Below are 1,153,433 nucleotides of genomic sequence, written 5' to 3'. Positions count from 1 at the left end.
AATAAAAAGCTTGAAATTGAATTGAAATGGATGGAACGAAATAAAAATTTACCGGTCGACAGTGGATGATCCAAAATTTAATGTATAAGTTAATTGATTTAAACGAAGGAAGGAATGAAGTAATTGGCTAAATACAAAGGAAGTCAATAATTTGACCTGCAGGATAATTAAGTGACAAGGGTAGGGTCATTCAGATAAAATTATGTAGTAAACTGTTGTTGCCTAATGTAGCCGGATCTTGTACAATCTAGAAATCAGGTGTTTTGATATAATAACTGCAGATTATTACAAGCTACAAATATTTGCTATCATTCTCAGAAAGATTAACGAAAATGTAATGACGACATTTCCTTTATTTTATCACATTCTTAGCAACAACTCCAAGGTGAAATTTAATGAAGACTGTATTTTAAAAAAGGCTGAAATAAAACTCAGCTCCTAGAGTCTAGGTCCTACAGATTGTATACAAGATTAGTTACCTAACTAGACTGGTTTGTTGTAAAACTTCTGTATACGAATTAAATGATAGCATAATAAACGTAAGTAAATAAATGGAAGTGATAAAATTGAAATAGAATATAGATTGCAGCTAGCCGATAGTAAATGAATAGCAATGTGCATTAATTTTTTGCCTGGAGGAACATTATACAATAGATTTAAGACTAGCTCTGCTCAAATTCACTTCGTAATTAGAACACCTAAAAAGAAATAATCGCTTTAAGGGCTGCGCGCGTACGGTCGATCGTCTGATGGACAACTCAATTGCTTTGAGTATAAATACCGCAATGATTTCACTTTACCAGGTATTGCGAACTTTTTTGAGACGTGGGTCAAATTTTGTTCATTTTTTTTTTTTTTTTTTAGTACTAGCTCTTGGGTTACTAATGCCCATTTGCACAAGAGTTAAGTTTAAAAACTTTTAAACTGAATATTTTTAAAACTAAACATCTTTAAAATTCAGTTGGCCTAACGGGTAAAACGGGACGAAACAAGTGCTATGGAAGTCTCTTTTTACAAACATAACTGAACAAAACCTAACACAAGTGTGTTTTATCTGAAGAAAAATCTAAATATGGTTATTTGCTTTGGGTTGTCGATTTTTTTTAACAAACAAAATATGAGTAAAATTATACATTTTATTTGATATTTTGTAAACACTTTTGCTTTATTTCAAATACTACAAAAGCATTTGTCGTCATTTGCGTTTTAGAACTGTAATGATCAAACTAAAAGGTTATAGATAGCATTTAAATTGCTTTTTTTCTGCAACCATGTAGGGAAGTTCTCATTAATCAATTAAAATCAGCTGTGTAATGCCCAACTTCCCACACTAGTGGGGAAAAATTCCCATTAGTGTCACTTTCCGCACTAGTGAGTGGAAAAACTTTGTTGTGTTTCCTTGATATAAGAAGTTTTGTTATTAACATAAATATTTTCTGTAAAACTTTAATAAGCTTATTTAACGTAACTAAATAATTAAAAAACGAATATTAAAAAATAAAATAAAAATTGAAAGGAATATAGAAATAAAAATAAAACTTTAATAAATAATTAGATATTTTTAATTATAACAGTTAAAAAGGTTATAGTGTTACCTTATAGAAATTTAAAATGGATTCTAGTGATGCCTGTTTAGAAAACACTCCTCCATCAATAAAAGAAACAGCAGAAAATGTAATAAGTAATGTAAATACGTAAGTAATGTAAATAATTGTAATATAACAATAAATGTTTATAATAAATAAATTACTTTTGGTAGACTGTAAAAATGAAATTTTTAATTTTTTTAGTTAATAAATCTAATGGTTGCAAGAAAAAATATATTATTTAACTCGAGTGTCAAGTATTTTCCTCACACTCGGCAATTTGCACTTGCACTCGCCTCGCTTCGCTCGCTCGTGCGTGCAAACCCTGCCTCGCGTGAGGAAAAGTACTACTTTCCACACTTGTTAAATAAATAAAACAATTGTCTCAATGCGTGATTGAAAAAAAAATACAAAATAGAATATAAATTATCCACACAATTAGAAAATCTAAATGAACCCGCGTAAACAAATAAATGGTTGCCTAGCAATTGTGGGTCAGTGAAAAAGCTTGCGTGGGTCAGTGTCTGACCCGCGGGTCATAGGTTCGCCATCATTGCACTATACAATGTGCAGAAACGCACTTTGTACACTCTAAAAAAAAAAAAAAATTTGCACTCATCTTATTTCAAAACAACTCTCGCTCAAACTTATGGTTTTTATGGAAAGTTAGAAAATTCTGAATTCATCAAAATGTAATCCCTTAAATAATTAACGAAATGTTTGATTACCTCATAATTTTTTGCACAGAAATTAGGAATGGTGGACAGGACCGCGGAAGCACTTACTATTAACATTTGTTTCTATTAAATAACATTCAGGATTTGAACTAAAGATCATTCACTTACAAATCCTGGCTTCGAAACCACTACACTATTTCTCACCCTTATTAATTAACCTTATAATTATTGGTACAAAGGTTAATAAAAAAAGCTTATTTTATAATTTATCATTATTTTATTTAAAATGCATATAGCGTGAATGCTTATTTCGTAAGTTAATAATGTTCAGTCAGTTAACCTAAAAGTGCTTTCTAAAAAAAATATGTTTGAATTAAAATAAATATGAATGTGTTAAATTTATTTCCCTCTAATAATTAACAATTTTATTTTAATTAAAATAACTTGTAAACACTTACATGATCAAGGAAGTCGTTGTTGTCTTTTCCATTTTGAGTTTGACCTTTTTTTTTACTTTCTTTTATAAGTAAGAGGAAGTTAAGCATCCGTTCATTCGCAAAAATTTAAAAATCCAGTTAACACCGGATATGTCCAATTAAAGATTCTCTGAGCACCCTTCCCCCTTGTGACAACGAGTTTGTATAATACAGCGTTTCCCAACCAGCAACTCGCGTACCACCAGTGGTACGCGAAAATGTAATCAATAATGGCGGACATAACAAATTTTTTAAAAAAATTAAAGCATAAAAATATCATAGAAACGTTTTTTCCTATAATTCATAAAAATTATTTTAATTAATAATAATATACAATAAAGTTGTTAATATTATATGTACGGTAATAAGGTGGTCTGCCTCAAGATATAAGAGAAAATTATAATAGCACATTTATCAAGGATTAAAATTGTCTTTCATGGAGTATTTTCCAAAACCCGAAAACACAAATGATAATTGGCTTTCAAACCCCTTCTATAAAGAAAATTTAGGAAAAGCTACATCATTATCGATAAAAGATAAAGAAAATTTAATAGAATTATCATGTGACAGAACTTAAATGTTAACTATATAAAAATCTGCTTAAAGAGACTGATTGTAATGAGTAAGCTCTATCCAAGCAACATTAAATTGAATTGGTACTTACAGGTAGGTGAATGCTTAAAATATATTAATTTAGAAGATTTGGGCACAAATATAATAATCCTAAAGAAGAACTTTGTAAATTAATTAACAATTTTGAAGAGAAAAATATGTACGCAACTTTTAATTATTTAAAAAAAGTTTTAAAACTAAGATCTTACACTTTACAAAGTTTATAAAGTGAACATGAACTTGAACTCCTTTGTAACAGATACATTGTGTCTCTATACAAATAAAGATGATAATAATAAAATAACACACTAGGAATAACAAATTTTGCAAAATACCATCATTTTTACGAAGTGGTACAATTTAGCATGCTGTAGTACCAAGTGGTACGCGAGCCAAAAAAGGTTGGGAAACGCTGGTATAATAGAACAATGTCCGTCTGTTTAAAACTCTTCAGTTTGAAAGCGACAGATAGCAGAAACATCCTACTTTATACTTAGCTAGAGAAATGCCCATTGTTAAATTGAAGAAAAGTTATTTGACCCGGTATTTATTTATTAATTACTAATTGTGAGCTATAACACTTTCTTTCTGAAGCCCTGACTTCGAAACAACCAACATAAATAAGAAATATCAGGAGAAATAAAGAACCAAATTACTTCAATAACATAACCTGAAATTTCAATTCTAATATTGTATCGTTACGAAGCATCGATTATTTTACACCAGACATTGCAAGCCAAGTATCGTTACTCATATTTTAATGGGAATATTGGAAAATCCCTACTCATTACGTATATTACAAAAACTAAAAAAATCTTCGAAACCATCATTTAGAAAAAAAGATCACTTCCTGTTTCTTACAACGGAAATATCAATAGAAAATAGTTACAGCTAATATGTTGAAACCAAACATTTTATTCAAAATGGGGTGATAGCTTATTTAGCAAAGAACGTTAATTTATCTAGGAAATATTTTGTACTTTTAAGAGTTGGATAAAATAATTTTTTTTTTTTAAGAGAAAAAATAAACAAACGGCCTTAACACTGCATTGCCAATACTCGAACTTAGTCAGTCGTTGCCAATGTGGAGTCATATTGACTCCATAATTTATTTTTATCTTTTTTTTATATAGATTTCAATTTTAATAATAAAATTTGCATTAAAGGATGAGAAAGAATAGGAATTAAGGACGAAAAAACAAATTTTGTCCACAAATCGGCTTTAACATTTCTCGCAGAAGGAATTAACTTCAACTTAGGATCGCAGTAATTTCAGTATTTTCTAGAACCCTGATTGACTGCCTTCTGATCAGGGACTTTTTCATTTTTTTTTATTACATTCACTATTCCTTCAATTACTGTGCGCTGTTGATTACGGATCGGAAATTACCCAATTCGCTGCAAGTTTTTGCAGCAATTCGGACAGATAATCAATCCTAGAAAGAGGCTTTTTTTCTTGTGCCTTGATACTTTCTGCGAAAATTATGTAAATTTATCAAATAAGCATTTAGGCAATAATCTGGAGGCAAGTTAAAGACAGAAAATCTACTTATATTACCAATCAGGAGTCAAAATGACTCCGATATATTTACGTGTAATGCCAATCTGGAGTAATGCCAAAATGACTCTTATGATTCAAGTAAACTAATCTGCAAAAAAGAAACTCCGGATTGGCCATGCAGTGTGAAGGCATGGTTCTAAAACTTAAAACTATTTCTGCTTTTAATGAAAGAATAAATATCCAAACAATAATAATGTAAATAATGCAACCTCGACTTCACTCCTGGAAGCCACTGCTATATGTACTGTACGAGTGTACCGCTTCTAAAGCAGCTTTCCTTCCCTTAAGTTTTGACTTGAAAAGGTTGCAAAGGCCTACTGTATACGAAACCTATATTAAAACTGTCCGGTAGGACAGTTGTATAAGGGTTGACCATCAAAAACTGCACGAAAAAGCGTAACGTTGAAAAACACCCAACTTTGACAATTTTTTTCTCTTTTTCTACAAAAGATAAAATTCCCAAATTTTCTTTAAAATATGGGGCAAACCCTCCTTTATAGCTGTAATTTTTTTGCAACAACCCACATCTAATAGGTATCGAGAAAGAAGTTGCCAAAAATGAGCAAAAACGGCATTTTCAGAAAATGTTCTTGTTCTTGTTCTTCTTGTTGTTGTTCTTCTTGTTACCTTTTTTGTAAACAACGTAGCGCCTAAACGCGTGAACCAATTTTCATGAATGAGGTGTCATTCGATTCGGAATTTTATGTAGATGTGCCTTTTGGGGGTCTCGACGCTGTACATCGAATGCGCGCGGAGTTAGCCCCCTTTATGTAAGGCCCCCTCCAAAATTATTATTACTAATTACTCAGTAAATCTCGGCCCGATTTTGATAAAATTTGGTAGGATGATAGGGTTAGGGCTCCCCTACGTAATATTAAAGCGGCGATCTGCTCTTACACTTATTAAGGGGAAGTATAGCAATCATTTCAAATTATCGACACGTGAACCGATTTTCATGAATGAAGTATCATTCGAATCGAAATTTTGTACAGATTTGCACTTTGAAAGTCTCGATGCTGTGCCTTATAAGGAGAGGAGTTTGCCTCACCCAAATAAGGCCCTTTCTAAAACTATTACCAATATTTCTATAACCCTTAGTCCGATTGTTAAAATTTAGCACGAAGAAGCGGTTAAAGCTCCTCTACGTGGCTGTGAAGTGCCATCATGCTCTTACTCCTACCAAGAGGAAGTACTGCAATCGTTAAAATAATCAATGAGTGAACCGATTTACATCAATGAATTGCCGTTCGATTCAAAATCTTTGTCTGTATTCGCAGTTTATTTTTCTTACTCCTCTTAAAAGGAAGTACTGAAATCGCAGTTTAATTTTTCTATTTACGTACAAATACCTTCCTATTTTATTCAAAACGCTTTTTCAAAAAAATTGTTATTGAGGATGGTTTGTGGACCACAACTATAATCATTCTTTAAAAAGATCTCTTCAGTGGTAGTTACGGTTCCGACTTAACACCTTATCAGGTTATAATGATAGTATTGCTTATTCCAAATTTTAAAAAAATCTGTAAAGCAGATATGTAACTATACAAAATAGACAAAAAGGAAAATCTATCCAAAAAGTACAAAAATCTCCTTAACAAAAACTTACAGTTTAAAATGTTAAGTATAAGGGTTGATTAAACGCCAAAAGGTACACAAATCAGAAGTACCCAACATTTCATTAGTACTTCATTGATATTATTTAAGTAATTTTACTGCATTAATTTTCATTAACATTTTTTAGAATTATTAGATGTCACAGACCCTTATGCTGGCCACTTCATTTATAAGATTTTTTTGTTATAATTGTTATAAAATGTATATTATATCTTCGTTATTAAATAGGTACTTTATTTTAACTCTATTCCAAATTATTCTTATGATTTCTCTTTAATGTGCCCTTTATTCTGACACATATTCATGCTTGTTAAAGTAGAAAAAGACAAAGTTAGAGTCGGCTACTGTTTAAAAAATTTGAATCACGGAGGATCTAAAACAATATTTCAGTCTTGAATTCGTCTCACCGAAATATTCGTGAGCACAGATAACACACAGTTACTAACAAGTAGATTATTCAACAATAATTATTCATTTCTCAATTTTAATTTAATTTAGTCCCCTTAATTTTACTTATAGTAAAATGCTGGAATAATTAGCTGTCCTAAAAAGTATGCAAATTTTATTAAAATGCATATATATAGATAAAAAGATATTACAATCAATCAATTTAAGTTAAATGGTGTGCTACTTGAACAAATATATTGTAGATGAAAATGGCCAGCATAAGGGTCTGTGACATCTAATAATTCTAAAAAATGTTAATGAAAATTAATGCAGTAAAATTACTTAAATAATATCAATGAAGTACTAATGAAATGTTGGGTACTTCTGATTTGTGTACCTTTTGGCGTTTAATCAACCCTTATACTTAACATTTTAAACTGTAAGTTTTTGTTAAGGAGATTTAACTTAAGGGGACGATACCTGCTTTAGAAGCAGTATACAGGGTGACCAGAGTTATATGCTCCACCCACTTTTTTTTTTTAACGGCGGGAAATTTCGAAAAAATAAAAAACACGTATTTAATCATTTTTAGTCTTGTTTATTTTCAGTGATGGACCCATTTTTTTAAACCCCTGTATCTCGAAATTTGTTTTTTCAAATGGAACGTTATATTTTTTTTTGGCATATTTTTATAGTATTTGAGCTCCTAAAAAAAACAAAAAAAAATTTTTGAAATCGGGTAGGTGTTTCGAAATTTATGGTAATTTAAAATATCAAAAACAAATTTCAGTTTATTGTCGAAATTACGTTATTTTTTTTAAAGAATCTGCTCAAACTGGGCACAATTAACGGATAGGCAAGCCCAAACTCTGGACTCTAGACTCCCACGCTTTGCTTGTAGCAGCACTTATGGTGGCGAAGTCAAGATCTAGGCAGGCTAGAGTAATTCGACGTTCAGGTTGTTTTTTCTACAAACGTTTGGTGTTGAGTTTTAGGAAATCAACTAATCGGCCCATACTTCTACAGAGAGAACTTAACTGGTGCTAGGTATCTAACTTTTTTTTAAGAGACATTTTACCAGTTCTGCTTGAAGATGTTCCTCTACAACGTCAGCTAGATAAGTACTTTTCAACAAGCTGGTTGCCCGGCACATAATGCGAGAGTTGTTCGAGGTTACCTGGACAGAAATAAGTGCTTAGGTACTCATTGTCCCATCCAATGACCACCTAGATCTCTGGACTTAACCCGAATGGACTATTTTTTTGTGGGGATATCTAAAAAATAAACTGTACAGTAATCTTAATCCCATGGCTTCAGTCGATGGCCTGAAACGTCGAATAACTCTAGCCTGCCTAGATCTTGACTTTGCCACCATAAGTGCTGCTACAAGCAAAGCGTGGTAGTCCAGAGTTTTGGCTTGCCTATCCGTTGATTGTGCCCAGTTTGAACAGATTCTTTAAAAAAATATAACGTAATTTTGACAATAAACTGTTTGTTTTTCATATTTTAAATTACCATAACTTTTGAAAAACCTAACCGATTTCAAAATTTTGTTTTTTGTTTTTTTTAGGAGCTCAAATACTATAAAAATATGCGACAAAAAATGTAACGTTCCATTTGAAAAACAAAAGTTGGATGCTGTATCTCGAGATACAGGAATTTAAAAAAATGGGGCAATCACTGAAAATAAACTAGACTAAAAATGATTAATACATGTTTTTATTTTTTCGAAATTTCCCGCCGTTAAAAGAAAAGTGGGTGGAGCATATAACTTTGGTCACCCTGTATATTGTGTATGTAGCAGAGACTTCTGGCATAATTTTTCCAAATTAATTTGATTTGAAATTTGTTCTTTCATTAAAAGCAGAAATAGTTTCAAATATGAAAACTTTGACAAGTACCATTAGACATAAAAAAAAAGGCAATGTGACTTAAATGCTAACCTAATTGTGAGCGGAATGCTTAATAAAGGTAAGCACCGAAAGAACTTAGACATTCGGAACAGAACATATGTTATGTTAGAATTATACTAGAATAAACATTCTGTAGCTATGTCTACTTAATAATAATAACTTGTTCGTATTTAGTTGGAATAACTAAGAGAAAACTGATATAATAACGTTTAATGTTATTATAGAATGATTGATTTCGCAAGAACTACGATTACATTAAATCACAGTAATTATAAGTCTGTTTACAAACATACTCGTACATACTATTGAAGAATTAATTGCAAAAATTAAATAAAATCAATGATTACCTATGTCAATGAGAAATTGAATCTATGATTAAAATTCATTATCTATATGATCGAAATTTTTCAGTAATTAGTACTGTTAATGTGGCTTGATTTATAACTAATAATTTAATGCCGCTTGTGAAAGGAAAATTAAAAGAATTATTAATGAATAATAATAAGAAAAGAAATTATACATTAGAATAACAGCTCTGTTAATTTCGTGTTTGTATGCGTTAATTTTGCAATATTTATTTACCGCATTATAGGTAATCATTGATTTGTGTCAGTAATCAGATGGAATCCACTTATTAATTCTACGAGAAGTGATTGAAAGTAATGTTAATGACGGAATCGTCGCTCTAGTCCTTGAATTAGTAGTGTTACACCTGGTGTTTAGCTGTTCACTTCGAATTCTATTTCCTACAAATCTCTTCCAGAAATAAATAGTGCAGTTCATGCAATAGCAATACTAATACTTTCTAGCCTTAAGGGATTGTGAATTCAGCACCTCGTTAGTGCAGTAATTTTTATGGGATTATTAAATAGATCGTCCAATATTTATAGTTGAATATAAAATCTATTTAAATAGCCACAGTTATAGTTAAATAATTAGTAGTTAAAAGCCATAAAATACTAATAGTGATCATAGAGCAAAAAAAGCTCTGGGCGCCAGTGACCTTAGTAGTTTGAGCGCCTTAAATGTTTACACTTTCTTCTTTAAAGGTGAAGATTCGTCCGACAGGAGAGCGTCCTTGACTGAAAGGGAGGGCGCTCGTCCGGATGGCTCGCTAGCCTTCACAATAATTACGAGTTCATTGATAACATAGCTAGCCATTCAAGAATTTAACGGGAATTTATGTTATTGTCGTCTTGCCCACAATAACAATAATAAAATTTGAGAAGCTTTATGTTTTTTTTAAATTTAAATATCTTATTCTTTTAATTTCTGTAAGAGATAGTTTTAGGTTCTTGCTAAAATTTGATAACTTCCAGTTTTTTTCAGATTTCATGTTCTTAAGGAGCTCTAGTAATATTTATTTATTTTTTTAAGGCGCGTTAACATCTGAAGTTATGGGCGCCTGGAGCTTTTTACAGTGCACTGCCGTCCTCCGGACAGTGAGTATAAGAAGCTCCATGGAAGAGAAAATCTAAGAGCCAGCAGCTGGATTCGAACCCATAATCTCCGCGTTGGAATCCAATTGTTTGCTTTTAAGTGAAAATTACAGAAATAAGCGAAATATAAAATAAAAAAACTATTTGAAGCAGTGATCGGACATTAAAGTTTATTTTTTAAAAAATTTTGGGTTTAACTTACGTATACTTTAATTTAATGAAGATTTTTTTTGAACTCGAAATTTTACGAACTTAAAAACTTTTTGAATCAATTAATTTGTTTAACAAGGAAATGTTTAAGTTTTAAAATGGACTTGGAGTTTGTCTTTCCACAGAAATGAATTCGCTGATAGCTATGCCTTATGACCACTAAGGCACATTTGGACACAATCAGATCAGTATTGGTAAAAGGCTCAACAGTAGCCGAGCGGTTAGAGGCGAACCCCGAAGCTAAGGTATATTGCTGATGTTACTGGGTTCGATTCCCGATCTAGAGCTTGGATTTTGTTTAATAGTTAACATGAGAATCTAACAGTAAAGTATAAACATGCATATAAAGCAAAAACTATCCGCCTTTAACCACAACACTAAATTTAGTTATTGGATGTACGAGGGTCGTTTGAAAAGTCCGTGCAAAGTCAGAGAGACAGCACTACTGGCGCGTATCGAGGTTACGTTTAGTTAGTAGCATCTCTTGGAAGAACACACACCAAGTTTCAGCCAGATCAGTCTATTTCTTTGTGTTTGGCATTCGTTTGAATCGAGGAAGTCGAGTGATTTTCAAAAAATGGACGAAAAAGAATTTCGTGTGTTGATTAAACATTACTTTATGAAAGGCAAAACGCCTCAGGAGACTAAAGAGAAGCTTGATAAACATTATGGTGACTCTGCACCTTCGATTAGAACAGTTTATAAGTGGTTTCAAAATTTTCGGAGTGGCCATATGGGCACAAGTGACGCTGAACGTTCTGAACGCCCTGTTGAGGTTACTACTCCAGAAATAATTGATAAAATCCATGATATGGTGATGGATGACAGAAGAGGAGTGAAGGTGCGTGAGATTGCTAGTGCTGTGGGCATCTCGAATGAACGGGTACATAATATTTTGCATCAACATTTGGACATGACAAAGCTATCCGCAAGATGGGTGCCGCGATTGCTCACGCTTGACCAAAAACGAAATCGTGTGAAGTGTTGCAAGGACGGTTTGCAGCTGTTCCAGAAGAATCCGCAGGACTTTAAGCGTCGTTTCGTCACTGTGGATGAAACATGGATACATCACTACACTCCTGAGACCAAAGAACAATCTAAACAATGGGTTACCAAGGGGGAATCTGCGCCAAAAAAGGCGAAGACCGTTCCTTCGGCCGGAAAGATTATGGCGACTGTCTTTTGGGATTCGCAAGGAATAATCCTCATCGACTATCTTGAAAAGGGTAAAACTATTACAGGTGCATATTATTCATCGTTATTGGACCGTTTGAAAACCGAGCTGCAAGAAAAACGCCCACGATTGGCCCACAAATAAGTCCTTTTCCATCACGACAACGCACCAGCTCACACCTCAGCAGTTGTGGTCGCAAAATTAATGGAAATAGGGTTCCAACTCGTTTCACATCCCCCCTATTCTCCAGACTTGGCTCCCTCGGACTACTATTTGTTCCCCAATATGAAGAAATGGCTGGCGGGAAAAAGATTTTATTCAAACGAGGAGGTGATTGCAGAAACGAATGGCTATTTTTCAGACTTGGACAAATCCTATTATTCGGAAGAGATCAACAAACTAGAGCAGCGTTGGACGAAGTGTATAAGCCTAAAAGGAGAGTACGTTGAAAAATAAAAAAGGTTTACCCCAAAAAATTAAGTAGTTTTTATTTTTGCACGGACTTTTCAAACGACCCTCGTAAAGCATGCTTGAAAAAATTAGATATTACTGTATTCTCTCGCAGCCACATTTGTTGGAAGAAACTAAACGTATGAAAAGAATTTACCTTTCAAAACTGTTTATTTGCTGTTATAGAAAGTGGTCTAAGAGTTCGGCTCCATATTTATTCAAATAATCCATATTAATTTTGATTAAAAAAAAAAAAAAATTTCTGATTTGAAAAAGAAAAGTTTATTTTGTTTTGTAGCCGCTGCTTTCACTAACTCGCAGGAATTATTAAATTTTTGTAAAAGTTTGTATAATACAAACTGCATAAAATTGCATTAAAAAAAGGCTATTAATTTCTTTAACTCACCAGTTTTTAACTTTTACAATACAAAAACCTCTCTTTCCATAAATATCCTTGAATATGCCTATGCCTATTATATTTACAGTTACCACGGCTTACTATTCACAGAGAACTTATAGCGGAAGAACTGTGTGTCCTTAACTATAAATGAATGCGATTTCCGGGAAGTATTCTTACATTTTGAGAATGTATTCTAGTGAAAGGTCTTAATTTGACAGAATGAATAAATTATAACAAAAGAATAATTAATTAAGTTATTTTGACATTCTCTTTTTGCTAAAAAAAATAAATTATACTCACTATCTTAGTATAAAAAAAATTCAGTTATTTGGTTTTCACTAAAACTTATTTCTTAGGTCTCCTGAATTCGAATAAAAAAAATGTTTGCAAATATTTTTGCTCTATTTTGGTCTTTTTGAAAACTACCACTATTCAGGAGAGCATTGCGTGCAACTACCAGTCAGTTGTCCTGAATGAAAGCTATCAAAATTTACTAAAATTTCTCGCATTAAGTAACATCAGGATTCGAACTCTGTAGCGCAATGCATCTTAGCATTGCGGGCCACATCTCTTACCGCTCGGCTATCGAGGCAATTTTTGTTTAAATAAAATACAGAAGGGAAAAGACCAGCTGCCTGTCTTAGTTTTTCTCTTCTAAAACCTCTTTAGGCTCACGATCTAGCGCTTGTTAGCATTGCCTTTAAGGTAGAAGGAACACTGCACTGAGTTTAAGACTATAGTTTTCTAAAAAGGCTCTGAGCTGGAACGTAGCCTTAGCTAAATTAAAAAAAAAAAGACTACATAAACACACACAGTATCGCAATTTTGAGAAATTAAATTTTCTACAAATTTAGAAGACCTTCAGTTTAAATTTAGGCGATAACCACGCAATACTGCCATCGCGCAGTTGGTACAATCTCATGCTTCCTTGAGACAAAGTAGAGTAGCTCTAAAATGTCACAGTTACGAAATCAGAGTAAACTAATCACACAAAACTTTGTACAATATTAAATTTACGACGATATCTCTATTATTAAAACTTTGAGCTTTTAAAGAAGTTCAGTGTGATTATTAAGTCCTAAAAAATGAAATTTTAGAATAAGATACTTAAAAGTTACAGTAATAAATCAAATTATAAAGGTTCCAAAACATCAAAGCTCAGGCAGACTTAACTGCGCCGTGGCTAGTATACGAGGTATGGCTATTAAATAACGAGACTGATGCTGCTACAGAAGAACTATGCATGCGCCAAATCCTAACGACCGACAGCGGTGCAGCGTAAAGCCTTCTCTTTCGATTGCAGAGTCTCACGTGTTTGTAGAGAAATCTGTCTGACCGGAACCGTCGTTTGTGTAAGAGGTGTTAGTTTCGTTTTGCCGAAAACATGATACTACACATGTAGTAGAGCAACGAATCGTCGTGAAATTTCACATCAAACTTGGTAAAACCGCTATTGAAACTTATCTTTTATTAAAAGAAGTTTATGGCGATGAATGTTAATCACGTGCGCTAGTGTTTGAGTGGCTCAAGCGTTTCCAAGATGGCCGAGAAGATGTCGGAGATGACCGCCCGGGTCGCCCTTCCACGTCCAAAACGGATGAAAATATCCATTATAATTAATCAACATTACTACCGTGAGGTGCTTGCTTAACTCCGTGAAAGAATAAGGAATAACGACCCGCTTTGTGAAAGAACAAGTCATGGGTTCTCCATCAAGACAACGCGCCGGCTCACACTGCATTGTCTGTCAAGACGTTTCTAGCCAAGTACAACATCCCAGTTTTAGGCCATCCGCCTAATTCGCCTGACCTGGCCCCATGTGACTTTTTTCTGCTCCCCAAAGTGAAATCGGCATTAAAAGGAACACGATTTAGTCCGTTGAAGCTGTGAAAGAAAAAGCGGCACGCGTCATGCAGGAGCTGACAGAAAAAGACATTCCAGCACTGTTGCGAACTATGGTAAATTCGCACGGAGCGTTGTAGGGATAAGGGACGGGTGTATTTTGAAGGTGATAATAACTAAATATGTATAAATTTAAAATAAAATGTTTTACAGCAATAGTCTCGTTATTTAATAGCCACACCAAGAGGACCATCTTCCTTTTTCGTGGTGCCACAAGCGGCAGGTGTTGGCTTTGAAGGTTGTAAAACTGGGCTCTTTATGTCGTTATCTGAAGTTTTAGTTATGGATTGATTTTTATGTTTATGTTACTTCGTTGTAATATGCTGGTGCAAATATGTTAATAAAGTAAGAAATAAAAAGTGATAATGTCAGTTAAAAATTAAAATAATAATAGTGAGAAAATACAACAGTCTTTCTCATACTCTAGAATGTTGTGATCGCTCTAGCAAAATATTATCTGAGCAATTATACAGGGTGTATACGGAGGAGTGGTCGAAACTTCGGAAGGTGATTCTGCAGCTCAAATGCAACAAAAAATATTCTCTTCACTTTGGCCCGATTCTCAATAGTGTCCAAGATATTTGCATTTTTAACTTTTCCGTCGATATTCGCGTTTTTCGCCATAAAAACGGCCGTAATTTTTCTATCCTTTATTCTACAACAAATCTATTGCAGTCAACTACTGCATTTTATTGCTACTTTATTTTTTACTTCCGTTTTATTAAATAATAATTGTGAAAAACTGAAATGATTACTTTTCTTTTTGTTCCTTCTCCAAAAATTGACATTTGAGTAAATTGGTAATGAAAAATCGGTTACGCAAATCCCAGTTTTCTGCATTTACACCCCTCTGTTTGGGGTAGGGTTTTATTAAAAACCAAAAAAATCCTTATGATCTTGAAGCTCAATAAATGCGCAACTTTTTCTGAAATTATGTGATTCCTTGATTCATTAATAATTGAAAAAATGCAGTTGAAAATTTTAACAGAAATCATCGAGAACGAATTTTTTAGACATTCAAGTAAAAATTTCATTGTTATTAGAAACGTTTTGAGGCTCTGGTTTAAGCAGGTTTATAGGAAATTTAATGCTCTTTCGTTTGGAATAAGCAGATTTGTTGTAGGATAAAGGATAGAAAAGTTACGGCCGTTTTTATGGTGAAAAACGCGAGTATGGTCAGAAAAGCTAATAATGCCATTATCTTTGGACACTATTGAGAATCGGGCCAAAGTGAATAGAATATTTTTTGTTGCATTTGAACTGCTGAATCACCTCCCGAAGTTTCGACCACTCCTCCGTACACACCCTGTATACTGCGATCTTACGCGAACTATTGCGAAAAACAATCTTTATTGGCAGCTAGGGAAAATTGAACATCATTCGTTGGTACTAATCTGTGGTTTTTACTTGCTAGTATTGTTGATATAATGGCGTCCCATGGGCGTTGGCTAAAATCTATAGTTGGGAGTGGCTCAGTCTTGCGTGGTTGAGTACTCTCGGCGCCATGAGAACTTCCCTCTAGGCTGGGAGCATTGACTATGCCCTCCAATCCAGAATATTATCTAGAGGGTGGTGATTTTGAAGAGGCGTGCGATTTGACCTCACTATACATCTGCCTCCATTGTTATTCCTCCCCTATTCATTTATTTACGAACAATTGCAGACAAAAGAACGTAATGGAGGATCAATTTAGGAGCGAGTAAGTTCCCATCCATTTTCTAAAGATTATTTTACGGTTTAGCAGACTAACCGGCGAAAGCTCGTTTTTTTAAGTTTGACATGATTGCAAGTCGTGAGGGAAAGCAAAAATTATAAATTTCGTCCAAATCATTAAACAGTATAATTAAAAGTTTAATTTAAATTTAAATTAAATAAACAAATGAAAAAGTTTTCACTCTACGTTAATAAAGTCAGAATTCGTAAAAAAACTAGAAAGGAATTATGAAGTTCATAGTTTGGCTGTTTTCGTTCTATAATTTATCTGACATCTGAAGATCAACGCCGGCAACTTGCTGATGACCAACAGCAGTGAAGCAGATTATTATAGAAAATACTTCATTAAACACAACTATGTTAAATAATATGGATTTTCTCCCATATATAAAATAAAATTATTTTATAAAACAATAGTTAATAATTATTGTTAATGAATCATTTATAATCGATCGATAAATGACCTAATTTCATTTGGAGTTGCTAACTTAGTTATATATCAAGGAAACCACAACATACCAGACATTGGGAGTTTGCTATTATTCTAGTTTCCTAACTTCCTAATTTATGCTATTTCAACCGCAAATGTTACTTGGTTTTCATAATGGAAAAATTTCAGTTTAAATTATTGTAACACATTCACTGGCCAAACCTTTATAACATTTTCTAAAACTAATTTTTACTTTTAAGTTTTTTAATTTGATTTTTTATCTAATTGAATAATGCCCAATGAAACCTTGAAAATATTCTCCAAACATAACATATATTTAATATATTTTAAAGAAAGAAACTGAATAGGTGAAGTTTTTTTTCAATTTTCTTTGGGCGAATCAATTTTATATTCTATGTAGATGCAGAAACCGTACAATTTTTAACCTGGAGAATTGAACATCGTCTGAAAGGTTTTCCCTAGATTTTAGCTTAAAGTATTCTAAAAGATTTTATTTACAAAGAAACTACAAAGTATTTACAGGAGTACCAATAAAGTAATTCTAGCTTCTACACAGTCTTAGTATTATCACTAGGGAACGGATTCGTATATATTTACATATTTTTTTCTAGGCAATATACAGACGTTTTTCAACTAGAAGAATTCATACTGACACTTTTTAAGCCGTTTGAGTCTACTTTTATTTCACATATTTCCACATATTTGGATGTTATCGCATATTTATACATATTTGATTAAAATAAATAAATATTTCTACATATTTAATCAAAATATGTACATATTTTTTCATATTTTTCATTTTGGGCATATTTTCATAATTGGGAGGTGGTTGACAGGAACTGTGAACCACAGACTGTAGGGCTGTGAATCACAGTGGGTACAATGGTTATTGTAATTTACACAGAATGCTGCTAAACAGTGACGGGCACTTGTTAGTTCTTTGAAGTTGTCTGTTCTTTCAGCTCGTTCGTTGAAGTGTCCAATTCATTTCGTTCGGTCACTTAGTGTATTATTTTTTGGGTGAAATGCCACGAACATCGGCCTCAAACAAACAACTGGTTGCTAAATATCTTCGCGAGTTTCCAGCAGAACTTTTTCGAAGTGATGGAGACATTTTGTACTGCACAGCTTGTGACAAGCGCGTTTCTTGCTCTCAACGTTCCCAAGTCACCCAACATATTGCCACCGGATCGCACATAGAGAATAAAAAGAGAAAGAAAGAGAGGACGTCCTATCAAGCCTTCCTTACATCTCCATCGTCAAGTAAGTCTACACTGAGTACAGATCTGTGTCGGTTTTTGGTTAGAGCAGATATCCCTTTCCACAAACTTAAAAATCCTCATTTCAAAGGATTTTAGTTGTTTCAAGTCCATCTTACGCCCAGATCGTCGTCACTTTACGTTCCAACATTTGAAATTTCATGTGGTTGCAAACAATTTCGAAGAGTGAAGTTTTCAAAATTGAAAATTTAACACATCTTTTTATAAATAGTAAAAATGTTCTTTGTTGTATAAATCATTATAACTTGTAAAAACAAATTATTTTGTTCCTAATAAATTATTATAAATTGTAAAAATGTTCTTTTCTTTTATAAATAATTATAACTTGCCCCCCCCCCCCAAAAAAAATTCCATTTTCATAAAAAAAATGTCCATTTTACTTAAATATTCCAGAAAATATTTTAAGAAAATCACATATTTTCCACATAATTGACGAAAATAAATGCATATTTTAATTAAATATTTGGCATTTTTAAATACATAAAAATCCGTTCCTTAATTATCACACAGGCTAAAAAGGAAGTAAAATTTTGATTAGAGGGAAAAAATTGCATAAAAACCTCTACAATGTAAAATTAAATGCTAAAGCCTAAATTAAACTATAGTCTGAGTATACAGGGTGTCCCAAGCTACATGGATAACGACTTTTTCTCGGAAACTAAGATAGTTAGAAAAAAACTAAAAAATACGTGTTCCCTTAGTTTTTTTTGTTAAAAATCCAAATTTAATTTGTAAATTTTTTTCGGTGCTTCCAGAAGCAAGATACAGGCACCAACTTCATTTTTTCAAATGGGGAGGTGTGGTTTTTATTTCAGAAATAGATTTCGATATAACACGATCAGGCATGTAAAGAGATATCACGATAGGCAATTTGATGGGCATGTTAAAACGGCACGGGAGGCGATTCAGTGGCCACCTCGTTCACCGGATTTGACACCTATGGACTATTTCCTTTGGGGTTACCTGAAAAACAAGGTGATTATTCATAACTTTTTTCTTTCTTTTCCTATTTCTGCTTATCTAAAAGCATTTCTAAATCTAGGTGTATCAGAATCAAGCCGGGATTGCATCTGTAGGTGAACTAAAGCAGAGAATAATAGATGCCTGTAACTCGGTTAAAGCCGAATCTATTTCTTTGGCAGTAAAGGACAATTGGCAGGAAAGAGCATGTCTATGCATCTCTAATGGTAGAGGCCATTTCGACCATGATCTGTAATATTAATGAGGAGTAAAATTTAAAATAAAATAATGCTTTTCGTCTTATTCAATCAAAAAACCGTTATAATATTATCATTTTGAAATTTCTTATAAGAATCATGTTTTCATTCATAACTTCTAAAATATCGCTCACAGAAAAAAACCGTTCAAGTAAATTTTTCTTTAAAAAAATAGAGGAATCTATTTCTGAAATAAAAATCGCACCTTCCCATTTGAAAAAATGAAGTTGGTGCCTGTATCTCGCTTCTGGAAGCACCGAAAAAAATTTACAAAGTAAATTTGGATTTCTAACAAAAAACTAAGGGAACACGTATTTTTTAGTTTTTTTCTAGCTATCTTAGTTTCTGAGAAAAAGTCGTTATCCATATAGCTTGGGACACACTGTATATTTAACTCTTTTTTGTTTATATTTCACGACTTGCAGTTTAGTAAAATAAATCTGAGTGAACTAATTCTAACTATGTCTTTAATGTAAGTAGATTCGATATTTTTGTGGAGCGTCTCGATGTAAATGTACATGGGTGAGTCGGTGGCCAGTCTTAAGAATTTGTTCTGTATGATTTGAAGCTTTTTCTAGGTTGGTATTACAGGTTAGGCTCCATACAGGGCAGGCATGTAACATTGGTCTGACAATCACCCGGCAAATTAATAGCTTGTTAGGGGCATCAATATCTGAGTCCCTTGATAACAGAGGAAATAATTTCTTGATAGCCGCTTTACCTTTGTTAACTCGGTCATTAATGTGAGCTGTGAATGTCAGCCTCCTATCCATTATTAGACCTAGATATTGATTAATCTCTGCTTTCCTGGGAACAGATTTTTAATTTTAACAGAGTTAATTAGCACCGGTCTCCGCTTTGTGAAGAGATTGGCCACAGTCTTGTCATCGTTAATTCTCAACTTCCATCTACTGCAGAACCTATTTATCTGTTTCAGTGCTCTTGTCAGCCTGTTTGCGATAGTATACATCCTCCAGAGGAGGTGAAAGATTTTAGAAAATAATTCGCTAGATGGAATAAATAAAACCACTAACCCAGTACGTTCTTATAATTGTCTGGCTTCGAGAGTGTTCTATTTCATTTTTGGGGTGGCCCCAGAAATGTGCCATCACCAAGCACCTAACCATTTCTGTAAGAGATTTGGAGATGGGTGTTAAATGAATGTGTTAAATATTTGAAAAAAATACTCAAGGTTAAAGGAATTTGGAGCTTAAAGGGTAGTAACACCATTGTTCATATAATTTATTTTCTAAGTGGTAGAGTTTCATTGTTTCTATGCTATGCACTAAGTCTATTAACACTTTCAAAAACTATTTTTAGTTGAATCAATCATTGTTCACTCAAATATGATTTTTTAAACAATTTTTTTTACCCTTTACTCATTTTATTTATTTGTAAGTAAAGAATTCCTGAAAGACAGTCCGTTGGAACGAACCATAATATTCAGAATTTCAAAGCATAAACTGTTTACATTAATGACTTATTTAATAAATAATTTATCATGGACAAATATTTACGCCCATTTGGTTCCTGTGGTGAGGTACACTTCCGGATATAGGGCAGCACATAGGAACTCCCTAGTTTATCTAATCTGTCGGTGAGCTGGCGACATCATACATGTCCTCACCATACTATTAGATGGTTAACCATAATGTTAATCTATATTATACAGGAAGTGATTTACTGAAATAACTTCCTATTAAATTCTTTCTGTCACTGTATCAACTTATTTTAGTCTTCATTTTTCAAGTTCTTTTTCTGGTGATTTATAAGTCAGCGAAGTTTTTGAAAATTCTTTTCCCCAATTAAATTAAATCTTAAACTAATCTTCATTTTCAATTTTCAATTAAAGCCTAACATCTCTGCCATACACGAATAATATAATAATTCAATAAGAACTAATTTTCATTGCACTGGAACAGCGTTTCCCCAACCTGTGGTACGCGAGTTGCTGGTTGTAAGCGAAAAAAAATCAATAATGGCGGACATAAAAATTTAAAAAAATTAAATCACATAAAAATATCATAGAAACATTTTTTCCTATAATTCTTATAAATTATTTTAATTAATAATATTACACAGTAAAGTTGTTAATATGCACAGTAATAAGGTTAGTCTGTCTCAAGATATACGAGAAAATATAATAGCACATTTAACAGGATTAAAATTGTCTTTCATGGAGAATTTTCCAAAACCCGAAAATACAAATGATAATTGTACTTCAAACCCCTTCTATAAAGAAAATTTATGAAAAGCTACATCATTATCAATGAAAGATAAAGAAAATTTAACAGAATTATCATGTGACAGAACTTAAATTATAACTATGTAAAGATCTGCTTAAAGATACTTGATTATAATGAGTAAGATCAATCCAAGCAACGTTAAATTTAATTGGTACTTACAGGTAGTTGAATGCTTAAAATAAATTAATTTAGAAGATTTGGGCACAAATATAATAATCCTAAAGAAGAACTTTGTAAAATAAATAATAATTTTGAAGAGAAAAATATGTACGCAATTTTTAATTATTAAAAAAAGTTTTAAAACTAAGATCTTACACTTTACAAAGTTTATAAAGTGAACATGTACTTCTTTGTAACAGATACATTGTATCTCTGTACAAATAAAGATAATAATAATAAAATAACACACTCGGAATAACAAATTTCACGAAATACAATCATTTTTACGAAGTGGTACAATTTAGCATCATGCACTACCAAAAGTGGTACGCTTGCCAAAAAACGTTGGGAAACGCTGCACTAGAACACAAATTCTCACGTTATGCTACGAAATAAAAATTAATTGACATTCATTAATAATTCGTGGAGATTATTAAGTACTTTTAACTTGAGAAGTTCTCGGACGATTCCAGGACAGAAGAAGGGTAGGTAGCAATATCTCAGTAAGCCTGAGAAAACAGGTTAATCAGGCTACTTGCAGTACATTTGTGATCCCAGGATTATAAGAGAAGAATAATAAATTCCAGAATCGTAATTTTCTCGGTCGTCCAGACGGCTTTGCTGGTTATAAAATAGTAAGTAGTTAACTCAAGAAGGGTATAATGAGGGTACAAAAGGGTACAATTCAGGATATAATGAGACGACACTTTATCTGTCTTGGAAACCTTCCCCATGTTACGCTCAAAGGACCTCACTTAGGGCGAACGAAAATGCCATAAGACAAGTGTAGTCGTAGCAATCAGTGGATGAAACCTTAAGCCAGATTAATTAAAACTGAATTATCAGCTGGCTAGTTTGTTCTTGTAAACTCTAGGACGGGCGATCACCGATTACCGTTCTAAGAACAAATTTTTTGTTTTTTTTAATCACAAAGCTTACACTAAAAGAGCGAGCATTCTACGAGGGGCACTATTTATATTTTGAGCCTTGGCAACACTGAGTGTTGTCAGGTGCTATCTGACGTTTCCACTTGAAAGTTTGACATTTTTGACCATAACCTTCTTCAGAACGTTTTGTTATTTGAGCGCGATTTGTGTTGTTTACAGTCACTTGAAAATTGTGTCTCAGCGAAAAAATGGAATTAACTCGTGAAAATTTTCGTGCAATGATTTATTACGACTTTCGACGTAGATTATCAAGACAGGAGTGCATCGATCAACTTACTTCCACTTTTGGCGATAAAGCCCCATTCTTTACCACTGTGAAACGCTGGTATAACGTATTCAATCGTGGTCGTCGTTCGCTCACCAGTTCCACCAGCATATATAAAATATTGCATGACCATTTAGCCGTGAAAAAAGTTTGTTCTCGTTGGATCCCATATAATCTGACAAAATCTCAAAAAGAAGCTCGTGTCGATTGGTGCAAACAAATGCTTAAGAAATACAATGGCGGTGCTTCAAAAGACGTGTATAAGATTGTAACAGGTGACGAATCATGGATATATGCGTATGAGTCGGAAACTAAACAGCAGTCGACTATATGGGTGTTTCAAGATGAACCAAATCCTACAAAAGTTGTTCACGCTCGAAGCACTTTGAAACAAATGGTCGCCTGTTTTTTCGGAAAAACTAGTCATGTGGCAACAGTGCCTTTAGAGGAACGTAGAACGGTCAATTCTGAATGGTACACAACCATTTGTTTGCCGGAAGTCTTCGATGAAATAAGGAAAACAAACAAGCGCCGTCGGATCATTCTTCATCAAGAAATGCCAGCTGTCACACATCTCGTCTAACAACCAACTATTTGAGCACTCAAAAAATCGAATTAATGGGTCATCCGCCGTACAGTCCTGATTTGGTACCAAATGACTTCTTTTTGTTTCCGAACGTCAAGAATAAATTACGTGGACAACGATTTTCGTCGGCAGAAGAAGCCGTTGATGCATTCAAAAACCATGTTTTGGAGGTGTCTCAAGCGGAATGGAAAAAATGCTTTGACAAGTGGTTCGAACGCATGCAGAAGTGTATAGATCACAAAGGAGAATCTTTTGAAAAACAATAAAGTCATTTTCAATGACAAATTACTGTTTTTTTATTATTAGGCTCAAAATATAAATAGTGTCCCTCGTATTACGATTTACACGAATGCTCGGAGATTTTTTTTTGCGTTTTTTTGAGGTTTCCCTCAAAATAGGGTAGAGAGCTACACGGCTTTTAGTAGTGTAAGAACATGTCTGTTCGTTCGGTGTAAACCCAACCAACCACCTGGCAGCCATAGAAGAGTTTCTTGAACTTCTGTCCCTGATTATTTATGGTCAGACTTTTCTTATAATGCCAGGCGTTTTTTTGGGCTAAGTGCGAATCGAATAATATTTTACACATTTCCTAGACATTAAATGAAATACCAAAAATACTACCCAGTAAAGTACCAAAATTTTCCTGCTAATATTGCCTGTCAAGAACGCGATTGCCGCTAAAGACAATTCAGTGAAAAAGAAGACATCAGGTGATATCATTCTGTCATAAAGGTATTCTAGTTCTACAATGGAACTTAAATGTAATTTCTAGAGTAGCACTTAGCGTAATGAGATAATCTTAAACACTTATTTTTGCTAAAAATTTAAAATCAAAAACTTTCGCAAGATAGCGACAAATACTCTTAAGGATTACAGAAACTAAAGAAGTTACCAATTACTAATTATTGGAAGCCTCTAGGAATATTAATGTAAAGTTATATAGCTAATTGCTTTTCTGAAGTATTGGAACAAAATACAATTTCAATCAAATTTCTAATAGCGTGTGTTTAATTTGCACCTGTGGCAATCAGGTGACACACTTCCAGAACACAGTGCACAATATCCACACCAAGTTATGTAGCAACACGCCCATAGCACTGTCCTCGTCCGGTCTGGCGCAAATCACCTTGTTGACATCCAATAAACACAAGACTAAACAAAAATAAAATTAAAAATCAGATGTGAACAGAACACGCGACATTCTCTAACCACTGTAAGTATAAATTGTACTTCAAACACAGAGTATTTGAGTCATTTGCTTTTCTCGCCAACATTAAACTATTTGTAAAACCGTAGACTGAAGTGTAACCTTCCAGTGACGCCAACCTAAACCCAGAACTGTCTTAAAACTTTTTTTAAAAATTTATTTCGTTATTACAATCTGTATGTACATATATACAATAAGTAAATAGAAATATATAATATAGAAAATTTGTGGGTCAGGAACAGAGGCTAAATTGAGAAATATTAGATAATTCATCTCAGAAATACTTTCCAAGAAAACTAACTTCTCGTAGATACTCTGAAAACATAATTCAGAGAAACTAGTTATTTTTAAAATTTATTTCGTTATTACAATTTGTATGTACATATATACAATAAATAAATAGGAATATATAGAATAAATGAATGCATGAAGGCAGTAGGAGAGAAACCACCCAGCGATAGCACTCTCTACAGGATATTAATAATATTTAGGTCTTCAGATTACAAGGAAGTCGCGGGGTTATTGGCGATTCAGTCGGCGAGAAGGACTGTTAGGGATGTCAAAGGAGGCAAGAGACTGCACAAGAGGATTAGAGCAAGTAGAGAGAGCAATAGGTAACGTTTGGTATTTCGTCTTGGTGAGTTGATGTACGAATAGAATGTTGAGGTCGTTGTGAAGAGTGAGGTTAGTCACCGTAGAAAGGAGCGTCAGTTATCTGTCGCAGTTGTTTTGATTGGAATGTACAGTCAGATGTTCGTTGGTTTAGCTGAACCCCACAGCTCTAATCCTTAGGTCCACATAGGATTAAGGATAGTGTTGTATGTTAAACGTTTGAGTTCTATGGGCAATTTGGAGCGTCGTCCAAGAAGTCTGTAAAGCAATTTCGCACGTTTCGTCATTGCTTGTATTTTAAGTCTAGTGTGTGGGTTCCATGTGAGTTGTTTGTCTATGTAGAGCCCAAGGTAGCGCACCAGATCTGTACCAACAGCTTGATTCGAACCCGATATCTCCGCATTAGAATCCAGTGTATACTCTAACCTATAACTCAGCTAATTCCTTCCCTATTTGATCCTTATTACTCTTATATTGGGGGATCAAGACAATAGAATGAACGCAAATGGCACCTTAGAGGCAATACTAACCACCATCTCTTTCACAAATGCCCTGATCGAGTTTTCTTCTTAAGATATCTTTCAACTTAAGACATACAATTAGTGTACCAACTTTGAAGATAATATTTGGAGCCATTTTTTTGACAAAATGTAAAAAATAAAAAGTTTATTCAGTAATTACTGTTCATTATTTTTGGTGACTGAATCATAGTTTCAATAGGATGAAAAATTAACTGCCAGTTTCAGTCATGATTATATTTTTATTATGCCGAGCTTTCGACCTAGGGACTGGGTCATCTTCAGGGCTAATTTACAATGTAATATTTTACATCATTAAAGGTTTGTTGCTCATGGACAGTCCATTATACAGTAAATTTTAACTATTGAAATATTGATATGAGAGTTAATATGGATATAGTCTAACAGTTCAACTTACAAAAACAGTCCATTTTGAAGAGACCACTTTTTTCTTCAAAATGGATATCTGAAGTGAAATCACAAAAGCCGAAATCTGCACGATTATTTCTTTTGAAGATTATAGATGGGTGAATCTGATTAACAGATTTCTCCCTTCGCCATCTAATTATTATGATTATTTTTTTAAAAAAATGAATCTTAATATGAGTAGCCATAACAATAATGGCTTTAATATTAATTTTTATAAATAAAAGTTGTTTCTTTTTATTATTATATATAAGCCATTTTGGTTTTGTTTTAAGTAACCAACCTAACTGGTTTAACTTTATTACAAAATACCACTTTCTACATTTATGTGGACTACTTTTTTAGAATTTAGACAACTAATTATTTAAGAATTCATATGGCACCTTTTTAACTATCTTACGAAAAGATTTTTTACTTTTTTAAAGATTTCTAAGCATTTTTTTTTAGCTGTTTTATGTAAGATTGCTAGATATTTTGTTTACAACTCATTTACATAAGCAATTAACTAGTGGTTCACATGTTTTAGAAAACTTGATAGCAACATTCAATTGTAATTAAAATTTGACGAAGTATGTCTGAATACTTTAAAAAAGGTTTTCACCATTTCCCTTTTCACTGTTATAGAGAGGGTGGGGGTTAATTTAGGGTTCCTGTAAGTTGGCTATTCTTTTATTGTAACAACATTTCCAATCTACTATGTCCTTAAAATCTACTCCTTCAGAAAGCAGAGAAGCACTAGGAGGGACTCAAAATGGAGTCTCAAGTTTGTGGGTTCTTAACTTGGGTTTCGATTCCAAGAGGTCAATGAAAGAACCTCCTGAAAACGTTAGATATACAAACATATAGATAATATAAATATGACAATAAACGTTTGAGTTCTAAGGGCAATTTGGAGCGTCGTCCAAGTAGTCTGTAAAGCAGTTTCGCACGTTTTGTCATTGCTTGTCTTTTAAGTCTAGTGTGTGGGTTCCACGTGAGTTGTGATTAATGATATTTTTCATATCAAGAAGTCGTACTCAAAAAAAAAAAAAAAAAAATCGGCCAAAATGCAGTTAACGTTTCTTAATTATTTATTAAAAGTTAAAAATTCTGAATTATAGATAAAAAGTGTGGCACTGCTAACTAGAACAGTAATGTATGGTTGCCTAACTTATTTAATTTCTTAGCGATTAGTTTGAAATAGATAAAAATCTCTTTTAATTTTAGTATTTTGGTAAATATTTTGATTGGACGATAAAAGGAATCACAAGCTGCAATATTACTTTTTGTGGTCTAGTTCCTATGTCTGACAATAGTACGAGTAACATCTCAAGATCTTAATTTTTTTTTCGACTCAACCCGATAAACCAGGTACACATAAAATAATTTTAGTTTATGCTTTATTGTTTAGGAATTAATAATTCTGATCAGAGAGACCGTGGCCTTCCTGTCAAAAAAAGGGTCCTTTGATCAAACAAAAGGTTAAGAATCCTGGTTCTGGACTAAAAAGATAACACTAGCAATAGTGCAAACAGATAATCTCTGTTTTAGAATTGTAAAATATCTGTTTTGGTAGATGTATACAAGCACAAGGTTATCACTAATCTTTCAAGTGCTTGCAAAAATCTACCCAAATAACTTCTTTGACAAAGTGATTCCCTTCCCCAATCGCGGAAACGAAGAATATAAGTCAGACTTTAGGGGCCACAAAGGTCTTAACAAATAAAAAAAAAATTTCTCTACGTCTAATTTTGGTTAAAATAAGACAAGAGATACAGCTATTCGAAATATGGAGAAAATGCCAAACTCCAAAAATATAATACCTTATATCTCCTTCAAAAATACTAGTAAAAAGTTGGAATTGTGCTCAATTGTAGAGGTAAACTAGTACTACGATTGTACATATTTTCGTTGAGCTAACGCCATTAAGAATGGCTTTTATTACTTAAATGAAATTATTATTATAAAATTTGAATAAAACACATAAGCTTCTAAATGGCTGAAATTACAAACTGAAGTATGAATGATATGTTGGATACTTACTGATTTGTGTACCTTTTGCCGTTTAATCAACCCCTTATACCTAACTGTTATGTTTTTGTTAAGGAGATTTATTAAATGCGTTTTCCAGATTTTAGCGATTTTTCAAAAATGACAGCTTATTTTTTTTTTGATTTCCTTAAAATTGAAATAATTTTCATATTTAGTTTTTGAATATTTGTTTAAAGACTTTTCGTTGTGTTTCTTCTGAACAATATACAAATCTACCATTTTCAAGATGTATACTTGCTTAAAATATGTGCTAGAATCTCTGTTTAAAGTACGAATTTCTAGATGTGATGTCTGAGGTTCAAGAAACGTTTGCGGAAATCGCGGAAAGTATTTTCTTAAAATTTGGTGCATTAATTGGCTAAATACTATGAAACATAAAATTTGCAACATTCTTTCAGGAGAAAAATGTTTTGCAAATTGTTTAGGGTTTAATATTGTAACCGCGGTAATAACCTGAAACTTTCATTTTCACTACTACATAACTGGGCCTAAACAAATAGTATACTCACAAAACCACTCGGTTTATTATTAAATTGGGTCAATTTGGAAAGGAGGTTCTTACCGTCGAGCTAAACTAGACTTGGGGCTGTTGCACGCCTACATCTGAATTAGCGCAAGAATGCACAATCGTTAGGTAGAATTTATTTAATATATTAAACCGAAATGACAACTACAATTTGAAGGCGGTACATCGGTTTATAATATTTTAATTTTAGACTCTAATCGTATCGTTTTATATTATTTGCTACGCCCCAGTAAATATTCAACTTTGGCTGATATTAACTCTAGAATTTAATTTTACACAGATCGAAATCGTCCAAACAGTGATAATGTACAACAAATCATTTATATGAAATCGAACAGCAATGCCACCGTCTTTCCAATAAAGATAGCCGTATTATCTTATTTTATTTTTTTTCTTATAATCAGAATTCGTAAAATTTTAGTGTTATATTTATCGAAATTAGTGAGTTCTTATTATACCCTTTCATTTGTCACAATTAGTTTAAATCTGATAATTCACCGATTATAGACCTAGTTTTGCGAGTTTTGTCAGTATAACTAGAAAAATGGAAAAGCGCATAAAACACCAAGTTAAATTAGCTTAACTTCCTTTTTCTACAGAAGTTTCTCGCATAATGTGCATGGTGAAGCAGGATAAAATAAAGATCATCCAATCGCATTCGTTCATCTAATCGCGTCAAAGAGACCGAACCATTCTGCTCCGGACCGTTCTGTTTCTATTCTCTGATTACAAGACGGTACCCTACATCGTTGTACGAGGTTTCCTAACAAGATAAACATAAAAAGCAGGCAGGGTTCGAACCCAATATTTCTGAATGTGAATCCAGCTAATCCTAATCTCTCTTTCCTTTATTATTGCTGTTTGTTCTACAACATCATCAACCTTAGATCATAGTTATAAAATTGAATTCTGGTAAGTTTCCTTTTTAATGTTTCTTAATTCCCATCCAAGAGCTCAGTTAGAAATCCTGGAATGGTTTTTTATATGTTCTCCCAATCCCAATCCACAAGAAAAATGAAACTTTTGTTTTAAACTATAGTTTTAGAAAACGATAATACATGTTCTAGCTAATTCTAGAACTAATTCTGAAGTTTTACTAATTACCTCTGACTGGATATCTCTTTACATGCCTGATGGTGTTATATCAACACGAGGGGCGATTCAGTGGCCACCTCGTTCACCGGATTTGACACCTATGGACTATTTCCTTTGGGGTTACCTGAAAAACAAGGAGATTATTCATAACTTTTTTCTTTCTTTCCTTATTTCTGCTTATCTAAAAGCATTTCTAAATCTAGGTGTATCAGAATCAAGCCGGGATTGCATCTGTGGATGAACTAAAGCAGAGAATAATAGCCTGTAACTCGGTTAAAGCCGAATCTATTTCTTTGGCAGTAAGGGACAATTGGCAGGAAAGAGCATGTCTTTGCATCTCTAATGGTGAGGCCATTTCGAGCATGGTCTGTAATATTAATAAGGAGTAAAATTTATAATAAAATAGTACTTTTCTTCTTATTCAATCAATAAACTGTTATAATATTATCATTTTGACATTTCTTATAAGAATCATGTTTTCATTCATAACTTCTAAAATATCGCTCACAGAAAAAAACCATTCAAGTAAATTTTTCTTAAAAAAAATAGAGGAATCTATTTCTGAAATAAAAACCACACCTTCCCATTTGAAAAAATGAAGTTGGTGCCTGTATCTCGCTTCTGGAAGCACCGAAAAAAATTTACAAAGTAAATTTGGATTCCTAACAAAAAACTAAGGGAACACGTATTTTTTAGTTTTTTTTCTAGCTATCTTAGTTTCCGAGAAAAAGTCGTTATCCATATAGCTTGGGACACCCTGTATTATTGTTTGCTGTTTTATTTATTTATTTATTTTTTACATTTTTCTTGGTGATCAATGATCAATAAACTAACTTGTTGAATGAAATACGCAAAAAACATGTTAATTTAATGAATATTATTTCAACGACCTAATAAAAAAGGTCTTTTTTTTGTAACCTACCTTTCTTATAGTGTATAATAAATTTTATATTTCGACTTCAACTTTCATTAGAGGACTGATAATTTATATGTTTTTTTCATTAAAAATCATTTCAATATATATTTATATTGAAATTTATAGAAATTTTGTCGATTAAAATGCAACTTCTCTCCTTCACAAAGCGAAATCTAAGTACAATTTTATATTTATAAGAATTAGCTGTTATAAGTAATTAGAGTGTTTTTTTCCCCCATTTTGTCATAGCAGGACGGTGAGTGTTGTTGGCTGATTTACGAAATCCGTATTTTGTAATATTTGTTCCGCCCAACAAACTGGACTAACATGATTACAAATCTGTCAATTCCATTTATTGACCGGAATTTTGTAGATCAATAGCAAATTCTATATTTTTTTAAAGCGTTTAGGTTCGTGCTAATAACCGAGCCACTTGATACGTAAACTTATAATTATGAACTACTTTACAAGATGTATTATTGAAGCAAATTATTATTGAATGAAATGAGTCATTATTAATTAGATATGTAAAATAAATTGAAAAATAGTCAATTCGTTTGTGTGTTTGTTATTATTAAATAGAGGTTTTATATAATTAGATTTTTTTTTGTTTTTTTAATAGAGCTAAGAAAATCTTTTTTTGCACTTTTTTCTGCACGTAACGCTGTTTCAAGAATCAATGTTTCAGTTAAATATTTTTGATTAGAATAGATTTTAGTGCTTGGTTTAATTTGCTTAAAATCTAATTCCACCTCACCTTTTCTATAGATTCTACAGCTTTATCTTAATTTCGCACTTAAAACTATTAAATAGGGTAAAGTCGGGTGAGATGGCCAATCGGAAGAGATGGCCAACAGCCGAAATTTAACCGAAATGTCGTCCGACGGCGCTGCGTGACCTCTCCAGTGATGAACTTTCATGTCTGACTACAGTGAGTTCATTTTGGTCTGCGTCAAAGCATTATTAATTAACTCGGAGAATAAAAACATTATCGTCTCAACAAACATTTTATGATAGTTGCATATTGCGTGCTGCAGCGAATGTATGTGTCGAAATTTTAGAGTTGTTTTTTACATATTAGGAAAGTACAGTATACATTAATGAATCCTAACTTCTAAAACTGTCAAAAAGTATGCGTTGAGTTATGTTTATCTTGTTGGCCACCTCTCTCTAGCATTCGGGACAGATGGCCATACCAACAGTAGGCCAACAGATGGCCAATTATTTTTACTTTTTTTCTGTTATACTTTGGCTCAGTTTCCAATTCACGGCAGAAAAATGCCAACTCAGCATAAAAGACAGAACACTAACCGCGGAAATTATACGGCAGAAAATTTGAGATCGTATTAACCCTCACACCCAAACTGTCGTCTCTGCAAGAAAAAGAGCCAAGTCTGTTGTCATTTTATTAACTTCACCCGAGCACATTGTTGTTGTGAAAAACAGAGTTGCAAAGAAATCCAAACCAACAAGAAATACCATCCCCAAAGAGACAATTCTGAAAGAAAGTGTAAGGGACGGAATTGTGGTTTTGGTGAATTGTAATTATATTTTCTTTTAGAATTCAATTGCTATACATAGAGAATGTAACACGAGGCCGATAAGGTAGTCGTAGAATGCATAGTCAGGAATGCATAGAATAGGAGCATTGTGCGCGCTGCCGACGGAATGGTGGGGGCCTAGAGAGTGGTGTGTGTGTGTGTGTGTAGGGTGTGTCAATGTGAGTCTGTGGGAGTGATAGTATGAGAGAAAGGAAGGAAAGAAGAACAGAACAGTGTGTGTGACCGAACGGAGTGGCTGATGCTGAGTGCGAAAAACCCTGACAATAGATCAGAGAAGATTTTGGCGAGGAATGGTCAAGCTGCATGTGCTGGCGGCGGGTAAGCCAAATTTGTCTTGAGATCTTTGGGGTCGCCACTCTCTGGTCCCGGTAGGCAGGGCGACGGGCGGTAAGGGGGAACTCCTGGTGTAGTGGTTGTTTTTATAATTATTAGTCAAGGGTTTTTAATTACTTTTTACATTTTTGTCACCTTTTTAGTTCATTTACCTATGTACAATTCACGTGTATTATTAGTTAAGTTACATATATACAATTTACGGTAATCAGTTAATTATTAGTCGAGGATTTCTATGTAAGATAATAAAGTTTTAAAGTGTCGACCAGGTGTTCTTTTTTCTAATTGAAACCCCTTAAGATCGAGGAGGCTAGTACCATTACATTGGTGTCAGGTGTGTGGGGTTTGCGAAAATAACCCCGAACCCGGAGGTATTCGAAGAGTGTTCTATAATTACGTTATTTAAGCACGAAATTGAGGTTTTCGTAAAGGGTGAAATATCGGGTTATTGTTTAGTAATTTTTAATATCAATATTTAGTAAGAAAAAATAATTAAATAAATAAATTAAATAACATAAAATAATAATAATAATGTAAAAAAAAATAAATAAACAAGTTATCTTGGTATTACAGAATAAATAGAGAGCTAATGCAATAGTAGTAGTTGCGGGTGACGGGTGGGGCAGTTGACGTGTAGGTAGCGGACGGTCTTGACTGGAGCCAACTTGGCCGGGCGCTTTTCGGCAGAAGGAACCACATTTCGGGGATTTCAACAAATTTTTAAATATTTATTATTACCTGTAATTTTACATAATTGATTATTTTTTATTTTCCAAATATTTTTATTATAACTTGCACTTTGATGTTTTTGCCTTTTATTTTTCTCTTGCTCCATAATAAAATATAGCGGCGTGAAAAAGAAACCCTTTGTGTAACGGCTTGTTGGAAAGAGCGCCTCTTCTTCTGGTGAAAGGTTAGTGAAAGGTTGCCGCTTAGTTGGGGATCCCAAGCCTAGAGAATAAGTGGTTTCCAGTGTTCTTACGGGATGGCCAAGCGGGAACTTGAGGATCTTCGGACAGCCAATCGCGACTTAATGGCTTTTCAAATCCGTCAAACGGAAGAAAAGGAAGCTTTGGAAAGGGAATTGGCCCAGTGGAGACAGCTAACAGGCGCTGTGGGTCCAGGTGGTATCACTCCTCGCCCACGGAAAGACCTATCCTTGCAAAACATGTTGCAGCCGTGGGGTGGTGGAGCTCACGAGATATCCGCTAAAGAATTTATACGGAACCTCGAGCTTCTGGCCGAGAGTGGCCGATGGGAAGATTCAGACAAGAAGGTTGTTGGCCGCCTGAAGCTGACAGGACTGGCCGCTGCCTGTATGGCAGCTCATCCTGAACTATTAGAACCAACAGCTACCTTCGAACAGTTCAAGGCTGTTCTGGAAGGAAGGTTTCGGGATGCCAGGAGCCCAGAACAATACCTGCTCGAACTAAATGCTCTGCAGCAGGGGTCCCAAGAATCGGTCCTAGAATTTGCAGACAGGTGCCGCCAAGTGGGTGAGAAATGCACACCTACCTTAGCGGGAGCGGAGTTAATTGGGGCTAAGTTACAAATTGAACGAGTTGTGCTAGCCGCCTTTATACACGGTCTAAAAGGGGAACCGGGTCTTCAGCTACAATATACACCACCACTAACCTGGGAAGAGGCGACTCGTAGGGCAGCTTTAGTCGAGCAGGCAATAAAAAAATCAGATTTTAGGTGTCGAGAGGCGTTTGCTGTTTCGGAGGTAACGGCGTCGCCAAGGCAGGAGTATCGAAAAACTTTCTCAGAAAAAAGGTGCTTTCGGTGTAACCAACCAGGGCATTTCGCTCGAGAATGTAGGGTCCAGACCGGAAAAACACGATCAGAGGGCCGGGGAATCGAGAACGCTCAATACTGTTACGTATGTGGAAATCCCGCTCACATTTCTCGTAACTGTCCAAGACGAATGAAGGGACCCAGGATAGGGAACACTGAGGAGACCCCAAAAGAAACGGGAGCCACTGGTAGCGCCACCAGTGAGCTCCCTTCTCGACTGAGGGCGCAACGTAATGTCTTAATACCTAAGGTTTCGACACCGCGTAAACGAGGGTTATTGTTGAAGCTAGCCTTAGCGGGACAAACACACGAGTTGCTCGTCGACACCGGAGCAGAGGTTTCCATCCTCAGATGCCCTGTAAAGGGGGTACCAATTCGGAAGACCGAGTTAATAGCTAGAGGAGTAACGGGGGCACCACTTCCCGTAGTAGGAGAACAGGACATTGCTTGTATGGTGGGAGAGATCCCGGTAGACCACACTTTTGTGATAGCGGAGATAGATACCCCCAGGGATGGCCTGATGGGATGGGATCTCATGGAGAAGCTGGGAATGACGGTAAATACGAAGACCAAGGCACTTACTATGGAGCCACTATGTGAGGTTCGATATGTGTCCGATGAACGTCCCAGAAAGAAGCCTACAACTCCAAAAAACGCTGGGTATGAGAACGTCACGGGTGATCGGACTTTTCCTCAGGATGGCAATGGCATCGATGCTGCTGTGCGCGCCATTGGAGGAGTGACCAAACCTGAACCCTTAAGCTATGAAATCGTGCAAAAAGAGCAACAGAGGGACCCTTGGTGCCTACGGATGATTAACTCTAGGGCACAAGAAATATATACTTCCCCCGAGGGGCTCTGGTACCTGAAGCGGGAGGGAGAGGAGAAAAGACTGCTAATTCCGGAAACGCTACGAGGAACTGTGCTCGGCTTGGAGCATGATGTCCCTTGGGCTGGCCATTCGGGGAGACGTCGCACCATTTCCAGAATCAGGGGTCTCTACTACTGGCCTCAGCTAGTACGTGATGCGATAAAGTATGTAAAGAGTTGTCAGATGTGCGCTGAACGCAAGACGCCCTTACCATTGACGGTGCCTTTGGGGCAGCCCTATGAAGCGAAACGAACCAAATACCACGACCAAGGAAAAAAAGAAAGGGCTTTTTGTGTGGGAGATTCGGTTTATCTTCATGTTCCGGCGGCACCAAGCGGACATGCACGTAAGTCCCACCGCCCTTGGAGAGGCCCATTCCGGGTAGTGAAATGTATCCCTCCCGTGAACTATGTCATTGAGCGGGAGGGGGGAAGAAGCAGTTACAGTCCACATAAATCATTTAAAACCAGCCTTCGAGAGAGACACCTTGCTGAAGCCACTTCCCGATACTAAGACATCAGGCCCACGGAGTGGACGCTGTCTGACGAGACAAAGGCCACCACACGGAGCAGGAGGCATGTTTTCTGGGAGGAACCTCCCCAATTGGGCTGCAGACGATAGTGAGGGGGAGGAAGATACAGTAATTCAGATACGGTATGAGCGCGATGGGGCGGAAATGGCGCAGGGAATATCGCCTGGCTCTACCGGGGAAGCTAGTTCCGGATCTCCGGGGGCGCTAGATAGTTCAATCGGGATGGAGACAAGGCGCGAAGAACTTAATGCAAGTCGAAGTTGGCTTCCGTTACCTCAGCGGGAGGGCGGAATGCGGAGAAGTAAGTCGACGTCAAGGGGCAGCCAAGATAATGGCCGCGAAGAAGGGAAAAATTCCGATAGTTGGCCGGAGGGAGAATGGGAGATCGCTGTCGAGAACCAAGGGGAGCTCGGGGGCTCACCAGGGAGTGCTGCTAGGGATTCGGGAGATTCGGTATCGTTTGAAGAACCAGAGGATCCTAAAGAGATAGAACGTGGGCTCCCAAATCGCCAGTTAGAGTGAAGGAAGGGAAGCACCCGATGGACCTACGGACCAGGGTACCAAAATCTGGGTTCACTTAAACTTCGGGGATCCTGATAAGGAGACGGGGAACAAAGCTGGAAACGGAAAGGCTAAGAGGGTTCATTAGAGATCTGGTAGACATGAACACCGCGCATGCTGTCATGGAATCGTAGGGAGCTAGGAAATTCATTAATACCGTTAAAGGTGCCCTGTCTCGGGATTTGGGGGTTGGTGGCCAGGACGAGCAGACATCTTCCATCATTTGGCCGATGCCCACGCGGTACCAACTACAGCAGCTCTCCTAGTCGATAACCATGATTTTGGAGCCTGATGCAACTAGTCTACCACCAGCAAGGACAAGGAACACTAAGGGTTTGTTCGCCAACTTGGTCCCTCAAATTGAGACAGCAACCATCATGTCGGAGTACGTTGCAAAGAGAGAAGACTCCTACCTTGGAAGCGGACAGGATACAGGCTTACGTATAGGAGCTTACGTTACAGCCCAAGCCCATCGCATACTGAGACGCTGCAAATGACTCCTGGATAGTTAGTTTATACGGCCACAAAGATCATCTCATGGTGCCGTACATCTTCAGTGGTAGAAGATGATTCCAGGGAGTAGGCAGGGAAGATGCACGTTAGAGACACCCCAATATCATCTGCTCTGAGAAGGGGAGGCTCTACCAACACCGTGCTGTGGAGACTGGTCAGGGGAGCTTGCACGGGTGGCCGTTTTCTGTTTCTGTTGCTACTACCACTAAGAGGTTGCTCCGGTTGGAGGGTGTGGAAGGGGAGAGCCATCCGGCGCCCCGCTCTTACCATCCCGCAGGTCAGAGCTTATCATCTCAGGAGCGGGCATACATAAGAAGCAGAAGTCAGCCGAGGACCCGGCCATCCCCGGGCGCAGCAGCCGAGTTAGAGTGAAGTGTAGTGTAGGAAGTAAGGATAAAGTGGCATACTCTGTGAGTATAGCCACTTTTTCAAAGGAAGGGGTGATGTAAGGGACGGAATTGTGGTTTTGGTGAATTGTAATTATATTTTCTTTTAGAATTCAATTGCTATACATAGAGAATGTAACACGAGGCCGATAAGGTAGTCGTAGAATGCATAGTCAGGAATGCATAGAATAGGAGCATTGTGCGCGCTGCCGACGGAATGGTGGGGGCCTAGAGAGTGGTGTGTGTGTGTGTGTGTGTGTAGGGTGTGTCAATGTGAGTCTGTGGGAGTGATAGTATGAGAGAAAGGAAGGAAAGAAGAACAGAACAGTGTGTGTGACCGAACGGAGTGGCTGATGCTGAGTGCGAAAAACCCTGACAATAGATCAGAGAAGATTTTGGCGAGGAATGGTCAAGCTGCATGTGCTGGCGGCGGGTAAGCCAAATTTGTCTTGAGATCTTTGGGGTCGCCACTCTCTGGTCCCGGTAGGCAGGGCGACGGGCGGTAAGGGGGAACTCCTGGTGTAGTGGTTGTTTTTATAATTATTAGTCAAGGGTTTTTAATTACTTTTTACATTTTTGTCACCTTTTTAGTTCATTTACCTATGTACAATTCACGTGTATTATTAGTTAAGTTACATATATACAATTTACGGTAATCAGTTAATTATTAGTCGAGGATTTCTATGTAAGATAATAAAGTTTTAAAGTGTCGACCAGGTGTTCTTTTTTCTAATTGAAACCCCTTAAGATCGAGGAGGCTAGTACCATTACAAAAGGATTGTCCGAAAAAGAAAACGCTCACCATCCCCAAGTTCCGATGAAGAGGACGAAACAGGAATCGAATTTGAAGAGGAAAGTGATGCCATTTCAGAAATCGATGAAACTGAATGTACAGGATATGGGGAAAGCTACAATAAGACCAGAAAAAAATGATTGGTTGGAGTGCATAATATGCCGGAAGTGGTTTCACGAAAATTGCTCTTCTTTTGCATACGCTTGCCAAAATTGTAGTAAAAGCGCATTTAAAAAGAAGAATAATAAGTAAATATTAAGTAACCATTCATTTTTTTCTGTTATTTTTACTTTTTACTAGCGCAATTTCATTTACAATATGTGGCCATCTCTCCCAAGTTACATTGGCCAACTCACCCAACCCAGTGGGGATAGATGGCCAATTGCTATTTTGTTTTTATAAGAATAAGAAAATGTTTCCCTTAGCATTTTTTCTGAAATTTTTTCCTTATCTTATGTTTGTGAGCGTATGAGGTTTCCAAAAATAATGATAAAGTAAGCCTAGCCCTAACCAAAAATTTGCAGGCACCCTCCAAATAAAATGGTGGCCATCTCACCCTACTTTACCCTATTTAAATCGTAGATATCCTGAATTCATTTCGCACGAAATCATAAAACGCAATATTCTCTTGTTTCAAGAATTAAATAATATTGTTTCGAACTTTACTACTTTGGTAAGAATAGTCTACATTCGAGAGTTAATATCGTGTCTGAATGGACTTGGAGGATGGTCATCTCATCACTATTTAGATATTTTAGGGATACATGGAAATATATAGTTTAATATTAGAATTGTGAATCACTTTATTAATATTTTGTGTGTACATTTATTACTTGCTAGCTATACCCGGCCACGCGTTGCTGTGGCTCAATCCGAAGCAGCAGCAGATCGATTCGGTCATAGCATTTCCAACTGAATGAGAACTTTGTTCGCGATTTCTAAGCACAAATCAACTTCGTTGTGGATTTCCGCTGCGAAATTTATGTTCTTATTTAAATTTTCCTTGCGTATTCGACGGAAAATATCTTCAGCCACGTGCGATTTATATTTCCCCATAACTCTGTTGGAGATAAAGGAGAGCAGGTAGACAATAAGATTGCAAATAATTGTACGAATTTGATTTGTATGTGACGTGTTGCACGCGTCATTAATGCATACATCCCAGTGTTGGTCGATCTCCAATAAATTCGGAGCTAGACATACCTTGCGGAAAATGGCATGTGTAACGCCGTTGACAATTCTCAATTGCTGGAAAGACGTTGGACAGGACTTATTTAAGAAAGAAGCATTCATCTTGATTGGGATGCACGGGGATATCGTAGATTTCTAAACTAGTAATTTAACACCTACCCAAACTTCAATCCATATTATCTCTCTTTGTAATTTACTAGATCTTACAGGAATTTGGTACTATTATAGACTAATCTAATCTCTACGTACGAGAGAAATTTATACGTCCTAATTGCAATAGTGTAGGAAACAGGCTATTATATAGTAGTATCTGTAAATATGCCAGGTTGTCCGTCGACTCGCTCTCCTCGTTTGTGTCGTTCAAATGATTTTCAACTTGCATTCTATTGGTAATACGTAGGTACTTCCGAATGCAGCAGTGCTTTTGCAAACGTGTTTTTATTTAAATAACGTGAAGCGATGGAATCGTAAAATATTTAGTCTAGCGTGTGTTGCTTTTACGTTCAACAGATGGCGCTATTTTTCAAAGAAAAGCATATTTTTACCTTTCACAGGCGGGACATCTACGTAACCAAACCATCCTCAATAACAATTTTTTTGAAAAAGCGTTTTGAATAACATAGGTAGGTATTTGTACGTAAATAGCAAAATTAAACTGCGATTTCAGTACTTCCTTTTAAGAGGAGTAAGAAAAATAAACTACCATTGCAGTACTTCTCCCTAAAAAGCAAAGAGGCAAAGATTTTTTAATCGAACGACAATTCATTGATTTAAATAGGTTCACTCATTGATAATTTAAACGATTGCAGTACTTCCTTTTAGTAGGTGCAAGAGCATCAGCAACGTAGAGGAGCTTTAACCACTTATTCGAGCTGAATTTTATCAAAATCGTACTAAGCATTATAGAAATATTGGTAATAATAGTTTTAGAAAGGGCCTTATTTGGGTGGGGCGAACTCCCCTCCTTATGAGGCACGGCGTCGAGACTTTTAAAGTGCAAATCTGTACAAAATTTCGATTCGAATGACATTTAATTCATGAAAATCGGTTCACGTGTCGATAATTTGAAACGATTGCTATACTTCCCCTTAACGAGTGTAAGAGCTGATCGCCGCTTGAATGTTACGTAGGGGAGCCCTAACCCTATCATCCTACCAAATTTTATCAAAATCGGGCCAAGATTTACAGAGTAATTAGTAATAATAATTTTGGAGGGGGCTTTACATAAAGGGGGCTAACTCCTCCCCCATTCTATGTACAGCGTCGAGACCCCCAAAAGGCACATCTACATAAAATTCCGAATCGAATGACACCTCATTCATGAAAATCGGTTCACGCGTTTAGGCGCTACGTTGTTTACAAAAAAGGTAACAACAAGAACAACAAGAAGAAGAACAAAAACATTTTTTGAAAAAGCCGTTTTTGCTCATTTTCGGCAACTTTTTTCTCGAAACCTATAAGATCTGGGTTGTTGCAAAAAAATTACAGTCATAAAGGAGGATTTGCTCTATATTTTAAAGAAAATTTGGGAATTTTATCTTTTATAGAAAAAGAGAAAAAAATTGTCAAAGTTGGGCGTTTTTCAAAGTTACGCTTTTTCGTGCAGTTTTTGACGATCAACCCTTATACAACTGTCCTACCGGACAGTTTTAATAGGTATATAAAAACACGCCCCTATTCGAATGCAACGTTATGCACAAATTTCAAAGCAATCGGTGAAGAACTTTCGAAGACAGAAGATTTTGAACTATCGAACATTTATATTTTTATTTATATAGATTTTAATAATAAATAAATAAATATAATAATAATATCTGTATAAATTTGATTTTCTTGCATTTCTTTATTTTAGAAAACTAATTGTAAAAGTTCGTAATGTAATAAATTTGTAGTGACACTCCAACAAATAATTAACATCCTATAAATAGTTTATAGTGGCTACTTTTAAAAGGATAAACTGCATAGACATATTTGTTGACATTTATCATTTCAACTGTAACGTTTATGTGAATTTACATATTTCTGTAATTTGCGATATGCGTCGACCTTCGCACATTCTCCGTTTGTTACAGAAAGGCCGTTTGTATACTATGGTGTAGCCAATGAAAGTAGGGTGTGGCATTACGTAGGCAATTGCTGTACGTTTTATACAATTAATAATAATTACAAGGAAAAAACAAATTATACTAAAAATGGATTAAAAATTTTATAATAAAGATTTTTTTTTTAGTCTGCGGTGTTTAAAACTGGTCTTCATTTTAATTAGGTGTAAGAGTTGTAATTTTATTTGACAGTTTTACGAGATAGAATAGAATGGTTTAGGAAGAAAGAGTTTTGATCAGTAATGCGTTAAGCGCTTCCCTGATCTGGGAATGTAGAAAGGCTCTAGAACTACTGGCTCGGCACAATAAAGTTCGGCTGGAATGGGTGCCGGGTCGTGTGGGGATTAAGGGGAATAAGACAGCTGATCTACCGACCAGGAACGGAGCTAACACTACTTTCATCGGCCCGGCGCCTGTCCTGGGGATCACCAGGAGTTCGGTTCGTGCGTCTCTCAGAGATTGGATCTGAAGGGAGCACGAAAGGAACTTGGTGATGTGTCCTGGGGTTAAAGACAGTAAGACTATGATGCCTTGGCTGTGTAAACAAAGAACCAAAGAGACTTTGTTTGGGTAGGAATCAGATTACTCTGATCTCAGGCCTATTCACAGGGCATGGTAGGTTCAGGAAACATCTACACAAGTAGGGTGCTTATTAGATCGGAACCGCTATGCAGATTGTGTCAGGAAGAGGAGGAGACGGCCTCTCACCTGTTATTCGATTGTGCTGCAATCGAGCGGTTGCGCTATGAAACCTTTGGAACGTTGTGAGACCAAAGGAGATTGCAGCGCAAAAAGAACTAATAGGGAAAGTCCTCAACCTTTTTAGAAGGGGAGGTTTCTACTATTAGACTCAAAAGGGGAAGGCACAATAAGCCTCTAGTGGCTGCGGTGCCGTGGGGCGTAGGTCCCGTCCCGTTTTCTAATCTAATCTAATCTAATCTAATCTAATGCATTGTGCATTGGACTCCCACGTCGTGATTCCGGATTTGGTAAGTCCAGCTGTATGCTTTTGTGTAGAGCCTCTTACAGTTACGGTGACAGTGCTTGTAATCTAGAAGGAGAGAACACAACCATATGGCCAATGATCTCTCAGATGTGCTTAAAATAAAAGCTTTGGAAAATAGCAGGAAATATGAAAGTACTGAGTTTTTCAGAAAAACATTTGCGACAATTTTTGTTTTATTTTTCTGTCTATTTAGATATTTAATATAATAATTGCATTATTGTAGCTATATAAAATTTGTAAATACGATATACTGCATCCTAGCAGATACACCATGAAGGAATAGCCTTCGAATTATTGCACTTCCTTATAATTCATCTACTGGAATTGAGCAGGTCTAAAATTTTGTGGGCTGATTTTGAGTTATGGTTTGTAACGAAAAACAACTCGGTTTTTTGATGTAGGAAAAATTTAGGTCAGAGTGAATGGTTAAATTTGACACATACCAGGATGCTTAATCCTCCGTAATATTTTGAACTGGAGAGACTGGATTCTTTTAAATTTGGAGCGCTTGATTTAGTACACAGTTCAATTCCGTAATGTCCAAACAGGTTGTATTACGGTCTTACATATTACTAATTTGTTTATTTACTGTTTAGTTTGGACTTTCATTCCGGCAGTCTTAGGAAAAGTTTATATCGTCTGATTATTTCTTATCTTTTTAGTCTAGTATGTGGATTTCAGGTCAATATTGTACGTACATTCACTGAAATGAAAATAGTAGTTTTTAATACAAATTATATCATTTGCTACATTTTTTACCGAACTATTTATTTTACAAGCGAGTAAAGTAATTCTTTTTTGTTATCGATTCTTTTATAAGTATTACATCTTTTCTGCAATTGCGTTAAAGCTACCTGCATTAAAATGTTTGTTTAAAGATTTTGAGCAAACTCTTATTCATACTTCATTGCAAGAAATAGTGACAAAATCTACTGATTTTGACTGCATAGGTTAGAATGCATTCTATCATAACCAACTATTGTGATTATTGCCACTCCATATTCTGGCTGAAAACCATAGAAGTGAAGAGCGTTTATTTTGGCAGGTTGCTTTAATGAATTTTTGAAAGAGAAGTTTTTGTTCTTCACTCAGTGGTTCTCTCTTCTGATGTGAGGCACATCCTATTTTGTACACAACTTCTACTTCAAAATTTAAAAGGCCTAGATGCTTTGCTATCCCATCTCATCAAGAATTTCTTAATTTGGCTCTGTAGTATTCAAAACTTTGTCACTAATATGACAAGAAAATGTTAAGAAATGTAAAATAATTCGGACAATCTCTGAAATTACGAAAAACCATCATTTTCTAATAACATCACAATCAGTCTAATTTGTTTAATATCCATTCGGTTACAAACATATTTTCAATTATAATCAATTACTCTTTCTTTATTCTAGACTAACATTAGAACCCTATAACTTATTTAAATCAACTAAACTATCGCACCACTAAAAGTATGTTCTACAGAAACCAATTTAGACGTACGGACTTGAACTGTGGAGTTCTCCTAGGCATTTCCATATCTACCACCTCCAAGAATTACAGACAAATATTCTACACCATATTTCAAATGCTCCATACCAAGTCTCTAGCAGAACCATTCATTCCGATCTAAAAGTACCTTTTATTCAAGACTTAATCCCCTCTCAAAATAGGTAGACATTCAAAACTCCGACAACATTGAAACCTGAGAAGTAGCGAATTTTTGAACATGCCGGATAATTGTCGGTTTATATATGCTGTAAATATTTACTAGAAAATGACCACATTTACACTCTTATAAAGGAAATAAAAATAAATACTAAGTAAAAGAAAACTAAATTTTATTGTTAACCGATTAAATTAATTACAGTACAGATGGATCTGCAGAATTTTTAAGCGCAGGGAAAAAATGCTCCTAAAATTCATACCGAAATACTGAAGAATCTGGATATCCCGGTTGCCGGATTTTTGAATGTCTATCTGTACAAGGAACTTTACCCTCGCCTTTCCGCACGTTCCAAACCACTCATTGATCAGCTTTCATCGTCGACACTTGCGTTCAACACCAGCCGTTGTCTGAGACGGCGCTGGCCTTATGGCCAATGGGTGGTAACTAACTCCCAACGGGTTATTGTTACTGCATTAACTTGTAAATTTCGCATCTGCAGTTGTAAATTTCAATAAAGTTATTTATAAAAAATTCTAAAAAATTGTGCTAAGAAGGAGAAGAAGAAAAAGTCATGAAATACATAAATTAAAATGAGTTATTTACGAAACTGAAAATTTAGGTCCTCTTGCATTCCAAAATCTGTCTGTTCTTAGAACAATACAAATAAAGAAAACTAATTAGGTGCTGCTTTGTAATTTACAAAATGTTTCAATTTACAATAATAATTATTATTTCTGTTACCTAAGGAAATATCCATAATGGCCTTAATACTTGTAGCTTTACATTCTCAAAATGTCAAGGCCATTACTGCATTAATGATAATTGCCGGTAATTAATTAATTTAATATAGTTTTACAAGAATTAATTTGTTGGTTAACAAGAAAAAAATTAGCTATAGAATGACTTTCAAAATGAAAAAGTATATCTATCTTGAGCACCCTAGAAAATGTGGGTAGTTTAGGGTAGCTCTAAAATTAAAGTCAGAATAAAATTTATTAACATGATTTTATGATCAAATACATCGTTTATATCGGCAATTAAGCCATTCACCAAATGGTACCAAGTTTCTTGCCGCTTGCCCCACAAAAGCCTGTTGTGTTATATTTAGGTACTAAAATTCTTTTATTGATGAAAAAATGAGGTTATTTTCATAGGTGTTGGATTAATCGATAAGTTGCGTCCATCATAGAATGTTCGATATTTGAATCCTTGATCGGTTTCGAACTATCATCTATCTGAGGTTTACTAATTAGTTTGTCGTTAGAAATTTGACTGCAATTCCTTCCTCTCACAACCTCAGGAGATTGGGTGTCACAAAGTATGGGGTAAAATCAGCAATTGTTTTAATAGAAGGATAATTTGTTTCTTGTTAACGACCGCTGATTGCGGTTGTTGGTATCCCTGTAAAATCGTGATAAGTTACTCTGGCAACACTCCTATTTTTTTTCTCTCTCTTGTGCGAGACCTTGTGAAATAATTACGACTAGTTATGTGACCGCAGGTGGGGTTTGCGGGAATCGTTTCACTGTGCCACATATTGAATCTAATAACGGTGTATTTTTTTTTATTAACACTTTGTGTTATTTTACAAATGAAATAACAGGTTACACGCTAAATTCTAAACGCACAAGTCTCATATGTTAAATTAACAACTGTGAAGGACTTGCGTTTATGAAATTAAATTTTTGAAAAGTGTTATAACGTTTCTAATAAACGTTCACCTGTATAAAATAAATTAATATAACTATAATCATATATATTATGTCAACTTGTAAACAAGTGTTTAATAACCGTCCAAGGTTGGAAACAATCTTAGATCCCCGGTGCTGATTAAATTTTATAGCTGTGAGGTTAAAAAGAAGTGAGGGATCAAATAATTTATCTTCTCAACTACCATTGCGTGAGGGGAAAAACATCCAAGTGGTTAAGCTAAAGTCTGTTGTGTTAATAACCAGGTAGATTTCTGACTCACATACATCATTTCTTTTCAATATTGCACTTTCTTTTAGGTATTGCAGTTTACCGCATTTGAGATTTCAAAGTAAACAGCGTTTTTGAATCCTCTGACTAGATTTTAGAAATTATTCACGTATATGTTTCTTCTTCTAAGGCTCAACAATCCTTAAAAGGACCAAGGCCTCCACCACTATCCTCTGCCATTCCTCCCTTTCCTGGGCTCTCGTCCTCCACCTTCTTACGCCCATCGCCCGCAGATCCTTCTCCACCTGGTCAATCCATCTATTTGGTGGGCGGCCCCTGGGCCTCCTGCCCCCAGGCTTGCCCTCCAGCGCCATTCTTGGCCCGCGACTGCGATCCATCCTCAATTAGATGGCCAGCCCATCTTAGTCTCGCTTGTTTCACTCTTGTCACCAGGTCCGCTTCTCCGAAAAGGATTTGAATTTCTACATTGGTGCAAATACGCCACTGGCCGTTCTCACACACTGCTCCGTAGATCCTGCGTAGAAGTCTCCTCTCCCAGACCCCCAACAAATGTTGGTCGGTACTCGTTAGAGACCATTTCTCGGAGGCGTACATCACTACAGGCCTAATGACCATTTTATATATTATTAATTTGGCCTCTCTGGAAATATCGTGGGATTTGAAAATTTTTTGCAAGGCAAAATAACATCGGTTTGCCGCTTCTATTCTAGCTCTTACCTCAGCTACGGCATTGTCCTCAGTCAGCACGGCATACTTAAAGGCCTCCACACGTTCATAGACCTTGCCCTATACTTGCAGGATGCCTTATCTCTCTCCATGTTTCTTGGATGTCTCTAAAAACTGTGTTTTCTGTTCGTTTACATGGAGCCCCATTTTTCTAGCCGCATCCACGAACTCTTTCATTTTATCCTTTAAGGAGTTAATGCTGCGTGCCGTCAGCACGACGTCGTCTGCATAGGCGAGGATCTGACATAGCCGGTTGTTCGTAGATATTACCTCCGGGGTTGATTATGACGCTCCTAACATACGTATTTGTTTATCTCAGCAAAAATAAAGCTAAATGTTCAAATTTTATTTTTTTCAGTATGAAACCTACCAATAATAATACTTAAGTCTCAATTGATTTTTGAAAATATTTTATTTTCGAGATTTTGAGAAGGTGGCTCCAAATTGCAACTTATTAGTGTGTCACTTTTATTTGAACCATCTTTTTCTTGATAATTCAGTGGAGTTTTGCTTCGCTTTAGAGTGCCCCTTCAATTAATTGAATTAATATGGCTCAAATTTGTATACAAATTTTAATTCAACAAGTTTAGGTTTTTTAAAAAATGATTATAGCGTTCAATGAAAGTAGAAACCTGAATGAACAGAAGATTAAAAAGGGCCAACAAAAATTACTTATTACCCAAATTTGGAAAAACTCAAGGATATATTAAAAGTTAAAATGTATTAAACAATTTTAAGAACCGCATTACGTGATTAACGTAATGTTTAGCCTATTGGTTTTCCACATAGAGATCTTCGGTTCGAATTCAACCACAGGCTTTTTTAAATTTTCTCTTGCTACGAACTTCTTACATCTCACTGTCTGACAATTAAGTTGTCGGCAACAAGAATGCTTTGTCTGAAGGCCGGCACTGCACTTTTTTAGTGTTCCGGCAGCCAATGATCTTAAATGTTCTAGCAATTTATTTATAAAAAGAGGAAGTCAAACAAAGGTATAGCATTACCTATTTCGTCTCAGTTGTCTTTAATTAGTTATCATTTAGCAAGATTACTGATGTAAGAGAAAACGAAAAAGATGGGGATACGAGGTTTGGCTATTAAATAACGAGACTATTGCTGTAAAACATTTTATTTTAAATTTATACATATTTAGTTATTATCACCTTCAATATACACCCCTCCCCTAACCCTAAAACGCTCCTTGCGAATTTACCATTGTTCGAAACAGTGCTAGAAGTCTTTTTCTGTGAGCTCCTGCATGACGCGTGCCGCTTTTTCTTTCACAGCTTCAACGGACTGAAATCGTGTTCCTTTTAATGCAGATTTGATTTTAGGGAACAGATAAACGTCACATGGGGCCAGATGAGGTTAAAACTGGGATGTTGTACTTGGCTAGAAACGTTTTGACTGACAATGCAGTGTGAGCCGGCGCGTTGTCTTGATGGAAAACCCATGACTTGTTCTTCCACCAATCGGGTCGTTTTTTCCTTACTCTTTCACGAAGTTAAGCAAGTACCCCACGGTAGTAATGTTGATTAATTATAATCGATATTTTCATCCGTTTTGGATGTGGAAGGGCGACCCGGGCGGTCATCATCTCCGACGTCTTCTCGGCCATGTTGGAAACGCTTGAACCATTCAAAAACTCGCTCACGTGATAAACATTCATCGCCATAAACTTCTTTTAATAAAAGATAAGTTTCAGTAGCGGTTTTACTAAGTTTCATGTGAAATTTCACGACAATTCGTTGCTCATCAATCCAATTAGTATCATGTTTTCGGCAAAACGAAACTAATACCTCTTACACAAACGACGGTTCCGGTCAGACAGATTTCCCTACAAACACGTGAGACGCTGCAATCGAAAGAGAAGGCTTTACGCTGCACAGCTGTCGGTCGTTAGGATTTGGCACATGCATAGTTCTTCTGTAGCAGCATCAGTCTCGTTACCTACGAAACAGATATTTTTCTCAGTTTATTTATATTTTGGCCGTTGACTAACAATACGAAACTGGATCATAAGCTTAAACTTTGGTCTCTGACAACTTGTGAGTCAAATTTAGAAAAAATGTAGAAGTTGTTTCAATAATCTGGGAAATAGAAAGTCGTATTTTAAATCGCAAATAAATAGAACTCCTGTCTTACTAATTACTTAGCTAACATACTTTGGTGCCGAATTGCACTGTACAAGAAAGGCAATCGCCGTTCTCCAACTCTAATAACAGTAGCGATTGAATTCCCTACTCTTACTCATTAAGTCTGATCTAGATAAAAAAGAAAAATGCAGTACACTTGCAATTAATGCGTTTCAAGAACCGCCTAACATTCAGTTGAACCAATTCGAAATATACTGTTACTATTATTAACGTATTCATGTAACGTTCCTGGACACTTAAAAGTAATTCTAAGATACACTGAGTAAATCTTTGATTACTTAATACATTGTAATTAAGTTATATCACATAATCGTTAAAAAAAAGTTGCTAAATAAATCAAATAAACAATTTTATTGCGGAAAAATAGAGCCTTTAAGAGTTAAGGACCAATCTGCTCGTCGTACAATTACTTGCTAGGTACTTACTGGATTGTACTAATTCTTAACGATCTCCGCACCCAATATTGCTTGTTCATTTCACAGTAAGTAGTTTAGTAATCTATTTTTTAATTAACTTCTAGATATTTTGTTTGATAACTAGGAACGACTTTTCTTTTTTTACTTTGTTATGGATCACACTAAACTCTGCTTTCCACAAACCTCCGAGTTTTTTGGAGTCAGGTTTTTTTGTGCTTTAAGTGGTTTGAAGTCGGAGAAAGTTTGTTATCAGTCTATTTATTTAAATATTATTTGAAATTTAAGGTTTTTGCTCTGTCATAACTTCTGCATTGTATAAAAGATTAATTTATCAATGAACAGTTTTATCCGTTTTGACATAAAAGCAAATGATAAATTTGATTAATTCTCTTCTAGAAAAAGAATGCTGAGATGAGTATCATTTTCTGAAGACTATTCACTTCTGTAGGTTTTCTAATCGATAGCTCTAAAGAATTTCTTTCAACTTTTTGTCAGAGAAATTGTTCAAGGACGATTCGATTAAAAGGAGAGGATGTAGTTGATCTTCTCTCTAAACTTTAGAGTCTAAAGCACCATTGCAGTATAATCTAAGAATTTACCTATTTTATATTATAAAATGAAAAAATGTACCAAAGTACTTACCTTATAACTATTTTGAGATTATCTCGAAAATTCATTCAACATTTTCTCTCAACCTCTTGTTTAGATTAAAAGTTCATCAAAAAGTAATTGATTATTAATTATTATTTCTAGATAAGTTAAGATGATCTTACAATCCAATAACTCGAAAACTGTAGCAAGAGAAGGTCGTGTGAAGAAGTCCTGGATTTCCTCAGGTAATGAAACCTGGGATTAAGAAGGCCATGGATCATTAGAGAAGCTGGAGTCCAGGCTAGCCAACACAAGAACTTTAATTAGCAATTTTCACTCCCTTTATGGTATTAATTAAAGGGAAATCCATGAAGTCTTGATAAGAAAGCGATTATATATATTTATATAAAAGTAACTGGCAAATTAAGTGGCAACACGTTCTAATAGGCGAGCCGAATGTCGCGGATTCCAATCCTGGCAAAGCTGCCTTGATTTCCTCATCATGGAGACTAGTTAACCTGTCCGGTGAAAGAATGGAGAGAAAACAAACAGTTGGAAATAGAAATTATTGAACTGCCAAAGAGGTTGTCTCGCGTCTCTTTTAACAAACTACCTATATTATTATTATTTTTTTATTTATTTTTTTTTTTTTTTTTTATTTTTTTTTTTTTTTGGCGCATCAACAGCTGAGGTTATTAGCGCCCGCAGCTTTTTCCAGTGCACTGCCGGCCTCCGGACAGAGTTCTCTCTTTACAGACAACACTGTCCATCACCGGACAGTGAGCTGTAAGAAGCTCCTAGGAAGAGAAAATCTAAGGGTCAGCTGCTGGATTCGAACCCGGGACCTCCGCGTGGGAGTCCAGTATGCTAACCTCATAGCTAATCCCTTCCCTTATTATTATTATTATTATTTTATTTTATTTGTTTATTAATTTTGCACCTGTATGCAGTACAATAAGCAAAAGAGATAAGTGATAAGGGATGGCACAAATACACATGTACTAGTATATCCACATACAGGGTGACCAGAGTTGTATGCTCCACCCACTTTTTTTTTTAACGGCGGGAAATTTAACGTATTTAATCATTTTTAGTCTAGTTTATTTTCAGTGATTGACCCATTTTTTTAAACCCCTGTATTACGAGATACAGCATCCAACTTTTGTTTTTCAAATGGAACGTTATATTTTTTGTCGCATATTTTAATAGTATTTGAGCTCCTAAAAAAAAACAAAAATAATTTTTTGAAATTGGTTAGGTTTTTCAAAAGTTATGGTAATTTATAATATGAAAAAAAAAAATTCAGTTTATCGACAAAATCTCGTAATTTTTCTTAAAGAATCTGTTCAAACTGGGCACAATCAACGGATAGGCAAGCCCAAACTCTGGACTCCCACGCTTTGCTTGTAGCAGCAGTTATGGTGGCGAAGTCAAGATCTAGGCAGGTTAGAGCTATTCGACGTTCACGTTGTTTATTCAACAAACGTTTGGTGAGGAGTTTTCGGAAATCAACTAATCGGCCCATACTTCTACAGAGAGAACTTAACTGGTGATAGGTATCTAACATTTTTTTAAGAGACATTTTGCCAGTTCTGCTTGAAGATGTTCCTCTACAATGTCGGCTAGATATGTATTTTCAACAAGATGGTTGCCCGGCACATAATGCGAGAGTGGTTCGAGGTTACCTGGACAGAAATTTCCATGAAAAGTGCTTAGGGACTCATTGCCCCATCCAATGGTCACCTTGATCTCCAAACTTAACCCAAATGGACTATTTTTTGTGGGGATACCTAAAAAATAAAGTGTAAAGTATCCTTAATCCTGTGGCTTCAGTCGATGATCTGAAACGTTGAATAACTCTATCCTCCTAGATCTTGACTTCGCCACCATAAGTACTGCTAAAAACAAAGCGTGGGAGTCCAGAGTTTTGGCTTCCCTATCCGTTGTTTGTGCCCAGTTTGAACAGATTCTTTAAGAAAAATAACGTAATTTTGACAATAAAGTGAAATTTGTTTTTCATATTTTAAATTACCATAACTTTTGAAAAACCTAACCGATTTCAAAAAATGTTTTTTTGTTTTTTTTAGGAGCTCAAATACTATAAAAATATGCAACAAAACATATAACGTTCCATTTGAAAAACAAAAGTTGGATGCTGTATCTCGAGATACAGGTGTTTAAAAAAATGGGTCAATCACAAAAAATAAACTAGACTAAAAATGGTTAAATACGTGTTTTTTATTTTTTCGAAATTTCCCGCCGTTAAAAAAAAAAGTGGGTAGAGCATATAACTTTGGTCACCCTGTATACGCGCACATGCATGTGCGCCAAGGGCGTGATTAGAGTGAACGACGACCATCCAGTGATGGAAGCCGTTAGTTCGCCACGTTGGCAAGCTTACACAGCAACCATCCTAGGAGGTCGGCGTTATGTGTTATGTGTTGAGATGGTCGCGTGGCCTCCGCCGCTATAGTCTGCGTTGAGGATTAGAAGGAAGTGTTTGGTAGACATGTTGTGGATCAGAGGATTGTAGTGACTGTGTAGATTTGATTGGAGATTTTTGTAACGAGATTTGGCTATTTCAGAAACGAGAGGAATATTGGAGACGTAGAAGGGAGCGTTAACTATTGTTCTTAGAATTTTTGATTGTAAGGTCTGAAGTCGGTTGATGTTTGATTTTTTGGCACTTCCGTAGAGTTGTACTATATTAAAACTATATAAATGAATGAACAAATTTCATGGGAACAGAATTTAATAAAATTATGGCAATAACTATAACAATTTCGACAGATCTACTTTTTCTTTTTTTTTCTGCGCATTTCGTTACGTACAAATAATACTAAATTTGTTGATGCATTTTTAAACTAGGGATTCTAGCAAATAGAATCGAAGAAAATGTTTGTCAGTTCTGCGTAGAGAAATTTGATGATGTCCAGAAGTAAGTGGCTGTTCGTAGAGTCGGAGAATTACCAGTGGTCGTTCTGTATACATCGTTCTGTGTATAGTCATATGTGCTGTAGTTATATGTTCTGTTGATGGAATTATTGAAGTGAAGTATAGGATTACTTCTTTAAGTTAGTTGGGGTAAGATTTACTTAGTACATCCGTTTTATCGAAGTTATCAGTAGGGTCGGTTTATATCCAGATTTAATGAATCAGGCATCAGGAATAAACTAAATAAAAACAAAAAAATTAAATTTTGGTTTTAAATGAAAATTAGCGAATGGTAAGCTATTCAGGTAAGGGTCTGAAACAAAGTCATTGCCAGGGCCGTTGCATGCACAATGAAGGCACATTGCACAAACTGTACAACACTCAGTGCGACCTTGGGAAACTAAGGATTTCACTTCTCTTTGTGTATCTATCTCACAATTACAATGAACGTTTTATTGTTCAATAGCTAATTGTTTGTTACTTGCTTTCATTAATATGTGATCGGAAATAAAAGAATTTATGAATTCTTAAGTAGCACGTTAAATATTCTGCTGTTCTTACTTAGGTACTACACAATCTCTTACACATTAATCACTGTTTTGTGCGAGCACCATTTCTGTCTGTGCTTAAATTGTATATAGACAATTTTAATTTTTAAAGCTATATATATAAAAATGAATGTGTGTCTATTTGTTTGTTTGTACTCGATAGATTCAAAAACCATACATCCAATCGCCGTGAAAATTTGGGAAATTATTAGGTATATCCCCGGGAAGGTTTTTGCAAAGTTTTTTTAAAATCAGAGTTGGGGTTCTAGGTACACCCGAACAAATACCCCAAAAATATCAAAATAACATTTAATTAGTAATATTTGTTGAAAGTGTAACCATGAAAACCATGAAAAACAGTTTTTTGCAATTATTAATACGAGAATAAATTATACCGAAGATGGTGGAAAATCCATTAAACTAAAAGAACTCAACAATACTATTGACGTTGATAATCGTTGGGTAGTACCATATTCTCCATTACTACTAAAAACGTATAACGCACACATAAATGTTGGGTACTGCAATTCAGTGAAAGCTAGAAAATATATTTGCAAATATGTGAACAAAGGAAGCGATATGGCAGTGTTTGGAGTGGAAAATAAAACTGCATCTAACGATGAAGTCACCCAATATCAACTGGGACGCTTCATAAGTAGCAATGAGGCTGTATGGCATATTACCTGAATATCATTTTCCATTCATGAGCGATATCCAACGGTTGTTCATTTAGCAGAAAATGGACAGCGTGTGTATTTTACATCAGAAAATGTACGTGCAAGAGCAATGTCACCACCGCCAACAACATTAACTGAATTTTTCACATTATGTAGAAATGATACCTTTGCAAGGACACTACTGTACTCTGAGGTAGGGGTAATTTTATTGTTAATTTTCATTTCGATGTATTGTATACATTTAGTCATTAATAAATTATGTTTGAGGTATCAAAACTGCCTTTTTGTTCAAACACAGCAACGTGTGAACGGGTACAGCTAGTTATTAATAAAAATAATGTAATATAAATTTATTATACAGGGTGATCCATTTAAATCGCTAATAACTTTTTAGGAAAAACCCACGAAGTAAACTATATGTTTTTTTGGACTAGGTTTCAAATTTTTTACCCCCGATGCTGTATCTTCATTTTTGGCGGAGTTACGGCCAAAAAGCTGATTGGGGTTTTATAAGGACCTCTGGTTTTGACAAGAATTATGAAAACTACATAAACAAAACTGTGAAAAATGACGTTGATCCCGTTTCGATATCCCCTAACATTTGTCGAGATATTCAAGATCAAAGTTACAATTTTATCTATTCGTAAACGGTTTTCAATATTAATTTTCCACCAGAAATACACGTTTTGGGAGCTCCTCTGACTGTAAAAAATGTTATTTGTGACGCAAAGAACAAAAATAATAATAATAATTGTAGATTTTAAAACAGTAGTGTAATGTAGTGGTTATGGGTGAATCAGGATAAATTTGTTTTATCATAAATAAAAGCAATCATCACATCATTTTAATGCACTCAGTATGCAAGACTTCTTGAACTATGATTACGGAAACCGTTCACGAATAGATAAAATTGTAAATTTGATCTTAAATATCTCAACTAATATTAGGGATATCGAAACCGGGTCAACGTCATTTTTCACAGTTTTTTTTTATGTAGTTTTCATAATCATTGCCAAAACCAGGTGTCCTTATGAAATTCTAAACGTTTTTTGGCCGTAACTCCGCCAAAAATGAAGTTACAGCTTCGGGAGTATGAAATTTCAAAACTCAGACAAAAAAAAACAGTTTACTCTGTGGGTTTTTTCGAAATTCCGCTTTCCTAAAAAGTTATTAGCGATTGGTGCGTTTTAAATGGATCACCCTGTATATCTAAATTCAGTATTAGTAGATTAAATTAAAATAATAAATTATCAATGTCTTAAACATGTTATAAAAAATTTGAGACCCCTCATTTTGTAATCTTAAGAGAAACTCTTTGGTCTAATGATGAATATTTTTTTTTTTTTTTTTTTGAAAAAACTTCTAGAATGAATTCAGTTGCGGTAAACTAACAGATTATTTAAAAACTTAATAATCTATTTGTGGCAACTAATCAACAGCAAGGTTATTTCCAACTGACGATTGCGGAAACAATTTCAATTACAATAAGTGTCAATAACAGAAAAATAATGTGTAAAAAATATTAAATTAAAATTTATCTTACCAATTTTAATTGGTTCTTTAATCCTGTAAAGCTCCAATTAAACAAATATTCTAAACCCAACCTTCAGGGGGTAACCTTGTCATTTAAATTTAGAATTTATCTTTTGAATTATTGAAACTATTGCAAAAGAAATATTGCACTTGGGTAGTGCGAAACGGTGACTTAAGTGAAGACGAAATCTCTTCACTTAACTGATTCATCTACCTATGATGATGTACGGAAGTCCGAATCCAGTGTGGAATTCAAGAAATATTCGTGTAACGACGGATAAAATTAAAGATATTACCCAGCACTGCCAACCTAATCACATTTTAAACTGAATCAGTTTTATTATTTTTTTGTTCATCAAATTCATTTCTATCGAACCAATCCACCGCCTGCAGGAATGATATTTCCGCTAGAGATAGGTCAGCGTTTTTCGTAACTATCCGCATATGACACAACCATCTCAGAGATATTCTGCCCTTTGCCATTCGGCGTAACTATTAAACATTAACGGCCGAACATTTAATTTTGGGATATCTTTTCTTGGATAGGCAGTTCTTGATTACTTGCCCTCCAAGTAATCTTTTACTAGCAGCAAGACAGGTTCTTTGTTCCTGATACTCTTTAGTTGCTCAATCAGTATGCCATGTCAACCAGTAAGTCAACAGCTTTACTTAGATCAATGAACGTTGCACATAGATACTCTCCAAAGCCACATATCTTCGTCAATTTGATTCACTGCGTCAAGGGTTGACTTATTTTTCCTGCTTCCTCATTTGTATAGTTTGTCTTGAACATCTATTTTTTTTTTTTTTTTAAGATAGATTCAACCCTTTTGACCAAAATCTTGTCGTTTCTCTTTAGAACAAAGCGGAATACCAAATTTCAGTGAATTTTCGTTTTAGAGTTAGGATTAAAACATAATTATGGACAAAATAATAGGTGCGTGCACTCAGACCAGGGGATACCCTGACGAAATCTGTGGCCATACATACGAGGTGTGGCTATTAAATAACGAGACTATTGCTATAAAACATATTATTTTAAATTTATACATATTTAGTTATTATCACCTTCAATATACACCCCTCCCCTATCCCTACAACGCTCCATGCGAATTTACCATTGTTCGAAACAGTGCTGGAAGTCTTTTTCTGTTAGCTCCTGCATGCCGCTTTTTCTTTCACAGCCTCAACGGACTGAATTCGTGTTCCTTTTAATGCAGATTTGACTTTTGGGGTCAGGTCAGGCGAATAAGGCGGATGGCTTAAAACTAGGATGTTGTACTTGGCTAGAAACGTTATGACAGACAATGCAGTGTGAGCTGGTGCGTTGTCTTGATGGAGAACCCATGACTTGTTCTTTCACAAATCGGGTCGTTTTTTCCTTATTCTTTCATGGAGTTAAGCAAGTACCTCACGGTAGTAATGTTGATTATTTATAATCGATATTTTCATCCGTTTTAGACGTGGAAGGGCGACCCGGGTGGTCATCATCTCCGACGTCTTCTCGGCCATCTTGGAAACGCTTCTCGCGCACGTGATTAACATTCATCGCCATAAACATCTTTTAATTAAAACTGTCCGGTAGGACAGTTGTATAAGGGTTGATCGACAAAAACTGCACGAAAAAGCGTAACGTTGAAAAACACCCAACTTTGACAATTTTTTTCTCTTTTTCTGTAAATGATAAAATTCCCAAATTTTCTTTATAACTCCTTAACAAAAACTTACAGTTTAAAATGATAAGTATAAGGGTTGATTAAACGCCAAAAGGTACACCTTTTTAATCAGCGTTTAATCAACCCTTATACTTAACTTTTTAAACTGTAAGTTTTTGTTAAGGAGTAAAAGATAAGTTTCAGTAGCGGTTTTACCCAGTTTCATGTGAATTTTCACGACAATCCGTTGCTCTACTACATGTGAAGTATCATGTTTTCGGCAAAACGAAACTAACACCTCTTACACAAACGATGGTCCTGGTCAGACAGATTTCTCTACAAGCACGTGAGACGCTGCAATTGAAAGAGAATGCTTTACGCTGCACAGCTGTCGGTCATTAGGATTTGGCACATGCATAGTTCTTCTGTAGCAGCATCAGTCTCGTTATTTAATAACCAAATCCTTACTGCTCTAGAAGAAAGGATACAGCAAATTCCCTCTTTCGTATCTTCACAAAACTTAAGAAGAACACAGCTTATATGAATGGGATGAACACTACGAGGATTTCACTGAAAAGAACAAAGGTCACTGACTGACCATAGGAAGTTTAGAGAGTATTTGGGACCGTTTTAGTAACTTGGACTCCGCTAGTTGTCTCTGTGACTCAACTGGAAATCAACAGCTGATATTCGACCACCTCATGTTCCACAGCCTACTTTTGGAGTCAATAGATCTCTGGTCTGGCATTCAACCTTGTGTTGTCAACAAGTGACTGGACGTTTCAGTTAAATCTAAAAATGTACGAGTACCACAGTTTTAAGCATTTATAAGAAACATTAATTGACATTTTGACATTAATAATATGTAGTTAATAATATGAAGATATTGTGATTACATAATATACCTATAATTTAAAGAAAATTTGGGAATTTTATCTTTTACAGAAAAAGAGAAAACAATTGTCAAATTAGGTTGCTTTTTCAACGTTACGCTTTTCGTGCATATTTAGACAGTTAAACCTTATATAACTATCCTACCGGACAGTTTTAGTTATGTCATCCAATTAATTAAAGATATAAATTGCATTTAATGCTATTTATATGGTGCATGTTGAAATTAAGAATAAATAAATATTAAAGAAAAACATTCCAGGGGACGGATTCAGGAGATATTACCGACGAAAACACAAAATTAATAATATACGAGGGTCGTTTGAAAAGTCCGTGCAAAAATAAAAACTACTTAATTTTTTGGGGTAAACCTTTTTTATTTTTCAACATAGTCTCCTTTTAGGCTTATACACTTCGTCCAACGCTGCTCTAGTTTGTTGATCCCTTCAGAATAATAGGATTTGTACAAGTCTGAAAAATAGCCATTCGTTTCTGCAATCACCTCCTCGTTTGAATAAAATCTTTTTCCCGTCAGCCATTTCTTCATATTGGGGAACAAATAGTAGTCCGAGGGAGCCAAGTCTGGAGAATAGGGGGGATGTGAAACGAGTTGGAACCCTATTTCCATTAATTTTGCGACCACAACTGCTGAGGTGTGAGCTGGTGCGTTGTCGTGATGGAAAAGGACTTTTTTGTGGGCCAATCGTTGGCGTTTTTCTTGCAGCACGGTTTTCAAACGGTCCAATAACGATGAATAATATGCACCTGTAATAGTTTTACCCTTTTCCAGATAGTCGATGAGGATTATTCCTTGCGAATGCCAAAAGACAGTCGCTATAACCTTTCCGACCGAAGGAACGGTCTTCGCCTTTTTTGGCGCAGATTCCCCCTTGGTAACCTATTGTTTAGATTGTTCTTTGGTCTCAGGAGTGTAGGGATGTATCCATGTTTCATCCACAGTGACGAAACGACGCTTAAAGTCCTGCGGATTCTTCTGGAACAGCTGCAAACCGTCCTTGCAACACTTCACACGATTTCGTTTTTGGTCAAGCGTGAGCAATCGCGGCACCCATCTTGCGGATAGCTTTGTCATGTCCAAATGTTCATGCAAAATATTATGTACCCGTTCATTCGAGATGCCCACAGCACTAGCAATCTCACGCACCTTCACTCTTCTGTCATCCATCACCATATCATGGATTTTATCAATGATTTCTGGAGTAGTAACCTCAACAGGGCGTCCAGAACGTTCAGCGTCACTTGTGCCCATATGGCCACTCCGAAACTTTTGAAACCACTTATAAACTGTTCTAATCGAAGGTGCAGAGTCACCATAATGTTTATCAAGCTTCTCTTTAGTCTCCTGAGGCGTTTTGCCTTTCATAAAGTAGTGTTTAATCAACACACGAAATTCTTTTTCGTCCATTTTTTGAAAATCACTCGACTTCCTCGATTCAAACGAATGCCAAACACAAAGAAATAGACCGATCTGGCTGAAACTTGGTGTGTGTTCTTCCAAGAGACGCTACTATCTAAACATAACCTCGATACGCGCCAGTAGTGCTATCTCTCTGACTTTGTACGGACTTTTCAAACGACCCTCGTACACTAAATACTCCATCTTACTTAATCTCGCGTAAGTTACTATCTCAAGAATTGTATAAAGAGAGAATCGTGTGGAAGTTCGGACCTGTTTTTGACGACAACTAAAGATTGGTCTGCACTTTATGTTTTTTTTTTCTTGAAATTTTAACGAAGTTGATTTATTATAATTATTATTTCTTTAAAGAAACCTCGCCCAAGATCAATTTGTTCTTAATAATCTCTAAATCCACTTTCTAAAGTGAGATGCGGGAAATTGAAAGTAAACTACTTATTTATTCATTTATATATTTTTTTAAAAAAATTAAAGTATAAGTTGTTATTAAAGAACTAATATGTAGATCAGAGAAATGTTTTTTAGTTAGTTATACACCATTTTAAGACTAACCACAAGTCTAAATGATAATGATTGTTAATGTGTCCCTCGCTTTGAAACACCTCCATGATTTGTATCTATCAAGTACAAATTTATAATTAGACATTTTTTTAGACATTAACTGTACTACTTTCAGAATTACAAATGTATTGTAATTGCTTTCTTGAAGCAATAAAATTCTGTAGCTTGTTGTTTCACTGTTCTGTCAGTAATTATGGGATCAGCAATAATTATTATCTCTGCGCCATTAAAGGACGTGTCGTGATAATTTTTTTTTTTTTAAATTTCTCCTAAGTTTTGAGTTACTGTCTACTTTTATAAATTAGTTTTTACCGTAAAGACTAACAGGACTTAAAAATGGATTTTTTAAGAAAATGGGAATTATGGGTACTGGAGAGAATAAACATATTTCAAAAATTGTAACTTTGGTTTTTTATATTTTGACGAGTCTTAACAATAAACAAGAATTTAACTTAGCGATTAAAGTCTTTCATTCAGAAATAATACTTTAATCAATGGATTTTTTTTAAAAAAAATTATTTCAAAAAGCACAATTGTACTTGTAATAATGTTGATCATTTTATTTAGGGCACCACTGGCCAAGGCGGTCGGTTAAATTCCCTTTTAAAGCGTTAACAGTGTTAACATTTTTTGTACTTCAAGCTTAATTCTCTAACTGAATTTACAATTTTTTTCACACTAATAAGAGGAGACTTTTGTATGAAATGAATTTGTGTCAGCAAAATGATTACATATTTATTCATCTCAAATTAATAAAAATACGAAAACAGGATATAAAAAGTGTTGCTTTCACGGAGAATATTACAGGATACAGGAAAGTATCAATTTAAAAGAAGTCTTAAGATTCAATGGAACTCTTTTAAATGAATGTGTCTCCCCAACATGTCAAACACGTGTAACTGGACACAGTACCAAATTAAAAGAATACAAAATTGTTTTGGGTTGTTTTATTGGTACCAATTACCAACAATTAAATGGACATTTACGAGGGTCGTTTGAAAAGTCTGTGCAAAAATAAAAACTACTTAATTTTTTGGGGTAAACCTTTTTTATTTTTCAACATAGTCTCCTTTTAGGCTTATACACTTCGTCTAACGCTGCTCTAGTTTGTTGATCCCTTCCGAATAATAGGATTTGTCCAAGTCTGAAAAATAGCCATTCGTTTCTGCAATCACCTCCTCGTTTGAATAAAATCTTTTTCCCGCCAGCCATTTCTTCATATTGGGGAACAAATAGTAGTCCGAGGGAGCCAAGTCTGGAGAATAGGGGGGATGTGAAACGAGTTGGAACCCTATTTCCATTAATTTTGCGACCACAACTGCTGAGGTGTGAGCTGGTGCGTTGTCGTGATGGAAAAGGACTTTTTTTGTGGGCCAATCGTGGGCGTTTTTCTTGCAACTCGGTTTTCAAACGGTCCAATAACGATGAATAATATGCACCTGTAATAGTTTTACCCTTTTCCAGATAGTCGATTAGGATTATTCCTTGCGAATCCCAAAAGACAGTCGCCATAATCTTTCCGGCCGAAGGAACGGTCTTCGCCTTTTTTGGCGCAGATTCCCCCTTGGTAACCCATTGTTTAGATTGTTCTTTGGTCTCAGGAGTGTAGTGATGTATCCATGTTTCATCCACAGTGACGAAACGACGCTCAAAGTCCTGCGGATTCTTATGGAACAGCTGCAAACCGTCCTTGCAACACTTCACACGATTTCGTTTTTGGTCAAGCGTGAGCAATCGCGGCACCCATCTTGCGGATAGCTTTGTCATGTCCAAATGTTCATGCAAAATATTATGTACCCGTTCATTCGAGATGCCCACAGCACTAGCAATCTCACGCACCTTCACTCCTCTTCTGTCATCCATCACCATATCATGGATTTTATCAATGATTTCTGGAGTAGTAACCTCAACAGGGCGTACAGAACGTTCAGCGTCACTTGTGCCCATATGGCCACTCCGAAAATTTAGAAACCACTTATTAACTGTTCTAATCGAAGGTGCAGAGTCGCCATAATGTTTATCAAGCTTCTCTTTAGTCTCCTGAGGCGTTTTGCCTTTCATAAAGTAGTGTTTAATCAACACACGAAATTCTTTTTCGTCCATTTTTTGAAAATCACTCGACTTCCTCGATTCAAACGAATGCCAAACACAAAGAAATAGACCGATCTGGCTGAAACTTGGTGTGTGTTCTTCCAAGAGATGCTACTAACTAAACATAACCTCGATACGCGCCAGTGGAGCTATCTCTCTGACTTTGCACGGACTTTTCAAACGACCCTCGTACTTACAGGTAAGGGAACCAGACTATTCGTTAAATTTAATTGAAGATAATATTAATTTCGTTTCTTAAAGAATCTTAATTTCTAGTATTGATTCGTGTCCTTTATTTAGTCAATTAAAAAAAATAATATTTTCTCTTTTTAAGTGAGATAGACACTTGTTTAACTTATTTTATTTATTTATTCTATTTATTTATTTATTTTTTTGGACGCAAAAAAGGAAATTTCAATTTTCCATCTCCTAAATTTTAGATTGATTTTCTAAATCTGCTAATATTATTTTATTTTATTATAAATATATTTCTGATCAGATGCTCTAGGGAAAAAATTTCGTTCATACACAATTTCTATGTACTTTATGAACTTTTAAAAAAATAAGTATTAAATGAACCGTTCACTGCTCAATTCGATTAACTCCATAAAATAAAAAGCGGAGAAATATGGCGAAATAATGTTCATAGTTTTTTAAAATTTTGTTTAAAATATAAATTCAAATAAATTTACAGTTATCATTCAGCGCTTGCTACTGAATTTGAGTTGAATTATTATAACGATTTACTACATTAGAGGTCGGAATCAATCAAAATGGCTTGTGAAATTAATTATTTATTATTTAATGGCTAAAAAAATATGTTAATCTTTATTATTTGGGAAATTTATTATAAATATATAAAGCTATGACTGAACCAAATGCTTCGACTCTTAAATTCAAGACATTTCAAAAAGTGGAGTTAATCGATTTCTGGATTTAATGTGACTATAATGTCCTACGGTCAAATTATTTGTGTTTATTTAATACACAATTTTAGAACATCCAGTAAATTTAGCTGCAATCTAACCATTTCTCAAAAGCCAAGCTGTTTGAGATAAAAAATCTGGATGACAAAATATTAACACCGCAAAGATGAAAGAGATTTAATATAAGTAAACATTTGAGGCTGATATTACAACAAAATATTTAAATGGGAGTTAATCATATATTGGCCAGAAATTATGCCAACAAAACAGTGTAGGCTGTTTTTTTGTTGTGGTTATTTTACAATTATAAGAAACAATCAAGAAAACCATAAATGTTTCTGTAATCACAGAATTAAAGTGAAATCATTTATCCGCTCTTTCTAGTGTCTATTCCATAACCGGATCACCTTTTCATTTTTGTTAAATCCAAATTAAAAAATTTCTCTTTGTCTCTAAAAAAACAGATTGGTCACTTCTTTTTTTTTTTAGTGGTTCTAAAATTTACAGTCGACTCTCTCCTTTGCGACCTACATTTTTCCCATAAAATTCTAACAGGTTGAAGGGGCGGTTATGAATTTACTTTTAGTACCTGTTCATTTCTTTTCCAATTTTCCTTCTGCGGCCTTAGTTCTCTGTTAAGGAAATCTGGCGTTTCTGACTAATTGCAGTCTTCATTGGACTATTTGAACCCCTTACAACATGGCTGGAGGTACTGCTGGGATTGGCACCGCTTCAATATGTTATTCAGGCGGAGGCAAGGGCCAGTGCGTACAGAATGGCGAGCAATGGGCAATGGAGGCGTATCAGCTCCTGCATTGGCCATATGAGTATTTCAGATAAGGTCGACCCTGGGCCGGTAATTGACATGGCAGGGGACAGTATCTGTCCTAAATACAGTTTCGAGACTTCTTTTCAGGTGTGTATTAAGCCGAGGACTGAATGGAGGGTGAACTGGACGGACCAGTACCGGAAGGGAGGCATTTGGTTTACCGATGGCTCCAAGATGGACTGTGGGACTGGGTCTGGAGTGTATGGGGTTAAACCCGAGGTACTCATTGAGAGATCTCTTGGGAGATACACCACAGTCTTCCAGGCCGAGGTTTTCGCGATTAAAACATGTGCTAAGGAAAACCTGCGGATGGAACCTAGAAATAGCAAGATCTTTTCGGACAGCCAGGCTGCACTGAAGGCTCTTGTATCCTTCAGAATGACCCTAGTCTGGAAATGCAGAAAGGCCCTAGAACTACTGGCTAGGGACAACAAAATTCGGTTGGAATGGGTGCCGGGTCATGTGGGTATTGAAGGGAATGAAAAAGCTGATCATCCGGCCAGGAATGGAGCTAACACTCCTTTCATCGGTCCGGAGCCAGTTCTGGGGATCATCAGGGGTTCGGTTCGTGCGGCTCTCAGAGATTGGATCTGGAGGGAGCACGAAAAGAACTGGGTGATGTGTCCTGGGGTTAAACACAGCAAGACTATGATACCTTGGCTGTGTAAACAAAGAACCAAAGAGACCCTGTGTTTGGGTAGAAATCAGATTACTCTGATTACAGGCCTATTCACCGGGCACGCTAGGTTCAAGAAGCATCTGCGCAAGGTGGGGCTTATCAGCTCGGAGCCGTTGTGCAGATTATGTCAGGAAGAGGAGGAAACGGCCTCTCACCTGTTGTTCGATTGCGTTGCAATCGAGCGTTTGCGCTATGAAACCTTTGGAACGTTGTGAGACCAAAGGAGATTGCAGCGCAAAAAGAACTAATAGGGAAAGTCCTCAACCTTTTTAGAACAGGAGGTTTCAACTACTAGACTCAAAAGGGGCTGGCACTATAAGTCTTCTGTGGCTGCGGTGCATTGGGGCGTAGGTCCCGTCCCATCTACTATCTAAATCTAAATCTACAACATGGCTTTTAGTGTATCATCATGACGTAATGGTAGAAAAACCCACTGATGAATTTAGGCGTCCTCAACCATTTATTGCCAGGCTAATGATGTTGGTTCAAGTTCGCCTTAATATCATCCAGCCATCGCATTCTCCAGCTTTCCTGGCTTCGGCCACTACCAGGTTTTCCATAAATCATTCTTTAATAGAATGATTGTGCTTCTTCCGCTTCTATGCGTCCCAACTATCTTAAACATACTCCATTTATAAAAGGAAAGCTGGGTGGCCCTAGTGAGTTTGGAGCTCATCATTGGTTTTGATTCTCCACTGACCGCGATGGCACACAAAGTTTAGGTTCCCACATTTTTGATGATCTTCCATTATCCATCGTCAATACGCTTGTCTCGCTTGCCTAAATAACTACAGTTCTAATTATGCTTTGGAACTGTTGCAGATTAGTACTTGTAGACAATAAAAAAAGTAAAGTAATCGCCTACTTTTTTCAGGCGGGGCTTAACATCCAACTACTAATTAAGTGTCGCAGACGGAGGCGGAAGCTCATTCATTACTATAACAATTTTTTCTTACAAATAAAAAATATCATACGCGGGATTCGAACTCTCACATACGATACAAAGCCAAGCTCTTGACCACTAGACCAACTTGCGCCCCTTCTTCTAGACTAGGGATGGCGAACCTTTTTGAGACGTGGGTCAAATTTTGTTCATTTTTTTTTTTTTGTACTAGCTCTTGGGTCACTAATGCCCATTTGCACAAGAGTTAAGTTTAAAAATTTTAAACTGAATATTTTCAAAACTAAACATCTTTAACGGGTAAAACGGGACAAAACAAATGCTATGAAAGTCTCTTTTTTTATACAAACATAATTGAACAAAACCTTACAAAAGTGTGTTTTATCTGAAGAAAAATCTAAATATGTTTATTTGCTTTGGGTGGTCGATTTTTTTAACAAACAAAATATGAGTAAAATTATATATTTTATTTGATATTTTGTAAACACTTTTGCTTTATTTCAAATACTACAAAAGCATTTGTCGTCATTTGCATTTTAGAACTGTAATGATCAAACTAAAGGTTATAGATAGCATTTAAATTGCTTTTGTGTCAATGCGTGATTGAAAAAAATACAGATAGAATATAAATTATCCACACAATTAGAAAATCTAAATCAACCCGCGAAAACAAACAAATGGTTGCCTAGCAATTTGTGGGTCAGTGAAAAAGCTTGCGCGGGTCAGTGTCTGTTCTGTCTGTTCTAGACAATAATTTGAACGGAAAACTTCCTGCAGAGATCGGTTTCCGCAGCTAATCTAACTTTAATTTCTAGATTTAAATAAATCTTTCAGCTGCATCACCATTTTTCCCAGATATTCTCAAGTTGCTTGAAGTTTCGATTTACACAGACTTTTCTTCATCAATTTTGAGATCTTAATTTTTTTTTTACCATTCTCAGGCTCTAAGCTTTGGTGGACAAAATTAAGTCAAAATTTAAATATTTAATGATTAGGTTAGCTTCTTGTAAAATAAAACGGAAAGAGTGTTTCCTCAAGTTTTTTTACTGTATATAGATTTAAAAAATAAAAAAAATAGTGCTGGAGTTAGTTATTTTGAAACAAATTAAACCTTTATCTAAACACAAGTTTATGTATGATCAGTTAGGAATGTTTAAAAAAATGCTTGAAACAATTTCATTATTAACCGAACGGAAATTCGTTTCCTTTATCCAACCAATTTGCATACACTTTCCCAATGAATATTTAATCAGGTTAAGGTAGCAATTAAAGCCGAATCCTAGTTGAACTGTGATCAATGTCTAAAACGGACAACAGGCCGTGTCAATGTACAACACAGTTCTCTCTTCTCTTCTAAAAATATTAACATCTCTTGCCTTGTGCCTGCAGCAGTTCACCATTCTGATTTCCTTGAGCTACCTGTTACGAAAAAATTTTTTTTTTAGATTTTACACAGTGTTCTTTGTATGCATATTTATGCCTACAAATAAAAGAAAATGCGCAAAAAAAGCTAAATTTTGTAGACTGTTCAAATATCATATTTTGCTTTCGATCTCGAATAAGACTTCATAAATTTCTTTAGACATCGTTAATTTCAACCGTATTCTTTTTTGTTGAGACTGTATCTAAATAAAAATATAACATGGACCTGTAATAAAAACCTGTGATCCAGCGTTCTGCCCTCTATGGCCCAAAATAATAATTAATAATAGAAGCTAATGACCTCAGTGGTGGATTCCGTTAAAACAAATATGGCACAATGATCTGCACTTTCTTTGATTTTATCTGTCGTAATGCGCGTGTGTATTGTACATCAATTTAAAAACAAATTTGTCATTAGTTTTAATTTGTTTCTTAATTTTTTACTTTTCTAAAGCTTTTGACGCCATGTCGGAGAGTATTCTTTTATACATGTCCGAAATTTGGGGTTGTCAGTATCCAGATCTAATTTGAGATCGGTCAATTAAAGTTTTTCAAACAACTGCTGCGATTACCACCCAACAATACTCCTAATGCTTATGTTCGCTTGGAAGCCAACCGTACTCATGTTTTGTGCAAAATTTTCAATAGAATGTATGGTTGGTGGATTAAACTGCTAAGTATGGCTGATTGGCAGTTGCAAAAATTATGATATCTAAGATTAGTAGAGACAGTCGATACTCTTGCAATGCCGTTTAATTGGGCTCGTGAACTTAGGAAGTTTCTCTGTGCACTAGGAGCCAAAGATGTTTAGACGAGTCAAAATTTAGAATTAATAATAAAAAATAGAAAGAGCTCTGTAGAAAGGTTAAAAAATCATTCATTAAGTATGGACGTACAAAAAGTCATTAATTCTAATTTTAACCTACGTATATTATAGAAATGTAAAAGCAGTTTAGGTCTGCCGGAGAAATATCTAGAATTCAATGTACACATAAATAAAATAAGATTATTAGCTCAGCTGCGACTGGCTAGTAAGAAAATCTCCAAGATTAGTATTAATAATGATGCCCTTAAATTTAATAGCGAAGAACCTTGTAATTTATGTGATTTGAATCAGACAAATGACATTTTATACTGGAGTGCCCTGTATTCTCAATGTTTAGAAATGATGATATCAGTAAATATTTATCTGTGAACGATACCAAATTGGGAAGTATTGAACGGTTGCTTGTAATAGAGGATGAACGCAAAATTAATGATTTATATTTTTACTTAAAAAAATCATTTAAGTTAAAAAAATTTATTTCAAGTTAGTAAGCAAACTCAATGTTATAACTTCATGTTTATAACTAATAAAATACATACAGTACTTTTCTAAAGCTAAAGTTAACCCAACAGCGAATAGATATTTCATCTAAATATACATTTTTTCCTTCTGAATTATTGAAACGATTTCAGAAAAAGTTGTTATTAAACGCTTGTTGAAGAATTGTATTTTCACATGCAGCTTCAAAATGCCACAGTTCATGAAAAGGAAACATCAGACACTTACTACACAATAAAATTTATTCTACAGTTAAACTTGTTAAACAGTTAATCAAGGTTTTTTTTGAAGTTTTAAGTTGGTTTTCGGGGTAGTACGAGGGTCGTTTGAAAAGTCCGCGCAAAGTCAGAGAGATAGCACCACTGGCGCGTATCGAGGTTATGTTTAGTTAGTAGCATCTCTTGGAAGAACACACACCAAGTTTCAGCCAGTTCGGTCTATTTCTTTGTGTTTGGCATTTGTTTGAATCGAGGAAGTCGAGTGATTTTCAAAAAATGGACGAAAAAGAATTTCGTGTGTTGATTAAACACTACTTTATGAAAGGCAAAACGCCTCAGGAGACTAAAGAGAAGCTTGATAAACATTATGGTGACTCTGCACCTTCGATTAGAACAGTTTATAAGTGGTTTCAAAATTTTCGGAGTGGCCATATAGGCACAAGTGACGCTGAACGTTCTGGACGCCCTGTTGAGGTTACTACTCCAGAAATCATTGATAAAATCCATGATATGGTGATGGATGACAGAAGAGGAGTGAAGGTGCGTGAGATTGCTAGTGCTGTGGGCATCTCGAATGAACGGGTACATAATATTTTGCATGAACATTTGGACATGACAAAGCTATCCGCAAGATGGGTGCCGCGATTGCTCACGCTTGACCAAAAACGAAATCGTGTGAAGTGTTGCAAGAACGGTTTGCAGCTGTTCCAGAAGAATCCACAGGACTTTAAGCGTCGTTTCGTCACTGTGGATGAAACATGGATACATCACTATACTCCTGAGACCAAAGAACAATCTAAACAATGGGTTACCAAGGGGGAATCTGCGCCAAAAAAGGCGAAGACTGTTCCTTCGGCCGGAAAGATTATGGCGACTGTCTTTTGGGATTCGCAAGGAATAATCCTCATCGACTATCTGGAAAAGGGTAAAACTATTAAAGGTGCATATTATGTATTATCGTATTATGTTTTTGGGGGCAAACTTGAAGATAGTTTGTTCTTTTTACCTATTTTGACTAAATAGCATTTAAGAAAATATAATGCGAGTTTGTCGCACCAATTTTTTAAAAAAAACAAAAACATGGAAATAATTTTGTTGTTAACAAACAACTATACACAACCTTCAATTATTTCCTTGAAGTATTACATAGCTCAGTGGAGAAACAATATGCAATTTCTGAACAAGTTATTGACAGCAACGGATTGGCTAGTTAAACTATTGCTGCAAAGTTTTATTTCTGTTTGAGGCAATCAGATTTATTGCTTAATACTAACTCTGCCTTGGTGTGTTTTGTACCGTTCAAAAGTAAATTTCCAATTTTCCATCATTACTAACAAAAAAAATGGTGTAAATAGAAAATTTAGACTCTGGGTGAAAGCAATTCAAAAAGAAAAGCAAGTAGTCGATGATTTCATTTAGCAAGCCTAAACTCAATGTCAAAAGGAAGCGTGGATAATAGATGAAATTCATAAAAAAGTCTGAATGGATTTTAGTGGTGTTTCGTAACCTCCCTTTACTGTTTCAGGTAATTGAAGGTCTGATGCTCCATAGTATCAGCCCACTAAACTGTTGTATAGATAAACAGGCCCTATAGACCCAGGAAGTCTGTGAAAGAAGTATTTTTAACGCTTGTATTTTGCAACAAATAGAAAATTCCGAACATGTTTCTCGTAGCAGTTCAAAATAACAAGTCGTCAGTCATTTTTGGACGGATTTGGAATTGAAACTAAAGGTTCGTCGCTTAATTGATTGCTGTTTTTTCTCTCTTGTTTTTCTCTCAAGCTTTTTATCTCTTGAGACATTCCTCGTTTGTATTATTCATTCATAAAAAAATATATTTCTCAAACTTAGGATGGAAGATTTGCGAGGAATCGGTCAAATAAAACAACTCGTCTTTTTTGCCAACGTTTCGACAAATATATTGTCCTCTTCAGGGCGTGGCTATGCGGGTTGGTTGAGTTACAGAAACTAGTTCAGTAAACTGAATTCTGAACTAGCCACGCCCTGAAGAGGACAATATATTTGTCGAAACGTTGGCAAAAAGACGAGTTGTTTTATTTGACCGATTCCTCGCAAATCTTCCATCCTAAGTTTAACAATTTGCGGTCACGAAAACTATATATATTCATATTTCTCAATCTTACATTTATGAGAACCGTTGAATGTCTTACCGATTGCCCAGAATCTTTTGTACGAACACGAACTTATTTGTATCTTGTAACGACATAATTGACGCAAAACTAAGATTAGAATTTAATAGAGCTGACCAGAAAGCCTTTTCCATCAAGATGGTCTAATAAGGTTAGAGCCTTCTCCCAGGGTGTTTAACTGGACTTGATGGAGAAACTCCTGGGCAAAAAGAATAAAGAGTGAATTATTTATTCTTCCTCAAAGAGCCGAATCTAGAGTCCAACTAGCCCTTCACACGAACACAATTCGTAAACTGCTGTTTCATCTCCTTCTTGTCAAAACCTGCACAGTCTATCTTTTGCCCAGTTCATGCGATGCAATTGTTTGAGCAAATACAAGGGCTCAAAAAAAGTAAGGAAAAGTTATGTTCAAACTCTAACCCAGCTTTTTTTTTCGCTAGCCAAGACTTAAGGGCAACGCTTAACCCTTTCATAAACCCAACAAGAAAGCTGAAGACGAAGGTATATATCAATGTCTTTCACCATTCTCTAACCGCATACTGCATTTTCAACGTTTATTTCTCTCAGCCACCATACTTGGGTCGGCATTGTTTTTTTTTTAAAAAATATGAATAGATTAGTATATTCCTTTTTCTTATAGTTGACTTTAATGCACTTTAAATGTAAGTTAATGCAGTCAGTTACACTTACAAATCGGAGGCTCCGTGATCACTGCCGAATTTTAATTTTGTGCAAACTTTAAAAGCTAATTTTCTTTTGAATGATGCTTTTATTTTCATTTTGTAACCATGTGCAAACTTCCATGCTAATTTTCTCGTATCATTTCCTAAAATTTGAGCATTATTGATTAAAATTCCTTGACCGATTCAATTCACTTCGATCTTACCAATCATTTTAGCTTTCAGTATTGGTCATCAGTCCAGCATATCCACTGCTAGCAGGAGCGTAGATTGCAATTAATATGGATGCTAGAGGAAAAGCTTGTATTGAAGTGATTCCAGAATCACTCAATATTCAACGCCTTTGTCCACTTTATTTATTACATCAACATTAAACTGCATTTTTGAAATAGAACAATGCATCGTTTCGACTTATCAAAATTGTTCTAAAACTCTGGTGAAATATCCAGATATTTCCTTCAAATTAAAACTCAATGGGCCAGCTATGGAAAAGAACTCTTAAAGTGAAGATTGTTCATTGTTTTTGGTGACTGTTTCATTTATCCAGAATATTTTCAATAGAATATTATATTGTCAATAAGCCCTGAAGATGACCTAGTTCCTAGATCAATAGCTCGGCAAAATAATTTAAATAATCCAGAATGAAATTGGCATTATCCATTCTTTCCTTCTGAAAAAGAGATATTTTTCAATTTTTAAAAACTTTATTTACGCTAGTGAAACTAAAGGTTAGAGCGAATAATATATAAGCGGTTGGTTAATTTTTGAAAATATGCAAATTTAAAAGGTCCCGTTTGACCTAAAAATCTATCAAACATGTTTCTAATTATGAGATATTTTTTTCTTTTTAAAGTTATCAATAAAAACTACTTTCATCTTGTCGAGAAGAGGATATTGAACATCTGAAGAACAGCTCGGTGAAAGTGATTAACTAATTACGATTGGATAATCGCTTATTCTCTCTCAGTGGTGTTGATTTCTCTCATTTAGTTTCCTGCCAAACAATAGTCTGTTGTAGTTTAATCACTTTAAACAAAATAAATAATTAGGAAACCATGGAAAATGTAAATAAAAAACAACATAATTTATCATTAGACTTGAACTTAAGTAGTTAAAAACAGAAATTGGGAAAAATATTTTATTAAATAGAATTTATATTGTTCATTGCACTATAACCGTGGTGATGGTGTAGTTAAAATCAGTCTAGAAGATCGAAAATATTTTTAAAAAAATTGGTTATAATTCTGTGCCAAGTATTTTTCTACTTCATAGGAAAATTTCAGCTTAAATTTATGAATAAAATGCTGACAATTTTAGAGAAACTCTAAAATTACCGTGAACTGTAATTATGTATCAAGAGAAAGACAAGTTAGGTGTGTTTATTTTTCTTAAACATTTGATAAAAACGTGTTAATTGGCCTTCCACCATCTACGAGGGTCGTTTGAAAAGTCCGTGCAAAGTCAGAGAGATAGCACTACTGGCGCGTATCGAGGTTATGTTTAGTTAGTAGCATCTCTTGGAAGAACACACACCAAGTTTCAGCCAGATCGGTCTATTTCTTTGTGTTTGGCATTCGTTTGAATCGAGGAAGTCGAGTGATTTTCAAAAAATGGACGAAAAAGAATTTCGTGTGTTGATTAAACACTACTTTATGAAAGGCAAAACGCCTCAGGAGACTAAAGAGAAGCTTGATAAACATTATGGTGATTCTGCACCTTCGATTAGAACAGTTTATAAGTGGTTTCAAAATTTTCGGAGTGGCCATATGGGCACAAGTGACGCTTAACGTTCTGGACGCCCTGTTGAGGTTACTACTCCAGAAATCATTGATAAAATCCATGATATGGTAATGGATGACAGAAGAGTGAAGGTGCGTGAGATTGCTAGTGCTGTGGGCATCTCGAATGAACGGGTACATAATATTTTGCATGAACATTTGGACATGACAAAGCTATCCGCAAGATGGGTGCCGCGATTGCTCACGCTTGACCAAAAACGAAATCGTGTGAAGTGTTGCAAGGACGGTTTGCAGCTGTTCCAGAAGAATCCGCAGCACTTTGAGCGTCGTTTCGTCACTGTGGATGAAACATGGATACATCACTATACTCCTGAGACCAAAGAACAATCTAAACAATGGGTTACCAAGGGGGAATTTGCGCCAAAAAAGGCGAAGACCGTTCCTTCGGCCGGAAAGATTATGGCGACTGTCTTTTGGGATTCGCAAGGAATAATCCTAATCGACTATCTGGAAAAGGGTAAAACTATTACAGGTGCATATTATTCATCGTTATTGGACCGTTTGAAAACCGAGCTGCAAGAAAAACGCCCACGATTGGCCCACAAAAAAGTCCTTTTCCATCACGACAACGCACCAGCTCACACCTCAGCAGTTGTGGTCGCAAAATTAATGGAAATAGGGTTCCAACTCGTTTCACATCCCCCTATTCTCCAGACTTGGCTCCCTCGGACTACTATTTGTTCCCCAATATGAAGAAATGGCTGGCGGGAAAAAGATTTTATTCAAACGAGGAGGTGATTGCAGAAACGAATGGCTATTTTTCAGACTTGGACAAATCCTATTATTCGGAAGGGATCAACAAACTAGAGCAGCGTTGGTCGAAGTGTATAAGCCTAAAAGGAGACTATGTTGAAAAATAAAAAAGGTTTACCCCAAAAAATTAAGTAGTTTTTATTTTTGCACGGACTTTTCAAATGACCCTCGTTATTTGTAGGCGTTGGGCTTCACTTTGATAAAAATAGACGATTATTTCTTTAGTTTAATATCAGTAAACCTTCTCCTGTGTCATAAATTGGATGCCTCATTGTGGAGGAACTTACCGTAACCTTTAGCAGAGAAACCTAAATAACATTTTTCATTTTCATGATAGTATGTACATGCATTTGTGTGGATTTGAGGATTGCTCAGTTTTGTCGGTGTGGTTCCCGTTCGGAATGACTTAAATGGCTTCTTTTTTTTTATACTACTTAAAAGTTTTCTTTTACCTGTTTATTCTATCCCTGTTAATGGATGGAAGTCCGAATCCATTTAGAGATATAAATAAAATCAGCCATATTGTCCAGTAATGCAGGACCTAATCACATTTTCAAAAATAATTGCACTTTATTATTTTGTCAGCAATACAATAGAAACAAAAAGCAGTACTTTTCTGCACCGGATATCCGTCTGCTAGAGGTTGATGTTAATTAAAAAAAAAAAAAAAAATCAATTATAGACACAAAAAATAACAGTTACCAATGATTAAATAATTGTGAAAACAAAAATAATGAAAATGAATTCAGCCAATTTAAATTGGTCTGTGAAATATACTTTTTTTTTGGGTTTATTTTTGCTACAATCAGCGCGTTGGCGCTATAAGTAACAGTGATAACAGAACCATGAATAACAGAAGTATACGAGTGGAGAAGTTACCCAGTGGTAACACTCCAAAAACATTTGGCTATTTGTCGCTCTCTTCACTTGTAAGGAGATCACGAGGCCACTGTCTTTTAAGGCGTCTTGCCGGGTTGTCAGTAAGAGTTCTAAAAGACAGATTTTTAGCCTGAGTATTTATATGAGATTGAAGGTTGAAGTGGAGTTGTCTGTATCTTGTTTTAGCAACTTGTTTGACAAAATGAATGTTAAGGTCAGTGTGTATAGTCAGGTTGGAGACATAAAATGGAGCGTTTACGATAGTTCGAAGTATTTTAGATTGTAGCGATTGAATCCTTTGGCGATTGGACAGTGCTGGAAGTCTTTTTCTGTCAGCTCCTGCATGACGCGTGCCGCTTTTTCTTTCACAGCTTCAACGGACTGAAATCGTGTTCCTTTTTAATGCAGATTTGACTTTGGGGAACAGATAAAAGTCACTTGGGGCCAGGTTAGGCGAATAAGGAGGATGGCCTAAAACTGGGATGTTGTACTTGGCTAGAAACGTCTTGACAGACAATGCAGTGTGAACCGGCGCGTTGTCTTGATGCAGAACCCATGACTTGTTCTTCCACCAATCGGGTCGTTCTTTCCTTACTCTTTAACGAAGTTAAGCAAGTACCCCACGGTAGTAATGTTGATTAATTATAATCGATATTTTCATCCGTTTTGGACGTGGAAGGGCGACCCGGGCTGTCATCATCTTCGACGTCTTCTCGGCCATCTTGGAAACGCTTGAACCACTCTAAAACTCGCGCACTTGATTAACATTCATCGCCATAAACTTCTTTTAATAAAAGATAAGTTTCAGTAGCGGTTTTTTACCAAGTTTCATGTGAAATTTCACGACAATTTGTTGCTCTACTACATGTGTAGTATCATGTTTTCGGCTAAACGAAACTAACACCTCTTACATAAACGACGGTTCCGGTCAGACAGATTTCTCTACAAACACGTAAGACGCTGCAATCGAAAGAGAAGGCTTTACGCTGCACAGCCGACAGGTCGTTAGGATTTGGCGCATGCATGGTTCTTCTGTAGCAGCATCAGTCTCGTTATTTAACAGCCACACCTCGTATATCGAAAAAAATTGGAATAATATTGGCAGCTGTCCATATTTATTTTTTAATGACCATGAGTATGAGACAGTAATTTATTGATTTTTAAATAAACCTGCAGTTAGTTTTATTATTTACTGAGTGTTAATTGTGTTTATATTGTGGGGAGATTGGATTCAATTAACTGGCTAGTTGACCTTAGGTCAGCGCTGCATTTGACACGGGCCACCATTTGTTTGCATTATCTGTAATTATGCATTTCCTTCATTCTTTTTTTATCATCACTCTCCACACCTTCCTTTTACAATTTTAGTGCGCTGTTTAATTAGGTTAATTGCGTGTGCAACTTTGCTGACGGTATTTAGCGAGAAGTAATTTTGAAGTTGCATAATTCTGGTTGCAGAAAGCTGTTTCAATTAAATAACACGTCTGAATTCTGACAAACAAATTCTGTCAAAGATTCGAAACATTTTGCTAGCATAATTGATTTTGGAAAGCCTAAATCAATTAATAACTTCATTCATGAAAATCAGTTCACTTGTCGATAATTTGAAACGATTGCTATACTTCCCCTTAACTAGTGTAAGAGCAGATCGCCGCTTTAATGTTACGTAGGGGAGCCCTAACTCTATCATCCTACCAAATTTTATCAAAATCGGGCTAAGATTTACAGAGTAATTAGTAATAATAATTTTGAAGGGGGCCTTACATAAAGGAGGCTAACTCCTCTCCCATTCGGTGTACAGCGTCGAGACCCCCAAAAGGCACATCTACATAAAATTCCGAATCGAATGTCACCTCATTCATGAAAATCGGTTCTCGCGTTTAGGCGCTACGTAGTTTACAAAAAAGGTAACAACAACAACAACAACAACAACAACAACAACAACAACAACAAGAAGAAGAACAACAACAATTTCTGAAAATGCCGTTTTTGCTCATTTTCGGCAACTTTTTTCTCAAAATCTATTAGGTCTGGGGGGTTGCAAAAAAATTACAGTTATAAAGGAGGGTTTGCCCTATATTTTAAAGAAAATTTGGGAATTTTATCTTTTATAGAAAAAGAGAAAAAATTGTCAAAGTTGGGTGTTTTTCAACGTTACGCTTTTTCGTGCAGTTTTTGACGATCAACCCTTATACAACTGTCCTACCGGACAGTTTTAATAAGTAACAGCGCAGTTTTCCCTCTAAGAACTTGAAAGCTAATCTTACAAATAACATTTTTTTTCTGTTAACATTGCTTTCTTTAACTTTGATTAACATTTCCAGCTCATTATGCAGCTTAGAATACTGTTCGGAGGCTTAACAATGCACTGGAAAAGGCTATGATTGCCACAAACCTCAGATGTTGACGTGCATTAAATATTATAAATAAAAAATTTCAGAGTAGAAGCACATAATGATAAAGTTTTTAAAAAAGATTAACGAGAACAGTTTTTTTTTAAAGAGAGGAAAAAAAATCTATGTTGCTCCATACTTCTAATAGCTGCTAATATCATTTTAGCATGAACAGCCGTATTTATGCAATAACTAAAAGAGATTCATTAATGCGAAACATAAGTCTGAGCGTATCTCCCTGGTTAGCGCCGCTGTGGATATTGACGGATTGCATGTTTTAAATAGGCCTTTAAAATGGTAATGTTATGCTTTGATATACTTTTAATTTATCAATCATGCAATTCAAATTTCATTTCTGCAGGCTACAATTATTTTATTTAACGCAGTCGGAATGTATTTGTACGCAACGTGAACTCTCAGTTATGGTATATATGGGTGTTCATTTTAAGACGGCTCAAATGCATTTCATGCTTAAACGGTTGATCTGAGCAAAAAAATGGTAGAGAAAAAATTTGTTGTCCGTCACCTCTAGTTTCAGAATATGTGACTTGATTTTAGATTCCTGCTTGCATACGCGGCTGATGCGCCTTCCAAAAGTGAGGGTTCACAGCTGACCCTCATTTTCATAAACACAGTTTTAAAGAGTATAAAAAGTTGTGAAAAGAAAGCGGAAACCCCAATTCGATATCTTCAAAATTAAAGGTGCTAGGCCATTTCAAAATCTGGTATTTATTAATCATATTTCAATTTTTTAACTTGAACCTCTGCTAACTAATTTTAACTAACTTCCTCAGATACAGAGAGCAGTTGATAACCTCCTGGCTAACCTGGCTTGCGAGCCAGAGGAGGCATGTTTGAAGGCACAGTACATGCTTTACAAGTTGAGTAAAGTACATTATTTGATAAATTAAGGAATAAGTTTGATCCTTTATATGAAAGATATTGATCACTTAAATATGTGGCAGGAGGTTTCCATTTTTTTTGGTAATTAAACACAATTCACCCAAAATTACCAAATAATTATTAAACCTTCTTGTTTGTAACAGATGTAAAATTAATTTTTAGCCATTTTGTGTATGCTTGAGAACATCTAAAGCTCTCAATATTTGATTTTTCTTAGAAAAAATCACTCGGAAAACGACTTATTTCCCGATATTAAGAAAAATACTAGCTTTACTGCCTTGGCAATATTTTTAGTAGAAAGGGGATGAAAAAATACATAAAAATGACCTATCGCGTGCTCTTCTTTCACTTTGATAACAAGTTAAAAAATTGAAATATGATCAATAAATACCAGATTTTGAAATGGCCTAGCATCTTTAATTTTGATGATATCGAATTGCGGTTTCCTGTTTCTTTCATAACATTTTATACTCTTTAAAACTGGGTATATGAAAATGGGGGTCAACTGCGAACCCTTACGTTTGGTCGCGCGTCTGCCGCGTATGCGGGCAGGAATCTAAAATCAAGTCACATATTCTGAAGCTAGAGGTGACGGGCAACAAATTTTTTCTCTACCATTTTTTGCTCAGATTAACCGTTTAAGCATGAAATGCATTTGAGCTGTCTTAAAATGAACACCCTGTATAATATTGACAATCGGTGATATGGCGGAAGATTCTTAAATGGAAGTTTTGGATTCGTTTCAGGTTAAAAAGCTTTGTAGTTCCATAAAGTCGTAATGTTAATAACTGTTCTAAGAGAAGTAACATATTGTACATGCATTTTTCATCCGAGTGTAAATAACACTCTGAAATTTAGCTCTCAAAGCGACTATTTTCTTTGTAGGGCCCTGCGTCCAACTACCAAATTATTCGTCATTATCTTATAATGATATATTTCAAAATTAATTTCTCATAAAAAATTTTCAAAGTTGATTGTTTTTGAACGTTCACGCTTTTTCGTGCAGTTTTTGACGATCAGCCTTTATACAACTATCCTTACCGTACAGTTTTACTTAAATAATAAATACAATCTAGCCCAACCAGACATTGAACCCATTACAACAATTCACAAGCGTACTAGGTTTTCTATTTTCAAGCAGGTATTGATTTTGTCATTAATTAGGCTGCAACTTTTACTTAATAAAGAAAGTAGCTATAGTTGCAGTATATATTAAAATATTATATTTGAAGATAATACATTATTCAGATAATACTATTCTTAAGTAATTTTTAATTACTGGATACTTCCGTTATGATTCTCCATTGCTAATGATATAATTAACCTGAACATCTAGCCAAAATAATAACAAGGAAGTTCTTTTTAATAAGATAACTTCAATTACTCGCATACATTTAAATTTTATAAATATATTAAATTACATTTGATATGTAACTGATGCAAGCGTCTAAGATGAATGCATCTCAGAATTGTTACTTTACATTACTGTTAGTTGTATAAGAACTGGCACTGACAGAGTTGTTACTAAAATGACGTCTTGTGTTGTGGGACAACGAAAATTGTAAGAACTTTATTTGTAGTACTTTTCAAAGCATCAAGGTTAGTTGTAGTTTTTTTTATTTGCAAAATAGTTTCTTTGCTGGACAGATAAAAAAATGGCCTCCAATAAGAGCAACGCAACGAAATTTGACTTGAAAACAAGATTCATTATCTTCAGTAAAATTTTTTATTTATTTTGTAATTTACAATCAGTATAAATATATACAATAAGTAAATAGGAGGTGAATGAGATGAACTGGAGCGGAAAGAGCAGGAGGAGAGAAGCTACCCAGCGGTAACACTCTCTATATGAGAGAGGAGATTGTGAAGAGGAGAATATGAGCAGGAGAGAGGAGATATTTAGTTCTTCAGACTGTAAGGAAGTCGCGGGGCCACTGGCGATTCAGTCGGCGAGGAGTATTAGGGATGTCAGAGGAGGCGAGAGACAGCACAAGAGGATTAGAGCTAGTCGAGAGAGTAGTAAGGAATTTTTGATATTTAGTCTTGGCGAGTTGGTCTATGAAGGGAATGTTGAGGTCGGTGTGAATAGTGAGGTCAGTCACCATAGAAAGGAGCGTCAACTATCTGTTGGAGGAGTTTTGACTGAAATGTTTGTACAGTCCGTATGTTTTGTAGGTTTGGCTGAACCCCACAGCTCTAGTTCGTATGTCCACATAGGTTTGAGAATAGTGTTGTATAATAAGTGTTTGAGTTCAATGGGCAATTTAGAGCGTCGTCCAAGTAGTCTGTAAAGCAGTTTAGCACGTTTCGTCATTGCTTGTCTTTTAAGTCTAGTGTATGGGTTCCACATGAGTCTTTTGTCTATGTAGAGCCTAAGGTAGCGCTCCAGATCTGTACAAGGAAGAGGATTGCTGTTGAAGAGGACAGGTGGACAGGAGCCCCGCTGGAGAGTAAACGTGGCATGCTGGCATTTCTGTGGGTTCAGTAAAGTAACTAACTAAACATTCATTCAGTTTCTATAATTAAATGAAATTGATTTATTATTTATTTTCATATTTGGATTCTTAAGATACTTAAAACAATTTACATAAGCAGTAGTTATGGTGTAATCGAACAGAATACTTCTCGGTTTAAATTAAGTGGAGTATTAAATTTCGATCTGACACCAAAAAAGCTTAAAACCTAAAAAAAAGCAGTTTAAAGTTGAGCCACTCTCCTCAGTTCCCAACCCCCCCCCCCCCAAAAAAAAACATTAAATACTTTTTTGCTGGGCAGATTATAAAATCAATTTATCACTTATCATTTCAAATTTAAATCAAAACCAAATTGGAAGTACCAAAATGCTGAAAATATTCTACTGTTAACTTACTCGTTCAATTTACTCATTTTCTGTGAAAAATTCGAATTCCAGCAATTTGGTACGTATTAATGGGCTTGTGGTAAGACTTATATTCTTCTGATGTGACACTTTAGAATAAAGCGAAATGTTTCAGCTCTCTAAGAACTACAGAACCCCAGAAATATCAAGATTTTTGTAAAAATTATTAGTTGTAAAAGTTATGTACAACCTCTATATGTATAATACTCGCATGAATAAACGGCGCTTGATAATCAGGTGTAAAGGAACTTCCCACCGATAACATTCTCTGCAGATTTTCGATTTTCAAATCTTCACATCCCAACGAATTCTCGGATACATTCGCGATTTAATCGGCAAGGTTAATTGCCAAGAATGATAGAAGAGGAGTGAATCTATAGAAAGGAATCAAACCAATCTTGCAATGCCAAACTAGCTGTATTGAATTGGTGATATTATGTCCCGGCGAGAAAGTTGTACCTAAGGGATGGTAGGGTCGTCATGAGAAATAATGGTTAACCACATACAAAGGAGCATTAATTATGTGTCGGAGTTGTTTGGAATGAAAAGTCGGTGTAAGTCTAATGTTAGCAGGTTTGGCTAAAGTTGGACCTAATAAAGCATAGTGTAATGTTTAAAAGAAACTTACAAGTGGAAGACGAATGAATGAAAATCTATCTTCAGAAAGAGGGAAAAATTTGCGTGCTAAAAGAATAAAATAAATCAAGTTTTTCAGCAATGCGAACCTTACAATATTTTCAATTATTTAATTAATTTTCTTTTTCTATTTAAATATAATGATTATTTTAAAAATATTATTTCAAATTTCTTTAAGCAAAATTCTAAAAACCAGAATATTTACAAAATCTTCTATAAATGCAGCTGGCTAATATATACCTGACTTTAACTAGTATAGGGTTACTTTTCAGTTTCAACCGAGTAATGTAAATCACTAGCTTCAAGAATAGTAATAGAAACTAATGTTAAAAGGTAAAATTAGTTGGCTAAGAATGTGACCTCACTTCCTCTAATTTCAGGAAAATTACAAAATGAAAGTACTTCCTGTAGGAAGGGATTCCCATTCTAAACTATTATAGAATCTAGATAGCAGCTGTTAGGGATTTCCTTTAAGATAGTTAGGGAAAAATGAAGAAATCATTCTAAATATTTCCTATTAGTCACTGAAAATGTTTCCCTAATTTCCACAATGAATGTGTAGTTCAAGATTGACAGGTTAGTCTGATTAATGAGTTCTTATCTTTACAGTTAAGATTGTTAAGGCGACAAAATTAAATCGGTTTTTCAAAAACATATTTATCGGTTTCTCGCCTCTACATCTCCTGTAAAATATCTCAAAAACGAAGAAACTTTATATTCAGATTACGACCCTTTCAGCGGACACAACATTAAGCGTTCGATTCAGATCTTAAACTATTGGGTTGTCCGGAAAATAATGCAGGATTATGATTTTAACAGAAAAAGATAAAAATTATTTATAACTGTTTTTCTTAATCAAAATAGTCTCCATTACTTTCTATACATTTCTGCCAACGTGTGGGTAACTGTTCCATACTCTCTGTATAGAATTTGGAATCCTTAGAATTTATAAATTCAGAAAACGCATTTTCTAATATTCTTTGGTCAATAAATTTTTTATTTTGTAAATAGCGGTCCAGGTGTCTAAAAAAAAATGGTAATCAGTAGGCGAGAGGTCCGGTGAGTAGGGCGGGTGTGCCAGAGTCTCATAGCCAAGCTCCAACAACTTTCGGGCAGTCAAAAGTGAGATATGTGGCCGAGTGTTGCCATGCTGCAGAATGGGTTCCTTTCGATTGACTAAAGTTGGCTTCTTTATTGCCAATTTCTGATGAATTGCCAATTTGGTTACAATACGCCAGGATTCAAGAAGCTGTAATGAATCAGACCAAATGAAGCCCACCAAACTGTAACCATCACCTTTTTTTGATGATTTGGGGGCTTTGGAAAATGTCGTGCTGCTTCTCCTTTGTCAAGCCACTGTCCAGAGCGTCTGCAGTTATCGTAGAGGATCCCACTTTTCATCGCAAGCAACAATTCTGGACAGAAAAGGATCACTGTTGTTTCGGCAATTAAGTGCAGCACACATTCCATACCGCTGATCTATTTGGCGGTCGTTTAATGTGTGAGGAACCCAATTTTCAAGCTTTTTCACCTTCCGAATCGCCTTGAGATGGACATTGACGGTTGATTTGTTGACTTCGAGTTTCTCTGCCAGTTCTCGAACAGTTGTTCTTGGATTTTCTTCCACCAAAACTCGGAGAACATCGTCATTAAGGGCAGAACTTCTTCCACGGCCTTCTTTGTCTTCAAGGCTCAAGTCTCCCTCTCGAAATCTTTGTAACTACCGTTGAACAGTGCACTCACTTATACTGCCTTCGCCCCAGACATCGTTGATATTTCTGGCCGTTTGGGCCCCGTTCCGGCCGAGTTTGAACTTATAAAACAAAATTATGCGAAAATCATTCTTTGAAGTCTTAGTAAAGATTGAAACATTTCCAAGTAGCAAAATGTTACAGAGGTAAACAAACATTTTTCTTAGAAAGAGTATTAATAAGTGTTTACATTTATAAAAGTCAAAAGTCCAACCAACATAAGCAGTTTACTATTTCGAGAGTTATTAAAGAAAACATAAAATCCTGCATTATTTTCCGAACAACTCAATAGAAGTAAAAAAATCTGAATAAATAATTAACTTTTTTGAGATTTCTCGAAAATGTGTCCGACAATTTGCTTTTTTAGCTTCGCATACACAATGTACTGACGTTGTTCAACATATTTTTTCTAGAAAACTTCTATGAAAGATATAATGTACGGTCTTGTGATGTTGATACAATTATTAAGAATTTGAATAGAAATTTCCCTGAACTAAGTACACGTAGAGGCTAAAATTTTGAGAAGGGTGAGAGCGAAGGAAGATAGCGGTTAAGATGAGGCTAACTATTGAAGAGGCTAAGGATTGAGAAGGCTACAGATTGAAGAGGCTGAGGAGTCAGTAGGTTGGCTACTCATCAATAAGAATTATTGTTCACTCACAGAGATTGAAATTAATTGAAATGTTTAATACAATCTGTAATTTGTAATTATTTATTGCGAGCAGTAATTCTGCTGTTACAGATTTTTCAAAGTGATTATAAATAAGATAACTTTTTTCAGTCCAAGATGTTAAATTATTTTCTGATAGATTATTACGAAAAGATACAATTAGATGCTTCCTAGAGCTGAAATAACACATTAACATTGTTATTTACATTTTTTTTATTTATTTAAATGAAAATAACACGTTCTTAAATGCCCACATATTTTCTAATTTATTTTTCATTATTAATACTTCAAATAACCAAGATTAAAGAAATCATAATAACATAATTTGAAGAATTTAGAATATTATACAAATCGATGAGACTTCCAGGGCCAAAGACAACCAATTTGAGGTCGTACTAAATTAAGCACACAGCGTTCAATGCACTAAACAGTGATTGAAGATTTTTTTAAGCCACTAGTGAATAAAATTTGAATTTCTTATTTAGTTTAATAATGGACCCCGTTATTAAGTGATTGCCGATAAATAAAAAAAAGAATCATTTATCGCATTTTTCTTTCTAAATCTCCCGAAAACCGCTTTACTTCGACCTCTAATCACTATTCAAGATTATATTCTAACAGTAGGTCACGGATTGCATCATTTTTTGACCATGAACTGATTATTTGCCTCCCTCTATACAAACCTGGAGATCTGACCAATTATTTATGAATAAAGTTTGATAAATAATGTATTTTATTGTACAAAATTCTCAATCTGAGTCTTTAACATAATATAGTAATCGTCTAGCTCCATCTCTTTCTTTCAATTTCATTTTTAATAGTGCATTGAAACGTAGTACTAAATAAAAGGCGCGTGTCATTGTGTTGGGTAATTGACCCCTTACTTTATGTTTCAGAATTGCTGCACTAGTTAAGAGAAAGGATAAAAATTACGTCACCATCATCAACCACCTCATCTCGGGTACGTGCTGGCCATTAGTGTGCAGTAACAATGGACTGAATCTGACCAGAAGAAGTAACGTTGCTTGAAACAGAAAGTTCTTTTTAAATTAGTGTGCTAGAAGCAATGGCTACTCATTTGCATCCGCACTCATATTGACTGGGCACCGTGTTCAATTAGGATTTAATTATTTTTTAAAAAGAATAATTATCTGAGAAATAGTGAAAGCGGGTTTTTAATCAAATACGGCGTTTTAGAAATAGTTAGCTGTTGGCAAAAGAAGTGCCTAAGGATGCTTGTGAAATCATGTTTCTGACTTAGAGCCATCCATAAATCAATTAAGAATCAATTAATAGAGGACACGGTTTTATGTTGTAATTAGGTCATTACTTAATTAATAGTGTAAATGAGGGAATGCACTTTGTATGCACAGAATTCAAGTAAGATCGTTAAGTAACGATCGTTTGCTAATTGTTTCAATGATTCAGATGACAAACTCTAAACTTAGAGGAAGACGCTACTCGCTAAGGGTTAGGTTGGTCTTTAAAGGTCGTCGCTGAAGTTGGGCTTTTGAATTCGGAATAATGGATTGACTTGAGAAACAAATTAAATTTGAAAAAAAATGTTTATATATTTTAATTTCATTATTTACAATAATTGTAAATGTTAAATATTGATGTTTATTATACTTACGATTTAGTTTCTACAACTAGCATGTTGAGCACTATCGATGTTGACTAGTTGCTACTATTATATTAGTAGTTTTAAGTAAGTTATCTGTTAGTTTCCAGCAACTCATTTACTTTTAGAAGGAGCATTTTTTGAAAAATATTTATTACTATTGCGTAAAATTGGGCACATTATCGTTGTTGTTCAGTGTTTAACACTGCATTGCCAATCCAAAGTCAATTTGACTCCAAAACAAATAGGAATCTGTTCTCTTTTTCCCCACATCTCATAGCTATCCCGAAATGCTCTTAGATATGCTATCCCCACTCTCTCACCATTTTGATAGTCACGAGCTGAAGACCATGGAATTCTTAGTTTCTTTTTGCAGATTAGTTTACTTGAATCATAAGAGTCATTTTGACTCCAGATTGGGGCATTACACCAAATCCGGTGAACGAGATGGTCATTGAATAGCCCCCTGTGTCGATATAACATCATCAGGCATGTAAAGAGATTTCTCGATAGGCAATTTGATGGGCGTGTTATATCGACACGGAGGCTATTCAGTGGCCACCTCTCTCACCGGATTTGACACCTAAGGACTATTTCCTTTGGGGATACTCGAAAAACAAGGTGATTATTCATAACTTTTTTCTTTCTTTCCTTATTTCTGCTTACCTAGAAGCATTTCTAAATCTAGGTGTATCAGAATCAAGCCGGGATTGCATCTGTAGATGAACTAAAGCAGAGAATAATAGATGCCTGTAGTTCGGTTAAAGCCGAATCTATTTCATTGGCAGTAAGGGACAATTGGCAGGAAAGAGCATGTCTGTGCATCTCTAATGGTGGAGGCCAGTTCGAGCATGATCTGCAATATTAATGAAGAGTAAAATTTATAATAAAATAGTTCTTTTCTTCTTATTCAATCAAAAAACCGTTATAATATTATCATTTTGACATTTCTTATAAGAATCATGTTTTCATTCATAACTTCTAAAATATGGCTCACAGAAAAAAACCGTTTAAGTAAATTTTTCTTTAAAAAATTAGAGAAATCTATTTCTGAAATAAAAACCGCACCTCCCCATTTAAAAAAATGAAGTTGGTGCCTGTTTCTCGCTTCTGGAAGCACCGAAAAAAATTTACAAAGTAAATTTGGATTCCTTACAAAAAAACTAAGGGAACACGTATTTTTTAGTTTTTTTTCTAGCTATCTTAGTTTCCGAGAAAAAGCCGTTATCCATATAGCTTGGGACAACCTGTATTATAAATAATGAATTTAGTAACATCCCATGTATGGGATGGTCCATTCACCCTAATTTTTTTTAAATGAAGAATTAATTAATTTAAAGTAAAAATTAAAGCAATATGATTACTGTTTGACTTAACGTACAACCTCCAATTTAAATTTTTTTAATTCCGTAAAATGCCCGCAGCTGTGTATTTTTTAATTATTACGGAAAAAAATTTGAGTAATTAATGTGGAAATAATAGCCCTAATGGACACAGTCGTAGATGTATTTTAAAAAAATATAAATTATTATTATTAATTAAGGGTGTAGAGCAGTTAGATAACTATGTTACAAGGTTACGTAGGCATCAGTTTAGAATGGGGACTCTTTAAAATTAATTATCCTTGATTTTTAGACCATAACATTTGTTTTACATATGTATGTTATATGCGGTGTAAAAAAATAACATGTTATTTAATTATTTAGAATAAATTAAAAAAGAAAAAAAAATACATTCTTAGGTGAAACTCCCAAATGTCTTTCTCTTCCCGTAATTTAGGAAATCAAATTTTAATTTTACCATTTTGGGTGAAAAAATTTATACAGGTTGGCCACTTATCATTCTTAAATGTCACTTTAGAGGTAATTAAAAAAACATTGTTAATTGTTTCAAGATGGGTGGTTAATTATCCGATTTCGATGGAGGGTGGTCATACAAATCTATGGCTACATAAAAAAAGAAATATCTCCTTGCATCCAGATTGTTGGGCTAAGATATTTAATTTATTGATAACTTTCTTCCTCAGATCCTGTAGAATCAGAGATTAGTTCTAATAATATTATCACTAAAACATAATTCGTCTGAATATTTCCGATCGGCGAGATATCTTGCGTTTGTTCTTTACAAAAATGTAAACCAGGTAGCTAATATTTAGTTCTGCTGCATCGGACTCATTAATAAATTAGAATCTCTTACATCAATTACACGTAATTTAAAAAAAAAACTTTTTAGTTTTATATTTAATTTTGTACGTACTAAATTCAATCAGTCTCCGCCATTAGTAACGGCTGAATGCGTATATCACGGTTCGCCTAGAACGGTTTTAATTGAAAAGTTCATGAAAAATTTTTCTGTCTCCTTATTATTTGGGTCAAAACTAACCAAAATCCACTGAAAACCAAATCGGTTTACATTGCGGATTTTTTTTTTTTAAATTTTTCAGGTCAAAAAACGGCTTTTTTTTTTGCATAGTTAAGGCTAATGAATGTGAAAACAATATAGTTTTTTTGCAAAACCAATACATGCATTTTGAAGCTGAGGGAATTTCCGACAGATTGATGTATTTTATAAATGATAAAAATGAAATTTCGACATTCAAAATCAATAAAAAAAAGGCATTTTTGAGCAAAATAAGGCAAAAACAAGGGTTTCTCGCATTTCAAAGCTTACTTAACAAATAAATCATCGTTTTTTTGTGGAAGGGAATGGGACTTTTCAAAAATGAGAAAAATTCCTGCAAAATACAATATTTATACACTGGGAAAAGGGAAATTTTCCTATTCAAATTCATTTATTGAAACGTTTTGGATTAAAAGAGCCCAAATAATTTTTTATCGCATTGCGGGGCTTAGTAATCCAAAAAGTTTCATTAAATGAATTTGAATAGGAAAATTTCCCTTTTCCCAGTGTATAAATATTGTATTTTGCAGGAATTTTTCTCATTTTTGAAAAGTCCCATTCCCTTCCACAAAAAAACGATGATTTATTTGTTAAGTAAGCTTTGAAATGCGAGAAACCCTTGTTTTTGCCTTATTTTGCTCAAAAATGCCTTTTTTTTATTGATTTTGAATGTCGAAATTTCATTTTTATCATTTATAAAATACATCAATCTGTCAGAAATTCCCTCAGCTTCAAAATGCATGTATTGGTTTTGCAAAAAACTGTATTGTTTTTCCATTTATTAGGCTTAACAATGTAAAAAAAAGCCGTTTTTTGACCTGAAAAATTAAAAAAAAAAAAAAAAAAAATCCGCACCGTAAACCGATTTGGTTTTCAGTGGATTTTGGTTAGTTTTGACCCAAATAATAAGGAGAAAGACAAATTTTTCATGTTGGTGAACTTTTCAATTAAAATCGTTCTAGGCGAACCGTGATATAATAAGAGTATCATCAAATGGAATCTTTTACGCATAATAATCATACGCAAAATAATATTAAAAATAAATTTAACTACATATTTTTACTAAACCTCCATTAAAAATTATGGGTATTTGCAGTGGCCCTAAGTTAATGCTAGACTGGTGGGTGGAAGGTTAACTATCTATCCCTGGACTAAACAATTAACAAATAAATTCTACGCTCTTGGTTTTAATTTTATTTGTTAATCTGAAATAGTAAAAGGTAGAGGCTTAACCTTGGCGTTACTAAATACTAGAACGCCCAGCCGGAACCCAGCATTTTTGTTGGACCACAAATTGCATTTCTAATGAATTTCCTTATCTTGGTGTGTATCTTGAAAGAATCGATATGACATGTACTAGTAATTAACTCAAACTCCCAGTAGAGAGAGGAAAATTAAAAAGTGACTGGTATATAGAATATAAACAAACGAGACAATTATTTTAGAATGGAAGGACGACCGTGCAATGAGATAAGAGGCGAAGGTTTTTGAATTAATCGTGGAGCCCATGTAGTTCTATGTTGTTCATTACATTTTACTGGTACAATTACATATTTTCGTAATTTTATTTAGTTTCATACCAATTACATGATTGCTTCTGTGCAGTTATCAGCTAATCCTTGATTTGTGATTCAATAACTTTCAAAGATCAATTGTATGAAAAAATAATCTAATACTTACTTTTTGGGTGGAATTTCTATTTTAAATCTATTAACTATGCTCTTCAGTCATTCTAAGAGCCAGAGATTGAAGGCTCTTGTTCACTAAGTAGATGTAAATTCAATGGTAAAATTTCTTGTGGATCTTTTTTTAAGTTTTGGCTATCCTCATTGTTTGACAAAATCTCTGGCACAAAGGCCTCTGACACAGTGTCTCACAAAAATGGAAAGGTACGAGGTGTAGCTATTAAATAACGAGACTGATGGTGCTACAGAAGAACCATTCCTAACGACCGACAGCTGTGTAGCGTAAAGCCTTCTCTTTCGATTGCAGATTTCTCACGTGTTTGTAGAGAAATCTGTTTGACCGGAACCGTCGTTTGTGTAAGAGGTGTTAGTTTCATTTTGCCGAAAACATGATACTACAAAATTTCACATGAAACTGGGTAAAACCGCTACTGAAACTTATCTTTTATTAAAAGAAGTTTATGGCGATGAATGTTAATCACGTGCGCGAGTTTTTGGAGGTTCAAACGTTTCAAAGATGGCCGAGAAGACTTCGGAGATGATGACCTCCCAGGTCGCCCTTCCACGTCTAAAACGGATGAAAATATCGATTATAATTAATCAACATTACTACCGTGAGGTGCTTCTCAACTCCGTGAAAGAGTAAAGAAAAAACGACCCGATTTGTGGAAGAACAAGTAATGAGTTCTCTATTAAGACAACGCGCCGGCTCACACTGCATTGTCTGTCAAGACGTTTCTAGCCAAGTACAACATCCCAGTTTTAGGCCAACCGCCTTATTCGCCTGACCTGGCCCCATTTGACTTTTATCTGTTCCCCAAAGTCAAATCGGCATTGAAAGGAACACAATTTCAGTCCGTTGAAGCTGTGAAAAAAAAATCGGCACGCGTCATGCAGGAGTTGAAAGAAAAAGACTTCCAGCACTGTTTTGAACAATGGTAAATTCGCATGGAGCGTTTTAGGGATAGGGGGTGGGGTGTATATTGAAGGTGATAATAACTAAATATGTTTAAATTAAAATAAAATGTTTTACAGCAATAGTCTCGTTATTTAATAGCCACACCTCGTACACAGCGCCTCACAAAAATGGAAAGATATAGTTGGATTTTAATGAGAAATTACAAAACAGCCAATAAATACTTAATATCCACGTGTAACATGTAATGAATTTGTAATCACGACGAAATATTTCTATTTATTATTATCCACCATAATATTTGACATTCACAGTCAGTGATTATTGAAAATTTACCCTGCAAGACCTTCACGCGTCTTTTACCAATTTTCTTGTTACTTATTTCTTGATAAATATACCTTGTAGTTTGTAACCTTTATTTTCTCTTTGAATGATATGCTTTTTAACAGCACAATAGAAAAGTGTATTAAAATTTGATATTCTTAAATAGCGTTACAGGGGATTACATTTTGTTTTTTAATCGGTTCGTTGAATAGTTTTCGGTTCTAATCGTTTACTGTGGCTAATAAAGTTATATTACTAAAGAAGTGTCCATTTGAACGGCGACTGTCGTTATTGTCACTAGATAATTTTCCTCGCTGAGCGTATGAAACAGCAGGACGAACCACTCCCTAATATAGCGAAGCTAAACTTTTACACGCCGGTGAATCTTAGTTTCGAGCCTGGGCATTTTTGCGCTTAGTTTATTTTTTTAAGAACATGTAAGGCTCATTAGTATTTTGTAGACTGACGAAGCTTAATTTGTGAGAAATTTAATTAATTTATTTATTTGCAACTGTACAAAATATACATCTAGCAAATGTGTATTTACAGATAAACATTTGCTTGTGTCACAGAGCTGGCTCAGTGCCACAACCAGGATGACGGGATGAGAGAAACCATCCAGCGCTGGAACTCTCTAGGAACTTATTGGGGTCTAGGAAGCAATTAGGTCACGTTGCCAACGCCGTTTTAAGAGACGTGAAGGATTGTCAGGATGGGACGATGTGGATAGTGATTGAGCCAGAGGATTTCGGGGTGATCGGAGAGTTTTCTGTGGAAATTTAGAAATCGGGAGTGGATTAATTCATTTACATACGGAATATTGAGATCATGATGGAGGGTGCGGCTGGAGACATAGAATGGTGCGTTAACGATTCGGCGGAGGACTTTAGACTGGAAAGATTGGATAAGTTGGATGCTGGATGGCTTGGCGGAGCCCCACAATTCTGCTCCACATGTCCATATTGGTCGTAATAGTGTTTTGTAAAGTATAAGTTTGTTTTGTACGTTCATGGAGGATTTCGGTCCAAGGAGTCTTCTTAGTAGTCCGTAACGTCTGTTCAGTTCTTGTCTTTTAAGACTTGTGTGAAGGTTCCAGGTTAGACGGCTGTCTAGGTAGAGCCCTAGATAACGAACCTGTGTGGAAGTCGGTAGGTCAGTATTGTTAATAGTTAGTGGAGGGCAGGTCTGTCTTGTGAGAAATAAAATCAATAATTACCATAATTATCATCAATGGCCTTTATAAAATCTACATGCTGAGATTTTAACATTTGTGTTGTTACCTGGGGTACCGTTTTCAATGCTCTCTTACTTGGAATAGGAGTCCATCTACTGGGAATTCTTCAAAGGAAGTAATATGACCATTCAGGCAAGAGGATAGAGCAGAGTAATCATCACGACTCCTTCTTCATGGTGTAGCACTACATCCATGAAGTCCTCAAGTCAAATACCACTTTTATGTTACGTGTGCGATCCATGTTCACTGAGACGGATGTCGAAATTCTCTTAAAATGGAAGGCTATGATTCGCATAACAAAGTAGTACAACTTTACATTGTAGAACACAACCTAGCTGTTCGTCCGAATTAATGTTTTAAGTACCAAAACAGAAACAAAAAACCCTGCAGAGTGAAAGGCTGGCTGGACTCGTAATCAGTTGTTGAAAGGGAACCTTAGTAGGAGATAACATCACATGAGTTGTGAGTCAGGGCGGATAGCTTGCCTTTTTTATTTTTATTTTTAAGGCACCTCAATATCTAACTTCATTGACTTCCAGGGCTTTCACCAGTGCACTACCAGAATCCAGACAGTGTTCAGTCATTTCAGACAACACTCAGCCAGAGACAGTGAGCTGTAAGAAGCTCCTAGAAAGAGCCAGCGGCTGGATTCGGGTCTCCACGTTGGAATCCAGCATAGGTTAACCCACTGGAGCTAATCCCTTCTAAAAATGAACAATTCCGTGCTCATATTTGCTCACGCTACAACAACCTAATGTCTCATTTTCATTAACATCCAGGATGAACTCAAACTGATAACAGCTTATTCAACAATCCGGAGTTTCCAGGTTATTGAATAGAAGTAAAACAAAAAAAGTAGAGTAAAGTAATTGCCTATTTTTTCAGGCAGGGTTTACGTCTAACTACCAATTAGATGTCGTGGACGGGGGTAACTAGCAAACATATGTTACTTTTCTGTAAATTTCTTTTATTAACAATTAAATAAAATCCAAGTACCACAATACATATTAGCTTCGCAGGTCTCGCCTCTAACCGCTCGGCTACCGTGGCGCCAGTTATTGAAAAGATTGTTCGGTGTTTGGGTATTTTCCTCTAAACATCTTGTGCTCATTCACATATATTTCAAGATAAATTCTTTTTAATGTAGTCCTCGGATGTGGAGGTAAGCTATCCTTTATTGTAACATTTAAGTTTAAGGATCTCGTAACTGTTATAATTTATTGGTATGTATTTTCCAAATGGACTAAATTTTGACATGTTGCAGTTATTAGCGATTTTTTTTAACTAATTGTTCATCCAAAAATAGGTGGTCTGTGAATGTTCGCAACATTTTTCTAAGATGCCAACAAAAGCTAAACAATTTCATCAAATAACTCAATTAAAGTTGTTCCTACCTGGACTTACGGAATTCGATTTTAGGGTTCAATGAAACGTTCTAATTTCAATTAGTTAATGCTTCTTTCTACGTTTCAAATTTCAACAATCCGTTTGAAATTGCTATCGTCAATCTAGTTGCAAACAAATACCACTAATCCTTGCAATCCCACCCTGATCCCTAATCCGTTGGTCCACCACCTCTCATCGTGCACCAATCCAGATCACTCTGCCAGGTAATTAAAAAGCCAGTGGCCTCGCTAGATAGATAGATAAACTTTTATTTAAACCATAGAAATTTACAAAGAAAAAATTTTACAAAAGTAATATAGCTGACATAGCCATTGGCTGTCTGTCTGGAGTGCTAATTGCAAGTAAGGATGTATATCTTTTACATTCAACTGAAAACTGTACAATAAAAGTTAAAATAATAAAAAAGTAACAGAATTTTTCCCTTTAAAATTATATTTTTATTTTACACCATCATTCCATCTACCAATTAGTAATTGAATTGGCTAACTAAAAAGGAACAATAGGCCAGAGTGTCTCTTATAAAGCCAACCAACACCGCCCAATTAGCACCATTCAAATACCCCCAACATTTCATCTTCCGATAAGGACTGCGCCCCCAAAGAACCTCATTCTTATCATTTTAAGAGTTCTACAACGTCCCAAGAAGTGGAAAACATCCTCGGCTTCCTTAAGGTTACACATCGAGCAATTGTAATTTCCTCCAACAATATATGGTTTGAAATTTAAATTGAGGGCTTCAGCCCTTACTTTAATCAAACTACTGATTTGCGACCTCTCCAGTCCCAGATTCAAATAATCCAGTGGCCTCATGGTGAGATAAGAGCAATTAGCTCAGCAATTGGGAGCGTTACCGTTGGGTTGCTATTCCCCTTGGAGTATAGGCGCGAATGTGACCATTCAGTGCTATCTGAATAACTTATACCATTACAAATGCTGGTGTAAGCAAAAAAAAAGAAGACAAATAGGGCCTTTCAGTCTGACAAACGTGAAAGTTAATGCTGCTTTTGTAAAATACTGAGCTTTCGTAACTGAAATGCGCCTAATGTCAGACAGTTAGGGTAAATATTTAATATTATTTCTAATATATTCCTGTACACTATTATTACAACATTAATGTCGGAGTATTTATCTCACGTATGCTTTATATAATTCAAGATATATAGACGAACTACTGAAATTAGAGTACCATTAAAAAGCAAAACCTGCTGTCATATTGCTATAAATATGATTATTTGCTAGTCTATCAATCAATTATACTTCACTGTAACTTTCAACCATTCGGAGGCGCCGATATATATTTTTAATAACTGTGTACATTCTTTCTCTTTTTAATCCCAACTTTTCGGTAATTTGTACACCGATTCATTCTAACTTTGTGTACTCGGTACAAGCACGTTGTGTTTGTACTTTCAAGTAAAACGCTTCATCAATGTTCTAAGCAGATTTGTCACATTATTGTACTGTATGTCGTTTAACACAAAACGAATATAAACTTGAGTTGCCCTGACATAACCAATACTCCATCAAATCTCTCTAACGAATTGTCTCACCCTTTTCGAAAAGAAATTAATTACATCTCGCGACATAAAATTTTATTCTTCTTAATATGAACCTGCTAACCCACTAATTCATCAGCTCTCATCTCAGACATTTCTTAATACTAATACTTTTTTTCATCTAGTTTAGTAAAAAAAAGGGAAAATACAGCAAGTTCTGGATTCAAACCCAGCATCTATTCGTGTCACTTCTGTTGGTAAGCAGTAAGCTGGTCCCACTTTCGGCAACTCTTTTAATACGTTCTTCATAGAATGAATAATTGTACATCTAGCCAATAAAATAGAACAAAACTCGATTTTAAGATATAATAGTAAACCTAACATGTTCAAAAAAACATTTTTTGATTTCAGAAAAAAAGTCTTTCAGACAGAACCAAAATTACAAATACATGGGTCTAACTTCTCTTCCATTCAATGTACATCGTCGAGACCCCCAAAAGGCACATCTACAAAAAAATTCCGAATCGAATGACATCTCATTCATAAAAATCGGTTCTCGCGTTTAGGCGCTACGTTGTTTACAAAAAAGGTAACAACAACAACAAGAACAATTTTTGAAAATGCAGTTTTTGCTAATTTTCAGCAACTTTTTCCTCGAAATGTATAAGATCTATGTTGTTGCAAAAACATTACAGTTACAAAGGAGGCTTTTTACTATATTTTAAAGAAAATTTGGGAATTTTATCTTTTATAGAAAAAGAGAAAAATAATTGTCATAGTTGGGTGTTTTTCAACGTTACGCTTTTTCGTGCACTTTTTGACGATCAACCCTTATACATCATTATTATACAATACAATTGTGCTGCCGAGTTTTTAAGATAAAGATATAATTTCAGAATCGTTATTTTGTCAGAAATCCTGGCCAAATTGGCTATGCGAGACTGCATAGACAATCTGATGTTATTTTTTTGGGGTTTACATTGTGTTAGCGTCCGGACAATCAGAAAAAGCTTAATAAAATGGCAGCTTACTTGGCACTTATTACTTTGTAAAAAAAACAATCAAAGAGTTGTGTTTTAGAAATGAGATTATATTTAGGTAATGTGCTAGCTAGTCTGAGAATAGAGTAACGACCTACAAAATTTGATAGCAATTTCCAAGCTAAAAAGTAAAAATACTGTCACTCTTCTTAATGATTATGTTCCAGTATTTATTCTACGAATGAATTTAGGTTCTGTACAAGATTTTCAAAAGACTGACTAATCGTGGATATCTTCTGGTACTTCTGTAAGTAGTGTTTCTCTTTTAGACTATGCCTGATTTGCAAGGAATGTCTAAGTTGTCCACATTACAAGACAGGATGAAGTAGCTTTTCGAATGAAACTGAAACAATGCATGATTTCAATATATTTTTTACTCATTTTTGTAACATTCGTTAAAATACATATGAAGCAGTTCTGTTTTTGTTTAAGTTTCTCCTTTAGTTTTCTAAACTCGAAGAAAGTTAAGAATATCTGTTCTTGGTTGCATCATCCCCCACAACAATTAAATTATAATTTGCATATGGAATGAAGTGATGCGCGCTTTTATTTATTTACAGATTTCACTGCATTCACTGCACTTCCCTAACGTGCTCTCAATAATCCACTAAGTATTAAGCAGGAAAGTGCATTCAATGCATAAAGAATACAGTAATGTAAAATGCACGTGATTATCTTATAAAATTTGTTGCATCTCAGATTAAATATGCTGATCAGGTAATAAAGCAATTAGCCAATTTGTAATAAAAAAAAATAAAGAAGTGGACAACTATAAATAAGTAGTTAAATGTGCAGGAAGAATAATAGAATTTTTTCGCTGATATAAAACAAGTGCATCCAAACAAAACATTAGAATGCAAACGGTGCCAAACACGCATACAAGCGAACGGCCTACAGCATGCAGCTACTGCTATGATAGAAAGTGCAATCAATTGGCTAGTTAACGGAAAATTATGTACCGCACCTTTATTGCGGCATTGAAAAAAATAAAAAAAAAAAAACTGGAAGGGGCAAATTGGAGGGGTGTGTATAGCTGGTAACATTCCCTGGGTCGGCCCACTCGCTGGAACCTGTTACCTAGCACTTTCACTGCCTTGTTCGCGGATTCCGTCCATTTTTTTTTTGCATAAAAATTAATATGTAAATTGAATCATAAGCGTACTTTCGACTTCCTCAGCCTTAAGATTGAAAATGAAACCAGATTTTTTCAATAATTAATTGCCCTCTGCTTCTCTTTTGGGTTCTCTTATTGTACTAAGCTTAGTAAGCACCACTCGTATCAAATTATCACCATAAATGTCTTTTTGAGTTCTACGAGGTCCAAAAAATGGCTTTCAAAAATTAGTCTGTTTCTTCAAAAAAAAAAAAAATTCAATTCATAACAGAGACAGGGTACAAAGTTTATTAGCAGCTACTGCAGCAAGGCCGAACAACAAATAAGGATCGCAGGCCTTTTCTTTGGCCATTGTAGATGTTGAATAAAGACATGAATCGCAAGCGCCTGGCACAGAGGACAGTCGGTGTAGGTTCCGACAGGACGAAGATGAATCAACATTGCACGATTTGTCCAAATGTGAACGGCTACTTTGGCTCTGAGTTTGGCTCTTCAGGGAAGAAAAAATCTACAACTTCATACCAGGAGTCTTTCTGTAGACTCTTAAGTTGTAGTTAAACTGGCTAAACTGGAGGCTCTAATTAGAGGGCGCAACAATAGAACCACTGAGTCGCGGTGATGTAAGCTATAATACGAGGTGTGGCTATTAAATAACGAGACTGATGCTGCTACAGAAGAACTATGCATGAGCCAAATCCTAACGACCGACAGCTGTGCAGCGTAAAGCCTTCTCTTTCGATTGCAGCGTCTCACGTGTTTGTAGATATCTGTATGACCGAAATCGTCGTTTGTGAAAGAGGTGTTAGTTTCGGTTTGCCGAAAACATGTTACTACACATGTAGTAGAGCAACGAATTGTTGTGAAATTTCACATGAAACTTGGTAAAACCGCTACTGAAACTTATCTTTTATTAAAAGAAGTTTATGGCGATGAATTTTTATAACGTGCGCAAGTTTTTGAGTGGTTCAAGCGTTTCGAAGATGACCGCCTGGGTTGCCCTTCCACGTCCAAAACGGATGAAAATATCGATTATAATTAATCAACATTACTACCGTGAGGTGCTTGCTTAACTCCGTGAAAGAGTAAGGAAAAAGACGACGAGATTTGTGGAAGAACAAGTCATGGGTTCTCTATTAAGACAACTCGCCGGCTCAAACTGCATTGTCTGTCTAGACGTTTCTAGCCAAGTACAACATCCCAGTTTTAGGCCAACCGCCTTATTCGCCTGACCTGGCCCCATATGACTTTTTTATCTGTTCCCCAAAGTCAAATCTGCATTAAAAGGAACACGTCCGTTGAAGCTGTGAAAGAAAAAGCGGCACGCGTCATGCAGGAGCTGACAGAAAAAGACTTCCAGCACGGTTTAGAACAATGGTAAATTCGCTTGGAGCTTTGTAGTGTTAGGGGAGGGGTGTATATTGAAGGTGATAATAACTAAATATGTATAAATTTAAAATAATATGTTTTACAGCAATAGTCTCGTTATTTAATAGCCACATCTCTTACTTAGTGAATATTGACGAAATGCATTAAAAAACTATTATTTAACACCTTTTGCCCCTTGACTGGAAGAATGAGACTATTAAATGATTTTGTTTAGCATGCTTAAAGACCTTTAAATTCTCTTCATGGAACTGATCTTAAGGAAGGTTATTGGAAGGTCTTGATTCTAACCAGTTCTGCACCTAAATTGATGCCAACTAACATTTTGTAAAACCTAGATGTTTGAACTGAATCTTAGGTATTTTATTTTTTTGTTTTTAATTAAAGGCACGTCATCATTAGAAGTTGTTGGCACCCGGAGGTATTTTTCAGTACTCTACCTGTTCTCTCGTTACAGACAACACAGTGAGCTGTAAGAAGCTCCTAGGAAGAGAAAATCTAAGGGTCAGCAGCTAGATTCAAATCCTGGGATCTCCGCTTGAGAATCTAGTATACGCTAACCTCTCAGCATTCTTACCCTTGGAGTATTATTATCCAAGAAATCACGCTAGAGCTCGCACATGATCATTTATATCTTTGCACAACATAACACGTTAACTGGATTGCAAAGGGGAAGTAATACACAAATAAAAATCACAACTTTATGTTTTCTGCGTTCCAATTTAAATAATTAAATTATGCGCGTTATTGCCAAGTATGGTATGATTTATTAACAAGAAACAAGTGGGTCAAATGCTACATCAGAATATAACTTTCAATAATTCAATAATAAAAAGCTGGAAGAAATAAAATCACGAATGTGCATGTGATTGCATCATTCAAATAGCTTGCGATTATCGACATGGCACGTTTCTTTAGCTAAAAAAAAATTAAATAAATCAAATAAAATACTTTATTGATAAATAATCTTGTCTGTTAAAGGAAGGATCTACTTCAGTTGAGCTTATAAATTAATTACTTACATTAATAAGGAAATCTATAAATGAGGCTGAACTGTATTCAAAAACTTCCTAAAAAGATAACGAGAATGACTGTGAAAGTTAATTTAATAAATAATAAAGAAACTTCGGTATCATCCGCCGGCTGACCATATCTTATGGTTGCCATTAATGATAGTAATACATCATAAATATTACTCTCCTGACACTAATTGATGCATTACTTTCACGCAATTTTAATCCAACTTAATGATTTCTCTTAAAAGATTTCTATTATTTACCCATGAAAAAAAACCTAATTTTTTTTTTGTGGCCATTATTATTATTAATCACTATTAAGTGGGAAAGTTATCGAAAGAGATAATTTAAACATATTTTATACGTAATTTATAAATTATTGGTACGAAAAGCAGACGTTTATAATCATGTTAATGACTTGTAATTAACTTTTATAACCAAATAAAGGTTAAATTGGCATATTTCAGGAAATAATTAATTACATAGGGAATAAGTAAAATACAAAATAATAAACAAATATGCGACCGTATTCAGTGACTTGGTGGAGGCATAGTACGAGGTGTGGCTATTAAATAACGAGAGTGATGCTACAGAACTATGCATGCGCCAAATCCTAAGGACCGACAGCTGTGCAGCGTAAAGCCTTCTCTTTCGATTGCAGAGTCTCACGTGTTTGTAGAGAAATCTGTCTGACCGGAACCGTCGTTTGTGTTAGTTTCGTTTTGCCGAAAACATGATATACTACACATGTAGTAGAGCAACGAATTATCGTGAAATTTCACAAGAAACTTGGTAAAAACAGCTACTGAAACTTATCTTTTATTAAAAGAAGTTTATGGCTATGAATGTTTATCACGTGAGCGAGTTTTTGAGCGGTTCCGAGAAGACGTCGGGGATGATGACCGCCCGGGTCGCCCTTCCACGTCCAAAACGGATGAAAATATCGATTATAGCTAATCAACATAACTACCGTTAGGTGCTTGCTCAACTCCGTGAAAGAGTAAGGAAAAAGATGACCAGATTTGTGGAAGAAAAAGTCACGGGGTTCTCCATCAAGACAACGCGCCGGCTCACACTGCATTGTGTCTGTCAAGACGTTTCTAGCCAAGTACACCATCCCAGTTTTAGGCCATCCACCTTATTCGCCTGACCTGGCCCCATGTGTCTTTTTTATCTGTACCCCAAAGTCAAATCTGCAATAAAAGGAACACGATTTCAGTCCGTTGAAGCTGTGAAAGAAAAAGCGGCACGCGTCATGCAGGAGTTCACAGAAAAAGACTTCCAGCACTGTTTCGAACAATGGTAAATTCGCATGGAGCGTTGTAGAGTTAGGGGAGGGGTGTATATTGGAGGTGATAATAACTAAATATGTTTAAATTTAAAATAAAATGTTTTACAGCAATAGTCTCGTTATTTAATAGCCACGCCTCGTATAAACCAAATTTATTTTGAATAGCTTCAAAGGACATGTGTGGATCCAAGCTAAGGATGTGGTGATCAGCCTTCCGCTAGACGTTTGGTGACTGTTTGACAGGCAGAGGCTATGGCGACCAGATTGTTACTTGCTCAAAGTAACTTGAGAACATCAGTTTAGTTGAGTAACAATTTTCGCAGACTATCAGTCAGTTTTGAAGGACCTGGATAAATCAGAATGTTCATCAAAAGCTGGTAAAGAAATGTTGAAGAAAATAAACTAAGCCAAAAGAAAATAGTAAACAATTTTTTTTGTAATCTGGGTCATCAAAGGATCTTTGGGGTAATGAAAAAGCAGGCGAGTTGCGGAAGGTGTGTTCCTGTGAATTCTTCGAAGGCTCAGAACCCCGATTGGCCAATTTCTTGCACTACTGAGCTGTATGAATCAGAGAGGGTATTAGAAGAAATGGACATGAGAAGGCACCTTATAATCGAAAAGATTAATAAAGAATGTTAAACCTAACGATTCTTTTGATGTCATCAAACGGAGCTGGAAAAGATCTAAGGAACATTGAAGCGCTGAATGCTGGAAATACTCGTACTCCAGCGGCTCGACACTTATTCTACATTATGGCAATTCGGTGGGCTCAGGGTCAATACTTGGAAGTGGCGCTTCGTACGCTGCAGTTTGAGTATATTTGTAATGGTTGATACAGAGGATTAAGTTTATAAACCAGAGGAATGAATGTCAAATTATCACCATAAATGTCTTTTTGAGTTCTACGAGGTCCAAAAAATGGCTTTCAAAAATTAGTCTGTTTCTTCAAAAAAAAAAATTCAATTCATAACAGAGACAGGGTACAAAGTTTATTAGCAGCTACTGCAGCAAGGCCGAGCAACAAATAAGGATCGCAGGCCTTTTCTTTGGCCATTGTAGATGTTGAATAAAGACATGAATCGCAAGCGCCTGGCACAGAGGACAGTCTGTGTAGGTTCCGACAGGACGAAGATGAATCAACATTGCACGATTTGTCCAAATGTGAACGGCTACTTTGGCTCTGAGTTTGGCTCTTCAGGGAAGAAAAAATCTACAACTTCATACCAGGAGTCTTTCTGTAGACTCTTAAGTTGTAGTTAAACTGGCTAAACTGAGGCTCTAATTAGAGGGCGCAACAATAGAACCTCTGAGTCGCGGTGATGTAAGCTATAATACGAGGTGTGGCTATTAAATAACGAGACTGATGCTGCTACAGAAGAACTATGCATGAGCCAAATCCTAACGACCGACAGCTGTGCAGCGTAAAGCCTTCTCTTTCGATTGCAGCGTCTCACGTGTTTGTAGATATCTGTATGACCGAAATCGTCGTTTGTGAAAGAGGTGTTAGTTTCGTTTTGCCGAAAACATGATACTACACATGTAGTAGAGCAACGAATTGTTGTGAAATTTCACATGAAACTTGGTAAAACCGCTACTGAAACTTATCTTTTATTAAAAGAAGTTTATGGCGATGAATTTTTATAACGTGCGCAAGTTTTTGAGTGGTTCAAGCGTTTCGAAGATGACCGCTTGGGTTGCCCTTCCACGTCCAAAACGGATGAAAATATCGATTATAATTAATCAACATTACTACCGTAATGTTATTTATTCTACACTTATTCTACATTATGGCAATTCGGTGGGCTCAGGGTCAATACTTGGAAGTGGCGCTTCGTAAGCTGCAGTTTGAGTATATTTGTAATGGTTGAGACAGAAGATTAAGTTTATAAACCAGAGGAATGAATGTGAGAGAAATGATATTCTATTGGATAGGTTAGGTGTCAACTCGTAGCCTAGGTGCTAGCCTAAGTTAACCTGCTCCTAATAATTTAAACAATTATTACTAAACAATTTAATTACAAACAACGGGTGTTGGTGTAGTGGTCACGAACGTGGATTTGTAAGTGAGAGATCCCCAGTTCAAATCCCGCTTGTAGCAAATTTTTATTTGTTAGAAAGAAAAATTGGTAACGATTGTGTTTCTGCCTCCGGTGGACGTTAAGCCGTGCCTGAAATAAAAGGCGATTACTTTACTAATATGTAGACACAAAATAACGTAATATTATAAATTTAAAAGATAGTGAAAATTACTTTTTAATATATGCTATTTTAAATTTAAAATTTCTGTGGGGTTCAACGAAATGCTCCAATCTTCAATGAATTCAATCGCTTCAGTCTAAAATTCTCCGCACTATCGTTAAAGCTCCATTTTACGTTTCAAACCTAAACTATCCAAACAGACTTGGAAATTCCGTTTGTAGGTCAGGTTGCACGAACTCGCTATAAAAGTTTTCATCAGAACTTGCACTTTCATTCCAATCCTCCTTATCACTGAGTAACTTCTCCCCTCAATTAGTGAGTTGTTAGTGGTGTCAGTTTTTGTCATTGTTACTTATGGTGTATCTAGCGCTGGTGTAACTTAAAAAAAACCTTTTAAATAATTGTATAAAATTTTAGATTGTGGTTTGGAAGAAAGAATTTCTTCCACTTCAGCGTAAGGCTAAAAAATTCACGATAGCGATAAGTATCGTTAACTTTTTATCGTCTCGTTTATCGTTATGTTGAGTACAAAAAGTATTACTACAAAATTGTCTTTCTTTCCAGAATGTTGAAGGTAGCTCCGATTCAAGCTAATTTATTAAAACGTTTTGCAAGTGACCCAAAATTAAAAAAATCTTTTATTTTCTCTTAGAGATATGGTCAGTTTGGACAAGTCATCTAGTTTCCAGAGTAATTCAAAAAATGGGTGAGTCTAAGTGCCCAGCAAAGGGAATTGAAAAGAAAAATAGTCGGGTATGAGACAATGTAAAGTTTTCCATTTTTCTAACACCCAGTTTTTTGGTAACTAGTCCGACAATTGGCCTTTTTCATTTTAGGCATACATTCAATAAAGGTTTGGAACAAACTTTAAACATTTTCTTGGTTTAAGAACAAAATATTGTGGTAAGTTTCTCTTTGTTTAATTATGTGTTCTTGAGTGAAATAATTTTAGTTTCTACTTTACTTTATTATTTTCGTTTCTCATGATTTTTATCTTAATTGGACGCAAAATGTGAAGTTTTTAAGAAAAACGTAAATTACAATAAGGAAAAATCGTATTTCGTAAGGGAAAATCCTTCAAAATCACTTGTTTTTGATTCTCATAATAATTATTTAAAAAAAATAGTCTAATTTAAAAGTAGTTTTTTTTTTTTTTAATTTATTTGCTATTCACAATCTACAAAGAATAAAATGTAATAAGTGAATACGATTAACGAACACTTCATGGCAGGATCAGCTTGAGGAGAGAAGCTGCCCACCGGCAACACTCTCGCTGGAGTTTCTTAGCTGGTCACGAGGCCAACAGCTTTTCAATCGTCGTGGAGGACGATCTGGAATGGTTTTGGAGGCGAGATTTTGAACAAGAAGATTTGTACAGAATGGAAGAGAGTCAAAGAATTTTCTATATTTAGATTTAGATTCGTCAGTTACGTATGAGATTTTGAGGTCGTTATGGAGGGTGGAGTTAGAGGCAAAAAATGGAGAATTCGTAATCTGGCGGAGTATTTTGGATTGGAAGGACTGGATCTTTTGTGAATTGGAAAGTCTGGCTGAACCCCACAGTTCGAGTCCGTAAGTCCAGATCGGTTTGAGTACTCAGTTATATATTAGTCTTTTAAGTTCCAGTGGCAGCTTAGATTGTCTGCCAATTAGTCGCAGTAGTAATTTGTTTCGTCGGTTGAGTTCAAGTCTTTTCAGTTTAGTGTGCGGATTCCACGTTAATCTTTTGTCGATGTACATCCCAAGGTAGCGAACTAAATTAGCAGAAGGAAGAGGAATTGAGTTGAAACTTATAGAGGGACAAGAATTACGACGCAGAGTAAAAGTTATCTGTTCGCACTTTTGAGTATTGAATTTGACTCTCCACTTTTTGGCCCAGGGTTCTAGTTTGTGTAGATGAAATTGTAGATGAGAGGAGGCTGTAGTGGCGTCTGAGTTAGAAGGGAGAATAGCAGTATCGTCAGCGTAAGTGCAGAGCAGTGTGTTTGTGTCAGTTGGTAGGTAGTCAGCTGGTAGGAATTTAAAAGTAGTCTAGTCAAAGTTTACATAATCGAATCAAAGTAAATTTACATCAAAACGGCTTTCAATTTAATTAATTTTCATAGTGATATTGTTAATTACTTCCCATTATTAAAGTAACATCTGATTGCAAATTTGTCCGTTTGGTTGCATTGTTCATTGAATAGAGATGGTGAAGTGTAGTCCGCTGACGCAACCATCAATATCCTGTGATCTGCACGTTCCAATACGTGTCTCCGTATTCTTTCTTCATTCGTTCTCTTGTTCCAAAAAGTTCCTCAGATTTGTTGACTAATAAAATGGTTTCACCAACCATCTGACAGACGTAACTTCCACTCAATTTATTATTATTATTATTATTGTTTGTGCCTCCTAACTTTCGCCATCTTTAGTTATTGATACACTTGTTTTCGATCATCTCTTCTCTTTCTTATCACAGTTTCTTTAAGATTATTGCATTGTGAGGTTTTTTTTTGGTTTCCTTGCTAAATAATTAAAACTGTCCGATAGGATTATGAATTACATTGTATTATTTGGCTAGTAAAAAGTAATTAGCCCCAAAATAATTATTCTCCCTCTTATCAACTTAAGATATGAAGGTGTGAATTCAAAATAAGTTTAAAATCTACAAAATAAAACAGTTCTTCCGAAAAGAAGAAAACTTTTACTAAAGTCAAAGTAAAAAACAAGCAGTGAACTTTTAGGTTATCTTAAAACAAATTTACCAAATTAATGCTATAGCGTACCGCAAAGTGTAGTGGAAAAATCTTAAAACAGAAATTTAATAATAACTTGCTACAGAAGCTAAAGTTTTGGACGTATTGCTTCAATTTTTCATAAAAATCGAAAATGTGAGCTTTGTGCTTTTCATCATATAATCAAACTTGCATTCACCCATCAAAAAATGCAAATTGTAGAAGAAAAGAAAGAGCTTCAGAATCTGTACGCGTGTGGAACAATCTGTAGGTATCTGCTGAGACAAATTCTCCAAACAATCTGTAGAATGAGGAAATTAAAAAAAAACTTCTGATAGTGTCAAAAAAATTCAACAATGTCCTGTTCCTTTCTATGTCCAGCGAAGACAGTACAGCTAATACCTAATAAAACAGAAGGAATTTAATTCCTCCAATGCGCCAATTCTTGAAATATATGTTTAATTCTTTAAGTTCACCTACCAAATTACCAATTTGGCTTAGAAGTCACCCAGCACCACCCAATAGAGACGAGTATTGTTCGGCGGTACTTCTTGATATCTCACAGGCAATCTAGTTATGCAACCGGAGTCACGAGGTGTGGCTATTAAATAACGAGACTGATGCTGCTACAGAAGAACTATACATGCGCCAAATCCTAACGACCGACAGCTGTGCAGCGTAAAGCCTTCTCTTTCGATTGCAGCGGCTCACGTGCTTGTAGAGAAATATGTCTGACCGGAACCGTCGTTTGTGTAAGAGGTGCTAGTTTTGTTTCGCCGAAAACATGATACTACACATGTAGTAGAGCAACGAATTGTCGTGAAATTTCACATGAAACTTGGTAAAAAACCGCTACTGAAACTTATCTTTTATTAGAAGAAGTTTCACGTATGCAAGTTTTTGAGTGGTTCAAGCGTTTCCAAGATGGCTGAGAAGACATCGGAGATGATGACCGCCCGGGTCGCCCTTCCACGTCCAAAACGGATGAAAATATCGATTATAATTAATCAACATTACTACCATGAGGTGCTTGCTCAACTCCGTGAAAGAGTAAGGTAAAAAACGACCCGATTTGTGGAAGAACAAGTCACGGGGTTCCCCATCAAGACAACGCGCCGGCTTACACTGCATTGTCTGCCCTGTCCCCATGTGACTTTTATCTGTTCCCCAAAGTCAAATCTGCATTAAAAGAAACACGATTTCAGTCTGTTGAAGCTGTGAAAGAAAAAGCGGCACGCGTCATGCAGGAGCTGACAGAAAAAGACTTCCAGCACGGTTTAGAACAATGGTAAATTCGCTTGGAGCTTTGTAGTGTTAGGGGAGGGGCGTATATCGAAGATGATAATAACTAAATATGTATAAATTTAAAATAATATGTTTTACAGCAATAGTCTCGATATTTAATAGCCACATCTCGTACTTAGTGAATATTGACGAAATGCACCTCGTACTATTCAAGCCTCAAATCCAATTCACCAATCGATTCTTCCAGGTCAGACAATTACCTAAAAAAAAAAAAACAACCTCCCAAGGGCTAAAAAGTACCGCAGGCAATATTTTAGGTTATCTGCCACACATATTTTACACATCCCATATCCCACAATCCTCTCAAATAGCCTCTTTTTTTTTTAGCAGTTTCAGATACTCAAATTTTCATCAAAAAAATATACAATGCCCCCTCACTGAACTTATATTCTTTTAGAGTTAATACTAACTATGGACGAGCGTGTGAACAATAAAACTGGTCAGTTTCTTTAATAGCTCTGTGATTACTTAACTATTTACAGCTGGATGATGGAATAACAATGCGAAAATAAAAAAAAAATTCCTCGACTGTTTGGTTCTTTTAAAATTCATAAAAAAATTTCGCTTCTAAAATAATTAACCAACTTCCTGCCACCTTTCACTGTACCTTGGCAAAATAGACATTTTACCATCTCAGTTAATGTTTTGATTTAATTTTCTCTCATATTTCTGTTCCATACTCTTAGATAGAAAACCTAAATCTAATTTCTTGTAGCAGGAAGGTTCTCCTACTAGGGGCACAACTCAAAGGAAATGAAATTATTAGAATCAAAAATTAACAGTATTTGATTAAAATTACACTTTCCGTTGTAACTAATTTTTAATCAGATTGATGAATTCAAGGTATCAACTTAAATAATGATCATTCAATTTCACTTTCTCTAAATTATAACTGGATATCTAGTTTTGATATATAAATATTTTGTAGCAATGGAATGGAAGTATGTGTAGTTGTGCACGCTTATGTCACAAATAATGGTTTCCTTTGGACGTGTCCACATATAATAGTTTCAGACATATAAAAACAGTTTTATTAAAATACAACACGCCCCTGCAGGTCCGGGGACAGAATAGGCCTGCTCCCGTCCAGGATGTCGTAAGAGGCGACTAAAGGACTACGCAGGGATGGTTGGTTTACAGCCATATGGGTTTAGCGAACCCACGGAACCCTAGCTCACTACCACTCTACAGTACACGTACATCACAAAAACCCACACAAATCAACCAAACACATACAGACAGAAGAACCCCTAAATTCCGGTGTTAGGTACCGAGCCGGGAGGTTTGTGGGCGGGGGTATCGGCCCACTGAATCGGCCCCACTGAGAACCAGACCGCACTCAGTGCGAAATTAGGTCTTCTCTCCGGCAAGGGCGCACTACCGGTGAGTGATATTTAGTCCGTCCCAACTCGTGGGAACAGAATGCAATCTGATCCAAATAAACCTTTAGATTTAGTAAACCCTATACCCCAGTCCCTTAACCCTTCTCCAAATCCTTCTCTAAATCCTTTCCCCAATCCTCAAACCACCTCCCTCTCCCATAACCCAACATCCTCTGGACCTGAATTGACTGGCTTAGACCCCGGCATGCTTATGGAAACGACTACAGAACCAACGGCTAGCTCAGCCAATGTTGCAACCACATTGCAACCTTATAACCCTTCTTCTCCGCCACGGAAGAAAGTAAAGGGTGGCAACAATGGAAAGAAAAAGGAGACAATCCAATCTCGATTCTTAAATCTCGAACAAGATAACTGGGCTCGATTTTTTACCTTGAGAAAGAAAGAAGGAAGTTTTAGCACAAGCTGTTCCTTCAAATTGAGCGCATTCATATCAAATACGGTAGGAAAGGTCAAGAGCGTAAAAAAGTTGGGAGATGGCTCAATTTGTATTGAAGCTACCACCCCTACTCAAGCAGCAGCAATACTGGCGCTAAAGAATATCGAAGAAGTGGAAATTGAGGCTGCTCCTCATAAAAGATTAAATTCATCGCAGGGAGTCATAACGTGCAGAGACTTCCTAAACAGCAACCTCGAAGATATTAAAGAAGGACTAGCATCTAAAGGTGTAATAGATGTTCGAAGGATAAAGAGAAGGCAAGGGGAAAGCCTAATAGACACTGCTTCTCTTGTCCTTACTTTCAATAGACCTGTACCACCTACAGAAATTGAGGCTGCTTTCTACAAGCTCAAAGTCCGCCCTTACATCCCCTCGCCAATGCGCTGTTATAAGTGCCAGCGATTCGGACATACATCACAACGGTGCAAGGCAGCAGAAGAGGTGTGTGTATGCGGTAAGGTCAGTCATGAAGGGGAGTGTACTCCACCTATAAAATGTGTAAATTGCGGGGGCGACCACACCGCTAGATCAAACATATGTCCAGTGCTATTGAAAGAAAAAGAAATCCAGAAGTTAAAGACTCTTCAACGACTACCCTACCCTGAAGCAAGGTCTATTGTAGAGAGCAAATACTACGTTGCACCGTCAATTTCTTTTACAGATAAAGTGAAGTCATCCACATACAACTTTGGAGCAAGCCAAAAGGCCTTCACTGAAATTATGAATAAGATTGGAGGTGATCCTCCACTCCGAAATATCGCTCCCTTTAGAGCATTGTCGGCTCCTGAGCTGACACCAGCAGCCTCTGCTCCCAGCAGAGAGCTTTACAAAATGGCAGGTACAAACCCGCCACTGCCGACCACAGGGTTGGCAGCTACCCCCACAGTTAGTGGGGCTGATTTAAATCTAACACCCCCTTTGATTACCAATTCAACCAACATTCCCGCTCAGGATGTCTGGCAGTCGGTTGGCTCTCCTAGGAAGAGAGAACACAGACTAAAACTGCTGCCAGAAGTAATCAAAGAACAAAGAAGCAACTGTAAGCAAGACAGAGACCGTCAAACTTCCAGTTCAAATTATCATCTCCGCTCCCCACGCCAACAGTGGCAACAAACGGGAACGGACTTAGACGCCTCCGATTCCGAAGGGGGTGGCTTACCAGACCGTTCATCGAATCGCAAAAGAAGAGGACGAATGAAAAGAAAATCAAATAAGAATGTATCAAAATAAGAAATATCTAATATACAAATCAAAATGATCAATTATTTACAATTTTACAGGTTATTATTGTTAAAAATTGCACGTTTCACTAATATTGTATTTACAAAGATTGTACTACGTAAAATCAAAAACAGTGATACACAGAAATGGCAAACTACAAGTAGCTGTGAATACTATAGCCATTTTAAATTTTTCATATATTTCGCTAAATTAAGATCGTTTAAAACCCTGCCTGAGGTAGCAGCAGAAAAACGTTGTGATGACTGAATCAATACTTCAATGGAACATGCGAGGCTTTGGTAACAATACAGAAGGACTTCGCCGGATGGTAGCGGAACTCCGTCCAATAGCTTTGTGTCTTCAAGAGACAAAGCTGCGTCCGGGCCATACAGTCCATCTCCCCGGATATACCATGTATACCAAAGAAGTACAGCCCGCCCCAGGTGGAAGGGCGCACGGAGGAGTGGCTATATGTATCAGAGAGAATGTCCCTAACAAGCGATTAGTGGTAAACACAAACTTACAGGTTGTGGCCGTACGACTTGAGGCACCAATTAGAGCCACTCTTGCAAGTATTTACCTACCCGACATTTTCTGGCGCAGGAGCGAACTAGAAAGTCTTTTCTCACAGCTGCCTACCCCGGTGCTGTTGATGGGAGATTTTAACTCCCACAACACTTGGTGGGGCTCAGATAGGTGCGACGCCCGAGGTAGAGCCATAGAAGATATAATTGATAACGCCAACTTAATGCTTCTTAACAACGGTGCCCCCACACATTTTAACGCTTACTCTGGTACTTTTAGCGCAATAGATTTAAGCATAGCATCACCTACCTTAGTGACTCGTCTAGAATGGACAACTGCTAAGGAATTGTACCAAAGTGACCATTATCCTATAATAGTTAAGACTCTTCTCAAAAGAACAGAATATATCACGCCTAGGAAGTATGATATTAAAAGGGCAAACTGGTCCGCTTTCTCTGCCAAAATTAAAATACCTCCTTTCAGAGAAGATGTCAACCTCGATGCAGCCTTATTTACTAAAGCTTTGATAGATGCGGCTGAGGGCACAGTACCAAAAATGGGTGGGATGATTCCACGAACACCAGTACCGTGGTGGAACGTTGACTGTAAAGCTGCCAACGCAGCCAAGAAAAAGGCATTTAACAGACTTAAAAGATACCCTACTGCAGAAAACTTATTAATTTTTAAAAGATTAAGAGCGAGAGAGAGGTTTACCATCAAAAATGCAAAGAAAGAAACCCTGGCAACGTATGTATCAGAAATAACAACGTCGACAACCTTAAAGGAAGCATGGCAAAAAATAAAAAACCTCTCTGGCCGTCGAAATATCCCGACAATACCAACACTTCTAATTAATAATGAGTACATAACTGAGCCACAGGATGTTGCCGAGTGCCTAGCCACACACTTTGCTAAAGTGTCAGGAACTCAGGCCTACTCAGCTGACTTTGTCCGACGGAAAATGGAGATGGAGCTACAGCCAGTTGATTTCGAAACTGACTGTGGCGAGGCGTGCAGTTCCCCGTTGACTATGGAAGAGCTGGAACATGCTTTAAAGAAAACCAGAGATACCACTCCAGGTGAGGACAGCATACCGTATGCAATGATAAAAAACTTAGGTATCGCTGAAAAGGAGCAACTCCTTAAACTGTACAACATCATATGGGAAAGTGGAAAGTATCCGGATAGTTGGCGGGAATTCCTCATTGTTCCTATCCTAAAAGAGGGAAAAGACCCCAGTAATCCCTCGAGTTATCGGCCCATTTCCTTGATTTCTTGCCTAAGTAAGGTCCTCGAAGCAATGGTAAACTATAGATTAGTCTACCTGCTTGAAACCCGAGGTCTATACAACAATAATCAAACAGGATTCCGTAAGAACCGCTCCACCTTGGATCAGTTGTGTCAACTAGAAACTTATGTCCAAAATGCCTTTATCCGCAGGCAACATGTGCTCGCCGTATTCTTTGACCTTGAAAAAGCATTCGACACAACATGGAGATTTGCAATCCTGCGGAAGTTCCAGGAGTGGGGGTTAAGAGGGAACCTACCCAGGTTCCTCCAACAATTCTTAAAATCTCGAATGTTCCGCGTACGTCTAGGAACAGTGTTATCAACCCCCATTGAACTGGAAAATGGGATACCTCAAGGGTCAGTCCTTAGCACAACATTATTCTTGGTGGCGGTAAATTGTTTGGCCGATGCTGTGGAGGAGCCTGCTCGGGTGTCTCTATACGTAGACGATCTTGCGGTTTACCTCGCGGGAGATAACCTGAGTGAGGTTGGCACTGCTCTACAGCAGGCGATAGATAAAGTAGCTAACGAGGCATCGAAAAAAGGCTTCAAATTTTCAAAAGAGAAAACGGTTTGCCTCCATTTCTGCCGATTGAGGCATGACCATGATCCACCAATTTTGTATCTGGACGGCACACAAATACAGTATAAAGAAAGTATTCGCTTTTTAGGCCTCATATTCGACTGCAAACTTAATTGGGCAGAACATCTGGATCTAACATATGCTAAGGCCAAAAAAACCCTAGATATTTTAAAACTTTTAAGGAGTTACAAGTGGGGTACTGAGCGGGAAATACTAAAACGAATATTTATTTGCCTCACCCGCTCGAAATTGGACTATGGAGCTCCAATATACAGTTCTGCGCGCAAGTCACGTCTTACGATACTAGACAGGATTTATAATGAAGGGATAAGATTAATTACGGGCGCCTTTCGCACGAGCCCCCTGCAGAGCCTCTACGTGGAGTCGGGTTTACTGCCGCCTCAACTTAGGAGAGAGCAGTTAACGTTGACTTACTACGCCGGAATATGGGGGAAGCCGACACATTCGTTGTTTAAACCCATATTTGAGAGCCCTTTGACTGAACAATTCCGAGAACAAAGAACGCGGACGCGGCCTTTTGGGGTGAGAGCCAAAAGCCTCCTAGAAGCAGAGGGGTTGGAACTAGGCCCGGTAGAACCGCTGGGCTTTGCTCCTTATACTCCTTGGCTGATAAACCCCATAAGCGTACGCATAGATCTGTCAGTTCAAAAAAAGAGTGAGACACCTCCCTTTATCTACAGGCAGAAACTATTAGAAATATTAAACTACTATATGGACCACCGCCCCATTTTTACAGATGGGTCAAAAACTGACAGCGGTGTAGGATGTGCTGTTTACACGGAAGGAATCACCAAGACTTGGACACTTCCGAACTACGCTGCAGTGTACACAGCAGAAATGTTCGCTATATGGCAGGCCTTGAAACTAATCTCGGAAAAAAACTATAAAAGGGCACTAGTGCTAACCGATTCTCTAAGTGCAATACAGGCTCTCCGGGACAAATTTTCGACTGACCCAATGCTTATGAAGATTTTTGAAATACTGCTGAAGTTTTCTTCACTGGGATTAAAGGTGGTCTTTGTATGGGTGCCAGGCCACATAGGCATTTCCGGCAACGAGGTGGCTGATAGAGCGGCCAAAAGTGCGGCCTCCGGGAATGTGGATGTGGTCATTCCAGTGTGCCCTAATGATCTGAAAATACTAATGAAAGAGGTCATGATAAGTAAATGGCAGAATCTGTGGAACCTCACGAGTGATAAATTGAAAGACGTGAAGCCTTTAGTAAGAACCAGGCAAGTCGAGAATCTCCCGCGGCGAGAGTCGGTTATAATCACGAGGCTGAGGATTGGGCACACTCGAGTGACCCATGGGCATCTCCTCATTGGGGCTAGAAGACCGAGGTGCTCATGGTGCAATGAAAGGCTAACTGTGGCACATGTGTTGGAAGAATGCCAGACCCTGCGTCAACATAGAGCTCAAGCAGGTCTGCCAGGTGATTTGCGTGCAGTGTTAGAAATAGGGTCTTCTCACAAAAAAAGGCTATTTGCATTTTTGAAGGAAATTCAATTTTACCATAAAATTTAGGATTAGGTTATTTAATAGTTAGGTTAGCTAATAGGTTAGTTTAACAAAAGGGGAGAGGAATATCGAGTACTCTCCCCTCTGGATGGACGAAGTATGAATGTATCAGTAGTCATGAATGTATTTATCAGCGTGAATGTATTTATCAGCGTGAGTGTATTTATCAGCGAGAGTGTATTTATAAGCATAAATGTATTTATAAGCATGAATGTTTCAATTAAGAAGAATGTAGGTATGAATGAGTGTAAATATTGTACATATTGCTAGGCTTAGTATATTTTAAGGGGTGTAGGAATATTTATAAGAGTACTACACCCCACAGTTCAGAACTGATAGCTAGGATAGTTTAGGAAAGGATATAGACGCAAATAGCCTTTAGCTAGTAAATAAAATTGAGACAAGACGAATGAGTTGGGTAAGAAGAGGATGGCACTACTGGGTACCCGCACTCCCTCTTGTCGGCTGGACCGATAACCTATGAAGGGAAGTGTGGACCTAGGTCGGATTACCCGGGGCTCCGCCATGCCTCACTGGATGAGACATTGGTTGGACGCTAATCGGATGGAGAGACATGTGCCATCCTAGTTCGAAAAAAGAACGCAGCTCTAGGGGCGCTAATGACCACTGTCGTCGATGCGCCGAAAAAAAAAAAAAAAAAAAAAAAAAAAAAAAAAATTAAAATACAACATACTGTGGTAAGGCGGATGTGAATTTCACAATAATCACCTAATATCTGATGTATATTAGTAGCAGTTCGCTTTCTTTATTCAAACAGCTTTTTTTTATAGTTCTAATATTTCAAAATTTTACTTCGCTTTCTTTAAATTTTTCTTTTTTTTGTTAGAAATTATTTTGGGTAAAATTATTATTGAAAAAAATCGTACGGGTAACAGTAAGTATTGGCTGTCAGTTAGCCTTTTTCAATCATTTTAATATTTTACGGCACTAAAGAGGACAAATGTGAGCGTGACAGTTTTTATAAACAACAGTCTCACGTATTTTGGTCACCTTCGTTCAAAAAATAATGAACTTAAAAAATTGGTCAGTCATTGTAAACTGCTCGGACTGGAAAATAAAACAAAAAAAATGGAAGTTTAAATTGATTTTTGATCTGAATATTCCAAGATTTCTGTGAGAATCAACCGTGCTACGAGGGTCGTTTGAAAAGTCCGTGAAAAAATAAAAACTACTTAATTTTTTGGGGTAAACCTTTTTTATTTTTCAACATAGTCTCCTTTTAGGCTTATACACTTCGTCCGACGCTGCTCTAGTTTGTTGATCCCTTCCGAATAATAGGATTTGTCCAAGTCTGAAAAATGGCCATTCGTTTCTGCAATCACCTCCTCGTTTGAATAAAATCTTTTTCCCGCCAGCCATTTCTTCATATTGGGGAACAAATAGTAGTCCGAGGGAGCCAAGTCTGGAGAATAGGGGGGATGTGAAACGAGTTGGAACCCTATTTCCATTAATTTTGCGACCACAACTGCTGAGGTGTGAGCTGGTGCGTTGTCGTGATGGAAAAGGACTTTTTTGTGGGCCAATCGTGGGCGTTTTTCTTGCAGCTCGGTTTTCAAACGGTCCAATAACGATGAATAATATGCACCTGTAATAGTTTTACCCTTTTCCAGATAGTCGATGAGGATTATTCCTTGCGAATCCCAAAAGACAGTCGCCATAATCTTTCCGGCCGAAGGAACGGTCTTCGCCTTTTTTGGCGCAGATTCCCCCTTGGTAACCCATTGTTTAGATTGTTCTTTGGTCTCAGGAATGTAGTAATGTATCCATGTTTCATCCACAGTGACGAAACGACGCTTAATGTCCTGCGGATTCTTCTGGAACAGCTGCAAACCGTCCTTGCAACACTTCACACGATTTGAATATCACTAGACTTCCTCGATTCAAACGAATGCCAAACACAAAGAAATAGACCGATCTGGCTGAAACTTGGTGTGTGTTCTTCCAAGATGCTACTAACTAAACATAACCTCGATACGCGCCAGTAGTGCTATCTCTCTGACTTTGCACGGACTTTTCAAACGACCCTCGTATAATAAAGAAATAGATATATCGATTTAGATTTTAATTTATTATTCCCAAAATACAATAGTTTCAACATTCGCCGACGATACTGCTATTGTTTCATCCCACTCCAAGCCAAGCCAGTCAGAACATTCAAATCCATTTAAATTTTCTCGAAACCTGATTCCCAAAATAGAAAATAAAAATTAATGAGCAAAAAATCAGTGCACATTACTTTTACATTACGAAAATCTGCGAGTCCACCAGTTTTCAACTGAACGGTGTAACGATTCCTCCAGCTGACGTAGTACGATACTTAGGACTTGTACATTGACAAGAGACTCACCTGGAAGCCACATACTCGACTGAAACGACAAGACTTGAACAGACGCTACAAGCTACTTACTAGACTACTTCACCGCAGATCCAAACTCGACTTGAATCACAAACTGACAATTTACAAGACACTGTTAAGACCCATATGAACATACGGAGCAGAAATCTGGGGCTCAACCAAACCCCCTAACTCCAAATGCCTACAGGACACTACAGTCTAAAATCCTACGGAAAATCCTTAATGGTCCATACTACATTTCTAACCTTACCATTCACACTGACCTTCACATCCCTTTTGTCACCGATCTAATAAAGTCTCGCTACCGCAACTTTCACAGCCTCCTAGCTCTCCACCCTAATCCTCTTGTACAACAACTTTCCTCTCCTCACCTTCCAGACAATACTCCTCGTCGCTTGAAGCGGAAGTGGCCTAGGGACCTACTGATGTGAGTGTAATATCCACTGAGAAAGAGTTGCTCTTACATGACATTCATGAGAACTTAACCAGTTTCATCAAATTTACTTGATGCAACATTTGTTGCAGTTGTAAATGTATTAATAAAGTGAAAAAAAAAAAAATTAGCTTTTTGCTTTTGTTTTAGCTGCCAGTCTTTGCCCACTTAAAAATTAAAATTAGATGAAGAAGGTAAGATGTTTGGTACGGTTTTAGAATAACAATCACCCGTAGATGTCGCTCTATTCCGCAAAATTATGGCAATTATAATGTAGTTAGTTTATCAACCCAGACTTGGGATATCCAACAACTTTGATCCTATCCAGTCAGCTATAGAATAGTCCTGAAGAAATCCTGCTAAGCTCTAATCCGTACATTAGCCTTCACGGGCTGTAACCATATTTTAGTCAACGTATTTTCGCCCCAAATCATTTCTATGCACGTAGTTCGATGTTGCACACTTTACCATTTTACCGTTTATGTCTATCCTTTACTTTATAGATATGCCGGCAATTCGCTACTTTTTTTTGGTGTGATTTCTTTTTTGTTTTTGTATTTTGTAGTCCGTAAAATGTTAGTCCTTGTATCAATATCAAATAAACAAAAAGTTTGTTTATGGATTCTGGGTTTGTTTCATTGCAATCTTTCTTCTGCCATATTTTTGCTGTTATGTTTACATTGTTGAAAGCTGTTGGGTGTTAAAATGCCAAAACGTGTTTGAGAAAATTAAAGGGCTAGTAAATAATAGTTTAATATTACAGCAACTATTTAATGTCTGTAAAATATTCATTCTAAAATTCCTATTTACATCCACATAACAATTTTATGGCATTTCGATTGATTTTGGTGACCAATTTTCAGTCTCTTACCTTGGAAGGCCCTTACCTCCTTCAGAACCACCTCTTCTCTGGTTTGGGAGTGGAAAAAGGCCCTAGAACAACTGGCCCGGCACAAAAAAGTTCGACTAGAATGGGTGCCGGGCCATGTGAGGACTAAGGGGAATGAATTGGCTGATCAACTGGCCAGAAATGGAGCTAACACAAGGAGTGAAAGGTCACTGGTCCGGAACCAGTCCTGGGGATCACCAAGAGTACAGTTCGTGAGAATCGCTCCCAGAGATTGGATCTGCAGAGAACATGAAAAGAACTGGGTGATGTTTCCTGGGGTAAAACAGGGCAAGAGTGTCATGCCCTTGTTGTGTAAACAAAGAACCAAAGAGACTCTGGGCTTGGACAGAAATCAGATTACTCTGATTACAGGCCTATTCACAGGACATGGCAGGTTCAGGAAGCACTTGCTCAAGGTGGGGCTTATTAGCTCGGAACCGTTGTGCAGACTGTGCCAGGAAGAGGAGGAAACGGCCTCTCACCTGTTATTCGATTGCGTTGCAATCTTTGGAACTTTGAGGCCAAAGGAGATGGTGGCGCAGAAGAAACTGGTAGGGAAAGTCCTCAACCTTTTTAGAAGGGGAGGTTTCATCTACTAGACCTAAAGGGGAAGGCACAATAGCCTCTTGTGGCTGCGGTGCCGTGGGGCATGGGTTCCGTCCCGACTTTTCAAAATCTTAAAAAAAAAAGAGAGAGAGAATGATAAAGTTTATGTTAAATTATTCGAATGTTTGAAAGGAAAATTGGAAAACTTAACTTGAACTGACAGAGAGAGGAATGCTCGAAGGATCATTTATTTTTTGTTTCAAATCAAGGCGCGGTAACAGCTGAGGACATTAGCTGCCGAAGAAGCCTTTTCAGTATCCCTTCGCTCACCGGATAGTGCTTTATCCTGTTTCATCAAAACAGGATAGAAACAGTCTGATGATGGATAAACTGTAACAGTTCTCAGGAGGAGATAATTTAAGAATAATCAGCTAGATAACCCCGGAGTTCACTGCACTAACCGCAGAACCAATTTCCTTCTCCGAGACCGTAACGTTATATTTTCAGAGATAGAGGAACAATAGGGAAGCCGAAATGCCAGTGAGATAGCCTCGAGTGTTTATTGATTTCATTTTTTTCTAATAGAAAATTTAATTTAATTTAATTTTAATAGAGAGCAAGGTTACCAACTACAAAATAAACAATAGAAACAAAATAATATAGCTTTATAATAATATTAAAAAAAAAGTCTATTATACAAATATAATATATATGTATAATAATAATAATTATAATACAATAGGTAGCAATATGTGAGCCTGCCGGCAATCAGGAGTTTAACAATACAAGTGGATAAACCGGTCTACTGTAACTACATTAAATAGTATTGTATTATTTATAAAAAATGTATTTGTAGACGATAATATTTCACAATATCTCTTTGCAGCCGTTTAAGGAATAAAAATGGATCGTATTTGCAATATTATTTAGGCACAGCAGTGTTTAAAACTAGGACTCAATAATTGACATATTGTATAACATTGATTTGCACATAATTATCCTAACTGTTTGGCTCATCCATTTGTATGAGTAATCTGCAACATCTTTGTTTTCATTTTGATTAGAATATCATGAGTGTTTAGCCATGAAGAAGTTAAAGGGTCTTTAAACATCTACTCATAATATGATTGCAAAACTCACAAGTCAAATTGACCCAAGTTTTAATTTCTGGTCATCTTCACTTTCTGGAGAATGTGAATGTTCATTCTACGTACTTTCAATTATTCCGCTTTTGCACTTCATCATCTTAAATATCTGATGAAATAAGCAGAACATCTACATTGCTATTAGCTGAGTAAGAAAATATATTACAAATAACGGAGTGTTAAAATAAAGACACAATCATGATGCTTAGATTATCCTGCTCTTTAATTCTTGTGACTTTTTCCATGCAGCAATTTTTTTTTTTTAATTTTAAATCTTTTATTGAAATTTGCGACTGCAACGGTTGTTGCAACAAGCAAATGCGATGTAATATAGTGTCTTGATTGAAGATTAGAGAAGTACCCAGTGGCAACACTCCATTAATGTGAACAGATCACTATACTGTTATGAGGAGAGTAGGTCGCGAGGCTATCTTCTCTTCAATCTCCTTAGAGGATTGCCTGGTAATGTGTTCAATTAAAGGATTAGGATGAGCTGCTGTACAGGAATGAAATTTTAAGAAACGAGTTTTAGTGAGGTCGTTAATAAAAGGGATGTTGAGATCATTATGAATGGTGAGGTTAGAAATATAGAATGGAGCGTTAAGTAGTTTTCGTAGTATTTTTGATTGTAAAGTCTGAATGCGTAAAGAGTTGGAATGTTTAGTCGATCCCCATACTTCGATGCCGTATGACCAAATAGGTTGCAGTAACAACAGGTATCCACCAAATTTATGAGAATAAATTAATTACCGTAGTTTGAACTTGTTGTTTAAGTACAAAATGCCTTAAAACCTACTCTTGCACTGGGTATTAACGAGTAGAAGAAAGTTCTACAGACTCCGGAGGTCTTGGCCTGTTCTGTACACAGTATAAGCTGCCGATGAACCTAGCCATTCTTAAACTGTCTTACACAAATATACAGACGGTTCGCCAATCTCCACACAAAGATCCTTCAATAGCCAAAAGGAACATTCAATCCCACAATGATCAAAAGATGTAGAATGAAGATAAATGATCAGAAATGTGAAAACAATACTTTAGCTCTCCGGAATATAACCTGTACTTAGAATTTCTATTCTGCCTGCCAATGATGTCCGTAACCTTTACATCGACAGACACCTTAACACATTGAAGCGACGTGAATTGAATAAATGCTGTGAATCGTTCAAAAGGCTTTTTGTTAGCAGATCCAATCTGACATAACCAAACGAAACTTATCCATAAAACCTATCTGGGCATTTGGGATTAACTTTAGGGTTTGCCTAAGCATTCTAACTCCTAACGAATCCAATCCTTACGTCTAAAATCCTTCGTAAGCTTCTTTTTTTTTTTTTTTGTTACTAACCTCACTATCCACGGCAACCTTAATTCCTGTTAATTAATAATATTGCTCTTCATATATGGAATCCCATAAAATCTTTCAGCTAGGAAACACTCTTCGCAACTCTTGCTTAGTTGAAGAGTTGCCTTCCTTTTAAGCGTGAGGCATCGTGATCTTCTATCAACAAGTGACAAAGAGAGCTAACATCGGATAGTTCCACCACTCTTATTTGTTGGCATATTTTCATCAGATTTGTTTGGGCGCACTAAAAACTATAACTTTACATATAATGAAGTTAATAAAAGTACAAGACTGCAATAACAACCTTTAGAACTTATTAAGTGAGTCCAAAAAGAAGGCATACAAAGTGAAGGGTTCGAAAATTACTGCTGTAGTGGGGATAATAAGAGACAACCTTGGCCTTGAAGAAAACTACAAATTCATTTCCACATGTGAGCCCACGATGGGATGGTAGTTTCTGTTTTTAATTTTGATAATTATGCGGTTTTTTACCAAAAAATTATTAGTGCCTTAGTGCCTACAAAATTATTTGAATTGAATGAATACTGACATGAATACAATCGACTGTCAGGAAATAGTGGCTAACATTTTAAAGGAAAAACATTTTCAAAGCTCATAATATTATAAATAAATAGAAATATTTTCAATTTAAGGAATGGGAATCGGGCTCTAAAGGAAAGAACTAGTTAATAATAATAATAATAATTATGTTAATAATAATCAAAGTAATAATAATGAAAACTACATCCAAGACACGGGTTGGTTATAATATTTAATAATTGAAATTTGCCACTAAAAACATTCTATACGCCATAGATTCTTTAATATAGGCAATTAATGGCAGCCAATTAGAGCCATTCAACAGCAGAGAATCATTTCACTTTCTTTTAAGGTCACCTTGTCAAAGAATTTCTTTCTTATAAAACCCAATATTCTACAATGACCAAGAAAGTGAAATACATCTTCATTGACGCCCATATTGCACATACTGCATTTGTAGTTTCTTTCTTGAATATATGGCTTATAGTGTATAATATTATGATTCATCACATTATGGTATTACTGATTATTACGATATTACCATGTTTATGATATAACATATAAAGGTTATTTCGAATTCTCTAAGAATCAGAGACATGTTCCTTTCCTGTTCTTTTCCAAAATATAACAGTAAGCAAACAGAAAAAACCTCACCAAATACAAGTTAAAAAAATTTGGGTACTTGCTTCGACAAGAAATATTGCTTGAATGCTCTAGCGCCAGAATGGTGTCCTCCATGACCGTCTACTAATGGAACGGCCAATAACGGAGATGTTGCGTAGACATTTTGCAAAGCAAACTACGTAAAAGAGAACTGAATTAATTAATTGAAAACTTCATTTCCCAACAAAACAGTGCTTCACCATTCAGGGCTTAAACTGTCGCATAATTCTTGATGGAAGAAAGGGCTTTGAGATATGACACTCTGTTATCACCTGAAATTTTCCTTGCGATTTCTAGTGGTTTTACACTAGAAATTTTCTCTACGAGAAAAATAATTTTCTTTTACCAGATCAATTCTAGGATCTAGTGTCTCTAGAACGTTATCATGGAGATCAGACTTGATTGAAAAATGGTTCGAACCCTGATAACTGTTTAGATGAAGTATGTGACTAAGTATAACTTCTTTATAACTCAACATTTCGGTTGGATTTGTGCCAACCAAATAATTTTAGAATGATGGATACCTACTTTTAGACTGCTAAACTTCAAAACAATATCTGAAGATATACTCTTAATACTGAATCATTTGAAAGAAGAATCACTTGTTGGGTATTAAAAAAAAATGTTGCAATTCCTATGTTGAAGGCGGTAAAATAGTGTCAGAGAATTAGTAACAAGAATGACGTATACAGACAAGTATTGACATGAATGTTCTGGTCATGCATGACTAACCTCTGTTAAAATCGAATTGTGTGCGATACGGTTCCTATGTGACCTGTAAAATATCATATCAATGTTGGATGTAAGTAGCTATCATTATATCTGAAAACTAGTTCATTAGAAGATGTACTAGTTCATTAGTTGATTCCGACAGATGTGAAACACAATTGCAAGCCGTTTATATTCGATTATAAAAGTAGCACTTGTTTAAAATATTTCCTAACTTTTTCTCAAATATTTCAGTGAGATCAACAGTAAGTTTTTAAAGTGCAATTTGCAACCTTTGACTTCCTCATTTTAAGACAATCTACTTTAAAAATTGATTACTTGTCCATCTAAAAGAGTTTTCAATGAATTAAACCACTTGATAAACTAACACTCTTGAGTGCTCGTAAACACGTTTTCTTGCAAAACAAACGTAATTTCTCAGACGAAGAAAAAAGGAATCCTGGAAAATGATATACAGTTAGAAAGCCAATTAAACAAGGAAACTTTTATAAAAAGTGCCAGCACCTAGGTCTGATAATGATCACATAAGAGCCTAATGAGTTTTCTTAAAAATTTCGATTACTTTTATTTTCCCAGTATTCGGAGGAAGATTGAGGCTGTTTGGAGAATAATTTTTGCTTTAATTTGGTGTCAATTTTTAGAAAATTTATCTGTCATCCGTGTCATCAGAACCGAATTCGGACTAAAACGTTCTGAGTAATAACATTTTTATTGCAAAAAAAGTAATGATTTTAGAAAAAAAAATTAATGTGACGTCACTCAAGAACAGTGGAAAATATGAAGTTGGCCAATACGTCATTGAACTCCACTTTAGATGTACTACACACAGCAGGCCTATGGACAATACTTACTGGTTCACTCTGTATAATTCGTCAAAAATATTTGTATGTAATGGTTATATTGAAGGCAGTAAGCCAAAGGTTGTGTCCATTGTAAAGAATATATAATTGCATAGTTAGTTGTCAGTGACAAGGTAATTGTTGCACAGGATCAAGAAGATAAAGAGTACATTTAGGAAGCAGTGAAAGAAAACAGAGAATTTGTCCACAGTGAATAAATCAAGAGGATCTAGCCATAAATGGTACAGTAATCTAAATGGTACTCTGTTGCAAATATCTAGGCTCCATTATTGAAATGATGGCTTCAAAAATAAAAAATTAATTAAAATAAAACCTTAATAGCGAGATAGGAATGATTAATTCTGTTCAAGATTTTTAGGGTATAATATTTAGTTGACATTTGACATATAGGACTCCATCCTGTACCAAATACAGTTGGAATTTGCAAGTATTACTCATATCAATTTACAAAATTGTGTATAAAAAATAAATATACATAACAATTTCTACAAATTGCGCAAAATTTTGAAAATGAAAGTATGAATTTACATTGCAATTAATCTAATCTATAATTAGTCCGAATTCGGTTCTGATGACACGGTTAGAAAGACAGATAAATTTTCTAAAAATTGACACCAATTTAAAGCAAAAATTATTCTCCAAACAGCCTCAATCTTCCTCCGAATACTGGGAAAATAAAAGAAATCGAAATTTTTAAGAAAACTCATTAGGCTCTTATGTGATCATTATCAGACCTAGGTGCTGGCACTTTTTATAAAGGTATAATTGCAAAAGCAGCACTACAAAAATGGCAGACAGATTACAATAATGGTGATAAAGGTAGATTCTATAAAACTATGGCAGATCAGTTACCTAGACAACCATGGTTTAAGGGAACTTTCACTAATAAATGGGTTGTTACGACAATAAGCAGGCTGAGAGCGAACCACGCGGTGTGCGGATCGTATCTACACAGGATCAACAAAAGGTCCTCTCCTCTTTGCGTAGATTGCAATGAGGAGGAGGATTTCAAACATGTAATAATGATATGTCCACGTTAAGTGGTAGAAAGGAAACGAATGTTTGACGACATATACAGGTATTTAGATGCACCATTTCGCTACGAAGACATTATATTCTCCACCAACATTTATGTGCTTAAGTCGATAGCAGAGCTAGCAATGAAATATGAATGTATTTAAAAGCTATAGCCGAATTAGAATGAATGGAAGAAAATGCTTAGAGAAGGATTACGTGATTTTAATTTTGGTTAAGCTATAAGGATGGCAGGAGCACAGAGTGCTGCTCCATCCATTAGCAGTAGTTTATGTAAATAGCAGTATATAGTAGAATGATGAATGTGTGAAGCGAATGTATTTGTAGGTAAGAATGGAGAGTGAGTGATATTCTAGTGATAGGCACCTAGACGATGCTGGCTGTATGGCGGAAGCCAATGCCAAAAAAAAAAAATCTAATATAGACTAATTTTCACTTTACTAAAAGTTAAAAGTGTTTTCAAAAATCAAAATATTTTTTTTAATATGAGTTTTAGAAGTTCTCGCTTCTTCAGTCTATAAACTGAAAGAGATTCTACCTTTATAACTGTCTCTATTACCGTAATAGACAAGACACTCAATTAATATACAGGGTGTTTACGGAGGGTGGTCGAAACTTCGGGAGGTGATTCTGCAGCTCAAATGCAACAAAAAATATTCTATTCACTTTGGCCCGATTCTCAATAGTGTCCAAGATATTTGCATTTTTAACTTTTCCGACCATACTCGCGTTTTTCACCATAAAAACTGCCGTAACTTTTCTATTCTTTATTCTAAAACAAATCTGCTTATTCCAAACGAAAGAGCATTAAATTTCCTATAAATTTGCTTAGTACAGAGCCTCAAAACGATTCTTATAACAATGAAATTTTTACTTGAATGTCTAAAATTTCCTTCTCGATGATTTTTGTTACAATTTTTAACTGCATTTTTTCAATAGTTAGTGAATCAAGGAATCACATAATTTCAGAAAAAGTTGTGCATTTATTGAGCTTCAAGATCATATGGATTTTGTTGGTTTTTAATAAAACCCTATCCCGAACAAAGGGCTGTAAATGCAGAAAACTGGGATTTTGCGAACTGACTTTTCATTAATAATTTGCTCAAATATCAATTTATACCATTTTAGTAACCATTTTAGTTTAGAACAATTATTATTTTATAAAACAGAAGTAAAAATTAAAGTAACAATAAAACACAGAAGTGAAAAAGTACAATAGGCAGGAGCCTAGTTAAAATTGCTACAAAAATCGTTCGAACTATTCAAACAAGGAAGTGGGGAAGAATTGTGGCAAATTTTTAGATTCTTGACTACAATTGTTTGTGCAACATATTTTAACGACGTAATGGAGGTTTTTTTCATCAAAGTTAATTAATAATTATTCAAAACTAATCAATTTTTGGAGAAGGAACAAAAAGAATATAACCATTTTATTTTTAAATTAATATTAAATAACTTTGATAAAAAAAACCTCCATTATGTGATTCAAATAAGTTGCACAAACAATTGTAGTCAACTACTGCGTTTTATTGCTACTGTATTTTTTACTTCCGTTTTATTAAATAATTGTGAAAAACTAAAATGGTTACTTTTCTTTTTGTTCCTTCTCCAAAAATTGACATTTGAGTAAATTAGTAATGAAAAATCGGTTACGCAAAATCCAAGTATACACCGTATTAACGGTAACGCGGGATGCAAGCGTCACGGCTCCGAAAACAGTGTAAAATAACAGCAGAAGTAGGAAGAAAGGCAAAGCACTATAACTAAACCGGGCAATGACCATCTCAATAGCCAAAAGCAGGCCCATAGTTCCGACGGAAATACTGGGCAGTTTGGTGATTTAAATTTACTTGTTCTTTAATTGAAATATTCCATTTGTTCCCGTTTTGTTTTTTTTTTTTTTTTACTTTAAAATTGTTTTATACTCCAACGGTATGAGGGACAGTGAACTTGCCCCCTGTGTAAAAAGTTTGGGGACCCCTGACTTAAACCTACACATGTAATATCAAAAGAACTCATTATTCGAATTGTCACAATTTCTTTTTCCCCAGGCGCCAATTTCAATTCACACTGCTTCCAATAACTATTATTACTTCCTGAAATATATGTATGCAAATAACTTGCTATCAGAAGAGTTGAAGATGAATTACACAAAAATTAGGCCATAAAAAAATAACATTATCAAGAAACCCCTGGCCGCAATAAGGATACTACATATTGCTATGATTATATTCATCTCTCATCACACCTTCATGGAGCATCATATTAATCATTTGGTCTTTGTAATGAACATGCTCCACTGAGCGTGCTTATCAAATTTGTAATATCAGTTTTCTCTTTAAAATATCATCATCAGATATTAAATTTCACTCTCACTAATCCGATTGTCCATCTACATGTTATGATGGGTCGTTAAGAAGCGGAAATGATGCATCAATCGTGAAAGTGGTCAGGATGAAAGAAAGCTCCTAAGTTGTGGAATGGAAAACTCGGGAAGTAATCAGTGCTTAAGATGTTATCGTGTATTTAGTACAATAACAGATTTAGAATGTAATTTGTTCAAGGAAAGCACATCCATTGTGTGTTTAATATTCAAATAATTGAAGATTATTTTTTATTATATTAAGTTGTAAAAATAAAATAGGAACACTTGATACTTCTTACAATTTCAGTGAATAGAATTATATTCTTACAATCGTATAAATTGTGTAAGATTGTTGTCAAGACAAGCGTATGGAATCAATTTAGTTGCACATAGTGCGAACTATATTTTCGAAACAACGGAAATGTATACGAAATTATTATTATTATTATTGCCTACAGTTGGTATTGCTACTGATATAGTGCCCAGCGTACAGAGGAGTATCTCCTTGGGACGTGAGACACTATTTCAGGGTTGAATATCGCTCAACCGGATTTACCAATAAGAAATGATTTTTTTAATCTTTAAAACAGGGGTTCTAAACTCTATTAAACCACGGGCCAATTTTGGTGCAATTCACGCGGGCCACAACATATTTACAAAATTTTTCCTAGTTTTCCAATATCTGGTTTCAGAGACTGAGAACTAACAGTCTTCATTAAGGTAGATAGATGTTTGTCCAGTCAATCTTGATCTGTAAGCCGCTTTTTTTAATTTCATAGACGGAAATAGTTGCTCCCACAAGGACATACTCCAAAAATAACACAAAATTTGTACAGAAATTATTTTTAGATATTTCTCACTTAACTAAGAAGATATTTTGGGAATTCCTACTTTGTCTCTTTTAAAACCGAATCATTCTGGAATTCCACTGTGAGTGGCAGACATATGGCTTCCAAACGTAGCGGGAAGTAGTCACCGCGTTACTACAAGGCCCAGTGGCCTGCAGGTAAGGCACTGTGGGCCACGTGTATACTCGGCTTCAGTAGTTAAATGGTTAATATGAAATTGGTGTATACAGTATTGCCTCAATCTCCTATAAGCGCTATTTTCTTCATAACAATTTTTTATATTTTCATTTTATTTCAGTGCATCGTGGGCCACAAGAAATTACCTCAGGGGCCGCATGTGGCCCGCAGGCAGCCATTTTGACACCCCTATTCTAAAGTTTTTATATACATCTAAGTCGAAATTCAATTGAAGGTATTTCTGGTGTAGAAGGTGATTAGGGATACTCCTAAAATGGCCCACATATTGTGAAGCTCTAGGTAAAGCTTAAATAGGTAGTTTAAAAATTTTGAGTTTGAAGGAATTGGAGTGACTAGAAGAGCGAATTTGATGGGTTTATTTAGATTTCCGCTATTTCCTCAAAAACTAATTCAACTCATTACACTTTCTGTTTTTATACAACTTTCAGTTCTTTTAGGGTTTTAGTTCTTTTCAACTACTTTTCTATAAATCTTAATTTATTTATTTGTTTATCCAAGGCCAAGAAGTGGCGGATTAAAATAAACCCACAAAAATGCCAGCATGCCAAGTTTACTCTCCGGCGGGGCTCCTGTCCACCTGTCCTCTTCAACAGCAATCCTCTTCCTTATAGAGATCTGGCGCGCTACCTTGGGCTCTACATAGACAAGCGACTCACATGGAACCCACACACTAGACTTAAAAGACGAGCAATGACGAAACGTGTGAAACTGCTTTACAGACTACTTGGACTACGCTCCAAATTACCCATTGAACTCAAACGCTTAATATACAACACTATCCTCAAACATATGTGGACTTACGGGTCTAGAGCTGTGGGGTTCAGCTAAATCTACAAACATACGGACTGTACAGACATTTCAGTCAAAACTACTCCGACAGATAGCTGACGCTCCTTTCTACGGTGACTAACCTTACTCTTCACAACGACCTCAACATCCCCAACCAACTCGCTAAGACTAAATACCAAAAGTTCCATACTGCTCTCTCGACTAGCTCTAATCCTCTTGTACTGTCTCTCGCTTCCTCTGACAATCTTCCTAACAATCCTCCTCGCAGACTGAATCGCCAGTGGCCCTGCGACTTCCTTGAGGTCTGAAGACTTAAACATCATTAATATCCCGTAGAGAGTGCTACTACTGGGTAGTTTCTCTCCTCCTGCTCTTCACATATTGTGGTTCTATCACTAATAACAATAGCTTAAATAGGTAGTTCAAACATTTTGAGTTTGAAGGAATTGGGGTGACTAGAAGAGCGAATTTGATGGGTTTATTTAGATTACCAATTAATCTTGTACTTCCTGATTTACTTATTGTATATTTGTGTATACAGATTGTAGATAACTTAATAAATAAATTTAAAAAAAATTATTTGATTATTAAAGCGGCAATATTTTGCCGTAATTAATACAGTTGATCGGTTTAATTTTAATAAATCATGAGGGGGGAAATGTGCCAAGTATACAGAGAATAGTTTTTTTGGATACAGCGAACTTTAAAAGGGATATTTTTGGGTGAAAAATGGTAATCCAAATTTTGACACCATCCCAATACTGCCTCTTAGTTGAAGAAGAGAAATAAAAATGCATAGAAACGAACATTACGTTCAGGTTGAAGTTGTTTATCCAAACACTGTTTGGGAAACGTCTAAAGGCTTTCTGTGTCTAACTCAGTCAAAAGATCAACAGCAGTGTATCATATTGTGCCTATTCTTTTCTAAATAATATCTTTAAAAATTTTTTTTTTGTTTATTTAAAAAAAATAGGTCAAAAAATATTACAATTCCTAAAGAATATGGATGCCCTGACTAATTTTAAACATTATTACACGTTAAATGCAGTGGACTAATGTAATCTTTTTTTTATCCTGCGTTTTCTTTTAGTTACGGATTCTCTGGGTTACCACTGCGAGTTAAAAAAAAGGACAAAAAAATTTTAAAAAATCTCTTAATTTGAATGGTTTAAATACAACAAACTATAACCGTTCCGCTGACTTTTCACATGATTACAATATCACCGTGGACGGAGAAGTTGGAAACGAACTCTAAAGTCACTTTTAGCTTTGAGTGTGTCTTTAGAAAAACAATAACTGAATGAGAAAAAGAATAATTCAGCTCAGTCACCTGTTTGGGGAATGCTCAAGGTTCTAGCTTACAAATTTCCCTCAAACAGTGGAGTCATATTTAACTATATTACAACATTTACAGTTTGTAACATTAAATTACACTTAAATCTAATCTTTACCATTTAACCTTGCCAAGCAGCCATTTACTGGAAAGTCAACAATCCATTGCGTGCAGATATCCCCCTTAGTTGACGGGGATTTTCTGCTAACTCCATTTCAGCATCCACACTTAACCTCATATTAACAGTGCTCAGAATTTAGAACCACTTCCATTTCAGAAAATAGCGCTTAAAAAAGGGTCCGGCAGACGGGTTTTCCATGCCGTATGGTACTTTTCCTATATTCTTGTATTTCCTATGTGTTTAATAAAGTATTATTATTATTATTATTAAAAAAGGAAGAAAACTTGGTAAAATTTTTCCGTGAAAAATGGTTCTTATAAAAGTATTGAGAACAGCTAATTGGGCAAATACTAAACATTAGAACTACGGTAGACCTTTTTTTTTTCAGTCTTTGCGAAGAATGATGGAAAACTTAGGAACTATCCAGCTACTTTGGCCAGAAAAAGTGTGTTTTGCGGTAACGGCAACGGCTATTTAGGCCAGTAATAAATATTAGAACTACGGTAGATCATTTTCTGCTCAATCCTGGCAAAAAACTTGGGAAATATCAGCTGTTTTGACCAAAATAAAGGTGTTTTGGAGAACTGAGATCGGCTATTAAGGTCAATACTTTTTTGTTTTACTTTATTTATTTTCACAACTGCAGTATAATTCTGCAACATGTGAAGCTGATACAATATGATAACATATGGGATTAGCTATGCGGTTAGCGTATTGGATTCCCACGCGGAGGTCCCGGGTTCGAATCCAGCTACTGTCCCTTAGATTTTCTCTTCGAAGGAGCTTCTTACAGCTCACTGTCCGGTGATGGACAGTGTTGTCTGTAACGAGTGAACACTGTCTGGAGGCCTGCAATGCACTGAAAAAAGCTCCGGACGCCAATAACCTTAGATGTTGACGCGCCTTAAATCATAAAAAAAAATATGTATACGAGGTTATCGTATATATATGATAACAGAATAAATAAATGAATGCAAGAGGAGAGAATTCACCCATTGGTGAAACTCCCAAAGTGGTACAGATCAACTATTGTACACTAGCACTTACTTCATTTAGAAGATCGCGTGGCCAACTGCGCTTCATCCGCCTGGGAGGATTTCCTGGTAGAGTAGTAAGTTGGGCTACTAGTGGATTAGGATGTGAGGTGATTGATGTGTGGAATTTAATGCAACAGGATCTTACAGTTTCTGAAACATAAGGAACAAGGAAATCTCGGTGAAAGCTAGAGTTAGAGACATAATAAGGAGCATTTACGATTCTACGGAGTGTTTTTTACTGGAAGGATTGGATTTTGGAGCCCCAAAGTTCCACTCAGTAAGTCTAGACAGGTTTTAGTATCATGGTGTACATAAGTCGTTTATTCTGTAGTGATAGTTTGGATCGTTTGTCGAGAAGTCTACAGAGAAGTTTGAATCGTGTGTTTAGTTCTTCCTCCGTTTAAGTCTAGTATGTGATTCCAGGTTAGGCATTTGTCCATGAAGAGTCACAATCTGGTGTGGGAAGAGGAGTGAGGTTTAGGTAAACGGGTGGAAGGATAGTTTGCCTTAAGGAGAATGAAATCACATTTGTTTTCATTAATTTTAATTCTCCATTTCTTTAGTCAAAGCTCAAGAGAGCCTAAATGCGATTGAAGGGAGCGATAGGCAAGGACCGGATCAAGGCCAGTACTAAAAGTAGAACTAGGGTAGACCTTTTTCTTTTAACTCTTTGCGAAAAACAAATAAAAAAATTGTGAACTATCTGTTATTTTGGCATTGTTTTGCGGTGATGGGAAATGCTATTAGGCCAGGACTAAATATTAGGACTAGAGTGGACCTATTTCTTTTCACTCATTGCGAAAAACGAAGGAAATCTTTAGAACTATATGCTATTTTGGCAAGATTAATAGTGTTTTGTGTTAATTAGAACAGCTTTTTAGGCCCGTACCAAATATTAGAACATTTTTGGTAATTTATAATCTGAGATATTCTGTTACAAGACAAGAATTCCCTTATCTTACTTATGATACAGATACAGAGAAACTAAGATCTATGCTGAATAAACTAGATAAATATAATAGTTGTAATGTCTGTAATCTGTTATCTAATATAATCTAAAATTTAAGGAATTTCAGTTATTATTCTTTCTTCCTTCGACTATTTAGTTCGTCAGCAAGACGGCTGGGTGGCTGTGTACGGAAGATTTTTGACCATCAATGATAATAATTACCAATAATTACTATATAAAACAATCATTAAATACCTAATTATTATTTTAGATTTCAATGTTAATTTGGCAGACGAATATAATTTTATTGTTCATAGTCTTAACAGTGTTATTTTTCATTTTCATTTGTGTTTATTTAAAATTATGTTTTTTGTAATTAATCGATTTTCTATTCTATTCATACAAACAGGCAATCGTCTCTTAAAAGTGCATTAAATTAAAATACAATTATAAGTTTAACTATAATAATATACACATACTCAAAATATGAATATTCTTGATATATTAGAATGTTTAATGTGATTGTTGCTTTCAAAACTCACCTTAATTGTTATGTTGTTCCCAAAATTATATTAAGACACTCGCAGGATACAATTTCCGGTCAGTCAATTTCTTTTTTTTTTAATAATTTTGAAAGGAATAAAAATATTTCTCAACTGTGTTATTGGAGAGATGATTATCAAAAGTAGAATATTTCTAAGATCGATAACTGTCATTTCGAGCTTAAAAATTTCATCTTATTTATTTTCTCAATAGAAATAGGGTGTACTTGATTTTATGGAGACTAGATTAAGGAGCAATGGTCCAACCTACCATTCTGATCTGACCGAACAATAAGAGAGTCAAGGAATGTTACATTTTTGAAATTGGTTCTGTTTCTGTTTAACTAAACTAAGAATTTTTAAAGATTTGTTTGGAATATGCTTGTAACACTTCGAAATGGTTTTGAAAATATGTCACTCTCATTTAAATCAGTCCTCGAAAACAACGATTAACTACTTTACCAATTTCAGCTTATATCGAATCTGAAACTAAAATCTATCCTTTATGAATGAGCTTAAAGCGGCATTGCCAATAGAATAAAAAAAATGCTACCAACCTAATCACAAGAAAAATTGCACTTAACGCTTAGCGAGCTGTTTGTCCATAAATCACAGATATGCTTCATTACAGTGTAATAACATTATTGTGATACTTATCCAGCACGATTTGTTTAAAATAGCCGTGTGAATAATTTTCCAACATTTTAACGTTCCTCGTTCCTCTTTGTGTAACTGCCGGTATTAACTTGTTAAGGATATAACAGAGAAATTACTGAGAAAACAGAACCTGTTTAACTTTTTTTGGGTGGGGGAATGAAGGAGATAAAAGTTATGCAAAACATTTTTTTGGTTACATAAATAAATACTAGAATTGATAATCTTGCCAAGAGGACCTAGATATATAAACAGCTGTAGGAATTTTCATATTATTGACAGCAAAATCCGCTATTCTCTCTCTACCAAAGTTCACTCCAAACTTACTACTCACTGCTGCCTCGTTAAACAGAAGATTCTATTCCCAAAAAAATAACCCAGAAAGATAACGAAGAATTCTTTCTTCTATTTGATTGCCCAGACAGTTAGCCGATCCGCAAATTACATTTAATAACTTTCAGCGTTTTATCTGACATTATCAAATACCGTCTAAACTAGCGTTTTCCAACCTGTGGTACGCGAGTTGCTGGTTGGTGGTACTCAAAAAATGATCAATAATGGCGAACATAAAAAATAAAAATTAAAGCATAAACGTTTTTTCCTATAATTCATAAAAATTATTTTAATTAATAATATTATACAGTAAAGTTGTTAAAATGTAGAGTAATAAGGTTGGTCTGTCTCAAGATATACGAGAAAATATAATAGCACATTTAACAGGATTCAAATTGTCTCTCACGGAGTATTTTCCCAAAACCCGAAAACACAAATGATAATTGGATTTCAAACCTCTTTTTTAAAGAAAATTTAGGAAAAGCTACATCATTATCGATAAAAGATAAAGAAAATTTAATAGAATTATCATGTGACAGAACTTAAATGTTAACTATATAAAAATCTGCTTAAAGAGACTGATTGTGATGAGTAAGCTCTATCCAAGCAACATTAAATTTAATTGGTACTTACAGGTAGTTGAATGCTTAAAAGAAATTAATTTAGAAGATTTGGGCACAAATATAATAATCCTAAAGAAGAACTTTGTAAAATAAATAATAATTTTGAAGAGAAAAATGTGTACACAATTTTTAATTATTTAAAAAAAGTTTTAAAACTAAGATCTTACACTTTACAAAGTTTGTGAAGTGAACGTGAACTTGAACTCTTTTGTAACAGATACATTGTATCTCTATACAAATAAAGATGATAATAATAAAATAACACACTCGGAATAACAAATTTCACTAAATACAATTAGCTTTATGAAGTGATACAATTTCGCATGATGTACGAGTACGTACTACCAAGTGGTACACGAGCCAAAAAATGTTGGGAAATGCTGGTCTAAACAATCAGTATGTTCTACATAATAATACAACGTAATGTTCTATATAATGTCATCTTTAGGGCTGTGTTCCTAGATGACCTAGTCACAGGGCGATAGATCGGCAAAAATATTCAAAATAATAATAATAATAACATAAATTGGCATTATTCTTTCTTCTTTCTGGTTTAATGAATCAGTCGCCAAAAATAATCAACATTACTGAAATAGTTTGCCCCAATTTTGGCCGTTTAAAAGATAGATCAACCATATCACCCTCTTGTTCACTGTGCTTTCTCTGTCTCTATTCATTTAAGGCAGAGCACAGTCAAAAGGAGTTATACTCAAGTCCTTTTCCGCGATGGTTATCCAGCGGTGCGAATGTCATAGGTTTTTTTTCCTTTGTCCTTATTGTTCATGCACAGCGGTTGGCATGTTGCACGAAACTCATACACCGTCGTGTATTGAAGGTTATTATCATCCGTCAAATTAGTCTGATTACCCTTTTTGTACGAATAATAAGTGTCTATAATTTTTCATTTCCGATAAAATTGCTTCTTTATAATTCTGAGAGAAAATATAACGCCACTATAGTCTGCATAAGAACAAGAAACACCTTTTTGCGCCTGTAAAATAACAAATGACATTTAAAAATCATTACTAGGATCCAAATTTGAAACGCATCGTATTCAAAGCACGAGTTTATTTGCTAGGTTTTAGGATTATACCAACTCGCATTATATTAATTCGTTAAAAATCTAATTTTTGCTTTCTCCCTTTAAGATTTGTTGTTTTCCCTACCAATGGTTTAGTAACCTTCAAATAAACTCACGCACATATAAAATAATTAATAATTTTATATAAATAATAATAATAATATTGAGTGTTTACGCATTATGATTTTATTGTAATTAGTACATAACAACGCACTTACCATCCACTTACAAGCTAAAAAATCTTTCAAAATGAAACAAGAAAACAATTGTACAATTGTCCCTGTTCACATAAATCTCGATTAACTCATTTCATGCTCTTATTCATTTTTAATTTCCGCTTTTATACCCTAGAATAATACTTGAAAAGTAATTAAACGCAATTTAAAATCCACTTTATTTATAAGTAAGAAATGCTGCTTCTGTCCCATTTAAACATTCCATTCGTTCTTCTATTTTTTTACATAAACTGTAGAGCTTCGAGTGGAAATATTGCCATCTTAAAACAATTCTTTTGAATTATAAGAAAAATAATATTGAATGTAAGATTTAAAATTATAACCGAAGAACCTATAATTTAAATATCTTTTATTTATTATTATTTTTATTTTCAAGATGTTTGATTTATTTTATTTTGTAAAAGCTCTAGTATTTGGTTTGCTCTCCATTGCACTTTAACCCTCATCTTTTTCTGTCTTATGTCCTTTTTATTTACATTTTTTATTTTTATTTATTTATTTAATTTTTTTCACAGATGAACATGGCGATAAAACGGCGTATTTAAGGTGTAACAAGCAATATAAAGATCTATGTGCTACAAAAAAAATACAGTATTATAAAAGTATGGTAAACATGATTAACAGCAGTAAAAATAGTAAGGATTTTTGGCGTGCTGTTAGATCTATAAAAGGTTCTAATCCCGTATATTACAATAATATATCAATGTCAGATTGGGTAAATCATTTTGAATCTATGTATTATAATAATAATTTGTGCTAGAATGTAATCTATTATGCTATGCCACTCATCCATAATTCTAGACTTGATGAGAGATTTACAATCGAAGAATTGGAAAGAGTACTATCCAAAGTTAAAAGAGGAAAGGCCCCAGGCTTGGATGGTATCACCTATAAATACTATAGCAATGCTACTCCTGAATTTTTAAATGCTATGTTGAATATATTTAATGAATTGTTTGAAACTGGGGAGGTACCAGTTAGTTTTAAAAAATCATTAATCTTTGCCATTTTGAAAAAAGGCAACTGCAATGTGGTATCTAATTATAGGGGCATTTCATTTAATAATGCTATTGGTAAATTGTATACTGGTCTTATATTAAACAGACTGTCAGATTGGGCAAATGATGGAGTACTTAGTGAGTTTCAGGCAGGGTTCCGTCAGGGCTACTCCACGATTGACAATATATTTACCCTGGTTAACATAGTGAAATTGAAACTGAGTATTAAAAGGCAAAAAATTTATGCATGTTTTGTGGACTTTTCGTCCGCATTCGATACAATTAATAGACGTTCTCTTATTTTTAAATTGCATAATTTGGGTCTTTCAAGCAGGGTGGTATGTGTCATAGAAGAGTTGCTGAATGGTACTGCTGGCTCTGTCCTGTGCAAAGAAGGAAGAAGCAACGAGTTCAATATTAATGTGGGCGTTAAACAAGGCTGCCTCCTCAGTCCTTTATTATTCTCGTTGTATATTAATGATCTAGAGAATTGGTTTGATGGAGGTGGTGTGCTACTTGGTTCGAGAAGAATTAAAATACTAGCCTTTGCTGATGATGTTGTACTTCTTGCTTCTGAACCGCAGTCCTTACAAAGAATGATAAATTCGCTGGCTGAGTATACTAATCTGTGGAATCTAAGAATTAATTTAGATAAATCAAAGATTCTAGTTTTTAAAAATGGGGGTAGACCGGCAAAAAATGAAAAGTGGTTTCTCCAAGGCAATAGAATTGAAGCGGTAAACCAATTCAAATATCTAGGCATGACTCTCACCTCTGGTGCGATATTTCAGAAACACTTAATGGAGAAGTTAGCTAAAGCTAAACAGGGTCTGAATACAATATGGAAGTCGCTTATGGAGAATGATAGAATAAACTTTTATTCCAAGCTGAAAATTTTCAATACTGTAAGCCGCGCCATTGTATGTTACGGAGCTCAGATTTGGGGAGGCGTTTATTTTGAGGAAGTTGAAAAATTGTTCCGTTTCTTTATTAAAAAATTATTTAGATTACCTCAATATGTTCCATCAATATTTATTTATAATGAAATAAATTATCTACCAATATATGTTCATACTCTGAAAATGCATTTTGACTATTTAATTAAAGTTTTTAATATGTCTGAAGACAGACTACCTAAAACAGTTGCAACCCAAATTGTTGAAAAAAAGATATTCTGGTTTCAGGATATAGTTAATCTTTGCGATAAATATAAAATAAATTATAAAGTAAGTTTAAATGATATACATGGTTGGAACTCAATTTTTAAAGAAATCCTCGATTATAACAGGCTATATTTTGTAAATCTACACAAAGAAAGAATTAGATCATATGAGTTATATCCATTATATAGGGATTTAAATTTCGATTTGGGGAAGCGACACTATTTGCAGAGCGATCTCTCTCTCTCCGAGGTACGTTGGATTATAAAGGCTCGGGCTTCAACATTAATTTTAGGTAAACCTCCTTATTTGCAAAGTGGTGATGAAAATAATTATTGCCAATTATGTAATGAAGCAGTGCTGGATGGGACTTACCACTTCATTGCGGTCTGTGTTAGACTTGCGGAGATGAGGATGAAATATTTTAATAAGCCGCAGCTTTCCGGAGAGAGGATGATCGCTTTGCTGAATGGTGAAGCTTGGAAGTTGTTTCAGAAATATTGCAAAGATGCCCACAACAGTATATCCCCAAAATGATTTAATGATTTTACCCAGTTTATTGAACAATTGTCACGTATGTTTATTGTTATAATTATTATTAATTTTCTTTTTTCGTTTTTTCATATTATTTTATTTTCATTTATGTTAATGGAAACTGTTGTTTGAGTTTGTTTTTATTTTTTCCTTGTCTTAATGTTCAGATATTTTTCAGTTTTGTGCCAGAAGTAATTATTTTCTTTAATTTTATTTTCTTTATGATTCAATGTATTTAACGACTCCGCCGACGGTTATACCATGGTGCTGTCTTTATAGTTGATATTTTGTTGTTTACTCTTCTTTTTTTTTCATAATGTATGTACTTAAAGTAAATAATAAAGACTAAAAAATAAAATAAAATAAAAAAAAAAAAAAAATAAATAGTTTTTTTTCTGTCTTTATGTTAAGGCTAACTCCTGCAGACGGCTATAAGCCTTGCAATTTCCTAAATTTTGTATTTTGTACTATTATTTTATTATAAAAATAAAGGATTAATTAATTAATATCGATATTAATTTTTATTACGGCTAGTATATTAACTAAAAATAAGCACTTGAGTTAGTGTTTATATTCGTAAGGCTACACATGGACCTCAAACTTTTGATGCTTTCTGCTAGCATGTCGAAGATTCCAGCAGATAAAGCAGTGATACGATATCATTACGTTTTTTTACTGACCTTGTCTTAACGTCCAACAACTAAACTAAATGTCGACGTCGGGGATGGAATCACATTCACAAACGAATAAAAAGTAGCTACTCTTGGGATCCGAACTAGGAACTTCTACTCACAAAATCTAAGCTTCATAACTTACATACAAACTTCTGTCCCTTACAATTTCAGTGTAATATAAAATTTTACAAAGTTGGAAAGTATTATATTTTAATCTCAGATGTTGGCGCCTTATAATATTACTAAAATGTCCAGGGTTAGGAGATTGTGAGTTAGAATCTTGAGTATAGTAGCAACAGTAAGTCATGTATATTCAACAGTGTCCATGGATTCACTTTTAGCTTTATGAAATCTAAAATCCGGATCTATATATGACAGTAAATTTTAGCTTTCAAGAGTGGGCATTGGGCTTAATAGTAGTCGTGCAAATGTCACGTTCAATTTAATTGTTGTGCGGTTTAAGGAGTGGCTATGTTTGCTTTTATCACGACTATCGTAAACTTTGTCCTTCACTTTTCTGCCCTCGATGTCCGGCTGTTAGTCTTAGAATGTTCCAAGTGTCTGGCATATTGAAGTTTAGTTATTGAATCTAACAGTCCGTTGTTTTCTTCCATATTTGGAACTTTTATTAAGTGTAGGAAAATGAAGTAGAATATTATATATACTCCATATTATATTTATTGTTATTTATTTTCGAATGAACTTTTGTTCTTTTAAATAGCGAGATGTAGGTAGATTAAGAATTAATTAGAAAGCAATACATGCTGGTATAACAAGTGCATTATAGTTCCTAGTATTAATTGTCATATGATATAAAAACACATTTTGTTTTAGTTGAAAAACTAGTATTGTAAAAAAAACAAAGAATATCTTAAACAATTCTAGAGTTCTTCTGTTGCAATAGTGAAGTTATTACACTGGCGACGAGTAAATGAAATTATGGCACCTCCAAAGAATATGAAGAGCCTACAATAAGTTTGATGTATCAGGTTGGAAGTATTCCGAAATTCAACATAATAACGGACGATTGGCATATCTATGCAGAACGATTGGATCAATACTTCAATCGTCAATAACATTCCGGAAAACAAAAAGGTACCGGTATTTTTAACTTTGTTAGGGGAATGCCGACAACAAGAATCTTAGGAACTCATGTTTCCTAAAACTTCCAAAAAATAAACAATTTTTGGAAACAGACTGTTAGAAAAGAGACTTCCAAAATAAGAGATATGTTGGGGATAAAAGAAAACCTCCAGTGACAAATGAAAGACACGAGTCCGCAATGGTTTGGCCAAAAAAAACAGGATGAAGAACAGAAAGTAGAAGGTAAAAGCGAACAGATAAAAACAGCCATAACAAGAACAGAATAGATACAATGAGATCCAACGAGAGTATGGCTGGATTTAGAAGAAGAGAAGAATATGAAGAAGTATGTAGAGACTATTCTGTGTGAAGCATGAAACACTCAATGTTATTTGAATCGGGTAACCAAATTGTACTAGAAAAATTCGAATAAATATATAAATAAACTTAAAAATATAATACGCATGGAGGTTGCATGCAAAAATGCACTTCTTAGCTAGTGCCTACTTAAAGAATAAAGGTGCGAGAAAAAGTAAATAATTCTGTGAAACGGGTGGTGGTAACATTGCAGAGTTACACTTCATTAAAAATAAAAATGATAATATACTTCTATAAATCCTAGGTAGACTTTAAATAATTTATAAAATAAAACAGTTTAATGGAAGCTAAATAAGGAAACCGAAGATCATTATTACTGCAGGGCTGGGCGTGATCTTAATGCATCCGTATTACAGATGCACCCTTGCTATGAACAGGATACCCAGCTGGAGATGGAGGTCAACAATAAGAATGCAACATTAATTTTCAAGGTTTATTATTATTTATTTAAAAAAAGTATATAAATTATGTTGAGACAGTTAATCCTTTAGTTCCGCTATGAGCGTTATTTCTGTTACGATTACAGTTGATGTGTTTGGCCATTAGTAAAGACTGCGAATCGCGCCTTGGTAGAGCACCGTGATTTTCTACAAAACGATCTAATCGATTACAGATTGAAAATGCTGGACAGTCAAGTAAACAGTAAAAATTGAATTAATTTTTATTTACTAAACTGTTTGTTACGCTCAGCCCTTGTTGTGGATCCAGATCAAAAACTAGCATAATGTGCAACTGAGTTTATTCTCGTATAACTCGTTTCTACAAAACAATAAATATTTGTACATATATGAATAAATGAATGCTTACAAAATTAACAATTAAGATGGTATCTACCACATTTTATCTCTCTCCGAATCCAAATCCCAATAACCAGCAAATTAACATACAAATAAGTTTGAATAATAATAATAATAATATAATACAAATAAGGTGTATATTTTTCATTTATAATAAACATACAATGAAGAAAAATTACAATATAGAACACAAATGCATGGACTTGGTCCATCAGCAGAGAAGCACGTAACTAAAATTCCAACTTGATAGAAAACAAAAAATAAAATAAAACGAAAATACACGAATTTAAAAGAAGAAACTAATAATTAAACTGTTCTACCATAAACCTCCTGTATCTACCTGCGCATATACAAAACATATTAAGCTGTGCCCAATCCTTACCATTCAGATACTCAAAAAATTGGGGTTCACTTAACTGTTTTGTCCCAAAACATCAAATTCTGGACTCCCCTAAAACAGGTTAAACGACAATGTAGTGATAGACATCCTCCTCTTGACCCAGATTGCATAAAAAATGAATACGTTTGAATACACAAATAATATTCTTAAAACATAAACCACATGTTAGTCACCGTTACAGCCAGTTAAAATTATTCCAATACAGTCTAAAGTAGAAACACATACTATGTTGTGACCTAACAGCCATATCAGTGAAAACCGATATCATTTCTGTAACGACGATGTATTCAATTAATGGGACGCTTCTAGCTTCCAAAAGTCCTCTGCAGTCAAGGGTGTTAGCTAACAGAGTAGTTTTTTGATGTGTCTAACTTGAACTCAGAGAGTTGATAAATCAAAAGTTACGCTTTCGTTTAAAAGCGTCTCAGCCAATTGGATGGTACAGAACCGTAATGATATTAGAACTGCTATTGTATAAAGCTAAAATCAGATTGATAAGTTAGCTAAGAGTGTCGCCTAAAAAAGTAATTCAAATCCGGAATGAAAACCCTGTACTTTCTGAACATCAAATTAGAAAATTGGAACTTATCATGGCTACCTCGACCAAGTTATTGTCCAATTACGGACATTATTTAGAATCCATTTCTTTGTAAAAGTGTTACCGTTATGAAGTGCTACAGCCTCTCTGGACAGCCGTCCTCAGGTTTCCATTTGGCGGCGCGGCCAAAGACGCTTCAGACGTCTTGGCGGGTTAGCGGGGACAGTAGGAGTTTAACCCCTTAACTGCACGCTCGAGTTAACTCAAGCGCGCTAAACTGGCCAAACTGTGCACACTCGAGATAATTCCTAGCGGCGTTGTTGTTATATTACTATATTTTATTTTACATTATATTTTAGTAAAATATATATAGGAAAATGAGCGAATCAGAATCTGAATATGAATACGCAAATTTGTCGGAAAGCGGCTCAGAAGAAAGTGACAATTGTAGTAGTGATTCTAAAGACAGTTCAGAAGAAGAGATAGCCGATGATTGGAAGGCTATAAGCAATGTCCAAAGAAATCCAGCTCCTCAAAGGTTTCCATTTGTTGCTGCTGCTGGTTCAACTTTTTTTTTGGAGGACAATTTTGATATACTAGCATATTTCAAATTATTTTTTGATGATTCGGTGTTGGATTTGTAAGTTTTAGAAACAAATAGATATTCGGAACAAGAACCGAGCAGATCTGACAGTCAGTGGAAACACGTTGACAAAAATGAAATGATCGTATTTTTAGGGATACTTCTGGGCCTTATAAAAAACCAGAAGAAAGAATATATTGGTCGACTAACGAAACATGGTATGCTCTTATTTTACAGTAAAAAATTAGATTTTTTTTGGCAGATTTAAAAAAAAAAAAAAACTGTGCATTAAGGGATTAAAGGGCTTGGATGAGCAGTTTATAAAAAGGAACTACTTTGGAATAGAATTTCTGGTAACAGGATTCGGCTAAGTCGGATACGAATGGAATAATTTCTTCGGAAACCCAAAATTCGCAGAACAAACGAATTTGGTATTTAGTTTAGGTGCCAACTGAAGATACCATAATAAGATCGTTGTCAAAATCGATAGGCCGAAAGTACCGCTTAAATGAATGCATTTTTTTAGTTTTTTTAAAGGATTTTTCAAAACAGCTGCCACATTTTTCTTTACCCTTACCTAGTGTGCTAATTGTACATACACACATCTTGATTATTATATCAAACGTCTTTTCCAAAACTCAAAATAACTTAAACAATGGATGTAAAGTAGACAACAGCGTAAACATTTTTAAGAATATAATCATTGATTTTAAGCTTTATCGAGGAGTTTTTGGATATATTAACAATCAAAGGTATTTCTTCGTACACCCAACATTTAAATGGCTGATTTGCTAAGTATACAAGAGGCCAAAAAACAAGGAAAAAAAAATCTTTTCCAGAAATTCGATGAAGGTGCATCCCTTCTAAAGTCATATGAATTAAATATGACTCAAACGTTCGGAGTTTAAAACAATTTTTGGATTGGAACTTTGAAAATAGCAGTAAGAAAAAGTTGTGTGTGTGTGTTCACAAAAGATTTGTTTGATAATTATAATTAATTATTTCATTGGCTGTCTGGAGGAATTGAGTCAGCGCCTGGTGAACTGCAGAAACGTTGAGAAGGTCCAATGAGATATTCGGATCAAGTTAATTGACGAATTAAAGATTTATTTATACAATTCTGTCTAAAAAGAGCATCATCCCTTGTAGTGGTTCTGATCATTGGGTACTGGAAACAGAAGCGATTTCGAAAATTCTCATTTCACTAATAACAGTAACTGACTATCTTGAGGGCACAATATTTAAAAATACGTGCTTAAAAAAAGAAGAAGAAGAATAAACGTAACAAGTTGCAAAAATTCTCGAATTGTAAGACAGACATTGTATTTTTTTATTTCAACAATTAACCATTTTCATTGTATGTCACCACATCTTAGCCAATCTGGAGCACGTTTCCTGCTTTAAATGAAGGTACATACACATAAAGTACATTTATTGAATTCTAACATTTTTTTATTATCCTCTATAATGCAATTATTACTTTTTTTATTATAAGACTTTTACACTCATAACAATTTTATGTAACTGCAATAAATATAATCATTAAGTAATTTTAATTATTTATGTTATGATCTGATTTATTATTATAGTATTAATTGTTTTATAAGGAAAATTCTCAGTTAAGGGAAAGTTATAGAAAATCCTTAATTTTCAAACAGGAAAATTGCCCTCAGCATTACCGAATTGGTCTCATTAAGTTTGGTTCTGGATTCGAGTCCTCTTCGTACTGTTTTGTTTTGTTTGTGTTTTAGAACGTAGTCTGAATTCCGATTACTCTCTGAAAAAACTTCGGCAGCCTCGAAGCTGCCTTTTGGAAAAAACCAGTAAACCAAATCTCTAAATACGATTGAACATCAAACCAACTAGGGAGTAGTTTCTTCGCTAAACCAGGTGACAAATAATCATCTGCATCAACGAAAAACAGGACGAATGCCCTCCCAGACGTTCTGAAAAATGAAGCTCTATTAAGGACGGGCAATTATTGCACATTCTTCTTGCACATTCAGGGGCTCCACGTCTTCCTGGACGGATCATCCTTGGCAGGAATTGAGCGCCTGGGATTTCATAACACTTTCATGGAAGCAATCATACTCTTGGATAGAATGAATAGTAATTTGGACAAGGAAGTTAGTAAACTTTTGTTTGTAAACGTTTATTTGTTGGTTTGATAGGGTTGCAATTAGAGAAGCTGCGTAAAGGAACCTTCGTAGATGTGAAAAAGTCTATTCCTTTATTTAGGAGTTAGAAATAAAATGTTGATGAGATTAAATCGAAATCCGAGGATTTTCTTGCAGGCAGATATATATATATTATATTATAAAAGAATTCTCGGAAGTGCTTTTGTAGAAAGCCGAAGACGAATTTTGTTATTTGAGAATTTGTTGAGACATGAACACGGAATAAGAATTTAATAAGCAATCAAAATTCCAAATTTAGAGGAAAACGGCTGACCAGAAGTTACATTCAACTAAATAAATCAGTCTTTAATGAATTTTCTCTAAAATGAAGACTAATTGAAAAAAAAGAAGTCCAATTTTGACGAAAATTAGTTTTTGGCATCATTATGTAGTTCATCACACAATCTTTCTGATGGGTCAACTTAGTTGAAAGTAATGGCTTTAGTCTCGGAGTTATAGCCAGATGAATATATGGTATACACAGAGAAAACGGGTGAAGTCCATCCAAAACACGGACAGAAAGAGTGAAGTGCTGCAGGTGTGCATTTCTAAACTGCATTAATTTATTTTTTGTCTGGTTTTATGAAAGCTATTTATGAAAGGTATATATTATAATTTACATAAGTTCATTGAAAATAAAAGCAGAAAATTTGTTAACAATATTATTATTTTCTGAAACTCAATTAGTCATGAACACCCTGTATGATAGATGACTAGACTCACAGATGAATAGAATTTTGTCTTGAGAGTTGCATGGAGTTTATTTAGTGAAATAGGATCTCTAAATTAAATTATATTCTTATTTTCACAATCTGATTCGAGGGTTATGCTAAGAAACTGGAAAATAGACATACAGACAAATAGACACAGAGGCCCCAACTTTTAAAAATCTTTGTTTGAAATACTTTTAAGGAATACTAAAGAATGGTCATTCAATGCACTGTATAAATTACAAAAGCATATTTCAATAAACACTGAAACTGTATCGTTTCAAACTTTAAAGTTGCTCTCCTGAAAAATCTATAAAATGGGCTTAACCCTTTCTTCCCGAGTAGGCTTCAAATGGTTTCTTTAAAGTTTAATACTGAAACCAACTAACTTTTTGGTACAAATTGTGAGTATTAAGAAAATTTACGTAAAATACATTAAGAAAAAAAATCGTGCGTGTTCGCACATGATGTTTTGTTTTGTTTTTAACAATCATCATGCTTTAGCTGCTAACTTTCTTCATAGAGCAATACAACATCAGTTCTATAAAACATTGGCTTTCTTTAAATTCTGATTGTTCTTTTAAAAACAAAGAGAAACTATATGAAATTATTATTAATGGCGATATTCGGACCCTGAATTACTAACGAGAAGAGAAGGAACAAACTTTAAATGCCCAAGATATTAATGTGCAGGCTAAGAAGATATTCGAACAGGCGTAGGTGTGTCCAAACAATAATTTAACAATGGTTGTATAATTTGAAACCAATGCCCTATGTCTCATTCACTTTCTTTCAACTAGATAATGCAAAATATTACAAACTGTTGACATTTAAGACAATATGCTTCCAAAAGGTCTCCAATATTTTCACTAAAGACCGTAATAGTATTTACTTAATATGCATCCAAAATTAGCAACTTTTTGTAATCAACCAGAGAGAGGTTTACAATATGAATCAATTACTTTTCTTCAATAATTACCATATTCAACAGTTATATCTCCTACAATCACATATGAGTATAATGTAGGATGATTTATATCCTTAGTATTGAAATGAATGATTTCATTTTTGTTTAACATTAAAAAAACGTGATAGAACTACTTATTAATTTTAATGTCACTAAAAGAATTGTATTTATTCGACATACCCGTATATAATTTTTAATCCAAACATTCTTTTTTTCGTCTGGTCCTCTCTCCAGCTGCGGTACCCAAAACATATTTAATAATTATTTATTTTCATATTATTTTAGTTGTTTATACAATATACGGAAATAGAATGATATATAAACTGCTGCAGACGGCTTTCATACGTGCATATCATTTATAGTAACACGTTTATTTTTAATGAAATGATTTACAATGCTAAATATAGGTATTGGAGAGGGGGACAAATTTGAACAGAATTTACATTTTCTGTCACAGAGTGCACCAGAATCGTATTATTGAACCTTTTTATTTTGTTTTCTACAACTTTCAAGTCTTCTGAACAGATCTATATCAATAAACAGTTGGTACTTTACATAGATATCTATATTTTTTGTCATTTAAAAATGTCGTCTCAATTGTTAATATCTGTCCCACTGGTGGGGTACCTTTGGACACAATATAAAATAGAAAGAAATGATATTACTTTACTCTGAATCTACCTTCTATCAGTTATTTCTCTCACTACTACATTACTTTCTCTTTTAAACCACTGAAATCTAGTTCAAAAATCAAGAATGACTCAGTTCGGGATGTTGTACCCGAATTGATGGGTTTAGGAAGTTTGAACAAAATATTCGGTATGTTGCGCTTCTTAATGTAGGTTCGGACCACTTTCCCCTTCTCTGCGATTAAACAAAAAAAAAAGTCACAAACTTGCAGGTAGGTAAGGCGGCACATTTTAACTGTGATGTTGAAATGTGCCACCTCTCCTTCCATAAAAGAAATTATAATATCCATCACTTTTTGCAAGCAAACAGCCTTTTGTAAATACTAGACTTAAAATACGAATTCCAAATGTTATTATGGACTAACAATACTTACACCTTGTCCACTATAATCTTCACAATACACTTCCAAAGTTACAACAAAAATTTTACTTCCACCTTACAAAATATAACATTCCTCAATTCTGACTTTACAAACAATGAAAACGAAGGGAAACTCTGTCAATTATACAACAGGTCTACCACTAAATATGGAGAAAATTGCCAATCATAAAAGTTTTAAATATTTGGCGAAAAATTAAAACTGTTCAAATGTGCCCCCCTCTCCCCTACTGTAATCCATTATTTTGATTTAAGGCGCGAGGCTTCGTGAAACTATCCAATAAATCTGAGAATCTTCCAATTTTATATCCTTCGCCACAATTTGATGCTCCCGATTATGTCTCCAATTCAACTAACTATAAAGACCTCCATATCCGCATATCATTTAATTAATCTTCACTCCTTCAAGGAATTAAATCCTTAAAATAATCCATTCTCGCTTCGTGAATTTCTGTATATCCCAATCCGACTGCACAAGCCATTTTAACATTTACCCATTTCGACAAACTTACACATCGCTTGAACCGTCGATGGCTTCGCGACCTCTTAAACACATAGATCACGATTCCTATACCAGAAAGTTCCAGCCCAGAGCCACTTCTTTAAACATTCATTTACGTGTATATATGTACTGAATACGCAGTTATCTTGAGTTAGTCGAGTGAGGGTTCAGGAAATATTATTTTCTCTTTCATACGTTCACAGATCATTCCAAAAACATAGTTATCTATACTGTGAACCTTGAAAATGTATTCAGTAATATAAAATTAGCGGAGCCAGTATGAGTAGTCTATTCCGATCTGTCGGCTCCAAGAATCCTGGTATTTTGCTAGAAAGTGCTGTAACATGGGGTGGTAGGATTTAGTGCGCACTCTCCTCAAAATATTCTCATCCTTTCACACCCTCATCTATTTTTAGGACCAGTTTTAGAACATTTGGGAATGGCTTTGCTTGGCACGCTAGGAAGATTATACGGCCTTGACTACCGGTTCCTCAGGGAGGATCTTTTTTAGAACTTTTAGACAAACTTGTTGGCGTGTCATGGGTGGAGTTTTCTGAAAAACCTGGATAGTTAGAGCGGAACATACCAATATGCAGGGTAAGAAGGGTTTCTTTCCTCTAGTCCTAGTTATCCCTTAATACCGGCATTCAACTTCTCCACCTTAGTTGCAAATTTATCCGTTGTAGCCCGCATGTTTATTGTAACCCACAATGGTTTTGGTCTTTCATCCATCATGAGAGGTAAACTGATTAGTCTACCACTGAAGATGACGAAATCTGCGATATTACCAAGCACTATATTCATGTAAAACCCTATTTCCCTTAGTTTATCTGAGTGATTTGTATCATCACTTTGGGTGCTGCAGGATCTACACCAATCTATCTTATAAAGGTCACAGCGCAGAATATCCTGTTAAAGTAAAAATAAAAGTTAAAAGAAAGCGACAGAAAGTCAAAATCCAAATAATTAAGTAGAAAAGTTAATCAAAAGAATTTATTAAATATGAGCATCCATATTCCTTACATATGGATTAAAGTGGAGTGATTATAATAATGATAAAGTAACAGCAAAGGAAGTGGAAGTAAAAGTATTCTAATTATTATAATATTGTAGCATAAATCATTACCGAAAAACGCAATTTGAAAATTGCGTAATGCAGTGAATGGCTCTACGGCCAGTTATAATTGACTCAGGAGAACATAGTTCCTACTAACAAGCATTGATAGTTAATCGATAAGAATTTGGTACATTTTTAAGAATAATATATACCGCCGTTGCTATAATACTGTAAAGAAATTTCTAACTCGTTTCAAGATTATTGACTTGTGTTAACAAGTCAGAAAACTAAATTACAATATTGCGTAACAATGTGATCTAAATTGTGAAATGTTTCTACGGAACATTAGTTTGTACTTTATTAGTAAAGTGTTGAGATTGTAAAGGCTGATGTTACTTACATTTTTTAAGCAATGAAATTAGATTCTGACAAGGAGCTCCAAAGGGATACAGATGAGAAAAGATGTATTGTAGGCTGTTGTCCAGCGAGGAGGAATACAATAGGCAAAAGGAAGAGTAAAACGGGTAGCATTGAAATTGGAGGAGTTGAAAAACTATAGTTATTGGAATTAAACAGTGTGAAGCAGAAAATCTCCAAGGAAACAATGGCGTCAGAGGAAAAACAAATTTCCTCCAAGTTTAATTGGGCGAGCAGCTTAGTGGAACTCAAATCTTAAATAAGAATTCAACAAAATTTTTTGCTTATTTTCGAAATCCTTAGTGTATCCTCCTTAAACCAGAGACCAGAGGTATACTTTGCAAGTATTATTAATCTTTTCCAACTGTTATAAATTAACTTCCATTTCTCTGTAAAGAATGATATAGATAATTAAATATCTGTAAAATTTTGTCGTTAAGAAAATATTGCTACAATTTATAAAGTCTAATTTATATAGCCGAACAGGATTCAGAGTCTAGCAATTTATAAATCTACCTAAGTACAATACTATTAACCAAGAAAACGTTAGGAGTTCCATTCTTAGAAACGGATAAAGAAAGGATAAAGCCTAATCGAATGGGGAAAGGTGGCTCTCTCTGCTCTTCTTATGCGCCCTGTTTATAAGCATTATACCTGCAGGTGTGTTTTAACATATCATTTAGTTTAAGAACTGGGTCATTAACTTTACTTTTACGCCATCTTCTTGTACAGATCATATTTTCATTAGGAGTTATCAGCTTTAAGTACAACTACTTAATTTATTGATTTTTCCATTACAACTCACCCTTTGGTAGTACGGAGTACTTCTATTTTGTTGCATACCTTAAAGATTAGAAAGTAAAATCCAACTTTACCTAATTTCCTTGACATAAAATTATTGCATCTACAGAAATAATCAGTGACCACAAAGTCCCCAGTAATATTTGTTCCGTAATCTTGAGTAGATTAAATGCATGCTTGGTTTGCAAGATAATGTTCACTATTCACTAATACTCGTACATTTTATCTCCTGGACCTGGACATTCAACTACCGTTCTTATTATTTTAAGAAATCAAAATATTTTTATTATGCACAAAAAAAGAAGAAGATATTTCGCAAAATTGTTAGCACTAACAGCTAGCGCAAGCGAGACGAGCCCAGTAATTCTAGAGTTCAATAAGAGAGTGCATGCTACGCTGTCTAAGCTATCAGATAACCCATAAACAATTTTTTTTTTTACTTATTGTTGGACCTAATCAAATGAAAGCAATAAGTATAAAGCTCAGAAGTTGTAACTTGGAATTAATTTAACAAAAAAGGGTTGATATTTTTTAATATTGTCCCACTCATGTGTACTTGTAATTAATTAGTAGCGCTTCATCGTAGTTATTTTATTGTACATAACGTTGTCGAAATCAACCAGTCAATAATTCTAGAGCGAACGAAGAGTAATAAGACGATATTCTATCAATGTGAGGAGGCATGTTCGCATAAATGTAGATAGGACTCTCTTAAAGTAGATTTCAGAATATAGCAGTTTTAGGATTACATGTTCTTCATGTATCATGTCCAATGTAGTGTTAAGGATGTCCAGTTGGACAGAAATAAACCTCTATTTATTAAGATTAAATCCTTGGAAATACGTAAAACATTGGGCTGAATGGATTGCAGATTAAATATTAAGTTATAAAATTATATATTAATTTTATTTTGATTTAATCAGCTTTAATGCCTAAAATATTTTTTACAGAATTCAATTGTTTGATGCATTTTTTAATTTTAATAAGAGCTGAACGATGATTTTTTGTGCGTAAAATGTAAATTATAATCAAGCCAAAAATACCATTTGTAGTTGAAATTAAAAAATATTTAGCAGCACGTACTTGTCACCTGCGAGTAAATCTTTCAAAAAAATAAGCAGCGATATTTTAGCAAGAAGGTTCACTAACTCTTAAAATAGGTTACACCTATGTACATTCACAAAAATATATTTAGATATTTCTTTAAAACTCTAAAATTATATATATATATATATATAAAAACACTGTCACAAAATTACTGCTAAAAATCACACAGTTCATCTTAGTACAATTACAAAATACTGGTACTATTTATTCACCGATTTTTATCTGTGTTGAAAGGAATCTATAAAAGACATCAACAAAAGATAGGGCACGAATTATAATTCAAGCTGTAACTTTCGAAGTGAGACTGGAGAAATAGTTCAATATTAGACAATAACAAAGAGAAAGGGAATAGACAGTTGTCAGATCGATTAAAATTATTTTGCAAGTCTGCGAGTATTTATGAATGTTCAAGACAAAACTAACTTTACCCAAGGAAATTAAAGGTTAGGTGAGTGATGAAATTTCAAAAATATTATTTCCCTCAATACAAAAATTAGTTTCTTTAAAAAAAGAAAAGATAGAAAAGATTACTGATTGGTAATCCAATCAGTTATTTAAATCATATTTTCAGAGTACAAGGCAATCTGTGAAGAAATAACCCATTTAGTACATTCTAGATTGGACAAACTACTGATCACTTTTGTATTTTTATGCTACAAGGACTATGGAAACAAGTAAAAATACTATTAATACTTTTATACTTTGTCATTTTTCCGTTCTCTTACTAATAAAAGAAGATATTGCGATCATGCAGATTCTAGAGAATTTACAATGGAAACACATATACATTTTGAGGTCCTCTAAGGCCGAAATAATGACTTAATAAATTAGTCTGGGGGTTTGTGTTTGTATAAGGAATTTGATAGTTTGTATTGATGCCATCATGAGACCCTGAAACAATCTTTCCAGACAGTCTCAAACTGCTTTGACTTTGTATGACATGATATACGAGGTGTGTTCAAAAAGTAACGGGAATTTTCGTTTTTTGAAAAAAATATTTATTTATTCATCTACATTAATATTGTCGCCTTCAAAGTAGTCCCCCTCGCATACAATACACTTGTGCCAGCGCTTTTTCCAATCCTCGAAACACTTCTGAAACTCGATCTTTGTGATAGCTTTCAGCTCTTTCAGCGATTCGCTTTTAATGTCATCTATGCTTGTAAAACGACGGCCTTTTAATGTTCTCTTTATGTTTGGAAATAGAAAAAAGTCACATGGAGCCATGTCTGGCGAATATGGAGGCTGGGGCATCGTTAAAGTTTTGTTTTTGGCCAAAAATTCACGAACAAGCAATGAAGTGTGAGCAGGTGCATTATCGTGGTGCAAAATCCATGAATTGTTTTGCCACAAATCCGGGCGTTTTTTTCGGATTGCTTCACGCAAACGGCGTTGAACTTGTAGGTAGTACTCCTTATTGATTGTATGACCTTGTGGCAAGAATTCATGATGCACTATGCCATTAAAATCGAAGAACACAGTGAGCATAACCTTCACATTCGACCGCACTTGTCGAGCCTTTTTCGGTCTTGGCGATCCAGAATGCCTCCACTGGGACGATTGAGCCTTAGTTTCGACATCATATCCGTAAACCCATGTTTCGTCACCTGTTATAACACGTTTCAGTAGATCCGCATCGTTGTCGACTTCATAGAGTGACTCTTGAGCAACTTCCATTCTCCGCTGTTTTTGTTCGAAATTCAACAATTTTGGAACAAATTTTGCTGCCACACGTTTCATACCCAAAACATCCGAAAAAATTTCATGGCATGAGCCAATTGATATGGCAACATCATCAGCGACTTCTCTGATTGTGATTCGGCGATCGTTCATAACCATTTCTTTCACTTTTTTCACGTTTTCATCGGTTGTTGATGTGCTTGGACGTCCAGGTCGTTCGTCATCTTCAACGTTTTCGCGGCCATCTTGGAAACGCTTATACCACTCGTAAATCCTTGTTTTACTCATAGCAGACTCACCATATGCCTTTATTAACATTTCACACACTTTATTTCATTTTTTACGCAAAATTTAATACAAATTCTTTGATCCATTTTTTTTAACAAACAAAAATCGCCAAGCTCGAAAAACACGTCTAACCTTAACGGCTGCCACTTAAGAAGTAAACAATGAATATTACTGAAAATTTTATCGTACTTCAGGGGCATGTGTACCAACATAATAAAAAAAAAAAATTTACAGACTCTCCAAACCCGCGAAATTTAAAAATTCCCGTTACTTTTTGAACACACCTCGTATACATCAAGTGCCACCTGGTATTGATTGTCTTTCATTTATAATTTTATAATAATTGTATTCCAACTAGTCGTGGGCGCCGGTAGCCAGGAGGGCAACTAAAAATTAAATGTTTATAGTACGAGGGTCGTTTGAAAAGTCCGTGCAAAAATAAAAACTACTTAATTTTTTGGGGTAAACCTTTTTTATTTTTCAACATAGTCTCCTTTTAGGCTTATACACTTCGTCCAACGCTGCTCTAGTTTGTTGATCCCTTCCGAATAATAGGATTTGTCCAAGTCTGAAAAATAGCCATTCGTTTCTGCAATCACCTCCTCGTTTGAATAAAATCTTTTTCCCGCCAGCCATTTCTTCATATTGGGGAAACAAATAGTAGTCCGAGGGAGCCAAGTCTGGAGAATAGGGGGGGGGGATGTGAAACGAGTTGTAACCCTATTTCCATTAATTTTGCGACCACAACTGCTGAGGTGTGAGCTGGTGCGTTGTCGTGATGGAAAAGGACTTTTTTTGTGGGCCAATCGTGGGCGTTTTTCTTGCAGCTCGGTTTTTCAAACGGTCCAATAACAATGAATAATATGCACCTGTAATAGTTTTACCCTTTTCCAGATAGTCGATGAGGATTATTCCTTGCGAATCCCAAAAGACAGTCGCCATAATCTTTCCGGCCGAAGGAACGGTCTTCGCCTTTTTTTGGCGCAGATTCCCCCCTTGGTAACCAATTGTTTAGATTGTTCTTTGGTCTCAGGAGTGTAGTGATGTATCCATGTTTCATCCACAGTGACGAAACGAAGCTTAAAGTCCTGCGGATTCTTCTGGAACAGCTGCAAACCGTCCTTGCAACACTTCACACGATTTCGTTTTTAGTCAAGCGTGAGCAATCGCGGCACCCATCTTGCGGATAGCTTTGTCATGTCCAAATGTTGATGCAAAATATTATGTACCCGTTCATTCGAGATGCCCACAGCACTAGCAATCTTACGCACCTTACACTCTTCTGTCATCCATCACCATATCATGGATTTTATCAATGATTTCTGGAGTAGTAACCTCAACAGGACGTCCAGAACGTTCAGCGTCACTTGTGCCCATACGGCCACTCCGAAAATTTTGAAACCACTTATAAACTGTTCTAATCGAAGGTGCAGAGTCACCATAATGTTTATCAAGCTTCTCTTTAGTCTCCTGAGGCGTTTTGCCTTTCATAAAGTAGTGTTTAATCAACACACGAAATTCTTTTTCGTCCATTTTTTGAAAATCACTCGACTTCCTCGATTCAAACGAATGCCAAACACAAAGAAATAGACCGATCTGGCTGAAACTTGGTTTGTGTTCTTCCAAGAGATGCTACTAACTAAACATAACCTCGATACGCGCCAGTGGTGCTATCTCTCTGACTTTGCACGGACTTTTCAAACGACCCTCGTACTTAGCGGAATGAAAGCCAACAGAATGAAGTTGTAACATTTGTTTTCATAACGAAATTAATAATAATAATTGAAAACTAGTTCTTTAGATGCATGGGAAATTTTTAAGTATTTATTGTTTGAATAAAGTAATCGTAGTTGTGGAACACAATTCAATTTTTTTTTTTTGTGATGTGATCGTTTATAGACTGCTGAAGAGCTTTTTACCCATCTAATTGTAAAGATCGTCGAGTAAAGCTTCGTTTCTTTTAATTTATCATTGTCATGAGTAACATGTGCAAAGTCTGTGAACTGCTTGAAAAAAAAAAAAAAATAGAAGTTACAAGCTTGAATCGTTCAAATTTCTCACAATTATTACAATGGGGAAAAATGACAACAATTAAAGTTGTTCCATAATACGTTACATCACTGTGGTTAATAATAGAATCATTATCACTGTTATATTACATTTATTATTTTTTTTTTTTTTTTTTTTTTTTTTTTAATACACAATAACTTCTTTATTTAATAATACACAATAACTTCATGAATTAATACACAATAACTTCATGAATTAATACCCAATAACTTCATGAATTAATACACAATAACTTCATGAATTACATTTATTATTATTACAGGGTATGCTGATTACTGTCGAATATGGTGAAACAGCTATTCGCTCGTGGCCTTTCTTCCTAGGCTTGCTGATGGTGATGAAGTAGTGGATGCTTTAAGTTATTTACTTTGTGGAACGTACGTCTTAAGAGATGACCCATCGTATCCTACATATGCTTTTTGGAGTACTAGTTGACCAAGGCCGAAATTTCGACCTGATCATGCTAAAGAAAGGTGTGACAAATACTTGCAACATGGTCATACACTGTCTTGTTGATGAAGGCACTTATGACAACTATTTAACATGAGGATCAAGGCTTCTCATAATATCTTGTTGACGTACCGAAGAGCATTGGATAAAGATAAAGATCATAGGGGGATCTAAAGCTTGTGCCGATTGCACCATTTCATAACATCTGCTAACACGTCGCTGCAACCTCGAGAAGTTGGGATTCGAGAACGGGAATTCATCCAAAAAAAAATTTGTTTACCGCCATTCTTCAAATATTTCCACTGAAAAAATGGGATTCTACACTAAAAAATATGTTGAACACTACTCTTAGTGCAGGCTAATATCGTGAGAATGGTAGGCCAACGCTATACTACAGTAAACTGTTCGCTTGGATGGCCTAATCGACTATCGAAAGCCCGATAACAGTTTGAAAGGTTTGATAGTGACAATCTTAGTGGTGAATTCTTACTAAGTACGTCCGCTTCAAATGAAGATGCTGAACGCCTATGTCAGGAACTCCATTCTTGAAGCGTAGAAGAATGGTTCTTTGTACAAATGATGTAAGACTTCTTAGAACGAAATGTATGTTTCGTTTAAACTGACAATATTTCCCGATTTTGAATCGACAACTTCGTGTAACTTTAGGCCATTCTTGGCATTGCCGATAATCAGTACGCTAACTGCGCTTAAAATTCTGAACTAGAATTTTTTTTTTTTTTTTAATTGTATAAACAACTTCACAAACATTTCATTTGAATACCAACATGATCTTTGTACTAACAACGTGGACTTCAATTGTTATAATTTTTCTCCAAGTTGAAGTCTTTTACTGGTTAGATTAATTATAAAAAAAAATGCAGAAGTGAAATTCCTTTCTCATGTATTTTTAGATTTAGTACAAAAAGCAGATGTATCCCGTATATTTGCTAGATCGAATTCAATCGAAAATTCCATCTCACTTTTTCAACACTTTAACTGTAGAAGTATTCAAGCCAAGATAGATTTCCATTTTTGAACTTTTTGTTCATGAGTTCTTCAATCTTTTATTATTATTAATTTTACCAAAGCTCTAGAGAACATTGGCCCATCCTGCCACTCAGAGCAGAGTTGAGATGGGAAAGTCGTATCAGTAATTCAATAATATACAGTTTTGTTTTTTCTCTTCTTTTTCAACTTTCAAATAAACCAAGAAAATCAAAATAGGGTCATCCTTATCAATTATTTATTAATAATTTAATTATTAATAATTAATGCTATATTATCATTGAATTGTAATAATATAATTGGATTAGTTCCACTTTCTTCTTTGTTATGCCCCATTAAAACCCGAATTAACTTATTATAATTCACTTTATTTAAAAATAAAGAAGCGTAGAACAACATATTTTGTGTAAATTGCTTTGTTTAAACCTAACCAATATTTACGGTTATCTGAAATAGTTACACATCAAAAAATTAATTGCAACAGTTGTACACTACCAGTTAGCGGCGTTGCTCAATCAAGCTTTTTAAAAGCAAAGAAAGTAACATCATTTTTATACTTTTTATTTTTATTATACGCAATGAATTAAATCAAATTCAATATTGCTGATTATTGAATTCTGTTCGTTGTTTCAGTTCTATTTTAAAGAGTAACTATTCCGTGAGATACATAAAACAGTTTTGGGTATATGTTGATTTTTTTATTTACTTCCACAGGCGCAAAAATAAATAAGCTTTTCAGTGACTAAAGTTGGTTAAAATCTATATAAAGGTGTAGAAGCTTTGAGGAATATACAAGAAAAATAAATAAGCTTTTCAGTGACTAAAGTTGGTTAAAATCTATATAAAGGTGTAGAAGCTTTGAGGAATATACAATAAAAATAAATAAGCTTTTCAGTGACTAAAGTTGGTTAAAATCTATATAAAGGTGTAGAAGCTTTGAGGAATATACAATAAAAATAAATAAGCTTTTCAGTGACTAAAGTTGGTTAAAATCTATATAAAGGTGTAGAAGCTTTGAGGAATATACAATAAAAATAAATAAGCTTTTCAGTGACTAAAGTTGGTTAAAATCTATATAAAGGTGTAGAAGCTTTGAGGAATATACAATAAAAATAAATAAATGTGCTCTTTATAAAAGTGTAGAGAAAGTGAATGCAAACGAAGGAAGGTAAATTTATTTTAGGGTAAAAGTCATCCTTTATTTATTTTGGCCTCCGGATCAATATTTATTTTAAATATTTTATAGCTTTCTTTGTAACGTTTCGGACCTATGTTTCGGTCGATCCTCAGCCTAAAATTAAATCGCACAATTCTGATTTTTTAGATTAATTTTAACAATTACTTTTAAATAAATTAACTAATTGAATAATTATTTAATTGAATAAAAACTTACGTAAATATATTTTCTTATTTACTCACCAATGAAATTACATATAACGCTCACACATTGAAAATGAAAAGTGGTAACAATAGTTGATATGTACTTCAATTAAGTTATTGAAAATATTGTATTGTTAATTATTACTATTAGATCACCGTCAGGTTCGCATTGATCTTAATTTTCCACTTTTGTTTATTGTTAAGGAAATAGGTGTAGAGATTTTGTTGGTTCCCTCTTGTTCCTAACTATAGAATTATTTCCCAAAAGATCAAGGACAGTTCACATATTTTCTCTTTGATCCCATAACCTCAATTTTACCACTTTCTGTTCAATAGATTTAATAACTAATTAACAGTTGGAAGAAGTGAAATCCTGAAATAAAGCCATACTTCTTTAGTTTCTTTCTGTTAATATTTGACATATTTGTCAATCTAAGCTAATATAGTCGCTACGGATATACCACGAGAAGTACACCAGTTCTCATTGTCTTTTACAAATGCAAATATATAAAATAAGTAAAATGTTATTTTGGTAAAGGAACTCTGAAGATTAGATAGGATTTTGAGTACAGACATCTTGAATTACTTGCGCTTTAGAAATGTAAAAATGATTGAAATATTTACTTACTGATACAATGCTAAATAACTACTTCGATTGTGGTCAGGTTATTGAATCATTTCCTTTTACACTGAGCTTGTAATAATCACATTGAGATTTATCATTCCCAGATTGATAAAATATTCTGTCTGCGAATGAAAGTCCAGTATAATTGGAAGTTAAAATGGGTTCACTCTTATTGTTTGGACAATTTGTAAGGAGTGGTGTGAGATGAAAAGCTAAGTTGGGGTAGTTTAAAGCAGTAAACTGACTGTTATTGAAGGAGAAAGAATGTAGAATTGTAATTATTTATTGTTTTAATTATTAAAATAAATTAAACGATGAAATTGATATCTACAATTACAGATATTACATTCCTTCAGTAGCTTACATTTTGTTTGGTTATTAAAAACAGGACGCCATCAATAAAAATATGAAAGCTTCTTGAGTTTATAATGTCACCAACTATGTAATTATATGGTGAAAAAGATCTAGCCAACACAATATGCAAAAATAAAAAGACTGTTGATTATTTTATTTTGGACAGCTCAACGGAGGGTAACAGAGGCTCTTCGGTGGTGAGAATTAAAAACCCAGAAGTCTTGAACCAATAAGACTGAGAAAGTTTACTGTAACAAAGAGCACAGACCTTGGCAACCGGTAAAGGAATCTCTGACATACTATCCCTTCAACTTAAGCTCGCGGCAGATTCGAAATAAGAGCTTCTTCGATCTTTTAGTAAGAGAACGATGCAATAATGGGCAATGCATAGTGCATACACTGTGGTACGCTATCCAATTGAAGAGTGCATGTGTACAACGATAGTTCGGCACAATTAACTTACAACTGCAAGGACTTTAGTTAAGGTTATTGCTTTGGCTCTTGGCCGAATCGAGAACCGAAAATGTCACTTTACCGAAATCGATTTTTCATTTTGTTTTTTCCTTAAAAAGTGGCCTCAATTGCCTTTAAAGTCGATATACTTATTGCACATTTGTAAATCTGCATCGATTACTTGAAATAATGCAGTTCTAAAAGCGAGGTAAGTTGACGCTTTCCTCTAATACGTCTTTTAAGCGTAAAATGCAACAAATGCGTAAATTTTGAGGTTTTAGCTATTTTTTTTTCGTGACAAAGTAGTTTCAACAAAAAAATTGCGGGAAGAGAAGTAATTTGAGTTTTTCTCTCTTTTTGCTACTAATTTTGGATTAGCAGAATTATTTGTCAAAACAATGTCTTTGCTTTTTTCTCACTTAATAATAATAATTAAAAAAAACCTTCCTCTGGTTATCGCATTAAACGATTCGTGTTCCTCCGTCTTTAAACTTTTGTTTTGCAAAATTGCAGAAAAACAAATAAGATCTAATCATTTGCTGGTAGTGATTGTAAATATAATCAAGGCATATAAACTATTCCATTATATTCTATGATAAGTAAAAATGGTATTATTTTAAAAACTAGCGTTCTCTCTCTATTTGAAAGTTATATTAAAACAGCTTCAGGCGTATTGATATTGGCCAATTCAATACGAAATATTAGCAAACTTTCTCTTGTAATCTGTTAATTTTATTGTCGATTATTAAATGTTTTAGTATTACATTACAATTCTAAAGCCAGTGATTTGGTCTATTAAAACTAAATTTATTGCTAAAGTGAGATCACTTATTATTAACTGTAACGGAGAATGATACAATATTTAGTTAAAAGTTTAAATTTTTTCCTGCTGGTTAGAAATCCAATAATTTTTTCTTTCCTTTCCTAAATATTTAATCGAATGCTTCGGCGAAGATTTCACAAAGCATCTCACTTTACACATTTTTGACTGAGTAATTTATTCTTTATGCTTCAGTGAACAAGCAAAACAAGCATAATACATATGTATAATAGATTGTCCAAAATATATTGAATGAAATCACGAACACATTTTGGATAGCTGTAGTGGTTAAGCAATCAGGCGCAAATTTTATTTTTTTGATTTATTTATTTAAGTATACCAGGAAGTTATGTGCTCTATATGGTTAGATAGAAACAAAACAGAATTGGCCAACGCTAAAAGCCTCTGAAATGTGTGGCTTGGAATTTGGAATGTGAATAAAAAGAATATACGAGTATTATATATTTTGTCTTGGTCCCCTGGTCACTCTGAGATTCCGGGTAACGAACTTGCTGATGAAACAGCAAAGGAAGGAGCTGCGATGATAACAATGACTCCTCAGCCCATTATCCCTGTATTAAAACTGTCCGGTAGGACAGTTGTATAAGGGTTGATCGTCAAAAAGTGCACGAAAAAGCGTAACGTTAAAAAACACCCAACTTTGACAATTTTTTTCTCTTTTTCTATAAAAGATAAAATTCCCAAATTTTCTTTAAAATATAGGGCAAACCCTCCTTTATAACTGTAATTTTTTTGCAACCCCCCAGACCTAATAGATTTCGAGAAAAAAGTTGCCGAAAATGAGCAAAAACGGCATTTTCAGAAATTGTTGTTGTTGTTGTTCTTCTTCTTCTTCTTCTTGTTGTTGTTACCTTTTTTGTAAACTACGTAGCGCCTAAACGCGAGAACCGATTTTCTTGAATGAGGTGACATTCGATTCGGAATTTTATGTAGATGTGCCTTTTGGGGGTCTCGTCGCTGTACATCGAATGGGAGAGGAGTTAGCCCCCTTTATGTAAGCCCCCTCCAAAATTATTATTACTAATTACTCTGTAAATCTTAGCCCGATTTTGATAAATTTGGTAGGACGATAGAGTTAGGGCTCCCCTACGTAACATTAAAGCGGCGATCTGCTCTTACACTAGTTAAGGGGAAGTATAGCAATCGTTTCAAATTATCGACAAATGAACTGATTTTCATGAATGAAGTGTCATTCGAATCGAAATTTTGTACAGATTTGCACTTTAAAAGTCTCGTCGCTATGCCTCATATGGAGGGGAGTTTGCCCCACCCAAGTAAGGCCGTTTCTAAAACTATTATTACCAATATTTCTATAACGCTTTGTCCGATTTTGATAAAATTTAGCACGAAGAAGTGATTAAAGCTCCTCTACATGGCTGTGAAGTGCCATCATGCTCTTACACCTACTAAGAGGAAGTACTGAAATCGTTAAAATTATCAATGGGTGAACCTATTTACATTAATGAATTGTCGTTCGATTCAAAATCTTTGCCTCTTTGCCTTTTAGGGAGAAGTACTGTAATCGCCCGTTTATTTTTCTTACTCCTCTTAAAAGGAAGGTCTGAAATCGCAGTTTAAATTTGCTTTTTACGTACAAATACCTTCCTATTTTATATAAAAAGGCTTTCTCAAAAAAATTGTTATTGAGGATGGTTTGGGGACCGCAACTATAATCATTCTTTAAAAAGATCTCTCCAGTGGTAGTTACGGTTCCTACTTAACACCTTATCAGGTTATAATGATAGAATTGCTTATTCCAAATTTAAAAAAAACAGTAAAGCAGATATGTAACTTAGCAAAATAGACAAAAATGAAAATCTATCCAAAAGGTACAAAAATTTCCTTAACAAAAACTTACAGTTTAAAAAGTTAAGTATAAGGGTTGATTAAACGCCAAAAGGTACACAAATCAGCAAGTACCCAACATTTCATTCAAGCTTAGTTGATATAATTTAAGTAATTTTGCTGCATTAACTTTTCCTTCACATTTTTTAGAATTTATTAGATGTCACAGACCCTTATGCTGGCCATTTTCATCTACAAAATATTTGTTCAAGTAGCACTGTAGATTGACTTTAATATCTATTAATCTATAATAATCAAACTATTAATTACAGGTTAAAAAGAAAACGTTCTAAAAAATAAAAAAAATTACGAGGCTACAAAATTTAAAAACTTTTTAAAAAAAATGCTTACACCAACATACATCAATGATTTCGATTATTTTATTTATAATAAAAATCGTCGGTTTAAGTTTATTTTTCGATTAAAGTAATTGTTATTTTATGTAGTAGTCAAACGTTTATAATAATAGGTAATAATTATCTGGCTTTATCGCAAATAATATAGTTTTCTTCAATCACACTCTCAATGTAGCTGTTCTTCTATATGTTATGTAATATAAAATAAATAAGATATGCATATTTTTAGGACAGCTAATTATTCCAGTATTTTACTATAATTAAAATTAGGGAGACTAAATTAAATTACAATTGAGAAATGAATATTGTTGTTGAATAATCTACTTGTTATTAACTGTGTGTTATTTGTGCTCACGAATATTTCGGTAAGACGAATTCAAGTCTGAAATATTGTTTTAAATCCTCCGTGATTCAAATTTAAACAGTAGCCGACTCTAACTTTGTCTTTTTCTACTTTAACATGCATGTATAAGATGTGACAACTTCAGAATAAAGGGCATATTAAAGATAAATCCGAAGAATAATTTGGAATAGAGTTAAAATAAAGTACCTATTTAAAAACGAAGATATAATATACATTTTATCATAATTATAACCAAATAATATTATGAACGAACTGGCCAGCATAAGGGTCTGTGACATCTAATAAATTCTAAAAAATGTGAAGGAAAAGTTAATGCAGCAAAATTACTTAAATTATATCAACTAACCATGAATGAAATGTTGGGTACTCGCTGATTTGTGTACCTTTTGGCGTTTAATCAACCCTTATACTTAACTTTTTAAACTGTAAGTTTTTGTTAAGGAGATATATATGTTATGTAATATAAAATAAATAAGTATTGCATATTTTTAGGACAGCTAATTATTCCAGTATTTTACTATAAGTAAAATTAAATTACAATTGAGAAATGAATAATTGTTGTTGAATAATCTACTTGTTATTAACTGTGTGTTATTTGTGCTCACGAATATTTCGGTAAGACGAATTCAAGTCTGAAATATTGTTTTAAATCCTCCGTGATTCAAATTTAAACAGTAGCCAACTCTACCTTTGTCTTTTTCTACTTTAACATGCATGTATAAGATGTGACAACTTCAGAATAAAGGGCATATTAAAGATAAATCAGAAGAATAATTTGGAATAGAGTTAAAATAAAGTACCTATTTAAAAACGAAGATATAATATACATTTTATCATAATTATAACCAAATAATATTATGAACGAACTGGCCAGCATAAGGGTCTGTGACATCTAATAAATTCTAAAAAATGTGAAGGAAAAGTTAATGCAGCAAAATTACTTAAATTATATCAACTAAGCTTGAATGAAATGTTGGGTACTTGCTGATTTGTGTACCTTTTGGCGTTTAATCAACCCTTATACTTAACTTTTTAAACTGTAAGTTTTTGTTAAGGAGATCCTATCGACGTTATAGAACAGAGGTGGAACAGTGGATTTTTGAAGGAACATCGAAAACGGTGGAGATCCCGAGCTGACTGCCGTCAAGCTAGAGAAATTCTTGGCCTGCCAAAAACGGCTGTAGTTGGTCTTAGCAGGTCCAGGATCCGCCAGTTGGTTTAGGTGTTGAGTGGGCATGCGAATTTAGCGTACCATCTTTTGAAATGCGGCCGTTTCCAGTCGCCAATTCGCGCTGGCTGTGGTGAGTCCAATAAGACTGAGCGGCACTTTGTAGAGGGGTGTCCCGTTTATTCTAAAACTAGATTTCTCGTCTTGGAAAGGTCAAATGTCTCCCTACCGGAGATTGTGGCATCTGGTAATCTTAACGAACTTTCTAGGTTTATTCAGTGCACTGGGCAATTGAATCGCCATGCTCCCTAGTGTCCTGTTACTACTTTATTAGTTTATTATATTAGCAACTGGCAACTTTTAGCCGGATTTGTTGGTCTTGAAGCCCCGGTATCTCTCATGAGATGAGGGCTGGGCGGGGAACAATGGGCATTTTGGATTGCCTGCGTTTCTTCCCCTTTTTGGTGGAACCGCCCTTCTAATACAATGTTCAATCTACAATATATTTTGTCAAAAACATTCTTTCTGTAAAATCCATTCTTTGACTGCGAAGCTTGCAGATAGCTAACCTTTCATCCTGAATGTACTTTCACTGAGCTATTTATTTCAGATAATATAAACAGCTAATAGTTCGTTCAACTTAAGAAATATTACATTCAGTTACTTCTAATAAAAACGTCCTCATACTATTTATTACATCAGAATCAGGGATAAACGTCGGCCCTAGTAGATAATCTATCTGCAAAATATGCCATGCCGTTCTAGGATTCTTTTTTCATTCCTTCTTGAGTAACCTGAACTTAATGTTGCTTTATGTATCCTCCTATGCTAACCTCTCGACAAGACGAAATTCGTTAAATAGGGATACAACAAAAAGTAACCAATTATCCTAGTAAACTCGTACGAAAGTTACTCCATTCCCGGGGATTGTATTAATAAATTTCAAGGTGTATAGTTTCCCTATTTAAATAACAAACCACCTTATTCCAAGTAGAAGTATGTTTTAAAAACATTAACATAATTTCTAATATGGGAGACAGGCAGTTATAAAATATGTACTCTGTAAATTTACACCAACAGGTTGATTTAATAATTGTTCCAAGATACAAAAAAAAGAAAAGTAAAAACTAGATAAACTTGAAGTTATAATAAACATTCTGAAATATATATAACGACAGAAAAAGTAGTTTGTTACTATTTTTTAAAACTTCTAACCAAGTTATTAGATCAGATTAACGAGCAAATGTGAGTGGAATAATGATTAAGGGTGTTAACAGTATTTTCACGCGTTCACCAACTAATAATTTCAAATCTTATTAATTACTAAATATGTTTTTTACTCCCTTATATTGCATTCTAGGACAATTAACTGCAATACATTAATGGTATCAGAGATTACGTCCTAGGAAAGTTTGCTTGGCGAACCAGAAAGATATAAGTCCTTTCTTTCCAGTTACTTTTTTCAGATAAGCTAACGCAATAGAATCACATTTTCTATGTAGAATATTTTTATGTCTCCTAGGAGCAAAATAATTTATAGAAATTGATCTTTGTCTATCCTTTCCCCATTCTGTCACATGTATATGAACAAACGTGTCACGTGCGAGCCGCGTATTGTTCAAACAGAAATGGCTTAGGTCAATTAGGAAAAACAAGGTGGTATATTATATCATAATTATTATTACTTCTCTCTCTTAAATGATACATATTTATAGGAAGAAATTGTATCGCTCTTAATTGCGTTAATGTCAAATTCACAATAATTCACTAATGAACAGTAGTTCTAGTTTTGAACTATAGAAGGCCTGGGTTTAACACAAATATAACTTTTTAAATACATACTTGATTAAATAATATAATTATTAAATATTATCGTACAATTACTAATAACACAAATTATTATTAGTACTTTTTGTTTATTTTTTTTACAAAAACAGTTTAAAAAGCTTGCATACTTAACTGAGGTTTTGAAGTTCAAGTTCACTCAGTTGCAAGTGTTAAGTTCAAGGAAGATTGCAGTTAATGGCCGAGCAGTCTTCAAGGCTAACATATTTCACATCCTCTTTTAACATACGCTATGTTTACAAACGAGTATTTCAAACAAATTTCAAAAAGGAAATAAAAATATTAGTTGTAAACTTTTTTTTAAGTTAATAAAGGAAAAAGAATTTCTAGAAATGGAAGGAAATGAATTCATGTCCACTTCCTGTAATAATCATTTCCCAATTCCTAATTAACAACAAATTCGATCTGAGTAGAATGTGAAAAAAAAAACTGAACTATATTTTTATATTTTCAAGGTGATCTAGATTTCAATTAGAATGTAAGATTCAAAATAATGAGGCCAACTATACCTAAACCCTTCTGATCCTTATAAAGAAACGTGAATGATGTCAGAATGAATGCTGAAAAACTGAAACAAAGGACCGGGCACGACTTTAAAGTTCTAAAATTCTCTTAGCCGATGAGAAGTGATGAATTTTCTTCAGAATTATAGGCAGCGTATTTAAGACCATTAAAATTACGTAAGTAGAACATACGTAACCCAGAAATGTACTGTATGGTAAGCCCAAGTAAACTCTTCCTTAAAATCAATTTTCACATTATAACGTTTCAGAAAAATACACAACCATTTTTGTGTGTTGTGTACAACAAGGTTTAAAGAACCTCGCTCCTGGATGACAAAAAAATTGTGGAAATACTAATACAAAGAAAACCTTCAGGAAATTCGCATTTCCCGTCACGCCTTTTTCCCCTTAATCTCAAGATTCAATTATCATCTTTGAACATCCGCAAGTGGTAGAATCATACATTACTTTTATTATTTGTATGGTCTTCTGTATTATTTAATGTTAAAACTACAACGACAGATAATTGATTCTCTTGAACGCTACGATAACCTTCGATGGATAAAAGGTGAGGCTCGCAAAGCTAAGATGTATTTTGGTACTGTTAGATTCCCGACTTCTATCAGGCGATTCCTGAACCCAGATCTATGAACAAAAAAGATGGCGATCTAGGACAGGGATGGCGAACCTTATTGAGACGTGGGTCAAATTTTGTTCATTTTTTTTTTTGTCCTAGCTCTTGGGTCACTAATGCCCATTTGCACAAGAGTTAAGTTTAGAAATTTTAAACTGAATATTTTCAAAACTAAACATCTTTAAAATTCAGTTGGCTTAACGGGTAAAACGGGACGAAACAATTGCTATGGAAGTCTCTTTTTACAAACATAACTGAACAAAACCTGAACAAAAGTGTGTGTTTTATCTGAAGAAAAATCTAAATATGGTTATTTGCTTTGGGTTATCGATTTTTTTAACAAACAAAATTTGAGTAAAATTATACATTTTATTTGATATTTTGTAAACACTTTTGCTTTATTTCAAATACTACAAAAGTATTTGTCGTCATTTGCGTTTTAGAACTGTAATGATCAAACTAAAGGTTATAGATAGCATTTAAATTGCTTTTGTGTCAATGCGTGATTGAAAAAAATACAGATAGAATATAATTATCCACACAATTAGAAAATCTAAATCAACCCGCGTAAACAAACAAATGGTTGCCTAGCAATTGTGGGTCAGTGAAAAAGCGGGTCAGTGTCTGACCCGCGGGTTATAGGTTCACTATCACTGGTCTAGAAGCTATAAATGGTCCACAAGGTTGATCGTGAGTTCTTTGAGGGAGCAGACAGAACACAACATTGTAACGTCACTCGGATCAGTACAGGAAGATTATTTTTATCCGGTACCTTAGCAGGATGGAAATGCTAAGTGATTCTACTTTATCTTCGAAGATTCATACTCGATGATCGCCCATTCACTTAGGCGATTTGTGGACAACTGAGAGTGAGATAAACGTAACATCATGTTGGTGTTAGTAGATGCGGTCTCCGCTAGATGTTACTTCGTCGCAAATATTAGTGGCAATATTTGTGTTCTTGGCAGAATCAAAATGTGAGAAATAGGATCCTAAAAATTGTTTAGTGAGAACCAGCTGTCTGATGTACGAGTAATATCACAAGGAATCGTGCATTTTATTTTGTTTTTTGTTTCAAATATCCAGAATATTTACAAGTAAAGATCTTTATGGTCTTCGATGTTATATAAAAGATTTCTCCTACTAATGTCAACAGCTTCCGAATCTCTCTCAAATACTTGAATACATAATTGATTATATTAAAATTAAGTGATAAATTAATACCGCCGAGGAGTATATCTTGTGTCCATTTCATTGTAAAATTTATTTTATTACTCGAACAATTTTTTTTAATTCTAATTTTTCTAGTTCTAATCAAAAATTCCATTCCACTTTATTAAAATTAATAATTAAAATCTAAAATGACAAATAAATGAAATATGACACAATTAATAAATGAAAGCATTAAACAAAGAGATGCATAATTTTCTAAAAGGTATAATTATCTATACAATTATTATTTATTCTATTGCATAGTTCTTTATTTTGTACATTTCCATTTCTTCTTTTTTTCTATGTTAATTTGACTTTTAAATAATTGAGGTAGGTAGCTGTAATTAACTGCTAATGTAACTTGTTAGTGAATGCAAAATTAACTCACATACAACAGGTGTACAATTCTGTTACATATCTCATTTACGACAATGACGACAATCGCCTTGTCTACAAGGACAGTCCGAAACAATCAATCTATTGCCTGACTCATTAGCTTTGTTTTATTATGAGTGAAGTTTTCACCTAATTAATCAAAATAAGTAGTGATAAATGTCATTTACAAATGCATATGAATTGTTTGCCATTATTCTGGATACTTAAAGGAAAGTTAAAAAGTGAATATTGCTGTTCTACTAATTGGTAACTCGTCACCGATACCATAAATAATTCCAAGTTTACAAGTTTACAAGTATCTACAATCATTAAATTGAATTTATAATCAAATGATTTAATTAATTAAGTCCTTGAATTAAATATTTCACTAAATCCTTCCTTAAAGTAAATGCGAATCCCCTTTCTTTTTATAGAATAATTGCGTTCATTTTTTTGTTTATTTGTTTTGGTATCAATTTTTTGGTATCATGTTTCAAAAAACTTCTCTTTTTATACGGTTTTGAGAGCATGTTGGACAAAGAGGGCCAGATGTACTTGTTGTGAGATTCCTGATGAAGATAAGACCATATTAACTGTTTCTACTAAGAGCAAAATCAACTATTTAAGACATTTATTTGTTAACAATGAAAAAAATAAAGGGATTGCTTAATTTTTTAGGAGGCGCTTAACGTCCATCTGCGGTTTAGATTTGGATGAGAAGAGGATCTACTTATTTTATAATAAACATTTTAAGGCGCCACGGTAGCCGAGTGGTTAGAGGCGAGACCTGTAAAGCTAATATGTATTGTGGTACTGAGTTCGATTCCCGGTCTATAGGCCTTGGATTTTATTTAATGGTTAATAAAAGAAATTTACAGTAAAGTATGTTTGCTAGTCGCCTCCGTCCACGACATCTAATTGGTAGTTAGACATAAAGCTCTCCTGAACTTATAATAATTAACATTTTATGTAACGAGTGGCATTAAAAACAATATTTTGGGAGTGACGTAGCACGGAAACATCCTCACAGTTAGTCACTCTGAATGATAGATAATTGGGGCAGTTATTTTGGGAAGTACTCTTTAAAAAAGAAAGAGTTTTATTCTTCGTAAAATGGTTCACATTTATTCTGATGGATTTCGTTTTCAAATCCGTTTGTAAATTAAAGTTTTAATCATTTTTGACTTTTTAGGTAAAGCCATTTATGTTATTCTGTGAAGTGTGTATTCTTTCTTCATTTTTAATAGCCTGGGTAAACTTTTTTTCTGTCACTTATTCTAATTATTTAGCTAATTAGTGTTAGCAAAAAATTAATAGTTGAATCAATTCCATTGAAATAGTACTTGCTCTAAAATGTTTGTTACCAAAAAATATTCAAGAAATTCGGGACGGACTCCTGACATTTAAGTTTTTTTTAAATACTGTTTTTTTTTGCATTCAGTATTGTATATTTTTTTTTGAATACACTGTTTTTTATTTTATTTTTATTTATTTATAATTTGTCAACGGGGTGAACCCCATACAAATAGAGTTTGGTATTTACATCATTACAAGTTTAGCAGACATATGATAATCCAACAATGAGAGACCACAATGATTGACTGCAGAAAAACAAAAATAGAAAATTGATGATACAAGAAATTAGCAACAGCGAAGCAATACAAAAAGAAGTGCCAATGACAAAAATTACAATAGCTTGTACAAGAATAAGTAGTTGAAAAACAAAAAAAAAAAAAAAAAAAAAAAGAATACAATACAATAAAATTGACATGAAAATTAAATTCAGAAAAGAAAGGCAGTAATCAAAATTGATAGTTATTCATTTAATATAAACGATCTGATCTTTAAACAGTTTACAATATAATAGTATAGATTTTTTATATCCTGTTCAGTATTAATGGCTAGTACATTAGGAAACAGCTGTGGGGTAACATTTATAACCTGTGGTATATGATGCTTGCGAAGTGGTTCGTATATCGAACAAACAACAATCAAATGAAATAAGTCCTCAGCAGCCTTATAATTACATATTGTACACAACTCTTTAGGTTTGATGATATAGGTGGTGTTTTTAACCATTAATTTAACTTGATATGTACCAGAAAGCCTCAATTGCGTGAAAAGTTTTAGTATGCCAAATGGCAAGTTAAGGTCAATGTAGGGCTCCTTATCATAAGTAAGAGTGAATAGATTAGTATAAAATGGACTATATTTTGCAGAGAGCAGCAGTTCAAAATCTTTATTTTTTAAAAAATCTTTAAACTTATTTAATGTAGGTGTAATTGATTTTTTAAAAAGGACAGGATTTGTTTCTAATAAAATGGAATTAGAGTGAATTTGGGTGAGCCAGTTATCAATTTGAGAGAACCAGTTAAATTTTATTGAACTATGGTAGTTAAAGTGAGCATGTTTAAGCTGCGAAAAACATATTTTTGGAAGCCTGTTGTCCTCCATACTCAGCAGTTTATTAATCCAGGCTAATGTAAGTTTTAAGACTCGGTAGCTGGAATTGTCCAGCGTAAGTTCAGTGCGGATCAACCATGCAGGGGTATTTTTATTTAGAGAAAATAACTTTTTATAGAAGTGTAAATGTGCTTTTTCTATTGCTGGAAGATACCGAAGTCCCCATATAATAACTCCATAGCAAAGAGTACTCAAAGAAATAGCATCATTCACTCTGATCCTGCTTTTCATAGACGTTATTTTTCCCTTTCGACACAACTCCAGAACAGATCCTACAGCAGAGGAGGCTTTGGAAGCAGCAAATTTAGACTGAAGGTGAAAGAGTCCAGAATCCGAGAATTTAACTCCCAAGTAGTTCCAAGACTGGGCAAGTTCAATTTCCTGCCCCAAATAGTTCATTTTTTTAAGTTTTTTTGCACGACCCCTATGAAAATATACAATTTTTGTTTTGATGGAGTTCACCTCTAAGCAGTTAGTCTTGGCATAACTAGCAAGGATATCTATTTTTTTTACTAAATCAGGCAAAGAGTCAGCAAAGATAGCACTATCATCTGCATAAAGAGATAAGAGGACATCAGTATCTGAGGCAATTGGAATACCCGAGACACCTCTCGCTCGAAAGAATTCTTCCATGTCACTTGTGAAAAGACTAAACAAGTATCCAGAAAGTACCTCACCCTGCAGTACACCCTTGGTTACACTTACCTCATCAGATACAGAGCCACCACTTTTTACCCTTAAAGTTGCATTATCATACATATGTTTAAGGATTCTTATCAGTTTGCCACTCATTCCAATATAATTTAGTTTATGCCAAAGCAAATTGTGGTTCACACAATCAAAGGCTTTCCTGTAGTCTACAAATACAACAAATAAATTAGAATTTCTGTAATCAATTTTAAATTGGATTAAAGTATTCAATATAAATAAGTTGTCTATACATGAGCGCCCTTTTCTAAAACCACACTGAGATTCTGGTAATACATTGACATTATCATCCCATACCATCAACCTCTCTAACATTATTTGAGAGAATATTTTTAACATAACACATAGTAGAGATATTGGTCTATAATTATCAGGAGCAGTCCTGTCACCTTTTTTATAAATCATCGAAACTATAGATTTAGACCAACCGTCAGGGATCTTCTCTTGTTCAATAATTTTATTAAAAAAACAAACTAAATATAATAGCCAATTCTCAGGGAGATATTTAAAATATTCACTGGGCAATCTATCATGTCCAGGAACTTTGCCACACTTTAATTTATGTAATGAAAATTTCACTTCTTCTAACGTTACAGGACAGTCAAGGAGAGGACAAGATACACTAAAAAATAAGTCATTACGGATATCAGACTCCCCATAATAATTCCTAAAATAAACCATCCACTGTTCCATATTAATGAAGTTCAATTGCATATTTTTAGGGCGAAATTTATTGACCGTTTGCCAAAACAATTTACTATTATTACACTGATTTAAACTATTTATTAATTCTTTTTCATAATTTCGCTTTTTCAGTTTAACTACATTCTTGTAATATTTTTTGGAACTGATATAATTCACCTTCTGAACTGCATCATAACCACTGCCCTTGAACAACTTAAAGTAGGTTTTTACAGCAGCTTTAACTTTTCTACACTCACCATCAAACCAGGGACAGTTATTTCGGGTTGGTTTATTTAGATTAACCTTCTTTTGGAAAGTAAGTTTTAACGAATCAGCAGTATCATATAAAGCGGAAACAAAGTTAGTATATAAGTCATTTATATTATCACTATTAATGTTGCCCACTTTAGGGGAACATTTCAGGGTTTCTGCGAATAGTAAACTTTTAAAAGGGTCCCATAAAAGAAAATCTTTAAATATTAAGCTGTTAGAATTATTAGTATCAAGTTTTTTAGTGTTATAATTAAGAATGGTAGTTATAGGAAAGTGATCTGATTGTGATATGTGAGATGTGACACAAAAATCATTAATATGATGAGCAAAATTCAGGTTACACCAAAGCAGGTCCACAACACTTTGACCATTATAATTTATACTGGTAAAATTTCCAGCAGTATCACTTGGTGATCTGCCATTAAGTAAGAGAAAATTATTGCTCTCCAATAGATCAACTAATAGTTGACCTCTAGTGTTAACCACATCATCCTGACTACTGCGACTACCACCAAGATATGTGTTATAAAGTACTTCTACATCAAATTGGTTCAAAAGGCCCATCCTGCAGTTAAAATCTCCTCCCAGGAGTATCAGATTATTACCAAATTTAGATTGCAGGCTATTAAGGGAATCATTAAGAATATCTAGGATATAATCTAGGTCAAGGGAAGGTTTAAAATAAAAAAGACCAATAATAAACACATAATTAGTCTCTGTTAGTATTACTTTTACAAACATCCAGTACTCACACTTCTCAATGACATTTATTTTATACAAACTGTTACTGAAAATGATGGCCAGGCCACCACTTGCCCTTCCTTTAACAGCCGGCGATGAGACCATAGAAATATCAGACATGTACGCTGGCAGCTTGAAGGTATCTGAGGCTACCCAGGTTTCAGATAAGCAGTAAATGGTATCTTGAGAAAGTTCAGGAACACTGAGTTTGAAGTTGGAGAAACCTTGTATGTTCCAAAAAGCAACCGAACAGAAGTTTTCTTGCATAGACTTCTTTTCATGTAAATATGGAATCTTCAGTTCATTATGTGCAATTACATTTATGGAGTTACAAGTTTTACCTTTAGGTTTTTTCATTTCTTCTTTAAAAAAGGTTTTATTGAACCAGTAGGGGATTTCTTTGTTTTCCTTTTTCTGGTGGCACCAGACCTTGAAGAATCAGATCTGTCTGTTTCCGGACCATCAATTTCTGTCTCATCAGATAATGGGGTAGCTGCAAATTGTCCAAACAAATGCTGAATATCTAATTCTGATCTGATTACGGCTGCAGGTACACCTTCCACTTTTCTTACTAAAATTTTATTATTTCTAAACCAAACTAACTTGACTTTCCCCACATTTTTCAGATTTTTCGCCTGTTTAAACAGTTTGTAGGTCTGAGGACTCATATGCTCAGAAATATAAAGTTGAGTATTCAAATTGGCGTCATCAGAAGCATTCAGAACAGAATTTAATGTGAGTGTGCTATTTCTTATATACTTTCTATAGCAATCCAAAAACTGAAGTTTATCGCAGTTTTTAACAAACTTAAATATAATTGGAGAATTATTGGAATTCAATGCTTTAATACGATAACATTCCTCCAAACTGTTTTCCAGAAGCTCGTATCTTATGACTAACGAGATTTTCTTAACTACTGTAAGAATATCTAAGTTAATATTAGTAGGAACATTTGTAACTTTGATTTTATTAAATTTCAGTACCTGTGTATTTTCATTTAAGGTAGCTTGCAAGTTGTTTATGCACTCCTTTAAATAGAGGTTTTCTTGATTTGCTGCTATCATTTTATTTTTTAACTTACTCAAATCATTCGTAACAGTAGTGATGTTCAGTTTAATTTCATCTTTAAAATTATTTAAAGTTTTATTTATTTCTTTGTTTTCAGCCCTTAGATCAGAGATATCTTTTTTTAAATCTTCATGAATGGAATTTATTCGCTGAAGTATACAACTAAGTGCATCGGTGCCCCCACTCTTAACCAGTATCTCACTAGCGGGCATATCCCCACTTTCATTTGCTGCAGACATAGTGTAGCAGTTTTGTTTATTTGAACTGTTTATTATTTACCTGATCTTGATCCACAATAGAACAATAGATGTCTCCACCTGCGTCAGCTATCCCCACCACACTCAACTAACGAACTGCTGGCAAATTTTATTAATTTAATGAAAACTTTCGTTAATAACTACAGGAAAACTGCTCGATGAAAATACTTGAAAATTCACCAAAATGTTCAGCAGTACAAAAAGTCACTGTAAGCAAATTTTCAAAACTTTACGCCGCCAACAACCCTGATAAAACAGACAAAAATACGGAGACGATGTTACCTCGTTAAAAGTTCATACCAAATACACTGTAAATGGCTTAAAACATAGTAATAGGGATTCAGGATTACCTACGAAATATCATATGCTAACTAACCGCCAATTTAACCCTCCATCGGGCGCATTTAATCTGTGAGATGAAGAGGGCATTTTCTTATTGATAGCAACTCAGGTATTTCTTAGAATGACTTATGGCCCTCAGAAGCTTCCTCTTTTACCTTCTTCTAACCGAACGGCCTGTCGGTGTTTTACTCTGAGTTATGTGGTCTTACTTAGCGTCCGCGTAATCTGTCAGATTAGTTGCACCCGATGGTCTTATTCTTTGGGTATTGAAATTTTTCAAGTTTTCTTATCAAGAACTGTTACAAAGTACATATTATAATTTAAAAGACAGTTTTCTACTTATTGACTATTCTTGCAACGAGTGTCTTTTGTTGAATAATATTGAATAGAAGAAAGAGAAGGGGGATTCGGACACTAAACAAGCTTTTTTTTTTAATATTTAGAAGATGATTTTGAGTGCGTATGTTCAGGATAAAGTAACCAAATTGTCGGATAAAAAAACCTACTTCTAGTGTTAGACGAGGGAGCCATTTTATGGCGTTTGCCTGGTATAGTTGGTGACAACGTCGACAGAAACGTTCGGAGATGGTTCATGGTCATTCTTTCGCTCTTCTGAACATAGGCGGGCATCAATGCGTAAAACATTTCTCGGATAATGCTAATAAACCATCTCACACATTCATTCATAAATATGTGCACTTCAAAATTAGGGATAACTGATTTTTCTATTCACATTAATGTTCTCTTCCACTTCACGAGTTTTTTTTTTTTTTTTAAAGAAAAACCTAAACTGAACTTTTTCATACGTTTCCAAAACATTTTTGATGAAATTAACAGCTATTGGGTCATTAATCTCACAGATTAGTTGCTCCCTATGGTGTTACAAACATATTGCGCCCGATGGAAGGTTAATGCAGTCAAATGTTATCTGGGCATGGTGATACGAGTATAAGGTCCAATTACTTGTTTTATTTAATGATCACACAATTTACACCATAGTTCCAAATTAGAATCAGAACAAAATGAAGGCTACTTTCTGTTTACCAGTACCCTAAAAATGCCTTAGAAATCTGTACTAGCGGTTGGATTTTGACCAACTACTAATCAATTATTCATTTCAACATACTTATAGAGAGAAAATTTTCAAAAGAAAAAATAATATGTAGCAAATTTTGATTTGCAAGTGTTGTAAGTTTATTTTCATCCACATAATTTTGCTTACATTTGTTAGGTGGCTGTGCAAATCTTGATGCATAATAGAGTAGCGATTAAGTTTGGCACGAGTTGATAATTTATTTTAATTCATATAATTAGAAACTAAGAATTTATAAGCACTTAGAAATAATTAATTTAAAGACTAGGACAAAGCGAGCGATTTACATAAATAAAATATAGAACTAGATAACTAAATTGCTAAACAAACTGGCAGCAAAACGGCGTGGTTATCCATTGAAATAAACTCTTGTCTACACTAGATTGGGGGGTTTTCAGAAAATATTGATATCTAAATTAATATTTTCATAAAATATCAATATCAAAGATATTATTATGTAGTTAACATATTGTTGTTATGTGAGTAAACATTTGTAACTTAAAATTGACAGTGTCAACTGTGTAAAAATTGGGTAAATTTCTTGCGTACACGGTATGAAACAGTTACATTTCCTAGAAATCTCTTTTTTGGGCTAAGTGGTACTTGAAAACGGATATTTCAGGTAGAAGATGAAATCGAAGTCTGAACCTGTGCTCAATACTTCTTTGGCTTATGTTAGTTTGCAACTGACATATTAGTATGGAGAAAACTGATTAGTGGAAGAACTGGTCGATACTGAATAATCGCTTTAAGACGCACCAGATTGGCTGAAATTGTGGAATGGTGCTTGAAGTAAAGAAATTCGCGATATTAAAACTGTCCGGTAGGACAGTTGTATAAGGGTTGATCATCAAAAAACTGCACGAAAAAGCGTAACGTTGAAAAACACCCAACTTTGACAATTTTTTTCTATTTTTCTATAAAAGATAAAATTCCCAAATTTTCTTTAAATCTTACTCCGAACCCTCCTTTATAACTGTAATTTTTTTGCAACAACATAGATATAATAGATTTCGAGAAAAAATGTTGCTGAAAATGAGCAAAAACGGCATTTTCAAAAATGGTTGTTGTTTTTCTTGTTGTTGTTGTTACCTTTTTTGTAAACTGCGTAGCGCCTAAACGCGTGGACCGATTTTCATGAATGAGGTGTCATTCGATTCGGAATTTTATGTAGATGTGCCTTTTGGGGGTCTCGATGCTGTACATCGAATGGGAGAGGAGTTAGCCCCCTTTATGTAAGGCCCCCTCCAAAATTATTATTTCTAATTTCTCTGTAAATCTTGGCCAGATTTTGATAAAATTTGGTAGGATCATATGGTTATGGCTTCCCTACGTAACATTAAAACGACATTCTGCTCTTACACTTGTTAAGAGGAAGTATAGCAATCGTTTCAAATTATCGAGACGTGAACCGATTTTCATGAATGAAGTGTCATTCGAATCGAAATTTTGTTCAGACTTCTTTAAAAGTCTCGACGCTATGCCTCATAAGGAGAAGAGTTTGCCCCACCCAAATAATAGAAAAAAAGAAAAATCTATCCAAAAGGTACAAAAATCTCCTTAACAAAAACTTACAGTTTAAAATGTTAAGTATAAGGGTTGATTAAACGCCAAAACATACAAAAATCAGCAAGTATCCATCATTTCATTTATACTTCATTGATATTATTTAAGTAATTTTACTTCATTAACTTTTCCTTCACATTTTTAGAATTTATTAGATGTCACAGACCCTTATGCTGGCCATTTTCATCTACAAAATATTTGTTCATGTGTATTTGTTAACATGCATGTATATGTGGCTACTCAGAATAATTCATCACTCATTTTATCATAATTATAATAAAAAAATATTATGAATGAACTGGCCAGCATAAGGGTCTGTGACATCTAATAAATTCTAAAAATGTGAAGGAAAAGTTAATGAAGTAAAATTACTTAAATAATATCAATGAAGTATAAATGAAATGATGGATACTTGCTGATTTCTGTATGTTTTGGCGTTTAATCAACCCTTATACTTAAAAACTGTAAGTTTTTGTTAAGGAGATACAATTGTAGAATCGCAGAAAATTGAATATAGTTGTTTGCGATTTCCGGTTTGCGTTTTATTTATACAAACATAGAATACACCTGACGTTTAGCTTGCCTTGATTTAAATTTTCATGATTAGAAAATTATAATTGAGTTTGAAAATTTTAATTGACTGAGAATGAAAAGGAAATCATAACGCATACCCACAAACTGAAGGAAACGACAATAACTGTAGCAACCGACAATAAATCCTTCGGGCAATTTATTAAAAAATACCTTGAGAGTAGTGCATTGACTTTAAAATATGGAAAATCGTGTCACGAATATCTGTTTCGGTTTTATATTTATTGTTTTCAACTTGCAACAAACCGATTATATTTAGAGGCATTATTTCCCATTTCTACGTTTATCTGACAGGTTATTATATAACCAGTAATTGTAGTCCAAACAGGTTCACTGGGGTTGGTGACAAACCGGTCCCTGAGGCTAGAGTAATTCCTATCCGCTTTTTGCCCTACACTTCCAATCGTGAGCTTTTTTTAATATTTTTATTTTGATAACCTGTTCGCGTATAACGTTTGTTTACTAGTTGCTATGACCTAATAAATTATTTGCTTTTGAAAAGTTTCAAGTATTTCTATGTTTTGTTCACAAATACTTGGATTAGCATATTTAAAAGCATGTGCCATTAATTGCCTACATTTGCTTGTGAATATTTGACCACTAAAAAAAGGTTATAAAATTCGCGACTGGATGAGAATGCCACAAGAATTGCAAGGCACCTTCAAGAAAAACTAACAGATAATGTACGAGGGTCGTTTGAAAAGTCCGTGCAGAAATAAAAACTAATTAATTTTTTGGTGTAAACCTTTTTTATTTTTCAACATATTCTCCTTTTAGGCTTATACACTTCGTCTAACGCTGCTCTAGTTTGTTGATCCCTTCCGAATAATAGGATTTGTCCAAGTCTGAAAAATAGCCATTCGTTTCTGCAATCACCTCCTCGTTTGAATAAAATCTTTTTCCCGCCAGCCATTTCTTCATATTGAGGAACAAATAGTAGTCCGAGGGAGCCAAGTCTGGAGAATAGGGGGGGGGATGTGAAACGAGTTGGAACCCTATTTCCATTAATTTTGCGACCACAACTGCTGAGGTGTGAGCTGGTGCGTTGTCGTGATGGAAAAGGACTTTTTTGTGGGCCAATCGTGGGCGTTTTTCTTGCAGCTCGGTTTTCAAACGGTCCAATAACGATGAATAATATGCACCTGTAATAGTTTTACCCTTTTCCAGATAGTCGATGAGGATTATTCCTTGCGAATCCCAAAAGACAGTCGCCATAATCTTTCCGGCCGAAGGAACGGTCTTCGCCTTTTTTGGCGCAGATTCCCCCTTGGTAACCCATTGTTTAGATTGTTCTTTGGTCTCAGGAGTGTAGTGATGTATCCATGTTTCATCCACAGTGACGAAACGACGCTTAAAGTCCTGCGGATTCTTCTGGAACAGCTGCAAACCGTCCTTGCAACACTTCACACGATTTCGTTTTTGGTCAAGCGTGAGCAATCGCGGCACCCATCTTGTGGATAGCTTTGTCATGTCCAAATGTTGATGCAAAATATTATGTACCCGTTCATTCGAGATGCCCACAGCACTAGCAATCTCACGCACCTTCACTCTTCTGTCATCCATCACCATATCATGGATTTTATCAATGATTTCTGGAGTAGTAACCTCAACAGGGCGTCCAGAACGTTCAGCGTCACTTGTGCCCATATGGCCACTCCGAAAATTTTGAAACCACTTATAAACTGTTCTAATCGAAGGTGCAGAGTCACCATAATGTTTATCAAGCTTCTCTTTAGTCTCCTAAGGCGTTTTGCCTTTCATAAAGTAGTGTTTAATCAACACACGAAATTCTTTTTCGTCCATTTTTTGAAAATCACTCGACTTCCTCGGTTCAAACGAATGCCAAACACAAAGAAATAGACCGATCTGGCTGAAACTTGGTGTGTGTTCTTCCAAGAGATGCTACTAACTAAACATAACCTCGATACGCGCCAGTAGTGCTATCTCTCTGACTTTGCACGGACTTTTCAAACGACCCTCGTACAGCAATTATAACAATGATAATAAAAAATCATCAACCTGTTTGAGAAAGAAGATACCTTAAACTTTCTATATGAGCCTCTTATTTCATAGGTGTTAAAGCTTCGACGGCAGCTTGTGTAAGATTGCTCGGATGTCTTTTGAAGATAAAGAAAATGATTTAACGAGGAATGATTTTACGATAATTAAATTAGAAGATGAGGCGTCCATCTATACAGCGGAGCTAATTGCTATTTTAACGGCTTTAAAATATATTTATTCGTTGTCGGAGAAAAAATATACCATTATTAGTGACAGCCAGAGTGCGTTGTGTAAATTATCACATATACACAACCAGTCTGCAGGAATGAATCACATTATCGCAGAGATTGTAGAAACTATTGCCATTTTTAAAGAGAAGGGAGTCTGCATTAATTTTTTGTGGGTAAGAGGTCATTGTGGTTTAAAAGAGAATGAAATTGTTGATACACTTGCAAAGGAAGCCACCAATAGTGGGGAAATGGCTAATTATAAATTACCACACACCGATATCAAGGGTATAATTGCAAAAGCAGCACTACAAAAATGGCAGACAGATTACAATAATGGTGATAAAGGTAGATTCTATAAAACTATGGCAGATCAGTTACCTAGACAACCATGGTTTAAGGGAACTGTCACTAATAAATGGGTTGTTACGACAATAAGCAGGCTGAGAGCGAACCACGCGGTGTGCGGATCGTATCTACACAGGATCAACAAAAGGTCCTCTCCTCTTTGCGTAGATTGCAATGAGGAGGAAGATTTCAAACATGTAATAATGATATGTCCACGTTATGTGGTAGAAAGGAAACGAATGTTTGACGATATATACAGGTATTTAGATGCACCATTTCGCTACGAAGACATTATATTCTCCACCAACAGTTATGTGCTTAAGTCGATAGCAGAACTAGCAATGAAATATGAATGTATTTAGAAGCTATAGCCGAATTAGAATGAATGGAACAAAATGCTTAGAGAAGGATTACGTGATTTTAATTTTGGTTAAGCGAGAAGGATGGCAGGAGCACAGAATGCTGCTCCATCCATTAGCAGTAGCTTATGTAAATAGCGGTATATAGTAGAGGGATGAATGTGTGAAGCGAATGTATTTATAAGTAAGAATGGAGAGAGATATTCTAGTGATAAGCACCTAGACGATGCTGGCTGTATGGCGGAAGCCAATGCCAAAAAAAAAAACCAACAAAAAAAAAAACGAGGAAGAATGAATATCCTGATGATAATTTGTAAAGTTGGCAGGAATCGTTGGAAGGTAGTTTCAAGAACACGAAATAGTTTTTAATGTTTGTTTAAATCATTCTAATTTAGAGCCCAACTCTAAATTACCGGAGTTACCGAAACTATAGCCAGTGTCAGCTAAAAAGAAATTTAAAAACTCATGACTTAGGGTTGCTTAATCCTCTACTGTGGAGCAGTAACATACTAACGTCAGTTAAAAGGCTGATGTATAATTCCATAGTCGAAAGCAATATACTGTACGGTAATGAAACATGGACTCCAGGAAGTCAAGAGAGAGGGAAATTATTGGCAACCGAGATGGATTTTTTGGAGAAGGTCCGCTCTAAAATCCCGTTTAGAAAGAGTTAGAAATTCGGAGATAAGAAAGACTATGGAAGTAGAGAAGGACATCCTCCAAAGAATTACGGAGAAAAGGTTGGAAGTGGCTCGGACATGTTTCAAGGATAGAAGAGGAAAGGATTCCTAGAAGGATCATATGGAATGGGACCCTGAGAGAGAAGAAGGAGAAGAGGCAGGCCGAAGCTGTCATGGCTGAAGATGGCTAAGGAGGATATGGCGTTACAATAGAAGATGCAAAAAATAGAGAGCTTTAGAGGAGAAAAATAAAAAATTAAATTAGTTTGGGCGAAGGAAGTTCGGTGAACAAAGAAGAAGTAATGAACTCCAAAGACGAGGGATGTCCTCAACATCTAGAAAATGAAGTCAGTTAGAATAATAAACAAAGATGGAATCAAAAACAAGAATAAATAGCTAGCTTCAATTATTTTTTAGTCTGTAAGTAATAATATAAAATCCATATCTAGATGGCATACTTATTTTCCAATGAGAAAATTTCTTGGGTCTGCGTAACATTACAGCTTCTCTATTTCATCCAAATTACACTATATATTATACAATTTATTTTATGGCAAATCTACCAATAAGATTGCGGACATAATTTATTCAAAGGAGAGAAAAAGAGACCTTTAATGAGGAAGTAATACGATCTCAGAGATTGAATCCAGATAAAAGCCAATATAAGGAAAGGAATCAACACAATGTGTTCAACGTAATAATTTTGGTGATTGAATTTCAATATATTTTCTATTCTTGGCAATTAAATATTAATTACTTGATTTAGGAAAGTTTATATGAGAATAAATAAATGTAGAAATGGTTGTGTAACAAATTGCACCCACAAATAAGACTTATTTATTTCCACCCTCTATTCGTTTCCAAAGAGTATTTCAACGATTACTAGAGAGTCTACCAAAATTTATGAAGCAAAAGTCACCAATAAAAGATTTATTGGCTAACATTAAATAATGTTTGCGACTCATTGTTTGTAACTAAGTAAATAAGGAAGATAAGAATGGCCGATAAGGAGAAATTGTTGGTCAAGTTACGTGTAATGTTAATTTAAAAAAATAAATAATGCATTAACCAACAAGCAATTATTCATTGCCGGAGGCAAAAATCCGGCTGAAGTCATAAATGTCCTGGTAAGGATGCCGGAGTTGACGCATTTCTATATATTCTGTACTTTCACTCAAAGTGACGGTGTAGTGTGGAACTACTGTTAGTCATTCCTAGTCTGCTAAATTTAGTTATCTCATCCTAAATTTGTCACTGCCTTAAAGTGTGGAAAGGGAATAATGTAGCTAGCACTGTTACAATCCATTCTCTGCACGGGACATCTTCTACAGATCATATCGTATGGTCTTAATTTTTGTAGTTGAGTTTAAAGTTTCACTCTCAGTTTTATTTTTTGCCACTGAATGTTGGAAAGTTATTTATTTTGTGTGTGGAATTCAATTTTCATTTTCAAATAAATACTTTACTTTTTACTTCCGTTTTATTAAATAATAATTGTTAAAAACTAAAATGGTTACTTTTCTTTTTGTTCATTCTCCAAAAATTGACATTTGATTAAGTTAGTAGTGAAAAGTCGGTTACGCGAAATCCCAGTTGTCTGCATTAACACCCCTCAGTTCGGAGTAGGGTTTTATTAAATACCAAAAAAATCCATATGGTCTTGAAGCTCAATAAATGCCCAGCTTTTTCTGAAATTATGTGATTCCTTGATTCATTAATCATTGAAAAAATACAGTTGAAAATTTTAACAGAAATCATCGAGAACGAAATTTTTAGACATTAAAGTAAAAATGTCATTGTTATAAGAAACGTTTTGAGACTCTGTATTAAGCGAATTTATAGGAAATTTAATGCTCTTTCGTTTGGAATGAGCAGATTTGTTGTAGGATAAAGGACAAAAAAGTTACGACCGTTTTTATGGCGAAAAACGCGAATATCGACGGAAAAGTTAAAAATGCAAATATCTTGGACACTATTGAGAATCGGGCCAAAGTGAAGAGAATATTTTTTGTTGCATTTGAACTGCTAAATCACCTCACGAAGTTTCGACCACTCCTCCGTATACACCCTGTATATTTTTTTAAATCTTTTATTGAAATTTACAACTGCAACGATTGTTGCAACAAGCAAATGTGGTACACGATAAAAAAAAATATCAGGGTATACGAGTGGATAAGGCACCCAGTAATGTCACTCCATTATCTTGGACATACGTATGCTCTTTTGACAGTAGATCGCGAGGCCATTTTCTCTTCAATCTTCTTGGAGGATCAACTGGTATTGCAGAAGAAGATAATTGTTCGATTAGAGCAGGGGTCCCCAAACCACATGCGGCCCCCTGAGGACATTTATCCGGCCCTCGCCGCACTTCCGGAAGGGGCATCTCTTTCATTGGTGGTCAGTGAGAGGCGCTACTAAGCGCTGCGTTGCTCATGTACAGTACTACTTCCGATGACGTGGGACGGACGCGTCACGGCTCCGAAAACAGTGTAAAATAATAGCAGAAGTAGGAAGAAAGGCAAAACACTATAACTAAACCGGATTTAACTTAGCCAAAAGCAGGCCCATAGTTCCCACAAAAATACTGGGCACTTTGGTTATTTAAATTTACTTGTTCTTTATTTGAAATATTCTATTTGTTCCCGTTTTTTTTTGTTTTTTTTACTTTAAAATAGTTTTTTTTTTATAGTCCGACCCTCCAACGGTCTGAGGGACAGTGAACTGGCCTCCTGTGTAAAAAGTTTGGGGACCCCTGGATTAGAGGGTTAGGATGAGCTGTTGTAGATGAATGAAATTTGAGAAAACGAGTTTTAGCAACAACTTTAATGAATGGGATCATTTTGGATGATGAGGTTAGAAACATAAACGGAGTGTTAACAAGTTTCGTAGTATTTTTTTGAATGTAATGTCTGGATGCGTAGTAGAACGTTTAAACGATCCCCATACTTCGATGCCATATGGTCGCAGTAACAGAAGGTATAAGAGTCTTTTGTTATGTAGGTTAAGTTTAGATCGTTTGTCAAGTAGTCTGGCGAAAAGTTTGTAGCGTTGGTTAGTTTCTTGTATTTTCAGTCTAGTATGGGGATTCCATTTTTACATAATTTGCGAAATTATTTTAGGATTCAATTAAAATAGCAAACATTCAAACTAAAAACCTGCTAACACTCCATGTTTACGACTAAAGTGATCTTTACCGAATATCACACCTGCAGAACTATATTTATTTCTTCTGTGTTTTTACAGGTCATTAACTATGTTTATTAATGAACTTATTACCATCAACATTGACAAATTTCCTCAAACGTATTGTTAGCGACGTTTATTTACTCTGACCTCTACTGTTGTCAGATGAGTCCACTGTAGGAATTTCCCCGTGATGAAGCGATTCACCCAGATTCTTTAGAAAAGTTCTCAAGACAAGGAGAAGAAGCCGACAGTTAGTGATAATTACCCTTTGATGTCCCTCACGACTCCCTTGCTTTAGAGTGTTCTAGTACGATGTACACCCCTTCTCGTAAATTACCCAGGCTCCCTAGAAATGTCCTGGGAAAAGAGGGGAATCGGCCTTCAGGGATAACTCCTTGATGTCCCACGCGGCAATCAGGGATAACCATTTTCTTGTACCATATGTTCCCTACCCTCCGCCAAACATTTTCTCCAGATTCACTGAGAATGACTCTCATCGTACTCCCCTCAGTCTCAATATGGATTACCTCAATTTCGACTGAAAAGTTGCAAATAAGAAACATACAAGGTTTGATACCCTGCTGGCCGCTTCCAATATATGAGTTTTTACAGATAGCTCTAGATGGCACCACAATGCATTTAGACCTATAAAAACATCATGTAGGCATGCTCTGGTGTCTCAGATATGAGATAAGCCATAAATAATTTTTTCACAATTCCAGATTCACGAGGTTTTGCAGTTATCCTCTCGAATTGAACATGGATTTACTCTAAAGTTCTCGCTAAATGTTTTTTGACAGTATTCAAATCAGATTTTTTCTATAGAACAAATAGCACGTTTGCTGTTTACTTCAATTCTGTTATCGCGTTATGCTACAACCTTTCAGAAAGATTAAAGAGAATGACATAAGAAAAGTAACTATAATCTAAATTCTATGTAAGTTCCATTTACATATTTAAATTTCATGGATCCCGCATTTTGATTGCGATCAGCTAACAATTATTAGGTGTGTCATTGTCTAAATTCTTTCTCATGCGGATCTTAAATAATTTATGGAACAATATTTACAGTTTCATTGTATCAAAACATTGACAGAACCGTGTTGGTTACGCCAACACCATAATAAAAATTTCGTTAATATGGATCTTATTGAGAAACAATACTGAAGCCTTATTTATACACACACACAATGCATCCAAAGTAGATACAGTCCTTGGAATATATTAACATGCAACTTAAACGCTGTGGTAGATATTTGTTATTAAAATATCAGCAATAAGTTATAGAATCTCAGTCTAAGAAATAATTTTAATAAACTATTGCTGACCTTTCAACCAAACAGTAATTTATTAACTACGCACATTGTAAGCGACTTCCACAGAAATTTGTAAACAATATGTTCTAGTAAAAAACAAACAAAATTTATTGATTATACAAATGATACTATTTTTTTTTATAGAAAATAAGGAAACAAAATTTGTTTGCTGTAATCTAATTTGTAACTGTTCTTGAAGTGAAAATCAAATTTTAATGAGATACGTACTAACTAAGTAGATTAAAGTAATGAAGCTGGATTACTAGTTTAATCTAATCTAACCCCTAACTTCCTACAACTTGCATGGCAGGTAATCACGGCCTCTAAAGCCTTGGGCACACAGAAAGCGGTCTGTCGCGGCGGGCAACGATCTCCGACCGAGGCGGTCAGGCGGTCTAGTTGTATTACACAATGTTGCATCATCTCTGTCAAACTGAACGCGGTCTACGGCCGCGGGCTCGTCTTTGTCGCGACGACAAGCGATCTGGTTGTACATAATAACTAAGGAACGGATTTTTATGTATTTAAAAATGCCAAATATTTAACTAAAATATGCATTTATTTTCGTCAATTATGTGGAAAATATGTGATTTTCTTAAAATATTTTCTGGAATATTTAAGTAAAATGGACATTTTTTTTTATGAAAATGGATTTGGGGGGGGGAAGTTATAATTATTTATACAAGAAAAGAACATTTTTACAATTTATAATAATTTATTAGGAACAAAATAATTTGTTTTTACAAGTTATAATGATTTATTCAACAAAGAACATTTTTACTATTTATAAAAAGATGTGTTACATTTTCAATTTTGAAAACTTCACTCTTCGAAATTGTTTGCAACCACATGAAATTTCAAATGTTGGAACGTAAAGTGACGACGATCTGGGCGTAAGATGGACTTGTAACGACTAAAAGATCGTTCAACATCTACTGATGTTATAGGTGCCTTGCTGAAAGAAGTTATCTCGTTGGTTGTAAAGGGTACACGATGTTCTGAGGTGACTTCTGTTCCACTGATATCAGAAATCTGGCAGATGGTCTCCCACCCATTGTTCTTGCTCAGTACTTCTACCAGTTTTGATCTGATCAGATCTCCCTTACTCCCAGGTATTCCTTCCACCTTTTCGATGAGTTTTTTAACGTTGGACACGTTTTCTGTCAGTCGAACATTTTGGGACTCAAGTTGGGTAATGGCTTGTGCAAGAAATACGCAATTGTCAGAAATGAATGCAAGGTCGTTCCTTAAATTAGGTTTCTCGAATAAAGACTTGGCTGTATTTATCGCTACTGCTTCGTCTTCGAGATGTGAAAGGAGATTCTTGATTTTATTGTACTTAGTTTTCATAGTAATACTGAGCTGCTTCCAGCCAAGTACCCCATCTTGTCAATATTGGTTCTGGTGGAAGGCACAAGTCTGGATAGAGATCTTTTAGCATTTTAATGCGACTTGGTGCTTTTAAGAACACTTTTTTAACCACTGTGATTCACAGCCCTACAGTCTGTGGTTCACAGTTCCTGTCAACCACCTCCCAATTATGAAAATATGCCCAAAATGAAAAATATGTACATATTTTGATTAAATATGTAGAAATATTTATTTATTTTAATCAAATATGTATAAATATGCGATAACATCCAAATATGTGAAATAAAAGTAGGCTCAAACGGCTTAAAGATTGTCAGTATGAATACTTCTAGTTGAAAAACGTCTGTAAATTGCCTAGAAAAAAATATGTAAATACATACGAATCCGTTCCCTAATAATAACATATTTCAACGTGACCCCGCCTTGCCACCTAGTAAATACGAAATAAAGATTCCAATGTTAGGAAACTTTATTACTCATTTTTTATTTCATTCTCGCGACATACGAAAATTCTAGAAGAACCTATCTTCATGTGACTCCAGTTCGATACATAAGGCGGTGGTATTCCCCTAATTGTTCTCTCTTCTTACGGATTTCATGCACCCAACTTCGTCTTTTCTTCCTTTTGCTTTGCAAAGCTAATAGCAGAAGGAGTTGTTCTTCATTATATACAATATATACAAATTAAAACTAAGAACAAGAGAACGCACTACTACTTCTCAAGAAGAAAGTGACCCAACAGGAATGCTCTAACGAAAGAATCGCGTCCTGTGAGACGTCCCCATATCGCAGACCGCCGCGACGACCGCTGCACCGCTTTCTGTGTGCCCAAGGACTAAAAGTAGCCACAATCACGGCTCTAACAAGATTTCTCGTAGCAGTGAAGTGATTTGAATTACACAATAAACAGAACGCGATCTACCACCGCGTGCTAGTCTTTGTCGCGACGACAAGCGATCTGGTGGTGCAAAATTACAGATTTCAACGTGACCTCCTTGCCACCTAGTAGGTAGGAAATAGAGATTCCAATGTTAAGAAACTTTATTACTCATTTTTTATTTCATTCTCGCGACATACGAAAATACTAGAAGAACCTATCTTCAGGTGACTCCAGTTCGATACATAAGCGGTGGTATTCTCCTAATTGTTCTCTTTTCTTACTGATTTCATGCACCCAACTTCGTCTTTTCTTCTCTGATTTTACCCTAATCGACATAACCAAAACAAACTGTTCTATGGAACAGCACTATTTAGCCAACTGGTTTGCTCATTTTTGGATGCCCCACAATCTTTTGGTAACCATTGTATCAAAATCTCCCAGTTTCCACTCCCGGGCATGAATTTAAAACTTTGTCACCTTCTGATATGCTGTTTCAAAGGGGTATTCATCACCTATTAGTGCCTTGGCAGTAGTACGTGAATTTACAAGCAATACTTCTTTCGTGAAGCGTGTTTCTTGGAATTTGACGACCACTTGTCTAATTAGCAAACACCTACCTCTGCGTAAAAATTTAGTTGCAGGATAATTGGTGTAAAAGCGGACAGTGTGCAATACACGGATGGTTGACGTACGTTATATCAATTCAACTCTAGTCCAAATCCGTTTAGTTCATGCTATGAAGTCTCTGTTTCAAAGAAATGGTGCTACGAATTGTCTTGGAGAAATTTTCGTATGTTTATTGCTAGTGAAAGAAATGGAAAGAGTGCTTTTGTTATGGGCGAGAAAAATGTTGAGGAAGATTTTTGGTCCAATTCTTTGCGAAGTTATTTTGGAAATCCGACCAACAAGGAACTAGATTTTGTTACGAACGTTAAAAATAAAATAACTTGGCTACGTATAAAGAATAAAAGAGCATAAAACCCCTAAAAAGACGGCCAAGAATGGATATAAAATGTCAAAGATGGTCTCCAAAAAGATGAAAGTGAGAATATGAAGAACAAGAGCCAAAGTTCACTAGGAGAGGCTACGAATTGTTAAAGAGGCCAAGGTTCTTTTGGAGCTGTCAGTGTCAAATGTGAGTCTCAGTGATTGATTATTAATTAATTTGGTTTATTTCTTATTTATTTATTTCTATTAGAGTGAAATTCTTTGTACTTAAAGTGAGGTTACTAATAATATATAAGGGGTACTACCCACTGGTTACGAGGGATTGTAGAAATTCTTTCGAATAGGTATGCAAATGAGGCAAACCCTAGATTTGTTAGAACAATATTTGTTGTTCTGTAGCAGATTCCTAACTTATGGTCATTGGCCTAGAATATAAATAAAATCTATATGCCCATTATGTACATGAATAATACCAGAGAATACATAACTTTATGGTTGTATGAGCTGCTATTTCTTTCCCAACCAACTACTGAATCTCCGCCTGACAGTATCAGTCCATACTATGTTATGTAACTATCGCGTTAACACTAAGCTAGGTTGTCATTTATTTTAAATATTTTGGAAATGAAAAAATAAATCTTTTATGTCCTCTTAAGTAGCACTTTTATTTGAAATACTCTAAGTTTGTTCAGTATTGCACGACCTTGCTAATTTCTTGGGACTTTATTACTTATTTTGATTGTCTTGCAAAGCAGTTTAGGCTTAAAATGTTGTACAGTACTCGTAATACGAGGTGTGGCTATTAAATAACGAGACTGATGCTGCTACAGAAGAACTATGCATGCGCCAAATCCTAACGACCGAAAGTTGTGCAGCGTAAAGCCTTCTTTTTCGATTGCAGCGTCTCACGTGCTTGTAGAGAAATCTGTCTGACCGGAACCGTCGTTTGTGTAAAAGGTGTTAGTTTCGTTTTGCCGAAATCATGATACTACACATGTAGTAGAGCAACGAATTGTCGTGAAATTTCACATGAAACTTGGTAAAACCTCTACTGAAACTTATCTTTTATTAAAAGAAGTTTATGGCGATGAATTTTTATCACGTGCGCAACTTTTTGAGTAGTTCAAGCGTTTCCAAGATGGCCGAGAAGACGTCGGAGATGATGACCGCCCGGGTCGCCCTTCCACGTCCAAAACGGATGAAAATATCGATTATAATTGATCAACATTACTACCGTGAGTTGCTTGCTCAACTCCGTGAAAGAGTAAGGAAAAAACGACCCGATTTTTGGAAGAACCAGTCACGGGTTCTCCATCAAGACAACGCGCTGGCTCACACTGCATTGTCTGTCAAGTACACCATCCCAGTTTTAGGCCATCCACCTTATTCGCCTGACCTGGCCCCATGTGACTTTTTTATCTGTTCCCCAAAGTCAAATCTGCAATAAAAGGAACACGATTTCAGTCCGTTGAAGCTTTGAAAGAAAAAGCGACACGCGTCATGCAGGAGCTCACAGAAAAAGACTTCCAGCACTGTTTCGAACAATGGTAAATTCGCATGGAGCGTTGTAGGGATAGGGGTGGGGTGTATATTGAAGGTGATAATAACTAAATATGTTTAAATTTAAAATAAAATGTTTTAGAGCAATAGTCTCGTTATTTAATAGCCACACCTCGTATTATCATCTTCCCGTAGAGCGTACTAAACGTTCTTTATATACAAATAACCACCAGATAACCAACCGCCAACTTGATATTAATTTAGATCAACTTGGAGCTGTTAAAAGTATTGCCGCCCTGGTAATGGTTAAAGGCAATAGCTTCTTCTACCTTCTTTGTAATGACAGCTTGAGTTTATAACCTTCAGTCGCAAACCTGTACTCCACCGTTTCATTTTATCATACATATTTTTGGTCGCACATCACGGCTTTAAGAGGCATTATTCCCTTTGGCAATTCAAAGAGCAATACTTTTATTAATCTAAGAGCTTAATTTTGAAGTTCCGTAAAGCTAAAATCTATTGTGGTCCTGGGTTCGATTTCTGGTCTAGGCTTTGGATTTTATTTAATATTTCATATGAGAAATTTATTGTAAAGTATGTTCGCTAGTCGCTTCCGTCCAAGGTAACTAATTTAGTTCTTGGACGTAAAGCCCGCATGACAAAATAGGTATTACTTTACTTAATTTTGAAGTTAGTCCAGTTTTTCTAGAATTTCCGAACCATATTCTAACGCAGGATGAATTTTATAATAAATAACATGTAGGATAAAGATAACTTTTTGATTTGTATCCCACTGTTACCTTCTCAAGAAGATTAAATATCTTAAAACTCTGTTAGGTTTCCTTATTTTTTTTATACGAGGGTCGTTTGAAAAGTCCGTGCAAAGTCAGAGAGATAACACCACTGGCGCGTATCGAGGTTATGTTTAGTTGGTAGCATCTCTTGGAAGAACACACACCAAGTTTCAGCCAGATCGGTCTATTTCTTTGTGTTTGGCATTCGTTTGAATCGAGGAAGTCGAGTGATTTTCAAAAAATGGACGAAAAAGAATTTCGTATGTTGATTAAACACTACTTTATGAAAGGCAAAACGCCTCAGGAGACTAAAGAGAAGCTTGATAAACATTATGGTGACTCTGCACCTTCGTTTAGAACAGTTTATAAGTGGTTTCAAAATTTTCGGAGTGGCCATATGGGCACAAGTGACGCTGAACGTTCTGGACGCCCTGTTGAGGTTACTACTCCAGAAATCATTGATAAAATCCATGATATGGTGATGGATGATTGCTAGTGCTGTGGGCATCTCGAATGAACGGGTACATAATATTTTGCATCAACATTTGGACATGACAAAGCTATCCGCAAGATGGGTGCCGCGATTGCTCACGCTTGACCAAAAACGAAATCGTGTGAAGTGTTGCAAAGACGGTTTGCAGCTGTTCCAGAAGAATCCGCAGGACTTTAAGCGTCGTTTCGTCACTGTGGATGAAACATGGATACATCACTACACTCCTGAGACCAAAGAACAATCTAAACAATGGGTTACCAAGGGGGAATCTGCGCCAAAAAAGGCGAAGACCGTTCCGGAAAGATTATGGCGACTGTCTTTTGGGATTCGCAAAGAATAATCCTCATCGACTATCTGGAAAAGGGTAAAACTATTACAGGTGCATATTATTCATCGTTATTGGACCGTTTGAAAACCGAGCTGCAAGAAAAACGCTCACGATTGGCCCACAAAAAAGTCCTTTTCCATCATGACAACGCACCAGCTCACACCTCAGCAGTTGTGGTCGCAAAATTAATGGAAATAGGGTTCCAACTCGTTTCACATCCTCCCTATTCTCCAGACTTGGCTCCCTCGGACTACTATTTGTTCCCCAATATGAAGAAATGGCTGGCGGGAAAAAGATTTTATTCAAACGAGGAGGTGATTGCAGAAACGAATGGCTATTTTTCAGACTTGGACAAATCCTATTATTCGGAAGGGATCAACAAACTAGAGCAGCGTTGGACGAAGTGTATAAGCCTAAAAGGAGACTATGTTGAAAAATAAAAAAGGTTTACCCCAAAAAATTAAGTAGTTTTTTTTTGCACGGACTTTTCAAACGACCCTCGTATGCTTGCTCCAGTGTAGCTTAGAGGCAAGATTTGTTCCCAAATAAATCAATGGTAAACAGAATATGGTGATTGCCTAAAAAGGTAATCAATGCTATTTGAGCAATAAAAACATCAAACAAAAAATAAGCCTACAAATTTATTTTCAAAGATTACAATTAGTTTGGTTTTAAAAAGAATTATTGTGTTATAACCTTCTAAATCTGTTTGGCCGAAAAGGTATTTTAAAGAGAAATTATACAGGAACTATAATAACGTTACCCCTAATTTGGAAGTATCTTAAAGATTATTTATTAAATATAGTGGGTGGAAATTTTTTGTTTTATTCTTTTTTCTTTGAGATGAAAGGAAACAATAGTTTTATTATACTAAAACTCCATCAATGGAAGAGAATGACCGCTTATAGAGTTGAATAGTTGTTTCAGGCAAACCAATATTTAGCAGCAGTCACAGTAAACACCACAAATGGGCCCTGTCACGCTCAAGGACAAACGAGGAAAAAATCTCGGCTTTTTTTTTTTGAATTTAGAAAGTAAAAGTATAATATTTGCAAATGGAACGTGTCAGAGCCTTCACTATATCCAAATTATCCCCAAATTCAATTAATAATGCCTACAAAAATTATAACTATTTGTATGCTTTTATTTGTTACTGTTACAAATTCTAACAATTATTTTTGAAGAACCTTGAATAGAAACCTCAGAAAAAAAGCTTGTAAATGAGAGGGCATATCTTAACTTTAGTGTTAATTTATTTCGAATTAATATAATAAATAACGGGAATCTAGAATTCAAAATATTGAATATTTTTCTGTAAATTCACTTTTATTTTTGTTAAATGTTTCCTCATGTTATTAGACTAAATCCTTCACCGCCTTTTTCCATCTAATCATATCATAGGCTCCTCTTTTTATTTTAGGCTAGCCTATTTTTTCATCGTTTTTGATTCTCGGCCTGCCTTCTTCCTTTTCTATTGGTTGTTTTTGCCTTAGAAGGTCATATTAATTAAGTATTTTTCTTCTGATTATTGCCTTCATTAAGAAGTGAACTGAAGCGTTTACATTCTCGTCTTCAACCGCAAGAAACTCGTTGAAAGTGCACAAGTAACCTTGAAGATTTTTCTTCTCCATCGAAGTCTAGCTAGCAAAACTCTGCTATGACTAACTCGCCAGCGGAAATACCATCTACCTCCTTGCTATTGTTGCCCACGTAGCCTTTTACCTCAAAAAGTGATTGTTACATTGTACAAGTTATCTTGGGCGCCCCTAGCTTCTAAGCTCCAGAAGGGCGAGCAGTATTTATATTGATAAAAAACATAATCGATAATATTTAATGAAAATGTTTCTAAGTGAATGGCCAGTTTTAAACCACTAAAGTAATCTTAGTAGCCAAACTAAGTAGACCCATAGTAGTAAGTCCGATTAATTCCAGAGAACACAACCTTTTACAGTCTGGGGGTCAGAATTTGATTTTATACGAGAGGTTACTCTTCATTAATATTTAATTTAACAATAATTATTTTACAGAACACATGGACTAAGTATAATTAAGTATTTTCTGCTTAAATTTGTTGCCTCTATGTCAAATCAACTCCAACTTAATAATTCAATGCACAAAACGTACAGAATCATAATTACATGGTTTCATCGATTTTATTTCAATGTTATCACAAAAATATTTTATTACTCTTCATTTTAAATAACTCACATATACACCATGTAGTCTCCGTCACTCAATCAGCAAGTGTTGGCAATTTCTCTACAACAACCTGATTATAAACCTCTGATGGTGAATGAAAGTCCGTAACCAATAAGGGCTAGAATAAAACATGACAGACAAAAATCAGTGATGTATTTAAATAAATATAAGGCCTGCAACCACAGCGCCTAAGTTAGTTTTAATCGCTTCACTCCAAAAATAATTAGTACTTCACTTAATGTTTATTTTAGCCCTGGGCATAAAAGTAGGTAACAAAGACAGAAAAAGTAGAAATCAAGACGAACTGGTACCTAATTCGGCGATGTTCTCCTATATTTTATCACTCATTTTCTAAATAAAGGCAACCCTTAATGTTTATTTTAGCCCTGGGCATAAAAGCAGGTAAAAGAGAAAGGTAAGGTAGAAATCTAGACAAGAGGTGTTAAACTTAATTAAGGCCCTAGCCATTTGGTGCAACTGGCTAAATTTGCACGAGTCACATCACATGATTCATAATAGCACAACCCAGAATGCTCTTTTGAGTCTTTTCGAAACTGGGATCAGTGTACATTACGCGACACTGGGAGTGGCCGACAAATCGCTTCCAAACATCGCCAGAACTAAGTCAGCGCGCCCACAGGCCCCTAGGAAAGGCCCTGTCCACGTGTGTACTCGACTTCAGTAGCTAAAGGGAATTGTGTGTACGGTATTGTCTGAATTTCAACTTAGCGCTATTTTCTTCATAACTATTTTTTCAATTTTCACTTTATTTCAGAACATCGTAAGCGATAAGAAATTACTTCCTGGGCATCCAGTTTGACACCCCTGGCCTAGGTGAAAGGCTAAACACTCAACTAATAAATTTAATAGCAATCTGGATTAGATTTTTTTAAAACTAACAAATGTTCCAGTGTGTGCAGGTTTATTCAAAGAGAAAGATACGAGGGTCGTTTGAAAAGTCCCTGCAAAAATAAAAACTACTTAATTTTTTGGGGTAAACCTTTTTTATTTTTCAACATAGTCTCCTTTTAGGCTTATACACTTCGTCCAACGCTGCTCTAGTTTGTTGATCCCTTCCGAATAATAGGATTTGTCCAAGTCTGAAAAATAGCCATTCGTTTCTGCAATCACCTCCTCGTTTGAATAAAATCTTTTTCCCGCCAGCCATTTCTTCATATTGGGGAACAAATAGTAGTCCGAGGGAGCCAAGTCTGGAGAATAGGGGGGATGTGAAACGAGTTGGAACCCTATTTCCATTAATTTTGCGACCACAACTGCTGAGGTGTGAGCTGGTGCGTTGTCGTGATGGAAAAGGACTTTTTTGTGGGCCAATCGTGGGCGTTTTTCTTGCAGCTCGGTTTTCAAACGGTCCAATAACGATGAATAATATGCACCTGTAATAGTTTTACCCTTTTCCAGATAGTCGATGAGGATTATTCTTTGCGAATCCCAAAAGACAGTCGCCATAATCTTTCCGGCCGAAGGAACGGTCTTCGCCTTTTTTGGCGCAGATTCTCCCTTGGTAACCCATTGTTTAGATTGTTCTTTGGTCTCAGGAGTGTAGTGATGTATCCATGTTTCATCCACAGTGACGAAACGACGCTTAAAGTCCTGCGGATTCTTCTGGAACAGCTGCAAACCGTCCTTGCAACACTTCACACGATTTCGTTTTTGGTCAAGCGTGAGAAAATCACTCGATTTCCTCGATTCAAACGAATGCCAAACACAAAGAAATAGACCGATCTGGCTGAAACTTGGTGTGTGTTCTTCCAAGAGATGCTACTAACTAAACATAACCTCGATACGCGCCAGTAGTGCTATCTCTCTGACTTTGCACGGACTTTTCAAACGACCCTCGTACTGTGTGTTTATTTAATACGTTCAGTAAGTTCTATTCACGTTCATTATATTAGTTAAATATGACGTTACCAACAAATCAAAAAATTAAATTCAATCGTATCGTCATTTGGAATGTTTAAAAACTAATTGTCACGAGTAATGTAGTAACCGCAGACGAAAACAGGCCAGTTCGCCGTGACCTAACCCCCAACGCAGTTATCGTGTTGAAAAAGCAACCTTTCTTTTTTGATAAACTTTATATATATATATATATCAGATTGGAATACACATTAGTTACTCATTTACTTACTTTTACTGTCATTTTTTTGGGAGGGATTTCCCATTTTGAGTTTTCAAAATAAAAATCCGTCTTGACGTCCTCTAAGTGCGGAGTTTTCATATATTATTCGCCAAGTGCAAGGGCAAATGTGTAATTCGAAAACGTTAAAACGTTCAAATATGATGTTTGGAATCGGTACCACTAGTTGGCAACAAGTTTTAGGAATCAACCAAACGGAAAATCCACATTTTCATGGCACATCGAGACTCGAAAGATCTTGGCCTTCGCCATCACTTCCTCATCAAAGCGAATCTTCTTTGTTCATCATATGTCCAGCCTACTAAGGACCCGTTGGTATCATCATTTAGCCTTGGCCATCCTCGGTTCCTTGCCACTCCTGACTGCTCCTACAGCAACTACTTAGGCACGCTAGATTCCTTCACTTTTACACTGTACCCTAACCACCACTACCTCTTTTTTCTGATTCAACTTACCAAATCCTGCTAGTGGTACAGATACCTAGATACCTCATTTTTTTAAGATAGGATAGAGCTAGTTAATTGTGAAATGGTGATGCTTTTAAGTGAGTTAAATTATTTTTCAGATTGAACAGAAGCCCAATTTTCAGCTACTGAGCAATGTCAGCAATGACTATAGTTTCTATTAATTTTTTTTTTTTTTCCGGCGCATCGACTTCTTGGTCATTAGCGCCCACTTTCTTAGTTCTTCTTATTTCCTTATACTACTGGAGCTGGGATGACACATGTGCAGACCCATAGCTTCCAATCACAACACCTTGCTTAACAAGGTAGGGTGGAGCCTGGGTCTGCAAAATTGTTTCCACACATCCCCTCTTATTTCATCGACCTTGTCGACGAGGGGGAGTGTGGAATATAATTGTGTCATCCCTTAAATCAACTAACTTTTATAATACATATCTAAATCTGAATTAATAATTTTAAATGTTTTCTATTATATTTATTGTAGGCAAAACCAAAAGTATTATAATTCTAAGTTTACTATTTGCTTGGGCTTTACTGAATACTAAATCCGAGGAGGCTATTTACTCTACTAGTAGCTGGATGTGCAGTACTTTGAACTAATATTCCTGCAAATCCTAAAATAAACTAGAACTAAATATAATTAACCTAATGGGGTTGAAATACTCGTATAAAATTTCTTTCAACCCCTGGATAAAAAACCTAACCTAAACATACATACGACTTTCTCGCCAATAAATACGTTCATGCCAATAAATACATTCACTCTAATAAATACATTCAAACTAATAAACACATTCACGGCAATAAATACATTCGTACCAATAAATACATTCATACTAATAAATACATTCTCACCTATATACAATACACTCATCCTAAGCATTCACACTAGGGGAAAGTACTCGATATTCCTTTCCCCTTTAAATTCTATTAATTGTTATTTTAAATTTTATTTAAATTTGTCTTTTAAAGGCGCTTTTTAAATTAATTATTTTACCTTTCTCCAGTGAATTGTAATACAGACCATCCTTAGAGAAACTTCAGAAATACGATAATTATTGTTTTAAAATTATTATACGAGTATTAATGCTGCAAGGGACAACCAACATCCCAAAAATATTAATAAACTACATCTCATACATGTTTGAGAAAAGGATAAGCTATTTTATATAAGGACTTCTTTTTTGAGCCGACATCTCTTGAGATGACTTGACTTTGAGTCTTGACTAAATGTACTATGAAAATTGAGTTTCGAAATTTGATAAGAATTTTTTTCTTCGAGCAAGAAGAGAAAGTAAAGAATAATAACGAGGAAATAAGCCTTGTGCTGCCTTCCAGATAATCCAGATCACTGTCAACAATAAAATTTTCTTATTATAAAGACAAAAAGGAAATAGGTTAATTTAGGTTTGTTGAACCTTTATTCAGTTTAAAGTTTTTTTAATTGCAAAAGTGGAAAGCAATAGAAATAATTTTAACTGTCAAGCGAATCTTTGTTAAACTTAGAATGCACTTTATTTTACAAGTAGATAATATTTTACGGTACAAATACTTACTCATTACGTAACCTTTCTGAAGTGCAAATGGACATTAGTTTGTAACTGATAACTTGCAAAATTAGTTGTTTTACTTTCTAATTTAAAGGGAAATTTCACTTCATCAGGTAAACAAAACCATAAACTAAATCATAATTGTGGATTTTTTGTTTCGCTTTACTGAATTTACAACTGGCTGTCAGCCACAAGTAAATGTGTTTACATGTAGTAAGTACTAAAAAAAATAAATTGAAGAAGGAGGACAATTTAACAATGACCATTATGAGCCAACTAACACCAAATACAGAAGGATGCAGTTTCCGAACGTATACGAGATGGTCGCCATTGATGCTTCATCCTTCGGGAAGGATTCGTCTAAAGGGTAGTTTGGGACAATTTAGGTTACGTTGAAGTTTTATAGGAGTTTAGTATGAAATCTGGTGTACAGAAATTTGGTATCAAGAATAAAAAGGATTTTTAGGTTAGTAAGAATAGTCTGATTGCTAACTTAGAAAGGTGCGTTAACTACGATGCGTTAGATTTTCGATTGGTGCGATTGGATGCGGTTAAGATTGGAGCACTTAACTATACCATATAGTTCAAGTCCATGTGTACAGATTAGGGCTGGTATGACTGTGTAGAATTCTTTTTAGTTCATTAGACTTAATTTAGATCGTTTGTTGAGTAGTCTATTTTAAATTAAGTTCATGTCGTTTGAATAGGGTATGGGGGTACCGCGTGAGACGTTTTTCGTGGTAGAGTCCAAGATATCGCACTTTATTTGCCGGAGAAATAGGAATCTAGTTCAGAAAGATTGGAAGTAGTATTTTATGATCTGAGGGTACAGGTTATGTGGTGTGTTTTGGCCTCGTTGCCCTTTATTCTACATTAGCGAAACTATGATTTACTTCTTAAGTATTAATTTTAACGAAACGTTTAGTTACTATAGTGACTTGGCAGGCAGAAAGCCAGTTAAGTATGGCCGCTTTCCATTATACTCTTCGAAATAAAATCCAATCTAAGATGTACAGAATAATAATAACATTTTGGTTAACACAAATGTACACAGGTTTAACTAGTTGTATTTTCAGACAATTTTTAAAGCGTTAAAAATATAATGTTGAAATAAAAATAAATTTTAAACTTTAAACTCCAAAGAAAGTCACTAATGATTCTCGAAACTGATTCTTTGTTTTTCTTTTTAACGCTCTTTTTCCCCCCCAAAAAACATTTTTTTCCTCATAACTGTTCTTTTTATAACCAGAAGCTTCAAATTAAGACTCCAATGGTAACTTAATTCACCAGATTAAATTCCCCACTCAGACTGATACCTAAACTGCCATGCTCTTTAGAAAAAGAAACTACATATACGAGGGTCGTGTGAAAAGTCCGTGCAAAGCCAGAGAGATAGCACCACTGGCGCGTATCGAGGTTATGTTTAGTTAGTAGCATCTCTTGGAAGAACACACACCAAGTTTCAGCCAGATCGGTCTATTTCTTTGTGTTTGGCATTCGTTTGAATCGAGGAAGTCGAGTGGTTTTCAAAAAATGGACGAAAAAGAATTTCGTGTGTTGATTAAACACTACTTTATGAAAGGCAAAACGCCTCAGGAGACTAAAGAGAAGCTTGATAAACATTATGGTGACTCTGCACCTTCGATTAGAACAGTTAATAAGTGATTTCAAAATTTTCGGAGTGGCCATATGGGCACAAGTGACGCTGAACGTTCTGGACGCCCTGTTGAGGTTACTACTCTAGAAATCATTGATAAAATCTATGATATGGTGATGGATGACAGAAGAGTGAAGGTGCGTGAGATTGCTAGTGCTGTGGGCTTCTCGAATGAACGGGTACATAATATTTTGCATCAACATTTGGACATGACAAAGCTATCTGCAAGATGGGTGCCGCGATTGCTCACGCTTGACCAAAAACGAAATCGTGTGAAGTGTTGCAAGGACGGTTTGCAGCTGTTCCAGAAGAATCCGCAGGACTTTAAGCGTCGTTTCGTCACTGTGGATGAAACATGGATACATCACTACACTTCTGAGACCAAAGAACAATCTAAACAATGGGTTACCAAGGGGGAATCTACGCCAAAAAAGGCGAAGACCGTTCCTTCGGCCGGAAAGATTATGGCGACTGTCTTTTGGGATTCGCAAGGAATAATCCTCATCGACTATCTGGAAAAGGGTAAAACTATTACAGGTGCATATTATTCATCGTTATTGGACCGTTTGATAACCGAGCTGCAAGAAAAACGCCCACGATTGGCCCACAAAAAAGTCCTTTTCCATCACGACAACGCACCTGCTCACACCTCAGCAGTTGTGGTCGCAAAATTAATGGAAATAGGGTTCCAACTCGTTTCACATCCCCCCTATTCTCCAGACTTGGCTCCCTCGGACTACTATTTGTTCCCCAATATGAAGAAATGGCTGGCGGGAAAAAGATTTTGTTCAAACGATGAGGTGATTGCAGAAACAAATGGCTATTTTTCAGACTTGTACAAATCCTATTATTTGGAAGGGATCAACAAACTAGAGCAGCGTTGGACGAAGTGTATAAGCCTAAAAGGAGACTATGTTGAAAAATAAAAAAGGTTTACCCCAAAAAATTAAGTAGTTTTTATTTTTGCACGGACTTTTCAAACGACCCTCGTATCACTTACAAATAGTGAAAATAAAAGCGGGCTTAGTGAATCCACCCAGCAGTACCCCTTGAGTGACGTTAATAGAGAATTTAGTTGTTTCATTTTTCAAATATAATATGGGTTTTATCATAAACATTCATTACAATTTTTTATTATTTTTGAGCTCAACCCCAAATTATTTAATTTTGGCCAAAATTTCGCGTAGTCTAGAGAGTCAAATGCCTTTTGAAAGTCAATAAAAGCAGCGTATACTATGCGTCTCTTGAGCCTCAAGCCTACACCGATAGCAGAAGTGAGATTTTAAAGAAAGACTCTCCTTTTTAAGAAAAACTTCTTCAAGAGGTATCTTGAGATATAGCGTAGCTACCCAGGATCTCTAGAAAGCTTCGGGTCGTTCCAATTCCTCCAGGAGAACGTATTCCATCCCGATATATGGTCAGGACGTACATATATCACCTTGGCTCCTGATTTAGAATTTCATAGTGAACATTTTTATAAGCTAATTTCTGTGCTAATTGAAACACAATTGTTAATTTTTGATTATAACCTAGTCTGCCCCTTTTTTAAATTTAGTAATCCAAAAAACAGAAAAAGATTGACATTTATTTACATTTTTGAATGTATATTGTGAATTTCATATAGTAAATCCAAACTCCTTGCAAAAGGAATAAATAAATGTAAAAAAAATAAAATATATAAATCTAAGAAAACTATTTATTATAAAAGAAATCAGGAAATAAGCCTCCTATTCTATTTTTATTTAGCAGCTAAGCCATTAGAAATGAAAAATCACAAGTTTAGAATTAATATATCTTTCAACGTAATACTAAAAAGGTTTGCCGACCATTAAGAATAAGAGTTGTACCAAAATAAAGGAGTAACAGTCAATACATCGCAATTACGCTGTAAGAAAAAGAACTTAAAAATGTTAACGACTATTATAATTAAGAATTCAAAAAATTACATAGCTGGTTATTATAGTGATAAAAGTTTTGATTATTTGCTTTCTGAATCAAATTAGGACGTTGAAAATGAATTGGGCTTGCTTGTGACCTCAGAAAGCAAATAATGGATTTTTTAAAAAAAGATAAGTTTTTTATTCTTACCGCTCTGGTAATGACTATTTCAATTAGGAGTTACCGAAAATCAATTTAGTAATCTATAATGGGTGAGTAGGCTGCTGTTATAGATGTATGTCAACAACTTACACACAGTAATAAATGATTTATTGATTTTTTTTTATTCTTTACTTCAGTTAAACGTTTCAAACATGCACGCAGCTCATTATCAGTCTTGCATTTACGAGGGTCGCTTGAAAAGTCCGTGCAAAAATAAAAACTACTTAATTTTTTGGGGTAAACCTTTTTTATTTTTCAACATAGTCTCCTTTTAGGCTTATACACTTCGTCCAACGCTGCTCTAGTTTGTTGATCCCTTCCGAATAATAGGATTTGTCCAAGTCTGAAAAATAGCCATTCGTTTCTGCAATCACCTCCTCGTTTGAATAAAATCTTTTTCCCGCCAGCCATTTCTTCATATTGGGGAACAAATAGTAGTCCGAGGGAGCCAAGTCTGGAGAATAGGGGGGATGTGAAACGAGTTGGAACCCTATTTCCATTAATTTTGCGACCACAACTGCTGAGGTGTGAGCTGGTGCGTTGTCGTGATGGAAAAGGACTTTTTTGTGGGCCAATCGTGGGCGTTTTTCTTGCAGCTCGGTTTTCAAACGGTCCAATAACGATGAATAATATGCACCTGTAATAGTTTTACCCTTTTCCAGATAGTCGATGAGGATTATTCCTTGCGAATCCCAAAAGACAGTCGCCATAATCTTTCCGGCCGAAGGAACGGTCTTCGCCTTTTTTGGCGCAGATTCCCCCTTGGTAACCCATTGTTTAGATTGTTCTTTGGTCTCAGGAGTGTAGTGATGTATCCATGTTTCATCCACAGTGACGAAACGACGCTTAAAGTCCTGCGGATTCTTTTGGAACAGCTGCAAACCGTCCTTGCAACACTTCACACGATTTCGTTTTTGGTCAAGCGTGAGCAATCGCGGCACCCATCTTGCGGATAGCTTTGTCATGTCCAAATGTTGATGCAAAATATTATGTACCCGTTCATTCGAGATGCCCACAGCACTAGCAATCTCACGCACCTTCACTCTTCTGTCATCCATCACCATATCATGGATTTTATCAATGATTTCTGGAGTAGTAACCTCAACAGGGCGTCCAGAACGTTCAGCGTCACTTGTGCCCATATGGCCACTCCGAAAATTTTGAAACCACTTATAAACTGTTCTAATCGAAGGTGCAGAGTCACCATAATGTTTATCAAGCTTCTCTTTAGTCTCCTGAGGCGTTTTGCCTTTCATAAAGTAGTGTTTAATCAACACACGAAATTCTTTTTCGTCCATTTTTTGAAAATCACTCGACTTCCTCGATTCAAACGAATGCCAAACACAAAGAAATAGACCGATCTGGCTGAAACTTGGTGTGTGTTCTTCCAAGAGATGCTACTAACTAAACATAACCTCAATACGCGCCAGTGGTGCTATCTCTCTGACTTTGCACGGACTTTTCAAACGACCCTCGTAACAGATTTGTTACAGTTTTATTCTAAAATTCAACAATATTAGGTGAGTGTTGTCCAGATTTGTCCATTGTAATAAGTAATCATTTAGAAAAATATCAATCAAAAGTAATTAATCGTTGTATTAATTGTTTTTCTGACATTTCCCACACACGGAGCAATACTTCTTTGTGAAGAAACAAAAGTTAGAAGAATACAATAAGTTTTGACTAAACTGATCTGGTTTGTACTGTTTTAAAAAAAGCTTTTTTTTTTTGTTTTGAAAGGTGCACAACATCGAAGGTTCTTTGCACCTAAACTATACCGGAAAATAGACACTTTACTATATTACTTGATTTACTTTAACATCTAATCTAGTCGAAACTAACCGTTTTTCATTCTAATCTAACTAACTAATATTGGAATGGAGTACTCGATATTCCTCGCACCCCATAGAGATCTAGCCTAAATTTTGAAATCACCTATTTACACAAAATATATATACGCATTCATACATTCATCCTAATAAGTACATTCGTCCTAATAATTATGTTCATCCTAATAAATACATAGGTACATCCTAATAAATACATTCATCCTGATAAATATATATACATTATTATATTGAATTAAAAACCTTAATATCTTTAAGTAATTGTAGAGTGTTTTGAACGCTGTTTTCATAGTCGTTCAATACTTCTTCCGGTTGTGAGGGAATGTTAAACTTTTGCCTAACTCTGGAATACTTGGAACATTCAAGCAGGGTGTGGCGTAAATAGGTGGTTCTTCTCTTCTGAAGATGTAACCATGGGTTAATAGCGTGTGGCCAATCTTCAACCTGGCTAACACAACCTCCTTACAGCGAGTGTTTCGACATGATGTTAACCACTCCATTGGTGTCGACTTCTAAAAAAAAGTCATCGCTTATTTTATTATTATTATTATTTTATTTTTTTAAACGTGGCTTATCGTCCAACGACACCTAAGATTAGGTGTCAAAGAGAGGGTTTGGAAGCTCATACCTTAATATTGACATATTACCACTTAAATAAAATATAGCGACTCGCTAGGCCCGAACATGAGATTTCTCAGATTCAATTATTATTTCGGGAGCAACCGCTTAAAAAAAAGTAAAGCGCAGGCTGCTGCTATTTATCAGTGTTATACAGTGGTCTGAGTTTGGTAAGTTTATAGTTCGCATAAACTCCGGTTTCGCCCATTAATATCGATTTTCCTCTCTTTATCTGTAAAAAATAAAAACAAAAATACATTAGAGCGTGAAAGTGGGTGCTAGGCGAAGAATCTTCTAATCTAGTTTTAGATTAAGACATTCAGAGTCTGTATTTGGGACCGGGAGGCTTGGAGACGCGGACCCCTACTTGAGGGGGACTCAATGTGGTACACGGACGGCTCCAGAACAGAGGAAGGGGTAGGAGTGTACTGGGTTAAGCCGAAATGTAGGTTTTCGGTTAGCTGCAATTAGGTTCTGTGCTGCCGAGATTGTCGGACTAAGAATAACTAATTCTAAGGTCGTGATTTTCTCGGACAGCCAGGCGGCTCTGCAAGCTATCGCTTCATACCAGGTCAATTCAAGGCTAGTATGGGACTGTCTGGGTGTCCTGAAGGAAATTAGGTCTTTTTGGTTTGGGTAGCTGGTCATTCACAAGGGAAACGAAGTGGCAGATTTATTGGCCCTGGAAGGGTTTAGAAGTGCGTTAAGTCTGCGGCCATTAACTTATGGGTACAGAGTAGGTCTCAAGAGTGGTGGCTTGCCACCACTGGGCAGAGACAGGCGAAGGAGTTCATTAAAGGCTGACTGCAAAATTAATCCGTCAAGGCCGTGGGGCTATAAGGATAATGGTAGGCTTATTAACCGGCCACTGCAGGCTCAGAAAACACATGCATCGCATGGGTCTGGCAGATGATAGCCTTTGCAGGTTCTGTCAGGAAGAGGAGAAAACGGCACTGCACGTGTGAGGGGCTTGTCTGGCTGAGGATGTTACTTCTCAGGGAGGAAAAACCAAGGCCTGTGAGCTTTACCCAGTAGTCGCTCTCCAGAATTAAGAGTCTAATCAAAAGGACGGGTCTGGAGGGCGAGCTCTAGAGTGGCGTAGGCCTTGGGTCGCCCTACCAGAATCTTATCTTATCTTAACACAGTTTTCTTATGATTCAGTAGATAATGCTTACTAGATAAACGTAGTAGTGTTTCCCATACATTTTGCGATCTGTAGAGAGATTTTGATGAGAGTCTGAGCGAATTGTTCATGAGAATCTGCTCACGGATTAATAATTTTTGTTCATGCGTCTCTTTTCTGCAATAATGTGTTTTCGTCAAACAAAAACAAACAAACTTGCTGCAGGGACTATCCTCATGGTATTTACAGAAAAGAAGATTAGCGTTTTCCTTACAATTTCTCGAAATTGCCAACAAAAAACAAAGAAGCTGTATATCAACATATATTAAACATCTGTTACACAACGCATAATTTGATATGATTATAGGTTTTATTGGTCATATATATGGTAGCTAACAATTAAGATATAAATGGGTTGATTAAAGAGTTAATTGTTTGAGGCCATAAAGATCATTATGTACAGATCTTATCTAGAAGTATACTGTATTATTACAAATGTCAGAATCACCTTACCTGCCAGGCAAATTGTAATTTGTGACTTCGGGATTATTTTTTTTAATTAAGTTTGTTTCTTATGATTAATTATTTAAGTTCTTTGTCTAGGCCAGAACATATTGCTCGAATTAATTAGGACGTAAGTATGAAACGTCAATGAAGTTAAACATCAGTTTTCAAATTTAGAAACAGAGTTTGTTAAAGCTCGTTTTTTCTAAACAATTGACTCTAACTGTGTTTGCATACAAAGGTGCCCAATTATCTGAGACCTTTAATGGTATTCAATAAATAAATTCTAAGGCTACGACCGGCAATTGAATCTAAATACGTCAATATTGCGTAGCTTTGCGGTGCGTGCCTCAAATTCTGGTAGCGTCTAGATACACTGAGGGGCAAAGTAAAATGGTCATCCCTTATTATTTGTATTGGTTTACAGTTTCTCTGAGCACCAAGCTGATGATCCTCTGATGATTGTTCAAAATCCGGAAATGGTAAGAAACATAAAAAACAAAACAAGCGAGCTCTGTAAATTTTGATGCCCAGATAACCCCCAAAAATCTAGGCATCATACATTAAATTTTCTCTTTCTTGAATTCTTCAATGGCCAACATAGTATTGTTTGCAACGAAAATTCATTGTCCAAAGTCTGGCAGTACATTGAGAAGTATGTGTAACTTTCGTTCATGAAATTTAAAGGAACATCGCCAAATACCGTACTATATCTACTTATATCTACTGTTACTGCGACCTATTTGGTCATACGGCATCGAAGTATGGGGATCGACTAAGCGTTCCAACTCACCACGCCTCCAGGCATTGCAGTCAAAAATACTTCGAAAACTTCTTAACGCTCCATTCTATGTATCTAACCTCACTATCCATAATGATCTCAAAATCCCTTTCATTACAGATCTTGCTAACACTCGTTTCTTCAAATTTCATTCCTCTACAGCAGCTCATCCTAACCCTCTCATAAAACACCTATCTTCCTCCACATTACCAGGTAATCCACTAAGGAGATTGAAGAGAAGATGGCCTCGTGATCTTCTCTTATCGTGAGAGCAAAGCACGTTACTGGAGTGACACCACTGGGTGCCTTCTCCACTCATGATTTTCTTTTATTTCTTTTTTCTTTTACCATATTTGCTTGTTGCAACAATTGTTGCAGTGGTAAATTACAATAAAAGATTAAGAAAAAAAAATTAAGCTACCATACGTTTATCAATAATGCATGCTAAAAATATTTTATTTTTGAAATAACGAATAGTTAAATACATTTTTTTTAAGGGTGGCCACATTTTTTTGCCTCTCAGTGTACTTTATGACAGAGTTATGATTTCGCCATCAGCTCGTGTCGAAATCTTCCACATTCTTAAGAAAAATGATCACTTTCCGCCGCACAAATTAAATATATAATCATCCTACCACCCAAGGGGCTAATCTAATTAAATCCAAAACCAGATGGTAAAGCCTGACAAGAAAATACCTATATTAATAATATGTGATTAATTATCACTTTTGCTCGGCATCGAGGGAATATTTATCTTCTGTATTTATAGTAAGAAGAATATAAATATATTTGCTTTACTAAGTAGAATTCCATTATTTACGCTCGACTAAATGTAGACGTAACGCCTTGTCAGATATACCGGATTTATTGCAAAACGTTTAATATGCAACATATAATTTAAAGAGGCCATAAACTACAAAATTAGATGTTATTTAATCTTTTAATCTAATATTACAAACTTAACTTAAATACAATTCACAATGTCTACTGTTTAACACTTAAATTATATACTTTCATATAGATGAAAGTATAAGTAGCCACATTAATTATAAACAAGAACCACGATCGAACTGGAGAGCGGTTCTATGTTGGGTAATAATTAAAGATGAGATTGTTGTCAATATAGTATTCAAGACATTTATCTAAGAATATTATCGATATCTGACTAACTAACCTCGTGCAGAGTATTAATTAAGAAATTAACCAGAAAAAAACGCTATACCCAACTTTCATTTTAACGACTTAAACTAATCTTTGGAAATTATAATTAAAAGTTTTTATTTAAGCTTTCGAATTTAGCCACGTCATATCCTGTTTCCAAAGTTGAAAATTTCGCTAAATGAGTTTACTGGTATGTTAAAGCATTGCAATAACATCTATTCTTTAATGTTTAACGTTTATTTTGTAATAGGCTTTTATCGCTAGGCTATTTCCTCTCACCTAGACCAATTTGTATGGTTTTTAGTTCATCAGTGATGGCCAAAGTAGCTGCCAAGATGGATTTTAACAAAATGCAGCTGCCATCAATCTTCCACCGCATTTCAATAACCTGTGACATTTAAGTTTTGCCAAAGACTCTATCGAATTAGCAACTTCCAAATCGGAGACTTAATAAATAAGAGCTAACTGTTGTTCTTCAAGGTACTTCCGGAGGTAGCTTACATTGTCAAATTTTAACAGCTTTTACTTGATTCACATCAAAGTTGGGAACCGCTAACAGTGAGAGCTGTATCCAAGTAAATAAATGTTTTAGTACTGTAAGTTTCATCTTTAAGATGACTCTGATTTACATTTAGTTCGAAAATATGTAACTGGAAAGACTTCAATTACGTGAAATAATCTACCTATTAAGTTTTTAGGCATCTAAAGACGTTAACGATGGGGACCAGGGTGACTTCTAATATAGCTTAGTGGCAAACTTTTGTCTCGAATCTAATCTTTACTTTCTAGCAGTTTTACTTTTATCGTTACAGTTTTTTAGTTTTAGACAGAAATATTCTTTTTAAGATCTCTTGAATCCGAATAAAGGTGTAACAGACAGTCTTACCTCTTGTGTTCTGACAATAAAGATAAAATATGATGCTAAAATTCCGAGATTGGAGAGAACTACTCCGATTGAAATGCGTCTTAATGGATTTTCTCACTTCAACTTTAACCTCGGTTGCCAAATGCCCTTTTTTGGAAAGAGCAGTCTTTTTTTAACACCTGGTTGTCATTGTCCTTTCATAAATTAGGAAAGGACGCCTTTTGTCCTTTTTTCAGATATTATTCACACTAATCTAATTTATTTTATTGTATTTTTTATTTAAGTTCTGACTTCCGAGACGTCTTCATTTGGCGTGTTGTTCTTCTGTTCTAACTGAACTGAATAGGTCAACAGTTTATTGATGTAACGATGAACAAAATGCAAAAAATGGTACTGGATTTGATGATTCTGATTAATTATATTCTTATGGTAGGTGAATTCCTTTCATAATGCTGACACTGTTTTGAGGCCCACTTTTTTGCAATTAATCACAGATTTCTCCATCAATTTTTAAAATAACCCCTATGCATTGTATACCTTTCGAGAGGTGATTGTATCTAGATGTTTTTCATGAATAGTGCACGTTTTAAACTTATATAATATTTTTGAGAAAAATGAAGTCTAAGTTTTTGGAAAAAATTAGAAACTTGCTATTTCTTATGTTTGGTCCACAAAGTGAAATATTTGATACTCGTATTATTATTTTGATATATAAATTAACTTACTTAAAAGGAAATTTAACCTTCTTTCTAATGATATTATTGAAATTGCTGTAGCTTTAATAGTTTGAGAAATATAGGCAAATGTTTGCTAAAAAGTAGTAATATCTTGAAAAAACATAAAATTGAAAATATCTATAAAACGAAGCCTAGTCGAGCCATAGTTTATAAAGATTTTTTTGTTGCAAATGATGCCCAGAATCGCCTCCCGAAGTAACGGTAGTCTTATACTGAACACCCTTTATATTCCCGGGCCCCAAAATCCTATCGACGGCCCTGAATGTACCTAATATTTTTTGGGTGTCCTTTTTTTTTGGAACTTTATAGAGTTGGCAACCCTAACTTCAACCCTGTTTTCTCAAAAATGGCTTCTAGGTTTTTCTGTAAACTTCATTTACTCATTTATAACCTTCATAGTATTATAACTGTTATAACAACAAAAATTACTTGAAAAGTTCAAAGTTAATTGAACAAAGTTCTTGAAATGTTTGGAGGGGAGGAATTACTTCCCTGTAAAGTTATATTTTGGTATAATATACGTTTCCTAAATTTGGAAATTAGAACTTTGAGAATAGTAGTGTCTGTGTTCACAACGGATATTTTTTGTAAACATTATTTAGATTACAATGAATCAATTTCAAAGTTTATTTCAAGCAATTCCAATTTTGAATGTTCGTAAAATTGCCATTAATTTTAGCGGCCTCATCGCATGAACTTAATTAAAGTTTAGTTGTGATAAAACCATTTCCTCAGACGCCTATTTCTTATCCATGAAGTAACCTTTCTAAAATATGATCCGACTTCCTCCAGCGCACGTCCTTTCCTTGATGATGGTGGGAGTGGCTGGAAAGAATGTTTGGAAGTGAATTTTGGCAGTATACCCTCTCCTGCCCGTCACCTGACCTGCTATTTGGCTTTCACTATAATTACTACCCTAAACGGTTTCCTTTAACTGGAGCAACAGAATTCCCTTCTAATTTACTGATCTCTTTATTATCCAATCAACAGGTACAATGCGGTACATTAAAGAAAAATAAATTATTTATTTAAAAAAAACATAGTTTTGATTTGAAATAACTCTAAGAAAGCGTCATAGTGTCTTTATGAGTAACATGAATTAACAGCTCAATATTATCCTAATATTCCTGAAAGATTATATAAACTGATGGCTTACCACCTGGGAGGAACGCTTGCAAAGAATGTCCATTGTTTCCGACCAACCTCATCTCCAAAGGAGGAACCAAAGGAATTACCGGGACGCCAAGAAGAATCTTTCAGCTGAAAAATGCTGGATGATCGTAATTTCAACAAAAAATTATTAAGTTTTAGATTTATTTGTGTAAGTTCACCGAATGAAGCTTAAATGAAATAGTTGGAGCTCTGTTTTCAACGAAATCTTTTCATTAAAAAATCATTGAACATATTGCTGTTCTTTAAGATTATTCACTTATTCTGGAAACAAAATCGGATACTTCTAGTCATCTAAGAAATAAGATAAACCCATAAATGGAACTCACAAGAATAACAACACAAAGTACTACTTAAAATTTATAGAAAGGTATTGTATTTAACCTTGAAAGTGTTATCCAATAGTAAAAGATAATAGTTTTAACCAAAGGGCAGGTTCTCCCACATTGTAAGCGCCTAGTAAGTGACCGTCGACAAGACTAAAGTTACCTTCCGAAGTTTTTTTATAAAAAAAAAAAAAAAATAAGGCATCATTACTTTCGGTAGGTTACGAAACCTTAGTTAGCTGACAGTTGTACGGAGTAAACACACCGAAGTGAAATGTAAGAATGTCTACATCATGCCTACCATTCTCTTTTCGGGCGAGGTCGACCATTACACATTCGTATTAACGACCACTGTTTATTTACAATCTATTAAAGGCACATGATTGTTACTTTTTAAGTTTAGTATATATTACTAAATTGAGCGTACATATTTCTAGTGATATGTCCTTGTTCTCGGCCAAAGTGAAGCCATGATTTTCTTATTTTTGCGTTATGCTGAGTTGTGTTAAATATTTCTGTAATTTAAATCAGTGCAATTATTCAAAATATCGGAAAGAAATCGATTTATGATTATTAGCAGCATAGCTTGGTTACTTTATCTAGGTGGCTTTGGCCTGGGGAATAGAATAGAAAATAAATTTATTATTCTGGGACAACTGTCCCCTAAGAATAAAAACAGGTACAATTAGAGGCCTTAATAGTTTGGCCTGTGATTAAACAGAAAATATACGTAAGTATTTACAAAAAGTGAAAATAAAAACGTTAATTTCTTAACAATAGAAATTAAGGAAATAAATTAAAATAATTGAAATTCCGGAGGAAGCTGGATAGAAAGGAGATAACTGAATAGTCGGGATTTAATGATGGGAAGGGTAGGAGCATGGCGGACAGATGATGGCAAGGAGTTCAAGAGAGAGGTAGCACGTATTTGGAAGGACTTGTCAAAGGATGAGGTACGGTGTGAGGGAATATAGAGATCAGATGAGCGAGATCTAGTATTAACGGGAATGGATCGAGGATTTAAACTTAAAGAGTTCAATTCAATTTTATTTTAATACCACCGAACAACGTATTTATCTGTACCTTAGTCACAAATACAGATCATGAGAATGTGTTAGATGTTGCATTGTAGAGGGACTTCAATTTCAATTTTAATTTATCAGAGAAATATAATTGACATTTTTAAATTTTGAATTAAACCAGTTAAGCGTGGAATTTAGTTTTAAAAAGAATTAAAATCAGACACTGACGTGTATACACGTCGAACGCAGGGCAAAACAACTAAAATACAACGTCATAATAGTCATTGCAAGCGACTTTTTTTGCAATCTCTGGGGGGCTTGAGATTATAGAGCATTCTGTGCTCATTCAAAAATCTTGCACCGCTTTACGTATGCATTGCCTAGTTCCCCAATATGAAGAAATGGCTGGCGGGAAAAAGATTTTATTCAAACGAGGAGGTGATTGCAGAAACGAATGGCTATTTTTCAGACTTGGACAAATCCTATTATTCGGAAGGGATCAACAAACTAGAGCAGCGTTGGACGAAGTGTATAAGCCTAAAAGGAGACTATGTTGAAAAATAAAAAAGGTTTACCCCAAAAAATTAAGTAGTTTTTATTTTTGCACGGACTTTTCAAACGACCCTCGTAGACATGCTCTTTCCTGTCAATTGTCCTTTACTTCCAAAGAAATAGATTCGAATTTAACCGAGTTACAAGCATCTATTATTTGGAAGCATCAAAAAAAATTTACAAATTAAATTTGGATTTCTAACAAAAAACTAAACACGTATTTTTTAGTTTTTTTTCTAGCTATCTTAGTTTCCAAGTAAAAGTCCAAGTAAATTAATTTCTTTTAAGCATTCAACTACCTGTAAGTACCAATAAAAGTTAATGTTGCTTGGATAGAGCTTACTCATTACAATCTCTTTAAGCAGATTTTTACATAGTTATCATTTAAGTTCTGTCTCATGAGAATTCTATGAAATTTGCTTTATCTTTTATTGATAATGATGTAGCTTTTCCTAAATTTTCTTTATAGAAGGAGGGCAAAACAACTAAAATACAACGTCATAATAGTAATTGCAAGCACTTTTTCTGCAATCTCTGGGGGCTTGAGATTACAGAGCAATCTGTATTCTTTCAAAATCTTGCACCGCTTCACGTACGTATACATTGCCTAGTTAACTATGCAAGAGCTTTTACAAGGAAGAAAAGAGCTTTGAATTCTGTGCAAAATGAAATCATGCTCGTACTGAGGTCTGAACCTCTATCTAAGGTAAAAAAACGGCATTGCACAATGGTTGAGAGCTTCTATTTGTGTGCGTAATTCCCAATCTCTAATGCGGAGACCAAACATGTACCAACCACTTATCATTTGGCTGACTCCCTCCACCCACCTCCGTATAAGATACTTAGCAGTTCTGTTGGTAAGATAAAGGAAACACCCGACCAAATAATACTCTTATTGTATTTTATTAAAATTTCGAGTTTTTACAGTTAATAGCAATTTTAAATTTTTCACAACGAGTATACACGTCGAACGCACGGTAACAGAGATTCGGTTTGACGTGTATACACGTCAAACACGCTTAACTGGTTAAAGAGGACGTCAAGCAACATGGAAGTCTTGTGAGCCTTGATTTCAAGAGTCCCATCCCTTTTGTTTAGGATTGTTTTTATGATATTTAACATTAAGGCACCTTCTCGGAGCCATATATATATTTTTTTTCTTTATTACATAATAATTTGAAAATGAAATTTATTTTATTTGAGAAATTTCTAAAATTTAGCATAACGCACAAAAAAATATAAACAAAATCTTTTGATTATTTAATGCAAGACTAAAACGTCCGGGATATCACTTTGTTGAGGTAAGCCATAAAAGAGCACCTGCACAAGATAATAAATAAAATAATAATAAAAACTCTCTTCCGTATTTGGTTGTCCTTTTCTTTATGTATTATTCTTGAGAATTTAAATTTTCTCCAAGTCCCACCGCATTGCACCTGTCATCTTTCAAACAAGTCATCAACACAATTTATTAGCATTTAATATCAGATTTCACTTCAGGTGAAATTCAATATGGGCGCTTATTATTATTATGCCTGAACCGCAAAATCGCTTCTATAAAACTGAATGCGGTAGTACCCGCAGACGACTGCAGTTTTATAAAGGTTTCTTTCGAATGCTGATTTATTCTATTGAAATAAACAAAATATTTTTCATTTTTTTTTTTTTGTAGAAGCTCTGTAGAAACTAACTGATACTAGCGAAGAGGGGGCACATTTGAACAGAATTTACATTTTCTGTCACAGAGTGCACCAGAATCGTATTATTGAACCTTTTTATTTTGTTTTCTACAACTTTCAAGTCTTCTTAAGAGATCTACATCAATAAACCATTGGTAATTAACATACATTTCAATTTTTTTTTAATTTAAAAATGTTATGTTAAATATGAATATAGGGTGTCCCAAGCTATATGGATAGATAGATAGATAGATAGTGTTTTTATTTTTTCTAATTTACAAAATACACACAAAAAATTTATATATAGAAATACACTATAGACAATGGACATTTGTCCGTCTGCCAAGTTAACCTCGTATGTTAAAAACAACTGAAAATATTTACTTCTAATTTTAATAAACAATTTACTTAATTAAATAATAATTACACATTTTTTTTTTTTTTTTTTTTTTTTTTTTTAATGCAACCAAAAATAAAAAAACAAAAATAACATACTTCAGTAGTAAGAGATTGGAGATAAAATGATTAGTATGAGATTAAAGGTAAAATACACAAAACAGAATAAAATAAATAAAAATAAATAATTAAAGTGAAAAATAAAACTATCCATTGTATTGTGAGATCAGGAAAGCTCTATAAGTGGATGCGGTCTGTACGTATGAATACAACGGGTACCAGTTGCCCCTTCCGTTAAAAAAACTTATAATCTCGTCACTAGTCAATTCTGCCTTATTGAACCACCTTACCCTGTACTCCCTGAGTATCGGACACACGGCAAGGAAGTGGAAAGCACACTCTTCTACACCCAAATTACACATAGTGCAGAGTCGGGAATTTTCATCTGCCCACGGCTTGAAGTTCAGATCTAACAGCCGGCATCTCGCCCGAAACACCACTCTCTTTAGGTGTAAACTACCCTCGTCTGACATATATTTTTTATAATTATCAGGTAGATCCTGACTCAATAGCTGGTTATAAAGAGAGTAATGCTGCGAGCGGGAGGCCAGTGACAACATATCCCTTTTATGCCGATCTTCAAACAATTGCAGAATTGTACTCTTCCAATCAGGCAACTTTACACGCTCCTCCAGGAACTTCTCGACGCCACAACCATAACGATCCGATAATTCTAGCCAAGAGCGATACCAGTATAGTTTTTTATTTATTACTTTTTGCGCAATAATTTTGGGTAGACGATGGTCGGGTAGTTGTAAAACTTTTATTACATATTGTATCTGCATTCTTAATGTATATAGATACAAAGGTTTTAACCCAGTCTCTATAAACAACATGTAACTCGGTGTCCAACGTGGTAACGCAAACAGTTTTTTAATAAAATATCTTAATAGTATTTCTACTTCATCAAACTGTTGGTGACCCCACACCCCAAGCTATATGGATAACGACTTTTTCGCGGAAACTAAGATAGCTAGAAAAAAACTAAAAAATACGTGTTCCCTTAGTTTTTTGCTAGAAATCCAAATTTTACAAGTTATGAATGAAAACATGATTCTTATAAGAAATTTCAAAATGATAATATTATAACGGTTTTTTGATTGAATAAGAAGAAAAGTACTATTTTATTATAAATTTCGGAGTGGCCATATGGGCACAAGTGACACTGAACGTTCTGGACGCCCTGTTGAGGTTACTACTCCAGAAATCATTGATAAAATCCATGATATAGTGATGGATGACAGAAGAGTGAAGGTGCGTGAGATTGCTAGTGCTGTGGGCATCTCGAATGAACGGGTACATAATATTTTGCATCAACATTTGGACATGACAAAGCTATCCGCAAGATGGGTGCCGCGATTGCTCACGCTTGACCAAAAACGAAATCGTGTGAAGTGTTGCAAGGACGGTTTGCAGCTGAATCCGCAGGACTTTAAGCGTCGTTTCGTCACTGTGGATGAAACATGGATACATCACTACACTCCTAAGACCAAAGAACAATCTAAACAATGGGTTACCAAGGGGGAATCTGCGCCAAAAAAAAAAAGGCGAAGACCGTTCCTTCGGCCGGAAAGATTATGGCGACTGTCTTTTGGGATTCGCAAGGAATAATCCTCATCGACTATCTGGAAAAGGGTAAAACTATTACAGGTGCATATTATTCATCGTTATTGGACCGTTTGAAAACCGAGCTGCAAGAAAAACGCCCACGATTGGCCCACAAAAAAGTGCTTTTCCATCACGACAACGCACCAGCTCACACCTCAGCAGTTGTGGTCGCAAAATTAATGGAAATAGGGTTCCAACTCGTTTCACATCCCCCCTATTCTCCAGACTTGGCTCCCTCGGACTACTATTTGTTCCCCAATATGAAGAAATGGCTGGCGAGAAAAAGATTTTATTCAAACGAGGAGGTGATTGCAGAAACGAATGGCTATTTTTCAGACTTGGACAAATCCTATTATTCGGAAGGGATCAACAAACTAGAGCAGCGTTGGACGAAGTGTATAAGCCTAAAAGGAGACTATGTTGAAAAATAAAAAAGGTTTACCCCAAAAAATTAAGTAGTTTTTATTTTTGCACGGACTTTTCAAACGACCCTCGTAGACATGCTCTTTCCTGTCAATTGTCCTTTACTTCCAAAGAAATAGATTCGAATTTAACCGAGTTACAAGCATCTATTATTTGGAAGCATCAAAAAAAATTTACAAATTAAATTTGGATTTCTAACAAAAAACTAAACACGTATTTTTTAGTTTTTTTTCTAGCTATCTTAGTTTCCAAGTAAAAGTCGTTATCCATCTAGCTTGGGACACCCTGCATATTTTTTAATTTAAAAATGTTATGTCAAATGTTAATATCTGCCCCACCACTGGTGCGGCACCTTTCAACCCAATATAAAATAGAAGGAAATGATATTACTTTACTCTGAATCTACCTTCTATCAGTTATTTCTCTCACTACTACAAGCACTCACTCTTTTAAACCACTGAAATCTAGTTCAAAAATCAAGAATGACTCAGTTCGGGATGGGGATGTTGTACCCTAAGTGATGGGTTTAGGAAGTTTGAACAAAATATTCGGTTTGTTGCGCTTCTTAATGTAGGTTCGGACCACTTTCCCCTTCTCTGCAAAAAAAAAACTTGCAGGTCGGTAGCGCACTTTTTATCTGAGATGTTGAAGTTATTGCCTCAATCTTGGGTATGAAAACCTAAAATGAAATGCCAACAATATTGCCCAGCATCTCTTAAAACGGCGTGTGGGTCTCTTAGACCACAGTGAATTTTTGAACTGATCTGAAACATCATACCAGGGGGTGCGCCTTATTGGGGGGGAAGGAAACCTCTGCAATGTTACCAACCGCTGCCCTTTTCTTACAGTCTCCCAGTCTGCCAGGCCGAAGTGTCTATCTCTAGTAAACATCTTTTAGTTTTTATCATTGAACTGTGGGTACGATATTCAACTGTGGAGTTCAACTAAACGTTCCAATCTACAAAGAATTCAGTATCTTCAATCATTTAACGCTCCATTTTTTTTTTGTTTCAACTCAAACTTATTAACCATTCGCCGGACATTTCTTATTTACCCTTACCATTTAAAAAAGTAATCCACATTTTCACATAGCCAGAAATCTACTTATCTATCTATCATAAACAACCGGTGAACAAAATATTGAGTTAATTTTAAGTGAAATAAGGTGGGCGTATAGAAAAAAAATTGAATGCCCCTTACTTTATCAGCCTCTTGGCGTGAAATATTTAAATAAATCGGCAGGTAAGAACCAGTAAAATATTTTAGGCCATCAGAGATAGCGCGACCGAGCCAAGATATTGCTGGCCTTGTAAGGTACCTGCTCTAACACTTGCATCACGTGGGAGAACTTATATCTTTTACGCCTTAACTTTATTTAGATTTGTCTACTATTGTTACAAAATTCTTACTAAATCTTTAAGCCTTGTTTTTAGCTTAAAAATATCATTTAATTCGTTTTGTATTTGTTCTTAAGTTCAAATCAAAAACCGTTTATTAGAAGTCTCCAGAGAATCTGTCTCATTTAAGAGGGAAACGGTAAATAATTTCCATCATGACAGCGAGATGTAGGCGTAGTTTACATGTAGGATTGATTGAAAGACCCGTATCTTAATGAAACTGACTCCTAAAGTTCCTTTTGTTTCATGAAAACAATCATGGTTCCGCGTAATGGGTGCAGGCCAATTATATTAAATTTATTGATGGGAGTTCAACATTCAATCATTCGTGATTGAAATAATGTGAAATGAATTAATGCCAAACCAAATAAATAATGTAAAAAAAGTAAAGTAAAGTAATCGCCTATTTTTTCAGGTGGGCTTTACGTCCAACTACCAATCAGGTGCCGTCGACGGAGGCGACTAGCAAACATACTTTACTGTAAATTTCTTTCATTAACCTTTAAATAAAATCCAAGGTCTAAGACCGGGAATCGAACCCAGTACTACAACACATATTAGCTTTACAGATCTCGCCTCTAACCGCTCGGCTACCGTCACGCCTAAAATCAACTAACCAAATAAATAGTTAACAAATTAAAGAAAAACATTCTTAAATTTTGCTTTGAGTGGTGACTAATGTTCTCAAGTTAGTGAAGAATATTTTCCTTGAAACTGCCCTAAAATTAAATAAATATCCAAAATCTATTAGATAATTAATTAATTTTTGCTTACTAATTCAATACTGATTCTTATTTTACAGTTTACTCCTTAAGCTAAATGGGGATATCTGGTGTATGTAAGAAAGGGGGACTGTCCATCAATCCCCATCGCCAAAGTTTACCTTTGTTTCTAGACGAAGAACCTGAAAGGTTTGGAGCTGCCCTCTCTGGAGGACAGTGATTAGAATTCCTTTTACTTCGGAGGCTTTGTAATTATGAAACTGACCAGAACTGATAATGGAACACCATTAATTAACAAAGACAGATTCTCCATTTGTTTGGTTCCATGGGAGTGTAGGAATTGTTGGAAGATGAAGAATGAATATCGGAAGATTGATTTATAAAGAAAGAAGCACATGGTTGAAATGGTTAATCATAGAATATTAAGATATTTTTGGGTCATTTAAGGCGAATGAAGAAGACGCTCTTTGTGGCCATACTAGTGAAGAAGCAGAAAGGTAGGGCTCGCATTCGTTGCTGGATGAAGTGGAGTAGAAGGTACATATGTAGCCAGAAACAAATCCTAAAAGAGGCATATTTGAAACTGTTTCCAAAATTTTGAAGAGGACTAATCTCTTCTAAATACCCGGCAAAGGTTATCACAGAGAGAGATAAGTAAGTTTTGGTTAGGTTTTGCTGTTGATATAAAGACCCGAATGGCATATGAAATTTTTCGCGGAATGCTCTGTGCTTTGAGAAATTATCTAGGGAAGCCAAGTGTTCAATAAGAATATTTTTGGTTCGTTCATCGCATTACAGAAGATGGATTTATATGTAAGAGATTAGGAATAATTTAGCCATGATTGGTTGAGGTGGTAGGTTCAAGGTACTCTTTGAGGCTATCTTAGAAGCCGAAGAAGAATAGATAGACCTTGTAAGCGATGGCTAGACGATTTAAATAGAGCAAAAGCTCAAGGAACTGGGAATAAGTAATTGAAGTCGGGAGGCTCAGGAGCTCAGTAGGAATGGCGAAGAGGGTTAAGGTGGTTTGGCCCAATCTGAAGAAATGCAATGCCTGCAAAAGAAATGTCGCAAGTTCACAATCTCTAAGAACAGAGGAATGTATAATGAATGCCCTGATATGAACATCTTTGTTTCTAAATAATGAAAAAATAATATAGAATAAAATAACAAATACAACTTTTTTGTTATTAATAATCTGATGAGATTTCAGATTAAACTTTAATTGCCTATTTCATTAATAAGACAGTTTAATTTTTTATTTTATGTTTATTGGTGGGTAATTTGTGTTCTAGTTTCTCACGCTGGGAACAATGAAAACATTTACAATGAACAATCGTAACAAAATGATGAAAACAATTGCCGTGTCATTGTGAGTTAACATCACTATTGATCTCATTTCGGTCAACTAAAGACACGCAACTCTCTACTTTTGGAGAAAAAACAAACAAGAAGATCTGTGATAGACAAAAAAAAAAGAAGTTTTTTTCTACTCCATATTGTTCGTTCTACCAGAAAAGAAAAAAGGAGGGAAAAAAAAGCAGCATTACAAGAATTACGCGCTCTAAAGACGTAGAAAATAGAGCCAGATAACTAGATTAATCTTTAAATGCAGAGTGCGTGGTAATACGTACATAAAGAAGACATTACCAGAGAGAGCAGGTCTCCGTAATAAATTCATTTTATGATAAAATAGGCGTATTAAAGTAGGAATACATAAATTTCTACATTTATGGCTTTTACATGATCTTTTGCTACTTATTCTTCATTTAAATGAAATTGATCTTTTCAATAAACCAATAATTACTGCAGTAAATCTGAGTGATTTAAAGAAAACAGAATTTTATTCCGTGACACAGGTCCTCTTAGAATAGTGACAATAGGATGAAAATTTAATGCCAGTTTCAGTCATTATAAACTTTATTATGCCGAGCTTTCAATCTAGGGACACTAGGTCATCTTCAGGGCTGTGGAACATATATACAGTGTGTTAACAATAATTATATTAAAATGAATTTGTATAATGTAACGAAAATTTATAAAAATATTTACCTAATTTACAATATACTGTTTTACATCATTAGAGGGTTGGTGTGTCTTCTGTCTTGTCTGTTCATGGACTGAATGTGATCGGTCTGTGTGTGATATGTGTTTGGTTGTAAGGAAGTCAGTGTTGCCAATTGACAAGTCTTTTGTTGTAAGTTGGCGTATATGTTGTTTAAATTGTTGGTGTCAGTTAGTGAAATTTAGACTGTTTTCTGTGTTAGATATGTATATCATTTCTAGCCCTTTCCTTTTTTGAGTGTTGGTTTCTGATTTGAGAATCTTTGTGTTTGGGAAATCGAAAGTGTGATGATTTTCTGTGCTGTGTAAGGAAAGTGCTGTGGTGTTCTTCTTTAGTTTAGTGTCGTAAGAGTGTTGGTACAGTATTTTTTTTTAAGTACTGTGATGTTTCGCCTATACAGGGTGTATATGGAGGAGTGGTCGAAACTTGGGGAGGTGATTCTACAGCTGAAATGCAACAAAAAATATTCTCTTCACTTTGGCCCGATTCTCAATAGTGTCCAAGATATTTGCATTTTTAACTTTTCCGTCGATATTCGTGTTTTTCCCACTTTTCTGCATTTACACCCCTCTGTTCGGGGTAGGGTTTTATTAAAAACCAAAAAAATTCATATGATCTTGAAGCTCAACAAATGCGCAACTTTTTCTAAAATTATGTGATTCCTTGATTCATTAATAATTGAAAAAATGCAGTTGAAAATTTTAACAGAAATCATCGAGAACGAATTTTTCAGACATTAAAGTAAAAATTTAATTGTTATAAGAAACGTTTGGAGGCTCTGGGTTAAGCAGATTTATAGGAAATTTAATGCTCTTTCGTTTGGAATAAGCAGATTTGATGTAGGGTAAAGGATAGAAAAGTTACGGCAGTTTTTATGGAGAAAAACGCGAGTATGGTCGGAAAAGTTAAAAATGCAAATATCTTGGACACTATTGAGAATCGGGCCAAAGTGAAAAGATTATTTTTTGTTGCATTTGAGTTGTAGAATCACCTCCCCAAGTTTCGACCACTCCTCCGTATACACCCTGTATTGTATATGTTCCACAGCCCTGAAGATGACCTAGTCCCTAGGTCGAAAACTCGGCATAATAAAGTTTATAATGACTGAAACTGGCATTAATTTTTCATCCTATTGAAACTATGATTCAGTCACCAAAAATAATCAATAGTGACAAGAGAACAACAATAACGGCCTAATCAATCTGGTAAGAAAATAAATGCTTATCAACCAATGTATACCATTTTCAACATTGCGCTTTTTCGTGCAGTTTTTGACAATCAACTGTTATACAATTGCCGGACAATTTAACTAATAAACTGTAAATAAAATATTAACTAAAGGCAAAACATTCTCATACATTACATGAGATAATTTACAAGCAGAATAAAGAGGAATTAGACATGGTAAGCAGGAATTTGAAGAGAAGATGGAAGAGTCGGGTTTTAAAGACAAGGAGAAAAGAGGTAGGACGAATATAATAAACCCTCTAAGGAGTTACAAACACGAAAGCTGATGAGAACATTGGAAGTCAGGTATAAACAGTGGATTTGACTTGAAGATATCGAAGAACGTTGGAATATATTTGGACTGAATAGAATTCCAACGAAATGTTGGGCGAAGGAATTCAGGGTAAAGCAACTTAACTATGACTAGGAGAGCTTCTCTGGAGATTGCTAAGTTAAATCTTGGAAAAAGATTCATCAGAAGCTTTCGGAACCTTCAGGAAATTCAGACCTGCAGGCGATTTTGATGAGGAAGTAATTGTTAGAGATGGGTTAAGGTTTTATAGAGTAAGGATGAACCGTTTGGGCGTTGGAACAAGAATCGAATATGGATATGGTTATTCCTAACAAAGATTTAGATGTCAAGATAATTGGCGGAAGGAGATCCAAAAATAGGGTAGAAAGGGTTTGGAACCGACCAGTTAATTTGGGTATACTAGAGAAAAACCTAGTTAGGCTAGAAATTTTGAGTAAAAGTTAAATAGATAACTTAGTTAGAATAATAATTTGTCGTGAAGGGAAATATTATGCATATATATTAAGTGTATATTTATGCACATTTCTGGAATAGAAACCTCAATAGTTTTTTACCTTTGACATGCAACTAGGAGACTAGCGTGTCACCGAAAGTCAGTATCTATTCTGGCCTCTAATCTACGCCAGTGATTGTGAACAGCAACGAAAAATATTCGTTGCCGCGTTATTTGTTTTTGTTTTTACTTAAAACGAGACAATTATTGGAGTTAGTTTAAAACAGAAAGTAACGCCTCCTACACTACGAGCCTATATAATCGTATATGCCTATAATTGAAAAGGTCAAATAGCGGATAGTTGCTAAAAAAAACAACATTTTGTAGAAATAATGTTTAATTACTAACTGAATATAACTTGTTTCTAAAATGTTATTCATATTATTAATCACTAGGTTGAATTTAAAAATTATTTATATTTTTATTGCGTGAAAAAATCCAGTACAAGTTAGCTCCATGGTTGGGTTTGCATAGCAATAAAGTGACTAACTGTTGATACAGCCAATCTAACTCATTCTTCAGACTATATATTACTTATTGTTCAGAATATCATTGGCATAAAATCTTCGAACTCGGTTCGTCTTAGTGGCCGAAGTTTTCATATCAGAACAAAACGTGCCCCCTTTTAAATATATCCATAAATAATATCCAATAATAAATCACTTTCAAACGTATCTAAGACAAAATCTAAACTTGAGAGAGAATATTTTACTCATCTGGACATAAAGCATGGAGATATTCAATAATATCATTAGTAATACGTCAGGTACCAAACGGATGTTAATCGTATGTTATCGCGAACCATAACCACGAAGGGGCAGTGGCTTGAATTCCACAAGTGAAATTACCTGCCTTTAACGCCACGCGCTGATACTAGACAACTTGCAACTGCATTATACTTAAAATATTTCTAGTAAGCAACGTGCATGCTATGTAGAATGTATTATTTTGTAGTTTTATTATAAATGTCTCCTATGATGATTTAGCAAACTACGGACAAATTTTTTTGTAACAACTTTTTTTATTAAATATTTCCTAATTGCACTAACATGCACAACAATTAGTGTTTGAATGTATGCGAATCACTTGAGAAGTTTTAATGATTATCATTAAGTGAAGATACTGTTGAAGTTGACTAGATGCTCAAGCCGTCTCAGAGGATTGGACGAAAATGCGATTGTTGAACGAATTGAAATGTGAAAACAAGCTTCAGTAGAATTGGGTGTAACAAAATTTAAGAAAACCTTATGAATAGAATATTGACGTCTGCCTGAATGGATAGGCTACTGACTTAAGAAAGAGCGGTCACAATTGGACAAAGGATTCATTTTTGATTGTAGAGTTTCTATGCTCTATTTGTTGGATAGTTTAACTGTGCCGTAGAGGTCGAATCCTTAAGTTCATATCGGTGCAAGAAGGGCTAAATACCACCGACTTTAATTTTGTAATGTCATTTTAGAAGTTTTGTCGTGTAGTCTAGCCAGGAGTTTGTATCAGTTATTGATTTTAATGCGTTTAAGTTTTCTAAGGTTTATAATACAACTATTGTGCAAATAGGCGCAAGGATTTGTCATTTAAAGGCAAAGATGATGAATTTAGATTTGCTTGACTAATGTCATTAACATGACATTGCTGCAACTAAGCTTTCAGAGATATATTACAAGAATCTAACGAGACAGGACATCAAGGCAGTATATTTGGAGAGAATAACAATCTCTTCAGCAATCATAGACGAGGAGGAACAGCGAAAGGTAGCAAGGCCCTCCCTTGCGGTAATCCTGCATGTACAGGATACAAAGGTGGTTGGGAAGTACCTTGGATGATTTGGAAATGTCTGACAGTTAGGTGAGATTACAGAATGAAACAGTAAGTAATATTAAAAACTAAATGTCTTGAAATATATATACTTTTTTTTTTTTTAGATGGCGTATCAACGACTATTGTTTTAGTATCCCTAAATTTTCACTCAGGTCTTACAAAATTAGTTGGCACTGTGCCTCTGTTCTGCCTGTTTGGCTTCTTCTGCCACACCACCTTGGCCGGCTAAGTTTGGAAGAGCCTCAGGCAGTCTTTGAAATATATATATTATATATTATGTTTATTAGTGCTACAATCAGCGCGTTGGCGCTATAAGGAACAGTGATATCAGAAACAATGAAGCAAACGAGTGGAGAAGTAACCCAGTGGTAACGCTCCAAAACATTAGACTGTTAGTCACTCTCTTCACTTAAGAGAGATCACGAGGACAGTGTCTTTTAAAACATCTTGTCCGGGATGTCAGGAAGAGTTCTACAAGAAAGATTTTGAGCTAGAGGATTTAATGAGACTGCAGGCTGAAGTGGAGTTTTCTGTATCGTGTTTTAGCAACTTGTGTGACAAAAGGAATGTTAAGGTCAGAGTGTATAGTCAGGTTGGAGACATAAAATGGAGCGTTTAAAATAGTTCGAAGTATTTTAGATTGAAGAAATTGAATCTTTTGGAGATTTGGTTGAATCCCACAGCTCTACTCTATACGCCCATAGATGGGTTTCAGAATAGAAGTATAAATCAATCTTTTGTTGTCCAGAGTCTATCGTGTAAGAGTCTTTTAAGTAGTCGATAGCGTTTGTTTAGTTCTGTGCTTTTAAGTCTAGTGTGAAGGTTCCAAGAAAGTCTTCGGTCTAAGTAAAGCCCAAGGTAGCGGGCAACGTTCACTACTGGTAGAGGTGTTAGGTTATAGATGACTGGAGGAAGAGTAATGCGACGAAGAGTGAAGTTGATGTTTTGCGACTTGGTTTCATTAAGTTTAATAGCCCATTTCTTGAACCATTGTTGAAATAATTAAATACATTTTGTGGCACTTACGATATCTTAGGAAAATAACTTGTTCAAAGTTTCGCTAAACAGATATTTTTCTGATTCAAATTTGATTTCATTAGAGTTAATTTCCTACATTAGAGATAATACTTCTGGTATCTTCATAATTAATAGTGTTTACAACATTAGTCGAATACGTAATCTCTAAATGTTGTGTATTTTCTAGCGCTTTGAATTAATTAATTGGACACGAATGTCAAGTCATTATGCAATTATTATGATTAGAATATGTCAAAAGGTTCCACAATCGTTTTTAGCGATCTCAGCCGACTACAAAGCCGCAAAAGCTATAAACTAAAACTTCTCCAAAAAAAAAAAACAAAAATATTTCCCTAAACAATTTTTTTTGAAGTAAACTTCTGGTCTTTAAGGAAAAGTCATCTCACTTCTCGGTTTCAAAATTTCCGAGTTAGATAAGAAGATAACATCTTGTTAACCTTTTTTTTTTTAATCAAACGTAACTGGCTTCACCTGTTTAACAACGTTTCTACTCTTTTTTACCATAAATTTATGCTAAAAACTAATAAACAGAAAGCAAATTGTTAGCTTTCTAGAAACTGTAAACCACAAGCTCGACGTGAAAAGAATTGTGTTGATTTCTTTCTACTTGGTCCACCAAGTTCTCAATATTTCAAGCGTTCATCTTCAATAATCTACGCATTATTCCGAAGATTTCATTTATGATCTTCTGAAGTGATGAAGTTTACAATAAAGTCAGATCAATGAAAAATAAAGTATTGATTTTTCCAGACTCATAGTTGAGCCTTTTGATCAATAAATTGATCAAAATTGATTAACTCCATAAAACAAAAACAAAAAAAATGAACAAATAATGTACTTTGTTTTTTATAATTCTGTATATAATGTCAATTTAAATAAATTTATCGTTAATAGTTCAGCACCTGCTACTGAATTTGAGTTGAATTATTGCTACGATTTAATTAGAGCACGGAATTAATCAAAATGGCTTCTGAAATAAATTATTTGATATTCAATGGCCAAAAAATTATGTTTATCTTTATGATTTGGGAAATGGCTGAATCAAATGTTTTGACACTTAAATTTAAGATATTTCAAAAAGTGGAGTTGATCAGTTTGTGCAGTAAACTGAAATATTAAATATAATATAATTTGAAATATTTCCTAACATTTTCTCAAATATTTCAGTGAGATCAGAAGTAAATGTTTAAAAGGCAATTTTTAATCTTTGACTTTCTTATTTTAAGACAATCTACTTTAAAAATTGACTACTGGTCCATCTTAAAGTGTTTTCAATGAATTAAACAACTTGATAACTAACACTGTTGTGTGCTCGTGAACACGTTTTCAAGTAAAACAAACGCAATTTCTCATACGAAGATAAAAGGAATCCTGGAAAATGATATACCGTTTGAAAGCCCATTAGACAAGGAAAATTTTTTATAAAAAGTGCCAGCACCTAGGTCTGATGATTGATCACATAAGGGCCTAATGAGTATTCTCAAAATTTTCGATTACTTTTATTTTTCCAGCGTTCGGAGGAAGATGGAGGCCTGTTTGGAGAATGACTTATGCCTCAAAATGGTGACAATTTTTAGAAAATTTATCTGTCTTTCTAACCGTGTCATCAGAATCGAATTCGGACTAAAACTTTCTGAGTTATAACATTTTTATTACAAAAAAGTAATGATTCTAGAAAAAAAAAAAAATTTAAAGTGACGTCACTCAAGAACAGTGGGAAACATGAAGTTGGCCAATACGTCTTTGAAGTCCACTTCAGATGTACTACACACAGTAGGCCTATGGACAGTTACTGGTACACCCTGTATAATGAAGCAAGTTTTGCATAAAGCAAATTTATATTATTACATTTTAATCATTATTATTATTATTATTATTATTATTATTATTATTATGTAATACCTCTTAGTACATATGACCTACCTAACTTGAAACCTAAATTGAAAGAAGAAAAATTAATGATTAAATAGGTCAAATATCCTGATGACATCACATTGTGTCGAGTTGTATCTCGAATAATAAACGGAAATACTAAATAGCTTGTAAAATGGAATTTCCTAGTCCATTAAAGAGTTAAACAAAAAAAGATGTTCTAAATTCTAAGTGTTTTAAAGATTTAAGAGGTTCTCACAATTTAAACGATACTCAGAGACTGTTTGAAGTACCTAACTTAATTTTGCTACGAAAGTTAATACGTCCAAATTGCCTTCTACTCTATTAATGAACAATAATCATTAATCAAAAAAGTCGCACAACGGTTTATTGTAATAATGAGGAAGCATCATGATGAACCAAGTAATTACACCTAGACAAATGTTCAAGAACCGGTCGAACCCAGTATTAACTATACAGTTTACAAAAAAAGGTAACAACAACAAGAAGAAGAAGAACAAGAACAATTTCTGAAAATGCTGTTTTTGCTCATTTTCGGCAACTTTTTTCTCGAAATCTATTAGGTCTGGGGGGTTGCAAAAAAATTACAGTTATAAAGGAGGGTTTGCCCTATATTTTAAAGAAAATTTGGGAATTTTATTTTTCATAGGGAAAAAGAAAAAAAATGGTCAAAGTTGGGTGTTTTTCAGCTTTACGCTTTTTCGTGCACTTTTTGACGATCAACCCTTATACGGAAAGTTTTAATGAACAATATTTTTATATTTTTACTAATAATTTTTCCATTGATTTCATAAATTAAATTAATTAAGGATGTAAACCCACCACTTATTATTATGATTTTTTTAAATAAAAAATAACCTAACGCCTGATTTATTTATATCTTACTTATAATCGATTTTTATTAGTTGACATTACCTGAATTAATGATTAAATAAATATATAATTAAAGCCATTTTATTTTCAATTACATAATAAAAGAAAAAGAAAAAAATAAAAAGAAAACATAATTGAAACAAAATGTAAATTACAAATTTCAATTCACTTTTGAAGTCAAGGCCATCTGGTGCCTGTAATGTACAAGTACGAGGTGAGAGGAATTATGTTGAGCAAGTGCCTTTTTGTAAAAAATAAAAATAAAACAGTAATGGAGAACGGAATTTCCTGGTCAACTAAAGGGTTAAGAAAAAAAAATAAAATGTTAATTCGGCCAACATAGCGATTCATATAAAACTTAGTGGTAATCAGTTATGAAGGTCGCTTCGACTAATACCGTCCTCGAGAGTTCATTGCTACAAGGAAGGGGGATATCTGCAGCAATAAAATCTGACTCATTGATAATGACATCGTTCAAGTAATGCGATTATGGGATTCTTTCTAATTTATATGCTTTACAATTTATAAAAAATTGTTGTCACTATATCAGTTGCTGTTTTATACTTATTATTTTAGTTGGCGGCACTGAATTAGCCATGAAATTTTTGAAAGTTAAGCAACCTTGGGCCACTGATATGAAAGTTATTTAGTCAGTTATCGACATAGAAACTAATTTTATTCTAAGCAACGTCTTTACCCAAAATTGTGGTCATAATTGTGAAAATTTGTGGAAGCAGGCATTCTACGCGAAGTAAGAAATAAGATGGTTCGTGCTATGAATTCCCTTCTGGCAAAGAAGGCAGTGTAAAGTAAAAAAAAAGAGAATTAACCATGCATTCGAGAAAAACGATACGGTTATGAGAGCTGTAAGCTCACTCAATAAAGCATAAGTGAACTATTTGCGCTGTAGTTCAAGAACTGGAGGCGAACTACAGGAGTTTTTCGTCTAAGCTCGTTCCAAATACCAAGGTAAGCAAAAGTTCCGAGCTAGGACCAAAATATTTGTACGAACTATCTAAGATGGTTGATTTTAATGGCTACATGGAGGCAAAAAAGGTATCGCTACATGCCTAATTGACAAAGTAAAAGGTACTTTAAATATTTTTGCTTTTTAAAACCTCTGGTACTCCAATTGTATAAGTTTTTGATCATCAAAAACTACTCGAAAAAGCGTAACGTTGAAAAAGACCCAACTTTGACAATTTTCTTTTTTTCATTTCCTACAAAAGATAAAATTCCCAAAATTATCTTTAAAATATAGGGCAAGTCCTTATTTACAAGAGTAGATTTAATAGATTATAGAGAGGGAAGGGATGCGGTTAGCGTATTGGACTCCCACGCGGAGGTCCCGGATTCAAATGCTGACCCTTAGATTTTCTCTTCCTAGGAGCTTCTTACAGCTCACTGACTGGTGATGGACAGTGTTTTCTCGTTACAGACAACACTGTCCGGAGGCCAGCAGTGCAACGAAAAAAGCTCCGGGCGCCAATAACCTTAGATGTTGACGCGCCTTAAATCCGTAAAAAAAAAAAAAAAAAAAAAAAAAAAAAAAAAAAAAATAGATTTATAGAAAATAAGTTCGTCCTGGGTAAGACGTTAAACTGCACCCTGAGGAGATAGGCGTCAAAGCCATAATTGAAGGCTATCCATCTAGAGAGAAGGGCACCTCTGAAATAAAACCAAGGGCAGGCCAGGCTCTGTAAGGTGTGGTGTAAACTGACTGGCCTAGGAGACGCAAACTCCGAATTCAAATGGCCTGGTCCTCCAGGGCTTGGATGTAGGTTTACCAACGTACTCGTATGTTTCACTTTAATTAAGTTGATGGACAAGGTTAACCGTAAGTTTTCCCACCTGAAAGAGCCTCTTTGTGCACTAGATAGAGGTAGCCTTGACATTGCCCACAGAATATATTTCAAACCACCTTTAATTTAACATTGAAGACAATAAAATATCAATACAAATTGACATTTAAATAAATTATCTTAAAAGGAAAAAATAAATACATATATCGAGTACTAATTTAAATATTGTAAAACTATATCATTAGGTCATTATTGATGTTATAATTTATTGTAGAGTTATTTTATAACGTAAACAATAGACTGCAATGATCAAATAATTCAATTTATCTGTATCTAATATCAATGCAACAATAAATATAAATTCCAGGATGTAGAAACTTTATCTCTGGTCTATTGTAAATCAAGGTTCCCAGCTTTAAAAACAGATAATTTATCCTAAACAAGTATAATCGCATTTACAAATAACCCGTCATTAATTATTATGGCATTGTTAAAAGGTTTTTGTAAAATACCTCCAGCCAACTGGAGTTGTACAAGGAGGTCAAAATATTTTTTGGACCTAACTGAAAACTTGAAATAAAACGTCAAGGAGAATACAGTTGCTCAATAAGATCGTACTTTATAAGATTTAATTGGACTTTAATAGGCCTCAAAGCGTACTATTAACCCACTTGGATTATAATATATGGTTACATTTATATTTTCATTTATTGTTTTATTAATATTACTCTGAATTAAAGTTTCATTAAATGTTACAAAATCTAAATTACAAACCTAAGAATAGCTTAAGATTATATATGCAAAAGAGTACGAAATATGCAATAAGAAAATAATAAACTAAATGAGAAATTTGCCCTAATAAGTGGAGTATCGTACGACAGCCGAACTATCCCCTACATTTCTACAAGTATCCATTGCCCTGCACCCTTCAATTTGGTGCTTGTCGTATTGTCAGCTGGTCTATCAATGTGTTTTGACCTAAACTATCCCTTAACACGCCACTTTTGTGCGCTTTTAATAAATTCAAAAATGTACCTCGCCTTTTTGATTTTGTATATTCTATATTCGAATTATTTTTGAGGTCGTAAAAGTATTAAATTTTACTTGGAGTAAAAAGTACTTACTAATTAATTCGTTATTTATTTCATTAAAATCCTGTTTCATTTAACATTATTGGAGCAGTTTTATGAATGGATAATTTTAAACTGTAGGAGAACATAACATACTGATCTACTTATATATGCCTAAGACCAGCGGGTTACTGTTTCAATTCACACTGCTGCAAATAGATAATTTCCAACAGAAAATACAGCTCTTTTTATGTCGGTTTTGCTAGACCATTTTGTACCAGTTTGTAAAGGGAAATCTTCATTCATCTTAGAACGGAGTTTGTGTAGCGAGGTCAAGATTCAAGACGACAAAAAGACTAAGAATAAGCTGCGACTTCTTGATTTTATGCTTCAGCTTTTGTTGCTGCTTTTCTTTGTAGCTGTATAAGTCGACTGAATGTGGAAATCAAAGGACATCGACTTAGTGAAGAATAATGCGTAAGCTGCAGTTTCATTATGCTAAGAGCACTAATTGAACGGTCATTTGTTGCTTCTGATTTAGATTTTGCTAGAAATGATTGTTGCTCAGTAAATAAGAACTCTCTAAGTCAAATTATAAACCATGCAATGATCTTTCCATTTTATGTAATTTTGTTTTGGGACCGTTCATTGCGACCTTAAGATCTATTAGGGTTCTCAGAGCTGTCGGCGCCTTAAAAAAAAAGGCAGTTTGAGGTTTTTGGGAGAAATTGTTTTTACTCAAGCCGAGACACATTTTATGTCGGTACTATCATAACTACCGAAGCAGATACTGCGTTGGTCAGAAAGGAGGACTAGATTTCTTTAGAACTCCTCCTTCCTCTTAAATTCATCCTGAAGAAAACCAACCTGCCTATCCCGCAGAAAGGTTCAGGCACTATTTAAGAGGTTAGGCCCTTATCTGCCCAGGTTTTAGGTTATCACATTCTTCTCTACCCTGATATGTCCTGGCACTTACAATGGGGTGATTGTATTATTTGTATTATCTCTGTCCTAGATACTGACTCGGACTATACACTCCTGCATAGCAGCCGAAATACGAACTAGGCGATTATAACAAAAAGAATTTTTTTGTTTGTAAAATATAACTTCTTCTGCTGGACCAAAAAGGGGAAGCAAATAAATTAAACTAAGCTCGCTATTAATCAAGAGTAGAAACATGCTATCCAACAACAAGGTTGTTGCAAACTTTACAGTGAAGGGCACAAGGGTATGACCCGGCGCCATTGACCAGAGAAGACGCCTGTCACCACAGCGGTGCTAGAAAGTAATATCTATTCAAGCGTTCAGTTCTGCACGCTCAAAAAAACAACGTAATTCTAATTGTCAGAGGTCGCCATTGTTTTTATTTACAGTGAATTCACGTTTAATAGCAAATTTTTATTAGCATTTTCCTATTTTTTTTTTAAACTGTTTAATGAATTTTTTATTTCCATTCCCCTTCCGGAAACTGCGACTCTTATTCAAGCTTAAAATCAAATAATATTAAAGCCTACACATGGACAACATATGGCCTAAGGTTATTTAGCTGGATTTCAATTGGCCTTAGTCCAAAATAGGAGATCATTCACGAGAAAGCTGGTCTACCTTAAATCAGGCCAGTTCGTGGTGTTCTGAGACCGTATAGGGAAGCAATTGCAGTAATCAATCATGGCTTTTGTAACAGAAGTTATTTATTAATTTACTTGCTACTATAATTTATATAAATATTTATATATAAATAAATATCCAAAACCTAATCAAGGAAACAGATGGAGATAACCTTAAGGAGAAACAGTCGAAGTTTCTTCGCTGTCTTTCAGCGGAACTGAAGATCTTGAACCTGATTTCGCTACTAAAATACTCTGCCATAGAATAAATGGAAGTCTTCTCATCACATAATCATACAAAAGGGTTTTGTAATAAAAACAGAATTAATAATAATAAGAATAGGGAAGACCTCTTATAATAATAATAATAATTAGGCTCCAATGACGCCCGATGTCTTAAAAAGAACAGAATAATAATGGGGAAGAAGTTAGCTAAACGGTTAGCGAATACTGATTTCGAAACGTTATAACAATAAATAAATAATTAGTGTAAGAGTAAAAACTACCCGAATTGCTTGATTCACCTTGCAAAGGTTGTTACACCATGACTTCATACTCTCTTTCGTCGACTGAATAAGATGATGTAAGAGGAGATAGTGGGGTCAATTTCTTCTATTGCCTTGAGGCTCCACTTATCCTTCCTGGTCAAGGTTTTCTTGGACGCTCCATAGGCAAAGGAAAAGAATATCTTCCATCTTAATCTAAGAGGAATATTTTCAATAAAAGAACAAGATATTAGGGACAAAAGTAACAAAAAAAGTGGCAGTCGATGCACAAAAAAATAAAATAAAATAAAAATTGATAATATTTTTTTCATTTAAGCATAATATTCACAATTATGAACAACACAATTTGTAGGGGAACAGCAAATGCCAAAAGAAAGATCTGGTATTCCCACTGGAAGACGACAGATAAGGAATATCGATTTTATGTATATTCCGGCCCAAAATAGTAATCCCAATATAAGAGAGAGAAGACATGAACTTAAGGACTACCTGTTGCTGCAGCGGATTGTGGTTATTTTGGACTCAGAGAGGCTAATTAGTGTTGTGATAAATTTTTTAGTTAGATGAAAAATTATCAGCTTCTCACAAATTACGAATAAAGATCAAATAAATCAAACGCGAAAAAATCGGAAAATAAAATGAACCCACAGAAAGGCCTCTCCTCTTATCTTCTTTAATATTAATCTTCTTCTTGCTTCTGACATGTTGCGTTATTTTGGACTCTTGATGGGCGAACACCTCACTTGAACCCACTCAAAGGACTTAATGACAAGCATTGACTATTCAAGTCAAACTTCTTTACTGAATTCTCGAAATACGATTTAAATTATCATTGGAACTAGAAAGAATAATGAGCAGTATAGTTTTTCAAGCTACGTGGATTGACTTAATTGAGCTGCGTTGTTTGCCTACAGCAGAGGTCCCCAAACTACAGCCCGCGGGCCACATGCGGCACTCTGAGGAAATTTACTTCCGGAAGGGGCATCTCTTTCATTCGTGGTCAGTGAGAGGAGCCACTATATGTGGCGGTGCCGCAAAGCGCTACGTCGCTCATGTACAATACTACTTTCGATAACGCGGTATGTACGCGTCACGGCTCCAAAAGCAGTGTTCAAAGCTCTTCTATAACTAAACCGGACATTGACCATCTCATTAGCTAAAAGCCGGTCCATAGTTCCCATTGAGTTACTGGGCAATTTGTTGATTTAAATTTACTTGTTCTTTATTTGAAATATTCTATTTGTTCCCGTTCTGTTTTTTTTACTTTAAAATAGTTTTTTTTATAGTCCGGCCCTCCAACGGTCTGAGGGACAGTGAACTGTGGCCTCCTGTGTAAAAAGTTTGGGGACCCCTGGTCTAAATCGACAAAGATATGATACATTCACACAGTAGTTGACGCTTTTTTCTACGATACACATCTTACTTTTGCAATAAACTCAACATTTCTTACGGATATCATCTCACGAAGACAAAATATCACACATTAATCTACATCTTATTTTCTCATTGCATCTTTTATAAAGATTGTAAATTTCTTAATAAAATAATAATAATAAAACATTGTTAGAACATTAATCAATGGAAGGATACTACAAATTAGACCTTGAAGACAGTGACCTTCATCTTGAGATCAAAATGAGATCATCTTTCTGTCGATAGATCAATCAATTCGGAGGATGTTCTAGGTTCTTACCCAGCCTCTGAAGAGATAAAGATGGTTAGGAAACATATCGCCAAGTATTTTATATCCTGCAATCAATAATTTTTGTTCCTAATGACAATGATATTCAAAAAGCTCCAAGAAAAGAAACTTTTTGGACACACAGCCGGAATCCAACTTGAAACCATTAGGAGGACACTAGATAATTTCTATTCTCTTTTGGTTCCCAAAAAGTACAACTAAATTGTGAACTTGGAGAAATTTTAGGAACGAAAAGGGAAATAGCGAAAAGAGAAATCATTTTTGCAAACTCATTCAACTTAAAACTTATAATCAACAGCTTAATTTAATCTCAATTAACATGGCGATCATTACCCTTCCTTTTGAAAATGGATACTAAGAACTGGCCGGGGATGAAAAAGAGAATCATTTAAACTTTAAATGTTATGTGATTCTAAACCACAGCCTACATTATCTGGTTTTACTATGAACAATGGGTGAATGGTAGGTTTCATTTCGAGTTGATAATAGAAAGGTAGAGGTTTGGCATGAAGGTCAGTATAATAGCCGGAAGTGAACTAGCTACTAATATGTAGCAGTGGAAGTTTTTAAATTGATTTATAAGAAAAAAAATAATAATTTTGCTGAATCACAAGAATTTAAATTAGCCCAACTACCTCTCGGGACATTTCAATAATTTCAATTCCTGAATCTCTAGACTTCTTTATTGACTATAAAATAGGTTTCACAAAACAGAATAATATATTAAAGGCACTTGAATTCCTTCCAGGATAACTTTACAAGATGGCAAATAATTCTAAATCTTATTAAATGTGATATCCGAATGATAAACATCTTAGGAAGACACATTGAGCCCCCTATAATCTCGCTCATAACAAGTTAATATACCTTAGGTACAGAAAGATAAAGAAGTAAAATATTTAGGCACTTAGTTAGATGCTTCAAATATCCACATCAACAAACTGATATAACTCATGCAAGCGAACATCATCGATAGAAAGTCCAAACAAAGACCCAAATGAACCCTACTACTAATATCAAATATCAAAGTCCAAAGCATTCAGAGGTTCCAAAATAAGATCTTAAGATTAAGAATATTAGGGAACCCGCAATGGTTCATCCATTGTGTAGAATTGTGTCAACACTGAAGTGAAAATCTGCGTCATTACTCATGAAACTTTCTCTTCATTTTTCAAATTTGTAACAAATGCTCTTTAATCCCCATACGATTTGAGTTATATTTAATTTTTATCACTTTAGAAAGAATATAACTATTGATTGATCTAGAAGATCTAGTAATGCTAACAATTCAGGTACACATTTATAGAAAAATATTCCATGTTAGTGAAGCCGTGAAATATAGAATAGGACCACAATTTCAACATCTCCCAAAAAATGAATTATAATTGATTGGTAATTACATCTCATAAATTAACCAACTAATATTAATTGGATACACTGTCGTTGCTTCACAAAGTTTAATTTGTGGATAGCAATGCTAAGTAAAACCTGAACATTTGTTGTGCAGTTGAGCAATAACTCATAATTTATTATGGTAGCCCTCAGTGAAGCTGTAGAAGTAAAAAAAAAAATCAATGATGAATTAGTATGTTGTAAGGAAACTCACTAAAAGTGACTCGAAACCTAAAATGGACCTATTATATAAATATAAACAAACTACGAGCGGCTAGCTGGAATGTCAAAATGGTTAACATTGACAATCAAAGGTAAACTTTAAATCTCACACATACAAAGTTGACTCTAACAAGGTATGTGCGTAAGAAAGGGCGTGTCGTGGAGCTAACGTGAAAGTGAGCTTAAGTTAAACAATGAGACCTTGTCTGTAATGGCGACCTTGTCTAGTAATTCTGGCCCCACATCTAGGGCGAAAGTCTACTTTTAAAGGAGACTAAACTGAAAATGTGATTAAGTAATAGGAAATCAAGAAGCTTGTTATCCCGAAATATAAAAATATTGTGAAAATTCATGAAAATTATAGTTATTTATTGTACGAAGGAGGGAAGTATAATTTCACGTACAAACTGAGTAATGCCGAATGTAGCGAGTCTGAGAACTTAGACTAGTTGGTAAAACCACTTCCCTTAAGTATTCGACATCTAATTTTGCAGCAATTGTTTCAGTAATCCAGAAGATACGATCTAAACTCCAACGGAAAGATTACTCGCTGTTAGAGTCACACAGGTAATTTAATTCAGAATAATTGGGTTAACTTGAGCTTTAGAAGTTTTCAATTAAGAAACAAAATTTGTGTAATAAAGTTAATGAAAGTAAACTAGTAAGGCTTAATTTTTTAGGTGGGCTTTAAGTCCAACTATCAAATTAGGTGTCGCCGTCGGAGAAAAGAGCAAATATAGTATAATTAACTGTAAATTCCTTTTATAAACCATTAAGTGAAATCCAAGGCCTAAACTGGAAATCGAACCCAGTACCACAATACATAATAGCTTTACAGGTCTCGCCTCTAACCGCTCGGCTACCGTGGCGCCTAATTATTGTTTTACTGCGCAACTATCATTTGCAGAATCTATAGTAAACTGTTTTGGCCCAACAAGCAATCTTGCTGTTAATGAGTTGTTATTATTATATTAAGAAGTCTTAAGTATGTTATCTACAAGTTTTATGAAAGTGATTAAATTTAAGAAGGAGTATTTTCAGCAAAAATGTTCATTACTGTAGTGTGAAAGTAAGTCAAACATCGTGATGTTAGAGATCTGCATTTATGGATAGTTCTCTTAGATTGCAAACGAAGGTCTCTTAGGTTAAAAACTAATATATAGAAGGTCTTTAGGCTGCTATTTATAATTTAAAATTTCATTTATTAATACTTAAATTAATAGTAATTAATGTTAAAATGTGGGCCTACTAATTAAGCACACAATTTGTTCCAATTGCTAATGAACAAAAATTCCTTCCTTCCTTCGCTGAATTTGATGTAATAATAGGCTATTTATTTGAAGATTGCAAATCAACTTAATTTTATACATGAGGGAAAGGTTTAGCTATGCGGTTAGCGTACTGGACTCCCACGCGGAGGTCCCGGGTTCGAATCCAGCTGCTGACCCTTAGATTTTCTCTTCCTAGGAGCTTCTTACAGCTCACTGTCCGGTGATGGACAGTGTTGTCTGTAACGAGAGAACACTGGCCGGAGGTCGGTAGTGCACTGAAAAAAGCTCCGGGTGCCAACAATCTTACATGTTGACGCGCCTTAAATCATTAAAAAAAAAAAAAATACCCATTAGCTACTTTTTAATTGTTATTCTTACATTATCTACCAACCACTTTCTATAATTTCCATTATTTTGAAAACCATTTGGAGAAATTCTGTATTTAAGAGGTTAAGTGAAGCGATATGGAGACAATGGACAGCGGTGAATGTTACATCCTGGTGGTAGTACCATTGTTGTTACACTAGCCCGTCTGTGCCAGTTTGAAAGTGTCAGATCTGTGGTTAGCTTGATTACATCGCAGTTTTGGAGTTTTAGTGACTCCATCATGTCTTTAGTAGCATTATTTAGTGAATACACACATGGACTTTCTCTTATAACAAGTCTAAAGTTTCAAACTCACAAATTTTCCTCAAAACCAGAACATCTGAGTCATATTAAAATATTATTAACATTACACAATAGGTAAAACTGTACATTAAGTAAACTCAGAGGGTTGTCCACCCCAGTATCTTCACAGGATTTACCCTAAAACAAATGTTTGTAGAAAAATGATGAAGAAACGGTTATGTATATTTTTGAACTCAAGGAAGAAGGGAAATTATTTAGTAACGATCTTTGAAAAGTTGTAATTACTATCGAGATTTATCGATTTACTGTCGATTTGTTTATTTAAATTCATATTTCACGCCAGGTTCAAAGTAGTATGGATTATGTTATGAGGTGTGGCTATTAAATAACGAGACTGATGCTGCTACAGAAGAACTATGCATGCGCCAAATCCTAATGACCGACAGCTGTGCAGCGTAAAGCCTTCTCTTTCGATTGCAGCGTCTCACGTGTTTGTGGAGAAATCTGTCTGACCGGAACTGTCGTTTGTGTAAGAGGTGTTAGTTTCGTTTTGCCGAAAACATGATACTACACATGTAGTAGAGCAACGAATTGTCGTGAAATTTCACATGAAACTTGGTAAAACCGCTACTGAAACTTATCTTTTATTAAAAGAAGTTTATGGCGATGAATGTTTATCACGTACGCAAGTTTTTGAGTAGTCCAAGCGTTTCCAAGATGGCGGAGAAGACGTCGGAGATGATGACCACCCGGATCGCCATTCCACGTCCAAAACGGATGAAAATATCGATTATAATTAATCAACATTACTACCGTGAGGTGCTTGCTCAACTCCGTGAAAGAGTAAGGAAAAAACGACCCGATTTGTGGAAGAACAAGTCATGGGTTCTCCATCAAGATAGCGCGCCGGCTCACAATGCATTGTCTGTCAAGACGTTTCTAGCCAAGTACAACATCCCAGTTTTAGACCATCCGCCTTATTCGCCTGACCTGTCGCCATGTGACTTTTATCTGTTCCCTAAAATCAAATCTGCATTAAAAGGAACACGATTTCGGTCCGTTGAGGCTGTGAAAGAAAAAGCGGCATGCAGGAGCTCACAGAAAAAGACTTCCAGCACTGTTTCGAACAATGGTAAATTCGCATGGAGCGTTGTAGGGATAGGGGAGGGGTGTATATTGAAGGTGATAATAACTAATTATGTATAAATTTAAAATAAAATGTTTTACAGCAATAGTCTCGTTATTTAATAGCCACACCTCGTATACGTAACAATTTTGTTGCTAATATACATGTGTAAGTACACAATATAGTATTGAATGATTAATTTTAAAGTTAATTAGAATTGTTTATAATCATATAATTCTTCTAATCCATCTTGGTATGTAGTACTGTGGCTAACTTTCTTGTTAACTTGACGGTAAAAATGGCGATCACATTCCTAAGTTACTCGGTCAGCAGACAGTCCGCCAATATCTTGCGTGATATGTACTTAAAACTCTCACTTTTCTACAACTACCTGAAATGTTTCTCTAATTATTTATTCAAACCCGCTTAATGATGGAGCTAAGCCATTGCCAAGTTGTACCTGCTGGGAAGGCCAACAGTTCTAACTGTCTCACAAATATTTTGTTTCTTGGTGAGATTCCAATAGAAATTCTACGTTAAATAATTTTCTTACTGTTGTTGGTAAATCTTTCAAGCAGTGGCCAACTATTAAGGCTTCAAGAATGAGGATACCTTAAACTATTTTCCAATATCTTGTTAATAGTTTTTGTAATATTATCGTAGGGGAAATTATTGAGGTGCAGTCAGTAAATACCGTAAACCAATTTCTTTTTCCACATCGACGTTTCGGTAAATATATTATCTTCTTCAGGGTATCATAAAATTTGGGAAATTTAATGTTGAACTACATCATCATAACTCGATGTTCAAAAACAAGAAAACATTGTGAGTTCTTAGTTTAAATCCATCGGTTACTTTACTACCTATTTTTCAGCGCGTACTGTAACAAATAGGCCCTCAACTAACTTATCCAGTTCTCCAAATTATATCTTTCATAACATCGTTCTCAGACTACACCAAAAATAACCTTGTTTAATTTTGCAAATATGATCCTATGAACATCAGATGTAGTTATTCAACTATTTGTTTTATATAAACTAGATATTAGTAACTAAATTCTGTGCCGATAATGTAGTAATATGCGGTAGGATATTTGGATCCATAACAATACAATTCGACAGAGCTTAATAAATGAGTGAACCTGATAATTCAAATCGGTTCTTGTCACGTCATTGTGCCCTTCTGATCATCTACGTGCCGCTTATACTTATGCAATAAACTCCCAGCATTGCTGGTGTGAACGATTTCAATAATTCGCTGTAATCTAAGATAATACTTTAAAAAATTGGAATTTACAACTTAACATTAAACGCATAATTTAAAAGAGAGTTTTGTTTTATTGTTCTTCTTAAATACATTATCTACGCTACGGCATATTGTCCATGTTTTGTTTAAAAAGATTATTTATTATTGGGAATTTTCTTACAGAATTAGTGGCTTGCCAATAAGTATAACCATCTTAAAGTACTTTACATTTCATACGTAGTATAACACAAACTTGAAAGTTAGGGCTCCAACAATTGTGAAGCAACTGCTTATCACTTACGATTTCCTTAAAAGTAAAACTAAAGGATCATCTTTAGCCAGTTAAGCGTGTTTGATGTGTATACACGTCAAACCAAATCTCTATTACGGTGTATTCGACGCATATACACGTTGTGAAAAATATAAAATTGCCATTAACTATAAAAACTCGAAATTTTAATAAAATATAATAAGAATATTATTTGGTGGGATGTTTCCTTTATCTTACCAATAGAACTGCTAAGTTTTTTAAACGGAGGTGGGTGGTGGGAGTCAGCCAAATGATAAGTGGTTGGTAATGTTTGGTCTCCGCATTAGAGATTGGGAATTACGCACACAAATAGAAGCTCTCAACCTTTGTGCAATGCCGTTTTTACCTTAGATAGAGGTTCAGACCTCAGTACGAGCATGATTTCATTTTGCACAGAATTCAAAGCTCTTTTCTTCCTTGTAAAAGCTCTTGCATAGTTAACTAGGCAATGCATACGTGAAGCGGTGCAAGATTTTGAAAGAATACAGATTGCTCTGTAATCTCAAGCCCCCAGAGATTGCAGAAAAAGTGCTTGCAATTACTATTATGACGTTGTATTTTAGTTGTTTTGCCCTGCGTCATTGTCTGATTTTAATTCTTTTTAAAACTAAATTCCACGCTTAACTGGTTAAAGAATGTGCCGCACAGTGAACCTGTGACTTCAAAAATGACAGTGACCAACAAACTCTTCCTTTACAAAGTAGTCATTAGGCCTGTATTACTCTACGTCTGCTTCGCCTGGAGCCTGATTTGTATGAGAGTAGTTAACATCAAGAAACTTCAGGAGAACACAGAAAACATTTCTCAGACTTGCGACAGACTCTCTTCGACGTACTAAAATTGTCTCCATCCATTAACCATTATCCCCGTACGCTGCTATATCCAAAATCGTCTGCTAAAACTCCTTTCCATCCTAGACTGCCATCCTAATCCACTCTGCCGCGACATAGCCTCCTAGATCCTTCTATACCCTACAGACACACAAAAGAATAAAACATATACTTCTCTAACTTTCCACACTAGCTGCAGGTTTTTCCTCTTTTTCCCTGCATTCTTATCCTACACCTTAACCTTTCTTGTTATCCTCACTTGTTATGAAGGTTACAATGTTTTGTACATTGATACTTCATATATTTATTTATTTATTTGTACATATTATTTTATTAAAGTATTATTCTGTTCTATTCAGTGAACCTGTTAAAATTTCCGGTGAATATAATTCCATCAATCTCTAATAAACGATTGACAATTATATAGTATAAACATTTTATTATATATACATACATCCAATATTAGAGAGACAAAATTATAAAAAGAAAAGTAAAGATCAACGAAAACCGCCATACATTTTGAAATAAGTTTCTTAAAGGTAAATACAATAATAATTTATATTTTGAAGTTAATATTGTGATACCTTAAGAAATTGGATTCAGCCAAGAAGGGACCCGCTTTCAAAATGTAATTTTTGACATTTCAGAGAGAGACAGTAACTAGGATTTATTTAAAAAATTATTTATTCTTTATACTTTTATTGTATTAGTTCAAAATTTATAAATATCGCAACAATAATAGAGCAGCCCAGTACTTGGTGTAAAGAAAGGTATATAATTGTGATATAATATTGCAATCTGTGTCAGTAATGTACGTTTGCAAGTGCACAACGCCACTGCGCCCTTCAATAAATTTTAGTGCGCCCTTAAACTATTGTTAATTTAGACAAGAAATTCAAAACGTAAATTTTAAAATTCCTTGAAATTCATCGGTGACGCGCTTACGCGTTGAACTGAAATGAACTGAGCAATCATGTCAGTAGTAGTCAGTACACAAGAGAGCATAGATCAAGAGAGTTTGTCACAGGTTTATGCCATCCCTATTATGGACTCATCGAAAAGAAAACGTACTTATTATTTCAATGCCGAGTGAAAAAAAGAGTTCCCATATTGCTGATATGATTAGCGCAGTTAATTCTTTCAAATGTAAGTTGGAATTGTTAAAAGCGCATTTGTTGAAAAATCTTGTCTCACTTTCAAAATGTCAAACGAATAATTGAAAATTAATTTAAATTTGAGTGTTGATGAATTTGACACTACATCGTACATAAAAACCATTGATACATTAATAATCGAATTTTCCTCGAGATTTCAAGATTTTCTACCGTTAGAATCAGTAATTCCATTTTTCGTCAATCCATTTCCAAAATTTCAAATTATTTCGATGTTACTAACATTCAGGACTTAGAAATGGAAATAATTAATTTGCAAAAATGATATTGTTTTGGAAATTAGTTACTGAGGAAAGTTTTCCTATTTTGAGAAAATGCGCTCTAAAAATATTTTCATACTGTGGAACTACCTATAATTGTGAAGCCCTTTTTTCAAATATGACATATTTAAAATCTAAATATCGATCACAGCTTACGGAAGCACATTTAGATAACTGTTTAAGAGCGGGTAATTCGTCGTATGTGATCGATTATGAAAAAATTGCAGATGATATGGCAACCCAAATATCCCATTAAAATAATTTTATATAAAAAATATGTCATTGCTCTTGCCACCATCTTTAATATTCTTCTGTATTTATTTAAGATTAATAATAACCTTGTTCTGTAATTAAATTTATAAATTATAAAATTAATAAATGAACATGTTTTATAAATATGAATATTATTTTTATATATTTGTTAGGTCAAAAAATAGTTGGCGCCCGCCATGAATTTTTAATTTAGTATTTCACTCTTTACATTAAAAACGTTGCCGACCTCTGCACTAGACCAACGTTTCCCAACCTGTAGTACGCGAAAAATAATCAATAATGGCGGACATAAAAATTTTTTTAAAAAAGTTAAATAATAAAAATATCATAGAAACGTTTTTTCCTGTAATTCATAAAAATTATTTTAAATAATCATATTATACAGTGAAGTTTTATCACAGTATATCACGGTTCGCCTAGAACGATTTTAATTGAAAAGTTCACCAACATGAAAAATTTGTCTTTCTCCTTATTATTTGGGTCAAAACTAACCAAAATCCACTGGAAACCAAATCGGTTTACGTTGCGGATTTTTTTTTTTTATGTTTCAGGTCAAAAAACGGCTTTTTTTTGCATTGTTAAGCCCAATAAATGTGAAAACAATATAGTTTTTTTGCAAAACCAATGCATGCATTTTGAAGCTGAGGATATTTCCGACAGATTGATGTATTTTATAAATGATAAAAATGAAATTTCGACATTCAAAATCAATAAAAAAGACATTTTTGAGCAAAATAAGGCAAAAACAAGGGTTTCTCGCATTTCAAAGCTTACTTAACAAATAAATCATCGTTTTCTTGTGGAAGGGAATGGGACTTTTCAAAAATGAGAAAAATTCCTGCAAAATACAATATTTATACACTGGGAAAAGGGAAATTTTCCAATTCAAATTCATTTAATGAAACTTTTTGGATTACTAAGCCCCGCAATGCGATAAAAAATTATTTGGGCTCTTTTTAATTTTTCATGTTGGTGAACTTTTCAATTAAAATCGTTCTAGGCGAACCGTGATATACATACAATATATACAGTAAGATTAGTCTGTCTCAAGATATACGAGAAAATATAATAGCACATTTAACAGGATTAAAATTGTCTTTCAAGGAGTATTTTACAAAACCCGAAAACACAAGTGATAATTGGATTTCAAACCTCCTTCTATAAAGAAAATTTAGGGAAAGCTACATCATTATCAATAAAAGTTAAAGAAAATTTAATAGAATTATCATGTGACAGAACTTAAATGATAATTGTGTAAATATCTGCTTAAAGAGACTGATTGTAATGAGTAAGCTCTATCCAAGCAACATTAAATTTAATTGGTACTAACAGGTAGTTGAATGCTTAAAAGAAATTAATTTAGAAGATTTGGGCACAAATATAATAATCCTAAAGAAGAACTTTGTAAAATAAATAATAATTTTGAAGAGAAAAATGTGTACACAATTTTTAATTGTTTAAAAAAAGTTTTAAAACTAAGATCTAACATTTTAAAACAAAGTTAATAAAGTGAATATGAACTTGAACTCTCTATACAAATAAAGATAATAAAGAAACACACTCGGAATAAGAGGAGTCAACGTTTGGTATTGAAACAGTGAACACGTATTTCTTGCGCTCTTCAATTTTTTATATTTTAAACAGTTTTTATCTGGTTTTTTACAATAATTTTATATGTGTGAGTTCTTTTCATTGTATTTGAATTTTTTCGAAAGTTTATTTGGAATTCTACCGAAGAAAATTGGTGAAAAACAGTTTTATAGTGTATTTCAAGGTCAAATAGTTGTTATTATTTGGACAAATTTTAAATTTGAACATCGGACTTGGTAAGCAGAGAAGTGTAGCATTGTTTATAGTTGGTGCCAGCGGTGACTCTGGAGTTGGTGTCTCTTAGTGGTGGGGGACCATATCTCTGTCCTTCTCGCACCATTCGCACTACCCGGCCAGCTACTGCGAGACTCCGTATGTTATATCACCTAATTTATTATTATAATTGATTAATTGCAATATTTGGTGATTAAATTTGATTTTTGTTGCTGAACTCTTTTTTATCATTTCTTTTTAAAGAATTAAATTTTATTGGTGAGTCTTCAAGTTCGGCATTTAATTATTAAAACTATGAATCAACAATTGATCGACTTGCTATCTCAATTCAAAGATGAATTGAAAAAAGATATTAATACTCAACGTAATTTAATAGTTTCTGAGCTTAAGGATTCCCTAAGCTTAATGAGTAACAAAATGGACAATTTAAATAGAAAGGTTTGTCAACTCGATAGAGAAAATCGCAAAAGAAATTTAGTGCTATTTGGCATTTCTAAGGAGTTTAAAGATTTTTTGAACTGGAACGTTTTGTATGCGAATTTCTAAACGAAAAGTTGCACCTTACGTTAGATTCAACACATTTTGACTTCGTAAGGAGATTGGGAATTTTTCAAGAAAATAAAGTGCGGCCAATTTTGATTGGTTTAACGCAATTCCGTACGAAGTTGACTATTTTAAAAAATAGTCCAATGTTAAAGGGATCAGGAATAAAGTTGTCTGAAGATCTTCCTAGAGAGGTCCTACAACACAGAAAAACTTTGATCCCCAAACTCATTGAAGCGCGAAAAGAGGGCAAATACGCCGTAATTAAATATGGCAAATTAGTTATAAGAGACGGCAATAACTCTGAGTACAGTATGGCACAAAGGCAAAAACGTCAACTCTCTGCTACGCCTCCCGAGAACTTGGATGAGAATAGGAAGCTGAAGGATACAGCAATGACTAAGAAAACAAAATCAGGAACAAAACCAAATCAGATTAAAGAGAAACTGCAGCAATTTAGTTATGGACCTCACGGCTCCTCTTCACCCAGTGTGCTCTCCGATCAATCAAACAGCGAGACTGACTCTACTGTGTCTACTCATAAGAAATAGCAACTATTCGGGACGGAACGATATCTGCGAGTTTTTGGCTTATAATGTACATGGTCTGCGGAATAAGAAAAACAATTCAGATTTTATTTCATATGTACAGCGATTTGACATCATTCTATTATTTGAAACGTTTGTGGAAGAGGAAATGATAAAAGACTATGAAAATACTTTTCAAGATTTTCAACTATTTTGGGTACCAGCGGCGAAAGCGACGAAAGAGCGCCTGCTTTGTTAACATAGTTTATGTTTAGTAAAATTTACTTTCTTATTAAAATATATAATATATATTATAAAATTAATAAATAAAAATACAATCATATTTAAATATTACTAAATTACTAAATATTACTATATTACTATATTCACTAAATTACTTCACTATATCCGAACAGACTCCCCTGACGGTCAGAGTACCATGTGGACGTCTTTATGGCTTAATATTCTAATTAAATTTTAATTACTTAAATTGAATAAAGTTTCTTTTTGTTTTATTATTATATGAATTATTAATTGTGCATTAGGAATTCTATAATTTATACATATTTTTTAAAAAAGAAATAATTATAAGTTATGTATCTTTTTAAATTGAATAAAGACTTATTTCATTTCATTTCATTTCACTCGGAATAAGAAGTTCGCGAAATACAATCATTTTTACGAAGTGGTACAATTTAGCAAGATGAACTACCAAGTGGTACACGAGCCAAAAAAGGTTGGGAAACGCTGCACTAGACTAAACAGTAGATTAGATTAGATTAAATTTGGGTGGCCTCAAGGCCTGCGCCACCGCGACCCCTATGGATCTATTGTGGCTCCCCGACTTTAGAGCTCACCCTCCAGACCCGTCCGTTTAATCAGACTCTTAATTCTGGAGAGTGGCTCCTGGGTAAAGCTCTCAGGCCTTGGTTTTTCCTCCCCGAGAAGTAACATCCTTAGCCATACGAGCCCCTCACACTGACACAACACGTGTAGTGCAGTTTCTTCCTCTTCCTGACAGAACCTACAAAGGCTATCATCTGCCAGGCCCATGCGATGCATGTGCTTTCTGAGCCTGCAGTGGCCCGTTAATAGGCCTACAATTATCCTTATAGCCCCACGGCCTTGACGGATTAATTCTGCGGTCAGCCTCGGCGAGTAGCCTCTGATGAACTCCTTCGCCTGTCGCAGCCCAGTGGTAGCAAGCCACCACTCCTGAGCCTTACTCTGCACCCATGCATTGATGGCCGCAGACTTAACACACTTCGAAACCCCAAAGCAGGGCTCCGGGCCAACGAAGTGTCCCGCAGAGCCTTCCCGGGCCAATAAATCTGCCACTTCGTTCCCCTTGTGTCCTGAATGTCCAGGTACCCAAACTAGAAAGACCATATTCTGGTCACTAATTTCCTTCAGGGCACCCAGACAGTCCCAAACCAGCCTTGAATTGACCTGGTAGGAACTAATTGCCCGTAGAGCAGCCTGACTATCCGAGAAAATTACGACCTTAGAGTTAATAATTCTTCGCCCTTTAATCTCGGTAGCACAGAACCTAATTGCAGCTAGCTCAGCCTGAAAAACTGTAGCTAGTTTTCCTAGGCTAACCGAAAAGCTACATTTCGGTTTCGCCCCGTACACTCCCGCTCCTACTCCCTCCTCCAACTTGGAGCCATCTGTGTACCACATTGAATCTCCCACAACTGGGGGTCCACTTTTCCAAGCCTCCCGGTCCCCAATACAGACTTTGAAAGGCTTGTAGAAGTTATATTTGGGAGTCATAAAGTCCGAGGGCAGGCCCAGAATTGGGTCGGCCTCCAGCTCCTCATATAACTCTTGATACGCTCCTCCATGCCTAACGGTAATGGGGGCTTGTCCTGTCATAAGCCTAATGACAACGGCCTTTGCAACGCCTTGAATATATATGTGCAATGGGGGCAAATTTAATAAAACCTCCAAGGCCGCAGTAGGGGAAGTCCTCATGGCCCCAGTGACACTCAGGCAAACCAGCCTTTGAATACCACTGAGTGTTCGGATTCCCCCCACCTGCAAGGTTTTCGCCCACCACGCCACCGCCCCATGTGACACCATGGGTCTAACCACACTTTTATAGATCCAGAGCGTCATCCTAGGGCTTAATCCCCAACTTTTCCCACACAGCCTTTTGTAGCATCCTAAGGAAACCTTAGCCTTGTGGGAAATCATATTTATGTGTGAATTCCATGTAAGCCTTTTATCGAAGATAACCCCAAGATATTTGGCCTCCATGGACAGGGGGATAGTAACTCCCCCCAGAGTTGGTTGCTCCAATCCACCCAGATTCCTCCTCCTCGTGAAGGGAACAACCCTAGTTTTATGAGGATTGATGGAGAGACCTTCCGCTCTACTCCATCTATCCACAATATTAAGCGCTCTTTGCATGCGCCCCGAGACCGTATGAGCGAATCGTCCTTTAACCACTACTGCCAGGTCATCCGCGAAACCTAGACAATAGAAACTCTCCGCCGTCATTTTCGCTAAGAGATCATCCACCAGAATCGTCCACAGAAGGGGTGACAAAACTCCCCCCTGCGGGCAACCCCTCACCACTCTGACCTCTACCGAACAGTTATCCAACGTGGCCATAACAATGCGGCCTAATAGGTTAGACTTAATCCACTGACAGATGGTTGGCGCCAAGCCTCTCCTTGACAGGGCATCAATCAGCGACATAGCCGAGACATTAATAAAAGCCCCTTGTATGTCTAAAAATGCGGCCATCGCAAATTCTTTGTCCTCTTGGGACTTTTGAAGTAGCCTATTAAAATCATCTAATGCAAGGTCCACAGACTTGCCTGCCTGATAGGCATATTGACGATCACTAAGGGGTTGAATTCTTAGGATTTCGTCCCGAATATGTCTGTCTAAAAGCCTTTCCAATGTTTTAAGCAGAAAGGACGACAGACTAATCGGTCTGAATGACTGCGGTGTTTGGTCCCCTAATCTCCCAACCTTAGGAAGGAACACGACCTTCACCCTTTGCCATACTTCAGGAATGAACCTCCAAGCCAAACAGCCTCTGAGGATTCTACACAGGAAGGGCATTAGCACCTCCCCTGCCTTTTGTAGAAAGGCTGGGTAAATTCCATCCGGCCCCGGGGATTTAAAGGGCTGGAACCTTGCGATCGCCCACCGCAGCCTATTTGGTTGAACGATGTGCGTCGCAATCTTCCAATCCGCTCTTGAAGGCCTTTTTGGAACCTCCGAGCTGACCTCTTCATCACCCGAGGCTGATAGTCGAGTGGACCCCGGAAAATGAGCACTCAAGAGTAATTCCAGGGTTTCCTCCATCGACTTAGTGTAGGTTCCATCATCTTTAGCCATGAAACCTACTCTGCCCGCAGTACCTTCTTTCGCCAAGACTCTATGTATTCTGGCGCATTCAGGGGTTTCTTTAATGTCCTCGCAGAATGACCGCCAGGCGCTTCGCTTGGCCTTCCTTATCTCCTTGTTGTACTGCGTCAGAGCTTGTCTATATGAGTCCCAGTCCTGGTTATGTTTGGCCTTATTGAACAGCCTTCTCACCTCTTTCCTCCTCTTTTCGAGGTGACTATTCCACCAGACTGTTTTCGACCTTTGTGGTCTGATCTTTTCCGGGCAGTTATCCTGATAGGCCTCTAATATCGCCTCATTAATATGGACCACTGCCTGTTCGATGCTCTCCGTCCTTCTAACATCAACCTTAAAGCTTGTTAGGGACTCTGTGAGCGCTTGAGTAAATCCCGCCCAGTGGGTTTCTCTAGGGCTTCGCAGCCTCTTGATAACCAGGGGCGGGACGCATATATCGAATCTGATATGCCTATGATCGGAACAAGACGGCTCGTTCGATACATGCCAATTAACTACGGTATTTGACATGCAACGCGTGGCTAGAGTTAAATCCAACACCTCCCTCCTAGTTGCAGTCACAAAAGTCGGGACTGATCCTATATTAGACACATGCAGCCCCTCACCAGAAATGAATTCTAAAAGTAACTTACCTCTGGCGTTGTCGTCGGTGCTCCCCCATGCAGTATTGTGTGCGTTGGCGTCACACCCCAGTATCAGCTGCAATCTCTCTCTCCGGCAGTGGGCAACAATGTCGCCTAACAGAGATGGAAGGCAGTCCTCATCACCGGGAAAATAGGCCGAGCAAACCACAAGTTTTCTTGGTCCTCCCTCGGTGATGATATTTAGAAGAGCTGTAACAAAATCTCCAGAGCATAGCTCCGGTATAAGTGTACATCCAATTCCATACTTAAGCACTATACAGGCTCTGGGTCTACTAGCAGACTTGCTGTATAGTGTCTTCCCCAATTTGGGATTAAGACCCCGGACAAACCCCCCATGGTACCATGGCTCCTGCAGTAGGGCTAAATCTAGCCCCTCGCTGTCAAACCTCCTACACACCACGGCCGAAGCAGCCTTGGCGTGGTGAAGGTTTGCCTGCACCACTTTCAGCACCATGTTAAGCGTCCAAGGTGGGCGGGGCGACGTCTCGAGTTCCCGCGGCTCCCCCCCGTGTTTCAGCGGATCCTGACTCTTGCTCCTGGCCGCTAGGCCTCTGGGGCAAGGGTCCGCTTCCACCCGGGAGTTCGCCCACGGAAACCTCCATCGCTTCCACCCTCTCTCCTTTGGGATATCCTACTCCCGCCGGTAATTCGGACAGAGCGGCACGGAGGGCCTCCATTTCCCCCTCCAGCCCACTCTGCCCCCCTGGCGTAGATTCTATTACAGGGTCTGTGGCTTCCAACATCAACCCCTCCTCTTCCGTTGATGTTTTGGCCTCTTCCGGGCCCTGATATTTTGAGGACTTCACCCTAAACTTCACCTGTCCCCAGCCGAAGAAAGGAGACATTTTCAGCCTCCTCAATTCGTCTAATGAGGCCCTGTCCATGGAGAAGGTCCACACCTGACCGCCCTCCACAGGTTTACAACCCCATACTTTCCAGTTGTCGGTGCATAACTTTTGATTGCCTACCTCCAACCGTTTCAGCACTATATCGGCCTCTACTCTGCTGCCATGCTCATCGGGGATAAATACTACTGCGGTTTCAGGCCTTGGAATATCATCCCCTAGCAACGGCAGCAGCCTGGCTCCATCCCAGGGTCTGAGCTTTGGGACAATGTCCCTAAGCCACTCTGCACTGAACTGGTCAGCACAGGTGGCCAAGACAAACCCTGGCCTATACATGCATTTGGCTAATCTAACCTGCATGCTCCCTTTTGGGATTTGATCGTATTCCTTCAGCACGGCCTGCTGGATGGCGGTAAGCCTTTCCGGAGCCAGCTGAGCTTCAGGGTACCCCTCCTGCACAATGGCAACTTTGACAAAGGAGAGGGCCTCACTGTAGGATTTCTCCCCAGCCCTAGCCTTAACCTTCTTTGCCGGCTGCCATTGTTGTGGAGATTCCCCCTCTGATCTGGGTCTTTTAGCTGCCTTAGAGGTTTGCTGGGCCCAGCGATTAAAATTTTCCCGGATTACTTGCCTCTTAGCTTCTACGTAATTCCGGCCCTCTCTAGTAAGGGCCATGACCCTCTTCTTTGAGCTACCCGAGATACGCGCCGCATGCACTTCTGCATCCGACATGTTCTCTATCGCCTCTAGGGAGTCTGCCCTAAAACTAGATCGTTGTCCACCTCCCGCCCCTAGGGCCTCAGGTGTCTTAGGTTTAATTATGCCGGCCATTTTGGTTGGAGGATTACCCATCCCCTTCCCTTGGCCTTTGCTGGGTTTTGCTTCCCCACTTGTACCAGCCATGGCCACATTTTTACGGCCTTTGGCTGTTACTGGTTTGGGATCGGCCTTAGAGGTCGTGGGGTTTTCACCTCCACCCCCCTGGCCTATTACAGTCCTTTCAGTCAGTTGGTCCCGTTGTTTCCGTCTACTTTGTTTTCTTTGTTGTCGTGTCTGTTGTTGTTGTTGTGTCTGTTGTTGTTGTTGGTGTTGTTGTTGTGACTGTTGTTGTTGTACCTGTAGTGTCTGTTGTTGTTCTTGTACTACCCCTCCCGTGTCTTTGTTTTTTGTTTTAATGTCCATTTTGTTCCCACGAGTAGCTAGGGAATTAAAAAGTCCGCCCGGCCAGAGCCCCGCATGGTCGGGTAAGGCTACTTACTACCGGGGGGTCGCCTGGTACCCCGGAGGATCCGTTACTGGCACAACAACCCCTGTGCCATCCATCCCTCAGCACGGAATCCCACACCTTGGATTGGGGGGGTGTTTTCCAGAGCTGCCCCCGGGGACACCACCCTGGTGACGAGTGACTTCCACCCTAAGCCACCCGGGATTTTTATCGACATCCATGTCTAGATCCGCCGAGTTTAGTTATCCAGCAGGGCCACCTCTTGCAGGATGTAGTATAACTTAATGCTACGCTCGGACGGTCTTGGTGAATAGAAGGTGAAGCCTTAACTATTCACCCTGGCGGAATAGAAGCCCAAAGGCTCCCCCCCCTTGGCCCCAGACTAAACAGTAATAATGACCCTTTAAAGAAATGGCTCATCTCCCTTCACCCAGAAGTGTCCTTATAGAATGTTCACAAATAAAGCTTATACTCGTAGATCTTATAATGCAACTAGTGTGTCAAGCTTTAAAAAAATCCAGGAACCGGTTTTTAGAAATTCTTATAAAACTAAAAAAATGGATTCAGCACGTGGTATCCAGTTTATCGGTTTTCACTAAAACCTTATTGTAGCATTCTCTAATGTTTTCTAAACAAAATATCAAATTTTATCCTTTTGCAAATTTTGTTTTTGAGTTATGGTGGATAAATCACACAGAAAAATGTGTAAAAACCACTTTTTCGGACTCAGGGAACAGTAATTCTGCACGATTACAATAACTTCTGTATCTTAGTTTAGTCAGAAATAGTAAAAAGTACAATATAAAATTAAGTTAATTAATTTTGGCAATTTTTACAGGCTGGCCAACTGCCGTTCGAAAGTATTGGACGGAGGTGGATAGTTAACAAACTTTGCTATAAATTACTTTTATCTACCATTAAATGAAAAAAAAAAAAAAAAACCTAGAACAGGATTCGAACCTATAACTGTCACTTTTTATCTCACCTCTTAACCGCTCTATCGTGATAACTATGTCGACAATAAAGGGAAGCCTTTAAATTTAAACATAATTTTTAGAGGTAATTATTATTGTCCTAATACAAGCAGGAGAAATCCAGCAATAAATATGAAACATCGTTTTTATCAGAAATCCTCTCATTGTGCAAACTGCTGAAAATATCTTTTCCAAAAAAACTATTCTAAGAAGGCTTAGCGTCTAACCAAGAATACAGTGTATTCACAGCTCTTCACGAATAATTTTTGCCTTATCAATTATCAAAAATCTCATCGTTAGGGAACAAACGTTGTAAAAGAAGCAAATGTTGCTTTATTGTGCAGTCGAACACTGAAAGAAATAATATTTAGCTGAAAATTCTCAGACTCAGTTTGTTTTTTCAGAGAAATCATCTGATACCTATAATATTTCTCTTACGTAAGTTTTTAATTACATTATTGCAGAAAGTTAAATAATAGTATTGTTTGTATTAAAAATTTGGCTACTTACTTTCAAAAATGCTGACTAACACTTGTTTTCCTTCAAAAAAAAACAAAAAGTAAAATAAAAAAGTAGTCTCAAAAATACTAAGTTACAAAAGATTTCCAGATATTCACAAAAATACCATTTAAGCTTGCAAAACCAATTGTTTAAGACAATACATAAAATTTATGTGTCTCCCATAGTCTCCTTATCTTGTATTTTTTCGTAATTTTCCTAACCTTTTAATAATAGCTGGTCCGTAATATTTTCTTTTGTTAAAATAACAATTATTATATTTCGCCAAGAACCAACAATAGTTACCTAAAACAATAGTAGTGACAGGATAAAAATAGACACTTTTAAAATATTGTATCTAAGACTAACAATAGTTTACACAGAATATGGAGTAAGTACAGTCTAATTTCTAAAAAGCACATTTCGGTTAGGAAATCAACTGGAAAATGCAAACAAATTTGAGTGTGTGAATGGAGCACCTAAAGAAGAAATACTGTTGGCCTATCACGCATTTTGAAGACAAAATTAAGGCAGATGCTATTTATCTAGTCAAAAGTTTTACCCCTTATCACCAGTCAATGCAGACATAGTATTAGACGACATTTTCGACCAAATTACAACTAACCACCCACACATATGCTTCGCCAAAAAATACGTAGATGATACAATCCTATGCATTAATTCCAAAAAAACACAAGAAATATTTGCACTTTTCAACAACTATCACCCCTCCATACAATTCACAATAGAACAAGAAACCAACAACCAAATTCCTTTTCTTGACCTTCTACTCATAAGAACAGATACAGGACAAATTAACACAAAACCTACATACTCAGGACGTCTCCTTAATTTTTACTCCAACCAACCCCTATTTCAAAAAACAAACTGCGCAAACAATTTCATCTCACGCAACCTAAAACTTACATCAACCCAATATCATCAGGACATAATAGAAAGGTCAAAAACAATCCTTCAACTCAACAACTACCCCCTCAAACACATTAACCACGCCAGCAAATTATACTACGAAAAAACCAACCCAACCAACTCATCAGGAACAACAAACTTACAAACACACAACGACACCAACCTATCCATAGAACCCAAAAAAATATGCCTCACTACTATATGTACAACCACTCACAAACAAATTAAAAACATTACTACAGAACACGACAAACACAATAATCACTACAAAAAACACCAACAACTCAAAAAGACAATTTTTTTCGAAGCTAAAAGACCAGACTGAAAAAGACAAACAATCAAATCTGATATACGAAATTGAATGCAAAGACTGTCACAAAAAATATATAGGCGAAACATCACAATATTTAAAAAAAAGACAGTACCAACACTCTTACGACACAAAACTAAAAAAGAACACCACAGCACTTTCCTTACACAGCACAGAAAATCATCACAATTTCGATTTTCCAAACACAAAGATACTTAAATCAGAAACCAACACACAAAAAAGGAAAGTGCTAAAAATGATATACATCTCTAAGACAGAAAACAGTTTAAACTTCAAAACAGACACGAACAATTTAAACAACATATACGCAAACTTACTACAAAATACTTGACAATTGGCAACACTGACTTCCACACAACCTAACACATATCACACACAGACCGATCACACTCAGTCCGTGAACAGACAAGACAGAAGACACACCAACCCTGAAATGTAAAAGTATTACTTTCTACTAGGTAAATAATTTTTGTAAATTTCGTTGTATTATACATATTCATTTTAATAGAATCATTGTTAACAATCTGTAAACATGTTCCACAGCCCTGAAGATGACCTAGTCCCTAGGTCGAAAGCTCGGCAAAATAAATTTTTATACAGACTGAAATGGCATTTATTTTTTCAATCCCATATTTACTAAAGTTATAATTACAGCATATGACCAGCTAACTTAGGAACGTAGCGCCCTAAATTTAAGCACAAAAAATGATAAAATGGTAAACATTCCATATCTGTTTTTTATTTAAATAATTTAAAAGTGAATTTAAATCATTTATAACAACCAATCTGATAATGTATTCTATACAGATGGTAAGCTGGACAAATAAAAAATATATGCGCTAACGTTTCTGCCACGTCTAAATTTTACATTTCTCATTGAAATTTAAAATGTATTTAATTTTTTTTTTAATAAATAACACACTGATCTATTGAAGCAACCTGAAACTGGCTAATAATTTTAATTATTTGGAAGGACATTTCTAATTGAAGATATGAAAATATTGTAATGGAAATTGGGTTGGTAAAGGTTAGTGTAGGATGTATTTTGCAAACAGACCACATCCAGTTCAATAAAATTATTAATCAATTAATAATTAAGCTCGAAACCAGAGGCCAGTCTGATTGTCTGAGAGCGTCACGATAGTGGTTACATTCAACTCCTACAAGCCTAAGATATGCTGCGTTCGATTCCCGATCATGGATGGAATTAATTTATTGGCTAATATGAGAAATTTAGCCTCCTCCTGTATTCAATTCCAAAAGTTAGACATGAACACCGCTTGTAAAATAGATTTTTCTTTACTTCATTATTTGAACTTGTGTCAAGTTGTTAGCAGCATTTCAATATTAAAATTGTAAGAACATGATTATTAACAATTCTTCAGTTAAATAGAAAAAAAGCTTTCACTTCATTAAAACAGTTTTTTAGGTAGACAAGCTAAGATGAATCATTAAACATAGATGAAGATAAAAACAGAGGCGGTCATCGTACTCATTTAGTTGATCTTTTTTTTTTCTGACAAACTTAAATAAGGAAATCGTGATAAATTTCTACTTGTACCAATATCAAAAACAATTTGAATAAACGATGTGCCATTGAATAGTCACGGATTGTCCTAGTGTGCTGAAAATATCTGTCACGATCACAAATCGAAAGATGACAAGGTCGTTCGGTCAGAATTTTGCAACAAAGTGCATTGACATCAATTTTACTCTTTATAAATTTATTCAATTTATTAAAATGCATTAGTTATTTCCTCAATTTGTTTTAAATATTTTTTGTTTGAATGTCTTTATTTATTTTATTTACTGACCATCAGCGAGTTTAATATTCGTTAACATGTTAAATTCTGTATTATTAAATGTAAATGAAAATAACAATTAATGAATTTCATGAATGAAATGAAAAAAAGTGATAGAACAAATAATATAGTGACACTGTAACTTCCGCCTTTAATAGTTTAAGCGCAAACAATCCACTCTTACGATACAGCGAGTTAAACAAATTACAGTATTATACTCGTAGATTCTATCCTACTCCTGACAACACACTCCTTTTTTTTACTTTTGGCTAAAGGTGAATCGCCAAGATTAACAACATTACTGGAAGCAATGGGTTAGCTCAGACTGTTTGCGTAATGGATTTCCTCAAGGAGATTTCAAGTTCAAATAATGTAGCTTTTCTCGTAGATTTTTCTCTCCCTAGGTGCTAATTCAGAAGGCGGCGCTACCTATGGGCCTCACGATCAACAAAAGTAAAACAAAATACAAGTATGTCGGATGTGGCAATGGGCCTCCTGGAGACGGTATTCAAATAGATTCCTTCTTTTTTGCTCAAGTTGAAGAATCCGTGTACCTTGGCTCCCAAGTCAATACCTCCAATATCATTTCGCAGGAGATCGGCAAAAGTATAACGATAGCTAATAGATGCTATTTCGGACTGATCCGATATGTGAAGAGTAGCCTGTGATCTCTAGGAACACGAAAGTGAGGCTATATAAAACATTGATTCGCCCAGTTTTGACGTACACCTCTCAGACATGGACAATTCCCAGAGTCGATGAGGACTGGCTCCCTGATCTTTGAAAGAAAAATCCTTCGAGGGATTTTCGGTCCTGTGAAGGAGGGAGATGTGTGGAGAAGGAGACGAAATAGGGGGCTATATCAACTATTTGGAGAGGTGGATGTGGTACGTGTGATAAGGTTGGGCGGGGCATGTTGCGAGAATGGATGGCGGATCGATTCCCAGAAGATCGAGATGGAGATTGGCGGAAAGAGAGGAGTAGGCAGAACAAAGTAGTGATGGGAGGATGGTGTCATCAGTGACGCAAGAAACCTGCTAATGGTGAGAAATTGGAAAGCGGTTGCAAATGACTGGGAACTATGGAATGGACTAGGAGCCACCAAGGGTTGTAACGCCAATTAGATAGATAGATAGGTGCTAATTAAGCCTCACTTCCTGTCTTCCTGTGTACTGGTGATGGTCACTGTTGTCTTTAACGAGAGAACACTGTCCGGAGGCCGTGTATCTCCACTTGATACTTTTTTGGGGCGGGAAATGTGGTTGCTGGAGAAAAATCTTGGATTTTACCAGTCGTAACAAGCATTTTTATAGCATCCCTGACAGGTTTTAGAATTTCATCCATCAGCAGTGGTACACTAATCTGTTTGGATTAGAAATTTTGACTTCACTTATGTTTCTGTTTCCAACTACCGTTTTTTTCAGCTAAAACAAACAACATATAAGTAACATGCATTGTCTAGGTGCGGTACACGTTTGTTTATATGTAGGTATTTCCTTTAAAAATAACAAGCATATTTCCATTTATTCAGTTATATGCACAAAATTAAAATACTTTCCTTCTTTCGCACGTATTTAATAATACAGCAGGAAAAATCGTCCTCATTGTTTAATCTTCAAGTTTAACCCACACTCTCCCTAATTACAATAATTTATAAATGCTAATTCATTTTGTAAAAATATTTTCGTTATTAACATAATCTATAAGAACTAGTGCAGGTTAGAAAGTTAATGCACCACTAATTTATTTTAATGCAATGAAAAATGCAATTAAAAATATTTGAATTTTATGAAAGAATGGTTTGTTTATTTTTTTTTTTTTTCTTATCATTTAGTAACAATCAATGCATTTATTGCATTACAAGAAACAAGGATAATATAGAATGGCCACAACAAACTCAGAGTGGAGAAGTTGCCCAGTAGGTAACCTCTAACATTATGTTATCTATGGGCTTTCTTCGTCAGAGAGGAGATCGCGAAGCCACTGTCTTTTAGGACATCTATAAGTGTTGTCTAGGAAATTTACTGGAAGTTGATGTTGTACCAGTGGATTGTGATGAGATTGAATGTTAAGATGGAATTTACTGTATCGTGTTTCAGCAACTTGTGTGACGAAAGGAATGTTTAAGTTTATGATGTTTGATTGGTGACGTAGAAAGGAGCGTTAACTATAGAGCGAAGAATTTTAGACTGCAAGGACTGGATCCTTTGATCGTAGATAAAAAGTAATAAAATCCAAAATACTGATAATAGCAAAAGAGATGCTGAAAAAAAAGGCCTAATTCGTTCATTATTAATTAATAAAAAAGTAAAAAACACCAATTTACATCAATAATAGTCGAAAACCTTGTAGGCCATATGAAGAATTTATTAGAAAAATTATTTCGAAAACTTCTTAACGCTCCGATCTATGTATCTAACCTCACTATCCATAATAACCTCAAAATCCCTTTCATTACAGATCTTGCTAACACTCGTTTTCTCAAATTTCATTCCTCTACAGCAGCTCATCCTAACCCTCTCATAGAACACCTATCTTCCTCCACATTACCAGGTAATCCTCTAAGGAGATTGAAGAGTAGATGGCCTCATGATCTTCTCTTATTGTGAGAGCAAAGCACGTTACAGGAGTAGCACTGCCTTCTCCACTCGTGATTTTCACGTTTTTTTTTAATCAAATACCACATTTGCTTGTTGCAACCATCGTTGCAGTAGTAAATTCCAATAAAAGATTTTTTAAAAAAAATGTTTTTTAACGTTTCGAGAGAGAGAGGTTTTTTGTTAAGAGATTTTTTATAAACTGAGTGATTACTATAGACGACAAGCCGAGTTCCAACTCCTGAATATTAGAGTGGCCCTGGTCAAACAAGGTCCAAAACTCTGCGATTATATTAAATTACGAATTGTTCATGTAACGTTTCACCACAGTCTCCCCCATTGACAATCAGTAGTAATTTATAAGAAAATACTAGGTGCCCTTCAGTTTTTTTATTTTTTTATTTAATTTTTTGCCTTCACTTGCATTTATTTGTTCAACACCTAAAATCGTGATACACTTAAAAATCCACGCTTTATCTCAGTCCAATAATAATCTAATTGATAGTTTTTAGCTAGTTTGGGTGCAAAAGCAGGATTTAGTACATTGAATCAATACCGTAGATATTTACATATTTCAGAAATTGAATTCCACTAAATTAAGAGCAGTTAGTGCAGTACGAGCGAATGGTGAACCAAAATAGTCGGAGAAAAATTATTCTTTACAAACATCTTGTTAAGGCAAAAAATATTTTTTAAAGAAACTAAAATAAACAATAATTTCTACATCTAATTATAATTTTTGAAGTTGGCAAATTAATTGGAATGCTACTGAATTGCTTAATATATCTGAATATTATAAAAGAATTAGAAATCTATATTATAACCAGTCTAGCGTTAAATTAATACCATTTCTATAAGGAGGAACGAGTTCTGGCTCGAAAACTTGCATAACTTACTGTTATATTTTTATACATTTATTTTTCGAGCTACAAATCAAGTATAATTTGAATTTTTTCGTACAAATATGTTTTCTGAATTCATAAAGAGTGCTGGGTCTTTATATCAACTGGCAAGATTAAATCAATGTATTTATCATTCTTTCTAGTGAAATATTAATAATAACGAACATGTAGACAGGGTGTGCATCATTTGAACACTTATTTTTCATAACTATCGTCGTCCATAGGTGTACGGGAACGTTTCGGACCCTCTAACATATCGGCGGACGGAATTTCCATGCCGTATAATGTTTTTTATTTAGAATGAAAATGTATTTACTTTTTTTTATAAATAAAACATTAAAGTAAGTAAGTAAGTAAAGTAATCGCCTATTTTTTCAGGCGGGGCTTAACGTCCAACAACGTCGTGGACGGAGGCGACTAGCAAACATACTTTACTGTAAATTTCTTTTTATTAACCATTAAATAAAATCCAAGGCCTAAGACCGGGAATCGAACCCATTACCACAATACATATTAGCTTTGCAGGTCTCGCCTCTAACCGCTCGGCTACCGTGGCGCCTGAATAAAACGTTATTATTATTAGTAAAATATCAACTCTTCAGTGTACTGTTGCAATTCTTAGCGGAAATTCTTCACTCGATTGAATCGCATCGTTTACTATAAATTGGGTGTGTATCCCATCGCCTCTTTCTTTGTACAAGGACACTAGACAACCGGCTGCCAAGACGGCGCCCTGTCCGGGAAAACCCAGAGAGACAAGCCTTTGTTATATTTACATTGCCAGACTCCCCTATTGTGAAAACCTTACTTCAAAATTATCTTTATCTTTTTTTTTTCTCTTTTTTTAAATTAATATCACTGGTGGCGAGCTAAATAATCATCCTGTGTGAAGTGAAATATTCAATTAATTGTTTAACACTGCATTGCCAATCCGAAGTCAATTTCATTCCAGAAAAAATTAGGAATGGGCCCTGTTTCTCCACATCTCATAGCTATTCCGAAATGCTCTTAGATATGCTATCCCCACTCTCTCACCATTTGGATAGTCTCGAGCTGAAGACCATGGAATTCTTCGTTTCTTTTTGCAGATTAATTTACTTGAATCATAAGAGTCGTTTTGACTCCAGATTGGCATTACACGTAAATATATCGGAGACATTTCGACTCCTGATTGGTAAATAAGTAGATTTTCTATTATTAACTTGACTCCAGATTACCAATTTTGTCTGCCCATACAGGGAAATTTACTTCTACTTCAAACCCTCTGCTGTCTTCCTCGCGAAGAATTCTGAGATTTTCCTCTTGATATTTTTGAGTGTCATAAAATTTATATTTTCATAGATTGTGAAAATCGAAAGCAAGATTCATTCAGGTTTATTCTTTTTAAGAGCCCAATGTTACAGCGGTATCGCGCAAAGGAAAGCTCGATAAACTGGGTTGCTACACTCATCTTTACATAATGATTCAGTGAATCGAAATTTGTGTGCTAATCTTGTAAAACTTGAAGGTAGTCATTGTGTTTCTTTTTTAATATGATCAACATTTATTGCCTAAATGCTTATTTGATAAATTTGATGAATTATATCAGAAAGCAAGATTTGAGCAAGGTTAGTTAGTACATAAATTTTTACTCGTTGTAAAATAATTCTGAGAATAGCACTCACTATAATTTCAAAAAAAAATTAATTATGCATTTATGAAAATATAATTAATGTGCCAAACCACAATAATACCGTATTAGGATACTAGATAATAATTTATTAAGAATCATGATTGACTACAAAAATCAGCAGTTTTATTCATAATCATTAATACTAATAAATAAAATATGATTAGCTAAAAATTCTGCTATTAATTCGATACAATAAGATTGATTCAGACATTTATGGCTTTCATTTTATTGAATAAAAAATATGGTAGCACAATTTTAGTTCCTTCTGTTTAAGAGAAGAAAAAACAAAAAAATCTAAGAGTAGTTCATTTCAAGGTGGCAAGAGAACTGTGAAAGATCGACGACGACCTCCGACTGGGGCGCCCTTGTACGGAATGTAACCTGTGTGAGTAACCTGTCTAATTGGCTATAAATGCTGCGAAAAAATAAAATGTTTAAAAACGACATTCTTGTCAATTAATTAATTCGACAATCTTTACGGAAATATCGCGTGAATTTCTATTCAACGTTTTTTCTTAAAGAACAAATTTTCGAAACAAACTTGCATGTTACCAACATTATACCGTTTTAGAACCGTACATTGCTCTGAAATCATTCTTCAGAGAGAAGAATAAAACTCCCAACAATCCTTTGAAATGTTCTAAACAAATTTTTCAATGGATGAAATAAAGGCTAATCTTTACAATAGCTCCCCAGAGGCGTGGCCTGTTTTTTTTAGGGTGTGGGTAGTGCAGAGCACCTACCGGGGAAAATAAAAACTACTTCCCGTCAATGTGCGGATGGTGCGAATTTCGTAGCGCTTATGTTTAGCGCGCATGCGCAGTACACATACTGCATAGCAACTGCTTCCTGATTAATGTATTAATAGTTCCCGCGAGTGTTCTGTATGTGACCGGAGGTGCCGTTTTTTTGTAACTTTATGAGTATGAGCGTTTTAAATTTGCGGGTTTTTTTAAATTAAAGCATGATTGTAGTGTGAGTAAGAATGGAGTTCGACAAGTATACCCTCCTCAGGAAAAGGACTCCACAGAATAAGGTAGTTTCTTTTGTGTTGTTCTGTGTAATTATTGTAATGAATGTTGTGACAAAAATTAAAAAAATTGAGGGTGATTAGGTAGGTTAGGAGGGGGTATGGATGAAGAAAAAATCAGGGGGTGTGGGGGGCGAAGCCCCCCATTAAGAAATAAATAAAGAATTCGAAGTTATTCTGATTCGGTGCTACCATATAACCCGCTAGATTTAAGTGTGAATATAAAATAAATAAATAGTTTTATATTTATATTTGAATATGGCGGGTTCTATAGTAACAGCGAATCAGAATCACTTCGAATTAGGCCACGCCTCTGGGGAGCTATTGTAAAGATTTACCGAAATAAATATGACGTGAACGCAATTAAAAAAACAGAGTAGTATAATCGCTCATTTTTATCAGGCAGTGCTTTAACGTCCAACTACCACAATACTAGTGTCATGAGCAGAAGCATCTTCTTTTTACTATTAACAATTTTTTAACAAAAAAGTATCTTCTAATGAGATTCGAACTGGGAATCTCCCACTTTCAAATCCATCCTATTCATAACCTGCTGAACCATGAACAGATTATTCTCTTCACTTAATTTAACGGTTTTAACCCTCCATCGTGCGCAATAGGTTTGTTAACACCATAGGGCGCAACTAATCTGTGAGATTAATGACGCAATAGCTGTTAATTTCATAAAAAATGTTTTGGAAACGTATGAAAAAGTTCAGTTTAAGTTTTTCTTAAAAAAAAAAAACACGTGAAGTGGAACAGAACATTAATGTGAATAGAAAAATCAGTCATCCCTAATTTTGAGCTGCACATTTATGAATGAATGTGTGAGATGGTTTATTAGCATTATCCAAGAAATTTGTTTACGCATTGATGCCCGCTTTGTTCAGAAGAGCGAAAGAATGACCATGAACCATCTCCGAACGTTTCTGTCGACGTTGTCACCCAACTATACCAACTAATATAAAATATTATGCTCCCTCGTCTAACACTAGAAGTAGGTTTTTTATCAGACAATTTGGTTACTTTTTCTGTACATACGCACTCAAATTCTCCGCCATCATGATCTTCTAAAAATTAAAAAAAAGAAGTTTGTTTGGTGTCCGAATCCCCTTCTCTTTCTTCTATTCAGTATTATTCAACAAAAGACACTCGTTGCAAAAATAGTCAATAGGTAGAAAACTGTCTTTTAAATGATAATATGTACTTTGTAACAGCTTTTGATAAGAAAACTTGAAAAATTTTAATACCCAAAGAATAAGACCATCGGGCGCCTCTAGTCTGACTGATTACGCGGACGCTATGTAACACCACATAACTCAGAGTAAAACACCGACAGGCCTTCCGGTTAGAAGAAGGTAAAAGAGGAAGAGTCATTACATGTCAAATCAACACAAAAAAAGACCATTTTTGACCTCACCATTTCGGATTTTCTTAAAATTTGGCACATGTGTACTATTGGTATAGACTTGGAAAAATATGAAATTTTACTGTGATATGTCAACTGGTTTATGAGTTACAGGGCTGTAAAGTTGCCAAAAATGGGCTGAAAAACAGGGAACCCCGTGTTTTTGAATTACTGTAGAAGCTTTCCTAATTGAGCTACAGACTTGGGATTGTGTCATTTTATAGAATATATAATGCCCTTTCCTGTGATATGCGACACCATATGGGTTAGGATAAATAAAGTTTGTTAAATTTAAATTTAAAACTTAAATTTTAAATTTTTTAAAAAGTACATATTTTAAAATTTTAAAATTAATTCCATGAATAGCTAGTAGTGTTATGAATCACTGGGCAAAATATTAATTTGGAACGACAATGGCTTCATTGTTAAAAAAATTTAAGACTAAAGCTCCTTTTCATGGAAAATATATTTTAATAAAATTAAAGTGATAAATAAATTGAAAATAGTAATAATGAATCAATGAATCATAATTAATAATTATAAGGATTTAAAATATTGATTTTGAAATCATTTTAGAATTAATAATTATGATTACAGTAATTAATCATTTTAATTATAATATATTATTTTAATGAAATTATGCAGTTAATCAAATTATACAAAAATAATTCAATTCAATATCTTTGTTCAAGAACAGTCTTCTTTGGCTGAGATAACAAACAGCCTCTTTAAGTTGTTTTAAGTCACAAGCAAAGGGCCTTGTGATGGCGGAGGGGGTTCGGAAAAGAGACTGGCAGCTCGTGCCAGTTTGCAACGACCCTATGAAAATCAAATCCAAACTTCACTACAACTTTTTGAGTGGGCAGTAGAAAAGATCACCAACATAGACTTTGCATATTCAACCCAGGAAGACTGTTGAATCTGAGTGTTTTTTAAAAAATCGGTTTGCTCAAGCATTGGCTATTAAAGGAACAACACAGCAATACCATGCTTTCATTCCCTGAAGTAAATCCAAAATATTGGTTAAAAACTTTTCTATGAACTCAGAAGCTTGCGAAATGGAAGTTTCAAAATTCCCTGATAAACTAAAATTAGCCGACAAATCAGGTTATATCAGTGTAGTCTATAAAGAAACTGGTGGTTTGGATATGTTTAAGATAAAAATGAAGAACTTGATGAAGTAAAAGTAACTTTTCTTCATCCAGCTGGACCCTCTAAATCATCTCGCATCTTAGAAATGCCGATATTCTTTGGGTCTCAATAGTGGATGTTTCGATAAAAATTGATCCTGTGACTCTGACTGGAAGAACTTACATATGTCCTACTAGAAAGTGATGCATGTCAAACAAATGAAGCCTTTTCAAGCTTAAAATAATAAAGAGATCCTATTTCTTAACAGTATGTTTTATTTTGGACTTATTAGTGGAATTATTATTAGCATTATTGTATTAACATGAATTCAGAGTTGAATTAATCGGATTGGAGCTTTAGTCTTAAATTTTTTTAACAATGAAGCCATTGTCGTCCCAAATTAATATTTTGCACAGCGATTCATAACACTACTAGCTATTCATGGAATTAATTTTAAAATTTTAAAATATGTACTTTTTAAAAAATTTAAAATTTAAATTTAACAAACTTTATTTATCCTAACCCATATGGTGACGCATATCACAGGAAAGGGCATTACATATGCTATAAAATGTCACCAATCCCAAGTCTGTAGCTCAATTAGGAAAGCTTCTACAGTAATTCAAAAACACGGGGTTCCCTGTTTTTCAGCCCATTTTTGGCAACTTTACAGCCCTGTAACTCATAAACCAGTTGACATATCACAGTAAAATTTCATATTTTTCCAAGTCTATACCAATAGTAGACATGTGCCAAATTTCAAGAAAATCCAAGATGGTGAGGTTCAGATCCCGTGTTGATTTGACATGGAATGACCCGGAAGCTACTGAGAGCCATGGCTCATTCAAAGAAATACCTGAATTGCTATCAACAAGAAAATGCCCTCTTCATCTCACAGATTAAATGCGCCCGATGGAGGGTTAATAAAGAGATTTCTTTCAATATCATTACTAAATGTTTACTTTCCTGAAGGAAAGGTTACAACGATGGTTATCTGAATTGAGCATAATACTAAATTGCAATTCAGTCATAAGCTTGTGTTAGGCTCACCATTTTTCTGGAAAATATCTTAATTAAAAGTTAAGTAGTAAAATTTTATGTACCTATATCGATGGAACTATTGGCCAACTTAGAAAAATCATGCTCTGCAGACCAATACTGACTGGTGAAGCACTCGTGGGCCTAGTGATGAAGTCTAACTAGGTTTTGTTAAAAAGAGGTGCAGCCTCCATGTATTTTGTCAGAGAATAGTGTGACTATGGCTGACAGTCTCTAGAAAAAGAAGTTCATATCTTCTTCCAGTAATTTAGGAATTAGTTGATTTTCTCTTAAACTTGTAACTTGCGAAGAATTTGGTAAAGAAACTGGTGCGGCATTCGGCATCAAAGATGTAATGTTCTTCTGGTAACAGATAACTTGCGCAGGTTTCTTTTTTTTACAGGAAGAGGTGTAACAGTCTTCACACATTATTTTGATGGGTAGGGCGTTATGACTAAGCGTTCAGCTATTCGAATTAAGCAGATATGAAGAAATGGGTGCGGTATTTTAGTCAATGGTAAACCCTGAAAGAAAATTATCAAGTCCGGGAAGTAAGGGCTTCTGAATACCATCGTTCCTAACTATCCAGTTCTGTATTTTCTTTCCCTAGAAGGTCCTCTATCATCTACTGTCCGGGAAGACATTGTATGTAATGTGAGAGGGCACTGTCCAGTGGCCGACAGAGGCTATTGAAGAGCAAAAGCACAAAAAGTCAGTCCATCTTAAATCCGACGTGAATTTTCTAATACGATCTGCGTTGCTCCCCGAGCGTTGGCATCCGACAATCTCTCGTCCAGATCCTTCTGCACTCATTGCCGTGACCCACTCATACACCAAGACTTATAAAGATATTACCTTCAACTGCATAATTAACAGCATTAGAGGCAAGAAACTACAACAATAATTAACTACCTTTGTCATTAAAATTTGATGAGCACGTCACTATAGCGAAATTCATTTCTGGCGCTTATTGCGTCATAGATTTTAGAACTAAATTAAAACCTTAGAATAATACGCGGCTAATCATTTGAATTTTTCAATGTTGCGTTCTCAACTAGAATAGTGGGAATTGCAGTTAACATTGGCACTCTTCGTCTATTTTTGTAAAATTGAAACTTGAAATATTTTAGGGCAATCACCTCATTAGTAATAAAACTTTTCCACAATAGCGGCCAATAAAAACACATTTTTCACACAAATAAGAGATAACCATACGTCAAAAGTGAAGTAAACCTTGCATATGCAAACAGATCTTACTAGTTCGGTAGGCTACTATACTAACTCTCCTTGGCGTTATAGTGTGACAACTTTTACTATATTCAAGGATAGTTTATCTAAAAATAATAATAAATCAAGTTAATTTTTGTTTATTTTTGAATAAGAGAGCAACATGTTTATTACATTCATTTGAAAATAACTGTTCATATATACCAGGGGTGTCCAACTAAACGATCGCAAGGCCAGTTTTGGTCGATCTGTCCTGACTGATTCCCATATTGAAGACTCATTATTATTATCTTTGTCAAGATATACACCTAATTATGATACCTTGGTTAGAGACATGTAAACTCAGTCTTCCCATTAATGTTAAGGAAACTAAGTAAATCCTAAATCTGTCTTTATCTGTACCTACTTTGAATTAATAAATATTGTTAATAATTATCCATGTTCTTTTAATTCCCCTGGATGTTTTTTTGCCCTTTAAACAATTATTATTGTTGTTTTTTACGTAGGCAGATAAGCCTTATATCTATATTTCAGTATGAGGTGTACTCCGCGAGCTATTGATAGATTAGCAAAAAGTAAGTCATATTATTCTTTCATGATAAATCTTCCTGGCCCCAAAAAAAAACGCGATAATGAAATATTGAAATCAAATTATCAGCCATACTGAGCATTTTTATAACAACTTTTTCGTATTAACCAACAAATAAATAGTACAACAACTTATACATTGCAGTTGATAAAAAAAATTAAATTGCATTTTAAGTTAGTAAAAATATATCTTGAAAAAGTGTCGGAAAATAGAATTTTCTAGGTACCGCATGTACGGAATGCTGCTATCAAAAGTTGGGTCTGGAAATTTATTTTCTTCATGAGCCTATATCTCGAAAACTTAATAAGTGATTTAAAAAGTAATATTTTACTTATCCACCCATAGCTCGCTGGAATGCAACTTATACTGAAACGCAGTGCATTTCACACCCCTTCTTCCCCCTTAGACTACGCCTATGACAACAAGTCGATCGCGACACACTTTTAAGATAAAAAGTAGAGCTTATATACAGAAAAGTTGGCCACCCCTGATATACAGGGTGTCCCAAGCTATTGGATAACGACTTTTTCTCGGAAACTAAGATAGCTAGAAAAAAACTAAAAAATACGTGTTCCCTTAGTTTTTTGTTAGGAATCCAAATTTACTTTGTAAATTTTTTTTGGTGCTGCCAGAAGCGAGATACAGGCACCAACTTCATTTTTTCAAATGGGAAGGTGCGGTTTTTATTTCAGAAATCGATTCCTCTATTTTTTTTTAAAGAAAAATTTACATGAACGATTTTTTTCTGTGAGCGATATTTTAGAAGTTATGAATGAAAACATGATTCTTATAAGAAATGTCAAAATGATATAACAGTTTATTGATTGAATAAGAAGAAAAGTACTATTTTATTATAAATTTCACTCCTCATTAATATTACAGATCATGCCCGAAATGGCGTCCACCATTAGAGATGCATAGACATGCACTTTCCTGCCAATTGTCTCTTACTGCCAAAGAAATAAATTCGGCTTTAACCGAGTTACAGGTATCTATTATTCTCTGCTTTAGTTCATCTACAGATGCAATCCCGGCTTGATTCTGATGCACCTAGATTTAGAAATGCTTTTTGATAGCCCATCAAATTTCCTATCGAGATATCTCTTTACATGCCTGATGGTGTTATATCCATCACGGAGGCTATTCAGTGGCCACCTCTCTCACCGGATTTGATACCTATGGACTATTTCCTTTGGGGATACCTGAAAAACAAGTTGATTATTCATAACGTTTTTCTTTCTTTCCTTATTTCTGCTTATCGAAAAGCATTTCTAAATCTAGGTGCATCAGAATCAAGCCGGAATTGCATCTGTAGATGAACTAAAGCAGAGAATAATAGATACCTGTAACTCGGTTAAAGCCGAAACTATTTCTTTGGCAGTAAGGGGCAATTGGCAGGAAAGTGCATGTCTATGCATCTCTAATGGTGGACGCCATTTCGAGCATGATCTGTAATATTAATGAGGAGTAAAATTTATAATAAAATAGTACTTTTCTTCTTATTTAATCAAAAAACCGTTAAAATATTATCATTTTGACGTTTATAATAAGAATCATGTTTTCATTCATAACTTCTAAAATATCGCTCACAGAAAAAAACAGTGCAAGTAAATTTTTCTTTAAAAAAAATAGAGGAATCTATTTCTGAAATAAAAACCGTACCTTCCCATTTGAAAAAATGAAGTTGGTGCCTATATCTCGCTTCTGGAAGCACCGAAAAAAATTTACAAATTAAATTTGGATTCCTAACAAAAAACTAAGGGAACACGTATTTTTTAGTTTTTTTCTAGCTATCTTAGTTTCCGAAAAAAAGTCGTTATCCATATAGCTTGGGACACCCTGTATACAAACTTAACTCTGCGCATGACTACTCCACAGTTCATGTACCAATATGTAGTCATGCACTAACACGCACAACACACCATAACTTCCTAAGGTTATCCTCCTAAGTGACCTCTCCATCACCACGGGTTCATCATAATCTGTAGGAAGCTGGTATAGTAATAGATATTATGAACAAGAAAACTCAAATATTTCTAAAAGTGAACGAACACCATTGACTTGATGGCCAAACTGCTGACAATGACTAAAAAAAAAAAACTAAATTAAGTAGGACGTGCTTTCAAACTTAACCCAAAAGCCAGTAATAATTTTGGATGTACACTTTGTGTTTGCATTAGATTGAATTTTTTTAAAAAAAAAAATACAGCCTGAAAAATTAATGGCTTTTTGGTTCTAAAAAAGTTACTCTTAACTGGAAATAAGATTTTACAATGTTGATATTAATCATTGTCATGAACTTGTTTTTAAAAAATTACTTACTTTTAATTACAGGGTAGGATGCGGTACTATGTTGAGCGGAATAATGCTTAATTATTGATTCAACCATTCTGTCTCTATCTTCAGGCTTTGTATTATTATTACCTTGTAGTATTATTGAGAATATCATCCTTCAATGGTAGGATTTGTGCCTGGCTGGCAGAAAATGTATTCCATAATTTATACTTTATCAAATTTTGATTGCATCCAGAGTAAACGTTTGGTACTTTTCACTTTTTATCAGATATTTTGCCGAGATCGAATCTCCAAAACAGGACAGACCCGGTCTAAACGGGACATATGGTGGTTTACCTTATTCGGCAAAAGTTTTTTTTTAAAGCTGAGTAGATCCCCATATATTTATTCAGTAAGCCCAAATAAGTTAAATAATATATTGGTGAAGTAGTATTGGTAGTTTAGGACTTCTGTCAAGTAGTCGCGTTTTTAAGCAATAATATTTCTTTAGAGCTCTATCTTTGCACAGATTCCATATAAGTTGTTTGTGACTATGATATTCTCGGAGCTGTGTTATTTTATTTTCTGTCATTTTTAAACATTACTAGTTTATTTACGATTTTTCAGAGAATATAAATGTCGCTGCAAGTTACAAGAGAAACGATTAGTTTGGATTAGTTTGAGGAGAGAATGGCCGCAAAGTTTGCTTAATTGAAGGTTGTTTTAGGATCAGTTGGAAGGGTCACTACGAAAAGATATAAAATAGTAAACTCTATAAGGTTCATGGGCAAAAATTTATTTCTTTTCATTTTTTCGGGTCACTGTTCGGGCGCCATAATTTTTTCCTTGTGACCGTCCAGAGGAGAAGGAGAGATCCCTTTCGTCCCTCAGAGACGGTATCTTTACGGGCGACAGATAGCCAAAAGCTATCCGGGACAATACCCCTAACCAGCCCCAAACCAAAAATACCCTTTAGCGTTGGCACAGTTTATTGAACAACCATAATATTTCCTTTGAAGCAAAACTTAAAGTATTTTATGCTACCTCTCGTACCGTAATGTGTTATTCAGCGCAGGTCTGGGGGTATAGAGGTTATGATACAGTGGAAAAAATATTAAGATTTTTTTAAAAAAAAGTTATTTAAACAGTCAATTAATACGTCAAATTATATTATAAATTTAGAATCTGGTTTACATAGTATGTTTACATACGAGGGTCGTTTGAAAAGTCCGTGCAAAGTCAGAGAGATAGCACCACTGGCGCGTATCGAGGTTATGTTTAGTTAGTAGCATCTCTTGGAAGAACACACACCAAGTTTCAGCCAGATCGGTCTATTTCTTTGTGTTTGGCATTCGTTTGAATCGAGGAAGTCGAGTGATTTTCAAAAAATGGACAAAAAAGAATTTCGTGTGTTGATTAAACACTAATTTATGAAAGGCAAAACGCCTCAGGAGACTAAAGAGAAGCTTGATAAACATTATGGTGACTCTGCACCTTCGATTAGAACAGTTTATAAGTGGTTTCAAAATTTTCGGAGTGGCCATATGGGCACAAGTGACGCTGAACGTTCTGGACGCCCTGTTGAGGTTACTACTCCAGAAATCATTGATAAAATCCATGATATGGTGATGGATGACAGAAGAGTGAAGGTGCGTGAGATTGCTAGTGCTGTGGGCATTTCGAATGAACGGGTACATAATATTTTGCATGAACATTTGGACATGACAAAGCTATCCGCAAGATGGGTGCCGCGATTGCTCACGCTTGACCAAAAACGAAATCGTGTGAAGTGTTGCAAGGACGGTTTGCAGCTGTTCCAGAAGAATCCGCAGGACTTTAAGCGTCGTTTCGTCACTGTGGGATACATCACTACACTCCTGAGGCCAAAGAACAATCTAAACAATGGGTTACCAAGGGGGTATCTGCGCCAAAAAAGGCGAAGACCGTTCCTTCGGCCGGAAAGATTATGGCGACTGTCTTTTGGGATTCGCAAGGAATAATCCTCTTCGACTATCTGGAAAAGGGTAAAACTATTATAGGTGCATATTATTCATCGTTATTGGACCGTTTGAAAACCGAGCTGCAAGAAAAACGCCCACGATTGGCCAACAAAAAAGTCCTTTTCCATCACGACAACGCACCAGCTCACACCTCAGCAGTTGTGGTCGCAAAATTAATGGAAATAGGGTTCCAACTCGTTTTACATCCCCCCTATTCTCCAGACTTGGCTCCCTCGGACTACTATTTGTTCCCCAATATGAAGAAATGGCTGGCGGGAAAAAGATTTTATTCAAACGAGGAGGTGATTGCAGAAACGAATGGCTATTTTTCAGACTTGGACATATCCTATTATTCGGAAGGGATCAACAAACTAGAGCAGCGTTGGACAAAGTGTATAAGCCTAAAAGGAGACTATGTTGAAAAATAAAAAAGGTTTACCCCAAAAAATTAAGTAGTTTTTATTTTTGCACAGACTTTTCAAACGACCCTCGTAATACCTTAAGTTTACATATTAAATACATTTTAAAAATTCTTAATCTCCCCGATCACAGACTGCCTAAAATGATAGCTGAAAAAATTGTCAATAAGAAAGTTATATGGTTTGAAGATTGGTCAAAATTATGTTCACAACTATAGTTGCCACAATATGAAGTAGATCACCTAGTTAGCGGGAAATGTAATTTAAACAACTTTATTAGGGAACTGCAGTTAAGAGAAAGAGCACACTTCCTCACACTTCAGATGTACCCTTTGCAATTTAAAAAAACCGAAGATATTTTGCACTATGTCGGAATATGCCCGATACTAGCCCCTTACAGGCGGCAATATTAAAAAAAAAAGAAAATGTGCTCTCAGTAGATGAAATTTGCAAATATCTCGATGGCAAGGACTGGTCTTTGCTCTGTGAATATCTAAAAGATGCCCTACATTATAGGAAATTGTCGCTGGAAGAGTTTAGATAATTAACTTCCGTGTTCATCTCCTAAAGCTATAAAGTTTTTATTTTATCTCTTTTTTATTTGTTAATTTTTTTATTAATTATGAAAATATATACATTTAAAAAATAAATAATTAAAATTCGTTTATTCTATCCATGCTGATAAGTGCAACTGCTTTATGTTTATCCATTTTGTATAATGTATTCTATTTCTTAATAAATGCACTATTATTATTACCCTTGAGGGCGCCTCTGGCGGGATAGATCAACCCAGGAGGAAGGGAGGTCCGGTAGTCAATCACAAGGGGTGACAGGGAGCAAAATAAAATTAGCTCGTGTGCTATAATTGAACATAATAATTGTATTTAAAGAAAGAACATTAACTCAAAATAACAGAAAAATTATAGGATCTAAACTATAGAAAAGTATACACAAAATAATTATACTAGATACAAAAATAAGAGAAGATTCATATACAAAATAATACTAAGAAAATACAAGACTTGTAAGTGACTTACAAGTGGCGATAACGTTATTCGAGGCACTGGCCAAGCCGAGCGTACGAAAAGGAATGAATCTGTTTTCAAAAAAAAGAAGGTTTTTAATGTTAAACAGTACCTCACACTGGCAATCCAATGTCACTCAAAATTTTTAATAATGCGGCAGCTCCTGCCATATATCACCATTTTTCAGTTACAAGGTGGAAAATGTATGAACTGAATTGGCCCAAGAAGACTACTTTGAGGTACACGAATCTCAAAAAAAGAAGTGAAGTTAGAATCATCAGTAACTTAGATGAATCTTTTAGAAAGGTATGATAATGTGAGATTGTAGTTATGAAAAATAAGTTTTACGAGCTTCCACAGCGAACCTTGATGCCTGACACGATCCAGTGCTGGAGCAATGTCAAGTAATTCAAAAAAAATTTTAATTTAATTAAATTTCCGAAATTTAATTGAATTATAAAAATGAACTGATGTCAGGTAGCGTTCTGTTTTTACCTTAATACCAGAAGATAACACCAAATAAAGTTCTGCAACCATCTACGGATCAATCAACTCTAGCTTTTTTCAATCAAACCAAACTACCTTGGATCTTAAAAAAATGTATTACAAGTTTAAGAACTTCGAGCTTAACTGCTATTTGATTGTGCATACAATAATCTAGTTTTGCAAATGCTGATCATCTAGATAAGAAAAATAGGCGGTTTCAACCAGTTAATTGAGAAATTACTAACGTACAAACTAAGAACTACATTCAAAATGTCATTAACAGAGTTTATTTCGTACTATAGAAATAATATCTCCCAAGAACCACTAATTATTACCGCAATAAATGCATTTTACAGATGTTTGGAATGCACCACCACATTTACCTGATAAATATCCGCGATATGAGGGTGATTTATGTTTATTATGATTCAAGAATGTATTGAAACTATACTTAGTGATATATCTATAGATGGTGTCCTTAGATAGTACTAAAAGATCTAAATAATGAATCAGATTCCTTGATCAAAAGGAATCAGTCATAAAAAAAGGGAATCTGAGAAGAGAATTACTTCTTGCCGTCTAAGAAACAACATATTCTAGTCATCGTTATGATTGAAGGTTTAGAGGAGAAGGTGGTAATATGGGACTGTCTTTTTTTACCTTGCATATTTTGAACACTACAGAAATTAAAATCTACTCTGAAGTAAAATCATAGACATACATTATTTGTCTTTGTAAAAAGGGAGTCCTGAGTGGATCACAGCAAAGGAGTCTGGAGTTACACTGAAAAAGTCTGTCGTGGTGCCATATTGGGTTTTCAGAAAGTGTGATCGTAATATGGGACACACATAATAATATTATAGTTAATGTTCTCGTTTCTCCATGAATTGTAAAAATAAGCTTAAAATTTGCCACTAAACTATATTTTACACAATTATCGTACATTAAGGATAAAAATTAGGGTGTAATCAGTTTTCTTGGAGAAATGTCAAGACATCTTTGAAATGAACTTTTTAGGCCCTTTATAGTACACTGTAAAAAATAAAAAAAATATTTATAAGACACTAGTTTCGTCCTCAATGCCACTTTTCACACTTGTTATGGGACAACGCTGTCCCATATAAAAATCTCGCTAATCGTCTGCCGAACAAGTGTGAAAAGTGGTAAAATGCATTTATTGCGGTAATAATTAGTGGTTCTTGGGAGATATTATTTCTATAGTACGAAATAAACTCTTAATGTCATTTAATGTTAATGACATTTTGAATGTAGTTCTTAGTTTGTAAATTAATTTTTTTTTGAATTACTTGACATTGCTCCAGCACTGGATCGTGTCTGGCATCAAGGTTCGCTGTGGAAGCTCGTAAAACTTATTTTTCATAACTACAATCTCACATTATCATACCTTTCTAAAAGATTCATCTAAGTTACTGATGATTCTAACTTCACTTCTTTTTTTGAGATTCGTGTACCTCAAAGTAGTCTTCTTGGGCCAATTCAGTTCATAGATTTCCCACCGTGTAACTGAAAAATGGTGATAGATGGCAGGAGCTGCCGCATTATTAAAAATTTTGAGTGACGTTGGATTCCCATAATGCCACCATACACCGCGTACAATATAACCTCATTTTTTCCCCAATATACATTCATATTTGAAATCCATAATACTGGCAATTAAAACTCTCTACTTTCAACATTTTTAATGTCTAAGGGAGATTTTTTCTAACTTTCCTCAGTATTAACCATAAGCAGAGGAAAATCAACCTTAAGAAAACTTTTTAGCATTGACAAAATCAACACGGTCCTCTCTTGGACAAAGCTGCCACTCGATTGGACGCGCTGCCTTCTGCAGCAGACTAAGTCTACCCCAAAGAGTAGTAAGGCACCAAAAACTAACAGATAGCACTACTGGTTTCACAAAAACAGGGGTGTCCCAAATTCCAACCCCGTCCCATATTACCACCTCTACTGAATAAAATATGGAAATTTTTATTATTTTTACTAAGATCAACGAAATCTCATTTTTATTCTTTGTCTTTTTTTAAATATCATTTTTGCTTAATATTCTCTCTTTAATAAATTCGTCTAGTTTATTTGCTTGATTGCAAGGAGTACAATGTTTTTCTAATATTCCAAACTGTCCACTTCAGTTACAGAAATTACAGAGATAACATATTTCGCATTTTTATCGATTATTCCGCTAAAATATAACGGTATCTTTTCTTTTTTTTTTTAATCCAGCTCGTATAAATATATTTTTGTACAATGAAATAAAACTATAATAATATTTTACTTTCCAATAATTTTTTTTTATAAAGCTACAATTACTTCCGCCGTTTGTCCTGATTGTCCTTGTTCTTTTAAGAACCAGTTATCAGTGTTCGATCTCAATTGATTTATTTAATTGATCTTGGCAACTAAAATTAATTTATATATTCTTATATTTGATAAATTTTAAGCAAACATAAATGAACGTCATTTTAAGGGAAATGAATACATTGACAACTACTTTTACAATTTCAGATTTAAATAAATGCCGACAGTACGTATTGAATATAATTTCCGTATACGTTATCGTTCTCTCTAAAATTGAATAACTTAATTGATAGTGAAGAATGGAAAATAATACAAGAACTGTATTAGAAAATGGCGTAAGGCGTTAGGGAGTGCTCTCAGTATAGCCGACGTCAGGCATTCAGATGGTCACGCGGCCAGCAGCACCGCAAACGGTGAAACTAATATAAATGCATTTTTTTACATTTATTTCTTTCCCAGGGTGGAAATGAAAGGCGTTATTATGGAACAAGAGCAAGTATGCTAATTTTGGATATTGGCGACCTCCAAAAATAAAAGAAAAATTAATGAATAATTAAGCCTATTCTCAGATTAATAAATTTTATTCTATTTTAATATGTTGTCCTTCTTTTGTTCAACAATAATTCTTTTTTGCGGTTTCCAGACGAGTCACTAAGTGCAGCTATTATTTTTCATTTCTCCAAAACCAGATAAACAAAGTGCATTTACATCTAAATACATGACAACTAAAACAAATCATAAAACTAATAAAATCTAATCTTGCGTAATAAATTTTGTTACTGCTTTCTAATTTGTCTTTGACTTAAATAAAATCTGTACCAATAACAAATGCCAAGGACCTTTTAGTTATGTATATGAACATGTATGTAAAACTTATATGTGTAACGACTTTTTTCTAGAATCGACAATACTCCTACATAAAACATTTAATAGAATTTATAAAGAATTAGAATTAGAAATTAGTTTTTTAAAGAGTAGTTCCATGCACACAAATTGATTTTGTATTACACCCATAAAATAAATAAAGTAATAAATTTAGCAAGACAATTAAATTGAAAGAAAAGATACTAAACAGTAAGTAATAAACATGGTAAAGAAACAAAAATTAAAGAAAATAATAAAGTGACAAAAAAGATCACTTTAATAAAACAAAACAGAAGCAATATATGCACCAAAGAAATCTACTTGCATTATACAAGTATTCATGAATAAATAATAATATATAAGATCAAAGGGCATATTGGTATTAAATAATGCAAGTTCTCTAGTTTTAAATATTTGAACTTGACATCTTATGCCATTTTTAGTGCTGAAATATCACTGATCTTTGAAGCAAATATGCAAGAGAGCTCTTAGCCCATGGACGATCTTGCGGCTCAGTATAGTTTGGCAAACGTGCCATCTAAATCATCATCTTTATAAAAAGAATTATGCAACAAAGGACAAACATCTAAGTATAGTGTGATGTCACATTCAAAGCCTTAAGCGAAGCTGATGTTTCTGGGTAACCATTACTATGGAATAAGTAAAACTGTCCGGTAAGACAGTTGTATAAAAAAGTTGATCGTTAAAAACTTCAAGGCAAAACTGCATAACGTTGAAAAAAACATCTAACTTTGACAATTTTAATTTCAGAACTGCATCTAGGATATATTTCCATACAATAGAGAGCTTAAGTAATTAACAAATTCATTTACTGTAACGAACAGGCGAACTTTATCTTTAAAGAAAGCAAAATTGAGAGATCATTATGTTGTGTTACAAATCAGAACACCTCATTTATGAACTATAAAAGTGATAAAATAAATAGTTAAGCAAACAGAAAAAGCAGTTTATATTATTATGTGTCAATTTTTTTGCCATATAAACTATTTCTAGATATATTTACTTATTATCTTGGCTTCAGTTGAACGTTTCTTGAAGCACAGAAAACGGAACATTCACAACCAGAAATGTTTTGAGCTGGTTATGTAAGAAAACGAATTAAGTTTTTCTGTATCTCTGTGGTTAATAGTAATAGAACCTTTTTAAGGTCACATAAACACTATTTAGGGAAAAGTAAGGGCTAGAGCTGGTGTTTCGATGGGTTTTGGTATATTTCGAGGTTAGGGGATGATAAAGAGAACATCTCCATGACCCGATTAACCTATACTTCCGTTAAATGGCTGAGAGATGAGTTACAAATACAACTCCGTTACAGCAGATTGCTTTGGGTAAGTAATGGGATGCTTCTAGTTTGGAAGCAGGGAGGATAATAGCTGCACTTCCCAGAGTTCCGTTCTGGCCTGTTTCGGGGATGATTCTCCACAGATATCTGCCCTGTATAGGGTTTTGGCGAGGATGTCTATGACTGACTGCTCTGAGACCAAGCTGTACTGGAATCAGAAAATTATAATGATTTTTTTTTTTCGCTCGGTAAATTAATCTTGAATAAAGTTCTGCTGACGAATCATCCAATTTATTTATTCAAATTAATGGTATGGTTTTGATACTAAACCAAGTGATGAAAGATTCATAAAGTCCTTGAAGATTGCAGCAGAACTATGAACTTAATGCGAACTCTGGGAGACCAAGCGATCCTTTAATTACCCTATCAACTAAATATTTTCTTTAACAATTAACGCTTAGCTGTGCATAAACCAAGAACCCAAACTACGCGTAGTTTTAAATGATCGTTGAAGGCATCATTTTTAGGATGGAGGTCGTAAGGTAAGACAAGCAGCTTAAGATGAGAGCGGTCGATTTCCACTCTAACTACTTAGTTTGGACTATTCACTAAAACAAGACGTGAACAGACGCTACAAGCTACTCGTGCTTAATATACTACTTGACCGCAGATCCAAACTCGACTTGAATCACAAACTGACAATTTACAAGACACTGTTAAGACCGATATGGACATACAGAGCAGAAGTGTGTGGCTCAACCAAACCTTTTAACTCCAAACGCCTACAGACACTACAGTCTAAAATCCTGAACTCTCCATATTACATTTCTAACCTTACCATACACACTGACCTTCACATCCCTTTTGTCACCGATCTAATAAAGTCTCGCTACCGCAACTTTCACAGCCTCCTAGCTCTCCATCCTAATCCTCTTGTCCAACAACTCTCCTCTCCTCACCTTCCCTGATAATCCTCCTCGTCGTTTAAAGCGGAAGTGGCCTAGAGATCTATTGTGATTAAATCATTGTTAAAGAGTTAAAGAGTGATTGCTCTAACCATGACATTACAAGAGAACTGAACCAGTAAGATCAAATTTACTTGATGCAACAATTGTTGCAGTTGTAAATATACAAATAAAGTAGAAAAAAAAAATAGTTTGGACTATTATAGGGCCAAAAGGGCGATTGAAAAACCTAATGTGTTTATAAATGAACATTCCATCTCTATCATTGTACTCGTATCACTGACTATGGTTTTATTAAATTGTGCAATCGAAATACATTTTAATGAACACACGCAATAATGAACGTTTTGTTTGACCCATTTACTTATAAGCTTTACACGGAGACAATGTTTAGTACATTATGTTCTACTATCTAAATTCCCGTTCACTTTAGCACAGCTACTAGAATATTAGAACTGCGTAGCAATAAGCAATTATTCATTTCCCCTATGCTTGTACATTTTATTATGATGGTATCTATAATTGATTAGAGACATATTAATCTATATCTTTTCTTTATGGTTTATAAATGTTACTCTTTATTCTCTTTAAAACGATAAATGTGTTTTTTTATTTTGTATCTGATTGTCACTGGTGGGTGTAGAGAAAGATGCCTTGAACTCTAAATTTAGAGAAAAAGAACCTAGATTTTCATAAAATAGTCAAGCATTAAACTTTTTTCTTTTTAATGAATGATGGAACAATAAAGAAATGATACTTCTTTTATAGATTTCAATCCCCTCCATTACGATCGACCCACGAATGACGGATTTCACCAATTGGGCCCCGTAAAAACATTTTGAGTAAAACAGTACATGTTTCCTCACCACATCGACAGTGACTTCGTGTCGCTACAATGAGTGTAACTATCAACTAAATCACCCTTCCATAAAACATTTTCAATGTTTTAAAATTTGAATCAAATGAAAAACTGGTCTAAGTATTTCTTAATTCTAAACGATACTTATTAGAATAACATCTCATCACTCCTCATTAGAACAGTGGTTCAAGAGATGGGCTATTAAGCTTAATAAAACTAAGTCGCAAAATATCAACTTCTCTCTTCGTCGCATTACTCTTCCTCCAGTCTTCTATAACATAGCACCTCTACCAGTCCACATAGTCTGTCTCTACCAGTAGTGAACGTTGCCCGCTACCTTGGGCTTTACTTAGACCGCAGGCTTTCTTGGAACCCCCACACTAGGCTTAAAAGAACAGAACTGAACAGACGCTATCGACTACTTAAAAGACTCAGACGACAGATCAAAACTCTCTCTGAACAACAAAAGACTGATTTATACTTCTATTTTGAAACCCATCTGGGGCTTATGGAATAGAGCTGTGTAGTTCAACCAAACGCTCCAATCTCCAAAGGATTCAATCGCTACAATCTAAAATACTTCGAATGCCTCCAGCCTGACTATACACACTGACCTTAACATTCCTTTTATCACCGAAGTTGCTAAAACACGATACAGAAAACTCCACTTCAGCCTGCAATCTCATATAAATCCTCTAGCTCAAAATCTTTCTTCTAGAACTCTTCTTGACAACCCGACAAGACGTCTTAAAAGACAAGTGGCCTCGTGATCTCCTCTCAAGTGAATAGAGTGACTAACCATATAATGTTTTGGAGTGTTACCATTGGGTAACTTCTCCACTCGTTATCTTATCATTGATTACTCTATTGTATCATTGTTACTTATAGCGCTAAGGCGTGTTTATTGTAGCACAATAAACGTGAAAAAGAATAACAAAACAATTAATCACTGCCTACCTGATATCGTTGAGCAATTTTTTTGTTTTCCTCAATTGAATCAAAATCCAAAACGTTGGCATCCAGCGATTTTTCGTTTTCGACTTATTTTTTTTAAACCTACTTGAGGATCATTGCCTAAAAAAAAAAAAACACTTTTTCTGACTCAGAGGACTGTATTAAAGATATTTTCGTTCTAAACCAGATTTTGAAAACAGTTTTAATGATCGCAGTAACTTCTTTACCTCATTAAGGGATTAGGAATTTATACAGCCGAACTGATCGCCATTCATCAGGCTATGGTATACTCTTACACTTTGAATGCCACAGATATCACCATATTTAGTGATAGTAGAAGCGCCTTAGATGCCCTGTATCATTGGAAGTTGGCATCAGCTAATCATTTAATAATTAACATTGCCGAAGCTCTTTTAAATCTGAAAAATCAAGGAAAGAACATTAATTTTGGTTGGTGCAAAGCTCACTGTGGTATTAGTAATAATGAAACTGTAGATTTACTTCCTAAGGAAGCCAGTAGTTCTGGTGAGTAGTTAGCGATCCCTCTTCCACCATCCGATTTAAAGGGCTTGGTAAAAAGAAAAATCCTGGAAAAATGGCAGTGGAAATTCGAAAATTCGGATAAGGGCTTACTTTACAAAACCATAAGGTTAACCATAAAGTATGGTTTAATGATGGTTATTTTGGCAAAAGAATTGTTACCATAATAAATAGAATGCGAGCAAACCATGGTATTTGTAAGTCATATTTGTTTAGAATAGGTAAATTGGTCTCTCCTCTTTGTAGGAGATGTAATGAGACGGAGGATTTTGAACACGTAGTTATGGTTTGTCCTAATTACAAAAAAAGAAAGGGAAAAGTTTTTTAATGAGATCACAAGATATTTCACTGTTTCCCTCTATTTTAAGGAGATAATATTCTCAAATAATATCTACGTGTATTCTTCTTCGGTAGAATTTATTAAAAATTACAGTATTTAAAAACCTACCAGCCAGATATTGCTAAAAACAAATACAAGTTGTTGATTGGTTAATAGTGCAAACGCTGATAAAAAATAAACAAATAAAGGGATTAGGAAAAGGATTTAGAAATGTTTGTCATCTACTGTTACAAACTGAACTGTCAACACTGTTGATAAGAATTAAATATAACAGTTTAAACTAAATTTGTGAGTTTTAGAGAAATTAAATTAGAGAAAGTCGTGTTTAGTGTTCACAACAGATTTAATCAATAATCGATCTTAACAATCTTAAATTGATTTTATTAAAACTATTTTCGACGGCAATACAAAAAGTTGTTTTGTTCGAAAAATATATTAATTAGTATTTGTCAATGGTTGTGCAAAAACCAGAAGCGTGTTGCTTGCTTTAAAATTATGAAAAGAATACACTTCATTATGAACTTTTATTTTTATTAAAAATAAGAAGTAATTTATTATATAACAACTAGCTATTAAATAGATTATTGTGAATAAAAATGAAGTATAATGGAATTATTAAAGCCGTACAGCGATATACATCAATTAATTCGATGGTAGATTTTTGTTGTATAATTTCCCTCACTTAATTTCTAAACTTTCCCTGGATAATGTGTTATACTTTTTTCTGATAGACGTGAAAGCTTACATTAGTGCTGTCATTTCTTTTATATAAATCGTATAAACGATAGATAAAACCCATTCAAACCCATTAAATAAAAAGGTAATATATTTTTTATTATTTCCTTAATACTGAGGATTGCATTTACGGTAGCCATGTTTATTATATGTAACCATTGTGTTCCTTTCTCCGAAGTGTCATAGTTTCATTTTTCTGTTATAAAATTTATTCTTAATTTGGGAGAAAAACTGTAGAATAAATTTTGGGTTTACTAAGAAAACGTACATTGAACACTTCAATTAAAAGTGGAATAATACAAAAAATTACATGAAGTAGCTCTCGGCAAGTAGGTGCATTGTCCAACAGAGTGTACTGGCGTAAAAGTTTAAAGGAATTTGTACAGTCCGTTTTACGAGAAAAAAGACCAAAAAAACAAAAAGTTAAAAATCCCCTTTTAGATATAAAAAGTGCCACTTTTAGATATAATTATGAGTCTCAATATTATGGAGAATATTTTGTGTTTTGTAATTTACAATCTATATACATGGATACAATCAGAAAATATGATGAGTATGATGAACTGGTGCGGCAGGAGAGCAGGTGGAGGGAAACTACCCAGCGGTAGCACTCTCTGTAGGAGAAGGATGTTGTTTAGGCCTTCAGACCTCGAGGAAGTCGCGGGGCCACTGGCGATTCAGTCGGCGAGGAGTATTAGGGATGTCAGAGGAAGCGAGAGACAATACAAGAGGATTAGAGCTAGTTGAGAGAATAGTATGGGACTTTTGGTATTTAGTCTTGGCGAGTTGCTCTATGAAGGGAATGTTGAGGTCGTTGTGAAGAGTGAGGTTAGTCACCGTAGAAAGGAGCGTCAGCTATCTGTCGGAGGAGTTTTTATTGAAATGTCTGTACGGTCCGAATGTTTGTAGGTTTGGCTGAACCCCACAGCTCTAGTCCGTAAGTCCACATAGGTTTGAGCATAGTGTTGTACATTAAGCGTTTGAGTTCAATGGGTAATTTGTAGCGTCGTCCAAGCGGTCTGTAAAGCAGTTTCGCACGTTTTGTCATTGCTTGTCTGTTAAGCCTAGTGTGTGGGTTCCATGTGAGTCGTAATGTCTATGTAGAGCCCAAGGTAGCGCACCAGATCTGTGTACAAGGAAGAGGATTGCTGATGAAGAGGACAGGTGGACAAGAGCCCCGCCGGAGAGTAAACGTGGCATGCTGGCATTTCTGTGGGTTCATTTTAATCCGCCACTACTTTGCCCAAAATTCTGTTTTAAGTAAGTGTGTCCTGTAACTTGTATGAAGCTGATGAAGGATGTTTACTTGAGGCTAGTATGGCTGTGTCGTCTGCATACGAGGGTCGTTTGAAAAGTCCGTGCAAAAATAAAAACTACTTAATTTTTTGGGGTAAACCTTTTTTATTTTTCAACATAGTCTCCTTTTAGGCTTATACACTTCGTCCAACGCTGCTCTAGTTTGTTGATCCCTTCCGAATAATAGGATTTGTCCAAGTCTGAAAAATAGCCATTCGTTTCTGCAATCACCTCCTCGTTTGAATAAAATCTTTTTCCCGCCAGCCATTTCTTCATATTGGGGATTCCGAGGGAGCCAAGTCTGGAGAATAGGGGGGATGTGAAACGAGTTGGAACCCTATTTCCATTAATTTTGCGTCCACAACTGCTGAGGTGTGAGCTGGTGCGTTGTCGTGATGGAAAAGGACTTTTTTGTGGGCCAATCGTGGGCGTTTTTCTTGCAGCTCGGTTTTCAAACGGTCCAATAACGATGAATAATATGCACCTGTAATAGTTTTACCCTTTTCCAGATAGTCGATGAGGATTATTCCTTGCGAATCCCAAAAGACAGTCGCCATAATCTTTCCGGCCGAAGGAACGGTCTTCGCCTTTTTTGGCGCAGATTCCCCCTTGGTAACCCATTGTTTAGATTGTTCTAATCGAAGGTACAGAGTCACCATAATGTTTATCAAGCTTCTCTTTAGTCTCCTGAGGCGTTTTGCCTTTCATAAAGTAGTGTTTAATCAACACACGAAATTCTTTTTCGTCCATTTTTTGAAAATCACTCGACTTCCTCGATTCAAACGAATGCCAAACACAAAGAAATAGACCGATCTGGCTGAAACTTGGTGTGTGTTCTTCCAAGAGATGCTACTAACTAAACATAACCTCGATACGCGCCAGTAGTGCTATCTCTCTGACTTTGCACGGACTTTTCAAACGACCCTCGTATGTACAGAGTAGTGTAGAGGGTTGTACAGGCGGTCCATTAACCTGGCGGCACTTTGGTTGAATTTTGGGACGAAACTTTTGCGCTGAGCTCGAAACACATTGCGCTCTTATGCGCCACCAAGAAAAAATCTAAATTCGCAAAGGAAAAGCCACAATAAGCAATTAAAGTTTTTTTCCCGCCAAAAAAAATTTGACCGGATTTGATTGCAACTAACATCATTATGTTCAGTACTCTTTGCGCTCCATTGCGCCACTTTAAAAAATTCTGTAACTTTAATAATTACGGAGATATGGCCATTCAAAAGATCAAAGGAATTTGCCGCAAACCTTGAATTTCGACCCGGGACTTGGCATACAACTAGAGGAGAGCTAGCGCCAGCTAGAACCACAAAAAAAATCTAATAAAATATGCACACATTAAGAAATATAAGGAATTAAAGTGCTAAAAAAAGCATTAACTTGGCGGCACTTTGGTGGAATTTTGGGGAAACAATCATTGCACCCTGTTCGGAACACTTTGCGCTCCTATGCGCCACCAATGAAAAAGCTAGCGCCACTAAGGAAAAGCCTGAATTTTCCATTTAAAGTTACGCGCGAAATTTAAATTCAAAAAAAATGGTTCCTATTTGCGGGCAAATTGGTGCGGTTTTTTCCAAAATACCTAGCATTAGTGTTAGAAACGCTAGCCCCACACAGAAATTGCCAAAAATTAGCATATTTCTAAAGTAATTTACAAATTACTTAACAGATTTTCCCGCCAACTTACCATTAACTTGGCGGCACTTTGGTGGAATTTTGGGGAAAAAATTATTGCACCCTGCTCAGAACACATTGCGCTCCTATGCGCCACCAATAAAAAAGCTAGCGCCACTCAGGAAAAGCCTCAATTTTCCATTTAAAGTTACGCGCGAAATTTAAATTCAAATATAAATGGGTCCTATTTGCGGGTAAATTGGTGCGGTTTTTTCCAAAATACCTAGCACTAGTATTAGAAAAGCTAGCCCCACACAGAAATTGCCAAAAATTAGCATATTTCTTAAGTAATTTGCAAATTACTTAACAGATTTTCCCGCCAACTTACCATTAACTTGGCGGCACTTTGGTGGAATTTTGGGGAAAAAATTATTGCACCCTGTTCGGAACACTTTGCGCTCCTATGCGCCACAAAAAGAAATTTTGAATTTACACTAATAGCTGAGATATTGATAATAAAAGATGCACGGACAGACGTAACCATTAAGTTGACGGCACATTGGTGGATTTTTGGAAAAAAAATTATTGCGCCAAGCTTGAAACACTTTGCAATGCCAATAAAAAGCCAGTAACACACCGGAAATGGTAAAAATTCGCTAATTATACGCCAAATATAACTTTAACCGGAAGTGCCCTAAATTGAATTGAAACTTATTCCATTTTGTTAAGGTTAGCTAGCGCCAATATGCGCCACAAAAAGAAATTTTGAATTTACCCTAATAGCTGAGATATTGATAATAAAAGATGCACGGACAGACGTAACCATTAAGTTGACGGCACATTGGTGGATTTTTGGAAAAAAAATTATTGCGCCAAGCTTGAAACACTTTGCAATGCCAATAAAAAGCCAGTAACACACCGGAAATGGTAAAAATTCGCTAATTATACGCCAAATATAACTTTAACCGGAAGTGCCCTAAATTGAATTGAAACTTATTCCATTTTGTTAAGGTTAGCTAGCGCCAATATGCGCCACAAAAAGAAATTTTGAATTTACCCTAATAGCTGAGATATTGATAATAAAAGATGCACGGACAGACGTAACCATTAAGTTGACGGCACATTGGTGGATTTTTGGAAAAAAAATTATTGCGCCAAGCTTGAAACACTTTGCAATGCCAATAAAAAGCCAGTAACACACCGGAAATGGTAAAAATTCGCTAATTATACGCCAAATATAACTTTAACCGGAAGTGCCCTAAATTAAATTGAAACTTATTCCATTTTGTTAAGGTTAGCTAGCGCCAATATGCGCCACAAAAAGAAATTTTGAATTTACCCTAATAGCTGAGATATTAATAATAAAAGATGCACGGACAGACGTAACCATTAAGTTGACGGCACATTGGTGGATTTTTGGAAAAAAAATTATTGCGCCAAGCTCGAAACACTTTGCAATGCCAATAAAAAGCCAGTAACACACCGGAAATGGTAAAAATTCGCTAATTATACGCCAAATATAACTTTAACCGGAAGTGCCCTAAATTGAATTGAAACTCATTCTGCTCAGAACACATTGCGCTCCTATGCGCCACCAATGAAAAAGCTAGCGCCACTCAGGAAAAGCCTCAATTTTCCATTTAAAGTTACGCGCGAAATTTAAATTCAAATATAAATGGGTCCTATTTGCGGGTAAATTGTTGCGGTTTTTTCCAAAATACCTAGCACTAGTATTAGAAAAGCTAGCCCCACACAGAAATTGCCAAAAATTAGCATATTTCTTAAGTAATTTGCAAATTACTTAACAGATTTTCCCGCCAACTTACCATTAACTTGGCGGCACTTTGGTGGAATTTTAGGGAAAAAATTATTGCACCCTGTTCGGAACACTTTGCGCTCCTATGCGCCACAAAAAGAAATTTTGAATTTACACTAATAGCTGAGATATTGATAATAAAAGATGCACGGACAGACGTAACCATTAAGTTGACGGCACATTGGTGGATTTTTGGAAAAAAAATTATTGCGCCAAGCTTGAAACACTTTGCAATGCCAATAAAAAGCCAGTAACACACCGGAAATGGTAAAAATTCGCTAATTATACGCCAAATATAACTTTAACCGGAAGTGCCCTAAATTGAATTGAAACTTATTCCATTTTGTTAAGGTTAGCTAGCGCCAATATGCGCCACAAAAAGAAATTTTGAATTTACACTAATAGCTGAGATATTGATAATAAAAGATGCACGGACAGACGTAACCATTAAGTTGACGGCACATTGGTGGATTTTTGGAAAAAAAATTATTGCGCCAAGCTTGAAACACTTTGCAATGCCAATAAAAAGCCAGTAACACACCGGAAATGGTAAAAATTCGCTAATTATACGCCAAATATAACTTTAACCGGAAGTGCCCTAAATTAAATTGAAACTCATTCCATTTTGTTAAGGTTAGCTAGCGCCAATATGCGCCACAAAAAGAAATTTTGAATTTACCCTAATAGCTGAGATATTAATAATAAAAGATGCACGGACAGACGTAACCATTAAGTTGACGGCACATTGGTGGATTTTTGGAAAAAAAATTATTGCGCCAAGCTCGAAACACTTTGCAATGCCAATAAAAAGCCAGTAACACACCGGAAATGGTAAAAATTCGCTAATTATACGCCAAATATAACTTTAACCGGAAGTGCCCTAAATAGAATTGAAACTCATTCCATTTTGTTCAGGTTAGCTAGTGCCAATATGCGCCACAAAAAGAAATTTTGAATTTACCCTAATAGCTGAGATATTGATAATAAAAAATGCACGGACAGACGTAACCATTAAGTTGACGGCACATTGGTGGATTTTTGGGAAAAAAATTATTGCGCCAAGCTCGAAACACTTTTCAATGCCAATAAAAAGCCAGTAACACACCGAAAATGGTAAAAATTCGCTAATTATACGCCAAATATAACTTTGACCGGAAGTGCCCTAAATTGAATTGAAACTCATTCCATTTTGTTCAGGTTAGCTAGCGCCAATATGCGCCACAAAAAGAAATTTTGAATTTATACTAATAGCTGAGATATTGATAATAAAAGATGCACTTACTGACGTGACCATTAACATGGCGGCACTTTGGTGGAATTTTGGGGAAAAAATTATTGCACCCTTTTCGGAACACTTTGCGCTCTTATGCGCCATCCATGAAAAAGCTAGCGCCACTAAGGAAAAGCCTCAATTTTCCAGTTAAAGTTACGCTCGAAATTTAAATTCAAATATAAATGGGTCCTATTTGCGAGCAAATTGGTGCGGTTTTTTCCAAAATACCTAGCATTAGTGTTAGAAACGCTAGCCCCACACAGAAATTGCCAAAAATTAGCATATTTCTAAAGTAATTTACAAATTACTTAACAGATTTTCCCGCCAACTTACCATAAACTTGGCGGCACTTTGGTGGAATTTTGGGGAAAAAATTATTGCACCCTGCTCAGAACACATTGCGCTCCTATGCGCCACCAATAAAAAAGCTAGCGCCACTCAGGAAAAGCCTCAATTTTCCATTTAAAGTTACGCGCGAAATTTAAATTCAAATATAAATGGGTCCTATTTGCGGGTAAATTGGTGCGGTTTTTTCCAAAATACCTAGCACTAGTATTAGAAAAGCTAGCCCCACACAGAAATTGCCAAAAATTAGCATATTTCTTAAGTAATTTGCAAATTACTTAACAGATTTTCCCGCCAACTTACCATTAACTTGGCGGCACTTTGGTGGAATTTTGGGGAAAAAATTATTGCACCCTGTTCGGAACACTTTGCGCTCCTATGCGCCACAAAAAGAAATTTTGAATTTACACTAATAGCTGAGATATTGATAATAAAAGATGCACGGACAGACGTAACCATTAAGTTGACGGCACATTGGTGGATTTTTGGAAAAAAAATTATTGCGCCAAGCTCGAAACACTTTGTAATGCCAATAAAAAGCCAGTAACACACCGGAAATGGTAAAAATTCGCCAATTATACGCCTAATATAACTTTAACCGGAAGTGCCCTAAATTGAATTGAAACTCATTCCATTTTGTTCAGGTTAGCTAGCGCCAATATGCGCCACAAAAAGAAATTTTGAATTTACCCTAATAGCTGAGATATTGATAATAAAAAATGCACGGACAGACGTAACCATTAAGTTGACGGCACATTGGTGGATTTTTGGGGAAAAAATAATTGCGCCAAGCTCGAAACACTTTGCAATGCCAATAAAAAGCCAGTAACACACCGGAAATGGTAAAAATTCGCTAATTATACGCCAAATATAACTTTGACCGGAAGTGCCCTAAATTGAATTGAAACTCATTCCATTTTGTTCAGGTTAGCTAGCGCCAATATGCGCCACAAAAAGAAATTTTGAATTTACACTAATAGCTGAGATATTGATAATAAAAGATGCACTTACTGACGTGACCATTAACTTGGCGGCACTTTGGTGGAATTTTGGGGAAAAAATTATTGCACCCTTTTCGGAACACTTTGCGCTCTTATGCGCCATCCATGAAAAAGCTAGCGCCACTAAGGAAAAGCCTCAATTTTCCAGTTAAAGTTACGCGCGAAATTTAAATTCAAATATAAATGGGTCCTATTTGCGGGTAAATTGGTGCGGTTTTTTCCAAAATACCTAGCACTAGTATTAGAAAAGCTAGCCCCACACAGAAATTGCCAAAAATTAGCATATTTCTTAAGTAATTTGCAAATTACTTAACAGATTTTCCCGCCAACTTACCATTAACTTGGCGGCACTTTGGTGGAAGTTTGGGGAAAAAATTATTGCACCCTGTTTGGAACACTTTGCGCTCCTATGCGCCACAAAAAGAAATTTTGAATTTACACTAATAGCTGAGATATTGATAATAAAAGATGCACGGACAGACGTAACCATTAAGTTGACGGCACATTGGTGAATTTTTGGAAAAAAAATTATTGCGCCAAGCTCGAAACACTTTGTAATGCCAATAAAAAGCCAGTAACACACCGGAAATGGTAAAAATTCGCCAATTATACGCCAAATATAACTTTAACCGGAAGTGCCCTAAATTGAATTGAAACTCATTCCATTTTTTCAGGTTAGCTAGCGCCAATATGCGCCACAAAAAGAAATTTTGAATTTACCCTAATAGCTGAGATATTGATAATAAAAAATGCACGGACAGACGTAACCATTAAGTTGACGGCACATTGGTGGATTTTTGGGAAAAAAATTATTGCGCCAAGCTCGAAACACTTTGCAATGCCAATAAAAAGCCAGTAACACACCGGAAATGGTAAAAATTCGCTAATTATACGCCAAAAATAACTTTAACCGGAAGTGCCCTAAATTGAATTGAAACTCATTCCATTTTGTTAAGGTTAGCTAGCGCCAATATGCGCCACAAAAAGAAATTTTGAATTTACCCTAATAGCTGAGATATTGATAATAAAAGATGCACGGACAGACGTAACCATTAAGTTGACGGCACATTGGTGGATTTTTGGAAAAAAAATTATTGCGCCAAGCTTGAAACACTTTGCAATGCCAATAAAAAGCCAGTAACACACCGGAAATGGTAAAAATTCGCTAATTATACGCCAAATATAACTTTGACCGGAAGTGCCCTAAATTGAATTGAAACTCATTCCATTTTGTTCAGGTTAGCTAGCGCCAATATGCGCCACAAAAAGAAATTTTGAATTTACACTAATAGCTGAGATATTGATAATAAAAGATGCACTTACTGACGTGACCATTAACTTGGCGGCACTTTGGTGGAATTTTGGGGAAAAAATTATTGCACCCTTTTCGGAACACTTTGCGCTCTTATGCGCCATCCATGAAAAAGCTAGCGCCACTAAGGAAAAGCCTCAATTTTCCAGTTAAAGTTACGCGCGAAATTTAAATTCAAATATAAATGGGTCCTATTTGCGAGCAAATTGGTGCGGTTTTTTCCAAAATACCTAGCATTAGTGTTAGAAACGCTAGCCCCACACAGAAATTGCCAAAAATTAGCATATTTCTAAAGTACTTTGCAAATTACTTAACAGATTTTCCCGCCAACTTACCATTAACTTGGCGGCACTTTAGTGGAATTTTGGGGAAACAATTATTGCACCCTGTTCGGAACACTTTGCGCTCCTATGCGCCACCAATAAAAAAGCTAGCGCCACTCAGGAAAAGCCTCAATTTTCCATTTAAAGTTACGCGCGAAATTTAAATTCAAATATAAATGGGTCCTATTTGCGGGTAAATTGGTGCGGTTTTTTCCAAAATACCGAGCACTAGTATTAGAAAAGCTAGCTCCACACAGAAATTGCCAAAAATTAGCATATTTCTTAAGTAATTTGCAAATTACTTAACAGATTTTCCCGCCAACTTACCATTAACTTGGCGGGACTTTGGTGGAATTTTGGGGAAAAAATTATTACACCCTGTTCGGAACACTTTGCGCTCCTATGCGCCACAAAAAGAAATTTTGAATTTACACTAATAGCTGAGATATTGATAATAAAAGATGCACGGACAGACGTAACCATTAAGTTGACAGCACATTGGTGGATTTTTGGAAAAAAAATTATTGCGCCAAGCTCGAAACACTTTGCAATGCCAATAAAAAGCCAGTAACACACCGGAAATGGTAAAAATTCGCCAATTATACGCCAAATATAACTTTAACCGGAAGTGCCCTAAATTGAATTGAAACTCATTCCATTTTGTTCAGGTTAGCTAGCGCCAATATGCGCCACAAAAAGAAATTTTGAATTTACACATAGCTGAGATATTGATAATAAAAGATGCACTTACTGACGTGACCATTAACTTGGCGGCACTTTGGTGGAATTTTGGGGAAAAAATTATTGCACCCTTTTCGGAACACTTTGCGCTCTTATGCGCCATCCATGAAAAAGCGAGCGCCACTAAGGAAAAGCCTCAATTTTCCAGTTAAAGTTACGCGCGAAATTTAAATTCAAATATAAATGGGTCCTATTTGCGAGCAAATTGGTGCGGTTTTTTCCAAAATACCTAGCATTAGTGTTAGAAACGCTAGCCCCACACAGAAATTGCCATAAATTAGCATATTTCTAAAGTACTTTGCAAATTACTTAACAGATTTTCCCGCCAACTTACCATTAACTTGGCGGCACTTTGGTGGAATTTTGGGGAAAAAATTATTGCACCCTGTTCGGAACACTTTGCGCTCCTATGCACCACCAATGAAAAAGCTAGCGCCACTAAGGAAAAACCTGAAATTTTCATTTAAAGTTAGGCGCGAAATTTAAATAAAAAAAAATGGTTCCTATTTGCGGGCAAATTGGCGCGGTTTTTTCCAAAATACCTAGCACTAGTATTAGAAAAGCTAGCCCCACACAGAAATTGCCAAAAATTAGCATATTTCTAAAGTACTTTGCAAATTACTTAACAGATTTTCCTGCCAACTTACCATTAACTTGGCGGCACTTTGGTGGAATTTTGGGGAAAAAATTATTGCACCCTGCTCAGAACACTTTGCGCTCCTATGCGCCACCAATAAAAAAGCTAGCGCCACTCAGGAAAAGCCTCAATTTTCCATTTAAAGTTACGCGTGAAATTTAAATTCAAATATAAATGGGTCCTATTTGCGGGCAAATTGGCGCGGTTTTTTCCAAAATACCTAGCACTAGTATTAGAAAAGCTAGCCCCACACAGAAATTGCCAAAAATTAGCATATTTCTAAAGTACTTTGCAAATTACTTAACAGATTTTCCTGCCAACTTACCATTAACTTGGCGGCACTTTGGTGGAATTTTGGGGAAAAAATTATTGCACCCTGCTCAGAACACTTTGCGCTCCTATGCGCCACCAATAAAAAAGCTAGCGCCACTCAGGAAAAGCCTCAATTTTCCATTTAAAGTTACGCGTGAAATTTAAATTCAAATATAAATGGGTCCTATTTGCGGGCAAATTGGCGCGGTTTTTTCCAAAATACCTAGCACTAGTATTAGAAAAGCTAGCCCCACACAGAAATTGCCAAAAATTAGCATATTTCTAAAGTACTTTGCAAATTACTTAACAGATTTTCCCGCCAACTTACCATTAACTTGGCGGCACTTTGGTGGAAGTTTGGGGAAAAAATTATTGCACCCTGTTCGGAACACTTTGCGCTCCTATGCGCCACAAAGAGAAATATTGAATTTACACTAATTGCTGAGATATTGATAATAAAAGATGCACAGACAGACGTGACCCTTAACTTGACGGCACATTAATGGAGTTTTGGGGAAAAAATTCTGCAAGAAGCGTGAAAAACCGTGTAAGTCCACTTTTTTTTCAAAATGAGTTATTACCACGGGGCGATTCTCCATGACAAAGTCTAAGTCGTGAAGAAGCGGGGAAGTCGTGTTCCTTATAGTATCGGAGATATAGCATGGTGAAAAAATGAGTAGAACGTATTTTGAAGTACATACGTTGGTAAGTCGAGTTTGTCCATTTAACACCAACAAAATAGAGGCGTGAAAACACGGGTATGTGTAAGTGTATCTCTAGTCTTATCTCATTCATTCATTTCTGCTGCGTTAAAAACCGGGTAAGTCGATTTCTCCGGTTATTCTAGGCAATTCACTTTCCTTGATGTAGGGAGTAATGAAGTCAAGTGTTTTTTACTCTCTTTTTAACGTCGACATAATTTTGGATTGACTTACTATACACTGTTTTTAATAATACTACTATAATGTTTTATACTATCAACGTATAAAACGTATTGCCGACAGATATAAAATTGTATTCTCACAGCAATCGCCCACAAATTAGCCCGCCAAATTATACAACCACCTGTTAAGACATGCACATTTCGTGTTATCATTTTAATGCACAAGGAGTAAGGTTCGACTCTCACATCATGTCAAGTCGTTCGCGTCTCCTAGCTTATTTAGGTGCAAAACAGGGTGAAATTATTATTAATAGTGATTATGAAGAAAATACCAAGAGAATGAAGTTTGATGAAGAAAATAACATTGGTAAGTACTGAAATTTTAGAAATATTTTTATTTTACTGAACGAGTTAAAATAGTATTGTATCATGCATGTTCATCCATAAAAGATCCAAAGCTAAGTTGAAATAAATTTGAATTATACCCAACCCTTTGTCTCCTATTATTTAGGTTCTTCTATACTGACTTCTGTGCAGACTGAACGTGATGGCAATTACGAAGATAAAGGAATAGCTACCCAGGAAAACGATAATCACAGAAATACTGGTATTTTTTTTTTTTTTTTTGAAAAATTACAAAAAAGATAAGTAACTAAAATGTACAAGGAGCAAAACAATAAAATAAAATTAACAGTACTTTCTCGTAGGTTTTTTAAGTAACGACCAAGTCTATTTATGGGGGAAAAATTATTTGAGAGTTTTAAATTTCAAAATGATGTTATTCGCAGATTTCCTTAATATCTAGGCCCTGGAGTTTCTTTTAAGTGAGAATAATTATTTGATTCTTGCGTAGGTTCAACCCTATCGGTTTCTGTACTGGATGGAGCTGAGTTGAATGAACCTGCAGATTTCGATTCAGATGACAGCATTAAAGATCCCGACTACCAGCCTGAAACTTATGAACTTTCTGAAACTGATGAAGGATGTATTGTAAGCAACATTAAAAAACACACCAAACACTTCAGTGAAAAGGACGAAGGTCATGAATACGAAAATTCTGAAAACACAACTGATGGTCAGCAAAGACAGTTCGGAAATCCAGAACTAGGAGCATCTGTTCAGAAGAAGAGGACACAAAAGGAGAGACAAATTAACAAAGAACTTCGGAATAAAGGCCAATCCTATGTGTCAGAAAAAGGAAAAAAAATAAAAGCAAGAAAAATGCTTCCTCTTAAACCATGTCGAATGAAGTGCTTGGAAAGGTTCTTGGAGGAAAATCGTCAGAAATGTTTTGATGACTACTGGGCTATTGGTGATCATGACAACTGGGTAAAATTTATTTCTGCATTAATAGCAATAAATAAACCAAAAACTCATCGTGTGGTTGTTGACAGTAGCAGGTTAAGAGACATGGTTTGCAAATATAGTATTTTGATAGAAGGTAACAATCAGCCAGTCTGCAGAGAATGTTTTCGGCGAACATTTGGAGAAACAACTGGCTTTATTGAACGAGTGGCGAAAAAAAAAGGAATCCTTTTCTGGAGTAATTGCTTCCGATGGAAGAGGCAAATCTTCTCCCGCGAACAAAATATCAGAAGAAGAATTACAGATTGAAAAAAACCATATACTGTCCTTCCCCAGCTATGAGAGTCACTACTGTAGAAACAGAACGTCTAAGCAGTTTTTGTCTTCTGACCTCAATTTGTCAAAGATGTATGATTTGTATAAGGAGTACACACAGAGCCCAGTGTCGCTTAAAATTTATTCTAGATGCTTCCACGAACTTAATCTGGCATTTAAGAAGCCTAAACAGGATACTTGCCATAAATGTGATGTTTTTAAAATGAAGATAAATTCGTTGGATGGAGAAGACAGAGACTACGCAATAAAGGAACGAGATGCTCACCATAAAGCTGCGGAGGAGTCTTATGAAGCCAAGAGGCGCGATAAGGAAGTCGCTAAAAACGACAAGAGGAAAGCTGTGTTCGCTTTTGATTTGCAGCAGTGCTTACCCACACCATACCTCAAAACATCTGTCGCCTTCTATAAAAGGCAACTATGGTCATTCAATCTGACAGTCCATAATCTAGCCAACAATGAATCTACATGTTTCATGTGGGATGAAACTACATCTGGAAGAGGAGGAAATCAAATAGCTTCCTGTCTCTATCAGTTTATCTCTCAATTACCGAATATTGTACAAAACGTCACATTCTATTCTGATTCCTGCGGAGGACAGAACAGAAACAGTGTAGTGGCTGCTATGTTCTCTTTTGTCATTGACAAAATGACCAACATAAATGAAATTCACCACAAATTTTTGATAAGTGGACTTACCCACATGGAGTGTGATTCAGATCATGCGGTCATTGAAAAAGAAAAGAAGAGGACCGGGATGAAAATAAATCATCCAAATGACTGGTATCAGCTCGTGAGATCCTGTAAACGGAAGGAACCATTTAAAGTCTTCGTAATGGAAGGGCAACACTTCTTAGATTTCTCTTCATTGACAAAAACATCTGGACCTTTCTACATGAGGAAATCTGACACTGAAGGGAACAAATTTATGTGGACCAGTACTCATTGGCTGAAATACACTCGAGAATCAGCGAAAATATTTTTCAAGAGCACCCTCTCTGAAGAAGAACTGTTCCGAGAGCTATCTATCGGAAGACGTGGAAGAAGTTCATTGCCAAATTCTCTAGCGATGATTAATGATGGTCCTGTTCCTGTGAGTGCAGAAAAGAAAAGAGACATCTTAGATCTCTTACCACTGATAGATAACATCTTTCATGACTTCTATAGAAGCTTGAAAGTGGCAAATATTCCCGATATTGACCCAGATTTGGTGGAACTGGATGCTGAAGATAATAAAAAATGACATTTGCAATAAGTGAAATGACACTGACATTATTAATTGTAATTCTTTTTGTATTGAGAATAATAAATTATGTACTTTGATGAAAATAAATAAAAATTATCATTTATATAATTTGCGTAAAATGTCATGTAAGTGACCTTCTCAGAATAATATAGTCCGGAAAAACCATGTAAGTCAGATTACGACCATAAACATTAATGATAGATATGTGTAAACATTTTCCATTTAAAGAGGCTACCATAATACGTGATTCCTCAAAAAATCACGTCCTTAATACAATTGCACGATTTTGGGTAGTCTTCTAAACTTTGTTTTCTCTCTCTTGTAAAATTTTACTTTTCAGACTTACCTGGCTTTTCACGCATCTTGCAGAATTATTGCGTCAAGCTCGAAACACTTTGCTATGCCAATAATAAGCCAGCAACACAACGGAAATGGTAAAAATTCACCAATTCCGGTTAAAGTTATATTTGGCGTAAAATTGGCGAATTTTTACCATTTCCGGTGTGTTACTGGCTTTTTATTGGCATTGCAAAGTGTTTCGAGCTTGGCGCAATAATTTTTTTTCCAAAAATCCACCAATGTGCCGTCAACTTAATGGTTACGTCTGTCCGTGCATCTTTTATTATCAATATCTCAGCTATTAGGGTAAATTCAAAATTTCTTTTTGTGGCGCATATTGGCGCTAGCTAACCTTAACAAAATGGAATGAGTTTCAATTTAATTTAGGGCACTTCCAGTTAAAGTTATATTTGGCGTATAATTAGCGAATTTTTACCATTTCCGGTGTGTTACTGGCTTTTTATTGGCATTGCAAAGTGTTTCAAGCTTGGCGCAATAATTTTTTTTCCAAAAATCCACCAATGTGCCGTCAACTTAATGGTTACGTCTGTCCGTGCATCTTTTATTATCAATATCTCAGCTATTAGGGTAAATTCAAAATTTCTTTTTGTGGCGCATATTGGCGCTAGCTAACCTTAACAAAATGGAATGAGTTTCAATTCAATTTAGGGCACTTCCGGTTAAAGTTATTTTTGGCGTATAATTAGCGAATTTTTACCATTTCCGGTGTGTTACTGGCTTTTTATTGGCATTGCAAAGTGTTTCGAGCTTGGCGCAATAATTTTTTTCCCAAAAATCCACCAATGTGCCGTCAACTTAATGGTTACGTCTGTCCGTGCATTTTTTATTATCAATATCTCAGCTATTAGGGTAAATTCAAAATTTCTTTTTGTGGCGCATATTGGCGCTAGCTAACCTGAAAAAATGGAATGAGTTTCAATTCAATTTAGGGCACTTCCGGTTAAAGTTATATTTGGCGTATAATTGGCGAATTTTTACCATTTCCGGTGTGTTACTGGCTTTTTATTGGCATTACAAAGTGTTTCGAGCTTGGCGCAATAATTTTTTTTCCAAAAATTCACCAATGTGCCGTCAATTTAATGGTTACGTCTGTCCGTGCATCTTTTATTATCAATATCTCAGCTATTAGTGTAAATTCAAAATTTCTTTTTGTGGCGCATAGGAGCGCAAAGTGTTCCAAACAGGGTGCAATAATTTTTTCCCCAAACTTCCACCAAAGTGCCGCCAAGTTAATGGTAAGTTGGCGGGAAAATCTGTTAAGTAATTTGCAAATTACTTAAGAAATATGCTAATTTTTGGTAATTTCTGTGTGGGGCTAGCTTTTCTAATACTAGTGCTAGGTATTTTGGAAAAAACCGCACCAATTTACCCGCAAATAGGACCCATTTATATTTGAATTTAAATTTCGCGCGTAACTTTAAATGGAAAATTGAGGCTTTTCCTGAGTGGCGCTAGCTTTTTTATTGGTGGCGCATAGGAGCGCAATGTGTTCTGAGCAGGGTGCAATAATTTTTTCCCCAAAATTCCACCAAAGTGCCGCCAAGTTAATGGTAAGTTGGCGGGAAAATCTGTTAAGTAATTTGTAAATTACTTAAGAAATATGCTAATTTTTGGCAATTTCTGTGTGGGGCTAGCTTTTCTAATACTAGTGCTAGGTATTTTGGAAAAAACCGCACCAATTTACCCGCAAATAGGACCCATTTATATTTGAATTTAAATTTCGCGCGTAACTTTAAATGGAAAATTGAGGCTTTTCCTGAGTGGCGCTAGCTTTTTTATTGGTGGCGCATAGGAGCGCAATGTGTTCTGAGCAGGGTGCAATAATTTTTTCCCCAAAATTCCACCAAAGTGCCGCCAAGTTAATGGTAAGTTGGCGGGAAAATCTGTTAAGTAATTTGTAAATTACTTTAGAAATATGCTAATTTTTGGCAATTTCTGTGTGGGGCTAGCGTTTCTAACACTAATGCTAGGTATTTTGGAAAAAACCGCACCAATTTGCTCGCAAATAGGACCCATTTATATTTGAATTTAAATTTCGCGCGTAACTTTAACTGGAAAATTGAGGCTTTTCCTTAGTGGCGCTAGCTTTTTCATGGATGGCGCATAAGAGCGCAAAGTGTTCCGAAAAGGGTGCAATAATTTTTTCCCCAAAATTCCACCAAAGTGCCGCCATGTTAATGGTCACGTCAGTAAGTGCATCTTTTATTATCAATATCTCAGCTATTAGTATAAATTCAAAATTTCTTTTTGTGGCGCATATTGGCGCTAGCTAACCTGAACAAAATGGAATGAGTTTCAATTCAATTTAGGGCACTTCCGGTCAAAGTTATATTTGGCGTATAATTAGCGAATTTTTACCATTTTCGGTGTGTTACTGGCTTTTTATTGGCATTGCAAAGTGTTTCGAGCTTGGCGCAATAATTTTTTTCCCAAAAATCCACCAATGTGCCGTCAACTTAATGGTTACGTCTGTCCGTGCATTTTTTATTATCAATATCTCAGCTATTAGGGTAAATTCAAAATTTCTTTTTGTGGCGCATATTGGCGCTAGCTAACCTGAACAAAATGGAATGAGTTTCAATTCAATTTAGGGCACTTCCGGTTAAAGTTATATTTGGCGTATAATTAGCGAATTTTTACCATTTCCGGTGTGTTACTGGCTTTTTATTGGCATTGCAAAGTGTTTCGAGCTTGGCGCAATAATTTTTTTTCCAAAAATCCACCAATGTGCCGTCAACTTAATGGTTACGTCTGTCCGTGCATCTTTTATTATTAATATCTCAGCTATTAGGGTAAATTCAAAATTTCTTTTTGTGGCGCATATTGGCGATAGCTAACCTTAACAAAATGGAATGAGTTTCAATTTAATTTAGGGCACTTCCGGTTAAAGTTATATTTGGCGTATAATTAGCGAATTTTTACCATTTCCGGTGTGTTACTGGCTTTTTATTGGCATTGCAAAGTGTTTCAAGCTTGGCGCAATAATTTTTTTTCCAAAAATCCACCAATGTGCCGTCAACTTAATGGTTACGTCTGTCCGTGCATCTTTTATTATCAATATCTCAGCTATTAGGGTAAATTCAAAATTTCTTTTTGTGGCGCATATTGGCGCTAGCTAACCTTAACAAAATGGAATAAGTTTCAATTCAATTTAGGGCACTTCCGGTTAAAGTTATATTTGGCGTATAATTAGCGAATTTTTACCATTTCCGGTGTGTTACTGGCTTTTTATTGGCATTGCAAAGTGTTTCAAGCTTGGCGCAATAATTTTTTTTCCAAAAATCCACCAATGTGCCGTCAACTTAATGGTTACGTCTGTCCGTGCATCTTTTATTATCAATATCTCAGCTATTAGTGTAAATTCAAAATTTCTTTTTGTGGCGCATAGGAGCGCAAAGTGTTCCGAACAGGGTGCAATAATTTTTTCCCCAAAATTCCACCAAAGTGCCGCCAAGTTAATGGTAAGTTGGCGGGAAAATCTGTTAAGTAATTTGCAAATTACTTAAGAAATATGCTAATTTTTGGCAATTTCTGTGTGGGGCTAGCTTTTCTAATACTAGTGCTAGGTATTTTGGAAAAAACCGCACCAATTTACCCGCAAATAGGACCCATTTATATTTGAATTTAAATTTCGCGCGTAACTTTAAATGGAAAATTGAGGCTTTTCCTGAGTGGCGCTAGCTTTTTCATTGGTGGCGCATAGGAGCGCAATGTGTTCTGAGCAGAATGAGTTTCAATTCAATTTAGGGCACTTCCGGTTAAAGTTATATTTGGCGTATAATTAGCGAATTTTTACCATTTCCGGTGTGTTACTGGCTTTTTATTGGCATTGCAAAGTGTTTCGAGCTTGGCGCAATAATTTTTTTTCCAAAAATCCACCAATGTGCCGTCAACTTAATGGTTACGTCTGTCCGTGCATCTTTTATTATTAATATCTCAGCTATTAGGGTAAATTCAAAATTTCTTTTTGTGGCGCATATTGGCGCTAGCTAACCTTAACAAAATGGAATAAGTTTCAATTTAATTTAGGGCACTTCCGGTTAAAGTTATATTTGGCGTATAATTAGCGAATTTTTACCATTTCCGGTGTGTTACTGGCTTTTTATTGGCATTGCAAAGTGTTTCAAGCTTGGCGCAATAATTTTTTTTCCAAAAATCCACCAATGTGCCGTCAACTTAATGGTTACGTCTGTCTGTGCATCTTTTATTATCAATATCTCAGCTATTAGGGTAAATTCAAAATTTCTTTTTGTGGCGCATATTGGCGCTAGCTAACCTTAACAAAATGGAATAAGTTTCAATTCAATTTAGGGCACTTCCGGTTAAAGTTATATTTGGCGTATAATTAGCGAATTTTTACCATTTCCGGTGTGTTACTGGCTTTTTATTGGCATTGCAAAGTGTTTCAAGCTTGGCGCAATAATTTTTTTTCCAAAAATCCACCAATGTGCCGTCAACTTAATGGTTACGTCTGTCCGTGCATCTTTTATTATCAATATCTCAGCTATTAGTGTAAATTCAAAATTTCTTTTTGTGGCGCATAGGAGCGCAAAGTGTTCCGAACAGGGTGCAATAATTTTTTCCCCAAAATTCCACCAAAGTGCCGCCAAGTTAATGGTAAGTTGGCGGGAAAATCTGTTAAGTAATTTGCAAATTACTTAAGAAATATGCTAATTTTTGGCAATTTCTGTGTGGGGCTAGCTTTTCTAATACTAGTGCTAGGTATTTTGGAAAAAACCGCACCAATTTACCCGCAAATAGGACCCATTTATATTTGAATTTAAATTTCGCGCGTAACTTTAAATGGAAAATTGAGGCTTTTCCTGAGTGGCGCTAGCTTTTTTATTGGTGGCGCATAGGAGCGCAATGTGTTCTGAGCAGGGTGCAATAATTTTTTCCCCAAAATTCCACCAAAGTGCCGCCAAGTTAATGGTAAGTTGGCGGGAAAATCTGTTAAGTAATTTGTAAATTACTTTAGAAATATGCTAATTTTTGGCAATTTCTGTGTGGGGCTAGCGTTTCTAACACTAATGCTAGGTATTTTGGAAAAAACCGCACCAATTTGCCCGCAAATAGGAACCATTTTTTTTGAATTTAAATTTCGCGCGTAACTTTAAATGGAAAATTCAGGCTTTTCCTTAGTGGCGCTAGCTTTTTCATTGGTGGCGCATAGGAGCGCAAAGTGTTCCGAACAGGGTGCAATGATTGTTTCCCCAAAATTCCACCAAAGTGCCGCCAAGTTAATGCTTTTTTTAGCACTTTAATTCCTTATATTTCTTAATGTGTGCATATTTTATTAGATTTTTTTTGTGGTTCTAGCTGGCGCTAGCTCTCCTCTAGTTGTATGCCAAGTCCCGGGTCGAAATTCAAGGTTTGCGGCAAATTCCTTTGATCTTTTGAATGGCCATATCTCCGTAATTATTAAAGTTACAGAATTTTTTAAAGTGGCGCAATGGAGCGCAAAGAGTACTGAACATAATGATGTTAGTTGCAATCAAATCCGGTCAAATTTTTTTTGGCGGGAAAAAAACTTTAATTGCTTATTGTGGCTTTTCCTTTGCGAATTTAGATTTTTTCTTGGTGGCGCATAAGAGCGCAATGTGTTTCGAGCTCAGCGCAAAAGTTTCGTCCCAAAATTCAACCAAAGTGCCGCCAGGTTAATGGACCCTTGTACAGGTATGTCTGACGTGTATACTGTGCCTTCGTATGTGTATGTATTTGCAGTAAAGGGATTAGTTGAGATGTTGGATTATTAGATCCTCTGTGGAGATCCTGGGTTCCTATCCCGAGTGATTATGAACTCCTGGAGGTATATGAAAAGCCGTAATTTATCCAAGTCCACAAAATGTGATGTACTTTGTTCCCAAGAAGAGTGAAAAAAGAACAAGACCTAAGAAAAGGAAGAAAGAAGTTTGTTTCGTGTTGTAACGAATGGCGCTGAAGACGAGAACCATGGACCAAAGCGATACTGGACTTTGAAAGAAAGATTTTTAAGAAAGATACTTGGTCCATTTACCGAAAATAAACAGTGGAAGATATGTATCAACGAGAAATTGGCAAGATTATATTCGGGAAGTAGAAATAGTCAAGCATTCCTAGTCAACGACTGGACTTTAATTAAGACTAATCCGTTAAAAAGTTATTATTTTTGAAAATAATAAAAATAACTCACAAAATGTAAGTAAAATACTCTACACAAGTCTGTTTAGCCAATGTTTAAAGATACATTAATCTGACGTGAATTAAAGGAACAATACTATAATGATAAATCATCAAATTTCCCCCAAAACTGTATCTTTATGCCAGTAATTACATCTATAATGTAAACTGATAAAATTCTCTGAAAAATAAGAGGTACCTACTGGAATATATGTACTAACAGATTTGGTTCATCAAAACCAAACGAAAAGAAAATAAACTTGCTGAACTAGTACACGGACGAAAGGGAATGTAGCAATGTTTCATGAAGACACTATAGTTAGTGAAAAGGTGAAAGAAGGAAAATAAGGAAAACAACCTTATTTTCTAATTGAAGCGCTCTCATTGTAGGCGTGATTAGCCCCAGAACATTTGCATGAAGGTGAATAATCAAATAATAATTTCGTTACAATCGTGGGAATCCATTAACTACGCTTGGCTCGAAAATTCTAATTTCTTGTTTTGTCTTGTTAATTAGGTTTATTTCGCTTTATTACAGAAGTTGTCTCTGTAGTGAAAACGAGATAATTCGGCAGGTAATGTCTTGTGGATGAGTAAAAAAGATTGTTTTTATAATATAAAATTTGTTGATTCGAAGGTGAATTTTGTAGCATAATTTATGTTTTTTTATAATGTTTGAGTGGTAGATTTAGTAAGGATTGTGAAGTGAAATGCTACCTAATTTGTTTGTTCAAAAGGTTTCGTGCAAAAGTTGGCTTTCAACCTCAGTTTTGTCTAAATAAAGAGAAAACTCGGATTAATATACAGTAGTCTGTATATTAGTCGGAATGTAAAGGCTCAAAAAGTCAGCCTGAGGTTGTGAGGCCAATCTCGAAAATAGAAACCTCGAACTCTTACGTATATGTGTGTAATTACGTATATAATGTGTATGTGTTTGATTATCAAATAAAAATAGATCAAATAAGGTAAAAGGAAATAAATAATTCACTTTAACTATTTTTTAATAGTCCGATTTTAATGAACGCTATAATTAGGCAGAAATTCTAATTTAAATCCACAAAAGTAAAAGGACTATGTTCCATGTTTTACAATAAATGTCACATACAAATTGTAAGCCCCAACTAAAAAATTGTATTTTATTATTTATTTGTTAATTTAAATCATTACTTTGCCAAATTTGTCCTTATGCCATTCGTATTTCAAAATTCATGCATCGTTCCGTTCCCGAAACGTTGCCTCTTCTTCAATACACGTACTAAATCCTTTGATATTTTTTACTACCTTTTATTATAATTGAAAAGGTATAAAAATATAAAAATTCAAATTAGGCAGTGAACCATTTTTTATATAAGTGCAAGAATTCGTCAGGAGAAAAGGTAGTCAGATTTCAACCTTGAACCATGATGTATCTACGCCAATTTGTCTAGCCATTATAATTCTCATCTAGTTCTATAATTTGATACTTGAAAATCGCTCGTCTTGTTTTAGTCATTAAGTTAGTTAATAATTCTATCCCTTACATAAATTCCGCTCGTTCCTAACTGCGTTGCTGTTCAAAAATACATCAAGAAAATACACAATCATGCTGCACTTTATATTTTCTAAGCGGATATTTAGTTTATTGGTTAGAACTTAGGAGCCTTTGTAGGTTCCGTTTAGTGCTTTACCTCTCGATAACATCTGTACTAATTTTTGGTCTCAATTCAGATGGCCTCGACATTGTAGAGAGGCCAAATTCTTTAAAAATTACTGTACAACTGTACTGATTCCTCGTTAAACATGGGAAACCATTGCAAGCTCCAATTATTAGATAAAGGAAGTACAACAAGTTAGTCGGGCCTTTCGATCATGGAACTAAACGCTGAAACCAACTCGTAGCTCGCTGCGGTCTTGAGATATCTAAAAAGGTATCACAGATATTTTGTCCAATCTCATGCTCAAATTTTAGCACCAACAAACTGATTGGTTATTCCTATTTATTGAGATTATTAAATCAAGAACAAAAATGAACTTAACGAAATGAATGGTATCAAACCACAATTTTCTTGGCTACAATAAACATTTTCCACCCCCTATAAAGTATCAAAACTAAGTTGTTCTTAATAATTCTATAAATTTTGTAAATCTCTTCAAAAATGTATATTGCAAATATATACTTGAATACGAATTGAACTAAATTTAACGACCTTTACATAAACTTTTAAAGATCAAAGTTATAACATTGTCGTTTTGCAACCTATACGCGGCGATATTTTCAAGGCTGAGATCGTATGAGTATGTTAATGAAAGGATAGAATAAGGAAAAGGAAATAAAATCTATTGGAAGTTTAAATTGTAAATATAGTTATTCTGAACTATGCCACTTTTTACTATTTGATTTATTTAGTTTAAGAACTATAGTGAAATGCAATATCGTGAACATAGGTTTAACTTATGATTTTGTTTTATTGGTAATGTTTAATGTATCTAATAAACAGATAAATTATAGGCCATTTCTTGATTTTACCTGATCACACGTGAAAAGGAATCAATATTTACTATTACAACTTCAATGGGGTCAAGCTCAAATTCTGTAGATTAGCTTATTGCAATATCTGGTTTAAAACATTTTTTTTTAAATCTCGGCGTGGGTTAACCTTATTCAATCTCATAAATCGGTTGCAAATGTTTTACAATGAAGCAATACCTATGCTAAACCAAAGCGCCGCCAATCTGTCAATCCAGCTACTTTTCGAAAACCAGCGGGGGCTCGCACTTCCCAAAATGCGAAATTGAAAATTAAATGCCGAGCTTGGATTGTTAATTAAGTGACAAGAATAAAGCGGTGCATATCTTCGAGTATGGCTGCATACATTCTGTACAAATTACTTCTCTTCAAGTGGATTTAAGTGCAATTAGCAGGATTGAGTATTGCTCTATATCTTTCTCTTCTAGGTTAGAAAAATATTAGGATTTTAATGTCTTAACTGTATTTCTAATTTGGATTTGATAAATTGTTTAAAAAATTATAATGTTTATTCAAAAGAGGATTATTTCAATTTTGTTTTGACTTTGAGTCTTTTGAATTTTGAGTATGGGCATAAGTTTGAGTTACTTACAAATAAATTTTTACAGAGTTTTGTTTATATATAATTAATAAATATAATTATAATAATAAAATTGATATTTGTTCATCAGGCTGGGTATTAACTTTAGATTTGAATTGTATTTCTGCTGGATTTTAAGGGATTCCATGCGATGCAATCCATAGTAAAAGGCTTTATCTCGAAATAGAAAGACGATTGAATTTTCTCTTTTAAGTTAAATTGAAAACGTTCTATTGAAACTTAAAGCCGCACGTTAAAAATATTGCCTCAATGTTTGCAGTGCAACATAATTTTGTTTTAAAGGCTGCCACCATTCAATTAAGAGCAGAAACCATATTCAAAAACTTAATCCACATGAAAGATCCAGATATGAATTAATGAAGGGTAGTCCACAATTATTTAAATTTCAAATTCATTTTTAAATCCAGTGATATAAATTAAAAACTTATTAAACACTTAAGCACTTCAAAGAAATAGATAATAATTTACTGGTCTGATTTTAGTTACAGAAATAAAGTATTGTCCGTTATTTTCAAAATTTCCTTCTACTTTGAAAATTATGTTTAAAAAACTAATACTTTTATCAAAATACTTCTACTTTTTCTTAGTCTATTCCTTTTTTACCACTATAGCGGTGGCGAGGCTTATTATCAAAATACATTCAATATAATTATTACAGATTAAAGATATTATTTAAAAAAATTGGTACAGCTGTTCTTGTTAATTTTAATTGCCTTGAATTGACGTGTTCAAATCTCTTTTGCTTAACGCATTTTTTCCGTAAAAAGTTACATAAATCTCTTTTTTAACTACAAATCGTCCACTAATTACTTTCCAACTCCGAGACAATTATGGTTGCATAATTACGTTCAAATAAAAATAATGCTTTTTAAAAGTACTAGAAGTAATTTTCTTGGCAGTGCATTTAAACTGTCTTGTAGGAAAGTTTTTGAAAACTGCACGAAAAAGCGTAACGTTAGAAAACACCCAACTTTGACAATTTTTTTTCTCTTTTTCTATAAAAGATAAAATTCCCAAATTGTCTTTATAATATAGGGCAAGTCCTACTTTAGAACCCAGATCTAACTGATTTCGAGAAAATTGTTCTTCTACGAGTAGTTACCTTTATTCTAAACAACGTAGCCCCTAAACGCACAAACAAATTTTCATTAATGAGGTGTGTTTCGATTCGGAATTTTATGTAGATGGGCTATTTGTGGGTCTCGACGGTATAAATCGGATCGGAGAGGAGTTAGCTTCATGTATGTGAGGCCCTCTCCAAAAATATTATAACTAATAACTCAGTAAATCTTAAGCACGATTTTGACAAAATTTAGCACGAAGAAATGGTTAAAGCTTCCCAAAATGACTCGAAAGTACCATCATGCTCTTACACCTACTAAAGGGAAGAGAAAAGTTTGCTCTATAGCTGGTATAAATTGCAATGTTCTAGTGATTATAGTTAATGAGATATTGAAGGTTAAATTTTGGAGGTTTTCGAATCTGTTCAAATTTTTCAAACCTTTGTATCTTTCTTCATATTGATTAGATTTTAATAAATTCTTTACCGAATTGTAGAGAAAAGTTTGTTCTATAAAAGGAATAAATTGTAAAGTTATAGTTATAATCGTTATTGAGATATGGAAGGTTAAATTTTGAAATTTTCAAATACGTTCGAATTTCAAACGTCTATATCTCTTTTCGTGTGATTCAGAACTCAATAAAATCTTTACAGTATTGTGGAAAAATGTTTGCTCTATAACTGATGAATTGCAATGTTCGAATGATTATAGTTTATGAGACATATAAGTTTAAATTGTTGATGTTTTCGAATTTGTTCAAATTTCCAAATCCTTTGTATCTCTCTTCATATTGTTCAAGTTTTCATGAATTCTTTACAGAATTGTAGGGAATTCTTTGCTTTATAGCTGGTAAAAACTGCAATGTTCTAGTGATTATAGTTAGTGAGATATTGATGATTAGAATTTGGAGGTTTTGAAAATGGTTAAAATTTCGAATCTTTATTTCTCTCTTTGTACTGATAAGAATTCAATGAATTCTTTACCTATCCGTAAAGAAATAGATAGCTCTGTAACTGGTATAATTTGCAAAGTTTTAATGTTAATAGTTAATGAGATATGGAAGGATAAATTTTGGAGGTTTGTAAATTCGTTCAAATTTCAAACCGTTATATCACTCTTCGTAGAGTTGTGAATTAAATGAATTCTTTACCGAATTGTAGAGAAAAGCAAGCTCTATAACTGGTATAATCTGCAATAGTTTAGTATTAATAGTTAATGAGATATTGAAGTTTAAATTTTGGAGGTTTTCGAAATCTTCAAACTTTTGTATCTCTTTTCATATTGTTTAGTTTTAAAAGAATTCTATACCAAATTGTAGGGAACAGTTTGCTCTATAACTGGTATAAATAGCAATGTTCTAGTGAGTATAGTTATTGAGATATGTCGGTGCACATTGTCATAATCTTGTCGCAGAACAATGTAGTGATTATATAACTATCAATAGATAATCTATTGATTACTATAGCCATCATCTTGTAGAACAAGCTTAGTCCTTTTATTCCAATTTAGGTTTTCTTGTATTACAACAGATCACAACCATCGCCCACTCTTCCGGCACCTTCAGTCCAAATATCCCAAAAACGCTTTGCACACTTTGTCACTACCACATTTCAACATTTTCGCTGATATACTCTCTATTTCAGGGCTTTTCAAATTTATTAGGTGCCAAAGTTATCAGCAGTTTCCTAATGCGTCAATTAATAAAAAAAGAAAATGAAATAAAATGTTACTTTCAGAAGAATACAGAATACAATAACAATAATTAAATCTAACAGACCAATTGTTGAGCAGCAAGATTAATGAGAAATTCAGCTGTCACTTGAAGTGGGTGACACAAACATGATTGAACTGAAAATATAATGCGTTAGTGTCTTGTGCGTGACTGACAGATTAAAATTTTGTGACTTAACTCTTAGAAAATCAATTAAAAAATAAAATCAATAAATACAAAATTTAAGGTAAAATTGCATTCTGATTTGCTCGATGTTTATGAAAGCTCGTATTCTTTTACAGTTTAATTAACATGCGATTATAGGACCACTTCAGTTGGTTGCACTGTTAAGTTTTTATATTTTCGCAAATTGCGTGTTTTACACCAGAAAAAGTGATTTCTAATTGAGGGATAAATGTGTCACTTCACGGCAATTTGTATAGTGTGTACATTTCGTTAAGTCTATCATTACTGCAATAATGGATAATTGGATAATTTCAGAAATACTTAACCCATTGGAGTAAGGCTATTATTTAATAAATTGGTAATTTTTAACAAATCAAATCCTTTAAAAAAGAGAAAGATTTTATTTTTTTGATTAATTTAATTTTTTTTGATCATTTATTTAGTTACAATCAACGCATTGCGTTATAAGCAACAAGGGTAACAATAAACGACATATCACACATATAGAGTAGAGAAGTTACCCAGCGGTAACACTCCAATAACATTCTACATTCTACTGACTCTCTCTTCATCAGAGAAGAGATCGCGAGGCCACTGTCTTTTAAGACGTCTAGAAGTGTTGTCTGGAAATGTTCTGGAAGATAGATGTTGTACAAATGGATTGTGATGAGATTGAAGATTAAGACGGAATTTTCTGTATCGTGTTTTTGCAACTTGTGTGTCGAAAGGAATGTTTAAGTCTGTGTTAATGGTTTGGTTGGTGACGTAGAAAGGAACGTTAACTATAGAGCAAAGATTTGTAGACTGCAATGACTGGATCCTTTGCAGATTTGAGCGTTTGGTTGAACCCCACAATTCGATGCCATAAGCCCAGACTGGCTTTAATATACTTACATATATAAGTCTTTTGTTGTCTAGAGTGAGTTTTGATCTGTTCTCGAGTAGTCTTTTCAGTTGACGGAAGCGTCTGTTGAGGTTTTGTTCTCTTAACTCTTTGGGACTAGGTGGGTTAAAAACTGTCCCACCTTTTGCTTAGCTTTTGATGCATGGTGGGATATATTTTAACCCACCTCAAAAAGTTGAAGTTACTAATAGTCATAGATAATTTGTTCATTTATTTTGCAACTTATCCAGTACAATAAGCAAAAAAGATGAGAGATAAGGATAGCGCAAATACACATGCACGTATATATATGTATGTACATACATTCACGAGCACATGCATGTGCGCTTAGAGGCGTGAGTGGAGAGGACCATCCAGTGATGGAAGCCGTTAGTTCGCCAGATTGTCAACTTACGCAGCAACCATCCTAGGTGGTCGGCGTTATATGTTGAGATGATCGCATGGCCACCGCCGCTTTAGTCTACGAAGTGGATTTAAAGGAAGTGCATGTAGTAGACATGTTGTGGATCAGAGGGTTGTAATGACTGTATAGATTTGAGTGGAGTTTGTGTATCGAGATTGGGCTATTTTAGAGACGAGAGGAATATTTAGATCAGAGTGTTAATGGGAATTAATTTAATTTTTTTCTTATTTTGAATAATGATTTTGTAAAATAATTGAAATGAATGTTTATTTCCATTTTTTTTTTAATAAAAGAAATTCTGTGTAACTAGAGCTTTTATTTTCTTTAAAATCGTGTACCTCAAAGAGTTAAGTCGAGTATGAGGATTCCATGTAAAGTCTTTTGTCGAGGTAAAGCCCAAGGTAGCGGACTACATTGACAGCTGGTAAAGGAATTAAATTGTAAAAGATAGGAGGAAGAGTGATGCGTCGAAGAGTGAAAGTAATGTTTTAAGATGTTGTCTCGTTCAGTTTGATAGCCCATTAAAATATTTAAAAATTAAAATGTTCAGTTATTATCATATACTTCAATAAATTGATATAGATCAGCTGATTTGTGGATATACTGTATTATCAATAGAATTCTCCCTGATTGGTTTAAATAATTCTAATACAGCAAATTGATAGGAGATTGAAATTATCAAATGAGTCTAGTATTAGTGATACAATTATTTCACAGTTTACAGTCAGTTGTGATTATCTAAGTAGTCTTGTAAATAGGTAATAAAGTTTTTGTAGAGAATTTAATCATTTTCTGAAATGTTTAAGGATTTCAATTTTTGGTTATTCACAGAAATCCAGATGGCAAGCCATGTACTTGAGCTTGACAAAACATTTGCTACTAAACTGTTGACAATTTCAATAGCAGAGAACTTTATGGAATGAGATTATTTCATAGCTTTGAAATCAGCGAAAATACGAAAACACAATGCCAATCAAAGCCGAAGTGCATGCTGCAATATTGGCAAAAGTCGGATGTAATTGCAACCCCGGGGCTAAGGATTTCCTACAGTTGTACTGGAATCAGCTAGTGGTCGCTTTAAAGTATAACCATTGCCTTATATGCGCTTGTTTCTTGCGTTATAACACCGTGAGTCGTGCACCAGCGTATTGAGTGTTCACATATTTCTAAAGTACATAAAAGATATGTCTCAGAAAATATATATATACTGGACAGGAAATAATATATTCCTAATAAACTAGAAGAAATAGAAAACTAGATTCATAGTTTTAGTAATTGTAGCTAGTGGGTATAGTTTAAAGACACGACTATCACAAAAAACTGTTAAGAATATGCAGCCAGTCTCCACAAAAACATGTCCAGTCGTGGTTGTAACAGTGACCTCAACGGTGTGACGTAATAATAGCTGGCCGATGAAAGTGAGCCCCCACTGTGACCGAGGTACTAAATACAAAACTAGGCTAACCGTTTCTAAATGCTCGAATCTGTACTGTTTAGGAGCTATTGTTTATAAAATTAATAGTTATACTTTGTAAACAGAAATAAATACTGTAAATACACCAACTAGTTTACTAAGTGACTTGCCGATCGATACACGTTAGCCAATTGACCATTAAATACACTTGTTTCAATTGGAAGTATCGCATCACCAATGCACATCAATTCACTGGCACACAAAATGGTCAATAGCTGGTCTTATCGGTTCTGTTTTGTTTCAAATACAATCTTCCATGATACCAATAAGCGATAAGATGCTGGTACAGATCCAGTGGGCAGTGCCTGCAGCCAAAGTTCAACCAATATTAATTTATGTTTGTGTTTAATGAGTTTAAGAATTATTATTCTGAGAAGGGGATCCGCGGTTATTCAGCGTCAGTAATCCTGCTTAATTATTCTCCGCCATTAAAATCATCAAAAAGTCATTCATTCAGTCACCACAGCAAATTTCAGCACAATCCCAGTGCTGATCATCCAAATCTTGATATATCATCCATTTTGTATATTTTTGAGGGAAATTCCTTCCCAAATTGCGATTCTGTGTAACTTGATGAAATTCATCAAGCCTTTTATAAATTGAATGAAACACAAAGCAATTATTGAATTATTATTTTTTTTTTTTAAATTTATTTGTTATGTTACACCAGCACCTAGAAACGCCATAAGTAACAATGACAATAACTGACTACTACAAACTCACTAATTGAAGGGAGAAGCTACCCAGTGATAACACTCCCTAAGTCGTCTCCAGGATTAGCTACTCACTTCAGAAGAGAGAAAATCGCGAGGCCAATGGCGTTTTAATCGTCTGGGAGGATGATCTGGATGGTGATGAGATGATAAATGGCGGACGAGAAGATTGGAATGAGAGTGCAAGTTCTGATGAAAATTTTTATAACGAGTTCGAGCAACCTGATCTACAAACGGAATTTCCAGGTCGTGTGTGGATGGTTAGATTTGAAACGTAAAATGGAGCGTTAACGATAGTGCGGAGAATTTTAGACTGAAGAGATTGATTTCGTTGAAGATTGGAGCGTTTCGTTGAACCCCACAGTTCAGTACCAGGCGGGTTTTAGTATGGAATTGTAAATCAGTCGTTTGTCATTAAGTGAAAGTTTTGAACGTTGGTCTAATAGTCTTTTAAGTAGTCGATAACGCATGTTAACTTCAGTTCGTTTAAGCAGTGTGTGCGGGTTCCAAGTCAGTCTTTTGTCTAAATAAAGCTCAAGATAACGGACAACATTGGCAGGAGGAATTGGAATTGAGTCGTAGAAGATCGGAGAAAGAGTGATGCGACGGAGAGTAAAAGTAATATTTTGAGTTTTGCTTCATTTAACTTGATTTTCCATTCTTTAAACCATTCCTCAAGAGAAAAGAAATAAGTTTGAAGGTTTCTGTGTGAAGTTACCGGATCAATATGAGGAGAAAGGATAGCGGTATCATCTGCATAAGTTAGGACAGTTTCAGGATGGATTGGTATGTCTGCTGTGTATATTACATATAGGATACGTCCTAAGATGCTTCCTTGAGGAACACCCGCTTCAATACAATGTTTAGCTGAATACGATGTACCGATTTGAATTTGAAAATAACGATCACACAAATAGGACTTCAAGATATGGAAGTGAGTGATATTCTAAATAAGTTTTATAGATTATTTAAGGAAAATATAATAAATAACTTAATAAGTTCATGAAATTAAATAGTACTTTATTTTAATAACAGAATAAAAAGAATTTAAAAAATCATAAATATAACCTAACCAGTTTATTGGTGTAAATTTTAGTGGCTTTTTAGTATTAAAATTGGATCAAATATAAATTACGTAATAAGAAGGTTGTGTAATTCAAATTGAACAGGTGGTCCGGTTTAGGGCAATATTTTTTAATCAAGTACTTATATAGACTATAAGAATTTAATTCTTTGAGACGTGTGTTATTAATTATTTGTTTACACTATTTCAAAACCAACGCAGCTCCAAAATTTTAATTTCAAAATATTTTGTTAAAAAAAAAAAAAACGATTATAGCGCAATAAAAATGTAAAGAAGAAAGTTATCTGTCGAAATGGGTCATTGCCGAGCGATACAGTTTTTCCCTTAGTTATTGGTCCATCCGCAGGATATTGACCCTCAAGAAGCCTCTTAGTCCTTAAACAGTCCTTAAGCAAAAAAAAAAAAAATACTCTCTGGCACAGAATTGGCCAATATTTCTTCTGACTACTTTTTGTTTTTCCTATAAAAAGCGATATTTCAGTTGGTGTTAAATTTATACTAAGAGTGTTTACACAGATGTATAGCTTTTTTTAGCAGACCCTTACTATAAAACCACACCATTCTAACTTTGTTGAAATTATAACATTATTTTTATCGTTTATTTGTGCTACAATTAGCGCATTGGTGCTATAAAAAACATGGTAGCAGTGAACATTAGAAGTAATCAAGTGGAGAAGGTACACCTAGTAGTGGCAACATTCCAAAACATTGAACTATTAATCACTTTCTTCACTACAGAGGAGGAAATCACGAGGCTAAGTACTGTCTTTTAAGACGTCTGGTTGTGTAGTCAGGAAGAGTTCTAGAAGGAAGATTTGGAGCTAGAGAATTTACTTGTGATTTGCAGGTTAATGTGGAGTTTCCTGTATCGTGTTTTAGCGACTTGGGTGATAAAAGGAATGTTAATATCATTATGTAGCCTGGTTTAGAGACATAAGATGGAGCGTTTACAATAGTTCGAAGTATTTTAAATTGAAGAGATTGAATTCTTTGGAGACTGATGCGTTTGGTTGAAATAGGTTTTAAAATAGTAGTATAAATTATTATTTTGCTATCTAAAGTCAGTTTAGATCTATCTTCTAAGAGTCTTTTAAGTAGTCGATAGCGTCTGATTAGTACTATTCTTTTAAGTCTAGTGTAGGGATCTTGTCTTCGATCTAAGTAAAGCCCAAGGTAGCGGGTAACGTTCATTACAGGTTATTGAAGACTGAAGAAGGAGTCCATATCGATTTCAGTTTGTTGTTTTTGAACAGAGTTAGTTTATTAGAAGGTAGATCTCCGTCCCAACACTCGTCGTAGTTGCCCACAACGTCTCTTCAATTCTTGTATTTTCAGACTCGAATGTGGTGAGTTCCAAGTTCCATGTACTTGAGTGCATGAAGGGAACTTGAATAGAAGTAGAATGCATTTATTGTTAATGTGCACAGTAAGACAAGTTTGTCTTGGTAAAGTGAAGATTAGATTTAGACGGGCGGGACGGGACCTATACCCCACGGCACCGCAGCCACAAAAGGCTTATTGTGCCTTCCTTCTAAATCTAGTAGGTGAAACCTCCCCTTCTAAGAAGGTTGAGGGCTTTCCCTACCAGTTCCTTCTGCGCTATAATCTCTTTTGGTCTCAAAGTCCCAAAGATGTCGTAGCGCAGTCTCTCGATTGCAACGCAATCGAATAACAGGTGAGAGGCCGTTTCCTCCTCTTCCTGGCGCAATCTGCACAACGGTACCGAGCTAATAAGCCCTAATTTGTGCAGGTGCTTTCTGAACCTACCGTGCCCTGTGAATAGGCCCGTAATCAGAGTAATCTGATTCCTGCCCAAGCCCAAAGTCTCTTTGGTTCTATGTTTGCACAGCAAGGGCATAACACTCTTGCTGTGTGTGACCCCCAGGAAGCATCACCCAGTTCTTTTCGTGTTCTCTCCAGATCCAATCTCTGAGTGCCTCACGAACTGCACCCGTAGTGATCCCCAGGACAGGCTCCGGGCCAATGAAAGGATTGTTGGCTCCATTCCTGGCCAGTAGATCAGCTGTCTCATTCCCCTTAATCCCCACATGACCCGGCACCCATTCTAACCGAACTTTATTGTGCCGATCCAGTGGTAAAGTGAAAGTGAATTGATATTTGTTTCTGTTCAGTTTTATTTTCAATTACTTGCACCAAGAGATGAGCTAAAGCTGTTAATGAAATGGTTATATATAAGAGAGCTTTGAATTTACTTTTTATATTGCACCAAAATTAACTTTATCAAGCCTTAAGGATTGGTCGAAATATCTGCAAAGTATTTTGTGAACACGAGGTTTACAAGATTCCTCGGTAGAAGTGATTACATTCCATTTAGAACTGGTAAATGATGTAGACACTTCGAACTGGTGTTAGGCAGACCCAATCCTGGCCAAACGTCCCGCTTGCACCACAACGTAACGGAACCCATTGCAACGCCACCTCCTAACCAGTCTTAAGATAATCAAAGAGCTCCTGGCAACGTCTGGAAATTGTACGATTTTCTTGGCTATGGCCAGTAATCGCAATTACGTCTCAATTGTATTGCTTTTTTTAAGTAATGTAAAAAATAGTAGTATTAATTAAACGGTTAAACAAAAATGCAGAGGGCCGTGACAAGAAGGGGGCGACCGTACTGAAAGTTTTGAAACCACTGGACTAGGCTCACACACTGAAGGAGAAAAGAAGTACAGAATAGACCAAGGTTGAGACACCTTCATTTATCCTAGAAAAAAAAGCTTATCGTTTTTATAACTTATCGCAACAACGCCGATAAGATTTCGAGAAAAACGATGCGAAACATGTCGAACATTTCTTGTGGTTACCTTAGTTTGCAGTTAATTCGGTTGAACACTTGGTAATGTATAAGCAAGAGGAAATCGCATGATTGTTTTACACCCTCTTTTTTTGCACCTAACTGTTGACACACATATATCATGTGTAATTGATCAAATTATTTGTAGTTGCGAAATATTTAACTACAGTTTGAAAACTGGAATAGAAAATATATATGATTATAGAAATTAATTCCCCACACTTTCGATTATTTTAATATAGTTTTATTATAAGAATAATTTTAAAATTGAATAAACTTAATGTTTCTTTTTATTCTTGGCGAATCGAATGCATTTAACGGTGTAGCAAGGGGTATGTGCGACGTGTGGTCCAGGAATGCAAGATTGTGTTCTGCACGTACGCACTCTCGGCTGGCGAACGCGCAAACTCATATAATGTATATTATTTTAAAGAAACTTGTAGTGTACTAATAGGTGTGGCAAACTGCAGGCTAACTACTGACCTTATTGAATTCTATTTGTTGGAAGTTCAGGTAGAAGTCAAAGTGTCGGTTGCTGGTCCTCCGCACTACTGTAAAGGTAGTTCCATTCTTCCTTAGTTCTCCGCCTACCTCTTTCATTTGTTCTCGTTGCTATTTTATCTCTCTATTCATGTCCTTTAAATGAAGATTGACGATTATCAACCTTCCTGGCCAGGTGGCCAATCAAATTTAGTCAACAGTACTACGTATACAACCTATTAAGGACCTTTGTTGCCAAATGGCAACGCAAAATTCTTTATATTTTCGAAAGTTACCCACGCATCTTGTAATAGGTTTATCGATAATTAGCAGTTATTGGTATTCAGAAGAAACCTTTTTCATTGTAATTAGTGGTTTGGTGTTTGTTAAAGACGAGTAACTAAGTGAGAGAAATGATAAAATAATGACTGATCTCCAATACCTCCAGCAGCTCCTCAGAGTTAGTTAATTATTATTTGTTTACTGTTTAATTATAAGTGAAATTTCTCAAAGTTTTCCGTCTTAATGGATGTAACATATGTGTACTACTAGAAAAAACAAAAATTAATTTTGCAATGTTTACATTGGATTTACAAGTTAAAGTTTACTGTTGCCACATGCCAACAAAGAGCCTTTGTGCAACATCCACTTCTTTTATTTTAGGCCAGATTTTTCTGCTGAAGTTACGATGATGAGTTGTTCCCCGACTAAATTTTTGTTGAACCCCTTGCGCCTTCTGTTTTGACAGACGAAGAATCAGGTGAGGAGGAGGAAGAGAGGATATAACCTATTTACCCGGTTGTCAGTTACTAGCTCCTGCTGAATTAGTTTTTCGACATTCAGTTAGGTATGACCAAATGGTACATTTTGTAGCGCAAACGGAAGGCAAAAAAGAAAAGGAGATGTGCAGCCATCGGAAGTAAATCATTTATTCGCACAATATGCGAAAAATGTCATGTCGCTCTATGTATCGATAGTTTTGCGGAATTTCATACATTTTAATTTTCATTCTCAAATAGGTAATTAATGATTTTATTCGTGTAAATAGTAATTAAATTAGGTTTTAATGTTTAATAATATATTTATTCCTATAAAAGAAAAAGGTTTTCTGTACTCCTGCGTCAATTTGTTGCCAATTGGCAACATTAAAAAAAACAACATACTTTTTCCAAAAATAAATATTTTTAAACATTTTTCCTATGTATTTTCCACCATTATAAAGCATCCTACAAAATATAATTTTAAAAAAATGTATAAAATAACAATCCTTAATGGGTAAACGATTTCAAGTTTTAAAGTTTTGACTTTAAAGGATACAACTTTACAAAATAGAAGCTCTAAAAAGTACAAATTAACTTGTCTAACTAAAACTGAACGTTCAAATGATTTTGATGACGAAAAAAATCCGAAAACAATCAGGATAATACAGTGCTTTCTTGAAAAAATGTACTATTATAACATAGTTTGTATTTTTGTAATATCCAGGCCCTGAAGAAGGGTCGTTTGAAAAGTCCGTGCAAAAATAAAAACTACTTAATTTTTTGGGGTAAACCTTTTTTATTTTTCAACATAGTCTCCTTTTAGGCTTATACACTTCGTCCAACGCTGCTCTAGTTTGTTGATCCCTTCCGAATAATAGGATTTGTCCCAGTCTGAAAAATAGCCATTCGTTTCTGCAATCACCTCCTGGTTTGAATAAAATCTTTTTCCCGCCAGCCATTTCTTCATATTGGGGATTCCGAGGGAGCCAAGTCTGGAGAATAGGGGGGTTGTGAAACGAGTTGGAACCCTATTTTCATTAATTTTGCGACCACAACTGCTGAGGTGTGAGCTGGTGCGTTGTCGTGATGGAAAAGGACTTTTTTTGTGGGCCAATCGTGGGCGTTTTTCTTGCAGCTCGGTTTTCAAACGGTCCAATAACGATGAATAATATGCACCTGTAATAGTTTTACCCTTTTCCAGATAGTCAATGAGGATTATTCCTTGCGAATCCCAAAAGACAGTCGCCGAAGGAACGGTCTTCGCCTTTTTGGGCGCAGATTCCCCCTTGGTAACCCATTGTTTAGATTGTTCTTTGGTCTCAGGAGTGTAGCGATGTATCCATGTTTCATCCACAGTGACGAAACGACGCTTAAAGTCCTGCGGATTCTTCTGGAACAGCTGCAAACCGTCCTTGCAACACTTCACACGATTTCGTTTTTGGTCAAGCGTGAGCAATCGCGGCACCCATCTTGCGGATAGCTTTGTCATGTCCAAATGTTGATGCAAAATATTATGTACCCGTTCATTCGAGTTGCCCACAGCACTAGCAATCTCACGCACCTTCACTCTTCTGTCATCCATCACCATATCATGGATTTTATCAATGATTTCTGGAGTAGTAACCTCAACAGGGCGTCCAGAACGTTCAGCGTCACTTGTGCCCATATGGCCACTCCGAAAATTTTGAAACCACTTATAAACTGTTCTAATCGAAGGTGCAGAGTCACCATAATGTTTATCAAGCTTCTCTTTAGTCTCCGGAGGCGTTTTGCCTTTCATAAAGTAGTGTTTAATCAACACACGAAATTCTTTTTCGTCCATTTTTTGAAAATCACTCGACTTCCTCGATTCAAACGAATGCCAAACACAAAGAAATAGACCGATCTGGCTGAAACTTGGTGTGTGTTCTTCCAAGAGATGCTACTAACTAAACATAACCTCGATACGCGCCAGTGGTGCTATCTCTCTGACTTTGCACGGACTTTTCAAACGACCCTCGTATTTGTAGAAACGTTGGCAAAAAAGACGAGTTGTTGTTTTTGTTTGGACGGATTCCTCGCCAATTTCACTAAATTAATGAAACTATGTTCCAATGCCCTGAAGATGACATAGTGTTTGGGACAAAAGCTTGGCATTAATACTATTTCAAAAATTATGGCATTATAAAAAAAGAATAATGCCAATTTCAGTTAATATTTTGTATTCTTGCTGAGCTTTTGTCCTAGGGATTATGTTTGTTGACAATTATAGTAATCTTTACAAGTAAGGTTGTGGTAACTTCTGTCCTGTTTGCCTATGATTTTTTTTCATAAAAAATAAAGGTTGAAATTAACAATATTCTGTCTTCCTTCTGTGTTATTGATTCAGTTGCCAAAAACAATGATACTCTACAAGAAATTGGCCAAAATCTTTCTGCACTTTGGATTAATGAGTCACCTAAAGAAACTTAGTAGTATTCTCCAATTTAAAAAGCTTATTATTTTTACTTATTGTTTAAGTTAATTGTATTAAATTACATTTAATATCTCTAAAAATGTAACAAATATTTTTAATGAGTGTATTTTTCTTATTTAAAAATACCTACCTCATTCTCATCATCATCATCATCATAATCTATTCCCCTTCTACCGCGGCAGCAGTGTAGGGGCCTTGCATAGCTTCTTCCATTCGGCTCTATCTCTGGCTAGTTCCTTCCTTCTTTCCCATTCTATTCCTCTTGAAGTCAGACCGGCCCTCACTTCCTCCTCCCATGTTCTTCTAGGACGGCCTTGACGTCTTCTTCCCTCCACTCTGGCCTCATATACAGTTTTCGCCACTCAGTCCTCCTTCATTCTTGTTACGTGGCCATACCAGCGGAGTTGGTTTGCTGTAATTGTCTCTATGGCCGGTTGTACACCCAAGTCTCTTCTTACTGTTGCATTTCTAACTCTATCTCTTCTAGTCTTCCCTATAACTTTTCTCAAATAGCGCATCTCCATCGTTTGGATTTGGTTCTTCAATCTTGTTGTAAGGGTCCAGGACTCACTTGAATACGTTAGAATCGGGAGAAATACAGTTTTGTAAACAGAGACCTTCGCTTGCGTGGAGACTTTCTTTTTCCCAATGAAGGTGTTTCTGGTTGCGTGAAAGAAACTTCCTGCCGCACCTATTCCTTCTCTTATTTCCTCCTCCATCCTTCCTTCCTCATTTAGAAGGGCAGCCAGGTATTTAAAGCTTTTCACCTGCTCCAGTACAGTTCCCTTGGTTTTCACTTCTAATCTTCTACCGCTGCCACCAATTACCATTGTCTTAGACTTCTTTATATTCATTTCTAATTTCATTTTTGTCAACTCTTCCGTTAGTATATTTATATTGAACTGGAGGTTCTTCTCAGAATCTGCTGCCACCAAAACATCATCCGCATATGCCAATATACTAATTCCTACTCTCTGTAAATGTCTAAACCAGCTACAAAATCCCATTCCTAAATCACAATAAATCTATCTTTCCAGCGAGGTTTCCTTTTATGCTACAAAAATCTTCCCTTGTGCATTTCCATATTGGTGCCTACACATTTAATGCATGCAGTGCGGGGTAAAATCAAATCTGTTTGAAGAGCAACAAATATACGACGCAACCTATGGCGGACCATCCGTATCATGGCAACCACTTGGGGCAAAATAAAACTTCAAAAAGATTTTTATTCTGGAAGTACGCACTTAGGGTTAGAAATATAGGATTATAAGGTTGGGTTATATGATTAAAAATACAAAATTATAGGATTTGGTTAGGTTCAGCAAATGTAACTCATACCGGATAGCTCATACAGATTCACTTCTTTGAATTGCAGTGCTGTTACTGAGAAGTTTTCAAAGTCTGATTCTAAAGTGAATTAAAAAATAAATTTGCATCCAACAACTTAGCCATATTCTAGAATTTTTGACAGAATCTGGTTGGAAAGGGCTACCAAAAATAGGGCACTATAAACCTGTAAATTGTCGTAGAGCTTTAAATCGTTCAGAAATAAAAAATAATAATACTTCTAAAAATTAAATGACTTTGTGTTATACCTCTTCAAGTCAAGGTTGGCTACATCCTCCTAGGACGCTGAAACGATCTTGATATGACTCCGGGACCTTGGAAGTGACAATTAATAGTAAAGAAATCGCCTATTTTTCCAGGCGGGGCTTAACGTCCAACTACAAATTAGGTGTCGTGGACGGAGGCGACTAGCAAACATATTTTACTGTAAATTTATTTTATTAACCATTAAATAAAATCCAAGCCCTAAGACCGGGGAATCGAACCCAGTACCACAATACATATTAGCTTTACAGGTCTCGCCTCTAACCGCTCGGCTACCGTGGCGATAACCGGGACCTTGGAAGTGACAATTAATAATTAGCAAATAGCGGTACAACCAAAAAAATTAAACCATTCATACCCATATTTCAAACATATTGTATCAAAAGTTGTATAACATAGTCTTAGAGTATATTTTTGAAAGAAATTTACCAAGTGCAAGTTGTATCTATCAGAGACACGTTCGAAGACGTGTCTTCTTAACAAGTGAGTTGGCAGGCGAGCGTGTCGCGCTTACAATACTGTACGATAAATAGACCAATGCATGTGAAATCTATGTTAGATTTTTTTCTGAACCGAAAGGCGTGCGGTTAACGTAAAAATACAATAAAATGAAATTAAGAAAAAATTGACTTATCCAGCAGTTACTCGTATTCTGATTTATTGTGTTATTTTTTGTATGAATTGCAAATACGAGTAAAAGTTAATTCAATAAAAGATTTCAGACTTCAAGCACGTTTGTCTATTCGATTATATATTTGAGAAGATTGGAAATTTTCAATTTCAAAACAGCATTCTTACTGTGCATCCTATTCTCGAGAATCAATAACAAAATTTCTCATTGAAATGAGACTTTCAATGTTCTATGAGCTTTTTTGAAAACGTACTCCACTTTTTTCTATTCCACTGCCATTCATCTATTCTCCACTTCTAGTAAAGTAGATTCTAGTTATAATCCTGGGAACTGTCCAGGCTCTCCAGAAAGTCGCGCTTAAAGAGAACCATTTCCTGGAGCTAGTTGTGGCTTCCTAGAAGTTCTGAGTATGGCTTTTCCTAATAACAAAAAATGCCCTCATTTTGCGTTAATCAGGAGAGACAACTAACGCAGAGAAAGCACCCGGGAAGCTTAAGTCCCCCTTTGCCATCCATCCTTTGGCACAGTTTGCAGTACACCCTCGAATGGGCAAAGCACGTTCTAGGAAGACTAACTCTCCCCGGATATCTGAAGGTAAAGATTATTTTTCTGAAGGATTTAGGTGTCAGTTACCTCACAGCTGCCACTGGACAAGTTTAAGGTTCTGTTGGCTTGCTCTTCCAGGAGCTGCTATCCGAGGGTCACCACGAGATAGTTGGACTCGAAACAAGTCCCCTTCTTTATAGAATTTAGTCTTGTAACAACAAAAGATGGTGTTCAGCCAACCTTTGTCCAGCGCAGGAGAAGTGAGAAGCGATATTCATTTAATTTTCTAGTTCTAGGGGCTTCTGGAGGCTAATTGATTTAGATCTACGATTCCGTCTCAAAGTTTTGGATCTTAACGCAAAATGAAGAACGATTGAGCAAAAAAGGAGACTTCTTATAATATGAGGTGTGGATATTAAATAACGAGACTGATGCTGCTACAGAAGAACTATGCATGCGCCAAATCCTAACGGCCGACAGCTGTGCAGCGTAAAGCCTTCTTTTTCGATTGCAGCGCCTCACGTGTTTGTAGAGAAATCTGTCTGACCGGAACTGTCGTTTGTGTAAGAGGTGTTAGTTTCGTTTTGCCGAAAACATGATACTACACATGTAATAGAGCAACGAATTGTCGTGAAATTTCACATGAAACTGGGTAAAACCGCTACTGAAACTTATCTTTTATTAAAAGAAGTTTATCGCGATGAATGTTAATCACGTGCGCGAGTTTTTGAGTGGTTCAAGCGTTTCCAAGATGGCCGAGAAGACGTCGGAGATGATGACCGCCCAGGTCGCCCTTCCACGTCCAAAACGGATGAAAATATCGATTACTATTAATCAATATTAATAGCGTGAGGTGCTTGCTCAACTAAGGAAAAAAACGACACGATTTGGGGAAGAAAAGTCATGGGTTCACCATCAAGACAACGCGCCAGTCTGGTAAGACGTTTCTAGCCAAGTAGAATATCCCAGTTTTAGGCCATCTGCCTTATTCGCCTGACCTGGTCCCTTGTGACTTTTATCTGTTCCCCAAAGTCAAATATGCATTAAAAGGAATACGATTTCAGACCTTTGAAGGTGTGAAAGAAAAATCGGCACGCGTCATGCAGTAGCTCACAGAAAAAGACTTCCAGCACTGTTTCGAACAATGGTAAATTCGCATGGAGCGTTGTAGGGGTAGTGGAGGGGTGTGTATTGAAGGTGATAATAACTAAATATGTATAAATTTAAAATAAAATGTTTTACAGCAATAGTCTCGTTATTTAATAGCCACACCTCGTAACTTGTAGATTTGGAAATCTGGTTTGTTCGTTGTGGGTTTTGTAAACTCATCTTTCTCAATGAGTGTGTGTCCTCATCAGTGGTTGAAACGAAGATTCGCAACGTAAAGATGAATAGGTTATATGTCGTAGCTGCTTACCATCAGGGTACTGTATTACAAAACCTACACCCAACAAACCTGGTTTTGGGGGAAAAAAAATTGAAAGTCAATATGTAATATCATTAGGTCATTTAGTAGTCGTTAGCACGTTATTTCTATTGATCACCATTATAGCTCATGTTTATTTTTAATTTATTATTTTTTTTAACTCAATGAAACGCTATAGCAAATGACATTTGAATTGCATGTGCCGCGAGCATGCGTGAATAGTTACGCGTTTGATTACGACTTATCAAGGTTAGGTGCACGCCTATTTTTATGAATAAAGTGCATATCCATGCGTATTTTAAAGGAATAAAACTATAAGTCGTTCAATGGCATAGATTTACTGCATTTTATTAAAAATTAATAAAATAAGCGTTGACGTAAGCACTGGTTTTTTATAGATATAACTAAGGAACGGATTTTTATGTATTTAAAAATGCCAAATATTTAACTAAAATATGCATTTATTTTCGTCAATTATGTGGAAAATATGTGATTTTCTTAAAATATTTTCTGGAATATTTAAGTTAAATGGACATTTTTTTTTATGAAAATGGATTTTGGGGGGGGGGCAAGTTATAATTATTTATACAAGAAAAGAATATTTTTACAATTTATAATAATTTATTAGGAACAAAATAATTTGTTTTTACAAGTTATAATGATTTATAAAACAAAGAACATTTTTACTATTTATAAAAAGATGTGTTAAATTTTCAATTTTGAAAACTTCACTCTTCGAAATTGTTTGCAACCACATGAAATTTCAAATGTTGGAACGTAAAGTGACGACGATCTGGGCGTAAGATGGACTTGTAACGACTAAAAGATCGTTCAACATCTACAGATGTTATAGGTGCCTTGCTGAAAGAAGTTATCTCGTTGGTTGTAAAGGGTACACGATGTTCTGAGGTGACTTCTGTTCCACTGATAATATCAGAAATCTGGCAGATGGTCTCCCACCTTTTGTTCTTGCTCAGTACTTTTACCAGTTTTGATCTGATCAGATCTCCCTTACTCCCAGGTATTCCTTCCACCTTTTCGATGACTTTTTTTAACGTTGGACACGTTTTCTGTCAGTCGAACATTTTGGGACTCAAGTTGGGTAATGGCTTGTGCAAGAAATACGCAGTTGTCAGAAATGAATGCAAGGTCGTTCCTTAAATTAGGTTTCTCGAATAAAGACTTGGCTGTATTTATCGCTACTGCTTCGTCTTCGAGATGTGAAAGGACATTCTTGATTTTATTGTAGTTTTCACAGTAATACTGAGCTGCTTCCAGCCAAGTACCCCATCTTGTCAATATTGGTTCTGGTGGAAGGCACAAGTCTGGATAGAGATCTTTTAGCATTTTAATGCGACTTGGTGCTTTTAAAAACACTTTTTTAACCACTGTGATTCACAGTCTGTGGTTCACAGTTCCTGTCAACCACCTCCCAATTATGAAAATATGCCCAAAATGAAAAATATGTACATATTTTGATTAAATATGTAGAAATATTTATTTATTTTAATCAAATATGTATAAATATGCGATAACATCCAAATATGTGGAAATATGTGAAATAAAAGTAGACTCAAACGGCTTAAAGAGTGTCAGTATGAACACTTCTAGTTGAAAAACGTCTGTAAATTGCCTAGAAAAAAATAAGTAAATACATACGAATCCGTTCCCTAGATATAACATATGGTAGGTTAAACAATGTACTGTTTTTCTTTTTTCTATTAGAATTGTGATTTGGTGGAAATATGAAAATTAGTTTTGGCCGAAATTATAATGTAAGGGGTAAATAATGTTTTAAACATACTGCTAATGTGTACATGAGCGTTCACTTATTGTATAACATCCGGTCTTACATACGTTGCTTAATGACGATATTTTTTAATGTCAGTTTGGGTATGAAGTAAGTAAAAAGAAAAACATATGCTTGTCTCAAAAGCAAAACACTGTATGGCGAAAAATTGAAAAATCAAATTTATGCTAGTAAACAGGCTCTACGGAGCAATATAGTATCAATAGTAAATATGTCAATTTTCTATACCAAATCAATGAGGAACGAAAATTTAAAAACGATCAGCTTTGAAAAAACAACGAGCTGTAATGGTTGAAAGAAATTATTACACATTATGGATTTATTACCTACTGGGTTCCTTAATTATTTGGTTAAAAAATGTCCTTGAGCAATCCAAAAATCCATATAACTATCGTTTTGTTTTTTTAAGAATGCCTGAAGGTTTTATAAAAGCGGGTAAACTTTAGTTACTTTTAAAATTGTTTTGTGTTCATACTAAATTATTTTTGCTTCGTCATTTTGAATATTTTTACTCTTATGCGTATGTTTTGTGAACTTACTTTTTCAGAAATTGGGGTTACAAAAGGGTTGTTTTTTGTTTTATTTAAAGGCAGGTTAGGTTTAAAGAGTTCATTGGCACCCAGAGCTTTTTTCAGTGCACTCGTTGCAGACAAAACTGTCCTAGGAGCTGTAAGAAGCTCCTAAGAAGTGAAAATGTAAAGGCCAGCAGCTGGATTCGAACCCGGGATCTCCGCGTTGAAATCCAGTATACGCTAACAATTGAACTAATTACTTATCTAAAATAATATCTTCGGCAGTACAAAGAAAAAGCTGTTATTATTTTTTCTGGAATTCCCTCTCTCCTTCCATGTGCAATCTACAACCATTATGCCCCAAATCTTTAAGACCCAAGATTTCAATAATACACCGCTTTTATCCATGAACCTAAATGAATCTACATCCCTTGGAAAGAGTAAGATTAGAATAAAAATATTTACTTATTTGTTAATCTCCAATCTCACGTCTATTAAGTGATCTTAACAAAAACTTACAGTTTTAAAAGTTAAGTATAAGGGTTGATTAAACGCCAAAAGGTACACAAATCCGCAAGTACCCAACATTTCATTCATACTTCTAGTATCATAATTTTTAGAATGTATTAGATGTCACAGACTCTTAGGCTGGCCTTTTTTTCATCCATAAATATTTTTCTGTTAGAATAATAAAAGATGTATCTCATCATCATTATAGTTAGTATTGAAAAGGCATTTCATTTTAACTCTATTCCAAATTTATCTTTATTCTGATTAATCTTCACATTCACTAGCATAATAAAAAGATCAAGGGAAAGTTATAGTTGGTCTATTACTGCCGTGATATGAATATCAGTTTTAACAAAATTTTAGTCTTTAATTCGTCTAACGTCAGCAAGAATTACATAGTTAATAACAAATAAGTAATACTTTAATTATAATTCATTCATTTTCAAACTTCAATTTAATGTAGCCCTTTAATTGAGTACTTGTTGTAAAGAAGTTTCATATAACCAACTAAAAATATGCATATACGAGGTATGTTCAAAAAATAAGGTGAATTTTCAAATTTCGCGGGCTACGTACATTCGAATTTCGATTGTCTTTTTTTTTTATGTTGGTACACTTGTCTCGAACATATTTTCAAAGTTGTAGCTATATAGTATGTTTAGTTTGTATGTTAGAGGCATAAATAAGGCAAGTGTTTTGCGAGTTCGGCGATTTTCTTCTGTCGAAAAAAATGGATCAACGAATTTGCATCAAATTTTGTGTAAAAAATGGAATTAAGTGCTCAATAACACTTGAAATGTTGAGAGTGGCGTACGGTGAGAGTACTCTGTGTCAAAAAAATGTTTACAAGTGGTACAAGCTTTTCACAGAAGGTCGAGAAGATGTGAATGACGACGCTCGCCCTGGACGCCCCAGCACATCAACAACCGATGAAAATGTTGAGAAGAATCGTCGAATCACAATTAGAGAAGTTGCTGAGGTTGTCGGCATATCGGTTGGCACATGTCCTGCAATTTTTTTCGGAAATTTTGGGCATGAAGCGTGTAGTAGCGAAGTTCGTTCCAAAATTGCTGAATTTTGATCAAAAAAACCGTCGCATGAGCATCGCTCAGGAATTGTTGAATGACATTATCATGTCTCAGCCACCGTATTCACCAGATTTGGCGCCCTGCGACTTTTTCCTGTTCCCATGATTGAAGAGACCCATGAAAGGACGGTGATTTGCGACGATTGAGGAGATAAAAACCGAATCGCTGAGAGAGCTCAAGGACATACCAAAAAGTGCATATCAGAACTGTTCCGAGGATTGGAAAAAATGCTGGCACATATGTATTATATCTGAGGGGGACTACTTTGAAGGAGACAAAATAAAAATCGATGAATAAATAAATATTTTTTAAGAAAAATGAAAATTCACCTTATTTTTTGAACACACCTCGTATATTATCAAGTATACAACATTGTAGGGAGAAAACCTTCATCTCTTGTTCGAAACAAATAAAAATAAATAACTGAAATTGGCAATAAGTTCTTTTATATATAATTTACAATTTAAAAAACCATTGCATCAAGTCAAATTTGCTTGGACTAGAAGGAAGTGGCCAAGTGTCAATTTCCAAAATCTGCCTGTCGATTTGGGACAGGTTACTTCTCTCATTTACCAAAAATGGTCATTGTTTTCGTGGATTGTTATGTACGCATAATTTGTTGAGGAAACTAAGTTGTTATGTTTGGTTATTTTACCAAATGCAGTTTTTAGGTCAGCGTTAATGTTCTTTAAAAGTTGTCTACAGACAGATGAAGCCATTTCCTGTATAAAACCACCTTTTTTTAATCGTTTTTATTACACCTATCGAACCACAAAGAAACTATCTTCAATACAATTAAGAGGTAGTCATTTATCAAATCCTTAATAGATTTAGTCAACATTTTAAACAGACAAAGCTACAACTTTACCTTTTATCTAATAATAAATTTGATTTAAATTAAAAGAACCCGTTGTTATCTGTCACCACATGGTTCTTGGGTTAAACATGTTACCATTCTTTGAAATATATTAATATCGGGTGTTAATAATTTTCTTAAACTTGTGGAATCCGGACATCAGATCTTACAAGTGGTTAGAGCAGGACATGTTTACATTTTTAGGTCATGCATCCAAATAGAAATTTTTTATTTTTTACCTTTTTTTTTGGCATTGGAACGGTCTTTGCCTTTTTTGGCGCAGATTCCCCCTTGGTAACCCATTGTTTAGATTGTTCTTTGATCTCAGGAGTGTAGTGATGTATCCATGTTTCATCCACAGTGACGAAACGACGCTTAAAGTCATGCGGATTCTTCTGGAACAGCTGCAAACTGTCCTTGCAACACTTCACACGATTTCGTTTTTGGTCAAGCGTGAGCAATCGCGGCACCCATCTTGCGGATAGCTTTGTCATGTCCAAATGTTGATGCAAAATATTATGTACCCGTTCATTCGAGATGCCCACACCACTAGCAATCTCACGCACCTTCACTCTTCTGTCATCCATCACCATATCATGGATTTTATCAATGATTTCTGGAGTAGTAACCTCAACAGGGCGTCCAGAACGTTCAGCGTCACTTGTGCCCATATGGCCACTCCAAAAATTTTGAAACCACTTATAAACTGTTCTAATCGAAGGTGCAGAGTCACCATAATGTTTATCAAGCTTCTCTTTAGTCTCCTGAGGCGTTTTGCCTTTCATAAATTAGTGTTTAATCAACACACGAAATTCTTTTTCGTCCATTTTTTGAAAATCACTCGACTTCCTCGATTCAAACGAATGCCAAACACAAAGAAATAGACCGATCTGGCTGAAACTTGGTGTGTGTTCTTCCAAGAGATGCTACTAACTAAACATAACCTCGATACGCGCCAGTGGTGCTATCTCTCTGACTTTGCACGGACTTTTCAAACGACCCTCGTAAATACCTGTATATGTCGTCAAACATTCGTTTCCTTTCTACCACATAACGTGGACATATCATTATTATATATTTGAAATCCTCCTCCTCATTGCAATCTACGCAAAGAGGAGAGGACATTTTGTTGATCCTGTGTAGATATGATCCGCACACCGCGTGGTTCGCTCTCAGCCTGCTTATTGTCGTAACAACCCATTTATTAGTGACAGTTCCTATAAACCATGGTTGTCTAGGTAACTGATCTGCCATAGTCAAATACAAAATTATTGTAGAATTAAAGAATTTACAATTTATGTGAGTAACATTGTTGTTCACAGTGTTGTGGTTTTGTTTTAACAGAAATTACGTATATTAATATAATAAATTTCATTTTCCAATTCAATGTTTTGTGTTAAGTTACGCCAAATTTAATTTATTAATAATTGGACCGCGACTGGTTGTGGCAACATTGTTGGTTGTGCTACGCACTTCCTTCGTTATTTCGCACTTACACGAACCAACGTCACGTTACAGTACACTTGTACTTGGTTAATTAATAGAAACAATGGGACATCAGTGGTACACGTTTTCACTGAATACCTTGGCTGTCTGACAACATACAATTTCTTGATTGTTAAAATTACAACAATTACTCTATCAAGAAATGATACTGCCAAATTATAAGTTCAGGAACTCCAGATATGAGAATTACCAACAATTGGCCTCCCTTAAAGGCTGTTACAACTACAGCTTTACACACACCTTCTTCCCTCTTTTATTTTACGTAACCATTGACTACTGTAAATTGTTAATTTATATTTTTATTTTTTTTTATCTTGAACGAATTCAAATCAATCCGCTCATGCATGGCACCACGCCTCTATTTTACCTTGCCCCAATTATTGAAAACATAGGCATTCTTAATTAATTTTTCAATCATAATGTTCTGCGTATTTGTTTCAATATACACAAAAATATCATACTTCCATTGATTAAACTGATTATTTTTTTTAAACCTTTAAATTAAAAATGCTTTAGAATTATAATGAATTATGTTCCATACATGCCCTCAAATTTAATCTCAATCTCAAAGTCATGAGAGAGAGATAAGAGAATTGACATTGTTGTCGATTAAATTCATAATTGACTGTTTATTTGCATATCTCTTTCTATTGGCAAAATAGAACTCAATCTGAAAAAGTCTAATATTTCACTATATTACAATATTCCTTTTCAATTATAAAAAGGTAATTCTAGATTTGCTACTAATACGAACTGACAATGACACTATCATCACTGACTGGTACACCAAACCTTGCAGATCTGACAGATACTTACGATACACTACCATTCCAAACAACCTTTTCACCAAAAACTGAACTTTGCTATCTCTCTCTACAAAAAAGTTATGACCATCAGCGATGATAAATTCAAAGAAAGGAACAAAAATAAAATCACAACTATCTTAAACAGTAATGGTTATCCCAAAGGCATTATCTATAATCTCCCTAAATTAACAAATAGAAGACCGAACGCTAACTTACAAACAACACTTCCATCAGACTGTCAAGAACCTCCTGCAAAACATTACATTGCTTTCCCTTACATTAACACTTAGTCGGAAAAAATTAACAAACTACTTCACAGCTACAACATAATCCCCGCATGGAAATCGGGGAACACCATTAAACAATTTTTCACCAAAACAAAGAGCAAAATTCAAACAGACAAACTATCCAACATAATTTACAAAATAAATTGCTAGGATTGTGACAGTTAGTATATAGGCCAGACAAGTCAGTATCTCAAGGCAAGGGTATACCAACATCAGTATGATTGTAAGACAAAAAAAGACGACAATTCCACCGCGCTACTCAGACACCACATTGACAACAAACACAACTTTGACTTTCAGAATGTGACAGTACTCGATAGGGAAAAAAACAGTATAAGCGAAATTTTCTTGAAATGTGCCACATAGTAAAACAGAACAACACAGTTAACTTTAGGACAGACACGTCGAATTTGGCCAACTGCTACAATTTTGTCATTAAAAAATAAATAGATATCCAAATTTTGTACATAATTATTGCTGGGTTTTTTAAAATTTACTTCAAATCTTTTGGTTATTTGTTACTTAGTGCATAAGGGTTATTTGGTTTCTCCTGTGTTTTGTGTTTGTGTTGTTTAAAGAAATTTCCCAATATTTATTGTATTTACTATTTTGTTGTAATTAGTCTATTGTATCTGTTCAATTGTAATTACCAAAATTCCCGTGTAAGTCCCGCTACATCTGTATATATATACCTGCTTCTCCATTTCTGGCTCTTAGTTTCTGTAACTCAACCAACCCGCATAGCCACGTAAGTTTCAATAATTATAAAGAATTTATTGTATTTTACTGTTTATTTCTGTATTACTGATTTTTACTGTTTTTTCTATGTTACTGACTCTGTAAATTGTTTTGTATTTGTAATATCCAGGCCCTGAAGAGGACAATACATTTGTCGAAACGTTGGCAAAAAGACGAGTTGTTTTATTTGACCGATTCCTCGCAAATCTTCCATCCTAAGTTTAACAATTTGCGGTCACGAAAACTATATATTCATAAATAAAAAGAAATATTCAATTTAGTGACTTCTGCCATAATTTTTTATTAGATTAAAAGTCAGTGATTTGTCTTAAAACATGAATAAATGGTCAGACTATCAGGCGCAGCAGTTAGAAAGAGATGTCAAAGTGTACGTATAAACGGCCTTTTGTTTACTTGATAATCATTGGTCGGGGCGTGGCCTATTTGAAGATGGTGTGATCGTTTAACAATCTCGGCTTTCTATTGGCCCATATAAAAAAGCATATATTTCACACTTCCAAGACGCCACTATTATAAGTGGTCAATTCTTTATTGCTAATTATTTCTATGAAAAATACTTAAAACCAATTTTTCCTCAAAAGTATTTCAAAGATTGTAGAATTATACAATAAAAAATTTTATTATCTCAAAAAATCAATAATAAAGATATTTCTCATATTCTGTTTAATAATATCTCTATTATAAGCTAGCAGCAGAAAATTATGTACATTAAAAAATTACAAAAAAATAATTGGACAAGTTGTTCAACACAAATATGCCATTTTCTAATTTTATTTGAATTTGAATGTTCATTGATTAATTTTGTAGTGTTTGACAAGTTTATAGAAAAATCTCTCAACTTGTTTTCGAAATAATATGAAGTAACTCGGATTTATATTTCCACAAAGTGGCCATTTTTTATTTTCGCCTATTTCTAGACTTCTATCTTTTCTAAACTTGCCGTTTTAAAGGTTCAGCGAATCTTTTTGTGTCGATTGTTTGATAAATACAGAAAACCGTCGAATATAGACGCCTAGCGAGTATAAAATTTGTTAAAATATAAATCTAAATACATTTCCAGCCAGTCAGGCGTACCTATATCGGTAAATATGATATTCTCAATAATGAATAATATACGAGTTAATCGGCCGAAACAACAGCAACAACTTTATGGCGCTGCAAACTGTGAACTAAGTTGTACTAAATTTTTTAACTCAATAAAAATATTGAATTTTTTAAAATTAAATTCTGGATAATGGTAAAAAAATCAATAACTTTTTCATAACATGTTTAATTCCAGTAAACCTTGTTTTTAGTTTTGGTGATGTGAAGAAAAATTTTCTCTAATTACAAATATTAATACAATCAATTATTTATAAATTTCAATATAAATGTAAAAAAGAATCATAGTCTTACGTTCTACCACAACCAGAAGCAACGAACAACCAAAAGAATAGCAGAATGGTGTTCTCAGTCAATAAATTCAAGACTAGTCTGATACAGTAATTGAGAATTATACTAAACTTTATCGCCAAAATACTTTAGCTATGCCTTAATAATTGTGTTTAAGTGTCTCTCTCTCTCTAGATAGCAGCAATTTCTTTAAAGAAAGTAACTTGGCACTTTAAAAGTGAAATTAGCTTACATCCCAGGTTGCCTGCCGAAAGGCTTATTACAATTTGCGGCATTTGGACCAAAATATACAATTATCTTAGCGTGGAATTCCGCCATTAGAGGATTGCAACTTTAAAATTAACTATATGCGAATGAATTTGAATACTTTCTTGATCGCCCCTTTAGAAAGTGATTATGTTATATAATACATATCGGTAAATATAAGACAATGTTTTATATTATTTCTCTCTAATTTACTGACCATTCACTGACCGGTGTCACGTGGGTGTAATAATAGAGGAAACCTTATATAGAACTGTTATAACATACGTACAAATAAAAATGCAAAAAAGAATTTTAGAGACAGAAATAAAAAATACATTAGCTTAAAATTCGTACTTATAATTTCACATACTTCGAGCATTTATATAACCCAATTGTTGTTGATTTCATGGAGACTTTGGCTTTTTGTGAAAGTTTGTGAAGCTGAAATCTTGCGGTTGATGTTATTACATATACATATACACTATATAGCCGCAACAGGAGGCAGGAATTAAAATTCTCCAAAAATAAATGAAAAATATTAATGTTTTCTAATATTTAGGATTGGAGATTGGCGAGGAATCGGTCAAATAAAACAACTCGTCTTTTTTGACAACGTTTCGACAAATATATTGTCTTCTTCAGGGCCTGGATGATATTACAAATACAAAACAATTTACAGAGTCAGTAACATTGTAATATCCAGGGCCTGAAGAAGACAATATATTTGTCGAAACGTTGGCAAAAAGACGAGTTTGTTTTTTATTTGACCGATTCCTCGCCAATATCGAATCCTTAGTTTAACAATTTACTGTCACGAAACCTATACATTCGTTTTCTAATATCCTTAAAAAATCGTGATTGTAACGTACTACGCAGTAAATTTTCCAACTATTACTCAAGATTGTACAGCTTAAAATCTCCTGCATTTTTACAGAAACTTGAATCCATTTGTTGTCTGCATTCTAACATGATTTTCTATCTAAAATATTGGGTACAAATTCAGGTTAGATTAGGTTCTACCGTGTGGAATCCTTTGGTCACCAGAGATGGCGAATCTTTTTGAGTTAGGCATGTCAAAATTTGGAAAAACCTAAAGTTAACTCTGATGCTGTATCACATACAGAAATATTCATAATTGTTTGATATTTGCAACCATAGTAGAAAAAAAAAAAGATTTATTGAACAACCTTCATTACGAACATTGATCTGAGGAAAGTTAGCCATATCCTTATTCTTAATAAGTACCGTAATTTCTTCAAAGTACTCAACAAATCGCCTAAGTATTATTTAAAATTATGTTATAATTTTTTGTCTCTGTCGATGCGGGTTCCCCAAAATTAGTTCGCGTGTCATAGGTTCGCCATCTTGGTTTTAGTCCTTTCCTATAGAATTTAAATACATATTTTGTTAAATATTTTGTGAACCTAGATTTGAGCAAAGTTGTTCTAAAGAGAATTCAACATCTCACTGATGGTAACACTGCGAGTACACAAAACTGAAAAACGAGCTTCTTGAAGAGTTTTATGTTTTAGGTAAGAGGATGACGATATTACTCCTTTTATAGATGATGGATACATGTCCAGAAAGATAAGCATTTTCGGCGCGATAGTGAACACTAGTTTTGTTTGGCGCACGCTCAGAACACCTGGAAAGAGCTATGAACTATAGAAAGGCCGAAAGCCTTTGTGCCCACCACTCTTAAAGAAGTCTTTCTTAAAGACTAAAAACTGTACTCTAAATCCGTCAGTGATTCTCCCATATCGAATTATGATCTGAAAAGTATGCTGCACATATTATATGAAGATTGAAAGATTCTTGAACGTGATCATGGTGCATTAATATGAGTATAACCGTTCGAAACCTCAAACGAAAGGACTTAAAAAAGTATATTCAAGGGCTGAGACCATAGCAGCTTCTGAGCTTCCAGGCGGAAATGATGTGAAGTAGACGTTTCACAAAGAAGAGAGAGACCCTGGTTATGTAAGTAGATAAATATGTCGTAAAAAGTCACTAAACATAGTGACTAAGAACTAAGTTTTCTAGACCTCCTGATAGTAGGTGGCATTGTTGCTTAGAACTACACAAGATAGTGTCTGATAAATGTAGTTACTATTGAGGAGATTGTCCTTGAAAGCAACTAGCCCATTCATAAAACACTTTCAGTCTGCTGTTTCGTACATAAGAAATGAACAATTGAAATTAAAATTTTAAAGATCTATTAAAGCAAAAGGAAAAAAAAACAAAACAGTTCCAGGTGTTAATATATACTTTGAAGGTCAAATAATTTAGAGTGTATCAATTCTTGTATCTGGTAACAAAGCAACCAAGTGAAAGCCTACTGAGTGATTTGTAAATAGGAGATTGCGGAATAACTATGAAAACTGGTTTAACATAAAATAACATAATTGATTCAAGAGGCATTATTTATTATTATTTAAAATTAAGTTACCTAAAAAGTGATGATTAAAAACATCGCCCTTCCTTCCTTCCTGACTAGCGTTGATCACTGCGATCAATTCGAGTAGAATAAGATATTTCTACAGGTGCAGAGTCGGAGAAAGTTCTTTGCTTTGCAAAATTAAAGAATATTTACACTTAGTAGATATAAATGCTAAGAATGGAATATGAAAATCACCACTTTTCATAATATTCTATTCAAAATCGGCGTGTGTCGCAAACAAATAAGTCACCTATCACCGTGTGTGACTTTATGATTGTAATAATTCTAATATTTATAACAGCACTTGTAATGTGTATTAACTAAAACAATATAAACTTATTAAATTCTCTCTTGGTTGTAATAAATAGGGGTGGCCAACTTTTCTGAATATAAGATCTACTTTTTATCTTAAAAGTGTGTCGCGATCGACTTGTTGTCATAGGCGTAGTCTAAGGGGTTGAGAAGGAGTGTGAAATGCATACTATGTTTATACACTGTGTTTCAGTATAAGGTGCATTCCAGCGAGATATGGGTAGCTAAGTAAAATATATTATTTTTTAAATCGCTTATTAAGTTTTCTAGGTATAGGCTCATGAAGAAAATAAATTTTCAGACCCAACTTTTGGTAGCAGCAGTCCGTATATGCGATACCTAGAAAATTCTATTTTCCGACACGTTTTCAAGTTAGATTTTTACTAACTTAAAATGCAATTTATTTTTTTTATCTACTGTAATGTATAAGTTGTTGTACTATTCGTTCTTAAATATGAAAAAGTTGTTTAAAAAAAATGCACAGTATGGCTGATAATTTGATTTCAATATTTCACTTTCGCGTATTTTTTTGCCAGGAAAATTTATCATGAAAGAATAATATGACTTACTTTTTGCTAATCTATCAATAGCTCGCTGAGTACACCTCGTACTGATAGATATACGGCTTATCTACCTACGTAAAAAACAACAACAATAATTATTTAAAGGGCCAAAAACTCACATCCAGGGGAATTAAAAGAACATGGATAATTATTAACAATATTTATCAATTCAAAGTAGCTACAGATAAAGACAGATTTAGAATTTACTTTGTTGCCTTAACATTAATGGGAAGACTGAGTTTGCATGTCTCTAACCAAGGAATCATAATTAGGTGTATATCTTGACAAGCATAATACTCGTAATAATGAGTCCAGTATGGGAATCAGTCAGGACGGAACGTTGTTTAGTTTTCGTTAGCTTTAAGTATGAAAATGCCGATTCGCATAGGTATGTAGATCCGAAACAAAAATAAATATATTCGCTACATTTAATGATACGATGGCGAACGATCGACGATCGACCAAAACTGGCTTAGCGATCGACCGGTCGATCCCTGGAATAACCATAAATATTGCAATAAGTTGACGCAGCTTCAATCTTTGTGATTACATTCTATTTATTTTTATAAGTTTATAAAAAAACTCAGATCCAGGAAACAAACCCAAGGATCTCATTGGAATTCACTTCCACTGGAACATTCTTACATCACGCTAAATAATTGTTAGCTTTCATTGTAAATTAATGTTAAATTATTTTAACGTTGTTTTGCTAGAGGCTATTATTATAAAACATTGAAATGTAAAATTGTAAAATATATAAAGAGAGAGTGCAAAAAAACCAGCAATATCGTTAAGTTATTTTGAGTAGTTTGATTACTTAGCTAATTTAAGAACATTACTAACAAAAACAAACTTCCTTGCCAGGATGAATGGGTAGGGCTAGAAGAGAAAAGCTATTAAGCAAAGTAAGCAAGGGCGAAATATTCCATACCCGAACTTACAGAGGTCCATGGTGGAAAACTGCAAATAGTTAAGCTGAAATAGGATTCGCAACTAATAGACGAAAGTAATAATAATAATTAGTTTATTATTGTGCAAAGGCATCTCAGTGAACAATTCTCTCTTATAAAAATTATTCATAAATTTGTTATGAAGGTTAATGCGAGTGTTAATGACAAATTCAAGATCTTGGCTGATCAGGTGGTTCTAACCTTGAGTAAATCTTTCTAGGCTTCTCAAATTAATGATAAGGGTGGTTTTATAAGATGTTCTATACACCAATTAGAGATAAATAATACTTTAAGGAGTTTAATCATTCAAAAAGAAGCAAAACATTACTAATCAGAGTCCCAGCAGCCTAAGGTAACAAATACGACAACTCGTATTAGACAGCTGATGATTGTTGGGCCAATAAGTATATCCAGAACCCAACATAAAAACATAATAATAACAATAATTTAGCGTAATTCAGTCACTCTTGCGATAGAAATACTGAAAGGAATAATACAGGCATTCGACAGGGACTGCTTTATAAACTCAAACGCCTACTGTCTACCTTTTACCTCATTCTTAAATCTTATCTCTCCGACCGTTTCTTCCAAGTCAAACAGTGTTCTTCTTCTTCTCTTATCCTTCCAATACTCGCTGGAGTTCCTCAAGGAAGCATTCTAGCCCCCTTCCTTTATATTCTCTATACTGCCGACTTACCAACTCACCCGACTACAATTACTTTCATATTCGCCGAAGACACTGCAATTCTATCACCTCATCTGGATCCTGTAACAGCATGCTGTGCCCTCTAATCACTCCTAAATCTTCTCGAGCCTTGGCTGCAAAAGTGGAGAATCAAAGTGAATGAATTGAAATCTAAATACATAGTATTCACCTTAAACAAGAAAACTCTCCTTCCACAATACTTCTATACCAATTACTAACCAAGTACGATATCTCGGACTACATCTTGACAAACGACTAACGTGGAACCCCCACACGAGACTCAAACGAATTGACCTCAATCTGAGGTACAAAATGTTGAAAAGACTACTCGACAAACGATCAAAACTGACCCTGACGAACAAACGAAGACTATATACCGAATATGAACGTACGGAATACAACTCTACGGAAGTGCCAAAAAAATCGAACATCAACCGACTTCACACCTTACAGTCTGAAATTCTAAGAACAGGAGTTAACGCTCCCTTCTACGTCTCCAATCATACTATACACTCTGATCTCAATATTCCTCTCGTTTCTGAAATAGCCAAATCTCGTTACACAAAACTCCATTCAAATCTACACAGTCACTACAACCCTCTGATCCACAACATGTCTACCACAACACTTCCTTCTAATCCTCAACGCAGACTAAAGCGGCGGTGGCCACGCGACCATCTCAACACAACGCCGACCTCCTAGGATGGTTGCTGTGTAAGCTTGCCAATCTGGCGAACTAACGGCTTCCATCACTGGATGGTCGTCGTTCACTCCAATCACGCCCTTGGCGCACATGCATGTGCGCGTGAATGTATGTACATACATATATATACGTGCATGTGTATTTGTGCCATCCCTTATCACTCATCTCTTTTGCTTATTGTACTGCATAAAGTTGCAAAATAAATAAACAAATAAAATATAAATAAAAAAAAATACTGATTCTGAACATATACTGAAATACTGATAGAAATATTGAAAGTTCACAGTAACTGAGCCTTCTCAACTAAATTAATTGCACAACACTCAGTTGGCTGACTTTTCAAAAATGACAAAAACAAAAGAATAAAACCTATTTTATAGTGCAACAAAATTACGAGATTTTTTTTTTCATCAAGGTATCGGTTTTATTAATTATAAATACTATAAACAATTACTTTTTTATTAACTTTGACTCTTCAATATTGATAATTTTATGCCCGTCAGGAAAACAGTGTGTAGCAGTTGGTATGATTTAAATGAAATTGAAATGGAATGACAATAACAGCTTATCAAAGTAAGGTCTCTAAATACAGCATTCAAGTATTACTCCTGTAATTCGTACCTACATTTTTCACCAATAAATAAGCGTTGTGGTTAGAGAATTCCAAAGTAATTTACGTTTTAGTTTTACTTATATTTCTAAGGAAAATTAGAAAAATATTAGAATAGAAATAATTCCTCAAGCATTTTGAAGTTTCTCTGGCAAATATTAGAATAGAGCGATCCGGGAAATTGTAGTACACATATATTTACAAGTTGAAAGGTATTATTGATGCAATATGGATTCCGAGTGGGAGAGAATCGACATTTCCTTGGCACTTATGCAGACTTAAATGTACAAGAAGGTGCCACACCCAGCGATAGCTGCCAAAATAAGAGATAATATCTCACGGAATATCTATAAATATGTGCCCGCAGGGTTATTTACTAGATTGAAATTATATTTATAATTCTTGTGTTAAATAATATTTTTTTATTTTGCAAAGTTTGGCGTTAAAGCAACTTGTAATACACGAAATTGTTGTCTACATTGTAGTCATAGTCTCCTAAATTTTGTAGACATGACTATTATCGCCAAACTTTTTTTTTTTGAAGTTTTAACGTAGTTGTTTGTCGGTTGTTTAGTACTAGTGTTTTTCTTGTGAGGTCACTAATTCCAAGCAAATGAACACCCGGTTAGCTTCGCAGAATGTACGTGCATTTTTCGCTTGAACAAGCTTCAAGTTTGTCGACTAGAGTTGATTAGTGAGGAGACTCCCATATTCGAGAAACGGCTGGAGCATTAATGAGCATTGACTGAAGGGCAGGTATTTTTTAAACATTCAGTTGTTGGACTTTATTATTGAATTTCCTTGAAATTGAAGCGATGTAAGAGCCAGAAGAAAAGTTACTATTGAAAAGTTACGCCAAGATCTTGTAAATTGTTCAACTCTACTCAAAGGAATGGAGATACAAAATACTTGTAATAGTTATATGAGTATTCGTCTACGTATGAATGAAAGAACGTATGATACATTGTATGATGTTTTTATTGATCAATTAAAAAATAAGCAGTTTGAACAGATTCTTTAAGAAAAATAACGTAATTTTGACAATAAACTGCATTTTTTTTTTCATATTTTAAATTACCATAACTTTTAAAAAACCGAACCGATTTCAAACATTTTTTTGTGTTTTTTTGGGGGAGCTCAAATACTATAAAAATATGCAAAAAAATATAACGTTCCATTTGAAAAAACAAAGTTGGATGCTGTATCTCAAGATATTAGGGGGTTTCAAAAAATGGGTCAATCACTGAAAATAAACTAGACTAAAATTGATTAAATACGTGTTTTTTATTTTTTCGAAATTTCCCGCCGTTTAAAAAAAAAGTGGGTGGAGCATATAACTCTGGTCACCCTGTATATGTATACAGTGACTCCCATTAATATTGGGACACCTATTACAAAATGATTTAAAAGGAAAATGAAAACAACAGACAAAAGTTTGGAATTTTTTTTTTTTAATAACATTAGCAACATCTGTAGAAATTATATATAAGTATAAATCGATGAAATTCCAAACTGTTAGGTAGTACTTTTTGAAAAAGTATAAAATAAGGCTCTCAAAAATATTGGGACACCAGAAGTACTAGTGTTTAAACGTTCAATATTAAAATCTCATACTATTTAATATTTGGTTGGTAATAATTTAATAATTGCTTTTTGACTTACAATAGCCCTCAATCGATCAGGCATGGATGAAACAAGTTTTTTAGTTAATTCAGGTGGTGTTTTTTTCCTATTCTTCCAGGAAACATAGTTTTAATTCATTTTTGTTAGATATTACTCGTTTGCTTAAAGCACAAGCTAAATATTGCCCTAATTGTTCAATGGGATTAAGACCTGGAGACTGCGGAGAGGTTTGGAATACTTTTGGGCAATTATATAACAGTCACTGGCGTATCACCCAAGCCGTAGGTTTGGGGTCGTTCTCTTGGTAGAATTTAAAAGACCCTAAAATACCCAATTTTTTGGCACTTTTTCCAAATTATTTTTTAATATATTACTATAAACTATTTTGTCCAACATTCCATCAATAAACACTAATTCTCCAAATCCTGATGCGGACATCCAGCCCCAAACCATAACTGACCCACCATAACTGCACCCGGAGGTGGAGCTTTAAAACCCTTTAATGTTGGCTGTAAATTCTTCTTTTCGAGCTCAGCATTCGCTTTCCTCCAGCCCATAACCCTTCCATCTGACTGAAAAACATTAAATTTTGATTCATCTCTAGAGTATATCATTCCAAAAGTCACTATTTCCATTAAAACATTTTTCGGCAAATTTCACTCTCTTAACACGATTTATCTTACTGACAAAAGGATTCTTCCAGGCTACTCTACCATGATAGTCGAGTTTTCTTAGCACTCTCCGAACAGTTTCTGCCCCTTTTTTGCTTTCTAAACATGTCAAAAATTTCACATTGAAGTTTTGGAGCACTAAGTCGGTGATCTTTTTTAATTCTTTTAATATATAACGCTGCTCTCTCTCAGAGAGCAGTTGAGGACGGCCTTTTTGTGGGGTTGAAACAATTCTTTTTTCTTTTTGGCATCGCTGAATGATGTTCCACGCAGTAGATGTTTTAGGTCCGATCAGTTTTTCTGTCCCTCTAACACTTTTTTTTTTGTCTTTGTGCATAGAAATTACAATTTTTCTTTGTTCAATCGTTGTATTTGTATTTTTGCGCGACATGTTACACCTGGCTTGATTTATATAAACTAATTTAATTATTAATTTCATATTGAATATATGCTTAAGGTAAATATTTACAAATTGTATAAATATTCGGGCAAAACCTTGGACAAACTATAAATTATAATAGTGTCCCAATATTTATGAGAGGTAGAATTTGCACTTATTATAATATATATATTTTTTAATCTACCAAAACATTTTTATGTAATTATTTAAATAGTAGAAATTATAAAATGAAATGAATTTATAAAAATTTGAATAATTGAGTGCCACTTTTAATTTTCGTCAATTTTTAACTTCTGTATGTACTGTCCCAATATTAATGGGAGTCACTGTATATTTTTTAATATAAGTCTACTTTACCAATAATTAATAAAGTTTATTATAACTGCTTATAAACGGGGTTAAAATTAAAATAAAAACAACCTCTTCAAGCTTCTGACTTATTTTCAAGGTCGCCATTTTTAATGTTTACATGAATGGTTGAAACGTTCCGAAGACCATTCCACTTGAGTTTTTTATTGTAACGTTCGTAAGCAAGAGGAACAGGCAAAAACGCGGTCATGAGCGTGATCGTTGTGAATGTAAGAATTTCCACTAAGGTGGAACGCACCCTAAGGAACAATTTAAAATTTAAAAATACTGAAAGGTTTTAAAAATACTGTTAGGTTTCTTATATATTAATACTGATCGGTAATTGAAAGAAGGGTCTTAATTCTTCTGATTTCGATGTATTCGGTTTTATCCCTGAGCCAACATGTTACTTACTCATTTGATTGAAATTATAAACCGATGCAAAAATTAATTCTATACATTGTTATTAATGAAAAAATATTTTATAATTGAAAATAATTGCTGAAAGAACAAAAAATGGTTTAGATACACACTTGATAGTTAATGTGTTTTTAATTAAATTTCATACCGCGTGCGATACTAAAAACGTACGCTGTTGCACCAGGCCTAGTATACTGGATTCGATTCCCTGGCCTTGACCTTGGATTCCATTTACTATCACTTAACTAATAATATAGTATCAAAAAGAATTAATTAAATAGTTCTATTTTATAAAAGGAAGTATCGCAATGTCTCAGAAAGGTACGCGAAAAAAAGCTCATTTATTTGTGGCCTCGCCCAACTAACAAAGTGGTTTTAACATGACTATGGTATTACGATATTGTTTTCTTTGTTTCTTTAAATAACCAGGATGTTTCAAAATTGTGTGTAAGCCAAGTGGTAGCAACCTCTAGTTCTTATTGAAAACATTCTTTACGCTCTAAGTTCTGTCAGTTTAACATATAATTATCCATTCATTGCTGAACTAGTTAGTATTGGCTGAAATGAAGGACGGGAATGACAAATAAAAAGATCGCTCAAGGCGACAAATTAATTAATCAACTCAAACTGAAATGATTGCCTGTTTTTTCTATTCACTTAGTGTAATAATAAATAAGGTTTTTCAGTTTCATGTGCAGCAGCTCACTTACAATTAAGCAGGTTGTGTGTCACTGAGCATGCAGTAATTATATAGTTGTAAAAAATAACAGAACAATTCAAACATAACATTTAATGACTACGAGAAAATTGTCTACTTCATTAGCGATAATGTACTTGTTTGGTTTTGGTCAACTTTTAAAGATTATTTTCTTAATGTATGTGTAAGGGACGGAATTATGTGTTTTTTTTAATTATTTAAATTATGTAAATTTATTTCTAATTGTGTAAATTAAATTCTTATAGGGAATGAGAATGTAAGACTATACATAGACGTAAGAATGCCGCGTCAGGAGATTGCTGGGAGCGTTGTTCGCGCTGCCGGCAGAATGGTGGGGGCCTGGAGAGTGGTGTATGTGTGTAGGTGCGTGTCTATGTGTGAATGTGTGAGGTGTGGCATGAAGGAAAAGGAAAAAGAACCCTGGTCAGTGGTGTAACAAGGAGTGACTGGGCGGTATGAGAGGAGAACGCTAGACAGGGTGTAACCGAGAAGTGTGGCTGGTGCGGATAGCGAAGAACCAGGACGGGAACTACCAGATTTTTTTGGCGTAGGATGATTGAGCGGCCGGTGTTGGCGGCAGGTGAGCTAAATTAATCTGTGGTCCTTGGGGTTACCACTCCCGGGTCCCGGTAGGCAGAGGTTTTATCTGTAGAAGTAGTTAATTTCCTTATTAGTAAGTTAAGGGTTTATGTATACTTGAGGAAGGGTGTATATGATTCTTAAGAGTAGTAGTCATAATTGTACTGTACCATTGTGCATGTAGTTAAATTAAAGTGTTCAAGTGTCAACCAGTTTTCTTTTTTCTAATTGAAACCCCTTAAAATCGAGGAGGCTGGAAACATTACATATGCTTTTACAGTTTAATTGCCTGAGTGGAATGTTAGCCTTATTATTAGCAATCACAGCAGGTCTCCTCAGGTATTCTAAGGATGGCCAACCAAGCTCTCCATGGAAGTTCTAAGAAAGCAAAAGAGACGGAAGATTGTTCAATAAAGATTATATTTAATAATTTTCTCAGATATGTTGAACAGGTGTGGGTATTAAATAACAAATCCTAACGACCGACAGCTGTGCAGCGTAAAGCCTTCTCTTTCCATTGCAGCATCTCACGTGTTTGTAGAGAAATCTGTCTAACTGGAACCGTCGTTTGTGTAAGAGGTGTTAGTTTCGTTTTGCCGAAAACATGATACTACACATGTAGTAGAGCAACTAATTGTCGTGAAATTTCACATGAAACTTGGTAAAACCGCTACTGAAACTTATGTTTTATTAAAAGAAGTTTATGGCGATGAATGTTTATCACGTACGCAAGTTTTTGAGTGGTTCAAGCGTTTCCAAGATGGCCGAGAAGACGTCGGAGATGATGACCGCCCGGATCGTGCCCTTCCTCGTCCAAAACGGATGAAACTACTACCGTGAGGTGCTAGCTCAACTCCGTGAAAGAGTAAGGAAAAAAAACGACCCGATTTGTGGAAGAACAAGTCATTGGTTCTCCATCAAGACAACACGCCGGCTCACACTGCATTGTCTGTCAAGACGTTTTTAGCCAAGTACAACATCCCAGTTTTAGGCCATCCGCCTTATTCGCCTGACCTGGCCCCATGTGACTTTTATCTGTTCCCCAAAGTCAAATCTGCATTAAAAGGAACACGATTTCAGTCCGATGAAGCTGTGAAACAAAAAGCGGCACGCGTCATGCAGGAGCTCACAGAAAAAGACTTCCAGCACTGTTTCGAACAATGGTAAATTCGCATGGAGCGTTGTAGGGATAGTGGAGGGGTGTATATTGAAGGTGATAATAACTAAATATGTATAAATTTAAAATAAAATGTTTTACAGCAATAGTCTCGTTATTTAATACACCACACCTCGTATGTTCTCTCCCATCAACTTCTCTAGAATTGTAATTTACAACTGTAATTTTCAGAGATCTAAAAAATTTCAAGAATACCATGTAATTCATTATCTGAATCATCAGTAAAGGTTGCTGTAAGACATTCTTCACAGTAAGCCAATCTTCAAAAGTTTAAAATATTCATTTTTGTAAAAAAAAAAAAAAGTGAAATTATAATGGCATGACCCGATGTCACCAAATGGTACCGTAAATTTTGATTGTGATTTTATAACTACAGGTTTTACATTTAATCTTTGCAACTGATACATAATTTACATTTCATGTTGCTTATTAAAAATAAGTTATAGTAAAACAAGATCCATGCCGCAAGAACCAGGTTTTCTTTTGAGGAATGTCGCCGCTAGTGAGAGAAATATTAGCTGTTATGGTTTAACGCAGTGGTTCCCAAAGTGGTCCCTACGGACCCCTAGGGGTCCCCGGTATCATTCAGGGGGTCCGTGGATAATTAAAATTGATTTGGGGGTCCCTGAACAACGTCAGGGGGTCCGCGCAAGGTTCAATATAAAATAATAAAACTGTGATCCATTTTTATTATTAAGGAAATTAGAAACTAACAAGGTGACCAATTAAATTTAATCAAAACTAAAAGCGTTATATCTGCGTTTGTTGCAAAACGTTTTCTGTAAATACAAAACTTGGGTAGAGGAGAACGTTCTCAGTTTCCAAATCTTTCGAAATTGCGAAATAGAGATGAAGATCTGCTTGCTCACTGTCGAACACTTAACGGCTCTTCATGCAGTCCTGAACCAAAGATTACTCGTGGGGATTTGCGGTAGCTACTCACACACATTGAGCCGGATATAAATACACTCATAACATCTCATCACGTTCATCCAAATTATTAATTTGTTTTAATTTTATTTTAAACAAAAGTTATAATTTCAATAAATACTTCTTCAACAAAATGTTTTTTTAAATTTGTAATTTTTATACTATGCATTTATGTAGCTTTTTCATTTGGGGGTCCGTGGGCAAGTTTTGACCATAAAAAGGGGTCCATGGGTCAACAAAGTTTGGGAACCACTGGTTTAACGTAATCCACCACTTGGTCAATAAAATAACTTATTACATGAATCATTTAAATATTTTGCTTTGTATCTAATTATTTGAATCCTAGCTATTGGTTATCTTACTTAAATAGGTCCAATTTAAAGCTTCAATCCTGCGAATCTTTTTGTTAATTATTTCCTAAGATGTGTTTTTGTTTTTAATTATTATTAGCCATATTATATTCTTATTGTTTTTTAGTGACTGCTTATTTCTGCTTACGTCATTTAAAATTAATCAATTTCTCTCATAAATTGTCAATTCTCTTACTTTCTCTTTTTGCTCATCATTTCATAACTTCCTAGTACTATTTTTGGATATCCTATTATTTTTTGGATTTCTTTTCTATATGTATTGATTTATTTTTTTGAACTCTGCTATTCTTTTTTGAGTTTTAATAACTCCTAATGTTGTCTGTATCAAGCTGTATGTTCTTAAATAAATTTTTTCCTATATAAACTCTAACAGCCATGCATATCCCTGACTCCATTGTAATTAGTTATTTATAATACTAAATAAAGATATATTCATTATTAATTTATAATTTATGTCATAATTAATTTATTAATAATTAACTTAACGTACACAATAGTAAAAGAAATATTCGATTAGAAAAAAAAATGACCATTTGGGTTTTGATGGTTTAATTCTTATTTATTATTTAATTTTTTAATAATTTCAACAAATTAGATTTCGTTTAATTCGTATGTTGTTACATTCTCTTGACTCCGAAATAAAAAGCTCTGAATACTGAATTAATTTCAGCGAAATATGTAGCCTAAAGTTTTCTACTTGCACATAATGGTCAGGTGTAAACGTGTTTTTTGACCGGTCCTATTCTAGTATTTTACAATTGCGAGTATAAATCTTGCTAATACAAAATATGAAACCTTCTGCCAGGCTATTGTATAGCAGAAATTTCGATAAGTATTGTCTCTTCTTTAAAAATAACGAAATACCAAATTAAATCACTCAATAAATAAATAAAAATAAAATACACTAGAACTTCTGAATTAAACACTTCATCGAAACAAACACTTCATATTAATGTAAATATCTGTCGTAGATTGACGTTAAAAATGTAGGAAACAAAACCAGTCAGATACTTTAAACAGTTGCCTGTTCAATTCCTTTCTAATTGCTAAGTACTTCCAACGCTAGCTAGATTACTTCATGGCACGTGTGCTAACTGTATGCACAAGTATATAATTTCACTCACAATAACAGTTAATATCAAAAATTACCTCCCTTATTCTTTCATTTCCTCTCTCCTCCACTCTACAAGTCTATCTCTTGCTCTCCATAACGATTAGCGAAAGTTGTCTAGTTATTCAATCTTTCACCAGTTTTGGTACGTGTTCAAATTACTTTTCGACTGTCCGAAAACAGTCATACTGTTTGAATGAACCTTCACAAAATTAATGAATTTTAAGCGAGCCTGTTGTACGAGAACTTTTGATTTCAGCATTCTGAAAAAAAGTGAGAAAGAAAAGGGAAAATAGATAATGATGATAATGATAATAGCGATTAAATGATAAATAAAAAAAGATTTACAGACATTATTACGCCGTTAGGAGTTTGGTGAACACATTAGCGAACAAAATATGGCAGAGATAAATTATGTGCTCCCTTTAAAATCTTTTGTATCAAAGAAACCATTCCAGTCTTCTGAACTTCCGGATATTTAATCGGCATTACGGGATTTGTCCCTCCTCCTCTTTCCACCTCTCCTCCTTTCCTTCTCCTCTTTAAGATGTTTGCCTTTATGTACTAGGAAATCTTATGTCGAAAGAGAGGTCCATTTTGCTTCCTCATTTGCCTTTATGTTCGAGGATATCTTATGTCGAAAGAGAGGTCCATTTTGCCTCTTCATTTGCCTTTATGTTCTAGGAAATCTTATGTCGAAAGAGAGATCCATTTTGCTCTTCATTTGCTCTTTTGTTCTAGGAAATCTTATGTCGAAAGAGAGGTCCATTTTGCCTCTTCATTTGCCTTTGTGTTCTAGGAAATCTTATGTCGAAAGAGAGATCCATTTTGCCTCTTCATTTGCTTTTTTGTTCTATGAAATCTTATGTCGAAAGAGAGATCCATTTTGCCTCTTCATTTGCTCTTTTGTTCTAGGAAATCTTATGTCGAAAGAGAGATCCATTTTGCTCTTCATTTGCTCTTTTGTTCTAGGAAATCTTATGTCGAAAGAGAGATCCATTTTGTCTCTTCATTTGCCCTTTTGTCCGAGGAAAACTTATGTCGAAAGAGAGGTCCACTTTGCCTCTTCATTTGCCTTTATGTTCCAGGAAATCTAATGTTGGAAAGAGACGCTCATTTCGTCTCTTCATTTGCATTTATTTTCGAACAAACCTAATTTATTTTCTATACTGGAATAAAAATCCTTGATCACTTCATGAGCTTGCTACAATTGTGGAAAATCGGTCCTCAAAAAGCCTCTACGTTGCAATAGATCAAAAATAGTGAATCAATAAAGGCTCCAACGATAGCCAAGAGGATAGAAGCGAGGCCTGCACAGCTAGAATGTATTGTAGTATTGAGTTCGATTCCCGTACTAGCCTAGGATTTTAATTATTGTTTACTATGAGAACATTATAGAAAAAGTTCTTTAGCTAGTCGCCTCAACCGCGAGATCTACTTTGGTAGATGGACGTAAAGCCAGCCTGTTAAAGTAGTCATTACTTTACTATTTTTAACAACAGGTGGTCGCTAACAATATGTAGAGCTATTTTATTTTTTTTTTTATTACAGAAATAAATCTTCTTCTTCTTCTTCTTTGGCTGTTCGGCCCTCGAAGGACCTTGGCCTACTCCATTATTCTTTGACCAAAGCACCCCTTCTCCAAGACAGTGTTTCCTAATGTCGTCCTCGACATCGTCTAGCCACTTAATACCTTCTCCTTCTTAAAAAAAATATCTCCTGAAATAAATAATAATGGTTTACTGAACAAACTTGCCTTAATATGTTGCATTTTCATAATTTGTGATTGAATAATTATTTGGCTGCCCAATAAATCAGTACATAACTTTTACGTAGGGCTTGACCAAAAGGTATTGCTACAACCACACTCCAGCTTTCGGAGATATAGTTAATTTTTATCTTTTTACATTCCTCATTATTGTAAACTTCACATCCTTGGAAACAAATAGCTAATAACTCATGAAATAAATCTGAGCAACAAAGAAATTAAATTGTGTTGAAGACCTCCGCTTGGTGGTCGAAGGGTTAAGGTAGTGTTCTGACGTCAACCTAGAGTTTAAACCTAAATAGTAAGCTTCATAACTTAGGCGAATAACCCGAGTGTAACCGCCCCAAGTGTTGATTAAGTACCAGAATAGTGCTGCTCGATGCACTATTGCAGCGTATATTATAACTAAATACTTTCACATTTCATTAAAGAACTTAGTAAACAGTAAAGGAAGGATAAACTAATATGTAAAAGGAGCTGATAGGGTGAGAAGAATGTAATGCTTCTTTCTTCGACCTTGGCAATGCCATCTGACTCATCCACTACCAGTTAGGAAACTCTGCTCGGTCTGGCGGCTCTAGTAGAGCGCAGCTGATCTCAGGGTCATCTTCACGGCTCACCCATTCATCGGCTCGTCTCCTTGTCCATACTATTTTATTCATTTTTATCTTCATGATTCATACCGTTTATATTTTTAGATAACCTTTTAAAACTTGTTTTATTTATTTATAATGCGTCTTCGTCTTTTTCATTAATTTTTTTTTCTTCTTTTTTATGAATGAATTAAGTTCTTGATTCATTTTTAATTAAATTAATCATTGAACAATTTTATTGCCTCAAGTAAAACACTAGTAAAATGAATACTTAATTAGTTATTTAACTGTTCATTTTTCAAATAGGTGGAAGAGTTTATCTAAATCGTTAGTTCACTTGATTGCCACGTGGATCCTGACTTGAGACCAGCTGGCTGCATTTAAATGTCCTCTCCAGATGTTTTGAGGGTGCCTACCTCTAACCGCGTCTTAATCACAATGCGAAGAGAAGACAAATCAGACCGTCTCTTTTTCTTCCTAATGGTAATTTTCTTCTTTTTTTCCCCCTAAAATATCATTATTTTCATTGCTATTATCAAAAATATTACAATTTTGTTTAAGATTCTTGTACAACCTCTTGTATATCCTCTGAACTGCAATTCAAAATTCAACAAGATGATTTCAAACAACTGATTCTCGGACATATGCAGAAGGTAAAACCGCTTTATATTTTGTGTGAACACGACCCGCCATTGGACTCTGGCCTTACTGAAAATTGGGCTGTTGACAAACAATTAGAGGAGAGATTGATGAAAAGATCATTTCTGTTTCATCTATTTCTTTAATTGTAAAATTAACTCCGAATCAATAACTTATCTACTATAGTCCTGTTTCTTTGGCTAGTCAATGGATACAAGGGCCATGACTATAACTGCGCCAAGCAGGATTTGTTAGTTTAACTCGAATTCAAAACTATGATTATGACTTTATACGGGTCAGATTTGCTATGGAAGAGAAGCAGAGTTGTCCATTTTCGTCTGAAAGGGTTTCAATGTCTCAATTGTTGTGATAAGAAGGAGTGAGAGAATGGAAAGAAGTTTCGTGGACTCGAAGAAGTCCAGTTAAAAATTTGGGGAGGATTAGTCCTAGAAGATTAAATAGAATGAAATTTCGCGAAGATATTGGAAAAGGAAAAGAAGAAAAACAAAGGGGTCTTAGAGGAATACATTGAGGAGAGCTTGTGGATTTGTTCTCAAAACCGGAATGGGCCGGGTCATGTGGGGATTGAAGGGAATGAGAAAGCTGATCATCTGGCCAGGAATGGATCTAACACTCCTTTCATCGGCCCAGAGCCTGTTCTGGGAATCAACAGGGGTTCGTTTCGTGCGGCTCTCAGAGATTGGATCTGGAGGGTGCACGAAAAGTACTGGGTGATGTGCCTTGACAAGACTATGATGTCTTGGCTGTGTAAGCAAAGAACCAAAGAGACCCTGTGCTTGGGTAGAAATCTGATTACAGGCCTATTCACGGGGCACGGTAGGTTCAGGAAGCATCCGCGCAAGGTGGGGTTCATTAGCTCGGAACCGTTGTGCAGATTATGTCAGGAAGAGGAGGAAACAGCCTCTCACCTGTTGTTCGATTGCGTTGCAATCGCGCGTTTGCGCTATGAAACCTTTGGAACCTTTCAGACCAAAGGAGATATTAGCGCAAAAAGAACTAGTAGGGAAAGTCCTCAACCTCTTTACGAGGGGAAGGTTCGCTTACTAGAACTAAGAAGGGGCTGGCACAATAAGTCTTTTGTGGCTGCGGTGCGTGGGGCGTTGGTCCCGTTCCATATATTATTCTATATCTAATTCTGTTCTCAAAACAAGGAATGCTGAACTTGGTAAGGAGAATACTGAATAAGACTTCAACCACTAACTACTAAAAATCCATAGGAAAGAAAGTATTCTGGCTATCCAAATTCTGTAAATATAGTCGAATACCATCCCTTTGGGGACTTAAGTTTTATTCAACTCAAATGCGGCCGTAAATTTAAATTTTTCTGCGCTTAATAAAGGATTTAGGTAGCCCGACAAAAATGTTGAAAATTAAAATATGTATTAATGGAAATACTGGTCAAACTATTCACAACTACAAACAGATGAGAAACCACTGCACGCACACTGGGAGAATGACTTTTGCCAAGAATTTCTTAGAGAGTATAAAAGGCTGAGCGACGGATCTTAGAAAAATTATGTGCAAACACATGAAAGACGTAAGACTAGAGCAACTTTCGGTTTATGGTGAAGAAGCTAGCGGAGCAATGAGGTCTGAGGTGGGTCATTGCACTGGTTCCTCATTGAATGCTTGAACGCTAAAGAGTTATGGAATCGCAGAGGCCGATATACTGGCCTATGAAGGATCCAATATGTTCCCCGAAAGATCAATATTCGATATTTGCAAGCGATTATGCGAAGGAGCCTTTAAATATCTTGTGACCCGAACAGACACTTTTAAAAATCATCTGCGCAAAGAATAAAAATAGTCATGTAATAAGACAATAATATTCCTTTAAAATTATTTCAGAAAATTTGAGTACAATAAGCTTAAATGCCCATAAGAACTGCATGTTAAAAGCTTAACTTAAAACTACTATTAAACGTGGATAACCACTTATGATTCAAAGAGGTATCTAAAATTTTACTATCAGAATCATAAACATTTCAGAAGGTGGATGTCATGTAATTGTTTCTTCATAAGGAAACCACAAAATCTTCTAATGATTAATTGTTGGTAAACCCATAAAAGTCAATAAAACGTGACCTCCTTTATTTAAAAAGGATTCCCTTTTTTTATATACTTATATATAAAAAATAAATAACTTGTAATTAGTTTTAGAATCAAAAGAACTGGATATTTTATTTAATTGCAAGTTTACTTGAAACCATAATTGGGATTCTACAAAGCGATAAAATCACGTTGTCTACGTCCTGATGGCAGCAAACAACTGAATTATAGCTTACAGTAAATCTAATAAGGAGTTCTACCCACTTCATCACCGTATTTGGATTGACAACACAGCCAGCTGTAGCTAACAGTTAATATTGCCTCTACTTTGAAATCACAACTTTTTAATTGAAAGGAAGAAAATTAAGCATGACTAAGTTAGTTCTAATTCTACCCTAATTTGTTCTTCCTTTAGAGATAGACAGTAACATCTGGTCACTTTTCCTTGTAAATCCTCTTTGTTTCGTTCTTTAAAACCTAGAGGATTAATAAATAGTATATTTTTCACAATCTTGAAATAAGTGAACACCGGTAAAATGAAATACAAAGGTGTGTTTTTTATTTACAAAATATGTATATAAATATACAAGGGCAAATACATAAAAAAATTGATAAATAGACAATACCATAATACTTCTACGGAAATCGACCTCTAAAAGCGGAGACAGGCCCTGCATATTCTAATGAAAAATAACGGAAAGTGCCTCTTAAAAGTCAAAGAATAATAAATGAAATTTCATTTAATTTTAATTATATTAAATATGATTTTTGTTCTAATTCCTTAATTCTTTTGCACATTTCAGAAAACTAGTAAACATATTTCACTTTTTCATTGGTAAGGATTTTTTTTTAATAAAGAAAAAATTATCTCTGTTTTCAATTCACCAGACCTTCGATTATGAGGATAAACAAAATTCTGAAGAAAATGCAAGAAAAACCAGTAAGCAGAAATATTTTTGTTCACAAATATGTAAAATTCATGAGTCTGAGAATGTTCTCTATAATTTCCTCAAATAGTGTTTACCAACTAGGCTCTCTATAGAAATCCCAGAAATGAGAAGGCACGTAGAATGGGATAACCGTGCTGCCATAGCTCTTCTCCCCCAAAGTACGATATTTTCCGCATCAACAACTGGTTACTATCCAGCTGACTATGGACACAACAAGAAGATGTCAGAAGATTCGAACCACTGTCTGAAGACTGAACTCTCCTCCGTCCCCAAGAGAACGTACATCCTCCTACACCAGTTTCTTTTTTCAAAGCTGTCCTAAGTAACTAAAGCTCCTTGTTACTTAGGAATTGCTTCAAAGATTTGCCTGTTTGTTTCGGAGGCTCCTTTCTCAACTCTTTCATCATCCGTGAGCCATCTATTCTTCATCACTGGTCGCAAGGAATCTTGCAATATGCTAAAGAAGTTATAGCATAAAAGGGAAGCGACACATACATATTATCTAATCCCCAGCACCCTCTTCATTTTCCATAAACATTTTCTCCAGATGTTCTGACGATGGCCCACTTTCCATCCATAAGGTGAAGAAGTGTAAGATTGAGGATTATGTCAATCACTCTGTTTTGTTCCCCATATGTTTCTGTTGGCCTGTTCCTAGAAACAGTTGTCCGGAGGGCCACCACAAAGAGGTATAGAGTATATCAAGGTAATGTAATAATAAATAACAGGTTCCAGCGTTTGAAACCAGATAGAGTTAGTCTTAATTTTCTATTTCTGGAAGAGTCGAAAGCTCATTGCCCAGAGGCAGGCAATAGAGGTAGTATGGGCACCAATAACCTTACATTTTGTCGTGTCAACTTTAAAAAAGGAACTACAAGAAAATAAAATAATGAGATTATAAACAATGAGAAATAGCCTTCAGACAGCAATGTGTATATTAACACGCATGAAGTAAAAGTGATGCGGGATTGCTGTTGGTCAGGCGTTTCACTAACATTACTGAAGAATAAATTACCTGTTACTCTTTTGAATTCAATTTTCGTAACTCCTGACACAAATATGGCTCGACAACAAGCTTCGCCTTTATCTTCCTCTCGATTCTTGAATTATTATTCATAGCTCAACTTTACCATCTTTTTCGGGGACGAGATCAGCAAGGAAACAGTCTCTGTTTGTATGTTCAACTTAATAGCTAATTAAAAAATGAAGTCACCAGAACCTCAATTAAAGATGGTCATTTTTAGCTTTATTGTCGTTTCGGTTACCTCTTTTCTTGGCTACCACAAGACAAAACCCAGCAATGGCCGATTTATTAATATTAGTTATATTATACGACGATTAATTCGCCGAAATTAGTTTTTTGGATAATTATAAATAATTTAAGAGTAAATTGCTCATGTTTTATTCCATAATCATGAACTAAGAGCATCAAAGATCTCAGATTTAAGCTCCATTTCTACTGCTTATTACCGCTGATTTGGTTTCATAACAATTATAATAACATGTTTCACGAAGTAAAGATAATTAACTAGTTTTTTATTTTAAAAAATTAGAAAGAGTTTGGATGAATTAGTTTATTACTGATAGTTAAGATTCATCAATTTGAAAGACAACAAGACATACATTTACATTTGGGATTAAAATATGTCTGCCATCTTTCAAAGTGAAGAGTTTATTGGCGGATATACAACATATCATGGACTTACTAAAATTAATGAGAGAAACATATTTAAAATTAAATTAAATATATAATGGGGAAACACATGGGTGTCTTTCTCTTTCCTCTTTTGAATATTTAAAATCCAAAGATTTATTCAGTAAAGTGGCATTTCTACTCAACTGATTTCCTTCAAATTTGGTATTTTACTTACATATTTAAATCCTATTTATACCAAACCTAAATGAACTTTTTTTTAACAGTTTTTTTTTTCTATTATTATAATCATACTATTACTTCTTATTAAAAACAAAACGTCTAAATCTGCAAGAACGGAGTTGAATAGTCCAAGAATATGCAAGAGTTGTAATAATAATATTTTTTATAAAAAAGATAGATGAAAAAAGTGTCATTGCGAATACGATTTGATGGTGCTTAAAATGAAGTGACCTAGAACCAAGTTAATATAATCCGTTTTGTTGATTAAGAAGCCAGAAATTACCAGAAAATCAATTAGTTTTCAACGAGTTTTACAAGGGTATCGATTTAAGGGATTTCCATTCCACTTATGTCATAATTTGTTGAAAACTGACTAATGCATCATTTTTCGAAATTTAGTTTGTACACCTTCAATCATTTTAATGTAATTTTTTATACTAAGGAGAATTTTAAGAGTGGACGAGGAGCGGCGGAGATCCCGGGTTCGAATCCAGCTGCTGGCCTTTCTTCTCTTCCCAGCTAAGAAGCTGTAAGAACAGCTCACTGTCGGGAATGAACAATATCACAAAAGAACACTGTCTGGAGGCCGATAGTAAGCTAAAAAAGGCCCGGTAACCTCAGATGTTGACACGCCTTAAATTTAAAAGAAAAAAATATGAAACTATTAAAATCAGCTGAGTTAAGTGGTAGTAGATTGGCTCCGAAAGTGATACTACTAAGTGATACGTTTTGCTGGTATTGACCTACAGTTGTGCCGGTCCTTTCGTGGTCGAAGGATACATCAAATTTAACTTCTGTCTCTTTCCTATTTTACATTTACTGCTTAAAACAATTCCATTTAAAAAAAAAGTCATTTTTCTTACAAAGGGTGCCTCATGACGTACGTTTGAAGTGATAAACTCAAAACGTAATATCTGCATAATGCATTATTACTTGCTACTATGAGATAACAGAATAAGGAAAAATATTAAAATTTTAAATCTAAATTAAACAGAATTTTCAATGTTAACTGTAATTGTACACTTAAACGTTTAAAATTAACACTTAAAACAGTAATAAATCATTGCAACAACTTCTGACATCTCATTATTTTGCTTTTTATCAAAATGCATGTCAGCCGATATTCCGAGTATTCAACTTATCAGCAATTTGTTCTCCTAACAGAAATACTTCACCACAAGTACTCTTCTTCTTAACAACAGTACATAAACATAAACTACATAAAACAAATTAATTATGGTTATCTTGAGCTGTTGCCTGTGAGTGTCTTCTGTTGTTACGAACTTAATTATTATTATTACTATTATTCAGTTGTTATTCGTTCAGCCTTATTGCTGACTTTATTTTTATTATTATATGTCATTTTAAATTAACTTAATAAATATCTATAACTTAACCTGCCTTTGATATCCATATCGTCATATTTGACAGGTTTGATTTGTTAAAGGGCAAAAATTGGTTGCTGGTTTGTCCAGAGTAAAAGGTAATTTGCATACTCCAGTTCAGATTATTCTAACGAGTTTACATCTGAAGAAATAACTACTTCCACTCATTCTCTTACTTGGAGATCCATTGTAAATTTAAAATATTAATACCATATCTTTGTTAAAATGTTTTTTGCATTTTGCACCAGCAGTCCAAAGCTTTACCACTTTTTAGTATCCATGTAAGTCCTTCTACGCTTACAAAGAGCATGTATTAAAAATAAAAAGGCTTATGGCAGTCTATAAAAACCCACAAAAACCGTCTGGCCGTTTTTCCAGATCAGTATGGAGCTTATTCCCTTTCTTTGCATCTTGAGAGATGCTATCATTCAGGTATCACTAGGACAAGGTCTGATGTTTAAAATTAAAGAGTGTAAATGTCCCTCTGTCCAAAGGCCAGTGTTGCATCCTCAATACTGCATTATGATCAGCACTGATCATTTCGTATTGATTTGATTGCAGATCGAAAAAGATTTTTCTGAGAACTGAGTATGATATCCTGTTGACAGTGGATTCTGTAGAGATGAAGTGCCCAAAAATGATACTATTTCAGCCCGTACAGCTTGATCTTTCCTCCTGTGTTGATTACTGTGTTAAAATTTTCTTAATTTTGCAAAAGTAGACTATCGCGATCCTGTGCTATTCTATTCTCTTCCGGTTGCAGGAAACTAACCCAGTCCTCATCCCAATAATGATTTTTAGAAAGATACTATGAATAGATTGAAAGCCTTGCAAAGATCCCTCACAAGCAAGGAGCCGCCGATCCCTGTCTTTTCCGGAATAAGCCTCAGTATAGTTGCACAGCAATTTTGCTTGATCTCTACACTTCACTGCCATCTAAGGCATTTCTTCGAAATATTTGCTACAACATTCCAGACTCACAAAATAATAGCGCGATAATTTGCCTTACTATGACAAATTCAGGGTTTTAGTTTTACTCATCCTAGTTAAATTTTTCTATTTTAATGTTCAAGGTTCAAAATAAACTGTAATAGCAAAGGAACTTACTACCATGTAGAAAAATAGAAAGATAAAGGCCAGCCACTTTCGCAAGTACCTAGTTTTCTGGAAGAATTTTTCTTATCTTTTGTAAGAATACTACGTTAAGTTTAAAGAAAATTGAGAGAAGCCGTTTTTGAAGAAAAACAAGCCAATAAGTTGCATTTTCTAGAAAAAATGGAGCAAGAAATGAGCATCCCCTTCAAATCAAATGATTATTCCTACAAGTGTACCTTGTCAGATTTGAGTGAATAAATAAGCATCAAAAGAACATTTTCTTATTCATTAAATAAATTTATTCTAACATTTTCTTGTTTTAAACCTGCAAAACAAAAGTATTGCAGGAGTTTAACTATTTACATAATTTATTAGTACAGCAGAGAACACAATAAGTAAACAATAATATTAATAAGAGAAAAACAAAAGTAATATCAACATACTCAATCTAAAAATAAATAATTATTTATTGATAATTATAATTTACAGAACAAAATAACGCACCTCGCAATTAGCTTAATGAAGATCCAGTCATTTTATTTATTTTTGTTAAAGAGGCTGAACATTTCAGCGATTTTTACATATTTAAATTAATATTTCACATATTTGAGTTTAACTTTTTATAGTTAAAATTCTAGAAAATTAACAATGGTAAAGAAACAAAAAAAATCAAATATCAATGCTGAAAGTGAATTTCGTTGGGTCAATTCTAAAAATAAATTTTCCAGATGTGCATAACGTGTCAGAATATCAAAACAAAGTTCATGCAAGAGAAAATTATGATCACAAAATATAAAATAAGAAAACAATAAAAACAAGGGTTATTAATTATATAAATGCTATGACAGTAATTATTTAAATTAATTCATTATTCTTTTGTCGAACTAGATACAATTTTTAACACAGCAGATATGGATAACCCATATATTCGTAAAATATTCCAACATTAAAATACAATTAGTATTGTTCATTAGAGTAGTCAAGACGATATTCAAATTTACAACGATCTAGATTTCGTTCAAGCTTTAAGAAAAATTAATGTTTCAATTCTAAAAACACTCCTTGGCAGGCAGACACATATTTTCCAATAATTTCCCTAGAAAATTCGGCCATTGATTTGCTGTTTAGCTGATGGGTGGCAAATAATTTCCACACTTTGGAAAACCAGGAGGCGGCGAAGGCATTTCATGAAGCTCGCCAACTTGAAGAATAGCGGCCATGCCCATGTCAAGATGCAGAGTGAAGTGGCAATGGAAGATCCAAAATCCTGTGCAATAAGAGTAAATAATCAATAAAAGACTTAGCTGTCGATTCAGAAAGAGAAAAAAAAAGTGAAATGGTAATGAAAACGTTAAAGCACTTTTCTTTTTAATTTCAAATTCATATTTTTAAGTAGATTTAAATATTATGAAAAACGAATTCTACTTCGCTCTAAAGTTAATTTATTTTAAGAGAAGACTAAACTTAAGTAGTGAATAAGGAAAAAATGTGCTCTCAGTCAGATTTTCAAATTTATATTTCGTCTAAAAATACAGTTAACTGGAGAGAGACCTGTCACTGAAGTTCTGTAAGTGTTTTATGTTATTAGGTTCTTGATAAATAATATTTTCTTTTCTTTTATTTATTTATATTTAATTTATCAATTTTAAAACAGGTAATAAAATAAAAATCCTTTACACACAATTTAAGACCCATAACTTTATAGTGTAAAAAACAAAAAAAAATATTTATTTTTTTTTATGGGCTTTACCCGACTACCAACTGAAAAGTCGTGGACGGAGACGTGTAGCATAAATTCTTTATATAAGTTTATCATATTTCCCATCTTAAAATCCAAGGCCAAGGCTGGAAATAGAATCGAACCCAACACAAATTAGCTTTGCGAGCCTCGCCTCTAACCGCTCGGCTTCCTGGCGCTTTAATTGTACAGTCAAATGAGAGGCTTCGCGCTGAATCTATTCCCTATTATTCCGAGATGCTCCACCACCCTCCCATTAGCACTGGTTTTACTACCAATAAAAATAACCCAACTTTGTTTTTCAATAATTAAAATAGGTTTTCTAAAACATGTTCTCTAAGTATGGAAGTCACAGGATGTCCGATCACGCGTCCAATCTTGATTTTAAAGGGAGAAAGTTCGAGCCATATTGAACCTTGGAAGAAAGAAAAGACCGCAAGAAATAGTATTAGGATTCGCAAGTAAGTGGAATAGAACTTCAGCCTTCTCTTTGTAGCAAAACAGCTGCCTTAACCTTTTCAAAACAGAAACAAAAAACTGCATTTAAATCTTTAGCACTTTCGGTTTAACGATTCAAGTTTACCTGGATTATCTGCGTGAAATCGCAAGACTGCATATCCTCCTGACGGTACACCAATGCTATCTTTCAAAACGGCTGTCGATTTATTTTCCATTGCACCTGAGTCCAACCATCTATTTAGCTCTTCGATTCCTTGATGCAGCATCCCATTTTTAAAAGTTCCTTCTTTCAGCAGATAGAAGTTATAGCCGTGAAGGTGAAATGGATGCGTAAGTCCATTTTTGGATGGCATAGCTGCAATATTTTAATATCCCAAATGATTTAATTAAAATCAAAATTTATTAGAATTTATGATTTTAAGAGGAACACATGTTGCCTAGGTTTGAAGAAATTCGATAGAAAAGAAGGGCTGAGTTTTCAGTTATTTATTTTATTTTTTGTGAGTAATCAATTTGCGAAATTCATAATATTCTAAGTGTTAAAGTAAAGTACAATTAGTAACCGTAAAATAATTTTGGGATAATGTCGTACGATAATCTGACAGAACAATACTTTCAGTCTGTGTGAGAAAACGGTTAGCATTTCAGAACCCCTATTACAATAAACCTAAATTTTTATTGATAAACAATATTTATGTTTTTTGTTCTTATGGTGAGTAAGGTACTTTAAATAACATTATTACTTAGAATATGTGTGCTCCAGGAGCGATTCTAAAGGTTGACTAAAGGATAGGGATAAAGATGGTATAATTACCTGAATCCACAACAATAACATCAACAACTGAGTGAAGTGGTACTTTGTAGATACTAGTGCATTTACAGTTCTCTCGCTCTGTATAACATTCTTTTTTACAAAACGCACTGTTAGGAATCTCGTTATACTGACTCAATAATGGCATTGGTGCAAATGTATTTGTAATCGAATTAATCTGAGCTCTCACCAGTAGTGGATGAGCTGGCTCTGTAAATCAATAAATAATTTTAAAAAAGTACATTTAAAGATAACATTTTTTGTTTTAACAAAAGAGAATACCTACCAAAATATGGTGAATAAGAGCCATTGTTATTAAATAATTCATTTTTTGAGTAAAAATAGAAACCAAATTGTAAAATCAGTCTAACACTGCCAGGGCCATGCACTATATGAGAAGGTGCCTGATAAGGTGAGGTGAGTTTACTGACACACATCTCTTCCTCTTTTTCACAAGTTGGATTTGTAGGGTTCAGTACCTACAACAATAATTTTAAATAAAAATTAATTACATTTACTAGTTCATTCGAAACAATATAAAAACAAATAATTATAAATATGTACTTAGCAATCTGTCACTTATCCACTTATTTACTATCCAATTGTTTTTTTTTTTTTTATTTGATATTACAAGAGCAAAATTTTGAAGTAATTCAGCTGATTAGGGGAAGGATTGGTATAGCGGTTATGAAACTCGGATTTCTAATTGGGAGATCCAAGTTCAAATTCTGTAGCACTTTTTATTTGTTAGAAAAAAATGTATTAGTATACCCGTACACTTAAATGATTGGATGTTCAGTTTCTCCTGAAGAAATAAGCGATTACTATTTATCAAAGTGCGCATTAATAATTAAGCAAGGAAGAAATTTCCCAGAAGTAGTAGTCCTTTTATGGGATTTAATAACATTAACCACTCATATTCACTCAAGCAAATCATGGGGCCATTGGCTATATGAGGATCGTCAGGAATTGATCAGGAAGAGAGGCGACAGAACTCTGGGTAGTTTCTCCCGTCATTAAAGGATTCTTGTATGAAAATAAGTGTGAAATTTCTCAAAAAATTTGAAGTTTTGTCGGATGAATATTGAGATCATTATGATACGACACACATAGAAGCGATCATCAACGATTGTGCAAAGGATTATTGATTGATAGGTTTGAATTCTTAAGAAGTTTGGAATGCTTGGAAGAACCCCAAAGTTCCATTGGTCCATATTGGTTTATTGATTTTTACTGTGAAGTAAAACAAGAGACGTTCGATCTCTTATACTAGTCTTGACCTATAGTCCAATAGCCTTTTGAGATTTCTTTATCGTGTGCTCTTTTCTTATTGTTTAAGTTGAGTGTTCTAAGTTGGTCTTTTGTCAATGAACTACAGCGGACGGTTGTAGCTGACGACAGCAGAGTCCACTTCGCCTTGTTTTTAATAAAAACCCTGTTTTATTTTTTGTGGTCTCATTATTTGTTTTTCATTCTAATTATGGTACATGGTTTATAAGAAAAATACAAGTTGCACCAAACAGCTTGATACTCTAATGTAAGCCTTTCAGTAAATTTCAGCCATAGATAAATAATACAATAAGAACTACTGGGACTCTTTCTGCTTTTCTCGTCAGGCAGAGAAATACATTCTTAGTTTCTCCACAGCAGAACTACTTAAATGTGTTAGGCACTATTAATTTAACAATGTGTAATTTATTGAGTTGTCTATTAATTTAACATCCTTCCTTAAGTTCCCTTCAAGGATGATATCTAGCCTATTAAGACGAAACATTTTTGCCAGTTTTAACAGATCGGCTGTCTGAAGTCCTCCAACACAGGAGATTGTGGACATATGGCCTTAATTCTAAGAAACCACTACTAATTGCCACATGTAAAGTTTTCTTATATACTCCACGTAAAATTTTCGTTTTTAGGGAAACTTAAACATGGAAATAATAATGATAAACTATAGGAAAAGGATTATCTCAGTGATTAGCGTACAGGTTCCCACAAAAAGATTCTAAGTGTTTCCAATCCAGCTGCCGGACCGTAGATTTTCTTTACTTAGAAACTTCTTACAGCTCACGTCCGGAGGTATCGATGTTATCTGAAACAAGAGAACACTGTCCGGAGACCAGAGGACACTCAAAAAAGCTCTGGCAGCCAGATGTTGACGCGCCTTAAATTAAAAATAATAATAGTTGTAAGACGAGAAATATAAATAAAATGAAAACACAAGGATATTTAACGAAGAAAAATTAATACGCACCACACTTTTTTCTTCTTTCGGCAAGACATTAGACGATGGATTGCCATTGCTTCCATCATACTTCAGCACAGCCAATTGCATCGCGTCGCTGCAGGAACCTTGCCCTTGTACCAATATCCAGTACGAATTTACTTTATTATTTGCTTCAATTATTACATCAAATCGGTCTCCTGCCAATTATAATGCAAGATATTAACATTTTAAGTGTGTGCATTTTTGATACATTTTTAGAGATGTAAGTATTAAGTTGAACAGTTTTTAAATTACAACCCTTATACAACTGTCATACCGGACAGTTTTAATATAAAAAGTCTACAAAAATTATTATTATATGATAATGAACATCAAGCCTATTGTGTCAATGGGTAATAGTATAGTTTAGATGGTCCTTTTAGTTCTTACTATTGAATCAAGAGAAGACTTTGCTTTGCAGAATAAACTTGAAACAGAGCGTTTCATTGCACTGTGATTCTTGTATTCTTTAATATTAAACAAAAAAGTTTAATTTTTAAGAGAAAAGAGTTATGAGTTTGTTAGCGCGATCGATTAGTGGGAGCTACACTGAGGGATTCAAGTTCACTAGACTACAACCAATAATGTTAAACAATTATGTAACTTACCGCTATTAAAGGATACCACATCAACAATGGTGGGTGAAACTGGACTGGGGCCGTCAGCATTGATCACGGTCATCTTGTGGCCCTGTACGATCAGTTTCACCGTGCAAGCCATGCATGTACTTGAAATCAACCTAAATCTATACCTCTTGCCAGGCTTCACAGTGAACACACTAAGTGGAAGCTGTTTTGGGCGTTGCGCTTGTAAAATTAAACGCTGTGGATCAGTAGTGTCCTGCAACATGATAAAATCATTATAATATTTTGAGGAGTTTTATTTGAGGAATTACTATAATGTAAATAATTGACTATCAATTACTAGAGGCTTTTCTAAAAGGGTTTCATGAAGTCTAAGTGACACTTTATTGGTGAAATAATTGAAAAATTATAAAATTAATTAAATAATTTTATACATATTAGTTCTTTCAGTGTGGTCAGCCAGTTAACTGCATGTTGACTTGACCCAAGCACAGCTACAAGAGGTAAATATGAACGAAGAACTTTCTTATTAAAGTCAAAGGGGTAAAATATAAATTGAACTCCGAATATAGGTCCCTTTTATGTCTCACTAAATGAAACACCTTTTGCATTTCTTGCTGAAAATATCCTCCAATTAAGATCAAAATTGCTACACCAATGTATCTCTTCACAAACAATTTCTCAAATACAGTAGCAAATACTTTTAGGTTCCTTAAGTCATTAAATTATTTTGACTATAGAATAAATTAAGTGTAAAATCACTCTCGATATTCCCATTGCTTACTTTATTAAAACTGTCCGGTAGGACAGTTGTATAAGGGTTGATCATCAAAAACTGCACGAAAAAGCGTAACGTTGAAAAACACCCAACTTTGACAATTTTTTCTCTTTTTCTATAAAAGATAAAATTCCCAAATTTTCTTTATAATATAGGGCAAATCCTCCTTTATGACTGTAATTTTTTTGCAACAACCTAGATCTGATAGATTTTGAGAAAAAAGTTGCCGAAAATGTGCAAAAACGGCATTTTCAAAAATTGTTCTTGTTGTTACCTTTTTTGTAAACAACGTAGCGCCTAAAAGCGTGAACCGATTTTCATGAATGAGGTATCAATCGAGTCGGAATGTTATGTAGATGTGCCTTTTGGGGGGTCTCGACGCTGTACATGGAAAGGGAGAGGAGTTAGCCCCCTTTATGTAAGGCCCCCTCCAAAATTATTATCATTAATTACTCTGTAAATCTTAGCCCGATTTTGATAAAATTTGGTAGGATGACAGGGTTAGGGCTCCCCTACGTAACATTAAAGCGACGATCTGCTCTTACACTTGTGAAGGGGAAGTATAGCAATCGTTTTAAATTATCGAAACGTGAACCGATTTTCATGAATGAAGTGTCATTCGAATCGAAATTTTGTACAGATTTGCACTTTTAAAGTCTCGACGCTGTGCCTCATAAGGAGGGGAGTTTGCCCCATCCAAGTTAGGCCCTTTCTAAAACTATTATTACCAATATTTCTATAACGCTTAGTCCGATTTTGATAAAATGTAGCAAGAAGAAGTGGTTAAAGCTCCTCTACCATCATGCTCTTACACCTACTAAGAGGAAGTACTGCAATCGTTAAAATTATCAATGAGTGAACCGATTTACATCAATGAATTGTCGTTCGATTCAAAATCTTTGCCTCTTCGCCTTTTAGGGAGAAGTACTGTAATCGCAGTTTATTTTTCTAACTCCTCTTAAAGGGAAGTACTGAAATCGCAGTTTAATTTTGCTATTTACGTACAAATTACCTTCCTATTTTATTCAAAACGCTTTCTCAAAAAAATTGTTATTGAGGATGGTTTGGGGACCGCAACTATAATCATTCTTTAAAAAGATCTCTCCAGTGGTAGTAACTCCGACTTAACACCTTTTCAGGTTATAATGATAAAATTAAAATTTATTATTCCCAATTTTAAAAAAATCTGTAAAGCAGATTATACATTTTATCATAATTATAACAAAAAAATAAAATATTATGAATGAACAAAGGGAAGGGATTGGCTATGCGGTTAGCGTATTGGATTCCCACGTGGAGGTTCCGGGTTCGAATCCAGCTGCTGACCCTTAGATTTTCTCTTTCTGAGAGCTTCTTACAGCTCACTGTCCGGGTGATGGACAGTGTTGTCTGTAACGAGAGAACACTATCCGGAGGCCGGCAGTGCACTGAAAAAAGCTCCGGGCGCCAATAACCTTAGATGTTGACGCGACTTAAATCATAAAAAAAAAAGAAAAAGAAAATGAATGAACTGGCCAGCATAAGGGCCTGTGAAACATCTAATAAATTCAAAAAAATATTAATGAAAATTAATGTAGTAAAATTACTTAAAATAATATCAATGAAGTATGAATGAAATGTTGGGTACTTGCTGATTTGTGTACCTTTTGGCGTTTAATCAACCCTTATACTTAACTTTTTAAGCTGTAAGTTTTTGTTAAAGAGTATATATCATATTCTAACTTAAAAAAATAAATCATTAATAAAATAAATGTAAACAATCAGACTATGATAATCTGTTTGAATAATTCCTAATATTTAAATATTTGCAACTTGTTATCTGTAAATATTGTATTTTCTTTTATTTTTACTTTTTAAATTATTATTTGCAACTTCAATCTATCCTGTAATAGTTTAACAATTTACTTCAATTATCAGAAAGCAAATTTTATTTACTTTTTATTTTTATTACTAGTTTCCAGTAGAATAATTGTCCATTCAACAATGAGAGGAAGAGCTCAGTGGTAGAATGGCCTACAGACCAGGCTCTTTTAAAGCCCAACTGACCGCCATTAGATTTTCCTTAGATTTATATGGACACCAATGAACGTTACATGCTGAAGATTCACTTTAAATACAGAAAAAAAAATATTTCAGGCTTCTCCTAAAGATAACCTAAATGGATCAAGTCACACCAGCTGACTCTCTTCAGGCTTTCTTGCAATTCCCATCCGACCATGACTTCCTGGATACATTGTTGCAAGTCCTGCCTTGGTCTGTCTCTGTTCCTGTCAAACAATGAATGCCATCTCAAGCACTTCGTGGGCTATTTGCAATCAGCAGTTACGAAGAGATTGCCTGTGCCATGCTTTAGTTCCTTCTGATGTACACGAGGTCCAATATCATACCTTACTCCCAGATTTATACTTTCTGACCTTAAACACCGATTTTCGATCCACGAGTAGAACCATTCGGAAGATTTCAACTTTTGAGCTCGCCGCTTAGTGGTGGTCCCATCCTAACTTGCGTATAGGAATATACTCTACGCCAGAATACAAATATATGTACAAATTCATTCCACTTTTAACTGTGTAATCACTTCATCCTTCTTGATCTATAAATTCCTAAAGCACTAACAACCAAACTGGAGGACCTCAAAACGATATTTCCGTTGGAACCTCAAAATCGATAGTCTGTAGGAAAACATTACCTTCTCTAACTTATTTCAGAAACAGAAAATAAAAAATGAACTTACCTCTGAAGATTTAATGCCTCGGCCGTTGATTAGAAGGCTTTTTGGTAAGCTGCCTTCTCTCTTCAAGCCTGGAATTAGCGAATCTGCAGTGGTATGTGTCCAGTCTTGAATAAAAATCTCGTGTTCAAATAGATCATAGTCGTAAAGGTGGGCATATGGTTCTGCTGCCAAAACATCTCTGACAACAATAGGGCCAGTTAATCCGTCTATTTTCTGCACACCTGTGAGCAGTTGCTTATTAGATAAGTTTATATATAAAAAAAGGCAAACAAAAATAAGAAAGAAGTTAAATAAGTTCATATAATTTTTAGAAATCAAAGTTGTTTATAACCTGAATGTGAATGATAGAAAAAACTGCCAGCATCTTCAGCGTAGAAAATGTATCGAAAAGTTGACATAGGAAGAATTGGGCATTGAGTAACATAGGGTACTCCATCAGAATATTGTGTGCCTTTCTGTCTAAAACCATGCCAATGCACCGATGTAGAGCGATGGCCATCCATATTAATTACATCTACCACAATCTTGTCTCCAACGCATACCTAGAGAAAATTATGGAAACTTTACCCAGTAAAAATCTTCTCTTTTTTTTGACAAATTAGTAGATTTACCTTGAGTTCTCAACAACAAAGAGTAAGACAGCTTCATTGAAATTAAAATAAATTTAGTCTTTAGTAATACTTATTCAGCAGCAGCAACACTATTAAAATCTGTGTTTTCTCTTTAATTAAGCGAACACTGTTGTTTTAATTAAAAAATATATTCATATATTTATGGTTGAGACTCAATTTCGATGGTAAAATACGGTATGTAATTGGTGTGACTACTGCAGAAAGTGACATTTGTGTAGAATATTGAGACTTGAGTCCCGACGTCGAGAGTTGTAATCGAATCCAATTTTACAACAGTCACACGCAATAAATAATTTTACAATATAACTATGGCTAACTAAACATTTTGTTTTTTACCCGTAAAGGAGACCCAGGTAATCTCCTGTTGAATACAAATATTCCTTTTTCAAAACCATCAGCCGTGATGCACTGAGGATCCCAACAAGCTGTTATATTTTCCGGACAGTTTCCACAAGCTCTGAAAAGAAGGATTCATTTTTATAGTTTTTTGATAATTTAGCAACTTGACAATTGAAAAAAATATTCCTTAGAACTCTGAAATGATGGTTTGTTTCTCTTAGTAAATCGCGCCACACTACTCTTTGCCAATGTTCGAACTTGGGAGGTATTAGCTAACAACGCGTATAACGTACAAAAAAATTTAATTGACAATCTAAATTACAATGAATTGTTTAATTGCTCCAATTAAATCTAAATTACAATAAATTGTTTAATTGCTCCAATTAATCAATGATTCTGAAATGAATTCCTCACAATAAACAAGTTTTTTTAATCACTATTCCACCAATAATAATAATTATTATTATTCATATTATTATTATGCTGTACCCATCCTAGTACCAGACTGTTTTCTGTAAAAATAATGCAAACAAGTACCATATTTTCCTGCCAGCATTAAACAACTTTATTAAGACAACTATAGCCCAACTAATTTAACTTTCATATTGAGGAGGCATTTATATTACTTATTGTTACCTACCCTGGAGCAACTGGTTCGGCAAAATAAAGTTCTGCTGGAATAAGTGCCGGGGATTAAGGGGAACGAAACACCCGATGAACTCGCCAGGAACGGAGCTAACACTCCTTTCATTGGCCCGGAACCTACCCTGGGGATCACCAAGAGTGATCTCCAAGGGGTTCGTAGTGCTCTAGGAGACTGGATCTGGAAAGAACATGAAAAAATCTGGGTGATGTGTTCTGGGGTCAAACACAGTAAGACTATGATGTGTAAACAAAGAACCGAAGTGACTCTATGTTTGGGCAGAAATCAGATTGCTCTGGTTACAGGCCTATTCACGAGGAATGGTAGGTTCAGGAAGCATCTGCTCAAGGTGGGGCTTATTAGCGCGGAATCGTTGTGCAGACTGTGTCAGGAAGAGGAGGAAACGGCCTCTTACTTGTTGTTTGATTGCGTTGCAATCGACTGGTTGCGCTAGGAAACCTTTGGAACTTTGAGACCAAAGGAGATAGTAGCGCAAAAATTTTCAATCTTAAAATGTAAGAAATTAAATTGCTTTCATTTTTTAGTGTCCGTTAGATAGACTCCTCCGACGATCGATTGATAATGGATGAAATCTTTATTATTAAATGGAATAATGGAAAATTATTAGTCCTGTTTCCTCCACTATCATTGTCATTTTGTTAAGGTATTGTAACTGCATGTTTCATATATTATCATATTTTTATTGTAATATCATCCTTATTATTATTATTACTTATTTCTTTTCAATTGTAAATTCGACTCCACCAACGGTCAGTGCCGTCTTTATAAAGTATTTTTTTTTTTTTTTTCATTTTTCCTTTTTTGTTATAGAACGAATAATAGTTATTTTATTTATTATCTTTTATTTAATATAAAATAATTATGCTTTTTTACAAGTGTATAAAAATTGTTAAAAAAAGGAGTTTTCTGTGTTCAAGTTTGATTATTTTTTTTGTATTGTATATATTTGTACTAAATTATAATAAAGATAATAAAAAAATTTAAAAAAATGTACGTGTTTGTAGTAATCTCGGATCGTAAATACTTGAACATTAAAAAGTTGGAAAAATTTTAAAATTTAGACTCATAGAAAGTAACATAATTTATGTTTTCCCTTTGGAATGTACGAGTATTCAATATAAAGTAGTTAAACAAAATTAAACAAAATAAAAATTCCTAATGAAATTAGGTAAAAAATAATATCAGAAATTATGTAAGAAAATAAAAACCAATTAAAAAAATATATGAATTAGTTTAATTGAAGTTAAATATCAATTTTAAATGATATTGATATATTGTACAATGTTATTAAGATATGAATTGGTTTAATTGAAGTATATAAATTTTAAATGTTATTGAGATATAATAAAATGAAGTACTAATTTATAAGGACGCCCGGATAATATTCGAAAAGGCAACCGTCGTAAAAAAAATAAGAAGCTAAAAAATCACGAATTTCTCTTACTGTTGTTCTTTAGTAGAGTAAAAGAAATGGTACCAAAAATCTTTTAAGAAGAAAAAGAAGTATATCATATCAACTTTGTCACATTATCCTTCGTTTGAGACGCCCGCAAACTTCTAAAACTTTTACTGTTTTTAACGAGATGATTTTCTTTCAAAATTGAAAAGAAATTTCTATGTCAACTAATTGCTAAAACTTACGATCCCATTGTTGAATAAGGTTCTACATGAAGTTTGTAATAGCATGTCAAAGGTTTGCCATCACACTTTCTAGCACATTTTGTTTCTCCATCCACTGGTTCCTGTTCTTTTATCGACCTTTTATTTCTCATTTCTCCATCATTTCTCATTCTTGAATTGATAGATGTTTGTGCAGTAAACTGTACTAAAAAGCCTGAAAAATCAAAGATTATGAAACAGTCTTACTTTCTTTTATCACAATGCAGGCACCAAATTAGCTGAGCGGTTAGAGGTGTTGTTACTGGATTCGATTCCCGGTCTAGCCCTTTGACTTTACAAATTAAAATGGGTAATATGAGAAACTTATAATAAAGTGCGTTTGCATATCGCTTCTGTCGATGACACCTAATTTAGTAGTTAGATGTAAAGCCAACCACAAATTTTTTTGCAAAACTTTAGTTATATCAGAATCCAATAAATATGCAAATAAAATTTAGTATTTTTTTATAATTACATTTGTACAGAAATCAGATGAGTGATAATTAATGAGATGTACCCACATTAATTAAAGAGAAAAATAATAATTTTTTGCCAACCTAAATAATTTTCAATACCAAACTCTTGAGCTTTACTTCATTATTTCAATTAGGAAGCTAACATTTTAATTACTAATGTTTTGAGAATATTCATTTTTCTTATTTTACTTATCTTCACAAAACTATTTGTTACAATACTAAATATATAGATAATAATAAACGGAATAACTAATATGTAAAAACAGATAAGGTAAAAAACTCTAAAATTTCAGGGTCAGAAAATGATTGTTTTCCTCATATCCAACACTTTTACAATTTACATTTCATTCAAAACCAATCATTCATTAACAGAAATCAATCAAATTTAATTCCTCTTCACATTCTCCTACTGCTGCAAAGAGATAACATCTTGGTATTCACCCTGGTGTTATCAGGTAAACCTCCAACCTACTGGATTGATTTTATTTTCGGTATAGCTTTTTTTCTGCTATTGTGATGTCTAGTTTTAAGTTAACTGTTTGTCCAACAATAGTGATTTCTCCAATGTTTCGTAGATGACATTTTTATGGTGATTCAGGAGCGGATACGATGCCGATGTGGTACAACTCGTATCTTTCTATTAACTTTTCTTCCTTTACCTTCCCTAAAAGAAGCGGAAAAATATACTGTAGTTCATCGATATTTTTGATTATAGTGAAACAATTATTGACCAATAGCCAAAACCTTAAATTCGACACTAATTGGAATGCACGCTTAAACAGAAATAAAAAGAGTTATGCAAAAAGCAAAGCAGACGTTGCGGAAGAGGAATTACTAAACACTGTTGGAAGATCTGGTGCCTTAGACCCAAAATGAACTCTCGATTTTTTTACAATAATAGTGATACCCGTCATAAGCTTTGGAGTTTTGATGGATGCTCCATCTTCAGTGCTAGAAGCACCTGCTTATTTCACGTGTCAATTGAAACGAGATCTTCAGAAATTTACAATCGTCTTGGGCCACATGGTTACAATACTATAAATGGTATAGTTGAAATGGAATCTACAAAACTAAAAAGGCATTAAATGTACTGAGATTAAATGGAAAAAAATTACATACTGATTCACACTGTAGCATCAAGAGCACTCAAGACTTTCATCGTGAACAAATCAAAGAATATCCTGTAGGAAAGTTGCATGATTGATTGAAGATAACGTGTAAATAGAAAGTGAGTACGAGATGGAGACATTATTCTACTTTTTCAGAAATACTCAAAAATATGAATTTGATCAAATGATTTTATTTTGCTTGGATAATTTAATTAAAAAACAAACAAAAAATTAAGATTTTAAGATCCCAGAATCTCTGAACATTGACCTTCCTGCAGAACTCTGTGGTTCGTTTTGATGAATAAATATCAGAATTTAATGAAGATGTCTTCATTAAAGCTGTCTTTAGCTTTCATATGTGGAGGACAATTTGAGAGAGAAGCTTTACAAATCTCACATTGAATAAAAGCTAATTCCAGTTTTTCATTTAAACAAAAGGAGTAATAAGGAATATAATAAAAATATTCCCTGTATTAATTATATCCTGGATCAGAAAGACGATTCTGGTTGAATTCTATATTTCACATTTTTGTCATTTACAGCTAGCTTTGAGCGAATAGATTAAGTAAATGTATAGTTTCAACATATACACCAAAAATGGTTGTATGCTGCATCAGAGGACCTAAGTACGATTGCTCATATACCCAAGGACGAAATTTCATTTTGTTGTCGATTAAAATTATAAAAATAAAACCAAATTTATTAAAAATAAATTGAATAATAGTTATTATCAAATGTTTATTTTAACCATGTTAACATAAAGAAGAGAGAGAAAAAAAATAAGATTATGATCAATTGTGAATTATATTAAATATGGAAAAATAGCCGAATTCTGTGCGGAAGCAAAGACACTCGATGGCTAAAAATATCTAGTCTTCCTAACACCTTCGGCATTTTTTCCAACAACCCAAACGCTTGGCAATGCCACAGGGAGCTTCGAAATTGGAATACTCCTTTCTGTTCAGCACCTAGACAGTTTTTTTTGTTTCTTTTCAGCTCAATTTAGCCGTATATAAGTAACGTTCATTACCAGTTGTGGTAAATATCGTCTATCTCAGCGTTTCCCAAAGTGTGGGTCGCGACCCGGCACCGGGTCGCAGAAAAATTCAGCTGGGTCGTGGCAAAAATTGTAAAAACCCAAAAAAATCTATAACATTTTGCTCTAAATTTAATATTTTTCGAAACTTTTTCAAGTACTGCAGGTGGCAACCCTTTATCACCGTTTCCTACCGGACCGTTTAAATTCGGATGCTCTAATTGGCTGAGTTCGATTCGTCATTCAGTGCCTTCTGTCGATATTGAAAAGGAAGAAATGCTTAATCTTAGTGAACAAGAAGCTGATAATTTAATTGAAATTTCATGCGACACCGATCTTAAAAAAGTGTTAGAAACTGTACCACTAATTAATTTTTGGTTGCGCTGTCAAAAGGAATATCCAAGCGTAAGCGAAAAAGCGATACAATTTTTAATGCCTTTTGTCACTCTTATACGTGTGAAACTGCGTTCTCAGCCTTGGTGTACCTAAAAAATAAGTATCGAAACAGATTGGTCGAGCCTAATTTGAGAATAAAATTAACATCATTAAATCCTAATTTGAGATTACTATGTGATGAAAAACAACAACATCCTTCGCACTAAGGTCAAAATATGTAAAACAAAATTTACTTTATTTACTCTAAGTTTTAAATGAAGATAATGGATTGTCTGTAATTACTTATGTTTTTTTATATATAATTATTTTGCAATTTTTGTGTATGAAATAAACAAACAAATAACTTGAATTTTGATTTTTATTAAAAAATAAAATTTGTTTTGTAAATGTTTTTTTATAAGGTGGGTCGCGAAAAAATTTAAGATCTCGTACCGGGCCGCGGTTAAAAAAGTTTGGGAAACGCTGGTCTATCTAGTTAACAGGAATTAACTTTAACAATTACAAGTCTGAAAAAATAAAATAACTAACCTTCTATTAAAAATCGTCCTAAAGTGAACATGAATAGCATTACATACCACAAGTATTTGAAACGCAGTACATTGGTTTTTAAAAAATGGTTGTAGCTTACTGATTTAAAAGAAAAAAAAAATGGAGACAGGAATACCAATATTTATTGAATAATTTCTCGCATTTCGTTAGATAACGAAGTATTTTCATACTCGTAATAATACAATTGAATAATACAATAGTTATTAACAAATTAATCCATGTTAACATAAAGAATAGAGAGGGAAAAAATAAGATTATGATCAATTAGGAATTACATTAAATATGGACAATTTTAATTATGTCTGGAGTATGTTTCCCAAAAACAGTTTATTTTCTAATGGGTCACAAAAAAAATTATTTGACAATAAAAAGTTTCATACATTTGATACAATTGGAACTTTAGAGTTCAAAGAGTAAGCAAAACGAAAGCTTCTACTTTTTTTTTACATCAGTGTTTTATCCGACCAAGAGTGATTACTTTGGCTTTGCTAAGACAAAGTAAACAACAATAAAACAATTTCAACTTTCATGGCATTAATTAAATACATCAACGCAGAGGGTAATTTAATGTAAATACCACTTTTATGGAAGCAAATAAATTTGTTTGCACCTAACCACGTAGTATGTATGACATTGCAACAGTAATCTTTCCATTCAGTTTTTCTGTTGCGTACAACGACATTTTAATCAATTATTTGAGACGATGGTTTTCAAGCATAAAACGTTGCGCATCAGAAATTGCATCTTAAGTTACTATAATTATTTAATAAACTTCTTACATGTACGAGGAATATGGATATTATCTTTCTAGAACTGATCAAATAAAGTTCATATGGTATCGTAGTAAATGCCAAAATAACTTCTTTTTTTCAAGATTCATTTTGTCAGAGTCTCCTGGGTTAAATTTTTAGAACAGAGTAAACCTTATCATTTAAATGAGAAGGTTAGCCTGACATTTGAGCAAACCTGTCTTTTTTATGCAAGAGAAGGATTCAATAAAAGTGGATGATGGGTGCCAGGTTCCAGAAATCTAAATTAAAGAATAGAAGGATAAAAATAAAAACCTTCAGAAGACGGTAGGAAGCGATGAATGGAAAATTTATGGGAGAACTTAGGTGGATTATGGGAAAAGAGATAAGCATGCAAAGAACTGCTGTGAAAGTTTAGAGAACTTTGAAGCTTCTAAGATGCTTACCGCCTATTGAAACATCATACTAACTAGCATTAAAGAAGAGGATGGTAACTTACCGTCGGTTCAGTAATGAGGATCTTTCAGAAAGGTTGTTCATGTATGTAGTTGGAAGGTTCTCTCGGAAAAGGTTATTTGTTATTTGTTATGTAAAACATTAATTGATATTCTAAACATCAGCACACATAGATTTTTAGGAAATAACAAAATCTATTGAGAGCAGTTATATTAACTGTAACTATAAATTTTGGGGTGTCCGTTTTCATTTAAGACAATTTTCACATTTTCCATTTGTAAGAGGCCAGTAAGAGTACATTACAACAGCATTACAAAATATTCCATAGGCAGTCCGCCATCATTAACATTTCCTAACTATCCCTGTGAAGAGTGCTCTAAGTTTCTGGCTAAGATTTTTAAATGTATTATCTATCGTTTTTTTCTCCTTTTCGAATTCTTCTACTTTGCAAAAAAAACGAGACTCAGATCTTAGAATTCTCTTAAAGCCAATTTCCCAGACAAATAAAGCAAGATATATATTTACAGACAATGTTTTAAAATATCTTTTGATTATTTTATTTGTATCTTACGTTTGTGAAAAGGGAGCGATAGAAAATTAGCTGTAAAAAGGATAGTTCAAGTGGTTAAACTTGAAAAATACATGTGTGATATTGTAATAAAATAAAACGTCGATGGAAGATGGAAGTGAGAATTAGCCACGTACGTCATAAGTCGTGGAACTTGAAAGAGTCTTCTTCAATTTAAACAACAATAGTTTCAAGGTGCACATTTCTTTTGTTTTTATGTTTCAAGATTTTAAATGAAAAGTTGTTTAATTATTTATTTTATTTTTATCAAAATATTTTTTTTTTTTAAGAAGAAAAGAAATCTAGAAGAGAGATTAGCATGCTTGGGAATATGGGTAGGTGTTCTAATCATGGCCCTAGATTTTATTGCAATACGACGGGCGTCTAGATGACATGCAGAGGAACGTGATGTTAATAAAGATTAGAAAAACAATAACATATTCAATGAAATAAAAAACAATAAAAGACGCTAATGATCGAGGCAGACGATGCATCAAATAAATAAATAATCATGATGATTACAGTCTAAAATTCCAGTTCAGCCCTTGAGTCCTTAATTTTTGAGATTGTATTAGCAGGATCACTGTGCTGCATTAACCTTAAATTGCGAGATCTATCAAGACTTTTACATAATATAGATTGCGCTAACTGAGAAAGAGAAATAACGCAACGAATTTATGAATCTAAATACCAAATTAGTTTGAGTACTTTCTTGTCGAATATCAAAACATGGTGGTGATTCTCATCCAAAATCCAATTCCATCTGCTGTTAATCCAAAAAGTACCATGAAAATTTGTAAAGGAAGTCCTAAACAGAATTATTAAAAAGCTCCTAGTAATTGGCATTAATTGCAAACAGTGCATTTTGTAAATTACTTTGCCGACAATTCCGAAATCGGTTTTGGAATAGCTATTTAATTGAATAGTCTTAAGCAACTTTCAGTTTTATTTTTGATGGTTTAAATGCTCAGAACGGATATTTTAACTTTCTTTGATTAAAGATAAAAAAAATTGTAGCCATTGAACTTGTTATTACAAGGTTATAAAAATTATTTATGTTTACATTGATTTCAAAAGTTGAATTGACAATACAAAATTGGCACTTAACAATTATAATATTACCGATTCTTTTGTTCTTTTTAAATTTTTGTTTACACAAACTATAAATAAAATGCTATCTATTTTTACAAAAGAGGAAAAGCACGGAAATAAATAAAAACAGGAATAAATATTAATTTTACCATCTTACGATATTTAGTTTCAATAGCTACATAATTTTTTGTGACTCTTAATTTAATAATTTCAAAAATGCAAGTAGTTTAATGTTGCAAGTGGAGATAGAAAGTAAAAATTTAAAATTAAAATTAAGGCTATTTAAAAAAAAAAAAAAAAAAAGATAAGGGTTTGAGTAACTACTAAGAATCTAAAAGAGAGGACACAGATCGCTGGAAGACCATTGTCCTACGGCCATTACAGTCTTAGCAAAGTACAGAAAACTTTTTACAGAGTTTTTTCCTCCTAACATTCAACTAGTTAATAAAAAGGTTATGTTTTTTTTTTAGACGGGAGAAATCATCGACTCTAAGAGCATTCTAAAAACGAAAATTTGTTGGAAAATATTTCAAATTAATGAAATTAGTTTCGTGTTTAATGTAATAGAAGGTTTTAGGAAACATCTTTGGAAAGGCACTTGAGGAAGCAGCGACATTAAAAAATAATTATTTAGGATGACCACTTCAGAAAATACCACTTAACCTAACATCTTCAAACTTGTTTAAGAAAAATGTTTAATTTTGCTCTCTGAAAAAAAAACTAGAGGAGGCGCCTCAAAAATGTATTGTGCTGCAGGTGTTTTCTTGCAAGAGTGCTGTAGTTTGCCATCGGTGGCTAAATGGACAGCTCTCTCACTATATTTTTTTGATACCATTTATTTTCAACTCATTCAATTACAACAAAGGAAATCGAAGGTGATATATCTAACTTTTACCATTAGCTTTATAATTTAAAAAATAAGAATAAAAGTAAAGGGATAGCTCAGTTGATAGCGCGGTGCACTAGTAAGCCACGGTATTCCATTACCTTAAATTTATTTATTTTTGCTTATTCTGGAAGCAGAGAGAGTAGATGAAATTCTCTACTGTAAATAAAATTAGAATTGATGAAGAATCTACCGCCAATTTGTACTCCTTAATCCCAACTAAGGGTTTAGGAAAAAATATCTAACGCAAGTATTGATAATTAGAAGCATGTTGTCTTTTCATTTAAAACCGTATATGAATATGCCCTTATAAAGAAGGATGTAACTTCACAAATTAATAATAATTTTATTTACCTATTAGTAAGATGTTGGTTAGTAACTTCTTAAGCACAGATTCCATATTGCTACGATAAATGACTAAAAAAAAAAAAAGATATTGCAATCACGATTATTACTAAGCGGTAGAGTTGAGCATGCCCGAATGAACTGTCAACACTTAGTGTCTCCTTTTTATGTTTAAGAATGAGAGTTATCAGTAAGCGATAAGAAGTTTTCTTTCTTTTTGGTCATTTTTTGCACTTAGCTTTGGTGGCAATAATTTGAGCTTTCTTTCTTTATAATGATTTAGTAATTTGCAAAGTTTGTTTACACGTTTTTTTCTCTAGTAAACTATTTATGTGCCTATCGTCACAAGAGTTATATTAAATTCTTCGGAGGAAGTTTTTGATTTTGTGACTGCTATTACTGCGTAGCAAAACATAAATTCATTATGAGTTGCAAATTCGCTAGTCAATTTCTAAAGCTCAGTGATAACTGGAATAGCTTTATTAATTTGATAGTATAAAAAATAATTGAAGAATGAAATGATACACTTCACTTATTATTTATTTTAAAAATGCTATATGAGAAATTACGAAGAAATCGAGAATATCAGGAAGTTTAGATAAAGAAGTCGACCAATATTTAGGTTGATTAGGTGAGATGCTGCTGTAGTTTTTGGATATCAGGACGTTAATAATAGGATTATTATGGGGTACCTGACCTCTTGGATTCGTAGTGCCACATCCCCACTGCTGGTGCTTTGCATTGCAAACTCCCCCGGAGAGGAACCTTGGACCGAGGGTGTCAAAAAAGGAAGTAAAGCGCTCTTGAGATATTGATTTTTTTGGTGGGCAGTATACAGCTGCAAGACTGATCTTGTATGGAAGAGCAGTTAAGGAACTGATAACTATAAGTATCAATCTATTTTATATTGGACTGCTCGAAGTCGAATGGCTGAACGCCAATCATGACTTGGCATTGGAAAAAAAAAAAAGTTAAGGAAATTACAGAGGATTGGAGGTAGTCAGTTGGTGTAGAAGGAAGTCTATAGTGTGAAAGGCTGTTTCGAATTAGGATTGCCGCACCTCCTTGGGCTGTGTCGTCCGGATGGTCAGTCCTGTAAATTTTGTAGTCAGTGATGTAAAAGTGAGTTTCTGTAAGTAAAGCTATGTCATGTTTGTCATGTAGCAGAGTGTTTAGTTCGTCTCTTCCTTGGAATCCTCATACTCGACTTATGAGAACAGAACTCAACAGACGCTTCCGACAACTGAAAAGACAACAGATCAAAACTCACTCTAGACAACAAAAGACTTATATATGTAAGTATATTAAAGCCAGTCTGGGCTAATGGCATCGAACTGTGGGGGTTCAACCAAACGCTCAAATCTGCAAAGATTCCAGCCCTTGCAGTCTAAAATTCTTCGCTCTATAGTAAACGCTCCTTTCTACGGCACCAATCAAACATAATCATAGACTTAAACATTCCTTTCGTCACACAAGTTGCAAAAACACGTTACAGAAAATTCCATCTTATCATTCAATCTCATCACAATCCACTTGTACAACATCTATCTTCCAGAACATTTACAGACAACACTTTCAGACGTCTTGAAAGACAGTGACCTTGCGATCTCCTCTCTGATGAAGAGAGTCAGTAGAATTTAGAATGTTTTTGGAGTGTTATCGCTGGGTAACTTCTCACTCTGATATGTCTGATACGAGGGTCGTTTGAAAAGTCCGTGCAAAAATAAAAACTACTTAATTTTTTGGGGTAAACCTTTTTTATTTTTCAACATAGTCTCCTTTTAGGCTTATACACTTCGTCCAACGCTGCTCTAGTTTGTTGATCCCTTCCGAATAATAGGATTTGTCCAAGTCTGAAAAATAGCCATTCGTTTCTGCAATCACCTCCTCGTTTGAATAAAATCTTTTTCCCGCCAGCCATTTCTTCATATTGGGGAACAAATAGTAGTCCGAGGGAGCCAAGTCTGGAGAATAGGGGGGAAGCGAAACGTGATGGAAAAGGACGTTTTTGGTCAAGCGTGAGCAATCGCGGCACCCATCTTGCGGATAGCTTTGTCATGTCCAAATGTTGATGCAAAATATACCCGTTCATTCGAGATGCTCACAGCACTAGCAATCTCACGCACCTTCACTTTTCTGTCATCCATCACCATATCATGGATTTTATCAATGATTTCTGGAGTAGTAACCTCAACAGGGCGTCCAGAACGTTCAGCGTCACTTGTGCCCATATGGCCACTCCGAAAATTTTGAAACCACTTATAAACTGTTCTAATCGAAGGTGCAGAGACACCATAATGTTTATCAAGCTTCTCTTTAGTCTCCTGAGGCGTTTTGCCTTTCATAAAGTAGTGTTTAATCAACACACGAAATTCTTTTTCGTCCATTTTTTGAAAATCACTCGACTTCCTCGAATTAAACGAATGCCAAACACAAAGAAATAGACCGATCTGGCTGAAACTTGGTGTGTGTTCTTCCAAGAGATGCTACTAACTAAACATAACCTCGATACGCGCCAGTAGTGCTATCTCTCTGACTTTGCACGGACTTTTCAAACGACCCTCATATATTGCTTATTGTTACCCTTGTTGCTTAATATAACGCAATGCGTTGATTGTAACTAAATAAATGATTTTTTTTTAAAAAAGTTTTTTTTTATTTGATAGTCTAATTCCGTATAAAATAAGTAGAATTCCTGGGAATCAGGAAGTTTATAATTTATCTTATTTCATAAGGCAAAGTAGAGCAATCATATTTGTTTACGAGTGGTTGAATATTAGGTCCATCACATTATTAATATAGTGGAACTTTATTTCTGCAATTTTAAATTGAATAAGTTAATTGGGCTTCACTTATTTCCCTGTACTGGATCTGTTATATCTATATTTGGAAAAGATATTGCGTTAACATTGATGGCATGGGTTTTCTAATATTTACTAAGATTTAGGATTCTTTCAAGAGCGTCTATTGGGGCTCATAGCGCCGGATAGTTTGAGAAGGAGATTCCTATCTTAATGGTGGATTATTTTCGGGATAAAACAGTTTTGAATAAAAAAGGTTGCAATAAGAAAACTTTATTTTGGAGGCAAAAAATTCAAAAATGAAAATCACTAATTATCCAATATGATAAAACTCTTAATATTCTTAAACCAAAATCAGAACCACCCTAATTGGTTATTTTCTTTTAAGATTTATTTAGAGATTGAAGTAAAGTTTTCCTCATGAAAATGAACTGTATTCAACATTGATGAAAGAAGTTAAACGATTGCGTTTTATATAATGGCAAACGAACAGACATTTAAAAAGGATATTAGCCATATGTTCTCAATAAACTAATATTGCTATCTTTTAGAAAATAATATACACCGGACCAAAAAAGTCTGTGAACACTAACCTAAATTTTATTACTTTTATTATTATCTTAGTAGAAACTTCTTTTATTTTCAAATGAAATATACTATTCGATTGAGGGAAACCAGAGTTTTTCATTTTATATTCAATCTTTTATTTTTGTTCAACAGGAATATGACAATTAAATGTTTAACAAAACAACACCTCACACGAATGCAAAAAAAGTCTGAACAGCTGTATAAATGTGTAAAAGCATTAAGATAACAAACAGAAAAACGATTGAATAAAGTTTCAAAGTTCTCTATCGTATTGTAGAAACCACAGCAGTCAGTTTTGTGAATAAATAATCTAATTAGTATATATTTAACCACTAATATGGAAGTTCTCAGACCAATTCGTGAACTTATTATGAGGTTGCGAAATGAAAGAAAAAGTATTCGAGAAATAGGGAAGATAGTTCACAAAAAAACCTTCAACGGTGCATAATATAATTAAAAAGTACGATAAGTACGGAAATGTGATTAGTAGGCCACGCAGTGGACGGCCACCAAAACTTAATTCCTTTCATAAACGATTCATTTAGAGAAGAACCCAGGACAAGCGCTTAAAAAATCAGTCAAGAATTATCAAGTGATTATGGTGTAAGCGTTACACCACACAGGCTGCTGAGGAGGGGTTGAATGTGATCAATGGTGTCTGCGGTTGGAGTCTGTTAGACTGCTATGTAAAGAGAGCCTATGAATTTAGACAAAACAAAATTTATTTAACAGATGATCCATGAAGTGTTTTAATAATAATAATATTTATTTACAAAACTTTACATATGTACATAAGTGTTGCAATGTTTCTTTCTGTCAAGATTTGAAATTTAAATAGCTGAGTTGAAGAAGCACAAATTGAAAGCAATAAGCTTAATTTAGTAGAAAGAGGGGAATAAATAAAAAATAATAAAATAAAGTAAAATAAATAAATAAATAATGAATACAAAATAAAAATTATTATAAATAATGAAAATGTATAAATAAACAGTAAAAGAAAATGCTTTGATATGTGTTAAGAATTTTTATATTTACTTAATATGAAGTTGAGTTTGTTAAAAGATCTATGATATTTATTCTGAATTTTATGGTTTATAATGTATGGAAATTTAGTTTCTGCTTTTTGTATGGAACTCGCCTGACGATCTTATGACCATGGGTTTGTTACGGTGTATTGGAATGGATTATGTATTGAATAAATTATGCATTTTTGCATTAAATAAATAAACGTAATTAATAATAAATAATAAGAATTTTCATAATTTTGAATGCCTTAATTAGGAGAATTCAAAAAAATAATCTTATTAATTACAGAAGTGCAATTACTGCAATGCGCAACAGATCTGCAAAAAAGCGATCGTCAGTTTATAACTATTACATAAAGGGCAAGTAAATTTTTCATCCAACATTTTGCACTAAATTTAATGAAGGGCGTTTATATACCTATGATATAGACATATCATACATAGCGCCATCTGTTGGTCGTAAAAACATCACATGCTACCTACATATGCACATACCTACTAAATATTTTACAATTCCATTTCAATGTTTCTGATTGCGTAAAGTAAAGTAAGTAATTGCCTATTTTTTCAGGCGGGCTTTACGTCCAACTACCAATTAGGTGTCGTGGACGGAGGCGACTAGCAAACATACTTTACTGTAAATTTCTTTCATTAACCATTAAATAAAATCCGAGGCCTAAGACCGGGAATCGAACCACAATACTAAATATTAGCTTTGCAGGTCTCGCCACTAACCGCTCGGCTACCGTGGCACCTTTTTCTGATTGCGTTGTTAAATTGAATGGTCATAGATTTCAATGTGCAACAAATAGCCCTGAATCCACCGGCTACAACGTTTACTGCTTTCTTCAAGTTATGTCAAAATGACGCTTTTGTGAAAACACTGCTGTATTCGGAAGTGCCTACGTCATTACAAATCTCTGAAAAGTATAATTCAAGCAATTATTATTTTATTATAATTATTATTTTCGGCTATAATTATTTTATTATTATTATTGTTAACTCGGAAGAGTAGTAATACATTTATTTATACTCGTCAGGAGTAATATATTAATACACAAGGGCTGAATGAGCCCTTAAAGTTCGAGCTTTTTACTATTTTTCTTATTTAAGAAGTCCGTGTATTTATTAACACATAAATCTACACATCTACTTTTTCTGATTCAGGAGAAGTCAATATGGAAAATTTAAAATGTTATCCATTCTTCCTCTTGCTAATATAGCAATGAAGAATAGAATATTAATGATAATGAAATTAATTACTTGTAGCGTATTGATTACTTATTACGTATCGTATTCAGATAAGATTACATCCCAATAATGATGGTAAAAATTAAATTTGGAAATGATTATTCACAGATAATTAAGAAGCAATTAAAATGCTGACCTGAACTACACTTCAAAATGTGAACCAATTTCGAGATTTGCGTACAAAAATAAACATTACAAAGATAGTATTGCCATTTTTATTTTCCTGCTAAGTAGGATGCACAAAAAAAAAATTGTTTCAGCCAAAACAACATTCGGACAGTATTGACATTCCAATCAAAACTACTCCGACAGAGAGCTGACGTTCTTTTCTACGTGACTAACCTCACTCTTCACAACAACCACAACATTCGCTTCGTACACCAACTCGCCAAGACGAAATATCAAAAGTTCCATACTGCTCTCTCTACTTGCTCTAATCCTTTCGTACAAAATCTCGCCTCCTCTGACAATATACCACGCCGACTGAATCGTCGATGGCCCCGAGATCTCCTTGGGGTCAGAAGACCATCACCATCGCACTCGTTTTCCTGTAGAGAGTGCAACCACTGGGAAGTTTTTCATAGCCTCCTTTACACGCATCAGTATATATCATCCACCTTCAAATTTACATGTTGTATGTATATATTTATTCTAATGTAGGACATAGATAACATCAGTTCGCTTTTTGGACATATAGCCAACGCGCAATTAATTTTTAGAGTTCTTAGCTGGCTCTTTAAAATTCGAGCCGAGCTACTCAGGCTGAATAGTGACCCGTGGTTGGAGCGGCAAGGTGTTGATAGCATGTGCTCTCTGTGCTCCTTAGAAGTATAGGAGGATCTCTACCATTTCCTGGGTATATGTCCGATTCTAGGTGAGCTGCGACTCCGAATTCTAGCCTTTCTGGCCATTATATTGTTGATTTGCTGTCCACCCTGGATTATCTTCCACTGATCACTTTTGCTAAGAGAGCCTGGATTGTAAGACACAAAATTATAAATGAAGAATGTACAATTTAAATATCTTTTATTATTATTTTTTTTTTTTAACTCTTAAGTTTTCTTTATTTTGTTCTTTTTATTTATTTATTTTTTTTAAAAAAAAGCTTTAGAATTTGGTTTCCTCTTCATTGTAATTACCTCAACCCTCATTTTTTTTCCTGTATCATGTCCTTATTTTTTGTATTTCTTATTTTAATGTATCTATGTATTTTTTTTTTATTTTTCCTAAAGGCTAATTCCTGCAGACGGCTATAAGCCATGCATTTTCCAATTTTGTATTTTGTACTATTATTTGTTTATTTTAAAAATAAAGGATTAATTAATTATTTATATGCCTTCAACTACGCTAACCTCCAATCCTCGAAGACGGCTGAGGCGCCGTTGGCCCCGTGACCAACTGGGTGACTAATGGCGGCCATGACTGGATGACCGTCATTCACGTCTGCCACGTTATTTATATACATTTATCTCACTTACTTATTGTACCCTGTAGGTACAGGTGTAAATTTCAATAAAAGGATATTAAAAAATAATATGTTTATTAAGGGATTAATTACAAGTTAAAGAATACTTTTAATGAGAAATTTGATCTTGACGTTTTTTGATAATTTCGTTTATGTTTGGTCTTATAAATGATAATGCTACTCTCATATTGTCTTCTATATTTAATATATAATTTTTATTGTCTGCATTTCTAAAATTTGGCGACACACTTCAAAACTTTCGTGGTACGCAAAAGTGTCGCGGCACAGTGGTTAAAAATCACTGCTTTAGAGGAAAGAACTTATTATTTTAAAATGTACATTCAAAATATTAAACAAAACATAAAGGAACTAAAAATACGGAATAGCTTATAGAATAATAATACTTGGAATAATTTTTACGAAGCTAGTGTGCTATTTACGCAAATATAATTTTTATACAATATAATATCGGCTTGTAATAAATAACCATTGGTCATATGCCGAGCCCCAACAAATTCGATCGCCTGTATTCTACATCTTCCCAATCCCTTTCTGATAGGCCTCTTGCTGCCATTGCCACCAACACCCCCTGCAACCATCTCTTTTGGCCTCTACTCCGTCTCTCTTCCGGTACATGATCGAAAAGCTGCTTCAGCCATCTTTCTTGCCCCATTCTTCTGAGATAGCCGTACCACTACAGCTGTTTGGTCTCAAAGGCACTACGCCTTGTATGGTCATTCAGACTAGACGGCTGCAATGTAGGAGTTTCATGTGCTACCACTAGGCAGAGCTTTCCTGCAGACTTAGAGGTCTCTGTTTGATTAGACTTCGGACTTGGTTTGGAAGCGTCTTTGTCTAAAGCTTGGAGGTACGAATTATTCTTCGACTAACAGCCTAAAATGCTTTTCACCCGGCCAGGAAACACTTAATAGAGTATGGCCATTTCACAGGTGACAAGGCTTATGTAATGCATAATTGCTCAGTCCTTTCAAAAGGGGGCCTTTCAAAAGGTCTAAGATCGTTCGAAAGGTTTCCGAGCTTTGGTAGAGTAATACCATGGTAAATTTACAAAACTGGCTACTTTTCTACTTTGTCGCCTGCTTCTGGCCTGGGGTTCCACCTACAACCATTCCACAATTTTTTGCGTCCTTGATTTGTTGGCTGCGGCATTTTTTCTAAGCTCGTTGAGGATACCTGGTAACCATCCCGGTTTGAACAGGCTGTCTTCTCATTAGGCTTTTGTCCTGATTGCACAGGCAACCCCAGACAGTATGTACCAATGCTCACCATCCTCGTATGGCCTTCAATTAACGTTCAGTGATACAATTTTAGTTTCTCCTACTTGTGAGTGTGAATGTACCGTACGGTGCAGGACACTCTTACAACATAATTCTTCTTCGGGGAATCTTTGCGTAATCCAAAGATTGGTAGAATCTTTAGATGGCCTTCATAAAACGACAAAAAGGTTCCTAAAAAAGGTAATTAACCTAAAACTCAAATCAGACCAAATGATCAGATAACCTTAAAAAATAGCAGTCCAAGTTCCTCCAAATACAACTTGTTCTAAGTAAAGATTCTGAACCTAATTTCCTTTAAACCCAAGCAATTCATTTTTAAGATGGATGGATATTTCTTTGTCTACCACCCAGACCCTTGTTATCTATAATTGTCAAATTCACGTTTAATGTTTTATACATTATCGCAAGTTTGATTTTATGCTTATCGCTGTTACCAACAACTCAAATTGTCACGGTATTGTTTGGTTCTCAAATACAATTACACATTTGATTGATTGATTAGTTTTTGCATTAAATACTTGGGGGACTGATTGCATAGTCATTTTAACACTCAAGAAACATTGCTGTAAATACATCTATTCATCCAGTGTAACCTCTCCTCCAAAATATTTGGCAATATGATTCAAACAGGGCCGGATTTTCCAATAGGCTAACTAAGCTTCAGCCTAGGGCCTGAAGATCAAGAAGGGCCAACATTCAAATTGTTAGCAAAATTAAAATTACACTATTCTAAAAACATAACCTATTATATATTAACATTTAACATATTGATATGAAAGGGCCTCATAAGTGGAATAGCCTAGGGCCTCTTTTCAACTAAATCCTGCCCTGACTTCAACCAACTGATATGTGGGTACAATTTATGTGCCCACTATCTAAAGAAAAACGTCCTTATTTTGTTATTTGTAAAGCGATAGACCAGGTTAGAACCTCAAGGTAGCATCCCGTTTATAGTGTCTATCGATATTCACTGTGTTGCTTGGCTATCGATTTAGCTGATGTTAATGTTGTTAGCTAATCACTAGTTAGTCTTGTAAAAAAACTACAAGTTGCTAAACTATTTGAAAGGATCAACAAAAGAGTTTTTCTGATGAAACTAGATAAAGATGTTAGTGGCATCGTGTCCTATAGCACCAGAGCTGGAGAAAGGATAAAAAATGGAATAAGCTGCTTAGGATCGAGATGAAAGGCAGAATATTTAAGAGGAGACCAATATTCTGGCCAACAAAATTAGTAAGTTTAAGATTTAATAGGAATTTACCTTTGGAAGAATTAATCACAGGTTCCTTAGAATGATTATGATCATTGCTGATTGCTTGCCAAACCTTTGACTGGACCCGATAAGATTGGGTTGACACTCTTTATATTGTCTCATTGTTGAGGAGTGCCATTTTTGTTAGACGGGATCAGAGTTTTCGGAAGACTTTGAATCACAAATGTCTAGTGTATAATCTTCAACGTTTCGGAATTTTTGAAATCTTTTATAGTTGTTCGAATCATATCTGAGTAACATGCAGCATTATGTGAAACTCGATTTTCCTTACGAGTTCTCAACTAGGCCCTTTTTCTTGATTGATATTTCTACGATATAAGCTGATATTAAAATAAATATACAATATATAAACAAGTAAATGTCTGTCTTTTATTTCAGAGAGGTTATTTTGGTTCTTTGCTGAGGTGCCTTAGCAATTTCAAGTTTCTAAATATTAAGAAATGTTCAGTAATAACCTGCAATAGTACTTCTTTAAAAAGTTGTCTAAAACAAAATAGTTGGGCTAAACTTTCTTTTACATAACTTAATTTTTTTTGTATTTGTAGTATTTTAAATAAATATGTTTCTAATTAGTATACTTTATTTTAATTTTAGTATGTATTTGTAATTCTTTATTTATTAAATTACACTTATGTAAAGGGTAGCTGCCCGTTTATAGATGAATTTCATTGTTTGTTTAACGATAAACATGGAACGATAAAAAATTTTAACAAGCTCAGAGATTATTTTAATTTTTGAATTACATCAGTCTAGTGTAATTTGATACTTATCAAATATCGAATTTTTCTTTCCTTGTCATTTATCATTATCAATATGCAAAATTATTAGGCGTCACGGTAACCGAGCGGTTAGAAGTGAGACCTGCAAAGCTAATATGCAGTATTGTGGTTCGATTCCCGGTCTTAGGCCTTGGATTTTATTTAATGGTTAAAAAAAGAAATTTATAGTAAAGCATGTTTCCACGTCGCCTCCGCCCACGACACCTAATTGGTAGTTGGACGTAAAGCTTTCCTGAAAAAATTGGCAATTACTATACAAAAAATAAATAATTAAGTTCATAAATAATGTTTTCACTTTTCAACATTGTTTTTGAGGAAAAACGTTGATTTTACTAAATAAATTTTATTTATTCTAGGCACAAACTGAGTGTTTTCATTATTAGGTGCCACACTCGTATATGTTCAGGGCCGGATTTAGATGAAGAGAGGCCCTCTATTTCACTTATGAGGCCCTTTCACCTCCCATTTTTAAGTTGGTAAATTACATTTTTATGTTTGTTTATTAGACATATGCGTAGAATTTCTCCTTATTTCCGGTTCAGTGTTTTAGTGTGCACTGTTTTTTAGAATAGTGTAATTTTAATTTTGCTAATAATTTGAATGTAGGCCCCTCTTGATCTTGAAGCCTAGTTAGCCTATAGGTAAATCCGGCCCTGTATATGTTTGCTCAACTTATTCATTCACTTCTACCTATTTAGTTATTGTGTTTAAACAAAAATACTACATTCGATGCATTACCATGTATTACTCTTTTAAACAAAAATATTACATTCGAATATTAATTCTTTAAGCTTAATAATTTTATTACTCTTCTCCGTTTCGTTTTTTTAATGTAAAGGTCCATTAAAAAATTATTCTTGTACAGTTAAATACAGGGAAATATCCATCATTTTTCTAATTCACATTTTTAACCTTCCAAATCCCCCACCCCCAATAATTTCTAAAACAATGCAGTAAAATTTTCTGTCAGAAAGAACAGTTTTACTGAATCTAACCGTTTTTTTAACCGCTCAACCCAGGCTTTGTTTTGGTATTTGCATAGTTGAAGTCAAAGAAGTTAAGAGGATTTTACATATCATGAGCTTAATAGTATTGATAATAAAAAAATCGACGTTCACGTCGTTAATTTATCGCCAACATGATTTAAATTTATTCCTGTACGATTAAACTTATAATTGCAATAATATGTCAATAATTTTATTATCTTATCATTAGGGGAAGTCTGTGGCTGCATGTTTCCAAAGAAAAACGTGCGATGGTGTTAGTCCAGACAAAGATAATCATAAGGACTCTTCAATATCAGTGAATGAGCTTTTAATTCAAACAAGCCGGAAAGGGGTTAGTGTAATGGTTATGAATCGTGGTTTGTAAATGGAAAAACCCAAGTTCGAATCTCGCATATTTTTTTTCGTTAAAGAAATTTTAATAGCAAAGTATGTGGTTTCGCCGCCGTCCACGACACCTAATTCGGTAACTGGACGCCAAGCACCGCCTGAAAAAATAGGCGATTACTTTACTTTTTAATAATATGTATTAAAAAAATATTCACATAAGCATGTTGATCCTTAAGAGTAGTTTGTTACATTTAATTAACGATTGGAATACTTTTCTCAATTGAGGTATTATCAAAAAAAATCAGAAAATTGGTTAGATGAGGGGGCAAGTTGCCCGTAAGATGGCATGTTGGACATCGGGAGGGTGCTGTATCCCCACTCTCTGGGCGCTGGCGCGAAAGTCGAAACGTCAACGTTAATTACATTATCAACTGTGAGTGCATGTCTAAGAGTCATTTGCTAAGTTGCGTTTGCTTGGTTGATGTGTTCTTCTGTTGACTATAATCAACCACAAAATAAAGAACATAACAGCCATAACTATTTACCATTTGTGAATGTGAGCTCTACCACATCTTCTTTTTTTTGTTTTTGGAAATTTTGAATCTACTGATCTCACAGATGTTCTGCACAGCCTCCTACATTGGTCGACTCTCAACAGTCGAATCTACTGCACTCTATTTCTCAACAACTTTTACATTTCAACAATCTTTTCAACATTTAAATTTATAAGAGAACAGCCTTTTTCATTCGCTTCTCTCTTTATATAAGTACTGTGGTAAACACTCATATCTAAGAATCTTCTTTACTTAACTCGAAATTGTTCAAAATATCTGGGCATGAAGTTTACAACTCTTCATACAAGAAACTACTAAAAGTCTACTTTAAATTTTAAAAGTGAATGACACTTCATTCGACAAAATCTACAATTCATTCATTCAGTCATGAAAATCCCTGTAAAAGGGATTTTCGGGCCGTCATACTTTCTGAATTGTTAATAATGTAATCTTTGTTTGATGCTCAATTGTTTATTTCAAGTATTTTAACATTTTGGACGAATTATTTTTTTTTTTCACATTTTCAAAATTTACATTAATAATAAATGTGAATAATTTTTTAATTGTAACATTCCTATTCATTTATTTTCGATCAATCCTTATTTCTATCGGGACATTTTTATTATAAGCTACATTTTCATTCACTTCATGACCCTTGGAGAACGTTGAAAGAGACAAACGAATGAACTGCATAATCGTTTTGCTTAATTTAAATTACTTACCCTAATTTGGACTATAAACAACCAGCGTAACAACGTCAAAGTCTAATAGCATACCATTACAGTTTTGGACACAATTACAAGTGCAATAATTATCAAAATAAGTAAAAAATTTAAGTTATTATGTATCTTGGTGATTTGTAATCATCAAATTAACCTTCAGCACGTAGGCATTATATCTAAATTTAGAGCATTTATCTTCTAAATCATTGATATTAATGCAGAAAAATATTTAATATTTAACACTTCAGAAGAGCATTTTCACTGCCAGTTACCACTCAATTATTATCTGAGTAATAAAGTGAGCTCATGTCTGAAACAGAACTATCTTCACCTGTAGGTGCAATAAATAACCGTTCTTAGGTTTTTCAATAAAGCAATAAAACAATTACAATGATTGTTCTAAAGAAATATAAATAAAAAAGATGGCAAGAAGATCCTTTGATAATATTCAAATAAATAATAATAACTAACATAACGAATTTAATTAAGATTAAATAAATATGGATTTCCCTGAATTTTTTATTTATTTGTTAATTGAGGAAAACTTTTCTTAAGGTTACTGAAATGAGTGTCTTTTTTTTACATCATATTGCTTCTCGGAGGAGGTCTAGCCATAAGGCAGATTCTTGATTTTGAAGTCGCACAGGATATATAGTTTTGACAACGTAAATATATATTTATTACGTGCAAAGCAAGCCTGAAACACATACCTTCAATGCATTAGGTACCAAACATGCTTACCTTTACTGTTAGCGTATATTGCAAACGTTAAAGCATCAAAATACATACAATGCACACTTTAAACACTGCAAAATAGCGTTGTTTCCAAGGTCATCCAAATCGATGAGCTCTGAGAGCTGTTGGCAGTCAAAGACGGTTGCATGCTAATTCATTCCCTCATATGGGTTTAAGGAGATGCTTCTACGATATGCACGAACCTTTCTGTGGAGTTCTTGAAACGCAAAGGGAAACGTCCATTCATCTTTTAAAGAATTTTTGTGTGTGATGGGGCTAGGTTAATATATTAACGGTGGAAAAACATAGGATGTTTTCGCTTAGGTTGATTCTCGATATCTGTTTGGACAGCTGTAAATCTTTGGTGGTTTAAGCCAGGACTGATTTCTACACTCGGTCTCATGATATTATTGTTTTTCTTTAAGTTAACAATATACACCCAGAGCGGCCTTGGATAGTTTAAAGTCCTACAATTTGATAATAACTTTAACCATTAAAATTTGTAGAATATTCTATTGTGGCTGAACCAAAGGGTGCCGAAATAACTTCATTGTTGTGAACTAACTTCAGATGAGAGTCAAACCTATTATTATTATCATTGATTTTTCTTATTTTTATTTATTTCTTTCATTTTTTGGATTTGCTAAAACAATTGAAAAAACTATTAGGCTCCAAATAATAGAAATTATAGTACCGTATACGTTCATGTGTTTGTAAACTCGATGAACTTCATGAAAATGTGTGGTAAGGACCGCAGTACTCGATAATATTGTTGATTTTATTCGTCATAGCCCGCATGTTTATGGTAATCTTGACCAGTTACGGGCTTTCATTCATGATCAGAGACACATTAATCAGTTTCGTTTTGAGACTTCGTCTTAGTTCGGCGTTAGCAAGTGTAGTGTGGCTACTACTTATCTACCAAACTATAAATTTTCTCCAATAATGGTCGAAAGAGAGAAACCGTTCAGGAATACAATAGACATGCAGCTAAGATAAACCATCGCTGAACTTCTAAAAAAGAAATGTCAATTTAAAAGAAAAAATAAAATAAAAAGCTATATTGTTTTAAGATTATTAAAGATTAAAACTACAAGTTTTTTTTGGCAATGAAATTTTATCATACGGCCGTTTACATTTAAATATTTATGTGTTACAGAGCTATTTTTTTCACACAAAAAACTAAAAAAACAGCTAAGTACGAACTACCTAATAAAAAAGATATCGCAAAAGTGCAACCTCTTACTATCTAGCGGCAGTGCGTAGAACTAAAATTTTACAGGAAAACATATTACAAACTTAGTTTTTAAAGCTACCGCTAGATCGCATAGTCTTGCATTCTTGGCACAATCTAGGGTGCGTTCCACTTGGCGACCACAACGACCACGACCACGACCGCGATTTTGGCCGTTCCACTTGCTTGTGGGCGTTGCGATCGAAAACCCAAGTGGAACGGACTGTGGGCGTTTTAACCGTTCATGTAAACATTACATATGGCGGCTTCGAAAATAAGTTAGAATAAACTTTATTAATTATTGGTAAAGTTGACTTATATTAAAAGAATATATATAATTCAATTTTTTATATTACATTTTAGTGGAGTATTTATAAAATTTACGTTTAAATAAAATTAAAATGTCTTTTGTGGCAACAGTTGGATATTTATTAATAATGCTTTAGAAAGTTCTTTATCTAGTTCCGATTAGAGTGGAATGTAATTTTACAAAATCGCAATGATAAAAAGCGAAAACTTAGGCCACGTATTATTAGCTATCAGAGTAATTGATCTTTATTCAAATGAAGAATTTAAAAGTTATTTCAGGTAAATGATTTTGTGTTATTCAGTGATTTAGTATGTAAAGGGATAAGTAATTATTTATTTATTTATTTATTGTAGACTTTCGAGAAACACATTCTATTATTTACATGAAATAATACTTTCATTTACACGAGATAATTTTTTCGGTCGCCATATTTTGTTTTAAAAATTGCCCCAACTCTGAACGCCCACTTCGACCCAGCTCTATAGATGGGGCGTTGTGGTCGTTGTGTGGGCGAAAATAATGACGTCATTAGTGACGTTTTCGCCACGACCACAACGACCGCGGTCGCCAAGTGGAACGCCTGAAAGTATGTTTTGGTCGTTGTGGTCGCCAAGTGGAACGCACCCCTCGTGTAACAATGAACAAAAAGTCCCTTAATTTTCCTGTAGTTAATCCTGTGTTTTTAAATATGTATATAGAGAACTCTCTAATCTAGCTGTACTGTTTCAAATACCACACTCTTCATTTGGATTTGGCAACGTACAAGAGATTACAAAAGATGGAGAATACAACGCTCATCCAGATTTTCACATAAAACAAAATTTCAGCTAAGCACTTTTTCAAGCAATTATAAATACTGCAACAGATCAAAACTTGAGATTTTCAGATTTCTCAACCCTAAAGATAAAGCAAAGTGACTCCTCGTATTTAAAAATGGGATGCCATATTCAATAATTCTTACAGGACAGCTTTTTTAAATCACATTATATGAATCCCTTGTAAGACCCCATCTTGAATATGGTTCGGTAATTTGGAGTCCGTTTTGCAAGGTACATATGGCTTCTATTGAGGATGTTCAGAACAAGTTCTTTCGGTGGTTGGCTTGCCGTTTGAAAATCCCTAAAGAAATCCTTATCTATTCCGATCTACAGCTCACTCTCAATATTCCTCCACTTGCCATCAGAAGAATTTATTATGACCTCTCTTTCCTCTGCAAACTTCTCCACTCTTAAATAGACTGTCCTTACCTTCTTTCTCTAATTTCTTTTAATATCTCATCCCATACTACACGATATTCTTCTCCATTCAATGTACCGTACTGCAAACATAATTAGGTTTTTTGCATCCCTATCTTTCGTATGATGCGGACATCCAATCATTTTAACTTGGATTTCTTTGGCACAGATATACAAAATTTTCTAAATAAAGCCAGATGTCAACCATTTCTTTGAACTATTTGTATTGTATAAATCTATATAATAACCTCTAAAACGTAAAATAAAATGCTAAAGCCTAATTATTAACCTAAAATATATAAACCTAAATTATAAATACCTAAATTTGTATTGTTTATGTTATTAATATTGTTGTTTGCGTAAATTGGATATTGATCCGTTTTTTATTTAAAAAATAAAAATAAAATAGACCAAAAAGTCGACAATGAGCCTTTTGCCGCATTTAAGGTACTGAGAGTTGAGAGTTGCCCGCCTGCCCATTAGTGACCAAATCCATTGAATGCAGTTGAAATGGGAAAAATTACCATTCCATTTACGAACACCGGCAAACAGACCTCAACACACCCCATCTGCCCTCGACAAATGTGAAATTTGCCAGACCATTTTTCTAATTTTCTTGCGAAAAACGCCTAAACAACAAACTGAACAGCAAAAACCTGACTGACAAGGAAATTGCATAATATGCAATGTTTAGATATTATCGAAGCAACCTATACAAATTGTTCATTAAGTGGATGCTGCCTTAGGTGCAGGAAGAATAGAAGTGCTACAGTTTTCCGTAAAGTTGGAAAACCAAAAACCGAGGAATAACCTTGATTCCAACACTAAGGCTACTCTAAAGATGCATTTTACACAAAAAAAAATCGTTCCCGGAAATCAAAGTTTTCGAGTTCGATAGTAAGAGCATTAGTTATTTTTTTAAAGAACGAATCCCTGTAAAGCAATCCACCTGGCTGCGCTAGAGGTCCGGGAACGATTTTAAAGTTTAACACTTAAAATTATATTTTCTAACCAACTTGTGTTCAGTAAATCTTATTCAACAATTACAACAAGTAACAGCACAAATAGTGATTGGATATGAACTGAAAAAATATGCAAAAATCTTTCCTGGACGTGTTCTCGGCATTCGACAGTTTCAGGCATGACGGACTTCTCTATAATCTGGTCTTAATTTAAAGAGTGACCTTTTGACTGCAATCCTAAACGAACATTTGAAGTAAAAGTAAACTAGAACCTCAGAAGCATACGAATTAATGAAAGCTGGTGTCTCTGAAGGATCAGTTCTGAGCTCAATTCTCTTTAAATTCTACACATACAACATTCCTGTTCATACCGCTACTGTTCTTACAATTCATCAGACAATACTCTTCTTCTTTCCGGTCATAACCATCTGAATGGTTTCATAAATGGAAGTTGATCCTGGACTTACTTCAAGACACAAGAGGAAAATATTTACTCGCAACAAAGACAGATTTCATAAAAATTAACAATGAACAATGCAAGATATCTCACGAAAACCCAATATATCTCAGTGATCAACAAGACACTAGGCTAAAATAGTCAAACTGTCAAACACAATAAGACCGAATCCCTTCATTTTCCCCATAACCTTTTTTAGTTCCTGACAATTCCACCTCGTACAGCAGATGATAAATGAGAAACCTCATTCGCGGTTACAAGTCTTCACTACTAGGAATAGTAGGTAAGGTACTCCATCTGATTGAATGCAACTAGTTGTATCAGCGTTGGTCGACAGAAACTGCATAGAAAAGCGTAATATGGAATATTTTCAAATAAAATCCACAGGTGGTTGAACCTTCCACTTCTAATGTGAGATATAAACAGTCATTTTATTTATTTTTCGGTTATTTACAGTTATTTTATTATTTTTTTAGCGCAACATCCAGTGAAATGATATGAAAAAGGTGAATATCTTTACTGAATGTGATGGTACTCAAACAAACAATCAACGACATAGTGTAACTGTAATCCAAAGTAAGTGGCTACTTGTAATTTCTATAAATATTTTAAATTAATAAAATCCCAACAGTTGGTTGGGCACCAAATTCGTTCGACTTTTAATTATTTATTAGTTTTAATAAATAAGTCTACGACCTGTTTAGTAACTAAGTGTGTATGAACAAGATTTTAAAACATTTTTATTTGTTGATGATGTTTCAAAGAAAATAAAAATTCGCAGATTATTCTGCTTTGCTTCCTGTACAAACTTAGTATTTAAACATTTTTTTTAATACCCAGCACTAACGCTTCTGAACCACATACAACAGAAGACTTTGGAGGTCCTGCCTCCAAAAAAATCCACTCACATTGCAGCTATGCAGCTTCAAATAGGAGCCTGAACCCTTGAAAAATTAAGGTTAATCTACTCTCATTGAAAGTTAGGGAGTGGTGATGGTGTTCAGCACGGCGACAAACCCGAATATGAACTGGAAACAGCGGCATTCGCTCTACATTTGTTGAGAAGTACTCACAACGAGTGTGGTTTCATGTGAATGGTTAGTAAGGAACTAAGTGATTATTCCTGTAATCACCTAGACTCACGCTGAGTTTTTTAATGGTATCAGGAGCTAGGAGGTGTTTTTTTTTTTTACATTTTAGTGTATATATGATAGCAAACAGGCGAACTGTTTGTTGTTACCCAACCCTAGCCCAAATCGCCTATATCAATAATCAGCGCTGAAAGGTCTGTCATCAGACTTTGTTATTGTCGATGCTACGCCGTTAGTAGTGACAGTTGAGGAAATAAGGAGCTGCAGCAGCATGCGATGCCCTGCCCTGTCCTTTTTAACCCAAAGAAGAACTCCCATTGAACCTACCAATAGCTAAGCAGTAGCATGTTCTAGCCTCATCAATAGCTGGGATTTTCTTTTGCGTCATTTCTATAGGATTGTCATATTTGATTCGCCTGTATGCTAATTAAGGATATGCCGGCTGAACATCTTTATTGATGATCCGCGTTTCAGTCTAATTATCCTGATAACAGCATTGCTTTATGGCTGAATGACTAATGGATGCGCACTATGAAGTGGCAGAAACAACTTTAGTGACCTATAAAGAAATAAAAATAATAAGATTGCATTGTCATTGGATTTTAAGCTCATTGGTGTATTTTAGAACAACTATTAAAGTTATGAATAGTGTATCAGACTATTATATGATAAATTTAAGGAAGGAGAATCTGTTTATTTCTGTTGATTGAAAATGATGTGATCATATAACAGTTCAGATATGATTACAAAAATAACTGTTGAATCTATATTGATTACTGCGAAACGTAAATTGAAAAGCTAACTTTGTAACTGCTTTTTGAACTTATTTTTTATTTTGGGAAACCCTTAACTACATTTCAAATAAAATACTTATTTTGATATTTCATTTTTTATTTTTCTTGATTAAATACATTTTAATGAACTAAAATCCTTAAATTAAATTATTAAGCTCGATTTTATAAAGTGGCCTCTCTGATGTAACTCCAGTTGGAGAGAATGTACTTTGTACAAATTAATCACGAGGCTATTGCAGTTAGTGTGACGAATTATTCCTTACACCTACTCATTTGATGTTAAACTTTACTTTAAATATTAATTTTTCCCTAAAAATAATAAATTACTTTTTTAAAAAAATGGCAATTTTCACGTTTCAAATCAGCTTATTTGTTTATCAAAGATAAGATATCATTGTTTTTTTCTAGTTACATGAATTTATATATACAAAAAAACCTAGACTTAATATATCTTAATTGATTGATAAATAAGATAACTAACACCTACATTTGTACTGGCTTTCTTTCCTTCGCTTATAATTAGTAGTACCTGAAACATGTGCTGTTTTTAATTTCTGTCATATCGTATTTGGTATTTTAAATAAATTAATCAATAGCAAGGATTTGAGGTGAGGATGAATTTTCAAATACTTCTATTAGAAAGCGACCATGACATTAAAATAAAAAATTAGGAAATAAATGCTAAAAAAAGTAATTAATGTTATTTGAACTAAATTAATTTTCTATTTATTTTGTTCATTATGTGGAACAGTTAATAAATTTGCCACTTATTAAGTGCAACTGTCAAGGAACACCTAGATAAAATACAATTTTAATTATTTGTTACCTGAAGCCCATCGTTAGTAGCAAACATTTTTATTATTTAATTTAACCTAAATTAGTAAAATCTGAAAGTTATTCTTAAAAATTAAAAAATGTTTTTTCAGTTTAATAAAATTAGACTTAATTTTTTTTAGAATGAGGGTTGCAGTAATTGGCAGTGGACCTTCTGGCCTAATATCGGCCAAACATTGTTTGACTGCTTTAAAAAATTTAAAAGTTCTGCACGTTTATGAAAAATTGCCCTGCTTAGGAGGTGCTTGGTGCAAAGATAAGAAACATACCATTCTTTATGATAACCTTAGGTAAGGTAAATTTTTTGAAGTAGTAAAAATTGATATTTATATTAGAAATCGAGGTTTCAATGATTCAGAATTTTAATTATTCGTTTCATTTAAACTCATTTTTGCTTTATAACAGTCTTGGGGAAACCCTTTTCGTAAATTCATTAGTGACTTTATCGAAGGCCTAAAAATTAGATTGTTACTCTAAAAACGTTAGTACTCAGATCTTCGGCAAATCATGAAGATTGATTGAGGTACAGAGTTCGATTCCTGGTCTGGCCTTGACTTTTCGTTCGGCCTGCAGTGTAAAATTGAATTAAAAAAACTATTAACGACTAAGAGTTTGTCTAAATATTTAATAAACATAATTTTGTCGTAACAAAATATTTGTTTATATGTTATTAATATAATATAACTAATATATGTTTTGTTTTTAAATTTCAGAACCAATCTTCCAACTGAATTAATGGAATTTGAAGGCTTGAGTTATGAGAGTGATGATCTTCGAAGCTCTTTTGTAGCTGCCTCAGTTGTAACAAAATATTTGATTAAATTTGCAGATGCGTTTGAACTTAACCAATTTATTCAGGTACACAAATTCAAGGATTTTGGGTGGAAATTGTTTATCAAAATAAATAAACAAATTTTATTATAAATTAATAATACAGCAATAAACGTTTGGTGTTAACTATATATAACTGAGTTAAAGTTAAGATGGCAGCTCGCGAGTGGATATCAAGGGGCAAACTCAAGGAGTTGTTTTGATTGACAAAAAATTAAAGCCAACCAATAGTGAAGCTGTCCTCACATTATCTCTATAGATTTAGAAGTAATACATCCGCCACCTGGTGCTTTCAGAAAAAATAAAACAATTTTTAGCCCCAGACAAGATTTTATATTGAACAGAAACATGAATAAGAATTATTAATTTTTGAAATAAATTATTGTAATCATTAATTATTGAATAGACGCGAAGAGAAGACTGTAGCATTGAAATTTTTTAAGTCTGTGTATTCATTATGATGAGCTTGAATATTCAAAGTAGCATTTTATTTTCAGTATGAAACTCAGGTTATTAAAGTTAGCAGGTTAAATGACGAATGGGAATTAATTGCGCGTCATATACCTTCACATCAAATAACCAAAGTAAAATACGATGTCATCTTTGTGTGCAATGGGTTAGTTTGAAAGTTTCCTAAATGTTTTTAGAAGTATTTAGTGCTTAATATCCATCTCAATTTATTTTAACAACTTTCTTTCAAGAACAAACTCATTTTTATGTATGGAAGAGTAAACTGAAAAAAGTCCAAATTTAAATTTCTTTCATTCATTCAAACATCCTTTTTGAATAATTGTTTACATAACTCGCTTGTTAAGCAGTTAACTTGTTCGTGCTAGTTTCAAGTTTAGATGTATATCTTTTCAAATAACATCTGTTCAAAGGTTTAACTTTGCAGAAAAGAGTTGCCAATGGTTAAAATAAATCTTACAGTTAAAATTAGGAAACTTATTATAATTTATTCCGTGAGAAAGTGGTACGCTTGGGCCTCATGGACACTGAGCATACTTTTCTCGCCCCTTGGAATATCGCTTCGGTGAGGGTGTCGGTTCCAGGTATACTCACAACAGTGCAGAGTAATTTTCCCATGAAATTAAATCTAGAAAGTTGGAAAAAATAATAATATTACAGATCACAAGCGATGAGGAAAAAGTCGATTTGAATTTCCTGATGTTTCCTCCTAACATGTACAGTCGACTCTCGATAATTCGAACCTCGATAATTCGAATTTTTCGATAATTCAAACTCTACAGCTGCTAACTTCGGTAAATCGAAAAAATTCAGTGTATTTCGATAAGCTCGATAATTCGAAATCCTTTTCTTAACAATAGGGGGAGAGAAGGCTCTATAATACGAACGAGGCTGCTTCAACCTCTTTATAATTCGAATTATATGTATATTATTATTTATTGAAATGTTAATACATATGTATTTTTTTTTTGTTCCTTTTTGTCGTTTTCATTATTTTTACTTGTTTACTTGAGGCTATATATGTCTAAAACTTAGGTAAGCTCATACGTATTTTCAATATACGTATGTACATGCATATATACATAATAAAAACTTTTAATAATTCTAATTTTTTTTTCCCTTCTTGATAATTCGAAGTCTCGATAATTCGAATTTTTCTTGTAGTCCCTTGGATTTCGATTATTCGAGAGTCGACTGTATATGCATTTCTTTCTGTTCATCTTTCTTAAATTGGATCCAATATTGTCCATGTATTTGAAACCGTCTTGAGAATGTAAACTGTTTTAACTAGGGAATTTGTATCTGCTAGTTCACATAATCTTCTAGAAAAGGTTTAAAGTGCAGAATAATTTGGATCCTACTTGAGCAATTCATTCTCCCCGCTACAGTATCGATCCTTTCGGGATGACAGGGTAAATTGGAACCATTAGCCAGTAATATCACAAGCAACGAAAAATTATGTATTTTTGATTATATTTAATCATATTTTAAAATTTAAGAGATACGATTTGGCAGAGTGCTGTAATGACATCCATCAAAAGAAAATTAATCTAATGTTTATTTTACACATATGTACTTAATTTCAAAGGCATTATTATGTTCCCCACATACCACATTTTAAAGGATTGGAAACTTTCAAAAAGAAGAAAGGTGAAAACAACGTGATACATAGTATTAAATATCGCAGGCCAGAAATTTACGAAGGATTACAGGTTCTTGTTATTGGAGGAGGTCCCTCTGCTGTAGATATTTCCATTGATGTTTCTTCTGAAGCAAAATATGTTAGTATGTACATTTTATAGTATTACACTTAAAGTTTGGTTAATTTCATTGCAACATTAATACAACATTTCATTATCATTTTGTATAATTGTTTACCTTCAAGTTCATAAATTTTAGCACTGCAAAGATGTTAATGGCTGACTCTTAATTATTTAAAGGTCTATTTGAGTCATCACTTTGACGAATTAAAGAGTGTTAGAATGCCTGCAAATATTATTCATAAACCTGATATCGATTACTTCCATGAAGATGGAGTCGCATTCATCGATAACACACACTCTCAAATAGACAAGGTTATATTGGGCACTGGTAATGTTTTATTTTATTGTATAAATTCTTTTTAATTCTTTTATAAAAAAATTCATTTTAAAAAGTACAGTATTCATTTTTGTTTTTATTTTTATTTATTGTATTTAGTGTTATGCTAGTTTCAAGAGTAGTATTGTCAGCAACAGAACTGTTTAAAGCTTAGAAATTTAAGTAATTTAGTACATCTAAAACACAAATCTTTGTTTACAGGCTTTCTACTAAAAATAGAAATTAACACTGTCTCATATTAATAATATGCTCATACTAATATTAATAATATTCTCATTTCATATTAATAATAAATTTTCTGGCAATGAACAATCCATTCTCTCAGAAATAACGACGATGTTTCATTGTATATTCTGTAGAGATCACATTCACTTTCCTACTTATACCACATCGTATGTGTTTCTCATCTAGACGCCCTGAAAAGGGTATAATTCTTGCACTGTAACGAGGAACCTTGGACATCGCAAAGGAAATGCATACTGCTCGTTGCAGTTTTAAAAATCGTACACTCATAGTTATTGTGAAAATTAGTTATTTTTTCTTGAGGGAGAACATCACAACGTATTTAACTTTAATTTCTAGTTCGGATCTTAAATAACAGGCGTCTTACTTTAAAAGTGTCTTGTTACAATAGATAAGCCCAAAGACCATTGCTTAACATTAAGTCTTTGTAAAATTAATTGAATGTGGAAAGAGAGAACTTTCCAAGCTTTTTACACTGAATTAAGGCTGCAGTTTTTCGTCAGATTTTAATTTATTCAGAGTCAAAAGATTCCAGTGTAGAAACTTAATCTGGAAGTATCATCCAACGATTCTATCGCCTGGAATACTTAATTATATCTCGATTCACTAGGCCAGCGCGGTCATTATGAATGTCAGTTGGGACCCTCGGTAGTACCCGAGCATAATTGTAGGTTTTGAGCTACCTGCAAGATATCGATCTCAATGAACATGCAGAACAATGTCAAATTCCAGTTTTGTCGACTCAGGAAAGCTCAAATGTTTATTTTTCGGCGATAGTTTGATACGATTTCTCTTCCAATTGTAGAAATAGAAGCTAATAATAAATCATAATTAGAAATCAACAAATTTAATTTAATAAATATTTGAACAAAATTCATTTTGTATGTGTTTTGTTGAAATTACACTTTCAACCAGATTATACTTACAATATAAAGACAAAACACATGGACTACGCTCGTCATGTGGGGCCTGTGCAAGATTCTAGTTGGCGCTTAAAGGAAAATGTACTTATTTGCTCATTTGTAACACCGAAAAATAAAAATGCACCCGTAGGTGCTTAAAATGAAACAAAAAGTAACAACTATTTTAAGCATTTAAACTGTAAATAGAAAACAAACATGTTTTATATAGTAAGCAGAAGTAAACCCTTTTTTAGCAGAAGATAAATATTAATATTTACTCAATTGAGAAGAAAACTTCTTTTGGGTGCCCAAATTAAGAGCATCAGTAGAATGTATGAAACCTAGAACAATAGGAAAGATTGTTGACGCTCATAATGAAGGCCCTGACGATTTAGAAAATAATTTTAAATTTGCTTTTCGCTTTCTTTCTCACAGGTTACAGATATGACTTAGACTTCCTGGATGAGACTTGTGGTTTAAGGATAGAAGATAATGTTTATGTAACACCATTGTACAAGCAGTTTATTTCAATATCAAATCCTACAATGGTGCTAATAGGTCTTCCTTCTAGGACTTTTATATTTCCTCTCATCGAAACGCAGGCAAGGAGTCAATTTTTTGTTTTAATTTTCATCTACTAATTTTAAATCAAACTTAGGAAATTAAAGTAAATGATGTTTAAAGTATGAAGCTTATAATTATGAAAAGCTTGAAATTATGGTCAGCAGTTGAATTGTCTTAAGACTTAATACATTTTTTCTGCAAGAAAGCATGATTTGTTTTTCCTTGTTAAATTGAAGCCCAATTCGTTGTAAAAAAGAACTTGAGGTGGATCTAAATAATATCACAGTTCACAGTTGCTTCCCGCTGCTTTATCAGCAAATTAAACCATCTGTAGGGGTAAAGAATAGTAGACATGAATTCAAATAGGTACTCAAAATTCAAGATTTCCTATCTAGCCGTTCCTCTTCTTTAACGGCCGTTATTTTGGTGATACTTCCGTGCATTTGAGTATTACAATAATTTTAAATATCCTTCCCACAGGTTAAATGTATGATTCAGATTTTAAATGGAAATGCAACCTTACCTATTGGTGATGAAATGCACAAGGAGAGGCAGTTAAATGAACAAAATTTAGAGCTTAAGGGCATACCAAAAAGAAAATACCATACTATCGCTGGAATGGTAAATATATTTCTGTAAATAATTTTTTTAATATTTTTCTTCAAGGAAAGTTACAAAAAAAGAATATTCTGATATGGAAACCTTCATTTTCATACTGTGCAATATTTTGCATAGCGAGTTTTGTGTTTTTAAATAGACCACTGATATAATTAGTTTCTATTTAGTCTCAATAAAACTATATATAATTTTATTTATTTTTTGAATATGCTGTTGATTTTTCTTGAAACTATTTAATTGTAAAAAAAGCATCGACTTCCTCGATCCGAACAGGATTTGCTTAAACTTAAAATGTTTCTTGGTAGAATACGGATTCCATAAAAATGGACGTTCTATTAGAAAGAGATCGATGTATTATGCTAGATATTATAATGTACTTCAATTAATTTATTTTATTGCATAATAATTTTTATGTGTGTGATTTTATTTATTTATTATATTATTTATTTTTTATAGATCAAGCAGTATATGTCAGAATTAATCGCATTAGGAAACCTGGAACCTTTGAAAGAAGTAATGTACAACATATATGACAAAAATTCTGCTTTAAGAAAAATTGATCTCGTTGATTACAGAAATTATAAGTTTACTATTATTGATTCTGAAAATTATCAAGTTACTCAAATTTTGTCTAAAGAAAACTAAATAAATTAAACTAAAACTAAAACACTAAAACTATAAGAAAACTTATAACGAGTGTTTAAAATTGTAAAATGTGATATTAGCTTTGCAATATTTTGTAGTTGATCAGTTTATAACAGAATATTTTTTAATTAAATATATCTACTGTATTTGGTGGATATTTAATTATAATTTTTAAAACGGAGGTTTGTTCCAAAGAAACGTTTTGAAAGGGCATGTTTTACATTTTACGAAACTCAACTTATCATTTAATTTAGTCGAAATAAGCACTATTAGCACCCGATTTATCCGATCATTGAAATAGTTGGTTCTTCGGAGAGTTGAAGGCATCCGCTTCCTTTTTGAGCTTGCATTGAGAAATCTGTGCAACTTTTTCTTTGAATGAAAACTATACCCTTTTTTTGATGATAATCCAGCAATCTGAGTGGTCTTAAAACTCCAGGCCCAAATTTTTTGAACCGAGTTACCGTTGGTGCCTCCTAAGCTCATTTCAGCACTTTTGTTTTTACTCATAGAAAAAAAAATTCTATTGTTTCTTTGACAAGGGTCAAGGTTATTGGGCTTTATCACGGGATAGTAAAAAAAAAAAAAATCAATCTTATCAATTATTCTTGCGACGGTACTGTAGTCTTACTTGAGTACAATAAATTCAAAACACCATTCAAATCTGTTTTCAGGAACAGAATATGACTGTTTTTTAGCGACGTAAGATTGCCGAAAATTCTACAAATATCTGTAGAAATATGGTGTGGGTTTTGTAAATGTGTTGTGATATTTATATTATTCATGGAGTCTTCGTCTGTTCCTCTAAAAACTATCAATCAAAAACTTATTAAAAAAGTGCAACCTCCTAATCGGGGAAGTACTTTAAAAAAAACTCATATTAAGGAAATACTTCAAAACTGAAGGATTAAATAAGTAGATAATGTAATGTAATATTTCAACTACAATTATTTTATTTTATGTACAATTATTGACAATTTCTAATTCTCTAAATATATATTTCCATATTAATTGCAATAACGTAATGATTATTTTATTATTCGCGTAAATTAGTTATGATATACGAGTATATAGTAATAAACATCATTCAAAAAACCATCTCATCGAAATGTTATCTACAGAAATGAAATCTATGAGCAAGTACACTAAATTTCTTGGAGTATTACATTAATATCCTTATCCTAAAATTGATATATCTGGAAGACTTCGTAATTTCTTCGCTTAATAAAAATTAGTTATTTTTTTACAACGATCTATAAAAAAATTATTCTAGTACTTACTTTACATCAAGTTTCGTTGCACTATTCTATCTCTTTTATTCTTAAGATTTACATATATCCATTATATGGTATTGGTAGTAATTATTAAACTATACAAGAATATCTAGTTTTTTCGATTTTTTGAGTGGGAGAAAAAAAGAGATTCTATTTAAATAATACGGAATTATGCTGGAAAAAGAAAACGTTCTCTAGATCGTGACCGAAAATATCTTAAATTTCAATCGATGGTCTTAAAAATCACTAAATTTATTTAAAGAACAAAAAATGAAAATTTTGTTTGATAGATAATTATAGAAAACATGGAATAGCTTCAATGTGTAATAATTTCTGAGTTCTTAAAGATCAGAGACTACTTCAAAAGCTTGAATAGGGGTGTCAAGTTACCGTCACAACAAAAACAAACGGTATGTCTAAATCAGACAATGTAAAACTTAACGATCCGTTGCGCTGATCCGTCAGAAAAAGAGCTTGTTATGATGGCCCTTGGCACGGTTCGTTCTTTAACTATTCAAAGAAAATTTGCATTTAAATTCAAGTACTTTGTTGTACCAAAAAAAAACTTAAAAAACTCCCTTTTAACTTTAAAAACGTCAATCAAATGAAATAATGAAAGAGGACTGGGTAAAAGAAAATGGCAAGATTGCACCACGTTCGATTGTATTTTCAGACATACTAACCGAACAATGTTTTGACCAACCCATCACTTGCACATTAAAATAATAATGTAAAGTAATGTCTATTTTTTAGATTGGCTTTACGACCAACTACGAAATTAGTTGTCGCGGAAGGTGGCGACTAGCAAACACATTTTACTATTAATCTCTCCTATTAAATTATTAACCATTAAATAAAATCCAAGACTTAGACCAGGAATAGAACCCAGTAGCCCCTTTTAGCGTTGCTGGTTTCGCCTCTATCTGACCAGTTACTAAGGCGCCTATTAAAAAAATAATCACATTAAAATAATATAAATAGTCTTCAAAATGAGTGAACATTGCTTGGGATACTTTCTTGTTCTTTCCTGTTGTTATTCAATTCATTCATGTGCATAAATTGATCCCATTATACAAATGTAAATTATTCTGGTCAAACATTTTAAATTAAAATCTAATAGTAATCAGTTTCACAAACAACCTATTCTTCTTCCTTAAAATCTTAAAGAATAATAAACCTAGACAGATTTGAATTTTACACTTACAACAAAATGACCCTGACTTTTTGTTGTGCTAGAATTATAAAAATTAACTTATATCATAAATTTTAATACAAATTAACAATGATGTCGCTAAACATAAGTGTGCTTCTCTGGCACAATAATAATAATAATAAAAATATCACAAATTTCCTGAAGAAATAGAAATTGTTTAATTGAACAATTTTTTTTGATACTTAAATATAAATTTTTTTAAAAAATATATAAAATGAAACTATAAACCTTTTATAAGCAAAAAAAAACAGCATTTTATTTAAGAAATAAAAAATCACTTCTTTTGCTACAGCTTAGAAAATAATAATAATAATTAAGAAATCCATATCGGCAACGAGATGTAAAAAATGCTTGATTAAAAAAATAAATAGGAACCATCATGCAAACAAAGCCGACTTTAAAAAAGTTCTATTATTACTTATGTATCGTAAGGACAATATATTTTGATATAGAATATTTATAAACGTCAGTTCTAAAAAGTAGGAGTAACAAATTAGTATTGAAAGAAAAGACAAATTATTTATAACTTAATCATTTTATGTATTGCATTAATCAGTTTTAATATTAATCAGTAACTGGAGATTTCATACTGCTAGCAAGATGGCATAATATTGTAATTGGCGTTCAACTTCACAATATTATTCATTGACTAATTTCAGATTACTGAATCTTTTTGTTAGGGAAAGTTTAAAGAATTTTTCCATGGTTCCAAACAAGTTACTAATTAGTTTAAACAAGTTAAAAAACAAAAAAACAGAAAGAGCTATCACAAGTCAATTGAATCACACTAGTTTCACAATCTGCTCAACTACCATATATCACTAACTAGAAGACGTTTTCCTTTTAGACTTCGAGCAGATCATTTGAATTAGAATTAGCGCTTACATACCTACATAATTTTTCATTATGTAATTATCTTTACATGGCAGAATTAATTTAACTAAGATTGCAGGATCCCATGCTTTTCAGAATTTCCCCAATATAAATATTATATAAATGCTTCAGTTATAAGACGGTGAGAAAACTTTCAAAAGATTTTTCCAGAATTTTTTAATTTAATGTAATGTTCAGGGATTATATTGAATTAGTAATTCACTAATCGTTTTGTTATAGTTCGCTGTAATAAGTAATCCACTTATCACTTTATAATAATTCTATTATTTCCCTGACATTGTATTAACAATTAATTGACATTTTATAATTTTGTAGCTTTCCTAAAAACATCACTATAACTTCGGATAACAATAAATTTATAAATTGCATTCTAAAACATGCAAGTATTTACAACAGGCACTTGCTTGCTTGCTTGCTAATTACAATTTTCGGATATTTTTGTATCATAATTATGAAACAACTAATGTAGTCAACTGGTTACATTTACATATGGTTACCTGAAAAAAGCTACTAACCTTAGAAGGAAATGAACTTTTTTTGAATATCTGAACATTTTGAATAAATGAAAATTTTAAAATTTCCTAACTTGATTTGTTAATCAACTTAATTACAAGGTTTGGAAGTTCATTTAGAATTTCTGTAGAAGATAGAAGCAAAATTAAGTTAAGACGCCTCCGAATTTATTATTCTTTGAAGCAAGGACGCGGAGCATTGTCTTTTTTTCTATTCCTCGCTTATCAAAGATTTTTTCTTAAAACCATTGAGCAAAGAAAGAATAACCAAAACCTTCCTTTTGTGCTATGGTTCACTGGTCTATAAAAGATCTTGAAGAATTGAATGCTGAAATATTTGGGGTCAAGACTCTAAAAGTGTGAATGCACTTCTACTTTTTTATGTAATGGCATTATTAACGATTATTACTTGCAATAGTCAAGTCACTTTTTACATTATTATATTATTATGCCAATATTAATCAAAAAAGATTTTTTGTCTACTTCGGTAACTAAATAATTATTTACAAAGCACGGTATTTTTTCGGCTAAACCGAAAAAAAATATAATAAGTAAAATCTCCTTTAAAAGAAAAATACACTAATATTTCATAAACAGTTAATAATTGCTTATTTTACTGAAATATTATTATTTAAAATAATTGTTCAAAATTCTGCAAGGAGAACCACATAAAATCATCATAATTATGCAAATAGTACTCTCTATATGGCATAAATTGAAATGCATCGCTGTTATCTCTTTTTGTCCATTATTTCTTTTTAAAATTTTAAATTGTTTCACATAATTTATGCGAAAAACTCAAATCTCACTCACATAAAAAAAATTGTACTTAGCAGTCCTGTAATAGATCATATAAGAAAGAATTGAGGTCCCACCCACGATCCACATTTTGGAAATTTTTCTGGTAATGGAGGTAGATCTGATTCTTTTCCTACTCTTAATACCAAGTCCAGCCCTCGTGACCATTGAGCAGCACTTTGATCATGCAGTAACCAATAGCCTGGAAATAATGCCAGTTATTTTAGTGCTTCGAGAATGAAATAAAAAGTAAGAATATGCTACAGATGATACCTTGAATGTACTAGTACCTAGTATTGTAAGTTCTAATGCCAGACAAAGAAGCCTGAAACCTGATCTGCATTATTAAAATTGCGATTTAAGAAAGGAAAAGAATAAGAGATATCTCAAGATTAAAAAACAGTCTTAAGACCTTAAGAAGACTTTTTTCAGAGAGATGAAGTAATCTTATGCACTTCGTGAAACAGAAATTCTATAGCAAAGGACAATATCAGGACAATTCTGATTTGCCAAAGAGTTCCTTGAAGAAAGTTTTTTTTTTTTTTTTAGAGAAATTCTCAATTTTAAGGAGGCAATTTAAAAAATTAGCTGTTTGATACTTCTATAACTTTTGAAGAGTTATCTAGCTCACAGAGAAAACTTTTGTGCGATCAGGTCTATAAAACTTTTAGGCCTTTTAGGGCCTGTAAGATTATATCCTATTTTTAAAATAAATGTTAGCCCAGTGGAATAATAATTGATGCGGGCTTAGAGGCAAAAATTCCATAAACAAGAAGCAGTGCCTCATCCCTTCCCTGGGAAGAACTTATTTTTTTACAACACGAAGCAAAATAAAATAACTCAGAATTGAATCTGCTCAGTTTTAGAAATAAAAATAACGCAGCAAAAATGCAAAAGTGCTGCACTCAATTTCACGTACTTGTTAGAACATACCAGTGTCCAGGCAGCAGCGGTTTCAATGTAAAAAAATTCTAAATAAAATTACATTCAAGATCGTTATGCAGCTTTATTAAGGATGAAAGGATGAAATGAACAGTGAATGATTTATATTGTTCTATACAAGATAACAAAAACATTAAATAATCTTCAAAACTCACCAGCACTATCTGCTAAGAATCTTAGAGCAATGGCTCTTTGCTTAGGTACAGTAACGGTATCCTTAATAATTGGTCGTTCAAGATTACGTTTCATTAATAGCCCGTTTGCATCTATGTTTTTAATTTCTTGTAAACTTTTTTTCCATGCTATTTCCTCATCTGAAATCCCTATCAAATAGAAACTATTTCCATGTAAATGAAATACATGTGCCTGATCCGTAAACGTGTCTGAAATGAATTTAAAAAAATGATTAAAAAATAAAATGATTATAAATAAAAAATAATATGAAGAAGAAGAATTAGATATAATAATTCTTATTAAACTCAAAAATTCTAATCATTCTTTACCATTATTTATTAGAATGATTTCAACCGTGGAATGGAGCGGTATGTCCACTATGTGCGTACATTCACAAATAGGATTCAGCTGGCAGTAACTTGGACGTGTTTGGTCTATACAAAATATATCCTGATGATTTAAGTCGGATTTTTGACTAATTAATGGTGATGGAGGAAATATGAATGTTACATTGTTTAAACGAGGAACGAGATCACTTATATCCCCTGAAACATAATTTATTACAGGAAGTAAATTTTGTTATATCCTCTCTATTTATGAAAGAATTTCTAGCAATTACTTTATAATATCTGAAAGCAACATATGAAAATAAGTATTTGCAAATTTGAAATTAGTAAATAGATTCAAAATAATATTCAATGTAAGCAAATTAGCAATTCAGATTCTAAAACTTCAAGCTAAATAAAAAGTATGCATTTTAATTACCTGAAACCAAAGCACCTGAAGTAAGTGGTATGTAGTCGAAGGGAAGGTATAATTTGACATCTACCTCAGATGCCAAAGCCTTAGGTAGTTTGAAAATTGATTCAATTTCTGTTGGACAAATGACTAAAAGATCATTCAAACAATCTTCTGTCATAAGTGTGCTCACTATCTACAATTAAATGCATTGAATTGAAGGATTAAAAAAAAAAAAATGTTAATTACTTTATTAACGAATAATTAGGGAGTTACATTTTTTAAGGGAAATAATCTGTTTAAATAGCGAAAAAATTGGTCATAAGTAATTGAAATTACAGTTTTTCAGCTGCAGGATTCACTACATTGCATTATTAATAATAAAAATCGGGAAAAATAATATTTATGAGATTGGTGTTGTTATTTGGATATATAAGTTTGAAGAGAGAAAGTCAGAGATTAGTAAATGACAAATGGCCACTCACAAATGTTGATTGGTACTGGAAGAAACTTTGAAATGTAAAAATGTAAAGCAACCGCCTATTTTTTGAGGCAAGGCTTAACGTCCAACTACCAATTACAATACGGGAGTTAAAATTGAATTTAAAAAACAAAACAAAAAAACAATCGCGGAAGCTCATGCTTTACTATTAATATTTTTTCTAGCAAATAAAAAATAGCTACATACAGGATTTCCCCTCATTCAAATCCACGCTTCATAATCATTACTAACACCCACCTTTTAAAATTATTATTATATGTACACCATTTGACAAGGCAACTGAGATTCGATAACTTAGGAAAGTTTGAGACTGTGTTGGAACACTATCATAAGAACGAACTTTATGTCAAACATTGATAAGAGAAGGCTAAGGTAGTTCGTCTCCTGCAGTGATTGCTTCGCTAAGCAACACAGGTGCAAGGACTAATAGGAAGGATTGAAGTGGGAGGATAACGTAAGGGATGCATTCGAAAAAGAAAACTAAACCGGAACCAAAGAGTTATTTCGCTTCTGATAGGAACTACTGGATTAAGTTTAATAGGAGTAACTCTCATTCTAGTTAGGCGATAGAAGAAAAAGGAGCTTACGAATTATCACACAAACAAATTATCTTTAAAAAAAAGTTGAAATTTAAAATAAATATTACGTTGGCTTTTATCGCAGAATCCAGATGAGATTCAGCAGCAGACGTTTGTAAATCGCTTGTGGTGAAATTGTATACAATTTTAGCAACACCAACAGTGCTGGAACAGTTGGATTTCACTTTTATAAAATAAGTATCAGGCTTTTTTGAAGCGTCCAGTACAAAGTCTGCACGTTCTCCTAGAAAACAGATTAATGTTTAGACCACAACCTAAGAACATTTTTTGTTTGACTAATGCTTTTTTGAACGCATTTCAGTTAGCACTAGATGTTTATTTTCAATTTTATAAATAATCTTTAATAGATAGTAATATTTTAATTTGCATTAAGTAAACTACTAAGCGATTGGGCAGAAATATTAAATTACAGACGATATTGTGAGTATGAAATTATGAAATTTATAGAGAATACATTTTTATTTAATTAAGGAAAAAAGGCTCAAAACCCTAAAAATTTTCTTTTTACCTATAAAAACAAAAAAATAGGCCGATTTTAGGATGCATTTTATAAAATTTGAATTTCCCTTTCTGCTAATAATGTAATGATAAATTTAGGCATTGCAGAGATCTGACTAGAAGGCCTCTATTTAATCTGTCAATGGAAAGTCCACTTCAATGAACTTTCCTTTATTATTTCTTTCTAGTTATTCCTTAGTCAGTAAGAATTTTTCTTTTTTAAATTTAGTAATTCTACTGTCTTTACACATTTTTTTTGTGTGTGAAATTTTCTCAAACAGTTGTTAGATTTCTAAAATATTATCAGTTAAATAGCATAATAAATAATTAAATTATAACATTAAAGATAATGTCCGAATTGAAGTTATGAAATGTTATTGGAAAAAATTACTTTAAGTTTTGTAGTAGATTTATTGCCTTTACTGACAGTATCAACCGTGTTAAGGGGAAAATATTGACGAAAACCAAAATAAACAACTAACTAAAATTATTGATGTTGTGCAGTATTTAGTGCAGTTAGTTTGTTAATAAACAAACTTCATAAAAAACTTCATATCAATTAATTTCATTCCCTTTCTAATCAAGAGCATTTGGATTTCTAATTTTTCTTAATTTACTAAATTTTAATCAACTAGATTTTCCAATTTATTGCTTCGAGTTTAAAAAGTTCCTTTCTATCTCTTAGAGATATAAATTATTTTCTTAAGAAGTGAACTTGAAAAAATCTAAAATTATAAAAGAATCTCCTCATTTTACGAAAAGGCTATTGTTACTCTACTGAAGTTGAGATATAATCTGCTACGTACTTTTAAAGTTAGGAGTCTTTGGAGTACATTCTATTGGACAGCTTTAACAATTTTAAGAAACGTTACTCCTCCAAGCATATGTACGTATGATAGAGAAAAAAATGAACACCTTAATTAAAATAATGGTACAGTATTCAACACTAAAAAAGTATGGAGGGGCTGAAGATTGAAGGCGCTGATGATCAGCCAAAATATAAAATAAAATTATATTCCATTATTAAACATTACCTTCAGAAATGTGAATGACATTAGTATGTATAGGTACAATAGGTTTGCCATCTAGAGATATAATTTGAAGTACATGTTCATGAACGCTGATATAAAAAGGACACCTTCCACCAGCGTGGGCCAATCGTACTCTATATTTAAGTCCAGGCTCCACCAGTAACTTTGGTACAGCCATTTCCTAAATTTGACAATTAATTTTTTGTTGAAAAAAAATAATAATAATAAGTTTTAGTTACAAGTAACAAGTATAGACCATTTTAAACATGCTTTGTTACAATTGGGGAGAACAAAAAAAAAACTACTGAAAAGATCGGTGAAATCTCTTTAGCTGAAATACATTTAAACTAGAGCTTAAATCAGCCTTAAGCGTTTAAGGGGAACCGAAGAGAATAAAAGTAGAAAAATATTCAATAAAAAAACAATTCAGTTGCAAAGAAATCTTACATTTATAAATGCAATACCGTTCACTAATATTTTAGTATCATCATTGCTTTTATCTAAAGTAGAAGATGCGCTCCATTCACTGAGTACTAGAACATGGCTAGGATCATCAACATCGTAATATTTCTTCTGCTCTTCCATTCTTTCAGGTTTCTTTACTATTAATGCTCCAAACAGACCATCCAGTAATTCGTTGCCTAAATAATAAACAAAAAGAAACATTAATACTAAAAGTAATTCTTATCAGTTTTTTTTAAATACATCTAACAGATAGTCGTATTAAGCCCTTAACTTCAATGTTCTAATCATATGTATAATATATTTGTATATTCAAGTTAAATGAAAATTAAGTGCATTATTCACCATCTCTAAACATAATTTACCCGCTTACATTTCAGTTTCATCAAATCCTTGAATAACAGTATTTCTTACAATAGTTCTACAAAAATGTAGAATAAATTTTTAACTCTTATAAAATTAAAATCAACGTAAATAAATCAAATTCGTACTGGCATAAAAAAGAGCTTCAGTTATCAAGAGTTTTTATTGCACTAGATTCATACTACACAAAAATTATATATCTTTTGCACATTTTTTGGAGTGTGATCTGTTATCATAAATGATGAATTGCTAATTGATTTTAATCTAGATCAGCGGTTCCCAACCTGGAGTAAGCGTACCCCTAGGGGTACGCGAAAGATTGTTTAGGGGTGCGCAAAAAAAAAAGTTATTATGACGGAACATATTAAAATTATACAGATATATTATTAATGGGGAAAAAATTATATAATAAATGATTCCTACAACTTAATTACAAAATTATTATAATAAAACTGAATAACATATAAATTGACAAAAATTAAGTACTCATTCGATACTGCAGTATTTTTTCGATACCAATATAATATCACGTTAATTTAAAGTTACAATACGTAAAATCAAGAAGACGATTATTTATTTTTTTATTTATATTATACAGGGTGATCCATTTAAAACGCACAAATCGCTAATAACTTTTTAGAAAAGCGGAATTTCGAAAAAAACTCATGAAGTAAACTAATATTTTTTTTAGTCTAGTTTTCAAATTTTCCTCCCCCGATGCTGTATCTTTATTTTTGCCGGAGTTACGGCCAAAAACCCGATTGGGGTTTCATAAGGACCACTGGTTTTGACAATAATTATGAAAACTACATAAAAAACTATGAAAATTGATGTTAACCCCGTTTCGATATCCCTAATATTTGTCGAGATATTCAAGATCAAAGGTACAATTATATCTATTCGTGAACGGTTTTCAATATTAATTTTCATCCAGAAGTACACGTTTTGGGTGGTCCTCTACTCTACCTGCAAAAATATTATTTGAGGCTCAAAGAACAAAAATAATAATAATTGAAGATTTAAAAAAATGTAGTGTAATGTAATGGTTATGGGTGAGTCAGAATAAATTTGTTTTATCATCAAATAAAAGCAACCATCACATCATTTTAATGCACCCAGTATGCAAGACTTCTTGACCTAACATTACGGTAAGATTATCTTGCCTTGGATGGGCGGGTGTTGGTGTAGTGGTCAAGAGCGTGGTTTTGTAAGTGGGAGATTCCCAGTTCGAATCCCGCGTATGCACTCATTCTTATTACTTAAAAAATAATAATACTTTTTTAAATAAAATGTAATCATAGGCGGGATTCGAATTGAGGATTTCCCACATACAAAGCCACGCTCTTGACCACCAAACCAACACTCTGGCTTGAGAAACCAACACACTACATGTTTTAAAATCTTCAATTATTATTATTTTTGTAATTTGCGTCACAAATAACATTTTTCGCAGTCAGAGGACCTCCCAAAACGTGTATTTCTGGTGGAAAATTAATATTGAAAACCGTTCACGAATAGATAAAATTTAACTTTGATCTTGAATACTAATATTAGGGATATCGAAACGGGGTCATCGTCATTTTTCATAGTTTTTTATGCAGTTTTCATAATCATTGTCAAAACTAGTGGTCCTGATGAAATCCCAATCGGGTTTTTCGCCGTAACTCCGCCAAAAATGAAGATACAGCTTCGGGGGTGGAAAATTTAAAAACTAGACCAAAAAAACATATAGTTTACATGGTGGGTTTTTTCGAAATTCCGCTTTGCTAAAAAGTTATTTGCGATTGGTGCGTTTTAAATGGATCACCCTGTATATGTTAGGGGTACACACAAAGGAAACAATCAGGTAAAGGGGTACACTAATGAAAAAAGATTGGGAACCGCTGATCTAGATATTCACAAAACCGCATAACTAAAAATCAGCCATTTTTACTGTGTCATAAGATAGGTAAAAAAATATTAAATTTTCTGCATCATATTTTTAACAGAAATACAAATATAAATTTTGGAATCCTTTAAGACAGATAAAATGGTTTTAGAAAATATTTTGCAGTAACAATTCAAATAAACACCAGCATAAAACGTAAAAATCGTAGAAAGAGCAAACTTAATACTTCGTTTGAATATCTACAAAGTTAGAGGTCAAAATCCCTCAACTAGAAGTGGCGGCTTTCTGAAGAGAAGTTTTACTTTTATTTAGTCTTTCTCAAAAAATGGCTCCTAGAAATTACTTAGTACGAGTATACTTATTAAACTCATGTAGATCTGCAAGATTTGTTCTTATATAATTCGTTTGGGCAGTTCTGGGAGGCTTCTTTTCAAGAATCTATTTATGCATACACTAACTAAATAAGATAAGCACGATGAAATCAAACCTGAAGTGTAATCGTTCCGCTATTTGGTAAAAAGTAAATTTCCATATTCACCTGTATGTGCTTGCCATAAATGTGTTCCTGCTTGAGATGCCCTGAATTTATACTGAAATGTTGTATAACTTGAAATGGGACACTGAGTCACCATTGGTACTCCATCCATATAGGGACTCTCTGTCTGCTTTTGCCCTCTCCAATGAACTGTTACACTCTGGCCGGGTAATCGATTGACTACATCAACCACTAGTATGTCATTCTCGCATACCTGAACAAATATGTAAATTACCCTTATATAACTTGTGCTGATTATAGACTAGATACAGGTTTGTAAAATGTTGAATTACTGGACTCAATATACGAGTATATAATATATAGGGAAATGTTATATAAAGAACTAAATTCTGAATTGAATTAACCGATAATGATTAATTCTTTGGGTTAATTAAGAGATGAAAACAATAAAATTAAAAACTCAAGTCAGGTTGCAGAAGTTAATTAATTAACTACTAGGCCACTTCTTCCCAAAAAATATCAAAAGGAAAAGTTCAAATTCTTTTTTAATTCAACAATTTAAAACGAATTTAAAGACTATTTTTAGAACATAAGTATTACAATGTAATTAAATGACAAAATTATATAATTCAAAATTAAATTCAAATTGTATTGTAATTCCATAATTTTGCCTGGAGTTTTAATGTAAGCATGAATATGAATGAAATGCTCTTGAGCTAAATTTCCCACTCTTTTGAATTTGGTAAAAGTCTAAATAATGAGGTGAGTCTGTTGGTCAGTATTGGCGTAAGGTTGCCCTATAACCATATTGTGACTAGGTAAATACGTACTATTTACTTATTAACTAGACAATTGCGTGATGTAGCGTATTCATAATCAAATAGATTATATTGAAGTGTTGCAAATTTGTTTACTGAACAAGAATATATATTTTTAAAAACTTTATTTCAGCATTAGATCTTTCTGCAAATACATTAAATTGATACTTTACTTACGTGTCGGTAAAAGGAAAGAAAGATATTTATATACAAACCATCACAATATCAAAACGGCATTGCAAAATTAAACAAAAAAAGCTTTCAGATTTCTTTTTACACCTTCAATTATGTTAACGTAAGAATAATAAAAGTATTTCCTACTATATACCTGAATCGATGGACCTGGCAGTTGTCTATTAGCTGTTAGAAGTTTTCTGGGTAAGCCATCTGCCAATACACAACCTTGTTTGACGCAATCACTCAAATTCCGTGGACAATCTCCGCACCAACTGCACAATTAGTGAGATAATTTAAGTGAGTTGAAGAAATGAGATTAAAAATCTAAAAAAAAATTATTTTGAGGTATTTATAGTTTTTTTTTTATTTTATGATCGAACCGAACTTGATGAACGGTGAAAAGAGTGACGGTATTGTACGGCATATTTTGATTTTGGCTTTTTCTTTCGGTGCTGGCTGCAGCTTTCCCCAAGCTCTGCCAACTTTTTCTTTATTCTGAGAGATCGATTTCAATTTTAAATTGACTATTATCATTCACGAAACTTTACACTTTATACATATTAGATGAGATCATGTTAATGCATTGCTTTTTAAATTTTCCTGAATTGTTACGATTGGTTGATATGGTTTCATTTCATTCATTGCAGTCTTAATAGCAACAATTCTGAATAGATTATAGAACATTGTCGTTTTAGAGGTGTTCTAGAGGATTAAGAGAGTTTGGTAGGCCTATCTTAATTTCAGCGTATTGTGTGGAGTCCTGGATAGTTTCCTGTTGAGTTTATAAGTATCTAGAAATTATTACAGAAAACTTGTTTTTGAGTAACCATTTTCTATTTGGCCTTTTCAATTATAGGCTTACTGACGTTTTTCTGTTTGGAAACAACTCTCGAAATTGTCTCTCGAAAAAATATTATGTCAAGTCTATGAGTGAGTATAATCATATACTCCACTACTTTAAGATTTACAAATTAAATTATAAATTTATTTTAGTTAAAATTTACAAAAACTTATTCTCCAGTCCTTTCTAGGCCTTGATTCATATGAGCCCTCGATGCGATGTGTTACTTATATCTTATGAAACAAATATTTTTACATTTTATGTTCGATGTTGAATAAAGATTTACGGTAATTTCATTTTGAAAAAGTAAATCGTTAGTTCCACAGACGGTTCTCAAAACGCTATTAATATCACGATTGAGTGGAAAAATGTATTAAAAATAATTCAAGCATTAATTATGTTTTACTAAAACTAGAAAATGATAAAAAGAAAGTGAAATTTAGAAGTAGTCGGACAGCGAAGAATGTACAGTTAGAAAAAAATTGTATATATATATCACAATGCACTCCTTAATATTGAATTGGACGACTGTTGCATAAGAGAAGATGAAACAAACCAAAAAAGATATTCTTTCTTAACTACCATCGATGTACCTACGAACCTTTCACCGCAAGCTTGCCTCATTACTTTCACTCTATCTTCAGCAACCAAGGTCTTTTCATCATCGACTAATAATGTTTGGAGATGGACAATAGTTTGTAAACATTACTTTCCTGTACTTGTCTGTTCTTTAGTATTGCTGTCAATTTTATTTTTAGTGTGGAAAAATACACAAAGCCTTATTAATTAAATTGCCTTTCTAATGGTTTTTTAATAGTATTTTTGTTTAATAAGTCATTTTTCCCACTGTGTCACTAAATATAAGTGTTACTATTATTTTGTTTAAAATTAGTGGGAGATGGGATGATTTTAATCTGCACTAAAGTCACCGTGTTGATAGGGTGTCAATGCTGTCGCAGTTCTTTTAGGGCCTGAAAAGATATTTGGTATGTCAACATCCTGGGACCATCCATCAAGGTTTGGTAACCTCACAGGCAAAATCCAGCTCATCTTGACAGTTAGAACACTCTAAAGATGACTACAAACTTTACAAGCCATTTTCTACCGATCTCTCGTTATAACTCTTCTTTTTTTTTATTCAAAAAATATCTAAGGTTTCCAGATTAAACTTCGTTGAACTTATAATGCTTCCTATCTTGAATGAAGTATATCAAGGCCATAAAAAACTGCAGATTGAGGTTATTTCTTCAATGTTTTTTCCTTAGACTGATGGATGGCGTTACGCTGAGCACTAGCTCGCTGGAACAAAATCAGTTTGAAATTGACCAAAACTATAAGATGTGCCATGTACCTTATATCTCGTTGCTAGTACAGCCCGGAATAGCAAATATCTAACTGGAACGAATTCTAGAAAGCCAAAAAGAAATCCTAGACTTCTCGAACTTTCTGACCGAATACGATCCAGGATTAGTTGTCCACACGTCTCTGACGAAATCCATTTCTCATCATGTCATCATACTCACTATTAATTTGTCAAAATTTTGAAGAGGAGCCTCAGCGCCTAAATTCCAATTTCTCTCATCTAGCTTCGATATTTTTATAATTATTACTTCATTGTAAACATTAATAAAGAACGGCAGTTTTTACAAATAAAACAGGTAAAAAAATAATTGCTAAATGTAAAACACTGGTACATAAATTTTTTTCATTTTCTTCAACCACAACTTGGAATTTTTACCCCCCCCCCAAAAAAAAATTGGTACCATTTTACTTTTGTTAACTCCTCAATATCGTGTTTAAGTCTACATGCGTATTAATTAAAAATAGTATAAATGTTATTAATTGTGAACCAGTAAGAAAGTCTTAAATGTCTCAAATTCAAAGTACGTATTATACTCACCCTCCCATCGAATGATGTGGTTCCAATATAAGTCTAAACCTGCAGATCATAGGCCAATCTAATTCATGACAGGGTCGATCGCAGGATGCAAAATATAAATCTGTAACAAAAAAAATAAATTAAACAAACTTGAATTGTTAAATTCATTTAAAATTGGATTCTGAATCCATGGAATTATTAGTAATAGTGTTTTTGGCCATAGACTATTTTAATACCGGCCTAATTTAACCAGATAACCTGAATATTGACTTACAAAAAATTTCTCTTATTATTAGTAGACACTTTTCCAAGGCAATGTCCACCGCTTTTAGACTTGTGCGACTAGTAATTATAGTTGTAGTGTTATAATTTAGTAGTAATTTCATGAAAGTATAGCATCTATCAAAGCTAATAATAATAATAATAATAATAATAATAAGGGGGAAAGGAATATCGAGTACTTTCCCCTTGTGTGAATGAGTAGTATATTGTTTTTAATAGCGTGAGTGTATTTATTGGCGTGAAAGTATTTATTTGCGAGATTGCTATTGATGTAAATGTATTTATAGGCGTGAATGTATTTATTAGCGTGAACGTATTTATTAGCATGAATGATTTTATCAGTGTACGTGTATTTATTGCGAGAATGTTGGTATGACTGTTAGATTTAGGCTTTTAATCCGGGGTTGAAAGAAATTTATAAAAGTATTTCAACCCCCCTTAGATTTAAATTCATTTAGGATTAGGTCACTTTTAAAGTGTGCAGGAACATTTGTTAAAAGTACTGCACACTTGAGTTAGATTCTACGAAATAGCCTCCTTAGGATAGACTATATACATGAACTAGATTAAGTCGTTGTTACATATGTCATATACTACTATATAAGTCTTACACACATGTTTATAATTGTTAAAGCAAAACCCAAAGTACTTTTAATTGCATGAATTTTAGAAAATGTCAACTTGTGAACATAAGGGATGGTACCATCGGCGAAACCGCATTCCCCCTCGTCGGCTAGACCGATGATGTAAGAGGGGAGCGCGGTCTGCTTCCGTTTGCCTAGGCTCCACCCTGCCTTGCTGAGCAAGATATGTGTGTGGCAGCCTGATAGGACAATAGGGTACCTTCCCTGCTCTAGTGGCCTTTGAATAAGAAAAGAAAATGTGTAGCAGGCGCTAATGGCCACAGACGTCGATGCGCCAGGGAAAAAAAAAAAAATAATAATAATAATAATAATAAGCTTTATTAAAAATATACAATTCCATATTATAATTAAATTAAAGTAAATTAAAGCGGTACTCTTGGTCGATAGACCATCAGAGGTATGACCTTGATTAAAACAAATATAACATAAATTACATACTTTTATAAGGTATAAATGATTAAATTTCAAATCAGAAGTAAACCATTACAAAACCTGAATAATTAATACAACATATAAATACTTACAAAATATAGAACTTATTTATTTTATTATTTATTGTTTTTGTAGAAAAAATAGAACTATTAAACATACAAAATTATACTGATATTACTTTTAATTAGATTACTTTTGCGTATAAAATTCCTTAATTAATAATTAAATTCTCCTATCATAAACCGTCTGTAGCCACCCGCGATAATTATAAATTTATACAACGCCTGCCAATTTTTCCCGTTTAAATTCAAAATAAATTCTCGATAATTTAAACTTTTACTTTTGAAACACATGTATCTAAATTCATTTAGCACGGGACAAACACTAACAAAATGATAGGTATTTTCTATCAAAGCTATAAACAAGATAAAAGTTTGACACCTGTTAATAAGCATTTTTACATTCTCTATTCTTTGTCATTTAAGAACAAGTCAATATTCTTTATTTACATTGTATGTAATTTTTTCCTTTTTATTCTATATTCCTTCTGTAACTTTAAGGAATCCCTAGAATAGTACCAACGTGAGGTATTACTAGCAAAGGATGAAATGCATTTCTTAAGTCAACTAGCTTTAAGAAAATGCCTTTAAATAAAATATTTTCGAGACAAATGACAAGGAAAGTAGAGAGACTATTTCTTACTGTTGGTACAAGAATGGAATATTTGGCTTAAATTTTTCTCATCTGAATTTTCACTGGGTCTTTCTTTCAAGTTTCAGGCCTAAAAATGGACTAACAAGGTGCCAGTTCTAAAGATTAATCACCAAACACAAATTTCCTTAATCACCCAATCCTGCATGTTTCACAGGTTTTTTAGTCATAAAAACATTAGCTTTACTTTTATAATTCTCTGAAAGCAGGAATACCAACAGAATTTCATAACTTTTGTGAAATTCTTCCTCCTATATTCAGTTCCCAAATAAACAGGGAATCAAAAATCATTATAAATTTTCTTAATAATGATTTCTATCTCGTTTTTCTAGTATTGGCACCGTTCAATTTAAGGCCAGTTGAACTTGTTTGCCCACTTTAATGGTGACTTCCCGGTGCAATCCGTTCAATATTCACCCAAATATTAGTTTTTTCTGTCTAAAGGTCTCACACTTAAATGATAGAAACTGCATTTCTAATTCCAATAAATTTCATTAGTTACTGTTGTTAATTCTGATCGCCATTAATACTATATTCGTGAAGGCCTAATTCTTTTTTTTGTCTTCCTTTGTATTGATTCATCACTATCGTTTAGGAGCTCCTGATTGTTACATGAAGAATTATTTATTATTTACGAAGAATTATATGCACCCATTCTCAAAATAAGATTCTAGCTAACAGTCCAAGAATAATAAAAAAATAATTCATTCTTCTTAGAATGAGTGAAAAAACGTTTTAGACAAAGTCTGGATAGCTGTGAAGTGAGTATTGTTGTAAAATCATTATTGAGGATCAGAATTTCTTAGTTGTGACCATTAAATATTGAATAGTGTGGATTGTATTGACAAGGATTCGATCAATAAAACAACACCAATGAAGCCTCTGTTTCAAAAAATGTTTGTCTTCTTCAGAGATCAATAATGTGGAGTTAGTTGTATGATACAATGCACCTATTGTATCCAAATACTAATCATTACGATTTTCAAGATTTCGTGCATTTAATTCAAAGCACTTTCTTCAAACAACGGAATTTTAAGGGTATATTTAAAATTCATGAAATTTAGGATTACAATATTTTCTCTTAAAAAAAGAGTAATAGAATGTAAAGTATAAAGTCCACTTACAGCTATGTATAAGATAAATTCATAGCCTACTATTTACATACGAGGTGTGTTCAAAAAGTAACGGGAATTTTCGTTTTTTGAAAAAAATATTTATTTATTCATCTACATTAATATTGTCGCCTTCGCATACAATACACTTGTGCCAGCGCTTTTTCCAATCCTCGAAACACTTCTGAAACTCGATCTTTGTGATAGCTTTCAGCTCTTTCAGCGATTCGCTTTTAATGTCATCTATGCTTGTAAAACGACGGCCTTTTAATGTTCTCTTTATGTTTGGAAATAGAAAAAAGTCACATGGAGCCATGTCTGGCGAATATGGAGGCTGGGGCATCGTTAAAGTTTTGTTTTTGGCCAAAAATTCACGAACAAGCAATGAAGTGTGAGCAGGTGCATTATCGTGGTGCAAAATCCATGAATTGTTTTGCCACAAATCCGGGCGTTTTTTCGGATTGCTTCACGCAAACGGCGTTGAACTTGTAGGTAGTACTCCTTATTGATTGTTTGACCTTGTGGCAAGAATTCATGATGCACTATGCCATTAAAATCGAAGAACACAGTGAGCATAACCTTCACATTCGACCGCACTTGTCGAGCCTTTTTCGGTCTTGGCGATCCAGAATGCCTCCACTGGGACGATTGAGCCTTAGTTTCGACATCATATCCGTAAACCCATGTTTCGTCACCTGTTATAACACGTTTCAGTAGATCCGCATCGTTGTCGACTTCATTGAGTGACTCTTGAGCAACTTCCATTCTCCGCTGTTTTTGTTCGAAATTCAACAATTTTGGAACAAATTTTGCTGCCACACGTTTCATACCCAAAACATCCGAAAAAATTTCATGGCATGAGCCAATTGATATGGCAACATCATCAGCGACTTCTCTGATTGTGATTCGGCGATCGTTCATAACCATTTCTTTCACTTTTTTCACGTTTTCATCGGTTGTTGATGTGCTTGGACGTCCAGGTCGTTCGTCATCTTCAACGTTTTCGCGGCCATCTTGGAAACGCTTATACCACTCGTAAATCCTTGTTTTACTCATAGCAGACTCACCATATGCCTTTATTAACATTTCACACACTTTATTTCATTTTTTACGCAAAATTTAATAAAAATTCTTTGATCCATTTTTTTTAACAAACAAAAATCGCCAAGCTCGAAAAACACGTCTAACCTTAACGGCTGCCACTTAAGAAGTAAACAATGAATATTACTGAAAATTTTATCGTACTTCAGGGGCATGTGTACCAACATAATAAAAAAAAAATTTTTACAATCAGACTCTCCAAACCCGCGAAATTTAAAAATTCCCGTTACTTTTTGAACACACCTCGTATGTGTAGGATAAACCATGAGCCAGAGGAAGTAGAATGCATGCAGCTATCGACTGCACAATGCAGGTTGAACCTTCATCTTGATTTTGAAGAAAGTTCTTAGTCAAGGCTACAAGTGGTGACGTAACAACGATAATGAACTGAAGTTTTAAATTTAAGTTAATTTTTATTTATTTTTCAAAAGATAGCTTTTCTTTCCAACACACATACAAAAAATAACATGCCTCTTTTATATTTTCAGTTCATTTCACTCTTGGATTTCACATTTTGGCTACTTTAGTGAATCATATTGAAGAGAACGAGTCCCTTTTTTTTCTTTTTTCGTCGCTGAGTAATTGGTAAATTATTAATACAGCGTAAAATGTTTATAACTCAATTTTCACTTCAGCATTTTAATATAGCCTATTTTTTCGACAACGTTTCGACTAATTTATTGCCTTCCTTTAGGAGCTTGGTTTGTACAAATATATTACAAAAGTAAAAAAGAATATTGCCAATTTCTGTAATTTTTTTATTATGTTGCGGAGCTTTCGAGCTAGGAAGTAGGTAATCTTCAGGATTTATTGAGAATATAGTATTTTTAAATTGTTATTCTTAAGTTGGTGGGTCTTCTATCCTGACCGTTTATGAACTCCTTAAGTCTGCTTGAGTACATGTTTATATTTACACAAAGATTGTGGCCACTAACTTTCAAAAATTTAAATTTGTTTTACTTTGGTTAACAGTTCGCCAATAATTTAAAATTATTATCACTTGAATCAATCAAGTTCTTAAAATAAACTAATAATGCAAGTTTAGCAACGGCAAATTAGAATTGTAAGTAGAGATTCCAGAAAAACGAATTAATTGGCCAAGTGGTTAGAAAGAAAAGCTAATGTATTGTTGTAATGGGTTTGATTCCCGGTCTTGGCCTTGGATTTTATTTAATATAATATAATTAATATGAGAAATTTAAGTATAATAACAGCACCTGATCGTAGTTGAACTGAACAAAATAAACATTAATTTTATTTCAACGATATCAGAATATTTTGCTAAGAAGAAACCTGTAACCTTATAATACTAAGCAATTATATGAAGACCTTATATTTGTGTAAATTAATATAAATTAATAATAATTTTAATTTGGAGACCTGGTAATGGGGTGAAATATAGGATAATGCCGGCCATGGATGCAACGCTGAGTATTACAGTGAGCCGAAAGGCCCAGGAACTGAGGCTAGCCACGGACATGACCACATCTGTGAGATGGTAACACTGTTTACGATGCTTGTGATCCGCGCACTCATTCAACACTGGATGAAAGTAAGAGTGTACACATAAGATCTCTTCATTGTCAAACCCCCTGTTTCTCTGTTTATCCCCACTTTAATTTTTAATTAAAATTTAATTGGCTTTAATTTTTGACAAAAAATAAACTTTTATTAAGGTCTCTGCATTTAAAATATTTATTCGCCAAAAATTGCCTTCTTGTGAGTTTGAAAATTGTAATTATCATGTGTCTTTTGACTGGAAGACAAAGTTTAATAACATTCATTATTTATATATATACATTATTTGTTGTTCTTGCGGACTTTTACTCCAGATTATGGTTTAGATAATCAGATTTAAGAATTGATCAATCAATTAATAATTGATTATTATTTGACTTACTGTTAACTCTGTAGGGAATCCAAAAATAAAAAGCGTATAAATATTCTTAAATAGCTTTGTCAACCACCAGGCCATCTTCAGTCTAAAAAATTATAACTTCTGTTCATTAAAAACATGTCCTATTTCTACAGAAACTTTACTGGACATAATTTTAAAAAGTAGCCTAATTATTATTACTGTTATTTTAATTTTAAATAATGTCAGTCTACTTGACAAACGATCGAGACTTAACCTACCTAACAAAAGACTCATATCTACTGTTACTGCGCCAGTCATACGGCATCGAAGTACGGGGATCGACTAAGCGTTCCAATTCACTACGCCTCCAGACATTACAGTCAAAAATACTTCGAAAACGCTCCATTCTATATATCTAACCTCACTATCCATAATGACCTCAATATCCCTTTCATTACGAATCTAGCTAACACTCGTTTTCTCAAATTTCATTCCTCTACAACAGCTCATCCTAATCCTCTCATAGAACATCTATCTTCCTCCACATTACCAGGTAATCCTCTAAGAAGATTGAAGAGAAGATAGCCTCATGATCTACTCTCATTGTGAGAGCATTCTAGCAAAGCACATTACTGGAGTGACACCACTGGGTGCCTTCTCCACTCACGATTTTCTTTTATTTTTTTCATCAGTACCAACCGTTACAGTTGTAAATTCCAATAATAAAAATTAAAAAATGTCAATTTATTATAATAAATAATAATTATTTTTAATGATAATTTTTTTGACACTCACGTTTTTTATCTTTTTCAAATTTATATTTTCCCTAGATAAATAAGATTTATGGACTCCAGAGAATTGGCTTAGCGATGATGTGGTGCAAACTTCACAGAATGAATGCAAACAGATTCTGTAGCATTCCTTGGCTAAATTCTAGATTTATTCAATACAAAAAGCAGGCGAAGACTTGTTTTGGCTAAAACAAATCATGCGTTTAGTGAACAGAGCAAAATACATTAGCAAAAACTGCATCACTCACACAAGTTAGTTATTTAAATACGTTGGTGTCTATTGCATGGAAGAACATAGTTTTGCGTACGTACATGCTAATTCCAGATCAACATCTTAAGCTTTAAAAAATGACTATTTACTCCAAGCCCTTTAGTGGTCAATTGCTCTTAAAATTCAGGTCCATCGCTTATGTAAAAGTCGCTAATGTGTTAAAAAAAAATTAATAAATACAAAAAAAATGACAATATCAATTTGTTACCGTTCACAAATTTAGTTAATTCTTAATTTTATTATATAACCTATACGAAAAAATGAACCAAAAATGGTTCAGTACATCTATTTTGTCATTAACTGAATTGCGGTTAATAGTAATTAATAAAACACTTTTTTTCTATAAAAAATAAAATATTTTTACATCTTAAATGGATTAAAAAAAAAAAATCATTAAAAATGAGTTTGAGCTACAGTGCACGATAACAGCGTTGATTTTTATCTGTCGTGGCACGCAATTTTCCCTATTTTCGACCGATTTCGGATTTTAATCCACCGTCAGAGATCAATATAATGAATGATCAGCCAAAATAGGACAAATGAAATTATGCTGTATTCATTATAAGCGCCACCTACAGCTAAGTAGTATTTGGGTAGATAAGGACTAAACAACACATGTTGCCGTAAAGAAGCAATTCACACTTCCAAACGAAATTAACAATAGACAAGGATTTTATTTATTTTGCATGTTAATCTTTTGTTCTTTATAGAGTTGGAGGCCCTTAATCAAGCTGCCGGCTTGTGGGTCACATTCTGCCAACCACCATCATGCAGCGGCTCTGCTCATATCCCTTTCATAAAAAAAAAGAAGAAGAAGAATAAGACAGATCAAAAGAAATCAAACACAACTCATCAGATTTCAGTGTAAATCCGTCAAACAATAATCCATGACTAATGCGGATGGATGTACATTTCCTATTATAAGAGGTGTGACATAAACTCTCTCTTTTAGCGGCAGATTTCTGTTAATACAAGCTGGCGAGCAGGTATATCTGCGAGTTACAAGGAAATATGAAAGCGTGTCTCCTGCACGTACAGAATACGAATGCGTTCAGTAAATTAAAAAATTTTCTTAGGACAGAAAATTTTTGCAGCAATTTTGATTAATTTAAAGAGATTCTGGATTTAAGATTTCTATAAAAATTACTAATTATTTTTAAAACTAAAAGTAATGTAAAGAAATATTGCAACTATGATAGGTAATCACCCACTTTCTTGATTGTTCAATTTGTGTTTTATTGTTTTAGATAAACGAAATGTTTTCCCCACAGACAGAATACTTCCACAGAAGATGAAGAATTGACGTGAAAAATGAATTCCAAAATATAAAACTTCGGTGTATTCAAAAATATAAAACTTTGGATTATTCAAAATAAAAAAATGTTGTGTGAAGCCGATGCTCCCCATCTAAATTTATGACTTCGTGGGCAAAATTAAGTTTAAAATATAATTTACGGATCAACTTTATGGGCCTAGAAAAGGAGATTAAAGTGCCGTTACATTGGTGATAATAATTTCTCTTCCCTCCTTGGCCGAACCTCACAAACTTAAGAGCTGAGCATGATTTCAATTTCTTTATGTGAAGAAATATTTTCATGTAGCCTGTAATAGTAGAAAATATGCTATCTATTTTTATTTCATGAATTGACAAAAAGAATAATTATCTTTAACTAGATAAAATAGTTTAAGAATAACTCTGCATCTGCATGGGCCACTACCTAGTTAGTACCAAGTACCGCTGCTAGGATTCGCTAGTAAGCCTCTCTTTAAACACATTCTAAATAACTACAATTTAAACTATTTGAAAGACTTCTTAGCAAAAATTTATGAATTCTATATTTGGTAAAACCTTATTCTACTTAATTTTATCATCATTTTAAATGTTCCTAGTAGCCAAATACACTATATTGGGTCAATTAAGCCTTCAGAGTGCTGATGGTTCTGGTTATGTTTATATGTACCTAAGGGCGTTTGCTACCTTACCAGATTAACCTTGCGCAGTGGCAATATCGTAACCAATGAAGGCCTCCTGAGGTGCGATTATTGCTAGTTGAAAACTTTTACCAATACCCCGCCATGAAGCCGTGAAACACCGACTCCATAGGCAATTTTTGAAAGCCCCTACGGGGGTTGCAAATGTAATAAACAAATTCCGAAGGTGTTAATTGTAGATGTCTACCAATACCACTCGAACGATTCGGTTACGCTCATCCACATACATAATAGCAGTGAGGTTTACTTGGTAAGCAATGTGCAAATTTGTATAATGTAAGGGCATTTATCCATTATCCAATATTTATAATCTTATGAAATATCGAGACTATCTTACTTCTGAAGCAGACCTTTTACTTGGTTACGTATAATTACATATTACAAAAAACTAGAAAATAAATTTGGACATTTTATGTTAAAGAACATAGAATGATAATGAGAATTATCCATCGAGGAAGATGGTTATCATAATATACAGAAAAATAATTGATGCGTTTTCTGTAGATACGAGATTGTAGATTGTAGGTAAGAAAGTTACAATTTGGCAAACATTGGTATGTTAAATCTGTCGAAATGGATTGGACTATATCCATCCAAAGGCAGAAGGGATATTATGAGAAGTAAAGGAAACCTTAAAGACACACTTAATACTAATTTTATTGCTCTCAAAAATTTAAAATATATGGCTATAAACATTTATAGCTACTTTCTAGATGGTTTGGCAAAAAATATTATAACTAGTCACTTTATCAACATTTAGTCATAACATTAGAGATCTACTTTCTCCATGATCATGCACTATTCATGACTATTTACAATTTAAAGTTTTCACTTAAACAATTTGGTGACATAACATTCATTTTGCTTTAATTTGAAGAATATATGCGGAAAATAGGGCCATTAATTTTTATTTTAAGAAATAAACTCTTATTAATTGCTCATATACTTCTTCAAAACGAATTTCGTGATCCCTTCACTGAGTTCAATATTTAACTACTGTCGGAATATTATTAAAACTGTCCGGTAGGACAGTTGTATAAGGGTTGACCATCAAAAACTGCACGAAAAAGTGTAACGTTGAAAAACACCCAACTTTGACAATTTTTTTCTATTAAAACTGTCCGGTAGGACAGTTGTATAAGGGTTGACCATCAAAAACTGCACGAAAAAGCGTAACGTTGAAAAACACCCAACTTTGACAATTTTTTTCTCTTTTTCTATAAAAGATAAAATTCCCAAATTTTCTTTAAAATAAAGGGCAAATCCTCCTTTATGACTGTAATTTTTTTGCACCAACATAGATTAAATAGATTTTGAGAAATACGTTGCTGAAAATGAGCAAAAACGGCATTTTCAGAAAATGTTCTTGTTCTTGTTCTTCTTGTTGTTCTTCTTGTTGTTCTTCTTGTTGTTACCTTTTTTGTAAACAACGTAGCGCCTAAACGCGCGAACCGATTTTCATGAATGAGGTGTCATTCGATTCGGAATTTTATGTAGATGTGCCTTTTGGGGGTCTCGACGCTGTACATCGAATGGGAGAGGAGTTAGCCCCATGTATGTGAGACCCCCTCCAAAATTATTATTACTAATAACTCTGTAAATCTTAGCCCGATTTTGATAAAATTTGGTAGGATGATAGGGTGAGGGCTTCCCTACGTAACATTAAAGCGACGATCTGCTCTTACACTTGTGAGGGGAAGTACAGCAATCGTTTCAAATTATCCACACGTGAACCGATTTTCATGAATGATGTGTCATTCGAATCGAAATTTTGTACAGATTTGCACTTTAAAAGCCTGGACGCTGTGCCTCATAAGGAGGGGAGTTCGCCCCACCCAAATAAGGCCCTTTCTAAAACTATTATTACCAATATTTCTATAACGCTTAGTCCGATTTTGATAAAATTCAGCTCGAATAAGTGGTTAAAGCTCCTCTGCGTGGCTGTGAAGTGCTATCATGCTCTTGCACCTACTAAGAGGAAGTACTGCAATCGTTTAAATTATCAATGAGTGAACCGATTTAAATCAATGAATTGTCGTTCGATTAAAAAATCTTTGTCTCTTTGCCTAGAAGTACTGCAATCGCAGTTTATTTTTCTTACTCCTCTTAAAGGGAAGTACTGAAATCGCAGTTTAATTTTGTTATTTACGTACAAATATCTTCCTATGTTATTCAAAACGCTTTTTTAAAAAAAATTGTTATAGAGGATGGTTTGGGGGACCGCAACTAATAATCATTCTTTAAAAAGATCTCTCCAGTGGTAGTTACGGTTCCGACTTAACACCTTATCAGGTTATAATGATAGAAATGCTTATTCCAAATTAAAAAAAAATCTGTCAAGCAGATATGTAACTTTGCAAAATAGACAAAAAGGAAAATCCATCCAAAAGGTACAAAAATCTCTTTAACAAAAACTTACAGTTTAAAATGTTAAGTATAAGGGTTGATTAAACGCCAAAAGGTACACAAATCAGCAAGCACCCAACATTTCATTAATTCTTCATTAATATTTAAGTAATTTTACTGCATTAATATTCATTAATATTTTTTAGAATTTATTAGATGTCACAGACCCTTATGCTGGCCACTTCATTTATAATATTTTTTTGTTATAATTATGATCAATCACATATACGTACATGCATGTTAAAGTAGAAAAAGACAAAGTTAGAGTCGGCTACTGTCTTGAATTCATCTTACCGAAATATTCATGAGCACAAATAACACACAGTTAATAACAAGTAGATTATTCAACAATTATTGATTTCTCAATTGTAATTTAATTTAGTCCCCCTAATTTTACTTATAGTAAGATACTGGTATAATTAGCTGCCCTAAAAATATGCATATCTTCTTCATTTTACATTACATGTATACAACATTGTGGGATGAATACCTAGATTGAGAATGTAATTGTAGAAAACTATATTATTTGCGATAAAGCCAGATAATTATTACCTATTATTATAAACGTTTGACTACAACATAAAATAACAATTACTTTAATCGAAGAATGAACTTAAACCGACGATTTTTATTTAAAAATAAATAAATAAAATAAACAAAATCATTAATGTATGTTGGTGTAAGCATTTTTTAAAAAAGGTTTTGAATTCTTTAGCCTCATAATTTTTTTTATTTTTTATAACGTTTTTCTTTTTAACCTGTAATCAACAGTTTGATTATTATAAATAACTAGATATTACAGTCAATCTACAGTTCTACTTGAACATATATTTTGTAGACGAAAATGGCCAGCATAAGGGTCTGTGACATCTAATAAATTCTAAAAAATATTAATGAATATTAATGCAGTAAAATTACTTAAATATTAATGAAGAATTAATGAAATGTTGGGTGCTTGCTGATTTGTGTACCTTTTGGCGTTTAATCAACCCTTATACTTAACATTTTAAACTGTAAGTTTTTGTTAAAGAGTTTTTCTATAAAAGATAAAATTCCCAAATTTTCTTTATAATATAGGGCAAATCCTCCTTTATAACTGTAATTTTTTTGCAACCACCCAGATCTAATAGGTTTCGAGAAAAAAGTTGCCGAAAATGAGCAAAAACGGCTTTTTCAAAAAATGTTCTTCTTCTTCTTCTTCTTCTTCTTCTTCTTCTTCTTGTTGTTGTTGTTCTTGTTACCTTTTTTGTAAACAACGTAGCGCCTAAACGCGTGAACCGATTTTCATGAATGAGGTGTCATTCGATTCGGAATTTTATGTAGATGTGCCTTTTGGGGGTCTCGGCCCTGTACATCGAATGGGAGAGGAGTTAGCCCCCTTTATGTAAGGCCCCCTCCAAAACTATTATTACTAATTACTCTGTAAATCTTGGCCCGATTTTGATAAAATTTGGTAGGATGATAGGGTTAGGGCTCCCCTACCTAACAATAAAGCGACGATCTGCTCTTACACTTGTTAAGGGGAAGTATAGCAATCGTTTCAAATTATCGACACGTGAACCGATTTTCATGAATGAAGTGTCATTCGAATCGAAATTTTGTACAGATTTGTACTTTAAAAGTCTCGACGCTATGCCTCATAAGGAGGGGAGTTCGCCCCACCCAAATAAGGCCCTTTCTAAAACTATTATTACCAATATTTCTACAAAGCTTAGTCCGATTTTGATAAAATTTAGCTCAAATAAAGTGGTTAAAGCTCCTCTACGTGGCTGTGAAGTGCCATCATGCTCTTACACCTACTAAGAGGAAGTACTGCAATCGTTAAAATTATCAATGAGTGAACCGATTTACATCAATGAATTGTCGTTCGATTCAAAATCTTTGCCTTTTAGGGAGAAGTACTGTAATCGCAGTTTATTTTTCTTGCTCCTCTTAAAAGGAAGTACTGAAATCGCAGTTTAATTTTGCTATTTACGTACAAATACCTTCCTATTTTATTCAAAACGCTTTCTCAAAAAAATGGTTACTGATTTGTGTACCTTTTGGCGTTTAATCAACCCTTATACTTAACTTTTAAAACTGTAAGTTTTTGTTAAGGATTTATCAATAATCAATTCGTTCAGCTTTGACAGTTGTTTAAAGTGAGTCAGAGGATAAAGCTTCTTTCATTCAGCATCAGTGCTTAAATTATAGCTATAATATTATACTTTTATTATACATGGATTGATTCTCTAGCTCAAAACGTTATTCCCAAAACTCAATTGGGGCATACGAAATAGAAATATATATATTGTGTAGTTAATGTTGAAGGGGAACTAAATTGAGCCATTTGTAGTTGCTTTTTACATAAATTAAAGACAAGAAGATTTTTTCAAAGCTTCAAAGTGTGCAGAAAATTCGGCCTAATTGAAGATAAATTTATTTATTTAGAAAATAATAAAAAGTTTAAAGAACTCTGTATTTAAACCAAAAGCAATATTACCTATTTTGTTAATCAATTAGATTTGTGCCGGAGCAGCACCAAATTTAATTACTAAACAATTATTTCCACCAAAAATAAAATGAATTTTAAAAAAGTAAACAGAAAAGTACAAATAAGTAAATAAATAGGTAAAAATTAAATTTAAAAAATAATTACAATTATAATTTAATTGGAAAAACAATAGTAAAAAAGTTGGGCGTTTTTCAACATTACGCTTTTTCGTGCTGTTTTTAACGATCAACCCTTATACGAGGGTCGTTTGAAAAGTCCGTGCAAAGTCAGAGAGATAGCACCACTGGCGCGTATCGAGGTTATGTTTAGTTAGTAGCATCTCTTGGAAGAACACACACCAAGTTTTAGCCAGATCGGTCTATTTCTTTGTGTTTGGCATTCGTTTGAATCGAGGAAGTCGAGTGATTTTCAAAAAATGGACGAACAAGAATTTCGTGTGTTGATTAAACACTACTTTATGAAAGGCAAAACGCCTCAGGAGACTAAAGAGAAGCTTGATAAACATTATGGTGACTCTGCACCTTCGATTAGAACAGTTTATAAGTGGTTTCAAAATTTTCGGAGTGGCCTTATGGGCACAAGTGACGCTGAACGTTCTGGACGCCCTGTTGAGGTTACTACTCCAGAAATCATTGATAAAATCCATGATATGGTGATGGATGACAGAAGAGTGAAGGTGCGTGAGATTGCTAGTGCTGTGGGCATCTCGAATGAACGGGTACATAATATTTTGCATCAACATTTGGACATGACAAAGCTATCCGCAAGATGGGTGCCGCGATTGCTCACGCTTGACCCAAAACAAAATCGTGTGAAGTGTTGCAAGGACGGTTTGCAGCAGTTCCAGAAGAATCCGCAGGACTTTAAGTGTCGTTTCGTCACTGTGGATGAAACATGGATACATCACTACACTTCTGAGACCAAAGAACAATCTAAACAATGGGTTACCAAGGGGGAATCTGCGCCAAAAAAGGCGAAGACCGTTCCTTCGGCCGGAAAGATTATGGCGACTGTCTTTTGGGATTCGCAAGGAATAATCCTCATCGACTATCTGGAAAAGGGTAAAACTATTACAGGTGCATATTATTCATCGTTATAGGACCGTTTGAAAACCGAGCTGCTAGAAAAACGCCCACGATTGGCCCACAAAAAAGTCCTTTTCCATCACGACAACGCACCAGCTCACACCTCAGCAGTTGTGGTCGCAAAATCAATGGAAATAGGGTTCCAACTCGTTTCACATCCCCCCTATTCTCCAGACTTGGCTACCTCGGACTACTATTTGTTCCCCAATATGAAGAAATGGCTGGCGGGAAAAAGATTTTATTCAAACGAGGAGGTGATTGCAGAAACGAATGGCTATTTTTCAGACTTGGACAAATCCTATTATTCGGAAGGGATCAACAAACTAGAGCAGCGTTGGACGAAGTGTATAAGCATAAAAGAAGACTATGTTGAAAAATAAAAAAGGTTTACCTCGAAAAAGTATGTAGTTTTTATTTTTGCATGACTTTTCAAACGACCCTCGTACAACTGTCCTACTAGACGGTTTTAACGCAGTCATTGATTATTTCAAACCTGGCGAAAGGGACAGTCAAACGAGATTTCAATTCTGCATGATATTTTCCGTGTGTCCATGGTCTCGCTAATAACTGATTAATAAATTCCTCGATAGACTATCTTGTAATCACATCTCCCAGGCAAAATCTTCTCCAAAAACGCATTTCTGGGTTAATCAAAGCGGCTGAAGCGCCATTGGCCTTCGGGAAATCTAATTGTTTATTCCCAATGACTTCAAGTTATGCACTCTAATAAATGATTGTTAATTTCTTATGAGTACATCTTAACATGTTAATACTTCAATTGTCATCTAAACGAGGCCTAAATAAACAATTAGAAGAAGATAAGTTGCTTGAAATCAGGTCAATCAACTGAAAAATTATTCAATAGCTAGTGAAAGTGCAGACACAACAATAAATTTCATTTGTGTCGAAGGTAAGAGTTATGGAAGTTAAAAAAGCAATTAGATTTCTCCATAGAAATTACCAAGAGGCCTTAACTCTGAATTCTTGATAGTGTAAACATGTATATTCTGTGCCCAAGTGTGACAACATCAAAATATGGAATTTGTTCAAAATAGTTATAAACTTGAATCACCTGGCCCCATACATTCTCTAACTCCTCGATAAGAAGTACTACGATTTAGTCAAATTTACTAAATTGAATCCTCATCTGAAATGTAAGTTTTGTGGCCCTCCAAATGTGTGACGAAGACAAAATGAATTAATTTGGTGGTAATTCTAGCTGATATTTTCAAATATTTCCATAGTTTGTTTAAGTTATGCTTCAAAATAAGGACGACCTAATGTGTATACTCTAGCTCTGCTGCTGATATTGGTGGTGATAAAAAAAATACTATACTTTGCTGGTCATTCTAGTTCTTATTTCGTGATTTTTCCTTTTCTTTTTGTGGTTCTGTAGAATAGACCGATCTAATCTACATATAGTATTCTAGTTTTGTTGTTAATAATGGTAGTCAAAGACAAAATAAACTAATTTGTTGCCCATTCTTGCTGTTATTTCCATCGTTTTTTAAGTTCTGCTTCAAAATAAGGATGACCTAATGTGTATATTCTAGCTCTGTTATTGATAATGGTAGGGAGAGACGAAATTAACTAATTTGCTGTCCATTCCAGTTGATATTTCCATAGTTTTTTAAGTTCTGTTTCAAAATAAGGACGACCTTACGTGTATATTCTAGCTCTGTTATAGATAATTTTGGTGAGAGACTAAATAAAGTAATTTGCTGTCCATTCCAGTTGATATTTCCATAGTTTTTAAAGTTCTGTTTCAAAATAAGGACGACCTTACGTGTATATTCTAGCTCTGTTATAGATAATTTTGGTGAGTGACTAAATAAAGTAATTTGCTGGTTATCCTAGCTGACATTTAACACATTGTATGGTGCGTTAATGAAAATCGCTGATAGCTAAAGTTGTTATTGTTGACAGACTCCGATAACTAAATATTCGACTTCGTGAAGAAATTTTTCGCCAATTCCTCGAGATGAGACACATTTATATGTTTATTTGCAGTATTTGCACGAGATATTCCTGTTCCCTAAGCCATGGTAGCCAAGGAGGTCCTAGGTATACATATAGCTTTCCATCTTAACGAGTCCATATTTTTTACTAATTGTTTTTGAGAAACGATCACCTCTGATCTCAACATGTTAAAGTTCTCTCATGTTGCCACCTAGCGATTGCAACGTCGAAAATCAGAAAGGACATTTCTTCTTTTCCCAGACAAAGTCTGCAAAGGTTTTTGTTAAATCATCTCTATCCCGTGAAGAACTAGGTTTGTTATAACAATCCCTTATAGTTCTAGTGGAGAAAACTTAGCTTTTTTATAATAGATCAGACGTTCTTTTCTACATCAGAATACTCTTATCAGCCGTTCCAGTTCCATTACCTCCTTAAAACTCCATCTAGCAATTACATGGCAATCTGGCAGAATAGAAAAAGCGTTTTACTCTCCTCCTGTCATAGACTCCGGAGGATTGGACCTATCGACGAAGAATACTCTTTTGGAAATGTTTTCTGACTTATCTTACCATCCAAGGAGACGAAATTAAGATCGAGTCGACTGCCACCCGGCTTAGTTCACCCGCCACCAGCGTGTCCGCTTGAAGTTTGCCTTCACTAGCAGAAGCTAGTGAATGATGCCTGTTTGTCCTAAATAACTAAACCCTCCAACTCAAAGCTCCAGCAGATGGAAGCGAAAGCTTTAGTACAACAGAAGGTCTTTTGTTACTCGACCAAGTTATTTCCTCACCCTTTTAAGAAAATTCCCACTTTGGCACAAAATGAGGTAGCCAGAGTCAATTCTGAGTTCGCTAAATACCTGCAACTTGCAACCTCTTCGTGATACCATCAATCACGAAAATATTGTGAGAAACTTGACTTAGCGTAATGAGTCACGTTACAATTTGTCATCTGATGTAATCAACGAGACACTATAAACAATGAAAGAAAGTTCATTGTTCATAAACCTAATTCACATGCATTATCATTCCTGTATAATATTGCAACTAACTATATCTTTGAAAATGTCTCCATGTTACCATCATTAAACATTGTCAATAAACAGTCCTGAAAAAGAATTCCAAAGAGTTCGAAACGTCGACTTTATATAGTTCCTATTGAAATGAAAGTTGTTATTCTTTCTTGTTTGGCCCTCGCCCGCTATTCGAAGAATTTATTAAATCAACAAATTTTTCATTTTGAATGTGATAAAATTTTAACTTTCAACGAATCTACCACCGGAACAAGTCTTGCGCTTTAATCAGTCTAAAAAAGAGCACGCTAGGGAAATGCTGATTGGTTTCCTCACTGTAAATTCGAAACCGACTTAAAGAAGCTCATTCTAGAAGATGAAACTCTTGCGAATTGTGTGTGAAAACACTGGATGGGAGACGCCGCCATCACTCTCCTAACATCCTGGGATATCATCTCATTTAAAAAAAAATATTTCCAAACGCCAAAGCTCTTAAGAAGATGGCGAGTCTTTAATTTAAATTAAGATAAAATAATAAACAACACTAAAGATGTATTTTTTCTCCACATGAGAATTAAAGGAAGTGGGGAGTGAATCACTTTCTCTTTGATCCTGCTGAATAGTGAAAGTAAAGGAAAGTATTACATGAGTTTACTGCATTAGTTTTCTGCTATCTTTACGTCAGCGAACATGGAAGCTGAAGAATATGTTATCCTCCCACAACGTCTCTTAATGTGTAAGTTGATTTAAATTAATTTCATTTTTTTAAATTTATTTTGCAAAGAGTAAAATAAGAATTTTACAACTTCATTTACTTCTTTATCCGTCGTATCATTCTTACTTTCTTCAATTCTGATTGATTTTGGGTTTCCATCCATATTCACTGTTACATAATGTTCAATTCGAATTCTGTAACAAAATTCTAGTCACACACTATACAGATGGCATTGTGAAAGAGATAGTTAATTATGTTTATGTATAGGCAATAGTCCCTTTACTTCTTTTGTGATAGGGAATATACAAACAGCAAAATGCTAATCCATATACATATACACAAAAAATTAAAGAGAGATTTAAATAGCAAAGTTGGACTGGCGATTTCCTCGTTAGTAGGAGACAGTAAAAACACTGCACTTAGAGAGCCACTACAAGGTGACACGCTCACGTCACTCTTAAATGGACTATTTATTGTTACAGAGCATCTATTTTTTTAAAATTTCAAATAAAATAAAATCAAAACCTTATTATTATGCAAAATAAAATAAACATGAGTTGACTACATTTCTTTTCTGCTATCTTGACGTCAGCAAATATGGAAGCTGAAGAATGAGATATCCATAAAACAAACATTATTTTAATAAATTTAGTTTCTCCTTTATTCTGGAACTAAATGGTTTTGAGGGTTTGTTCGCATATTGTTAGTGAACAATTAGTTGGTGTGCCGCATCATCGTCTGAACAGGCCTGTTTTTGGTGATAGGAGTTACCATTTGTTTAACAATGAAATTTTTCATTTTGTTAATGGGCATTGATCTAAATACATCTTGATTTTGTTGTTGGTTAAGCTTTAGATGATTTATACTTGAGTGTTCACAATTAAAAGAATTGTGGAAGCATTAAGAAAATGCTAACTACCTGAAATTCCAATCTATCTCTTACATTATTCTGAAAATTTCTTCTTTTTCAATCTCACTATAATATTTATAATATAGCTTCCTTATTTGGATTTATTTTAGGGTTTTCTTTATTTGAATAAACGATTCTAACCTTGCAATCAGGTAGATGTCTTAAACAGCGTTTCCCAACCGTTTTTTGCTCGCGTACCACTTGGTAGTTCATCATGCTAAATTGTACCACTTCGTAAAAATGATTGTACTTCGTGAAATTTGTTATTCCGAGTGTGTTATTTTATTATTATTATCTTTATTTGTATGGAGACACAATGTATCTGTTACAAAGGATTTCAAATTCATGTTCACTTTATAAAACTTTGTAAAGTGTAAGATCTTAGTTTCAAAACTTTTTTTAAATAAATAAAAATTGCGTACATATTTTTCTCTTCAAAATTATTAATTAATTTACAAATTACTTCTTTACGATTATTACACTTGTTTATTTGGCGTGGAATTCTAAAACTTTCATAGATTGGGGGCAGCTGATGAACACCAGAGGTCTCTAATAAATTTGCCCAGAAACAATTTTTGCTTTAAATAGTTGTATAGTTGGTGAAATTTGAACGGGATATTCTAAACTGATTGCTAATTTAATTTTCAGCTTTTTACAATTACCGAAATCTTTAATATTTCTAGATTACATATCTGGCAATAGCTAAATAGAAGAGAAAGTGAACATTTTGGATATTTTAGAAACTAATTTTAACATTTCTCATCCATAAATCGCCTACATTGAAATGAATTGAGGTTCATTTTTTCACATATCTTATTAAAAAATAGTCGAATTTAGGTTGATGTTTGTATCGTTTGTATAAACAAACGGCTGTATGAACTTTCCTGAATTCAGATGGCATGTCCCCATCGCAACTCTTCCACTACACTTTCTTAACAAGTACTGTCATATAATTGCGTCTATTATTATCACAAATTAGTACTAAAAGTCGTTCAAGTAAATAACAGTATTATTAGAGTGTGAATAGTGTTCAGGTATGATGCAATCCAGAAAAACGTAATTGAGTACTCTGAATGAAATAAAGAAGGAAATATCTACAGTAATGTGTCCGTTCCTCCTGTAAATAAACTTGGCTAATGATTTAACAATAGACTTATTAGTAAAACAACTAACTGGGAAAACTTCCTCGTCGATTAACTGTATAGTAAATAATTGATAGATAATTCTGCAGAAGGAGATTACTTCTGTTGCCAAAGGAAATGGAGAAAGAAGTTGTCCATTTTCAATTCCAACAACCGTCAAGACCAGCAGAGCTTTAATAAATTAAACAATTTCATGATAGTAACGGACTTAGCCAGTTTACTTTCTTAATTTTTTTTTTAAAAATGTAACCAAAATGCAAGAAAAGTAGCAACAATTTGCAATGTTATCACCAGTTGAAATGTACCAATTATAGCAAGCTGGCATTGCTTTTATAGTACGCATTTTCTTACTTAATAACTGATTCAACAATATTTTTATGTACATATTTTTTAATTTTTGAATTTAGTCTAAGTACAGTTTGATATTCCACTGTCTTTTTTAGAAAACATTTAAGAAAAGCCAAAATTATAATAATTATATTAATATTTAATTTTTAACATTATTATTATTGTTATTATTTATTTATTTTTGTCTGTTGACATTAATTTTTATTAACTAATTATTAGCTAACTAAAAATAACTGTAATCAAGTAACTGCCACTATTGATAATCTCAGGAATTATCACTTTAAACGAGAAGCAAAAAGCTGTAACTTTTTAAAAAACCGATTAAACTATCTTTGGAGGGTCTAATTATTTCATGTTTAGTTTATCGAAAAAACCTATTTGAGCTAGTAAGCAAGATATATAACAAAAAAACATCTATAAACAATAATAATAATAATAAGAAGGAAATAAAAATTCCAAATATAACCATTAAATGAAATTTATTTATTTAATATAATTAAATATAAATTAATGAAAGGTGAGACAGAATATTTTAGTGTCTTGGAGAATATAATGTTATGTGCCATTTTTTAAGATAAATTAATCAGCTTTAACAAAGAAAATATCAAATTTCTAGACAGAAAAATAATACGTCAACGGCTATATTTAAAAATATTAAGAAGTGAAAGTTGACAAATTCCTTCATCATAAAGTTATATTCTAACGTTGCTAATATTTGCTTTATTATCCATTCTTGAAGCTCATTTTCTGGCTTCTATCAAATCTTATATTCCACATTAAAAAAGTAATAAGCTTTAATGGTAAAATTTTACATTTTTTATACACTAATTATGATTTGCAGAATTATTGCAAGGGAAATGTGCTTATAATGGCAAATATAACGAACATGTTTAAAAAATAAGATAAACTTATAATTAACATTTTGGCGAGAATGTTTCGGCTCAAAATATTGCTTCGAAAATCAAGAGCTTTTACTTTAATGTAATGTATCAAATTGATTTCACAATGTGGCGAGTGTTAGATAAACAATTTTTTTAAAATTATTTTATTAAGTCACATATTTTAAAACTATTGAGAAATTCTAAATTAATTCCTGAATTCTGAATGAATGAATGGCCATGACCTAGATTCGGTTACTTCTTCCGCTAAAAACAAACAATATTACGAATCGTAGCCTGAGAATCTATCAGGAATAAAAGAACATTCGCTTCCGATTCCGCAGTTTTTATATTTCAGATTGTTTGCAGCAATGGCAAGTTCAACGTTCTTCCAGGTTAACAAATGGCTCCCAAACGGTTCCGAATAGAGTTCCCAGTTTGTTTTTATTATCTGTCTAGACGCATCGAAAATCTGGTATAGAAGTGAAGTACCGATTCAATTAAAGATATCTTGAGAGCTAGACATACAGTTTTTTATATTTCAACGCTGGCCAATTGGCCTGTTTATTCAGTCAAGCAAAAAAACAGTCTTTTTCCTGTAAATATTATTGCCCTACGCTGTCGAAATTTATTCTGTTTTTGTTTTTAGAGAATTTGAAGAGTTCAGTAGGTGATTCAGGCTCAGGAACCTCCTTTGATTCTATGAAGTACTAATTGTACTCTACATTTTCCCGAAAGTTTGTCTGTCTTAGTAGATCCCTGAATCTTTGACATATTCCTTACTTTACCTACAACTTTTAGTCGGGTAGTTCTACATTTTGAAGAGACCATAATTTTCTAACCATATGGGTTCTGTATTCCTTTTCTATTCTTTCAGAAACCTTTTATTGCTCTGAGCATTCAACGTATTGCCAAGGCGTTCATTAGATTAAGTGCTTTCCTTAATGTAAACAGAATATTTAAGAAAATGAAATCGGTGATTTAATCGTGCAAATTGCCAAGAATTAGGTGGAATGTAAACTAGCCAATCTCGATTTTCAGGACTTAACTGAAAGTTAATGTCAATATTAAAATAACATAAAACCTTATAACAGAGTCCTCTAGTGAAGCCTGATCGAAATAACCAATTTGAACTATCTGGGATTCTCCAATTATTCAGTTAGATGAATATACAGAACCATTAACCAATTTTTATAAACATATATTTGCGTGCGTGTATGTTAAAAGGAACTCAAATCGCTCATTTTTGCTGAAAATTCAAGATGCACACCTTACACGGGTGCAATATACAACTGATTGCACGTCTTGTTACAGATAAAAGGAATTAAACAAAAATTGAAGGTTGAATAACACTAGATGAAGTTGCTTAATAACCCAAATTGAGATGTTAAATGAACTCGCTTACCTTGATCCAGGTGAAACTAGTGAGCTTGATTGTATTTCCTGTCTCTTCTCTAATGGCATTGAGAAAAAAGGAAATATTTTAACAAAATTCACAATCATGTGGGATAAATTTTATTTCTTTTTGTTCATCAAGGACGTTTCCAGTTTTTTTTTTTATTATTTTGCTTTCTTTTATGTAGGAATTACAATTTTATTTAATCCAGAATCATTAATCAGGAATAAATTATTTCCAAATCAACTTGATTCTGAATTTTGTGGTTTTTTTTAGTTTCTTTAATGGTCAAGAAAACAAAAACGATTGTTTCACCATTTTCGATATGAAGTTTTTCGATTTACTAGGAATACATGATTTGAGTTCCCTGGAATACAAAAATAACATGTTTTAGCATAAAAGTCTGACGTGACATAAAACATCACACCCCAAAAAAATAATCGCAAACCCCTAAAACTCGATATCCCGTTTAGATACTTTGCTTCCGATATTTAGGTTTCGATTAGAACCTGTTGAACAACCAGAAATACTATTTTGCGTAGGCATTTTATGTCAATTCTCACGTTTTGGCTCCAATATTTTGTTCCATTTACAAACGGGGACAATAAGGTATAAGATATACAGGATAAAGGTGTTTATTTACGGACATTTTCTCAGAAAATTATGGTATTCAAGTAATCCACCCTCGACGTTCCCAAAGAATAATAGACAGTTGTATCAGAATTCTACGCAATTGAGGCAATAAAAAGGGAAATCATTTTACTAATGCGTTTTTAAAGTATAGATTTCTGAAGGAAAGGAGGGAGGATTTATTTTATTTTTTTTACTCTTTCAAATCTGACCAGTGATGGGCGATAAAACACTGTCGGCAACCCGATGTGTTGAAAAAGGTTCCAATAACCTCAGCTGCATCAAAAATGTAAAAAGTAACAATAATTTTTAGGGTTCAAGTCCTACCTGCCCTGTTTTGTTTTTTTTTTTTTAGTGATAGTTTTCCAAGCAGTTTTGGCTGTTACTGAGAGACCATCAGCGTGAGTAGTAATAATAATTTTTACTATAGAAAAATAGAGTTGAGCAAATACTATTCAAGTTACAAATTTAACTGTGTGACAAGTTTTAAAAGAAGAATAAAACTTTTCGCTCTATTTACTTCTTCAAGTTTATGACAATCAGTCACGTTTTGAGAAAAATAAATACAAAAAAAAATCAACTAATAATAAATAATAGTAAACTCTGAATTAGTAGCAGTTAATTTGGAGAAATAATTGTTTATCTCTGCCAAACAAACTAATGTATTTTAAAGGAACATTGTATTCTTGCTCCATTACACACGGCAAACTAAAATGTTTTCAATTTATTACAGAATATGTAATTGCAAAAATTTAAAGACATTAATTGGTAGTACTAATGCGGTTGTTTTTTATTGCATAATTCTATTGAGGTTCAGTAAAACAGTGATGTCAACCCAACAATATCTCTTCAACAATGGTTTATTTATTTATTAACGATAAGTAATGGACTAGACCGAAAATAGATCTATTAAGACCGACATAGTTAATACCAATAATCCTTTAGTACCCTCAGATCTAGGGAATCTTTCACCCATTTTATCAAGAGAAGTTCTTAAAAAATGCGATGAGAACCGATATTTAGGTATAACCACTGTTGTACCATCGTACCTTTCACCTCCAGTGAACGCCAACATAATATGAAGAAGACTGTCCCAAATTAAATTAAACTGGATGGATTCTAATTCAAATCCTCCCCAAGAAACCCCAGGAAAACCTTTCTTATCAAAGCCTGCAGAGAAGATATCACCTCCTCTACTAACCTTTACAATAAGTTGGTCAGTTAGTCGGCACGAGAAGAGACAAGAAATGTAAGTCATGACGAAGTCGGTTATTTCCCTACCTTGAAAATAATGTATTCTTTATTTCTGTTCAGTAAATTAACTATTTAAAAAAAAAAAAAAATCTCTGCCAACCTTGCATCAAGAAATAGCACACCAGAGAACTGTAAAACATTATTGTACAACCCTGATCAAAAAAACTAAATTTATTGTTGTAATTCATTCGTACGTTTACACGGAAATAATCAAATTTAATATTGAAATTATTACAAATAAAATATTATATTGTGTAAATATTCTACTGAGAAAATTTGTGCAATTTCCTCTTAATTTGAATGGTTACTAAACTTGAACTTTGCATTATTCATACCTAAATTGAATGGTATTTCTTCATTTGTATAATGATTTTTTTAATTTTAGTTTGCTTAATATTTTTCTTAGCGCCACATGATCCATAAAATAGACCTCCTATAATAAAATAATTCTGAAAAATTAGAATAATTTGACTTAAAATCGAAATATAAGTTACTATTTTATTGCAATACAATGTGGGTTACAGTTTAAGGAGAAAACTAAAGATTGCACAATTAACAAGGAAGACTTAATACCTTCACAGTCAAACTCTATAAAACAAAATGTTTTTGTTGATTTACCTGATAAAAATACAATTTTTGGCCTGCTTCTGTTTGCATTGTCCTAGATCTGCACTGCTGGTGGAAGGGAGTTCAACTTTGAACTTTAGAGGAAGCGAATCAATAAGCTTAGATCCTGAATGGCTGGACAGAGGGATCTCATATTTAACATTCTATCTTCTAGCTTATATTAAATAATACAGAGGGCTGTATAAATAAATACTAATATCTGAAATCATTTTGCGGTCATAAAAATGTCGCCTTCATTGATCGAGATCAGCTATCTGTATAAGAATAATATCTAATTAAGCCTACACTTTTATAAGTTATATTTCTACAAAATTCTTTTTACATTTTTCGCCATTATTTCGTATTACTTAAGGATTGCTTTATGTGTCTCAGTATTCAAAATATAACAGCTTCCAACAGAAAGTATTGCTATCAAATTTTTCAAAATTGAGTTTTTTTTCCCAAAATATATGTTTGAAAGTTTCCTTGATAAGAGAAGAATGTTTTTTTTTAAAAAAACAAAAATTAGTTCAATGAAATGATAGGTTAAAAAAAACCATTACTGATCCAGGTGGCGCATGATTTTGAGGGTGTGAAATGTAAAAAAAATAATAGTGTCTGCACTTTATAGCCAGAACCACTTGGAAATGGTATACTTCATATACACGCACAAGTTTAGCGTCAGAAACAGGTAATCATTATGTGTTATGCAACAAATTACATTCACTGTTTTGTCTTTCCTTTTGCAACACACAATATTGCGATGTATACCTTAATTATGTTTATACAAATATGTACTATGTTGTATTCGTTGTGAAATCTTTGCTAGCTCTCAGGAAATTAGAAAAGAAGTGATTAAAAGTTATGATAATAACAATAATAGTTATAACATAGCACAGTATGTTCACAAGCCGGTGGTCTCAGGTTCCAGAAACGAGAATCTGTAACTATAAAAATCTACTCAAGAATATTTATGTGTTGCAAGCTCATGTTAAACTAATTTTATGGGTTTTATTAATTTGTTTTTATTGTACCGTGTGGTTCCAGTACATAGCACACTGCTTTCGTGCAATTTAGCCAGAAATGTATAAAACTTCTGAATACACTAATGGTTTAACGTTTATTTTCAATTATTGTACAACACTATAATAGCTTTTTAGGTATATAGAGTTTAATTATTACCTCTTGATGTTTATAAAAAAAAAATATCAAACCAAATAGAATTTATGTTCAACTTTACTCCCTATGAAAAGAGATTCTGGTAATTCAAAAAAATAATATAAAAATCATTGGAAGTTTTAATATTTTCTCGTATTATTTTTATTATTTTTTTCTGCAATACGGTGTCTTATTTTATACTCTAAGAAAACTTATGAGATTTAGTTTAATTTGCACTCTGTTTTTTGAACTCGTTAAAACATACTTCTCAAACGCTGTTATTTTTTTCAATAATCAGTGCAGCATGCAGCCATGACATTTCTGTTCGTAAGCTGTTTAAAATTTGTTTGCAAATTATATTGTTTTCGGTAGTGAGAGAAAAAGTTGCTGAATAACAGGTGTAGACTTTTTGTGTTAAGTACACGGTGAGAAGGCAGATTTATATTTTAAAATCACCCGTCACAGCACTCTGTGCACATTTTTTATTAAACTTTTTTTTAAATTATTAGAATACCATTTTATTATCATTTACGCCATTATTTAAAAACCTTTTATAACATTTTGAAAGTTCTTTCACAATCATTCTAACTTCACTTTTGTGCAAAGAAATCAGTTAAAAAAGAATTGTAGAGATTGTTAAAAATTTCTAAACGATTTTGATTTTATTTAACTTTTTTACCGAGTTTACTAGTATAACTTCTTGACCACTATCTAATAGTGTTTGGAATTGTTATTACAGTAATTATTGTGCATAAATAAATTTCTTTTTAACCCTTGCAGTAAAAAATACTAATTGCAATAGCAAATTGTACTTTAAACTGCTTATTAACGATATTTTCGCTTTAATAATCTAACTACTCACCTACATTTACAACTCTGTCCTTCGTACTACATATTTTCCTACATATTTACATATTATATACAGATCTGGTGCGCTACCTTGGGCTCAAAACACTCAAATAGACAAACGACTCACGTGGAATCCACACACTAGACTTAAAAGACAAGCAATGGCGAAACGTGCGAAACTGCTTTACAGACTACTTGGACGACGCTCCAAATTACCCATTGAACTCAAACGCTTAATATACAACACTATTCTCAAACCTATGTGGACTTACGGACTAGAGCTGTGGGGTTCAGCCAAACCTACAAATGAACGGACTGTACAAACATTTCAATCAAAACTCCTCCGACAGATAGCTGACGTTCCTTTCTACGGTGACTAACCTCTCTCTTCACAACGACCTCAACATTCCCTTCATAGACCAACTCGTCAAGACTAAATACCAAAAGTTCCATACTGCTGTCTCGACTAGCTCTAATTCTCTTGTACTGTCTCTCGCCTTTTCAGACATCCCTAACAATACTCCTCGCCGACTGAATCGCCAGTGGCCCCGCGACTTCCTTGCACTCTGAAGAACTAAATCTCTCCTCTCTCCTACTCATATTCTCCTCTTCACATTCCCCTATCTCATATAGAGAGAGCTACCGCTGGGTAGCTTCTCTCCTCCTGCTCTTCCCACACCAGTTCATCTTATTTACCTCCTATTTCCTTATTGTATATATTTATACAGATTCTAGATTACAAAATAAATTTAAAAAAAAATAAAATAAAAAATAATCTAACTAAATGGTAAAAAGTGCTAGTAAAATGTCAATCAAATCTAAAAATGTAAAATCTAAATCACAAATCCGCCTAAACATAGAATGTTGACTTTATAAAAACAAAAATGTGGTTTAAAAGCATATTTTATGCTTTGTAGTTTAAATGTAAAATTTACTTTTAAAAAGTTATCTAGTTAATCAAATTAAATTATTTGAGCAACAAAATACTATAATAATGGAAGAAAAAATAAACATTGAGAATGCAACATTCAGGTAAAATAGAATATGTTATTAAAAAAATTTATTAAGACTTTGCAAGACTGAGAGGTTGGGGAATAATTTAAAAATATCGGATCAAAGAGCCAAAAATATAACAAGTTATATTTAAGTAAAACAAGGTTCCAAAAGAAGACTTCTTAAACTAAGAGACCTGTAGGTTTTTTGCACCAAAAAAACTTGCATTTATTTTATACTATCAATAGAATAATACAAGGAAGGGTAAGTGAAAAAGGAAAAATATTGTATTATGTAAGGAACCGCATTTTAGGTATGTTCTGGGCGAATGTAAGGGGCGATCCTAGTAATAGTCAGAAAAATGTTTACATTTAGTCACCACAAGCAAACGTTTAAATAAGACTGCCTATCTTGGAGCTGGAAATGAGTAAAAACTAAAACTGTCCGGTAGCACACTTGTATAAGGGTTGAGCGTCAGAATTATAATAAGTGGTTTAGGCACTAGGTTTAGGCCTTACAGGTATATCTTCCCAGGCATAATGCGAAAGTAAATGTTAAAAGGAAATCCTAAGGTTATCGAATTCCCTGGCGTAATATATGCGTGAGAACTCTCACCTGCATTAGCTAAATATTGCTTACAGGCAAAGAAAACACATATGGCCCTACGACCTCACGTAGCAAGAATTATTAAGCAAACTGCAAATAATGATTTCTCCCAATTTCTATCAACAAAGCTTATATTTACTCGTCTTGGTTAATAGTTAAGTTGTGCAATCCACTATAACAAAATTTTAATGAATAGGTAATTTTAGAAAATGTCAACCATCATTGCAGTAAAGATATTATGACTTTGCATTTACATATATGTTGGAATAATCATAGTTTTATCGCTTTTGTAGATATTTAATGCATTTAGAACAGGATTGTAACACAGTTTTTGCTTCATACAATAAATATGCCTTACAGAAATATAAAGGAAAATTCAACAAATCACATTGTGTGCAAAGAAGCAGATTTTATCTTGCCAGCTAACCATTCTTCAATTTTATGTTATCTTCATCCTTAGCTACGAAGAATACTAAGGTCTAGTCACTGTTTAAATCTCTTTCCACTGCCTTACTTCTTGTATTTCAAAAAAGATGGCTTTAGAAAGCTGTTACATGGTATTCTATATTTTCGTTAGTGATTTTTCCCACCTTATTTGTTGAAAGTTCTTTAATAAATCTTTACATAAAGTTCTGTCAGTTTTGTTTTAAAAATTTTTCGTAAAAATTGTTTTTTGAATGACTTTAGGATAAAAAAGAAGCGGTAATTGGGCTTCAGTCTAAATTGCAATTTCTATACATTGAATGATTTTATTACCTACATAATATTAATGAGAACTGATCATGTCGCTGAAATTCCGTTTTATAGAACATCATTTGAAGTTGAATTAATGATCCCTTAAATTTGTTTTTAATTTTTGTAATTTACTCAAAAACCAAACAAGTTAGTTTCTTTTTACCTACTTGGAGTATTAACAATTCAGTTACAGCGCTTTTGCGGGCATTATTAGTACTATTATTATTTTTTTTTTTTTGATGATTTAAGGTGCGTCAACATCTAGAGTTATTGGCGCCCGGAGCTTTTTTCAGTACACTGCCGGCCTCCGGACAGTGTTCTCTCGTTACAGACAACACTGTCCATCACCTGTGAGCTGTAAGAAGGTCCTAGGAAGAGAAAATCTAAGGGTCAGCAGCTGGATTCGAACCCGGGAGTCCAGTATGCTAACCCCATAGCTAATCCCTTCCCTTATTATTATTATTATTTTCGTAAATTTGTTACGGATTTTTCATGATAATTCCACAAGAGGCTGTATGAAGGGTCATCACTTTATAATTTTCGTTGTATTGATATTCAGTCATGAAGGCAGCAAGTACTGAATCAAAATTCAGACACCTTAGTAAGAAACCAATGTGAAAAAGAGTTAATAGTAGGTTAAGCGTATAACACAGATTTTATAATCATGTGATAAAACTTAAATGAAATGATCAAGTAATTTAAAGTTAAAAATTATTGTAAGATTAACATTAAAAACAAAAAAGGAAAGTTAAGTATTGAGGAGGGTGAAGCGGTGCGTATGCTGCTGTTAGAAAGTAGAATCTATGTTACTGTGTTAATATTACCAACTTAAACTTAACTAGCTTCTTTTTTATTACCAGTTAGCTTCGGATGTTTGGGGGAAAGAAGCGCAGTTGGTCAGTCTGAGTTTGAAGTTGTAAGTAAAAGTCAGTAAATGGAAACAACTAACTACCTTTGAAATCCTTAAAGAATGATCTAAGTTCAATCTTAAAGACAATATTATTTAAGAAAAACTTTAAATTTTTTGTTTTTAAGGTTTACCTTACTTAGTAATCAATATTTTCATTCTTAAATTATATTCAGAATAAAGCCTAAACTCAGTAAATGTTTCTTTTTTAATATTACTTCAAAACTATTCTATTGTCTTAAAATTATGCTTTACTTTTTGAAATGTACAACAAACTTTTGAAATTTTAAATGTTTCGCCATATATTGTAGTGCCGGATTATCTTCAAGCAGAACAATATGTAAAATATGAGGTCTCGGTGAAGTTTAAAAGCCCTACATCAAAAATAAACTGTTGCATTGATTAAATACAGTTCAGTGCAGCTCCTTTTTATTCAGGTAAAATTTAAAAAGAGTTTTGCAATAAAACAGCATTATACCTCAGCTTTGCAAACCATAACTTTAGTAATTCTGAGACCATTCTGTCGCCGATAATTTTCTAAATTTAAAATGATTGTACATTACGCTCTTCGTTTAACAAAAAATACTCTTATCGAATATATTCAAATGAGTATCTTGAATTAATGAACAATTGAGTTGCTTACATGATGAATTATTCCTTAGTTGGGTTCAAAATAGTTGAAAGCTTCTTATTCTAGTTCAAGCTTTTGCGGATGCATGAGAAATGCATCTGCACTACAACTGCCGAGTGAAAACTCTCTGATAAAATCTTTTTATCTTTTTGGTTCTACTAAAATTTATTTCTTTTTGCCCATTGTTGAAAAAAAAAATTTCATTCTATTATTTAGAACTTAAAATTATGAATTTGTCTAAAACTTCTTATAGAATGTTGTATACGAATACGCAACTTCCAAAATATTAGAAGTGGGGTGGAAGATTAAAACCGGACCAGCACGTTGCAGAAGACAGGTTGTGCAGCATATTGAGAAACAGGCTGGATAGGTCGTGTCAGTTCCTTGTATTTCGTCATTTTAACGTTATTAAGCTTTTAATGCCATTCACCTGTAATGGAGTAGAAGTGGCCGCCTGCTACCAACAGAGAAGCATTTTCTATTTTCGTACGATCATTTAGAGCAAAACAATAATTTGACTAAGATATTCCACTTGTGACAAAGAAAATATTAAAATAAGTTAAAGATAAGAGACAAATAGTATTATCGTCAATAATAGGAAAATATTAACTTCGTGATTAAGTTCATTAATTCACTCAAACTCTGATTGCTTAGTATTGTTTTATATTTCGTTGGTTTCATTATGACTGTAAATATTAGTTATTTCAAGATATTATTATTATATAAGATATAAAGGGGTGTTCTGCAGCCGCAGGGAATTCTAAGAAATTGAAGGGAAAAAAGTTTCTGACAGAACAATCTGCTCAACATTAGTTTCTAAAATTCAAAAATCGGTACACCAACTTTGAAATGAAGATATGTTCAGATACTTCTTCAGTAGTAGTTGAATAATTCGACAGTATCAAAAAACACCGAAGACTGAAGCCATAGAGTCAGTACCAAATAAAGATCATGGACATCAAATTGGGTTCAAATCAATCTAACTACAAACTTAGCACCTTTTGATCGCTTTTTTTTTTATTTACAATATTTATTTTGTTTTCTAATAAATTTTCGAAGTTATCCATAATTAATTCATCGATTATTTTTATTTGCTTGCTGCCTTGTTTAATACTTCTCGAAAAAATGAGTTTTTTTTACATAAATGGCCATCATTTTCATCTTCTTTTTCTTTTAAATAGGTAAAAATCTTCTTTCCTTGTAATAATCATATAATTGATGCTTAATTCAATTTCAATGTACTCCCAGCACCTTCCATTTACACATGAAATCATTAAGTCCACTACTTTGCCGAAATATGAGTAAATAGTTCAATAATAGTTGCAGTATGAATAGTTGATTCAATTTTTATATACTATAAAAATGAAATTTCAAATAAAAAAAAACTGACATTTTGCTCTCTTCCTGCAATTAATATTCTCAAATGCACTTCTTCAGTAGCATTAAGGGATACAGAAACCAAAAGAAGAAGAAGTTATCACTCATGAAATCGATTTTAAAAATATTGTAATTGCTATTGTTGTATATTATTTTTTATTATTTATTTAATTCAATATACATTATTATAGTATTATTCAATACACATTATTATATTCAAATTTGAGTTGATTGCAATTAAAAATTAATTATTTCTTACATAAAAAGTAGCCATTAATAATGACGATAATAGGCTCTCTAATTTAAATATATAATATTTATTCCAAGGATTTTGGATTTTTAATTTATTTAAAAGAACTATAAGATTTCATTATTTCCAACTAAATTATTAGATACATTTTTAATTGATTATATTATATACAAAAAATTAGAGTAATTTTTTCTCTTCGATTGAAAAAAAACATGTTTTCTCAACTGGATGATTCTTTCCTTCCCTCAATGTGGAATAGTATAAGAAACAAATGACACGCAATGGAGGTTGTTCGAAATAGGTTCCAATTAAGATTAGCATTTGATTAAAAAGTAAATATTTATTTTAAAGGAAATAGATACTGCTGGAATACTGGTCATATGTACAATATGTAATTTGTAGAAGAAGAGAGTATGACCGATTTCTTTTGTCAAATGTCCACTATGTAATCTGTTATACACGAAAGTATGTCCGTTTTGACATAGAGTAAAGAACATTTGAATTTTACTGCCATTAATCGTTTATATTATTATTATTAGTTAATTTATTTATTTTTAATATAAAACTCCTAGTTGTTTGTGAGCTCATAGGAAGAGAAAAATCTATGGCTAGGCAAGCTGGGTTCGAAATAATATTATTAAACATTTTATATAACAATTAAATTATTATAAAATAATTGATTTCAGCTAGAAGCTGGTGCTGGATGCGTGCAATGACCCCCTGAGGACCTGTTGTGGCACCAAATGTAATCATCAACCCTTTTAGGAAAACCTACAGGTTTGTATCTTTGGAACATTGAAAAATCGAAATGCAGAAAACAATAAGCAAGGTACTGTATTGAGTTCTATAATCTGTTATATCCTGCATTATATAGTCATCGCAGGAAATACAAAAACGAATAAAATTTGAAATCAATTTCACTAGATGTAATTGTTTATTTTTTCAATTTCAAAGTTAAAAATCGTAAGTTGCAAATGGGAACTGTTTCCATCAACATTTTTTTTTGTTTAATAATTTAATGCGCATCAACAGTGGCAACTGAAGACTTCTCAGTGCAATATCGGACTTAAAACTGTGTCCTCTCACTACAGATAACACTGTTCATCAGCAGTGAGATGTTGACGCCCCAAGTAAGAGAAAATCTAAGCGAACCTATCATTTGATTCTGTGATTTCTGGCTTACTAGTCCACCACGCTACCAAGTGAGTTACTCTTACCTATTGTCTATTATTATCTATTGTTAAATTCTATTGAATGTAATGTCAATTTTAAATACAGTACTGAAACGAAACAATGTCAATTCTCTTTAACCGACATCCTACCCTAGACTTTACTAAGTCTTTGAACAGGGCTAAACAACATTCATAGTGAAGATCCACCACAACGATCAAAGTTTGTAAACGTGAGATTAGTTTTAAAAGAATTTAAATATTAGAAATGCAGCACTAAAAAGTCGCCCAACAGTTTGCAAATCAATTTTGTATAATTTATTGTCTTGATCATACATTAAGTTCAGTCCTCGGCTGATGGTAATTAGTGCTAAAGATTTCTTCCAAAGAAAGTGAAGGTAGAATAAATAATACTAGAAATAATTTGAAAACCAGTTTTAAGAAGTTTTTTTAAACAAATCTTTAGAAGATTAGTGTTGTAGCTGTTCAAATCAACCTATAAAACAAAGACAATTTTATTGTCTTTAAGCTACTTTATGATAGTGTATCGTTGCTATGGTTACCATTAAACTAGACAGAAATTGCAAAAAACGGTTTCTTTAAAAGAGTTGTACTGTGTTACGATCAATCTCCCTACAATCATTCTGTTTACCTTTAAATAGAGACAATTAACATAAATTGAAGAGTTATTTCAATTTAACTTTATTCTACATTTAGAAAAATGAATTTAAAATTGTTTTTATTACTTACTAGGCACGGGCGTGAAATAGATAACAGTGACCACAGCAGATAATAGACCAACAAAAAGGCCTAATCTGAAAATCCATACTAGCCCACGATGTACTATAAAGTCAAGTAACATATCTGTACGCACTTGTTTGGGTACATAAGCTAACGAAAGCGCACTATCATGAGTACTGCAGGCTATTGAGCTGCCCCCACTTGGACGCCTAACCTCCAACACACTTGCTGCTGCCGTTTTCCGCCTCCTACCACTCTTTGACAAACTTACCCTCTCTTTCACGCTATCAGTAAGTTTAATTTAAAAAAAAAATTATTGGCTGATTTATAATCTATTTGGTTATCAAATTTAATAAATTACGCAATGCTTGGATCGTTATTTTTCGTTCATCCATTAAGCCATTCTAAACAAAATAGCATTATCATTAATAACTTCCGAGGTTAAAAGGTTTTACGGAAGGATGTACCTCTTCTTAGAAGAGGAAGGATAGTTAGGCACCAGGTTGTGGTTCATTTTATGGATCTTTTTTTGAAAAGTTTAGGTAATTATCAGGTTTTGGAGGGGAATATACGAGTATCCTATTTAGAATCCTCTTGAGAGAGTTGCTAAAGAAATATGTTGGGACGCCATTGGTAAAAGAGGGCTAACACAAGTTGGTACTTATAAACCCTAAATTCGGCGGCAGGCTCCTCTCTTCTATTCATAGAACTATTTGGTAATCAACTATAAATCTAATCTAGAAAAACTAAATTACTGTAAAACGGTTCCAAATAAATTGCTACAAACTGCAAATCACTACAAAGGTTACTACAAATCTGCTACTATGTGCTTGAAATAATGTATTAAGTGGGTTCTATTGAAAGCGGACTAGTTAAGATTTTATATTTTGTTATACTTACAAATTAAATAAGGACCAGCTCACTAAGAGCTAACTAAGAACGTTACATAGATTGATATTTTTTGCCAAAGGAGTGCAGTAGTTCAAAGATCTTGTTACAGTCTTGGTTACAGTCTAATTGAAGCTGCAGGCTTGCCGAGGTGGTAATGAGATGTGGATGAGGAAGAAGTTGTCAGATAGTTTGGTCATATGAGTGTGAAGGGCATTCAGTGCGACTCTATTTTACAGTACTTTATTTTGAAAAGTCCATAGTCTTTTCGTCAGCGTTTTTCCAGCAGTAATCCGAAATGAACAGGCGTATATTAAAAGAGATCTAAGGGATCATCTTGTAGAGCAGTACAGTGCAGGAGTGTTTCTGATAATTTAGTGGGTATAACTGTTTCAGTAGAGTGTGTGCTTGTTGAAGTTTTGGTTTGATGTGTAGTCTCCTGGTGAGTTTTGTATCAAGAATTTTGCCGAGGTAGCGCACTCCTTGATCCTTTTTGTTTCCAAAGAATTTGCTGATTTTTGAGTTTTAATAGTCGTAAGGACTAAATGCCTAGTGATGTTTCAACTTCTTTTCAAAAACTAAAATTCCTCCTAATACCTAATTCAAAATTACCTTTTTAACATTAGGTACCTACCAAATAAACTTTATTCTCTACATGATTTAATTAATGATTACCAACATATGTTTCATAACATTAACTAATTTTATTAGAATCATATGAAAAATTTTTAAATTGAATAAAATTGTGCGGGTTAATTTTATAATAAATTTGAATAATAATTAGAAAAACTATTTTCAAAATTACTAGCAGATTCCTCAGACGATATCGTCACTGTCTTAGATTCAAATAGCATTCAAAATTATAATTGAAGACAAGTAAAATTATATAGTAAACTGATATCGTTCTGGTTATAAGATTAGTTTCCAAGTGAATCAGAGTTGAAATTAAGAAAATGGCTCCACAGCACTCATCTGAAGAAGATACACCAGTACCTGGTGGAGATCCTAAATTAAAATCTTGGATGACGTTAACAACTGGTAAATGTATCAAACGTAAGTTAGCCGGTAATAAATTAGATAAAGAACTGACGAGAAGGATATGCACTGAAGCAAAACAATTGGCTAAGGTTAGTTTCAACTGTTTGGATTTTGATATTGAAAATTAATAATTGCAGAAGTTAGAGTAATTTTCAAAGATAACATTTAAGCTAGAGCTTAATTTCATCAATATTACCACATACTGATTTGAAATCTCTCTGCAATAGATTATCCTACAGAACGTTCGTTCGCTTATAACCATGAGAATTAAACTATTTCTGTTAAGATTGTTTTGTTCTATCATTCTTTGCTTTCATTTACTGCTACTTTTTTTCATGGATTCAATGAGCATGAGTTTAGTAAAAATTCAAGCAAAGCTCTTAGAAAATTCTTAGTCAATATTTACAGTCTATTTTCTCATTTGAACTACATGAACTTTGTGAAGAAATTGAGATAGAATTGCAGGCAGGAAAATCGAATAAGTAAAATAAATTCTCAGAAACTATTTTGCAAAATTAATTCATTTCCAATAAACTTCCTTTACTCCAACGGAGTATGGAATGCAAAGCAAGAACCAGAAGACTTCAACCTTAGACTTATGATTTCATATCAAATACTTCAGGAAGGCCAATTAATTTTTTAACATTTTTTTTTTTATGGAAACAAGTGCTCATTTAATTCCTAAAATCCTAGATCCTTAAAGCTGCTGAATAAATTTTATTGAGAATTAGACTTCTTTCATGGATTCAAAAATCACTTTAATAATACCATTATAAATTTTCTTCTGCATATACCATAATTACACACAGTTATTTGATATTTATTTGTTATATGTTAAAAGTATTTAATCCTTATATATGATAGTAGAACAAGTAATTTATGACGTGTCAAACTTTTGTTTAATTAGTTTATTTAATTGGAAAAAGGTTTTACAATTCATTGAAAACAAATAAAATGAATAAATAAAAAAAGGAATTAAGTAATTAAATTTTCCTTCTCCCAGTTGGTACCATCAATCACTGTTAGAGTGCACCACTATACCTATTATTAAACTCCAATCTACTTACTTAATTGAATTAGATTGAATGAATATTTAGCAAAAATTTAGAATTCAGAACTTTAAAAATGATTTAATAAAATACTTCTTCTTCAATAAAATACATTTTTAAAGTTTAAAGTTACCAATGAACCCCATAAATGACCAATTGAGCCTGCTAAGTCCCGATGATTTACGTAATGTGGATAAGTACTTCATGATCTTTAGATCTTAGTAAAGCTAACCTTGCGCAGTGGCAATATCGTAACCAATGATGGTCTCCTGAGGTGCGATTATTGCTAGTTGAAAACTTTTACCAATACCCCGCCATGCAGTCGTGAAATACCGACTGCATAGGCAATTTTTGCAAGCTCCTACGGGAGTTTCATAAAATATTGAGTAATTATAAGATTAATTGAGGGTGACAGCCATTTGAAAGTTTACTACCATCATATGGGTGTACTAGGGGAGTGGGAATTTAAGAGTGGTAACTGTTATTATGTTGTTCAGAATGACGAAACTTTATCTACGACATGAATATTATAGCGCTTCGCCCGTTAAAAATTAAAGGTTAAAATTAATGACTTTATACTCAGTAAACGATTTGAAACGGATATTGACTAAATCCAAATCGAAGTAAATTTTGCTAATCCTTAATAATAAAATTCTTTGAAGCAGGTATGTGCAGAAATATATTCCAGAACTGGTCCTGTGGAACATTTACGATGGGACAGACCGGATAAAAAAGTTAAAATTAGCAGCTTCTTCGAAAAATCTGGAAATAAAATTTGCCATTCCTATCTACCAGCAATGGAGCACACTTTTGATCTGTTAGTTTTTTGATTTCCATATATGTATATTTATTCCATTTTATTAAATTATCTAGTTAAATTAATGAATTTGAAGTATCTAATAAATAAAATATAACGATATTTTCAGACTGACTGTATACATGCGGTTATTAGTGAAATATCTTCATCAAATTCCAATTGTTAATGAGTATTTCGCTACATCTGGAATTGTACGTTTAACTGACACAAATCTAGCTTTGAAAACTCTAGCCTGTATGTTATGGAATCGAATACAGTACGTCCAGGAGATACTCAATAGAGCAGTAAGAATTCGACATTTTATTTTAAGTCCCTGAAATCTTAAACCATGATTTTTGTTATTTTAAGAATACTATATTTATTATTGATCCTAGTTACTGGGCTCCAGAATTTTTATCATCCCAAATGTAGTTAGAGGAAACATTACTCTACAATTCCGGAAAGAGTTCATTGAAATCTGAGCTATACAAAAAGTGATATAAACATTTGAAATTTGAACGAATTTTGTTACATCTGAAATTTAACCTTTTATATCTCATTACTATTATCACTAGAACACTGCAGTTTATACCTGTTACTGAGCAAACCTTTTTTTTCATATTGAATCTATAAGTCCAAAAGAAATCTGTAGAACGTGTGAAAAATAAGTTAATTTAAAGTTTATTAACTGATGTATGTATGTAAATATTGTCTGGATGATCGTATACCTCTTGGGAAGGGCGATCGCTGACTGAGTACACATTGCATGGACATGTCAACAGAGAGTCTTATAAAAGAAGAAGAAACAGCAATTGAATATTTTCTATCATTCTATCAGTATAAAGAGCATTAATGGCCGAGAGTACGGCTCTCAAAACTCGTACCCTTCAAGCGTCTTCAGACTCTTACATCTGATCAAACAGACAGAACTGAAGAGGTGTATCATGCTAACTAAGATTGCCAAAACAAATCCGTAAGTAGCGATGGAATATAGGCTGAAAACCCAACTTCTAAGAATCAATTAGATGGCTGATAGCTGATGGAGTTATGTTTCTATGTAGATTTAGGAGAATTAAACAATTTAATCTTGTTTTGTAATCAAAAATGAATGTAGTTCACTTTTCACTTACATTTTATTAAAAATATTATGACTCCTATTTTATATAACATATTGGAAGACTTTTATTTTTTTCGTAAAATTTCTTGGAATGATTTTGACCCCAAAAAACTCTTTCTTGGGTGCAGTTATTTTACGGGATGTAAAATTTGTAGCTCCATACAGCTGCTGAAAAAATCCTATTTAAAACATCATTTTTTTTTTTTGCAAATAATTTTTTCTAAACAAATAATTATTATAAGAACATACTTTTTTTAAGGAAACTGAAAACAAATTTTATGAACTTGGATCAACTAACGAGGTCACTCAAACAGAAACTGTTAGTTTAACTTCTTGTGAGAATTGTCACACATCAAAGAGTTTAATTATAGATTTAGTTGGAAAAGTGGAACTTATTTGTGATAAATATGAATTTAAAGGAAGCCATGTAATGGAGGTAAAGTAAGTACAGTTACTTAGCACAGACCTTTATGTGAGTATTTTATATTTTTAACTTTGAATTGTCCTATAATAAACTTGTGTTATCTTTAAATAATACACTCATGCCCAACTTATTGAAGACTTAGATATTATAACGTTTATCGAACCTAAATATTTCTGAGAAAATCCAATAAGACCAAAACTTACCTACCAGCACTAAACAAAAATATATATCTTGGTTGTTACAAGAGAATCTGTATTTCCAATAACACTACCTTTCGTTTATTAGAAGCAGCTTTAAGTGATAAATAAATTTACCAACTGTGTTTTCTGAAAGATTATTTGTGTATTCCACTAAAACTATAGAAAACAATTTTTTTTTTCTTTTGAAATTATGTATTTTCTATATCACGGGTACTTATTTAATATAACAGGTTTTGTAGTATCTTGGAACTTGTGAAACAAATGTTCATAAAGCTTTTTGCTGGCATCCGTCAATGTTAACTAATGTTTAAAGTATTAAATATCTGTTTTAATGTTATGAAAAATAAATTGATTTGAGTAAAAGTATAAAAAAATCCAATGAAAGAAACCCACAGCTCCCTCAACAACTATCTAATTCCAAAAACTCTGAAATAATAGTTTTAATTCAAATTAATAGACACAACATCTAGTCTAGATAGATACTTCCAGAAAACTTAAAAAACCCTTTTTGAACAGTGCCTTTACGATAATATTTCAAATAACAGTAACAGACTTTATATAAATTTATGTAAGCTGTGCATAAGGTTCAAAGAAAATTAATAGAATAATTTTCGATCAAAACATCGCAAAAACTAAAAGAGTTTTTCCAGTAATGTAGCACTTTAAGTCGCCTGAATTTCTTCAAATTTGAATTATATGTTCATATATAATTTTAATAAATGTTTCGTAAGTGGTTACCATGAATTTCATTACAATGAAATTTGCATCTTAGTTGGAGGTCTCCAAAATTACCAAAAGTGCCCTTATTGATTCGATAAAGTGGCTTTTCCAATTGGCTGATTTTGTTCAAAAACTTACTATTGATTGAAAGATTTAATGGTGGCATTACAAATCTATAAATCAAATTGTATTTCCCTCTTGTCTTTTGAATTGTGCTTACCTCCTCCAAAAACAGATTCACACACATATGATCGATATGCAAAAACCACTTAATGGGATTTAAGGGGCCTCAAAATGGATATTTCCTTTAAAACGCTATTGTTAAAACTTGCACACATCAAAATAAATCTTCTTTTCTAGGATATTAAGAGAAAGTAAATTTAAGACTATCTTTCATACACTCAATAAAAACTCTTAAAGTTAAATTTAAATAAAAGAATTATCTATTCTCTGTCTAATAGATATGTAATTTTTTTTTTTATGCAGGAAAGAAATGGCAATGGATGTATTTTACGTTTCTCAATGGGCAGCGATTACAAAATGGTGTGAGGCAATTGGTAAAGATTTCCAATTACTCTCAGACGTTGCTTATGATTCACTAAAAACTATTACAAATTTACGCAACGAAAATATGGCTCTAAAAAAAAATATAAATGAAGCTGATGAAGTAAGACTATCTCTTCAGAAGCAAGTAGCTATAAGAAATCATAAATATGAAGGTGAATATCAAGTAAAGAATAAGTCTATTTTTACAGAGGTGGAGAAAAAAAGAACGATATCAATGTTTATTGTTATGTAAACAATGTTTGGAGATGTTATTCTAATCTAAAGCTCCAAATTTTAGGCTGCAGTAAGCTGATTGCAAGTTCCTGTAATTCTAATCAAAAATATTCATTTTCATTTTTTGATCGCACCTCCTCTTTAGACAGGACGGTCCCTGAATGATATATTTCTTCTCAAGCAGAGTTCAAACATGTACACCCCTGCTGCTCACTTTTAAGACCGTTACTCTCGGTTTACTGAAATACTATTATTTGGATTTATTCTCAATCTGTTGTACCAATTCAATGTAATTCACTGTCAAAATATAATAATCTGAATTTTAAATATTCTCTCAATTATTATTTTACATTAATTTATTGATTTAATGAGTGTTTCAATGGTTCAGTTCTGTTGGTTTACTTGTCTGGATTTTAATAACTACTTATTATTGCAGACGTTGCGACTGAGACTAATGAAAATGAAGTTGTAAGGGATCAAGTTAAACAATATGGTAGATATATTTTAAACCTTTCTCAACTTCTCTAACATCTTAGAGTTGCATAAAAAATATTCTTATTTGTTTAAGAGAACCTAATATCTAAGCTTAAAAAGGAATTGAAAGAGGAAAAGAGTAAATATATTGATTCCAAAGAAAAATTTGTTAATCTTTCTCGCGAAATAAATACAAAAAAGTTGAAAATTGATTATCTGGAAGCTGAACTTGAGAAGTAAGTACTCTAAATACATTGATATTTGATAAATGAAATTAAAATGAAGTTGATGGATATTTGTCTGTAATGTCTGTAATCAAATAATAGGTCTACGTGTCTAATTAATCTTTATCAAAGGGATTGTAAATTATTAAATTAAATTATCCGCAAAAATTGGTTTTATGTTTTTCGTAGCTAACAATAGTTCATTTTAAAAATATTACACATTCTGCTGCTTTTTATTTATTAATTTTTTCATAACATTCTATTAATTTTAATGAATTTTTGTCACTGAAAAATGCTCCTATTCAAATTATGCTGCCTTAGTGACAGCCTCTCTAATCTAATTGGAGAGTAGGCTATCGGTGGTTTATTTGATGAAAAATGTGTGAAAGATTGAATATTTTTTCAGTATACAACAAGAAGGTGATAAAAAAATATTTAATCTTAATGACGAAATTGCAATTAAGGATTTTAAGCTGGAGTCTCTGAATAAAAAAATTGAGCAATTAACCAATGAACTGAAATGCAATGAAAAAGAACGGACAATACTAAAAGATAAAGTTGATGCAAGACAAAAATATGAATCAGAACTTTGGAGTGATTACAAAGGAGTGTTGGAAGAAAACAAATCTCTAAAGGAAAATGTATTTTTATTTTTAATTCTAAACATTTTTGAGAAGTAATTAATTTGAATACGGAACATTGCTGTTTATCATGTGTAAATATTATCTAATTTAGATAGTTAAATCTTAGCGTATGGAACAGAAAGTGTTAACACTTTTCGCCTTATTATGGTAGGCGGCCAGATGAACTAAGGCGCTGCCGTTGTTTGGTTCTGTACTAAGAATTTTCCTATATGTGGTTACAGTATATTTAATGAAGCAAAATTTTTAAAGCAATTTTTATCATTTAATTTAAATGTTATAAGATTTTAGTATAAGAAGCTCTGAGCTATTGTACTTATTGAATTAAATTTTGTTTCACTTCTTTTATAATTGACTAAAAATATGCAGTATTTTGTGCCAGTTTACGTGGTTTACTACTTATAAACTGAAAATGGAACATTTTTTTAAATCATCTAAAGACCACACTTAGGTCGGTAAATGCTAAGTACTTACAGTATTATGCAACTGCAGATTACTTGATTTAGAGTATGTTGTTGTTATTAATTATTTGCCAGATGGTAACAGATTAGAAATGCTAAGAGAAAAATGTAAGATAATGCGGTTTATGGCATATTTCCTGTTTACATAAATATCCCCTAAAAGTTTTAAAATTTAGACGTTTCGTAGCATGGGGAAACAAAAACAAAAAAAGGACGAATTAAAAGACTCAATAAATCTGAAAAGGAGAAATGCAAAAGATTTACAAAATCAAGAAATGCAAAAGTAAGGACTTGTAATTCTTAGGTGGAATCCCACCTGTAACTAATAATTTTTAGGTAAATTTTATTTTAAAAATTTCATTAGTAAAATATGTGCCTTCACTCTCGTGGTAGGTGCACATAAAGTTTCGCCTGAATCTCTTCAGTATCCGAAAAAAATATAGTATGCGACACAATGCTTTCAGTCTCATCTGGGTGTCCTTCCGAATCAGAAAAATATTTAATAATTTTCATCTACTTAAAGTTTGTTATTTAAGTTACCTTGGCAGCGCCGTTACAAAAGTGATTCATAACTATATTAACGCGAACCGTTTGAGCTACTTGAGTGGTTAATACTTTCTATTCCATTCGTTAATTGATTTAATGTACTAATAAATATAATTCCAAGCGTCAGTAATTTTTGAGTGCATTCTGTCCTAGTTCTTCAAAAAAATTTCAAGCAAACCTAGTAAGTCCTATGTAAGACATCAGTATTAATGTTATTAGGGCAGAATAATGCTCTGCAAATATATACAAATATTTTTGTATAAATACTAATTTTTATCCAAAGTCTGGTCATAATAAAACACATTCCTCTAATAGCAAATCACACATCAATATTTCAGATGGAACAGAATTCTGAGGAAATGAAATTAGTAATGGATCAATTACAAAAGCTCAAGAAACAGCTCTCTCTCAAATGTGTACTGCGCGCAGCAAGTAAATAGTTCGTTTTCTTTTAAGACTTAAAATTCATGGGGCTTTTTACTTCTTGCTTTATTAACGTGCAACTGAAAGTATAACATAACTTCCAAGGCATCTCTTAGAATTAAATGTTCATGTAAAAGAATCTATTAAAATATTGTTTTGTATAAATAAAAGAAAAAAATGTTGCATCTATTAAACTTAGATGTAACTAAACAAAAATTTTGTGATGCGAATTTCGGATGCGAAACTCTTTAAAGTGTGATAAATAAATTTAAAAATTTATCCGTCATCAGATTGACACAGAAACTTTGACTTCCACTAAAAACGTTGACTCGCTAAATTCGCTGTGAGAAGTGAACGACGGGCCTAGAGCCGTGATAGACCCGTTATAAGTTGAAGTCAAATTTTCTACACTAACCTGATGATTAAGTTCACTCCCTGGTAATGTACTAAAGTTAGTAATTTTCGGGCCTCGCAACATCTACTGAAATTGCCAAATAAAGCAAATCATCTTTACCTATTGTGCAGCCGATCTAAAAAGTTCACGCCGTTTTTTTTTTAAATTTTAACATTGCCATGTCATAAAATGTTTTTGGCATAATGTTTTAAATCATTCGAAAAGGAAGGTTTTGTTTTACCAAAATCTTTTTTTTTGTTCGAGTTAATTTACGTTAATTTTCAGATCATTAAAATGGAATCTCAGGTTGAGAAAAATGAGCATTTTTGTCACCTCCTTCTTTTTGCTAGCTCGTCAGGGACGCAAGCAACGATTTCTTTCCCGAATCGTTACTGGAGACGAAGAATAGTGCCTGTACTTTAATATGAAGCAGCACAAGGAATGGCTTAGACCCGGTAAACAAGCGACACCGCGCGTGAAGCAAGATCTTCATCCGCGTAAAACTGGGAAGGGATTATTCATCACGAATTGCTTGAACGGTACCAAACGGTTGACGCGGAGTTCTTTGTTCAACAAGTGGAACGACTCAACACGGCTATTCAAGAGGAAAAACCAAATCGGTAGCATGGAGTTCTTTCGCTGCACGACAACGCCCGCCAATCAAACGCATGGCTGGGAAGTGCTGCCACACCCGCCGTAAACTCACGATTTGGCACCAACAGACTTCCACCTCTTAAGATCTCTTTCAAATGCTATGCGTGGAGTTTCGTTCAATACTGATACAGAATTGAGAGCTTGGTTGGATAAATTTTTCTAGTCGAAACCGGGTGATTTCTACCAACGAGGTACTGAAAATCTTGTTGAACGTTAAGAAGTTGTTAACAACAAGGAAGAATACATTGTTGATTCATTAGTTGTTAATTTTCATTTCAAAATATAAACTTAAAAAATTTAAATAAACGGCGGAAATTTAGTTGCGAACCCATTATAATAACTTCATTTGCGTACTTTATACATTTTAACATTGAATTTTCTTAATATTTATCTGCCTGCTCTCCATTTATTTTTTACCTTTGTCTATTTTGAATTTTGAAGTTCGGTTATTTTCAGCATATCAGTAATTCACTACACCGGAGATTAATAACTCTTAATAATTATGACGCTCCACTTTGCCCGGTTCACTGTTTAGTAAAAAGAGCTTTTATTTGAAAAGCTTACAGTTTTCAATTTTCTCGTCAATGACTCCAGTGACTTTTTTTAAAAAAGGTTTAGATCATTTTTCAATTACATTTTTGGGGACTTTAAGAGAACTCCAGCAACATTAAGATGCTTTCTCTCTTAAATACCATTTCAGTATAATGTACAGTTTTACTATATATATATAATATTACGGGAAATTACGGAGCTGCAAGAAATCTATATTGTTAGAAAATCAGGTGTCCGGTTGTGCTACTTTACAGCTAAGGTTTCTAAATTCCTCAAGATTTCCTCAAAAAGTTCTACAATTTTAATTAATAAAACTATGTGCAACTACTTGCATGATGATTTTTATTTTAAATATTTTACGAGTTATTTGGGGTGACAGATATATATTATAAACATTCTTGGCGAGGGCGCGTAGTGTATTTGCATATGTCATTATCATCATTACCATAATCAAATTTAAAAACATAACACATTTAGAATATTTAAAAATTTTACTGACGATTTTGTTTTGGGGTTTCTCAAAATGATGAGCTGCTAGTAATCTGATAGAATAAATGCTATGTTTCTTTTATTTCCAAAGCAATGAAATTAATTTTGTTGCTATTAATTTAACTTTTTCTGAACAGTTACAGGTAATCCTCTAAAAGACATGGAAGCACAAAAAATGCTTAACGAAGCACGTATATTAGCTTTACAAGAAGAAAATAAAGAATTAACGAAAACTATAATAAGATTGTACGCTCAAAACGCTGCAGTTGAAGCAGTTTCAGAAGCAAAAAAAGAACAAACAGAAATACTTCAATTATAAACACGGGGTGAACACATTCATGGATCTCATTTGGTTTAAATATGATAATACTGTTTTACTTCTTTCTTGTTTACTTTAAAAAATCAAAAACAAATAAAATGTAAACCATCCAGTAACGCTTTATTGATAGTAAACATGTTTACAAAATATACTATCAATAGTAAATAAAGAAATTTTATTACTCTTAATGAAAACTATAATTATTTGAGATGATTTAAAAATAATTACATATTTATTTAAATATTTTATTCATTTTTATTTTAACATATCGTTGTCTTTATTTACCCTTACGATAAATTTACAAAACTTAAGCTGAGGTTCTTTCTCATCAGTATTCTTCATTTGATTTTCACTTTGCATTATCTATATTAAACATAATTTGAACAAAACAAAATACGTAGAACCTCGAAAAAATAAATATTATATTTAAATGGCTCGGGTACGGCCCTGGTGCCTTGTCACGCTATATAAACATGTTTTTATTTCGTTTTTGATGTAGTCATAACTTCGGCAAGGAAACAACCACGGGGATGGTAAAAATTAATGATGATAACGGGTTACATCTATCCGCGTCGCTCTTCTCTTTCTTGGTGTCCGATAATCTCCCTAGTATGCAGCAGTTCTCAGTTTTTTTCTCGGCATCCTTTATTGAAGTGGTCTCAAAAAGGGAGTCGACGCGGGCCTACTTACAACCAACGTTTCGACTTTTGCTCTTAAGGTATGTTATTTATAAATATATATGTTTTTTAACTTATTATTTTATTTTTTAAAAAATTCACAAAACAATAACAATCATTTAATGAACATTACTGTCCTTTTGATGATTTGATCTTGTAATTTTTATTATTACATTTTATTTATTTATTTATTTATTTTTACAGTAATCACTGGCATGTCCTTATGCCATTACTATTTTTTTTTTTTTTTTAATCTTTTAGGTAACAATATGTTGGAAAAGGAAAGAAAATATCTACAATCTAGAAAGTACACACGTGAGATGTAAAATTGTAGAATATACAGAGAAGAGAATTATGTACACAATGTATGTCGAAAGATTTCTAAAAACTAAAAGAGAGGTTTTTAATTTTATTAATGAATGAATTACAAAAGAATGAAACAGAACGAATTATAAATAAAACTTAATAATGTTTGCTTATAAATGGAATTGAGATTATTATTTTCAGGGGAAAGAAAATGATTCCGTTGATTATTAACTTTAGAGTCTTTAATTGATTATAGCACTGAAAAAAAGAAATTAATTAGTAATTAAAATAAGTATATGTAACTAAACAGAACAATACTTTGCAGCCAGCTGCAGAGTTCAACAAGATTCGTTGTTAGTTTATATTTCGTTTTATACAAGTGGAGATTGACTAGAGTCTCTTCTGGCAGAATGGAAGTTTTGGTTATCAATACAGTAAGCTAAGGGCAAAAAATGAAAATTCACCAGGTAAAAGGACAAATTTCTTTTTTAAAAAATCTCAAGTCATTTGAATACAGCTTTAAAAAAAAAACAAACAGAAATTAACAAGTACAGTTTACTGATATATGTATTATTTCATATTAAAAAAAAGAAAAAGAATTTCAGTTATTGTCCTTATATCACTGTAATTATTATGAAACTTGAAATGTTGTGTTTATTAATATTCTACTGGAAGCCGCGACCAGCATAGTGTCTTGGAAGGTCCTTAAAGGTTCACTTATTTCCTTTCAGTTACAGGAGGTCCAACTGGAAAAAAAAAATTCAGAAACAATTTAAACCATGAAGATAGATTTAGTAAACATATATAAATACACAGATCAACTGAATCTTTTTTTTTTTTTAATATATAGAAATTAATATTTAGGATTCAGTCGAAAAATATTTTGCAACTAGTATAATTAGAATTAGGAGTGTAGCTTTGTCTTAATAGATCTCTCATTCTAGAGAGACATGCAAGGCTTATACGTATATCTTGGACCTTAAGCATTCAAAAAAGTAAATCATCTATTAAATTTTTTAGCAAAATATTGTTAACCTCTCTATAATTACTGGTAACGCATACATTGCGAACGGTTTGACGAGTCAGATTAATTCGTAACTATTTTTACAAAATAACGACATGAGAACTTCAAGTCATTTGAGTATTTGAGAGTAAAAAAAAAAAAAGATGGTGCTGAAGCTTTATTCATTTTGCCTCAGTATCGTCAGCGGATGAGAAATAAATTATCATCACGATTATATTACGAGAAAGCTCCGTTAATCTGAAGAAGAAGAAGCTCATCCTTTATACTTCATAGTTAACGGGGAATCCGACCGTTATCATTGCTAGTAAAATCCTTGGAGATACCACATTTCTGGAACTGTGATGTTAAACGTTGAATACAAATAGTTTTTTTAAATTACCGCTTTCTAAGAAAAAATTTTTCTTTGGCTCTGGTGGAGGAAGGGTGGATTAGGCTTCCTTCTAGAGCTATTTCAGAATAATGAACTAGTCCAGGGGTCGGCAACCCGCGGCTCGTGAGCCGCATGCGGCTCTTTTATCCAAATTTTGTGGCTCTTCTGCCAGTCCAAAATAAATTGTATATTTCAATTTTATTGAAACAAATGAAAATTTCATTTATTAAAGTGAAAAGAATTTTAAATGTGATTGGTTTGAAATTGAATAGAATTATATTAAAATACAGTACATAATTATAAAGGCTGCCGCCATTTTCATTCAAACACAGGTTTAGTTATTATTTATTCGTTTATTTACTTTGCAATATGTGAAAATAAATCAAAAAAACATTTAAATGTTATTGAATATCCTAAAATAATAATTTGTGAATACAAATGATCTACAGAGTTCTTTACACTATCATCCTTGCGGCTCTTGGTAAGATTTATTGAAATTATTTAAGGAGAAAATGGCTCTCTTCTTAAAATAGGTTGCCGACCCCTGAACTAGTCTATCATTGTATTAAACTACTTAGAATTAATAAAGGTTAAATCTCTGAATATGAAAAAAGTGATTTAACTGGAGGTGATGAATCTCCTAAATAGATTTAATTTTATATTAGTGTTACAAATTGAAATTTTTGTTACCCGAGTATTTATTTTATAACGGAATAGATACCACACTAAGAAAAATTGAAGAGATACAATTTGCCTTAAAAGTTTACACTCGAAAAAAGTTGGAAATATTCTACATTAGTTTAATTAGCCGAAGTAGTAAAATAGAATTGACTTTTTCACATCTATCTTAAGAAAAATAATCATGAAGAACTTTTCGTTAGAGACCAAATAAATATTTCATACATTCGCACAATGTATTATTATACATTATTGGGAACATCTTACAACAAAAAACTTTAAAATATTTTTCAGATGTAATAGAATTCTAATAATGTACTTTCAATATATTTAACCTACCACCTTGAATATCAATTGAGATTCAAATTGTAAATACCACTTAAATGTTATTTAATAAAGAAAACTGTAAACAAAAATTAAAGAACTCTTACCTTAGTTATTTACGATTTAGAAGAGCATGGACACGTCCGCACTTGCTGAAATCATTAGCTCACCACCAGCCCATCTTTACTTGATTCGTTTAATTTTCTTGTTATATTCATTTCAAAAGCCAAGGAAGTTTAATGCTTCACGAGAATTTGATATTCTTTTTTTTATTGAAGCAAAAACGTTTTTCCTTATTTTGAGATTGAAGCGAAAACCTCACACAACAATATAGTAAATTGGCATTATTCTTATTAAAATGCACATCTTATTAACACTATGTGGAGATATAAACTTAACTGAATAAATAAATAAAATTTACACAAGATTTCTGTAGGAACATTGTAGCTTTCCTTTTATTTTGATATATATTATTTTTTTAAATATAGTGTTTCTGTGGTGGTCGGTCAGGCATTTAAACATTGTTTTGAAGCAAAATGTTAGTGTAAGACAGTAAATTTTTAAATATCCTACTTTTCGACGTTCTCTTTTCATTAATTTGGAAGGTTTTGAAATAAATGCCAGAAATATAGAAGCTTACTGTGCCGAATTAAATTTCGATATTATTAAATTTTTAATGCAAAACAATTCTGTTTGTGCTCAAGAGAATTTCTTTTGAAATCGAACTGTAGACACGCAGCCGAAAATTGCTTTATACATCTCCAAAAACTTGCAATTAACCAGTGTCTCATTTTCTCAAACATAGCTTACTTTCTTATAATCCGTTAAATTTTATTGTTAACGCATTGAAGACATCACTTATGAATTTATGATATAATGTGAATCTTTTTAATTATGACATTTATTAAATTATTTTAGTTGATACCGTTTTGATACATTCTAGATGAACGCTTCTAAATTTGGTTATCGTATTTTATGCGAAAAAGGGATTGGTGTTAAGAAAAAACAACAGAAAGAAAAAGTAAAAAAGGTAGCTCAATGTAGGGAAGAATCAGAAACTGCCGCCTTATATATTAGTAATTACAGAATACAAGACTGACTCCAATTTCAGAGAAAAAGAATATTTGATGGAAATTGCTTAATTTAATTAATTCATTAAAAAAATTCCATTTATTGAAACAGATATAATTGTCTCAAATGATTTTTTTTTTTAATGAAAGTACATGCTTTAAATTATATTAATGGCTTTGTATCTTGAAAACTATAAGATGCATTCCCGTTTGATTAAAAAAATAATGATTGAAATGTTAGTTAACACATTAAAGAAGAACATTTCGTGTTGTCATGAAATATTAAGTGTAAATTTGAATTTGACCAAAAAAATTAAGGTATATGCAAATGACTTTTAATTACTAAGTGAAGAATGTGTTTTTTTAAGTGTGTTAAAAAACAAATTTATGCATTTTAATAAAATTAATACCTAATAGAAGAAGAATCCTAGATTAATATTCCTTGAAAAATACCTTATTTTGAAATTATATTGAAAAAATTAATTAAAAATAAAACAATAAAAAAAACTACATAGCAAAGATTATCGCTGTTAAAAAAAAAAGGGAAACACAAATCAGGTCATTTCAAAGTCTGAGCGTTTAAGTTAGTATTTTACTAGATACTTCCTTAGAAAATTATGTCTTTTGTCATATTTATTTTTTTAAATAAAGCTTAAAAAAATAAAAATTTTAAATACAATAAGATCTGGGCAGGTATAACAATATACCCACCCAGTTTGGCGACAGGATATGGAAAGCGCGTAATAAGTTCCTAAAAGTTACCTGACATGAAAGCGTGGAACAAACGCAAAAAATGTTTTATTTTTCCAGAGAGGGATGCCAAAAGACGCTTCTATGGTAAATTTTACCACGTCTGAGATACACCCAAACATTTCTGGTCAATAATTCACTAAAAGATCTGAGGCAATTACCAGTCTGAATTATAATAGAACTCAAGCTGATGGATTTCCTCTAAGGTCATAAACGTTTAGATAATAAGACTCATAAATAAAGGCTAAACAACGTAAAAAGAATTGCATATTCTATTGTATGAAAGATTTTTGCTCCAAAAGACCTATTATTTATCCAAAAAAACTTAAATCATTTACTTAAAAAAAACCTGCTTCGTTTCAGCAAACATTGTGGGCAACATTTTAAAACTTAAAGTATTTATTTTTGTTTTGTTAGTTTTTCATTAAAAAGAAAAGAAAGATAGAAAAAAAAACACCATCTCAACTAGAATATAAAAATTTAGGTCGATAAACCAGAAGCAAATTAAATATCCCTCTCATAGCCAAGATAATCTTCATATACAAGCAGGAAAAAATTTATATAGACATTAGTTGGCGCACATACAAAAACACAAATATAAAAATTTAAAATGTAAAAATTATTTACATATTTTGTTTTTTATTTTTATTTGAAGTAAACAAACACGAAAATAAACCCAAATAGCCCCTAATCAATTTTCTCTAAATGCACTTCCTTATTTTAATACTAATTTAAAAAAAAAAAAAAAGAAGAAAAAATATATAAATACCTTTTCATCTAATTGTAATATGTATGTAAAAAACACTGATAATTTTATAAAAATTTGAATTTGAATTAACATCATCCAAAATTATTATGTAAATTACAAAATTTTATATTAACATAATTTTGTTTTAATTAAAATTGAGAAATTAGTATTATTAAATTTTGGAAACTCTACTGTTAAAAAAATATATATATAAAACATTAAGCATTGTTTAAAATACAGTGTTATAAAGATGTATGAATATCTGCGAAAAAACAAAAGTTGGAAGTACCTAAATGTTAGCAAGATTCGGTCAAACTTTTAGAAAAATAAAACTTCATTATTTGCTACGAGTATTAGAGCTATTGACAGACAATAAATTTGTCTCTAATCAGAACATCAAATGGAAAGAAAGCATCCATTCCCAAAGTACATATAAAATTGGGAATAAATATCTATAAAAACAAAAACGTAAGTAGAGAACCACTTATTTGAAAAGACTACCTTTTACAAAAAAAAACGAAGACATATTTTGCCAAGTGTTTACTTCCATGATATAAATATTTTCATGGAGAAGAGTAATAATTTCTACAAAATTTGTAATTTATTGTGAATTTTTTATAATTTTATTACTTTTAATGCTGTACTTCTAAAAAGTCAAATTTTGAAGTAGGTCGAGTCTATTTTAGGCAGACTTTTCAACCAACTGATAATCGGATATCCAAGTCAGTCAGAGGTGGGTAGCAAACATTATATAATTTTCTCAGTTAACCTATTCTTTGTGTAAATATTATGGACACTCTGCCCTTGATTGCAATCCTACATATGTTTTTATAAACCCTTCTTCATATTCATAATCAAAAATATTAAGTTTTCATGCATTTTTAGAACCTACAGAAAAAAAGCTTCACAAAAGAAAAAAAAAAGAAGCACTTTAGATACTTATTATTTTCTATTTTCTGTAGTTTTAAAAATACGACTTATTTGTTTCATTTGTGGACAATGTTGAAGAAGAAACTAGTTTCCTTATTAAACAACAAAAAATAAATAAATAAATAAAAACATAAGGAATGTAATTAACTTTATTTTTGTACTTGCTCATTAAATTTGTTTAAAGTAAACTAGGAAAGAAAGAGTGCAAAAGAATGGAAAAAACAGAAATGCATTTTTCTAAGTATGAACGCCCCGTTTTCAGCGAAGATGTTTATATATTTTACTGCAAAAAACTTATTGTGCTTCCTCGTTCAGTTGTCATAGTCACTTTCACATAAAATGAAATTTATAACTTTGCCCCCAGTCAAATAATAACCAATTTCTTTTTCTTCAAATTTAATCGTTTCTCGCTAACATTAAATTATTAATTCAAGCTTCACAAAATCCCTGATTTAGAATTGAAAATTAAAGGACACCCCTTTCTTTTTTGTATTTAGCCTAAAACTTATTAGTCTATTTACACAAATATAAATAATTTTCCTTAACAAGTAATAAATTCTTTATGACCCACAATAATATACACTTTCACAATTAAAGTCATTTTTATTTAATTTTTTCCAACGTCGAAGATATGTCGCTTTGAATTTTTGGACTAAAAAGTCATTATTCTTATAATTTAAAAAAGTCCGATTCAATATTTATATATATGAATTTTGTATAATAAATAATAAATTTATATATAAAGAAATTAGTAATACATAAATGATAAAACACAACTAGCACAGAAGCAGCATAAAGAAATTTCAAATCAAAAAATTATAATAAAAAATAAAACAAAACAAAAAAAGTGTTGCCAGAGATAGAAGATATGTGTGTGTTGAAAAAGCTTGATGATGCAATGGTGATTAGTAGAGATGAAAGTTTTTTTTTGTTCATTCAAAGTGCGAAGTTGTTTTAAATGAAGTTATGCAGTAATAATAATTTTTTTTAACTGTTATATGCTGTGGTGAACTGATATTTCATGCTCAAATGCCACTACAAGCTGGCCATTGATTCCCTGTGGTCCGTCGGCACTTCACCATCTACATAACAGTAACCAACAAGAAACAGGTAATCCAATGGCTAGAAATTAATGAAGAAAAAATAAAAAATAAAGCAAAAACATAATTAAATGCAACTTTTTAAATGATTTAATTAATTTAAAAAGCGTGCTCATTAATATATAGTAAAAGATTAAAAAAGAAAAACAATTTATAAACATTATGAAAGGGCACAATAAATAAATCACTATTAACACTTTTAAGATTTCAATATAATTAATTTTAAATAGTTTAAGTAACTATCCGCGATATTGGTTTTCTTAATGAATGAAAGTACATTTGTAAAAAATACTAATACTGATTATTTAATATATTTATTGTCCCAATTCCGAAAGTGTTGTCATTCACATCATGCACATTGTACTAAAAAAAAATTACTTTATTACTTTCAAATTATATACAACTTCGAAAAAGAAATCACTGCAGCAAACGCTGGAACCTCAAATAAAATTTCCCTTCTTACATATTTGGCCTTGCAATTATATTTTTACTAATGAATATCTTTTGTTACCTGAAGTGATTAGACTTTATAATTGTTATACCGATTTAATTAGTGTGTGAATGTGTCAGTGAATATTTCGCTAACTATGAAGAATTATACTGTAGTAAGCAAGAGAGGTATTGCGAAGTCCAGGTTTGAAGAAAATTCTCAATCAGAAGACTTTCAATGGATTGTTCACATTTTTGAAAATTTATCAAGAATGGCGCCTAGGGCAAATGTAACCTGTATTGTTAACTGTACATTTATATTTACACTCATTTATTTTTTTTCTTTTAAGAAAAATTTGTTTTAGGATAGTTCTTGGGGAGAGGCGGAGTGGTCTTTTCTTTAAGGATGCATTTCATCGTAATATACGTTTTTACAAACTGTATAATATTGGGTAATAATTTAATTACTCAAATTTTCGGAATTTGTAGAACATTGGTCAGAATCTTGAGAATAGTAGTCACTGAAAAGTAGTATGAGTGTTTACACCAAATTTTTATTTTCAGTGATCATTGGTTAAATTAAATCATTAATTTGAATTCGTCATTAATGCTACTTATTCAAAACAAAAAAGCAAAATGGTTTTAGGGACGAATAGGAGATTGGAATATCCGCAACAAATATCTTGTGTTCCTAAAGTCTTGACAGGTTCTTGATTATAATGCATCTTCAGGAAAAGGTTCGCGCAGAAAATTTTAAGCACACAATTTCTGCGGTGCCCAGCTTTGTGTACAAGATTTTTATCGTAGTATTAATTCCAAATTTTAAAATTATAGTGTTTGTCATGATTTGATAATTAATACTTTTAAACTTTTAAATAAAACATTTTCATTCGACTCTAATTAAACAAAGAAAATCTATTAATACCTTAACAATTAATGAATAGAGTTCTTAAAAACGCAGTATCACTGCCCAATGTAACCGCAATTGTCCTCATTACTGCCCTTTAAAAAAAACCTCTCAAGTTATGTTTCGCATTATCACCGATGTTTTGGGTCTGATAACGACGTTAACATTTTTAAAGGAATGTATAGACTGGGTTTTTTGACGCAATTTCCTGGAGATCTCCGTGCTTTCTTTAACCTTCATACAAACTACAATTACAGCTACCACTTCTTAACTACAGTAGAGGTAGTGTAACAATAAATATATTTCAGTGTAAATATTTTATGTATTTTTGTTTTGAAATTGAATGTTTTTATGGGCTCAATAATGTCTTAATATCTCTTTAAATAAAAAAATGCATTTACACTGAGAAGGCCGAAGCTAATTAATGCATTAAAATTAATGGTAATAAATATAATTAAAATTAAGGGTAATGTTCATAGTCCTTCCAAGGTAGCAATAATATTGTGTCAAATTAATTCGTATAGTTATACAACGTAATCAACTTTTGACGCTGGTTTTGCAGTGATCTATAACACTATGTTGTATTATAAACTAAACTTTTTTTTTTCCAAAGTTGTACAATATTAAATTAAAGAAGCTAAGTTACAGTGAATGATTAAAGAAGAGAAGAGATGTGATATAAAGCTTTTTCTAGACTAGGGGTTCCATGCATGCAATATATATATATGTGAATAATCATGAAATCAAATGAAAACATAATCCTCTGAAAATGCCTAGTAAGTCTGGAAATATATCTAAATTTAATAAATGCATAGACGTAAATTTTAAAATCAAATTCTTCAGTCTAATAATACAAATTGTTCATTAGGAAAGAGGTACAGAAAAGAGAAAATGCAGTTATTAATCGTAAATTAGATTAAAAATATAAATCTGCTACAAAGCATTTGATGAAGATACGACAGATCTATGGTTTTTGTTACCGTGATGGATAGGAATTTTATTTATTTAGAATCTTTTTGCCAATATATCTTGTATATGCTAAAAAAAAAAATAATAATAATTAAATCTTGTTTAAGATCAAGCTGGTTTTTCGAATTAATTGGATCATTGCGCTTTCTAAAAAGATAATATACATACATGTCCAGACTGTTTTCTTGAATGCATTAATGTAACCTTCCCAGATGATTCACCGTATAGGATAAATAATTTAAGTTACAAAGTACAAAAACGTAGTTCATAAAACGTGAACGTAGCTCATGGAAAAACAATTTTTTTAAAAAAGGTTATATCAGAAATAAGTTGGGAACCCCTCTTACTAGAAAATTTCAAAAAATCAGAAGATCAAAAAAAAAAAAAGAAGCAGTCATTGTTATTAAAGTAATAAAAGAAAATAAAAATAATAAAAAAGGAAAACAAAAGTCAACATTTAAAGCAGGAATATTGTATTTTAGTTGCTTGTAATAATTATTCTTTCTGACTGTAAAAAGGTAAAATAATATTAAAAAGAAAAAGAAAGAAATCAAGCTGTAGATGTTATAGCTATACAAATTTCTACGCTATATTTTTGTGAACAACTTTTAAATTTTATTTTCTATACAATATAAATAAAGAAAGGAGGCACTTTTACATTAATATTATTATTACTATTAATTACTAAAATACATCTATGAATTTAAAAAAAAAGGGAAGCTTTTGGTTTCAATAATTTAATAGAAAACCAAAAAAAAAAATGAGAAAACAAAAAAATTAAATAAACTACACAGGGGAGTAATTTAAGATAATTTTGAGCACCTTTACAATTTTCCCTTTAAATGCAACGTTTCAATAAAACAAAAAAATAAAAATATACGTATACATATATTTTTGTACTGACTTGAATGGAAGATTGCCGTTCAATTTACTTTTCTATAAAGTTTAATTCTATGAACCCCCCACCCCCAAAATCTACCCTGTGCAGTTCGAAATAACAACATTAATGTTTTTGTAATCACTAAAGAAATTTTTAAATTATTAAACAAAAAAACAAAAAAGAAAACAAAAATGAATCAGGGATATACAACAGTTATACGGGGAAGGTAAAATTTGAGACGAATTTTTAAATACATAATCACATTTTGTATTAATACCATGTTAATAAATATATATGGACGATTTTAAACTCTATTTAATTTTTTAATGGAATAAATAATGTTTGTCACAGTCATTTTAATTTATGTAGTTTATAGGTTTTCCTACTTATTTTCGCAAAGAATTTAAAAAACGCTCTTACTTATGCTTTTGTATTGTACAAAAAATATATTTACATTATTATTATTATTATTATTTTTTGTTCATTCTTACTACCGTTTTTAACATTAGGGCCGATCAATTGAGTTAAAATCTTTTTTTGTTATTATTATTAGGCGAGCTCCTTCGAAATTAAAAACAAAAGAAAAAAAAATTTAATTACTAATGACTCTCATGAAGGAGTAATTTTAGAGTACACCTAAGCTCGTTTCTTAAAACTTTAATATTTGAAACACACGTAAACACAGAATTACATACTTATATAATTTAATAGTTTTATACGTTTTCCATTTTATATAGTACAAAATTAATCCACATTTTTTCATTCCCCCGTTTTACAAGCGATTTTTTAAGGTCCACAAAAAATAATTTTTTGTTTTTGTATTTTTAAATAAATATATAGGTCAAGCTACTGCATTGGAACTCTTTAAAGAAACCAAACCCACATCTAATAACTAAGATGATGCTTTGTAAAGGAAATAAATTCAAGCTTTCGATTGGACAGTAATCGTTACTTCTTGAAGTACTAAAACTTCGCAGTCAGAGACAGTTTCTTTTCATCGATGCGCGACGATGAAAATAACAAAACGGAAGCCTTTATTCCTTTACAATTCCCAACTATATCAGTCACGTTTCTTTAATAGTGTAATCTTCGAAACTGTGTGATTGATCGAAGGGAAATGTAAGCCGAACGAAGTACTAGAAATAGTAGCAATTATGCAAGTAACAAGAACTTGGGTGTCTTCCGAATAAAAAGTAGGAAAGTGGCGAAAAATAAAACCAAATTCAGGTCGAAAGAAAGCAGCAATTATCCTTCCAAGCTCGATACTACAGAAATTTGCTGCCAAATTCATTACTTCATGGCCAAACAGCATCGGATACAGACGTCGTTAGTCCAAAGATACATTCGCCAATGACCGAACAATAAGTACTAAATTGGACAAAAGTTATTCAACTATTGCCGTGAACATCCTATTTATTAGAAGATGAACACCTTACCTTTGGTATTAAAAACAAAAATCTTGAAACATGGCGAGTAAATATACAACTCTTTCAGTGGAATATCTTTACAAATCATTTAAAGATGGTTATGAGAAGTGTTGGCCCACGTTCAGCATCTCCATCTAGCCAAGACATTATTCTTAAAGTTCTTAAAGACAAAATCATTACAATACCAAACTTCTAGAAGCTTATTAAGATTTCACGAAATCCGAAAAGTATTGTTTGTTTTTTTTGCAAATTAGCAAATTTATGTATGTAGGTATTACATAAATATGTTGAAGGTCACGAAAATTGAAGGATTCCTGAGCAAATTTATGTTAATCCAAAAATGAATATCAAATACTCAAGGTTTACAATTTTCACAATAAAATTTTAGTTCTAGCGGTCTATTTAGTTACTGAGTGCTTACATAATGTATTCTAGTGGAAGAGGTTCGTTTAAACTACAATATTATTTTTCACAGTTCCCTCAGACCTATCGTTTTGAGTTTCATGTACTTTTTATTAGTTTATGTTTATACTATTTACTATTTAACGTTTATAATATTTAAATTTAAACAAAACCGGCCCAATTTTTTTAATTAAAATTTTTTATTTATTTATAAAACAAATTATATCTTAATATAAATGTTGTTTTTTTTACTACTTAACGCGTCACATGCACAAACTGCCTAAGGCAATGTTAGCGCTAAATATAATATATATAATATTGTTTTAATCTTCCACACTCTGTTTTATAAAAAAAGTCTCTATTAACTTAAGTTGTTAATAATTAATTTAATAAATTAGCAATGTTGTAGCCGTTCAACTTTAACAGCAAACGGTCAGTACAACATAGAAGCACAGAGAGAAAAAAAAAAAAAAATAACGACACAAACGAGGTCTGTCCTGTCCGCCTCGATATTTGTCCGAAGTATAAATATTGTCACTCTGCACACATAAACACACACATACCAGGCACAAATCCCCACAAAAAAATTACACACCATCAACCTTTCTTATGGTCACGAAGATAATTGGTTGGGAGGTGGTGGCGACATCAACCTCGCACTTGGTCTAAGGCATATTTTTGTTTATTTGTATCTTTATTATTATCTGCGCTCTTGTATTCAGCTTTATTATAACACCAAATTTTAAACAGTTCACAACTAACTATCTCCGACTGATAATTTCTCATTATCGACCATAAAATGTCGATTTCTTTTTGTTTCATAATAAATAAATAAACAATGAAAGACCAAACGCGGGGCGAAGTCGTTCAGTGAGGTAGATTTGAAGGTATTCAGCGGCTTCATGGCGATGGTAGCAGGGTGCCAACACTATAAACTGAAGAGTAGAAACTTCACAGTGGCCCATATAGGATCAGAGCAAAAAAAACGGCCCACATTATTACGATGCCGTGTACAGTTTTGTGCGGAGGCTTACCGTCGGTGATCTTCCTCGCAACAAATTTCAATGTCTCATCCAACAGCACGACAGGTATAGAAAACTTCATTACTGTTATCCACTCATCTCCATTCAATGGTGTAACTTGGAATACAGTCTGGAATAAATAAAAAAATACATTTTTTTTTCAAATAATTTGGTAACTAAAAATAGAATCAGAGCGTCATTAATGAACATAATTTTTCAAAATATACGCAAAAAAAATTATTTAAAAGTAATAAAACAAATCTTTATTATACTTATAAATATTCCTATTAAGACAAATCAAAAAAATTACTTACCGAAAGAATTTCAACATGAAGAATAACGAAATGAAGAGTGAATGAAAGTGCCATGGAAGCGATAAGCCACAAGTTAGACCATGGAGGCATAGAGATCAGCGATTGATTTTCTGATAAACTAACAAACACAAACAATGACTAATTTAATCAATCATTAATAAATATTTACGAGGGTCGTTTGAAAAGTCCGTGCAAAAATAAAAACTACTTAATTTTTTGGGGTAAACCTTTTTTATTTTTCAACATAGTCTCCTTTTAGGCTTATACACTTCGTCCAACGCTGCTCTAGTTTGTTGATCCCTTCCGAATAATAGGATTTGTCCAAGTCTGAAAAATAGCCATTCGTTTCTGCCATCACCTTTTCGTTTGAATAAAATCTTTTTCCCGCCAGCCATTTCTTCATATTGGGGAACAAATAGTAATCCGAGGGAGCCAAGTCTGGAGAATAGGGGGGATGTGAAACGAGTTGGAACCCTATTTCCATTAATTTTGCGACCACAACTGCTGAGGTGTGAGCTGGTGCGTTGTCGTGATGGAAAAGGACTTTTTTGTGGGCCAATCGTGGGCGTTTTTCTTGCAGCTCGGTTTTCAAACGGTCCAATAACGATGAATAATATGCAACTGTAATAGTTTTACCCTTTTCCAGATAGTCGATGAGGATTATTCCTTGCGAATCCCAAAAGACAGTCGCCATAATCTTTCCGGCCGAAGGAACGGTCTTCGCCTTTTTTGGCGCAGATTCCCCCTTGGTAACCCATTGTTTAGATTGTTCTTTGGTCTCAGGAGTGTAGTGATGTATCTATGTTTCATCCACAGTGACGAAACGACGCTTAAAGTCCTGCGGATTCTTCTGGAACAGCTGCAAACCGTCCTTGCAACACTACACACGATTTCGTTTTTGGTCAAGCGTGAGCAATCGCGGCACCAATCTTGCGGATAGCTTTGTCATGTCCAAATGTTGATGCAAAATATTATGTACCCCTTCATTCGAGATGCCCACAGCACTAGCAATCTCACGCACCTTCACTCTTCTGTCATCCATCACCATATCATGGATTTTATCAATGATTTCTGGAGTAGTAACCTCAACAGGGCGTCCAGAACGTTCAGCGTCACTTGTGCCCATATGGCCACTCCGAAAATTTTGAAACCACTTATAAACTGTTCTAATCGAAGGTGCAGAGTCACCATAATGTTTATCAAGCTTCTCTTTAGTCTCCTGAGGCGTTTTGCCTTTCATAAAGTAGAGTTTAATCAACACACGAAATTCTTTTTCGTCCATTTTTTGAAAATCACTCGACTTCCTCGATTCAAACGACTGCCAAACACAAAGAAATAGACCGATCTGGCTGAAACTTGGTGTGTGTTCTTCCAAGAGATGCTACTAACTAAACATAACCTCGATACGCGCCAGTAGTGCTATCTCTCTGACTTTGCACGGACTTTTCAAACGACCCTCGTATACACTTTCCAAATAAAACGTGACAAAAAAAATACTAAATGCTAAACAATATCAGAATTTGAACTATGTAATTACGATCAAGTTATGGCAATAACGGATTACAATATATGTTTCCTGCATCAAAATTTTAATAAAACAAACCGAAATTGGTTATGAAACACCATCGCAATTAATAATGAGATAAGAGATAACTCAGCGGATTTTCATAATCCAGGGTTAAAAATCAGGAGAGCTACCCTTAGATTTTAAACTTTATAGAAGTATCTACAGTAAACGGCCAGTAGTGTTATCATTGAGAGGATTTGACTGGAAATCAATGCGGCCTGGGCCTTTCTGACTTAGATAATAATAATAAAGAAACAATTCAAGACTAACATATTGTTTTAAATACTTACAATACTTTCTACTACCCGGGCTCTATTGGGATGGTTTATTGTCTACATCACTACTTTTTTATTTACATAACCGAAACATAGTTGAACCACTAGAATATTTAAATCCTCTAATGATGATTAGAAAAAAATTCCAAACCGAATTAAAATATCAAGAAATCAGCGATGCATCTTTAAAACGTTGCCCAGAGGTCACCAAAGTAAAGAATGAAATAGAAAAAAAATATTTTTCATGAACATTTTAGGAGCAAGTTCGGGCCACGAGGATCCTTTAACTTTATTAGCCAAAAACCCAAATTCTCAATTACTTGTGATATTTAAGAGGAGAATTTAGGAGAAGAGGAAAAATAAAATAAAAATAATTGTCATATTGCTTTTGTTATTAATTCCTATTTAAATACCTGTTCATGGCGTTTAACATTTCGATTGTTACCAATACTGAGAGAGCCATAGTCATGGGATGAGGGTCATGGAATACATGGCAGTCGACTCCCTTGAATTCTGGGCCACCACCAATGCATTGCAAATGATGAGTCTATAAATGAAAGTAAGCCAAAATAAGCATAAAATTCAACATGCAGTTTTTTGTTTTGTTTTTACTCTGCATCAATTAGTTACATACAACTTGATAGTACGTCAATTGCGGTCCATCTGGACAGTACATAAACCACCATGCAGCTGCACCGACAGTAGCAGCACCTACGTATCCACCAATGGCCATATAACGAAAGAACAACCAACCGGAAATAAGACCTTCGTCACTTTTACGTGGAGGCTGAAAGAAAAATAATTGAAATCATTACTTTTAACATATTTATCTTTATTAAAATATATTTATTGATATAAAATATTTGCCATTATAAAATTAAACAAATAAGGAAGCACATATATTGGAACATATGCAAAAATTTGTGCAGAATCACAAATGATAAAAGCATAAAAATTTAGAAAAATTAACTCAGAAATTACCTTCTCCATAATGTCAAGATCTGGAGGATTGAAACCCAAGGCAGTGGCGGGTAAACCATCAGTGACCAAGTTGACCCACAGCAATTGTACAGGGATTAAAGCTTCTGGCAGACCCAAGGCAGCAGTCAAGAAAATACTAAAACAGCGAGAAAAGTGCTCTTAATGAACGATTATAACGTAAAAAATCTAGCAACAGTTTAGGAAATCATAAAAAAAATTTGTTTTAAATCTATATACCAACAATTGCAATTTAAATAATTTTTACCTCACGACTTCACCAATGTTGGATGAAATCAAATATCGAATGAATTGTTTCATGTTGTTATAAATGGCACGACCTTCCTCAACAGCCGCTACAATGGTAGAGAAGTTGTCATCAGCCAACACCATCTCCGAAGCAGATTTAGCAACAGCAGTTCCAGATCCCATAGCAATACCGATTTCAGCTTTCTTCAACGCTGGAGCATCATTTACACCATCACCGGTCTGTAAAGTATAAAAAATAAATAAATTAATAATATTATCAAGTGATTATTAGGTGTTAACAAACTTATGGAATTTTAATTACCATAGCAGAAATTTCATTCATACTCTGTAGATATTCAACAATCTTTGATTTATGAGCAGGCTCTACCCTGGAAAACAGCCTAGCTCTAGCGCATGCAGCTTTTTGTTCAGAAACAGGGAGATCATCGAATTCCCTTCCAGAGTATGACTTGCCAGTCGTATCTTCTTCTTCAGTAAACACACCGATACGCCTACAAATAGCTTCGGCAGTAGCCTTGTTGTCACCGGTAATTACAATTACTCGGATACCAGCTGCTCGGCAGCGTACAATTGAGTCAAATACTTCTTTCCTGGGAGGATCCAACATGCCTACAACGCCTACAAAAGTAAGTCCAACTTCATAAGTGTAAAACTTGCTGGAATCACCAAGGTCCATCTCCTCTGGTTTCATAGGATTGTCAGCTGTAGCTAGGGCAAGGCAACGCAGAGTATCACGACCGGTACCATATTGTCTTGTGAGATCCAAAATGCGGTTCTTAAGAGTAGCATTCAATGGTACTTTAGTGGAACCAATTCTAGCATGTGTGCACCTTTCTAATACACCTTCTGGAGCTCCCTTGACGAAGAGTTTTGGTCCAGTGCCAAGGCGGGTACTCTTTAATGGAACACAATAGCTGGACATGGATTTACGGTCTCTAGAAAATTCCAAGGTGAATTCTTTCTTCCACTTGGTCTCCATATCTTGACGGACAATAATAGCAGACGCCCTACGGTCGAGACCAGTCTTTGGCACGGAGAAAGGATTTAATTTTTCAGCCAAAACAATCAAGGCAGTTTCGGTAGCTTCCCCAACCTGTGCATATGCAAATACATAGTTAAAGAAGCTATCTTTAAAATTAATAAAGTAACAATAATAACAGTAATAACCTTCTCAAAAGCCTGTTTAAAATCATTGAAATCAATAGCTGAGTCATTGCACATTATGCAGATTGTGCTCATTTCATGTAAAGTTTCAAAGTCGGAACCCTTAATCTTTTGACCTCTGAGGAAAACGTCACCAATAGGTTCATAAGTTGAGCCAGTTATTTCGAACTCCAAGAAGGAGCTATCAGATCCTTCAATCTTTTCAAAGACGAACATCCTGTAAATGAAAATTGTCGATTAATGTTACAAGTTAAAAACTGTTTTAATACGATTGAATTAAATTTTTAAAAATGAAAACTCACCTGCTGACGGACATTTGGTTTGTAGTAAGCGTACCAGTTTTATCTGAGCAAATAACAGATGTACAACCTAAAGTTTCTACGGATGGCAACGATCTCACAATGGCATTCTTCTTAGCCATACGCCTTGTACCCAAAGCTAAACAAGTTGTAATTACAGCTGGCAAACCTTCTGGAATGGCAGCTACAGCTAGAGCTACAGCAATCTTGAAATAGTACACAGCTCCCTAAAAATAAAAAGATTGCATATTTAAGATAATTAGCAAAACTTTTGTAGCTTAATGCAAAATTATAGAACTATTCAATTAGTCAAACCAAGAAAGGCTTTGTAACCCTACGTTCAAAAGTGAATAAGCCCATCAAGTGCCACAGTTTTGAAAACTTGACGATGAACTTGAAGATCTAAAGTTTATTACGGGTGGGGTGAAGTTGATCGCCTGATCATGGTTCCCCCTGCGTAATCGAAATGCTCAACACTGCACCAACCTGAATGGGTCAGACAGACTCACGAAGTAGGTGCTTAACCGCCTATAAAACTCTGAAGGTGCCCAAAGCAAGTTTAGAGGCCCAAAGTAGGCAATCCCCCCATTACACTAGGAAACGTGGGTCAATCCCCAAAATCTCTGAAGTTATTAGCTTAAAAGAAACAAGAAAATAAAAACACCGGGATCTTTTTTATCACAGCTACTTGGCGTGGACTTCTACACCGCAAGGTAGATGAGGCGGGGACTAAGTAAGTTAGTAAGGCATTACATAGAGAAGGTTTTTAATAACGTACTAAAATAAAGTAATAATTTACTAACTTACTTATTCCTCGCCTCATCTACCTGATCTGAATTCTGATATTAGAATATTTCATTGTAAAGCTAAACAGTTATAGACGCGTACGGTAGACAAAATATCACACACTATTAGAGCAACTTTTGGATTGAAAAGAAAAAAGAGCCATAAATGAGAGTTTAGCATACTTTCAAAAAATTAAAATTTTGTAAAAACACAATACAATTTGAAAAAATGAAGTAGTCAAAAATAAATGTGTGCGGGAAGTACAACAGCATTGTTATCAACATATTTTTATTAATCTAAGTACTAATCTACACTTATCAATAATAGAAAAAAATAATCATACTTTGATCCAACTGCCACCATGAGCTGGATCATTAAAATGCCCAATGTTGATGGCCCATACTGCTACACAAATGACAGAGATGACTTTAGACAATTGTTCACCAAATTCATCCAATTTCTGTTGTAGTGGAGTCTTGATCTCTTCAGTCTCAGACATTTCAGTTCGGATTTTACCAATAGCCGTGTTAAGACCAGTTCCCATAACAACACCTCGAGCCTTACCAGCAGCAACGTTGGTACCAGAGAACAGAATATTTTTCTTGTCCTGTAAACCATGACGTTTCTTACTAATTCCACTACGCATATTGCTATATTATTTACTTTTAAGCTTACACCAGCTAACGGAATTGTAAATTATAAAATTATTATTATTATTTTTAAATAAAAATTAAAAGTTAACGTTTCTGATGAATACTTATAGCAATACTTATACTAATTACAATTACTTATTGCCATTATATTTAAATAAGAATTTCCAAAAGTGAAGCCTTATAGTAAACTTCAACTTCTTATTACTCAGGTAATCAACCTGTCATCAATACTTTATAATCATCATCTTTTACAAAATCGAGTTATAGATAAAGATATATCTCACCTGATTGACTGCCCTTGGGTCAGGAATAGGGTCAGTGTGTTTGATGACGGAAACTGATTCACCAGTAAGAATTGACTGATCTATCCTCAAAGTTGTGGAATAAATTTTGATCAGCCTAATATCTGCTGGAATTTTATCACCAACTGTAAACCGTTAAATACTTCATTATATTTACTATAAAATGGTTTTTCGTAACAAAATTTTTAAAAAAACATAGTTTTCTTCATGCGGCTATCCTTAACTACCTATCAGATATTGAGGTCGGTCAAAGAAGGACAGCTAACGAACTTTACCATAAATAAATTAAATTTAGGGACACATAAAATAATATATAAAAAATTACTTCGGTCAAAACCGAAAATAGAACCCAGTGTCACAATACATCTTTTAACTATGCAATGTTGCCTCAAATTGCTCAGCTAATTGGCGCCAACAATTTGTATGTCTATATCAAACTATTCTGTTGTATAATTGCTTAACAAATCCAATTAATTTATTAACTAATTTACGAAGACAAATTCAAATTCCATATAATATATGTACATATTTTTTAAACAATTTTACTTTTAATTAGTTTTCACTAATACAAAGCCTCTGTCTCGTTAGATTGTCTTTGTTTACAATAAATACAACGCTTGCTTGCTTCTTTGTAAACTTGCCAGCCTGAAGAAGTGTGAATGGCTTATTTAGTTTTCCGTTCAGCACACCACGAGTAATGAAAACACGAAAAACTGAAGGCAAGAATGCTCTCTACATGTATATCTGATTATGCAGATGAAACAAACGAAACTGCTACAAAAACTACTTTAAAAAATGGTAACTTGAGATTCGTTAGCTAACCTACTTATAACCTACCTACCTACCTGATATAACCTACCTGATCTGGTTAGTTAACCAGTTAGTTTTACTTAACCAGTCCCAGATCCCAAGAAAATAATAAAAATAATACATCACCCTCATTAAAAAATAAATAAAAAATTATTTAAAAAAAAAATCTATACAACAGAAATATATAGTTGGGGGAGATATTTTAGTGCCTTTAGGTGCCTCTCCACCTACCATCTCACCTGAGACTTCAACGATGTCTCCTGGTACAATTTCTTTAGCTCTGAGTTTCTGAACACCAGCTTTATCAGCACGCACAACTTTACCCATTTCTGGCTCGTATTCCTTCAGCGCTTCTATCGCATCTTCTGCGTTTCTTTCCTGAAATAAGGAATATATTAAATTAACTTCGATATTACTGGTTAGTACCTAATATAGATTATTTTTACCCTACAACTGTTAGACTGCGAATAAAATAACGTGATGCGCGTGATATTCGACTGCGATCCAATTTGAATAACTACATTAAATGATTTGTGAGAATAATTTCACTACGAGTAAACTTCTAAATCGCTAAGTTGCGCAGTCCAGTGATTGGTCCTTATTTATGGCAGTTCAATTAGTGACTTCTAAGTTGAATATGCCCTTTAAAAAAGTTTTTTTTTATAGTTTCATTGACAGCTTTGGCATTTTAAAGTTGCTGAAATTGTCACTAATAACTTTGGACGAAAACGCCCCTTTCTTTCCTTGTAAATTGTGTTAAAAAAAGTAAAAAATAAAAAAGTCCGGAAATCGTCAGTGCATTAAAAAAAGTTTTAGTCGCCGCTGAACTCATTTACAGGGTGATCCATTTAAAACGCACCAATCGCAAATAACTTTTTAGGAAAGCGGAATTTCGAAAAAACGTACGAAGTAAACTATATGTTTTTTTAGTCTAGTTTTCAAATTTTTCAACCCTGATACTGTATCTTCATATGTACTCTGTATGCAAGACTTCGTGACTTATGATTACGGTAAGAATCTTGCCAGGGATGGGCGGGTGTTCGTCTAGTGGTCAAGATCGTATGACTACACTTTATTAAAAATAGTATTATGGTTTTTTAAGTAATAAGAATGACTGCATACGCGGGATTCGAACTGGGGATATCCCACTTACAAAACTACCCTCTTGACCATTAGACCAACATCCGCACCTCCCTAGCAAGATATTCTTACCGTAATCATAGGTCATGAAGTCTTGCATACGGGATGCATTAAAATGGTGTGATGGTTGCTTTTATTTGATGATAAAACAAATTTATCCTGATTCACCCACAACCATTACATTACACTATACGTTTTAAAATCTTCAATGATTATTAATTTTTTACTTTGCGTCACCAGAAACATTTTTTGCAGTCAGAGGACCTCCCAAAACTTGTATTTCTGGTGGAAAATTAATATTGAAAACCGTTCACGAATAGATAAAATTGTAATTTTGATCTTAAATATCTCGACTAATATCAGGGATATCGAAGCGGGAACAACGTCATTTTTCACAGTGTTTTATGTAATTTTCATAATCATTGTCAAAACCACTAGTCCTTATGAAACCCCAATCTGGTTTTTAGCCGTAACTCCGCCAAAAATGATGATACAGCATCGGGGGTGGAAAATTTGAAAACTAGACTGAAAAAAACATATAGTTTACTTGGTGGGTTTTTTCGAAATTCCGCTTTCCTAAAAAGTTATTAGCGATTGGTGCGTTTTAAATGGATCACCCTGTATATACGTTGCCTTTAAAAGATAAATTATATTATAAACAAAGAGATTAGATCAGACAACCATGCATGTCTCAGGCTCGAATCCATCTGCCTGGCCTTATTTCTGCCTGAACTAACATCTGGAATAAGAGAATCCAGTACAATAGGCTTTTCTTCTTCCTTTCAGTTCGTTTCCAACAGGGTAATGCATAAAGGTTCCTGGTGCTGAGCTCAGATAACTTAATTAAAAAATATTGATAATACTATACACACTGCTAATTAGACTGTTAAAGCGGGAGGAGGGGTTCGATTCTTGAGAGACCTTAAAAAAATTTTTTACAATTTTTTTTTTTTACAAATTTGATGCATCTTTAAAGCCGATTTTATAATCAGAGATACGATTCACAACGGAACCTAAAATATATTTCAACTATCCAAGGGAAGTTGTAAGAATTACCAGGAAGAAAGTGGACTATCCAATTATCCACCATCCATATGGTTCCGTCTACCATATGCTGAATGAATCGCGCAAGAGTAGGATATACTCAACAACTCTGCGATTAAAGGTCGTAAGCAAACCTTACCACACAAATAAATGAAAATTCGGTTTTGATAGGTATGTGTTTAGTTATCATGTGAGGTTGACCAGTTGACGAATACATATGCAACTTCAACACAGTTGAAGCAAAATTCATTTAATTAATTATCTGTGCAAATTTTTCGTCAAAATTAAAGTTGGTAACAAAATCAAAGGTGTAAAATGTCGAAAAAAAAAATTGAACTAACTTGAATTCAGTTCTAAATTTTCTTTAAAAATTTTTTATCGTAAAATAAATAAATAAACTTTTATAACTACTCACCTGCCACACACCAACGATGGCATTGGCAATAAGGATAAGAAGAATAACAAAAGGTTCTACAAAAGCGGTAATTTGGTCGTCATGTTCTTCAAATAACGCAAGAACCTGTCAACAACAATAAAAAAAAAAAAAAAACATAAAATGGTTAATTTGGTTCAAGTTTGAAAAGAATCAATAACCTACTGGAAAAATAATTTTTTACATAATAAATATTCTACAAATTCAAAATTATTAAATTTATATTTTAAATTACAGCGTGAAATACTTCTACATACAATATATTCTTCGGCCAGCGAAACAACAGTTTTAATTCGAAAGATCAGAAATACCGTAAAAATAATTTTACTTCTTTTACGCGATGTGTTAATAGATTAAAATTTAATCAAACTCGTTTAAAAAAAATTAATTTTATGCCCAGTAATAACTGAAAGTTTACTGTACCTAAACTAAATGATGAAGTAATAACCCCCAAAACTTGCAAAATAATTGGTTACGAATTCAAATAAAGTAGTTGTTTATTATACAGGGTGTTCAGCATAAGACTACGGTAACTTCGGGAGGCGATTCTGGGCATCATTTGCAACAAAAAATTCCATATAAACTATGGCTCGATTCGGCTCCGTTTTATAGATATTTTTAATTTTATGTTTTTTCAAGGTGTTACTACTTTTTAGCAAAAAGATGTTTATATTTCTCAAACTATTAAAGCTACAGCTATTTTAATAAGCTCATTAGAAAGGAGGTTAAATTTCCTTTTAAATAAGCTAATTTGTATTCCAAAATAATAATATTAAGTATTTTACTTTGTGGCCCAAACATAAGAAATAGCAAGTTTCTAATTTTTTCCAAAAAACTTCGACTTCATTTTTCTCAAAAACATTTTATATGAGAAAACCGTGCACTATTCAGGAAAAACATCTACATACGATCACCTTTCGAATGGTATACAATAATTGGGGTTATGTTAAAAGTTGATGCAGAAATCTGCAATTAATTGCAAAAAAGTAGGCCTCAAAACAGCGTCGGCATTATGAAAGGAATTCACCTACCATAAGAATATAACTGATCAAATCCAGAACCATTTTTTACAAACGTGTAATTTAATAATTAATTAATTTAAGAACTACATTCAAAAATATATAATTTACAATATAAATAATAAAATAAAATAAAAAGAAGAAAAATGAATATGATGTTAAATGAGTTTCAGATTTAAAAAGCAGTTGTCAGTTGAATTAATGACATTCACACTTAATTCTTTAAAGAGCATTCTTTTTTAACACATTATTACGCCTTAAGGAAACGATTTATGAACTTAAAATAATTATACTTACAAAAGAAATGATGGCGGCTAATAACAGAATCTTCACTAACAGGTCATCGAATTGTTCCAATACTAATTGCCATATTGATTTACCTAAAATAAAAAATAAAAAATACTTTAATTGATTAAGCAAATTATATTAAAAACTAAATACATATAATCAGTATTTTCTTACAGTTAATGCAAAACTACGCACTTTTTTAAAATTATTTATTTATTTTAAATAGAAGAATTCATTTTTTAAAATATAAGCGGCACTGAAATATTTTTATTAATTTGAAATTCCAAAGGATGGTAGACTAGCCAATATTCAGGTGGTCATCGCTGCGAATATATCAGCCGAACAAGACAAGTAACACTAAAAAAAGACATTTCTCGTAATCAGACAATAAAATAGGACATGCAATTAGAACTACGAGGGTCGTTTGAAAAGTCCGTGCAAAAATAAAAACTACTTATTTTTTGGGGGTAAACCTTTTTTATTTTTCAACATAGTCTCCTTTTAGGCTTATACACTTCGTCCAACGCTGCTCTAGTTTGTTGATCCCTTCCGAATAATAGGATTTGTCCAAGTCTGAAAAATAGCCATTCGTTTCTGCAATCACCTCCTCGTTTGAATAAAATCTTTTTCCCGCCAGCCATTTCTTCATATTGGGGAACAAATAGTAGTCCGAGGGAGCCAAGTCTGGAGAATAGGGGGGATGTAAAACGAGTTGGAACCCTATTTCCATTAATTTTGCGACCACAACTGCTGAGGTGTGAGCTGGCGCGTTGTCGTGATGGAAAAGGACTTTTTATGTAGGCCAATCGTGGGCGTTTTTCTTGCAGCTCGGTTTTCAAACGGTCCAATAACGATGAATAATATGCACCTGTAATAGTTTTACCCTTTTCCAGATAGTCGATGAGGATTATTCCTTGCGAATCCCAAAAGACAGTCGCCATAATCTTTCCGGCCGAAGGAACGGTCTTCGCCTTTTTTGGCGCAGATTCCCCCTTGGTAACCCATTATTTAGATTGTTCTTTGGTCTCAGGAGTGTAGTGATGTATCCATGTTTCATGCACAGTGACGAAACGACGCTTAAAGTCCTGCGGATTCTTCTGGAACAGCTGCAAACCGTCCTTGCAACACTTCACACGATTTCGTTTTTGGTCAAGCGAGAGCAATCGCGGCACCCATCTTGCGGATAGCTTTGTCATGTCCAAATGTTGATGCAAAATATTATTTACCCGTTCATTCGAGATGCCCACAGCACTAGCAATCTCACGCACCTTCACTCTTCTGTCATCCATCACCATATCATGGATTTTATCAATGATTTCTGGAGTAGTAACCTCAACAGGGCGTCCAGAACGTTCAGCGTCACTTGTGCCCATATGGCCACTCCGAAAATTTTGAAACCACTTATAAACTGTTCTAATCGAAGGTGCAGAGTCACCATAATGTTTATCAAGCTTCTCTTTAGTCTCCTGAGGCGTTTTGCCTTTCATAAAGTAGTGTTTAATCAACACACGAAATTCTTTTTCGTCCATTTTTTGAAAATCACTCGACTTCCTCGATTCAAACGAATGCCAAACACAAAGAAATAGAAACTTGGTGTGTGTTCTTCCAAGAGATGCTACTAACTAAACATAACCTCGATACGCGCCAGTGGTGCTATCTCTCGTGACTTTGCACGGACTTTTCAAACGACCCTCGTATTGCACCTGCTTAAGCTCAGCAATCCATAGGCTAACTCTAGGCTCTTAGCCTCATAAAAACACTTGGAGATCTTTTAGATCGCAGTAGGAAATATTTGTTTTTTTTTCAACATTTTTTTAAAAGCGAAAATACTTATATACTCGTAGTTGGTAGAGTAGAATAAGGCACTTTTACCCATAAAAACTGGGTTCATTCTTTGTCTAGTACAACAGTGTGATGTCACAGCTACTCATACCACATTACATAAACCACTTCACTAATTCACAAAAAAAAATGAATTTGTACGAATATAAATAGCTAGAACTTAAGCAGCGAATTATTTTAAATACTCGTACAAGAATTATGAACACTCTTCATAAAATCTGTAGCTTAAATAAATGTATTTAAATCTTATTTTAAAGTTAATTTATTGTACCTAAATATATTGCATTTGTACACAAATAACCTAGTAATGTGTCTTTAGTCACTTATTTGCACTAGAGAAATTGATCTCTAAAAAGGACTTAATCCGGAGCTGAAAAAAAATCATGTTTTTAATTTTTAAGGAAGTTCATTCTTCTTCAATATGCTGGGCAAGTATTTGTACACAAAGTACAGAATTGAGAGTTCTGGGAGAAGTTGTAACGATTTGAGGCTAAACCTAATTTTAAAAGATAAATTGCTACCGAAATATTTGTAACTGTGTAATTAATTACACTATAAATAAACCTTTAGGACAGATGAATAAAGTTATTGTTTATTAGAATCTTTTATAAAGGTCTTTTTTTTCTGTGATAGTTTCATGTTCATACAAGGAAAATGTGGATAGTTAAAAGATAGAATAATAGTGGCAAACTTTAATAAGGGCCACACTAAGGAGAAACACTTCTAAGGGAAGGGTGTATACTGTATAGCATATACTTAACAAAAGTAGGGACTAGTCTACTCACACCCTTAACATTATTTAAATGAGGTTTACGTCCTTTGTGTATAAGACCTTGACCCTTTGGAAGCTATCTGAAGTTACCCTTCACCTGTCTTAACACTAAATTTGAAGTATGTACTTTTATTAAGAAACTAAAATATAAGCATTTTTGTTTTCTATCTCACTCTCTTGAGACAGAAGACATGGAAGAAAGTGGTCTTTAATTACTGAAGAGAAAAGCACATTGTTAGTTGACATAATTCAACACGGTCAGTACTTTTTAAAACAACATCGCATCTTGAGTTTATTATCTTCAAGATGGATTAATAAAAAATGTATAATTAAACAAAAAATTAAAATAAAAAAAAGACAAATCAATTTATTTCACTCAGTTTTTAATGAAGGCTAGACAATAATTAAGGGAACGGCAATAAGATAGAAACGACAATAAAATGTCATGGAATTTGGTAAGTGAGAAAGCGGCTGAAATTCACCGCAAAATCAGCAAAGTTTATGGAGAAAGCAATATGATCAATGGAATTGGCTTTGAGCTTTTAAATACGTGCGCACGAATGTTCATGATGAGGAACGAATTGGACGACTTTCAGTCATTACTGTAGATAATAATGCAAAAAGTTGACACTCCGTAAAGTGCCGATCTAGCACACATGTTTCTGCGGAATTGAAGATGCAGATCTGAGTAGGCAACCGCCATGACGACGATGTTGTGGTCAAAACGACCGTTTGGTTGTCAAAACAGGCAGCAGACTTTCTATGAAGATAGCATTCAAAAGCTGGAATGTACGCTACGATAAGTGCCTAAATAGTAATGGCAATTATGTAGAAAAATAAATTAAGTTACGTTAGGCTTTCTTGTAAAAATAGAATTGTTAATAAAGGTATACTTGCTCAGTTTAGTCCAGAGGATAGTACGACCCAAAACGTGTTACCAACGATCGCACAATCTGAAAACAAGCCGGATAGACGATCTGCACTACTGTAGGAAATGCAGTACAACACAGTCGAGTTGCCTTGTACTTACAAAAATATAGCAGCTATAAAATAAAAAATAAAATCACGTCGGTAGCGTGAGGAAGAGACACATTGGTTAGATTTTTCAGTGGAAGGTTATGTTTATGTTATGGCTTGTCTAACTTATCCCAAATAAATAAAAGGACAATTTAAATTTAACGTCTTTCTTAACCGTCACGACTTAATTTTTTTTTGGTTTTAACTTCTTTAGTCGTATATTTATTTCAAGTGATTTTTTTTTTTATATTTCGCAGTTACAAATAAAGCTGAATTTTACAAATTCCCCAATTCTAATAAGAACGAAGAGCACCAACTTACCCAAACTTAGAGCAACAAACATTTGTTCAGAAAACTAGGTCATTGTAGAAGTCATTGCAGAAATATCTGGTGTGTACACTCACACGACTTTCTCTTACTGACTAATTGACCTAAATAAAATATCGTATTTAATTTCAGTCAGACAGAGGTTGGTAGCATTGATTCTAGTTAGTAGGTGATAAAGATGTTAGACTGTTATATTGCATTGAAGTTTGACAAACAGCCTTAACCTCGAACACTTTACTGATTTTCTAAAATCCCAAATCCACTTAAAATTGTTTATTATATCTGTAGCGAATAACAAAATATCGCTTCAGTAAAGTTCCCCTTGCCTATGTACGGATATTGGCTGGAATTTTTTACATTAGAAGCAACAATATTAATAAAGGGGATTCTATCATACACAAACCATATTCTTAAACTATTCACCTTTGCTTGCTTCAACACATCTTTTATTTATTTTGTTAACTACATAATAGGGCTCCTATTATTCCCTATTTCTGTTTTATCTTTAGCAAAACAAATATGAATTAATTACAGTTTGTACATTGTTATCTATTCTAAGAACTACTTAAATTTTATCATTAATTAAATTATGTTAAACAGAGACAATTTTTCAGTTCCTTTAATACATACAACAAAAGTAGCATGTGACAAGAATGTGTAAGCAGAATGTTGGAATTTTAGGTAAACTTCAGATTTATTTGAGCAACAATAATTTTGTAAGGAAAATAACTGCTTGCAGAAGAAACTCCTAATGTCGACATTTTTAACAATAACTTAAAGGAAGAAAACAATGATCATTTTTTACACGATCTTCATGTTAAAGATGCTGGATTAAGATTTAGATAAAAACATATTAAGTTCATATTATAGTATTAAGACATTTTCTTTACACTCAAATTTTCGAAATACTTAATAAAGTATAACAATTCTCGCTGTTGCGGTAACCAGAAGAGTTGGCGTATCAAGGTCATATACCAAACCTCTTGGGTGGCTTACTTAATATTCCCCGCCTTGAGACCTCTCCGACTTCACATCACGTGAGAAAAGTTATTTTCATGGTTATAATTCTAAACAGAAGCCCATGCATTAAATAATTTATTTTTTACCTGAAAAACTTAACACATAACGAAAATATTTAGAAATAAATGCGTTATTAGAAGAGACATTCAAAATAAATAATTTACAATCTTCTTAGATTCTCTTTAACTCACTTGAAAACGGCGATAAAAAACATTTTAATCCAATTTTAGAGATGCGCAAAAAAAACAGTAAACAAATAAATTTTCTCAATGGGTTAATTCCAATACCAAAACTGAGCCAGGTATGTTCACGGTATTTTAAACATGGAAATGAAATACACTGTTTTCGTAACAATTATAACCTATCTTTATATTTGGTCAAAGTACAGGAAGGTAATATAGCACTAAGGTAACCCTAGGCGTGGTGATAGAATGAAGCGATTTGACCTTGGAACGCCAATTAAACGCTACACGACTTTAATAATGTAATACGTGTAATAGATTACAGAACTTTATAATATACTGAATTGGCATTTTAGATGCAAATAAAATTCACTCTATCCCCAGGAAACTATTACTTTTAGAACAAAAAAAAATTGCTAACAAAATTTAAGCTTTTTTTTTAAGAGATTAGTATGCAAACTTCAAATGGAATTGTTAGCAATGGATTTTGAAAAAAATTCAAAACAAAATAAGATAACCTTTTCTGAAAATCGTACTTACGATCAAACGATTATCTTTAAATTAATATTTTGGTTTTTAAAATTAATACAACTAAATATGGGTTCGCTTTTATGAAATACTATAGAGGAAAATGACTCTCCGCGCCGGTAACAGTGTTCATAACCCAGCCTTCGGAAATAGTAGAAAATAAATCACTTGTTAAACGAAAAACATAAAAATATTTATATTAACATTAAGTAAGTGTTTTTTATACTAGCTTATCAATATTTCTACTGTGGAGAGAGAGATAAGCGGTTACTTGTGAAATCATTTTTGTTTTTTTTTTTTGCTTCATAATTATTAACTTTACTTTAAAAAGTGATAGTATAAAATAAATGTTTTTAATGTCACGTAAATTAAATGTAAACTTATTTATTTTTAATTATAATTTAGTGCGTTTACTTCATGTCATTTTGGGTAATGGGATAATCCAAGTATGTACTATTTGTTTCAAATACAATAACTTTTGTTAAATTATTTTATTTTGCCAATCTTTAATTTAACTTCAATCTAACATTATCTAAACTCTAAGATAGAAATCTCCAAAACGTATTATTTTTATCATCAACAGATGCAGCAAGGGAAGGGATTAGCTATGCGGTTAGCGTACTGGACTCCCACGCGGAGGACCCTGGTTCGAATCCAGCTGTTGTTGATTCTTAGATTTTCTCTTTCTAGGAGCTTCTTATAGCTCACTGTCCAGTGATGGACAATGTAACGTGAGAACACTGAAAAAAGCTCCGGGCGCCAATTACCCTCAGTTGAAGACGCACCTTAAACCATAAAAAGAAAAAAAAAATAGATAGAGCTCTTGCGCTCTATCAAAATAAGATATGAATTAACTCTGCTATGGGCCCGAAAGAACATTTTACCATCAAAGAAATTATATAAAACTCGATAACTTTTGATGTTTTTAATACATTTAACCACTCGATAACATTGTATACAGCCTACCCATTAAATATTACAGAAAATTAATAATACGACTCAATATGCATGACGCTGCATCTTGACAATTTGTGTTATAGTACGATACTTATACCGTGTGGATGTGATAGGCTACAAGGGTATGTTGTGCACCTTTACAACAAATGGATTCATGTCTTCAGAAGTCCTGAATAATTACAAAATATTAAGAATAAATAAATGAAGTAAGAATCGGGGTTCTGAAAACTGTTGTTTACAACATACCATAATTTGAAAAGGACTTCCAAAAACTGCAATTCCTATACTTTATGAAGTGAAATAAGAATTTTGAAAGCTTAAAGAATATACTTCCAATAAATAAGATAATAAATTTGAGTTTTAAAGCAAAAATTAGGTATTTATAGGTCCATTTTTCTTCTTATTCAAATAACTAACTGAACAATTATTTTTGTATGTTCGGATTATAAATATTTTTTTCAACTTATAAATAATAATAATAAAAAAGAAATATTATTTAACATAACTTTAAAAATTTTGGCCATTAAAAAAACTATCAAGACGAAAAGAAGCTGAGAAGTGTTGCAAGTAAGAAATCTTTTTATAACTCCCACATTTGGTACAAGTAAAATATATGTTGCTCAGGTGGGTAGATGTTTACTTATTTTCTTAATAAATATTTCTTCGCTAAAGTATGCCAGGGTATATTTTAAGCAACATAATTAATTAAGATTTTAATATTTCTCAGTATTTCAAACTTTTACATATTTATCCTATCTTAAAGTTGAACATAAATGTTAATGCCAAAAAAACATTACTATTGACATAAACAATACAAATTTTCTACAACCATTTAATAAGAGATAAATGTACAATCAAAAGATTAGGCTAAAGTTAATGTTTGGCCTTAGAAAGTGAAGATAATTGATACTTTATTTAACTGACGAATGGTACACCATTTTATAATTATGTGTTTTAATTAAATCGCTTCAAAAAAATCAGATGATACATGCTCTAACCCAGAGGTCGGCAAAGTTGTCTATATAGACCCCCAGGGGTCTATTTAACAAAAGTAGGGGTCGATCTGAGCCTAGATGTCTCATTTATAATTCCTTATTATTTAATAAATGTTAAGATATTTAATTTCAACATTAAGATATTTTTCATAAAACTATTGTTAAACAATGTAAAATTACTTTAATAAATGTTTAAAATCATAAAGTAAATGTATAAACACAGTACCCTAATAGATAGTTTTATTTTGATAAACTGAAAATTACTTTTATGGGGGTCGATGGAGATTTCGAAAAACTATATAGGGGTCCATGATCAAAAACGTTTGAAACCCCTGCTCTAACCTAAGGCGAAAAGACTAACCTCTGAAGGTTAGGCCCAAATGAAAGATTATAGTGCTGAAATGAAAATATAGTACGAATATTACAAGGAAGGGGTTGATGATTTTAATCTATATTACATAGTTTTCTAATCTATATTACATAGATTTTAATCTATATTACATAGATTTTAATCTATATTACATAGATTTTAATCTATATTACATAGATTTTAATCTATATTACATAGATTTTAATCTATATTACATAGATTTTAATCTATATTACATAGATTTTAATCTATATTACATAGATTTTAATCTATATTACATAGATTTTAATCTATATTACATAGATTTTAATCTATATTACATAGATTTTAATCTATATTACATAGATTTTAATCTATATTACATAGATTTTAATCTATATTACATAGATTTTAATCTATATTACATAGATTTTAATCTATATTACATAGATTTTAATCTATATTACATAGATTTTAATCTATATTACATAGATTTTAATCTATATTACATAGATTTTAATCTATATTACATAGATTTTAATCTATATTACATTGGTCACTCTTCATCAGGAGCTTCTGAAAATGGGTGACAAGGTTTGTAGGTGTTTTTTTGTGATCACTATGATGAATCAACTTATAAATCATGAAAAATTAATCAACAGTTATTGCTATTAATGAGGTAATGCAGAAGTAGAATTACAATTGAAGTGGTATCCAGAATACAGTTCAGATTGATACCAAAACGCAGAGATATAATGCGAGAAATTGGTCTCTTAAAAAAAAATATTTTTTTGGCCATTTCCTTTTTATTATTTAAGACTAAATGTCACTTAAAGTTATAGTATCATACAATACCCGTCAGAGTTAAAGCAACAATCACTTAATTACAGTTATATAAGATTTTTCCAATGCATAATCATCTCTTAAATTAATATATTTGATTAATAGAGGGTGGGTGTTAGTGTAGTGGTTATGAAGTGTGGCTTTGTAAGTGGGAGATCTCAAGTTCGAATCCCGCGTATTTTATTTGTTAGAAAATAAAAAATGAATAGTTAAAATTAATTTTTATACCAAATTAATTTACACTGTAATACCGTTATCTTAAAATATGTGCCACAGCCGTGAAGAAGTGCTAGTCCCTAGATAGAAAGCTCAGCACAAATAAACAAAAAAAATGACTATCAATATTCTTACTTCCTTTTGCTGTAATGCATCAGTGACTAAAAACTTTTGAAGAATATTCTAAAAAAATGAGTTAATTCTGTAGCAAATATTTTATAAACTTTTAATAGTTGAATAAGTACAATTAAACAGGATGATGTGCGAGTGGAGTGTCAGATGAGTTAATGATGTCATCATACATTAATTTATTTATACATTTTCAAAGCAGACTGGCACATGGTAAAACACAAACTGTTAAATTTGCGAGACTTAAACGATCTAGAAATAAAATTTATTACAAAATATGGCACCAATATAAATTTCAATCATCTTTAGCAGCAAATATTTAGTACTGAATGAAAGTGTCTAGCTTAATTAAATTCCAAAGTTTATTTTTTTAAAAATGTAAATATGAAAATTTGGAGCGACAGCACAATACGAAATTTAACATTTACAAGGAAAACTGTTTAAATTTAAAGTGCTTCAACAACTGAAGTGATTGACACATGAAGCTCATTCGGACCAATCCCAGCCATAAACAACTCATTCCTGTTTCCCGTTGCAAATATCACTAGCCATCACTTGACAATAATTTAAAAAAAAAAAAAAAATCTAAAGGGCTGGAGTCGGCTAGACTCGAACCCGGAATCCCAGCAGGAAAGTCCACTGCACTAACCTCAAAATTAGTTACTTCTCCCTATTAATACTATAACCTGTACAGTAATAAGGCTGTGTTTTACATTTAAATTGGCTTAACCCCAATTTTCCTTTAATAGCACCTTTTGGAATGATTTTTATGGGAAAATGTGAAAAATAAAACCTAGAATTACGCCTTAACAATAAATTTTAATGAAAATATTAAATAAATCATTGGACTGTTTTCAAGAATTTTTTTTTTTAAGAGAACTACAATGAGTTCGATAAAATGGCGCATTTTGAGTTAGATGATCCAAGTCCAAAACTTACTACCTCATCCATTGATGGCACCTAAATGGAAAAATCAAATCTGATCTTAGTGGAGGTTGGATGGTTAAAATAGTTTGCATATTATTTTACAGCAGACCACCAAGGAGAACGCTACAACATAGTAACTCGTACATTAGATAAGCATATTAAATAACGGTAAACAGGTGTGTTACGGTTTATTTTTCTGTATTCTTTATTATGTAGTGGATATGATATGCTGTTTACATTTTTCTATTAAACAGAAATTCTTATCCCTTAGTAAAAAAAAATGTTAAGATAGTCTAAATTTTCGAAATTCAAGTAGCCCCAGGTAAAATGGTGAGAGTTGCTCGATAAAAAAAAAAAAAAAAAAAATGCTGAGAGAAAAACGCTAACTTAGTTCACTTATTTACTATATTGCTAAATGAGGGGCGGGTTGGTCTAGTGGTCAAGAGCTTCGCTTTGTAATTAGGAGATCCCCAGTTCGAATCCCGCGTATAACTACTTTTTATTTGTTAGAAAAAATTGTTTAAAGTGTAGTATGGAGCTTCTGCCCCTGTCCGCGACAACTAATTGGCAGTTGGACGTTAAGCAACGACTGAAAAAATAGGAGATTATTTTACTGCCAAAATTAACTTCAGGGATTTTTCAATAACTTCTTAAAGAGTTGTATTTTGAATAGGATGATTTACTGTAGTTTTAATCACTTGTGGTAATTTACAGAAAAAAAAGTAAACCAAGTACATAGGAAATTAAAAGTAAAAACAATTTGAAATAACTGAACAATGGCTAGAGTAATACGATCTTTAAAATGTAAAATATAGAACTAGATAATAATTATAACGCCTAGACAAACTGGCAGCGTAACAGCATGGTTACTAGTCAATATTATTAAATTATCAGCAAGCAGAGATCCTCGTATTTATCCAAGACAGATCTTTGGATGTTCACCCTCAAGAAAACCCTTAAGGTTGTTTGATATCATTATTATTATTATAGGAATAAGGGGCAGGACCTAAACCCCAAGGCAATGCAGCCAAAAAGCTTAAGTTTGTTACCTAAATCCCTTTAATCTTTTAACCTCAATACCTTCCACACACAACCAGAACTCCATCAAAATTGAGTACATATTTAAAAAAAAAAAAAATTCCAATTTCTGAATTTTAATTTCGAATGATTAGTTTTATTATGTTAGTAATGAATTTCTAAATATCGTATCCAAACGTTCATAGCGAAACTAGAGTACTTCGCAAAGGTAATATTTAAAGGGAGTAAATTCACTTATCGCTTCACCTCAAAGGCTATACCGACCTACTAGACAGACCTTTCTGGTAAAATGATTTCCATAACCACAAGAGAGAAGTGGTAAACCAGAGAGGAGTGAAAAGATTTCTGTAAGGACAATATAAGCGAGCTCACACTACAGCAATGTATAATAACACTGGACTTAGTTTTTCCGAAATTAAAGGTCCAACTAATAATATTTGTCATTTAAAAAAAAAAAAAAAAAATGATTTGTTACATGAAGTCCTCCATTAAGAATGGTAAAAACAACTTGTAAGATGTAGACGTTTAAATTATTTCATTTATTTCCAGCAATAATTGTCAAAAAGAAAAGGTTAAAAAGTGTTTTAGTGGTGACGTAAATGCGCATAGATACTCAAAATGAAGTCTAATGCGCATAGATACTCAAAATGAAGTCTAATGCGCATAGATACTCAAAATGAAGTCTAATGCGCATAGATACTCAAAATGAAGTCTAATTTATTTAATATTTAAGCTAGTAAACATCAAGTTATTCTGGACCTTGATGTCTCTTCAGAATTTAAAATAATTAATAAGTTTTTGTTTTAAGTAATTATAATAGAATTTTGTTTAAAGTGTAATTGTATAGAACTTTTTTAAAATGAACATAATGAGTCTAGAGACGATAATTATAGATACATATATCAGCTAATGAACTTGAGTTATGTTTATTTATTATTTTACTTTTAATTATTACCTGAATACCAGGGCTTTGCTACGGAATGCGAAATAATTGTGAGTCATTCTCACACAGTTCGTGTTTTAAAGAAGTATAACGTTATATTCCATTTAAAAACAAAAACATTCTAAAAACCGGTGTTAGAATTGAATGATAAGCTACGTTACAAAAAGAAAAAAATATTACAGATCACAGATAAGAGCAATAACACAAAATGGGTTTAAGCTCTTCAAACTCGCCACTAAATCTCGTCTTAGGCTTCTAGCGAGGATAGACTTCAACATTAAACTTAACATAGACCATTAATTCCTCCCTCCAAGGACCAAGCTCTCAGGGTGAACTAACAGTGCCAATGGCCAATCGAAAAATTAATCGCTCCTTAGAACCATAACCAGCAACTACTTATAAACTCTGCTACATTAACTTTTATTGAAGGTCATGGCGTACCACACCTTAAAACGGAAAAGTATAAATAAATTTTATTTAAATACCTCACTCTCAGAAGCTAAAAAATTATACTGAACAGGACAGGTTTAAGAAAAGGTGCATTATCATTTTTGGTTAGGAACGATCAAGGTAGAACCTACTCGTATGACAAGTTTCTAGGCCTTGTAGTTACGTAGACTTTTCATGACGTGAGAATCGAATTTATTTATAATTATTTATCTATCTATGTGTCAATAGATAATAATAAAATGGACTTATACCACTTTCAAAAATAACATATTACAAGAAATAAAAACAGGAGTAAATTTAAGTCCATATTTTTCTATAAAAAATGTCTATACATTATAGCTTTACTGAAATGGGTTTTTATGTAAAAAGTAATAATTAAAATGAAGACATTTAAATACACGAATAACCAAGTTTATTTTTATTTTTTAATTTCAGTTATATTAAAAATATAAAAATGAAAATTACTTCGTTAAGATCTTTAAAGCAAAAAAAAAGATATTTTAAACTTATTTTTCTTTTACAGTTAGCATCGAGCAGCGTACACTGAAATAGCAATAATCAAAAATAATTGCAATAAGAAAGTTGTTTTTATTATAATTATTAGAAATGGGCTTATTCCACTTTCAAAAAAAAATTTTTTGTAATAACATTTTATAGTCAAAATTCTTTTGTTGACTTAATACAAAAAATCGTACTCCATTGAATGTATGATTATAAATATGGAAAGAATGTGTCTATATCTTACTGAAATTACCATTAACTCATTTTTTTTTTTTTTAATTGGACTTATACCACTTTCAAAAATATCAGCTCAAATATATTAATTTATTGCCATATAGACTCTTATAATATTCTAGCTAGATTACAATTTTTCTTTATTAATTTTTATTCAGAAAAAATAAAATAAACAGAACGCTATAAATATCAGATATTTCTAAGTTGGAAGACAATTTTTTGTATTCAATAAATAATTCTAAACAAGAGCCATAATAAACCTAAAATAACCTTAATGAAGGTTCCATTCTCATAATCTTGAAAATCTGTTCTTTCTTTAATTCAGTTATAATTTAGCGTTACGGGAACAATAAATTGTTATTAAAAGAAATTGATCATTTCTAAGCAATGGAGGTCTATCTTTATTTTTGTTTAATAAAACAGTAATGAGTACACCCAAAGAGAACATTTTAGTTCTGTAATTACATTAATCCTTTGTTATAATTAGATAATTTTACAATAACACTTAACTAATGAGAACGGAGCAGCCCTTAGTCTGAAATATTTCATCAAAACTAAGAGATGGTTTAAATTCATTTAGAATACTGCATACGGAAAACACAAAATGGATACGTATCTCATACTATACGTTCTTTATAATTTTTAAACGTGAAACAACAAAGAAGTGTGAGTTAATTAATGATAAAAACTTGAACTGGGCCGAATTAGCGCGTACAAAAACTCTAGCTAAGTATAATCATTCAAATTCAAACACACAACAACCTCACACACATTTTCATTAACTCTCTCTACAGAGACCATTATTCTAAATACAAACAAAGACGCTAAACGCAATTACAAATGGAACACGTTGACATTCCTTGTACAACTCCTTGGTACATTCCCATTGTGAATAATCCTTTAATTAACAATAAGTCTGTTCGCAACCGACTTATTGTTAATTCAAGGATTATGCTCAATTCTATGTTACTTAGCTTATTCTAGCTGACAATATCCACCTACTATCTTCATTTAGTAATTCTTCATTGTATTCACTTATTTTCTTGTTCTCTGTCTAGTTTACCATAATTGTGATTATGTTACTAATTATCTGGCCTAAAATAAAATGTAATTATAACTACAACAAGTAATCTTACAAGTAAATAATGTTTAAATCTGCCATTAAATCGCAGTTAATCCAGTTATAATCCTGTAGAAGATCCTATAACAGCTTTAGTTTGCGCTCATTCAGGCACACTAAATAATGGAAATAAGTGCAGCTGAGAGAAGTAAAAGCTGGTGCATGCTAGTGTTAAAGATCCACTGATGTGTACGTTAGCTTAGAAATATCAAGCTAAAGCGCATCCAACCAACTTAATACAATAGAGGCTCCTATTTTCTTTCCTACTGGATTAATATTATTTTATTTAATATTTTCAGTGATGAAAATAAATTAATTAAAAACAATCAAATGTTTTTTGTATATTAAATAATTAACATTTAATATTTTAAGTTAAAATATTATTTTTTTTTACATTTATTTTCATTACAGCGGTTGTTAATATTTTCAAAAATTTAGGATGATTATTTGCCTCTCTAAAATATGAATACATCAAAACACCTACGTTTTTTTACAAACCTAAAGATTTAGTAGCGCAGCAGTCCAGAAAAGATTTCAACTAATTCCGTTCAATTTTTGTTTCACTCGAAAGAATCATATACAGTGATCATATAAATTGAATCAAATATGGCTGCCACCTATCAGCTGTTTTCAGCTTCAACTTTTACTCTTGTCTTTGAAAACAAAGAATTTTTTATTTTATTTTTTGTGCAATTGCTTTAAAAAAATTTTCTTGCACAAAAAAATTATTATAGGGATTATATTATATATAGCGTGAAGAACTCTTCAAAACAAAAATAAGCTCCAATTATTTTGGTATTACCGTTTTTATCCTTATTTAATGATTGTCCAACAATAAACCAATTTGCAGGTCAATCAATTTCTGTCTTAATTGTCGAAGAACTTGTATTTTACTAAAAGACAATGTTACGATCTGTTTGGCCAATTTTAAACTACATTACTGAATAGTGACAACTGTAATATCGTATAAATAATCATTATTATAGAATATTTGCAAATCTAAACCAATCACGCAATTTGTCAAAATAGAATCAGGGGAAAAAAGAAATTCTCTAGTGTCAATCACAGGCTAAATGAGAATAAATTAATGGAACCAAAATAGACAGACAACAGAACCACTTGAAATGTTTTGGAAAGTATTTAGATGAGAGAAATCTAATTATTGATCAGAGAATTTTTTCTTGAACAGTGAGCTTTATAATGGAACACGGTGTTAAAAGGAATATAACAAATACACATATAAAAATCCACTATATTTTAATTTAAAAATAAAAATTCCAATACCACCAAACCGAACCCCTCATACTTCGCAATTTCACCTAACCGCCTACTAAAGATGCAATAAGATCTTTCATTACATGGAATTCCTCACATTCCCTTACCCTCAAAATTTCCCATTATCCATTTTATTACTACCATTCTTGTCATTAATTTCATATTGCGTTCATATGAATAATTGATTGCACTTATAAAGCGTTTTTTTTCGCACTAAGTACAATTTTAATAAAAAAAAATCCACAATATATTAAACCCCAACGCGAAGGAACAAATTGGTTTTGGTATAAAGTATTCGTCGGAATAAGAGTGATTTTTTCAATAATTTAAAAGATATTAAGCACTAAAATTTAGATTTAGGCTGTAAAAGGTTAGGTAAGCTTAAAAAAAAAATGGATCTACTGTGACGTAAAAATTATGAAAGAAATACCTACGAGGGTCGTTTGAAAAGTCCGTGCAAAGTCAGAGAGATATCACCACTGGCGCGTATCGAGGTTATGTTTAGTTAGTAGCATCTCTTGGAAGAACACACACCAAGTTTCAGCCAGATCGGTCTATTTCTTTGTGTTTGGCATTCGTTTGAATCGAGGAAGTCGAGTGATTTTCAAAAAATGGACGAAAAAGAATTTCGTGTGTTGACTAAACACTACTTTATGAAAGGCAAAACGCCTCAGGAGACTAAAGAGAAGCTTGATAAACATTATGGTGACTCTGCACCTTCGATTAGAACAGTTTATAAGTGGTTTCAAAATTTTCAGAGTGGCCATATGGGCACAAGTGACGCTGAACGTTCTGGACGCCCTGTTGAGGTTACTACTCCAGAAATCATTGATAAAATCCATGATATGGTGATGGATGACAGAAGAGTGAAGGTGCGTGAGATTGCTAGTGCTGTGGCCATCTCGAATGAACGGGTACATAATATTTTGCATCAACATTTGGACATGACAAAGCTATCCGCAAGATGAGTGCCGCGATTGCTCACGCTTGACCAAAAACGAAATCGTGTGAAGTGTTGCAAGGACGGTTTGCAGCTGTTCCAGAAGAATCCGCAGGACTTTAAGCGTCGTTTCGTCACTGTGCATGAAACATGGATACATCACTACACTCCTGAGACCAAAGAACAATCTAAACAATGGGTTACCAAGGGGGAATCTGCGCCAAAAAAGGCGAAGACCGTTCCTTCGGCCGGAAAGATTATGGCGACTGTCTTTTGGGATTCGCAAGGAATAATCCTCATCGACTATCTGGAAAAGGGTAAAACTATTACAGGTGCATATTATTCATCGTTATTGGACCGTTTGAAAACCGAGCTACAAGAAAAACGCCCACGATTAGCCCACAAAAAAGTCCTTTTCCATCACGACAACGCACCAGCTCACACCTCAGCAGTTGTGGTCGCAAAATTAATGGAAATAGGGTTCCAACTCGTTTCACATCCCCCCTATTCTCCAGACTTGGCTCCCTCAGACTACTATTTGTTCCCCAATATGAAGAAATGGCTGGCGGGAAAAAGATTTTATTCAAACGAGGAGGTGATTGCAGAAACGAATGGCTATTTTTCAGACTTGGACAAATCCTATTATTCAGAAGGGATCAACAAACTAGAGCAGCGTTGGACGAAGTGTATAAGCCTAAAAGGAGACTATGTTGAAAAATAAAAAAGGTTTACCCCCAAAAATTAAGTAGCTTTTATTTTTGCACGGACTTTTCAAACGACCCTCGTACTTCTTAAGATTATTTTATAATGTACAATTTCGTTTTCATAATAGGTAGTGTTATGATAACCGTGCAGCTGACCGGTTGCCTACAGTTAGTTATACATTAGTGATTGAATTATTATAAGTTTTTTTGTAATTTATTTAATTTTAGGAGAAGTATTTCATTTAAAATATTTATCATTATCGCGTGATGTTAGTCACCGTAACGTGATATATACATATATAAAAAGATTTCTCTTAGATTTTCGGATAGGACATCTAAAATCTCGTACGAAACTTTTCTTATTTTTAAATTTATTTATTGAAAAATTTACAAATACAAAAATCCGCAGTAAATGTGGTAAGTAAAAAAGTGGAGTAGCTATCCACTCTCAACCCTCCTAGATATTTGCAAGATAGATAGTGAATGAGGTGAAGATATGAGAGGTAAGGAGAGGAGAGTAATTAGCAGAACAATAACCGTTAGAGTGGGAGACTATTTTAGGTATTAACAAAAAAGTATAGATCTCATATAGATACATTTGGCTACAAGAGTTAGTCTTCTATTGGAGTCTCCCGAAATGGAATGGAAGAGAGTTCTTGGATTAAGGGATTGAAGAAAAGATAGAGAGATAGAGTTATGAAATATTTTATACCAGGATGTGATAAGGTCGCTTACAAAAGGGACATCGTTGCGAAAGAGTCTCATATAATACGTGAAAGGAATTACTAACTTATAATTTCAAATTTAAATTTGTATTTATTAATACGGGAATATAACAACATTTATTTTTTTATTCTTTAATGTAAAATGAATACTTATTATTTAAGCATGTCTATCAAGTGGGACTGAAAATTGATCTTCTTTCGCTAAATTTAGTTTGAAAAATTGAAACTAAAAGTGTACCTTAATTCCATTCTGTCAAAATGTTTTTAAATTATTTATATGTAGGTAATTTAGTGCAAATTTTAGTTCTGTTGCACTGGGCAACAGTTGAATCAAAGGCAGTAGATGAAGAACTTAAAAATCATAATGAATTGAGGAGGAAACACAAACTTTGCTGACGGAGTGAAGATTTTTTTAGTGCAAAACTTTAGTTGATCATACCCTTTAAAACTGAAACAAAATTCAATATTCTGAGCTGCATCTGCGTCACAAACTGAGAATTTATGTTACCAACATTCAGGGCTGTAACTGCGTCACAAACGAAAAATGATGCTTACGGTGATGTTTAATGTCTATGGAAACTAACCTTAACAAAAGAGAGAGAAAAAAATAACTGAAGGTGTAAACAACAGATCTGTAATATTAAATGTACGCCACGTGGTTTCAATATATAGCCAAGGTCAAACAGTCATCTGTTAGCATAGATCAAGTGGTTGAGAAGAGGTACTTTTTCTTTTTTTAACTTATTTTTGATAAGTGAATCACTACGAGTATAATACACACATTCTTAGATGTAACGAAAACCAAGGTCTAAAGCGAAAATCAGTATCCAAAGTAGCATATAACATAGTTTAGCTTGATCATCAAAAAGTATAAAAATTAGGCATTCGCCCATTTTTTATTTATTTATTTATTTTTCCAGACGGTCTTAACGTTTGACTACCAAAAAGGTATCTGAACAGAGACGAAAGCATATACTTGATTATTATCCTTTTCTTTCTAACAAATTAAGAAGTAGCTACATGCAGAATTCATACTAGGGATATACCACTTAAAAATCCACGCTTCTTGAGCACTAATACATCAACACCAGCCCCAAGACAGTCTATATTTTCTCTTAGACTCGGTACAACCGTCTGGTTCTTAACTATGCGCGCACTCTACTTTTTTCACTTAAATTTGTTTGGGGAGTTATCTGTATTGTAAGAAAAAAATAATTTTTTCTGCAACCATGTAGGGAAGTTCTCATTACTCAATTAAAATCAACTGTGTAATGCCCAACTTCCCACACTAGTGGGGAAAAATTACCATTAGTGTCACTTTCCTCACTAGTGAATGGAAAAACTTTATTGTGCTTCCTTGATATAAGAAGTTTTGTTATTAACATAAATATTTTCTGTAAAACTTTAATAAGCTTATTTAACGTAACTAAATAATTAAAAAACGAATATTAAAAAATAAAATAAAAATTGAAAGGAATATAGAAATAAAAATAATACTTTAATAAATAATTAGCTATTTTTAATTATAACAGTTAAAAAGGTTACAGTGTTACCTTATAGAAATTTAAAATGGATTCTAGTGATTCCTGTTTAGAAAACACTCCTCCATCAATAAAAGAAACAGCAGAAAATGTAATAAGTAATGTGAATACGTAAGTAATGTAAATAATTGTAATATAACAATAAATGTTTATAATAAATAAATTACTTTTTGTAGACTGTAAAAATGAAATTTTTAATTTTTTTAGTTAATAAATCTAATGGTTGCAGAAAAAATATAATATTTAACTCGAGTGTAAAGTGTTTTCCTCACACTCGGCAATTTGCACTTGCACTCGCCTCGCTTCGCTCGCTCGTGCGCGCAAACCCTGCCTCGCGTGAGGAAAAGTACTACTTTCCACACTTGTTAAATAAATAACTATTGTTTTACTTTCATTAAAATTGAGATGATAATTTAAAAATTAAATATGTTACAGCATAAACTTTACTTTTATGAAATTAACCTAACCTAACCTAACCTAAAAATGCCATCATCTTTGGCAGCAAGTTGTTTTAGTTCACGGACATGTGCAACTGCTAAGTGCAAGCTAACTGCAGCGTTCGGTTGCAAACCAGATGTGTGCGCCGAGCATAAGGGGATTGATTCCTACCCAGCCAAACTAGAACAGTCTAAACTGCAAAATTTTCCTGAAAACTCATCTATGTACCAAAACAATGTATTTGCATCTTTTATTAATACAAAACTAAATAATAATAATATCTATATATGGACCATAATTCGTGGCGATAAAGTAACGGTTATAAAAGAATTTATCCACTTAACAAAATCGATTAAATTAAATTCATTTAAATCATGGGAAATTTCAAAAGAAAATTCAAAACAAATAGTAATTTTAAAAAAACTCCACAAGATGGGGGAAAAGGTCAAGGAACGAGTTAGCGTGTCAACGACTAGATAAATTTAAGCAGCAGTTCACAAAAATTTATTCACTAGGAATGGAACAATATAGCTAAAAACTATCTTCGCTTATCTTTTGCAAATAAAGTGGATACGAAAGTGGCGTTATTAATCATCCTAGTTGGCTATTTATCTCCGGGTTAGTTTTTAGAACAATCCTTTAGTAATAATAGACAATACAATCTAAAGAATAAATTATTTTTGAATAGTGATAGCGTAGTGGCGAACTATAGTTTTTGGTTTTATATACATAAAACTACCTTTTTCTGCAACCATGTAGGAATGTTCTCATTACTCAATTAAAATCAGCTGCGTAATGCCCAACTTCCCTCACTAGTGGGGAAAAATTCCCATTAGTGTCACTTTCCTCACTAGTGAGTGGAAAAACTTTATTGTGCTTCCTTGATATAAGAATTAACATAAATATTTTCTGTAAAACTTTAATAATCTTATTTAACGTAACTAAATAATTAAAAAACGAATATTAAAAAATAAAATAAAAATTGAAAGGAATATAGAAATAAAAATAATACTTTAATAAATAATTAGATATTTTTAATTATAACAGTTAAAAAGGTTATAGTGTTACCTTATAGAAATTTAAAATGGATTCTAGTGATTCCTGTTTAGAAAACATTCCCCCATCAATAAAAGAAACAGCAGAAAATGTAATAAGTAATGTGAATACGTAAATAATGTAAATAATTGTAATATAACAATAAATGTTTATAATAAATAAATTACTTTTTGCAGACTGTAAAAATGAAATTTTTAATTTTTTTAGTTAATAAATCTAATGGTTGCAGAAAAAATATAATATTTAACTCGAGTGTAAAGTATTTTCCTCACACTCGGTTATTTGCACTTGCACTCGCCTCGCTTCGCTCGCTCGTGCGTGCAAACCCTGCCTCGCGTGAGGAAAAGTACTACTTTCCACACTTGTTAAATAAATAACTATTACTTTTATTCTTTCAACAAAATCAAAAGAATATGATATAAGTTCACTCACTAACTAAATAGCCAATCATTCTGCACCATTTCAATCATTTCAACCAATCATGAAGAGCATAAAATAGCTATTGCCATTTTAGACAAAAATTTACAAAAACGCGAAAATCTATTCATTAAAGTTGAGCACTCTCCTCCAATGAGGAATTTAATCCGAAATCTATATGTTAAATCATTCTGTTAAATGAAGTCTCATGGTTCTTGGACTGGATTTTGTATACCCTAAAGAGAATACATTAATAAATATCGCTGTTCTAAGTAAGTTTTATTTCACCTAATTTTCGGATGGAAGAGCTGCATTCCAATTATTGTATTATTACAATTATATTCTAATATAATATTAATTTTATTTTTAGCTATGTTGAATTTTATTTATTTATTTATTTTGTATAATTATTATTACAAGGTGGAACTTTTAATTTTACATTAAGAAAAATATTCACTAATCATTCAACATATTATTAAAAATTAAAATTATCAATAATTTACTCGTATTTTGAGAGATAAAAAGATTTAGAACACGGACGGATTCATTAATAAAATCACCCCACGATTCTAGATATAGATATGTAAACAAAGTTACTTGAAACATCAACAAATAAAAAGAAACGTTTATCTATTTTTAATCTCATTGAAAATGTTATCCAAAAGTATGAGATACAGAAGTTTGATTGTATAATTGAAATTTCTACGAAGGAAGAGAGACCAAAATATAGATTGTATTAGGGCACGCAAACCTAGGTACAAACATAAAACAGAGTGACTAACAAAACGGGAAGCTAATATGATGGAAGAAAGAAGTAAGGGAAGATAGAGCATCAAAGTACTTCGTGAGGAAATTTATCTTTACAAGAATGTTATTACAAACCAACTATCGTTTAACATCCCCAAGATGTAAACGTCATCACATTATTATCGTACTATTTATTAATAGATTTTACTTTTCAGCCAACTAAGATACAAATTCTTAACCTTATCGAATATTCAAGAATATTTCTATTCTTAAGATCGCTACTTTGATGTTTATTTAATTACATTTCAGCAGAAAAATAGGAATAAAAGTTCACCCAACAGTACACTGAACCTTCAATTTATAGAAATGCCGAAGGTCAGAGAGTCAATGGCTACCAAACCCCTCTAAAAGGAAATTTTTCTTAAAGCCAAAAAAAAATTGTAAATGATTACAAATTAATGTTTGCTAACTTTTTCCCTCTTTCTTAAAATTAAATAGTAGATTGATTAATTATATCTAAATGGCTGTTTTGGGGATAACCTAACACAACTCACTAGAATTACCAAAATTGAAATATTTCTTTTAGAATTAGAATTAATATATTAATAAGAGAGGGAAGGGATTAGCTATGAGGTTAGCATACTGGACTCCCACGCGGAGGTCCCGGGTTCGAATCCAGCAGCTGACCCTTAGATTTTTTCTTCCTGGGAGCTTCTTACAGCTCACTGTCCGGTGATGGACAGTGTTGTCTGTAACGAGAGAACACTGTCCGGAGGCCGGCAGTGCACTGGAAAAAGCTCCGGGCGCTAATAACCTCAGCTGTTGATGCGCCAAAAAAAAAAATATATATATATATATTAAGTGAATAAAAAAATTTAAAGTATTATTTGAAGTAATTTAATAGGCGGAGCTTAAACAATTTTAACTGCTGAAAAAAACAACAAATAATTAAATAAAAATATAAATCCGATGCTGACTAAAGTATGATGTGTTAATTTCTAGGATGGTCAGGAAAAAGTAGTACACAGAACGACAGCTACAACGATTCTTGCAACTAAGACCCAGATCATGATCACAATTCAACTTGGTGGAAGGTTGAAGTAATTAAAATAATATTTAATTATTTATACAAAAATAAGTTAAAACTAATTCAAGAACATTGTTGTGGAAAGATCGGTTCCTAAAAATGATTAACTGAATCAGAGAAAAAAAAAAAAAAAAATGAAAAACACGAAAAAAAAAGATATCAGAAAATGTCAATCCACGTTCTCAGTAACAATGGAAATATGTAACAATCTCTAATCAGAAACAAGTGGTGTACCAAATACAATCATCGCCTACGAACTATGAAACTAACACATATGAACCCCTTTCACATACACAATGTTCATTGAAGCTCCATTCCATGTTATGTGCAAACCAGTTTAGTCTAAAACTGATATAATTATTGTAAACTACTCTTCTACGACACCTTTCGGCCACCTATATTAATTTAATATAATTAATTTTCCATCACACTTCAAAAGAACGAAAGTGGAGACCACCCCTACAAAAATTCTGATTTCTTTCAAAAGTTACACCAGCGCTATGCACTATTAGGAACAATGACAATAACTGACACTACCTAACACTCCCCAATTGAGGGGTAACACTCCCTAACTGTTTTTTACGTGAATGGTTTAAATATTAAGAGACATACGAGGGAAATGTTAAAATTAAAATAAATATCTATTTGTAACATTTCTTTGAGGAAGTTTAATGGGATATTACATTTGCACATCAAACAGTTCATAATTCTCTCAGTTTTCATTGTGCTCCTGCCAAGAAACCATTATTGAAACTTTGTCGAGACAGCTATTCAGAAGTATTTCTTGAAAGACGTTTAACTCGTTAAAAATGGTCAGAGTGTCGCTAAACCAAAATAAAAACCAAATAATAACTGAACCAAATAAATTGAATTGGACCAAATAAAAATATATCTGGTTAAAGTATAATTACAAGTTTGGTAACTTTCCTTACCAAAGTAAGATAAAAGGAAGAGTTCGGTTATTAAAAATATTTTTAGAAGAGAAAGGTGACTATTTAGAATTTAATGGAATTTCCAATATTAAATGATCTTCAAATCCTTACTACCAAGAAATATTCTTTTTTTATGCAACCATGTAGGGAAGTTCTCATTACTCAATTAAAATCAGCTGTGTAATGCCCACCTTTACCTCACTAGTGGGGAAAATTCCCATTAGTATCACTTTCCTTACTTGTGAGTAAAAAAACTTTATTGTGCTTCCTTGATATAAGAAGTTTTGTTATTAAATATTTTCTGTAAAACTTTAATAAGCTTATTTAACGTAACTAAATAATTAAAAAACGAATATTAAAAAATAAAATAAAAATTGAAAGGAATATAGAAATAAAAATAATATTTTAATAAATAATTAGATATTTTTAATTATAACAGTTAAAAAGGTTATAGTGTTACCTTATAGAAATTTAAAATGGATTCTAGTGATTCCCGTTTAGTTTTTTATTTTAGTTAATAACCCTAATGGTTGCTCGAGTGTAAAGTATTTTCCTCACACTCGGCAATTTGCACTTGCACTCGCCTCACTTCGCTCGCTCGTGCGTGCAAACCCTGCCTCGTGTGAGGAAAAGTACTACTTTCCACACTTGTTAAATATATAACTATTAATTCTATTTTTTCAGTAAATTTAAAAAAAAAAAAACTTTACGGAGTTAGTTACTTCTTTCTTTGTGCTCAAATAGACTAAATTGAGTGTAAATAAGCTTAAATTGTACGTAGTTTTGCATACCTTTAGTGATTAATTTGTTATTTATTAAAATCACTTACGAACATATATTGATTGTTAAATACATTTTTTACTCACCCTCCTCCGTGGGAAGTTCTGAAACAGAAAATAAAAAGTGTTAAGTTTAATTGTGATGTCCATCATTATACTTAATTAATACAAAATTGATAATAGAAAAATTTGTTTCACATGACTTCCAAAAAAATTTATATTTAGGCACAAAATTCGCATTTTTAATGAATACAGCTCCCTCTACAGCTTACCACATAAAAACGTGAGAGAAAAAGTAAGACACCTTTATGTGTATTTAAATTGTTTGAACCCGCTTTCGAGAAATTTGCAAAAAAAAAAAAAAATAGAGCAAAGATCCGTTCGGCAAAGTTAGATAAAACATTAAACGTTATATAAATTTTGCTTTTTAAATAATACTAATCGCATTTTACAAAACAAACTTGGGAGTTAGAAGCTTTTTTTTCTGGCTCAAAGCATTTTCAGAAAGTACAAGTTTTTTGGAAATTTAGTAAACTTTGTAATAGTTCCTTCCAGTGGCAGTTAACATATTGGAACTGCAATAATTCCATTTTGAAGAAATTCCATTAACAGTATTAAGATAACTTTAGGATTTTCTGGGAAATTTAATATTGTAACTGTTATAATTCCAATAACAGTATTAAGACTACTTTAGGATTTTCTTGGAAATTTAGTATTGTACCTGTTATAATTCCATTTTGAAGAAATTCCATTAAAAATAACCTAAATTATAAACAAAAATATTTTTGAGGGGTGAGGTAAATCTTTATAAGCTAAATTTCTGTATTTTTACATCTGACTGTACTATGTATACACAAAAAATAGTTTACGAGTACTCTGGTGTATTACCTTGACTACTATTTGCTTAAAAGTAGTCTAACAGTTTGAAATATTGAATTTACTAAGACTTTATTACAAAAGGGGTTTTATTTAGCCAGGTAGCCTTGTTTTATTGATTTACACAGTCACATAGAATCCTTACACGTTTGATTCTATCTAAATTAATTATGCACACAATTTCTTTACTTGTCAATTTAATCAAACTTCATCATCAAAACCAATGGATTTTCAAAATCATGAAGATAAAATTATTTCTAGTATGCTCATTGCTAGCGAAAATCCCGTTAGGAAAATTAGTAGTAATTAAATTCCAGCTGGTAACACAAGTGTTAAAAACTAGTACATCTTTCTTGGATGTACTAGAAAAATGTAGAATAGGATTAAATTGTGTAATACACCAGATATGTTACAGTAACCACCTTTAAGATAGTATTCCTCTAGACACCACTAATTTATGGAAATATTCATTCATTATTAAATTAATAAAACCTATTATTCTCTAGTACAATAAATGTCAGTTTAAACTTAATTAATTAATTGTAGATTACATTATATGTTATTTAAGGTGTACAAGTCAAACTGAGGTTTAGCTATTCGGTAGTCAGTGATTTGTTGAATTAATGTAGATTTTAGCTAAAATTTTCAGCTAGGAACATTTGGGAGACATAATCAAATTTCTTATTTATTCTTGTATAATCAATTTCTTTAACCAGTTATTGACGTGTATACACGTCAAACCAAATCTCTATTATGGTGCGTTCCGCATGTATACTCGTTGTGGAAAATATAAAAATTGTCATTAACTATAAAAACTCGAAATTTTAATCAAACACAATAAGAATATTATTTGGTGGGATGTTTCCTTTATCTTACCAATAGAACTGCCAAGTATTTTGTACGGTGGGAGGAGGTGGGAATCAGCCAAATGATAATTGGTTGGTACTTGTTTGGTCTCCGCATTAGAGATTGGGAATTACGCACACAAATAGAAGCTCTCAATCCTTGTGCAATGCCGTTTTTACCTTAGGATAGAGATTCTGACCTCAGTACGAGCATGATTTCATTTTGCTCAGTATTCAAAGTTCTCTTTTTCCTTGTCAAAAAGCTCTTGCGTTCGTAGTGAACTAGGCAATGCATACGTGAAGCGGTGCAAGATTTTGAAGTACACAAAATGCTCTGTAATCTCAAGCTTCAGAGATTGTAGAAAAGTGCTTGCAGTGTCTATTACGACGTTGTAAACTTTTAGTTGTTTTGTCCTGCGTTCTACGTGAATACACATCATTGTCTGATTTTAATTCTGCACACTGTGGGGTTTTTTTAAAGCTAAATTCCACGAATCATAATGAGTATCATAGACTCTAAAAGTTTGCCAAACTATCTAACCCAGAAGCAAACTCCCCTAAACATATTCCTGCTTCTGTTCTGATTTTTATTTCCTTGGAAGCTTCAATTATTAATAAAATGCAGTTTATTAAAAGTTCAGTCTTTTCGAAGTACATGACGCTACTTTGCAAGAATGTGTCTGTCAAAGGAGACAGAACATGTCTCAAGCGGCCTGTTTTACGCTCTGAATACTCTCTTTACACAGATAACTCTGATATTCCTCTGAAAATTCCCTTTCCGATAGATGTCTCCATTGCTTTTATAACTCCTTTTGAAAATAATCGGTGATCTCCGGGATACAGGCTTTTAAATTTATTTTCTTGAAGCAGCTATTGCCACTTCAATAGTTTGCTGCCTCAGATCACTAGGTTTTAATTTTTATTTTATTATTACTTTTTTTTACAGGCAACTATTATATCCAAAATTTCTTCGGCATCTTTATCAACATCATCACGAATCTATTTGCCAAAAAAAGTAACCTAATGGATGCTTCCTAGGTTACCCACTATTCCCATAATAAATAAGAAGGATCTTTATGTTATGTTTGAATTTATTCTTTGCAGTTAACTGTATGTTTTTATAGCAATATTACATATTATTGTTGTCTATAGTGTCTTTTTTTTTTAAACAAAAAAAAATTTAGGAGTCCGGATTAAGTTCAAAGGGGTCCCCTCCTGAACCAGCGATCTTTTTTTAGCTTTGTTAGCAGTGGGATCCACGCTATAATACACTGTGATCATACTGATATTTTATTTTAAGGCGCGTCAACAACTGAGGGTAATTGGTGCCCGGAGCTTTTTTTTCTGTGCACTACTGGCCTCCGGACAGTGTTCTGTCGCTACCAGACAGTGAGCTCCTAGGAAAAGAAAATCTAAGGGCACAAAATCTAAGCCAGCAGCTTGAATACAATACGCTAACCGCATAGCTAATTCTTCCCTGTGCTATTGTTATTTGCAATACTATTATGAATTTCAATATTTATTGGGTTTAATTAAATGTAAGGTATTTAAATAAATAAAAACTTACATTTTCTATAAATTTAAAAGCCCTAAAAAAAAAAATTCAAATCAATGGCTAAAAGATGACAGAAAATAAAATAAAATGAACAGATAAACAAATCAGGTGAGCACGAGAAATTATAGATAACAACTAAAAATAAATATTCTTAAAGAGGTGATCAAAGTGAAACTGAAGAATATTTTATAAAGAGAAGTTGGCGATGTTTTTTGGTCGCCAACTAAATGAAGCGTTACATCACAGTCTATTCAACCTTAAACGAATATTATAAAAGTAAAACTTGGATAAAAGCTAGATAAAAAAAAAAATATCTTAAAAATCTAGCTATGCAAGTCATCATTTCAAACATTTTTTTTTTTTTAGGAACACTTAAATTTTCCAATTTTGGTTCTCAAAATGTAATTTTCTTTCAAAATAATTTTTTATACTTTTTATTTCCGTTGTCTTTAACAAAGTTTAGGTAACTATAACATATTCTGGCGGTAAAAGCAATTCTAAAAGCTTGAACGAACAAAGGGAGAGAGAATTCATATCTGTTTTCACTTGAATGATTATATGTGCCCTACAGATCTTTGGCCAAGTGACTTAGAGGCGGTTTGTGACTAGCGATGTCCTACTGTAAATAATCTAGTAAATCTCCCATTTTTGTATAACATTTTTAGAGAGAATCGAAATTTTTTTTTTTTAATGAAGCGTATTTCTATATTTGGAAATTGAAACCCTTTGTTCCGCACATTTATGAATGATGCTCTGTACCTTCAAAAAAAAAGAACTCTGGCATACAAATCAGTAAAAAATCACTTGAGTTTAAAATCTTTTTATGTAAGGGTAGTAACGGGTGACATTATTTGTCAAGTCGGTGGACTGTTTCTCAGTTCCCATTTAACTAAATCCAGGAAGGAAAACTGTGTCTCAAAGTTGGCGCGATAAATTGTATAATCTAATTAAAGAGAAAATTTCATAATGCTAAAATAAAATGTGAAAAATGTGTCAAAAAAGCCACACTTTCCTGCTCTCTACTCATGGGAGCCCTATGTCGAGCAACTGGGTGGTCATCAATATAAGACGGGAGATTTCCTCCGAGATGAATTGGGGCAGCAGTCTGAAGCCTAGGAATAGGTTTTCCCAATCAACCAGTTCCTCAACTTCTGTAACTTCTCTAGAAAGTCTGTTCTTAACCAGCAAGTTATACAGGGTGCGGCAGCATAACTTTTTTTTCAAAACTTAATAAAACTCATTGTATGAATCAGAACATATTTATTTGTTTTTTTATCATGTAGGTGCATGCCTAAAGTTTTGTTTTACGTAGTTTTGAAGATAAAATCAGATAGGTGACGTCCGCCATTCTCTATACACTGAGTAAACCGATTCCTGGCGTTTATCATGACTCTTGCCAGCATAGCAGGCGTTATGTTGGCCATTTCTTTCTGGAAGTTGGTCTTTAAATCTTGTAGGGTCCTCGGACGGTTCACATAAACACGGGATTTCAAAAAACCCCATAGAAAAAAATCACAAGGGACCAAATCGGGAGAGCCACTCCTGAGATGAGGCGCTCTGGGAAGTTTTCCCTCAAAACAGCCATCGATGCTCTTGAAGTGTGTGCCGTTGCACCGTCTTGTTGGAACCAAATGTCCCCTAAGTCCACCTCATCTAGCCGTGGGGAAAAAAATAATTCCTGTAACATGTTTACATACCGGCCCGAATTCATTGTCACTGCGACTTCATTTTCCTCAAAGAACCCAGGAACCAATAATTCCAGCTGAGGAAATTGCAACACCACACTGTGACTTTAGGTAAATGCAAAGACCTTTGATGCAATTCAACACCCAGGTAGAAATTGCCAACATAACGCCTGCTGTTATGCTGGCAAGAGTCATGACAAACGCCAGAAATCGGTTTACTCAGTCTATGGAGAATGGGGGACGTCACCTATCTGATTTTATCTTCAAAACTACGTAAAACAAAACTTTAGGCATGCACCTACATTATAAAAAAACAAATAAATATGTTCTGATTCATACAATGAGTTTTATTAAGTTTTGAAAAAAAAGTTATGCTGCCGCACCCGTTACAACCTCATTGGAACGCTACCAACATTTTATATTTGAGTGTTTGAAACATCTGGGGAGAGCAGTGAGGTCTGGAGTGCTTGGAACTTCAGGATGGATTTTCTTTCTCCCTAGAACAGCCCTGGAGAATTTGACATCCTTTTGATCTCGGAAAGAAATCCTTAGAACACCTAGAAGCATGGATAGTTAAAAAAAAAAAGAAACTAAGGGTCAATCCTTCTTGGGGAAGCTTTCTCCTTAATATTATGAGGGAAGTCAATGTAGAGAAACGGTAAGTTGACCTCAGGGAGTAGTTAGTTAAATGAACTCTCCCAATTCTCAAAATTCTCAAGAGTATCCGGATGAGTTCATTCATCATCTGGAAATTCTACCCACACAGTCTCACCTAAGAAATTACCAACTAGCCTTCTGCTACAATTTGGGCAAAAATAAGGAGGCTATAAGGGGAGAAAGCGAAATTTTGGTTTTACAGGTCTTTATTTAGTTATTTTTGCTTTGCTAATTTTGAATATATAATTAACTACAACACTTGTAGTGCATTGGGTAGGAGCAATAGTTCTAATTAAAATATCTGTGCAAAATGAATACTCCGAAAATAAATAAGAAATAAGAAAAAAAAACATAATGCAAGAGGTTTTTTGAGTTATTAACTGAGAAAATAAATAAATAAAATATATTGAATTACCAGTGAATAATTTCTTATTCCATTTTTAAGTTAAAATTGTGTATTTTGTAAATTGATTATCCACGTGTTATCATTTTTGCCTCATAAAACTGTTCAAAAAAAAAAAAAAAAATTTATTTATACATTTTAAAGAATGTTATCTTATTCTCGAGCGTGATGAAATTTTCACATTATCTTATTCTCGAACGCAATGATGACACTTTCTTAACAGTAATTATTGTTGAAAGCATCCGCGTAATAAAGAATGAAAAATTAAAAACGACTCTGGAAAGATTAAAATGGACATAACAGAAATAAATGTAGGGAAGAACGACTGCAGCAATGGGTGCGCACGGAAATGTGATAACATTTTATTCATCAATCAACAAGAAGCTACATATTATGTAATCTGGTTCTGACATACTTCTTTCAATTTACATTTACAAGAATACCAGCTTTTTTTTGTCCAGTACGAAGAAAACTGCTTAAAATTTAATTTTTTTTTTAATCGGTAGCACTCTCTAGATGAGATAGGGGAATGTGAAGAGGAGAATATGAGTAGGAAAGAGGAGAGATTTAGTTCTTCAGACTAAAAGGAAGTCGCGGGGCCACTGGCGATTCAGTCGGCGAGGAGTATTAGGGATGTCAGAGGAGGCGAGAGACTGTACAAGAGGATTAGAGCTAGTCGAGAAAGTAGTATGGAACTTTTGGTATTTAGTCTTGGCGAGTTGGTCTATGAAGGAAATGTTGAGGTCTTTGTGAAGAGTGAGGTTAGTTACCGTAGAAAGGAGCGTCAACTATCTGTCGGGGGAGTTTTGATTGAAATGTCTGCACTGTCCGTATGTTTGTTGGTTTGGCTGAACTCTACAGTTCTAGTCCACATAGGTTTGAGGATAGTATTGTATAGTAATCGTTTGAGTACAATGGGCAATTTAGACGGTCGTCCAAGTAGCCTGTAAAGCAGTTTCGCACGTTTCGTCATTGCTTGTCTTTTAAGTCTTAAGGGTTCCACGTAAGTCTTTTGTCTATGTAGAGCCCAAGGTAGCGCACCAGATCTGTACAAGGAAGAGGATTGCTGATGAAGAGAGCAGATGGACAGGAGCCCCGCCGGAGTGTAAACGTGGCATGCTGGCATTTCTGTGAGTTCATTTTAATCCGCCACTTCTTGGCCCAGGATTCTATTTTAAGTAAGTGTGCCTGTAACTTGCATGAAGCTGATGAAGGATGTGTACTTGTGGCTAGTATGGCTGTGTCGTCTGCATATGTACAGAGTAGTGTAGAGGGTTGTCTGATGTGTATACTGTGTAGAGAACGGGGCCAAGTATACTAATTTTATTTTAAGGTATTATAAACAAATATAAATGATTTACAGAAACTAAAGTCAATGAGCGATAGACAAAGCGCTGCGCATTAATTAAAACTTTTCAGTATATTATTTATGGCAACACAAGAAAAGAAGTAATTTCCATAAATAATAACAACTAGCACATAAGTCCCTCCGAGGTTAAAAAAGGGCAAAAACCTTTAAGAATGTGGTTATTAGGTCCGCCGTGCTGGATAATATTGTTGATTTTATCCGTCCGTAGCTCGTATGTATTTCTTAGCCCTGAGCGGTTTCGAACTTTAATCCATTATCAGAGGTCGATTTAATCAGATTGGTGTAAAAAGAATTTGATTGCACTTATGTTTCCGTCTCACCCTGCCTAAACAAATTTGATTTGTTGATAGGAATAAATACTAGGCGCTCTGTACCGAAAGCACTTATTTTACTACATCTGAATGTACTGTTTCATAAATACTTATTGACATTATTATTATTATTATTATTATTATTATTATTGACTGACTTATTGTATTTTTAAGTTAAAATTGTGTATTTTTTAAATTGATTATCCAGGTGCTATCATTTTTTCCTCATAAAACTGTTTAAAAAAATAAATTCTATGTATAAATTTTAAAGAATATTATCTTATTCTCGAGCGTGATGATATTTTCACATTATCTTATTCTCGAACGCAATGATTGCACTTTCGTAACAGTAATTATTGTTGAAAGCTGTCTTGTGCTATCCTGTTATAGGTAGTAAAGGACTCCCCTTTGTAGCGAGAATTGAAATCTTAGGGAGGGGACGGTAAAGGGAAGAGATAGGTGAAAAAAAAAAACGTAAAATTTGCTAAGTACAGGAAGAAGGGATTCCGTAATCCTATCCTTTGCTCCAAGAACCACTGCGATAAATAAATTAATCCAGATAAATATTGAAAACCAATAATGATAACGGTATAGCTGAGTGGTTAGCGAATACTGGATTCCAACGCGAAGATCACGGGTTCGAATCCAGCTGATTGGCCTCTTAGATTTTCTCTTTTCCTTAAGAGCTACTTACATCTCACTGTACGGTAATGGACAGTGTTTTCTATAACTAGAGAACACTGTCCGGAGGCCGGCAGTGCCCAGGATAAAGCTCCAAGCACCAACTACTCGTAAGTTATTGACGCGCCTTAAATTTAAAAAAATAAAAATAAAATATCAGTTTGAACACAATCTGTTATAGTATGGATCCCAACGCATATTTGTTTCTGGATTAGGGACCTACGGAGAAGAGGTATGGATTTGATTTGGAAACTTAGGATCCCTATAAAGGCAACCAAAATAATATCTAATTAGACCACAACACTTCTTGCTCTACCTGGTGTTGTTACAGTTAATGTATTCTTACAGTTTAATATTTCTCATCACTGAATGTCTTATGCCTTGTCCACACTTGGATACAAAGTCGAGCGATTTCTTTATATAGGCAATGTCTAGATACAATCGAGAGACAAATTCATGTCTAAAGACATGTTTTTGGAACGAAATCGCAGAACATTTGTCTCCCATTTGAAATGGGAGAAACGAGACAATTGTTAGACAATGTTGCGCAATATTTGGTAATGTGAACGTTTTGCGAGACACCGTCCCTCCCAACTTTTCCAGTCATTCTCTACCGCAAGTGTTCATTCACTTGCCAGAAAACGGAGCGCCACTGCCAACCTCAGAGATGGTGGAATGGTTTCTCTACATCACTTTTCTCAATCGTTCTGCCTAAATGCTGGAGTAATTCTTCGAAATCACTTGGGGTCAAACGGGTAAAGTTTCGGAAACCCATGCTGTCTTCTATTTTTAGGGTTGAAAGTAAATTGCAACCGAAACGAGGTCCCTCCGCAAAAATTTCACGCCTCCACCAACGACTCCTCTTCCGCTTTTCTTCATTATCCAAAATTATAACAATAAATATCAGTCATATTTAGCAACTAATGAAGAACAAAGCATTCAAGTGTGTACTCGCGACAATGTCTCTATACTGTTTATGTACATAGTCTGGATACATGTCTATAGACAGTTCCCATACATGTCTATAGACAATCGCTCGACTTTGTATTCAAGTGTGGACATAGCATTAGGCCTACTAAATCACAATATTTAGTTATATGTAGCAAGCTGGGAAGAGGATTTGTTTTTAATAATCGAGATTGTTACAGTTCTATAATCGTGTTTTTATCTTAAATGTATATATTTTTAAATGAAGAGTGTACCAACTTGATCTAATCTAGAGAGCCGTTATCACGTCAAAATCTTGTTCAAAAACGTTTTTTTTCTAATCTTTCCCCTGGGATATTTCTAAATGCACATAAATAAATAGTTCTACGAACTTGAATATTTCAATTTTAGAATTTGCACAATCTTGTTCTACTGCAAGTCAAAATGCACAATTTACTCAATAAGTGCTTAACTTGAACAGCTTTATTTAAAAAAAAAAATAATAATAATAAAATAAAAAAGAAAGAAAATGAATTGTGAAGCAGCTGTGTATCACATTTGCTGCAAGAAGTACTTTTTTTAACCCAAAAATAATAATCCTAACAGACGAGTGCCAGCCATGAAATATCATATTTATTGCAACTTGAAAAAGTGCCAATATAAATATCCAACACTGAATAAAAATTAAAATTGTTTAAAGAATTGAGTAAATATTTATAAATAATTAAGATAGTACGACAGACAGCTAAATAACAAACATTAAAAACCTAAACAATCTTTTTTTTTAATGGTTTTTGTGTAGTTCTTTTGATCTGAAATCCACATAAATCCCGTGTTACTTTTAATCGTAATGATGAAAAAACAAATAATCCAATCTATCCATCTTTGGCAATACAATCTTGGGCTTATCAAAGCGAAAGGTAATGAAAAAAACTCTTACTTCAATTATGGAGGTTTTAACTTAAATTTATTTGTTTCCAATTCCTAATTTGAAAACCTACTTTATTCTTTCTACCTTGGAATGCTCTGAATAAAACATTATTCTAATAAAATTATAGATTAACCTGCATGAGGTTCACAAGGAGTATAGACAATACAGTAAGGGGTACTTTCGAAATTGATCCAGAAAAGTGAACCCCAGTTAAGTGGTATTTGTACGAGGGTCGTTTGAAAAGTCCGTGCAAAAATAAAAACTACTTAATTTTTTGGGGTAAACCTTTTTTATTTTTCAACATAAGTCTCCTTTTAGGCTTATACACTTCGTCCAACGCTGCTCTAGTTTGTTGATCCCTTCCGAATAATAGGATTTGTCCAAGTCTGAAAAATAGCCATTCGTTTCTGCAGTCACCTCCTCGTTTGAATAAAATCTTTTTCTCGCCAGCCATTTCTTCATATTGGGGAACAAATAGTAGTCCGAGGGAGCTAAGTCTGGAGAATAGGGGGGGATGTGAGTTGGAACCCTATTTCCATTAATTTTGCGACCACAACTGCTGAGGTGTGAGCTGGTACGTTGTCGTGATGGAAAAGGACTTTTTTGTGGGCCAATCGTGGGCGTTTTTCTTGCAGCTCGGTTTTCAAACGGTCCAATAACTATGAATAATATGCACCTGTAATAGTTTTACCCTTTTCCAGATAGTCGATGAGGATTATTCCTTGCGAATCCCAAAAGACACGTCGCCATAATCTTTCCGGCCGAAGAAAACGGTCTTCGCCTTTTTTGGCGCAGATTCCCCCCTGGTAACCCATTGTTTTAGATTGTTCTTTGGTCTCGGGAGTGTAGTGATGTATCCATGTTTCATCCACAGTGACAAAACGACGCTTAAAGTCCTGCGGATTCTTCTGGAACAGCTGCAAACCGTCCTTGCAACACTTCACACGATTTGAAAATCACTCGACTTCCTCGATTCAAACGAATGCCAAACACAAAGAAATAGACCGATCTGGCTGAAACTTGGTGTGTGTTCTTCCAAGAGATGCTACTAACTAAACATAACCTCGATACGCGCCAGTAGTGCTATTTCTCTGACTTTGCACGGACTTTTCAAACGACCCTCGTAGTTGTGGATTTTTCTTCAAATTTGGGATTTTAACAACCCCATTTACTAATTCATTTTGATTTTCTATAAGATAAAAAAAAAAAATAATTAATTTAACCCTTTGGACAAAGCGGTATTTTTGAATAGATTATGCGCTTGATTTGTTTCCATCAGACAATCGTATACATCGTATGTGGTTATCATGAAAACAAGGTAGCCGTTATCTACCACCAAATTATCAATAAACGTGGATTACCATTCAATTTCGATAATTGGACTCGATCGCAGTAAAAAGTAATAATTATATTATTTGTTTAAAATACATTATCAGCTCTATTAGAAATGAAAAGAGTAATCTTAATAATATGGGCGCTAATGGCCACAGTTGTCGATGGGCCAACAAAAATAATTGTGTTCATGTAGTGCTGCAATAATAGCAGACGTTAACAACCTAATTCTGGAATGTGCTAACAACACCCAAAAGGAAGTGAACGATTGTGGAGGTCTGTGATAGCGACTGGATGTCCCTTTACCTGCCAATCTTAACACTATATTTGCATCTGATGATGGCAGCATTTACACAGAACTATTTGAATTCATAAAACACAACAGGATAACTCTGTAATTAAACCAAATACTAAAGACACTCGTATCAAGTTTAAAGACTAGAAAATTAAGAAATCCAAAACCAAAACTCAAAATAACTTTAACAATAGATGTAAAGAAGATAACATCGTAAACATTTATAAGAATATAATCATTAACTTTATACTTTATTGAGATTTCGGATCTATTAACGCTCAAAGGTATTTGTTCTAACTCCCTTTTAAATGGCTGATTTGCTAAGTACAAAAGACAATATATAAACCAAAAAAACAATAAATAAAATAAATAAAAAAAAAATTAAATTAACTGAGAATAAGGAAGATAGTTAATTAAATTTCATTAAATTGTTATTATTTGCTTTCAGCCCTTGACAATGTATTTGGTAAGGTAGAAAGTTTAAATTGATGTGGAACAGTCGGCCGAGGCCAGACTCGAATACACTTTCGCAACACGAATGGAGGGGCAGGAAACCAGGCTGGTGTTGACAGCTCAAGAATATTATCAGAGAATTAAGAAGGTCCTCGGGCTTAAAGCCATTTCCGGCTACAAAAGGAAGAGCGGTAAAGAAGGAAGAGACAAGTAATTGGTGAACATAATTAGAGAATTAACGAACTCGTCTTTGAGTTCTTTAGTCAAGAAAGAGTATTACAAATCATAGTTATCATTAACTTTTGTAGTCTATATAAAGTATTCAAGAAAGTAATTTCCAGTAGGATATCTGCCTCTGGCGTTAGAGTAATCAGCCACAGGTTCAAGCCAGTTTCCACTCAAATTAATCCACAAATGATAATCATATTAATAGAAACAGAGAGAACACTGTCCGGAGGCCGGCAGTGCACTGAAAAAAAGCTCCGGGCGCCAATAACCTTAGCTGTTGACGCGCCTTAAACATAAAAAAAAAAAAAAAATAGAAACAGCCAGTAGATAACTGACTATACGGTGTACAGTCTTGAGGAATTTTGACAAAAAATATGTGGTTCATTTTGGGGCTCAGAAATTTAACTGAATTGGATGGTGAGCAAGTTAATGGTCCAAGGTTAAATCCAGACATATGACCGTACTTCCCACTGCCAAGGGGGGATCTGACAGGGGCTAGGGGGAGGTCCATTGTCACATTGCTCATTCAAACGATTTCCTGGAGGAAGTATTTAGAACGCTAGACTGGAATCAGATTGGAATTGAATTAAATGGGAAGTTTAGATCGCAGCTTCATCGACGGAACATCGAGGTAGAACAGATACAGTCAGCAATCAACGGAAGAAAACGAACAGATACATAATTATAAAACTAGGGACTTAAGAAAATGCACTAAAAGATAACTTTAATATAACTAATTAAATTACTTGAATAACAAGAACAACTTGAAACTATAAAATAAGCAACTAGACAATTATAACGACTAGACAAACTGATAGCATTTACAGCACAGTTTTCAGTTGAAATCACGACTGTTCTTACTGCTGGTTATCCCCTTATTTACGATACCCAAGGCAGTGGCCTTCTTTATGCGGTTTTATACCAATAAGGTTATTAGTTAAAAATCTTCTGACGTTCTTACCAGTCAAACGCATCAAATCTTTGTCTAACTTAAATTACGTAAATTCTCCGAATTTCTACTTCAAATTTGCAGCTTTTAATCCAGATACTGGTAAAATTTTGTAATCACTTTTTAATGAAAATTCAAATTTTTATTTCATAACCTATTGGCACTTCGGTCATTCGTAGGTCATTTATTTACAGTGGATATTTTCTACTTCTGATGTGGAATTGATTTTTTGTTTATATTTGAGTTCTTATCATCTTATATTTTGTTTTATATATTATTAAATTTAATCTTGATTATCTATTATTACAGAATAATTTAATTTTAGAAATGTTTAAAGTTTTAGCAAAACTGCAGTATAAGATCCTAAAGTTTAGCGCATGTTGGTGTATGTTTATTGATAAAAAAGAGCATAATTTATTTTCTGTTATAAAACGTAACAATCTTTTTACATCAGAGGCTGGCGCGTTAGGCTCTTAATATAAGGAAAAAATTGGAAAATTAGTTTTAAAACAGAATGTAAATTAAAAGGCTTTTTTATGCACACTGTAAGACATTACTAAAGGGTTATTTAATTGAATAGTCTAACGAGGGGCTTCGCTCCCTACACATCCCGACCACCTACACTAATCCTTTATAATTGGGGGAGAGAGATGGTCTACGCCCTAGCTCCCCTTCGCTGGCCTTTTATCTTAACCTAATTAACTATACTCCCCTTTATATCGAGAACTCGTGAAAGTTTGGATCACAATTTTCTGCAAAAATTTAGTCTTTTTCCAGAACTCATTTTTATATCAAATAAGAAAATTCTTATAATGGCACTGTCGATGGTCTAAATGTTTTCAGTGCTGAGTACAAACCGAAATTCATTATTCGTGGTACTAGCACTATCAAACAAAGGAGCAAGATAAAATAGGGAAAAGGCGCTCTACAAAGCTACGCGGCTCGCTACAATATTCTGTTATGTATTATTTAGCTCTCAAGAGAACTATTCAAATGAATTGACTTAAAAACATTTAATATTCAACATTAATAATTTGTTTTTTTCTTTAATTTAAGGCGCGTCAACTTATGAGGTTATTGGCGTCCCCGCCTGGAGCCCTTTTCAGGGCCCTTCGGACCGTGTTCTCTAGTTATAACACAAGTTATAACACAGTTATAACTAGAGAGTTATAACTGTCTCTACGAGTTCCATCACAGGACATTGAATTGTAAAAAGGTCCTAGGTTTGAGATAATTTTTTTTTTATTTTTCATGTGTTAAAAGGCGCGTCAACTTAAGAGGTTAATGGCGTCCCCGCCTGGAGCCCTTTTCAGGGCCCTTCGGACCGTGTTCTCTTGTTATAGATACGAATTCCATCACCGGACATTGAATTTTAAGAAGCTCCTAGGTTTGAGATACATTTTTTTATTTTTTATTGTTCATGTTTTAAAAGACGCGACAACATCTGAGGTTACTGGCGCTCTGAGTTTTTTTTCAGTGCACTGCCGGCCACCGGACAGTGTTCTTTCGATAGAGACGACACTGTCCTCCTCCGGACAGTGTGCTGTAAGCAGTTCCTTGGCAGAGAAAAATCTAAGAGCCAGCAGCTGGATTCGAACCCAGAATCTTCGCAAGTCCAATAAGCTAAACGCACAGCGGTTCCTTAACCTTTCCTAAAATTGATATTATACTGATTATTTTGTATTAATATCATTTGTAGAATAATACCTGAAGCACTTCTACTAATTCTTAATCCACTGTTATAATAAAAACACGCATTATTCACAAAATATCAGTAAAATTAAATTGTTATAAAATTATTAATTTATGCGTCATTTTTTATGTTTATTTTTTAAAGAATTAAAAGCAGGAAATAGAATAAAATCACGTTTTTTTTATTATCAACAATCCTAGCAACGAAAACTACAAAAAAACGTAAACCAGCGTCCATCGCTAAAAGTTAGGGTCTTATACTACAGTTATTTTATCTGGGGGTTTTCTGTTTCTTAGTGCCTTCTCCGTTATCCTTAGTTCCAATGTGTAAGTGCAAAAACAATAAAGAAATAAAGAAATAAATAATGTGTAAGTGGCACTTCCACATAATAGATATTCTACAAATGTTGAATTTCGGTACCACATTTAATCATTATTAGAATTATTTAGGTTATAAAAGAGATCTATCTTGAGAAATGTTTCGAATAGAAGAAGTATGTCTAAATACAAAGTAAGGTTTTTCAGGCGGGGCTTAACGTTACAACTTAGATGTCGTGGACAGGGGCAGAAGCTCATACACTTAACTAGAAACAATATTTTTTTTTTTTTTTGTAACTAATAAAAGGTAGCCATACGCGGGATTCGAACTGGGGATCTCCCACTTACAAAACCGCGCTCCTGACTACCAGACCAACACCACTAGTTCTAAAATATATACACAATATATGCCGCGATTAAAGTATAGTAGGAGCTGCTTTTCAGATAATGTGAATGAACAGAAAGCTTTTCGATAAAATGGATTTGATTTTTTTTAAATTAATTCATAATTTTCGCAATCATTTACAAGTTCTATAAAGTTTTTCAACGGAATAAAACCTAGCATTTCTATAACCATAGAAGTTACAAGTAAAATTACTGCTCTAACTCACCGTTAATATTAATTAATATTAATTTTGACGAATGTTATGATTTAATTTATGTGAAGCCATAAAGATTCACAAGGCAAATAAAATATGCAATAATGTATACCATATTTTCTGGCGAATAATTCATAAAAATATATTACGAAAAATGCAGCTTTTAATTTTTGTACTTAGACAAATACTTAAAATTAGGTAGCAAATTTATGGATTATAATGAGATAAATTAAAAATTACGTCGTAAGCAGTAAATAAGAATAAAAGACAAGAAAAATAACAAGGTCATATGATTAAACTTGTCTAACAAGTATTTTTTTTAATATATATATATATATATATATATATATATATATATATATATGCATATATTAGATATCTGAATCTCATTCAAATGAGACAGGAAAATAAAACAAATGAACTTTCAGAAATCATCAAAATTCATTTATTCCACTTCATTAACATCCTCTTAAGATATTTTATACAATTATTCTGGTGACCTATATCCATAATTACGCTGTATCTAAACTAGATAAGATATAAGAAATAACTGCGGATTTCTTTCTCCAAAAATGTTCCGGGAAGTAGTATAAAGAATATATATTACAATAATGTTTAAAAATGTGATTAGGTTTGCAGTGGTGCGCAGTAAATTTTTTTATTTTATCCGCCATACTCATGCATGTTTTGTTGTATCCCGGTGACCGGTTTTGGGATTTTATTACTCATCAGAGGTCAGATTAATCACTATGAATCTCTGCACTAAACTTATTAATCTAAAAAAGTTCGAAAACGGTTAAGCGTACAAAAAAAACATTCGTGTATAAAATCTAACATAATACAGCATGTTATATTTTACTTTTATAACAGTTAATAAATAATGAATCAATAGTTCATATAAAAATGTTCTTTTTCCCCTACAATTTAACATCAATGTTTCCTTCAATATTAACAACAAACACCTAAAATAAATAATTAACTATTTATTATTAAAGTGAGGGCGCCACGGTAGCCGAGCGGTTAGAGGCGAGACCTGCGAAGCTAATATGCATTGTGGTACTGGGTTCGATTCCCGGTCTTAGGCCTTGGATTTTATTTAATGGTTAATATGAGAACTTTATAGTAAAGTATGTTTGCTAGTCGCCTCCGTCCACGACACCTAATTGGTAGTTGGACGTAAAGCCCCGTCTGAAAAAAAAAGGCGATTACTTTACTTTACTTTTATTTAAGGGGAAGGATTTAGCTAAGAGGTTAGCGTACTGGGATGCAATACATAACAAGCAATAAACCATACGTACTGCGAATGATTCACACCTTATAAGTACATTAAATACATCCTTTTAATTTTTTAAATGCTAATAAAAAGTAGCGTGTCTCTTTTGAAGAAATTGTCCCCGGTAATTCAACTGAATTTCATACAAATTTAGCAATTTTAGCAACGAACTTGATTTTGATTAATACTTAAACGTGTTAAAATTGAACAAATATTGAAATTAGGTTTAAGGCACAATTCTGAGGCAAGTGATCTGTTCAATGGTTACCTATAATGGGATTCGAACCCAGAGCGCCTGGATTTTTTTTTTTTTAAATCAAGCTTCTGGCACTTAGGATTTTTCACTTCCTAGTAGCTCACTGTCCGATAAGGGACAGTGTTTTGTCTTTAACGAGGGAAAATTGTCCAGAGGCCAGCAGTGCACTGGAAAATGCTTCGGGCGCCAATAACCCTCAGATGTTGACTCGCCTTAAAATACAAAAAAAAAAATAATAAATAATAAAAGAGGCCATCTGGAATTCTCACAGAATTCTTTAAAATGTTGGACGTAGATTCACATTTTTATCGGATGATTCGATTAAGAGCACTTTATTAAGAGTAGATGTTTCAATTGATTGATTGATAGTAAATTTAATTTCAAATTTTAACAATAAATGCAAAATGTTCCCTAATTTAGAAGTTTTAGTAACCAAAATTATTTGTTTTTTTATAAATTCTGTAAGAAACACATAAAAAATGAAGTGATTTTAACGTTAATTAATCGAAATCTTTCAAAAATGTATATTTTACTTAATATACGAGGGGTACCCAAAAATAACCGGAATTGCGTTGCCGCGCATGGAGCTTATGTAGTACGCATTTCTGCCGCTAGACGTGTATAGCGCAATTCCTTGCCAGTTCAGTCTTGCCTGTGTTGTCTGCCTGGCTTGTTCTGTTCATCTGCAGTGATTGTTTTTACCAGCGCTGTTTTGTTCTTTTTTCGTTTTTTATGATGGCAAGTTTAAGTGAACAACGTGCAGCTCTGAAATTTTGTTTTCTACTCGGCAAAAATGCTGCTGAAAGTGTTTTAATGTTGAAAACAGCTTACAAAGATGACGCTATGGGAAAAACTCAAGTATACGAGTGGTTTACTCGGTTTAAAAATGGCGACATGTCGATTGATGACAAACCTCGTTCTGGACGTCCATCAACTGCCCGAATCGACGAAAATGTTGAAAAAATTCGAGAGCTGGTGTTCACAGACCGTCGACAGACAATTGATCAACTGTCAGAGAGTAGTGGGTTATCTTGGAGCAATAGTGTTCGCCAAAAAAGACCCGATTTGTGGCAAACAGGAGACTGGTTCTTCCACCATGACAATGCACCTGCACACACAGCCATCTCTGTTACACAGTTTTTGGCTAAAAATGGCATGGTTCCGCTGCCCCACGCACCTTACTCGCCTGACCTGGCTCCGTGCGACTTTTTCTTATTTCCACGCATGAAAAAGTGCATGAAAGGTCACCGATTTGACAACATTGAAGAGGTCAAGAAAAAAACGAAGAAGGAGCTGTCAGCCATTTCTATAGATGACTACAAAAAATGTTTCGAACAGTGGAAGCACCGGTGGGACAAATGTATTAGTTGTAATGGAGAGTATTTTGAAGGGGATAAGGTTGTTCTGTAAAAAATTTGTAAATAAATAGCTTTTAAAAAATAATTCCGGTTTTTTTTGGGTACCCCCTCGTATATATATATTTTTGAATACAGCTTCTTTAATTACTCATAACTTTGAAAGTAAAATGGCCATTAAAATGATACCAACTGCATTGTATTTATAGCAAATTATATTTAAATAATCTTTGTACAATTATATGTTTTGCTAATAATTTTATAAGATACAAAACATTTAGTTAAGATTTTTTGCATAAAAAAAAAGGCAAAACAAAAATCTTTTGCATACTGGACTTCCACGCGGAGGTCCCGGGTTCGAATCCAGCTGGCTGACCCTTAGATTTTCTCTTCGTAGGAGCTTCTTACAGCTCACTGTCCGGTGATGGACAGTGTTGTCTGTAACGAGAGAACACTGTCCGGAGGCCGGCAGTGCACTGGAAAAAGTTCCGGGCGCTAATAACCTCAGCTGTTGATGCGCCAAAAAAAAAAAAAACCTTTTGATCGATGGTAGCGACCTCTAAATATTAATCGATTTTGCTCTATTTCGAACGAAACTTTTTGTTTTTAAATGAACATTGATTTTCCGCCCGGCGCTCTTTAAAATTTAAAAGTCATCATTTTTTGAAACACCCTACTAGAGAGGGGTGGTTAAGTTTCACTCTAATGTGCTGTATGTGTAAATTGTACTGTTTTTCTGCATAAGAAAAGAATAAAAATAAATATTGTCCAACGAAATTTCCATGGAAATCGAATGATCAGAAGTGCCACTTAAATTAATTGTTTAATTTTGAGATTTTATCGAAAATGATTCGTACGATATTTTTTTTTTTACAAATTTGGCGTACTAATTGTACAAACCTGCTAATACAGAGATGTTACAAATAGCTAAGTTCTACATATCTGTAGTCTATCATACAAGTGAGAAAATACGAACATTTTTTTAGTATTCCACGTTCAATTAGAAGTTACTGCTCATTAAAAAAAAAATTGAGAATTAAATTGAAATTTTAGATATTTTAAAACACAGCTTTTTAATAATAATAGTAATAAAAAAACTATTAAAAAATAAATAAATAAAAACTGGGCCAGAATATACAAACGCGTTATCTAAAGTGTTGCACGTCATACAAGATTTTAAATTGTTAATGATTGCATCTAAAATACAAGTTTGAACGAACTATAATTTAAAATATATACATACTAGAAATGTGGTTGTGAACTGGCGTCACAAAACGTAAAATAAATTTCTTATTCAAAGAATTCTTTTTAATTTTAATGAGATGGTGATTTGAGAGATATATTAGATGGTAAAAAAAACAAACCGATATCTGATGCGTCCTTATGTTTCCTAATTTTTTCTTGACCATACTGTCTAAAAAGTAAAACGTTTTTGTCTGTCTTTTAGCTCAGTATGACGTAAAAAACTCATTAATTAATTTATTTTTTTTTGTTTAAGTACTTCCTAATCACACATAAAGATAACAATGGATAACGAACGGTGAATGAATGTTTGATGAGCAAATATGTTCAAATTTCAATTAGCTATAAATTGTCCTGTTTAATCTTTCCATAGAGTGAGAGATTTAATATGAATAGAGTGGTTGTTGCTAATAGGTTAATATTGAAATTGGGTTTTTAAACAGAATTATTTGCTTTGTCACCTAATTAAAAGGGCAAAATTTTGGCCCAGTTCAGTGTGTGGCAGAGAAATGTTCAATAAATAAGTTCTAAACAAATAAAGAATATCAGTTGCCATGAAAATGAAAATTCTTTTTCTTCGAAAGAAAATATGGTTTTCAATGAACTGACAAATTTAAAAAGAAAAATGAATTGCACTAATTGAAGCTTATCCCCCTCCTAGGCGCCACGGTAGCCGAGCGGTTAGAGGCGAGACCAGTTAAGCTCATGTGTATTGTGGTACTGGGTTCGATTCCCCGGTCTTAGGCCCTTGGATTTTATTTAATGGTTAATAAAAGAAATTCACAGTAAAGTATGTTTGCTAGTCGCCTCCGTCGATGGCACCTGATTGGTAGTTGGACGTTAAGCCCCGCCTGAAAAAATTGGCGATTACTTTACCTACTTTACTCTTTTTTTTTTATCCCCCTCCTTTCAATGTTAACAAGAGTTCCCGACATTTTGGTCTAAATAAATCATCAATACCATCAAAAAAATCTTTGCCTAACCCTTAAAGGAAAATCAGATCTTAAAAAATATCTAGAGATGTTGTTAAGGTATATGTAACTAAAGAGATATGCGCCAAACTGATATTAAACTACGGTAATGAGTGAGATGATTCAAATAGACTACCTTGCTTCACCAATAGAGACAAAATTTAGCAAAGTTAATTTTATGTAATTAGAATGATGAAACAGCACCACTGAAAGCGAAGGTTATTATAAATAATTATAAATTTAGTATTCATAGTTTGATTTGTGTATGTTAGGTGAATTAAAATACAATACATATTGTACTAGCGATAGCGAATGAAGAAACATTCACCTTATAATAGTTTATAGTGTTATCTCCTATCTGACAGCAATACTTAAAACTTATTCTATTTACGTCATTAAAAATAAGAAAATGTTTTAATTATTTAAAACGTTTTTAGAAAAATATATAATTTGCACATAAAGAAAATAGTTTTAATTACTAAGATGACCAAATTCTAATTAACTTAACAACAGTTCGATGTAAAATATTTTTTTCTGCAACCATGTAGGAATGTTCTCATTACTCAATTAAAATCAGCTGTGTAATGCCCAACTTCACTTTAGGAGACTAAAGAGAAGCTTGATAAACATTATGGTGACTCTGCACCTTCGATTAGAACAGTTTATAAGTGGTTTCAAAATTTTCGGAGTGGCCATTTGGGCACAAGTGACGCTGAACGTTCTGGACGCCCTGTTGAGGTTACTACTCCAGAAATCATTGAAGGTGAAGAGTGAAGGTGCGTGAGATTGCTAGTGCTGTGGGCATCTCGAATGAACGGGTACATAATATTTTGCATCAACATTTGGACATGACAAAGCTATCCGCAAGATGGGTGCCGCGATTGCACACGCTTGACCAAAAACGAAATCGTGTGAAGTGTTGCAAGGACGGTTTGCAGCTGTTCCAGAAGAATCCGCAGGACTTTAAGCGTCGTTTCGTCACTGTGGATGAAACATGGATACATCACTACACTCCTGAGACCAAAGAACAATCTAAACAATGGGTTACCAAGGGGAATCTGACTCAAAAAAGGCGAAGACCGTTCCTTCGGCCGGAAAGATTATGGCGACTGTCGTTTGGGATTTGCAAGGAATAATCCTCATCGACTATCTGGAAAAGGGTAAAACTATTACAGGTGCATATTATTCATCGTTATTGGACCGTTTGAAAACCGAGCTGCAAGAAAAACGCCCACGATTGGCCTACAAAAAAGTCCTTTTCCATCACGACAACGCACCAGCTCACACCTCAGCAGTTGTGGTCGCAAAATTAATGGAAATAGGGTTCCAACTCGTTTCACATCCCCCCTATTCACCAGACTTGGCTCCCTCGGACTACTATTTGTTCCCCAATATGAAGAAATGGCTGGCGGGAAAAAGATTTTATTCAAACGAGGAGGTGATTGCAGAAACGAATGGCTATTTTTCAGACTTGGACAAATCCTATTATTCGGAAGGGATCGACAAACTAGAGCAGCGTTGGACGAAGTGTATAAGCCTAAAAGGAGACTATGTTGAAAAATAAAAAAGGTTTACCCCAAAAAATTAAGTAGTTTTTATTTTTGCACGGACTTTTCAAACGACCCTCTTAAGAAGTTTTGTTATTAAATATTTTCTGTAAAACTCTAATAAGCTTATTTAAATTTATTTTATCTAAATAATTAAAAAACGAATATTAAAAAAATAAAATAAAAATTGAAAGGAATATAGAATTAAAAATAAAACTTTAATAAATAATTAGATATTTTTAATTATAACAGTTAAAAAGGTTATAGTGTTACCTTATAGAAATTTAAAATGGATTCTAGTGATTCCTGTTTAGTTTTTTTTTTTTAGTTAATAACCCTAATGGTTGCAGAAAAAATATAATATTTAACTCGAGTGTAAAGTATTTTCCGCACTTGTTAAATAAATAACTATATCTGACTTAGATCTTTGATGTAAGTTGCAGTTATTAGGACAAATGTTAACTTTTAGTCTGAATATTCTTGCTGATTTCAAATCTATTCTTCCCTTTTATGTAAGAAATATTGCAATCGTGAAAATATTCGAAATTATTAATTTTTCAGCAAGTAAAGTGCGAGACGGTAATCGAAATTTCTACGCTAAAATTTGTTAATCTACCTCTGATGAGAGATAAAAGTACGAAGCCGGTAAAGGATCCAATACACATGGCGCTCTACGACGGATAAAATTAAAGATACTAACTTTTCACTAAAAATATCCGTTTTGAGGTCTCGAAAATCCGGAAAAAAAAATGCTTTTAGAAAATGGATCAAGTATGACCCAAATATTGCTAAAACGATTACACTCCGGGAATGCTAAAACATTGCATTTTCAATTGAACCCACCAGGTGGACCTGACTATAACTTAGCGATCAAACTCTCTCAAAAAGAAATATATATAGCTTTACTTTAAATTTGAGATTATTTCGAAACCAGCTTTAATGTTTCCTTTAAATATAGCTTACAAACTGAACTCATGTCGATCCATGAAACTTAATTTTTTTTTTTTTACAAAAACACAATTAAAGCCACTTCTAATAAACTAGATGGTTACAATTTTCCAAAAAAGGCTATTTCAGAACATATTTAGGTGATTAAAGTGCACTCTCAATGTATATTTTATGTACCGTAGCATGCATATTGTAGAACCTTGTTCATCGTTTCTATTAACTGATTCATTAATCCAAAAAGAGGAAATATTATTACCAATTTCAACAATAATTTTCAGTTATTTTTTACCAAGCTTTCAACCAAAACAGTAACGTGTATAAGAGAACAAAATTTCAAACTGAATATGTTGTTTACAGAGGGAGATATAGCAGGCGCAAAGTCAGAGTGTGATATGACCCAAAAAAATTTCAACTCTCAATATCGTCTCAATTTATGAATCTGTCCACAGAACTATAGCTTATTACTAAGTAAAGTATAATGTATAAGAGAACATACTATGTAGTTGACAAAAGGAGATATAGAGTGCGCAATCACGGACCTACAGACTAGGAGTTCTAAAAAGAGTAAAGAAGACCATAACAGGCGGATCAGAGAAAATTAAATTTCCTGATGTTAAAAAAAGTAAAAAAATATTATAATTTTTAACAAGTATAAGCCCTGAAGATGACCTAGTCCCTTGGCCATCGTTTTCGAGCTTAGCATTTAAATTAATTAAAAAATTTAAGACACAAATTAGCAATAATCTTTCTTCCTTTTGTAAGAAACATCTAATACAAGAAAAAAATAAAATAAAATTAACTATTCTTAAAACATGACTAATTGGGAAACAAATTATTTTTGAATATAATTCACACGTTTTCAAATTATAATATTAAATAAAATTAGTAACATAAAAATAGTAATAATTAAAAAATTAAACTGAATTTTAAACAAAAATCTTAATGCAAATAAAAGTAAATAAACAATTTAATCTTATTTGTTAAAATTTTAAGCAAGGGTCTATTCTTATAATATAAATTATAAAATTAAATCATGGTAAATAATAATATGTTTGCTTAGTTAATTTATTCATTTGCTACTGAAATACCAGCACAGAAAAATAAAAACAATGCTTACCAAAATATGTCGTCACATAGAAACTAACCTATAACTAGCATTTTATAAAAATCGCTAGATATTAAATAAGAAGTCTAAATAAAAACCTTAATTCATTCTTAATTTTACTTGAATAGTAATAGTAGTAAGTAGCATATTAGAATTTTTTTTTTTTAATTTTAAAAATTAATTAGACATCAAATAAAATCTTAAACTTGCATATAGTATCGGTAACGTACTACATGCTCATAAATATATAATTTTGATAGTTGTAGAGAATATCGTGTTAGGCCAGTTCTGAGATGATAGGCATTATTCTAAAATATCATTTTTGTGAAATGTACGGTTGAAAACAAAAAACAAAAAAAAATTCAGTTAAAAGATGTTAGAAGTTACAATAATGAGAAATGTTGCAAAAGTCATCTGAGAGTTACGAGGGTCGTTTGAAAAGTCCGTGCAAAAATAAAAACTACTTAATTTTTTGGGGTAAACCTTTTTTATTTTTCAACAGTCTCCTTTTAGGCTTATACACTTCGTCCAACGCTGCTCTAGTTTGTTGATCCCTTCCGAATAATAAGATTTGCCCAAGTCTGAAAAATAGCCATTCGTTTCTGCAATCACCTCCTCGTTTGAATAAAATCTTTTTCCCGCCAGCCATTTCTTCATATTGGGGAACAAATAGTAGTCCGAGGGAGCCAAGTCTGGTGAATAGGGGGGGATGTGAAACGAGTTGGAACCCTATTTCCATTAATTTTGCGACCACAACTGCTGAGGTGTGAGCTGGTGCGTTGTCGTGATGGAAAAGGACTTTTTTGTGGGCCAATCTTGGGCGTTTTTCTTGCAGCTCGGTTTTCGAACGGTCCAATAACGATGAATAATATGCACCTGTAATAGTTTTACCCTTTTCCAGATAGTTGATGAGGATTATTCCTTGGGAATCCCAAAAGACAGTCGCCATAATCTTTCCGGCCGAAGGAAACGGTCTTCGCCTTTTTTGGCGCAGATTCCCCCCTGGTAACCCATTGTTTAGATTGTTCTTTGGTCTCAGGAGTGTAGTGATGTATCCATGTTTCATCTACAGTGACGAAACGACGCTTAAAGTCCTGCGGATTCTTCTGGAACAGCTGCAAACCGTCCTTGCAACACTTCACACGATTTCGTTTTTGGTCAAGCGAGAGCAATCGCGACACCCATCTTGCGGATAGCTTTGTCATGTCCAAATGTTCATGCAAAATATTATGTACCCGTTCATTCGAGATGCCCACAGCACTAGCAATCTCACGCACCTCACTCTTCTGTCATCCATCACCATATCATGGATTTTATCAATGATTTCTGGAGTAGTAACCTCAACAGGGGCGTCCAGTACGTTCAGCGTCACTTGTGCCCATATGGCCACTCCGAAAATTTTGAAACCACTTATAAACTGTTCTAATCGAAGGTGCAGAGTCACCATAATGTTTATCAAGCTTCTCTTTAGTCTCCTCAGGCGTTTTGCCTTTCATAAAGTAGTGTTTAATCAACACACGAAATTCTTTTTCGTCCATTTTTTGAAAATCACTCGACTTCCTCGATTCAAACGAATGCCAAACACAAAGAAATAGACCGATCTGGCTGAAACTTGGTGTGTGTTCTTCCAAGAGATGCTACTAACTAAACATAACCTCGATACGCGCCAGTAGTGCTATCTCTCTGACTTTGCACGGACTTTTCAAACGACCCTCGTATGGCTAAATATTTTATTAATTTATTTTGAACATATGCCTGACACGTTTCGATTTGGAAGTGTAACCTCATCACTAGCTATAACAAAATATAGAGTAGTTTTAAGGGTAGAGATATACCTGTAGTGAGATTTGGCAACCTGCTCTGGCATTCACCTGATACTAACCTCATTATTAATTTTAATATTAATAACATTGCTAACATTACTATAAATTCAAAAATCTATTCCATACCTAATCCACTTTCCTTTAAGAACAAACAGAAATGACAGTAAAACACCAAAATAGTAACCAAACAGTAACTATCAGAACAGAACAGCTAATTAAAGACCTACACCAAACGTTATAAAACAAAATCAAACCTAAAACCTACAATACTGACTATAGAACTGTTCCAACTGACTACAGAATAACGTTAATAGACAATTTGATATAAAAGTTCACACAAAAGTGATAACACTATGTAAAAAAAAAAGATGACATATCAAATTTAAAGAAATCGCTTTTATTATTCAAGAGAATAGTAAAAAAATAATAAAAACAATTAAGCTCATTTCACTCAATTTCCTTCAAATTCGAAATATTCACCAATTTAAAAAAATAAATAATAATTTTAATGAAAAATTAATGCCAGTTTCAGTCATGATACAACTTTATTCTGCCGAGCTTTCGACCTAGGGACACTAGGTCATCTTCAGGGCTGTGGAACATATATACAGTGTGCTAACAATAATTATATTACAATGAATATGTATAATGTAATGTAATTTACAAAATGATTTACCTAATTTACAAAATACTGTTTTACCTCATCATTAGAGGGTTGGTGTGTCTTCTGTCTTGTCTGTTCATGGACTGAATGTGACCGGTCTGAGTGTGATTGTCACCGATCACATTCAGTCCATGAACAGACAAAAGACAGAAGATACACCAACCCTCTAATGTTGTAATAACAGTATATTGGAAATTAGGTAAATATTTTTTGTAAATTATCGTTACATTAAAACTGTCCGGTAGGACAGTTGTATAAGGGTTGATCATCAAAAACTGCACGAAAAAGCGTAACGTTGAAAAACACCCAACTTTGACAATTTTTTTCTCTTTTTCTATAAAAGATAAAATTCCCAAATTTTCTTTAAATTATAGGGCAAACCCTCCTTTATAACTGCAATTTTTTTGTAACAACCCATATCTAATAGGTTTCGAGAAAAAAGTTGCCAAAAATGAGCAAAAACGGCTTTTTCAAAAAATGTTCTTGTTCTTGTTGTTGTTCTTCTTCTTCTTCTTCTTCTTCTTATTCTTCTTCTTCTTCTTGTTACCTTTTTTGTAAACAACGTAGCGCCTAAACGCGTGAACCGATTTTCATGAATGAGGTGTCATTCGATTCGGAATTTTATGTAGATGTGCCTTTTGGGGGTCTCGATCCTGTACATTGAATGGGAGAGGAGTTAGCCCCCTTTATGTAAGGCCCCCTCCAAAATTATTATTACTAATTACTCTGTAAATCTTGGTCCGATTTTGATAAAATTTGGTAGGATGATAGGGTTAGGGCTCCCCTACATAACATTAAAGCGACGATCTGCTCTTACACTTGTTAAGGGGAAGTATAGCAATCGTTGCAAATTATCGACACGTGAACCGATTTGCATGAATGAAGGGTCATTCGAATCGAAATTTTGTACAGATTTGCACTTTAAAAGTCTCGACGCCGTGCCTCATAAGGAAGGGAGTTTGCCCCACCCAAATAAGGCCCTTTCTAAAACTATTATTACCAATATTTCTATAACGCTTAGTCCGATTTTGATAAAATTCAGCTCGAATAAGTGGTTAAAGCTGCTCTACGTTGCTGATGCTCTTGCACCTACTAAGAGGAAGTACTGCAATCATTTAAATTATCAATCAATGAGTGAACCGATTTAAATCAATAAATTGTCGTTCGATTAAAAGATCTTTGCCTCTTTGCCTTTTAGGAAGAAGTACTGCAATCGTAGTTTAATTTTGCTATTTACGTACAAATACCTTCCTATGTTATTCAAAACGCTTTTTCGAAAAAATTGTTATTGAGGATGGTTTGGGGGAACGCAACTATAATCATTCTTTAAAAAGATCTCTCCAGTGGTAGTTACGGTTCCGACTTAACACCTTATCAGATTATAATGATAGAATTTTTTATTCCAAATTTTAAAAAAATCTGTAAAGAAGATATGTAACTTTGTAAAATAAACAAAAAGGAAAATCTATCCAAAAGGTACAAAAATCTCCTTAACAAAAACTTACAGTTTAAAATGTTAAGTATAAGGGTTGATTAAACGCCAAAAGGTACACAAATCAGCGAGTACCCAACATTTCATTAATAGTTAAGTAATTCTACTGCATTAATTTTCATTAATAAGTTATTTTTTAGAATTTATTAGATGTCACAGACCCTTATGCTGGCCACTTCATTTATAATATTTTTTTGTTATAATTATGATAAATCACATAAATATGTACATGCATGTTAAAGTAGAAAAAGACAGTTAGAGTAGGCTACTGTCTTGAATTCGTCTTACCGAAATATTCGTGAGCACAAATAACACACAGTTAATAACAAGTAGATTATTCAACAACAATTATTCATTTCTCAATTGTAATTTAATTTAGTCCCCCTAATTTTACTTATAGTAAAATACTGGAATAATTAGCTGCCCTAAAAATATGCATATCTTATTTACTTTATATTACATATATACAACATTGTGGGATGAATACCTAGATTGAGAGTGTAATTGAAGAAAACTATATTATTTGCGATAAAGCCAGATAATTATTACCTATTATTATAAACGTTTGACTACTACATAAAATAACAATTACTTTAATCGAAGAATGAACTTAAACCGACGATTTTTATTTTTAAATAAAAATCAATAAATAAAATAAACAAAATCATCGGTGTAAGTTTTTTATAAAAAAAAGTTTTGAATTTTTTAGCCTCATAATTTTTTTTTATTTTTTATAACGTTTTTCTTTTTATCCTGTATTTAATAGTTTGATTATTATAGATAACTAGATATTTCAGTCAATCTACAGTGCTACTTGAACATATATTTTGTAGACGAAAATGGCCAGCATAAGGGTCTGTGACATCTAATAAATTCTAAAAAATAACTTATTAATGAAAATTAATGCAGTAGAATTACTTAACTATTAATGAAATGTTGGGTACTCGCTGATTTGTGTACCTTTTGGCGTTTAATCAACCCTTATACTTAACATTTTAAACTGTAAGTTTTTGTTAAGGAGTTATACATATTCATTGTAATATAATTAATTGGTAGTATAATTGTTAACCCACTATAAATATGTTCCACAGCGCTGAAGATGGCCTAGTCCCTACGTCGAAAGCTCGGCAGAATAAAGTTTATCATGACTGAAATGGCAATTATTTTGTTCATCCTATTGAAATAATTATTCAGTCACCAAAAATAATGAACAATAATAAATTTTTAGTAGGGCTTTAGTACTTAAATAAAATCAGATCTCTTAGAAAGTGGATAACTAAGGTACTTTAATTTCAATTTCTGACGTTAATACATCACACAAAATCCAAGGCCACTCACTTACCAGGGAATCAAAACACTGCATCTTACTCAATACAACCTAACCTTAGTTTTGTTGGCCACACCTCTAAACACCTAGTTATTTTACAACGCATTTTAATAAGTGTCCAAAAAAAAAAAAAAACTTGAAATAGTCCTTTTTGAGAAATTGAATCCTAACCAAAATCAATTTTTGCACCACATCTTCATCTCCGGAAAAAAATTAAAATTAAATAAAATTACGGCTCCATTTTTTAAATGAAGTAGCTCATTGAATTGAAATGAGATTTCTACAATAATTATCAAGTAAAAAATAGTTACTTTAACCAACACTCCTAGCACAAAGTCACTTAGCACAAGTTCTACCCCAAGCAAATATTGCCAAAAATTACTAGAAATTTGAAAATCTATCCCTTTTTTTCCATTAAGAACTCACAAAATATAATAAATAAAAATGTAAGGTATTCAATGATTTACCAGTAATTTGTAGTCAAATTTTTAAGGATAACTAAATAAATTAATTAGATTTTGGTTTATGTTCTGTAAACAAATAAAATTAAAACGACAAGACAAATTATAAAGAAGATTGTAATGTTGTTAAATGAAAGAAAATAAAAAATGAACGGACGGAAGTTATCAAAACAAGCGAAGGATTGATAAGAGCAAGTGAACTGCAGGCAGGAAGCACTCACTATGAAGCAGAAGTGGGCACTGCTGCAACCAAACAACTTCACTGCCGCCTCTTTCTGGTTAATAACATAGCGATAGAAATCTCTACCACTCTCTCTACTGAATGGCTTTTGTTCGAGATTTTCTCAAAAAAACAAAAAACGGCTCCGAACAATTCACTTGGCACACTCAATTGCACGCGCTTCTAGAAATTTTGTAAACAAAATATTTTCCCAATAGAACCGCCATTAATAAGCTCTTCTAAGGAAAGATATGGTCATACTCGTCTCACGTGTTGTACACTTATATAGACTAATAGTATTATGAACGGTTCAATTAGTTAAGATAAAATCAACGAGTATTAAATGAGTTCCTAACATTCCCCGCTCCAAAAAAATAAATAATTAAAAATGCATTTCCAAAATTTCATTTTTAAAATAATTTTCCGCGATTTTGAAAAGAAAACAATCAAGGTGAATATTTTTTAAATAAAGAATACTAAATAATCTAGTAAGGGAATTTCCTTGAAACACTCTTTGTTACAACTTGATTTTAGGGGAGTCCCTGGGATTAGGGGGGTACTAGGGCTTCCCATTGAATAGTCATTTCTGAAAATTCTACGCATTTGTTATCAATAAACTGTTACTGTAAATTAAATTTGCTGTTAAAAATTATCTTATGAAAATGCAAAGAATATTAAGTCTCCCAAGACTATTAAAATTGAAGTTGCAGAAGAACTAATATATTGGTTAATAATAATAATAATAATTGAATAAATAAATGACCAATTTTTAAATACAATAGCACTAGCGCATTAATACAAACTCATACTTTAAATTAAATTTGGCTTATTTAATTACACTAAGTATTCAAGATTGGCGAGGAATCGGTAAAATAAAAAAAACAACTCGTCTTTTTGCCAACGTTTCGACACATATATTGTCTTTTTCAGGGCCTGGATATTACAAATACAAAAATATAAAACAATTTAGAGAATCAGTAACATAGACAATCAGTAAAAGTCAGTAATATAAAATAAAAATAAATAAAATAAAATAAAATAAATTTTTTATAATTATTGAAACTTATTAAAACTAAGTTTCAAATTTTTTATAATTATTGAAACTTATTAAAACTAAGTTTCAAATTTTTTTATAATTATTGAAACTTATTAAAACTAAGTTTCAAATTTTTTATAATTATTGAAACTTATTAAAACTAAGTTTCAAATTTTTTTATAATTATTGAAACTTATTAAAACTAAGTTTAAATAATCATAAAAAATTTATTTTATTTTATTTATTTTTATTGTATATTACTGATTTTTACTGATAGTCTATGTTACTGATTCTCTAAATTGTTTTGTATTTTTGTACTTGTAATATCCAGGCCCTGAAAAAGACAATATATTTGTCGAAAAGTTAACGAGTTGTTTTTTATTTGACCAATTCCTCGCCAATCTTGAATACTTAGTTAAAATAATTTACGGTCACGAAACCAATATATTCTTATTTAATTACATTACATTAAGTTACATCATTACTTAAAAATTAAACGTAAAGTGGTTTATTATTTTTAGACTTCATAAGAAATACCTAGGTTTCTCATAAAATGCTAGGGGGAATGGAATAGAACTTAGTGAAAAATTTAGGATGCCGTGGAACACATTTGCGCTTAAATTTTGCATTTTGTTAATCTTTAGTTAATAACCTATCTGAATTTGCATTTGCTCAAAATTTTCTGCACACACCAAAAAATTGTATTTCAATAAAAGATGAATAAATAAACTTAAAAACTATTTACATTCTAATATACAAATAAGTAGCTTAATTTGCTGTTACGTGTAACTTATTAAAAAAATGCATTATTAAACTCAAAATTGTTTAACAAATTAATTTATTTTATATAATCTTATTTTTGATAAATTTTATAAGATGATATATTGCATAATCAGCCAAAATTAGTAAGACTATACAAGGTCTACCTAGGCATTACACAAAATTTAGGATTTCATACTCTATCCTGGTTACATAGTTCCATCATAACGACGAAACTAAAGAAATAGCTCAGAGATCTATACTTGAAGACTATATTATTAAATAAATATAGGCACTGCACTAACCAAGGCCTAGTCCTTAAGTTTTCAGTGTTAGCAAATTCAATTTTTTGCCAGATTTTATTTTCAGTTAAAAAAAAAGTCCTCAAGGGCATCACAGCATTCATATTTTTTCTTTTGTATTAGTTTAGTTTTAATGGCGCTCTCATTAATATTGATGACCTCTCTGAGTTTTAGAGTAACAAACATTTTACAGCCCAATTGTTTCAAATGATAATCTAGAGCTATGTTACGCAAAATCCACATGTATTCCTCCTTAATGCAATTTATTGCAATTCTACCAGAAAAATTTCAACAAACTTGTGGATTAAATTAATTTTTTTTTTTTACCCTGAAGATAATTAGAAAATATTAACTGTAAGTAACCGTAATTAAAACTGTCCGGTAGGACAGTTGTATAAGGGTTGACCATCAAAAACTGCACGAAAAAGCGTAACGTTGAAAAACACCCAACTTTGACAATTTTTTTCTCTTTTTCTATAAAAGATAAAATTCCCAAATTTTCTTTAAATCTTACTCCAAACCCTCCTTCATAACTGTAATTTTTTTGCAACCACCCAGATCTAATAGGTTTCGAGAAAAAAGTTGCCGAAAATGAGCAAAAACCGCTTTTTCAAAAAATGTTCTTGTTCTTGTTCTTCTTCTTCTTGTTGTTCTTGTTGTTCTTGTTGTTACCTTTTTTGTAAACAACGTAGCGCCTAAACGCGTGAACCGATTTTCATGAATGAGGTGTCATTCGATTGGGAATTTTATGTAGATGTGCCTTTTGGGGGTCTCGGCCCTGTGCATCGAATGGGAGAGGAGTTAGCCCCCTTTATGTAAGGCCCCCTCCAAAATTATTATTACTAATTACTCTGTAAATCGTGGCCCGATTTTGATAAAATTTGGTAGGATGATAGGGTTAGGGCTCCCCTACCTAACAATAAAGCGACGATCTGCTCTTACACTTGTTAAGGGGAAGTATAGCAATCGTTTCAAATTATCGACACGTGAACCGATTTTCATGAATGAAGTGTCATTCGAATCGAAATTTTGTACAGATTTGTACTTTAAAAGTCTCGACGCTATGCCTCATAAGGAGGGGAGTTCGCCCCACCCAAATAAGTCCCTTTCTAAAACTATTATTACCAATATTTCTACAAAGCTTAGTCCGATTTTGATAAAATTTAGCACGAAGAAGTGATTAAAGCTCCTCTACGTGGCTGTGAAGTGCCATCATGCTCTTACACCTACTAAGAGGAAGTACTGCAATCGTTAAAATTATCAATGAGTGAACCGATTTACATCAATGAATTGTCGTTCGATTCAAAATCTTTGCCTTTTAGGGAGAAGTACTGTAATCGAAGTTTATTTTTCTTGCTCCTCTTAAAAGGAAGTACTGAAATCGCAGTTTAATTTTGCTATTTACGTACAAATACCTTCCTATTTTATTCAAAACGCTTTCTCCAAAAAATGGTTATTGAGGATGGTTTGGGGACCGCAACTATAACCATTCTTTAAAAAGATCTCTCTAGTGGTAATTACGGTTCCGATTTAACACCTTATCAGGTTATAATGATAGAATAGCTTATTCCAAATTTTAAAAAAATCTGTAAAGCAGGCGTAACTTTGCTAATAGACAAAAAGGAAAATCTATCCAAAAGGTACAAAAATCTCCTTAACAAAAACTTACAGTTTAAAAAGTTAAGTATAAGGGTTGATTAAACGCCAAAAGGTACACAAATCAGCAAGTACCCAACATTTCATTAATACTTCATTGATATTATTTAAGTAATTTTACCGCATTAATTTTCATTAATATTTTTTAAGAATTTATTAGATGTCACATACCCTTATGCTGGCCAGTTCATTCATAATAGTTATAATTGTGATAAAATGTATATTATATCTTCGTATAAATAGGTACTTTATTTTAACTCTATTCCAAATTATTCTTCTGATTTCTCTTTAATGTGCCCTTTATTCTGAAGTTGTCACATATACATGCATGTTAAATTAGAAAAAGACAAATTTAGAGTCGGCTACTGTTTAAATTTGAATCACGGAGGATTTAAAACAATATTTCAGTCTTGAATTCGTCTTACCGAAATATTCGTGAGCACAATGACACACAGTTAATAACAAGTAGATTATTCAAAATTATATATTCATTTCTCAATTGTAATTTAATTTAGTTCCCCTAATTTTACTTATAGTAAAATACTGGAATAATTAGCTGTCCTAAAAATATGCATATCTTATTTACTTTATATTACATATACACAACATTGTGGGAAGAACACCTAGATGGAGAATGTAATTGAAGACAACTATATTATTTACGATAAAGCCAGATTGACTACTACATAAAATAACAATTACTTTAATCGAAGAATGAACTTAAACCGACGATTTTTATTTAAAAATAAAAATAAATAAACAAAATCACTGATGTATGTTGGTGTAAGCATTTTTTAAAAATTTTTTTGAATTTTTAAGCCTCATATTTTTTTATTTTTATAACGTTTTCTTTTTCACCTGTAATTAATAGTTTGATTATTATAGATAAATAGATATTACAGTCAATCTAAGTTAAATGGTGTGCTACTTGAACAAATATTTTGTAGATGAAAATGGCCAGCATAAGGGTATGTGACATCTAATAAATTCTTAAAAAATATTAATGAAAATTAATGCGGTAAAATTACTTAAATAATATCAATGAAGTATTAATGAAATGTTGGGTACTTGCTGATTTGTGTACCTTTTGGCGTTTAATCAACCCTTATACTTAACTTTTTAAACTGTAAGTTTTTGTTAAGGATTATCTTTACAGATTTTTAAAATGCAAGTTTAAATAAATGAGCAAGTTGCGATATCACGGAAAATAACGAGAAACAAAATTGAAATAAGTTTCAATAGTTGATGTAATTAAATATTAAAAACCTAAAATCAAAACAAAAGATTTCTACAAAGATCTACAAATCGATTCAATGCTTCTCCGGAAATCGCCCGCTTCGTAATAAGACACGGTAACTAATGCTCAAATAATTGGGAGTTTCAAGTTTTGAACCGTTTTTCGCATTTATTTTTTGTACTACAGCATAAGTAAATGTAAAAGAAAAAAAGTAATATCTACTATTTCATGCGGGCTTTAGGTTTATCTACCAAATTAGGTGTAGCGGGCAGAGGCGATTAGTAAACATTACTTAACTATTAAATTCTCATTTTAACCATTAAATAAAATCTAAGACCAAGACCGGGAGTCAAACCCTGTATCACAATTCTTCTCAGCTTTGCCGTAAGATCGATTTGGTTAAAAATAAATGAATCCCGATAGGTTGGTGAAATTTAAATTAACCATCACTTAATTATTTTACGATCATTCGTACTCGATTTACAATCCGTCAGATCTCTTGCTGCAAATAAAATTTTTAAAATTGTCATTTAATTTAGAACTCTAGTAAAATAAAATCTAGTATTTCTAGACGACAAATAGCGGTCAAGTAAACATTATTTCTTCTATCCCAATTAGTTGAACGAAAGTTAATCTTAAAAACTATAACAAAAAATTAAGTTGAAAGAAAAAAAACGCTGAACGTCACAAGCAAGTTTCCCCTACATACGTCAATCACCTAGAACAATGACGTCACATCCCCACTAAATAGCATTTGTCTCTTAACGTCACTTATCCCTTCCAATTTAACCGTTTAATATTCTTTTCTTATTATTTTTTATTAATTTTCCAGTCACGTTTTCCAGAAATTCCACACACCTATCCACTACCGCAGAGAAAAAACTTCTTTTAATAACTATATTAAAATACTTAACTAAAAAGACAATTTTTAACTAGTCAAAACGCACTAATTACTTGAGCAATTTAATATATTCTCATTACTACCAAAGATAATGTAATATTTATTTTTCTTATCTTTAAACAATTTACGTTCTGAGAAGTATGGATTCCTGATTTTTTAATTAAAGAATGCCAAAATGCCTAGCTTTAAAAAAAAGAAAAAGTTTAAAACTTGTTCCTCAACATTCACAAGTTGTATTTGTGAAATCTTCCCTAAAGCTGAAGTTATTTATCAAAAAAATTTGTTCCCTTTATTAATGTTAAAGGTGCTGGAAGAATCTAAGCATTACAGAGGATTAACTGTTTAGTGCCTAGCGTTGTTAAACTAAAAATTGCCAACATAAATTTAGAGAAATAATAATTTTAATAAATTATCTAATGCAGGTTTCTTGCATTTTTTTTTTTTTAAACGCGTACTTACCATTTCCAAAAAAACTTCTACCTTATCAGTTAGTTACCTTCAAACCGGCGAAAATTTTCCTCTTAGGTATTAAAGGAAATAAATTATTTAAGGAAGAATCAAAACGAACTCAATAAGTCCTAAAAATTCATGAAACTTAAAGGTGTAAATTATAATCGAACGAAGTAAAAAAGAATTAATAAAAAGTTATAAATTCAACTGATGCGCTTAAAAATTTATAAAAATAAATGAAGGTTTTAAAATACATTTAACAGATTATAAATACAACAGAAGTAAAAGCAACTAATGAGGTTAACAGCAAATTTTATTTTCTCTGAAATAAAACTTTATGACACTAATATGTGCCAACAAGGTTATCTCCCTCAATTTCAATAGAATTTTCTTTCTACAATTTCAACATATAAAAGAAAATAAAAATTTACAAACAGCAGTCAATTCTCCCCAAGTTTGTTAAAGCACTTAAAATACTGACTCCCTAATTAAAATAATTACCTCACAATAATTACAACTACAACCCCAACTAACACGGTCATAAAGTTAAAATGGTATTGAATGAGTATTCAATTAAAATTATGAACTTAAATATAAATACAAATTTAAAAGAATGAATATACATACCATTAGGTCCATATTTCTCCTGGTACCTCTTGACCTGGTCAAGAGTGAGACCTCTATCCTTGTCGACATTGAAATAACTCAAAACTTCATCCACTGTTTTACAGTGGGCGTCTTCCATTGTTCTGTTTGTGTATCACCGAAGCATCAACTATATACAAAACCTAAAATGAAATAAACTAATTAATAAATCTTTAACAGTACAGATATTGAAGTTTTCAATATTAGTTAATAACCAAATTTTCAAATACCCTATTTAATACAAACAAATGGGATTATGTTCAAATTGTCAATCCACAAACCGAAATTTATTTTCGTTGTAAACTAAAGAAGTTATGGTTGTAGCTAAGCAGAAATGAAAGGTATATCTTAATCGAAATCTTAATTGTCTTAAAATTTAAACCCTTTTAAAGTTTAAACAAAGGTTTAAACTCATTAAAGAAAACATATAAATGATAAAATTTAGATTAAACAAAAGTAATCCTTTAAACACCATTTAAAACTAAAGTTGAAATTAATAGTCACCCTTAAAAACTTTTTGAACTATCAGCTGTTTGAAAATTTAAGCAGCCCCAACATAAATAAAATAATTATCTACAAATTTAATGAATTATTTTTAAGATATTTAGAGAATCATATGCGAAGTATTTTGCCCTTGGGGTATGAAAGATAATTTAACATATTTTTCTTAACAAAAACTTCCAACAGGTTAAGGTTATATTTTCAGGTACAATTTTTCCTAAAGAGCAATTTGTGGACCAAGAAATACTTCATCATGTCACGCAACAAATACTGCATCGTTTTACATACCTATTTTGTACTGTGGCTAGGGAATGCAATGAATGTTTGTTAAACCGCTTAAAAATTAAGAGCGTACAGACTAAATATCACAATTTAGTAATATATTCACAAACACTATCTACAATGAAGCGACACTTCTGTTCTGAAAGTCCTGCAGTATTTATATTTGACACTCATCAGGAAGAATATGATACTACTAGAAGACCTGAATAAGCTATGATGACAATTTCAGTTTCTACATTACTACACACAGCTGACTGAATCGTTTAAAGTGCTTGTCACATGGCTACAAGTTGATACGTTAGATAAAAAATATAAACAAAACGAATAATGGCCCATTAAATTAAATATTTAACAAAATTATATTCATTCTTGAATAAATCTGTATTACTAAAATGCAGTTTTATTAGTAAAAATGAAGGTCAATGTTTTCATTATAACAACGAGGAGCACACAGCGTAACGGGTCATGTGGAAAGCACTGATTGGCTAAGTATCTACAGTTGTAGCCGTTGGATTGGCGCTTTTTTTAAAAATCTTACAATGTTTACTGATAATAAATTGTTGTTTTCTGAGCAAGATTAGCTTTTATTTATCTAATTACTTATTAGCAAGTTCTATTTGATTACATTAATACAATACACCAGTTCTAGTGGCGTTTAAATATTTACGGAGTAACAAATACCAGTTACTTTTTAGTATTATCTAACCTTTTTTTAAATTAAACTGAATTTAATACCTGGGAATGTGTTGAGGTACAGATGTGTGGGCAACACCTGCGGCTCTGAGCGTTGCCCGCAGTTAAAAGGAGTAAAATCAATTATGTTAAAATGTATATTCTCGCTCTACAAGGTAGGGTGCTCAGGTTTAATATTAAAACTTGAGTTCTATTTAGGGTCAAGCAAGGTCGCTAGGCACAGGGAGATTTCTTCCCCGAGCAAGTGAAATAAAGTGATATCAAAAAAGAGGCTACTTGCCAGCAGAGGCTGGGTACAGTTTTAGCCCGTGTCTCGGTTACTAAATTATTTTGGCAAAGATTCACACTCCCCCTCCAGCCTAACTTCGCAGCTTATACCCTGCCTGGGGAATAGAAGTGGAGGAAGAATCTTGGGCGGGAATAGATTAGAACTACTTGAAGGAGTGGGGAACGCAAAATACCTACTACCCTGCAAAATATGTATTTATGTTGATATTTATTTTAAGTAGTAAGGCAACACACCTGCTGGTCCCCGGGAATAGAAGATGGTACTCCCAGGGGCCATTCTGAATTTACATCTCACTTGATAACTATCTCATTATCTTAACTGATTAAATTTGACTCTTAAGATTCAAAGTCCCAAATAAAGAAGAAAGAACCTAATCAGTAAAATGCCTCCTATACAGTGAATTATATATGTGGGCAGCTCAAATAAAAGGAATAGATAATACTGTTTTAAAGTCTAAATTTAGCTTCCATATGCGTTGAAAGGCATCAGAGGATAAATCTATTTCATCTATGCTTTATAGGGCTACTCTATTGGCCAGAAATGTTCGACTACTTTTTTTTTCATAAATTTTATCGACTTACCAATATTTCATTGGCCAAAAAATCACTTAATTTTTAATGATAATTCACTTCATTTCTGTAATGACACTTTCACAAATGAAATGCATTGCTTTTCTTCGAAATTTTTCTGCTCAATCGTAAAACTTGCGATCCTTTAATGGGAGTTAACTATTTTGATTTAATATACGAACGAATCAATCAATAAAAAATATATCTTTATAAATGATATTTATTTTTTTAGAAAAAACAATCAAAAAAAGGAAGAAAAGGCGCTGTCATGTCCAGCGTTTAAATTTGTACTATTCATTCTTCGTCAGTATTTCATTTCACCCAATCATTTAACTTCACAAAAATATATGTTAATTTTTCAAGAAATGTTTATTTCACTTATTTTCTGTAAAGAAAATAATAGTAATCATAAAAATACAATTTTTGGCATAAGCTCGTTCGCATGCAAAATAGCAAAGCGGTCCACCTGTATTATTTATAGATACACTTTAGCACACACTAATATTAGTCGCCTGGTCTCGACCCTAGCCTAGTTTTTTGTTTGTTTCTATAAATTAGTGCTAGTATTTATAAACTGAAAGAACATCTGAGTTCCATCACTCAGTATGTCATGAGTTAGTGGTGACATACTGCACATCACCAAAACGAAACAAGACTGGATGATCCGTTGCCATCGCACTAATTTGAAAGTTTATAATTTTAAAACCAAAGCAAATCTGATTTTCAACAAAAAAATAAAAATAAATCAAAAATAGAAACTTATTGAATTTAAAAGTAACTGGAATTTGATTAAACAAACTCAAATTTAAAATACAGAGTTCTCTCCCTACCATCTACTACAGAATTACGGTTCGAATTGGAAATTCTAATAACAAAATTTCAAGTACTCACCGTTTGTGAAAGATCCTTTTGCGGCAAGTTGTAAATGCCGCAAGTCCGAACTAAAACCTAACACACAAAAAAACAAAAACCAAAAACGCCGGTTGTAAAATTCGATGTATCACTGTTGGCCGACCACTGCCTGCATTGTAATACTGTGAGACTGCGATAAAGATTGTACAGGTAGTCGAAGGCTGTAAGATCCGAGCGGCAAACCAAAGGTGGGGGTCTTCTTATATATCTTCATCGTGGCGCTTCCTGGCGGCTTTCGCCATCACTAAATCTATGGTACTCTGCCAAACTGACCTCTACCGACTTATATATCTGGTACTTTTTCAAAGATATCTCTCATTATGAGCTCTTTTTCTTTTAGTGACATAAATCGACAAAACAGCATCTTATTGATAGGGCATTATGAAGTGAATACCTTATCTTGCAATATAAAATGGCTTTAATGCTTCAAAGACAACTTCAATTTTGTCGTGTACTGTATCCCTTGTCTTTTGTATTCCTCACTTTAAAAAATGCTTAAAATTATATCACTCAACATTCGTACTGAAAAGAACAATTCAAGGAAGAACTCACTGTGAGTTTAATTAGTGTAAAATAAAAATATGTGTAAATAAAGAATGATAGTTTAATTCATTCTCTAACCAGTGAGCATTAAAGTTATTGCCAATGAGGACATAGACTTGGTGGAATGATAAAGTTTTGAATATATAAACAGTATATATACATATTTTTTCTAATCCAATAGAAATGTATAATTGACTGAAATTTACGAGAGACCATAAGAATATATTATTATCCTACAAAAATGAGTCATAATTAAACAAAAAAACCTAAATGTGGAAATGAATGGCAAGGTTTGGTAGTGGTAGCAACATCTATCGCAGCGTGCATTTGTATGCACCGATTGACTGTCCATCTCGGAAAGGTAAACATTTATTTTGTACCCTTTGCAGTTGGGAGTTGGTAGCGCAAGTCATATACAAATTATTTTCCTCGGACTCGAGCGGGCTTTGTACCATGTGCAATCATCATGAAAGTCACTTTTTAGAGGCAAGTCCCGTGTTGAATGAGCGAGCATCGCTGCAGGTGGTTAAGGAGACTCCAGTTGACAAGGAAGCAAATTATTCATCTCTTAAATAGTAAAAATTGGTACAGTAAAAAATAAATAAAAAAGGATAAAATGTAAGTATTTTAATGGTAAGTTTCGACACATGGAATGTAATGTAAACTGTTACTTTACAAAACAACTAAATAAAATGGCAACTTACATGCAGTACTCTTCAAATGATGAAGATCTACCACAGTACCCAAATTAGTTATGATTAGTTTAACCCCAAACCTGCAAAATAAAAGAATGTACATCGTACTAATTTTCTCCTCTGAATTCGAAAAAGTGATTTTTAGATAATTGTCTGTGTGTGAATCATTTATTTACGCGAAGAGTATATGAACATTTCAAGTAAAAAAAAATTTCAGGAAACCCAAATTTGATATTTAATGTTGGTACTGTCATGGTACAAGTTCATAATTTAGCGGTCTAAATCACTTTGAAAATTGACAGAAACTGGGAGTTGTGCTTAACAGAAAAGAGTTTAAAATTATCTTGTAAAAACTATTTCAATTAATCTCTTTTAATTATGTAAACTTCTAGCATTCATGGTGATCTAAAAAATTTATTTGGAACATTATTTTACGAATACCTCAGAAAGTGAGGGTTGTAGAAGATTTCCTCAAAAGTGCCCTTTCAGAATAAAGTCTTAACTCTTATATCTTATTAAGGTTGTCTTAATTTCAAAATAAAGAACATTTTTCAATCGGAAATATTACTTAACTAATTAGAAATTGTTTTCCAATTTCCTTATTTTTAGTCTTGTAGTAACTGGGTAATGTAATTAGTAATAATTAAATATGTTCATATTTGGAACTTGAAAATTGACAAGAGAATGTCGAGTAAGTGCACAATTTCTATAGTACAGTTATAACACAATAATTATAACTATATTGTAAAATATATTCCACAGTCCTGAAGATGACCTAGTCCCTGAATCGAAAGCTTGGTAAAAATGAAGAAATTATGACTGAAATTGGCATTATTCTTTTCTTTCTTCTGAATTAATGAATCAGTAACCATAAAACAATGGAAAATACTAAGGAAATTATTGAATGAGAATAATACAAGAGAATAACAAGAATCTGCTTATTTTATTTATTTTTAATCTTAAATAGCTCTGAAAGCCTGGTGCTCTTGTGCTATTATTAGGTCACTTATAATCACTGACTAACTATTAACTGACAGTATTCTGCCTTTTTACTTTCGCTTACTAACTAATAAGGAAAGTATTGTGATCCATTGTGTACAAGAATCAAGAATTCTTCAGAAATATCCGTTTTGAGAAACCAAAACTTTACAAAAAAAAGTAATTTATTTATTATTTATTTTTCGAGATTTTATCTAAAACAGCGCAAACAAGATTTATTAATCTTGATACACTAATTTCACACATGTAAGTCTATAACTTTTATTTATTTAATTTAACCAAAAAAATTCAATTATTGGCGCTTCATATAGACCTCAGGAGCGCCATTTCTGCAATTTACAATCGTACAACTTGAAAATAATTAAACGGGATTAAATTTGTTGCTAAACTACCGAGTTGAAAAAAGAAAGAATTGAAATAAAAATGTTTAAAAAAAATATAGCCCGAAAGTACCAACTTTACTAAGTTGATTTTTTACTTTGTTTGTTTTTTATTTTTATTATTTATTTATAAAAGTGGTGTCTAAAAATTTCCCACCATACAGTGCATATGTAATGCACGCGTTGATCTGCCATTTTATTTTGAAAATTTCGCTTTTCTTCAAAAAACAAAGCACCACTACCGGTGTGTCATGTTATTTATGGTAAAAGTTGTGTAATGATCTTTTTAAAAATATGTAATTTATTAATCAGAAAAAATATTTTCTTTTCCAAGGTACAGAAAGAGCAAGTCTCCAGCAAGACTTGCATCCTTAGTCTCCTTTCGAATTGACAACCTAAACGACTTTATAACTGTTAATTGTGGGGGACAAATATATTTACCGGGACATTGATAGCAGGAAATATAAACTGGATCTGAATTAGCGACCATCTACTTATTTGGTACATTCATAAGTGTTCTCTTCAGAATATCTTAAAGAGCCTTGGAGGAGAAACGTATGTTGGGCACGTGAGAAGTGATTCCTGACTCAAACCGTTCTTGTTTGAGAACCCTGGGTGACTTTATCATCTGGGGTGTTATAGGATGAGAGTTTGCGTAAGTATAGTTCAATATATTTACTATGGTCGCCTTGAGAACACTTTGTTAACAGTATAAAAAAACATTTTGGATGGAGGGAATTCCGAAGCACGAAAAAGAATTTCCGAAGAATTTGGTGCGCCGCGGGTGGAAAAAGATTGAGGAACACTGCTGTAAAATGTGGTTTCATTCTACAGGTTTACAGGTTTTCTTATTGCTAGTAAGAATTAAAGTATGTTCCTTACAAGTTAGAAATGTAAGGAATGAACTACCTAAAGTTGTTTAAATGTTCAAATTAATTTTTTTAATTTTGACTTTAAGACAAAAATGAAATGGAATATTGTTAAAAGTAGAAACTAAATAAGAACAAACCTGCGCTGCCCTTGAGCAAGTCAGCACTTGTTAAATTTGTTTCAAGCAAGACGTTCTATTATGAGATTTTCCATTCTATTTTTATTAAAAATGAAATATAGCCCACTTACACACTATTCTGCTTAAATTTCCTGTATTACTTATTTCAATTAGTAAAAAGTTATTTCTAATCCAAAATGTAAGTAGTTTGAAGTTCAGTACTTGAGCATCTACTCGCCAAAAAAAAAGAAGAAATTTTTCAATGAAATTTTCGTAGTTTAAAAAATGGCTACTAAATCTAATGGAGAGGTACTCCAAATTATCGTAAGAAAATTCATCGACATTTGATGGTTAATTGGAACATTACTCAATGTTCAGAAGCAGATATCCTTCCAAAAGTGCTTTTCTAACTAAGATATTAAATCAAATACAAATGTTCGTTAACTGATAAATCTCGTTCAAATTTACTGCAATCATCAAACATAGAAAGCGATGCAGGTAGTTGTGTTAAAAAAAGCGGAACTGCTGAGGAATCCTCGCTAAAAATAACAAAATTATTGTCTCGTTCTTGGCTTTCAATAAATAAATAATAAATATACTGTACTATTTTTTGGCGCAGCCCGTGGATAAATATTTATATTAATATAGCCTTGGTTTACAAAGCACGTCAGGACGAGACAATATAAAGTGGAAGACCTGTGGTTCGGTTTGAAAGAAACCATACTCCCAGTAAACACGGACTAATTTCTACTTCAAAAGTTAAAAATTATAATTACCAGACAAGAAAATACTCGACATACAGAAAGCTTATCTCAGACACACTTTAGTGCCATGAACTTTTAAAAATCAGAAAGCAACCTGAAATAATATTACAAATTCTAAGACTGAGGAAATTTGTATGACAACTAAGTAGCTTACACTATAAGAAAGTAATGTGAGTTTAATGCTCAGAGATTTTGTAAAATAATTTTATGTACAAATAAATCAAGTGGCGCATCAAGAATAAGTAGTTACAAAGTTAGGTTAATTTACTTCATTATTATTACTTAGTTTACTGAATGGAAAAAAAACAGAAACCAACAAAACAAGAAAGAAAAAGTCAACACAATAATCCATTAAACACTTAAGAGCAGCACTAGTGAAAACACAATGTGACTAGAAACATCAACAAGAGTTTATTTTAAAAACATGGAATCCTTAATGCTTCCTCTTATTTTTGTTTCTACTAAAGTTCTAAATAAAATATTTATGGTAGACGAGAAACAGTTATTTATTTCATAATTACTTATTATTAAGTAATTAAGTGAGTGAATATATGTTACAATACAAATTATAATAAATTTCGTCCCAGTAATCTGAATATTCAGATAAAAAACATCAAGAGTGAAATAAACACAATCATTTTAAAAAAAGATTGAAAATTATTTTATTAAAAGATCGTGTTTATATTCAACTTAGTTAAGTTGCATTTAACGTAAGTGTAAATGTAACATACGCTGTAGTTTATCTTTCTACCTCCAAATGAAATGACTCACTCAAAAATTGTCCTTGCAGGAATCACAAATTTGTACTCCGTTTAAATAAAGTTGTCGCTTCTACTGCTACAGTTTCGGTTGAAAGACCACTCCTTAAAGCTAATAACAATACAGACATTTTTTACAAGCACATTCACTCTGTATAAACAAACAAGGCAGAACACTTTATGAAACTCGATCTTATTTCTCCGGGAAATGAAAAATGTAGGCTTTCCTCTGTTAGTGTTAAACAGAATTACGTACAGTTTTCATAGCAATTTGATGTTAACTTACATTTAAACCAACTAGTTCTCGCGCCAAAAATCTTCTTAGGCATCCGTGCTGCACTCTCTACACACGACCATGCCATCAAAGTCTTGTTTTAAACAACGCTCTGCAACAAAGTCTTCTTGGTGTCCATAATTTCCCGAATAACATCCTGTAAATCATTTCCAGTCCAGACTTTTTTTTAGCTAGTAGCGACAGAAATCCATTTAGTTGGACGCTTACAATCACTTTTTTTTACGAGTTAAGCGAGATCCTGTTTACTCCCTGTTAGCATTATATTCTTTACAATGGTACTATGTATATAATAGATTACTATTTATGTATAAGAGCCATTCAATTGCAGTATTGAGCACTGATATTTGAAATATTCACTTAATTAGCACCCTGTTGAAGATGATATTATTTCCATCCGTTTAAGTGTCCTCACTTAAAAAAAAAAACATCTTAAGCCTCCATTCTATCTAGTTAATTTTCGCACTAGTTACAAAAAAAAAAATCGAGTCTTTTTCCTTTGATTTTGTAATGATTAATTATTTAGTAATAATTAATTTAAGGCTCTAGGGGTAGAGAAACTGCCGTAACCAACCCTCCTGACGACGACCATGAGGTACGTGTGTATATGTAAAAGAAGATTAAAGTAAATCGTTGTATCCATTAAAAAAAAATTTAAAAAACAAAAAATAGGGCAAGAGGAATTTTCGGATCAACTTTGTCCATTACTCAATGTCAGCAGATGTGTTGCTACCACTGCCCCAGAGCAGACAGAATACCAAGTTTGTACTTCCATTAAATTTTGGTTGATATCTTCATGCTCTTCTTTCAAACACGAATATACAGAGGTTCTATGTCGATGCCTATGCCTAAACCTAGAGGGTTTAGACAATATGATTCGCTATACTACAACAAAAATTTCTCCAAGAAGAAGTTATTTCGGTGGAGGCGTTATTGTTTAACCTTGGACGCTTGGACAGAATTTTGTGTTTTTTTAAAGAGGTCTTTAATAACTATTATCTACATTCAGAAACTGTTGACCTATTTGCCCATTTACTGGGAAATAATTTATTTTATTTATGCAGACAATGCTATGCAATAATTGATTCCAATTATCTTGGAAAAGTTTCGTCGTGATGTTCAAAGAGACCAGAATGCAGTCCTGATGTCTCCATCTGAAAAGTTCCGAGACTTGGAGGTTGATTTTAGAACTGAATATAAAAAAAAAATCCCTCAGGATTATGTTCTAAAACTTAACAGATGCAGGTGGTTATTAAAGACCTTAAATTTTAAATTCATTCGGATTATTTATTAGCAATAAATTTTTGTTGTTCTTTTCCAGACTTCTCAAATTTAATTTTTAGTTAAAAAAGAAGTAAACTAATATTGAGCAATTGATTGGAAATCAATTCGAACTATTATAAGAGGGGCCACCTTTTTTAACTTATACAGTATATAAAATACAATATATATATACATAATATGTATATAAAATGAGAAATATATAGAAAAATAATTACCTAGTGACTAAAAATGTGTGTATTAGATCATTGATCCATCTTATGTTTAAACAAAAATTATATGTACAAATTAAAAAAGTAAAATAATGTTTATTTCACCAGGTGAATTAATGACAAAAACTATAGACCAGTTGTTGTAGTCGGAGGAGTATATCTCGACCATATTTCTTGACCATAAATTACACATATGTAACTTTAGTGAAGTTAAAGAATATACACAATTACAAGAAAATCCATGTTAGGGAAAAACACCGAGAGGCAGTAAAATTGGAAATTAAAACTGTCCGGTAGAACAGTTGTATAAGAGTTATAGCTTTTACAACTGTAAATTTGACACATACATTATATGCGTTTTTCTAATTTATTCCATAAATTGTTAACATTTATTCTACTTTCAGAATTATGTAAAAAAAAAGGCAAACTACCTGAAGAAATCTAACTCTATCCAATTGTTATTAAAATGTTGTACTAAATCAGTAAAAAAAAATATTATAAAATGATAAAACTATCACAATTTTATTTCCTTGAAAATTAGAAACGAGCATTTACTATTTCTGTGCTTAGAATTTACAAATTAAAATAAGTGGGATAACAAATGTCGGTCAAGAAAATTTGTGGCAAATGGTCAAAATTTAGAGGGGATTGAATTTTTTTTTTCATATGTGGATCTTGGCAGACTTTTCTAAAGAAATTTCTTCTTTAAATTCCTAAGCAGAACATTGAACAAGCAATTTAAATAGTTTTCGCAATATTTGTTCTCTTATTTTTCAGGTACTTGATAATTAATTTTTATGCCTTAGCAAAAGAAAGAAATCTTTAGCGTTTTCCAACCTTTTTTGGCTCGCGTACCACTTGGTAGTACATCGTACTAAATTGTACCACTTCGTAAACATTTTTACAATCATTATTGTATTTCGTGAAATTTATTATTCTGAGTGTGTTATTTTATTATTACCTTTATTTGTATAGAGAGGCAATGTATCTGATACAAAGGAGTTCAAGTTCATGTACACTTTATAAACTTTGTAAAGTGTAAGATCTTAGTTTTAAATAATTAAAAATTGCGTACATATTTTTCTCTTCAAGATTCTTAATTAATTTACAAAGTTCTTCTTTAGGATTATTATATGTGTGCTTCTAGATTAATTTCTTTTAAGTAATCAACTACCTGTAAGTACCAATTAAATTTAATGTTGCTTGGATAGAGCTTACTCATTACAATCACTCTCTTTAAGCAGATTTTTACATAGTTATCATTTAAGTTCTGTCACAAGATAATTATATTAAATTTTCTTTATCTTTTATATGTAGCTTTACTTCTATGTAGCTTTTCCTAAATTTTCTTTATAGAAGGGGTTTGATTCCAATTTTAATCCTGTTAAATGTGCAATTATATTTTCTTATTTATCTTGAGACAGACTAACCTTATTACTGTACATATTACAACTTTACTGTATAAGATTTTTAATTAAAATATTTTTATGTATTTTAGGAAAAAACGTTTCTATGATATTTTTATGATTTAATTTTATTTTTTTTATTTTTTATGTCCGCCATTACTGATTATTTTAGCGTACCACCAAACAGCAACTCGCATACCATTGGTGGTACGCGTACCACCAAACAGCAACTCGCATACCATTGGTGGTACGCGTACCACAGGTTGGGAAACGCTGTTCTAAGGAATAGTTTTGAAGGAAGATATTACTAATTTTCAAGGAGATTTCTATCAATTTTTCACCAGGAGAGTACATGTCTTCACTTGTTTCTCAATTCTACCTATGGAAAACGAGAAAGCTGCAGAAAGCAGAAAGCTTAGGTTTGAATCAGGTTTTTGTTGGAGGGATAACTATTTGATAACTACTGTTATATTTGGAGGGATGTTTGCATTATTGTAATTAAAAATTTGAAGACTGTAATTACCAGCACCGTAAAGCTAAGATGTATTGTAGTTCATTTTCCAGCCAAGACCCCTCATTCTCTTTAATGCGTTAATTCAAAATTTACAGGATGATTCCATATGGATCTTAAGTAGCGCTAAAAGAGAGTCTAGAATCAAAAATTGGAAACAAAACCCCATTGAGATATTATGGTATAGGTCTTTACTTTATTAAAATTTCACAGATTTTGTACAGTACAGTGAGTTCTACAGAGTAAATATAAAGATGTCTCTGATGCAAAGTTTTGCAATGTATTTTCTTACCTCTTCATTTAAACGAATTTATTTATCAGAGAAAAGCTTTTTTAATCTTTTAAAAGCAACCTGAACTGTTTAATACTTTGTAAAAAATGTGTGTTTGAGACTCAACATTGTTACTTCAAAGGTATTTCGAAACGGTAGGGGTAGGTAGAAGCCAATTTAAAAGCTCAGAAAACAAATCTTGCACCCGCCTGCATTAAAAATAAAACTGCGTACAAATCTCAAATTGAGATAAAACAAAGATATATGTATATAACGTTAACTTCATTTATTCAACTAAAAAATTTTTAAAATAAGAACAGAAATTAGCAAAGCTATGACTAATTCTATAAAAGTAGATATAGCTGGTAGGTTAAATTGATTATTAGATAAGCGGGCAAGATTCCAAATCATGGTGGCCACTAGACTCTATACTTTAAATAAAGTGGAGCGAAGAAATAAAGAAGGAGTAAGGAAGGGGACAACTCGTAAGAATTATTTACTAGCGGACAACTGTCTCATGAGCTGTAATAGTTTAATAGTGAAAGTTAGTTTTTACTACTGTTTACCATGTATTCACACTATTTACTGTCATTTATCACTTATCTCTTTTATAAATGAATTATATTGCAAATATTCTTTAACCTCCTGCTACAGCTTTCGTATTTTCGATTTTTTTTCCTTTTCTTTGTTTCAAGTTTTTCATTAAATTAAAAAATTAAATCTCAGCCCACTCTTCCGTTAATTTTCAAATAATAATAAAGGCTTCATTAAATTCTTTTTCTACGTACAAACGTAATTCATTTAATATAATTTTCATAAAATACACGATAAAAAAACGCTGTTAAATTAATATAAACAGGAGTTTAAGACAACCATCTTGGTCGTACACCGTCAGAGGGGAGTCTTGTTAAATTCTGAATTAAAAAACGAATATAGATCACAATAAATTTTATTAACATTTCATATTATCTTGGATCGGTAAGTGTAGGCAGATCTGCAGTAATTTGATAAAACGGCCTAATTTTTTAACGCTAAAGTTAATTTTCTAGTAGAAAATTAAATTTTAAATGAAACAGTACTCTATGGAAGAGGGTTTAATAAAGACCCGAAAATCTCTTTCTATCCACCTCTGCTTAATGAGCCGCAGCTTTTTTTTTATACGCATATTTTATTTATCTCTTACTAGCAGAATTTATAATTCGCAGAATTGGACATGAAACTGTTGGGGTCCAAGGAAGAGTCACATATTTCTTTAACATTTTTTATACCCATGAGAAGTTGCATAAGAAGATTTCTTTCTCTTCACACACACTTTTTCTCATTTAGTATTTTAGTCCATTCACGGTAATGGATGCATTAATTCATCTATTTGCCAAAACTCTTGTAAACAATTAGCTACACATAGAATTTAATAGCCTGCAATAAAACGTTCTTCTTCTAATATCCTGCGAACTTACATGGTGATATAATAAGGTTAAGCCCTTGACTGTAGAAAATAAAAAAAAAAAATCTAAAGCCTCTGTTTTCGAATTCCTAGATATTATGATAGTAATCTTGCTAGAAAGTAGATCTTCAAAATTTCTTCTTAAATAATAGGCGTTTCTATCTTAAATCCATCTAATTGATATTAGAAATTCTACTTTTGGGTCTGTACTTTAAAATGTTAGTGCTAAATTATCAGTTTAACTTATACCTTCACTTCAGAATCAGGATACCACATAATAATAATTTCCAATGCTAATTTTGAAAGCTCGAATATAAAAAACATACAATTTTCATTCAGTGTTCAGCAAAAGAAGTAAACCCTTTAAATCCAAGTTCATCTATTGTATCGCAAATAATAATAATAATAATAAAAATAAAATAATAATAATAATAAAATAAAAAGAACGTACAGTGAAACCTAAGAGCAATGACATAGATAAAATAATTGTCGCTAAATATCAATAACATGTAATTAATATAAATTTTTGAAACTACATTTCCCCATTTATTTTATTTTTTTAAATGATTGTTCTTGGGATAAATATAGTTTCTAGCCAAGGAGGCCATTATTTAGGGGTTTCTATTGCAAAGAGTAAAAGAATAAAAGTGAACAGTGCCAGTTTAGGATTAGAGATCTTGGCGTGGCCAATTCTGTAAGCACGTGAACGATTTCCAATATTAAAACTGTCCGGTAGGACAGTTGTATAAGGGTTGATCATAAAAAACTGCACGAAAAAGCGTAACGTTGAAAAACACCCAACTTTGACAATTTTTTTCTCTTTTTCTATAAAAGATAAAATTCCCAAATTTTCTTTAAAATAAAGGGCAAATCCTCCTTTATAACTGTAATTTTTTTTGCAACAACCCAGATTTTATAGGTCTCGAGAAAAAAGTTGCCGAAAATGAGCAAAAACGGCTCTTTCAAAAAATGTTCTTGTTACCTTTTTTGTAAACAACGTAGCGCCTAAACGCGTGAACCGATTTTCATGAATGAGGTGTCGTTCGATTCGGAATTTTATGTAGATGTGCCTTTTGGGGGTCTCGACGCTGTACATCGAATGGGAGAGGAATTACCCCCTATATGTAAGGCCCCCTCCAAAATTATTATTACTAATTACTCTGTAAATCTTGGCCCGATTTTGATAAAATTTGGTAGGATGATAGAGTTAGGGCTCCCCATGAAAATGGCCAGCATAAGGGTCTGTGACATCTAATAAATTCTAAAAAATATTAATGAATATTAATGCAGTAAAATTACTTAAATATTAATGAAGAATTAATGAAATGTTGGGTGCTCGCTGATTTGTGTACCTTTTGGCGTTTAATCAACCCTTACACTTAACATTTTAAACTATAAGTTTTTGTTAAGGAGATTTTGACTATTATACTTGGTAAACTTCTCTTTAACAATATTCCTAGTAAACTTAAGTTCGTACGAACGGCTTTAACGAACTAATAATAATTTTATAAACATATATTTTTATTTTGTTTTAAATGTTCAGGCTGAGGCTTGAAAATTGGACAAGATGTTAAGAAACTTCTAGCAACCAAGATCGATTTTTGAAAAGTGCAGTACTAGTAGCATAGCTTTTGACTTTTTTCTTTAATTTCTTGAAGCATTCTGATCTTCATCTGAGATACACTAATTTAGAGGAGAGGACAAAGTTGTTAGCCATTTGAAAAGCCCTTAAAGGTACATTGTCCAGTTTTGGATAGAGATATTGAAGGTCTTCCCATAACCAGAACAGGCTTCCCGTAACCATTCTCAATATTAAATTTTCCAGCTGTTCGAGAGGTCCATCTCAAACTTTAAGAATCTAAAGCGGTAACTCAGAGGTACTATTGAGAAAGGTAAATAAGGGCATATCGAGCTTGAGTTCCCCTTCGTAGAATCTCTAGAATGCATAGGCCTCCTCCTTTATTTTCTGCTATTCGGCTCTGTTATGGGCGTACCTCCAACATCTTCTGAATTCATTCTCTATTTCGAAACTTCCTCTACAATAACCAACCATCTTTTACAAGATCTCCTTCCTATTTCGGTTCCCTCTATGCTTACATTACATAAGCTATTTTGGTACCCAGCTCTCAGCGATTCTTTCGCTGTTTCCAAGCCACCTTAAACTGAGTTGTGGAAGAGTACCAGATCTAGTACCTCGAACAAGACTGTTGAAGCTCCTCATTTCTTCTTATTCACCAGTATCCAATTTCACAGTCGGGTTTACATATTCTCCGTAGTATTTTCTGCAAGATTCCTGAATTTCAATGGTGTCTGAAGAGAGCAGCTAAACTTTTTTCTTCTTAAAGGTATTGGTTTTTCGGTCACGAGCTCTCCGAGAAACTTAAAAAAAGCTTGATGTTCTAGGGCTGTCTGAATGGTGCCATTCGGATTAGTGAGATGGTACGTAACGTTTGCATATGGTAAAGTAAAAACTAACATCAACTAATTCTGTTGAATAAGATGCACAAGAACGCCAGCATTCTTGTTTTGCAATTTAGATTCATCGCCTGCAATGAAAACAACTTATTCTAAACCAGGAGAAAATTAAAAGTACAAAAATGAACAATATATATGTGTGTGTGGTTCTCAAACAAATCTTTATTTTTTAGTTCAATTGTAAAATTTGTTTTAAAATAGAATACAAAACACTCTTATGGCCTAGATATTTTTAGTATCTGTATTTATTATAAACCTTGGTTTCCTGAAAAATGATGCTTTCAATCCATAGGTTCGTACCAAAACTATTCATTTTTGATCTGTTCTCAGTTTTCTCGTCGCCAATTTTAAAATTGGCACCAAACTATGATAAAAATAGCTGTAAACTAAGTCGTAATTTCGCTCAGTTCCACATCTAAAAGTATCATCACCTTTTCATTTTAATTATTTTAATAATTACCGTATTAATATTTAATAAAGAAGACGACATCATCTACTAATTTGTGCAAGTCTCAAACATTAGTTTTATCGTGAACATTTTTTTTTCCAAAAATGAAATTAAGGTAGTAATATTTGATTTGGGGGGGGGGGGTTGCAATTAGGGCTAAATAATATTTTCATAAAAATCTGTATTTTCCTCTGAATTAAGACTGTAAAAAGTATTTCTATTAAACCATTAATCTAATAACTAATGTTGTAATTTTAACACATTAAATGTTAGAAAAATAACATAAATTAATTCTTATTTTGTAGCTTGTACTTCAAAAATCAGAATTCAAAACAACCTAAAAATGTCAAGGAAACTAATGAGTTTTTATTTTATTCTTCTTAAATTTTGTTCATCCTTACATCAGGAAAATACATACATATTGTTCTTGTTGAACAATACAAGAACTTAAAAGAAGACTTATGGAATAGATAAAAATAGGTAAATAATAAGATAGAAACGCCGAAAAAAACGAGTAAGAAATAGGCAATTAGGAACAAAAAAAAAACATAAACAAAAAAAATTAAGGAAGAAGGAAACTAATTAAAAAAAAAAGTGTTTACAAAAATATTTCGATTTGCAAATATCTCAGATCCAGAAAATTGATCTAAGATCAAATGCATTCAGTAGCATCATCTTTGCTTTGGGGTCTAAATTATATCAATAAATAGCTGATATACTTTTAAAAATGTAATAAAGCCCTGATCTTAAATAAATCCCTGAACAGTAGATAATTTGTCTTTAAAATTGGAATTTTCAATGTAAAAAATAATTGCCTTTTATAAATTAAAAAGAAAAAATACAAATGTAACCCTTAATTTCTTTAAAAACTGCTACCCAATAAAATGCCTTTAAAAAAATGTATATATAAAGTATAATTTGCAATTATGCAATCAAAACCAATGAGCAATTGTTATTTCATCAGTATCAGCCCTGAAGATGTCCTAGCCATTCTAGGTCGAAAGCTTGGCAGAAATAATTAAAAAAATAAAATTGAAATTGAGAAAAACTTCTTTTCTGTGGATAATTTTTATAGTTATTTTACACAAGAAATGATGTCCCTGTAGAAGAGAATTCTGAAAATGTATGACAAAAGACCAGAGGCATGCACTGCCTAGACATACCACTTGGAGAATGAGGTAAATGTCAGAATGTTGGGAACGGTGTAATAAAGAGGATATGCTGCTATATATGTAAGTCCATTGACACAGCACGTGCCTGGCAAGATTCTCTGCCGTTGGATGTTATCTCCATGGGTATGAAGAGAGAGGGGTTAACCCTGCACCCTTACCTACCCTTCACCAGGACGCTTCTCTAGCCATCCTCTGTTCTAAGATGGGACAGTATCTATTAAAGAGGAGCATATATTTATACGCATACACATGCAAACCCAGCATAACATACATTCAGCGCAGTTTTGCTACATTAAACATTCTGTATCTTTTTTTAGTATTCTCATTAACCCAGTAAACAAGATTAAATCTCAAAAAGTCAAAGTTTCTATTTGTGATTTATATCAAAATAACAATTAATCGAGTGACGTAACAAACCTTTTTTGCATATTGCATATCGGCAGATTTTATAAAAGTTTTAAAGATCTGAGCGTAGATATAAATGCAGGATCTGGAAATTATATTTGTTACTCTTGATACTTTTATTGGACCATCTCTTTAATTTGTGTGGCCGTCCTCGAACATTTAACTTGTAATATAGTTTAAAGTCAAGCTTAACTCTCAGACACTTAAGGAAACCTATAATATTTGTCTCTAAAAAATGTTTAAAATGATGTGTTTTAGCACTTCATGTTATTAGAAAACATATACACAGTATCAGGAACAACAGTACATCACTTTGTTTATCTAATTGTTCTAAATATATAAGAAACCATAAATTGTACATAGTCTATTCGATTTCTTCCAAATTTGGAATTAAAGTAATGTTTTTAGTACAATTCTGAGTAGTAATTCAGTGCACCATCAATTGCATTAAACTACTGGAAACTACCGAGTGTGCATCCTTTCTCGAACCGATCTTCTCAACTTCTTAGTTTGGGATGCTAAAGGATAATTGGGTTGGGTATATTGGAAGAAGGAGTGAGTTTGACCTATGCAATTATTATCCCTAAGTGCTCCTAGCGCTCCCCTCAACTATTCTAGAAAACTTAGATGAATTATTTCATGGTACAATAACTGGCCTTCCTTGGTACCAAGGGGATACCTAAAGGGGTCTTTATGGTCTCAATTCAGAGAAAAAAAAAAGTTTACTTAACAAGATCCTTTTCAATGTGCAAATTGGTTCAAACAGCGTAAATAATTATCTTGGTAAAGTTATTATTTGGAAATATAGTGGCACGGTTTCCATAAAAAATTAAAGACTTTTAATTTTTATTGCTCATTGGTTTTGATTGCATAATTGCAAATTATACTTCATATATACATTTTTTAAAGGCATTTTATTGGGTAGCAGTTTTTAAAGAAATTAAGGGTTACATTTGTATTTTTTCTTTTTAATTTATAAAAGGAAATTATTTTTTACATTGAAAATTCCAATTTTAACTTTTTTAAAATTAAAGACTTTTTAGTCAAATGGTATCAAACAATTATTTGTTTGCTCAACAATGAATTTAGATTTGTCTTTATTAAGCAATTTCGAGAATTACTGTACGCCTCATTTAATATTTGTTCACATCAAGTGATTCAGTCAAATTTAGTTATTTATTGTTCATAAATCCTTCTCTGCAGAAACTTGTGCACTATTCTCATAAAAAAAAATATATATAAATTCAAAAAAAGTTAAAAAACTTTACTAACTTTAAATCTTGCAGAATGCAAGCTAATAATATTTAGTTTTTTAATAATGGAAATAATAATTTTTATAATGAAGAAATCAACTCTGTGGTTAAGAGCACCGGGCAACCTTGCATGCAAAGAACCCTAATTTGCTTGCTCTATTATTTTTCAGAGAGCGTCTTTTACAGCTGTAAAAGTTATAAAAAGACAACCTACAATCGGTTTCAGACGCTTGTGATCTTAGATTCTGACGCACGTTAATACAAAAATTGTAATACAATTTTTGACAGGGAAGAGGAACTTAGAGATACTTTCGCATAACAGACACTGATCAATAGTTAATAAGATTTTACAATAACATTTTTATTTAAAGAATGCATTCCTTTGTTCTATAAATAATCCATTTAAAAAAGTTATTTAACAACTCACAAACAAGTGAAGCATCAAAGAGCTTTTCAATTCATAAAATAGCATCATCAAACGAATAGATCATAACTAGTTAACAAGGCTATACATTAAAAGACAATCGCTTTCCTTTAAAAAATATAAAATGAATAAACTTGGCAGAATACTACTCAGCTGACTTTGGCGAAATGCTGGTATACAAACAAATGTAGATACGTGAAAAATAAAAATTTACACAAAAATATTTCAAAAAATTCATTTAATTATAGATGCTCAATATATATGATCTTATTTAGTATGTCGTATTTTACTTGTGCAAATAGTGTTCGAATAAAAGTTAGTTTTCTATTTAAAACAACATTCAATTGTTGGAACTAGTAGCTAATATTTTTGCATACCTATTGCAGTAAATCATCTTTTTTAACTGTTCAAACCAGCTGTTTATTGTGAGTGACGCTGGTTTTCGACATTTATTAATGACATTAATGTCCCATCTGTGCAGAATTTGTTAATCTTTATTTATTTAAACTTTTTTGCACTTATTTTCTAAACATAGTATGTCAATTAGAAGGACGATAGTGATCATTTATGGCAATTTCGACCTCCAATTATTACATTCTTTGAATCAGTGTCCCTTTAAAATTTTGTCTGACATTTACCAATCTTGCTAGCATCATTTGCATACATTTGTTTTTAAACAAATCTTTGTAATTTCTAATTTAACTTTAGAGAACTGAAGAAAAAGTGAAGCTACAATTATAATACCTAGTCAAATGCCAAAAATTGTTGAAGGTTTGTGTAGTTTAAAACCTTAATTTTGATGGGAGAAAAAAAGGCAGAGACACGTAGGAGTACATAATGGCTTGGCGGAAATGCAAATAGAATTGATACTAAAACTGGCTGGACATCTCAAAGCTAGTGTATTGGAATCCCAATTAAGAATTGTGGAATTATGAAAAATTGCTTTGTTTATGAAACCTACATAAAACCCTCTGTGGAGGCCTGCTTAGAAAGCAATCAGAGTGTCAACTAATCTTTTAGTCTACAAAGTTGTATACTAAATCTGGTACTAGTCCTAACCCAGGACTATATGTCAGAGAGAAGAGTTTAGGCTGTTACAACAAATGTTTTCAACTGATTTCTTCGTTATGCTAGGTGAACGTCTCGGAATGGAGTTTTGTCTATCCAGCTTCTAGAGATAATTTCCTGGAATGAAAGCTTTTGGACCGGATTTAGATAATAAAGTTAACGGAAGGGCTTATTTTATCTTAGCTGTAAAAAGAAGTAATGGTGATCGAATAATGAATTTCAGTAATAATTTTGAGTCAATGGTGTGTGAAACTATCTGTATCCAACGCTACTTAAAAAGGAAAAATCGCAATAAATACGAATTCGATATTTCGCTTAACAGAGGACAAGGTTTTTGGTAGAAAATCGGTCAACCAGAAGTAGCACTTTTGAGTTTTCAAAAAACTCAATAAAAAAAAAAACTACTCAATTTTTAGATTTTGAGTAAGACATTTGGGCCCGCTTCTTCATCATGAAAAAGAAAGGGGCTAACTTCAAAACCAATTGTTCCTACAGGTTTGTGTACTTTGACAAAAATCAGTATTGGAAACTCTAAAAGTGTAAAGAAACTGGCTGCCAGAACAATTTGCTTTGAGGCTGCCAATTCCTATCCAAGCAAGTGCAATACTAGCTTTAAATAAAATAGGCGATATAGAAATAGAATTGGCCTCTTATAAGAAGTTAAATTCCTCACAAGGAGTGATTACATGTGAAGGGGTGAAGACATCAAGAAAGGGATGGCTTGAGGAGTTAATGATGTTAGAAGAATTAAGAGGAGGCAAGGCGAATCTCTAGTTGATACCACTTTATTTAATAAGCCAAAGCCACCTTTAGCCACATTTTCCAAATTTTTTAGGAATTCTCCCAAAAACACTCCTTAATTTTATTTATACTCGGTCAATTAACTGCATATATGTAGATTTATAACATTTTTGCTGGGAAAAATCGATTAAGGATTTCCAGGAATGGGTGTCTTTGTCTTGGGGCACTTTTTCCAAGTGCCATTACTTTTATTTTGCACTACCTTGCCACTGGTTTAGTATTAATGAGAATGAATTATGGTACTAAACTTCTAAATTTGGAAAAAACTAACTATTGAATAGTTTTTTCGTAAAAAAAATTCCTATTATTTTATTGGAAATATTAATAGAGTAAAAATACTTAAATCTACAACTTTTACTTGAAACATTTTTGCAGAATATTTGATTTAAAGTATTTCTGAGAATAAGGTTGGTAGGTACAGTGACTCCCATTAATATTGGGACACCTATTATTATTACAAAATGATTTAAAAGGAAAATGAAAACAACAGACAAAAGTTTGGAATTTTTTTTTTTTTTAAATTAGCAACATCTGTAGAAATTATATATAAGTATAAATCGATGAAATTCCAAACTGTTAGGTAGCACTTTTTGAAAAAGTGTAAAATAAGGCTCTCAAAAATATTGGGACACCAGAAGTGCTAGAGTTTAAATGTTCAATATTTAAAATCTCCTACTATTTAATAATTGGTTGGTAATAATTTAAAAATAATTGCTTTTTGACTTACAATAGCCCTCTAACGATCAGGCATAGGTGAAACAAGTTTTTGGTTAATTCAGGTGGTGTTTTTTTCCTATTCTTCCAGGAAACATAGTTTTAATTCATTTTTGTTAGATATTATTCGTTTTTCTTAAAGCACTGGCTAAATATTGCCTTAAATGTTCAATGGGATTAAGATCTGGTGACTGCGGAGAGGTTTGGAATACTTTTGGGCAATTGTATAACGCAATTGTATGACGTATCACCCAAGCCGTAGGTTTGGGGTCGTTATCTTGGTAGAATTTAGAAGACCCTAAAATACCAAATGTTTGGGCACTTTTTTCAAATTATATTTTAATATATTACTATAAACCATTTTGTGCATCATTCCATCAATAAACACTAATTCTCCAAATCCTGATGCGGACATCCAGCCCCAAACCAGAACTGACCCACCTCCACCCGGAGGTGCAGCTTTAAAACCCTTTAAAGTTGGCTGTAAATTCTTCTTTTCGAGTTCAGCATTCGCTTTCCTCCAGACCATAACCCTTCCATCTGACTGGAAAACATTAAATTTTGATTCATCGCTAGAGTATATCATTCCAAAAGTCACTATTTACATTGGAATATTTTTCGGCAAATTTCACTCTCTTAACACTATTTATCTTACTGACAAAAGGATTCTTCCAGGCTACTCTACCATGATAGTCGAGTTTTCTTAGCACTCTCCGAACTGTTTTTGCTCTCTGAACATGTCAAAAATTTCACATAGAAGTTTTGGAGCACTAAGTCGGTGATCTTTTTTAATTCTTTTTATATATAACGCTGCTCTCTCTCAGAGAGCAGTTGAGTACGGCCTTTTTGTGGGGTTGAAACAATTCTTTTTTCTTTTTGGTAACGCTGAATGATGTTCCACGCAGTAGATGTTTTAGGTCCGATCAGTTTTTCTGTCTCTCTAACACTTTTTATTGTCTTTGTGCAAAGAAATTATAATATTTCTTTGTTCAATCGTTGTATTTGTATTTTTGCGCGACATGTTACACCTGGCTTGATTTATATAAACTAATTTAATTTTTTTTTTTTTTTTTTTTTTTTTTTTTTTTTTTTTTTTTTTTTTTTTTTTTTTTTTTTTTTTTTTTTTTTTTTTTTTTTTTTTAGCGCATCAACAGCTCAGGTTATTAGCGCTCGGAGCTTTTTTCAGTGCACTGCCGGCCTCCGGACAGTGTTCTCTCGTTACAGACAACACTGTCCATCACCGGACAGTGAGCTGTAAGAAGCTCCTAGGAAGAGAAAATCTAAGGGTTAGCAGCTGGATTCGAACCCGGGACCTCCGCGTGGGAATCGAGTACGCTAACCACATAGCTAATCCCTCCCCTAATTTAATTATTAATTTCATATTGAATATATGCTTAAGGTATATATTTACAAATTGTATAAATATTCGGGCAAAACCTTGAACAAACTATAAATTATAATAGTGTCCCAATATTTATGAGAGGTAGAATTTGCTCTTATTATTATATATATTTTTTTTAATATACCAAAACATTTTTATGTACTTATTTAAATAGTTTTTATTTAATTAATAGTAATTATAAAATGAAATGAATTTATAAAAATTTGAATAAATGGGTGCCACTTTTAATTTTCGTCAATTTTTAACTTCTGTATGTACTGTCCCAATATTAATGGGAGTCACTGTATATGCCTTCTAAAGTAAAAAGACAAAACACAAATAACACAAATGATTGTTTTCTAATGATTAAAAACTACCTCCTTTTCCAGAGAATTAAAGTTATAAAAGCTATTTATATAATATAATGTAGTTTAAAGAAAATCGAAAAAGACAATTTTAAGATAATCAATCAATAAAAAGAATAAATCCATTGTGGAAAATGATTGTTCCGAGAAATATACGAGAAATTGAAAATATAAGCACTTCATCGCAGTGTGCCTTATTTTTTCTTCCTATAGACGTAAATATCTTATTAGAAAGGTACTCACTGAGGTAGAACTTCGTGAATACCTAAATGGTAAAAATTGGAATAAATCCAGGTATTCTTGGCTGTTACAAGAATTTGATTATTAAGTTTTTTGTATTGTTTTTAAAAAATAAAATTATTTGTATTAAAAATTTAAGTTTTAGAAGAAAATTTTATTCTATTTTTTTTTGCTAATTTTTGTTCAATTTTATTAGAAATTTAATTCGGCAAAATTTTAATTTTTTGATCCTTCTTTATTTATATCAAAACATATTTGTATTAATTATAAAATTTATAGTTCAAACTGAATTTTTGTTTCTTTTTAATCTATTTTAATTAAGGAATTTATAATTTTTTGGTTAAAATTTATTCATTTTATTGCAACTCAAGCAAAGTAAATTCCATGCATTATTTGTGTTTTGTTTTTATGTTTCATTTTATTGTAATATTTTTCGAATTAATAAACATTTCATTATTATTAATGTAGTTTAAAGAAAATCGAAGGAGCCAATTTTAGATAATCAATCAATAAAAAGTATAAATCTATTGTGGAAAATGGTTGTTCCAGTTGACCAGTTTAATCAAAATTTAATTGTCCCATATTCTGGTGACTCGTAAACTAAAATAATAGAATTGATTTTTCTTTATTAAGTTACGTTGGACGCGCGAGCAGATCAATTTGTAAAAACCAATTATTCGTTCTGAGGGGAACCATGAAAACGGATATTTTTGCTGAAAACTCCACATCGAGAATCAGCACCATTACTGCACTTTCTTCCTAGAAGGACTAAGGGAAAATAAAATTGAAGACAAGGAAGAGGAAAATAAAGTTATCAAATAAAAAAGAAAACAATGGTTCAAGATAATACGAGGGTCGTTTGAAAAGTCCGTGCAAAGTCAGAGAGATAGCACTGTGGGTTTTACTAGTATTTACAATCAATTCTAATCACAAAAATATGCAGAACACCACAAAAACTCTTTATTTTTATATCTTGTTACAATTAGCAACGTGGTACATGAATCACATATACATATTGTTTTTTTACCGCCTAGCCGACTAGAAGGTTACATTTTTTAATCACAATAATATTCAGGCGGTCCCCCACATCACTCCCCCTTCAGTAACACCGTTACGAAGCATAATGGGCCTCCAGGTAACGGGAAGGGAACCTGACAGTTCGACCGGAACGGGTTGTGGTCCTATCTGGAACTTCTTCGGCCGTCTCCGGTGAAGTGTTGGATGCTGGATAGTTGTTTGGAAAATCCTCGACTTCGGGGCCTGCCAAAATGTAAGCCGGTTTAAGCCTATCTATAGAGATGTTATTTTTTACTCCTTTGATAAGCAGTGTATAATATTTGTCAGTTCTGGCTTTAACCGGGTATGGTCCTTCGTATGGTTTATCAAGGGACGCTTTTAGACGATCCACTCTCACGAAGACATGGGTTGAAGTGTTTAGATCTTTGTGCACAAACGTTGTTTCTCGATTTTTCCTTGTGTGCTGAACTGGTTTTAAATTGTTCATGGTTTGACGAAGGCGTGAAATAAAAAGTGTTTTATCCGCTGTAATTGAAGGCTCGGTAAAGAAATCACCTGGTATCCTAATTGTCATTCCGTATACCATTTCGGCTATTGAACAGCTCGCATCTATGTTGAGCGTAGTTCGTAGACCTAAAAGGATTGCGGGTAACACTTCCGTCCATTTCTCATGGCAGTGTGCACGTATGCTTGCTTTCAAAGTCCTGTGGAACCGTTCTATTTTGCCATTCGCCTGTGGATGATAGGCTGTTGTTCTATTAATAATAGTTCCGCAGATTTTAGCGAGCGAATGGAACAATTCTGCTTGAAACTGGCCACCTTGATCAGTGATGATACGGCTAGGACTTCCAAATCTTGCAACCCAGTTGGCGAAAAATGCTCGAGCAACTGCCTCCGCCGTTATACTGGTTAATGGAATAGCCTCTGGCCAAGAGGTGTATCTATCGATACATGTTAAAATGTACTGGTATCCCTCAGAAGATGGTAATGGGCCTACAATATCAAGATGTATGACACTGAAACGTTCATCTGTTGTTGGAAATATACCTATTGGGGTTTTAGTGTGTCTGGATATTTTGCTTTGTTGGCACGGAATACAAGTTTTAGCCCATAATGCCACATCTTTACGTATATCGGGCCAAACAACTTTAGACGTAAGAAGTCTGACAGTTGATTTGACTCCTAGATGAGCTAGATTATGGTACTGATCAAAAATAGCTCTTCTGTACATTGTGGGTATATACGGTCTAATATTTTCTGTAGTTGTGTCACACCAAATATACAAGTCAGGTGAGACTGGAAATTTTTTAAATTGTAGAGACATTGTGCTGTCTGACAATAGAGCCTTTAATTCAGCATCTGATTGCTGGGCCAATGCGATATCGGAGTGTTGAGCAGGATTGATTTCTTCAATTCGGCTCAATGTGTCCGCTACTATATTATCCTTTCCGGATATGTGTCTAATATCGGTTGTAAATTGTGATATAAAGTGCAAATGTCGTAATTGAAGAGGAGATGCCTTTTCGTTCTTCTGTTTAAAAGCGAAGATCAATGGTTTGTGATCCGTATATATCGTGAAGTTTCTGCCTTCAAGGAAGTACCTGAAATATTTTATGGACATATACATACTAAGTAATTCTCGATCATATGTGGAATATTTTCTTTGACTAACTGAAAACTTTTTTGAAAAGAATCCAATTGGTTTCCATGTTCCTCTTTCAAACTGTTGTAATGCGGCTCCCGCTGCAAAATCAGATGCATCAACAAATAATGCCAAATTAGAATCCATGTTAGGGTAAGTCAGCAATGTTGAATTAGCAAGGGCTTGCTTAGATTCTTCAAATTGTGTCTGTGCCTCTTCAGTCCAATTAATGACACTATTATCATTTTTGTTTATCCCTTTTAGGTAATTATTTAATAATCCATGATTTTCTGCGGCATGAGGTATGTGCCGTCTATAGAAATTAAGCATTCCGAGAAATCTTCTTAATTCCTTTACAGTCTCTGGTAGTTTGTGGTTGATAATGACTTTAACTCTTTCGGGGTCCGGTTTGGTGCCCTCTGTAGTAATTAAATATCCAAGAAAAATCAATTGTTCCACACCAAAAACAGATTTACTAAGATTGATTCGAAGACCAAAACTATTTAATCTTTTAAAAACTTCCAACAAATGTTGTTTATGTTGTTCTGGATCAGTTGACGCTACTAGTATATCATCTAAATAAGGAAAACAGAAGTTTAGTCCTCTTAAAACTTCGTGTATAAACCTCTGAAAGGTACTCGGTGCATTTCGCAGTCCGAAAGGCATAAAGTTAAATTCATATAAGCCAAATGGCGTTATAACGGCAGATTTTTGTTTATCCTCTTCAGCGAGAGGTATTTGATAGTATGCCTGATGAAGGTCAATTTTAGAAAATAACTTCTTGTTAGTTAAAATTTCATTAACGTCCTCTATTCGGGGGATTGGATATCTATCCGGTAACGTCCGGTCATTTAATCTCCTATAATCTCCACATATTCGCCATTGTCCATTCTTCTTTTTAACCATATGAATGGGACTGGCCCACTGTGATTTTGATGGCCTTATAATATTATGATCTAATAAATATTGAAATTCCTGTTTCGCAATTTTTATTTTGTTCGTATCTAGTCTCCTAGGCTTACAAAATAAAGGAGCACCTTTAGTAGTTTCAATATAATGATAAACATCATGTTTTATATTCTGAGGTTCTAAGTTATATGGGCGTGTCAAGTGTGGAAATTTTTTTATAATTTCAGAAAAACAGCAAGTAGCTTTAAAAGAACTAACTGATTCAGTTTCAGAAATCGCTGCAATATCAGTAGAAACTGTAAGCTTTGTATTACTGTCAATAAGACGTTTATTTTTTATATCAATTATTAATCCAAATTTGTGGAGAAAATCGGCACCTAATATACCCTTAGTTACCTGTGCTTTTATAAATGGCCATTCGAATTTACGTTTGAAGCCTAAATCAATATTTAGTAGTATTGATCCATAAGTTGGAATTTCGCTACCATTTGCAGCATAAAGCTTAAAATCTGAAGCTAGGATATTTTTCTTTTGTTGTGCAGACTCTGGAATAACGGAAACGTCAGCTCCGCTATCAATTAAAAATTTTATACCTGAATGTTTATCTTTGATAAAGAGACGAAAATTACGGCCATAAGGGGTTTCTGTGGCATTACAGGTGGCCGTTACCTGCGCTGCCCCGAGGAGTTTTCCTCCTTGTATTCTTTCCATGCACACGGAGCTTCACATTTTTCTGGCCTGCATTTGTTACCAAATCGGAAATGGTAATAACAAAATCGTCCAGTTTTGTTATATTTGGGTCTGCTTTTAGAGCGGTCTCGAGATTTTGAACGAGCGTCACGTCTATCATGTGGACGCCCTCTGGAAAATTTTTGTTCCATCTCCTCAATCCTGGTAAGGAGGTCTTGAAGAGTTAATGTGGAAGGAGCTCTATGAGAAGTTACTGCAGAAACCGAATCATGTTTAGGTTTAAAACATTTATTAGTTTCGATCAGTTCGACCGATTTTTGCTCCCACAATTTATCTGCTAGGGTGCACATTTTGTCTATATCATCGTCTACGATTGTGACCATATCTCTCATGGTCGAGGGTAGCTTATCAAGCCACAGAGTTTGCATGAAACGATCCGCGACATCAGCTTCGGCCATTGATTTCATTTTTCGCCATAACTGGCTTGGCTTCATCTCTCCAAGTTCCAGCTCCCGCAATCGACGCATTTGCCGGCCTTCGCCCTCTTTGTATATTGCTATAAGTCGTTTTTTAGCCAGGGAATATTTTCTGGCTTCGTCCATAGTTACCAAATCCCATATGTTTTCAACTACATTTCTTTCCAGTTGGGAAAGTAAGTAGTCAAACTTGGTCAATTCTTGTGTAATTCCAGCTTGACGGAATTGTGCTTCGATCTGGCCAAACCAAATATCTGGTTTTTCAAACCAGAATGGTGGTAATTTTACGGCAATCTTATCGACACATGCAGGGGGTTCTGTTTCTGATTTGAATTCTGGCATTGACGTTGCGCCATCCAGTTTTTGTTTTTCTTCTCCAGTCATGGTTTTAAGATTGTAAAATATAATAAAAACCGGAATAATAAAAAAAAATAATTTACCTTAATAAAACGAGAAATGTCCTTAACACTAAAATAAACACAGAAAACAAACTTAATTTATAGAAAAAATAGTATTTACAATAGTTTTTTTTATACACTTCACATATAATGTTTTTTATTTTTATTTTATTTTATTTTTTTTTTACTTAAAAGATATAGTTTATTATTTTATTTTTTTTTTTACTTTTTATTAGGTCCAATCCGGGGTCACTAATTGTGCCGTTATATCACGTCGGGGTCACCAATTGTGGGTTTTACTAGTATTTACAATCAATTCTAATCACAAAAATATGCAGAACACCACAAAAACTCTTTATTTTTATATCTTGTTACAATTAGCAACGTGGTACATGAATCACATATACATATTGTTTTTTTACCGCCTAGCCGACTAGAAGGTTACATTTTTTAATCACAATAATATTCAGGCGGTCCCCCACAAGCACCACTGGCGCGTATCGAGGTTATGTTTAGTTAGTAGCATCTCTTGGAAGAACACACACCAAGTTTCAGCCAGATCGGTCTATTTCTTTGTGTTTGGCATTCGTTTGAATCGAGGAAGTCGAGTGATTTTCAAAAAATGGACGAAAAAGAATTTCGTGTGTTGATTAAACACTACTTTATGGAAGGCAAAACGCCTCAGAAGACTAAAGAGAAGCTTGATAAACATTATGGTGACTCTGCTCCTTCGATTAGAACAGTTTATAAGTGGTTTCAAAATTTTCGGAGTGGCCATATGGGCACAAGTGAAGCTGAACGTTCTGGACGCCCTGTTGAGGTTACTACTCCAGAAATCATTGATAAAATCCATGATATGGTGATGGATGACAGAAGAGTGAAGGTGCGTGAGATTGCTAGTGCTGTGGGCATCTCGAATGAACGGGTACATAATATTTTGCATCAACATTTGGACATGACAAAGCTATCCGCAAGATGGGTGCCGCGATTGCTCACGCTTGACCAAAAACGAAATCGTGTGAAGTGTTGCAAGGACGGTTTGCAGCTGTTCCAGAAGAATCCGCAGGACTTTAAGCGTCGTTTCGTCACTGTGGATGAAACATGGATACATCACTACACTCCTGAGACCAAAGAACAATCTAAACAATAGGTTACCAAGGGGAAATCTGCGCCAAAAAAGGCGAAGACCGTTCCTTCAGCCGGAAAGATTATGGCGACTGTCTTTTGGGATTCGCAAGAAATAATCCACATCGACTATCTGGAAAAGGGTAAAACTATTACAGGTGCATATTATTCATCGTTATTGGACCGTTTGAAAACCGAGCTGCAAGAAAAACGCCCACGATTGGCCCACAAAAAAGTCCTTTTACATCACGACAACGCACCAGCTCACACCTCAGCAGTTGTGGTCGCAAAATTAATGGAAATAGGGTTCCAACTCGTTTCACATCCCCCCTATTCTCCAGACTTGGCTCCCTCGGACTACTATTTGTTCCCCAATATGAAGAAATGGCTGGCGGGAAAAAGATTTTATTCAAACGAGGAGGTGATTGTAGAAACGAATGGCTATTTTTCAGACTTGGACAAATCCTATTATTCGGAAGGGATCAACAAACTAGAGCAGCGTTGGACGAAGTTTATAAGCCTAAAAGGAGGCTATGTTGAAAAATAAAAAAGGTTTACACCAAAAAATTAAGTAGTTTTTATTTTTGCACGGACTTTTCAAACGACCCTCGTAAAGTTATCAAAACACTGCTTGGTTGTTAATCACACGACTATGTTTATAAAAGTTAATTTTAAATCGTTTTCAACAATTTATGCTACCTAACGATTTATGCTAGTATTAAAAAAGAAATAGTACATCTGGAAGATATTTTTCTTCAATAATTCCATAAAAAATCTTAAATTGTATTTAAATATACATTAATGTAATCACCAAATTAGTGATTTTGGTCCTGTTAATGGATTCTTTAACTCTTTCTATATTCCACATAACTGGGCAAAAATGGTAAAACTCACCTTGTTGGTAGCGATGGTAATTACTAGTTTTCTTTTATGATTTTGATTGTATTTAACTGTTAGGTAACGCCCTCCAAATACTTCTTTCCTGTAGTCTCAAACAAATGTTCTTGTCGTCAGCGAAGAAAACGAAACTTTGTTTCATTGAGTACAGCGGGATTATGTTTCAACACCTTCATTCGATAAGAATCAGTAATGCACCTGCCTTCAACAAAGAATTAACAAAACCACCAAAGTTGTTGAAAATTATAATTTTTATGTTCCTAACTTGGAAGTCAGTTCATTAAGTTAGTAAGAATAATAGATGTGATTAGAGAAGGGATCTTAGATTTTTCTCTTTCTGGGAGTTTTAACCTCAGGTTACGCGCCCTAAAGTAAAAAAAAATAAAATTAAAAAAAAATTGGCAAGAGTGAGAATAGGTGTCAGATGTAAAAAATTAAGCCAAATATTCATCCCATTTTCTTCATGCGAGGTATGATTAACAAATTTTTTTATACTAGAGAATTTTTAATAATTTGTTTCAAAACCTTTAATGTCGGTTCGAAAATGATCTGAGAATGTCTCCGCAAACTCAACGATCAGAGCAGAGATAGTAAAGTTACAATTTAGTAATAAGTAATCGTAAAATTTAATTAGTTTTAGTGATATAAAGGGTGATCCATTTAAAACGCACCAATCGCTAATAACTTTTTAGGAAGGCGGAATTTCGAAAAAACCCACGAAGTAAACTATATGTTTTTTTTTTGTCTAATTTTCAAAAGTTACAATTTTATCTATTCGTAAACGGTTTTCAATATTAATTTTCCACCTGAAATACACGTTTTGGGAGGTCCTCTGACTGCAAAAAATGTTATTTGCGACGCAAAGAACAAAAATAATAATAATAATTGAAGATTTTAAAATATGAAGTGTAATGTAATGGTTGTGGGCGAATCAAGATAAATTTGTTTTATCATCAAATTAAAGCAACCATCACATCGTTTTAATGTACCCAGTATGCAAGACATCTTCACCTATGATTACGGTAGGAATATCTTGCCAGTGATGGGCGGGTGTTGGTCTAGTGGTCAAGAGCGTGGTTTTGTAAGTGGGAGATCCCCAGTTCGAATCCCGCGCATAACTACACTTTATTAAAAAAAGTATTATGATTTTTCAAGGAATAAGAATGACTGCATGCGCGGGATTCGAACTGGGGATCTCCCACTTACAAAGCCACGTTCTTGACCACTAGACCAACACCCTGGCAAGATATTCTTACCGTAATCATAGATCAAGAAGTCTTGCATACTGGGTGCATTAAAATGATGTGATGGTTGCTTTTATTAGATGATAAAATAAATTTATTCTGACTCACCCACAACCATTACATTACACTACATGTTTTAAAATCTTCAATTATTATTATTTTTTTACTTTGCATCACTAATAACATTTTTTGCAGTCAGAGGACCTCCCCAAAACGTGTATTTGTGGTGGAAAATTAATATTGAAAACCGTTCACGAATAGATAAAATTTAACTTTGATCTTAAATACTAATATTAGGGATATCGAAACGGGGTCATCGTCATTTTTCACAGTTTTTTTATGCAGTTTTCATAATCATTGTCATAACCAGTGGTCCTTATGAAACCTTAATTAGGTTTTTGGCCGTAACTCCGCTAAAAATGAAGGTACAGCATCGGGGGGTGGAAAAATTTGAAAACTAGACCAAAAAAAACATATAGTTTACTTCATGGGTTTTTTCGAAATTCCGCTTTCCTAAAAAGTTATTAGCGATTGGTGCGTTTTAAATGGATCACCCTGTATATAAAGTAGTGATAGAGAAAAATGTTTTATCTTACTACTCGGAGAGAAATAGTCAGGACAAGGACGTAGGATTGAAGTGAGAAAAGAATGGAGTATATAAGCCACTCCTCATTACGAGGGAATCATATAAAAACTTAAAAATTTCTGCTTAAACTGATTTAAAGGAAACGTATTCAATCAGCAACTTGCTTCATTACACAAGCCATGATTCAATCACTGCTCAAGCCCCTAATTCACGTTATTTAACAATCAGTTCACATTAGGTGCATTAAGTTTGGCTTTTATAATTATGATTAGAATATTATTTAGTGTATTTACTGTAATTAGTCTAATCTTTCTTTTTTCTTTTTAATTCCATCACCTCACAATCCCAAAATTTTTAACTCAACCACATCCCTCTAGGTACTCAATCTTCTCCTCAAACATTTTTACTTACTTGAAGAATCTAATAACATAAATTTTTCTATAAATTCTGATTCTTTAATCGAAATGAACGAAAAAACAAAAAACAACAGTATACTCAACATTGTGGAAAATATTTAAACTAATTAATTTTTTTTCTCAACTGCAATAACTATAAAAAAATATGTCTAGTAAATCTATTTTGAAAAAAAAAGGTTGTCAAATACAATTTATTTTTTAAAAATAGTGCATTATTTCTTTTTATAGCAAAATTTCACCACTAGCCCACCTGTTAGCCTTACATGGGTTTCTAGTAACGATCGATGCTCAATGTCCATCAATTTACTGTAACTGAGTTTTTATAAGGCGCATTATACTTTCCAAAATAGTCCCTACAGCACTTACTTAAATTTTTAACTACCATAAAATAGCATTCCTGTTTCATGAATAAGAAATGGAACAGAGGTTTGTTTTTTTTACTATGGTAAAATTGTAAAATTTCTACTATTCTTTTATTTTTCTTCGTTATTTTTAATTCTTTAAAAATAAAATTGGAATTTAGTACGTTATGTCCTTGGCCATAACTACTGTTACTGGCCTTGAAAAATACAACGAATTTGTGGAAACGTTGGCAATTAGAACAGGTTAAAAAAAGGAGTATTTATTTTAATCGGACCGTGAAGTATACTTTAAATAGAATTCTCATCATCCTTTAAAATATGAAAAAGGACCGATAAATTCTGATTTTAGCACTGAAAACAATTTATTAATGTTATACATAAAAGGAATATGGACAGAATACCACATACCTATGCTTATACAATTTCTCAAAAGCATTTTTTGATAAAATATTGAAAAGACACGGCTATATTCAAAATAGCAATCATTATTGAGTTTAAATATGATCCATATAAACAAATTATCGATTTTTAAGCTTGATGAAAATATCTAAAGTAGTTCAGTATTAATCACTTTTATTTCTTGTGTTTGTGCATTCTTTTGAAATTTATTGTCTGAGTCGAATGTGTAGTTTACAGCTCAGACAGAGGAATAAATAATATAAATTTCGTTTTAGCAATCTCTGTGCTAATTGTGGCCATATGTTAATGTGTCAACTTGACTTTATTTTTGTTTAACCTTTACTAATAGCTATGTTTGTGTTCAATTACCTTTTATTAGTTTTGCTTACTTCATTCTTCACAGTCGCTTAATTATAATTAAAATTCTAATTTCAGAGTGAAGTATAGGTTTCATCTGAAATATCAGTGCACGAATACTGTTTATTACTAAAGATAAGTCTTTCTGTATAATAAGGTAATTAGCGCAGGTTGAGTTTTCTTCATCTTATTCTCTGAATTTATTGGCAGGCAAGGTTTCAATGCGCTAGGGGAAGGATAATTTTACTGTCGTGTAAGAGAGAACGCGAGCTCCGAAATTACCCTTGATGAGTTAAATAATTTCTGAGCTATTTACTGCATTGCAACATGCTTTAGAACGCCATTAAAAAGGCGTTGTCGCACAACATTCATAGCATTAATGATTGAAAACCTCAGGTGTAAAATTTAATTATTGGTTTGTTAGGCACCATAGAACCGAACGGGCGAGGCCCACAAAGCTAAGGTGTATTGTGGTACTGGGTTTGATTCCCGGTCTAGGCCTTAGATTTTTATTTAATGGTTAATAAAAGAAATTTACAGTAAAGTATGATTGCTAGTTACTTTCATCCAAAATATCTAATTTGGTACTTGGACGTAAAAACTACTTGAGAAAATTGGCACCCCTCCATCAAGGCTCGAAGGCCATTAGGACGATCACAGGCTTCCTGAGGAGCCGTTGCAAAACAATAAAAATAAGTATCGAATGAGCTTGTCAACGTTTAATCAGGATATGGTTGTCAGGAAGAATTAGAAGAAATGAAACGATGTTAAATATGTATTCTTTAAGGGCAAGTTTTTCTTAGAGTTCGGTTCTTTGGAGAAGAAAGGCTGTTTTCTTTAGGTTATGTTCAGGATCACACTGTTAAGTATATACAGACAGAAATGGAGGAGTGCTATAATGTAACCCCTGAATCGCGATAGATTGGGTGACTGGCCATGCACCACGAAATGTAAATTAATCTAATCTTACGTCCAGTTTTTAGATTAGAGAATTAAGTATACGTAGAATGGATTCAAGTTTTTAAACAAATGTAAGAAAAATGGACCATTTTATCTTGCCTTAGAGCAGAAATTTCTAAATAAAGTATAAATACATTAAAATTACAAATTTTATAGAATATTATTGAAAAGCAATAATTTTTTCATACATTTTTGAGGGCTTTCAACCTTCATGTAAGCCACTGGGTTACAAGAATATAGTGGACAAATGGAACATTTTATTTTACAATATAAATATGTAAAGTATATATTTAAATTTGTATTAATAGCAGCAAAAGGGCCAAAATGCCATGTAAACTTGGCACCTGCTGCCATCTACAGCACTACTGAATATTTTTATTTTTACTAGACTACATATTCATGCAATTATTTATTTTACTATTTAGTTAGGTTAAGTGATTAATTGATGTGATTTTTAAATGTCAAATAAAAATAATCATAATGTCGATATAAAAACAATATTTATTATTGTGTGAATAATGTCATTATAATCTTGCCAGCCTTCATGGTTTTTTATCTTTTGACAATTTTTCAGTATTCAACGAATGTCGTTTATTCCTTTTAGTTTATCAATTTATTTCGGGATAACAAACCGCGGTTTCGCATCATTTGAGCTTCTTTAACTCTGCTAGTAGTTTTTTGTCATCCCCGCTTTTTCCTATCTAGTCAGAAATAAATTTTTTAAGAAAATTTTAAGGACATTTTACTTCACAGAGAAGTTCTCTGCTCTATACTTTCGGTTGCAGGTTCATCAAAAATAATTTTTCTCTTACGTCCCCATTTTACCTAAAAATGATTTTACAGATCTTACGTTGCTCCGAGACAGAATGATATCTCGTTCTCCACTTTCCTCAAAGCTAAGTAATCTGTATTTTTTCAATATTTATGGTAAGTTCTAATTCGAATGATTCCTATACCAAGAGGCTAAAAAATTTATTGATTTAGCTTTGAGCAGTTATGATTTGATTCTAAATCTACCAAATTCTGAACGTAGATGGTTCTAAATTGGAATATGATTTCCACGACGCCATACGATCCATTCCACCATTCTAATGTAGTGATGTTTTAAGGAAGGCTGGTGATGTACCGCAGCTTTATCTTAATCTTTCAAACGAACAGATAACTTTTTCCCCAATTTGAACGCAAATACGCCTAAAAAGAGGTATCAAAAACACTTTTTTCCAATAAGAAAACGAACAAAATTGTAGAGCGTTATAAAACACGTCTGTACTGTACAAACTCTGAACAGCAACTCTCACCAATAAGTTCCCATTGTTTGCATTAGACTCAGAAACTTTACACTTTGTAATTATTTAACTTCTTTGCCTTATTTGCTATCTGAGGTTAACAAATAAAATTGTCTTACTTCTAGACGCCCATCAAATTGCCTATCGAGATATCTCTTTACATGCCTGATGGTGTTATATCAACACGGGGGGCGATTCAGTGGCCACCTCGTTCACCGGATTTGAGAGCTATGACTATTTCCATTGGGAATACCTGAAAAACCAGGTGATTATTCATAACTTTTTTCTTATTTCTGCTTATCTAAAAGCATTTCTAAATCTAGGTGTATCAGAATCAAGCCGGGATTGCATCTGTAGATGAACTAAAGCAGAGAATAATAGATCCCTGTAACTCGGTTAAAGCCGAATCTATTTCTTTGGCAGTAAGGGGCAATTGGCAGGAATGAGCATGTCTATGCATCTCTAATGGTGGAGGCCAGTTCGAGCATGATCTGTAATATTAATGAGGAGTAAAATTTATAATAAAATAGTACTTTTCTTCTTATTCAAGCAAAAACCGTTATAATATTATCATTTTGAAATTTCTTATAAGTTAATTATTATTAACTTGTAAAATATCGCTCACAGAAAAAAACCGTTCAAGTAAATTTTTCTTTAAAAAAATAGAGGAATCTATTTCTGAAATAAAAACCACACCTCCCCATTTGAAAAAATGAAGTTGGTGTCTGTATCTTGCTTCTGGAAGCACCGAAAAAAATTTACAAATTAAATTTGGATTTCTAACAAAAAACTAAGGGAACACGTATTTTTTAGGTTTTTTTTTTTTCTAGGTATCTTAGTTTCCGAGAAAAAGTCGATATCCACATAGCTTGGGACACCCTGTATTTCAGTCAAAAGATGTAATAAAAGTTTTTTGAGATTGGGCTTAATTCCCATTTAGTGACGTTGATAGGGGCGGAAGAACATAGTTTCTATCAACATTTTTTATAGCAAACAAAATATAGCTGAGTGCGGAATTCGAACTGCGGATCTCACTACCAAAAGTACGCTTCTTAACTACCATACCAATATCTGCCCCAACAGAGAATAAATAATGCTTGTATCCCAAATTTTATGACTAAAATGAATAAATGATTTTTTATTAAAACAATGCAGCTTGAGCTATAAGTTTAACACGCTTTTAGGGAGTAGTACTTTCACTAAAACTATAGGCAATTGTCGGTCAGATTATTTAAAGACACTGCATAAACAGCTATTATTAACTCTGCAGTACTAAGGTTCATTGTCCTATCTTAATAATTATGACTGGTGCCAAGATTTGCTATAGTTTTTATGGTAAGTTGTAAAACGCTAATCTTAAGAAAATAATAGGTCCTTAATGTTTTTAATAGGTGCATTCTCTGCATTTTTAGATCTTTTCAAGTAAGATATTCAAAAGTACAAAATGATCTTTCATTAGTCTAACGTATGATCTGAGCAAGCTATGTTACGATTTTGTTAGTGGCAAATGTTACCAACATTTACTATAGAAATTACAATTAGAGTTACAAATTTATATTCTGCTATTAAAACCTAAAAATTTAAAACCATCAATTACGATGCAATAACGTATAGATATGTATTATCAATATATATCGTTAATATTTGTCCTTCTAACAATATTAACATGAGTTACAGAAAGATGCAATTAAACTATTTAGCAACGTATTTCATAAATTGATCAAAATGTCAAAAATGCAAAATTAGAAAGAAAAAAAGTTATTGTGTTTAAATATATAATATTTTTTACTTGCCTTAATAAGTTATTTGAGCCAACAACTTCAAACATGAATTTTTATAAAGCACAGCTGAAACATTAGAAATGCACAAGATCAAATTTTAAAAGGAATGTATAAAATAAAAAAATTACACTAGTCAGAAAAAGTTAAAATAATAATAATAATAGTCGGTAAAGCAAATTTTCGGAGATGATTTTGACAGAAACATTTTGTGTTGGTTTCTGGAGTTCTAGTTCCTAGCTAAGAAAACGCCTAGTTTTCAAACTTGAAAACAACTTAACCAAACACATAATAAAGATAAAGCCTTTTACAAGATAGGTGACGAGAAATTATAAGATTAAACACATCAGGAGTTTATCTAGATTTGAGGACAAATCTAATGTTAGGTGGACTACATCACTTCGTTGAGATTGAGAAAGTAAAGTGCGTTGTCAATTCCTTTTTCTGCTAATGTCGTGTACTTTTTATTTTTTTGTTTGTTCATTTGGTAGAATTATAAATTAATTTGCACAAGACAAAGAGTGAAGCTTAATCCTCGTCCAATTTTGAATAAATATTTTTATAGCTAATGTGTAGAATGCTGGAGCTGACCACAAAAATTGTACGATTTGTTGTAAAGCTTCCAAAACAGGCTCCAACATGTATGTTATTTTGGCTCCAGGAAATAGTTCCTTTGCCAGATTGTTCAAGTCAGATTCTCTTTTCTCTGATCAACATTGTCTGGAATATAATGAGAGTGGATTGCCAAAAAAATAAAAATAAAATCTAAATAGCTTTGATAATTGCTTATAACTCCATGTCTCCTTCGTTTTTATTTAAAAAAAAAAAAACTTTTTGGCAGTGAAAGTTCTCCTGTCCACTGTAATATCAGTGTTACATGGAGTGCTTTAGGTGCTGCAGATTGGATTTTAACATAAAGAATACAGTCAGATTTGAGATCAATAATGTGTAAATGTTTATATACAGTCTTGAGAGTCTGATCAGACTTGAACACTCTCTCGAACAGGATGATCAGCAGATAATAGTGTAACATATTAAGTAGAGTGGACACACAAGATATTCGTTGCGACAACTAAATTTTGAGGTAGATAACAAGATGTTATCTCTTTTTGGGATTTCAAAATTTTCATGGAAGAGCAGCATAACAAATTATGCATACCTGCATATAAACATACAGTAATAGTGACACATTTAAAAATACCTAATTGCATGAATGTTACGTTACACTAAAATGGCATTTTAGAGGAATACCACGAAGCTATATTAATCTAGTATTTATAGTAAAATATTTCGCATAAAAAAAAAGTTCTTTCACACGCCAAAAATTTTCCACAAAACCACTTTTTCAGTCTCAGGGGATCTCAAAATGGTTATTTCTGGTGAAAATACAATTATTCTTTACCTACCATTAGTAAGAGTAAGAAATAATAACAAACCATAATGTTTGTACATTCATTATGTTCTCAGACAAAATATTTTGTTTTTAAAATACGGTAACATGGCTATTCTTGCTTATTTGACTAGACAATTTTAGCATGTTATTGAAAGTTTAAAAAAATAGAAAATGTAGATTGGATTTAGTTAAAAAAATAACATCTCTCCATTCCTTTTAAAGCCGGGATGTGTATGTTTGTTTTGGACACAGCTATCACCCACACCAATAAAAGACATACGTCAATGAGAACCGATTTTTTTTTTAACTGTAGCTTTATTACTTACTAAAGAACTAACAAATTATCTAAGCAATGACATATTATTTTAACAGATTTTAATTTCATTTTATCGTTTTGAAAATTGAAACACTCTTTCAAACACAATTAGATTCACAAGTACCATTAAAGGAAAATCAAGTGTTTTTTGTTTCTTTTAAATAAAAAATAAATAAAATTGGGCTGTTAATACTTTTAATGTATAAAACATTAATTAAGTGGAAATAATTAAATAATATTTAAAAACAAAAATAAAAAAACTTTTTATCGCTTTTCAAGTTTGTGGAGCCATTCACTTTTTGAGGCAGACGTCATCTTAATCAGTCATCAGTCAATAAAACACAGATTTCTACACCAGTCAAGTTTTTCATGTAACTATTAAAGTTTCACTACCAATGGCTAGCCTCATCTTTGTCAACGATTCTTCATCATCGGTCTTCAACACCCTTTTCACATAAAAAAAAAAAATGTGAGTTATGGAGGAACATAACAGTTATCCTGTCCCAATATTTTGATTCAATCTTTTGGTCATCGACAGTTCCGAACGTTGGTTCATCTTGAGGATTTGTTTATGAATAATGTGTACAATAGATCAAGACTTTACTATGATCACCATTTGCACTTAATGTACTCTGATATTATATACAGAAAAGAAATTAACACATTAAAAACTAACCGTTCACCATCGAAAAGAACTCTGCTGTTTTCCAGTATTGCCGACCCTACCAAAATAATTACGGGAGTCACTCTAATAGAGAATCAGTATTGATCAGAATTTACTCCAAGTTGTCATTTTCCTTTTTTCTGCTTTTCTTTCAAAGGATCCTCCTAGAAAAATTGAAAATAATCTTTCTTGTATTGTTTAAAAAAAAAGTTCTTCAAAGAAGATTAATACAAATCTTAATTTTTGCTACAAAACTAAAAACAAATATTAAACCTATTAATAAATGATAGAACATCCGGAAACAGGATATTTAGTTATTTTGAAATAATTTTGATTAAATAAAGTAAAAAATTGAATAAATTATTTAAATAATTAACAACTTTAATTTCAAAAGTTTTAAAATTTACAAAATATTCTTTCTATGTGATTTCAGTACACTTTAGCTGTCGTTTTGGCTTTAATCCAGTAATATTACCTGAGATGTACAATAGGCAAAAAAAGTATTTGCACACCCTGTTATTTCAAGGTTTCATATAAAAAAAAATCGCTTTTTTACCCAAATTACGTTTATTTAACTTCTTAAATCAAACACTATAAGATGATAAATAAAAATATGCAAAAGAGTCAAATAAATTAAGTATAAAGAACATAATGTTATTTTATACTGCAAAAAAAGTATTTGCACAGCTGTAATTTGGGATCTCTTGACATGTAAATAAAACAAATGCCCTAACAAAAGAGGATTAACGTCACCTTTGGTACTGTCTATACTCCCTTTACTAGATTCATTAGTTTTAATTGTGTTTTCAACTAGTGCATTGAGATGGCTCCAAAATCTAGAAAAATTCCTGTGAGTGTGAAACAGGAAGTGCTTATATTACATCGTGCTGGAAACAGTAATAGAGAAATCGGAAATAAAGTAAATTTATCGTTTTTAACAGTGAGGTATATCATTAAAAGAGGAACAACAGAAAATAAACAGCGAACAGGTCGACCAAGAGCCTTAAATGAACGGGAGAGGAGGAAGGTCGTCAAAGACACGCTGAGGAAACCAACTCACAGCGCTCAAAAACTTGCGCATGACCTGGCGTCTTGTTCAGGAAAGACGGTTACACCTCAAACAATAAGAAACGTCCTTCACAATAAAGGCATACGAGGCAGGCGACCCTTAAAAAAGCCATTTATTAGTGAGGTTAATAGGAAAAAACGTCTTGAGTTCGCCAAAGAATTTGTTAAAAAACCTGTTGAATTTTGGGAAAAAATTATTTTTTTCTGATGGAAGCAAGATTGAGGTTTTTAAACCACAAAATATAATAACAATCTGGAGAAGAAATAAAACTGGTTTGAATACAAAAAATATATTAAAAACTGTTAAGCATGGAGGAGGATATATCTTGGTTTGGGGCTGTATGGCTTATTCTGGGGTGGGTAATTTAGAAGGTTTTGAGGGCATAATGACAGCTCGGTCTTATTTGGAGGTGTTGCGAGGCAACTCGAAGGCAAGTGCTGTAAAATTATGTTTGGAGAACGATTTTCATTTCCAGCAGGATAACCATCCAGAACATACGGCCAACATTACAAAAGAATGGCTCCTTTATAATGCCCCAAGAAGATTACTGAACCCACCTCAATCACCAGACCTGAACCCAATTGAAAATCTGTGGCATATTTTGGACAGGAAAGTCCGCCAGACCTCTATTACAAGTAAGGAGCACTTAAGACAAGTGTCAGTTAATTCCTGGAACAATTTATCAGATGAGGTGACAAGAAATTTAGTTGAATCAATGCCAAGGCGTTACAAGCCGTAATTGAAGCTAAAGGTATGCACACTAAATATTAAGGACAATGTTATGATTGGTTATGGGTCAACCAAATTATTTTTTGAAATGTTTAACTAGGTGTGCAAATACTTTTTTTGCAGTATAAAATAACATTATGTTCTTTATACTTAATTTATTTGACTCTTTTGCATATTTATATTTATCATCTTATAGTGCTTGATTTAAGAAGTTAAATAAACGTAATTTGGGTAAAAAAGCGAATTTTTTTTATATGAAACCTTAAAATAACAGGGTGTGCAAATACTTTTTTTGCCTATTGTATTTATCAGCTGCTTACCTCTTCATGTTGCATCCAGGTGACAACCCTACAGGCGCATCATATTTAAACAAAACTCAGAACAATATGTAAATTTAATTATAATATATTTGTTATAAACATAAAATTCTGTAGTTTTCTTCTTTAAAAGATTATTTTATTTAGCTATTTCTATAGGCTTTCTTTAACTCAATCTTCATTAGTTTGCAAGGACTTCATTATCATCCGGAATTTTAGGAAAATTAGAGTACGCGAATGTAATACCTAATACTTACTATTGGATTATTAACTCCATTTCTTTTCCGTCTTAAGACAAACCGAAGTTTTTTGGAAGTCTATTTTTGCAGGCGATTTTGTTGTCAAAGGTCCTATTCTGATCGTCAGAGAATTCTCAAGCAATTTGTATCTATGGTAGATAAACAATTTTAAATTTCAACGGTCTCATTTGATTTGACCTATTATCAGAAGTTTAACCTCAATGAAATTTGCAATTCATTAAAAAGTAATGAAAAAAAAAATATGCGTTTTTAATTTCAATTCAACGTAACTTTTGTTCCAAAAAGCTCCAGATAACTTTGGAATCACCCGCTGTGATACCAAGATTTCTACAAAATCGGCAATTCCATGTTCCCCTAAGAAGACGGTAGTCTATGCACCGAGTTACTTTAGAATTACTTCCAGCGCAGAGGTACTCTGTATCCATTGTTTCTTAGCAATGTACATGAAAGTACCTTTAAACTTGCCCAGTAATATTCACTCCATACAACATTTGAAGAGCTTTCCACTTCACTTACCTTACCTTCTCGCACTTGCTGTTATTTGTGAACCATCAATTAAGCACGACTCCATTACTCTCCAAACTTTAAATGACAACGATATGAATCTTCTGCTTTATCCTTCTATTCATTAGATTTGCAGCAGAACTATTAACTGATAACAGTAAAAATTTCATAACCAATAGATTCTTTAAATAAATTTGGGTAAGCTCAATGTTTTATTTAATTTGTATTCATGCATAAGCATTAGCCCTTTTACATTTTTAGTAATAGAGAATAAACAAACAGCAAAAAAATGAATTAATGGATGAAGTGGAATAAAAATTATAAAATACACCATACAAAATATTAAAGAGAGATCCAAACAGCTTCCGCATGCTAACATATTATAAAAATATCATTTTAAGTTATTTTGTTTCCCCTTTATTCTAATAATGAATTATTCAAATGTTTGTTCAAACATGTGAATAGCTTTAATGTATACTTGATAAGCAAGCTGCAACTGCCTTAGGATAGAAATCAATAAATTAGTTATTGTAGACTTTACGAGTAGTTCGTCAAAACCGTGTTGTTCCCGCATTATGTGTAGAAATTAGTGGCAGTAAATAAGCATTGTTTTGTTAAATATGATAATGAATATGTTTAATCGCTAACACTTGGTGATATAACAAAAACTATCATACTTAATTTTCAGTTTTGGGGTAAACGAAACTCTTGGAAAACGCGAACATCCTGGCCAATTAAGAGCCAGGATCAGAGCAATGTGTAGTGCCTGGCAGTCTTGAACTACTATTATTTTTATATAATTAGATTGTGCATAATAAGCAGTGTAGAAAAAAAGAATATAAAAATTTTATGAAATTTACCGAGGTATGTTTCTGAATAATTGTAGTAAACTATAAAAATAACATTAAGCATTTATTTAATAAGCTAAAATGAGATGTTTTAATTAATTAATTTTTAATTAGTATAAATGTTACTATAAAAATAAATATAAATAGAATGTGAAAAGAACTATACTAGTATTTTTTGTTTTTTAAATTTATTTTTTCTGGTCAAGGAATGTCTACCTTTGTGAGTGCTCAGGGTGGTTATTTGCAATTGTGTCTCCCTAATTCCCAGAAGATTTTTAGCATTTATTAGTGTGTGTATGTATGAACAGTATGTAAGAGTTACATGTAGAGTTGGAAGTAAGCCAGTTGGAAGTTGTATCCAATACCCAATGACACAGAACAAGGTGGCACAAAGCATCGCTGTCCTCTTTGTCAACCCTTCTAACAAATTACGGTTTTATTTAACTATATATTTGATAAGGAACCCATTAATCTGGAATAAAAACTAAATGTTTGATTGGAATGATCAATAGAGGGAAATCTGCTTAGATTAGTTCTAACAATTCGATATGTCTTTGTTGTGGAGGCCCCAAACTAACAGTTACTGCTTCCCTTCAAGTTCTAAAGCTGAGCGTACCTAAAATATTTAAAATAAATATATTTTTGCACAAGTTTTTTTTGTAACTATCTAGATCTCAGCTTATAAATGCTTCTATGATTACTAAAACAAAAAAAATCATGAAATATGTGCTCAACAAATTAACGAAGTTTGATGCCCAAGAGTTATATAAAATCTTTGATCGAAGTCCTTATGTCTATTGTATCCAAGACGGTTTTCGACTTTCATCCCATATTCAGAGATACATTAATCAGTTTGGTTTAGAGATTTCCACTTCACTTACCTTACCTTCTCGTTCTTGCTTTCATTTGTGAGTCAACAATTAAGCAACGAGTTAGTCCAATATCTTTTGGCTTCACAAACCTCCAACATTTCCTTGAGTAGGTGGCGACAAGATCTGTCTTTTTAGAAAGAGGAGACGTTTTATATTTAGCAAGCATTTACATTCCACTTTACGGGCAATAATGGCTCTGATGTGGAGCCTTTGCACTCAAAATCACATAAAAGAAAATTCGTTGGTCTAAACAGGTTCCATACAGCCACAATGTGTTGGCAGCCGTTGAATGATTAACTCTGTTAGGACCAGTAGTTCGTGAAAGTATAGCTTCCTCTTCCTAGCAAAATAGGCAAGATCATTAACCTCACCAATGCGTTGGGTAGAGGCATTCTGAATCCACGAGAAGCACTTTCTAAGTGGAACTAATGCCTGAAAGTTTAAGAGATCTTAATAAGGAATATTTCTGCGTTTAATTTAGAAGCGTTAATTCCGGTGGGAAAAACTTATTAAAATAAGTTCCCACTCCAGTGGTTCGGCCAAATAGATCAGCTGATCCAAACGAGTGAATTTCCAGCTGTTCTCTAAATGTTTTTACAACCTGCTGTTAGTACTTTCTTGCCTTATCTAGTCCGATTACTAAAGAATATTTGAATTCACATTTCAATTCCTTCATGAACCTATTCCCCTTTGACATTTCAAGATAAGTGCCTCCTACAAATGTAAAGCCGCAGATAGCTTTTACCTAAAGTAAAAGTTAGTTTACTTCTACGGTGGACTTTGCCTAAAATCCTCTCTTCAAACAGAAAGTAAGTGGAGGTTTTCATCATTTGGCTTGCATGTTGTATTAATTTTATTTATATAATGCGCTTCAACACCTAAGGTAATGAAACCCGGAGCTTTTTTCAAAGTCACTGCTAGCCTCCAGACAGTGTGTTCTCTTTTTACATTGAAACAGCTGGAATTGAACCTGGGATCTCCGCGTGGGGTTCCAGTGAGCTAATTTCCTTTCTACATAATTACTATTATTGCTGGAATTATTATCATTCCAAATTTTAATATTTCCATCATCACTGATGGTTACGGTGACCATTATTTTTGTATCAAAAAACAGGACAAGGAGCAAAAAAAACCTATAAAAAATATTAATACGTTTATTAACTCGAGATCGGTTATTACAAAACAATGGCCATATAATATGGCCCATGTTCAACCGAAACTGAGCGACTACTTGCACTATACACTTATTAATTAGTAACAAAATGTAAATAGTAACTTTTGTAAATAGAAAAAATAGTCAGGCTTTTAAAATTACAACAAAATTTTGTTTTAATGTCACATTCTTTAAAACTATACTAACGACAATAATATACAAATATATCTAATTTTCACAATATGAAGATCAGATCTTAACAAAATCATACATAAATCTTCGAAAAAATATTCATATTTTCATTAATTTCATTGAGTATAATTAAAATTTCATTGAAAAACAGTACAAAACAGTACAAATGAATAAAAAACAGGACATTTATGCTTAAAAAAAAAAGGACAGCGTCTTAAAAAACAGTACTGTCCTGCCAAAAACAGTACGAATGGTCACCGTACTGATGGTACGCTTTACATCAGTAGCTGTATTCCAATTTTTTAAATCTTAGGCGCAAGTTTAGGTATGTTTCGTTCCGAGCCAGAAACTTACGGAAGGACAATAGCACTTATTACCGGTCTAGTTTTGGTCTCACAGGTTCTCCTCCGAGCTTACAATTTTTATGTTGTTTTGTTATTCTTGTATTATTATTTGAAACTATGGCGAAATATACTTTATATCCTGGTTGTGTTGTCACAAAGCTGGATCATTCTTTACTTACGTTAATACGACCAATAGTATTTATAGTTTCCTAGTTTTGGCATGCGAAAATTATTGATCTAATAATTTTTGGAATTATTTCTTAATTTGTGCTTAACCTTCATTTTTATAGGTTTCATTGGAAGACTATCCTTCATTTTGGCATATTATTTTCTAAATTCAACTCCAGCCCACTTACACACAATTCCTTTTGATCTCTGAATCTTAATTCTTGTTTTTTAATGACATCAAGGATAAGAGTTTTTAGACATATCTAGTTGGGCGTATTCAGAACTTTTAAAACATAATCTTGATTTTATAAAGTAGCAAAATAAAGGCAATTGATAGGTATCCAGATACAAAAACAGTCTGCAGTATTTTGAGTGATTGTAATTGGAGTACAAGTAATTGTAACGGTAACGTTCTAGAACTGTCATCTCATACACATAATAGCTTTCAAAATGCGTGAGCACACAGAAATATCTTTTCTTACAAGTATTTTTGTTTTTAGCAAACAAATCAAGCGGGAGGTTAAGTTAAATATATTTTCTTATAAATATGTACATATTATAGAAAAACTAAGTTAAATAAAGATCAACTGAAGGACTTTTTTGAAACAGACCTTCATCACACTTAATAACAGATTTAGTACAGGCACACTTCGGGCTCTACAGCTAATTAAAAAAAAGGAAAAATAGCAATACCTGGAGTGTAAGAGTCTGAGAATGTAGTCAAGTCTAATAAAATCTGCAATGACTTATAAAAAAAAATTATAACATCGAGAACTTGTTGACGAAAAATTGATCAATATTATTGCTCTGATAACATCGGGAAAATAGTCAGACGTAGATGCCCAAACCTAGAGCGCTCTTATGAAAGAATGGCTACCGTTTTACAGAAAATTTAGAAAATAATGACAGAGAACAAGGACTAATAATAAAAATGATTTTATTATTAGGAAAGGTTTTCTCAAATAACTGAATTAAGGCTTATTTTTGGGTTTTTAATTTAAAGATCTAAACCATTAATTCTAACATTCTCTAAATTTAAAATTTGTAATTAATAATGCATCTAATCCTGGTCTCGTTCAATTTTCGTTGCCATAATTTAATACCTTAAATTAATCTTCGATTCCAACTGGAAGTATAGAAAATAAAAACCCACAAGTATTAATTACAAACCGAAAGAGATTTTTTCATCCTCAGAGTGTGGATTGGCATAACCATTGTTAAGAATCAAATTAAACAATTACTATAATACTAACAACTCTATTAAATATACAGTTACTAAAATTAAACACAAAACTGCGAGTAAACCAAACCAATATTTAGGTATATTAAATTAAATTTCACATGTACAATTATCAAAAAACAAATTGATCAAGGAAGATTCAAATTTAAACCCCACACTATACGTCACGACACATTATGAAATATCCCACTCCGGCTTCTTGGGACCCTTGGCCAGAAATGTTCATTACTTTTCATTGTCCTAAGGTAAACCCATCATCGCTCTTCCTACAAGGGAATCCTGGTTTAACACAAAATTTCCAACATGGACGCCCGTTAACCATTTTTATCACTAGAGCCTAGAGTTTTGAATTTCCAAAAGTATTTTTCAATTTCAAAATACAAAAAAACTAACATTCTGAAATGTGCTGTGTCCAAGATTTATGTCCAATCAATTATCATTTCGCTTTACTAAAGAGCTAGTAGCGTAACGACTTTATCCCTTACAGGGAATCTTTGTAACATCTTTCCCGGTACAATTAGATAGTCATTGAGTGGGTTCCTCTGGTCATTCTGCATACGTTTAATGAAGTTACACGGGTTCAGAACCTGCTCTTGGAATTACCAAGGGCACTGTGCGAACAGCTCTTAAACAATGGCTTTGGAGAGAATATGAAAAACCCTGGTAAGATGTTCGAGGTATTCAACATAGTATAAAAGTACTATTCCCAATCTGTGTAAAATCAGAACAGAGGAGGCGCTAAAGCTAGGTAGAAATCACATTATTCTGTTAACTAGCCTCATTACAGGGCACGGCAGGTTCAGAAAACATCTTCACAGAATAGGTTTATTTAATCCAGTACCAGACTGAAGGCTTTTCCAAGAGGAGGAGGAGGAAGAAACGGTTTCACCCATCCTGTTTGATTGCGCCCGTGTCGCAAGATTGCTTTATTAGATATTTGGTACTTTGCAGCCAGAGAATATCATACCATAACAAAAACTAGTGATAAACTTACTGGACCTAGTAAAAGGAGGATGATTTACCTATAGATTTCCTAGGGGATGAGAGCTCTTGGTTGTGCTGCCTCAGGATAACAGGACCCGCCCCTTGGCCATAATAAGAAAGCAAAATTCACATTATTTGGAAAATTACAAAAGCATAAACATAATCTACAGAAGTTGTATAATTTTTTTCCAACAAAAGTCCAATGATTCCAATAAACCCTAAAGAATTTATCAACTGTTTTTATGAAAATTATTAAAATCAAACAAAGGTGCCACCAACATACATGGCAGAATAGTAAAAATATAAAATCTATTATATCTTATTTAGCCAAGTAGCTATACGGATGCCAAAGCAAAGACATATTTAACTAACGTCATTAATCATATGTCCGCAGGAGTCGGCGCATCCACCTAGTCCGCGTCTACCTTGCCCGCACTCTTGTGCCCAAATAAAATTCAGTATGTAGAGAGTGCTGTTAAAATCGAGCCAATTGTACGTCAACCAAAATAATCAGCTGGTATCTATGTAGCTTACTAGACTATACTATCGTATCAATAGGGTTGTTTTCTTTTTGCAATTTTTTTTTTTTTTACTAAGTTTTAAATATATATATGAATTCACTACTTGTGTTTGCCAACATTTTATTTCTGAAATAATAACACAATAGTTTCTTAGCTGAATATATTTAGTTCAAAATAGAAATCAAATACAACTCTTTTATTGGCCTAAACTTGAACGTTTTTTTGAATAATAATTAAAACTTAAGTTTAATTATACTAATTATAAATGTCTCAATCAACAGAAGAGAAAACTTGTGTGAGTGGTAAATGAACGAGTTACAAGCACGGGTCTGTGGAATTGTACTGTACTGTATACACTCGGAAAACTTCTGAAAGCTGCAGGCAAATCCTTGCGGTAAATTCGTCTTATTGCTTAGATTAATACTTTACTTCTATTATTAGAGACAGACAAAGATGCTAGTGCAACCTCGTCTTTTGTGTACTTTATTTTATGCAGAATCGTTTATTAAAAGTCTCAATTATTGAGATGGCGCGACAAGTCGAAGTGGCGATAGATAAATTTTACTTATAATCATGTTTTATTTTATTTTTTAATTTAAGGCGGGACGACATCTGAATTAATTTTAATTCGAATAAACATAGGTAGGATTTTAAATTAAATTTTACGGTACGCTGGATAATTTTATCTGAATTGGTTTCTCTATTACAAACATAATTGAAGTCAAATTCTTTACAATAAACTTATGAGTCAACCTTTGACTCCTTAACAAAAACTTACAGTTTAAAATGTTAAGTATAAGGGTTGATTAAACGCCAAAAGGTACACAAATCAGCGAGTACCCAACATTTCATTAATACCTCATTAATATTTAAGTAATTCTACTGCATTAATTTTCATTAATAAGTTATTTTTTAGATTTTATTAGATATCACAGACCCTTATGCTGGCCATTTTCGTCTACAAAATATATGTTCAAGTAGCACTGTAGATTGACTGTAATATCTAGTTATTTATAATAATCAAACTATTAATTACAGGTTAAAAAGAAAAACGTTATAAAAAATAAAATAAAAATATGAGGCTAAAAAATTCAAAACCTTGTTTAAAAAAATGCTTACACCAACAAACATCAATGATTTTGTTTATTTATTTTTATTTCTTAAATAAAAATCGTCGGTTTAAGTTCATTCTTCGATTAAAGTAATTGTTATTTTATGAAGTAGTCAAACGTTTATAATAATAGGTAATAATTATCTGGCTTTATCGCAAATAATATAGTTTTCTTCAATTACATTCTCCATCTAGGTGTTCTTCCCACAATGTTGTATATGTGTAATATAAAGTAAATAAGATATGCATATATTTAGGACAGCTAATTATTCCAGTATTTTACTATAAGTAAAATTAGGGGGACTAAATTAAATTACAATAGAGAAATGAATAATTATTGTTTAATAATCTACTTGTTATTAACTGTGTGTTAATTGTGCTCACGAATATATCGGTAAAACGAATTCAAGACAGTAGCCTACTCTAACATTGTCTTTTTCTACTTTAACATGCATGTACGTATATGTGATTTATCATAATTATAACAAAAAAATAATATAAATGAAGTGGCCAGCATAAGGGTCTGTGATATCTAATAAAATCTAAAAAATAACTTATTAATGAAAATTAATGCAGTAGAATTACTTAAATATTAATGAGGTATTAATGAAATGTTGGGTACTCGCTGATTTGTGTACCTTTTGGCGTTTAATCAACCCTTATACTTAACATGTAAGTTTTTGTTAAGGAGATTTTTGTACCTTTTGGATAGATTTTCCTTTTTGTCTATTTTACAAAGTTACATATCTGCTTTACAGATTTTTTTAAAATTTGGAATAAGCAATTCTATCATTATAACCTGATAAGGTGTTAACTACCACTGGAGAGATCTTTTTAAAAAATGATTGTAGTTGCGGCTCCCAAACCATCCTCAATAACAATTTTTTTGAGAAAGCGTTTTGAATAACATAGGAAGGTATTTGTACGTAAATAGCAAAATTAAACTGCGATTTCAGTACTTCCTTTTAAGAGGAGTAAGAAAAATAAACTAGGATTGCAGTACTTCTCCCTAAAAGGCAAAGATTTTTTAATCGAACAATTCATTGATTTAAATCGGTTCACTCATTGATAATTTAAACGATTGCAGTACTTCCTCTTAGTAGGAGCAAGAGAATCAGCAACGTAGAGGAGCTTTAACCACTTATTCGAGCTGAATTTTATCAAAATCGGACTAAGCGTTATAGAAATATTGGTAATAATAGTTTTAGAAAGGGCCTTATTTGGGTGGGGCAAACTCCCCTCCTTATGAGGCACGGTGCCGAGACTTTTAAAGTGCAAATCTGTAAAAAATTTCGATTCGAATGACACTTCATTCATAAAAATCGGTTCACGTGTCGATAATTTGAAACGATTGCTATACTTCCCCTTAACAAGTGTAAGAGCTGATCGCCGCTTTAATGTTACGTAGGGGAGCCCTAACCCTATCATCCTAACAAATTTTATCAAAATCGGGCCAAGATTTACAGAGTAATTAGTAATAATAATTTTGGAGGGGGCCTTACATAAAGGGGGCTAACTCCTCTCCCATTCGATGTACAGCGTCGGGACCCCCAAAAGGCACATCTACATAAAATATTGAATCGAATGACACCTCATTCATGAAAATCGGTTCACGCGTTTTGGCGCTACGTTGTTTACAAAAAAGGTAACAACAAGAACAACAACAAGAACAACAACAAGAACAACAACAAAAAGAAGAACAAGAACAAGAACATTTTTTGAAAAAGCCGTTTTTGCTCATTTTCGGCAACTTTTTTCTCGAAACCTATTAGATCTGGGTGGTTGCAAAAAAATTACAGTTATAAAGGAGGGTTTGGAGTAAGATTTAAAGAAAATTTGGGAATTTTATCTTTTATAGAAAAAGAGAAAAAAATGGTCAAAGTTGGGTGTTTTTCAACGTTACGCTTTTTCGTGCAGTTTTTGATGGTCAACCCTTATACAACTGTCCTACCGGACAGTTTTAATGATGGATGAAAATGCAAACCGTACCGAAATAGTAAAAACTATTAAGATGGATAAAATAACGATAAGCTGATCTTAAATACCTAGACATGTACCTTTAAAAAAAACAAAACCTTAAGTCACATTTTAATACTTTAGGAATAGATAGAACAGAACCACGAAAAAAGTATGTTTTTATAGATTTACACAGATACACCAGATTTAGAAAGATAAGAAATGTAAATAAAACGTCTAAAGCAGCTATATTCAAAGACATATAATGTTACTACAGTTTTATGTGATTAAATAGTACCTGACGCTTTGAAGAACATTGAAGTATCGACGAGTTGTGATACACAGTGTTAAAAATAGAATAAATAATACATTTAGATATGGCACAAAATAAATTATGTTAAAGGAGATCACTATTTATTTACCTACCCAAAGCCTTCTGCTGTGTTTATTTGTTTTATGCACATTCAGTTTATTCAAATAGTGTTAATGCTATTAAGAAAATAAACTACGCATAATTTGTTTTTAATTAAGTACATCGTTCCATGATTATTTAGACAGAAATGATACAGTTCATCATTCTTTCATCGTTTCAAAAATTTAAATGCAATATTAAATAAATTAATTTTTAAAAATTGACACTTTTACACATTGTCACATTGAAAATGTCTCAGCTTTGCCTAACTTTTATATTTATTTCGCGTATTCGATAAATAGGAGCAATTTTACCAAGCAAAACTTGAAATAAAAGAACTTATAGTATGATCAGCTTTACCACCTTTTAAATGCATTTCTGTAGCACATTATTTAATTCTTATATATTTTTTTAATGAAAGGATCAGATTTTAAAAAGTGTTTTCAAAATTAATTAATACTTAAATATAGATTCTAGTTTAATTAATTACAAGTTTTTTATTGCCAACATTTAGATTTTCTTAAATTTAGATTTTTTTCTTACATATTCAGATGTTGAGACAACTCATAACACTTAAGTGTCGTTTTTGAGAAAAGATTATCAAGCTCTCCGCTAGAACTACTAAATTGAAAAGCATCACCTGTTTTTTGTTTTTGTAATAACTAAACCTGTGATGGCAACCCCCCAGTCTGCGCTAACGGTCCGCAAACGATCCTAAATTTTACTGAAAACTTCAAATGGAAAAATCTGTACGATCACAATACCTTCCCTTAAAAGTAGTGTAAGAGATATTAAAAGTAGTAGGTATCGTGCACTAGATCAAGTTTATTACATACTGTGGTAATTGTCAATTAAAAAATAAATAAATAAAAATTATCATTATGGTTTTTCTGAGCAGATTGTTAAATATAATATACCTTCTGTTCATAATAGTAATCATGTCAATAATTTTGTTTATACTATTCTCTACATATCTGTGTTAACTTTAACTTCTTCAAAGAACACTTCACCGGCTATCCTCATTTCTTCTAGCCGATCACTTATTGCATTTACCCTTAATTACATTGTCTATAGGATTCCATTGTCAATGTTGTTAATTATTCCATGACATTCTATGATTCTATTCGTAAAGAAATTAAATCTGAATTATTGCCCCGTAGGACAGGGGTTTTTTTTGGACAGTTACAGCTTTTCTGGTACCAGTTATGTAAAAGATCAGGCGTAAGAAGTTTGACCAATACATTGTTTAATTTTACACTGTAATAAAATAAAAGTTTGCGGTAAAATATTCGCAATATCTTTATGCACCATCTTCATTAAATAAGGAATCCGATAAAGGTGCTCGAATTGGGAATGTACTAACTAGGTTCCACTGTAGTACCTCTCAATAGTTAAGTTGATGCTGTAAATTGCAAACTATGCAGCTCAGCAGACAAAGATCAATGTTCTTTTTTATTATCTTCAAGTTAGAAATGATCATTTTAATATACATGTTCCTCATTTTAAAACATTTTCGTGTCTCTGTTTTTGGCTCTGAAACTTAAATGAGAGACACTCGCATAAATCTATTAAATGGTCGAGTGTGGCCAAAATTGTTATATTTACAACATATAACTGCCTCGAGATACAGACACGAAAAGGTGGCCGAGCTTATACTTTGGATTAGCTCTCTCTATTGCCATCTATAGTGAAAAAATAACGATCACTTATTTTTTGAATTAGTCTTATCAATATTGTCACTGAATTTTTCTTTATAAACATAGGCAATAAAAATCTTGGAAGTAATTTCACACAAGTTGGAGCATTCTAATGAGATGCAAGTATAAATTTTGAAGTGCTTTGTAACAACTACAAATTACAGCCATCTAAATTTCCGTTGTTATTCGGTCTCAATCGTTAATAACTTCTCTCTAATATTATTGTATAAATGTAGTAGTATACTTCCATATTTTATTGCAATTTAGTAGCTCTGAGCAAAGAATTTTGTTTAATTCCAATCTACTTACTTCAGTTATTTTATTATAACAAAATTAATTTTTTTAAAAAAATTTATTTATATCGGTCTAATAATATAATTTTCATTGAGCACTAACGAGTTTTGCAGATTTGAATCTGAAAAAATCATCCAGCACTTACATATCTTAGGGTGTTGAATTCAATCTCAAGAATTTATACCTGAGTCTCTTCCTTCTCAGAATCGTAACAGTTTGGTGTGACAATGAAGGTATGTTATATTTTAGATGAGAGAATTTTGGTGACTTATTAAGGTCGTGGAACGTTCTGTATTTTCTTTTAATTGTAAAGAGCCAGTATGTTTTACTGTGCAAGTTGCGGTTTCAGAAAAATGCAACGCAGTAGTTAAAGTTGAAAACATTTTATTCAGCACAGGATGGAACCCCATACTTAGCAGCTGAACAGCTATGAATGACGAATTATTGTTTTGTTCATGAGAATATGATGTTTGTCATTGTTTTCTCCGCCAGCAATCACCTGTCGAAATTTGATGTCAAGTCTAATATAAGGGTGCAAGTTTAATTGATATATTTTTTCTCTAAGGATGGGGTTTGGTTGAAGTAAACTGATGGTCATGTGCGCCTTCTAAAAATGTATTCCTTTAACTAACTTAAGGTGATCTCGTCTTGGCAGTCTAAGTTGACAAGACTTCTTTGCCATCAATCACATTCTATCAGGACTTTCGGTACATTCACTGTTGTTATACTGTTATTAATATCACTTATTTGGTGGAAATATTTGCGATTTTTGACCAAAATTTACGAATAAGAATTTAAAGAAATGATTTCAGGTGTTTAGGGTAAAATTATACACAATGCGTTTCTAGAAAGGAAGAACTAAAACAGAGAATGATCTTACAGAAGTGCTTAGAAGCACGTTGATGAAAGAGCGTATTTCTTCTTAGAAGAATGAGAAATAGAGCCATTACTTGAACCGTATTGATTTAAACAATTTATGATTCTCAAATTAGAATCCTTAGTATCTGTATAAAATCTAAGGCAAAACAATGGCATAAAGCTGATCCCAGAACTGTTAAAATAGCCATTAAAATAGATTGGTAGGAACAGAAAAACATCGAGTACTTCCAAATAGTCCCCACTGCCAGGTTTGGCGAACGCCCATAATTATGGGCCCTAGTTCTACGCTATTAATATCCCTATTTGGCTACAAAAGCCAAGGGATATGCGCATGCCTCCTTATATCAACTCTACCAAAAAAAAAAAAATCAAAACGTGAGTAAAAAAAAAGTTGATCGTTGGATACAAATTTGATAACCTTAATGAAATTTGGAGAAATTTAAAAAGTAACTCTTATAATTTAAAATCAATATTGAACCATTTCTCTTTCCTCAAGTTTTACCTTAGAAAACAATATTTTTGAAAAAAAATCATTTGATCTCTTTTCTAGAGAAGTATTAAAATAAAACTTTTTAATTTAAATAATTAAATATCCTAAAAGTAACAATAAGTTCGCAAAAGTTGAATGTGTTTTCAAAAAGATTTAATTGCATTAATTTAAAAACGTTCATTCGTTTAAAAGAACAATACTTGCTTCTAAGAGAGAGGAAATAAAGAAATTTATTCAATGGAATGTCCTCAATTTTGACGCTAATAGCAATTTAAGTGTATCCCTTTGCTCACAAAACTTTTTGTTAATCATCAATCCCCCTCAAAATTTCTAAAACTTCTTCTCGATGTTATCAAAATTTATTTTAAGTAAATTAAATAATATGTAATTAATAAAGGCAAATCTGATTTAAACATTCACAAGACTTCTTTCATCGCAATTTAAATAATTAGATTGCCCGAACAGATTGGTACAATTAATGGCCTATGCGGACGATGTGGCCTTGATTGGAAGAAACCAGAATGTCTTAAGAACTGAAAGCGGGAGCAGCCGAATTGGGACTGGAGATTTCGACAAAACGGAATATATAGTCTCCAGTAAAAGAGCAAATAGGCAAAACGCTCTAACTGTAGATGGATACACCTTCAAGAGTAAGGACCAGTTTAAATACCTAAGTACAATAATCACTGCAAAAAATGAAGTGTCTCAGAGGAAATAGGTGCTATGCAGCACTTCTCAATGTTTTAAAAAGCAAGACGGTTTTGAGAGAAATCAAGAAAAATATTTACAAAACCGTAATAAGACCTGTAGTGACCTATGCAGCGAAACCTAGGTTTTAACGAAAGAGTAGGAGAAAAGATTAAGTACCTGGAAAAGAAAGGTTTTAAGAAAAGAATATGGTCCCGTGAGGAGTGGTGACGGATGGAAAATGAGATCCAACCCAGAACTGAGGGAGCTGTACCGTGAACCAGATATAGTGAGAATGGTAAAAGCCAGTAGACTGAGATGGATTGAGCATGTAGAAAGAATGGGAAAAGAGAGAATGCCCAAGAATGCAATGGATGGTCACCCAGGTGGTAGAAGATTGAGGGGCAGGCCGAGAATGAGATGGTTGGAGGATGTCCGCAGACTAGGTATTAGGAGATGGCGAGTCAAGGCGCAAGGCAGAGAGGGTTGGAAGGAAGGAAGATTACCTGAAAAATTCTACAAGTAAAATTTTATAGCAAGCAATTTTAATAACTTTTTTTAGTTTAAAACTAAAAACTTTTTTTTTTTTTTAAATTTATTTGCTTTTCACAATATACAAAAAGAATAAAATGCAATCAGTGAATATGATAGGAGAAAGTCTTCATGACCGGATCAGCTTGAGGAGAGAAGCTGCCCACCGGCAACACTTTCGCTGGAGTTCCTTACATTACTGGAGATTGTCACGTGGCCAACAGCGTTTTAATATGCGTGGAGGACGATCTGGAATTTTTTGTGGTGGAAAAACAAAATTAAAATTTATTTTGTGCCCCATCTTTTGGATCACTTGCCATCTCACCACATACACATATTTACTTATTGTATATTATATTCACTAATATCAGATTTATATAATAGCATTTCAGTAGTTTTACGTACTAAGTTCGGTGTGTATAACAATGTGTCAAGCTGGGATTAGAGATTGGTAAAAGGTGAATATCCTGGCGAATCAGAGCGTTCAATTGCTCTCAGGGAGAATTGAGTAATACTCTGGGAATTCGTTGTACGGAATAAATGACAGTACCAATTCATTTGAAGCACTTTTTAATTTTAAGAAAACGAAATACAGAAAAAAAGAGAGGTATTAAGCCGATATAAATCACTTATGCTAGATATTCCTTGGTTTGAAGTTACGCTTGAAGCAATAAAACCGTAGCATTTTGAAATTTCTGCATTCTGTCGTAATTTTTTTCAAGAGTAAAGGTGGACACTGATCAATTTACGAATGTAATCTACGTACTCCTTTGTATGTATATCATATGGATTGCAATTAATTAAACTATTTTATTTTAATGTAGTTCAATATTATCTATGTTATCAGAGTTTATCCCCGTTTTCGCGCCTTCGAGTCCTTAAGACAGAAATACTCGTCTACTTCTACAGTTCTCAGATGGTCGGCATGTTTCTTATCCCGCCATCCACTTAGTAGGTTTTCACGGGATGAGTATCCAGTTTTCTTCTAGAGTAATCTTTCCCACTGGAGTTTAAAACCCAAACAACATCATGGATATTTTGTCATGGTTGGAGTCAAGTTTTGACTTTATATTATGCAACACTTTCTAAAAGTTTAAGGTTATAAAGTGCTGGTCACTGATATCATCCTAAGGACTGAAGAGTATCTTCTTGTTCAGATATGGAAATAAAACAATTTTATAGATCTGCTTCATTTTCTACGGTAGTCCATAAATGGGTTAGCCCATTTTCGTGAAGAGAATTGGGTTCCGTTCATTGTTCTTATCCATTCTTTGAAAATATTTAGCTAAAATCTTTAATGTACTTCCTGCAGTCATTTTATTCATGGCTGCAGTCTCCAACCATTTCACACACCTTCTTTATTTATGATGTTCTGAAATTACCACAAGAGTGGCTTCTTTTAAACTGTTTACCAACCTTTATTTGTTTTGCGGAGTGTAAAATGTAATTCTAATATTAAACAGAAATAGTCTGACGTAACTACAAAAAATATGTATTAAAATTTATAATAAAACTTATTAAGTGCAAATGTAAATCTCCCATCAGATTTGATTAATTGTAATTAATTAATTCCGTTATTTTATTAAAATTAAATAAGCTTTAATGTTTTCAACATTGTAACACAATATGCGCGCAGATTCACTTTTTTTAAGCAAGATAATTTGTTCGTAGTTAATGCCTAAATACTTCTGTTTGAATTTTGCACAACTACTAAAGCCATGACTGCCTTTTTACAAAAATTCTTTAGCTACGAATTTACACTGGAACTCAAGTACTCCGTCAACCATCCGCACATCCAGTTGGGTGAGCGCCGCTCAAAGTTAGACAAAATCAATCTTTAAATTACATGTTATTGTTATCTTCACTTTTCGCACATTAAGTAATATCAATACAATTCTTGGCTTTGCTTCACTAAATTTAAGATTCTGACACATTACATCTGCGATAGGTAAGCGCCCAAAAAACTGTGACCAAAACTTCCGTATTACTTATTACTATAGCATTGGTCGAGAAATCAGGCTAATATGGATTCATTACAATTCCATTAACTCTTTAATAACTTCAGCTTAATTCTCTCTCTTATAAGTTTTATTATTAATTTGCTTATCAATAATCTCTATTCATAATTATAAGAACATATTTTAATTCACCAGGTTTTTGTTTATATATATATTTTTTTTTGTTCGTTAGCAAGATAGAGCTTATTCAACTTTTATCATTAAACAATAAATGAAAAATAAAGTTTCTGGACAAACTTTTTTTTTTACTGTCACTTACATAACCGAAACAATTTAATCGCATGATTTTTGAAAAACTTTAATCACACATCGGTGCCAAGAAATGCCAAAAAACAACGAAATAATGCGGGGGGGGGAAAGGGCATTTTGTTAACTTTCAAGGCCAGGTAGTCTTGCGAGGAGATTGTACGTGGGTAGATTTACTATTACAAACAACGTGGACTTTTACGGGAAGGAAGAAACCTGCTCGTTGATTCCATGTTGCATTGGCTCTTGTTCTCTATTGTTTCTATAATTATTTGTTGGCCCTCACTACTGTTATTTTAAATAACTACCCAATATCTGGGTCCTGTTTTAATAGGACTATTGTTCTTCTTGCCTTTTCTATATGTACTTAATTAATATTTTAATGTTCAATTCATTTTGCGGATAATTACATTTTCAAAACAATCATTTACAACTTAAAATCAAAGAAATGTTATTTTTACCATTATTTACCAAATGTTAATTTACCCACTATTGAGTTTAGGCTTCTAGCACGCTGTATAATACTTAGATATTACTCAATTAAAAGTATTACTAGTATAATTTAATAGGGATTCAATATGTAAATAAAATTCAAAATTGATGAAACAGATGAGAATAAGTTTACTAAATAAATGAACTTTACGTCCAACTACCAAATTAGGTATCGAGGACGGAGGGCGACTAACAAACATACTTTACAAAATTTATCATATTAACCATTAAATAAAATTCAGGGCCTAGACCGGTAATCGAACCTAGCATCACAATACTTCTTAGCTTTGTGGGCCTTGGCTCACACGAACCACTCATGGATACCTCCTTCTAGATGCTAGAAAACCGAGGTGCTCACGGTGCAGAGAGAGATTTTCAGTTTGGCATGTGTTGGAAGGGTGTCAGGCACTTCGTCAAGATAGAGAAGCAGCAGGCCTGCCACATGATTTGCGCGCAACGTTGCAAGAAGGGTCTTCATACACAAAAAGGTTATTTGGTTTCTTGAAGAGAATAAATATGTATCACCAAATTTAGATTAGATTAGGTTTAGGTTTAGAGGTTAAAGGGAAGAGGAATATCGAGTACTCTTCCCAAAGTGTAAATGAAGAGTGAAAGAATTTTATTGGTATAATTGTATTTATTAGCGTGTATGTATTTATTAGCATGTTTGTATTTATTAGCGTGAATGTATTTATTGGCGTGAATGATTGTATAACTGTACAGTATTTAGTTGTAGGTATATAGGGTGTAGGAATATTTATAAGAGTACTACACCCAGTTAGAATTAAGGACTATTAACAGGGGAAGGAATATTTATAAAAGTACTTCCCTTCAGGAGCAAATAATCTTTTGGCCAAGAAAGAAACGAGTTGAGTCTACATGATATTACTATAGGGAAGCACATCGATAATTTACTTAAAATTATTTTAATTTATCTTACTGATAAGAGGCATACCTAAGGGTTTGGATAACCCCAAAATGAGGAAAATGTAAGGGATGGTAACTATGTATCCACCCTCCCTCCCCCTCGTCGGCTGAGTCGATGGTTTAAGAGGGGATGTATGGAGGCATTGTTCGTAACCTGGAGCTCCACTAACCTTGCTGGTCAAGGTTCAGCGTCGGATGCGCATGGGTTACAAGAACATCTGCCATCCCAAGTAGTGGAGCAATATGTTCGAGAAGAACAGATATTAGAGGCGCTAATAACCTCAGCTGTTGATGCGCCAAAAAAAAAAAAATAATAATAGGCGCATAATAAGCTCGGGGCGCCAAGAAGCTCAAATGTTTGTTGCACCATAATAACAAAAAAATATTAAAATTAAGCGCATTATCCTTAATATGTTCTGGTTAGTTAAAAGGCAACAACAAGAGCTTTTAACTCTGTTTCAACTGTACCCAACCAAACAAAGGAGTAACTGGTGGAAGTAAAAATTTATCCACAAGAAATTCGCCTTATAACTCTAATGTAGATGTATTTTTTACTTTCAGCTTGAACATAGATCAGCATTAGGACTTCATAAAAGCATGAAATTGTCTTGAATGTATCAACTGCTATAATATTTTACCTACTTTCAAATTACTGTTCTTATAATTTCGTCTTTGTAAGTAACTAATCATTAAATTGTTTCTTTCATTAAATTATTAGTGATTTTATATTTATTGAGATTTTAAATGAGTATAGGAAACAAAATAGAAATATATTTTTATTTTAAATACAACCAATTGTCTCTTAATGAAATTATACATCTATAAAAATGTTATACATATATACATAAATAAATAGCTATTCACAATGAGCAAATTCAACCAATCTATAGCTACACAAACCAAGATTGGCGATTGTACCATAATGTACAGCCAACAGGTAATATTACAGCAGCACTAAAACAAACAAAATTAGCTATTCATATTTAAATTCAAAAAAAATAAATTCAATATTTAAAAAGGATTAATTTTTTAAAAAATTTCCAGCAAAAAAATAAAAATGAATAAATTGTATGCCTTATTCAGGAATTCTCAATTTAATTTCTTGTTCAATGATTAATTAACTGATACGTATGTACTAAAGCCTAAACTAATTGACTTAAAAACTATTTATGATCTTTGGTATATTTAATGTATATTTCACGTTTCTTCAGAGATATCTTCAGCGAAGCAATCATTTCACTTTTTGTTATTCTATTCATACAGTTTTAATTAATAAAGTTTCTTAAAACCTAATATGATACAAATCTGATGAAGTCTGTTAATACTTTTGGGAGGAGATAAAATATATTGCACTGAACCATATTCTAGAAAAAAATTTAACTTAGTAAAAAAAATGTTCTCACCACATTGCAATTTTAAAACCTGTGTGATGCCTTAACAGCGAGTATCGTTCTACTTTTATATCTCTGTGCTGTTTAAAATCTCTCAAAATATCTTTATAACTGAAATCACAGAATGAAAGTTATTAATAATATTAGCAAACATTAGTAAGTTAAGAATTACAGTTTGGTATTACCATCCATAATTTGATGTAGCTATCAACATAGAATTGCTAGAGCATTCTTTTTTATGAATTAATCCATATTTATCAAATAAATTAGCTATCTGCAATAATTTTTTTTTAATTATCACTTTTATAAATCCCATTGTTTACATATTGATCTTTAACTAAGCTTTACGCTTTATATATCTTGTAGGCATACCTCAGTTCTTTTCATTGTCGTTCCCTTTTTCCAACATACATGTAATATAGGTGGTCTGATTGAAGCAGGATCGTTTCCGCTTAAATTCTGTTGAGGGAAATAATTTATTATTGATGTTATTACTTGTAACTTGATTTCATATAAACTAACATCGCTGTTTCCATTTCATGCATCAACCTGCAAGCAATATTAAACTAGTTTCTTTATGTAACAAAATAAACCAGGAACTGTTTATTTTATTTTTTAAAGGCGCGTCAACATCTTAGGCATACTGGCACCCGGAGTTTGTTTACCATATGTGCACAGCCGGCCTCTGGACGGTAAGCTGAAAAAAGTTTCAGGAAGAGAAAATCTAATGACCAGCAGCTGGATACGAACCAGTATTCTGCATTCGAAAATCAAACTTATTTACTTTTATCCAAAAACATCAAAATGAACTACACGTTTAAGCTTCATTATAACTAATCAAAATCCCAGAAAATATTTTTCATTTTTTATGTAACAAACATAATTGTTTAAAACTTATAGCGCAAAATAATGGAATCAAAGCGATTAGAGATTTTAGATTAAAAGGTTTTCATTAATTCATTGTGAGAACAAGAGATATTTCAACAATAATAAAAAATTTGGTTAACATTTAAGTTTTAGAGGAGGAGGTAGTGATTGACTGACTGGCTGTTTGAATCAAAAAAGTATGATGCTTTCCATTTAAAGCTGTACCCTATTAATTCCACAAGAAACAGGAATAAAATTAGTAATGTTTAGAATAAATTATAAATTATGCTTGTTTACGCCATAAACCACAGAAATATATTTACACTCAAGTGATTACAATGAAAGCAACCGAACGTATTCATAATGTAATGAAATACGTACTCAATCAGATAAGCACAAACTTTATTAATATATTTTTGAAAGCATAATCTCACAAATAAGCTAATTAGATCTTTTAATGCTACTTGATCTTAACTTCAGAGAATGCCTAAGAATATGTATTATAATAACTTATACTGTAACTGTTGAGTCCAAAATTTACAATTTATTATGAATAACTCAAATAACGTACAAATTCCCTCTTTCAAAGGCAGTCTGAGAATGAAGATAGAAACTTACCACATAAGGGATTTTGGCTCTCGCTAAACTAATCTTGTTCGCCAAGAAAGCCAATGAATTCATGCATTCTTTGAACGTAATCAACCTCAATGAACTATTGCTGAAATGTGAAACAATAATAAGATTTTTATTTGTGGAGAATAGAAATTATAACATAGCATGTTTATTAATTAGATTAAATTACTCCTTTTTAAGCAGAATTATGACATACATTTCGCTAACATTTACTTTTCTATTGATATTTAAAATAATTTTTATTTCCATTGAAGCCTCTACACATTGATTCATTAATCATTTTTGTTTTCTAAGAGTGCGTTCCATTAAGCGACCACAACGATCAAAACATACCTTCAGGCGTTCCACTTGGCGACCGCGATCGTTGTGGTCGTGGCGAAAACGTCACTATTTTCGCTCACGCGAAGCCCACAACGCCCCATCTATAGAGTTGGGTCGAAGTGGGCGTTCAGAAATATGGCGCAATTTTTAAAACAAAATATGGCGACCGAAAAAATTATCTCATGTAAATGAAAGTATTATTACATGTAAATAATAGAATGTGTTTCTCGAAAGTCTACAAAAAATAAATAAATAAATAATTACTTATCCCTTTACATACTAAATCACTGAATATCACAAAATCATTTACCTGAAATAACTTTTAAATTCTTCATCTGAATAAAGATCAATTACACTGATAGCTAATAATACGTGGCCTAAGTTTTCGCTTTTCATCATTGCGATTTTGTAAAATTGCATTCCACTCTTCGTCGGAACTATGTAGATAAAGAACTTTCTAAAGCATTATTAATAAATATCTAACTGTTGCCACAAAAGACATTTTAATTTTATTTAAACGTAAATTTTATAAATATTCCACTAAAATGTAATATAAAAAATTGAATTATATATATATTTTTAATATAAGTCAACTTTACCAATAATTAATAAAGTTTATCATAACTGTTATAAACGGGGTTAAAATTAAAAAAACAACCTCTTCAAGCTTCTTATTTTCGAGGCCGCCATTTGTAATGTTTACATGAACGGTTAAAACGCCCACAGTCCATTCCACTTGGGTTTTCGATCGCGACGCTCGCAAGCAAGTGGAACGGGCAAAATCGCGGTCGTGAGCGTGGTCGTTGTGGTCGCTTAGTGGAACGCACCCTAAGTGAAAACATAGCAAATGTTTACACTTATTTTTGGCATATTAAAGAAGTAGTAAACAGCATAAGATAGCAATAGAAATATATCTTCAGTTCACTGTACATCGTGTTTGGACGGAAGCACTCACGAAATCTTATTGGTCAGTAGTTGATGGGGTAAGAAGGAGCCAAGAGAGCTCCTGCATCCGACTATAATTAAGCGATGATAATGAGCTCTTCATCTGACGGTTCATGATGACAAATGATACAATTACATCGCTCCCACGGTATATAATAGAAAGTAACATCCGAACGATAATAATACCGGACAGATTAAAATAGGCCGAAAAATCATTTAGACAAGATACGTTTTGGTACATACACGTACCTAATAAAAAAGCACAAATTGGAACTGGTATTTATTGCAGGAAGCAAGTAAGCTTCAATCTTTCAAGAAGAGGTGGAATGTCCATAGCACTGGGATTATGAGCTATCCAATTGTCAGACAGCAATGAAGGTAGTGCAGTATTGTAGGGCTGTATTTCCCAAACCAAGATAGGCAGTTAAATGTTATCATTACCCGTTAGCCTTGGTAGGCAAGTTTTGTAAGCAGAGTAATTTTCTCTGTTAGATTCTATCAAACTTCTGGGGATCCGGAAATCTTCTGATGCGTAAATAAGGCTGAGTTCGCCATTCTAAGTTCTGAGAAAAATAAAAGTTTTCCTCTTATTTTTTTTTTAACATCAAAGGCATTCATTCGTACATACAGTTTTTTATAGAGTACTGTCAGCGTACAGACAACATGATACAAACAACACAGCCAATCACCGGACAGTGAGCTGTACAAGAAAATCTAAGTACCAGTAGCTGGATTCGAACCCCTGATCTCCGCGTGGGAATCCAGAACGTTTTGCACTCACCTAATCCTCTCCCTTTCCTTGTAATTTACTTAAAAATAATTTTATTAAAATTAAAGCTGTGTGAGCTTGCCAACATGGCGAACTAATGGCTTCCATCTCTGGATGGTCGCCGTTCATTCCTTTCATGTCTCCGGGTGCACATACATGTGCGCGTGTGTGTATGTATATGCAATATGTGCGTGTGTATGTATTAGCACCGTTTCCTTACCCTCATCTCTTTTGCTTATTGTAAAATTAATTACAGTTGCAAAATAAATAAACAAATAAAACAAATAATTTTATTAAATAAAAATGATTTTATTTAAAAATAATATTAAAATGGAGCCAGATTAGCAAATCTTTTAAATAATATTAAAGGCCCTAATAAGTTATTCAAATCTGAATTTTAAAAATATCGTTAGACTGATAAAATTTATTTTAATTTTGTGTTACGTCAATTCAGCAAATTTTGTCGGTTTAGCCACCATAATAATAATGATAATTAAATTTGTTGCAGAAATTATAGATAAGAATTCTTTCAAATTGTAAAGAAAGTTTGAGGAACTAGACCCTTAGAGTTTTTCAGAAATAAATTTCCCTTTTCGCAAGGAATGAGAAAAATTCATGTGAATTTGCAACACCAGATTTGTTTTGTTTTAAAAATTATTTGCATAATTATTTGCGTAATTTCATTTACGTTTAATAATTAATTTTTGCGAAATAATATAAGAGGAATACTTTCTTTAACAATTAGCAGTGAAATAGCAAGGTAGCATTTAGATGTGCCATATAAGTTGTACATTTTTTCCATTAAGAATTAACTCATCAAGAGATTTTTAACATTAGGCTAAATATAAAGGCAAGCAAATAAATGATTTTATTTAAATACAGACTTACCTATTTTGTGAATTTATTAAGTAGTAACCTAGCTTAATGAAACAAAATCCAGTGAAATAAGAATCCCATCCTGCATCATGTAGGCGCTGAAGTTCATCTAACAAAAAATATAATAATCATGTTCTTTCTAGCGACTTCTAACATTCTGATGTATATTTTTTAAAAATAAAAACTGGGCATTAAAAAATAGTGGAACTGGAGCACTTAAGAAAAGAAAAGAAAAAAAAAACACCTGATATTATTTCTAAATTTTAACAACATTTAAGAATTTTAAAATCGTTTAGCATCAGATTACTAAAGTTTCCAGCAAAGTACTTCACTTATTGCACATTGGATTCCGTTTGTACTTTTCCAATTTTAATTTTGAAACTTTTTGACACTTGAAGAGTCAAAAAGGAAGAAACACAAGGTCTTATGTTCGTATTTAACTAGTTACACTGATTTTATTTCGTAACAACAAATATTTCTAAGGCTAGAATTGTTAAATTGAACTAATTTACAATATACCTTTAACATAATTTCCCGACACTAAATTTATAAATGGTTGATAAATAATACCACCTTCATCTTGTAATAATGCATATAAATTTCCAAGTGATGTATCGTACAGCAAAACTAAAAAACAAAAAAATAATCAAATAAAACATTTGTTAACAATGATAAAACAAAAAAAATACAAAAAAAAAGTTCTATTCAATAGTTTTAATGATAACCTTTGTTTAGTAATTTTTGAATTTCAAAAGCCATTAGTTTGGTGTCATAAATTTCAGGAAACATTTCGTGAAGGGTGCTTTTAAAAGAATTATAACTAGCTAAAACAAAAACCAAAATTTGCCTCAATTACAAAGTATGATTAAGACAACAATATAATCAGTTAGTCGCCATTACTGTTCAGAGGTGTTTAGTAACAAGAAAACACATCCAGGGGTGCTTTAAATTAAGAGTTCCAGCAAAAATCACCACAAATGTTGATGTATTAAACAATAAAATGATGAAAATGTAAGAAATGTTTTGCGGATCCCAGAGAGTATACTCTCAAATGACGTGTATACTCGTTCAATAATAAGCCTAAGCACATCTGTGTCAATACGCTATTATTTGCCCTTAAGGCTTCTTTTACACTTAATGCTTCCTCTAGTATGAAAAACTTAATTATTATAATTTTATAAGGAATATGCAACTGAAGGATAATCCCAGCTCGTATAAGACTAAACATCCAAAAAACAATTTTTAAAACTATACAATTGAATAAATATATAATAATATGAAACTTACGTGGCAAATCTTGATAAAATTGATGGTACATTATAAGAAGATCGTAAAGTAAATTGTGCCCAACTAAAGGTTTCTTACTTTTCATTAATAATTTAAAGACTTCAGTAAATCCTAGTAGTGATTTAATAAGATTTTCAGTACTTGCAGGATCATCATCATTTAATTCATGAATTCTTCTATCTTCTTTGGTAACATGTTTTACTATGATCTAGAAAACAACTTAATTTCTATAATTCACTTCATAAAACTAAGCACAATTGGATGCCTTCACTACTTCGAGAAAGTTTCCCAAACGACAGGCAGTACAGACTCTAAAGCAGTAATAAAAAATGTTTTTACATAAAAAGCCCCAAAAAATTGAATCCTCGCATATATGTATATCATTTTGAGTGGAAGTACAGACACCATTAAAAAATTGTGCAATAAACCAATTATAGAATTAGATTTAACAAACTTAAGCGGAATTGCAAACTACCAAATAATTATGAACGGTTGAATAAATATGACCATCAGAAACTTAATTCATTGATGTTACCCACCAAAAGCAAGCAACATTAAATTTCCTATAAATCTGCTTAACCCAGAGCCTCAAAACGTTTCTTGTAAACAATAAAATGTTTACTTCGTTTTACTTTTAACTCGTTCTCGATGATTTTTGTTAAAATTTTCGACTATATTTTTTCAATGATTAATGAATCAAGGAGTCACCCAATTGCAGAGAAAGATGTGCATTTATTGAGCTTCAAGACCATATGGATTTTTTTTTTAATATTACCCTACCCCGAACAGAGGGGGTAAATGCAGAAAACTGGGAAGTTACTTATATCGTAACCGACTTTTCACTGAAATCAAATTATTAATTTAATCGTATGTCAATTTTTAAATACCAATTCAAGGAACGAAAAGAAAATTAACCATTTTAGTTTTGAATTATTATTTAATAAAACGGTAGTAAAAAAATACGGTAGCAATAAAACACAGTAGTAATAAAACACAATAGGTAGGTGCCTACCTAAAATAGCTTCAAAAATTGTTCGAATCATTCAAACAAGGAAGTGGGGAAAGAATTGTGGCAAATTTTTAGTTTCTTGACTACAATTGTTTGTGCAACTTATTTTAATGACATAATGGAGGTTTTTTTTTCAATCAAAGTTAATTAATAATAATTAATGGTTATTTTCTTTTTGTTCCTTCTCCAAAAATTGATTAGTTTTGATTATTAATTAACTTCGATGAAAAAAAAAACTCCATTATGTCATTAAGGTAAGTTTAAGATAAGATTGTCAATAATATTAGACGTGTAGATTCATCATAAATTAGGCATCGCGAATAAGGGGGCAATTTGAACAATTTTTGTAGCAATTTTGAAATAATCCATTTATCGGACTTTGGGTGCGATTTATGACTTTCTCAAAAATGGCTCTTTTTTTACACAAAAAATTGTTCGCAACTTATCCGGAATTTCAGTAACACAGAAAAATTTAATTTTGGGATTCTCAGGGTTATTAAACAGATACTTTACTTTTTGGAGGAGAGAATGGATTATTGTTGTGTTTTTTGCATTGTGTTCACCTGATACATCGAAAATGATTTAATAATTAAATATCAATTAAAGTACAAACCCTGCTATTATCTTCAGCGTTAAATGTCCATGTTTCTACAAATCTCCTTCTGATTTCCTTATGAATAAAATAACGATAACTTATATCATCTGTTTCAACAGGTATTTCGTAAGTGTCATTATATGAACTATTAGCCAACCATGCTACAATTGCTGACGAATGAGTTGTAGCATTTTCTACATCTTTATAGTCCAATGCACTGTCTATCCAATTGATAAGACTTCCATTTGTCAACTTCATTTTAACTAATCTTTCCTGCGTCTCATTTAAAAAGGAAATCCCGTCGTAAAAGCACTAAAAAAATAAATGTTTTTAGAGGACTTTATTACAGAAATATTATATAAAATAAAAATACAAGTGTTAAGAAAACTGAAATGGTAGTAATTAGATTAAATATATAATGTGAACATGAATATATAATGTAACATGAGATAGATTTCCAAAACAATTATACAATTTACTATCAAATTAACTTTCAGCTTTACGAAAGTAAAGCTAATTAAGTATCTAATGAATAACCATAGTGCTGTTGATTACACTTTGAGCCTGCATTATAAATAGATAATGTGAAAGGAATTCGAAATATTTTATGCCTTAAGAACCTCAAGTCGGGTTCGAGTCTCTCAGCTTGCTCTAAGACTTCCTCTTTGCAGGAGCCTCTTATAAGGTGAGAATATGTTCCAGAGAGCAGAAGAGCCCTGCAAACTCCAGGCGCCCATGACCTTGAGATGTTGAAGTGCTTTAAATAAATTCAAATAGAAAATTATGTTATTTACCTTATTAAAATCGAATTTATTGCGGCATAAAAACTGGAGAGTTGCGGATTTAAAAAGGAGTGATGTTTGCACAGGTCCAAAAGGCCTTGGAACTATATAAAATCTATAAATAGTAGCATTGTACTTCTTTAAATCTCTCATAAATGTAAACAGTGACAGACCAACTTGCAGAATAACCGTATTATGTAGATGGTTTCTGATTTTCAAGTACCTTTCCGGACCATCATCAAAAAAACTGGAAAAAAATATAAATGAATAAACGTTTCTTTGCCTGCAATATACTGATGTTAAAACTATAGTTTGATTACCTAAGCTTAAATGCTTAATCTAAGATCAAAAATGTCCTTCTTTAGGCACTGGAGGAAGGAAAATGACACGTTACTAACGCCAGTGGTGTCTGAAACGCCAAATATTTGATTTTTTTTTTTTTTTGCACCAGCTATTTGCATATTTCTGAACCCTATTTTAGTAATACTGGACATAAATTCAAAAGCAGAGGAATAATCAATGATACATTCACAATATACATTCTATTAGTCATGAATAGATTACGTAAACAACATTAATATTTTAATTGATTAGGACAAGAAAGAAAATAACAGCTATACACTGAAGAATAACATCAACAAAAAGTGCGGCAAAGCTCTGTGAAGGCTCTGGGCGCCAACGAACTGTTCTTAAGGAAAAATAAAAGTCTTATGCGTGCCAATTTCAATGAGAACGGTGATATTTTATAACTAATACTATATATCCAAGTTACAAAAATTAAATTTCATCAGAATAGCTTTAAAGACCGAATGTATGTTTTTATAAACATATTCACATTTTATCTAATCTACTTACCTATTTTCAAAATCATCAGATGGTAGATGAGAAAATTCGCAATCTAGAGAAACATACGAACACTTTTTTAAGTCACTTTCAAACTGAGGAAAAACTGTAGCAAAGTTATGTCTAGTTACATCAACCATTTTTAAAGAACATAATTTGGATTAACTTTCCTAAACATATAATCATTTGTATAACTTTTATGGCTCGTATAAGTTAAAATTTACAAATATCCCTCCGAAAGTAAACACTACTGCTAAGGTTATATTCGTTATAACCGAAATAAATCCTTCTTCTTCTAAGGTTAACATAATTGACACTAGATTAGTGATGGGCTATTTGAGCGGACTCGTTCCATTGGAACGAGTCCGATGGTGGAACGAGTTGATTCAAATCCCTATTTTTAAAAAAAGTGATTCCGCCCCGCCCCAAAAAATTTAGGCAAATAAAAATGAAAATGAGGCAGCAGAAGGTTTGGAACGATTAAACATAAGAACAAATGTCACGCAATTTATTATATTATTATATCATTAAATGTTAGCTTTCCCAGTTAATAACAAAACTATATTTCTTTAACACACATTGAGTACTATCCCTAATTTCCAATTGCTCTGATAAATATAAAATTAACAACGTAATACAAATATTAACACAAAAATAGGCTAGTCAAATATAAATTAAAGCAATGCAGTTTTGTCATTATCTAGCTTGACCACTAGAAGACTGGAGTTAACTTACTTCAACAGTATTCAAGGTAGAGAAACGGAAATGGGTAGGAAATTATTCCATAAAAATTCTAACCCTTCAAAATTATAATTACTCATAATATTTATTTACTAAGAATTGAATATCAAGCTTTAAAAATATTATCTCATTATCTTACGAAAAGAAAAAGCTGTGTGCTTAATCTTTAACATAGCGCTGGACACTCTTATTCTTATCTTCATTGGGTAAGTTTGAACGTGTACATGTCAGCTAGACGGTCAAAGTAAAACTGGGCCAAAATTTAGTATTACCTAACTGGTTTACTTAGTGTAGTATCCCTCCCACTCTATCACCTATTTCACAAACATTCATCGATTAAAAATATTTTTTAGTTAAATATTCGTTTCATTGGAATACAAAAAACATTATAACGCTTTCTTAAGATGATTTGAATTTTTAAAATTTGTTTTTGTCCATTACTCTTATAAAATACGAAGAATTTCAAATAAAATATAATATACAAACACAGAATGATCTAGTGTGCAGGTGGAGTCAGTCGTAGTTACCATGACAACGGAACCGTTAAACGACTCCGGCCCAGCTCTAGCATTTTCATTGGTTAAATCCACTGGAGTTGGTGGAGTCGAATCCGGAGTGATTTTTTTTTTTTTAATGATTTAAGGCGCGTCAACATCTAAGGTTATTGGCGCCCGGAGCTTTTTTCAGTGCACTGCCGGCCTCCGGACAGTGTTCTCTCGTTACAGACAACACTGTCCATCACCGGACAGTGAGCTGTAAGAAGCTCCTAGGAAGAGAAAATCTAAGGGGTCAGCAGCTGGATTCGAACCCGGGACCTCCGCGTGGGAGTCCAGCTCGCTAACCACTCAGCTAATCCCTTCCCTACCGGAGTGATTTAAATCCTTTTGAAACCGGACTCGTTCCATTTTTTCGTTCACTGAATCTAGCCAATAGAAATTGCTGGAGCTGGAACCGGAGTTGTTTAACGGTTCCATTGCTATGGTATGAATCGATTCCAACAACTCGTTCACCGATTCCGGTCTCTGTACTTACCCTATGCATTAGTAACATTGTAAAAAATATCATTAAATGTTAGCTTTCCCAGTTAATAACAAAACTATATTTCTTTAACACACATTGAGTACTATCCCTAATTTCCAATTGCACTGATAAATATAAAATTAACAACGTAACACAAAAATTAACATAAAAATAGACTAGTCAATTATAAAAATTAAAGCAATGCTGTTTAGTCATTATCTAGCTTGACCACTGGAAGACTGGAGTTAATGAGCTTCAAGAGGATCCAAGATAGAGAAACGGAAATGGGTAGGAAATTATTCCCATAAAAAAAAATCTAACCCTTCAAGCAAAATGATAATTACTCATAAATAAAGAAATATTTATTTACTAGGACTTGTATATCAAGCTTTAAAAATATTATCTTATTGTTTTACAAAAAGAAAAAGCTGTGTGCTTAATCTTAAACTTAGCGCTGGACACTTACTCTCATCTTCATTGGCGTAAGTTTGAACGTGTACATGTCAGCTAGACGGTCAAAGTAAAACTGGGCCAAAATTTAGTATTACCTAACTGGTTTACTTAGTGTAGTATCCCTCCCACTCTATCACCTATTTCACAAACATTCATCGATTAAAAATATTTTTTAGTTAAATATTCGTTTCATTGGAATACAAAAAACATAACGCTTTCTTAAGATGATTTGAATTTTTAAAATTTGTTTTTGTCCATTACTCTTATAAAATACGAAGAATTTCAAATAAAATATAATATACAAACACAATGATCTAGTGTGCAGGTGGAGTCAGTCCTCGTTACCATAGCAATGGAACCGTTTAACAACTCCGGTTCCAGCTCCAGCAATTTCTATTGGCTAGATTCAGTGAACGAAAAAATGGAACGAGTCCGGTTTCAAAAGGATTTAAATCACTCCGGATTCGACTCCACCAACTCCAGTGGATTTAACCAATGAAAATGCTAGAGCTGGGCCGGAGTCGTTTAACGGTTCCGTTGTCATGGTAACTACGACTGACTCCACCTGCACACTAGATCATTCTGTGTTTGTATATTATATTTTATTTGAAATTCTTCGTATTTTATAAGAGTAATGGACAAAAACAAATTTTAAAAATTCAAATCATCTTAAGAAAGCGTTATAATGTTTTTTGTATTCCAATGAAACGAATATTTAACTAAAAAATATTTTTAATCGATGAATGTTTGTGAAATAGGTGATAGAGTGGGAGGGATACTACACTAAGTAAACCAGTTAGGTAATACTAAATTTTGGCCCAGTTTTACTTTGACCGTCTAGCTGACATGTACACGTTCAAACTTACGCCAATGAAGATGAGAGTAAGTGTCCAGCGCTAAGTTTAAGATTAAGCACACAGCTTTTTCTTTTTGTAAAACAATAAGATAATATTTTAAAAGCTTGATATTCAATTCTTAGTAAATAAATATTATGAGTAATTATAATTTTGAAGGGTTAGAATTTTTATGGAATAATTTCCTACCCATTTCCGTTTCTCTACCTTGAATACTCTTGAAGTAAGTTAACTCCAGTCTTCTAGTGGTCAAGCTAGATAATGACAAAACTGCATTGCTTTAATTTATATTTGACTAGCCTATTTTTGTGTTAATATTTGTATTACGTTGTTAATTTTATATTTATCAGAGCAATTGGAAATTAGGGATAGTACTCAATGTGTGTTAAAGAAATATAGTTTTGTTATTAACTGGGAAAGCTAACATTTAATGATATAATAATATAATAAATTGCGTGACATTTGTTCTTATGTTTAATCGTTCCAAACCTTCTGCTGCCTCATTTTCATTTTTATTTGCCTAAATTTTTTGGGGCGGGGCGGAATCACTTTTTTTTAAAATAGGGATTTGAATCAACTCGTTCCACCATCGGACTCGTTCCAATGGAACGAGTCCGCTCAAATAGCCCATCACTAGTAGATACTCCATTCGCTAACCGCATCACAAAACCATTTTTACTTTTTACTCTCTTATACTTCTCATAAAAAAGAGTGTGTGGACATCGCGCAAATTTCTATTTTGATTTTTCATCAGAAATATCCATTTGAAGGTTCACAGAGTGTGAAAAAATGGTTCAGCAATAATGTAATATAAAAGCAAACTAAGAGCATTGAAACCAAGGTAAAACGATGTGTGTAATTTTATGAAACAGAATGTTAAGCTTTTACTAGTTAAAAAACTGCTCAGCACAGATTTATTAATTGTATCATAACTGTACGATATATTTTGGCGGATTCCCGTAAGGATGACCAGAATGTGCGTACTCATCTAAAGTAGTGCATCTGTTAAGAATTCATAACGCTCTCAAGGATATCGTAGGGTGTTGCAAGTTTTCTGAAAGTGTAATCAAGTAACTAACTTGCATGATAAAAAGATTCCTTAAGTTGCTACTTATAAGGCGTAGCTTGGGGCCTTACCAGCTGTACTTCGTGCATCTTTTCAGAACACAGAAAATAAATTTCAATTTGAACTGAACATAAATTTTGGATAAAAACAAATAATTGTTTTAAATAATGAAAGGAAAAACATGCTATTTGGTTTGGATTTAAGAACTTTGTTACTCGCTCCTCCAAACGACACATATGTATACATTTATTACTAATTAAATTCATTTTTCTTATTAAAACTAAAAACTAGAAATAGTTCAATTATATCTACATACATATATATTTTTTGCTGTGCTAAAACTTGCATTTAAATCAGATATAAAAAATAAATAAATCGATGTAAAATAAAAGCATTTTGGTGTATGCATTTTTAATTTTTAACGTCAAAACAATTAAATTTTTCACAAACCATTTTTTGTTCGTTTAAACCTGCGCATGAATAGATTAATACCTCCTATTACAATCTAATTTAAATGGGTGCTACTCATTACTGAACAAATATTTTATGCATAAAAATGACCAGCATAAGGGTCTGTAACATCATATACTTCTAAAAAATATAATACTAGAAGTATGAATCTTTCTAATGAAATCAAATGGAGTTCTCTGCAGGTACTACTGTTATTTTAGATGTTTTCTAAAGTCTAGAAAGATAAGACGTTCAAACAATATTTCCTAAATTAGTGAAACGACTTGGTGTAAATCCAAATAAATGTTTCAACTTTGCTCTCATTTTAAACACTCGATATTATCCTCTTCCAAAGAAATACAAATAGACTATTTCTTAACTTTAATAAAATACTTTTAAAACACAGGATTCGCAGTTATTAAAACTTTCCGGTAGGACAGTTGTATGAGGGTTGATTGTCAAAATCTGCACGAAAAAGCATAACGTTAAAAAACGCCCAACTTTGACAATTCTTTTCTTTTTTTCTATAAAAGATATATCCAATTCAAAACAAAAACAGCCGTTATTTCTCTAAAGATTATTTGTTGTGCTAAACCATCAAGCCCACTAACGTAACTGTTGTTTCCTTGATTAATTGGATTGGATGCATAGAATGGAAGTCGTCTGTGCTGAATACATCTGAAGTGATAATGCAAAAGATTAAATAAGTTCCTTAAGTGTGAAGTCACTGACCAAAAAAATTGTCTAATAACAACCCTATAATTGCAACAAAGGTGAATGATAGATACTTTTGCTGTTAGCCTAGGATGCAGCTTTGCATTTGTAAATTCTAAAAACATTAAACTTGATTATACTATTTTCATTTTTCCATGTTAGGGGAGGAAGAATTTCCTTGCTACCCACAGCCATCAAGCAATGCAATTATGTGGGTACTCCTTAATGTTTTACAAAGACAATAAGAACTTAAGATCTAGATTCATAGCTGTAAATGCAACTCAAAGCCCAGCACTTTATTGTCAATTAACTTTCTAATGATATCTCATCAGGTTTACAAAATTTCAACGGTAATGAAGCTGGAACGATTAATCTGAAAAAAAAGTGATCTAATTAATATTAATGTATAAAATTGATTTTAATACAATTTGTTTTGAATATATAGTGTTCGTGACCGCAAATTGGTAAACTTAGGATGGAAGATTTGCGAGGAATCGGTCAAATAAAACAACTCGTCTTTTTGCCAACGTTTCGACAAATATATTGTCCTCTTCAGGGCCTGGATATTACAAATACAAAACAATTTACAGAGTCAGTAACATAGAAAAAACAGTTAACTGTTAAAAAACAGAACAACACAGTTAACTTTAGGACAGACACGTCGAATTTGGCCAACTGCTACAATTTTGTCATTAAAAAATAAATAGATATCCAAATTTTGTACATAATTATTGCTGTTTTTTTTTTAAATTTACTTCAAATTTTTTGGTTATTTATTACTTAGTGCAATAAGGGTTATTTGGTTCTCCTGTGTTTTGTGTTTAATGGTTTTTGTTGTTTAAAGAAATTTCCCAATATTTATTGTATTTACTCTTTTGTTGTAACTAGTCTATTGTATCTGTCCAATTGTAATTACTGTGTAAGTCCCGCTATATCTGTATATATATACCTGCTTCTCCCTTTCTGGCTCTTAGTTTCTGTAACTCAACCAACCCGCATAGCCACGTAAGTTTCAATAATTATAAAGAATTTATTGTATTTTACTGTTTATTTTTGTAGTACTGATTTTTACTGTTTTTTCTATGTTACTGACTGTAAATTGTTTTGTATTTGTAATATCCAGGCCCTGAAGAGGACAATATATTTGTCGAAACGTTGGCAAAAAGACGAGTTGTTTTATTTGACCGATTCCTCGCAAATCTTCCATCCTAAGTTTAACAATTTGTTTTATTCTAGCGCTCAACTATTTTGAGCGTATCTAGTTAAAAGTGCTTTATAATAAAAAGAAGTAAAGGTTTTGCAATTTGGGACGGAATTAACTATGCCAAATTTCCGCCTCAGTCCGGTGTTTATTATTTCAGGGCTCTTATTAGTTTAAAAACACTTGGAGAAAAATGGGACCTGGACTTGGTTGATGATTAGATAATTTTTAATTAACAAAATGAACCAATTATTTCTTGGGTGATAAATTATTCTTGTACTTACCAATTGGCTTTTCTGTAGGCAGTACATTGAAGGACTTAATTTCAATGGTTGTAAATAGTGAATAAACCAAAGCTCCTAAATAGTTTGATAACGAAGCAGTATATAAAAATTTATTCCATCCCACAATATCAGCCTGAAATAATTTTTATTTATTTGAAAGTTAAACAAGGATTACCAACTTATAGAAGCAGATAGAATTCATCAACGCGTGTTTTAATCTTATTTGTAAAAATTTCAGTATAGAAGAAAATCTATTTTATTTTATTTTAGTTTCCAATTTGTTAATTGCTATTAAATTTTAATTTCCAATACATTTTCAATGTGACCGAAACTTAGCTGTCCAACGTGCTCCTAGCCAATAGCAAGTAGCAAGAAACATTGTTGAATCTGGGGATACAGTTTAGTTCAGTCAGATGGAGAAGTTATATTGCAGGCTGTATGTTCGTACCATTTGATTCATGTTCTAAGATTGTTATGAATATAGACATAATTCGTTTGAAAATACTGGTATTAAAAGGTAACATTTAATTCCAACCAGATTTTTATTTTGGGTGCATCGACTTCCTTGGTCATCAGCGCAGAGAGTTATCTAGAGAGTGAACGATAACTTCGTTACTTGCGGAAGTAGGAAGGAGCTGGAGGCTAAGCTCCACAAACTTAACAAAATTGGTTTTATTGTTGAGATTTCATTTCATCAACAAAAAGTAAATATAACTGCTCATTTTAGAACACAATGCCAAGGCGCTCCATCTGTTTACTAACTTCCTACTCTTGACGTTACCTAATTTACTGAATAATTAAACCACGTGAAACAACTGTAAAAAAATAATACACCATGAATTTAAATGGATATTTTCACCATAAATAATTAAGTAAATAAGTTATTTAAACAAACAGTCAGTGTGACAAAACCCTCGCTGACTTAAAATCTTGATTCACTTCTCCAACATGTATGAAAAAAAAAAAAAAAAAAAAAATGTTTACCTCATCGATAACAAGCGCTGATCTCACAAACGGTACCCCGAGGGTTACGAGGTAAGCGACTCCATTACTAATTCCAAACAAAACTGTACAAAAATTTGGACTGAAATCCAAATGTGTAAGATACAAGCCAGCAAATACTGGAGTAGCGAACGCGTAGTAACAAGATCCCATATATTTTGCCCATGTTAGTGAAGGGGCATGTCCTAAAAATGGTAGCATCATGCCAGCTCCCCACATACCTGCGGAAAACCAGGACTTAGTGTAGTAATTTAATATATCGTGACAATTATTTATTATTATTTTTTTCTAATTTAAACAGAATACAATTTCTATTGTCAAATTAATGATATTATGAAAATTAAAGCTCATTAATTTATTACAGAACCACAACAATAAATAAAAATTAAAATTCTGTGCCATGAGATTTTTTTAAATTTTTTAACCTGACTGATTTAAGGGTTCTCCGAGAAACTGGTTCATCAATTTCTTGCAGAACTTGACTTTACATGAATCTGGTGTGTTTTGCAAGATAGAGGTATATTTGTTACGAAGCAAGACTGGGTGTTACAGAAAGTTTGAAGGTGGAAAACTACGTCTCTGTTCGTTTTTATTACAAATAAAAAAATGTATGGCAAATAAACCAATGACAAATATGTATCTAGTGAATAAATGAACTTAAGGAATAAATTTAATAAAATTATCTTACTAAATATAACTATTGGTTTCAGACTTTCATTCCTCATAAAAGATATAAGAATTACCAATCTGTTATACACTTCTCTATCCTCTAAGTTGTACATATAACATAATTAAATAATTTTCATACCTGTATTTATTAAGGAAAAGCAGTTTGCCTATAAGTTTAATAATCTAGCCCATAGAATAATACATATTTAACTAACTATTGATTACCTATATAGTTTTTATTCATAAAGCCAATTAAGCCAGTTTCTATCTAACAGAAAATGGCACATGTAAAGCACTGAAGTAGACGCAAACAGAAATGTTGTTAGAAATCCAAAATTCCACAGATCCAAAAAATCAAGCTCATCTGAGACCTACTTTTAATAATTTTTTTTTTTTTTAAACTTTACACGTACAACCAAAAAGTGATTGAGAAAAAATACATTTGTTGTAAAGAATACACTACACTACACAATAATGACGTTCTGTCCATTTACAGTGGCATGTACAAAGAGTTATTGTCGTATTGTATCAATTTGTTTTTCTTATTACCAACAGACGGCTCACTACTAAGTAAACGTTAAAGTACTTGCCTATACATGTAATCACTTTCCGAAGTTTTGAAAGAGATATATTTTTTTTGGTAGCCAGTTTATCAACTACAATGCCCAATAGAATTGCAAGTAGCACTGAGCAGAAGTGTCCGTAGCTTTTTAAACTGCAAATCTAAAGTATGTTTTTTAAGCATTATTATATATATAATAATAATTATGGTAATAATAATAACAATAATAATCATAATACTAGGGAAATGATTAGCTATGAGGTTAGCATACTGGACTCCCACGCGGAGGTCCCGGGTTCGAATCCAGCAGCTGACCCTTAGATTTTCTCTTCCTAGGAGCTTCTTACAGCTCACTGTCCGGTGATGTACAGTGTTGTCTGTAACGAGAGAACACTGTCCGGAGGCCGGCAGTGCACTGAAAAAAGATCCGGGCGCTAATAACCTAAGATGTTGACGTGCCCTAAATCATAAAAAAAAAAAAAATAATAATAATACTAGGTTTACATAAAAAACTTGCATTTTCATACAATTATTAAGGAATTTTGTCTTGCTTGTGAGGGAAGAACAAAGTGGTCTGCCTTTTTTAAATAAGTGGACCTTTACAAATTATAGGAACTTTCTATTAAAGGGTTCTTTGTGTACTGCTGATTAAGCTTCTTTTTTTCTTCTAGAAATATCCTGTCCGCGATAAACCCGAGCTCAGTTAGGATAAAACTTTTCGCCAATATGGCCCCATGGGTCCACTCTATCGCCGAGGTCCCAAATTCATACATATCCGGATCATACAGATTTCGCCATTACCTACGTAGTTGTAACAAGAACAGGGAAGGTCGTAAAGAGATTCTTTAAAGAAGAAAGAAAATAACTTTGGAGAAATTTGTGGTGGTACCACAAAGTTTAGATTGAACTAAAGCTTTTTCTTGCCATATCTTAATGTGCATTTATTTATTTATTTATTGAGATGCAGTAAACCTCAATTAAACTGAGCGATGGTTATTAATTTGTGTTATTTTTCTGTATAATATGTAAATAAAGGCTTATTATTATTATTAAACTTCAATTACAGTTTGATTGGTCGTGTTGCAAATCTTATATTTACTTGTATTATAATAGGTAAATTCTATTCGATCATTCTATGTAACTTTAAATGAAATAATACTTACTGTTTCAATTCTCCATCTGTATACTTTAATAAAATAAAAAGTAATGTGCTCATGAGCTGATGCGAAAGCCCATTCCAAGCAGCAGTGGGCAAATATGACTGGGTATATCTCTATATTAAGAAAAATACTAGCCCATGGAATTTTCTTTGCCTATAAAGTTGATAACATTAACATTAAAGTGAATTTACACAACAAATAATTACCTTATTTGAATTTTATTTAACGCTTCATAAAAAGTCATTAAAAAAGATCTAAAGATTGATTGAGAAAAAACTTTTATAAATTATAAGTGAAGATGTCGATGTCTACTTCTAGAAAAAATGCACAACACAAATCATCAAATTATTTTGAAAGACCAACACCCAGCTTATTGTATGAATGTTATCGAGTAAAAAATAAATTTTAAACTATATTCTAAAATTATACTATTAAGATACACGACTATAAAAGTGCATTTGATTGCATAATAAGAAAGTCGCTTTTTAAATTAAATTTCCGCTAAATTTATTAGAATTTTGGAGGCGTTATATGAAGACACACAGTCTGCGGTATGGGTTAGAGATGGGGTAACACCAAGGTTTATAACTAAACAAGGCCTTATGCAGGGATGCCTGCTTTCACTTACCCTATTTTCTCTGCACGCCAATGAATTGCCGAGATGAATTGGTGGAGGAATAAGTATTGATGAAATGAATGACAGATGTCAATTACATGCAGATGACATTGTATTTCTCAGTTCTAATCCCGATGTGCTCCAAAAAATGATAGTCTTGGCGAATACTCAGCGATTTGGAATTTGAAAATTAATCTGAATAAGTCCAAAATTATGGTGTCTAGGAATGAGGGAAAGTTGGCACGGAGGGAAAACTGGGAGGGTGCCCCTATTAAAGTACTGCGAGGAAGAAACCATTCATTAGCAAAATCAATAGGATGAAGAGACTGGATTTTGCTGGAAAGTTTGCCAATAAGCCGCTGGAATTTTGGAAAAATATAATCTTCTCTGATGAGTACAAATTCAATATTTTTGGGTCCGATGGTCGAAAGTTTGTTTGGAGAAAACGTAATAGGGAACTTGAAGCAAAAAACATAATAAAAACTGTACAGCACGGAGGAGACAGTGTGATGGTATGGGGCTGCAGGAGTGCTGCGGGAGTAGGAGAACTTGTCATCGACGGAATTCTTAACGCTGAAAGGTACGAGGACATACTCCGCCATAATTTAAGCAAAAGTGCTGGTAAATTGGGGATCGGAAGCGCATACTTCTTTCAACAGGATAACGTTACCAAAGATACAGCCCAAAAAACGAAGAAGTGGCAGCTTTATAACGCCCGGAAACAACTTCTCGACCCTCCACAGTCTCCTTACATAAACCCTATTGAAAATTTATGGTCTTGTTTGGAGCGGAAAATTCGAAAATTTAAATGTTTTTCCAGAGAAGAGCTCATAACCAATTTTAAAAAATCATGGGAAATGTAAAGGGGTTGCATACAAAATATTAGGTCTTTAGTTTTGCGTTAATTATAACAATAAAACTGAGTATATGAATATTTATTTTGCACACAATAAATTATTTTTCTGCTTTTTAATCAATTCTTTACGTTTATAAAAGAAAATGAGAGCATTAAATTCATTGTTACTATCTTCGATTTCAGTGCTGAAGAAATAGTCATCCTAGAAACAAAGGTTCAGTAGATAAAGTAAAAAAACTTAGTAGATGAATATGTACCCACTGTACATATTTTTATTGGTTATAAACATAAAGTTATAACAGTGAATTTGCTTTACAAAATTGAAATAAAATTTTTTAGTTTAAGTGATTTTTGTAAGAAAAAATATAAATCATTAATTTTGCGATCATCTTCTATTACAAGTAAGTGCTCAATATTTTCCAATTGGTTATTGTTCACAGATAGATATTTATTGATATATATACTATGTACATATGTAAACATTTCTAAAAATTGAGAATACAGGGCACTCCAGTGTAAAGTGTACAAAATCATTTATCTCAGGGGTGAGCAACCTTTTTAATCAATGGGCCAATTTAAATTTAATTTTTTTTTGGCGGGCCGCACATAGATTAACTCTTATTAATAATTTACGAAACTTCGTACGAAACGCATCGCGTCCGTATTGCATGTTTGAACAAGTTACCGACAAGTGTGTATCTCGTCACAAAAAAATCGCGCAGACGCGGCGCGTTCGTATTTAATGTTTAAAAACTTCGTCGACAAGTAACTCGCCATAAAAAAATATGTAGGTTTAGTATGTACGGCCATTTTATTATAATTAATTTTATAACAATATATTGATGGGAGAAAGTCGATAAAATAAATTCAATTTTAGAAATGCTTGGCGGGCCGCGTGTTGCTCATCCTTGATTTATCTGATTGAGATCACATAAATTACAAAGTTCTTCGATATTAAATTTAAAGATACCATTATTAAGACTTACAAATTTTCTTACTTGCCAGTCGCAACTGAGCTAATAACCTTATTTTATTAATGTGTACATTGAATTCTAAGTATTTCTCAGACAATCCTAAACTACTTACGTTTCTATAATATAAGTTAAAATTAGAATTTAAACTTTTTGAATGCCCTTACTTGCTAAATGTTTTTTTTCAGTTTTTCAACAGCACTCTTTCTATTTTTTATAATTACCTATAAGTTTTGATTCATCTAAACATCTTCGGCTTCTATTACACAGAGACAGGGCCAGATTTTCCTATAGGCTAACTAGGCTTCAGCCTAGGGCCTCAAGATCAAAGGGGGCCTACATTCAAATTGTTAGCAAAATTAAAATTACACTATTCTAAAAACATAACATATTATGTATTAACATTTAACATATTGATATATATCACAGTAGTGATGTATTTTATTATCTCTCCTGTAATTTACAAACTTAAAAATGGGAGGTGAAAGAGCCTCATAAGTGGAATAGCCTAGGGCTTCTTTTCATCTAAATCCGGCCCTGCACAGAGATACTTCCTAAGTTCACGAGCCCAGTTAAATGGCATTGTATGGGTATCGACTGTTCGATTGGTAGAGATCTTGAATAACATCATTTTTGTAGTTGCCATTTAGCAACTTAGCAATTTAATCCACCAACCATACATTCTAATGAAAATTTTCACAAAACATGAATTGACTTCCAAGTGAATTAAGCATTAGGTATATTGGGTGGTAATCGCAGCGAGTTTGAAAAAGTTTAGTTGACCGTTTTCAAATTAGATCTGGATACTGACAACCCCAAATTTCGGCCATGTATAAAAGAAATCTCTCCGACATCGCGTCAAATAGATAGCACTTAGTGTTCCAAGCATCGGATTTGCTTCGGATTTCTAAGTAACTACATGATTAATGCGTTGGCCATAGCATTTTTAGCAATGAAAGCCAAACTAGCCTGCCTAAAACTAGGATATGAAGATATGGGGTTGTTAAAAAATAGTTAAAACAGCTGCAGCGCTGCACAGTCGAGCTTTCAAAGTAAAAATAATTGATCTTCCCAATTTGACCACCTTTATGACATACCAAAATAACTATCTTTTTATTTATTTGAAGTTAAACCATTTAATTTACAATATTCTGCCAGTATATTTAATTTACGCTGCGTATCATGCCAAGAGTGACATAGAATAGTTATATCACCGGCTTAAAACAAAAAACTGAGATCTTTGTTACCCTTAATATTAATTCCGGTAATGTTTCGATCATCAAAAAAGGTTACCACATCTGAGACATACAAGGAAATAGCAAAGAGGGCAATACTTCCCCCTGAAGAACGCCCTCTGAGACGGATATACAATTTGAGTCAGTTTCATCACAATTGTTTAAGTCACAATTTTAAAACTAGTGTAAAGTGTTGGTAGTGCGCAGTACCAATAATAATAATAAATAATAAATGTGTAGAGGACAGAGTTCAGTGAGGTAAGAACCCTGGTGAGTGGTGGGGAGGAGTGACAGAGGCAGAAGGTGATAAGCCATTGCCGAGAGAAGTCCACGATTCGCTGCGAACTAAATAACCAGCCAATTGGCGTGAGGTGAGCCAGACCCCTGATTAATCCCTCTGTGCACTCCTTAACCACGCACCAGGGTTCAGGCATTAACTCTTGTTAAATAATAATTAACGTTTAACCGGAGGTTAGTTATTTTGCGTTATATTTTGTTTATTATTTAAGTTATTTCAGGGTTTTTATTATGTTGTGGACATTTAGTTATAGTGGGAGATTTTGTAAATATGAGTGTATGTAGAATAAGTCATTAAGTAATAAAGAGCTAACTAATTAACTGTAACTTCTTTCTCCCCTCTACCTGTGTGAATGGTCATGTGAGTGTGAGTGTGATTGGGTGCTTGCAGTAGCTGAAGGAGAACGCGCGCGTCAGAAGGACCGCGCGCTGGGCAGTAGGTAGGTACCAGAGAGGTTCGCACTAGCATTATTTAAAGATTCATTATAAGCCTTAAACATTTACAACTTATGCCACAATCTTAAGTAGGGCATTGAGTCAAAAGCTCTTTGAAAATCTAAGAAAATCAAGAATACTTTTCTTTTTTTCAGTCTGAGGTGAACATATAGCGGTAGAAAGTTCAAAAAATGTTTTGAAAGACGGTTTTTTCTGAATCCCGTCTGTTCTTCTAGTATCAAATCCCAGGATTCTACCCAGACAGCATATTATAAATAATGGAGGGAAATAACTTTGTGATGGAATTAATCATTGCAATCCCCCTATAATTATATGGGTTTGACGGATCCCCTTTTTTATGAAGCATTTTTAATTTTACTTTTGCCCATTGTACAGGAATATTTTCACTTGTCAGAATATTTTTAAATATGTTTAACAGATAATTTAATCATTTTTCATCTAACTTTTGAAGCACTCATTAGGGATCAAATCGAACCCAGTTGCCCTATTATTTTTTAAAACATTAATTTTTCATGTACTTATTTCTATTAAAATTTTATACTATTCTACTTTTGTTTTTGAAATCTATTGAACTGAACTGAACTAGGCGCAGCTTGCAATAAATTAAAACAAAATGAATTGCAACGGTGATAATCAGTGAACAGTAATGTTAAATAAGGACTCCACTTAGTTGGGGGCCACTTAACGAGTGACCGCTAGCGCTGTCTCTGGGAGAAACGGCCAAATAAAACCAACTGGCAGATTTACTTGTCAGCCACAGTAACCGAGCGGTTAGAGACAAGCCCTGTAAAGCTAGGCCTTGGATTTTATTTAATGTTTAATATTAGAACCAAATAGTAAAGTGTGTTTGATAATCGCTTCTCTCCACTACATCTAATTGGTAGCTGGACGTGAGAAGCCCGCCTGAAAAAATTAGCATTACCACTTTTACTGGTCAGCCAATTCACTGAATTTATTTTACATTCAACATGTAAAAATTTTTTTATTTACCACTCCATATTTGGCTTTGTAACGTTGTCGGTTTTGAAGAAATTTTCTTTCATTTCTGTCCATATAAAAACATTCTTTAGGATGATTGGCACCAAAGGAAAACCAGGCTAATGTCCACAGTGAACAGCAATTTCCACTCCAAAACAATATTTGACTCCATTCATTTTTTAGTTTACCCAAGTAAAAACCAACAATGCCTTGTAAAAACTCACCTATAAGTTGTCCTGTAAAATTAAAAAAAATCTTTTTAAGTAGATTGAATAGAGCTGTAACGCGAGATTTTTTTGTGACATCATTTCTTGAAAGCATCTTAGCGAAGAAAATATATGTTCTTTCGCAACAGTAACTTGTGTGAGAAAAACGGAAACTGTACAGAAAATAATGATGCAGTTGAAATATCGCTAAGTACTAATATTGACATAAAATTTTGTGTAGCCCTCCTAAGCCAGATTATGTTTACTAGTAGATAATCTACATATCAAAGAGGAGTCTTAGTTAGTGGAACAACTAATGAATGTTGTTTATTAACTGCTTATGCTAAAGCTCTTCAGTGAAATGTCAAGCGTTATAAATGTGGTTGGGTGTGCAAATGTTGGGATATTAGCGTTGATTTTATCTGACTCAGCATTGTTTTTTTTGTTTTACCTTATTTAGATTTAGAGAATATACACTTTTTTATATTTACTTCTGAGTATCAGAAACATTAAAAAGCGAATTAAAATTCTGTATACCTAACTGAATAACAATGGTTGAAATTCTGCTAATATCAGGAAGGGCAAAAACGTGGTGTTGTGGAGATTAAAATCAAAGCAATAAGAATATATTGTATTACGATCAGTTGATTCCCTCTGACAAACCTAGCCAAACCGAAAGTAATTTTTTTATCGTGATGATGACCGTTGTCATCTTCCGAGGGATGGTATTTAGTATAGGGGTCCAAGAATGGAGGTAATGTCCCATTTTTCTTCTCGCCTATCACCAGGAATAGAGAACTTCTGGTATCCAACTTGGGCTTAGAGTGTGGAATACATTTATTTGCCCTTTAATCAACCTTTAAAAAGTGTGCGTGAGCTGGTGCCCAGTTTTGGATTTCTCAGTTTTGTGATTTATTATATTTTACCGATATTTCATTAAAAATTCTATAAGCTATGCCTCCCTCTACGCCAAATTACTTTTTCAAATAGAATCAGCTCTGAAAACTTTTCCGCTGGCATTTCAAATATATGCTTAAAACGTTTTACCTTTCTGGTAACCAACTTTCTATAAAAATACCACTTCAATGTATAAATAAAAGATCAGAAAATTATTTTGTTCAATTTTCAGTACTATCATTTCAAAGTATTCTGATTTTCTGAAATTCGTACAATTGGGTTTTTGTTGGGTCTTTAAAAATGTTTCAATTAAGGATTTTTAGCCGTTTGAACTAAGATATCCTTACTCCCTAGCATGTTTTTTGAATGTTTAATTTATTGCTCTAATAAATTTTAAACCAAGTAGAATTTAGGGTTTTGTAATCTTCTGAGAGAGAGGTATCTTTTTCTGAAACTTAACCACTGCAATCAGGGTGGTCAAAGTATTCAGATTTTTTATTGTCCATTTAACAGTCATTCATGAACTAAAACATTTTCTAAGGACTCTAGAAGAAGCCCCAAAAGATGTATTTCTTAGAATAGTCTCAAAGTTACCATATAATTCCACTTTTTTATTTAAAAATGATGGTGCATTTAATAATCAACTACTCTAACAAGTCTACTCTGATCCCCTTTACTAGGAGGGACATAGAGAGCTACAAAAATCTTAGAATTTTTGGTTTGTATCGGGTAAAGTTAAGTATCTGACTCCAGACTCACTTTGAAAGCACATCAAGAAAAAGTTACACTAAAGGCAAAACTGGCTCTTTGAGGTATTACTAGAACCTGTGGGAAGGCATGGGGTTTTCGCCTCTAAATCTCTCACTGGCTCTGTATTTAAATCAGCCATTGTGAGTTAGTGTGGTGGAGGAAGACTAAAGAACAGGCGGCCAACAAGGTTCTGCCATAGTGCAGAGACTGGCCTGCCTGTTGATTACGGGAGCCTTTAGCATTCCCCTGAGAATCATCAAGGGTGCAGTTTGTGTGGCTTTCAGAGATTGGATCTAGTGAGAACATGAAAAAAACTGGGTGATGTGTGTCCTGAAGCCAAATTAGTAAGACTATGCCTCGGCAGTGTAAACAAAGAGCCAAAGAGACTCTGTGCTTAGGCAGAAATTAGATTACTGTGATCACAGGCTTACTCAAAGGGTATGGTAGGTTCAGAAAGCATCTGTTCAAGGTAGAGCTTATTAGCTCGGAAGCGTTGTGCAGATTGTGTTAAGAAGAAGAGGAAACGACCTCTTGATGTTCGATTGCGTTACAATCGAGTGGTTGCGCTATGAAACCTTAGGAATTTTGAGACCACAGGAGAGAGTTGCAAAAAAAGAACTAGTAGAGAAAGTCCTCAACCTCTTAAGATTATCTACTAGATCTAAAGAGGAAGGCACAATAAATCCCTTTTGGCTGCGGTGCCGAAGGGCATAGGACCTATAATCTTAATCTTTTAATCTTAGTTTTAGTAATCAACTTTAAACTGGAAGAATGTATTCTTAGTTTTAACAAAATAATTGCATCAAAAATGTTTTTCGAATCAATCGAGAGATTACGATTGCCTCTCCATTATTCTTTACTACGAGTATACCATCTGATGAACATGACGGCTTGCCTTATTTTATTCACCATTCGGCCCTAGAGAAGGTATTCTTCATTGTCTTATCCCAAATCTCCTTAACAAAAACTTACAGTTTTAAAAGTTAAGTATAAGGGTTGATTAAACGCCAAAAGGTACACAAATCAGCAGTTCCCAACATTTCATTAATACTTCATTGATATAATTTAAGTAATTTTACTGCATTAACTTTTCCTTCACATTTTTTAGAATTTATTAGATGTCACAGACCCTTATGCTGGCCAGTTCATTCATAATATTATTTTGTTACAATTATGATAAAATGTATATTATATCTTCGTAATTAAACAGGTTTTTATTTTAACTCTATTCCAAATTATTCTTCTGATTTCTCTTTAATGTGCCCTTTATTCTGAGTAGTCACATATACATGCATGTTAAAGTAGAAAAAGACTAAGTTAGAGTCGGCTACTGTTTAAATTTGAATCACAGAGGATTCAAAACAATATTTCAGTCTTGAATTCGTCTTACCGAAATATTCGTGAGCACAAATAACATACAGTTAATAACAAGTAGATTATTCAACAATATTTACTCATTTCTCAATTGTAATTTAATTTAGTCCCCCTAATTTTACTTATGGTAAAATACTGGAATAATTAGCTGTCCTAAAAATATGCATATCTTTATTTTCTTTATTTTATATTACATATATATAACATTGTGGGAAGAACACCTAGATTGAGAATGTAATTGAAGAAAACTATATTATTTGCGATAAAGCCAGATAATTTATTACCTATTATTATAAACGTTTGACTACTACTAAAGTAACAATTACTTTAATCGAAGAATGAACTTAAACCAATGATTTTTATTTAAAAATAAAAATAAATAAATAAAATCATTGATGTATGTTGGTGTAAGCATTTTTTAAAAAAGTTTATGAATTTTTTAGCCTCATATTTTTTTAATATTTTTTATAACGTTTTCTTTTTCACCTGTGATTAATAGTTTGATTATTATAGATAAATAGATATTACAGTCAATCTAAGTTAAATGGTGTGCTACTTGAGTAAATATTTTGTAGACGAAAATGGCCAGCATAAGGGTCTGTGACATCTAATAAATTCTAAAAAATGTGAAGGAAAAGTTAATGCAGTAAAATTACTTAAATTATATCAATGAAGTATTAATGAAATGTTGGGAACTGCTGATTTGTGTACCTTTTGGCGTTTAATCAACCCTTATACTTAACTTTTAAAACTGTAAGTTTTTGTTAAGGAGATTTTTGTACCTTTTGGATAGATTTTCCTTTTTGTCTATTTGCAAAGTTACGTCTGCTTTACAGATTTTTTAAAATTTGGAATAAGCTATTCTATCATTATAACCTGATAAGGTGTTAAATCGGAACCGTAACTACCACTGGAGAGATCTTTTTAAAGAATGATTATAGTTGCGGTCCCCAAACCATCCTCAATAACAATTTTTTTTAGAAAGCGTTTTGAATAAAATAGGAAGGTACGTAAATAGCAAAATTAAACTGCGATTTCAGTACTTCCTTTTAAGAGGAGCAAGAAAAATAAACTGCGATTACAGTACTTCTCCCTAAAAGGCAAAGATTTTGAATCGAACGACAATTCATTGATGTAAATCGGTTCACTCATTGATAATTTTAACGATTGCAGTACTTCTCTTAGTAGGTGTAAGAGCATGATGGCACTTCACAGCCACGTAGAGGAGCTTTCATCACTTTTTCGTGCTAAATTTTATCAAAATCGGACTAAGCGTTATAGAAATATTGGTAATAATAGTTTTAGAAAGGGCCTTATTTGGGTGGGGCAAACTTCCCTCCTTATGAGGCATAGCGTCGAGACTTTTAAAGTGCAAATCTGTACAAAATTTCGATTCGAATGACACTTCATTCATGAATATCGGTTCACGTGTCGATAATTTGAAACGATTGCTATACTTCCCCTTAACAAGTGTAAGAGCAGATCGTCGCTTTATTGTTACGTAGGGGAGCCCTAACTCTATCATCCTACCAAATTCTATCAAAATCGGGTCAAGATTTACAGAGTTATTAGTAATAATAATTTTGGAGGGGGCCTTACATAAAGGGGGCTAACTCCTCTCCCATTCGATGTACAGCGTCGAGACCCCCAAAAGGCACATCTACATAAAATTCCGAATCGAATGACACCTCATTCATGAAAATCGGTTCGCGCGTTTAGGCGCTACGTTGTTTACAAAAAAGGTAACAAGAAGAAGAAGAACAACAACAACAACAACAACAAGAACAAGAACAAGAACATTTTTTGAAAAAGCCGTTTTTGCTCATTTTCGGCAACTTTTTTCTCGAAACCTATTAGATCTGGGTGGTTGCAAAAAAATTACAGTTATAAAGGAGGGTTCGGAGTAAGATTTAAAGAAAATTTGGGAATTTTATCTTTTATAGAAAAATAGCAAAAAATTGTCAAAGTTGGGTGTTTTTCAACGTTACGCTTTTTCGTGCAGTTTTTGATGGTCAACCCTTATACAACTGTCCTACCGGACAGTTTTAATTTCTACTTTTAAATTCTGTCTAGCTAAGACTTCTCTCCTCTCTAAATCCATTTTCGTTCTTCATAATTTTTGAGCTATCTTCTGCTTTCTGTCCAAATGTCAAATTTACAATGGGAAGCAATTGGACAAAAAAATGATGTTAATCCCCGTGCTTAGGTCGTTCGCATTGCTCTTTTAACTGTCTTCAAATAAAAGCTCTTTCCTAAAGGATATAATCGGCTTCTTATCTTTCTTTTTCAGTCTCAAACAAAGATATTTAAATGAAAAACTAACAAAATTTGTTGGCATGAAATTGTTAACTGTTTTTTTTTTAAGAAATAAGAGTTTTTACTCAATGTACCTGAAAAAATGAATAATGCCATACTTCCTTTTTCATGATCGGCTACCCAGTTAGAAATAAGGCTGTACAGAAGCGGTTCTAAAACACTCTGCAAACACAAGATAGCCTCAGATAAAATAATTTTCTAAATTAAAACATCGATTTCTAGGTTTGATAAAATTTCTAGGTTGAGGTTTTGCAAGCACTAGCCTACTGCTAATAAAAGAGGGACTACTTGAACTAACTATGATGAACTAACAAGAGAAGGATACTGAGATAATGTACAGTTTTAGAGGGTGCTTAGAACATTGAATTGAATTTCAGTAAACATTTTGCGTTAAAATGCTAGCTGGCGTATTATGTTCTTTGTAAACGTTCAGGAGGGATGTAACCACCTTATCGATCCAGACTCCGTCAATCTTCCCCTCATTCCTAATAAATATCCTTAACAAAAACTTACAGTTTAAAAAGTTAAGTGTAAGGGTTGATTTAACGCCAAAAGGTACACAAATCAGCAAGTACCCATCATTTCATTTATACTTCATTGATATGATTTAAGTAATTTTACTGCATTAACTTTTCCTTCACATTTTTAGAATTTATTAGATGTCACAGACCCTTATGCTGGCCATTTTCATCTACAAAATATTTGTTCTAGACTGTAGATTGTAATATCTATTTATCTATAATAATCAAACTATTAATTACAGGTTAAAAAGAAAAAAAAAATTAGGCTAAAGATTTCAAAAACTTTTTTTAAAAAAATGCTTACACCAACATACATCAATGATTTCATTTTATTTATTTTTATTTTTAAATAAAAATCGTCGGTTTAAGTTCATTCTTCGATTAAAGTAATTGTTATTTTATGAAGTAGTGAAACGTTTATAATAATAGGTAATAATTATCTGGCTTTATCGCAAATAATATAGTTTTCTTCAATTACATTCTCAATCTAGATGTTCTTCCCACAATGTTGTATATATGTAATATAAAATAAATAAGATATGCATATTTTTAGGACAGCTAATTATTCCAGTATTTTACTATAAGTAAAATTAGGGGGACTAAATTAAATTACAATTGAGAAATGAATAATTATTGTTGAATAATCTACTTGTTATTAACTGTGTGTTATTTGTGCTCACGAATATTTCGGTAAGACGAATTCAAGACTGAAATATTGTTTTAAATCCTTCGTGATTCAAATTTAAACAGTGGCTGACTCTGACTTTGTCTTTTTCTACTTTAACATGCATGTATATGTGACTACTCAGAATAATTCAGAACTCATTTTATCATAATTATAACAAAAAAATATTATGAATGAACTGGCCAGCATAAGGGTCTGTGACATCTAATAAATTCTAAAAATGTGAAGGAAAAGTTAATGCAGTAAAATTACTTAAATCATATCAATGAAGTATAAATGAAATGATGGGTACTTGCTGATTTGTGTACCTTTTGGCGTTTAATCAACCCTTATACTTAACTTTTTAAACTGTAAGTTTTTGTTAAGGAGATTTTTGTACCCTTTGGATAGATTTTTCTTTTTGTCTATTTTGCAAAGTTACATATCTGCTTTACAGATTTTTTTTTAAATTTGGTATAAGCAATTCTATCATTATAACCTGATAAGGCGTTAAGTCGGAACCGTAACTACTGGAGAGATCTTTTTAAAGAATGATTATAATTGCGGTCCCCAAACCATCCTCAATAACAATTTTTTTGAGAAAGCGTTTTGAATAAAATAGGAAGGTATTTGTACGTAAATAGCAAAATTAAACTGCGATTTCAGTACTTCCTTTTAAGAGGAGCAAGAAAAATAAACTGCGATTACTGTACTTCTCCCTAAAAGGCAAAGATTTTGAATCGAACGACAATTCATTGATGTAAATCGGTTCACTCATTGATAATTTTAACGATTGCAGTACTTCCTGTTGGTAGGCGTAAGAGCATGATGGCACTTCACAGCCACGTAGAGGAGCTTTAATCACTTCTTCGTGCTAAATTTTATCAAAATCGGACTAAGCTTTATAGAAATATTGGTAATAATAGTTTTAGAAAGGGCCTTATTTGGGTAGGGCAAACTCCCCTCCTTATGAGGCATGGCGTCGAGACTTTTAAAGTACAAATCTGTACAAAATTTTGATTCGAATGACACTTTATTCAAGAAAATCGGTTCACGTCTCGATAATTTGAAAGATTGTTGTACTTCCTCTTAACAAGTGTAAGAGCAGATCGTCGCTTTAATGGTACATAGGGAAGCCCTAACCCTATCATCCTACCAAATTTTATCAAAATCGGGCCAAGATTTACAGAGAAATTATTAGAAATAATAATTTTGGAGGGGGCCTTATTACATAAAGGGGGCTAACTCCTCTCCCATTCGATGTACAGCGTCGAGACCCCCAAAAGGCACATCTACAAAAAATTCCGAATCGAATGACATCTCATTCATGAAAATCGGTTCACGCGTTTAGGCGGTACGCGGTTTACAAAAAAGGTAACAACAACAAGAAGAAGAACAACAACAATTTCTGAAAATGCCGTTTTTGCTCATTTTCGGCAACTTTTTTCTCGAAACCTATTACATCTATGTTGTTGCAAAAAAAATTCAGTTATAAAGGAGGGTTTGTCCTATAATTTAAAGAAAATTTGGGAATTTTATCTTTTATAGAAAAAGAGAAAAAAATTGTCAAAGTTGGGTGTTTTTCAACGTTACACTTTTTCGTGCAGTTTTTGACGATCAACCCTTATACAACTGTCCTACCGGACAGTTTTAATTATGTCACGAGTTCAATAATTGACACGTTCGCTTCACTTCCTGAGTAGGGTAATAAAAGGTGAGAAAGCTAGTTACACATGAATATTTCAATTCAATTCGATTCAATTTATTTATTTGTTATAAGGGTAGTCCCCATACAAAGGAGCATGGTGGTAAGTTAAAGATTAATAGCATACAATTATATACAAACCAAAATTCAAAAATTACAAATACAGAATTAATAATTACAGAATTAATAAATGAATTATCCTATGCAGACTAAAGTTACATATAAGTTTTTATACAACCATTCATATTTATATTGAAAGAAAATGCCTTAATTTCAAAATGGATGTCCCATATTTATACAAAACCTGAGCTGAATCAACAGTGTCTGGGTTCAACAATTTTTCAATATGTTCCCCTACGTTATCAGAATAGTAATAATACTCTCTAATGGGTTTGTAAAATGGGCATTCAACAAGAATATGTACCAGGTCTTCTTTCTTTTGTAATCGACATAACCCACAATCCAACTGAGGATCTATTTTGCTTATTAATCTATCATGGGTTAACTTTATCGAGTATTTTCCACTTGTCCTAAGTTGGAATAATTGTTTGCTATAATTAAACGGCATTTTGTATGTTAGGTACAACTGTGTTTCACTTGAGGGGTTAAAAACATTTACATAATAGCTATTATACCTATAGACTGTTGAATACTTGTATTATCCAAATTAGTTAAATACTCTCGGTACAACTTTAAAATTTCTGAGATTTTCTTTTTTAAATTAAAGGCATCTTCAATATATACTATACCAGATCGGTTAATTGGTTGCAGGAGATCTTTTAACTGTACTGCCCAGTTGAATCGCGAGTCCGTGCTAAACAACGAAATACTCAATAACTTCCGGTAACATATTCTGGGTAATCTTTGATCGCTCATTTCCAAAATATTCAACAACCAATTTAGACTTAACTTCAAGATTGTGTAACTTATCCACATGAATATTTCTTTAAAATGTAATATTTCTTAGTAAAGCAAATATTGAAACTGTAACTAACTAAAACTAGGGAGCTGACAGAATAAGCGTCCTGTGACTGCGGTGCCGTGAGGCTTAGGTCCCGTCCCGGTTCAAAATCCTAAAATCTAATCTAACTAAAACTAGAAAACAAATTCAGATAATTACTCCATTTTGTTGATGGTCGTATGGGATGTTTATTTTTTGCAAGTAGTGTGAAATGCAAGAGACACTAAGATTAATCCATTATAGCTCACCTTATTTGTTTACAGAACATAGAAAAAATCAGAAAATTAATACTTACATAGAGAACGTTATAAATAGTCCTTAAAATAATAATGGCTTGGTAAGTATAGACTTCTACAAGTGTGCTTGTACTATACATCGCTAAGGCTCCGAAAATTCCAACTATTCCCAGTAAGGGAAATTTTACACCTCTATGAACCGACCAGGCACCAAAAAGCAGAGACATTATTGCCATAAAAATTCGTTCCAAACAAACTGAGGTATAATTTCCGTCTGATCCTTCAAGAAGCTGCAAAAGTTTTAATTTTATGAAAGATCAGCAAGTTACAGTGAACGATTTATTTCATCTAAAAATTATTTGCTTTACATACAATATTTTGTTGGATCCTTAAAAGCCAAAGGCTATTCTGGCACACAAAAACCCAAAAACAAATTAGTAAATGTGTCCAAAAACTTGTACAAAATTTAAATTTGGATTCAATGTAGTACTATTCAATAATTCTACCGACCGCTAATTTAGTAGATTGATTGATAAATCTATGGAGTTTCGTTCCAGTAGTTCTGAAGGAACCGGGCCAGGTGACTAGTGTGATCCATTGCGATCACCATCTCTTCTTTTGAGATCACTAGGTAATCAACTGACTGGCTCTGTGCGTAATCCTTCTAAAACCCAGGACTTTATCGCTAAACTAAACAAAAGTGCTTTTCACTATACTTAAATATTTCACCTGCCACCTACTGTACAACACTTTCAGGATAATTATGTATGCCAGATTTTCTAGTTAAAATTTGTATAATTAGGATTAGAGTTAAAATAAATTGCCTATTTATTTATGAAGATGTAATGTACATTCTAGTATTAGTATAACCAAAAAATTATCATGAATAAACTAGCCAGTATAAGGGACTGTGACATCTAATAAATTCTAAAAAATATTAAAGAAAAGTTAATGGAGTAAAATTACTTAAATGATATCGAATGAATGAAATTTTGGGAACTTGCTGATTTGTTTACCTTTTGGCGTTTAATTAATCCTTATACTTAATTTTTAAAACTGCATGTTTTTGTTAAGGAGATTTTTGTACCTTTTTGATAGATATTTCTTCTTGTCTATGCCAAGTTACATATCTGCTTTACAGATCTACTTAACATTTGGAATAAGCAAAACTTATAATATAACCTGAGTGTTATATCGGTACCGTAACCATTGGAGTGATCTTTTAAAAGAATGCTTAAATTTGCAGTCCCCAAAGAATTCACAAAAACACTATTCTTGGGAAAACATTTCAAATAAAATTGGAAGATATTTATTCATAGTAAAATCCAGAAATAATGTAAAAATTAAAGTTTTTTACGCTGAGGTAAGGAATTTTTCTGTAAAATTTGCTTGATATTTAAAGAATATTAAGTTAGTTATTTTATTAACCCTTGCATTTTACTTAGTTTACCTGTTCTTGGAGGGCCGCTTGCTTTTTGTCATTGTAAGCTATCAATAATATGCATAGTTCTAATCCTGACTTTTGCAAATAAAATACGCAATACGTAAACGATATCAAGAAACATTGAACATGACGAACTCCAAAGCCGCATAAGCCTCTAACCACTGTATGAAAATCATTTTATTTTTAGAAATAATTATAGATAATTGTTTTCAGATCCAAAAATTTAAAAAATTACTTGATAAAAGGCCTCACCCATTTTAAAGTTTTAAAAGTAAAAAATATGTTTTTGTTATTTAACTCGTAATCTGTTCCATAAAAATTAATTACTATTAGTTCAAATATTTCGGTTTCTAGGGAATTATAAAGGCATTGTTGAAAGCAGTCACCTGTTAATTACATAAATATAGGGTAAAAGTTTTACAGCGATAATACAAATAAATGTTGGGGAAGAAGAATTAACTCAAGAAGTAAGTTACCGATAAAGATAAAAGTCTCAATTAGTTTAGGTCCTGCAATCTTGGACAACTGTATAAATAAGAACATACAAATAATGGCATCACATTCCTTTCCATACTTATTTTTTATTTATAGCAAACGACTCAAAACAACTTCACAATCACAACAACGTATTTAATTTACTACTCTAAATACTGGTACTTTGTAAAGCATAATCATTACTACATTTAATATTATTTTGCCGCTACATTACATTTGCCAACTTTTTTAGATCATGGTACATTCGAAGAAGTTGATAATAAACTTGAGCTCACCAGACATATTAATAAAAAGAAATAAATTTCAATATTAAACAAATTAACTATTTATTGTACAGCAGGCATTGACAAAATAAAACAGTAATACCAAAAATTAAAGCTTTTTTCAGTTTTTTAATTTAACTGGGGGTCTCCAAGAATATGTTTCTTCCTTGGACAGACAAACATTGAATAAAAATTTTTCATTAAATAAAAATGATTTCTCTGGTAAAAATCACATTTAAGTAATCACATTTACTGACAGTTTTACTAATTTATGTAAAGTTAATTGCAATAATTTTCATATATTTGTTTGGTCATTTATAATTCTTCTTTGTCCTTGTTATTATTAGGAATATTTTCGTTTAAGTTTAGAGAATCCCAGAAAATTTCATTTCCGTAATCAGATTCTATCCGTACAATATCATTTTTTGCATCAGCATTTTGAATTTCTAAAAATCCAAAATTAGGTAAATTTTCTTTCACAGTAGGCCAACCTTTTGGCATAGGAAATCTGAAATAAAAATTGAAATTGAAATAATTAAACAAATAGCTAAAATCACTTTCACATTTTACATTCATTAATGAAGGATGCATTAAAAAAAAAGGTAGAATGAATATTTTGTGGTTAGATTTTCAAAACTGAATTTTCACCAAATTTTGTAATTGAGAAATCCTTTCCTAAAAAGTTGGGGAGCGTGCAGGAAGTGATTACTGTAGTGAATACAGTTTTTGAAAAATGTCCAAGAAACTGGGAAAGTTTAGATTGCTTATTAACAAATTTTACAATTTGATTTCTGAATTTAAAAGCAAAGATGTATTTAGAGAATATATGTTCTATCATAAGACAAATATATATTAAATTTCCTGTTTAAAAAGTGGAATAACAGAAAATATTTATAAAAACCCTAGAGGAAAATTAGAATCAAAACAACTATTTGTTTAAAAATTGAGAAAAAGAGCAGAATTTTTAACAAACGACTTCCTTTAAATAAAAAAAAGTGTTTTCAACTTCCACTTTCCATCACACTGATCATTAACTGGATACTGGAAAATTTCTTAAAGAGCCACTTTTAAGACATGTAACAAATCCTTTTCATCCTTTTAAACTGATAGTAACCTGGAAATACGAAATACCGAATTTATTTTTACTAACCCTTTGATGAATGCTACCCAGTATTCAACCATCCTCTTGGACAATGCCATATCAGTAGAATTATCTTCTAATGGCATGTAAGCAGCTCTTACGACATAGCCCACGTCATCTCCATGACCAGTACCTGAAAATATTAATTTAAATAAATTTTAAGCTGGCCCATTAGTTCGTTTTTTTTTTAACCATTATTTATAAGGAGATTGCATTAAAGTCCAGAGTTAAATAAATTTTGTTTGCGTTCAATGTATTGTTTTCCCCATTATGTAAAATAGTAATTACTATTTAATTAAATTAAATGATACGAAAAAAATTCAAAATATTTAATAAGTTTTTTCTTTTTAATTCAATTTAATTTGGTATTAATCCATAATTTTTTCTTTTAAAAAAAATTATTTAATTTCAATGTTTATTCCACTTCATTCGGTTACTATTTCATTAACTTACCATCGTAAACATCGTACGGCATGTTAAATATATCACTGAGTCTCCTCGAACCTTTATGTGAAAACAAATAACTGTACACTGGCGATTTATATAACTGTGCGTGTAGTTTAGTTGATTTTATTAGGCCAGCATAAAACAGCCTATCACCAAGCATCTGCAAGCAATTACTACACATTATTAAACATGTAAGTATTTAATGAATAATGGCATAGAAGAAAATCAATACTTTTATAAACTTCTGTTTAGCATCGTTAACATGTCCATTTCCTAGATAGAATTTCCAAATTTTTTCACTGATAGCATCCATTTGTCCAGCAGGAGCTGTATAGTTATAATCTAGCAAGAATGGAAGGTACTCCTTCCATTTAGTGTCAATTGCTTCTATTTCTTTGGGATTAGCAAAGATTTCTAAAAAAATAAATAAATAAATAACAAAAATATAAAATATCAGATACTTATTTACGAGGTGTGGCTATTAAATAACGAGACTATTGCTGTAAAACATTTTATTTTAAATTTAAACATATTTAGTTATTATCACCTTCAATATACATCCATCCCCTATCCCTAAAACGCTCCATGCGAATTTACCATTGTTCGAAACAGTGCCGGAAGTCTTTTTCTGTGAGCTCCTGCATGACGCGTGCCGCTTTTTCTTTCACAGCTTCAACGGACTGAAATCGTGTTCCTTTTTAATGCAGATTTGACTTTGGGGAACAGATAAAAGTCAAATGGGGCCAGGTCAGGCGAATAAGGCGGATGGCCTAAAACTGGGATTTTGTACTTGGCTAGAAACGTCTTGACAGACAATGCAGTGTGAGCCGGCACGTTATCTTGATGGAGAACCCATGACTTGCTCTTTCACAAATCGGGTCATTTTTCCTTACTCTTTCACGGAGTTGAGGAAGCACCTCACGGTAGTAATGTTGGTTAATTATAATCGATATTTTCATCCATTTTGGACGTGGAAAGGCGACCCGGGCGGTCATCATCTCCGACGTCTTCTCAGTCATCTTGGAAACGCTTCCAAGCGTAAAAACTTCTCTTAATAAAAAATAAGTTTCAGTAGCGGTTTTACCCAGTTTCATGTGAAATTTCACGACAATTCGTGAAAATAGCAATTCTTTTAACTAGTTTATAAGAGGTTAGTACCACATTTATTGAAATACTACTTTACACTTATCTGCTCACCTTAGAAATATTTCGAATGGCTAAGTTTCGCATCCCCAACTTTGAGGAAATCATTGGATCTGATTAATAAAAAAACAAAAAAAAAAAAAAGAGAAAATTAAAAAATATCAAATATTGTATTATAAAATATACATATTACTTAGGCGACACGGTAGCCGAGCGGTTAAGAGACGAGACCTGCAAAGCTAATATGTATTGTGGTACTGCGTTCGATTCCCGGTCTTAGACCTTGGATTTTATTTAAAGGTTAATAAAAGAAATAACAGTAAAGAATGTTTGCTAGTCGCCTCCGTCCACGACACCTAATTGGTAGTTGAACGTAAAGCCTGCCTGAAAAAATAATATATATGTATATTATGTGCCATGGGAAAGGAAAGTGTACTTCCGATTGGCGGATTAATAATACCCGATCCTTTGTTACTATCATTTTGAGCTTAATGCATATAAACTGCTCCACAAAAAAAGTGGCGCACTTTGAAATAAGCTTTTATTTTTTGTTTTATCACATTTTGGGGAAAGATTATTAGTTTTAATTGTTTTCATAAACTGTCAGGGAACAATTAATCGAATCAAGGTCCAAAGTTTCTTGGAAATAGAGAAGCAATGCCTCGTTTAATCCCCTTCGGTCTTTTTGTGTAAACAACAACGTGAACTTTACCTCAACAGTAAATAAATTTATTGACCTCTACAGTCGCGTTTCGACTTTTTTCAAGCTGAAAGCATTGCAAACTCTCAATTACAGCAGAGCAAGTGGCCCGTATTATTGCATTAGTTGAGGATGGACGGAGTCAGCGGTACGCAGCACGAACGTTAGGGTTGCCTGAGACCACCGTCCGTAGAGCCATCCATCGTTACCGGGAGACAGGCCTCTGCACTCGCAGACAAGGTTCGGGTCGACCAAGAGCCACAGAAGCACTAGATGACCGATTTATTAGAATTCACACTCTAAGAAATCGTACATCAACTGCTTCTGAAACAGCTCAAACACTGCTTACTGCTCGTGGAGTTTTAGTCAGTGCCGAAACCGTACGAAGAAGGTTCGCTGAAATGAATTTACGCTCTAGGAAGCAAGCCACAGGACCATTGCTCACCGTAGATCATCGGAGAGCCCGTCTAGAGTTCGCTAGGGAACACCGCAACTGGTCTGAGAACGATTGGAGAAACGTTCTCTTTTCAGACGAGTCCCGTTTTGCTCTCTATGCACCTGATGGGAGGCGACGGGTTTACCGAAGGCCTGGAAAGCGCTATGCTCCGTGCAATATTTCTGGTAGAATACCATTCTGAGGTGGTTCAGTGCTGGTGTGGGTTGGGATTTCTATGGAGGCTAAGACTGAGCTCCACGTGTTCAACAGGGCAATCTTGAATGCAGATTTGTATGTGAGGGAAATTTTGCATCAATATGTGATACCCTATGCACCATTTATTGGGAGAATTTTATTTTTATGCAAGATAATGCCCGACCACACACTGCCGTCTGTGTTGTTCAATATCTCCACGATACTGGCATTCGTGTTCTGAGATGGCCAGCACGCAGCCCGGATTTAAATCCAATCGAACATCTTTGGGATGAGCTGGGTAGACGATTAAGATGGAGAAATAATCCTCCCAGGAGCTTAGAAGAGTTGCGAGGTGCTCTGGTGGTGATATGGGAGGAATTAACACAAGATTTCGTGAGAAATTTAATAAGGAGTATGCCGAGGAGATTGGATGCAGTAATGCGAGCAATAATACACGTTACTAAAATTCTTTTTCTCTTTTTTAATCGGAAGAAATACATTTTTTTTTCAAACTCATATTTTGCTGAGAAGTACTTTTTTGTTAAATAAAGGTTTTCATTACTTTTAGATCATTTTTTATTTTATTTTAGCCCTCCCGTAACTTTATACTTCTTATATTTGCTAACTAAAATAAAATGTAGAATAAAAAAGTTACAGAGAAAAAAAAATAACGCATTTTTAAAGTGCGCCACTTTTTTTGAGGAGCAGTGTATTTCCATTTCATTAATTTCCAATATGAATCATTTTCACGTGGTGAAAGAAAATAACAAGCAACTTAAGGGAAGATATTAGCTAAGTGATTAGAGCATCTAACTCCCATTCGGAGAGCCTGGCTTCTATTCCCAACTGCTCTTAGTTCTTTCTTCTTCCTAGAAACCTATTACAGACCATTACAGGTGCTGGCTAGTGACCACTGACTGGAGGCCGCAGTGCACTGATGCTCATGCGCCATAAATTAAAATAAGAATCAAATAAAATACAAATAGTTTCCGTAACTATTCTTTTGGAAAAATCAATTTTATATTACAGAAAAGAGACACATTACCAGCTCCTGGATAGAGCCCTTCATCTGCATTCATAGTTGTCATATAAGGAAGATCTTTAGCTTTTCCTTGTAAGATTATGTCAATAGGTCGTTCGGAAATAAAAGCAGTAGGTCCTGGTGGTTCCATTACAATTCCGAATGGTGAATAAGGATTGTACATCCAAGGCTAAAATAGAAATAAATAAACTTAGAACACAATTAACTGTAATGTTAGGTCTTTTTTTACATTAAAAATGTTCCTCAGCAACCTAAACGGCCAACAAAATTTAGTAGTCACTTTATTATTTCTTATTTTAAAATATTTGATTAATAATTTGAACTTTTTGTGCGACGTTTAAATTGTCTAAATACTTTGATCAGTTTAGGTAATAATGCAGCTGATTATTAGTTCGAAATTATCAATACATATTTAGAGTACTTTCACGATCGATTCTCTGCTATGTGCTCAAGTGTAGTGGTCAGAAGAATTTCTGATTTTCGAAACAGTGATTGAGTTCTTTATTTGTAAGCTATTACATTTGGACTTCCGGATCCTATTAACACGCCTTAATTAGCTGCTAAAAACAATTGATGACAAATGTAATTAATTGTTGTTACCATAAATATTTTTGTGGCAGTGACAATAGTTTTGGCAGGTCTCTTTTGAAGACATTTCACTGTTACTGCGGAATCATGTGTAGGACAGCCTAAATAAGCAGCCAATGTCATTGTCTTTCCTCTGGCGTTTTCAACTTGCGTCCAAGGGCATAAAGCACTTCCACCAAGTGATATAGCTTTGTTAAACAATCCTATGAAAAACATGTATGATAAAATTATATTTCTAAATAGAAATATATATAAAAAGAAAATTCAGTAATACTTATTTTCTTTTGAATATGACAAAATATGAGTTAAATTTGAAACTTATGAAAGTAATTTTAAATTAAACAAAAGAGAATTTTCACAACTATTTTAATATCTTATAAATGTACCTCCCACTAATATGGTTTAATCAACAAACTTCACTTATCTTTGCTTGATTTTTTTATACTTTATCTAAATTAAAACGAACCTTGGCTTAATGGTGACAGGATGTGATAATGTACACTGGCTCCTCCAGCTGATAGTCCAGCAATAGTTATACTGTTTGGATTCCCTCCAAATGAAGCTATATTATTTTTTACCCATCTTAATGCTAATGATTGATCTTTCATCCCATTATTGCCGGGAAGACTACTATCTTCTGTACTTAAAAATCCTGGAAAATTATTATTTATGAGGTGGTTGGTCGATTAGTAGTTTAGTTGGATTTCTAAAGCAACTATTTTATCTTGCAAATATTATCGAACATACAATATTTCTTATACAAGAGATGAATTAATTCTTGATTTGCATAAATAAAGGTTAAACCGATGCAAAAAAATAAATCATAATAAAACAAAAACAAAAAAGAAATAAATTAATTCTCAAGGTAGAATCAAGGCAGTTGTCAAAGATTAAGGTAAGTCAGGAGCAACATCTTAGGAATTTATTTTTTCCATATTGTCCAGTATTTATTATGTTGGCAATTGGTTAAAATATTCCAAACCTATCATGCTTAACCAGCCTTTCAAGGTTCACACCCAGATATTGTCATTTCAGCTCCAGAGTAAACTTCACTCTTCATTAGTTATCCAAACCTACGGGAGTCCAAGTTATCTCTGAATTTTCCTCTCCAAGGACTAAAGAAGTTATTCCATTTTCCTTAAGAGTGCGATAGTCTGAATTCGTGTTTAAGGATAACAAACTATTAAATTATTCATAGAGGTGGTTATGAAGCGTGGTTTTGTAAGTGGGAGATCTCCAGTTCGAATCCTGCGTGTAGCTACTTTTATTTATATAAAACAAAAATTAATAGGACAGTATTTGCTGTCGCTCTCGTCCACGATATCTAATTGAAGTTGGACGTTGAGCAACGCCTGGAAAAATAGGCGATTTCTTTACTATTACATTATTCAAAAGAGTATTTTCATTTTGGGGATGTATACGAAATTCTTATGACTACTATCCATTAATTTTGTCTGTTATTCAGAAGGAAGTAATGCAGTAACTTTTAAAAATCATACTATTAAATTCAATAGACCATTAAAATACCAAAGAAATCTTTATGTCAATAGAGCAGACTTAATTGGTAGAATTTAGTATTTTTATTATAGTCTTCCTCATTGTCAGAAATGTGCTAGTAGTTTATGTTATTAACAAGTTTTTCAATTTTCTCTTTGTAATTCTGCTTTTTTCAACTCATTCTTGGCGTTATTGAGCGTGCCTTATGATAATTTAGTTCTTCCCCTTTTGCCAAAAATGCCCCTCTTTACAAAAAGTGTAAGTTGGTTGGGAGTGGGCAGTTCGTCTGCAATATTGTCCTCCACAGCTGATACTTACCTCTCTTGTACTTGCCGCATGCCAGGATAATACGATTGGCTTCCATTTGATATTTGCATATAGGATCCATTTAAATGATGTTTTGCTTTCGAACAGTGCACATCTATTGTTTTCGCTGCTGTTTATTTCAATTTTTTGAAGGTTTTAGTGAAGATTTTTGATATTTTTTTTTTATATCGTATATCAGTTTTTATCATACTTTTTGATTTTAATAGTTTCCACGTGATTCAATGTGTTTTTTAGCAGAAAAAAGTGTTTATTTAATCATTCTAGTTTATTAAATAAAAGGTACATTTGGTGTGAATCAGAATTTGGACCCTAATAGTGGGGACTGGCTAGTGGCGAACAGTCTGTAAGTAAATAAGTGCAGTTTAAAATCTTTGAGTGGGAGAACAGTTTCTATCTCACTCACTCTTCTGCTTCTATCTCTATTCACGGGCTTTCTTATTAACTACCTTCTGCTGGCAGCTCTGTATGCAAGTATTCAAATTTAACTTCCAACTGCATCAGAATTAATAATTTTTTGTTTAGTAATTTATTTCTAAAGTTTTATACTATTTCCAGTAGAATTTATTTTTAATAATTTTTCCTTTTTTCTTCCTTCTACGTTATAGTAATATTGGTAATAATAGTTTTAGAAAGGGCCTTATTTGGATGGGGCAAACTCCCCCTCCTTATGAGGCACGGTGCCGAGACTTTTAAAGTGCAAATCTGTACCGGACAGTTTTAATTTCGATTCGAATGACACTTCATTCTTAAAAATCGGTTCACGTGTCGATAATTTGAAACGATTGCTATACTTCCTCTTAACAAGTGTAAGAGCTGATCGCCGCTTTAATGTTACGTAGGGGAGCCCTAACCCTATCATCCTACCAAATTTTATCAAAATCGGGCCAAGATTTACAGAGTAATTAGTAATAATAATTTTGGAGGGGGCCTTACATAAAAGGGGCTAACTCCTCACCCATTCGATGTACAGCGTCGGGACCCCCAAAAGGCACATCTACATAAAATACTGAATCGAATGACACCTCATTCATGAAAATCGGTTCACGCGTTTAGGCGCTACGTTGTTTACAAAAAAGGTAACAACAAGAACAACAACAACAACAACAACAAGACCAAGAACATTTTTTGAAAAAGCCGTTTTTGCTCATTTTCGGCAACTTTTTTCTCGAAACCTATTAGATCTGGGTGGTTGCAAAAAAATTACAGTTATAAAGGAGGGTTTGGAGTAAGATTTAACGAAAATTTGGGAATTTTATCTTTTATAGAAAAAGGGAAAAAAATTGTCAAAGTTGGGTGTTTTTCAACGTTACGCTTTTTCGTGCAGTTTTTGATGGTCAACCCTTATACAACTGTCCTACCGGACAGTTTTAATATTTTTTTTTATTTATTTATTTATTTGTAAAGTTACACCAGCGCTAGACACGCTATAAGTAACAATGACAATAACTGACATCGAACTAACTAATTGAGGGGAGAAGTTACCCAGCGATAACACTCCCTAAGTCATCTCTAGGATTAGCTACTCTCCTCAGAAGAGAGAAAATCGCGAGGCCACTGGCGTTTCAATCGTCTGGGAGGATGATCTGGATGGTGATGTGATGATAAGTGGCGGACAAGAGGATTGGAATGAGAGTGCAAGTTCTGATGAAAGCTTTTATAGCGAGTTCGTGCAACATGACCAACAAACGGAATTTCCAGGTCTGTGTGGATGGTTAGATTTGAAACATAAAATGGAGCGTTAACGATAGTGTGGAGAATTTTAGACTGGAGAGATTGAATTCGTTGAATATTGGAGCGTTTCGTTGAACCCCACAGTTCAATACCGTACGTCCAGGCAGGTTTTAGTATGGAATTGTAAATCAGTCGTTTGTTGTTAAGTGAAAGTTTTATTTTATTCAATAAGAACACTGCAAATTAAAATTTATGAATATAAATTTAAATATTAATTATTAAAGACAATTATTACTATTATTATTTTTATTTTTTTAATTTTTTTTTTTGGCGCATCAACAGCTGAGGCCATTAGCGCCTATTATTATTATTATTATTGAATTTATTTTACTTCTTTGGTAAATGAACTTTTACATAATATTTATAAGATTAATTACTATGACGGCTAAGGCCAATGAGCTTGTCTTTATGCATATGTTTGTAATTCAAACAAAAAAACTAGTCATTCATAGATAAAAGACATAAAAGATTTATGTAAAAAAGACTAGAAGATTAATTAATGCTTTTCTAGACTATGACCGAGTTGTTCTTATTTTTAGTTAAATTGTCAATGGAGCAAAATATTTCAGAAATTTGGCCCCTTCTGATCTCAAGAATGGAGGAGTAAGAAGCTTTTGAATACTATAAACTTATTTCTTTGGTAACTTACTGGAGGAGAACAATTTCTCCAAGTATTAATTTTCTTAAATTGCTAAATTTTTAAGTATCATTTACTTTTAAAGCGTATTCTAATTTAGCGGGCAATGCAAACCTGAATTAAAGTAAAGATTTTGCACTATACTTGTATAACATATGCAACTACAAACTAGAAGCAGTCAACCTATTTAAATAAGAGAAGCAAAAATTACCTAAAGCCCCAAGACGATAGTTGAGTGTGACGAGAATTACATCTTTGTCCAGAAGATATTCAGGTCTATAATGCGAGCCAGTGAAGTACATAAAAGCGCCGCCATGTATAAAAACTAGTACATCCAAGGGTACTGCTTGGGATGAAGCTGAAGATAACTATATGAACATTGAGAACTTTTAATTTAAAACAATAAAATTATCTAACTTACAAATTTTTCAAAAATATAGAAAAATAATTTACTTTAGGCGTATAAACATTTAGGTACAAACAATCTTCTGATCCGTGAACTGGCTTATCAGTGGCATGAGTAACATGACTGTACTGAATGCAATCCTCGGGAAGTGATGTAGCATTGTAAACTCCAATCCATGCTGATGCAGGCACGGATTCCTGTTTGATAAAAATTAAATACAGAGAAGGAATTACTCCAATTTTAATTATTGTTGGTTCTTGTTTAGAAAGACAAAGCTGGTCTTAATTTTCTATTCGTAGTAGCATCTTTACGGCCCAAGACCAATGTTGAGCATCACAAGCTGAGATACGTTGAGTTCTAATACTAATAGCCGAAGTTGTTATATAACAACATAAAGCGCTTTATGCAGTTCAACAAGCATCAATAAAAATAAGTAATTTTTAAATCGAAGAACAAAGTTCATTGTAAGAATGTTTTTTAAGAAGTTACTGGTGAATTTGTTTAATAATGTCTGACTAGAGGGTTCCCACTTCTTGGTTTAGAGATAACAAAAATGACATTTTAAAAAAGTGATCCATTTAATCCCTCCAATTTTAGACATTTTTCATTGGTAACTACTATTACTAAAATCTTCACTTTTATATTAGGCAATACAGGTGCCCTTCGGGCCTAAACCAACATCATAATTCCGACAAAGCAATCTGGATAATCATGATTGTCACCAATGGTTTTGCATTTTAATTAGGCTATAATTAATATTTTAAATTAGGCAAGAAGGAAGTCAAATGTAAGGCATTCACATAAAAATACCCGAAGTACCTTTGATACCTAAATCATACCAAACACTGGATCAAATTTTAACATTTTAAAGTAAGTACAAAATACATTAGTATCATCAAAATTATTTGTAATTTGTTATTATCTGTGCGACTAAGACTGTAGAGATTGCGAAATAAAAGGATGGCATCTCAATGAAATGGTTACTTTATTTTTAAACTTCATAATTTTCTTTTTGTGAAAACAGCCATTACTATTAAAAGCTAACAAGGTTTCTATCAAGAATCTTGACATTAAAACAGAATGTTACATTAACCCTCCATCGGGCGCATTTAAGCTGTGAGATGAAGAGGGCATTTTCTTGTTGATAGAAACTAAGGTATTTCTTAGAATGACTTATGGCCCTCAGTAGCTTCCTCTTTTACCTTCTTCTAACCGAACAGCCTGTCGGTGTTTTACTCGGAGTTATGTGGTCTTACTTACCTTCCGCGTAATCTGTCAGATTAGTTGCGCCCGATGGTCTTATTCTTTGGGTATTGAAATTTTTCAAGTTTTCTTATCAAAAAATGTTACAAAGTACATATTATCATTTAAAAGACAGTTTTCTACTAATTGACTATTCTTGCAACGAGTGTCTTTTGTTGAATAATATTGAATAGAAGAAAGAGAAGGGGATTCGGACACTAAACAAGCTTTTTTTTTAATTTTTAGAAGATCATGATGCGGATGATTTTGAGTGCGTATGTACAGATAAAGTAACCAAATTGCCGGATAAAAAACCTACTTCTAGTGTTAGACGAGGGAGCCATAATATTTTATGGCGTTTGCCTGGTATAGTTGGTGACAACGTTTGGAGATGGTTCATGGACATTCTTTCGCTCTTCTGAACATAGGCGGGCAACAATGCGTACAAAATTTCTCGGATAATGCTAATAAACCATCTCACACATTCATTCATAAATGTGCAGCTCAAAATTAAGGATGACTGATTTTTCTATTCACATTAATGTTCTGTTCCACTTTACGAGTTTTTTTTTTTTTAAAGAAAAACTTAAACTGAACTTTTTCATACGTTTCCAAAACATTTTTGATGAAATTAACAGCTATTGGGTCATTAATTTCAAAGATTAGTTGCGCCCTATGGTGTTACAAACCTATTGCGCCCGATGGAGGGTTAAAGAATAAGATTCATTGAAGGATTTATATTCTGGTAAGTATAGAAGCGGGACTGAATATTTTATTACTAAAAAGACAGTAGCTATTCGCAAAATTTAAAGATAAAAAAATGCTGTAAAAATAAAGTTGTTTATTACTCCCCTTAAATACTTAAGGTGATTCCCCCAGAGTGGTAGCGTAGGACTTCTCTTTCAACTGACAAATAGTAATAAGATTTTTTATATTTAGACATATATTTCGGAAATCAGAGTAGCGACTTGCCAGTTTCACTAATTTTTTTAAAGCACCAAAATGGCCTATCAGTCAATAGATTCTCTTCCTATAATAATATCAATATTTCTTTGATTTGGCTACTTGAAATGCTGCATAATTGGACTAAGATTCATTCAGCCAAATAGGCTGCATGTGTGAGTAGAACAAATGTTATTAGTAAGGAACGGATTTTTATGTATTTAAAAATGCCAAATATTTAATTAAAATATGCATTTATTTTCGTCAATTATGTGGAAAATATGTGATTTTCTTAAAATATTTTCTGGAATATTTAAGTAAAATGGACTTTTTTTTTAATGAAAATGGAATTTGGGGGGGGGGCGTTATAATTATTTATACAACAAAGAACATTTTTACTATTTATAAAAAGATGTGTTAAATTTTCAATTTTGAAAACTTTACTCTTCGAAATTGTTTGCAACCACATGAAATTTCAAATGTTGGAACGTAAAGTGACGACGATCTGGGCGTAAGATGGAGTTGTAACGACTAAAAGATCCCTACAGTCTGTGGTTGACAGGAACTGTGACCACCCAATAATGAAAATATGCCCAAAATGAAAAATATGAAAAAATATGTACATATTTTGATTAAATATGTAGAAATATTTATTTATTTTAATCAAATATGTATAAATATGCGATAACATCCAAATATGTGGAAATATGTGAAATAAAAGTAGACTCAAACGGCTTAAAAAGTGTCAGTATGAATACTTCTAGTTGAAAAACGTCTGTAAATTGCCTAGAAAAAAATATGTAAATACATACGAATCCGTTCCCTAGTTATTAGGCAATAGGTGTCCTTTGGACCTAAACCAACGATATAATTGGCGCTACTAGTGTACGGTAAGTGCAGCGCCCGGATATATTGCTGAAAAACTTCACGAATCTGTCGGGAAACAACTGCATTCCATCCTGTTTTTGTTCGGAAGATTGGAACCGCATAAAAAAAAGTCACTTTCAGAAAATATGTCAAAACTTTACGAAATAGCGTGCAAGATTTGCACGGCAAGTGCTTCCCAGATAAAATAAATAATTAAATCACCATGGAAACAATTTTATCGTAATTTATCATTTTAAACATGGAGAAATTTTCAAAATGTACATAATTTAAAACAACTCGTCTCAGTCCAAAATGCGCTAATTCTTGAGATGAACTGGTTCGTAATCGCTTTCGTCACTTGAAGATATTAGAATTGATTTATTTTTTTTTTTTTCATGTAATGGGTGATAAGATTCTGTGACAGCGGTCATTTGATCAGCTGCTTGCAAACGCCGCGATAGCCAGAAATATAGGATCGAAGCTCTTTTTAGAATTTCAAACTTCTTTCAGAATTCTTATCTAATTTAAGAAAATGCTTTTCCAATCTGCTGCAAAGCTGGATTCTTTTGATACATTTTATCAACTGTCTTGTTGACCGTGTTAATGATCTTTTAAGTTAATGATAATGATCATTTACGATTTCACTCTTAATCATTTCTGTAATATTATATTCGCTGTCAGTGTCAAAACCATTTCCGCAGATGTTATGAGCTAGCGACTAACTAACGATTTCTGATGATAACGTGGATGTGTTTTCGGTTATAATTCTATTAATAACCTATTCATACCAGACTTCTTTCCTGCGCGAATTTACAATGTGTTGTTTTATTTGGGCTATTGCTGCAGTAGCATGGTTTATACATTGAGAATGCCTAATGAAATTGGCTAATGTAATATTTACAATCTCGATACATATTCATATACCACGTAATAAAGACCGCACAAAAAATTAATACGAGGGTCGATTGAAAAGTCCGTGCAAAAATAAAAACTACTTAATTTTTTGGGGTAAACCTTTTTTATTTTTCAACATAGTCTCCTTTTAGGCTTATACACTTCGTCCAACGCTGCTCTAGTTTGTTGATCCCTTCCGAATAATAGAATTTGTCCAAGTCTGAAAAATAGCCATTCGTTTCTGCAATCACCTCCTCGTTTGAATAAAATCTTTTTCCCGCCAGCCATTTCTTCATATTGGGAAACAAATAGTATTCCGAGGGAGCCAAGTCTGGAGAATAGGGGGGATGTGAAACGAGTTGGAACCCTATTTCCATTAATTTTGCGACCACAACTGCTGAGGTGTGAGCTGGTGCGTTGTCGTGATGGAAAAGGACTTTTTTGTGGGTCAATCGTGGGCGTTTTTCTTGCAGCTCGGTTTTCAAACGGTCCAATAACGATGAATAATATGCACCTGTAATAGTTTTACCCTTTTCCAGATAGTCGATGAGGATTATTCCTTGCGAATCCCAAAAGACAGTCGCCATAATCTTTCCGGCCGAAGGAACGGTCTTCGCCTTTTTTGGCGCAGATTCCCCCCTTGGTAACCCATTGTTTAGATTGTTCTTTGGTCTCAGGAGTGTAGTGATGTATCCATGTTTCATCCACAGTGACGAAACGACGCTTAAAGCCCTGCGGATTCTTCTGGAACAGCTGCAAACCGTCCTTGCAACACTTCACACGATTTCGTTTTTGGTCAAGCGTGAGCAATCGCGGCACCCATCTTGCGGATAGCTTTGTCATGTCCAAATGTTGATGCAAAATATTATGTACCCGTTCATTCGAGATGCCCACAGCACTAGCAATCTCACGCACCTTCACTCTTCTGTCATCCATCACCATATCATGGATTTTATCAATGATTTCTGGAGTAGTAACCTCAACAGGGCGTCCAGAACGTTCAGCGTCACTTGTGCCCATATGGCCACTCCGAAAATTTTGAAACCACTTATAAACTGTTCTAATCGAAGGTGCAGAGTCACCATAATGTTTATCAAGCTTCTCTTTAGTCTCCTGAGGCGTTTTGCCTTTCATAAAGTAGTGTTTAATCAACACACGAAATTCTTTTTCGTCCATTTTTTGAAAATCACTCGACTTCCTCGATTCAAACGAATGCCAAACACAAAGAATTAGACCGTATTACAAAACAAATTGAGCAAAATAAAAATTGCATAAAAAAAGATGGTAGAAAAACAGGTTTGAATGTACAACCAACTAGGAATATTCTATTCAGTAAATAAATAATAAATTTTTTCTCCAATTACATAATGCCAATTTATGGTCCAAATTCGTCTGGTATCTAAAACGTTTCTAGCTTTCTGGTAGCAACATCCATTTTATAAAAAATAAGTTGTAATTTTTTTTTTGCTAATGTTAAAGGTATTTACTTTTCAATTTACAAACACATTACTCAAGAGCTAAACCAAAATTTCTCTTTTCGAGAGATTTTAACACTTTTGGTTAAAACCCAATTTTGAAAATTTAGTATAACCGCTCTGCCAAAGAGACAGATAAATAAAATGTTACGTAAATATGTACTTGTTTAGTAAAAGTACTTAGAATTAGGGTCACATTATTTGTGGTTTTGATAAATTAATTGAAGTATAATTAATTATTCAAGTACCTCTCAGAAAGTTAAGATATGATAAAACTTGTATGAAAATTTCCCTTTTAGATAACATTATTTGTGAGTAGGCTTAATATATGTTTTAATTTAGAATAATTATGAAACCTTATAAAGACAAATTTAGTGCTGTGTTTTTCTGCATATGATGGTATCAAATTTCTTGCATTTCTTCAGTCGCTGAAGGACAATATATAAATACACTTCTGCGATAAGAAAATTTATGGATTAAAAAATCTATTGGGAATACTCACATGACTTTTCATTTCACTACAAAGTATTGTGATCGCTCAGATGTTCAAATGTTTTTTGTTTTCAGCAGGAAAATCCTTTTTGACGTTCCCAGAGACCGAATTAAGCTGCCTGTGTGTATCTCTTTCTCTATAAGTGGGTGTAAGTGTATGTGTGTAAGAGTCGTGTGTAAGTAAGTATCCACCATAACTAAGAAAGCCAAACTAAACATCCATAGTTTGGTGCCATCAGAAGATGCCACATAAATGTTTTGGTCAAAATAGGTCAACTGAAAGTACCGCTATAAAGAATTATTTTTTTTAGTTTGAATACATTTTTTAGTTTTTTCTGAAAAGGCTCAATGATTTTTTTTTTGTAACAGTGATAGTATCATAATATAAATCGATATCTTTTCTTTGAAACATTTTTGTTTAAAAAGAAATCGATTAACACTGCATTGCCATCTCTGTTCCCGAAATACACATCTCATAGCTATCCCGAAATGCTCTTAGATATGCTATCCCCACTCTCTCACCATTTGATAGACACGAGCTGAAGACCATGGAATTCTTAGTTTCTTTTTGTAGATTAGTTTACTTGAATCATGAGAGTCGTTTTGACTCCAGATTAGCATTACTCGTAAATATATCGGAGACATTTTGACTCCTGATTGGTAATATAAGTAGATTTTCTGTTATTAACTTGATTCCTGATTACCAATTTGGTCTGCCCACCCAGGGAAATTTACTTCTACTTCAAAACCTCTGCTGCCTTCCTCGCGAGGAATTCTGAGATTTTCCTCTTGATATTTTTGAGTGTCATAAAATTTATATTTCATAGATTATGAAAAACGAAAGCAAGTTACATTCATCTTTATTATTTTTAAGAGCCGAATGTTACAGCAGTATCGTACAAAGGGAACCTGAATAAACTGGGTTGCTGCACTCATCTTTACATAATGATTCAGTGAATCGAAATTCGTGTGCTAATCTTGTAAAACTTGAAGGTAGTCATTGTGTTTCTTTTTTAATATGGTTAACATTTATTGCCTAAATGCTTATGTGATAAATTTACATAATTTTCAAAGAAAGTATCAAGGCACAAAAAAGCCTCTTTCTACAATTGATTTTCTGTCCGAATTGCAGCAAAAACTTGCAGTGAATCGGGTAATTTCTGATCCGTGTCAACAGTGCACAGTAATTGAAAAAAATAGTAAATGTAATTTAAAAAATGTAAAAGTTCCTGACCAGAAGTCAATCCGGGTTCTAGAAAATACTGAAATAGTGCGGTCCTAGTTGAAGTTAATTCCTTCTGCGTGAAATGTTAACGCCGCGCCAAAATTTGTTTTTTCGTTCTAACCCTTTAATGCAAATTTCATTATTTAATTTAAATCAATATATAAATAAAAATAATAATAAACAAATAAAATATGGAGTCAATCTAACTCCACATTGGCAATAACTGACTAAATTCGAGCATTGGCTATTCAACATTAAGTAGCAGTTAGACGACAAGCCTCGCCTGTAAAAAAATAGCCGTGTACTTTACTATTGTACTTAATTAGATAAGAAATTTGAAAGTATAACGTTAGAAAAATTTATGAGAAATAAACGGAAACAAAAGAAAATATTTACTGAAAACGTAATCCCGGTTTTGAGGACCTTGGGTGACCTCAAGGGACCTATTTCCGGAAAATTGATTTACAAAAACCATTTTTTGTCAGTTAAATATTCACATAATTTCATCTATGTACTTAAAAATGTAAAATTATATTTATACCTTGAATCTGTATTTTCCAATTGGTGGTTTTGCGTAGGGGATACCTAAAAATGCAGAAATTTGTCTATTATTTACAGTTTTCAAATAAATCCCTTTAAGTGTACCCTGGCTAATTTCGGCTGTAGGCTGTGGAGTTGAACACGATATAAAACTGAACACTAATAGTATTATAAAAATCTGATCATTCATGTTTAAAGAAATTAATTGTGGATTTAGATTCATTAACTGTCGTTTAACATTTATTCTTGTCTTATATGTAGGCGACGAAGAAATTTGGAGGGAATAGTCTTATATATAGGCGACGAAAAAATTGGGAGGGGATAAGAAATATTAAAATCAATTTACTTTGTTGTCCAATTGGGCTACATTTTTTATTGTTGATAAAACCTCGAACGGCCTCCATTGGAAGCAATTATTAAAACATAGGTCTCACCAGTTTCCTATGTTGAGGGGGAGCTCAAAATTTAGAGGTTACAGGAAAGTAAACGGATAAAATAAAGTTCTAAATTTCCAGATGTGTACCTTTCTACCATCTGACCAAGGTCATCACGTGAAGGTGTACACTACACACTGGTGCCTTGATTAAGGAGGATTTATTTATAACAAATTAACACGTAAAATAAGTAAAAAATTTATCTACAGTATATTTATTTTTATTTTTTAAATAAAAATAGTCGCCACACCCACAGCGATATTTACTCCTTGTCTACAAATACATTACATCATATGAATATTATATTTTATTAATTATATTTAATCATAAGTCGGCGATGGCCCGTATTTTACATAAATAAATACAAGTTAGAACAGATCTTCCTCTTTGAGCATTGAAGCTGCTATTCAGCAATTGGGACCTGCAACAAACAGCAATGCAAAGGAAAGCAAAAATTCCCCTCTCTTAGAACTCTTCTTAACTGAAATATCAATGAAAACTGTTTCAAATAAAGTAAATAGAATGAGTGCCATTAATGACACTTTCAAAGTAAGTCATTCAAACATTTTTCGAAATTATCTGCTGTGTATCGTAGCACGGGTTTGAAGATTTCATCCATCAACAGCGATTTATTAGTTTGATTAGTTGATTAATAAGTTTGGTGTAAAAATTTCAACTTCACTCATGTTTCCGTTTTGCACAACACTTGATCCGAATTAGGTCGGGGATGCAAGATCATATTCCTTCTTTAAAATGGACGCTGTTGCGGATTACAATTTTATAGGGCTTATAGAGGTAGAAGTTATTTTAAATGTTCTTGCTATTTCAATGCTGTACAAACTATTAAAACATTTCTTCACTTATCAATGTACGATCTTTACCCTAATAATGGCAGAAAGAAGATGAATACCAAAAAAGAAAGCACACCAAAAGAAGACCTAGGCTATTCTCTAGCCAGCATTAAACCATATCCCGGGCATGCTTCAAGCAAATAAACATCATTTCGCTGTAATTTACGAATATTACTCGAACTGCGTTATCCAAAGCCCCGTTGGACTCTTAAAAGTTACCCAATGAATCACAAAAGCCACATAAGACAAAAGTCTAGGAAACCCACGGCCCGCGGGCCGCATTTGGTCCGCCTTGAATAATTTTATGGCACGTAAGATCCATCCTAATTTTACAAAATTTGTTTATTATCTCCAAATGGAACGAATTGACTTACAAGGTAATAATGAACTAAAATACATTTTTGAAACATCAGAATCAAAAATAATTTTTTTTAACACTTATATCACAAAAGAAATATTTTCTAATTTGAGAAATCAGGCACAGAAAGTTGTGAGCGCTTTTAGGTCAATTTACACCTCCGAATCGTTTTTTCGAAATGAAATTTACCAAACACAAAATTACACTGTAAACTTTCCGAAAGTATGTACACGTTTTATTAGTACTCTTTTACCTCAACAACTGCATCTTTCTAGCTGTATTTATGAAGGCGACATAAAGTGATAAATGTTTAGGTGCTTTACATTTCGTTCATATTCAGGGCCAACTTCAGCTTTTTGTGAGACCTTGGGCGGCAGAGCCTCAACGGGCACCTTTATTGAGGAAATCAGGTCAATCAGCCAACATTTAAAATTATACAGTAAAAAAAAACGTCCTAAATAAATAGGCCACGCCCCCAGTCGCTATTTTGAAGATTAGCCGTCGTCTCCTTTGGCAGTCATTCTATTTAAAACCATGTACTACCATGTGTTCTGTTGATCCAACTTCTTGACTCCTTTTAATTGCTCCTTCTGGGTTTCTCACTCAAGAGGGGGGGGGGCAAATGCCAAGGACCACAACACTTCCAGGGGCCCGGGTAAGCCGGGTTCTGACGTTGGTCCTGCTGTGTGTACATCCAACTCCGGCCTTATTACGAGGGGCACTATTTATATTTTGAGCCTAATAATAAAAAAGCAGTAATTTGTCATTGAAAATGACTTTATTGTTTTTCAAAATATTCTCCTTTATGATCTATACACTTCTGCATGCGTTCGAAACACTTGTCAAAGCATTTTTTCCATTCCGCTTGAGACACCTCCAAAACATGGTTTTTGAATGAATCAACGGCTTCTTCTGCCGACGAAAATCGTTGTCCACGTAATTTATTCTTGACGTTCGGATACAAAAAGAAGTCATTTGGTGCCAAATCAGGACTGTACGGCGGATGACCCGTTAATTCGATTTTTTGAGTCCTCATTGTCTTGGTGAAGAATGATCCGACGGCGCTTGTTTTTTTTTTTTTTAGCACTACAGCCCGTGAAGAGCCCTGGCCTCTACAGTAATTCTCCTCCATTCCTCTCTCTCTCTCGCCTTTTGGCGCCATCTCCTTACTCCCTGTAGCCGCATATCCTTCTCTATCTCATCCTGCCACCTTCTTCTCGGCCTGCCTACCTTACGTCTGCCTTCGGGTCGGCCCAAGAACAGCTTCTGCACACTTCTCTCATTGACCATTCTCACAACGTGCCCTGCCCAATCCAGCCTTTTCCCCTTCACTTCCCCTACCAGATCCGGTGACGCGTACAGCTGCTGCAGTTCAGAATTTTTTCTAACCTGCCATGTACCATTTATCTGTTTTGCTCCGAAAATCCTCCGTAAAATTTTACGTTCCCATATTCGGAGCATATTACATTCAATTTTGTTTAAAATCCACGTTTCACATGCATAGGTAACAACAGGACGTATAACTGACCTCCTGGGCAAGAGGTAAAACTGCATCCTGGGGGGACAGAACTCAGAGCCATAGTGAAGACAATCTGTCTAGGAGAAGGAAAACTCTGAATTAAAACCAAGGGTAGGTCGGGCTCAGAAAGGTATGGTGAAACCAGCCGACCTAGGAGAGGGAAACTCCGAAATCAAATGACCTGGTCCTCCAGGTTGGGGGTTGAGCGTAGGGTTGACAGCCCTGCCTCGGAAAAAATTACTATTGTTGAGAAGACTACAAGTAATATATCGGATGTGAAAAAGGTACGGACGGCGCTTGTTTGTTTTCCTTATTTCATCGAAGACTTCCGGCAAACAAATGGTTTTGTACCATTCAGAATTGACCGTTCTACGTTCCTCTAAAGACACTGTTGCCACATGACCAGTTTTTCGAAGTGTTTCGAGCGCGAACAACTTTTGTTGGATTTGGTTCATCTTGAAACACCCATACAGTCGACTGCTGTTTAGTTTCCGGCTCATACGCATATATCCATGATTCGTCACCTGTTACAATCTTATACACGTCTTTTGAAGCACCGCCATTGTATTTCTTAAACATTTGTTTGCACCAATCGTCACGAGCATCTTTTTGAGATTTTGCCAGATTAGGTGGGATCCAACGAGAACAAACCTTTTTCACGGCTAAATGATCATGCAATATTTTTATATATGCTGGTGGAACTAATGCCTAAGGTTGCCTCAATCTCACAGTATCACATGACGATCTTGCATTATTAGTTTTTGCACAGCATCAAAGTTTTCTGACGCAACAACTGATTTTGGACGACCTTCACGACTTTCGTCGGTGAGCGAACGACGACCACAATTGAATTCGTTATACCAGCGTTTCACAGTGGCAAAGGATGGGGCTTTATCGCCAAAAGTGGAAGTAAGTTAATCGATGCACTCCTGTCTTGATGAAAGTCGTAATAAATCATTGCACGAAAATTTTCGAGTTAATTCCATTTTTTCGCTGAGACACAATTTTCAAGTGACTGTAAACAACACAAATCGCGCTCAAGTAACAAAACGTTCTGAAGAAGGTTATGGTCAAAAATGTCAAACTTTCAAGAGAAACGTCAGATAGCACCTGACAACACTCAAGTGTTGCCAAGGCTCAAAATATAAGTAGTGCCCTCGTATTAATACCCTGAAGTAGAAATCAAACTACACTGTATGTGCATACCACCGCTGCCTTAATTATTAATACACCGCAACAGATATCCTAATATTTTCAGTAAAACTAGACGAGAGTTACTTATTTTTCCATTAATTTTAGAATCATAACTCAAAATTCAGGCTACTACGATTGTACATTTAACCTCTGGCATATTTAATAGTTCACTGGAGTAGAAATCTCTATCTTTCCGGTTAACTAGAAGAGAATTACTTATTTTTCCTTTTACTTTGCAATCGTATGTTTAAAGTAGGAGTGCCCGGCTTGTACAATCCAATTCACGCCTGAATTTCGAATTACCATTAAAAATAATTCCAAAATAATAAGAAAAAAGTAATTCTGGTCTTTCTTTGAACAAAAGTAATTGATTTCTGCTTCAACTAAAACAAAAGTGTGTTGTACACACAAAGTAGCATTTAATTAGAAGTTACGATTACAGAATTAATGAAAAAATAAGGAATTCCCGTCTAGTTTGACAGAAAATTCTAAGATTTTTGCTTCAATTCATTAATAAGTAAGTAAAAAAAGATTGTACTGTCAGGGTAGCCCGAATTTGAAGTTACGATTGCCAAATTAATAGAAAAATAAGTAATTCTGGTCTAGCTTGAACGGAAAGATTAAGATACTTATACTTATACTCTTGATAACTAAGCCACAAGTAGATTTGCAACCAAGATACCCTGAATTTTAAGTTGTGGTTGCAGATTTAATTGAAAAATAAATAATTCTCGTCTAGTTTGACAGGAAAGATTTCTTTTTTTATTCTTTCTCTTTCTATTGTTCAAAACTGGACGAGAATTCCTACGTTTCCATTAATTTTTCAGACGTATCTTAAAATTCAAGATTACCCTATGAATACAAACTACCTCTGGTTTAGTTATTAATTCAAAATATACTGTTACGGTCATTTCTGTTAAATAAGTAATGTTTGAATCTAATTGTACGTTAGATCTTTATTATTTTGTTTGTATTTTTTTTTGTACCAAGTTGTATGCATTGTTGTTGTGTATATATAATTGATAAGGATAAAACCAACTCCTTTTGTTATGGGTTTAGAACCTATAAAACAGAACCTATAAAAGTAAATAAAAGTTATTAATTCACTGAAACCGAAATCACAATCTTTCGAGCGAATAGACGAGAATTCCTTATTTTTCCATTCATTTTACAATCGTAACTTCAAATACGGTCTACCTTGTGTGTGAAGCCAATGCTCAGTTATTAGTTCAAAGAAGCAAAAATCTCAATTTTTCCGATCAAACCAGACGAAAATTACCTACTTTTCCATTAATTTTGCAATTGTAACAACAAATTGTTGGTTATACAGTGTATACATACCACCTCTGGCTTAGAATGAAGTCGTCTGTGCTAGGAGTGATAGTGCAAGAGATGAAATAAGTTCCTAACGTGTGAATTCACTGACCCAAAATATTCTAATAACAACCCCATTCAATTGCAGCGAGGGTTTCAGTGTAAATGGTACTTTTGTCTTTATCTTAGAATGCATCTTTGAATTCACGAATTCTAAAAACATTAACTACTTATCAAAGGGAAGGGATTAGCTATGAGGTCAGCATACTGGACTCCCACGCGGAGGTCCCGGGTTCGAATCCAGCAGCTGACCCTTAGATTTTCTCTTCCTAGGAGCTTCTTACAGCTCACTGTCCGGTGATGGACAGTGTTGTCTGTAACGAGAGAACACTGTCCGGAGGCCGGCAGTGCACTGGAAAAAGCTCCGGGCGCTAATGACCTCAGCTGTTGATGCGCAAAAAAAAAAAAAAAACTACTTATCAACCTTTGACTAAATTTTCATTTTTCCATTTTAAGGGAGCAAGAATTCCCTTGGAATCAAGCAATGCAATTACTCGTATGTGGGTACATACTCCTTAATGTTTTACAAAGACAATAAGAACTTAAGATCTAGATTCATAGCTGTAAATACAACTCAAAGCCCAGCACTTTATTGTCGATTAACTTTCTAATAATATCTCTTCAGGTTTAAAAAATTTCAATGGTAATCTGGAACGATTAATCTGAAACAAAACATGATCTATAATTAATCTATAAAGTTAATATGAAAAAAAGAAAAATGATCTTTAAGTTAGTAGACAAGTTATCTGTTCCTCTATGTTATGACGTCATAAGTTTACGGTTCACGAATTTAAGCGCTACGTTGTTTACAAAAAAGGTAACATTTTTTGAAAATGCCGTTTTTGCTCATTTTCGGCAACTTTTTTCTCGAAACCTATTAAATCTGGGTTGTTGCAAAAAAATACAGTTATAAAGGAGGGTTTGCCCTTTATTTTAAAGAAAATTTGAGAATTTTATCTTTTACAGAAAAAGAGAAAAAAATTGTCAAAGTTGGGTGTTTTTCAACGTTACGATTTTTCGTGCAGTTTTTGACGATCAACCCGGACAGTTTATCCTATTTATTAAAGGTATTTCAGACAGTTTTATTAATAAAAAATATGCAAAGGTTTTCCGATTTGGGTCGGAATCAACCATGCCAAATTTCCACCTCAATCCGGCGTTCATTATTTCAGGGCTCAAATTAGTTACATAACACATTGAAAAATGGAATCTGGAACTCGGTTGATGATTAGATAATTTTTAATTAACAAAATGAAACAATTATTTATTTGGTGATAAATTACTTACAACTTGGTTTTTCTGTAGGCAGTGCATTGTAGGATTTTATTTCAATGACCGTGTATAATGAATAAACCAAAGCTCCTAAATAGTTTGATAACGAAGCAGTATATAAAAATTTATTCCATCCCACAATATCAGCCTGAAATAATTTTTATTTATTTGAAAGTTAAACAAGGATTACCAACTTATAGAAGCAGATAGAATTCATCAACGCGTGTTTTCATCTTATTTGCAAAGAAAATTTGTTTTAATCAATTAAACTTTAATTTCTAATTTCCAATGTGTCTGAATCTTAGGGTATCAACGTGTTCCAAGTCGGTAGCAAGTAGCAAGAAACGTTAAAGAGTTAATTTAGAAACCAATTTAGTTTAGTCAGATTGAGAAGATATATTGCAGGCGGTATGTTCGTCCCATTTGATTCATGTTCTCAGATTGTTATGAATATAGACATAATTCGTTTGAAAATACTGGTATTGAAAGGTAACATTCCGTTCCAACCAAATTTTTATTTTGGGTGCATCGACTTCCTTGGTCATCAGCGCAGAGAGTTATCTAGAGAGTGAATGATAACTTTGTTATAAGCGGAACTAGGAAGGAGCTGGAGGCTAAGCTCCACAAACTTAACAAAATTGATTTTATTGTTGAGATTTCATTTCTTCAACAAAAAGTAAGTATACCTTAACAAAAACTTACAGTTTAAAATGTTAAGTATAAGGGTTGATTAAACGCCAAAAGGTACACAAATCAGCGAGTACCCAACATTTCATTAATACTTCATTAATATTTAAGTAATTCTACTGCATTAATTCTACTTATTAATTTTCATTAATAAGTTATTTTTTAGAATTTATTAGATGTCACAGACCCTTATGCTGGCCATTTTCGTCTACAAAATATATGTTCAAGTAGCACTGTAGATTGTCTGTAATATCTAGTTATTTATAATAATCAAACTATTAATTACAGATTAAAAAGAAAAACGTTATAAAAAATAAAATAAAAATATGAGGCTAAAAAATTCAAAACCTTTTTTAGAAAATGCTTACACCAACAAACATCAATGATTTTGTTTATTTTATTTATTTATTTTTATTTCTTAAATAAAAATCGTCGGTTTAAGTTCATTCTTCGATTAAAGCAATTGTTATTTTATGTAGTAGTCAAACGTTTATAATAATAGGTAATAATTATCTGGCTTTATCGCAAATAATATAGTTTTCTTCAATTACATTCTCCATCTAGGTGTTCTTCCCACAATGTTGTATATATGTAATATAAAGTAAATAAGATATGCATATATTTAGGACAGCTAATTATTCCAGTATTTTACTATAAGTAAAATTAGGGGGACTAAATTAAATTACAATAGAGAAATGAATGATTATTGTTTAATAATCTACTTGTTATTAATTGTGTGTTAATTGTGCTCACGAATATTTCGGTAAGACGAATTCAAGACAGTAGCCTACTCTAACTTTATCTTTACTTTAACATGCATGTACGTATATGTGATTTATCATAATTATAACAAAAAAATAATATAAATGAAGTGGCCAGCATAAGGGTCTGTGATATCTAATAAATTCTAAAAAATAACTTATTAATGAAAATTAATGCAGTAGAATTACTTAAATATTAATGAAGTATTAATGAAATGTTGGGTACTCGCTGATTTGTGTACCTTTTGGCGTTTAATCAACCCTTATACTTAACATTTTAAACTGTAAGTTTTTGTTAAGGAGATTTTTATACCTTTTGGATAGATTTTCCTTTTTGTCTATTTTACAAAGTTACATATCTGCTTTACAGATTTTTTTAAAATTTGGAATAAGCAATTCTATCATTATAACCTGATAAGGTGTTAACTACCACTGGAGAGATCTTTTTAAAGAATGATTGTAGTTGCGGCTCCCAAACCATCCTCAATAACAATTTTTTTTGAGAAAGCGTTTTGAATAACATAGGAAGGTATTTGTACGTAAATAGCAAAATTAAACTGCGATTTCAGTACTTCCTTTTAAGAGGAGTAAGAAAAATAAACTAGGATTGCAGTACTTCTCCCTAAAAGGCAAAGAGGCAAAGATTTTTTAATCGAACAATTCATTGATTTGAATCTGTTCACTCATTGATAATTTAAACGATTGCAGTACTTCCTCTTAGTAGGAGCAAGAGAATCAGCAACGTAGAGGAGCTTTAACCACTTATTCGAGCTGAATTTTATCAAAATCGGACTAAGCGTTATAGTAATATTGGTAATAATAGTTTTAGAAAGGGCCTTATTTGGGTGGGGCAATCTCCCCTCCTTATGAGGCACGGTGCCGAGACTTTTAAAGTGCAAATCTGTACCGGACAGTTTTAATTTCGATTCGAATGACACTTCATTCTTAAAAATCGGTTCACGTGTCGATAATTTGAAACGATTGCTATACTTCCCCTTAACAAGTGTAAGAGCTGATCGCCGCTTTAATGTTACGTAGGGGAGCCCTAACCCTATCATCCTACCAAATTTTATCAAAATCGGGCCAAGATTTACAGAGTAATTAGTAATAATAATTTTGGAGGGGGCCTTACATAAAGGGGGCTAACTCCTCTCCCATTCGATGTACAGCGTCGGGACCCCCAAAAGGCACATCTACATAAAATTTTGAACCGAATGACACCTCATTCATGAAAATCGGTTCACGCGTTTAGGCGCTACGTTGTTTACAAAAAAGGTAACAACAAGAAGAAGAACAACAAGAAGAACAAGAACAAGACCATTTTTTGAAAAAGCCGTTTTTGCTCATTTTCGGCAACTTTTTTCTCGAAACCTATTAGATCTGGGTGGTTGCAAAAAAATTACAGTTATAAAGGAGGGTTTGGAGTAAGATTTAAAGAAAATTTGGGAATTTTATATTTATAGAAAAAGAGAAAAAAATTGTCAAATTTGGGTGTTTTTCAACGTTACGCTTTTTCGTGCAGTTTTTGATGGTCAACCCTTATACAACTGTCCTACCGGACAGTTTTAATAACTGCTCATTTTAGAACACAATGCCAAGACGCTCCATCTGTTTACTAACTTCCTACACTTGACGTTACCTAATTTACTGAATAATTAAACCACGTGGAACAATTGTAAAAAAAAAATACACCATGAATTAAAACTGTCCGGTAGGACAGTTGTATAAGGATTGATCGTCAAAAAGTGCACGAAAAAGCGTAACGTTAAAAAACACCCAAATTTGACAATTTTTTTCTCTTTTTCTATAAAAGATAAAATTCCCAAATTTTCTTTAAAATATAGGGCAAACCCTCCTTTATAACTGAAATTTTTTTGCAACCCCCCAGACCTAATAGATTTCGAGAAAAAAGTTGCCGAAAATGAGCAAAAACGGCATTTTCAGAAATTCTTCTTCTTCTTCTTCTTCTTGTTGTTACCTTTTTTGTAAACTACGTAGCGCCTAAACGCGAGAACCGATTTTCATGAATGAGGTGTCATTCGATTCGGAATTTTATGTAGATGTGCCTTTTGGGGGTCTCGACGCTGTACATCGAATGGGAGAGGAGTTAGCCCCCTTTATGTAAGGCCCCCTCCAAAATTATTATTACTAATAACTCTGTAAATCTTGACCCGATTTTGATAGAATTTGGTAGGATGATAGAGTTAGGGCTCCCCTACGTAACATTAAAGCGGCGATCTGCTCTTACACTAGTTAAGGGGAAGTATAGCAATCGTTTCAAATTATCGACAAGTTAACTGATTTTCATGAATGAAGTGTCATTCGAATCGAAATTTTGTACAGATTTGCACTTTAAAAGTCTCGTCGCTACGCCTCATATGGAGGGGAGTTTGCCCCACCCAAGTAAGGCCGTTTCTAAAACTATTATTACCAATATTTCTATAACGCTTTGTCCGATTTTGATAAAATTTAGCACGAAGAAGTGATTAAAGCTCCTCTACATGGCTGTGAAGTGTCATCATGCTCTTACACCTACTAAGAGGAAGTACTGAAATCGTTAAAATTATCAATGGGTGAACCTATTTACATTAATGAATTGTCGTTCGATTCAAAATCTTTGCCTCTTTGCCTTTTAGGGAGAAGTACTGTAATCGCCCGTTTATTTTTCTTACTCCTCTTAAAAGGAAGGTCTGAAATCGCAGTTTAAATTTGCTTTTTACGTACAAATACCTTCCTATTTTATATAAAAAGGCTTTCTCAAAAAAATTGTTATTGAGGATGGTTTGGGGACCGCAACTATAATCATTCTTTAAAAAGATCTCTCCAGTGGTAGTTACGGTTCCTACTTAACACCTTATCAGGTTATAATGTTAGAATTGCTTATTCCAAATTTAAAAAAACAGTAAAGCAGATATGTAACTTAGCAAAATAGACAAAAATGAAAATCTATCCAAAAGGTACAAAAATCTCCTTAACAAAAACTTACAGTTTAAAAAGTTAAGTATAAGGGTTGATTAAACGCCAAAAGGTACACAAATCAGCAAGTACCCAACTTTTCATTCAAGCTTAGTTGATATAATTTAAGTAATTTTGCTGCATTAACTTTTCCTTCACATTTTTTAGAATTTATTAGATGTCACAGAACCTTATGCTGGCCATTTTCATCTACAAAAAATTTGTTCAAGTAGCACTGTAGATTGACTGTAATATCTATTAATCTATAATAATCAAACTATTAATTACAGGTTAAAAAGAAAACGTTATAAAAAATAAAAAAAATTACGAGGCTACAAAATTTAAAAACTTTTTTAAAAAAATGCTTACACCAACATACATCAATGATTTCGATTATTTTATTTTTAATAAAAATCGTCTGTTTAAGTTCATTCTTCGATTAAAGTAATTGTTACTTTATGTAGTAGTCAAACGTTTATAATAATAGGTAATAATTATCTGGCTTTATAGAAAATAATATAGTTTTCTTCAATCACACTCTCAATGTAGCTGTTCTTCTCACAATGTTATATATATGTTATGTAATATAAAATAAATAAGTATTGCATACTTTTAGGACAGCTAATTATTCCAGTATTTTACTGTAAGTAAAATTAAATTACAATTGAGAAATGAATAATTGTTGAATAATCTACTTGTTATTAACTGTGTGTTATTTGTGCTCACGAATATTTCGGTTAGACGAATTCAAGTCTGAAATATTGTTTTAAATCCTCCGTGATTCAAATTTAAACAGTAGCCGACTCTAACTTTGTCTTTTTCTACTTTAACGTGCATGTATAAGATGTGACAACTTCAGAATAAAGGGCATATTAAAGATAAATCAGAAGAATAATAATTATTTGGAATAGAGTTAAAATAAAGTACCTATTTAAAAACGAAGATATAATATACATTTTATCATAAGTATAACCAAATAATATTATGAACGAACAGGCCAGCATAAGGGTCTGTGACATCTAATAAATTCTAAAAAATGTGAAGGAAAAGTTAATGCAGCAAAATTACTTAAATTATATCAACTAAGCTTGAATGAAATGTTGGGTACTTGCTGATTTGTGTACCTTTTGGCGTTTAATCAACCCTTATACTTAACTTTTTAAACTGTAAGTTTTTGTTAAGGATTTAGATTGATATTTTCACCTTACATAATTAAGTAAATAAGTTATTTAAACAAACAGTCAGTGTGACAAAACCCTCGCTGACTTAAAATCTTGATTCACTTCTCCAACATGTATGAAAAAAAAAAAAAATCTAATACCTGATCAACAACAAGCGCTGATCTCAAAAATGGTATCCCGAGGGATACCAAGTTAGAGGCACCAGTACAAATTCCAAACAGAACTGCGCAAAAATTTGGACTGAAATCCAAATGTGTAATATACAAGCCAGCATATACTGTAGTAGCGAACGCGTAGTAACCAGATCCCATCAATTTTGCCAATTCTAGTGACCTTGCCTGTGCTAAAAGTGGTATTATCATGCCAGCTCCCCACATACCTGCGGAAAACCAGGACTTAGTGTAGTAATTTAATATATCGTGACAATTATTTATTATTATTTTTTCTAATTTAAACAGAATACAATTTCTATTGTCAAATTAATGACATTATGAAAATTAAACCTCAATTTATTACAGAACCACAACAATAAATTAAAATTAAAATTCAGTGACATGAGATTTTTTTAATTTTTAAACCTGACTGGATTAAGGGTTCTCCGAGAAACTGGTTCATCAATTTCTTGCAGAACTTGACTTTACATGAATCTGGTGTGTTTTGCAAGATAGAGGTATATTTGTTACGAAGCAAGACTGGGTGTTACAGAAAGTTTGAAGGTGGAAAACTACGTCTCTGTTCGTTTTTATTACAAATAAAAAAATGTATGGCAAATAAAACAATGACAAATATGTATCTAGTGAATAAATGAACTTAATGAATAAATTTAATAACATTAACTTACTGAATATGTCTATTGGTTTCAAACTTTCATTTCCCATAAAAGATATAAGAATTAATAATCAGTTAGGTGTAGAAATATCGACTTCACTATATTTCCGTCTCGCAATAAGTCAGAAGTGTAGACCGAACCGGTTAGAGATATAATAAATCTGCCTACCACGGCAGATAATATGCGCACCTAACCTATCTTTCCTGTACATTAATTGAATTCCAGGCTATCTTGTATTTTTATTCATATAATAATAATAATAATAATTTTTTTTTTTTTTCAACTTACGCTCATTGTGCCGGACTCTTTCGCGGCCTACCGGCTAAAACACCCCCCCCCCCCTATTTTCAGGCCTAGCCTAGATTCACTGTGATGTCAGCATTACATCAGGCTAGGCCTCAATCCTGCCCCTACTCAGGGGACCCTGCTCATACTGTGTTCCATGTCCCTTTTATAAGAGACGAGTACTTCTCTTGCAAAACTAGCCACTAGCGACCAATTAGTCCTGCAAGAGAGCATCGTCTCTACCAGCATCTCTGGAGTCAACTGCCCGATTATATGCTCCAAATCTCTTCTGGGGCGACCCCACTTTTCACACACAAAAAAGGTGTGGTAGGCGTCGTCTCTCACTTCTGGACAATATATGCAGTCTTCTTGTACCTCCTTAACCACCCTCTTGAGGTATGCTCTAAAAATGCCATGCTCTTGAGTCCACTTCTCCGAACGACCGCCTTATCCAGATACTTATATCTTTGATGAGCCTGGCGGTCCATTGGCCACGCGGTTCCTCGTCCCAGGCAGCCTGCCATTCCAGGACGGTTCGGTTACGCTCCTCTCTGGACACGACTTCCCTGTTAACTTCCGGCCTCCTCTCAAAAAGCCTCTTACGCTCTCCATCTAAGAGGGCAATAGGGATAATCCCAGCAATCACCATAATTGCAGGCTCGGATACAGTGCGGTATGCCGAGGCAATCCGCAGTGCACCGAGCCTCTGGACCCTGGATAACCTTTTCCTATACGTCGTTTTATTTAGAGCATCAGCCCACAACTCCGTCCGTCATCATTTATAAACTTATCAATTTCATTGTTTTTACGTTTTTTGTGGAATGTATTCTTTTTCTTTAATAAAACATTATTATTATTATTATGAATAGTAATAATAATAAAAAATAGAAATCCAAAATTCCACAGATCAAAAAATCAAGCCCGTATGGGACCAACTATTAATAATTTTGTTTTTTCAGTTCACAAGCACAACCAAAATTGTCGTATTGTATCAATTTGTTTTTCTTATTACCAACAGACGGCTCACTACTAAGTAAAAGTTAAAGTACTTGCCTATGCATGTAATCACTTTCCGAAGATGTGAACGAGATATGTTTTTTTTGGTAGCCAGTTTATCAACTATAATGCCCAATGGAACCGCAACTAGCACTGAGATGAAGTGTCCGTAGCTTCTTACTCTGCTAATCTAGGATGTGTTTTTTAAGCGTTATTATATACATAATAATAATTACCAATGAAGTGAAACACTTGTTAATAAAATGGATATATCTGATTTGAGAACCTCGTTTACATAATAAGAACTAGCATTTTCATTTAATTATTAACGAATTTTCGTCAATTGTTGATTACAAACCAACCAAATACACTTTAGTCATATACAATTTCATAAAATCCAATAATATTAAACTTTAGACTCACCATCTTCTCCGTAAATACTAAACAATATACCAACAATAAAAACTAATAAAGAATAATAATAAAACCATAACTACAAAAGTAACACACATTGTCCACTATATAAAGTTATCCCATTGATAGCTTAAAAGAGATTAAGAGACTCTTTAAAAGACATAACCTTTGGCTGTTTGCTAAGAACATAAGGCAAAAAATAATAATAAGAATAATAAAATAAAAAATTTCCCTCACTAGAGAGAGAAGAACAAAGTGGCCTTTTTTAAACAAGTGGACCTCAACAAATTATAGAAACTTTCTGTTATGGGCGCCGTGCACAATAACGTGGACTCTGTGTAGTGCGAATACACTTTTTCCTAGACATATCCTGTCCGCGGAAAACCTGAGCTCAGTTAGGATAAAACTTTCGCCTGAAGGGAATATGCCACATTGAGCTCATTTTGTACGTTTTCAAATTGATAGGATGAGTTCCCAGTATCGCTTCTAAATAGTTGTTAGATTAAAAGTGCCGGGCACTGCCAAATCTATGATTTAAAGAAATCAGATTGGCATGTTACTCGATCGCCGAGGATCCAATTTCACTTTTACTTGCGGCTTTTCTCTGCCTTATCCAGTAGTATGGTAACGAACACAATGAATACTCTTCCAGAAATTTTGTCTAGACAGATAACATTCCACAGCTGTCTGCCTTATCCTGTATCTAGGTACCGGCTCCTATCCACCATAAGGCACATGCCTCTGTACTGTTATTATAATTCTTGATTTTCCCAGGCCAGCGGCTATAGCAATGGAAACTAAGTTATTAATAATATTCCTGGTGAACTCGGCCCCTATAACTAATCGGATTATGCGACCGGCGCCACATTGAGCTCGTTCGTTTTCACATTGTCAATTTCCTGTATGTGTTCCCAGTATCGCTTCTAAATAGTTGTTAGATTAAAAGTGCCGGGCACTGCCAAAACTATGATCTAAAGCAAGGATGAGCAACACGCGGCCCGCCAAGCATTTCTAAAATTGAATTTATTTTATCGACTTTCTCCCATCAATATATTGTTATAAAATTAATTATAATAAAATGGTAGTACATACTAAACCGAAATATTTTTTTATGGCGAGTTACTTGTCGACGACGTTTTTAAACATGCAATACGAACGCGCCGCGTCTGCGCGATTTTTTTGTGACGAGATACACACCTTGTCGGTGACTTGTTCAAACATGCAATACGGACGCGATGCGTTTCGTTCGAAGTTTCGTAAATTATTAATAAGAGTTAATCTATGTGCGGCCCGCCAAAAAAAATTTAAATTGGCCCATTGATTAAAAAGGTTGCTCACCCCTGATCTAAAGAAATCAGAATTGCAGCATTCTGCGTTCCGCCTTCCATATGAGAGATCAGTAAAATTGTATGCCTTTTAAGCTTAACAAAGGGATATAATATTGAATGTCAATTGAACCTAGCTGTTTATCTAACGCGGTTTGGAGCTGACGTTAGCGAAGCTTTTGTATCTATCTGTGCATACTTTATTAATCCAATTTGCCATGAAACATTTTTTGAAATGTTGGTAGGTCGCATCATACGTTGTAGCCCCCAACTTTCCAGCAGTATCTGGAATTAATATCCATTTTTTTTCTTTCACATATTTCTGGTATTGAATCTTCGAATAGTTATTATTATTGAAATAAAATTTATATTTGAAGAAATTTTATAATTTTTATAATTAAAACCCAAGTTAATTTTTTTTTTTTAAGTTTATGTCGCTAGTTAATGGCGAAGGCCTAATAGTGACTAATTTTAATTAATTACCGGGCCGAATAATCTGTATCATTATTTCTTTTTTATAGTTAATAAGTGGTTACAAGTTGGGGAGCTCATTCACTTTTATCCCTCTAAGAATTAATAATTTTTTTACTTAAAAGTACTGATACTAATACAAAGAGAAAGTGGAAATTCACGGGAAAGATTCCTTCCGTTATGACTAAGTGTTTACGCGTTTTAGAGGTACACTTTAGATATCAAAGCTGTTGGTTGCTCAACTGTTTCGAGTTGCTAGTTGTACAGCATTCTAATCAGACTGAAAGGCTATAAGTTTAAAAATTTGTATGGAGGTACAAATGTGGATCATACAGATTTCGCCATTACCGAATGTAGACAACCACGGTGAAAGACTACGTAGTTGTAACAAGAACAGGGAATGTCTTAAAGAGATTCATTAAAGAAGAAAGAAAATAACTTTGGAGAAATTCGCGGTGGTACCATTATTATTCGTACTGTTTCAGCTTTAACTAAAGCTTTTTCTTGCCATATCTTATTAATGTGCATTTATTTCTGTTTTAGGAGATGCAGTAAACTTCAATTACAGTTTGATTGGTTGTGTTGCAAATCTTATATTTACTTGTATTATAATAGGTAAATTCTATTCGATCATTCTACGTAACTTTATATGAAATAATAAGTAAAAAAAGTCAAATAACATTTTTAGTACTTACTTTATCAATTCTCCGTCTGTATACAAAAAGAAAATACAAAGCAATGTGTTCATTCGCTACTTGGTAAGCCCATTCCACGCAACAGTGGGCAAATATGAGTGGGTACAAGTCAGTTGAAAGAAAAATATTAATCCATGGAATTGGCTTGGCCTAAAAGGTTGATAACATTAATATTAAAGTGAATTTATACCCTAAATCAGTTACTTATACGAATTTTATTTAACGTTTCATAAAAAGACTATTTAAAAAACTGTAAAGATAATTATTGATGGAAAAAACATTTTATCGATGTCAATGCCTTTTCTGGCATTAATATGGTGACCATTACTCTAGACGAAAGCACAGCACAAATCATTAAATTATTTTGAAAAAGAAACCCCTAGCTTATTGTATGAATGTTATCATGTAAAAATTAATTTGAAAAAAGTCCTAAGATTAGGCGAACAATTAATTTCCATGATAAGTAAACAAACTTTTTAAAACTTAGCAGCAAATACATTCAGATTATTTAAATTGAATTAATGGATAGTTTTCAATATACTGTAGTTTTTTTTAAGGTACAAATTTTGGTTTTAAACATTCCTTAATTCTGGGCAATTATGATTTTTAAACGTACTGAGATGAACTGAACTCATCGCAGCATTCAATAAAATAAAACAAAATGAATAGCAACAGTAATAATCATGTTAAAAACTCGAGTTAGTTGGGGCCACTGCTTAACTAGTGAATGCTTGCGCTGTCTCCGGGGAAACGACTAGATAAATCCCACGGGCCAGTGGTCAGCCACGGTAACCGAGCGGTTAAGAGGCGAGACCTGTAAAGTTAATAAGCATTGTGGTACTGGGTTCGATTCCCGGTCTTAGGCCTTGGATTTTATTTAATGGTTAATAAAAGAAATCTACAGTAAAGTATGTTTGCTAATCGCCTCTCTCCACGACACCTAATTGGTAGTTGCGACGTGAAGCCCGCCTGAAAAAATAAGCATTGCTACTTTTACTGGTCAGCATATTCACTGAATTTATTTTACATTCAAAATATAAAAAAAAATTTATTTACCACTCCATATTTGGCTTTGTAACGTTGTCTGTTTTGAAGAAATTTTCTTTCATTTCTGTCCATATAAAAACATTCTTTAGGATGATTGGCACCAAAGGAAAACCAGGCTAATGTCCACAAAACACAGCAATTTCCACTCCAAAACAATGTTTGGTTCCATGATTCTTTTAGTAAACCCAAGTAAAGGCCAATAATGTCTTGTAAAAGCTCAGCTACAACTTGTCCTGTAAAATTAAAAAAGTAAAAATACTTTTTACGAGGATTGAATTGAGCTGATACTCGAGATTTTTTGTGATGTCATTTCTAAAAAAGCATCTTAGTGAAGAAATGATATGTCCTATCACAACAGTAACTTGTGTGAGAAAAACGGAGACTGTACAGAAAATAATGATGCAGTTGAATTATTATTAAGTACTAATAATAACATACAATTTTGTGTAACCCTTCTAAGCCAGATTCTATTTGTTGCTGAAATATAGTTTATTTTTTGGAGAACAATATTCTGCAGAAGTAGTGGGCTGAATAGATAGATTACGGATAGCTGAATATAATCTGAGGAGACTATCTAAATTGTGTGATGCAGATAAGCTGCCGCCCCTCTGTGAGGCGTTGTGAGGGTGGGATGTTCTACTTGGATTTTCTTCATTTTTGAAACTGTTATACAATTAAAATTTTAAAGCAAAACTATGACTAAGAGAATATTTTATCAACTTATGTGGGAGTAGAACCGAACATTGCTTTTTGGAAAGGCGCTTCTGAAAGAAGTCAAATATCGCATTCTCTTCAAAAACTTCAAAAAAATTAATTATTTGGTCTGTGATAAATAGGGAACGGATTCGTATGTATTTACATATTTTTTCTAGGCAATTTACAGACTTTTTCAACTAGAAGTATTCATACTGACACTTTTTAAGCCGTTAGAGTCTACTTTTATTTCACATATTTCCACATATTTGGATGTTATCGCATATTTATACATATTTGATTAAAATAAATAAATATTTCTACATATTTAATCAAAATATATACATATTTTTTCATATTTTTCATTTTGGGCATATTTTCATAATTGGGAGGTGGTTGACAGGAACTGTGAACCACAGACTGTAGGGCTGTGAATCTCAGTGGGTACAATGGTTATTGTAATTTACACAGAATGCTGCTAAACAGTGACGGGCACTTGTTAGTTCTTGGAAGTTGTCTGACGTTGTCTGTTCTTTCAGCTCGTTCGTTGAAGTGTCCAATTCATTTCGTTCGGTCACTTAGTGTATTCTTTTTTGGGTGAAATGCCACGAACATCAGCCTCAAACAAACAACTGGTTGCTAAATATCTTCGCGAGTTTCCAGCAGAACTTTTTCGAAGTGATGGAGACATTTTGTACAGCACAGCTTGTGACAAGCGCGTTTCTTGCTCTCAACGTTGCCAAGTCACCCAACATATTGCCACCGGATCGCACATAGAGAATAAAAACAGAAAGAAAGAGAGGACGTCCTATCAAGCCTTCCTTACATCTCCATCATCAAGTAAGTCTACTCTGAGTACAGATCTGTGTCGGGCTTTGGTTAGAGCAGATATCATTTCCACAAACTTAAAAATCCTCATTTCAAAGAATTCTTAGAGACCTATATTGGGAAAAAAATGCCTGACGAGAGCACTCTGCGGAAAAACTACCTGGAAGATATCTATAAAGATACACTAACCAAAATTCGAGAACATATCAAAGATGGACCGATTTGGGTGTCAATTGATGAAACCACTGATGTTGAGGGCAGGTATATTGCCAATGCAGTTATTGGAAAACTTGACAGTGATGCTGATGTGGATTCAAAGCCATTCCTTTTGAACTGTGAGGTTCTCGAAAAATGCAATCATTCCACCATTTCACGATTCTTCGATGCCTCAATGCATATCCTATGGACCAGTGGAGTTTTGAACGAAAAAGTTCTTTTTTTTTCTCTCTGATGCTGCCCCCAACATGGTCAAGGCTGGGCAATCTATCCAGGTATTTTATCCTACGATAATTCATGTGACGTGTATTGCTCATGCCATGCATCGAGTAGCAGAAACTGTCCGATCTTTGTTCAGTGACGTAGATTCCCTAATCTCCTCGGTTAAAAAAGTGTTCTTAAAAGCACCAAGTCGCATTAAAATACTAAAAGATCTCTATCAAGACTTGTACCTTCCACCAGAACCAATATTGACAAGATGGGGTACTTGGCTGGAAGCAGCTCAGTATTACTATGAAAACTACAATAAAATCAAGAATGTCCTTTCACATCTCGAAGACGAAGCAGTAGCGATAAATACAGCCAAGTCTTTATTCGAGAAACCTAATTTAAGGAACGACCTTGCATTCATTTCTGACAATTGCGTATTTCTTGCACAAGCCATTACCCAACTTGAGTCCCAAAATGTTCGACTGACAGAAAACGCGTCCAACGTTAAAAAAGTCATCGAAAAGGTGGAAGGAATACCTAGGAGTAAGGGAGATCTGATCAGTTCAAAACTGGTAGAAGTACTGAGCAAGAACAAAGGGTGAGAGACCATCTGCCAGATTTCTGATATTATCAGTGGAACAGAAGTCACCTCAGAACATCGTGTACCCTTTACAACCAACGAGATAACTTCTTTCAGCAAGGCACCTATAACATCTGTAGATGTTGAACGATCTTTTAGTCGTTACAAGTCCATCTTACGCCCAGATCGTCGTCACTTTACGTTCCAACATTTGAAATTTCATGTGGTTGCAAACAATTTCGAAGAGTGAAGTTTTCAAAATTGAAAATTTAACACATCTTTTTATAAATAGTAAAATGTTCTTTTCTTCTATAAATAATTATAACTTGCCCCCCCCCCCAAAAAAATCCATTTTCATAAAAAAAAATGTCCATTTTACATAAATATTCCAGAAAATATTTTAAGAAAATCACATATTTTCTACATAATTGACGAAAATAAATGCATATTTTATTTAAATATTTGGCATTTTTAAATACATAAAAATCCGTTCCTTAGTGATAAATCTCAGAAATTTAAATATTGATTGATAAAAAAAAAATTAATATTTATTTTTAAATAAAAATTTGGTAATTTAAAAATAGCAATTCTTTTAACTAGTTTATTAGAGGTTAGTACCACATTTATTGAAATACTACTTTACACTTATCTACTCCCCTTAGAAATATTTCGAATGACTAAGTTATGGGAATGCAACTTATGAGGAAATACAATATACACAGAGTGTACACGGAGGAGTAGACGAAACTTCGGTAGGCGATTGTGAGCATCATTTGCAACAAAAAAAATCCATATAAACTATGGCTCGGTTCGACTCCGTTTTATAGATATTTTTCATTTTATGTTTTTTCAAGGTTTCAACCATTTCTGAAACTATTAAAGCAATTCCAATAAGCTCATTTGAAAGAAGGTTAAATTTTCTTTTAAATAAGCTAACTCATCATAACGACTGTTTTCAACTCATTTTTCCAAAGGTTCGAATGCCTACTCACTCCACTCGTTAATCTTGTAACTTCAGTTAGTCAACTACTTCCTCGTCTCAACCCTTGAATTCTCCAACTCAACAATCCTTAACCATCCTACTTTGGAACGCCAATGGGTTGAACTCCCACAGAGACGAACTTGACGCATTCTTACACGACAAACGTATTGACATAGCTTTACTCACTGAAACTCACTTTACTAGTAGATCTCACTTTTTACATCACTGACTATAAAACATACAGGACTGACCATCCTGATGACACAGCTCACGGTGGGGCGGCAATCCTAATTCGCAATACTCTCTCACACCATAACCTTCCTCCAACATCTACTGACTATTTCCAATCATGCAGCATCTCCTTATCCGCTCATCCTCATAACTTTAATCTCGCAGCTGTCTATTGCCCTCCAAATAAATCCATATCTCAAGAATAGTTTGTTTCATTTTTCAAAAAAACTTGGTCCCAGATTTCTGTCCGGTGGAGATTACAGCTAAATCACCAGATCATCCTACGTATTGGCCAACATCCCTATCTAAGCTCCCTGTTAGTCTAGATATTTTTGTAACATATCGGATATCTCAATACTAGGAAGTCTACACACTAACCGAACTTTCCTCAGATCACAGCCCCGTACTGATTTCTCTTAATATATGTCCTTTTTTTAGTGTTCCTAAACCATCTTTGATATGTGGTCCAATGGTCTGGAAGAAATTTCTTTCTATATTACAGGTCAAATTAAATCTACAAACTGTACTTAAAACAAGTGAAGACCTAGACAACGCTGTACAACACTTTACAACATCAATACAAAACTCCATTTATCAATCTGCATCACATACCAGAAAACAACATAATCACACTACTAATTTACCACTATACATAAGACAACTCATCACAGATAAGAGACGAGCATGAGCCGTATGGCAGCGCTCCCGCTATCCCTCAGACAAACAAATCTTTAACAAACTTACTCATCTACTCAGGACTGAACTACAGCACTAAAAAAATGAACGTTTTGAAAACTATACATTATCATTGACTGCCGAAGACAAATCTCTCTGGACCTCTTCAAAAAGAATCCTTCGCTACAACCCAGTACCCTCCCCACTTCGACGTAGCGATGGATCATGGGCTACTTCCGATGGTGATGAAGCTATTCTTTTTTCTTCTCATTTTGTAAATGCATTCACTCCACATTCTGGCGTGATCAACTCTCTCCTTTGGCTGTTGTGCCGTAGGGCATCCCTCTGTCTTTAATCATAATTTTAGTAACCAACTTTACACTGGAAGAATTTATCCTTAGTTTTAACAAAATAATTGTATCAAAAATGTTTTTCGAATCAATCGAGAGATTACGATTGCCTCTCCATTATTCTGGACTATACCATCTGATGAATATGACAGCTTGCCTTTTTTTATTCACCATTCGGCCCTAGAGAAGGTATTCTTCATTGTCTTATCCCAAATTTTTACTTTAAAATTCTTTTTAGCTGTAACCTCTCTCCTCTATAAATCATATTCGTTCTTTAAAATTTTTGAGCTATCTTCTGCTTTCTGTCCAAATGTCAAATTTACAATGGGAAGCACTTAGACAAAAAATGATGTTAATTCCCCTGCTTAAGTCGTTCGCATTGCTCTTTTACATGTCTTCAAATAAAAGTTCTTTCCTAAAGGATATAGTCGGCTTCTTATCTTTTTTTTCAGTCTCAAACAAAGATAACTAAAATTTGTTGACATGAAATTTTTGATAGTTTTTTAAAAAATAAGAGTTTTTACAAAATGTACCTGATAAAGTGAATAATGCCATTCTTCCTTTTTCATGATCGGCTACCCAGTTAGAAATAAGGCTGTAGAGAATAGGTTCTACAGCACACTGCAAACACAAGACAGATGAAATAATTTTCTAAATAAGAAACTGAAGTTCTTAAATCAAAACCTTAGCCTGCATTAGTTTATTTTTGCTTAAAGGAGTATCTAATGTAAATCCAATATTATTAAAGTGAACTTTATGGCTGTACTAAATTTTTTTTTGAGACATTTCTGTTTGGAAAGAATATTCTTCATTTGTTTGGGATGGATGGCGAATTTTTCAATACATTTTTTATTTAAAATACCTATTTCTCTTTGTTTGTAAGCATGTCAATAGCAAAAAGATTTTCTTTTAAACTGAGATTTTTAATAGATAAAAGTCTAATAATATTAAATTAGTAAATTTAACTGTCTAGGTACTTAAAATGTGATGAATCAACAGAGTGCACCAACTAAGGGGGTAAAATTGACCTCAATTTGAGTTTAGTTTTTCATACGCCAAAAAAAAATAAATTATTTCTTGGATTTTTGTGCAATGCAAGCCGTCAACACCAAATTGAAATAATCCTTTAATTAACCAGAGATAGTTATAAACGAATGTGTATATTTTCCTATCAACAAAATTAATTATAAATATAATTTTAATCCAAATTTGGAATCAAGACCAAGCCAGTTTAACAACTTTAAATAATCAATAATCATCTCTAAATAATTCTTTTGAAATTTTCTCAACCAAATGAGAAACGGATTTGGTGGATTGTCTTAAAAGTTCAGAAATGCATTCGGCTACCCACCACAATGCAACCAGACCCAATTTAATATTGAAATTTTCCCTTATTAAATTGAGTATATTAGATTTTCTAAATGATGAGAACTATCCATTGTTTTATTGAAATTGTTGAACATGGTCTAAGAAATATGTTCTCAAGAATAATAATTATATATTAAACTAAATTCAGCATTTAATTTCTAGGTTGTGGTTTTGCAAGCACTAGCCGACTGCTAATTCAAGAGAGAGACTACCTTGAACTAACTATAATGAACTAACAAGAGAAAGATACTGAGATAATGTACAGTTTTAGAGGGTGCTTAGAACTTTAAATTGAATTTCAGTAAACATTTTGCGTTAAAATGCTAGCTGGCTTGTTATGTTCTTTGTAAACGTTCAGGAGGGATGTAACCACCTTATCGATCCAGACTCCGCCAATCTTCCCCTCATCACTAATAAATATTATGTCACGAGTTCAATAATTGACACGTTCGCTTCACTTCCTGAGTAGAGTAATAAAAGGTGAGAAAGCTAGTTACACATGAATATTTCTTTAAAATGTAGTATTTTCCTTCCGATTCCTTAGTAAAGCAAATATTGCTTGACCAATGGTACATAAGCGCGGACGGTTGTTCATTAAACTAAAACAAGAAAACAAATATCAGATAATTACTCCATTTCGTTGTTGGTCGAGTGGGATGTTTATTTTTTTGTATGTAGTAAGAATTTGTATTCTTGTGAGTCACTAAGATTAAACCATTTTTGTTTACAGAACATAGAAAAAAAATCAGAAAATGAATACTTACAGAAAGAACATTATAAATAGTCCTTAAAAAAACAAGGGTTTCGTAACTATAGATTTTAACAAATGTGCTTGTACTATACATCGCTAAGGCTCCGAAAATTCCAACTATTCCCAGTAAGGGAAATTTTACACCTCTATGAACCGTCCAGGCACCAAAAAGCGGAGGCAATATTGTCATCACAATCCGTTCCATAACAAGTGGGATATAGTTTTCATTTGATCCTCTCAAAAGCTGCAAAAGTTTTAATTTTATGAAAGATCAGCAAGTTACAGTGATCGATTTATTTCATCTAAAAATTATTTGCTTTACATACAATATTTTGTTGGATCCTTAAAAACCACAGGCTACTTTGGCACACAAAAACCCAAAAACAAATAAGTAAATGTGTCCAAAAACTTGTACAAAATTTAAATTTGGATTCAATATATTTCTATTCAATGAAACATTATTGAAATTAATGCACGTTTCTACCGACCCCTAATTTAGTAGACTGATTGATAAATCTATGGAGTTTCGTTCCAGTAGTTCTGAAGGAACCGGGCCAGGTGACTAGCGTGATCCATTGCGTTCACTATCTCTTCTTTTGTGATCACTAGGTAATCAATTGGCTCTGTGCGTAATCCTTCTAAAACCCAGGACTTTATCGCTAAACTAAACAAAAGTGCTTTTCACTATACTTAAATATTTCACCTGCCACCTACTGTACAACATTCTTGATAATTATTTATGTCAGATTTTCTAGTTTTTAGAAAATTTGCAGTCTAATTCTCTCATTTAGGGCTGGGCAGCACTTATTTTAATTAACGTTAAAACTAAATGCTCATAATATTCAGTGTTTGAACTAAATTTATTGAAAATTGTAAGAAAAGCAGCATGAGAAATTAAGGTAAGGTATGAAGTTCAGTTTTTCAGAAAATGAACATATTTACCGTTAAATTTTGCATTAGATTATATTTATCTGAACATTAATTGTAGCCACAATAGTTTGTTTCCTGCATAAGAACATGAATTTGAAGGAGGAAAACCAGTATTCGAGATAATGCAATAAGCTTCTTTTTTTTTTTAATTATAAAATATTAACTAAGTCATTAAGCAACCATCCCTTTTGTCACAGATTTGAATGAAGATAAAATTTACAAATCTTCACACAGAGTTTATGTACAACCAACAAATTACACGCCAGAGAATTACTGTCCAAAGCAGTTCAGAAAAACCACCAAGAAAATAACTAAAGGGTTACTTAGAGCAATTAATCATAGAAGTGTATTATAGAGCAATAACAGAGAATTCCCTAAAACTGATAACTGCTTCTTATTGTTCACCTTGTGTCGGCACAAAATTCGAACAACTTAGAAATTAATGTAAACTAATAGTAAGTGCAGGTTCCATATGATAACATTTCGATAGATCACTTGGGGTGCGTTCCACTAAGCGACCACAACGACCACGCTCACGACCGCGATTTTGCCCGTTCCACTTGCTTGCGAGCGTTGCGATCGAAAACCCAAGTGGAACGGACTGTGGGCGTTTTAACCGTTCATGTAAACATTACATATGGCGGCCTCGAAAATAAGTTAGAAGCTTGAAGAGGTTATTTTTTAATTTTAACCCCGTTTATAAGCAGTTATAATAAACTTTATTAATTATTGTTAAAGTTGACTTGTATTAAAAGAATATATATAATTCAATTTTTTATATTACATTTTAGTGGAGTATTTATAAAATTTACGTTTAAATAAAATTAAAGTGTCTTTTGTGGCAACAGTTGGATATTTATTAATAATGCTTTAGAAAGTTCTTTATCTAGTTCCGATTAGAGTGGAATGCAATTTTACAAAATCGCAATGATAAAAAGCGAAAACTTAGGCCACGTATTATTAGCTATCAGAGTAATTGATCTTTATTCAGATGAAGAATTTAAAAGTTATTTCAGGTAAATGATTTTGTGTTATTCAGTGATTTAGTGTGTAAAGGGATAAGTAATTATTTATTTATTTATTTTTTGTAGACTTTCGAGAAACACATTCTATTATTTACATGAAATAATACTTTCATTTACATGAGATAATTTTTTCGGTCGCCATATTTTGTTTTAAAAATTGCGCCAACTCTGAACGCCCACTTCGACCCAGCTCTTAATGTGGGTCGTTGTGGTCGTTGTGTGAGCGAAAATAGTGACGTCATTAGTGACTTGGTCATACTTGGTCATACTTGGCGGACTCCCTCCAGAAAATCCAAACCAACAACCATACAAAATTTTAAAACATTCATTACTCCATCCTCCCTCTCACTACATTCATGCTTTAATTTTAAAAAAAACTTCAAATTTTAAACGCTCATGCTCATAAAGTTACAAAAAAAAGGCAACTCAAGTCACAAACAGGGCACTCGTGGGAACTGATAATACATTAAAAAGGAAGCAGTTGCTATGCAGTAAGTGTACTGCGCATGCGCGCGAAACATAAGAGCTAAGAAATTCAAACAAATTATATACCTACAGTACATTGGGGGCCGTACTTAAATTACGTAACGCAATTTAAAGAGCTTTTTAATCCCTCCCCCCCGATGTAACAGATCGTAACAAAATGTCAACCTCCCCTCCCCCCCTAGCCAAATGTACGTAATTTTTTGTTATGGAATATCGTCATTGCATAGTATTTAATTAAAATCAAACATATATTTTTTATTTATTACTTATTTAATTACATTATCACTTAGTATGAAGGTTGGCTATAGTAGAATTTGGCGCGAAAAATATCGTTAGTATTTTTCCATTAATGACCAAAAAATTATAGATTCAATTGGAAAAATTACGTACAAGCATTAAAAAACCCCCTCCCCCGAACCATAACGAATGGTAACAATCGAGCCTTACCCCCCTCCCCCCTTGCGTTCGTTACGTAATTTAAGTACGGCCCCTTGGCGGGAAGTAGTTTAAAAACTCAACGGTAAGTGTGCTGTACTGCGCATGCTCTAAAAATAATCAGGCCACACCTCCGGGTAACTATTCTTTACTTTAGCCGATCACGGTTGCTAGGGCACTTGTGAAGAACATTGTCTAGGAAAAAGAGAATCGTCCAGAATGTAGTGAAAAAGGTATCGATGAAAAAGGCTCGGATAAACGGATATTAATGTAATAAATTGTTTTTTCTCTTCTTTTTTTTGTTATTTACCATTTTTACACATTTGAGTACTCCACGTAAGAACAGTAAAATTCGGAAATAATGTAAAAATTAAAGTTTGTGTGTTGATTTAAGTAATTATTCTGTAAAAATTGCTTGATATTTATAGAATATTAAGGATTCTACTCAATATTTTATTAACCCTTGCATATTACTTAGTTTACCTGTTCTCTGATGGCTTCTTGGTTTTTGTCATGGTAAGATATCAATAAAAAGCACAGTTCTATACCTTTCTGTTGCAAATAAAATATGCAATAAGTAAACGATATCAAGAAACATTGAACATGACGAACTCCTAAGCCGCATATGCCTTTAACCACTGTATGAAAATCATTTTATTTTTATAAATATTACAGATAATTGTTTTCATATCTAAAAATTTTAAAAATTACTTGATATAAGGCCTCACCCATTTTAAAGCATTAAAAGTAAAAATTATTTTTTTTTTATTTAACTCAATCTGTTTCAGAAAAATTAATGAATATTAGTTCAAATATTTGGGTTTCTAGGGAATTTTAAAGGCATTGTTGAAAGCAGTCACATGTTAGTTACATAAATATATAAAATAATTACAAGTCGACCTTACCAGTAGTCAATGAGAAACAATAAGTCATGAAAAATGTCAAGCGACAGAAGGTTTATTTCTAAAGGAAGGTTGGTATTTTGGATTTGATGAGATTAAGGAAAATCTACGATATAATGAAGAAATCCAGGAAGTCGTATAATTTTGCCGCTGAATGGAAGATAAAAACATTACTTTTGGATAGAGGAGAAGGTGGTAATATGGGACAGGTTGGAATTTGGGACACCTTTGTTTTTATGAAACCACTAGTGCTATTTGTTAGTTTTTAGTGCTTTACTACTCATTGGGGTAGGCTTTGTCTGCTGCAGAAGGCAGCGCGTCAATCGAATGGCAACTTGTGTTGATTTTGTCAGTGCTTAAAGGTTTTTGGTTAAGGTTGATTTTCCTCTGCTTTTGGTTGATACCGAGGTAAGTTAGAATAATTTCGCTTAGACATTTAAAATGTAGAAAGTAGAGAGTTTTAATAGCCAGTATTATGAATTTCAAATATGAATGTACCTGTATATTGAAAAAAAATGAGGTTATATTGTACGCGGTATATGGTGGCATTATGGGACGAAACTAGTGTCTTATAAATATTTTTTTTCTACAGGGTTCTATAAAGGGCCTAAAAAGACATGCCTAGGCAAAATTAGGACCATCGCCGAAAGGCAAACGTAAAAATTGGGATGAAAAGGATATGTTTAATGCTACTAAAACTGTAAGGGAGAAAAAAACTTGGTATTCGAGAAGTTGCACTTCACTTCAGGGTCCCAAAGTCAACATTGCAAAATTAAATATAATTTTTGTGTGTGTCCCATATTATGACCATACTTTCTGAAAATCCAATATGGTACCACGACAGACTTTTTCAGTGTAACTCCAGACTCCATTTTTACAAAGACAAATAATGTATGTCTATGATTTTACTTCAGAGTAGATTTTAGTTTCAGTAGTGTTCAAAATATGCAAGGTAAAACAAGACCGTCCCATATTACCACCTTCACCTCTGTATGGACAGTTTGCAGATTAGTCATTATGCATCCCCACAAAGGGAGTTTTACGATGAAACCACTTAAGAAATAAAATTTTAGGAACAAAGGAATTGAAATAGGATATGAATTGTTGCTGAAATATAGTTTATTTTTTGGAGAACAATAGGTAAATCTTTAGAATAGCTCCCCAGAGGCGTGGCCTAATTCGAAGTGATTCTGATTCGCTGTTACTATAGAACCCGCCATATTCAAATATAAATATAAAACTATTTCTTTATTTTATATTTACACTTAAATCTAGCGGGTTATATGGTAACAGCGAATCAGAATAACTTCGAATTCTTTATTTATTTCTTAATGGGGGGCTTCGCCCCCCACACCCCCTGATTTTTTCTTTTTGGGGGGCTTTGCCCCCATACCCCCCTCCTAACCTACCTAATCACCCTCAATTTTTTAATTTGTGTCACACCATTCATTACAATAATTACACAGAACAACAAAAAAGAAACTACCTTATTCTGTGGAGTCCTTTTCCTGAGGAGGGTATACTTGTCGAACTCCATTCTTACTCACACTACAATCATGCTTTAATTTAAAACAACCCGCAAATTTAAAACGCTCATACTCATAAAGTTACAAAAAAACGGCACCTCCGGTCACATACAGAACACTCGCGGGAACTATTAATACATTAAACAGGAAGCAGTTGCTATGCAGTATGTGTACTGCGCATGCGCGCTAAACATAAGCGCTACGAAATTCGCACCATCCGCACATTGGCGGGAGGTAGTTTTAATTTTCCCCGGTAGGTGCGCTGTACTTCCCACCCCCTAAAAATAAACAGGCCACGCCTCTGGGGCGCTATTCTACAGATTAGCCGAACAATATTCTGCAGAAGTAGTGGGCTGAATAGGTAGATTACGGATAGCTGAATATAATCTGAGTAGACTATCTAAATTGTGTGATGCAGATAAGCTGCCGCCCCTCTGTGAGGCGTTGTGAGGGTGGGATGTTCTACTTGGATTTTCTTCATTTTTGAAACTGTTATACAATTAAAATTTTAAAGCAAAATTATAATTAAGAGGACATTTTATCACCTTAAGAAGGAGTAGAAACGAACATTGCTTTTTGGAAAGGCACTTCAGAAAGAAGTCAAATATCGCATCCTCTTCAAAAACCTCAAAAAAATTAATTATTTGGAGAAATAATCTGTGATAAATCTCAGAGATTTAAATATTGATTGATTAAAAAAAATATATATTTATTTTTAAATAAAATTTCGGAAATTTAAAAATAGCAATTCTTTTAACTAGTTTATTAGAGGTTAGTACCACATTTATTGAAATGGTACATACTTTACCTTAGAAATATTTCGAATGGCTAAGTTATGGGAATGCAACTTATGAGGAAATACAATATACACGGAGGAGTAGACGAAACTTCGGTAGGCGATTGTGAGCATCATTTGCAACAAAAAAAATCCATATAAACTATGGCTCGGTTCGACTCCGTTTTATAGATAAGTATTTTTAATTTTATTCATTACCTCTTAACAACCTTCTGATTCCAAAAGTTTATTGAGTAGTTCAAGAAAATCTGTGTTTTATTTACATCATTTAGCGTATTATATTATAATTAACTAAAGAATAGAACTTAGTTCTAAACTCGTTAAACGAAAATCCTTTGTTTCGAAATTAGTAGGTAACTAACCCTCATTTAAACTCATATACTATCTTCTTCTTTATATTTTATTTTATTATTTATAAGTAAATTTTATATAGTTCTTGAATTGATTAATTATTAAATCAAACGTTTGTAAAAAATGGTACTGGATTTGATGTTTGTGATCAATTACATTATTATGGTAGGTGAATTCCTTTCATAATGCCGACGCTGCATCTTCCTAAGTTTTGTAATTAATAAGAAATTTCTGTATCAATTTTTTAAATAACTACCAGTCTTGGTACGCCTTTCGATAGGTGTACCACTCTTTTAAGAGTAGTGCACGTTATAAACTTAAATTTTGTTAGAAAAAATTGAGTCAAAGTTTTGGGAAAAAATTAGAAACTTGTTATTTCTTATGTTTTGGTCACAAAGTGAAATACTTGAGCGAGATCCAACTAAGTTGTAAAATCTAGTGCTAGCCAGAGTAGTTAATGGAAACCTATCTATCTCTGTCCGAACTAGCTCACATTTTCTTATATTCCCTTCCTTTCATTGAATGAGAAGAAAGAGATCAGAAGAAAAATCTGAAACTAAGCTAAATATAGGCTTGCTATGACGGATGCAAATGTCACAAGGTTTACCTCCACCCGTTTAATTTGGTAGAGAATAACGTAAATTAAGATTCAATTTCTGTCGAAATGCATAAATTAGAGGAATAACAAATGCGGTATCGCAATATTCACATTTTTATCGTCTGAAATCTTTAGCAAACAAGAAAAAATCACTCTTCTTAGAGAATTGCTGGTCTTTAGAGCTTCCAACGTCCTTTTCATAAATGAGTTCTCTCGAAAGAATCTGCATTGGCACTTGACAAATCACAAATGCTGTGGTAGCTGTGTGGGTTTGTTTAAACGGAAAATACCCAATTGTATGAAGTGTGTGCATCAAACTATGTGCCAAGTAGTACTAATGATTTAAAATACAGTTATAATACTTATAATGATTTTTACCTTATTTAATTATCGATTAATCTTAATATTAACCGCTATAATGTTTCATTTTAATGCGTTTTATGTTACCCGGATTTTAATTAAACAATGAATGTTTCGCCATCTATTGGAGAACCACTGAAATAAAACTAGTTTGACAAATTTCTAATAGATGGCAGATCTGCCGTCAACTCTTCTACCTGTTAGACCGACACTTACAGTAGTTAATAGCTACAATTATCTCGACGCTCATCGCCAGACAAATCTTCCAACTTATTCACTTCTTTTTGAAACAACAATTTTAATAAAATACCTTTTACCTTGCATTGTGAGTCATTATGCATTAAATTTTAGGCATTATGCCCTAAATAGCCATTTTGCGTAAGTGATGGAATCGTAAAATAAATGTCTTAGTTATCAAGATTTCTTCTTAATTCTTTTAAGCTTGTTGAGATGATTCCTAGAAAGGCTCTGTCTTCTTTAGTGTGAGCACATGAAGTTAAACTATATTATTTAAATTTACATAGTGTTAAGTTTTGACTATTGTTTTTCTGGTCCACCATTTTTTGTACCTATTTCTGTTCAGCATCAATTGGCTAGAATTGTATCTTCTGAAAATGTCGCAGTTAGAGTCAGTTGAGAAAGTAGTGCGTTAAGTAATGTATGTAGATCCTAAGACGCTACCTTATTGGGCGCCAACCTTGATGAAATAAATGGCAGACATTATGTTCCTTTCCCTCACGTAGAGGTTCCTGTCGGATGGGTGAGGTTGTATCTAAATTAGAGAAACATTTTTAAGTACTCGTAGTATAGAGGATGTCAGATCCTATTAAAAGCTTTCAAATGTAGTAGCAATTTCGTCCGTTTGTTTAAGACATTGATGTACTATCGAAGTTAAATTATTAGGATTTACTCCGATTTAGAAGTAGTTTTTCCGTTTATCACAGAGGGACATTAGGCTTGTGGGAAGTAGATGGTACTTATTAAGAATTGTTCAAGAACGATGAAGTTCAGTTCTTCAAAGATCAAAGTATTTTTTACATGATATTTACAAATTAAATTATGGGCCAGCTCACTAAGACCTTTGTACACATTGATACATACTCCAAATGGAGTTCAATTCTTCAAATAACAAAGCATTTTTTAAGAAACTTAGTTTCTTATAAGCAGCTAGCTGATTCGATAAAGAAGAAGAAGAAGAAGAAGAAGAAGATATATATATATATAAAAAGGGAAACAGATTGAAAAAAGACAATCAAAAAGAGAAAGGTTAGAGCTCTAAAAAGAGTACTTGAATATTAAGCAATGTGTACCTTTTGGCTAAAACTTAATGTATTTGTTTAATTTACTGTTATTATTTCATTCGAGACCACATTCCTAAAGGACTCTGGCCTCATCCAAAACTTATTCCCGTTTTAGGATTTTGTCCTACTACCAGGAGCAATGGGTCATCCTGAACATTCTTTTGCCTACCGCAATCGTGGCCATTTCCTTTGTCGCAGATTTATGCGAAGGATTAATTTCAATGACTAAAAGTTTGCTTTAATTTTGAGTTTACGACAAACAAAATTTAGAAAATTTTATGCCCGTAGCTATTTTGTGAGCATTGCCGGCCTCCGCACAGTGTTCTCTAGTAACAGGACATTGAGCACTAAAAAGATCCGGGCGATTCGAACCAGAGATCAGAGAGCGCAATAATCCAGTAGCTAATCCCTTCCCTCGATATAGTGCTTTTATTGTAAAGTTGCACTTTTCAATTGATTAATAAATATATTTATACCACTCTAATTGGAAACCACTGATCCAAAACATAAGTGCCTTAAACAATAATCTTTTACAATAACTATTGTAAAAGTTATCACATTTAACCCAACTACTCAACACTCCTGTAATATCTTAGCACAGGTTTTAGACCGGTGTTATGACCGATATTTCACACTTTTTTTAATTAAAAAAAAAATACTTTGCGGCCAGAATATACAACAGAATTGACAGAACGAAGCAATATGGGAACAGCGTTAAATTTGTTTGACTATCCGTGCAAATTGGCCACTTAGATCTCTCGGTATGTATCAACTAGTCTCTTAAAAGTGCCGCTTTATCACATTAGTTACGACTAAAATTTATTTCAAATGAAGATCTTTATTTTATAAAAGAAAGAAATAAAGGAGATCATGCACCGAATCGATACCTTCCTTAATTTTACTTGTGTATAGTTGGTTCACCCGTTTATTTTTTATAGTTTTTAATATAATGCATTTGTTACTTTTTATTATATATAGTATGTTTATATAAAATTATATTTACATAAAAGTATGATTTGTGCTTTAATATTCATTACAGTCATTGTGTTGTCATTAAAACTGTCCGGTAGGACAGTTGTATAAGGATTGATCGTCAAAAAGTGCACGAAAAAGCGTAACGTTAAAAAACACCCAACTTTGACAATTTTTTTCTCTTTTTCTATAAAAGATAAAATTCCCAAATTTTCTTTAAAATATAGGGCAAACCCTCCTTTATAACTGTAATTTTTTTGCAACCCCCCAGACCTAATAGATTTCGAGAAAAAAGTTGCCGAAAATGAGCAAAAACGGCATTTTCAGAAATTGTTGTTGTTGTTGTTGTTGTTGTTGTTGTTGTTGTTGTTACCTTTTTTGTATACTACGTAGCGCCTAAACGCGAGAACCGATTTTCATGAATGAGGTGACATTCGATTCGGAATTTTATGTAGATGTGCCTTTTGGGGGTCTCGACGCTGTACACCGAATTAGAGAGGAGTTAGCCCCCTTTATGTAAGGCCCCCTTCAAAATTATTATTACTAATTACTCTGTAAATCTTAGCCCGATTTTGATAAAATTTGGTAGGATGATAGAGTTAGGGCTCCCCTACGTAACATTAAAGCGGCGATCTGCTCTTACACTAGTTAAGGGGAAGTATAGCAATCGTTTCAAATTATCGACAAGTGAACTGATTTTCATGAATGAAGTGTCATTCGAATCGAAATTTTGTACAGATTTGCACTTTAAAAGTCTCGTCGCTACGCCTTATATGGAGGGGAGTTTGCCCCACCCAAGTAAGGCCGTTTCTAAAACTATTATTACCAATATTTCTATAAAGCTTTGTCCGATTTTGATAAAATTTAGCACGAAGAAGTGATTAAAGCTCCTCTACATGGCTGTGAAGTGCCATCATGCTCTTACACCTACTAAGAGGAAGTACTGAAATCGTTAAAATTATCAATGGGTGAAACTATTTATACATTAATGAATTGTCGTTCGATTCAAAATCTTTGCCTCTTTGCCTTTTAGGGAGAAGTACTGTAATCGCCCGTTTATTTTTCTTACTCCTCTTAAAAGGAAGGTCTGAAATCGCAGTTTAAATTTGCTTTTTACGTACAAATACCTTCCTATTTTATATAAAAAGGCTTTCTCAAAAAAATTGTTATTGAGGATGGTTTGGGGACCGCAACTATAATCATTCTTTAAAAAGATCTCTCCAGTGGTAGTTACGGTTCCTACTTAACACCTTATCAGGTTATAATGATAGAATTGCTTATTCCAAATTTAAAAAAAACAGTAATGCAGATATGTAACTTAGCAAAATAGACAAAAATGAAAATCTATCCAAAAGGTACAAAAATCTCCTTAACAAAAACTTACAGTTTAAAAAGTTAAGTATAAGGGTTGATTAAACGCCAAAAGGTACACAAATCAGCAAGTACCCAACATTTCATTCAAGCTTAGTTGATATAATTTAAGTAATTTTGCTGCATTAACTTTTCCTTCACATTTTTTAGAATTTATTAGATGTCACAGACCCATTATGCTGGCCATTTTCATCTACAAAAAATTTGTTCAAGTAGCACTGTAGATTGACTGTAATATCTATTTATCTATAATAATCAAACTATTAATTACAGGTTAAAAAGAAAACGTTATAAAAAATAAAAAAAAATACGAGGCTACAAAATTTAAAAACTTTTTTAAAAAAATGCTTACACCAACATACATCAATGATTTCGATTATTTTATTTTTAATAAAAATCGTCTGTTTAAGTTTATTCTTCGATTAAAGTAATTGTTATTTTATGTAGTAGTCAAACGTTTATAATAATAATCTGGCTTTATCGCAAATAATATAGTTTTCTTCAATCACACTCTCAATGTAGCTGTTCTTCTCACAATGTTATATATATGTTATGTAATATAAAATAAATAAGTATTGCATACTTTTAGGACGGCTAATTATTCCAGTATTTTACTGTAAGTAAAATTAAATTACAATTGAGAAATGAATAATTGTTGTTGAATAATCTACTTGTTATTAACTGTGTGTTATTTGTGCTCACGAATATTTCGGTAAGACGAATTCAAGTCTGAAATATTGTTTTAAATCCTCCGTGATTCAAATTTAAACAGTAGCCGACTCTAACTTTGTCTTTTTCTACTTTAACATGCATGTATAAGATGTGACAACTTCAGAATAAAGGGCATATTAAAGATAAATCAGAAGAATAATTTGGAATAGAATTAAAATAAAGTACCTATTTAAAAACAAAGATATAATATACATTTTATCATAATTATAACCAAATAATATTGTGAACGAACTGGCCAGCATAAGGGTCTGTGACATCTAATAAATTCTAAAAAATGTGAAGGAAAAGTTAATGCAGCAAAATTACTTAAATTATATCAACTAAGCTTGAATGAAATGTTGGGTACTAGCTGATTTGTGTACCTTTTGGCGTTTAATCAACCCTTATACTTAACTTTTTAAACTGTAAGTTTTTGTTAAGGAGTTACGAATTGGGATTGTCTACATTTTCTGTTGTAATAGTTTTAAATTAAGGCACATTGTTAAAATTATTTAAGGTTTATTAAGGGAAGATGGTTCTTATTTGTATTAGATAATTACTGAATATTTCCGAACTCGTAGCTATTTCTATGTCATTAAAGGAAACCACATTTATTATATTACACAATTTTAACTAAAAGTCGAAGCAATAAATAGACTTTATAATTAAGATAATATGAAGATCTGAGCCATCTTTGATTTAAATAATTGAGCTGATGGCCATATTAAAGGAAAGGGGCCTAGAAAATAACTAGGCACGGATTAAGAGGCTTTGTGGTCTTAAACATAGTGAATCTTCCGATATTATAATAAAAAAAAATATTGAAGAATGGCAAACTAAATATAGCAATAATATGAAAGGTTTATTTTATAAAAGTATAGTTCCTAAACTTCGAAAATGTCCATGGTTTAAAGAGTGTCTATTAGTAAGCATACAGTGTCTATATTAAGCAGGTTAGGGTGAAACCATGCTGTTTGTAGATCGTACCTGCTCAGAATAGGTTAGAGAAGGTTCACCTAATTACACGAAAAGTAAGTTAGAAGAGAACTTCAATCACATAACTATGGACTTACTCAGTAAAACAGAAACATTCAGTTTGTATCTTTGCCAGAAACTTTACCAGGAAGCCACTTTCCGGTTTGAAGACATTTTATTCTCAAATAATGTTGAAGTGTTTCAGGTTATGGTAGAATTCATTCGGAACTGAGTGTGCACACTGCTAATGGAAAGTAATGCGAGTATTTATTAGCGTGTGTGTTCTTAGGTTAGGTTATTTGTGAATATGTTAGTGTTTAGAGTGTTTACAGTTTGTATATAGTGTTGTATATAAGGAGTATACATAATATTAAATTTAGTATTAGATTTCTAGAGATGTGATGAATATCGAGAAGACCTCCTAATTTAGTTGGTAAATTGTATGCTTGAGTACATATTTATGTGTGTATGAATGAGTTTTTTTGGAAGATAGTGTAGTAGAGTTTGAAGTTAAAGTACCAGAATGATGTTATTAACTGAATGACTTATAAGTCTATGCAGAAAAAAAAAAACCCCAGTTGTGCAAATAATGTCATCATTTTCTAGGCAGAAGACTGACAGAAGAGGCCATCAAGTAACAATTAATCAAAAGTGGGTGTTGGATAAAAAAAGGTTCAGATGCACTCCTCCTAATACAAGCAGATGTATTGCTGCTCTAAATACAAGCAGGTGTTCGAGTATTATTGCTTCAAATACATGCAGATAGATTACTGCTCTAAATGAATGCAGGTGTATTATTGCTTCAAATGCATGCAAGTATATTACTGCTCTAAAAATTCATGCAGGTGTATTATTGCTTCAAATACATGCAGGTATATTACTGCTGTAAATAAATGCAGGCATATTACTGTACCAAATACATGCAGATAGACTACTGCTCTAAATAAATGCTGGTATATTATTGCTCCAAATACATGCAGGTATATTACTGCTCCAAATACAAGCAGGTAGATTACTGCTCTAAATACATGCAGGTTGTCACTTTTATTTAAAAAGTTTTCCCGGAAACTTAATTCAAGGTCAACAAGGTTAAAAAGGTAAGAAAGAAGTGCAGTTAAGCTTTGTTAAGAAGTGTTGTTTAACTGCATTATTTATATATAATATTCAAATGTCTAAGTCTGCATTGAGAGAATTTCAGGTTATCAGAAGTGTGACTGTACCAGAGCAGCTTTTGTGAATTTTTAGCTATTTTTTCCATTTAAAAGCAATTTCAACCTTTTCCTTTTTTTCAAATTATTTCAGAATACTTTATTTTATGGATTGAAGAGCAAGCTGTAAGGTCACGCTTTCTACAATAGTGTCAATGCTAACATGTTTTACATTGAAGTCAATTGTGTTTCAGTACCAATTAAAAGTTTCAAAAAAAAAAAGCAAGTAAATTAAAAAAATAATTTGTAAAAAGATTAATTAACTCCGTGCTGCTGACCCTTACATTTCCTCTTTTTAGGAGATTCTTACAGCTCAGAAACCTTCATGAACAGTGTTATCTGTAACGAGAGAACACTTTCCGGAGTTCGGTGGTGCACTGAAAAAAGCTACGGGTACCAAATAGCTCAAATGTTGACGCCTTAAATTAAAAAAATAAACCAGGTAAGTAAAATGCGATGAACAAAGCCGTGTGACTGTGCCCACTAGATATATTTTTACTTTTCGCTCTTCATTCAAGATGCTGAGACAATTTTAATTTCTTAAAGGAAACAAAAATTAATGTCGATTTTTTTAAGTGTTTTAATAAATTGTTGTGGACTAAATTTGGAAATCCTGACATTTCCCCTTTTCCTTCTGTTTTGTACATACCAGGCTCACAAATTTATTTGGTTAAAGGTAATAAGAAACATATTCTTCCAATTTAAAGAAACAGATATTAAGGATATATTATTTGTTGTCTAGAAGAATAATGTGTAGGTTTTAATTTATTCTTTTGCCTAATAAATTCTACCAAGTAAAATAGTCATAGAAAAAAAAAACAATTATCAATTTTATAAATTAAAACAGAAAAGTAAAGAATGTTGTATTGAGTCCAAACACCTACACATTGGTGCTGACATTTGTCCAACCTTTGAATCGGTGATTGTCGTGTTAGTTCAGTTACGTGCATCTCTTCACACTAAAGAATATTATTAGAAGTGGCCGGCCCAACTGTTGTTTCCATTATTTATTGAAGGAGCATTAGCAAGTTAGGTGTTTCACTTCTTCTTTATCGACAAATGGAGGGGATGTTGCATTGGTAGGACAGCAACTTTCCACTCCACGGGCAGCTGAGGACAGACTTGGGGATCGACTAGGCCAGTCTCTCGCCGACAGTTGGCGTATTCGCCTAGTGACCGACTTATTGTTACAAAATAAAAAGTATAGCCACCAAAATAGCACGTGTACTTGTAGTTATGGATTATTTGTGTTAATTTTTTTTTTTGTTAATTTTAATTGCTTAGTTTTGGTTATTTTATGAAATCAGATAGTTTTATCACCACTGCCATCATCGATAAAGCCACACAACATGCCTGCACCAATCGCAGAAAAACATAACAACAATAACAAAATGAAAAATACTTGGGATTCCAAGGTAATGATATATCGATGTCAAAACATATTTTTATGAATAATTGTTTATATTTCAATTTAAGACAGAAAGACTCAGTTTTCTAGTGCCAGTTGCTCAGTCTGCTATTAATTCTTAAACGAAATTTTTTTTTTTTATTTAGTTTTTCAAACAACAGGAAACAAAATATTAAAATGAAACTTTATATTGAAGCGTAATGCCATTACGCTCCGGTACTTCCTTACATGTCAATTTTAGCGTTGAATCAACTATTATGGATAGATGGTGCTACAATCAGGTCCTACGACATTCCAAGAAAAAAGCATTAATTGTAAAAACAAGAATAAACATCCTAAGTAGGGAAGGGAGTAGCTCACTAATAGAGCATTGGACTCAGTTCTTCCTGGTCCAGGGTTTGAGGTCAGCCTTCATCTTCTGTCATTCCTACAGCTTCATTCACCGCACTGTACAAGGGTAGTTAGAGTTGCCTGAATCGAGTGAACACTACCCCTGGGCAGAACATATGTCCTTAGATGACACTACATAATTCATTAAAAAAAAAGAAGAAAAGTCTGTCATTGTATTGATAGCATTTTCAGTCATTTTGTGACGAACGATAAGAACGTCTTGTATATTCAAATGTCTTGTCTGCATTGAGAGAATTTCAGGTTATCAGAAGTGTGACTGTACCAGAGCAGCTTTTGTGAATTTTTAGCTATTTTTTTCCATTTAAACGCAATTTCAACCTTTTCCTTTTTTCATATTATTTCAAAATACTTTATTTTATGGATTGAAGAGCGTTAATACTTAAACGAGTACTGAGGAATTCGGAGAATTTCTGATAAGACTTCTTCTGGAAAATTAAAAACCGCAGTTTTAATCGGTAGGTTATTTTGTCTGGCTAAAATGTAGCAGAATGTGCGTCCAATTTTATATCAGTAAAATTTTTATCTGTATCTTTGTCATAAATTAAAAGTCTTCAGGACAAGTGATATGCCTTGCAGCAATAACTTGTGGTAAAATTGTGATTTTTATTACATAATTGCAATTTTTTATTACAATTAATGGAAATAAAATTTCTCAATTCTCTGACAAGAAATATATTTTTTTTTTTTTTGGAAATGACGTGTAAGTAATTTTCCATCCAACATTCTTGAAGAGATATTACGAGTACTTCTTATAGTTATACTTTTTTTATCTCTTTAACAAAAACTTACAGTTTAAAATGTTAAGTATAAGGGTTGATTAAACGCCAAAAGGTACACAAATCAGCTAGTACCCAACATTTCATTCATGCTTAGCTGATATAATTTAAGTAATTTTGCTGCATTAACTTTTTCTTCACATTTTTTTAGAAATTATTAGATGTCACAGACCCTTATGCTGGCCATTTTCATCTACAAAATATTTGTTCAAGTAGCACTGTAGATTGACTGTAATATCTAGTTATTTATAATAAACTATTAATTACAGGTGAAAAAGAAAAACGTTATAAAAAATAAAAAAAAATTATGAGGCTAAAAAATTCAAAACCTTTTTTTAAAAAATGCTTATATCAACATACATCAATGATTTTGTTTATTTTATTTTATTTATTTTTTTAAATCGTCGGTTTAAGTTCATTCTTCGATTAAAGTAATTGTTATTGTATGAAGTAGTCAAACGTTTATAATAATAGGTAATAATTATCTGGCTTTATCGCAAATAATATAGTTTTCTTCAATTACACTCTCAATGTAGGTGTTCTTCTCACAATGTTGAATATATGTAATATAAAATAAATAAGATATGCATATTTTTAGGGCAGCTAATTATTCCAGTATTTTACTATAAGTAAAATTAGGGAGACTAAATTAAATTACAATTTATTGAGAAATGAATAATTGTTGAATAATCTACTTGTTATTAACTGTGAGTTATTTGTGCTCACGAATATTTCGGTAAGACGAATTCAAGACTGAAATATTCTGTTAAATCCGTGATTCAAATTTAAACAGTAGCCGACTCTAACTTTGTTTTTCTCTACTTTAACATGAATGTATATGTGACTACTAAAAATAAAGGGCATATTAAAGATAAATCCAAAGAATAATTTGAAATGGAGTTAAAATAAAGTACCTATTTAAAAACGAAGATATAATATACATTTTATCATGATTATAACAAAATAATATTATGAATGATCTAGCCAGCATAAGGGTCTGTGACATCTAATAATTTCTAAAAAAATGTGAAGAAAAAGTTAATGCAGCAAAATTACTTAAATTATATCAGCTAAGCATGAATGAAATGTTGGGTACTAGCTGATTTGTGTACCTTTTGGCGTTTAATCAACCCTTATACTTAACATTTTAAACTGTAAGTTTTTGTTAAAGAGATTTTTGTACCTTTTGGATAGATTTTCATTTTTGTCTATTTTACAAAGTTACTTATCTGTTTCACAGATTTTTTTTAAAATTTAGAATAAGCAATTCTATCATTATAACCTGATAAGGTGTTAAGTCGGAACTGTAACTACCATTGGAGAGATCTTTTTAAAGAATGATTATAGTTGCCATCCTCAATAACAATTTTTTTGAGAAAGCGTTTTGAATAAAATAGGAAGGTATTTGTACGTAAAAAGCAAAATTAAACTGCGATTTCAGTACTTCCTCTTAAGAGGAGTAAGAAAAATAAACTGCGATTACAGTACTTCTCCCTAAAAGGCAAAGCTTTACAATTCATTAATGTAAATAGGTTCACCCATTGATAATTTTAACGATTGCAGTACTTCCTCTTAGTAGGTGCAAGAGCTTGATGGCCCTTCACAGCCAAGTAGAGGAGCTTTAACAACTTATTCGAGCTGAATTTTATCAAAATCGGACTAAGCGTTATAGAAATATTGGTAATAATAGTTTTAGAAAGGGCCTTACTTGGGTGGGGCAAACTCCCCTCCTTATGAGGCACAGCGTTCAGACTTTTAAAGTGCAAATCTGTACAAAATTTCGATTCGAATGACACTTCATTCATAACAATCGGTTCACGTGTCGATAATTTGAAACGATTGCTATACTTTCCCTTAACAAGTGTAAGAGCTGATCGCCGCTTTAATGTTACGTAGAGGAGCCCTAACTCTATCATCCTACCAAATTATTTCAAAATCGGGCTAAGATTTACAGAGTAATTAGTAATAATAATTTTGGAGGGGACCTTACATAAAGGGGGCTAACTCCTCTCCTATTCGATGTACAGCGTCGAGACCCCCAAAAGGCACATCTACATAAAATTCTGAATCGAATGACACCTCATTCATGAAAATCGGTTCACGCGTTTAGGCGCTACGCAGTTTACAAAAAAGGTAACAACAACAACAACAACAACAACAACAACAACAACAACAACAAGAAGAAGAAGAACAACAACAATTTCTGAAATTGCAGTTTTTGCTCATTTTCGGCAACTTTTTTCTCAAAACCTATTAGATCTGGGTTGTTGCAAAAAAATTACAGCTATAAAGGAGGGTTTGCCCTATATTTTAAAGAAAATTTGGGAATTTTATCTTTTATAGAAAACGAGAAAAAAATTGTCAAAGTTGGGTGTTTTTCAACGTTACGCTTTTTCGTGCAGTTTTTGACGATCAACCCTTATACAACTGTCCTACCGGACAGTTTTAATTCAGTAAAGAAAGATGCAGATTCCATTAAAGGATCCGTTAAATATATAATACATATTTTTTCAATTAAAACCAAAATTTCTGCCATCCATACAATAATTCTGTAAAAAATAATATTCATTTTCAATATGACTATAATTCACACACAATTAACATTAGTAAAACAGAAAGAACAATACGAATTCTCTGACCACACTCGTCAGTTAAAGAGCATTTAAATTAACTAAAGATTTAAAGAACAAAATGTGATTGAAGCGTGCTTTGTCTCATCGATTACCGGCAGTAGACATGAAGGAAAGTCTTCGGGTCCTCCAGACTATTATTTTTTGTTGGTTTATTTTAATTTTATTAATTACTACAATTATTTTCTATTTTTATTTTAATTTTTCAAGAATGCTTATTTAATTTTATTAATTTATCAATCATGTAAATATTTTATAAACGTCACTCAGTTTGTGTAAGGCTTTTATTCTTAATGTCAAATAAATAAATAATTTACTTACAATGGTTAATGTATTCGAAATTTTGTTCTTTAAGTATCCTTGATTAAGTAAAACAGAAAATGGCCTACATAAATAGAGGTACATTCACACATAAGGTGTATGGGAAATACACGCGAACTATTGCAATTTTGTTTAGTACTGTTTCCCACGAATATGTAGTAACTAATTTTTTTATGCGAGATAACCACAATGTTGAACCGAATAGATAATATAATTTAATTTTGGTTTGTAAAATATTCATTTACTAGCACCGAGAGAGAAGTGTAGATTTCTGTAACAATAACAGACTGATGTATTCAAAATTAGATCTTCATTTTATACCCTTTTCAAAAGTATAAAACTGCCTTCGAAACACTATAAATTTATGAGTTAGGCAAGGTATTTAAACTTTGTTGAGGTGTTTGAAATGAGAATGAGTATATTCAGCTTTGAGCCAGTTTGCACGTATGAAGGTAACCTAGATAAATCGAACTGGTTTGCTGACCCATCGAATGTTTTTTTTAAACCTTACAACATCTTCTTTGGCTATTGCAATTTTAGTATTCTTAATTTGTAATTTATGCATTTTTTATTTTATGAATCAGAAAATGTTGTGAAATAGAATTTCTAGGCATTTGGAAAATCAAATTTTAGTACGTGTGCTGCCGATGTAAGTTCGTCTCAAGCTAAAGAAGTTTTATTGAATTGGAAAAGAAATGAATATGTTATCTATAGTCAGAGATTAGTTCAGTGTTTAATGTATTGGATTCCTACGCGGAGATCCCTGGTTCGAATCCAGCAGTTGGCTATTAGATTTTCTCTTAGAGCTTCTTACAGCAAACTGGACATTGTAGCCAGTGCGGAGACCAATAATCTCAGATGTTGGCGCTGCTAATGGGGAATTTCAGGGATCAAATTTCTCGAAATTAAGTATATAAATTAAATTTTTCCAGTAACAGGCTATGAAAAATGTAAAAATAACCTAGCCTACACACATTATTTAAGGAATTCCAGTTCCAAATCAGTCACAAACTGAATCAATCTGTTTAAAAAATTGTAAACATAATTCTCTAATCTAAAATTTAGATTCCGTGGAAATAGGAAATGTGCCTCTTTCACCGCTATCCGGGGATTTATAATGGCTTCCCCAAGATGGAGCATCTCTCCAATTAGTCTGATTAGACGTACGAGTCTAGAGGGGAACTCCTAGATAAAGATTGAAGTAGTTTTGAATGTCGAACACGAACTAACAGGAAGGAAATACTCAGCACTTGTAACACCATTTCTTCTTTAAACTTACAAAAAACTATCCATCCGTTGGACAGGCTCATGCAATGCAGGTTTTGACGTCGACCTTCAAAAGGTCTACTTTTCGTTCAAGTGGCCTGCTGACTTTGGTGGAGTTAACTTATGGATTTTTTCGTCCCAGACCTGAGATTTTCATCTATCCATTGTTATTTTTTTTGCGCATCAACAGCTGAGGTTATTAGCGCCCGGAGCTTTTTACAGTGCACTTCCGGCCTCCGGACAGTGTTCTCTCGTTACAGACAACACTGTCCATCACCGGACAGTGAGCTGTAAGAAGCTCCTAGGAAGAGAAAATCTAAGGGTCAGCTGCTGGATTCGAACCCGGGACCTCCGCGTGGGAGTCCAGTATGCTAACCTCATAGCTAATCCCTTCCCTCTACCCATTGTTATTTTATTTTTTTTTATTCCGACGCTTTGTTCGCTATACTTCTACTATACATATTTTTTCTTCGCCTTACACAAAGTTTAAGTCGTTTGAGAAAACGTTGCAGGTCCAGTCGAACTGTCTTCTCGCTTTTGGATGCCTTGAATGTCCGCCACACCCAGTACAGTATGTCCCCTAATACTCATCAGAATCTCTATTCGGCAGTCACACACTCCTTCAATCATCTTCTTAGGAATTAATAGTCAGTCAGTAGAGGCGCCATTTGCATGAGAAAAGTACTACTCCATAATTTTGTATTCTTCTCTTGCAATCTCAGCAAACACAGATGGTATTACGACTAGCTCTGACTGAAAAGTCAGCTTTCCAAGATATGAAGATCAAGATATCACACCTCAGGTTAGCACCGTTCATCCCGGTCCACCCTTCTTCAGTCATGAAGCTGTCCGAGAACTAACTGATTCATAAGTTTATAGAAATCATAAATAACTGCCTATTGTTTTTATTTAAAACATAGTCTAGGAAAATATTAGTTTGATGGAGGAGGTGCCTTGTCACGTTCCTTCAAAAGTACCGTTTTATTGTCGTGAACCTACTTAATGCTGAAGCTGAATGAAATTGTATATAGAATCAAAGTTCAAAGAAACTTCATTTTGGGTAATTATAAATGTTGAAAATTAGAATGAGTTTCTCAGCGAATTTGTTTTTCCTTGTTTTTAGAGATTCTCTCCCAAACGCGTCATTTTTTTTCTTTAAATTTTTGTATTACTAATTAACTATTTGGGAACCAATAAAGTCAATCTATACAATTTCAAGAAAACGCTTTGTTCAGAATGTCAAGAAGAAATGGAAATATTATGCACTTCTGAAGTGATACGTCTTTAAAATGATGTTTCTATCACCTACATACAAAACATTAAGGCCAGTTAAATTGTGAGTTTTGCTAAATAGAAGTCTGAGTTTCAAACCAGTCACCAAATACGAAATAAAATATTTGTTTTGTATATAAAAATTTCATTTTATATATTAATTAATTTATCGGTTATACAGGGTATTCATTTTAAGACGGCTCAAATGCATTTCATGCTTAAATGGTTAATCTGAACAAAAACTGGTAGAGGAAAACTTTGTTGCCCGTCACCTCTAGTTTCAGAATATGTGACTTGACTTTAGATTGCTGCCCGCATACGCGGCTGACGCGCGACCAAAAGTGAGGGTTCGCAGTTGACCCCCATTTTCATGTGCACAGTTTTAAAGAGTATAAAAAGTAATGAAAGAAACCGGAAACCGCAATTCGATATCTTTAAAATTAAAGGTGCTAGGCTATTTCAAAATCTGGTATTTATTAATTATATTTCAATTTTTTAACTTGTTATCACAGAGAAAGAAGAGCACGCGATAGGTCATTTTTATGTATTTTTTCATCCCCTTTCTACTAAAAATATTGCCAAGGCAGTAAAGCCAGTATTTTTCTTAATATCGTGAAATAAGTCGTTTTCCGAGTGATTTTTCTAAGAAAAATCAAATGTTAAAAGCTTTAGATGTTCTCAAGCATACACAAAATGGCTAAAAATTAATTTTACATCTGATACAAACAAGAAGGTTTAATAATTATTTGGTAATTTCGGGAGAGTTGCGTTTAATTACCAAAAAAATTGGAAACCTCCTGCCCCATATTTAAATGATCAATATCTTTCATGTAAAGGATCAAACTTATACCTTAATTTATCAAATAATGCACTTTACTCAACTTGTGCAGCATGTACTGTGCCTTCAAAGATGCCTCCTCAGATACAGAGAGTGCTTGATAACTTCCAGGTTAACCTGGCTTGCGAGCCAGTGGAGGCCCCCTTTCTTAGAAAAATCACTCGGAAAACGACTTATTTCCCGATATTAAGAAAAATACTATCTTTAATGCCTTGGCAATATTTTTAGTATAAAGGGGATGAAAAAATACATAAAAATGACCTATCGCTTGGTCTTCTTTCTCTTTGATAACAAGTTAAAAAATTGTAATATCATTAATAAATACCAGATTTTGAAATAGCCTAGCACCTTTAATTTTAAAGATATCGAATTGCGGTTTCTGGTTTCTTTCATAACTTTTTATACTCTTTAAAACTGTGTTAATGAAAATGGGGGTCAACTGCGAACCCTCAATGTTGGTAGCGCGTCAGCCGCGTATGCGGGCAGGAATCTAAAAATGAAGTCACATATTTTGAAACTAGAGGTGACGGGTAACAAATTTTTCCTCTACCATTTTTTGCTCAAATCAACCGTTTAAGCATGAAATGCATTTGTGCCGTCCTAAAATGAACACCCTATATATTAAATTATTGAAATGTCATTTATAGAAATAAGATAAAAAATTGAAAGACGAAATGATACGTATATGCCATTGATATCAAGATTTCCGTCATAAAAATATTGTTTTATCGTTTTAAGTTCTTTTACCTACTATTGTAAGTGAAGGTATTGCTGATTTTAACTGTTCAGTGCAATATACCTATAGTTTTAAAAACTGATTAACGAGTAATATACAGGGTGAACCAGTAAGTAATGTTCATAGGCCTACTGTGTGTAGTACATCTAAAGTGGAGTTCAATGACGTATTGGTCAACTTCACATTTAACACTGTTCTTGAGTGACGTCACTTTAAATTTGTTTTTTTTTTTAAATCATTACTTTTTTCCAATAAAAATGTTATTACTCAGAAAGTTTTATTCTGAATTTGATACTGATGAAACGGTTAGAAAGACAGATAAATTTTCTAAAAATTGACACCATTTCGAAGCATAAGTTATTCTCCTGTGATCATTATCAGACCTAATGATAATGATATACCGTTAGAAAGCCTATTAGGCAAGGAAACTTTTAATGAGTTTTCTTAAAAATTTCGATTACTTTTATTTTTCCAGTATCCGGAGGAAGATTGAGGCTGTTTGGAGAATAACTTTTGCTTCGAAATGGTATCAATTTTTAGAAAATTTATCTGTCTTTCTAACCGTGTCATCAGAATCGAATTCGGACTAAAACTTTTGGAGTAATAACATTTTTATTGGAAAAAAGTAATGATTTTAGAAAAAAAACTTTAAAGTGACGTCACTCAAGAACAGTGTTAAATATGAAGTTGACCAATACGTCATTGAACTCCACTTTAGATGTACTACACACAGTAGTTCTGTGGACATTACTTACTGATGCACCCTGTATAGCTCAGATATTTGTAGTTTACAGGATATTTGTGAGTTAAAACTCATTGGAAATAGAAAAAGAAAATCGTGTTAGTGTTCACATCAGAATCTTGTTTAAAATATTTGATGTAACAGTTCCATTACCTCTAACTCTTTAAATAACGCAACTCCATCACATTTACAACGACGAATCCTGATTGTAAGACAGTCTGAACTGCTCCGTAAGCACATTATACAGGGTGTCCCAAGCTATTTGGATAAAGACTTTTTCTCGGAAACTAAGGTAGCTAGAAAAAAACTAAAAAATACCTGTCACCTTAGTATTTTGTTAGAAATCCAAATTTAATTTGTAAATTTTTTTCGGTGCTTTCAGAAGCGAGATACAGGCACCAACTTCATTTTTTCAAACGGGGAGGTTTGGTTTTTATTTCAGTAAGAAAATTTGCTTGAACGGTTTTTTTTCTGAGATATTTTAGAAGTTATGAATGAAAACATGATTCTTATAAGAAATTTCAAAATGGTAATATTATAACGGTTTTTTGATAGAATAAGAAGAAAAGTACTATTTTATTATAAATTTTACTCCTCAATATTACAGATCATACTCGAAATGGCCTCCACCATTAGAGATGCATAGACATGCTCTTTCCTGTCAATTGTCCCTTACTGCCAAAGAAATAGATTCGAATTTAACCGAGTTACAGGCATCTATTATTCTCTGCTTTAGTTCATTCACAGATGCAATTCCGGCTTGATTCTGATCGCCCCCTGTGTCGATATAACACGCCCATCAAATTGCCTTCGAGATATCTCTTTACATGCCTGATGGTGTTATATCGACACGGGGGGCGATTCAGTGGCCACCTCGTTCACCGAATTTGACACCTATGGGCTATTAGTACTTTTCTTCTTATTCAATCAAAAAACCGTTATAATATTATCATTTTGACATTTCTTATAAGAATCATGTTTTCATTCATAACTTCTAAAATATCGCTCGCAGAAAAAAACCGTTCAAGTAAATTTTTCTTTAAAAAAAAAATAGAGGAATCCATTTCTGAAATAAAAACCACACCTTCCCATTTGAAAAACTGAAGTTGGTGTCTGTATCTCGCTTCTGGAAGCACCGAAAAAAATTTACAAATTAAATTTGGATTTCTAACAAAAAACTAAGGGAACACGTATTTTTTAGTTTTTTTCTAGCTATCTTAGTTTCCGAGAAAAAGTCGTTATCCATATAGCTTGGGACACCCTGTATATCAGAATAGTTCTGTTTTCTAGCCAACAGGTACATTAGAAACAAACAATTAATAATAATAACAATTGTGGTATCGAATCTACAAGAGACCTTGTCTTCCAAGCAAGGTGGAATAAAGTGATTCATATTTTATGACATTGCGAAGGTTAGTAAAAAATTATTTTTTTATTAACTCTCTATAATAATAAAAAAAGATTTCATAACCGTGTCTGTGTCAAATTGTAATTTGACATTTATGGGGTGCCAAACAGAATGATAACCTTAAATTTCTCAATAAAAACAAAATAACAAGGTAGACCTGAAAAGAAAACAGCAGCGTTATAGTAATAAGCCTGCTTTCTTTCTCGGCCTGGATGTTGTTTGGAAAATTGATTTCGCACTTCGATGCAAATCGAATAGACATAATGGATTGCGGATAAAGTTTATGTATGCATAAGCGAGGTTATAACGACGAGGTGTCGATAAAATTGAAGAAAATTATACTATCAGAAGTTCCTCTTTTCTTAATGGATTGTTTCTTTCTCGAAAATGACTTCTTGTTTATCCTGAAAACTTCGAATACACATTGATTCATAACTTTTTATTTTTGTATTAAAACTGTCCGGTAGGTTTGATCGTCAAAAACTGCACGAAAAAGTGTAACGTTGAAAAACACTTAACTTTGACAATTTGTTTCTCTTTTTCTATAAAAGATAAAATTCCCAAATTTTCTTTAAAATATTGTGCAAATCCTGCTTTATAACTGTATTTTTTTTCAATAACATAGATTAAATAGATTTCGAGAAATACGTATCTGAAAATGGGCAAAAACGGCATTTTCAAAAAAATGTTGTTCAACTTTTAGTTACTTTTTTTTTGTAAACAACGTAGCGGCTAAACGCGTGAACCGATTTTCATGAATATATACATAAATCAATACCTTCTTATTATATTTCATTCATTCAGGGTGTATTCGCAGGAGTGGTTGAAACTTCGGGAGGAGATTCAGCAGCTCAAATGCAACAAAAAATATTCTATTCACTTTGGCCCGATTCTCAATAGTGTCCAAGTTATTTGCCTTTTTTTAACTTTTCCGTCGATATTTGCGTTTTTCACCATAAAAACGGCCGTAACTTTTCTATCCTTTATCCTACAACAAATCTGCTTACTCCAAACGAAAGAGCATTAAATTTCCTATAAATCTGCTCAATACAGAAACCTCATAAAGTTTCTTATAACAATGAAATTTTTACTTAAATCTCTAAAAATTTCGTTCTCGATGATTTCTGTTAAAATTTTCAACTGTATTTTTTCAATGATTAATGAATCAAGGAGTCACCCAATTACAGAGAAAGATGTGCATTTATTGAGCTTCAAAACTATATGGATTGTTTTGGGTTTTTAATAAAACCCTACCCCGAACAGAGGGGGTGTAAATGCAGAAAACTGGGATTTTACGTAACCGACTTTTCACTATTAATTTACTCAAATGTCAATTTTTGGAGAAGGAACAAAAAGAAAAGTAACCATTTTAGTTTTTAACAATTATTATTTAATAAAACGGAAGTAAAAAATAAAGTAGCAACAAAACGCAGTACTTGACTACAATTGTTGGTGCAACTTATTTTAATGACATAATGGAGGTTTTTTTCAAAGTTAATTAATAATAATTCAAAAATAAAATGGTGAATAGAATATTTTTTGTTGCATTTGAGCTGCTGAATCACCTCCCGAAGTTTTGACCACTCCTCCGCGTATACCCTGTATAATACATATACGCTCAGAGTCAGCCAAAGGGCTGATTTAAATTTCCGCATTTAGCTGCATCATTTCAAAGATACATTAATCAGAAATTTAATCTGTTCAGTAATTATTTTTGCGGTCACAAATAGAAAAAGTAATTAATCTGGGGCAAACTCAAGAACGATTTTTTTTTTTTTTTTTATTGGAACTTAAGAATTCTCTTTGAAACTTGGATTTGTAAGAAAACAAAAAATGCTAAAAATAAAAGTTCATTTTGAGTTTGTAAAAACTCTTAATCAAAGATCTGCAAGATTAAAATAATTGATCTTAAAATAAAAATTATGTACTGTTTATATTTGAAATAAAAATTTACATGAAGATAAAACCGCTAAGTCTGTATTGAAATAATGTAAAAAACATTTTCTGAGTAGGGGATTCGTGGCCTTCACCATGGAAAATGAGTCCAAGGTGCGAACAGGTTAGGAACCTTATTATTGCAATTTTTAATGTCTGTTTTTATGAATGGTACTTAAAAGTACTTACGATACTTACTTTTAATACAAAAGAAATTAGAAAATTCTCAAGTTGCTTAAATAATTATTATTACAGATAGGATAGTGGATAATTTTTTAGGAAGAATTGAATAAATTTTACACTAGTACAACTTCTCCAAATATAGGGAATTTAAATTGAATCACGATTAAAAAATGCAGATCATGCAGGATGCCTCAGTGTAGAGGTATTCTCCACCCAATTTTTAATCTAGCAGTGACATTTACATAACATTTTTCAGTTCTTGACAAATACAGGTTATTGTTTGTATATAATATTTTAGAAATAGGATGTAAATTTCCTCTCAAATATTCTAAAAGATAGAATATTTTTAGAATAATTAGAATAATTATTAGAATTTAGAATAATTCTTTTAGAATATTTGTTTTAGTTAGTAAAGAAATACAAAGATTCTATTAAAATATCCATTAAATAAACAACATCTCTGACGTATACATAATACATGGTGATGGATGACAGAAGAGTGAAGGTGCGTGAGATTGCTAGTGCTGTGGGCATCTCGAATGAACGGGTACATAATATTTTGCATGAACATTTAGACACGACAAAGCTATCCGCAAGATGGGTGCCGCGATTGCTCACGCTTGACCAAAAACGAAATCGTGTGAAGTGTTGCAAGGACGGTTTGCAGCTGTTCCTGAAGAATCCACATGACTTTAAGCGTCGTTTCGTCACTGTGGATGAAACATGGATACATTACTACACTCCTGAGACCAAAGAACAATCTAAACAATGGGTTACCAAGGGGGAATCTGCGCCAAAAAAGGCGAAGACCGTTCCTTCGGCCGGAAAGATTATGGCGACTGTCTTTTGGGATTCGCAAGGAATAATCCTCATCGACTATCTGGAAAAGGGTAAAACTATTACAGGTGCATATTATTCATCGTTATTGGACCGTTTGAAAACCGAGCTGCAAGAAAAACGCCCACGATTGGCCCACAAAAAAGTCCTTTTCCATCACGACAACGCGCCAGCTCACACCTCAGCAGTTGTGGTCGCAAAATTAATGGAAATAGGGTTCCAACTCGTTTCACATCCCCCCTGTTCTCCAGACTTGGCTCCCTCGGACTACTATTTGTTCCCCAATATGAAGAAATGGCTGGCGGGAAAAATTTTTTATTCAAACGAAGAGGTGATTGCAGAAACGAATGGCTATTTTTCAGACTGGGACAAATCCTATTATTCGGAAGGGATCAACAAACTAGAGCAGCGTTGGACGAAGTGTATAAGCCTAAAAGGAGACTATGTTGAAAAATAAAAAAGGTTTACCCCAAAAAATTAAGTAGTTTTTATTTTTGCACGGACTTTTCAAACGACCCTCTTAATACAACAGTTCGGTAAAAACTAATTTTGCTTGACCATATCTTACCCAGAAAGAATGAAGCCATCATACACTATCCGGTGTTGACGAACGAATTTTCTGATGGCCCACTCGATAATAAATAGAGTATTTAAATTTATTAAGGTTTTTCAATATATTCACTGGCAGTGTCATTTAATCGTGTCACTCTCTTCGACCAGGATGACCAACCTGGAGGACCCTTAGTCTTGTCAAGAAAAGCAGTAGTCACAGCTAAAGAGTTGAACTTTGCAAGTGCAGGGCCCTGCGAAATGCGACTGTATTTTTTATAATTTTGTAATTTTCAGCATAAAGTACGTAATTCGTAATTATATTTTTGTTTACAAAGCTGCATTCGAACGATGAAATGTGTGTAGTTTTAAAAGACTAATGAAAGCAATGGATAGACTCCATTCTAGTCTAAAAGGGAGCTACGCTATTGCTGATAGTATAGTAACAAAAAATACTTATCTATTTATTTATTTGGTTTTTGTTTCTACAATAAATATTTTCTGATTGGTGGAAAATAACCAGCCCTTATCTTTTCAACTTGAATGATGAGTTTCAAATCGTGTTTGTTGAAAATTCATATTATTATAGGAAAATTATTATTTTGCAAAAACCGGATTGTGCCTTCCAAATAATCTCATACGAAACATTTTATAATAAATAAATTGCAGTATATTATAAACCGGAATATACAAAATATTTCTTTTAATTTAATTGTGGAAACAGAACAAAAAATAAAATTTAAATGTCATGATCTTCCAGTTACCATTCTACTGTTTGTTTTTCTTTTGGAAATAAATGTGAATGTGATTATGTACATCAATTTCTCTACCTGGACCAGAAGACAGACAACTCATCTCACATTAATGAACTCAAATGCGGTTTAATGCCACTTTCTATTCGCCAAATGTCGCTCTACTTTCAGCTGTCATTCTGGAAACCATTGTTTACTCACTTTTACTTTCTCTTAGTACATTCTGAAATTCAAAATCAATGGATATATGCGAATTTTAAAGCCTTTTAATGTTTAAAAATATGATGTTTTAATAATATAAATTATAGGTTGAAAATGGACATATGAACTTGAACCGCAAAAAAAGTGACAATAAGTTTAAAATGGTAATCTCATTCGATATCTCTTTATAGGATTAGAAGCTAAAATTTCGATGCTACTTTGATGAAAACGGCTCAGATCTCATAGTTTTGTTGAACTATTTTATGTTTAATTTACATTACGATGAACTTAGCATTTGCACAGAGTGCTTAATGCATACACAGAAGAAGGTATGCATGCTCAATGCAGAAACTTTTTGCAATATTCCAAAAAAAAAATCATCAGCTTTCATTCATAGTTCAAAATAGAAAAAATAAATAAAAATTATTGAATCAGATCGTAATAAAAATTTAGTCGACTATCTCTTACAATAAGATTCCTTAAATTTACAGATAGAACTGTAAGTTAGTGTAAATCGGCCTGCCGGAAGTAAGCTCAATTGAACCGTTTCCACTCTTTTTGTCGTAAATAGGTCCTTGCTAAATTGATTTCAGCGTTCTGTGGTGGCTGTAATCTTGTGAACCATCCTAAAGTACCGTTTCTATATAATGTTCAGTTTCTTCGACTGTTTTACAGAGAATAATTATGTTTTTTTTCCTTTCAATATACACATCGCTTTACCCTCAGTTTGTAGACATTAGCTGTTTAAATTTATGATACTTTACTATACAACTGAAGGTAAGTCTAACTGCAAGAACTAATTGAAATACTTTAACTTCCGCTAACTGAGAACCATAACTTTAAATGCAGTTTGCAAACGAAAATGCAAAAACGAAACTGCATAAGCTGAACTTTAAGAATGGCAAATATTAATTAATTTTCTACTGTTGAAAATATATTTATATGTTACAGGTTCATTTATATGTTCATTTTAAGACGGCACAAATGCATTTCATGCTTAAACGGTTGATCTGAGCAAAAAATGGTAGAGGAAAAATTTGTTGCCCATCACCTCTAGTTTCAAAATATGTGACTTGATTTTTAGATTGCTGCTCGCATACGCTGCTGACGCGCTACCAAAATTGAGGGTTCGCAGTTGACCCCCATTTTCATATGCACAGTTTTAAAGAGTATAAAAAGATATGAAAGAAACCGGAAACCACAATTCGATATCTTCAAAATTAAAGGTGCTAAGCCATTTCAAAATCTGGTATTTATTAATCATATTTCAATTTTTTAACTTGTTATCAAAGAGAAAGAAGAGCACGCGATAGGTCATTTTTATGTATTTTTTCATCCTCTTTCTACTAAAAATATTGCCAGGGCAGTAAAGCTAGTATTTTTCTTAATATCAGGAAATAAGTCGTTTTCCGAGTGATGTTTCTAAGAAAAATCAAATGTTAAGAGCTTTAGATGTTCTCAAGCATACACAAAATGACTAAAAATTAATTTTACATCTGTTACTAACAAGAAGGTTTAATAATTATTTGGTAATTTTGGGAGAGCTGCGTTTAATTACAAAAAAAAAAAAAAAATTGGAAACCTCCTGCGACATATTTAAGTGATCAATATCCTTCATGTAAAGCATCAAACTTATTCTTTTATTTATCAAATAATGCACTTTACTCAACTTGTGAAGCATGTACTGTGCCTTGAAAGGTTCCTCCTCAGATCAATTAATAACCTCCTGGCTAACCTGGCTTGCGAGCTAGAGGAGGCACCTTTGAAGGCACAGTAAATGCTTCACAAGTTGAGTAAAGTGCATTATTTAATAAATTAAGGATACATTTTATTCACTTCAAACTTTCATATTTTTCAAGTTGCACTTGCGTTAAACGCATTTTTACTAAAAACTATTAAAGCGCACCTTTATTTTACGAGGGTCGTTTGAAAAGTCCGTGCAAAGTCAGAGAGATAGCACTACTGGCGCGTATCGAGGTTATGTTTAGTTAGTAGCATCTCTTGGAAGAACACACACCAAGTTTCAGCCAGATCGGTCCATTTCTTTGTGTTTGGCATTCGTTTGAATCGAGGAAGTCGAGTGATTTTCAAAAAATGGACGAAAAAGAATTTCGTGTGTTGATTAAACACTAATTTATGAAAGGCAAAACGCCTCAGGAGACTAAAGAGAAGCTCGATAAACATTATGGTGACTCTGCACCTTCGATTAGAACAGTTTATAAGTGGTTTCAAAATTTTCGGAGTGGCCATATGGGCACAAGTGACGCTGAACGTTCTGGACGCCCTGTTGAGGTTACTACTCCAGAAATCATTGATAAAATCCATGATACGGTGATGGATGACAGAAGAGTGAAGGTGCGTGAGATTGCTAGTGCTGTGGGCATCTCGAATGAACGGGTACATAATATTTTGCATCAACATTTGGACATGACAAAGCTATCCGCAAGATGGGTGCCGTGATTGCTCACGCTTGACCAAAAACGAAATCATGTGAAGTGTTGCAAGGACGGTTTGCAGCTGTTCCAGAAGAATCCGCAGGACTTTAAGCGTCGTTTCGTCACTGTGGATGAAACATGGATACATCACTACACTCCTGAGACCAAAGAACAATCTAAACAATGGGTTACCAAGGGGGAATCTGCGCCGTTCCTTCGGCCGGAAAGATTATGGCGACTGTCTTTTGGGATTCGCAAGGAATAATCCTCATCGACTATCTGGAAAAGGGTAAAACTATTACAGGTGCATATTATTCATTGTTATTGGACCGTTTGAAAACCGAGCTGCAAGAAAAACGCCCACGATTGGCCCACAAAAAAGTCCTTTTCCATCACGACAACGCACCAGCTCACACCTCAGCAGTTGTGGTCGCAAAATTAATGGAAATAGGGTTCCAACTCGTTTCACATCCCCCCTATTCTCCAGACTTGGCTCCCTCGGACTACTATTTCTTCCCCAATATGAAGAAATGGCTGGCGGGAAAAAGATTTTATTCAAACGTGGAGGTGATTGCAGAAACGGATGGCTATTTTTCAGACTTGGACAAATCCTATTATTCGGAAGGGATCAACAAACTAGAGCAGCGTTGGACGAAGTGTATAAGCCTAAAAGGAGACTATGTTGAAAAATAAAAAAGGTTTACCCCAAAAAATTAAGTAGTTTTTATTTTTGCACGGACTTTTCAAACGACCCTCGTAATTGACCTCACTTTAAATTTCCTGATATTGATTTATATATTCGTACATCATACACACCTTGCGCTACAAATATTTAAAATACAAACAAAGTAAGAGTTTGTTTCTAAAACAACCAAAACATCAATTCTCTAACCTTGATATACGCACATGACCATAATGTTTCCTGTTAGGAGAATTTTATTTTTTTTCAAATAAAGAGGAGTGTAAAAATAAGTAAACACGTGACTGCAAGTTTAGTTTGTTCTAAACGAAATCTATCCCACTTTCTACAAATTGTCTCAAGGATTTTATCTTCAAATATTTTTTTATTTATACAAATGAACTTTTACGTTTATTTTTACGTACTTTATAATAAAGGAAATATGAATACAAACAACGTGACACTGCCACGCCCATTTTTAAACTTCTGTCTAATGTTGTCTAAAGAAGCCCTGTCAGTACAAATACTTATCCAATCTAGTTGATTTTAGATACGATTTCTCGTATTTCTATTAATTGTGAGGTCGTTAAATTAAAAATGCGAACAACAGGGCGCCAGGGTGTTTTTATAAAAACACTATTAAGGTTATAATTTAGATGAACTATGATGTAATTAAAGAAATGTTAGTGTATTTTGAATAGATTACTACAACCTGTGTGAGAATTAGCCGGCCACATAATGAAATGACTGCTAATTATAAAATTAGTCTAGAAATAATACAATGAGTCCGGGTGCCACGGTATGTAATTGTAGGTTTTATTATTATTATTTCTTTTTCATCTTGCGCTTGCATTAATTAACTAGAGAAAAGGCCTTTAGTAATGAGAAGGTTATTAATAAACACCTAGTTAATAAGATTAAAATACTTCCATATTTTGGTGTCATTTTGTGTTTTTAAATAAAAAATGGTGGTGAATTTGTTTGAATTAAACGCTTTTTTAACTTCAGAATTAGGAGAGATTCTCCTTTGGTTGGCCTTTGCAGTAAAACGAGGAATTTGTCCTAACTGTTTGATGAGTTCAAATATCAAAGATTTTTGCAAGAATGCAAAATATAACAAGGAACTCAATGCAATGAACTTTATAAAAATATAAAATATTTATATTCTACTAACAAATTATTCGCTAGAGCAACAATACAAGTAAGGCTGACTGCAGAATTAATCCGTCAAGGCCGTAGGACTATAAGGATAATTGTAGGCCTATTAACTGGCCACTGCAGGCTCAGAAAACACATGCATCTCATGGGCCGAGCAGAGGATAGCCTCTGTAGGTTTGGTCAGAAAGAGGAGGAAATGGCACTGCACGTGTTGTATCAGTGTGAGGGGCTTGTGTGGCGAAGGATGTTACTTCTCGGGGAGGAAAAACCAAGGCCTGGTGAGCTTTACTCAAGAGCCGCTTTATAAAGTATTAAGCGTCTGATTAAAAGGACAGGCCTGGAGGGTGAGCTTTAGAGTGAGGGGAGCCACATTAGATCAAAGGGGTCGCAGTGGCGAAGGCCTTGAGGCTTCGTTAGTTTAATCTATCTAACAAAGTAAAGTAATTGCCTATTTTTTCAGGCGGGGCTTTACGTCCAACTACCAATTAGGTGTCGTGGACGGAGGCGACTAGCAAACATAATTTACTGAAAATCTCTTTTATTAACCATTAAATAAAATCCAAGGTCTAAGACCGGGAATCGAACCCAGTACCACAATACATATTAGCTTCGCAGGTCTCGCCTCTAACCGCTCGGCTACCGTGGCACCCTATCTGTCTAACAATACAAGTGACTGGAGAAGTAATTCAGGATTTCCTACAGTTCAACCACTCAGTTTTCGATCATTTCAACATTAGTTCTCGATGGGACTCATTATCTGATCACACAAAATTATTATGAATATGCGAGTCCCCTGTTTTCTTTAACACTTTTAATCTTCAATAACAAAGCAATTGTTTTATTATTTGAATTCTATTAGAAAGCGATTCTTATAAAATAGTGTGTTTTACATAGTAATTCTGTGAGAGAGCTGTAATGTAACTGTTTCTCATCTGTACAGCTTCATGAAATCAGTTAATTTATGGTGTGAATGCCTTATTTCTCAATAGTTAACACCAGCCATTAATTATATTTGGTTTTTGTTTAACTCTTTGTACTATTTAAATTAAGAATAATAAGTAATTCAATATCTTCGCATAGTGCAAAGTGAATTAGCTACTAAGACCAGGAATCTCATCCTCACTGAAGACACCACAGCCCAAACAAATCAGAAAAACCAAAAACTGATTACTACTCTTACATAACCTGCATAAGCTTTGCAACGATAATTTACATAAGAAAAAATTGATTCGATTTTTCACTGGCGAACTCTAGATCAGTCCAACCTCAGAATGGTCTTTATACCTTTCCAAAGACCTAGTTTGCCCACTGCATCGGAAAGAACCCCTCTTGCGTGAGGGGCGATTTCGTAATAAACGCGTGCTTGGTAGGTAATTTAACTTGTGAGGAAAGCCTTTATCGTTTACTGATGATAAAGATGCATGCATTCACACAAGTAGGTCACTACAGGTGGTTATTTAAAAGTGTTATGTCTCAGAAAAATAGTCGAAATCAAAATAGAATTGAACATTAATTAATCCCTTTTGAATTAAATAAAAAACTATAATCTTAATTAAACTATTGTGGGTTTTCTTTTCGCCGATTTGTTGATGCAATGGTTGAAATAATACTATTTTATAAAAGAAATACAAATGTTTTTTAGTAAATAATTCAATTGTAGAGAACAGCTAGTTTTGTTATAAAGGGGAAAGGTCACCACTCTCAACCTCCATGTGCCGAAAATCACTAAAAGTTGCGTAAAGGTTGGACAACCTTTTAGGGAATCAAGTTTATTGTGCTTGTGGAATAAAGGGTTGCGTGATAGAGAATGCAATATTAAACCGAATATATTGGCTAAAAGAATTTTATTCCAGCAATACTATTTTTCAGTTATTAAAATAGAAAACTACTAATTGTACTGAGTCTAAAGGTAGAAGCTACTTGAAACTTAGTAACAACAACATAGCAAAAATTATTGCAGTAAAAATAAAATTGCATTTTTGATTGTCCCTTCTTTACTAATTATTAATTTAATATCAGTTCAAGTGTAACATTAATTTATTAATTACTTTCTCATTCTAAATGCTAATATTGTTTATACAGGGTGTTCAGCATAAGACTACCGTTACTTCGGAAGGCGATTCTGGGCATCATTTGCAACAAAAAATTCTATATAAACTATAAATTCTATATTTAAATCTAAAATTCTGTTGTATATAAAACGTATAAATTAGTATTTACATACACTCATTTAAACTCATATACCATTTTCTTCTTTTTATTTTATTTTACTATTTATAATGTAAATTTTATATTTTTGAATATAGTTCTTAAATAAATAAATTATTAAATTACACATTTGCAAAAAATCGCGCTGGATTTGATGATTCTGAACAATTATATTCTTATGGTAGGAGAATTCCTTTCATAATGCCGACGCTGTTTTGAGGCCTACTATTTTGCAATTAATCAAAGATTTCTGCATCAATTTTTTAAATAACACCTAAGCATTGTATACCTTTCGAAAGGTGATTGTATGTAGATGTTTTTCATGAATAGTGCACGGTTTTTTCATATAAAAAGTTTTTGAGAAAAATGAAGTCAAAGTTTTTGGAAAAAATTAGAAACTTGCTATTTCTTATGTTTGGGCCACAAAGTAAAATACTTGATATTATTTTTTTGGAATATAAATTAGCTTATTTAAAAGGAAATTTAACCTTCTTTCAAATGAGCTTATTGAAATTGCTGTAGCTTTAATAGTTTGAAAAATATGGACAACTGTTTGCTAAAAAGTAGTAGTAACTTGAAAAAACATAAAATTAAAAAATATCTATAAAATGGAGCCGAATCGAGTCGTAGTTTATATGGAATTTTTTGTTGCAAATGATGCCCAGAATCGCCTCCAGAAGTTACGGTAGTCTTTTGCTGAACACTCTGCGTAATGCATTGCAATTTATTTCTTTTTCAGTCTTATTTACAGTGCTTTCAGTTTAAGAATCATTTTCTGATTGAGTTCTCAACTTGTTTTGGGAAAACTGGAAATTGACATGTTTTTAGCAAGAAACAACTAAATAACTTTACAAAATATACGTACATCAAATGAAGTATATTATTAACAAACAGAATACATAAAGAAAAGCAAAGAACTCCAATCAATTAAATCTTGAAAAAGTAATTAAAGTGTAATAACGGAACAGATTCAGCTAGGAAATAATAAAGCCGGTTTCATAATTGTCTCTCAAGACTTTTAAATAAATTGAAATTCTAGTTATGGAGACAAACCAACATGGAGCAAACAAGCAAAAAACTTCAAACCAATTTTATATTTATCTTTCTTTAAACATAAGATACAAATAGGTAGTATGCTTAAGTAAACATAATAGAAGTTCATTTACATTTCTTCATTCAACACATAGATAGGTCATTAAGTACGTTGGCCTTGCGATCCTCACAGTCCAAACTGAACGCCCTCACAACTGACAGAACGATACGCTTCTACGCCCTAGATAATCAACTGCTACAAAACCACACCTGGCTTCCGTTTTCTTTAACGGTCAGATCGGTAAAAACTCTAAACTTTAAACTGACCATAATTTCGTCTAAATTAAATGTCCGAACGTAAAAAAATAATATAAAAGTCCAAATAAATTAACTTGGTTTAAAAATAATCTCTACATGGTTTTAAAAAAGGAAATTATAGCTCATTAATACAAAAAAATCTCGTGGTATAATAACTGCTGCTCCTTTTTATGTCAAACATGAAATCGATTTCGATCTCTCGATCTCAATCATCAATACACTAATCCGAATGGTAGCACAAATTCCACTCCCTTCTCGTACAATCCTTTAGCCTCCTCTTCGAGACTGAGGCGACTCACTGTCTCTTAAAAAGTTACAGAAGTGCAGTGTTTGGCTAGTGTTTACAGAAATAGTGTGGAATGCACCGCTGGGTGATTTCTTCTTCGTCGATTGTATGTCGGAATATTTGCTTATCGCCTGAGGAGCAGCAGTTGTAAATTTTAAAATAAATAAAAGAATACATTGGCATGAATGAATTGAATACATAATACGAACAAACATTCAACGAACTGATAACAATTTACATTGAGATCATCAGCGAATCATTTTTTATTGAAAACTCCAAGTTTGTGGATCAGATGTGCCACTTTACTAAGTCAATGTTACAGTTTTTAGGGAATCCACATCATTATTGCATCATTCCAGATATACGTTAGAAATGCAGATGACAAGCCATACTAGCTACAAGTACTACAGTTTCATTCAGGTTGCAGACACATTTACATAAAATAGAATCCTCGGCAAAGAAGTGGCGGATTAAAATGAACCCACAGAAATGCCAGCATCCCTAGCCAGGCTCCTGTTCTTCTGACTTCTTCCACAGCAATCCTCTTCCTTGCACAGATCTGGTGCGCTACCTTAGGCACTTTACAGCCAAACGACTTACTACCCTTACCTCCCTAGACTTAAAGCGACAAATGTGCGAAACTTCTTTACAGACGAATTGGAAGACGCTCCGAATTGCATATAGAATACAAACGATTGATACATAATAACATCCTCAAACCTATATGGACGTACGGACTACAGCCGTTGGGTTCAGCCATACGGACGGTACAAACATTTCAGTCAAAACTACTCCAACAGATAGTTGACGCTCCTTTCTACGTGACTAACCTTATTCTTCATAACGACCTCAACATCCCATTAGCACAACAACTCGCCAAGATGAAATATCAAAAGTTCACTGCTCTGTCTACTTGCTCTAATCCTCTAGTACAGCCTATCGCCTCCGTTGTCATTCCAGTCAATCCACGGTACTAAAAATTTAATTACAAAACTTTTAGTAGATAAGTGTAAAAGTAGATAGTAGGTAAGTGACTTTGACGTGAATTGTTTTCGAACGTTTCCATAAAGGAGTTTGCAGGTTATGAATATTTTCTTTGCTTGGTATTTAACTGACGCTGTTTTCTTTTGATTAACCCTCTATTTCCTTTTTGCTTAAGAGCCAGTTTCCACAGAGATAGTAAGGTCCTGTCGTGATGTGCAGATATTGAAATAGAGATTTCCCATTTTCGTGAAGGTTTTGTGCAATATCATTTTACCACACACTTTTTTTTAAAGTTTTAATAGTGCGGCTCCTTTAGATGTTGCCCCACAGCTGGTATTGCATACTCCATTCTTGAATGAAATAAGTGAAATAAGCTTATTCATAGTAGAACTACAAATTTCAGCAGAAAGGTCACCATGTAAATTTCGTGATAGGTGTCCTTACAGAAGAAATAGACATTTCTTGCCTCTGGCATGTTGTAATGTAAATAGACACGCGTGCAGTACAAACCTCAAATTACTAATTTATAAAGAGAAATCTATCGAACATTTGCTTAAAACGAAAACTTAATGACTTTGATCATGCCATTAGAAATTCACTTAAAAGTAGTTATTTTTCATTTGTTTTTAAAAAATAAATACCCTTTCTCTCAAAATTCCCTTTCTAATAATTTATTATTAGAAAACAAAACGAAAAAATTAGGAGGACGTATGCTTTTTCCTTTCTCTTACACTAATAAGAGAGAAATTATTGTAATCGTGCAGACTTTTCATTTTGAGTTGTCTCTGGAAGTATCCATTTTGAGACCCCCCCTTAGTTCGAAAAAGTAGTTTTTCGAAATAAAGGCGACCCTTTATGTTTATTTTGGTTCTGGCCATAAAATCAGGTTACAGAGACAGAAAAAGAACAGAAATATTGACGAACTATAAGCCAATGCGGAGTTTTTCTTTTGCATTTTACCCTTAATTTTCCAAATGAAGGTTATCCTTTGGGTTTTTCCTACCTTAGCCATTAAGCCAGGTGAGAGAGAAAGGAAAAGTAGTCTTCTATACCCGCGCAGTCAATTTCAATTAAAACACAAGCTGCAATTCAAGATTTATGTACATCATATTTACAAATTTGATTTTATAGGTTAGATTCAAAACAGCACAACCCAGAATGCTGTTTCTAACCTTTTATTAGCTACTGGGATCAGTTTACATTACGGGACACTGTGGATGGCAAACATATCGTTTCGAAACGTCGCTGGATCTAGTGATCGCTTTTATACAGGCCCACTATTTTCTCTCTTAAACGTCAATTTAAAGGCGTGGTCGAAATTTTATTTTATTTATTTATTTTTTTAGAAATTTCGATTCCCATAATCTTTATTAATGTTTAAATTTTTAGTTTATTTAAATGGTATCCGGCTTAGATAGCTTGGCCAGTGTTAAAGTATTAAACCGAATTATAAGCCCAGGAATGAAGGAACCAGTTATCTGTTCATTACGTAATTTGCACTAGAGTGTAAATGTCACTTTGTTCAATATCCTAAAAGAGTTCAACTTGCGTTATTTTAATAAAATTGTATTAAATAAGAAGGATTTTTGCTTATTTAATAGTTTTGAGTGGGGTTTTATGGTTAATTACTAGATAGCTATTTGTCAAAGCTAGATCTGCTTTGCTTTCTAACAAGTTATTAGTCAAAGGACTTAAATTTTCTTTTATTTTACTTAATTAGATATGTAAAAGAATTCAATTTTATTTTACTTTATTTTTTGGGGGGAATTAGAAAAATAGATAATTTCTTAATGGATAGTTTTATGGTTAAAACAGAAACTCAGTTGTGATGTGGAAATATGTGAAATAAAAGTAGACTCAAACGGCTTAAAAAGTGTCAGTATGAATACTTCTAGTTGAAAAACGTCTGTAAATTGCCTAGAAAAAAATATGTAAATACATACGAATCCGTTCCCTAGTTATAAGTGTGAGGTTGTAAAAGAAGACTAAGCTTCTCTGGCATAACTAGCTAAATTACCCCACTTGGAGAAGAAAAAGTAATAAATATCTAAAACTATCCTCGGTGGACAAGGTAACTTAGAAAGCATTGGTCTTATGTCTTGAATATCTGGGTGAAGGAGGATGCCATTCTCATGGCGATGGACTAAAATACAATAGCAAGATCCAGTAGATTGGAACTCAATCACAATGTGTTTATTGACTAGATGGCTCGACAATTGATAAAGAGAAGGCATTGACACAGTCGGTCCAATCTAAAAATCAAGAGCATTAAGATCAACTGTTTTCCTTACTTCATTGCTTAGCCATTCACACGAAAGTATCTGGGAAGGAAGAAGATGCTTTTGCTAAAAACTACAACTAACTGTAGTTTGCTCAGTAGCTGGCTGACTGAGTCAGCGGCTGGGATAATAAGATATGGTAGGTTATTTTTTTTGTTCTTGTACCGCATCACTTAAACCGTTTAATGGTTCTTACGGATCACTTCTAAGCCCGTCACTCTTGGTTGAGTATTTTGGAATTTACTTGTCTCTTATTGTTCATGAGCGGAAAGATTGGTATACGAGGTGTGGCTATTAAATAACGAGACTATTGCTGTAAAACATTTTATTTTAAATTTATACATATTTAGTTATTATCACCTTCAATATACACTCCTCCCCTATCACTACAACGCTCCATGCGAATTTACCATTGTTCCAAACAGTGCTGGAAGTCTTTTTCTGTGAGCTCCTGCATGACGCGTGCCGCTTTTTCTTTCACAGCTTCAACGGACTGAAATCGTGTTCCTTTTAATGCAGATTTCACTTTGGGGAACAGATAAAAGTTACATGGGGTCAGGTCAGGCGAATAAGGCGGATGGCCTAGAACTGGGATGTTGTACTTGGCTCGAAACGTCTTGACATACAATGCAGTGTGAGCCGGCGCGTTGTCTTGATGGAGAACCCATGACTTGTTCTTCCACAAATCGGGTCGTTTTTTCCCTTACTCTTTCACGGAGTTGAGCAAGCACCTCACGGTACTAAAGTTGATTAATTATAATCGTTATTTTCATCCGTTTTGGATGTGTAAGGGCGACCCGGGCGGTCATCATCTCCGACGTCTTCTCGGCCATCTTGAAAACGCTTGAACCACTCAAAAACTTGCGCACATGATAAACATTCATCGCCATAAACTTCTTTTAATAACAGATAAGTTTCAGTAGCGGTTTTACCAAGTTTCATATAAAATTTTACGACAATTCGTTGCTCTTATACATGTGTAGTATCATGTTTTCGGCAAAAGAAACTAACAGCTTTTACACAAACGACGGTTCCGGTCAGACAGATTTCTCTACAAACACGTGAGACGCTGTTAATCGAAAGAGAAGGCTTTACGCTGCACAGCTGTCGGTCGTTAGGATTTGGCACATGCATAGTTCTTCTGTAGCAGCATCAGTCTCGTTATTTAATAGTCACAACTCGTAGTGTCCATCACTACTGAATTGCTAGAAATGTACCTTCTGATCTCGTCTAAGAATTTTCACGAATACTTAAATGTGGGAATGTGAATGTGCAAAGTATGAAAATTGCAGAAAGTTTAAGTCTGACATTTTACCTACTGTTTTTGAACAGATTCCATGTTCGGGTAGTACAACTTTAATTTGTGATGTTACAGGTTTTTCAGAATGCCTCCATTATTATTATTACAGTCAGAAGTCAAAATATTTTAGCCCTGAGTGAAAACTAGAAATTAAGTGAATGGCGAGGAAGACTATGATTAGATGTACATCTATAATAATAGTTTATTAGACACAACAATCGTTAGACTTGATATTTAAACAGGTTACATATAAATTATTAACCATCTCGTTTCATGTAAAGTTTTCAATTAAATTAAGGATAACTTAAAAAACCAATTTAATATAAAATAATGAACAAAGTTCAACTTATCAAATAATGATTAAATTAGAAGCAAATAAATCTTTATAAGTAATAGTAGAGGTGTATAGAGAGGTAAGATCTGCTTCCTAAAGGTCTGTTCTCAATTGTAGCCGCCAAAGAGGTGTGGTAGAAGACACTTCGGTAACGCATTGACCTAGTCTTAAACCTGCAGACAATACCAATTTAATTAAATATATTTCCTCTCAAAATTATTCTGACCCACATAACAGTAGATTCTCTCCGAAATGTCATTTCTTTAAATTTTATAATTTTACCAATCATTTGAAAATGGTTTTCACTTTTTTGTTTAGGTTTACTGTTGGCTGAAACATTTTTTTGAGGTAATTTTTATTTTTGGGAAGTATTAGGGGGAGATGTGTCAAGTTTCATTTATGTAATACCACCTGATGATGCCTCGAACATTGCATTCACCAATGTAACGATCGTATTAAACACAAGTTAGAAATTCTATTAAAGAAATCGGTTGAATTTATCCAGCAGTTTCACAAAAATGGATAAATGGACGAAAATTCTATGGTCTTCTAACCGGTATCTTAAACTGTGAAAAGATCAAATAAACATGTGTTGGTAGATAGCATTATATTATTGGCCAATAAAATTGGTTAAATTCCTTGCATTTATTTGTTTTCTTAGTACCAATTAAATCTTAAATTGATTTTAATCAATTTTTGCTTAATTATTGTTGTGGGCAAGAACGGAAAACACGTTTAATTGTTTGATTTTCTAGATTCAAAAATCGTTTCATCAATTGCTAAAACTGAATCACAAAAATATTACATTTTGCATTTAAACTTCCTTTGCTTCACAAATTAATGGAAGAAAAAACAAATGTGATTTAAACGTGAAGTTTAAATAAGATGATCAGTCACCATCTTTTATTTTAAAAGAGTTTGGTCAATTTCCTGAATTTCCTTACTTAAAATCAATATTCCAGATAAATGTGTTTAGTAAAAGCGATAAAGGTATTGTACAGCACCAGTTAACTAAATTGTGTGAAAATATTCAAAAAATAATTCATTCAGTAAAGAGTTATTGCCCGTTTAGAGATTATGATCGTCTTTTACTCCAATTATAAAACATACCTGTTCGTTCGTTGAAACAGAAATGGACAATATCATGATGGTACAATACAATATTTAAAATAGGAAACAAGGGAATTCCAGTACAAATAAGAAATAGTTTTTATTTCTTCTTGAAATAGATGTATGTATTTAAGTTTCAATATAAATGAGGACAATAAGAGACAGGCTAAAAGTGACAATTATTCTAATGGAGGTACAGGTTAATTAACTGCAACTTACTTAAATCATTATGACAACTATTTTAACGTGACTGTAAGAAATCAGCCTTGTATTTGTTCTGCGACCTCATGTGGTTGTTGCAGTTTCTGCATAAATAGTTTCAAAATAAGTTTTATCGAATCATATTGTTTGAATACAAAATGATTTGAACTGCCCAAGAGTCTAATTCTAACATTGTCTTCTTTCTTGCAATAGTCAAAGAATCCACATTAAATATTTTTTCTGTTTATACTAGAAGAATCAGTTCATTAATTACAAAAATTATTTTCTGTAGAGAGATTTTTCTTTACAATTTAATTTTGAAGCAAAACAAATGTGATGCGAATTGAAGTTAAAAAAAAAAATGTATCTGCCCATTATCAGAGGAATTAGAGTTAAAAGAGGTGGAATGTTCAATAAGGTTCAATATTCAATAAGTCCTGAACTACTGCAAGGATTGCTGGAAACAAAGATTTCTTAAAGATTCAAAAGCTGAAAATAATTTTGTCGTCTCAGCAAAAAGTGCTTGGCGTATACTTTACCAAATCTACGCAATATAAAAGAATTCTCCAGCGTCGGCGATCTCATTCCATGTCACAGTACCACAAAGCCAGGGTGTCCTTCAACGTCTTATGCTCCTTTCGCCATCATAATGGTCTGAAGGAAATAGTACATGGTTCTTCTGATCAACTGTCCAAAGAACTAAATTTCTTTAATTATACTCGGATATAATAAAATTTTTATAAAAAGTGCTACAGTTCCTACAGACTCTTTTCTTTGGAGCCTCCTACAGCTCTCCATCTGTTATTGGACTGTATTGTCATTAACGGTAGTGCACTGAGAAGGCTCAGGGCGCCAATGATCAGAGATATTGACGAGCCTTAAATAAAAAAAGGTATTTATTTGCCTTTAAATTGGAAAAATGAGGAAGTTGAAACTATATAATTTGTATCGTTCAACTATAATCGTACTTCTCTTTTTAAATAACGGAATATTAATAGGTTACAAACCACCAGGTGGCTTAAGGGGTAGTGGTCAAGGTCTGCATAGAAAAATGCAGAATTTTTTGAAGTAATTAAATAAAGTAGGCGAACTAATTATCTAGAACATATTTAGCGAAGGGCGAGTGAAGTATTTAAGACTTGCTTACATACTTGTACGTAGTTTGTTGTTTATGTAATAAATGTATTCTTAAATCTATCATATTATAAGTTTTTTCTCGTTGAAAAATCAAAGTAATGGCCTTTAATGAGATCTCTTCTGTTAGGTTCATATTTGTAGCCAATTGAAACTACAATAGAACTTGTTTGTATCTTCAATCATTTGGGTGGACAGTTTTCTAATTTTGGAAGATCAAGCCCGTCTTAAAGAGTAAGCGGCAGCAATGTCAGTTAATAAGCGAACCTTCAGGCAAAGCAATCTCAAAGATATCCTTCAGCACAAGTATTATAAGGTTATGGTACTCCCATTACGGTTTAGAGAGCGTGGACTTTGAGACTGCAGCCACTCGCTGCATCCTAGAGTCCACACAGGTGGACATTGCTTGCTGTCGAATGCAGCTGAAGCGCAGGTATATGGGGAGCCTTATTATTTTATATTATAAGATTTAATAAATTACTTTATTTATTTTTTTAAAATCAATTTACTGGAAAAATTCATTACAAAGTTAAAAAGTAGTAGAAATCTGAAGTATTTGCTTACTGCAAACAAAACTAAAATATACGATACAGGCAGGGCCGGATTTTCCTATAGGCTAACTAGGCTTCAGCCTAGGGCCTAAAGATCAAGAGGGATCTACATTCAAATTGTTAGCAAAATTAAAATTACACTATTCTAAAAACTGTGAACACTAAAACACTGAACCGAAAATAAGGAGACATTCTACGCATATGATTAATAAACAAACATAAAAATGGGAGGTGAAAGGGCCTCATAAGTGGAATAGCCTAGGGCCTCTATTCATCTAAATCCGGCCCTGGGATACAGGTGTAGATTTAGGCTAAGTTGCTAGGTATAATTTATGCATGATTCAGAATAAGAAGGCTATAAGGAAGTTGTGCAATGTCTGCATATAACTTTTGAAAAAAAAATGGAAGATATATTCTGTAAGATAGTTTGCTATCGCGTCATTTTAGTTAGGTAGGTCTAAGTATTTACCGTAGTTCTGTTTATGGAATTGAACTGATGGTACTGCGGGTGATATGAGTAAGGATATGTAAATTTAGAAGAGATGGAGGAGTTAGAGGGTGGGGAAAAAAAATCACATCAACTTGTTCAAGACAAGAAGACAATGACAAGAAGTCGGATAGAACGTCTAAATACCTCAGCACTGAGATCTGTATAAGACGTCCTATTCTATAGATCTGAAAACAATGCTTGCAGAGCATAAATGGAATTCGACCAATTCTATAAATTTGACAAATGCTCTTTTGTAATTAAAAATAATTTTGTTTCAGAAGTGTAGCGTCCCTATCCGCCCTGGGGCTAGTTATTTTAAGTACGAGCACAAGGTTGAAATTCACTGGCTAAATTAGTCTTCCTGCTGTCGATCTTTAAAGAATCAAAGTATAACTTTAGTTCCATTTACTTTTTGTTAAAGAATTGCCACATTATTGCACGGTTCTAATACAAAAAAAAAAAAAAATTGTAAGTTATGTTTTGACACTTCGTAAATCTTAGATCAACAGCCACTACATTTCATTCGCATTAAAATTCTTCAAAAGTTAAAGCGACAAGCCATTTTCCAATAGAATCGATACACTACATTGTAAAATCGTGAGAACGTCGATGTACTAACAATAAATCACATTATATTATAGTTTGCATACATAAAAGAGCATTGACGTCGAACAATAACACAAATTGTTGAACATTGGACTATATGACAGGCAAAGTTTGTTGGACAAGTGGGCGCCCCCGTAATACGTACAAAAGTTGTTAACATCACATACCATTTTGTTAAGGTTTTTTCACTCTAAAACACACACACACGATCTTTCTCTCTTTAATAAAAAGATACGTTTGTAACAATCTCCATTTTTATGTATACGTATCTTGACGGAAGTTGTAGATGAAATATATAGCGGGAATATATTACTCCTTAGTTGTGAGAAGAATTACGCTTATGAATGAAGTGAAAAATGATTGCTATTATGAAAGCCGCGGCCAAAAGAACTTTCTTCCGGATGTTATTCATGAAAAATTATTTATTAGCAAAACGTTTCTTTCCTTTTTGCTGTTGTTATTGTGGCTTGCCAGCTTGATAATGAAAGTAAAGTTATAGAATTTTCAATTTCACTTTTCCAATATTCCAAATTACTTCTATGGAATTCTTTTTTTCTTTTGACAATGACATTTCTATTTTTACGTTTTGCACCTTCTTCTTTAGTTACTTCTATTGCTTTTTCTTGTTTGTTTTAAATTGAATTTTATACCAGAAATTAAGAATATTTCCTCCTTGATCATGGACAAATTATTTATTAGCGAATCTTATGGTAGCTAATGGTGACAGAAATCGCAAACAGAATGTTCTTGGTAAATTTGAAGTTAATAAAATAATATTCCAGTTCATAAAATACGCACTACAATTGATGTTTGTTAACTACTTGAGATTTTATGCCTATAATCTTAAATGTGGGATTGGATTTTGAATATACAAGGGTTTATGCGGAGGAGTGGTCAAAACTTTGGGGGGTTGATTCAGCAGCTAAAATGCAACAAAAATTATTCTATTCACTTTGGCCCGATTCTCAATTGTGTACAAGTTATTTGCCTTTTTTTAACTTTTCCATCGATATTCGCGTTTTTCACCATAAAAGCAGCCTTAACTTTTCTATCCTTTAACCTACAACAAATCTGCTTATTCCAAACGAAAGAGCATTAAATTTCCTATAAATTTGCTCAATACAGAGCCTCAAAACGTTTCTTATAACACTGAAATTTTTACTTTAATGTCTAAAAAATTCGTTCTCGATGATTTTTGTTAAAATTTTCAACTGTATTTTTTCAATGATTAATGAATCAAGAAGTCACCCAATTACAGGAAAAAGTTGCGCATTTATTGAGCTTCAAGACCATATGGATTTTTTTGGTTTTTAATAAAACCCTACCCCGAACAGAGGGGGTATAATTACAACTTTAAAATGTAAAATATAAAAATGTAATTTTAGACATTAAGGTAAAAATTTCATTGTCATAAGAAACGTTTTGAGGCTCTATATTGAGCAAATTTATAGGAAATTTAATGCACTTTCGTTTGGAATAAGCAGATTTGTTGTAGGATAAAGGATAGAAAAGTTACGGCTGTTTTTATGGTGAAAAACGCGAATATCGACGGAAAAGTTAAAAATGCAAATATCTTGGACACTATTGAGAATCGGGCCAAAGTGAAGAGAATATTTTTTGTTGCATTTGAGCTGCTGAATCACCTCCCAAAGTTTCGACCTCTCTCAGGGTATACACTCTGTTCACTTAAGTTACATAGTGATTCATGAGCTTTACGCGTTTAAGCGAACAGTATTGGACAATTATCTTTTGTTTGACGTGTTGCTAAAGTGTTATTTTTTTGTGAGACGAATATCAAAATCTTGATATCAATAAATTAATTCTTAATGTCTTTTTTTATTCTTCAATGTTTAGAAATATAACAATGTCATTAGGCAAGAGGCAGTTTCAGAATGTTGACCCAAGTGAACCCTGCTACCAAATATCAACTTTAAACATCTTATGGCAGAAAGTAATGGACTTATTTGATTCGAGAGAAAGTAGAAATCTTTGTTCAACCGACTTTAATAAAAAAAAAGAAGTAACAATTGGCTGAACCGTGCGATTAAATCGCACTTACATGATTTAGATACATAATATAACTGTGCCTCACAAACAAATAAATAAAAGACAAACAAAAATCATTGGATTTAATAGAAAAAGTTTGTCATCACTGCATTTGCAAATGATACCAGCATTACAATGATGGCATTACAAATGACTTTAACCATTATTATTTCAAGAAGGAAAAACACAAATGATCGAAAAGATTGATAGAATCGTTTAAATAACCTGCTTCTACCAGTTACGTTTAAAAGAAATACGAGGGTCGTTTGAAAAGTCCGTGCAAAGTCAGAGAGATAGCACTACTGGCGCGTATCGAGGTTATGTTTAGTTAGTAGCATCTCTTGGAAGAACACACACCAAGTTTTAGCCAGATCGGTCAATTTCTTTGTGTTTGGCATTCGTTTGAATCGAGGAAGTCGAGTGATTTTCAAAAAATGGACGAAAAAGAATTTCGTGTGTTGATTAAACACTACTTTATGAAAGGCAAAACGCCTCAGGAGACTAAAGAGAAGCTTGATAAACATTATGGCGACTCTGCACCTTCGATTAGATCAGTTTATAAGTGGTTTCAAAATTTTCGGAGTGGGCATATGGGCACAAGTGACGCTGAACGTTCTGGACGCCCTGTTCAGGTTACTACTCCAGAAATCATTGATAAAATCCATGATATGGTGATGGATGACAGAAGAGTGAAGGTGCGTTAGATAGTTAGTGCTGTGGGCATCTCGAATGAACGGGTACATAATATTTTGCATCAACTTTTGGACATGACAAAGCTATCCGTAAGATGGGTGCCGCGATTGCTTACGCTTGACCAAAAACGAAATCGTGTGAAGTGTTGCAAGGACGGTTTGCAGCTGTTCCAGAAGAATCCGCAGGACTTTAAGCGTCGTTTCGTCACTGTGGATGAAACATGGATACATCACTACACTCCTGAGACCAAAGAACAATCTAAACAATGGGTTACCAAGGGGGAATCTGCGCCAAAATAGGCGAATACCGTTCCTTCGGCCGGAAAGATTATGGCGACTGTCTTTTGGGATTCGCAAGGAATAATCCTCATCGACTATCTGGAAAAGGGTAAAACTATTACAGGTGCATATTATTCATCGTTATTGGACCGTTTGAAAACCGAGCTGCAAGAAAAACGCCCACGATTGGCCCACAAAAAAAGTCCTTTTCCATCACGACAACGCACCAGCTCACACCTCAGCAGTTGTGGTCGCAAAATTAATGGAAATAGGGTTCCAACTCGTTTCACATCCCCCCTATTCTCCAGACTTGGCTCCCTCGGACTACTATTTGTTCCCTAATATGAAGAAATGGCTGGCGGGAAAAAGATTTCATTCAAACGAGGAGGTGATTGCAGAAACGAATGGCTATTTTTCAGACTTGGACAAATCCTATTATTCGGAAGGGATCAACAAACTAGAGCAGCGTTGGACGAAGTGTATAAGCCTAAAAGGAGACTATGTTGAAAAATAAAAAAGGTTTACCCCAAAAAATTAAGTAGTTTTTATTTTTGCACGGACTTTTCAAACGACCCTCGTAAAGTAATTTATGACTCAGAGTATTCTAATTATCTACTGCTGAATATAAAACTAGAAATAGTTCCTGTATTAATTACAGAAAGTTTGTATTGAATTACTGCCCAAAGTTCAGTCTTCTATTGCATAGTTTTTCCCAAATGCAGCAGTTGAAAATGATCATTTGTATATCTAAATATTCTCTCGCAACGTAATAAATTTTTAGGCTATTTAGAATATTTATTCTAGTAATTGAAAATATTAGTAAATTAGTATAATTACATGTATAAAAACTGAAAAGAGACAATATTTAATACAAATTAGTCCATTTAAAAGCAATTCACATAGTACGAGTATATGGGCTCTTTTGAGGTTAGGCTAGTAGTGAGAAGATGCAATTATAGTCTATGCATCGCCAGATTGGGTCAGCCTCAGGCACCCTCTCTGCCAGTAGACCCACTGACCCAACTAGACTTGCCTCCTCAATATTAGATATCATTCTCTAAAACGTTTGCTCTAGTTTACTGGCAATAATTATCTTTACCAAACGCTTCGTCATCAAAATAATAAGGATAAAGCGTGGAATTAATTTCTGAAAGCGTAAAATATTTTCTCATTAAGTACGCTAATCGTAAGATATAATCTGCGTTTTCAATTAAGCAGTTGATAAAATATTTGCTCTGTAATTTCACCAATATAATGTTTTCTAAAATAGATAAATCATTAAACAAATTAAGGCATCAGAATAAAAGTTATTTTATTTCCACATAAATAAAAGAAAAACCAATCCTGCAGTCAGATTTTGGATGGAACTTCTTCTTGTTTTCACTAAATTAAACACATCCCATTTTTTTAACGGGATTTACTTTGATTTTGTTAATTCTACACAATACAAATACTGTAAATTTGGTAGGTTTTGCTTTGGAGATATTCCTGTAACATTATTTTAATGTTAATAATAATTATTATTTACAAATTAAAATAATTGCATGAAACAAAATCTCAAAATAAGTAAAAGTAAAGTAAAGTAAAGTAATCGCCTATTTTTTCAGGCGGGGCTTAACGTCCAACTACCAATTAGGTGTTGTAGACAGAGGCGACTAGCAAACATACTTTACTGTAAATTTCTTTTATTCACCATTAAATAAAATCCAAGGCCTAAGACCGGTAATCGAACCCAGTACCACAATACATATTAGCTTCGCAGGTCTAAAATCTCAAAATATTACTTTTACTCTCCGCTGCATCACTCTTCCTCCGATCTTCTATGACTCAAATCCAATTCCTCCTGCCAATGTTGTCCGTTATCTTGGGTTGTATTTAGCACAAAAGACTGATTTGGAACCCGCGCACACGGCTTAAACGAACTGAAGTTAACAGGCGTTATCGACTACTTAAAAGACTAGTAGACGAACGTTCAAAACTTTCACTTAATAACAAACGATTGATTTACAATTCCATACTAAAACCCGCCTGGACGTACTGGTATTGAACTGTGGGGTTCAACGAAACGCTCCAATCTTCAACGAATTCAATCTCTTCAGTCTAAAATTCTCCGCACTATCGTTAACGCTCCATTTTACGTTTCAAATCTAAACTATCCACACAGACTTGGAAATTTCGTTTGTAGGTCCAGGTTGCACGAACTCGTTATAAAAGTTTTCATCAGAACTTGCACTCTCATTCTAATCCTCTTGTCCGCCATTTATCCTCTCATAACCATCCAGATTATCCTCCCAGACGATTAAAACGCCAGTGGCCTCGCGATTTTCTCTCTTCTGGGAAGAGTAGCTAATCCCGGAGACGACTTAGGGAGTGTTATCCCTGGGTAACTTCTCCCCTCAATTAGTGAGTTTGTAGTGGTCAGTTATTGCCATTGTTACTAATGGTGTATCTAGCGCTGGTGTAACTTAACAAATAAATTAATAAAATAAAATAAAAAATAATTGCACAGCTAATTTCGTGTAAACATTTGAAACAATCCAAAATGCCCGTCTTTCAACCATGACAAAATAGATATCCAAAACAAAAACTAGAATATTGCAGGAGGTCGGAAGAATTCATGTTGATGCCATAAAACATGGGTCACTCAGATTGTTGTGTGTAAAGTAGTGCAGTTAAAAGACCAACTTTGTGGATCAAAGTGAAAGTTAAAGGTGCTAGAAATGTGCCTTAGGTTGTTTGCGGTCTTATAACTTTTCTGTCGTCATCGGTCTGGTCGCTTTGATTACATAAGGAAATATTGCAAACGAACATTTATTTTAAAAACTGTTAAAACAAACTAAAGTTATGAAGAGATATCAAGTTAAGTTAAGAGATATCGTTTAATTAAATTGCTTAAATATTCTTCATGATTTCATTAATGTCTATAAAATTTGAGAAATTGAAAGCTGGCAAGACCGCTTTTACTTTTACTGAAGAACTATTATAATTTATTATTACTTATATAGAAAACGTGTGGTTTAAAGTAAGGGCAGAAAAACTAAGATCTATTGTAGATCTGAGTTCGATTCCCGATCTCGGCCTTGGATTTTTATTTAATGGTAAAAAAAATACCTCTCATCGACTCTACATCATTACAGTAAATTCAATTTAAATTTAAATTACTCTATAATAAAGAAAGACCTAATTTTAAAGATTTAATTAAAGAATTATAATGCAAAACACTCCAATTAAGACGAAATAAAAAATACATAAGTGGTCAAATTTTAATTTTAGATGAATACTTGCCATATTATTTTTAAAATTGTGTGAATCAGAGAGACATTCTCGCCATATATGTACATATTTTTCTTTACTAAGTATTGCGATCTGTTCGAATTCGCGAATTCCGAACTCTACGAGGTGTGGCTATTAAATAACGAGACTGATGCTGCTACAGAAGAACTATGCATGTGCCAAATCTTAACGAGCGACAGCTGTGCAGCGTAAAGCCTTCTCTTTCGATTGTGTTTGTAGAGAAATCTGTCTGACCGGAACCGTCGTTTGTGTAAGAGGTGTTAGTTTCGTTTTGCCGAAAACATGATACTACACATGTAGTAGAGCAACGAATTGTCGTGAAATTTCACATGAAACTTGGTAAAACCGCTACTGAAACTTATCTGTTATTAAAAGAAGTTTATGGCGATGGATGTCTATCTCGTGCGCGAGTTTTTGAGTGGTTCAAGCGTTTCCAAGATGGCCGAGAAGACGTCGGAGATGATGACCGCACGGGTCGCCCTTCCACGTCCAAAACGGATAAAAATATCGATTATAATTAATCAACATTACTACCGTGAGGTGCTTGCTCAACTCCGTGAAAGAGTAAGGAAAAAACGACCCGATTTGTGGAAGAACCAGTTATGGATTCTCCATCAAGACAACACGCCGGCTCACACTGCATTGTCTGTCAAGACGTTTCTAGCCAAGTACAACATCCCAGTTTTAGGCCATCCGCCTTATTCACCTGACCTGGCCCCATGTGACTTTTATCTGTTCCCTAAAGTCAAATCTGCATTAAAAGGAACACGATTTCTGTCCTTTGAAGCTGTTAAAGAAAAAGCGGCACGCGTCATGCAGGAGCTGACAGAAAAAGACTTCCAGCACTATTTCGAACAATGGTAAATTCGCATGGAGCGTTGTAGGGATAGGGGAGGGGTGTATATTGAAGGTGATAATAACTAAATATGTTTAAATTTAAAGTAGAATGTTTTACAGCAATAGTCTCGTTATTTAATAGCCACACCTCGTACGATTTTTTTTGGTCAACGATATAATTGTGTTGCGTGAACGAAATAACGCAAAATTAAAAATCGTAGAATGATCTGTATTTGGACAGCAAAAATTCTGACTGTAATTTAGCGATACAAACCTAAAGTAACTAAGTTAACCCTCTTAAACTCTCTAATTATATTAAATGTAGTCGTTAGCATTCTCAGTTTGCTGACAACCTAAAAACAAATTTGTCACTTTTAACTATAACTATGGGAATTAGAAATTTTCTTAATTATAAAGACTTTTTTTTCAATTATTCTATATAATTAATTATCTCCTTTATTAATTAATTAGTCTGTGTTAATATTTTTTAAATCTTTCTCTTTTATTGACATGTTTGCCATCTCTTTACTTGCTAACATCAATAAATACAATCACCTGCAAATTCGAAAGCAAATTATTGCTTTTCTTTTAAATTAAAAGTACACAATTAAATCATTTTTTGAAATTTTAACATATTAAAAATGTGTAATATACCTACATATGTACATACATAGTTTTAGTAATTTAGATCATGCTAAGTTTATATTAATTGTATCCAAAATTTCCAGATAAATAATAAATCTATATTATAAGTGTTTAGAATAATTAAAGACATGAAGTGCCAATAAACAATACATTATAACCTTCATAACAATAGTATGGGGGAAGGTTAAGATGTGAAGGATACAGAATGCATGAAAAAAGGAAGGAAAAACCTGCAACTAGTGTAGAGAGGATGTGTTTTAGTCTATTGTCTTTGTTGGGAATAGAAGGATCTATGAGGCTATGTCGCGGCAGAGGGGATTAGGATGACAGTCTAGAATGGAAAGGAGTTTCAGCAGACGATTCTGGATATAGGAGTATACGGGGATAATGGATGCAGTCTCGTGGAGTGAGTCAATTCTTAGTACGCCGAAGAGAGTCTGAACGCAAATCTGAGAAATTTGTTTTTGATTTGTCCTGGAATTTCTTGATGTTACCTACTACAAGTCAGACTCCAGGCGCAGCAGGGCTTAGAGTAACATCTGTCTGATGACCATTTTGTAGAGGAGGAGTTTGTTGGGGACACTCATTTTGGAGTCACGAGTAAGAAGAGCAAATAGTAGTCTTGTAGTCCAGTTTACCTGAGTTCACTTTGTCCTGAACGTGTACAGTGAAGGTGAGTTGATTGTCCAAAGTTAAGCCTAGGTATTTCACGTGTTTAGACCACGGGATCGGAGAATTGTTATGTCCAATCTGTCGGTTCCATAAATTTGAATATTTGTGCTGGTACTTACTTCAAGTTCCAATGTGTCTATTTTTCATTTAATTTTTGCTTCTTAGCAAGAGAAAATCTTGAATGTATTTCAAAACAAACTTTTTAAATTATGTACGTAGAACTTACTACAAATATTGTTGAACAATGCATTATTAATTACTTGTAATTAATAATTAGTGAATTCTTGCCTCCCTTATTCAAAATAATTTCCAATCGTTTGGGATATTATAATTAATTGGCTCAATAAAATTAATTAAAAGTACAATCTATTTATATCTCTTATTCAATTCATTTCCTGTTTAAGTTCAAATATATTTTCAAACTTGATTAAAACAGAATGTTTTATTTTTTTAAAAAATACCCATCTTGAACAAAGGAGACCGGATTCCATTTATATTTTATGTAACATGCTGGTGGAAATATTTTTTTTATGAGAATTTCTTGATTGTATAATCAAAGTAATTCCGCAGTTTTAAGTATGGAAAAAAAGATTATATTATTTCAATGAAGTGATTAAAAATCAAAACCAAACAAAAAATGGGGAAGCTAACGTGTATATCACTTTTCTTTTCTTTACTTCCCATCCTAAAAATATTATGCAAACTATTGTAACAGGCACTAAGATGGGACTAATTTGTAATGGCAATTAATTCGATCATGTGAAACCTAGCGAACAAATACGGCGATCGATATCTCTTTCATTAGACCTTGATTTTTATTATTTTGTGTCCCTATTACTAGCATGTTGGTGGCTATAGAAGATGGAAACCGTTCAAGAATTGTAGCCACTTAGCTGAAATAACGAGCCTTAAAATCTAAAAATGGATGGTGATGTAGCGCTTATAATCTGTTATCTAAGACAAAAATGGTTAATAAGCTATAGGCTAAATTAATGTTAAAGTTTTCTTACTGCAATGTTGTTAATTATTTAGTTTATCATGGCACACATATTCCTTGATAAATAAGAGGGTCGCAAAGATAAGGAGATCTGGGCGGGGGCCGTAGCAGATGTAGATATTAGTGGTAGCAGACGCCCTTTTGTGCAACTTGCATTGAATGCACTTTACGTACTTAAAATTATTGTTTCTGTAGAGGTGGTGGAATGCTGCATACACGCAGATAAAATCATTTACTGAAGAATCCCCAATTTCGATTGGCTACTCCTTCGCCTTTAGGAAAACGTTACTTTAGCCCGAATTCTATGGTATGCATAGACCTATTCCATGGCTCTAAATGCTTTTCAGCTGAGCATCTTCTAGAAGATGGAAATTCCCCCTATCTTCTCTTTCAATGATTCGCACAGGAGCGTCCTCACAAAATAAAGGTGTACTCCACTTTGCACTTCCACTTGCCAATCCGGTAAAAATACGACCTAAAATACCTAAGTTCAATAAGAAATTGTGTAATTCGTTGTTCGATACCTCAGGTGTTAAGATTCCTTAATTTAATAAACAATAATAATTATTATTTTACAAAAATTTGTTCACTTAAAAAGATATTGGCTGAAAAACATACTAAATGACCATCTGGGTTTTGTAGACATTATCAAAACACATATTGAATTATTTACAACAACAGAACATGCCTGCTACAATAGTAACCTTCAATGATTTGAATAATTTGAAAAAAAGGCAAAAAATCTAAACAACATTAAATTCTCTCTGAGTAGTGGAGTATATTTAAAACGTTTTTCATTGGTAATTTTCTCCATATTTTGTGGTAGACCTGTTGTATAATTGGCAGAGTTTCCCTTCGTTTTCATTGTTTGTAAAGTCAGAATTGAGGGGTGTTATATTTCGTAAGGTAAAAGTAAAATTTTTGTTCCAGCTTTGGAAGTGTATTGTGAAGATTGTAGTGGACAAGACGATATTAACATTTGGAATTCTAGTATTTACAAAAGTCTATTATTTGCTTGCCGAGTGTTGGATATTATATTTTTTTTTTTGGAAGGAGATGGGGCACATTTCAACATCACAGTCAAAATGTGCCCCTACCGACCTGCAAGTTTGTGACTTTTTTTTTTTGTTTAATCGCAGAGAAGGGGAAAGTGGTCCGAACCTACATTAAGAAGCGCAACAAACCGAATATTTTGTTCAAACTTCCTAAACCCATCACACTTCGGGTACAACATCCCGAACTGAGCCATTCTTTATTTTTGAACTAGATTTCAGTGGTTTAAAAGAGAAAGTAATGTAGTAGTGAGAGAAATAACTGATAGAAGGTAGATTCAGAGTAAAGTAATATCATTTCTTTCTATTTTATATTGTGTTCAAAGCTACCCCAACAGTGGGGCAGATATTAACATTCGACACATTTTTAAATTAAAAAAATGTAGATATGTATGTAAAGTACCAACTGTTTATTGATACAGATCTGTTAAGAAGACTTGAAAGTTGTAGAAAACAAAATAAAAAGGTTCAATAATACAGATTCTGTGCACTCTGTAACAGAAAATGTAAATTCTGTTCAAATGTGCCCCCCTCTCACCTACTTAAAAATTCAAAACCTCGCTATTAATAATCTAATAATTGAACTTCTTGACCAAATCATCTGTAATAATGGCTAGGCTTCTTTGCAATAGCCAAATAAACTAGGCAAATTTTTGCTATTAAGGTAGCATAAATAATCTATGTATTAATAACAAAATATTTGTATTGAGGTAATTTAATCGTAATCCTTTTAATATAGGATCTAGAAACTCTAAATGAAAACTGTCTTTTAATCGATCTTCTAGATTAAAAAATAACATAATTTTATAATTGCGTTGAAAGAATTGTTATTCTTAGATCTTGATGGTAGTGACCGCCCTTTTGCATAAAATACGAGGGTCGTTTGAAAAGTCCGTGCAAAGTCAGAGAGATAGCACTACTGGCGCGTATCGAGGTTATGTTTAGTTAGTAGCATCTCTTGGAAGAACACACACCAAGTTTCAGCCAGATCGGTCTATTTCTTTGTGTTTTGCATTCGTTTGAATCGAGGAAGTCGAGTGATTTTCAAATCGTGTAAAGTGTTGCAAGGACGGTTTGCAGCTGTTCCAGAAGAATCCGCAGGACTTTAAGCGTCGTTTCGTCACTGTGGATGAAACATGGATACATCACTACACTCCTGAGACCAAAGAACAATCTAAACAATGGGTTACCAAGGGGGAATCTGCGCCAAAAAAGGCGAAGTCCGTTCCTTCGGCCGGAAAGATTATGGCGACTGTCTTTTGGGATTCGCAAGGAATAATCCTCATCGACTATCTGGAAAAGGGTTAAACTATTACAGGTGCATATTATTCATCGTTATTGGACCGTTTGAAAACCGAGCTGCAAGAAAAACGCCCACGATTGGCCCACAAAAAAGTCCTTTTCCATCACGACAACGCACCAGCTCACACCTCAGCAGTTGTGGTCGCAAAATTAATGGAAATAGGGTTCCAACTCGTTTCACATCCCCCCTATTCTCCAGACTTGGCTCCCTCGGACTACTATTTGTTCCCCAATATGAAGAAATGGCTGGCGGGAAAAAGATTTTATTCAAACGAGGAGGTGATTGCAGAAACGAATGGCTATTTTTCAGACTTGGACAAATCCTATTATTCGGAAGGGATCAACAAACTAGAGCAGCGTTGGACGAAGTGTATAAGCCTAAAAGGAGACTATGTTGAAAAATAAAAAAGGTTTACCCCAAAAAATTAATTAGTTTTTATTTTTGCACGGACTTTTCAAACGACCCTCGTACATTGGATAGCCCATATATTCAAGAAAGAGTAGTTGCATTTCCACAGATAAAATGAATTTATAAACTTTCTATTTCAATAGAATTTGTTGAGTGAAGTTTTGGGATAAAGATATTGCAAGCAGAAAAACGATAGTGATGTTGGTAAATTGATAATATCGGTATAAAGAATTCACAAAAAGTTTGAATTAATGAAATGTTAAACGTTATTAGTTCAAAAAATTCAAATGAATGTCGAGGTGCCTTACTGAACGACCTTTCTAATAAGTCCGCCTTGACATCATCAGTAAAGAAATTAATTTTGATTTGTTATTCTTTTTTTTTTTCATTTCAAAATTTTGTCCAAATAATCTTAAGTTATATCTTAAGCTACCTGGCTACAGATAATTCTAAAATTCAAATGTCTGTAATGGATTTCGTACACTTTTTACCAATTGCCCATTAGTAGCGGGTAACAGTCATACTTTCTATCCAAACATCGATTTACCTCCTTCAAGTATAGATATCAACGCAGCTTTCTAAAACTTGACCTAGAAATTATCTGCAACCGGGAGTAAAAGTGAATATGCGACTTGAGATGGATTTCTTTATTTGGATTCCTCATTGTTCACTCTCCTTCCACAGCATCACTTACTGTTAAAAAAAAAAATGTAAATAAAACTCCATTTAGGATGCTTCGCAGAGGGGCGGAATAGATAAAAATTAAATTAAACTCTCCAGGAAACGATAGGTCTAACAGCGAGTTGGGCCCTTTGGCGGACAAGTATGTACACATCATGGGCACAGAAATATTTAGGATGTTTTTAGGTGCGGGATTATTCCACTAAACTGAAGAAAAAGGGTCTGATCGTTTACAGGGCACTTACACTCTTTAGTGGTAGGTTAATCTTATCACATTAAGAAGACTGATTCTCGCAACCTGCCTGAATCCTCAGACTTGAATCTCATAAATAAAGGTAAGGCCTAAATATAATTGTTCGCAAAAAGTGTGTAAATAATCTTCAGTGCTGACATTGCCTGCTATAATGTTTAAAGCATTCCCAGCGACGACTTCCATCTCGTCTGGTTGCCCATTTATGAGTGGTATACCCTCATATGAAGAGAAAATGAAAGGCCAACACTGTCTCTTAACTCTGAGACCAGTGTCATTAGACCACTAATCTCCAGTTCCTATTAAGTTATTTATTCGTTCCAAATTTAAGGAAATTGCGATTTACTATCAATCAAATTTTATTTGTGAGTCAAGAAACCGGAAATGTTCTCAGCTTAGGTCCAGAGAAAGCAGCAGTATTCCTATTATATTAACTTCCTGCTTACTTCATTTAAAATTTGTATTTTTAATAAAAGATGGAGAAATTCGAGAAGGATTTTTTTTTTGTAAATATCGCGTGTCCACATTAGTAAGGAGGTCGGTGAAAGGAAATCGACGCTAATTTTGTCTTTTAAATTACTATTGTAAATAACCATGTGGTGTATATATTACATACTTGGGAATGTTATTTTCGGCACAATTACTGTTATTCTCTGAAAACATGTAGATTGTTGCAACTTGTAAACCTATTATTACATCTAAATTCTTAGAACCATGTTAACAAGTTTATGAATTAGTTGGCGCTAATAATCTCAGCTGTCGATGCGCCGAAAAAAAGAAGATTAAGAGTTACGAAGAGATATCTAGAGATGTAATAGAGTTATAATTATCGCTACCGAGATAATGAGAGATTTTTTAAAAAAGGTTTAACAAGTTATTTACATGTTTTATAAATTAACAATTTAGAATGATTCATTAACTAATTAGAATTAAATAACTAAATAGTAAATAACTAATTTTAATTGATAAGATAAATTGGTTAATATATTAACTATTAATAATAATAGTTAATAATGATATTGTTGTTATTTATATTCTCTATTGTTATTATAATCATCATGTTCTCCTGTTTTATTTATAATTCACAAATAAAGGAGCTTTATTTTATAGGTTTGCATGAAACAGTAATTCATTGTGCCGTTTCAAATTGCTTTTATCATGCAGACAGATCTTAACCGTTTAGTGCAACTCCTTGACTTTAATTCTACTTTCTAAATACTTTCCATTAGTCTGCCAGTTTTTCTAAGGAATTTGAATTCATTCAGAGCTGCAGTTACATTTTACAAATTCTATTTATATTATTGCAATTTTTAGAAAATTGTTCATTAAAATTTTTACCGGGTGGAGTTCAATGTAAGTAATATTATCACAAATATAAAGCGCATAATTCGGTGTTTTGGTTTTGTGGACTGATGTTACTAGTTGTTAAACGAAGAAGAAGAAGAATAAATATTTATTATAATAAATATATACAATACATAAAATAAATAAAGAAGTATAAATGTATAAAAACATTTCAACCTTTTTAGCTAAGTGGAGTAAAAGAAAAGTTAGGTGAGGAGGATTGGAATGCAGGGAAAAAAGGAGAGGAAAAACCTGCAGCTAGTGTAGAGAGAGAGGTTATGTTTTAGTCTTCTGTGTCTGTATGTTATAGAAGGATCTGTAGGAGGCTATGTCGCGGCAGAGTGGATTAGGATGGCAGTCTAGGATGGAAAGGAGTTTGAGCAGACGATTTTGGATATAGCAGTGTACGGGGGAATAATGGACGCAGTCTCGTGGAGTGAGTCAATTCTAGTACGGCGTGAAGAGTCTGTCGCGAGTCTGAGAAATTTTTTCTGGGTTATCTGATTGTTAAAAGATGTTTGGTTGGACCCCATGTTTTGGTAGCACTTCATTCCTATCTAGTTCAAGGTCTAAATTTGAGGATATAGAGTGGTCTACTGAGATGAAGGTCTGTTGTGCTTTTAAACGTTGCAGGGTGCAGAACTTGTGGTTGTTTCTTTGAAAACGTTCATATGGTAACAATGCAGACGCAATTGTAGCTGAGCAGTTAGAGGCGATGAACTTCTGAGCTAAAAAAATATATAACGCTTTGGAGTTTATTTCATTGCGTTTCGTTCTCCTATCTTCCTTAGAAGCTCTTCTTCAATCTGGAGTTCAAAGGCTGCTATAGGCTTCAAATTCACGGCATCTTTAATGTTTCTCAGTGCTTTAATTGCATACGAAGCTGCGACCATAGATTCGGAGCCCGTATTCCTGCACGGGACTTAACATACGTCTTAAACGCTGTTCTTTTAGCTCCTAGATGGCTCCCCATTTTACAGTTATTAGCCTTTTAAGAATTACCAATCGTGATCACCTATTTTGGCTACGATTTCTGATTGTTGAGCCCATGTTAGTTTATTGTTTATCGCCAAGTTTAATGGCTTCGACAAGCCTTTCTGTGGGTTTGACTTTGAATTGCTCCAAGATGCATTGTCGATAATTTGAACAGTTAATTGAATGTTCTCTGAGGATTTATGTGTTGCTCGCTTTCTTCGGCTCATTGTCAACTATCTTCAGTGTTCTTGCATCGCATATTTTCAGATGTACTACTCTCGGAAGTGTCGATTGAAACCCTTGATTGTACAGCAAACGTTTATTGGGCTGCAAGAAGTAAAAAAAGGCATAATTTCTGCGTTGGTATAGACTCAAAATAAAGAAATAACAGAGAGAAAGTGTGCTCTACCTAACTTTCAGCACGAAATCTAAAATAATTTTTTATCAGACGAAAACAGATAAAATAACACCATAGTTTAAGTCAGTGGTTCTTGACCGGTGTTCCGCGAATATGGCCCAAGTGTTCCGCGAAAATTCAATTTTAAATGTATTGCAATTTAGAAACTTAGGAAAGATACGAGAACAAAAAATTGTTCTTTTTTTTTAATTTGAATTTAATTTTATGTTCTTGCTAAATACCGAATTTCAAATTATTAAATGTTAGTGTTCCGCGAGAAAAATATATACATATAATTGTGTTCCGCGTTTATGAAAAGGTTAAGAACCACTGATATAAAGGGTTGAAAATTTTTTGGGTCATGAAATTCTGTAAAATTATAGCCGTTCTATATCTCCCACCGTGAACCACGTATTCGTATGACATTTTGTTCTCTTGTACACTTTGTTTTTCTCAAATATAAACTATAGTTATTTTGTGCACAGATCTAAAAAGGTAGAAGATATAAAGGGTTGAAAATTTTTTGGGTCATGAAATTCTGTAAAATTATGGCTGTTCTATATCTCCCACTGTGAACCACGTATTCGTATGACATTTTGTTCTCTTGTACACTTTGTTTTTCTCAATTATAAACTATAGTTATTTTGTGCACAGATCTAAAAAGGTAGAAGATATAAAGGGTTGAAAATTTTGTGGGTCATGAAATTCTGTAAAATTATGGCCGTTCCATATCTCCCACCGTGAACCACGTATTCGTATGACATTTTGTTCTCTTGTACACATTGTTTTTCTCAATTATAAACTATAGTTATTTTGTGCACAGATCTAAAAAGGTAGAAGATATAAAGGGTTGAAAATTTTTTGGGTCATGAAATCCTGTAAAATCATGGCTGTTCTATATCTCCCACCGTGAACAACGTATTCGTATGACATTTTGTTCTCTTGTAAACTTTGTTTTTCTCAATTATAAACTATAGTTATTTTGTGCACAGATCTAAAAAGGTATAAGATATAAAGGGTTGAAAATTTTTTGGGTCATGAAATTCTGTAAAATTATGGCAGTTCTATATCTCCCACTGTGAACCACGTATTCGTATGACATTTTGTTCTCTTGTACACTTTGTTTATCTCAATTATAAACTATAGTTATTTTGTGCACAGATCTAAAAAGGTAGAAGATATAAAGAGTTGAAAATTTTGTGGGTCATGAAATTCTGTAAAATTATGGCCGTTCCATATCTCCCACCGTGAACCACGTATTCGTATGACATTTTGTTCTCTTGTACACTTTGTTTTTCTCAATTATAAACTATAGTTATTTGTGCACAGATCTAAAAAGGTTGAAGATATAAAGGGTTGAAAATTTTGTGGGTCATGAAATTTTGTAAAATTATGGTCGTTCTATATCTCCCACCGTAAACCACGTATTCGTATGAAAATGTGTTCTCTTGTACACTTTGTTTTTCTCAATTATAAACTATAGTTATTTGTGCGCAGATCTAAAAAAGGTAGAAGATATAAAGGGTTGAAAATTTTTTGGGTCATGAAATTCTGTAAAATTATGGCTGTTCTATATCTCCCACCGTGAACCACGTATTCGTATGACATTTTGTTCTCTTGTACACTTTGTTTTTCTCAATTATAAACTATAGTTATTTTGTGCACAGATCTAAAAAGGTAGAAGATATAAAGGGTTGAAAATTTTTTGGGTCATGAAATTCTGTAAAATTATGGCAGTTCTATATCCCCCACCGTAAACCACGTATTCGTATGACATTTTGTTTTCTTGTACACTTTGTTTTTCTCAATTATAAACTATAGTTATTTTGTGCACAGATCTAAAAAGGTAGAAGATATAAAGGGTTGAAAAGTTTTTGGGTCATGAAATTCTGTAAAATCATGGCTGTTCTATATCTCCCACCGAGAACAACGTATTCGTATGACATTTTGTTCTCTTGTACACTTTGTTTTTCTCAATTATAAACTATAGTTATTTTGTGCACAGATCTAAAAAGGTAGAAGATATAAAGGGTTGAAAATTTTTTGGGTCATGAAATTCTGTAAAATTATGGCAGTTCTATATCTCCCACTGTGAACCACGTATTCGTATGACATTTTGTTCTCTTGTACACTTTGTTTTTCTCAATTATGAACTATAGTTATTTTGTGCACAGATCTAAAAAGGTAGAAGATATAAAGGGTTGAAAATTTTTTGGGTCATGAAATTCTGTAAAATTATGGCAGTTCTATATCTCCCACCGTGAACCACGTATTCGTATGAAATTTTGTTCTCTTGTACACTTTGTTTTTCTCAATTATAAACCATAGTTATTTTGTGCACAGATCTAAAAAGGTAGAAGATATAAAGGGTTGAAAATTTTTTGGGTCATGAAATTCTGTAAAATTATGGCTGTTCTATATCTCCCACTGTGAACCACGTATTCGTATGACATTTTGTTCTCTTGTACACTTTGTTTTTCTCAATTATAAACTATAGTTATTTTGTGCACAGATCTAAAAAGGTAGAAGATATAAAGGGTTGAAAATTTTTTGGGTCATGAAATTCTGTAAAATTATGGCTGTTCTATATCTCCCACTGTGAACCACGTATTCGTATGACATTTTGTTCTCTTGTACACTTTGTTTTTCTCAATTATGAACTATAGTTATTTTGTGCACAGATCTAAAAAGGTAGAAGATATAAAGGGTTGAAAATTTTTTGGGTCATGAAATTCTGTAAAATTATGGCTGTTCTATATCTCCCACTGTGAACCACGTATTCGTATGACATTTTGTTCTCTTGTACACTTTGTTTTTCTCAATTATAAACTATAGTTATTTTGTGCACAGATCTTAAAAGGTAGAAGATATAAAGGGTTGAAAATTTTGTGGGTCATGAAATTCTGTAAAATTATGGCCGTTCCATATCTCCCACCGTGAACCACGTATTCGTATGACATTTTGTTCTCTTGTACACATTGTTTTTCTCAATTATAAACTATAGTTATTTTGTGCACAGATCTAAAAAGGTAGAAGATATAAAGGGTTGAAAATTTTTTGGGTCATGAAATTCTGTAAAATCATGGCCGTTCCATATCTCCCACCGTGAACCACGTATTCGTATGACATTTTGTTCTCTTGTACACTTTGTTTTTCTCAATTATAAACTATAGTTATTTGTGCACAGATCTAAAAAGGTTGAAGATATAAAGGGTTGAAAATTTTGTGGGTCATGAAATTTTGTAAAATTATGGTCGTTCTATATCTCCCACCGTAAACCACGTATTCGTATGAAAATTTGTTCTCTTGTACACTTTGTTTTTCTCAATTATAAACTATAGTTATTTGTGCGCAGATCTAAAAAAGGTAGAAGATATAAAGGGTTGAAAATTTTTTGGGTCATGAAATTCTGTAAAATTATGGCTGTTCTATATCTCCCACCGTGAACCACGTATTCGTATGACATTTTGTTCTCTTGTACACTTTGTTTTTCTCAATTATAAACTATAGTTATTTTGTGCACAGATCTAAAAAGGTAGAAGATATAAAGGGTTGAAAATTTTTTGGGTCATGAAATCCTGTAAAATTATGGCTGTTATATATCTCCCACCGTGAACCACGTATTCGTATGAAATTTTGTTCTCTTGTACACTTTGTTTTTCTCAATTATAAACTATAGTTATTTGTGCACAGATCTAAAAAAGGTAGAAGATATAAAGAGTTGAAAATTTTTTGGGTCATGAAATTCTGTAAAATTATGGCAGTTCTATATCTCCCACTGTGAACCACGTATTCGTATGACATTTTGTTCTCTTGTACACTTTGTTTTTCTCAATTATGAAATATAGTTATTTTGTGCACAGATCTAAAAAGGTAGAAGATATAAAGGGTTGAAAATTTTTTGGGTCATGAAATTCTGTAAAATCATGGCTGTTCTATATCTCCCACCGTGAACCACGTATTCGTATGACATTTTGTTCTCTTGTACACTTTGTTTTTCTCAATTATAAACTATAGTTATTTTGTGCACAGATCTAAAAAGGTAGAAGATATAAAGGGTTGAAAATTTTTTGGGTCATGAAATTCTGTAAAATTATGGCAGTTCTATATCTCCCACCGTGAACCACGTATTCGTATGAAATTTTGTTCTCTTGTACACTTTGTTTTTCTCAATTATAAACTATAGTTATTTGTGCACAGATCTAAAAAGGTTGAAGATATAAAGGGTTGAAAATTTTGTGGGTCATGAAATTTTGTAAAATTATGGTCGTTCTATATCTCCCACCGTAAACCACGTATTCGTATGAAAATTTGTTCTCTTGTACACTTTGTTTTTCTCAATTATAAACTATAGTTATTTGTGCGCAGATCTAAAAAAGGTAGAAGATATAAAGGGTTGAAAATTTTTTGGGTCATGAAATTCTGTAAAATTATGGCTGTTCTATATCTCCCACCGTGAACCACGTATTCGTATGACATTTTGTTCTCTTGTACACTTTGTTTTTCTCAATTATAAACTATAGTTATTTTGTGCACAGATCTAAAAAGGTAGAAGATATAAAGGGTTGAAAATTTTTTGGGTCATGAAATTCTGTAAAATTATGGCAGTTCTATATCCCCCACCGTAAACCACGTATTCGTATGACATTTTGTTTTCTTGTACACTTTGTTTTTCTCAATTATAAACTATAGTTATTTTGTGCACAGATCTAAAAAGGTAGAAGATATAAAGGGTTGAAAAGTTTTTGGGTCATGAAATTCTGTAAAATCATGGCTGTTCTATATCTCCCACCGAGAACAACGTATTCGTATGACATTTTGTTCTCTTGTACACTTTGTTTTTCTCAATTATAAACTATAGTTATTTTGTGCACAGATCTAAAAAGGTAGAAGATATAAAGGGTTGAAAATTTTTTGGGTCATGAAATTCTGTAAAATTATGGCAGTTCTATATCTCCCACTGTGAACCACGTATTCGTATGACATTTTGTTCTCTTGTACACTTTGTTTTTCTCAATTATGAACTATAGTTATTTTGTGCACAGATCTAAAAAGGTAGAAGATATAAAGGGTTGAAAATTTTTTGGGTCATGAAATTCTGTAAAATTATGGCAGTTCTATATCTCCCACCGTGAACCACGTATTCGTATGAAATTTTGTTCTCTTGTACACTTTGTTTTTCTCAATTATAAACCATAGTTATTTTGTGCACAGATCTAAAAAGGTAGAAGATATAAAGGGTTGAAAATTTTTTGGGTCATGAAATTCTGTAAAATTATGGCTGTTCTATATCTCCCACTGTGAACCACGTATTCGTATGACATTTTGTTCTCTTGTACACTTTGTTTTTCTCAATTATAAACTATAGTTATTTTGTGCACAGATCTAAAAAGGTAGAAGATATAAAGGGTTGAAAATTTTTTGGGTCATGAAATTCTGTAAAATTATGGCTGTTCTATATCTCCCACTGTGAACCACGTATTCGTATGACATTTTGTTCTCTTGTACACTTTGTTTTTCTCAATTATGAACTATAGTTATTTTGTGCACAGATCTAAAAAGGTAGAAGATATAAAGGGTTGAAAATTTTTTGGGTCATGAAATTCTGTAAAATTATGGCTGTTCTATATCTCCCACTGTGAACCACGTATTCGTATGACATTTTGTTCTCTTGTACACTTTGTTTTTCTCAATTATAAACTATAGTTATTTTGTGCACAGATCTTAAAAGGTAGAAGATATAAAGGGTTGAAAATTTTGTGGGTCATGAAATTCTGTAAAATTATGGCCGTTCCATATCTCCCACCGTGAACCACGTATTCGTATGACATTTTGTTCTCTTGTACACATTGTTTTTCTCAATTATAAACTATAGTTATTTTGTGCACAGATCTAAAAAGGTAGAAGATATAAAGGGTTGAAAATTTTTTGGGTCATGAAATTCTGTAAAATCATGGCTGTTCTATATCTCCCACCGTGAACAACGTATTCGTATGACATTTTGTTCTCTTGTACACTTTGTTTTTCTCAATTATAAACTATAGTTATTTTGTGCACAGATCTAAAAAGGTAGAAGATATAAAGGGTTGAAAATTTTTTGGGTCATGAAATTCTGTAAAATTATGGCAGTTCTATATCTCCCACTGTGAACCACGTATTCGTATGACATTTTGTTCTCTTGTACACTTTGTTTTTCTCAATTATAAACTATAGTTATTTTGTGCACAGATCTAAAAAGGTAGAAGATATAAAGGGTTGAAAATTTTTTAGGTCATGAAATTCTGTAAAATTATGGCAGTTCTATATCTCCCACCGTGAACCACGTATTCGTATGAAATTTTGTTCTCTTGTACACTTTCTCAATTATAAACTATAGTTATTTGTGCACAGATCTAAAAAAGGTAGAAGATATAAAGAGTTGAAAATTTTTTGGGTCATGAAATTCTGTAAAATTATGGCAGTTCTATATCTCCCACTGTGAACCACGTATTCGTATGACATTTTGTTCTCTTGTACACTTTGTTTTTCTCAATTATGAAATATAGTTATTTTGTGCACAGATCTAAAAAGGTAGAAGATATAAGGGGTTGAAAATTTTTTGGGTCATGAAATTCTGTAAAATCATGGCTGTTCTATATCTCCCACCGTGAACCACGTATTCGTATGACATTTTGTTCTCTTGTACACTTTGTTTTTCTCAATTATAAACTATAGTTATTTTGTGCACAGATCTAAAAAGGTAGAAGATATAAAGGGTTGAAAATTTTTTGGGTCATGAAATTCTGTAAAATTATGGCAGTTCTATATCTCCCACTGTGAACCACGTATTCGTATGACATTTTGTTCTCTTGTACACTTTGTTTTTCTCAATTATAAACTATAGTTATTTTGTGCACAGATCTAAAAAGGTAGAAGATATAAAGGGTTGAAAATTTTTTAGGTCATGAAATTCTGTAAAATTATGGCAGTTCTATATCTCCCACCGTGAACCACGTATTCGTATGAAATTTTGTTCTCTTGTACACTTTCTCAATTATAAACTATAGTTATTTGTGCACAGATCTAAAAAAGGTAGAAGATATAAAGAGTTGAAAATTTTTTGGGTCATGAAATTCTGTAAAATTATGGCAGTTCTATATCTCCCACTGTGAACCACGTATTCGTATGACATTTTGTTCTCTTGTACACTTTGTTTTTCTCAATTATGAAATATAGTTATTTTGTGCACAGATCTAAAAAGGTAGAAGATATAAGGGGTTGAAAATTTTTTGGGTCATGAAATTCTGTAAAATCATGGCTGTTCTATATCTCCCACCGTGAACCACGTATTCGTATGACATTTTGTTCTCTTGTACACTTTGTTTTTCTCAATTATAAACTATAGTTATTTTGTGCACAGATCTAAAAAGGTAGAAGATATAAAGGGTTGAAAATTTTTTGGGTCATGAAATTCTGTAAAATTATGGCAGTTCTATATCTCCCACCGTGAACCACGTATTCGTATGAAAATTTGTTCTCTTGTACACTTTGTTTTTCTCAATTATAAACTATAGTTATTTGTGCGCAGATCTAAAAAAGGTAGAAGATATAAAGGGTTGAAAATTTTTTGGGTCATGAAATTCTGTAAAATTATGGCTGTTCTATATCTCCCACCGTGAACCACGTATTCGTATGACATTTTGTTCTCTTGTACACTTTGTTTTTCTCAATTATAAACTATAGTTATTTTGTGCACAGATCTAAAAAGGTAGAAGATATAAAGGGTTGAAAATTTTTTGGGTCATGAAATTCTGTAAAATTATGGCAGTTCTATATCCCCCACCGTAAACCACGTATTCGTATGACATTTTGTTTTCTTGTACACTTTGTTTTTCTCAATTATAAACTATAGTTATTTTGTGCACAGATCTAAAAAGGTAGAAGATATAAAGGGTTGAAAAGTTTTTGGGTCATGAAATTCTGTAAAATCATGGCTGTTCTATATCTCCCACCGACAACAACGTATTCGTATGACATTTTGTTCTCTTGTACACTTTGTTTTTCTCAATTATAAACTATAGTTATTTTGTGCACAGATCTAAAAAGGTAGAAGATATAAAGGGTTGAAAATTTTTTGGGTCATGAAATTCTGTAAAATTATGGCAGTTCTATATCTCCCACTGTGAACCACGTATTCGTATGACATTTTGTTCTCTTGTACACTTTGTTTTTCTCAATTATGAACTATAGTTATTTTGTGCACAGATCTAAAAAGGTAGAAGATATAAAGGGTTGAAAATTTTTTGGGTCATGAAATTCTGTAAAATTATGGCAGTTCTATATCTCCCACCGTGAACCACGTATTCGTATGAAATTTTGTTCTCTTGTACACTTTGTTTTTCTCAATTATAAACCATAGTTATTTTGTGCACAGATCTAAAAAGGTAGAAGATATAAAGGGTTGAAAATTTTTTGGGTCATGAAATTCTGTAAAATTATGGCTGTTCTATATCTCCCACTGTGAACCACGTATTCGTATGACATTTTGTTCTCTTGTACACTTTGTTTTTCTCAATTATAAACTATAGTTATTTTGTGCACAGATCTAAAAAGGTAGAAGATATAAAGGGTTGAAAATTTTTTGGGTCATGAAATTCTGTAAAATTATGGCTGTTCTATATCTCCCACTGTGAACCACGTATTCGTATGACATTTTGTTCTCTTGTACACTTTGTTTTTCTCAATTATGAACTATAGTTATTTTGTGCACAGATCTAAAAAGGTAGAAGATATAAAGGGTTGAAAATTTTTTGGGTCATGAAATTCTGTAAAATTATGGCTGTTCTATATCTCCCACTGTGAACCACGTATTCGTATGACATTTTGTTCTCTTGTACACTTTGTTTTTCTCAATTATAAACTATAGTTATTTTGTGCACAGATCTTAAAAGGTAGAAGATATAAAGGGTTGAAAATTTTGTGGGTCATGAAATTCTGTAAAATTATGGCCGTTCCATATCTCCCACCGTGAACCACGTATTCGTATGACATTTTGTTCTCTTGTACACATTGTTTTTCTCAATTATAAACTATAGTTATTTTGTGCACAGATCTAAAAAGGTAGAAGATATAAAGGGTTGAAAATTTTTTGGGTCATGAAATTCTGTAAAATCATGGCCGTTCCATATCTCCCACCGTGAACCACGTATTCGTATGACATTTTGTTCTCTTGTACACTTTGTTTTTCTCAATTATAAACTATAGTTATTTGTGCACAGATCTAAAAAGGTTGAAGATATAAAGGGTTGAAAATTTTGTGGGTCATGAAATTTTGTAAAATTATGGTCGTTCTATATCTCCCACCGTAAACCACGTATTCGTATGAAAATTTGTTCTCTTGTACACTTTGTTTTTCTCAATTATAAACTATAGTTATTTGTGCGCAGATCTAAAAAAGGTAGAAGATATAAAGGGTTGAAAATTTTTTGGGTCATGAAATTCTGTAAAATTATGGCTGTTCTATATCTCCCACCGTGAACCACGTATTCGTATGACATTTTGTTCTCTTGTACACTTTGTTTTTCTCAATTATAAACTATAGTTATTTTGTGCACAGATCTAAAAAGGTAGAAGATATAAAGGGTTGAAAATTTTTTGGGTCATGAAATCCTGTAAAATTATGGCTGTTATATATCTCCCACCGTGAACCACGTATTCGTATGAAATTTTGTTCTCTTGTACACTTTGTTTTTCTCAATTATAAACTATAGTTATTTGTGCACAGATCTAAAAAAGGTAGAAGATATAAAGAGTTGAAAATTTTTTGGGTCATGAAATTCTGTAAAATTATGGCAGTTCTATATCTCCCACTGTGAACCACGTATTCGTATGACATTTTGTTCTCTTGTACACTTTGTTTTTCTCAATTATGAAATATAGTTATTTTGTGCACAGATCTAAAAAGGTAGAAGATATAAAGGGTTGAAAATTTTTTGGGTCATGAAATTCTGTAAAATCATGGCTGTTCTATATCTCCCACCGTGAACCACGTATTCGTATGACATTTTGTTCTCTTGTACACTTTGTTTTTCTCAATTATAAACTATAGTTATTTTGTGCACAGATCTAAAAAGGTAGAAGATATAAAGGGTTGAAAATTTTTTGGGTCATGAAATTCTGTAAAATTATGGCAGTTCTATATCTCCCACCGTGAACCACGTATTCGTATGAAATTTTGTTCTCTTGTACACTTTGTTTTTCTCAATTATAAACTATAGTTATTTGTGCACAGATCTAAAAAGGTTGAAGATATAAAGGGTTGAAAATTTTGTGGGTCATGAAATTTTGTAAAATTATGGTCGTTCTATATCTCCCACCGTAAACCACGTATTCGTATGAAAATTTGTTCTCTTGTACACTTTGTTTTTCTCAATTATAAACTATAGTTATTTGTGCGCAGATCTAAAAAAGGTAGAAGATATAAAGGGTTGAAAATTTTTTGGGTCATGAAATTCTGTAAAATTATGGCTGTTCTATATCTCCCACCGTGAACCACGTATTCGTATGACATTTTGTTCTCTTGTACACTTTGTTTTTCTCAATTATAAACTATAGTTATTTTGTGCACAGATCTAAAAAGGTAGAAGATATAAAGGGTTGAAAATTTTTTGGGTCATGAAATTCTGTAAAATTATGGCAGTTCTATATCCCCCACCGTAAACCACGTATTCGTATGACATTTTGTTTTCTTGTACACTTTGTTTTTCTCAATTATAAACTATAGTTATTTTGTGCACAGATCTAAAAAGGTAGAAGATATAAAGGGTTGAAAAGTTTTTGGGTCATGAAATTCTGTAAAATCATGGCTGTTCTATATCTCCCACCGAGAACAACGTATTCGTATGACATTTTGTTCTCTTGTACACTTTGTTTTTCTCAATTATAAACTATAGTTATTTTGTGCACAGATCTAAAAAGGTAGAAGATATAAAGGGTTGAAAATTTTTTGGGTCATGAAATTCTGTAAAATTATGGCAGTTCTATATCTCCCACTGTGAACCACGTATTCGTATGACATTTTGTTCTCTTGTACACTTTGTTTTTCTCAATTATGAACTATAGTTATTTTGTGCACAGATCTAAAAAGGTAGAAGATATAAAGGGTTGAAAATTTTTTGGGTCATGAAATTCTGTAAAATTATGGCAGTTCTATATCTCCCACCGTGAACCACGTATTCGTATGAAATTTTGTTCTCTTGTACACTTTGTTTTTCTCAATTATAAACCATAGTTATTTTGTGCACAGATCTAAAAAGGTAGAAGATATAAAGGGTTGAAAATTTTTTGGGTCATGAAATTCTGTAAAATTATGGCTGTTCTATATCTCCCACTGTGAACCACGTATTCGTATGACATTTTGTTCTCTTGTACACTTTGTTTTTCTCAATTATAAACTATAGTTATTTTGTGCACAGATCTAAAAAGGTAGAAGATATAAAGGGTTGAAAATTTTTTGGGTCATGAAATTCTGTAAAATTATGGCTGTTCTATATCTCCCACTGTGAACCACGTATTCGTATGACATTTTGTTCTCTTGTACACTTTGTTTTTCTCAATTATAAACTATAGTTATTTTGTGCACAGATCTTAAAAGGTAGAAGATATAAAGGGTTGAAAATTTTGTGGGTCATGAAATTCTGTAAAATTATGGCCGTTCCATATCTCCCACCGTGAACCACGTATTCGTATGACATTTTGTTCTCTTGTACACATTGTTTTTCTCAATTATAAACTATAGTTATTTTGTGCACAGATCTAAAAAGGTAGAAGATATAAAGGGTTGAAAATTTTTTGGGTCATGAAATTCTGTAAAATCATGGCTGTTCTATATCTCCCACCGTGAACAACGTATTCGTATGACATTTTGTTCTCTTGTACACTTTGTTTTTCTCAATTATAAACTATAGTTATTTTGTGCACAGATCTAAAAAGGTAGAAGATATAAAGGGTTGAAAATTTTTTGGGTCATGAAATTCTGTAAAATTATGGCAGTTCTATATCTCCCACTGTGAACCACGTATTCGTATGACATTTTGTTCTCTTGTACACTTTGTTTTTCTCAATTATAAACTATAGTTATTTTGTGCACAGATCTAAAAAGGTAGAAGATATAAAGGGTTGAAAATTTTTTAGGTCATGAAATTCTGTAAAATTATGGCAGTTCTATATCTCCCACCGTGAACCACGTATTCGTATGAAATTTTGTTCTCTTGTACACTTTCTCAATTATAAACTATAGTTATTTGTGCACAGATCTAAAAAAGGTAGAAGATATAAAGAGTTGAAAATTTTTTGGGTCATGAAATTCTGTAAAATTATGGCAGTTCTATATCTCCCACTGTGAACCACGTATTCGTATGACATTTTGTTCTCTTGTACACTTTGTTTTTCTCAATTATGAAATATAGTTATTTTGTGCACAGATCTAAAAAGGTAGAAGATATAAGGGGTTGAAAATTTTTTGGGTCATGAAATTCTGTAAAATCATGGCTGTTCTATATCTCCCACCGTGAACCACGTATTCGTATGACATTTTGTTCTCTTGTACACTTTGTTTTTCTCAATTATAAACTATAGTTATTTTGTGCACAGATCTAAAAAGGTAGAAGATATAAAGGGTTGAAAATTTTTTGGGTCATGAAATTCTGTAAAATTATGGCAGTTCTATATCTCCCACCGTGAACCACGTATTCGTATGAAATTTTGTTCTCTTGTACACTTTGTTTTTCTCAATTATAAACTATAGTTATTTTGTGCACAGATCTAAAAAGGTAGAAGATATAAAGGGTTTTAAATTTTTTGGGTCATGAAATTCTGTAAAATTATGGCTGTTCTATATCTCCCACTGTGAACCACGTATTCGTATGACATTTTGTTCTCTTGTACACTTTGTTTTTCTCAATTATGAACTATAGTTATTTTGTGCACAGATCTAAAAAGGTAGAAGATATAAAGGGTTGAAAATTTTTTGGGTCATGAAATTCTGTAAAATTATGGCTGTTCTATATCTCCCACTGTGAACCACGTATTCGTATGACATTTTGTTCTCTTGTACACTTTGTTTTTCTCAATTATAAACTATAGTTATTTTGTGCACAGATCTAAAAAGGTAGAAGATATAAAGGGTTGAAAATTTTTTGGGTCATGAAATTCTGTAAAATTATGGCAGTTCCATATCTCCCACCGTGAACCACGTATTCGTATGAAATTTTGTTCTCTTGTACACTTTGTTTTTCTCAATTATAAACTATAGTTATTTTGTGCACAGATCTAAAAAGGTAGAAGATATAAAGGGTTGAAAATTTTTTGGGTCATGAAATTCTGTAAAATTATGGCAGTTCTATATCTCCCACCGTGAACCACGTATTCGTATGAAATTTTGTTCTCTTGTACACTTTGTTTTTCTCAATTATAAACTATAGTTATTTTGTGCACAGATCTAAAAAGGTAGAAGATATAAAGGGTTGAAAATTTTTTGGGTCATGAAATTCTGTAAAATTATGGCTGTTCTATATCTCCCACTGTGAACCACGTATTCGTATGACATTTTGTTCTCTTGTACACTTTGTTTTTCTCAATTATGAACTATAGTTATTTTGTGCACAGATCTAAAAAGGTAGAAGATATAAAGGGTTGAAAATTTTTTGGGTCATGAAATTCTGTAAAATTATGGCTGTTCTATATCTCCCACTGTGAACCACGTATTCGTATGACATTTTGTTCTCTTGTACACTTTGTTTTTCTCAATTATAAACTATAGTTATTTTGTGCACAGATCTAAAAAGGTAGAAGATATAAAGGGTTGAAAATTTTTTGGGTCATGAAATTCTGTAAAATTATGGCAGTTCTATATCTCCCACTGTGAACCACGTATTCGTATGACATTTTGTTCTCTTGTACACTTTGTTCTTCTCAATTATGAACTATAGTTATTTTGTGCACAGATCTAAAAAGGTAGAAGATATAAAGGGTTGAAAATTTTTTGGGTCATGAAATTCTGTAAAATCATGGCTGTTCTATATCTCCCACCGTGAACCACGTATTCGTATGACATTTTGTTCTCTTGTACACTTTGTTTTTCTCAATTATAAACTATAGTTATTTGTGCACAGATCTAAAAAGGTTGATGATATAAAGGGTTGAAAATTTTGTGGGTCATGTAATTCTGTAAAATTATGGTCGTTCTATATCTCCCACCGTGAACCACGTATTCGTATGAAATTTTGTTCCCTTGTACGCTTTGTTTTTCTCAATTATAAACTATAGTTATTTTGTGCACAGATCTAAAAAGGTAGAAGATATAAAGGGTTGAAAATTTTTTGGGTCATGAAATTCTGTAAAATTATGGCAGTTCTATATCTCCCACCGTGAACCACGTATTCGTATGAAATTTTGTTCTCTTGTACACTTTGTTTTTCTCAATTATAAACTATAGTTATTTTGTGCACAGATCTAAAAAGGTAGAAGATATAAAGGGTTGAAAATTTTTTGGGTCATGAAATTCTGTAAAATTATGGCTGTTCTATATCTCCCACTGTGAACCACGTATTCGTATGACATTTTGTTCTCTTGTACACTTTGTTTTTCTCAATTATGAACTATAGTTATTTTGTGCACAGATCTAAAAAGGTAGAAGATATAAAGGGTTGAAAATTTTGTGGGTCATGAAATTCTGTAAAATTATGGCCGTTCCATATCTCCCACCGTGAACCACGTATTCGTATGAAATTTTGTTCTCTTGTACACTTTGTTTTTCTCAATTATAAACTATAGTTATTTGTGCACAGATCTAAAAAGGTTGATGATATAAAGGGTTGAAAATTTTGTGGGTCATGAAATTCTGTAAAATTATGGTCGTTCTATATCTCCCACCGTGAACCACATATTCGTATGAAATTTTGTTCTCTTGTACACTTTGTTTTTCTCAATTATAAACTATAGTTATTTGTGCACAGATCTAAAAAAGATAGAAGATATAAAGGGTTGAAAATTTTTTGGGTCATGAAATTCTGTAAAATTATGGCTGTTCTATATCTCCCACCGTGAACCACGTATTCGTATGACATTTTGTTCTCTTGTACACTTTGTTTTTCTCAATTATAAACTATAGTTATTTTGTGCACAGATCTAAAAAGGTAGAAGATATAAAGGGTTGAAAATTTTTTGGGTCATGAAATCCTGTAAAATTATGGCTGTTATACATCTCCCACCGTGAACCACGTATTCGTATGAAATTTTGTTCTCTTGTACACTTTGTTTTTCTCAATTATAAACTATAGTTATTTTGTGCACAGATCTAAAAAGGTTGAAGATATAATGGGTTGAAAATTTTGTGGGTCATGAAATTCTGTAAAATTATGGTCGTTCTATATCTCCCACCGTGAACCACGTATTCGTATGAAATTTTGTTCTCTTGTACGCTTTGTTTTTCTCAATTATAAACTTGTGCACAGATCTATAATTTTAGAAGATCTAAAGCAGTGGTTCTTAACCGGTGTTCCGCGAATATGGTCCAAGTTTTCCGCAAAATTTCAATTTTAAATGTATTGAAATTTAGAAACTTAGAAAGATACGCAAACAAAAAATTGTTCCTTTTTTTTTAATTTGAATTTAATTTTAAGTTCTTGCTAAATACCGAATTTCAAATTATTTAATGTTAGTGTTCCGCGAGTAAAATATATACATATAATTGTGTTCCCCGTCTATGAAAAGGTTAAGAACCACTGGTTTAAATACTCGTAGAATACTGGTTTGAATCTTTTTCAAATTATCCCAAAATTGTACCTTTACTTAACTTAAACAATACTACTTTCAGTTGGTACATTTTGAGCAAAATCTTGATAATTCCAATTCTTAATATTTTATCCCAGACATTTTGATGTTTTAATACACTAACCATTTGTACATAAAACTTTCGTTTTACGTTATATCGAATTGTCAAACTTTTCATTCATTGTTTACCAAAAAAAAAGTTGTACATGTATTTCCTAAATGCCCTGTGCGACTTCTTGATGTCACTGTTTCGTCTCCAGATATCTTTATAATCACTAATAATGTCCAAAGCTACTTTAAAGGTCATAAAAGGTCAGTTGGTGGTTCCAAATTTATGATTTAAAGTAGATGCAACAACGTTCTCGCTTCTCTTATATTGAATTCTATTTTCAATGGTTAAAACGATTTACATATTCACGTATTTATACTTCATATTTCTGCAATATGGCTAACTCTTTCACACTAAACGGAAACATTTTACTTCTTAATTTACAATTCGTGATACATGACTGCTTTTGCCGCAAGCAAAACAATCACATTTTATTCCAAGATCCTTTTATGCAAACGGATACTTTTCAGTATTTGTAAAATAACAACTTGCCGTTTTTTTTTTATGGAAACACATTTTTTACATGAACATACTTAATTACAAACCTAATTAATTATTATACGAAAATATAGTGCATTTACAATACACATTATCTTTGGTCCTTGAGATTACAGCGCAGAAGGAACTGGTAGGGAAAGCTCTCGACCTTCTTAGAAGGGGAGGTTTCATCTACTAGACTTTAAGGGGAAGGCACAATAAGCCTCTTGTGGCTGCGGTGCTGTGGGGCGTAGGTCCCGTCCCGCCTTTCAAAATCTAAATCTAATCTACAATACATATTTCAATTTGCGGTAAAAACTGAAAAATTCATTCTTACGTGTCCATCCGTTCAGCAAGAACGCTATGGTTGGTCCACATTTCCTTTCTGGGATTGGACTTTGGTAATTACGTTATTAAGTGAGCAGATGATTATTAATAGCGACTCTCAATCGCCACTCCAGTTGTGACCATTCATTGATTGACAGGATAAATTCGCCTATAGAATGCAAAGGGTTGATATCTGTAATACTGTCCGCAATAGTCGTGACTTTTTTGCAGGTTGAATCTAACGTCTAATAACCAAATTAGATGTTGACGGAGAATACTTGGCTATTTATGAATGTGTTTCTTACCGATAAAAACTAAGTTATTCACGACGCGAGATCTTGCTGCTTAATTCATAACCACCCACCTTAATGGCCATTGTAATACCTGTATCCAATCGACGTTGTAGAACCAGAGGTGGAGCAGTGGATTTTGAAGGAACATCGGAAACGGTGGAGATCCTGAGCTGACTGCCGACAGGCTAAAGAAATTCTTGGCCTGTCAAAAACGGCTATGGTTGGCTTTAGCAGGTCCCGGGTCCTTCAGTTGGTTCAGGTGTTGAGTGGACATGCGAATTTAGCGTACCATCTTTTCAGGTGCGGCCTAACCCCAGTCGCCAATCTGCGCTGGTTGTGGTGAGTCCAATGAGACTGTGCGGCACTTTGTAGAAGTGTGTCCAGTCTATTCTAAAACTAGATTTCTCGTCTTCAGAAGGTCAAATGTCTCTCTACCAGCGATTGTGGCGTCTGGTAATCTTAACGAACTTTCTAGGTTTATTCAGTGCATTGGGCGATTGAGTCGCCATGCTCCCTAGTGTCCTGTTGCTACTTTAGTAGTTCACTGAATTGGCATCTGGCAAACTTTAGCCGGATTTCTTGTTTTAAAGCCCCGGTATCTCTCATGACGGGTGGGCGGGGAACAATTTTGGATTACCTTCCCCTTTTGGGGGGAACCATCCTTTCAATACAATCTACAATCTCAATGGCCATTTTATATACTTCAAAAGTCGGTAAGTGAATATCGATTTATTTAATTTCAAGATATTTGATTTACGATTACAGAAGAAGAAACGAGGTTGAACATCTACTGGGACATACTAGAAATGAAAGCCAAAGCGGTCACTTGTAAAGGTCTGAACCAGAACGTCCATAACAAAAGGTGTTTTAAATAAAAAATTCAAGTCTCGCTTCTTGAAGTCTTTACAATAGTGGGGGAGTTAGTGTTGTTTACTTGGAATAGTAAATGAATTCAAGAAAATAACGGAACAATAGTGGACTGAGCTACAATCTAACACCATTCCTCAATTTTTTTTTTTTTTTTTTTTTTTTTTTTTTTTTTTTTTGGCGCATCGACTGCCTTGGCCATTAGCGCCTCCATTCCTCAATTAAACCTGGTTATACTTCTGCAATTTTCTACCAATTTATCCTTTTGATATTGGCTACAATTCCAAAATCCGTTACTATAGTACTTATTCCTTAATAGAGTTGGGAAATAATATACCGCTCAAATCATTGAATTCTTAAAGATATAAAGAGAAAAGAGAACAAATCTTGCGTTTGATAAAAGTTAAATTGTTTTAGAATTTCTCTCGCGTCCTACTTTATTTACTTCCTTTAACATTATTTCTAAAAACGTTTTAGCGCATGAATAATTGAAATAATATTTTCTAGCTGAAATTCGGAGATAACCATTCGCTTTCTTTAAATTATTAACATGATGTTTTAAGTCAGCGTTTCCCAACCTTTTTTGGCTCGCGTACCACTTGGTAGTACATCATGCTAAATTATACCACTTCGTAAAAATGATTGTATTTCGTGAAATTTTTTATTCCGAGGGTGTTATTTTATAATTATTATCTTTATTTGTGAAGAGATACAATGTATCTCTACAAAAAATGAATTCAAGTTCACGTTCACTTTATAAATTTTGTAAAATGTAAGATCTTAGTTTTAAAACTTATTTAAATAATTAAAAATTACGTACATATTTTTCTCTTCCAGAATATTAATTAATTTACAAAGTTCTTCTTTAGGATTATTATATTTGTGCCCAAATCTTCTAAATTAATTTCTTTTAAGCATTCAACTACCCGTAAGTACCAATTAAATTTAATGTTGCTTGGATAGAGCTTACTCATTACAATCAGTCTCTTTAAGCAGATTTTTACATAGTTATCATTTAAGTTCTGTCTCATGATAATTCTATTAAATGTTCTTTATCTTTTATCGATAATGATGCAGCTTTTCCTAAATTTTCTTTATAGAAGGGGTTTGAAAGCCAATTATCATTTGTGTTTTCGGGTTTTGGAAAATACTCCATGAAAGACAATTTTAATCCTATTAAATGTGCTATTATATTTTCTCGTATATCTTGAGGCAGACCAACCTTATAATAACAACATATAATAACAACTTTACTGTATAATATTAATTAACCCGTTGCCGCACACTTTTATTTTGATGATCGTGCTCAGAAACACACTTTTTTTTTCTCAATTGTTTATGACTGCCAGATGGAATCAAGTGTAAGTTTGGAAGTAAAAATTATCACATTTGGCCACGTTTTTTCCAAAAAACCTCTCGACGGCTATAACCGTCATTTGCTCATCATGTCATTTTTTCTCTTTCCAGAGCAAATGACGGCTATGACCGTCGTGACGACTATACAGCATTTGCTTTACTAATTCAATAATTAACAAGTGTATGCGTTAGTACACTTCATACTAACGCTGTACTTTTTTTTATTAATTAAAATGTGCACGACGGCTATAGACGTCGTTTGCCTACATATCAACAAAGATAGGACGGCTATATCCGTCATTTGCGGCAACGGGTTAAATGAATTTTTATATATTATTAGGACAAAAAGTGTCTATGATATTTTTATGCTTTCATTTTTTATGTCCGCCATTATTGATTATTTTTCGCGTACCACCAACCAGCAACTCGCGTACCACCAACCAGTAACTCGCATACCACAGGTTGGGAAACGCTGTTTTAAGTTATTAACCAATACATTAAAACTCAATTAAGGGTAGAGCTGGTGTCATTTTGAGGGGCGAGACATGGTTTTTAACGGACAGCCATGAAACTGATTATTTCAAAAATGTATTCGCTCCGCATATTTTTCTTTATATGATTGATATAATTATTATAATTACTTATTTCTCATAAGAACAGGAAGTCTCCAATTTTTTTCCAGAACTTTTAAACATATTTTTAACAAAAACAAAAAAAAAGTAGATGTCAAACTCTACGCTGGCAGATTCCAGTTTCATTTTAGAAATAGCTTTTACATCGCTTTGTAAGAATTCAGAAAGGGAATTTTGTTTATGGCAGCGAGAATTTTTACGTTTCAAACGAACGGAGAACCTTAACGAATTAAGTCTTAACCACTTGTAACTTTAGCAAGATCGATTTCTAATTTTAAAATCCAATATTTTCACTCAAACATTCGCCATTTTTTTTCTCTGGGCCGATTTGTCTAGTTAGGAAATGATTCCACTTCTTGTTTTTTTTACTTTATCTTTTGCCAATCAGTTCTTACTTTCTCCTTTTATTTTTAACAAAAAATAAACCACATCATCGGCTAATGATTGCCAGAAACTCATTTTTTTTTTTAAATCATATTATTCTTAATGATTACGAATACTTCTTTTAGTATAGAAGTTGGTACAGACCAATCATTAGTAAGGGAAAGCAAGCATGCATTGAAGCGACACATTATGCTCATGCCGTTGTATAACACTAAGAATAATGACCGCTATTCGTGTTAAATAATAGTCCATAAATTAACAGCTCTGCTCGATTTATCTAGAAGTGTAATTCTCTTTTTCTATTACGTGTTTTCCTTTATTCAAACCGGAAGGCGATTACAGTGAAAATAATCTATACTTTCGTTTCTTGCTTTATCTCTCCTTGTTTACAATGTAATGCAAATTCATATAGGTTTGGTATTCGTTAGCATTTAAATTTTAGACGTTATGTAGTCATACAAGTTACAGACACATTTACATAAAATAGAATCCTGGGCAATGAAGCGGAGGATTAAAATGAACCCACAGAAATGCCAGCATGACACGTTTACTCTCCGGCGGGACTCCTGTCCACCTGTCCTCTTCAACAGCAATCCTCTTCCTTGTACAGATCTGGTGCGCTACCTTGGGCTCTACATAGACAAACGATTCACCTGGAACCCACACACTAGACTTAAAAGACAAGCAATGACAAAACGTGCGAAACTGCTTTACAGACTACTTGGACGACGCTCCAAATTGCCCATTGAACTCAAACTCTTAATATACACTATTCTCAAACCTATGTGGACTTACGGACTAGAGCTGTGGGGTTCAGCCAAACCTATAAACATACGGACAGTACAAACATTTCAGTCAAAACTCCTGTCGACAGATAGCTGACGCTCCTTTCTACGTGACTAACCTCACTCTTCACACCGACCTCAACATTCCCTTCATAGACCAACTCGCTAAGACTAAATACCAAAAATTCCACACTACTCTCTCGACTAGCTCTAATCCTCTTGTGCTGTCTCTCACTTCTTCTGGCATCCCTAATACTCCTCGATGACTGAATCGCCAGTGGCCCCGCGACTTCCTTGTAGGCTGAAGACCTAAATTATTAGTCTCCTCTCTCCTCCTCGTATCTCCTCCTCACATTCTCCTTCCCACATTCTCCTCTCTCCTATAGAGAGTGCTACCGCTGGGTAGCTTCTCTCCTCCTGCTCTCCTCCCGCACCAGTTCATCATAGTCTTCATATTTACTTATTGTTTGCTATATACAGATTGTAAATTACGAAATAAATTACAAAAGAAAGAAAAAAAAAGATGTTATGCTTTAAAAATTAGATATTGTGAACAGTAAATAGGATTTTGTGTGCTCTAGGATCTAGGCTCACCAGAGCTAAACTGTGTACTCTTTACAGTCGATTACATTGTGCGATGTACACAGATTTTTATCATTGGCTTCTCAGAATGCTTCAATTGCTGAATTAGGCTACTGGTTTTGACTTGGTGACCACCAAAAGTGATGCAGAGTTGCATTATCAACAAACATTGGTGATAGCTTTCACCAGTTAGTTTAAGAAGACAAAATTAATGGATCAAGGTGCTTTATTAAAATATTTTTTTGAGATCTACGCCTATTCTCGGTTATGGCTTCAACTATTTGCGGCAAACTTGTTACTTCGTTCACTATTATTACTTCTTCTGTATCAAAAAATATCTACCCTTAAAAAAGAGCGGAAATACTAAATTAAGCGTTTCTATAAAGTGCCAATTTTGTTCATGAAATTGGTGATTCGCTTTGTTTTTCAAATTACCAGAGGCAACAACACACTCAGAAGAAAACAAAAAAAAAATCCCAATATAGAAAATGTAATGAAAAATTCTTTACTTATGCGGCATCATAAATTATGTAAATATTAATTGATAAAAATTAATATTAAATATGTAAATATTTGATTTTTTTCATCTTAAGTGAATGTCCTGGCATCCAGTCCGTAGATTCTCTAATTAATAATATTACTTTTCTTCAATTCGGACAAGATTAGTCCTTGTTTCTAGTATACGAAGCCTGTAAATTAAGTAATGAGACTGATTTTTTTAAAAAAATTTTATTCAAAAACAATTCTATATTGTCACCTTCAAAATGACTTCCTTCTGAAGCCACTCAGCGCTGGAGACGTTTCTTCCACTCCTCATAGCATTGCCCGAACTCCGATACTAGAATAGCCTTCAGCTGGTCGGTTACAGCCGTTTGAATGTTTTCGACTGTCCCAAAATGATTTCCCTTGAGGTGATTTTTCAACTTTGGGATGAGAAAAAAGTCACAAGGACTCAAGTCAGGCGAATAAGGAGGCTGAGGAGCCACAGGAATGTTTTTCCTGGCCAAAAACTGGTTTAATGAAATTGCTGTGTGACAAGGAGCATTATCGTGATGCAACACCCACTTGTTTTTGGATGTTTGGTCTCACACGAATGACCCTTTTTCGAAGTTTTTCAAGAACCCTCCGGTAAAGGTGTTGATTGACCGTTTGACCTTGAGGTAGAAACTGTCTGTGGACGATTCCGTGGATATCGAAAAAACAAATCAGCATGCCTTTGATCTTCGACTTCGCCATCCTTGCTTTTTTGGGCCTTGGAGAGGTTGAAGTGTGCCACTCCATGCTGTGGCGCTTGGTTTCTGGGTCGTACTCAAACACCCAAGACTCGTCACCAGTAATGACACTTGTGACTTTTTTCTCTTCCCGAAGTTGAAAAATCACCTCAGGGGAACTCATTTTGGGACAGCGAAAACATTCAAACTGTTGTAACCGACTATCTGAAGGCTATTCCAGTATCGGAGTTGGAGCACTGCTATGAGGAATGGAAGAAACGTCTCCAGCGCTGGGTGGCTTCAGAAGGAAGTTATTTTGAAGGTGACAATATAGAATTGTTTTTGAATAAAAAAAAATTAAAAAAATCAGTCTCATTACTTAATTTACAGACCTCTTACGTCACTTGTCCGCCTTGCATTTAATAAAACAAATCTGGAGATGTACCTAACCTAAGTATGCATTTATTTCATGAAAACGATTATAATTTCGTCATCAATTTGATTTCCAACTCATTTTAGTAGGCCTCCAACTCCGTTGCCATTAAAAACGTAAATATTTTAATGCAATAATATTATTCAATACTACATGCCACAAAACTTTCAGTTATTATGTGATTATGTTCCCAAAAATCAACGAAATACTACAAAGCTAACCGCAAACTAATGTTTTCCTGTTCAATATTAATCCGACAATTATATTATCTAACTTCCTTATTTTTATTATGGTTAAAATGCTTTTTTTTTATTATTATTATTAAGGCCCGTCAACATCTGCGGTCATTGACGTGAATTCAGTGTTTTGCCGGCCTCCGGACAATGTTATCACGTTACTAATAACATTGTCCAGTGCTAAAGTAAGTTCCTATGAAGAGAAAATCTGCAAGCAGGAATTCGAACCTACATGGGAATGAATATGCTCACCATAGAGCTAATCTCTTCTCTTGTCGCATGTTATTATTGATATTATGCTACTTTTAAGTTCCATGTTTCTGTTAATACAAGAACATTGAGAAGGTTCTGTTTAAGATATATTTACCCGACTTATATGAAGAAATTAAGAAAAAAATGCAAAGATAGAATGCCAATTAGATTTTTAAGTTTAGCGCAATTTTACAAAAACTTCCACCAAGAGTCTGTTGGTAATAAACCATGGTATCATTGAAGGCAGTGAATAAATCCACCACAAGAAAACAATTGGTTGTTTGAGATCTATCGTAGGCATTTCTTCTTCAAATAGGCAAATAAGGTTCGCCATCAACATGCTACAATAAATTACGAAATAACTTCGAAAAAGGGTCATTCGTGTGAGACCAAACATCAAGAACAAGTGGATGTTGCATCACGATAATGGCTCCTTGTCACACAGCAGTTTCAATAAACGAGTTTTTGGCCAGTAAAAACATTCCTGTAGCTCCTCAGCCTCCTTATTCGCCTGACTTGAATCCTTGTGACTTTTTTTCTCTTCCCGAAGTTGAAAAATCACCTCAGGGGAACTCATTTTGGGACAGCGAAAACATTCAAACTGTTGTAACCGACTATCTGAAGGCTATTCCAGTATCGGAGTTGGAGCACTGCTATGAGGAATGGAAGAAACGTCTCCAGCGCTGGGTGGCTTCAGAAGGAAGTTATTTTGAAGGTGACAATATAGAATTGTTTTTGAATAAAAAAAAATTAAAAAAATCAGTCTCATTACTTAATTTACAGACCTCTTACGTCACTTGTCCGCCTTGCATTTAATAAAACAAATCTGGAGATGTACCTAACCTAAGTATGCATTTATTTCATGAAAACGATTATAATTTCGTCATCAATTTGATTTCCAACTCATTTTAGTAGGCCTCCAACTCCGTTGCCATTAAAAACGTAAATATTTTAATGCAATAATATTATTCAATACTACATGCCACAAAACTTTCAGTTATTATGTGATTATGTTCCCAAAAATCAACGAAATACTACAAAGCTAACCGCAAACTAATGTTTTCCTGTTCAATATTAATCCGACAATTATATTATCTAACTTCCTTATTTTTATTATGGTTAAAATGCTTTTTTTTTATTATTATTATTAAGGCCCGTCAACATCTGCGGTCATTGACGTGAATTCAGTGTTTTGCCGGCCTCCGGACAATGTTATCACGTTACTAATAACATTGTCCAGTGCTAAAGTAAGTTCCTATGAAGAGAAAATCTGCAAGCAGGAATTCGAACCTACATGGGAATGAATATGCTCACCATAGAGCTAATCTCTTCTCTTGTCGCATGTTATTATTGATATTATGCTACTTTTAAGTTCCATGTTTCTGTTAATACAAGAACATTGAGAAGGTTCTGTTTAAGATATATTTACCCGACTTATATGAAGAAATTAAGAAAAAAATGCAAAGATAGAATGCCAATTAGATTTTTAAGTTTAGCGCAATTTTACAAAAACTTCCACCAAGAGTCTGTTGGTAATAAACCATGGTATCATTGAAGGCAGTGAATAAATCCACCACAAGAAAACAATTGGTTGTTTGAGATCTATCGTAGGCATTTCTTCTTCAAATAGGCAAATAAGGTTCGCCATCAACATGCTACAATAAATTACGAAATAACTTCGAAAAAGGGTCATTCGTGTGAGACCAAACATCAAGAACAAGTGGATGTTGCATCACGATAATGGCTCCTTGTCACACAGCAGTTTCAATAAACGAGTTTTTGGCCAGTAAAAACATTCCTGTAGCTCCTCAGCCTCCTTATTCGCCTGACTTGAATCCTTGTGACTTTTTTTCTCTTCCCGAAGTTGAAAAATCACCTCAAGGGAACTCATTTTGGGACAGTCGAAAACATTCAAACGGCTGTAACCGACCAGCTGAAGGCTATTCAAGTATCGGAGTTCGAGCACTGCTATGAGGAGAGGAAGAAACGTCTCCAGCGCTGTGTGGCTTCAGAAGGAAGTTATTTTGAAGGTGACAATATAGAATTGTAATTCTTTTTGAATAATTTTTTTTTTTTAAATCAGTCTCATTACTTAATTTACAGACCTCGTATCTTAAATATGCAGCAGCGAGGAAAATCACAATCGACCAGCTAGCGAAGAATGTTATTAATTCTGTTAATTTTATGAATATTGGCTTCACATAATATTATGATCCACGCAGTACATTTAATAGTTTTGGTGCAGACATTTAAGAGGTTTATTTTGATAATAAAATTTGATGATATTGCTATCTAATCGTTTAATATTTTCAATTAATTATGATCAATCCAATTGAAGCATCTCTTCAAAGAATTGCTATCAATATCAATCTCAAGTATATGTATAGAAATAAATTTAATCATAAAGATGCCAAAAATATAAGGAATTCTTTAGTTAATCAGAATAGTCTAGTATCATAGAAGGTCCTCTGCAAACGTCAAACAGTCAACTCCTGCGTCCACAACGGAAAGCAGGCCCGCAGGAACATAGAAGGAATCTTTTAGTCATTATGGTAGAAAGAGTGTAGAATAGAACATAGACGCCAATGCGCAAAGTAGTAGCTCTTTCGATGATCGCGTACCCACAATATGATGCAGGTTTACAGGAAAAATATCTGATTTACGAGGTTCGTTTGAAAAGTCCGTGCAAAGTTAGAGAGATAGCACTACTGGCGCGTATCGAGGTTATGTTTAGTTAGTAGCATCTCTTGGAAGAACACACACCAAGTTTCAGCCAGATCGGTCTATTTCTTTGTGTTTGGCATTCGTTTGAATCGAGGAAGTCGAGTGATTTTCAAAAAATGGACGAAAAAGAATTTCGTGTGTTGATTAAACACTACTTTATGAAAGGCAAAGCGCCTCAGGAGACTAAAGAGAAGCTTGATAAACATTATGGTGACTCTGCACCTTCGATTAGAACAGTTTATAAGTGGTTTCAAAATTTTCGGAGTGGCCATATGGGCACAAGTGACGCTGAACGTTCTGGACGCCCTGTTGAGGTTACTACTCCAGAAATCATTGATAAAATCCATGATATGGTGATGGATGACAAAAGAGTGAAGGTGCGTGAGATTGCTAGTGCTGTGGGCATCTCGAATGAACGGGTACATAATATTTTGCATCAACATTTGGACATGACAAAGCTATCCGCAAGATGGGTGCCGCGATTGCTCACGCTTGACCAAAAACGAAATCGTGTGAAGTGTTGCAAGGACGGTTTGCAGCTGTTCCAGAAGAATCCGCAGGACTTTAAGCGTCGTTTCGTCACTGTGGATGAAACATGGATACATCACTACACTCCTGAGACCAAAGAACAATCTAAACAATGGGTTACCAAGGGGGAATCTGCGCCAAAAAAGGCAAAGACCGTTCCTTCGGCCGGAAGGATTATGGCGACTGTCTTTTGGGATTCGCAAGGAATAATCCTCATCGACTATCTGGAAAATGGTAAAACTATTACAGGTGCATATTATTCATCGTTATTGGACCGTTTGAAAACCGAGCTGCAAGAAAAACGCTCACGATTGGCCCACAAAAAAGTCCTTTTCCATCACGACAACGCACCAGCTCACACCTCAGCAGTTGTGGTCGCAAAATTAATGGAAATAGGGTTCCAACTCGTTTCACATCCCCCCTATTCTCCAGACTTGGCTCCCTCGGACTACTATTTGTTCCCCAATATGAAGAAATGGCTGGCGGGAAAAAGATTTTATTCAAACGAGGAGGTGATTGCAGAAACGAATGGCTATTTTTCAGACTTGGACAAATCCTATTATTCGGAAGGGATCAACAAACTAGAGCAGCGTTGGACGAAGTGTATAAGCTTAAAAGGAGACTATGTTGAAAAATAAAAAAGGTTTACCCCAAAAAATTAAGTAGATTTTTATTTTTGCACGGACTTTTCAAACGACCCTCGTATATGCGCGCCATGTGTAATATTAGTCAAAACTAAAGCAACATTTTTTCGAATTTTTACATTTTCAAGAAATCATTTAATAATTTTTGATATACAAATATATTTACTTTTTAAAAAAATACTGCAGTATCGAATGAGTACTTAATTCTTGTCAATTTATATGTTATTCAGTTTTATTATAATAATTTTGTAATTAAGCTGTAGGAATCATTTATTATATAATTTTTTTCTCAATAATAATATATCTGAATAATTTTTATATCTTCCGTCATAATAACTTTTTTTTGCGTACCCCTAAACAATCTTTCGCGTACCCCAGGTAGGGAACCGCTGAGATAGAATATAAATTATCCAATTTATATTTACAATTAGAAAATCTAAATCAACCCGCGTAAACAAACAAATGGTTGCCTAGCAATTGTGGGTCAGTGAAAAAGCTTGCGCGGGTCAGTGTCTGACCAGCGGGTCATAGGTTCGCCATCACTGCAATATATTCATCCGTTAGAATATACATTGTTGTTCTTACTTTTAGAGGAGTGAGCTTCTTTCTTTTGTATAACTTGTAACCTAGATCATTATCGACAAAATGATAACCTGTTTGTTGTTGGTCACTATGAGAAAATGGGGAAAAAATTAATTTTACTTTAATTAAATTGGAACAGAATCGCCATGTCAACATTTGATCCTGTTATAGACACTAGAAATTAAAAGATGAATCATTAAAAAAAAAGTTTGCTAAACAATGAAGAAGAAGATGGATAAAATGAATAAAGAAAAGTGACGGAAACATTTAAAACAATGCACAGAAAGAAAGTCAATTATCTTTTTAGATACGGCCTGATTAATTTGTTGGACGATTTGCAGGAAGGTCGACATGCTCGGTTTGGCACATAATATTTATATATTTAATTGTTGTTCATGGGCAATTCATTGTTTACATTTTCACTTCTGAATATATTGTTTTATATTTATAAGAAGACAGATAAATACATCTAATTTTTTTGTTTTAACTCGAGTGAAATCCATGTTTAAAACTGTTCTATTAAGATTTAAGATGTAGGTTTGAAAGTTATTTTGTTTTCATTTTTACTAAATTTGCACATTCAACAACCTGATTTGTCCTCAATTTCATGAAGTTCTAAAAATATCTGTAACCTCCATTCCAAATTGAAGCTGGAGATTGAGCTAGTTTTCAAAAAGAAAATAAAATGGGTTCTAATCTAGGACTGGCATCCGTAGGATTTTCTCTCTCAAAAATCTGAGAAGTCACAGTCTAGAAATCCTTGTCAGAGGGTGGCAATGACTGGTAAGGCTCCAGGTGTCAGCGAGTTCAGATGTTGATGCGCCACAATTATAAATAATAATAACAAAGAAAGAGATAAATCAAAAATCTTATTAAAATTTTAATAAGTCATCAATATTTTCAGATTAATTTGAGCATAAGTTTTCATTTAATACAGATATACGAAGGTCGTTTGAAAAGTCCGTGCAAAAATAAAAACTACTTAATTTTTTGGGGTAAACCTTTTTTATTTTTCAACATAGCTCCTTTTAGGCTTATACACTTCGTCCAACGCTGCTCTAGTTTGTTGATCCCTTCCGAATAATAGGATTTGTCCAAGTCTGATAAATAGCCATTCGTTTCTGCAATCACCTCCTCGTTTGAATAAAATCTTTTTCCCGCCAGCCATTTCTTCATATTGGGGAACAAATAGTAGTCCGAGGGAGCCAAGTCTGGAGAATAGGGGGGATGTGAAACGAGTTGGAACCCTATTTCCATTAATTTTGCGACCACAACTGCTGAGGTGTGAGCTGGTGCGTTGTCGTGATGGAAAAGGACTTTTTTGTGGGCCAATCGTGGGCGTTTTTCTTGCAGCTCGGTTTTCAAACGGTCCAATAACGATGAATAATATGCACCTGTAATAGTTTTACCCTTTTCCAGATAGTCGATAAGGATTATTCCTTGCGAATCCCAAAAGACAGTCGCTATAATCTTTCCGGCCGAAGGAACGGTCTTCGCCTTTTTTGGCGCAGATTCCCCCTTGGTAACCCATTGTTTAGATTGTTCTTTGGTCTCAGGAGGGTAGTGATGTATCCATGTTTCATCCACAGTGACGAAACGACGCTTAAAGTCCTGCGGATTCTTCTGGAACAGCTGCAAACCGTCCTTGCAACACTTCACACGATTTCGTTTTTGGTCAAGCGTGAGCAATCGTGGCACCTATCTTGCGGATAGCTTTGTCATGTCCAAATGTTGATGCAAAATATTATGTACCCGTTCATTCGAGATGCCCACAGCACTAGCAATCTCACGCACCTTCACTCTTCTGTCATCCATCACCATATCATGGATTTTATCAATGATTTCTGGAGTAGTAACCTCAACAGGGCGTCCAGAACGTTCAGCGTCACTTGTGCCCATATGGCCACTCCGAAAATTTTGAAACCACTTATAAACTGTTCTAATCGAAGGTGCAGAGTCACCATAATGTTTATCAAGCTTCTCTTTAGTCTCCTGAGGCGTTTTGCCTTTCATAAAGTAGTGTTTAATCAACACACGAAATTCTTTTTCGTCCATTTTTTGAAAATCACTCGACTTCCTCGATTCAAACGAATGCCAAACACAAAGAAATAGACCGATCTGGCTGAAACTTGGTGTGTGTTCTTCCAAGAGATGCTACTAACTAAACATAACCTCGATACGCGCCAGTAGTGCTATCTCTCTAACTTTGCACGGACTTTTCAAACGACCTTCGTAATTTACTTCTCCTTTATTAACGTTTTGCTCTTTCAATTTACGACCTCTGCAATAGTTATTGGTTTGAAATGTTTACCTATTCATAGATGATTTTTTTAATAGGAACATATCATATGTATTATGTTCTTTACAAGACACATTATATTCAGATTGTTTTGCTGCTAATTTAAAGTTAAAATACGTAAAATCAAGAATACGATTATTTATTTTTTTTATTTATATTTTTTATATATATATATATATATATTAGGGGTACACACTAAGGAACCAATCAGGTACACTAATGAAAAAAAATTGGGAACCGCTGCTCTATCTGTATTTTTTTCAGTCACGCATTGACACAAAAGCAATTTAAATGCATAACCTTTAGTTTGTTCATTACAGTTCTAAAATGCAAGTAACGAGAAATGCTTTTGTAGTATTGGAAATAAAGCAAATAAAATGTATACTTTTACTCGTATTTTGTTTGTTAAAAAAATCGACAACCCAAAGCAAATAACCATATTTAGATTTTTCTACAGATAAAACACACTTTTGTAAGGTTTTGTTCAGTTATGTTTGACTTCCATAGCACTTGTTTCGTCCCGTTTTACCCGTTAAGCCAATTGAATTTTAAAGATATTTAGTTCGCCATCCCGGGTATTAAGTTTCCAATCATGCCATTCATATTAACATGAAAATCCGATTTGTTTACGTATTCGCAATATTCTTTCCAGAAACACTTTTTATAGATACTCAAACACAAGCTACGTGGTTCTCCCAAATTCTTCAGGATATCCATTCCATTTCCTTGGTATTAGATAACTGTGTGCAACCAGCTTTGGCAGAGAACAATTTTTAGCAAGATAGTGAGTTTTATAAACAAAAAAATATGAATTTGTATTAAAAATGTGACTAGATTATTACTTTTATTTATGCAACGGCAAATATAATTCACTTTAGTGAAAGAAGATTATATAAACCTTCATTTCAAGTCACAGTTTTACAATAAATCAGAAATTACAGTATGAGGTACAGCTATGTTTCGAATAAATTAATATATCAGCCAGCAAACGTCCTACACTTAGACCCTGGCCTTTCAAATTTACAAGCTAATGGTATTTGAATCCCTTCGATGAAGGACAAATCATAGCAGGTGTGTGCGTCCAGTATTGTTTGTATCTAAACTACAGACTCGAAGTTATTTTCTTATTCTTTATTGTTTTATTTTGCTTTTTTTTTTTTATTTTTGGTTTTGGTTTTTGTCATCAATATTGCTATTATTATTTTTGGAATTCGGGGCGGCTCCAGTTCCTCAAAGCACTGCAACCATAGAGCCTTTCAACCAAATGAAAACCCTTGAAAACTCTAGAGGATTTAGCATCTTCTCTTTTCGAGGTTTAGGGTTTTATCCTACTTGTCATTTTTTTGGGTCTCCAAATATTAAGAAACCTCATACCGCAAACTAGCCTATTCTTATACTAGCATACTGGCCTATACAGTGTGTCCCAAAGAAATTTCACTTCACCTTAACTTTTTGTCTTATACTGTAAAATTTCTGTTTGTCGTATAACCTCATGCCTGTTTCTCTATATACCAAGCTATATGGATAACGACTTTTTCTCGGAAACTAAGATAGCTAGAAAAAAAACTAAAAAATACGTGTTCCCTTAGTTTTTTGTTAGAAATCCAAATTTACTTTGTAAATTTTTTTTCGGTGCTTCCAGAAGCGAGATACAGGCACCAACTTCATTTTTTCAAATGGGGAGGTGGGGTTTATATTTCAGAAATAGATTCCTCTATTTTTTTTAAGAAAAATTTACTGGAACGGTTTTTTTCTGTGAGCGATTTTTTAGAAGTTATGAATGAAAACATGATTCTTATAAGAAATTTCAAAATGATAATATTATAACGGTTTTTTGATTGAATAAGAAGAAAAGTACTATTTTATTATAAATTTTACTCCTCATTAATATTACAGATCATGCTCGAACTGGCCTCCCCCATTAGAGATGCATAGACATGCTCTTTCCTGCCAATTGTCCCTTACTGCCAAAGAAATAGATTCGGTTTTAACCGAGTTACAGGCATCTATTATTCTCTGCTTTAGTTCATCTACAGATGCAATCCCGGCTTGATTCTGATACACCTAAATTTAGAAATGCTTTTAGATAAGCAGAAATAAGGAAAGAAAGAAAAAAGTAATGAATAATCACCTTGTTTTTCAGGTATCCCCAAAGGAAACAGTCCTTAGGTGTCAAATCCGGTGAACGAGGTGGTCACTGAATAGCCTCCGTGTCGATATAACACCATCAGGCATGTAAAGAGATATCTCGATAGGCAATTTGAATATCGTCGCGGGGGGCGATTCAGTGGCCACCATTTGACACCTACGGACTATTTCCTTTGGGGATACCTGAAAGACAAGGTGATTATTCATAACTTTTTTCTTTCTTTCCTTATTTCTGCTTACCTAAAAGCATTTATAAAACTAGGGGCAATTGGCAGGAAAGAGCATGTCTATAATGGTGGAGGCCAGTTCGAGCATGATCTGTAACATTAATGAGGAGTAAAATTTACAATAAAATAGTACTTTTCTTCTAATTCAATAAAAAAACTGTCATAATATTATCATTTTGACATTTCTTATAAGAATCATGTGTTCATTCATAACTTGTAAAATATCGCTCTCAGAAAAAAACCGTTCGAGTAAATTTTTCTTTAAAAAAAATAGAGGAATCTATTTCTGAAATAAAAACCGCACCTCCCCATTTGAAAAAATGAAGTTGGTGCCTATATCTCGCTTCTGGAAGCACCAAAAAAAATTTACAAAGTAAAGGATTACCGCCCGTGTCGATATAACACCATCAGGCATGTAAAGAGATATCTCGATAGGCAATTTGATGGGAGTGTTTTACCGACATGGGAGGCGATTCAGTGGCAGAAAAGTATTGATATTGATGGACCCACTAAGCACAGTTATTGCTCGGCGAGATGTATTCTCCCTAAATGTGTTAAAAATTTAGTTTTACAATATTAAAATTTCGTCTTCTAACTTAAATTAGCATAACTCAAACACGAAGCCATTTTACTTCATAAAACTATAATGTAAATATAATGGAATATAATGTTAATTAGATGTTTTTACTACGGTCCATCCTTTAACTCTACTTTTCTACAGTTGATTTATTCAGGAAATTATTGCTTTCCGCTGATTCATTCAACACTTTTATGATTATTATGAAAATAATGAATATAACATCATTACAGAATAGCGGAAATGTCTTTATTAGTAACTTCCTTTTAGTTTCTGTGGAGACTTTCATGATGCCCATTATGATGCCTAAAGGTGAACTGAGCGTCACTCTCAATTGCTTTTCATTTATTTTTATTAATAAAGAAATATTTTACTCATACTTGGCGTTTTTATTAATGTACCTCTTTAAAGCCTGAAGTAACAACAACAAAAATTTATGTTACAATTTTAAATTACCGATAATTGTAGTTTTTTTTTCTTTTTAAGATCTGTCTTTAAAATATTAAAAACTGATTTAACCTTTAAAAAAAAATGTAAATTAAATAAATGTTAAAAGAGGAAATTGATTGTTAATTATTCATTGTTGAAATTAAGGAAGTATGGAAATATGAATTATGCTTGGAAAAGTAATATTATCACCACAAAAAAATTTCAAGATGGTATTATGATAAAATTAGAGGAATAAAATGGTTTTTGGAAATCGAACCTAGCACAATCAATCAATAGTTATAACTAGAGAACAGATTCGTATGTATTTACATATTTTTTTCTAGGCAATTTACAGACTTTTTTCAACTAGAAGTATTCATACTGACACTTTTTAAGCCGTTTGAGTCTACTTTTATTTCACATATTTCCACATATTTGGATGTTATCGCATATTTATACATATTTGATTAAAATAAATAAATATTTCTACATATTTAATCAAAATATGTACATATTTTTTCATATTTTTCATTTTGGGCATATTTTTATAATTGGGAGGTAGTTGACAGGAACTGTGAACCACAGACTGTAGGGCTGTGAATCACAGTGGGTACAATGGTAATTGTAATTTACTCAGAATGCTGCTAAACAGTGACGGGCACTTGTTAGTTCTTTGAAGTTGTCTGTTCTTTCAGCTCGTTCGTTGAAGTGTCCAATTCATTTCGTTCGGTCACTTAGTGTATTCTTTTTTGGGTGAAATGCCACGAACATCGGCCTCAAACAAACAACTGGTTGCTAAATATCTTCGCGAGTTTCCAGCAGAACTTTTTCGAAGTGATGGAGACATTTTGTACTGCACAGCTTGTGACAAGCGCGTTGCTAGCTCTCAAACGTCCCCAAGTCACCCAACATATTGCCACCGGATCGCACATAGAGAATAAAAACAGAAAGAAAGAGAGGACGTCCTATCAAGCCTTCCTTACATCTCCATCATCAAGTAAGTCTACTCTGAGTACAGATCTGTGTCGGGCTTTGGTTAGAGCAGATATCCCTTTCCTCAAACTTAAAAATCCACATTTCAAAGGATTTTAGTCGTTACAAGTCCATCTTACGCCCAGATCGTCGTCACTTTACGTTTCAACACTTGAAATTTCATGTGGTTGCAAACAATTTCGAAGAGTGAAGTTTTCAAAATTGAAAATTTAACACATCTTTTTATAAATAGTGAAAATGTTCTTAGTTGTTTAAATCATTATAACTTGTAAAAACAAATTATTTTGTTCCTGATAAATTATTATAAATTGTAAAAATGTTCTTTTCTTGTATAAATAATTATAACTTGCCCCCCCAAAAAAAAATCCATTTTCATAAAAAAAAGTCCATTTTACTTAAATATTCCAGAAAATATTTTAAGAAAATCACATATTTTCCACATAATAAATGCATATTTTAATTAAATATTTGGCATTTTTAAATACATAAAAATCCGTTCCTTAGTTATAACCAAGGTAACATCACTTAAAAAGAATTAAAAGAAGACTGTTGTTCAAAGAGACTTCTGAAAGATAAAACCCTAGTATACAGGGTGAACCAGTAGCTAATATCCATAGGCCTGCCTACTGTGTGTAGTACATCTAAATTGGAGTTCAATGACGTATTGGCCAACTTCCACTGTTCTTGAGAGACGTCACTTTAAATTTTTTTTTTTCCTAAAATCATTTAGAAATATTACTATGACTCCACCCACAAGATCTCTTCATAATATTCTTAGAGTCCTTGAAAATTAATCGGTTCAGGATAGAGTTAGTCATTTATTAGCTTTCGATTCTTGTAATTTAGTTCATTTTTTTTTTTATAATTATTTTTTGTTTTTGTTTTGCACTTCCATGAGCTAAACAAAATTCTTTGAACTATGAAATCATCAATATTTGTTTTTTAAATACAATTGGACTTACTAAACTAGTTCCCTTGGGAAAATTAGGTTTTTATAAAGAGCTGAGTAAGTCAGTTTTGTTGTGATTTCTTCACTGAAAAACTCGATAGTTTTCCTGCTTTATTTTTAATACAAAACTTTAGTTAATCTTTTGTTTTATTCGTCACTCAGTTAATGAGGTACAAGCTTTTACTTAAGAAATAGATTACGTAGGAAAACCGATTTCATGGTGCCCTGGATATGTAGTAGCACTGATACAGATTGCGTACATAGTTCACTTGTTTTAATACGGCTGGCTAACAATGTTAAAGAATGAAAGAATAAAGGTAATAAGGTCTCATTGCAACAGGTCGTTAGGAGAACTACGTGCAACCGTTATCTATTCCTCTTATGGACTTAAAATGAACAACCGGCCGCGGCATATGTACCAATGGTCACCTGGAATTGTTTTGCTACTTCATTTGTTTTAGTAGGCTGCCTTTCTCTACTAATTCCTAACACTATTATTTCACTATAACTTCGCCAAAAAATAGGAGCAAATATAACATGGATGTATTGTAACTAGCGAGTCTACTCTGATCTTCTGAGATAATAGAAAGTAATGGAAAAAGTTGGTAACAATGAATTTGCGTCGAAAAGCCAAAACCAAATACAGAGATCGTATACGGTTAGAAAGGGCTTCTCAGGAACAATCGAATGGTAATAATAAAACACCATATGACCGAGTCAAGCTGTGCCGGGAACGTAAAAGAATGAATGCGGCCGAGCGGATCAACGACGGTGTCAGTACATCTGCAGCTGGGGCGGTTGAAATTATGCAAGTGGATGATGAAATCGCTTCTACAGCGACAACGGACTGTATAGGCATAGATTGTGTTCGATCGTCGATTTGTTTCCTTGATTTCATCCTAAAATATTTTATATAAAAAATATAACCCGTTACATAAACGTATTGACGTACAACAGACGGCCGTGTCCATGACTCAGCCACACGTTAATTTTATTTTTCCTATAATTCATACAAAATTATTTTAATTAATAATGTTATACAGTAAAGTTGTTAATATGTACAGTATTAAGGTTTGTCTGTCTCAAGATATACGAGAAAATATAATAGCACTTGTGACAGAATTAAAATTATCTTTCATGGAGTATTTTCCAAAACCCGAAAACACAAATGATAATTGGATTTCAAATCCCTTCTATAAAGAAAATTTAGGAAAAGCTACATCATTATCAATAAAAGATAAAGAAAATTTAATAGAATTCTCATGAGACAGAACTTAAATGATAACTATGTAAAAATCTGCTTAAAGAGACTGATTGTAATGAGTAAGCTCTATCCAAGCAACTTTAAATTTAATTGGTACTTACAGGTAGTTGAGTGCTTAAAAGAAATTAATTTAGAAGTTTTGGGTACAAATATAATAATCCTAAAAAACAACTTTGTAAATTAATTAATAATTTTGAAGAGAAAAATATGTACGCAATTTATTTCAAAAAAGTTTTAAAACTAAGATCTTATGAAGTTTATAAAGTGAACATGAACTTGAACTCCTTTGTAACAGATACATTGTATCTCTATACAAATAAAGATAATAATAATAAAATAACACACTCGGAATAACAAATTTCACGAAATACATTCATTTTTACGGAGTGATACAATTTAGCATGATGTTCTACTAAGTGGTACGCGAGCCAAAAAAGGTTGGGAAATGCTGGTACATACCATGAAAATAAATAGAATAGATCTAAAAGTAGTAGTGTATACCTTATTTTATTTGCAAAAATTCACGAAAGAACAAAACTTTCCCACAAAACGGAAGCTTATAAAAATAACATGGCTGTAATGAGTAAAGTAACCTGTAATACAAAATTAAGCACCAAAATATTTCGGTTTACTGCGTTTTTTAGTTTATTGAGTTTTCACAAAGACGGCTCCGACCGATTTTGCTTTAATCGTGTCATACTAATTGCTTATATGCATATCTATAACATTTATTTGGAAAAATTTTCAAGAATAATTCATAATTTAGGTGAGATTAGGTGTAATGAGAAACTTCCTGAAGTGCTAGAACAGTAAGCTCTCACCGGCCATAAAATATGCTTATGAATTAAATGGAAGTTAAATGTCAAATTTAAATAGAGGCATTAAACTTAGTTCCATTTTATTAATTAGTTTAAAGTTTTTAACAACTTTTTTCAAAAATGATTCTACTTTTCATTAAACAATGTATAAAGTACATATTTGTCCAACTATGCATGTTATTTATATTATCCAAATATATGCTTAGATTTATTTTAAAAATGTTTACAGACAACTATATTAAATGGGGGTTCTAAGGAAAAGGTGATGTGAGGGTCTTCTCGAATGTGGCATTTTAGATAGTGTACAGTTTTACCCTTTCCATAATATTTAATTACGAAATTTCTAACTGAATTTCCGAAGCAGAATGATGCCACTTATCTTTTATTGTGAGGTTATGATAGTGATGAATATTTTTTAACAGTAATCATTTTTTTTTAGAGAGAACATGTATAGTATAGAGTAAAAGTGTTCAACTATCGTTTTGGAACAAACTATACTTTTCAAGAACATTTAATTAGGCAAAATGGCGTAGAAGAAAGACTGCAGTGTGAATGGATTGATTATTTATTTCTAACTTTTCCCATTCGGAAGATAACAGCTGCTCTATGGACAGGAAATGTTTTGAGAGGTACCACAACTGTCCTTTAAGGAATTTTATATCTAGTTCCTGAACTATTCAGTGATATTCTATCGCCTCATCTGTTATAAACAATTCTTTTCTTTTATTTGTATCTTGAATAAAAACTTGCTATTACGTAAATACCAGAATCTTGATATATCCTATCTTAGGCAGGGAATGCGGTGAAAATCATTCTTCTAAGAATAGACACAAGTTAAAACTCCATTCCTAGCTTTCTAAATTTTTGTATTAAAGTATGCATAGTTTGTTATTTAATAGCTTTTAAAATTTACTAATTTAATATTGCTTAGGAAGATATAAATAATAATATTATAACTAACTTAAAGTTAGGGAATGGATTACCTCATCAAGGATTACCTTGTTTGCAGCTGACAAGTATTTGAGTCCATCCAAAGGAGGCCTTAAAATTACTATACCTATGAGCCCCTAGATTTCTGATTCAGGTGATGGATTAAGGGGTTCATATTACACATTACCTGATAATATGATCAGGTTCCGATGCAATCATGAAAGAGATGACATACCTTGGTGAATATACAGGGTGTCCCAACCTAAGATGGATAACGACTTTTTCTCGGAATCTAAGATAGCTAGAAAAAACTAAAAAATACGTGTCCCCTTAGGTATCTATTATTCTCTGCTTTAGTTCATCTACAGATGCCAACCCGGCTTGATTCTGATACACCTAGATTTAGAAATGCTTTTAGGTAAGCAGAAACAAGAAAAGAAAGAAAAAAGTGATGAATAATCACCTTGTTTTTCAGGTATCCCCAAAGGAAATAGTCCTTAGGTGTCAAATCCGGTGAACGAGGTGGTCACTGAATCGCCTCCCGTGTCGATATAACACCATCAGGCATGTAAAGAGATATCTAAAGGCAATTTGAATATCGTCGCGGGGGGCGATTCAGTGGCCACCTCGTTCACCGGATTTGACACCTATGGACTATTTCTTTGGGGATACCTGAAAGACAAGGTGATTATTCATAACTTTTTTCTTTCTTTTCTTATTTCTGCTTACCTAAAAGCATTTCTAAATCTAGGGGCAATTGGCAGGAAAGAGCATGTCTATAATGGTGGAGGCCAGTTCGAGCATGATCTGTAACATTAATGAGGAGTAAAATTTACAATAAAATAGTACTTTTCTTCTAATTCAATAAAAAAACTGTCATAATATTATCATTTTGACATTTCTTATAAGAATCATGTGTTCATTCATAACTTGTAAAATATCGCTCTCAGAAAAAAACCGTTCGAGTAAATTTTTCTTTAAAAAAAATAGAGGAATCTATTTCTGAAATAAAAACCGCACCTCCCCATTTGAAAAAATGAAGTTGGTGCCTGTATCTCGCTTCTGGAAGCACCGAAAAAAATTTACAAAGTAAATTTGGATTCCTAACAAAAAACTAAGGGAACACGTATTTTTTAGTTTTTTTCTAGCTATCTTAGTTTCCGAGAAAAAGTCGTTATCCATATAGCTTGGTATATAGAGAAACAGGCATGAGGTTATACGACAAACAGAAATTTTACAGTATAAGACAAAAAGTTAGGGTGAAGTGAATTTTCTTTGCTTTAATTGTGAAAAAAAGAAAACCTCAAGAGATTGCTGGTATTGAAGGATGTTTGTTTACCACATGGATATGATGGCCATTATCAGCGACTAGGTTGATAACAGACGGTCGTGCTACAAGAGAACAACCCAAGCCAGGCTTTCTTCCAGCCTCTTTTAAACTAACTGAAAACATTCATAAATCTTGAGTATAGTACAGTGCAGTCTAAAGCTGTTTGTAAGACTGTAAACAGCTAGTAATTCCAGCACAGATTAAATAAGTCCAAACGAAACTTTTGTAAGTACATCACAAAAAAAAATTGGGATAACTTCATCCCTGGAAAGTTATAAAACTTATTTTTATGAAGAAATCTTGTTAATGAATAAATATTTTAACAACAGTGATGACCTAATATTATGAGAGAACAAAATAATTGTGACCTTCTCCCGTAAAGTATTTTCACTTTTTCGGGAGTAAATGTTATTATTTATTACCTCACTCAGTTCCGGAAATGGCTGAGCATAGAAGCAAATTCATTTTGGTAGTAAAAGAGGTCTCAATCCATTTGCGGATAGAATTCCTGGTAATGCTTTTTTTAAGGACGAGATATCACATTCCACTCAAATGTGAGATCTTTGTTTACACCGTTTGCCAATTTTCACTTGTTCTTTAAAGTCACTAATTTGGGTAATTTTTTTTTCATCAGAACATGCACTTGTGTATTGCACTGAATCGTTCCGTCTTTAGTCTCACGTATTTATAACTATCTACAAATACAGGGTGACCAAAGTTATATGCTCCACCCACTTTTTTTTTTAACGGCGGGAAATTTCGAAAACATAAAAAACACGTATTTAATCATTTTTAGTCTAGTTATTTTCAGTGATTGACCCATTTTTTTAAACCCCTGTATCTCGAGATACAGCATCAAACTTTGTTTTTTCAAATGGAACGTTATATTTTTTTTGGCATATTTTTATAGTATTTGAGCTCCTAAAAACAACAAAAAAAAACTTTTTGAAATCGGTTAGGTTTTTCAAAAGTTATGGTAATTTAAAATATCAAAAACAAATTTCAGTTTATTGTCAAAATTACGTTATTTTTTTTAAAGAATCTGCTCAATCAACGGATAGGCAAGCCAAAACTCTGGACTCCCACGCTTAGCTTGTAGCAGCACTTATGGTGGCGAAGTCAAAATCTAGGCAGGCTAGATTTATTCGACCTTTCAGATCATCGACTGAAGCCACGGGATTAAGGTTACTGTAAACTTTATTTTTTAGATATCCCCACAAAAAAATAGTCCATTTGGGTTAAGTCCAGAGATCGAGGTGGCCATTGGATGGGACAATGAGTCCCTAAGCACTTTTCAGGGAAATTTCTGTCCAGCTAACCTCGAACAACTCTCGCATTATGTGCCGGGCAACCATCTTGTTGAAAATACATATCTAGCCGACGTTGTAGATGAACATCTTCAAGCAGAACTGGCAAAATGTCTCTTAAAAAAAGTTGGATACCTTGCACCAGTTAAGTTCTCTCTGTAGAAGTATGGGCCGATTAGTTGATTTCCGAAAACTCCTCACCAAACGTTTGCAGAAAAAACAACCTGAACGTCGGATAACTCTAGCCTGCCTAGATCTTGACTTCGCCACCATAACTGCTGCTACAAGCAAAGCGTGGGAGTCCAGAGTTTTGGCTTGCCTATCCGTTGATTGAACAGATTCTTTAAAAAAAATAACGTAATTTTGACAAAAAAAACTGAAATTTGTTTTTGATATTTTAAATTACCATAACTTTTGAAAAACCTAACCGATTTCAAAAAAATTTTTTTTGTTTTTTTCAGAAGAAATTTAATGTTCCATTTGAAAAACAAAAGTTGGATGCTGTATCTCGAGATACAAGGGTTTAAAAAAATGAGTCAATCACTGAAAATAAACTAGACTAAAAATAATTAAATACGTGTTTTTTATTTTTTCGAAATTTCCCGCCGTTAAAAAAAAAGTGGGTGGAACATATAACTCTGGTCACCCTGTATATTATTAAGGCACCAAGCCAGCCAAAAATAATGTTCATGCCAAATTTACAGAAAATACCTTTTCACATTTTGTATCTATGAGGGAGTTTAAACTATTCCTTTCTAATTCGCTTGTTGATTACTTTTATGTTGTTTTGTAATTAACAATTCCAAAGGCTTTAAATAACATGAATTTTCTTATTTTTTCAATTAATTATTGCTTAATGTATGTAATTGAATTGAATTTTAATTTCTCTTACATCTTGATATTCTGCAAGAAAAGTGGTCTTTTCTCTCAAAGGAAATTAATTGAAGAAATAGAAAAAAAACAAACAAAGAAAATTTGTGTTATTTAAGATTCCTCGAAAAGGCAAAATAAAAATAAAAAAGAAGAAGTGTTTTCATTAAATTTGAACCTTTTCAAATAACCTAGAATTGTCACCTTGTCTCTAACATTCTACTACCCAACTTAAAAAGAAATACACCAGAATATTACTTGGTTCTAAAACATATACATAAGTTTCATTTTAGTGTTGAAAGCTCCTCTTTAATACATAAAAATAACCTACCTACTTACTTCCCTTTTTCTTCAATCAAAATACTTCTTTATTATTAAGAGAGTCATCAGGACGTGCATATGCTAAGCATTTATACCAATCAAAGTACTTTTGGGGTCCTGTTTATTCTTATAATCAATTGAGTTACTTTGTAATTAAGGCACCAAGCCAGTCAAAAATAATGTTCATGCCAAATTTACAGAAAATACCTTTTCACATTTTGTATCTATGAAGGAGTTTAAACTAATCCTTTCTAATTCGCTTGTTGATTACTTTTATGTTGTTTTGTAATTAACAATTCCAATTGCTTTAAATAACAAGAATTTTCTTATTTTTTCAATTAATTATTGCTTAATGTATGTAATTGAATTGAATTTTAATTTCTCTTACATCATTTGTTACTTTTTATTTTTAAATTTCGTTATTTTTTGTTTGAATTTAAAATCATCTATTTTGTTATACTCATTCTTTACCAACAGAACGAGCAATGGTTCTTTATTCAATAAATATATCCAATTAACTTGTAAATCAATTGATTTCATTTCAGTAAAATATGTTTATAGTAATTTGATTGCATTAGCTTTCATATCGTACATAAGATAAGTTATTTAAAAAAATAAAAAATGGAGGGAAACATCACACTTAATTTAGAAATTAGTGGGGATAAGTTTATTTTCTTTAAATTCGAAGAATAGTTCACCACTCTTACTTAGTTAAACCTGTAATTTGTAAAATTATCTTTTCAAGCGAAAATAATAAGTAACTAAACCAATAATATTCATCGAAATGAAACGAATTATACATCCAGTGTAGGAATGTTCATGTTATTTACAAGAATATTATTTTTTAATGTCTACTTCAAAATTCATCTGTTCGGGTGTTCATTGAACTTTGTATCCGGCCTTACGCGTTGGCAATGCCTTATATTAGAACATGCAATTGAAGAGTTATGATGATTGATTCATGAAAGCCTACTGGTTTGGAAAGTGCTGTTTCTGGATTCCTTCCCTTAGTGTTTCCTCCTCTAACTGTATCTCACTCTATCCGTTTATCATCATGTTGACTATAAAATACAGTCTGTAAAAAAAGAATTACGCCTGGAAATCCCACAGATGCTGTTACATGATGCAAGTCGTTCTTTACACCTAAGACTTCACTCGTTAGTACGTTATAAATCTAGACATAAAAATGGATCATGTCTAAATTCTGCAAAAAGAAAATGGCGCTTTTAATATAGATGCTCTTTAATATAGATTCTCTCTCTCTCTCTGCCGTACAAACTCTTCACACAGATGGAACCTGCTCAATATGAAGGGGTCATTTCTTCTTCTTTCTGTCAAACTTAGACTATTCATGTACTGATACATTTAGAGTATGTGTTGACTGAATTCTTCGTTCAAGAGGCCAACAACTTTCCGAACGACCTTCCGGCATTCTTGGAGTAATAAACCTATTAACTATATTAATTTTGCCTTAGTAAACATACTCGGGTAACCAATAATATACAGGGTGTTCATTTTAAGACGGCTCAAATGCATTTCATGCTTAAACGGTTGTTCTGAGCGAAAAATGGTAGAGGAAAAATTTGTTGCCTGTCACCTTTAGTTTCAGAATATGTGACTTGATTTTAGATTCCTGCCCGCATACGCGGCTGACGTGCGACCAAAAGTGAGGGTTCGCAGTTGACCCCCATTTTCATATACACAGTTTTAAAGAGTATAAAAAGTAATGAAAGAAACCGGAAACCGCAATTCGGCATCTTCAAAATTAAAGGTGCTAGGCTATTTCAAAATCTGGTATTTTTAATCATATTTCAATTTTTTTAACTTATTATCAAAGATAAAGAAGAGCACGCGATAGGTCATTTTTATGTATTTTTTCATCCCCTTTCTTCTGAAAATATTGCCAAGGCAGTAAAGCTAGTATTTTTCTTAATATCGGGAAATAAGTTGTTTTCCGAGTGATTTTTCTAAGAAAAATCAAATGTTAAGAGCTTTAGATGTTCTCAAGTATACACAAAATGGCTAAAAATTAATTTTACATCTGTTACAAACAAGAAGGTTTAATAATTATTTGATAATTTTGGGAGAGTTGCGTTTAATTACCAAAAAAATTGGAAACCTCCTGCCACATATTTAAGTGATCAATATCTTTCATGTAAAGGATCAAACTTATTCCTTAATTTATCAAATAATGCACTTTACTCAACTTGTGAAGCATGTACTGTGCCTCCAAACGTGCCTCCTCTGGCTCGCAAGCCACGTTAGCCAGGAGGTTATCAATTGCTCTCTGTATCTGAGGAGACTCAAACTCGGATTAACAGCTTCTTCGGTCCTAAAGCCGCCCGAGAACTTCATAGAGCTATAAATTCAAAGTAATTAATTTATTATTATTTATTTTATGCTTAAAGAGGTCATCTCATATCCATGTTTTATATAAGTTGTATGCTATGTCTGATAAATGTTACATCCATACAAACAACCTCATTAAGAAAGTGGTTATATCTCTAATGGAGGAATGATTTCAAAACGAAAATGTAATGCATTTATTTCTACTTTCAAAACCAGTATTAAAAAAAATTCTTATTTCCTACCTGCTCTGGAATATGCTGTTTTGATTTCAGATGTTCCAACAAAAAGTATTTATTTAGTTTTATTGATACTCACCTTTACAAAACAAATTTAAAAATACACACCCAATCGACATTTGATTATCGATATCTTTCGATACAACGATATCTTTTTCTAGCCATAAATTTGCATGTCGCAATATTTAATTAATTTTCAGTACTTCAAATTAGAATTTGAATAAGAAAAGTTTATTTAATAAATCAGAAAATGAAAAGGAAATTAGAATAATAAAGTGATTCGAAAAATTCATTATAAAATTACATTACCCAGTTAATGTCATCTAATCTATTAACAAGCTTTTATGTTAGAACTAAATTAGGTAAGCCGTGGCTATAACAGTATTATAAATGAAGAAACATGTAAATAGTAGTTTCCGTTAGCATTAAACTAGAGAAAGTGGTCAATAACTTGCCCGGAACGCATGTACGTATCGTGTGCATACTGGTTTCAACCACGTGCTACAGCCATCAACAGTCGCCACCAGTAGAGAAAGTCCAACCTTACCTGAGGACCCTTAATCATCAAATAATCATAATAACCGTCCATTAAATATTATACAGACATTATACAAAAACTATACAGCTTTAGCTAGGGGCCACCTGTGATGGAAGTTAAATTTGTCAAAGTTCAGTTTTTAATTATGTATTTTTTGTAATGAAGAATGTTCCGTTGCTGCAAGCCAACTGGGAAGGACCTCATTCTATAATAATAATATTATGAGACGAGACCTGCGAAGCTAATATGTATTGTGGTGCTGGGTTCGATTCCCGGTCTTAGGCCTTGGATTTTATTTAATGGTTAATAAAAGAAATTTACAGTAAAGTATGTTTGCTAGTCGCCTCCGTCCACGTCATCTAATTGGTAGTTGGAGGTAAAGCCCCGCCTGAAAAAATAGGCGATTACTTTACTTTATTATGGCATAACTGAAACCAACGTACACCAAAATCCAAAATGAAAGTTGTATCCCTAAATGTTTACTGATCAGAAAGTTTTCTGTTAGAAGAACTGAACTATGAGGTGGAGGCAGTACTTAATTAAGTAAAACATAACTACCGTATGGCCAAATCTTTATAAAGTTTCAAGAGACCACTAGGTTTGAGCTAGAAGTTCCTTCAAGAGAGTTCTCGAAGATCTAAAGAGCATGTAAATACAGATGGAACTCTTATTTTTTCCCTTTTCACCCTAGATCCCGTTTTATATCTCTTCCAAACTAATCTACTGGTGATGGCCTCGCGCAAGTCTTCAGCTCACGTTCTCCTTAGCCTTTCTTTCAATCTCTTCCATCCACCGTTGCCTCTTGGTTGATCCATTTCCTGCCATTCTAGGGACATAGCGGAACCCATCAGCCGACACTCTTCTACAATACTTCTATAATATTCTAACAAAGTGAACATTGGTGGAGAAGCATTTCCAGAGAAATCTTAATAAAACTGTTCGCTTCTCAAGAAGAACTGATTGTTCTTTCAAATTAATAGCAGAGAGCTTTGGTTGTTTACAGTGCTGAGTAATAAATCAGTGTTAACGCGTGGCCTGTTTTACTAAAGTCAAACCCACAATTATAACCAGTCACAGTAACTAGTTAAAAATCTTTACTATTTTAATTGCCAACTGTAAGCCCACCACTGATAATTTTTCTTTCTTTTGTGTTTTCTTCATCGCAAAAACATTCCAACTTATAAACAATACTTATTCCTAACTTTCCCTTAGCTAAATACAATAGATTTGTATACGTGTTTGCATGTACGAGTATGTTAAAATATCTGGAATTTTGTTTGTAGGAGAGGTGAACTTTTCGTATCCCCATCCGACCTTTCGGCATCACCTTGTTGTGAAACTATAATCATCGTCTTCAGCTCGCAGAGAATGTTTATCCCTGACTTCGTATTGTTTATACCAAACAACAAAATAATACGACAACAACCTTGATGTAGATGTTCTCTATTTTTCCAATCTTTCACTTCTCAGTTGTTACAAAAGTTGAAAAAAAAATAATATAAATATATACAGTGTAACATACATTTTTTTTATTCCCTTAAGAAAAAAAGTAATTTAGAACAGGTACTTGGAACTCCAGAAGTCAAAATCTTGGCCTTTGATGAATTAAACTACTCGTACTTCTATGGATGGAAGTTCTTTGTTCAAATTCAATGAAAAGGATGCTACAACGAGAATTTTCATTATGTTAAAAACAAAAACAAAATATTTCTATTACAAAATCCATTTATAAAAATATCTAGTCTCTGTAATGGGCCTAAATGAATTGTGGAAGAGTCATTATACAATTAAATAAACAAGCGTTATTATTTTTTTTATTACTTAACCAGTGAGAGATGGAATTGCATTGCAATCGCGTAGATTGAATCGTGATTTTGAGTAATCACCAGAAACATCCGATTTGAGATCTCCTGTGCGTGAAGAAGTGATTTTAACAAATGGATCTATCGTCTCTTGAAAGTAACCTTGACAAGAGAGAGTAGAATGTTTTCTATTTACAATGCAAATATATTACTAATATTAAAATGTAGCAACAAATTCATAAACATAAAATAGATAGATTTACAATGGTTAGTACTACACATTAAATTTAGTTATTTACAAATTATTTCATGAATCATTGTGAAATTAAATTAATTTATATTTTCAAAGATTTTTGCAATTTTTTTTTATATAAAAGTCAACATTTTGTTTTATAACTCCAAGAATTAACTGGAATCAATTACTTGGACATAAACTGTTACCTAGCAGTTCGGTAATTATTCAGTTAATAACAGCCACCGTCTGCAGTGTCACATCTAATAAGCCGACATCATCCTTCTTCAAACATTCTGCAAAGACATTAATTGATCTACCACTTGCTCATGGGCTTATATTTGATGAGATAAACCTAAATTGGCGGAAGTTTTCTCTTATGCGAACATGTCTCCTTCAGAGTTTGGTACTGGTGTAAAATTGGTCTATGTGTTTGACGGGGGAGATGTACATACATAAGTGGTCGCTCAAAAACGAACCGTTGCAGGCAGCTGAAATTTCATTTTTACTTTAAGTGGCAGCTGTAGAGTAAAGGTTTGGTCAAAAATTTTTCTGGGCAGTCTTATGTTTTGGGATGATGTTCAGTAATGGTACAGAAAATCTATGTGACAAGCAAATGAATTCGAATCCGAGATCTTTATAAAAATGGTCCAGTGCATTTAAAAATATGAAATTAGGAATTAGTAAAAACAAACGTTAGGGCAATGATAATCTCTTTCTGAAGAGGTTACCTTTCTCTTTAAGGCTTAAAATAACTAAATATTCAAACGAGAATCTCATAATCAATAAAACAGCAACAAGGAATTATAATTAGGCTGTAGTTTTTTCATGAAGAAGTTTTATACTATCTCCAAGTAATCATACCATTCAAAAATAAAACTAAACATTACTCTTATCCAGACTGTAACACAGTTTTAACTAGGCTAATAACAGTTTATAGAGAAAATTCTAGTTATATTTTCCCTATTAAATTTTCACTTGAAAGTGAGATCGGCCTTAATAATAACAATGTCCACATCTGGGAAGGTGTGTTATTGAAAGGCGTGACAAACGACAAGCTTTATGCGCTATAAGTGCGCAAAGTGAAAGGTGCAAACTTGAAAGAAAGTACATTTAAAATCACAAGTTTTTTTCTAAAACTGTTTGTAAAAGACTTTTTTTTTATCTTATTATCTAAAATATGAAATTAAGATTTAGTAAAAACAAAGGTTCGGGGCGAAGATAATTTCTTCATTAAAAGGTTATCTTTCTCTTTAAAGCTTAAAACATCTAGCCTAGCGACATCTTCGGCGTTATTTACCATATTTCAAACACAAAGGTTTGTGCTTACATTGTTAACACTTACATTCAGAAAAACTGACATATTAGTTTGGTGTGAATTCATACACCATAAAGCTGTACAGTTTGAAAATATTTCACTGTAGTATTTGAATGGAAGAGAAAATTATATGAGATTCGTATCCAGTAATCTATCTCTTTTAGTGCAAATGATAATTGTTTTCATTTAGAAGTATCAAACGTAATAAAGAAAATTAAACAATGGTGAATTAAACAAATTACTTGAAGATTAATTAAAATGCTTAATTAAGTAACACACCTTAACAAAACTTAGGTACAAATTCATAAAAAGAAAAATTTCCCCAAAAGATAATGATATAATTTGTGAAATTCTCAAAATGTTCTGAATGACTAGTAGATCAAATTTTTAGAAAAGTTAGTAAATAAGTAATTGCAAGTAAAAAAGAGAAAGCAGTTCAAGGAACGAACTGACTCATCACCGAACTCTATAGAACTCTTATTTTAAGTGGGATGTATGCTATTGTAGGTTTTCAAATTCAACATTCAAGTCTGTGAAGAGATAATAATTTAAAAAAAAACGAGAATTTTTGTACTTGAGAATAAAACGTTTTGTTAATTTTTTGTCCTTTCTCTTCTTGCCAAGTTTTAAGTGTGACGAGGTCCTGCAGTATGTCAACTGCATGCTCAAATATGGTTCTTATACTCTGACGTATACATCATTTTTATGTTGTATTAATGTTGTTTTCTTCATTTATAGTGATCTCCTTTGCCAACTAATTTTTCTTAATTATGAGGCAACGTATTGCCTTTCTTTTTATTAAAGTTATGTTTTTATTTTTCTAAGAGAAGAAATTAAATTAAATTTTCAAATTATTAAACAATCGAGCTCTTAAAACCTCTAGTGTTTACCTTTAGTTGATTCTTTCTTCTCCACTTAATGCTGATCTAAAATATACAAAATAGTTAACTTACCGAAGATGATTTTAAGTAAATCATTGCTCTAAATCATTGTACCTGATTGTACCATTTTTCTTGATTAGTCACGTCGGTTCCACAATTTATTTTTTAGTTCGTTGTAGAAACGTTAAGTGGATCGATGATAATTATTTTTGTTGGCAACCTCTGTCCTGTCAGAGAATACTAAAAGGCGCAACTTATTAAAAAAAGAAACTAATTAGTTCTGAGGTTTTAAACTTTCCCACTTTTCCAAAGAAACTACAATCGTTTTCACCAAATTCACCTCTGAGCGTTGAGACTGCTAAGTAAAATCTCAAGTTGCATTACACCTCAGGAGCTCATAATATCTGCACTACTCATATTATGTATAAATAGCTTATTTAAAGCTACTTCATTCACTCTTATAAATTTCGGGTTTATTCCTAAATTTAGTCGTTTAACACAAAGCTGTAGGATATGAAGAATAATGTAATAATAAAATTATCCGTTATTACATTTAGTAAATAACTAAACCTGTTAGACCTTGGCCTTACTAAGGTTAGTAAAGTGGGCGATCGAAAAACGTGAGCGATAAACTCAGTGGTGGTAGAAACGTTTGAATAAGAAGTCGTATTATTTTATTTTTTAGCGTTATTTTACCTTCAGTTCTTAATGAGTTGGTAATGAAAAAAAAAACCTTTATTCGCAAAGGTATAATTAAAATATCATTTTTACTTGCACTTTGAATCAAACAGTAATGAAGTGCAATAATAGTAATGACAATACAGTTTATTAAGGATATATGAAGTTTAATTTGAAGAATAATTTTTCACAAAATCACGAATTACTCTGATGGAGAATTAATTGTAAATTATCTAATATTTATTTTTCTAAATTTTCCGTGCGATAATCGTTTCAATTTAAATGTTCAAATTATTCTAGTCATTTCAATGAAGCGGCAATTTTTCAAGAGATTTCTATATCATCAAGGCTGTTATTGCCTCTCACAGTACTTAATATTCATTTAGGCCAAGAGTCCTTCCCTCTGAACATTGTTGCACTATCTTGTGTAGCCAAATATTCAGCCTTCATTAACTATTCATAATTAGGCTTTTATCTTTTGTAAAACATGTGTGCACTAAATAAAGTATTAAGTGAAAGTATTAAATCTCTTTCAAAAAGAACAGCCTTTGTTTATTATGTAAGTGACGGTAACCTCCTAAATACTTCCACATATTATTGTGCAATTATTGTTTAAATAGAGATGAATGGAAAATATAATATATATATATTGTACGTATATATATTTTTTTTTCTTCAGCTACTGCTTTCAACGCACATTATTCAAAAATTTACAATGAACTTCTAAAATAATAATTTGTTACCACTATTTTTCTTAAACTTCGTAAATAAACTGGACCTTTATTTTCAAACGTAATTAAATCATTACTTTTTAATTTTGAATGAAAATGATCAATTGAAACATCGCCAGGTTAGCCCAGAGCTACTAGCTCAGGCCACAATGCAAGCATACTTTCGCAGGCCCCTTAGACAACTCAGCATAGCTCAACGCCCAGGATGAGCAATCTCGCTTCCTCTGTGCTCTTGCAGCGGCAAGATACGTGGAGCAAGATACTCTTCCTCATTCAAACAAAACCTATAATGACCGTCTAATCGACTAGACCCAGCTGGTATGTTAGTCTGCAAATCTCTTAGTGACCCTCAACTATGTCTTAGCAGATTATGAGCTGTCAAACGAACTCCTTTGCCTTTCGCAAAGTTACCCACCAAGCCACAGCCAGGGCATTGTCCCATAAGAGATTTTCCAAAAACCTTCAAGGGCCACCTTTTTTCTTGGCTCATACACGTGGCATGCTCAGGCACCTAGGGTTTTGTGAGGTTAATGGACTCCTACCTCGACTGAACAACACCAGCCGAAAACTATCTTGGTAGACGCTGATTGAAAACACTGCATCAGTCCAATCTAATCTATCTGGTATTACGGTTAGAAAATTACTTTCGATGTTGTACTTTTTGTAGTGCTGGGACTTACAAGTTGACCGAGGGCCATCATAGCTCCCTTCTGCTTCTCACTTTCAAGTAAAGAAAGAGCACAAAATCAAATAAAAATTTATTCATTCTAGTCATAATAACCATCAAGCCATCAAAGAACCATCAGGGTGGTGACGAAGGAAACACTTGAAGTGCTCAAGGCACGACCTAACGATTCTATAATACCCGAACATGCTTTCAGAGCAGTTATAGTTTCTTTCATTAAACTTTTTTTAATACTAGATCATGTTTAGTTAGGCACGATTTTCTAACGCTCCTGAGAAATTCTCTAAACTGAAAAAAAATGCAATGAAATTGTCTTTTTTTAGTAGGTTGTTTTTACCAAGAAAAATGTTCTATAGTGCAAATCAGTGACCCCTGATTTATTATTTGTCCCGTCAATTTTAAAGAAGACCAGTAGGCTAGGTTGTAGACTAGGCAGAAAAAGTAACTTTACAAAAACGTACAGTTTAAAAAGTTAAGTGTATGGGTTCATGCGTTTAGGAGCTTTTTTTTTTTTTGGTAACAAAAAGTTGATCAAGAACAGTTTATAAAAACTCCATTTCAGCTCATTTTCGGTAACGGCTCTCTCGAAAACTATTTGATCTGTATTCTTGCAAAAAATTACACTTGCAAACGAGGATATATTTTATTTTAAAGGCAACTTAATCACAAAAGCATATTTTTTCATTTAAACCGAATTACTGGCATATAAATATAAGAAATTTACTTAATTATTTAACCAGAAAACGTGAATTTGATTAAAAGAATGTCAATGGTATGTCCAGTTATTTATTAATGGTCTTCTTTCCTCTTCAAATCACACACAAACTTTCACAATACTGACGACACGAGCTATCCTCTTTGTACATCCTAGACAAGTAAAAAAAGAAGAAGAAGAAAACATTGAAAGTGAACGCATGACATGACCATAACATTTCAATAATGAAAATAATAAACTCTTCTGAACAGTTCTGGGCTGTGTTAGTTACATTACTTTTAACAGTTGGGTTATCACGCACAATGCTTTACACAACTCTCATCAGTTCATGACTGACTTGTATCAGTCATGGAACTCCAGGCTCCTGACACGCACAAAATAGGAATTATTATTTAGACAACTGATTTCCTGATTGTCACCAAATTCTTATCACACTTTCTCTAAGCAAGGGCATGAGATAATTATTGTTCAGATGGCAGTCAATGAAAACATTAAACAGTGAACATTTCAATCTTTTTATTTCTTTCTTCAAGTAAATCAAATCATAACTAAAACCATTACAAACACTGTTTGTCAGGTATCAAGTGAACGCTTGCTTCTCTTCTCTCTTGGACTTAAGTAATAAAATTTAAACGAACTCTTAGAATCCCCGAATATCCACAAAAATAATTTCTCTAGAAAAATTTATGGCTGAAAGATCTGTTATCTCACAGTCAGGGAAGAGTTTAAAATGTTCAAACAAAAAATGAAATAAAACAACTATATCACAACTTATATTTTTTTTATTAAACAAGATAGACACCAACAAAGCTCACACTCATCAACGAAACCCCAACCTTAACCTTCCATCTTTTTCTTAACTATCGAAGGAATCTATCTGTCTAATCGATTAGACAATATTTTTCGCCCCTATAACAGATCGTTTAGCATTTTTACAAATTATACATTTTTAAACAATGAATATTAAACCACCAATATTAACTATTTACAGAGTTTTCTGGTGTGAGTTGTGGCACTAATATATGCAGTTTATGGAAAGTAAGTTTATCTCTTTTTTTTTTGGTATTGACTGTAAAAAAGTGCCGTCAAGTATCCATTGGCAATGAAAGAACGTAATTTGAATGTTTGGAACTTATAGAAACATAAGTGATTGAGCACTATACTGCTGACGTTAAGGAGTTTCTCAGGACCACGGTTACTATTTTATTCATACTTATCCATATGCCCTCTCAATGGACTGTACTAAAGTTAGAACTATACCAGTAAAAATATAAAAATTACAAATCATCTTCTTTCAAACTTTACAAAAAATTTATTTACAAATAGTATTTATTTCTTTTGTTGGAAATGTGCCTGTGGCTTTTCACTAACTGACCTGATCTTAACTGTAATAAAGATTTTGCGAATGGAAGTTTTATATGCTGAATAAGTTTTTCCTAGATTTAGTGTACTGTTATTTTTAAACAGTTCATTTGTCAGATCCTAAAATGATTATTTAATTTCCAGTCTAATACCACCTTTTTGTATTTATTATATTAGCATAAGAGTCCATGATATTTAATAAATTCTAAACAATAACATATAATGCAGTAAAATCACTTGAATGAAATAACCGTTATAAAATATTACCTTTTTATTTTATTTATTTTTATTAAGTGTACCTACTTTTTGTCATTTAATCAACGCTTAAACTAAACTTTTTGAACTGTAAATTTTTGTTAAGGAAATTTTATACAAGTTTAAACTTAATAATTTATGAAATATATTTTTTGACTAGTACATTTTACTTTCATTATTATTTATACTTTCAATTTATTCACAAATTCTCTCTATTTCAGAATAAATTTTACTTTTTCCAAAATGTATAATATTTATTTGTTTATTTTTTGTGTGCAGATTTCAATCAGTTCTGCGGGTACAAGGCCATATTTGAGATCAGATACTCCCAGCTCAATCTTGTCCTCAGACAGTGATATTAGATTTACTAGAAAGCTTGGAAATCAGTACAGATGCTCCTGTTACATTGCATCTGGGTTCTTAGTATTTTTATTATTAGCTGGGCTCACTGTATATATTACATGTAAGTACCTAAATTTTATCTTACACTTTTATTTATTTTTATTTTCTTATATTATATATTAGTAGTAACTACTAATATTGCGATCGTGTCAATTTGAGTTTTTACCTGAAAAATTTTGAATTTTCAACGTCTATGAGTGAATTTTGAGTCTGTGAAAGTGATTTTGAATCAATATGAATGTAAAATTGTGCTACAATTTTGTTATAAAATGCTATAAATAAAATAAAATGAAAAAATACTCCTGGGTAGGTAATTGGAGGGTAATAATTTTTATATAGTATCATGTCAGTTTCTTCTAATTTTTGGGAGTGTTCTTCAAACTATCTTAAAGAGCACTGGTGCAGTTGATGCAGTAGTGAGTGATCTCTACTGCCGGCTCTCACCATTCTTCCTAGAACTTCCCCAGAGAACCTGGACGGGTGGCTCCATCACCTACCTGGCGGTGCTGTGGAGAGGGACACAATAGAACTATTTTGGACATAGTGAAGTTCACTTCGTTGACAAAATAACTGCTAATGGAGGAAATCCGAAGCACGGATTGTAATTAGCCTGCTTTAGTAAAACAGAACAGAATTCCACGACTACAGTTTGTAAAAACATGTCCCTCAATTGTTGAAAATATAGAATTTGGGGTACAGCGGCTAGAATAAAGTAGGAATAACGAATAAGTATCTAATAGTTCCCAAACCTAAAATTTCTTTTGAGTGTCTGGTCAGTAGTTTCACAGTGGCTCTTGGAGGTTTTCATTCCTGATATACTAAGTATTGCCATAAACTTTAGTGGGAGTTTAATAATAAACTCTGTGGCTGTCTTTGGCTAGTAGTGTTACGTAGTAATACAATTATTTTTGTATTACTGATTTTCTATGCTACTGACTCTGTAAATTGTTTTGTATTTGTAATATCCAGGCCCTGAAGAAGACAATATATTTGTCGTAACGTTGGCAAAAAGATGAGTTGTTTTTTTTTACCGATTCCTCGCCAATCTTGAATCCTAAGTTTAACAATTTACGGTCACGAAACCTATATATTCAATAAATTAGTGTTAGCATTAACAAAAAAAAACAAAAACTACCTGTTAAATTTAACACATCTTAAGACACGAATAGTGGATTGAGAACGTCAGACAAACTTGGTCGATGACGCTTCAGATAAGGTAAGGAGTCAAAGTGAGATAGCTTTCCGTTTCTCCCAAGGCCAGAGTTAGTGGGTCAGGTAACTGTTATGTTGAATCTCATCTTGCCGCTGGACCATCCTTACTCATTTCTTCTTCAATTTCCCATTTATCTCTTGCACTGAATAACCGTAAACTCTGTTTAATTTTAACTTAAAATTATATTTTCTTATAAAATTGACTTACCTGTCGCCTTTAATATTTTCTTTAAAAAAAAAAAAAAAAATTCAAGGCCATTGAAAGAGAAAGCCAACTGAACCAAACCATTTACAACAGTATGCTGGAGTAAGAAGGTATAAGTTTCTCCATTTCTTACGTATATTTATTGCAAACACATCCTTAAATTCTTTATTAAGGTCGCAAAGGACAATCTATTCACCATTTTAATATTAGTTCCACAGATTTTGTATTTTGTTAAATAAGCTAGATAATCGACTGCACAGCAATTAAGTAATTTTAAAAAGTTTTAAAAAAATACAACATTTGTGGTGTGGCTCATTCGGGACATGAACAGATGAAAGAAAGCATGAACAGTATTGGAAGTGTGGATGAATATATTTTTGAAGCATCTCTAATCGAATTTTATTAAGGTCGGCTATATGAACATATTTTATGCATACTAAATGAATGCCAAAAAAAATCAAATTGTGCAAGAATGGAGGAAGCACAAGATTTATATCATTCTTTTGTTCCGATGATTCTTGGATTCTTCAAGTTTTCGTTCATTTCATCAGAAGAAACTTGCCTGTACAAAGTGTGTTTACCAAGGTACTACCTCCATACAAATTTGAAAGGTGGAAGAATTGTGTCGTAGAGGAGGAGTGTTAAAAGTAATGATTATCTTTTTAAGTGCGATGACGTAAATTTAATAGTTGTGATTTTCTAACTATTTACTAAGTTATTTTCTGCAAAATGTGTCTACAACCAAAATTTTTTTTTTACAAAGGCTTAAAATAAACTGTGCTAGTAACATTTAATATTCATTGATTATTGTGTATGCAGAATAGAAATAGAATGCGGAGGATATACTGAAATTTTTAAATATTCAAATTTAGATTATTATTCTTATTTAATTAATTCTGTAAGTACTAGCACCAAAAGTGGTTGATGGCCAGGCTAAAACAGAAGTAATATTTTGTATTATTATGCAAAGTTAAAAAAGAGAAAAAGAATTAGATATTTAGAACTAGGAGCAGAAAATTGATTATATAAATTGTTATTAATTAAATCAAGTTCTCTAGTTGAACCCCACCATAGAAGAATATTCGGCAGTCCTCTAAATCATACTGCAAAACGTGCGAGTTTCAATTTAAGGGCTATGTATATTTTTAACTGTCCCTTAAGTCCTTCATGCATTTTTAAATTACTATTAAAATTAACTTTATAATACTTCTTTTTTCTAGGGTCTTTATTTTATGAAGTAACCATTATTAAATTTTCTTGAAATATATTTACAATATTATAAATTCATAAAGTATCTAAAATTTAGTAACTTTTGTTCGTTTGTTTTTATTTTTTGGCTAATGCAAATATATCGTAAAATTCTTAAATTGTATAATTATTTTTATTATAGGAAAGCAACCCTAAATTTTTGTTATACGCTCCGATTGGGAAATAAATTGAATCGACGCATAGATAGCAGCACCTCCATTAAAAATGGCAGTCATTTTGCACTATTAGCTCATTCAAAATTCAAAATGCGGTGTGGCTAGTTCTTTCGAGTCTCTATAAAGAGGAGAAGTATTTAAATTAAACATTTGCTCAACACTGCAGTCTAATTAGGTCAATTTCTTCTAAAATTCTCATAGGAATCTCTTTTGCCCTAGTAAAGAATATTTACTTGTTTAACAAGTTCTTTATAAATATTTATTTGTTCTAGATAAATACTTACCAGAGGAGAATCGTCAAGTAAGGACTTTCCGAGGTGTTTTCACTGTAACTAAAGGGGATGTATTCACAATGGAATTAGCAGATCCAGTCACTGATGTTTACAGAATAAAAGCTCGAGATTATAGAGAATCAATAAATTTATGGTTAAGGAGGAGTGAATTAAGGCCAACCTTTCAATATACAGATATATTAGCCTTTGATGGGTGAGAAAGATATCTTAATAATAACTAATGAAAGAAGAATAAGAAAAAAAAACTAATGAGTTATTAATAATGTACTGAATACACTCTTAGAAATAACTCATTAAGCTTTCAGAAGGTACTACTAAATATTCCACTTTTTTCAGCTATTTATTTAACTATTTCATTTCACTTTCAGAGAAGAGGGTGGACATTTAGTCGTTCACTTCAATTTGTACTTCAATATGAGAAAAATAAAAATATCAGCTAAAGATGTGAAACAAGTACTTACAAGAGAATCAAATTATTTAGGAAACCGAACTGTTGATCCACTTAGTATTAAATTACAAGAGGTATGTTGAGTATAGTTAGTAGAATACATTAATTTTTTTTGTTTCAAATTTGAATTCTATTTTGTAAGTCGACTTGATTACTAAAGGGCCACGATAATTAGAAATCTGTAAATAGGTCTTGAGGTAAATAATATCAGTTACAATCCCAGACTTTCTGAAAAGATTTATAATCTTATCTTTAAAAATGCTAATGTTGTAGTATGATTCGCTGCTCTTAATGACATAAATAGTGCTATGTGCCTATTTGTGTCCACTTATGAGAAAGGAGATTTGCTTGAGGTCCAAGTTTTGAGTAAATTTACTAACCTGCATCCAACTCAGAAGCTAATTGTACCAATTGACAAATTTAACTCTAAAATCACTGATCAAATATCACGCTGTAGTTGTAATAAAGTTAAATGGAAGATGACTAGTTATAGAGCGACATCCACTATGTCCTGAAAGATGGAGAATTTTCCAGACCAATATAAATATAAATATATGCCGTAAGGATAAAATTTATTCGTGGATCGCTTAATCCAAGTAGTTACACCGACTGATATTTCTAACGGACCTTTCGTATTGCACTATCGTTGGGGATCTCGGTACTGATTTGGGCGAGTTTTATGAGTATCCATTGAAAAAACCGGAGTATAATAATATCTGCTTAGAGGGATATCGTTTATCATATATTGCTCTTCCAGGTAAAAGGAGATGCACATTTGGGTGTAAGTTCAACTGCAAAGAGTGCAGCAGAATTGATTACCTCAACTCCAGTATCTGTTCCACAGAGGACTTGTGCACCAATGGAACTAAATTATTGTAATCGTTATGTTGCCAATTATACATCATATCCAAACATTGTAGGTCATTATAACATGGAACAAGTTATGGATAATGTGATAATATTCAGGTATTTATTACATTAATAATTTCATTTCTGTAAGAAACAAATAAAAACGTCAACGAACTTAGGAACTAAAAATTAATACTAAACGTTTGCAAAAATCAGATTTTTAAAGAGACAGTCACTTCAACATGTAGTTATGCTCTTAATTATAATCATTTTAATTTTAAGCAAAAGAAGCAGCTAACTTAACATTCAAATATTTATAATAATGTTATTTTTGCCAGTCAGAATTGTAACAAAATTTTAAAAAAAAATTAATTAAATTTTAAATAAAGATCTAATAAATAATAGATTCAAGCTTATTACTAAAATTCATTTCTTTTTGAAGATAAAAATTATTAATGTTGACAGAGAATTGGTGGATTCCGAGTGTTATCGACTGGCGCAAGAATTTGTATGCCAGTTGCTACAACCTCCTTGCTCTCAAAACTTGATCCTTCCATGTAGAAGTTTCTGTAATGAATTTTGGGAAGGATGTGGTTCTCGCCTACCAGCTAACTTACAAGACTATTTCAACTGTTCTCAGTTTCCTGAATATAGTGCAGAAGGTCCACCTTGTCTTCCTAAACCAGGTAACCCATTTTGAAAAGTTATAATAAAATTAGGAAGATTAATAAGTGGTTTAATTTAATAATTAAAATAAGTGGTTGAACTTATTTAATAAAAAGATTATGTTATCTTAAATTTTATGCAGCTACAAATTTTTCACAATGATGTTAAATTATTGTAAAATCTATTTCATTCTTTTATCCTAGCGAATGCTGTTCACAATTTTTAGCTCTTTTTTACAATCAAATGTAGAAATCAAATTTGTAAAGGCTGTTGTTTAATTTAGAAAGCAGAAAAACATAATACGTAGACTTATGCATAATTATTTTTCATTAGATATTGTTATTACTACTCATATTGCAGAAAACTTGGAGCGCTTGGAAATATATATATTCTTTTGTTAGGTCCACAAAAAAGCCGAACGGTCGCACACCGGCCCGCAGGGCTCAGATATATTTGTGCTGGGTTCGATTCCCGTCAGTCTTGGCCTTGGAATTTAATTAAAAGAGTAAAATTTTAGTAAAGCATGTTAGCTATCCGCATCCGTCTATGTACTGATCGGTAGTTGAATTTAAATTAAAGGCTGCCTAAAAATTGGCAAAGATTTAACAAAATTTATTTAACCAAAACCAATCAGGAAAGGGATTAGCTAAGTGGTTAGCGTGCTAATGGTTAACCGTTAACAGAGTTCCTGCATTCGTATCCAGCTGCTGGGTCCTTAGATTTTCCGCTTCTTTGAGAGGTTCTTACAGCTCACTGTCCAATGCTAGACAGGGTTGTCTGTATCAAGAAAACACGGTCCGGAGGCTGGAAGCGTACTAAAAAAAGCCCCGGACGCCAATAACCTCAGATTTTGACGCGTCTTAAACAAAAAAATTAAGAGTAATCTTCTTTACTTTTTTACTATGAAAGATACAAATATAAATCTATTTTCAGTTGTTTTTAACATACGAGGTTATCTTGGCAGGCGGACAAATGTCCATTGTCTATAGTGTATTTGTATATATAAATTTTTGTGTGTATCTTGTAAATTTGAAAAATAAAAACACTATCTATCTATCTATCTATCTACAGATATAAATCTGGTTTCTAGTTTGCTTGTTATGTTTTGAATCATTTAGGATGTGGAGCTGAAATGGAAACTCGAGGACTTAGCTGTGATGGAGTCGCTGATTGTCCAGATCTAAGTGACGAAACCACTTGTTCACATTGCAGTAATGGCCATTTATTGTGTACTGCTTCTAAAGCTTGTATTCACCCTTCATCAGTGTGCGATGGAGTTAGGGACTGTCCAGATGGATCCGATGAGCGCTTATGTTGTAAGTAACTTTACAGGATTAAATTTATTTCGTCAATGTACATCACATAACCGCAAAGAGTACGTACGTTCCTATTATTCAGAACAAGTATAAGATTATAAAGTGAAATGAACATTACTTTGTTTTCTGATTTATGGAAATTCAATAAAGAAATTTTTAATATCTATTAATGCAAAAACATTTACTTTTTTCCAGTAAAACTTGCTCCTGCGTTAACTCCAGCAGATCAGATAAGAGGAGTTCAAACAAAACATTATTACACCACAGGAAATGTTGTATACACTGAAAAAGGTGAATCTGGGAAACTGTGTGTTAGTAATCTAAATACGTCTTCAATTTCTGTTGGCGATAACAATTCAACCCTGCACTCCGTGGCCTTATCTTTATGTAGGAGTTTAACGTTCAGGTTAGTGTAAGACAAAAAAAAGTAAATGTAGCTTTTTGCTTGATATTTAATTATTTTGTTATTTTTCAGGAAAGTTTTGAATATAAAAGTACAAACAGATACGGAAATGGATGCCCGCTATGTGAAAGTTTCTAATCCAAATATTCCCCAAATTAGCTTCGTCCCTTCACATTGCCCTACTAAAGAAATTCTAAATGTGGAGTGTACCCAACTTGGTACGTATAGTTTTAGATTGCTGCATGAATGCTTTAGCAACCAATAGAGAAGCAGTAATACAATTGTATTTTATCAATTTAATTGAATGCCTAATTTCCTGGACTCTAATATTTTCAGAATGTGGCTTCCCTGTAATGAGAAACAAACAAGGTACCGAAGACTTGGGCAAAATGGCTTCTGGCGGTGACTGGCCTTGGCATGTTGCCCTTTTCAAAGACGGTGTTCACATCTGTGATGCTACAATAGCTACGCTCAGTTGGCTTATAACTACTGCCTCTTGCTTCCAAGGGTAAAAAAGAAAAACATATTCATTTTCATAATACTGATTTAAGTAAACGTTAAATACGAATTTTACTTTTTGTGGTAAAAAAAAAAAAGGAAAATCTTATTTGAGCTAATGGATTACAAACGTTCCTTTAGTTCCTAGTTTTATTACTCCCAAGATAGACAATCATCATTTCGCATAACTTTAAAGAACAAAAGAAAAGATAATAATGTTAGGCAAACTATTTTTAGGGACTAAGTATACAATAAACAAATGTTTAATTCATCCTCTGATTACTTTAGGCATGTAAACATTACTGGATTTCTTAGATCTTTAGTTTATTACATCTTTTGGATGAAATTTAATATTTATATTTAACGCCCCATTTGTTCAAAGTGGATCACTCGTTACGTGGATTCTAATTTATATATTCTACTCGTTACAGACAAGGAAAGGCTGAGTGGATTGCACGTGCCGGCAGCACAAGATTGATTTCAACTTCACCTTGGCAACAAGAACGTCATGTGATGGGCATGAGAAAATCACCCGTTGAAGGAAGTACCATTGTAATGTTAAAACTAGACAGGGAATTCGTACCATCTGATTTCGTTAGACCAATTTGCCTCCCTTCTGCAGGCAATGCTTTAACAGATTTTTCACATTGCAACACTCTAGGATGGGCTAGGCAAAGTAAGTATTACTCTAAGGAAAATTTTACAAATAATAGCACTCTGTGTTCAAAAAAAAAAAAATCCTAAAGCTTTATTACAAAATAATACAAACTATTTTTGTCTTTTGTCATACAAAACTTTAAAATTTAAATATTTGATAAGATAATTTTAAAAGAAAAAGGTCCTAAACTTAAAGAGAAAAGAAAGGTAACGTAAAATTTTATCTAACTTTGCTATCTTAATTATACATGTCTATATTAAAAACAGATTATTCTATCTATTCAGAAACATTTAAATGTGCTTGATCCTTGCACAGGAATTATAATATGTATTATTTAAAATAAACATTACAAAACTAAAAATACATAAATAATTTTCATAAACTTAAATGAGAAGTAACTTGCACTTTTAGAATATAAAATTAATCTTAAAAATTTGTTTGGAAATTATAAAGGCAACCGCTCTGTTTAAAACATCAAATTGTCATTTGACTATTAATATCATTTGAACTAATAACTTTTGTGCGATAAATATTGTTTCAAATAAACTCCACTGGAAGTCTCCCACTTATCAAACCGAGCTCATGACCACTGCATTCACTCAGAACCTGTGATTGTTTATACCATTGTTGGTGGTTATGAAGCGTAGATTCATTTGTAGGTTATGGTTTTAGAAATACCACTTCACCGACAGTGAGTGGAAAAAACAAAATTAAATTTCAGATTAAATACTTAATTTAAGAAATTCCAGCTCTAACAAAAGATAAAATGACACTCCTACATTTGTATAGAAACATTAATTCATTAGTCTGCATTCAAAACATAATTCTGTAATCTAAAAATTATAATTCTTTAATCTATAATAAATTTGGAGGATTAAGCAGGCAGCCTTTGCCACCGCGACTATGGGAATTAGTTTTGGCATCCACAAATTTTGCCTGATTGATTAGACCCAAGGTTGAAGATGGAACCTTAGTTAAAGCTTCAAGAAATGTTTTTTCTTCTCCAAAAGCCGAACTTTCAGTCATAAACACCCTTACTGTTTGTTAATCAGTAGGTATAGTACCGTTTGTTTTTTTATTCTGGCAAGCCTATACAGAACAATTTAGATGTGCAATTTTTTTTGTAATGATTCATTTGTCTTAAATATTAATCTTTTATTATCAAAGTTTGATATCTGATTTAAGAGATATGTTTAGGAAAAAAATTATGATTAATTTTTTATGTTTTTTTTCTTTGTTGAAGGAACTATGTTGCAAAGAGTAGAATTAAGGCTGGCTAAAATGGAGCAATGTGCGAACATTAGTATCACGACTGTTAATAGTGTTTGTTCTGACTCCTTCTATAGCAAAGAAGATTGCAATGTAAGTTTTAAATAAGATTCCCACAGTTTACATACACAATAGAAAGATAAAGTAAATCTAAAAATAGTTAGTAGTCATATGATTGGTATTGCATTATGAAGAATTTAGTCATAATGGAATTTGAATATAAGCAATAAAGTAATTGATTGTTAGCGCACTATCGTTATCAGGATTACTGCTTCTATTGATTTGTTTACCACCAATCATTCGTCAAAAGATTAACCGCTATAATTTTCTTTGCAGTAACTTTTAATTGGATATAAATAATGCTATTTATTCATTTAGAAACCCAATCCTTAATAAAAGCTTTGAAAAAACTCGAAATCGTTGCCTTACTTTTCCTTGGTGGCCTATGCTATCTGGCGTTCATTAGTTCAGCCTCCCGACTGGAAAACGGTTTTAGTCTTCAAAAAACAATTAAATGTCGGATAGTCAGAGTGTTGAGCCTATTCCGAGGATAATTGAACTTATTATTAATCCCGCTGAACTTTAATATACTTGCTATGAGTATTTTTAAAAATATAGATTAATTTCTTGTTAGTACAATGCTTTTTTAAATAATCTCTTACTATGACTGAATAGGCAACATAATAAGTAAGTTACTGATTAAATAATAATTATTAACAATTCTCATATCTGTTTTTTTTTTAATTAGGTGGAAGAACTAGCAGGAAGTCCTATGTCTTGCTTGCACATGGACGGTTACAGGTGGGTTCTTGCAGGAGTTTCCAACTGGAGGATAGCTTGCTCTAAAGTAGGAGATCAACGTCCAAGATTGTATGATCAAATTATACCAAATATAGAATGGATAAAGTTAACTATCAATTCATGACAATAAAATGAAACTAAAATAAATACTAACAACGATCTGGCGATAAGACTGTTGCCATTTTTCGAAGCAATAATCGCCTGAAAAAAGTGCCTTTGTTATTTAAGAAACTCTAACTTCTTAATTCCAAAAATGTGTTTTTTTTTTTATAAAGTACGTAAATATTTTTTTTACCATTTGGGTAAATTATTAAAAGAATTGATTCTCTTAAGGGCGATCATGATATTTCTGTTTTAAAATTGTTTAAGATGAAGATTAAGTTACTTCACTATTGACTGAGGAATTTTTATATTATTTAACAGATCTCAAATTGGGATTAAATATGAATATTGTACAAATATGTATATATTACTCTAAATGTATTTAACTTTTAAAATGTATAATTTTTATAATTGAATCAGAAATTGTTAATTAAATATATACATTGTTACACAAAAAAGTCTTAATCATCCTATTTTGTGTCGATTTGTTTTTTCATTAATTTCACTTTTCGGCTACTAAACTGGTTTACCTTCATTTTGGAAAATATTTACTACACTTTTCCTAATTAGGTAAAGCTGCGTTATTTTTGCAACATTCTATAGGATTAATTATTTTTAAATAAAAAAAAAAGCCACCAAAAAAAAATATATACATATATTATTGCTAGCCAGTACTTCAGTGCACCTCAGACATACTCTTCTTAAATTATGGTTTTGGATTTATAAGCAGCAAAAATATTTTGAGCATGTGTTTATTTCTAAAATCAACTTTGATATCAAGAGCCACAGAATACTAAAGAAACAGTCCTTTTGATTAATACCGGTTATTAATAAAGACGAATACGTTGCTTAAAGATAAATTATGCTACTTCAATAGTTGCTTATGAAACCCAACTGCTTATGAAATATTCCAAAAAAAGCGAACTTCAAAAAGCTAAAAAGTCAGTAATCAAGCGTAGCTACTTAGTAGTATTTTTTTATTTATTTATTTATTTGATTTATAGGACTCACGTCCTGTCTCAAAAACAGTTGGGTACAGCATAAATTAATATAAATATATACAATCATAAGCACAATAAAAAAATGAAAGAAACACTTTGAATATGTCATTGAAATAGGTCTAAGGAATAGCTCCTTTGTGGTATTTCATGGTATTTTTTAAGACCTTGGAAATAAGTAAAAAGATAAATAAAGCCAAAGCAATTAAAAAAGAAATAAAGTAAAAAACATAAATCAATTTTTAACTTATTAACTCCTCTCTTAAAGAGAAACATTCACACAGATAACAAAATACAGTTTTCATTGCAGCTCTACTGCACTGAGTTAACACAAAAGGTAAACTGAAAGAAGCTCTGTCCTGATACTTTTCACGGATACTAAAATATGCTGGACAAACCATGAATATGTGGTACAAATCCTCTTTTAGAACATTACCACATAAAAGGCAATTACTGTTTGAATCTATCCTGTAAGCGCTATTTTTTAATTTTAATGAAAATGTGTATTTATTAATTGTCCTAAGTTGAGCAAATAAACGTGTGTATGAAATGGGTAATTGAGTAAGGAGATATTATTGCGGGATCGAGCTATGGTTGAATACTTGAGGGTAAAAAATACTACAAGGTAAGCTATGTAGTTTATCCAAATCCTGATTCACAAGAAAGTGTCTATATTTTTCCAAAGTTGGAGAAATCATTCGTGAGAAAACTTCAGGGTCAGATATTCCCAGCAAGCTAGACTCATCAAACTGATCTAATAAATCCTTCAATCGTACAACCCAATTGTACTTAGCAGACTTTCGGGAACAAATATTTTCACTTCCCTGCGTGCAGGACAACATTCTATCTAGGCATGCTCTAGGGTATCTATCGCTACTAGTATTAAGTAATTTGAGGTACCATAGTAAACTATACTTTAACACGTACCAACTAATGTGGACTGAGCCGGTCTCGAGACGAACAATATAATTCGAGGTATTTGTGTGCAGACGCAGAAGGCTTTTATAATAGTTCAAGTGACATTTTTCTAAAGCTTCTATGTTAGCAAGTCTCCAAATCTGGGCTCCGTATAGAATAGATGGTATAACGACTGGCGTAGCTACTTAGTATGTGACCTTTTTGTTCATTAATTATTATGTCGCAAGCCACGATCCAACATGATTAGAAAAAAAAAACAAAAAACATATCTTCGTGGAAACAAATTTAGGGCGAAATAGTCCAAAAGAAAGTAAAAAAGCCTCCTCAAAGATTTATGGTATTTTCACATCTTCTACTGTCAAATATATGTCGAAATTGAGTGACTTATTGATCTATAAAAATGGTACTGAAGTCAAATAAAGCTGCTCTTGACGAATATTAGGTAAGATAAAAAGAAGAGTGGCTCGAATAATTGGTTCCAGCTTAATTATGTACTAATACCGACCACGACCAACTTCCACAAATTCATATCTCTTGAGTAAAGTAATAAAAGCAGTGATGGTTCTAAGGACAAAAGGACTAAAAGTATTCAGCAGAATCATCAATTAATTACATGTCCGCCAAAGATCTCTGAGTATAACAGATAATGCAGGATTGGGGTAGCTCCCTCCCGTAATCAAATGTACAAATTTATGGCCTCCATTGGAAAATGATTGTCAAATGCTAAAATAATACAAATGTTTTTTGTAAATTTTTCATCATGGCTTTTTGTTTGTTTGTTTTGATTTTTAGTAGTTTTTTCTATCATCAACGTGAACAATGAATAAAGAGAAATGTTTCTTTGCCTCATTTAGTAGTTGCCGCATTGCTTTTATAAGTGCGGGAACATTAATATTCCCGCTAATTTTGTACTTGAGTTAGGATTGGACATTATGAATTTAGTCTTAAAGTTAAGCTGATTATTTATTTAAAATTATTTATTATTTATTTGTAGTGAGTGGTTAAGAAAGTAATGCGCTAACCTGAAATAAGTAGTGTAATGACAGAAAGCAATATTAAATTTTAACAAAATCTTCGAAATGCATATTCAGTGCAATATATGTACAGATCTTATATCTCAGACTTCAATATCAGATATTACTGGTCTGACATGTGGTCATATTTTCCATGGGGAGTGCCTTAGGACTTGGCTACAGAGGTTGGAAACTTTGAATAAATTATGCTAATTTTTATTTATTTAATATTATATTTCTTTAGGATATGAAGATATTTCCCACGTTACTGCTAAGTCTGCGTTTGACATTTTATAGGGTTTGAAGTTTAATTTTATAGTTAAACAAGCGTTTGGCCGTAATGCTGAATACTGTGTAACGTTCTGTTTTTCCTTTCTGCTGTCGAGGTATATTAGTCACTTAGAGGCAAGATTTTCATCCCCATAATAAGGCTGGCCTTTCAGTATTTAAAAGTATGATAGTTGATCGTGAAGCCCGCATGATAAAAGAGGCTGCATTACTCCTTTAAAAAAAAAAAAAATTCGTAACATCTAATAAAGGTACAGACACTTTAGTTGATAAATTGCTGAAATAGCATTCAAACGTAGCAAAACTTCTCACTTGCATTTCCAGATAATATTAATTGCCAAAGATATAACAAATATATTTAATTTAAATGGAAAAGGGTAATTTGGGATTTAATTGCTGCAAAAAGAGCGGCTCTAACAAGACTTTTAACGTTTTAGTTTATTGAATTCTGCAAATTATAATTTTCTGATTATGCCTTTATGCATGATAGGAAATATATTTTTTGGAGAGATCATTATTAATTTTATTTGTGTAATTATAATTATGATTGTTTAGATCTGCTACTTGTCCTCAATGTCGAGCTAGGGTTACTTCAACTAAACAACATAAAATTTACTTAACTTTAGCTTCGGAACCGGAAGGCCAGGATATTATCACGCTCACGAGAACAGTGGACAATTTCAAACATGATTTGAAGATGAAAACTTTAGAATGCAAAAAATTAACTGAAGAGCTAAATGAAAGTAAAGTTAGAGAAGCTGTGCTGTTGTCAGTACCTTAAGATTTAATTTCTTGTTCAATTTAAAAATGTTTTCGTTGAAAATTAATAATTAATTAATTTTTCATCAAATGTGTTCAGGGAAGAGTCTAAGGGACATAAAATGAAAGTAATCGAGGTAGGGCAAATGAAATTGCAATTACAGGAACAAAAGAAATTTGCTATCTCTAAGTCAAAAGAGTTAACTGAAGCAAAATTAAAAATAGTCAACCTTGAAAGTGAACTGAAGCAATATCAGACGTAATTTTCCATACCAAATTTATTAGTCATAAAATTGCAGGATACTGTTACTGGATAAAATTTTATTATTTTATTTTTTTCAGGCTAAAAAGTGCAGTCAGCAATGCTAAGAAAGAAGTGGACGTTGGCATTGATCTTGAATCATTGGATGCATCCCAATTAATTTTTGTCTTAGGCACTTTCAAAAAGTACATTATAATATATATCAAGTTTTAACACTAAATATTTATTTATTGAATAAGTAGTTTACAAAATTTTATGTTCTATTAGTATGTTAGCAAAATGCTTAAATTTTTAATAATTATTTAATGTTTTTTCATCGTGGAACAATGAATTATCTTTACGCCAGCAGTTGTGTATTCCTCCTTGAAAGGCTACTAAGTGAATAATCGTATTTTAACTAACAATTATTAGAATTGAAATCTTATTTTATCCATGTCATCTTACGATTCTTACTCTTCTCTGCCTTACATATGCTGAAATACATAACTGGACAAAACTTGAGGAACCATCAATATGATAATTTGGTGTTGTGAATGTGGTCTTCCTTTTGCCATATTCTTGCTTATTCTTCTATTAATAAAGAATAACCCCTTTTATTTTAGTTTTCATTTCTGGGTCAAAATTACCTCGCTCTCCGCAGTACAGATTTTATATTGATTTATTTCTTTAATGTTTCCAGAAGTTCAGTCTTAAACTACAATTTATTCTTGATTAAAATCACTAAAATATTTAGCTGACATAGATATTATGTTTAAAAATTATAAAGATTGCGATGATTTCTTTTAGTCGTTTTGTTCCTGGCTTTGCTGTCGTCAAGATATCTTGATCATAATTTTTACACGTTTTGCAAATCGCTTAGATGTTTCAATATTATTGACCTGCTATCAAGAAATTATAATAATTTCTCTTCATTAGTTATGTAATTTAATTTGAATATTTTGTTTGTTGTGTTTTTAGAGACATTGCACGTTTATCAAAAATGGATGAAGATCTTAAAAAAGCTCTTTCCAAAAGTGAAAGTACAAACTTTAGCCTTTCTAAAGAAATGATTGTTATGCAAGAATCATTAGAACTGAAAGATAGAATAATTGAGTAGGTATTAAACCATTGGATCTGTATAAATTAAATTACTAATTTTCATAACTCATATTATTCAGAAATAGGGTTAAGAAAATTCAGTAAACATATCTAAAATGGTGATCATTTAATATATTATACCAAAAAATTCTCTCAATGAACTACATTTCAGAGATTTTCTGCGATGACTTATTGTCTGGTACCATAGGGCACACAAACGAAATGTTAAGTTTTGGCTTAAAATGTTTTCCGTTTTTGTGCTAGTCTGTTCACTTGCAAACATTACACAGACCCCTGGGCCATGGGTCGCAATCGATACTATCGTTCAAAATAACAATTCCAATCACGACTAGATGAACGGCTTCCATTGAAATAGATGTTGACCCACCTCTACGTGGATGCATGGAGTTGCTTCTTGTGGAAGTACTTGAGAACTTCATCTATTTTCGGAGAAAACTAAATTTCGAATATCCTACCGCAAGTCACTCCCCTACCAGGAGAAAGAGAAAAAAATTAAGATGTGATAAGTGACATAAATAACAAAATCTAAGACATTTTCACTTTCTCTTACACCTTATATGAGCAATCGTTTACATTTTTGATTTTGAATTTTTTCCGGTAACATTTTAGCAGTGAGGATGTGTAATATTGGAAGTCAATTACCTTTTGGCTACAAATAATTAGGTATTGAGAAAATTTAACTCCGCGAATTGAAGTTAAGAGAAAGACGGAAGCATGTTACACCAGATTTTTTGTACTCTAAATCTCAAAACTTACAACAAAATCTTGCGATTGCAATAATTCTTCATATTAGTAATAATTGAATGTAAAAAGTGACTTTTTTAAAATGCATTTCCGCGACTTCTTCGAAAATTGTCAAGGAATTTCTATAAACTTCCCTAAAAAATCTCTATCTAGCTATTTAAAGTAATGATGAAAAATTGAAATGTTGGAAACATTTTTTGTGTGTGTGTGTTTATGAGGTATTTTTTTTTTCATGATTCGATATATATCCGTTTATTATATGCGATAACATCCAATCGGAATAAAACTTTCTGAGTTTTCAATATTTTAATTGTTGAGATATTCTGTTGACAGAAACATATATACCAACTAGCGCTGAAACCTTTGTTCCCACAATTCATCTTCAAAATATTTCTTGACAACATTCCATTTTGAAAATTTTAAATGATCGCATTACTGCTTTCTTCGTACAATATATACAATGAAACAGTCAATTGACTTCAACATAATAATGTTTTATCAATTACTATTTTCGAAAGGTATTAATCATTCAAATTTTAGTCATATCCTAATGCTTTTCTGTTTTCAGATCTCTAAAAGGTACTTTAGATACTTTAAAAAAAGATTTACATGAGTCTACTGCTAGAAATTCTTCAGCGCCAGAAACTAAAGTTTCTCCCAGTAAATCTCAGTTACCAGCTCCCTGCCCCTGTCGCTTTAAAAAAGAGCAAAATAAATCTCTCAAGAAATGTGAACCACCAGATGAAAGTCACAGTGTGAGATTTTTTTTTTTATTTTTTTTTTTGTTGGGTTTTAAAAATATTTTGTCGTAACTATGGTATTCTGCTTTACAGGAAAACGAATTACCTGCGGTAAGAAAAGTGAGAAACATTTTACCAGCTTCAAAACCAGTTTTTCGTATAACTTCCGATAGATTGAAAGGTATTAATCAGGTAAATAATTAGTACTTTGTTGATTCTCAATAGTTATCAATATAAAGTAATAACATTTATCTTCGGGTTTTCAGATAACCTGTTCATTTAGTCAAGAAGGATTTACTTATGATGGAATGGGAGGTCATTCTAGGGAAGATGTATTCCCCTCAGGGTGTAGACCTAAACCGGGTATTGCAAAAGCACCGAAAATTTTATCTAAAAAGAAATTAGTTTGCCCCCCAAAAAGTTCTTATTAATTTTTTTGTGTTTTACTACATTTCGATCTCGGTATTTGATATTAAGAAAATGGGTCACCTATTATGTATGAACAGTAGAACTTTTGAAATATATTTGTAATCATCATTTGCCTAAAACTATTGAAGTCCATATAATTATCTAACATACAACTTTTGGGTGCCCCAAATTATGTATGGCAGGAAGATTATTATATAGACTAAATTATTTATTTAAGCACTATGAAAGTTTACAAATACAATTGAAACGTCTGAATTTTTAAGTGGTGACCAATTATTCTAATAATGTCAAATATGAATAATTATTTTATTCCAAATTTGTCTAGTTACATATGTTATTACATACACTTTTTTTTTATGCATGGAATATCTATAGATTCTTTTACTAGTCTGTTTACTTAAATTAGAAATAATTTGTCAAATCAAAGTTTTAATACTAAATTTATTTATTTTGACAAATTTATAAAGGTAATTTTTATCTATACAATTATTAAAGTAATGGAGTTGAACTTAAAAAATTGTAAAAGAAAATGTATAATAATTACCCTAGTCCTATCTAAACAAAATGAAATTATTTTATGGTACAAGAGCGGATTCGCAAAGTTATAATTGATTTATAGTGGTCATAGCGTGGTCCTTACTTTAATTCTGTCAGTCGTTCATCCATCTTTAGAGTGTGGTACGCCAAATTCACGTAATCTATTTGATAAACCCAAGTTAGAAGGAGAATGAAAATTTGAAACCGACAGAAAAAGAAAAGAAGTTTTCTATAATGTATTAAAATCACCAATATAGTATTTATTGTTTTATTATGTGTAAATTGTTATACTGTGAAAAGATTTTAGTTTAAATAATTTTAATGAATTTTTGCATCACATTGAAATTTTCAGACTTTTTACATTTTTCCGTCCCAAAAATTAGATGAACAGAGTTTTACCGTAGTTTTTATGTTTGTAAATGAATAAATTATGAAAAAAAATGTGTACTGCCACATTTATGGCAAATATGGTTAATAACACCTTATTCAAAACATAAAAGAATCAAGTTAGTTTTTTTTTTGGTAGTTTTTTGCGAGGTTTTTGCCTTTTGCCACAAAGTAATTTAGAAAAAAACTATTAAGGAAATCTAGAATAATTTGGAAACTTTTCTTTTTCTTTTTACATTGTTGTTTTCTATGGCAGTAGTAATAATGGATATTACAAATTAAATAGAGATGTTCAGGCGGAAGGGTTAAATAGGCTGGGAACTTAGGTGACTTATTGTTTCTATGAATTTGACCAGAAAGTGCAGTCCACTTCAAGTGGAGAATTCGGGTCACTATCTGCATAGAAATTAAACTACAATGTCATCACAATTAAGAAGGTTGCTTTTGACCTCATCTGGAATATCTTTTTTAACTTCAATATTATTATTCTTTTAAATGTTAGAAATTTGCTATCAATTTCGCTGTTAACTACGTTTTAAAAAGGGAAGAGATTAGCTATGTGGTTAACGTATTGGATTAGCTGCTCACCCTGAAAATTAGATTTTCACTTCCTAGGAGCTTCTTACAGTTCACTGTCCGGTGATGGACAGGGTTGCCTGTAACGAGAGAATACTGTCCGGAGGCCGGCAGTTCACTGAAAAAAGCTCCGGGCGCCAATAACCTGAGATCTGTTGACGCGCCTTAAATAATTTTTTTTTAAAATTACGTTTTAAAACAATTTAATTTTTGACTTGTCAAAAGTAAGACAAAATAAAATGAAAAATTGTGTTGAGTACTCGCATATCGAAACGAATTTGGTGAAGGGGCTTCTTTGAGGGTAATTCGATATATGTGATATCGATATATTATAAAAGTATAAATGGTAAATAGAAGGTTATTAATGAAGTTTTCCTAAATTCAAAGTAATACAGAAGTACGATGTAGTACTAGGATAATATTTTGGTAGAGATTCTTAGAACGGTAAATGTCCGGCTTTTTTGTCACTATGTGATAATTTAATTGTCTGTTGCAATGTTAACGGAGTTTGAAAAGAAATGTGTTTCTGATTTATTAAAAACTTTAGAGCTAGATGATTTAATTGAATTGGCAAAAACCTGCACTAGTGGTGTGATCCAAACGACAAACGTAGATGGTATGTTTACTTTGTAGTAATTTTTTAATTTACAATGGAGCTTAACTCCTGAAATGCCCTGAAAACGTCATATTTTTATGAAATGTTCCTTTTTAGATTCATTGGATGCGATTTTGTTGCATTCAAAAGATCTCAGAAGTCTCTTGATGCGAAAAAAAATTACGAAAAATGTATTATTTAAATATTTACACTCTAACAACATATCCTTTCCTGGAAATTCTGAAAAAACGTCGCTGGTGGAATTTGTTATTAACATATGGAACAAAGCTTATACCGCAGTGAGTATTCTCTACATTTTTATTTACTTAAGTTAGTATGTATTACTGGATTTTAATATCGAGAGCCTTCGCCTCTATCTTGCCGTGCCCATACTTTTGATACACTCCACTGCCAACCACTTGGATCCACTTTACCGACTAGGTCATACTATTTGCTTTTCACAGGCCTCGTTATTTATCCGATGAGAATATTTTAATCAATTTAATTTTTCTACTTTAAGGACTACAAAAACTTCCTGCGCAGTAGAGAATTACCTTCTTACTTCAAATTTTGGGTTGCATCTTCACAATTGTTCCGTACTTTTTATCATTTGTGTCGATCATGCCGTTGAGCTGAGGGAAGGACTGTCTTGCTAATCGAACTGTTTGTTGTAATGAGTGTATTAATTTTTCTGAACGTAGATGTAGATTGTAGAGCCATGGCGAACCAATGACACGTGTGTCAGAGGTGATACGCGAAACCATTGTGGGTCAGAGACAAGAAATTATGTTAGTTTTGAAATAAAATAGCGATTTGTGGAGTAGTTTGAAGAAATTACGGTACTTATTGAGAATAAGGATATGGCTAACATTCCTCAGATCAATGATCATAAGTGGGTCATTTAATAAATCTCTTTTCTTTTTACTTTGGTTGCTAGTATCAAAAAATTATGAATATTTCTATATGTGACACAGCACCAGAGTTAAGATAGGGTTTTTCAAAATTGTGAACGCCGAGCTCGAAAGGTTCGCCATCACTGCTCTATACTTAGTTAAGGGCTTTAGATTCTTGTGTTCTGATCCATAAGTTGTGAAGATATTGAGAGTTCTTATTTTGGGCCATAACTTGCTCTAAAATTGCTCACTCTGTATCTCCCTCTATAAACAACATAGTATGAAATTTTGTTCTTGTATACATGTAGAGTCATTCATATGTTATGACGTCTATTCGCGGCGATTTCTTGCTTTTACATTTTTTACTAAGTTAATGTTACAGATCTTTGTTTGGTTATAATTCCGAAGTTTCTTAACGATAATGTTAAGGTTGCTAGGTGACCGTGACCAAATCCAAATAAAATTTCTTCTGGACCAATTATTTTTGAGGATTTGCTCCCAATTAAGGATTATTTATTTTGAATGCCACTTTCATCAAATTTATCTCCTAATTTTACAGGTTGACCATCAAAATTCAAAGGAAAAAAAAACACAAATTGCGCAGGATGACAGTTTAGAACGTATGGCAATTACATTTGTGGAATGGATTTATAATCGAATAAATGCAATAGTTTTACAAAATTTGAACGATCAGAACAATGTAAATAATTTGGAAATATTAAAAGAAGAAGATTTTTGGTGTGACGCCAAAATGTGTATAAAACTGACGCAAGGTTCTACAGTTATTGCTGATTATAGTTCTGAAGGGTCAAAAGAATGTTTAGCACTTATAAGGTATATCTGTAAAGAATATTCAGTTTTCTTTTCCCCCAATCTACGCGAGGAAGGCACAAGAGGTGTAAGTGAACCACACGGTGTTGTCTTGGTAATGAATTGCGGGACATTGCATTCTGCAAATGGGCACCATTGTGTTGGACTTTATGAGCAGATATTTGGTCTAATTAAAGATCCACTGTCAGAGAGCAATTGGAAAATTAAAGGTTCTAAGTTAGCTCTTCGAAGTCAAGAGGTCACATCTAATCCTGCTCTCCCTCAAGAAAACCATCTATTTCTGTCCTGTGTTTAAGTACAAAACTGAAAACCGCGGAAGGAATAGTAAGATATAAGTGTCTAGGATGTTTTTAGTGTAAAATATGTACAAAAATATAAAAAATGCAACTTGGTTTTGTTTTTTTCAGGAAAGGATTTATACTTGTACATGATTTTTGATACGTTATTAAATTTTTTTGAGTATTTTCAAGCGTGTATTACTATTTTAACCAGTATTATAATAATTTTGAAAAGATTATTATTTTGTAATAAGTGATGTGAGTGAGTAATCTAATAAATATTTAAAAAATGCAAGATTTTTTTATCAATCGTAGAAAGTAGTGAGATACAATTTTTTTTGCCCTTCAAGATATGTTAAGTAACATCCCAAACAAAAAATTTAACAAAATAAATACCACTTTTTTTTTTAATTGGTCAAAATTGGAGGTTATAGGCACCTGGAGCTTTCTGCATATTTCATTCCAATTAAATTAAAAGAGTGATATACTAAAAGTAATATTGTTCTTAGAAAATACAAATTACAAAGTGCAAATAATATACGGCTTGGAGAATCCGTCAGCCGGAGTCGATGTTACTACAAAAATATAGTACATATACACAAAAAAAAAAAAAACTCTGAACTAGAAATAAAACAAAATAACCGATATGTAACAGAATTATAAATTATTAAAAATTAAATTCTTGAACCAGCTAATAACGATAAGACCAGGCATGGTGAGCATATTTAATGAGAGGTCGACAACTACACGTTCCATTTAGCAAAGAAATAAGTTGTGCTCTTGTAAGTACTAATGTCCGAAATACAGTCTCCGACGTCTATTGAAGAGTTGCTAAGAAAGTGCACCACGTCCTAAAAGCATCTTGTAGTACAAAGAGAAAAAAAGTTCAATTTCCCTAGGGAGCCTATGGTATGGTTCAGGTAGACTAGCTCATATCTTACCTTAAAGATCCAGAGGAGTTCAGTTAGAGTTAGACCCGAGGAATGATCCTCATTCTAGTGACAAAGATTGAAGGAATGGTCAAGTTCTTTACATAAAAGGAAGCGGGACGAGAGAGACGCAGTCCAAAGAAGCATCTATTTCAGCCAAAATCATGTGTACGCACCTGGTTTATGTCGGATATAAGCACATGATCTTAGAAACCATCCAAAGTCAGCATCCTTTATTCTTGAATTTTTTTTAGAGTTATCAGCTAGTTGTTAGCCAAATCCAATCTATTTTTATTGTTAGTTTGGATTGTCGACATAAATCCATTTAAATTGCAAATTATATTTAGGATGAAATAATCACTCTAGTTTTGTTAGTGAGTGGCTAACTGGCGCAAGTTTCTTTTTACAGCAGACTCCAGAAGTGCTGAATATTAGGATCCACATTAATTCAAAATGCCACTCATTCATTCGTTTTGGTCGCGGTGGTTTAAGCTTAATTTTTTTCTAAATCAGCAAAGCAATGTCTACCGAATATTATTCAAATCGGCCATTAAGCTTTGCTTAGAATCTCTTTTTTAGTAACCATTACAATTTCAGATTTAATCTGTAACTAGATTACATTCTCTAGTGAAAACTGAAATGGTTTTGATGGAACGGTCAAAAAATGTTGTCCTCTTTGTATTAAAAAAAAATGAATATAACTAAAATAAAAAAAAAATGAAGTAAAAAGAGTATTTTAACTGTAGACACAATAAAACTTACTTTAAATACATTTAATTTTTTAGATTTTTATACGAAATAGATTTATGCATATTTTGTTTGAAATAGCTAAGACCTTAAAAAAAGTGTCAATAGCATGGTGTTGTGATGATTAATTTTTGTTGAATTCACTGAAGAAGACTGTACGACAAGTAACACAAATTGCTTACAAATATTTCCTAGAAGGTCCAAGAAGTTATAGTGAGAGAAATGTCGAGTTCGCTCACACTTAGATAACAACCCTTATACAACTGTCCTACCGGACAGTTTTAATAAGTTAGATTAACGAAGACTCAATGAGTGAAAAATGGTCCAATTACTCAAAATGAGGAACTAAGTTAGTCTACGGAAAAAGTTTCCATTATGACAGTCAAATAATTTTGTATTGAAAGTTTAAAGTTCGGGATACTAAAAAGTGAAGGGATAAGTAGTTTCAACTTTTCAAAAATTTATTTGGTGAATTTTCTCGTAAACTATTTTCCGATAAGAAAAGCTGCTCGTAAACACGTTATAAATGAATATCTTTAATTGGCAAAAACATCTCAAAATGATACTTTTACAATTACAATTAATTATTTTTCTTTTAACAAAATAGGATACAAATAATGAAATGAGAAAACTCATAATTTTTATTTTCATATATTTATTTATTTTAAGAATGCAATAAATGACGTTTACAGACTTTAAGATAGGAGCAGCTAGTTCAATTGGTGCGTGGTGAGAAAATCCATGCGCTACGATCTGAAACGCGAGAATACTGACCAGAGGTCGGCAGTTACTGAGAAGGCTCAGTCGCCAATACTACTGTTACGTAATTGAAATAATAAAGATTAATACTATTCTTTTTCTCAGGAATTACTGCTATAATTGAAAATAAGTTAGGGCTTTTAGGACGAGTTTAATGGACACTCAAAAAGTAATTTAGGATCAGTTTTTAATCTTCACATTAAAAGGTACCTTTTTAATCTTTTAGGATTACCAAATATAAATAATATTAATTAAATTAGCTACTTCTATTGTTAAGGCAATAAAAAATTAACATCATTTTAATAGGGACCACAAATCGTCATTAACTGGTATGGATTTTTATTTGTTAAAAACGCTAGTTCATGTCTTCCATTAGTGTTTTGAAGCCATCTTCTATCTTCATAATAATCCAACATACTGTTTAATTCCATATCAGTATATTCGTTTACACTAATTGGAAGGAAAGGATTAATGTACTCAAAACCCTAAAAAATAAAAGAGGTTTACAAAATTTAAAATATATCTACCTAAACATATTTTTTTTTACTAAATTTTTTAAATTAAAGCATTAATCAATATTCCAAATACCGATTTTCCTAAGAGAAACAGCGGTAGATGGGAGTGAAGAGTGTTAAAATTTGCTGCCATCTGATCTACTGTTACTACTACTGCACCATTGTTCTGCGACCAAAAATAATGAAATAAAAATCAAATTATGTAACAAAAACTATTTTTCAACAACCCAATTGCCTAAACTTACCCAATCCTGCTTTGTAATCTCCAAAAATGCTTTTGTCAGTGTAACCATAGTAGGTAATACTTTCGTTCGATCCGGAGTTTTCAAATTGGTGTGGTCACCAAAAAAAGCGTTAAATCCATCGACAGCAACAAAAATTTTACACCTATAATTAGAATTTTTACGGTAAAGCTGCTAAAATTTCATTTATGTAAAAGGAAAAGTGTAGTGAGCTGTTAACATACCTCTTTTCCTTAGAAAAAACTTTAAGCTCAGCAATAATTGCCATTACACAATCGGCCGCATATTTTACTCTATTTATTCCATGGCTAACTAAATCTAATAAATGACTACCGGCTGGAGTACTTTCTCGTTGATTCCAAATGTAAGCCTTCTTAATTGGTAACTAAAATTACAATTGTTAACTTAGTAACATAAAATCGAATGAGATGTACTAAGATCATCTTACTTACTTCAAGTTCATTTAATATTTTATTATTTTGTAATTGAAAATGTTTAAGCCATAGGGCCGAAATTAATGGCAAATCGACGCATCCTTCGTGGTTTGCTGAATACACAACTTCATGTCTCTCGTTCCTAAACCAATCCCAAACTGCAAATAAATAAAAACAAAAGAAATCACAAATTGATATTTAACGGTTATATTAGAATTGATTGTATGAAAAAAATGAACTAAATTACATATCAGAAATCCACAAATACCTTACCTTCCAAACATGGAAAGCGTAACGGATAATTGGGCGAGGATGTTAAAGAAGTTATAGAAGTAATATCCGCTCTGGAGAATGCACTTTTACGAAAATAAAGAAGGCGGAATTCTCTTTAACAGAGGACACTCTCCAAGAAAGTGATACATCTTCTCTCGCGTACCACAGCCTCTTAGATTAAGAGACTAACGCAATTCCAGGGATACTAAACTGTCAGAAAACTCTGACAGTACTATGTCTGTATTCAGCGATTAAGTAGCTTTACGGGCAAAATGCTCCTACTGAACCCTCTCGGCTCACACATTCCTCCAGATAAGGCAAGGGGGTTATCTATGTATGTGAATATTATATAAATAACAGAAGAGATTAGCCCAGAAGTTAGGGCAAAGAATTCTCACGCGAATTGAAATTTAGGATCAAATCCAGCGGCCAGCACTTAGATTTTCTCTTCCTAAGATCACATGACAGCTTACAGTGAGATGAGGTTGTCTATAACGAGTGAACAAGACCGGAGGCCAGCTATAAGATTGGTTCCAGGCGCCATGTTGACACTATAAAAAATGGTAATATAATATTCAAACAAAAAACAGTTCAGTATAAAATTACTTACCCCAAGGTACGTGGAGAATAATGAAATCGTTAATGAAAGCATAATGAACGAGATGAGCTAAAGTTAATGACTTCCCACATCCAGGTTTTCCGTCTGGTTTTCAAATTAAGGAATTTAAAATAATTGTAAAATTTTAGATAATATTAATTGTCAACAAAATTAAAGCAATTTAAAATATAAATACAAAATTAAATCCTTGTGTAAAAAATGTTATTTACTGTCTTATATCCAGGCTCTTGCTTTCCATCAAGAGCACCTTCCACCCACCTCCCGCCAACTCTCAGACCTCGGTCTGTCATTTCTTCCTCTTAACCAACCCATTAGTAGATCTCTAATGTTCTCTTCTAGAACATTTATACTTACTAAGGCTATCCTTGTAGCTTCCCGTAACATCTTAGTTTAACTAATTCCAGGATTGTTAGTTTGGATCCTTTAATCACCCCTTCCTTATTTCTTATTCTGGTTTCTCTAATGAACTTAACAAAACTCATTTCTGTTGTCCTTACTTTGCCTGTTTTCTGAGAGATCTCTAAGTAACAACACTGTGAATAGGATATACGACGAAATAACGAATTTTTCTTGGCAGTGAGCTGAAATACCAAAAACTAATCGCAAAATCCTCTCTACCTCTCCTTATTTCGCTGCTTAATCTGTTTTTACATTCCTACACCTTCTCACTTTCAGGACATCTTTTTCTCCTAACAGCTTGGCTAAACAGGCAAAAATTAGGCTTTTTCTACATTCGGTTCGGTTATTTCTCTGCTAACTTCCTTTCCATAACACCAGATCCCCATTTCCCAACGCTACTTAAGAGGTCGCACTTAACCTTAGCTCGATATATGTATTCAATTCTTTGCCGTATAACACATTTTCAAAAAATTTTTATGCATCACCTAAATAAAAATAAAATGAAAACTTCAGATCAATAATAAACGCGGTTTCTATCAAAAAAAAAACTACAATCTTTTTAGGTATATCTAATGTTCGCGTCTTTAGGTTCGAATTTCTTTTATAAATAGATGTTTTTAAGTTTTATAAAAATTATTTTACTTGATTACAATACATCTTCGCTCTTATAGAAAAACAGCTAAAGACATATTACATTATAAGAAAACACTATTATTTTTACAGCATGTATTTTACTTTTCTCAGGTTATACTTATTGAAATTTCATTTTAAATCTTACATAACTCTGTTTATTAAACTCATAATAAACCAAACATAAATAACTTATTTCAGATAAAAAGTAAAGGATACACAAAACATACCTTACAACAGGTTTGTTATAGTCTGTCTTTTCCAAAAAACTTATAATTTCTACGGCGGGAGATCTAATCATAAGACATGTTTCTCCAAAAGTGTTTATATTTGCTCGAAATGTCTTAGGAAATCCTCCTAATTTAAACAATGAATCTGCAGTTTTTGTAGGTATCGTGTAAAACAATCCCAATTGTTCCAGTGTATGATGGCTCTGAAAAGATTGACAATAAAAGCAACAATTAATAGGTCTGTAAACGAAGCTTTTTCAAAAGATTAAATGTTTAAAGGCTCAAATATCTCTAAATAATGAATGCTACTCATTTTGGAAAAAAGATATTATTAATTCAGTTTATCTCGAAAAAGTGTTTCAAATAATGTAATTTATTTCTCCAGATATATGAAAATACTTAGCGAATTGAAAACTAACACCAAACAAATAATACTGTCATGACTAAATTTCTTACTGGATTATTTTCTGATGTTCGCTTTGCTACTGAATAAACTCGTTCTGTTTGTTTTGAAGATGCCAAGGCGTTTGTGCAGTAAAATCTAGATAGGTAGTGTTCAGGGTAAAGAATAAATTTCCCTAAAATGAAAAATAAAGTAGCGTTTTTTTAAAAAGTCTATGGAAACAGGTATCAATACATATCAAAAAATATGTCACTAATACTCACTAAAATGTTTACATAAAGAGGCCATCTTCAAGCCAAATGAGAAAAGCGAATTAGATCATTTTAATAGATTCTAATTTTAATTATTAAATTCAATGTTTATCACTCGAAAGTTTACATTATTATACATATATATATATATATATATACATATAACAAATGAACTCATGGACTACACGATAACCTTGTTTCAAAATAACCTTTGAAGGATTTCAAGCTGTAGCGGTAAATTTGTTACTGTTGTCATTTTTAATTTTAAAAAAATAATGCAAGGATTTTAAAAATTTAAAGTTCAGAAATGTAAATGTAATACGGTGGCATAACAATAAAGGCAGGATAAAGATAATCAGTTTATAAACGAAATTATTGGTAGCACTGACTTTACCACGCACTTAATGATTTTGTAACCTTCTTTGTTTGGATCATCTTTAACAAAGCAGTACATTAACACAACTCTAAAATAGATTATAAATTAGCTATATAAATACTATATTTCTTTTGGAACAGGAATAACTTTTAATTGAAGAAAACATAAAAGCACATCAGCATGGCGGATGCTGCGGCTCGGCAGCTGCAATACGAATACAAAGCGGTAAGTACTAGTATTCTGTTTTGAAAGAGAAGTTCACTATATTATATTGTTGTAACTTTTACCAAAAAATGTAAATAGATTTTGTTTTTACACTAAAAATAAAATAAAAAACATATTTCAACAGTAATGTATAATTTGAAATGTTATTTTTATTTATTTTTTATTTGTTGGATAGAATTCCAATCTTGTACTTCAAGCTGATGTTAGGCTTATCGAAAGAAGAAGTAGAGATGAAGCAACTGGAGAAGTCATGTCCCTTGTGGGAAAATTGGACGGCACTAAGATGGGTGACAAGTTTGAACGTACTAAACCGATAAAAACAGAGGAGAGAAAAGTCAAGTACGTGTAACATAATCTGATTGTATTTATATTTGTACAGTATTTGTTATAAAACATTAAATTACTTTAAGGTTTGGTTTTGAGGTTATGATTTCGTTCTAGCAAGGGAAAGCTCCTCACTTCAGCATGTAGCTACTTTTTATTTATTGGTAAAACATTGATAGTAAACAGTGAGCATCCACCCCACCCCTTCCATCATCTGATTTGAGGACGTTTCGCCCCTCATGAAATTTAGGCGATTCGCCTCAAATCTATTTCAAATAAATAATTGGAGTTCTCTTTAAACGTAGCTGATTAAGATATAAACCAACATTTATAACCAAATAAACTTCATTTTACAGTTGACATACAGGCTGTGGAAGAAAATGCTCATTGTTGAGTTCTGGCCTTGTTATTCATTTTCTACCATCTTGTCCTTCTATGCATCAGTTCACTTAAGTTGCAATGTTCAATACTGTCTTTGCATCACCATTGCTGCTTCGGTGTCATAATTCTTCTCGCACCATGAAGTTGCTCGTTTATCTTGTTCGGAATCCTTTCTCCATAATCCTCGCCAAACGTTATGCCCATCGAGAACTAGCCAATTCAAAACTTTTCACGTCCATTTCTTTAAATAACGTGTCTAACTGTTGATATGTTTGAGACCTTCACCGGATTCGATTCAGGGCTTTTGCAGAGAATACGGTGCTGAAAGCACTTCAATCAGAAGACTTAGTGTTATAATTAGCAGTATCAAACATTTATTGAGCATTTAAGAGCTAATTTATAGAAAAACTCCCAGAATTTGCCTTAAAAAATAAATAAATTACAAGGCTAAAAGGGAAGTCATAGTTAACATAACTCGTTTGAGTGCTTTCGAAGAAACAAAATATCATTCTGTGAATTCGACCTAATATACTGTAGAGAGAAGCCTAACGTTGCAGCAACTCAAAACCTTTAAAATAAATTTTCTGCTTGAACGATATTCATAACATTTACATAGTTTTGTCTTGTATTTGTTCTACGAAAGTCGCTGAAGCCATTTTAAAAATTGAAACAAATAAATTATTTAAATAAGTTGTACGTTCTTAATTTTGTTATTATGCGTTTGTTTTTTTTTTTTTCCTTAAATGATCTTCCCCTGTTATTCCAAAAACTAATACTAAACTGAGGTTGATAAAAGTTATATTTATATATTTGGTATCTGAACGTAATTTCAGGTTTTTAATTACCTGAGCTTGGTTTTGGCGTTTGAGATTTTCTCTTTAAACCATATATATTATTTTTTCTGCAACCATGTAGGAATGTCCTCTTAACTCAATTAAAATCAGTTGTGTAATGCCCAACTTCCCTCACTAGTGGGAAAAAATTCCCATTAGTGTCACTTTCCTCAATAGTGAGTGAAAAAACTTTATTGTGCTTCCTTGATATAAGAAGTTTTGTTATTAAATATTTTCTGTAAAACTTTAATAAGCTTATTTAAATTTATTTTATCTAAATAATTAAAAAACCAATATTAAAAAAATAAAATAAAAATTGAAAGGAATATAGAAATAAAAATAATATTTTAATAAGTAGTTAGATATTTTTAATTATAACAGTTAAAAAGATTATAGTGTTACCTTATAGAAATTTAAAATGGATTCTAGTGATTCCTATTTAGTTTTTTTTTTAGTTAATAACCCTAATGGTTGCAGAAAAAATATAATATTTAACTCGTGTGTAAAGTATTTTCCGCACTTGTTAAATAAATAACTATTCTTTATTCAAGGAACACCAACAAAAAAGTAGAAAAATAAAATTTATTGATTATAATATTTTCATTAAAGAAAAGTACTTGAACATTTACATATTAAAAGTAGTTTATTAAAAACAATATCGTAAAATAAAAAATGTTTGTTGTTTCGAAATGATTATTTGAACAGTATATTATAGTCTGAGGAATATAAACAATAATTACAGGTGTAGTAATATTTCTCAGAATAAAATTTTTAGAGCTAAAGTTGAATTATTTCTCTTGTTTAAACTCTTTAGACGGCAGAAACGAGATGAAGCGCAATATGATTTTACTCGTATGAAAGGGACAACATTACTTTCGGAAAGTACAGATGACATGGTTGGTGTTGTCTATAGACCAAAAACACAGGAGACGAGACAAACATACGAAGTTTTGCTTAGCTTTATACAAGAAGCTCTTGGAGATCAGGTGCTATATTTTTTTTTATTTAATTTTTCAATTTATATTTTATTAGAGAAAAAATTTGGAATTTTGAAGGAAAAATGAATTTTTTTTTACGATTCTTCGTCCTAATTTTATTTTACTATATTTCTTTTAACCGACATTATTTAATTTTAGAAACAATTTCATCCATTTTAATTTTCTGAGATACTCTTGCAACGATATTCAGAAATGTGGATAGCCTGTATCATCAACTTTTTAAATTAATAATTGAAAATTAATTAATTCAATCTTATTGTATTTCAGCCGCGCGATATTCTTTGTGGAGCAGCTGATGAAGTTTTGTTTGTACTAAAAAATGATAAGCTTAAGGATAAAGAAAAGAAACTAGAAACAGAGAATTTACTTGGTAGTCTAGCTGAAGAGCGATTCGCTTTACTTCTTAATTTGTGCAAAAAAATTACAGATTTTGGTGCGGATGATAAAATTATTCCTACAGGTAATTAAGTTATATATTTTCAATTTAAAATATAATTATCTTATAAAAATACAAATGTACTATACATTCTAAATTGCAACTTTTGTTTTAGAAATAGTTTTAAGCAGAAATTAGTTTTTAGTTGCTTATATCTATTTCGCGATTTCATTTCATGACTTTCTTAAATTTTCTACGAAATATTCTTCAATTAATATTTTATAGAAAAGCGTAGTAAGAGACATGCACAAATAAAAAAAAAAAATTAAGATTTACGTGGACTCGCAATTTATACCAGGTGTAGAGCTAACTTTTCTCTACAATTCGGTATGGAATTCATTGAATTCTCAACTGTATGAAGAGAGATATAAAGGTTTTAAATTTGAACGAATTGGTAAACCTCCAAAATTTAACCTTCCATTTCTCAATAACTATTAACACTACAATTTATACCAGTTATAAAGCTGACTTTTCTTTATAATTCGACAAAGAATTCAATAAAATTTGATGAAATAGAAAGATATATAAGGGTTTGAAATTTGAACGAATTTGGAAACCTCCAAAATTTAACCATCAATATCTCAATAACTATTAACACTATAACATTGCAATTTATACCAATTACAGAGCTAACTTTTCTCTATAATTCGGTTATGAATTCATTGTAAACTGAAGAATAAGAAGAAACGTTCAATATGAACGTTTGAAATTAGAACGTATGCATTTCAACTCGTATACTTTTTGTTTTTATTGCAGTTGATGAAAATATTGATGAAACTTATGGGATCAATGTACAGTTTGAAGAAAGTGAAGAGGAAGATGGTGAAGATATATACGGAGAAGTGAGGGATGGCGATGGGGCTGACCATAATGATGAAGGAGAAGATGCCAAAGTCAACACAGCAATTCATGCAGAAAACGTAAGCAAAAAAAAATATCTGAAACTATTGTTTTACAGCTAAAATATTGAATTATAATTTCTCTCCACACTTATAATTAGAAATTTGGTTTGCATTTATGCTTGCAAATACGATTTTAAGTCTTCTACTTGTGTATAATATTATCTCGTAAAAACTATCATATATTTTTATTTATAATTTTAGTTAGGGAGCACTGAAGAAACTAGTAAGAAAGAAAAAGCTCTTCATCCCTTGGATATAGACGCTTATTGGTTACAAAGAAGATTGTCAAAATTTTTTAGTGACGCAATGACTTCACAAGCAAGAGCAGCGGAAGTTCTGTCTATACTTCAAGAAACCCCTGATGACAGAGAGTGTGAAAATCAGCTTGTGTTATTGTTAGGATATGAGTGTTTTGATTTCATCAAACTTATCAAGAAATATCGTAATATGAGTAAGTAATTAGTCTAGCTTTAAGATAGTTGTCTTCCTAAAATTTGATACCATGTCATTTTGTAGTTTTTTAATTGGTAAAGATTTGGATTTTTAAACAAATTTCATTTTTCGGTTGTCCGCTATACCCATATCAATTCGAATAGTTCCGCTATTATTATTGAAACAATGGTAAACTACTATTGTACAACTAATAATTCAGACCAGCTATTTTCTGTTATTGTTACGACATGCGCTATCTTACACTTTTAATTCCTGTTTTTTAAGTATTACTATTGGAGGAGCTAAATTTTTGTCGATTTCAGTATATTTTTTCTTTACTTATTTTCGCCAAGTTTCGACCTTTTTTTTCTTTTTGTTTTAAAAATTTCACGACTGTACAGATAGTAAAACAGTTAAAAAAATATGAAATATATATAAAGTATTTTGGAACCAGCGCACTTACAGTGGCTTGATTTCGTAAACGGCGGCCACGTTACAGGCCTTTAAGGCGTTAAGAAGGGCTACTTGCTCTCTGTACAACTGACGTCAGGCATTCGGATAGCCGCCCGGCCAGCATTGTCTCAAAAGTTCGTGGGGAGATTTGAAATTGAGAGAGCTTAGATAACTGGATTTGAATAGGGAGATAGTTTGGAATGAAATTATTTAAAGTGACAGAGGTTAGCTAGAATTCAAATTTGTTTAACTCAAATGTCCAAAACCATAGAAACCTGCAACAAGTGAATCTGAGGTTAAAACCACTTACAATATTAAAAATTTTAACGGAAAATATTATGTAAACAATAAGACAATCTCTTCTCTGTTGGATGAATAATTAAAGTATTAAACCATATCAATTTTAATTTAGAGTTGAAAATTTAATTTAAAGAAAAGAATTGCAATTAAAGTAAAATATTTGAATCGTCTCTTTCTCTTCTCAAGAGGGGTCAAAACTTTAATTTGCTAATGTATTTGTTAATCAATTTAAAAGTGTTACTGGAATTTAAGTAATTACTTAAAGAAGCGTATTTATTGACACTCATTTCTCTTGCGCACTAAGGAGGGCTACTTTAGGTAATAAATAGATTTTAGGGAAATAGATTTTAGTTCTTTCCCTTGTAATTCATCCTCTCTAGCTAAAGGACAAAATTATTCCCCAGAAAAAATTATTCTCTAGCAGTGCCTAGAGAGGCATTTCTTCTAGCGTAATATTGAGTATAACTTAATTCTAGGGGACCAATGAATGAAAGCTTATCATTTTAAGAAAAATATTATTATATTAATATTATTAAAATAATAATAAACCTTACTTAAGAATTACCAATTTAACTTTTTGTAAGAAAACTAAACTCAATTGTAGAAGAGCCTGTAAAAGTTAACTTTCAGAAACTTGGTAACTATTTAATTTAAGTTACATTATCCAATCATTTCGTGTAAAATTTAAATGTTTTAAATGTTTAAACTAAATTTCATTTGTGTAATGGAAAATTGTTATTTGTAGTTTTGTATTGTACGCTTTTGGCATCATCTCAAAATGAAGCTGAAAAGACTAAGATCAAAACGTCTATGATGTCAACACCTGGTTTGGCTAGAATATTACGCCAGCTTGAAGTTGGGCGCAGTGAAGAATTTGGTGATATTGAAACCTTAAGACCTCGACGTAGGGAAACTGCACAATCATCAGGACAAGGCGAAGGAGACGGTCCTGTTGGTGGACCTAGAGATGTACTAGATCTAGAAGATTTAGCATTTTTACATGGTTCACATTTTATGTCAAACAAACGTTGTCAGCTACCAGATGGTTCGTTTAGAAAACAACGAAAAGGTTGGTAATTTGGTTTTGAACAAAAACTAAAAGTATTCTATTTGTATGTCCATTCTGTGTAAATATTAAAACCGAATTTTTTTTTTTTGTAGGATACGAGGAAGTGCATGTACCAGCACTCAAACCTAAACCTTATGATCAAGACGAGGAGCTTGTTCCGATTGACAAATTGCCTAATTATGTTCAACCTAGCTTTGAAGAGTTTAGAACTTTGAACAGAATTCAAAGCCGGCTTTATAAAACTTGTTTGGAAAGTGATGAAAACGTTCTACTGTGCGCACCTACTGTTAGTTTTCCTATATTTCGCTAGAAATAAGTAGAATTTCATAAAAATTAATTTCAATTTACGCATTTTATTGTATTTTTGTAAACAAATTTAGAAAGACTCCGGTTATAAAAACCTGGCTTTCATTATTTATTGCATTTAAGAAGCAGGTGCTTTGTTCTTATTTCTAATTTATGATTATATAGCGGCTCTCACTTACTGCTAATTAGAGTTAGTCTTTGGAAATGTAAATAATTAATGAATAATTTCTAATTGTTTTAATTTTGAACGTGTTTTCATAAACGCTTTTGAGTGTGACCTTTTTCAAGGTAAAAAATATGAAAGTTAAAGGTGCTAAAGTTTAAAAGCAGATATTGAGGCAAAAAATAAATAGCCATGGGAATCGAGCAGAGCCGATTTCCTGCTTCATTTCCCAATGAAAACCGCAGTCTGGCGGATCTTGGACCGTCATCGCTGCTCCTAAAGAATAATTTTAATTTAACCTACTTTATTTTAGGTGGCTCATTACTAAAAAAAGTTTACTTATTGTAGGGAGCAGGTAAAACAAATGTGGCTCTAATGTGTATGCTTAGAGAAATTGGGAAGCATATCAATGAAGATGGAACTATTAATGTCGACGAATTCAAAATTATATATGTTGCACCAATGAGATCTCTTGTGCAAGAAATGGTTGGCAGTTTTGGAAAGGTACTTACTTCACTTCAAATAAATTTATAATCATGTCAGAATGGTTGTAGAATCTTATTTCTAGAGTTAATTTTTCTTGGTAGGATTTTAAAAAAAATATTGCTTTTATTTATTAAATAACTTTCATTATTTATACATATTTAAGATAAATGTATAAACCCATCACAAAAATGTTTAATTAAAATGTACTTTTTAATTTTTTTAGCGATTAAGCTGTTACAACTTAACCGTGTCAGAATTGACTGGTGATCATCAATTGTCTAGGGAGCAGATTCATGCGACTCAGATAATAGTATGCACACCAGAAAAATGGGATATTATCACCCGTAAAGGAGGAGAGAAAAGTTTTACTCAATTCGTTAAATTAGTGATACTGGTAAATTAATTATTACAATAAAATTACTTTTATTTTATACAGCTAACTCAGACAAAATTTGGTAACTTGTCTTTCTTAAATAGGATGAAATACATCTATTACACGATGAAAGAGGACCAGTTCTAGAAGCATTAGTGGCTCGCGCAATTCGAAATATTGAATCTACTCAAGAGGAAGTGAGAATTGTTGGGCTAAGCGCAACGCTTCCTAACTATCAAGATGTTGCTACTTTTCTTCGAGTACACCCTAATACGGTAAATGATTTCAAAGCTGTCAGACCTAAGTATTTGTTTAGCAAAACAATTTTTAACAGTAATTAAATTTATTTTTTTATTTTAATACTTTCAGGGCTTATTTTATTTTGATAATAGTTTCCGCCCAGTGCCGTTAGAGCAACAGTATATTGGTATCACAGAAAAGAAAGCTCTGAAAAGATTTCAGATTATGAATGACATTGTTTACGAGAAAGTTATGGAACACGCAGGAAGAAATCAAGTTCTTATTTTTGTTCATTCAAGGAAGGAAACAGGTAAATAAATGCACTTATCACTTTTAAAATATGAACACATAATATATTTATTTAATTATTTAATACTAGGATTGATTCCACAATCCTCCAGATTAATTCCTTCTGCTTGAATTAAATAAGTTACTTGCAGATACATTTACATTTTTGGGCTTTAACATTTTTATTATTGTTATTATTATTTATTTTATGAAATAAGGTATTCTTGGTTGATCAGCTATTTTATTTACCCTGATGCTGCATGGCCAGTTTAACTGCGAAGGGCAACCATATTGCGCCAGATAAGCTACCTCAAGTCATCTAAAATTAAAAGATAAGGGATGACTTTTTTTAATTAATATGCAGTCCGGTTGGTCGGGAAAATGAGAATTTACTTATCTGTTAAGCCTCTTTTTAAATTTTCCCCATCAATGTAGTAAATTAAATAAAAAAAAATAGCAAAACTTTCAGGCTGGGAAACCTAGGCTCAGGTTTTTGGATAAAGAATACTTTAACAAGCTCAATATAGGAAGAAAGTACACTTCCGGACGTGATCTGGGTAGGCGTCATAGAAAGAGGTGCTACATTTTTTCTATCTAGCAGTAATGTAGAGAAGTTACTTAGATACTTGAAGGACTTACAGCTTTCAATTACCCAAACAAGCCAGATATAGGTGAGGCCTTTCTCTGTAATGATCTAAGTCTTCCCTGGATTCGGAATGAGATCCGGCCGGTTGAAGATGCGTTGAAGACTATGAGCCCCGCAACTGTTCCTTCAACTCGCAAGTCATGTAACATTTTACCTATTAGGGGCATTGACGATTTTGATTGTCAAAACAATTTCGACCGAGTGCTCCGAATACTCTTAAAGCATTCTGCGGGAAGGGTCCATCTATTGCATCTCCCTGCCACTTGAAACTCATCCCGAGGGTACCTTGACCTTCGCCTTTTGCAGTCTGATCATGGATTTCTTACCAAGGTTTATTCCCTTTTGTTGAAAAATCTCTAGTCCTACGCCTCTTTCTTGCCCTTCTGTCGTTTATTAAAGTTTTTTTTTTTTGAAGATATTCTTACTACCTATGATGTATTTGAATCATATGTAAAATCCTATGAAACCTAATTGGATTGGAGTAAACTGCATTTCCGGTTGGTGCCTATTTAGGTTGAGTTAAGAACAAGTCAATGCCATGCGATTTCTGGAACTATGAAGTTGTCTTGATGGGCTTTCGTAGAATTTGATGGACATTGATCAAATTCTACGCCTATCCTAGGTTCTAGAGTTAGCTTCATCCTGTTTCAATTTTTTTCAGTCCAAGGCTTTCTTCTTAACATTAGCAGGAATTTGTTTAATACAAATTTAGTGAATGAGAGCTCGAACAATAGAAATATTGCTTAAGCATTCAGAATATTCTTAAAATTTTTGTTAAAGTATTGATCGTTGTTAATGGCTAATTTTCTATGTTTAATGTGTACTTTTATTTGTATAATATACACAACATTAATTCCTTACAAAGAAGACAAATATTTCTTATTTAATTACGATCAATTTAAAGGAAAAACTGCCCGAGCTGTGAGGGATATGTGTCTTGATAAAGATACTCTTGGCCAGTTTTTGCGTGAAGGCTCAGCTTCAATGGAAGTTTTGAGAACTGAAGCAGAACAAGTAAAAGTAAGTACAGTTTATCTTGTAGTAATAACCTTTGCAATACGTAGTTCTAACCTATATTTTCTTAGTATTAGGGAAACATGTTTTATTATTTTTACTCAGACTTAACTTTAAGGGTTCTAATTCATTATCAAGAATGTTTCGGATTTTTTGCTAAACATACGGACATGAAGTATCTCAAGTAATTTTAGGCCTTCAGTGCTTTGAATATCCAATTATATTTGGTCTTTGCACACTTCTTCCAAATATTGATAAATGTTACTTTAAAAAAATTTTACTTTAATAAATAACCTTTTTTTAGGTTAGCACTTATTATTTTTGCCCAAGAGAAGTTTCGAGCATTGTAATAAAATAACTTCTGTTAAACTTGTTGACTCCACAAACTTGAAAATTTTCTTATTCTGATTCTTGAAAATTGTAACTCTGTTGTAAATGATCTTTGCTTGTTCAACTAACAGCTACGTCAGTAGGGCAGTGGTCTGTTTACTTAATCAGTACTCCGGGGAAGTTAGTTAAATATTTTTTTTTAGCAGCTAAATATTTCTCGAAAACCTTTTTTTCTAATTTTTGGGTGCCTATTTGAATGAATTATCCCCTTTTTTCGAAGGAACAGTTTTAGGCAAGATAAAATCTGACTGAACTTGACTTCTTTAGTAGTAGAGCTGATTATAATTTGTGCAATTTTGATGCAATACCATAGTATTTTCTACTTCCGATTCCGCCCGGGCCAAGAACTTTTTCTTTATGCCTGAATATGGTTATCTCATATTTAAATCCATTTGGGAAGGGGGAGATTTGCTTAGTATTTCTTATGTTTGAGTTAACAATCTATATTTTGCTACTTTGTTTGTTTTCTGATTATTATTTTTTCAAAAGAATGGAGAATTGAAAGATCTTCTACCTTATGGCTTTGCTATTCATCATGCTGGAATGACAAGAGTGGATCGAACCCTCGTAGAAGATTTATTTGCTGACAGACATATTCAGGTATTGTTAATTATTTTTTACAATTAATTCAAGTTTAAAAATATTTTTCAGAAAGTTGATTTATGATTTGTCAGTTTATGAAATCTTTATTTCATTTTAATGTTTAAGAATACTGTAAATGGGATTTAGGAAATCACTTTTATTTAAAACAAATGTAAACAATATTACCTACATCGAATCGGTAAACGAGCAACTCCGTTGTGCGAAAAGTGTAAGGAGGAGGAAGATTTTAAACATGTCGTCATGGAATGCCCACTTTATAAGAAAGGAAGAGATGTGCTGTTCATCTCGCTGTACAAAAATTTGAGTGCGCCATTTAGATACGAGGACATCATCTTTTCTAGTAATGTCTACATCCTGAAACCTGTTGAAGATTTGATTAACAAATATACTTGTGGATAGGAAGTTACATAGTTAAGATCAAATATCCTAGGAAGAAATAAGCTTTGAAGTTGGCTGTATGGTGAAAAGCCAATGCCAGAAAAAAACAAAAAAAACAAAACAATCTTACTTTGAAAGTTATTGTTAAACATTTTGAGAAACCTCTTTTTTAATTTTTACCAATGTTACAAGAATAGATTGCAAAACAGTGTTAACCTAAATTCTAATGCGAAAAATTCGCACCTCTTGTCAAGTGATTTTCTTCGAATTCGGAATTTTAACAACTCCTTTAGTCCTTGTTAAAGATAAGAAACTGAAATCCAGTATATTAATATTGAAATAGCCGATTAGAGAAGAGCCTGCCGCCCTCTACACCAGAACTGCCTAAAATTAATGTTCTTAGAAAATGTTTTTTTTCTTAAAAAAAGTTAAAATTAAAAAAAAAAAGTATGCAAAAACAGTGAATTCATCATGTCTGAAGAAAATCGATTTATCAGTTTCTGAAAAAACTAATCCAAAATCTGTTCTGTAAAGTAGCATTTGTGGTTGGCTAATTCTGCCCAAATCTTAGTGCCTCGTTGCCTGTTAAAACAAAACTAAATGAATATATATTCGTATAAAGAAAAGGAAAGTTAAAAATTGATTGAAAGAGACTATAAATGATAACTTATTTAAAAAATATAGTGCAGTTTTTAAAATTAAAACTATTTCATGCTGATTACATAAGCAACCGTAATGCTAGACAATTATCATTATTTTGATTCTGAATGAAAAGCATGTTATGAGAGATATCATCATTAAATCTGTTATATCTTTAATTATATTTGAAAAAATGTTTCAGGTGTTAGTGTCGACCGCAACGCTGGCTTGGGGTGTGAACTTGCCTGCACATACAGTTATTATCAAAGGAACACAAGTTTATAACGCGGAAAAAGGCAGATGGGTTGAATTAAGCGCTTTGGATGTCTTACAGGTAAATAATTATACTTTCTACGTTTTTTTTTTCTTTTGTTAAAGTTATTTAGCGAATTTCTTTTATATCTCTAATAAAAATTATTTGTAGATGTTAGGTCGAGCTGGAAGGCCACAGTACGATAACAAGGGGGAAGGAATACTTATCACAAATCATAGTGAACTTCAGTATTATTTATCCCTTTTAAATCAACAATTACCGATAGAATCCCAAATGATAACTAAACTTCCAGATATGCTTAATGCTGAAATTGTTCTTGGAACAATTCAGAATCTACAGGATGCAGTAAAATGGTTGGGATATACATATTTATATATAAGGTACTAAAGTGTTAATTTTATTAGAAATTCATTAGTTTTTTTTTTTTCTTTCTTAAAATAATAATTGATAATCCTTAATTTTCAAACAAGAATGTTGCGACAGCCTGGATTATATGGTATTAGTAATGATAAAAAAGAGCAAGACAATCTATTAGAACGCCATCGGGCTGATCTGATACACACTGCGGCGATTCATTTAGAAAAAAGTGGTCTAATAAAATATGACAAAAGGACTGGGAGTTTCCAGGTAAATCGGATATTGATAAATATATATTAAAGGACGTTTTTTAACATACAAAATGACTTAATCTTTTCATAAATCTTTCAGGTAACTGAACTTGGGCGTATTGCTAGTCACTATTATTGCACATTTGAAACTATTGCTACCTATAACCATCTCTTAAAACCAACCTTAAGCGAAATTGAACTTTTCAGGTAAATATAAGGTCCATTGAGGTTATTATACTTGACCATTTACTTAATTATTTTATTTTATATAATTTTTTTTGTCTGTCCATTTCTTATTACACTACTTTTTTTGATGACTCGTAAAGGGTCTTAAAATTATTGGTTTTATTTTTTATTAAGGTCCTTTGAATTCTGTTGATTTTATTGATTTAAGAATACTTTTGGATCCTTGGATAACGTTTTGAATCAGAAAAAGGAACAAACGTTACATTGTTAATTCAATTATTTTTATGTATTTTCATTGTAGGGAGGGAGTATCAGGTTAATATCCAGACAATTATAATTTTAGATTATACTCTTTTAAAGCTACTTACTTAAAACTTAGGCTAGTATTACACTTTTTTAAGTTAAATTAAGGAAAAAGTTAATCGGATAAGGACAATTGTAAGATGTTTTTCTTGGGCCTATTGTTATGGTTTCCTATCTATGGTTGGATAAATTTAATATCTTTCACTTAACTTACACCTGTTCTACTTATAGGTGGAAAAGTTCTAGTTGAATTGCTAATGAGCAGCTTGTAAGAATCTTATTTATCAAAATTTATTAGTTAATCAGGGTAAAGAGAATGTATTCAGTAATATAAAAATAATTTCATAAATATTTTTAAGACCATTTTTACATTATCACAAGCTTTCTATAATTAAATCCTAAAAATTTCTGAATTTAGGTCATAGTGCTTTGCGACATCATTTACTGATTGTAAATAAAATATGACAATTGTAACGTAAGGGTTACAATGTTTTATTCAAGATCACAAGTTATACTACATTGTAACTGACGTTTTAACTATTTTCAGAGTTTTCTCAATGTCCGGCGAATTTAAAAACATAGTAGTAAGAGAAGAAGAGAAAATAGAACTCCAGAAATTAATGGAACGAGTCCCTATACCAATAAAGGTCATTTGTTTATTTTTATCTGTTTTTATGTATGCATATGCCTTTTTAATTATTATTTTTTTTTTTTTACGATTTAAGGCGCGTCAACATCTAAGGTTATTGGCGCCCGGAGCTTTTTTCAGTGCTCTGCCGGCCTCCGGACAGTGTTCTCTCGTTACACACAACACTGCCCATCACCGGACAGTGAGCTGTAAGAAGCTCCTAGGAAGAGAAAATCTAAGGGTTAGCTGCTGGATTCGAACCCGGGACCTCCGCGTGGTAGTCCAGTATGCTAACCTCATAGCTAATCCCTTCCCTCTTTTTAATTATTATTATTATTATTATTGTAATTATTATTATTGTTATTTTTTTTTTTTTTTTGGCGCTTTAACAGCTGAGGTTATTAGAGCCCGGAGCTTTTTCCAGTGCACTGCCGGCCTCCGGACAGTGTTCTCTCGTTACAGACAACATTGTCCATCACCGGACAGTGAGCTGTAAGAAGCTCCTAGGAAGAGAAAATCTAAGGGCTAGCTGCTGGATTCGAACCCCGGACCTCCGCGTGGGAGTCCAGTATGCTAACCTCATAGCTAATCCCTTCCCTTATATTATTATTATTATTATTATTTCATTTCTGACTCCTTATTAGGGAAATCACTTAGGGGGTGGACTTTGCCACAACCCCTTATCCTTATTATTATTGTTATTATTGTTATTATTATTATTATTATTTCTTCTTTTGTGACTCAAAATTTGTTTAATCTCAGGAAAGTATGGAAGAACCTTCGGCTAAAGTGAATGTGCTACTTCAATCATATATCTCACAATTAAAACTTGAAGGATTTGCCCTAATGTCAGACATGGTGTTTGTAACGCAATCTGCTTCAAGACTTGTTAGAGCAATTTTTGAAATAGGTGAGATTAGTGTAGAGTGATAAAATAGATTTATCTTTGCCAGTTATTTTTGAAAATATTAATCCGCTTTATTTTTACAGTTCTTTACAGAGGTTGGGCACAATTAGTTGAAAAAACGCTTGCTTTGAGTAAAATGATTGATAGAAGAATGTGGCAATCTATGACACCTTTGAGGCAGTTTAAAAAAATTCCGGAAGAAGTTTTGAAAAAAATTGAGAAAAAAAGTATTCCTTGGGAAAGGTGGACAAATGTTTATTGTTTCGTTTATTTCTGTGTTAAAATTTTTTACTTATTTTCTTAAATTGTATAATTAAATTTTAGATTATTTGATCTTGGGCCTAATGAAATTGGGGAATTGATACGTATACCAAAACTCGGGAAAACTATCCATAGGTATATACATCAGTTTCCTAAGTTTGAGCTCTCCACCCATATCCAGCCAATTACAAGGTAAAATCTGTTTATTTTAAGATAGTAATCATAATTGTTGAGTATTGTCCACTTTGGTTGCTGATACTTCATATAAGGAAATAACTTATTGTGAATCAATCTCAATTTTTATTTTATTTTGCTGAGCTTTTGATCATCTTCAGAGCTTATAACGCTCACTTGGGCGAAACCCAAGTAATTATAATTTTTAAAGATATTTGAATATTCTGTTTTCAGGTCTACATTGAAAGTTGAATTAATGATAACTCCAGATTTTCAATGGGAAAGCAAAGTTCATGGAGATTCAGAAGGATTCTGGGTATTGGTAGAAGATGTTGATTCTGAAATAATATTACATCATGAATTCTTTCTACTTAAATCAAAATATGCTAAAGATGAACATTTGATCAAATTTTTTGTGCCACTTTTCGAACCTGTTCCTCCTCAATATTTCCTAAGGTAAATAAAATAAAATTAATTGAAAAAATGTGTTAAATTATTTAAATATTTGTTATTAATCAATTTTTATTTGTTTATGGTTTTCTTACTACTTCACATTTCTCATGTATGGAGCCCTATGTTTATTTTAAATTTATTTCTTATTTATGCACGAATGATTTTTTTTGTTTTGTTAATTTCATCGACTTCAGTAGACTTTTTTAAGATTCCAATTACCAGTTATTTCGTCCGGAAGATCGCAAATCAAAGTTCTCTTGTGGTCTGAGGATCCGATTCTTTTTAGTCATAACTTTTAAATCAGAAAATTGCGAACACTAGAACTTGAGACTTATTGAAACTATTTAATAGCGCATTTTCAAGCTATTTAAGTTGGGCTTTTACTTTGCTTAAAAAAAAACATACAATAATGTAGAAAAGAATTGATTTCAAAATTTAAACTCCCATCTTATTTACACGCTCATACATAATATTTCATCCATCAAACTATTTAAGGTGTGATTAGAATAGTGACCTTAGGCAAAGAAATAACATTTGGATCAATTCCTATTTTTTTTATAACTCGAAAAAAATGCCCAAACCTTTAAGTATATATTTTTACCTACTTCATGATTTAGGGTTATATCTGATCGTTGGATTGGCTCTGAAGCTATGTTGCCTGTTTCCTTCAGACATTTAATTCTTCCAGAGAAAAATCCTCCTGCAACTGAATTGTTAGACCTTCAGCCTTTACCTGTAAGTTAAATGTTTTACTTATTAATAGAGACTTCTTCTTATCCATACTAATGCAATAAACGATTTTTAGGTATCAGCTTTACGAAACAATGAATTTGAACAGTTATATTCAGATAAGTTTGAACAATTCAACCCAATACAAACTCAAGTCTTCAATGCTGTGTATAACAGTGATGAAAATATTTTTGTCGGTGCTCCTAACGGTTCAGGTAACTTCGTTTTTTATGATCCCTAAATGAAATATTTACAAAATTTAAATGTTAATAAAAATAGTTCAGAGAGTGATAATCAAAATTGTGATTTCCATTCATCTTGAATAAACCTAAATATTATATGTACTTAGCTGCATCTTATTACTTTAATGATGATAACATTTTGGAATCCTGAAGTTTCTTTGAAATCAGTAAATATGTTTTTGTGAAGAAATTTATTATAAATTTAATAAAATTAATATTAGCCAGTGATTAGCGCTCTTGCCTGTGGAGGTAAGGAATTGATTCCCAAATTTGAGGTGCTAGCAGAATCTAGTTGGATAGTTTGATTAAGGAGACATTGGTCCACGCGACTCATTGTCTATTCTCTATTTCATCCCAGTCACACTCCCCTTATAAAAGTCAACTACCGGCCAGCCTTGGCTGTTACTGCACTGTTTTACCTAACTAGCTTATTGTTTTGATGCTAGTGATCGGGGTAGGATGTTTAAAGACATTATTAGTAAATGTAATTTCTTTACTTATTGTCCAAGATTCACAATTATCTATATGTATACACATCTGGTTAGTTTTGCTTATCATAGGCTTACGCTTCACAGTTCCAAGTTTTGATCTTAATTAAAATTAAGATTATTTTCTGCAATTGATTTGTATAATTTTTTTGTTGTTAATGAATGCAGGAAAAACGGCGATAGCGGAATTTGCAATTCTGCGGATGATAAGTCAAGATCCGGAAGCAAGATGCCTCTACATAACAGCAAAAGAAGCTTTAGCCCAGATTATTTATGCTGAATGGCATCACGTATTAACATCTCTAATCGGGAGCAGAGTTGTACTTTTGACAGGAGAAACTGCTACTGATTTAAAGGTGAAGTACTTATTTTCTTACAAACAACTTTTTAGAAATATATGCTGTAGGATTATAAATACTAAGCTAGAGTATATTATATATGTATTTATATATTTTGCCTTTCAGCTCTTATCCAAAGGTTTGGTTATCATTTCCTCTGCCGAAAAGTGGGATGTTCTCTCAAGAAGATGGAAGCAGAGGAAAAATGTTCAGAACATACAACTGTTTATTGTAGATGATCTGCAGGTACAATATTTTGCATTTATCATATTTGTGTTGTGTTTTTAATAAAGAAATCACAATAGGTTTTTGATTTTCTGTTTTAGTTACTTGGTGGAGTAGATGGGCCTGTTTTGGAAGTTGTTTGTTCACGTATGCGATATATTTCATCCCAAATTGAACGTTCATTAAGAATAATTGCTTTATCTTCCCCACTCGTAGATGCTAGAGATGTTGCCCAATGGCTAGGTTGTTCAGCCAATTGTACTTTCAATTTTCATCCTAGCGTCAGGCCTGTACCTCTGGAACTACATGTCCAGGTAATTAGTAAAGAGGAAATATTTGTTTTTATTAATTATGGTGGGAAAAGGCAGCATGTATCATTAAATATCTGTGATATTAACATCTTTTCAGGGCTTCAATATAACCCACAATTCATCACGTCTTATCGCTATGAGTAAACCTGTGTACAATGCAATTCTGCGTCACAGTCCACATAAACCAGTTATTATATTTGTGCCGTCTAGAAGACAAGCGAGGTTAACAGCTATAGATCTTCTTACGTATACATCTGCAGAAGGTTATCCATCCAGATTCTTTCATGCTGATACAGAAGATATTGTTCCATTCCTTGATAGAATGTCGGATAAGGTTTGTTTTGTTTTTTATTTTTTTGACGGCTATTTAGGATATTGAAAAGTTTGTGTGAGAGTAAGTATGTAGTGCTACTACGGTCTTAGATCCAATGGAGCTAAAGTTCCATAATAATCATTACGGCATTACAATTTTTTTTTTTTTTGTTAACAAACTTTCATTCATCTTAAATAAATAGAGAGTAGAACTATTCTTCACAAGAAAAAATCTAGCATTTTGTTAACTAGATGTCGTGGGTAGGAAATTTTCTTATTAAGCAGAACCTCAAATTTGAATTATTTAAATAAATAATTCACAAGGTTACAATTTTTAAAACTCAATGATTTACGTAGTCGTAGATCACTTACATTTACAAAACATTATTGCGATCTGTAAAAAATTCTAGATGTCATGTGTAGCTAGCTAAATTGCCCTACTAAACAGAACCTTAAATTTGAATTATTTGTATAAATAATTACTAAATTTTTTGTACAAGATAGATTGGCAGTTTGTTATGTTTACCTATTACAATATTTAATACCATCTACAGAAAGATAACAGAGGAGGAAGCCGTTTGGGTAAATGCGTGCTATCCTTGATGTCACTAGAATTTCCGTACTTGTCCATAATGATTCAGATAAATTGTCAGCTTTTTGAAGCTAACGTTTATCAGTATATTTCTAGCCTAATTAATTGCGGTATAAGTTCATTTTACTACAGAAAAAAAAATTTAGGTGTAAAGAGGCGCCGAAGCCTGTATCTAATTTTTGTTGTCAACTGTGTAAATTCGTATTATAACTCTAATAAGAAAGTACTCCTGCGATAAACCAAAATCGGTAAATTGCCGAAAGTGGAAGTTTTGCAACTTCCTATAATTAGAGTGTTTTCTTCGCTAATATAATCTTACCGTTGAAGCCGTAAAGAAGTTACAATCACTAGAGAAATATTGCAGAGCAGAGAAAATGTAGAACTCATATCTTCGAGGACTCTAGCACGTGGAACCCTTACCAGAAAGCAAGCTAACCTAAGTATCATGAGTTGTCACCAGAGCTTTGGTTCCTTAAGTAGAGAAGATTTATAGCATTAAATTCCTGCATTAAGACCTAATCCTTTTCTTCAATATACACTATGAAAATATATAACAAACATTTTAAAATTATTTTTTTTCTGATTCAGGCCCTAAAGGAGACATTGCCTCAAGGGGTTGCTTATATGCACGAAGGACTAAGCACAAATGATCGCCGATTGGTAGAACAACTCTTTGACTCTGGGGCTATTCAGATAGCAGTTGTAACAAGAAGTCTATGTTTCTCTCTAAATATAGATGCTTACCTAGTTATCGTTATGGATACTCAATTTTATAATGGAAGGATACATGTGTAAGTAGTGCCTTTTTTTGTTCTCTCTACTTTAAAAACTCTTTGATCTATATTTTATTATACTTTTACAGATATGAAGATTATCCTATCACTGAGGTCATACAGATGGTAGGAAGAGCAAATCGTCCATTAGAAGATGACGACGCAAAAGTAGTGGTTTTATGTCAGAGTTCCAAAAAAGATTTTTTCAAAAAATTTCTCAGTGAGCCATTGCCGATTGAGGTATCCATATTATTCTCTACTTTTGTAACAATCAATTAAGTTAACTCCTTACAACTCGAAATGTTTTATTTCTTTTCCAGAGTCATTTAGATCATAAACTCCATGATCACTTCAATGCTGAAATTGTTACAAAAACAATTGAAAATAAACAGGATGCGGTGGATTATCTCACATGGACATTGTTGTATAGAAGATTAACTCAAAATCCGAATTACTACAATTTACAAGGAGTTACTCATAGACATTTATCAGATCATCTGTCTGAACTTGTAGAGAATACGTTATCTGATTTAGAACAATCAAAGGTATTGTTTTTTTAAGTATTTAATAATTGTATGAATTTGGATTTAATTAAATAAATAATGGAATTAATATTTAAATAAATAATTTACTTGAAGGAAACCTCGATGGGAATAATTTCTATTTTCATTATTTCAGTGCATCACTATTGAAGATGACATAGACACTAATCCATTAAATTTGGGAATGATTGCTGCTTATTATTACATTAATTACACAACTATTGGTAGGTTCTTTCCCCTCATATAATTTATTTTCTCGAAGAAAGTAAATTTCTTTCTTAGGATCTATTTTAGAAAATTACTAAATATAATTTTTTTTATAGAGGAGAACTAAGACTCCATTTGCAAAAAAAGTATAGTAGATTATTATTCTTTATTTCAGAGTTATTTGCTCTTTCTCTGTCGAACAAAACAAAGGTGCGCGGACTGTTGGATATTATTGCTTCTGCTGCTGAATATGATATTGTACCAGTCAGGCAAAATGAAGAAGCAGTTTTGGAACCACTAGCGGCTAGAGTTCCTTATAAATTAGGACCTCAGGCCAAACTAAATGATCCTCATGCAAAAACATATCTTCTGCTTCAAGCTCATCTCTCAAGGTTACATCTTGGTCCGGAATTACAAGGAGATACCGAGCTCATTCTTAGTAAGGTGAGCTTAAATTTTCATATGGTTACCATTTTTTTTTATTGATCGATTTCTGTTTCATTGAAATATGCTATTTACCTTTTTATCTTATTTTTTTTCTAGTCAATCCGTTTAATGCAAGCATGTGTAGATGTTCTGAGTTCTAATGGATGGCTGGCACCAGCTGTGGCTGCTATGGAACTGGCTCAAATGATCACACAGGCTATGTGGAGTAAGGAATCTTATTTGAGACAGCTGCCCCATTTCACTAACGATATCATCAAAGCCTGTCATGAGAAGGTATGAGATTTTTCTTATATCTATGTGAGTCATTTTCATCTCTTAAAACTTAATGAGTCCTTCATTATTTCTTTATAACTGGCGATTTTTCAAAGTTTTGGGTTGTTTACATCTATTGTTTAATGAAATAAATCCATTTTATTTTAATTTCTCTTACCATGTAGGGAGAGTAATGCGATCATGTCGAATTGCGTTTCCATCAAAAATATCCGTTTTGAGGTCTCCTTAGTCAGAACAAGTAATTGGTCTGTTCTGTGTTGTATAATGTACAGGTTTTGGGTCTACATCCATTATATTGGAGGATTAAACGTGTTAATTCCGAATTTGATAAAAATGTTTGTTAGAGCGGGAGGCTATTTTTCCTTCTTAAGTGCATTTTATTAATATACGGCTCTGCGTGTTTATATTATACATTTTATATTCCGTAATATAGTAATAAAGTATTCTGTAATATATACTAATTGTAGTGATGAACAAGTTGTATGAATGTTTACAAGATTTTTATTTAATACAGAATGTGGAAACCGTTTTTGACCTGATGGAACTAGATGATGATGACAGAGCAAAACTCGTTCAGCTTACAGACGCACAAATGATGGATGTTGCTAAGTTCTGTAATAGATATCCTAATATTGAGTTAACTTATGAGATTGAGCACAGCGATCATATTAGATCAGGTATGATCGTAAATGTTGTAGTCAATCTAGAACGTGAAGATGAAGCGCCTGGGCCAGTGATTGCTCCTTTCTTTCCGCATGTAAGATTAATCAATTTCTGTAGTATTTCTTCTTTTTTTTTTCTTAATGTAAATTATTTTCTTACATGTTTCCTTAATGTCGTAGAAACGTGAAGAAGGATGGTGGGTAGTTATTGGTGACCCGAAGGCCAATTCATTACTTTCTATTAAGAGATTAACACTTCAACAAAAAGCTCGGGTTAAATTGGATTTCGTTGCACCAGGACCAGGTAATTTCAAAAATTTAATATTATTTCTGCAAGAAAAGAAACCAGCGTTTCTAATACCACCATTTCATTTAGTAAGTAATTAAATTATTCGTCACTGAAATCTATAACAGTTATTCTCATTTTTAGGACACCATTCATATACATTATATTTTATGAGTGATGCTTATCTTGGTTGTGATCAAGAATACAAGTTCAACATTGAAGTTCATGACGGAGGAGATATATCCGGTGACAGTGACTCCGACTAAGTGGCTTGAATGAAATTGTTTTAAAATGAAGAGAATGTGTTGTACATTTGTGTAAATGTTTAATATTAATAATTATTTTTTCTTACAGATGGTTTCATTTAATATTTTTTCATATTATAGAATCAGAAAAGTGATTTGTAAACACATTCAATTTTCTTATTAAATGTTGAATGTTGAATTTTTTAAAATTGTAAGAATTTTTTTTTAACAGATACTTATATTGTAAATAATTTCATTAACTATGCTAAGACAATATATCCTTTTTCAAATTTCATACTGACTTTTTAAGTTGGATTTTTTTTTTTAAATTGTATTAAATTTTGATTCACTTGATTTTTTTTTTACTGTCATATAAACTTTTGTAGATTTAATTTATGTACATAAAAACTTTTACTTGAAAATAAAATTATAAAAAAATGTTTTTGTTAATCTAATAATCAGCATCAGTCTACTTCGATAAGGTTGAGTTAGATGGGGATAGGGGGGAGGATGCTGTTGTTCCGAGGACACCCGTAAATACTTTTTATCAAATCCGAAAGAGCAATTTTGACATCATTGACTCCTCAAACTTAAATGACGGGTTTAAACAAGTTTATATACATGAATCCTTGGCAAATCACTTGCGAGGCGGCAACAGTAATCACAGTTGCGTGCAATTCTGTAGCGTAAAATGTCTAGAAGTTGTTTTGGGTTAACGCCTTCTCTCATCGAAGAGGACGAGAATGCACGCTGGTGTTGACTGACATACGTGGTTTTCCTTTCCTTTCTTAATCCTTCCCAAAAGGAAACAAAACCTTTTATCTTCCTATTGTTGTAGAAGATGAAAAGTAATCCGGCTACGTCACTTTCTGGCATTGATAGGAATAGTTTAACAGGGAAGTGCTGCAGAGGAATCAGACCATTAAAGCTGCACTTAGTTGCGGACAACCCCAGGTAGAAGATGAGTTCAACAAAAAAAGAGAAATCATCCACTAACTTGTTACACTAATGTTGCCCCTCAGCATGTGTAGTAAAATTGATTAAATCAACGATTCAGTGCGTGTACTAGGAGATCCTACTTTATCTAGCATAGATATCGTTTGTTCAAACTATAGCGCAAAAGGCAATATACATGTGTCAGACCACCATTGTAAATAATGGAGGAGATTATTCAGTTTATTAAAACTGTGCCTGCACTAATAAACCAATACAATTACATAATTTTAATCTAATATGGATGTTTACTCTGCACACCACAAGAAGCACCACCATAACCACAGGAACTAAGAAAAAGCTGAAGTTAGGCAAGCACTAGGATCTTAATGAGGAATTCTAGGATATAATAAAGAAATTGGTTGGTTAGTCTAAACTTGAAAGCATGTGTGCTAAGTAATTATTTTTCAAAATATGAACATAATATATACGTCCCGACTGGAGCCCGACCAGAAAATCGAATTGCTCATTAGTTCAAATAAATGGAACCATACTTAAAGATAATGCAAAACTTGTTAATTTAAGGCTGAATAAAATTAATGATCAATGTTAAATAGAGACTTCATAAAACAAAAAAATCGCAGATAGTGCCATTTATTTTTTCATGGTAGGTACAGAAAAAATTAATAAACTAGAAAACGAATAACAGTTCTTCGTTATAAATAAATCAGTCTGGCAAAATGAATTCTTGATTGAGGCAGTCTTCACCTAAATTACTTGGAGATGTTTCCATTTCTCCAATTTCATTTGATTCACTATAACGTAAAAAAAAATTTGTCAATTTTTACCAAAACAAAAATAATAAAAATTAACTTACAAATAAGATAACTAACCTATCAAGAGATGGATCGTTACTGAACATTTCAGTAGGTATTGTTACAGGAGGCTTATCTATTTCCATATATCTCTGGCGACTTTCTAAATGCCTTTCTACTTCTTCAGAAGTCATATGACCATCAATTATGGTAGGCGTCTGAGCTGACTGTAGCTGGTAAACAGTGAATTAGCTTATTAATTCTTTCAACATTAAAGCACCATAATACATTAAATTACATTTTCTTTTACCAAATTCGTAAAGCAGTACCTGTGGCTGACTCGAAGACTTGCCTCCTTTAGGTGCAGGAGGTTTCTTCTTTTTTGCAGGAGTCTGTGATTTAGATGACCCTCCAGAGTTCAAATTGGAATTGGAAATACTTAAGCCCATATCTACTTTCCTCCTAAATAATAGCTTATATGAGAAAATTCAACAATTATTAATTACTTCAAATTCAGTTTTACTTTGTGGATAGTGTTTCTTCATGAAATTAAGGAATAAAAAATATGAAGCTTATATGCTTGTTATTAAATGTTTAATTAAAACGTGTACCAATAAAAAATTAGTTCGGAGAAGCCTCTTAAATAACTGAGACACCGGATTGTACATTGTAGTGAAGTGCCCTTCAAAAAACATTACATCTCCCTCTCCCACCAAAGATCTCATAAATAATTTTTCTAGGTACTACCCAAAATGAAAAATAAATAAAACATTGAGTTCTCCAAAAATCACCTTTTTGCATCAGCCCTTCCTGTTTCATCATCAGATGATTCCGTGTCTTCACCTTCACTTGATGTTACTTCTACCTTTTCATAATTTAATAAACGATCTAAAAGAAAACTTTTATCACGAGACACTTTCAACATCCTCCTCTGATTATTTCTGAGAGCTTCTTGAAAACACTCATTTTCCTGTTAAAAAAATACACAGAATTTTTAAACCATTAAATTTAAAAATGAGCCCACAAGTTAATTTTTTAACTCTTGGCTGATTGCAATGAGAAAATCTCCGAATTTAATACTTTTTATTATTAAGTATTCCTGTATTTCTCTACTTTTTGGAAAAACCATTAGTTAAAACTACCTACAAAATATTTTTAACAATGATTTAATGTTCCGCTAGTTCCAACACTATAGATGACATTTAGGTGGGCCTGTATTCCAAATTGGAAAGAACGTAGGATTAACTCATTTAAGGAAGATAGGAACTTCTATCTTGGAATTGTAAATCGATCAAGTTCATAGTAAGTTCATGATAGTCTATTAAACTAGTCAGAACATGTTATAATAATACAGCATTGAGGGATTTCAATTATACTTCATTCTGACAGAGTCAAAGAATTGAGAAATTATTCGTAAAGTGACTGCAGGCGGTGACCTGGGCCTGCGGGCAACGCAGGCAGTTGCTATCGAAACTTTACAATCAGATACCAAATTAATACATAAGCGATATATTTGGAAAGACACTTATCGCGTATTGTTAAAAATCCCAGTGCTAATTCCTTTTGATTAGTAAAAACCCGTTCCTTCACTGTATGGTTGCTCTCGGAGGTATGGTTAACAATTGGTCTAATGAGAGTATTATCTTAAAATTATTTAGGTGATGTGTCAGAATGGTAAAACGGTCTACCCTGACACTGGGAATCAGTTGATAATGCCCCTTAGGGCTTGTGCTAGTATATCATTATTAAGGATAAAGTTGATTTGATCTGTCTTAGCAAGCGTGTTTTCTTTTAAAATCCCTGGCATGTTCGGATCTTCATCCATCACAAGAATTAAATTCATCTATTGGATGTAGAAAATGGAACTTCCATTTTTAATATTCCTGTCGCTACACTGGAGTTCTGGTTGACTCGTGCAGCGTATATCAGGTACATTATAAACAAAGATCTAATTCCCTATACCCAACTGATGAATTAACCCGCTGGTTTTTTCCATTTTTTAAATTTTAAACTTAGCGATTTCATTAATAATCAAAATCTAACTTGAAATTATCAATCTTCGCCCCTACCACCGAGATAATCAAAGGACACTAGATAATACCGAAGCCCTGTGAACTTTTCAATTTCTATTATATCTGTGGAATTTGCAAGTAATGCCATTTTATAAAAGTATAGTACAGCCGATATATATAAGACTTACATATGTTGTGAGAATAATAGCTAATATAAATATTCTGTTTTAATAAGTTCAATGTGCATGGTACTTAAAAGATTTTGTTCTTTTGACATTGATAAATATTGTGAAAACATTTGCAATGAAGAATTTAGAAGATATTTGTCGATTACATGGTCGGATTACAATGCTGAATGGAAATGAAAAACATGTGGACTGAAATTATTTTCAAATGGAATGATTTTTTAAAAGAATCATCCATTTCTGACTACTAGTATTAAAACTGTACTCGGTGCTTTATTGATTTCAGAATAATAAGGTTTGCTCACGTACAAATAATAAAAAAAGTTACTCACATAAATAAGAAACTTCAATTTTCTTTTAAAACTTCTGTATTGAGCTTTATAATTAATGGTATCTTCTTGACTATCTTCATCCTCTTCGGTATTAGTAACCATTTTTATTGTTTCTATTAAGAGATTATAAAGACCTTACTCCTAATATAAACAACCCGGCTTGGAGAGGAGTGCAAACCCACAACCCAAACCGACTAGCTTCTATTTCTGAAGTTCTAATCAGATGATTGAAGATTGCAGAAAAGCGTTCAATAAACAAATGCGTTGATGCTTGTTATTTACCTCTGACTTTCACTCAGTTATAGTAACATACCAATACCAAATATATGATTTTAAATGGAATATTTAATCATGGAATTGACCTCAATTAGTTTTTTTTACACATGTACTAGCAACATAAAGCTGATATCTCCAATTTCAGAAAATTTACAGTTAACCACTAACCATTAACCAAACTTGTAACCACTACCACATTCCCGGTTAAAATGCCAGTTTAAAGTTGTCTGACCACGTGTTGAATTAAGTTGACCTGTGGTTTGTAAATTGTGTATCATGGGACCCTTTAATAAACAGTGTATTTTACTTTTAGAAGATGGAACAAGTTACAAAGGGTACAATTTTGGAGCATCATCATCAATTAATGGAGAAGTCGGTAAGACATCATTCTCTACATTTTTTGTTTTGCGATTCTTCAAAAGTAAATTCAAAGTTAGGATATAAATTTACTGTAAAACTTTAATATTTTATGTTGAAAGGTGTTGATAGATTTTCAAAGTAAGTCATCAAGAGAAAACATTCAATAATAAGCTAATTTTATAAAGTTATTCATTGTTACCCCGGCACTACTTTTAATATTTATCATTTAATTGATAAAATTCATTTTTTCAAATCGGTGAAAGAACCTTGCTTGTAAATCAATGACCTTTATTACATTGTATAAGTCTTTTTCTTATACAAAATAAGAATTTTCTTTTCTCACTTTAAGAGTTCTGTCACATTTGTCTTCCAAGATATCGTACCAGCTGAATCATGTCTAGACACATGAACTGGAAGCAACCTTATTTATCGAAACTCTCAAACCTTTATTCAATGCATAATAATGTGCCCGAATTTATTAATTCGAATTTATTTCAGTATTTCAAACTGGTATGGTCGGATATGTGGAATCTCTTACGGATCCGTCTTATCATGCACAGATATTGGTTCTCACCTATCCGCTAATTGGAAACTATGGTGTACCTAGTGCTGAGAATGATGAGTTCAATCTGCCAAAGTATGTATTATCACATAGAAATTATTTATTTTAGGCAATAAGAAAATTCACCTTCCTATTATTATTGCTGAGGCTTGAAAGTTTAAGAGTCAAGATCGAAGTTTAGGTCTAATTTGGCCTACCCCTTTGTGTAGTAAACATTAGCAATAAAATAAAACTTCTGAAGCGAATGCCACGATTCTGTAAAGCCAAAATCACTGCGCCTTATAAGGTCAGTAGATAAGTGGGTATATATTTATGTCTAAATTTATGTTAGGTCAGTTTTAACTTTTGGTGTCTTGCTTTATCAGAAGTTTAGCTCCGTTCTTACACTGATCTGAAATAAAACCTGTAACCCATATTCACAAATTCAAGTTGGATGTTAGAAAAAGATTAGTTTGAGATCAAAGAAAACGGGTCTCCTCATCAATTAAGGCATTTATTAATTCGGCTATTTATTAATGCTTCTTGTATTACATTATGATCATGTAGTAGAAGTGACCACATGATATTCAGTTGAATGCCTATGGAGATAGGGGGTTTGCCAGAATTAGAAATTTGTTACAACACATTATCGAAATGACATCCCTTCATTCCGAAAAACACATTTTAAACTTTAAACCATAAAAAATTATACGCTTGACCCTCTTTATGTCCCCATCCATTCTCTTATTGCACATTCTCCTTTCTGTCAAATTTTTCATTGGTCTGCTTACTGATCATTCATTCGGTGCTGCATTCCAGACTAAAATCGCTTGAAGTTAGGAATGTGGCCGCTTTACTTTCTGTTTTTCAATGCCTTGCACCGTTGTGTTGCCTGTCAATAAAGAAATATAGAAGCCAGTTGTAACAAATCAAAGTGTTAGATGGTTAACAAAAAATTGTAGTAGGATTGCTAATACCAGAAAAAAAATCGAGAGTGATCCTCCCCTCACCGCACATTCAACTGAATAACTTTCTATGAGTGCCAATTGCTTCGTCATGGATTACTGTCCTCATCAAGCTGTGATCAAATTTAAAAGCTAGTTGGAAACCTCTTTTTCACTTTGCTTACAACAGACCAGTTCAGAATGTTTATTATTTGAATTTAAAAATGATTTTTTAACTGAGTTATTAATTCAATTCATGTTTCTATTTCTGTCTGACAGATGGTTTGAATCACATAAAATATGGGCAGCAGGTTTAGTTGTTGGTGAAGCATGTGAAACACCAAGTCATTGGCAGAGTAACAAAACTTTATCTCAATGGTTGGAAGCAAATAATGTGCCAGGTATAGCAGGCATTGATACGAGAGATCTAACGAAAAAAATTCGTCACAAAGGTTCGATTTTGGGAAAAATAATTAACGAGAATTTTCCTTCACCGAAAAGTCTGCATGTTTTCTTGGATCCAAATGTTAGGAATCTTGTTTCGGAGGTTTCTATAAAGGTAATATGATACAGATTATTATTATTTTTTTTTTGTGGGGGGTGCATCGACTGCCTTGGTCATTAGCGCCCTATTATTATTATTATTATATTATTTTTTTGTTTTTTTTCTGTTCTCGCGGATTAACCAACAGATTAATTTTATTATGGTTACAAATTACAGTTTATAAAGGGCTTCAAAGAACCGCATTATGATGTATTAATGTGAGATTAAGTCTATAAAACTTGTAATATAAATTAGTGCTAAACAATAGTTATTTTAACTGGTTCAAAATAACTGTAAGAAAGGTGGCTCATAAGGTGGGGCCTCTCAATTGAGAAAGATCCTGAACAGTGCTAATCCACTTTAGGTGGTCCTCACTCATTCTAAAATTAAATTTAATTAAAGTCAGCCTAGTCTTACAATCTCTCTTTTCAAAATTTGTTCGTGTTGCCTGTGAAAGGATGCTGTTAGATGGTTCAGGAGTCATTAAGGTCCTCTCATTTTGAGAGGATATAAAGTAATTTCTCGAGTTTTGGTATCCTTATGTAAGTTTATTCTGTTCCGTTTGTTCAAAGGAACAACCTGTTAAACTGTATTTTAATGAAAATAATAAAATCTTGGAAGGAGGGCAAAATTTATAAGAAAAAGTCGTGTGAGTGTATCTTCTGATTTTTAACGCCCTCGTAATCCATAAATAATTGGAAAGATTAAACATGAATTTTTGAAATCACAATTTCTGTACATGAAGGAAAGTGAAAGTGAGATCATTGGCCTAAAATGCTTTTGATTATACAAAAAAGTTAGTAATGATTAATTCTTTTGATAGATTCAAATAATAAACTTCCCCCCTACTCCTGCAGATTGCACTGTGGACACAATCTTATTTGTTATCTCTTAATTACATATTACATATTGTAACTCTTTAAAATATCAAATAGGGATTTATTAATTAAAAAATTACTTTCAGGAGAAGAAGTTGTATGCACCAAAGACTCCATCCAATTTAAGAATATGCGTTGTAGACTGTGGAATGAAATATAATCAGTTAAGATGCTTTTTGAAACGAGGTGCAACAGTTGAAGTAGTTCCTTGGGATCACCCTTTAGATCCATCTGAGTACGATGGACTTTTTCTCAGCAATGGACCTGGAAATCCTTTAATGTGTGCAACAACTATAGAAAATGTTAAAAAAGCCATTGAAAGCAAGAAACCTATTTTTGGTATTTGCCTAGGACATCAATTACTTGCAATTGCTTCTGGATGTGCTACATATAAAATGAAGTAATAATTCTGCCTTGTCTATTCTATCCAGATTTAATGTAATTGGCTGCATAGAAATAATCATAAATGTATTATATTCTCCTAAAGGAAAGAAATAGAAAAGAGGAATTTTTAAGGGAGTAAGGAGTCTTTGAAATTTAGTTTATTTTTTTTAGCATGAAATTTATTTTTATAATATTTTATGTGTGGTAGTTCGTTTTTCATTTATTCAATATTGCAAAATTTAAAATGAAACATTACATTAGCTTTAAATTTTATGTTAACCTTGGTTGAATAATTTTGTCATTTATTTACTTCGCAAAGTAATATTATTTAATTTTATTTATTATTATTATTATTATTACTGCAATTTAATGTTTTACTTTGTGCAATGGTAGATCAAGTTTTATGTAAAAAGACATAATTTTACATTATGTAAAAAGCATGATAATGAGTGTATTTTTATTTTTTGCTAATACTAAATTATATATTTGAAATATTTATAACTTATTTCAAAGTATAAGATTTATTCTTTTAGATTTGGTAATCGAGGGCACAATCAACCTTGTATTCATTTTTCTACAAAACGGTGCTTTATGACATCTCAGAATCATGGATTTGCTGTGGATTCAAAGTCTATTCCCGAAGGGTGGATAGAACTTTTTGTGAATGCAAATGATAATTCTAATGAAGGTTTAATCCACAAAAATTTTCCATTCTTTAGGTAATTTTCATTTTATTTTTTTTTGGTACTTTGTCATTTAAAAGGATTTGGCGCCCCCTCTTTTGTTTGCGCTAGAAAAGACCGCTTGGATGTGGTGGATTCTGAAGGTTTTAGAACTTAGTTTCCCGTTATGGAAAACCTCTCTTCCCATCTTTTATTAGCGTTCTTGATAAGGGGATGTTTATATGGGGTTTTGTAGTTCTATTTTTCTATAATATATAATTTTTTTAAATAATGTGTTTCATGATAAGGTACAGACAGTATAGGACAAAATCGAAAGTCGAATGTTTTTGTAATTTGATAATGATTAGAAAAGAAATGTGAATAGGAAAAAAAAAATGCTCACCTGTAGGACAGATTGTCTGTACGATTTGGCATAAAACGAGTTTACCTGCGAGTGCGCTAAACTGTAGTAGCTGCACTCTTCAACTTACCTCTGGTAGTCGCATTTGCAATATTTTTGTGTTTAGGGATGTTGAATGTTTAGTTAGGCTAAGGGAATGCAAGGACATCTGAAGATGTATCTAGTCCCCTGTCCATTAATGGAGGAGAGTAATTTAGAATATTACTAAAAAATATATATATATATTTTCATTTTATTTCTCTGAATCCATAATTTTGCAATATAGGTATTTTTTCTGTCTTCTGTTGCATATATTCCGTTAATGTAAATTATTAATGACGTAGTGTGCAGTTTCATCCAGAGCACTGTGCAGGTCCGCAAGATTTGGAAATTTTATTCGACGTATTTCTGTCAGTAGTAGAACTTCATAAAAATAATAGTGCTTATATCTCATTGGTTGATAAAATTTCTGAAGCATTGCAGTTTAAACAACCTCTTCATACACCACTTTCTCACAAACGGAACAAGGTAAAGGAATTATAACATACTAATAAGTGGATTTGTATATTTTCATCTTAGTCATACTAAAGTTTATTTCTGAAAACTAAGGTGTTCTTTTTTTAATATCAATTGTTTTTCGTTCTTTAAAATGGTGGATGCAATTAATACATTTTTTCAGTCATAATCATTCTTTATTTCTCTATGTTGAGAAATTTTTTGTTTACAAGTGTTCAGAAATTTGATGGTAAGAAGGAAATGATATTTGCAACCATTGAACCATGGTTGGCTCCAACCATCTAAACATAGATTGTGCTAAAAATAAGTTGTAGTTTCCATTATTGCTTCAAGTAAAAGTTTAGGTAATAAGTAACATGCTCCGTTTCCATTTAGGTATTATTATTGGGTTCAGGTGGACTCTCTATTGGTCAGGCAGGTGAATTTGATTATTCAGGATCACAGGCCATAAAGGCTTTACAAGAGGAGAACATTCGGACAGTTCTGATTAATCCCAACATCGCTACAGTACAAACATCTAAAGGATTGGCAGATAAAGTGTATTTTCTTCCCTTACTACCAAGCTATGTAGAGCAGGTAATTTTCAAGTCAAGTTACAACAATATCAAGATATCAAATTATAATTCAAAAATAATGATTTTTCCCTACTCATAGGTTATTTGTTCAGAGCGCCCAGACGGAGTACTACTTAATTTCGGTGGACAGACTGGTCTTAATTGTGGGGTTGAACTTCAAAAGAATGGAGTATTTGATAAGTACAATGTCAAAGTCCTTGGCACACCGATACAATCAATTATTGAAACAGAAGATCGCAAACTTTTCGCTGATAGAATTAGTGAAATTGGAGGAAAGGTTGCACCGAGTGCGGCCGTATATTGCGTTAATGAGGTGACACCAAAGAAATAATTATTCCATTTAATAAAGCTTTTTCTTACACTATGAGTACAATTATTTTCTCTACCCTTGCAGGCTCTAGAAGCAGCCAACAGACTAGGTTATCCTGTATTAGCTAGGTCAGCTTTTTCCTTAGGAGGACTTGGTTCCGGATTTGCAAACAATGACGATGAGCTTCGTAAACTTGCCCAACATGCTTTCGCGCATTCAAATCAATTAATAATAGATAAATCTCTAAAGGGTTGGAAAGAAGTTGAATATGAAGTAGTCAGAGATGCTTTTGATAATTGTATAACGGTACAAATTTATTATTAAATGATTTAAACTAGATTACAATCATGGTTTTTTATAATAAATATTAATATTTTTGGTTTCTCAGGTGTGTAATATGGAAAATGTGGATCCTTTAGGGATTCACACAGGTGAATCTATAGTAGTTGCTCCCAGTCAAACTTTGACAAACGCTGAATATAACCGTCTGCGGACAACAGCAATAAGAGTTATAAGGCATTTTGGAATAGTTGGAGAATGTAATATACAATACGCTCTGAGTCCGACTTCTGGAGAATTTTACATAATTGAGGTTAATATTTTATTGTATATTTATAAGTAATATATGTATATGCTTCTGCCCCCCGTTCACGATACCTAATTAGTAATTGGACGTTAAGCCCCGCCTGAAAAAATAAGCGATTACTTTACTTCCTTACTTACTTAATATATTTATTAGATATTATATTTTATTTACATATGAGTCCTGAATCTCCCATCAAACTAACAATTTTCTGTTGTTGGAACAGTATTTACTGAGCTAATTTTTAAATATGCTTTTCTTTTACGTTTAAGTAGACTAAACTATTTACTTTTTTTTCCTCAGACTAAAATTTCTTCCTCATTTCTCATAGTGATGAACATAATGATCATACAGTTAAATTGCAATATAACTAATGAGAAATGTGTAGTAATGTATGGGAGGGAGTTATTAGGTTTCTCTCTGAAGTTCCATTTCACTGTAATGATCAACCATAGGGATTATCTAAAATTAAGGAAGTTAAATGTTTAGATAAAATTCCAACTTTGAAGAAAAAACGTCTTAATCGAAAGTACTACTGCGATGAATGGATTTTCATTTTCTTGTGATTTCTTTTCGACTGTAGCACTTCTATTGTATTTAATCTCCATGCATACAATTCATACTCCATGTATTTACATTACATATTGATATTTATTTGAATCATTTTCCCAGAATTTTTTTTATTTTTTTTTGGGGCAGTTCGTGGGAAGGAATATGGTGGTTCCTCTCAAAAATGACTTTTAATAAATAAAAACATGTTTGAAACTATATAATTTTAATAAGTGTTGAATAAGTTTCTTTAAGCTTGTTAAAAATATTAGTGTTAAAATAATAAAAAAATTAGGAGTAGAAAGTCGTGTGACCTGTATATTAACAGGCCATTTAACCAAAATTTAATGGACATTAAGTTACATATATCTAGGGTATCTTTATTATACTTTGAAGTAAATTTAAAAAAAAATGAGGCTAGATTTAAATTGTTTTATTCCATATTTTTATTTTAGGTAAACGCAAGATTGTCTAGAAGTTCGGCACTTGCCAGCAAGGCTACAGGTTTCCCTCTTGCCTATGTAGCCGCAAAATTAGCCCTGGGATATTCCCTTGTTGACATCCGGAATTCCGTTACAGCGACTACTACATCTTGTTTTGAACCGAGTCTTGATTATTGTGTTGTGAAGATTCCTCGATGGGATCTCAGTAAATTTTCAAGAGTTAGCACAAAGGTAAATTTATTTTTAAATAATAACTGTTATTCTTTTACTGAGAAATAATTATTACCTTCATATTAATATCATTAGTTGGAATTTACAACTCTTAAATTATGTTAAACAGTGTATTATGTACTGCTTTGATAATAATTTATTTCCTTAGATTGGAAGTTCAATGAAGAGTGTTGGTGAAGTGATGGCAATTGGTCGAAAATTTGAAGAAGCCTTTCAAAAAGCCATGCGGATGGTTGATGAAAACGTAATTGGTTTCGATCCACATGCTAAATCTCCTTGCGACGTTGAATTAGAACAACCAACAGACAAACGAATGTTTGTTTTAGCAGCTGCTATCAAGGATGGTTATACAGTTGATAGGTTGTACGAATTGACCAAGATAGATCGCTGGTTTTTGTACAAAATGGTCAATATTGTTAAAATGCAAATGCATTTAGAAGAGCAAACTCATGTAACAGTTGAACAATTGCTTGAGGCTAAAAAACTTGGCTTCTCCGATAAGCAAATAGCATCGTTTGTTAAAAGTACAGAGTTAGCAATTCGGAAAAAACGCGAGGAAAGTGGTAATTATTTACTTGAATGTTTAAAACGTATATGTACGTGTGTGTGGTTTAGTGCTAAACCATAAAAACAATTTATATTTCATTTTTAATCTAATATTTTTGTTATCTTCAGGAATTTTACCGTTTGTTAAACAAATCGACACAGTTGCTGCAGAATGGCCTGCTTCAACTAATTATCTTTACTTGTCTTATAATGGAACTTCTCATGATCTTAACTTTCCTGGAGGATATACCATGGTTATCGGTGAGCTCTTATTGATTACTGAATATGTACCTCAAATTATTTGTCTCAATAAAAACAATATTACATAATTTTTTTTAAAAGGTTAAATTTACATTTTTATTTATAGGTTCTGGAGTTTATCGCATAGGTAGTTCCGTAGAATTTGATTGGTGTGCGGTAGGGTGTTTGCGTGAATTAAAAAAATTGGGGAAGAAAACCATAATGGTAAATTATAACCCCGAAACTGTTAGTACCGATTATGATATGTGCGACAGATTGTATTTTGAAGAAATTTCTTTTGAGGTAATCTAATTTTTAAGGCATTTCTGATCATCAAAAAGGCGATGATTAAAATTACATACAGAACGAGCTTCTTTTAGACATAGTAGTTATTTGAAATATTAATAATTGGAAGAGTGTAATTTTCAGGTAGTCATGGATATATATAATGTTGAAAATCCTGAAGGAATTATATTAAGCATGGGTGGGCAATTACCTAATAATATTGCTATGGATTTGCATCGACAACAAGCAAGAATTCTTGGTACTTCCCCAGAAAGTGTAGATGGTGCAGAGAATCGTTTCAAATTTTCTAGGATGTTAGATCGGATTGGCATACTCCAACCAAGGTATTTTCAATATTTTCAGCAGTTCACTTCAAAAATGTTAATCACAAGTTACCGTGAAAATTCACTGTTTAAAATGCTATCATATCACACTCATCGCGAAAAACAGAAAAACCGTAGGAAAAGCATTAGAATCCTAGAACCTTTACTGTATAATATACTTGTATATACGTACATATGTAAGTAGTCAATGTTAAGGTAATATCAGAGAATTAATGAACTTTAACAGTGAACAGTGAAACAGACAGGTGTAGTAATATTTATTTAAATTTAAATTTTCTTCCTGCATGGTCGATATTTGGAATGATCAAATTTTATGCGCAATCAGATTCGGGGATTATATATAAAATCATTTAAGTAAATTTTTATGTATATTCATTTGTTAGTTAAAACAAACTAACTAAAACTTGCAAGTCATCTAAATTAAGGATAGAGGATAACGAATAAAGTGGAAAACGAAAATGTCATGTCGATTAGATTAGATTAGATTAGATTAAATTTTGGGTGGCCTCAGGGCCTACGCCACTGCGACCCCTTTGGGTCTATTGTGGCTCCCCTAACTTTAAAGCTCACCCTCCAGACCTGTCCTTTTAATTAGACTCTTAATGCTGGAGAGCGACTCTTGGGTAAAGCTCACAGGCCTTGGTTTTTCCTCCCCGAGAAGTAACATCCTTAGCCAAACAAGCCCCTCACACTGGCACAACACGTGCAGTGCTGTTTCCTCCTCTTCCTGACAGAACCTACAAAGGCTATCATCTGCCAGGCCCATGCGATGCATGTGTTTTCTGAGTCTGCAGTGGCCAGTTAATAGACCTACAATCATCCTGATAGCCCCACGGCCTTGGCGGATTAATTCTGCAGTCAGCCTCGGCGAATAGCCTTTAATAAACTCCTTCGCCTGTCTCTGTCCAGTGGTGGCAGACCACCACTCCTGAGACCTACTCTGCACCCATAAGTTAATGGTCGCAGTCTTAATACACTTCGGAACCCCAAAACAGGGCTCCGGGCCAACGAAGTATCTCGCAGAGCCTTCCCGGGCCAATAAATCTGCCGCTTCGTTACCCTTATGTCCTGAATGACCAGGTACCCAGACCAGAAAGACCTTATTTTGGTCACTAATTTCCTTCAGGGCACCCAGACAGTCCCAAACCAGTTTTGAGTTAACCTGATAGGAACTAATTGCCCGTAGAGCAGCCTGACTATCCGAGAAAATTACGACTTTAGAATTAATAATTCCTCGCCCTTCAATCTCGGTAGCACAGAACCTAATTGCAGCCAACTCAGCCTGAAAAACTGTAGCTAGCTTCCCTAGGCTAACCGAAAAGCTACATTTCGGCTTCACCCCGTACACTCCCGCTCCCACTCCCTCCTCCATCTTGGAGCCATCAGTGTACCACATTGAATCTCCCACCACTGGGGGTCCACGTCTCCAAGCCTCCCGGTCTCCAATACAGACTTTGAACGGCTTGTCGAAGTTATATTTGGGAGTCGTAGAATCCGAAGGCAGGCCCAAAATAGAATCGGCCTCCAGCTCCTCATATAACTCTTGATATGCTCCTCCATGCCTGACGGTAATAGGAGCTTGTCCTTCCATAAGCCTAACGACAACGGCCCTTACAACGCCTTGAATGTATATGTGCAGTGGGGGCAGATTTAACATAACCTCCAAGGCCGCAGTAGGGGAGGTCCTCATGGCACCGGTGACACTCAGGCACGCTAGCCTTTGAATACCACTGAGCGCCCGGACTCCACCCACCTGCAAGGTTTTTGCCCACCAAGCCACCGCCCCATGTGACACCATGGGTCTTACTACACTCTTGTAAATCCAGAGTGTCATCTTAGGGCTCAGTCCCCAACTTTTCCCACACAGCCTTTTACAGTATCCTAAGGAAACTTTTGCCTTATGGGAAATCATGTTTAGGTGAGAATTCCACGTGAGCCTTTTATCAAAGATAACCCCAAGATACTTGGCCTCCATGGACAAGGGGATAGTAACTCCCCCAAAATTGGTTGCACCAATCCATCCAGATTCTTCTTTCTTGTGAAAGGAACAACCCTAGTCTTTTGCGGATTGATGGAGAGACCCTCCGCTCTACTCCATCTATCCACAATATTAAGCGCTCTCTGTAAGCGCTCCGAAACCGTATAAGCGAATCGCCCCTTAACAACCACTACCAGGTCATCAGCAAAACCCAAGCAGTGGAAACTTTCCGCCGTCATTTTCACCAAGAGGTCATCGACCAGAACTGTCCACAGAAGGGGGGACAAAACCCCCCCCTGCGGGCAACCCCGCGCCACCCTAACCTCTACCGAACAATTGTCTAATGTGGCCATAACAGTGCGGCCTAATAAATTAGACTTGATCCACTGACAGATAGTTGGCGCCAGGCCTCTTCTTGACAGGGCATCAATTAACGACATAGGCGAGACATTATTAAAAGCCCCTTGTATGTCTAAAAACGCGGCCATTGCAAATTCTTTATCCTCTTGGGACTTTTGAAGTAGCCTGTTAAAGTCATCCAACGCAAGATCCACAGACTTGCCTGCCTGATAGGCATATTGACGATCACTAAGAGGTTGAATTCCTAGGATATCGTCCCGAATATGTCTGTCTATAAGCCTTTCCAATGTTTTAAGTAGAAAGGATGACAGACTGATCGGCCTAAATGACTGCGGTGCTTGGTCCCCTAATCTCCCAACTTTGGGAAGAAACACGACCTTCACCTTTTGCCAAGTTTCTGGAATGAACCTCCAGGCCAAACAGCCTCTGAGAATTCTACACAGGAATGGCATCAACGCCTCCCCGGCCTTTTGCAAAAAGGCTGGATAAATTCCATCCGGCCCCGGAGATTTAAAGGGCTGGAACCGTGCGATCGCCCATCGTAACTTGTCTGGTTGAACGATGTGCGTCGCAATCCTCCAATCCGCTCGTGAAGGCCTTCTTGGCACCTCCGAGCAAACCTCCTCGCATCCCGAGGCCGATAGCCGAGTGGATCCTGGAAAATGGGTACTCAAGAGTAATTCCAGGGTTTCCTCCATCGACTTAGTGTAGGTTCCGTCTTCTTTAACAATGAAACCTACTCTGCCCGCAGTACCTTCTTTCGCCAAGACTTTATGTATTCTGGCGCATTCTGGGGTATCTTTAATATCCTCACAGAATGACCGCCAGGCGCTTCGCTTGGCCTTCCTTATTTCCTTATTGTACTGCGTCAGAACTTGTCTATATGAATCCCAGTCCTGGTTGTATTTGGCCTTATTGAATAGCCTTCTCACCTCTTTTCTCCTCTTTTCGAGGTGGTTATTCCACCAGACTGTTTTCGACCTTTGCGGTCTGATCTTATCCCGGCAGTTTTCCTGATAGGCCTCTAGTATCGCCTCATTAATTTGGACCACTGCCTGTTCAATGCTCTCCGTCCTTCTAACATCAACCTTGAAGCTTGATAGGGACTCTGTGAGCGTTCGGTTAAATCCCGCCCAATGCGTTTCTCTAGGGTTTTGCAGCCTCTTGATAACAAGGGGCGGGACGCATATATCGAATCTGATATGTCTATGATCAGAACAAGACGGCTCATCCGATACATGCCAGTTAACTACGTTATTTGACATGCAACGCGTGGCAAGAGTTAAATCCAACACCTCCCTTCTAGTTGCAGTCACGAAAGTCGGGACTGATCCTATATTAGACACATGCAGCCCCTCACCAGAAATGAATTCTAAAAGTAACTTACCTCTGGCGTTGTCGTCGGTGCTCCCCCATGCAGTGTTGTGTGCATTGGCGTCACACCCCAGTATCAGCTGCAATCCCTCTCTCCGGCAGTGGGCAACAATGTCGCCTAACAGAGACGGGGGGCAGTCCTCATCACCGGGAAAATAGGCCGAGCAAACTATAAGTTTTCTTGGTCCTCCTTCGGTGTTGATGTTGAGAAGTGCTGTAACAAGATCTCCGGAGCAAAGCTCCGGTATTAGAGTACAGCTCATTCCATCCCTAAACACTATACAGGCTCTAGGTCTAGTAACGGACTTGCTGTATAGTGTCTTCCCCAGCTTGGGATTAAGGCCCCGGACAAGCCCCCCATGGCACCATGGCTCCTGCAGTAGGGCCAAATCTAGCCCTTCGCTGTCAAACCTCTTACACACCACAGCCGAAGCAGCCCTAGCGTGATGGAGGTTTGCCTGCACCACTTTAAGTACCATGTAAAGCGTCCGAGGTGGGTGGAGCGACGTCCTGCGTCTCCGGGACTCCCCCCCGTGTCTCCGCGGATTTTATCATTCGACCCTGGCCTTTAGGCCTCTGGGGTAATGATCCGCTTCCACACGGGAGGTCGCCCATGGAGATCTCCATCGCCTCCACCCCTTCCTCCTTGGGATATCCTTCACACGTGGGCAATACGGACAGAGCGTTACTGAGGGCCTCCATTTCCCCCTCCAAACCACTCTGCCCCCCTGGCGAAGACTCATTATCACTATCTTTATCAGGGCCTGTGGCCTTCGTCACCAACTCCTCCTCATCCCTTGATGACCTAGCCTCTTCCGGGCCCTTATACTTTGGGGTCTTAACTCTGAACTTGATTTGTCCCCAACCGAAGAAAGGAGACATATTCAGCCTCCTTAATTCGTCTATTGAAGCCCTGTCCATGGAAAACGTCCACACTCGACCGCCTTCCACGGGTTTACAGCCCCAGACTTTCCAGTTGTCGGTGCGCAACTTGTCATTGCCCACCTCCAACCGTCTAAGCACTATGTCAGCCTCCAAACTATTACCCTGCTCATCGGGGATGAATACAACTGCGGTTTCAGGCCTTGGTATATCCTCCCATAACAGCGGCAATAGCTTGGCCCCCTCCCAGGGTCTAAGTTTTGGGACAATGTCCCTAAGCCATTCTGCACTGATTTGATCAGCACAGGTGGCCAAGACAAACCCCGGCCTATACATGCATTTGGCGAGCCTAACCTGCATGCTACCCTTTGGGATTTGGTCATATTCCTTCAGCACAGCGTATTGGATGGCGGTAAGCCTCTCCGGAGCCAGCTGAGCCTCGGGGTACCCCTCCTGCACAATGGCAACTTTGACAAAGGAGAGGGCCTCGCTGTAGGATTGCTCCCCAGCCCTGGCCTTGGCCTTCTTTGCCGGCTGCCACTGTTGTGGAGACTCCCCCTCCGACCTGGGTCTTTTAGCTGCCTTAGAGGTATGCTGAACCCAGCGGTCATGTCGAACACCGTAGATTAAAATGTTTGCATTAAAACTTCAAATTGTCAGGAAATTGGACTCAAAATAAAGATGGTTAAAAAAAAAACCAAACAAACAAAAACAATCAAAATAGATAATTCCGTGATTATATCTTTTTAATTGTGGTTTTAACATCAAATTAGAGAGTGTGCATTGCAAACAGTTTTCCTATTAAGTCTCCCGTCCCTGAAACGGGTGGAGGAAGTCTGCTTTAGACATTACGGACAAGGTTTTTTTTTTTTTTTCCTTTAAGTGGCAAGAATATAAACTAAGCAAATTTTTCAATTAGATATAAATAATGTAAAAGATAAAATTGGCGAATATTTTAAATTAACTTTAATTGCATTTTTAGATGGAAAGAGTTGACTAATTTGAAGTCTGCGATGGACTTCTGTGATGAAGTTGAATATCCCTGCTTAGTACGTCCATCATATGTTCTTAGTGGAGCAGCCATGAGTGTCGTTCATTCTGAAAGAGATCTTGAAGAATATCTTGCTCTTGCCAGTGTTGTGAGCAAAGAACATCCGGTTGTAATATCGAAGTTCTTACAGGAGGCTAAGGTAGAAATATCGTATATAATAGAAAAAAATGTAATAGATTATAATTATAGAAATATTTTGATACCAAAAGGGATCAATTCACTAAAGTTTTTGGTGAATACGTACCTTGTCTTAATTAGTCTGAAAAATCTCAGCCCAACCACTTGTAATATCATTTCTTTGAAGTACAAGAAAAAAAGGAAAGCTCTGACCAGTTGTGTTGTTGAGATATTACATTTTGAAGAACCGTTAGCCGTATCATTGTGAATCAATTATTCGTTACGCTCATTAACATCAAGTCATAGCCCTGAATGACCGTTGATTCATTGCATTGATTTTGGAATAGTTTCAACACAGAACAGATCATTTAAATCTTAACGTAATTGGGAAGTATAAGTATATATTAAAATCTGAGGGCCGGTATTATTGGATTTTTCAATATTTTTTATAGCTAGGATTTCTATACTTGCTCCAAAATATTGTTTAGGAAATTTAGTACGACTGGAAAGTACCTTTAGAAAGAAACGGTTCGTGTTTTAAATACGGGATTTGATTAATCTAGAGAGAACCGATTTTATTTGAGGACCCTCTGTTTCTGACATGTAGAGTTATAATTCATGAAATATTATAGCACGGAAAAGTTCAATTTTATAGCTCAATAGTTAGAAGTTATTTAGAAAAAAATATAAAGCTAACCCCAAGAAATAAATAATGTGGAAAAACTTAAAGCTGGTTGATACTCTTGACAATTTTTAATGAAAACAATTCACTCTCTAACTAAATGAATAATATTTTCAATTGTGTAATTTCTCGCATATATTCTTTAAAGGAGATAGATGTAGACGCAGTTGCCTGTGATGGTGTAATTTTATGTATGGCGGTATCTGAACATGTTGAAAATGCTGGAGTACATTCCGGTGACGCAACACTTGTCACCCCACCGCAAGATATAAATGCTGAAACATTGGCTAAAATATTAGCTATTTCCAGAGCAGTTGCTAGTTCTTTAGAAGTAACGGGACCATTTAACATGCAGCTTATTGCCAAAGTTAGCACCTTTTTTTTTTACTAATTTTTCTTTTTAGAAGATGGTGGTATGAACTTATTAATATTTTAATTAATCCTGGTAGGATAACATGCTAAAAGTGATAGAATGTAACGTACGCGTGTCACGTTCATTTCCTTTTGTATCTAAAACATTGGACCATGATTTTGTGGCTACCGCAACTCGAGTAATTGTTGGGGAAAAGGTTGAACCAGTGGACGTATTAATGGGATGTGGAAAAGTTGGGGTTAAGGTGGCTGTATTTTCTTTTTCAAGGCTTGCAGGTATGTTTTTGTTAAATTTGTTAAACGATATTTGCAATAAAATTTCTATATTGGATAGAAATTTTAGCAGTCAATTGATAATTATATAAGTTAATAATGCATTATTTGTTTGTAGGGGCAGATGTAATGTTGGGGGTAGAAATGGCTTCTACCGGAGAAGTAGCTTGTTTTGGCGATAACCGTTACGAGGCTTATCTAAAAGCTATGATGTCAACAGGCTTTCATATACCTGAAAAAGGAATTTTACTTTCTATTGGAAGTTTTAAGGTATTTTATGATTAATTTCATTATAGTTCTTAGAATAATTCCAATTGCTGTAAACTCTTGTCTTGTTCATTTCAGCATAAAAAAGAGCTTCTTCCTAGCATGAAATCCCTTCAGAAAATGGGATACAAGTTATATGCTAGTATGGGAACAGCTGATTTTTATAATGAGCATGGCGTTCGAGTAAGTAATATGCCAGTTCTTAATTTGTAAAACTCAAAATTTTGTAGCACTTAGCAGCAATTTTTAATAATTGTAATACTGAAAAAAATTTCTAAGATTATAACTTCTTATGTGAACATTTATACTAATTTTTATTTCCGAATAACATTAAATTAATTCAAATTTTTTTGAAACTTGGTCCTATAAATAACTGATTTTTATGACATACAAGTTTACTGTGACCAATAGGTGTTGTCTAGTGGTCAAGAGCTTGGCTTTGTAAGTGGGAGATCCCCAGTTCGAATCCCGCGTATGATTACTTTTTATTTATTAGAAAAATTTGTTAGTAAAGTATGAGCTTCTGCCCCCGTTCACGTCATCTAGTTAGTATTTGGACGTTAAGCCCCTCCTGAAAAAATAGGCGATTACTTTACTTTACTTTTATTATTATTTTGTAATTTATGTTTACATAAATGTATTTCTATTGCGAAGACAAGTCCTTTGAAGACTTGCTGTACTGTTATGTATGCATCTATGTTTATTCGTCTATGAAGAAATTTATAATTTCTACTGATAGAAGTTAATCGTTCGTAAGGATATTTTAATAAAGCTTTTATTATAATATTCATTTATCAATTTTTAATAACAATTGTTCAATTTATTTTTCTTTGTATGTGTAAATAAAAATAGATTAAACATTAATGCATGGAATTATGTGTTAACTTGCAAAAAAAAAAAAAATTAAAAAAATAACATACACAAAAGAAACAACCTCTGTTTATTACAAGACAAGAGAGAGAGCAATAATAATAATAATATAAACACCAAGTTCCACTTAGCGACAACCATGCTGTTTTTTCCCTCCAAACTCGATGGGAAAAAAACTAAAATATTCACACAGAACAACTTAATAATCATCCGTTCGTTCAAAACCATATGCTCAATCTCAACTTCAAAATACCCAATAACAATTAAACACCTTCAGACTCTTCTTTTAGTGCTGCCTCTGCCAACTTAATATGTTCATTTTTCCTTAACATATGTTATTATGCTTATACATTGTTGCTCCAGGTAGAACCAGTTCAGTGGACTTTTGAAAATATTGGTGAAGCAACAACCACAAGTGGAGAACTAAATAATTTGGCCGACTTCTTGGCACGAAGAGATTTTGACCTAGTAATTAATCTTCCTATGAGAAATCGAGGAGCTAGACGCGTTTCGTCTTTCATGACTTATGGCTACAGAACGCGAAGGCTTGCCGTAGATTACTCTGTACCTTTAATTACCGATGTGAAGTGTGCTAAATTATTAGTTGAAGTAAGTCTCTTTTCAGTTATTATAATAAGTTCCTTTATTTTGGCTTCTTCTTCTTTGATTATTCTGTTCTGTACTGGAAAAAGAAATCTTTCTTCATTATTAGAATTAAAAAAAAAATGTTTTCTTCATTTTAAATTTATTTATTTGAAATAACATATGTCTTATAATTTATGTATTAATTATTTTAATATTAAAAAAATATTTTATACAGGCAATGTTAGGAACGAAAGAATGCCCCGTAATGAAAACTCACACAGATTGCCTTACTTCCCGTCGTATTATACGTTTACCTGGATTAATAGACGTTCATGTTCACGCAAGGGAACCTGGCGCAGAACACAAAGAAGATATAGCTAGTTGTACTGCTGCAGCAATTGCTGGAGGAATCACTCTGGTCTGTTTGATGCCAAATACAGATCCCCCTTGCATTGACCAAACAACATTTAGTCTGGTTAAAGAGGTATTCATTATATTTTTCAAACTATTTATTTATAAAAGGAAAAAACATTATTTAAAAAGGTATTAAATATCAAGGTAAAAACTTTTGAAATATTCAAGTAGGCTCTCGAAGACATGGCCATCGGATTTAATGCAATATTACACAGAACTTAGTTCGGACTATCGACCAACATAATTCTATATACATGAACCACTATGTAATAATGTTTTTTGTTAATTGGAAACATGCTTTTTCGTTACAAAGTTACTTGGCAAAGCTGTTGCAAAAGATCCTTATTGTTTGTCCTACTGTTTGTGTAGTAGTTATTATGCCTTTTTTAATTGTAGTCCCTCAGAAGTTGCTTAGTCTGTACTATTGTCTTGGCTAGCCTATCAGTTTGCTCATTTCCTCCATTGCCGCTCTTAAAACGGATCAAATCTTCAAAATTTAATTTTAGAATGCGGTTGGTCCATCTCAAGATATGTTTCAGCTAAAGGAATAGTTTAGTACAGATTAGCTAAAGATTATATTAATATTTTAGCTAGCAATATATTATATATTTTTTAACTTTCAAGGTATATGAATATACTAAAAAAATGTCTCTAATATTTTATATTAACCGTGTTTTTTTGTGAAGAAATGCAAATCGAAAAAAATTGCATGTACTTATTATATCGTACCATAATGTTGGTTTATTTACTTATTTTTCTATTTTTGTAGTTAGCAGCTGAAAAAGCGCGATGTGATTATGGCATATTTTTGGGCGCCACTGAAGATAATTATAACATCATACCCGAATTGGCTTCTGATGCTGTAGGACTAAAGATGTACCTTAATGAAACTTTCAATACACTACGTCTTCGTGATCTAACATTTTGGATTAAGGTAAGCATTCTCTTCGAGAGTGAGTGCCCTTAAGACTATACTATGTATATTCAAGGCGTACCATTCAAATTTCACGAGATTACAGAAGAAACTTGAATGGAAACACAATTTAGAGTATTGAAATATTTTCTTCTAAGATTATTTTCGTTTAAATTACGCTTCATTTCACTCCCTACTATAATTTTTCCGTAGTATCAGTCAGTCTGTTCAGATCTCGTTTTTCTTCTCTAATGTGATTTCCTTCAAATTTTATTTTCGTTTCTTTTAGGCTTCATTTCAGTTAAGTTTTAATTATCCTTATATTACAGCATTTCGATTGTTGGCCCAAAAAATATCCCTTATGTGTACACGCTGAGGGACAAACAACTGCTGCCGTACTTTTATTAGCAACGTTACATAACAGGCCAATACATGTTTGTCATGTAGCTAGAAAAGAAGAAATACAAATTATCAGAGCAGCTAAAGAGAAGGTACCAACTTTCCTTATTTACTTCGCACACCCAATAATGATATTTTATTATTTTATCGCACACACAATATTTTTTTCATATTTATATAACTTTTCAATATAATTATATATTGAAATATGATTATATATTATTTAATTATTATTTATTATTATTATAATTACTATTACTATTATTATTTATAGGGCTTACCTGTTACATGTGAAGTATGCCCTCATCATCTGTTTTTAAGTGAAAAAGCAAAAGAATTTCTCGGAGAGAATAAGTCGCAAGTAAGGCCTATGCTATGCACTGAAGAGGACAGGCAAGCGTTGTGGGACAATCTTGATGTTATTGATTGCTTTGCCACTGATCATGGTAATAATAAATTTTTATTTTTGTTTTTGTAAAGTTTTTATTATCGTAATCGCAAGGACTGTGCGTTAGCGTATTGGATTCCCACGCGGTGGTCCCGGTTTCGAATCTAGCTGCTGACCCTTAGATTTTCTCTTCCTAGGAGCTTCATACAGGTCACTGTCCGGGGATGGACAGTGTGTGTCTGTAACCAGAGAACACTATCCGGAGGCTGGCAGTGCACTGTACTGCAAAAATCTCCGTGCGCCAATAGCTCCAGATGTAGACGCGCCTTAAATCATAAAATAAATACAAAATTATAAACTCGCAGTGCATCGATGGTTGAAATATTGCCCTTCAAAACTTGGAGTACTATTAGCCACATTTCAACTAGCAATTGCTTATGCTTTCATGATTCAAAGTGGTAAAAAATCTTATAAAGTTAAAAACAATTTAAATAACAAAAAATGTTATTAAGAGCCCTAAGATGAAATCATTTAAAGCTACACATAAAATAAACCTTAATCTCACAAGATTTACTCTAGAAATTTAAAAAAAAATGTATGAAATTAATAGATATAAAAAACCTGAATCACTCAAGGTTTACTCTTATTCCAATTCTCGTATTTAATCTCATAGTGGCAACATTTTACTGATTTAAAGAGTTCAGACTTGATTAATTTTAGAGAAAATCAAGGAAAACGATAAAATAAATTCCGAAAATTCACATTTACTTCTGTGGGAGGGGGTTGAGAAGATTTCCTAAAAATGTCTTTGGTGTCAAGGCATTTCCGGAAATATATATATATGTATATATTTATAAGAGATTAGTATTAGTGTATGTCTATGTACGTATGTATGTATCCACGGAAACACAACGAAAATGTACGCATTTAGCTTAAATGCTAGCAAAGAATGCCACAAAAAGGTTTTAGTTAGATTGGGTCAACCGGCACTATTCTGAATAGATTTTTCAGGTTTTCAGGATTTTCTTAAAAACAGCTCCTACTATTTCCTTTAAATGCTGAATATCCAATTAAATAAATACATTCAAATTATTTTTACGTACAGAAGAAAACGCTAATATAGATGTAATAATCATTGGCAAATATTTTCTCTTATCTCGTGCAAAATTACAGCATATGTTAGCAATATCTACTCACTTGATGGATTATATTCAGTGAAAATAAAATCTTTCTTAAATTATTTGCCCCCAAACTGAAAGTAAAACATTGATGTTTTCATTTAAGAATGGAATTGTCTGCTTATTTGTGGCATGGAAATTTTAAAGTTGAAATTTCAATGTTTTATCTTTTGCTTAGATTACATGTTATTTACTGTGCTAATGATAAAATACGCATTTATTTCAAAGTAGTAGAATAGATCGCTAATCTAAGTAACAAGATATTATTTATTTAAGATTTTTTTTAAATGAAATTTCATTATTCAGATAGTTTTATTAATTTTTGGAATACTTGAATTCAAAGTTAAATTATCAGCTATGGGAAAAAAATTTGAAGTTAATGCCTTTACTATTTGTGTAGCCCCTCACACAATTGAAGAGAAGACTGGTGACAAGCCACCTCCTGGCTTTCCTGGATTGGAAACTATATTGCCTTTGCTTTTGACAGCCGTCAATCAAGGAAAACTAACAATTGAGGTAGCATTGAGCTAATAGTTGTTATAAATTTCATGATTTTGAAATTTATTAACATTCACATTACACGCTAAAGATAAATTGTAACAGTTTAAACATTTTATACTAGTTAAAATTGTATTGCATAATGCAAAGCTTAGTCCACACTTAATTCCGTGCCCTTGCACATATATATTATGAGCATTTGAATCTTTAAGTTAAGATTTAATAATTTATTTTGGATATGGAATGTGTTCGTTCAGAATAACTTCAGATAAATAAATACACTGTTGTGTGTATGCATTTATAAATAATTATAGTATCAGCTCCTGCTGCGTTTAGTGAGTTGGTGAATAATGGGCATGATATTATAAAGCTAAGAATACTATTAAGTTTAGAATTTTTTTAAAATTTTTTGTATATAATTATTGTTTTCACAAATTTTTATTAATTTTCTATTCTCTTTTTAGGATGTTGTAGATAAGATGCACTGTAACCCACGAAGAATTTTTAATCTGCCTGAACAACGCGATACTTATGTTGAGGTAGATATGGATATGGAAGGAGTGATTCCGGAATGTCCACCGTTTAGTAAGGCTAAATGGACTCCTTTTGCAGGTATGCCTGTCAAAGGCGGTGTGCATAGAGTTGTTCTTCGGGGAGAAGTAGCATACATTGAAGGGCAGGTAAAGAAACTTTATTTTTGAATTTTATTATTTTACTTTGAGACAAAAATCTGATATTTATTTGTAATGAAATAGAACTGTAATTTGAGGCCGCTGAAAGAAATGTTGTGAATTATGCTTGTGTTTTTAATGCCTAATATTTGACGAAATACCAACGATTTTCTGTAAAAACTTCGTTTACCAGCTCCTACGTAGATTTTTGTAGATTATTTTTGTAGCATTCTCCATTAAAATTCATTTTTGGAGAATATTTTGGGATTTACCATTTTACACTTCTCTCTAGCATGACATTTCAGAGTAATCAGTTATCATGTCTGTACTGCCATTTCAAATGCTGTTATGAAGTTTAGATAAGTAATATAAATGCTTGCTAGACGTTTAGGAGAAAAAAGTGGAGCGAAAATTATAATCAGATCCACTGGTGGGACCAAATCGAATTTAAGAGTCAGCTTCCTGCGAGTTTTCGGTTTGGAAATATTTTGTATACCTGTACACATAAACCATTTTTAAAAACCAATTTTTTTGACTCAGGGATCCCAAAAGGGGTATCTGGTGAAAACCCAATTTCTAAAAGTAGGCATAATCATAATATGTTCCTCAATATAAATGTAGTCTTTTTTAATAATAGTGTGATTAATTCAAAGATGCGAATATTTTAGAAAATACCAACCATTTCCCTTACCACCAACGTTTCTTGTTTATTCTATAACCTAATGTACCTACGTAATATTTATAATTTTGTGGTCTTTTTGAACTTAAAGTGATTCTGATAAAAGCTGTGCGGTCTACAGTTTGGAAACTACTTAATAGAACTGATACTGTTCATTGTAGCGCTGTATTGTTTCACTAGTTGATGGATAGTTTTTCAGATCTTGACACAACCTGATTTAACTGATCTTGTAAATGTCTTCCTCAACCTGCATAACATTTTTAACCATAAAATCGAGCATAAGTTAGTTTCATACCAAATTCATTAAAGCTTGATCTTAGTTTAATTTATTTAACTTAGGTTGTTTTGCATCCTGGTTTTGGAAGAGATGTAAGAGAAATGAAGGCTAGCAAAATAATACAAATAATGACAGGTGAAACTGTTCACAGTAGACCAGGATCATCTTTGGATACGACTTGTCCTCATGACAAACTTTATCATGTGGAAGAGCATGGTAAATATAATTTTTGTGTTTATACAATTTTAAAATGTATTTAATGTATGCCACACATTCACATAAATATATACCTAAACAATGTCTGTATTTGTTATGTTTTTAATCAACTTTCAGAAGTGCAATTAAAAGTTCCTGTAGATTCAACTGGTCGACCGGTTTCACCATTGAATATATTGCCGAAAATTAAGTCTGAAGTAACCAGAGAGAATGTTCTTCATGTTCCTCAGCCATTGACATCTCCTACTCATACTCTTGCACATCAACATGTGCTTACTGTTGATATGTTTACCAAGGATCAGTTGAATGAATTATTTAATTTAGCTCAAACATTGAGAATTTTTGTGCTTAAGGAACGTCCTATTGATCACATTCTCAAGGTAATATTACATAATGATTTTTCATTTAACCTTTCTGGTCATAGGTATTACCTTAGTTAAGAGTCTACCCTAAGTGAGCAAATTCTAACCCGACCACAAGAAGAAGCATCAATTCTTTCGCACTCCGAGCATTCATATAAAAGTATTGGAATGTTCTGATAGTTGAAAACAGAAAAGATAAATGCAACCTGCTCTTAAACGATCTTTCCCTCTCGCGTAGCTTAGAGTTTGCTGCAAGAACATTATAGGAACAAATAAAGCAATATTGTTTATTCCAAACGAACACGAAGTGCAGTTATTGTTTTTATATAGTTCTTTTGGTCTAAAGATTGCTTTAAATAAATCATTAGTTAGTTTCTTAATTTATTATTTCACATTTGCTACCTTTATTAAAACCATCAAACTTTACTGTTGATCGTCGTGCATTTTTTTAGCAAATAATTCAAATGTTTTATTTAGGTAACATTCTATTTTGCTGTATAAACTTCAATAGTAGTTGGCTAGGGCTAAAAAGAATAAATTTTTCAGATTTTCGACGCTTCAGATTAGTTTGTAACTTCGAACCCCTTGTATCTTTTTAACTTTTCTATCTCCCCAAACTCCTTCTTCAAGAAGAACTCCAGAGGTAACTAAAACTGGAATATTTAAGACTTTTTTTATGGACTCTGCTAATAATTGAAGTTTGTACTGTGATAACAGCTAAACATCCAACTTATTCATTAGTCCATTCTTATTTTGTTTTCTAACAATTTTTTTTAACCTATTGGGTACAATTGCTTGCCTAATACGTCCGTAAATTTGCATAGAATTTATAATATTTATAAGTCCATAAATTCGTTCTAGTCATTTATAAACATTTGTCAAAATTTTAAAACAAATATCAAAAATTGGTATTGATTTTATTAACCGCTCTGTTGGGGCACAACAGATATTGATTTAATTGTAATTTTTTAATATTTAAGAACTAATAATTAAGAAGTATTCCATATCATTTAGGGAAAAGTTATGGCTTCAATATTTTATGAAGTTAGTACCAGAACTAGCTGTAGTTTTTCAGCAGCCATGCAGAGATTAGGAGGGAAGGTGATTCATGTTGATGAAACAAGCAGTTCGGTCAAAAAAGGAGAGACATTAGAAGGTATGTAAAATTAATATAACATGTAAATTTCACTAATATGTACGTTAAAAAAAATAAGTAAATAAAATTACAGATACGGTTGCTGTAATGGCTAGTTATGCTGATGTAGTTGTATTAAGGCATCCTGAACCTGGAGCAGTTAGCGTAAGTTATTTAAATTTTTGTTTAAGAAATTTATTAAGAATAAATCAAGTAAATTAAGTTAGTGTTTTGATTGTGTCTGGCTATTACACATAATAATATTGCACAAGCATATAAATGGGGCAAAACTGTGTTATACGAATACTAAACAATTACAATTGGCCTCATCAGGAATTTTCAAAATTACGTGATTCTATCTAACCTTTAAAATAAAATATACCTTTCCTTCCTTTCTTAAAAATACTCAGCTTTGTCACAGAGGCCTGTAATACTTTAATACTTTCATTTGTGATGTGATGAATTCCTTGTCATAACCTTGAATTCGGTTCAGTATGCCATAACATAAAGGGTAATCTTAACAATTTTTTCAGGTGTCAAAATTCAATATTTTATTTTTTTTTTTTTGCGCATCAACAGCTGAGGTTATTAGCGCCCGGAGCTTTTTCCAGTGCACTGCTGGCCTCCGGACAGTGTTCTCTCGTTACAGACAACACTGTCCATCACCGGACGGTGAGCTGTAAGAAGCTCCTAGGAAGAGAAAATCTAAGGGTCAGCTGCTGGATTCGAACCCGGGACCTCCGCGTGGGAGTCCAGTATGCTAACCTCTTAGCTAATCCCTTCCCTTTCAATATTTTAATTATTACATAAATTAAATTAAATTAAATTTTTCGTTTAGCTAAAAACAGCAACAAAAAAAATTATCAATTTAATTGAATGAAGTAAATACTATGTTAGTTCCATTATTGATAGAAACAGTACCGTGTTTTCTGTGCTTTCGTAGGATTCATTTGGATCCTATTTTCATGACTCCTTAAATTGTGTGAAATGTGGAAAGTACTTTGATAAATGAAAACTTTTTCAAAGTTTTCGAGCTGAATTTATGAATCGCGAGCTCAACTTACGTATTTTACAAGGTTCATAGCTTATTCGTAAATATATGTCTAGAGAGCATCGCAACACTGCAGAAAACCATTAGTCAATGCTGGCGACGGCACTGGCGAACATCCAACCCAAGCGTTGCTAGATGTTTTCACAATTCGAGAGGAAATTGGAACTGTAAATGGATTAACTATTACTATGGTTGGCGACCTTAAACATGGAAGAACAGTACATTCTTTAGCTAGGTAAGTCTTAATCTTATTTATTTTTCATTTTTCTTCTCTTTATCCTCTGTTTATTGCTTGTTTTGTATCTTAAAATGAAACTATCTTGTTAATTGCACAGATTGCTGACATTATATAACGTCCAATTAATTTATGTATCGCCACCTTCTTTGGGGATGCCAAAACATATAACTGATTTCGTATCTAGCCGTGGCATTGCACAGCAAGAAATGAGTTCTTTGGAAGAGGCTTTGCCTGATTCTGATATTGTCTACATGACACGAATACAGCGTGAGAGATTTTCTTCTCAGCTGGAATATGATAAGGTGAGTTCATTTTCATTATAAGTAATCATTAAGTTGACTATATCGAATGGAAAAATATTTTTATCTAATCTGGGGATTGTACTAAAACGAGGATTCTTATCCAGAAACATTCTAAGCATTTACACCTTTAATTCAAATCTTTGGCCTTGAATGTATCACTCTCAAGCACACCATAAGAGGTTATTTCTCTCTCCCTTCCAGCCCCCTTTCTAAGAGTTTAAATTCAAAATTATCTCCTTTCTAGCGGTCTTAAAAACTGGGAATTTCATTATTTTATGTAACTTCGAAGGCTCAATTAGAAGAATCTCATTTCAATTTTAATGGCGACTGATCGACTGATGGAGAACTCTATCGCAATGGGGTCAAATGTTTCATGATAGCCCATTCTGGACACTTAAAGTTCTTGATGAGCAGATCTTTCATAAGTCCTGAAGTACACCTATGATACTACATAAAAAACAACAGTACAGTTACATTTGATTACTTACTTTATGTGTCATTACGATCTTGGGTAGGATTGAGGTTTCCTGCCTTGTGCCAGGAGCTTATTAAATTTAATAACGGGCGGTTTTTTGATAGTTGATAGTTTGATAGTTTGTATTACTCGTAATGGATTGAAATTTAGCCTGCCTTCTATATTAGCATCCAATGATGCGTAAATGATAGGTTTGCCAAATGGAATCACTTAGATACCCTAATGTCTGTTAATTAAATTGGGAAAATACTTTTTTAAAATTGTCATATAAAGACAAATATGTAGACAGAGAATTGACTAATAGCTGATTAATATAGTATAATTTTATAGTATGTATTACAATTTTCTCAAAGAACAAAAAAAAAAAAAATTTTTTTTGGTCCTATTTGACCAAATTTTGATTCTATTTGGCAAACCTATCATTTACGCTTCTTTGGATGCTGATAGAAGGCCAGGCAAAATTTCAATCCATTACAAGTAATAGTAAAAAATTTTAATTCCGCTTAGCGTAATAGTCCATGCCATATTGTGCTCCAAAAAATTCATTTGGTTACTGACGAAGGCCAGCTTATCACTGTTGAAACTTGGATTCTTTACGCAAAACAAGTTATGTTTTAAATAAATAATTATTCTTTAAATAATAATCAAAATTTAAAACTGTATTTTGCCAGAATATACTTGAAATTCTTACAATAATTCCGTTTTACATTCTTCTGTGTTGTATAGCGGCAATAATTATAAAAAAATCAGTTAGTATAATTAATAATATTGGTTATCTAAATAGGAATCCCATAAAATAGATAGCAGTAATTCCACCACATGGGAATTTCCGTTGGACTATGATACGAATTCTACTGATAAGAGTAAAAAAACCTCGTTACCTATACATTCCTTATTTTTTGTATTAATCAATTAATTGATTTTGGTATTTACTTTTTCTATTATTGGCCAATGAAATTATATTGATTTTATCAGTCTGTTTCATTCAAGACGAAAATTCTCCCGCTTCTGTTGATATTCTTTATGCGAATGAACTAAACCTGATTTTATATGGTCTAACTTTTAACTGAGTTTTCTTCTGAAATAAGTTTTTTCATTCAACCACAAGAAACGTTGACTTCCCTTTTAAAGTTGGCCATAAATTTCATTACTAAAAATGAAAAAAAATAAATGATCAAAGACGAATTGATGAAGAGTATTATCTACTGTAACAACATTGATTAAAAAAAAAAAAAATTTGAACAACAAAATGGGATAGGATAAACTAATTCCTGAAACAAATATGGATTTCATTACTTTACCTTTTACCTTCCTATTTTACTTTTTTCTTATCCCTCATAATGAGCCTCTAATCTTCCTAGAGTAAGAATTAGATAAGTTTGTACTTACAAAACCCACCCGTACTCTCACAAAGAATGATTACCAGTTCTCATTTACTGAGACTTCATTAAAATATTTACAATGGAAATTCAAGTTCTGAATTGACTGAAGCTTAAGACTTTTATTTACAGCAGAATTTCATTAAATCATTTTTAATTTCTATGAGAAAAAAAAAGGACGTGATTTTTCCACAGATTGAATCGCATTAAAATCGTTTTCTTATCCTTATATTTAAATAAAACTGCGGTTTTTCTGCGACAGTCAGAGAACATATTTTTTACTTTCTCTTTCTCCTGTATATTTTCACATTGAGCTATGGTTTAAACAAATGATACATTTATGATATAGCTTGTCAAACACTGTTACTTTATTTTATTTTCTTATTTCCGTAGGCTTGCGGTCTTTTAATACTTACCCCGCAGTTGATGACTAAAGCAAAACGAAAAATGGTAGTTATGCATCCTTTACCAAGAGTTTTTGAAATATCACCTGAGTTAGATTCTGACCCAAGAGCTGCATATTTTAGACAAGCAGAATGTGGTATGTATGTTCGAATGGCATTATTGGCCATGTTGTTGGGTAAATGTTAATTTTATATATTTACAAGCAATACAAACAGAAAAATTTGTAATTTACCCTATCTATATTATAAAACTTGATTTTATAGGTGAAAAGTTGAATTTACATGTAAATTATCAGCAGTATCAGAATACTATTTTTTAACAAAATTTAATGATCTTAGAATTATTAAAATTATCTTTTAATTTTAGGAACTTATTTGTAAACTTGTCTTCTCTTAATGACAAAATATTATTTCTGACATTTTATCTTTTAATTTTTAAGAATAAAACTATAAAATTTTAGCATGTTTTATATATAAAAAATTTATTTAGACGCATAGAAGAGCATTTAATTTGGTTAAAATATAAATGTGTGCTAAATTAGAAAATACACATTAATGTAAGCTTTATTTAAAGTGTGTTTTGTACTTTTTTAGAAAAGAAAATATTGCATTCATTATGTTCATTAAATGAAACGTTTCAATAGGGTATTTTACTAATTTTATATTAATATGTACTCATTAACAACAGGATTAGTTAACATATGTTAGCCCATTAAAATAGTTAGTAGCTGTAGTAGTTTTTATAAACATTCCATTCTTTAAGTTTTTTTATTTTAGTTGATTATGTATAATTTAAGCAAATTTTACTTTTGATAAAATTGCTTGGACTTTATTTTGCTTCTATGCGGTTATTACCTTATAAATCGCTAAATGTAAGATGGAAAATCTGTAAAATATATATGAGATACCATGTTCCATTATGTTTCTGCTATAAAATTACTTATATATATATTTTTTATATTGTAAATGCTTATTCATTGAAAAACTTGTGATAATAAGTAATTCGCTCTGATAGAAAAATGATGTATTTGTTTCTAAAAAGTGTTGAAATGAAACCACAGGGTTGGTATTATATTTTGAACAAAAACAAAATAAAAATATATCTAAATATAAACGTGTTTTGTTTTTTTTAATATTACTTTAAATATTTTTAATAGTAAGTAGTACTTATTGCATTTGTGTCAGCTTTTTGTTACAGAATTCTTCCCGGAAATATCTGCCCACATAATCTAAAAAAAAGTGATTTATAAATAATATTAGGTAGTGGACGTACACACAATAGATAATATGTAACTTCGGTAAAAAATGTTCAAAGAAATAGTTTTAAGGTAGTTGAGTTTAGGGTTCTGTTCTGTGATTGGTAATTGAATGTGAGAGTGAAATTATCAAATTGTAAACGTCTTGAAATGATTTGGATGAGGTGCAATAGAATGCATAATAATTGCATTCCAAATTAATAACAGAATTATTAAAAGATATCAAAGGAATACGACGAAGGCTTTCCTGGTATTCTAGCAGAATAATCCACTGAGTATTAATATTGAATGTTGATAAAAAAACTGAATAAAATTATTCTTAAGAACTTTAATAAATAAAACACAAGAATACAGAAGCAACTTACTTAAAGACAGCTTATCATTCAAGACCGAAAAGATTTATTTAGTAGGATTCCACTTTTATTCATTGGAGGAAGTTTAAAGATTGAACAGATGGATTTGACATTCCATGTCAAATCAACACGGGGTCTGAACCTCACCATCTCGGATTTTCTTGAAATTTGGCACATGTCTACTATTGGTATAGACTTGGAAAAATATGAAATTTTACTGTGTCAACTGGTTTATGAGTTACAGGGCTGTAAAGTTGCCAAAAATGGGCTGAAAAACAGGGAACCCCGTGTTTTTGAATTACTGTGGAAGCTTTCCTAATAGAGCCACAGACTTGGGATTGGTGTCATTTTATAGCATATATAATGCCCTTTCCTGTGATATGCGACACCATATGGGTTAGGATAAATAAAGTTTGTTAAATTTTTTAAAAAGTACATATTTTAAAATTTTAAAATTAATTCCATGAATAGCTAGTAGTGTTATGAATCACTGGGCAAAATATTAATTTGGGACGACAATGGCTTCATTGTTAAAAAAATTTAAGACTAAAGCTCCAATCCGATTAATTCAACTCTGAATTCATGTTAATACAATAATGCTAATAATAATTCCACTAATAAGTCCAAAGTAAAACATGCTGTTAAGTAATAGGATCTCTTTATTATTTTAAGCTTGAAAAGGCTTCATTTGTTTGACATGCATCACTTTCTAGTAGGACATATGTAAGTTCTTCCAGTCAGAGTCACAGGATCAATTTTTATCAAAACATCCACTACTGAGACCCAAAGAATATCGGTATTTCTTAGATGCGAGATGATTTAGAGGGTCCAGCTGGATGAAGAAAAGGTACTTTTACTTCATCAAGTTCTTCATTTTTCTCTAAAACATATCCAAACAACCAGTTTCTTTATAGACTACACTGATATAACCTGATATGTCGGCTAATTTTAGTTTATCAGGGAATTTTGAAACTTCCATTTCGCAAGCTTCTGAGTTCATAGAAAAGTTTTTAACCAATATTTTGGATTTACTTCAGGGAATGAAAGCATGGTATTGCTGTGTTCCTTTAATAGCCAATGCTTGAGCAAACCGATTTTTTAAAAAACACTCAGATTCAACATAGTCTTCCTGGGTTGAATATGCAAAGTCTATGTTGGTGATGTTTTCTACTGCCCACTCAAAAAGTTGTAGTGAAGTTTAAATTTGATTTTCATAGAGTCGTTGCAAACTGGCACGAGCTGCCAGTCTCTTTACCTAACCCCCTACGCCGACTTAAACCAACTTAAAGAGGCTGTTATCTCAGCCAAAGAAGACTGTTCTTGAACAAAGATATTGAATTGAATTATTTTTGTATAATTTGATTAACTGCATAATTTCATTAAAATAATATATTATAATTAATATGAATAATTACTGTAATCATAATTATTAATTCCAAAAATGATTTCAAAATCAATATTTTAAATCTTAATAATTATTAATTATGATTCATTGATTCATTATTACTATTTTCAATTTATTTATTACTTTAATTTTATTAAAATATATTTTCCACGAAAAGGAGCTTTAGTCTTAAATTTTTTTAACAATGAAGCCATTGTCGTCCCAAATTAATATTTTGCCCAGTGATTCATAACACTACTGGCTATTCATGGAATTAATTTTAAAATTTTAAAATATGTACTTTTTAAAAAATTTAAATTTTAAATTTAAATTTAACAAACTTTATTTATCCTAACCCACATGGTGTCGCATATCACAGGAAAGGGCATTATATATGCTATAAAATGACACCAATCCCAAGTCTGTGGCTCAATTAGGAAAGCTTCCACAGTAATTCAAAAACACGGGGTTCCCTGTTTTTCAGCCCATTTTTGGCAACTTTACAGCCCTGTAACTCATAAACCAGTTGACATATCACAGTAAAATGTCATATTTTTCCAAGTCTATACCAATAGTACACATGTGCCAAATTTTAAGAAAATCCGAGATGGTGAGGTCAAAAATGGTCTTTTTTTGTGTTGATTTGACATGGAATGACTCAGATCCTTTATAAACCACTAGGAAAAGTTTTGGAAAATGCATTGACGGGAAGGAATGGAGGAAAATAAAAAGATGTGGGATATGTTCAGTAATTCATCGATTTATTTTATTTTATTTTTTTAATTTATAATTTAACGCTTTCAACATGTTGTTGATATTATTGTTGACTATGTCCTTTTTTAAGTCACACAGTGCCATCAATTTGAGGATGTTTTATGTTCGATATATACATTGTTCATTTTTCATATTTATTGAAATTATTTCGAGAAAATTGCAAAACTTCACTAGACCTTTTGTGATTCGATTCCACAATTCTTATATTCTTATAATTTTGCTACTTTTAGGTCAGTACATTTGGTAACCGATTTACCTTATGTTTCGAAGTTCTGTATTGAGGAATTTACTTCGTTAGGGCAAATTACTTTTCTAAAATTTAACTATTTACAAAAAATATTAAAATAATTTAAATAAATATTGATATATTTTATAATTTTAGAACATTTTTTAAAATAAAGAAACGCGTAATATAAAAATCTTATTTACATTTTCAAAGATTTAGGGAACAAATTATTTGGACTTCTCAGAATCCCTAAATTTTTTTTTTACTTATGACTAGAGTTCGATATATTTAGACAAAGTTTGATAAAAGTTTCTTTTTATGAATTTCTTTCTAGTAGTTCATCCTCTTCAGGAATTATATTAATTAAAAAATAATTATTCGATTTTTTTGAATTAGCCTTCCATAAATCAGAGACCATTGTAATCTGTTTTGCTCTAAAACCATAAATTGTCCCAAGATCATTTGGTAAACATAATCTTTGATGCTTTTTTCCTGCCTTTTTACATTTCTTTAATTTTAAATCATTAATAGAGTATTCTTTAATATCACTTAGATGCGTCATAAAGTGTGGGAGTAGAATATTTGTAGAACCGTAGTTTACATAAAATGATTTCACGTCGAGCTCACATTGCATCATTTTATTATTTCTGAAACCAAAAATAAATATAAATATTATGTTATCAAAATCGTAAAACTTTTGTATCACCAAACAAAATATATATTAATTTGATTGCCCCAATTTGTTTGATTAATTTTTACTACGCTCTTCCTTTCTTTTTGGGTGATATTTTAAATAATGATATTAATAAAAGTCATAATGTAAAGTAGTCTTATATTAATTTTAAAAATATGATTATTAATATAGACAAAGAAGTAAATTGTAACAACCAAAATTAAATTATTTTTTAAACTCAGCAACACTTACTTTTTGTTTTTATGTAAGATTGAAAAAGCGAATGCCAACAATCCGATTATGATAAACAGTGTTACTGTGACCACAGATGATGGTTTGAATGATGTCGGAGTGAAACTAGTACTGTTTGAAACAGGATTAACTTGCATGTCTGGGAATACAGTCACAGCTTTTATTTTGTCATTTTCTGAAATGATTGTAGCAATTATTTTCCTATTACGCGTATTGTATAAATTTCTTTAAAAAAAAAAAAAATCGTATTTTTTATCACACTGCCTTGTTTTTATTTTTGAATTCTATGGAAAAATGGCTGGAGATTAGTTGTGGCAAACAAAATACAAACAATTAAGTGTTTTAAATAGCCCTACATCAACCATCCCTAAAACGCCAGTGAAATCACTTTCCATTTTTGTTTCCTTTTTACAACTTGCGATCATGACAATGACAATGGGTTTTCAATGACAATATCTGTTTTGAATTCCATTTTAATTCGAAAAATTTTTTTACAAATTGGTCAGAGTACGAAAACCGAACTTAAACGTATCTCAAAAACCTAAAGTCGCAGTTTGCTGAAACAGAATATATTTTGATTTGGTTTCTCCAGGAGGCCTAAACTTAGCAATCGAACTCTTTTACTGAATGGATCTTTCATTTTTTCGAAAATGGTTCCAAGATTTGATTTAAAGCATGTATTGCATTCATTCAAGTCTATAACGTATTATTCAACATACTTTTTGAGGAAATTTTATTAAGTGCACTTCAAGAAGTTGGAATTGTTGGCAACAATTGTGAATTCAAACACTACTCGGCAAACTGCCCTTCGAAAAATAATTGTTTAGTTTCTTTGGAGTACTTAGAGAATGAGATTTGTTGATGCTTTCAGAGAAACTAGAAGTTAATTTTTCTTGGAAGGATTCCCTGAATAAATCAAAAATTATTTCACTAATGAATCATCCTTACTTATTTTGGAGGAAATGTTTGGTTGTAACAGATCTGACTAATTATTTTTTATTGATTATGAGGAAAATAATCTGGAGTTACCAAAGAATTTTATGTTTTTGTAAATGGGACAATTGAACTAAAGATATAAAAACTTATGGGTATTAAATCTTGCATTTAGGGTTATTTAAGACATCCGATTTATAACGTTCTTTAGCTAATAAGAATTGGAACCTAATTTTTATTCCCTATCTTAATTACATTAAATGAATATGAAATTTCGTAATCCTTACTTTCTCTTTCTCTGTAAGTATTGAAATCATTCGAAAATATCCCTTTTGAGGTCTCCTTAGTCCGAAAAATTGGTGATTACCAATTAATAGGAGTGTCGTCAACATTACTTAATAACATAAATCATTGCATTTATAGATGCTTTGATCACCAGGGGACACAAATTGCCAGTTTAAAGTGTAATCTTTCGTGTTTTCTCCAAAACGGCTTAATATAATCATTTTAACCTTAGTGTTAACATGTTTATTTGTAAAACCATAACTTTTATTTGACAAATTTTCACATGAACATGTTTCTTGGGGAGAGGTGTTGAACTTTCCTCTAATGTGACATTTCCTCGGGACCTAGATCATATTAATTGAAATTAACTTATTAATTATTAATAGAAACGGAAATACCACTTTACCGATGAAATTTAGTGATTTTCTTTTCCACAAATTCTGTGCCCCAAGAAAATGTCCATTAATAAATTGCAGAGCCCAGAAAGTCATCTTAGCATTTACTCCAGAAATTTTTATTAATTGTGAAATAATTTTTAGAAAGAAGATAATTAATTTTAATAAATTATTTATACACACACTTGGGTAATGTTTACAAACCGATATTATGACAACTGGTTCCAAACGCCTGCACCTAAAACTTATTTCTGTATATAATGTACGATCCTAAAACTTATTAATTTTAAAGTTCTCAGTTGGGTTTGGAGTAGGTTTTATTTAATTAATATGTTATTTTATATAATGTGCTATTCACCAAACTGGGGATGTTTAAAGCGAAATTGAGTCGGAAGAAAAAAAATCGTTGATTTGTCCATCCATAGCTGCATGTTTTTTTTTTTTTTAAATCCTGACGGGTTTCGGGTTTTGATCCATTATCAGATGCTGATTCACTTCTTGAAGAGGATTTGACTTCCACTGATAATCAACCCCTGATAATTGATAAAATTCTACACTAATCGAAAAATCATGCAAACTACAATGGATAAAAATAAACGATATTTTTTTTAGCACTGCAAACCTAGCACATTTTGAAGAAAATATCTGTTAGAACTATGAAAATTGTAAAAGATAGTTGCTAAAATATTGTTAAACCGGCACATAAATGAAATATACTTTTACTTCAATTACAAAAAAAAAAAAATACTGATTTCGCATCATATGAATAAGTACATGTACTACAGTTTAAAAATTACGGAATCTATAAAAATATTGCAGATTATTGACATAATTTACCAATTGTGTTGATGATATTATCGTCGAGTGTCGGTAACATTTTGTGTTTCACTCTTTTGAGTAGCTGCACTACATCTGACGCTAGATTGAAAAATTTCCAAACTAACAAGCGCGCGCTTTATCAGTTACAAAAAAAAAATCTTCGAAACTAAAGATAAGAAGATGACCGCTACAGCTTCCCTTATCTCAAATATGAATATAACTATATAAAACAATATATTGATTATCTTTAGTAGGAAATAATTGATAAAAGCTTTTTTATTTACACAACAAATATACTTAATTAGAGCCTTTATCCATTTGCACTGTAACCTTGTCTCTTAAGTTGTCTTTCTTAATTGCAATAAACTAATTTAAATAAAAAAGTTTTAATATATTCCAGTCATAAAACAATTAATTTAATTTTTAATTTTTAACTTATTAAACAAATAATTACTTTCTTTTACTATTAGAGGAAGGTCTTGGGATGATGTAAAATTTAATGTTTCTAGTTTCCTCCGGGAATTTCTGTTTTGAGATTTCCTGAGTCAGAAAAAAATTGTTTTTATTATAATATCTCTCTCTCATTGTGTGTGAAACAAATATCTCCTCCCCAAAAAAATAGCTGAAAATAGCATTATATCTCTAGGGGATTTGACCATAACTTACAGATCAAAATTCCTGAATCGGGCGTACCACTTACTGAAAATGACCAATATGAATAATGGTCATTTAATTTTTAAAATTGTTGATTAGACTTTCGTTAGAATTTGATTCTTACTAAGGAACAATGGTTTCAGTCCTCATGGTATTTCTTCTACTTTACGCAAATCTACAATTCTCTCCATTCCGAATTCTTAAATTCCATGGAAATTTTGGCTATTCTTAGCCTAGCGAAAGTACAATGCACTACTCTCTCATGCATGTTTTAATTTATTTTATTGAGGGAAAAGTTTTAATTCATTTTGATCTTTTCTACCAAAAACTCGTCTTTAATTGTGATATTTTTCCCCTCACATTGAAATTATTTAAAACTTAATGAAGATAAAGTTAGAAACTCCATGTCCATAAAACTTTTGAATTAAGCAAGAGTTTTTTCTAACCATAATTTAATCGTAAATTTCCAACAGACCTACACTTTTTACTCCTTCCATTGTAAAACAATGACACAGATTTTAAGCTTTTGCGCAGATTTTATATTTAGGTCAGTTGATTTTTTTAAGTCATTGTACTTCTCGTAACCATTTTGTGAGGCTAGAATTACTGAAATTTATTGAATGTAAAGTGTTAGAACACATGTTGAAGTGGTACTTTAGGGTTCAGAACATGGCTGATGCGCGACTTCCCAAAGTTTGCTTGCAAAGATTAATTATGCTAGTCTACCATAGTCATTCCAATACATTTGCTTATAATTGGTTCTCCCAGTTGAGCAGAAAATTTTTAGCGGTAGGAATATCTGATAAAAGCAATATAGACTGTATTTAATTTCATAAAACAATAATTCGAAATATAGTGGAGAAGGTCAAAAATAATAATTTCTGCCTTGATATTGAACTGCAGTCCAGATATAAGCCCTTTTTCAGGAATATATGTAATCTAAATTTGGGACAATATTACCTGTCATTTCATGTTAGTATTTGAAAATTAAGAATATTCAGCCAGTTAGGTTGGTGCCACTTGGACATTTAAAAATAATTTTAAAGGAGAGAGTTTCTTATTCTTTGAGAAGAAAATCTATGTTCTCTTTGTGACTTGAAAGTCCCAAATAATATGTATCATTTAACATTAAAATGTCCTCTTCACAAAGAAGCTAATCCAAATATTTAGGGAAATACATAGTTCATAATTGTAATGATGAAGAGATATGGTGAAGATATTACGAATTGAAAGTATTGATAAACCCAATGATATTTATTATTACATTGGCAATAGTTTAAAAAGACTAAGATTTTTAGACTTATAAACATTTATATAGGGTTTATTACTGTACTGATCTGTTTTAATGTAAACTTAAGTAATGATTAAGTTAACTATGATCTATGTATTCCTTTCTTCTTCTTATTTTTTCTTTTATTTCTGTATTCTTCTTTGTTTAGGTTTTTATTTTATTAATTTTCATTTATTTATTTATTACAGGCAAGAATCGCAATTTCCTTAATTTGCTATTTTCTTATTTTATAATTCTTCGAAGTTTAATTTGTATTCATATTGTGTAAAATATTTGTCAATTATGTCAACTCCTTGCTAAGAGAGACTTAAAGAGTTGTCGCAGTCCAAGAATTCTGATTATTTTTAGTTGGTATCAATATACGTTTACCAGTATCATAAACCTAGTGCTTGCACTACATTGGTCCGGTCGCTACCAAATAATATTAGTTGAAAATTAGCGTAATTTCTATTGTGGCAATAAAGGATTAATAACAAAAACAAAAAAACCATAACACAAGCTTATCATCACAAATAAAAATAATATCAACATTGATACCAAATTTATCAATATTTACGCCTAAATTTTTTCCTTATCGATTATAACGATAAGTTACTTGTATAAGGCCATGGCTAGGTCAAGATGACTAATAAGTTAAATAAAATATGTACGTCACTTTTGTAGGCTATATTTTGATTCATATTTGTTACATAATCTATGTTGTATTTTATTTCTTTTATTTTCATGCTATCAGACATTCCTAGAGGTGATGAGGCTAACGATTGATTCGCATTATATGATGGAAAAAAACTGTACATTATCAATAAATTAGTTGAAATTAAAAATTGGTTATAGATATGAGCTCTTTACTGGCAGACTGTCCGGCGTGTTAGCTGCTTGGAGTAATGAATAAAGCTTACTCCTAGACAGCCGTCTGGAAAAAAGGAAAAAAAGGTAGGAAGAGATGAGCCCTCTCATTTGTAAATTAATGAAAATGGAATCAGAACCCTTAAACTGCAACAATTCTCTATTTTATAGCGTACATTGACCCTTTAGTCAGTTGTAGAATTAATCACTCCTGCTTAGGAGTGAGAAAAAAAAAATAATAAACAATAAAATAAAATACCATGAACTTTTCAGAACAGTTTTGTGTGAGCACGTTTTTAGTTAGTGTCCCATGATAGAACTAGAGGGACTAGTCAAGTTTATCGACATGGTCTGCATAGATCAGTATATTCCATTGAAAGAATCGTAGAAAACATTTGTACATAATTATATAATTCAGTACCCCGGAGGTACACAACACTAAGTCCATTTTTCAAAATTTATTTTTTTAATGTTTCTAATACAAAATTGCTTTTTTTATTACCCAAACATCACTTATGGTGCTATCTATGTTACTTATTATCGACCAAAGATTTAAGCAAAATAACTCCAGTGGGCTTATAAGTAAGAAAGAACTCTTTCATTTGCTCTCCTGTAAAAAAATTAAAATGTGACATAGTGTTGTGTACCTCTGGGCTACTGAATTTGAAATTTAATTGATTTTCATTTTAGCATCACTATTAATATTCTTCAACAATTGTCTTTGATCATTGATGAATAAGTTGTGATTCAGCAATTAAATGTGGTTGAGTATCCCCGTTTCCTTTTGTATAATTATGCAAATAAAGTGTATCTCTCATATAAATGCTCATCAAATTATAAATACTCACACTAAGTTAAATATTGTAATGTGAAACATTAAGTTTTAAAACTTTGATGATCTTACAAATATTGATACTTGATTTGAAAAATTTGTATGTCAATTTTAGTAGTATTCTTGTCTTTTTTACTAAACTCAAATGTAATTTAATCTTTTTACTTTTACTTACTCTACAAAGTAAGGGAAAATCGTGCAAACTTTTGATTTTGAGTTTTACCGGTAATATCCGTTTTGAGTTCCCCACTTTACTAAAACAAATTTTCTTCAAATTTGGAGTTATGATCTATAAAATTTGATTTAGGGCACTTGTGAAAGAAAATGACTTTCTTGTGTGACATTTGGATGTAAATTGTAGTCTTGTAACCTTTATGATTTTATTAAGAATCACTTATAGGGCAATTCAAATTTTGATAAAAAACAATTGATCGAATATTTTAGTATTTTGAGATCTCTCTTAAAGGCTCCTACGTTTATATTTTAAACATTACACAGTGATTACAAACTAATTTTCTTTAAATAGAACGTTTAATGTAGAATAAATAATAAACCTTTCCCTATGAAAAGGTTTTTGTTATGGTTCTATTATATGTAAACAAATGTGTTGTCAATTGTCAGTCTACAAAGTTAAGAGCAATAATTTATCCTTGCAAATTTAGTTCGACCGTTTTCATTTTCATTTAGCATAAAAGGGTGCATGTGCAAGGTCACAAGGAGAATTTCTGAACAAGAAAAGAAAACGAAAGTAATGTTTTGTCGAAAAAAAGAAGAGGTTTGCACAATCCCAAAGGGCCAATTTGTTTAACATATTTTCAACCCTTTCTATTTATATACCCTTGTTATGGAAGGGCTGATTTACATTCTCAAAACACACTTGATGTCACACAACCTAAGACCGCACACAATAAAACATAAACGTTTAGGGTAAACTCATGTCCCAAGGTCTGCGCCATGATGACCTGCGGCATCTTATACTTAATGGAATACTTTGACGTTTGTTGATTTTATGATAAAACTAAAAACCCCCCACGGGCTCAGCCCTTTAGTCCTTCTTCATTTTCATAAGAGTAGAAGGGGTGTTTAAAGGCGGGTGAAGACAATCTTCAAAGTAATTAATAATACTGTTAAAATGATACATAAGTCGTTGTTTTATGTACACAAACAAGTTAAGATTGATATTGTGTCCAACAAACCTGAAAAGCCTGTTAAATGTTACATTAATTTATATCAACTCTGATGTTCCGTGCAAATCTAGTTTTTTTTCCTTTTTACTTTATTCATTTCAAACATCTTAATTTTTTTTTAACTAATGATCCTACACCGAGAGTTTGAGTGAACATTTCTTTTTAAAGAATTTTCTTTTCTTCTTCTTGACTTTTCCATTTTCTTTTCTTTTAAAGAAATAAACAAGAAATATGTTTTTACTAGATGTTGTTGATTGCTTTTATTTTTACTTTGGTAGCTTGTTTTTTGAGTTTTTATAGCATAAACACTTTCTATTTTGAAGCAATGAGAGTGCAAGAAGTGGTTTTAACCAATTGGTCGGTTATGTGCGAGTCTGTTCTCTCTGTTAATGTGATTGATCCCTACAAATGTTATTATTTTATCTTTATTTAGAAATTTATGATCTATCTCTTGCTTTTCTCCTTGAGTAGTTGATAAGGAAGAGGATTGTAATTAAATTGTCAGGAACTCTTCGGATCAACCCAACTTGCAGATTGGTAAAATTTGGTATTTAACCATCCATCGGGCGCATTCAATCTGTGAGATGAAGAGGGCATTTTCTTGTTGATAGCAACTCAGGTATTTCTTATAATGACTTATGGCCCTCAGTAGCTTCCTCTTTTACCTTCTTCTAACCGAACGGCCTGTCGGTGTTTTACTCTGAGTTATGTGGTATTACTTAGCGTCCACGTAATCTGTCAGATTAGTTGCGCCCGATGGTCTTATTCTTAGGGTATTGAAATTTTTCAAGTTTTCTTATCAAAAACTGTTACAAAGTACATATTATCATTTAAAAGACAGTTTTCTACTTATTGACTATTTTTGCAACGAGTGTCTTTTGTTGAATAATATTGAATAGAAGATAGAGAAGGGGATTCGGACACTAAACAAGCTTTTTTTTTTAAATTTTTAGAAGATCAAGATGCGTATGATTTTGAGTGCGTATATACACAGATAAAGTAACAAAATTGTCGGATAAAAAACTTACTTCTAGTGTTAGACGAGGGAGTCATAATATTTTATGGCGTTTGCCTGGTATAGTTGGTGACAACGTCGACAGAAACGTTCGGAGATGGTTCATGGTCATTCTTTCGCTCTTCAGAACATAGGCGGGGGGCATCAATGCCGAAAAACATTTCTTGGATAATGCTAATAAACCATCCCACACATTCATTCATAAATGTGCACCTCAAAAATTAGGGATGACTGATTTTTCTATTCACATTAATGTTCTGTTCCACTTTACGAGTTTTTTTTTTTTTAAAGAAAAACTTAAACTGAACTTTTTCATACGTTTCCAAAACATTTTTTATGAAATTAACAGCTATTGCGTCATTAATCTCACAGGTTAGTTCCACCTCATGGTGTTACAAAAAAATATTGTGCCCGATGAAGGGTTAAATGGTTTTGAAGATGCCCGCGTCAAAATAGTCAGCCATTTTACTGAAATAGATTTTTCAGTTTTTTTCTTGAGAACGATCTTTTATGAATTTTATTAAATTTATTCTAATTGTAAACAAATAGATCCATAACACTTATTTGGAACATTTTTTCAGGCAAATCCATTTAAGAACATATTATGAGAGGAGTGATTCAAAGGTTTTCCTCTTATTGGCCATTTCATTGTACTATTTCAGCAACTCTAATAATATTATCTAGATTTAAATGTTAAGTGAAATTCCAAATTTGAAAAATCAGTGGTCTGGAAATGTCCCTTAATAAAACAATTTATTTTTATTTTTTACGAAATTATCAGAAATGTATTTCTTTTTACAGTATAAGCAAACCTTACAGTACGTACATTACTTTTTATTATTATTATTTTTTTAACCAGTTAACATCGCTTAAGCCAAGCTTCTTAGGCTGGAAACATAGTGGAGCGGCTAGAAAAGCGGCGATGATAGTTGCTTTAAATCAAAAGAGACCGACGAGCAGCAAGCAAAGAGTCTCGCATGCACATAGTGACGAGTTTAGTCCCTTCTCCTTTCGACGAGACATGATGGAGGAATTATTTCTATACGAAAATTCTTCGTTGAAAATTTGGTATTTCTAGCAGCTAAGAAGCAGGAGCTGAAGTGTTTATGTTATAAACAGGACTGGACATGAATATGGTGAATTCTATCACATGTACCAACAACTTCGGGAGCATCCTGGCAAGTTTCATTTGTATTTTCGAATGTCTATTTCAACATTTGATTACATACTAACCAGAGTTGAAGGCATTGTTAATCAAAAATTGGACGAATTTCAATGTTAACTTCATTAATCCTGTCTCACTTCTTATCCAACACAAATCGGTTGTGATAAAGAAGATCCTTTCGGTCCCACAGAGGTTCCTTTAAAAAAAAAAAAACACCAATAAATACAGCAATATGTTTATAAATATCAAATTTCTAACATAAATCCGAATTAAAAGATATCAGTTTACCATAAGTGCAACTTTATGTGAGCAGGTTTCTGCATTTCCGTCTATTTTATTCGAAATGCATTCCCTCGAACGTTGACAAGTGTTCCACAAGTGATCACTATTTGCTCAGTCAAAACGCACGTAAAATGGAAATCATCTATACAATCGTCTTGTTAAGATGTTTGGCATTAAGATTAAATAAAGATACAAGAATAATTTTGCGAATTTGAGTAGAAAAAAAAGCTTTGATAAACTATTTTATCCGCTACATGAGGTCCCTTCAAGAAAACCATGAGCTCGAAGGGTTCCTACGAGGGTCGTTTGAAAAGTCCGTGCAAAAATAAAAACTACTTAATTTTTTGGGGTAAACCTTTTTTATTTTTCAACATAGTCTCCTTTTAGGCTTATACACTTCGTCCAACGCTGCTCTAGTTTGTTGAACCCTTCCGAATAATAGGATTTGTCCAAGTCTGAAAAATAGCCATTCGTTTCTGCAATCACCTCCTCGTTTGAATAAAATCTTTTTCCCGCCAGCCATTTCTTCATATTGGGGAAGAAATAGTAGTCCGAGGGAGCCAAGTCTGGAGAATAGGGGGGATGTGAAACGAGTTGGAACCCTATTTCCATTAATTTTGCGACCACAACTGCTGAGGTGTGAGCTGGTGCGTTGTCGTGATGGAAAAGGACTTTTTTGTGGGCCAATCGTGGGCGTTTTTCTTGCAGCTCGGTTTTCAAACGGTCCAATAACGATGAATAATATGCACCTGTAATAGTTTTACCCTTTTCCAGATAGTCGATGAGGATTATTATATGAAACCATTTATAAACTGTTCTAATCGAAGGTGCAGAGTCACCATAATGTTTATTAAGCTTCTCTTTAGTCTCCTGAGGCGTTTTGCCTTTCATAAAGTAGTGTTTAATCAACACACGAAATTCTTTTTCGTCCATTTTTTGAAAATCACTCGACTTCCTCGATTCAAACGAATGCCAAACACAAAGAAATAGACCGATCTGGCTGAAACTTGGTGTGTGTTCTTCCAAGAGATGCTACTAACTAAACATAACCTCGATACGCGCCAGTGGTGCTATCTCTCTGACTGCACGGACTTTTCAAACGACCCTCGTAAATGGGAGGAAAGGTTGAAGACCCATTTCCTAGGGTGTATTCTAACCTTGAATCATTCATTATTCGCAATTATTTGTCTATTTAGTGTATTTAGGTAGTTTACATCAGAAATGAGCATTTTACTTTATTTTAGATGTCTAAGAACAGGAACTTCCCCCCTAGAAATCTTTCACTTTAGTTTTTACTCTAATTTTGATCGAACTGTCCACTTTGTTAATGTCCGCTCTTTCTTCAAGTCAATGGTCATCAACTATTTTATCCGTAACATTTTTTTTTAGTCGTATTATTATTCGAATCATTGAATGGACACTATTGAAAATTAAATATTTCTTTGTGTAAGAGCGGTCAGGCGCTATTAGCGACGAGGTCACGCTGTCATCTGAAAATTTCTTTCATATTTTCACTCCTTCCTTTTGCTTACTGTTAATTTTTTAGAGAAATTGATGACATTTTAACAATATTAGAAGGATTTTTTTATTTATACAGACAAGTAACCTTTTAGAGGATTTCTTATCTAAAACTACTACTACTACCGTTCAACAACAATTGTAGTGCAGAACCGGGCTCAATTTTCAATCCCCTACAATTTCCAAACACGACATTTTTACATTTAAACACTTCGGAATGCAGGGTTCAAACTCATTAAATTGGAGAAACAAGGAACATTGACAACATGACGAAGGACTTTAGATTGGAAGGATTGGATTCTCTGAAAGTTGCAAGATTTCGTTGAGTTCAATAGTTCGGCTCCTTCGTCTAGATCGATCTCAGGAGAATTTCGTACTGAGTTAGTTTGTATAGAACATATAAATCAATTAAATTAAGAAAACTAAAATTATTTAGTTATAATTTTTATTGAGGGGTTAGTTTTTGTACTTGTAAATATTACTCAATCCTTAGTTTTTATAAGTATTAAGAGCTCACTTTTACGTATAATTGGTGATGTACTATTTATTAAAATTTTTACCTCTTTTTACCTGCTCTTAATTTGTATTATTTTTATTACCATTAATAAATTGTATATGTAGGTGAGAGGGGGCACATTTGAACAGGGGCACCTTTGAACAGTTTTAATTTCTCGCCAAATATTTAAAACATTTATGATTGGTAATTTTCTCCATATTTTGTGGTAGACCTGTTGTATAATTAACAGTGTTCCTTCGTTTTCATTATTTGTAAAGTCAGAATTGACGAATGTTATATTTTGCAGCTTTGGAAGTGTATTGTGAAGATACGTAGTTGACAAGGTGTAAGTATTGTTAGTCTATATTAACATTTCGAATGGAATTCGTATTTTTAAATCTAGTATTTACAAAAGTCTATTTGCTTGCAAAAAATGTTGGATATTATATTTTCTTTTATGGAAGGAGAGGGGGCACATTTCAACATCACAGTTAAGATGTGCCCTACCGACCTGCAAGTTTGTGACTTTTTTTTTGTTTAATCGCAGAGAAGGGGAAAGTGGTCCGAACCTACATTAAGAAGCGCAACAAACCGAAAATTTTGTTCAAACTTCCCAAACACATCACTTTGGGAACAATATCCTGAACTGAGTCATTCTTGATTTTTGAACTAGATTTCAGTGGTTTAAAAGAGAAAGTAATGTGGTAGTGAGAGAAATAACTGATAGAAAGGTAGATTCAGAGTAAAGTAATATCATTTCTTTCTATTTTATATTGTGTTCAAAGGTACCCCACCAGTGGGACAAATATTAACATTTGGCACAACATTTTTAAATTAAAAAAATATAGATATGTATGTAAAGTACCAACTGTTTATTGATATAGATCTGATATGAAGACTTGAAAGTTGTAAAAGACAAAATAAAAAGGTTCAATTATATGATTCTGTGCACTCTGTAACTGAAAATGTAAATTCTGTTCAAATGTGCCCCCCTCTCCGCTACATTGCAATAACTAACACATCTAGGAAAATACTATGCTTGCCCATTATGTAATTTATGTATTAATTCTAATATTTTATTATAATAAGTGAGAAGGTTACTAAGAACTTGTGCTTTTGATGAAATAAACAAAAAGTAGTTTTTTTTAGAACAGGGCATGAGAAGGCCCCTTAAAAATTGTCAAAATCAGAATTTTGGTTTTCATATGTCCAAAATAAAAATTTCAACAATAAGGTTAAATGAACGAATGAAGTATTATTATTATTTTCAAGTTTTGTGATGAGAAAAGGTCGCCATGCTGCTCAGTGGTTTCATGTTTAGGCAAAATGTTACAAACACACTATTGTGGGTTTGCTTTCATTTCCAACCCGCTGACTTGAGTTGTGTAAGAGTAGGTAGATACTTAACAGGGGGAATTAACCACTCTGAAGTACCGCCATGACAAGTGGGACAATGTGACAAATGAGACGGTCACTTCAGGAGCATCTGAACAACTTGGCGGAGATGGTAAGGTTTGCTGTTTTAACCTTCTTTGTCTGAGAGTACATCTAATACTCAACTGTACGCACCCCTCTGCTTTCTCATTTGACCTACAAGATGTTCGTCTCACTAAATGGCAATTGTTCGACTTTCACGATGCATCTTTAAGGTGTTACTTTTAGGTAAAATAACAACAGTATCGGAACATTCATTGGCAAACACATCACAACACACTGTGCACAACAAATTATAAAAAATAACTTTTAAAGATATTTTGAACAGAAAGTTTGTCTCTAATTTTAGTCTAGACTGTGGATTGGAGTGGATATCTGAGGAATGGCACAGAGGAAGTGCTAGACCTTTAGCAGAGTTTCGCTTATTGCGGTCCCAAAGTTTGATGAACTCGGAAGTTTTTATAGCTCTTAACTGTTCTTAACGCAACTGGCAACGCGTGTTATTTAAACTGTAACCTCCTTATTTTGTACTTTGAAGTTCTATTTCCAAGTTAGCACATAATCTTATAAATTTAGACTAGATTTGGAAGTAGAAGTTCAGTAAAAAAGGTAAACCTTTGCTTGTTTTACTACAGGGGTGTCAAACAGTCAGTCCGCGGGCCGCATGCGGCCCCTGAGGTAATTTTTCATGGCCCTCTTTGTTCTAAAATAAAATGAAAATAGAAAAAATTGTTATGAAGAAAATAGCGCTTAGAGGAGTCGGGACATTATCATACCCACAATTCCCTCTCTCATTAACCCTTTAGCTACTGAAGATGAGCTTACACGGGGCCCAGTGCCTTACCTGGAGGCCTGCGGACTAATCGACTGTGGTTATGTAGATTCGATGGTTGTTCAGGAACAACCAGAAAAAAAAGAAACGTTGAAGAATCATTTCAAGAAATCTAAAATAATAAACAGGAAAAGTTAAGGTAGTCTTATGATAGCTCTAGGAATTCTAGAAAAGTAATGGAGCACAATAGCTCATTAAGCTTGGCTAAATAATGAGAAACATAAGAATTTTTTTTTGGAAATTTATACTGTATTGAGCTCTCAGAAAGGATAGGTTTTAGTCAAAATGGCGTTATTATTCGGCCTAGGGGAAGTAAAACCTAACTTATACTAACCAGAGCCATCCTGCAGCTATCTAAAAGAACCAACTATTCAAGCCCAAGTGAAGAAAAATCAGTTCTGGATATGAGATGCTCAAGATCTACAGCTGAACAATAAGAACAATAATCGTAAGGAGAAACAGCACAATCCCCTTTTAATCACTTTTCAGAAGTAAACTTACAGTTTTTTTTTTAATCTGTACACATGATGCTTTTTCTTTGAATTTTATAGATTTTGAATTTGATTCCCAAGGAAAGTTTGCTGAAACATTGAGCCGTTTTAATAACTACTTTGAAGTTTACTAACTTCTTAATTACTTACGTTCTATTACTTCCTTTGCATGAATGCGTAGTTCTATTTCTAAATTTCAATAGTTCTTTCTCCATTATACATTGTACACGCTGGTTTATGTTAGTGAGAAAATTAATTATAAAAAAGAGCGATAAATAACGAAGTACATAACTTAAGGATTCAAATTGGCGAGGAATCGGTCCAAATAACAACAACTCGTCATTTTGCCAACGTTTCGACAAATATATTGCCTTCTTCAGGGCGTTGGTTGAGTTACAGAAAACTGTTATGAAGTACATAACAATTATATTAATAACGATATGTATGTAATCAATTTTTTCTTAAATAACTTTGTAATAATTATAGTCAATAAAAGTCAATATTTTCAATAAAGAATATGAATATATAGGTTTCGTGACCGTAAATTATTAAACTAAGGATTCAAGATTGGCGAGGAATCGGTCAAATAAAAAACAATTCGTCTTTTTGCCAACGTTTTGACAAATATTTTGTCCTCTTCAGGGCCTGGATATTACAAATATACAAATACAAACAATTTAGAGATTCAGTAACACAGAAAATCAGTAAACAAACTGTAATATATATATATATATATATATATATATATATATATATATATATATAAAATACAATAAATCTTTATAATTGAAACTTACGTGGCTATACGGGTTGGTTGAGTTACAGAAACTGAGAGCCAGAAGTGGAGAACAGGAACAATAGATATAGCGGGACTTACACGGGAATTTTGGTAATGACAATGGGTCAGATACAATAGACTAATTACAATGTTCAATTTTGACAAAAGAGTAAATAAAATAGATATTGGGAAATTTCTTTTAATACAAAAAGCCAGAAAAACCAAAAACCCTTTTGAACTAAATACCATAAGAACCAAATGATTAGAAGCAAATTAAAAAAAAACAGCAATAATTATATACCGAAGTTAGATATCTATTTATTTTTTAATGATAAAATTGTAGCAATTGGCTAAGTTCGACGTGTCTGTCCTAAAGTTTACTGTGTTGTTTTGTTTCACTATGTGGCACTTTTCTAGAAAATTACGTTTGTACTGGTTCTTTTCCCTATCGAGTACTGTCACACAATTTTCAATAAATTGATAGTCTTCATATAATTCTGTCGAAATGAGGTGTATCTTTGCTGAAAGGTTATGTTGTGTTTTATGAAGGATCTTAGGAAGAAGATTTTCAAGGAAGTTTATAAAAAGTCAATTGATGAAAACGTATTAAAAACAAATACTTTAGTTAGATAAAGTTTAAAGAGTCGTGATAAAATTTTTGTTAACTTTTTAATGATAGATCTTAGCTGGTTCGTTCACTTTTATTCAATCAAGTTTCGAATTTTCATCCGTCTTCGTTGAAATTCAATCATCTGGTTGGTTTAGAGATGTTTGACATCCATTTGGTTACCATATAACTATGATAAGTGGTTCCAATTTCTTTATAATAAACAATCCTTATGGTTCAATCTATCAACAGAACAAGATACCTTAAGTTCCCCCTATTAAATGGATTGGATTTTAAGAAGGATTATGGATTTTAAAAATGGTTATTTAATTTAATCGTAATCATGAATTAAAGATGGATTTGTATACCTCGTGTGAATTAAGTTTTGGCAGACTACTTTTACTGTTTTACATTTTCGGAGTTTTTTCTATTTAGCAATGTGATAATACTTTGCCAGGTCTAAGGCTGTTCAGAGAAGAGGAGAAATCCTCAGAATCTAGAGAATCCAGTTTCCACCTAGAAAAAGCGGGAGAGGTAGCAGATCTCATATAACTGCTTACGTTATTTTGGCTATAATAACCTACGTATCACTAGACAATGGTGAAGTTTCTTCCATTAGGAAATCTTGATGAATGAATACAATAAAGAACATTTTCACACTAAGAAAATTGAAAGTAACTTATTTAGAAAGTGGATTGGAAAATTTTAGACATTGTTGAAAGCCAAAAGGATGAATGTTATTTTAGAAAAGACATTATCGAGAATGAAATTGATATAGTTAAAATAAATTACTTGTATCAGTACAGTATCTGTAACGATTCTGGTACAAGTTGTGACAAGTTGTGATCGGACGCGGTTGTGCATGTAAGATTTTCATGTGTGGATGGTGTTTATTTATTTATTTTTTTTAAAGTAAAGGTGAAACTATTGCGAGATTTAAGGTCGTTTAGTTTAGTTTGATAGCTATTACAGAGTCTATCTATCGAGACTAGATATCCCCACGTTTAAAGGTAATTTGTCCATTCTAGATCTGAGTTTAAGATTTCACAGTTTGTTAGAGAGTGTGTGTGTGTGTGTATGCCGCCGCCGATGTATCTCCAACGGCTTCCACCACCTCCTACTGTCGTGCCGCCTTCGGCGCCCACCCAGACGCTGGATAATGGCCTTGTAAATTGCCCTGGGGAATTGGTTTCTACTACTCTGTTTTTTTTCTCTGTTATTCTCTCTCTGTTATTCCAGTATACCAATTCTTCCTTTCACTTTTCCACCAGCCAACTCCTTCACTGGTTCTCCTCCTATCTCTTTCTGTCTTCTTGCTTCTCTACTTGTATCTCTCTTTCCGATTTTAGGGGGACTACTAGTGATATTGACGAATTGCCGTCGCACAACAATTCACAGCCTAACGTTTTTCACACTATTCCTATATCCTCACCGTTAGGCCATTATTTCGTGGATAATTGTCAAAATTAAGCAATTCTTAAAATTTTATAAAAAAAAAAACTCCTAAATTTACTATGATATTCTGTTAATTGCACTTATAAATTTTCTACGCTTTACAAATTATTAGTGCTTTTCTAGTTTAACCTTTAATGTAGGACAGTAGATGGAACGTGTGTTGTTGCCAGTAATTAGACTTGTATCTCTTTATCTTATGTAGTCGAAATTTACCTTAATTAAAACACTTAGAAAACATCAAAAACAAGAATTTCTTTGTAGATTCGGATTGTCGATTACACCTTTGCTGCATTAGAAAAAATTAGATCACTTCAATGAAAGCAATTTGATTACATAAATTGCAGTAGCAGAAAAATGTCTCAAGATTATTTTCAACCATTTAAGTACGATTCCAGAATATTAGGAATAATATAATAATGGTTGTTTAAAATAAGTGACAAGTTTTGTTATAAATTAAAAGTACCCACAGGGCCGGATTTAGATGAAAAGAGGCCCTAGGCTATTCCACTTATGAGACCCTTTCACCTCCCATTTTTAAGTTTGTAAATTAAATGAGAGATAATAAAATACATCGCTACTGCAATGAAACATGTTGTTATTGGTACTAACCTTAATTTTAATTTTGCTAACAATTTGAATGTAGGCCTCTCTTGATCTTGAGGCCCTAGGCCGAAGCCTAGTTAGCCTATAGGAAAATCCAGCCCTGAGTATCCGGTACTCCGGTTGTCTAAGGGTTGATCGTCAAAAACTGCACGAAAAAGAGTAAAGTTGAAAAACACCCAACTTTGATATTTTTTTTCTCTCTTTTTCTATAAAAGATAAAATTCCCAAATTCTCTTGAAAGTCCAAGCAAAGTTTTGATATTTTTAAATGAGTTTTCAATTTCCTCGAAATTGAAATGTATGTAAATCTCCCAAATAGGCGCCACGGTAGCCGAGCAGGTTAAGAGGCGAGACCTGCAAAGCTAATATGCATTGTGGTACTGGGTTCGATTCCCGGTCTTGGCCTTGTATTTTATTTAATGGTTAAATGAAAAATATTAGAAAAGTACGTTTGCTAGTCGCCTCCGTCCGCGACACCTAGTAAATGGTAGTTGGACGTTAAGCCTTGCCTGAAAAAATAGGCGATTACTTTAAATCTCCCAGATATGACATGTAGATCTCACGAGGCAAATCGAAGTTTCTTGTAATACTATCTCAGGAATCTGCATCATTTTCTATTTTTAGAAAAAATAGCTTGGTCTTGCGTTCCAAATCGTAAATAGATCATTTTTCATTATATTTATGCTCATTTCTTTTTCTGTGGAGTCGAAGAACCGTCTTTTTCATCTGGAGATGCCTTTAAACGGTTTAGTGTAGCTGTGGGACCGCATTTTGGACTGTCAATATCTGGAGTATCTTCACAGCTGCAACTTTTTTGTTACAACTTTTTAAACAAGTAAAGAAAACAGATTTGTTATCACTTGGGTATTGACTAAATCTATTAATTTTCAGTTTAAAAATAAAAAAAAAAATTTACCATGTAGGCTAGTAGGATGATGCTATTCCATAGATTTTAAAAGCACTTTAAGATCTGAGGCACGGCAGAGAGTTTTAATAGGCTCCTAGGAAGGGAAACTTTGAGGGCAAATTAGTGGACTCGAACCAGAAATTTCAGCAAGGGAAGTCCAATACTCTAACCTCTTAGTTAATCACTTCTCTGTATTGTATTTGTTAACTGTACAGATTGCCTTACAAAAGTCAAGTAAATGCCTCTTAGAGAAATCTTAATTTCAAAATTTACAGAATATTTTTCATTTACTTAATAAAATTGAATAAAAAATATTAACACCCCTAAGTATATGTGGGTATGTTTGTGAAAATGTATGTGTTAGGGGTATAGTTTGGAAAAGTGAGCGAATGTGACACTGGTTTGGATTGATAGTCGCATCTTGTTACCTAGGTGACCACACCACATCTTACGAATCAAGATGAAAATAGATATACCTACATACCGTTCTGTTACCACTATCCATCATTCTTTCTTTTAGGTAAAAGTATTCTTTTTAATCCAGACTATTAATCTATGGCAGCGTACCCCCAAACTGTGGTACGCGAGTTGCTGGTTGGTGGTACACGAAAAATAATCAATAATGGCGGTCATAAAACATAAAAAAAACCATAAAATATCATAAAATGTTAAAAATTATTTTAATTAATAATATTATACAGTAAAGTTGTTAATTTGTACAGTAATAAGGTTAGTCTGTCTCAAGATATACGAGAAAATATATAATAGCATATTTAACAGGATTAAAATTGGTCTTTCATGGAGTATTTTCCAAAACCCGAAAACATAAAATGTTGAATATATTTTGGAATTCTCAAAATTTATTACAAAATGTTGGCCCACAATATTTAGATAAATTCATTTCTTTTCAAGTTATAAGGATTCTATCTGAAATAAGATTGGGTGGCCCTTATGTTACTAAATTTAAAATCAATAATGTAATTAATACAATCAAACCGAAAGATCATTGTTTAATGTGTAATAAGAACGAGCCGGAAACATTATTTGTTTATCAGCTGCCCAGTCTATGAGAGTTTAGAATCCCAATCTACAGGGTGTCCCAAGCTATATGGATAACGACTTTTTCTCGGAAACTAAGGTAGCTAGAAAAAAACTAAAAAATACGTGTTCCCTTAGTTTTTTGTTAGAAATCCAAATTTACTTCGCAAATTTTGTTCGGTGCTTCCAGAAGCAAGATACAGACACCAACTTCATTTTTTCAAATGGGAAGGTGCGGTTTTTATTTCAGAAATAGATTCCTCTATTTTTTTTTAAAGAAAAATTTACTTGAACGATTTTTTTCTGTGAGCGATATTTTAGAAGTTATGAATGAAAACATGATTCTTATAAGAAATGTCAAAATGATAATATTATAACGGTTTTTTGATGGAATAAGAAGAAAAGTACTATTTTATTATAAATTTTACTCCTCATTAATATTACAGATCATACTCGAACTGGCCTCCACTATTAGATATGCTCTTTCCTGCCAATTGCCCTTACTGCCAAAGAAATAGATTCGAATTTAACCGAGTTACAGGCATCTATTATTCTCTGCTTTAGTTCATCTACAGATGCCATCCCGGCTTGATTCTGGTACACCTAGTTGTAGAAATGCTTTTAGGTAAGAAGAAATAAGGAAAGAAAGAAAAAAGTTATGAATAATCACCTTGTCTTTCAGGTATTCCCAAAGGAAATAGTCCATAGGTGTCAAATCCGGTGAACGAGGTGGCCACTGAATCGCCCCCCGAGTCGATATAACACCATCAGGCATGTAAAGAGATATCTCGATAGGCAATTTGATGGGCGTGTTATATCGACTCGGGGGGCGATTCAGTGGCCACCTCGTTCACCGGATTTGACACCTATGGACTATTTCCTTTGGGAATACCTGAAAGACAAGGTGATTATTCATAACTTTTTTCTTTCTTTCCTTATTTCTGCTTATCTAAAAATCATTACTAAGTCTAGGTGCATCAGAATCAAGCCAGGATTGCATCTGTAGATGAACTAAAGCAAAGAATAATAGATGCCTGTAACTCGGTTAAATTCGAATCTATTTCTTTGGCAGTAAGGGCAATTGGCAGGAAAGAGCATGTCTATGCATCTCTAATGGTGGAGGCCATTTCGAGCATGATCTGTAATATTAATGAGGAGTAAAATTTATAATAAAATAGTATTTTTCTTCTTATTCAATCAAAAAACCGTTATAATATTATCACTTTGACATTTCTTATAAGAATCATGTTTTCATTCATAACATCTAAAATATCGCTCACAGAAAAAAACCGTTCAAGTAAATTTTTCTTAAAAAAAAATAGAGGAATCCATTTCTGAAATAAAAACCGCACCTTCCCATTTGAAAAAATGAAGTTGGAGCCTGCATCTCGCTTCTGGAACACCGAACAAAATTTGCGAAGTAAATTTGGATTCCTAACAAGAAACTAAGGGAACACGTATTTTTTAGTTTTTTTCTAGCTATCTTAGTTTCCGAGAAAAAGTCATTATCCATATAGCTTGGGACACCCTATATATAAACAAATATAATAATCCTAAAGAAGAACTTTGTAAATTAATTAATAATTTTGAAGAGAAAAATATGTACGCAATTTTTAATTATTTAAAAATAGTTTTAATACATACTAAGATCTTATACTTTACAAGGTATATAAAGTGAACATGAACTTGAACTCCTTTATAACAGATACATTGTATATACTTATAAAGATAATAATAGTAAAATAACCCACTCGGAATAAAAAAATTCACGAAATACAATTATTTTCACGAAGTGGTACAATTTAGCATGATGACCAAGTGGTACACGAGCCAAAAAAGGTTGGGAAACTCTGATATATATATATGGCACAATTCAAGTTGCATCATTCGCGAATTTCCGAAACGAATGTCCATTTGCTAAAACTTTGTAAAGGAATAATTTTGGACAATCCATGCAATTTAAGTCCCCATTTAGAATAACCACAATTTCTGGTAGCTAACTCAGGGTAATTCTAGGCAAATTCTAAGAATAGCAGAGAGCCGGCAATCAGAAATAATGCAATCCAGCGCCCTACCCTCTGATGATGGCTTCTTTTGTACTTCTCCTAATCTAAAGGTGAAACATTGTGAAAATAAGGTGAACCTCAATCTCGCTGTGAGTCAAGTTCTCATTCCGTAAGACTTCTTATTTGGTGTAGCTGTTCAGGTTGCATCAGGAGAGGATAGAATGAGATTTATCTTCATACTTCCTTGTCATTAATGCAACTAAAGTTAAAATGACAACGTGAAAAAGATGAATTGCTTTTTGTTTTGTATGGCATAGGCGATAACTGTCATTCTCTGATCCTTTCAAGTCAGCTGTAAGGTGCAATTAAAAAACCAGGTTATATTGTGCACAACACATTGTTTACCTACCTATAACTAATACGCAAAAAGTACCTAGTAGAAACGAGTGCAAACAAATTGAAAACTGTGCCGCTGAAAATGTATTAATTGTAATTGTAATAAATAATTTTAATTAAGTACGAGGGTCGTTTGAAAAGTCCGTGCAAAAATGAAAACTACTTAATATTTTGGGGTAAACCTTTTTTATTTTTCAACATAGTCTCCTTTTAGGCTCATACACTTCGTCCAACGCTGCTCTAGTCTGTTGATCCCTTCCGAATAATAGGATTTGTCCAAGTCTGAAAAATAGCCATTCGTTTCTGCAATCACCTTCTCGTTTGAATAAAATCATTTTCCCGCCAGCCATTTCTTCATATTGGGGAACAAATAGTAGTCCGAGGGAGCGAAGTCTGGAGAATAGGGGGGATGTGAAACGAGTTGGAACCCTATTTCCATTAATTTTGCGACCACAACTGCTGAGGTGCGAGCTGGTGCGTTGTCGTGATGGAAAAGGACTTTTTTGTGGGCCAATCGTGGGCGTTTTTCTTGCAACTCGGTTTTCAAACGGTCCAATAACGATGAATAATATGCACCTGTAATAGTTTTACCCTTTTCCAGATAGTCGATGAGGATTATTCCTTGCGAATCCCAAAAGACAGTCGCCATAATCTTTCCGGCCGAAGGAACGGTCTTCGCCTTTTTTGGCGCAGATTCCCCCTTGGTAAGCCATTGTTTAGATTGTTCTTTGGTCTCAGGAGTGTAGTGAAGTATCCATGTTTCATCCACAGTGACGAAATGACGCTTAAAGTCCTGCGGATTCTTCTAGAACAGCTGCAAACCGTCCATGCAACACTTCACACAATTTCGTTTTTGGTCAAGCGTGAGCAATCGCGGCACCCATCTTGCGGATAGCTTTGTCATGTCTAAATGTTGATGCAAAATATTATGTACCCGTTCATTCGAGATTCCCACAGCACTAGCAATCTCACGCACCTTCACTCTTCTGTCATCCATCACCATATCATGGATTTTATCAATGATTTCTGGAGTAGTAACCTCAACAGGGCGTCCAGAACGTTCAGCGTCACTTGTGCCCATATGGCCACTCCGAAAATTTTGAAACCACTAATAAACTGTTCTAATCGAAGGTGCAGAGTCACCATAATGTTTATCAAGCTTCTCTTTAGTCTCCTGAGGCGTTTTGCCTTTCATAAAGTAGTGTTTAATCAACACACGAAATTCTTTTTCGTCCATTTTTTGAAAATCACTCGACTTCCTCGATTCAAACGAATGCGAAACAGAAAGAAGTAGACCGATCTGGCTGAAATTTGGTATGTGTTCTTCCAAGAGATGCTACTAACTAAACATAACCTCGATACGCGCCAGTAGTGCTATCTCTCTGACTTTGCACGGACTTTTCAAACGAAAAAGGGTGATTATTGTAAACGTGAATAATTTCTCATATTAGGTATCTCAATACCTAAGATCTCAATCCACTGAAATAGAAAAAACTGATATTTATACTATATAATGATCAGGTTCTGTATTTTTTGTACATATACTCTAGGTAAGAAATTAAAAATAATTAGAGACTTGAAATCCATAATTCATTTAGGTACAATCTGTCCATAATTTAGGAAAGCCTAACTACCGGGAGTTTTTTTTTCATTTTCATTTTTTACTTTTAATGGATTTCGAAAAAGGGTATTTTGATTTTTTGAAATGAAAAGGGGGGTTGGCTCTCTCATGAAGTGCCTTTCAAACGAAAATTCCATGTTTCAAAACTTTCTTTTATTGAACAATTCTTTTAATTTTTCTGAAGTGGTTTCTTTGAATTTCTCTACATTTTTTGAACACACTATCAACATTAGATCTATAATTTTATTTCAATTCATTTTTTTAAATTAAAATTGGTTTTGAAATTGTCTTTCCTCATTCAAAGACTTTCAATGTGATTTTTTGTAATTCGGTGTTCTAAGAGAAAGTCAATAGTATTTCTGGGCAGGATTTTTTTTTTTAAATTGTTATTTATGATCTAGAAAAAGAAGTAAATTTAGTGATGCCGTTCATCTTGTGAATGTTTGGAAGTCTTGTCCGATTCTAGGGGCTAACTTTGCGGAACCTCAATTTTGAGAGTTCATCTTGGATTATTCGGTTTTAAAAAGCTTTGTATATCGCCTACACGAACACATTGGTAGAGGAGAGAAGTACTGGTTAACCTAAGTAGTAGATTTAATAAAATAAGGTTCATGAAGTGTGACTTCTCATTAAAAAAAAAGTGTCAAATGAAGTGTTGAATCAGTAATTAATTTAGCTTTAATGAATTAGAGTTTTGAATGAAAACATTAAAGCTTTCTAGCTTTAGAAATGAAATATTACATGGTTGATGAGATCACCAGCGGGTGGTCTGTTTGTTTTCCACGCGTCAGCAGAGTTTGTAAATACCACTAGTTTAGTTCACAAGCGACCGCATTATACGAGAAAAGGTCGACCCAACCTCTTGGTCATTCCCATTTCTCTTTTACTCTGCGCCAGTATCTTTTTTTTTTTTTTATTTTATTTTATTTATAATGACCGCCAAGTGACCGGAAGCAAGCTGTTAAAGTGTTGTCCACGCACGGGGACCTCACAGGGAGGGCATCCTACCGGAACTACTGGAACTGATGATGATCGTTGCCTTCTTCTTAGTCTTCTCTTGTTAACTTCATATAGATCACGTGGTAATCAGGCCGAAACTTTAAACACTGCATACCTTAACAATTTCCATGACCACTTTCCTTGTTAGTCACAATTCTGTCATGCTTCTTCTCTTATTGTTACTTAAATGATCGCCATTTTACTTCCATTTGGTTGTTTCATTTGCCATTGTATTAATGAAAACCTTTTGAATTTTTAATTGTATTTTATGTTCAAATTATTGCATCCTGCACAAATTATTTAAATATATCATAGTTCAATAAATAGATAACTTTTTTTCTAATGTTAATTGAGTAGCTTCTTTTAATTGTTGAGTTGCCACGATTGCCGAACGGTTAGTGGCGCAAATTGCTAACCTGAGGTGTAATGTGGTACTGGATTTTATCCCAGACTTAGCCTTGGATTTTATCTAATGGATAAGATGAGACATTTATTGCAGAATATGGTAAATATTCGCCTCCGACAATCGCACATAATCCAGATTGGACGCAAAATCCGTCTGAAGAAAAAAAATAGGTATTACTTTACTTATTTTTTGCCAACTTTTTAATTGGACTAACTTTCAGTGAATTGATTCAAGTATATAGTAATAATAATAATAATAAGGGAAGGGATTAGCTATGAGGTTAGCATACTGGACACCCACGCGAGGGTCCCAGGTTTGAATCCAGCTGCTGACCCTTAGATTTTTTCTTCCTAGGAGCTTCTTACAGCTCACTGTCCGGTGATGGACAGTGTTGTTTGTAACGAGAGAACACTGTCCGGAGGCCGGCAGTGCACTGAAAAAAGCTCCGGGCGCCAATAACCTTAGATGTTAACGCGCCTTGAACATTAAAAAATAATAATAATAGATAAATAATAATAATCACGTTAATTTAAGAAATATTCAATAAATATTTACAAATTCACTTTATATTGCAAACAGATCTAAATGGATAGTGTCCAACAAAACAAAACATAACCCTTATTATATGTAAAATAATAAAATGTCTATTTATTTAAAACATAAACAATAAACTAAAAATTAAACTCGTCAATTAATGCTTTTCTATACTTCAAGGCATTTACGGTAAAAATAAACAAATTCAGCCAATTCTGGCCATTCAAATATGACAAGAAACAATTAAAATCTAACCTTTCCGTATTTAATGCTGTCCTTCTAAATGTATTCATGTACATGTTTAACCAACAAACCAAGTTTTATAGAAAATATTAAAAACTCTCCATTTTTAAAAGTAGTAATTATCATTAACTGTTTAGTACATGAAGATGCATTAAATGCGCTTTTATTCTAGTACCTGGCATTCCTGCTGAAATCCTTAACTTGAATATTATTCTTGGAGTAACAAGAGCTTATTGGCAACTTCCTTAGCCAACTCTGAGTGTCCTTACAAAGGTAGCAAAAGCAGTTGGTTAGTTAGAGATCTTTATTGCAAATTATGTTGCACTTTGCCACTGTGTAGGACATTAAATGTTGTAGCTGAAAGTAAAGCTGTTGAAAAATAGGCCTTATTAATCAAGATGGACTCCATGTAGGCTCAAGATGACCCCAAACCGAAGAACACAAATTATTTCTTTAATCTAAATCTCGAAGCTGCCTACATTAACATGAAACCTGGTGGTCCCCTTAGAGTATTATTAGGATCTATCAAAGGACAAACATTCTTGAACCTATGTCTCACTCTATTACATCAATTCCGGATATCGTAATCCTGATTGTAGCTAAATCTTGGTCAGTTACCTGAATAGATTCCACAGTTTCTCCTACATCTTCCATCCCATCTTGCAGTCACATCATGTTAAACTGGTGACCCACAACTGTTGCATGATCAGTAAGTAATCGGCCTTACCGTATCCTTCAAATCAATACAATTCTAGTAACAAACTTTAAAAACTATTCTCTGCTATCACAATCACGGAAATGAGTGGAGAAACTTGATGAAACTAGAGTGGTATGGGAAAAAGAGCTTCTTGCAGCTTGATTTTGAAGAAATAGATAATTTTGGAACGATATTCAGTATTCCTACTAATTAGTTAAACATAATGTTCATACAAGAGACTGGGCACTGTTAATGAGATAAAAATTGACATCACTGCCATCTACCGAAAAAAATCGGAAACATTTGTCAAAAATTATTTATTTTACATTAAAGGGTTGGTATGTCTTCTGTCTTGTCTGTTCATGGACTCTACTATAGTTGTAAACTAGCCCTTGGTCCCTAGGTCGAAAGAATAAATGTATCACGACTGAAATGGCCATTATTTTTTCACCCTATTGAAACTGTGAATCAGTAACCAAAAATAATGAACAGCTATTACAAAATTATTATTATTATTTTTTAATTTTCCGGGATAGGAGATCTGTGTTTTCCGGGATATCACTTGCTACTTAGATTTAGAAGGATTCGAACATTTTCTTTTTTCCTGCCCAGATGACCATTTGGAACAATGTTGATTGCGATCTCAGTCAGTTAACTTTGACCCGATCATTCTTCCATTCTGCAGGTGGTCCAAAGTATCCAAGGATTATAAGTGGCATCAGACAGATGAAACATCTTCCGCTTCAATAGCTGCAAATTCACAAGGCCAAGCAACTGGTAAAAGGATAAATGTGAATTCCATAAACAACGAAAAGAACATGCAATGAAAACAAATAAAATCTCTCAATTCTAATAAAACCCTGAATTTAATACTCATCTTTATTGTTTAAGATTAGTTAAAAACACATTTATTTTTACCCTAAATCATTGTGCAGATAAGTTGGAACTGTACACTATTTAAGAAAGGAAACCCACTTATTATGTACAGGTTTGCTCATCGTTTTTTAGAGTTTTACTTTAATACTTTCAGCTTATGGTTTAACTTGTCAGTGGTAATAACTAATTATAAGGCGGATAAGGGTTGCAAACATTGTACCAACAGTATGTAGTAGAAAGAGTATTCGAGTTTAAGGTGAGGAAGGGGCCAGATAGGAAAGTTGCTAGCCCAACCGAGTCTTGGGTCCTGACAAAGAAACTTTTCCAATTAAAGCCAATTAAGTGAAAAGTTAACCCATTGGAGTATGGGTTTTGGGCCGCTCTTGCCACTTTATCCCTTTTCCTTTTACACAAAAGTAGTCCTGGAGAAAAAGTGAGGGCGGACGCAGCCTCTTCGCGTGGGAGAGAGTGAGAGATCTTCTTCCAGGAACACGACAGAATAAGGCAGTCCTTAAATTTTGTAAAGAATGTACAGTAATTTGGCCAGAACAATATTACTAACTTGATGTTAAGCCCACTGTACCAGTTTTTAGCTAGCGTTTCTTCACGTCAAAGGATCTAAAAATCGTTTCACAGAATTAGTGAAGAGAAATGGTGAGAGTGCCAGTGAGAAATATAAGTAAAGGGTGCTACTTTATTGAAATCACAATTGATAACCGAGTCAGCTTGGCTTTCCGTTTGAGATTAATGATATCTGGTTGGGCTTTTACAAAGCCGGCGACTGCTTTGAGCATCTTGATGTAAAATGTATAAGTCGGGCTCTCTCGAGGGTCTCCCAAACACAGTCTACAAAAACCTATTTAATTGTGTATATATATATATATATACACAAATAAACTTGTGAATGTGTATGTGAGTGTGTTTACAATGCAACCCCTCCGAGTAGGGTATCTTGCACGATGAAACTGAAAATCTTTTTCTTTTCATATTATTGACTTGAACAATCTGTATTTAAACTCGCTTCCTAATCACGATCTGGTCTCAAACCTCACAGACGTTTTTTTACTGGATTTAGTACCATTCAAATAATAGTACAATTTGCAAATTCAAAAAGCAAAGCTTCAAACCAGGATTGTCAAGCTCAATTAATACACGGGCCAATTGGTGCTAAAGGCAAGATTCACGCGGGCCACATCACATTTACAAATTTAGTTAAATATATATTCTGAAGTGAGGATTCAAGAATAATTATAACACTATATAATTGTATTTATAGCATTCAGAGTGAAGAGGAGGATTTCAAACATATAATAATGATATGTCCACGTTATGTAGTAGAAAGGAAACGAATGTTTGACGACTTACCTATACAGGTATTTAGATGCACCATTTCACTACGAAGACATAATATTCTCCACCATCATCTATGTGTTTAAATCTGTAGCAGAGCTAGCAAAGAAATATAGTGTATTTAAAAGTTAAAGCCGATTAAAATGAATGCAAGAAAATGATTAGAGAAGGATTACGTAATTTTAATTTCGGTTAAGCTATAAGGATGGCAGGAATATAGAGTACTGATCCATCCATTAGTTGTAGTATATGTAAATAGTTATTTATAGTAGAGGGATGAATGTGTGGAGCGAATGTATTTATAAGTAAGAATGGAGAGTGAGTGATATTCTAGTGATAAGCACCTAGACGTTGCTGGCAGTATGGCGAAAGCCAATGCCAAAAAAAGCCAAAAAATTGTATTTATAACACGAAAATTCTTCTTTTTTACCCGAAACTTGGCCAGCGATTTCCTCGTACAAGTTTTACTATATCTGGATTCTAAGACTGAGAACATTTTATTTTGGGAATTACTACTTCTTTTTGGTCTTTTAAAACCGGATCATTCTGGAATACCATTTAGAGTGGCAGACATATCGCTTCCAAACGTCGCCAGTACTGAGTCAGCGAGTTTATACACGCCCGCAGGCCTCCAGGTAAGGCACTTGGCCACGTGTATACTGGTCTTCAGTAGCTAAAGGGATGACGAGGGAAGGAATGAGGGTACGATAGTGTCCCGACTCCTCAAAGCGCTATTTTCTTCATAACAAATTTTTCTATTTTCATTTTATTTCAGAACAAAGTGGGACATAAAAAATTACCTCGGGGGCCGCCTGGTTTGACACCCTTGCCTTAAAGGGTCCACTGGAAATATGTAAAGAAAAAAGGTTTACAGTGATTGTCTAGCTAACATTAAAAAATGTGTCCATGTTAGGTTGTATGCATTACTGACTTTCCTAGCTTGAATTAGAAGCAACAATATTCCGGTTTTATGGTGGGATCAACTTTGTGGTATCAAAAAGCCACATCAAGTTTGTGGTTCCACGGCCTTCGGCATCTTATTATTAATAGAAATTAATGTTTCGTCACTTAGAATTTTTCTAGGTTATGAAAAAGCTGGTTAATGAAACACACAACTTACTGCTTCACATTTCCTTCAATCAGGTAGCAGAAAAAATGTGAACATTATGTAGTATCAAACTGTTTAAATATGCATGCGAATTAAAATTCATATTAGCAGTGTAAAGATCAAAATATATCCCCAAAAAAATAAAATACCAAAATGTGCTCCATAAAATACGAACTGAAGGGCACTTTCACCCTTTTAAGGACGTTGAGCTCCTCTAGTCCGACTCGTCCCTATCCAAAAACACATGGATTCTCCATCTTCTTGTGCCTAGTATCTCCAGGTCTGACTGTGTCCATTTTCTTCTGTCTTCAAGTTTACCATAAAAAAATGAATCTTTTTGGAATCCTTTACTATTCTGTCCACATGTCCCAGCCATCTGGATCATTTCATGTAACTCCTTATTTATTTATTACTTCCCAATCATTATCGAATTTTACAGAACCGTATATTTTTTATTAAAATTTTCCGTTTCTAAATGCTCAGGAGGCCTTTTGCCAGATCCATTCATGTAACCATTCATTGAATAATAATAAAAAATATTCTTTTGCAAACTTTAATATGCAAATATAATATACAAAAGCGCTGCCTTTATCTTTTTGAAATGCGTGTATCTAACGAGAGCTTTCTTTTAATGTGACATAAAAGTTCTGATATCCCAAGTTTCTGTTCTTCTATTAAATTTAAAAATACTTTATTGATCTTTATATTTTTATTAATCAATTTTTATATATTTATTATTGAACTAATAAAAATACTAATATGCAATCAGTAGGTTACCATTTCGTGCAATAGCAAATGTTTAACATTGTGAACTGTTTTTAACAAAAAATTTTTGATTTTTAAAATTTATTGTGTGCATCAATGAAGTTGTACGATCTTCTCAAAATATGTTCTTTAATGATTTATTCGAAGGGTATGTTCATTCACACCCTTTGCGCTAAAATTTAGCACTTTTTTTTTAAACAAAAATTGTTCCTAATATTTTGAAATAGTACTATAATGTTTCACTAGATAGTGCTGTCAGTTTAAATTTCGAACGTATGTGAGCTGGCTGGCACGCACTCATCGTAATTTAAGGCTAAAATTAATAGGTTCTACATACTTTTTTGGCTTTTCACTAACTCCGCTCGCTAAGTGACGGCAGAAGGAAGTTCCTACATTTCCTAGGCTGCTTTTTTAAGGCAATTCACTATGCTGTAAAAGTGTTAGAATCAATTAAGGATCCAAAGAAACGTTTTCGGGTCAGGCGGCATGACGAGAAAGAGCCTTGTTTTGATTGGCCAGCAATTATTGTCATAATGTTCGCAATTACCTTAGATTTAATGTAGTAATTTCAATATTCGAAATAGATTATCTTAATTTGATTGAAAATGTTTTTGATTTTAGTAACAGTATAGGAAACTCTCAATTTTACCAAACCACATAATTCTTAGGTATTCTTAGGCAATAGTTGCAGCTAGTGAGTTATTATTCTCTTTTTCAATGCAACATCCTGACATGTAAAGAGGACTCCAATCTGTACAAGCTTAATCAAAACCTTCCAATACAATTAATCGACCAATAGGAAAGCTGCTTCAGTATCCAAATCTATATATATAAAAATGAATGTGTGTCTGTTTGTTTGTACTTGATAGATTCAAAAACCATACATCCAATCGCCGTGAAAATTTGGGAAATTATTAGGTATATCCCCGGGAAGGTTTTTGCAATTTTTTTTTTTAAAATCAGAGTTGGGGCTCTAGGTGCTCCCGAACAAATATCCCAAAAATATCAAAATAACATTTAATTAGTAATATTTGTTAAAAGTGTAACCATGAAAAACAGTTTTTTGCAATTATTAATACGAGAATAAATTATACCGAAGATGGTGGAAAATCCATTAAACTAAAAGAACTCAACAATACTATTGACGTTGATAATCGTTGGGTAGTACCATATTCTCCATTACTACTAAAAACGTATAACGCGCACATAAATGTTGGGTACTGCAATTCAGTGAAAGCTATAAAGTATATTTGCAAATTCTTCAAACCATTGCCTAAGACTTAAGATAATTAATCAAAATGTTCAAAAACTTCAATTAAATTGATTTTTTTATATAAAGGTTTTTTTTTATTTTGTCAGCTAGGAACGTATCCCCTATAATCCCATATAAATTACCATTCCGTATTCACGGTTTCTGTATTCGCGGCATATTTATGGAACATATACCCCGCGAATAAAGAGCTTTTACTGTATTGTATATATTTGATCATTAATAAATTATGTTTGAGGTATCAAAACTGCCTTTTTGTTAAACACAGCAACGTGTGAACGGGTACAGCTAGTTAAGGATAAAAATCCTTGAGATTAATAAAACAGTATTTTATTAAGCTATTTACTGTTTAAGATTGCGCCTTTACTACATCATTATCAAACCAATTATGCCAATACAAAGCTTACAGGTAACTTTTAACTACAAAATATTTTGACTGCTGATGTCAGAGATTCGCTATCGTTTGACTGTTAGCATTTTTTTTTTTGTTAACAGAATTGCTAAATTAGCATATACCATCAACATCAGAACTTTTCTACTTTGAAACATTGTGATTAAAGACAGAAAATAGTGTGGTTAGAAATCTGTGTTCATAACCAAACTACGAGTACGAGGTGTGTTCAAAAAGTAACGGGAATTTTCGTTTTTTGAAAAAAATATTTATTTATTCATCTACATTAATATTGTCGCCTTCAAAGTAGTTCCCTTCGCATACAATACACTTGTGCCAGCGCTTTTTCCAATCCTCGAAACACTTCTGAAACTCGATCTTTGTGATAGCTTTCAGCTCTTTCAGCGATTCGCTTTTAATGTCATCTATGCTTGTAAAACGACGGCCTTTTAGTGTTCTCTTTATGTTTGGAAATAGAAAAAAGTCACATGGAGCCATGTCTGGCGAATATGGAGGCTGGGGCATCGTTAAAGTTTTGTTTTTGGCCAAAAATTCACGAACAAGCAATGAAGTGTGAGCAGGTGCATTATCGTGGTGCAAAATCCATGAATTGTTTTGCCACAAATCCGGGCGTTTTTTTCGGATTGCTTCACGCAAACGGCGTTGAACTTGTAGGTAGTACTCCTTATTGATTGTTTGACCTTGTGGCAAGAATTCATGATGCACTATGCCATTAAAATCGAAGAACACAGTGAGCATAACCTTCACATTCGACCGCACTTGTCGAGCCTTTTTCGGTCTTGGCGACCCAGAATGCCTCCACTGGGACGATTGAGCCTTAGTTTCGACATCATATCCGTAAACCCATGTTTCGTCACCTGTTATAACACGTTTCAGTAGATCCGCATCGTTATCGACTTCATTGAGTGACTCTTGAGCAACTTCCATTCTCCGCTGTTTTTTTTCGAAATTCAACAATTTTGGAACAGATTTTGCTGCCACACGTTTCATACCCAAAACATCCGAAAAAATTTCATGGCATGAGCCAATTGATATGGCAACATCATCAGCGACTTCTCTGATTGTGATTCGGCGATCGTTCATAACCATTTCTTTCACTTTTTTCACGTTTTCATCGGTTGTTGATGTGCTTGGACGTCCAGGTCGTTCGTCATCTTCAACGTTTTCGCGGCCATCTTGGAAACGCTTATACCACTCGTAAATCCTTGTTTTACTCATAGCAGACTCACCATATGCCTTTATTAACATTTCACACACTTTATTTCATTTTTTACGCAAAATTTAATACAAATTCTTTGATCCATTTTTTTTAACAAACAAAAATCGCCAAGCTCGAAAAACACGTCTAACCTTAACGGCTGCCACTTAAGAAGTAAACAATGAATATTACTGAAAATTTTATCGTACTTCAGGGGCATGTGTACCAACATAATAAAAAAAAAATTTTTACAATCAGACTCTCCAAACCCGCGAAATTTAAAAATTCCCGTTACTTTTTGAACACACCTCGTATACCTTAACAGGATCACTCTTGTTTAAGTTGCTACAGGAATTAGTAGAATATGGGGAAAAAGTTAATGAAGAAAAATTCAAAAGATTTTTATGTTTAATTCTGTATATTATTTGCACATTCTTACAGCTGATCATTCAACGTATTTTTTTATTTTATTTTGGTTTCAGAACATCTTACAAACAGAAGTAATTTTTTTTTTAAATATATTAAATATTTTATGTTTAATTTAAAGTTTATAATAACTGTAAAACGCAGCGCAATTATGAAATTCAATCTACAGTGTTTCTTGTTTTACCTACAGTAGTAATTTACAATTAAAAAATTTTTTGTATTCGGGGCGTTAATAGAAGAGGTTTTCTCCATTTAAATACTTTTTAGAAAATGGAGATAAAGAGATCTAGTATAGAAAATAAAAAATTTAAATCACTTTTTATGTTTATAATTTGCGTTTAATTATCATATCTATTCATTTTTAGTAAAAATATCTTGGAACCAATAATGTTTTAGCGAAAGAATTTATGGTTTGTTTAAAAAAAAAAAAATTATGATCCAAACATTTAATTTGTCGTTTTTTCTTTTAAATAAGAATAATAATCATAATACACTTATACATTATGCTACAATGGTGTTTTCTAAACTAAACCATTTCCCTGTGTGTCTCCGAATTTGTTACCAGACGAAATATTTTTCAGTTTTTTTTAAAAAGAAATTAAAAACAAAACCAACAAAAATTTACGAAGATAAATACATGGTAAAAGTAACAAATATTCGAAAAAAATAATACTTACAAAGAGAAAACAACAAGTAATGACTTTCAAAAACAAGGGTGAAGGGAACAATGAAAATATAAATATAAAAAAAATAAAATAAATCAACGTTCTTTGTAATAAACAGTTCTTATTTTTTTTTTTACAAAATTTTAAATGCACTTTTAAACATTACACCTTTATAGAAATTTTGATGACGTTTAAGAGTGTATTCTAAGAGGCAATTGGTTTCTGTAAATGTTCTGATGCTACTTAATTCCAATAGGAAGTAATTATATGTATAATTATCAGGAATTAATTTCGGAAAACTTATTAATTCACTCATTTCTTTTCCATTTACTTGGGAGTTTAAGAACTATTCTTTTCGTGACCTTTCTGTCGTATAGAAATAGAAACGAAATTTATTATTCTGGGACAATTGTCCCCTAAGAATAAATACAGGAACAAATAGAGGCCTTAACAGTTTGGCCTGTGATTATACAGAAATTAAATAAATAAATAAGTATTTACAAAAGTGAAAATATAATAAGTGAAAATGAAAGTAAAAATAAAATAATAAAACAGCAGAAATTAAGGAAATAAATTAAAACAATTAGAATTTCGGAGGAAGCTGAATAGAAAGTAGATAACTGAATAGACGGGATTTAAAGATGGATAGGGTAGGAGCGTGGCGGACAGATGAAGGCAAGGAGTTCCAGAGAGAGGTAGCACGTATTAGGAAGGACTTGTCAAAGGATGAGGTACGGTGAGAGGGAATATAGAGATCAGATGAGCGAGATCTAGTATTACGGAAATAGTACGAGGTTTTAAACTTAAGGAGTTGAAAAATATAGGAAGGTCTTTGAGACTGGATGACTTGAAAAAGGAAAGAAGCCAAAAAATATTGGCGGCGATAGACAGGAAAAAGCCACTTCAACTCATCGTAGCAGTGCGAAACGCGAGAGTCTCTGGAAAAGCTGAAAATAAATCTTATGAAGCAGTTCATGAGGCGCTTAAGCTTAGCTTCAATATCACCAGAAAGACCGCCATACACTAAACAACCATAGTCGAAATGGGGGAATATAAGAGAGGAAACTAGGAGTTGCCGGGTCTTAATTGGAAAAAGGTGACGGGAACTAGTGCAGTGATGGCGAACCTGTGACCAGTGTCTGACCCGCGCAAGCTTTTTCACTAACCCACAAATAGCTAGGCAACCATTTATTTGTTTACGCGGGTTGATTTAGATTTTCTAATAGTGTGGATTATTTATATTCTATCTGTATTTTTTTTCAATCACGCATTGAGACAAAAGCAATTTAAATGCTATCTATAACCTTTAGTTTGATCATTACAGTTCTAAAACGCAAATGACGACAAATGCTTTTGTAGTGTATTTGAAATAAAGCAAAAATGTTCACAAAATATCAAATGAAATGTATAATTTTACTGATATTTTGTTTGTTAAAAAAATCGACAACCCAAAACAAATAACCATATTTAGATTTTTCTTCAGATAAAACCCACTTTTGTAAGATTTTGTTCAGTTATGTTTGTAAAAAGAGACTTCCATAGCACTTGTTTCGTCCCGTTTTACCCGTTAAACCAACTGAATTTTAAAGATGTTTAGTTTTGAAAATATCCAGTTTAAAAGTTTTTATACTTAACTCTTGTGCAAATGGGCATTAGTGACCCAAGAGCTAGTACTAAAAAAAAAATGAACAAAATTTGACCCACGTCTCAAAAAGGTTCGCCATCCCTGGTAAAGTGTGAAGTTATTTAAAAAAAAGATTTGAGGGAATTGTTCTCGTCTACTTTTGAACGACGATGCAAAGTATAAAAGTCTGAATATTACACCAGAATCTAAAAGTACCCAATCAGTAATGTGCTACTTTCGGTACTTTTTGGGGTTATTTTTGGGAATTTCCCATATAAGAAGATGTCTTACTATTTGGCCTACGCAGATGATGTAGCCATTTTAGCGGGATCAAAGACTGCGCTTTGGCCAGCCTTTTTGGAGTTGGCTGAAGGTGCGACCGGTTATGGTCTGCAGATTTTAATGGAGGAGAAGACCAAGTACATGGTCATAACTCAGCGAGCAAGATGTTTTAGAGAATTTATCAATTTATGATCAACACCGTATTTTGAGGGCCTTAAAGAATTTAAATATCTAGGAGCTGTCCTCACTATCAAAAATGAGGTATAAGCCCAGATATAGAAAGTAGAATAGCGGCCGGAAATAGGTTTCTGGGAGTGCTAAGACGGACATTCTATAATAGAATCCCTTTCAAGAAAGACTAAATTGACGATCTACAAGTTAGTTCTTAGAATTGTTATAGCGTACGGCTTGGAATCGTGGACGTTGAGGCATGTAGAAGAATCGCCGGGAAAGAAAGGTGTTGAGAGTGATCTAATGGACCAGTGTGACGAGATCGAGTTTGGAGGTGCAGAAAAAAATGCGGAGTTAAGAGAGTTGTACGGGGAAGCGGATGTAGGGTCTGTCGTCAAGCAAGCAAGATTGCGTTGGGTGGGATGAAGAGTGATAGAACACCACGAAGAGCGCTGATGGGACGAATTTTACTTGAAAAATAGTTTAAAGAATAGTTTTTGGAAAAATCTAAGAAAAAATAAAACCCATTTATTAACCCTCCAGTAGTCGCATGTTCCTAAAGGGTGCATGTTTTTTTTTCTAATTTGAAAAAAAAGTGGGGACGTAAGCTAAAAGAACTACCCTTCGCGAATCTTCCTATCCCCACTCTTTGTACATGTCAGTGTGTTTTTAAAGTTGTTAGTGATCGCGTTAGTTGCAAATTTTGTGAAAATTTCCTCTTGGGTGCATTGCGACTATTAAAGTAAGTATATTAATTTTTTAATTTTGCAAGTTTTTCTTGCTACAATGTTGCTACATGTATTTATTACTTACTTTATAACTGAAAAACCACAATACTATATTGATAAATATCATCAAAAAATCAATTGCACCTCCAAGGTGCCTGCGACTATTTATTTATTTATTTATTTTTCAGATCCTAAAATGTCCTCCGAAAAGAGAGTGTTCGATTTAAATAAAGAAGATGATGTGGCTAGGATCCACAAAATGCTTTTCGACCATGATTCTGACGAAGAAGAGTTAGACGATTCTTCAGAAACTAGTGAAGATCTTTTACTTGAGAGAGATGGGAATTCTGACACTGAGCAAAGTGATGCAGAAACAGAAGATGAGAATGAGATCGGAGTGGGTGGCTCTTATATTGCAGTCCAAAAAAAAAATAATAAGATAATAAATAATTACAGATGGTACAAAAAACCCTTTACCAATAGAAGAAAGTTTGGTAAGCAGAATATTGTGGTACATATTCCAGGAGTAAAAGGAGCGGCCAAAAAGGCTGAAAGCATTATACAGTCCTGGAGTTGTATGATAGATGATGAGATGCTAAATAAAATTGTTACCTCCACTAATATTTATATACAAACTTTAGAGAGTTCGTTTTCCCGTTCAAGGGACGCCAAACTGACCGACTCAATAGAAATAAAAGCTTTTATTGGCTTATTGTACCTTGCTGGCACTTATCGGGGCGCACGCCTAAATTTAGAGGATTTGTGGGACACTAGTGGTGATGGGATAGAGACTTTTCGACTAACAATGAGCCTTAGACGCTTTAGGTTTCTAATGAGATGTATTAGATTTGACGACAAAAATACAAGAGAGGAAAGGAAAAAACTGGATAGGCTGGCTGCGGTACGAGAAGTATTTGAGAAATTTATACAAAATTGCAAAAAAAGCTACTCGCTCGGAGAATACGTAACACTAGACGAAAAACTGGAAGCGTTTCGGGGGCGATGTCCATTTCGACAATACATTCCATCAAAACCGGCAAAATACGGCATTAAAATCTTTGCTCTTGTAGATGCTCGCTTATATTACACTTCTAACATGGAAATATATGCTGGCACACAACCTGATGGTCCGTTTTCAATCAGTAATAAAAGTACTGATGTGGTGCATAGACTAATATCCCCAATAGTTAATTCAGGAAGAAACCTCACGACCGATAATTGGTTCAGTGATGTTTCACTTTTACAAGACCTAGCAGAAAAGAAAATATCATTTGTAGGTACTCTAAAATCCAATAAATGGCAGATTCCAGTGGAATTGAAAAACTTTACAAACCGCCCTGAGAATTCATCCTTATTTGCGTTTAGGAAGGAAGGTACTATAGTTTCTTATGTACCACGCAAGAAAAAGAATGTTATTCTTATTTCCAGCACCCACTTTGATGAAGCAATTGATGAGTCAACAGGATCTCAAAAGAAACCAGAGATCGTAACATTTTATAATATGACTAAAGGAGGTGTGGACACAGTTGATCAGCTTTGTGCAACATACAGCGTAGCCCGAAATACCCGGCGTTGGCCAATGGTAGTTTTTTACGCAATGTTAAACGTCGCTGGAATAAATGCTCAAATCATATTTACAGGCAATGGAAATGAAATAAAAAACCGGAGATATTTTCTTCGCCAATTGTCAAAAGATCTTGTGAAAGAGTACATGATAATGCGTTGCAATTCAAAAATAGGCCTACCTACAAATCTCAGAAACAGGATGTTAGAAATAACAAACCAACCGCGTCAATATGAAACAGAGTCACCCACATCGTCGGTTGTAAACGAAAAAGGCCACAAAAGAAAATGGTGTCAGCCTTGTTTAGCTGAGAAACAAAGAAAAAACACGAGATTTTCTTGTGAAGATTGCGGGGTATATTTATGTTTAGGCCATGTACAAATTATGTGTACTCATTGTCTAAATAATAATACCAATAAAAATAAAAAAAGTTATATTTCTGAGTCGGAATAATAAAATTTGTGATGATTAAGACTATTTTTCAAAAAAAAAAAACTGTTTAATATGTTTTATATGTTATATTTGATGTTTGTTTGTTTAAGTGTTTTTAAAAAAATCCCGTTCATTATATCAATTTAGTCTTATTTATATTGCTGCCAAACAGTTTTTAAATTAATATCCAAAAAAAGAGTATAGAGAATCTGTCGAAAAAAACTACACCTCACAGGTGCACGGCGACATATTAGTATATAAAATGCATGCGACTAGCGGAGGGTTAAATGCAGTACATCTGGTTACCGCTGATCGCTAGGCTACAGTCAGGTCCTTTACTAAGAGCCAATCTTTTCAAACCAATTTCAGCTTCCTAAGATTTCTAATTCTTTAGATGTTTTCACCCGCTTCAGACGATTTTCCAAAATTCACTTTTTAGGACTCAAGAGATGCTAAAACTACACTGAGAGGCAAAAATGTGGCCACCCTTAAAAAAATGTAAGTTAACCATTCGTTATTGCAAAAATAAAATATTTTAGCAAGCATTGTTGATAAACGTATGGTAGCCTAGAGAAATGATAAGGAAATTCAAAAAATAGGGAAATAAAGAAATATGGAACAAAATAACCGTTTGTTTTTGTAAACTTTGATCTCTAATCCTTAAAATTCACTGTGATGTGGTTCGGACCAGGATTAATTTGAAACTCGGACTGAAATTATTTTTATAGAGGGTTCTCTAACAGCTTCTGGCTACAAAGACGACATTCTTTCGGAGGCTGTGGTCCTATTCGTACCATACTTTGGAAAGGAATTTTCGTTTAAGAACGATAATGCACGGCCCCATTCAGCAAAGATTGTTTCCCGCTACCTGGAAAACGCTTAAATCCGATGTTTACAGTGGCCAGCATGTAGTCCAGATCTAAAGCCTATTGAAAATCTATGGGATGAGTTGTAAAGACGAATTAAGAGACGTCCAACACTAGCAGATTCAATTTCAGGAGTTAAGAGTTGCACTAGCGGAAGAATATGAAAATATCCCTCAGTAAATTATTCAAAATCCTATTAGGTCAATGCCCCGTCGAATGCAAGCCCTAATAAACGCAAGTGGCGGAAACACCCTATTAATTGGAAAATTAACATTTTGTTAATTTCAAATTACTTAATAATTTTTCTTTTTTTAAAATACCACATTATTTACTTTTAATATTCCTAAGTATGTTACAAGTGGTCTGTTATTTATTCTAAAAGTATGTGGAGAAGTTAATAAGAAATTGATTGGAAATTAGTACACATACTGACGGGTGGACACATTTTTTGCCTCAAATTGAAAATTTGTCAAGCTCGCAATAATTTCCTCAGTTTAGTTGAAAAAATAACAGAGGAAGACACTTTTTAAGTGAAAAGAAACCATTTGAAAGACACTAAAAAGGAAATAAAATAAATTAGTTCTTTAACGCTTCTGGTTTCTTGTTCAGGTCTAAAGAAAGATTATCCGTCAGTGGCAGAAAAATAGTGCCAGTCGATTTACATAAGTACTATCCTACTTACTTAGTAAACCTAGCAACCGAAGGAGAGAAGTGATGTTGTAGCCGGTTAATTTATGTCGCATCATGTGTATCGGAGAGAATCGGCGTCTTAAAATAGTAAAGTAACTGTTACAGCCTTCGAACAACTAGAAGAATTTTCCGTTATCAGCCCTTAAACTAAAAGTTTGAAGTAAATCGATCGTTGGTGCAATAGCCCATGAAGAAGTATCATGGCCTTCAAAATGACAATTTTTGATTTAAGAAAAATGTGATCAACATTGCATTAAATTGGTTCACATTGGATTAATTCTTTTTGTGTTGGGCAAAGAAATGGTTCAAAGACAACGTACTGGATTCATTCGGAAGTCGCATGTCAAGCTCAGGAAGTGTTGCTCCAAGTTTAGTGATAGTCATTGCTTAGTTTCGGTGAGAAATCTCTGAGAAGGCTGTGTGACATTAACGCGTCTTTATTTAAAGAAACAAACCTGGACACTGGAAGTCGGAACAGAAGGTTTTCGCTGGTATTTTATAATATTTAATTACCAAAGTTCCTTTAAGCCTGTATTTAAACTGGAATGGAGGAGCTTCAAGCCGTCTTACTGGTAAGAGGTGAAACCTAAGAACCCCCTTATCCAAATATAGGTATCCAAAAATCTCGTATAATCGTATTCTTTTACCAGTACTGGTTAACCTGGGAAAGAGCCTATATAAGGATAACCAGGAAAAGTGCCTCTGATAATGGCATCACAGTCATTCAGGAGATGTATTAGAGATTCAAATCTGTCCAGTGCATTTACAGCTGTCATCTCGTTCCAGGCCCAGCTTCCTAAGGTGCGTTTTGAGTCGGCAATGCTTTGGAGACTAATCTCGTTGGTTCTCGGAGTTTATTCTTACTCAGAACAAGGCTTGCTTCAGATCTGCTACTTCGAGGCTTAGATAAATTACTTTAATATAAGTCTTCCTTTTTGCAACGCTTACTCAGTTTATCCGATATTTCTTTTACAATTAAAGTTACTAACAAATTAGGTCACTAACCACAATGGAACTCAGAACTAAGAGAAACGAAGCTCAAGTTAAGGTTCGAAGCTCAAGTTGCCATTTTATTTTGTAGGAGTTCAACGTTGCAATTATTACTAATAAAAGTTTGGTTCCAAAAAAAACTATTTTTACTGAATGCTGAATAATCCAAGCGTTGAGTCCTACAAATCCATCCTGATGATTGATTCAAGACAGGAGTGACTTAACAGAAACAACAGATCCTGCTGGAAAATATCTTTTACTTTTTAGGAATAACTTTTCTATTTCCAGGACTATTTCCGCCAGGAGTTTGGAAGTTCAACCAGCTTGCCCTAGGTTGAGTCTCTCCATCAATTCATAGTTTTCAGTTTGTTAAAAAATATCGTTCTTTGTGATTGATTACTGAGTGAGTCTAATAGAGCTCTCTCATTTACACGTTCCAGTCTCCTGTAGGATTGTTTTTTTGTCCATGTCATTTCGTTTTGCTCATCCTTTTGTATCGTAACAATTTTACATACATCTTAACAATTATTCTGTTCTCACGTATTACTTTTTTGTACATCTCGTTCAAAAAAAAAAAGTGGTGACGACAAATGGTACCTCTTCAACATTCTAGATTGTGTACTTGCCTCTCTAAGAGATGACTGTTCTGACACACCTAGAAATTTGAGAAAGAATATTTGAAGATTATATTTAAATTTGTCGCATTATATTTGAATCAATCCTTTATTTCCATCAAGCGTCGATTTATATCGATTTAATGGGATTTAATCTAAGCCATTTATTGAACTCCCACCGGCTGGGAAATAACAAAATGGAAGCAGGCTAGTTTTGAAGCACGAGAGAAATTTGATTAGAATTTTTGAATATTACACCTCCCAGAATACACTCTAAAACCTACTGACCAAAATATTGATACACCAATTTATAAATTTTCCCCAAATCACGTGTTTTATAAAATAAAAATGTACGGACACTCACTTGCATTTTAGATTTATATCCTCTTTTATTTATTTTGTTTAATTTTTCATTTCAGTCACAATATCTATTAAGAATATATTAATTATTATTATATAATATACTCACAAATATTTGAAACACAAAATTAAACAACAATGTTAACATCTATATTACACTTTCGCATTTTTGTTTATTATTTATTTATTTTATTTTTTTATAAATTTTTTCTTGACTTTTTCCAGTAAATAGAATTTTTAAAAGTTTATTTACAGAATTTCAATTTTTAATATATTTTCCAATAAAAAGGAAAAATAAAAAGGAAAAAATCTATTTCAAAGGACAGTTTTCTTTTTTACAAAATATTTTTTAATATTGCACTTTTCAAAATAAAATTCGCTATACACTACCTTAGACACTATTTTACTAAGTGTATTTTGTTTTTTTAAATTTAATTCTTAATTTGTGTTTACTAAAATACAATTGAAGAGTTCGTAAAATACTTTATTCTCCTTAATTATATTTGTATTTGTTATCTCTGTACACAATATGCATGCTTATAAATCGAAAATGAAAGTTCGAACAAGTTTTATTGCTAGATTGGATCAATACTGAGAAGGACTTTTTATTTTTATTTTTTTTTTAAATTATAAAATAATATATTTATATAATTTGTATTTTTTGGTTTGTATCGTATACAAACGTGCGCGCATAGGTCATCTTATCCCAAATAAAAGTGGGTCCACTGATGCACCGTACACACGCGACACATAATAAAAAGCGCGATTAATTTACAAAGAGGTTCACACTTAAATGTCCACTAATTTGTGTGATAATCACAGTCAAGAAGAAGACGAAAAGGCCTGTAAATGTTTGTTTATTTTAAGTTTCACCCGGGGGTGTCCCAATAGCCATGAGCTCCAAGGGAGTTGAGATTAGAGAGCGGTTTTCAATTGGAGGAGATGTTTTTATTAATTATTTATTTATATATATAATGAAGGTAATCACCAAATCGACGAGTCTCTCTCTGATTTCTCAATGTTCTCCCTTGCTATTCGTACCGCTCCTGCCAAAGTTCATGGCTATTGGGCACCACCGAGGCTAGTTAGGTGGTCAAATGGGTAAACTGATAAGGATTAGCGTAAGGCTGTGACATGTGATAATGATATGGAATGACATTCATTGAGGCCATTTTATTCTCTTTTTTCCATTTCATTCGCCTATTTTGAAACCAAATTTTAATTTGTCGTTCGGTTAAACATAAAGCGTGCGCTATTTCTATCCTTCGCCGCCTGGTCAGGTACCTGTTGAAGTGGAACTCCTTCTCCAGTTCCAATGTTTGATACCTGGTGTAGGAAGTTCTTTGTCGTTTTGTTTCACCATTTGCGTTCACCGTACCTGTAAAACACAATTTTAAGAAATTATTAGTATTTGATTCAAAATTTTAGTGATTCTTGGTGGTTTTTTAGGTCATGGAGTGACAACTGACTTTTATTCATGGTTGCACTCATGTTTTTGCACCAATTTCGGACTTTTTTCTTCAACTAACCCTAAGCCGAAATGATTAATCAACATCTCAATCCAGGATAGATGAAAGGCCGAAACCAGTCCAGGTTGAGTACAATAAAGTACAATTAACATGCGAGCTAAAAAATAAATTAATGGAGAAAATCAGCGATATTATCCATTATTAAGGAGCGGTTAGAGGCGAGACTTGCAAAGCTATTTATTGTGGTACTAGGTTCGATTCCCGGTCTAGGCCTTAGATTTTATTTAATGGTTTATGAGAAATTTAACAGTAAAGTATGTTAGCTAGTCGCCTCCGTCCACGACACCTAATTGGTAGTTGGACGTAAGCCCGCCTGATAACATAGGCATTACTTTTTCTTTTATTATTCTTCTAAATTTAGTGAAGAAAGTAAACTCTCTATCGCTACCAAGCACTACAAGTTTTTAGTTTTACATTAATCTAACAAAAACTTCTGGGATGAAACCTTTGATGAAATACTTAGATTTTATGCAGAAAAACTCTATAAAATCTCTTTTATTTAACTAGTAAAGTTCATCATTTATTTAGTAAACTTATGCTCATCTGTTTCATAAATTTTGTATTTTATTTACATATTGAATCCCTATTAAATTATGTAAGAGCAGAGCATCGTTTTAATGTTACGTAGAGGAGTCCTAACCCTATCATCCAACCAAATTTTATCAAAATCGGGCCAAGATTTACAGAGTAATTTGTAATAATAATTTTGGAGGGAGCCTTACATAAAGGGGGCTAACTCCTCTCCCATTCGATGTACAGCGTCGAGACCTCCAAAAGGCACATCTACATAAAATTCCGAATCGAATGACACCTCAATCATGAAAATCGGTTCAGGTGTTTAGGCGCTACGCAGTTTACAAAAAAGGTAACAACAAGAACAACAAGAACAAGACCAATTTTTGAAAATGCCGTTTTTGCTCATTTTCAGCAACTTTTTTTTTCTCGAAATCGATTAGATCTGGGTTATTGCAAAAAAATTTCAGTCATAAAGGAGGATTTGCCCCATATTATAAAGAAAATTGGGAATTTTATCTTTTATAGAAAAAGAGAAAAAAATTGTCAAAGTTGGGTGTTTTTCAACGTTACGCTTTTTCGTGCACTTTTTAACGATCTACCCTTATACAACTGTCCTACCGGACAGTTTTAATACTAAATAGTAACACTTTTAATAGGAAATAGGGTAATATCTTAGTATTTCATCTTTTATGCTCATCTGTTTCATAAATTTTGAATTTTAATTGGGTAATCTAAGTATTAAATACAGCGTGCAAGAAGCCTGAACACAATAGTGGGTAAATTACCATTTGGTAAATAATGGGTAAATGATTATATAAAATGACTTTTGCGTTACTAAAAGTGCTTAACCAAATTTTTGAGAAGAAGTCGTTTAAAGATGCGCATTCTTTCGACAATGACACCAACGATTATCTCTTTGTTTCTTAATATTTAGTTTATGCATAAAGAATCGCCATTGAAAGGTATTTTTCTAAAGGGATTTCTCCGGGAAGACAACCATAGTCATCTCTCTAAATTCATTGTGGTATTTGGGAGACACCTGTACAAAATTTGCGGCTTATGCTCAATTTTTTCTGTGCAGTTTGTGAGACGATGGACTCGAGAAGATTTGTTTTAGGAACTTTCAGGTTGACGGTGAAAGAGTTTAAGCAGTATACCCTTAAGTTTCCTGCTAGATTCATTTGGGCAGCTGTGTAACTTAAGTGACACAGGTCCAGGAATGGATTTTTCACCCCAGACCTAGTGTTATTGTTATGTTATTGTTTCTCTTCGCAGAAGCATTATGGGGCCAAATCAGGATTACTCTCTCTACTGAAAAAATGAGTAGGAGTTTGTTAAAATCCACCAGGAGTGGCTCTAAATCCTATAAGTCTCCTGAGTAATCCATAATATCTTTTTAGTTTCTGTATTTTAAGTACATTGCAAACACGCTTAGATTATGCAACTATTTCAGTAGAGCCCGAAGTAATGATACTGAGTGAAAGTTAGTACCTTGATGAGCAGTGATTAGCTGATCTTTGTAATAAAAAAGTTGCTAGAATGCAAAAAGCACATTTTTCAAAATGCTACAGTTTATTAATCGTATACAGGGTGTCCCAAGCTATATGGATAACGAAATTTTTCTCGGAAACTAAGATAGCTAGAAAAAAACTAAAAAATACGTGTTCCCTTAGTTTTTTGTTAGGAATCCAAATTTAATTTGTAAATTTTTTTCGGTGCTTCCAGAAGCGAGATGCAGGCTCCAACTTCATTTTTTCAAATGGGGAGGTGCGGTTTTTATTTCAGAAATAGATTCCTCTATTTTTTTTTTTAAGAAAAATTTACTTGAACGGTTTTTTTCTGTGAGCGATATTTTACAAGTTATGAATGAAAATATGATTTCTTATAAGAAATGTCAAAATGATAATATTATAACGGTTTTTTGATAGAATAAGAAGAAAAGTACTATTTTATTATAAATTTTACTCCTCATTAATATTAAAGATCATGGCCTCCACCATTATAGATGCAAAGACATGCTCTTTCCTGCCAATTGCCCCTTACTGCCAAAGAAATAGATTCGGCTTTAACCCAGTTACAGGCATCTATTATTCTCTGCTTTAGTTCATTCACAGATGCAATCCCGGCTTGATTCTGATACACCTAGATTTAGAAATGCTTTTAGATAAGCAGAAATAAGGAAAGAAAGAAAAAAGTTATGAATAATCACCTTGTCTTTCAGGTATCCCCAAAGGAAATAGTCCATAGGTGTAAAATCCGGTGAGAGAGGTGTCACTGAATCGCCCCCCGTGTCGATATAACACGCCCATCAAATTGCCTATCGAGATGACTCTTTACATGCCTGATGGTGTTATAAAGACACGGGGGGGATTCAGTATTTTTCAATAAAAATTTACAAATTAAATTTGGATTTCTAACAAAAAACGATGGGAACAGGTATTTTTTTCTAGCTATCTTAGTTTCCGAGAAAAAGTGGTTATCCATATACTAGCTTGGGACACCCTGTATATTGCATATTGCACTTTATAACTAATTAAATATTCATTGTTTTAAAAGGCATTAGTGGTATATTTTGGAACCTGATCAAAACATGAAGTACAACTGCAATAATTTTTTGGCACCATTTTCATTTTTTTGGGTGGGGAATTTATTTCCCCCCAATTTTTGATACAAAAAATTCAATAATTTGTATGCAACTAGGCGGCTTACATTATTTCTTCATATTCAGAACAATTTGACATCCGTAAAAAATAAACATTGGCCGCCAGCAGCATGCGCTACTGTCAACAACCTAAGCACAGTCGTCACACGTCTTCTTTTTTTTTAATATAAATAGTCTTCAACTCAATGTGTGTTGACAGGGGACATTCCAAAACCAATAACTAGGTCCTTTACGTCGCCGTACGAACGTCATATGATAGTTGACTGTTGAACAGTTGACACGAGAAGCTCAATTCTAAATTTAGTTACATATGAGTATCCTTTACTGTTGACACATACAGTTGATCTGTGGGGGCCATATTAACTGAGCAAGACATGTCCTGTGGAAGTGTAGACGACATTACATGTTTAACACAGGCCTCATACTCATATAACAGTTACGTTGTCACGCTGGTGTAGATCACAAGACTTGTTTGTCCACACCAACACATAGCATTTACCTCATCACACGCAGACATACTCTCTTATTACTGAACACTAAATACAAGTTTGGATGAGAGACAGAAATGAATAATAAAAACATTGGGAACTTAAGAAAAAGAAACAACGACTTCGTAAACATTTTTTAACAGAAAGTTTCTTTCTAATTCAGTAATAATATTAAAACAAACTAATACAAACGTGTATCTGTCCTATAAAAACATTTAAAGAATATTGTTATATAAATATTTTTATAAATCTCTCTCACTAAATGTGAAATACGAAAATATAAATAACTATCACAAAACAAGAAGTTGGTAAACTAGAAATCATCTTTGACGGACAATCTTATATCAACATAGAGGAAATGAAAATAGTTGATGTCAGTTTTGTTCTCTTTCCTAGCAAAAACCAAAATTATCGGCATCCGTCGACTTTTGCAAACATTAAGCGTGAACGGCCGAACAGTTCAAGTCCTTAAAGGTACATTGCTGTAACATTGACACAAACTCTCATTTGTCGACGAAATAGAACAAAATTTTTGTAGAAATCTAAAAGAATGGTAAAATTATTATTGCACCCAAAGATTCCTAAAAATAACCCATGATCATTATAGTTTGTAGATAACTCTGTCCATCACCTGACAGTAAACTATAAGAGACTCCAAACATAAGAAAGGCATTCAGAATTCCGACCCAAGGAACTGCACTGCTCTAAACATTCAGCTGTTTCCTTACTTAGTATACTTGAATTGAAATAAAAAAGATATTCTACTCAAGTCAAAGTTTTGGCTAGGGATTCTCAGAGATTATTAAGACTATATTTATAATTAGATCTAGTTACGGGAGAGGAAAAACGTGTTATAAAAGATAGGTTACCATTGTATTGAGCATATCGCGTCTCTATCATTCGGGCAAGTTATGTTTTCTTTTTCAACTGAACAGAAATTAATTATTGATATTTACTAATTATGTACATGATATATGAACGTGGGTCTTCTAAAATCCAATTATAAGTATAAAATAGTGGACATTGGGTAAAAGATACGACGGTAAAGGAACCATTGCAGACAAGGTCAGTAATTGGCGCCATTAACATCCTTGACTTGTCGCACTATTTTTCTTAACATATTGTACGAAAAATGTTAAAAAAAAAGAGAAAAAAAAGAGCGCTATCTCTGAAGATTTATATGTATTAATTGTTTGTAATATATTTAAAATTATTGTAACTAATAACAACTATAATTTTCATGTCTTTGCAAGCAAATGGAATGATTAAATGAGAAGGGATTAATTCACTCGATTCCCACGCAGAGATCCAGGTTTTGAATTCACCTGCCCGCTTTTAGATTATCTTTTCCTAGGAGCTTCTTACAGCTCATTTCCCGGTGATGAATAGTTTTGTCTGTAACGAGAGACTCGCTCTCATAGGCTGGTAATACACTATAAAATTACTAGATGCCAATGATCTTTAGATACTGACGCGCCTCTAACAAAAATAAAAAATATATAAGCGTGAAAAGCAGGATACGTCGACAGTAACTAGAATGCACAGAATCCTCGTTACCTTCCATTTCTTTTATTTGTCTAGGATTGTCCTGTACAGGAAGTGAATAAGGAATATTGTTCGAAAAATAGGTTTATTTTATAATTTTTAATAGGGTATTTTACAAACGGGAAGGGACTACGGCTCACGGTACCGCAGCCACAAGAGGCTAATTGTGTAATAGGGTATAATCTCTTTTTTGGTTTTGATTGGCACTAATATTAAGAGAAATATTTTGGGAATTAAGAAATCTAATTTTAAGTCTTTCTTCTCTAGAATAACTGTCTAATAATCGCACTGCTTTTAAGTGACTGGACTCGAGTGATCATAGATGGCTGAGTTAAACCACTCAAGGTGGCTTCAAGTGACGGTGAATGACGTATCCCTGACTAAGCTGGCGTCTAAATGGTTCATAAACACCAACTAATTTGTAAAATGGATGCTGAAGATTTAATTTACTTTTTAGAAATTCTATGACGTGAAATCTAGTGGAATGTGTCCGAGAAGAGGCTGTTTATAGACCGCTTAAAGAAGGACTCGTATTAGTAGTGAGAGACAACTACAAATAGATTCCAAATTTTAATTGTCAGCAACATGAAACTAATAGTTTAGTTGTTATTAAGAATTAATCTCAAAAGCATTTTGTTTCTTTTGTTTACTAAAAGCCCAGATTTTCACTTCATAACTTTCGTAGAGCTTTCAAAAGAATAAACGACCTAAAGGGCTATGAAACTATAGTATTGCTGCTTTAGTCCTCCTTACTGGGAAATCCCTCTTGCTTTTGCCAGGGCTTTTCTGATTCTCGTCACCACTGCCAGTCTCGCCTGAATAAGGTTGGTAAGGTTCATACCCAAAATTAAGGTTCTTTTCTTTTTTATTTTACTAACTATCAGCTGTTGTATCGCGCTGCTTAAAGTGTATTCTGCTTTTATTTTACACTCGTAAAACTTATCGTTTACTTCTACTCATTTGATAAACTTGCCAGAAATATGATTGGGAAAACAGTGATTACTTGATTAATGGAAATAAACAATGTTAAAGTTATTTTCAAATTAAGAGGAGAGTTGTTGTTACTGAATTTCAATGTTGCCAGAGATGAAACTGTACATTTGTGTTCCATGTGTAACCAGTCTGTGATTGAAGATACCTTTCATTATGTAAGTGTCTGTCCTGTACTATCTGAATTCAGAGTAAGATCGCTAGGAAAGAAAGAGTTATCTGATTCAGAGTGCATTGAATATTTAAATGGTCGCGACTGGGATAAATTATATAATATATCACATTAGAGCATGAAAATACAGAAGTTTCCTCATACAGAAATATAACACTTAATATACTCGTGTTTTAGAATATACGAGGGTCGTTTGAAAAGTCCGTGCAAAAATAAAAACTACTTAATTTTTTGGGGTAAACCTTTTTTATTTTTCAACATAGTCTCCTTTTAAGCTTATACACTTCGTCCAACGCTGCTCTAGTTTGTTGATCCCTTCCGAATAATAGGATTTGTCCAAGTCTGAAAAATAGCCATTCGTTTCTGCAATCACCTCCTCGTTTGAATAAAATCTTTTTCCCGCCAGCCATTTCTTCATATTGGGGAACAAATAGTATTCCGAGGAAGCCAAGTCTGGAGAATAGGGGGGATGTGAAACTAGTTGGAACCCTATTTCCATTAATTTTGCGACCACAACTGCTGAGGTGTGAGCTGGTGCGTTGTCGTGATGGAAAATGACTTTTTTGTGGGCCAATCGTGGGCGTTTTTCTTGCAGCTCGGTTTTCAAACGGTCCAATAACGATGAATAATATGCACCTGTAATAGTTTTACCCTTTTCCAGATAGTCGATGAGGATTATTCCTTGCGAATCCCAAAAGACAGTCGCCATAATCTTTCCGGCCGAAGGAACGGTCTTCGCCTTTTTTGGCGCAGATTCCCCCTTGGTAACCCATTGCTTAGATTGTTCTTTGGTCTCAGGAGTGTAGTGATGTATCCATGTTTCATCCACATTGACGAAACGACGCTTAAAGTCGTTTTTGGAACAGCTGCAAACCGTCCTTGCAACACTTCACACGATTTCGTTTTTGGTCAAGCGAGAGCAATCGCGACACCCATCTTGCGGATAGCTTTGTCATGTCCAAATGTTGATGCAAAATATTATGTACCCGTTCATTCGAGATGCCCACAGCACTAGCAATCTCACGCACCTTCACTCTTCTGTCATCCATCACCATATCATGGATTTTATCAATGATTTCTGGAGTAGTAACCTCAATAGGGCGTCCAGAACGTTCAGCGTCACTTGTGCCCATATGGCCACTCCGAAAATTTTGAAACCACTTATAGACTGTTCTAATCGAAGGTGCAGAGTCACCATAATGTTTATCAAGCTTCTCTTTAGTCTCCTGAGGCGTTTTGCCTAAAGTAGTGTTTAATCAACACACGAAATTCTTGTTCGTCCATTTTTTGAAAATCACTCGACTTCCTCGATTCAAACGAATGCCAAACACAAAGAAATAGACCGATCTGGCTGAAACTTGGTGTGTGTTCTTCCAAGAGATGCTACTAACTAAACATAACCTCGATACGCGCCAGTAGTGCTATCTCTCTGACTTTGCACGGACTTTTCAAACGACCCTCGTATGTTTAGCTGTTCATAAGATTATGTATATATTAATTAAAATAAAACACTTAATTATTATTACTCATTTGATAACCTTTACTTTTCAGGAATTTAATATCTACAATATTTTGCAGAAGCGGAAAATAGGATGCAGATCGTTCTTGCTGAGAGCCAGATGTACGATTTTGAAAAAGTAAATGCCCAGAAACACCTGATTCCTTTTTTTTGAGTCATCTCTCAAAAGGCAAAAAGGAAAAATAAAAGCAATTAAAACTAAAATCTGTGTCGTAGACGATAGTTGCTTGAATCTACTATCATAATTTTAGCGTTAATGAAGAACCATTAGAAAATTAGAGTCTAATTAAGACGATGCCGGCAAATTTATTTTTGTAACAACAAATACAAAATAACATAAATAAGTGCCGATTGAAATAATTTTGAATGATCTCAATAATCAAGTTTTATCCTTCATGTTTATAAATTATCTCATTTAGTGTCATTAGTTTGACATAAATATTTAATATAAAAGTACGATATATGTATATAGATAATCAAAAACATGAAAATCATAGAATACATGTAATAGTGAGCAAAGGATAATACACTCAGGGTCAGTGCCGCCGACATGCTGATAATTTGTTTATCAATTATCACGGTACTTCCGTTTTTATTTATTTTTATTTTTGCTGCATGCTTGTCTAGACTTGCAAGTTATTTTTTTTATTTATTTAAATGTTATCAGTTTATGCAATCATGTTTTGGAATAAGTGAATTAGATAAAACATCAAGTTCAACAAATTGGTGCTAATATCGAATCGAAGCTGGCACATTTTTTAGAATTAAACTCAAGCGGATTAAGAGGATGTTTAACAATAGAAATGTCTTTCATTTGTGAGAATCTTTCTTTTATAAACATTTATTTAAATACATCTTATTTATATCTAAATATATTTATTGATTTATCTTATTAAGGGAAAACGAATATGAGATAAATTTGTATGATTTTAGGGAGATGGGAAGGAAACATAAAAATCTGCTAGACAGAAGTTAGAGTTGCCATGTTGTTATTTTAATATGGTGGATTGCCTTTTAATGAAATCTGATTTCCCAAACATTTTTGTGTAAATCAGTAGCTGAAAGCACAAAGTGGGTAGGACAAAGCTAAACGATAACCACAATTCGGATGGTAAACTTTACGGGCTAACCCCCTAAGTTCTTAAACGCAGCTATGTCGCTAGAGACTTTGAATCTGATCTTACATCTTAAGACAGTCAGGGATCAATATTTTGAATTGAGGTTATTATTAATTTTAATTAGAAAAAAAAAATTACTGACCTTCAAATTAAAAAAAAATCGTTTATTTTTGGGACTTCCACCTTAAATTTGATTATCACAATTTCAATTTAATGAAAAGTTCACTTAATTTCGTACAGAAGAAAAATTAAATTTTTGTCTGTTTTTGTATAAGAATTTTACATGTATTCCTTAATTTTAAATTTTGGGCCACTGTAATAAGTATTAATTTACAATATAATTAAAAGTATGAACATTCCACATCTTGTCCATGCAACAATATGAAAAGTTCTTAAGTTTCTGTTACGGAATTAAAATTATGCTTTTAATTTTGCCTTTAAAAATCCTTTGGGTAAGATATGAAATTGCCTTCCATTTCATAATAAAAATATTTATGATGCAAACATAATAAACGAATAAAACTGTCTGAAGAAGGACCTAGAAAACAAGAGCTACAGCTTTGGTATATTTAAGATTTGGAAGATCAAGATGAAAAAAAGGAATCCACCTTCACTATCAATAAACGCTTTCTCTTTTACTTTATCATTAATATCTGTCAGTGAATCTCCCCCCTCTAGCAGATAGAATAGGTATCACCAGTGTTAGGATTTCCAGCACTCAACTGGCTCCATAGAAAGGCAGTTTTCCTCCTGCCAGAACACAATGCAAGACCGCATCACATCTGTGTTTTCTTCAGCAAAGAAAAACATTCTATGTGAGAAAAAATGAAAATTGTTTATCAATTATATTGCGCTTAATATAAGGAAATTTGGAAGCGGAAACGATAAGTGTTCTCCTTTTAAAAGAATGTTTTTCCAATAAATTGCTTAAGAGATTTTCCTTTAAAATTTTCTGGTTTCTGAAGGAAGAAATATTTATTGTAATCGAGTTGCAGCGGAAACAGGTTCCAAAGTAACATGAGTTCCTTAAAGTTGTACCCATACCCTACCTTCTTCAACATCCTGTACAGCCTGGTCTTTGTCCCCAACCCAGACACAATCAATTAGTTAGCTGATTTTACTTCTCTTCTACCCCTTAATTTGGATACCGTCCAATCACTCCCATAGTAATATCCTAGAACTATGATCTGGCAAATGGAGAATAAAGGTTAACAAAAGCAAATCATAATTAACTGTACGGAACAGTTAAGCGTTCAACTCTAGACCGTATATCCAATTCCTTCAGTCCATCATGTAACTCACCATTCTATAATAACAACAACACTATCCACAATGACCTAAAATACCATTGGTCCTTGAATTGATCAAGACCTGCCGCAAACTACTTTACCTTTGAATCCTTTCCAACAACAGAAGCATCGATGGCGTTGCGATCATCTAACCGCATGATTGAAAAGCGCATATCATATCAGTTCATATCATCATGTATTTAAGCCGATTCATGATGAACATCGTAGAATGGCCCTCATTCAAGTCTTTTAAGCCACTTTGCTTTATGAATGTAATATAATTCACTTTTTCTGCAACTATGTAGGAATGTTCTCAATACTCAATTAAAATCAGCTGTGTAATGCCCAACTTTACCTCACTAGAGGGGAAAATTCCCATTAGTGTCACTTTCCTCACTAGTGAGTGAAAAAACTTTATTGTGCTTCCTTGATATAAGAAGTTTTGTTATTAAATATTTTCTGTAAAACTTTAATAAGCTTATTTAACGTAACTAAATAATTAAAAAACGAATATTAAAAAATAAAATAAAAATTGAAAGGAATATAGAAATAAAAATAATACTTTAATAAATAATTAGATATTTTTAATTATAACAGTTAAAAAGGTTATAGTGTTACCTTATAGAAATTTAAAATGGATTCTAGTGATTCCTGTTTAGTTTCTTTTTTTAGTTAATAACCCTAATGGTTGCAGAAAAAATATAATATTTAACTCGAGTGTAAAGTATTTTCCTCTCACTCGGCAATTTGCACTTGCACTCGCCTCGCTTCACTCGCTTGTGCGTGCAAACCCTGCCTCGTGTGAGGAAAAGTACTACTTTCCACACTTGTTAAATAAATAACTATGTTGCCAAGAAAAATAAAAAGAAAAAAGATGTAAGTACACCCGGAAAAGATTTTTTGTTTTGTTTTATAATTGGCTTTGTGTGGTAAGACAGAAATTATACTTTTGACAGTCAAACTTATCGACAGTTAATAAAGTAATAAAAAGACATATTTTTACACATTCTGTCCTGAATTCAGACAAATGATTGTACTAGGAAACAAACATGTATGTATGGGAGTAGTCACCTTTTTACGATTATCTTACATAGAGAATCGCAAACGGAATAACTAACTTACAGGTTAGCCAACATAACAACTTCATATTAACTAACTGATTAAACAAATACATGAATTCAGGCGTATTTCAGAGTCTCGCACTAGGAATGAGCTAGGAAAATGGGCAGGAGATATTGGGCCCCAGATACGGCCGATAGTCGGAAATCCTTTACAACTGGTCCTTGATATAACATGCTCTTGGTAACTGGTTGCCATCATTGGTGTAAAGCAAAGTATTCTAGGGCAGCTTAGAGATATAAAGCTAAGACTTGGTTCGAATGCTGCGATAAGAGGTTGCGCTCAGGTACAGGACATAGTGACCTTTTCGAAAAATAATGGCTCAGACAAGATGATAGATCTCACTTTCTGATTAGAGTAGAAGCAAGCGGAAGAGGGAGATATAAATGAAGAAAGAAATCGACGAAGAAATCGAAAAGGAGAAAGGAATTTGTTGTGATGCATAAATTTAATAATAAATCGTTTTTCACTTCTATAGTGCCGCCTCTAGGCAATGTTCTCTCGTTACGATACATAATTAGCTGGTAGTGATTCACTGAGGAGAGAAATCTAAAAGTAACTCGAACTAAACCCTTTAAAAAAGATCACTTAATCCCTTTTCTTCCATTCCTTCGAATGTTACGAAAATTAGGTTAAACATTTTATTAGAAATTTTAGATTACAAAATGTTTAATCGGGAGATTTCCAGACTAGAAGCAAGAATGCATTAGCTTTAACCCTTATTTGTTGCTAGTTCATTTTCGGAACAGTTTACTGTAAACTTTCTAATACTTGATTACTATTCATCTTTTTGTGGGACGCTTTTGTTTTGAACAATGACTTATGTCACTCTGCTTTACATCTTAACCACATTTCACTTTATAATAAATATATATATATTTGTTTTGTTTAATCATTACAACTTATAATTATTATTATTACGGTTTGCATAAGAAGTAAACGAGAATGTGAGGTAAAATGCATTCTGTTTTGTAAGTAGTATTAGTTGGCGTGACAACCAGCATTTTATCTTAACTTCGTTCAAACTCTGTCAAACTTCCGTTTTTAGACTCCTAATATGAGTTCAGTCCTTTAAGATTGATCCATATCCGGTCTGATGACGTACTAAGACCTACAGATAACTCTCATACCCAAATAGATAGCCATGTCATTCTAAAAAAAGATCAATTCAAATGATTCTCTTAATTAATTTTTTTTTAAAGAAAAGAACAAAGGATCAAATAATTTTGAAGCATTAACTTATTTTGCAATTAAATGCTTAAGCATTAAAAAGAAACTAATTTAAAAAACAGAACATTAACATATTAAATTCAAACATTAAATGAATTTGACTTCATTTAATAAAAAACCATGGTTAAACAGAGATTCATAACTAGTGGGTGAACCAATACATTCTGGTGTGCCATGTTTTGGTTATTGTTTTGCCGTGATTTTTTTTTAAAAAAAATGCTATTCATTAATTAGAAAAAATATTTTAATTTCCAAGATACAGAAATAGAAGACTAGGTATGTTGTCTCTATTCCAACTGTCAACCTGAACGACTTTTTGTAACCGTTGATGGAGAAGAACATATATACTTTCCGGGATATTGATAAGCTGGGAGTTCACACTGGATTTGAATTAGCAATCATCCATTTTCTTTTTATTCATGTCAAGTGTCTTCTTCAGAATACCTTGAAAAGCCTTAGAGGAGACGGGTATGTTAGGCACGGCGAGCCTTAGAGGAGACTCCTGACTGCATCTCCAACCGTTCTTCGTAGAGTACCTGGGTAAATGTTTTCATCACCTGCGCTACCTATAGGATGTAACCTCTCAAGAGTTTAGGGCTCAATAGAACTACTTTGGACATGTGCAGTACACCTTATTAGGAAAACATATTTAAGGAGGAGATTCTGACCAAGTTTACAATATCTTTTCTATAGTAACACAGAACAGAGTAACTAAATGAATGCGTTGAAATTCGTCTTTAAATTTTTTTAAGGTGTACTTCTAAACTAAGGTTGAAACATCATTGGTAGGATTAACAGATGTGAGAATTATTTATTTACTTTTTGTAACTGGACGAATCAGTGTCGTGTCCCAAATAATAAATTAGTGATACTTCATTCAATAAGTTCAAAAAGCAGCTCAGCAGGGAGAAAATAATTTATTTGACAATAAAAGAAATCGATTACTAATCTAAAACGAAACAATAATATTAATAAACAAAATTGAATTGAGTAGGCACATTTTTAATTCTAAATTGGTCAGGTCTACGAGAATGTCGGGCCGAAAAGATGAGTTGATGCAGAGGGAATCTGTTCTCGGTCGTTGAAAAAGTTCTTCAGCTACGAGAAATGGTCTAATATTCAATCTTTACATTGTAACGTATCCAGCTCAGGGAAGGTGCCTGTTAGATTCAGGTACAGATATCAGGTTTTTGGTGCAAGGATTACAATTAGAAGAGACCGCACCAGAAAAGCGATCATATGAACCTAAAAGAGTAAATCGACTTGAACTTACTAAAAGAGCACAGCTGCATCCAAGTTACTATTTCTTGAATAGGAGGGAATGGCTGACTTGAGAACAGAAAAACCATATGAATGAAAGCCTTAGTAGAACCGTGGTATTTGCCATTCAATTGTCAGTGCCATATTTCTCAGGAAGTTAGATTTTACAGGGAAAGGTTTATTACAGGGTTACCAACAGATTTATTCAGTTTTTTTTTTTTTTTTTTTTTTAAATACGTATATAATCAGCTATGTATTTATCTTCCCAATGATATTATTATTTTTAGTCATTTATGTAAATAAGCGTCACTATTTATTATTACCAGCAATGCAGCCAGCTTACTTTCCATTCCTCTACTGCTTAACATTGATTGGAAAAAATTGATAAGATTTTGCTCGTGCAATGGCGTGAGAAACCGGACATTGTAAAAGTTTCTAGTGATTAGCCATGCCATTTCATAACAACCAAAAACAAGATACTTCGGGAAAGCATTTGGGAACTGTGTAAGCAGTAGCTGCATTGCTATAATTAATACTCAGATAAATGAAAAATTTCTATTGTAAACTATTTTATTTAGTTTCAATGGGAAGGAAAGGAACTTTTTTATATTTTTTCATGTATTTAAAAGAAAAAATGATGACCCTTCATAATTTAATTTTATTATTTCTTAATTTATTGCTAACCTAAACATTGATTTAAATTATGCATTGTTTTCGAATTCACGTATAAAAATTAACCCTGTAATGATTTTTTTAATATGGCTCAGTTTGTATTTTTTCTCCTTTTATTTATTCTCTCTGACTTTATATATTGTCTATGATCCACAGGTTAGCTGTTATAAGGTTAGTGTAAATAAAAAAGTAAAATAAATAAAATAATAATAATAAAAAAATTTCAGCTTAAAAACAAAAACATTAACTTGCAATGGTGCCTTCAGTGTTTGAAATAAAGTGTACTTACGAGGGTCGTTTAAAAAGAACGTGCAAAGTCAGAGAGATAGCACCACTGGCGCGTATCGAGGTTATGTTTAGTTAGTAGCATCTCTTGGAAGAACACACACCAAGTTTCAGCCAGATCGGTCTATTTCTTTGTGTTTGGCATTCGTTTGAATCGAGGAAGTCGAGTGATTTTCAAAAAATGGACGAAAAAGAATTTCGTGTGTTGATTAAACACTACTTTATGAAAGGCAAAACGCCTCAGGAGACTAAAGAGAAGCTTAATAAACATTATGGTGACTCTGCACCTTCGATTAGAACAGTTTATAAGTGGTTTCAAAATTTTCGGAGTGGCCATATGGGCACAAGTGACGCTGAACTTTCTGGACGCCCTGTTGAGGTTACTACTCCAGAAATCATTGATAAAATCCATGATATGGTGATGGATGACAGAAGAGTGAAGGTGCGTGAGATTGCTAGTGCTGTGGGCATCTGGAATGAACGGGTACATAATATTTTGCATCAACATTTGGACATGACAAAGCTATCCGCAAGATGGGTGCCGCGATTGCTCACGCTTGACCAAAAACGAAATCGTGTGAAGTGTTGCAAGGACGGTTTGCAGCTGTTCTAGAAGAATCCGCAGGACTTTAAGCGTCGTTTCGTCACTGTGGATGAAACATGGATACATTACTACACTCCTGAGACCAAAGAACAATCTAAACAATGGGTTACCAAGGGGGAATCTGCGCCAAAAAAGGCGAAGACCGTTCCTTCGGCCGGAAAGATTATGGCGACTGTCTTTTGGGATTCGCAAGGAATAATCCTCATCGACTATCTGGAAAAGGGTAAAACTATTACAGGTGCATAGTATTCATCGTTATTGGACCGTTTGAAAACCGAGCTGCAAGAAAAACGCCCACGATTGGCCCACAAAAAAGTCTTTTCCATCACGACAACGCACCAGCTCACACCTCATCAGTTGTGGTCGCAAAATTAAAGGAAATAGGGTTCCAACTCGTTTCACATCCCCCCTATTCTCCAGACTTGGCTCCCTCGGACTACTATTTGTTCCCCAATATGAAGAAATGGCTGGCGGGAAAAAGATTTTATTCAAACGAGGAGGTGATTGCAGAAACGAATGGCTATTTTTCAGACTTGGACAAATCCTATTATTCGGAAGGGATCAACAAACTAGAGCAGCGTTGGACGAAGTGTATAAGCCTAAAAGGAGACTTTGTTGAAAAATAAAAAAGGTTTACCCTAAAAAATTAAGTAGTTTTTATTTTTGCACGGACTTTTCAAACGACCCTCGTATGTATAGATGTTTATTTAGTAATTAGTTTTTTATTTTTATTTGTGATCCCCTGAAGATGGCCAGACAAGCTTGTCGAAACTCGGGAAAAAATTAAGAACATGAAAATAGATTAATTTTTACTGAGCCAACAATCTCAAAACATCGTCTCAAATTATTTGTTTACACTAAACCTACCACAACCGATCAATTGACCGTTTTTTTGAATTTGATTTAAATTTTCCAATTACAGCGTTATCCTACCGCCATTGAACTTCACGACTATGAATACAATTGTTTTTTTAATATTAATTTTTTTTTCTTAATATTTTTTGAGAAAAATTTTTAGTCCGTCTTAACTACCGCGACCGGTCATTTGACCGGCTGAATATTTTCATTTTGTTTACTTATTTTAATATTTTATTTTATTTATTTATTTCTTTTTGTAACAGAATTCTCTCGAAAACTCAATTTGATAATACATTTATCGGATTATTGTTTGCATTTGGTGCATATGAGCCAAAAATGTACGATATTGCCCTTTTCTATGGAACAAAAAATAGGGACGAGCATTCTTCTTAAACACTGTGAGCAGAAATGTGTAGACGGAAATTTTGAGGTTTATTCGAGTGGATCAAACAAAAATAATCGTTTACTAACCGATAAATTTGCTTTGATTTCTAAATTTTGGAACAAATTCGTTAGAGAACAGTCAAAACTGTTATAAACCAAGAGCATATATCTCTTCCAAGGACATTTGTTCCCAACAAAATCGAGATGCAGGTTTACTCAGTACATGCCAAATAAACTGGACAAATTTGTTATCAAATTTTGGCTAGAGTTCGAGGTAATCAAAAGGCTTTCCCCATATTTGGGAAAAATTGAAAGCAGAGAACCTTTAGTTCCACTTGGGGAGTTTGTCGCTCTGAAATTAGCAGAAACGTATGCAGCTTGTGGAAAAATCTCGGAAATGGCCTCAACAAATAGTTTTCAATATCCTAGACTTAGCAGGGATGAATGCATGGATTTTGTATAAAAAACTACCGGAAGTGAAATTTCAAGGCAAAACTTTGTGTTACCATTACAAAAAACATGACAAATATTAGTACACGAATAAATGGTCGGAAAATAGCCAAATAAGATACTGCAAAGGCAATAAGACTAAAAAATGCCGTCAAAAATGTAAAAAATACGTATGCTGGAAATTTGCAATTGAGAAGCCTATAATTATAAAAAATGATGCATTAAAGAGTAAAATCTACGAGATTTATTTTTAAACAAAAGAAACTACGCTTTTTCATTGTTAAATAATAATTATCTTTATTCCAAAAATAAGAAATTTAAGTAATTTTAAAGTCCAGTCATTTGACCGGTCACGGTAGGAATAGTTATGCATAAATGTCGGTAGGTTTAGTGTTAATTCTACAAAATGGTTAAAAAAAAGGGCAGAAATTATCCGGGGAACAGAATATCCACTACATTTTCTACGTCTTATCATTAATAATCTTAATTACCAGAAACCATTGTAGGGTTGAAACCATAATAACAGGGGAAATCTCAACTAGTAGTGACTAGTTTCACAGTTCGAAAAGAATAAAGTAAATAGAAATAATTTTAAGATAAAGTCATCTAGTTACAAGTTAAAACTAGTTGATAAGTTCTTTTTTTGAACTACTTGTTTGTATGCACTATTTCTGAAATGATGCGCTTAACTCAGCATACTAAGTACAAGTCGTCTTGCCTTAAGCTACTGACAAATACCAACCTACCACAGTGTTCGTAATCATATTCGACCGCCCACGGCTATCTATTCTGAACATAGGTGCTAATGACCCACACTCAGTTTGCATTTAAATCAAGTATTATTGTGAGTCGGTTTCTTGTTGACCTTTTTTTTGGTCGTTTTTGTCTCAATCATTAAGTTTTTTACATGGTTTACAAAGATCGTGTTTTACTTTCCGTTACTCCAGAAGTAACTGTCCATTTTTTAAAAATTAAATAACGAAAATAGAAGTTTTTTTTTGGACTTTTGCGTAATAATACAAAATTTAAGAATCTAACCTGTGTGACTCTAAGGTTTTGAAACAATAAGTACAGATATTTTTCCCGATTTTACCCAAATTAGTGAAAAAAAAACAAAAAAACGAAACATCTTTACAATGGGCAGATAGGTTATTTACGATTAGTATTTTGACATTATCGACTAAAAGCAGAAAACTTCGATTTCACAAACAAGAAACAGACAAAAATTCCCTTTCTTGTAGACATTCAACACACATTTTGATTCTATTGCGCACAGTAAATTCTGGCGTGAACTTAATGGTTTATTACAAAACTAATAAACATTTAAACGGCACAGTATGGAATGGTGTGTATTGACCTTTTTTAAAAAAAACATCTTATGGTTTCATTGTTCTAAAAATAAACCGGTGTGCGAGGGAATTTTGCAAGAGAATTAAACACATTAATCTAAATCATCTTTCAGAACGGTCTGTTTATTAAACTAAATAGCCTCAATAATGCACCAAACAAAACGAAGATAATGATCTTTCATAAACGCGGTGTTCTATGTAAAATTATGTTATTTATCAAAATAAGAATATTAAAATTCGTTGTACTTTTTATTATCTAGGAATGGTTCTTTTCTCCTGTGAATAGTTTAAACAATCTTGCGCTTAAGAAGTACCAAACAAGAATGGCCCGTTTGAAGAAGGATTTCTTTTAGACCGCTCTTAGAGGAAAGTAATTTACACTTCATAGGGATGAATACGGGTGAATCGGGTATGAACATTTGAATTCGAGAAATTAATAGATACAGAAAGGTCTTCAAGGTTCAATAGCGTGGAATATGAAGGCTCCAAGGAAATATTAACGACAAAATTCAACGATTGAAATACATGGCTGTCTGGGTGATGTACGCATCTCAGAAGGATAGCGTGATCCTTATAGAGATAACATGGCCGTTATACAGCGATCTTGAAAGGTCTACGAGGTGTGGCTATTAAATAACGAGACTGATGCTGCTACAGAAGAACTATGCATGCGCCAAATCCTAACGACCGACAGCAGTGCAGCGTAAAGCCTTCTCTTTCTCACGTGTTTGTAGAGAAAACTGTCTGACCGGAACCTTCGTTTGTGTAAGAGGTGTTAGTTTCGTTTTGCCGAAAACATGATACTACACATGTAGTAGAGCAACGAATTGTCGTGAAATTTCACATCAAAACTTGATAAAACCGCTACTGAAACTTATCTTTTATTAAAAGAAGTTTATGGCGATGAATGTTTATCACGTGTGCAAGTTTTTGAGTGGTTCAAGCGTTTCCAAAGATGGCCGAGAAGACGTCGGAGATGATGACCGCCCGGGTCGCCCTTACACATCCAAAACGGATGAAAATATCGATTATGATTAATCAACATTACTACCGTGAGATGCTTGTTCAACTCCGTGAAAGAGTAAGGAAAAAACGACCCGATTTGTGGAAGAACAAGTCACGGGTTCTCCATCAAGAAAACGCGCCGGCTCACACCGTCTGTCAAGACATTTCTAGCCAAGTACAACATCCCAGTTTTAGGCCATCCGCCTTATTCGCCTGACCTGGCCCCATGTGGCTTTTATCTGTTCCCCAAAGTCGAATCTGCATTAAAAGAGACACGATTTCGGTCCGTTTAAGCTGTGAAAGAAAAAGCGGCACGCGTCATGCAGGAGCTCACAGAAAAAGACAGCACAGTTTCGAACAATGGTAAATTCGCATGGAGCGTTTTAGGGATAGGGGAGGGGTGTATATTGAAGATGACAATAACTAAATATGTTTAAATTTAAAATAAAATGTTTTACAGCAATAGTCTCGTTATTTAATAGCCAGCCACACCTAGTAGTGCCAGGCGTGTTCCTACTGCTATTTCCAGTTCCAGATATCGAAGAAGTCCCAGGATTTGAGAGGATTCCAAGAAGATTATGCCCTCCACCATCACTAGTTGCAGCTTCCCTCAAGTCTGATTGTTCCTTCTATAAGGAAGTTAAGAGTTATATTGGAGTTTCTCTACCATTTCCTTACAAAATCAGCAAGTGCCAGCACATTACAGATCCAACTTCTTTAGATGCCCTCTATGTAGCGTGGAAAACCTGTTAGTACATAGAATTTTACTTTTTTTCTTCTAAGAAAAGTCATGGGTTCGATGTGCTACATTGTAGAAAATGGGAACCATTTTCGGAAATACTCAAAAAAGTTAAAAATCAGCTCAATAAAATGGTTGTGGAATTTTAACTCTAGCTGCAGTCAGGCCCAATTCAGCTTCCCTGTGATTTCTATAATTTGAGATTTCTTGTTTGCCCGTTTTTTTCTAAAAACCACTTTTTCAGGGATCCTACATTCGAGATGACCGCAATACTTTCTTTTCCTTAGTAAGAGTGAATAATTATGTATTGTTATTGAGTAATTACACTAAAAGATGAATATAAGATTGCAATATTTGATTAATGGAAGGTTCTCGTGTTGATAAAAGACTTATTGCGAAATAAATAATAATATTTATGCTGGCGTTGTTGATTTATCACAAAGCGCATTAATTTAATTACATTTACTGCAACTTAAACACTCGCCTCACTGTCAGAACTGCTGCTCAGTGGAGCAGAGTAAAAGTTGAGAAAGGAAAAAAAGAACGAACGGTGGGCCGCGAGATTGAAAGAAAGAATTAGTATGGACGAAGAGGGGCCAAGTATTACATACACTCAGCTGTCCGAGCACTAAATCACACGGCAAATTAGATAGCAGTCCGTATCAAAATTTACCGGTGCACATATAAATAATAAAACAATTACAACAACAGTGGCAATGAGAGAACACAGTTGATTTACCGTGCTTAGTGGACGGTGGTCGTAAATCGTGTACGGTAGTATCCCGGCCACAGGGGAGCCTCTTGACCACGCTGTCTTGGGCGTCTCGGCAAGTTTTCTGCTTTAGTATCGGCGGCCGGCACTTGAAGCGTAGGCACCTATCGTCGGTAGGTATCTCTGTGGCCGGGGTAAGTTATGGCGACGTGACGGTTATTAGTGGCTCTATTTGTACGCGATCACATTAGCATCTCCAGAAGAGCGACCACTTCCACCGTCGGAGTTGTTCCTCCACTTCTATCCCACACTTAGTACCTCTTTCTATCTAACAACTTGCTATCTTCTCTCTCTTTTAGGTTGGAATCTAAGCTATGCCGTTCGTTCCGATAAAATTTGTCTTCTTTCATGCTTAACAAAATAAACTGGTCACTTAACAAAAAACAGATCCTTATTTTTAATTTTGGAAAAAAAAGTTAAATGCACACTCTTATGACTTTTCTTACTACTGTTCTCAAGGTTATAACTCATTAATAAGCTTCAAACTGGGAACATTTGTCCCATACTAACTCTCATCAAAATTAAAGTTCGTAAAACCGTACCTTACGTTGGAATGTTACCTTACAGAGAAACAGCAACCAATTCGAAGTTTGCAAAAAAGCCTGGAAGTCATTTTGGAGATACGAACTATCCATTGAATAAAGAGAAAGAAGTTCTAGTCGAGCAATTTTCTTCAAAAAAAAACGGAATTTTAGCTACAAATTTAATGCCTCCTTAATAGAATAAAAAGAGGTAGGACCGTGCGTTTCCCAAAAATGGACAGAGGAAATCTACCCTACTCCTCTCTCTCTGAGGAGCCATAATTGAATTTCCTTGAAAAATGTTGCAAACAATTTTCGTGCACAAGAAGAGACTCTAGTGACTTTACTGGGTAGTAGTTTACTTCTTATTGTTGCTAAGTAAGCTATACTCATCTGCAGGGAGAGAACTCTACTTATCAATGCGGTGATTTACCACCTCTTGTATTCGTTTATATTTTCCAACCCAGATAAAATATTTTTTCTTTAATTACGAAAGAAAAGGGCTGATATAAAAGGCAATAAACTATTAAAAAAGTACTCTTTGAATTTAAAATAAGAAGTCCCTGAAAAGGGACCGAATTATTTTAGATATAAGTCCATTATTTTCTCTAACATATCTAGTTAGGACATATTCTTAATTTGAATATTTGAGGAACAAACATCATTATATGGTGCACAAATACCCGTTACCAGCTAGAAATTAAGAACCTATGCATCCTGTTATGGTTAAAACCAACTCCATTAATTATCCAATATAACTGACAAGAGAAATGTTTGATAGGTCCTAGGCTGATCGAATTCTCCATTCAGGTTTGGTGTACGATGTTGTTTACAAAGTTGTATTTTTAAAACGTTACGTAACAAACCCATGTATGGAAGTATCAATGAATTACATTCTATGTAGTTAGAATGGTGAATATTTGAACGGGAACTCTATGTGTTAGGAGTTTATTGAACGCACCAGATCTGTTCTATATTTCGAGTGTGTGTAAGGAAGAGGGATACAATGGTTAGTGTAAAGAGGGGTGATTGATGAAATCAGGATCGAGGATTGCCTATATCCATTGTGAACTATTCCCTCTACTATTTTGGACGCATAATGAACGTGCATTCCTATCTACATTTACTAACAAATTTTATGTGTATGTACACTATATACATAAGAAGTCTTTGTGTTTTATGAAAAGTATATAATATAGCTAAATTGGCGGTCATGGTTATAGTTTAACATAACTTTCAATCGATAACACTATAATCGATGAAGATCTAAAATAGGTCAAATAGTTTCAGAGTGAGTAACCTTTCCGCTTTCCTTTTACTGTTCGAGTTTATATGGAGTTACTCTTTCCCTTTACTAATCGCAGGACGGAAACGCATTTCTCAACTTTTAGTCACTTCATAGATCTGGTAATGGAAAAGTGTGTGGTTGAGTTTAAGTTGGAGTCGTACAGGATGAATAAAGGTGTAACGGATAGTATCCTGTAAAGATCCTTTTCATCAGTTTTCGTGGTAAACTCAGTAACAATCTTGTGTGGCCACTAACAACATTGTGTCGAAGTCAATTCTGACGGTCAAAACTCTGAATTTTTTAAAGTACATTTGAGCCATTCATTGCATAACTTGATTTACTCCAAAAAAAAAAAAAAAAAAAATGAATGAGATGAAATAATGTACATTGTTTTGTAAAATTCCGTTTATAATATAAATTCAAATAAATTTACCGTTATTCAGTAGCTGCTTCTGAATTTGACTTGAATTATTGCAACGATTTACATTAGAGCACGGAATTAACCAAAATGTCTTCTGAAAAGAAATTATTCATTATTTAATGACCAAACAAATTTTGTCGTTTAATGGTGTTAATCTTTATTATTTGGGAAATTTATTATAAATATAGCTAGCTATATATAGCTAGGGAAATTTCTGACGAATTCTCTCCCACAAAAGGATGTTGCGCGGCTCCCACACTCTTCAAGATATACCTGGACCATGTGTTGTCCCAATGGAAAAGGAAGGTCTCTGGTAAGGGTATCCCCATTGATGATGCATGTTTGGCTTTCCTACATTTCGCAGACGATCAAGCCCAGGATAGTGATGGTATAACCTTTATGGTCAAAAATTTAGCAAAGGAATATAGGTCCTTGGGGGGGGGGGGCTAGAAATCAATTTCGACAAGTCAGAATATGTGGTCAGGATCAGGCAACGAGAAGGATCTTCAACTCCCAGATGGATCCACAATTAGGAATTTGATAAGCATAAAATATCTGGGGGTCTGTATTTGAGAAGAATGGCCTCTCAAATGAAGATATAGAATCCCGAATTCAAAGTGGCCGAAAAGCCATAAGAATGTTGAATTCCGTATTGTGGAATCCACACACATCAGTTGGGGGTGAAAAAGCAAATTTATACGTCCACTGTGGAGAGTACATTGCTGTATGGGAGCGAGACCTGGACTCTCACGAAAAAAACAAATGCAAAAGCTTAGAGCTGTCGAAATGGACTTCAGGAGAAGATCGGCGCGATGCTCAAGAGCACAACGGGTGAAGTCAGAAACAATAAGAAGACAACGACGAGGAAGTGGACAACGACGTAATATTCCGGATATACCAAAGAGGTTTAACTTCACATACCAAGAGAATGGGAGACGATGGAAAGGCCCGGAAGATGTTTAAGGCGGCAACCACCCTTAATTTAAGATTTTTAATAGAACCAGAGGCCGACCGAGGCGGGACTGGTAGCAGTGCATCCAAGAGGTTATGGCAACCTTCGGGAGACGCCTCAGTAAAGTAAGAGTAAAGTAAGTATTATAATTATAAAACTGAACCAAGTGCTTTGACACTAAAATTTAAGATATTTCAAAAAGTGAAGATAATCGATTTATGAAGTGAACGGCTCATTTAATTCTGAATACAATAATATAGTTTACAAAGCAGTTTCAGCAACAATGACCTATATCAATCATTGGACATTTAGCTCCCGAAGAAATGGTTGGAACAGACGAATCTAATTATTGATGCTAGTGGAGCCAACCTTTTCTTCATCGAAATAGTGCCGTTTGTTTACACGATTATTGTTTATACAAATGATTGGCGCGTTTATTTTAGTGAAAATGTTAATAGATATTTTAGTTTCGATTATATGCATTAGGGTTTAGTTCCAATATACATAAAAAAATTATTGTTTCAATTTATTATCAAAATTCAAAAATGAATAAGTGCAGCATGGAATGAACAGTTATTACTGAATTTCTGGAAGAAAGTGACGAAAAAATAATAAAATTCAAGGCATTATTTGATAATTATTATTTGACATGGTCCTGTCATTACTAATGATCGCTTAATTTTTACAAATCCATTACGCCATTGTTTGTTTATCAAATTAACACTTCTAATAAAAATGGTAGAGAGCGCTTTTACATAAACTGACACTACTGAAAATTAATAAGATTCTACTCCCTACTACTACAACATTAGTAAACAAATTAATCAAAAGCTTACCTGAAAATAAAATATATTTTTGAAATTTTGCCAGCAATTACAGCAGCATTAAAAATAAGATTTTTTTTTTACTTAAACAAAAAAAAATTGGGACTATAAAAGATGTCAAAACGTATACTTCTATTTAGTTTTCATTTTTTCAAGTTTAAAATACGCAAGAGTTAATTATTGCGAAGTTATGAGAGAAAATTTAGTAATGGGTTATGAAAAATCAAAATAAATTTGAAATTAGTAAGTTGGTTTTAAAATAGCGAATAAAAATAAATGAAACAAATAACCCAGTTCTAATTACTTTACTATCGTTAAGCCGAACTACCAAGTCCTGTAATTCACATTAATAATTATTTGCATACAATTTGGGGGAAAAAAATCTATTTAGCACTAGCGAAATGGCCATTTCTGAACTAAGTTTCCAAAAGTTGACACGATGCATTGTTTTCTATCACGAGCAAACATCAAAATAAAGAAGGTTTCAGAAGATAATGTCTATTTGGGTTTGCTAAAAAAAATAATGTATCTATTTATTTATATAATTTTGTAAGACCAAATTAAATGTAAGCGCGAATAAATTCACACCCATGTTTACAGCGCCATGAGTATGTAAGCGGCAAATCATTGTCATCAAATTCTTAAACACCAGCTGAGACAAAGAGTAAACAACTTACATTTAAGAATAAAGAAGCTATAAATCTAAAAAAGAACACTGTAAATTAGTCAATGTAACACGTAAGAATTTCTAGTTAAGTGTAGAACTAACTTCTATATGTTTTCTAGTTTTTTATCATTTTTTTTTGCTTTAGTTTAGTTTCTTTGTAAGTCTGTAGTTCTGTAATGTACCTTTCATCTATAAATTATATTAGGCGAAGTATTTAGGTGCTTAGCTCCAGCTCTTTAGACCGTTTCGTAGCATAATTGCTCTGCTAAAAACCAAAACAAAGTAATTTCAATTTATGGAGATGAAGCTAATAATTGTATTCCATTGCAATAGTAACTAGATACGACGTCTGTAAATTAAGTAATGAGACTGATTTTTTTAAAATAGTTCAAAAAGAATTACAATTCTATATTGTCACCTTCAAAATAACTTCCTTCTGAAGCCACACAGCGCTGGAGACGTTTCTTCCACTCCTCATAGCAGTTATCGAACTCCGATACTGGAATAGCCTTCAGCTGGTCGGTTACAGCCGTTTAAATGTTTTCGACTGTCACAAAATGAGTTCCCTTGAGGTGATTTTTCAACTTCGGGAAGAGAAAAAAGTCACAAGGACTCAAGTCAGGTGAATAAGGAGGCTGAGGAGCCACAGGAATGTTTTTACTGGCCAAAAACTCCTTTATTGAAATTGCTGTGTGACAAGGAGCATTATCGTGATGCTTGCTCTTAATGTTTGGTCTCACAAGAATGACCCTTTTTCGAAGTTTTTCAAGAACCTCTCGGTAAAAGTGTTGATTGACCGTTTGACCTGAGGTAGAAACTCTTTGTGGACGATTCCGTGGATATCGAAAAAATAAATCAGCATGCATTTGATCTTCGACTTCGCCATCCTTGCTTTTTTGGACCTTAGAGAGGTTGAAGTGTGCCACTCCATGCGCTGGCGCTTGGTTTCTGGGTCGTACTCAAACACCCAAGACTCGTCACCAGTAATGACACTTGTGACTTTTTTCTCTTCCCGAAGTTGAAAAATCACCTCAAGGGAACTCATTTTGGGACATTCAAACGGCTGTAACCGATCAGCTGAAGGCTATTCCAGTATCGGAGTTCGAGCACTGCTATGAGGAATGGAAGAAACGTCTCCAGCGCTGTGTGGCTTCAGAAGGAAGTTATTTTGAAGGTGACAATATAGAATTGTAATTCTTTTTGATTAAAAAATTTAAAAAAAATCAGTCTCATTACTTAATTTACAGACCTCGCAGATAGTAGCAGAACCTGTATAGTCCTAAAAAATCTGCGTCTGTTTAGCTATTCGCTATCTATATGATTTCCGATGAAAACAATTTTTCAAAACTGCAATATTGAGTAATATAAGTCGACGTTAAGTAAGACTTTTTGCATAGAAAACGTCACTTATCACTCACTTTTTTGGCTGTAATTGTGCATGTCACATACTACATAAAATTCTGTACTGCAACAATTTATAATTAATATATATTTTTTTTTTACAACATGTTTAGACAAAAGGGAAACCCGATCACAGTTCTTATTTACTGGTTTTTAAACAATCATGCAGTCAAATAATGAATGACGAAGGTTTTTTGTAAAATATAAACAATGAACCCCATTCTCTTTCGTTTTATATCACGTCTGAAAGTAGTATTTTTGGACTGCAATTTAAACGATCTTAGCATTTCGAACTGCGTCGATATGCGCCAGTTGTTTACATTTCATTAATACTGTTTATATTTCATTAACTAACTCATTTATCCTTCCTGTCTAAAATAATTACTGTTTTTACCTCAATCTCTCATTACTATTTCTTCAAATAAATTTGTCATCATAAGTAACTTTGTCACAAGATGTGAAATTTTCGGTCGCGAATTAGCAGCTATAATTTTACCTGGTGTCCTTGATTTTCTGCATTGCTGAGAGAAAGTGAAAAGCGATTTCTCTTTTCTACGAAACTAGATCACTTGTAGAAAGTTAGCGGCTATTGGCTGCAAATATTTCGACAGTATTTTAATTAGGAAGGTTTTTCCTTAATAGAAATGATTAGATTCTACGAGAGTTCGCCAGAGATCCATAGGATCTCTGTGACCTAGAGGGGTTATTGTGGCACTAGCTAAATAAAGCATTACCTCTGTTTAATAGAAATCTCCTGGGCAGAACTGAAGAAGACTCTCTCCCAAAGTAAAAGAAACTGTATGGATGCTAATTCAAATCCAGTTTCCATCCCAAGGAAGTTGCAGAATGAACAGGGAATTAACAATTGTTGCGAACCACTTTCTGATGTAAAAGTAATGCAAACTACCAAATTAGGTGTCGTGGACGGAGGCGACTAGCAAACATACTTTACTATGAATTTCTTTTATTAACCATTAAATAAAATCCAAGGCCTAAGACCGGGAATCGAACCCAGTACCACAATACATCATGGCTTTGAGGGCCTCGCCTCTTACCGCTCAGCTACCGTGGCGCCTCAATTTCTGATGTACCCACAGAGGAAACATACTCCTACACCAATATTTATATAATAAAGTCGGTCAAGTATTCACCTCGCAAAAGAGACAACGAATCAATGAAAGTCACACTGAAGTCTGATATTTTGGAAATGAAGACATTTTTTTTTGTTTAGTTAATTATTTATGAAATCTTAGTACACTTATCAATATCATACTGCACAACAAAACGCCATGCCACACCGTGTGCCGAACGCTGCAGTAAAGGAATCGAAATCAAAACTGCAGTGTTATCCTGTACATGTTGAAATAAGCCAGAATTGGGCCAATATCATTGCTCCTACAATCCATTGCGTCGATATATCATATGTTATGCTGATGCATTGTGCTCAACCAACGGTAGCCGAGCGGTTAGAGGCGAGACTTGCGAAGCTAATATATATTGTGGTACTGGGTTCGATTCCCGGTCTATAGGCCTTGGATTTTATTTAATGGGTAATAAAATAAATTTACAGTTAAGTACATTTGCTAATCGCCTCCGTCCACGACAGCTAATTGGTAGTTGGACGTTAAGCCACGCCTGAAAAAATAGGCGATTACTTTTTTTACTTTACTATCTTATCGTTAGAGTCTGTGTCCATATTGGTGCAAGAGAAGCCGACGTTTAGATGATTTGATTCGTGAAAAATAAAAAAATTAGTACAGAACTTATTTTGTTATTGTTAAAATGCTCATTTCTAGACCACCAAAGGTTGGATTCGGGTCATGACAATACGGGCCATTTTAATCAGAATCGAAACGTTGAAATAAACCCTGAACTATCATTAAGAGTCACTTAAAATGAAAGTAGATCACATTTTCAGGCTGATTTAGAGAGCTATACATCTCTTGGGCAAAATAATATTGGACTTCATTAGAGAAATTGTCAAAAATAATTCTATTTCCAAAAAAACAGTGGATTTAACCTTTTCAGCATTTTTATATAACTCAATTCTAACAGGTTCCAGATTGTAATCAGAGGAGGTTTAGCTGTGTGATAGTGCACTGGACTTACACGCGGAGATCCCCGGTTCGAGTTCAACCTGATTTCTTATTAACTCTTTTATACGTGATAACATGTAAGGCTGGAAACATAGTGGAGCGGCGAGCAACGTGGCGTTGATAGCGAAGAGCAAAGCGGCGAAATCAAACACAAGTTAACATATGGGACTGCGCATAGTGGAGAGCAAAGCGAAGAGCAAAGCGAAGATAGAGCAACGCTACCAAGAGAGAGTAGAGCAAAGCGTTATGACATGTTCTATTTCTTCGCTCTCATCGCGCTCAATTTTTAAAGGTTATTGCTCATAGGTTATGGATATTGATACATTTATTGGTTTAGTTTGTTTAAAGAAACCTCTGTGGGACCATAATATTTGCGAAGCTACAATAGTTTTTAACTATTAATAGTTAAAATTAATTAACAATTAGTAGTTAAGAGAATTCAGGTAATTTTTGCTACATTTAATTTGGTTCTCAATCCCTTAACGCTAACTTTCATCTAAATACTAGGCAAAATTAAATTACATTCTCACGTCCTACTACTTCTGATCAGAACGAATTCTCCAATCCTTCTTCTGTAGCGTTTACTACTCCAGTTTTTCAGATGAACAACATTAATTTAGGACAAATCATGGAGTAGTGATTTAATAAAATTATTGTTTTTTTTAATTGACTAATTTCTTTTTATCTGCATATATTTCTATTTTGTTACCTTAAAGTAACGGCTAGGATTAATGGGGTTACACTGGCTAGTATGTATTCAAATGTTGAAATAGATATTCTAAAATACGAATGAATCTTGCCAGGATGCTCTCGAAGTTGTTGGTACTAGTGATGGAATTCACCAAGTTCATTTCTAGTCCTGATTATAACATGTACACTGCAGCTCCTACTAACTAAGCTGTTCTAAATACCAAATTTTCAAGGAAGAATTTTCATACAGAAATAGTTCCTCCATCTTGTCTCGTCGAAAGGAGAACGCGACTAAACTCGTCACTATGTGCATGCGACTCTTTGCTCGCTGCTAGACGCTCTCTTTGATCTGAAGCAACTATCATCGCCGCTTTGCTCGCCGCTCCACTATGTTTCCAGCCTAAGGAAGACACGATCAATTACTTATATTACATATATCGAAGGGATTTATACGGAGTGTATACTGCAGTGCATTCGGATGTTGTAACGCTCGCAAAAAATAATAATAAAAACAAAAATAATTATAATTATCCGAATCGGCCTGAATTAAAGTAAATATGTAAGCAATTCTGAAATAATTCGACAATATCATCCAACATCATGGATGGTTATTCGCAGCTCCAGATGAAGTGCTTCACTTCACAATCTTCATTTGACAGAATCTAATTGTATCTGCATTGAAGGGATTTTAAAGATTGTGGCTAAAATTAAATAAATTGATAAGAAAAATTCAAAATATTAAATGTTTATAGTTTGAAAAAGCTAAAGAGTTATTTGGAAATATGAAGGCCTGCTAAAATAGAATTAACAAAATAGCGAGTTGATGTAGTAACTCTGAAGTAGACGAAAATAAAAAAACGTTTTTCATTATTATTTTCCTACAAAACGGAATTTATAAAGAGATTAGCAGTTGAATGGCACCCTCATTTGGAGGCCATTTATAATGTAAGCATGAAGACCCGGAAATCGGATGACGCATTCATATAAACCCTGACATTCAAGTTTCTAATGAGCGGTCCGGGAAGACAATTCTATTTCGGACAGACGGAGAGGATATGCACAGCTGTTAGATGCTTCAAGATACCGACGTCACTTGCCAACCATCTTTCCCTTTACTTCTTCCCATCCTAAAGTCTTCAATATAATTAATTTTTTTCTTTTAAATATATAATATTGCATTTAGTAAACAGCTAGCAAAACATGTTTTTGTAACTGATTAAAATGTTTCAGATATACCCAGCAGTGTAGTGAGATTGCTTTATCTGGGTAGACTATAGTCGGTTGAATCTATACTTAAAACTTATCCTTAATAACTCCTCTCAATATTGCGCTTGCCTGTATCGTGGCCATAAAATCGTCTTGAAAATAAGACTAAATTTTCAGTTTAGCGCAGTAATCTAAATAACATTTTTTAATTTCATGGGAATCTGTTTCAGGAAATGACGTATACATTTCCCATCAAGCTTTCTTGAAGAGGGATAACTAGGGACTGTTTTACTTTTGATGTTTAATCCAGACTGAAGAAGCAAGAAGCTTGAATTAAAGTAGTTTTATTTAAGTTTTCAAGTGAAGGCATGAATTGTCATAAAAAGTAGTACATCACATTTTCATAGTAATTTGAACTTTTTCGTTAGACTATAATTCTCAAATTTGAATTTTACACCTTAAATACGTATATGTATGCAAAAGGCAATACAGTAATAAGCTTGTTTACATACGAGGGTCGTTTGAAAAGTCCGTGCAAAGTTAGAGAGATAGCACCACTGGCGCGTATCGAGGTTATGTTTAGTTAGTAGCATCTCTTGGAAGAACACACACCAAGTTTCAGCCAGATCGGTCTATTTCTTTGTGTTTGGCATTCGTTTGAATCGAGGAAGTCGAGTGATTTTCCAAAAATGGACGAAAAAGAATTTCGTGTGTTGATTAAACACTACTTTATGAAAGGCAAAACGCCTCAGGAGACTAAAGAGAAGCTTGATAAACATTATGGTGACTCTGCACCTTCGATTAGAACAGTTTATAAGTGGTTTCAAAATTTTCGGAGTGGCCATATGGGCACAAGTGACGCTGAACGTTTTGGACGCCCTGTTCAGGTTACTACTCCAGAAATCATTGATAAAATCCATGATATGGTGATGGATGACAGAAGAGTGAAGGTGCGTGAGATTGCTAGTGCTGTGGGCATCTCGAATGAACGGGTACATAATATTTTGCATCAACATTTGGACAAGACAAAGCTATCCGCAAGATGGGTGCCGCGATTGCTCACGCTTGACCAAAAACGAAATCGTGTGAAGTGTTGCAAGGATGGTTTGCAGCTGTTCCAGAAGAATTCGCAGGACTTTAAGCGTCGTTTCGTCACTGTGGATGAAACATGGATACATCACTACACTCCTGAGACTAAAGAACAATTTAAACAATGGGTTACCAAGGGGGAATCTGCGCCAAAAAAGGCGAAGACCGTTCCTTCGGCCGAAAAGATTATGGCGACTGTCTTTTGGGATTCGCAAGGAATAATCCTCATCGACTATCTGGAAAAGGGTAAAACTGTTACAGGTGCATATTATTCATCGTTATTGGACCGTTTGAAAACCGAGCTGCAAGAAAAACGCCCACGATTGGCCTACAAAAAAGTCCTTTTCCATCACGACAACGCACCAGCTCACACCTCAACAGTTGTGGTCGCAAAATTAATGGAAATAGGGTTCCAACTCGTTTCACATCCCTCCTATTCTCCAGACTTGGCTCCCTCGGACTACTATTTGTTCCCCAATATGAAGAAATGGCTGGCGGGAAAAAGATTTTATTCAAACGAGGAGGTAATTGCAGAAACGAATGGCTATTTTTCAGACTTGGACAAATCCTATTATTCGGAAGGGATCAACAAACTAGAGCAGCGTAGGACGAAGTGTATAAGCCTAAAAGGAGACTATGTTGAAAAATAAAAAAGGTTTACCCCAAAAAATTAAGTAGTTTTTATTTTTGCACGGATTTTTCAAACGACCCTCGTAAAAATGGTTAAAATAAATGTGGCTTCTTGGTAGGAGAAAATGTTTTAAGATCTCAAAAACACAGTTGAAAATTTGAGAGAACAATCAAAACTATCATGGTAACCAGAGATATCCAAAAGGTCGAAGATTTAAAAAAATTTGGAGGGCTCAAGCTAACCATTGAAATATGAATTATTACATTGGCCAAACAACCTACACATTCATAGTTAAAACAATTAACCATTGAGGTATTTAACAGCCCCGATGAATCCCAATCTCAAAAATATTGCACACACAGATAAAAAAAAAGTACCAAAAAAATACTTAAACTTTTTTTTCTAAAATAATTTGAGAAACTAAAAGGTACGAAAATGATGAAAACCCCAAAACTAAGTAAATACAACCTTGTTCACAATATGTCTAAGTCTACCTACCTGTTCATATACAATTATCAAAACAAAATACCTAAAAAACAAAGCCATTCAAAGCAGTCATAAATAACACATGAAACATAAACAAATTTCAAGAGAAAACAGCACATTGTACTGAATCTGTACGAGCAACTGAAGAATAAGCAGTTAATTAAAGACTATCGTTTTTGTAATAAGACTATTCACAATAAGCACGCTGTATGAATTCAAACTCAATTTGGAAATTTTGGAAATGTAATTGAACTGCAATACTTGATTTCTTCACGGGTTTCAGGAAGTAATACCTTGAGTCACACTTCACAGAACCAGAAACTGAAAAAAAGGGGTGTTTTTGAATCCAGCGATAATGCTTAGTCTGCCATTGTTATAACTACGAAGGAATTTAATTGGGTACAACGCGAACTGAAATTAGCAACTAATTAAAGCAACTGAATACAACCACTAATTATAACACCTTGCACTTAATAAATTACACTGTAATCACTAATTGCTTAGGTAATTATAGTTTCAACTTAATTATATTTACCACCACTCGGTTGTCTTAGATATAAAATAGAACTTCCCATATCGGAATGGTATTCTCTAAATATCTTGTAGGTCGTATTATGTCAAAGAAGTTGTACTGGACACAGTGATTAATTTTTTACAAAAATAAAACCAGAAATTAAGTCGACATCATGAGTATCTAACATGGATGGATGGATTTTATTAAAATGTCCAAGATTTTTGGTACCTCTTTTCGGATTTTTAGGTTATGTTAGTAAATCTGACTACTATGATTCATGATCTCTTCAGCATGGCGGCACCTCTTAATCTTGATTAGAATACTTTCTGATGGTTTCTATTTACTACGAATTTGTAACTCCTCTAATTTTAGAACAGGTAAAAAATATCGACTAAATATTATTAATTTAATTCAAATTACGATAGTAACAGACTTAACTCTAACTTTCCCTTTATCTATTTCAATTTCCGTTCAAGTGATGATTATTTAGAATAAAGGCCATAATAAAGATAAATCATAAGAATAATTTGGTTTTAAGTAAAAAAAAGAGTGCCTTTTTATTACTAATTATGACGATGTTATTCACATTTTATTATTTTAACAGAAAAATTCTTATACATGAAAATGGCCAGTACAAGAGTCTGTGACACCTAATAAATTCTAAAAACTATTAATGATAAGTTATTGCAGTAAAACTACTTGAATGATAATAATGAAGTATGAATGAAATGTTGGGTACTTGTTGATTTGTGTATCTTTTGTCGTTTAATCAACCCTTATACTTAACTTTTTAAACTTAAATTTAAAAAAACATAAGTTTTTATTAAGGAGAAGTAATAACATTCTGAACAACATTGTTTAGAATACATTTTAAAACAAATTATTTATAAGTAAAAGCCCTAAAAGTAACATGGTCTCTATGTCGAAAGCTTGGCATAAAAACAAATTACAAAATGATGTCTAGAATAGCCAATAATCTTTCTACGTTTTAGATTAATGAATCTGTCCCCTAAAATGATGAACAATTACAAACAATTTTTACAGTTCCTCGTAATTCTAAACAGTAGATCCAGTACAATATGTTAGACATACGAGGGTCGTTTGAAAAGTCCGTGCAAAAATAAAAACTACTTAATTTTTTGGGGTAAACCTTTTTTATTTTTCAACATAGTCTCCTTTTAGGCTTATACACTTCGTCCAACGCTGCTCTAGTTTGTTGATCCCTTCCGAATAATAGGATTTGTCCAAGTCTGAAAAATAGCCATTCGTTTCTGCAATCACCTCCTCGTTTGAATAAAATCTTTTTCCCGCCAGCCATTTCTTCATATTGGGGAACAAATAGTAGTCCAAGGGAGCCAAGTCTGGAGAATAGGAGGGATGTGAAACGAGTTGGAACCCTATTTCCATTAATTTTGCGACCACAACTGCTGAGGTGTGAGCTGGTGCGTTGTAGTGATGGAAAAGGACTTTTTTGTAGGCCAATCATGGGCGTTTTTCTTGCAGCTCGGTTTTCAAACGGTCCAATAACGATGAATAATATGCACCTGTAATAGTTTTACCCTTTTCAAGATAGTCGATGAGGATTATTCCTTGCGAATCCCAAAAGACAGTCGCCATAATCTTTCCGGCCGAAGGAACGGTCTTCGCCTTTTTTTGGCGCAGATTCCCCCTTGGTAACCCATTGTTTAGATTGTTCTTTGGTCTCAGGAGTGTAGTGATGTATCCATGTTCCATCCACAGTGACGAAACGACGCTTAAAGTCATGCGGATTCTTCTGGAACAGCTGCAAAAAGAAATAGACCGATCTGGCTGAAACTTGGTGTGCGTTCTTCCAAGAGATGCTACTAACTAAACATAACCTCGATACACGCCAGTAGTGCTATCCCTCTTACTTTGCACGGACTTTTCAAACGACCCTCGTACGTTTCTAACAAAAAAAATAGTTTGCCACTTATCTACCCACGAGTGGATAACCGTTCTAAATAGCCTCTCTCCAATCAAAGGCGTATAGATTGCCCAACACAATGGCCATGGCCTAGCGATAACAAAACGTTCCTTCCTGAAAAAAACGAATCCAAATCCTTTACCATAGAACCGGATGTCAATATTATGAATCCAGCGTCCTGGCCATCAACGTTTCCTTCGTCACCACTACATCTGTTCTACAGTATATTTCCAAAATGATTCCAAGCTAACTCTTAACTTTGAGTGCTGACAATTTTCTCTCAGCTATCTCAGGGAATATGTACAACCCAATTACGGAATCGATAGACTCGCAGCTCATAACTGTCTCATAGTTGGTTATTCATCGATTGATTTTGGGCAATCAAGACAAGCAAGCCAAATGTCTCATACCCATTATATTATCTTTTTATTTCAAAGTTATGTTGAATTTAAGAAAAAGGATGTAATTTAGGTTATTATTTATTGTTGATTAAAATTTACTAACTATATTTTTACTTTAAAAAACGGAAATCTATGAACAGTTTTCCGATGATACGAGTACGTACTTCTCAGTCCCTGTCTATTAAAGATAATGCTTTTCAGAGTGGTCTTTTAAGAAAGAGGTCGTTAAATAATAGAAGACCTTATGCGCCCTCTTGTAAATAGACCCTTCTAGTTTTGTAAGTCAAGAAAGGGCGGGCATGACTTTTTTTTTTGCAGCTACTGTTAGAAATCCATAGTATCCCAGCTTTTCAAGTTCTACTTTTACAAATATATAACCCCCCCCTAGGTTTGGTGGCAAATCAAGAATAACTGCTCCTGTTATACAAGGGCATGGAGAATAATCAGAATGCCAGCAGTCTTGCATGTTCCCTAAGGGATAGAAAAAGAGAATGTGTTAGTTAGAAAAAGAGAGGTATAGCTGCAAAGAGGAGGTATGCGGACGCGAAATGTTACTAGCCTTATCGAGGGATAGTGTGGTTATTTCTTAGCAAGCACTCCTCTTTAGAAAAAAAAAGAAAGAAGATTTATAAGGTGCTCAACATGTAACTGCGCAAAACCCAACCCCTTATTTGGGCAAGTATGAACCATGGTCTGCATACATAGACATTAACCGAAATTGAAAAAAAAAACAAAAAAATTGTGAGAAATATTAAAACTACAAGATGTCCAACTCAAGGCAGTGTAGTCTAAATTGAAAAATGCCCAGTAGTCCGTCGTTGGCTGGCACCAAACCCTGGCATAATTTATACGTGGAGTCCATTATAAATAGATTTATTAAAAACGGGGACAGAACTACCAGGGATGAGTGAGATGGAATTATCTTATTTCCCATCGTTTGAGATAGAAAAAAATAATAATAAAATAAAAAATAATCTTTTAATATGTTTAGTTTAACGCGCTTGTTTACACAATTATTATGAGTAATCTGTATTTATTTTATCTGCTATTTGCATGTTTAGACTAAATAAACGTTACTCTTACTTCTTACCAAAATTCTGAAGAGTTAGATCTTTTTTTGTTTTGTTTTTCATTAATTTTAAATTAGATATCCGAGCACAGTCTTTTGGTCAATAAATCAGAAGATTTACGATGTTTTTATGTAAGTTGAAATGCTTACCAAGATTAATTAATTGTTAAAAACTGAATGAATTCTTGTAGTAACCTAGTTATTCAAAGAAGAATGTTCGGTTGTCTATTTTCTATGAGTATTAGTTGTAGAAGAGATAGTTTGAACATAATCTATGGCGGAGTGCCGACAAATGAAAAGCAAACTATAGCATCGGTCGTTTGAAAAGTCCGTGCAAAGTCAGAGAGATAGCACTACTGGCGCGTATCGAGGTTATATTTAGTTAGTAGCATCTCTTGGAAGAACACACACCAAGTTTCAGCCAGATCGGTCTATTTCTTTGTGTTTGGCATTCGTTTGAATCGAGGAAGTCGAGTGATTTTCAAAAAATGGACGAAAAAGAATTTCGTGTGTTGATTAAACACTACTTTATGAAAGGCAAAACGCCTCCGGAGACTAAAGAGAAGCTTGATAAACATTATTGTGACTCTGCACCTTCGATTAGAACAGTTTATAAGTGATTTCAAAATTTTCGGAGTGGCCATATGGGCACAAGTGACGCTGAACGTTCTGGACGCCCTGTTGAGATTACTACTCCAGAAATCATTGATAAAATCCATGATATGGTGATGGATGACAGAAGAGTGAAGGTGCGTGAGATTGCTAGTGCTGTGGGCATCTCGAATGAACGGGTACATAATATTTTGCATCAACATTTGGACATGACAAACCTATCCACAAGAAGGGTGCCGCGATTGCTCACGCTTGACCAAAAACGAAATCGTGTGAAGAGGACGGTTTGCAGCTGTTCCAGAAGAATCCGCGTCACTGTGGATGAAACATTGATACATCACTACACTCCTGAGACCAAAGAACAATCTAAACAATGGGTTACCAAGGGCGAATCTGCGCCAAAAAAGGCGAAGACCGTTCCTTCGGCCGGAAAGATTATGGCGACTGTCTTTTGGGATTCGCAAGGAATAATCCTCATCGACTATCTGGAAAAGGGTAAAACTATTACAGGTGCATATTATTCATCGTTATTGGACCGTTTGAAAACCGAGCTGCAAGAAAAACGCCCACGATTGGCCCACAAAAAAGTCCTTTTCCATCACGACAACGCACCAGCTCACACCTCAGCAGTTGTGATCGCAAAATTAATGGAAATAGGGTTCCAACTCGTTTCACATCCCCCCTATTCTCCAGACTTGGCTCCCTCGGACTACTATTTGTTCCCCAATATGAAGAAATGGCTGGCGGGAAAAAGATTTTATTCAAACGAGGAGGTGATTGCAGAAACGAATGGCTATTTTTCAGACTTGGACAAATCCTATTATTCGGAAGGGATCAACAAACTAGAGCAGCGTTGGACGAAGTGTATAAGCCTAAAATGAGACTATGTTGAAAAATAAAAAAGGTTTACCCCAAAAAATTAAGTAGTTTTTATTTTTGTACGGACTTTTCAAACGACCCTCGTAGCATCACACTATCTCAGCTCAGTTATTCATCAACTTTTTTCTAAACATGAAAAAATTAATTAAGTGGAAAGAGACGGAACAGTTTCGAAGTAAGAGCGCTAAGTATGTACGCGCAAAACATATAAATTTGATGAGTCGGTGAATGTCGGGGAAAGAGCATCTAAAGATGATGACCATCAATTATAGAAGCGATGCCTCAATCGTCTTCGAGTATTGGATGGATTGGTTGTCGATGATTTGGAGCAAGATGATTGGTGCTTGAAAACGTTTTCTTTTTCTTTGGGGGGGGGGGATGAATTTGGTACAGCGAACATAATTGGAATGTTCAAATATGAATGGGACCATGAAGTCTTTTGACATAAAAAGAAGCGTTCAAAATTCGATGAAGGATTGTTGAATATTTTAGCTTTATCTTATCTTTCGAGAAGCGATAGGCGCTACAGTAGCCGAGCGCTTAAGAGGCGAGACCTGCCAAGCTAATATGCATTGTGATACTGGGTTCGATTCCCTTAGGTCTTAGGCCTTGGATTTTATGTAAAGGTTAATAAAAGGAATTTACAGTAAAGTATGATTGCTAGTCGCCTTCGTCTACGACACCTAATTGGTAGTTGGACGTAAAGACCGCCTGAAAAATAGGGCAATTACTTTCTTTACTTTACTATCTTATCGTTAGAGTCTGTGTCCATATTGGTGCAAGAGAAGCCGACATTTAGATGATTTATTACGCAGTCTAACCAGGAATATATAACTATTGTTAAGACTCATAAGAAGATTCCAAGTATGACTTTTGCCAAGGTAAATTAACCGCAAATAATCACTTGAAAGAAAATGGTTGCATAAATTTGTCATTCGAAGTGTAAGACGGTGTATTTAGTTTTGTCAGTTGATAATCTTTGTACGCCGCAGTATCTGTCAGTGAAGATGAGACTGTGACAAAAACCGGCAGCAGTATGTGTAAAGAGAATACACTCAGGGTCGTCAGCAAAGGTAAATGTGGAGATGCCAGTCTGATGGTAAGTTGGCCACAGGTACGGAGCACTATTATCCCAACTTACTGCATTGCCAGGAAATACTCCAAGACGTTTGAATCGCAGGTGGCCACACGATCTTCTAAGTGCCAGTGTACAATAGTTGAACTGTACCACTTTGGGAGTTTCACCAATGGGTGAATTCTCCCCTCATGCTATTCATGTACTTATCTACATACAGAAAAAAAAGTACTTCATCTTTTTGATTAATTGTAAATATTTAATGTTGAAGTTTATCTTAGGATGGAAGATTTGCGAGGAATCGGTCAAATAAAACAACTCGTCTTTTTGCCAACGTTTCGACAAATATATTATCCTCTTCAGGGCGTGGCAAAAAGACGAGTTGTTTTATTTGACTGATTCCTCGCAAATCTTCCATCCTAAGTTTAACAATTTGCGGTCACGAAAACTATATATTCACGTTGAAGTTTATCTTATCTATCAACATTAAGCTTAAGGTTTAATTGTTCTTAATTTATTTGAAACAGTATATTGTATTATGTTCATAAAAGCTCAATTTTCTATACAGATAAAACACATTTGTTCCAATTTAAGATTTTAGAACCTTCTACTTCCCTAGAATTTACAAAAAACATAAAAACAGCGATGGTATGCTGAAGATAATAGTTCTCGCTTTGTTTGCAAGGGCGCAAAATACATATATATATATTTAAAAAAATAAAAAGAAAATAAGAACAAGAAATTTAAATTTTAAAGTTGTTCTTTTAAAATTACAATGAGGTGGAGTGAATAATCTATTAGCATTGTGCGCATGTCAGGATAACAAACAAGTACAAATTTCTTACGTCAGACATCATCCTGGGAGGTACAGACGTTTTATACAAACGACTGACTGCAAATTTAAAAAAAAAAAGAAAAAGTAAGGACAGTGCATATAAAAGGTGAACTTATATATTTTCAGAGGTTGCAACTATCTACTTATGGACTGAAGTAAAAATATATCTTTAGTATTATGACTATTCGACTATTGGCCTTGAAACTGAGGACATCTCAGTTACTGAGAAGTGTTCGTGTTCATAACCACTTAGGGAATCCGCCCGTAGGAAGTTGCACTAAAAAAGAATTGCAATAAGCGTAGACCCAAAGAGATTCTAGTTTAAAACTAAATAAATCGAAGATAAAATCGAGATAAATCGAAGCGTCAAAGAGTTTAACTCATCCAATAGCCAGCTCAAATTTCTGTCGCATAATTAGCAACTGAGTACTTAACTTTACTGATGCTCATAATAATGGATCTGTTTAATAAAGCGACAATGGTATCTTCTGCTTCGAAAGAGCATTTAGGACGCAAAGACTAAGACTTTCTGGCAACCAATTCCCATGGAATTGAATCTAATCAGTTCTTCGAAAGAAAATATTGTTTCTTACCCAATTTTCAGGAAGTCAGTTTACTCTGAAAATCAAGGCCGTGTGGATATAAGGATGATTGTAGGCCTACTGCAGGCTCAGAAAACACATACATCGCATGGGCCTGGCAGATGATAGCTTCTGTAGGTTCTGTCAGGAAGAGGAGGAAACGGCACTGCACGTGTTGTGTCAATGCGAGGGGCTCGTATGGCTAAGGATTTTACTTCTCGAGGAGGAAAAACCAAGGCCTGTGAGCTTTACCCAAGAACCGCTCTCCAGAATTAAGGGTCTGATTAAAAGGACAGCTCTGGAGGGTGAGCTCTAAAGTGAGGGGAGCCACAATAGATCTAAAGGGGTCGCAGTGGCGAAGGCCTTGAGGCCGCCCTAGTTTAATTTAATCTAATCTAATCTACTCTGAAAATATACTGACAATCATTTTCTTTTTCTACTCTAAAAGTTTTCCACAGCTCAAAGTGCTTATTTTTTCAGGCACCCTTGCCTCTTTTACTTTACGTTATTATAGAATTTAGCTTTATAGTTCCTATAACTATGAGTTCTAGCTATTACAAGCGAATGATCTCAACGTAAAAGTAACTCCTTACTTGCACTTAAATGTACCATTTCGCTTAAGTAACCCGCCAGCTAACTCAATAACTTCAATAATAAAGACCTACGTCGATTTGGTTCTGCTTTAGATTCCGAGCAAAATGAATCGTTTAAAATAGATTCACTACCCACACTCTCACTACTAACCTCCGAACTCTTCTCCTTCAGTATTAAAGCTGTGATAAAAATCTTCATCTCTCCTTCTTTCAGACATTAAATTACCCTTATCCTTAACAACTATAAAAACATATCTATCATAACCTTATCTATTACTCCTTTAATCAAACATAACCTGAAACTATCCTTGGAATTAAATTCCTGAAAAGTGCATCATTATTATTTCTTATTCTGACACTAAACTGGGTACAACATTATTTACAAACACTCCATTGAGATTATAAATTACTTTCAGTCTTATCAACAGTCAGCCAGCAAATTACACATCAAGCAAGGTATAGTGTTTCTTCTGCAAATACTAACAACGCCGTGGATAGGCCTCTAGAAGTAATTTACTTTAATTGTTACACCAGTTGAGAGATGCAAAGGTATATGCTGAAACATCAGAACCTGAGATGGTTGATAGGATAGAGATATGGTTCTCAATAATTAAAGAACACGTTCTGCTTGATATTTCTCTTGCCGGAACACCAACAAACCAAAATTTAAAGTACATTGTTTTGGAGTATTAGAAATAGTTTAGGAAGGAGGTAAACTAAGTGGCATTGTTACAGTTACATGAAATCTATTAGTTTTATTTTATTACGATCATAAAATTTAAAGATTCATTCAAAACCAATTAAATTTGCAACCTAAAAAATAATAAATTTAATGCGAAAAGTGTGCTTGATGTTTCACACAGATTTCAGGTACATTTTCTCGAACTAACTACTCGCATAATTCCACTCGCATTTCCTGCTCTGTTTTCGAGATATTCTCGTTTTATTATTTTATGATAATCTTGTTTCGAAAAACCTAATTCTAGAACAATCATACAATATATTTCTTATTCATTTTTTAATCGCAAAGTATATCTTTTCGACAGAAACCCAGAGTTTGCTATCCAGAGGTTGCGGTTTTCTATCTTTTGATTTGTACTCAAACGGCAGATAAATGCATCTTTTACATAATTGAGAAATCCTAAGAAATATGACTAATCTTTCATTCAACTTGAAACAATTTAACAGATGCAAATATTCTGCAGCCTTGCTAGAAAGTTGTATTTATTCAAATGATGAAATCAGATGGATGGCCGACATTTCCTTCGACCTCCATCTTTAGTTTTCTTGCTTTTGGCGTCTTGTAACAACATCATTTTAAATTATTTGTACTGTTTATTATTATTGCCATTTTTTTTTTTTTTTTTGCACGAAACAAAGTGAGGAATTTACGGAACAGCGATGTACCACTGAACACACTTTGAGGACCACTGGTGTAGAATAAAGGTTTAGAGAAGGTTAATGTTAAGAGCAAGAAATGTTGAAAGACGTTCTTAGAATTTATACTAAAAAGTTAAGTTGGTTTCAAAACTTACACTTTTTCCTAGCAAAAAAAAATCTGTTAGAGGAAAGATTATATTCGCTAGTCAAATGTTTCGAACCAAAATTGATGTTGGTCTAGTGGCAAGGGTCGGCAACCTATTTTAAGTAGAGAGCCATTTCTCCTTAAATAATTTTAATAAATCTTACCAAGAGCCGCAAGGATGATAGTGTAAACAACTCTGTAGATCATTTGTATTTGTAAATTATTATTTTATGATATTCAATAACAATTAAATGTTTTATATATTTATTTTCACATATTGCAAAGTAAATATACAAATAAATAATAACTAAACTTGTATTTGAATGAAAATGGCGGCAGCCCTATATAATACGTACTGTATTTTAATATAATTCTATACAATTTCAAACCTATCACATTTAAAATTATTTTTGAAAAAATATCTTTACTTTAATAAATGAAATAGGGAAGGGATTAGCTATGAGGTTAGCATACTGGACTCCCACGCGGAGGTCCCGGGTTCGAATCCAGCAGCTTACCCTTAGATTTTCTCTTCCTAGGAGCTTCTTACAGCTCACTGTCCGGTGATGGACAGTGTTGTCTGTAACGAGAGAACACTGTCCGGAGGCCGGCAGTGCACTGGAAAAAGCTCCGGGCGCTAATGACCTCAGCTGTTGATGCACAAAAAAAAAAAAAAAAAAAAAAAATGAAATTTTCATTTGTTCCAATAAAATTGAAATATACAATTTATTTTGGACAGGCTGAAGAGCCACAAAATTTGGATAAAAGAGCCGCATGCGGCTCGCGAGCCGCGGGTTGCCAACCCCTGGTCAAGTGCAGTTATTCTCAACCACTGTGCCGCGAAAGTTTTGAAGTGTACTGCCAAAATTTTAGAAATGCATACAATAAAAATTATATATTAAATGTAGAAGACGATATGAGAGGTAGCATTATCATTTATACGACCAAATATAAACTGTAATTATCAAAAAACGTCAAGATCAAATTTCTCATTAAAAGTATTCTTATTATTAACTTGTAATTAATCCCTTAATAAACATATACTGTTGTTTTTATAGTAGGTACATACTATTTTATTTTATATTAAAAATAAGTATAAACTATTTTACACAGTGTATTATGGATAAGTAAAATACTTTTAAACTTATTGTTAGTGTAGCGCCAAATTTAGAAATTGTTAAAAGTGTGCCGCGACAAAAAGAAGATTGAGAAACACTGGTCTAGTGGTTATGAATTTGGCTTTAAAAGTAGGAGATCTCTAATTTGAAGTCGTATAGCGACTTTTTATTTGTTAGAAAAAAAATGGTTTATAGTGAAGTATGAGCTTCCGCCCCCGTTCACGACGCCTAATTGGTAGTTGGACGTTAAGTCCCGCCTGAAAAAAATAGGCGATTACTTTACTTTTACTGGTAATTAATTTGACAGAAATATTTTGGGCAAATATAGGTTAACAACAACAATTTTTTTGTTCTTTCTTTTTTTTGCGGATTTAATCCGTATTTATAAAATTGTGTCTCTATTACTATAACAAAGGAAAGTGATAAATTATATGACAGGAAAGGGTCATACATAGCTTCACGGGTCGCTAGGAAATACTTCTAACAGATGGCAGTGGAAGAGACATCCTCCATGGGACAAGGAGAACAAGGCTGGGAGTGAGCTGGAGATGGTGCAGAGTTAGATATCGGGTTGTGGTGGGGGTAGTCGGTGAGAGGCTGACTACTTTACGAACTGTTAATATCTTTACAAAAAAAAAAAATACAAAAATAATACAAAAAAAAAAAGATAGAAAGAAAACAGACCTAAGAGAAGACTCTACCTGACCTGAGACGCGCTTAGCAAGCTCCAGTAGACCTGAAAACATTTACACACACACTCGCGCGCGCGCACAGCGGCCCCGGCGGACCTGCATCGCGTAAGATTTATAACTGTGTTATGTGTGTTTTACTCTCCCTCATAGCTGCTAGTACCAACTCCAGTCTGTTGGTATCTTGTGGTCTCCCTAGGTCTGGGAAGTGGCGTCTGAGGTGTTCCGGTTGTCCGTATCCCCTCTTTGACGCGGTTTACTCCCTGCTGCGAGGGCCCCCCCTCTTCGAACTTTTTAAGCCACTTTTACATGCTATTAAAGAAAACCGTTTTCCAACAACATTTTGACCTTTGCACTAAAAACAAACACAACTATCCCCCTTCTGTTTAGTAGCTAACAGATAATAGTTTGCCTTATCTTGCTTTTTAGGAGAAGGTTATTTGTAAAAAAAATCGCTTCAAATGGTTGCTTACAATGTATATTGCTTTAGAAATATTTAAATTAATCGCTATTTAATAGGCACTGTTAAGCACAATCAATACAAAAAAAATAGTCGCAAGCACAATCAATACAAAAAAAAAACAGTCGCAAGCACTATCAATACAAAAAAAATAGTCGCAAGCACAATCAATACAAAAAAAAAATGGTCGCAAGCACAATCAATACAAAAAAATAGTCGCAAGCACAATCAATACAAAAAAAAAAAACAGTCGCAAGCACAATCAATACAAAAAAAATAGTCGCAAGCACAATCAATACAAAAAAAATAGTCGCAAGCACAATCAATACAAAAAAAAACAGTCGCAAGCACAATCAATACAAAAAAAATAGTCGCAAGCACAATCAATACAAAAAAAACAGTCGCAAGCACAATCAATACAAAAAAAATAGTCGCAAGCACAATCAATACAAAAAAAATAGTCGCAAGCACAATCAATACAAAAAAAAAACAGTCGCAAGCACAATCAATACAAAAAAAATAGTCGCAAGCACAATCAATACAAAAAAAAACAGTCGCAAGCACAATCAATACAAAAAAGAAAATAGTCGCAAGCACAATCAATACAAAAAAATAGTCGCAAGCACAATCAATACAAAAAAAAACAGTCGCAAGCACAATCAATACAAAAAAATTTAACCCTTCTTCACAATATAAAAGTCACACGACTGTAAATTATATCGAAATAGTATTTTTAGAGGATTGCTATTGTAATTAGAGACAGTTGCCTTAAGGCCTGGAATCTAGGCCCACGAGTGGTGCTTCGAATTCTGAATTTTAGCCACTAATTTAACCCTTCTTCACAATGTAAAAGTCACACGACTGTAAATTATATCGAAATAGTATTTTTAGAGGATTGCCTACCTATTGCTCTCTCCAAGAATTGTCTCCAATAACATTTAAATTGAAAAAAAAAAGTTTTATAATTATGTTGCAGAATATGAGCGCAATGCGAATGCAAATATTAATGAAAATGTTAAAGAGTTTCTTTGATCAAATCCCCCCCCAAAAAATCTCATTTGTAAATAATTACATCCGAAAACAAAACAAAATTATAACGTACTTTTGAAAATATCATCAGAAATTTTAATTGCTTTCAGATCCTTACTTATTTCTAAAATACTATTGATGGGGCACTATTCTAAAATGGTAATTTTGGGAAAACTCAACCCTTTCTAAGGTATAATAATAAGTATCAGTTTCTTACTTTTGGGACGCTTCCCTGACCATTTTATAAAAAAAAATCAAATTTTTTGACATTGGGGGGGCCACAAAACGGATATTTCTGGTTTTCAAAATAGTAAATTTGGCATGATTTGTATGACGATATGTTCCTTAACTAATAAAAGAAAGTAATGAGTTTGTATTATTTAATGTAAGCGACAATCAGAATCGACTGTATAATTTGGAGGAAATTCGCAATTAAGTAAATAGAAGAGGAATACAATTACACGATTACATATTTAGTAAGTACATATAGTTGAAATTAAAACATCAGCCAGTTAGAACGCAGGTTCCTTGTAAATATGATCATAAGAAAGGAGTATTTTTAAAAGTTATTTTCACACAATGAGTGGTAAGCGTGATGGATTACTGTGCATTAAAAATGTGTACGGATTGCATAAGTTTGCTACTTAGCCTGAAATGAGAGGCTATTAGTCGCCGAGTGTTCGTGTAGCAGTGAGCTGCTGTTGCAGGCAACCTACCATTATCGCAACACCATTACACGCTATTTGTTGATTACTAGGCGTATTTTTGCATTTTTCTTTTTAAAAAGATATTTTAAAAGTATGTTGGTTAATATATGGGGCCATTGTTTGAAACTTAATTTTCTTAAAGTATTTTTTAAGTATAGTTTTTGTTTTTAATAATGTTGATTTTTTGACCAAGTTGTGGAAATAAAAAACTTTTAAAATTAATTAAGCCAATTTATTCTATAATAAAGTTGAAAACAAATAATACTGGTTAAATCATCAATGAGTTACGAGTTTCTAGAGCCTTCTATGGGGGTTTCACTCCATTTGGTCACATTCACAAATTTGACTTTTCCATTTCTACTGTTTTTTGTTCGGACGGCCACTGCCATGAACTTCTAGTCCTTCTTCGGCACCTAGCTCATCTAATTCCTGAGTCAAGGCTCTTTCTTCCATAATCCGGCCAACTAATTTTTTAGCATGTATAGAAAAGTATCGTAGGACCATGGTAAATTTTCTAAATTAAGTTTTCCAGATATCCCCAGTTCGAAAATGGTGTGCATATGCTTGTGTGTATACAAAATACATCAAAAACGAAAAGTGCCACCAGAAGACAATTTGTGAGTAGAAGGTAAGGATGCGATCGGATTACTGCTGGTAAGCTTTGTTTTTTAAGCAGAGGTCATTATAACACTAGAATATTGTTCGCTTAAAGTAACTAGAGAAAAAGAAATACTTTCCTTAAATAAGTATTCCCTCGGCCAATCAGGTTACTTGAAAGTCCAGAGAAGCCCAGAGTGTTCATCAAAACTGATTAAGGAATCTAGAAAAAGGCTGGAAGAAATGAGTCTTTTTTTGGTTTCAAAGACATCAAAGAATGGTGAGGAAAACGTTGATTAGTTGGCAAAGGTGGCCTTCGAAAGCTGGGCTGGCCAATCTCTAGCAGCTCAAGAGCTGCCTGAATCAAAGAGTGGTGCAGGAAATGTATTTGTTATGGTGCCAACTTAACTCTTATTTCTAATCGAAGGATTCTCTTGTGACCTAACAACTATTTATTCCTGATTACGGAAATGTTTCACTTATTTTACATGAAGATAATTCGGCAGAGCGGGGGTAAGCACATTTATTAGAAAAAATGTCAATCGCATACAATGATTTTTTTCTTACTCCTCAGCAAATAAATCTTTTAATTTTAGAAAAAATTAGCGAACCTAGGAAAAAAATGATGAAGTGTTAGAAACAGACAGAATCGTTAATTTTGAAATAGCAAACTAAATGAAACATTATTAAAAAGAAAATACATACAAATAAAAGGTGGTAAAAAGACAGAAATATGTAAAACCTAATAATCACTTGCTGGCAAGATAAACGGAGAAAAGGACGAATGAAATTACGATCGCCTTTTAATTATATTTTCCCTTAACCTCTGAGACATTCTCATGTTTTTAAAGAAACCTGCAGAAAGATTTGAACTTTGTATAATGATTTGTTTTGTGCAAGTCGTGTTTGCGGTGAACAGTAACATCACGAACTGTATTAAACAAGCTCCCGCTACTGGCATAATGGTTACCTACTGTGTTTGTTAAAATAGAAATTTATGTGAATCTATTTGGTAAGGTAACTATCAAGCCTCAAAATGAAATTTGTACAAACTAAATCTTTTATGCCACAATTATTAGAATTATTTTTCTTTTTAAACTTTTTTTTTTAGTAGATGTTTAGTCGGCAGTAACATTGATTACAATTCTCTGACAGTCAAAACTGCAAGCAGAGGATTTCTTATGAGAATTAACGTGGCTTTCAAGGCAAAAGTCCGATCTGGTTGAGAGTAAATCGCCCGCGTCTGCGACAGACCCAAAGAAATTCGAAATAAAAATTTCAAGAATGCACAAAATTATTTAAAATACCTCAGTTTTCTCATAGAGTCAATCCTGTCCATCTTTGGACACTGAAATAATGGCAGATAGACCAGTACACTAACCACTGAACGATATTCAATCAAACTAAAAATAAATTTCAGCTATTTCACTACTAAAGTAATTAAAATCAGAAGAATGTTTCAATATCTATCTTAAGTTTCAGAGCAACTCAATAACAAGTTACACCTTCATCCCATTTCAGCCGGCACTCCCGAAGGATCTATGAACTTACCAGAATTATTTAACTTCTATCTTCATGACAAGTTACATGCAGACGAGCTGGATATGTTATTTGATGGAATTAAACGAAGCAGCACCACATGTGATTGACGAGAGAACTGTAATAATAACCAACTGGGAAAAAGGACACGTAGCAATAGATGGGAACATGTTAAAGGTGTCGAAGAAACAATTTACTTCAAACAACTAATTTTCAAAGAAAGAATACAAGGGATACTCAAGCTTGAATTGAACTGGGCTGGACATCCCTCTAGAATGGAACTAATTGTGGTCAAAATAGAATACAGCTTGGAAATCCAACGCAAACTACAAAAGAAGAAGAGGAAGAGGCCCAAAACGAGTTGGAGAAACGATCTGGATAATGCTGTCCGTAGCTTCGTGCATAGAGCTGCAAAATTTGCAGATTTTCAAAAAAACTAAAAGCTATAAACAATGTTATAAACATTTTAAAAACACAGAGCTGCTGATCCGCACGAAAACCAAAGCTTCAGTCTAATTTCACGAAATTAACATGTTAGGGTAAAATAAGGCTTATTTTAAATTATATCAGTCAATAAACCGTGATTAATTTAATAGCAGGGTTATTATCGCAATTATTTTTATACGGCACCTAAATCATTAAATTTGTTACCTAAATAAATGAGTTGGTATTTCTTAAAGCTTGAAGCTAGCAGTTTTGGTGAAATCGTAACATCATTACTGTAATCAACTCCACATTAAATAAGCACGCTAATATTTTATTTAAACAATAATTATGTAAATATTAAAGGTTAATTTGGAATTTTCCATTAAAGTATATGCCACTAATTCTATAAAATGCAGTCGCCAGAATCAAGGAAAAGAAATCTTTTCCCTTGTACGAGGGTCGTTTGAAAAGTCCGTGCAAAGTCAGAGAGATAGCACTACTGGCGCGTATCGAGGTTATGTTTAGTTAGTAGCATCTCTTGGAAGAACACACACCAAGTTTCAGCCAGATCGGTCTATTTCTTTGTGTTTGGCATTCGTTTGAATCGAGGAAGTCGAGTGATTTTCAAATCGTGTGAAGTATTGCAAGGACGGTTGGCAGCTGTTCCAGAAGAATCCGCAGGACTTTAAGCGTCGTTTCGTCACTGTGGATGGAACATGGATACATCACTACACTCCTGAGACCAAAGAACAATCTAAACAATGGGTTACCAAGGGGGAATCTGCGCCAAAAAAAGGCGAAGACCGTTCCTTCGGCCGGAAAGATTATGGCGACTGTCTTTTGGGATTCGCAAGGAATAATCCTCATCGACTATCTTGAAAAGGGTAAAACTATTACAGGTGCATATTATTCATCGTTATTGGACCGTTTGAAAACCGAGCTGCAAGAAAAACGCCCATGATTGGCCTACAAAAAAGTCCTTTTCCATCACTACAACGCACCAGCTCACACCTCAGCAGTTGTGGTCGCAAAATTAATGGAAATAGGGTTCCAACTCGTTTCACATCCCTCCTATTCTCCAGACTTGGCTCCCTTGGACTACTATTTGTTCCCCAATATGAAGAAATGGCTGGCGGGAAAAAGATTTTATTCAAACGAGGAGGTGATTGCAGAAACGAATGGCTATTTTTCAGACTTGGACAAATCCTATTATTCGGAAGGGATCAACAAACTAGAGCAGCGTTGGACGAAGTGTATAAGCCTAAAAGGAGACTATGTTGAAAAATAAAAAAGGTTTACCCCAAAAAATTAAGTAGTTTTTATTTTTGCACGGACTTTTCAAACGACCCTCGTAATCTATTGGCAGCTTTAAATTAACCTGATACAGGAATTGATTAACTTTTTCACTATCACGAAAGCTAGCAAATTGTGTGTCTTCTGTCTTGAATGTTCAAATATTTTTGTGACTTTCTCAAGTATCTAAATAGTCAGGGCAGAAGATACAACAACCTTAGATGTAACAATGTAAATAAGTGTCATTACCTGAGGATAAGCTTTTCGTCAAAATCATCAAACCGACAATATCATTTTACTGAATCAATTTCAGCCCCACTCGAGACTCAAATGAATTAATTGACTTCAACCTAGATACAATACAAACGTTCTAAACTGACCCTGACGAACAAAAGAAAACTATATATATCGTTCTACTTGCCCCAATATGGACGTACGGAATACAACTCTACGGAAGTGCCAAAAAAAATCGTACATCAACCGACTTCAGACCTTACAATCTAAAATCCTGAGAACAATAGTTTACGCTCCCTTCTACATCTCCAATCATACTATACACTCTGTTCTAAATATTCCTCTCATCTCTGAAATAGCCCAATCTCTATACACAAAACTCCACTACAAATCTACACAGTCATTACAACCCTCTGATCTACATGTCCACTACAACACTACCTTCCACAGCGCAGACTAAAGCGGCGTTGGCCACGCGTTCATCTCAACACATAACGCCGATCTCCTAGGATGGTTGATGCATAAGCTTGCCAACCTGACGGAATTAACGGCTTCCATCACTGGATGTATTTGCCCAATTTCCTTATCCTCATCTCTTTTGCTTGTTGTACATTGATTACAGTTGCAGAATAAATAAAGAAATAATTAAAAATTCGTCATTGCTGTATCCTGATTGAGAGAACAGTAAATATCTAAATAGGCGACTTATGTGATAAGCACCAGATACTTGGCACTGGTATCTGGTGCATTTCACTGGTGCAACAGGTTTATAAAAGTGTTCTTAAGACAAGGCGATGGGTATACTTGTTGGACTGGATATATACTAAAAGAGGTATTTAAGGGAATGTACTGGTTGGTGGGCGATAAGGGAGCGCTATTCTATAGCACTGTACTGCGTGTAAGGCACGCCCTTTGCTAATGTATTTGCTACCTGTTGCAAGTATTCTTGCCAAATTTTCTCTCAACACTAAAACGTGAATGTCCTAAACTGGTCCGTCGGACATCACCTTTATGCGCATGCTATTCTCCGTTCAATGGGTGTGGCTAATATTCGCCATAAACCCTTTCCACGTGACTTTAATGAGTTCACTTTGTGCAGTTTACATGGGCTATTCTATTGTTATGAATTTTTTCTTTAGTGAACATTTTTAAAGGTAATAAATTTAGACATGTTTAAGCAATAAAAAAAGATAGTTGTAAATAAAATGGTTTATACCTTATTACATTACTTAAAATTCAAAAAAAAGGGTGACATTTTTGATTTTAATAATTAAATTAGGAACTTCCAAATCTCCTCTAGAAATCACGTCATCTGGGACAAAATTAAAGTTATTTCTAACTTCAGACTCTAAAGCTTAGAATAACATCATTTATGAAGTCTCGTTTTTTGTTAAAACATAATTTCTTATTTTTCTTTCTTGATCTTTTGCGAAATTAAAGTTATTTGGTGGAGAACCATGTGAGGTATATGAGCTGTGAGATGGAGAGTGTGATATTGTTAAGTTTATTAAAGCTAGAAGAATAGAATGGTTAGGCCATATAGTAAGAATGCCGGACTATAGAATACCGAAGAAAATATTTTTATCCGCTATGCAAGGCAAAAGAGGAAGAGGACGTCCAAGAAGACGTTGGGCTCGGATGTCGAAAACGACCTGAATATATTGGGCGTCATAAATTGGAAAAAGAAAGCCGAGAGCACGGGAGCAATGGCTTAATGTTGTTAAGGAAGCCAAGGCCCACCCCGGGATGTGCTGTGCTGTGTAGTAAGTAAGTAAGTAATGTGGAGAACTGCAAATTATCAATCTACATTTCTTACGGATAAGCATTTGGACAGGTAACTTTTTAGCACCTGATAGTAACTGTCAGGCCAAATTAAATAATTGTCTATTTTGAATATTTATTCAATGAACCGCTGGTTTTTAAGTATAAGCAGGTACAAGACTATCTCTTAGTTCCATCCTGTTGTTAGTCACACTGCTGCTAGCCACATCGTGGGCTCAGCACTCACTCAATGCAGATGCACTCTTTGTGGAGGATACGAATTTGGTATGTTACAATTGGGGATAGAAATTTCTAAATATTGACGAAAAGTTAAGCCGACATGTTGCAATCACTCTCTGGATATCCTTTGGCAATTCATGCCACTACCACTTAAAAATATTAGAATTAATGCCCTTCATCACAATGCAAATTATCTGGGCGGAAATGGACATTATTTGATCACAATTTTGATGCAGGTTTCAAGAAGTTGGACTCTTTTTCAGTGGAAGAACAATTCAAACGCTGAGCTTACTTTAACTTTATTTCCTTCACTTTCTAGTCTTACCATCGAATCATCAGATCATTAAGAACAACACAAAAGAGACTTCCAAAAAAGAGACTCATGTCATTGTAAAGTTTTGACGCTGACCCCACTTATTGGTCTTCAATTTCACTCCGGTTGTGCAGATATCCTAAAAAATAAGGTGATCATATGAATCAAAGCCTTGAATAATAAGGCTGTTAGGGAAGGGATTAGCTATGAGGTTAGCATACTGGACTCCCACGCGGAGGTCCCGGGTTCGAATCCAGCAGCTAACCCTTAGATTTTCTCTTCTTAGGAGCTTCTTACAGCTCACTGTCCGGTGATGGACAGTGTTGTCTGTAACGAGAGAACACTGTCCGGAGGCCGGCAGTGCACTGGAAAAAGCTCCGGGCGCTAATAACCTCAGCTGTTGATGCGCCTAAAAAAAAATAAAAAAAAAATAAGGCTGTTGGTATGATGCAGTTATTACTTTGACCTTTGCATTGCTGTAGCTGTCAGTAATTTTAATGTGGGCTGCGTAGCTTGTTCATTGTTTAGCTCACTAAATAGAGTGCAATTAAGAGAACTACTCGGATGCAATCACAATCACCCCTCTTTCAAGTGCTTCACTTGACACTGAGGATTTTGGGGAAACGAGGAGACTGATATACTGACCCGTGATGGTTTCACCAGGATGCAGCCAGAGTCTTACGATGAACTGCACAAAGAGGATGAAGTGAAATGCGTTTCGATCTCGGGAGCGTTTGAAAACCCTGATTTACTGAGGCGAGTGTCTTTTTTTTACAGAATATGCTTGACGGTATTGATGGTGTAAGATTTAAAATAATTATATAGATAAGCCTAAATTGACTAAGAATTGTTTATGTCAATTATAATTTTTTTATTTATGATTTAAGGCGCGTCAACATCTAAGGTTATTGGCGCCCGGAGCTTTTTTCAGTGCACTGTCGGCCTCCGGACAGTGAGCTGTAAGAAGCTCCTAGGAAGAGAAAATCTAAGGGTCAGCAGCTGGATTCGAACCCGGGACCTCCGCGTGGGAGTCCAGTACGCTAACCGCATAGCTAATCCCTTCCCTCAATTATAATTCTTAATATGGCTAAATTCGTGCAAAATCAATATACAGGAGAGCCGTTTTTAAGTAAGCAGAAATGGATTAACAATTTGTATTCAAAAATCATTTGTTTTGTGACTTCCGTATTAAATTATCTAAGGAAGCGGATCTAATAAAACAAATGAAGAAGTGCTTGCCTTAGACGAACCCATTTGTCCGCGACTTCCTGAATTTGGAACCATTAAAAAATACTCGGGGAAAAAGTGGTAAAAACCATCAAATACCTACCCCTCCCGTATGCTATATATTCTAAGTTGGAATTATAGTTAGATGTAGTGCTGCACGAGAAACGAGACAAATCTCGGTCTCGGTCTCGGTCTCGGTACCGAGACCGAGACCGAGACGAGACTTGAGCAACCGAGACCGAGACCGAGATCGAGATATGATATATATCTCGTCGAGAAATCTCGGTCTCGTCTCGGTTTTTCAAATATTAATTTTTAGCTACAAAATTATAAAATTGTGTTCTTCATTAATAAATAATCATTACAGGTATTGAATTAATTATTAAAAGATACGATTTTATTATATATGTTCAATATTACTACATCTATTTGACTTCGAATTACATAAGTAAAGTAAGCAAAGTAAAGTAATCGCCTATTTTTTCAGGTGTCGCGGACGGAGGCGACTAGCAAACATACTTTACTGTAAATTGCTCATATTAACCATTAAATAAAATCCAAGGCCTAAGACCGGGAATCGAACCCAGTACCACATACACATTAGCTTCGCAGGTCTCGCACCGCTCGGCTACCGTGGCGGCCCCCTTCGAATTACATAATTTTTACATAAATTCACTAAATTTCACTATTCATATCATTCATTCAATTTCATAAATTTCACTATTAATAATCTAATACTTTGAACTTAGATATTATTTGAATTATATTTTAGAATTTTGGAATTAGTGAATTTGAAAAAAAAGACTATCTATGCACCTAAAAAATATTGCCACAAATTTTCGTTTTTAAGATACACTTTGCCCAAGCATTGATACATAAAAGAGCTTTTACTGAGTCAGAAGTTAGAGAAGATCTTCTATTGGTCATTATCATCTTTCCGATGGCACTGAAGTTGCACAGATACTTAAAATATCTTTTGCCATTCTAGACAAATTTTTGAAGGAATTCTCAAGTGTTTTCCACCATTCTAAAATGTCAACCTCTACTGATGCTTGGTCTAATTTGGTGTAATTAATTATTTCTGTCTTCCAGGCTTCGGTGATATTTGCTGCTTTTTGAGCAAATGGTGCAAAAATATTGATGCAGTCGTCGTCGTCGTCAAAAGGTGAATCATCAGATTCTTTATCTTCACCAACAGCCATAACTAATGGAGCGGGAAGTTTGTTGGGAGGTGTATTTTTTATTTCACGAATCGACTTGATATAGGAGGCAGATATGTTATTTGGGTCTTTCATTTGGCGCGTTTTTAACATCTTTTTGAAATTATATAAAGATATATAACAGTAATAGTAATATATGATGCATTGAAGTGTAAGTAGTTGTCTTCTTTTACACACATTTTTATTACCAATATATAAATTAAAATAATTATTAGAAAATAATAACATTTTTTGAAAAGATTATTAATAGTAAACCGCTTTTAATACTTAAACAAAAATTCAAAAAACTGAGACCGAGACCGAGATATCTCGACGAGACCGAGACCGAGACCGAGACTTGAGCGACCGAGACCGAGACCGAGATCGAGACTGCGTAAAGTATCGCCTCGTCTCGGTCTCGTGCAGCACTAGTTAGATGTGCATGTATTAAAATTCAATTTATTTTGTGGAGGACACTGCATTTGCAGAAAGTATTCAATACACTTGCAGTCTAATTAAAAACTATTGTCGAACTAATCTGAAAGAATGGAATAGAATAAACTTATTTTTAGCGCATTCTGTTACATAATTTGTATTCATATTTACTAAAATGTTTCCTATTCTATGTACGTTAATAATCGATAATTCATAATAATAATATTTAATTACATTTTATATTAAAAAAATAAATGATAATGGAGATTGAAACAATTTTACAATGTTAGTGGGAAGTTTATGTCAACAGAAATGATGGATGGAGTTGCAGTTGTTTGAATGAAGGGAGCCGACCCCAGTACGAGCCCATTTATGATATCCCTTCCAGTTAAGTGAATGGCAGTACCCTTCTATAGAAACAGGACTTCCAATACAACCCACTACAACTCTTAAACACAATGTCTGACCTACATAAATATATAAAAGTGGAACAATATTATAACATGTTTCGTTTTATATATATACAATTTTAGTAAATCGATTTTCGATATGTATTTGTTTTTTCTATATTTTTAAATAAAATAGAGACTTTGCCTCTCTGAAACAAGGATTTTTTAAATAGAATTAAGGCGAATTCAAAAGTGCTCAGTTCGAGAAATGATGAGAACAGTTAGACTTGTTTTTTTTTTTTTAAATAAATAGAAGTCGATAACGTAAAGTGAAGGTAAAGTTAGTACACAAGTGATAAATGATCGATATCGTAGAGGTAGATATGAGAAGAGCTGACATAGTCTGTAGTCCAGGTTAAGGAGAGAAAGTAGAAAAGAAAAAAGATTTGAGGCTACCCTAACTTGTGGATCAGAGCCTCCGTTGGTCTGAAGAAGCAATAAATAAGTGGCATATTTAACGCTATCTCAACTTTATATTCTGTACATTAGTTGTGCTTAATATAGTTTAACAGATTGGTGTCAGACGCCATCTCAAAAACCATCCAAAAGATAATTTTGCCTTCAAAATAAAAATAAATTAATAGAAATCAATCAAATAATAAGATTGACTCTAGAGGCAGAAGTAATCGAGACTTAATATTATATTGCTAGAAAACAGATATTTCTCGTAAATTAAAGAGAATAATAAAAACAGATATCAGTTGTGATTGTCTCTTTATTTCGAGACGACAACCGTCTGCTCAAGACAGATAACAGTACCGAAGTCCCCTCCAAGCCCTTAGCTCTTCCACCTTCCCTGCTTGGACCCCGGAATAAACTTTCACATAGCTCCTCAGTAATAAATAAGATCATTTGGGACTAAATTTTGGTCAACGGGCCGACAAATGTTTAATGTTTTGGTTGCGCAGGATAGCCAAAAAATTTGTAGCAGTCTCCATAAATTAAGAGTATAAATATCTATTATTTTTGATAACTACAAAAAAAATTCTAATTTAGATTAAGAACTTAGTTTCTTCATTAAAGATAAGCAAGACTTATATGACTGAATTTAAGTTTAGAAAATTTTTAAGAATGAATTAAAGATATATAAGCTTCTATAGTCTCAAAATTCTAATTTAATTTTGAAATATTTTGGGTTACCTTGCACCCATCTTCAGTTTACATACAAAAATACAGTTAATTAAGACCCAAGTGCAACATCGTAGGAGACTAGAAGTGAATATTTTATTACTAAATTGCATAATTAATGCGATTGTACGGTAATAACTGGACAAAGTAGGTTCGTATTTGGCTAGTTTTGGCTGCAAAGATGTTTTTCAAATCTACTTAAAATAATTTTTCATTTCGTTCATACAAATTATTGATATACCTTTTTAAATTTACTTTTTTTTTCAAATGTATCTTTATATCCAGATAAAAGTATCGTACAACTGTTAAAAAAAGATGTTACATGTGTCTAGGCTATCACTGTGTTAAAACTATCTTTTGCAATGATAGAAAAAAGCTGCAGTTTTGTTTATAGACTAAAAATGGACGCAAGTGGCACGAAACGATTCAATATTGAAAAACTGAAATGGAATTTCTGATATAGTTAAAGCGAATATAGTTTCCATTGATCCATTCGTACCCAATCTAAACTTTTACCAACAAATTTTTTTTTCAAGTGTACATAAATATTTTAAAACTAAGTTACCAAGTTAACCCAGTTGTTTATATCTTACTACAAACATAGTTTCATTAGAATCATGTCCAGATTTAATAAAATCTACCAAATATTCTGTAAAACTTTTTAATCACAGATCTTATGGCCATGATCCAACTAAAAAAGAATCTGACAATGTTTTCTATTAATAGAAAATAATGGTATCGTTCTCCCCTAACTCTAATAATTATGACATTAGAATTTCTCTTTTTAGAATAGAATCAATGAGATTAATTCATGTATTTATTTATTCATAGTTTTAACCAAACTGTGATGACGATACTTAATTGGTATTTTTATTTTAGGTACTTAAAGAATCATTTTACCAGTATTAAAAACTGTGCCATTTATCATGATATTAATATCCAATGTTTTTTTTACCCATTTATTGAATCTGAATGAAGAACTTAATGAAACAAACGATTTCAAATAACTGCTGTAGAAGGTCTAAACTTAGAACTAGTGATGCACGAGAAACGAGACAAATCTCGGTCTCGGTCTCCCGAGACCGAGACCGAGACGAGACATGAGCAACCGAGACCGAGACCGAGATCGAGACATGATATATATCTCGTCGAGAAATCTCGGTCTCGTCTCGGTTTTTCAAATATTAATTTTTAGCTACAAAATTATAAAATTGTGTTCTTTATTAATAAATAATCATTACGGGTATTGAATTAATTATTAAAAGTTACGATTTTATTATATATGTTCTATATTACTACATCTATTTGACTTCGAATTACATAAGTAAAGTAAGCAAAGTAAAGTAATCGCCTATTTTTTCAGGCGGGGCTTTACGTCCAACTACCAATTAGGTGTCGCGGACGGAGGCGACTAGCAAATATACTTTACTGTAAATTTCTTCTACTAACCATTAAAAAAAATCCAAGGCCTAAGACCGGGAATCGAACCCAGTACCACAATACATATTAGCTTCGCAGGTCTCGCCTCTAACCGATCTTCTATTGGTCATTATCAACGCAGCTTGCGAAAATAATCTTTAAGATGGCACTGAAGTTGCACAGATACTAAAAATATCTCTCGCCATTCTAGACAAATTTTTGAAGGAATTCTCAAGTGTTTTCCACCATTCTAAAATGTCAACGTCTACTGGTGCTTGGTCTAATTTGGTATAATTAATTATTTCTGTCTTCCATGCTTCGGTGATATTTGCTGATTTTTGAGCAAATGGTGCAAAGATATTGATGCAGTCGTCGTCGTCGTCAAAAGGTGAATCATCAGATTCTTTAACTTCACCAACAGCCATAACTAATGGAGCGGGAAGTTTGTTGGGAGGTGTATTTTTTATTTCACGAATCGACTTGTTATAGGAGGCAGATATGTTATTTGGGTCTTTCATTTGGCGCGTTTTTAACATCTTTTTGAAATTATATAAAGATATATAACAGTAATAGTAACATATGATGCATTGAAGTGTAACTACTTGTCTTCTTTTACACACATTTTCATTACCAATATATAAATTAAAATAATTATTAGAAAATAATAACATATACCCCGTAGGGGGAAGTGGACTAGCCACTTCTTCAGGGAGCTTGGCGTCCCTGCGGGTATCCCAGTCTAACAACATTTCAACACTTACACTAACACCCCTTAACACTCACACACTACACTTAGGGCCTGCAGAGGTAGTTGATGTGTGCAGCTACTTGGGTTTAGCGAACCCACAGGTAAACTCGAGCTCCCCACCACACACACTCATTTACACCTAAACACTCACACTTTACAGACGACTACACACACTGCACGAACAAGGACACGCACTCGTCGAGAGTCAGAGTATAAATATCTCTCCCTCGCGTGCCGTGGCGAGGCTTTGGGGCTAGGGTGGAAAAGAGGATCCTGGGCATTGAGGGAGACGTCGACCTGCGGGCTTCTTATCCCAACACATGTCTTCGGCCTCGGCTTCACCCGAGAGCTCCACCTGGAGGATACCCCTACTTCAGGAAATCGGCTAGGGAACACTGTCTCAGACAGGTTCCTAGGGGTAGGAAGGGGGTCGCGGGGGCACGGGTCGGTACCTGGTACCGGAACGTTGTCTTCCGCGGCACCGGTCTATATTGGGGTGTGATGATCCATCCGGATAGTAACCGGATCCAATTGAGCGTCCGTGGAGGCGGGATCACGTGCTCTGATGAATCTTCGTTGATTATTATGGATAATCAATCAACCTTTTTCGGGCCTAGCCCACCAACTACCTCCCTTCACCCCACGAATCCCAATCCTTTCCTCTTACCTACATCATCCCAAATCCTCACCGTTCCTACTACCAATAATCTCCAAATCCCTAACCCTCAACCCCCTACGATGGATACTAACGGCGGAAAACTCGGCATGGACATGGACACCGATTTAGGAATATCGACAACTAGGGAGCAGATTACACTGCAACCCTATAGCCCTTCTTCCCCGCCAAGGAAGAAAGCCAAGGGTGGCCACAGGAAGGTAAGTGAATCAGGTTTTAAATTTATTAATTTAGATGAAGACAACTGGGGAAGATTTTTTGTTTTGAAAAAGAAGGAAGGAACATTTTCAAACGAATGTTCCTTTAAGCTTCATAAGTTTATTAAAAGTACTTTGGGTAAGACTAAGAGTATCAGAAAACTTAATGATGGTTCAATCTGTATTGAAGCGGATAATCGTAACCAAGTTAGAGCTATCTTAAACCTACAAAAATATATGGATACCGAATTGGAAGCTGGTCCCCATAAACGTTTAAATACTTCGCAAGGAGTGATAACTTGCAGGGACTTTCTCAATAGTAGCATAGAGGACATAAAAGAAGGACTAGCCGACCAAGGAGTTATAGAAGTGAGGAGAATAAAGAGGAGGCAAGAAGGGTCCCTAGTGGATACCGCCTCTTTGGTCCTCACTTTCGATCGTCCGCAGCCGCCGCAAATGGTAGATGCAGCCTTCTATAAATTAAAAGTGCGCCCATACATACCCTCGCCAATGAGGTGCTTTAAATGTCAAAAGTTTGGTCACACTGCTATGAGATGTAAGGCTGCAGAACCGGTGTGCATTTGTGGTAAATCTATTCATGAAGGAGATTGCACACCACCAATTACATGCGTGAACTGTGGCGGAGAACATACTGCCAGATCATCGGGGTGCCCAACTTTAGCAAGAGAAAAAGAAATACAAAAAATAAAGACTTTGCAAAACTTGCCCTACCTTGAAGCTAGGGCAATAGTGGAAAGCAAATCGTATGCGACAAAAGAAATATCCTATGCAGAAAAGATGAGGGCGCCCCTACCAGTGCCACACTCAATCGTAGCCCCTGCAAAGACCCGAATAGATCAAATAAATGGCCCTTCCTCGGCCTTAAAGGATTCTATCATCAAGGTGGGAGAAATCCCACCACCCCAGAGGCTCTCCCCATTTGTGGGGAGAGACTCTTCAAAGGTGGGAGTAATCCCACCACCAATCCAAAACGCCCCGTTAGGGGTGCTGGTGGTTGAAAGACCACCAGAAAACATTCCCGCTACTAGCGGGAGTGACTTAAAGGTGGGATCACGCCCACCGGAAAAAATGAATCCCTCTGATGGGGAGTGGAAGGTGGTAAATCCACCAAAACGCTCCCCCAAAAAGAAAACAGCAAAACACTCTTTGCCACCCCCTTTAAAGACAAGGGGGAAAACTAAAACATTAGAGCAACAAGCGTCCTCTGAGCTTGTTGTTAGCCTTCCAAAACAGCAAAGAGAATTGATAGAGACAGACATGGATGCTTCGGAATCGGAAGGTGGTGAAAGCACCTCTTCCCTCCTTCCAAGAAGAAAGAAAAAGGGTCTGCCCAGGGGTAAAACTGGGGACGATTGTGGCACTGACTACGAGTCAGCAAAATGAAGTATATAGCTCTTCCAATTCGGTATTTATCTACAAAATATTTTAACATGTATTATCTTAAGACTTTTATCAAATGTATTGTTATTCTTGTAAATAGTCTATCCTTAGTATATAGAATATTCCTGCCAGGTCAGGCTACTAATAATACTTAAATGTGTGAGTCCATTCTTCAATGGAACATGCGGGGTTTCAAAAACAACATGGAAGGTTTGCGCAGAATTGTAGGAGAACACCGACCATTCGGGTTGTGCCTCCAAGAAACCAAGATTCGCCCAGGACAAATCATACGAATCCCTGGGTACACTGTTTACAGTAAAGAAGTGCAACCAGCCCCCGGTGGGAGGGCGCATGGCGGAGTTGCCGTCTGTGTAAGGGAAAATATCTCCAGCAGGCGACTACCTCTTCAAACTAATTTACAAGCCGTTGCCGTGCGCCTAGCTACACCACTGCAGGTCACTTTAGTTAGTATTTACCTACCAGATATCTATTGGCGAAGAGGTGACCTGGAGAATCTACTCTCGCAACTCCCTGCACCGGTGCTGCTAATGGGTGACTTTAATTGTCACAGCACCTGGTGGGGTTCCGTCAGAACTGACGCTAGAGGTAGAGCTCTTGAGGAGATTATAGACAACGCTAACCTGATGCTCCTCAACAGTGGTGAAGTAACTCATTTTAATGCACACTCAGGAGGATTCAGTGCAATTGACCTGAGTGTGGCAACTCCCACAATTGCAATTAGACTTGAATGGACCACACTAGAAGAATTATACCACAGTGATCATTTTCCAATATTAGTAGCAAGCTCCATCTCCAGGTCAGAATACGTTATGCCCTGGAGATACGACATCAAAAGAGCAAATTGGTCTGCTTATGCTGCCAAAGTGTTGATACCACCCCTTACAGGGGATGTCAACCTTGATACAAATTTGTTTACTAAAGGATTGACTCTTGCAGCTAGCTCCACTATTCCTAGGGTGGGCGGGAAGGTCACTAGACCCCCTGTCCCCTGGTGGACTTCGGAATGTCGGGCAGCTAATGCAGCAAAAAAGCGGGCCTTAAACAGATTCAAAAGACATCCGACGGAGGGAAATCTTATAAACTTCAAAAGATTAAGAGCCAGGGAGAGGCGTATAATTAGACATGAAAAAAAGGAAACTCTCACCTCATACTTGTCAAAAATCTCCTCAACATCGACGTTGAAAGAGGTGTGGAGTAAGATAAGAGCCCTCTCTGGTGGACGTAAAACCCCGTCGATACCAGTCTTAAAAATAAATGATGTCGTCGTCACCGAGGCAGAGGAGGTCGCTGAGGCCTTGGCTAGGCATTTTTCTCAAGTGTCTGGCTCGGGGAGCTATTCGGCGGAATTCCTTCGGCGAAAAGGTGACGTGGAGCAACAGCCACTCGATTTTGATGCCGCTATCAATGAAACATACAATGAACCGCTAACCATGCACGAATTAGACAATGCCTTACAGAAATGTAAAGACTCTGCCCCAGGAGTGGATGGGATCCCATATGCAATGATCAGAAATATGGACATAAATGGGAAGGTAGGCCTCCTCCAATTGTATAACAGCATATGGGATACCGGCCAATACCCTGATGGTTGGCGGGACGCTATTATTATACCGATCCCAAAGGAAGGAAAAGACCCTAGTAACCCCTCCAGTTACAGACCTATTTCGTTGACCACCTGCTTAAGTAAGGTCCTTGAGTCTATAATTAATTATAGACTAGTGTATTTGTTAGAAACGAGAGGACTTTACAGCCAGTATCAGGCGGGATTTCGCAGATATCGTTCCACGTTGGATCAGATGAGCCGCCTCGAGATCTATGTGCAAAACGCTTTTATGCGTAGAGAACACGTGCTGGCCGTGTTCTTCGATCTCGAGAAGGCCTATGATACGACGTGGAGATATGCGATTCTGCGGAAGTGTCACGAGTGGGGACTGAGAGGGAGATTGCCGAAGTTCCTCCGTAGCTTCTTAGAACTGCGAAGGTTCCGAGTGCGACTGGGGTCGGTCCTTTCGGACCCACATGAACTACAAAATGGCATACCTCAGGGGTCGGTGTTGAGCGTTACGTTGTTCACGATAGCGGTAAACAGCCTTGCTGAAGTTGTAGGAGACCCACTACAAGTATCCTTATATGTTGACGACCTCGCTATTTATTTATCAGGTAGTGATATCGATGAGGTCGGGGAAACCCTACAGCAGGCTGTAGAGAGAGTGGCTGAAGAGGCATCTAGGAACGGATTTAAATTCTCTGAAACTAAGACCGTGTGCCTTCATTTTTGTCGCCTAAGACGGAACTGTAATCCTCCGACACTGGTACTAGATGGCACACCGATCCGCTATAAAGAAAGTGTCCGTTTCCTGGGCCTCGTATTTGATAGTAGGTTGACCTGGCAGGATCACATTGATTACATTAGCACTAAAGCAAGGAGAACCCTCGATTTATTGAAGTTCCTTGGAAGATACAAATGGGGGACGGAGCGGGAAATCTTGAAAAGTATTTTTATTTCACTAACCCGTTCCAAGTTAGAATATGGAGCCCCAGTGTATAGTTCTGCGCGCAAGTCTCGCCTGAAATTATTAGATAGAATTTACAACGAAGGAATTAGATTATTCACAGGCGCCTTCCGGACTAGTCCTTTGCAAAGCCTCTATGTGGAGTCAGGGATGCATCCTCCTCAGCTGAGGAGAGAGCAGCTCACCCTGACCTACATTGCCGGAATATGGGGAAAACGTTTTCATACTTTGTTTCCTGCCATATTTGAGAGCCCACATGAAGATGAATTTAGAAGACAACGCTCGCGGACGCGCCCCCTCGGGGTTCGGGCCAAAGAGCTCTTAGACACGGAAGGAGTGCAATTGTGTTCGGTGATGGATTGGGGCTTCTCGCCTTCCCCACCATGGACATTACCTTCCGCATGCGTCCGCATGGACCTGGCAATATTTAAAAAAGATGAAACACCACCCGTCGTTTACAGACAAAGACTTCTAGAGCTTTTAAACTTTTATTATGACTTCCGACCGATCTTTACAGACGGCTCGAAGGTAAACGACGGAGTTGGAAGTGCCTTGTACACGGAGGGAGTCACCCTCAGTTGGACACTCCCGCATTTTGCGACCGTGTACACGGCTGAGATTTATGCTATTTGCCAGGCCATAGAGTTCATTAAAAGAAATTATTGCACAAAAGCATTAATACTTACCGACTCCTTAAGTGCAATAATGGCTCTCCGGGATAGATTCTCGACAGACCCAATGGTCATGAAGATATACTATTTATTGTCCGAGCTAAGCACACATGGTCGAAGGGTGGTGTTCGCCTGGGTGCCGGGCCACATTGGCGTGTCCGGAAATGAAAGGGCGGACGAGGCTGCAAAACGAGCAGCCTCTACACAAACTAGCCATACCATCCTTGTTCGGCCCACTGACTTACAAATATATATGAAAAATATTATAAATAACAAGTGGCAAAGTCAGTGGGATAATATTGACGAAAAACTTAAAGAATTTAAACCATGTGTGCGAAATGCTAAAGTCGAGAACTACCCGCGGCATGAATCTGTAATTTTAACGAGGCTAAGGATTGGGCATACACGTGTGACACATGGGTACCTCCTCATTGCCGAAAGAAGGCCGAGGTGCCCGAGATGCCGAGAAAGGCTGACAGTGTCGCACGTGTTGGAAGGGTGTCAGGCACTGCGAACACAGAGAGAAACAGCAGGTCTGCCACATGACCAGCGCGCAATTCTCCAAGAGGGTTCTCCTTATGTAAGGAGGCTATTTGATTTCTTAAAAAATATAAATTATTATAATAAAATTTAGGTATAGATTAGGTTAGCTTATAGTTTAGTTCTTATAAAGGGGAAAGGAATATCGAGTACTTTCCCCTTGTGTGAATGAGTAGTATGTTCTTTTTAATAGCGTGAGTGTATTTATTGACATGAAAGTATTTATTGGCGTGAATGTATTTATTGGCATGAAAGTATTTATTGGCGTGAATGTATTTATTAGCGTGAATGTATTTATTGGCATGAATGATTTTATCAGTGTAAGTGTATTTATTGCGAGAATGTTGGTATGAATGTTAGATTTAGTTTTTTTTTAATTCGGGGTTGAAAGAAATTTATAAAAGTATTTCAACCCCCCTTAGATTTAAATTCATTTAGGATTAGGTCACTTTTAGAGTGTGCAGGAACATTTGTTAAAAGTACTGCACACTTGAGTTAGATTCTACGAAATAGCCTCCTTAGGATAGACTATGTACATAATCTAGATTAAGCGTTATTACATATGTCATATATAATGTATTTGTATATTATTATGTATTATTATATAAATCGTTACAATTTTGTTTATTAATAGTTAAAGCAAAACCCAAAGTACTTTTAATTGCTTGAATTTTGGATAAACGTCAGCTTATGAAAATAAGGGATGGTACCATCGGCCAAATCGCATTCCCCCTCGTCGGCTAGACCGATGATGTAAGAGGGGAGCGCGGTCTGCTTCCGTTTGCCTAGGCTCCACCCTGCCTTGCTGAGCAAGATATGTGTGTGGCAGCCCGATAGGACAATAGGGTACCATCCCAGCTCTAGTGGCCTTCATGTGAGAAAAGAAACTGTGAGCAGGCGCTAATGGCCACAGACGTCGATGCGCCAAAAAAAAAAAAAAAAAAAAAAAAAAAAAAAAAAAAAAAAAAAATAACATATTTTGAAAAGATTATTAATAGCAAACCACTTTTAATACTTAAACAAAAATTCAAAAAAACTTAGACCGAGACCGAGATATCTCGACGAGACCGAGACCGAGATCGAGACTGCATAAAGTCTCGATTTGTTCTAAATAGCACTATTTAGAACAAATATTATGCGAAATATTTCAGTAATTTTCTTTCATACTCTAGTCTCAAATCTTTTCAAATAACAATATTTATTATTGATTTCATTCGATGCAGCATCATGTTTATTGTATCCCTAACCGTTTTCAGATTTTCATAAAATCAAAGATTTTATCCAGCGCTGATTATCTAACCACATTTACTACCATATTTATATTCAATTCTTACTAGCATTAGGTTTGTAAAACATTTCACTGAAACGATACACAGAATTTTATCTATGTTTGAAGAAAATTAGTGAATTAAAAATTTGGGAAGAGAAAGTCGTGTGCGGGTTGAAATCTGATTTCGAGAATCATCAAATGAGGAATCAAGTTGTATTATTTGGTTATTTGCGTGTGAAGAAGTTTGGTCCGAAGTGATTATAAGAAATCCAGAAAAGAAGGATGTATTTGAGGATCATAAACATAATTCTTATTTCCTGAGTGTGTGTTTAGATTCACAAAATGGAATCCTCAAAAAGTTATCTTGCTATATTATGTTATAAAATTAAAATGAACGCAAAATAGCCGAGTCATTCTTTTCAATGGAGTTTTAAATAAAAGAGACGATGCAACATCGGCGAAATCATAACAGTTTAATTTACCTTGGATTGCAAAGGTAGGCCAAAACATACGAGGGAAGATGCTCAAATATCTAGAGGAGAAGATCGGGTAGTAGTATACGATGTCTTTTTTATTTTGGATGCTTTCTCATTTTCAATGGGCCATAACCGACAGTCTTCTGGCTCCGTTCATTAAGTCTGGGCGGTCGTTCTGATCATCTGCCCACTCTTTACGACGATAAAGTAGCAGCGATCCAACCTTATATTACACATGTAGAGAAATCTGTTGTGAATTATGAGGCTAGCAAACGTCCTCCTGCAGGCGGCAAACGGTGGGTATTTTTACCAAGCTGGCTTCTCTACAAAGTGCTAGCAATCTGAGTGGTTATTTAAAAGGAGAGGAGCAGTAAGAATTAAAAAAAAAAGGCTGAAGTTTTGAACTTATATGAAACGGCCAGTAGATTGCGTTCAGTTCTCTATTTTATAAACCTAGTTGGTTGTATCATGTATACATATATATACACAACTATATCCAAACACATAGTGTAATGTTATTCTGGTAGGGAATTAAAAGAGTGGGCCAAAGGCCGTTTTATATATACACACACCTATCGTGCATTACACCGTGACACAAATTATACGGTAAATCATAACATGACATATCATTTCTATCGCCTTCTCTTTTCCTGCTACGCCTGTCCGGTCTCGATCCCCTTGCTCCACCACAGCAGCTTGATGGCGGGGTCTGGCCGTTCAGGAAGAAGTGTGGTGGTAGGCAAACCAGACGAGATAATATCTGGTTTTAGGCAGGCCGCCTCTTTAGCTGCGAGACAGCACTATTGGACTAAGTATCTTATCCTGTTAGGAAAAAAAACCGGCCTCTTACACACGTTCAACCCAATGGAACAACTTGCTCTCATGCTGGCCGTTGTAAAAAACATACCGCAATGGAAAAATTTCCTAACCTTTACAGATACCTGTGTCTAGTTATTTGAACTTTTCTTTTGTAAATTTCAAAATACCCTATGTTTTTTCCACATCTCTTAGACTAGATGAATTTTTACCTACTCTATTTTATATTTCCTTCTCCTACTATGGTTTAAGCTCAGTTTCTTTGAAATAAATTTCTTGTTTGACCCGGAGAATAGCGTTCAAAAAGAGAAAATCAACGCCGAACATACGTACATAAGTAGAGATCATCTGGTTAGTTCAACAAAAACATTCGTCTAGATTTGATACTCTAAAATCAGGGGTCCCCAAACTTTTTACACTGGGGGCCAGTTCACTGTCCCTCAGACCGTTGGAGGGCCGGACTATAAAACAAACTATTTTAAAGTAAAAAAAAAAACGGGAACAAATAGAATATTTCAAATAGAGAACAAGTAAATTTAAACTGCCCAGTATTTCTGTGGGAATTATGGGCCTGCTTTTGGCTAATGAGATGGTCAATGTCCGGTTTAGTTATAGTGCTTTGCCTTTCTTCCTACTTCTGCTGTTATTTTACACTGTTTTCGGAGCCGTGACGCGTGCATTCCGGTCATCGGAAGTAGTACTGTACATAAGCGACGCAGCGCTTTGAGGCACCGCCACAAATAGTGCTCCTCTCACTGACTACCAATGAAAGAGATACCCCTACCCGGAAGTGCGGCGGGGGCTGGATAAATGTCTTCAGGGGGCCGTATGTGGCCCGCGGGGCCGTAGTTTGGGAACCCCTGCTCTAAATTCTCGAGTTAATGCTTCTAAAAAATAATATTGTGCTTGTAATAATTTTCATTAAAACCACTGTATTCTTGAATCACTAATTGTCACCTTGAAATATATGTGGGTGAATGAGTCCCTATTGCTGGCCTGAGAATAACTGTGCATATTATACACTCAAGGTAACCCCAATATTGAATAGTTTCCTTCAGTCTAATAATAATCCTTTTCTTCAAGTTTCCCGATCTTTTGCTTCTGTTCTTCAGTTAATCCTCAGCCTGCCATTGTCTCCATGTCCTGATTCTTCCATGTACTTTCTCCTTTTTTTACCATCCATTTTTTTGTCCATCAACTCATCCTAGGTTATCCTCTCAATCATATCCTTTTCACATGCCCGAACCATGTTTGTTTTCTAAATACTCCAGTATGTTTCTTTCCAATCCCACCTCTTCATAAGCACGAGGGTCTAATTCTTTCTCGCCTCGCACCTTTTGCTGGCTTCTGCCAAATGTAGATTTTTGTAGATCTCTTTTTTTCTCTTTCACTTTCAAATGTATATAAACTGACTAAGCTAGAAATTAAATTTTCCTTTCAAGGCATGGTAAGCATCTACTCCAACAATATTATCGCCTATATAATAATATGCTCCTGCCACATATTTAAGTGATCAATATCTTTCACTTAAAGTATCAAACATTCTATATTTTTTATCAAATAATGCACTTTGCGCAGCAAGTACTGCGCCTTCAAAGGTGCCTCCTCTGGCACGCAAGCCAGGTTAACCAGGAGGTTATCAACTGCTCTCTGTATCTGAGGAGGCCCCTTTGAAGGCACAGTACATGCTGCGTAAAGTGCATTATTTGATAAATTAAGGAATAAGTTTGATCCTTTAAATGAAAGATATTGATTACTTAAATATGTGGCAGGAGGTTTCTATTTTTTTGGGTAATTAAACGCAACTCTTCCAAAATTACCTAATAATTATTAAACCTTCTTGTTTGTAACAGATGTAAAATTAATTTTTAGCCATGTGTTTGCTTGAGAACATCTAAAGCTCTCAACATTTTGTTTTTCTTAGAAAAATCACTCGGAAAACGACTTATTTCCCGATATCAAGAAAAATACTAGCTTTACGGCCTTGGCAATATTTTTAGTAGAAAGAAGATGAAAAAATACATGAAAATGACCTATCGCGTGCTCTTCTTTCTCTTTGATAACAAGTTAAAAAATTGAAATATGATTAATAAATATTAATATAAATGTACAATGCACCGTATTGGGTATTCTATGTTTTGCACGCTGTTCGGCAACGCCTTCGCTTTACGAGCTGTATAGGTAGAAGTACATTCCTCGTTTCTGATCACTGACATACATGTCAACAATTCTACTGGTTTATTTCTTGATCACCAAATACCAAATATTACAAATATCTTTTCATTTATTTTCAAATAAAATTGAACAAATGAAAACTCAGCATCATTGTACGAAGTTAAAAGTGTTTAGTAAAATGAAAATATAAAACATCAATTAAAGGGTTAACCTAGCAATTACGAAGTAATAATTTGTCCAGTTAACCCTTCAACATGATAATCTTTACAAGTGGATAAACAAACTGTTAACCCTTCAAAATAAAGCTTCTACTTGATTTTATGAGCTTCATGATTTAGTGTGGGGGGGGGGGAGGCCAAGGTTATAGCACTTGCGTCCCCTTTCTTCGTTCCCAACAGAAGTGAAGCACCCGACACTCTACTGGGATCCCATAAATCTGTCATTTTGCTGCAACACATTGGAGTGTGTGCGCCACACAAGAACTGTAAATACACAGCTCGTATATCCTCTCTATTAACCCATTATGGTCATTCAATAATAATGTTCACTGCTTTCTGGCCATTAACTCCATTCTAATGTTATTATAATAGGTGCTCCTTACAAGGTGATCTTACAACCTTTACCCAATACTCTCCTTGTGCATATATATCAACCATTTACACTCCCTTCTCGCCTGTCAGCTCGGTGCGCATAGACTGTTCATTTAAAAGGTAACTTTTACTTATCTAACCAACTAATAATTTGTATCGTAAGTTTATATCTTACGATGTGATTGCTCATATTATTATATAAATTTTTTACTTATATTAATTTCTGTAATTCTGCATTATTTATGTACAATAAATTATACAAATAATATTTAATCGATATTTCGACTTTGAATAATTACTTTTTATCAATATAAAAAAAAATTATATTCTTAAGTTTATAGTAGACCGATTACCAACCTTATTTATATAAATTAAAAACCTTGTTTTTCCTTCAAAATTCATGTCTTTTCGTAGATTACGTTTCGGCGTTGTGCGATTTTTAAGTTCTAGAAACTAGATTAACATTACAGCAAATGTAATAAAAAACAGAAACTTTTTACGCTTATAAGTTTAATACGAGTAATATTATTAATACTTTAATATCAACGTACCTTATTACTTCATTTCAAATGTTTAATTATAATTACAATAAACCATTGTTAGTACTTCCAATTTAGAAAAAAAAATTAAGAAAATTAAATATTTTTATTCATTATTTATTTTATTTTTTGCAATTTTCAACTTCATTTTGATGTAAATTTCTTACCTTATCATACACCACATCATATATTGTAATCGATGCATTAATTAGGTATTTTTTCTGAATATAAAGTCAATTCAAGTTTACTATCTTGCCTAATTTTAGATTTTATGTATTAAATTTTTCAAATTCCATTATGCAATCACATTATATTATTTCTTTATATCAACAAATAAAAGGTAATACAAATTTAGACCGCAAATTAGGTTAATAATTTATCTACTCAAACACAAAAAAAGTACTGTATCGTTTAATATGTTTTAGTAACACGAATATCTAAGAAAAATGGCTAAAAGTTGGAATATTCAACTTCTAATCCGCAAGAAATCCAATAACACCAGTAACAACTCTTTAAAGCAGGAGATTTAAACTTAATCCCTTTCCTTAAGATTGTGTTTTCTCTTCAAATTAAACGGGTCATCGCCGTACATTATACTAATTAGAGGAAACCTTACTTTATCCTTCCCCTGAAAGAACCCTTTTATATGTTTTTATGGATAATTTTGGATAAATAAAATAGGTGAAATCGAAAACAAATCTGCTCGAACTTATTACCCGTTAGGGGGACAAGATAAAGTAAGAAAGGGACTCTAAAAATTCTAAAATTTTAGGAAAATAGCAGTGCCTTAAGAAGTCCTTTTGACTTTGCAAAAGACACTTGTTCATAGTGACTACAGCCAGTGGTAACTTAATGTAAACATCAGGTTCTTAAAAATTATCAGAATGATCTGTAATCGAGGAGAATTCCCCACAACATAGTTTGACGTCCTTCCTATTGTGAACAAACAGCAAATGATGGCAAAGAAAAAGAATCTAATTGGAATCACAGACCAAAACTTTTTCTTCTTAAAACAATTGTAATTTTCAGATTTACATCTGATGTTAGCTAATTTTTGCATTCAAAAAGATATAACGATGCGAAGCTCTCTCTCAGCAGGTTTGCAGGGTCAAAGAGGGTTTAGTATTGAAGATAATCTCCGCCATGGCTCTGAAACACTTGAAACTCTGATGTCAAAGATTCTATGGGGCTAAAATCTAATAGACTTTTTTAAAATTTTAAATAGTAGTTTTACAGTTATTTGTGTATAGAAGAATATTCCATATTCAGAATATCGTAGGTGTTGTTTGCGAAATAACATTCAGTTTTTCAGCACTGTAAAGATACTTTTCAGGTTAAACGACTACCTTCAAACGTTAAACTGGTTCTGCAGCGACTTCAACCATTTCTAAAGACTTTTTACTTTTTTTAAGCATTTTTCAAAAATATTTAATAAACACATGTTATTCACAAGTTGCGCTTAAATTTACAGAATTTAAATTTACTTCAAGAGCAATCTAATTTGAACTGGCTTGAGAGAAAGTGACCCCAGTGCCTCGTGGGCAAGATTTTAAATAAATTTCTATTTACGTTAATTCTAAAGCTCAAGAAAGTCTGCAATCACTGTAAGTCATAATCAGCGAGACATTTGCTGAATGTTAGAATCTAGCTGATCTGTGTCAAAGTGATTTATTTGATACTTGGCTTTTGACAGGGGTCGTCACCTAGGAATGTTGTATTAACTAAAGCTACTATCAAATCCTCCACTTCTATTTGACAGATCAAGGTTTCAAGTCAGATACGGGCATTGAATTCACTGATATCCAACTCATCTACGCCAGCGTTCTGCTAGGGAACATCCTTGGTCCAGTTTTGTACACATTACCGCTGACATTCTCACAAATCTAGAAACCATGGTTATAACCTATGCAAATCATCTTCAAATCCCTATCCTGCTCTAGCTGCTCCTCATGTACCTAAGGATACCTCGAGCTCATATCCACTTGAAACAAACAATGAAAAGTCCGATTGAACGAAAACAAAAGCTAACAGATTACTTCCACTTTACGTGGTTAAAACTTACCCTCTTGTGCTCTGAACAACCAAGAAATAGCGACCTCCGCTCAAGATTGATATAACAGATACGGCTGTAAGACAGAAAAGTCAAGAATTGAACAGACAACTACGATGACTATTGGGCCGGAGATCCAACCCATGAATGTACAAAAAAATTTCTTTAAAAAATCACTCCTTCACCGGACTAGACTTATCTGACCAAGAGAACCCAAACCTTCCAATCTAAAGTCCTTCGCCATATTGCCAACGCTGTGTCTCCAATTTCACTCACCACAAAGACCTCAATATCTCTTTCGTTAACTACTTGAACTAATTCATTTTTGCTTCCTGTATTTCCAGAATAAGGTTGTGATTGCAATTCCGTTGCACATGCTTTTTCTACATCCTTCCATGTCGCCTAAACCGAAGGCAGGCGACCGGCTAAAAATCTAGCTCCCGATTCCCATCCAGGTAGTTCCAGCACTGAATATATGGCTCTTCTCCACTCACCTCTTTGATTCGGCGCTCAATCTTAGAGGAATCAATTGAGACATACAACATTTAAAGAATATATATAATATATAATGTAATACATAAGTGATTTAGCAAACACTTTATTTACTTCTGAAAATAAAAAACAATTAGTCTTGTTGACTAAGACGTTGTAATACGTGCAGAACAATTGCTACTGCATCTTTACATAGTATAGTGGCTAGTCTTTTTTTTCTATGCACGTGATCACGGCTTAACTCTCCTGGTGGTCCATCAATATTCACTCAGCATCTTCAGTTGCAGATGCTGCTAGAAGTAGGGCAAGAGAGCGAGACGCCAATCAGGTCATTCAAGGGCCGTTAAACCATGAAAAGTAAATATCAAAATAATTTGTGGAAGTTGTGATTGTAGTACAAAAATTTCGCTAGTTAATAATTGCTCTCAAAATGTTTTCAGTTGATGCAAGTTCCTCTATCGTTCTATAGTAACTTTTAATTTCTATAGTGTGTAATGTTGAACTTAATACATCCAAATAACCTTGGGAAAATGTATTCAAATTTCAAATGCTTATAAATTGTAAAACTATGCTAAAAGAATCTAGTAAAATTGATTTACCTATTTATTTTCTAATCACATTTCGACTTTTTTTTACTGTTTATAAAAATTGTATATTATATATTTCATAATGCTTTATTTTTTGGCTGAATGCTACGAAGATTTGATCACCATTCCGTTGCAATCTTAAGTGCAGAGATGCATCTGCCAAGGGCTGTAGCCACCAGCTCGCTGACTCATACATTTCGAAAATGGGGACACCGTTATTTTAGATTCTTTCAAAGAAAGATCCTTATCAGACAATTTATCTTTATCTACTTGAATACTTTAATTTAGTTTTAAAGATCTAAATTAATTTTTTTCTAAATAAAATCGAGAAGATATACAAAGTTTTGATTTTTCATATTTCGCAATTTCAATTTCTGAGCCCCACTTAATTTTAGTTATTTGTTTGGAATCACTCTACCATACGAAACAGTAAATAATCTCGCTATTAGTCACAATTCGACTCCTGTTTTTTTCAGTCTATCGTACACATTTTGCAACGAAACTGTATCAGTCTACTACTCACTCTTCATTTCTTCCGATTATTTAGGCAAATACAGTTTATACATCACGTCTTAACTCTGCAAAGCTGCCTAAACTCTGAGATGGACTAAAATCGTAATTCTATTGTCCAGTCTGCAATTTACTTTTGAATATATTTCTTAGGCATTACAGAAATCCACAAATACATATGAGGGATTGGTGCTTTTCCACCATAATCTATCTCAATCTACCTGCTCGGGATTCTTTCATATATAGCTGAAGTTACTCCTTATCTCTCCAGTGTGACCATTCAACATTCTCTAAGGAATCCTGGACTAGTCCTGTTCCAAAATACCTCTACTAAATCTTTCTTCTCTGGACCATCGGAATAGGTCCTGATCCTGGTACATTTCTCTCAATGCTCTATTTTTCTAATCCTGTATTTCCCTTGTCCCTTAACAGGGCCATTGGTCTTCCTTGGATCTTCCACTCACCGGCATTTAATGACTTACCATCCACTGACTTCTCTGATCCTCTGTCTAACTGGCGTATGCCACTATTGGTCTTAGCGTTCAATTTGTTTAAAATACATAAAAATAAACTTCTAATTTTTGGAATAAATTACAACTATTATGGTACTAGTTGTTTACATCTAGTATATCTTTAAGAACAATGACTCCCGTTAATGTTGGATGCAGAGAGTTGGATTTTAACTCAAACGTTCTTTCTATCAGGCTTCTTTCCGACTGACTTACCGCTTTCATATTTTGGCTATTTTTTTTTTTGCGTTTATTGTTCTACAATCAGCGCGTTAGCGCTACATGTAACAATGATACTCGTACAATAGAGTAGTAAATGATTAGGTAACGAGTGGAGAAGTTACCCAGTGGTAATATTCCAAAACATTAGACTGTTAGTCACTCTCTTCACTTGAGAGGAGATCACGAGGCCACTGTCTTTTAAGACGTCTTGTCGGGTTGCCAGGAAGAGTTCTAGAAGAAAGATTTTTAGCTAGAGGATTTATATGAGATTGCAGGTTGAAGTGGAGTTTTCTGTATCGTGTTTTAGCAACTTGGGTGACAAAAGGAATGTTAAGGTCAGTGGGTATAGTCAGGTTGGAGACATAAAATGGAGCGTTTACGATAGTTCGAAGTATTTTAGATTGTAGCGATTGAATTCTTTGGAGATTGGAGCGTTTGGTTGAACCCCACAGCTCCATTCCATGGGTTCCAAAATAGAAGTATAAATCAGTCTTTTGTTGTCCAGAGAGAGTTTTTGATCTATTGTCTAAGAGTCTTTTAAGTAGTCGATAGCGTCTGTTTGGTTCTGTTCTTTTAAGTCTAGTGTGGGGGTTCCAAGAAAGATATTTTGGCTAAAACTTAAAATATGAGACATCCTGGTGAGGCTACACATGTTTAAAACAAAACACCTAATAATAAATGGCGATAAATAGTGTTTAAGTGGCGGAAATCAATCTACCAAATTGAATCTCGCCTCTTCACCATTTTTGAAATGCTTCTGAATAACATTTAAGACTGCTAATCAGGTTGCTTTATTTCTTAATAAATGTGATCTACTAAAAACTGAATTTAGATGTTCGCTTTCATGAATATTGATGCAATCAGTAACAATCATTGTTGTTCAAATTGTAGGGCAATGTTACCATCAGAGGGAGAGTGAGCTAATCATAGTCATTAATGGTTTCTGGCCTCTGGCACGAAGTCCCCTCCTCCCGAACCGTCAATGACCTCGCCATCTTTGGCTCTGAAGTATCTGGTCCCTACTAAAGCGATTCTCCAACTCATCTCCTTGGATTAATCCTTAATTCTGTGAAGTATTTCTCACTCTTCGGCACGTTTTTTTTTTTCTATGATGCTCATTTATATTTTCTACAATTCTCCAAGAAACAAGTTGTTGTTGATGAAGCGATAAATCTTTTAGACAAGTTAAACAAAACCTTTAAAGGAGGCATTGCTGAATAAGGTTTCGTGAAAAATAAATATAAGGAAGTTCCAAATGCGTAATGCAGGAAGAATGTGACATTGCAAGAGAAGTTTCCAAGATGTCGTGTAGACGAAAAGAATTTCTGTACCTTCTATATCAAGAAGGCACGACAGTTAACAGAAAATTTTCTGGAACTCTTGAATTCGAAACTAATTTTGTATTAGCAATTTGAGTTGATTCGAAGCAACCCAAGTAACCTGAAAGTGATTCCGATCTTTCTGCTCTTTTCATCATTGATCTGATTGGATTCGAGTTATTGTCATCTGATTATTCATCTTCCTATTCACTTTTATCCAAACAGTCAGGACATAATAAATTAAAAAATAACTCTCTGTCAAACAGCAATGTGTTGTTGGGAGTGATCAACTTCGAGTGATACTCTTCGGCATATTTTGGATCTTATGGTTCTTCTTGATTTCTTTTGCAACTTCACAGTTGTAACTTCAAAACTATTTCATTTCTCTCCTTTAATTTGTGATCCTGTAAATACTTCTGTAAGAGTTGTTTTGGAAAAAGTAACTTCTAGACATTCAACTTAACTGAAAATACCAATAACTTGGAATACTACTTATAGAAATCCTAAAATATTATTGGACAATCAATTATCGCTTATTAGAAATAGCCTATCGTTTTAATGATGTTTGAAAGCGTTTCACGTCCAAATTAAAGTCCAAATAATAGAAAGAATGATTACAAAGGAGTTGTTGTAATTATTAAACTTTTGTTGAATATTTTAAACAAACCAACAAGCATTTCATTCCATGTGGCGAAATGGTGTATGACGTCATATGTTCCTTTTTCCACGACTAGACATTTTTTAAAGTTTTGGCAGGAAGTCAACTTTTTATGTTTCCTCCTAGAAGTGTGAACAAGTAAAATGGACACAATTTTAGCTTAGCATTGTGGACAGACCATCAATTTAGTACATTAACTTTAATTTTTCTAACATTTTTGATTATGTTTCGGTGGTTTGGTTCACAATGGTAGATAATATCGTTGTTTTTATGTGTCAAAGCACGCATGTTTATTGTATGCTTAACAAAGAAAGACATATGAACATTTAGCGAGAATAGAAATAAACAAAGAGCCATTCACAAAAACAGTGTGAAGTACTAAATTAAGTTTGATAGGAATGCATGATTTTAAGTCATTTCGTACCAAACAAACAGTCACAGCTGAGCAAACCTCACCAAAACACTAAAAATAAAGCCAGAATACAGGAGCATGTTTCATGCTATCTACTACTTACAATTTTCATTTTAACATTTTACTAATTTACTCAAATTATTTATTAAATGATAACAGTAACATTTATCAATATTTAATTATAACAATTAACAGTAATTATTTCTCATTACTAATTAGCTAGGTAAAATTCAGTGATTATTGCTTGAATTCGCACGCACCAGTATAAAAATACATCTCCAACTTTACAATTCTAAAACTATCTACGCACAAAACATAAGAACCCTTAAATAGATATAAGGTTTCATTAATTTTATGCACAATTTTAACAAAAATGTTTTTCTGTTCATTAAAATTTTGAATAACACAAATAACTCCCTCAATCAATCAGCAAGTGCAGTATAAAACGGTTGAAGTCAAATTCTTCAAATTTCAACATCTGATGATGGATAAAAACCCGAAAAAACCGGTCTGGAATTCATAAATAACTGCGAGCCACAACAAATGAAATCAGCGTTTAATTTTGAGTCAGTTGTCTAGGAAGCGTTCGATAATTCTATTGTTACGAAAATTTAGTTCTGCATGAAACTACTCGTACTTTCTATAATGTTCTTAATATTAACTAGGAACTGATCTTTCACTTCTAATCTTCCACGTTATTTAAAAAATACTACTGACTAAGGCTGGAAACATAGTGGAGCGGCGAGCAAAGCTGCGATGATAGCGAAGAGCAAAGCGACAAAAACAAACACTAGAAATAGATAGAGTTGCTCTATCTTCGCTTTGCTCGCCACTATGCGCGGTCCCATATGTTTACTTGTGTTTGTTTTCGCCGCTTTGCTCTTCGCTATCATCACCGCTTTGCTCGCCGCTCCACTATGTTTCCAGCCTAAGGATATTTAATCTCTCTAAAATTTAGAGCATAAATCAACGAAGGCAACCCACTCGCAGAAAACGCCGTCCATGGTAATAAGCGTAATTAACATAACTTGTATTTCAAAATTTTAAAAATGATAAGTTGCTAAAAATTATAGACTTATCGGCAAGACTGACAATGCAATAAAAAAAATTAAAAGTGCTTCTTAATACCTCGATTTACACCTTCGCTGACCACACTGCCATTCTCTCTACACATTCTGACCCTATCCTCGCAGTACGCTCACTACAGTCCCACCTTCACTCAACAGATCCTTGGTTAGAAAACTGGCGTATAAAAATTAACCCAACTAAATCTAAATACATAGTCTTCACACTCAAACGTCAAACTCCACCACCTGTCTTCTTACATCATACACCTATCTCACCAGCCGACCATGTGCGGTACCTTGGAATGTACCTAGACAAGAGACTTACCTGGAACCCCCATACGAAACTTAAACGTACCGAACTAAACAAACGACACAAACTTCTAGCCAGACTACTCGACAAACGCTCAAAACTCTCACTACAGAACAAACGACGACTCTATACAGCCCTTCTCACACCAATATGGGACTTACGGACTCGAACTTTACGGAACAGCTAAAAAAATCCAACATCAATAGACTGCAAACACTCCAATTCAAATAGTAGAGGCTCCATTCTATGTTAGCAACCACACTATACATACAGATCTCCAAATTCCATTCATCTCCGAACTTGCCAAAATTCGATATAAAAATTTTCATCAAAAACTCTCATTTCATCCCAACCATCTAGCTGCAAACTTATCTTCAAATTACGCTACCCTCCAATCCTCGAAGACGGCTGAGGCGCCGTTGGCCCCGTGACCAAGTGGGTGACTAATGGCGGCCATCACTGGATGACCGTCATTCACGTCTGCCACGTTATCTATATATACATTCATCACATTTACTTATTGTACCCTGTAGGTACAGTTGTAAATTTCTTTAAAAGGATAAATAATAATAATAAAAAAAATGCTTCTAAAGAAAGACATATACGGCGTATAATACCACTTTTCAACAAGGAATAATCTTCATCCTGAAGGACTATATTCAAATTTGGAAGCGAACCCAGTAATAGAATGAAGAGACAAGGCAACTTAAGAGTGTATGAGGCCAGATGTCCAGGAGAAACAGGAAAGTGACCCTAGAGGAAGGAGAAACTAAAATAGAGGAAGATGTGACCATCAACCAAGCCATGTCGATGGACAGAAAAAGAAACGCGTGGTAAATCCTAAACCAAGCTCATGAGAGCTGAAGAAAGCAATTATTGCAATAAAATAAATTAATGTAATCATTTCAGAAAGATTCTTAGCTAAAGCCTTGAATTTAGAAATTAATGAGAGTAATATTCATCTTTCAAAATGCCTACCAACTAAGCTGAAAAACAATTAGATATTAATATTAATTATTCTATTTTTATTATTAGAATGATATAAATGTGATTTAAATTAGAATTTAAATAACATATCTACAGCACTGCTATCGTGTTCCTGTTTTTTGATTTATTACGGGCCACTTGCGGGGTGCTGTCATTCTGTTTATATATATTTTGAACACGCTATCTAAAAGATCCACACAAATTTTATCCCTTTTTAATATTCAACTTTATTATAAAATTAATCGCTATTAATATTTTGCTAAATAAAAAAGTTTTAATTTAAAATTCTCAAATTAAAAATAACTTATACAAATATAAAGGTGATGAGGATGTAAGCCCTGTGATTAATATTCCATTTTTTAAAAAAATGTACAATTAATTTTATGATTTTTTTTTAAAATTTTTAGATTAATTACATTTAGATATATTAGGTTATTAGGTTACATTAATTAAAATAATAATGTTTTAAGACAATTTTAAAATTAAGCAAGTTTTGTGAAATAATTTGGAGTCCAAATTGATTAATTATGTAATAATTAAAATTAATTTGGCACTGTTCATTCTCTTTGGCTATAAATTCTTCTTACTTTAGTTTTGCTTATCACAAGAAAGTAAAACCATTTCGCAAAATTATCTGCACACCATATAAAATTTTAAATTTTGTTTGCTTACGTGCGGAAACAGGAAAAATAACTGCCAATTTCAGTCATATTTTGTATTTTTTTAAATTATTATACCGAGCTTTCGATCTAAGGGGACTAGGTCATCTTCAGGGCTAATTGACATAATGTGAGGACTTCCTCAAGACCAAACACGTAAAAACCGATCACACTCAGTTCATGAGCTGACAAGACAGAAGGCACACCAACCCTTTAATGATGTAAAATATTACGTTGTCAATTAGGTAAATCATTTTGTAAATTACATTACATTATACTAATTAATTTTAGTACAATTATTGTTAACCACATTGTAAAATATGTTCCACAGCCCTGAAGATGACCTAGTCTTTAGGTCGAAAACTCGGCACAATAAAAATACAAAATATGACTGAAATTGGCAGTTATTTTTTCAACCTACTGAAACAATGAATCAATCACCAAAAAATAATGAACAGTAATAAAATATCTAGTTAAAACCTATTAGGAAATAGCGTTCCCTTCTTTTTAATTTAATCACAATTTTTCCAAATTATTTCTTTAAGAAATCAGTATGGTCACCCAATGGCATAACTATTTCGTTTAAATAGATTTTACTAAAAAATATTAACGTTTTATAGGACTAGTAATTTGACTAAATACAAAGTAAATAATTTTGATAGTTGGAAATGAGTTTTATAATGTTAAATAGAGGGTACAATAATTAGTCTACATGATTAACAGATAGTAATTACTAACCAGCGCTTAGAATGTGAGCTGATGCAGGACTTGGACTGCGCATAATTGGATGTAGGTTTGAATGTAAAGGTGTTCAAGGGGAACAAGATCCTGTTTACTGCTTAGAAGTGGAAGGCTTTAAACCAGAAGATTAGTGAAATAGTCTGCTGTGAACACCATTGCTACTATTCTCAAGGATCGAACTCCGAACGTGTCTGAGATAATAAATTGTTACAAAAATTATAACCTTTTTTTTAAAAAAACCTCTCCATTACACTGAAATTTAACTTACTTGGGAAGTCTACCTCAAACCCATCTCCAAAACTGGATGGATGAATACAAAAGCAACAAATCTTAAATATACGAAGTATTTGAGAAAACTCAGGAGCCATTTTGGATGAAATCTCGAAAACGAGAAAAAATTGATGAGCGGAGTAATTGCAGTCAATGAATTTTCTTATTCCTGCAAAACTTTTATTTAACATTCTTCAATATACACCGCACAGTGACTCAGTGAAAGCTATATTTTCCTGAATTTATTATTATTTTGCGCAGATAATCGTTCGTAGATGTACGAATAATGGCTAATTTACATTCATACAAAAGGCCAGCAAAAAAAATAACCCAAGAGATAGCAGCGTACAAAATACAGAAGGTGCACTTAAAAAGAAATCTACTTAACCCCTCTCCCAAAATTACTCTTAAGCACATTTTTTAGGGAAAAAACGTTTCAAATAAAAGTATATTTATGAATTTTTGATTAATTGCGTTTTAACTTTAAGCAGAATTTTGTTATTAATGCTAGAAACTCCTCTTCTGGAAGACTTCTGACAAGGAACTGAGCTATGATTTAGGAGAAAATAAGTTTATGAACAATGAGTACTCTCTAGATCAGATCTCCTGGATTATAAAAGCGAGAGGCAAACTTATGTATCTTAATTACAGATTTCTTTTGAGATGATGAAGGTTCCCTCTGTTCTTTGTACGATATGTCCTTGCCACAGAATACTTGATCATTTTCTCGTGTCCGGCACTTAAACAGTTTCGCATTCGCTTTTTTGAAAAAGGATAGTCTTACAAAAGAGGAGTTAATATCTAAATGGTTATCTTAAATGGAAACCAATTATAAATTTTTGTAAATATGCTTGGAATTTCCGTCACAATTACCTAATTCAATCAAATTCTAATAAATAATGGTATTATGCAATATATTCAGTAATATTTTTGTGATTTTTGTAATTATAATTAAAGTTTAAAGCAATTTTTGTGAAGTTTTAACTATATTATTGTAGGCAACAACCCCACGGATGGTCTTTTGGAGCCCAGTGTATATCTTTTATTTATCGTGTTTAAAGAATGAATTTTTTAGTAATTATAGTTTTTTTTCCTAAAAATAAAAGGCTTTATTATAATTATTAAAAGTAGATTTATGTGTTTGTAATCACAATACGTAGTTCAATTAATATCTGGAGAGCCACTTGGCACTTAAAATACGGAAAATTGTATTAAATTCAGTGTCATTTTTGGTAAGTCGAGTTCCTTTCAAGACATTGGACCACCCATTTAATTCTTATTAATTAAAACTGTCCGGCAGGACAGTTGTATAAGGGTTGATCATCAAAAACTGCACGATAAAGCGTAACATTGAAAAACACCCAACTTTGACAATTTTTTTTCTCTTTTTCTATAAAAGATTAAACGCCCAAATTTTCTTTAAAATACAGGGTGTCCCGAGCTATATGGATAACAACTTTTTCTCAGAAACTAAGATAGCTAGAAAAAAACTAAAAAATACGTGTTCCCTTAGTATTTTGTTAGGAATCCAAATTTACTTTGTAAATTTTTTTCGGTGCTTCCAGAAGCGAGCTACAGGCACCAACTTCATTTTTTCAAATGGGAAGGTGCAATTTTTATTTCAGATATGGATTCCTCTATTTTTTTAAAGAAAAATTTACTTGAACGGTTTTTTTCTGTGAGCGATATTTTAGAAGTTATGAATGAAAACATGATTCTTATAAGAAATGTCAAAATGATAATATTATAACGGGTTTTTGATTGAATAAGAAGAAAAGTACTATTTTATTATAAATTTTACTCCTCATTAATATTACAGATCATGCTCGAAATGGCCTCCACCATTAGAGATGCATAGACATGCTGTTCTTGCTAATTGTCCCTTGCTGCCAAAGAAATAGATTCAGCTTTAATCGAGTTACAGGTATCTATTATTCTCTGCTTTAGTTCATCTACAGATGCAATCCCGGCGTGATTCTGATACACCTAGATTTAGAAATGCTTTTAGATAGGCAGAAATAAGGAAAGAAAGAAAAAAAGTTATGAATAATAACCTTGTTTTTCGGGTATCCCCAAAGGAAATAGTTCATAGGTGTCAAATCCGGTGAACGAGGTGGTCACTGAATTCCCCCGTGTCGATATAACATGCCCATCAAATAGCCTACCGGGATATCTCTTTACATGCCTGAAGATGTTATATCGACAAGGGGGACGATTCCGTGAAAAAATGAAGTTGGTGCCTGTATCTCGCTTCTGGAAGCACCGAAAAAAATTTACAAAGTAAATTTGGATTTCTAACAAAAAACTAAGGGAACACGTATTTTTTAGTTTTTTTTTAGCTATCTTAGTTTCCGAGAAAAAGTCGTTATCCATATAGCTTGGGGCGCCCTGTATAGTGCAAATCCTCCATTATAACTGTAATTTTTTTGTAACAACATAGATTAAATGTCTATACAGGTGGTGATATAGTACAAATACCATTAAAGGCGCTTTAGAGGAAAGCCTAATTATCCTTTCTCCAAGAAGTGCACTTAAATAAGTTTACCTGGGAAACAGTACAGATAAAATTGACATATCTACATACAGACAATTAGTACACTGAATTTAATGAGAATCGTTTCACTAATTTCTAAAAAATTGAAAACTGATTCATCAAAGAGATACATCCGGTAGGCCAATTTAAAAAAAAACAACTTATTGTGGCATCTTCTGGTGGTAACTAAGAAAAATATCAAATTTGAAATTTCTGGGCTTTTCCGTTTTTTGAGTTACGATGAATACACACAAATACACCGAGAGGATCTAGAGCGGTGTTTCCCAACGTGGGGCCCACGCCCCCCAGGGGGGCAATTTGATAGTTAAGGGGGGCAATTCGAAAATGGACTCGACACGACTTTAACACTTTCGCTCCGGGCCATTTAAATGCAATGCTAGATATCGGTGCCAAATTTAACAAAAAAAGCAAATTCTTAAATAATTGCAGTAAATAATTATTAGGTATAATTCCGTTTGACGAGACCAAAATATCAACTGGGTGATTGGCGTCGTCAAGTAAACTTCGTCCGGGGTTCACCTGCGGAGCGTGCAGTCTGCCGCGGGGAACCCCGGACGTTTTAAAAACTCGCTAAACAGCGCAGTTGTTGGCACTTAATTGGCCCATCGCTGCATATCAAATATGCAGTATCAAAAAGAACTCGCAGAATTGCAAAATGATGAGTCAGTTAAAACTTTATTTAATATAAAAGGAGCGATGGCATGGCTTTGTGAGGAAACAGAAATCAAATACCTAAATTCAACCAAATGTGCAAGAAAACTATTGCTACCGTTTCCATTTTCATTTTTAGCTGAATGTGGATTTAGTGCTGTAAATGATTTACTGGTAAAAAAAAGAAATCGGCTGGATATAACACAACGTGGAGACTTGAGACTGCAGCTAACCAAATTGGAACCTTATATAAAATCTCTGTGCAGCAAGCATCAAGCACAAGGATCTCACTAAATTAAAATAATAAATTAATATAGAAAAATCTGTATTAAAATTATTTGGAATTTGAATTTCAGTTTTTCATTATATGTTTTGAAATTTTACTTACTGTGTTTTGTTAACAATTTCAGAGTAATTTCTTCCTAGAACCTATCATTTATGTTTCTTAAGTGAACGAATCAATTTTTTAATGTTAAAAAGTTATATATGTTACATAGGGGGGCATACAAATTTTATAAAGGTTAAGGTGGGGCATGACACAAAAAAGGTTGGGAAACACTGATCTAGAGACTAATCTTCAGATTCTAAAAAACTCAAAACTGAGCTTAAAATTTTAGATTAGTGTAGCTTCTCTGTGTAGAGCTAAAGAATGTAAAAAAGAAGTACTAAGAATTGTGGGTAATAAGGAAACGAACTGTTGAACCTAAAATTTAAATACAAATTTGGATTTTTAAAAAACCGAAAAAAAAAAATGAAATAAATAAATATTAGATTCTTGTAATACAACTTACCGGTGAAACAATGTTTATTTTTAAAAGCTGCATGCCTATTTAGATATATGTATATAAAAGCTGAGCTGTAGCAAACCACCAGCCAGCGTGGTATGTTAATTTCTTTCTGCTACACCTACTATTAGCCGACTCCGCCCCTAAGTTCATTTCGCGGCCTATCTTCCAGCACAAGCGCACACCAATCCTCCACTCAATAGTGGACTCTTTGTGTTCTCAGATACAAAGGCATTTCTATCTATTCTACTTTTTATGTTTTTTGTTTCATTTATTTTTCATTCAAAATTCTTTTTGTTTGAAAACTGATATTTCTATTCAATTAGACAAGAAATTTTCTAAAGAATTAGAACCTCATCAATAAATACTTTTACATCCCAATTAAGTAATAATTTACCGCAAACTCTGAATTCTAAAACATATTAAATTGTTACTAACATTAAACGGTTTCCCATAAACAATACATTACAACGAGATGACCCAAGGAACAAATCCCCAAACCCAGAACTTTACTAGAGAAAAAAAATATTTCAAGAAGTCAAATGTATGTAGTGTGATGAGATATTTAGAGGAAAAACGTTCTTATATTTTTTAAAAATAAAAGAAAAAAGCCCCAATTCTGTAAAGGAAATTTTCATTTAAATATCTTTAATCACAATCTAAGAATTCCTGCCAATTATTTAACCATCCTTAATAATGTACGTAGTAGCGATAGGACCGTCATATCGGGAAATAGTGTATATTTATACGAAGCGCGATCACTCTATTGCTCAGAATTACTCTTTATACAAATTTTTCTGGGAAAAACCTTTCAGTAAAGAAGCATTTTTAGTTGAAAAATTTAGTTCGCTGATAATTCGGGCAAATAAGTGAACAAACAGTTTTGAGAGGTAAGTTAAGTGGTCAATTCGAGTGACAATTCGAGCTGCATAGGTTTGATATAAAAAATTTCAGAGCAGGAGATGAGAGACTTAAAAGCAATGCAATGTCCACGTTCTCTTGACTCTTGATTTTAAGGGAATCTGTTGAAGATGCTCCTGTAACAAACATCAAAAAAGCTTGCAGGAGCGTTAGGAGTGACTCACTCTACCCAAGAGGCATTATACCATTTTCACGTAGTGTCCAAAAAGCTGTAGGGGGTCAAACCCTTCTTAAAAATTGAAGAGATTTTCTATTTCTTTGATTTTAACCGTCGCAGCATGGATATTTATTGAATCGCTGACCAGTTTTAGTCTTTTATCCGTCATTAAAGAGATTTCGACTTCACTAATGATTCTGTTTGCACTACACTTGTTGACTATTTTCTATTCATGATTTTCGATTCACAAAAACCAATAATCACTTACAAAAGACAGTAGGAACTTATTAAACATCCCAAGTACTAAAAAAAAAAAGACTGTCTCTTATGTCTGCCCAGTTGGCATCTTTCTAAGCCTCGAAGGAAAAAAGTTTGTGAAAAAGTTAAGAGTCTGCGAAGTGGTAGAACTTTGAAGAAGTTTAGACTTATGAATTCCCGATGGGCGTGTTTTTCGACACATTGGATATGGCCCCTGCCTGTTAATTCCTGACCGAAAATTTTCCTACCGCCTTTCTGCTGTCAGATTGTCTTAAAGAATTAATGAAATGGATTTTGTACTTCTTCCTCAGCCTACTCGACAATCTAGAACTCGTTCCTTCGACTACTACTAATTTGGAGTTGGAGTTAGAGTTGAAAGTAGGTTGCATTGTATTCTTTAGATTAAAAAATGAATTGAATTGCCCGAATACAAACGGGTTTGACGTGATTAATAAGAATTAATTGTACTTCACAGAATAAACAAGCAAGTCTTATTTTGTAAATCTCATTAATTTATGGATAACTCCAATAAATAGATGCAGAAATAATTATTACAAAAAACTTGCCCGCACTGGTGAAGTAAAACATGAAGATATTTTACATAAGCGCCCAATAAAAATTAGAAATATTTACATTTAACTTAGTTTACGATATGTATATTTAATTACAATAACTAGACAGGTCTTTCCTTTTTTTTAATCAATTTAATAAATATCCATGTAAAATTGTTTCTTCATCAACTGCTAAAGAACAAGTTGATGAGTTTGGGTAGAGTGTGGAATAAAAAAAATATGGTCCATCAACAGCTTCACCAAGGAGGAAGAGGAGGCAAGAAGTAAGGTACACACAAAAACACATGGTGTTACGTTGGGTATAGTTAAACCTCTAGTTTGACGTCACACACTTACATACACAATGACAACGAGTGACGTAGTATGACAATCTTATGCACATGTGTCTCAATGAGAAATGCTCGGTAAGGTATTGTAAATGACAACCATGTATTGGGCAAAGAGAGGAATCCTTTCTTTACAAACAACTCAAAAAAAAGAAAAATTGTTGAGGATCGGTCTTGCATGAATTTAACCGTTTAAAAGAATAATCTGCGTATTAACTAGGGTGACGACATATTGACGACAATGTTAATCCTCAATATGTGATGTCCTAAATTTGAAATATTTTGAGAGGAAAATAAGAACAGTCCACCACAAACAATATGGAACCATCTCATTCCTTCTACTTTTCTGTTTATTTATAATTGAACATCAAATTGCCTATCGTTTTCTATGTTATTTTTGTCCAAGAATATTTACTATCATTTCACTAAGTATATCTTTACAGTCTTAGTGAATATCTGGCGTAGAACATTCAAACGAAAGTCTGCCACTAATCAGAACCCCTGGAAGCTAGTAACTATCACTGCGCTAATTCCGCCATTTCTTAAAAATATCTGATGCGAACATAACCTTCTGTAGCCACGGTAGCCGAACGCTTAGAGACGAGACCTGCGAAGCTAATATCTATTGTGGTACTGGGTTCGATTCCCGGTTTTAGACCTTGGATTTTATTTAATGATTAATAAAAGAAATTTACAGTAAAGTATGTTTGCTAGAGTCGCCTCCGTCCAGCACACCTAATTGGTACTAGTTCGACGTTAAGCTCCGCCTGAAAGAAATAGGCAATTACTTTACTTTTACTATACCTTCTGTAGCTACAATTTCAAGGCTCTAATTTAAACTAATACTCCAAACTTCTAAAACTATAAAACGAATTTTCCCCAAAAAAAAGTCTTAAAATAATTATATAAAGCTATTCGTATTCAGTATATTTGAACTTTCGAAAAAAAAAAGTTGGATGAAACGAGAACATTCTCGAAAACGTTCCAAATAAAGCAAAAATATCGATTCTTTGAAGTGATACTATCGATTGTTAGAATTCCCTTCACACTTGGATCATCACAAACACATTTAACCATCAAAATACACAGAACTGAAACGCTACTTTACAGGAGAAATGTCTCTAATGAATTTTTCCTGAAATATACATGGTAAAACCACCAAGAGTGGCTAAAAAATGAAAAATAATATTGTGGTAAAGTGGCGCTACAATCTGAGGGGGTCTTGATCGCTCAGTGACAGTCGAGTCTCCAGGAGCGAATAGATAATTCTCTTTTTTGTGGTTAAAGACGCGTGAACTTCTGAGGTCATCAGCTTCAATGCACTGCCGGCCTTCTGAGAGTGTTCACTCGTTACAGAAAACCATCCCCTTCACCGCACAGTTAGCTATATAAGAAGCTCCAAGGAAGAGAAGAATCTAAGGGCCAGCAGCTGGATTCGAACAAGGGATCTCCACGTTCGAATCCAGTATACGTTTTTTGCTAAGCAGTTCCAGAAAAAAAAGAAGCAAAAATCGAAATATTAAGATTTATCTTCCTTATTTTTCAGTTTTGTTCAAACAGATACATTCACCAACCATCACTTTCCAAAAAACACTTTTTCAAGACTGAAAATTTTACAAGATCTCAATACTTTATTTTAAAAAAAGATGTAAACATGATTGCTACAATTCCAGCTCTTTTGATAACAAAGAAAGTGGAGACCAGCAAGATGGTAGAACAGCAGCAGTTTCCCATACAATTGTAATAGAATCTAGTTGTAATTGGTTATTGAGTTTTATCACTGATATTTTCATCTAGTGTTAATTTCCCAGTAGAAAGTACTGGTTGGAAAACTCTCTAAAACAATTAGACGAGACTATAAAACTATAATCACCTGCAATAAAAATAAAATATAGAAGCTTAATAAACAACATAACACTTGAAAAGCAAACTGTGGAAACCATGTAATGGGCCGAATAAAGTAATTTGTTCGGTTCCGGGAGAACCCATCAAGAACGAGCGATCTTTAATTGAGTAGCTTTAATTGGTGGGCTAGTCCATCCTAGAATGTTAGCGCATCTTAGAGTTTTTTTTTAAACGCACCATTTTATTAATCAAATCTTATTCTTTTTTATTTAGAGGAAGATTATTATGGCAACCATTTAGAATTCTCTGGAGAGATTGTAAAGAAGGGACGCCAAATCTGGAAGTAGTTTAGTTCTTATATTTGAAGTAATAGGATTTATAAAAAAAATGAACCTAATTTTAATATCTGAATCTCTCTAAAACCCATACAATATGCGCGATGTTTACACAAACGATTTTATATCAATTTATACAGTCCGTACTCTGAGCGAATTCAATAGGAAAAATGTCATTGAACAGCAAGCTGTCCGGCAATTTTGCAAACTATCTAGTGTCGAGTACACTGTAGAAAGAGGATTTCAGAGCGGCCATCATTGCCCATCATTGACAGAAAAAAAAACAAAAAAATGAAGTTTAAACAGCTCAAATCCTACCACAAAACTCTAACCAATGGCTGCAGAATTTGCAGTATCATCTAAAGTAATGTTAATCGCTAATGGAGATAATAACTTGCCATGCTTTGCTAGAACAGAGAGGGGGCTTGTTTTCAGTGAAGCATTTCTAGTTGCCGAAAGACAAAAACTAGTCGACACTGTGCATTATTTTTGAAACTTCGAAGGATTATTTCAAGACGAATTCCAAATTCAACGAACTACCATTAACTTTCAAAGTTTTGGCCAACATCTAGATAAAATAAACCACATAATAACCTACTAGGTAGCTTTGATCAATCTGAAAACAAGTTTTTTGTTTTAAAAGACAACGTTGGCTACCACACGCAGTCAGTGTAAAGTTATATGTAAAGAACTTACTGTTAATTAAGTTCTGTTAAACTCTACTCTCCAGAATAGATTTAGCTCCAGCCCAAAAAAGAGTTCCAGTCCATGGTATACCTTCTATGCAAGAGAAAATTTAAAAATTGGACCAATGCAGAAACAGGCATGCAGGAAATGTTCTGATTGCAAATTGCATTAGCATGAAATAGATGGCTGCCTGATCTATCTGCTTTAAAACAGATAAAATTTTATAAAAAAAATAAATAAATAATTTTACGGCGACCATTAAGGTTTAAGCCGTTGGATAACTCTTATATTAATCTACTTCGACTTCCTTTATTAGTAGATAATCTACAAACTGTCTATAAAATCCTGCCTATAAAATGTTAAATTAGTGGTATTTCTATCGCCCAGTGAAATTGCTTATATCGCAGAAACCCCTTTTAAAACTATCTTTAAACATCTTATAGAATAAATGAAAATTATTGTTATGTAACGTTTATTCTATAAAAATTATCATAATTTATAGTAAAGTAATGCCAATTTTTGTTTATGTCGAACTACCGATCAATGTATTAAACATAAACACATGTAAGAGATCGTGCACATCAAATAAAAACATTTTGTTCTCAATCAAGACAGCAGGTTGCACAAAAGACTACAAAGAATGGATGGTAGTCGTCGAAAATGTTTGATTTTGAAGTCAAGTGATGGATTGAGAACGATCAGGAGGATATAGCTGCAATGACCTCTGTTAGTATAGCAAAAACGGAAAACCAGAATTCGGGAATGCTCCAAGTGAACAAGTTAGGCAACAGAAGTTCTTAAACAGCTGTGGCGTGCTATACTTTTCAAGTTAGGTACATCAAATAAAATTCGGGTACCACTAAATCAGATGGAAATGAGAACGTACAATTATTTTTTTAATCACAGGAAATATAAATTGGTAGACTTTTTTGAAGGGTAAACAAAACCGGATACAAAGTCTCCTTCACAAAAACATAGAAGGTTATAAACTGTCCAAATAAGAATTATCGCTTTACTTAAAGTTTACTGATTTACACCATTTTTGGAAATTAGTGTGAACTGTTGGATATATCACTTTTACTTTGTACAGAGAAAATGCAAATTTTAGTTGAAGAAGTTGCCCTTTAAGTTGCCTTCAACCATTCGATAAGTTTTATTGGCCCTACAATAATTAAACTTACAACTTGGAATTATACTAATTGATTGGGAGAAAATCGATTTTTGTTTTTTTACGCGTTTGTTGACTGTAGCTATTCACTCTCAGTTCCGGGATTAGAGGAACATGATGAAGATGGTAGATTGCTACTTTGAATTCTATTTTTGTAACAATAACCACTAATTTTTCATTCAGTAGCTCTACATAAAAGACATTCCCTTTAATAATAACTTTGTTTATTAATGAGCAAGGGCAGTGTAGCCACCACATAAAAAGTATACCTGCTCGAGGACAAAAAAGAGGGTACAGTTCCCGGATAGAATCAAAAACAGACAGGTTTTTTTTTACAAGGAACCGAGTTAATTTTTTACGTACTTCCATAAATTTTTGTTTTAAAATTAGATCTATTTTAATATAATATAAATATGAAATTAAAAAATGTGCAAACACACGCACACGGACATACTTTTACCAAAATTTACCAAATTTTTACTTAAAACTTAGAATTTATGCGCAAAAAATTACTGAAAATTTAAAATTATTGAGTAAAATTACATTTTCACTCATTAGATTTTGAATTTCATTTGCGCACTAAATTACGAATAGTATTTTACAGAAAATAATGATTGTAAATTTTTTACTTAAATGACCCTTTAACCTTAAATTCCATTCACCCCATGAAATGTCTTAAAGTGCATTTTTTGGTGGGGGGGGGGGATTTTTCAAAATAAAAAGTTGTAGACGAACACGTGGACAATATGCATAATAAGGTTTAAATAAGATAATTACAGCTGTTTGCAAGAAATAGATTCATTAAAGTGTTCTTTCTCCTTGAATTTATTTTTATATAATAGATTTCTTTTTACTTGCCCCATGAAAATCAAATTCTAAGGATTGCAATAATGCAAATTTTTTTTAGATTCTGAGGTTTTTATCAGAAATATCCTTTAGTTAAAAGAGTAAATTTTTACAAAATGATCAGTTCGCGGGTCCATCCACTAAAAATTAAATAACAAAAAACCACAGAATATATTCAAATAGTCACTTCCGTTTAAGTGCCATCAGGAAACGAGAGAATATAGTCAGGCAAAATCGATGAACCAAAATTCCGGAAGTAAGTTGTTCAGTTTTAAAAGACTTTCTTGAATAAAAAGTCTGCTTCGATTTCTTTTTAATACCCCTTTTGAGCATTAAAACCTTTTCTCTGGAAAATTTTTGATGCTAATCTTAGGATTTGTTTCCGAATAAATATATATTATCCCAAATTTCAAACAAGTGTTATGTTAGTGAAGAGATGTCCTAATTTTTAGAGATTATTTTTTCTGAATCAAAGCTTTTAATTAGTTAAATATTAGCAACGTTGAAGTCAAACTATTTTTTTATTTTTATTAAAAACTCTGATATTAAAAAAAAAATTAACTACGAAAATTACGGTAAGACGAAGCCTATGTATTCACGCTAGAATTAATTGTAATACAGTTTGAATAAAAAACGGTTTTTTCGAAGATAGCGAGGTGTTTGAAACCCGAATCAATTATACATATTTATGTAGTATATAACCCTTGGTGTATAATACTATTTATAAACCCAAGTGTATATAAATAATTACATAACTGAGTCATTACCTCAATATTGATTTGGTATAATTTATTTTGCCTATCTTCGGAAAATAAAATGAAGTTATTTATAATAAATAACAGGCTCAAAATAACTATGTATAATAAAAGTCAGGCCATTAGAGGTTTTTTAACTTCTTTTTTTTTACTAAATTGTTGAATTATAGAATACAACTTCTTCATTTTGGAAACTATTCCCAAACTGAACAACTTAAATGAAAGCCTGTGTTTATCTAATTTTTGGAAGAAATTATTATTTTTTAATTCCTCGGCTTTAGATTTTTCTTCTTTCTTCTCATTTATTTTAGTTTCATAATTTCATTAAATTTTAAATTGTAATTCTTTCATATTTCTTGTCTCTTTTTCGGTAGTTTCATTTTATAATTTAGAAAAGGAGCGCAGTTATAATTGAGGACATTGTGAATTAAGATGATCGTAAGAGATATGGCTGCTCTAAGCGTAGCTGTACTTTTTTTAATGATTTTTTTTTGTGCCTATTAATTCTTGTTTTTAATCTTAATTAGATCTACGACCTAAGGTAAGAAAGGAGCTGTATCGAAGGTATGGTAAGGTTATAGTTTTCATTTTATTTGTGATATCACAGATAAGTTTTAGACCTGATCTTAAACCAAAGAAAATATTATAGATTCTAACAGATTTTCTAAGTAAATGTGGGTTTTCACGTCATTTAAATGCTTTAAAGAGGAAAATAAACAGCATGTTTTGAATTGTTAAGTTGCAATGAATGCAATGGCATGCACATTAAGGAAAAATAAGAAATCAAATAATATAATATTGCTGCAGATGAAAGGAACCTGGATTGAATTTACGAACTATAAAAATGCACTAATCTTTATTTAAAACACCCAAAATTCATTCGCACAAATTCAAACGTAAGAAATCTATTAATAACCTTTTGGATATTTCAACTCTATAGAATGAAATCAATAGTTACCTTTATTATAGGATAAAAATAACTTTAGCATAGAGCATACGCGGAATATATTAATAGACTAAAACAGCATTTGCTATAGGAAACAAAACCAATTTGAACTTAATTTTGGAAACGTTCCACAAGAAATTTATCAAAACCTCATTGTTGATGTTTTTAACTTCAGCAAAAATATAACTGTTAAATTTTTTAATTTTTTGTTGTTTTTACTTACGACTAAAAGAGAGTATAATGTGATAATCGTCAGAAAAGTCGTAATAACTGTTGGGAATTACCAATTTTTAAGGAAAAAGTTGGTATTAATGATGAATAAAAAATTTATATCCAATAAAAGTACCACAAATATCACACAGGCCACGCCAATAATTATGTTATTGATTAGCGGAATTATTATAACAGCATTTGAAGAATAAAATCATTGCTACCAATTGCTTTGCAAAAAAGGCGCAATCTACATTTATTTAAATATTTATTGTCATCATGAATGAAGATCATATTGGCCATGCATCTTAGAGAATATTAACAAGGCATTCATTTCGATTGTTCATTTTACTATTCAGAATTAATTAATACAAATTACGGCCATAAATATCATTAATTATACTTAGCAATACAATGGCAACTCAAGTAATAATCTAAAGGAGAAAATAAGTACAACCTAATTGTAATAGATTTTAAAAAACAACAAAAATTTGGCATTGGTATCTGAAAAGGTGGGTACTTAATCTAGATTATTCAAGAAGAAATTTAGAAGCGTATACTCGTAAATTGATACGACATCGGACTATTCCCATTGAATGAGAGTTGCAATGATCTCTCATTAAATAGTTATGAAGTTAGGGTAATATAAGGAGGGTAACTTAGCCCAACAAATTATACTTGCTATTATATATAGGGAGAATATACTATGTATATATACCTAGATTAATAGATCCCTTCCCAAAATGATACCACATTACTTTACAGAAAGCGCGAACACTTGTATGGTGCAGGATAAAGAGGTTTTGTATGGAACGATACAAAATAGGCTACAACTGGATCCCAAACTGTTCATGATTCTTTAAAGGAATGTTCTAAAGAACTTGCTTGGTTTAAGATTATTGTTTTATTGTTCTAAGAATTATTTGATCAATAATAATTTTTTGTTTTAACCTGAACAAGTTGGCTTCCCTTTTAGAACCGAATTTGTATACGACAATTTTTCCTAATACCAGAAATATTATCATTTAGAGATATGATAATATGCTGAAGATGTTTCTGCATTATTATTATCATCCGCATTATTTGGAGTGAATGCTAAACATATTTACGTAGTTCAGATGTTTTGTATTGGCTGCCAGAGTGGCATCATCATAAAGTTAATATAAATAGCGTACTCTCCCTAAATTTATTATTACGATGTTTGGATTTCTTTTGACAGCGGGTGATGATATCTTTTTTTTTCTTTTCTGTCGAGAACAATTAGCAAGAGATGAGGATCAGAAGACAGAAGCAAATATAATTCATTAACTGACTTGACGTGCAGTCTCAATGGGTGTATGAAAAAACATAAAATTTTTTTTGAAGAGGCACCCTTCACCCCAAACTAAACTAATGACTAATGATGCTAGAATCTAATGACGGTTAGACCGGATCGCTACCGTATTAGCGGTACAGGTTTGTTGGCACTGAACACACACATACACTGATAGCGGCTACACACTACTACATTGTATTTGCCGTGTCGGACACATAATTAAATGCGCAGCGAGGTACGAGTCCGACACCCCTCCAGTAATAATTCACTTCATTTTAGATTTATTATCATACCGCGAACCATCTTTCGTCTAGCTTGTCCCAAATCACTTTTTTTGTTCTTGTTTTTAAAATCACTTTTTGGTTTTTCATTTTTATTTTATTTTTCTTCACCGTTTCGTAAAACAAAGAATGGGGGGGGGATTTTAATGCCAAAATAATGCTTATTTGTTTTTGTACTTACTTTGTCCTAGATGTACTCGTTTCATCCAAGGGTAGATCTGAGGCGGATTGCCGGCTGGAGTTTTGGCTGAGCTTGTAGATCCACCACCACTGCCTCCGCCTCCACCGCCACCGCCAGGCGTACTAGACGTCGACGATGTGCTGGAGGCTGGAGACGAGGACGTGTGCGAAGCTGGTTGTACACCAGAGCTAGGCGTTCTAGATGATGGATTTGATGGTGAATGTAAGGAGGTTTTTACTAACGGTGGACTCGTTCGGCCAGGTACTGAGGTCGTTGTCAGATCCTGAGGCGATCCTAAACCATTTGCCGCACCACCTGCTGCACTGGCGGCCGCACTATCCGCAAATTTGCATGACGTTGAATTACTCAGATTTGTCACAGTTGTGTTATTGTTTTTTAATATTGGCGATACAGCGCCGGGCGAGGGTACACCATGATGGCCGGCTAATGGTTGCAAGTGTGTTGCTAATCTCTGATGTTGTTGGGCGGCCGTATGCAATTGGGTATAGTCCATCATGGCGGACGGACTTTGTTGCATATACTGACCGGGATATTGTTGTGGTGAATAACAGCCACCTGGATAGTTGACATTTGAATAATATTCCGAAGCTGGGCTCTGCGGATGTCCATGTTGTTCTACTGGTGATGCACCGGAACGTTGTCCACCGCCGGCCCCTTGCTGATAACATGAGGCCAATGAATTTACAAATTGATAAGAACTCATGTTAAGGTAAACCCGTACGATTGTTGATCGAACGTTTTATTAGGATTTTTTTTGTTTTTTTTTTACAGATTATCGGGGGGTAACAAGTTCGACTCACTCGCGTCTGAAACACATGTCCGTACCACTCGGACGCTACGTCTGTACTCCTCGGATCGTCAGTCAAAACTTGATTGGGTGTGTTAGTAAGGCGCTGCAAGATTCATAGAGAGGGGGGCTAACCCGGTGGTTATGTTCAAGTGGGGGTAAGGAGGCGTGTCCCGTATAGTGGGGAGGTTTCTAACAGAGAGACTGCCCACCACTTCCCCAGGATCGTCCTTACTAACACTAAGGTAGAGCAACTGTTCGCTTTACGCCGCTTACTCTCCTAGCTTCTAACTTCCGCAAGCTCATCTTTCAACACCGCAATTCTCATTCAAATTTATTAATATTATTATTCCAATTACTTTAATCGGCCTCTTAATAGGAAGAACAATCTCGTCCACAATGGCGCAACGTTACCATCCTTCTACAACCGGCGTAATTATGTTGTTACTCACTCTTCTTTTTCACACTGCTCACTTACCAACCAGAAGGCAGAGAAGAATAAGGTGAATGCAGTTTATTCACACAGAATATTAATTAACCTTTTAAACAAATCACTTCATCGCAAAACAAATCGAATTATAATCGCAACGTCATTTGATGCCGACTTAATTATTTAATTGAAAAATAACAATTTCATCAAGAAATAAATAATTCAATGTTATCGCGCTGGATTCCTGACGTCTCAGGAACTAGTCAAGACCTTAAACAAACTTCTAGATCTAATTTCCGGTTATGGACAAGGTTATCTGCATGGGAAAGCAGAGTTGGTAGCCGTCAGTGCAGTCTTTATATTTAATATCCAATAAAAATCCAACCTTTTAGAAATGTGGCACTATAATTTTGAAAGATAAAACAATCGGAATTTAAAGACTTAAGCAATGGCTAATAACTTTGGAACTCATGCTTGAATTTGGGAAGCTATATATTGTCAGTGATTTCTTTCGTTTTAGCATGCTTTCTTTTTGTGACACCAGCCAGTTCTGGATTTTCATTCATCTTTAGAGACTGAATCATCAGGTTTTTGTAGAATAATTTGACTCACATTAGTAGAGCTTCATTTCTGTTGTCAATCACACTATCTGACCAATGAGATCAGGCTGGCTATGGTGGATATCCAAATCACTGACAAAATAATTATACCGTTTAATTAAATAACAAAGTTCCATCTAAAATATGAAGGCTATGTTCATAACTTAATTTTTACAGCTCATTTTCGATTGATAGTTGCAGTTTAATCTGCAACTGCCCAAAAGGCTGACAGTGCATTGTAAAATGATTTCAGGCGCCAATTTCCAGAGCTGTTGTCGCGCCTTAAGCTAAATTAAAAAAAAAACATCAAGACATAAATCATAGAGAAATTTTTGCCCATCTTTAGCTGGAATATCTCGCATTGCAGAGTGTTAGTTGTATTTCTAAGTTACTAGTAGTTCTTAAAAGTTATCTTTCTAATCACATCAACTTTGTTTAAAGCTTTTTCACTTTTTCAATTATAGGTACACTAATTTGATTTAGTTTTTCTTTTTCTTTAGACACAAAATATCTATTTAGATTCACTATAAAAAGACTGGATCTAGAACTGAATTATTTTGTACCTATTTTCATTGTAATTTTTTTTTTTTTCACTTTATTTTTATATTTACAACTGCAACAATTGTTGCACCAAGTAAATCTGATCTTATTGGTTCAGTTCTCTTGAAAAGTCATGGTTGGAGCAATCACCCACTGGCGAAACTCCTTCACAATGATTTAATCACAACAGATCTCTAGGCCATTTTCGCTTCAGTCGACGAGGAGGATTGTCTGGAAGGTTTAGAGAGGAGAGTTGTTGGACAAGAGGATTAGGATGGAGAGCTAGAAGGCTGTGAAATTTACGGTAGCGAGACTTTATTAGGTCAGTGACGAAAGGGATGTGAAGGTCGGTGTGTATTGTAAGGTTAGAAATGTAGTAAGGAGCATTCAGGATTTTACGTAGGATTTTTGACTGTAGTGTCTGCAGGCGTTTGGAGTTAGAAGGTTTGGTTGAGCCCCACACTTCAGCTCCGTATGTCCATATGTTAACAGTGTTTTGTAAATTGTCAGTTTGTGGTTGAAGTCGAGTTTGGATCTGCGGTCAAGTAGTCTAGTAAGTAGCTTGTAGCGTCTGTTCACGTCTTGTCGTTTCAGTGGAGTCTCTTGTCAATGTACAGTCCTAAGTATCGTACTACGTCGGCTGGAGGAATCGTTACACCGTTCAGTAGAACTGGTGGACTTGCAGATTTTCGTAATGTAAAAGTAATGTGCACTGATTTTTGTTCATTAATTTTTATTTTCCATTTTCGGAACCAGGTTTCAAGAAGATTTAAATAGATTTGAATGTTCTGACTGGCTTCATTGTAATTGAAGTATTGATTGTGCAGCCATGATTAATCAAGCAGGTTAAAAAAACTACTTCAAAAGGAAGCGAACTGACAATTTTGGGGTACTTCGTCTATTTTCAAAAATAAAGTTTGGAAAGACAGTGAATTTTTATTGAAGTTATTCGAAATAGAGCTAATTTTGTTATTCTCCTAAATAATTAATTTTAAATTTTGATTCCTCTTTATCATTAATCAAACTCATTTTTCTTTAAATATCCTCCCAATTCAGTGATAAGATCTATATTTAATAATTTGATCTAGAGAAGCTGTGAAAGTAGAAACTTTCTAGATCAATGGGTACCGTTTAAACGCAGACGTTGTTTTGCAAAAAAATAGTTGATTTGGGTAGGTAATTTGAGTGATATGGTTACAAATTCGATTATTGCTGAGTTGTTTTATAAAATTACAATTGCCTTGTTCAAAAAAAGTGACAAATTGTAATTACCTAAGTGGTAAATTTTGAACCAAATAAATTACTTGTTTCAAGTGTGTGATCAATATAAATTAGAGCTATTGTAGATTGACTCACAAATTTTCAACAAAACGAACATTTGGATCATATTTGGAATCTACCAACACTATAAAGTTGGTAAAACCGTAAAATTACACTGAAATCTCACAGGGAATATACCCTTAATCTGAAAAATGTTATATAACGATTGATAAAATAATTGAACTAAACTCAACATGCATACTGTAGCTCAAAATCATCCTCACTTTATTCCCAAATTAAAATTTGTAGATCATCACAGATGCCTACAATCTATGTAGACAAGGGAGCCACAATATATCTAGTGAATTAGGCTAGGTCACTTCAGCTTCAATCTACAATAGCTCTAATTTTAAATATATTGATCAAACACTTGAAACTTTATCAAAACCGCTGTTACAGTTTAATTTTACTTTTATTCCTTTTACTGAAAAGTTATTTAAATTTTGAAATAAGTTTTGTAATTAAAGCTGTATTTTAATTATTGCAGGTAACTTTTTAGTTGCCTGCAGAAAGTCTGGTTAACGCCGCATTACTGGATACTAATAATGTTTTTATCCGCACATTTTTTATTGTTTCTAACCTTTTTCTTTCGGATTTCCATGCATTATCAGAGATTGATTCGTCAATTTGGTGTAGAGAATTTATAGCCACCATGTTCCTTCACTCATGCATTACATTTGCTAACTGAGTAAGGGAGGCTATACAGTTTGTGGTTGCTTAAAATAATTCATTTTAACATTTTACTGAAAAACTGTGTCCCATTGATCGTCATTTCGCAAAACATTGTTTCATCATTAAATAACACACACCCATACAACAAATAACCTTCTTTACTTAGTGAACAAGTGCAGTGTAAGAACAGAAACATAGTGGAAGTCAAATCTCTACTGCAATCTGATGTATCGTCGTGGTATTGTCTTAAAATCCTAGAACTGTTGCAAAAATTAAAAACCTAAGACAGACGCAATCTTTTTTTGCCTTTCTACCAATTTTTATCATTTTATTAATGCTGCTATTTTATACATCTATAATAGTTCTTCTATAACATCGTAAATATCAATAAAATAAAATAACGCTTTTAAGACTAACTTTATCACAGCTGTTTTTGAAAGGTGATTATTATAGTTCAACAGTAATTAGCCATTACTATATTATTCTAACCCTTTTTAGAAGTGTATGTAATTCTTAAAATCAAATATTAAAAAAATCATCATAAATATCGTGAAGGTTTTGTTAAAAAAAGGAGTCTAAAAGAATATATTTCATATACTTTTTCAATCTGTAAAGGATTCGAATTGGCCTATTAATGGAGAATAATACTTGCAGTATAGTGATAGATTGGATCAGAACAATACTATTTAGTAGTCTGGCAGACAATATCTTTTCATAGGACTAAACTAGATCCTGAAGAAGTCAGTCTTCTTCTTTTGACTTGATCTTAACCAAATTTTTAATAATTTTCTAACACAAACTCTTTTAAATGATTTAATAATTTTTTTTTAATGACTTGCTAAAAAACAAACCAGATTATGTGCTTAACATGGAAGTATTAGGTCACTGTGCAATTGCACCGTCTTGAAAAGAATAATGCAATTTAGAGTTAAGGAAACTGTGACTTAGATAATAAACAACGAGACTAGATCCGTTTTTAATCCAACTCACAAAGTCTTTTAATAAAAGTAATTAATTTAAAGAAAAAATAAACACAAAAACTAATCAATATAATCAAATAGTTTGATCAAATATCCAACCTTATTTAATTTTTTTCAGTAAAAATAATCCTTTTTTGAAAATCAAGAATAATTGTTTATCTAAAAGTTTGAATTTTTGTAGACTTTTACATTTAATCATATTAAAATATTAAAATCTCATAATAATAATAATAGTAATAACAATAAAATAATATAGTGGGGAAATGGCTAATTATAAATTACCACACACCGATATCAAGGGTATAATTGCAAAAGCAGCACTACAAAAATGGCAGACAGATTACAATAATGGTGTTAAAGGTAGATTCTATAAAACTATGGCAGATCAGTTACCTAGACAACCATGGTTTAAGGGAACTGTCACTAATAAATGGGTTGTTACGACAATAAGCAGGCTGAGAGCGAACCACGCGGTGTGCGGATCGTATCTACACAGGATCAACAAAAGGTCCTCTCCTCTTTGCGTAGATTGCAATGAGGAGGAGGATTTCAAACATGTAATAATGATATGTCCACGTTATGTGGTAGAAAGGAAACGAATGTTTGACGATATATACAGATATTTAGATGCACCATTTCGCTACGAAGACATTATATTCTCCACCAACATTTATGTGCTTAAGTCGATAGCAGAGCTAGCAATGAAATATGAATGTATTTAAAAGCTATAGCCGAATTAGAATGAATGGAAGAAAATGCTTAGAGAAGGATTACGTGATTTTAATTTTGGTTAAGCTATAAGGATGGCAGGAGCACAGAGTGCAACTAGCAGTAGTTTATGTAAATAGCGGTATATTGTAGAATGATGAATGTGTGAAGCGAATGTATTTGTAGGTAAGAATGGAGAGTGAGTGATATTCTAGTGATAAGCACCTAGACGATGCTGGCTGTATGGCGGAAGACAATGCTAAAAAGAAAAAGAAAAAAAAAATAAATAAAATAATATTAATAATATAACTTTGCTCCCTTAGATTTTCCCATCCTAGCTCACTGTCCGGTGATATTTGTAACGACAGCATACTGTCCGAAGGCCGGCAGTGCACTGAAAAAAAGCTCTGGGTGCAAATAACCTGAAATGATGACGCGCTTAAAAATCATTAAAAAAATATATATTTATAACTTTGTTATTTATTACTTCTTGCCATTATTGACTCTCAAGTTTGCATTAGTTAAGCCTGCATTAGGGCATGCACTCCTCTCCAAACTAGAAACCACCTCTCTCTACCTCAGAAACTCCGGGTAATTGAGCTTTGCCTCTTCTTCGAGGGTTAGTTCTCTCAACTACACGTAACATGTATTGAAAAATTCAGATTTTTCTTTCACTTTCTTTGTTTTCCTGAAAATCATTATCATTAATAAATTAGCGCAAAGTTAAAGGAAATTCTATGCTTGAAGGCAGCAATCTTAGCCTTATGTGGAATTCTTGAAAGCTATCAATGTTATTAGTAATATAGTTAGGGATAGAAATAAGTAAAGTTTTTACTGGGTACTTCAGTGAGATCTAATGCCATTGAACGTTAAAACATTGTATTGATATTTCCAAAACCAGATTAATTTCCAAGACATAACATTAATGGTGCACAAACCACCGACTCGGGTAATTGATTCTATTTCTGCACAATTCACAATAATTATAATTTCACACACAATAATGGGAGTCTTCTTAATAGGTCGTACATTTTTATGGCTCCCACAATGGCCAATTGAGTTCTTTTTTTATTAACTTTTCATCTAATGGTTCTCAAAAAGAATCCCAGATATGCCTAGATTAATTTCTTTCATTCTATTCAGATTGTTGCGCACTTATATCTGTAATTTTGTACTTTGACTCTTTAGAACTATCTTTTTTTTTAACCACCCTGTACAAATTTTTTTTTTTTTTTTTTGGCGCATCAACAGCTGAGGTACAAATAAAACTACGTATTAATGGAGATAAAAGAAGTGCGGCTAAAGAATGGGAAGTGCAAGGAGAAGGAAGCGACGGAATAGGGGAGCAACTTCCCCCTCTCTTTCTAAAAAGGAAAGAAGATCTTTCATTTGTCACTTTAGACACTACGCTCTCAGATAACATTCTTTCAAAAATCAATCAAGGGGTTTGCTCTGTATGGTTCGCCGAATTAATGAACAATCACATAGAGAATTGATTGTGATTTCTCACCACTATTCTAGATCGAGAATAAATTTATATTTTCAATTTAAGATGTATTCATTTAATCATTTGAGAAAAGAAAATGTACAAATATAAATGTGATATATTTATTATTTTTAAAGAATACAAGTCCTTTGGTATCTTATTTATTAAAACTGTCCGGTAGGACAGTTGTATAAGGGTTGATCATCAAAAACTGCACGAAAAAGCGTAACGTTGAAAAACTCCCAACTTTGACAATTTTTTTCTCTTTTTCTATAAAAGATAAAATTCCCAAATTTTCTTTAAATTGTAGGGCAAATCCTCCTTTACAACTGTAATTTTTTTGCAACAACATAGATATAATAGATTTCGAGAAAAAAGTTGCTGAAAATGAGCAAAAACGGCATTTTCAAAAATGGTTGTTGTTACCTTTTTTGTAAACTGCGTAGCGCATAAACGCGTGAACCGATTTTCATGAATGGTGTCATTCGATTCGGAATTTTATGTAGATTTGCCTTTTGGGGGTCTAGACGCTGTACATCGAATGGGAGAGGTGTTAGCTCCCTTTATGTAAGGCCCCCTCCAAAATTATTATTACTAATTACTCTGTAAATCTTAGCCCGATTTTGATAAAATTTGGTAGGATGATGGGGTTAGGGCTCCCCTATGTAACATTAAAGCGACGATCTGCTCTTACACTAGTTAAGGGGAAGTATAGCAATCGTTTCAAATTATCGACACATGAACCGATTTTCATGAATGAAGTGTCATTCGAATCGAAATTTTGTACAGATTTGCACTTTAAAAGTCTCGACGCTATGCCTCATAAGGAGGGGAGTTCGCCCCACCCAAATAATAGACAAAAAGAAAAATCTATCCAAAAGGTACAAAAATCTCCTTAACAAAAACTTACAGTTTAAAATGTTAAGTATAAGGGTTGATTAAACGCCAAAATGCACACAAATCAGCAGGTAACCAACATTTCATTCATACTTCATTGATATTTATTAAGTAATTTTACTGCATTAACTTTTTATTAAATTTTTTAGAATTTATTAGATGCCACAGACCCTTATGCTGGCCATTTCATTCATTATAAGTTTTTTGATATAATAATAAAAGGTGAGTAATATCAACATAATTAGTTATAAAAATTTAAGTAATTTTATTGCATTAACTTTTCCTTCACATTTTTAGAATTTATTAGATGTCACACATTATGAATGAACTGGCCAGCATAAGGGTCTGTGACATCTAATAAATTCTAAAAAATTTAATAAAAAGTTAATGCAGTAAAATTACTTAAATAATATCAATGAAGTATGAATGAAATGTTGGTTACCTGCTGATTTGTGTGCATTTTGGCGTTTAATCAACCCTTATACTTAACATTTTAAACTGTAAGTTTTTGTTAAGGAGATCTATTGTATATTTACTCCAAATCTAAGATCAATAAAAAATTACGAATTACGAGTAAAAAATTCGACAAACTTTTTTATTATTTCTACAATTTTTAGAGTTTTTTTAAAAAGAACTAACACAGCAGTTTTAGAAAATAATTTAAGAAGTAAAAATTATTATAACGCATAAAAAATATTTAAAAATAATGTTATGAACTATGAAAGCATAAAACTTAAAACAAATTTCAATAATTTTTGCAACTGAACTCACTTTTCACTCAAAATTATTATGAAGGCAGCAAAAGTAGCAAGGCGGCTAAGGATTAGAGCACATCAAGCGATGTTAAGATGGTGTTACTTACTTTTTTATTTAACTTTTTGGGATTTATGAAAGTGGAAGAGGTGTCTGAAATGTATGAGGTACCCTTGGACAGTCCGGATACCAGAAACTAGTCTTCAAGATCAAATGGTATTTATTAATGGAACGCAGAGAGATTGGGAGAGTCAGAAATTTGAAGCAAACCATGGTCCATGATTTTTATAAGGGAACTTGATTGTAGTGTGGATTCTTTTTTTTTTTTTTTTTTTTTTTAGAACTACAGTTCGTTGGATCATTTTGAAGAAGGAAGTAATCCAGAGTTTATTGTGGATTTGCAGAATCTGAGATAGCAGAAAGTTCAAATTAGGTATTTTGTGCTTGAACTTAAGTCATTTCAAAAGTGAAGATGGCAAACTTTACCTTCAACTCCTTTCAAGTACATTTTTGGGTGTGTAAATAATTCGAAACTTACCTTAATTTCTTTCTTCTTTGTAAAACAACCAACTTAAATCAAGTAATAGTTGCAAGAAATTATCTAAAAGTAAAATAATATTACTGTAATCCAGTACTACTTTTTGTGATTTTAGTAGTCTGAACCTCTTTTCAGTGCAATGCCAGCCTCCAGACTACAATGCTCCCTCGTAAGCTCCTAGGTACTAACTTTTATGATCTTTGCACTTATTAGATTGCGTCATGAAGCTCAACGTGAAATCATCCAGCTTAAATTACCCTTTTAGATTACATAGAGGTCCTGTAGTTAATACGTGCTTTTGTATTTAAATGTAGGCGTCCACATTTTATTATATTTAAACATATGTGGTTTCCATTGAACATGGTAGACAATAAACAATGAATGTTTGGGAACTAAATTAATAAAATGTTTTTAAACATTTTTCACACGGTTTTTTACAAAGTTTATTATGTAAGCTTTGCTTATTTATCTCAGATTGATGTATAGATTTGGATGAGCTATAAAATTTGAAGTACTCCAAATCTTAAGTAATGTAAATAGCTACAAAAATTCACAAGATCTGGAAATAATTTTTTAAATGGTTTATCTGTGGCATTTTTTTTTTTTTAAAAAAACATTCGTGATCATTGGAGAGCTCGTTGGTCCCTGAATTTCTGACCCTAACATTCGACTGCAGCAGATCATTAGTCAGAACGGTAGTCCCCTTAGCTAGCACACTTAGTCTAGAGCTGTCATATAAAAGGGGTTGTGAATACTTCATGAGCTACATCCATCTGCGTTTGTCACTTTTAATATTATTTGGAAAAATACTTACATTTAATTAGTCTTCCTAACAATATAATGCGACCAACTTTGTATTTATTCAACTTTAAATAGCCTTGTTAGGTGATTAAAGATGGTTGACGTGCTATGATGGAATTAGTCAAATAGATTAGGGTAAATGTATATATTCACAATTTAACCAAACTTTATTCTACTAGAGGACACTTATTGGGCTTTAATTATAAACATTTCGAACACCCGGACGCCCTTCTTCAGGGCGAGTGATGGTTGTGAGGGTAAGGATTTATTCAGTCTAAGGTGTTTGGGTTTTTTGTGGATTGTATGATTTGTATGACATGAGGCTGGAACACTATAGTAAGCATTTGACGAATGGCATTCGCCCAAGAATACTATAAATACCTGAATATATTAAATATTGTTAGCTAATTTTTTTTAAAATTTTGTTATCTCTTAACTTATAATCTGTATAGATATATACATTGAGTAAATATAATGAGTATGATGAACTGCTGCGGGAGGAGAGAAACTACCCAGCGGTAGCACTCTCTATAGGAGAAAGATGACGTTTAGGTCTTCAGACTGCGAGGAAGTCGCGGGGCCATAGGCGATTCAGTCGTCGGCGAGTAGGATTATTAGGAATGTCAGAGGAAGCGAGAGACAGTACAAGAGGATTTGAGCTAGTCGAGAGAGTAGTATGGAATTTTTGGTATTTAGTCTTGGCGAGATGGTCTATGAAGGGAATGTTGAAGTCGTGGTGAAGAGTAAGGTTAGTCAAGTAGAAAGGAGCGTCAGCGGAGTTTTGACTGAAATGTTTGTACAGTCCGTATGTTTGTAGGTTTGGCTGAACCCTACAGCTCTAGTCCGTAGGTCCACATAGGTTTGAGTATAGTATTGTACGATTATATTAAGCGTTTTAGTTCTAAGGGCAATTTGGAGCATCGTCCAAGTAGTCTGTAAAGCAGTTTCGCCATTGCTTGTCTACATTTTAAATTCCTATTTAATTTCTGGTTTGTAATAAGGGATTCAAAGATTAGTTTTATTACTGTTTCTACTGAAGAGGCAGAAAGACTGAAGCTACAACACTGAAGACAACCCAAGTTTTTGAACCGCACGTGAGTAGAAATCTTGCAGAGGGCAGCTTTAGTATTAAAAAAATTATACTATAATAATAATTCATTTTTCCTGCTGAAGAGCGGAAGTGGGCTTTATGAAACAATTGCTACTAGAATCCCTGCAGCTGAACCTTAAGTTTCCTCATCCTTGCAGCTTCTTCTAGCTCACTTTCCGGTGATAGATAGTATGGACTACCACGGAAGAACACTACCCGAAGTCGGCTGTTCACTGAAGAAAACTCTGGACGCCAATCACCTCAGAAGTGCCTAGACTTAAATTTAGAAAAAAAATCATGTAGCTTGGTGAATGATACTGAAGCGGTTCCTAACCTAAAAAAACACAAGTTATCTAAGAGCAATACTTTGTTTTTGGAAATATTTCGCTCATGAATCTCTCAAAACTGTTTTGTGCCCAAAATACTTGTTTTGAAACCGTAAGTATTCGTAAATACTAAATCATTCACAAACTCGGGCATTTGCTTTGTGAATTAAGTAGGCTGGAATCCCATGTCAGATACCAGGTTCGAAACCAACTATTTGTCTTTAGATGAGGGACCTCTTACAATAAGGTTCTGTCTATAACCAGAGAATACTTATCGGTTAAATAAGTTATAATTATCATAATAATAATTTCTTTTTAAAACTGATCGGCGTATATTTTAAAATAGAACTTTTGCTTGTGGCAATTTCTCTTTTGTTCGTTACATGACTTAAATCTTTATTTAATATTTCATTTATTGCGGGCCACAATACATTTGTCAAGAAATATACCATCATTAAATACAGGACATTAAGACAGAATCAAATAAATTAGAATCAACCAACTAACTGCAGTGCAACTTTAATGTTCCATGTACACACAACTAGATAAATTAGTGAGTTATTGGTCTTGTACACAACTTGTTGCAAATACTAAGATTTTTCAGTCATTTAAATCAGCGATATATTTTATTTCCTTGTTCTGCTAACCTCAATAATTTTATTTTGTAAAATGTGATTTATCGGAATCATGGGGGTGTTTTACCACTTTTTGTCTTTTCAGTTCAGTGTTGGGCAATTTTTTCTATTAAATGAAACTATGTAATCTATTAAAAAATTCTATAATACTGTATAAATACGAGGGTCGTTTGAAAAGTCCGTGCAAAAATAAAAACTACTTAATTTTTAGGGGTAAACCTTTTTTATTTTTCAACATAGTCTCCTTTTAGGCTTATACACTTCGTCCAACGCTGCTCTAGTTTGTTGATCCCTTCCGAATAATAGGATTTGTCCAAGTCTGAAAAATAGCCATTCGTTTCTGCAATCACCTCCTCGTTTGAATAAAATCTTTTTCCCGCCAGCCATTTCTTCATATTGGGGAACAAATAGTAGTCCGAGGGAGCCAAGTCTGGAGAATAGGGGGGATGTGAAACGAGTTGGAACCCTATTTCCATTAATTTTGCGACCACAACTGCTGAGGTGTGAGCTGGTGCGTTGTCGTGATGGAAAAGGACTTTTCTGTGGGCCAATCGTTGGCGTTTTTCTTGCAGCTCGGTTTTCAAACGGTCCAATAACGATGAATAATATGCACCTGTAATAGTTTTACCCTTTTCCAGATAGTCGATGAGGATTATTCCTTGCGAATCCCAAAAGACAGTCGCCATAATATTTCCGGCCGAAGGAACGGTCTTCGCCTTTTTTTGGCGCAGATTCCCCCTTGGTAACCCATTGTTTAGATTGTTCTTTGGTCTCTGGAGTGTAGCGATGTATCCATGTTTCATCCACAGTGACGAAACGACGCTTAAAGTCCTGCGGATTCTTCTGGAACAGCTGCAAACCGTCCTTGCAACACTTCACACGATTTCGTTTTTGGTCAAGCGTGAGCAATCGCGGCACCCATCTTGCGGATAGCTTTGTCATGTCCAAATGTTGATGCAAAATATTATGTACCCGTTCATTCGAGATGCCCACAGCACTAGTAATCTTACGCACCTTCACTCTTCTATCATCTATCACCATATCATGGATTTTATCAATGATTTCTGGAGTAGTAACCTCAACAGAGCGTCCAGAACGTTCAGCGTCACTTGTGCCCATATGGCCACTCCGAAAATTTTGAAATCACTGTTCTAATCGAAGGTGCAGAGTCACCATAATGTTTATCAAGCTTCTCTTTAGTCTCCTGAGGCGTTTTGCCTTTCATAAAGTAGTGTTTAATCAACACAAGAAATTCTTTTTCGTCCATTTTTTGAAAATCACTCGACTTCCTCGATTCAAACGAATGTCAAACACAAAGAAATAGACCGATCTGGCTGAAACTTGGTGTGTGTTCTTCCAAGAGATGCTACTAACTAAACATAACCTCGATACGCGCCAGTAGTGCTATCTCTCTGACTTTGCATGGACTTTTCAAACGACCCTCGTAAGTAAAAAAAGTGTCCCTTTTTCTTAATCAGATTCTAACAATAACAATTCTGATAATATAAGATGTAGCTGTGCTTTTATACAGGTTTCTCATAATCTCATTCCAAACAATATGCACTGATTTTGGGAGTTGAAGTTAAATACTCGTCTTCTATTGGCTTTTGCTTCAACTCCTTCGAAGTTTCATCGAAGAGTACATCGGATCTTACAAGATTGGCTGATGGAAATTCATCATAAATTTCTCGGCATGTGATTTAGATTTGGGAAAATAGATTTGATACTTTTAATTTTGAATTTTGATTGGAAATATCCGCTTTTATATTCCCTGAGTTCGGTCTGATTGTGAGTGAGTGTACTTCCTGAATGTACTTACCGTAACTCAAATTAAAATGAATAAAACAAAATTCCATAAATACTACCAATTTGTTATTTTGCTTAAATGCCAATTTAGGATACCACAATAAAGTTTTGGTCAAAATCGATCAAAATCTAATATCCATTTTTCATGATTTTCTCGCAATCAGCTCCTCCGATTTTATTTAAACATTGGATAGTGATTACAAACACTTAAATCTACAATTTATGCTGTAAAAATGTTTCTATAATAATTAATTACGGGTATTTCTGTGACCAGGAGTGGGTAGATTAAAGTGATAGACTAAAGTGGTAAAAATTAAATATTACCCATACGTATGGGGTTTAAGAAAATTAGGGGGTTAGAATTTGGAGAATACCAGTAAGACGACTTTCAGAGTGTTGACGCCAAAATTTTGTAACTGTTTGGGAACATCATTAAGAAACTTGCTCTGGGGGATGGTAAATTATATTCCATCGATAATTCAATCGAAAGGCTTGCTGAACATATCCTATTCAATTTCAATCGCTTTGAAATCTTGAAACCTTCAAACTGACCACCTTCATACCATTGAGGCTTATCTTCACTGAGGCTGTTGAATTTAAGCTCTGGAACTCATCCTTGTTTCATTTTATTATTATTATTTTTTGAAATTTAATTATACTCTTACCTCGCACCGAGTTTTCCTTGTTCATTATGTTTTGGAAGCTATAAGATCCCGTTATATTTAGTTCCTCACACCAATCACCTCACATCCACTAGTATCCCAACTTACTGTACTGTCAGGAAATACTCCCAGGCGGTTGAAGCGCAGGTGGCCACGCGATCTTCTCAATGAAGTAAGTGCCAATGTACAATAGTTGAACGTACCTCTTTGGGAGTTTCACCAATGGGTGAATTCAACTCTCGTGCTATTCATGTATTTACACTATGTATTATGTTGTATCAGCTTCACTTATTGCAGAAATATACTGCAGTTGTGAAAATAAATAAATAATTATAAAATTGTTTTAATAATTTTGTGCATATTTAGCTGAATTTTTTTAAACTAGGTAAATAAAATTTCGATGTCGGATAGTTCATTTAAGTGGGCTGTCCCCAAACGATCTGCCATAATTTGGCAGTTAATTTGCCAATTTTCATACTGTGTACCACTTAATTGGAACCGATTATTAGCCCTAACTTTCAAATTATTGCAGTAAACAGAGTTGCGAGTAAAGTCGGTCAATTAAGTCAGATAAGTTAGGCCCACATTGTTTGCAGTGCTAAACAGTAGATGCATTCTCAGGTGGTACAGTAGATGCAGTCAAACAGGAGATGGCCCGGTGATTGGTCACCTGTCTTGTCACACTAGCACAGTTGCGTATTATAATTTCGAATCTATTTATGTAACTTTTAAAAGGAGTATGATCTGTAAGAAACTGTAAATTGGATGGGATCGAAGTCAATGCTGATTTTGAGGACGAAAATTGAGGCTTGATGAAGTTAGCCCAGGATTCTTCCATTTCCGCTTGTGTCTTCAGGAATTGAAGTAGTAGTGCCGGAAGTAAAGTATCTCTTCCCTTTACTGTCTGCTTACTAAATGATTTTTTTTTAAAAAATTAAAAATTACACCTTTTCAATTGCAGTAATTACTACCGAGCTCTAATGAGTTGATTTAATCGGCGTAAATCTTGAAGCCAGGAAGCGAAGCCAATCCTGGTAAGATCTTAATTCAGTATCCAAGGTTAACCTAAGCCAATTTTTTTGTTTCAGTCTGGGCAAATGAAAGAGTGATTTGATATCAAAATAATGTTTTACAGCGCTATTGTATTAATATTTAATTAAAAAAATAGTCACAAGGTCTTCTTTATGAGTAATTGTTCATTTCATTTATGGGGAGATGTAGCATCCTGATTTCCACCAGCCTGGTCAGAACAGATCTCGCAACATCCCTGATGGACAATAGGCTATTGACCAAGCCTTGAATCCATTTTGGTCCACATGTTCATCAGAAGCTAATAGCAATCGGCAATCCTAGAAGAGTGCAGCATCTCACTTTTACTGACGCTAGACAGTCATAGCTTCTTGCAGCGTAGGATCCTCCAGCTTGCAAAGAGTTTTTACTCCTCTGCGTTCATTAATGATTCCTAATTATCCTGTAACAAGAAATAAATTCATTTTAATAATTATGGTTTTAATTAAAATATTTATTTCTTAAATTATTTATTTTCATTAATAGTTTGACATAATTTTCGTAACGATTACTGCCCCATATTAAGAGCAACAAATGATTTCTTTGAAATCATTTAGGAAAAAAAAAGTTTAAATTGCAGAATTAATCTAAAAAAGAATAAAATCAATGTGTTACTGTTGCGAAAAATGGACGAGACACAAACTAAATGCTCTTTGGAATTTGGTTTTGTGGATTTAATAGAATGATGTGAATTTATAGAACTTCAAATATAAATTTTGACTTCAAATAATAACACTTTCTTCACATTAATTACTTAATACAAACAGGGAACTAATTCTTATTAATATGATTATGATATAGTTATACAAAATATATTTCAATGTTTAGTAAATGTAATAGAATGGCTAATCTGCAAGCCCAGAAGGCCAAAAAAAAAAAAAAAAAAAAAAAAAAAATGTAATAGAAGTAAACGATAAAGTAATACAAATATAAAAATAATATAGTGCATCTAGGGAAGGGATTAGATATGCGGTTAGCGTATTGGATTCCTACGCGGAGGTCCCGGGTTCGAATCCAGCTGCTGGCCTTTAGATTTTCTCTTTCTAGGAGCTACTTACAGCTCACTGACCGGTAGTGGACAGTGTTGTCTGTATCGTGAGAACACTTTCCAGAGACCGGCAGTGCAACTGGAAGGCTCTTCGGGCGTCAATAACTCTCAGATGTTAAATCATAAAATAAAAAAAATAATAAAGTGCAATCTTATTGACTTGCTTGAAATAATTATAATATGTAGTTAATTTATACTATATTTGGTCATCTCACCCTACTTTACCCTATAGAATAGGCGTATGGAATAGAGCTGTGGGGTTCAACCAAACGCTCCAATCTCCAAAGGATTCAATCTCTACAATCTAAAATACTTAGAACTTTTGTATACGCTCCTTTTTATGTCTCCAACCTGACTATACACACTAAATTTAAATCAAGAATCTAAATTCGTCGCATTACTCTTCCTCCAGTCATCTATAACCTAACACCTCCACCAGTAGTGAACGGGCTTTACTTAGACTTTACTTTACTTCTTGAAACCCCCACACTAGACTTAAAAGAACAGAACTAAACAGACGCTATCGACTACTTAAAAGACTCTTAGACGATACATCAAAACTCACTCTGGACAACACAAGACTGATTTATACTTCTATTTTGAAATCCATCTGGACGTATGGAATTGAGCTGTGGGGTTCAACCAAACGCTCCAATCTCCAAAGGATTCAATCACTACAATCTAAAATACTTCGAACTATCATAAACGCTCCATTTTATATCTCCAACCTGACTATACACACTGACCTTAACATTATATTTGTCACCCAAGTTGCTAAAACACGGTACAGAAAACTCCACTTCAACCTACAATCTCATATAAATCCTCTAGCTCAAAATCTTTCTTCTAGAACTCTTCTTGACAATCCGACAAGACGCCTTAAAAGACAGTGGCCTCGTGATCTCCTCTCCAGTGAAGAGAGTAACTAACCATCTAATATTTGGGAGTGTTACCACTGGGTAACTTCTCCACTCGTTACTTATCACTTGTTACTCGGTTATCACTGTTACTTATAGCGCTAACGTGCTGATTGTAGCATAAATAAAAGCAAAAAAAAATAAAATTATATATTTCAATATCATGTTTTTCATTATATTATTTACATAAGCGTACATACACGATTTTGTATTTAGAGGACCTCTAAAATATGATACGATTACATTACCGATAGCAGTTAGTAAAAGCACGTAATAAATAAACTGTATCAGTTTTCTTTAGGGAACTTGATATTTATGGTTATAAGATGGTATTTTAAGACTATAAAGAATGCAGAAGCAATATATATTCTAGTTGGTAGAATTAAGAAATTATAACAGATTGGCAGACTGTACAGCCAACTTGTGCTAAACAGGTGGTCTATAAAGTTTGGCTGGTGGACTAGATAGTGGAGGTGGGTCCCGCTGTAGAGACCTATTTTCATCTCCATACACACTTACCCCAGTCCCCTTATTCTATTTGATTTATCGCCACACAACTTATAATATCGGCTTTTTCGTTCTATCTGAACCCTTTTCTCATCTACATAATCTATTATGTTGTCTATCCATTATTTTCTTTGATCTTTCCTTGTAATAATAATAGCAATAAATCAGAACTGTTTAAATTCCATTGAATCAAAGGAATTACGCCCTAATTACCCTAGTATTGACAATATAATGATAGACAATCTGTGCCGTTTGTGAATGTTTAATTCTGCAATAATTAACTAGAAACATTAGTGCAACAGTAGTTTAAGTTTTTTAATTTTCTTTGATAAAAGAAAGGGCGTTTATTGCGGCCTGCGGCGAACATGTAAAATGCGGGTAGCTCAGACGAGGAGAACAAGAGAGGAGCCACTAAGTTAAGTATTACTACAAATTATACTTGTTACCAATAAATTGCGAAAACAAAAAAAGTCACAAAAAAAGTAGCGTCAATTACAAGTGTATGTTCTGAAACAAATCAAAATGAAGCAACAAATCTCTTATCAAGTAGGAAGTCTTCAATGTCTTCTAAATATTACTAGTGCTTCACTAGGACGTACTTTTCGTGGCTGGTCGGGCCTATAACCTTCTTCTTCAACTTCTAGTTTCTTCTACCTGATCTGGTTAATCGATATTAATACTGTCCGATAGGACAGTGATACAAGGGTTGATCGTTAAAAGCTGCACGAAAAAGCGTAACGTTGAAAAACAACCAACTTTGACAATTTTTTTCTCTTTTTCTATATAAGATAAAATTCCAAATTTTTCTTTAAAATTTAGGGCAAATCCTCCTTTATAATTGTACTTTTTTTTTTTTTGCAACTATATAGATTAAATAGATTTCAAGAAATACGTTGCTGAAAGTGGACAAATACCTCATTTTCAGAAAATGTTCTTGTTCTTCTTGTTACCTTTTTTTGTGAACTGCGTAGCGTCTAAACGCGCCAACCGATTTTCATGATTGAGGTGTCATTCGATTCGGAATTTTATATAGATGTGCCTTTTTGTGGGGTCACGACGCTGCACATCAAATGGGAGAGGAGTTAGCCCCATGTATGTGAGGCCTCCTCCAAAATTATTATAACTAATAACTCTGTAAATCTTTGCCCGATTTTGATAAAATTTGACAGAAAAGCCCACGGCAGCGCCAAATCCCCGCACCGACCGCCCTCCCCAAGCGTGACGCGCCCGCAACCGGTGGCCTCGAACAGAGCCCCCCGCCTGCAACGGCAGGCTCCTAATTCGGTCGCCAACCGGAGCTACCGCTGCAGACACGAGATTATACACCGGCTGGTGTGGCAGCCAGGTCATGATGGCTAGTCTGACCCGGGCCACTGTACTATCCGGCGGCCTGGGAAGCGCAAGAAACCCAGTTTTAAGTTGTTAAGGTGGAAGGCCCGCCGCGCGAGTGGAGCGGCCAGCACGGGGAACGCCCCACAGATTAGGCGCGGACCGGGGTAACATATATATGGGTAACAGGAGAAGGTAAAGGAAAAGGGACGGCAAAGGGAAGGAACTGGTTTGGACACGGTTAGGAAAAAGGTTAGGTCAACGGACAGTTGCCCCTTTAGACGCCTCTTACGTCAAGCGGAAGACACTGAGGTCCTATTCTACCCCGGAACCCCACGGGGATTCTTCGTAACATTAGTACCAGATCAAGCGAAGGAATATGGAGTGGTGATTGGGGATAGTCTAAAATTAGCATCATAGAACTTCAATGTTATGATTCTTCTTTCTTCCCATGAATGGTGGGAAGGAGGGATAAACTGTGATTGTCCCATACATGATTCTTTTAGGATTATAATAGTCATGAGTGATGCTAAAACTGGGTTTCTAACAAGTTCAGAAAGTTATTTTTAAGGAATATTAAACAAATTTTGGAACTTCAGCTTGGTTTTGAACCTTGTCGTACCAAAGGATTGCTTGTTGCGTTTCTTATAATGGTTGCAAATTTGAATTTATTGATTTAAAAAGCTTATGCAATTTAGTAATATACTTACTTCTTTTTTTCCTTTTATAGATAAACTGTTTATACCTGTGTAACAACTGTTGCACCAAGCAAATGTGATATAAGATAACTATATTGTGAACATGGATAGGAGAAGACACGCAGTAGTGTCACTCCATTATCGTGGAAATATATTAGTCTTCTCTTATGATCGAGAGTAGATTGCAAGGCCATCTTCTCTTCAATCTCCTTGGAGGATCACCTGGTATTGCAGAAGAAGATAGTTTTTCGAAAAGAAGTAAGTATAAGATAAGCATAAGATAAGCTTTTTAAATCAATAAAATCAAATTTGCAACCATTATAAGAAACGCAACAAGCAATCCTTTGGTACGACAAGGTTCAAAACCAAGCTGAAGTTCCAAATATTTTTTAATATTCCTTAAAAATAACTTTCTGAACTTGTTAGAAACCCAGTTTTAGCATCACTCATGACTATTATAATCCTCAAAGAATCATGTATGGGACAATCACAGTTTATCCCTCCTTCCCACCATTCATGGGAAGAAAGAAGAATCATAACATTGAAGTTAGGATGAGCTGTGGTAGAGGAATGAAATTTTAAGAAACGAGCTTTAGTAAGGTCTTTAATGAAACGAATTTTGAGATCATTATGGATGGTGAGGTCAGAAATATAGATTGGAGCGTTAAGCAGTTTTCGTAGTATTTTTGACTGTAAAATCTGAATGTGCATTGCATCGGAACGTCTAGTCGATCCCCATACTTCGATTCCGTATCATCAAATAGGTCACAGTAACAGAGGGGTCATTTTAAAATAAAAAGGACTAAACTATGTCTTTTTTTGCAACTCAGTCAAGGGAAGAATGGAATCTTAAACTGGATACTCCATTCTAATTGGCCCAAAGAGATCCGGAATCGCCCTTTTACAAGAGTACATAGTATAGCACATTTACTCTCCTTTAAACAAAACCCAGGAAAAATTTGGATTCAAAAAAACGCCATAAAACTTTTATTTTTTGCATTTAATTTAAGGCGAATCTAAGGTCATTGGCTCTTAGAATTTTAGACTGTAAGGTTTAAGAGATTATTCCGCACGTCCATATTGTGGCAAGTAGGGTGGTATATAGTTAGATAATTTTTATTAAAAAAAAAAAGAGAAAAAATAATTAAATAAGTAATATATAAGGCGCCACGGTAGCCGAGCGGTTAGAGGCGAGACCTGCAAAGCTAATATGTATTGGGTTCGATTCCTGGTCTTAGGCCTTAGATTTTATTTAATGGTTAATAAAATAACTTTAAAATAAAGTATGTTTGCTAGTCGTGCCTCCGACCACGACACCTAATTGGTAGTTAGACGTAAAGCCCGCTTGAAAAAATAAGTATTCCTTTAATTTCAGGTCATTGGCGCCCGGAACCTCTTTTCATTCCACTGCCAGTTCCCTTGGCAGTGCTTCTCCGTCACGGACAGCACCATCCATCCCCGGACAGTGGGCTGTAGGTTAGAAAGAGATAAATCTTAGGAACAGCAACAACCGGGAACGTTGCATGGGAATCTAATACGCTAAACTTTACTCTCTTTTACAGAAAAAAGTCAAGCAATGTGCAAAGTCTTTCTTTTGTCTTTACGGACAAATCTCATTTCGGATTTGTCTATTCGAAGAGTCTATCTTATTTACATCAATTTCAATTTCTCTTTACTGGGTAAGGAAAACATCAAAGACATGTGAAATTTTGAAATTGAGTTTTAGAGGGGAAAAACCCATTTTGAGGTCCCCTGAATCCCCCCACCCAAAAAAAAAGTGATCTTAAAAAAAGATCTATTGCGTGAGTTGAAGTTTTTAACAAATTATTCCCATAACGAAAAATCGCAGGAATCGTACAAAACATATGCTGTAAACTTTAGCACTGAAGTCTATTAAGTAAAAAATGTTTAGTAGGAGAGCCAGCCACCAAGCAGCAGATCCCTCTCCGATTCTGCGCCTGTAAGGAAGTGCTGGAGGCAGAGCTGTGTACCAAGACGCCTCCAACTGTAGTTCTTCCTCATTTCTCTTGATACATCCCCAACTACATGGTAATTGCATCAAACTGCACGGACACTAAGTTCACTAAATACCCATGAAATTGTTATTTCAACATAATCTTGATCATTGCCACTGCAATTTATTATTGTAGACTTGACTCTGCGCACTCCTTAGAGAGATTTCAAAAAAAAGAATATACAAAAAGAAGAAATATAGGAAGAAATAAATGAACAGAATAAACAGAAGTCCTGTGTTCCTCTCTCATCAGCTTTTCTATATTATCTAGTTTCCTTTATTCCAAGTCCAGCAAGTTCTACAATAATTTATTTAAGTCAAGGAATAAATTAATTTTCCCAGTGTTGCTATACCATTCTAGTTTTTTTACAGAATTAAGAATAGAGTGTGGGTAGAGGTGCTAGCGGGGGTCCCGGGTACAAGGTCCGGTCTTAGTCGCCTCTAAATTATAAACTCGACTCTCATGATATAGTGGGCTGACTAATGCAATCAGTATCTATCTCTTCCAACTAACACATGCACAACTGCATCTTGTAACTACAAGGTCTATAACGCTCACATACTATTTACTCTCTTCTTGTTTTTACTTCCATTGTGTTACTAACTAGTGGGTCCAGGGCATATGCCCAAAATACTGTACACATGATTAAACACATTGTTATCCAAGAAACTGAAAACTTTGATTGTACAAATGATTTATAGTACAATGATTTTAAATGATTTCTACTTACGTAATATTTTAATTCAATGTATAAAATGGTCATCAAACTTTTCACTTAAAAGTTATGCAATTATAATTTGCAATTCCAAGACTATTTTAGTTAAGATATTTGTACCGTCTTTTGGGATCAAGTATTGGTTTTGCGCAAGCTAAAGTCTTGAATGTAAAACAGTTTTTTGAATGAAATCTTTAGATGCAATTCCCAAAATAATAATAGAAAACCATAAAATCTGGTGCGAAAAAACACGCCTGAATTTCTATCATTGCAATTTACGTGATGAACTTTCTCGAAATTTTTCTCGCAAAAAAAGAAGGTAAAAAACAAAATTAATGTAGTAAAATTGCATTTCCGTTCACAAATTTTTTTCAAATTTGAAATTTTTCTGATATTTTGAATTTCCATTAGTACTGTAAAGGTGATAAGGCCTTACAAACGCTCGAATGAAACGTTAGTGAAAGTTTGACTGCATCTGTATCCTAGAACTGTCATAAGAAACGTTTTGAAGGAAAAATATTTAAAGTAAGTTATTTAATAAAGTAAGTAATAAAATTTTGCTGTTTATAAACATTTTTGGGTTGTTTCTGCTCGAAAAAAAATGTAAATAAATAAAGAACAAGCATTTCTATAATTGGCTGTCTGCCCAAAGGTTATAAACAGGTCCCATAATGGCAGAGTTCAATATGACAAACTATTTTTCTGGATTCAGGTGATCTAATAATAATCAACTAATATTTTCGGTGATAATTTAAAACATAAAATCTGTACGATCGATTGGGATACCTCCGATTAGCAGTAAGAGAAAGTAATAATTATAAATACTCTTTGTTGAGAAAATCTTTGAAACGAAAATTATGGATTCACAAGCACTACTACTCCAAAGAAAATAGCTTGCGAAAATGCGTGCAATCGAAATGGGTTTAAAGAACGGCGAGGTAATTTAGTGGTTACCAAATAGCTTAGACCTATTATGACCTTTACTATGCAACTGTTCAACTCGTTAAAAATGGGACGTTATATTTATTCATCTTGAGTTTAATTTACAGCTGAATACTCTCATTTCTCATTTGTTGACCCAACAAAAGGCTGCAGACTTTCTTTGCCATTTGGATGATCCTTTTTGGAGATTAATTGTGAATATTTAAATTACAATCTAAAAAAGAAGTCTGCCCAATAACAGAAGAAAAGATCTTTTGCTTTTCAGAGTTAAAAGACCAAACTTTCCTAGTTTTTTCGTCTTCAGTAACTCTTGCCTCTTAATTTTTTATTCTAGAAATCTTCATTTAGCTAAAAATTCTTGTAATTCTCCTTTATAATTTAGCTAATGGTAATAATATTTTGAAAAACAGTATCTATGTTGAACTTGTTTACACAATACATTAAGACACAGTCTAAGATATTACTAGCAACTGTGAGCTCTTCAAAAACAAAAAACAAAATCACCGTATTCAGATTATTTCTTTTATTACAAATTACAACACGGGTGATCTTTATGTGCAATCAAATATTCCTTGGCTAACGCTTGAGCAAAAAGGCATTTACCGATCAAATAATGCAAACTGTCATAACGGGGTTGAAGAAATCTTCTTTCTTAGATGTGCCAGGAGAACAGGTAAAACGTTCCTAATTAGATTGATTCTGGCAGCAATTCGAACCCAAAATGACAGTCTTAGCTCTTGCGGCGTCCAGAATAGTTCTATTTAACCATATACTGAGCCGCAACAAAGCGTGGTCGGGTATAGCTAATGTAATTTTACTAAATATACTAAACTCCACACACTCTGACCCTATCCTCGCAGTACGCTCACTACAGTCCCACCTTCACTCAATAGAACCTTGGTTAGAAAACTGGCGTATAAAAATTAACCCAACTAAGTCTAAATACATAGTCTTCACACTCAAACGTCAAACTCCACCACCTGTCTTCTTACATCCTACACCTATCCCACCAGCCGACCATGTGTGGTACCTTGGAATGTACCTAGACAAGAGACTTACCTGGAACCCCCATACGAGACTTAAACGTACCGAACTAAACAAACGATACAAACTTCTAGCCAGACTACTCGACAAACGCTCAAAACTCTCACTAAAGAACAAACGACAACTCTATACAGCTCTTCTTACACCAATATGGGACTTACGGACTCGAACTTTACGGAACAGCTAAAAAATCCAACATCAATAGACTGCAAACACTCCAATCCAAAATACTCCGCCGCATAGTAGACGCTCCCATTCTATGTTAGCAACCACACAATACACACAGTTCTCCAAATTCCACTCATCTCTGAACTTGCCAAAATCCGATATAAAACCTTTCATCAAAAACTCTCACTTCATCCCAACCCTTTAGTTGCAAACTTGTCTTCAACTACGCTACCCTCCAATCCTCCTCGAAGACGGCTGAGGCGCCGTTGGCCCCGTAACCAACTGGGTGACTAATGGCGGCCATCACTGGATGGCTATTCACGTCTGCCACGCTATTTATATGCATTCATCATATTTACTTATTGTACCCTGTAGGTACAGTTGTAAATTTCAATAAAAAGATATTAAAAAAATATTATTAAACGGATAATTTATATTTGAATAATATCTATTAATATCATTATTAATTAATAACACGAAATTTACAAAAAAAAACGATTTTCGTGACCTTTGTCCACTGGTGACGCGAACACGAGATTCTAAGAGACTTTTTAGCCAACTTATAAAATGCCAAAAAAAAGATTTGTACTTATTATCTTCCATTCTGAGAATTATCCCTTTTTTTTACCTAATTTGACTGGGCTAAGGTACTAACCACTGGGTGCCATTGTAAGGTTTTAGTCAAAATTTGATGAAAATCGGTTGACTTAAAGTAAACTTTATTTAAAGAATTCCATCATACCTCCATTTGATTAAGGATGTTCTGAGAGAAGATGCAGATGGATTATTTTTAATGTAGTAAGAATTATAACCCTATCGTTACTATTTGGGGAGTAAAGTAAGGATTTTTAATGAAATGACTAATACTTCGTTAAGATTGTTCTATTTCGGTTATTTGTTTTCAATAAACCCTTCAGAAACAAAGGAGAAAATGAAAAAGTAAGTAAAAGAAATCACATGCTCTTCGTATGGTCAGAGAAGACAAAATTACCTCCTAGTGCTCTATAAGCCTCTCGCTGATGTAAGTAAATAATTTTACATGAACTCGAATTTTTAAAAATTTACTAGACATTTGTCTATTATATAACACTTGCAGAAGATGCAACACTTGTTCCAATCCTCTGGGAGGATACCAGTAGATTGTCACTTCCTGGCAAAAGAATAAAGAAAAAAAATAAGATGGTGACATTTGGAATCCTTAGCTAAGTAATGGGATACAAATGGTTGGCCCGCCCTAAGGATGCTTTTTCTGGTGGAGAGGGTGTGCTAACAAATCTTGGCAATGACAAGTCATACTGGTGGGTGGCAGCGTCTTCGGTCCTTTACCTTTGTACTGAACTGGAAGCACCACTTGTTGGTCACGTGTCCATCTAATTCCAAGGGCCTCCTGTCTTCCTTATTCCACACATGATGTAACTATTATACAAACATGCTTTACTACAAGCTTTATTACTTTAGCATTTGTAGAGTCTTAAGACTGTGTTATATATGTATCCTGCGCAAAGAAGTGCCACTGAAGGAATTTTAGAACTGCTCTGGAAACGAACCTTTGTTTTATTCGGATGCAAGTGGCCAACACTCTATCATTTATTAAATACACATAAAAATATAATATTAATAAATTTGGATTGATTTAAATGAAAAACAAGGAAGAGAATACGATTACTTTATCATCTAATTTATTTATGTTTATTGATTCTTTGATTGAATCATATACCCATTATTGAGCTAAATTTAGCGAAGAAATCACTCATATTGAAAACAATTTACAAGTGTGAATCCTGAATTTCGACCACTTTGACGGAATTCTGCATTGTGCCAACGATAAGTAAGTTTCCATTTTTATATTAACTTTTTTAGAACCTTAAAAAGCTCAGAAGTAAGATAAATTCCAGTCTTTTCAAGATTGATTACTTCTCTTTTCTTTCATTGTTTAGAATATTTTGAAGCTTTTATTTAGTGTTTATTAATTTAGATTTTATTTTTAAGTAAAAAATGCTTAATTTTTATACAAATTTAGCCTTTTTCCTGAAATGATTAGGGTAACTTTCTCTATTACTTTTTACTACCTGTTTCAAAATTCAAGAGATGTAACACTGAAAATTATTAATTTAATTTTTGCATTGACTGCACCGTGCACTTCCAAGCAAACCAATAAAATTTGTATTTTCTGTCATAAACTCAGCACTATTAGTGAAAAATCTATTAGAACTGGGGGCATTCCAAATGTACTTCATATTAAGTTCAATTATTATTCAGTGCACTGGTGAATTGTTCAAGAAAACTTACAATACACCTTAAGGCAGCCTCAAACTATGCCAAATTTACTAAAAGTAATACCTTAACATTAAGATTAATTTTATTTATTGCTTCTTTTTTTTTAAGGACCTGTTTGCACATTACCTGGTTTTTATGAGTGCTGGGAAAAACAAACAACAAATTGGCATTAGTAGCTACCCTAGACTTCTAATGCCAAAATGTTGGTGGAAAGACAAAACCAATGCACTCAAATTCAATAGTAAAGTAATGGCCTATTTTTTCAGGCGGGGCTTAACGTCTAACTACCAATTAGGTGTCGTGGACGGAGGCGACTAGCAAACACTCAAATTCAATATTCATGCACTTTAAACAAATAGAGTCAGTCGCTCTACAGCCTCTTCTTTGGAAGGTGCAGATATATTCCCTCCAGGAAATAACGCCGTGGTAAACTGAATGTGACTTAGATATGAGTTCGTTGACATTTTTAAATATACTTCAAATGAATAAAACAAAAAACTATAAGTACAAAAGGTCCTCCTCCTCTTTGCGTAGATTGCAATGAGGAGGAGGATTTCAAACATTTAATAATGATATGTCCACGTTATGAAGTAGAAATGAAACGAATGTTTGACGACTTATACAGGTATTTAGATGCACCATTTCGCTACGGAGACATAATATTCTCCACCAAACATCTATGTGCTTAAATCTGTAGCAGAGCTAGCAAAGAAATATGAGTGTATTTAAAGGTTTTAGCCGATTAGAATGAATGGAAGAAAATAATTAGAGAAGGATTACGGTGATTTTAATTTCGGTTAAGCTATAAGGATGGCAGGAATATAGAGTACTGATCCATCCATTACTTGTAAGGTTTATGTAAATAGTTGTATACAGCAGAGGGATGAATGAGTGAAGCGAATGTATTTATATGTAAGAATGGAGAGTGAGTGATATTCTAGTGATAAGCACCAAGACGATGCTGGCTGTATGGCGAAAGCCAATGCCATAAAAAAGGCAACAAAAAACTAACTACAAGTAAACCATAAATATATTTATCAGAAATATCTAAGGTTAAATGAAAAACATTGTTATCTTCTTTTACCATCTGCGCAGAAGCCAGTTTGATTTCCATTTCAGTTCGTTGACCTTACAAAGGAAATTACCATCATTTTCCATTTCCATTGAAAACAAAACTATCTGTACACTCGTTACATTTTATTGTAAATATGTTTATTTGTTTTCTGAATTCATTGCACTGTTTATAATTTACTGAAAAAATGTTTTACAATGTTTAAAGGGAAGAAAAATTATTACCAGTTTTATTCATACGTACATTTGTTCTTTTTTTAATTTACAAAGCCGAGCTTTTGATTCTTGGGCTAGTTCACGCTCATAGCTTAATTTTATTGATTAACAATTGTTTCGTCTCATTTTGGTTGTTATCTATAGAGAATAACTTTGGTCATAACTATTCGAAACTTGAGGTGATAAAGAAGGGAGTTCCTAATTGGTTAGGACGTGGATTTCCTCTCGAAGATGCCGGACTTAGATTTTCCCTTCTTACAGCTGTCTGATTGATATTTGTAACTAGAAACTACTGTCATCCAGTGGCTGGCGAGCACAGAGAAGACTCCACGCGCCAATGACCTCAGATGTGGACGCGCCTTAAATTAGAAAAAAAGGAAACCTAGAAAGGAACCAAGGTTTAGAGTCATCAACTTGCAGGTCTAGCAGGAAAGCTAGTCAGTCACTAGTGTTTGCATATTTGTTGCCGAATAAGTATTCATCAAATTACTCCTTTTAGCTGGACTTAATTAATCAGAAACAATTTATAGCCTAACAAAATAAATAATTATTCTTAATTTTAGAGTATTTTTGATATCTCTCCACGACCTTCTTTGACAGCAACTCCTATATTTTTATGAATGAATTTCCTACGACATAAATCGACACTTTCCAGGCTTTTGTCAGATTTCCTAAAATCAAGAAAATTTTTAAGGCTGACGCTTTCTTCGTTAGTAAAGGAATTATTCATAAAGAATTGCTTCAAATAAACATTGGTGGCTATCATTTAAGTGTATTGAAGCATTAGATGGCAATCGCTCAGAATATCGGCATGAAAATGCAGTTGATAATTTACCCACTAACAACTGACTTATTTTCCCCAGATTATTCGCGAAAAATAACGACTTTGTGTTGAATTATCCACCGTATTTAGCCTCCTGCGTCTTCTTGTTTCCAAAAATTTATGCGCAAATACCCACCGAAGTGTTCTGTACTTAGTAAACATTTACTGCTTTAAAATTTGAGCTAGCAACAAGTTATCTATAAGAAAGAACCAAATTGTCAGTTTGCAGTATTTGGTGAATGTTCTCAACAATTTGGTACCTTCTCTGGAGTCCAACAGAGATATAATTTGATTCCTTAACAATTCTTATAAACGATCTTAAACATCATGAGCAATAAGCATCAAAGGTTGCGATTTGAAACTTCCATTTTATTAGATGACAATAGTTTTTATAGCTGACAACTTAGAAAGTTAACAGCGCATGATGGATGATCTAGATGAGTATTCGCAGACCTGGAGCTTGCTCATGAACTGAAATAAAAGAGTTGATTTTTTTTTGTTTCTTTTTTTAAAACACTGCAGCGAGGAAATACGGAAATTCAGAGAGAAAAATGTCGAGGAAATCAGTTCCTAAAAGTATCTGGGAATTGATTTATATCTTCTTTATTTTTGAATCAATTAGCACTAATTGCCAAGCCCTTATTGGTACGAACCACGTCTGGTCTAGTCTCGCGCTAAATAGTCTTGTACCTTATAACCACAAACTTACTGTCCTCTGCCTGCCGCTCAATACTTCCTTAGGGATTGCCAAGTAAAGGGGTTTCCAGCAGCTGACACCATTGGAAAAGTGCAAAGGGTTTTTGTTAAGAAACTATAAATAGCTGCCTCGGAACACCCATAATCATTTCTTACACATTGAAACAGGTGGTGTTCCTATTCGTGTGTTCACTTTCCTTCTCCACATCAAAACTTTGGATGGTGATTGCTCACGATTAAAGCATTTGGTTGCCTCTGAAAGAATTAGGAAAAATGTACTCTGGTGTAAAGAGTATGTGATTGGGAATAAGATAATAAATTTGCTTGGTGATAACTCGCTGCAGATGGGCCCATGGAAGCCTAAAATAAAAGATTTTGAACAATTTTATTACCAAGCAGAGTACAAATTATGGCTTTACTGGGTCATTTCCACCCAATTCTACAGACAGATATTATTCCAGATTAATTACAACGCAATTTCTGCCATAAATATTGTAGTTTTATTAATGAATTAAGGAGGTTAACTAATAAATTTAAATTATAAATCTCATATTCAAAGAAGAATATTTATTTTATCCCTGTTTATTGTATCCCTGACTGGTTTCGGAGGCTCATCCATCCCAGAAGTAGATGAATCAGTTTGGTTTAAAGATTTCGACTTCCCTTATATTTTCTTCTCGATCTACACTTGCTGATCCTGTGATTGATGTATTTCACTCCCTTCATCGCTGTCTTGTTTTTGAATAAAAACGGAAATATTATTTCAATTTTTAAAATCCATACCACAGTAGTTACTGTTAAATGGTTCTGATTGGACTAGGCTTATAAATTAAAGTAAACCAGCCTTTGTATACAAAACGTTTTTTTGTAAATAAATTTAATTATCAATCTTAGACTTCCAGCCTATCGTTTTGACATTTTTTTGATGTACTATATTATTTATTTTTTTATTTTGTGTATGTTAGCCTGTAGGAAGAGAAAATCTAAGGGTCAGCTGCTGGATTCGAACCCGGGACCTCCGCGTGGGAGTCCAGTACGCTAACCGCATAGCTAAACCCTTCCCTTGTTAGCCTATTAATTTAAATCTTTCTAAAAGCATTCTCTTATTTGATGGCAGAGTAAAATTTAAGATAACAAACCTTGATATTCTAAACAGACGGTCATTGCCATTGCCTTCAATTTACTTTTGATCAAGAAAATCGTATATTTATTTTTTCCTATAAAAGTATTTGCGTATTTGTATGTATTTGATATATCAAATAAACAAATTTACATAAAAATTATCTTTTAATAATAAAAAAAGATGTATTAATATTCTGAATTAATTAACCTTTTAATTACAGTAGTAAACTTTTTCCTTAACGTGTAAAACAATTTGCTGAACATATTATATTTATTCAGAACCGTAAGTTAATGAGACAATTATTCAATAAAAATGAGAAATTAAGGTTATGGTGCCGCATTGAAGTACAGTTCAAATATGGCCTTGATAGGTTTTGCAAATGGTTCAGCATCACAAAGATCAGAAGGGGATGGTAGAGGGGTGCTGTGGCCACATTCCATTTGATTGGTTGTTCCCTTACAACCTACACAGTATGCACTGCCGACCTCTAGGCCAGCTGGCTGCAATTACCTGCATCTAGTGCACTCTACCAACAGACCACCCATCTAAACGTGCGTCATATATTTTGCTTGCCATTATTTTATTATAATAGTTCCTTATTTTCGTAAAAAAAGAAAACTCTCTCCTCTTTACTGATATTATTCCATCCTAATGTTTACAAAATTTAATAAATTCTTAAAAGAAGGTTTTAAAAATGTATTCGAAAAATCTGTAAATAAATAATCACGTCTTAATTAAAATTTATAAGATTCATATTCCAATTACAGTGGAACCTCGCATAACGAGCATCTCGCTTAACGAGTAATTCGCATAACGAGTAAAACAAATTGATTCTCATAGCGAGCGATGTTTCGCATAACGATAGTTTTCTAATGACATTTCGCTGACTGCGCAGTTTTCGCTGACTCATCGAAAACTGCGCATTCTTCGATTAGTCATTCCTGTTTACGCATATGCGTTTCATATTCTCCACGTATCTAATGCACTGATACAGTCGAAACCGAACTTCACCGAATGAGTGGTGTATAGGGAAAGTCCATATAGTGACATTTGTGTTAAAGCATTACCCGGCCACAAGCCCATGAAAGATCGCCTCACGTTGCTGTTTTGTGCTAATGCAAGCGGTGACTTGAAAATTAAACCATTGCTGGTGTATCATTCGGAAACTCCACGAGCCTTTAAGAAATGCAACATCCACAAGAACAAACTAAATGTAATGTGGAAAGCCAATAACAAGGCTTGGGTGACACGTGACATTTTTGTTGAATGGATAAATGAAGTGTTTGGTCCTTCTGTGAAAAAATATTTATTGGAGATGAATCTGCCGCTCCATGCGTTGCTTGTACTGGACAATGCTCCCGCTCATCCTCCAAGTCTACAAAATGATTTTCTTGACGAATTTCAATTTATCAAAATTCAATATCTGCCTCCTAATACTACACCGTTACTTCAGCCTATGGATCAACAAGTAATTTCCAACTTTAAGAAACTGTACACTAAAGGTCTCTTCGAACATTGTTTTGAGGTGACTGAAGAGACAAACCTTACTTTGCGAGAATTTTGGAAATACCACTTCCATATTGTTACATCCCTCAAGATAATCGACAAGGCGTGGGACGGGGTTACCAAAAAAACTCTAATTTCTGCATGGAAGAAGCTCTGGCCTGAAATCCTCGTCGAATCTGGTTTTGAGGCGATTGAATCCGAACCTGTGGAATCTCTAGATAATGAAATTGTGTCTTTGGCCACGGATATGGGATTGACAGTTGATAAAGATGATATTGATGAGCTTGTAGCAGATCCTAGTCAAGAGCTATCCACAGAGGAACTTGTTGAGTTGCAACACATTTCACAACAAGAATTGGTGGAAGAGAATTTATTAGACAAAGAGGAGAAAATATCAGAGGAACAACAATCTTCCAGCGCAATAAGAGAAATGTTGAAAGCATGGGAAACTGTTGCAACACACGTAGAAAACTATCACCCGAATAAGGCTGTGGCTATGCGATCTATAAATTTATTTAATGATAATGCTGTGTCACATTTTGAAGACATTTTGAAGCGACGGCAGAAACAAGGAACATTGGACAAATTTATAATTAAAAAGGATTAATTATGAATGTACATATTTATCTCAATTAATATATGTAATTTATATTATATTACATCATATGTACATATGTATATAATTTTTTCGAAATAAATGTTATAAAAAAAAATTTTATCAATATTTTTTTTGCATGGAACCAATTATCCCCTTTTATTTTAATTTAAATGAAAAAAATTGTTTCGCTTAACGAGTATTTCGCTTAACGAGTAAGGTTCTGGAACGAATTATGCTCGTTAAGCGAGGTTCGACTGTATTCATTCGTAATTTATTGTTTCTATCCAATCAGTTAAGTATGGGCTACTTTTGCATCTAATGCAGTTGTAAAGTGAATTTCAGCAGTTTCCTGCTTCCCCCGTAACAAACAGGGCAATTTTAGCAACATTTCAGCTTCAAGAAACGATTTAAGACAAACCTGTGCGCAATTATTATAATTTCAAGAGTAAATGAACCTGTTTTGGACAATCTAACGGGGTGTTTGGAGAAAGCATCGCAAAAAACGGTGTATCACAGTAAGGCTAAAATTGCCATTTCTTTACCGAGTCTGAAATTTCAACATTAATACTTTTTTTAAGGCATTTTTTTCTCAAATTAGAAGTAAGATTTTCTTTACAATTAGCTAGCTGAGAATTGTAAAATCTAAAATTATATATACAGGGTGACCAAAGTTATATGCTCCACCCACTTTTTTTTTTAACGGCGGGAAATTTCGAAAAAATAGAAAACACGTATTTAATCATTTTTAGTCTAGTTCATTTTCAGTGATTGACCCATTTTTTTAAACCCTTGTATCTCGAGATACAGTATCCAACTTTTGTTTTTCAAATTGAACGTCATATTTTTTGTTGCATATTTTTGTAGTATTTGAGCTCCTTAAAACAACAACAAAATTTTTTTTGAAATCGGTTAGGTTTTTCAAAGTTATGGTAATTTAATATATGAAAAACAAATTTCAGTTTACTGTCAAAATTACGTTATTTTTATTAAAGAATCTATTCAACTGGGCACAGCCAACGGTTAGGCAAGCCAAAACTCTGGACTCCCATTCTTTGCTTGTAGCAGCACTTATGTGGCGAAGTCAAGATCTAGGCAGGCTAGAGTAATTCGACGTTCCAGATCATCGACTGAAGCCACGGGATTAAGGATACTTTACACTTTTTTTTTTAGATACCTCCACAAAATATAGTCCATTTGGGTTAAGTCCGGAGATCGAGGTGGCCATTGGATGGGACAATGAGTCCCCAAGCACTTTTCATGGAAATTTCTGTCCAGGTAACCTCGAACCACTCTCGCCGGGCAACCATCTTGTTGAAAATACATATCTAGCCGACGTTGTAGATGAACATCTTCAAGCAGAACTGGCAAAATGTCTCTGAAAAAAAAGTTGGATACCTTTCACCAGTTAAGTTCTCTCTGTAGAAGTATGGGCCGATTAGTTGATTTCCTATAATTCCACACGAAACGTTTGTAGAAAAAACAATCTGAACGTCCAATAACTCTAGCCTGCCTAGATCTTGACTTCGCCACCATAAGTGCTGCTACAAGCAAAGTGTGGGAGTCCAGAGTTTTGGCTTGCCTATCCGTTGGTTGTGCCCAGTTTGAATAGATTCTTTAATAAAAATAACGTAATTTTGACAGTAAACTGAAATTTGTTTTTCATATTTTAAATTACCATAACTTTTGAAAAACCTAACCGATTTCAAAAAAAATTTTGTTGTTGTTTTAAGGAGCTCAAATACTACAAAAATATGCAACAAAAAATATAACGTTCTATTTGAAAAACAAAAGTTGGATACTGTATCTCGAGATACAAGGGTTTAAAAAAATGTGTCAATCACTGAAAATAAACTAAACTAAAAATGATTAAATACGTGTTTTTTACTTTTTCGAAATTTCCCGCCGTTAAAAAAAAATGTGGGTGGAGCATATAACTTTGGTCACCCTGTATATATTAAAATATATATATATTTTTAAAATTTGTAACTTACATCAGCGCTAGATACGCCATAAGTAACAATGACAATAACTGACACCACTACAAACTCACTAATTGAGGGGAGAAGTTACCCAGTGATAACACTCCCTAAGTCGTCTCCAAGGATTAGCTACTCTCCTCAGAAGAGAGAAAATCGCGAGGCCACTGGCGTTTTAATCGTCTGGGAGGATGATCTGGATGGTGATGAGATGATAAATGGCGGACAAGAGGATTGGAATGAGAGTGCAAGTTCTGATGAAAACTTTTATAGCGAGTTCGAGCAACCTGGACCTACAAACGGAATTTCCAGGTCTGTGTGGATGGTTAGATTTGAAATGTAAAATGGAGTGTTAACGATAGTGCGGAGGATTTCAGACTGAAGCGATTGAATCGTTGAAGATTGGAGCGTTTCGTTGAACCGCACAGTTCAGTACTGAACGTCCAGGCGGGTTTTAGTAAAGAATTTTAGATCAATCGTTTGTTATTAAGTGAAAGTTTTGAACGAAACATATTTTAAATAATTTTTTTTCTCACCTATCAGATCCAATTGCAGCTCCGATCTGAAATATAAACTTAGAACATTCTATTATTTTTCGTTCTAAAGCTATTCTGTTCTTACAAAAATACACAATGACGACTCATGAATTGGTAAAAACCACATTTCGGACCTTAGTGGACGCCAAAACGGGTATTTCTGGTAAAAACTTAAACAGAATACATACACGATTACAATTACTTCCTTTACAACTTTGGTTGAGAGGAAGTGAAAGTTGTAATTTCCCCGTTTTGCTGGTTAATAAATTATTCTTTTGAATGAATAAAATTTTAAAGTTGGTTTATATTGGTAAGAATCCAATGAAAATAGCGATATATTTTACACTAAATAAATAAATAACGGGGATAGTTTAAATTAAGAAATAACCGTCAGGATAATTCTGGTATCATTTTCAGGTATTACGAAAGGAGACGTACGTCAGTTTGGACAAAGACAATTCCCAAATGTAAGAGGCAAGAATGACTTACCTGACACTAACTAGATATGAACATCCAACCCTAGCAACAACAGCATCCTTCTAGTTACATGCTGGAGAGAATTTATTGACCATTCTGTCTGGACCAATAGCTTACTGCCGCACAAATAAAATACCTGATTAGATTAATTTTGCAAAAGATCTACCTTTTTTTCTCTCTCTTTTTGTGGAAGTACTCAGCCTGTCACCTGTCGGATGATGGAACAATCTTTCTGATAATACATTTGGTGGAAATATTGTTTACAGTTTAACAACATTCAACTGGCTAACTCTTCCACTCCGCATCTTCGGTTTGGTGGTATTTATATAAGTGCTGCTGATTATTAATGTAGTCAACCACCTGGATGGACCTTCACACATGGGCGTTCTTACAAAATTATTACAAATCTAGTTTTCCCATTTTTTTTTAATACTAAACTAAAAAAACTATGATTTATCAACCCTTTTACAAAAAGCGAGGTCCTTAATACTACACCAGCTTTTATCTTCCCTTCAAAGTTCCCAAATCATCTAGAGATCTCAATTTGAGAATATCACTGACCTTTAACTGACCAAAATCCTCCCTTAATACGTGGCCAGAGCTTGAATATTATAAACTTGGCTTTCAGCTAGAGCGATAACTCTCTTTTTTCTTCTGGAGTACTGCAGTTCTTTTACTGGGTACTGGGCTTCCACTAAATGACCTTACCACTTCAGGTGCATTTTCTTGTTGAAGGTCAAAAAATCTGATTCCTGTTTTAGGTCTCTCATCGCCATCGCTCTTCCTTCTTCATTAGCCCATAACTTCATCTATGAATTGTCTACTTCCATACATTCAGGAATCACTTATTTCTTTACTATACTTTTAATAAAAATGTTAATAAAACAAAAAATAAATAGAAGAAACGTAGAAGAAAATGCGATGTCAGATTACATTCCAAAAAAACTGAAATAATAATAATAATTCAGTAAATCAGCGCCACCTTTTGGCTGATTTTGTCTAAAAACTTGTTACTGAGTATCATTTTGGTACCCCGAACAAAAATCGGATTTGAATTCTCTGGGCTTATCTGTTTTGAATCACTCTGCCAACGAACATACGCACTGTCTACCAGAGTGGCTAAGCACCTTTTTCCAATCTTAATTCTAATCTCTTTTAAAGTTTTTAGTTAATTATTCGATCATAGAAATAAGAGAAGAATAATACAAGTGTTTAATTAGTAAAAATGAAAAATTTGAAATACTCAATGCGTTCTGCTAAATTTGAAACGATGATTTTATCATAGCTAACCGCACATTGTACTAATTCTTAACGCAATTACGCACGTCAAAGTTGAATAATGACTGGTCAGCTATGTCGCAGATATCCTGCTGCTAGAAACCTCAAGGTCAGTTTTCCTCTTTTTCAATCATCTCTTGCAGCTGACTATCTGCTCTTCACTAAAAACATCTGCCTTTTCCTCGTCTGAACTGAACAGTATCCAAACAATGAGTCTTTTTGATCACCGCCCACAATTATTTTCTAAAAGATCTTCTGCACATCTCTCTTCTAACAAAACGACACTTTGCAGCGACCTTCACCAGCACACACCGCTACAAGTTCCTATTTCTTGACCAGGAGACATCATTTAAAAAAGAAAGATTTTTCACTTTTTCTTCCAAGGAAGTATATGACTATCAATCTTAAGACTTAATTTTCTGATTCTCCCGTATTCCCCAAAAATAATTTGGGATTTTGTCTTTAAAATTCCATTTCCTTGAAACAATTTTTGTTTGTTTGTCAAATGAAACTTTTCGACCATAATGTTTGACATTAGGATAAGAAGTGAAAAGCTAATCGAGAACAAATTATGACAAATCTTGTGAAAATTTAAGAATAGAATGCTGAAGTGATCAACATACACATATCTGTTAAACAAAAACATACAGTTTAAAAATTTAAGTATAATGGTTTAAACGCTAAAGGGTACAGAAATCAGCAAGTACCTAACTTTTCATTAATATTTCATTGATATCATTTAAATAATTTTACTACATTAACTTTTCATCAATATTTTTGAGAACTTAATAGATGTCACAGATCCTTAAGCTGGCCATTTCATTCATGTAAATTTTTTGTTATAATAATGATAAAATATCATTATATCTTTATAAAAAAATAGAACTCTATTCCAAAGTATTTTTCTGATTGATCTCTATTATGCCGTTTGTTCTGTGTAATCACATACACCTGCACATTAAAATAGAAATAGACCAAGATAGAGTTGATTATTGCTGAAATTTGAAACAATGATTGAAAACAAAATTTGAATTTTCAATAGGTCTCACAGAAGTATTTGATAGCACTCTCAACATTAAGAAGAGAGATATAGAGGTTTAAACTTGGAACAATTTGCAAACCTTCAAAATATAACCTTCTATGTTTCATTAACTATTAACACTGAAACATTACAATTTATACCAGTAATAGAGCTTACTTTTTTCTACAATTCGGTAAAGAATGCATTGAATTCCCAACATTAGGAAGAGAGATGTAAAGGTTTGAAATTTGAACGTATTTGCAAACCTTCTATATTTTTGGAGGGGGCCTTACATACATGGTGCTAACTTCTCTTCGATTCGATGTACCATCAAGACCCCCAAAAGGCACATCTACCTAAAATTCCAAATCAAATCACACCTCAATCATGAAAATCGAATCACGCGTTTAGGCGCCACATTGTTTACAAAAAAAAGTAACAAGAAGAACAAGAAAATTTGCTGAAAATGCCGTTTTTGCTCATTTTCAGCAACTTTTTTCCCGAAATCTATTAGTGCTGGGTTGTTGCAAAAATAATTACAGTCATAAAGGAGGGTTTGCCCTATATTATAAAGAAAATTTGGGAATTTTATCTTTTATAGAAAAAGAGAAAAAAATTGTCAAAGTTGGGTGTTTTTCAACGTTACGCTTTTTCGTGTACTTTTTGACGATCAACCCTTATTACACAAGTGTCCTACCGGACAGTTTTAATACGAGTAGTTGAAGATACCAACTCTTTAGGCCAAAGAGCATTGTACGAGTATAAGAGATGGTGTGGACTGGTGCAAAGTAAAGTCATTTCAGACAGGTAAAGTCATTACTTCCAACTGCCGATTAGCTGACGTGGACGGAGACAACCAGGAAACATACTTAACAATAAATTTCTTATATTTAACATTAAATAAAATCGAAGGCCTAGACCGGGAATCGAACACAGTACCACAGATTATATATTACCTTTGCAGGTTTCGCCTTTAACCGCTCGGTACCGTGGCGCTTTGGAGGTCAGAGTTCAGTCTTTCTATCGTTTTTTTGATTTGGATATCCATAGGAACGCTGCCATGTTCTCTTGACTAATCCACCTTTCGTTGCGGTGATATTCGGTGAAACAAAATTTCAAAAATTTATCCCTTTAACTAAGAGCACTAGAAATTAAGAAACGGCTAATACAGATTAATTTTACGCATCAATGTAGAAAGTAAAATTATATCAATTTAGTCAGTGTCATTGTTAAAGGATTGGTTAAATAAAAGGAGAAGGAAAATATTGTGCTTCAATTTAAATATCCTTTCTTCCAAAGCGATGAGAGCAGGATTCGTGAGTTCATTGTTTAGTTAAACAAAAGAAAATAATATCCGTTCACAAGGGAGGACGCGTAAAGAGATGACAGGATGTACAAGGGGTTCAGTGAAGAGTACAATATTGGCTAGACAGTGGCCCAGAAGGTATATAATGCTTTGTAGAATGACAGACGGAACGTTTCGGGTAGAGCCGCGAACGGACTATTGGCCAGTCGTGAAGGGTTGGATACTATGTAGAGGGTTCTTTGCCTTTCAGCATAGCCTCTCAGACCCCTGCTGACGCTACTCCCCCCTAGCGCTGCTAGCCTACTCACTGACTGATACTGACTAATGGACATGCTCGCCTCTCATTCACTCAGTTCCCTCTACCAGCCGTCACTGTAAGAGCTGAATACTCTCCGTATTCAGCAACTTCCATTTTGAACTTTTTTTGTTTTGTTTTCTTTCCTAGTTGCACACGAGACTTAGGGTGGTGACGCCGTTTTGTCCACGTGACCGGCGACACACCAAAAGCTTACTGATAAGAGCAGATTCTTGTCGAAAATTGAAAATTGATGATTAATAGTTTTTTCCCCAAATATATAAAAAGGGAAATACAGATAGTAGTTTTATAACATTTATTAGATCTTTATTTCGACTTGGCATTGCATTGAATTACTCTGGAACCTGAATTTTTATTTAACTCTACAAAATGTTTGAGAATGAAGTTCTGAAATGTTTGTTCATGATTCTGGATGGTTAAAGAAAATAATCAAAGCTATTTTCAAGCAAATAGTGCAAAAATTAACAATCGCTTCAGTAAAATTAAACTTTCGATTAACCGACATGGGTTGATACAGAAATCGAATATCAGAAAGCAGATACTACCGAAAAGAAGTACTAATTATGATGGCACTGTTTGTTTATTTCCTTTTAAAACTCTCACACCAACAAGTTTGCAGAAAAAGCGCCAAAAACTTCTCTTTTTTTTACCATATTCAGAGACCATCAAGTCAAGCATTTTTTAAGGTGAAACATGAATTATAAAAGTTCTAAGATTGCAGTGCTTCCTCTTATTTAGAGGAAGAGAAAAAAATAAAAGCAAGTTAATTTGTTTGCCAGCCAGTGGTGACATGAAATAAATGTTCTCTTTAATTATAAGAATAAAATATATATCTTTAGATAAGGTTATTATACAACAAAATCAGAGATTAGACAATTGTATTATTGTATAAAAGTGGCTGGCACATAAGCAGGCCTACACAATGGGGCTACATATCATTCTAATTACGTTAAATAAGTTATAAATTATCATAAGAACATTTCTTAAACTAACACCTGGATTCAATATTACTTATGTTCGAACATTTTTTCCCTTTTATTTCAGATTTATCAGCACCCAAAATATGGTGACCGATTAATTTTTTTTTTTAAATTCTATTTACCCGTTAAATCAAGATTATTTTCTTTACTTCAGATTCATTTGGAATTAATTAACTTCAAAGATTTAGTCGTATAAAGAATTTGATTTCCACTATCTTATGAAGTTTCTGCCACACTAAATTTTGATCAGTCCATAAGAATGCGGAACTAGTCGAATCTATAAGAAAATAAAATAAAAATAATTAATTTTTGGGAGGGGCATAGGCCAATAGATTAAATTCGAACTAATCAGAAAAAAGAAGTTGTAAGTTAGAACTATGAATATACGAGGTCTGTAAATTAAGTAATGAGATAGATTTTTTAAAAAATTTTTATCCAAAAAGAATTACAATTCTATATTGTCACCTTCAAAATAACTTCCTTCTGAAGCCACACAGCGCTGGAGACGTTTCTTCCACTCCTCATAGCAGTACTCGAACTCCTATACTGGAATAGCCTTCATCTGGTCGGTTACAGCCGTTTGAATGTTTTCGACTATCCCAAAATGAGTTCCATTGAGGTGATTTTCCCCATTTTCTGGAACGTATCATTACTGGAGACGAGTCTTGAATGTTTGAGTACGACCCAGAAACCAGAAGCGCCAGAGCATGGAGTGGCATCACACTTCAACCTCTCCAAGGCCCAAAAAAGCAAGGATGGCGAAGTCGAAGATCAAATGCATGCTGATTTGTTTTTCCGATATCCAAGGAAATCGTCCACAAAGAGTTTCTACCTCAAGGTCAAACGGTCAATCAACACTTTTACCGAGAGGTACTTGAAAAACTTCGAAAAAGGGTCATTCGTGTGAGACCAAACATTAAGAGCAAGCATCACGATAATGCTCCTTGTCACACAGCAATTTCAATAAACAAGTTTTTGGCCAGTGAAAACATTCCTGTGGCTCCTCAGCCTCCTTATTCGCCTGAATTGAGTCTTTGTGATTTTTTTCTCTACCCGAAGTTGAAAAATCACCTCAAGGGAACTCATTTTAGGACAGTCGAAAACATTCAAACGGCTATAAGCGACCAGCTGAAGGCTATTCCAGTATTGGAGTTTTTTTTTTTTTGGCATTGGCTTCTGCCCTACAGCCAGCATCGTCTAGGTGCTTATCACTAGAATATCACTCACTCTCCATTCTTACCTACAAATACATTCGCTTCACACATTCATCATTCTACTATATACTGCTATTTACATAAACTACTGCTAATGGATGGAGCAGCACTCTGTGCTCCTGCCATCCTTATAGCTTAACCAAAATTAAAATCACGTAATCCTTCTCTAAGCATTTTCTTCCATTCATTCTAATTCGGCTATAGCTTTTAAATACATTCATATTTCATTGCTAGCTCTGCTATCGACTTAAGCACATAACTGTTGGTGGAGAATATAATGTTGATCCTGTGCAGATACGATCCGCACACCGCGTGGTTCGCTCTCAGCCTGCTTATTGTCGTAACAACCCATTTATTAGTGACAGTTCCCTTAAACCATGGTTGTCTAGGTAACTGATCTGCCATAGTTTTATAGAATCTACCTTTAACACCATTATTGTAATCTGTCTGCCATTTTTGTAGTGCTGCTTTTGCAATTATACCCTTGATATCGGTGTGTGTATTTTGGGACAGTCGAAAACATTCAAACGGCTGTAACCGACCAGCTGAAGGCTATTCCAGTATTGGAGTTTTTTTTTTTTTTTTTTTTTTTTTTGGCATTGGCTTCCGCCATACAGCCAGCATCGTCTAGGTGCTTATCACCTAGTATTGGAGTTCGAGCACTGCTATGAGGAATGGAAGAAACGTCTCCAGCACTGTGTGGCTTCAGAAGGAAGTTATTTTGAGGGTGACAATATAGAATTGTAATTCTTTTTGAATAAAAAAATTTAAAAAAAATCAGTCTTATTACTTCATTTTTCAGACCTCGTATTGTTAAGCAAAAGACGTGTGATGTTCCACGCCAAATTTGTGTACGCTGTAAGTTCGTTCAAATGTAAAAATTGAAAAAAAGAAAAATTTATTTGATATAAATAAGTTTTAGTTACAGTTTTAGAACAATCGCGTGCCAGATGTATAGAATTAACTCAGTGTACCTATTTATTATGGGGAAGACCTCCGAACTGCCATTCAGAAATGTTTACTAAATCGATCAATGGCCATACATCATCCAACTTTACCATCTGTTAGAAGTAGCAGCATTCTCAACTGGTTCGTTATTGTTCAAAGAATCATTTACTCACACTATATATATAGAAATTTTTTTCTGTAGAAGTTTACTTTGAACATATTTGAACATCGAATAAAAATATCTAATACAAAGAAGCTTTCCTTTGCAGAAAATCCAAAGTATTAATTTTCATTAAATTTGAAATCTTCTCAGTATATTTCAAAAGAATCAAATTTTAACTAACCAAAAGTGTAAACAAAAAACCTATCTTGGGATTGTACAGAGGAACGTTGAATGGAGATTGTGATTAGAACTGTTAGAACTGGACCTTCTAATGAAAATACAATAGTAAACTTTGCCCTTATAATAATAAAGGATAAAGTAAATTTCAAAAGTGGTAGGATTGTTTAATTTTAAGGTAAAATCATTAGCAAACAGCACAGAAGGGATGAGCGTGTCCACAGGATTCAAATGCAGAAGTGGTAGATTAAAATGAACCCACAGAAATGCCAGCATGCAACGTTTACTCTCCGGCGGGGCTCCTGTCCACCTGTCCTCTTCGACAACAATCCTCTTCCTTGCATTATATCTGGAGCGATCTTGAACTTCTCATAAACAAACGACTCGCTGGGAACCCATACGCTAGACTTGAAAGACAAGCTTTTTACTTTACAGACTACTCGGACGACGCTCCAAATTGACCTTTGAACTCAAACAATTGGTATACGAGTACAAAACTGTTCTCAAACCTATATGGACTTAAGAACTAGAACTGTGAGGTTCAGCCAAACCTACAAACATACGGACTATACAAGACATTTCAATCAAAACTACTGCCGACAGATAGCTGACGCTCCTTTCTACGGTGGTTAACCTCACTCTTCACAATGACCTCAACATTTCCTTCGAACACCAACTCGCCAAGACTAAATACCAAAAATTCCATACTGCTCTCTCGACTAGCTCTAATCCATTCGTACAGTTTCTCGCCTCTTTTGTAAATAACAAAAGAGGGCAAACCACCAAGTCGACGGAATCGTCAATGGCTCCGTGATTTCCTTAAAGCCAGAAGATCGTCATCTTCATCGATTTCCTGTATAGAGAGCTACCGCTGGGTAGTTTCTCTCCTCCTACTCTTCACACACCAAATATATCTTCACTATTTTCTCATTTACTTATTGCATATATTTATATACAGTTTGTAAATCACTAAATAAATAAAAACATATAAAACACACACATTTAAGTAGATCTAGAACCTATTTTCAAAACATTTCTTTCAGAATTTAATTTAGGAAATTTTAGGAAGTCAAAAGGCTTCCTCTAAATTGTAATTTCGAAAGTACGGTTCCCCAAAATGTTAATTATTAAGAATTTAATATGTTTAATTCCAGTACAAGTTAGAATATTTGGAAAGTAGTAAGATAAATTCGTGTGTTTACACCTTTTTTATACCTAAAACGACTTATTTCCAGCGATAAATGAGTATTGGACTAGTTAGGTGCATAATGGTTCTGTCTATCTGATGTGTGGAAGAAATACAAATTAATTATGTTTCACTAATTAGTCAATCACTTCTCCTTCAAATTTTCCCAAAATAACACCAACAAATGTAGAATTAACTGTGGAAAATATTGATTTACCAGGTTGAATTGAGTTGAGAAATAGATAAACATATGATTGTTTCACAGCAGGAATTTCTTTGTGATAATAATTCAACAAGTAGCAGGGTGAAAGATTACGTGACGTCACTAAAGGGAGAAAGACAGTAGTTTAGAAGAAGACAGACGACTCAAACTAAATATTTGTACAGTATGTGCGCCAGCGATATGGAATGGAGAGCAAAAATGGATGTGAGATTAAAGCAAAAGTGTGTGAGATTATTGAGGGCAGTTTCCTCTGTAAGAAGAGAGTAGGGTGAACTTAGGACGTAATCCCTAATCCCAGGGATTGCTCAGCTAGACGGAGGGCAAACAGACAATTCTTCCCCCTCAATACAAGTGACATACCATAATGTTGATTCTGAAATCTCTTCAGTTATCACATCAATGGATGTACTACCGCTACATTACTATCACTCCGCTACATTACTATCACTCCGCTACATTACTATCACTCCGCTACATTACTATCACTCCGCTACATTACTATCACTCCGCTACATTACTATCACTCCGCTACATTACTATCACTCCGCTACATTACTATCACTCCGCTACATTACTATCACTCCGCTACATTACTATCACTCCGCTACATTTTCAAACTAAAATTAAAATTTAACACAAAAATATTTAATATAACCTTCTACTCCTTTAATATAATTCTTTCTTTCAACTCGCTAATTTTTACAATAAAGTGGCCCTTCCCATCAAAAAACTATTGTCTCTCAAATTTGGGAATTTTACATACACATTCATTCCCTATTAATAATACACAAAAAGTTTGCTCATTTAACTTAAATTACTCTTTAGGGCAGGGGTCTATAACCTTCCTTACTTTTAGGTACCCTTCGAGCTATAAAATCTTCACAAAGATTTAAACTAATGAAATTACCCCAGACAAAATCAATAACACTGGAATCTTGTTGAGATATAAATGTAAATCGGGCCGGAAAATCACTGTGAAAGCGTCCATTAAAAACAGTCATACCACTATCTTCCATAAGATTCACCAAATTTCCTCCCCTATGATTTAATTTTAAGTCCAACGAGTCACGGCAAGAGTAAAACGGGAAGCCCTCGGAAAGCTCTGCATGAATTTGATTTAAATCAGAAATGCGCGAATTAAAGTCACCTCCTATAAAAACTGGTAGATCTCCGTGTTCTTTTATTATATTCTCTATTACATCCGCTAGGTTGTCCGCATAAGAATCATAAATTGTGCCGGGTCTCCAATAAATTAGGCCCAGTATGATGTTGATAGAGGGAGTAATTAACTTAAGAATTAATAAAAAACTATCTTTATATAAAATAGAAGCTGTAATTTTATAATTTTTATTTAATAAAACTAGCAAACCTCCACTCGGGCGACCCAGAGATTTTTCTTTAACAGCATTAGATGCAAATAAATCAAAATAATCTTAATAATATTGATGCCTGATGATCGACTTCCGAAAATTTGTTACAGTAAAATGTTGGAACTTCAAGACAATAGAAAGATTCCCTTTAATTGGTGTCACGAACTTAGATCTTATTTACTTTCTATAGGAGCTGATAATCTCTGAAAAAAAAGCTCCGGTTCCCTATCTCCTGTCCTGCATTCTCCCCTGTCTATTAGAATCATTTAAAAATAATCTAATCTGTAAAGATGTATCCTAAGGCGGTCGCATCATCTTATAATCCAGTTTTTAGAAATGTAAGTTCTTCTTTAGGACTTGGAGAACCGTATCTCTCCTTTCAGTGCTAATTAAATAAAGAGTAGCCAGCCTATGAAGGTTATTTAGTAGCAAGTCCTCTCCCCCAGTGCCGCTTACCGAGAATCTTAGCGTTGGAGATTATCAATAAAAAGATTTTCTGGTTTCGACATTGGATAGACTTGGCTCAGAAGTATTCCTGCGATTTTGTGGCCTCTGTGGAAAATATACCTGCGTGGAAGGATCAATTAGCCTCCCTGTTGATTAAGATGAAAGCAGCTCATCGTCGGGGGTTTCTGGACCGCGTCTCTCTTTCGTCCCGCTTTCTTTTATACAGAGAACTTGACCACTCATTTAGCCTTTGTCACTTGAATGAAGATAATTCCTTGGGTCTAACTCTAACTGAACTCCGCTGGATCTTTAAGTTAAGATGTGAGCTTGTCTACCTGAATCATACGCCATGGCTGCCTAGGGAGATTGAACTTTGTTCTCTGTGTAATTCAAGGTGCATTGAGGACGTGGTTCACTTTCTTGGTGACTGCTCAATTCTTTCTGAGATCCGGAGACTCTATCTCGGACGTTCAGTACTTACGAGGGAACAATTAATTTCTTTCCTAAATGGAACGCGAAATTGTGAACCTCTTGTTAAATATGCTCGCCATGCCTGGTCTTATCGTTATCAGTTGGTTCAGGAGTTTAATTATTAATTTATAATTCTGTTATATATTGGTTTATTTATTTATTTATTTATTGTTATAGTGGTCTTGTTTGCACATATATTGGTTATTTCGTTTTATTTTTATTTCTAGGTCAGTTAAATTTTTTGTATATAATAATAATAATAATAATAATAATTTTATTTGTATTTGGGAAGACCCATACAAAATGGAGTTTGGTTCTCCTGAATAAAACAATACACTTAGAGTGCATAATCTGACAGAGAGAGAGAGAGAAAAAGAAGAAAAACAAAACACAAAAAATAATACAAAAAGTAAAAAATAAAAAACATCAAAAAGGAAAATAAAAGAAAAATAAATATAAATCTTCCAACAAAACAACATTAACTAATACATTAAGAATAGATATAAATAACTAAAATAATATGAAACTAACAGTTTATATAAACCAATAATAAATAAAAAATTACCCTTGTTTAAACTTTTGTAAATAAAAAACTTATAACTAATAATAACAGTAATAATAATAATAATAAACAGCTCACAAATTATCAGAAAAATCTTTGATCTGCAAAGTACTCAACAAACGGTAATTCCTTTAATTGTCGCTTTGGGATAAAAAACGTTCCAAGGAGCCTTGTTGCAAATTTTTCTTCAAGCTCTTAACTTTCCTTTTCTTCGAGATCTTCTTACTAGTCCCAGAAGTGTCGGTTCCAGTATCATCAATATTATCCCCAGAGTAAGTCAATTGGGGAGTCTTATCGCCAACTTTTTCCAATAATAATTGAAGGTCTTCAAAAGAACTTATAGATTCTATTAATGCACCATCCGTAGCTCGAATAAAAATTCTACAATTTCTAAACCACACATATTTAAATCTATGCTTAGCTTGAATCTGTTTGACTTCTCTAAACAGCTGTGCATAATATGGGGACAACAATTCTGAAATATAAATAGGTTTTTTTTCTCCAGTTAAAGAAAAAATTTCAGAAGTTAACTGTAAATGCTTCAGCTTTTTCAACTTAATAAATTCCACTTTATCCAAATTAGTTACAAACTTTACTATTACTGTGTAAAAATCTGAGTGTTTAGCCTTGACTCGGTAGCAGTGATCTATCATATTCTCTCTATAAGGGAAATCAATAACTTGGCAAATCTTCTTAAAAATCTGCAAACAATTATTTCCTGCTGATTCCGGAACATTTAAGAGTCGAACTCCATTATTGAAACGTAAATACTGAATATTCTGATTATAGTGAAATTTAAGAGATTGAATTTCACCTTTTAATTTCTCATTTTCATTTTTAAGAACCTTAATATCATTATTACATACTTTAAAATTTTCAATTAAATTTGTAATAATTTTATTAAATTCTTCTTTACAGCTGATCATAAATGTTTTTTGATTTTCATCTATCTTGATAACTTCAGTTCGTAAGTCCTTCATTTGTTGTTCAAATGAATCAAACTTAGACAATAACAAATTTACCAGATCTTGACCCCCACCACTTTCATGCACGGCAACACGCAAACCCCCACTACCAGCTCCATCTACCTTCTTATCACCCATAATTGTTAATGCTCAACTTTTAAACAAAAAATTAGCAATTTCAAACTCAATTTTCTCCAAATGTTTTGCACTGATTTCACAACAACTTATATCACATTAAAGATCAGAAAAAGCACTTTAAAGTAGTACCAATCACATATGTAAAACTTTTTAAAAAACCATATAAAAAAGTAAAATAAGAAGAGCAACGAAAAGTACGTGCACTCAGTACAACGGCTCGAACCAAACTCAATTTTTTGTATATTATTACTATTATTATTTTTTGGTTTATTTGTTTTTCTTTTCTCTTTGTATTATAGTAACATCAACTCCGGCTGACGGATTTTCCAAGCCGTATAATATTTTAATTTTGTAATTTGTAAATATTTCATATGTAAAATAAATATTATTATTATTATTATTATTATTATTATTAGTAGCAAGTCCTGTAGAATCTTCCTCAATAATGTTTCATATAGATTTAGATCCTTACATCTATGTACCTTGTATAAATCTAATACTGATAATCTGAGACACTTCCTTTTACCATGCCCTACGTCTAATTGTTTTAGGCAAGTCTAGCTCTCAAATTATATTTTGTACCCTATGAACGATGATGCACTGTCAAATTTATTGACAATAGACTCTTATTGTAAACTGAATATTATCTTTCTTCACGTTCTGAAATCTTTAAAGTTAAAAAAAAAAACTTAATGCAAAGTTAGGAACAGTTTTATTTGATTTATTTTTTACCATTTTTTTCTCGCTATTTTTTTAGGTAAAATGATTGTGTCTAAATATTCTTACTACCATTTATCTGTTTACTTTTCTGTATCATAACAAAAAGAATTAATTTTTATAATTATTTTGTATTATTATTATTTATATTATTTCGTCTTTCTTTGTAAATCGTTATCGTCTATTAATACCTTGTAAATCAACTCAACCCTTGCTGTAAGAAATTTATTTGTATTGACTTGTTATTTCATATTCTTGTATATGAAAGGAGCCCGAACATATTTATGTAGTCCATCTTGAATTCTAGTCCTAACTTTCGTTTGGCAACAAGTATTTACTAATATAAAACTGGCAATAAGAAAAACAACGGGATTGGCAAAGGAGTTAGCAGACTTGGTTTCCATGCGGAGATGAAAGGCTCGGTCCAACTGCCAGCCCTTAGATTTTTTTCCTTCCGAGAAGCCTTTTATTCCTGATTGTAACGAGAGAACTCTGTCTAAAAGCCGGTAAAGCATTAAGAAGGGTTTCGCCATGACGCGCACGTAAGAGAAAAACTAAATTGTGAATCCCTCTAAGCCCCCGCTTCTCTAAATCCCTTACCGATCCAAGTCTGCTCCAATTAATGAACACATTTTCTACCCTTCTCTTCCCTCAAGTTAGTGTTAGACCTAATTGTAAGTAATACAGACATTTGGTTGATTACAGTAAACTTTGACCATCTGTAGTAATGAAGGGTCAGTTGCATTGTATTCGACCAAATTAATTGGGGAGTATACTGTTTACATATGGCCCGCGCTCAGCGGCGGCCATTTTTAAAAGAATAGCTAAAATTGCTTAGAATAAATGCTTTGCAATCTTCACTAATTTTATTACTACGCATTTATGTTGTTCAAAATTTCAATTTGTTATAAATAAAGATTTCAGTTTGGTTCAATGAAGCGATGTTGCACGTGCCAAATATGTACTTAAATGCAAAGTTTCGATTCAATTTTCACAGAAACTGTAGGTTTTGAGGCATCTAAAATAAGAATACGAGATTTCTATAAGTTAGGCGTCTATCTTAAGATGAGATAGAAGTTCAAATTTAATATTTTATTTAATTTCCTACAGGAGACCTATGAAAAAGGTTCAGTTTAAAATCTATCAAATCTTGAATTTTTCTATATTTTTATATAAGGGCCATTTTGGAATTAGGCGCCCTAAAGCGGCCATTCGACTAAAGTATCGACTTTAAATGGACACTTTACTGAATCTATTTGCTTTATAAAATTTTTTATTTATTTATTTCAATTTAATGATAACACACGTACATATACGAGTAAGTGCGGTTACAATTTAGAAATTGTAGAGAGGCAAACTTGAATCAGGGTTAACGATGTCATCCAAGAGTCCAACCCGAAGCATAGGTGAAAAGAAAGGATAGTCCCAGCAACTACCTTCCCTACATCACCAGGAATTGATGGCTGGAGAACATAAGAAGGACAGATTTGCTCCAGAATCTCTCCACTCTATAGTACTACCTAGTGGAAGCCTAGATAATGGACGTAGCATGGGAAGAGGAGGTACCATCCCAGAATGAGAGGTTCTAGATGGCAAGACGGAGATGGTGGCTAAGTTACAAATTCGGAAAAGAGAATGCTATAAATTAAATAAAAAAAAACCCTTTCAATTATACCACTTTCTCAGGGGATTAAGAAACTTTCTCAGGGGACTAAGAAACTTTTTCAGGGGATTAAAAGACTTTTTCAGGGGACTAAGAGACTTTTTCAGGGGATTAAGAAACTTTCTCAGGGGACTAAGAGACTTTTTCAGGGGAATAAAAGACTTTTTCAGGGGACTAAGAGACTTTCTCAGGGGATTAAGAAACTTTCTCAGGGGACTAAGAAACTTTTTCAGGGGATTAAAAGACTTTTTCAGGGGACTAAGAGACTTTCTCAAGGGATTAAGAAACTTTCTCAGGGGACTAAGAAACTTTTTCAGGGGATTAAAAGACTTTTTCAGGGGACTAAGAGACTTTCTCAGGGGATTAAGAAACTTTCTCAGGGGACTAAAAGACTTTTTCAGGAGACTAAAAGACTTTTTCAGGGGACTAAGAGACTTTCTCAAGGGATTAAGAAACTTTCTCAGGGGACTAAGAAACTTTTTCAGGGGATTAAAATACTTTTTCAGGGGACTAAGAGACTTTCTCAGGGGATTAAGAAACTTTCTCAGGGGACTAAGAAACTTTTTCAGGGGATTAAAAGACTTTTTCAGGGGACTAAGAGACTTTCTCAGGGGATTAAGAAACTTTCTCAGGGGACTAAAAGACTTTTTCAGGGGACTAAGAGACTTTCTCAAGGGATTAAGAAACTTTCTCAGAGGACTAAGAAACTTTTTCAGGGGACTAAGAGACTTTTTCTGGCTTCCCTCTAAGAAATGATTACTTTTATGTCAGTGATATTTATCAATTCACTTTCTTTGACACTAATATTAGAAAAGATTAAATGAGTTGCCAAAATTCCATAGTTGTAGAACAAAAGCGTCTGGAAATCCGAATTTCCAAAAAGGTTCCTTTCTAATTTTCACAATGTTCTTGTGGAAAATTAAACCATCCTTGTTATTTCCTTTTGAAACACAAAGTCTGCCACTTCCTTTCAAATATTTTTTTTTTCTAAAAGTTTTAGGACTTTAGAAAAAATTCCAACGAAAATCTAAATTTGAACGTTAGTAGGAAATCATGATATCTTTTCAGTTTCTGAATTCGTTACAGAAGTAAAAAAAATATATATTAACGCTTTGGTTAGAAAAGAAGAGGATTCTTGAGTTCTTATTCCCAAAAATGTCCCTTTATTCTATTGAACCACATTGAAGTTAAGTAATCTAATTAAAACTGTCCGGTGGGATGGTTGTACCAGGGTTGATCGTAAAGTGTGAATATAAACTTGTGAATTGCAGTAACTCAGGGAGTCGTGTGAGAATACCAAATATTTTGTGGTATTCAAAATTTAAAACCATCAAAATTCAAATTAACACAGAGTAAAGGTAAACAAAACCAATTAATACCTCACATTTAATTTCCAGTTTAATAATGCAAAAGAATCTTGTTTTTCCCTAGAATTATTATCAAATGACACTACTATTTCAGTTATTTAAATAACAGTTAATACTTGCTTAGTTACGTTATTCCGAATAAATTTCATTATAATTCATGTTTTATTTGTATAAAAGATCTGTATACTTGGCAAGTTTACTAGATTTAAATGGAAGTAAATTGAAGGATAACATAACCTTTACTACATTGAAGGAAGGTTCCGTTACCCTGAGTGATGTTATGATTTCGCCTCAATTAAGTATGTATGTATATAATAACTTTTACAAGCAGGGCATAGATTTTTAGTGAGTGAGTTAAAGAGTTACCTATATTTTAATTTTTATATAATTTGGTAAATAAAATTTTGATTAATAAATGTAAATTGCCTAAAACATAATAGATTTTGAACTTTATCAATTAAATTATTAATAACAATTGATTAAATATAAGTTACGTACCTTAATTTCAGCGAAAATGCTTCAGTAAATCACATTCTGCTCTCACCAGCCTTATGGTTCAAATTAACTAACATTTTGATGGTTAATTTAACATAATGAATTTAAATTCTTCACTATTTAAACGCTATAGAACACTAGATTATTTAATCACAAATACTATTCTAATACTAACGTTCAAAATTTAGCAGAAATTGCAGAAAATAAAGGAGATAAACATGGAGTCTAGCTGTGCAGTGGCAGCCATATTAGTTTTTGCAACCCCCTCTGTATGATCGGCTCTTTGTAGCAGCAGCCCTCTCTATACAGTTACAATTCTCCCTTGTTGAGTCCATGCCTGTCCTCTGTTTCCATCTTCATGCTAGTTGGTGCAAAACAGTTTATTCATTTTTATTTTATTTTATTTATTGTTTATAGTTAAATAATACTTCTTGTAACTCGGAAATTCTTTCGTTAGAATTATACTACGTTAAGAAATACACATTAAGTGGATAATTGAGATTAAGTTGTGCAATTAAAGGATAGCTCAAAGAAACATTTCGAGAGAAGGAATCTGAAGAAATCGAAGATTTTCGTTAGTTTGTTTAATAAAGAGGTCTAATGAATAAGCTCTGTCCGATTTGAGAAGACAAAATATTTCTTCGTTCTACGGGCCAAAATCTATGGGCCAGGAATCTCCACGAACGACATTATACTAAGTTAATTTTATAAAATATAAATTTAAGAATACTGCATTATCTCAAGAACTTACACTCAAAAAATATTGAATTTAAACCTTTTCGAACCAGATCTAATCGTTTCTTTTTTAATCAAGTTAATTTACCGACTCTTACAGGCTGCATTAAACTTTGTAAATATTTAAAAATATTTATTTTTTCTGTATTTAGTATAAGAAGAAAACAGATAAGATCTGAAATAGAATGTGAAACCGCCTTTTGGCAACCTGTTATCCGGTTTTCGAATGTAATCGAAATGATTTTGCCAAATTTATATATTTTTCAAATACATATGAATATATAGGCTTCGTGACCGTAAATTATTAAACTAAGGATTCAAAATTGGCGAGGAATCGGTCAAATAATAAAACAACTCGTCTTTTTGCCAACGTTTCGACAAATATATTGTCTTCTTCAGGGCCTAGGTATTATTTTTGTATTTGTAATATCCAGGCCCTGAAGCAGACAATATATTTGTCGAAACGTTGGCAAAAAGACGAGTTGTTTTTTTATTTGACCGATTCCTCGCCAATCTTTAATCCTTAGTTTAATTTTTCAAATATGTTAGAGTGAACATATCGCATGATTTGCACATTAAAAAGTTGTAGTTAAAAGAGGAGTTGCATTGCATATCTTGGCATAAAATCAAACGCAATGCAAAAAAATGGAGTTCCGTTGGGGATCGTAGCCTTTGAGTATTCACGTAAATGATATGCTTAGTATGGGAAATGCTGAAGTATTAGAGATGACACCGCTTTGGCCTCTACAGGAAAGAGTCTACGGAAAGGTTATGAACGAACAGGATGTAAGCTCTATCAGTATCAAAGACACTGGAACTGCTTTTCTCGCAAAAGGTAAAAAGAGCGACAACACTGGCCATTTAACCTGGGTGTAACTCTAGGTTAAAAATTGAATTTCAGTGCCCACACAGAGAATTTGAGTGGCCTGGCTGACTATTGACAGGCTAAAATTAGCCTACTTTGTGCTGTCAACACGGCCATTAGAGGAAGTGCATCTTTGGTGACAACTGCCTTCAAGCAACAACAAAGTGCAGTGAGAATGATGTGTACGGTAAGGAAAGTCACGCGCACCATTTCCGCGCATGGACACTACATCTTTTGTCCAGAGGTCTGACTGTGCTTGTCAATCCAAACAAGTTTAGGAGCAGAATGTAAGTACTGGAGACGTCGACTGGTCCAAAGAAATGGCACGAGTTATGCATCGAACAGCAAAATTTGAAAAAAATATCTCATTAAAGATAATAAACAATCTACAATTTTTAGCCTGAATCTCTGATTAAATTGAAATGAGCCAAAAATAAGTAAAAGAAGCAATTAAAAAAGTATTTAGTTCCAAAATGTTCTGTTCCATCGACGAAAATCTAAAACAAAGACTTTAGAAATTTTAGTAGGAATTATGCATATCTAGGTACATTTTACAAGAAATAAAATTGTTGTTTGCAGTATTCTGCACAAATTTTGATTTAATACTGAGAATAAAGACTACTTAAAAACCGATAATTATGAACAAGCGTCATTTAAACAGAATAATGAAGCTACACCAGGGAGACCATGAATGTTGGAATCTGTAGCAGGCGTACTAGATGATAAAAGAGCATAAGTTAGTTGGTTAACTCAAATTAAAAGAGGAACCAGTGTAAGATGAATGGGATGGCCAGATTGGATAAGATCAGAGCTAAATAAAATAAAAAATTGTCTAGAAAAGCAACATCTCGAACTATTACATAATTAAAACTAAAATCATTATACATAAGAGGACTTCAACGACAGAAAATTACTAATCTTTTTTGTTTAACAATAATAAACTGTTTCTAATTAGAAATTTTAATTAACAAGTTTTATTATAAAATTTGAAATAATACGAATAGACTCACCTGCATGATGTGTACAGCATGAAGTTACGAGCTGAAATAACGGCCAAAACCTCCACAACTCTGGAGAAAGGTGAAGAGAAAGTTAAGGTATTCTCATACCTCTACATCCATAAATCGCTTTGCAATGACACGGGCTTCCATAGTGTTCTAGAGCCCTTCGACTGTAGGCTGAACTATATCCTTCTATACTAGGGCAAACAATGCTACCTAACATCGGCACACATTCACTGGAACACACTTATTTGCTAGTTCTTTCACATATTCCTAGAAGGTTCTTATTTCTTTTTTTAAGGACACTGTCCAAGCGGCTCGTTCAGTCAGGTTATATAGTCAATCAAAATCAGTGGAAAATATTCTTCTTTTTGACCTTAAATAAGAGCTGATTCTTTTTGAATTTATTTGATTCAAAGATAGAAGATTAAAAGATTTAATTTTTTAGATAAAAGATTTAAAGATCAAAATAAATAAATGGAATCCTCTTTTAAGAACCTTTTCTTACGTTCCAGAATTTTCTGGTAATAACGCAGAATACAACAACCAATCGGCCAAATCTTTTCTTACTAATTGTGATTTTTGTGCACATTGGTAACGATTACTAATAGTTTTTTTTTATAACTTACTAAATTCGTTTGAATTACTGGCTGTACCATTAAAAATTCTAATCAAATCGGAGATTCTCAATTTGGCCAAAAGTGGATGGAAAAATTAAGCCTGAATTGTTTAAGAACTGGTGATATTCGTAAAAACTATTATATATCTTTTCAAAAAATCAAAAAGTAAATTTTATGGTAGTCTAAAATAATTGTTAAAAGTAGGGGAGAGAGGGGCACATTTGATCAGAATTTACATTTTCTGTTACAGAGTGCACAGAATCTGTATTATTGAACCTTTTTATTTTGTTTACTACAACTTTCAAGTCTTCTTAACAGATCTATATCAATAAACAGTTGGTACTTTACATACATATCTATATTTTTTTAATTTGAAAATGTTGTGTCCAATGTTAATATCTGCCCCTCTGGTGGGGTACCTTTGAACACAATATAAAATAGAAAGAAATGATATTACTTTACTCTGAATCTACCTTCTATCAGTTATTTCTCTCACTACTACATTACTTTCTCTTTTAAACCACTTAAATTTAGTTCAAAAATCAAGAATGACTCAGTTCGGGATGTTGTACCCGAAGTGTGATGGGTTTAGGAAGTTTGAACAAAATATTCGGTTTGTTGCGCTTCTTAATGTAGGTTCAGACCACTTTCCCCTTCTCTGCGATTAAACAAAAAAAAAGTCACAAACTTGCAGGTCGGTAGGGCACATCTTAACTGTGATGTTGAAATGTGCCCCCTCTCCTTCCATAAAAGAAAATATAGTATCCAACATTTTTTGCAAGCAAATAGACTTTTGTAAATACTAGATTTAAAAATACGAATTCCAAATGTTAATATGGACTAACAATACTTACACTTGTCCACTACAATCTTCACAGTACACTTCCCAAGCTACAATAAAAATTTTACTTCCACCTTACAAAATATAACATCCCTCAATTCTGACTTTACAAACAATGAAAACGAAGGGAAACTGCCAATTATACAACAGGTCTACCACAACATATAGAGAAAATTGCCAATCATAAATGTTTTAAATATTTGGCGAGAAATTAAAACAGTTCAAAGGTGCCCCCTCTCCACTATATTTAAAAAAATAATTCAAATTAAAAATAAAAATTTCTTTACATTCCTTTAGTTTTGAATTTATGATTAGAAATTTGAAGTCATTGGAATTTTTTAATTTCAGATTAATCTTGAGAGTGTCTATTATTGAAATTTTTATATCTGATTTAATACTATCAAGGTGCCTTGATCAAAAAATTTGTTTTGTCACTGCCTTTTGTAAACAAAATGACGTAGGAGCGAAATGCTTTACTGAAATTTACTTTCTGCTGACCTCAAAAATGACGAGTAAGATTGTTTTTAAATAATTGCGATTGTTCCAAACTAAACCAATTCATTTTGTTCTGTATAGGTTATAGAAGTTATTGCTATTTTTCGTCAAAATAAAAATACAATTTTATAAAACTGTATTGACTGAATTGATGCTGTAATTAATAATTATATAACTAACTAAACTCTGAAATAACAAACGGCTAATAAAATATAAAATTTCGAATAGGTGACTAGTATAATGGTATAGGACGACACGTTGTCTGTCAAAGATTACCGAGTTATGTAACCAGGTAATTTGTTCCAGCTAATTGACCCAATTGTGGTCAAACATTTCAATCTTCCATAATTTTTTGTTTCCACTCTATTGTTATTAAAACAGGTAAAAAAATGGACGTCATCAGGAAGGTTTTTCCTGTTTCATTTATGTAAGTTACAAACATCATGGCTCTTCTCTTAGTCTTGATATCATCAATATTTAGAACTAATTAAAAATCAATTAGATGATAAAAATACACATGAATAAAGAATTCTAATCAAAAACACACTTGAAATATCCGCAAATAAATCTATGTTATTGTACTAATCATCTTAATTTATTAATGAAATTGCTGATCATTTTAATTAAATGCCGATTCTTCTTCATTCAACAGAGTGGAAAAAGATAGTAAAATATATCTTTATGTAGACGTACTACTGAGGAGCACAGAATCTTTTTCAGCTATTTTATAACTGGGCCATTTTTAACGGAAGATGGCCATAGACTAAACTGATCTCATACAATGATTGGAAAGATTTAATCGCATTATAGAGCATAAACCAGGGTTGGCGAACCTTTTTGAGACGTGGGTCAAATTTTGTTCATTTTTTTTTTAGTACTAGCTCTTGGGTCACTAATGCCCATTAGCACAAGAGTTAGTATAAAAATTTTAAACTGAATATTTTCAAAACTATACATCTTTAAAATTCAGTTGGCTTAACGGGTAAAACGGGGACGAAACAAGTGCTATGGAAGTCTCTTTTTACAAACATAACTGAACAAAACCTAACAAAAGTGTGTTTTATTTGAAGTAAAATCTAAATATGGTTATTTGCTTTGGGTTGTCGATTTTTTTTAACAAACAAAATATGAGTAAAATTATACATTTTATTTGATATTTTGTAAACACTTTATGCTTTATTTCAAATACTACAAAAGCATTTGTCGTCATTTGCGTTTTAGAACTTAAATGATCAAACTAAAGGTTATAGATAGCATTTAAATTGCTTTTGTGTCACTGCTTGATTAAAAAAAAAAAATACAGATAGAATATAAATTATCCACACAATTAGAAAATCTAAATCAACCCGCGTAAACAAACAAATGGTTGCCTAGCAATTGTGGGTCAGAGAAAAAGCTTGCGCGGGTAGGTGTCTGACCCGCGGGTCATAGGTTCGCCATCACTGGCGTAAACTATCTGAATACTCTCCTAGGCGTTAATCGAGTAAGTAAATCGATGTCTTACCGGAACCGCTGTTCAAAAATTTATACTTCAAGAATCGATGAAAATCTCTCGAATATAACTGAGTGATTTACATACCTTTCTGGTTACACCCGAAGAAGCTAGATGAACCAAAAGCTCTTATTGTATAAAACAAAATAAATGATGAAAAGATAAATAAACCTAGCATTCATGTAGAAATGATGGTGTATGAAACAGAAGTTAATAATTGTATTGGAGGTTTCAGTCATACAAATGCAAATTTAGAACTCAGATCAGACTGCAGAATTGTATTGCATAGAGCCCTCCAGTGGGTAATTGTTCAATGAATTTAAAATCGTTTTGAGTTACAAAATAAAAAGTAGCTACTGACTTAAAGAATAATCGATTTTGTGGTCAAGTATGGCCAAACGATATCTTGTATATCTCTGTTTTAACGAAAAATGTCTGATTCGGTTTTATAAATCTCATTTCAGCAGATTTTCTAAGTCGCTCAAAGTTTAATTGAATTAAAGAAGTACTTGAACTGCAGGTAAATTAAGATAAAAATACTTACAATAATATTTTCTTTCGTAAGTGTTTACAGGTAAAAAGCAGTACTTACTTGTTGCTCACAATAAATCTTTTCAGATATTTGGGTAAGAAGTTAGAATTATGGCTGTCATGTAGAGTCAAAATATTTTCATAACCAACTTGGTCTACCCTTTCTTTGTACCATATTAGCTACAGAAGTTGAGCTACCTTCACCCAAAAAGGGTTTAAATATCCCATAAAGAGTTATTTTTCAATATTTGTAAGAATCTGTCAACAGATATTTTTCATAACTAATTGCCTCGAATAGAAAGAAGGTTTACACTAGAAAATGCAACAGTTTTAATCAAAATATCTTTTACTGTATCTTCTAGTATACAAAATATAAATAATTTTCTGTATTGTCATTTAATATAATATTATTTATTAATAAAATAATTATATCTTAATAAAATATAAATGTATTTAATAAGAAATCACACTCATAGGAACTCTTCAAAACTTACATTAAAGTTTAAACTATTTACATAATTAAATTATTGACTTAATTTTATTTTGTTTTTTAAATAAATGTATTCTTAAGAAAATTTACACTTTTAGAATTATATTTACATTTTGATTAGAGCTCTGATTATTAAAAGAATAAATAAATTTACTTATTTTAAGAAATTTTCAGTCTTAAATACAATAAAACTCTCCTAGTTAAAAATTTTAAATTAAATAATATACAATTTTTATTTTTAAGTTTTTATTTTAAACTTCAAATATATAAAATTATAATTCCGATACACTATAAAAAACTTTATCCGGTTTTGAAGCAATTATAAGAGTGTAGAAGTATTTCTGAAAAGTGTGCCCAATGTACAGACGCAAATACACTGCTCCACAAAAAAAGTGGCGCGCTTTAAAAATGCGTTATTTTTTTTTCTCTGTAACTTTTTTATTCTACATTTTATTTTAGTTAGCAAATAAAAGAAGTATAAAGTTACGGGAGGGCTAAAATACAATAAAAAATGATCTAAAAGAAATAAAAACCTTTAATTTAACGAAAAAGTACTTCTCGGCAAAAAATGAGTTTTGAAAAAAAAATGTATTTCTTCCGATTAAAAAAAGAGAAAAAGAATTTTAGTAACGCGTATTGCTCGCATTACTGCATCCAACCTCCTCGGCATACTCCTTATTAAATTTCTCACGAAATCTTGTGTTAATTCCTCCCATATCTCCACCAGAGCACCTCGCAACTTTTCTAAGCTCCTGGGAGGATTATTTCTCCATCTTAATCGCCTACCCAGCTCATCCCAAAGATGTTCTATTGGATTTAAATCCGGGCTGCGTGCTGGCCACCTCAAAACACGAATGCTAGTATCCTGTAGATATTGAACAACACAGTGTGTGGTCGGGCATTATCTTGCATAAAAATAAAATTCTCCCAAATAAATGGTGCATAGGGTATCATATATTGCTGCAAAATTTCCCTCACATACAAATCTGCGTTCAAGATTGCCCTGTTGAACACGTGGGGCTCAGTCTTAGCCTCCATAGAAATCCCAGCCCACACCATCACTGAACCACCTCCGAATAGTAATCTACCAGAAATATTGCACGGAGCGTAGCGCTTCCCAGGCCTTCGGTAAACTCGTCGCCACCCATCAGGTGCATAGAGAGCAAAACGGGACTCGTCTGAAGAGAGAACGTTTCTCCAATCGTTCTCAGACCAGTTGCGGTGTTCCCTAGCGAACTCTAGACGGGCTCTCCGATGATCTACGGTGAGCAATGGTCCTATGGCTTGCTTCCTAGAGCGTAAATTCATTTCAGCGAACAGTTTCGGCACTGACTGAAACTCCACGAACAGTAAGCAGTGTTTGAGCTGTTTCAGAAGCAGTTGATGTACGATTTCTCAGAGTGTGAATTCTAATAAATCGGTCATCAAGTGCTTCTGTGGCTCTTGGTCGACCCGAACCTTGTCTGCGAGTGCAGAGGCCTGTCTCCCGGTAACGATGGATGGCTCTACGGACGGTGGTCTCAGGCAACCCTAACGTTCGTGCTGCGTACCGCAGACTCCGTCCATCCTCAACTATTGCAATAATACGGGCCACTTGCTCTGAAGTAATCACCATTTTCTGAGAATTTGCAATGCTTTCAGCTTGAAAAAAGTCGAAACGCAACTGTAGAGGTCAATAAATTTATTTACTGTTGTGGTAAAGTTCACGTTGTTGTTTACACAAAAAGACCGAAGGGGATTAAACGAGGAATTGCTTCTCTATTTACAAGAAACTTTGGGCCTTGATTCGATTAATTGTTCCCTGACAGTTTATGAAAATAATTAAAACTAATAATCTTTGCCCAAAATGTGATAAAACAAAAAATAAACGCTTTTTTCAAAGTGCGCCACTTTTTTTGTGGAGCAGTTTATAAGTTGCATTTCGAAACAGTTTAACAGTCCAATCTAATCCAATTAAAAACATTTAGAAAGGTTTGGATTAAAGTAATTTAAGTAAATTAATAAAAAATGGAAGACTGGAAATTGCTACTGAGAAAGAATGTCTTTTTTTTTTAATTTTCTGTCTTCTAGCTTCCAATCAGCTTGATTCTCTGTCCTTGATCAAAATGCAGATGTTTATTTCTTGATTTGATGCAAACTTTGAAAATCAACGCTTATCAAGTTCAATGAGAAATTCTAAAAGCAAAAACATCACCCAAAAAGATGCAGCTGTACAAGAAAAGTACAAAATATTTGGGTGCACTTCGCATTGCTAATTATTTCATTTCACCAAATCTTCTAAAAAATATTGTTTCCGAAAAATGATTAGGTAATCTCAGTAAAATGATAAATGTTGGTTCCGGTTTCTTCTTCACTGGATTCAACTTGCCCCTCAGGTCTCCCAAAAAAAGACTCTTGTGATGGGTTAGTATTCTATTCTAAACTATTTTCGGTTTAATACCATTATTTAAGGACACTTTCGATAAAATGAAATGAAAAAAGGTGGAAAACTTGCTTACTAACTAATTTTCTGCAAAATCCGGAATTACTCATTAATTATTGTGACTTTATATTGTGACGTAGTTGGTAGATTAGTTACGTTGCGTAACTTTAGAGTTAAAATCATTGTTGTTATGTTGCAATCTGTGATAAAACTCTTTCACCTAACCAGAGAAATCAAATATTTTGACTTAAGCGTGGGATGTCTCTCGCAGTGAAAAAAGTTCAAAATTAAGTAATAATAATAATAAATAATTAGTTTGGTCGGATTCAAATACTTAAATAGAATGTGGTGGGGTTAGCTCCCCAAATAAGTTGACAAATGGAAACATCAAATTCGAGTTTCCTGACTTCTTTGGTTTTTTGAGAAGGTAAATTCATAAACTGTCACACACACACAATACTGATACTTTTTCCTCACTTCGATCTTGAAACTCTTTTTTCTAATTCCATTTCTGGACTCGAGTCCAGCGGTTTCTCTTACAATAGACAAAGAAACTAATGCCCCTAATCCTTGACAATGGCGACAATTAACCCTCAAGTTTACAAAACATCCTGATTGCATTTTTCTACTTTCGCTATCTTGATTGGTTGAAATATGAAAATTAGTGAAAGCAAAAAACCCTTTATCTAATTATCAACAACCATCTTATCATAATTGTAACCTCGAATCAGTTGGTGGGACCATTAAATCTATTTTATCAAATAGCGTTGTATGACTAGCTGTTGTACTCGTTACCATGGAAACGGTGTTGCTGTCCATCTCTGGATAGGTGGTTGTCGAAGGCCTTACAATCTCTTTCTTTAGTTTCATCCGCCTGTTTTGAAACCAGATTTTAATTTGTCTTTCAGTAAGGCATAGTTCATTTGATATTTCAATTCGTCTCTTTCTGGATAGATATTTGTTGTAATGAAATTCTTTTTCAAGCTCAAGTGTTTGATATCTTGAATACGTTTGTCTCGTACGTTTGTTGGTTCCTGGCCGTTCGTTGCCTATAACAGAAATGAATGAGGTATCCTGAACTACTGAATATGTTCTAACAGAAATGTAAAGACTAGATTAATTACCTTTACTTAAAGATGATTTCATCCAAGGAAAGATGCTGGGATCTTTAGGTGGGGAACATGCTGGAACATCCATGGCTGTCTTCTCCTTCATTGGTGATCCATTGTTGTTGTCTTCGCTAAATGATTGACTAGCTGGTAAGTGATTGTAACTGGATTTTTCTTCACCAATAAATGGATTTTGACAGGTGATTTGTTGGTGATAAGAAAAATTTTGATATTGTTGCGGAATATTTTGCGATGACGTTCCGCATTCAGTTTTCTCTTCTTTCTTGATGTATTGATTTGCACAATCAAATGTTTTCTGGAAATAAGGGCCATCTTTGGCGTATTGACATTCTTGTTTGTTGTAGTATTCTTGGTTGAATTGACTCGAATAGCCTACGTAGTGGTTATAGTACTCTTGATTGCAATAATAACCTTCAAGGTTTATACCGTTGGTTGTACAACCTTGGTGATGCTGTCCCCTCATGTAAGCCGTACCGCTCATTTTTTTAAAATTAGTTACACTTCAAAATGGGTAATAAAAAGACCGTATAGAGCATGCGATACAAACTTGAAAACCCAAAAGCACTGACTGTACACTTTCACTTGAAAAGTACACCCCCTTCGCGAAACGAATCGCTCCTCTTGACGCACCCTTTTTTATTATTTTAACGCACCACTGTTAACCCTGGCGTACCAACTTACTATGTCAGGGTACCAACTTGAAACCCAAGCAAACATGCTATGTCTCTATATGGCAATGTGTTCAGCGTATATCCCCACCATGTCCGATCTGTACTGAAACACCCTCCTTTTCACTCATTTCTATTGAAAGAGTATGTTGTCCTCCTTTTGAAATCTCCCTCCATCTGCCACCCTCTATTGTCCTTTGTCACCCTCGGACATCCCATGGCTACCCACGGTTGTGCCATAGGCGCACACACGTACGCTCTCCAACCCACATAAAACCATTCTTGCACACTTTCCTTCTCACTCATTCACTCGTTCTTTCTCTCTTGCGACCCTCTGATTCACCCCTGCGTTATAAACCAATGACAAGCTTCATTACTGGCTATTTTACACTCATATCTAATGTTTACACTTTTTAAATTATTTTGAATATTATCTATTAGGATTGACCCTTTCTTCTCGGCCACTCTTATTACCATCAAGCCCTTCCATTGGTAATAAACAAACCAATTTGTAAGCGACAAACAAGATCTTCTACTGTTTGGGATATTCTTAATTCTAAATAGGGTTAATGTTCTATTTGCTGATACCCATGACCTCAGCAAATTACAGCCTAAATTTAATTAGATATTTCTAAATTATCTTTCAGAAAAGAACTTTACTTTGCATCTTTCTTTTCAAAATTTGAACGCACTAGCGTAATTCGTATGATGAATGTGACTAGCAAAGCGCCGCTTGTTAATATTCAAATCAATTTGAAAACTATTATTGCCAATGCTCGAACTTAGTTAGTTATTACCAATGTGGAGTCATCTTGACTCAATAATTTATTTTTTATATTTTTTTTTTACATAGATTTCAATTTTAATAATAAAATTTGCATTAAAGGATGAGAAAGAATAGGAATTAAGGACGAAAAAACAAATTTTGTCCATAAATCGGCTTTAACATTTCACGCAGAAGGAATTAACTTCAACTTAGGATCGCAGTAATTTCAGTATTTTCTAGAACCCTGATTAACTGCCTTCTGATCAGGGACTTTTTCATTTTTTTTAATTACATTCACTATTTTTTCAATTACTGTGCGCTGTTGACACGGATCGGAAATTACCCAATTCGCTGCAAGTTTTCGCTGCAATTCGGACAGAAAATCAATTCTAGAAAGAGGCTTTTTTTTTGTGCCTTGATACTTTCTATGAAAATTATGTAAATTTATCAAATAAGCATTTAGGCAATAATCTGGAGTCAAGATAACAGAAAATCTATTTATATTACCAATCAGGAGTGGAAATGACTCCGATATAATATTTACGTGTAATGCCAATTTGGAGTCAAAAATTCAAGTAAACTAATCTACAAAAAAAAAAAAAATAAGTATTCCACGGTCTTCAGCTCGTGACTATCTAATGGTGAAAGAATGGGAAAAGTATATCTAAGAGCATTTCAGGATAGCTACGAAATGTGGGAAATAGAGACCATTCCTAATTTTTTGGAGTCAAATTGACTCCGGATTGGCAATGCAGTGTTAAACATCTTTTCAAACAATTTTAATGATTTCTAATACATTTATGTATTTAACATTTTTTATAAAGTCAAAGTAAAGTAATCACCTACTTTTTCACGCAAGACTTAACGTCCAACTAACAATTAGTGTATCGTGGACGGGGGCGGAAGCTCATACTTTAGAATAAACATTTTTCTCTAACAAATAAAAAGTAGTCTTACACGGGATTCGAACTGGCGATCTCCCACTCACAAAGCCACGCTCTTGACCACCAGACCAACACCTACCCCCTATTTTAATATCTTCATTTTTTAATGAGCGATCATTTTTAGATAATGAATTTTCATTTCCTTCATTCTCAAATCAGATCTTCTAGTTCGTCGCCTTTCAACCCGATATTCCTACCAGGCGTTTTCGACTGATGTGATTTTTACAATCACTGCAGAGATTAATTCTGAGGACTATAACCACTGAGTGTTTTCTCTTTGTTTTATTGCAGTATTTTATCTTTAATATACAAGGTGTTCATTTTAAGACGGCTCAAATGAATTTCATGCTTAAACAATTGTTCTGAGCGAAAAATGGTAGTGGAAAAATTTGTTGCCTGTCACCTCTAGTTTCAGAATATGTGACTTGATTTTAGAATCCTGCCCGCAGATACAGAGAGCAGTTGATAACCTTCTGGCTAACCTGGCTTGCGAGTCTGAGGAGGCACCTTTCAAGACACAGTTCATGCTGCAAAAGCTGCAAAAGTGCATTATTTGATAAATTAAGGAATAAATTTGATCCTTTACATGAAAGATATTGATCTCTCAAATATGTGGCAGGAGGTTTCCAATTTTTTTGGTAATTAAACGCAACTCTCCCAAAATTACCAAATAATTATTAAACCTTCTTGTTTGTAACAGATGTAAAATTAATTTTTAGCCATTTTGAGTATGTTTGAGAACATCTAAAGCTCTTAACATTTGATTTTTCTTAGAAAAATCACTCGGAAAACGACTTATTTCCCGATATTAAGAAAAATACTAGCTTTACGGCCTTGGCAATATTTTAAGTAGGAAGGGGATGAAAAAATACATAAAAATGACCTATCGCGTGCTCTTCTTTCTCTTTGATAACAAGTTAAAAAAAATGAAATATGATTAAAAATACTAGATTTTGAAATGGCCTAGCACCTTTAATTTTAAAAATATCGAATTACGGTTTCCGGTTTCTTTCATTACTTTTTATACTCTTTAAAACTGTGTATATGAAAATGGGGGTCAACAGCAAACTCTTACTTTTGGTCGCGCGACAGCCGCGTATGCGGGCAGGAATCTAAAATCAAGTCACATATTCTGAAACTAGAGGTGACAGGCAACAAATGTTTCCTCTACCATTTTTCGCTCAGAACAACCGTTTAAGCATGAAATGCATTTGAGCCGTCTTAAAATGAACACCCTGTATATTGTAAGTTTAGCAACTTCTTATGGAGACTTTTATAAACTGATTTTAATCTGATCTTTTAATCATCATCGATACATCGAATCCTTAGTTTCAGTCTAGAGCCATTTTATTTATAAAGATGTTACGACCTGAATCCTGAGACGGACTCGGGACGATCTGAAACGTCTTTAAAATTATAATGCATTTACGAGATTGAAGTAATAGCTTTGATATAATATTCAGAAGTTTATTATTTATGTGTGTCTAAATTTCTATAAATTGAAATGAAAAAAGAAATTGCCCACTATTTCAGGCTGCATTTTGCCAGCATCATTTCCAATACGTAAAATATATCCATTAGAGTGTGAGACGGGAGTTATAGGGCGGGAAAAAGATTAACAGAGTGCCAGAAGCTGCTGGGGAATTGTCGCAGCGGCCGATGAGGGCGGAGCTCCGGCGCTATTAGCCTGCATTGTCCGCTGTAGTTTTATTAATGACTTCTTTCCTAGGGGCGGCTGGATTCTTTTCTCTCGATCCAACTCGCTCTCTTTCTGCTACACTTTCTCTATTGAGAACCACAATTTGGCCGCCAAACAGACGATAATTGATTTGTAGATATGAATTCGTTTTTGGTGTTCCACCATTGTACGGGGAATGCTGGAATGTTTGGTAAGAACCCAGAACTATTCAGGACGGTTAAATAAACTTAAACCATTGGGAACTTTATACTTACGTACATGGTTGTGCCCATCATTTATTTTATTTATAAGTATTATATTAAAAAAAAAAATAATTCAATTGTAGAATGCTCAATTGTGTATTTTGGTAATCATTATTCATTTAACCGAGAATTACGTATAATTAATTTGTCTTCAACCATAATTCAACAAGTTAGTTTAGCTCGTTCTAAATATAAGCGCAAGTATTGTTTCTTAATAAACCAGGTTTATTAGAATGAAGTGTTGTTGTTCGCTGCTCTAGCGCCGAAATGCACTCATCGCTAGTTTAATTTTATAATTGGGATTGACATTTTTTATTGATATTTTTATTAAAACTCGATTCTCTTACCACCACCTAGTAATTAATTATGAAAATTAAGGAAGCCGAGAATGGATTATTTTCATAAAGTCGCCACGGTAGCCGAGCGTTTAGAGGTGAGACCTGTAAAGCTAATATTTATTGTGGTAATGGGTTCAATTCCCGGTCTCTAGGCCTTGGATTTTATTTGATAGTTAATAAAAGAAATTTACAGTAAAGTATGTTTGCTAGTCGCCTCCGTCCACGTCACCTAATTGGTAGTTGGACGTAAAGCATGCCTGAAAAAATACGCTGTAATTACTACAACTAATTCCTAATGTGTTGACTGTAGTAACACCTGTACTATTTTGAGTAATGCTGGCATCTGGTAAGTGTTGTCTAGTTGCAAACCACACTGTTCATCACTAGTAAGAAACTTCTAGGAAAAGAAAATCTATGGGTTAGCAGCCTTGATCTCCCCTAGGTCAGTGATGGCGAAACTTTTGAGCACGGCGAGTCAAAATTTTGAAAAACCCTAAATTAACTCTGGTGCAGTGTTACATATAGAAATATTCATAATTTTTTGATACTAGCAACCATAGTAAAAAGAAAAAAGATTTATTAAATGACCCACTTTATGATTATTGATCTGAGGAAAGTTTGGCAGATCCTTATTTCTCAATAATTACCGTAATTTCCTCAAAGTACTCCACAAATCGCTCAAGTATTATTTAAAGTTATATTATAATTTTTTGTCTCCGTCAATGCGTCACCTCTGACACGCGTCTCATAGGTCTGCCATCACGGGCCCAGCGCCAAGGTATTACTATCATTTTTGCGCATAACCAGCGCTGATCTAAGCTATTTGTACTGGATGGCTTCTCCATTTCACACTGAAACGTCTATTTAAGTTTCCATCGGGCACCGAGCTGAACGTGACGTTCATCATCCTTTGCGTCTTGAATGTTATCGCCATTTCTTCCAACACTGCGGTTTCCCTTCTTTTTTTTATATTTACAATAAATTTGTTACTTGTATCCGAGGTTACATGAACATTAATGGTTATTCTTGTTTCTGTTGAATATCTGCTTGCTTTGAACAGTAATTTCTGTAATTCATCTAAAACCTAAATTCGTTAATTTTTTAAAAGACATAATGTTCAGGCGACATTTAGGATGATAAGAAAATATTTGTTTTTCTAAGGTTACATATTTATTTTGTATCAAATATACATGAAACAAAATGGAGGACCGACAAGTCTACATAAAGAGGCATCTATGGTATAAAAGGTTCTCGATTTAAACCAATTAAATATCTGCAGGAATAAATTTTAAAATTATAGAAGCAATAATTAGTTCAGTTAGGTGTGGGTCTGCACCAGATAGTTTTAGGTGTTTTCATTTTAGAGGTTTACTGCAAAGAAGGTTATCAAGATGAAAAAAAAAGGTTCAGAAAGCATAACAAACTAGGTTTAATGAATCATTGGATGCACGTTCGTAGGTTGTGCAAGCATGAACAGTAGCCAGGTGGCGCATATTGTTGTACCTAGGATCAGTAAGGGGGACACGGTAACTAAAACTCATTAATCTTTTATTAACCACACTAGAACATCCTCAGAAACGAACCATGTTTACCGAACATCTGACGTCCAACTAAACGGAGCTAACGTATTGCTTTAAATTGAAACCACGAAACTTTGTTAATATGTTAATGTATCCCATAAATTATTCGATGAATTTCTCAATAATTTCTGAGAAAAAATAAATTTTAATGTAATTTGATAGATCATAAATGAGAGAAATATCAGGCGTTTTTGTGAAGGTACAAGTTCTCGAAACCACTTCAAAATTTCTTTTATTTTATCAATCTTTGCAGCGGTAGGTGGTTTCATCTGATCTGACTTATTTTTTCTCTTTTTTTCTTTCGTTTTGATAAATATTTGCGTTATTGTTGCTCACAGAAACTGAAGTTGTTGAAATTAGTATTTGTCAGATGATCGCGTGCTAATCTCATCAGTGAAAGAAAACGCTGCGAACTACTGAAGGCTAAGATGTCGAGGCTACACGACCTGCTAATTGCCCAAAAATAGTCATTAATGGATGATTGATTACCAATAGAAATAATCGAATGATAAATCCTCACGCAAAACTATAATTTATGAACTACGTGTTTTTTTTATTAAACTCATTGCAGTTTTGAATTTGATGGAAAATAAAGAGGAGTTCCGGAATGATGGAAATCTTTAAATGGATTTTTTTTTTCTAAATTTGATTTTTGTTTTGTTTTTAATCTTTTATCAGAATCTACAACTGCAACGGTTGTTGCAACAAGCAAGTATTGTACCTGATAAAAAAAGTAAAAGAAAATCATGAGTGGAGAAGGCACCCAGTGGTGTCACTCCAGTAACGTGCTTTGCACTCACGATAAGAGGAGATCACAAGGCCATCTTCTCTTCAGTCTCCTTAGAGGATTACCTGGTAATGTGGAGGAAGATAGGTGTCCTATAAGAGGGTTAGGATGAGCTGCTGTAGAGGAATGAAATTTGAGAAAACGTGTGTTAGCAAGAACCTGTAATGAAAGGGATTTTGAGGTCATTATGGATAAGAAATAAATTTTAAGAAAAATAATACCAATCAGTATTAGTATTCATTCTAATTGAGCCAGATTCATGTTATCGTGGGAGCTCTCAGAATGTGCAATGTAGAAGTCGGCGACTGCATTACTTACTGAGACAGTCTGAAGATAAGTACAATCTAGAAAATGGCCGTTGACTAAGAGATAAAACAAGATCTACTTTACCAAATAACTTCGACTTTAACATAAAGTATTTTAACTTAACGTTGGGTGGCGAATATTGGGCTTCATTGTCAGGTAACATTAAATATTGTCTTTTTATCAGGTTATTCCTCATTGAGACCCTTAAGTTTATGTATGTTGACTACATGTAAAGGAATTAGATTGTAAAAGACAGGAGGAAGAGTGATGCGTCGCAGAGTGAAAGTAATGTTTTGAGATTTTGTCTCGTTCAGTTTTACAGCCCAGTTTTTGTACCATTTTTCTATGGAGATGAGGTGGGACTGAAGGTTTCCGAAGGCTTTTATCAAAAGTTATCATTTGTCCGATCACTTTCATCTACCCATCACCCATCACATTTCTCAATTATCATATATTTCTCGTCAATGCGAAGCACATCAACATTGCCATTCAGTAAGGCAATTTAATGGTTCAATTATATCCTACATGACTATGTAGTAAAATGAAAAATTATAAAATATTGGACGATTTTGCCTTCGTTATTATTTTCTGGATTTTACGAACATCATTTTATGAAGCAATTACCCACCCTCAGTAAATATAATAATTGCTTCAACACTTGTTGAAACTTTACATTAAGAGTGGGTAACTCATGCCAGCAAGCATGAATGGATGTACAATTATTAATAATGTCATCTGCCTTCGCATAAGCGGATGGCCATAAGTGAAATGAACCGTAACTTTTGCATTTACTGTTCAATTCCACTTGTTCATATCTCTTCATATCTTTATGTCGATCAGTCTGTATGATTCAGTCCTTACACATTTCCCAATTCCTGAAGAAGTTTACTGATGAGTTTTATTCTAAACTTAGAGATACAATAAAGAAATTGGTACAAATTTTATCAAATGAGTTAGACAATCTAATAGATGCACCAAAAAGTAATGCAACATTGAAATGAAGTCGGTCCAGCAAAGAAGCCGGTGTAAAAAAATAATTTAATCTAGACACTGCATTTTTAATCTGTCAGATAATGTTTACAGTTCATTAGTTTTTCTTTTCTCATTAACGTTTGACATTATTGGTGCCTGTAGCTATTTCAGAGCACTGCCTGCCTACTTACAGTATTCTCTCCTTACAGACATCACTATTCCTCACCGGACAGTGAACAGTAAGAGAAAATCTAAAGGCAAGGTTCGAATCTAGGATCTCCGTATGCGATTCCAATACGCTAACCTCTTAGCTAATCCCTTCACTAAAACATTATTAGTAATAATACTTTGAGTATTTGCTAACTATTTTATTCGTAATACCTATCAGCTGTCACAGAAATATTAGCATAAATTTTCTGAATTCAACTGAATGAATTCTTTTAAATAATCAATTGAAACTCAATAATTACGAAAATTCGAGTACTTAAACGAAGAATTTAACAATTACAATAAAATTCAATGGTATAGGACCTAAGGATGTATTTTAGGCAGTCGGAACGTTGCCTAAAGAAAGCTAGAAAATAACTTGAGAATAGAAGTCAATAAATACTTTTTTAAAAAAAGCCTATCCGTCTTTTTCTTTTTGGTACATGATTAAACAACCTTAGAAATACTTACATATGTATTCAGGTATAAAGCTACTGAATACCATTGAATACTTTTCAGTTCATAGGTGCTGTTTTCATAGATCCAAGTTGACAATAAGCAGAACTTCATTTGTCAAACCTCTTCTGCCTCACGTTTTCAATAAAAGTTTTTTTTGTGTGTGGTGCAAGGTTGAATTGTGAAAGAGGCTGTGATTTAGTTGAAGAAAAAAAGCAAAAAAATGGCGAGAGATAGAGATCCATAGTAAGGTTATCATTTCTCTTGTACTTTGTATTCTAGCAACAAGACATGGTTTAACATCTTGCTAGGTGTAAGACGATCTTTACTAGCAAGTCAAAAATGTTCTACTAAACTTGTAGGGTTGTATTTAACCAGTTATATTTTTTTTTAAAAAACCCACAGTGTGTGGAATTAAAATCAGACAATGACGTGTAAACACGTCGAACGCAGGGCAAACCAACCAAATGTTTACAACGTCATAATAGTCATTGCAAGCACCTTTTCTGCAATTTCTTAGGCTTGAGATTACAGAGCATTCTGTGCTCATTCAAAATCTTGCACCGCTTCACGTATGCATTGTTCTAGTTAACTAGAGACGCAAGAGCTTTTGCAAGGAAGAAAAGAGCTTTGAATTCTGTGCAAAATTAAATCATGCTCGTACTGAGAGCTCTGAATCTCTATCTAAGGCAAAAACGCTTCTATTTGTGTGCCTAATTCCCAATCTCTAATGCGGAGACCAAACATGTACCAACCACTTATCATTTGGCTGACTCCCTCTATCACCTCCGTATAAAATACTTGCAGTTCTATTGGTAAGATAAAGGAAACATCCCGCCAAATAATATTCTTATTGTATTTCATTAAAATTTCGAGTTTTTATAGTTAATGGCAATTTTATATTTTTCACGAGTATACACGTCGAGCACACTGTAACAGAGATTTGATGTGACGTGTATACACGTCAAACGCGCTTAACTGGTTAAGAGATGTACAAGAACAAGTCTTGGAAATTAATTTGAAAAAAAAGAAGTCATTAAATGCATACTTTAATCAATCCATAATCCAAAATGAAGAAAGATTATTTCAACTTTCAGTCAAAATTTTTTATTTATTTTTTTCCAAATTTCTCTTAATTTAAGGACTAAGGATTGAGACGTCCACAGCTTCACGAGAAAATTTCGAGTTAATGGGAAAAACCTTAAATTTAAAAATAAACTCGGTCTTTAATACAATGAAGAATACTACATCTTATTTATTCATTTTTCACACGATTTGAAGTTAATGTATTCATTCTAAATTATACTTTATATTCATTTTTAAATAATTACTGAAATTATTTATTACTTTATTAAAAGATATAAACATATATATTGCTTCTCTTTATTATCCACATTATTTTTAGTGAACTTTAATTAACATTAGTATTTTTGTTCAATAATTTCCTTATTATCAACTAATTTCTGGCGATTTCAGCGGTGTTAATAATAGTTCATTAATATTTATGAATCAAATATTTTATTATGTTTACACAAATATCCTAATTGTAGATTATTAAGAGGTAATAAGTCTAGTTAATTGGAATTGTGTTCTTTGAAATTATTTCATGTTTTATTCATATTTGATGATTCCTGTTCTACTCAATGTTCACTTCCTTTTTGAGCACTCACTCAGCAAGTATAGTGTAGGACGGAAGACGGAAACATAGTTGAAGTCGAATTCACCATACCATACTGGTTAATCAACCTCTGAAGATGGAAGCAAGTCCGAAACCGGTTAAGGATGTAAAAAAGCTTGCGCCCTACGTCGGATAAAATCATTTATTTAAAGGGAAAATAATGGAGATATTAATGATAGGTCTAATTAATGATTAATCTAAATCGGAAGTGGTTAGAAGAATCAGAGAAGGGAAAAGAGTCATATGAATGTTCAATCCAGTGCTGAGGAGTAAAAGTATTTCCAGAAACACAAAGCACCTAATTTATAAGGCCATATTCAAATATTTCTTATTCCGAAAATCTACTTATATTATCAATCAGGAGTCGAAATGACTCCGATATATTGGACGTATAATGCTAATCTGGAGTCAAAATGACTCTTATGATTCAAGTAAACTAATCTGCAAAAAGAAACGAAGAATTCCACGGTCTTCAGCTCGTGACTATCGAATGGTGAGAGAGTGGGGATAGCATATCTAAGAGCATTTCGGGATAGCTATGAAATAATGTGGAGAAACAGAGCCATTCCTATTTTTTTGGAGTCAAATGGACGCAAACTGGGTTGCTACACTCATCTTTACAGGAGCTTCAGTCGGCGTACTGAAACTCCTGGGTACAGTATGTCTGACGTATAGTGAAAAAACCAAATTGCTCGATTAAAATATTCTTTTGAAACTAATAAAAGGAGCTCATCTTTTAAATCTACTTTGCCTCAGCCTTCATGAAACCGCAGCACGTATTTCCTAATCTACTTGCTGACCTCCTCCCAGTAGTCCACTTCGGTGGGTAGCGATCTATTTCTTTCTTTGTTTCTTAGAGTCCAGGTCTCTGTTCCGTGTACTCGTAGCACAATACTTTTGAAATGCGGACATTAGAACAGCTTTGAATGTCCAACAAAATATCCTTAAATCTATAGAAGCTTAAGCAGCTAAAATGGATGGGGCATTTGTTTAAGGATGGGTGAAGACAGACTCCCAAAGGCAGTGTATGAGATGACGGTTGAGGGAAGAAGAAGAAGGGGAAGACCTAGGACCAAGTGGAAAGACTCCGTATTGGAATCCCTGGTGGTATACGGTTTGACGGAGGCCGATGCCGCTAATAAGGAGAAATGGAAGGAACGGCTCTGATAGCAGGATGAGAGGGATCTGCTACGTGCAGAAATAAAACCTCTTGGGAGGAAAAAAATTAATGATAAAATGAAAATAAATAATTATGCGAGTTAGAGTAACAAATCACAGTGTTTCGAAACGCTGTAAATAGACAAAGTAATTTTTAGACTCACTTTCTACGACGCAGTAAACTCTTAAGCGTTGCTAAAAAAGAAAGAGTCATAAACTGAGCCCCTTTAGTAGGTCAAAGATGGCAAAAGTAACGTTCCAATAACGGAAAGTGAACGGTCCTATTTTTTATTTTTATTTTTGTTTACTTTATTACACGTAATAAATAACTCATTTCTAACTTTACACACTGCATAGCAATCTTTACCGATTTTGTTATGTCTGGCGCACAAATGTGTTTGTTCCTTTCACTTTCTGAACCAATCAACGAAAGGTAAGTCGGCGTACTGAAGCTCCTGGGTACAGTATGTCTGACGTATAGTGAAAAAACCAAATTGCTCGATTAAAATATTCTTTTGAAACTAATAAAAGGAGCTCATCTTTTAAATCTACTTTGCCTCAGCCTTCATGAAACCGCAGCACGTATTTCCTAATCTATAAGCTCTGTGAGAGATCCCACTTTATATTATTTTATTCAACACTGCATTGCCAATCTTGCGTCTATTTGACTCGAAAAAAATAGGAATGGCTCTATTTCTCCACATTTCATAGATATCCCGAAATGCTCTTAGATATGCTATCCCCACTCTCTCACCATTCGATAGTCACGAGCTGAAGACCGTGGAATTCTTCGTTTTTTTCTTTTTGCAGATTAGTTTATTTGAATCATAAGAGTAATTTTGACTCCAGATTAGCATTATACGTCCAATATATCGGAGTCATTTCGACTCCTGATTGATAATATAAGTAGATTTTCGGTTATTAACTTGACTCCAGATTACCAATTTGGTCTGCCCTCACAGGGAAATTTACTTCTACTTCAAACTCTCAGCTGATTTCCTCGCAAAGAATCCTGAGATTTTCCTCTTGATACTTTTGAGTGTCATAAAATTTATATTTCCATAGATAATGAAAATCGAAAGCGATTCATTCATGTTTATTCTTTTTGAGCCAAATGTTACAGCGGTATCGTACAAAGGGAAGCTCAATAAACTGGGTTGCTACACTCATCTTTACATAATGATTCAGTGAATCGAAATTTGTGTGCTAATCGTAAAACTTGAAGGTAGTCATTGTGTTTCTTTTATAATATGATCAACATTTATTGCCTAAATGCTTATTTGATAAATTTACATAATTTTCATAGAAGGTATCAAGGCTCAAAAAAGCCTCTTTCTAGAATTGATTTTGTATCCAAATTGCAGCAAAAACTTGCAGCGAATTAGGTAATTTCCGATCCGTGTCAACAGCGCACAGTAATTGAAAAAATAGTGAATGTAATTTAAAAAAATGAAAAAAATCCCTGATCAGAAGGCAGCCAATCAGAGTTCTAGAAAATACTGAAATTACTGCGATCCTAAGTTGAAGTTAATTCCTTCTGCGTGAAATGTTAAAGCCGATTTGTGGACAAAATTTGTTTTTTCGTTCTTAATTCCTATTCTTTCTCATCCTTTAATGCAAATTTTATTATTAAAATTGAAATAAATGTAAAAAAAAGATAAAAATAAATTATGGAGTCAATATGACATTGGCAATAACTAGGTTCGAGCATTGACAATGCAGTGTTAAGCTGAGTGTAACTCTTTTTCATACATATATACGAGTAGACTACGGAGCAGAAAGCTCCGTACAAAAAGCATAAAATAATAGCATTCGGTATACAGGGATCGAGATGTTATGTCTAAAATTTTAGGTAATATGAAAGATTAGTTCCTTATTTTCTTAAATCTCCTTTAGTATTGGATCTCTGTTTTTCATATTTATCTCAATTGTGGAGATAGTTTTAATGTACAGTTGTTCGAAAATTCATTGAATTCTGCATCGTAGGGATGGAGACGTCACGACTCAGAACTATTCTATCTCTGCTATAGATTTCGTCGTTGAGCTAATTTTATTTTTGTTTTCTGTTTTTAACTTTCTCTTTGCAAATTATAGGGCGAACTACTTATGTATATAAAATCTTTATCATTTAAAAAGAAAGATTTGGTTGGAACCAAAAATGCAGTTATTTCCTGGGATTTTTAGCTGATATTTCTTTTTTGATGTACTATTTCTGTATTAGAGTCTTGAAATTTGTACATTCCATGTCTGCTATAGATATGTTCGTATTTGTGAGAAATATGAACATTGTACATGATCTGCGAAAGGGAATATTTTAGGAAGATAAAAGTTTATAGTCTTTCATTTTATACAATGTTTCAGTCGTCATTTCTTGCTTTTTATAACATCGAATTCTATAGAAGAGACTGTTTTTAAATTCAGCTATTTAGTTTTCATTTTGGAGGATACAATATCTCTGTAGGTGGGAATGTTTGTAACATTGGCATTACAATACCAAAGTGTCGGTAAGTACAAAATGTCTTCGGCCAGATTGTGACACAAGTGAGGGTTGTGGGCGGATGTAGTTCGCACAGCTGAGCTGTAGTGACCGTCGCAGAACTGCAGCTGTCGTCACTGGCGGTGCTATTTCAAGTTGTAGCTTTTCAAATGGTTCTTCAGCCACATTAAACAAAAATTATTTCCTACATTTTGGGATTTAATGGCAGTCTGTAATTTAATTTCAATTATTTTTCGTTTTTATTGTTTCCAACTTTCAGATACCTAAGCCCAACAAACCGACCCAACTACCTTCTTCTTATCGACCGAATAAGCCTACTGCCTCTCTTCAGCAAAATATTCGAGAGACTTCTGTTACCACGCCTCCACGAAATTATAGGATCTCTCGATATTATACCGGACCATCAGTTTGGTTTCAGAAGCTGCCACTCGACGATCCAGCAGGCTCATCGTTGTAGACACCATCGCTTCTTCACTCGAGCGAAAACAATACTGCGCTGGAGTATTCCTCGATGTATCGCAAGCTTTTGTCCGAGTCTGCCACCAAGGACAACTACGGAAACTCAAACGCATCCTTCCTAGCACTTATTACCTCATACTCAGCTCTTATCTCTCAGACAGATTCTTTCAAGTTCTCCATGGCACTACTCACTCTTCCATCTATCCTGTCCTTGCTGGTGTGCCACAGGGAAGTGTCTTAGCTCCTCTACTTTACACAATCTACACTGCCGACTTACCTCCTAACCTTAATACCTCTATTTACACCTTCGCTGACGACACTGCCATTCTCTCCACACACTCTGACCCTATCCTCGCAGTACGCTCACTACAGTCCCACCTTCATTCAATAGAACCTTGGTTAAAAAATTAACCCAACTAAGTCTAAATACATAGTCTTCACACTCAAACGTAAAACTCCACCACCTGTCTTCTTACATCATACACCTATCCCACCAGCCGACCATGTGCGGTACCTTGGAATGTGCCTAGACAAGGGACTTACCTGGAACCCCCATACAAGACTTAAATGTACCGCACTAAACAAACGATACAAACTTCTAGCCAGATTACTCGACAAACGCTCAAAACTCTCACTAAAGAACAAACGACAACTCTATACAGCTCTCCTCACACCAATATGGGACTTACGGACTCGAACTTTACGGAACAGCCAAAAAATCTAACATCAATAGACTGCAAACACTCCAATCCAAAATACTCCGCCGCATAGTAGACGCTCCATTCTATGTCAGCAACCACACAATACATACAGATCTCCAAATTCCACTCATCTCCGAACTTGCCAAAATCCGATATGAAACCTTTCATCAAAAACTCTCATTTCATCCCAACCCTTTAGCTGCAAAGTTGTATTCAACTACGCTACCCTCCAATCCTCGAAAACGGCTGAGGCACCTTTGGCCCCGTGACCAACTAATCTCTGGATGACCGTCATTCACGTCTGCCTCGCTATTTGTTTATACACTTATCGCATTTACCTATTGTACCCTGCAGGTACAGGTGTAAATTTCATTAAAAGGATAAATAAAAACTATTATATACTATTATAAACACGAATAAGCTAACCTTATCGATGTTTTCTGGCACTCCTGGTGGAGCCCAGTTCGCTTACCTTGCGTGATGCCAAAGCCTGCTGAGCGGTTGACTTCATGAGCTCCACCTGACTACTGTCGGCCATTCTTTTCTATGCATTTTTTGATTATCTTTTCATTAATTAATAACTCCTGTAAGTGATGACACATGCATTTATCATAAACACCCTACAGCATTTAATGCATGTCTAATTATAAATTCTATTTTACGTGATCTTAGCACTGGTCTTAGTTTGATATATCCAATGATAAATATAACTTCCTTCAAGTTACCATTTCACGCACAAAAGGCTGTTCCTCCCCAAAGCAAGGGTGAGAGATGAGCCTTTTTATTGTCCATTTCACAGAGTTACTGAGTTATAATTTTAAAATTAATACCTACTTCTTCGTTTTCGTTGCCAAGATTGTGGTCTACTTTTCTTAAATATTCACTTAAGTATTTCAACGTACACTCTCAAAAATGTCTTAGAGATAGTTATTGGATTGGAGTTCAATTAATTCAAGCTGCTGGTGCTTATCACTAGAATATCACTCACTCTTCATTCTTACTTATAAATACATTCGCTTCACACATTCATCCCTCTACTATATACAACTATTTACATGCAAACTTACAACTAATGGATGGATCAGTACTCTATATTCTTGCCATCCTTATAGTTAACCTAAATTAAAATCACGTAATCCTTCTAATCGGCTATAACTTTTAAATACACTCATATTTCTTTGCTAGCTCTGCTATAGATTTAAGCACACAGATGTTGGTGGAGAATATTATATCTTCGTAGCGAAATGGTGCGTCTAAATACTTGTATAAGTCGTCAAACATTCGTTTCCTTTCTACCACATAACGTGGACATATTTAAAATCCTGCTCCTCATTGCAATCTACGCAAATAGGAGAGAGGACCTTTTGTTGATCCTGTGAAGATACGATCCGCACACCGCGTGTTTCGCTCTCAGCCTGCTTATTGTCGTAACAACCCATTTGTTAGTTACAGTTCCATTAAACCGTGATTGTCTTTACAGTTTAAATTCACAATATTACCCCAATTTTTCAACTAGTATTAAAAACTTGAATGTTCACGTTGCAAGCTGTAACTGGGCCGTAGTTTGCCTATCACTGAACTATTACTTATAGGCATCTAATCGTGTGGTCTCCATAATTATGTTCTCTGCTGGTTGGGGGCCAATTTTGACTGTCTGGAGCGAAACACAGTGGAATAAAAAACTGATTCCACCCTCCATCAGAAACAATACGAAAATTTCACGCTATGTTTAGAACACGATTTCTTTCCATCAGTGAAGGTAAATGTAACTCCATCCTTTCGTGGGCGGAAGCGGACTAGTTGAACATACTGTACTGCTATGTTTTCATATTAACCATTAAATAAAATCCGAGGCCTCTAGACCGGGAATCGAATTCACTTACTGAGTTCAATACAGGTCTCGCCTCTAACCGCTCGGCTATAGTAGCGCCTCGTACGTTCTAATAATTTTAAATTTGATAAATAACATTCCGCCAAAACGTAGATTTTCCGCAGCTTTTTCCGCTAACAGACTTGAGGAAAAGGAAAGTTAGTTGATTATTAAAAAAAACCAACAAACTGAAATCTTTTTTTTTTTTTTTTTTTTTAATGGTTCGAGATTTAGGCATTAAGACAGAAAGCTCGAATCACTCAGTCACTCGAGTAAATCAGAAATTTGACTGCTTTTACAACTATCTGTAGTATTTTACTTTCAGAAGCAAAACGTTTCTGATCAAGCTCTTGCCTCTTCTCAATATGACAATGAATTTGTAGATAATTTTGGAGTCCCCCTGCCACTCAGCAGTAATTTAATAATAATTATTTATTTGGTAACTTACAAAAATATAAAAAATTCATAGCTATGAGCCTCGTACGGTTACATACGAATATAAGATTTTTAAACCACAAATCAAAATACACAATACTCAAATAATATTACATAAAGAGCTAAAAAAAGATAAAATAAGAAACAATATATCACCTCCAGAATACAAATATAAATGAACTCTGAACGAAATAATTTTCAGAATACATACAGAACCACTCTTTCTTACTTCACTTCTCTCACTAATCTTTTCCATTATTATTATAATTTATAGTAATTTATTGTTATAAAATGCATTATTAATTATTTATTATTATTTATTTATCCTTTTAATGAAATGTATACCTGTACCTACAGGGTACAATAAGTAAATGTGATGAATGTAAATAAGTAACGTGGCAGACGTGAATGACGGTCATCCAGTGATAGCCGCCATTAGTCACCCAGTTGGTCACGGGGCCAACGGCGCCTCAGCCGTCTTCGAGGATTGGAGGGTAGCGTAGTTGAAGACAAGTTTGCAGCTAAAGAGTTGGTATGAAATGAGAGTTATTGATGAAAATTTTTATATCGGATTTTGGCAAGTTCGGAGATGAGTGGAATTGGAAAAACGTGTGGATTGTGTGGTTGCTAACATAGAATGGAGCGTCTACTATGCGGCGAAGTATTTTGGATTGGAGTGTTTGCAGTTTTATTGATGTTGGATTTTTTAGCTGTTCCGTAAAGTTCGAGTCCGTAAGTCCCATATTGGTGTGAGAAAAACTTAAATTTATATTATTAATATTATGTAATAAAAAGACTTCTGGACACAATTTCCGATGATAATCTCTCTAATAGTTTCTTTTGAGAGTGTCTTGTCTTGCAAGAAGTGCCAGTCGAAAGTATGAATTGCATGTCATTGTGAGAATTAGAGTACATTTCTAAAAGAGTGACTTCGAGAGAACAGTTAAATTATAAACAGATTGGCTATGCAGAAAGTGAAGCGTTGGTGGAACAGCAAACGGCTTCACAAGACGCGCAAGAGAAGGAGGACTGCCAGTAAAAAAAAAGAGAAAATAAACAAAAATAATAAAACCTTCCAACTGTCAGTGAAGTAGAAGGAAGGAGCCGAATAACGTGGGGCGGTTAAGTGTTGAAGTGTATTAGAGTTGTCTCGCAGCCGCACACTGACTGACTAGAGTGCGAACCAATAGTTCAGCTTCATCCATCATTCTCGAACTCCACTGGCCGCCGCCTCCACTATATTCCATTCTCCCAGTACAACTAATTCTCCAAACTTTTTCCTCACTCCCACTATCTCCAACACATTCGCCGACTATACACTCTGTCTCAAACCCTCCAAAAACACTCGCTCAAATACTCTCTCATCCCTGGAGAAACGTGGAATTCCATTTGCACCAAAACTCTCTTCCAAGTTCATATCCCTTACCCTTCTTCCAGCTATTGGGTTTACCCTTCTCTTTACACTAGTTTCAGGGACTACCCTCCTCCACCTACAGTGTCTATACTTACCCACCCGTCCCAAAGTGGCAAGTATAAAAAATGATTCACTGCCGCCAAGGAGAATTTAAATTGAATACTTGTAAATGGTAAAGACAAGTGAACTTTAAAAGAAGCCAGTAAAGGGCTTTAAAAGAGGGGAAGGAACATCGCACGTCTATTGGTGGTAAAAGTCGATGTTTACACTGTGTTCAAGCTCTGAACAGCAAACCGTTGAATAGGAATACACTTGGACGAATTAAAGAAAGATTTGTTTTCTGTTGTGTTGTAATACGTTCCGCCTGTCTGAACAGCTAGCTGTAATTGTGTGGCTCTCCAATTCTAGTTGTACCTACTTAGCATTCAAATAAACGTCCCAAAGTATTAAGAAATCAATAGAAAAAAGCAACATGAAAACCGAGAAAGCATTGTCTAGTTTTTTAAACCCATTCAACTATTTCTTCACAGATTATCTGCTCAGCATAGCTAGAAATATCCTAGACTTCTCCTATCTCATAATGTTCATTAGAAGAGGCCAAAATTCATCTTTCGAAAACCGAGAAAGCATTGTCTAGTTTTTTAAACCCATTCAACTATTTCTTCACAGATTATCTGCTCAGCATAGCTAGAAATATCCTAGACTTCTCCTATCTCATAATGTTCATTAGAAGAGGCCAAAATTCATCTTTCGAAAACCGAGAAAGCATTGTCTAGTTTTTTAAACCCATTCAACTATTTCTTCACAGATTATCTGCTCAGCATAGCTAGAAATATCCTAGACTTCTCCTATCTCATAATGTTCATTAGAAGAGGCCAAAATTCATCTTTCGAAAACCGAGAAAGCATTGTCTAGTTTTTTAAATCCAATCAACTATTTCTTCACAGATTATCTGCTCAGCATAGCTAGAAATATCCTAGGCTTCTCCTATCTCATAATATTCATTAGAAGATGCTAAAATTCATCTTTAGTGTACACTACATGATTTCTGATAACAATAAATTTGTTTTTCTTTAATTTTCAAGATTTAATTTACAAATTTTCTTCTAAGTTTGTACGCTACCTCACTGCATCTACATGGTACATATAGGTAAGGAATTTGAAATATATTTACTTGATAACCACTACATTGAAACATCCTTGACTCTATGGAGCGTAGAACCTAAACTCTAAATGGTGAATCTCAGTCGACGTCGTCAAGTGATTGTCAGAGGTGGCTTTGAGACTATACGAAAGGATCAGAGCAGGGATGTTCAAACTGGTGGCCTTCGAGGTAATTCTTTGTGGCCCTCGTTGTTCTGAAATAAAATGAAAATAAGAAAAAAATTGTTATGAAGGAAATAGCGCTGAGAGGAGATCCTCCTCGAAAAAATAATTCCCTAAATATACCCTTAAGTTCTCAGTCTTTGAATACAGATACAGCAAAACTTGTACAAGGAAAGCGCTGGCCAAGTTTCGGGTAAAAAAAGAATAATTTTCGTTTGTAAATGTGATGTGGCCCGCGTGAATCTTGCCTGTAGCACCAATTGGCCCGTGTTTTAATTGAATTTGACATCCCTGGATTAGAGCAATTAGAGAGAGCAGTATGGAACTTGTGATATAATATCTTGACAAGTTGGTGTACGAATGGGGATGTTGAGATCACGGTGAAGAGTGAGGTTAGTCATCGTAGAAAGGAGTATCAAGGTCGGAGTCCCCGTTGGGGGAAGTGGATTAGCCACTTCTTCAGGATACTTGGCGTCTCTGCGGGTATCCCAGCCTAACAACATGAACATGAACAACGTATACTGTTACACCTCAATTCACACAGGGCATAGTCATCTGTACAAGGAGAGGCTTCTTAGCTCGGAACCGTTGTGCAGATTGTGGTCAGGAAGAGGAGGAAACGGCCTCTCTCTGGTTGAGTGATTGCGCTATGAAACCTTTGGAACTTTGAGACCAAAGGAGATAGTAGCGCAAAAAGAACTAGTAGGGAAAGTCCTCAACCTCTTTAGTAGGGGAGGTTTCGTCTACTAGATCCAAAGAAGAGGGCACAGGTCCCTCACCAATAATCTAATCTAATCTAATCTGTCGGAGTAGTTTTGATTGTAATGTCTGTACAGTATGTTTGTAGCTTCGTACAAAAAATAATTCAGAAAGATAACATATACTTCCTTTAATTTGTCATTAAACTACAGCGATAAATGTTTAAAAGAGAAACAGATCTAAAAGTTACAATGTTCATTAATAAACAAAAAAGTTACTTGAAATTAAAAAAAAAAAATACATTTTCTGAGAGCGGTGGGTGTTCACGTAATAAGGTTATTTGTCAACGCAAGTGAATTAAGGTCTCCTCCGTAATGGAATATAAAGTGAGATGATGACATAATCAGATTGTACAATGTTTGATATCTTAGTTCCAAAACTGTTCGCTACAATTGTCACCAGTTTTCAGTTCTCACAATGTTTTGAAATCGGTGTTTCTAATATTTGTTCTTTCGCTTGAATTAAACTTGGAAACTTTTCACAGAGATTGTGCACTCAGTTGCATGTTACTGCAAGAAAATTACAAACATGGTTCACAAGCTTGTTTTTTTTATTTATTTATTTTCAACCTGTTTTGGATGTAGATGTTCCTTTTTGAGTTTGAACCAGAAATATCAATTTTGGGGTCCGCTTAATCGTAATTCCCCAAAATATCGTAGGAGCCCTAAAAAGTTGTTTTTACATTTTGATCTTTATGAGTATTTATGTATTCATCGTAACTCAAAAACAAGTAATGGCAGATATTTCAAATTCGATATTTGGGTTCAAGTGCAAATAGAGGTCGCCACAAAATGTTCTGTTCATTATTAGTCGAAAAATCAGAGAACCATTTTCCTGTAGGAATTTTCCCAAAAACTGATCATTTGATTTTCTTTAAATTTTGGTTTTTTAGTTGTTTATAAAGTAGATCAATAGCCCACTTCAATTTAAAACGTTTTTTTCTGGAGAATTCGATCCAGGGTCTCCTGGTAGAGAGGGACTATAGGGGTAGAGGGACCTTCCTCAAATGTGCCATGGCTGTTGATTGTACTGACTTTCCACCAACATAACATTGATAAGAATTTATTGCAGATCTATTTTTCCAAATAAAAGTTAAATAGTAATGGAAAAAGTCGTATTTGTGGGCCGTAAAAAGCGAATTTTAGTATCAAACAAGCAACGCACTGGAGCAGGGCTAGATGTTACAGACAGGCTCGACTTTTTTTCCCATAAGATTTATTTATTTACATCCTGTATTAACTACATGTAAAGTGGTCTATCTCAAGTAATCACAGATTGTTTGCTGAATCCTGATAGATCCAGCGCCTCAAACGAGGAAGCATGTTGAGAGGGTCCATCCAATGCTGAAACTCTCTAAAGGTTGTAAGGAAGGTTAGGAAATTAATAAAAGGGGCCAACAACGTTTCAGGCGTCGTGGGATGGGTTGTTGTGGATAAGGCTTGTGCTGCGGGATTAGGATGTATGGTTAGGCTATTATGGAAATTAAGGAAGCCGAGAATGGATTATTTTCATAAAGTCGCCACGGTAGCCGAGCGGTTAGAGGCGAGACCTGTAAAGCTAATACATGTGTACGAGTATTGTGGTACTGGGTTCGATTCCCGGTCTTAGGCCTTGGATTTTATTTAATGTTTAATATGAAAAATTTACAGTAAAGTATGTTTGCTAGTCGCCTCTGTAGGCCAGCCGCTACCTCGTACGAACTACACTTCTATAGAGAGCCACTTACACACACTCAAGCGCACACTCACACACACGTACATACACTCACAGATAGATAGGACAACTAAACTACTAGAACAAAGCTATGATAACAATAAGTCTGATGAATTTACTTAACGGATTTACTTAACAAAATATTTGGTACATGAATAAACATACATACGCCGCATGGGCCGCAGACAAGAAAAGTCGCAGGTCAGCAAGAGGGAAACTTGGCTTTTCTACAAACTCTCAATCCTCGTCTGTATTCCAGCAAGTCCCAACTCAGAATGCTCGAAATTCAATAAAATACTTTTCTTCCAATAAAAACCCAGCTGTGCTCATAAACCTAGCAACTAATTCTAGTGCCCAGTTACATTATCCCCCCCTTTGAAGAAAAGTGGACTCCACTTTTCAAGCTCAGGGGAGGTAGTAGACTCCGCAGCTTCTGGTTCACTCCTAGTGCCCCTCCACATGGGCAGCTGAACCTGGAATCTTCCTGGTAGCTCTCTTCGCAGTTGATGCGATGTAGGTGTATCCCATTGGCGAGGATATTGCCACTTCTCGAACTCTAACATCTGGAAAGCTATCGCTCCGAGGGCTCCTCTTGCCCTACCATTTTTCCCGCACAGCTTCCAACGCTAATCCTCCCTTCGGGTAAGGTTTTCAGGGTGAGTTTCTTTCTTCCTAGGTGCCTCGACGATCTCATTGCCTTTGTTTGTGGCTTACGTAAGGCAATCTTCAGCCATATGATCTCCCCTGCTCAAAGATACTCCGCTCTTAGATGGCTGACTGGATTTCTGAGTTGGCCTACCAAAATCTCTCTTTGCTGGTATTCCGCTTGTGGAACATCCATTTTGAGCTTACTCTGTAGATCCTCTCATTTTCCCACGGCCATTTCTCCGTCCACATCCCCACCGCCGCACACGCCCATCCATATACTGCTCATCTGAGCCCGAGTTATCAATACTAATACTTTGGTTTTGTTTCATAAGCTTATATTCCAATAGTTTTGCCGTCAATCAGTAGGTATGAGAACCGAATCTGGTAGTTCGCCGTTATTCATCCTCCATGCACTCTCGACGATGCCTCGGCCGCAGATTGATCCTAACCTCCCTAGGAATGGAGTTAGATTCCTGCTCGCTCTCCTGCCCACGTAACAAATAAGGAGACCTTGGGTTTTCTGTTGGATCCCACTCCCCGGAGGTGGGATGCCACGATGAATCTCCCTCTGCCAACGTAGATTCGGAACTTTCGGGGGCGTCTTCTTCCCCCTCTTCTACCGCCTCACCCGGTGTGGATGGTGCTAGGGAGACTCTGGGAGGGGTTTCACTCAAGTCTTCCCACCACCCTTGTTCATTATCCGCCGGGGAATTACTACCTGAGGTGGTTGGTTCCTCTGCAACCCTTGAGGGGTGAGCCTCTACATTTGCTTGCCCACTACCATGGTCCTCTCTGGCCTGATAGGCAGGTTTGAGGCGGTTGGCATGTACCACATATCGACCCCCTGTATTCAGAGCCAATTCATAGTCACAGGGAGGAAGTTGTGCACTTATCTCATGTGGCCCGGTCCACGGTTTATAAAATTTTTTCGCCTGACCTTGTGGTACGGCCGGTTCCAATAAATACACTTTGTCGCCTACGCGAAATACCCGGTCCTTCTTCCCCGCGTCATAGAAACGGGTCCACGACTCTCGGGCTTTAGCCTCACTCCCTTTGGCCTGGGCATACGCCGCAGAGAGCCTCTCTTTTAACTGCATCACATAGTCCTCCACTGACGCCGCCCGTTGCTGCCAAGTATACGGAAAATCAAATGGCATTTCAAAGTCTCGCCCATATAACAAATAATGAGGAGTAAACCCTGTTGACGAATGCACAGTAGAGCGGTACGCCATCACAACAAATGGCACCCATCGATCCCAATTCCGGCCGTCCTTTCGAACAAAGTGGGAAAGAGAGTCAATTAGTGTCCGATGCATACGCTCCACTATCCCATTGCTCTGGGGATGGTAGGCGGTGGTCTGCAGTTTCTTTATGTGCAGCAAGTGGCAGACAGCTTTAAACAAATTGGACAGGAAATTCGTACCTCTATCGGTCAGAACCTGACGAGGGGCCCCATGTCTTAAAATAATATTATGAACAAATGCCCGAGCAGTCTCATCAGCCGTTTGCGTCCTCATGGGGATAACCTCTGCATACCTTGTGAAATGGTCAACCATAGTAAGGAGGTAGCGGTTTCCCCTACTACTTAGCGGGCACTCCACCACGTCGAGGGAGACCAGCTCGAAAGGATAAGTGGCTTCATTTACCCGGCCCAATGGTACTGCTAATCCACTCGGTGTTTTACGTTCGTTACACGACTGGCAGCTCTTGACGTACAGTTCCACATCTCTGGCCATCTCGGGCCAAAAAAAGTTTTCTTTAATACGAGTTAACGTCCTCTCTATACCGGGATGGCCGGACCAGGGGGTGTCATGATGGGCTTTGATTACACGAATTCTCTGTTTAGCTGGTACCATTATTCGCCACTGGTCTTCCTGGGCTTTACCATCCGTCCAGTACAAGAGCCCGGATTCGTGAACATAGGTTTTCTCCGGCCAGGACTTCCTGGTTTGGCTACACCAGCGATCTTTAGACTGCTCTTGCCCGAACTGGTCGCTTTTCCCCGTGGCCCACTGCACTTCACCGAACAACTCTGGCTTGGAAGCTGAAGCGACCCTTCGACTTAACCCGTCAGCGTTAAGGTGTTTAATCCCTGGTCTATGTTCCACATCATACACGAATTCGGACAATCTTAGGGACCAACGTGTCAATTTCGCGGAGGGGTCTTTCAGGCTTAGCATCCATTTCAAAGCAGCATGGTCTGTGACGAGTTTAAATTTCCGACCTAAAAGATAGCAACGGAATTGGGTTGTGGCCCAGACCACTGCTAGCAATTCTCTTTCAGTGGTGGAATACTTTTGCTCAGCCGGTGTTAGTTGACGGCTAGCATAAGCCACTGGTCTTTCTTGCCCCGCACACATTTGGGAGAGTACTGCTCCTAGCGCTATCCCCGAAGCGTCGGTCGCTAATATAAAACTGTCCCGAAAATCTGGGTATACTAACACTGATGATGAACACAGTGCACCCTTCAAAGACTCGAACGCAGACTGTTCCTCCTTGCCCCAAGTGAATGCCACATCTTTCTTTAGTAACGAGGTAAGTGGTTGCGCAAGGTCAGCAAACCCCTTTATGAAGCGGCGGTAATACCCCGCAAGACCCAAGAAACTCTTTACTTCTTTCGCAGAGTTTGGGGCGGGATACGAGTTGATGGCGACCAATTTGTTCGGATCTGGCTTTACGCCTTCCGAAGATACAATATGCCCCAAGTACTGCACCTCTCGCTGTGCAAAAGCACACTTCCCAAGATTTGCTTTCAACCCCGCACGCTCCAAGCGATGTAGTACATTACTTAATCGTCGGCAATGTTCTTCGAGAGTAGGACTGTAGATAATTATATCATCCATGTAAACCAGGCACTCCTCCCCTTTGATTTCCGACAATAATTGGTCCATTAATCGTTGAAACGTAGCCGGCGCATTAACCAGACCAAAAGCCATCCGTTTGTACTCAAAATGGCCCCCTATAGTTGAAAAAGCGGTTTTTTCGCAATCCTCTGGGTGGATGGGGATTTGGTGGTACCCACTGGCCAAATCGATAGTGGAAAAGTACCGACTTCTACCCAAGTTCTCCAACGTTTCCGTTATCAGTGGTAAAGGATAGGGGTCTACTTTCGTGATTTTATTAAGCCCTCTAAAATCAGTACAGAAACGGTACTTACACGTGCCATCCCTACTCTTCTTTGGAACTAACACGATCGGGGCGGACCATGGGCTGCTTGAAGGTGCAATTACCCCCTTATCTAGCATTTCGCGGAGATGTTCTTCTACAATTGGTCTCTGATTATAGGGTACCCGGTAGGGACGCTTGATAACGGGGCCTTCCTCTGTTGTCTTAATTCTATGATACACAGGTAACTTGCACCCTTCTGGCCCTGGCTCCACAAAGACTTGTAGATACATTCGTAGCACTTTCATCAATTTACCGCGATCACCCTCGGCCAAGTGGCTTAACTTCCCAATACATTCGACTTCCACTTCTCCCTCTGGGACCACTTCCTGACCCACGGCACCTACCACCTTCGAGTGAGACGATTCGCTTCCTAAGTCCACCCTCTCCGCTGTTGCTACCCACTGACCCTTCCCAACATTCACTTCTGACTCCGTTAGGTTTATCACTTTCACCCAAACCCGGCGGCCTTCAGCCCGGTTTAAACTCCTCGCTATCCTCAAGCCCCCTTCAATCGGCATCAGGGGTTCTAAAAGAATGTCCCCTTCCAGGTCACGGGCTATCTTCCCCTCCACTAAGCATTCGCTGTGACCTGGTATCTTCTGACAGCGTGCTACCTTCACGCCGATCTCGCTTGCACTGCCTTCCCGAGACCTGTTAGGGTGCCTTTCCCTGTTCTCCTGATTGTCCGTCCCATAGGACACTGCTTTCTCCTTGCAGCCATTCTCCACCAGTGCTACTGACGGGTTTCTGGGTTTAATTGTGACCTGACCTCGGCCAGCGTCTACAACCAACCCTAGTTTCCTCATTAGGTCCCAACCCATGAGACCATCCCCGCGAGTGGCTACCGCAGCGATCACAAAGGTGTGGTTCACCCGGCTCCTCTCTACAAAGAACTCCAGTTCCTGTTCACCTCTAATGGGTACCGAACTCCCCGTAACTCCTGTTGCTTTAATACGGGACTGCTTGACTACCACTCCAGGAATTGCTTGTTTTAAAATGGAAATTTCTGACCCGCTGTCAACAAGTAATTCCAACCGACTCTTTCCTGTAAACACAGGTATTGTTAAACCCTTAGACTTCCCCGTTGCTACACTTGGCACCAGGGCAGGGGCCCTCGGTTTTAACGGGCATTCGACGTCGGGCCATCGGTCGAGCCCTCCGCTTTTGGGTGCGGGCCTGTTCCCTCATAACAAGTCCTGACTTTTGCTAAGGTAGCTCGTCGAGCGCAATCTCGCGCATAGTGTCCCCTTTGGCCACAAACAAAACAGGCTGTCTCCCTTTTTGAGGGAGCAGCCTCACTGCGTTGGTTACCCCACCCAAGGCTCTTCCTCCTTCTCAGATCACATGACTTTGCAAAATGTCCCGGTCTCCCACAACGAAAGCACATGCTCCCTGATCGTTGGGGCTCCACTGTTGTCTTCCCTTCTAGACCGGAACTTCCTTGCACAGCCCAGATTTCCCGTGGAGAGGTTGACTTCACCCTCACTTGCTCAATACGCGAAGCCCGTGCCACCGCTTCGTGAAACGTTTTCGGGGGATCGTATTGTAGTTGTCGGCTTGGTTCTCCTTTGAGCCCTTTTATATAGGCAGCCATAAGAATTCTTTCAAGCTGAGCCCTAGCCCACCCTGCTTCCACTACTGATGCCGAGATAGGCAATGTTTTCTCCCCGACTTGCCGACACCGATCTGCAAACTGACGCGCATCTTCACCCGACAGTTGTTCAAGAGAGTTAAGCTCCAACAGCTTTTGCTCAGGCGTAGCCTCCCCCACAAAGCGAGTTCTAATCACATCAACCATATCCACAAATGTCGCCGTGGGTAGCAATAGCTCCGGTCGACAAGCCACACAATCTGCTGCAGCCCCTTTTAGTTTAAGACGACATATCATAATTTTATCCGCCTCTGACCACCCGCCTCTTTCGGCCACTAAGGAAAAATTTTGCAGAAATTGGTCAATAGGCCTATCTGATATGTCCCCACTCCAAGGCATGATTAAAGATTGAAGGGAAAGATCTCGCTTAACCCCCCCTTCATTAGAGGATAAGCTTGCTGCTTCCCTTTGGGAGTTCATCCAGCGCACCTCCTCTTTCAACCTGTCTACCTCCTCCTTTAGTGCCTTCACCTCTTCCATAATTCCAGAGCACTAATACTAAGGACGGGGAAACGTTACGGGTTTCCGACTATACCCCACACCTGACACCAATGTAGGCCAGCCGCTACCTCGTACGAACTACACTTCTATAGAGAGCCACTTACACACACTCAAGCGCACACTCACACACACGTACATACACTCACAGATAGATAGGACAACTAAACTACTAGAACAAAGCTATGATAACAATAAGTCTGATGAATTTACTTAACGGATTTACTTAACAAAATATTTGGTACATGAATAAACATACATACGCCGCATGGGCCGCAGACAAGAAAAGTCGCAGGTCAGCAAGAGGGAAACTTGGCTTTTCTACAAACTCTCAATCCTCGTCTGTATTCCAGCAAGTCCCAACTCAGAATGCTCGAAATTCAATAAAATACTTTTCTTCCAATAAAAACCCAGCTGTGCTCATAAACCTAGCAACTAATTCTAGTGCCCAGTTACACCTCCGTCCTCGACACCTAATTGGTAGTTGGACGTTAAGCCCCGCCTGAAAAAATAGGCAATTACTTTACTTTACTTTCTTATAAGTTCAAAAAACTGGAAATAGTCGGAATTCCGGCTTAGATTGTCCGAATAAGGAATTATTAATGACAAATAACAATTTGCTGGAGCATGATTAAAGGTTACAGATAGGCTTGTTCCTTAGTTCATTAATATAAAGTTAAAAGCAGTTAGAAATGTCGAAATTCCCAGTCTAGATCGTCCGGCAAAAATGAGTTTTATTTTCAATCTTTTCTTCTAAAAAAAAATTTCTAAAGACGGATATTAGGCCTACAAGGAACGAAAAAGAGTTATCTTTAATGACAAAAGAATGCTTTACTCGCCAAATCGATTAACTCCATGAAACAAAAAGTTAATAAAAATGAGAAACTTGTATAATTATATTGTTTTTTAAAATTTCTGTTAAACAATAGATTCAAATAAACGATGTAGACTGTATAGCTGCAGATGTATCTTTTATATAACGACACATTGAAAATATAAGATGGAATATAATATCGTTATTACTACGACAATTTTTACGAGATTAAGGAAGTTAATCGATTTGGAAAGAGAAATAAAATGAATAATTCAATTTCAGTCTTAAATTTATATTTTAATTACCAGAAAACTTCATTATATACATTTTTTATTAAAGATTTTAGCAAAAAATTAGCAATAACTGTTCTGTTGCAAATACAACAAATACAAGTATTATTACTTAGTTTAAATTGATTCTTCATCAATATAAAAGATGTCTTCTTCGTTAGGTGTAATTGAGCTCCTGTCATGTCTATTTGTCCTTGAATTTTTAACATAATCATATTTAACAGATGTTTAAGAAGTCGTCAATTGCGTTGTATAAAGTGGTTTAACTAAATTTTTATTACAATTTACATTACAGTTTGAAGTTAATCAGATTGGCTTCTGAAATAAATTATTCATTATTCGATGGCTAAAATATTTTTGTCATTTAGTAGTGGTTAATACTTATTATCAGCGAAATTTGTTTTGATTATTATACAGTTAGGAGTCAATAAAGTGGTCAGACATTAAAATTTAATAAAATTCAGAAAGTGGAGTTAATCGATTTGGCAATTGAAGCGTTCAAATAATGATTTACTGTAGCAGGGCTGAATGTTATAGACAGGTTTGCTCTTTTTTTTCCAATGTAAGTTCAAAAAACAGTGGCAAAGGTCGGCATCATCTTCGTTTACTTACTGTTTTACATTCTCTTCTTCAACTTAGTTGCATCCTCTTTCTTTGATTCAAGTTTGAATTGCACACTATTCTACTTCTGCAATTTCATTACCTTCGTTTACAACATTTTTTTGACATCTGCTTCTTCTTTTGAACTTTGTCTACTGTCTTCACGTACTTCTTTGTCCTTGTTCTACTCTGTTACCGCATTATCAGTTAATTAGTTATTTATGTCTAACTGTTTTTGTCATTTATCTGATCTAAAAATTTCCATTTTAGCTCTACTCAACCGCCGCTGACTCTGACCGCTACTACTTTGTTACTCATCAGTCTCCTCACATTCATTTTCTGCAGCGCTGTCACTTAATATATGCAGCGTATTTTTCTTTAGGTAGCCAGCACGTCCTTGATTTGATGCGGGCAATAAATATATCTCTCACTCTATCTACCGTGTTAGATATAGTTTCCTTTGCTAACAATTTATTTACTTCGTTGACAATTTCGTTGGTACGCGTTGGTTAAAACCGTTATGAAATTTGCATTCCCGGGCTTTAGTACTACATTTTAAAAATATATACAAAGTACCGTTAACAAATTTGTATTCCTCGAACGGAAAATTTGAAAATAGTTGATGCTTTTATAAAAAGGAAAAATGCTCTAAACATAGTGAACTAACTGCCATTATTGTTACATTTTTAATTTTTTGAAATCCATTAAAATCCCTCTTTTTGATTATCAGTTGCAAGTTGATCTTTACCCAATTTAAAAACATTGTTTTCTGTCAAGGTTATTTAAAGATTTCAAAAAAAATATAATACTTATTTAAAAGAGTAATTTGAAATAATCGAACCGTTAAAAGTTTAGGTACTTCTTATTTTTTTAGTACATATATATAAACGTAGATTGAAACCACCCAAGTAGTAGAAAGTGGTGGTCCGCACCTGTGTGCTCTAACGTTCGCACAGTTTGTAACACGTTGCCTTTCAAAAAAGTGATTTGGGCAATCGTCCCGATATGTAATCGTCCGTAAAGGCGACGCCACGTGTTTGCCTTTTGCACGTCTATATCTTTGCGTCCAGGGATATTAAAAGTAACTTTAGCGCTTTACTGAAAATCGACCGTAAATATTTCTTTTTTGTCCTTGAGGTTTTTGATTTATAGTGTTTGATTTTTTAAATGGTTAAAGTGGATTTGGTAAGTCGTAAATTGTTGTAACTTTGACTTCCTCTACTTTAATGTTTGTTAACAGGTGGGTTTTCTTTATCTATTTATATTTATTTTTGTTTGAACAATTTTAGTTGAAGTGTTATTAGTAATTATTAGTTAAGGTCGCAAAGCGAAGTACTGTAAAGGGAAGTACAAAGTGAAGTACTGCTTCCAAATGCTATATAATTAAATAACTTATATTAATCTAATGAAAATGAACTAGTTTGGTGTTAGACTTACCTTGACAGAAGGCAAAACACACCCTCACTTGAAATTAAAAACTTTTAATTTTTATAATGTAGCCCTGAGCACTCACTGGACACATGAAGCCAAGCATTACTGTAATTCTCCAGGAAAAACAGACAGGCTTGATCTCAGGTGGAGGTCACTGGGACCATAGCTGTATCAAAAGAAGTGGAGGCCTAGTCGTAATTGAAAGTAGAAGAGAGAGCTTGGGCAACCAGATAGATTAATGCGGAATATAAGGAAAGGATAGCGGATTTATTCGAGAGGCGTCTTTATGGAGGGTATCATTGGAAATGTTTACAAGATCATCTTAAAAGTCAGTTACACTCCAGGTCAACTAAGATAAGGCTTTATAATACCTTTATCCGACACGTCTTAACGTACGCCTCAGAGTGCTGGGTCACCACCAGAAATGACGAGCTTGTTCTCCTTAGGTTCGAAAGAAAAATTCTTTGAAGGATCTATGGAGCCATTCTGGATGGAGAAACATGGAGACGGAGAAGTAATTCGCAGAACTATGGAGTTTGTACAGAGGTGAGTTTGGTGAAGCTTGGACGCCTTCGTTGGTTCAGTTCACTTAGGTAGAATGTATCCCGAAGAAATACCATACAAGATAATTAAAGAAAATATATATGGTACTACTGGGCAGACCGAGGTCGCGATGGAGTTTCGAAGGATGCAAGGAACTCTCTTTGGTGTCCGAAACTGGATGATGACGGTATTGGACCGGGACAACTGGCAAACTTTGATAGAGGAGGCCAAGATTTGCGCAAGCGAGTTGTAGCGCCAGTTAGTAGTAGTATCATTGAAAATGTGGAACGGAGTCTTGATTCGTTTGAGGATTTAGGACCGGATAGAATTTTGTAAATAGTTAGTGTTGTGTTTTCACAATAGAATTTGGTCCAAGTAATCGTCTTAGAGGACTATCTTATATTTTAACTCTTTTCTTTTCAATGGAATGTTTAGATTCAAAGTTAGTCTGCTAGCTAGGTAGTGGACTTGGTTGGACATTGGTATTTCCAGGTTATTTATCAATATAGTCCGGAATGTTCACTAATGGGAGGCCGCCAGACTAAGCAGCACTATCCGAGCTTACAGTGCAGTCTCTTTACACGGATTAACCACTTCATCAAGTTAGCAATGGCTCTTACGTGTTTGGGTAGAGATAGATATAGATCATACTTGCATCTGTCACAAATTCTTGCTAGATGTCCGTTAGAAGTACAACCCTCGCCGATCTCATCGAACCAGCTAATTAGTGACATTAAGAAACATTTTCCTCACTTTATTAATTCAGTTGTCGTTAATTAATTTTAGAATTTGGTTT

At 33.7% G+C, this 1,153,433-nt stretch overlaps 19 protein-coding genes, 10 long non-coding RNA genes and 2 other non-coding genes across 59 annotated transcripts; 14 read left to right on the top strand and 17 right to left on the bottom strand.

The window, feature by feature from the left end:
• Positions 1–84,739: 84,739 nt before the first annotated feature.
• LOC141453068 (uncharacterized) lies at positions 84,740–137,036 on the top strand. The gene is made up of 2 exons (XR_012457759.1): positions 84,740–84,804; positions 136,169–137,036. It is a non-coding gene; the product is annotated as an uncharacterized lncRNA (long non-coding RNA).
• A 226,247-nt stretch (positions 137,037–363,283) lies between these two features.
• LOC141452197 (uncharacterized) lies at positions 363,284–383,317 on the bottom strand. Of its 2 annotated transcripts, none has more exons than XM_074124117.1 (11): positions 383,167–383,317; positions 375,478–375,670; positions 373,170–373,290; positions 372,533–372,743; positions 372,202–372,422; positions 368,714–368,945; positions 368,094–368,263; positions 366,129–366,321; positions 365,846–366,052; positions 365,156–365,386; positions 363,284–364,101 (listed from the first exon to the last, which is right to left on the bottom strand). In XM_074124117.1, exons 1-11 carry the CDS (start codon positions 383,210–383,212, stop codon positions 363,959–363,961), a joined length of 1,968 nt encoding a protein of 655 aa, XP_073980218.1. In that variant the 5' UTR covers positions 383,213–383,317; the 3' UTR covers positions 363,284–363,958. The 2 variants fall into 2 exon arrangements, with proteins under 2 accessions (XP_073980218.1, XP_073980219.1); XM_074124118.1 differs by lacking the exon at positions 383,167–383,317 and adding an exon at positions 380,310–380,449.
• Positions 383,318–401,408: 18,091 nt separating this feature from the next.
• On the top strand, positions 401,409–410,427 carry LOC141452768 (senecionine N-oxygenase-like). Of its 3 annotated transcripts, none has more exons than XM_074125184.1 (10): positions 401,409–401,567; positions 401,657–401,756; positions 404,022–404,189; positions 404,613–404,757; positions 405,228–405,346; positions 406,787–406,979; positions 407,139–407,289; positions 408,879–409,045; positions 409,488–409,628; positions 410,082–410,427. In XM_074125184.1, exons 3-10 carry the CDS (start codon positions 404,023–404,025, stop codon positions 410,268–410,270), a joined length of 1,272 nt encoding a protein of 423 aa, XP_073981285.1. In that variant the 5' UTR covers positions 401,409–401,567; positions 401,657–401,756; position 404,022; the 3' UTR covers positions 410,271–410,427. The 3 variants fall into 3 exon arrangements, with proteins under 3 accessions (XP_073981285.1, XP_073981287.1, XP_073981286.1); XM_074125185.1 differs by lacking the exons at positions 401,409–401,567; positions 401,657–401,756 and adding exons at positions 403,520–403,673; positions 403,817–403,903; XM_074125186.1 differs by lacking the exons at positions 401,409–401,567; positions 401,657–401,756 and adding an exon at positions 403,519–403,673.
• On the bottom strand, positions 406,414–407,210 carry LOC141452769 (uncharacterized). The gene is made up of 2 exons (XR_012457611.1): positions 407,077–407,210; positions 406,414–406,965 (listed from the first exon to the last, which is right to left on the bottom strand). It is a non-coding gene; the product is annotated as an uncharacterized lncRNA (long non-coding RNA).
• Positions 410,428–411,682: 1,255 nt separating the features above from the next.
• Positions 411,683–462,096, bottom strand: LOC141452766 (uncharacterized). Of its 2 annotated transcripts, none has more exons than XM_074125175.1 (11): positions 461,824–462,096; positions 426,391–426,490; positions 423,801–423,921; positions 422,697–422,907; positions 419,893–420,086; positions 419,449–419,626; positions 417,964–418,139; positions 416,843–417,011; positions 416,407–416,622; positions 416,059–416,286; positions 411,683–415,163 (listed from the first exon to the last, which is right to left on the bottom strand). In XM_074125175.1, exons 1-11 carry the CDS (start codon positions 461,933–461,935, stop codon positions 415,012–415,014), a joined length of 1,857 nt encoding a protein of 618 aa, XP_073981276.1. In that variant the 5' UTR covers positions 461,936–462,096; the 3' UTR covers positions 411,683–415,011. The 2 variants fall into 2 exon arrangements, with proteins under 2 accessions (XP_073981276.1, XP_073981277.1); XM_074125176.1 differs by lacking the exon at positions 461,824–462,096 and adding an exon at positions 432,032–432,174.
• Positions 435,561–435,701, top strand: LOC141453865 (U4 spliceosomal RNA). The gene has a single exon (XR_012458266.1). It is a non-coding gene; the product is annotated as a U4 spliceosomal RNA (small nuclear RNA).
• On the top strand, positions 452,982–475,585 carry LOC141452767 (uncharacterized). Of its 11 annotated transcripts, none has more exons than XM_074125182.1 (12): positions 452,982–453,089; positions 460,591–460,733; positions 460,996–461,106; positions 465,455–465,606; positions 465,716–465,890; positions 466,962–467,143; positions 468,533–468,765; positions 469,263–469,319; positions 469,395–469,536; positions 469,931–470,165; positions 471,511–471,604; positions 473,822–475,585. In XM_074125182.1, exons 4-12 carry the CDS (start codon positions 465,587–465,589, stop codon positions 474,001–474,003), a joined length of 1,320 nt encoding a protein of 439 aa, XP_073981283.1. In that variant the 5' UTR covers positions 452,982–453,089; positions 460,591–460,733; positions 460,996–461,106; positions 465,455–465,586; the 3' UTR covers positions 474,004–475,585. The 11 variants fall into 11 exon arrangements, 6 of the variants coding, with proteins under 6 accessions (XP_073981283.1, XP_073981282.1, XP_073981278.1 ...); XM_074125181.1 differs by having other exon boundaries at positions 460,937–461,106; XR_012457606.1 differs by lacking the exons at positions 452,982–453,089; positions 460,591–460,733; positions 460,996–461,106 and adding exons at positions 463,413–463,829; positions 470,814–470,962 and having other exon boundaries at positions 465,452–465,606; positions 473,822–473,960.
• On the top strand, positions 465,019–465,159 carry LOC141453864 (U4 spliceosomal RNA). Its single transcript, XR_012458265.1, has one exon. It is a non-coding gene; the product is annotated as a U4 spliceosomal RNA (small nuclear RNA).
• SERCA (ATPase sarcoplasmic/endoplasmic reticulum Ca2+ transporting SERCA) lies at positions 474,098–565,600 on the bottom strand. Of its 5 annotated transcripts, none has more exons than XM_074125173.1 (18): positions 565,391–565,599; positions 562,148–562,308; positions 524,477–524,494; positions 499,368–499,450; positions 498,034–498,138; positions 495,674–495,812; positions 494,607–494,749; positions 494,013–494,276; positions 492,887–493,110; positions 492,588–492,801; positions 491,722–492,513; positions 491,419–491,639; positions 491,154–491,289; positions 490,807–490,959; positions 490,586–490,719; positions 488,331–488,448; positions 488,029–488,146; positions 474,098–475,732 (listed from the first exon to the last, which is right to left on the bottom strand). In XM_074125173.1, the coding sequence occupies exons 2-18, from the start codon at positions 562,263–562,265 to the stop codon at positions 475,704–475,706; spliced, it is 3,009 nt and encodes a 1,002-aa protein (XP_073981274.1). In that variant the 5' UTR covers positions 562,266–562,308; positions 565,391–565,599; the 3' UTR covers positions 474,098–475,703. The 5 variants fall into 5 exon arrangements, with proteins under 5 accessions (XP_073981274.1, XP_073981273.1, XP_073981270.1 ...); XM_074125172.1 differs by having other exon boundaries at positions 475,704–481,962; positions 565,391–565,600; XM_074125169.1 differs by lacking the exon at positions 474,098–475,732 and having other exon boundaries at positions 482,339–488,146; positions 565,391–565,600.
• An 11,858-nt stretch (positions 565,601–577,458) lies between these two features.
• Positions 577,459–582,794, bottom strand: LOC141452568 (uncharacterized). The gene is made up of 2 exons (XR_012457454.1): positions 582,136–582,794; positions 577,459–578,501 (listed from the first exon to the last, which is right to left on the bottom strand). It is a non-coding gene; the product is annotated as an uncharacterized lncRNA (long non-coding RNA).
• Positions 582,795–590,934: 8,140 nt separating this feature from the next.
• Positions 590,935–591,819, bottom strand: LOC141452239 (uncharacterized). Its single transcript, XM_074124167.1, has one exon. The coding sequence runs from the start codon at positions 591,817–591,819 to the stop codon at positions 590,935–590,937; it is 885 nt and encodes a 294-aa protein (XP_073980268.1).
• A 2,039-nt stretch (positions 591,820–593,858) lies between these two features.
• On the bottom strand, positions 593,859–612,634 carry LOC141453567 (uncharacterized). 2 transcript variants are annotated; one of them, XR_012458070.1, is made up of 5 exons: positions 610,766–612,634; positions 606,508–606,643; positions 603,629–603,780; positions 601,255–601,312; positions 593,859–594,053 (listed from the first exon to the last, which is right to left on the bottom strand). It is a non-coding gene; the product is annotated as an uncharacterized lncRNA (long non-coding RNA). The 2 variants fall into 2 exon arrangements; XR_012458071.1 differs by lacking the exons at positions 593,859–594,053; positions 601,255–601,312; positions 610,766–612,634 and adding exons at positions 603,090–603,398; positions 608,225–608,693.
• Positions 608,823–625,268, top strand: LOC141453566 (uncharacterized). The gene is made up of 3 exons (XR_012458069.1): positions 608,823–609,024; positions 623,965–624,118; positions 625,119–625,268. It is a non-coding gene; the product is annotated as an uncharacterized lncRNA (long non-coding RNA).
• A 38-nt stretch (positions 625,269–625,306) lies between these two features.
• Positions 625,307–635,181, bottom strand: LOC141453565 (pre-piRNA 3'-exonuclease trimmer-like). Of its 5 annotated transcripts, none has more exons than XM_074126940.1 (13): positions 634,888–635,180; positions 634,045–634,279; positions 633,269–633,562; positions 631,647–631,854; positions 631,085–631,183; positions 630,879–630,986; positions 630,372–630,468; positions 628,080–628,226; positions 627,434–627,533; positions 626,321–626,407; positions 626,134–626,222; positions 625,961–626,059; positions 625,307–625,511 (listed from the first exon to the last, which is right to left on the bottom strand). In XM_074126940.1, exons 1-13 carry the CDS (start codon positions 635,013–635,015, stop codon positions 625,448–625,450), a joined length of 1,755 nt encoding a protein of 584 aa, XP_073983041.1. In that variant the 5' UTR covers positions 635,016–635,180; the 3' UTR covers positions 625,307–625,447. The 5 variants fall into 5 exon arrangements, with proteins under 5 accessions (XP_073983041.1, XP_073983044.1, XP_073983042.1 ...); XM_074126943.1 differs by lacking the exon at positions 634,888–635,180 and adding an exon at positions 634,353–634,441; XM_074126941.1 differs by lacking the exon at positions 631,085–631,183 and having other exon boundaries at positions 634,888–635,181.
• Positions 635,182–640,448: 5,267 nt separating this feature from the next.
• Positions 640,449–661,973, bottom strand: LOC141453560 (vesicular glutamate transporter 2-like). Its single transcript, XM_074126938.1, has 10 exons — positions 661,787–661,973; positions 661,541–661,695; positions 660,150–660,380; positions 656,078–656,165; positions 650,473–650,696; positions 645,055–645,204; positions 643,920–644,052; positions 642,643–642,881; positions 641,659–641,791; positions 640,449–640,546 (listed from the first exon to the last, which is right to left on the bottom strand). The coding sequence occupies exons 1-10, from the start codon at positions 661,788–661,790 to the stop codon at positions 640,542–640,544; spliced, it is 1,362 nt and encodes a 453-aa protein (XP_073983039.1). The 5' UTR covers positions 661,791–661,973; the 3' UTR covers positions 640,449–640,541.
• On the top strand, positions 661,888–662,354 carry LOC141453561 (uncharacterized). Its single transcript, XR_012458064.1, has 2 exons — positions 661,888–662,001; positions 662,262–662,354. It is a non-coding gene; the product is annotated as an uncharacterized lncRNA (long non-coding RNA).
• LOC141453558 (venom carboxylesterase-6-like) lies at positions 662,096–709,507 on the bottom strand. Of its 2 annotated transcripts, XM_074126936.1 has the most exons (17): positions 709,396–709,507; positions 709,151–709,305; positions 705,805–706,035; positions 704,206–704,293; positions 698,917–699,140; positions 697,861–698,010; positions 695,013–695,145; positions 692,986–693,224; positions 672,630–672,779; positions 672,388–672,544; positions 668,451–668,636; positions 667,997–668,187; positions 667,400–667,565; positions 664,113–664,294; positions 663,887–664,040; positions 663,443–663,566; positions 662,096–662,800 (listed from the first exon to the last, which is right to left on the bottom strand). In XM_074126936.1, exons 1-17 carry the CDS (start codon positions 709,397–709,399, stop codon positions 662,608–662,610), a joined length of 2,727 nt encoding a protein of 908 aa, XP_073983037.1. In that variant the 5' UTR covers positions 709,400–709,507; the 3' UTR covers positions 662,096–662,607. The 2 variants fall into 2 exon arrangements, with proteins under 2 accessions (XP_073983037.1, XP_073983038.1); XM_074126937.1 differs by lacking the exons at positions 695,013–695,145; positions 697,861–698,010; positions 698,917–699,140; ... (2 more) ...; positions 709,151–709,305; positions 709,396–709,507 and adding an exon at positions 693,687–693,738.
• On the bottom strand, positions 680,881–686,404 carry LOC141453563 (uncharacterized). The gene is made up of 2 exons (XR_012458066.1): positions 685,957–686,404; positions 680,881–681,114 (listed from the first exon to the last, which is right to left on the bottom strand). It is a non-coding gene; the product is annotated as an uncharacterized lncRNA (long non-coding RNA).
• Positions 697,706–705,905, top strand: LOC141453564 (uncharacterized). 2 transcript variants are annotated; one of them, XR_012458068.1, is made up of 3 exons: positions 697,706–697,780; positions 705,203–705,520; positions 705,771–705,905. It is a non-coding gene; the product is annotated as an uncharacterized lncRNA (long non-coding RNA). The 2 variants fall into 2 exon arrangements; XR_012458067.1 differs by lacking the exon at positions 697,706–697,780 and adding an exon at positions 701,930–702,044.
• Positions 709,508–718,362: 8,855 nt separating the features above from the next.
• LOC141453562 (uncharacterized) lies at positions 718,363–720,382 on the top strand. Its single transcript, XR_012458065.1, has 3 exons — positions 718,363–718,963; positions 719,137–719,627; positions 719,833–720,382. It is a non-coding gene; the product is annotated as an uncharacterized lncRNA (long non-coding RNA).
• Positions 720,383–720,850: 468 nt separating this feature from the next.
• Positions 720,851–834,060, top strand: LOC141452130 (atrial natriuretic peptide-converting enzyme-like). 2 transcript variants are annotated; one of them, XM_074123994.1, is made up of 13 exons: positions 720,851–721,153; positions 823,736–823,919; positions 826,972–827,185; positions 827,361–827,514; positions 828,198–828,406; positions 828,755–828,975; positions 830,074–830,271; positions 830,467–830,677; positions 830,747–830,892; positions 831,011–831,182; positions 831,604–831,848; positions 833,074–833,192; positions 833,848–834,060. In XM_074123994.1, exons 1-13 carry the CDS (start codon positions 721,088–721,090, stop codon positions 834,022–834,024), a joined length of 2,316 nt encoding a protein of 771 aa, XP_073980095.1. In that variant the 5' UTR covers positions 720,851–721,087; the 3' UTR covers positions 834,025–834,060. The 2 variants fall into 2 exon arrangements, with proteins under 2 accessions (XP_073980095.1, XP_073980096.1); XM_074123995.1 differs by lacking the exon at positions 720,851–721,153 and adding an exon at positions 822,944–823,033.
• Positions 834,061–836,836: 2,776 nt separating this feature from the next.
• LOC141453021 (E3 ubiquitin-protein ligase TRAIP-like) lies at positions 836,837–841,396 on the top strand. Of its 2 annotated transcripts, none has more exons than XM_074125717.1 (8): positions 836,837–837,116; positions 837,775–837,987; positions 838,079–838,237; positions 838,321–838,425; positions 839,198–839,332; positions 840,651–840,837; positions 840,916–841,014; positions 841,089–841,396. In XM_074125717.1, the coding sequence occupies exons 1-8, from the start codon at positions 836,998–837,000 to the stop codon at positions 841,251–841,253; spliced, it is 1,182 nt and encodes a 393-aa protein (XP_073981818.1). In that variant the 5' UTR covers positions 836,837–836,997; the 3' UTR covers positions 841,254–841,396. The 2 variants fall into 2 exon arrangements, with proteins under 2 accessions (XP_073981818.1, XP_073981819.1); XM_074125718.1 differs by having other exon boundaries at positions 840,916–841,003; positions 841,089–841,206.
• Positions 841,397–843,107: 1,711 nt separating this feature from the next.
• Positions 843,108–845,539, top strand: LOC141453023 (uncharacterized protein C3orf38 homolog). Its single transcript, XM_074125720.1, has 3 exons — positions 843,108–843,367; positions 843,464–843,645; positions 844,799–845,539. Exons 1-3 carry the CDS (start codon positions 843,247–843,249, stop codon positions 845,363–845,365), a joined length of 870 nt encoding a protein of 289 aa, XP_073981821.1. The 5' UTR covers positions 843,108–843,246; the 3' UTR covers positions 845,366–845,539.
• Positions 845,540–847,644: 2,105 nt separating this feature from the next.
• mRpS29 (mitochondrial ribosomal protein S29) lies at positions 847,645–851,961 on the bottom strand. Its single transcript, XM_074125719.1, has 9 exons — positions 851,792–851,961; positions 851,582–851,703; positions 851,115–851,328; positions 849,858–849,950; positions 848,993–849,132; positions 848,765–848,925; positions 848,544–848,685; positions 848,372–848,464; positions 847,645–848,268 (listed from the first exon to the last, which is right to left on the bottom strand). The coding sequence occupies exons 1-9, from the start codon at positions 851,814–851,816 to the stop codon at positions 848,083–848,085; spliced, it is 1,176 nt and encodes a 391-aa protein (XP_073981820.1). The 5' UTR covers positions 851,817–851,961; the 3' UTR covers positions 847,645–848,082.
• Positions 851,962–852,185: 224 nt separating this feature from the next.
• Positions 852,186–874,709, top strand: Brr2 (U5 small nuclear ribonucleoprotein l(3)72Ab). Its single transcript, XM_074125716.1, has 38 exons — positions 852,186–852,380; positions 852,556–852,719; positions 854,733–854,904; positions 855,184–855,376; positions 856,109–856,272; positions 856,456–856,705; positions 858,185–858,508; positions 858,601–858,794; positions 859,326–859,481; positions 859,687–859,857; positions 859,941–860,111; positions 860,206–860,386; positions 861,915–862,030; positions 862,904–863,014; positions 864,237–864,368; positions 864,459–864,688; positions 864,779–864,935; positions 865,017–865,123; positions 865,953–866,052; positions 866,796–866,943; positions 867,024–867,183; positions 867,265–867,393; positions 867,610–867,831; positions 868,446–868,563; positions 868,634–868,772; positions 869,456–869,643; positions 869,752–869,871; positions 869,952–870,164; positions 870,259–870,495; positions 871,654–871,856; positions 871,928–872,078; positions 872,159–872,383; positions 872,517–872,604; positions 872,763–873,031; positions 873,131–873,307; positions 873,822–874,064; positions 874,150–874,273; positions 874,400–874,709. The coding sequence occupies exons 1-38, from the start codon at positions 852,336–852,338 to the stop codon at positions 874,519–874,521; spliced, it is 6,414 nt and encodes a 2,137-aa protein (XP_073981817.1). The 5' UTR covers positions 852,186–852,335; the 3' UTR covers positions 874,522–874,709.
• A 1,362-nt stretch (positions 874,710–876,071) lies between these two features.
• LOC141453024 (uncharacterized) lies at positions 876,072–879,219 on the bottom strand. Its single transcript, XM_074125722.1, has 5 exons — positions 878,778–879,219; positions 877,040–877,218; positions 876,578–876,710; positions 876,327–876,481; positions 876,072–876,248 (listed from the first exon to the last, which is right to left on the bottom strand). The coding sequence occupies exons 1-5, from the start codon at positions 878,877–878,879 to the stop codon at positions 876,161–876,163; spliced, it is 657 nt and encodes a 218-aa protein (XP_073981823.1). The 5' UTR covers positions 878,880–879,219; the 3' UTR covers positions 876,072–876,160.
• On the top strand, positions 879,186–908,517 carry r (carbamoyl-phosphate synthetase 2, aspartate transcarbamylase, and dihydroorotase rudimentary). The gene is made up of 34 exons (XM_074125715.1): positions 879,186–879,429; positions 879,912–880,050; positions 881,178–881,457; positions 882,407–882,720; positions 883,238–883,423; positions 884,111–884,294; positions 884,658–884,858; positions 884,937–885,170; positions 885,252–885,473; positions 885,556–885,759; positions 886,755–886,973; positions 887,122–887,536; positions 887,649–887,780; positions 887,887–888,062; positions 888,189–888,388; positions 893,965–894,172; positions 894,981–895,199; positions 895,282–895,480; positions 895,596–895,747; positions 895,823–895,927; positions 896,978–897,223; positions 897,435–897,683; positions 898,383–898,547; positions 898,856–899,017; positions 899,200–899,371; positions 900,892–901,007; positions 901,454–901,669; positions 902,679–902,832; positions 902,950–903,212; positions 904,209–904,350; positions 904,424–904,494; positions 905,437–905,615; positions 905,716–905,920; positions 908,168–908,517. Exons 1-34 carry the CDS (start codon positions 879,330–879,332, stop codon positions 908,363–908,365), a joined length of 6,627 nt encoding a protein of 2,208 aa, XP_073981816.1. The 5' UTR covers positions 879,186–879,329; the 3' UTR covers positions 908,366–908,517.
• Positions 880,450–881,270, bottom strand: LOC141453026 (uncharacterized). Its single transcript, XR_012457736.1, has 2 exons — positions 880,932–881,270; positions 880,450–880,846 (listed from the first exon to the last, which is right to left on the bottom strand). It is a non-coding gene; the product is annotated as an uncharacterized lncRNA (long non-coding RNA).
• A 3,822-nt stretch (positions 908,518–912,339) lies between the features above and the next one.
• LOC141453025 (uncharacterized) lies at positions 912,340–915,680 on the bottom strand. 2 transcript variants are annotated; one of them, XM_074125724.1, is made up of 3 exons: positions 915,547–915,680; positions 913,097–913,271; positions 912,340–912,818 (listed from the first exon to the last, which is right to left on the bottom strand). In XM_074125724.1, exons 1-3 carry the CDS (start codon positions 915,584–915,586, stop codon positions 912,488–912,490), a joined length of 546 nt encoding a protein of 181 aa, XP_073981825.1. In that variant the 5' UTR covers positions 915,587–915,680; the 3' UTR covers positions 912,340–912,487. The 2 variants fall into 2 exon arrangements, with proteins under 2 accessions (XP_073981825.1, XP_073981824.1); XM_074125723.1 differs by lacking the exon at positions 915,547–915,680 and adding an exon at positions 915,068–915,261.
• A 32,005-nt stretch (positions 915,681–947,685) lies between these two features.
• LOC141453717 (uncharacterized) lies at positions 947,686–1,056,499 on the bottom strand. The gene is made up of 2 exons (XM_074127256.1): positions 1,055,590–1,056,499; positions 947,686–957,629 (listed from the first exon to the last, which is right to left on the bottom strand). The coding sequence occupies exons 1-2, from the start codon at positions 1,056,311–1,056,313 to the stop codon at positions 957,337–957,339; spliced, it is 1,017 nt and encodes a 338-aa protein (XP_073983357.1). The 5' UTR covers positions 1,056,314–1,056,499; the 3' UTR covers positions 947,686–957,336.
• A 63,098-nt stretch (positions 1,056,500–1,119,597) lies between these two features.
• Positions 1,119,598–1,120,824, bottom strand: LOC141452238 (uncharacterized). The gene is made up of 2 exons (XM_074124166.1): positions 1,120,020–1,120,824; positions 1,119,598–1,119,938 (listed from the first exon to the last, which is right to left on the bottom strand). Exons 1-2 carry the CDS (start codon positions 1,120,498–1,120,500, stop codon positions 1,119,598–1,119,600), a joined length of 822 nt encoding a protein of 273 aa, XP_073980267.1. The 5' UTR covers positions 1,120,501–1,120,824.
• Between the last annotated feature and the right edge of the window lie 32,609 nt (positions 1,120,825–1,153,433).

The sequence above is a fragment of the Rhodnius prolixus genome, unplaced genomic scaffold, assembly GCF_049639745.1.
Source record: "Rhodnius prolixus isolate KJV_2025 unplaced genomic scaffold, Rpr scaffold_3, whole genome shotgun sequence".
Classification (NCBI taxonomy): Eukaryota; Metazoa; Arthropoda; class Insecta; order Hemiptera; family Reduviidae; genus Rhodnius; species Rhodnius prolixus.
The sequence above is the reverse complement of the archived record's forward strand: the minus strand, read 5'-3'. Positions and strand labels throughout refer to the sequence as shown.

What these genes read in the sequence shown, in the direction of transcription:
- r (XM_074125715.1), top strand. Translation starts at nt 879,330, where the DNA reads ATGGGACCCTTTAATAAACAGTGTATTTTACTTTTAGAAGATGGAACA. An exon ending in GTGCTAAATTATTAGTTGAA is followed by an intron (nt 897,224 to 897,434) that starts GTAAGTCTCTTT and finishes TATTTTATACAG; the next exon opens with GCAATGTTAGGAACGAAAGA. An exon ending in TAGCATACATTGAAGGGCAG is followed by an intron (nt 901,670 to 902,678) that starts GTAAAGAAACTT and finishes TATTTAACTTAG; the next exon opens with GTTGTTTTGCATCCTGGTTT.
- LOC141453023 (XM_074125720.1), top strand. Translation starts at nt 843,247, where the DNA reads ATGTTAACGGAGTTTGAAAAGAAATGTGTTTCTGATTTATTAAAAACT. An exon ending in CCAAACGACAAACGTAGATG is followed by an intron (nt 843,368 to 843,463) that starts GTATGTTTACTT and finishes GTTCCTTTTTAG; the next exon opens with ATTCATTGGATGCGATTTTG. An exon ending in GGAACAAAGCTTATACCGCA is followed by an intron (nt 843,646 to 844,798) that starts GTGAGTATTCTC and finishes CTAATTTTACAG; the next exon opens with GTTGACCATCAAAATTCAAA.
- LOC141453717 (XM_074127256.1), bottom strand. Translation starts at nt 1,056,313, where the DNA reads ATGAGTTCTTATCAATTTGTAAATTCATTGGCCTCATGTTATCAGCAA. An exon ending in ACGAGTACATCTAGGACAAA is followed by an intron (nt 957,630 to 1,055,589) that starts GTAAGTACAAAA and finishes TGTGTTTTACAG; the next exon opens with GTACGGTGAACGCAAATGGT.
- LOC141453024 (XM_074125722.1), bottom strand. Translation starts at nt 878,879, where the DNA reads ATGGTTACTAATACCGAAGAGGATGAAGATAGTCAAGAAGATACCATT. An exon ending in AATTGAAGTTTCTTATTTAT is followed by an intron (nt 877,219 to 878,777) that starts GTGAGTAACTTT and finishes TTTTTTTAACAG; the next exon opens with GAAAATGAGTGTTTTCAAGA. An exon ending in AACGATCCATCTCTTGATAG is followed by an intron (nt 876,249 to 876,326) that starts GTTAGTTATCTT and finishes TTTACGTTATAG; the next exon opens with TGAATCAAATGAAATTGGAG.
- LOC141453025 (XM_074125723.1), bottom strand. Translation starts at nt 915,140, where the DNA reads ATGCAGCTATGGATGGACAAATCAACGATTTTTTTTCTTCCGACTCAA. An exon ending in CTTTAAACATCCCCAGTTTG is followed by an intron (nt 913,272 to 915,067) that starts GTGAATAGCACA and finishes CAATCATTTCAG; the next exon opens with AAAATGACAAAATAAAAGCT. An exon ending in ATCTTACATAAAAACAAAAA is followed by an intron (nt 912,819 to 913,096) that starts GTAAGTGTTGCT and finishes TTTTGGTTTCAG; the next exon opens with AAATAATAAAATGATGCAAT.
- LOC141452768 (XM_074125184.1), top strand. Translation starts at nt 404,023, where the DNA reads ATGAGGGTTGCAGTAATTGGCAGTGGACCTTCTGGCCTAATATCGGCC. An exon ending in ATTCTTTATGATAACCTTAG is followed by an intron (nt 404,190 to 404,612) that starts GTAAGGTAAATT and finishes TTTAAATTTCAG; the next exon opens with AACCAATCTTCCAACTGAAT. An exon ending in TTCCTCTCATCGAAACGCAG is followed by an intron (nt 409,046 to 409,487) that starts GCAAGGAGTCAA and finishes TCCTTCCCACAG; the next exon opens with GTTAAATGTATGATTCAGAT.
- mRpS29 (XM_074125719.1), bottom strand. Translation starts at nt 851,816, where the DNA reads ATGGCCTCTTTATGTAAACATTTTA. An exon ending in AAATATTAAATGAACTTGAA is followed by an intron (nt 848,926 to 848,992) that starts GTAAGTAAGATG and finishes TTGTAATTTTAG; the next exon opens with TTACCAATTAAGAAGGCTTA. An exon ending in GTTTTTTCTAAGGAAAAGAG is followed by an intron (nt 848,686 to 848,764) that starts GTATGTTAACAG and finishes TTCTAATTATAG; the next exon opens with GTGTAAAATTTTTGTTGCTG.
- LOC141452239 (XM_074124167.1), bottom strand. Translation starts at nt 591,819, where the DNA reads ATGACTGGAGAAGAAAAACAAAAACTGGATGGCGCAACGTCAATGCCA.
- LOC141452130 (XM_074123994.1), top strand. Translation starts at nt 721,088, where the DNA reads ATGCCTGCACCAATCGCAGAAAAACATAACAACAATAACAAAATGAAA. An exon ending in ATCCGATGAGCGCTTATGTT is followed by an intron (nt 830,272 to 830,466) that starts GTAAGTAACTTT and finishes ACTTTTTTCCAG; the next exon opens with TAAAACTTGCTCCTGCGTTA. An exon ending in TCTAGGATGGGCTAGGCAAA is followed by an intron (nt 831,849 to 833,073) that starts GTAAGTATTACT and finishes TCTTTGTTGAAG; the next exon opens with GAACTATGTTGCAAAGAGTA.
- LOC141452766 (XM_074125175.1), bottom strand. Translation starts at nt 461,935, where the DNA reads ATGTTACTTGACTTTATAGTACATCGTGGGCTAGTATGGATTTTCAGA. An exon ending in TGTCATTCACATTTCTGAAG is followed by an intron (nt 418,140 to 419,448) that starts GTAATGTTTAAT and finishes TCTGTTTTCTAG; the next exon opens with GAGAACGTGCAGACTTTGTA. An exon ending in TTCAGGTGCTTTGGTTTCAG is followed by an intron (nt 416,623 to 416,842) that starts GTAATTAAAATG and finishes ATTATGTTTCAG; the next exon opens with GGGATATAAGTGATCTCGTT.
- LOC141453560 (XM_074126938.1), bottom strand. An exon ending in AAGCGGCCCTCCAAGAACAG is followed by an intron (nt 660,381 to 661,540) that starts GTAAACTAAGTA and finishes AAACTTTTGCAG; the next exon opens with CTTCTTGAAGGATCAGACGG. An exon ending in ACAAAGCCAAATATGGAGTG is followed by an intron (nt 645,205 to 650,472) that starts GTAAATAAAAAA and finishes TCAACTTTATAG; the next exon opens with GCAAAGAAAATTCCATGGGC.
- LOC141452767 (XM_074125177.1), top strand. Translation starts at nt 463,656, where the DNA reads ATGGCTCCACAGCACTCATCTGAAGAAGATACACCAGTACCTGGTGGA. An exon ending in AAGCAAAACAATTGGCTAAG is followed by an intron (nt 463,830 to 465,451) that starts GTTAGTTTCAAC and finishes AATTCTTTGAAG; the next exon opens with CAGGTATGTGCAGAAATATA. An exon ending in ATGTGTACTGCGCGCAGCAA is followed by an intron (nt 471,605 to 473,821) that starts GTAAATAGTTCG and finishes TTTTCTGAACAG; the next exon opens with TTACAGGTAATCCTCTAAAA.
- LOC141453021 (XM_074125717.1), top strand. Translation starts at nt 836,998, where the DNA reads ATGCATATTCAGTGCAATATATGTACAGATCTTATATCTCAGACTTCA. An exon ending in GTTAGAGAAGCTGTGCTGTT is followed by an intron (nt 837,988 to 838,078) that starts GTCAGTACCTTA and finishes AAATGTGTTCAG; the next exon opens with GGAAGAGTCTAAGGGACATA. An exon ending in GAACTGAAGCAATATCAGAC is followed by an intron (nt 838,238 to 838,320) that starts GTAATTTTCCAT and finishes TATTTTTTTCAG; the next exon opens with GCTAAAAAGTGCAGTCAGCA.
- SERCA (XM_074125169.1), bottom strand. Translation starts at nt 562,265, where the DNA reads ATGGAAGACGCCCACTGTAAAACAGTGGATGAAGTTTTGAGTTATTTC. An exon ending in TAGCCGCCATCATTTCTTTT is followed by an intron (nt 498,139 to 499,367) that starts GTAAGTATAATT and finishes TGTTGTTGACAG; the next exon opens with GTTCTTGCGTTATTTGAAGA. An exon ending in AACCAAATGTCCGTCAGCAG is followed by an intron (nt 492,802 to 492,886) that starts GTGAGTTTTCAT and finishes TTTCATTTACAG; the next exon opens with GATGTTCGTCTTTGAAAAGA.
- LOC141452197 (XM_074124117.1), bottom strand. Translation starts at nt 383,212, where the DNA reads ATGGAATCTGTGCTTAAGAAGTTACTAACCAACATCTTACTAATAG. An exon ending in TACCTGGGTCTCCTTTACGG is followed by an intron (nt 372,744 to 373,169) that starts GTAAAAAACAAA and finishes AATTTTCTCTAG; the next exon opens with GTATGCGTTGGAGACAAGAT. An exon ending in GAGGCATTAAATCTTCAGAG is followed by an intron (nt 368,946 to 372,201) that starts GTAAGTTCATTT and finishes ATCATGTTGCAG; the next exon opens with GACACTACTGATCCACAGCG.
- Brr2 (XM_074125716.1), top strand. Translation starts at nt 852,336, where the DNA reads ATGGCGGATGCTGCGGCTCGGCAGCTGCAATACGAATACAAAGCG. An exon ending in TTGCTGACAGACATATTCAG is followed by an intron (nt 863,015 to 864,236) that starts GTATTGTTAATT and finishes AAAATGTTTCAG; the next exon opens with GTGTTAGTGTCGACCGCAAC. An exon ending in CGGTGCTCCTAACGGTTCAG is followed by an intron (nt 868,773 to 869,455) that starts GTAACTTCGTTT and finishes TAATGAATGCAG; the next exon opens with GAAAAACGGCGATAGCGGAA.
- LOC141453558 (XM_074126936.1), bottom strand. An exon ending in ACAAAGCCAAATATGGAGTG is followed by an intron (nt 698,011 to 698,916) that starts GTAAATAAATTT and finishes TCAACCTTTTAG; the next exon opens with GCCAAGCCAATTCCATGGAT. An exon ending in CCTGTCACCATTAAGCCAAG is followed by an intron (nt 668,188 to 668,450) that starts GTTCGTTTTAAT and finishes TGTTTTTCATAG; the next exon opens with GATTGTTTAACAAAGCTATA.
- LOC141452238 (XM_074124166.1), bottom strand. Translation starts at nt 1,120,500, where the DNA reads ATGAGCGGTACGGCTTACATGAGGGGACAGCATCACCAAGGTTGTACA. An exon ending in TTGGATGAAATCATCTTTAA is followed by an intron (nt 1,119,939 to 1,120,019) that starts GTAAAGGTAATT and finishes TTTCTGTTATAG; the next exon opens with GCAACGAACGGCCAGGAACC.
- LOC141453565 (XM_074126940.1), bottom strand. Translation starts at nt 635,015, where the DNA reads ATGGTTGATGTAACTAGACATAACTTTGCTACAGTTTTTCCTCAGTTT. An exon ending in GTCGGGAAATTATGTTAAAG is followed by an intron (nt 630,469 to 630,878) that starts GTATATTGTAAA and finishes ATTTTTTGTTAG; the next exon opens with ATGAACTTCAGCGCCTACAT. An exon ending in GCTACATCAAATTATGGATG is followed by an intron (nt 626,060 to 626,133) that starts GTAATACCAAAC and finishes CTGTGATTTCAG; the next exon opens with TTATAAAGATATTTTGAGAG.